Consider the following 1103350-nt stretch of genomic DNA (forward strand, 5'->3'; position numbering starts at 1 on the left):
GTCTGATGGGGGCAGCCCGCAAGATAAGATCAGAGAACTCATGGTTGAGGAACGAGTCAAGCAGCTAATAAAAATAATGTTTCCCCAGATACATTACCACCCCTTGATGCTGCCTAAATCACGGGGAGTTGATCTGGATGCTCAAACTTCTGATATTCTAGAGGCCACTCATAAAGACTTAAATGCTTCCAACTCAAATTTGGCTGAAGACTGCTGGTTGCGCCTTGCGATCCCCACCAATGTTTCTCTGACTATGCTGGAGGAACAAGATTACTTAAATTGTCGTGCTAGTCCCCCCTTTAGAGTAAAACCAGGAGGCTTCAAGGACTCTCTCTGTCTCCAAGGAGGTTTTCATAACGATACCTCTGACATTGACCTGGGGTTCATTGCATTTACTAATTGTAAACCCAACCTTTTTAGCTACAAGGCGTGCAGTCTCCAAATTGGCTCCTGGAGATTGCAATGCCAGGCTGGCATAAAATAAAGCTTTTGCTCCCCAAATTTTAATTTCTTGCTTCCTTGGGTTTTATTCTGGGGTCTAAGCTATCACAATATCTTGCTTATAATTATAGCCACAGCATCCAGAATATTATACATACTTAACCATTATTTCTTCCACGATGGAACTATCACTAAATAGAGGGACCATGAGAAACTTTTCTTCCTCCTCTTATTTTTTGTATTATCCAAATGTCAACAATAAGCATATATTACCACCATAGTAGGATAAACAAATTAGTTTAAATCAACAGAATAAATACAAAGAAATTAAGCTGAAGCAAGAGTAAAGTGTAATAGTATTAAAGGTGTAAAAGTGATGATAAAAATTATTTTATATGTTGTGAAACGGGTAAGGCTGGAAAAATGTGAAATAAAGGAAGCAAAGAGACAAAATAAATTTGAGAAGGATTTGGAAGTTCTCATTAGAGACTTGGTTAAGGTCAGGTGTGTTGTTTCTGGTTTTCAGTATATTTTTCATTAATTGCAAGTTCATCCCTTGAACATGGTATAAACTTCTGATAGTGTAAGGAAAACTCTTTGCAGGCCTATGGGCTATATTTGTTATCTGTTACTATGTAACTTAGTGGTTTAACATAGCAATAAACATTTGTGATCTCACATAGTTTCCATGGGTCAGAATCTTGCGAGCAACTTAGTAAGATGGTTCTGGTTATTAAGGCTACCATCAAGGCCCCAGGCAGGGCTGTAGTCAGCTGAAGGCTCCACGGGGCTGGAGGGTTGCTTTCAAGATGGTGCCCTCAGATGGTGCTAATTGTTGGCAGGTACCTGAGGTCCTCTGATCTGGCTTCAGTCTTTATGGCATCGCCCCTGACTTTCTTCAGAACAAGTAATCCATGAAAGAGGACAACAGAAGCTGTATTCTCTCTTATGACTCACACTCAGAAGTCACATGCCACTCTTTCTGCAATATCGTCATGAAGTGTCAGCCTTATGAACGCAGGAAATGGTACACATGAGCTGGCTATCACATGAAGCATCAGGTAAAACTTAGAAAGTGGTTAACAGTACAATAAATCCAAATGAATGACAGAATAAGTGAATGAAACAAGATCAATGAAAAATTGATTTCAGAAGCTGAGGATAAATTTTAGGTATATAGCATGTACAAGCCCTGAGTTGATTTCCTAGCACTTCTGGCAAAAAAAAAAATTCAGTTGAATGCTTTGATATTAACAAGGCAGGAAAGAACAATGATGAAAAACAAACACCAAATGCTAATTACCTATGTCAAAGGATTGACTAGAGCTGTGTGCTCTCCTTCAATTTCTTTTTAGACAGGCGATCTATAGAAACACTTTCATAATACAATGGAGAAAAAAGACTTGCAACTCAAATGAAAAATTAACAAAACATCTACCAAGAAACAATTCAATAGTCTATCTCTATTCAGAATAGAGGTTGGTAGTGGGCTTATCCCTGAAGACATTTAAAGCTCTTTAAAAATACATAAAATATAGACTATATCACATAACAAATAATTAAAATAAGTGTTGATTTGGGGCTTCATGTAAACAGTGTAAATATTATACAAGTACTTGTCCTCTTCCCAATTTCCTGTCCCCATACCTTGAATTGAAATTTTCTTACTTAATTCTTCTTTGTTTATATTCCGGAATGTCTGATGGCTGTTCCTAAATATCAAGGATATGTGATAGAGAAGATTAAAAGGGAGAGGTAGGGTTTGGCAAAGTAAGAGAAAAATTGATGACAAACCAGTCCTATATACACTAGGGAGGTAGGGAGATTGTTTACTGCCCAAAGATTTAACCAACAAAATGGAGAATCAAATCTCTGCTGTGTTGCTCAATTAATCTTCCCTTTTTCTTATGGAGGTCACACTGGAAGCCACAATGATAAAATACCCCACTTTTCCCAGGATGGAGGAGTTTCCCTAACATGGAATTTCCAGGGCTAAGACTGAGACATTGCCAGTCAACTCATCAATGGGTCACTTGTTTTTGTTTTTGTTTTTTTTTTCTTTCTTTCTTTCTTTCTTTCCTTCTTTTGTTAAGCACATCTGAGAGCCAAATCCACCTCTGGGGTCCTTTCTCCTTCCTCCTTATAGGAGATGATCAAGTATTCTTGCCAGAATGGACAAATCAATCTTTATAAAATTAAGAAATAGAAAAGAGATGTACCTAAGAGAAACTTCTGTAAGAAAAGACCAGGATACATCTAAAGTCTAAGGGAACTATGACAAAAATTATTGGGATTTATAATAATTGAGGACAGAAGATGAAGGTAAGATGAATAGTTTGGGTACCAGTGGAATTATGATATCTTTAAAAAATAACATTGACAGTAATGGTCCTGGAGATCTAAACTATGATGCAGCTAAAATATAGTTGGCAACACATGTTTAAAAAAAATGTTCACAGAGTTGGGTTGAAAAGCAAAACACGTTGTAGGTAAAGAGAATGGAGGAATAGGCATGGGAAAATAATTTTACCATATTCTGCTCAGCAAACTTAATATCCAATCCAGCTGTAATTATTTAAGCATCCATACTATGCAAATATCTTTTAGCAAATCAGATTACAGATTGATTTGCAAATAGTAAGTGTGCTAAATAAATATAAGATCCTGTTATTTTAGAAAGGTAGAAAGAGAGAAAGAGAGAGAGAGAGAGAGAGAGAGAGAGAGAGAGAGAGAGAGAGAAATCTAGTGCATGATATTGGCAGAAATCTCCAAAAGAAATCTCATGCTTTCAAGCAGATACTATCTGTAAAGAAATATGCCATGCCCACAGCCTCCCCATAGCAAGATGGGACCTAGCAATGAAGAAATAAACATTTCTCTCTGAGTTCTTCCATGAATCACAAGACATTGTCTTGTTGCACAGTAACTAGTGAGTTTTATGGTGCGTGTTCAGAAACAGAATCCTTAGACTTATGACTGATCCATGAAGTTTTTCTGGGGGATCAGAAGTAAGTTCAATATGGCCTGGACCCAAGTGGATGACCCTTCAGCTCCATAACTTGTCACTGCCATTGTCCACAACACACCCCCTCCAACCCCTCATCCCAAGAGCTCACAAAGCACAAGGTCCTCAGGCAAACTGAAGTTGCTGTGTGTTCAGATTGGTTCTGTAGGGCACAGCAAAATCTGAAATGATTATGACCCGCTGATAATCTTTTGCAGCTAACTAAGTGATCATTGATTAAAAATAGCTTTGAACGTGTATCACACATCTATTTCAGGCCTTGTTTTATTTGGAATGCAAATCCTGCTGGAAGCCAGAGCTACATGAGCAGCAGCTGGAAATCTACTCAGACACTCCAGCCAATTCGCATCAAGCCCAGTTGGCAGAATTAACGCCATTCTGTGGTCTCAGTGAAGGAGAGAGTGTTAATTATGTCCCGCTGCCCAGTGGTTTCTGTTATGGACACATCTGGACTGAAAGGCTCATTTAAAATCCCCGATTTTGCTGCCTCCCAGAGTCTAAACCAAGTTTTTAAAAATTGATTTGTGATGAGGAGAGAGTAACGTGTGCATACTGCCTGGCCCTCAGAGCACAGGTAGATGCTAATAAAACCCTGCCCTAGTTTTAAAGGCCCTCTCACCCCTCTGGTGCTCCGATTTCCATCTGTGTTGCCTATCGGTTCCTAAAATGCAGTGTTTGGACAGGTTTCTCAGTAAATAATAAATAAAACAGACACATTCATCCCCCTACCTCAGGTCTGAGGCGTGTAGTTTCCAAGTGCCAACTACCACAGGCTGTGATATTTTCATCACTGTCAAAGAAAGATAGGCTGGGACCTTGTCTGCTTTGAACAGAAAGCTTTTCATCGAATGTCAATGTCCTCCATCCAGGGACATAGCTCTTTTTTTCCTAAAAAAACTTCTCTCCAAATGACAACTGGTTCCTATCTTGAAGGTGGGAAAAGTCTGTTCCCTGTTGGAGGCCTTGTTGGAGGTGCCATCTTTGAGAAGAGAAATAACAGATCATCGGTCAAGCCCAGGGGTGGCCATTTGAATCCTGGGCTTTACTTTTATCAAATATGCTTTCTTCTAGCTGGCTGGTTTCCTTCCTTCTTCTATTTTTATTTTTATTGTGTATATTTGAGTTTCAGTGTGCATATACAGTATATAATATGCATATATAGTGTATCATTAAACTATTAATAATTAATCAATAACTAACATTTTCCTCTCCTTAAAAATTTATCATTTTTTGTGTTGAGCATCTCTGAACTCTTCTAGTTTCTCACAAATATGTAATATGTGTTTATGAATTACAGTTATCCCGCCATGCTATGGAATATTAGAGCTTATTCCTTATAACTGTATTTTAGTGCCCATTATCCGCCCTCTCTTTATTCCCTTCCCCTTCCACCCTTCCCAGCCTGCTGTGATCACCATTCTGCTCTTCTTGCCAAAGAACTTCTTTAGCTGTCACATGTGAGTGAAAATACGTACTATTTATCTCTCTGCACCTGGTTTATTTCACTTAACATAGTGTAAACAGACCATTTTCTATTGGACTCAGACCTCAAATAATTCAGATTCTTAACTTTCCTTTGCTCCATTACAAGAACTTCCCATGAGACTACTCATTTAGAGTGGAAACAGCTCAGCAGCCCAATCTGGGGAGCCACAGAAGCACCAGGCTCACCTTAGTGTGTGAGCTGTCCCCCTTTAAAGTGATTTTGGAAACATTGGGAAGTTCTTATCCTTCCCTCACCCTCCCTCAAACTGCCTGATGACTAAGATTTATTTGAATTTGTTCCTTGATGCCAAATCTTTCATCCCTTAGAAAATGTAAATGTTCTTCATAGAGGGCTTTACTTTGCCACCTATGTTTGATGGTGTCTGTGTTTCCAAACTTTTTCTGATAGCAGGAATTCCAAACAGGAGAAGAAAAGTTGAGGTGGAGAGGAGAAGAGGCAGCTGTCCCCAGAGAAATTCAGTATGATTAAGGATACTAAAACCAAACTCTACTAAAGACCTTCTTAATAGATTTGCCTACAACTAACCTCACTTAAGTCTATTCTAATTTGTACAAATTACTTGACTGGTGGGTCAGCTTCAAAGAGATCAATCCATGATAAGAATGAGGAAAGTTAATCATCTAGGGAGGTTGAAAATGGTAGATAACAATATATGTGATGTGATCAAAAATATACAGTAAATTATTAAAATTTTTAAAAATGTATTACCACAGAAGATACACTGCAGTTGATCCTTCTCCAAATATCTCCCTTTGCTTCAAACACAGTTATCTTATCCAATCATTTTTGCCATTCTCAGAAGTAGTTTTCATTCATAAACGTCTTTTGTTGCACTGTCATGGCTAGCCTGATGTCCCGAATCAGTCTGGGGTGTTTACATTCTGTCCTAATTACTTTCCTCAGCAAGGGAACACAATATCTGCCATCCTCAGCACAGAGGAGGAGAGGTTGATTTTGGCTCACATTTTAAAAGCTTCAGTCCGTGACTTGGAAGGAATCTGGGAGAAGGAAATGTCTCATGTCACAGAATCTGAGCTGCAGAGTTAGATCAAGGGAGACACCAAGAAAACAGACCTTTCCAGGTCATGTCTACTTCCAATCTGACCCCCCCCCCTCCTATTAGCAAGTCAGCTATACCACACCTCCATAATCCAATCAGCTCTCAAAAGCCCCACCTTTGAGCTCAGGAAGCTTTGGCAGAGACAGCTAGTTATAAAGCATGACATCTCCCAGGGTCATTGTGACTTCAGCAGAGCTAGAAGTCCCACAGGGCCACAGCTGGTGAATAAAGTAGGTGAGGATAAACCATAACATTTTTCCTAGTCTGTCTTTGCGTTCGATGATACTCAGTAGCAGTACTCACTGTATTTTTTAAATCATGCCTTATAAAGACACTTGTGAAACAAGACTTCCAAATTGTTCAGAAAGTAGCCAGAACAATGGGATAATTCACAGTGAGGAGAGTATTTTGAGCATCATTTAAAGGAAATGTGTCTCTCACTATATTTTAAGCACATCATCTATAGGCCTAATTTTTAAAGAGCTTCTGGGCTGCTAGGGCTGCCCAAAAATGTCAGCTAATGTAGGACACCATGTATGGTTACCCCTGGGTTAGCATTTACACAGTCTGAATTTTTGACAATGGTACCAGAGAGGTATTTTGGCCTGAAGATGATGTTGAAAAGTTGGAGGTCCATTGCAACACTGAGGATTTGATAATTTGTTTAACTATCTCATGAGCACTCGTGGTGCTAACCATAGGAGATAAAGTCAGTGTGAATCCATTTTTCGTTTTCTTTTGTTTTTAAAGTATCGCTCATTAATTGGTCGCTGATGAAAGCACTGTTTTCTAGTTCTGACACTCTATTCTCTTGTTGGTCACTTCTCCTGTCCATACTTTAAATGGAAGTATTAATCTCCTGAATTTCTATTTGGAGTCTTTTTATGGACTCCAATTCTTTTCTACCTTGGTCTTTGTTGCTTTGCATCATTTGGTTTAGCTCTGCTAGTTTTCTATTACTGTCTTTGTAGACTTGCTGATCATTTTGTGTATGTGGCCCAATATCTGCTTACTTAGATCTTCTGTGAGCTTGCCAAATGTCTTACTGAGCTGCTTGTTACCTCCCTGATATTGTTTCAAATAATTTGAGTATGTGGCTTTTGGTTTCCTCTACTTCAATGCTCCAGGAATCAGTTTTGGGGGTTTGGGGTAGTTTTTGGGTAGCATTCAGTTGGTTTGTCTTATCATACTTCTATTTTGTGTTTGTTTTTTTAAATTTGTTTTCATGATGAAGCTCTTGGGTTGATTTTATTGGAAAGCTTTGATTGCAGTTGGAGACCTCTTTAGCTGACGCCTACTTCTCAGTGGGGTCCTTTAGGGATGGCATTTACTTGAGCTGACAGCTTGTAGCATATTTAACCTAGTACCCACTTCTCCAGGACTAGGCCACAGTATTGTTAATGACCCCAAGGCAATTCAGATACTGGCATTCCAAGAAAACCAATTAATAGCAACAACTATGTCATCTCGGCTCTGGTAATAAAGCCAGCATCAATTACAGCAAGGTCCTCTAGTTATCACCTCTGCTGCCCCATGCCAAAGAGACACAATATACAGACATTGCTTAGAGTTGGTGGATGATCTCACCCTTCCTTGCATTGACGGGAGAGGGCACTGCATATTCAGTGTGGGCTTGCTTGCCTGCATGGAGGGAGGGTCATTACATACCCCCAACACTTCTTTATTGGGCCCAGAAGAGATCTCAAAAGTGCTTTATCATAATGGTCCTCAAGCTCTATGGTACAAAAGGCTGGTTTTATGAAAGACAATTTTTCCATAAGTGGGGGGGGGTCCTGGAATGATTCAACCACATTACATTTATTGTGCACTTCACTTGTATTATTATTACATTGTAATGTATAAAGGAATAGTCATACAACTCACCCAGCACTAGCGTCAGCACCTCAGATCAGTAGGCATTGGATTCTCACTCATAAGGAGCACACAACCTAGATCCCTCCCTTGCACGTTCATAGGAGAGCAGCTGGTTCTATGAGATCCTAACACCACTGCTCATCTGACAGGAGGCAGAGCTCTGGCCCTGGGTATAGGGAGCAGCTGTAAATATAAACGAAGCTTCTGTAGCTCAACAGCCACTCATCTCCTGCTGCGTGGCCCTGACTCCTAACAGGTCATGAACCCAGACTGCACTGTGACCTAAAGGTTGGGGACTCCTGCTTTACCACACAGGCCTCCACGGATAATCAAACATAATGTGTGTACTAAAACAAATTTGCTAACTTCCCTAAGCCTGAAAATGAGGCTTATTTCAGAAAATAATTAAATAGGTTCCCTGGTGAATGACAAGTATGTGAACAGAGACAAAGGGGGACCTGAGGGTTCCCCAGCTCCATGCAACGGAGGGTACACTAGCTCAAAAATCTGTAAGTAAAGAGAACACAGGGAAGGGAGGAAGGAAAGGCCAAGCTAGAGATGAAAGGAGCAATGCCTCGTGGTGTGCCTACCACCCACAGTTTCCAGAAAGGGCCATCTGAGTGCTTCTGAAAACCAAATGATTTCTCCAACTTTAGATGTATGAAACTAACTCGTGTAGTGTCTCCCCTGAGGCGACAGGCAAAGCTCTGTGAGGAAGGCCCCATGAAGCTCAAGTCCGTGGGTAAAAGCCTGGTGCTGGTGCCTACAGATATGTCACTGCGGAGACCTCATGAGCACCATGTCCAGAGGACGGGGGTAGGTGGCTGCAATCTTCATCAACTCCGTCCCCAGCAGACCCCAAATACTTCCATCAATGCAGACTTTGCTAAAACTCCTCATGAGTGATTAACCCCTTTGCAAGCCACATGTGTGTTCTCTTATTACTGATGGCATTAGCCTCTGCTGGGCAAAAGCTGATGGGCTTGAGCTGATTCCACAGCAGGAACAGGTTACAGTTGTGCAAGCCTTCTTTTGAAAGAGCCTTTTAATTTGAAACCTTAAGTACGATTGATTGTAAATCATTACTTTCAAAATGCCCCTTATTTTTTAAAGATTGAGTGCTTTTCTTTATAAGAATTCAAAAGCATAATCTTAAAAATAGAATGACTACAAATGAAATAGATGGCTGGTGTTTCTATTTGTCTTTTTACCTCTAAACCCTGCTACGTAGTTCCTTCCCTTCCCCGCCCCCTCTCTCCTCACACTTTACCTCCCCTTCTCTTCCCTTCTCTTCTCTTGTCTTCCCACAGAGAGAAGTGAGCACAGCAGCTGAGATCACAGGGAGATGAGGGAGTTAGGTCTGCGTGGGCTAGAGACACATGCAGGCAACCCACAGACCACGCATGCAGTTAGGGAGCCAGTGAGATACTCTTCAAGGACAGCTGGGCCATAGCAGTGGGGAAAGGAAGAAAAAGCTATGTGATGAGAGACTGAGTAAATAAGTCAATAGGTTGAAGGGAATTGGAGCCAAAATTCTCATTACCAGGTAATATATTTTTAAACCTAGAAAGGGAAAACTCTAGAAACCAATATGCAACCCTCCATATCAGAGAGCTGAGTTGCATTCAAGGTATTTACATGATACCATTATATATAAATATAATGCATTTATATTTATATATACAATATATGTATATATTATGTATACATGCATGCATACACATAGATACAGAAATAGCTACAGAAGTCTATGTAAGTATATCTATATATACACATATATAAACAGATAAATATGAAAAGTATGTGTATTTCCTAGCTTTGTCCATGGTATGGATCTAAAAGCAAAGACACTCCAATAGTGACTAGCCACTGAGTACACAGATGTTAGTTTTTAAAAAGTGTTTCAGTTGTTTTTATTGTCACAGAGACACAATACCCAATACAACAACTTAAAGAAAGAGAGGTTAATTTCAACTCATGGTTTTTTGGGGATTCAGTCCATAACTGGCTGGCTCCAAGGCAGGAAGGACAGGATAGAACAAACAGGAAAATTGCTCCTTTCATGATAGTGAGGAAACAGCATGAGAAGGGAGGAGCCAGGAAAGGTTATACATCTTTCAGGCCACGCCCCCAGTGACCCTTTCCAATCAGGTTCCACCGCTTAACAGCACACTGGGCTACTAAATTCATTAGTGGGTGAGTCCCATTAATTAGCATTCAAACATATGAAGCTTTTGGAGACCCCCAGATATAGAGCATAATACCAGCTTATATTAGAAGAAACCAGAGACTCTTAGAAAAATTACTGATTTCAGGACTGCAATAGGTAATGTATCAGCTGAACTTGAAATATCATGCCAGAAAATAAGGAAATCCTCCATAAACAAAGAGGATAAATCAAAAGGACAAAGAACCCAGCTGGAAAGGCTCAAATTTGGGATAATTTAAGCACACAACCTCCCCCCCACCCCCGCCAAAATCACAGAAGTGGGTTAGTCTTTGAATAAAGTTGGAATCCATATATTCATACAGATATAGAGAGGTAAATAATTGAGGAAGAAGAACAACTCGCTCCTATAGTAGAATGCCCACTAACAAAACAGGAAAAAAATGATGGAAATAGACATTAAATGGCAACTTACATAAAAATGGTCGATTCTGTAAGAGTTATTGAGGTCAGTAGTTCAAAGTTTGATAAGGAACATGGCATTGATTGATGTCAAACATGCCCCTTGCAAAACAGTAATCAATTGCAAAGGAAAAAATGTTGAATTTAAGGCAAAGAAACCCAGACAGATTGTCATCCAAAAGAATTTAAGCTCTCAATCATATGAAAGATAGACAGAGGAGCTGCAGCAGTTTGAAAGAGTATGGAGACCTAACAGCCAAGTACAGCATACATTTTTGGAGGGAATTTGTTGGCAAAATTTGAATGAAGTCTGGGCACTGGGCAGAATTATACCAATGTTGATAACTGGATGTGGAGGATTGCTTGTTGGTTCTAAAGGAAAGTATTTTTGAGGAAAATATATACTGAAGAGTGTGGGAGTGAGGTCACTGGAAAAAAAGACTTGATTGGTTTTAATAGGGAGTGAATGGGTGACAGAAAAAACAAATTATTAGAAATTAGAGAATGTGGTTACGGTATATGGGAGTTCTTGGCATTATTCTGTAAACTTTGAAATTATTTTCAGTATAAATCAAAGAATATTATGTGGAATGTATATGCATACACATACAGATGCATACACACCTTCAGGGAAGTGCAAATTAAAACTATGACGAGATTACACAATCCAGGCACAAAAATGACTAAAGTTAAAAAGACCAAATGTTGGAAGAATGTGGGGGTTCTGTTACTGGAAATGTGACATTTACACCTGTCACTGAACAGCATTCCAGGTTCACAAAGAGCAGGCAGATAGCCTCAACTTGCTCTACCCCAGGAATAAATTTGCTGATGCTCTTCCTAGGGAAAGTTTTCAGGACTCAGCAGCAGGAAACACAGAAACAGTTTATTTAGGGGAGAAGTGTGCACTTAGAAAGAGGTTCAGGATTCGGAGAATATGCCTTAGGGTAAGGGTATTTGTGTGGGTTAGCAGTGTCCCCAGACGGTAGAGCTAGGATTCCTGCCTTCCACCAGGTTTACCCGTCCTGCAGGTTATGTTAAAATCCAAGTCATTTTACAGAGGTTTGAAGCTGAGATGTGTTTCCAGGTAAGTTTCTAGGCAATTTTAGGAGACTAGGGGTCCACTGGAGGAAGTGCAATTTGTAGGAGAAAGGCATGGGTCCAGAGCCCAGTTTGACAGCAATATTGTCTTTTTTTGGACCAGGGATTGAACTCACGACCTTGTGCTTACCAGGTAAGCACTTGAGCCATTGAACTGAATCCCCAGCCCAGGAATGTTGTCTTTAAAGCCCTTAGAATTTTAAGATAAAGGTGGGCTTTCCTGGAAGAGAGAAAGATCTAAGTAACTTCTGTGTCCTAAAACTAGTTTTTCATAAAAGTACAATTTAAATTGGGCACAGTGGTATATCCTGTGCTTAAAGGAGACTAAGGTAGAAAGACCAAAGTTCTAATCCAGCTGGGGTGGCTCAGCATCGCAGTGAAATTCTGGGGCTATAAATCAGTGTGAAGGACCTGTGTTCAATTCACAGCACTAAAAAAAAAAAGAGAGACACAATTTTAACATTATGATTTTCCTTGTCTCTTTTCTACTATCTATATTTCTTCTATCCTATTCATGACCACTTTGGGAAAAACTCTGATAGCTTCTTACAAAACATACACATACTCTATGACCCAGCAACTCTATTCCTAGTTATTTTGCCAAAAGAAATGAAAGTGTATGCCCACCAAATACTTGTACAAGAATTTTCAGAGAAATTCTATTCATTATAATCAAAACACAATACCAAGCCATGCATCACAAAGAAAAATGGACTGTGCTAGAGTCACACCATGTAAACCTACTGCATTATAACAAGAAGTGAAGTGCTCACACAATACCAGGAGAGAATCGTACAAGCATGCTGAGCAAAACAAGCCTTCACAAAAGACATACTGAATCATCCGTTGCTGTGAAGTTCTGAAACAGGTGTCTATAGTGGGAAAAAATCAGAGCAGTAGTTGCAGAGGTAAGGGGATCAGAACTCGATGTGGAGGTGGGGATACTCTCTGTTATTATACTGTTCTCTCTTAATACATGTTTCAGTTTCAGACACAGGCATCAGTCAAAAGTTACCAAATGGTACACTGAAGATTAGTACCTTTCTATGTGTAAAACGATTGCTTTAAAAAAAACAACAGATATTAAAATGTAGATAAAGATATGCATGCTGAAGCACCTGAGGGCTAGTACGCTGATGTCAGCAACTTGTTTTGAAATGAGTCCTAAAAAACAAAGGTGGATCAATGAATGCTTCAGAAGATATATAGACATGGGATAAAGCAGTCACTATAAAATGTTACCCATGGGATCTAGATGATAATGTTGTCTGTAATTTAAAAGTGTAATTTAACATCTGTAATTTTTAAAATCTATGTATATATATACCACACTTTACATATGTGTACTTTATTATATAAATGCAAAACAAAACCTCTTGCAATGAACTATTTGTTTGGGGCCACTAAGTTGAAAACAGCACAGTACAAAACAAGTGCATGAGTTGACAAGCCCAGACAAACGCTCTGAAGTATTTTTCACTAATGTGTGTCCTAAGAGAAATGAGAAAGATGAATGACAATGGGTCAGTTCTTCCTTTCATCCTTTAACATTGGCAATCACTCAGAATTGAGCACTGATGAACATAATATTTTAAAATGTTAAATCTAACCACTGTACTTTGTCTTATGGAAGTCTTACCAAGTAACCAATGTGAAAATACTTTGTTTGATGTTAAGTGGTCCTTTATTATTTACTCCAGATCAGCAGTTACTTACTACAAAGTGCACAACAAATCTAATATATTACTTTTTGTCGTTAGTATATATTTTCATGGTAGTGCTACACATAGAGTTCTGCTGCTTGCTTTTTTGTTTATTATATCCTTGGACATTATGTCCAAGGATATATAAATTACATTGTCTATAAAATAGAAATGATTGTTGTTAACACTGATTTAGTTAATGCTTTTAAATAATGTATAATGATGTCTACCACATAGTAATTACTTAATTAACATTAGTTGTTGTTAGTCCATTGGAAAGGTGTCCTATAATTTGTATAACCAATTTGTATAGGCATGTAGGTTGTTGCCAGTTTTTCCCAGCTATAAATAATATGGAATCAGACAGACTTATCTGTAGTCATAAGACGTGTTGCTAGGATAAATTCCTAGAAGTGGAGACACTGGATCATAGAGAACATGCAAAGCCCATCCTCTTCCACTTCCTTGCTCTATGATCCTTGGGTGTCTCTCAACTATCTTCCCAGACTGGCTTAATGGTTAGTTTGTTGTTCGTTTGTTTCTTCTAGGAAGATAATGCCAGATGAACCTCCAAAATGGCTTCATAAATTTGTAGCTCCATCATTATTGAATGAAAAGAGTCTCTTTCCCTACTGCAGCATTAAAAAGAAGAAAGAAAAATACCCCCCCCCCCATCCCAAAATCCATAGAGCCTCATTCAAGACCTTCAAACTAAGAATCTACAGGGATGAGATCTCGGTTTGTATGTTTTCTAACAGCACTATAAGTGGTTCTAATGTACAGCCAGGTAAAAGCTATTGTTTTATTTCTGTAATTCTCAACCTGTGTTCCCTAAAGGGACAGTATCAGCATTGCCTGAGAGTTTGTTGAAAATGCAAAAAACTTCAGAAGCTACATTCTAACAACATCTCCTAAAGTTTTGTTTTGGTTTTGATTTGGTTTTTTGAGACAGAGTTTGGGTAGTTCAGGCTGTCCTCGAACTCACTGTGTAGCGTGTGCTGGCCTCAAGCTTCAGGTCACCCTCCTACCTCAGCCTCTCAAGTGCTGGAGTTTTATAGGTATGCACTCCACGCCCAGTGATCCCCTAAAGTTTGAAATAATAACCCTACAAAGGTTGCTATGAAAGAAGTTGGACAAATTCAGGGTTTGTGCTGCCTAACACATATAATTTGGGGGAATCTTTTAAGCAAAAGAAAATGCTATAACAAATTACAAACAAAGAGCATGAATTAAATATTTAAATGAAATAAAACATCATAGTACAATACACTGGGTTTGGGGGGTTTCTTGTTTTCTGTTTTTTGTCTTTTTTTTTTTAAAACAGGGTCTAGCTGTGTGGTTCAGGCTGGCTTTGAGTTCACTTTGTAGCCCATGCTGGCCTCGAACTCGTAGAAATTCTTCTGCCTCAGCCTCTTGAGTGCCGGGATTACAGGTCTGCACCACACATTTTAAAAGCTGTAAAGTGTCACAGCATCACAAAATCCAGAAAAAATTAACAAAACACACCAAGGAGCCACCTAATATACTTCTCTAATATTTTTCCAAATGTTTAGCTGTCTCCACGGTTTTGTTTGTTTGTTTGTTTTGTTTTTAGAGGGGTTTTGGAGGGTTTGTTTGTTGGTGTTTTGTACCAGGGATCTAACTCATGACCTTGCACTTGCCAGGCAGGCACTTGTGCTATATCCATGGCCCTACATTAAATTTTTTTCTGTTATCTTTCTACCAGGATGAGAAAGATAATTCAGTTAGCTAAACATTTGTCTTTCCACATTATTTAGAAAAGTTATCTTCAATCTCCAATTCAATATCACATATAAAATTTTTAGAGTTTTATCAGTTCTGAACAAGGTCTGTACAGTGTCTTACACAGGAGCTGTGAGAGTGATGGCATTTCAGGTTCCTCCTCTTGCAGCTAATTTCTCATGCCCTTAGAATCAATGCTACTCATTACCCAGCTATAATCCACATCCTTGAAGACAATACTCTTATCCTCCTCTGCTCTTTTGACTTTTGTCCCAAAATGTTTCAATTTACCTAGATTTCTTTACCTCTGCTGAGTCATTTTACCTATATTTTCTTTGATACTGCAATGCTACTTCTTGTCCTTAGGATTTTGACCAGATTTTTTTAGCTTTTTCCAACATGGTGATGTTTCCCCCAGTTTTCTTTTCATTTAGGACTTCAGTTTCCAAAAGGATCTATTCTTCCTTTCTCATTTGAATTTCAATGTGATCAACCATTATGAAAATAGATATAAAATTAATCTGAAATTAAGACATAATACCAAAGCAGATCAAATTCATTTAAAATGTGACTATAATATATTGAGTTATATGATAGTACAATTAAATTTCTCTTTATTATAACGTTTCCTTACTGATGAATATAGACATTCTGTCACTAAAACAATTCTGCAGGATTTTCTAATGAATTTGGTCAATTTTGTATGCTGTTTCACCTAAAACCACCAGAATTCATCAAGACAGTGTACATCAGAACACTGAGACTTATTCTGAGATGCATCAAACCTTTAATAGAACATGCAGAAGTACTGTTTGTAGTGCTATTAAGGGCTTTTGTCCTTACAAATACAGGAATTCAGGTAGAGTCTGTTTTAGGTCACCACCATCAAAAAATTAGAATGGGTGTGCACAGTTGTTTATGCCACATTGTATGTATAATAATATGTTACATGATTATTAGTATTACTTAGTATTATATTCCTGAGAATTTGTATTTCATTTAACATCATGGTGAACTGAATTGCCCATCTACAATTTTATATCTAATGATTAGAAAAATTGTCCTCAGGCCAGCTTCTGGCTCTATATATTTCAAGCCATGTTTCTTGAGCAGGCGATGTAGCTTCATGATACAACTCAGGCCTAGCCTGTGCCAGGCCTTGGGGTTGATTCCCAGCACTGCAAAACAAAACAGATCTTGTTTCTCTTATTTCTTTTGCTTCCACTCCCCACATGCTTTTAGTGTCCGTGCTTTTAGTGCCCTTGTAAAACAAGTTCATTTCATGACATTAAGGGTAGCACTGGACCTCTGTGCCAAAGAGAGGAGCCAGCACCACAGCGGAAGGTACATTCCTGGAAATCTCATTTACACTAGGACAACTAGCAACATTTTAACTATGTATATATGGAGTGAGCATAAACTACAGCAAGATAAAAATAAACCCAAATCAACATATCCCAGCTCAATTTCCTTTTATCCAGATCCCCAAAATAACCACCATTCCACACCTGGAGATTGTGGTGTGTCAAAGAAGGGAGTCAAGAAAAACAGATGTCATTGCAAATGTAAATTAAAATACCTTACTTTTGAAACTTTACAAAAACACAGGACTATGTGAAAGACATGGATGTGGCTTCTCTCAGGCTTTCAGAAGCAAAGAACCCTGAGACTTTACCGTCATGACAGTCACAGCAAATTCAGAGAATATCTGGTACGATCTTCCTGGTGCAAAGATGAACAGATGGAGGCCCTTGATGACTGTGACTTCCCCCGGATCGTACAACCAGTTCGTAGCAGGCGCATGATGAGAATCTGGACACGGTCCACGGCACTGTTTCTGGAGTGCTCCCTGCTTTGTGGTTTTCCTTGAAGATCCTTAGACTCTAACAATTAAATTAGTGCCCAATGTGTGTCGAAGGAAATAAAATGCTAGAAGAGGTGTCACTCTAGATTTCATTTAGGCAAAGTACCAAATAAACACCTTTTATCCCTGGGATCAGCGTCATAGCCTCTCACCACGTACTTGCTGGTAGAGATATTTTTCTGAACCGCTGAATAGTATAGGACAAAGAAGAAAATCTCTTCCTTAAGTCGTAATGCACATGTGGATATTGTTTCATACCAAAATAAGCACTCCCTGCCCCAAGCAGGGAAGGATTACCGGATGCTAATACTGATGCTAATGTTAGCCTATTACAAGTGCTTCATGCTGTGGCTCTATTCTGATTTGTGCCTTGAGACAGAGATTGTATAACCCTCACAAATTACAGTATCTATTCCGTTTTTATGGATTGCAGTATGTTCTCATATTAATATTTCAATTCAATCATTTCTACCTTGAAGGTTTACTTTCTCTGACAATTCACCCACACCACATAATTAAAATGACTTAACCATCAGATATCCGGGCAATACTCCTTTGTCACTTCATTCATGCGATAAGCATTTACTGAAGGTCCCTGCTGTGATAGAGGAAGAGTGGAGGCAGGGAATACTGCAGAGATGGGGAGATCAGAGATCGAGCTGTTTGCTCTGAGGGGCTCTTAGAGCTGAGGAGCAGACAGACACCCCGCGCAGTCGGTGTGATGCAACCTGGTAGCCTCTAGAGCACAGAGAGAGAACAGTAATTCTGCTGGGGAGAAGACTTTGCAGTTAAGCCTCACAAGAGACTGTTCTCCAGAGAGAGGAGAGGAAGGGCATTCACGACAGAAAGATCACAGTGTGCAAAGATTGGACATACAAAAGAAGTGTTTAGAACACAGCTAAGCATTTATTTGAGTGTAATCTAGACTGCCTGAAGCCTGGGAACCGAGAAAAGCTGAAATGCCACAAGTGTCCTATTGAGGCAGAATAAAAGAAATAAAGTGGCTAGAAAAGAAACAAGGAAAATCGTAAGCTTTAAAATTGTACTTCTGAGAAAAACTAAAATTTCAGAACACAAAAGTTACCCAAGGTTATGATTCCTTTTCTGTTCCAGAAAATGCACTCAAAAGCTCCTAAAGGTAGTAAAAGATACAATAAGTCTGTGATTGGCGCCCATGCTTTTCACCTGCAATTGCTCTTCCTCTCACAGACAGAACTCTATCTCCAAGAAAACAGCGCTATTAAGAGGCCAGTATATCTCATCTTCAGACACATGTAAATGGTTTGCATTCTAACACAGCGTGACAAGTGTGTCACCAGGTAGCAGAAATAGCCAGTCTGAAAACATCCCTAAGACCACATAAATATATCCAACCCCCAATCATAATGCACCTATATCTTGGGGCCCACAGTCTCTTAGTACTCATTTCTGTATAATAAACTTCCTTATGCTTCTCATTGATACGTCTTGAAAATTCCTTTTCCGTGAAGAAGTCAGCAAGCCTGCAATCTACCCCATGGTAGGGTGAGTTGAGGCCCTTGGGGTTCCTTAGAACCCCAACCGGTGACTTTATCAACCTGGAAAGACTTCACATGCCATGCTAAGAAAAATGAACATACTTCCTTCCACAGGAAAGAGTAAGCTTCTCCCTAGTGTAGCCAAGCCAATTACAGGGAGCGTGGAGTTAAAATGCTGTGTACAGCAAAGGTTACCTGAGCAAGAAATAAAGGTCTTGGCTATGAAAATCCCCATGACTGATGACAACATTTACTGGCAAAGACTCTCAAGGACCTTCTTCCAATAACCATCTCGGTGTCAAAGCCTGTACCTACTAATGCTGCAGCAGGATGACAAGACAAAATCCCTCATCTTCTCCCCTACAGTTACAACGCAGTTTCCAAATCATTTCTATAAGTGAATGTCACATCCCACAATGGGGTCTTCTAACCCCGGTCCTCTAATTACAGGAGTGTTCTACTGCTGTGCTCTTTGCTCCTTCTTTACAGTCAATGAAGCTGAATCTAGGGGTCCAGTAAGAAACACTTAGAAGACAATGTAAAAAGTGTGGGATTTAAATCTCAAGGCTCATCCCTTCTAGATCAAACAGGAAAACAAATCTACAGGCTGAAAGAAAACAAAAAGTCAGTTTATTATTAGGCCATCAAATCTCCTATGAACCTCAAAATTCAGAGTTCACTGCTGAAAATTGAAAGGAGAAAAAAGATTAAGTCTTAATAGAAATGGGGCTTCTGATTTTGTCAAAGGCCATACTCTGGGACCTGAGCACACAGGCATGTGCACCTGTCATGAATGGTTCACAGAGCTAACTTGGAAGTTCGTTCCCTGGGTGTTAGAATGGATGAAGGCATTGAAACACAAAGGAAGAATTTCTGCTCTGGGGTGGGGATCTCCCAAAAGAGAGGATGAGAAAATAAGCCAACGCCCCCATGTCTAGCCTGTGAAAGCCAAAGTAGAAGCCAAGAACCTTATCTTAGACACAGTTACCCTTGTTAGTCAAATGCAGCCAGGGAATGTTGCAGATTCTGACCAACCATTTTAACCAGCTCCTTACCATCAGAGTGTGCCTGGAAAAGGATAGAGACAGGTAGAAATGTCTTTCCTAGAACTGCAAGTGGAGAAGATGTGTGTGACGGAAGGCAGGAAGTGCCTGATAACATACAGGATGCCGAGTTACATTTGGATTTCAGATAAACAACCAATCGTCCTCTCAGTGCAGCCTAATACTGTATAAGATATGCACTAAAAAAAATTCATTGTCTCAAAACCAATTTAAACTGGATATCTTGTGCCCAGCATCTTGACAAATTGGACAACCCTAGTGAAAGAATCTTACTCTGTGGCACAGAAATTCACATCTCCACATCTGAATTAGAATCTCAGAATTCTAGAAATGAAGAGCTTTAAAATAACTCACCCCATCAGCCTAAATTTATCCATATTGAGAGTAAAGAGACCCAAACAGCTGCAAGAACTGATCCAAAGCCATACCACTAATTGATGGCAGGCCAGGGAATAAAATACATCTCCAGAGCTCTATTGCCACGTTCTTTACCCTCTGTCACCCTAAACATCTTTTGTCCCCTGGCTCACTAGTTCCCAAATTACTTGAAAATTCCCTAAGGACAACGAGAATTATTTTTTAATATCTTCTCCCAATGCTTTATGAGCCCTGGCAGTGCAATCGATGTCATATAGCGGCCAGCCATGTGGCTAAATTACCTGGATGACAGCCACCACTCTCCACTTCATCCACATCTTCTTGTTCTGAGCTTGGGAGCCTGTTTTCTTGGTTGTGGGAAGCTGGCACAGCCTCTAGCCAGGTAGCAAAATTGTCCTATCCCCTCTGAGAGGCCATGAAGTATGACTTTTCTGGGCAGCATGGAGCCTTTGGGAAGGATCCTAAAGTAATGGGTTCAAGGAAAACACAGCTGAGACCTGGAGTCTGTGTGCCAGGCAACGGCATTTTAATCAGAAACTTCAACTTCCTCCACAGCAAACTTTGGGTCACAGCTGCCCACCAGCTGGCCTTATAGAACTCTTTTGTCTCCTTGCCTCCCTCTTGTGGACAAGCAAACAAGCAGCGGATACAGTGGTCACAGAAAGTGAAGTGACCTTGGCAGTGGCACAGATTGATACCAGAGGTCTTTGTTTCTCAAGGCATTTGTTGGGCCAGCCTTTGACAACTTTGAAAGATGGGTGATTTTCTTAGCATTCCGGAAATTCTCACAATTCATCTTACTTTGCCTTTGCCCTGTTCCTAGATCACTTTTTCTGCTCCCAACCTCTCCCTCTCCTTCCTCTCCACATTTTCAGGCTCCTTCTTCTATAACTCGCCAAACTTTTGTGAAATCCAGAATCCCAGGCAAGTAAATCCTTACTCTTCTGGGGAACAAGTTGCCTCATTCCAATGAGACTAAACATTCATAAGCAGATTACTAGGTTGCTTAGTGATGATAATATTCATGTAGTGCTTAATAAATATTTCTTTTGCTAAGCACTGAAAACACATTCTCTTACTTAAATTTACAGTCCTCCTCGCAAACCCAAGAAACAGATACTGTGATACAAATGAGGAAACTGAAGTTTGGGGATCTTAACTCATACAAGCTTTTACTCTAAATGGTGGAACTGGGATTTATATTCAAAAATATATGGCTCTGGACTTAGAAAGTCTTATCACAAGACTTTCAACAGGATGGAAATTTTCTATATTGTCCAGTCCGGGAACCACAAACTACGAGTAACAACCAAGCATCTGAAATGTGACTATTGCAACTGAGGAACTGAATTTTCAGTTTTGCCCAACTTTAACTTCAGTAGCCACAGCTGACTAACAGCTACTCTATTGAGTAAAGCATCCTGCGATACAAACCCTGTGTCACGTGGTGTCCCATGCCCACATCCACCCTCCCACGCATACATACTTGCATCCCCTGCACTTGTTAAGGGGATATTTTGTTCACATCATTTCCTTGGGCCTCAATTCGCATAGATTTAAAGTAAACCTTGGAAAAATTGACAGTTGACTTATATCCTCTTTGATGTAATAAGGCAAGAGAAAGTAAATCCATGATAGAAAAGGTAAAGGCTGCTTTCACTGCATAGTGAGAAATCACATCATTTTTCTGGACCTCGGTTTCTGCCTGTGCACAAGGACTGAGCTGCACTCCATGGTCTATAAAATCACCTCCAGCTCTAACATTCGGCAGTTGGAAAAGTGCCCCCCCCAGAATCACTCTACCACCCACACAAAGTGGCACATGGACAAGCCAGAGACCCAGGTGGTGAGTCTGGCACCAATAGTGATTACCTGGAATAACAGTCAGCAAGCATGCTTTATCCTACACATCCAACATCCCATAATATATAGGGCTCTTTTTTTTAGTACACTAATCAGAAATTCCATTTGCATAATTAACATCTTTAGGAATAATTGCAAATGACACATCTGTTCACCATCACCCTCTCCTTGGCAAACTGTGTGTTATAAACACGGTTTCTTTAGCTCTGTAAACACTTGGTGTCTGTCATTTGCTTATTGCTTTAGTGACTTTCCACCTTGGGGAGGTAATGACCCTGAATAACCTGTGTGTTCATACCTTCTGCCAAGGGTGATCACACAATAGCAGCACCTGCTAACCACTGTCCCTTCTGACAAGCCATGGAGCATAGGTTCTTGACTCCTTAGACCAGGACTTCAAAGGATTCATGAAATCCTGGTTGGATACATGTACATGTGTATTTTCTAGAGAGAGCAATAATGACTTCCAGTCAGTAGTATCAGTGGTGTCCATAACCCCAAAATGGTTCAGAACCATATACCATAGGTTCAGTCACATGCAAACCCACAATAGGGAACTCTACAGAGGTAGAAATTAGATGAGCGGTAACTTGTAAGTGGGGAGATAAGAAATGGGAAGATAACAGGTAATGTGGCATTTTTTCTTGAAGGGATAAAAATATTTTAAAATTCGCTGTGATTATGGCAACACCCATCTGTATCTAAAATTTACAGTGAATTTTACAGTGTGTGACTTAAATAAACATTAGGAACCCTGCTTGGCTAAAAAGGGCTGTATACAGGTACCTACCAAGTCTTCCGTGGTACAAACATAGTTCTGGTTTGAAAGGAAGGCCAGCTTTATTGGAGCCATACCCATATCTAATGGCACCAAGTATCCCCAGGCCAGTGTTTCTCAAAATGAACATGTGAACTAGTTGGTGATCTTATTAAAATATCATGAGACCAAGATGTTGCTGGTGGTCCAATATATACCCTATGAATAACAAGTGTCAAGACCAAAAATATGTCCAGAAGCTTTCTTTTCTTCTCTGAATCTATGTGGCACCTAACTCCCTATGATAATGTGATTTCTCCAGCCACGTAGCCCTGGGAACATTTTATTCCTGACGAGGGCTTCCTCCCAAAGTAACATATCTGTTTCCCTGCTTTATGAACTAAGCTAAAGCATGAAGCTAAACTAAAGAAGTAGGGGCTGGGGATTTAGCTCAGAGGCATAAGTACCTGCCTTGCAAGCAGGCAGTCCTGAGTTCAATCCCTGGTACTGATAAAAAAAGACAAAAAAAATAAAATAAAATAAAGAACTAAAGGGTCTTCTTTATCCTTCTTTGAAGCAAGCAAGAGTGAGGACCTGTTGGCCCATTCGTTTTATTCCCTCTTGGTCTACACTGGTCCAGAATAATGGTATAGCCTGGAAAAGGCAAATACGGCCCAAATAGGACTTAAACAAAGTATATTATTTCACCTATAGGTCCTAATATAAAACTTCTTTAGTCCAATGCACGTTTCATTTCCCCAGTCCTAGACAGGGAAACGTGGGACCCTGATGCTTATTTTAAACAAAAGCTTTCAACAGGAGAATAAGACGGATGCTCTGCTTGAACCATGTCGCGTCAACAAAGAAAAGCACCCTTTGCTAGCTTATCCGCACAGGACCACCCTCACAGATGCCACGGCAGGGATGAGTGGCTACAATTACTCCCGTCTGCTTCTCCACCTTAAATCTGGGTCAACCTTTCGACTTGTGACTAATCACTTGGGCAGTCATTTAAGATCTAGTGGCCTGCCCTCAAGAGGCCCTGCAGATTCCTGCTCTTTAAATGCTACCCTGAGGTCACCATGAAAGGAAACCAATCTAGCCTCCTAGAGAAGGAGAGGCAACATGTTGGGAAATTGAAGCATTGCAGTAAACAGCCGGCATCACCTGCCAGACTGTGAATGAGGCTGTCTGGGTTCACTCTTAGTGACCCTCTAGGACCCTCTAGTTCACTGCAGCCACATGAGTTAAGTCCATCTGAAATCAGCAGAGGAACCATTCAGTCAACCCCAAAATCATGAAAAATAATAAATTGTGTGTGGGGGTGTATTACACTGGATTGAACACAGGAATGCACTGAACTATATCTCCACCTCGTTTTATATTGTATGTTGAGACACAGAGTCTTTATAAATTGGTAAATTGCCCAGGCTATGTTCAAACTTTTGACCCTCCTGCCTCAACCTCCCAAAGTGCTGGGATTACCCACATATGCCACCACACATCACTAAATTACTCGTTTTAAGTCACATATGCTGGGAATTGGTTTGCTGCGCAACAGCATCTAACCAAAAACACATGGGAGGGTAAACTAGATAATGTGAGTTCTCTGCAAATGTGACTTTGCTCTTTGAGAAATGTTAGGGGGGCAGGGATTAGCCCTGTCCAAGCCTTTTCTTCTATATGTGTACAGCTGTTTTCCATGTACTGCATGGCTGGTTTCTGTGTGTGGTTTTACTGCAATCTGCCACATGAGGGAGACAATAAATGACCCCCAAGCTCAATTTCCCTGACTGTCATGTCTGCACTGTGCGCAATTTACGTGCATTCTAAAGTATTGAAAATAGGGTCACTTTCTCCCTATTGGAAAACATGATGGTTGGGAACCAAATTTAGGAGAGTAAGGATACAGAGCACCCAGAAGGAGAGAAGGAAAACAGATTGGATGATTATTGCAAGGGTGGAGCAATACACCCCCCACCCCCACCCCAGTCTTGACTCCAAATCTATGACAAAGGTTTAATCTGGGGACTTGGGAGTTTGGGTTTTTGCTGCTTTGTGGTACTGGGGATCTAACACAAGACCTCACACACCCTAGGCAAGCACGGTACCACTGAGCTGTATCCCAGGCCAAGCACACTGCTTCAGAGCCCAGCTGGAAAACACCTCTCCTCACTTCCTCCCTCTGCCCCAATCCTGCCATGCAAGCCACTCAGCACTGGCTTCCCCCAAGGGAGGAAAGTATGTCCTCAGTGCGCCCTTCTCCCTGAGAACCAAGGCCTCTGACCAGGAAAGGTCCCTGACAAAGAAGCCGAAAAACAGTATGAGCTATCTTGTAGCAGAAGTGTGAGAGGTCAGAAGGAGGGGATGGTAATTCCAAGTACAGCCTTCCGTCTGTCTCCACAGATCATTGGTGGCGGGACCCAAAGCCCATGGATTCCAGAACTCCTCTGGCATTCATGTGTCTTACATCAAATGGTTTGACATTTGCACATAACCTGAGATTATCTTCTGGTGCACTTTAATGCATCTCTAGATTACTTATATCTAAGTGCTATGTAAATAATTGTTAGACTAAATTGTTTAAGGAATAAGAAAAAATTTGTAAATATTCAGATCAGACACAAATATTTTTTCAAATAATTTCAATCCATGGTTGGTTGAACCAGTGCATTCGGAACCTTTGAACATGGAGGGTCAATTGTGCAGACATAAATATCACGGACAAAGTAACAAGAAATAAACATAGTTCGTTGATTTGACTGATTTGACTATTTTTTTTATGTCATCTTGTTGCTATTCCTTTTTTATGGTTTATCCCTCTGCAGCTTGGCCTTAGAGGAATGCTGGATAGAGACTTTTAGGTGCCTAATTTAACAATTTGATAATAATGAAGTTGAAAAAAGCCTACCTAGAACTTCGTGGTTCCGCTCTTAGGTTTAAAACAAGCCTCACACACAAAATCTGTAGACACCTCAATAAGAATATGTATTCCAGCAGTTTCTACTACATGTTTATAATAAGGTAAAGTTAAATAAATTGAGGTTATTTATGTAAAGTAATACCATGTAGCTGTTAAAATATTTGAACTAGATCTATTAATACGAGCATGGGTAAATTGGAACATAAATGTTAAATGTTAAAGAATTTTTAAAGATACATATAGCATAAAGGTAAAAGCCCAGCCCCAAGGAGTACAACACATATTATTCTGCACATATATCTATATAGTAAAAGAAACCTTAATGAACAACAAATACAAATTCTGATGTTATGGTAACAGTTCCCTCTGTAAAGGGAGAGAAAACAACAAAACGGTGGGATGGATGGGCGATGTAATTGCACTATGTTTCATATTTTGAAGGAAGGAACAAAGAGAGTCAGTGCTAATTTGGCAAAAGGATCCTTCAAATCTGAATAGCCTGGTCCATGTATGTCGATTATACTACTTTTTGTCATTTTCTCGTATGTTTAAACTACTAAATCCTTTTTTTATTTGAGCTCAATGGGCAGCTCATGGCAAAGTATTTTGCCACCTCTGGTGTGGTGCCTCTTCTGTAGGGAATTCCTGGGTGTATTAATGACTCAGGTACAACTAAGTATTTCCTAAAATTAGACCTCATGTTTTCCTCTCCCATTCCCACGCAAGCTGTTTTTCCTCAGTATCACATACCACGCACTGTCTTTTGGTCCCTGCCAGACGATACTAGTCCCAGGCGACAGGATAAGAGGGAACGTGGTGGAGGAACATGAAACCAAAGCCTTGTAAGACACGAAGAAACACTTACACCGTTAGGCCCACCTTGGAATGTTTCGTGTTTCTGTCACCTTGGGCACTGTGATTCAGTCAGTGCATCTCCTCCAGATACAAGTCATTTGGTCAGCTGACAAAAGGAACAATTACTGCTAGCTTAAAAAATTGGTTGATTTCTCTGGCGTCTATCTGCCTACAGTTCTGGCTCTCTGACAAATCAAGTCAGATCAATTTGTACCCTAACGAGTAAATGGGAGGATATGATTATTTTCTGGTTCAATAGAAAAGCATTTCATTTCAAAGGACTGCTGCCCAGCCTTTCTTTTGAGAGTCCTTAGGAACAGGTCAGGTCCACAGAGAGCAGAGGACAGGCTCTTGGGAGGAAAATTGCCTCTGCCTCTTCACCTAGTTTGAGAACACAGGGAGGAAGCGAGGATCAACAAAATGTGTTCCCCACTGACATAGAGAAAGCTCTGCATATCCTGTGGCGAAGGATTTGTTTTTGTAGGGTTTTTTCCTTTTTATCTCCTCAGAAGTGAGTCTTAAAAATTAAAACACATGTTTAAAATATGCAATGTGTTGATCATCATTAGTCTCCGACTAGCGTGTTTGGAAATTGTTATTTCTTACCTTTCTCTGTTTAAAAAAAAAATACACATGTTAAAGATTCAAAAGGTTAGAAACTTCATTACGTAGGGAGCCACATCAAGATCTGGAAAACTTAGACCTAGCTTCCTGAGGAGGCTTAGGTAGGAGGATCTCTTAAGCCCAAGAGTTAAAGGCCAGCCTAGCCAACATAGCGAGACCCTGTCCAAAAAAATTTTTTAGTCCAGAAAATTATCCATGGGAAGGAACTGAAAAGTAGAGAGAAACTTCAAAAACAACAAAGACATGGGAAAACATTAAAAGTCTGGTGGGCAACACTCTGATGCCCTTTCCTGGCCTGTCTGCTGACAGATCTGTTAGTTGAAAGAATATGGAGAAAAGGACAAGGAGGACGTCCTTGACCAGCTCCTGTGGCTGTGGGTGTCCCTGCAGGATCTGTCTTCTCAGACGTGATCACTGGACTCAATCGTCAGCCACGTCCACCCCCGCACATTTTCCATTCTCTCAACCCCAGATGCACAGTTGGCACAGAGGAGCTGGGACCGTGTAGCAGAATGGTGGGTTTTGGGGGCAGGATCCTCGGTTTCCATTACCAGCTTTGTGGTTTATTAATTGCAAGAACATGAAAAACTACAGAAGGTCTCCATTTCCTCATCTGTGGAACAAGAATAGTGATACCAGTGGTACCTTTCTCATAGGGCTGAGGTCAAAGACCATGGTGAATCTAAAGCTCTTCACAGATACCGGACAGATGAATTCTCTGCAGATACAAATTACATGATTGTTGTTCTGGTTTATGCACTGGCAGTGTGATGGTGTTTTATTTCTTTATGAAGAACTTGAAGAGTTTTAAATCTAAATTTTAGTGGAAATACGTCTGTTGCATGAGCATCGGATATTTCTATTTTGGTGGGCCTCTATCCTCAGACATGAGCTAAAGGCTTTCCCTGAGTCAGTCCCATCTACTATGGAATTGGCAGCTTCCTTATACAGGTCTCCATGGCGATCGTAATTACCCTTGCTCTTGGGCTCCACACGCTACTTAAGATAAATTTATTCATAAGCACAATAGTGTAGCGGTGGACAAGACTCAGAAGGCAGAAGTTTGAGTTCTTTCCGCAGCAACAACCAGTTGTGTGAGAGCGTGAGTGATCTATTTATTATTTCTGCCTTTTGATTTCTTCCCCTACAGGGGAAGATACTTTTTCATGGTCTATTTACTTCACCATGTTATAAAAAACTGAAAAAATGCATGTGAGGGTAGGCTGACTTATAAAGGATAAGAATGGATTGCAAGCGACTGTGGATGGTCAGGTATCTTTCTTCTGACACCTGCAAGTCCTCCAATGCCTAAATGCAGATGGCACCCAGAATTCACCAGTGACACCTACACGACACCAATGTAACAGGCCACGTCTTATAAAACCCATGATGGAGGTCAGCATAAATATGACTGATAATGGAGAAGCTGAGCGTTAAAGTTTAAAACTTTTCAATGTGTACTACAACTTCAATCCACAAGCTGCTCATCGCTGACTCATGTTGCACAAACCTAGCCAATTCAAAGTTTTGCATCCTAAAATTAGAAACAAGCCATATGCAGTAATCCCTCCTTATCAACAGTCTCCTTTCCCATAGTTTCAGTTACCCAGGGTTAACTGCAATATGAAAATATTACTGTACAACAGGATATTCTGACAGTGAGACATTTACATAATTTTTATTATACTACATTACCATAATCGCTGTATTTTATTGTTAATATTGCTCATCTCTTCCTCTAACTGTAAACTAAACTTTATATCACTGGTATGCGTACATAGGAAAAAACCACAGTATACCTAGAATTTGGTCCTGTTTAGTTTCAGGCTCTTGGAAAATACACCTGACAATAGGAGGGGGTATCGTACAGTTTCTAATTGGTTCATTTACAATATTTGTATTTGATGCTTGAACATTTTATTCCCATAAAGGAATGCTCAGAGATAAATAAAATTTCATTTTATTTCATAAAATTTAATGTTTCTTTTTTTTACTTTAAAAATACAATTGTAAAGCTATATAACTATTGTTTTTTGTTGTTCCTGCTGTCATCTTGCTGTGTGTTTTTTTTATTTGCTTCTTGACTTTTCTGGGTTTTTTTCTTTTTTCTCTTTATAATAAAAAAATACAAGTGTAAGATAAATTGCTAAACAACTTGGTGTTTTCCGACTGTATATTAAAAGTCTGAAACTGTAGTACAACCCACTAAAAGTTTGTTACTCGTGGAAATGGTTTCCACTTAGTGACGGTTTCTTTGTTAAGTTTGAGCTAACCCCCACAGCTTTGTTATCCGCTATGTAGCCCCAGAAATGATACTCATGAAGTAGATTGTAAATAGTTCACTTGCAATAAGCATTTTCTGCTGCTAAAGACTTAGGGACAATCTGTTTCATCTTCTTGAACAATTTAGAGATAATCACCACTTTTGCTTAGCGGATGCAAGTATATGCAACTAGGGAAAATGTACTTATTGATATGAATGGGAATTATTTTAGATTTTTAAAAAGTGGACAGGTTCTCCTTAGTGACAATGAGACCGGAACTCTCAGGCCCTTTTATTCTGGAGAAGTAACTATGCGTTTATCCTCAGACCTTGGTTTTTACTGTTTCCTCATCCTGAGTTTCCTCTCCCCTCCACCAGTTCTATGTCAGAATCTTTTTTCATGTGCCACCTATTCTGCCACCTTCTGCCCCAGCCACAATCCAAATGATTCTCCTTTCTTCCAAGCCCTCATAACCCTCTCCTTGTGTCTACGCATGAAGTTTTAGACCCTTCTGCTTTGCTTTTTAATTCTTTGTCCCTCACAGAATTTTATGTTTTTTTCAGGACTGTGACCCATGTCATGCATATTTTTTCTCTCTCCACATACTTACCTAGAACTCACATGACACCTTACACACAGTAAATGTGTGATGCATACTGTTTGATGTATCAGGACAGCCATCGTGCGGTCATTCAGTAAGCAGCTATTAAGTACATCCTAAGGCACAGGGATGTGCCAGAGCCTGAAGGAGAGACAGCAGGGATAAATAAGACAAAATCTAATGAAGGAGACAGTCACGCTGTCAAAACTACAATGCATTGTGATAAACACTCTGATTTTTAAGATATGCAAAACAGGACGAGAGGATGAGAGACAAGGAAACTAACTTTAGCAGAAGTTGAAACAGGATTCCTAGAAGAGGCAAAGTTCAAGCCCCAACTTAACAATTACAAGGGTGGAAAAGATGGTGAGTGTGGAAGGCATTAGAAGGAAAGGGAATCATTTTCAAAAAACCCCTGCATCTGTGGAAAGAGTGAAGAGGTGAGGGCCGTGACTGGGAGCGTGAACCACTCATGGGTGACTGCAGGAGATAAAGCTGGGGGAGCCAAGCCAAGGTGACCCAGCAGGCAGGAGGCCTGTCTTGGGCTTTTCAACAGGAGAGAAAGTAGGTCAGAGCTGGGTTTCAGAATGATCACACTGGGGCAGGCATCTCAGTTGGAGGTAGTTCCTGGCCCTTGTTTCCGTATCCTGCCTCTGGCACTGGTGTTTCACTGCCCTCTGGAGACGTTGAGCAAACGATGGTGAGTTCCCAGAAACTGCTAATTCTCTCTAATGCTTCAAACCAAAGTAATCACATTCTCATAATACAAATTTACTTTTGCGTACTTTCACGTAGGCAATCACAGTAAAATAAATGCTAGTTAGTGTTGGCCTTAAGGACTAACAGCATTTAATTTTTCTCTTCCCTCTTACCTTGAAATAGTATTATTTTGAGGCCGGGGATTTAGCTCAGCGTTCCAGTGCTTGCCTGGTAAGCACAAGGTCATGAGTTTGATCCCCAGTACCAAAAAAAAAAAAAAAAAAAAGCCAATAACAAAATAGTCTCATTCTATAAACAATCAGAGAGAAAAGGAATTGGGCCAGTGAAGTACATGAATAAATCATCACAATAGTTTAATTAAGGGAAATTCTACCAATTGCTGAAAAAGAGACCCCCTTGAGTTTTTTCCCAATGCATTGTTTCTAAAATAAAGGAAGAGTGACTACTAGAAATCTTTTTACACACACACACACACACACACACACACACACACACACACTCTCTCTCTCTCTCTCTCTCTCTCTCTCTCTCTCTTAGGCAGCCCAGATCTAAATGAAATTGCTTTTCAGAGCAACAGAAGCAGGGGGAGAAGTTTGTGGTGACCCGTGGACCTTGTGACAGCACCTAAAGTATTTCAAGGATGCTTCAAAGAGCAGGAAGAATATCCTAGAGCTGCCAGCAACGGGAAGGTAGGAGTGGAGATGGGAGCATTTGTCATCTTCAGGTTACTACAGTGAAATATCAGAGGCAATTAACTTACAAAGAGAACAGTTTTATTTAACTCGTAATCTGGGGGTTCAAGTCTACATCTGGAAGTCCACTAATGTGGACTTCTGCTGGGGATGACACACTGGGGGGAATCTATCAGAGCCACTTTTTACCTCTCCTCCAAACAGGAAGGGATGGAGGAGACCAGGGTCCGATAATCCCCTTGGAGAGTTTACCTGCATTGGCCTACAGACCCCCCATTTTAGCTAAAGGGCAGGGAGCTACATGCACGTTGCACACTCATTTCTTAAGTACCACACTCTGTTACCCAGGTTCACAACCTTTGGCAGTCTGAAAGGCAAAGGTCTTATTCCAATAGCCATTGCTTCCTTTTTCCAACCCTTTGAGGGGAAACAATCAGCCTGTTGATTTTGGCAGTTGATTTAGCTCTAGCAAATGAGACTAATTCAAGTTTGAACTTAAAAGTCAGAGCTCCCAGGTTCAGTGTTCTATGCGATGTGTGGAAACCTACATAAACTTCCCATGCCCAAGTCCCTATGTGGAAATGAAAGTAAAGAAAGCATATACATTAAAAGTTGGGAGGAGGAAGCAACACAATGGATGTATCTGGCGTAGAATAAAGGCCTCGTAAATGTTAGCATCATCAGTAGCTCTCAACAATCTCTAATTACCTACTACTTCCTATCTAACAACACTAATGACTGTGAATTAGCTTATCAACTTGCTAAGATGGTAGCATCTGGCTCATAAGACTCAATATCCAAACCCCTCTTCCGTGCTGCTCATAGGAGGAAACTATACTGGCACCTAAAGCTCATTATCTTCCCAGAGCCCTACCTTGTAAAGGTCAAACTGGTACCAGAACGCACAGTCTGACAGACATGAGATTTCCATGGTGCCATGCTTTCCTCTGTGGGAAAAGGATGTCAAATCACAGGTCAACGAGCACCTGAGAAGCTGCCAGTCAGTCATTTACCCAGCTTCTAGACAGTGCTGGGTTTAGGGCTAGGCTGAGCAACTTTCTGAGTTTATTCCAAACTAAAAGGTTTTGGGTCCACAAGACTTTCAATTCTAAAGCCAGGTTAGCTCCAGATAAAGTGAACAGTTGGTCACTATCCAGGTCCATTTATGCTACTATAATGGAGATCACAGACTGGCAATTTCTAAAGAAGGGAAAATTATTTTTCACAGTTCTGGAGGCTAGAAAGTCTAAGATGAAGGCACTTCCAGGTACCATTGTCTGGTTAGGGATGTTCTACATCTCCACGATGACACGTTGCTGCTGTATCCTCCAGAGAAGAGGGACATCACGTCCTCACAAGGCAGAAGGAACAGACAAAGGTCAAATTCCTTCCCTAAAGCCTTGGCATGCCAAGTCATCTCCTAAAGGTCATACGGTCCGATGAGGGGCTAAGTTTCAACATGAAATTTGGACAGCACGCCATTATTCAAACCACAGCAGCCATCTGACTAAAGGGAAAACCTCTAAGCATTTCTTGAATGAGCAAATGAGCATGTGAATATCTCCCGCACAGCAGCGGAGTCCTCTGTGTGACACCAGTGGGTTTTGTGCTGAGAGAGAGAGAGAGAGAGAGATGCATGAAGAGAGAAAAGAGGAGTCCAGCCCTTTTTTGCCAGTGATGATGATGAGTCTGACTTAGAAGACAATTGTATCTTCTTTTGGTTTAATGGAAACCAAGCCTCTCAGAAGGGCTCCTTAGTAAGAAAAGACAAATTAAAAAGAGGAGACGTGATTGACTTCATCTAAAGGAAAAAAAGATAGAAGATTCATCAACAAGGCATAGCTACAGACAAGGAATGCACTTGACGGGGCTCATTGTCCCTGGAGGCCATCTGAGCTGAGAAGTGGAGATGAGCCTGTGACTGTCCTCTTGATCAGGGTGGGGGTGAGAGAGCGCTGGCTCAGACAGGGCAGATGCGGAGCCGATGGCTGTGCCTCCAAGAGAACACAGAAAGGAAAGAGAATTTAAAGTCTAGAGATGTAGCACGGAATAGGAGGTACAAATGGGAAGACAAAAGAGAAAACAGAGTTAGCATTTTCACAATAATCAAAGGATTCTTGTGCTGTGAATCATAGTCAGCCTAGCAGGACAGTGGGGAAGTACAGAGTCATATTTCAGGGCCCCAAAATTTGCTGTGCATAAACAGCTATCATTGTCTCTCCTAAAGAAGTTATTTTCCTAACATACAGTGTTGCATTAAATTGGCAAAATGAGTGTCTTCTTATGACAATTTATGTAAAACTGTATATTACTAAGATGCTAAGCCCTAAAGCATATAGAAGATATGTTTCCCCTTTTTAATGACAACAGTTTACTGCAAAATTCAGCCTGGTGATGAGGGGTGATAACTGTGTCCATCGGTAATTTTTAATTCTTTTTTAAAAAAGTTTCCACTTCTAGGGTCAGAGATATAGCTCAGTGGCACAGCACTTGCCTGACAAGCGGGAGGTCTGGAGTTGCATTCCTGGTACCAAAAAATAAAAAGGTTTCTATGTCTATCAAAAACTTTTTCAAGAGATCTTAAGTAAATAAGCATTCCTCTCTGTTCCTAAGCTTCCTCTTGGAGTTGGTGCATTAAGAGACCCACTCCTGTTCTTCCTTTCTATTCTGTAACAATGTATGAATGAAAGTATTCTGCTATGCCCTGGGCATCACTGAAGTCCAGAGCAGTCTTAAAACTTGTCATTGGTCCTCTATTGTTATATTGTTATGTCCTGTTTTATCTCAATCTCCCCCTTATTGTTTTAAAAAAAATTATTTAGTCATTTCTTATATTTGTCTTAACTAAAGAAAAAATTTTAAAAATTAGGATATATAAATAGTAACTCTTTTTGATTTCCTATTAACTTGTTTTGAAGTCCTGTAGTACTCCCACGATCTTGTTTTGACTGATTAGACTCTGTTCCATTCTGTATGATAGTATCAAGTTTGAGGATATAGGCAACTACTTTGAAGGCAATAAGATTCACTAAGATGCCCATTTTGGTTTGACTATTGTCTTCTTTGGAAGTCCTGTAATGTTTACAATGCCTAAGTTTTATTGGTCTTGTTCTCTACTGTTTTGTCCAACTTTATAATATCTAATGAGATAGACAATTCTTTTTAAGGAAACAAGGGACAATGTTGATAACCATTGTTGATAACCTTGTACTCTGTTCTACACCAATGTGCTATGTCTATCCTTGGTATTGACTGACAGCTTTGTTTTGCCATATTTGACTGTATTCTCTCCCCCCCCAAAAAAAAGTGTGTTTAGGGGTGTTAAATAGCTGACTATATCAATGTTTTTGGATCATTGAACACAGCTGTTTACAGTCTCCCTGTTTGAATGTCCACCTTGTATTCTTTGATACTGTGATTTGAGCAACTATTTTCAAGATGATAATATGTAATCTACTAACAGGTGATTTCTTACTGTTATGTTTTTTTTTGTTTTGTTTTGTTTTGTTTTGTTTTGTTTTGTAGTTCTGTATTACGTGTACCCTTACACCGCTTTGTTTTGTTTTGTGTTTTTCTCTTTTTCCTCTTAAATAAAAAAAAAAAAAAACTTGTCATTGGTAACAGATCCAGTGCAAGGGAAATAGGACACATTTAGCTCCTAGAAGTTGGCTTTAGAAGTGCAACAGACAGACTTGTCAAAATAGACCAGGTTAAAAATAAAACACCATGTCTTCCAAAACTAGACATGACTAAAGGCACAGAGAGGTGACCCTTTACCGGGCCTTCATTCATCAGCTGTACCATCTGTGCACAAGTTACTCTTGCATTTGGGCCACGACTACTGGACGCGAAAGAATGAGATTCGTACTCCTCATAATAAAGTTACCCATCAAGTCTGGAATCTCTTTCCTCCACAACCTTATGGGCATGGATAATTCCACATGAAATCAGCTTGCTGGGAATAAACTTTCCATTCCAGTCATACTATTTTTTCTGATCTGCTGCTGCTGCTTCTCCTCCTGATGCTTACCAGAGTATGCCAAGCAGGGTCAAGTGTAGGAAAAGTGACAGTGGATGAAGTCTGCCTGAGAGGTTTCTTTCATTTCTGTTTGGGTACCTTATCATGATTTGGGCTGCTGCCCTAGAGTCAACAGCAGACTGTGACCTGATTGTGACCCAGCTGGAGCCGCCAGTTCCACAGTATTGTGTTCTGGATCTTTCCAGAACTGTGTTCCTTCTTAAAGCATTACCTTTCTGTGCCCCCTTTCTTTTTTTTTTTTTTTTTTTTTTTTTTTTTTGTCTTTTTCCTCTTTATGGGTACCGGGGATCGATCTCACGACTGCCTGCTTGCAAGGCAGGCGCTTATGCCACTGAGCTAAATCCCCAGCCTCTATGCCCCCTTTCTTTCAGGATGTTCATAGCCAACAAGCTAATGAATCTTATTTAATATAAATGTCAGGAATAGATCCTGCTATATTTCATCTGGCTCTTCACGATTAGTAACACAAAAATTGTATCACGGTAAAACTAACACTTCATCCAAAATGCTCTACTAAAGCAGATCTGAGTTTGAAAGTGACCTGAACCGAGGTCCAGGCTTCCACTTTTGCAGATGGATGGGACCACACTCAAAGATGGATTTCTAAAGATATGAAAGCCCTTTTGATCTGATGTCTTCCATCTTTGTTGAAAAATATCTCATCCTGATATAATAAATTAAATATGAAAAGTCTGGTGGGACTGGAGTATTTTCTGGTGAAATTTTCTGATTCTCCATAGGAGATCTGTAATACTAAATAGCTTCTATTATTTTTACTCCAAGAGTAGGTCACTGTACCTTACCAAATCTGAACATGAATCATCTTCCAAATCTGCTGTATATACTTCTTCTCTAGATCACATGTTCCAGTCTGCAAACAGGTATAAGGACTTCTAAAGATGTTTCCAGCCATTTGAACAAAACATTTCCCAGACTGTCAATGAATGGGTTAATACCAGAATCATTTGAACAAATAATCATTGACAGATGATTCCACTCCCTAATCCATAATTGCAGAAGAGGACCGCACTATTTTCTCTCCAGCCCTTTCAGGCCCTGCCTCAGTCCAGCATCCCAACACCCAGATACCAGACTGATAACCTTGAGAGCACTTTGTTTGAAATGGGACATTTTGGCCACTTAGCAAGTACAGTTTACATCAAAGAAAAAGTAAAGGTTGTGTTAAGAAGTTATGGAAAAATTTACCAATAAAAAAGATGCTAACATTTTTGGAGCAATGTTTCAAATTGTTTATTTATTTATCCTAGTACTAGAGGACTAAACCCAGGGTCTTGCACATGCTAGGCAAGCACTCCACCACTGAGCAACACTTTAGCCTCCTTGGAACAAATGTTGGTTTTGAGAGAGGGGCATAGATTTTGTTTATTGGGTTTCTCCCCTCTGTACACAAACTTTCAATGAATTATTTCTTAGAAAGAGGACTAGAAAGTGGAATAAGTGATAGAAAAGCCATTCTGTAACTGTCCTTTTATCTTTTTCTATTTCCCCTTCAGACTTCCTTAGTGTCTCCTTCATTTGAAAAGTGTTTTTTGTTTTTTTGTGTTTTTTTTGGTCCGGGGATCAAACTCATGACCTTGCATGTGCCAGGCAGGTGCTGATGCTGCTGAGCTAAATCCCCAACCCTTCTCCTTCAATTTAGATAGGTAAATTATTTTATAAATCTAAAAAGATAGAACAATAGAGTTGGAGTTGCAACCCAGTGGTAGAGCACTTGCTTAGCATGTGTATGGGACCCTGGGTTTAATTCTCAGCACCAGGAGGGAAGGAAGGAAGGAAAGAGAAAAGAAAGGAAGGAAGAGGGAAAGAAAGAAAGGAGGGCAGGAAGGATAGGAATACATAGAACCTAGTATTTCTTAGGAAATCTCTTTCAATAATTAACACAAAACATGAGAATTTCATGTAAACTGTCTAGGCATCAGAGTTAGGAGAGAATCTGTTATCAGAAATCATTATAAACTACAAATCTAAGACCCAAGAGCTCAAGTGATTAAGACAAAACAGTAAGGGGTTTGTGTCCTGAGTTGCTGTGGTCTTGAGCGAGTCAAAGGTTCGTAATTAAAAGGTCAAACCAAACAAGGAGGGAGCAGTTCCTGTGCTTCACGGCAGGAAAGGGTCAGAGTCTAACAGATGAATTCATGCAGGACATGGGGGTCAGAAGAGGAGGCTGTTTCAAGTGCCCTCCTGCCGGGTTAAAGGCTCTATTCCACTTTATTTACCAACCCTGCCTGGGTAGAAACCAGGTTGGTGGGGTTACCCCAGTAAGTCAAAGGATATTTCTGGTAAAGAAAAAACAGAAGAGGTAAAAACAAAAATTACTGAACTCATAAGCATGCCAAACTTGACATTCTTACTGAGTCTTTATAATTCTTTGAGATATAACGTATGTTATGTTTTTCAGCTGCCTCACCCCTTTTGCATTTTGCTATATTGGGGGTTTTCCCACTTTATGAGCCCTACCTTACTCCAGAGTAAAGCCAAAAAATTTGCTTCCCCAGAGATCTTCATAGCCAGAACACAGATGTGAAATCTCAGCTCTACCACTAACATGAACCTAGGCAAACGTTTAATCAGAAATTATGAACCAGAGGAAATAACTCTGCCTGGAACCCATTTGCAGACAAAAAAAAAGTAGCAGCAGATGCATCGAGTTGCCAGGGGAGCCAGATGCTGTAAAATCAGTTCTTAGCCAGAAATACCAGTGCTGACAGAATTGCAGTACGATTTGAGCTTCTAACAGCCCGTTTGTGCTCTGGGTAAGAAGCAAGGTCAGGGGCTTCTTCACTGGCTCAATTCTGCACCAAAGTTTCAGTCCTTCACCCCAGAAACTTAACTTCAAGCCTGACTCTTTGGCTTTTCCCAAATATAGCATTTTGTGCAAACAATAAGCCTTTTAATTAATTCATCTGCTTAATGGACTACAGACTGTTGCTTATAACTAACAACTCTGAGTGTTAAAGATAGCTACTATTACTATCACTTTTTACTGAAAGTTGAATGATCAATTACAAAAAAAGGGAGGAGGGAGTTAAGTAATCTACCCAAGGACACTCAGTACTTCAGTGACAGAGACAAGAATGAACCCAGGACTGTCTGACTACAAAGCTGATGCTGCTTCCAATTTATTCACTGGGAGAAGTTCAGGGAAGACACACTTTGTGGACTGGGAAAGCTAATGGTCCTGGTAACATCTCTCCATTGACTCTAGATAGCTTACGCTGTAGTTGAAAACGTCCCCACTAAATGCATGTTGAAATTTAATCCCCATTGTGAAATCCTAAATGGATGAAAATTTAATCTGACCATGGTATTTGGAAGTAGAACCTTTGATAGATAACAAAGGTTAAGTGAGGCCAGAGGGTGGGGCTGTAGGCCTATGGCCCGTGGCTTTACAGAAAGAGGAGGAAAGACCTGAGGTAGCAAGGAAGTTCTGTTTCAAAATGGGACACCCCATGCCGCCTTAGGAATCAGCAGAGGATTTCATGGGTCCATCCACCCAAACTTGAACTTCCAAGCCTTCAGAACCTTTATTCTTTATATACTGCTCAGTCTGTAGCATTCAACTAAAGCAACAGAAAATGGACTCAGACACCAATAGTCAAGAAACCTTTCTCTCTTAGCTTGTGTTTGTTCACTCTTCTAACTTAACTGCATGCCAATAAACATATGGGTGATGCTAAAGATAAACCAGCACTGTTGATTTCCATTGCTACCTTCAAATATTACCATTCACAGTTTGTAAAGGGTGGGACCACTGTCTGTGGATTGCTGACGGGGTAGCCAACTGTTTGGGTTTTGTTTACCATTGCTTTTGGTGAGTTACAGAAAGTTATGCATTATTCATAAATCTTAGGTTTGAAGAAGGTTTCCTTGTGCAGTTTCTTCTTGTTGGCTCCTCCAATGCAGCAACAGATAGTAAAGTATACAGTTCAAGTTGTGCTTTCAGTCTCTATGAACTAATATCCAAAGACTTAAAATAGAGGTGGGACAAGTGGATTTCAATTCAGAATACTGTAATGTATATGATATAAATGAAAACTAGACATATTGACAGGTACATGATAAATTTGCAATAATCCTTAGGTACATGATAATGCTAAATTCCCTTCAAGAGAAAAAAAATGTAAAGAGGTCAGGAAAGTACTAGGAGGCAAAGTAGCCCCAATAAGAATATGAATTTGAAAATAAATCTGTCTTACATTCCTTAACTTTACATTTTCCCCCTCTATTCCTAAACTGGTGGCCTCAATCTCTTCCACTCCTCAAATATCCAAGTTAATTTTTTTTTCTCTTCCAGACTTCATTAAACAATCATTAATTCCCCCTTAAAACCAAGTCCTTCCTTGGTTTAACTTCCTTGTTCTTAAATCCAATTGACATCTGAGTAAAGGGATTATATCTTATAGTGGACATCAGTCATTTGTGGTTGTCCCAAAATCTTTTTTTTTTTTTTTTTTTTTTTTGTATTTGCAACAGCAAGGAGCTACATACAGGCTGTGGCCACAGAAATTTGAGGTTCAGATTCACACAGAGAAGAGCCACATAATGATTTTAAAAAGATGAAAGTATAAGTGTATTACGAAGACATGAGCCCTCAAGGTATATATGGGAAAGAATTCTAGGCCTAATTCAAACCTCAATTCAAATCACCATGTTTAACCAAAATCATCACTTGAGAATAATAGCGTGTATCCTAACACCCAGACTCAATTCAGTGATTGAACGAGATCCCTGAGAAAGGACTTTGTAAGAACCTGTGAAAGTCTCTGTCTATGGACTCCCTGAAATAGCTTCTTGCATACATCTACAAAGGTAACAATTTACCAGAGAAAAAATGATATGGATACCGTCCACAATTTGTCAAACATGGGTTTTCAATTTGAACTAATCTCTGGAGTCTAGAATAGCAATTTCCCTTAATCAGCAAAGCCTTAATTTATAGAGATTAAATTTAAAACCAAGTTATCTCATGGCAGGCGGAGTTCCTGTAACTCCCACTTGGAGTTATTGCTCCGTTACCTGACTAATAGTTTGAATTTTGAGTGGATGGATCCATCCAATAACATCTTCAAATTGGCTTCAAATCTCAAAATATACATTATGGAACACACATTATGGAACTGTCCCTTCCTTTAAAAATGGTAAATTAAAAGCAAAACTACATATTTAGGGAAGTCTGGAAATTAAAGATATCATCAAAGAAAACTGCACCCTTAAAGACTCCATCAGGTAAACAAAACAAAATAAAACATTAAATGCTATTGTTAATAAACCATTTCCTAGCAAAAACTAATAAATGAATGTAGTGAAGTTTCAAGACACAAAATCACCTATAAAATAAAGTAATATTTCTAAAGTACTAACAACAAATTAAAGAAGAAATAAAGCAAACAATCCAATTTAAAACAGCTACAAAACTATTAAGAAATAATTTTAATCAAGGAAATAAAATAACTATACAAAGAAAACTGTAAAATATTGATGAGATAAACTGAAGAAGATATAAATAAACAAAAGAATACTCCATATTCACAGATTACAAGAATTAATATTTCTAAAATATCCCCACTACTCAAAGTGATCTACAGGTATAGGAAAAACAGCTTTAAAATCTGTGTGGAATCATAAAAGATAGCCAAATGAATAGCCAAATGAATCTTGAACAAAAAGAACAAAGCCAGAAATTTTACTCTACCTGATTTCAAAATCTTCTTCAAAGTGATAATGTCCAAAAAACACAGGACTGACATAAAAACAACATATGACTGATATATATAGACCAGTGGAATACACTAGAAATTCCAGAAAGAAATTCACATATCTACAGTCAATTAATTTTCAACAATGATACCATAAACACATAATGGGAAAATAATCTTTTTAGTTTTTTTACTTTAAAGAGGTAAAATTAAACAAAACAAAATCCTCATTCCTATACCTCCTTTAAAAAAAAAAAAAGAAAGTAAAGAAAAAATTCATGGAATGGGAGAATTGACCACTCTATATTTGTGTATATCATTTAGATCTGGAATATTCCCCTAAGGCCCCTGTATTAAAAATTTGTACCCAGCCCATGACACTATTGAGATAGGGCCTACTTGGAGGCCTTAGGTCACTGGGAGCATGCCCTTGAAGGGACTGTGAGAACCTGGTCTCTTTCTTTCACTTTCTTTCAATTCCCAGTCATGAAGTGAATGGACCTTCAGTACCATGCACTCCCACCATGACATACTGTCCTGCTGCAGGTCCAAAGCAGTGGGACCAACCAATCATGGACTCTGAGTTTTTAAAGAAACTTTTTTGAAACAGTGAGCCAAAATAAACCTTTCCTCTTTTAAACTCATTTCCTCAGGTATTTGTTGCAATGACAGAAAGCTGACACACATAAAAAGATAAATACTACATGATATTGTTTATATGTGAAATCTAAAAAAATCAGTTTCATAGAAACAAAGTAGCATTGTATCTAGCAGGAGCTGGGAGTGATAGGATTGGGGAGACGTAGATCAAAGGATATAAAATTTTAATTAGGATAAATAAATTCAAGAGATCTACTGTACTTCATAGTCACTATACTTGCCATATACTTGAACGTATTGTGTACGTATTACACATCTTCAAGTTTATAAGATTATATACCTCAAAATTGCTAAATGCGAGCATTTAGATGTTTGCATCACAAAAAAGATGAAAAGTATGTCAGGTAATAAATGTTACTTTAGCTTGATTTAGTCATTCCACAGAGTATAAACATATTAAAACACATGTTGTATAAAATGAATATGTACAATTTTTATTTGACAATTAAAAATAAAATTTAGTTTTAAAAGACTGCAGGATTAGTGATTTCTGTTAGGTGCCCATTTAACATGTGTTAGTGAATCTTATGAATTATCAAAATCTTATTCAGCAACTTCACGTAGTGCTACTGTTCCTAAAGTTGTCTTCCCTGGAACAAATAAACACAGTGCTGACCTTCTATACTCATTACTCTTAAAAATACTTTTTTCTATCCTAATAAGCCCAATCACTAGAAGCAATTGCTTTTGCCTAACTCAGTGTCCTACCTCTGAGTGATGTTAAATTTCTATTCTTCTTTTACAATTAAAAAATATGCATTTCTACCCGGCCTCTTGTACTAATGATCAAGCAAATTCCTAACAAAATACAGACCGTGTCAAAATTTATACTATGCTGAATGTGGCAAGAAAGATTTGGAGATATTTGGACCTTTCTTATTTAATACATGCCCAAGTATTGATAGTCAGACTATTTTTCTCAAGTGCTATTAGAAAGACTGCCTTAATAAAGCAGTCTACATGCAGTCAACTTTCAAACTTCTTCTAAATTCAAAAAACAAATATATTCATCAAAGTGGTAGGTAGACTGAATGACTAGTTAGTCTCATGGAGCTAACACGTCAATTCTAACCAACAGTACTGGTTCCAACAAGTCAGTCAATGAGACTCAATTGCCTTTGATTAACAAAATGTCCTCCTTCTCACCATACAATAGCAGTTTTAAAATTTTTGTTGTAGTTGTTAATGTAGGTATAGCTACAAAGCTAAGTCTTTCTCTTGGTGCCAGAATCCTCCATGAAATGTTGCTAGATTGACTGAAACCTTAAGCTCTATAGACCTCAGTAATAAAAGAATAATAACAATGCCCTTCCTATAAATTCCATCTGTAGGGAAGTTAGGAAGATGAATGAAGCCACATTAGGTTGATTTCCTGGCTTATGTAAATCTAAAAAGTCAGAGTCATACGGGATTAGAACCATAGGCACTGTTTTTCAGATTCCCAGAAGTTGCTTTATCAATATAAATGTTGCACAATTTTGAAGCATAACCACATCCATCTTACCAGCCCACTGACTTGCTGTAGTAAGTTGTGATTTTTTTTATTGTTTTATGCCCAGAGCCACAGAAGACTAATGTTAGAAGTTAAGCAAATAGTGCAATATTTAAAGCTTCTGCTGTTGATGAATATTAAAGGTTGTCTTTTTTTCCTACATTTGGCTTCCTTGAGACCACAAAATAAGGTCACACATGTGCTATTGGGACAGTGTTCTTTCCCTAAAGTTCAGTCCACAGATAAATGTCTGTGTCACAGGCAGGGAGATGAGGAAAAGCTGCCATCTGTCATTAAGAGCAGAGGTGTATACTGATGAATCAATTTAGAGAATGTACTGTTTATGAATAAGAAAGAAGATCTATACTAAGCTCTGGGCCAGAAACATGCATTGATTTTATGGATGAGAAGGCAACAATAAAATATCACTTCCAAAGGGATCTGCTGGTAGCTGAATTTTCAAAATATTGTCTCCATCAAGGAGTCTCAGCTATCACTGAAGGTCTCAGGGGCAACCAAGCCTTTAACAAGCTTTATCTACGGCATCCAGGGGAAAGGAGGTGAATCCTATGTGATATTAGAACCTAAATAATAGATGATTTCATTTTAGTGCTGGTATCCAAATTAATAGTTGGACCTTAAGTTACCTATATTAAGTCATAAAGAAATCAACTATCACACACATCTGAATACCACCATGGATCAGAAACTTGTCTATAATGGAAAATATACATCGGGTACTATAAGGTGTCCATGAGGAATTCAAAGCCCAGTAGAGAAGACAAATATGCAAGCTAGCTTTCTCACATAAGGGCTTTCGTTTCTGGCCATCAAGGGAAAACTTTGGCAGAATTCAATTTTCCCAGATAGTTCCAGGACTTGGTCCTAGAGAACAAAAAGATAAATGACTTAAGAAAGGGCCTGCTATGAAGAGAGGTGGAAAAATTTACTGATAAATAGAGGAAAAGAAATAATTAGGTGAGAGGATAGAGAGCCAGGGAGGAAGAAACAATAAAGGTGGAAGAGACACAAATCATAATAATCATTTGCATAAAAGTGAAAAGTCAAACAAAAACTTAGAAGAAACACCATAATCATCACCACAAAATATGAGAGATGCCGTGTGTCTACCAGAGAGCCAGCCTGGGCAACAGAACAGCTTCTCAAACTTCAACTGTTGTAGCCAATTGTTTTCTCATTGATGGGGCACAATATCCCAAACCCACAAGTGAAAAAGAAAAGGTTTATTTGGCTCACAGTTTACAGAAGTTTCAGCCCAGAGTCAGCTGGCTCCAAGGCAGGGTGGCTCAGCAGAGGGGCATGGAGAACGAGAGATGCTCACAGCACAGCAGACAGGAAGCAGTGAGTAAGGGGAGGAGCCAGGAAGAGGCACACACTTCCTGCTCATGACCCCTGTGACCTACCTCTTCCAACCAGGTCCCACCTTCTAACAGCAAGTCACTTATAAAGCCTTATAATCCAATCAGATTTCAAAAGTTCTACCTAAGAACACTTTAGACTTTGAGAAGACCATAAAATCAACCAATCATCCAGAGAGCCGATTAAAATGCAAGTTTTATACCTCAAACCCATTAGGATGGCTACTATCAAGAAAATAATTAAATAACTAGTTATTGAATTAATTGTGTTGATTAGGATGTGGACTCTTTGTGGACTACTGGTAGGAATATAAAACAATACAAAACAGTGACTACTAAAAACTTAATTGTACAATCACCATATGATCTCTTAATTCTGCTGCTAGTATATATGCAAAAGAATTGAAAACAAGATCTCAAAAAGATATTTGTACAGCCAGGTCCACTGCAGCACTATTTATAATAGTCAACTGGCAGAAGCAACCCTTATGTCCACTGACACATGAATGAATGAAAAACTGTCAGAGAGGTATATGATGAAATGTAAGTCAGTCTGTAAAAACAAGCTACTGTACAGATGAACCTTGAGGACATTATGCTAAGTGAATTAACCCATCACAGACAGATAAATACTGTGAGTCTGCTCATACAAGGTACCTAAAATAGTCAAATTCATAAGCAGAAAGTAGAGCCTTGAGCAGGTGGTGGATAAGGAATTGTTTAATGGATATAACATTCCAGCTTTGTAATACAAAAAGAATTCTGAAGATTGCTTGCACAATATTGTAAATATACTTACCACCACTGAACTATACATTTAAAATGGGTAAGATGGTGAACTTTGTTATGTGTATTTACTCACAATTGAATTTCTTAAAATTTGGTCTGGAAGATGCTAGAGATTCTGTTTGTCTAACCACTGATGCGTTGTCTGCATCACAGAATCATGGGTGGGGAATATTTTTAAAATTCTAAAGCCCAGTTTATATTCTATACCCACTCAATCTCAGCCTTGGGAATGAGACATTGGCAGGCATAGGTGATTTTTAAAATTCCCCAGGTGATTTCAAAATGCAGAATGTTTGAGAATCACTGCCATCTATTGAACTGGTTTCCAAGATCAAATCTGACTCTATTCTAGTTTTATTTTTGTTGTTTTTTATCGGTACCAAGGATTGAACTTACCACCGCCTGATTACAAGGCAGGTGCCTATGCCGCTGAGCTAAATCCCCAGCCCTCTATTCTAGTTTTTTTTAAAAAATGGATTGAACAGCCTGTCACAGGATTTTCAATCCAGAATGCACTCTAGACTCATCCGAGGAGCAATTAAAAACACCCACTTTGCTTCCACCATTTCTCATCATCCAAAAGACTCCAAGTGGTCTAAAGGAGTCTGGGACCTGGGTTTGTAATGCTTCTCACATGGTCCTAATAGACACTAGCTGAGGCACTTAAGTGTTAGGGAATTTCTGCTCAGCTTAGCCAGCTCCACCCTCCTGTTCTCTGTGTGTTCCGGCACCCCACGATCTGAGCTTGGCTTGATTATACAGGTATTGAAGGACAGCTGATGAGTCCAGGAGTGCAGCACCACCTAATCAAGCATATCTGGCTGCTATTAAATGCTGTCAGAAATGACAAGTTTGATCCTTTTGCACCAATTAACTTCCTTCACAGGAAATTCTGATCTGTAGCCTCAAACCACACAGTTTTCTTTAGTCTCACATGTCATTTCTGACTAAAGTCCAGAAAAGGGTGGTTAATTTATACTGGGAAAGTGAGGGCACAACCGTAAGTTTGTAGACTATGCACCTTACTGGTCATTCATACTTTCATGTAAAAATATGTATTTACTAAGAGTCTCCTATGTGTCAGGTACAGTCTAAGATGCTTGACTTAAATCAGCAAATACCCACCCGGCTGTGGAAGTTGCCTCTTTCCAGACTAGCATCAAAATCCAAAGACATAACATAAAAGTGGTTATGATGGCAAAGTTTGTTGTATGACTTTTTATCTGACTAAATAATTTTTTTTTAAATCAAAAGACTGGTACCTTAGATGTGAATTAAAATAGAGGGTTTGGAGTGAGCTGGAGCATGGACCAGGGAGAATCATGAAGGCAGCTAAGCCCGGGCCTGTGAGCCAGCCTAGAGCCAGAAGTCTGAGCAACTATTTAAAGAACAACAATATGCAATATAGTAACGATTGCAGACTTTTTACTGTCTTATCACGTTTGTTTTGTTTTATTATTGTTCTATTCCCTTTAAAACAAAAATACATAAATAAGAGAAGAAGAAAAGAAGGAAAAAGATTATATACATTTATATATACACACAAGATAGATATTTATACTACTATTCTCTATTAGTTCATCAAAAAGAGTGGTTTGTGCTTTCATTGTCTGATCATCTTTTCATGCCTCTATCTTATAATCTGAGCAACTACTTGAAAATAACAATACACAATATATTAACCATTGATAATCTCCTATTATTTTGTTTTAAAATTCTATATCATCATTTTTATTCTTTATTCATTTTAAAATAAAAAAGTACAGGAGCAAAAAAGGGGGATTTATTTCATGTTATCTGGGTAACCTTTGGTTTGATTTAAAAAAAACAACTTTAAAGCCCCTATACAAAATCACTTTATTAACACTGAGAAAGTTGTGGGAGTCATTGTATGGTGTCACTTAGGCAGCAAGAATACTAAGCCATCTCTAATGTTAGACCTAGAGGTTTATGCAACCCCTGAGGCTCAGTGTCAGGTGAAGGAGAAAACATAGTTTAAAAACATCAATTGCTTCTTGTTTCATCCTTGCTAATGTAATCTGCCTGCAGATTAGAATTAGCATAAAATCATGTGTGATGCCAGGCAAAAATGAGCTGAGCCACCGAGCAGCATATGGATTTGGTTTGTTCTTCAGGAAGGTGCTTTAGGAAGGGCGTGGTAAGACCTGTTATTATCATGCAAAGTTGTAAGACAGAACAATTTCTTCATCTTCTTCCCATCCAAATAATAAAACATGAATAATGCGTTATATCACTGCACTGTGTATGAATGCTTCTGGCCAAAAACATTTAACAAAATTCTGTTAAGTCTCAGAGTTTAGTTTTTTTCCTTTTTACTTCATTTGACCTTTCAGATCAAGACTATGACTAACAGCAGTGTTTGATCCAATTACATTTATGGTGTGCTATTTGTAAAGAACCTAAGCAGTGGCCTTTCTAGAATTATGTGCTTGTACACACCTACACATAAGTACAGCTCTGCTGAGCATAATTTTCTACTGATTGCATGCTGACCTCTCATCTATTGTTTTTTGCTATATCTCTCTGGCATACCGGGCTGTACTTTAGCTTTTTATTGGTGATTCACTTACTTACCTGCTCAGCAATAAACAGAGATTTAGAAGTGATGCTAGTCACTGATCCTCCGAGGGGCTTTAAATTCACAGGGGACCTGAAGCGTTCGCTGATCCCCAGGAGGAATTCCTTTGGAGTGGCTAAGGTAGCTGCTGCTTTCAGCTTCCGGTCAATACCTGGTCCTTGCATTGTCTCACCTAGTTAGACTCCCCAGCTTTCACCCTTGCACCAACAGAGACATGTCATCCTCTGATGTCAGCTTAGCCATTCTTCATTGGGCTTCTCTTTCATTCCCCTGGAGCCATCTGATACTCATCCCACTTGCAGTTTTTAACTTGCAAGTATTTGAGATCAGAATGTCTGAATTGCATCCTAATGAAAGTTCAAGAGAACTTTCCACTTGTGCAACTGATATTTTAGTATTTCCTTAATTAGGCTATCTTCATTCCTCCTCTCTGAATATAAAAATAGTTCACATTATAAGATTTAAGGCATTGCAATATACACACAAAAAAGTGAAAATTGTGGGGATGTAGCTCAGTGGCATACGCGCCTGCCCGGCAAGCGTGAGGTCATGAGTTTGAACCCTGATATCAAAAATAAAAAAAAAAAAATACAGAAAAGTGAAAATTGTTTACAATCCCTCCATTCCCAATGTCTTAAAATTTTTTAATTGAGTTATAATTTAAATGCTATAAAATTCAATTCTAAAAATATACAACTCAGGAGCTTTAGTCTTCAGTCTCTGGCAACCACTCTTTCTGTATCTATGGATAAGTCTATTCTGCATATTTCCTATAAATGGAATCATGTAATATGTGATCTTTTGTGACAAGATTCATTTAGCACAATATTTTCAACATTCAATCATGTCATAGTAGCAGTTACTTTACTCCTTTATATGTCTACACAGTAGCTCACTTTACCTGTGGCTATATCACATTTTCTTTATTCATTTATAATTCATTAATGAACATTTGCAGCCCACTTTTAAACTATTATGAGTAATGATGTTTTGAACCATCACATACAAAATTTTTGTGAACATGTTTGAATTCTTGTGGCCTAAGAATACTTTAATGTTTCGGTGTGATGAGTAACCTTGATTTTAATGACTGTGTGATGATTAATCTTGATTTTCAACTTGTGTGACTTAAGCGATTACGGCAGCACACTCTGGGTAGGTCTAAGTGGATCGTATTTGGCCCCTGACCCTTTCCTGGATGCTGTAATTCTAGCAACTTTCTTCTGCCATGAACTTCCACCATGATTCTTCTTCATGAAGGCAGCTAACCATGGACTCTTAAACTGTGAGCTGAATTAACTTTTCCTCCTTAACTTGTAGGTGTCAGATATTTTGTCCCAGCAATTAAAAGCTAACACAAACCATTTCAAACTTTCTTCTGTGTACTTCCATATTTACAGGTAAATATATCATAATATATATAATTGTCCCCAACCCTATGCTCCCTGTTACCATGGAATTAATAAAACCTCCAGTTTTCAAAAAACTTGGAAGGATATATGTATCCCCAACCCAACATGACCAACGAGTCTCTTGCCTTAGCCTGCAGTAGATATAACATATATCATAACTGCACAGAAGTTTTAAAAATCATGGTGTATTTCAATGATCTCTCTTGCCTTCTCCCATGATTAGGAAGTTCATGACCAGAGTAAGTACACACAAGGCACTTAAAGGCAGCTAACTGCAACCACTAATACATATATAAAGAGAAATAAATTATTACTATAAACCACTGATATTTGCCTCTTTATAGTCACTGTTGCTCCAGCAAAGTTGATTAATGCATGAATAAATCAGTCATCATCTGTTTATCCTACCTAAGGATATAGTGTAGACATTTTTACAGATATAAATTTATAATAGTGGTGTCACAGAAAGTGAAGTTCAAATAGATTTAACTCGTTTATTTCAGGTGACAGAATTATTACGGGAGACATTGTTTTTTGTTCCTGTTCTGATTTGCAATGTAGTTTTCTAATTAAAGAAAAGGAGGTGGTCATCTTGAACACTTAGGTGAGATTTAAGAACATTTGTGGAGCTCCTCATGCCACTATCACTGTTGGATTGAAAGCCCAAACCATTCATGCTGCACTAATGAGCTCATACTAACTGGAAAACTATAATAAGCTGCAAGGTATGCATCATGCTTTTTAACAAAAATACTTGCAAAGGAGGAGGCCTATTGTAGGGACCATTTCTTATTCTTTATCTCTGCGACTGTTGGATCTGGGATCACTACTGACAAATAAGTAGTTCACTCCGTTCAGTCCATTCTGTGTACCTCGCTGAATGGCTGCTCTGTTGTGCTTGATTTCACATAACTGCTGCCCTGTATCCAGAGGCTGGATGCTGAGCCCGCAAGGGGCCACCCCAGCAAGGAAACCTGGCCAACATCTGCCCACATCTCATCTGTTTTAAGGCGGTGTTTTCATCTTTTTTTCTATCTTAAATTCATAAGTGAATCACCAGTCTTGTATAATTGACTTTTAGAAAGTTAAAGAGTTTGTCATGTAACAGCAAACCACTTGGAGCAAACAAGGTTTTGGGTATTGCTATCACTTATACATGATAGAATGGCCATTGGCAGTCTTCAGAAAAATTGACCAGCAGCCAATACAGGAAGAGTTTTCTTTCCTGATATTATACTGAGAAGACAAAATGCCACTAAAAAATAACTGATTTCCAAGCTTCAATAGAGATGAGAATAGTTAGATAAGGAGTGACTTTTAATCATTTTTTTCCTTGGCCCTATTTACATTTACACATGTGAACATACAGCTTACTTTTAGAATGCTACAAGCCTTCAACCTTTTTAGCCACATGAATTTTATATTTTGACATAGGCTATTAGGGTAATCTTAGTATTCAAATATATTTCATTTGCAAGTAGGAAAAATAATTTCCTTGGAATTGAAAGGGTATTTCCAAGGTCACAAAACAGGTGGTGGATGTGGGATTAGAACTCAGTCTCCTGAGTCCCCAGTTCTCTTTCCATTCCATGCCACATCCTTAACAAATGGACAGCCAAGAGAGAATTTGTGAGGTATGTTCAAGACAGAAATAAGATGTCATCACTAAGTCTTCTAGAAAGTTTAGTCACACCTGGAAGATGCCCCGTCTATAGGCATGTGCTCTGGAAAGACTAAACATAATAGAGGTGATGAATGGAAGCAGACGCTGGCTTTTAATCAGGAGCAGAATATGACCAAATGGGCTTCTCTAATCTTCACATTGTCCCTGCAGTGGGACAAGTCAGAGTTAGTCAGAGATTGTTAATCCTCGAGAGCCATAAAACAGAAAACTCCTGGGGGCACTGTAGTCCAGCAGGACGTGAATTTGACCTGTGAAAAGTAGGAGCAACTTTGGTCCCTGGGTCCCACATGCTGAACAAGCCTCCTCATTTCCTCAAGAACCTAAAGTACCTGTGGCTGAAGTGACAGCCACGCTCTCTGCCCATGTTCAGCGCTTCGCCTGAATGCCTACATTTGGCTATAACCCAGGTGTCATGTGGAAGTGTGAGAAAGGTCAGGGGAAGCCAGATCACGACAAAAGGAAAACCAAACTTGTCTGGTGGCTCCAAAGCTGGAGTGGGAATTAGAAATACTCAGTCTATTTGTTTTTAAAACATTAGGTTATTCTTAGGCACAGTGGTTCATAAGGTCCCCAAGATAAGCCAGCTAAAAAGGTAAGACACCCAGGCATGGCTATAAGATGCATGGAAAAAATTGGCTCACTCATTGTTCTGAGGTCTCAGAGGGCCAACCAGCTAAACAGTTTTGCCTCTGGACTTTAGACAATATCTTAGGGGTGGGGTGGGAGAAGGGAGCACATACTATGAAATATCAAGGAAAACAGACTCGGTCTGAATAATACAAATAGAAATATCTTTTTCATGGAAGCAGGAAGAGTCATAAATCAGAAAAATTGGGGGGAGACATTTCTACATAGATTATTCTTGGCACTTTATATTTCCTTCCTTTTTTTTCTTTCGCTCGACTCCCTCAAATAGCCTAAGCTCACTGAAAAAAAACAAATTTGAAATGTCAAATAAATCTTCACTCTGACTGCAAAACTCCATAGTGTGAGCCTTCTCTCACTGCTTATTATTAAGTAATTTCAGTTTTCAAAATGTAGTATTTTTTTCCCCTTTCTGTTCTGTTCAGACTCCTTGTACCTTCTCCACTCCTCATCAGTTGTTTCCCAAAACTTAGCTACTAGACAGGTCAAGAAGGGTTTTATCTGCACTTTCTACTGGAGCCCAGAAAGTGAGGTTAAGTGGCCGGATCAAGGATACAGAGACAGCCAGGGGCAGAGCGAGCGCCTGGAGGCCCTGCCACGCAGGGTCCTGTCTGCTCATTATTAGAGTGCTGCTCAAAATCCCTTGCAGAGACTGGAGTTCTTGCAGCTTTTATCATCACCAGTAAAAATACTAATGGCCCAAGAATCCAAAAGCCCCACTAGAGTTTTCTTTCTTAAAATGCCTTTCCAGGATTGAGGCACACTCTGTATGAAGTATCATTAAACCTCGCTGTCCATGGACCAAGGAAGAAGAAAGAGCAGCAGAATCCAACTTGTGAAACTAAAGGTATACTCCAAATCACTCCTATCAGCTTTCCATACACACTACGAGCACGTCTGTATGATCAGGAGGGCACTATTAAGAGTAGCACTCTGGTGTCAGTAGCTGCATTACCAGAGATAGAAATTACATCTGAAATGTTAAAATATGTTTAAGCCCTGTCTTTCTCCCAGGACAGCTTGGTAAATCACTTCTCTGTATATATTGTCTTGTCTTGTAGGCTTTGCAGTTATTCCTTCCATATTTATGATGTGAGTCTAATGGAAAGAACCAACCATGGAGTAGAAATACCATTCTGTTTTCAAAGAGAGGACCTGTGTGGGCTCCAAATGTGATCTTGCCCAGGGGAAGCTGGAGCAGAGAAGCAGCTCTAGGAACCAAAAGTAATGAGACATTTTCAGCTGATGGTCCTCCAGAGCATGACCAGTTCCAAAGGATCAAAGCTGTTCACTGAAGCCAAGTAGTCAAGACAGAAAGGGGTTCACCAAGCTCACTATGGAAGATGTCTGTTAACATATCATATGAAACCAGATTTAGAGCATAAATTTCCCTAATCAACATTTGGACTGTTCACTGTGAGAAATTTGGCATTACATTAACTCATTAATATAACATTGATTAGTAGCTTGGGAGTTACATGAACTCATTAATATATTATTATTTCCCATTCTTGGAATAAAATACTGACACGGTTTAAAAGGAGGAAAGGTTTAATTTGGCTTATGATTTGAAGGGTTTCAGTCCATGGCTGGCTGGCTATAAGGCCGGAAAAAAAAGACTGTGGAAGAGTGTGCAGAGCAAGTTACTTATCTCAAGGCAGCCAGAAAGCAGAGAGAGAGAAGGAAAGAGCCCAGGACAGAATAAAACCTTCCAGGTCACTCCCAGAGATTTTCCTCTTCTAAATAGGCCCCACCTGCTAATGGCACATTCCACTATGATCCTGTCAATAGATTATTCCTCATTATCCAGTCATCTTCTAAAAGCCTAGTACTACTACTTATGAGTACATGAGACTTTGGGGAGGACACTTTAGATCTAAACCATAACAAATATTAAATTGCAATTCTGATTTTTTTTCTCCTGAAATGTTTGATACCAAAGGAAATAAGTCCTAAAAGGTCAATCCTAGATGACATCATCTGACCTTTGTCCAGCAATAGTATGTAAAAGAAGGACACTAGAATTGTAATCCTCTTTCCAGTCAGAGGTGGCCATAGAACAAAGTCATAGAACCTTTCCTAGACTGTTCCACTTCTTTATCTGGGAAAAGATAAAATTTTCTCTCTTATCTTCAAATATTTCCACAATGACCTGAAAGAGCATGGGCAAAATCCATGGTGAAATGTAAAGCACTGTGTTCAAGAAACTGTTATTTCTCTGTTCATCTGTGCTAGCCTTCTATTGTGTAAAAACTTGACGACTCCAGTTAGAGCCAACGTCCGATTTTAATCAGCTGCAATATTCATTTGTAAGAATTCTCTGAAGTGTGTTGTATGGTTTTTTTTTCTAATGGTATCTCTATGTGCTTTTTCAAGGCATATCTACTTGCCTGTCTTCTCATCTAAAACTTTCAATGGGATAGAAACTAGTTTTTAAGAAATTTTTAAAATACATTTCCTGTTAAATCAAACGTTTATTATTGATACAAGGTCTCCTTAAGTTGCCCAGGCTGCATTGAATTCCTGATCCTCATTCCTCAGCCTCCATAATAGCTGTTTTAGCAAGCACGTGCCATCATACTCAGTCTTTATTTATTTTGCATAGCAGTTTTCATCTTTTTTTTTTTTTTTTTTTTTGTCTTTTTCCTTTTTATCGGTACCAGGGACCGAACTCACGACTGCCTGCTTGCAAGGCAAGAGCTTATGCTGCTGAGCCAAATCCCCAGCCCCAGTTTTCATCTTTTTGACATAATATACATTTCCCCTCCCCACCCCAAAAATGTGAGCTCAGGAGGGCAGGTGTTTGGGGCTGCCAGTTTCCATTCCCGTCTTGGGAGAAGCCTGGTCCCCCAGAGGCCTCAGCAGCCAGCATCCCTCTTTCAGTCCAGGACTCTCCACCCCCACCTCTCTGCCTCCAGGCTCCTTTTCACACAGTCCTGAAAAGGAAATTGCCTTTGTAGTTCCTGGATTCTTTTCCAGTTGTTTTTGGTGTTATTTTGGTGGGGTTTTTGTTTTGGGGGTTTTTTAAATGTAGAGTCCCATATACTACTATGCTTGAGAAAACAGACATGATTAGATGCATTTCATGCCTCCCATTGCTTGTCTGGAGTTGGTCCTTGTGGATGACCTGGCTGGCACTGCCCAAGGCCAGGAGAAAACAACCCACGCTCCCCAGGCTCTCAAGCCCAGAATGGTAAAACATAAGAGAAAGCTTCTGCAGTGACAAAGAAAAAGAGAAAAAGCTGAAGAAGATGTCTGCGGAAGAGATACTGCAGGCCTCTGATGCCACACCAGACAAGGAGGAAGCCAGCCTGGGGCTCTGGCCTCTGTCTTCCTCTGTTATTTGTGGATTGGACTCTGCGTCCTGGTTACTCACTGCGGATTTCCAGTGCCTGCTTTGTATGGTCAAGGTCACACCCTGACTCTCCACTGCCTGCTTTTCCCTCTGACCCTTGTGGGAGTCCTTGACCTGGCCTGAGGAGTCTGGTTACAAACTGCTGTGTGAGTTTCTGGTTAGAAACAGCAGGCGTGGGTCTCCCTCCTTCTGTGGGGATGGATGCTCTGTGGTCTCCCAGCTGCACTTGCTGTGCCAGAAGGGGGCATGCGTTATGCCAAGGGGCTGCCTACAAATACATATTCTGTTAGTTGCCCCCACACCCTTATCAGCACCTGTTACTGGGTTTGCTTTTTCTTCTCTGATGAAAAGGTGGCAACAGCTTCAGGTGAATTAGTGCATCTTTAATAAACACAGTTGAGCTTCCTTTAAAAAAAAATAATAAAACAAAATAAAACGTTGCCATGCAGCTTGCAGAGTAATCTGCACTTCTGTTTAACCCAGGCTCATAATGCTATGGAATGCAAACAAATAGGAATTGCTAAGACTATTTGGAAAGCAGCCTTCACTTAAAGCAAGGGCTCTCTATTTGTCAGCTTTGTGTTGCCTTTGGCAACAGCATCAGTCCTGGCAGGAGCACTTACAGAGCAAACTTTTTATAACATGAGTCAGGACTCAGGAACACGGAGGACTAGTGAGGGTCCCACAAATCCTTTCAAAGATCCACCTTTCAGTGTTCTAAGAACGCCCATAAGGCCCCACCTCCTAAAGATCCACAGTTCCTCCCAACATTGCCACTTCCCTGGGGACCAAGGCCCTTCACTGTCAGCCTCCTCTGCTCAGCCTACACCGCGATCATGGCCCCATCTGCTAAAAACAAAATAGCAAAACAACAATGAAAGTAATTTGCAGTAGGAAAAAAGTCAGAGGTAGATTAAACCTTGATATGAAACCACCAAAAAAGTATCTTTGTGGTATTCACCTCCAAAGGCCTGTAACTCTAGTTCAATCATGAGACCTGTACCTGAAAGGAATAAGAGGAATCTTCTAGAAAGCTGGTCCACCTATAGGAAGTGCCTTCACAGTGAGGATGAGCCTTGTGAAGAACTAGGAACAAAGATATTTATTTAAGCGATGAATAGGAACCGCAGGAAAAAAAATTCTACCAAAAAAATCATACCTGACCAACATAAAATACCTGATCAACTTTCTTCAAAACTGTACAAAGTCATAAAAAACTGTCAAAGTCATGAAAAACAAATCTTTTTAAAAGGTCTTTTTAAAAAGGCTGGGGATTTAGCTAGGTGGTGTAAGCGCCTGCCTGGCAAACTCAAGGTCATGAGTCTGGTCCCTATTAATAAAAAGAAAGTTTCAAGTCAGAAGAGTTTAAGGGATCATGATGACTGAATGCATGTTAAGTTTCCAGAAATGAATTCCAAACTGGAAAAGGATCATTTGGTGAAAATTGCTGAAATCTGAATAAAGGCTGTAGGTTACATAATAGTAACACCAGTATTGATTTCTTAGTTTTGCCAAATATGCCAAGATTATAGACGATGCGGACTCTGAGGAACCTGGAAAAAATGCACGTGAACCTTCAGTACTATGTTTGTAACCTTTCTGAGAAACCTATAATTATTCCAAAATAAACAGTTTATTTTTAAAAGAGAAATACAGACTTAACAAATATATCAACTACTCATAGGTGGCACTTTACTTGAATCATGATAAAATATGTGTTTATGAGACAACTGGAAATTTAAGTGTTACCTATTTGATATTAAGAGATTAATCTTTAATCACTGCTAGGTGTATTAATAGTATTGTAGTTTTATGTGGTTTTTAATTTAATTTTTTTTCACTTTCACAACGCTGGAGATCAAACCCATGGATTCAGGCACACTAGGCAAGCACTCTATAGTTGAGCTACACCCTTGACTATAATTCTTTTAGTTTGTACTCCTAAAAAAATAAAGGCTTGGGGTTGGGGATTTAGCTCAGCGGCATAAGCGCCTGCCTTGCAAGCAGGCAGTCGTGAGTTCGATCCCTGGTACCCATAAAAAGGAAAAAGATAAAAAAAAAAAAATAAAGGCTTTTACAAGTATAATTACAGGGTCCGGGGGATGTAGCTCTGCGGTAGAATGCTTACCTAGCATGCATGAGACCCTGGGTTCAGTCTACAGAAAAAATAAATAAATCATAGATGAAATGGTATGTCTTGAATTTACTCCAAAAGTAATACAGCAGGAATGTGCTCACCTCAACAGCACATATACTAAAAAATAATATAGGATGAAGAAGCTGCTGGGGATGGGTTACAGCTTAAGACATATGAGTTAATAATTGTTGAAAATTAGTGATGGAGACGTGAGAGATCATGATTCTATTGTCTTTGTTTATGTTTAGAATTTGCTGGAATTTTAAAGATTAATTTTAAAACTCCAAAGAAGAAAATCCATAATCCCCTAACATTTGATCTCTGCTGCTGTATTGGCAACCTTAGCAACTTTGTAATTATTTCATTCAGCCTCTATATTAATCAGCTTTTTGGTTGCTGGAAAAAAAAAATACTTAACATCTGCAAATTTAAAGGCAGAGAGATTTATTTGGTTCATGGTTCAAAGGATTCTGTCCATGGTCTGTTAGCTCCAAGATAGAACAGTGTGGCCAAGCAAAAATGCTTAGTTCGTGGTACCTAGGAGTCTGAGCGTAGGGGAAGAGCACCCCAGTGACCCACCTCTCCCAACAGGGCCTCACCTCCTAACACTCAGCCAAGACCATCATGGATTGGTCCACTGTGGGTATTGCCCCCATCACCACTCCGGGAGTCTCTTAATCCAGTCAAACTGAAGTTAAGCGCCACTGTCACAGCCCCCATGCTCTCAAAACTCACCTACCAGTTTTGAGGGTCAGAGTCCTCTCCAGATTTAGCCATGCACCTGAGCCTTTGAAACTTATCAAAGACATTAGAACATCATCATCAAGCTGGGAGGTCTTCCAGGAAAACTCTGGGTCCCCTAATGAGGAAATGAGGGTTTCTGTCTAAGGATTCATAACACTGAGAGCAGCCTCATAGTTCACCACCTGTAGGAGGAGAGAGTTCTCTCCTTACTCTCACAGCCATGATTTAGACATGTTAGCTCCTCTCAGCCTCAAAGAAAATTGGATCTGAATACAGATGCAGGGGAAAAGAAATGATAACAAGTCAAAGCTTAATTTTAATGCAAACCTTTTTTATTCCCCAGTGCAGAAGTCTTATTAAAGAAACAGCAGGATGCTGACAGGAAACTGTTTGTAAGTAGAAATAACACTTATTATAACAAGTCGGAGCAGCAGGCAGAGAGGTTTGTTTGTTTGTTAATTATGTCTGGTTTTATTTTCTAATGAGTGCCTTAAGAAACGGGGGCAGGGGACTCTGACAGCTGTTTGAAACCAACTTCTAAATCCCGGTAGAAAGAGGACATGCGCAGTAAAGCATAGTCTTGTTCTATGAACAAAGAGAAGCCCTCTCTCACCTCTTCTTTTGTTGATCAGAAGTGTTAAGCTTAACAATGTGGAATCCTGTGAATGGGCTCTAAATTTCTCCTTTAATGATGCCTTGTCAATATAAAGCTTCTTGCTCACCACAGCGGGAAGGTACTGTTGGAAATATGCACATGTAATTTGTCCACATTTATAAAATATAATACAGTTCTTCTCTAATAATGATATTGCCAGAAAAACAAAGTATATTTGCCTTTGGATGCAAGTGTAAACTTTGTCCAGACTGACTTTAACTAAATACCTACACAGCCATAAATCAGAAAAGATAATTTTTAACTTCTTTTGCAGACAGGATTTCATTGTGTGGTCCAGACTGGCCTCTAACTGTTGGGTTCAAAGAATCTTTCCTCCTGCCTTGGCCTCCTGAATAACTGGGACTCCAGGCATGCACTAAGTGGAAAGGGTGAGGTGGGAGGACCCCCTGAGTCCAGTTCAAGACCAGCCTGGCAGTATGCACAACTCTGTCTCAAAGAAAAAGGAAGAGGAGAGGGGTGTGACTCAAAGGAAGCAGTGAGTTCACATCTTGGCATTTTTACTCAACGTTAAGTTTTCATATTATACATTCATATGTTTAAAAAAAAATCCTACAGTCAAGGATTCCTCTGGGATCAGATCAATGCAGAGTAGTCTGAACCATTTAGACCAAAACACAAATATATGTGATGGATAAAAAATACTAAGAGCAGACGCAGTGATGATCCAAAGTCTCCTCTGGGTTTCCACCCACCTTCGCTGCTTCCCTCCCTTCCCCCAGATCACTTGAAACAGCTCCTCCTGCAGGAAACCCTCTCTAGACAACAGACATGCTCCTCCACTCTGCTTCCCAATTCCCAAGCAAACAGGTCTGTTTTGCATTTGGCCCTTACCATCCTTATTAACATATTCTTAAGCATTTGTTTGGGTCTTCATTTTCGTCTAGCCTCTTTGAGTGCAATTAGTAAGGGCCTTAGTGTTTCTTCCATTTGCTGGGTCTGTCCCCAGAGTGCTGTCAGCAGAGAATAGTGGCAGGATTGTAGTACCCACTGACATTGAAGGGCCTGCATTACATTGATGGCCTGGGTTTGAACTTTGGGTCCAGGTTAAAAATTCAGGGAAAGGAAGGGGGAGATCGTATCTTTGTCTTTACTAAAATTATTTTGAACCTCTCTAACCCTAAGACTGTTATGGGGGGAGTGATAATGTACATTTTTTTTTCCATTTTTGACTCTTTTTGTTTCAAAACTGGCTATTCTTATTTTCATTAAATCAAGGATTTCTTCAGGTTTGTTTGAGTTCTGCCAAAAAGCTCAAAAACTATCTTGTGGGCAAGATGCCAGGCTGGGTCAGCATGGACACTAAGGTCAGGGCAGCAGCAACTCCTCAAAAGGAACAGCTTGGGGGGCCCCGGGATTTAGCTCAGCGGCGCAAGGTCGTGAGTTCAAACCCTGGCACCAAAAAAAGGAACAGCTCTGCTGTTTTCTGAAGGTAGTGCAGTGTCTGCAGTTTTAAGGTGTTTGGTAGAATAAAGGGATCATAAACTCATCAGCCTCTGAGGAGAAGGAAGGAAACAGAATTCTTTATTAAATTCCCAACTCCATGGAATTCGGGCTAACAATAGGTCTGATTAATGGAAAAAGAATGAGTTAAAGTAGCACAAGAGATTTGGCACTGATTTCCTAGGGATTAAAGTAATGAAAACTTTCATTTGAGAAATTTTAGAATGGAATTTCTGTGCTCTTTATGGATATCCACCATGTTCTGGAACCTGTCTGGAGGCTGTCTAGCAATACTCCCCCTTAGGAATCAGTGCATGTGGGGGTTGGAGAAAAGAAAAAAGCTCAGTGGAAAGGAAAACTGCTTCTGAGATTGACCGGCTACTCCAGATAATAGAGCTTAACTCCTCTTCATATATTGTCATAAAAATAAGACCCGCAATATATACTAAACACTAATATTTATACTGAAGGTATTTTAATCTTCTACCTCTTCTGTACCAAGAGATGCATACTCTAAACTATATAATTCTCATTTAACAATACAATATAAATAAAAATATATGGCCACTTTAGTTTTTTACTATCTTATGTTAAGATCAGAACAGTATTCATAATGAAAGGGAAATATTTATTAAGGACCAAATAGTACCTGAGGGTTTAACTCAGTAGGAGATTGTGTGTAGCATATTCAGTGCTCTGGGTTCAATATCCAGTACCAAAGAGGCGAGAAGGGCTAAACGTGAGTAAGGATCATTGCGAGACTCTAGGATTTCAGAGTTAATATTAAGATCAGCATCAAAATTGGAGTTAGGAAAAACAATAATAAAAAAAATAATAAGTAATAAAATGGGATTTAGCTCAGCAGCAAAATTGCCTGCCTGGCAAGCGTGAGGTCATGTGTTTGATAGCTGGTACCCCAAAAAGAAAAAAGAAAAAAATTGGAGTAAGTTAGGGTCAAGCCCCAGTATTGACTTGCAGATAATATTACACACAGAAATTAAAGCACACTATATATAATATACTCACAAATGGGTATTCACAAATAATGAAATAAAGAAGTCTTGGTAAAAAGCCAGTGAGCCCAAGGGTCAAAAAATGCTGCAGAAATTCAGGGGAGAAGAGAATCTTAGGAAATAGAAAATTTAAATTGTTGTATCTTCCCAAAATTCATATGTTGAAGTATAATCATCAGCATAATGGTACTAGGAAGTGGAGCCTTTCTGAGGTGATTATTTCAAGAAGGCAGAGCCTTTACAAATAGGTTTAGTTTTCTTATAAAAGATGTCCCACAGAGCTACCTTCCCCCTTCCACCATGTAAGGACCCAAGGAGAACACATCATCTCTAAACTGAAAAGTAAAATTTCAAAAAAACAACAAATATGCCAGAGTGTTATCTTGGACTTCCCAGACTCCAGATCTGTAAGAAATGAAGTTTTCCTGATTATAAGCCATCAGTCTATGTTATTTTGTTATAAGAAGCCCAAACAGAATAAGATTCAGCCCAAGTCATTGTAATTTCCTGGGTCGAGATGGAGGGAGACCATGTACTCACAAATAATGAAATAAGTTTGGGAATCAATGAGTATGTAGTGTGTACCCAATCACTAGGAGGCTCTGGGGGTCCCGCAGAGTTACAGCCTGGGTGTATCTTGGTGACAGAGTATGCTTAGGATGCACAAAGCCCCAGGCTAGATCCCAAAGCCAATTAAAAAGTGGAGATCTGGAGGTAGATATAAGCTGATTCTCCCTTCACATAGCAACAACCCAAGAGATGGAGAACACACTGAAGCCTCAGCACTGTCCTGCTCTTCCCAGCTAAGTGACTAGAAAATTCTCAGAGAAGATAAATAAGAAGGAGGGTATCAATCAGAGAAGCTAACATAAAGAAAGCCATCTTCATCAACAAGAAGACATCAGAGAATGGGGAAGATTAGAGTGTGGCTGAGGGTGCGGACCTCAGTCTGTACTCAAGAGCTCACTGCCTAGAATCCCAAAGTCTTCTCAATCCCATTTTCCCAGGGCAACAATCATCAAAAATGATGTTAGACTATTTTTTCTAAAAGTAAAGAGATACACAGAATAATTTTGCCTTGCTTTAAGCAACCCTGATCTTTAAAATCCAAACCAAAACAAAAAAATCTTTGAAAAATTCTTCTTTATAAAATGTCTCACCACAAGATGCCCTTAAAAAGTAACCTCTAGTAGTAGCACATTTTAGGTAGAATTTAACTCATAGAAAAAGGATTTATATGTAATACCTGCTATATACAGTCAGGTAGCCTTGTAGTTGATCCAGAATCATAAATAAAATAAGAAGTCATCCTTTACCAACATTATCCAATTGAGAAATGTGGAAAAGCAGTTAACATGACAATCTTCCTGTACTGGCTATATTATTAGGCTGCAACTTTCTAGTTTTCTGTATGTTGACAGGAAACTGATCTCTTGGCAGAGAAAGAATCAGACAACATACACCCACAGGAACATTTCCTCACCCCATTAAATATTAGGCAGAACCAGTGTGTCTACACATAGTTATTTCCATAGCTATGAGGAATCTGAAGTCACAGAGAGGCATGCTTTCCAGGAAAATTCTAGAATGAAGCATATAGATGATGATTTGTGAACACTTAAAAATTAAGAGGTGATTGTGCTCGCTTTCGCAGCACATATACTAAAATTAAAACTTAACAGGTGATTGATCAGGGTCATCCTTATTTCACTCAAAGATCATGACGAACAACATCTTATTTTCTTTTTTAGTTTCTATATATACCGTAAAGTTGACACATTCCAAGGATAAAACTTACCCAAATTTCAGTAATGGAATGAAGTAATTATATCATTATAGACACGGTGAAAACAAATGGATTGAGTGAAATTATAGTTATGTGGATCTGTATTTCTGGAGTAAATAAATGGATGAATAGACTGCTCTGAGTCTGGAGGAAGGTTCCTAACAGGAAGGGTCCTAACAGGTTCCTAACACAAGGCTTTACTCTGTCCAGCAATTTATTAATGCCTGGGATAGATTCTGAAAGCTCTGTTTTCAAGATCACATAGTATGCAGGGCGGGGCGGGGTGGAGCGCTAGGAAGAGGAAGAAGGGCATCGTGGTGAAGAGCGCACAACTGGTGAGAAGTGTGACGAGGAAGAAGAACTGAATGGGGTCCTGGGTGCAGGGACGGAGCAAGGTGGAGCATGGTTGAGATGAAGCTTGACAGACTCTGGTTCCTGTGTTCAAGTTTAGTGATTTTGCATCTTAAAATAATGGGAAGGCCTCAAACACTTCAAATATTTCATTTATAGTAGGAAATGGGTGCGTGAAGATCAGATGAAGAAATCATGCCGGGGGCCAGGCATGGAGGTGCACACGTGTAATCCCAGCACTCAGGAGGCGGAGGCAGGAGGATCACTGTGAGTTCAAGGCCAGCATGAATTACATAGCAAGATCCTGTCTTTAAAAAGAGAGTCCGGGGCATTTAGCTCAGTGGTGCAAGCGCCTGCTCAGCAAGCAACGGTGATGCCATGAGTTCAGGCCCTGGTACCAAAAACAAAACAAAAAAAAGATTAACTAATGTTAATTTCCTATTGTTTTGAAGTTCCGTATCATTGTTTTTATTCTTTGTTGTTGTTGTTTGGTTTTGTTTTTAAAATAAAATATAAAAAAAGAAACAATCAGTCTGGGTACACTGTATGAGGTACAGACTAAATGATCACAGATAGAGCAATAAGAAATCTTCTATAAGGGCCGGGGTTTAGCTTCGCAGCGTAAGTGCCTGCTTGGCAAATGCAAAGTCGTGAGTTCGATCCCCAGTACCAAATTAAGAAGAAGGCTTCTACAATAATCCAGGAGGAGGTGGTAACCTGACTAGCTGGCCGGAGGGGAAGTAAGAAGGGTGGACTCGTGGAATGAATAGGAAGAGCAAAGCACACAGAGGGACTCCGTGCTCCAGCGTGCCCAGCAACGGCTCCTGACACCTACAGTAAGACTGGAAACATAAAGTATTTTGGGGACAAATTCCAGAGACTGGTTTCAGCAGTGTTGTTCTGATACCTTGAGACTTCCAAGCGGAGATGCTGAGTAGGAAGTGGGATATGTGGATCTGGAGCTCAGAAGACAGACCTGAGCTGGGAAACATTTTTTGCGATAAATCAAAAACAGAATAAGAAGAAAAGAGAGTCTATCACTGAGCAGTGGTTCTCTTAATATTCATTTCCCTGGAAAGAACAGGATAAAGCTGCAAAAAACTACACAGTTGGGAAAACCAAAGGAGTTTTATATTATTGAAACCAAGAAAAGCCACCATTTGAGCTGGGTGTAGTTCAGTTGTAGGGTGCTGGCCTGCCATACACAAAGCCTTAAGTTCAGTCCCTCAAGAAGGAGGAGGAGGGGGAGGGGAGGGGGAGGAGGGGGAGGAGGGGGAGGAAGGGAAAGAGGAGGGGGAAGGGGAAGGGGGGGAGGGAAGGGGATAGGGGGGAGGGGGGGAGGCGGCAACAGCAAAGATTCTTGCTGAGAGGCCAAGGAAGGTGAATCACTTTGCCACAGACTGCTCTGATGGCTAAGGAGGCAGAGTTGATCTGACAGGCACCAATGTTAGCAAGTGTGGATATTCTCTGTAGAAGTTTCTCTGAAGGAGAAAGAGAAGGCTATGGCTTGATGTGAAGGAAATGGTGGGATACATGAAGACTCTTCACTGGCCTCCACCACGGTGGGGGTCCTGTGTGCCTTCTAGCTGGCAAGAAGAATCTAGTTGCAAAGGAAAGATTGAATATGAAAAATGGAAGTGCACAGCACAGGAGATGGATAAGGGGCAGGGAAGTCCAGATGCCTGGGGGACTTGCCTTTAGGCCTATTGCCTGGTCACAGATGTCACAAAAGGTGAGAACTCTGTTGCACAATGAAAACAGCTGGTGGAGGGTAGCAGTTAGAGTTAAAAGCTCCATGCTGCTTTTTGAGTTTAAAGCTTCAAGCAAAACATTTGTGAGCAGTTGGTGGGGGACTTCTGCAGAAACCCTAAATCAACTATCTCTGAGATAATCCTTGTCCAAATAGAAATTGCAGCTACCTTGTGTGTGTGTAGGAGCGTATGATTCTCTTCCAAGTTGAAATCCAAACCAATCATTTCATGAGGAAATGATACAAGCTGTGTTTCCTCACTCAGGTCCCCAAATTATCTCTTGGCACCATTCTTTGTTGCAAATGAAAAACCTGAGCTCGGTCCTACCTATGACTCACCTAAATCAGAAAGGGAGAGTATGGAGGGCTGAGGATCCAAGTTTTCACATCTTCAAACGTGTAGAATATCTGCATGGCATGAAGTCATTACCAGAGGTACCCATCCAAAGACATTATGGAGTCATGGCAGGGAAGGAAAACTTCGTTCTCAGCATCTGCTGGATGCCAGGCTCTGCATCAACAGCTTTTGCAGATATTACTTTATTTAACTTTCATAACACTATTGCAGCAGGATCTGAGTCTCTACCCACGATGACAGAAATCTGCCTTACTGCTTCGCTGAGTGCCGGGCCAGTTATTTTGCTTCCCCAGAGGCTTTCATGTGTGGTTCAGGCTGACCTACAGCCCCTCAATGGGGTGTTTGAGGATAAGGCGAGATATCTCCCTAGGTATTTCCACACTTAGTTCACTCAAATGTCAGAGCGTTTTATTTTTATCTTCTCAATATTTCTTTTTCTAAGCTGTGTTCCATATAACTATTTGTCATCACTGCCCAGAAAGACCAAAACCTCTCCAGTGTCATCTGCTAATGTAAGAGTGAAGGATGGGAAGATAGGAATGCTCACCAAAGACTTCATTCATTGTTCTTTCCCAAGCCAACAACACCAATCCCCAATCCTCAACCTCAAAATATTCATCTCTCCACTGACCTGGCCAGAGTGAGCACTGAGTGGGGCTTCAAGGGGCAAGTGTGGTTTCCAGAAAATAGGAGATAAGTGATCAATATGCCCCACTTGGGTTTTTCTTTTTGTGAGTGTGGGGGGAGGGGACCAGGAATCAAACTCATAAGCTCACACTTGCCAGGTAGGTTATATCCCTGGCCCCGTGTCCCCTACTTGGGACTCTTAGGGTCAGCAACTTCCTTGTCTCCCTACCCTAACTGTAATACCTCCATGAGGATATTCGTGACTCCACTTTCATGTTATGAATTCCTATAATTTTTTTTAGCACGATAATTTTCCCAGCTTTAGAACAAGGTGATATGAAAGACATTAAGTAGGAAGATAAAAATTGATCACAAAACTCATAAAAGTAGGTCCGAAATTTGCTCTTGAGAAACAACAGCTCTAATTGAAAGGAATCTACTATTTCATGAGGCAAATAACTGATGTGTGAATAACCCCAGAGTATCTGGGAAATTGGTGAGTGGGCCAGAGAATCAGAAGGTGGCTTCACTCTCACTAAAGAGGAATTCTTCCTTCCCTCTCCAGACTTCACAGTCTTCTACATCTCTCCTTTCTACACACTTCCTTTCTGTGAATTAAGGAGGCATACTTCCCACTCACTCACCCCAAGTTGCACTCACCCACCCCAAGTTGACTTCAGTGAGGAAGCAGCCACTGATAATTTAGTGACTATCAGCTAGTTGGCCAATTAAAGGAAATTTCCTTTCATTACCTATCACCCATCTCACTCATTAAGAATAAATGGTATCAATAAACTTAATACTAAAAAATTAAATTTTTAAAAATGAATGAGGAACACAGTACTTTGCAAACATGTACTATAGAAATGCTGACTAATAATAAGTCCTAATAGCCTTTTGGCCTGGGGAGAAAGTAGTTTTCCTGAGATGCGTAAAATTAGCTGAGGAGTACAATGAGTCTACTGAGGGGAGTGAGTCAGCATCCACACATTCGTGCTATTTACAGAAGTGAGAGTCTTTATTCAGCTTTCAGGTCACATCTGGCTTTCAGAGCCTGTTTCTCTAATGCAAGGCCTCTGAAAGCTTTTCCTCTCTAATATACATACAGTGTTGTCTTATTCACCGGAACAATTTCAAGTGAAGGGCTCTTTTTCCAAGACCAATAGAATAAGAAAGTGTTGATGTGAAATCATCGTGTGTTCAATTCATTCACTCATTCATTTGGTGAGCGCGTGTTTACGGCTGCTTTGTCTAAGGCATTAGGCAGGCCCTGAGATGCCAGAGTAAGACAGAGTCATGCCCGTGAGCGGCTCACAGCACACACACGAATCACAGTAATCAAATGTCACAGGTACCATGATAGAACACTGTGTAGTTCATTACAAAGGGGACCCCAAATCCAGAGGTGGGCTCTACCTGTGGAAGCTCATACTTCATACAACAGATAAGAAAGGAGGATTTGGTGTTGGGGACTTACCTTAGTGGCACAAACACCTGCCTGGTGAGTATGAGGTCATGAGTTTGATCCCCTGTACACCCTCCAAAAAAAAAAAAGGACTTGGCCAAAATGGCATGACACATGAGATTCAGATCTAACATCACTTTTCTCTATGTTCTGTTATTAATGACTCATCTTCCTAGATTTAAAGGAATTTGTTATTCCTGATAGTGATAAGAGACAAGTTTAGGAATTATCCTAGTAGTTGGATCAGTATGTGTAAGATGTTTTTTAACTGAGTTTTATATTTTCTTCTGCAGTATGCACTGCACTAACTGTAAAACTCCTAGTTCTCAGCTGGCTAATCTACTAATCAAATAAAGCAATGATTCAATCCTTTCTGCAAAAATTTTCTAACCTCATGGCTACTAAATTGCACATCCTTGAGCTAACTTTACTTTTTTAAATAATTACGATAGCATTTAGATGGAGCCTACAGTTTAACAATAGTATGATAACAGTGTTACCTTTTGATTTTCAAAGTTGTACTACAGTTATATGGATATTAAAATTGGGTAACAAAACATACTGCTATAGAATCAGGCTATTTCATTCCATCCTCTGTGCTGTAGTCCTTCTCTCGAGCTTCTGTGTAACTTTTAATTTTCCTGTCAGTTCCTCCCCAATTTTGGGCAATCTACTTCTTTTCATTTCCTTTTCCAAGTTGTTATTTTCCAATGTCTGGATTCCAGATCTTGGAGCAGCTGCCACTCACCAGTCTTCCCTCTTGGTATTTTCACAATATTTAACTGTATGTTTCTTTCTGTAGGAAATCATTTTTACTGAAATTTTTAAAACATTTGTGTATATTTGGGCTCTACAGAGAATCAGAACCACCAGGAAATATAGATAGATAGACAGACAGACAGACAGACATTGACTAAGGAATTGGGTCATGCAATTGGAGAGGCTTAGTGTGTCCAGATTCTGATAGGATAGACCAGCAAGATGGAGATTCAGGAAACAGATGCAGAATCCAATGGTAGTCTGCTAACAGAAGTCCTTCTTGCATCAAGGGAGGTCAGTGTTTTTTTCCTGCAAGCCCTTCAGATGATTAGATAAGGCCCACTCACAGTAAGGAGAGTAATCCACTTTACTCAAAGTCTACTAATTTCAATGTTAATTTCATCTCAAAACTAACTTCACAAAAACATCCAGAATAATATTTGATCTAATATCTGGTTATCAGAGTCTGGAAAAAAATTGCACATAAAATAAATCATCAAATATTACATGAAAGATTGGGGGGAAATGTAAGCCATTCACTGATTAGTTTGAGAAGCATTAATAGTCTACCAATAATTGCATTAATAAAAATATTATTACTAAGAATGTTTATTTTATGTGAGAATTGAGAAAAATATTTTGAGCAGTGTCCTGGTTTAGATAAGAAGAGGAAAATCTAACCACTTTTTTTATTCTTATGAGTGAGCCCAAAGACATTAAAAGCTTAAACTTTAAACTCTGGGCAACAAGGGCAAAGCAGGGAACAACACAGTCCCTCACTTGAAATTACATTATGAAGATACCATGATAAAAACAATATGGTACTGGCAAACACACACACCTGAGAGTCAGTGGAACAGAAGATACAGAAACAACTCCAGTCACACTCAGCAACCTTATCTTTGACAAAGGATACCTTACATTTACTGGAAGGTAGCTTCTTTAATAAATGTTGCTGGGAAACGTGGTTTCTACCAAAGATTAAGTTGACCTATGTCTCTTGTGAACTAAACTGAAATTACTCAGTCTACTAATGGATCAAAGATCTAAATATTAAAACAGAAGCAATCTTCTGAAAAATAGAATAGATAAAACTCTTGAAGACATAGGTGTAGGCAAAGACTTTATGAACAAAATCCAAATCACAGGGGAAATCTACAAAGACTCAGCAACTAATAATATCAAATCAAAAAGCTTTTGCACAGCAAAAGAAATCACCAACAAAGTGAAGAGACAATCCACAGAATAGGAAAAAATTTTACCAGCTACTCATCGGACAAAGGGCTAATGTCTAGAATATTAAAAAACTTAAAATAATCAGACCTTCCCAATCTAAAAATCAGTATCTTAAATGCATAAATGCTTCTTAGATGAAGAAATATGAGCAGCAAATAAATATATTAAAAATATTCAATATCACTAGTCATTAAAGAAATGCAACCTAAAACAAAACAGATTCCACCTCATTCCAGAAAGAATGGCTACCACAAAGGTATCAACCAACAACAAATGCTAGTGAGGCTACAGAAAAAAAAAAAAGAAAGAAAGAAACTCTTCTCCATTGTTGGTAGAAGTGTAAATTGATATAGCCACTATGGAAATCAGTATGGAGAATCCTTCAAAAACTAAAACAAAGGGTTCCATTTAACCAAGCTGTTTCTCTTCTAGATATCTTCCTGAAAGAGTTAAAAACATTATACCACAGTGATATGTATGCATACCCATGTTTATAGCCACACAATTTGTAATAGCAAAATCTTGGGACAGTACTCATGGCCATCAACAGATGAATGGGTAAAGCAAATGTGGTATTTATATACAATGGAGTACCACTCTACCATAAAGAAGAATAACCTTGAGTGCTTATTAGATAAATGTATGCACCTCAGGGTGCAGATACACACATGCCTTTGGTGGGCAGAGCAACCACCAAAATCAGGGCCCCAGAACGGGCACACACATGCCTGTGGCAGGCAGAACAGTCAGTGAGACCAGCAACTTTGAAGTGACTGCAGCAGTAGTGAGGAGCCAGCAGTTGGTAAGCTGGTAAACCAAGGGAGGGCCCTGCCGCGTAGAATAGAAGTGGGTGAGTCTGCCATCCTATATTAAAGGGCTCTGGAGAGCTCCAACAACAGAAGTCCTGTCCCAGCCCCCCATCCAGAGGCAAAATCAGTTCCAAAGCCAGCACAAATCCTGTGGCGAACTTGGCTGGAGTACACAGCACACTTATAGATTCTATTTTGGACACTGCCACAGGAATGTGAACACTAGAGGAATTTTGCTACTTTTATTCTCCCTTGTTTGTCTGATTGGCTGTCCTTTTTCTGTCTTTTTGGCCTTTGTCTTGTTTTGTATTATATGGTTATTTGGAATGGTCTTTTCTTTTTTCTTGTCTCCTTGTTCTTTTCATTTTCTTTGCTCTTGTCTATCTTCTTTCTTTTTTCACTGTTAAGGTTTCTTATCTTCCTTTGTTGTATTATTCTACTCATCCTCTTTCTCTCTTTCCTCAGCTGTCTCTTGAATTGATGCTTCCAACTGGGTAAACGTTGTCTCTTTCTCTTTCTGATTCATTTCAATACTCCTTCATTTTCTCTTTCATTCCTTCTGTCCCCTGTCCTCCAGTTTCCCAAAACTCAGGTGATCATCCTTTGACCTCCAGCTTTGATTCTACTATATTTGATCTCATTCATCAATTTATCTTGTCCAACACCCATTTTAACCTCCACATAACATGATAAAATCCCTCCACTAGGGAAAAAAACTACTGCATACAGGTACATTATATATGTTCGGTTTTGTTATATAACTTTAGAATTTGCTCCTGTGGTCAAGGGTATCAGGTTAATAGTTACCAGTTTGTCAGTAGATCAAGCTGTACTTGAAACTATTGCTATGACTAGCTATACTACTTTAGCAAGGATGTGATACATGTTATAATGTTTTCCTACCTTGTGTGATAACACTGTGATTGTATGGGCTCATACGCATCACTGCAGTCCAGTACCAAAGGACTGGGTGTTGAGCCAAACAATAACTTTATATCGTTTACAAATTGGAAAGATAGATCCTTGAGATAGACATAAAGAATTGCTTTCATCAAAAAGACATCCCTGAAGAACAGATATCTTCTAGGAAAGCCTCAGTACTAATGATAACACTATCTACCATAAGAAATCATAAAGTATCAACACAGAGAACAAAATAAAGTAAAAAAGAAAAACTAGAAAATTACAAGACACAGAAGCAAAATGCAACCCCTGTCCTCCAGCCCATTCAGGACAAGCCTGGAGCACACTGAGATAGAAGAAATTGGAAGTCAAACCCTAAAAGCTTCTGAAATGATAGCAACAAAAGTTTTAATATAACTGGAAAAAGCTATAGAGAAAGTAATCTCTCAGGTACAAAAAGAAATGATGCTTAAAATGAAAGATGTTAGACACAGATAAAAGAATAGAAGAGTGTAGGAAAATGATGGAAACCACAAATGCCCAACAATATGCTACATTCAAGAAACACATTTAACTCAAAAAGAAATTCACACACTGAAAGTCAAAGGATGGAAAACAATACTCCATGTGACTGAATCCCAGAAAAAAGCAGGAGTAGCTATTCTGTTTGAGAAAATATGAACTTCAAACCAGGATTGATCAAAAGAGAGAAAAGGGGACACTGCATACTTGTTAAGGGAAGACTCCAAAAAGAAGAACAGTAATCATAAATATATATGCACCAATCTCAGGGGAAACAAATATTAATGGACATGAAAAATCAAATAAGAACTAACAAAATTGTAGTGGGAGAAGTTAATAACCCACTCTCACAATTATATAGATCAATCAGACAGAAGAATCAACAAAGAAATATCAGAACTAAAACAAACTTGTGATCAAATGGACTTAAACCAAATGGACTACAGTCTATAGTAGATGTCCACATCAGAATACACATTCTGGGCCTGAGGATTTAGCTCAGCGGCATAAGTGCCTGCCTTGCAAGCAGGCAGTCGTGAGTTCAATCCCTAGTACCAATAAAAAAAAAGGAAAAAGACAAAAAAAAAAAAGATACACATTCTTCTTAGCTGCACATGGGACATTCTCCAAAATAGACTACATATTAGCTTATAGAACATGCTTAAGTAAATGCAAAAGGAATTGAATTTATCCCATGCATACTGTCTGACCATAGTACAATGAAATTGGAAATCAATGGCAAAAGAAACCACAAAAACTAAACAAACACATGGAAATTAAACAACCTCCTCCTGAACAACCAATGGGTCACAGATGAAATTTAAAAAATTAAATGAAAATGCCAATACAATATACCAAACCTTATAGGTCACAGTGGAAGCAGTCTCACAAGGACAATTTACAGCAGTAAGCTCTCACATCAGGAAAACAGAAGAATCTCAAACAACTTAATGTTGAACCTCAAAAAAGGAAGAGCAAACCAAATCCAAAGCTTGTGTGAGAGAAGAAATTATAAAAATCAGAGCAGAAATTAATTCAGTTGAGACTAAGAAAATAATACAAAGAATTAATGAATCAAAGAGTGGATAAACCTCTAGGTAATCTTATCAAAGAAAGAAGGAAAAGACTCAAATTCAATCAATTAGGAATGAAAAGAGTGAAATCAATAGATTTAGGGGAAATCCAGAAGATCATCAATGTCCACTTCAAGAACTTGCACATAAATGGAAAACACAAAAGAAATGGACAGATTCCTGGACATATATAAATTATCAAACTGAATCAAGATGATATAAATATTCTAAATAATCCAATATTAGTCAATGAAACTGAAAATGTAGCCAGGTGTGGTGGTGCATTCAGGAGGCTGAGGTAGGAGGATTGTTGCAAGTTCGAGACCAGCCTGGCCTTCAAAGTGAGCCCAAGGGCAGCCTGAACTGCATAGCAAGACACTGTCTCAAAAAGACAAAAAAAAAAAAAAAAGAAAGAAAGAAAAGAAAGAAAGAAAGAAAAAAAGAAAAGAAACTGACAATGTAATCAGAAACCTACCAACAGAGAAAAGCCCATGCCCAGATACATTCACTATTGAGTTCTACAAGAAATTTAGAGAAGAGCTAATGCAGCTAAACTGAAACTCTTTAATGAAATTGAAAGGGAAGCAATACTTCCAAAATCAGGCCTGGAAGCAAGAATTATTCTGATACCTAAGCCAGAGAAGTACCCAACCAGAGAAGAAAACTACTAACCAATCTCCCTAATGAAGATAGATGCAAAAAATTCTTTATAAAGATACTGGTAAACAGAATGCAGCAAATCATCAAGAAAATTGTATACTACAACCAAGTAGGATTCATCCCAAGGATGAAGGGATGGTTCAGTATACACAAATCAATAAATGTGACACACCATATTTGTAACACACCATATTAACAGAACCAAAGACAAAAATCACATGATTATTTCAACAGATGCAGTAAAAGCATCTGACAATGTTTGAGATCCATTCATTATAAAAACCTGAAGAAACTTGGAATAGATGATCTTTACGTCAATCTGATAAAAGCTGTCCATGACAAACCAACAGCTAACATACTAAATGAACAAAAACCGAAAGCTTTCACTCTAAAATCAGGAGTAAGGGAAGGATGTCCACTATCACCACTCCTCTTCAATATAGTTCTGGAAACATTATCCAGAGCAATTAAACAAGAGAAAAAATAAAAGGAATAAGGATAGGAAAAAAAAGAAAAAATTAAACTATCATTATTTGCAAATTATGTAATACTCTACATAGAAGACCCCAAAAACTTCACCAAAAAGGTTCTAGATTTAGTAATCAAATTCAGGAGTGTAGCTGGATACAAAGTCAATACACAGAAATCAATAGCATTCCTGTACACAAACAAAAAACTCACTGAGAGAAAAATTAGGAAAACCAAACCCTTCACAATAGCATCCAAAATAATGTAATACTTAGGGGTCAGTCTAACAAAGGAAATAAAAGATTTATACACTAAAAATTATAGCACTCTGAAAAAAAGAGATTAAAGACGATCTCAGAAAATGTAAAATATCCCTTGTTCATGGATACAAAGAACCAACATTGTAAAAATGGCCACACTCCCAAAACTATTATACACATTTAATGCAATATTAATCAAAATACCATTAGTATACCCCACAAAGAAAACATTCCTAAAATCCATTTGGAACTGGAATAGACCTAGAATAGCAAAGGTAATCCTGGGCAACAAAGGTAAGGCAGGAGACATCACAATTTCTGACTTGAAACTATACTACAAAGCTACTGTGATAAAATGAGCATGGTACTGACAAAAAGAAACATATCAATGGGATAGACTAAAAGATGTGGACACAATTACAAACACACTTGGTCACCTTATCTTTGACCAAGAGGCAAAACATGTTCAATGGCCAGGGATTTAGCTCAGTGGCACAAGTGCCTGCCTGGCAAGCACAAAGTTGTGAGTTCAATCCCCAGCACCAAAAACAAAAACAAAAAAACCATATGCAGTGGAAGATAGGCCCTTTAATAAGCAGTTCTGGCAAAGCTGGCTCTCCACATGCCAAAGACTACAACTAGATACATGTTTATCACCATGCACTGAAGGAAAGTCAACATGGATCAAAGATGGATCAACATGGATCTAAACACTAAATCTACTGGAAGAGAAAATAAGTAGTAATCTTGAAGGCATAAGTATATGCAGACACTTCATGAACAAATTCCATACCACATGGGGAACACTACAAAGAATAAAAAATGGGATCTTATCTTATTTAAAAGCCTTTGCATATCAAAATAAATCACCAACAGAATGAAAATAAAACCTACAGAGTAGGAAAAACTTTAGCCAACTATCCCTCAAACAAAGGACTTCTGTCTAGAACATACAAAGAATTGGGGGAAAAAATCAAGTCCCCCAAATTCAAATAATATCCAAAAATGGGCATCTGAGATGAATACACACTTCTCAGATAAAGACATAAATGGCAAATAAATACATGAAAAAAATGTTCAACATCATTGCTCACTTGAGAGATGAAAATTAAAACAACACTGAGATTCCATCTCACCCCAGAGATTGACTATCATCAAGAAGTCAACCAACAACAAATCCTGGAGTGGTTGTGGGGAAAAAGAACACTTCTTACTCTTGACATAAGTGTAGACTGGTGCAACCACTCTGGAAATCAGTGAGACGATTCCTCAAAAAACTAGGATTAGAAGTTCCATTTCACCCAGCTATTCCTCTTCTGAGTATCTTCCCAGAAGAATTAAAAACATGATACCACAGCAATATAAGTGCACTTATGTTTATAGCAACACAATTTGTAATAGCTAAATCTTGGAAACAACTCAAATGTCCATCAAGTGAGGGATGGATAAAAAAGATGTGATATACCCACTCTCCAGGAAAAAAAAAAAAAGATGCGATATTTTCATACAATGGAGTACTACTTGGCCATAAAGGAGAATAAACTTGAGACTTAGGTAAATAAATGCAACTTGACCCCAAAACTCCATATTCGTAAGTGAAACAAATCAGACTCAAGTGTGTCAATATTGTACTGTTTCCCTAGTGTGAGAAATTTAAAGAGTAAATAAGATCTAAACTATACAACAGATATTTTGAAATGTGAAGAGACTATTTAAAAGGAAAGAAACTGGAATGGGGGAAAGGAGAAAAAAAGGGAAGGGAAAAGGAAAAAATATATAGAAGACAGTTAAGATAGTTACACTACAAATTTCTCTTAGTTCATTGTAAAGAAAGGTTTGTGCTATTTGTTTGGTCAATTTTTTATGCCTATATCGTATACTCTGAGCAACTACTTAGAAGATGACCGTATGCAATGTAGGGACCATTCTTATGCTCGTATTACCTGATTTTGAATTTTTTGAAGTGTTTTTGTTTTTTTCTCTTTGAAATAAAATTAAATAAGTGTATGTACCTCATTACCATAATTTTAAATGAAATAAATCAGACTCACAAGTTTAAATACCACTTCTCTTGTATCAGAAACCCAAAGGGTAAGGAAGGAGAAAAATGGAGGCTAGATATTGGGAAGTAGGGAGAAAGGGATCAATGGAGGAGGAGGAGAAAGGGAAGGAAGGGAATCAGATTTATGAAAACAGAATACAAGGAAAAACGGAAACAAATATTTTGTAAATGGGAGGGGGATACTGAAGGGAGGAGGAGAGAATGTGAGCATAAGAAAATTAAGATACATTTATATCCAGGTAAAAATTGCATGAATGTGATCTTCATGTATGGCAATATGTAGTGCACTACTATAAATGAATAAATAAAGTTCATGGAAAGAAATCAAAAAAAGCTTAAGCTTTGCTCATTGGGTATAATTCATATTGCTCTAAACAGAATTCCCAGAATGTCTTAATTGATGGTATTTTAATGTCTCTGTAATTTTTTTTCACAGAACTCCTAGATTATTTACCTAACATATTTATCTAGTGGTTAGATCCTAGTAACTGAACTATTTAAAAAAAATAATACACACAAACTGAAAGCAAACTCTTTTTTATTTCATTCTTAACTGAACTGGAATTAAACACAAGGATGCGGAGATACGGCCATGGTGTGAATCAGGTGGCTTATTCACTCGCCCTCTTGGTAAACACCATGGCGTGGGCCTGGAGGAGAACCATTATATCTGTGAGCCTACTGCCACGCAAGCTGAAAACCAAGCACCCTTCCCCTGCCCTCCTCCATAGCTACTGGGATAGATGTCTCAGCATCTCTTGGGAGGATGACCATATGCAGTATAGCAAATATGGGGGAGTTCCTTCTATCTTCTCTTTGAAGGCAAAGGTTGTTTTCACTGTTTTGTTATGTTTCTTTTGCTCTATTCAGTATTCTTAATTGGTTTTATAATGCTCTGTTTTTGGTTTGATTTTGCTATACCTAATTGACTGGATAAATATTGTGAAGTTAAAGAGATATACCATACTACATATTACTACTATCCCAGTATCCTACTGTGAAATCCTGTACCAATTTCACTGCATTGTCTCGATTGGCTTTGTTCTGTCTTGTACTGTTGCATTTTTACTACTTTCAAAATAAAATTAAAAAAATAAATAAAAAGATGTGTATGTCATCTGGGTACCAGATATCATCACAAACCTTAGGACCTTTATGGTCTGCTTCCACACTGATTTCTATTGGTGCTTGTATTTTATGACTACTGAGTATCTACCTTCTCAGAGATAAGACACCTTTGAAAGAAATGCAGCACGATCTCATGCTGGAGCTGTAAACTACATTTGATTCCTTTGAGTAGGAGGTCATTTGCTGTCCAATAGATGTTAAGAATCCCTCTGCTTCCCTGGACATTTAAAATGTTGTGGCACACCTATGAGTTTGTCTTTTTCTGCTTTTGGTTCTATTTCTCAAAATACGAGAATCTACTGGAAATGTCCAACAATAACCACTGTTAAACCTGCTGTTAAGCATTACCGTCATGGTTTGGAGCTCTGACTTCTCACTGCTAAACTACTCTTTGAGAAGCTGTATGGTTTAGTTACTTTCTCTCCTAGAGAAAGAATACCGGATACCCATGGGTTAAGGGAGGAGAGGTTTATTTTGCAGAGACTTCAGCACAGAGTCAGCTAGCTCCAAGGCAGGGCAGCATGGCAGAGGAGAACTGCTCATGCCATGGCAGGTGGAAAACAGATTAGGGAGGAAAAATAGAGCAAAACATCTTTTCAAATTGCACCCTCTGTGATCACCACTGACCAAGCCTCACCTCCCAATATCACACTGAGCTACAAATCATCAGTGGGCTAATCCGCTGGTAACTATCACAACCCCATGATCCAGTCGCCTCCAAAAGTCCTATCTTTAAGAGCATGAGGCTTTGCGGGGACATCTAGATATAAAACATAACATTTTTGCCCCAGGCTCCAAAAAACTCATACTCATCACTTTATGTAAAATACAATTAGTTCATCTCTAAGAGTTGCCAAAGTCCTAATAATTTCAGCATTGCTGGAAAGTCCAAGTCCAAAGTCTCTTATGCTAATGTTTGCGATGTTCTATATTCCCTTTTTAGTCTTTATCTGTGAACACAGTAGAGGACTAAAGGGCTCCTAATGGCCAAGCATCCAAAACAGGTGTCAAAGAGAACATGACAGATGCTTTTGCTCTATTGTATATATTTAAGTGAAAACACAGTTCTTAAGTATGATTTTAATTAGATTAAAAGTAGTACAACAGTAGATATAATTTGGTACTTTCCTTGTTAATTGTTAACCATCCTCAGTCTCATCTTAATCGTGTTGATTTTTCTGTCCATTTATATTTATTTCAATCACTCTGAATTCTTGTTATTATAGTCCAAAGTCTCTGGAACCATGTGAAGGGACTTTGACAGCAGTTCTTTGAGGCTTAACCATGGCTTGAATTCAAAAACTCTTGTTTTCTCCTGAGTTAATACTTTCTCTTCTTCATGAAGGTTGTTATTATCATCACATGAGCTATTTATCCAGCTTGGCTGATGTCAATAGGTGAAAAGATATCATCTGTCTCCTGTTCCTAGCTTTTGTCTAGCCCATTTTCTATACATAGAGGAAATACGGCCACATTTGTGTTCATGAAGCTCTTCTAGCTTCTTTTATCTACTATGTACTAATAGCTACATACAGTTGACACAACCTATCTTTGATATTAAGCTACTGTTTTGTAACAGAGCTCATATTGCCTTTTAGGGATAAATCCAAGCTTATCGGAAGACACTTTTAAAAACTAATTTCATAATAAACAGAACACAATTTTAGATAGTAGAGGAGAGTGACTCTGCACAGAAGAATAGACGTTTGATGCTGGAATTCAGTATATGCCAGAATTCGATAGTGCCCTATTCTGAACCTGTTTCTTCCTCTCCTCCCTTTCATTTGCTGGGGCTTTTCTGTCAGTCAGATGTCAATAAATACACTGTATTCTTTAAACTTTATTCTGCTTAGCATTTTGAACACTTCATTCATGCAGCTACAGCTACTTTCGAATGGTGGGGGGATTCCCATTTGGAGCAGGTATCCCAGAAGCCACTTTGATGTGTGCAGACTCCAGCTGGCACCCAGGCTTTGGTGGGAAGCCTGATGGATAATTTTCAGTAAAAATTAAAAGCCTGTGAAAAGTACATACCCTCAGGCTAGAACAAAGCAGTTGAGTGATGGTTCCTCATAGAAGTAGGAGTGGAAGCTTTTCTTACCCTGCTCCTATGGATGAAAGCGAAGTCTACACTTCTTTGAAGCAGTGACTCACTCTCTGTCAGAGGGCCGCGTGCTTTTGCAGAGCTAATCGCCAGCATGGCACATGAAGGGTCTCTCAGAGTGAGGGCTGATGGAGGAAGAAAGAGAAAAAGTAAAACCACTCCCCTAAGCATGACTGGCACTGGAACACAGACAAGAGTTTTCAGAAGCAATGAACGAGGCCAGCCCACCCCACAGATCTCCCTCAGACACATTTTCTTTCTTTCTGACTCATCGAGTTTCTTTAGGAGCGCCTGGTAAGAAGGGATTATGAAGCTGGTGAGGGAGCCAGCCTTTTCTGGCAGCACCAGGCACTTTGATTTCAGGTCCTGTAAATCTTTGAGAACAGACTCAGCATGCTTGTGTTCTAGGCTGGAGTCCAGCAACAATTCAGCTGCAGATGAAGTAGATTGGGTGATTGGTGCTGTCAGCCAGAGACTCAAGGACTTGCCTGGGACCACACCTCTCCGCAAGTCTGAAGATGTGGGGGACAGGTTTGCCTTCTGAAACGTGCAAATGTCACCAGCTGGAAATGGCAATGCCAAAAAAACAGATCTCCATCTGGCAATGGGTTAGGCTTCCTGGGACACAGATTAGAATAGTTTGAAACAAAGTGGCGGAAACACCTGCTCTGTTTTTTATATATTGTTAGGTCGCTGAGTCATTTCCTGCCTTTGGAATTCATTTCCTTTCCAGGTTCAGCAAAGACTGATGAAGGACAGGAAAGGTGCTGGGTGGGTCTTTGCTTGTGCCCAGGGAAGGGCTCTCTGCCTCTGAGAGACTTTGTTGCCAGGCTCTGCATCCCTTCTGCTGTGTGCCTGTCTGTTCACACCGAGTCCAAACGGAGAAAGCCTTGGGAATGGAACAATAAATTAGGGAAGGGAGCCATGTCCAGTTGAGTCAGACAGATCATCTAGTTCCTAGAAAACAGAAAAGGAAAGAACAGATTCGGAAGGGCAAAAAATGTTGCTTTATAGAGGGGAGCTCTTTCCCACCAGCACTCCTTTCATAGAGTGAAAGCCTCTCCCCGGCCCGTCCTACCCCAGCCTCAAGGTTGGAGGCTGAAAGCAGCTCTCCCCAGCTGGCTCCTGACCTCCTGGAGCCAGCCAGGGGGCCAGCTAAGTACACAGGACAGTAATGCTTGCTGCACAATGACTTGCTTTGTTGTATTTTACTAGTTTTTATTTCACATTTTGTTCCAACAAGGATTTAAGATAGCAATAACTGCCTTTCTGGCAGCATTTTTAGACTTATTTTGAGCACTATGAAACTGACAGGAATTCGTATTGCAAATTCTTTCTGCAGCTCCTGGCTCGCTCTGAACACGCATTGTAGTTCTACAGTGCAGAGATCCCCCGGAAGCCAAGGGTGAGCCTCTGGCCTCAAGAGCTGCAGGAACCAGGCAAAAATGTGTTTCCCATGTGACCGCCATTTTTCAGAAAGGTCTTGTTCTAGATAGTGATGCTTTGGAAAAGCCAGGCACCACAGCTTTTGTCCCCTGGAGGAACACTGTATAAAGTGTCCAGAGTCTGTCTTTCTCTGGACCAAGAAGTCAGAGTCCATAGTTTTATGGAAGGGCTAGTTTTTGCCCCTACCCTCAGTCTAAATGCAGCTAGTCTGGCAACGAGTGCTACACAGGGGAAGTGACAACTGGTGAACAGCCTTTTCCTGGTTCCACTTAATCCCCAGGAAGAAAAGTCCAGAGCTTCACCTCCATCAGTTTAAATAGTCTCTGCTTAAGCTGCAGACACCACGACTTTTGGGGGCTGGCGGTGAGGTTTGCTGCCTGGGTTATCATTGTGGCTCAGGAATCAGTCACATTACCGTTTCTGAATAGCTTTGTCTCATCAGGTGTTCACACAAATGGTCTCCTGCGACTTTCACAGCAATTGTTTCTGTGAACATTTAGGAAGTTCTAGGGGAAGCAAGTAAGTAGCTAGGGCAGCACTGAGTCTATAAATAGCAGGGTCAGAGCACCTGTAGGGGATGATTTTCAAAGCAACAAGAAGTCTCCCGTCAGTGGAACTGGATGGGGATGTTATGGTAAGTGAAATAAGCCAGGCACAAAGGGAAAGCACTGCATGATCTCACTCCTGTGTGGAATCTGAAAAGTTGATCTCATGGAGGTTTAGAACAGAATAGTGGTTTCCAGGGGCTGGGGAGAGTAGGTGTCAGGAGGGCTGGAGAAAGGCTGATCAAAAGGCACTAAGTTACAGACAGGAGAAATAAATTTTGGTGGGCTGTTGCACAGGAGGATAGCTGTGGATAATGATAACGTATTGTATGTTTCAAAAAAGGTAGAAGAAAGGATTTTCAACGTTTCCAGCACAAAGTTTTGAACATTACATAATGGACACATGTATTGAACTATCACCATGATAGTCCATAAATATATATAATTTTTGTAGGTCGACTTTTAAAACCTTCAAAAACATTCTTCCTTAAAAGGAGAATAAAGAGGAAAGAAAAGGAGGAAGAAGAAGAGGACAAGGAGATGGTGATGGTCTCCTCAAAAGCTCCAACTTCCTCCCCACAAAACACACTCTGACAGATTTAGAAATTATGTTTCCTAGAGCTGACAATTTTGTAAATAATTGCTTTTAAATTTCAGAAAGGCCAATTGCAGGACCCAGAATCCACATTTTTATTAAGCCACTCTGCTAGTGCTGGTCTAGGGCCTCTATTATGGGAAACAATGCTCTAAAGAATTGAAATATTGCCACATGAGCCCAGGTAAACTGCTGATGCAGTCAGAGGGACCAGGACTCTGAAGGCATACCCTACACTCACCGAAGTTTGTCATTGCTAAAAACCCCAGAGGAGGACACCGATGCCCCAGAGTTGCAGCCCTGGAACTCCAAAGCCTGAAGATACCAGAACCTTAACAGTAAGAACATGTTTCTTTGCCCTTGGCCGTTCTTTACTAGGCAAACAAGGAAAGAGGGGAGATTACATTTATTTAGTCTGTGTTTTTATTAATCCCACCTTGGCAATGGGATTCATCCATTTGGAAAACATTTACCCATTGGGAATAAACAGATGAAGCCTTGTCCCTGCAGAAGGGCAGAGAACTGAAGATCAAAAAGGTTGTATAATTTGCCCGAGTGCCCAAGGTCATGTGACTACTGAATGATTGAGCTGAGATTTGAACTCATGACTGCCAAGATCAAAGATCCACATTCTTTCCACCAAAAAAACAAAACAAAAAAATCATGCCTTCTAGGTTTAAGGAGGTAAATCTGAAGGTCTGGGTACCTCTCCTTGGCCTCATCACGTCCTTTGATGTTTACTCCATTCCTAACTTTGAACCAGTCCCTAGCTTCATTACTGTATTTCTCATGCCCACAACTTCTTCACTGTCTTAGGCTGCCACTTTTCCCAGGCACAAACAGGCTTTCTTTGTACACAGATACTTCAGCCACTGACTATAAGATCAATGTCCTGCAGAACTCGGGGTATCCCCGGAATAAAAGCTTAAGAGGCATTTATGCCACTACTAAGTTGACCTCTCCCCCACCTTCTCCTCCTCCCCTTCCCCCTTCTTCCTATGTCCCTCCTTTTCTCCACTCATGGCAGAAATACAGGAAGCTGGGTCAGCCAGTGCCCTTCTATTAGGAGGTGCCCTATAGAACCTCAACTTCCTAAAAGTAGTCATTATTCAAGGATGCTGGGCACCCCCTAGTGGGAGGAATGAAGAGAAGACAGATTTGCTGCAGTTCTCAATAACCTTCCACCCCCAACTTCCTGGCCCTCCGCTGCCTCCAGCCCATCTCCCAGTTCTTGGAGTGATTCATCCTTCCCACAATGATTGGGCCTTTTGCCCCATAAAGCCCTCCCTGTCTTCACAGACATAATGAACTAAAATTAAGCAGAAAGCAATTCAGTCAGAACAGCAGGGAAACCTTCCTATAGTGAAAGCTTGAATCCCTGAAATAGCCTTATAAGGCAAACTAAGCAAGCCCTAACTGCACAGGCCAGAACAATAGAGAATGTGCTGGATGTGGGAAGTGAGGAGAATGAGTGAATAGCTCCTTCCCAGATTTCATATTTTAATGCTCCCACAACTCTCAGTCATGCTCCGGGGTATGGCCTGTACCTACCCAAAGCCAAGGGAACATTCCACATTTATCCATTTGGAGTAAAGGATGAAATCTTGTCCCAGAAGAGAGGCAGCCCAGTCATGAACCAACACTATATATGACTGTGGGACATTCTGAATGTTTGTTTGCTCCACCTACTCCTTTAAAGGCCACTGCCACAGAATGCCTTGGCCGGAGATGAGTGAGCTCTATTATGTTGGAACCAATAAAGTATTTCCTGAGTATCTATAATACACTAAATTCAAAGACCTCATGCATTTGTAAGGTCTCCCACATCTATGTTAGTCTCTAATCCAAAGGAAAGCCTTAATAAAAGATAAGAAAAGGACCAAAGTTTCAACACAGTGGTAGAGCACTTTCCTAGCATATGCAAGATTCTGGACTTGATTTCCAGCATTTAGAAAAACAACAAAAAGACAACGAGAGCTAACCTGAGTGCATACATTAAGAATCCTTGTGGACATATTCCCAGTCCTTATGTTAGCTCAATGTCTGGGAGCTTGTTTACTGGGCAGAGGTCACCCAATCTCACTCCACAGCCCAATGCCTGTCCCTAGGAGAATATTACAGTTACACGGCATCTCACCTCCATGGACGTCTTCAGTCGCTATGCTTTGACTTGTTCCCTAGACGTGAGTCATCAGCACATTAGTGCCCATTCAACTCTGCCCCCTCTAATAAGTTCCCCAAATCCTCATAATACTACCAATTTTGGTGCACGATCTTCTCTGCTGTAGCTGCTGCCTCATCTTGAGTTTAGTGGCTTCGACAGTCTAATCTCGCCACAGCTTACAATGTGATCCCTTTCATCTTTTCTTTCAGAGCCATTTGAATGATACTCATCTTTCTGACAACTGCGAACTTTGCACAGTCTCTCCCCCCAGGCACTCTCATTTTTTATGAGACTGGCAGCCTTCTGAACTTACCAGAGCCACCATAGAATGAAGCTCTGTGGAGAGCTGCAGGATAAATTGGACACAAGTGCACTGGACATCTGAGAGAAATAGAAATGGTCAAGGATGCTCTAGATTGGTCAGTGTCTCCAGTCTGACAGCAAAGAACTGGGATTCCTTCTTGTATAATCTGGACTTAAATTAAAGGCATTTTTCAACCCAGAGATCTTTGACCTTCAGTCAGTGGGTGGAACAAGGCCCACTGACCTCTGGACCCAGTGCCTCTTCCAATCTTGGGAGACATAAAAATTGTCAGGAGTTAGCTGAGCCACTTGTAGCGCTTTTGTCAGAGTGTAGAATGTTCTAAAAGGTATGAACCGGCCCTGTCTTTGTTACAGAGAGTGGTGATATGTTTACGTTCTCAGAGGAGGAAAGCCTATGGGTAGAAAGTGAAAACTAAAAGGAATAAACCAAACTAGTTGTGACTTTGGGTAGCTGGCAGGAATTTCTCAGAGAAGAAGCCCTAGTTCTGACAAAGAGAAGGGAACTTTCACTACTGCTATCTTTATTTCAGAAGAAATAAAAACTAAATCATAAATCTAAAGATGAATATATATTCACCTGAGGAGAAAACTACCAAGATGTATTTTAAACAAATAGTAGGATGGTAAAAATGAATAATTTTAACTGGCTAGAAAAAGTATGTCTTTTTGGCAAGTTACCACGGATCAGATAAGACACCAAAAAGGTTGCACAAATTTCTCTTTGTCTCTCTCTCAAGCCCCTCCCTGTGTGTGTGTGTGTGTGTGTGTGTGTGTGTGTGTGTGTGTGTCTAAGCTAAGATGCATCTATCTGGGCTATCTGTAGTAAGCTGGATTTCTGGCACTGGATACCTTCCAAGGAAAAGCAAAAGAGAAGCATCTAGATCAGTGAGGGGAAATACAGGTGTGGGTTTTGTTGATGAGTATGACAATAGTGTTGAGCTGGCCCAGGGCTGTGGCAAAGAGAATTAATGGCATGCAACTAAAGCAGTGCTCAGAGGGGATGAGGCCCCTGGATCAGGTCCGTAGAGAGCCACCATGAGCTCCCAAGGCAGCACAGGTGGGGAGGGGGACCAGCTAGTGTCTGTGGCAAGTTAGATATGCATTATTGGCCAATGTGCCCAAGAGAACAAAGCTATGTGCCAGCTAAGAGCCCTCTGGAAAGACAGGTATGCACCTCTTGGATGATGTCCAAGGAAACCAGGTGAAGGCTTGAACTGAGGCCAAAGAAGTTGGGTGTGTAGCACCTCAGGAAGCTAAGTAGGGAGTCATTAGCACTACACCCAGGCAAGAGAACAGGGGGTGTGATGTATACATAGGGATGATGTGAGCATTCCAAAGTCAAGCTCATGTTTCTGGAAGAAGCTTCAATGCATATGAAATACAAGTCACTCTTGTTGCCCTAAAGCCTTTTCTCCAGCTGAGTTTCAGATTCTTTCAAAGCTACAATATAAAGAAGTTCACAATAATGTTGAAGCTAAGAGATAGGCCACAGATTGGATCATGGCCAGATCTGCAACACAGCACCGACAAGACCAGGCAAGCTCACTGGACAGTTGCTTTGGATTTGAAGAGGCAACTGCATTTCTGAATCACAGCAAACAAAGTAGAAGGAAGCACTCCCGGTCATCACGAATGCCTTCCTATTTCTGGGAAGGCTATAAACCTCTACAATGTGCTCTCCACCCTTTATTTTCCTTCTTTCTTTTACTTCCTGTGGTTTACTGGTGCCAGCTTGCACCATCACCCAACTCTGTTCAGCAAACACCACATTGGTGGCATACAGCCATGTGGGAGTGCATACACAATGGAAATTTGAAAACACTGCATATCAGAACTTATATTTTTTTAGAAAGCCCATTATTAAACATCGACCAGTTCCCTGTGCCTATCACTGGGGATTGAGGCAGTGAGTTGAGGGGGAATGATGTAGGAAGCTTAGAGAAGACAGCAGGAGCCCACAGTAAACAGTGAAAGTGGCGGATTGCCAAGATTGATTCTCCCTCACCGACATCCTGCTCCAATATAAACCTTGGGTGCAATATTTAATAACCCTAAATGAGAACTTCTGTGTGTCCACACTGATATAAAGGCAGTTTTCAGCTGAATTGGGGGGTTATCTTCCTACTCCAATACTGTTTCAGGTTTATGATGCACCCTCTATGCACTATTTATTACACTCTGTACTATGTTACGCATTTTATACTCTACAATATGATACTTATTATCCATTTTCCATATTTCTGATTTAAAGTACTTTATGGGTATTCATTCTCATTTTTCTACTTCCATATAGCAAAATATGTTCTCCTTCCCCCAAATCTGCTTCCCATTGACCTTTGGTCTCAATATCTTATCACTTTTTAAAGTGTTACTAAGCCACATAATTATAACTCTCTGAAGCATAATTGTTTAGTTTTAAGATACCTACAAGTCACCTAGTGAATCTTGTTAGAATGCAAGTTTGTGTTCAATTTTGCTTCTCACAACTATCATGCTGTTCCACCTCTTAGACTTCGGGTCCCACCTACAGCTCTGAAAAGCACAGTTCCTCACAGGAGACTGGACCACCAGCATAATCTGAACCAAGCAACTAAATCCATATGCCAAGTAGATTCTATTTCAAGCATTTGAACTAGAAGGCTATTCTAGCCTGAGTCTGCCACCCACGGAAGCAAAGCCTAAGATTGAGATTTTCTTGCAGTGTTTATTGGAGGTCCCAGAGAACAGGAGTGTGGCATATGGGGAGGGAAAGAATGAAGAGAGGTCAATACAAGGACACATTATGGAACTAGCACCCCAAAGGACAACAGGTATTCAGTCCTTAGACCTGCTAATGAGCCATCTGCTGAGGTTCTCAAAACTATCTCAAGCATTTACCAGCCTCCTTAACAAACACATGGATTAAATGCTTCACAATCCTTTATTTTCCAGTTTCCAAACAGCAAATTGGTTTCTCCAAAAGTCACTAATCACTTTTTTAAGTATGATTATGAATGAATAGATTTAACTGTATTTAATGTATTAATGCTCAAATTAATGCTCAAATCACCCTATCTCCTGCCAACAGAAGCTTATTCATTTTGGCTCTTGAGTCTTTTTGGTGCAATCCCAATAGCTTTTGATAGCATTCTTCCTTTCTGGTATGTTATAATATTCCAAAGCAACTCTATCCAATGGAACTTTCTGTGGTGATGGGGATGCTCTGTGTCCATGCTATATGACATTGTAGCCACTAACGACATCTTTCACATTCCTGGAAAGAGGCTAATGCAGCTAAGGAACTGCACTTTAAATTTGTGTAAATTTTACTTAAATGGACACATATGGATAGCTGCTACCATATTAGACAGCACAATTCTTCTTTAACAAATGGTATGGAAGCAGGATTTGTCTGCAGTAGAATTCAGTGCATATCAAAACAGTGCAAGGACTGACTTCATATGAACAATCTCAGAAACTTTTATAAAATATTGATGTCTGAGCTTTCCCCCCAAGAAATACTCAGGAATCTGTTTTATTGCTACAATGCAATTCTGGTGAGCAGCTAGGTTTGGGGTCTACTGTATTAGTTTTCTGGAATATAATATTTGTATTACAGCCATGACTCATTGAGAATCATTCCATGGAATCAACGGTGCATCATGATTTCCATGTGGCCAGTTCCAGGGCTTCTCAGAGAAGCAAAGCCCTCTGACAGTTACATAATCAAGAGCTGCAGGTGCTCATAGGGACTTGTCTCTCTCCATCTTCAGTTCAGGCCTCTGGCCTTTGTTCATCCATAATTAAAAAGTGCACAGAATCAGGCTAAAAGTGTTCAGACCAGACTTTATGACCTGCTGTTCTTCCTGGGTATGTCAAGAACTGTGAAAGGTCTGCATTTTTTTTTAAACCTGGCTTGCACGATAACAAACTAGCCTGCCACAGATTTGTGCATGCTAGCAGAGACCTGAGACTGCTGGGCCAAAGACAAAGAACGTTATAGCCCTCAGTACAGCAAACAACATGAAATTCACGTTACCATCTGTTCCCTGCCCCTGACTTTCAAGGGGATAACACAGAGTACCCCAAGTAAATGCTGCACACACACACAGGGTTCCATCTATCATAGTTGAACAAGACCCCCTATTTTTTTTTTTTTTTTTTTTTGGCAAATTCAGTATTAAGGATTCTACCCAGGACCTTCATTCTTCACTGCACTCCCACTCCTTGTTGTTGTTATTATTATTATATTATTATTATTATTATTTTACCAAGGTGTTAAGTTGCCTAAGCTGGGCCCATACTCAACAAGTCCCCTGCCTAGGAATCCCAGAGACCTGGGATTACAGGTGTGTGCTTCCTCAATCTTTATAATAGGCTTCAAGCAAATTTGCCTAACTTTGTCCTGAATAGAGACATTGTCTGTATAGTACTTTGACGCAAACAAGCCTTCTTTCTGTTCCAGAGGGAAATTTTATTATCTAAGTTGTTCAATATGTAAGCATCCTTGAAAAAATAGTCCTGAACAAAGGGCTCCCAGTGCCTCTGCTTGAAGATACACAGAAATATGAGAGACCCATGAAAATCCATCTCCCTTCAGTAAAAAACCCAGCATGATGAACTCCTAACCTCCGCAGATACTGCAGTATCTACAGAGTCCTATTCCCTCCTAAGTGTGATGACTCTGGGCTTCACTCTGCCCTCTCTGGGGAAGTAGTAGTTCATCACTCTTAGAAAATCAGACACCAAAGTCAGACTATCATATCTCAACTAAAATATTTACTATTCATATGTTTTTGGGAAATTCATGTAACTTCTCCATACCTCAATTTCCTCATCTACAAAATGGGAATGTAATAATACCCACCTCAAAGTTACTATGAAGACACATGACATAACACACATTGACCATTAAGTTCTCCTTAAATGTTAATTAGGAAAGATTGCTATTACCGCTCAAATATTATTCATGATTTTTCATGACTTTCCCTAACAGAATGAGTCTGCATGCTCATGACTTCCTTAGCATGAATTAAAATTCCCAGTGCTTCCTGACAGCTTCCCACTGCAGTCTGAGCATCAGGGTAACTCCTTGTTGGATTTGCTCCTTTGCCAAACCTCTCTGCTATCTGAGTTCTGGAGCTTTGGCCTTTAGAGAAAAATTTACTATTTGGCCTTTAGAGAAAAAGTTTGCAAATCACTGCTGCATCCTATTCACAGACTGTATGCTAAGCCAATCGTACAATCCTTAGGATGGGTTATGCATCAGAAAGGACACCAGGGAATGAATACTTGCTGTCTTTTGAAGTTAGTAAAACTCCAAATTACTACCAGTAAAAGCATCAGTGTAACCTTTTATGAACACTGTTTTACATTACTCTTCTCTGCATTGGGCTATTTACGTTGTCTGTCAGAGGCTAATGTCCATTCAAAAAACAAAAACATTAGTAATTAGATTGAAAACAGAAAACTTCTCTTTAAAGGAAAGTTTTCTTTGTTAATGAATTTTATTAGAGTACTGTAAAAATAATGTTGTTTTTGAAATAGGAATAAGTACAGAATGCATCACTTTCCTTTTCTCCATAAATATCTTTGACACATGAATAACCCTCTAAGGAAGACAGACATTAGATGAATATTTGTGATGGCCAGGGCTTATAAACATTATTCGTGACCTATGCGCTTAGTACTGGGTTTCAGAACTGAGTCATGAGACATGTTTAGTCATTATAATTGAATATGTACTGAATGACTACTTTAGATTAGGCCCACAATGATGAAATTGTGCATACTCACACAGAACTTTCAACTTCTTTCATAAACTACCCTTTCAGAGCAGAGACAGAAAGTTATTTGAGAAACCAAGCTCTAATTAAATGACAGAAATGTTTTCTATCATATTCAGGGTCAGGTTTCACTCAAAAGCACTCAAAAACACAAAAAGGGGGAGCAGGGAGAGAGTGTTTTTATTATGAAAACAAAAATATACTTTAGAAATGCTAGGGAAAGGGGCTGGGAATTTAGCTCAGCGGCATAAGCGCCTGCTTTGCAAGCGCACGGTCATGAGTTCAATCCCCGGTACCAATTAAAAAAAAAAAAAAATTCAGCCAAGAAATGCTAGGGAAAAATTCTCTTTACCTCTGTATCTTAGTATAATTGCTTTCATTTTTGTGTGCTTCCTTCTTAGCCCAACATATACATGTTTACATGCAATAGACTCGCAATGAGATTTTATCCAACTAAGAATAATTTTTTTGTTTAATTAATTTATTTTTCACAACTGGAGTTCAAACTCAGGGCCTCAAGTAAGGATCCTACCACTGAGCCAAATCCCCACCCCTAGGAATAATTTTTATATGTGCATAAAGATTTCTGGAGAATATATATCACACAGGTATCAATGTGCAAAGTATTAGAGTAAGAAGTATTAGAAAAATATTAGAATAAGAAGTGATTTTCAGCCCTAACTGCATATTTATGTCACTTGGCATATTAGTCTTTTATATTAAAGAGATTCCTGAGGTGGGCAAATTTTATAAATGGAAGACATTCATTTAGTTCTAGAGATAAAGTCCCAGACAGAGGCAATGGAGGCCTTAGCTTGGCCCCTTGTGAGGGCCTGGTGGGGGCTGACAGTCATGGGACAGGAGTGCGCATGAGAGGAAGTGGTCACTTCCACAAACCAGAAAACAGAGGTCAGGCTTGCATGGTGACAGCTCACTCTCTGGACAGCTCAGGGGTCCCACGAGAGTTCTTTGGTAGGTAATATCTAGCCCCTGTGACCTAAAGACTTCCCACCAAGGCCACTCCTTAAAGGTTCAATTTCCCTGCACTAAGGACCAAACTTCCAACACATGAACCTTTGAAGGACACACTCAAATCAAATCCAAATCATAGAACTGGGAAGGTTTTTTTTTAAATACCAACATTCTGGTCTACTTACCAAAGATTTCAATTCCATTGCCCTGGGCAGGGGTACAACCTTAGGTATTTTCTTTATTCCCCCAGGTGATTCTAAAATATAGTCAGCTCAAGAGCCATTGATCTAGCTAAACTATTTAGTTCAACTACAGATGGGGAAGAGTACACCTCAAGCCTGCTGCTTTTTACAGCAATAAGTTTCCCAGCATCCCCCAAAATCATAGCACATAAACTGCCACCAAAGGTCCTTTACAAAAGGAAACTGTTCAGAAGATGAGCATGGTGGTACATGCTTATAATTCTGGTTTTTGGTAAGCTAAGGCGGGAGCATTGCAAATTCAAAGTCAGCCTGGGCTATATACAACAGTGAGTTCAAGGTCAGCTTAGACTAAATAGTGAGACCCTGTTTCAAAATATTTTTTTTAATTTAAAAACAAGAAAAGACGAAGAAAATATTCAGAACTTTCCTCAGATTGGGGGAATAAGAATGGGAGAGGAATTTCCAGGGTTCCAAGAATAAGGATTTTGTCCTTTCAAAGGACAAAATAAAACTTTCCTGAAATATTCAAGACTGACCATCGCATAAATATGTGGTCTAATTCTTTAACTGAAGCTGTACCTTTGACCTAGTTAGAATGTACTAGCTGAATGTTTGGAACTGTGTTCTTTTGGCCATCCTGTCCTCTGTTTAGTATTTAACAAAAGGGTGACCACCATTATTTAGATTTCTCCCGAGAATGAGCCCCAAATCTGAGGATTTGGCATGCTTCCTCTTTTCTCTTTGCCATATTGTTACAATTCAAATTGCTTCTGTGTTGTCCTCCCCTTTGGGAATTTCTTCTGGAGCTAGAGATTAATCATTATGCAAATATTAAATACTTTGAAAGTTTTAGAAAGAAAGAGAATTTGTTTAAGCAATTCTGTTACTGTAGTTTTAATGAAAGATAACAAACAGCTGTTGTGATTTGACCTGCATTCAAATTCTAATGTGTAGTTTGTATGATGTCAAATTATATTTAATTTTTCCTCAAGATGTATATATGCCTTTGCCAAAACCTCTGAGTTCCCATAAATCTCCAGATACAATATATCGCCCATCACCCAGTCTGTTTGTGCTCCAATACCTAAAGGCCATTCTGGGAAAAAGCAGATTAAAACGTTTCTTTCTTGGAATGTTAGTTTGATGGAGATGTTATTTAGATTTTTAAAATAGCCTAAATGCCTGGGGTGTTCTGAAAGGAAATGCTGCGGAGTCTAATGTTGCTTAATAAATAGGGCAAGTCATGCTCACTCAAGCACAGCCTTAAGGGAAAAACAAAGTCCTCCCTCTTGTCCTGAAGGTCATAGCTCCTTGGCTTCACTGTCATATTCTCTCCCTTCAGAGCTGTCTGCTGGTTAATAATTTTTATATTAATCATTCCCTCTTCAAATCACTGTGTGGTTTCTCTCCCCTGGTATGACCCATACTGATAGGAGATCTTTGCTAGACACTGAACTCTCCAGAGCAAAAGTCAATGAGAAACCCAGGGCAAGGCCGGCAAGGCATAATTGCTGAAGGTGAAGGTCAAATGCAAGGTTGCCGTCCAAGGGTGAGGGACTCTTTGCATGTTATGCTGTAGATTTCTCACTTGTGCCACCCTAATCCAGACTCTCCTATGCTGTCTTCATTCTTCCTTCCTTCCTTCTTTTCTTCCTCCCTTCCTTTTTCAGAGAATAATCTAGCATCTCCTTAGAATTCTAATAGGTACTCAATTAGCATTTAGGCAAACTGAGTTAATTTTTTTTCTCAGAATTTCCCCTTCACATAGTTTAAGAAAATCCGTTTAGGGAGTGGGAGTATAGTGCTCAGTGGTAGCTGTTTAGCATATGTAAAGCCCTGGGCTCAATAATCCCAGCACTAGGGGGAAGCGGGTGGGGAGATATGACTTCAGTGTGGCATTTGAAAACCAGATTACAAAAAATCTTGTAGACCCAAAATCAATCCTAGTCCTACTATGACTCTAGTCCAATTATTCACTGGACTTCATATCTTTATACCATAAAATAGACATGATAATAATAATAATAATAGTTTTTTTAATAAAGTTTTAGAAAGTTTAAGACTATGGAAACAAAAGGTGTAACTTAATATCCTCAAATATTAGTTCATATGTTAATGTGTGCTAACATATGAGTAACAGAAAATGAAATAAAAACCAAAATTCACGATATAATTAACCTAAAAATCACAAAAGCTGAATTTTGTCTTCTCTCTCTCTGTCTCTCCTTCTCTCTCCCAAGAGCTAACCAAAGCCAAAGTAAACAAAATTTAGAAAAGAATGTAGAATACATGGCAGAAGCACTGATCTCCTTTCCCATAAAAGAAGACTGGATTAGAAGAAATATTCAATCTCAGTTTTTGCAATCTCAGTGTTTAAAAAGTTGAAACTTTATTAAATTCAATTGAGTGAGAATGTTTAGTGCCCCTTCCATGTTCCAGGAATGATGCCAAGCATTAAAGATAAAGAAGATGTCCTCCTTGCTCACCAGCCGCTGAAGGTCTGGAGGTGTATAGATAAGTACATGGGCTATTTTGAGAGAAGGTCATGTTAACTGAGGTGGAGTCCCCAGGTCCTTGGGGAGGGAAAGCACAAGGCCCTGGCAAGGCGGAGACTCTTCCTGGAAGGATCCACAGGTAGTGCTCGTACTGCTATCACACTGCAAAAATGGACTGGGAAGACTAGAAGGCACCACAACGCAGTATTCAGATGACTAGTGCAAGACGCCCTTCTGTCTGAAGCTCACTGTCAGTGTACTTGTTCATCTGGAGCTTGCCTTCATCTGTTCAGGATACTATAACAAAATGCTCTATATAAACAAAAATTTATTTCCCACAGTTCTGGGATCTGTAGGTCCATGATCAGGGTACTTTATGAGCAAGTTCTTGTGAGGGTCCTCTTCCAGGACTCAGATAGACATTTCCTGTGTGATCTCACATAGTAGAAGGAGCAGGCTCGCTCTACGGGGTCTCCTTAATAAAGCCATTAATTCCAATCATAACTTTTTCCTATGAGGTGACCCAATCATTTTCCAAAGGCCTAAACTTCCTAAAGGCATCTCCTTAAAGGTTAGGATTTCAATATATAGATTTGGGGGTAAGATACAAGCATTCAACCTCAACCTATAGCGAAACTACTATGATAATGACTATGAAAGCTAGTACTTATTGAATACTTTGCATATACTGGAATTTCCTATGCATCAATTCATTTTTAATACTCCAAAAACTCTACAAGGGCAGACTTCTTATCACAATTTTGCAGATAAAGACACTAGAACTGAGTAATTCAGTACTTTCAGTCATGCTAGTGGATCACCGTCTTCCCCATTTTCTGCTCTGGGACTGCTACTGTTGACTTTGTCAGATCCCCAGGAACACATTTTTTTACATATATACAGAATTTCACACACCCCAAAAGTCATTTCTAAAACTGAGCCAACTGAATTCCTCCATAAAACTAACTATTGTACAGGCATATTCAACCAGCTTTTATTCAAAACTAAAAATTATATTTCAACAGAAATATACATGTGCTGCCTAAACTAAATAGACTTCTTATATTACATCACTAAAATTGTTCTACCAGATTATTATTGTGACTGTAAGGAATAACACTAGAAAATGTTGTTGGAATTTATATCATCCTTAGCTCTGGGACCAGAGCCTGAAACAGTGAGCAATCACCAAGTCTTAGTTCTTTTCTCCTTCCTTTTTCTAATGCAAGTTGTAGAAATAAAGTAGTGAATTCTGCAGGCAGGTCAGGAGACCAGCATTGGAAAGCACACAATCTAAAAGCAACCAGAAAGATAATGACAGTGATACAGGGGATCAAAATTCCTGACCTACGATATGTCCAGTATGAGTTCGTGTTCTCTAAAATCAAAGAATAAATTTTAGGAACAATGGAGGTTAAGAGCAGAAATATTTATTGAGAGAAAAAGCTTCTGTCTGAGAGACAGAATGGGTCCCAAGTGGGTTGCCAAAGACTGTGTTTATTGTAGGGATTTTTATAGAATAAAACCATGAGATAAGGCAGGCCTAAAGTTGGGGGAAACTGGGAATTTGTAAGATAAGACAACAGGCAAGAGGTGGGACAGAATTATGGTCAACCAGTAAGTTTAATTGTTCAGGTACAATGGACCAAATCAGGGACAAATGGGGAAGTGAGTCACATAGCAAGCATTCTTTATGGATCAGTGACTCTACCTATAGGGGGTTGGGATGATGACTCCTGGCTTCGCAAGGTGACCCATATCTAATTCCTAATGTTTATAGTTAAGGGTGTAGTTGCACTTATCTTGCCTTCTGTCTTCAGATCTGGCCTACAGAAAGAGGTATGTGTCTCCTCCAAGGTTACAAGATATCCTTGTCCTCTGTGCCAGCTTCTTCGAAGGCCTACACATCTGACAGCCTATAATACGTCTAACTAGCTCAGCTGCCTGTAACAACAGGTTTGTCACCCTAGGCCAGGTCCATAGCACTCTCCAAATCACTTCTTGAAAAATATTATTTATTGCCAGTGTGGTTTTGCACAGAAACTGACCTTGGCCCACTTACTTGACCAAGGACTTTGTTACCAGAGAGGTCATTCCCAGTCAATAAACATGCTCTGCATAATCTCCATAGTCAAGTCCAACATTGGTGTTACAGATAAGCTTGCTAAAAGTAATCAAGAGGTAGGGCTGCAAACCATAAAACTACAATAGGAAAAGTAGCCTACATAAAATAGGAGCACCAGCTCAACTTCATGATCAGCCCTGGGAAAGGCTTCGAGGTGGAAGGCGGAGGCAAGCAGGGCATACATAGGTCCTCGTGTCTTATCAGTTTAGATGCTGGTGCTCCAAAAGAGTATTTATGACAACAGAGCACAGGCTTCTTGAATTGGGAAGGAGTAATAATAACACAAAGAGATTCATATATGCTTTGTCTGAAACACAGAAAGTACTAAATAAAGAAGAGCTTCCATTATTACTATCATGAAGACTTTGCTCTTTATCACCACAACTGCTGTTTGTTAAGGATGTTGTCCATGTGTAGTGGGTCTGTATGTACAGGGGCTGCAGGGGCTGAAAAATAGCCCTCTTGACGTTACCCAGTAGGTCCTAATCTCCAAAACCTGTAAATGTTCCCATATTTGGGGGGAAAAAAAGTGATTTGCAGAAGAAATTAAGGATCTTTAAATGAGGGAAATTGTCTGGGTTACTGGGGTGGACCCTAAGTGTACTCTAAAGTGCCCTTATAAGAAAGGGATCAGACACCACAGACATAGACACAGACACACGCACACGCACACACATGCACACACACACACGGGGGCAGGGGAGAGAAAGGCGATGTGAAAACAGAGCAGGGAGAGGAGGAAGATGCTGCCCTCGACAACTGGAGTGACACAGCCACAAGCCAAGAAATGCCAGCAGCCACCAAGAGCTGGGAGAGGCAAGGAACAGACCTCCTCTAGGGCTTCTAGGGCCACCGGAGGAAGCATCACCCTGCCAACATCCTGGACTTCAGCCCAGTGATTTAGAATTCTGGCCTCCAGAGCTGTGAGAGCATACACTGAGATTTCTATAAGTCACTAAGGTGTGGTAACTTGTTACAGCAACCACAGAAAATGAAAGCAAGTATTAATTGTCCTCCTAATCTAGCAAGATTCATCAATCAACTACTGACCAGAGAAAGTGAGATGTACTGTTCTAGCTACTAAGTATGCATTGGATTATGTGGCTTCCAGGGTATAGGCAACGATATACTGATAAACCAGGTATCTGCGAAGGAGAGATTTCTGATTTTTAGCAAATGCCAATTGTTGTAATATAAATATGCCAATCACAGCCCAGTTTTAAAGCCTTAACACCTGGCTCCCAGAACTCCTTCCTGCTTCACAATAGGCTCTCTCAAGCCAGTAGGACCCAGCTCCAACCCATCCCTGTAGAGTACTTTAAATTATAAGTAATATTGCTCTGAAACTACACTGAACATAATTTAATTTCTCCTTGATAATTCTGAAGGGTACTTCATGGTATTGTAGTTCCTGAGAGTCAACATGGGGAACATTAATTATTACTGCACCATGAACGTGCAGACTTGCTAATCAACAGCGTGGAGGAAAACAGTTTGCAACACGGAAGGATGAACAGTTTGCAACACGGCAGAAGCACAATGTCCCAGCACCAGCTTCTCTCTCCAGGGAGCTGTGGAAGGAATCCAGAAGAGGCGATTCCTTTCCTTAGGTAAATTTATTATGGTATAAATGGTTATCGCAATGACAGAAATCTTAATCATTTTCTTCCAGTGGAGTAAGGCTTTATAATTCTCTAAGTGAACTGGACTTTCTCCTTAAAGAAAATAGAACAGAAGCTTTATCTCAACCAGGAACAAATGGAGCGAATACAATTCTGTCTTTCCCTTCAGCCCCATGCTACTGACTTCTGAATACGATTCCAGCTGTATTTATCTGGGGCTTGGGAAATTTGCCTAGTTCCTGGGAAGAAAGTTAACTAAACCATATGACATCTCTGGCAGGAGTCACAATTTCACACAAAAACTTTCTTGTAAAAACTTCACATATTACTTTCCCTGGTGGAGTCACTTTCTGCAGCAAAGCTCGGGTCTCTGAAGGCAATGCTTTTCAGTGAAAGTGAGAGCTGAATGCTAGACCAGCCAGCTTTTGTTCCTCCAGGAGGGCTTCAGGTTGCCTTTGACAGGGATGTTATGACAGATAGAGATGCGTCTAGATTTTTTTTTTTTAAATCATATCAGTCCCCCACCCCCAGTAAAAACAATAAGCAAATACGGTTACTACTCTGGCCACTCACTACATTCATTTAGGGTCTTGGTACACATATATATCATGTCTTGATCATTTTTATATCTTTTCAGTTCTTAAAAAGAATAATTATTTCTAATTCATCAGATTTATTTTTCTTCTTAGAAGACACAGTAGAAGCTCAGCTTCTTTAATTATCCAGCCACCAGGAAGGGCCCCTGCGTGGGCCTCTGGAAGGCTGGGAGGAGTGGACACGACTTCCCTAGCTGGTTTCTGCAGAGGGGGTGAGAACCCCAGTGGGCAGGGTGCGAAGGCATCCGCTTACTCACTTTCATCACCTCTGGAGGAGTTTCCTGGCTGTGGTTAAATCTTGCTGGGGTGATTTACATCATCCACATTTCTAGCAGGATAGAGGAAGCATGAAATGCTCTTCTTAACCTGCCCCTCAGCCAAATCGGTGGCAGATTTCCTCAGCTTCACCCCAGCTGGCGCAGGGTGGTAGCAGGAGCCAGCTGGCCCCATGGGTTCTTTTGCTCACTCTGTTTATCCTGTAGTTAGGTACAGAACAGCTTAGAGGAAAGGAAAGGAAAATTTCTCTTTTTAAAACACGTTCTGGCTATGTAGCCTAGGTTGGCCTCAAAATCATAATTCTCCTTCCTCAGCCTCTTGAGTCTTGAGGTTACATGCATGCACCACCACCCTCTGCAAGCAGAACTGTTTTCAACCCCAGCCCTGCAAGGTGGGATGTCTAAGCCTCAATTTCCTAAACTATAAAAAGTGGTCAAAATTGTATCTATTTCATAGGATCATTAGAAGAAGTAATAGCCAGCATACACTGAGTACTGTCTTCATGCCAAGTTCTATTCTAAGTATAAATTAACTCATTTCTTACTAGAATTCTATGAAGTATTATTACTCCCTTCTTATGTGTAAAAATGAAACATTGTTTTCATTGCTTGACCATTATTCCTTGGCTTTGTGTCCAAGTTAATCTCTATGCAACTCAGGCTCTCTGAGAGTAAATGAAAGGGTGCCTGGACAGCTCTTAGCACAGCTCTAACTACCAGTGTCTGATAGTTAGAAACTAGTCCATACCTGGCAGCTGTGCTGGGTAAAATACATAACTATTGTGCATCTGAGATTTGTCAGTTCTTGTTTAGGTTCCCACTGAAAGCCTAGTTGGCTCCATTCACAGCATTTGTGGTCTGGTCCATCATAGTACAGTACAGACCTTTTGGTGCCATTTTGTCTGAATGCTTTCGAATTGTTGGAAATTTCAGGAAATACCTGGGCACATTAGTCAACAGGACGTACAGTAATTGTTCACTTTTCATCTTTTTGATGTCTTGGTACTTGATCTTGACAAAACATTGAGAGACATATTTTATTGACAACCAACTGCAAAACAGTGCATCTTGCCAAAAATGTGACCATCATTTAGGTTAATAAATTAACCTATGTGATATTTGTCTAGATAAGTAATGAACTTAGTTGCATAACTTGAATGGAATTCTTTCCTGTTAACATTGTGTGGGAAGAGAAGGGAATGAACATGGGAAAAGTTAGAGGGTTAACAGTAAAAACCCTGCAAATATCTTAAATGGAAAAAGAAAATCAGATGGCAGAAATAGGAATTATTAAAGAAGATACAAGTGTATTCTTATCAGCCCTGTTTTTATCACCATTTAGTCCATGTCTGTGGTGGATTAACTAATGGTCAACCTGTAATACCCAGCTGAACTGAATCAGAGTGTTCTCAGTGTGGATGGCTTGTCTGAGGATCGTTGGCAACAAAATAAAATGAGGACTGGAGAGGAATATGATGTGCTGTTGATTCTGCTAGAGACACTTGTCAAGCTGTTTTTCCTGATATGAACTCAGCTGTTCTCATAATCATAGGATCTTGGGTCCTCACTGTCACTGAGGATGGCTGAGGTTCTCTTCAGGGAACTCTGGTCCTTACCTTGAGGTCCCTGACTTCAGTGCAGATCCCTCAGACTACTGGCACAGAATTTCTAGCTTCCTCCATTGGCTTTTGGGACTTCTAGTGCAGATCCTTGATATAGACTTGCATGAGACATTGTCATGGGCTCTAGCCCTCCAGTTGTATTCTTTGGGTCTGCACTCTTCTACATTTGACTTTTTGGTTGAATCCTATAAATTATGTGTCCTGCATTAAATCTATTCCCTTACAAATCCTGACTACAACAACATCTAGTAAGTTTTCTGCACAACTGACTATCAAATGGATCATAAAATGATTCTATTCTGCATTTTTGCAGAGGAAAGAGCAAGAGTTCATCTGGCAGTACTGCTACCAGATGGACTGGGGGGTTTAACATCAGTCTTGATACCAACTGTGCAAGCCTGTGCGCATCACTTAACCAATCTGAGCAGACATGAGCAGACATCTCCCATGTCTAAACTTGGAAGAATAGCCTTATCCAAGACATTTGCTGCAAGGATTAAAGTATGTTCAAGGTTTTTAAATACATATATATATATATCAAAAGGAAACTGATGGCAAGGATAGGCAGAATACGAAGCCCTGGTATACTACTGCTGGAAATGTAAATTGCTATAGCCATCAGTGGAATGCAGTGTAGAAGTTCCTCAAAAAAATTAAAAATAGAACTACCTTATGATCCAATGTTCCCACTTCTGGGTATATGTCTAAAGGAATTCCGAATCTTGAAAAATATCTACCCTCATATGTTTGTTGTAGTATTCTTCAGGATAGCCAAGATTTTAAAAAATTACTAAATGGCCGTCAACAAATGAATTGATATAGAAAACATGCTTTGTGTGTACAGTGGAATATTATTCTGCCTTTCAAAGGAAGGAAATTCTGTCATTTGCAACAACATGAATGTACCTGGAGAACGTTATGGTAAGTGAAAATAGCCAGACACAGAGAAACAAGTATGGTGCGGTCTCATTTACATGTGGAATCTAAAATTGTCAAATTCATAGCAGAGAATAGTGGCTGCCAGGAGCTGAATGAGGAGGGAGTGGGGAGTTGTTAGTTAGTGGAGTGCAAATTGTCACATGTGCAAAATGAATTCTAGAGAACTATTATACAACAATGTTACTACAGTTAATGATCCTGTATTGTATTACCTTGCACTTTTTGAAATTTGCAAAGAGGGTAGACCTTTTAGTGTTTCAGTAAATGTTTTTACTACAAAAAAGAAAAGAGCCTGAAGGAAGGAAAGAAAGAAAAAGAGAAAAGAGTGAGAGGAGAAAAATTAAATAAAATTATGGGTATGTTGAGGTATCTATTTCAAAAAATATACATATATACAAAATATACATATATACATATCAAATCGTCAAGTTGCACATTTCTTTTTTCTCTTTAAATTTGAGACAGAGTCTCATTAAGCTGTCAAGCGAACCTCTCAAAATCCTCCTGCTTCAGCTTCCTGAGTAACTGAGATTATAGGCACATATCACCACATCTGCGAACTTGCACACTCTAAATATATACAACTTTTAATTGCCAACTCTGCTTCAACGTGGAAAAAAATCTTAATCACATAGGAGCTGCTCAACAAATGATAGTAAATGTTGTTATGTTTCATGGGTTTCTTTCAATAAAATTCTGGGATCTAAATGAGAAATCTTGTTCAAGGCATGTTATCTAGATGTTTCGAAGAGTCATGAGATACTTTAAGTGGACATTTTATATATCAATACTATTTACTTGAGTGAAAGAAATTCTACAATGAAGAATTAATTTTCTAACTTGTCCATTTTCAGCTACTGTAACAGAATACCGCATCGTGGTGATTAATAAATAGTAAAGTTATTTGACCTGTGATTGTGAAGGCTGAGAAATCAAGAGCATAGCATTGCATCTGATGAGGGTCTTCTTGCTGCACAGTTTCACAGTGGGAGATGCTGAGCCTCCCCCCCCCCTTTTCAGCCCTCTTTATAAATCTAGTCCCTTGATAAATGCCTTAATCCATTCCTGAAGGAGGTGGGTCCTTGGCCTAGTCAACTCTTAAAGGTCCCTCCTTTTAATACCATCACAGTAGTGATTAAATTTCAACCTGAGTTTTAGAAGAGCCACTCAAACCATAGTACAATGACAGAGCAAAATTAATTGAGTAGATTATTCCATCAGTTCAGAGGAACAAAAACACCATGATTCAAAGTCTCATTGCTTTGTCTGCGGGGTCAGTTTATTGCTGTAATCCCCTAATTGGTCTCAGTCGTAGAGTCATGACCATTTCATTTCCTGTTTTGTTTCAGAACTAGAACTATCTTTTGTAGTATAGGGACAACTGGATTTAGAAAATCACTTTTGTATAAATAGAACTCATTTTCAGCTAGTTATTCAAATACCATCGACAGCATAATAAAAATTTAGCACCTTCATTTAATTAAGTATCCCAGTTTACTATCCTCTGGAAGTGGTTACACATATATAGAAACTGCTTTTCCGTGATTTTAAAATAGCACTTACTGTTGAGAAAGTAATTTATTAAGAAGTAACTTGCTGATCTGAAAGTGCTGATGTGATCTTGAAACGTATTCAGGATGAATCTAACTCAATGAGGCTCAAAGGCATAGATCTGGGTAACAAGGAGCTTACCTTAGGAGTTTTCAGAGGCACCGCAAAATGATAAATGAAGGTAAGTTGCAGAAATCACAAAGGCATGATGTGATTAAAGGGGAACCTTCCCACAGACTGAAACACACTTGAAAAACAAATGAATGGAAGATTAAACAATGAAGCCTGAGTAATATTACTTGTTCCCCTATGATTAAAGCCTCACAAACACTATGAGTCAAAATGTAAATATATGCTAGTTATGGTGACCCTCACTTGGTTGCTTCCTTGGTAAGCACAGCTGCCTCATGTTTTCCATCGAAATGGTATTTTGGGGAAGTGAAACCAATCACCTTTCACGCATATGATATATGTTCACAATACACAAACCTTTGTGATGGGAAAAAAGCATTCTTAAAATAGCCCAATAGGCTTTCTACATTTTGCAAAACATTTAAAATGTATAACCTTCCTGTGTATTTTATAGCTAACTCACGAAATAGTCAGGAATTTTCCATTGTATCCTTAACTCTAATGTACACATTTTTAGATGCCTCCTTCTTTCTGAGCTGGCAGGTTTACTGATGTACTACTCCAAACATACAGATTGGAGATCCTTCAAATGTCTATACCAGAAGCATGTGGTATAAATTGGAGGGATCCAAGTAAGGAATTAGCTAATAATAGTAAAGCTAGTATTTATTCAGTACTTACTATTTGCCAAACACTGTGCTAAGCGCTTTAGCAGAATTATTTCATTTTATCAGCAATCCCAACAGGACAAAAATCCCAGAATCCCAGATTAGAAGAATGGAAGGACTTGAAAATCCTAATAGCTGATAAAGAATTAGATCCCTAAATGGAAATAAAAGGTTTTCTCAAATGATTTCTTGGCAATTTATAAAATTAAAATTTTCCTAAAACCAACTCTATCCTAATACATGTTGATCATACATTGCAAGAATTTAGTCAAATTTTAAAAGATTTCTCTATTTATTAACCACTTATATCAGCTTTTATTTTTTTATTTATTTATTTTTTTTTATTTAAGAGGAAAAAGAGAAAAACACAAAACAAACCAAAGCGGCGTAAGGGTACACGCAATACAGAACTACAAAACAAAACAAAAAAACATAACAGTAAGAAATCACCTGCTAGTAGATTACACACTATCTTCTTGAAAATAGTTCCTCAAATCACAGTATCAAAGAACACAAGGTGGACATTCAAACAGGGAGACTGCAAACAGCTGTGTTCAATGTTCCAAAAACATTGATAAAGTCAGCTATTTAACACCCCCAAACACACTTGCTGTTATATCTGTTAGAGCTCTTTTTCTTTTTTTTTTTCCCTCTCTTTTTTACAACAAAATTTACACATCTTGGATTTTATTACTCCTTAGTGCTTATTACTTTCTTTGGGGGGGGGAAGAATACAGTCAAATATGGCAAAACAAAGCTGTCAGTCAATACCAAGGATAGACATAGCACATGGTGTAGAACAGAGTACAAGTTTATCAACAATGGTTATCAACGTTGTCCCTTGTTTCCTTAAAAAGAATTGTCTATCTTATTAGATATTATAAAGTTGGACAAAACAGTAGAGAACAAGACCAATAAAACTTAGGCATTGTAAACATTACAGGACTTCCAAAGAAGACAATAGTCAAACCAGAATGGGTATCTTAGTGAATCTTATTGTCTTCAAAGTAGTTGCCTATGTCTTCAAACTTGATACTATCATATAGAATGGAACAGAGTCTAATCAGTCAAAACAAGATCGTGGGAGTACTACAGGACTTCAAAACAAGTTAATAGGAAATCGAAAAGAGTTACTATTTATATATCCTAATTTTTTTGAATTTTTTCTTTAATTAAGACAAACATAAGAAATGACTAAATAATTTTTTTTAAACAATAAGGGGGAGATTGAGATAAAACAGGACATAACAATATAACAATAGAGGTCACAGCATGACTGTTTCAACAACCTAGTACTTCACCACCTTATAACCTGACTTAATAGTAGTTACCATAGTGTCTTTTTCCTTGAAATATTTGGATAAAACTTCATATACTCTAGCTTCAAATATTTTCATATCAAGAAGCCCAGAATAAAGCCTTTCTAATTAATGAGTGAAAACTTTATAAGGCTTCAAGGCCACCTAATGGGGAATCATGATTACCACATATTTTTATATATTTGAATCATTATTTACATTAGGGAAACTATTCGGTATTCACACATGCGAGATTGATTTATTTCACTAATGAGTATGGTCTCAAGCTGCGCCCATTTATTGATAAATATCTCAATGTGATCCTTCTTTATAGCTGAATAATACTCCATTGTATAGAAATACCACAACTTTTTTATCCATTCCTCAGTTGATGGGCACTTGGGTTGTTTCCAAGATCTGGCGATTACAAATTGTGCTGCTATAAACATAGGTGCACATATATCACTGTGGTATGATGCTTTCAGTTCTTCTGGGAATATGCCTAGAAGTGGAATAGCTGGAATAAATGGGATTTCCAGTCCCAACTTTTTGAGAAATCTCCAGACAGATCTCCACAAAGGCTGTACCAGTCTACACTCCCACCAGCAGTGCAGGAGAGTTCCTTTTTCCCCACAGCCTCTCCAGCATTTGTTGTCGGTTTTCTTGATCCTGGCCATTCTTTCAGGAGTGAGATGGTATCTCAGTGTGGTTTTAATTTGCATTTCTCTAATGACCAATGATGATGAGCATTTTTTCATGTATTTATTTGCCATTTGCATTTCTTCATCTGAGAATTGCATATTCATCTCAGATGCCCATTTTTGGATTGGATCTTTGAATTTCGGGGGTCTGAGTTTCTTTAATTCTTTATATGTTTTAGACAAGAGGCCCTTGTCTGAGAGAGAGTTCACTAAAATCTTTTCCCAGTTTGTGGGTTTTCTTTTCACTATGCTGGAGATTTCTTTTGACATGCAGAAACTTTTTAATAAGAAGTGGTCCCAGTTATTGATTCTGGGAAGTATTTCCCGTGCAGTTTGAGTCCTGTTCATGAATTCTTTACCTACTCCTATGTCTCCAAGGTTTCTACCTATTTTGTCTTCCAATAGATTTAGTGTTTCTGTTTTAATATTCAGATCTTTGACCCATTTAGATTTTAATTTAGTACATGGTGATAGACATGGGTCTAGCTTTAGTTTTCGGCAAATGGAGAGCCAGTTTTTCCAGCACCATTTATTAAAGAGACTGTCGTTCTTCCAGTGAACCTGCTTGGCTCCTTTATCAAAAATAAGGTGGTTGAGTGTGTTCGTAGTTGTGGTTGTATCTTCTAATCTATTCCACTGATCTTCAGCTCTGTTTTGATTCCAATACCATGTTGATTTTACTACTGTTGCTTTGTAGTATAACTTCAAGTCAGGGATTGTGATGCCTCCTGCTTTGTCTTTGCTGCTTAGAATTGCCTTTGCGATTCTAGGTCTCTTCTGGTTCCAGATGAAATTTAGGAGTGATTTCTCTAGATCTATAAGGTATGTTGATGGTATTTCTATTGGGATTGCATTGAATCTGTATAACAGTTTTGGGAGAATGGCCATTTTCACAATGTTTGTTCTTCCTATCCATGAGCAAGGGATGTCTTTCCATTTTCTGAGATCATCTTCAATTTCCTTTTTCAGTGTATTATAATTTTCACTGTATAAGTCTTTCACTTCTTTCGTAAGAGTAATTCCTAAATATTTCATTTTTTTGCTTGCTAATGTGAATAGTCCAGTTTCTCTTATTTCCCTCTCTGTAATTTTGTTGTTCGTGTATAGGAATGCTATTGATTTCTGAGTATTGATTTTGTATCCAGCCACATTACTGAATTTATTTATTGTATCTAAGAGTATTTCAATGGAGTTTAGAGGGTCTTCTATGTAGAGTATCATGTCATCTGCAAACAATGATAATTTAACTTCTTCTTTTCCTATCTTTACCCCTTTTATTTCTCTTTCTTGCCTAATTGCTCTGGCTAGTACTTCCAGTACTATATTAAATAGGAGTGGTGATAAAAGACATCCTTGTCTCGTACCCGATTTTAAAGTAAAGGCTTTCAATTTTTGGCCATTTAGTATGATGCTGGCTGTTGGTTTGTCATAAATGGCCTTTATTATATTGAGGTAAAGACCATTTATTCCAATTTTCTGTAAAGTTCTTATCATGAATAAGTGTTGGACCTTATCGAAGGCTTTTTCTGCATCTATAGAGATGATCATGTGATTCTTATTTTTGGCTTTATTGATATGGTGGATTACATTTATTGATTTGCGTATGTTGAACCATCCTTGCATTCCTGGGATGAATCCCACTTGGTCATAGTGTATAATCTTCTTGATGATTTGCTGGATCCTATTTGCCAATATTTTATTGAGGATTTTTGCATCTGTGTTCATTAGGGAGATCGGTCTATAGTTCTCTTTTATAGTTGGGTCTTTCTCAGGTTTTGGTACTAGAGTAATATTTGCTTCCAGGAATAACTTAGGAAGGATTGCTTCCCTTTCAATTTCATTGAATAGTTTGAGGAGTGTCGGCATTAGGTCTTCTTTATATTTCTTGTAGAATTCTGCAGTGAATCCATCTGGGCCTGGGCTCTTCTTGGTGGGCAAGGACCCAATTACATTCTCAATTTCATTAGCAGAGATTGGGTTATTCAACAGTTTTATATCCTCTTGATCTAGCTTTGGTACTTCATATGCTTCTAAGAATCTGTCTATTTCTTCTGTGTTATCAAACTTTTGAGAGTAGAGGTTTTCGAAATAGGTGTTGATGATCCTCTGTATTTCTATTGGGTCTGTAGTGATTTCTCCTTTTTCATTTCTTATTGCATGAATTTGAGCTTTTTCTTTCCTTTTTTTAATGAGGTTGGCTAGGGGCTTATCGATTTTATTTATTCTTTCAAAGAACCAACTCTTTGATTCGTTGATTCTTTGGATTGTTTTCTTAGTCTCTATTGCATTGATTTCTGCTCTGATTTTTATAATTTCCTCTCTTCTTTTGGCTTTGGGCTTGACTTGCTCTTCTTTTTATAGCTGTTTGAGGTGTAGCATCAAGTTATTTATTTGTATTCGTTCTGTTTTCCTGATGTGGGAACTCAGTGCAATAAATTTTCCTCTCAGAACGGCTTTCATTGCATCCCACAGATTCCGGTAAGTTGTATCTGCATTTTCATTTTCTTTTAGGTATTGTTTAATTTCTTCTTTAATTTCTTCTGTGACCCACTGATTACTCAAGAGTGTGTTATTTAGTTTCCATGTGTTTGCGGAATTTTTGCAGTATCCTTTGTCATTAATTTCTAATTTCAGAGCGCTATGATCCGATAATATGCAAGGGATGATTTCAACTCTTTTGCATTTGCTTAAATATGTTCTGTGAGCTAATATGTGGTCTATTTTAGAAAATGATCCATGTACTGCTGAGAAGAATGTGTATTCTGATGTTGTTGGGTGGAACATTCTGTATATGTCTATCAAACCCATTTGTTCACAGGTGTGATTCAGTTCTGTTATTTCTTTGCTCATTTTCTGTCTGGTTGATCTGTCCCTTGGTGTCAGTGGTGTATTAAGGTCTCCTGTTACAATTGTGTTACTGATAATTTGAGTTTTCATTTCTGTTAATAATTGTTTTATATAACTGGGTGCTCTGGAGTTTGGTGCGTATATATTTAAGATAGTTATCTCTTCCTCTTGGAGTTTTCCCCTTACGAGTATGTAGTGACCTTCTTTGTCCTTTATGGTCATTGTTGGTTTAAAGTTCACGTTGTCTGCAAACAGAATGGCTACTCCTGCCTTTTTTTGGATTCCTGCTGCATGAAGAATTGTTTTCCATCCTTTGACTTTCAGTCTGTGAGTATCTTTCTGGGTTAGATGGGTTTCCTGTAAACAGCATATGGTTGGATTTTGTTTCTTGATCCATTCTGCTAGTCTGTTTCTTTTGATTGGTGCATTGAGACCATTTACATTAATGGTTATTACTGTTAAATGCTGGTTAATTGTAGGAATGTTATCTCTCTGCTGTTGCATCTTTATCTTTCGGTTCTGTTTAATTATTTGCTTTGCTTAGTGGTTTTTTCCTTTGTGTATCTAAACTGTCTTTCAATATTTTTTGCAGGGTTGGTTTGGTGTTCATGAAGTTCTTCAGCTGTTCTTTGTCATGGAAGTATCGTATTGCACCATCTATTTTGAATGATAGTTTTGCAGGATATATCAGTCTCGGTTGGAAATCATTTTGCTTTAGGATCTGGAATACTTCACTCCATGCTCTTCTTGACTTTATCATTTGTGCTGAGAAGTCTGCTGTGATTCTGATAGGTTTTCCTTTATAAGTGATCTGTCTTTTCTCTCTGACAGCTTTTAATAATCTATTCTTGTGTTGGATTTCTGGGATGGTGATTATTATATGTCTGGGTGTAGTTTTATTTTGGTTATGACTGTTTGGAGTTCTATATGCTTCACTGATCCTGATGTCAGTTTCTGATCTCATGCTTGGGAAATTTTCAGCTATTACTTCTCTAAATATCCTCCTGACATCCTTCATGTTGTCTCCCTCTCTTTCATTAATCCCTATCATTCTTATGTTATTCTTCTTTGCATCGTCTTGCAGTTGTTGAATTGTTGTTTCCTCGTTCCTTGTTATTTTCAAAAGATCTTTCCTTTCCTGTTCACTAGGTGCAATCCTGTCTTCAAGGTCTGAAATTCTATCTTCACTTTCATTAAGGCGGTTTTTACAACTTTCAGTGGAGTTTTTTATTTCCTGTATATCTCTGTGTATCTGCATTATGTATTCTGTTTGTTTCTTATATTGCTCGTCTAGGGATTCTATCTTTTTGTTTAGTTCCTCCAATTTTTTATCTGTGTTTTCTTTAGATATATTTAGAATCTCTTTCATTTCTTTTATCATTTCTTCTTTTATCTGGGAGATTATTTCGAGTTTGAATTTCTTTAAAGCTTCCTGGAGTTGCTTGTCAATTTCAGTGGCTATTGTGTCCGATATATGAGGTGGATGGGATATATTTTCTTCTATATACATCGCTCCTAGGGTTTCTTGAGATGGGCTGGAGGTTTGAGGTGGTAATTTGGTCTTTCGTTTTGTCATTTTCCTATATTTCTGTGTTTCAAGTGTTATTTGAAAGCTTCCTCAGGATCTGTTGAAAATCCCCTTCTATGTTTGGAGCTACTGAGACTCTGGCGCCGCGCTACCCCAAGCCATTAGGCCTACAGAACCAGTGGCCCTCCTCTGCCTGCTCAGAACTCCGCAGTTCCAGACAAGCTGGGCCTCAGGGACACTGTGCACCCACCTGCCCCTTGGAAGCTCCACAGTTCTTCAATCGCAGCCGGGTTAGGGTACTCACCACAGGCCGCAGTGCTTCAGGAACCTGTGGACCCTCCCTGGTTGCAGAGATATCCACAGTCCTCCAGACACATGGAGAGGCCGATGCAGGCACCCCAAATCTGCCCAGCTCCTCCTCTGCAGACCAATGGCCAGGAGTGGCAGCTAAACAGGCTGGGCTAGGCTGGTAGTGTGGGCCAGCCCACCTATCGGGAGCTCAGCAGGTCTCCAAATGAAGCCAGGAATGGCGAGGCTGATGTGGAAGCCTCAAAACCCACCTCTCTCCTTCACTGCACCTGGAAGCCTGAGGGAACTCCAGCAGTCTGGGCGCAGATATCCAGAGTCCTCCAGACACGCAGAGAGGCCAGTGAGGGCACCCAAGATCTGCCTAGCTCCTCCTCTGCAGACCAATGGCCAGGCGCGGCAGCTAAACAGGCTGGGCTAGGCTGGTAGTGTGGGCCAGCCCACCTATCGGGAGCTCAGCAGGTCTCCAAATGAAGCCAGGAATGGGGAGGCTGATGTGGAAGCCTCAAACCCACCTCTCTCCTTCACTGCACCTGGAAGCCTGAGGGAACTCCAGCAGTCTGGGCGCAGATATCCAGAGTCCTCCAGACACGCAGAGAGGCCAGTGAGGGCACCCCAGATCTGCCCAGCTCCTCCTTTGCAGACCTATGGCCAGGCGCGGCAGCTAAACAGGCTGGGCTAGGCTGGTAGTGTGGGCCAGCCCACCTATGGGGAGCTCAGCAGGTCTCCAAATGAAGCCTGGAATGGGGAGGCTGATGTGGAAGCCTCAAACCCACCTCTCTCCTTCACTGCACCTGGAAGCCTGAGGGAACTCCAGCAGTCTGGGCGCAGATATCCAGAGTCCTCCAGACACGCAGAGAGGCCAGTGAGGGCACCCCAGATCTGCCCAGCTCCTCCTCTGCAGACCTATGGCCAGGCGCACCTATATCAGCTTTTAAATGAAGCATCCAGCTGAAGATAAAGGGGTAAACCTCTTTCCCAAACTTTAAGTTAACTTTCACTAAACTATTCTATCACAGACATCTATGGCCAACTCTAGAAGGTCTTCCATGTGCACCATTCATTCACAGTTTTATCTTTTCTTGTTGGTTTGCTTGTTCCTATTATTATTGACACATATTAATTGTATAAATTAATGGGACTCACTGTGATATTTCCATACTGTACATATGGTGCTTTGACCATGTCCACCCGCCCTTCTGACCTTGTGGCCCCTGCCCTATGCCAGTCTTATCTATGACTGCACTCCACATCCTGGGGACAAATAGGATGTAAACCCCACCCTCAGAACCAACTACTCCATTGAGAAAGATGTGAATAAATCATAACAAACATGACATACAATATGTCATCCAATAGAGGTAGGAGGAAAGGAGGTTCAAAGGAAGAAGTAATTACTTCCTCAGAAATGAAAGAAAAATCCCAGAAGACCTTATGGAAGTAATACTGATGCAATTCTGTGGCATTCAAATGGTTCCTCAATTTATTTACTCTTCTTTTTCATTTAAATGATGCACTGCCTTTTAAAAGGAGAATTATGTAGTGATGTGTTGTTTAATGATGGGAATATGCTTGGAGAGATGAATCAGTAGGTGGTTTTGTTGTGCTGTCACCAGACAGTGCACTTGCACAAACCTAGATGGTATGCAACAATCCTTGCGTCCTCTAAATGCAATCAAGGGATACGGTAAAACAGGGTGTGGTGACACACACCTATACAATCCCAGAACTCAGAAGGCTGAGGCAGGAGGATCAAAATTCAATTTATTGAGATCCTTGCTCAAAATGCACTGGGGATGTAGTTCAGTGAGAAGACCCAGAATTCAACCCTTAGAGCCAAAAGTAAAAGAAATGCAGGAAACTCAGTGTCTGAGGCTGCTTTTTTCAAGCTCTCTCAGAATTTTTAAAAAGATTCAAAATTTTAAAAGCCTCCTAAAGAAAAAAAGTCACATTAATTCATTTACTAATCACTAAATTAGTAGTTTCTAAGCCAACATTAAAGCCTCATGTTCGCAAATAAAGCAACAGGGCCAAATCCATATTTGGTCTCAGACATCAAAAAAAGAATGAAGAAGCAAGGCCCAGGGGTGGCGAAAACACGTAGTCCCAGCTATGTGGGAGGCTGAGGTAGGAGGATGCTTTAAGGTCAGTCCAGGCAACACAGCAAAACCTCATCTCTACCTCCCCCAAAATTGGATGAGGATGTGAAACATGGCTGTACTGCAGAAAAGACAACCCAGAGCTGGGAGAATGAGAACTGTGTCTTAGGGATAACTCTGCCATCATCTAGTAGTAGTGTGATTTTAGGGAATTCGTGCACACTCTCTGAACTTTAATGTCCCTCTCTGCGAAGTAAACCACTGTGTCTGGTCATTTTAAAGTCTTTCTTACACCCAAAAGTTCTATAACTTGGTGTTCTATGCCATAGCAAGATATAAGCACTTAGAATAATCTCCTGAAGTAGGGCTCTCTACCTTTGTTCTTCAGGATATTCATCACGTCCTGCAAGTACTTTTTTGTCTAGTTTGGTTTGGTCTTACCAGTCTACTTTCCAAGAAGATAAACACCCTGAGAGCAGGGACTAGGTACAACTTGTTGTGTATCCCTCAGTGTATCCCTCACACTGTTGCAGCAGCATGTAGCACAGTGCCTGGCATGTAGTAGGTTGCCAATTAATATCAATTGAATGAATGAATGAATTTCTGACTTCCCTGTTTCAGGCTTAGCCATTTATAATATGCCAGCTTGCCCCCGCTGCTCCATTTTGCTTCCTGCCCCCAGGAACTAATCACCAGCCCTTCCATGTACCCTCCCACCTCATCATTCCAGCCTTGATCCCTCCCCTCAGTCTGCACAAGAAAAACATCTGCTTGGAGCTGATTCTCTGCTGCCTCAGTGATCAGTTACAAAACTGTTAACTCAGCTCATCTTTGCTGTCTCTGCTAACCACAGCCAAACCACAGCTGCCTGGGGATCCTACAACTAATTCTTGAGAACTGGCTCCAATTATCAAATTTATTGGAGGCTCAAAGTTGGCAGTATAGCTAATCCAATGGTGAATCAGCAACACAATGATGTTCACAATCCTCCTGGAACATTATCTGCAAGCTGACTTCTATACTTTTAAGGAGAAATATTGAAAACGTATGTCAGACGACAGTGATAAGTTTGTAACTGTTGGAATAAAGTAGGGGGTATATACAGACCCCAGAGTAAGACTAAATTTGAATACTGGCTCTGTTACTCTTTGTATGACATTTGGTAAATTAATTAACTTTGTGTCTTAGTTTCTCCATTTACAAAGTGGGGTGGACAACAATCTCATCTTCTAGGACTGTTGTGAGGATGGAATGCTTTGATACATGCGAAGCACTTAATTTAGTATCAGTCACATAGTAAGCCTGTATGAATGTCAGATGTTCTTATAGGAAGAATGATTAAGAAACTGGTTTTATTTATTTGTTTGGTTGGTTGGTTGGTTTTGTTTTTTGGTTTTGTTCATTATTCCACAAGACCCTGACTACTTAGAGTGTGGTCCAATGACCAAACAGCATTGGCACTGCCCAAGAGCCTGTTGGACAACATAAGGTCACTACCGAAACCTAATTCACCTCAAGAAGAAACATGACATGAAAGTGAAACACAAGGGAATGGGTGACTGGACTGCAAAGATATGCCAAGTGTGTTTTGTTACTTTTCTCTCATTGTTAAGACAAAATACCCAATGCCCAATTTAGTTAAGGGAAGATAGGCTTATTTAGCTCACAGTTTGTAGAGGTTTCTGTCTATTACTGGCTGGCAGACAGGCATCACAGAGAAGAAACAGTTCAAGTTGGACAACAAGGGACAAGACAAACCTCTTACTGTGTCCTTTCTATTGTATCCAGCCTTGGGACTAGGGTGGTGCCCAGCCAATCAGTGGGCTGATTTAGTAATCTCACACCCTTAATCTCAGGATCACACACTCTAGATTCAGCCACCCCTGAGTCTCTGCATGGCTGACTGCATGAGGCTTTGGGGGTGAGGACATCTAAACACAAGCCATAACAGCAAGGCAACATAAAAGAAATGGGTTCTTGTTTAACCCACATTGCAAACACAGTATACTTTATTTTGAGAGATCATATTAAAAGAGGTTTTGGTTGTCATAAGAAATACTATAGAGAAGACAAGACCATTAAAGAGAGAAGAGTTTCACTTTGTGGGTGGGGTGGAGGAAATAGGTGTTAAATATAGTTTCTTACGTCATTTTAGTACATTTGACTTTCTAGCTATAGTACAAGACAGTATAGATCAAAGAGTGTAGATTTTTGTTTCAGTTCCCTCAAACAGAACCCTAAAATACTGCATTGTATGCCAAAGGTGCTCAATAAATACATCAGTGACTGTCAGGAGATCCCAAGCTCGCCAGGATTCTAACTGATCTGAAAGTAATCAGATGATGAATTATATTCAAAGGCAGGAAGCACACAACAACCAGAACCTGCAATAATGCTTCTCTCCTCATTTTCACCAAGAATTTATTACTGAGAATCCTTGTTGTGACTCTAATTTGCTATATGAGTCCTGATCTTTAGGTATTTATCATTTATTGTTGCTTTAATTGCCTCATTTGAAATGATGGTGGAAGACAGTAGATACCAAAGCAATAAGAAGTATGGGATTGGACATAAAAGAGATGATTGTGCAGAATTTTACTGAATTCACTGTCCAGGATATCCTCAGCTAATCCTGGAAGTGTCACAAGTTTCCGTATTGTCACAGAGAAGAAATGCATTCATAATTACTTGCTTTATTTCCTCTGTTTGAAAAATGAAAGAAATTAATACAGCAATAGTAGCACCTGATTGAGTGATGACTGTCTGGAAAAGAGTGTAAATCCATGAAAGTTCAGGGGTTTAGTCTACTGTGGTTCCTAACCAGTGTTTTAATAAAGGTAGAGTTACGTGGAACCTCAGTGGCCCTGAGAAGAGGTACCAACCCCTGTCCTTAGGGCATAAAGGAACTACAGAAGGTACAGCTATGCATTTGTATATAGCATCCTCATCACCTTGTGAGGGAATGGTATGGGGTTCAGAGAAAGGAAGGGAATTGAAATTGCCCTGATTCCCTAAGCTCTTGAGATGTCACACAGAGTCACCATACTTTTTTTTCCTAAGGCTCCTCATGACTAAGCCAAAAGGTCCCAAAGGTCCAAAGGTCCAAAATGTGAAACACATGGACTACTTATTGTTTTAAGACTGCACTGTGGCTTAATTTTTGGCCCACAGTAAAGCTTTTAATATCTTGATATTTTAATGTCAGAATAGTAGCAAGAAAATCTAAAGCAGGGTGAGAAACAAAAAAGTAACAAGAACATAAGTAGACATGTGACACCAAAATCTTTGATTATCTCATAATGAATATATTCATTGGAAGCAGGGGTTCAGGAGTGTACAAGGTATTTTAGGGCTAACTTAACAGACAAAGGAAAAGGAAAATAGAGTCCTATCAAGATAAGCCACACAACAGCTAAACAATCTCTAGAATACTTCGGAAGTATATCTACTGAGAAATCTCAGAGTCCTTCAACCACCAAGATGGAAACTTCCAGACCAGCTTGGATTACAAAGACCCTGACTCAAAAAACAAACAAACAAAATTAAAATAAAATAAAAGTGCTTGTATTAAATAAGCCTAATATTTTAGAAAGTGTATTTCAGGACATATAATGAAAGTGATCTATTTGCAAAGAGTCAAATTTGCAGAAAGAAGAAATAAACCAGTTTTTTAAAAACTACTTAATCCCAGTGGTCAGGAGGCTGAGGCAAGAGGATTGTTGTGAGTTTAAGACCAGCCTGGGCTACAAAGTGAGCTTAAGGCCAGCCTGAAATGTGTAGTAAGACCCTGTCTCAAAAAGACAACAACAACAAACTTTACTTGAAAAACTTTAGCATGTGATTTGGAAATAAAATTACATTCTCCTTCACAGTTACATTCTCCTTCACAGACGATCCATTCTAACAAGGTTTATTAGTCTTGAAATTAAAGTACTTACCATTTAGTAACACCAGATTCTCTGGTGAGCAGGCCTCTATTGAAGCTTTCCAGTTTTTAAGCAAGAATATTTTTTTAGATTTCTTACACAGTTATTTAAATTTGCTGTGTCATATTGCAAACCATATATATCACATTACATAATGATGAATTATTTCCTCTACACCAACAGGAAACAATACAAAAAAAGCAAACAATGTGATGCTTTTTTTAGTCAGTTGAATGTTGGGTATATTTTTAATGTAGCATTTTACATCTACAGAAAAAGATAAGAACTCCAACAAATAATAATAATCACATCATAGTCCTATACCAAAGGACCAGGGACTGAGCCAAACAGATACCAACATCCCACATATAACTAATCAACAAGGTGGGATCTTGTAACAGACATAAACTAAGAATGTCTTACATGCAGAAGATATCCTGAAGAACAGACTTTTCCTAGAAGGGCCTTGATTCTAGTGATATACCTGCCTACTGCAAAAACACACAAGGATCACCACAGAAAACAAAATAAAAAATTTTTTGAAATAGAAAATGACAAGACAAAAAATCAAAATGCAATCTCAGGTCTCCAGCCTACCCAGAACAAATCTAGAAGACATTGACATAGAATAAATTGAAAGACAAACAATTGAATTGCTGAGCATATCTAAAGAAGACATAGATAAAACAACATAGGAGCAAAAGAAAATGATGGAAATCTCAAGTGAACAATGTAGGAAATTATTAGAATGCCTAAAACAGATTCAGAGATATTCAGGAAATTAAAAATTCCACCGAAAGTTGCAAAACCACCTGAACGAAACTGAAGACAGACTTTCAGACCTTCAAGACAGGATCAGGACTAGTGATTATGAAAGGAAAAATCTCTTGAAAATAACAAAAGACCAGGAAATAACAATTCAACAGCTGCAAGATGACACACACAAAAATAATATAAGATTAATTGATGTCAATGAAAAAGCAGGAGTCAACACAAATGACATAAAACTATTTGCAGAAGTAATAGCAGAAACTTTCACAAAGTTGGGAAAAGAATCTGACACACAGATAAGTAAGGCATAGAATTCCAATTAGCCATAACCAAAATAAATCTACACCCCGACATATAATAATCAAGATCACAGAAATTCAACACAACAACAGAATATTAAAAGCTGTTAGAGAAAAGAAACATATTACCTAAAGGAAAGCCCATCAGAATCACAGCAGACCTCTCAACACAAACCCTCAAGAATTTGGAGTGAAATATTTTAAGCCCTAAAAGAAAACAGTTTCCAAATCAGACTGATGTGCCCTGCAAAACTATCTTTCAAAATTAATGGAGAAATAAGATACCTCCATGACATAGAACAACTGAAGAAATTCATGCCCACCAAACTAACACTACACAGGGTACTCAAAGATATTCTGGAGAGAGACAAAAATGACCACAATTCCAACAACAATAACAGAAAGAAACCACCAAGAAGGGCAAGCAATTAATCAAAGGGGAAAAGTAGGGAACAAACAGCAGGAAAATAACATGACAAAGACAAGTTAATATGTATCAGTTATTACCATCAATGTTAATGGCATCAATTCACTAATCAAAAGAAACAGATTGGCAGAACAGATCAAGAAACAAGGTCCAACAATATTTTCTACATGAGAAACACATTTAGCTCAAAAAAATTCATAGACTAAAAGACAAAGGATGAAAAAAAAATTCTAAATAAATAAAAGTCAAAGGATACAAAGCAATATTCCATGTGATAAAACCCAGAAACAAGGTATTCTGTTTACAGACAATGTGAACCTCAAACCAAGAATGATCAAAAGAGAAAGAAGATCAGCACATACTTGTTATGGGAAAAATTCAGGATGCAGATATAACAATCTTAAATATACATGCACCAAATATGGGACCACCCAAATATATGACAAATATTAATACACAGGAAAAATCAAATAAGGAATAACATATTTGTAATAGAAGAACTTAATACCCCACTGTCACAAAGAGACAGATCAACTAGACAAAAAGTCAGCAAAGAAATAACAGAACTGAACCAAACCTGTAAACAAATGGACATAGTAGATGTTTATACAGTGTTCTACCCAATATCATCAAAATACACATTCTTCTTAGCTGCACACAGGATGTTCTCTAAAATAGACCATGTACTAGCCTATAGAAGATGCTTAAGTAAATGCAAAGGAATTGTAATTATCAGATGCATATTATCTGACCACAGCACAGTAAAACTAAAAATTAATGGCAAAAGGAACACAAAAACTCCATAAACACATGGGAATTAAGGAACACCCTCCTAAACAACCAAAGGGTCACAGAAGAAATTAAAGAAGAAGGAAAACAGTATCTACAATCAAATGAAAATACAAATACAACTTACTGGAACCCGAGGGACAAAATGAAAGCAGTCCTAAGAGAAAAATTTATAGCAGTGAATCTTCACATCAGGAAAACAGTATGAGCACAAATAAACAACTTAATGCTGCGCCTAAAGCTTCTGGAAAAAAATAAAAGAGCATATCAAGCCCAAAGCTCATACAAGGGAGGAAAAAAATTAATGCAATACAGATTGAAAAAATCATACAAAGAATTAATGAATTGAAGAGTTTGTTCTTGAAATAACAGTTAAAACTGATAAACTCCTAGCCAATCTTATCCAAAAATAAGGAAAGAAAAAACTCAAATTCAGGCAATAAGGAATGAAAATGGTGAAATCACTACAGATCCCATGGATATTCAGATCATCAATACCTACCTCAAAAATCTTTACTCTCATAGCACAGAAGATACGACCTTATTTCTAGAAAGGCATGAATTGCCAAAGCTGAATCAAGAAGACATAAAAATTTTGAATAACTCAATATCATTTAGTGAAACTGAAAACACAACTAAAAATTTCCATCAAAGAAAAGCCCAGGTCCAATTGGATTCATGGCTGAATTCTACAAGAAATTTAGAGAAGATGTAATGCCAGTACTCCTTAAACTCTTTACTGAAATTGAGAGGGAAGCAATTCTCCTTAACTCATTCCTAAAGGCAAGTATTACTCTGGAACCCAAAGAAAGACTCAGTCAAAAAAGAGAACTACAGGCCAATCTCCCTAATGAACATAAGTGCAAAAAATCCTCAGTAAAATACTACCAAACAGAATGCAGCAAACCATCAAGAAGATTGTACACCATAACCAAGTGGGATTCATCTCAGGAATGCAGGAATGGTCCAACATATACCAATCAATAAATGTAACACGCTACATTAACAAACACAAAGACAAAAACAAGGACCATTTTAACAGATGCACAAAAAGCATCTGACAAAATTCAACACCTATTTATGGTTAAAAAAAAAACCTATAGAAAATTGCAATAGATGGTCTTTATCTCAATCTGATAAAAGCCATCTATGACAAACCAACAACCAACATTATACTAAATGGACAAAAACTGAAAGCTTTCACCCTAAAATGAGGAACAAGGCCAGGATGTTCACTATCACTACTGCTCTTCAACATAGTTCTGGAAACATTATCCAGAGCAACTAGACAAGAGAAAGAAATAAAAGGAATAAGGATAGGAAAGGAAAAAGTTAAGCTATAATTATTTGCATATGACATGATACTCTACATAGAAGACCCCCAAAAACTCTATCAAAAAACCTCTAGATTTATCTCCGGTACCGATAAAAAGGAAAAAGACAAAAAAAAAAAAAAAAAAAAAAAAAACCTCTAGATTTAATAATCAAATACAGTAGTGAGGCTGGATCAAAATTCAATACTCAGAAATCAATAGCGTTCCTGTACACAAACAAAAAAATCACTGAGAGAGAAATTAGGGAAACCACACCCTTCACAACAGTATCCAAAATAATGTACTACTTAGGCATCAATCTAACAAAGGAAATAAAAGATATATACACTGAAAATTACAGCACTGTGAAAAAAGAGATTGAAGAGGATCTCAGAAAATGGAAAAAACTCCTTTGCTCATGGACAGGAAGAACCAACATTGTAAAAACGGCTATATTACCGAAACTATTATACACACTAAATGCAATCCTTATCAAAATACCATGAATGGATCCCACAGATCTAGAGAAAACATTCCTAAAATTAGTTTGGAATTGGAAGAGACCTAAAATAAGCAAAGACAATCCTGGGCAACAAAGGTGAGGCAGGAGTCATCACAATTTCTGACTTAAATTTGTACTACAAAGCTACTATAATTAAACCAGCATGGTACTGGCAAAAAAAAAAATCAGACCTGAAGATCAGTGGAAAAGATTAGACGATGCAGACACAATTATACACACACTCAGTCACCTTATCTTTGACTAAGGGGCAAAACATGTTCAATGGAAGATAGCCTCTTTAATAAAGAGTGCTGGAAAAACTGGCTCTCCGCATGCCAAAGACTACAACTAGACAGATGTCTATCAACATGCACTAAACTAAAGTCAAAATGGATCAAAGATCTAAATATTATAACAGAAACACTAAATCTACTAGAAGAAAAAGTAAGTAGAAATCTTGAATACATAGAGGTGGGCAGAAAATTCATGAACAAAAACCAAACTGCATGGGAAGTACTTAAAAGAGTCAACAACTGGAATTTCATCTTATTAAAAAGTTTTTGCCATCAAAAGAAATCACAAACAGAGTGAAAAGAAAACCCACAGTGGGGAAAAATTATAGCCAATTGTCCATCAAAGAACTCTATCTAAAACATGTAAATAATTGAAAAAAATCAGGCCCTTCAAATTCAAAGGGCCTATCCAAAAATGGGCATCTGAGATAAATACACGTTTTTCAGATGAAGACATACAAATGACAAATAAATGTATGAAAAAATGTTACAAATCATTGGTCATTTGCAAAATACAAATTAAAACAACAGTGAGATTCCATCTCTCCCCAGAAAGAATGGTTATCATCAAAAAATCAACCAATAATAAATGCTGGAGGGTTGTGGGGAAAAAGAAACACTTCTCCATTTTTGGTGGGAGCATAGACTACCATAACAATTATGAAAATCAAAAGACTAGGATTAGAGGTCCCATTTGACCCAGCTATTCACCTTCTGAGTATTTTCCCAGAAGAATTAAAAAATCATACCACAGCAATATTTGTGTACCTTAGGGTTTATAGCACAATTTGTAACAAGTAAGACTTGCAAACAACCCAAATGCCTATCATCTGAGGAATGGATAACAAAGATGTGGTATTTTACATAACCGAGTAGTACTTTGCTATAAAGAAGGATAAACTCAAGGCTTTTATTGGTAAGTGGATGCAACTCAAGACCATGTGAAATAAATCAGATTTACATGTATAAACATCATATTGTCTCCCTGTTTCATATAAGAAACTGTTTCATATAAGAAACATCATATTGTCTCCCTGTTTCATATAAGAAACTGAAAAAGTAAATAAGATCCAAAATCTATAATAGATACTATGAAAGTATTTAACAGAAACTGCTCAAAAGGAAAAAACAACTAGGATGGGTGAAAAGAGAGAAGGGAGAGAAAAGAATATATATATGTATATATATCATACATATTATTTTATATATAATATATTTTATATATTTTTATATATATACAAAAGATAGCTGAGATAGGTATACTACTGATTTCTTAGTTCAGTGAAAGAAACAATTTGTGTTTACACTGTTTGATCAATTATATATGACTATATTTTGTAATCGAGCAACTACTTTCAAGATAGCATTATGTAATATATTAACCATTGTTAACTTCCTATTATCTTATTTTGAAATTCTGTATCATTGTTTTGTTTAAAATAAAAAATAAAAATTAACATCTACAGCCCTTAAAATGAGCTCTTAAAAATTAGGCTCTTCTTAGATTAACCTAGTAAATGTCTGTGCTATAACTGATCCTTTGCATGATGCTTATTAATGTCAGAATGTGTGAAAGTCCAATTATTTTCAGTCCTTCTGGTTATTTACAATAAAATTAGAAACTCATTTTTGTTTTGTTTTGTTTTAATTTTTCAAGTTAAGAAACATTTATTAGGGCTGAAAATTTAGCTTAGTGGCATAAGCGCATGTCTGGCAAGCACGAGGTCATGAGTTTGATCCCCAGTACCAACAATAAATAAATAGAAACATTTATTAGATTTGGGCCATCTCGTAATTCTGTTCACATCTGTAGATCCCATCACCCCCATCACTTGTTATTGCTACTTCTGACAAAACGTAACCCATGTCAAATACATGCAAGGACCTCTCAACCCTATCCTGTCTTGTGTCATTTCAAAAGCATGACTCAGGTCACAGTTGTACACATTTGTTATAGCCACTGACATTTTTTTTTTTCAGTTTTCAAAGCAATCAAACTTCAGAGTTGATTATACTTAATTTACAAAATCATGGTTTTAGGCAGTAGCTGCCCGTTTTATCTCAGAGATTAAATGATTTGCGCAACATTCTATAGCTCAGTAAACCAAAGCATGCAAACAGAATTTGAGTCCCATTCCCAGGTGAGGAATCCTGAGTGTGTGTACTATAAGATAAACACAAGTAACAGTGTTGTATTCTTTCCTGATGGGAAAATGAGGATCAGCTCTCTAAAATATCCTTCAGTACCACAGAATGCATGTTATTCTGCCTCTGTTCTAAGTGAACAGGAACTTGGAGATTACATAAACAAAGCCAAATGCAGCAGCACAGGAGATACGTGTGCTAAAAAAAGAACGTGCCTCCACTTATCTCGAAATACCTCATATACATTTTCTCCACTTGAGAAGTCAAGCTAAATTTGATTAAGCACATGTCTACATATCGCAGGAGCCCACCACTACTACAGGAGAGAGTGGAACCCGAAAGAAATGCCACATATTTCATGGTGTGAATCAGTTTCCTTCCAAATGACACTTTCTTTGAAAAGGCATAAATTTGGAATTTGCCTTTTGGATACCGCTTCTTTTTAATTTTCAAGTATAATTGTGATGTAATTGATCTATTCTGCATTTCAAAGCTTCTGAAGCTGAGCTTACCACCAAGACTAAGCCCAAGATCTCTTTTTATGGTCCCAAATAAGAAACACTGTATTGAATTATTCGATAAGCTTTTGTTCTTTTCCTCAAATATTTGCATCAATTATTCAGCCTTTATATTGATGGAGCTTTGAAATATTCAAATTCCTTGAACTATTTCATTATTTAAGATTCATATTTATTAAATCCTGTAGGCTGTACTTTTCCCTTTCCCATGAAAGTGCAGATTTGGTTTCATTATGATTTCTTCAGTAGACAGCCTACACAGAGCTGTGTCTCAGGTGGTGAAGGACGCAAAGATAAACAGAACAATCTTCAGAGATTTTACACCTAAGGGAGAATACAAAACCATAAAATTCTTGTAAACCACTCATCATAGTCTCCAAAGAAAAAGAGATATGGTTCAGCCAGGGGCTAAAAGAATGTCCTCAGTGAAGCTGGCATCTCGGATGGGCCTTGAGTGAGCAACAGGAATTGCACAAGTGTAACAGTGAAATGCGGAGGCCTGAGAGCTCATCTTCACGTATGTCTGTGTTCATCTTTAAACTCCTTTTAGAAATGACAGCCCATGCAGTCATCTTCCCAGCTGGGATGCCAGTTCCGCGAGATCCAGCCTTGATTTTGCCTCTTACCTGACAAACACATTTTGACAATCTCAGGAACCCCTTTTCTGAGGGCTTTCCTACAATGCTTTCTTCATAAAAATCCCCCTGTTCAGCTCTTTAAAGGAATCACAAGCAATGCTGAGGATGTGGCATACAGTAGCAGTGACAGTCTCATTAGAACTCACAACCAACACCCACTCTTCCTGTCTTTTAAATCCTGCTTAATGAAAAATGCTATCCAACTCTACAAACCCTGGCTCAACGTGGTTTAGCCTCCCACTTATGATGCTTCTGTGACACCCCAAATAATATCCCTCCACTGGCATATAAGGCTTTTCTACCAGCCTCATCTCTTCCCTCTCGCTGGCTCACAGTGCCTCTTTTGGTCTCTTCCACCACAACCACACACAAACAGGCATCTTACTCATTTTGCTTGTGCTTCCTTGTCTGTCTGGAATACAGCCCTGCTCTTCCTTTACGTCTCAGCTCAGACATATGACTTCCTTTTAAAGTTTATCTTCTCTTTCTCATATAAATCACTCTAGCCTTTCTGCACCGAAATCATTACCCAGATCAGCATATAAACATTCATTTTACAAGTTTGCCCATTCAACAAAAGATTCTTCCATGTTAGTAGCAAGGGATGAGGCATGGAAGAAAACTGTATTTATAAATTAATGTTATTTGGGGTAGGGGTGAGGAGATTCAAATTACAAATTTCAAATACAAACACATCTAAATATTTAACTGTCCTGCTTCCCTAGGAGAGTATTGAAGTGGTCCAAAAGAGAAAGAATAAGAGATCATAGCGGATGTGTGAACAATGCAATGGTAAGGAATTAAAGTTAAGAGAGAATCAACAGGATATGCATTTAACTAGCTCGGGAGACAGAGGAGGAATGAAGGAAAGGTGTGGTATGAGCCTTAAAACTAGGAGAAAGGTGCTATCTACGATGGAGTCTGGGAGGTTCCAAGGGGAGGGAATGTGTTAAGAAAACACAAGTGGAGTCTACGGCCATACCACCCTGAACGCGCCCGATCTCGTCTGATCTCGGAAGCTAAGCAGGGTCGGGCCTGGTTAGTACTTGGATGGAAGAAAACACAAGTGGAAGACACCACAGTAGATATGTAGCTATCAGGCTTGGGTGAGGGTGGGGTGGACTCTGAAATACAGAAAGGGATTCACCTTAGAGTCTAGTGAAGTCATGACAATGCACAAAATGAAAGGAAGTAGAGGGTACAGCCAGAGAGCAAAAGACTTCACCTGGTGGGACTTCCACAGTTACAACAGGGAAAGAGGAAGCAAAAACAGTTTTCAAAAGCAAAGGAAGAGAGTCTAGAGTCTGATTTTGTATGCGCATTTGTGTGTGAGAATGGGGAAAAGTCTAAAACAGCATTACTGTGAGCCAGCAAGAGGGGAGAGATGAGGTTGGATAGAAAATCATTATGTGCCAAGTTAAATCAGGATGATGGAGTACCACATCCGCCAAAGGAACACAGACAGGAAAGGAAGAGCAGTCAGCGTCTTTGGATGTTGCAATAGAGTGAAGGAAAATGAAGGCTCAAGGTGGAAGCTACTGGGAAACAGCAGTGTTTCTTTCGGAGACAGAGGCGAGAGAGTGTCTAGGAAGAAGGTGAGAGAAACCAGGGTGGCACACAGTAAAGAAATACATGGGAGGGAACTTTCACCAAGATGGCACCTAGGGAACCACTACAACCTAAAATGACAGTGTTAACAGATGAAATACAAAATGGTAGAAATTTTGGGTATGTTCACACTCAAAAATATCTCTGTAGCCCAAAAATGGAACAGAAACAATATGGGATCTAGGCTGAAGATGTAGAACTGCTCAATTTTGCCAAAAGTAAACAGAAGCATTCAAGAGCTCAACTCATAAAAGGTATTGGGAGCCAACTGTTCCCCACATGAGGCAGAAGACTCCTGAAATCAAGCGCTGCAATAAGGCTACCCCACAAAAGAAAGCTTCTAGGACTATGGGCATGTACAAATCTGCATAAATAGGGAGGGTAAAATAATCAAACATAGTTTCAAAGCCAAAATATGACCCTGAATTAAAAACTGGACCTATAACAAATATAGACTAGAACTTGAGTCTCAGGGTGTCCCAGAAAGTAAACAGAAACAACTTCAAAAATATTAGACAGCGAAGTTAATGCTGGGGTGACCGAAGGAAGGAGGAAAGGAAGAGAGAGAGAGAGAGAGAGAGAGAGAGAGAGCTAATGCTAAGAAAGTCCAAAATAGAAGCAACAGCATGGAGAACTCACAGTAGAGAAAAGATAATAATAGAATATCTGAAAATTACTTCTTTAAAATGAGTCTATTTAAGATTTTTAAAGGAGTTAAGCAGAGGAATAACATGTATCCAAACTTTTGAAGTACAAACAGGCAGAAATATAAACTGTGAATGAGACTGTATGAGAAAACAAAATCCTGGGAATTAAAAACATAGTCACTGATAATTAAAAAGAAAAAAGGAAAAGAAAGAATAATGGATAGGCTAAATTTTAAAATAAATTCAATTAAATAGAATTGAGACAAAGTACTACGTCGATCAATTGACCAAGAACAAAACATGCACATATAGAAGTAAGAGAGACGAGCAACAGATACAGAGGCCTCAACATAACCTGCAGCTCCTAACAAATAGAATTCAGGGTGAAAAAAAAAAGAATGCAGAGTGTTTAGTGATAAGTAATTCTGTGTGTGTGTGTGTGTATGTGTGTGTGTGTGTGCCACTGAGCTAAATCCCCAGCTCTATGTTTAAAAAGAAAAAAAAAAAAAACAGGTATACAATTTAAGAGGTAAAAGAAGGTATAAATCTAAATAAAGAGAAAAAACTAAGAAAGACAGGTAAAGCGATTATATATATATATATATGTATGTATATACAAATCAAAAGGTAATTTTGAAAAATAAAAATAAAATATTGAAATGACTATACTACTAATTGTATTAGTTCTTGGAAAAGAGCAGTTAATACAAGATTAGATCAATTTTGCATGTTTATATCTAGTAAACTAAGCAACTCTTTTGAAGGTAACAATATGCAATATTACAACCATTGTTAAATTCCTGTCATCTTGTTTTGAAAACCTATACTGTTATTGTTTTGGGTTTGTTGTTGTTTGTCTGGGTCTCTTTTTTTTTTTTTTTTTTGCGGTACAGGGATCAAACTCAGGACCTTGTACTTGTCAGGCAGGCGCTTACACCACTGAGCTAAATCCCCGGCCCTGTCTCTTGTTTTTTGTTTTTCTTTTCTGTGTCTTTTTTTCCTCAAACAAATTCAAAAAAATAAATAAAAAATAAAATAAAAAGTTGACAGACTTCTATCAAGGTTGATCATGGAAAATCAGAAAAAAATAGTCTACAAAATTGAGCAGTCATTTATGAATTGGTGTATATATTTTATCTGGAATTTTGGCCTGTGATTATTTTATCTTCGCTTTCTTCTTTTCTTCTCTCTCCTCTCCCTCTCTCTTGCTCTATCTCTTTCTGCCTTCCATCCTTCTTTTCTTTTTTCACTGTTTTCTTCCTCCTTTCTCTCTTATAAGAAATAAGATCCAACAGTTGTTTTCATAGTCTCTTTCTGCACACATAAAAGAATTTCTCTTAAGTGTATATTTAGAAGATGACTTAGAAGATATTTAGCTAAATATCTTCTTAGCTTAGAAGATATTTAGCTTAGAAAATATTTAGATATTTAGAAGATGATTTAGAAGATATTTAGAAGATTTAGAAGATATCTAAAGGATGGGTATGTTCATCCTTAACCACTTACACATTCCAATGGTCTTTACAAATTTGATCCCCCCAGCAATATATGAGTTTCTGTATCTCTTTACCAATGCTAGCACATTTTAGACTTTTCTCCAAAAGAGAAAATTTATAACTTTTTTATTTAAAAAACAAAACAACAGCAACAAAAAACAATAAAAACTATGATACAGGATTTCAAAACAAGAGGCTGGGTATTTAGCTCAGGGGCTCAAGTACTTACCCTGTAAGTGAAAGGTCATGAGTTCAACCCCCCGTACCAAACTCTTTGCCCCCCAAAAAAGAATTTCAAAACAAAATAATGGGAAATTAATGCCAGTTAGTATATTGCATATTGTTATCTTCAAAGTAGTTGTTCAGGTTACAAGATTTAGGTACAAAAAAATGATCAAACAATTAAAAAATGAAAGCATAATTTATTAATGAGTTTGGCCAGTATTTATTGAGAACCTGCTCTGTCAGAGAGAAAAAGAGAGAAATAGGAAATAGGGCCAGGTGGACACTGGGGGTTCAGAGGATGCATTTGGCCCCATGGTAAGGACTTCAGCTTTTACTAGAAATGATAAGAAGAGCTACTGGAGAATTTGATTCAAAGTGCCACAGTTTGATGTGTTGAGAAGAGACGGATGAGAGCAGCAGTGGGGCTGGTTAGGAGGCCTTTGCAGTAATTCAGACGGGGCTCGGGCCACCACAAAAGTATCTCATTTAAAATGTCTATATTACCCAGACTTACTGCAAGACCATATTCATGACCTTAAAAGGAAGAAAGATTGTTTGAAACAATATGCAAAATGCCAAAGCCCTTAAGAAAGGGGTTAATAAATTTTATTGTATCAAAACTTATAAGTCTAAGACTCATGCTTGCATAAAACCTATAAACAGTTTATGAGAACTGATCTTATGACACACGATGAAATGAACAAATACTTCGATGGAAAGAAAGGGGCACTGCAGTACCCAGTGCTGATTCCAGAGTGTTATGATGTGAAATCCAGCAATATTATTAATCTTTGTTCAGAAGAATTTTAATCTAATAAGTTGTGTTAGGTCTCAATGTAAACAAAGATATGGATATGCGCACGCACATGTCTAAGTGTATAGGATTGATAGCCATATTACTTAGTTTTTGTTGGATAGTTGAACAGAACTGTTTGTAGTCTTCCTGGTTGAATTCCCATTTATATGTTTCACTTTTGTATCTTGAACAACTATTTATGGGGGGACAATATGTATATATCAACTAGTGATTTATTACTGTTTATTTCTTTTCTTCGGAAGTATGTACTATTTCTGCCCATTTTCTATTTTATCTTTCTTTAAATAATAAAAAAAAAAAAAACCAACTTTAAGTCTGTTCAACAAAAGAAACTCTAAAGGAAGTTGAGTCTCCAGAGAGAGACTGAGTGAAAGTGCTTCAAGGAATGTCTGTAACCAAAGTCCTGCCCTTGTACATTCCTGAGAAAAAAGGCAAGCAAGACAGAAAACTGGGCAAAGAATGTGAACAAGCAATTCACAGAAGAAGAAGACATGAATGGCAAATAAACATCCCAATCAGGGATGGGAAAAATGCAGATAAACATGGATACAAGAGAGCATCTTGCTGGCTTGGTGGTGCAAGCCTGTGGGAGGCTGGGGCAGGAGGACTGCTGCAAGTTTGAGACCAGCCTCAACTGCATAGTGAGACCCTGCCTCAAAAAGATAAAAATAAATCAATAAAAGAGAGCATCTTGTTAAGTGAAATAAGCCAGATTCAGAAAGGCAAATATTATGTTTTCTCTAAAATGTTGAATCTTAAAAAATCTAGGAAGAAAAAAACCTAACAAGAAAGTAGAACAAAGACCACTAGAGCAGAGGAAGAGAATGGAAGAAGGGGGAGGAAAAAGAAAGGGAAAGAGGTAATGGAGATGAAGTTAATCAAAGTATATTATATGTGCACAAAGATGCCAAAGCAAAACCCATTATTCTGTATAATATGGACAAAGTTTTAAAATAGAAAAAACAAAGTGATGACATTTTTCACACACTGAATTGGTAATAAGAAAGACTGAAATCAAGTGTTGATAAATATACGTGAAAACAGGTATTCTTTTACTGTGCTGCTGGGAATATAAACTGGCTGATCTTTTTGGAAAACAAATTGTGTAGTAGTCTTTGACTACACAGTGTACCCATTTTTTGACCATCTTTCATACCTTGCTATCTGCCCTAGAGAGATATTTGAATATGTGCAAAAAAATAAAAAGGTACAAAGTGCTCTTTGTAATAGTAAAACTAGATAGCATAGCAACCTAAATGATTATCAAAAGAGACAGTTAAATACACCACATCTGAGTGCATCTGAGTTATGTAAAAGTGTACATTAGTTAAAAAGAATAAAAACATACTAACAGAAAAGACCTAAGAGACATGGTTCAGATTAAATATCATTTGGAGAATTTTTGTGTGTGTGTGTACCAGGGATTGAACTCACAACCTCACACTTGCCAGGCAGGTACTTATGCCACTGAGCTAAATCCCCAGCTCCATGGCTCAGATTAAAAAAAACAGGTTGATAAACAGTCTCTGCGATACCATTTAAGACTAGACAAAGTAAAACTCTCTCAGATAGATATAACTGACATATATAAAGCCATAGATACACATATCCATGTATTACATGGGTACATATATACATGCAGATAGATAATATAGGTAAATGCAGATATATGACAAAAGAAATATCTAAATATATAGATACATCTGAATATGCAAACATATCTGGAAAAAAAAAAAGCTAACTTCAAATTGAAAACTGTTTGTGGTCAGGTGTGATGGATGCACACACCTGTAATCCCAACACTTGGGGGGGCTGAGGCAAGAAAATCATTCCAAATTCAGGGTCAGCCTAGGCTACACACAGCCCTGTTGAAAAGATAAGGAGGGAGAGAGAAAGAGAGAAAGAAAACTGGGTTTGTTCCAAAGAAAGAATTTGAAATGAAATCAAAGTAGAAAGAGAAACAGAAAGAATTATCTGTATGGTATGATTTTTTCAAGGTTATTTATAGCTCTTATTGACTGTAGGTTTCCACTACGTTTTGAAAGAAGACCTTCCCCTTTCTAAGTTCCTGGTCTGCTTCAGGCATGGGAGCCCTTGCTTTGCATTCCAGACTAGCTGCATTCCTGATGAGGCTGTGACTCAACCAAGCGTGCCCCAGGCCAGGCCCGCGTGCCACAGTTCTGCGCTTCAGTCTGGATTCAACATCCACCCAGACTGACCACAGGAAAATCAGTTTCAGTTCCGTGCTCACATCCAGCAGGGTTGTGGGGCGGTCATCCACAATTGGGCAGGAAGGAGGGTTCAAGCAAGGTAACCCTTTATAGTGTGCCTCCTCCCACCTCCTGGGTGCCTTTGGTAACCAGCCAAGCCAGTCTTGGCAGTGAAGAGGTGGAGACTAGGGGAAATGCTTGTCAACGTTGAGCCCTGCTCATAACTAAAGGGCAAGCTGGGGATGCCACTGCTGGAAAATTTTTAGTACAGCAAAGTGTTCTCTGCCCACCTGGCAGATTATGTACCGTTTTTCTTTGAACTCTTTTTGGATAAATGTGAAGCAGACAGAATGACTCCTCCATGCCCAGATGAAGCCCTGGAGAGATGACCTGTGGACCACAAAAATAGATGAAATCAAGAGAAAAGGGGACCCAGCTGTCATGAACAAGCACCTAACGAGAATGTTAGGAATAAAAACTGTGCTTACTGGTCAGTAGCATTCTAATAGAAGTTAGCATGCAGGCTGGGGATTTAGCTCAGCGGCATAAGCACCTGCCTTGCAAGCAGGCGGTCGTGAGTTCGATCCCCGGTACCGATAAAAAGGAAAAAGACAAAAAAAAAAAAAAAAAAGAAGTTAGCATGTAAATTATAAAGCTTAAAAAGTACAGCTAACCACATCACACTACTGTACTTCTAGAACACTGAATTCTCTCCTCCTTTTCCCTTTTCTATCCCGTTATAATAAAACAATCTTATAACAATTGCAAACTGGAGGAAAGGCAAACCGTTCTGGGAAAGAAAAAATAGCAGCTGCTCTAGATATCTTTTTCAGACTTTGGCTAGGATTGTTTAAGTTATTTTTCATTTTCTTTTATTCTTGGCCGGCTTGACAGCGCTTCAGGATTTCAGCTGGTTCCAAACACAACTCAATAAAAATCATACCGGAGAAGTTTCATATTCCTAAGATTCCTTAAATTTCTGTTTAACTTAAGAAATGAGGTTGAAAGAAGATGAAAAACAGCCCAGATTGCACCATTTCCTCTGCAAGTTTCTTACAAAAGCAAGCTGTGCCTCCTTCTCCCCGAGAGAACAGAGAGACGCAGTTCTGATCAGGGAGGTGGGCGGTGGGTCCTTTGGAGCAGCAGTAGGACTGTTTGTCTTTTGAAAAGGCTCAGCAGTCCCAAACACTGCCTTTAAGCTTTTTATAAAGGAGGAGACAAAAAGGTGATGTAACCATGTGAAATAGCTGGCAACTGTGGACTTCATTTATTCACCAAATATTTATTTTGCACCTGTACTGTGCCAGGCTCTGCTACAGTTGAAGACAGAACCTCAAAGACAACTGTGTGACTGATGCCCCAGGGAGCCTCTGCGTCTGTGGACCCAGCCATGAGAGGTGCACCAGGAAGCCCTGGCCCTGCCTGTGCTCACATCTGGATTCACAGTGTGCCGCCTTGTTTAGGCTTCTGTGCTCTGTCTTCTGTCCCTTCTCTGCATCCCTGGCTTATTATACCCTTCACCTTTCCCCTTCGTAATCACATGTCCCTTTGTAAACATCAAAGCGAAGTAAGCAGGACTGGGGAGCTGATGAAAACGAGATCTGTGACTCAGAGGAGGAGGTTTTATTGCTTTTCTTTTACACAACTCTGTTCTCTGAAGAACCAAGACACCTCTTTATTCTAAGGCCGCCTCGTCTTCCCTAAGGTAGTGGCTGATTCCTTGCTTGGGCACTGATGAGCAAATCTATCCTCGGATCCCTCTGCTCTTACACTGGTCTGGCACTCGTTGTTTTCCTAAGCAGCTCTTCCATACCTCACGAACCGGTTTCAAAAAATATTAACACTCCTCAAATTCCACCACCACATCCCAATTCATCACCACTACCACTACCACACTCACCCACTGTCTACGCCTCCACAAGTGTCCACACTTCATAGAAAAATGAAAGCATCAGAAGGGGGCTTCCTTCACTTCCGGTCACCCCACCTACCAGGCAGGTGTGCAGATGCACATACTTTTCCATCCCACACAATCACAGGGTGCCTGGTATTTCTTCCGTCCTTCATGAGGAAAATGTTCCTTTCCCAGCACCAGGGCTTTGGGGCTACTCCTTCTGGTCTTTTCAGGGAGTGCCTATCATTTTTTCTTTTTTTTCCCCCTCTCCTTCCACTTCTGCCCTTTACAGACCTTTCTGCTATCCTAACACTAACCCTTTTTTTCATATGACCACTTCTCATATGAACTTCTGGCTAAAGACTGGTCCACAAACACATCCAAAAAGGAACAGAGAAAAAAGAATCATGACACTATTACTCATGTTTGTCACCTTTTCCCTCATATTCTACTTTCTGGGACATTTGCTCAACTCTATCTTTTAATCCTTCCAGTAGTTCAAGTAGTACAAAAAAACAAATCTTGCCCATTGTTACAGTTTTAAATACCAAATGCTTCCCCAAAGAATCACGTATTTCAGGCTTGGCCCCCAAGGCAGCAATGTTCAAGGGTGGAACTCAGAGAGGTGGCTGAATCATGAGGGTGCTAACCTCACCGATAGATTGAGCTATTGGTAAGTTCGTGTGCTGACTGGATTGTTACGGGGTCTCACCTAGTTGGAGGAAGGAGGTCACTGAAGGTGTGCCTCCGAAGGATGTAGCTTGACCTTGGTCCTTTTCTCTTTGACCTTTTCCCTCTTTCTCTGCTTCCTGGCTGCCATGAGTTGGGCAGCTTTTCTCTGCCATCATCTGCCATGATTCTTGCCACAAACCTAAAGCAACAAAGGCGGCTGACCATGGACTGTACCCTTGGAAACTGTGAGCCAAAATAAACCTTTTCCAATTAAAGTGTTTTTCAGGTATTTTGTCACAGGAACACAAATTGGACTAATGTACCAATCATGACTAACATTCTTAATATTACCTTATATTTCTGATCATTCTATTTATAGCACCCTTGATCTTGTTTTAGGTAGGCAATGCATTCTCAAATCTCTAAAAATACTAAGTAGAGGTCATTGGATATATATATTTTTTTGGTACGGGGGATTCAAACTCACAACCTCAAGCTTGCCAGGCAGACCCTTATACCGCAGAGCTAAATCCCTGGTCTGGTCGTTGGATTTTTTGAAAAAATAAATTGACTACTAAGATTATTTCTCTGTACGCCTATTGGGATACTGGTTACCAATACACACATTTATATTAGTACTTCAGGTCACACTTCTGAACTCTAGACTTATATCTTTAACTGCCTAATGAACAATTCTGCTTTGACATCCTAAGGCACCTCAAACTAAATTTATAGTTTCCTTCACACTTGCTTTTTTCTAGTCCTCAGTAAATGCTATGACCATCCATTTAAAATTTAAATTACCCAAGTCAGAGATCTAGGAGTAATTTGTGACTGGCCCAATTTTTCCTCAGCTATATCCAACACATTAATTCCTAATGAGTCTAGCTCCTTAATATCATTAACTATTATCCTAGTATCTCCTACATTATTGAAGAAGCATGAGTGATATAAATATTGGCACCTCTCCACACATTTAACCATTCTATTGCAGGGAAGGTGCAGGGAGTGACTCATGATTTGTACATTTGGAAAGGATAAACTAAGCCTGCTAGTTCTCAGCCACCCTTCCTCCTCTTGGCTGCTAACCACAAGGCACACAAATTCCAATCCTCCAAGTAGTCTTTCCCAGAGGGTTTTCTGGGAAACGGATTCTGATGTAGATATCGGTATGGAGTTTTAATTGGGGAATTCTTGAGGTCAACACCTATAGAAGGGAAGAAAAGAGAATGAAAGGGGAGGATAGCAGAGGGGAGGGACAGGGACAGAAAGGATTTAAGGCTAGGCATCAGGAGGCGGAATTCTAGAGAGCTGATTAATTGTAATTCCCCTGCAGCCATCCCAATTCCTCTTCCCTCCTCTTGGTCATTCAGCACCTCCTTAAATTTTGTAAGCTACTCCTATAAACCTCTTTTAAATTGAAGTTAGATTCTGTTATTTGCAGCAACAGCAAACTCTAACTGATTCAAATAATAGTAAAGAATATTGGAGGACATGGGAATTTATTGCCCTAAATCCATAAACACCACTCCAATAAATTGTTTTTTACTTGTTCACATTACTTATTGGTCCATTTTTATATCATTAGAAACATGACATACATTTAGTTTTACACTTTTTTTTTTTTTTTTGTCTTTTTCATTTTTATTGGTACCGGGGATCGAACTCACGACTACCTGCTTGCAAGGCAGGCAGGCGCTTATGCCGCTGAGCTAAATCCCCAGCTCCTAGTTTTACACCTTTAACATATATTTTAATACATGTTACTATCTTATATTGGTATATCATAATTCATAAAATATTGATTCAATGGTTGGATATTTGTACTAATTTTAGTGTTTTGCATGCAGATGTAATGTTTTAAATGAACATATTCACAGCCAACATTGTTCCTTATTTGAGTCCTTTCCTTAAGATAGTTTTTTAAATTTGGAAAATGGATCAGCTGTGATGCTATCCTTACTCCTTTCATGCATTTGATGTGCTATATTATAAATGCTGCTTTTGTTTTACAAATAATTTCCTGTTTTATATTTGGATTTCCTTTGTAAGATATTATTAGATCAGGCAAATTCAGATTAGTAGGACTGACTTGGCTTTATGTTGCGCCTGTGTTATGATTGTTATACAGTGTGATAACTCTTTAAATAAAAATGATGTTGAGCATGACAAAGAATATGCCATAAATCATAAGGGTAGAATCTCAACAAATTTTCACAAAATAAACACACCTGTGTAACTATGAAGCCCAAAGAGGACTAGGGATGCTCTAGAACCCCTCTTAAGATTGCACCCAATTTTATACTTTGTCAGGTAACTGCAATCCCTGACATCTATCAACTTAACTTACAGGTTCTGTTTTTAAATTGGGGTATGGTTTCTTTTGCAATTATTGTTTACAAAACCCTTTCATGTCATAGCTAACACCAGCTCACCCATTCTCATTGTTATGTTGAGTTGCATTTTACAGGTTTAACAGATTTATCTATCTATTCTACTACTAATGGACACTTGGGCTATTTCTAATTTTTAGCTACTACATCTAGGACTGTAACTGCTGGATTTAATTTTACAGATTCAGCTTTCCTAAACATTGCCAAACAGTTTTCCAGGGTGTGGTTTACCAATTCACATTCTCACCAGCAGCATAGATGAGTTCTTGTTGCTTTGTACCCTTAGCAATCTTTCATATTTCAATTTTCTGACTTGAGACATCATAACAAGAGTATAATTGTATCTCATTCTGATTTTCATGTTTATTGACCATTTGGATGTTCTCATGTATGAAACATCTGTTCAAGTTTTTTATTTTTTTTATCAACTTCATTAAGATGTAATTTCATACAATGAAATGAAATTCACTTATAATCTGGTAGGCTGTATTTCATACCTGGCTTCTTTCACTGAGCATAAGCTTTCTGAAATTCCATTTTTATCACTTCATTGTTTTTTTAGTAGTATTCAATTATACGGATTTCTCTCAACTTGTTTATCCATTTATCTTTTAATGGACAATTTGTTGTTTTTAACTTGGAGCCATGACAAATAGAGCTGAAATGAACATTTGAGTACATGTGTTGGTATATATTAGACATGTTTCCATTTTTCTAAAATACATTTGTAGAGTCGGACATGGTGGCACATGCCAGTAATTCCAACACTCTGGGAGGTTGAGGTAAATTCAAACCTAGCTTGGGGAATTTAGCAAGACTTTCCCAAAAGAAGGGTGAGAGGCAGGAATGTAACTCCGTGGAAAGGCCCTAGATTCAACTCCCAGTACCAACAAAAAAAGAAAAATATCTAGGATTGGAATGTCTGGGTCTCATGGAATGTGTATGTTTAACTTTATAAGAATTCATCCGGGGCTGGGGATTTAGCTCAGCGGCGTAAAGCACCTGCCTTGCAAGCAGGCAGTCGTGAGTTCGATCCCTGGTACCGATAAAAAGGAAAAAGACAAAAAAAAATTTAAAAAAGAATTCATCCGTCTCTTTCAAAGTGGCAATACCATTTACATTCTCAAGAGCAATACATTAGTGTTCCATTTGTTCCACGTCTTTGTCAGCACTTGGTATTGTCTGTCTTGTTAATGCAAGCCATTCTAGCAAGAGCATAAACATCTTATGATAGTTTTAATTTGCATGTCTCTGATGACCAACACAGCATCCTTTCATCTATGTGTTGCTATTCATGAAATGTCTGTTAAACTCTTCTGTCCATTTCATAAGTCAAATTATTTTATTTTGAGTTCTTATTGGTATTTTGGGATTCTTTATTATGTACATGCATATGTGGTTTTTTTTTCAGTACAAGAGGTTGAACTCCCACTGAGCCATACCTCTGGTTTTATTTATGTATATATGTATTTATTTTCTTTTCATAAGACTGAAGATTAAACACAGGGAGTGCTGAGCTACAACCTCAATTCTTTTTATTTTTTTTGAAACAGGTTCTCACTAAATCCACAGGTTGAACCTCAAATTTACAATGTCATGTCTCAGCCTCCAGAGTCACTAAGATTACAAGCACACCCCACAATCCCCTGCTGAAGTCTTTATTGTTCTTGATACATATCTTCTGTCAGGAACATATTTTGTCAGTATTTTCTTCTGAGGCTTGCTTTTTTTTTTTTTAAACCAAGAACTGAACTCACAACCTTGCACTTGCAGGGCAGGAGCTTGTGTCACAGAGCTAAATCCCCAGCCCTACATTTTCATTTTCATGACTTATGAAGAGCAAACTTTGTTACATTTATCTTTTTTCTTATGTTTTTCATGTTTCTTGTGTCTTATTTAAGAAATATTTATAAGATACAAAGTTATATTATACTCTTTGATTTTACAACTTCTTCATACATGTGTGCTGTGTCATATAATAATAGTTTAAGGGGCTAGGGATATAGCTCAGCAGCATAATTGCCTGTCTGGCAAGTGCAAGGTCCTGAGTTCAATTCCTGGTACAAAACAAAAATAACAGTTTAAAATTTTCTTTTAGCATCTTTTCAATTGTTTTCTTACTTTACTAACTAGGGTCTCTCACTAAAATGTTCAACAGAAACAATAACACTAGGTACTCTCATTTCATTCCTCATGTTAAAGAGAAAGCTATCACTATTTTACTATTAAGTATGATTTTTTTCTAGCAGTTTTTATACACACTCCAGAAGATATGAGCCAGGTCTCTCACTATCAAAAAGTGTGTTACAATATATAAAAACATGAAAACTGGAATAAATAATGTGGTGTTATATTGGAATTGGACCTATTAATATGAAATAATAGTTGTGTGCAAAATGATAGTATGTGCATTACATAAAAGTTATTTAAATATTATATAGATAGATAGATACTAACTGTCCACTGATATTCATCTGTAGTGAGCATACCTGTAATCTAAATCTTGGTATCTAAATGTTATTCGATATTATTATTATTCAATACAATGAAGCAGAGCTTTTTGAGTAAACAGCTGATTCTAAACTGGGGATAGGAAAAATACATGACAAACCTGGAATATTTTCTTGTCCTAGAAAATGAGGAAGTGCTCTGGCATTTTATTCCACTAAAAAATCATTGCTTATATTTATTTGAAGGCCAGTGATCAAAAGACCTATTTGAATGTTTTCCTTAGCTGTGATGTGGATTCTGATCCTGTAGATATAATACCAGATATCACCAAGAAAGACTCTGGAATTGTTCTAATCACAAGATTCACACAGAGAGCAACTATCAATCCAGAACTCAGTGAAATATATGTCTTAACTGGACTCAGCAAAGACAATGAAAAGAAGGAAAAGATTCTGCACTTGTGACATTGTGAGGAATAGTTAGTCTTCTGCCGATGAAAATGATCAAGTTGCAACAGACAATCCAAGTAAAAGTAGGCAGGAAGAAGAACAATGACAAAGATTTACCAATCAGCTGGCTTATGGTTAGTTTCAAGTTTTATTGTTTATTTTGTGGGAAATCCAGGAAAATCTTTCTCTCCCAAGGAAAATATTTAATGATTTTAGTTGTTATGGTTTGTGTTTGCATGGCTCCTAAAGCCTCATGCAATCACAGAGGCAGCTGAGTCTAGCATTTGTGATCAGTTCATTATCCAGTGCTGGGATTGCTAGTGTGAATGCTGCAGCTGCCCAGGGGCAGGTAGCTGGCTTACACTATCAGAGAGAAAAGGAGGCATGCTTTCCCCCTTTTTGCTCTTTTGCTCTTGTCACTTGCAGCTGCCATGATCAGATGCCTCTCAGCCACACCCCCCTGCCTGGGAACAGGTGATTATGGACTGAAACCTCCAAAACTATAAGTTAAATAAACGTTTCCTTGCTTTACTTTGGGACTCAGGTATTTTGTTTCAACAATGAGAGAAAAGTAACCAAGACAGAACTGAGATTCTGGTCAGAGCTCAGGAGAGCAGAAGGTGGATAGAAAGCCTGATGGTAAAGACCAGGCTCAGGAGGTTTCTGCTGAAAAGAAGGACTGAATTTGTTATTGGACTCCACATGATGTATGTTATGGCTTGGTAGAAAGTTTGTCTGCATTTTGCTCATGTCCAGAGACTTTTCCTGAGAATAAGATTAAGAGCAATGGATAATTAATCTGGAGAAGAAATTTCAAGGCAGTCAAATGTTGAGGTGATGGCATGGCTATTGTTGGGGGCTTTCAGTCAGATTTATGTTGCAACTCAAGAGCAAAAGCCCACCAGGATGATTTAAAACACTGTGAGTTTAGCCAGAATCTCACATGCATAATAGCCTAAACTGTTCTAGCACTATTTTTTTAGGAGATATCTCCGAACTTTTCCAAACTTTTCCCACAAGCCATTCCCATAGGCTCTTAAACCACATGGTCAAGTACAGCCACAGCTAAGATCCCACTCTTGGTACCAAATTCTGTCTTGGTTACTTTTCCCTCATTGCTGAGACAAAATATCTCAAAATGAAGCAAGTGAAGGTTTATTTAATTTATGTTTTAGAGGGTTCAGTGCAAAAGCAGCTGGCTCCAAGGCAAGGTGGTGTGGCTAAGGGGCAGCCATTCATGGCGGCTGCAAGTGACAGGAGCAAAAGGGCAAAAGGGGAAAGCACACCTGCTTTTCTCCCTCATAGTGTAACCAGCTACCTGCCCCTCTGCAGCTGCAGCACTCACATTACCAGTCCCAGCGCTAGACAACAAACCAATCACAAATGCTAGACTCAGCTGCCTCTGTGATTGTGTGAGGCTTGGGGGTCCATCCAAACACAAACCATAACACTAGTTACTGAAACATTTCAAGTACTTCATAAGAAAACACAGGTTTGAAGAAGAGGCATATGGATCCCTCTAGTGCTCTAAAATATTTACAAATGATCTTTGTATAATTGTAGATCATTCAGCTCCACAAAAAAAAAAAAAAGACAAAAAGACTTCCAGATCTTAGCTTCTGCTGTATTCAAATCTGTCTCTGACTTCATAGCTTTCAGCTTCTTGGAAATGGTTCACACCTATGCTCAAAGAATTGAGTTCTTTGATACATTAGTAAATTTCTTTCCTGACAGAATGACTCTTCCCAAGAGCAACTTGGTAGAGCTCACCACACTGCAGCTGAAGAGTCCCTGGATGCCCAAGTAGAGAACAGGAGTTTGACTGAAGCAGCTGGTTTGCAGCTTGGCTAATCAAAGTTTAGCCACAGTGCCTGAAGGACTGCGTGGGAAGTTGAAAGGATCTTCAACATCATATGTTTTGACCCCCCCTTCATACCTGCTATCAACTCCATTCTTCTTATTTTATTCCCAAATTAGACTAATGTAGTGAAATTGGCATTCTTTCCATTAAAAAATAGTGAGGAATGCTACAACAATAATAATAATGAGAATACAGCAAAAGGACATAGGAACCAAAGGGGAGAAACTCCAACTCATCAAATTTTAGAAAACCAGAGCATCAAAATACACCCAAATTATGACCCACTAACCAATATAAAAATCTATGAATTAGTACAATTTTTAGAAGTAAATATTAGTATTAACAATAGATGAATAGGTGGACAAAGAGGGAGAAAAGGAAAAGTTCTTTATACTTGAATCCTATGTAAGTAACAACCATAAGTAAAAGCTCATTGATAAAATCATTTAGTAGTCATTATAGTATTCATCAATTCAGGAAAGAATCCTCAAAATACGTTAAAATTAGAGGGCAACAGTTGCATAGCAAGAGATACCAAGAATCAGCAAACAGGATCATATTGATTTAAAAGATTCTGCACATCAAAGAAAACAGCCAACAGAGTCAAAAGACAACCTACAGAATAGGGGAAAAAACTGACAACTATTTGTAGAGAGAGCACTAACATCTACTATATAAAGAACTCAAAAAACTTAGACCCCCCCCAATAAAAGACCCAATCAAAACATAGGCAACTGAAATGAATAGACACTTCTTAGAAGTACAAAGGAAGAAATGTTGGACATAGCTGACCTTAGAGAAATGCAATTTTTAACTAACACTGAAATTCCATCTTACCCAGAAAGAATGGCCATTATCAAGAAATCAATAATAACAGATGCTGGTGAGGTTGCAGGGGAAAAGGAACCCTTCTACATTGGTGGTGGGAATGTAAACTAGTAGAATCACTATGGAAATCATTCTAAAGATTCCTCAAAAACTAAAACTAGAAATTCCATCTGACCCAGCTATTCCCCCTTCTAGGTATCTTTCTAAAACAGTTAAACACATCATATTACCAAAATACGGGTATACCCATGTTTAGAGTAGCACAACTCATAACAGCTAAATCTTGACAGTGCCCTACATGTCCATCAAGATATGAAAGGTGATATTTACACTCAATGCAGTACTACTCCACTGTAAGGAAGGATAAATTTGAGTCATTTGTAGGAAAATGGTTGCACCTTGAGATTATAATGTTAAGTGAAATAAATCAACACATTTTTTCTCAAATGAGAAACCCAAATTATAAATAAAAAGCAAAATAAATAAAGAGAGATAACAGGAAGAAGGGAGATAGGTCTTTCTCAAACTGGAAGAGGATTAAGACACAGAGGGAGGAGGGAGAGAAGGGATCAAAAGGAATTAAAAGGACTTAAAGGGGGAGTAAAAGGAATTAACATGAGTTATATGCTAGTACCAATTCCATACGTGGAATGTAAATACTTTGTATTATAAATTTAAAATTAATAATCAGTGAGCAAAAATTGAATGAGAAATAAGATATTTGTTTAAGTCTTAAAGTATCTACCCTCAAACAGTTTTAATTGTGGAGGGGAGATTATACGTTTTCAATGGAGAAATGTGAGAGACAATACCTTATGTAATTAAAGTTAACATTATCATACTGGAACATGTTCTAACAAAAAATAAAAATTGAAAAAAATTTTAATTACCAATAATGACATCCTGAGGTGATGTATGAAGAGAAGTAGCATGACTTTGTAGTATTTCTCCCCAAATGCATGACTTGAATCTAATCATGAGGAAACATTAGTTGAACATTATACAAAATAATGGGCCCGTACTCTTCAAAATGTCATCATGATTTCTTTTAAAAGATAGTTTCATAATCTTGACATGACAACTAAATGCAGTGTGTGCTCCTGAGTTTAATCCTGGGCTAGAAAAAAAACACACTTTAAAAAATTATAAAAAGCCAGGCATGGTGATACATGCCTGCAGTGTAAGCCTCAGGCAGGAGGATCACAAGTTTGAGCTCAGCCTGGGCAATTTAGTGACTTAAGAAGGCCCTGTCTCCAAACAAAAAAATGTTTTTAAAGACTGGGGAGGTAGTTCAGCGTGAAGGCCTGGGGTTCCATCCCCAATATGGAAGACAGAATGTGAGGAGGAGGAAGGTGTTGGGGAGAGAGGGGGAGGGAGGAGGAGGGGAAGGGAAGAGGAGGAAGAGAGCAGGAGAAAGCAGAGCAAGAGGAGGAGGAGGAGGAGGGAGAGGAAGGGAAGGGAAGGAAAGGGAAAGGAGGGAAGGGAAGCAAAGGAGGGGAGAGACGGAAAGGGAAGGGAAGGGAAAGAGGAAGGACAGTGGAAGACAGGAGGAAACCGAACAGGAAGGGAGAAGGAAGAAAAGGACCTACAATTTGCCTTTCTTGTGCTGACCTCAGGTTTACGGTATTTCACTGGCCTCATAAAACAAATCGGCAAGTATTCAATTTTTCTATCTTTTGAAAGACGTGGTATAACATTGGTGATATTTTGTCCTGAAATATTTATAAAAATTTCTGATGGAACCATCAGAATCTGGAAACTTGTTACATGCAGAGTTTAAATCACTATTTTAAATTTTTTTTTAGTAGGCAAGGGACTCTTCAGTTAAAACATCTGGTATTTCTTTTTGTTCAATTTTGATAAATTGAATTATTCTAGAAGTTTCCTTTTTCTTAGTTACCTAGACTTTCTAATTTACTGTGATTGTAGTGTGCTGACAACTGGTGGTGAAGCTGCAACACTCTGCTGAACTGAATCAGCGTGGTGCTGGGAGTGGACGGCCCACCTGAGGATTGCTGCCAACATGAAAAGGAGCCCTGGAGAGGAAGAAGTGTGTGTGTGTCGTTGGTTCTCCTCTTGCTGCTGGCTCTCCTGGAGGAGTTTCTCGAGATTCCTTCCTGACATGAACTTAGCTGTTCTCATCATTGGAGGAGCTCAGGACCTTGTTTTCTCGGAAAGTGGCTATGGTTCACCTTGGAGGAGATCTGGTCCTTACCCTGAGCATCCCTTCCTGGCTCCAGAGGGGAAGATGTGTGCTGTTCAGTCTCCTGGGAAAGCTTGTCACACTGGCTTCCTGATATGAATTTGGCTGTTCTGAGCATCAGAGGAGCTTGGGACCTCATTGTCGCTGAGGATGGCAATGATAATTTTCAGGGGAGCTCTGTTCCTTATTTTAAAAAGCAAATCCCTCAGAAGACTGGCACAGATCCTTCATCCTGATGGCACAGACACTTCTAGCTTCCACTGAACTTTGGGGCCTTCCCAGCATAGATTTGTGAAACAGCCTTGCATGAGACATTGTCATGGGCTCTAGGCCTCCAGTTGGCCTCCAGTTGGACTCATGCAGGACATGGCCATGGGATCCAGGCCCTCAGCTGGATTCTTTGGGCCTTTAGTGTGTGGACAGATTTCCTACACTTTTTTGTGTTTGACTTTGGGTGACTATTTTAAAATAATTCTATAAATTATGTGTCCTCTATTAAACTGTTTCCCTTGTAATCCCTGACTACAACAGTCATTAAGTTGTCCAAATATTTTCTCTTTACCATTGTAATAGCTGTGGGATTCACAGTGATTTTCCTTTTCTAGGGTCTAACAGTGATAGTTTATGCCTCTGTTTCCTCTTTACAAATTTAATTTTTTATATGATTAGTCTTACTGGGGAAATTTTGTTTCTATCATTTTCAGTTATTGTACACATTTTTCATTTGTTTTAGTTCTTTTTTTTTTTTTTTGTCTTTTTCCTTTTTATCGCTACCGGGGATCGAACTCACGACTGCCTGCTTCCAAGGCAGGCGCTTATGCCGCTTCTTTACTCCTTTCTTTTCAATGTTTTCTCAAGTTTGTGGGGTTTTTTTCCCAGTCTTGAGGTAGATACTTAGGCAATTCTTATTTCAAGCTATAAATCTCAGCTGCAAAGATTATAAGTCCCTCAGTAGAACAAGGAATGTAGTGGTACAGCCTTGTCTCCATGAGGTTCTGGGTTTGATCTCTACCACTAAAAAAGAAGGGCAGGGAAGGAAGAAGAGAAGGAAAGAACTTAACAATTTAAGGAGATTTAGTTCAACCCCCAGGATCCCCCACCCCAAAAGGTGTGCCATTATTTTATTATGATTTATTTTAAATTATTTCCCAGTTTCCATGGTGATTTCTCTCTTTGGCCTGTTGACTGCTCCCCAGCATTGTAGGGGACTTAACCCAAGGCAGTACATAATTGAGCTGTATTCCCAGCCCTGCTTTTGGTTTTGTTTTTGCGATAGGGAGGATCTTGCTAAATTACCATGGCCAGCCTCAAACTAGTGATTTTCTTGCTTCATCATCAAAGCATCTGGGATTACAAGGTATGGACCAACTTGCCCAGCATGGCCCAGGTATATATATATATTTTTTTTTGTTTTTTGTTTTTTACTAGCAGTACATGTTTGCAGTACATAATGAGTACATTAACACATTTTAATTCTTTTTATTTCCTCTTTCACTCCCTTCCTTCTCTCCTTTTCCGACTCTTGATCCCCTTCCAATTTGAGAAAGATCTATTTCTCTTTTTAGTATCTTATTTTGCTCTTCATTTGTAAATTGGGTTTCTCATATAAGAAAAACGACATGATTTTCAAGCTTGTGTATTGATCTATTTCACTTAACATTATGTCTCAAAGTGCATTCAAGCCAAGTGTGGTGGTGCACACATGTAATCCCAGCACTCAGGAGACTCAGATAGGAGGATCACTGGGAGTTAGAGACCAGCCTGGGCTACGAAGTGAGCTTAAGGCCAACCTGAACTGCATAGTGAGACCTTGTCTCAAAAAGACAAAGAAAGAAAGAAAAGAAAAGAAAGCACATTTCTTTATCTACTCTTCTCCTGGGTATACCTGTATTGTTTTCTATGATGTCTTTAACTGTTTTAGGAAGATACCCAGAAGGGGAATAACAGGGTCAGATGGAATTTCTAGTTTTAGTATTTGAAGAATATTCAGAATGATTTCCATAGTGATTTTACTAGTTTATACTCCTACCTCCAATGTAGAAAGGTTCCTTTTCCCCTGAAACCTCACCAGCATCTGTTATTATTGATTTCTTGATAATGGCCATTCTTTCTGGGTAAGATGGAATTTCAGTGTTGGTTTAATTTGTGTTTCCCTAATACCCAGAGGTGTTGAACATTTTTTCATTTATTTATTGGCCATGTACATCTCTTCTTTTAAGAAATATCTATTGCTTTCAATTGCTCATTTTTGATTTGGTCTTTCATTTTGGAAGGTCTAGTTCTTTTTGTTCTGTGTTTTGAGACAGGGTCTCACTATATAGTTCAGGCTGGCCTTAAACTCACTATGTAGTCCAGGTTGGCCTCGAACTCATGGTGACTCTCCTGCCTCAGCCTCTCTAATGTTAAGATTATAGGTGTGTACTACCACATTTGGCAATTTTTGGTATATATATATTCTAGATACTAGTCCTCTGTCTCATGTGTAGCAGGTAAAATTTTTTTCTTTTTCTTCACTCAGTTGGTTCATTTGCTGCACAGAAGATACTAAATTTTATATAATCCCATTTGTTGATTCTTGATGTTATTTCTTATGTAGTCGGGATTTGGTCCTTGCTTATGCCTCTTCCAGAGTTTTATCCATTTTATCTTCCAGCAGGTTAAGTATTTCTGTTTTAACATTTATATCTTTGATCCTTTATTTTAGATTAGTATATGCTCAGAAATATGAGTCTAGATTCACTTTTGTGTGTATATATAGCCAATTTTCCCACCACCATTTACTAAAAAGTCTAAGTTTCTTCCAGGGTATGTTTTTGGCTCCTTTGTCAAAAATCAGATAGTTAAACGTGCCTGGAATTACTTCGTCAGCCTCTGTTCTGTTCCATTGACCCATATTTCTTTTCTGTTTGTTTGTTTTTGCCAATACTCAGCTGTTTTTTATCACTGTATCCTCATAATACAATTTAGAAGCCCTTGATCGTGATACCTCCTGCTTTGTTCTCGTTACCTAGCATTACTTTTGTATTGTAGGTTCCCTCTGGTTTCTTACAAATTTTAAGATTTTTTTTCTAGTTCTGTGAGGAATGCCATTGGTATTCTGATTGTGACTGCATTAAATCCACATGTCAGGGTATGGAAGTCTGGCCATGTAACTACGTTGGCTCTGCCTATGTAGGAGCAGGAATTTTGTGACGTCCTCTTCAATCCACCTTTTCAGGGTGCTGTAGTTTTTGTCACAGAGGTCTTTCACTTCCTTGGTTAGGCTAATTCCTAAGTGCTTGATATTGCTTTCCAAATTTCTTCCTTGGTGAGTTCTTTATTGGGAATGCTATTTATTTTTGTGTGATTTTGCATCCTGCTACACAGCTGAGTTTAGTTATTAATTCTAGGAGTCTTTTTGGTGGAAAAATGGGTCTTCTATATAGAGAATTGTGTCATCTGCAAGTAATGACAGTTTGACTTCTTTCCCTATACATCTGCTTTTTATTTGTCTCTTGATCAGTTTTGGCTGGAGAAAAACAGTGTCTGAAAACAGGATAGCTAGCTATTCTTGCTTGTTTTCAGGCTCCTATTGCATAGAATATTATTTTCTATTTTCTATTTTCATTTTGTGTTCTATGAATTTCTCTTCAGATTATAATAAATGTTTTTGTATACAATATACCATTGGTTTTTTAAAAAAATTCAATTTGCCAATTTGTCTTTTGATTGGGAAATTCACATTGAGCATTATTACTGAAAGATACTGACTTATTCCTATTTCTGTGTTATTTTCCTGTTGCTGAATCCTGAATTTTTTGGAGTACTTGTTCCGTGGTTATGAACATCTTAAGGTATTCCTTGCCATTTAAAGACCTTATTTCTTCCTTAATTTTGAAAGGTAGTTTTACAGCTTTATAATCAATCTAGGTTGGAATTTATTTTTTTTCTTTTAGGGCTTGAAACACTACTCCAAGTTTTCCTGGCCTTTAAGGTTATGTTGAGACATTGCTGTAATTTTAATGGGTTTACCTTATAAATGAGTCACTGCTTTTCTGAAATAGCTTTTAGGATTTTTCCTTGTGTTGGGCTTTGAGAATTTTCACTGTGATATGTTGTGAAGTTCTTTTCTGTCCATGGCTATTTCAGGATCTGTATGCCTTGCTTATCTATCTATTAAATTCTTTCCACATATTTAGAAAATTTACTGCTATCATTTCTGTACACAGAAATGTCATTTGTGCTGCCTTCTGACTTTTCAGTAATTCAGATTAATCTTATATTAATCTTCTTTGTGTCATTTGAAGCTGTTGGATACATTTCCCACATTCTTTTGTTGTGTTTAGGGTATCTCTGAATATATGATCTCTTGCATCTGACTTATCTTTTCGTTCTGATACTCTGTCTCACATTGTCACTTCTGCTGCCCATACATTTTGATAGAAATTTTTTTATATCCTGTATTTTTGTTGATACCTTTTCATAGATTAATTCTTTGCTAAACTGATCAGTAATGTTTTCTGCTATTAGTGTTTTTTATTTTTTTTTTTGTGGGGGAGGGTGCTAGTATCAAACTTTTTTTTATTTAAAGAAAAGGAAACAAAAAAAATACATGGAGATAAAAAAAAAGGGTAGAAATAATACAAAATTACAGACAAACAAAAGGTAAGAAATTGCCGGTTGATAAGTTACACATTGTCATCTTAGAAATAGCTGTTCAGGTTATAGAATTAAAGTATTTAGAATGACATTCAAAAAGTGACCCTACAAACCATTCTGCTCTATGATCGAACAAAAGCTCAGTAATATGATTATCAGTCCTTGTCTTTTGTAAGTTGACATTTCTTTTTTATGTTAAGTCCATTACTTGCTTAGATATCTCATCTTTGAGCCCACTGGACACCTTATTGACCTATTTTTGTGTCCTCTTTTATCATTTCATATAATTCATCTATTTGGACTTTTATTTCCTTTCCACTAAAGCCCCATGGGTCAGTTTTGGAGAAGTTGGGAGTTTCTGGAAGCATTGTGTTGCCTTTTCTTCTTACATTTCTACTGTTGTTTTTCAAAAATTTTTTATTTATTTATTTTTAGTGCTGAGCTTTGTGGGTCAATTACCATGAAAAGATTTTGTTTCTAGTTGTTGTTGTCTGCTTTCCAGTGACATACTTTGGGCATTGCTAACTATAGGCTTTTCCTGTGTCCCAAGATTTGACCACCTCTGTTAATTTAGGAGGGGAGGGTGCAGTATAATTCGCCAAGCACCCAGTCCTCCATAGATGAATCACAGTATTGTTGATGGCACAAAGCAAACCAGATACTGGCATATAGTAAAAACCAGTGCATAGCAACAACTATGTCACCCAGACTATAGTAACAGAATCAACGACAATAATAGAATCAAATTTAAAAAATAAAGGAGAGAAAAGTGACATTTGGGATCCCATTAAGAAATAAAAGAAAATTAATAGAATTAGATATAAATAACAGAAAAGAACAAACAAGAAAAAAGGAGAACAAAGGAAAGAAAAAATAAAGAAAATGAGGAAAATCACCAAACCCCAAAAACTGATAAAAGAAAGGAAATGAGCACAAAAAAAATTCCTCTGAGCTTTTGAATGAATGATTTCTGTCCAGAGTTCACATGATCTGAATACACCAGATATGGGGGAGGGTTAATGAGTCACTGCTAACAGCTGTTTGGTTTCCACACATACACATTCTCCTGTGTGAATGCTGAATCCTGCCCTTTCTTTCCTGCTGGGTGTGGTCTGTACATGGTGTTTGCCCTAGGGCTGTAGTTACTCTGGCCACTCTTAGTTTCCTTGTCCCTGTATGCTCCCTATGTCGCAGCCTTCTCCACCTAGCTTTACAGCCCTGTGGGTTTGTGAGGTGCCCTCGCTGCTCCGGTGCCCTTCTGTCCATACACCCCAGGCTACACAATATTCCTGATCGCACTGGCAGATGGAGAAAGCAAACAGACCACTGAGCTCTGCACTGGTTGGAGGCAGGAGGGCAAGTCTGCGGGACTTAACGCGAGCACTTTCAGACCCAGCCCCTTCTGAAAGCCACACACCACCAGCCTGGCTTCTTAACTAGAAGGTCAGGACCCACATCACCTTCCCAGCCTGAGTTTAAACTTTTCAAGAGGTCTGCTCTAGCCTGTGCTCTCTCTGCCACCGATTCCTGTGGCCGTTTCCCACTGAGTCACTGTCATAAAGTGACACCAGCAACCCTGAAGTGTAGTGTTCTGCAGCTCAGCCTGAAACCATCCTTTCCCAACATGGCTCCTGATTAAATATTATCAAGTATAAAGTGCTGTGCTGGATTTCTTTTCCAATTCTAACCTGCCCTGTGGAAGAGTAAAACCCCAGCTTCTGCACTTTATAATAATAAACCCCAGCAAACTGCTTCTCCTGGGGCCTGTCAATCCTCTCTAGTCTTGTGTTAGTAGAGATAACCTCCCCTTCCCAGGAGCTGTGGTTCCTTTCCCAACTGCTTTCTTCCTTTCTCTGTGTTGTGCTCTGTTTCTCCAGCTTTTCTGTAGTTTCTGTTTTTCGTTAGGGCCCTCCTAACAAATCTACTTTCCTTTTCTCTTTACTAAGTTGTGTTTTCCAGGTGTCTGATTTCTAGGTCTCAGAGAGGCTGTAATTTGCTGACAGTCTCTACTGTGCCATTTTTTCTTACCCTATGGAAGCTTTAGAAGAATATTACTTAACTCTGGGAGGCTGAGGCAGAAAGATCACAACTTTCAGTCCAGCCTGGATACCCTAGCAACTTAGCAAAACTCTGACTAAACGCCGATTAAAAATAAAGTCTGGGGATATAGGCCAATGCAGAGTATTATTGTACTACTTAATTTCTATGTACTTAAGAACTTTACCTCTTGGGGGGAAAATCACTGATGACTAGCCTAATTTCCCTCTGCTCAAAGAAGATAATTTTAATATTTGGAAACACATTGTGGTGTGCTTCATAGCCTAAGCTCTTGTCACCTTCAGTAAATGCTTCATCTTTATAGGAAGTGCAGTTTTGGGATGAAATATTCCACATATCTCAGTTTTGTTAACTTTATTGGTCATGATATTTAAATGTGTTTTCTTATTGTTTTTTGCCTACTTTTTGTGGTTGCTAGAAATATGTCAGGAGCTCCAACTGTTGTTTTTTTTTTTTTTTTTGTCTTTTTCTTTTTTATCAGTACCGGGGATCAAACTCATGACCGCCTGCTTGCAAAGCAGGTGCTTATGCCACTGAGCTAAACCCCCAGCTCCCAGGAGCTCCAACTGTTACCGTAGATTTGTCTCTTGCAGTTTTCTTACCTTTTTGCTTTATGTAGTTTGACGTATATTGCTACTTATTAATAGAAATAGGATTATCACATGTTCCTGATGAGTTGATACTTTTATTTTTATTATGAAACTTATCACTTTATTTTTAATAATATTTCTCTCCTAAAAGTCTATTTTATTTTATGGCTGTATTGAATTTTTGGGGTAGGGATAGTGTTTGTGAAAGGGTTTTGGCCCAGACAAGACACTGTAGCCAGGAAAACCTCAACCGGAAGCAGGAAGCCCCAATCTCGCCTGCCCCTAGGAAGTTACCTGTGACGCTATCTTCCCGCCCCTGGAAATTTACATATGGCGCCAAACCTAGGACCAATGGGCTACCTGTGTATCCCTAATGCCCGCCTTAGGTTCCACCCCAAACCGAGGCTATTTACAGTCCCCCGCGCCACGTGTCCTCCGGAGAGATCGCCCGGAAGCCAGTGGTGAGGGTGCCGTCATCTCTCTCCGTGTTCTCAGAATAAAGGCCGCTTTTATTTTGTATTTCTCATCTTTTGTTAATATTTTTCATCTTTTGGAAATAACCCTAGCGGTTTGCACATAAACATGTTTTTTTGGTTTTGTTTTGCTTTTTAGTGGTGATTGAACCCATGAGTTTTGCACTGAGCTACATCTCCAGCTCTTTTTTTATATTTTATTTTGAGACAGGGTCTCACTAAATTGTCTAGCTTGGGCTCAGACTTGTGATCCTTCTTCCTCAGCTTCTTAACTTCTTAGCTCAGAGTGCTGAGATTACAGGCATATGCTATTATGCCCAGCTTCTTTTTCTATTCTTTTTATCTTAACCTTTCTGTTTTACTATGTTAACATTATACCTCTTGTATCTTTTGTAAAAAGCAAGTACAATTTTTAAAGCTAGCATATTCATTTGTGTCTTTCAATGGAATGATATGCCATTTTAAAAAGGACAATTAGTGATATATTTGGGCCCCCAACTACAGTTTATTTTTTTCTATTTGTCCTACTTGTTACTTGTTTCTTTTTTATCTCCTTTCTTGCCTTTCTTTGACTTAATTGATTTTATTTATTTTTATTATTTATCATTTTTTTTCTTTTGCTACTTATGTTTTATATTAGTCATACATTTTTTTCACTGTTTTCTTAATAGAAACCTTAGACTTTATGCCATGCATTCTTGGCTTATTACAGCCTAGTATAAATCGGTTTTTTTACTACTTCTGAGACAAGATAGCCTTGCTGACACCACCACCAGTGGTCTACAGCAACCTGGTCTATTTGGAAATTGGTGTAGGTCCTCACAATTTGTATAAAATAACTTATCTGCTTCTCTTCTCCCTCTGAGCTGAAAGGATCCACTTTTCCATTTGAAAGTCCAATTTCCTACTCCCTTTCTCATGGAGACGGTCCCATTCTAGGTAACTGAATCTTCTGCCTCCATGGCATAGGAGTCAGGAAAATCAATATATATTAATCCTCTCCCTAGAGAAGAGAGTGTGAATATGCGTGTTCTTCCATGATAAGCCAACAGACAAGAAAACAAGATATGGTTTCTCAATCAACTTATTCTGCCACACCTACTAACATTGTAATAGGTTTTGTGGCTTGGACTCTAAACCATAATTAATTATACCATTCTCATGGGAAAATAATTCTAAGTGATAAAGAGACTATAGGAATTTCAAGAACCTAAAACATAATGTATAATATATGTACTTTTATATGCCACTATTTTTCTTGCTTTTCTTTATTTGGGAAAAGAAAGTTACAGTGATCAATGAGTAAGGTTTATCATGACTGTAGGAATACTCAGGTCACTTTAGGGTTTTGCTTCAACATTAATACCTACAAGACAATCCAGGCATGGTGGTGCAGGCTTGTAATCTCAGCACTCATAAGGCTGAGGCAGGAGGAGCACCATCCGTTTGAGGCCAGCCTGGGCTACATAGTGAGTTCAAGGTCATCCTGGGCTACATAGTAAGACCCTGTTTCCAAAACACTAAAAAACAAAACAAAACAAAAAGCCTGCCTACAGGACAAGTAAGTGTGTGGAAATACAAGTTACTGAAGTTATTTTTGTACCTCTTGTTTGCTTTGCCACAACACAGCAGTGGATAGTAACTTTCAGAGATATTTCCCCAAGGTACACTGCAAAGTAAAAACTAGTTACAAGTACAGATATAGGTAAGGTTTACTGTGGGAATTATATTTTGGCTATTGTAGCACATAAATCAAAGAACCATGAGGTAGTATCCTGGCCTAATAAAACATCACAAAAGTCCATTTGGGAAATACCCAGTGACTCTACCGTGGTAGTTTTGATCTAGACTTTAACAACCCCTACTTTTGCTAAAAAAGTAACTGCATAAATCCATAAGCTTATCTTCTTTGATACCCAAATTTCGGTTCCAAGGAGAGACAATGTAACCCAAACCTCTTACTATTTCCTGTGCTCTTCAGCTTTCTTTGGACCAGTAGAGACTGACTGTTCATTTTTAAGTGAAGCGTATTTCACATGGTTGCTTCAAATACCAAGTACTTTTTATAAGATATGTTAAATAATAAACTCAATCTTTTTCTTTGAGACCCCTTCCTAATTCCATAGATGGAACAAATTCTGTTTTTTAGTTTCTTTAGACCACCATTCTCATACCTAATCCAATAAATACTGGAGAGAGGTGGGGGGGAGGGAGATAGTTCAGTGACAAAGTGCATACCTGGCTAGTATGAGGTTGTGAGTTCAATTCCCAGTACAAATAAATGAATGAATGAATAAATAAATAAATACTAGAGTGAAGCCAGAACAACAGTAAGATGTGATTTCATGTGGTTAAAAAGCATAACGTATGAGAACTTCATCTTTTCAAAGTAATGAATAAGTTTGGCCCCAAGTCATCTAAAAACAGGGAATTGGACCAGGAGTATAGCTCAGCGGTAGAGTGCTTGCCTAGCATGCCTGAGTTGTATCCCTAGCAATACACACACATACACACACATACACATACACATACACACACACACACACACACACACACACACACACACACAGTGCAAAATAAATCTGGTAATGATCAGTAACACAATACTATAGTCATAAAATGAGTTTTTAAAATCTGTTTTTCCCCATAAGACATCTTCCACACTTACTCATTCAAGAGCTGATTACCTAGAATGTATAATATACAAACCTGTTACTTCTTTCTTCCTCTTTCTGCTGCCAGATTTTTGGTCATTTCACAGCTCATTAGTGTTCTCTCTTTGGGAAAATAAAAGCAAATGTAGCTCAAACTAGTATTTTTCAACTTCCTACATGAAGGTTTTATAGGAAAGGTTATAATTATTGGTTAATATATCACTGTTCTTAGTATTTCATTAAGTTCTTCTGGGCACTGAAAGCATTAAGGAAGTATAAGACATTGTCTCTCCTCTTCACACTCGTATAATGTAACAGGAGAAACAAAGTGCGTGTACATTAACGCCAAATGGTAACACAGAACAATATACGTTTCCTAATTTATTTTATTAGCACATGTTTATAGTACATAATGCTGATATCATGGAGTTTGTACATATGCATAGCATATTTAGTTCTTTTTTTTTTTGTCCTCTTCTCCTCCCATCCCTCCTTGCTTCCTCTCTTCATCTGTTCATTTGAAAATCTGTTCTTTCTTTGATTCTTTTTTAACCCTTTTGCTCTTGCTTCCCTCCCTTCTTCATCCCTAGTTCCCATTTGAAAAAGATCTCCCTACTTCCTGTTACCTACCCTACATTTTTTTCTCATTGATATTTTGGGTTTTCGTATAAGGGAAACCATCTGATACTAAAACTTGGGTGTCTGATCTGTTTCACTTAACATCATAGTCTGAAGACGCATCCATATACCTACAGATACCTCAAGTTTATTCTTCTTCACTGCAGAGCAGTACACCACTGTATGTCAATAGCACATTTTCTTTGCCCATTCATCTAATTATGGACATATAGGCTGTTTCCAGTACTTAGCTATTATAAATTGTTTCACTATAATTACAGATATCTTTGCATCTCTGTAATATAATGACTTTGAATTTAACTGTATTGGGAAAATCCTAGAAGGGAAATAGCTAGGTCAAATGGAATTTTTATTGTTTTGTTTCTTTCTGAGATAGGGTCTCACTATACAGTCCAGGCTAGACTTGAACTCACTATGTAGCCTAGACTAGCCTTGAAATTGTAGCAATCCTTTCGTCTCAGCCTCTGAGTGCTGGGATTACAGCCATGTGCCACATCTTTTCAAGAGTATCTCTTGGTTACTTTTCGTTCATTGCTAAGTCGAAATACTCAACACCCAAAGTTAAAGAAGGGAAGGTTTATTTAGCTCAGAATTTCTGGAGGTTTCAATCCATAATCATCAGGCTTCAAGGCAGGGTGGTGTGGCAGAGGGACAACCACTCATGATGAGTGGAAAATAGCAAAAGCAACCAAGGCAAAAGAGGAGAGCAAGCCTCTTTTCCTCCCTTATGTTGTATGCAGGCTACTCACCCTAGGGCAGGTGTAGCACTTACACCCCTAATCCCAGCACTAGACAATGAGCCAGTAACAAACTCTAGATTCCGCTGCCTCAAATAGAGTATCCCCCATGACCACATAAAGGCTTTTAGGGGATATCCGGACACAAACCATAACATTCTCCGTACTGATCTCCACATGGTTGTACTTGTTTATGTTTCTACCAACAATGTAGGATTCCTTTTTCCCTGTAGCCTCACCACTATTTATCATTATATGATTTCTTGATGATAACCATCCCTTCTGGAGAAAGACTGTTTCTCAGTATTGTTTTGATTTGTATTTCTGTAATGGCTAGAAATGTTGAACATTTTTTCAGGTATTTATTGTTATCTGTTCTTCTTTCAAGATGTATCTATTCATTTCAGTTGCCCATTTTTAGACTGGATCTTTTGATTTAGGGGGTCTAATTTTTTTTTTAGTTCTTTATATATTGTAGAGGTTACCACTTTGTCTGAGAAATAGCTGACAAAAATTTTTTCCCATTCTATAGCTTGTCTCTTCACTCCGTTTGTTGTTTCTTTTTCTATGTAGATGCTTTTTAATTTGATTTGATTCCATTTGTTAATTCTCAGTATTATTTCTTGTGCCACTGGGATTCTGTTCAGAAAGTCCTGGCCTACACCTATGCCTTCCAGAATTTTACATATTTTATCTTCCAACAGATTATGTCTGTTTTAACATTTAGATCTTTGATCCATGTTTATTTTAGTTTCTTGCATGGTGAGATATGTGGTCTAGACCCAAACTTCTCAATGTAGATATCCAATGTTCCCATCACCATTTATTTATTTATTTATTTTTTATTGGTACAGGGATCAAACTCATGACCATGCACTTGCAAAGCAGGCGCTTATGCCACTGAGCTAAATCCCCAGCCCACCCCCCATCGCCATTTATTAAACTGGCTATCATTCCTCCAATGTATGTTTTTGGCCTCTTTGTCAAAGAGCAAATAGTTGAATGTATCTGGGTTTTTTTGTTGTTGTTATTCATTTGTTTGGTTTTTTTTTTTGTCTTGTTCAGACAGGATCTCATTAGGCAGTTCAGGTTGGCCTTGAGCTCACTTTGTAGCCTAGGCTGGTCTTGAACTCACAAGGATACTCTTGCCTCAGCCTCCCAAGTGCTGGGATTACACACATGTGCCACCATGCCTGGTTTAAGTTTGTTTCTTTATCCTGTGTTCTATTCCACTGATCCACCTTTCTGTGCACATACCATACTGGAGTTTTTTTCTTTTTTTAATCCCTGTACCTTTTTTGTTGTTGTTTTAACTCTACCTCTGTAATATATTCCAAGTCTGTGATTGTGATGCTTCCTGTTTTGCTATTATTACCTAGAATTGCTTTTGGTATTCTCAGTCTCTTCTGGTTCCTTATGAATTTTTGGATTGTTTTCTCTAGATTATGAGGAATGCTATTGATATTTTGATTGTGATTACATTAAATATATATTCAATTTTAGAAGTACGGCCACTTTGACTATATTGGTTCTCCCTATCCAAGAACATGGGATATCTGTCCATTTTCTGATGTCCTCTTCATTTTATGATGTGCTTTTTCAGAATGATGTAATTTTTGTTGTAGAGATTTTTTTCACTTCCTTAGTTAGGTTAATTCCTAGGTATTTAATGATGCTACTGTGAATGTATTGTTGGCCTAACTTCTCTTTTGGTGAATTCATGATTAGTGTACAAGACTGCTATTTATTTTTGTGTTTGTTTTGTATCCTGATACACTGCTGAAAGTGGTCATTATTTCTATGAATCTTTTAGTGGAATTTTTTGAGTTTTGTAAGTACAGAATCATGTCATGTTCAAGTAACTTCTTCCTTTCCTATACATATCCCTTTTATTTCTTTTGTTTGATTGCTACACAGAACAACGTATATCAAATGACATCATAAAAGAATTCTGCATCATACTACACCAGACAGTGTAGGCTGACAAATTCATCATGAAACTCCCACTTAATAGTGATATTTCAGCTAGTTATTTAAAAAACACCTGTAATGTCAACATAGAAGTGGGGGGAGAAATTCCAATGAAGAAAAAAAATCCTAAAATGCCTAGAATTATAGAGTTTAGAGCTCACCTATACCTTTAAATTAAATAGTTCAAAGAGCACAGAGAATTTATTTTGTTATCCCCATACAGCTTTGTCAAATATTAATTTATTGTCATATTTGCTTAGGTTCATTTTTTTTTTTTTACAATACCAACGGGCTCTGCCTTTTGCATGCTCTATCACTATCTTTGGTCCTCAGCAAAAGGAAATACTAATCTAAATACCAAGTTTATTACTATCCTGAATATTTAAAATGTTTATCACAGGGGCTGGGGATTTAGCTCAGCAGCATAAGCGCCTGCCTTACAAGCAGGCAGTCGTGAGTTCGATCCCTGGTACCGATAAAAACGAAAAAGACAAAAAAAAAAATGTTTATCACACATGGACATAACTAGTACTCTTTCATGTGTTTAAACTTATAAATGGCAACATACTTTATGTATCTTCACTTCTTCACTCCATATTATATTTTCAAAGATTTATGCGTGTCTCAGCTCTAGTTCACTTATCTACTTCTGAGTAATACTGAGGATCAAACCCAGGACCCCATGCATGCTATCTTGCTCATTTATTTTAATCAATATATGGTGTTCCACTTTGTAACCACACAATTGACTCATTTTGAGGTCGATGGAAATTTAGGTTACTTGGAATTATTTTTCTGTTGTAGACAATGTTTCAATGAACATGCATTTACATGTCTCCTTCTACATATAAGGGAGAGTTTTGGGAGGGAATATATAAGGAGGTGAAATTAGTAGATTGTAAAATAAGGGCATCTTTAACTTTTAGTAGATCCCATTAAGTTGACTTACATTGTGGTTATACCAATTTGCAGTTCTCCTAGGGGTGTATAAGAGTCCTCCTATCTTCTTACCTTTGCAGTTCTGATTAGATCTGCCAACATGGAATCAATATTTACTGTAAAGTGGCTATATGTGTAGGTGATGTTGAATTTGGGTATTACCATGAACTAGCCCTGCCCAAGCTCAAAGGTAATAGCAAATCTCCAGGAAGAACTGAGAAAAAGCAAAGAAGGAATGGCATAATTGTTGAGGACTAGATGCATACTTTATTTATGTCTGTATCCCCAACATTTAGTACACACTGAAACTCAATAATTAAGATCCAGAAGAAGTTAAATTAACTAGGGCCAACTATAAAGGCAGATTTGCTTTATTTTATCTTAAAGAGATTTAAAAAAAAACAAAACGATATAGGATTTCAAAACAAGCTGATAGGAAATTAGCAAAAATCACTATATTGCATATTGTTATCTTCAAAATAGTTGCTCAGATTACAAGATACAGGCATGCAAAACAGAGACTAATTTGCTTTCAGCTTTCAGCTCTTTTAGGCTTCAGTTCCCCCATCTATACATTATGGGAAAAGATAATTTAAGGAATGTGTGTGTGTGTGTGTGTGTGTGTGTGTGTGTGTGTGCTGGGGATCAAACTCAAGACCTGGCACTTGCCAGGCAAGCATTTATACCACTGAGCTATATTCTTGGCTAAGGAGCCATTCTAAAGAAAGGTTTTTCTGTGTCTTCATTTTTCTTTCTTGTTTTATTTTTAAAAAAAAATTTTTTGGCACTAGCATTTGAACCAAAGGCCTTTACATTGAGTTATATCTCCAGCTCCTCCCCCCGCCCCTTTTTTCTTTTGTGGCAGTATAGGGAACCGAATCCAGGACCTCACTATTTTCATTTTGAATATTTAAGAAATACGGCTTTTCTGTATTCCTGTAAGTTGGCCTTGAAGTTAGTTAAAAGGACAAAAGTCTGCTCACCGTTGCTCTGTATCTTCAGGCCTCGTTCAGGGGCCCTGACTCTGTTATTTTTATTTCAGTTACTCAAATTTATTTTCTTGCACTTTGTATTTAAATCTGTCACAGCTAATGTAATGGTTCCTCCTTGAATGTCCTCTCATCTCTAACTCGACGTGTCTAAATGTGAACTCACATTTATTCCCACATAGCTGCCCCTCAGGACTTCCACACTTCCACTGTAGGCACTCCCCCACATCCGAAATAAGCATTTTATTCAATTATATATCAAAGCGGTACTGTAAATACTAATTTAAATAATTCAGGCATATATTGAAACTACTAGCCCAGGGATTTCCAAAACATTATTCAAATTATCCACTTCTCCAATGATTTCAGTTTGGTGACCCACTGAAAAAATGCATTGTTAAAAACAACAACAAAAATAGGGTCTTGCTCTATAGTTCAGGCTGGTTTTGAACTCACTATGGAGCACAGGCTGGCCTTGAATACCGCCATGCCCAGCTTCACTGCTGGCATTTTAAAGAGCTGTGGTGTTACCAAAAGAGGAACGAGAAGGGGGCCAGAGAGGCTAATTAAAAGACTCACACCATGCAGCAGAAAACAGATTGCTTTTAGATTTGCAGGCATGCTGTTTTGGGTTTATGTGCAGTAACAGAAGAACTGTTCTTGAATGAAAGGATACAAGAGCCCTAAATATAGGCCTGAACAATGTTAGAGCATTATACTTTAGATACCATAAGTTCAAGTTCCTGTATACTGAGAGACACCAACTCCCCATACACAACTCCACACGTGATTAAAAAGTGATATTCACAGCTGGGCACAGAGGCACATGCCTGTAATTCCAGCACTCAGAAGGCTGAAGTAGGAGGACTGCGGGAAGTCTGAAGCCAGGCTGGGTTACACAGTAAGCTCAGGGCCACTCTGAACTATATAGTGAGATCCTTTAAGACAGGATCTCACTATATAGTTCACAACTTCCATATAGGAGCTTGTAAATCAAACACAAAGCATTTATATCCATTTGTAGATAAAATACAAAGTGGTAGGATACTTTTCAGGTGTTTCCTTCTTTTTGCTCCTTTCACTATGAGAACAAGTACTGCAGGAACACATGTTAAGACTCTTCTGATGGCGTCAGATGCTTAGTTGGAAAGCTCACACGACCAGATGGGTTCTAATTTAATACAAACCAGAGGACTAGATCCCAAGCTGAAGTTCTGGTTCTAATACCAAGGGATGCCTTGATCCAGATGGGCTTTCCCATGAGCTCATATCCGGCAAATGGATTGATTTTCTGGGTCCACTTGAGAAATGGGTTACTTTCTCATCCAACTTAGGTTGTGAGCAGTGGATATAAAATAATGGAAACTAGCTGGCATGGTGTTCCAATTATTTAACAAACCAGGTACTTCTAGTTTTTGTATATTTTGGTCAGAAAGTGCTAATTCAGTCTAAACTGAATCTATTAGTAGCTTGCTTTATACAGTTTTTTGGCGGGGAGGTCTCTCAAGGGATTAGTAGCAGCAGAGGATAAAGCTTCTAAAGAAAAGGACAGCAGGATAACACTGGGATACAGTGCATCATAACTTATTCTGGAAATGTAGTATTTGCATCTATATTTGTTTTGGGCCAAACTGGTCTAGCCCAATAGTGGCCTAATTCTGTACTTTAGAACTAAGATACAGGACAATTTCCCTTCCCTGGAGCATCTGAGGGGAATTCAAGGCAAGATGATACATGGTACAAACAGAACTGGAGAAACCCTATACTCAGCTCTATCGTAACTGATGAATAATCACAAGTTTTACCAAAAAGATTACTTAGCCACCCTTAATGTGTCTCTTGGCCAGTCTATAATCAGTCTACCTGTCACCGTTCAATATTTCACTGTCCATTTTCCACACAGCCTGCATCTTCAAGGATTGGCTGCCCCAAATCAGTCATTTACTGTGTAGGTCAAAGATGATCCCCTTGCAATCCTGGCTTCCCAAGACTATCAGAGATTCTTGTCTCATAACTCATTCACCTTGTCAGGATCTCCCAAAGCAATAGAGGGTAAAGTTATTTTGTGCACGGTTTTGTTGTTTATGGTGTCACACCTGATGATATGTTCTTATCAATTGTGGGCAAAGCAAGAACTTTCCTGTAGGAGGTACGAGACAATGTTTCCTGTCTTAGTCCTTTATGGCAGTGTAGGCTCAAGAATAACTGTGATGATGTGATTCTAAATACATTTTTTGGAGCTGCTTGTTGATCAAGATGCAGGAGTTGGGCTGGATGAGGACTGTATTATTATAAATTATGGTCTGAATGGCATTTCCTGGAACTGGATACTATGGTGGCCCTAAATTGGTTGTGGTTACAAAGCACTGAATCAAAGTTTAGACTACAATATAATGGTCAGATAATAATAGGTACTTATAATGCTCATATAGTTAACACTGGCCAGACTGGATTTGGCACATTGACCTCAATTCTTAGTTCCAGAGTTTAGAGAGATATTAACAATTCAAACCTCCCCCAAAAAGTTTGTCCAGATGAGATGTATAGAGATTGTAGTATGTGATAAAGGCTAAGGGACTTGGGAAAATGCAAATAACAGCAGATACAAGAGCAGACGATGGAATATAAACTTTATAATAAATTCAATACTGACCTCCAGGAAGACAAATCTACTGATAGGTTTCTCTTTTTCTTTTTTTGGCATTTAACACTCTTGATCCATTATCTTCTTCAGCTTCCCTCCCTTGCTTTTTTGATGCCATTTGTCCCAGTTCAGCTGATGGGAAGACTGCGTTAGCAGTGCAGGGAAATATACTCATGGAATCACCTGGGGAGGATAAAAAGGAGAGGAAGCAGGAGTATAAGGGAGAAGTCACTGACTGCAATACCTGTCTTCATACCTGTGAAGAGAGTGACATCCTTGTTAGGAAGAGGCCATCTGCAGGGCACCTCTGAGGAAGGTTCTGGTTGGTCAGTGGGGAGTCTCAAGGAAAGTGCACAGGGCAAGAAGCCTGTGTTCAGTTCCTGGCTAGGAGCAGAGAGACTTCTGTGTAAATACTGCAATGCACCCCGAAGGCATAGTTACTAGAGGTGTCAGCCAATCACAGTCCCCACAGCAGATGCTTCCCCAAACAGACTCCCGGGTTGTGCACACCTACCATGCTGGTCCCACATATCTCACTAGGGTTCCATCTGCCTGGATTTCTTTTCTGGATTCTCTTCCTCTACTCACACCCTCACTGTTGGGGTCTCTACAAGACCATTTTTGCCCAGTCTATACATTTTCCTTGTGCAAATTCTTCACAATCTCAAATATCATTATCACCAAGTATTGATATTCTGTATGTTCATTCAAGTCACTATTTTCTCTCATCTGGACTACAGCAATGATTTCCTAAATGTCCTCCCCTCGTTGCTCCATTTTACCACCCATCCATTCTCCATGCTGCAGATACTGGGATATCTCTAAAGAACAAGAAGATCATACTACTCTAGTGCTGAAAACCCATCAATAGTTTCCTTTTGCCCTGTAAAAGAATCCAAATTATTTCACATGATTTACATGCTCCTTCATAGACTTGCTCCTGCTTACTAATCCAGTTTCATCTGTTATCTATCCCAAACAGAACTACTTTTTGTTTGTTTGTTTGTTGGTTGGTTTTGGAATGTAACTCTTCTACCCTCTCATACTAGTTTATCCACTACTGGAACAAAATACTGTACTTCAGGCAAGATAACTTTATAAAGAAAAAAGCATTGATTTAGCTCCCCATATGGAGGTTAAAAGTTCAAATAGGACAGTGCTGGCTGTATCAAGGACTAGATGGCAAACAGTGGGGGTGGGCTCAGGAGGAACCAATCCTTTTGTTCTTTCTTTTTTTTTTTTTTTTTTTCTAATATTGGGAATCAAGCTCAGGGCCTTCCATATGGTAGGAAATGTTCTGCCAGTGAGCTACAACTGTAGCCCCAGCATACAGAGCTCAAAAAAGAATCTAAGGAGCTGGGATCCCACAATCTCTTTTGGGTACATTTCCAATGACCTAAGGGTCTCAGCAGGGTCTTCATTGTCTCTCATATTGCCTCCCTGGGAACTAAGCTTCCAGAACATGAGTCTTTGGGGATAAAAGACATCCAAACCATAATACAGTACTCAATTGGCTTTTGAGTCTCAGTATAGATTTTTCCCTGTTGTGTGAAGTTTTCCATAATTCACAAAGACCAGATTCAAAACCCTTGTAAGTGATCCAAGAAACTATGTGATACAGAGCAGGTGGAATCTTGACTATGAATTTGAAGAAGGCACTGATAGCTGCTAAGTAAAGGAGATACAATAAGAGTGATATCTTACATATCAGAACTTCTCTCAGGGAATATACTTCATGGATAGACTCTGATAAACAGGTTGGCATGGGTGACCTGGTGTGTGTGGAGGTGGGGTATTATAATGCATGGAGACCATCCCAAGCAAGGAAAAATTGTCCCACCCAACATGCTAATAAAACCTTCCTTGAGAAACACTAGGAAGTATGTAAATCAGAAAGCTGAGCTGAATTGCTGAGCGGAGGTTAATAGCTGACATGGGTGGAATCCCAGCTCCACCCATTCTCAGGCAGAGCTCCACCCTCCCTGTGAATTACAAGGTTTGTGTTTTGCAGTGTGCACGCTAGGTGAATGCTCTACCACTTAGCTACAGCCTCTGTCTCTGTAAATAAGTATGAAGTATCTGTTCTGAAAAATATTGGTTTAAAGTTTTAAAAAATCACATTGGTTTAAAAGAGGATCAATTATTTGCTCAAGGGACATGTAATACCTCCTCCTGGCTTTACTCTTCTGTTACCTATCTCACTGTAAAGACAGAGCTTGTTCTTATTCTCGAGTGCAGACCCAATTGCACCACTAGAATTTTACAGTGGTTTGGCACATGATAGATACAAAGTATATTTTTCTGAATGATAACTCCCACATCTAAAATCATCCCTGAGATCTTCTCTAAGTCCACAGATTTATCATTAATCTTACATTTCCAGGTGAGCATTACAAATTTACCAGGCACAAAAGCTGAGCATAGAGTTAATAGCCTCTCATCCCAGCAATGTGGGAGATTACAAAAAGACTGCAAGTTCAAGCCCAGCCTTAGCAACTTTAAATGACTTGGCAAGACCATGTCTCAAAATAAAGAGTTGGGGATATAGCTCTGGGCAAAGCCTTTGAGCTCAGAAAACACAACAAACAAAAATCACAGTTCTGCAGTTTATTTCAGTGCTAAAACCCTCCCCCTTCTTATAGCAAATGCTCAGATCATTCATGCAATGGTCTAAGCCTGAAGGTTGCCCTTTCTATCTTCCAGTTATCTCCAGGCTGTTCTGCTCTCAGTTCTTAGAACTCCTTGCCTTAATTTCAGGATACTTGATATATGTTATAAATTACATTTTCCTTCTCATTTTTGAGGCTACCATCATTTAATCCATTGGAAATCTCAGCTGATCTGAGACACAAACTCTTCTCCAGTGTTGTTAAAGGGTAAAACATAATCCTTCGCTGGTTTGATATTTAACCCTCTTAGATATAAAATAACATGTAAAATATTCTTAAGTATAATCAAAATAATAGTTTGTGAGATTTCTGTGGTGCATTTTCTCTTTGGCTTCTCATAACAGCCCTACTTTGAAATAATTTCCTAAGGTCAAGACAGAGATAAGATCTGAACCAGCTAGCCTGGTTCAGAGCAGTGCTAGACTAGAATTAGAGAAATCTGCAATGAGGGCCAATCTCCTGCTAGGTGTTATAACACATGGCAGAAAGAATGAAAGACATAAGGAAGGAAGGAAAGACAGAAGGAAAGAAGGAAAAAGAAAAAAGAAAGAAAAAGGAAGGAAGGAAAGAAAAAAGAAAGAGAAAGAAAAGGAGAGAAAGAGATACAATGGCAGTTCAGCAGTGATCTGGGATGACCAGTTGTTGTTCTCAAGGAACCAAAGGCCATGCTGTAGCCAGAACCCTGGCATTTTCTGAGGAGGGAATTATCCATGTCCCAGAGGGTGGTGATGATGTTAAGCTAATGAGGATCTTGCTCTGGAGTGTCTTTAGTCTTAATCTTAGTGGTTTTCTGTCTTACTAGGTTGGAGGAGATGCCCCCCCCCCCAATGGAATAATCAGAAGTCTCAAAAAGGTGATACCAAAAATCACTATACTCCATTCATCCCTTAGGGAAGTATGGAAAACCAGCCATTGTGACTTTGTGGTCCCCAACAGACTAGGCCATGTAACCTCCTGGAATGTTTTGCTGCTTACCCATGTGAAAACACAACCAATTTCCAGGCTCTTCACAAGGCAGTTCCTAAACTTTTAAAAAAGTATAACCTTTTATTACTTAAGGATATTTCAATTTTAAAAATAAATTTTACCAGCTGCCTTGTGGTAATAATTTCACAATGTATTATACATATATCAAAATACCACATTGTACATTGTTAATATATTTGATTTTTGTTAATTGTGCGTCAATAATGCTGGAGGGAAATAAAAATATAAAAATTTTAAAAAGATACCTAAAAAAAAATTAAAAAAAGATACTTCATTGTGAATCTCTTGCCTTCCCTACAATCTAGTACACACAATTAGCTGTTTTTACATGCCATATCATTTCACATACAGGTCTTACTGTCCTTCCTGTGGACAGACAGAGGTTGTAGTCTCTTTTGAGCTAAGCCTCGCTATGTATTCCTCTTCTGTAGCCTCTGGTATACTGGAAATTCGTTTCTGGTGAACGCACGTTGTGTTAAATAGGGAGGGCTGAACTCAGTAAGCCAAAGAAGTGGACCCAGTGAGTTATCAGATGAGATGCCTGAGGGTGACAGTGGTACAGGAAATCAAGGAGTCCCTTCACCGGAAACCATGAGGAGTATGCTAATGGAAGGATGGTATGGATATGCTGGCTATCAGGGGCTGATGCCACCCTCAGCCCTTTTGTTTCCTCTGTGTAATGCTTGCCTGGGTGGATGATTTAAGGGTAAGGACTGAGAGGACCTCCAGGAGCACATCATCTCTCCTTCTTAATCGGATGAACTCCAACACAGACTTCAACTCTTTTCTAGCATCATTCCTAAATTGTGCTCCTCCTCTATGCCTTTCAAATTGTTTTGTGAGTTTAGACACTGTGGCTTACCTGGCACTTGCCAGGTAGGCACTTAATCAGCTGAGCTAAATCCCAGGCCCAAAACTTTAAAACTTAAAAATACTCAGGGAGGCAGATTTTTGGCTTGACACAAGAGAACATTTTAATAGTATATTATATTTAAGCAGAGGATAGAGTAGCAGTTAAGAGTCTGGTTTTTGGCATTGTACTGCCTCTATTCAAAATTGAGCCTTCTGGGTGAACGTAAGTAGCTTAATCTGCCCATGCCCCTTAAAAGGCAAATGGTCTGCCACTGAGCTTCCTCCCACTGAACTGCCTTTTACTGAAGGTATTCAAGCAACAATAAACCCAGGAGAGTTACTATAGAGGCAATCCCTGAATTAAAAGATTGGATGACTTGTATTATAGAAAAGGCAAGTTTTTTCTCTGATGCAAACAAAGTATGATCATTAGTGTTATTTCTAAAGTGGGGGTAGGGAGGCAGATTTTAGCACTCTGGGAGACTGAGGCAGGTAACTCAGTGCAAAGCCTCAGGGTTTAATCTTTAGTACCACAAAACAAACATTTCCCTCCCTCCAAAAAAACCAGGGTTGGAATTAATTGCATTTGGTTTTATGCATATATCACAAAGAATGAAATATTGTATTTCTTGTAAGCAGTTAATTGTAAGTCCTTTTATTTATGATGCAATCCAAATAGAAAATCAGGTTCTTACATGAGTATCAGTTCCTTTTTTAAGGAGTTGCGTTGCACAGCCAAAATAGAACAAAACCGTAGACTGTTTCAGACCTACTGAAATGTCTTTTCCCTTTGAAAGAAGTCTATTAGTGATGCAAATACAAAGTTATCTTGCACAGATGATAATCCCAGCAAACAAAACACTGAAACCATTAGACCTTTCTTGTACTCCATCCAGTTTAGAGAATTTGGCTTTTAGGCATTAAAAAGTCAGAGAAACCAGCTTATCTGAACCCTGGGCTATTATTATCCACGTTCGGTACACTGAACAAACATTTTTCTAAGAGGCACAAAATGAAGGTGAGCCTACACTCTGGCGTCCCAAGTGTTTTCATGAGGCAAAGGAAGGGTCCTTTGCCATGGAATAATATTTGTAGTTGAGAGTTTTAATTCTTCAGATACTAGAGCCTTATCATAGATTTATCTAGATAAAATCCAATGATACACATTCCTGTGGCAGTAATTTAGATGATACGTTCATCTAAACTATGCCGGACAATGCTTTTCTATCCTTACATTGTCCTTAACAGGTTTCTCAGGAGCCACCAGCCATTAGGGAGCATCAGTAGGTACTATGGTGTTCCAGGAAATTAGGAAAACATTTCTAAAGCAAAATTCCAACTGGTATTCCCGCAGTGACTACCATCTACCTGATTAAAGCTTTTGGAAATGCCTAGTGGGCAGTTTTCGAGAATAGAAAATTAACCTTCCATTAACCCTTCACATGCTTTCTCGGACCAGTATTAACCTTTGGAGCCAGTGTCCACAAAGTTAGAATATCTTGTTGGAATCTGGGTTTTGAGCAGGGTGGAGCTTTCGCAGGGAAGGTCTCAGCTAAGGAGCTCACAGATCATCGCGTGTTCACCATTGAGCCGCATGTAGGGCCGTGCACCCTCCGCAATCTCGCCTTTGCAGGCGTACCCCACAGCATGCAGCCCCGCGCCCCCCCCCCCCCGGCTTGCTACCCTAGCTCTCTCAGAGAGGGCAGTCAGTCACTAAGTCGCTTTCCTTTGCCACCTCCCACGCCCTCCCCGCCGGACCGCGGGGGGTTGCTCAGAGGGCGCCCCCACTTCCCACGCTCTACCCACTCCACACACTTTCCTGGCTGCCCTCCGGGCCTGCTGCCTTCTGCGTCCAATTGCAAGGGCCCGAGTGTTTAGAATTAGAGCAAGCACGGTTGCCGTTTCTCGGTGCCTTCCTCACCGTGTTTGGGTGACCCTCGCTCCCCCAGCCCTAGGAAGAAGGCTGTGGCGTTCCGCTGTATCCTACTCTTAGCAAAAAAGTTTGGGACACTATCTTCTTGCAAGATAAGAGTGTGCTACCTACTTAGGACTACCATATTCCGCATGTCCGACTTTCGGCGTTAGGAGCCGCTTCCCGCCTGTCCCTGCCACAGACCCCGGGGCCACCAAAGCCTGCCCAGAGTCGTTCCGCGGCAGGTCTGGTCCGGCCAGGCGGCCCGAGAGCGCTCCCCCTACCGAGGCCCGGGATCGCGCCTGCGCAGTCGCACTGGCGCTGGGAAAGGCGGAGGGCGGGGGAGCTGGAGGGAGGGGAGGAGCGGCGGAAGCCATGTTGGAGTCTTCCCGCGAGCCAGGGGCGGCGGGCTCCCTCTGCTCCTTGTGGGTGTGACCCGGCTCGGCGCCGCGGCGAGCTTGGCAGCGGCGGGGGGCGGGGACGTTAGGCCGGTCGTCGTCGTCGTCGTCCGCCGCCGCGCGAGGGGAGCGGCGGCCGCAGTGGAGCGGGGCGATTGTGACCGCCGGGGGCGCAGGGGGCCGGCCGCGGCGCCCACTCTCCGTGTGGCCCCCTGAGCGCCCCCCCTCCCCTGCGCGGGAGGGAGGCGGGGGGCACCGGGGCCCGCCATGAACCCCGGCTTCGATCTGTCCCGCCGGAACCCGCAGGAGGACTTCGAGCTGATTCAGCGCATCGGCAGCGGCACCTATGGCGACGTCTATAAGGTAAAGGCAGGGGCCACCCGTCCCGGGCCGCAGGGTGCCGAGCGCCGGGGCCTGCCCCGAGTCCGCGCTCTGCCGCGGGCTGCGCTCCCGAGACCCAACGGAAGGCCAAAGGTTTAACCCGACCTCTCTGGGTCCTTACCTGGCCCGTGCTCTCGACGCGATTTTTGACCCCCTTGGCTTCCTTGCATTTCCAGGGAAGAGCTGCTCGAGAAGGGCACTGAGCTCAGCACCGTGCAGAGGACTGGACATTTGTTGCATTGGCAGGGTCAGTGCCACCAGTCGGACGGCAGGGGCTTGACGTTTGTCAAACCTGCGTGCTTCTCCCGGAGGACCTGGAATTGTGCGTTGTAGGTTGAGCTGCTGCTGTTGCCCAGCAGGCCTGCAGGTCCTGATTTCACTGGACAGCCTCCATCCACAGCCCCTCTGCTTTAATAGCCTGTGCTATCCGTCCACCTATCAGTTTCTTTCAATTTTTCAAGTGATTTTCTAAAGTAAAAGAGACCTGTCGTTAATGTATAATATAATATGAAGAAAGAGCAACTTTGTTTTGTCCTGTTCGAATTGTACTTACGGTAGGGTAATACCGTACCGTATTAACTTTTGTCAGTGACCCATAAGAACCGAACTGAATGCTTAAGAAAGGTACTGGTTTGCCAAGGTTAGAATTCAAAGTTTGTTAGTATAGCAAGCATTCTTGTTGTAGAGGGACCACTTCTAAATGTGGGAGAATAAATCACTCTTCCCTGGCCAGCTCAACTCTTGGCCTCGAAGAGACTGCCAAGAGAGGAAGATGATGCCAAATGTGGCAGCAGTCTTGATTTAGTTGCGTATCCTCTTTCTTGCTGGTAACTAAAGTTGGACTCTTGTTTCATGTAACACCTGAGGATGCACCAAGAAACTTAATTTGACATTAGAAAGTTCAGTCTAAACTTTTACTTTGCCTACGGTTTAAGGAAAAGGTTTTTACCCTTCAATGAAATGTGTAAGGTAACTTAGATATTTTATAAAGCACAGCTGCCATTGTGCACTTGTCTTGTTTTGTAAATAATTTGCTTTTCACCCTCACGTAGCTCATCAGTTTTCCCTGTAGACAATAACAGGTGTATTTAGCACACCTACAGCACATCAGCTACTGGGCATCTTAAGCATCCAAGTTGTAGCAGTAAAAGATGGATGTGGTCCCATATTTCACGTGTTTATATTTATGGACAAAAACAAGAGTAGACATAATTATTTTATTGCAGTTGTATTTTGTGCTGCAGAGGCAGGAGGACTGTGTGTGTATGGAGGGCTTATCACCTGTTAGCGGAGCTCTGAAAGATGACTAGGCATTCCCAGGGCGGTGGGCAGTGCAGGTGATGCCACACAGAGGGAGGCAGCATGATTCTGAGGCCAGAGAAGTCAGTAATAATTTGGAAGAAGGCCTCTATGTTCTGAGGAGCCAGAGAGAGGATGTCTCCAGATGTTGCAGGCCTCTTAAGTCTTGTGAGGAGATATGATCTCCCTTTAACATAATGGGGAGCCATTAGCATGATGGGGAGGCTTTGCAAGGGTCAAAGAAGCCACTGAACTTAAATTTAGATCTCTGAAAGCTCTCAGAACTGTAATATGAAGAATGAATCTGGGAGGTGGGGGTTAGGAGGTCATTGGGATAATCCTACCAAGAATAATGTTCTGGAGTTTGGTGATGACTGTGAAAATAGAAGTGGATGGCTCCAAGTAGCTAATGAACTGGTGGGGGAGGTCAGTTATATTCAGATGAAAAGTTAAGGAGAACTTTATGAATGTATGTCTTAGGTGGCAGATTGTACAATAGGTTCTTTACAGGAATGATTCCTCGTGTATTTAGTATACTTAAAGTGATTAAAAAGTAAAATTAAAAATAGACGTGAAATTTCCTAGGTACATCGAAGTGCAATAGAGCTATAATAAATTGATTAATCTTGTTACTCATTTAAAATCTTGGTAATATTTATAAAGTGCTCATTATTTGCTATGCATTTTAAAACAGTTTCCTACTCAGTTCTAACAACAACCCTATGTTATTAACTGAATTGTGTTGTTGAAGAAACTGAGGCACAGGAATGTTAAAGAAACTTGCTAATGTTGGTAGGTGGCAAAGCCAAAACGCAGTTGGCTGGATAACAGAAAGGTGAATTTCCAATGGAGAAACAGAGGCACACGTTTAGTCAGCGTTTTATTTATAACTGCACTCTGAGTTAGTGTGGATTTTTTAGTAGTGGTTGAAATCCCTAACTCTTGCCGCGCAGCTAGACCTCACTGTTTTTGTAGTTTGTCAAGTGGACATCAGATAATAGATGTTTAATCCCTTGCTGCCAGACTTCCAATACCAGGGAACCAGAGCCGAGAAACTCCTTGTGTTTCCGGCATCAGAGCCCCTTGCCTACTAAATAACCCAGAGCTTAAATTGTTTGTATTTTCTCATGTGTGTAATCACATTCATGCTGTAAGGATACATATTTTTCAAATTTGCTTTGTTTTGCTGTTTTAGATTTTCCTATTTATACAAATTGTGTCAGAGAGGAATGCATTTTGCTTTAAACAACATTTATGATTTACTTTTTAATTTGTTGGTCTTTAGGTGTTAAACATGGAACATGGAATTCAAAATTAAGTAAGTTGGACCTAATTATAGTAACTCTAGGGTCTAAGAGAGTTTTATTTTGAAAACTGTTCTGTATTTGTATTTTGAAAACTGTAAAGACATATTTAGTGTACTTGAGGTGGCATATTTTAAAGCTCAGAATCAGAATGTAGATGATCTGGGATTTATTAGCCATGTGACCTTGTAAAATCACTTAGCTTCTCAAATGTGTTTTGCTGTGCAGCTCTTCTTACTATCGTGGACCCTTCTGCTAAGTAAATGACTTGAGTTTTAACAGATAAGTTACCCTTTTGTGGGGACCAGTGCAAATTTGTGCAGTTCATCTGCACTGACTTAAAGTACTGGAAAATACAGTTAAAAAAAAAAAAAAGGAGCTATCATACCTTCCTCTTAAGTGCCCTGTAAACAGAAGCTTTATATGTCATGAGATCTCGCAGCAGGTCTTACCTAGGGACTAGAGGTTGACAATTTGGAGAGCTCTGTGGTTGGGTCTCAGGAGGCCCATCCAGTTGTCAGATATTAATAGGCTTAATGTTGTATGTTCTTGTGTTTTTCTGGAGAGATGGTATTCATTACATTCTCAAACAGGGCCATGATCCAAAAGAGTAACAAGTGACCTGTAGGTTTGTCATTTCAGAGAGTTCTCTAGGGGAAATTAGGTAGTTCTTTTACTAACGACATCATAGCATCAGCATCTAATATGATTTGCATATGCATTGTGCCAATCTTTGTTGGGCAGTTTTTCACCTTAACCGACCCTCTTCCTACGCTTACAGTTTTCATGTCCTGACATTTTTCTAGGCTTATTGCTAGAGATGTCTTATGTACTGTCCATGGCTTTTCTTAGCTCTCTGTCCAGCCTTGTACTTTCTCATGAATTGTAGCTCATTGTCTTTTGTTTGTTTGTTCGTTTTATGTCATTTTGGGACAGGATTTCACCATGCGGTTCAGGCTGGCCTTGAACTCCCTTTGTAGTCTGGGTGGCCTCAGACTCTGAGAGGAGCAGTCCCCTTACCTCAGCCTCCCAAGTGCTGGAATTAAACGCCTGGCTGGTGGTGTTTTTGCTGACCTTGTCACAGACCACAGCTTCCTCCAAATGTGTGCCATTCTTTTTGGCCAACTTTCCTCAGAGTCCCAAGTCTTGATAGTTTTTGAAGGCTTACGTCCTTGTAGTCATCTTTTACTTCTGGATTGAGTTGAGTAGGTATTTCTCACATTTTGCCACATTCGTTTTTCCGAAGTGTTATCTGAATGTTTCAGAGAATGCCATGCTAGGATTGTATTAAAGACTCAGAAGTCCTGTCTGTGGTAAAGAAACCTGTTAAGCTTTGCTTAACCCAGCAAACTCCAAACTTGATTATGGGATTCTTTTCCTTTGTTATACCTATTTCTTGTCTTTAGTGCTGGTGTCTTATAGAACATGCTGTGGTACAATGTTTTTCTTCATTTATCTACATATATTTGGAAACCATTTTATCTGAAGCCACAATGCAGCATTCATATGGTAGTGTGGTAGTAAATGTAAATAGATTTGGTGATCCTAAAATAAGAAACATTGAGTGTTAGGGTTAGGGTGTAGAAAATTCACTCATGTATATCTAGGGGGTTGTATAATGGCTTATTTGTAACTGCGTATTTCAAAGTGTTTTGATTAATGCCATCAAAGATCAAATTCTTCTACTATAGTTGAGATTTATAAGAACATTTCTGAAAAATGCAATTCTTAATTCCTACTTCTGATGAGGAATGTAAGACTTTGAGGATTTAAAAAAGATGGCCAAAGAAAACCATTACCTAGGCTTATGGTTATTTTTACTTTTATAGAGAATAACTTCTAGAGAGCCCACAGGAAATGGTTTTGAACTTCAGAAAGATCATTTGAAGTTGATTAAGATAGTTTCCCAACACTAGTAGCTATTGAGATGAAAAGGAACAATGGAACAGATCGTAGGATATTTTCTCCAGAAAACTTAAAATGCAAATAAAAGATTATCTAATTTTGATACATGTCTAATTCCCTAAATAAAAGAAGTACTTACCTCTAAGCCGTGTTCTCTGTATTTGTGAAAGCACATCTGATGCAGGATTTTTTTTTTTTTTCTTTTGGTACTGGGAATTGAACTCAGGACCTTGTGCTTGCCGGGAAGGTGCTATGATGCTGAGCCACATCCCCAGCCCCTGAAGCAGTATTTGTATTGAGAATGAATACCAGTAGTTAGTAAATTTCCTTGGGAGAGTACATTGAACAACCATCATACTTCAAACAGCTATAATATGAAAGGAAATGCGATAGGCACTGAGTGGCAAAAAAGACAAAGCTTGGTGCTTGGTATTTATAGGGACTGAAATGTATGTCTGCTGTTAGCTGTTAGAAATTGAGATCTAAGTATGTTGAAAAAAATGGTTGAGAAACTAGAAAAGGGAATATTTAATTGAAGACAGAATAGAGTTCTTCAGTATCAGGTGTGGGAGGGGCATTGTAGTCAGGTAGGAAAGAGGTGGGGGAGGGCATTCCAGCAGCGGCAGCAAGTGCAAAAACCCTGAGGCAGAGCAGTAGGTAAGAAGTATACAATGATAAATAACACTGGATAGGAACAGCAGTTAACCATGAGTGAGTATTATGTGTCAGACACTGTCCTAAACAGATTTCTCAGTATTTCTATTTTACAATAGAAGAAACTGAATAAAGCAGAAGGGGTTAAGTCATTGGCTCAAGGTCACAAAACTAGTAGCTGATGAAAATAGGCAGTTTAGCCGCTGAAGTGTGCCCCTAAATCACTATGCATTAAGGAATGCATCATCACATATTTATTAGAGTGTAAATCCCAGATGATTTTGTTTTGTTTGTTGCTATGTCCTTGGAGTCTAGAAAAGTGCCTGAGACATATTAGAGTCTCAGTAAATATCTATGGAATGCATAACTCAATCAATGAGAAGAACAAAGCACAGCTGCCTGAATTTAGAGAAAGAAAATCTCTCGGCGTAAATAAAGAGCAGGTAGCGTTGGTTTTTTTTTTTTTTTAGTACTCCGGCAGCAGTGGGCACCTAATGAGTTAAGTTGTATGGATTATTAGACCTAAACTAAATCAGTAGGTTTAATATGATTATGCTGTGTATATAAAGCCATGTTCATATATACTATGTGGGAGTTATTGTGTCATTTTAAATTAAGGTTTCTTAGTAACCAACTACAGATTAACCAACCACAAAAATCTGAAATCCAAATGCTGCAAAATTCAAAACATACCAGTACCACAAGTGGAAAATTCTATTCGTTATCTCATGTGACAGATTGCAGTCAGAATGCAGGCAGACCAAAATTGCTATGTAAAATCACCTTTGGGGTATGTGTATATGAAGTGTAAATGAAGTTCATGTTTACACTTGACATCTCACTATGTACATGCAAATATTTCAGTATTATAGAGAAATCCAAGATTTAAAATACTTTTGTCCCAAGCATTTAGGATAAGGCATGCTCTGCCTGTAGTGAATTACCAGTAGGCTATTACATGTTGCAAAAGCATGTTGAAAATATGATTGCATGTTGAAATTATGGTTAAACTGGACTTTTAGAAAGAAGACTTTGTTCACCAATACAAAGAGGCCTTAGATACAGGAGATGAAATCATGTTTCTATTTTCCTTTACGTTTGCCTTTTGGTCCTTTTTAAATATGGAGGATGCCATATTTCAGAGTTCCAACTGCCTTGACCTGAGATTATAGGTTTGAATTCCTAATGTAGGAATGTATTGAGACCTTACTCCTCAAACCATATAGAAGAACTTTAGATTTGACCATATTTAGCTATGTTCAAATGACACATTTTTATTGTTGTTTAAGCTCTTCCTAGAAGTTTGAGATTATAAGATATTTTTTTTCCTATGTAGACTATCTACTGTTTTTGTTCAAAGAATCTTGTCTTTATATACTGTAGACGAAGGATAGAGAAACTTTTAAGTCTAACATCCAGGGCACTCCCTCTTGTGCCCTAGTAAGGGTCAGTAACATTTAGATAGCAGGAAGAATCAGAAAGAGAGAAAGGAGGAGAGCAGATGAGCAATGAGATGGTTGAAAGGCTGAGAACAGAGGAGAGGACTGACCAGTGTGGAAGTCTTGTGCTGGGAAGCATGGATAAATAAGGTGTGCTGGATGAAATAGACGTTTATAAACTTGGTGCAAGCCAGGTGAAGTTGTTAAGCTAGGAAGGCATTAGTACATTAGCACTGCTGAAGGCATTTTTTTTTTTTAATTGCTGAAGGCTTTTGTACAAGGAGAAAGTGCTCTGTTATTATTCTGTCTATAGTGAGAATAGATGGAAGAGGTAGGGCAGAAGTATCTGTTGGGTAGAATCTGCAATCCTTATACTTTTTAGTTTCAAAACCCATTACAGTGAAAATTACTAAAACTTGAAAGTTTTTTTAATGTTAATTATATCTGTTATTATTTACTATCATAGCCATTATATCTGAGAGATTAAAAATATTACTGTGTTATTAGTGGGAAGCTTGTTAATATAAATAACATTTTTGTGAAAAATTAATGTATAGTAAAAAAGTTATCAAGGAGAGTGGAATAGTACATTTTGCAAGTCTCATTGCACTGGTTAAATAGAATACAGGACATTCTCAATTTTGTTTCTTAAGTCTATTTCACATTTTGTTTGTTTGGAAGAAAATGTGGTCTTAGGGTATGTAAATAGTTGGATAGTCTTTTCAGGTAATTGTGGATGTTTTCCTCTGATATTTCTCTGCAGTCCTTTTTTCTTGTTGGTCCTTTTGAGACAGGGTCTCGCTTTGTACTTCAGGCTGACCTTGAGTTCACTTTGTAGTCCATGCTGCTTGTTGACAGCAACAATCCTCCTGCCTCAGCCTCATGAGTGCTGGGACTACAGGCATGTGCTGCCACATCCAGCTTCCCTACAACTTATGATGAGTGATAATCTCTTAAAGATTTCAGTAGACCCTTCCTATCAGTGAGCCTTCCTGTCATTGTATTCAAATGCTAGCCATCTATTTTGTCTTGGATTTAAAGTGAATCTTTTTCTTCCCCCAGTAGTGGGGATAGAACTGAGAGGCACCTTTATCACTATATCCTTATCCCTTTTTTTATTTTGAGACAGGATCTTGCTAAGTTATTGAGTCAAGATTTAGTAAAACTCATTTATATTTCAATAAGAACATTTTTTAGTGAAGCTGGCTTTTCCACCCTTTTGGGTGCATTACAGTGAAGAATATAGTGATTGCTAGGATTTTTTGTGGGGATACTTCCTTGATGTGTACTAAGGCACCTACAGTTTTACCCCCTACTAGGTTTGCATCATAGTGCAAATGCTAGCACAGTAAAAGAAAGAAAATGTCACTTTTGAATTGTTCCGAAAATAGTTTTCACCTCTCAGACTCAAGAAGAATCCCAGGGAATCTCAGGGAGTCACAGAACTATGCTAAAAGACCATGTAGAGTAAGGTAAGGTGAGATATGTGATGAATTAGACAAGGTAAACAGTAGTGAAGAAAGGAAAGGCATCGTGGAGAAAATCTGGCCAGGCTTTATGGAGAGGAGAAAGATAATTCAAAGAGGATTTAACAATTTTAAGCTTGAAATAGATAAGAATACATAGTAAGTAGGTGCTTAAATCATGTCTGTTAATGATAAGGTTGAGGAGGGAGAGGTTTGATAAAATTTGGATAGATTTTTATATTTGTACACAAAATATTTTTTGTGCACATTTTGTATAATTTGTATCTTTTTGTATTAAAATTATATTTAGTTACAGTGAAATGAACAAACCTTAATGTGTTTTAATGAGTTTCAAGAAATGTATACAACTGTGTTACTCAGTCTCTGTTGGTAGACTATTTCTTCAACTTCAGAAAGTACCCTATGTCCCTTACCAATTACCACACTGTCTGTAATCAAGGTTCTGATTTTTATCATTGTAAAACTCTTGTAGAGTGCAACAAATAAATTGGGGCTGGGGATTAATCGCACAGTCATAAGTTTGATCCCTGGCACGGAAAAAAACAAAAAAGAATACAAATAAATGGCCTTTAATGAGTATCAGTTGACAGTAAATGTTTGGGTATAATTTGGACTCTGTTTTGTTCTGCTGTATATCTGGATTTCACAAATCCCTCACTGTGTTACTTACTGTAATTTATTGGGAAGTCTTCAAATAAGGTAGTTTCATTTCCCCAACTTTGTGCTACTTTTTAACATTATTTTACCTGTTCTGGGTTCTTTGCTTTTCTCAACAAATTTTAGAATCAGCTCGTGAAGTTAAACATAAAACCCGAGATTTTGGTTTTCCCCTTTTGTTTTTGAAATAATTATAAACTTATGGAATTGCAAAAAGAATACAAAGAGAGTACCCAAAACCTAGCTTTCTCTGTTAGTGACATCTTTACATAACTGTACTACATTACCAAGTTAGCTAAATCTTAATCAAACTTTACCAGTTTTTTGTGAGCACTCATTTTTTATGTCTTTGTATATAATGTTGTGATTTTTTAATCACATACATAGCCTGCTGGAATTTTAATACGGATTGTGTGGAATCACCTGCTCAATTTGTGGAGTATTAAGATCTTCTGACCTATGAGAACAGTAAATCTCCCTACTTGGATCTTTTTTTCATCAGTGTTCTGCTTTTTCAATTCATAAATTTTATTTCTAGCTTTTTTACTGATATTTTAGTAGTTGGTTATAGAATACATTTTCAAGGTAGTATAGTAATCATAATGTGAGCAACAATTTCAGTTTTTATTAAAATTCTCACTGTATTAATGATCTCTCACTTCCTTTGGCTTAACCTTGTTCATTTTTAGTCTTGAGCATATGGTCTCCTTTTAAAGTTGGCAAAAATGAAGAGAGGAAAAATGACCAAAAAAGATAGTAACTTTTGAAATATAGCCAGAGGTAAAAGACCTCGTAAACTTGGTTCATTATGTATTGATATGTCTGTGTTTTGCAAAAGTCTTATTTTTCAGTTTATGCTTCTTCCTTAAGAAAGAGTAAACAAAATACTAAATTTATTTAGGAGACCCTAAAAAGTTTTTGGCTGATCTTACAGAGCTTATGCTCTGCTACAAGGAAAGGAGGCAGAAATACATTTAAGGGATTAACAATTAGAAACACTAAAACTTATAAATAATACACAAATGTAAACTTAAGAAAAAGATGAGTTTACTTCTTGAAAGAACGAATCTTGACCTTGTACTTAAAAGAAAAACTGAGTCTGCATTTGTAAAGAACTCTAAAGTTATAGTGGACAAGGAGATAATAGCTATTTTGAGTAAGGAGCCTTTAGAAAAATACTTGTATTTCAATGGTTCTATGAATATCTGTAACCACCCTCCACCTAAATTTAAAAAAAAAAAAATCCAGGATTGTGTGTTGTTTTTAGTTTCCAAGATTTTTATATCTCGTTAATTTAACATAGATTTGTTTAGCTTTTCTCTTTCTAGACGACATATTTGAAGAGTATACATCATTCATTTTGTAGAAAGTTCCTTATTTTGAGTATATCTGAAGTTTCCTTTTGTTTAAATTCAGGTTAACACATTTGTGTCAGAAATTTTATGTAAGTGAACATGTGTCCTCAAAGAATCATACCAGGAGGCACATGATGTTGATTTGTCCTATCAGCTTGGCTCTTTCACTGCTAATAATCCCAGTTGTTCATTCCCGTAGGAATGTTTTGTTCAGTTCTGATGGACTTGTGATGAAGATAGTTGACATACCTAGAGCTGAGTGACTGAGGGAAATCCTTATCAAATAAAGGGTCAGTAGTTCCATCCACTTCTATGTCAGTCTCTGGTGGTCACCCAAAGGATTGGGTTGTTAGAATTTTGACATTATACTCAGATACCTGCCTGCATGCACAAGCTCTTAGATTTTTCTCTTACAATCTTATCATAAACGCCCCACTCTCATGAGCTCATCTAAACCCAAATTATTTCCCAAAACCCTATTTCCAAATAACATTACATTGGAAATTAGAGCTTCAACAAATGGATTTTGGAGGAATATAGTTCATTAAATAGCAAATTCTGTTGCTTTTTTGTGTTTATTAATTCTATTTCTAGAATCTCTTTGTTATTTTTCAGGTCTGTGCATTCATTTTGGCATAGGTTCTTGTTAGTTTTGACTTTTGTAACTAACTTTCAGCATACTTAACACAGTCATTCTGAAAACACAGTGATGCTAAAATTTTAAATTTTAGAGGTTTTAATCTTGCAATTTTTTAGTTTTGTTGTATGTGTCGACTCATGATGTATTTTTATTTTCATTTTGAATTCATCTAGTTTTTCTCCTCTTTGTGGCTTAAATTAGGGGAATGTGTGTGTTTCTTTCCACAGCAATTTTGCTTTTACTTCCTCCAGTAACTTTCTTGTTTTAAAACTAATTTTTTATGTTAATTTATTAGTTTGGAATTTCTCATACCTTAATGCATATGCAGACTTGAGTCCTAGACAAATTGCAGGTCTTTGATTTTGAATTCTTTGTTGTTACTGTTTTGCGATATGGTCTAGCTGACCTTGAACTCACTGTGTGCTGGCCTCAAACTCATGGCAATCCTTGTGTCTCAGCCTTCTATTGCTGAGATTACAGTCGTGTGCTACCATGCCAGGCTGGTTTTGAAGGGATTTTTTCTTTGTCTTTTGAGACAGGGTCTCACTATGCAGTTCAGGCTGGCCTTGAACTCACTTTGTAGCCCTGGCTGGACTTGAACTTGCAGCAGTCCTTCTGCCTCAGCCTCCTAAGTGCTAGCATTACAGACATGCGCCACCATGCCTGGCCAGTGACCTTTTTTCTTCAATGACTTTTTTTGCCTTCCCCATTCAATACCCAACTAGGATTAAATTTTTGTGTGTTGTCCCCCTATTCTGAGTAGCCTTTTAGAACTGGTTTTCATTTTACTGAAGGCATAGTGCTTTTCAGGTTCCTAAAAAAATTATTTAAGGGACTCTGTTTCAATAGACCATTATAAGTGGAGCTAAGCTCTGTTCACCTGTGCCCAGATGATTTAAAACCTTAAACAAACACATGGACTGCAGACTGGTTTCTGCTTTCTCCCATTCTCCCCTTTATCCTTAAACCTGTTCCCTACTTCCCTCAGGTAGAAACCTCAACTCTGCTCTTCCATTTTTCACCTTGCATGAATGTGATGTATTTGTTAAGATAGATGAGCTAATTTTGATACATTGTTATTAGTAAAATTGGTGAATTAGTCTTGATGCATCAATATTACAGTGGTTTACAATGTGGATCACTCTGTAGGTCTGTGGGTTTTTATACCACTACCATACCATACCATAGTAGGATAATTACACTGTCCTAAAAAACCCTTATGTTAACATTTACTCACTTTGCCTTTCTTTCTCTTCCTACCCAGTTTCTTGGTAATCACTAATTTTTTAAAACGATCTCTATAGTTTTATCCAGTATCCCATAGTTGAAATCATGCAATATGTAGCCTTTTAAACTGGCTTCTTTCACTTATCCATATGCATCTAAGGTTTGTTCGTGTTTCTTTTTATGGCTTGTAGCTCATTTCTCTTTATTGTTCAATAATAGTTCATTGTATGGTTGTACCAGTTTATTTATTTACTTCTTAAAGGATATCTTGCTTGCTTCTAAGTTTTGGCAATTGTCAACAAAGCTAGATAAAAAATCCATGTGCAATGGGGTGTGATGTGACACACACTGTAATCTCATTGTTGTGGTAGGGTAAGGGGAGAGAACTTGCACAAGGCCAGTCTGGGCAGTATAGCAATTTAGCAAAACCCTGTCCTCCTAAAAAAAGCCTGAAACTGTAGCTCACTACAGAGTCCTTAAGTTCAGTCTTCAGAACAACAGCAACAACACACACACACACACACACACACAACCCACTTGGTAAATGCCAAGGAGTATGATTGCTGGACTGTATGGTAAGACTCTTTTAAGCTTTGTAAAAAATGCCAAACTGTCTGTGGTATCACTTTGCACTGCCACTAGTAATGAATGAGAATTCCTGTTGCACAACATCTCATCAGTATTGGGTGGTGTTAGTGTCTTTGAGTTTAGCCATTCTAATAGGTGTATAGTAGTACTTGTTGTTTTAATCTACAGATCCCCAGCAAAATCAGATGTTTGGACATCTTTTCGAATGCTTGTCATCTCTATAACACTCTTTGGTAAGGAGTCCAGAGTCGCCTATCTCCACCCATCCTGGGGATCATAGGGGCTTCCCTCACCTTTAGGCCCGTGCTTTACCGCTCAGCTACATCTCTAAAGAGACAGGATCTCACTAAATTGCCCGGCTATCCTTGACTTCTGATCCTCTTGGGTCAGCCTTCTTCTTTTTTTGTACATAGGGTCTTAATATGTAATTCAGCAGGCCCTGAACTCACTGTGTTGTCCAAGCTGGCCTCAAACCACGGCAGTCCTCTTGCCTCAGGCTCCGGAATGCTGGAATTACAGGTGTGCACCACCACGCCTGGATCTGCCTTCTGAGCGACTAGACGCACAAACATGTCCCACCACACCTGGCCTCTTTGGTTCTTTTAAAAATTAGATCTTTTTCTTGTTAGTGTTAGGAATTCTTCATATTTCAGAGGTACATATCTTCTATCAGATAGTTTGCAGGTATCTTTTCCCTGTTTGTGGCTTGCTTTTTCATTTTCTTAACAGTATGTGTCACAGACCAGATGTTCCTAATTTAATGAAGTCCATTTTATCCGTTATTTTTCTCATGCATTGTGTCTTTCGGGTTGTGGCTAAAAACTCATTGCTACACATAATGCCAAAGTCTACAATCCATTTTGAATTAGTTTTTTATGAAAGGTGTTAAGTTTGTGAATAATTTTTTTTGGAAAGGGGAGACATGTTTACTAGACATGTCTAGTTATTCCAGTGCTATTTGTTGAAAAGATTGTGTTCTTTCCATTATAATGTCTGATCCTTTGTGAAAGATCAGTTGACTGTTTTGTGTGGATATGTTACTGGGCTCTTGTATTAGTTTCCTAGCACTACCTAAAATGAGGTGCTAGTGATGGTGACAAAATAATGCACACTGAATGGCTCATACAACAGAAATTTAGTTCCCCACAGTTCTAGAGGCTCAAAGTCCAGGACTGAGGTCATAATAGAATTGGTTTCTTCTCAAGGCTTTTACCCTGACTTGTAGATGTCTGTCTTCTCCAGCTGTCTTTACATGATTATTGCAGAGACACCTGTAGGTATGTATTTCCAAACAGAAAATTTTAACTTATAAAGAGGTCGAAGTTTGAAGTCAGATACAGCATAGCAGTAGGGGAGGTAAGGGCTGATAAGGACCAGGAGAAGACCATTGAATCTAGGCAGGAGGATGTAATTGCTGCTATGAGTTGGCAACAAATGTACAGTTGCAGTGGTTGGCAACAAATTCTGATGACAAGTCACTGAGATAGTACAAGGAATGATGACACTTCCCAGGCTTTCCTTGACTTCTGATCCTTAGCCTCAACCACCTTCTATTTTTTGGAGATAGCGTCTCAATATTCAAACTTGAGTGGCGACACAAGTTTGGTTTTGCTGCCTTCCTGCAGCACCACATTGTTCCTGTTCTTATGTTGGTCAGTTCTTCAGGAGTAGTTAGTGAGTACTAGTCTTTACTCTTATACTGGAACTGGCACAGGATGAACAGGATGTGATTCTTTTCTCAGGCAGGCTAGATTAGGGGCTAGCGCTAAATCATTAAATCACAGCATTGTGTAATGTGGAGTATTTTGTGATGTTTTGAATTATGTGGTTTTCAGCAAAAGTTTAGAAGGCCAGAAAATGATTACAGTCCATGACCAAATAAGAAACATTCATTAGAAGAAATGAATGAAAGTTAACCCTTAAAAGAGTGATTTAAATTCAGTAGTAAAGTGGAAGAGTGTACCATACATGAGATAAATATTGCAAAATGAAGATGGGAAGTAAATACATACAAGGAACAAGTCAAACTATATAAAATAATTTGTATTGGCAAATAATGGAGGAAATTGGATATTAATAATAATCATCAGATAGCAGGTGCCATAGAGTATTTTTTTTAACTTTTTCTTTTTTTAAATTTTATTTTAAAGAGGGAAAAATTAAACAGAAAAAAAGATCATAAAAAACAATGTAAAGAAACACAGATTTCAAAGTTAAGACAACCAGAGATCTTCACTGCCTATCACATTGTCTTTTGTTTTCTTCCAAATAGTTGTCTATATCTTAGTATACAGTGAATTCATACAAAACAAAATAGTATAAACTGATCAGAACAGGATGATGAAGGCAATTTAGGTCTTTAAGACCAGACAATAGGGAAGTCAACAATGGCTGCCATAATGTCTCTCATTCTCTTCAAAATAACTGTCCATACCTTCATGTATGTTGAAATTAAAACAAAACAGACTAAAATCACTCTGAACAAAGAATAATAGTATTGCTAGATTTCACAGCATAATGCTATAGAATTAGCACTGAGTACCTTAGTGTGTCTTTTTCTTGAAAGTAGCTGTCCATTTCATCCTGCATTATTATAATCAACTTGCATAAACTATTTAGAAGTTCTATGCATGCATGAGTCTCTACATGTATACCTATTCTTTCTTTAACTCTATGTAGGAGGATGTGAAAACCAAGACAAGACAAAACAAAACAAATTCCTAGAAAAACATGAAATGAGAAAGACATAATAATAGCAAAGAGCCCAGAACAGTGACAGTATAGGCCTTCAAAACAAGGTGGTATGAGCATAACTAGGGTTGTTATGATTATTATTATTATTTTTTTTTTTTTTTGGTACCGGGGATTGAACTCATGACCTAGTGCTTACCAGGCAGACACGTATGCCACTGAGCTAAATCCCTGGCCTTAGGGTTGTTATTTTACATAATGATCTTCAAGAGTTCCTCAGATAACCGTACAATAATGTGCACAATTGTTCCAATCCTATGAATGTTTTTGTTCCAAGAACTTACAGAATTTATAGCACAATCATCTTAGCTATACTGTTTATATGATTTTTTCATTATTCTTCCTTTTTCCTCATTTTCCCTGAGATATTATTCTTTCTCTTTAATCAGATTCTTGTCCTTTTACTGTGTTTATTGAGTCTTTTGTATCTTTTGTACTCTTACCATTTCTTAGGGAGACTATACGGTATTTACACATATGAGTTTGATTTATTTCACTTATGAATATGATTTCAAGTTGTGTCCAAATAGAGTATTTATTATATACTAGCCATAGCTTTATGTGAATACTTTAGAGGTATTCTTATTCCAGTCCCCTTTAGAGCCTTGTAATAGATAATATTACTTCCATTTTGCAGATGCAAAATCTCAGGCTGTCAAAGAGACTTACGGTCATACAGCTAGCAAGTAATGAAATTAGGGTTTGAACTTAATCTTAACTTCAGAGTCTTTGCCTTGTAGTTACTGTGTTGTGCTGCAAAGAAGTAAGTCAGACTACGATATACCATGGGAACTGTCTCCAGGGCGTAAATTAAATATGATAGAAATAAAGGAACCATTGAAGATATTTGAACAGAAGTGTAGATAGTGAGCTACTTACTGATGGCAGGGACCGTCAATAAGTCCTGTGGGAACAGGTGAACGTGGTATTGGCTGACAGTCAAATCTTTTAGACAAAAATTTCAGATTATCTTGAAGATGGTGTTACCAGTCCAAGAGTAAGTGAGAATGATGTGAAATAGATTAATTACAAGGGAAGTTTTGGGCATAGATGACGTTGGCAGAGATGTGAAAATTGAGAGAAGCAAGATGCAGAGTTGGATTTTGGACAGATTGTGATATCTTCATGTTGAAAAGCGTGTGCCCCCTCCTTGCCAAGTGTGAGAAGAGCAGAGCTGAAAAGTGACCAGATGGGAGGTAGAGTAGAGAAGGAAAGAGTGCAGGAACAAGCATTAGGAGGACTGTCCGGAAAAGAGACATCCTTGTAATAACCAGCTACTCGAGGCTGAGGAGAGGATCGCAAATCCGAGTGTAGCCTGGGCAATTTAATGAGACCCTGTCTTAAAAAGGATGGAGGCTGTAGCTCAGTGTTAAAATGCCATTGAGTTTGATCCCTAACAAGTGGTGGGAGGAGGACATCTTTTGACTGAGTTTTTAAAGGAAGAAAAGGGCTTATCTAACTTCCTGCTTGCTCACTCTTGTGTAAGGAATTTATGATTCATGGTTTAAATTTTTCCATTGCAGTGCGATGTTCAATTGAATGATGTAAGACTGACGCTACAGCTATACCTCTATGTAGAAATTAGGGTCTTTGGGGTTGGTATTACAGGTTACTGCTTTGTAGGTGAAACAGTTAAGAATAGAAGAGTTTGTGAGGAAGGACCCTCACAACAGGGATAGTAGGGGAAGACCCAAACTGTTAGCGGAGTTTTCTTTAAGGACATACATGTGCTCATCTATAAATCTTTCTTTGGATTCTTGTATTTCTGTCATAACCTGAGAGGGCTAGGTGACTTGAAGTATCCCCTGTGTGTATGCACAAGGGCTCATGCCTCCCTTCCTGTGTGTCAGTGTTAGGAGGCAATGAAGTGGGTGGACAGAAGAAAGTACTGAAGTACGGAGTAGTGGAGAGCCCAGAAGGGACCTGTCTTTATTACACTTTGCTCATCTTTCCCTTGTCTATATTTTTCTGTTTTTGCCCGTCACCACCCAGTGGTCTGCCACCCTTCCGCCCAGCAGTCAAAGTGTCAGTCACAAACCTTTCGCACATACTGAGCCCAGACTAGAAACCCTTTTACAGACCACACATAGTTGTTTACTTCTTGAGTGTCATTGAGCTTTAACAGTCATTTTGATTTTATAGTCCTTGTTTGAATGCTTTTCTTTTGAGCGTTTGTTTCTTCTAATGGCTTATGAGATTTATCCAGTTGCACTAGTAGACTCTGCTAATCAGTGTAACAGTTTTTGATTTGGAATGTTGACTTTTTTCTTCCAGTAAACTGTGGTTACATGAGGTTTGACCATCTTTTCCCCCCTCCTTTCAAAAACCAAAATTGGAGGTTTCTGTTAATTACTGGGCAGAGTTACTATTTTTACAGTAGGTTTTTATTTTGTGTTGTTTCTTTAGCTGTTTCTGTCATTTTAAGATGTAATATTTGAATTAAAGCCTAGAGAACATTTCTGTAAAATATACATTGCTTTTATAAGAAGTGACATAAAAGGTAGATGAGATTTTAGGCAAAGTAATTTAAAAATGGAATTCAACTTATTTTGTTGGACATTAGGAAAAGTGTCTGGACAGTAACCTTAATGTTGTTTTATATGGCAGTAAAGACCTCTAGTTTTTTAAGTAACGTTACTTGTATTTTCCCCCCTTGCTGCAGATCAAATCCACACATGCTTGGCAAATGCTCTATCTCTATACTACAACCCTAGCCCCAGGAATTATCTTCTTAAATAAGATCAATTCTCTTGGAAAATAAATAGCTTTCTGTTTAATCTGTTTGGTCAAGTTCACCTGTGTCCCCTGCCCCCTAGTGCCTGAACCATCCTAGCCAGAATTGTTTTAGATTCACAAAAAGTTCAGCCCAGTATTTCTTTTTGTTAAGTACATTTGTTACAATTATAAGACCAATGCTGATTGCTGTTAACCTCCACAGTTACTTAATTTCCCTGATTTCTTCCTAATCTCTCTTTTCTGTGCCAGGATCCTGTCCAGGATACCATATTGAATTTAGGCAGCATGTTTCCTTAAGTAAAACTTTAAGGTGTATGACAGTTTTAGAAATTTTGTTTTTTGTTTCAACACCCTTGACAGTTTTGAGATTGCTGTTACTTTGTGGAGTGTTCTCCCATTGGGTTTCTTTGATGTTTTCCTCAAAATTAGACTTGAGTCATAGATTTCTGGGAGAGGACAGTATCCATGGTTTTAATGAACTTATTACAGTGATCCTAACCTTGATCATCTGGTAGTTGTGTTTATCAACCTTCTATGCTGTAAAACTTTGTTCCCCCACCTTTCCATGTTTATACTATTTGAAAGCAAGTGAGTTACTAAACACAGACCTGTATCTGGAATGGGGCGTTAAGCTTCACCTCTTTGAGGCAGGAAGTAATGACATAATTACTGGGAATTTTTCTGTTGTAATTTCTATCTTCGTCCCTATTTACTTATTTATTTGTGTTGGGGTTTGAACTGGGGGCCTCACACACCAATTCACGTACTCTGCCACTGAGCTGTAGCCCATCCCTTTTAGCCAATTTCAAGTTGCCTGTCCCTTTGATAGGTCTTAACACTTAATGCCACCTTAACATTTGTTTCTGATACTGCTGTTTCAGACTCATAAATTCTCTGCTCTAGCTATTTCTCCAGGACCTGGGTCTTTTTTTTTTTTTTTTTTTTTTTTTTTTTTTGAGAATGGCATTAGAAATCAAGAGCCGGATTTAGGTATACCAGTTGTTATTGAGGTGCGGTTGCTTGTGGGCCCTCTCTCAGTAAAGGAGTTTAGAAATGTATGCATACATACATCGGTGATTATTTCTGTATCCATTTTAAGCTAAGCATGAATGAAAAATAAAGTGTCTTTATCTAATCTAGTACCTTGTGGTTCCTTCTACTTTCCTTTATTACTTATCTGTAGCCTCCTTCAGTAGGAAAAAACCTAGTTCTCATTGACAATTTGTGTATTTGTTCACTCTCAGTACGAATCTGTACAGCTTTGTAGGAATTATCATAACTTTGTCTTACCAAATTGTTTTCATATGTTTAAGCTGTTTATTTGCTCTTGAAAATAGTAATTACACACTACTATGTTATGCATTGCTCTGTGAACTTTTACATATAATTGATTTTTAAGACTAGGTGTGGTAGTGTACACCTGTAATCCTGGCTCTCAGGAGACTGAGTCAGGAGGATGACTGGGAGCTTGAGGCTACATAGTAAGTTCAAAGCCAACCTGACTTGCATAGCAAGGCTTTGTCTCAAAAAGCAAAAAAAAAAAAAAAAAAAAAAAAAAAAAAAAAAAAAAGGAAAAGAAAAAAACCAACCAATTTTAGTCTTGAACTACGCTATGATGTGGACTTTAATTACCCTTATGTTTTAGGTAAGAGCGGAGAAGCTTAAGAGAGCTGAAGTGCTTTGGAGTTCAGCATTACTGGCAGCTGAACCCAGTCTGCCTCCAGAGGGCGTACAGTGGACTGGGTTGCTAAACCTGGGTTTGTTGAAGATTGAAGCTGTGTGCCTGTGATGTTGGTTCTCATTTTTAAAATTTGATTTTATTGGTACATTTTTTTGATTCTCATTTTTTAAAAATATTATTTTTGTCAAGGAAGGAAGTTTGAAAGTGATGAGTTATATTGGTAAAATCGCCAAATTGCTTCTAGATAAGAGAGGAAGCAGTGCTTCAAAAAGACCCAAATGTTCTTAAAAAAAACACGCATTCAGAAATGGAGCAGTCCACTCACTAAAGGAAAAGAAAGTTTACTTTTTCTGGTTGAAGAGATTATGCTTCTGAGTAGTTTATTCTTTTGAAATGTTCTAGAATAAAAACATGGACAACTTTTTTTATTCCCCCAAACCATTCCATGAGAATTGTCAGAAGATTATTTTTTCCTTCTGGTAGAAGCATGTGGCTTTCACCCTCTTCACATATGTCTCTTGCACAGAGGGGAAAGGAGTAGGTCAGAAATGCAGTTAGCAGAGGCGTATTGTTGGCTGCTGATCAAGTCAAGAATCAAATTAATTGAAGAGAGTTCTTTGTTAATGTGCCAGAAACATCTTATCTAGCCTATTTTATGGGAACGTGTTCAGTACAGTGTTTGGTTTTATTGATCAGCTTTATAAAAATTATTTTGTAGCGTTGGTTTTTAAACTGTGCACCTCTCATCTCTGCTTGCCCCAGCATCTGGTTTAATATTATTAACAGTTTGATTTGTTTTTTATAGTGCAGACTGGCCTTGAACTCACTTATGTAGCCCATTCTGGCCTTGAACTTGAGGCAGTCCTCCGGCCTCACCCTTCCAAATGCTGGGATTATAGATACGTACCACCATGCTTGGCTTTTAATTTTTGTTTTATTTTGTTTTGAAGATTATTAACAGTTTTGAGATAAAATTTGTAAACCATGTACTTTACCATATGACTCAGTGAGGCATGATTCATATTTGAATATTGAAAATCAAAGACAAGGTAATGATAGAATCTACTCTTCTGTGAATAACCAATTTAAGATTATTTTTATAAAATGTTGGTGATGAACACCAACAGTGACCATTTTTGCCTGAAATCATTAGCTCATGAGGATTGGAAAGACACTGAAAACCAGTGGTTAGGGACTACCGGCATGGCTCATTGGTAAAGTGCTTGCCTTATTTGTGCAAAGCCCTAGGCTCAATCCTAAGCACTGTTTAAAGAAGAAAAAGAAAGAAGGAATTTACCAGAATGTAATTCTTTTTTTTTTGGTCCTCAATGAAATGTTGTGCACAGTTGTCCTGTTTTCACCATAATCTCATTTTCCTGTGTTCTCTTTACTGGCTGTCGCTCTTTGGCTCCTACTCTGTTTTGAGAACATCTAACCCTAGAAACAAGGTTAAACTATGTTATATTGAAGTTAAAACTATTTGGTACTTACTACTTGTCTACCAGTAGATGTAAAGGGAAGAGGTATTGCATGTGCTGAGAATACCCATTTCTTTGGTATGGAATATGTTAAATTCCCCATTTCTTAGAAACAGTTACATGAGTTGTTGTAGAACGTCTGAAGGAAACAAGTCATTCTAAATCTCACCCAGTTGAACTACTACATACTTTCAAGAAGATGTCATACATTTGGTGTTTTGAGATCTACCTGCTGTTTCAGGAAGCTGCCTATTTTCAGGAGTTTGGACTTTGCAGTCTAGACTCTTGCTCCACAGGAAAAAAAAATCTTGCTGTGAACCATGACCAAGTTATGGATTGTTGCACGTGGGTCATGAAATACTCATAGCCTCTTGAACTTCTTAGCACTCCAAAATATACAAAAATCGTGGTGACATTAGGATTGTCACTGAATTTGATGGGTTTCATTTTAGACAAACGAATTGCCATTTATATGAATTGCAGTTAACATAATACTTGGTTTTCCTATGAGGTTCAAAGTATCAGATTGTTACATAACCTTAAGAGAATTGAGAATAGTAGACAGGGTAGGAAATAGAGATCTTGGAGCAGGTGACAGTGAGGGGGGGATATGGGGGCAATTTCTTAAAAACGTATGGAAGCATTTCTGAATAAAACAGTCTTTTAAAAAAAATTGCCTATCATTAGGGTAAGCTAGAGTGTTTCTGGATTTCTGTTCATGGTGTATTTTCCTCAGAATGGCTTCCAAACACTGTACAGTGGATTGTAGTATAAACTAAAATTCCTGTACACTAAGGATTTGGCAATAAGCCATTGTTTTAAGGTTAGGAGCAGTGTGTTTCTCTGAGAGGATTGCTGCCTTTTGTTGTTTCTCATTTTTTCTAGTTTTTGATGGAGATGTTGGAGGGTATGTTTCTGTTTTCCAGACTTGGCTTTTTCTGTAAAGAAAGGAGTGCATAATTTATTGTAAAGTATGAAGACAGTGAGGAACAAAATCATGTTTAACGATGATAATGCTTTGAAGTTTATCATGATAATTTTACCATTCAGCAGATAAATAATCCTTGACCTGCTGTTCTCTTGGGTCACCTGGGAAACTAACTGTAGCAGGAATCTGGGAATAATTGTGTCTGCTGTAAAGACATAGACAATGATGTGATGGAAAAGGAATGATGCGCTTTGGGAACATAGCAGAATGTTGTGCATTCCCTGTACGGTGCAAGAGACGAAGCCCTCTGAATGGCAGTGATTCAAAGTTGGTCTTGCCTCAAGAGATTCCTAGTCAACACTTTGGAAGTGGAACTGGATATCTTGTGTGTCAGGAGCTCTGCAGGTAGCTCTGAGAAGACACCTGTTAGGAAACTTGCCCGCCCATGACAAAGTGGGCCTACTTCTATCTTGCTTTTTTTTTTTTTTTTTTTTAAACTTACTCTATTTGTGTTTACTTTCTGTTTAATCTTTGTTCTTAGAATTTACGTTTCAACTGTGTTGCTGTGCTGTGTTGGGTCTCACGGTTAATCCCAGTCTTTGTAGTAGTAACAGGCTGTGATTTAGTTTTGGTTGTTTGTTTGCTTTATCTGTGTGATGGTGCTCATGCCAGTCAGTATGTGACCGCTGTGTGTCAGTCATCCTCCAGGCTGCACTGGAGTTTCTCAGCAGCAGAGCATGAGGATAATGATGAAGGCACATTCAGGAAACTCTGGTTCTGCTCTTGCTTTCTTACTTTAACAAGGTAAATTACTGGGGAGTCAGGAACTTAACCGTCAGGGTCACAGTTTTCTCATCTTTTGCTGAAGTCCTCCAAGTTTTTGTGTTGGAAGTTGGATTCTCATGTCATTTTCTTCTTGTTCAAGGACTTTAGTCTGGCTTTTTCACTGCTAATAATTATGGTCGTTCTTTCCCTCAGGGATTTTTTAATTCTTTTTTTTTTTTGTCTTCCATATTTGAGATTTTATTGGTTGTATTAAGGATCAGTACAGGCATTTCACTTTGTACACAACTCTTAACACATGTACCAAAATTTTAACAAGCCACGTATTGTTTCTTTTTCCGTTATTCCAGTGACTTTCCAGTGACTTCAAATTTGGGGGCAGATTTTCAGTACCAAGATTAAGTACGAGTATCTTCAAACGTTGATAAAGTGTTACTTATGTCTCACTGATTCACAATTTCATGTCATCTACACTGCATGCTCAAATTTCCAGTCTTTCACAGCACATTAACAAAATTAGGCAAACTGGACTACCACGACCAAAGATGTTACGAAGTGCACACGATTCTGAGAGGGCAACAATCAGAAAATAGTTTTTTAAAGAAGCAATTCTAGTAAAAACATGGGAACAAGTCATTTAAAATACCCAAGACACATTAAATGCATGACTGTGATTCCAGATTGCCATTTAGTGTGCTTGTATCTTGGGATATAAAACTAACCCCCACCTGTGAGGTGCTGAGCTGACACCCAGGACAGTCCAAGCCTGCCGTAACTCAGGATCCCACTACTTTCTGATTGTGCCAAAAAATAAACAACCAGCGAATGAGTTTACCTCTAAAAAAAATCATTTATATTTTGAAAATCTGATGAGGTGGGAGTCCCTTCTTTTTAAAAATGTTGCTAGAGCCACTAAAAAAATTGCATTTACAAAATAGTTGATAAAAATATTCCTCTGGGCTGTACAGGAAGGGAGCCAGGGGCCACTGAACAGACACCTATGTGGTCAGTCAGACTCTGCTTTGTTCTCTTCCGCTCCGGCAGAGGCTGCACTCTCCCTTCTCATTTCTCCGTTTCCGCAGGTATATAAATCTTCCTAGGTGTCTTGATGAGCCACTTCGGCTTGTTCTCCCTTTGCTCTCCCTTTCGCTTTGGCTTGCATTTTTTTGTCTGAAGATTTATCGTTTCCCGCTACCTTTTTTGGCTTCATTCCGCTTTTGCAGAAGCAGATTTAGCCAGCCTCGCCCATCTCCTCCTGGGCTCCTCCTGTGCTGCCCCTTTGGCCAAGCTGACCTTCTGCATGGACATGTTGGTGATGTGTGCAGAAGCTGAGGGCCAAGGCAGGACATCCTGGCAGAGCAGTTGTCCGCTGCTACTTCCTTAATGAACTGCTGTTTTTTCAATTTTGAGAGATTCCTATGCTGGTGAAGATGCTTGACATATCTGGAGCTGAGTGAATGATAGAAATGCTCATCAAATAACGATTCAGCAGTTCAGTCTACTTTTCCGTCAGTCTCCAGTGGTTACTCAGAGGATTGGATTTTCAGAATTTCAATATTATGGTTTTACTGTTTAACAAAGACAATAATAAGCATAAACATAAACAATAGCTTTGTGTTCCTGCACCTATCACCATACCTGATATGTAATTCGCTCCCAATAAATATTTAATAACCAGACAAGACACTGCAACCGCGTAGCATTCTCTTTCCTCATCCTCATACCATAAAATAGAATCACTCTTTAGAGGGAATGTAAGTTGGTACACTCAATTTGGTATCCCGCAGCTTTATAGTATAGTTTAAGTAAAAGAAACATGTGTATTTGTGTCAGAAATGAAGTTGAACTTACTGACCTCTCTGTTCTCCTTTTAAGTTGGATCTCAAATAACAGCTTTGATTCAAACAGAGGCCAGGGAAACATTTGTGTGAAGTAGATGGTCATTTCCTAAGTGAAAATCCACTCAGAATTAAGGAGTAGAATTTTATGGAGTTTATCATCCTTTTAAAAATCATTAATTACTGCTGTCCAGTATTTAAGAGGATGTTGGACTCTGTCCATTTCTGTGCAACTTTAAGTAACAGCGTCTTTTGTTCTTTCAAACATATTTTAGTATTTCTGTGTAATGCCTGTACAGATTGTATGGTGTGAACATGTTGCATTTGAATGAAAATAACAGAAAAGCATTTCTATAACTTCAAAGCATTAACTGTGTTACCTATATATGTATATATGTTTGTCAGTATACCACATGGTTTTTGATGTATTTAAAATGGCTAATCTATGCAGTTTAGTGAGAAAGCATTCCAAAAGCTGAAAAATGTTTTTATACGTTATATTACTAAAAGTATTAGCTTTGATCTTCAATCACTCAAGTATCTTTTAAAAAATAATCCTTTATCATTTTCATTGTAAGTAATTTTAATGTTTGTCTCTTGAAGACAAATTTTGTTTCCTTCACACACTTAAGCATTTTTTTCCAAAATCATGTAATAAGATCCTCAGCTCTTTATTAGTTTGTTAATGTAACTTGTGAACAGAGAATCAGTATTTGTATAGATACAAAGCTTTACAAAGAATTCTGAGATCTTTGCAATATTACCAGTTGCTTTGTTATGGTTACATTACTCTTACATTTTTACAACTGTGAAATTTGGTCTGCATTCCTGCAGGTAACTCTGATTGGTGATTCTATTTGTGATATGTCCTGCCAGTCTGTCTAGAGCTCAATTGCAACATTTACTTAATTGAGGAGGTGGCCTCTTCCTGAACTGGAAGTCAGCCATCCTGTTAAAATGACAGATTCATAGTCCCTTCCACCATTCTGAATTATCATGTTCCCCGGGCTGGGATATTGCTCCGTGGTAGAGTGCTTGCCTAGCACATGTGTGGCTCTAGGTTCCGTTGCCAGTATTCCTCAACCAAGGAAAGAAAGAAAGACGTTTTAAATTACTGTGTTCCTACTCAGATCTGTGTGTAAATAGTAAAAACTTCTTTCTGAAGTTGATTGGAAAAAAAGAAAAAAAAAATAGTAAAAACAGATTAGCTGAAATTTTTCCTCTGAAGAATCCAGAAAACTTAGAGAATATTCAGAAAACAAATGTTGAGCATAAGCATACTATTTTTTCATTTCAGGTTTGTGAGAGCTTTTTCAAAATAACTTTTGTAACAAATATTTCTCTGCTGTTTTTAAGTCCTTTGTTGGAATCAACACTTAGAAGCTATCCACCTGAGCACTGTTGATCTTCTTCAGGTATTTTTCTTCCTTCAACTATGCTGTCTTAATGCCTGTGAATTAGAAGTATGTCTTTATTATAGCGCTAGATAAATAAGTATCTATACAGTGTATAACATAAACAGAGATTGCATGTCGAATCTGGATTTTTTTGTCTGTGTCTGCTTATAATGTTTTCCTTTTACTTTCTGTACTCTACATACCAAAATTTTTTGAAGAAAGTCAGAGTGGCTAAGTGTGCTGAATCTGGCTTCCAGTGGAGTTTTACAGTAATTTAGCAGTAGTATCTTTGACTCCCTTACATATTTTCACCCAATACCAGTAACTATTTTCAAACTTTTAATTCTGTTTACTTAAGCGTGTACACATTTTGAAAATTAAGCAAATTCAATGGATTGTATATATTTTGAATACTTGCTATGTATGAGCACTTACTCTGTGTCCTGGATATGAAAATAAAAATAACAGGCTGTTTATGGTAGTGCATGCCTGTAATCCTAGTACTTGGAAGCCTGAGGCAGGAAGTGAGGCCAGCCTGGGCTGCAGAGCAAGTTCAAAATCAGCTTGGATTACACAGCAGGATCTTCTCTAAAACAAACAAACAAACAAAATAAAACAGCAAATGCATAGATATGTGAATCCTGAAGTACATAGCTCCCCCCAACATCCCTTTTTAAGATGGGTTTCACAGTTCAGGCTGCCTTGAACTAATTTTGTAGCCCAGGCTGGCCTTAAACTCAGGGATCCTCCTGCCTCAGCCTCCCAAGTGCTGGTATTACAACTGTGAGCCACCACACCCACCTCAAGAAGTTTATTGCTTTAACAGGATGAACATAAAAGTATACACTATGTAGAGTTATTTTAGTGGTGTTTAAGTTCTATGATATGGTATGAATGTGTATGTTTGTATGTGTGTATTCTATCCGAGGATGCCAAAAAAGTTACAATGGAAATCTCCCTCACATAGTTGTATTTTATTTATTTTTGTGATACTAAGAATTGAACCCAGGAGCGCTCTGCCTTTGAGCTGTATCTCTAGTCCTTTTTATTTACTTACCTGAGCACTTGTTTTTGCAGTACTAGAGCTCAAACTCAGGACCTTTGTTTGCACGGAGCTTCATCCCAAGTCTTTTTATTTTTTATTTTGAGAGTTTTCTTAAGTTGCTCAAACTAGGCATGTTTATAGTCTTCTTGTGTTAGGCTTCTCTGCCTGCTGGGAACCTTGTCAGATTAAAAAATTAGAGACAAACTGGCTTACATTTTTAAAATAGATTATCCCCTAGTTCCATTAAAAACGATGCAAATACAAACAGTCTGTATGTCTTGCTGGTGAATTCACATAATACTTTTTTTTTTTTAATTTTATTTAAAAGGAAAAAGAGAAAAACACAAGACAAAACAAAGCGGTGTAAGGGTACAAGTAATACAGAACTACAAAAAAACAAAACAAAACAAAACAAAAAACAGTAAGAAATCACCAGTTAATAGATTACATATTATCATCTTAGAGATAGTTGCTCAAATCACAGTATCAAAGCATACAAAGTGGACATTCAAACAGTGAGACTGCAAACAGTTGTGTTCAATGATCCAACCAAAAACATTAATATGGTCAGCTATTTAACACCCCTAAACACTCTTGCTGTTGTATCCTTTAGAGATCTTTTTTTCCCCTCTCTTTTTTACAACAAAATTTACACATTTTGGATTTTATTACTCGTTAGTTCTTATAATACTTAATTCCCTGATCTTTTGACCTTATCCTCTTGAGGCCTGCCCCCCCCCCCCATTTTGGCCACTGGCCACAGGAGTGGAGTTGGGCTGGGGCTTAGAACATAGTGGTGTGGCTATTTGGTGTGAACTGTTTCATTATTCAGCCTTACTACCTGCTCCCATTACTCCTAAAACGTGAAGATTGAGATTTAAGCCCTGAGCTTTGGGTCTAGCTTATATTTTTGCTTTTTAAAACAATGGTTTAGCCAGGTGTGGTGGCGCAGGAGGTTTGAGCCTAGCCTGGATAATTCAATGAGATCTGATCTCAAAAGAAAAAAATAAAATAGGGCAAAGGATGTGGTGTGTAGCACAGTGCAAAGGCACTGAGTTTAACTGTTGTACCACAAAACAAGCAAAACTCAGAGATACAATTGAGATACAATAAGCTCACATATTTAAACTGTATGATTTGCTAAGTTTTGACATAATTATATATCTATGGAAACTGTCAGCACAAAGTAATAAATATATCCATAATTCTCAATGCTTTCTTAAATCCCTATGTAATACCTCTTTTTGACCCTTTGTGGTCCCCAGGCAGTCACTAATCTTTTTCACAATTTAGTTTGCATTTTCTAGAATTTTAAATAAATGGAATTACATGTAGAGTATTCTTTGGTCTGGTGGGTTTTTTCCATCTTTTTTTCTCCCATTTCATTATAGGGGTTTGAACTCATGGCTTTGGCACAAAGCTCCATCCTAACTCATTTTTATTTTTTTCACTTTGAGACAAAGTCTCACTAATTTGCTAAAAGATCGAGATAGGCTCAAACTTGTGAATCTTATCCCTCCATGTTCCCAAATGCTAGGACTATAGACATGTGTTCTTGTGCTGGGCTTTATCTTAATTGTGAGATTTATCCATGTTGTTGAGTATAGCATAAGTCCTTTCTTATTATAGCATAGTATTTAATTATAGGATTATAACAGTTTGTTTTCATTTATAATTCTTATTCATAATTTTTGTGTTATATTTAGAAAATATTTTCTAAACTCACTAGGAAATACTTTCAAAGTCACTAAGATTATCTCTTGGGATTTGTTCTGGGAATGTTTTATTTTTTAGCTTTGTTGAGATATAATTTATGAACCATAAATATTACAGCCTGACTTTTAAATAAACTTGTATTATTATGTAATCATTTATCCCTACATCCTAGTTTGAAAGGCTGTAGCCCAGTATGGTGGTGCATGCTTATAATCCTAGCACCCCAGAGGCCAAGGCAGGATTACTGTGAGTTCAAGGCCAACCAGGACTACATTTTATTTTATTTATTCATTTATTTTTATTTATTTGTTTTATTTTAAAGAGGGTAAAACAAAACAGAACAAAGCAGATTAAAAGAAAACAATGTGACATAGATTTCAAAACAAGACAACAGGAGATCAACAGTGGCTACCATAATGTCTCGTTGTCTTCAAAATAGTTTTCTGTATCTTCACATACAATGAATTCATATAAAACAAAATAGTATAAAACAGAATAATGAAGGCATTGCAGGCCTTCAAAACCAGACAATAGGAAAATCAACAATTTTACTGTAGTGTTTGTCATTGTCTTTAAAATAGCTGCCCATACCTTCATGTATGTTGAAATTAAATAATACAGACCAGACTAAAACCACTCTAAACAAAGAATAAAAGCATTACTGGATTTCACAGCATGATGATAGGAAATCAGCAAAGAATACCATAGTGTCTCTTTTTCTTCAAAGTAGCTATTCATTTCATCATGCATAGTACAGTCAATTCTCATAAACTGTTAGAAGTTCTAGGCATGTATAAGCCTCAAAATGAGTTTAAGGCCAACATGAACTCCATAGAAAAACCTTGCCTCAAAAAGACAAAAACAATTTTTTTTCCATGGCCTCAAAATTTGAGCTAAATTTCTATTCTCAGCCCCTGACAATCACTGATTTGTTATTTCCTTCTAGTTTTGTGTTCACTAAAAATTTCATATAAATAGAATCATAAAAAAGTACTATAGTCTTTTGTGGTTGGTTTTCACATAGCATGAAGTTTTGCACATCATCTGTTGCAGGTATCAGTATTTCAATTTTTTGATGGATGAGTAGCAGTCAACTTTGTGGATACCCTACATTTTGCTTATTTATTCACTAGTTGTATTAACTTTTGTTACTTGTAGCAAATACCTAAAATAATCAATGTCTGAAGGTTTATTTTGGCATAGTTTTGGAGATTTCAGTCCATGGTTGGTTGCCCTGTTGCTTTTGAGCCTGTGGTGAGTCAGCACATCATAGATAGAGCACATGGAGGAGGGAGCTGCTCATCTCGTGGTAGTTAGATAATGAAAGACATAGGAGGGCTCAGACCCAGCACCCCCTTCCAAGGCATGCTACAGTAACCTAACTTCCTCCCACTAGGCCCAGCCTCAGAGGGTTCCACTACATTCCAAGAGTCACATTGGCTAGGGCCAAAGTCCTTAGCATGTGAGCCTTTGCGAGACATTTATCCAAAACAAAGCACAAAGCATTAGTGTAAAATTATTTCTGTTATTTTGACATTTAGGCTATTATGAGTCATCCTTTTATGAAGATTGACAGGCAAATCTTTTTTTTTTTTTTTATGTCCTTGAGTAGATACTTAAGAGGAGCCTGAAGCATTTGGTTAGGTATATGTTTAGTTTTTTTTTTTTTTTTTTTTTAGAAACTGCCAAAACTGTTTCCAAAGTATTTGTACGATTTTGTATTCTTCCAAGCAGTATATTTGTTTCTTTACATTCTTTTCAGAACTTTCAGGTATTTGTATTATAACCATTTTAGAAGATGTGTAATGGAAGTGACAGAGACATACGTATCCCACAAATCCTAAAATACTTACTGCTGACAGAATTCTTACAGGAAAATACTTATCATGGGTACCAATGATGTTGTCTACTAGAAAAAACAGTTTATTTTTTCCTTCCCAAGAAGGTATGATTTTTATTTATTTATTTATTTTGTCTTATTTCACTAAGTAGAGTAACCTTAAACAGAAGTGGTAAGAGCAGACATTCTTCACTTGTTCTTGGTCTTGGGGGAAACTATTTAGATTCTCATATTTTCCTCTGGATGTGAGTTGAAGAACTTGCAGGTGCTGTTTATTAGATTAAGGAAGTTCTCTTTTATTCACAGTTTGTGGAGAATTTGTGTGAGGAGTAGATGTTGAAATTTTTAATTTTCTTTGTGGAGATGATTGTTCTTTTGTTTGTTTTTACTAAGTTAGTATGGTGAACTACATGGATTGATTTTTTTTGAATAATAAGTCAGCCTTGCATTCTTGTATTCGTATTAACCATGTGGTTATATTATCCTTCTGAAGTATTTGATTTGCTAAAAATTTCAAACTTTCCTCCTCTACATTCATGCAGGATATTTTTCTGTGGTTTTCTTGTGAATACTTTTGTTTTGTTACCAGAATAATGTTGGCTTCAGCTGAGAAATATTCTTTTAAGTTTTCTTAAAGAATCTATATAGAATTGATATTTGTTCCTTTAATGTTTGTAGAATTCATCAGGGAAGCTGTCTGGGCCTGGAGGCTTCTTAGTAGGATATTTTGAAACTGTAAGTGAGTTTCTTTTAGAGTTAGTTATTTTCTTTTTCACTGAGCTTTGTTAGTTCATGTCTTTTAAGGAATTTATTCATTTCAACAAAGGTGAAATTTAGTGGCATAAAATTATTTATTTATAATATTCTGTCATCCTTTTCATATCTGTAGACCTGTAGTACTGTCACATCTTTCTTTCTCAAAATTGGTAAATTTCTGTCTGTCTGTCTGCCTCTCTCTCTCTCTCCTGTCAGTCTAGCTAGGGGTTTATTTTCCTAGAGTAACAAAGCTTTCACTTTATTAATTTTCTCAAAGACCTATCATTGTGGTTTCATATATTTTTCTTTTGTGTTGCTCCGCTGATTTTCACTCCAACCTTACTGACTTCTGGTCATGTGGGACTTCATTTGCTATTTGTTCTAATTCATTTTCTTAAGATAGAAACTGAAATTATCAATTTCTTTTTCCATTTTCCCTAAATTTCTATGTGTTTTTTTAGCACATATTTCCATCATTTTAAAGTGCTTCCTTATCCTCTTACTAATTTCTCTCTTAACCTATTGGCTTAGAAGCGTATTATTTCCTTTCCAAATATTTGAAGGTTTTCCTCACGTCTGTTATTGAATCTCTGTAATTTCATTGTTGTAAGAAAATGTGCTTGTTACGATTTTGAATCTTCAGATGTATTGAACCATAAGCTATTTCCCATCCAATGTAAAAAAAAAATAAAAAAATAAAATTTATCTTTTGACATAGGGTCTCACTAAGTTGCTAAATATCCCAGGTTGGGTCTCCAGCATGTGATCCTCCTGCTTTAGCTTGCCAGAGTGCTAGGATTATAGTGTGTGCCACCATACTCAGCTCCTACTAGTATTCTTGAGTTTTGTTCTCTGGTGCATTGAAATAACTTTGAAAACAGATCATTTCGAAAATTGTGTTGAAGCTTAGATTGAAACAGAGCAGTTCAAGGCTAATTTTTCTCAATATGAAGACAGTGTTCTTGTGAGTATCCTATCTCTTACATTATGGCTTCCCACACTGGCTCATGGGAACATGAACTATTCTCAGCTCTAATGACCTTTTAGAATTGTTCTCTCCTTGGTGGTTCTGTTTAGACTTGTGGGGGTCACTGTGGAGATGAAATCATAGGATGCAGATGGGCCTTCTGAAATTTTCTATGTATATAGCTCTGCTCTCCTTTTCTCTAGTAGTGCTCAGTCCTGCAAATTCAAACTGCCTTGGTTTTCTCATAATCCTAGTTTCATGTCTTCAGTTTAAGACCATCAGCCTTTATCTGTGTTTCCCTGCTTTTCACAATGCCTGGAAAGTATTTCCAAACCACACGTTAGGACATTCGTACACCTCTGTAGGATTTTGTTTTACTATTTTCTGGAGTCACTATTCTGTACTACCCAGTGTTCCGTGTCCAAAGACTATTGTTTAATACATTTTATTCATTTTTTGTGTTTCTTTATGTGGAAGGGTAAAACTCCTTGCTGCTATTCTAGCCAGGTACCAAACTAAGTGGCACTAACCATAATACCACTATGTTATTCACTAGAAAGGAACATTTTTTTTTTTTAAATCTTTTTCCTTTTATCAGTACTGGGGATTGAACTCACGACTGCCTGTTTTCAAGGCAGGCGCTTATGCCGCTGAGCTAAATCCCCAGCCCCAAGGAACATTTTTGTGGTGAGAAATTATCGAATCTAGGGACATAAATAAAGGAGGACTTATGGACATTGTTTAGAGTTGTAAAATCATTGGTAGAAAAAAGATTAAACATTATAAAAAGAACAGTAAATTCAAAGCATTAGAAATATAAATAACAGAGGAATATAAATTAGTGAATTGGAGGCAGATGGGTGAGAATATGAAAGAAATAAAGGAACAATAAAACGTAAAGCTGAATGTTTAAAAAGTACAAAAGAAGGTATGGCTCTGGAAAGATTTACTTTTTTCTTGTTGCCAATACTCAAAGTTAGGGGTTTATTGTCGCGCACAGTTTGTGGAGGTTTTAGTCCATTATGGCTGACTCCAAGGCAAGGTGCCATGGCACAGGAGACACAGTACAGCAGGCAGAAGGCAGCAGAGCAGTGAAGTAGCAAGCAGCAAGAGATGACAGCAGCCCTCCTCCAGGCTGTACCCTTAGGGCGGGCAGCATGCACACCCAGGATGAGCCTTCCCTTAGCCACACCCGGAACTATAGGAAACCAATCAACAGACTAATTTAGTAATTACACACCCTTAACCTAACGTCAGGCACATAATCCTAGCATTACACATTCTAAATCCAGTTGCCTCTGAAAAGTCCCACCTATGACCACATAAGGCTTTGGGGAGACATCTAGACACAAGCCATAATAATCATCCAAGCAATAAAATGACATAAATATTATTTATTACTTAATCATTAGGAACAAAAGAGGATAGATACACTTACCAGTACAGCAGATATATAAAAACTCTTAAGGGAGATACTATCAGCAACTTATGCTAACAAAAGTGAAACCCTTGATGCAAGGAATATCACATCCAAACTGGGACTGTAGCAGTATCTGAAAAGAAATTATAGTGACCTGAACTCTGGGGCATTAGGACTTTAGAAACAGAAGTATAAAGATTCAGGAGACATTATTAATTCTGTGAATGGAAGAATAAAGAGAAGCAGGTATGAAGCTAGAGGTCTTACAGCTCAGGAATAAGGGGTTTTGAGATAGATAAATTTGAGGTACACAAGGTCAGTGATATTATCCAGTTGGTTATAGATCTTCAGCTTATAAAAGAAGTCAGGGTAAATTGTGTCTGCTTATGTTGCTACAGGATTGGGTTCTTATTTTTAAAATCAACTTTTTTCTTTTTGTAAGCATGTATTTAAGTATTTGCAGAAATATAAGACACATTTTTAAAGAAATCACATTAAACCCTGGATAAGTATTAATTACTTACCTAGATTGTTGATACAAGAACAAAATCCTACTTAGAACAGTTTCTTGTGAAATGTATGCTCTAACAGGATCTCCTTTAACTTTTGGCGCAGTGTCTACTTAGATTTCTTTGGGTGCTATGACTGTTACTTAGATTTTGATTCTGTAGAAGTGATTTCTGGGATTGTCTGATCTTGCTGTTAGGCAGCTAGAGCAGCCTTTTCTAGAATTACCTATCATTTAATTAGGTTTCTAGAGTAAAAAATGAGTGGTACTCAGTTGTGTTAGGTGCTAAATGTAGTCTTTTCTCTCCTTGGCCAAAACTAAGCTCTCAGTGAACCTAAAAATGGAAGCAAAGTGGTTCCTATGTTTTTTGTTCTATTAGAGAGAAGATAAGGTGATAGGCATCCGAAATTGCTTTTCCTTTTATGCTTTAATTCTTTGATTGGATTCAGTGCTGGTGTTTACTTCCTTAATATTGCTAGTGTTTGCTTAATCCTAGCCTGACCTGCATTATTGTACTATTTTAAGAGCTTTATCTACATTGTCAAAAGTATTTACTATCACAAGTGGTTACTTTCCTTGTTGATTCTTAGTGAGATATAGTATCTTGACCAAAGTGAGCAATGTGGCTTTTAATGGGTTGCTGGTTTAATATAAGCATTATTGACAAATATAATTGCACTTGTGATTTTGATTCACATAAGTCTACTTTTTTGTACTGGAAATTGAACTCAGGGCCTCATGCTTGCCAGGCAGGCACTGTGCCACTGAGCTATATCACTGGCCTTCACATAATTATTTTAACAATTTTAGTTATTCTTTTTAATATTCTGGAAAGGTTTATGCTATGGTCCAGTATTTTTTGCCAAATATTAACCAAGCTATTGGTTTCTTTTAATCCTTGCTTGTTTAATTGTTAATTTATTAATTTTAAGGAAATATACCACATGGTTCAAAAATCAGGGTGGGTAAAAGGAGGAAGGACAGTAGGGAAAAGGGAAACAATGCATCCAGTTGTACTGTTAGTGTCTCTTAGTTCATTAAAAAGGCAAATTTGTACTAATACCAGTTGGAGAAATTTTTATGTCCATATCTTGTATTCTGAGCAGCTACATTAAAGAAAACATGTAACGTATTAACTACTGCTATTCTCTTACTATTTTGTTATGAGATTTGTTTTACCTTTTTTCCTTCAAAAAAATATAAAAACAAAAATGTATCCCCTAGGAAATTTTGTTTCCTTCCTCCCCATTTACTTCTTATATTTAGCCCTCTGTCTGTAGCTATGTTTAAAACTAATTTCTGTTTATTCTTTTAAGACTTCTTCATGAAAAAAAACAAATTCCAATATGTACTTTTATTTCTTCCTCCTTTTATTCCAAAAGACAACATATTGTACACTATTCTATAACTTGACTTTTAAAAAAAAAATTTATGCCCTGTGTCACTTAAGAAAGATCTTTATCTTTTTCTACTTTCTAGTGTTCAGTTGTAAGTAAACATCTGACTTTATTCAGCCAGACCCCTGTTGCCAGGCTCTGGAACGTGTTCAGTCTTGCTGTGATAGATAATTTTATAGTGAATAACCTTGCACGTATGTTACTTCATATTTATGTAGGTGTCTTGACTGTTCAGATTCCTAGAAATTGTTTGCTAAGTGAAAGAGTAATGCATGTGTAATTTTGACAGGTGTTATTTTATTCTCATCATATGAGTTGTACATTTTACATTTCTGCTAGCAATATATGAGGGTGTTTAGAGTATCATTATTCACAATTTGACAAGAGTGGTTGGACTTTGATCAGGTTTTCACAGTTTGATAAGAAATGCTATCCAGGTGTGTTCCCCCACCACCAATTTTTCATGATTTGCGTTTCAGTTTTTCTGAGTAACGTTCAAGACCTTATCAAGTTTAAGAGCCAGTCTGTTACCTTTTTCATGTGCTCTGTCCATTTTTAAAATTGATTTTCTCTTTTTCTATAAATTCATTATATGGGTTTGTTTGTGGAGTTCTTGATGATCTGTCTACTCATTTACTGCTTCCACATTTTTAAGTTTTGAAACTTTATATAGTTTAATATCTACAAAGAGCCATTTTCTTTTTTGTTTTTCAGAATTTTCCTGGCAATTTTTGCTTATTTTTAAATAAGACTTTTAGAATCAGTCTGTTTAGTTCTTTGAGGAAGAAAAGTACTTTTTGGAAGGGATTGTGTCAATTATAATGCCCTTAGAAGAACTGAGACCTGCCTGATGTTTGGTCTATCTTTCCAAGAATATAATGATAACATTCTTTTATGCAAGTTTACTTTTCATTTTTGTACATACTTTAAAAGTTCTGGTTAAGTAAAAATGTACAAGTATTTTATTTTAATGCTTTTGGAAATGAGATCTTTTATATCTTTTATGTACATGTGTTTTATAACATGTTAATGTCATTCATGTCTAAATATTAGTTTATAAGTTACATCACACTGAATTCTTTTAGCTTGCGGTCTGTGATTTTTAATACTTTGTTTTAAAGCACATTGGAAAGTAGTAATGACTATGGTGATGATAATTACTGCCAAAGTCTTAGTTGAGAGAATTTAACACATTAAACTTTTTTCTTTCTGCTACAGGTATATACTGTGATGAACTCTAGCAAACTAAAAAGGAATGTCTAACTTTTCTCTGGTTGCTGGAGCAAAGTATCCAACACCCAAAGTTAAGGAGGGAAAGGTTTATTTAGCTCTCAGTTTGTGGAAGTTTCAGTCTATAATCATCTAGCACCAAGGTAGGATGGCATGGGACCGGGGCAACACATCAGGGTGGCAGAAGCAGTAAAAGCAGCAAGAGCAAAAGTGGGGAGAGCAAGCCTCTTTTCCTCCCTTATAATGTGTACAGGCTACCTGGGTATAGTCCTCATCTCATTGGGGTGCTCCTCTCTTCAGCAGGCTGGGGATGTTTACAAAGTGAGACCCTGGCCCTCTGCTGAGTCACTTAGTTAAACCTCTGAACTTGTCAGCTTTACACAGTGAATAAATCCTAGAGTTCTAGGATGTAGACCTGCTGCGTTACTTCCTTAAGCGTCTAGACTTCTAAAAGTTGACACAGTATATCACCCATTACACAGCATTTCTTTGTGTTTTTAACTTGAAATTTTGAGGTTTTACTTGGTGAAAATAGGCATATAGTATGTTAAAAGTGAGTGAAATTGAAACACTTACAGGTATATGTTACAGTTTAATCAGATAATGTATTTGTTTTTGGAATATATTTATAATGCATCTAACAGAAGCTTCCTCAAGTATAGAACATTCTTGTGGGTTTTTTTCTTTATACAGATAGCAAGGTTCCACTAATTTAAATGTTTATGGCAGGTTTATATGGTAAATGAATAATACTTTGCATCAAAATATTTTTTAATTTATTTATGAATTTTGGTGCTGGAATCAAACTCAGGACTTCTACTTGCGAGGCAGCAGAATGATTAGCATTAAAGAGTCATCCTAATCTTTTGTATTGAGAAATAGAAATCTGTTTATCTTAAATAGTAAAAAGGTGTATTTGGTCTCTTAGAAGTGAGAAGAGATGATGTTTCAGGACTAGAGTTTTTCCTAAAATTACTTAGTGAAAATATTTGCCCTGCTGTGTTAAAAATTTAGGTCTTAAAGGTAAGCCATATTATCTTTAATGTTAAAAGGTATTTATTCATAGAGGTTCAGAAAAATGTAATGTACTTTGTCTTCTTTTCCTGAGGGAACTCTGGAGTATTTGGCTGTTTCATAAAACACTCTTGTTGTCACTGTTTTCTCCATTTTTCTGGTATTTAAATGCTTAAGTATACATGTACTCTACATAGTGAATTCTGTATTTTATGTTATTGTTTTGTTTGTTTGTTTTGAGGTAAGATCTCTATCTGTAATTCAGGCTGGGCTGGAACTCACTGTACCCCAGGCTGGCCTCAGATTCATGGCAGTCCTCCTGTGTCAGCCTCTCTAGCTGCATTTACAGGTGTGCACCACCACACCACACCCAGCTCCGTATCATTTTTGAACTTTGTAACAGCTCTAATCATATGTATACTAAACTTCTCTGATTTTTAAGTAGAGTTCTATGTTATACAATGTGCTGAAGAGTGATAGCTCAGTCCCTCTTTTCTCCCTGGCCTTTTCTCTGTTCTCCTGTTCCTGTCCCCTTTCCTTCCCTTAAATAACAGATGGAAAGATTTATTTGAAGAGTGTTTTCTAGAGTCCTCTGTAACACAGCATATTTAGATTGCTGATTCTTTGTGTATACGCTTGTATAGTTTAGTATGAGAAAGCTGAAAATGGGAGTGTGTATAAACTTTCACAATAGATTTTAGTAAAGAAACTTATGTCCCAGTGATCAATGATAATGAATAAATAGGATGATATGAATGTCTTTTATGGGGGAAATTGCAGTCATTCCTGGGTTTCCATTGGTGATGGGATACTAAAATCTGAGGATGCTCAAGTCCTTTATATCAAATGGTGTAACATTTGCATATAACCTATATATTTCCTACTGTATACTATAAATTATCTCTAGATTACTTATAATACCTAATATAATCAAAGAAAGTTGTTTAGGAAATAGCAACAAAGGAAGAATGTGTTTAACAGCTTTTTTTTTTTTTTGTCTTTTTGAGACAGGGTCTCGCTGTGCAGTTCAGGTTGGCCTTGAGCTCACTTTGTAGCCCAGGCTGGTCTCAAACTTGCAAAGATCCTCCTGCCTCAGCCTCCTGAGTGCTGGGATTACAGGCATGAGCCACCACGTCCAGCAACAGAGCATTTTTTCGTTACTATTTTTGATCTATGGATATGAATCAGTGGATACACAATATTAACTATAAGTTTATTATAAAAGAACTAAGATGGGGATTTAGCTCAGTGGCATAAGTGCTTGCCTGGCAAGCACAAGGTCATGAGTTTGATCCTGGGTACCAAAAACAAAAACAAAACAAAACAAAACAAACCTGAATGACACTTTAAGAGGAAGAGTGCTGATAGTTTAGTCCAATAAAGTCAAATTACATTCATCTTCTGTTTTCCTACTTGCTGTATAATCTCGTTAAAATTATTGTCACGCAAAATATGTGCACATGTAGATTTTGGTAGAGTTTGCCTTTTGTAGATTTGTCAACTGTTAGTTGCCAGTCTTTACTTGATAGTAGCCAAAAGGTCAAGAAGTGATTCAGTTTCCATTTCCAGGCTGATTTCCTGTGTTGTTTATCACTTGGGACAGCCCTTGCAGATGACTTTATTAAGCATTATTATACTAGTACATCATTTGGAATTGATACATTTCTTGAATGGAAACAATGGTGTCTATGGTTTTGATTATTATTGTTTGGATTAAACTGGATATTAGTGCTGGGAAGTTTAATTTCATTAGTGTATCTGTGAACTAATATTTTATCTATTTTTTTAAAATTTTATTTTAAAGAGAATAAAATGAAATAAAACAATAAAATTAATCACAACTATGAAAATGATATAGGACTTCTAAATAAGATAATAGAAAATAGTGTCTCTTGTTTTCTTCAAATAGCTGTTAATACCATTAGGCATAATAAAATTAAACAAAAAAACCAACAAAACCAATCAAAACAAAATAATAAAAGCATTACAGGGCCTCAATAGGAAATAACAATGGTTACCACAACGTATTTTATCTCCAAAAAAGCTGCCCATACCATCAGTCAGAGTAAAATCAAACAAAACAAGACAGGATAAAACCAAACCTAACAAAGTTACAAAAATGATACAAAATTCAAAACAAGATCATAGGAAATTAGCAGTGGTTACCAAGATGTTTCCTCCCTATCAGTTTCACAGTATCTATTGTACATTTTGGATTCCACTAACTGCTTCAGTTTTTTATGGTAGGGAGGTAACACAATGCTCACCTATAGGAGTCCAAACCATTTCACCCATGAGCGTGAACTCAAATTGCATCCGTTTATCTACAAGAGCCTCCAGATTATCTTTCTTTATGGCTGAGTAGCTTTCCACTGTATGAAAATACCATATCTTTCTTATCCATTCTTGGTTGATGGGCAAGCTACCCCTGCTTTTTTCAAGTTTCCTATCGCATGGAACAACTGTTTTCTCTCCATTGACCTTTGGTCTGTGAATTTCCTTTGGAGTTAAATATGTTTTGTGTATACAGCATGTTTGGATTTTGTTTCTTAATCCATTCTCCCTGTTTCTTTTTATTGGTGAATTGAGGCCATCTACGTTAATGGTTAGTCAGCATGCCTTGGCTTGTCTTTGCCATGCTATCCTCCTGCCGTTGAACCGCTCCTACTCTCATCCCCACTTTTCCCTCCTTTCATCTGCCTGCCCTGTTTGTTGATCCCCCTCTGCTGCTGCTCTTGGAACCGTGCTCATCTTTTTCTCTCTAGGTTATCCTTCTGCGCTCTTCGTAAGGTTGGCTTGGTGGTCATGAATTCCTTCAGTTATTCTTTATCATGGAAGTATCTTATTTTTCCATCAGTTTTGAAAGATGGTTTTTCAGGGTACATCAATCTGGGTTGAAAGTTGTTTTCTTTCAGGATGTGAATACTTCATTTCAAGCTCTTCTTGACTTGATGGTTTGTGTTGAGAAGTCTGCTTTGATTCTGATGTGTTTTCCTTTATAGGTGATCTGTTTCTTTTCTCTAACAGCTTTTAATATTCTGTTCTTGTGCTGAATTCCTGGAATCTTGATTACTACATGTCTGGGTATAGATTTATTTTGGTTATGGCTAGTTGGAGTCCTATATGCCTAACTTATCTGGATGCCAGGTCCTTTCCCCGTGTTTGGGAAGTTTTCTGCTGTTACTTCTGTAAATGGTCTTTTTTATGTCATATGTGTTGGCCCCCACTTTTTTGCTGACACATGTCATTCTTAAATTATTTCTTTGCATTGTCTTTTAGCCATTTAATTATTTCTTGGTTCTTTGTTATTTTAAAGAGATCTTTCCTTTTATGATCACTAGCTGCAATCTTGTCTTCAAGGTCTGAAAGTCTATCTTTAGTCTCTTTTAAGCAATTTTGCTGGCTTTTAATTGAATTTTTAATTTCCTGGTTATTTCTATTTCATGCATTGTAATTCCTTCCTATATTGTTCACTCAAAGGTTTCCATCATTTTGTTATGCTCTTCATTTTTATCTGACTTCTTTAGATATACTCAGCAATTCTTTCATTATGTTTGTGATTTCTTCTACCTGAAGTATTTCTGATCTGATTATTTTTATATCATGAAATTGTTTCTTCAGTTGCTATCCTTTCAGAGATATCAGTTGTGTGACTTCCATTTTCTTCCATGTCTACATCTCCCAGACTTGTTCTGTGTTGGCTGGAGGTCTGAGATTACCTTTTGCACCATCACTTTGACATTTTCCTGGATTCCTTCCAACAAGCTGTGGGGTCCCAGGTGCTTCCTGTGTTGGCTGCCCCTCCACAGTGTAGGAGAATGGGCCAGACACCTGGCTCTCTTTGAACTGGGAATGCTTTGGAGCATGGAGTGGGCTTCCCCAGACCCATGTGGCTGTACCAAGGCTTTTCTGGTGGCCGTGGGTATGTGATGTTAGGGCTGCTGCTTCTCTCAGCCTACATAGCTGCACCTGGACTCTCCTGTTGGGGACTGGCGCACAGGGGTGTGTTTGTGATTCTTCCTGCCTGCACTTGCTGCCTGGGATGTTTCTGGCTGTTTCTCCCTGCATGCACTGGTTACCTGGGGGAAGCAGGCATCCCAGTGGCAGCAGATGCGTGGTAGCAAGACTGGCTGCTTCTCCCTGCTGGCACTGGCTGCCTGCAGGAAGCAAGCTACCCAATAACAGCAGACACAGGGGTGAATGTGGCTGTGTCTCCTATATCTGTTCTTTATATTAACTCAAGTGATAGATTGTAATTGCTATCATATTGGAATCATTTTGTTGTTTTTGCCTAAGATTTCTTTTTTTTTTTTTTTTTGGTACCTTGCACTTACTTGCCAGGCAGGCACTGTGCCACTGAGCTATATCCTCAGCTGCTTCTGATGTTATTAAGAGGTAGGAAATAAAAATACTTTCCAAAAAATATATTTTTATTTCTAAGACCTAAATCTTGATTAAAAATTATGTATTTTATGTATAATACCAGACTACAGTTGTATCCGCAGAGCATATTGTTCTTGACTTAATAAAAGGTTTTCTAAGAGTCTTCTTCAGGTTATAATTTCAACATGTATCAATTTCCAGTCATGTATTTCTTTTTCTTCACGTTAAGACTGTCTTTCTCAAAGAACCCATTATAAAGAACATTTTGTATATTTTCTGGCACTAATTATTTGTTGATTGAGATAACATTTGACTTTTTAAACCTCCTTGGCTTTTCCAAAAATGAAATGTAAACATAAGCAAAATTCAAATTTTACATAAGGCAGTTGAGAAATACAGGGTGGCTACATAATGAATGTTCATTTTTAGATAATCTTTGAAAAACAGGCATGCTGTGGTTTAGTTGCTAATTTTAAAAATTTTTTTTGAAATCAAGACAACCTGGATTCAAATTTGTTAACATATATGAGTACTAGTTACTTCATCTATAAAATAGGTACAGTAATAATAGGTTTACCTCATAGGGTGATTGTGGAGTGAGATACATGTAATGTTTCAGGCAAAGTAAGTGCTCTTAGTAATGTGGTCCATAGTACACATGGCACATAGTAAGTGCTCAATAAAAGGCACTTTGTGGCTATTATATTCTATGTCATCAGATGTTGGGTAAGGGACAAAATATTTTCAGATAGGAAAGTTTTAAAATGTAAATTGAAATTCTGTGGTGTTAGGGTGTCCAAAATATTATTATGAATTAATATTTTAGTAAAGATATGGAAACTCATTTTAAGCATTGTTATTTCTAGACAATTAACAGATATATTCGTAGGGTATTTTGTAATCATCTTCTGATTTAGTATCATGTTAGAGAAATCTCATTATGTCAGTATTTAAGGCTCTACTTCATGTGGTATTTATTGTATGGATTTACCATAATTTTGTTTGATTGTTTTCCTAATGGACATTTAGTTGCTTCTACTTACAAATATAATTGCAGCAAACATTTGTATACATCTTTGTACATTTTTTAGACTACAATAATTGTTAGAAGTTAAGTTTCTAGGTCAGAGGCGGATATGTGTTTTAAAAGGGCAATACTAAAAATTGATCTTTTAAAAAATTATTGTTCAGGGGCTGGGGATTTAGCTCAGCGGCATAAGCACCTGCCTTGCAAGCAGGTGGTTGTGAGTTCGATCCCAGGTTCCGATAAAAATGAAAAAGACAAAAAAAAAATTATTGTTCTAATTTGTATGTGCCTCATGAATATATGAAGATACCCATTTTTCATATTTTTCAGGCTTACCAGTGGCCTTCATTCATTTGAATTTCACCAAATTGCTGTACAAAAAGTATTTTATTGTTTTAGCTTACTTGTATTTCCACTGTAAGTTGTGAGTGACCTGTTACCCATTTTCTAATTATTTGTTTTTATCATCGGAATACTTCTTATATTGGTGTTTTACTCTGAACTTCTGAGTTTATGATGAGTTTCAAGTTTCATTCCACGATTTTCAAAATGTACCGTATTTTCTTCTGTTATTTCCATAATTTTGTCCTTTATGTTTAAGTCATAAAATGTAAATTTTTATGTATAGTGTGAGATAGAAGCCTAACTCCATTCTCACCCCCAAGCTGTTGGAAAGATGTCTTTTCAGCACTGATTTAAGTTGGTGTCTTTATCATATTCTAAATTTGGACCCCATTTGTCTGTTTGTCTCTTCCTTTGTCACAAACACACTGTCTAACAATTGTGTCTTTTTAGTATGTTTGATATCTATATCAGTTTATTCTCTTTATTCTTTGAAAAAAATTGCTTGATTAGTGTTACAGAGTTTTATTTCCAGATGTGTTTTAGGATGCTTTTTGCATGTGTTCCAGAGAAAGTTTGCAACTTGTGGAAGGGTATGTCATCCCTTTTACTCTGATAGTTTGTGAACAATGATTTTGCAGCCTCAGGTACTCCATGATCATTCAGCACAGCTTTGACTGTGTTCTTCTCAGACTGACTTTTCATGACTGTCGTCACTGGCTGTCTCTGCCTCCTTGCCGTCGTTCACTTCATTAGCTGCTTGCCTTCCCAACCTTTCTCACCAGCGTATTCATTTTACTTGTTTTTGCAGTAATTAAGCTTTTGTAGAACTCACTGACCAATCAGAATGGAAGCAAAGTTTATAGTACATCAGTTCATGATCTCAGATTCATTCTTTTTTCTTGGTTCCTTATAATGCTCTTCACTCTGGCCAAACTTATTTTTTTATTGCGCTTTTGGAGCTAGAAATTTCTTTTGCTCAGATTTATAGGAATTCCTTTTCCTAAGAATTAAGATACTGAGTAGCCACTTCCAGCTCTCCCCCCTGTACCCTTCCTCCCTGCTGCTGCTTTTCCTCCTGTTCTTCTCTTCCTCTTCCTTTCTTCTTCCTGCTCCTTGATTTTGAGAGTTTTATTAACTATGACCCTTAGCTTCTTCAGTGCTAAGTCCCAGCTTAAATGGTATTGTACAGAATTTAGAATTACTGTTTTTCCTGAACATACCTAGTATAGTCAATTTTAAGCAGATTTTACAGGTCTTTTTCCCAGGGCTAGGAATCAACTGAAGGTCTCAAGGCCTCATGCATGGTAGGCAAGTACTACGCCACTGGCCTACATCTCCAGCCCTCATATGAATTTCTTAGTATTTCCCACTTGAGTCAAGATTTTAAGAGTCACTTCTCTAGGATACTATAAAGTAAAAAAAAAAATCCCATCCTATATCCTGAGTTTTAGATACACATTGAAATTGTTTAAGCTTTTAAATAAAATTATCTTTTATTTAGGAAAACAGCATTACAATAAAGATATTAAATATTACATCCCTTTCTGCAAATTTAAAATAAAATTTTGTGCATTTATATGCTGGTATGATTAATAATAGAGTACTGGTTGATAGTGATTGATCACTTAATATGCACTTGCATTGTTCTGAGTTCTTTATAAGTACTAATTCCATTCTGACAACAACCCTGTGGCATGATTAGCCTCATTTATTATTTGCAGTTTTTAGGTAAGAGGACTGACAAGTAGAAGTTAAGGAACTTGCTCAGCATAATAAATCTAATAAACGTATTAGGTATGTATTCATATTAAAGAATGGAGCTTGGATTCCAGCTCATAGTAACTATCACAACAACTATGTCTTTCTGGCTGATATATCTTTGAACATATATCATTTGCCTGCTTACCTGTTTATCTTAATAGATAAAGGTTTGTAAAGGGATTGTAATTTTCCTTTGGGATTAAGGGACAATTAAAAATAAAGGGAGTGTGGTGATAGTTTTAATTTTAAAATCATACCTAAGTGTTGGAGCGAGGACTGTTTGGAGAATTCCTTGAGGATACCAATATGTGCAAATATTCAAGGCTAAGTTTTTGTATTTCACTTGCATAAACTCCTATATACTTTAGATCATCTCTGTATTTATTTATAATGTCTAATAAAATTTAGTTATTACAAACTGTATTGTTTTAGAGAAGATGACAATACTATATATTTTCAGAATACCCCTTATCCCTACCAAATATGTTCATCCCTTTCTGCAAATTTAAAATAAAATTTTGCTCACTTATATATATAAGTACTGGTTGATAGTGTTTGCATTTGATTGAATCTATGTATGTGGACCCTGAAGGTATGGAGGGCTGATTATTCTTTTATTTTCTATGAGATGTCCACTTTTTATAATTTAAATTTTGGGGGGTGTCCTGGGGATCAAACTCATGACCTCGTACTTACCAGGCAAGTACTTGAACCACAGCTAAATCCCCAGTCCCCAAAAAATGAATTTTAAAGAGACTAGAATTGTGATTTCATAGATGTTTGATGGTTTTATCTGGTATTTCATCTGATGTTCCCATTTCTGGGAGGATAATTAGAGTTTATTTAAATTCTCACAGTAAAGTTCTTTTCCAAGCCATACTCAAAAAAGTTCTGAAGAAAGATACAGTGTTGACATTGGACGATAGAAACTCCTTGCGTCCCTTTCTAATTCACCCCTTTGAAGACCTATGCAGGATTATCATGGCAAACCCTAAGTTATCATCTCAACATGTAGTTCCTAAAAATAATACTCATTAGTACCAGTGACAGCAGTTCGACATACTGTCAAAGATCTGGGTCACCAACTGCTGTCATGCCTGTGAGGTCTTTGGCCTGATAACTGCACTCTCTGCATCTTATCCTCTGAACTCGTTCTCTTCCTTTTCCATATTCTGTTCCTCTCTTTCTTTTTCCTATCCCTCTACCAAGTTCTTTCGTGATTTATCTGAGAATATCCTGTCTTTGATACTTGGTAGCCTGAGTGAGCTCAGGTCAGCATTGTTGGAGGTAGGTGGGGCTCCATTGCTGACCTTCCTTTGAAGTCTGTTCTGGACTTTTAGATTGAAGGAGCAGCAGAGAAGACAACTGTTTATTAAGCAGATATGATGTGGTTCTTGTTAATTTTTACTCTGGAAAGCCATACCCTGAAATAAAGTAGGGAATATGAACCATTTCTCCCCATCCATTCCATGACCTTAATCCAGGCATTTCTTTGCAGACTCGCGCAGCAGTGTCCTGACATCACTGCCTCTCCAGGGCCCTGGCTCAGGTTCCCCTGCATTTACACCCTGCAGTGAAGCAGCAGCAAATGAGGTGCTGCTGAATTATATTGGAAGTCAAGGAAAACATGCAAAAAAGGGGTATTACTCGTATTCTATTATAGTAGGTGAATTTTTAATGAAAGAATGAGCAACAGTAGAAAGAATTTATATAGTATAATAATGAATGTTTCATTGCTTGCAGTGCTTTGTATAGTAAGAGTGCTTTATAAGAATAGTGCTTTGTAAGAGTGTAAAAATGCTGCAGAAAGGATGGACAAGAGGGAATAGGACTATGCGTTTTTATTGGATAAAATATTTTGTTTTTATATATTTAGTCTCAACCACCAGTTCTGCATAAATATTGTTTATTTTATGTATTTGCCTTCAGTTTCTAATTTTCCTTTTTATTCGCTGTATTCATAGGTGAAGCCCTCAGTGATTTAATTAAAATACATTTTCTATCGGGCTCACTTCTCCTACTTTAAGTGGGACTACTTACACCACTAAAACACTACAAATCAAGATTTGCTCATTTTTGCAAGCTGGTTTATAAACACTGACTAGCACACAACTGATTTTAATTACTCATCCAGTAAACATTTTGAGCATCACCTGTGTTCCAGACGCTATAGAAAGCACAAAGGAGATTGCAGTGAATAAATAGTATTTACTTAAGTGAGTTTATTTTTCGGATTTGCTAATACATGCAAGTTGGGAGGAAAATCAGAGCCTTCTTAGTTAATTAGAATGAGACATACAGAGTCAAACGGAACCTTCAGCTGGAGTTATAGCTTAGCGGCATAAGCACCTGCCTGGCAAGAATAAGGTCCTGGGTTTAATTTCTGGTACTCCCCCCCATCGAGAAAAAAAAAAAGAACCATCAGAATCTTTTAATGTGCTTGTGTGCATAATTGCAGGGAGAAAAATAGTGTGTTTTCTTTGCACGACTTTTTTTATTATGTATTTTTGTTAGTACATAATGATTACATTTATCATGGGGAATTTAAATGTGCATAATACATCTTTTTGTCAGCTTCTCCTCCCTTCCTTCTCTGCTCCTTCTGACTCTTGATCTCCTTCCCATTTGCAAAAGCTCTTTTTTTTAAACCAAGATACTCCATCCCCAATATATTTAACATTTTCAGAAATACAGTTGTACTATACCAGAGCAGTCATATCCCTGATGTCAGGAATTAGTAAACGAATGTTATTACTCAAGGAAAGTAGGTCATAGTATGGGCAGGATTCTGAAAGTAGACTTATTACTGTGTTTATAGATGATTGATTTGTAGATTGTGGATTGGGTTATTTTATTGATGGTGTTCTGAATCTTAGTGTTGTATTTTCACTTCCAGTATTTAAAAGAAAAGGCATTTTACGTAATGGAGAATATATGTTTCTATTAACCTTTGAAAAGAGCTTTTCCTTCTAATCTACAATTTCTGATTTGGGAACAGTTAATGATATGTGTGTGTGAACTCCTGCTTACCGCTGCTAGATTTCTCCTTTGCCATGAGCATCTATTGCTTCACAGACAGGAGTAATAAAAGTCTTGTAAGTCCCATTCATCTGCTGTTTCATCTTCATTTGGCTAGTCTTTTCCAAAGTGTTATTAATGGACCATTGATGAGTCAGCTATCTCTGTGGTGTTAACAATCAGAAGACCCAGGATCACTGCAAATCTGCTGATGGAATATTTTTATGTATGGCTGCGAAGGCAGAGAATCTGTGGCTTCAAGTAGATTTACAAGTGATTTTTATTGAATTGTTTAATTTCTCTGAATTTACATTTCGTTTTTTGGTTGATACATACAATATTTCTTTTTCATAGGTACATTTTTTTAGTATTTTTCATTATTGTAATGAAATACCTGAGGCAGGATAACGTTATAAAGAGAAAAGATTTATGTGGCTCAAAGTGTTGAATGATCAAAGTCCAGGACTGATTGGCCTATTGATTTGGCCTCTGGTGAGCTAACAACATCATGGCAAGTGTAAAGAATCACCTCCACAGAATAAAATGCCTTCTCCACGCCTGGCCTTCAGTGGTGTAAGGACCTGCCTCCTATTCTTTCATTTCTTAAAGGCTCCACACCACTTCCAAACATTGCCATGATGGAACCCAAGCATTTAACACAGGAACCTGCCATCCAGTGCTGTTGGCAGTTGACCAGGGTTATGATTGGGTGGCACTCTGTAGAAATAACAGGACTTTTACAGTCATTGCTTTTACTGTTCAGATACCAACAAACAACCTCCTTCCAGTGTATGACAGTGATATCCTCTAATAGGAATCCCTGGTTATACTCTTTTTATTGTTCTGGAAAATCTTTATAACTTAGTACCTATTCCTAAGACTCAAAATTACTAACTTTGATGACTTCCTTAACAATACAAAGTTGGAATTATTTGACTTAGTCCCATTTTCCTATTTCCATGGGATTTTGTTTAGTATTTGAATCTAGATTTCTAAAAATTACATAAATTAGGCTTAATAACTATTATCGATTTCTATAGTCATCAGCATTTTGTATATCTACCCAAGATTGTCCGTGTTTCTGATTGATACTTTTTGGATTTTAAACTTTTTGTTTTTCTTTGGATCTTAAAATATGTCCTTTAAAAGAATGCATTATTGGACATTTTTTGGGTGATAAACTGTTTTTGTTAGAAAGTGTGTTTTGCTCTATTTCTTGTATAATTTTTACCTAACAACATAATCATAGATTGACATAGTTTTTCTTAGCTCAGTTGTCCTGTAGTCCTTCTGATTTTTATTGTTCCTCTGAGAAGTCTAATTGTTACTCCTTTATGGATAAAACACTCTATTTTTAAAGATCACTTCCTTGGGCTAGGTATATAGGTCAGAACATAGCACCTGCCTGGCAAGCATGAGGCTCTGAGTTCAAGTCCAGATACTCAAAGAAAAATGAAAAAAAGGATCACTTCCTTGTTTTTAGTGCTTTAGAGTTTCATATGGTGCATCTAGATGTGGATTTCTTTTTTATTTATTTTTCTTGGGCGTTGGGTCTTTGTGTTTGGAGATTTTCTATCCATTCTTAGAAACTTAATCACTCTCTTAAAATACTGGCTTTCCAGCCTTCTGAAACTACAGTCAGAAATGTTTTAGGCATTCTTATCCTATATTTTTATGTCTCTTAATCTGTCATTTTTTGTGTCTCTTTGCTGCGTCAGATGTGTTGCCTAATTTACTAATTCTGTCTCTATCTGCTCCAGTTAATTTTTAATTTCAAGGAATATATTTTTTACTTTCCACAAACACTTTTTTTCCCCTGTCTGCCAAGTCATTTTTGTTAGGCTTTTGTTTCTGGCCCATATTTTGTTACCCTTTTTTTTTTCCATAAACTTTAAAGGATATTTAATTTTAATTTTATATTATGTATCTGAAAATTTAATCTGATTTTCCATAGTTTTTGCTAGTCTGATGGTTTTTTGCTTTTGTGCTTGATAATTTTTAAAGTTCGTTTTTGATAATACTATTGTTAGGAATCTCCTGAAGTACAAGAAAGTTACATTTCTTGCTAAAGAAATTGCATCTTATATTTGGTAATTGACACCAGCCCACAAACAACTTTAAATCATTTTCCGGTTTAAGGCTCCTGCCTCTTGCAAGAAGAATAAATTTCAACCCTATACTCAACTGAAGATGGGTTTGTGATTAAGAATTTTGCTGAGAGGGAAAACTCAATTCTAATAAGTTGCTCTTTATTCACTGTTTTGTCAGTGGACAGAGCCCTCTCATGCCTGCCCATTCACTGAGGGATGTGGCCCCTCCTTGGTATTGTAGTTTTATGCAGTATTCTGAATTCCACTCTATCTAATCAAATTAAAATTAAAATAGCTAGATTTTAAGTTTAAGCTAAGGTCATCGCTTTAGCTTTTGCTTCCTGTGATTTCATTCAATAAATGCAGTCAGCAGATTTTGGTTTTTTGCTCTGCTGGAGAACTTAGGCCCTTGAACGTTCTCAAAAAGAATGCAGCCACCGAACTATGCCCCTAGCCCAACAAATATTTTTTGAGCTATTTACAGTATTCTTTGTTTTGCCTCCTGTGAATTTTTTAAAAAGTGTATTCATTGTATCTTATCTGCCATATCATATGGATCAGGGGACACAGGTCCCAAAGAGAATTTAAAAAAAGAAAAAAGAAAGAAGTCCACTTCTAGACATATCATAAGTGTTTATAATAAGAGATTATTTCATATCTAGTGTAACATTTACAAAAAACAAAGTTTTGAGTGATTTTTACATACTTTGGAGTGTGAGCACCATTGGGTAGAGATCTTGCTCCTGTTGCTTCTGTAGTAGAAAGTTGGAATCTGATTTCCTGATCTCTTGTCCTTCCCCAACCAAATTCACTGCTACTGTTAAGTTTTATTCGTATAAGTACTTATGTTGATATTTGTGATCTACCTGTCCATTTAAAAATATTGTTTATATGGTAAAAGCCCATTTTGCATTCCAGTATTCAAAGTAAAACTTTGAAATAGAGTTTACTGATATATTTTGGTACAGCCTGTAATATTTTATCATGTACAGATTATTTTCCATACCTGTATACATTCATTATCTACTATGTGCATTTAAAAAAAAATGTGATAGTTCAATCTATTTTTTTTTTAAATCAGGATCATCATATAGGCCTAAAAGTTTAGGCCTTTACTTTTACTTCAAGAAACAAAGATCCACTGAAATTAATTCAAGGAGAGATAACATACACACAGTGTGGAATTGTAAATGTCAGAAATTCAGAGTAGCTTGGAAATCTGTTCTTTTTTCATTGTATTTTTCTGGGTGCATCTTCTTTTCTCTGCGCTTTATTGATTGTCTCTTTCCTGTTTCTTCAAAATTTCACTGTATCCAAAATTCTGCTGGGTGCAACACTGGCACAGTTTTATGGCATCATTTCAAGTGAAGTTTCCTTGCATGGTGCTGCTGTTTGTAAGTTTTTCTAATTTCAAATTTTCTAGAGCTCTGCTGCCTAAAACAGTTATTACTAGCAACATCTGGCTATTAAAATCAAAACTAAAATGATGTATAAGATGTATGGTATACTAATAACTCTAAAACAGTTGTGAAAGTTGCCAAAGAAAACATAGACTGCCAGTAACTGTTCATGCATTGGAAGATTACCCATTATGTAGATGTTAGCTTTTCAAAAATTGATCTGTAGATTAAATATACTTCCCATAAAAATCCCAGCAAAATTTTTGTTTTTGTAAGTATAGATTAGTTGAACTTAAAATTCATGTGGAAAAGCAAAAGGCCTAGAATAGTAAAAACAGTGCCTGATTTTTAAGATTCACTATAAAGTTTTAATAACCAAGACTGTGTAGGATTGGTGAGGGGTAGATGCAGAATCGTTGGATCAATAGAGGTCAATTAGAGCCTGGAAGTAAACCGCACAGAGCCAGCTGACTTTTGACAAAAGTGAAAGACAGATCGGTGTTAGAGCAGTGGCACCAAAACACTTAGATTTCTACATGTAAAACAAACAAATAAACAACAACAAAACTCTGCCTAAACTTCATATTTTAAGCAAGAATTAACTTGAAATGTACCATAAATCTAAATATGAAACTGTAATACATAAGAAAAATCATTATAATATGAGCAAAAAGGTTTGGATACAACACCAAAAGCACAATCCATAAAAGAATACTGGAGATAAATTGAACTAAATCAAAAGTAGAAACTTTTGCTCTATGTGTTTACCTGGACTGCCATAACAAAGTACCACAGCTGGCTTCAACGTTAGAAATTTATTTTTCCGTGTACTTCTGGACACTTGAAGCTCGAGGTGAAGGTGTTGGCAGGGCTGCTTTCTCCTGAGCTTGCAGATGGCTGCCTTCTTGCTTTGTCTTCACACAGCTTTTCACTGTGTCTGCACATTTCTGTATTCTTCCTTCTCTGTAAGGACATCTACCATATTGGATTAGGACCCACCCATTCAACCTCATCTAATCTGGTTCCTCCTTAGCAACCTATCTCCACTTACATGTTGGACTTCAATATATGAATTTGGGGGAAAGAATACAATGTAGTCCCTAACGTTTTGCATGACATATTGTTTAAACACAAACTATAGACTGGGAGAAAATATTTGTAAGCACCTTTCAAATGATTTGTATCTAAAATATATTAAAGAATTCTCAAAACTAATCAAGAAAGTATCCCCATTAAAGAATAGGCAAGTCTGCAAAGCAGCTTCACCAAAGGATGACAAACATTTAAATAGGGCATAACTAGCCATTAGGAAAATGTAAACCTACGATGAGATACCATAACAAATCTTTTTTAATGGCTAAAATAAAAAATATACAACTACTAGCAAGTATATAGGGCAGCTGATACCTCATACGTTGCTGCTGAGCAGGAGTGATGGTATAGCCGCTCTGGAAGTGGTTTGATAGTTTCTTACAAATATACACCTGACATATGAAATGATCCAGTCCTGCTCCTATTTATGTGACCTACACATAAATGTGTATAGGCGCCCTGTTCACAAACCATAAACCAGCTGGGTGGTGGCATTTGCCCTGATTCCTGCACTTACGAGGCTGAGGCAGAAGGATCCCAAGTTGAGGCCAGCCTGGATTATCTGGGAGTTCGGGCCAGCTTGGACTACATAAAAATCCACAGAAAAAAACCCTTGTAACCAGATCTTCTTTGGTTGGTAAATAGGTTAACTGTGATACATCCAAGCAATAGAAGGGAATGTGCTAGTGACCCATGGAACAACTTGATGCAAGAAGAGTCTCAAGAATTTACTCATTCAAAGATGACATACATTCATACATAGTAACATATTTACATTATTTGCTGTATGTGACTTCTGAAACAGACAAAATTATAAAAGGACAGTTCCAGGGAACAAATCAGTTAGTCCTCAGAGAGTGTAACTTAAGGAGAATGTAACTTCCAGTGGAGTTCTTATGGTGATGGAAGGTTTTCTGTTTCCTGATGGTGATGGTTATACACATTTGTTCAAGTGTTAAAACCACTGAAACTATCCAGAAAAAAGCTGGACATGGGACACTGAGGCATGAGGATTGCGGGTTTGAGCTCCCCTTGGGCAGTTGAGTGATGTAGTAAGGCTGTCTGTTTCAAAATAAAAAATGAATTTAAGGGGGCTGGGGATTTAGCTCAGTGGCATAAGCACCTGCCTTGTAAGCAGGTGGTTGTGAGTTCGATCCCTGGTACTGGTAAAAATGAAAAAGAAAAAAAGAAGAAGAACTGAGAGGAACAGGGAGGAAGCGAGGAAAACCCATTTTGTTGTCTCACTTCTTAAAGTTTAAAACGTCCAGTTTTAAATATTTTATCGCATATGCACATATAATTGAACAAAATTCAGTTCTTGTACTAGCTTTATTTCAGGTGCTCAATAGGTACGTGAGATACAGAGTTAATATATTGGAGAGTGAATATATATAACATTTCCATCAGTGCAGAAAGTTCTTCTGGACAGTAGTATTTAAGAGCAGAGTTCAGCAAACTTTTCTGATAAAAAGCCAGATAGTAGTCAATACTTCAGGCTTTTGGAACTTTCTCAACTACTCAGCTCTGCCATTGTTTTGTGAACGCAGACATTGGCAATACTTAAATGAACATGGCTGTGCACCCGTAAACTATAAATGTAGGCATGTTTTCTGATCCTTCTTTTAGAGACTCTGGTTGTTCCATTCTCTCTTACCCTCTTTTTTCTTTCTTCCTTACCTTCCTTTATTATTTCTCTCTCGCTCTCTCTCTTGCTCAATATATAATGGTAAATTGACCATATAATTTATATAAGTAGTATTTAATTATTTGAGAATGAAAATGGGCACTCATTAATAATAACACTACGACAGTAGGCATAAACTAGGAGTGCCCTGCAATATATGTCACCCTATTCTTCATGTGAATGAATTTCCTTTGTGACAGACAAATCTCTAATCCAATTAACTTTTGAAAAGCAAACATAAAAATGCAGCAGTCCTTAAATCAGCGTTTCCTTTTGAAAGGCAGTGTTTGTAGGGGAGGCACCCTGAGCTTTGGCCTCCCAGTACCCTCACAGTGCTTCTGTGTTCTTTTCCCATACCTTTTCTGTGTTGTAATTCACCTGACTCCTAAACCTTGCATAAAGGTATCTTCAGAAGAAGCCATTCACGAAGTGCCGTTAGACCTAGAAGTTGGTAGTTACAGTTTATAAAATTTGGGTGGCACAGTACTTTAAATCAGGTCCTCAAACCTGGCTGTGTATCCAGAGCACCTCAGTAGCTTAAATGTAGATTCCTGGGTTCCATTCTGAATTTCTTGATTCAAAATTACTACCAGTGTTTTATTTTGTCTTTAACTTCCTTATATACCCTGCACGTTGGTTCAGTATTTGGAATCAAATTAGACCAGAATTACTCAATGTACATATTTACATAAGAAACTTTAAAAAGTCTGTTTCCACCTTGCTTTAAAATTGAGATTGGAAATAGCATCCATTGGGGATTATTTGTTGAGATCGCAGTGCTTGTTACTGGTAGAGTAGGACTAACTCAACTTTGGACTTTTAAATTCTCATTTTAGGACCCTCCATCATTACATTAGACATCCCTTTTATATAAATTTTGGGAAAATCCTAGGGTGCTTAGTATATAATAGTGTTTTAAAATTTACAATGACTGCTTTTTAACTCACTTTGTATAATAGTGCCTAGACCCTTTTTGGCTTCTCATGGTTGTTTCTTGATTATTGTGTTTGTTACTTCTAGTTCTGCATTCAGAAAACACTTTTTTAATAGTTGGAGGTAAAAAGCAGCATGAATCCATCTCAGAAGAATCCTTTCCCAAACTAGTTCTACCTAATCTCAAGTGGCTTCCAGAAGGTCACCAAACCAAACTGAATTCTGTAACAGCTTTTGTAAAGAATTTTTACAAGTCAGCAATAAATAAACCAGACAAAATGGACAAAAAATTGAATAGACATTCTTACAAAAGATTTCAGATGGTCAATAAGCTTATGAAAATGTGCTTCATATCATTAGTCTTTAGTGAAATGTAAGTCAAACTACACTGAGATGCCATTTTATAGCCAGTAAAATGGTTAAAGTAGTTGCTGGTTACAGTGTGAAGTAGTGCAGATACTTTGGAAAACAGTTCAGTAGCTCTTCAGAAAGTTAACCTTGAACTTAGTGTATGACTTAGCATTTCCTACCTTGGCTATACAGTAAAAAAAAAAAAATTTGAAAATAGATCCACACGAAACCGTGTAACGTATGGAGCAGCATTATTTATAGCAGCCAAAATGTAGAAATAAGCTGTAACTCCTTCAGTTCATGAATGGGTAAATAAAATGTGATATTTTCATAAAATGAATTATTTGGCAGTAATAGATATATGAATGTATATGAAAAAGTCTGAAAATACTTTACTAATTAAAAGAAACCAGTCATAAAGGACTATATATTGCTTGGTGTTATTTGTGTGAAAGGTCCAGCATAGTCGAGCTCACAAAGAAGGAAAGTAGTAGTTTCCTGGAACTGAGAACAGAAGCAATCAGGAGAGATCCCAGATGAGGCCAGAGTTTCTTTTTGGGGTGTTAACATTTGATAGTGATGATTTTATAACTCTGTGTGTACTAAAAATACTAAATTATGCATAGTGAAAAGATTCTGTCCCAATTAAGCTATTGCAAAAAGAATTGGGAGTTTTGTTTTTAATACAGCGATATGTTCCTTAGAACCTCATTTTGGAAACATGTGAAGGCTGATGGTCGAATCAGTGATGTGGCAGAAGACTAGATTTAGATGCTCAGAATATTTACCCCGTTTTCTGTGTTTAGGAAGTATGAAACTTTTATATTACTAATGTTCAATATAAAAAAGGTTTTTAACTCTCTGCATATTAATATTTTACAATATCTACCTTGTATCATTTCTAAAAAATAAATTCCTGGAGTAATTGAAAAAAGAACAGTAGAAGCAGAATAGTACACATAATGTTGGTTTTTTAAATTTATGTCAGTGTTGGGGCTGGAGGTTTAGCTCAGCGACATAAGCGCCTGCCTTGTAAGCAAACAGTCGTGAGTTCGATCCCCAGTACTGATAAAAAGGAAAAAGACAAAAAAAAAAAAAATTTATGTAAGTGTCAAATTAGGTACAGCAAGCAAGATAGGCATGGTGGCGCAAACCTAGAATCCCAGCACTGGGAATGCAGGGGCAGAGTATTACAGGTTCAAGCCCAGCTGGGCAATTTAGCAATTCTAGTGAGGCCCGGTCTCAAAAATGGCTGGGAATACAGCTCAGGGCACAGACCTTGATTGAGTTCAGCCCCTATTACTGAGGAAAAAAATTAGATATAGCAAAATATGATGCCAAATATTTTGCCAAAAGATTGAGATCTTTGTGCTTTAAAGATCCTTCGTTAATAAACCTGAATTTGGTAAGGTATTGCTCAGAAATGAAGTTTCCTGAAGGTTTTAAACCCCCCCCCGATGAAATAGCAATATTGATGCTATTGAAATAGCAGTAAATTTTATTTAAAGGATTTCAGAGGTGTGGTGGCACACCTCTGTAATCTCAGCACTCAGAAAGCTGAGACAGGATTGCTGTGAGTTTGGGGCCAGCCTGAACTACATAGTGAGAATTTGTCTCAAAAAAACAAAACAACAACGACAACAAAAGATTTCAAATATCATAGAAAGCAGAAAGAGCAGTAATCACTAGAGAATTCTGGATTGATCCACATTTTGCAGTACTGCAGTCCTAAGTGAACCTATTGTAAATAATGACTTTGATAAAGTACTCAGTAGTTTTTGCTCTTGGAGTTTTCCTATTAAATATATGCTGGTGTTAAGTATTAGTAAATCTATTTTTAGCAGAGTACATTGTGTGCAGCAACCATTTTGGACAGGCACTGTGTATAACTTGTATTGTGAATAGACAGTGTGCCCTCCTGTGGTTACAGGGAACAAAATTTCAGCTATAAACCATCATCCTAGTTTAAGTAAGTTTGCATTTCTCAACTGTTTCATAGTAACAATCATTCACGATGTGAGTTTCTTTTTTCCCTTCGCCACATTCCTCTTTTATGGGGTTGGGGAATGAACCCAGGAAAGCCAAATCCTTCAGTGCTCCATCACCTAACTACCTTCCCAGTCCTGAATTTCTTTCTATTAAGCATAAAAACCGTTGTATGACTTTAAAATACTGAGAATCGGAGAGAAAAGCATCTTTGCTTACTTGCAGAAGACGCTAAAAGAGATGTAGTTTGAAGGACAATATAAAGGAAGAAATGTCAGAATATGAGGAGAGGTAAGTAATGGGATTGTTTGAGAAGCTTTATGGCTAAAGCTGAAGTCAGATACTTGAATGTTTTACAGGCACACTGTGCCTTCCTTTATAGATGTTCCCAAAATAGTATTCTGGTTCATCATTTATCTATCTGTTCCCTTGAGAAAGGGACAAGTATACATTCAGCACTGTTTGAAACTTTTATCTCGTTTTATGGGAATTTCAGTTTAGTTTGAAATAAATGTACAGGTCTAATTTGTACTGTTCCCCTAGCGGGGCATATGTTTATCATTTATGGAAATTTTATTTAAAGGAACAACTTTTAGATGAATTTTCCCTGTAAATTACAGTTTATTTTTTCTGTTAATTTCTATGGGGAGCTCTTTCAATACCTTTGTTGTTTTTTGAGTTAAAAGATTAAATTTTGTATTTAATGATGGCAGTGCCTCATATCTTCCTTTATATCCTTATATTTCTACTGCCCTATTATTCTTAGTAGGATTCCTTTGTTAATGGTGTTATCAGCTCTTGCCAGATGATTCACAAATCTTTGTTAATCCTTTAATAAGGGAGTATTACAGCTAGGAAAACTCCTGGTCACATGAATGGCTCTTACTGTGATCAGAGAATTTCATATACTATATCATTGGTTGACATGAAAATTTGTTTCAGTTTACAGTATAGTTTTCAAAATTCTTACTCAATTTATAAAGCCTTTTATGTTAAACAATGTTACATTTATACAAACTGAAAGCCACTTTCTGCTTATTTAGATGTACATATTTGTGAATACCAGTAACCTACTATTTTGAATTGATATTTAAAAACTTTATTTTCTAAAAATTTGTTTATTTGCTTTTTGAGACAATGTCTTGCTCCATAAATCAGGCTGGTTTTAAACTCATAGTGTAGAACAAGCTAGCCTCACTGGGATCCTCCCGAGTGTTAGGATTATGGGCATACACCACACCTGGCCATTTTTATTTTTAATATGGGCATGCAAAAATGTATTTGGTTTGTGAGTTGGGTGTAGTAGATGCATGAGAATTGCAAGTTCATGGCCTGCCTGGGCAATTTAGATCCTATATCAAAATAAAACATTAAAAAGGAGCAGAGTGTCTTCAAGTTTATAGCTACTGGAAAGAGAGTGCAGTGAAAAGGCTCTCTCAGTGAAAAAGGTACAAACCCTGTAGTTCAGAGCTTACCAAAGCCCTCAATATGCAAAATAGATCAGTGTAGTTGAAGTGAGGAATGAGAGGTAGCCCAGCCAGCCAGCACGTCCTACCTCCATATCCATCCCTGCCCAGGGCCTGCCCAAGAAAGCTCCAGGGGTAGGGTAGCAGGCTTCTCCCATAGAGAGGCTCTTTCCAGGCAGTAGCATTTATTCATGCCAGCACTGACTTAGCATGTTCACATCCAAAAGCTGAGCCCTGAGCATGGCGGAGTCTCGTCTTTTACACAGTTTTTGTATCTTCGTCTCCCTTATATGTTACACACTAACAACATCGTCATTATAACATTACCTGGTAACAGTCTGATGTGGTCCAATCTGTGTTGCAGAGCTGTACTAGAACTAGAGATGTGTAGCTAGGAACTAATCGTGCCATGTTGTCTTCCTTTGCCACCACCACATATCTTTGGGGTGGGGATGGGGACCCAGACATATTCCTTCAGGAGGGGTCCTCCCAAAATAGTCTAAAAACCACTTAATAAAAAAATGTATGCACTGTTGGAGTGCAGACTGGTGCAACCACTATGGAGGTCAGTCTGAAGATTCCTCAAAAATCTGGGATTGGAAGTCCCTTTTGACCCAAGTATTCCACTTCTGGGCATATTCCCAGAAGAACTGAAAATATCATACTACAGTGATATGTGTGCACCCAGGTTTATAGCAGCACAGTTTCTGTTAGCCAGACCTTGGAAACAACATAAATGCCCATCAACTGAGAAACGGATAAAAAGATGTGGTATTTTTATACAGTGGAGTATAGTGAGGCCCTGTCTGAGACAGGAGGATTGCTGTTAAGCTATAAAGAATGATCACATTGAGATATTTATAAATGGACGCAATTTGATACCATATTCATAAGTGAAATAAACTCACAAGTGTAAATACTGTACAGTCTCCCTAGTGTAAGAAATGGTAAGAGTACATACGATACAAAATCCTCAATAAATACAGTGAAAAGATAAGAATCCGTTCAAAAGGGAAAAAATAATATCTCAGGGAAAAGGAGGAAAAAGAAAATATCTAAAATTGTATTAACACAGTATAGCTAAGATAATTATGCTACAAATTCTGTAAGTTCTTGGAACAAAACAGCTACATTCATAGGATTGGAACAATTTTGCTTGTTAGTATCTGGTGATCTGAGAAATTCTTGAAGAACATTATGTAAATTAACAATTCTAGTTATGTGCCTACCACTTTGTTTTGAAGGCCTGTATCACTGTTTTGGGCTCTTTGCTATTGTTATTTATTTGTCTTATTTGTTTTGTGTTTTTCTAGTAATTTGTTTTGTTTCGATTTGTTTTTCCCTCTAATACAGAAAGGATAGGTATACATGTAGAGGCTTACACATGCATAGAACTTCCCCTAAACAGTTTATGAGAATCTATTATATTATGTGTGATGAAATGAACAACTACTTTGAAGAAAAAGAGACCTGGTATCCATTGCTGATACCATACAGTCATGCTGTGAAATCTAGAAATGATTTTATTCTTTGTCTAGAATGGTTTTAGTCTGTTTTATATTGTTTAATTTCAACATACATGGAAATATGGACAGCTAATTTGAACAAGTACAAGAGACATGGCAGCCATTGTTGATTTTTCTATTGTCTGGTTTTGAAGGCCTATAATGCCTCATCACTCTGTTTTCTGATCAGTTTAATACCATTTTGTTTTGTATGAATTCATTTTATATGAAGCTATGGACAATTATTTGGAAGAAAACAAAAGACATTATGGTAGCCATGGTAGATATCCTGTTATCTTGCTTTGAAATCTGTGTCACTTACATTGTTTTGTTCTGATCTACTTTGTTTTATTTTGTTATGTTTATTTTACCCTCTTTAAAATAAAAAAAAAACTTTAAAAAATGTATCCTCTAATAAATGGCTTCAAATGCCATGTGGATGATATACTATATGAAAAATTTGCTTATTGCATTTATTTTTATTTTTCTTTTTGTGGCAGTCATGCTTTAAAGAGGCAGAGAGGTTTATAACAAGAAGAAATGAAATGTGTAAATAAAATACTAAATAAGATAAACTAGAAATATTAAAAAGTATAAAAAGGGCTGAGAGTGTAGCTCAATGCTAGAGTATTCTTGTAGTATGGGTTCCATCCTAGTACTGCATATTTTTGTTTTGAATATATTTATTTGCATTATCTGATGGGATTAAAAAGATACAGGGGGCTTTTTTCATAATAATATAATTGCATTAACCTTTCATATTACAAGTTTTTTACATGACAAAAATTAAAGCCAGTTAATCACCTTAAAAGTTTTACCTGTCTTTGAATGAACGGTTATGTAGTGTTATACTTAATGGTTCAGACTCTGGAGTTATACTTCCTAACATCACTTACCAAGTATATGACCTTGACAAGATTTTTACCTTCTCTGTGCTTGTTTCCTCATTTGCAACATGGGAATATTATATTAGTTCCTACCTCATAGAATATTGTGAGGATTAAAACAAATACCAGAATAGTGCCTGGCACAAACATACCAAGGCCCATGTATTAACTAGTATCAATAGTAACTTTCTACATGAATTAATGTTGAAATTTATTGTGAAGGATACAATGCTATTTGCTTTATAAATATACATCACTTCTGCATTTTTTGCTTTAAGATGCCTGTGTATTTCAAAGAAATAGTAAGCTGGCATGCCATTTTATGAAGTTTCTTGTGAAAGCTTTTATCACAATAATTCTTTTCCTTTTTTTTTTTTTTTTAGGCACGGAATGTTAACACTGGTGAATTAGCAGCAATTAAAGTAATAAAATTGGAACCAGGTAAATTATTTGAAATTTGATGTGTCTGATTGGTAGAAAGTTATTAGATATCTTAAGGTTTATTTTAATGACATTTGGTCAACATTCTCTTATTTTCCCCGGTGTGTCCTAGGAAGTAGAACTTCTTGTCTGCTGTTTCCTCCAGTTCCTTAAAATCAGCATAACACTTCACTCAGTTCTTTCCTGAAAATAACTGATAAGTGGGAGAAGGAGGGAGCTCCTGAAGAGACTTAGTTCCTCAGCTAACTTGTCACAGCTGATAGTATATTTCCAGGTTAACACTGTCCTGCAGTGAGGGGGCAGGTGATGTGTTAAGAAGAACCAAACTGAGATTTTGGTGTTTACGCTGTTCAGTGCTGGCAAACCTTAGAGTGCTGTGAGTGATACCGGCCTTTTGTGTTAATGGTACCATTGGGTCACTCCCACTGGCTAGTTCTTGGTCTCCCTCCCTTTTGCTCTCTGAACTTGAGCATGTGGATTCAGGGCACTGAGACTGTTTTCTCAGTAGACCTAGTTCTCATACCTGTGTGTCATTAAAATCAGCAATCACCTTATGGCTTGAGCACTTGTTACAAAGTCCCTACGACTACTCCATACACTGTCTCTGTGTTCATTGTACTCCTTTGGATTCTGTTAGCTCCCTCACACCCTGCATCTTTCTGAGCTGACAGCTTATTCTTGCTTCTTCCCTCAGAGACTTTGTCTACCCTTTCTCCCACCTGCTGTAAGCAAGGATTGTGCTAATGTCTAGTCTGTGTTCCACAGCAATTAGAGGGCACTTAGCTTTTAGCTCCAGTGTGGACAGAAATCCACTCAGAGATTTTTCAAGACAGAGCAAACATTTTGTGGAAGAGACTGAATACTGTTTTAGTATGCCACCGTATGTACACATACACGGCTCTTTGCCTCCTACTCCCTTTCCTCCCTCCCAAAATGTAAAAAGCAATGTTAGCTGGTAACCATTCCTAGAAAACCAGCCCACCTATTGTTATAGTTTGCCTACCCTTGATTTAGATCATCAGTAAGTTTTTAGAAGTACCATTGTAATGAAATTTTAAAGATGTTTTGATTATGGTGAAACCACACAGAAGAATAAAAACCACTATACATACTTAAGATTTTTCAGTCTAATTATATTCTAATATATTAGACAAGTTTTCTTTGTTCTCCCCAAATCTGCTTTTGAAGTTTTAGAAATTTAAGAAGGACATTTGAAGTTGATGAAATCTGAGTAAGAAGAGAGATTGGCATTTAAAGCATGGCCTTCATTTTTAATCAAGAAGCGCCCGTATTATTTGATGAAATGGTTCTAGTCAGAAGTCATTTGTACGTACCCCATTCCCTCAGATCAGCCGAGTGTCTGGTCCTTCGGGCAGCCCCCACACCCAGGATGATTAAGATGACTCCTGAAGGGACAGCTCTGCTGCAGTACTTGTGACAGCCAACTTCGCACTCTGGACTTGCCTTTCTGTGTCTCTGGGTTTTAATCAAATTTATGCCTCTAGCACTGAGATTGGGACCTGTTTTTAAAATTATTTATTTAACATTTATTTATTTTTGTCTTTTTGAGACAGGGTTTCACCATGCAGTTCAGGCTGGCCTTGGACTCACTTTGTAGCCCAGGCTGGCCACAAACTCACAGTGATCCTCCTGCCTCAAGTGCTGGGATTAGAGGTGTGAGGCACCATACTTGGTCTTATTTTTCTTTTTTTTATTTATTTGTTTTAGAATTTATTCGGTATATTTACAGTATTTTATAGATGTAATAGGCTTATCATTTGCATTTGTTTATTTTCATTAAAAAAGTCTACCATGAATATTTTCCATGTTAATATTTCTATATGATCATCTTTTTAGTTGGCTTCAGTAGTAGTATTCAGTTCCATTAATTTATTTAGTCAGTCCCTCATGATTGCTTATAAAATTTGTTTCAGTTACAAACATTGCCATGTCACTTGTCCTTGTATCCATGTGATTATTTTGCCATAAATTTGATCGAGTCAAAGGATACACATTTTAAAAATTTCAGTGAGGAGATATATTAGGAATATATCTGAAATTTCCAGAGTTTTTTTCATGCCTTTGCTCACAAAGATATCATTAATGTAAAATATTTACTACTAAGGAAAAATTGATCTCTTTCTGTTAATCAGCATCTCTGTGGAATAGGTGATTTAATAGTCTCTCCCTCTTCCCTATATACTTTTTTACCCTTTTTATTTTGTAAAGACCATTTATGTTAGTCAGTGTCTTATTTACTCGTCGCTGAGACAAAATACCTGAAGCCTAAAGTTGGGAAAGGAAAGGTTTATTTCTTACAGTTTTTGGAGGTTTCAGTCCACACTCAGTTGGCTCCAAGACAGGCAGGCGTGGCTGGGCTGCAGTTCATGGCAGCCGCCGGCAGCAAACTCGAACCAGCAAAGAGAAAAACACACCTTCTTCCTGCCATTACATCACATCCTGACTCCACCCCTGTGTAGGTGGAGCACTGACACCATCAATCCAAGCACTAGACAGTGAACGAATAACAAATGCACAATTCAAACTCATGAGGGCTGGGGGACACAGACATAAACCATGACAGTCAGTTATTAGTATTCATTGTTTCCTAGAGGTCAAGCATTGGTGTAGGTGCTGGGCAGTGATTGTTAAATAGGGCAGAAGGGTGTTTCCCTTGAGAAGCTTGAGAGAGACATAAATACAAAAACATGTAAACAAGATATTCTCTTGACTTAAGGTGATGTCTTAAAATAAGGTTGAAAGTGACCGGGGACTATTTTAGTTAGCATTGTGCTCTAGAGATGCCTCTAGGAGAAGAAGACATTTGGATTGAGATTTGAATTTTTTAAAAAAGTCATTAGACAGTGTGTGCATAGTAAAAGGCAAATGCTCTGAAATAAGAATGAGCATAAGGCATTGGAGGACAGAGGCCAGGATGACTGCATCATTGTAAGCCAGTAGGAATATGAATTGAAATGGGGCTGAAAAACTAGGCAAGGCCTAGATTAGCAGTGGCCTTGAGTGCCATGGTAAGGAGGTTAGATTTTATTAGGAGCACATTAGAAAACTTTTGAGTTTTTTTTTAACTTTTATTTTCATTTATTTTATGCTTAATTTATTCCCATGCTATAATGTTTTGTTTCTTTAGTTTCTTCTGGGATATCTTTTTATTCTGTGCTACTTCCTCCTCTGGTTTAAGAACAATTGATTCCTTTTCAGTAAGGATCATCTCAGTGTGGCAGGGGGAGCTCATGTATGGGTTATTCTGGCCATGAGCTCTGTAAATACAGCAGTACATCTTGGGTGCTTTGTTCACCTGGATATGTTCAATGACCAGAGAATCTACATCTAAACCTTGAAGTTCAGCATTACTCTTTGCATTTTTAAGCATGTGCAGCAAAAATTCAGCACTCTTTTTGGGCCACCAACCCTGTGTCCAGCCCCACTGTTTAGCCTGGGCACACCTACCATCTCCACCATTGGCAACGCCAGAATGGCACACAGTGCTTCTTTAATGGGACTTCCTTCAGGTACTTGGTGGCCTTTCAGATATGCATACCCTTGATGGCCTGGGTATTAAACATGAAGATGAACATGAAGATTTGAGCCTCTTGATTTGCATGATGTTGGGGGATTTTCTGCGGCAAGAGTAGCAAACCATTCCCATAGGTAACCTCACGCTGCTTACAGTAGGTTTTAGAGAGTTATTGGTCTGCATGTGGAGTCAGTAGAATCAGTAATTCTGTCTTGTGTATATTTTTATGTCTATTAGATATCCAGTGACAGTTTAACAAATGCATCTGGAGCTCCACAAGTTAGGTTAGAGATGAAAACTTGAAGGTTATTGGGGTATTTATACCCCATTTTATAAATGGTGCTTGAAGGGATTGAGATCGCCTGGAAGAAAGTATAGAGAAGAGAAAGCAAGGCTGAGGTTAAAAGCTTGGGTAATCCCAGTATTAGCAATCTGCTAGAGAAGAAGCTCTGTTAAAAACAAAAACAGAAACCCTCACTCAACTCACTGAAGAGCAAGCAACTTATTACATTTAGCTACGAAACATACTGGGTGGCTATCTTGTCATGGAAGACCTTAGAAGAAAGTATTTCAGAAAAGCAAGGGAAGTAAAACCATCAGATGATACTGAATGGTATGAAAAGAAGAACTGAAAATTGAGCACTGGTTTCGGTGAGCTTAATAGAATCACATACGAATAGACTGGTGAAGCTGAAGCTAGTTAAGGAACAAACCCTAAGTAGAAAAGATTGCAGTAGTCTCCTCTTAAGGCCTTTTGAGTAAGGGAGTAGAGTACTAGCTGGAAAGGAATCCTTAGTTTATGAAGGATTTTTTAGAGTACATTATGCTAAGTTGAGTTTTGTGTCAGTGGGAATGAGCACTAGAGAGAGACAGATTGATGCAGAAGTTAATAAAGGCAACTCTGGGAATAAAGACTTTGAGAAGATGGAGAAAGATGGGGTCCAAGTATAGGTCTAAGATCAAGGACTACTGATTTATTATAAGAAGACAGTGTGAGTACATGTGTAGGTAGGTTGGTGGGTTCTGGTCTGATCTGATTTTATCCGTTTCCTTTTTGAATCTGTAGATTGTGGTTATCAGGCCAGAAGGGAAGAGGAAGTATGACTAGAGATTTAGTCAAGAGAAACATGTGGAAAGTCATCTTGGAGAATGGCAAAGTTTGATTCCCTCTTTCCTGGTCTGTCTCTGTGTCTCATCTCAGTCTTGGTTTTAGTCTCAGTCTGTCTGTCTGTCCGTCCTGTATATAATCTATGTATCTGTGTATGTGCGCACGTGCACACTCACAAAAATAAGTTAGTAGGATTGTCTGGCATTGTTAGTTGTCCACTTGAAAATCCAGTTTGAAGTGAGTCTAGTAGGTAGCTGCTGTTCAGGGGTAAAATGCAGGGAAATTAGATAGTTAGATGTATCATTATCATAGTTTTGCTTGGCAAGTATTGTGGAGGGAGAGGCATCTTGGGAATTAAGAATGTATTTTATTTTGTTTATTTTTAATAAAAGAATTGAGATTGGGTAACTTATAAAAAAACCACAATTAGGGCTGGGGATTTAGCTCAGTGGCATAAGCGCCTGCCTTGCAAGCAGGCAGTCATGAGTTCGATCCCTGGTACCAATAAAAACTTAAAAAAACACCACAATTTATTTTGCCACATTTCTGGAGTTTGAGAAACCCAAGAACATGGATATAGTATGCTGTCTATGCTGCATATAGAGGGAGTGAAAAGGGGTGGTGGTGTAAGGCATAGGGAGAGGTGGGAGTGGGGAAGAAAACTCACGATCACTTGCATGTAAACACACACGTGCACACACACACATGCACAAACTGTCCTCACGTCTCAAAAAATGGAAAGCGAAAGGGGCCAAATGGAATCCTCACCCTGCTTTAACAGCATCAATCCCATTCCTCATGGCTTAATCACATCTTAAAGGTCCCATCTCATAATCCTGGGACAGTGGCATTAAATTTCAACATGAACTTTGGAGGGGACAGACTTTCAAGCCACGGCCGAGTGTGTGTAAAGGAGTGGTTATAGTTCTGACCTGTGCAGTCTGAGCTGAGTAAGAAGGAAAGTAAGCACGGGTAGTGCAAGTGAGTCAGTCAGTGAGATCAGCTAGAGGTAGAAGCATTACTGGAATGGAAGACTTTGAGTCCTTTAGCTGGGAAGAGTGGAGGTGGTACTGTGAATGGGATATTTAAACCAGTCTTATAGGTTGTGCATTTATGAAGGGTGACAGAATGTGATTATGTCCCTGAATGGAGAATGAGTGTAGCAGAAATTGTTGTAGCTGACCAGGTCAGTTATTCAAGATCAGTGTTTTCAATGGATCATTTGCGTGGATCATCAAAATATGAAGTCATGAAGCAGAAATGGGGGAGAGAGGAAGAGGCAAGTGCTGTAGTATCAGTATTTGATAGAATCATCAGAAATGCAGTAGGGAGGAGGGCAAGAGGGGACACACTAGGATAGCAGGCCCTTCAAGGACAGGGTTTGAAGTTTGGGGGAAAAAAATGGAGAAGAGGTATTTGAAAGCCGTTGAGGTGGAGAAAATGTATCCCATCTCATTGGTGTTGGTGCTACTAACATTTCAGCCTAATAGATACTAAATGCACCCATAGATACTTGCTGTGAAAGAGAAACAATAATATTTATAATTTTTAGTAACTAAAACACGTCATCCAGTCACATTTTTCATTTAGTTTCTCAGCAAGACTTTTTCTCTACTACCTCCTTTCATTTGCAGAGTTTGAGTATGTTTCATTTTTCTGTAATAGTGTAGAGTTCTAAGGTCTAATGATGCAAGAGCATCCATAAGGGCCAGGGATCTAGCTCAGCAGCATAAGTGCCTGCCTTGCAAGCACACGGTCGTGAGTTTGATTCCCCAGTATTTAAAAAAAAAAAAAAAAAGAGCATACATAGAGTATATGTGTGGAGTGGGAAGTATGCTGAAGGATAGAAGTGAGGTCAGGTGTGGTGGTGCAGGCCTGTAACCCAGCATTCAGGATACTGAGGCAGGAGAGTCAGTGCACGTTAAAGGTCAGCCTGGGCAACAAAGTGAGTTCGAGGCCAGCCTCAACTGCATAATAAAACTCAATATCAAAAAGACCAAAAAAAATACACATGAGCAATAAAGGATGAAAACTAGAAAGCTACTTAAATCCAGATTGAGTACTGTGACACTTTCTGGGACTGCAAGCCACAGGATAAGAGTAATTAACCTGTTTGTGACTATTTTCTATTCTTTTGCATAAAAATAAGCAGAATTTGCAATAAAAACTTATTTCAATGTGAAAATCTGAAATTATCGTTTATAGCATATCAAGAAAATATAGCCTTTGCTAAAGCAGTAGTCTTGAAAGGAAATTGTACTTCTATATTGTCATGTTGAAGGAACGGCCTATTGAACAATAATAGTTGGAAATTTTAGTGCCCTGCTTTAAGTAGTTGATTGAATTAGGTGGAAAATCGGCAAGGAAATAGAAATAACTAGTAACTGAGCTGAGGCTTTAGGCCAGTGTAGAGGATTTGCCTAGCATGTGCAAGGCCCAGTCTAAAACCACACAAAAGAAAGGAGGGAAGGAAAAAGTAAGTAAATAAACTAGCAAGACTTAACAGACATCTGTATAATATTCCATCCAGTGGGAGAAGACATAATGGATTTTGTTTTGAGACAGGCTTTTCCTGTATAGTCCACGCTGTCCTCAAACTTATGGCAGTCCTCCTGCCTTAGCCTCCCAAGTGCTGGGATTACAGGCATGTGCCACCACACCCAGATACATCCTGTTTTTGAGATTTATGTTTGTAGTTTTCTGTACAAGTCTTGATTTCTTTTATTAAACATGTACCTATGTGTTTGATTCTTTTTTGTAAATTGTTATTGTAATTACCAGTATTATCGATGGCCAGTTGCCTAGTACCAGTTCAATGAGATGCTGTTTTAATTACAATATTTTCTTAACTTTCAGAATATTCATTTCATTTATAAAAATAATAGTTGATTTTATATGCTTACCTTGTATCTTTGCTGAACTTACTTATCAGTCCAAGTAGTTTTTTCTGCATGTAATATCTGCAAATACGGTTTTATTTCTTTTCTAATCTGGATCCCTTTTATTTAAAAAATATACAGGACTTATATACTGAGAACATAATACATCATTATGATAAATGGAAAATCTAAAGTATAAAGGCATTTCATGTTGATGGATTGGAGGGGCTGGGGATTTAGCTCAGTAGTTCAAACACTTGCCTGGCAAGCACAAGGTCATAAATTTGATCCCTGGAACCAAAAAACAAACAAAAAAAAGATCAGAAAACTTAATGTTATTAAAATAACATTATTCCCACAATTGACCTATAAATTCAACACAATTTCTATCAAAATACCGACTTGCTCTTTTATAGAAACTGACAAGCTTTTCCTTAAAGTCATGTGAAAATGCAAGGGACCTGGAAGAGCCAAACACTTGAAAGAGCACTGTGGGGAGGCTTACTGGTGCAAGGAGGGACAGAAGAGTGAAACAGAATGAGAGTCCAGAAACCAACCCTTACCAATTATTTGAACAGTATTAAAGCAGACAGTTGAATGATTAAATAGATAACTCTTGGAGAAGCTTCTGAGGAAATTCATTTTTTCCCAACACAATGAAAAATACAGAGATAGACATGCAGGGAAATTCCCAGTGGGAAAATAAGGTATTGTGTTTTGTCATCATAAGACCAACATGTGTTAAATTGTAGAACAAAATTTTTAAAATGTAACAAGGTACCAGTAAGACCACATTCCAGTATTTTTCCATGAATCTTCAGTTTTATTTTTTGAAGATTCTTTTGAATATTCTTTTGAATATCAGCTTTTGACATCAGTTTTCTGTCTTGAGAGGTAAAAAAAAAAGGCACTTTTTGCCTCATTATCTTCATCAGAGAGTAGCAAGTCATAAGGGAAATTATTTACCTAACACAGCCTCCTGTTTCCCTTGAGTGCTGAGTACATCCTACCATGGCTTGTTTATTCAGTGCTGCCCTGTGTTCATTGCCACCATCATGAGCAACTGTTACATCATTCATGGTGATATTCCTCAGAGGTTAATCATGGGTTGGTTAGGCACTCTTTAATATATTAGAACACAGGACTTGAGGCTGACTATCCTGGATAGATTAGGTACAGTATTTACCCACTGAAAGGTAAGTATACCCCCAAACAGAAAAGCATACAATAAAAGACCTTTTACTTGGTTGGTCTGCAATGTTTTTCTTCCCTTATTTCCAACCTTGTGTGATTAGTGATTTAGTTTCAAGAATTTTTATTTAGTTCAAACAGTCCCCGTGGAAGATTACAAAGACATGATTCCTACTTTGCGATCCTACGTGAACACTACCTGGTGTTTAGGGATTTACCCTTTGAGCAGAAGTGGGAGCATTGTTAGTAAGAGATGTGACTGTGTTTCGAAAGACTTAATTCATGAGTCAGTAAAAAGCTGCCCTAACTTCGTGAAATAGTCTGGGTAGGGAGTATCTAGGCAGTTTGCCACGTGAAAGGACACCAGTAGGACCGAGGAGCTGTAATACCCTAAGTTACCCGGTTGGTTCCATGGAGATGTGGCTCATTTCACTTGGGGCCATGGAGTAAATGAAAGTTCATGGCTAGCAAGGACTTTGCTAGTAACTTAGGGAAGTGGAGCTTATTTCGTGAGGAAAGTGTGAAAGCATTAGTTCTGGTGAAGTACTAGGTCTACTTGGGAAATAGTAATTTCATCTGTGTAGAGAGGTGTGCTGTGTTTGGACATACTGGAAAACAGATTGATTTTACACCATGGACAGTGGGATTTAAAAACAAGATCATGAAGGTTGGTAACAAAACCGGGAACTATAGGAAAGTGCACAGCATGAACAAGACACATGGGAGATACATTTCAGCTGCATGCAAAGAGAAAAAAGGGGTGACTTCACTAGACTGTAGGATAGGAGAAGGGAGCTTAAGATGTAAAATATGGGGGAAATATAGGATATGTCAAAATTGGGTTTATAAAAATAATTTTGTCTTTTATTTTAGGGGCTGATGTTTTCATGAGTTTTAAACAGCTGTAGATTATTCCCACTTAGCCTGAAGAATAGAAAATTGCTTTTTAATTCTTTAAAATCAGCACATGTTTAAGTCAGGCATGTTGGTGCACACCTATAATGCTAGCTCTTGGGAGGCTGAGGCAGGAGCATCCCCAAGAGTTTGAGGCCAGCCTGAAGAACATAGTGGGACCCTGTCTCACCCCTCCAAAAAGAGTATTAGCCCATGTTTATAGTAAATAATGATCACATTTATTGTAGGAACTTAGTATGTGTACTAACGTAATTTTTAATTTCTCCTTTTCTCCTTCATCTCTAGATCATCCTCCCTTTTACAAAAGATCTATCTCCCTATTTCTTACATTTTGCTTTTTAAATTATTTATACTTTGTGTTTCTCATAAGAAAAGCCATGGAGTGTTTTAAGTTGGTGTTTCTCATTTATTTCACTTAACATTATGGTTTCGAGGTGCATCCATTTTCCTATAGATGACTCAAAAATTTCCTTCATTATGACAGAGTAGTACTCCATTGTATATAGATAGCACATTTTCTTTACCAACTGTTCATCCGTTGTTGGAAGAAAATTTTACCTTTAACTAGGAAGCGAATCAGAAAATTCAGAGGTCAGAAATTAAAAGTATCTCAGAATTAGTACTTTGTTAAAAAATATATGTAGTTCTTGTTAGTGACCTGATAAAGACAGAAAAGAAACTTCCCATTGTGTTCTTCACTTCCCTTAAAATCTGTATTATGCTGTACTTTTCTTTTTTCTATCTTTAAGCCTGGAAACATTTTTTGAGCCTAGTTAATGCCTGTTTTACCTACAGAAACTCTAGCTATGTGGCCATAATTTTTAAAAGGATGTAAGGGATAGAATCCAAACACATTAGAGGTACCTGCCTTTTGTTATGTTTTCTCTCAAATCGAATACAGCTCTCAAAAGAAGACCTGGACCTGGGTAAGAAAATGCAACTTTACAAGATAATCAAGTCTCTCAAGCCACTCTGCTGTATATGGACACAATTCTTTTGCACTAGAAAATGTTTTCTCTAGTATTCCTTTAACATAAGGAGATAGAATTTGTTTCTCAGGGCAAAAACAAAAAATCTGTGCATAAAACACAGGTATATATGTATACGTTGTATGTAAGTACATATAAAGAATATCTGTGGCATTAAAATTTCATAGAGAGAGACCATTAGGAAAACAAATGAAACACCACATTGGAGTGGGACTTTTTTTGGAACTGGGGGTCTTGCTTTCTTTAATTCAAAGCCAGAAATAATCCTTCAACATAATCTGCTTTGCTGTACCAATCAGCATATTTTGGGCTTTTGTCACTAGGATAGTTTCAGCTAGGAATTTCGTCTTGACCATGTTATCTAACTCAAATTCAAAGTTTAGTCATTAATAACTTATGTGATACTTAAGCATTGTTGTTCATGAATGATTATTAAAAGCTCTCCAAATAAATAAACTGTGTTATTTTCGTCAGATATTTTATTAGAGCCATCTTTTTATTCTCTTTCTTGAAAAATACCAAAACTGCTGTTTATAATAATTTTTTAATTTATTTTGCAATATTTTGAAGTCAATAGAATCATTAGATCTGTTTTTATAATTCTGTGTTGTATTAACCAGGGCTTGAACTTGAGGTCTGTCTTAACAAGTATACTCTACTGTATTAACTGTAGCAAGAATGTTGTACTGTGGACCTCTAGAACTTTGAACCTTGTATGGCTGAAATTTATACCCACTGAACACTGACTCCATTTCATCTTACTTTAATCTCTTTTTTTTAATTTGACATACCTTTTTTTTATTATCTTTTATCGGTACCAGGAGTTGAACTCACGACCGCCTGCTTGCAAGGCAGGTGCTTATGCCGCTGAGCTAAATCCCCAGCCTCCATCTTACTTTAATCTTGGCAGTGCATATTCTAATCATTTCTGCTAGTTTGGCTGCCACATATAAGTAGAATCATACCGTATTTGTCCTTCTGTGATTGGCTTGTTTCATTTAGCATATTGTCTTCCAACTCTGTTGATATTATAGCATACAACAAAATTTCTTTCTTATGATTGAATAATATTTGTGTGTGTCTGTGTGTGTATCACATGTTCTTTAGCCTCTTTTTTTGCGGGGAGACTGGGTTTCACTAAGCAGTTCAGGCTGGCCTGGGGCTCACTTTGTACCCCAGGCTGGCCTCAAACTCACAACAGTCCTCCTTTCTCAAGTCTCCTCAGTGCTGGGATTACAGGCATGCACCACCATACCTGGCTCGTTAGCTATTTTTGTTAACAGAATTTGGGATTGTTTCTATTTCTTAGCTATGTAGTATAATGAGCTGGGAAACACAAGTACCTCTTTGAGGTCCTGATTTCAGTTCTTTTGGGTCTCTACCTGTAAGAGGGGTTGCTAGATCATATAGCATTTCTATTGCTATTTTGAGAAACCTCCATACTGTTTTCTATTTTTTTTTTTTTTTTTTTTTTGTCTTTCTTTTTTATCAGTACCGGGGATCGAACTCACGGCTGCCTGCTTGCAAGGCAGGCGCTTATGCCGCTGAGCTAAATCCCCAGCCCCTATACTATTTTCCATAGAAGCTGCATGATTTTACATTTCCATTGGCAGTGCACAGGGATTCAGTTTCTTAACATCTTCAACTCTTATTATTATTTTCTGATTTTGTTTTAGTTTAAATAATGACTATCCTACCAAATACGAACTGAAGCCTTGTTGTGATTTTGGTTTGCAGACCATTACCATATGTCTTTGAAGAAGTTTCAGTTAAAGGTTTTTTTTTTTTCTCTCATTTAAAAAAATTCTCAGCATTATTAGTATAAAATTGACAAAAATTGTGTATATTAATGGGTATATAGTGTATAGTATGTTTTTTGATATACTATGTATATATGTGGCAAAGTGATAAGATCAGGATAAGACACATCAAACACTTTTTTAGTTAATCAAGTAATTTGATTGTTGTTTGTTTTTCATTGAGTTGCAAGAGTTCCTTACATATTTTGGATATTGTCCTTTTTTAGATATATGGTTTGCAATATTTTTTCCCACCCCATAGGATACCTATTAGTGTGATCATTTCCTTTCTGTGCAGTATTTAACTTACCTGTCTTTGCTTTTGTAACCGGTGCTTTTAATGTGCTAATTCTTGTTTAATTAATTTAATATGTGCTCTACTTGTAAGTTTGCCTGTCTCCACCTTTCTCATTCTTTTTTGTGGGGGCAGAGGGAGAATACATCTTCTTAAACATGAGTTTTTCAGTTCTGGAGGATGAATTTTTACTTTAATGTCTAAAATTTTCTTTTAAGAAGTCCTAGATTGGGGCTGGGGATTTAGCTCAGCGGCATAAGCACCTGCCTTGCAAGCAGGCAGTCGTGAGTTCAATCCCTGGTACCGATAAAAAAGAAAAAGACCAAAAAAAAAAAAAAAAAAAAGAAGTCCTAGATTATCAGAGTAGAAAAACATTCTGGAGATTATCTAGTTTACCCTTCTGCTCTACAGTATCCCAATTAAGCATGCTAGCAATTTTTTCCTGAATCTGTTCATCTTCTCATCTTCTGAATATATTTCGTACAAGCTTTGAAGAAAATTATTTAAATCAGCCATTCAACTTCTTTGGATTAAATGTATCACAGTTCCTTTTTGCTAATTTTACATTTTTTAAAAATTTTATTTAAAAGGAAAAAAAGACAAAACAGTGTAAGGGTACAAGTAATACAGGACTACTAAAAAAAAAATACAAGAAATCACCAGTTAGTAGATTACACATTGTCATCTTAGAAATAGTTGCTCAAGTCACAGGATCAAAGCATACAAAGTTGATATTCAAACAGTGAGACTGCAAACAGTTGTGTTCAGTGATCCAACAAAAACTCCGTAATATGGTCATCTGTCCTAACACACCTAAACACACTTGCAGTTGTATCCTTTAGAGCACTTTTTTTTCCCTCTTTTTTTTTTTTTACAACAAAATTTACACATTTTGGGTTTTATTACTCCCATAGTTCTTATTACTTTTTTTGGAAGAAAATAAAACCAAATATGACAAAATAAAGCTGTCAGTCAAAACCAAGGATAGACATAGCACATGATGTAAAAACAGAGTACAAGGTTATCAACAATGGTTACCATAATGTCACTTGGTCCCTTAAAAAGAATTGCCTATATCATTAGGTATTAGGTATAATTAAGTTGAACAAAACAGTACGGAACAAGACCAATAAAACCTAAACATTGTAAACATTACAGGACTTCAAAAGAAGATAATAGTCAAACCAGAATGGGCATCATAGTGAATCTTATTGCCTTGAAAGTAGTTGCCTATACCCTCAAACTTGATACTATCAAACAGAGCGGAACAGAGTCTAATCAGTCAAAACAAGATAGTGGGAGTATGAATACAGGACTTCAAATCAAGTTAATAGGAAATCAAAAAAGTTGCTATAATATATCCTGCTAATTTTTTCCCCTTAATTAAAAAATAATAATAAAATAATTTTTTAATGAATAAGGGGGAGATTGAGATAAAAGAGGACATAGCAACATAACAATACAGGTCAAAGCATGACAATTTCAGCAGCCTGGTGCTTCACCACCAAATAACCCGACTTAATAGTAGTTACCATAGTGTCTTTCCTTGAAGTATTTGAATATAACTTCGTATACTATAGCATCAGACATATCAAGACAGTGTGAAACCATTTCAAGTGGATGAAAGTATCACAGGGTATTTAGAACCAGCTACCAGAAAATGAACAATGGTTTCTATATTATCTCTTTGCCTATAAATATTTTTGTTTATATTATCACATAATAAACCAGTAAGATACAACATGATAAAACCAATGGAGACAGAAGAGCAACAGTTTGGTAGGGCTTCAAAACAAGCTGATATTAAATCAGCACTAGCTATTATGATGTCTTGTTTTCTTCAAAATAGCTGTTCATTTCATCACAGGCAATAATACCAAGCCATTCCAGTTAATGAGTGAAAGCTTTATAAGGCTTCAAGGCCACATAATGGGGAATCATGATTACCACATACTTTATTGAATCCTTTCTTACACTAGGGAAACTATTCAGTATTGTGAGTTTGATTTATTTCACTTATGAGTATGGTCTCAATCTGTACCCATTTATTTATAAATATCTCAATGTGATCCTTCTTTATAGCTGAGTAGTACTCCATTGTATAAAAATACCACAACTTTTTTATCCATTCCTTAGTTGATGGACACTTGGGTTGTTTCCAAGATCTGGCGATTACAAATTGTGCTGCTAAAAACCCACAAACTGAAAAAAATCTTAGTGAACTCCCCCGCAGACAAGGGACTTTTGTCTAAAACATATAAAGAATTTAAAAAACTCAGACCCCTAAAATTCAAAGATCCAGTCCAAAAATGGGCATCTGAGATGAATACACACTTCTCAGATGAAGAAATACAAATGGCAAATAAATACAGGAAAAAATGTTCATCATCATTAGTCATTAAAGAAATGCAAATTAAAATCACACTGAGATTTCATCTTACTCCTGAAAGAATGGCCAGCATCAAGAAAACCAACAACAACAAATGCTGGAGAGGCTGTGGAGAAAAAGGAACTCTCCTGCACTGTTGGTGGGAGTGTAGACTGGTACAACCTTTGTGGAGATCAGTCTGGAGATTTCTCAAAAAGCTGGGATTGGAAGTCCCATTTTTCCAGCTATTCTCCTTCTAGGCATATTCCCAGAAGAACTGAAAGCATCATGCCACAGTGATACATGCGCATCTATGTTTATAGCTAAGTTTACATTTTCAGTTACCTTAAATAGTGAATGCTTTGTTCCCTATAAAATACTAAATTTAATTTGGCCCTTGTAGTCATACAGAATTGACTTGATAGGAAAAAATTATGTACTTTGAATCAAACATTGCATGAAGAAAGTTGTAGTTAAAGAATAGTTTTAGTAATCTGGTGGCTAAGGCTGGAGAATGTCTGGGAACTCAAGACCAGCCTGGGCTACAAAATAAGTTCAGGACCAGCATGAACTTCATAGTGAAACACTGTCTCAAAAATAGTCTCTAATAGTTTTAAAAGAAATCAAAGAACTAATAAGCTATAATTTACTGTATAAAGTATGACAATAATTGGGTAAAATTAAGCCAAAAGCTGATAGGTTCAATTTATTGTCATCACGGTGAGGAATTATGTTATCATTAGACTCTGTTATGTATTACATACCAAGGTACAAAATGACTAAGATGTAGTTCTGTCTTAGAGGACTGTATTCTAATGAAAAAAGATAGATACAGATATACTGATGTGATATGACAAGGATTGTGATGTGAACAAAGATTCCTATACCACAGGTGGCTTAAATAATATTGGGAATTTTGGTCATGAACCAGTATATCCAAAAATCATAGAGGCTAGTTTTGCTAGTAAATGCCCTCTTTTTCCTTGTTTCTCACAGTGTTTTTCACAGATCAACTTTATTCTTGGTTAGCAGAGGTTGCATGATGACTACTAATGACTCTTACGCCTACTCCTGGGAGGAGAGCTTTTGTCACCTAACCAGCAAAAGAAAATGGGCTTACTCTAAGTCAGACTTGATGTGTGACCCTTTCGTTGGATTTTAATATGGTTGAAAAAATTATTTCAAAAGTATTTACTGTACCTATGAAAATTGGTATTAGTCTCATGTTTTTATTATTTCTAACTGTCTTCTTAACAAATAGAAAATCAGGATTCTTAACAATAGTAAATGACCTCATAAGAGGATGCTAGTCCAGTGATCTTCTGAAGTTTTATTTTACAGTCACATCATTACTGAAAACTTGGCATGCCTTCTCTTCTCCTTTACATCTTCTCTGGTGACCGGGACAGTGAGGAAGGTTTTGATAGCAGATTCAGGTGGCCCTAGGCCAGAAGTGCTGGGCTTCCATAACCTCTTAATGACTCGAGCAGTAATTGCTATCTCCTTCTGGTTTTTATTTTGCCACTTATGTATATTCTGTGTGGATGTTCACAGACTATATTACCTTGAAAACTGAAACTAGCAATGTAGGCTACTTTGGTTTATGTGTGAGCTCTTCCATTTGTTCTCTTTCTGCTCAGTCTCTAATTCAGCACATTTGCCTTCCCTGCACTTGTGTTTCTCTCCGTGACAAGTGTTCTTTCAGGAGCTACAGCGTGTGACTGTGCTATAGGATTGCCTGATCCTATTTCGAAGAATTGGGATGGGGAGCAGGAGAGAGATTATTTGCTGATTGTTTGACCTGTCTCAGATATAATCCCGTTCTGTATGCCAACACAGTGGAGCTAAGCACTAAATACAGAGTAGGCTTGCGTATGTGGGCCATCTGGTAACCTGGTACTGCTAATGTAGGCCTTTCAGCTCTACCAAGGGCCTGTGGAAATTTGACACACTCCATGTGTTAAATAAGAAATCATGTCCTGACTTCAAAGTGAACTACTTATTTGCACAAAAATTGTAATAAATGTTATTTAGTAATAGAGGAAAAAGTAATGTATATTTCTTGGTAATAAATTATTTTGAGTCTAACACAGAGCTTTTTTTGTTCGAGGAACTGTTCCAAGTATTTCACTTAAGATTCACATCACCCTGTGAGATAGGTTATTACTATTTTACTGAGTAGAAAACTGGTACAGAGAAGTCAAGTAATCTGCCCATGCTTATACAGTTTAACAGGCAAATAGAGTTAAGATTTGAATCCAGAAAGTCTGAAGTCAGAGTCTATACTTGGAATCACTGTGCAATCATAAGGGGACTGACATCATTATTAAAAGTAATGTTAGTAACTTACTAGTTGTGATTTTTTTGTAACTCATTAATTATACTTATTCACCAGTATAGTTATCTTACTATGTTTTAAAATAAGTGAGCATTTTGAAACTTCTCACCCACTGAATATTTAACATGCTTTTTTTTTTTTTACTCTAGGGGAAGACTTTGCAGTTGTACAGCAAGAAATTATTATGATGAAAGACTGTAAACACCCAAATATTGTCGCTTATTTTGGAAGCTATCTCAGGTACATTGCTTGTTTTCCATTCAAAAAACAGTAATGATTCCATAACTTAATTAATTTAACAATGTAAACTTAGCTCTAATACCATAGTCTGTACTTTTCTTCACGTTTTGAAGGGAGGACATTTTCACATAATGTAATGTTTACTTAGGACCTCGTACCTTAATTCCATAATCAATGTCACAGTCTTGGGTCTTGGGAATTCTGAGTGTGGTTTTAGTAAGGAAGCTGGCAAGGAAAAATTGACTTTTATGGTTAATTTTTTCACGGTGAAGTAGGTCCAAATGTACCGTTACTCACCCCTAGTAGGCATAGGAAAATTGAGTCAGGAACATGTTTTCTTGTTACGTTTTTATCCAAAAGTTTTTGTGTGTATTTTGTTCTCCTAGTCTCAGAAGTGTACACCTTGCTCCTTTCCTTTAGTTTGTCTAAAAGAGTAGAAATTCTGATTATTTCAGTAATTTATTCTTCTGAATAAATGTGTTCTAAAGTGATCTTTTTGTCCCCTCTTGTTACCTATGTTGTAACAGAGATTCCCTCAGTTGAAGGTTGTTTTTCCACCAGGGCATGGTGGCACTTGTCTGTAATCCTAGCACTAAGGAGGCTGAGACAGGAGGACTGCTACAAGTTTGAGGCCAGGCTGGGCTACATAAGGAGCTTAAGACAACCTAAACTATATAGCAAGACCCTGTTTCTCAAAACAAAAACCTTGTTTTTCTACTTATTCCATGTACAACTGTGAGTCTTAACACTGTGACTTAGTTGTTTTTTAGTTTCTTCTAAAAGGAAGACTGGAGAATGTATTACAAACAAAAAAAATCTTTCTGTTTAGATGCAATGTACTATAGCAATGTGAAGAGAGTGTTTCAGGTTCCTGTCTTTCAGGTGATACAGGTACAAAACACACTATTCCTCTTCTTTGAAATAAGAGTGGGAAAATTTATGCCCTTACCTTTCCAGTTTGTGAAAAACCGAAGATAAGAGTAGGTTTAGTGGATAGTTTAAGGACTTTGCTGACCCTTTTCACATAGGAATAAGTCAGTGTTAAACATTTTGAATGAGTTTTTTTGTTTTTGTTTTGTTTGCTTTTTGAGACAAGGTCTCACTGTGCATTCAAACTGGCCTTGAGCTCACTTTGTAGCCCAGGCTGGTCTTGAACTTACAACAATTCTCCTGCCTCAGCCTCCTGAGTGTTGGGATTACAGGCACGCACCACCATGCCTGGTTTTGAATGAGTTTTTTATAGTACTTTCATTGTGAGTGGTTCAAACAGCCGACTAACACACTTTCTCCATTAGTTTACATATTAAGGAGCAGTCTGAGCCTGGGCAGTTACTGTATCAGCTCAGAGAAGCAGGCTTTGAAAATCATTTACATTCATACTGCAGATAATTGGTTCTTGCCAACATAGTTCAGATCCCCACTTCAAAACAATTAACTTTATTGCTGTCGGTCCTAACAGGATGACCTACTAAGATTAAGTCGGGAAAGCGTTACAGAGTTTTTGTCTCACAGATGGGCTGGCCTTTTAAAGAGAGGGTTTTGTATTGTCATTTCTGTGGTACTGGGGATTGAACCCAAGGCCTTCACACTGAGGTACAGCCCCAGTTCTTTTAATTTTATTTTTTATTTTTATTTTTAAATTTTGAGATAGCTGATTGAGTTGAAACTTTGTACTCAATCTAGACCAGTGCAGAATTAAAAGAGAGGAGACAACTAGATAAGAAAAGAGTTTAATGTGGGCATGGAGAGAGTCACCATAAAGAAGGCTGTGGCTGCTCTCTGCAGACAAAGGGCAGGTTCTGCCTGACACAGGCTCTGAAGGGGAAAGGGCTGGGGACTGATGTGAGCTGATTTATTTTGTGACAGTGCAGAGGATTGGGTAAATCTTTACATGCCTGAGCTTGGGCAAAGACTTTTGGGAGGAAGAAGCCGTAAGTGCTTCTGGGAGGAGGAGTTATACATTATCATGGCACAGATTTGAATCATCACCATGATGATTGTACTCTCTCTCAGACAGGGGAGGGATCTATCAGTTGCATCTTGCTACGTTGTCCAAGCTGGTCTCAACTTTATGATCCTTCTGTGATGTGGTGAAATAAACACGAAGTTTTTTTTGCCAGTGAGGTACAAATGTATGTGGCAAGTGAAAACTTGAGCTGTAATCTTGGAGTCCTGGTTCATTGCTTTTTAGTGGTGTGACTTACAGCGAATTATGTAGTCACTCTGTGCCTCTGTTTCCTCATCTACAAAATGATGATGATATCAGTGTGAGGAAAAAGCTACAGGGACTTAATGAGTATGTATATAAAAAATGCCAAGAACAGTGCTTAGAACATAATGTATGCTTAGTGAATGTTAACTGTTAATGCTACCATTGCTATCGTTACTTACACTACTACTACAGTATTTTTTTAAACTATCATCATAGTAGTGCCTCATTTGACCTTTCAGTAACAGTTAGCAAAATAATTCTATAGAAGGTGTTATTTCCATTTTACAAATAACATGCTTGAGAAGGTTTAACATCAAATTATGTTTTTTTTTTAATTTTATTTAAAAGGAAAAAGAGAAAAACACAAAACAAAACTAAGCGGTGTAAGGGTACAAGTAATACAGAATTACAAAAAAAAAAAAAAAAAAAAAAAACCAGTAAGAAATCACCAGTTAATAGATTACATATTATCATCTTAGAGATAGTTGCTCAAATCACAGTATCAAAGAATACAAAGTGGACGTTCAAACAGTGAGACTGCAAACAGTTGTGTTCAGTGATCCAACCAAAAACATTAATATGGTCAGCTATTTAACACCCCTAAACACACTTGCTGTTGTATCCTTTAGAGCTGCTTTTTCCCTCTCTTTTTTACAACAAAATTTACACATTTTGGGTTTTATTACTCCTTAGTTCTTTTTACTTTTGGGGGGGGGGAGAATAAAGTCAAATATGGCAAAACAAAGCTGTCAGTCAAAACCAAGGATAGATATAGCACATGATGTAAAACAGAGTACAAGGTTATCAACAATGGTTATCAATGATGTCTCTTGTTTCCTTAAAAAGAATTGTCTATCTCATTAGATATTATAAAGTTGAACAGAACAGTAGAGAACAAGACCAATAAAACTTAAGCATTGTAAACATTACAGGACTTCCAAAGGAGACAATAGTCAAACCAGAATGGGCATCTTAGTGAATCTTATTGCCTTCAAAGTAGTTGCCTATACCCTCAAACCTGATACTATCATACAGAATGGAACAGAGTCTAATCAGTCAAAACAAGATCATGGGAGCATTACAGGACTTCAAAACAAGTTAATAGGAAATCAAAAAAAGTTACTATTATATATCCTGCTAATTTTTTAAATTTTTCCCCTTAATTAAAACAAACATAAGAAATAACTAAATAATTTTTTTAAAGAATAAGGGAGAGATTGAGATAAAACAGGACAGACCCCCAAAATTCAAAGATCTAATCCAAAAATAGGCATCTGAGATGAATACGCACTTCTCAGATGAAGAAATGCAAATGGCAAATAAATACATGAAAAAATGTTCATCATCATTGGTCATTAGAAAAATGCAAATTAAAACCACACTGAGATACCATCTCACTCCTGAAAGAATGGCCAGGATCAAGAAAACCAACAACAACAAATGCTGGAGAGGCTGTGGGGAAAAAGGAACTCTCCCGCACTGTTGGTGGGAGTGTAGACTGGTGCAGCCTTTGTGGAGGTCAGTCTGGAGATTTCTCAAAAAGCTGGGATTGGAAGTCCCATTTATTCCAGCTATTCCACTTCTAGGCATATTCCCAGAAGAACTAAAAGCATCATACCACAGCGATGTAGGTGCTTGTGCACCAATTTGTAATCGCCAGATCTTGGAAACAACCCAAGTGTCCATCAACTGAGGAATGGATAAAAAAGTTGTGGTATTTCTATACAATGGAGTATTATTCAGCTATAAAGAAGGATCACATTGAGATATTTATCAATAAATGGGCATAGCTTGAGACCATACTCATAAGTGAAATAAATCAATCTCGCATGTGTGAATACCGAATAGTTTCCCTAATGTAAATAATGATTCAAATATATAAAAATATGTGGTAATCATGATTCCCCATTATGTGCCTTGAAGCCTTATAAAGTTTTCACTTATTAATTGGAAAGGCTTTATTCTGGGCTTCTTCATATGGAAATATTTGAAGCTAGAGTATATGAAGTTTTATTCAAATATTTCAAGAAAAAAGACAGACACTATGGTAATTACTATTAAGTCGGGTTATTTGGTGGTAAAGCACTAGGTTGCTGAAACAGTCATGCTTTGACCTGTATTGTTATATTGTTATGTCCTGTTTTTTCACCACTGAAGAAGTTATTCTATATTAAAATACCTAGTGGTTGTTGAACATTTCATTTTTTGCATTGATGGTTTAGGTTGAAATTGAATTGGTTTGTTATATACAGTGCAGTAGTCACTGGTAAGTGCTTTGGTCAGCAAGAAAATCCTCAGTGAAGTACAGGAGCTGGCGTCACTACCCTGAGAGGATGCCTGAGATTGTGTTTCTAGCACACATACAGCTGCTAATTCCTAGTCACAATTCCTGGTCACAATTTGTTTTACATAATTTTATATTTGGGAACATGTATAAAAGTTTGCTCAATCAGTTTTAAGTCTATGATGTGTTACAAAGCATAGGAAGATTTAAAAAGTGTGTTTTAAAATAAGACCTTCACATTAGTGGATTCTTTTAGAATTCTGGTTTCTGTGCACTGTCGTAAATATTAAGCTGGGAGATTTCTTGCTTTATTTTTCCATTCTTTGGAAGATAGAAACATTTTCAAATTAAGACAAAGTTTTAAGGATTTGTTTGGTCGGGAAATTAATACTAACACACTGAACATTTACCTTAGTGGTTAATTTTGTTTTAAATCAGATACCTAGGGAGAAAGATTTTATAGTCCTTTCCTGTTGGACTTAGTGAATGACCAAAAGCTAAGATAGATTTATCATCACAGTGGAGCCACTCATGGAACAAAGGGATCAGTTTACTAATAGATTCTGCCTGTTAAAAGTATTTTTGGTAGCACTAGACTTCAACCAAGTAGAATGTTTAAAGGTAAAGTATTATAAGTTTCTTAAAAAGTTTTAATATTTATTTATTTTCTGCCTCTAAGCTGAAAAGTCATTTTACGTAGAATAAATAGAAAATTATATATTTCAACAAAGGAAGAAAAGGCAGAGACCAAGTAAAGTAAAAGACATTGTAATAGGGGAAAAAGAAAGTGGAGAGTTTTCTGTGTTTATTGTCTCTGTCGAGGAAAATTGTTTTCAAACTACAAAGGTAGGGAAACATTATTGAGGTAGAATTGAAGTATAGATCAGATGAGATAATTACAGAGCAGTTAGACATTTTCAATGAATTTAAGCTTTTAGACTTATGTAAATTATATTTTTCTGAAAATTTAGCAATCTGATTGTCATCCACTATTGATGAATGTCTTTTGACAAGTTGAAGAGATGTCAACGATTAGAGATCAGCAATGACAAATTGGCCAAGAAGGGGAAGAGGTGATTTATAGAAAATGCAGACAGTAAAACTTGAGGCCAGTCATCATTCCCAGTCAGCATTTAGTGTAAATTATTAATCAGATAATTAAACACTTATAAGAAGTGGTGATTAGCATAACTTTAGTGAAAAGTCATACCAAATCAGTATCATCTGCCTTCTGTTTTTTATACTTGAGAAAGAAAAGGATAAAAATAAAACCAACTTTTAACTAAAAAGAGAAAAACATTTTATTTACACTTTTGTAAAGTTTCTGGAGGAATTTAATATGACACACATAAGTATACTGTGAAGATCAATTTCATATTTTTTGTGCTACATTCTAGATCCTTTACTCAGCAGTTGACATACAATTTTATTTAATCCTAAACTGACTCTGAAACAGTCATTCAGCTTGTTTTTGTAGCATGTGTCTAGTCTCAGCTGACTGTTTCTGTAACACTCCAGAGAGAAAGAGGGGACAGATGCTTTCATAGTGTTACTATGAAAGTAGTCTTGATCTTAGTTTACCCCGGGAAGGATCTTGGTATTCTAAACTGCAGTCTGAGAACCACTATTCTAGAGAAACCAGAAGTGAAATCCTGTATTCTAGATACAAAATTGGAGCTTGAGTTATTCCAAAGAATATTGACTGATAGACTTGCCAGAGTGAAATCAATCTACATAGTTGGATGTAATTCATGTCATCAATAAAGAATATTTCTGTCATTACTTAAACTGATTAGTAAATTCACTAATACAAATGAAAGCATTTATAAGCCCAGTCCTTACACTTGCTGCGTCTGAAGGGTATATTACGATGAGGCTCTTTCAGTTGCTTACCAGCTACTTCTGGAGTGTGTGTGTTAGGGGGTCCAGTTAGCACACTTGAAAATATTAGTTCACTGCACCTAGGGTATGGCTCAAACGTATGCAAACGTGTCGCACTGTCTTTGCTGACACACGCTGAAAAACATACTGGATAACCTGATAAAGTGCATGGAAGAAATAAAGGAGCATAAGTCAAAATTACTACTACTTCTTTTTTTTTCAGTATCTTAACTATTTTTCATATACATATGCATACACATATGTATGTTTTTTATTTCAGCCTGTCACACTAATGAAACAATACGATGTTTACACATGTGTGTCTTATTTATTTCACTAATGAGTATATTCTCAAGGTGCATGTATTTACCTATAAAAGTCTCCGGTTTAGCCTTCTTTATGGCTGAGTATAAAAATACCACATCTTTTTTATCCATCCCTCAGTCAGTGGGCATTTAGGTTGTTTCCAAGATCTGGCTATTATAAACTGTGCTACTCTAAACATGGGTGCACATATATCACTGTGGTATGATATTTTGAATTCTTTGGGGAAGGTAGCCAGAAGGGAAATAGCTGGGTTGAATGGGACTTCTAATCTTAGTTTTTTGAGGATTCTCCACACTGATTTCCACAGTGGTTGTACTAGTCTGCATTCCCACCAACAGTGGAGAAGGGTTCCTTCTTCCCCATAGCCCCTCCAGCATTTGTTGTTGGTTAATTTCTTAATACTAGCCATTCTTTCTGGGATGAGGTAGAATCTCAGTGTTGTTTTAATTTGCATCTCTTGAATGATGAGTGATGATGAACATTTTCACATATTTATTTACTGTTTTCTGTGAGAAGTGTATCCATCTCAGATGCCCATTTTGGATCGGGTCTTTAAAGCTGAGAGGACTCCTTCTTTGAGTTCTTTGTGTGTTCTTGATAGTAATCCTTTATAAGGAACAGCTGGCAAACATTTTCTCCCACATTGTGTGTTTTCTTTTCACTCTGTTGATGGTTTCTCTTGCTATGCAAAGGCTTTTCAGTAGGGTGAGATCCCATTTGTTGATTCTTTGCAATAGTTCCTATGCATTCTGGGTTTTGTTCATATTCTTTGCCTACACCAGTATCTTCAAGAGTTTTATGTACTCTTATTTTCTAGCAGATTTAATGTTTCTGTTTTAATATTAAGATCTTTGATTCATTCTGATTTTAGCTTACCATATGGTGAAAGATATGAATCCAGTTTTAATCTTCGGCATGTGTAGAGCCAGTTTTTCTAGCACCATTATTAAAGAGGCTATCTTCCAATGAATGTGTTTGGCACCTTTGTCAAACATAAGATAGCTTAATGTGTCCAGAGTTGTTTCTGCGTCTTCTGATCTATTCCGTTGATTTTTGGACCTGTCTCACTCCTCCCCCAGTTTCACACTGTTTTTACCAGAGTATAATTTCTGCTCAGGGATTCTGATGACCCCTGTCTTGTCTTTGTTGCCCAGGATTGCTGTTGCTATTCTAAGTCTCTTCTGGTTCCAGATGGATTTTAGGATTGTTTTCTTTAATTTTTTGAGATATGCTACTGGAATTTTGATTGGAATTGCACTGGATCTGTGTAAGTGTTTTGAAAGTATGGCCATTTTCACTATATTGGTTCCTCTTACCCAAAACTGTCGATTTTCTAATATCTTCTTCAATCTGCTTTTTCAGAGTATTATAGTTTTCAATGTAGAGATCTTTTGTACCCTTTGTTAGATTGAGTCCTAGATATTTCTTTTTTTTTTTGGATGCCATTGTAAAAGCTGTTGTTTTCCTGATTTTTCTGAGTTTGTTATTCATGTACAAGAAGGCTATGGATTTTTGAGTGTTGACTTTGTAACTGGCTATGTTACTAAATTCACTTATTAAATCTAGAAACCTTTGATGGAGTTTTTAGGGCCTTCTAAGTAGAGTATCATGTCAGCTGAAAATAACAGTAATTTAATTTTTCCTTTCCTATCTGTATTCTTTTTATTTCGTTCTCTTATCTAACTGCTCCTGCTAAAGTTTCCAGGACTGTGTTGAATAAGGGTGGAGACAGTGGACATCCTTGTCTTTGTCCTGATTTTAGAGTAAAAGCTTTCAGTTTTTTTTCTTTTTAGTATGACATTGGGTGTTGGTTTGTCATCAGACAGAGATAAAGACCATCTATGTCAATTTTCTATAGGGTTTTTATCATGAATGGGTGCTGGGCTTTTGTCCAAAGCTTTTTCTGTTTGTTTTTTTGAGACAGTGTCTCATTGTGCCTTGAACTCACTTTGTAGCCCAGGCTGGTCTCAAACTTGCAAGGATCCTCCTGCCTCAGCCTCCCAAGTGCTGAGATTTTTCTATATCTATTGAGATGATCATATGATTTTTCTCTTTGGCTCTGTTAATATTATGTATTACATTTATGGACTTACATGTGTTGAACCATCTCTGCATCCCTGGAATGAATCCAACTTGATCATGGTGTACAATCTTTTTGCTGATTTGCTGCAGTCTGTTTGCCAGTATCTTATTGAGGATTTTTGCATCAGTGTTCATTAGGGAGATTGGCCTATAATTCTCTTCCTTAGTTGGGCACATCTCTGATTTTGGAATCAGAGTAATGCTTGCTTCCAGGAATTAATTTGGGAGTATTGCTTCCTTTTCAATTTCATTAAAGAGTTTGAGAGGTAGTGGTGTTAGGTCTTCACTAAATTTTTTGTAGAATTCAGCAGTAAATCCATCAGGGCCTGGACTTTGCTGATAGGTTTTTAATTACATCTTCAATTTCATTTATTGATACTAAGTTATTGAAGATTTTTGTATCTTCTTGATTCAGCTTAGGAACTTGTCCATTTCTTCTGTATTTTCCATCTTATTAGAATACAAGTTTCAAAGTAGGTGTAGATGATTTTCTGGATTTCTGTAGGATCTGTTGTGATTTTGCCCTGTTTATTCCTAATTGTGTGGATTTGAGTCTTTTCCATTTTTTTGATAAGGTTGGCTAAGGGTTTGTCAATTTTACTTAATCTTTCAAAGAACCAACTCTTTGGTTCATTTTTTTTTTTTCAGTCTCCAGGATGTTAATTTCTCCTCTGATGTTTATAATTTCCTCCCTTGTATGAGCTTTTGGTTTAGCCTGCTCTTCTTTTTCTAGAAGTTTGAGGTTCAACATTCAACACTTGCTCTGTTTTCCTTCTCTGGGTATTTACTTGTATAAATTTCCCTTGTAAGACTGCTTTCAGCTGGGGATTTAGCTCAACAGCATAAGCACCTGCTTGGTAAATGCAAGGTCGTGAATTCGATCCCCAGTACAAAGAAAAAAGACTGCTGTCATTGTGTACCAAAAGTTCTGGTATGTTGTATTGTCATTATCATTCAGCTGTAAAAACTGTCTAATTTCTTCTTTAATTTCATCTGTTTCTCACTGCATGTTCAGTAGGGTGCTATTTAATTTCCATGTATTTATGAAGTTCTTACAGTTTCCTTTGGCATGGATTTCCAATTTCATTGCACTGTGGTCTGATAGTATGCATGGGATAATCTTAATTCCTTTACATTTACTTAAGCATATTCTATGAGCCAGTATAGGATCTGTTTTGGAGAATGTCCCATGTGCAGCTCAAAAGAATGTGTATTCTGATGTTATGCGGTGAAATACTCTATAGACATCTACTAAGTCCATTTGCTCAAAAGTTTGACTTAGTTGTAATATTTCATTATTGACTTTTTTTCTAGGCGATATGTCTTTTTGTGACAGTGGGATATTGAGTTCCCCCAGTACAATTGTATTGTTTTATATATCTGTGTGCAGTGGTATTTGTTGCATATATACTTATGATTGTGATCTCTTCCTCTTGGGTTGTTTCCTTTACGAGAACATAGTGACCTTCTACATTTCTGTGAATCAGTTTTGGCTTGAAATTCACTTTGTGTGCAAATAGAATAGCTGTCCCTACTGTTTTCTGGGCTCCTGTCTCATGGAGTATTGTTTTCCATTCTTTGACATTCAGTCTATGAATTTCTCTTTGAATTAAGAGTGTTTCTTGTATGCAGCATACTGTTGGATCTTGCTTCTTGATCCATTTTGCTAGTCTGTGTCTTTTGACTGGTGAATTGACACCATTAACACTGATGGTTAAAACTGATATGTATTGACTTATCCTTGTCATGTTATTTTCCTGTTGTTGGCTCCCCGCCCTTTTTATCCCCCCTTCCCTTAATTGTTTGCCTTCCCTTATGGATTCCTTCTGTTGGAGTTCATGGAGTTGTCATCCTTATTGTCTCTTTCTAGAAAGTCCTTCAGAACATTATGGAGTGTTGGTTTGGTGGTCATAAATTTCCTCAGATGTTTTTATCATGGAAGTATCTTATTTCTCCATCAATTTTAAAAGATAGTTTTGCAGGACACATCAATCTGGGTTGAAAGTTGTTTTCATTTATGACTTGGAGTACTTCATTCCAAGCTCTCCTTGAGAGTTTGTATTGAGAAGTCAGCTGTAATACTAATGGGCTTTTCTTTATAGGTGATTTGTTTCTTTTCCCTAACAACTTTTAAGATTCTATTCTTGTATTGAATTTCTGAGATCTTGACTGTGATATGCCTTAATGTAGATTTTTTTTTGATCATTGCTAATTGGAGTTCCATGTGCCTCACTTGTTCGTTTGTCAAACTTTTTCTGTACCAGAAAAGTTTTCTGTCATGATGTCTCTGCACGTTTTTAGTGTGATTTGTGGTATCATTTGTGGTATTTATTCATTGACTCCAATTAATCTCAAGTTATTCTTCTTTGTCTCATCTGGCCACTGCTAGATTGATTTCTCATGGTCTCTTGCTAGTTTTGAGAAATCCTTTTTCTGGTCGCTAACAGCAAGTCTGTCTTTAATATCTAAAATCCTGTCCTCACATTGTCCTACTCTGCTTAGAATACTTTCAATGGAGTTTTTATTCTCCTGCATATCTGCTTAAATCTTGTTTATGGATTCCATTTGTTTCCTATGTTGTGCTTCCATGATTTGCTTAAGCTCATCTATTTTTTTTTTTTTTTTGTCTGTTCTACTCAAACATCACTAAACATGGTGTGTATTTTGGTTATCTCTATAGTTACTTGAGAGATTATTTCTGATTTCATTTTTTCCAGAGCCTCTTTCAATTGCTTTGTTGTTACCACTTCAGAGAGATCTTGTGGAGGGCTTTCTGATTGTCCCACCTCATTGCCCCCTGGATATGTGTTTGGTGAACTGGATGCCTGAGGTTGCATCTTAAGTGTCTTGTTATTTCTTTGATTTTTTAGTTTAATTCCTAGGGTGATGCTTGTAAGTTTCCCATGGTGGGTTGCTTTATCGGTGGTAGTTAGGACACTCAGGGATGATTCCTTCTCTGAGCTATCTTCCAGGTTTAGCTAGTTTTTGGGTTTTGAGTTTATTGGAAGATCTTACCTCTTCTGTTCACTGGAGAAAGTTGTTGCTTGTTTGGCCTCGTCCCTGGTTCTTTGGCACTATGCCACAGTATTTTCTGTGACCCTTAGTTAATCTCAGTCCTGGATTATCAGGACCAACAGAGCCAGCCCACCACCATATCCCCTGCTCCCCTCCACTGCTGCGTTTGCCTGCAGAGGCCTCTGGGGTCTCCCCAGTGACAGTCGCCACTGTCACCATGACCATGTGTCCCCAGGTTCCAACAGATCCTCTCTCACAGTGAGTCTGGCTCCAGGTGAAGATGCCACCAACTACAGCCTCCTTCTTCGTTGAAGTTTTTTCTTTTTTACTCTTTCTGTGGCCTTCAGTTCATACTTCAGATTCTTCCTGGGTCCGGAGACCCATTTCCTTCCTTCTTGTCTTCCTTAGGCTGCTATATTCTCGCCTCTGGACTGAATCTCAGAGAGGCTGTTTTCTCTGCTGCTTACTGCTCCACTATCTTCACTAGTTCTTTGTTTTAAGGATGAGGTTTAACAAATAAAGACAGAACTTTCACTTAGTTTTAGTGAACAAGACATACATATATGAAGCTGGAGTGAAAACCGATTTGACTGCTGTATATACAAAAAATGTTGTTAGTTAATTACACACTGTAAACTAGGGATTCAGTGTAGTTTCTAAGAAACTGATGATAGCCTTCAGTTAAGTTGATAGAAATACAGTGTTCAAATGAAGATGCATGTTAAGAGTTCTTGGGGGATTTAACTTCTTAGTGTAGCAATCACTAGTTATCAATGCTTTCTTTGTTTTGGATAAAACTAAATATCTGCTAGCCCCAGACATCTATTCTGAGTATTCTTAAAACTAGACCACTAGGCACCTGGCTCATATTTACGTGGATTGCATCTGTTGATGTTTAGCATATTAGGAATTGCAACAGAAATGTTAACATCATCTATTATGCCTGAATTTCATTTGTATATGGTCCACCTATCAACTGTAGGTCCTAAATGACCTCATATTTCTTTTAGGGGGCTTCATGCTCTTCAGCTTTCTCTTCCAGAACTGAAGTACTGTCTACTCCATAGGTTTAAGTTAGCTACCTTACAACTCTGATTGCTTGTCTTTTCCTTGCTGTATGCTTCATGGTCTGCTGCGTGCAGTCAAAAGTCAGGTCACCTAATCCAACCACCGTTACCACATGTGACCCATTCTTGATGCCAGCAACTCTACTTGTAGTATAGTATTTATGCAGCTTGGTTCTGGGTGCTACATTTTCAGAGAGACACTGACAAATGAGAAATCATCTAGATAGGTCTGCAACCCTGCATCTTTTCAGAGTATGACCTCAGCCTACTCTGGCTTCATTTATGATTGTTCTCCCTTAAGGAAGCTAACAACCTTTGTGTGGCTCATACTAAATTATCTAATTTCTCAAATGTGCATCTTCTAAGTTTCCATTCATAGGTCCTATTTGTCCCTGGTGAATTCCTATTTTACCATCAAGACCAAATTCGAATGTTATCCCTTTCAAAAGACCTTCCCTTGACTTTCCTAAGTATTTTCATCTGTTGTTTCTCACAGCACCTCATACATGCTGGAATTATACATAAATCAGATTAGAATTTAATCCAAAGTTTGGTGTATCTTTTCTAAAAAGAGCCATATAGTAAATATTTTAGACTTTATAGACTGTGCTGTTTCTGTCACAACTACTCCTCTCTGCTTCTTTGATGTGAAAATAGGCTAGGCAATTCATAATTGAAGTGTGACTATATTCTAGTAAAACTATGGGTACTAAAATTGGAATTTCTCATAATTGTCACATATCTATTTAAAAATACAGAAATGATTCATAGTTCTAGGGGTGTATGAAATCAGGTAACAGGCCAGATTTGTTTTACCAGCCGTATTTTGCTGACTCCTGTTACGATTGATTCATTTATTCCTAAGACATTCTTGTATCCATTCACTTACAGAACAAGTACCCATTTGCTGAGTAGTCTTTTAGGCACTGTGAAAGCAATGGTGAAAGAGACAGATATGTTAGTATGGCAGAACCTTTCTTGGGCATTAGACTGAGCTTGCTGAGTTCAGAGACTTTCTGTTCTGTGTCTGCCCCGAGGATGATAATTTCCTGGTGAAGTAACTTAATTAATTTACTTATTGTGATAATGGGAATTAAATTCAGTTCGTGTATTTGCCATACAAGTGCTGTGCCACTGATCTATATCCCCAGCCCTTCTTTGTGGATTTTGATAAAATAATGAATGATTGAACAAGTGAATAAATAGAGAAATAAGCTGTATAAATCTTTGCACTAAATATTTCTTCCATGATTATTATTACAATATCTTTGAGTTATAAGAGAGAAATGCTATCTGAAAATAAGTGATCAATTTTAATAGATTACTTTGGGAAGATCACTGTTGAATCTATATATGAGGACCACATTTACAGTTTGTCTGATGTTGAGTGCTATCAAAGTGATACACTTTGAGGTATGTTGCCATTTTTTGCACTGAATCTGTGTAGATAGATAAACTGGGGGAGAAAAGGTTTTCATTTAAAGGGAAATCTGTTCATTATTTGTATGTGTCTGATGATAGCTTTCTGGCTTACGAATAATGTATTCTAAGTATTAAAACCTTAAATTGAAATATACTAACATGCTATATTGCTATGTACTCATTGAGATTAATGAGTGTCTTTTAAGACAGCACATTGCATTTATGTGTTTTTCAAGGTTAGAGCACACAACCTTAAACTTATTACCTCATACAGAATTTTAATCATGAAGATATGATATTTACATATATTTCTCTTCATAGGCGAGATAAACTTTGGATTTGCATGGAATTTTGTGGAGGTGGTTCTTTACAGGATATTTATCATGGTAAGACCTGTGTTATATTTTTATAGGGATTAAGTAGAAGTATATTCAAACAGTAGCATTGTTTTAAGGAAAGAAAGCATGTTTTGTCATTATGTTTGGATGCATAAAGATATTTGAGAGACATTTAAATGACACGAACATTTACTTTATAAAAGTTGGAAAGACATGGGCAATGCAGGTATTTCCTAATTCTGAAGAAGATACAGTGTAGTTAGTTCAAAACTTCAAACTCAGGCCTTGTAGAAATGGAAAGGTCTTGAGGCATATACTTAGGCCAAGAGACTATGATATATGAGTAATGATAATGCAAAGATCATTGATTTTGCTTGAATGTATTCAAGTAATATCAGTTAAGTGTTTATTCTGTTTGTGTTAAAATCTGGGAAAATAGCTGGGCATGGTGGCACATGCCTGTAATCCCAGCACTCAGGAGGATTGCCATGAGTTCACAGCCAGCCTAAACTACATAGTGAAACCCAGTCTCAGTGAACAAAAATAAATAAATAAAATCTGGAGAGGCAAAAAAAAAAAAAAAAAAAAAAAAAAAAAAAAAAATTCTTAAATCAATTTTCATTGGGATGCAATAGTAGATAAAGGAAACTTGGAAAATAAATAGCATTTCCTTTTTTTTTTTTTTTTGTCTTCCTTTTCTCTTCTGGATCTATTAATAGATTAATGTCACATACTGAAGAATAGACTTTTCCTAGAGGTGTGCTTTTTGAGCAGTGCAAAATAAAAGTGTCTTAATAATTTAAGAAATTGATTTTCTAAAAAAATATTTTGGAAAAAATAGTTTTTTTAAAAAAATACATAAGTTACATTTTCCAGTGCAAGAGCCTCTTAAATTATTTTAGGGACTGATTGTAGTAAAGCAGATGATGAGAGACCATTAGATAGAAATTTTATTGTTTATATGACCTTTCTTTTCACTATATATTCTTGGTGTAGGTTTTACTTAATAGATTGACTATATATCAATAGTCAATAGTGGGCTATCTATCTTTCTTTTGCATAATAGTGTTTTAATGTACAATTACAGTTTAAATGGGGCAAAGGAAATGATGGATTTTCTAGAACTATTTCAGAAGCAGTGGCGTGGTGGCGCGAAGGTACAGCACCTGCAGGTCACTCCTCTTGGTCTGGGCACCAGGCTCAGACTGGGGAGTCTTGGAGGCCAATGGAAAAGCATGAGGATATTCTTCTACTTTATGAAATTTTATATTTTATAAGGACATTTTTGATTCACTGTGGCTATTCTCTAACATATATTTGAGAAATACTTTTTTATGAGTGATTTTTATTTCAGAGGTTTGTTGAACTTTGAGAGATTTGACACATTAGTTTACACTGTAGAACAAGCTACTTCAGGAAGCTTATAGTTTCCATGTACTATATATTTAAAAAGCTATTTTCCCCTTTTGCCTTAATTTAAATTAATTTCTTCACTATCATTTCCTCACTTGATTTAATTTCCTTTTTTCCTAAGGTTATTTTCAGCAAGGTCATCTTATAGAGCTTGCGCATCACTCTGAACTAAGTTTAAAGGGACATAGATACATTTTCTAGATTGACAGAGATGTATTTTCCAGATATTTTCTTTCAGCATTTTGAATATTTTGTTTCATTGTTTTCCAGCTTCTATAGTTACTGGGACCTTCTGTCAGTCCGAGTATTGATCCTTAGCAGGAATTCTTGCTTAAGGAGCTGGGGATTAGCTCAGCGGCATAAGCGCCTGCCGTGCAAGTTCTCGGTCATGTGTTCAATCCCCGGTACTGATTTAAAAAAAAAAAAAAAAAGGAATTCTTGCTTAGGACTTAATGTATTTACCACAGAATTTAGGTCTTTCTTAAAATCTGGACAATTATATTATCTCTTAACTATTTTCTCCCCAAATCCCTTTAGTCTGTTGTCTGTTATTACAGTTAGATGTACATCTTGTCTGTCTCTCGTATTTATACTCATCAGCAGTTGGATCAGGGGAAGAAAGGACAGTTTGTAGTACTCCAGATGTTTTCAGGCATGAATGCTGCGAATTTTCTTGTTTATATAAAACCCCAAGTCCTATTTTCCTCTGTGTTCATTTTTTAGCTATACCCAGATTTGCAGAATGTAAAACTTCCTCATGGCAGTGTATACTACTACTTAACAGGGTCATGTGTAAGAAGACATGTTCCTCCTGTTCTTTCTGGCTGTAGCTCCTCTCTTCTTAATTCCTTCTTTACCTTAATCTTATTTTAATCTTGAAAAATATATGAGAAGTATAATATCCTGAATTTCTATATCTGGCAAAAGAGAGGCTCATCCTTTCTAAGAACCCTGGTGTTTATGAGGGTTTTTTTGCCTCTGTGTGTGTGTGTGTGTGTTCATAGGTAGAAAACAAATTACATTTTGAGCTCATGAAAATTTGCCAAAAACATCCATTTATGTGGTGCAATCCTATATTTTCCTATTATTTCTAGAATATCACTAAATTTTTTATATTTTATTACCCTTAATCCCATCATCACCTACTCTATATGATTTTACAGATTTTTAAATATTCTTGAAAAGATAAAGTATTCCCATTATCTTTTGGTATATAACAAATGATCCCAAAGTTTGGCATGTTTTCAGACATTTGTTGTCTCAGTTTCTGTGGGTCAGGATTCATGCATAGCTTCACTGACTGGTTCTAACTTACAGTCCTTTGAGGGATTGACTGGCTGGTGAATTTACTCTCAAGGTGGCCTGTCTACATGGCTGTTGGTAAGGTCTTCTGGTCCTTAGTGGTTTTTGAGGAGATTCTTTACCATTTAGATCTTGCCATTGGAAAACTTGAGTGTCTTCAGGATGGGGCAGCTGGCCTCCCCCTGAGCAAGCGATCCCCGAAAGACCAAGGAGGAAGCTACAAGGCCTTCCCCCACGTCATCCCAGAAGTTAGACACTGTCACTTTTTCCCTGTCTTCTTTGTGTTCCCGTGTTTAGAAGCAAGTGATGTAAATGCAGCCACTCTCAGAAAAAGAATTCAGTTCCAACTCTTGAAGGGGGAAGTGTCAAAGAATCTGTGGATATACATTTTTAACTACCAAGGCAGGGGAATCTTTTCAGTTTGTTTTTTCACCGTAAACTCTTCCTCCCTTTTTTCCTTCACTAATCACATTTACTTTTTCTTTGAAAAATTAACATAGAGCCTTTTATGAACCTACCGTAATAGGATGTTTTCATCCTTTTCCATTGAACCTTTTTTTGTTTTTAATAATGTCCTTTAACAACTTTACACATTCTGTTACATGATAAATTATTTTCTTTTTTTTTTTTTTTTTTTTTTTTTTGTCTTTTTTCCTTTTTATTGGTACCAGGGATCGAACTCACTACTGCCTTTTTGCAAGGCAGGCGCTTATGCCGCTGAGCTAAACCTCCAGCCCCAATAAATTATTTTCTTAATTTAGAATTTTGAACTTGAGAGCATGGTCAGTGAGACTTCCTAAGGGGATTGGCTTTCAAGGCTTGTCCTTGCAGAGCTGTCTCCCCGCTGTTCCCAGTGTCTAGGTATTTGAACTCTCAACCTGAGTAAAGAGGTCTATGACAATATGTTGTAAGGGGAGACAGTTTCCCTCCTATTTAGATTCCAACCCATCCCATGACAGCCCAATACCTAGTCATCTGTGCTTGTCTACTATTTTAGTAAAGATGTAGCCCTGTGAGGGCGTTATTTTATGTGGCCCTGGTTTTATGCAGCCATTTAACTCTTCCTCTGCAGGTCCAGAGCCTTGTAGTCTGTGCTTAGGTAGGGAATTACTAAGATAGACCTCCTATGTTACCGGCTAAGCTGGTCTCTCACAACTTTACCTTTTTTTTAATACTTAGGACCTTAGCAGGGCCTTTGAAGTTTATTTTTAAAAAGTTTTTTTCTTTGATGTTATTTTCAGGTTATCTTACCATTTTGTAGACACAGAAACCTCAAGGAGGCCTCTTACTGACAGTGGGTTTAAAACCATAGAAATTATATGATTTAAGACATTTCAATGTGGCCCTATTATGAAGAGTCTCAGTGAAATGGATTTCTTTCTTCCATAATTATAAAATATTATCATTATTCAACCACAGAACTAAGCATGTTTACAAGGTCTTCAGTTTGAGAAAATACGAGTTAGCTGTCTGGCAAAGGATTCCATCATTGCAATTTAATTCAATTTCTAAAATAGTTTTTCCTACCAAATGTGTTTCTGTATTCTGAAGTGATTTAATAGTGAAAAAAAGAAAAAACATTTTTTATAGTACATAAATGCTGTCTGAGTTCATTTGTGTGAACAGATTACCCGAGACTGGGTAATTTATAAACAACAGAGGTTTATTTCTTATAGTCATACATTGAGGTGTGTCCTGAGAAGTCCAAGATGAAGGTACCAGCAATTCTGTGTGTAACAAATACCCATTCCTAGCACATGGCACCATCTAGTTATCCTCACAGGGTGAGAGAGGGAAGGGCAAAAGGAGGGTTGAGTAATTCCTCTCATGAAGACCCCTCTTGGACCTAGTCACTTCCTCAGGGCCCTCGCTCTTCACACAGTCTCACTGAAGACTAGATTTTAACATGAACTTTGGAGGTACACATACTTAGACCCTAGCAGTTGTTCACACAGGAAATATTAAATATTATAAAATTAAGATACAACATGATGGATGGAGAGACAGAAGATAGGAAAAAATGTCCATGCTAAAGGAAAGGACGTATTTTAGAATTGTACGTGTGGCACACACATTCGTGTACCATTGGCCCTTACAGTGGTTTGGCACATTCGTTAGAATGTCATACGTTAAATTTTGAATCCCAGGCTAGCATTATGCTATCCTGTCCTCTTTTCATACCAGTGCAGTGACAGCAAGCTTCAGCTCCCACTTAGCCATTCCATCAGAGAGGTAAACAACACAGCACACTGTGTCTAAGCCATAATAGTCAGTAGGTTAAGCAAATGAAATGCATTTGTAATTTAGGAATTTATAATATTTTCATTTTACCATGTGTTTATCAGTAATCCTATTGTCAGTTGGGGATTATGTATATATTACATAAAATCATCTAATAGATTATAATCTAGCCCTGATACTGCTTGTTTCTGAGTAACGTTTAGGATAAGGAAGAGATCTTTATTTTTCAGAGTTCTCTGTTGATTGAAATTTTTATAATGAATGTGTTAATTGTGTAACAATAGACAAATGCTTTTAGGGAAAATGTTCATTTAATACTAGCTGTACAATATGTTAAATGTCATGAAAACTACCTAAGCCTTTTGGGCATTCTTCTAACATTTAGGAGGTGATATTGGATCAGAGAGATATGAAAATGAAAATTATTTCATTCGTTCATTCATTCATTCATTCTTTAACTATTGAGCTGTTTTTCTATCCCAGGCACTATTATAAATACTAGAAAATCAAATTATTAAACAGAGGTAAATAAAAACTTTGTCTAAGTGGAGCTTATATTTTAGTAGGATTGTTTAGTATGGTAAATCTTTTTGCTTAATAGAATTCATAAAACTTTGTCAATTCCTGAAAAACTTGCATTGATTATTCTTACTAATGCTAATTTTCTTTTATAGTAACTGGACCTCTCTCAGAATTGCAGATAGCATATGTTAGCAGAGAAACACTACAGGTAAACAGATGCTAATTCAAAAATAATTTCTATTAAATTAAATGTTTACTTATTGAGCATTACATGTTAAATAAGGGTAAAATATTCTAGCTTGGTAAACTCTTAAAGACTTTCAATACACTTCAAGGTGTATGATAAACTCATTTATAGATAATAACTATAAAGCCTAAATATGATGATATCAAAAATTGAAACTGGATTTTTTGTAGTTTATTTTTATATTTCCTTTAACACTGAAGGAAGAGTTAAAAATTAAGCATTTTCTTGGAATTTGATATAACTCAGTGACAGAGTGGTTGCCTTAGCATGTGTGAGGCCCTGAGTTCAATTTCTAGGAGCTTAAAAAAAGAAAATTTTAAAAAGCTTAATTGCTACTGTTTGCAGAGTTTACTGAAAATTATCTTAGAAAAATTAGTGGTTCTAAACGAACTTCATTTATCTTTCTCATTTTCTTGATTCAGCTATCTTAAAATGAATTTATTAAAATAAGTTAATTACTACTTGGCTTTCTGTAAAGAATAAATAAAATGTGGGGACCACTACTCAGTTAACCACTTAAAATCCTTAATTATTCTCTATAATAAAATATTGTTTTTCTTTTTGAAACTCCAGGGATTATATTATCTTCACAGTAAAGGGAAGATGCACAGGGATATAAAGGTATGCATTATATTTTTTAAACTAATAGTCTCTCTTTCCTTTTTAAATACTCTGGTCAAATTATTAAGCAGAAGTATTTAGATTATTCTATTTCATAAATGTGTTATCTGAAATATACTACTTTAACAAAGATGACTATTAGTAGTTTAATTTTTTATAGTAGCATTGTTGAGAAAAGTTCACCTGTTTAATTATATTATTCAGTAATTAATGTACCAGTGCTGGTTAGCTTACTTGTAGTTAACTATTTGTAAAATAAAGATTAGGTCCATAGCTTCCATCAAATTGCAATTATTAGTAAGTTTCATACTTTGAGTAATGCCAGTAAACTTTGGCAGTTTTAAGTAATTATGAGTAAAACAACAAAATGGAGAAAAAGAAACCTTGGGTATTTTCTGATAGCCTTCCCTCCAGCAGGAGAGAAGAGCAGGTCCTGTGGACCTGATGGGTTAGCTCAGTGGCAAACTAGGTATAGCGACAGGAGTCCTGAGGATGTTTGCAAAGCTGCTATCATCTCCCCAACCTAGATTTTTCATTTTTTTATTTTCTTGTCCCTTCTTCCTTGTTTATGCTTCCTCTACATCTCTCTTCCTCTTTTATTTTCCAAAGTTTTCTCTAGCATAATGTTTCTTAAACTTTTTTAAGGTCAGATGAGAGAGCTCTTTGAGTCCCTGAAGAAACTGATAGATTCTTTCCCTTAGAAAATGCCCTACAACCGGTGCCCTCAAATTTCTTTTGAAAGTTCAGGGGCTCTGATTATCTGATGAGATTTCCATTTTAGCCATTTTTCATAGGCCACATAGAAGATGCAAGAAAGTTTTGGAGTACAAAGGTAGAAGAGCTTATATGAAAACTAACAATAAAGTTCCATATTATTGGCAACTGAATGGATTGATACATTTTTGTCAGAAAAGAAAGGGGCGTGCATTCCAACCAAAAAGAACAATTTGAACAGTGATACAGAGATTGTGGAAACTATGAGGCCATTTTAGAGAACATAAAATCTATCATATCCTTGAGGAGAAGATAGTATATGAGATTAGCAGGAGCTGAGGTTGTTTGAATAGCTTGGTGCTTGATTATGCAGGGACTTTTGTACCAGACTTCAGTCTGGATAAATTTGACCATCATACTATCTCCTGATTTGTCTCAGCCACCACCATATACTGTACCTCATTGGGACTTTGATAATCTTCTGACTGGTCTCAGTGCTCCCATTCGTGAGTGGTCTGTGGGCTCCTTTCCACCTGATAACCAAATCATGTTTAGTCACTCTCCTGCCTCCCTGCCATTAGCTTCTTGTTGCGCTCAGTGTCAGTCTATGTGCTTTTATCACAGCCTAAAACAGCGGTGGTGAACTTACGGCTCCTGTGTCATAGCAGGCTGTTTATATCCTCGAAAGCTCTAAAAGGTTCGCCAGCCCTGATCTGGAAGGTTAGGTTTGGTCTGGACCCTGCATTTCTCCAGCCTAATCTCACACTCATTCCTGTCCATTTTATTTATTCTGTTCTAGCCACTTTTATGTGTTACAGTATTTGAGATCATTCTGGCCTTAGCTCCTTGTATTTACTACTGACTCTTAGAATGTTCTTGTCCCAGGTTTGGGTGTGACTCTGTATTCTCACATCAGGTGCTCTGTTTCATATCACTGCCTTAGTGTGGCCTTCCTTTCCCTGCTTTTTCAAAATGCTTATCTCTGCTGACTTCAAATCCGTTGCTGATTCATTCATAGATGGATAGATGCATTTTAAGAAATTCTTTCCTTCTTGGGGCTGGGGATTTAGCTCAGCGGCATAAGCACCTGCCTTGCAAGCAGGCGGTCATGAGTTCGATCCCTGGTACCGATAAAAACGAAAAAGACCAAAAAAAAAAGAAATTCTTTCCTTCTTGGCTTTAAGTTTATAAGATCTGAAACTTAGTCTTTACTGCAAGTTCAGAACTTTAAATAGCACCAGGCTACTAGTTCCCTCTCAGGGAGAGGGATGAAGAGAAGGAAACAAAGCATCAAAGGTTATAACGTACATGTGGCATGACATAAACTGTAACTTAGGAAAATTAATCTTCAACCTAGGAAAAAGCCAAAGACTGCAAAAGTCTTGATAGTTAGGACAATGTGTAAGTTAAAATTGCTGCTCTGGTTTGCTTTCTTTCTTTGTCTCTGTCTCCCCTCCCCATTATTCCATAGAGCTGTAGTCATATCAGTGGCTACTTTTTAGCTTCAGTGATGAGACTGAGGAGCCTGGAAATACCCCCTATGGCCCACTTCTGTTGTTTCTTCCTCTTTTGCTTGGAATGGAGGGAGGAGGGTTTCACCCAATGTTTTGTTTTTGTTTGTTTGTTGCCCAGGCGGGTACTTAGTTATTGATGGTACCCTGGATTAGCTGCCTGCTCTGACTTGCTTGCTTAAAAGTTGCAGAAAGGAAAGGGGGTGAGGCCTGAAATACCACTGGACTAAAATGCTTCCGCGACGTGTTATTTACTTGATGGCTCTAAACTCTGGAAGGCCTTTAGGATAGACAGCCTCATGTACCAAGTGGGAAGGCACAGCCACACACCAGCACAAGTTCAGTGAGGGCGAGTTTCCAGAAAGGGAAGTTGGTTTTTGTTGAATAGAAATAATTCAACAAGAAATAATAATTAAGTTTAAAGGGTAATACAAAGAATTGAAAATGCCATCGCAAAATAACATTCCATGTAGAGGCAGTGTGTGATCAGTGAGGAAATAACATTTACATGAAAACTTAATATATCACTTTCATACTAATATTCATACCAAGTTGTAGCAGATTTTTTAAGGCTGAATATTTTGTAATTTTATCAAATTGTCTAAAGAAATGAAAATTAAATTTTCGTATGAGTATGTTGATGTAACATTTTAATTGAGCACACTTTAAATTTCAGGTATTTTGAGGTTTAAGCCTGATTATCTTAAATATGTATATTCAGTCTATTAGATATCCTATCTGCTAAAATATCTGTCGCTTACTTTGACTAATATGTGTTCTCATTTTCAAGGGAGCTAACATTCTATTAACGGACAATGGTCATGTGAAATTGGGTAAGTAAATGAATTTTGTCACATATACAAATGTATTCTCAAATATGACTACGTTTGTTTTTTTAGGGCTAGATTTCTTCTCTCCCAGGACACTATATTTTAAGTAGAAATGTCCTTGTGGAGCATGTTACTTCTATCTGTACAATATCCTATTTCTTTTCTCATAAGTACAAATAAAAATCTGTCCTTCACATAAGACTCATTGCAAAGATAATTGTGAAATAGTATCTTTAGGAATTCTTTTACCCTTAAATGTAGGAATGTGGCTTCTAGTAAGAAATTTGTACAAAATTAACTTGTAACAGAAAAATAAAAGTAAAAATTTCAATAACTTCCCAAATTCCATACTCAAACTTTCAAAGCAAAATACAGTGTCACTAATATAATAATGTAATTTAGGTGCTGAATTTTGCTTAATTTCACTCTAACTCATTTTTCATTTTGTAACTTTTGATTGTTAAATTATGATTAAAATAGAATTCAAAATCTAAACAGCAGACAAATTTGAAAGGTTAAAACAGTAGTTCAAGGCTATAGTTTTATTAACAAAGTCATATTTGTTAGGTATTATATGAAATATTTAATAAAAATAGGAAGTAATTATTTTGAGGTATTTTGGACAAATTAAAATATATGTTTATTTTATAAAAAGTATGAATAGGGCTGAGGCTGTATGTCAGTGATGGTGTTTGTCTAGCATGTGCAAGGCCCTGTGTTCAATCTTGCGTTTCAACCATAAAAGAAAAAAAATAAAACTATTTTGAACTATATCCTATCATAGGACTGAGTAGATTATAAACAATTATCTAATAAATGACATATAATAAAGATTTTCCAAGTGGTCAGTAAATATGGAGAAAACAAAAAAGGTAAGTCCTATTCTTTCAGTTATCAAACTGAAGTCCCGGTAACAGTCTGTCAGCTTACTATGTATTTTGTGACTGTGTTTATGTGCTTTTAATGATTTCTAAATCTTTAAGATATATATATATCTTAAAGATTTAGAAATCATCATATATATATCTTAAAGATTTAGAAATCATTAAATACATTAGAAAATACTATAATTTAACATACTTAAAGAATAGTAACAAATCCCCAATAGTGATTGATTTTGGCATTAGAACATGTCACCAAGATAAGATTTTGAGAACATTATGTTTGAGTGTCTTTTCAAGTTATGTTGCTTTACCAGCAAACCTACTGGTATAATTTTATGTTAGTATCATGATCTTGAAAAGAGTAAATGGAATGTACTACTAAAGATTCTTTCCAGTGTCTGGCATTATTGATTTCTCTCAGCTATCTCTTTCTCATCAAAAATGTTTTTCATTTTTTTAATAGCTGATTTTGGAGTATCTGCACAGATAACAGCTACAATTGCCAAACGGAAGTCTTTCATTGGTACACCATATTGGTAATTGTATTTTCATTGATCTTTAATTTTTGTTTTCACACTAATTGATACAACATTTCCAACAAAAAATAAACACTGAGGGAAAAAAAGGACTACATTAAGAAGTGCATCAACGGGTAAAGTAATTCAGGCATGTATTCTTGTGAATAAATTACATGATCAAAAAAATATTCCACTCTGTCATATTTCGTTAAGCTGAAAAGACTTCAAAATTGATATGGTTTTCAGGAACCTACTGGCTTTCTAGAAAACCCTTGCTCCTATGCCTATCACCTGCATTTTCACAGATTTTTTAAAATTCTGTGTCTGTATTCTGATTAGTCTTTCAGTATTACCTTATGCACAGTATCCCTTTGCTCAGAGCTCTTTGGCCTGTCTAATCAAATCAAGTACAGATTTCTCAGCATTTAGGACATTTTGGATACCTCCGTAAAAATGTTCTCTACCATAAAGCCTGTTAAACCTCCCAGTCCTGACTTTAGTTGGTTTTGCTTTGCTTAACTTGTGTGCGCTCCCCCACCCCATTTAATCCTTTCTGAAGCCCTTTCCTCACCTCTTCCAGTCCAGTCTGTTTATTCTCTATCTCTTTGGCATAGCCTTGGAAAGTTCTCATCTTCGGTTTGGGAATTCCTTTCCTGATTTCTAGGTCTTCCTCTTTCATGATTTACTGTTTTACCTTGCTGGTTTTTTAGTGAAACGCATGTTTTGGTATCCTTATAGTAAAGAGTGTGGGGAATAAAATTTTTGAGACTATGCTTGTCTATTGAGTCTTGTACTCGATTGATAATTTGGGTGGGTATAGAATTCTAGGTTGGAAGTTTTAAGGTATTGCTGTGGTGTCTTCTGCTATCTGATTCGGCTGCAAAGTGCGGTGCTGTCATTATACATTCTCCTTTGGATGTAACTTTTCCCCGGGATCATTCCTGGTATACTAATGATCTGTAATAATGCACTTGAAAATGCTTTGAGTTTTTGGTTTTTATTCATTTGTACTTGTCGTTTGTACTTTTTAATTCAAAGACTCGTGTCTTTCAATTCTAGAAGATGACCATGTTTTGTTTATTTAAACTTCATTGCTATACTTTTGTCCGCTTTCTTTTTCTGGAAATTGTTAATTATATCGTGGGCCACTTGAATTAGTCCCTTAATTGTCTTACGTTTTCTTTCACTTTAAAAAAAAAAAAATGATTTTGTTTGCCTTCTGTAAGAATTCCCTTACTTTTAAAGCTGACTTTCCTGGTGGAAGCTTTCTTTCCTTAATGTTATGTTTTACTTTCCTTCAAAGACATTTTTAGGTACAATATTATTCCTGTTTTTGACCAACCTCAACTCACTTTTGTTACCTTTTAACCCTAACTTGTCACTGTGTTGTGGATTCTTCGAGAGTAACGGATTGCTGGTTGTTTTTCTCTCTGCACCTTAGATTTGCCTTTTATTTGCTATATCATTTACTGATTTTGGGTGTTCTGGGTAAAATATAAAATACATCTCCTGGATTTTCAAAGATGATGCATATTTATATTTCTCTCTATTCTCTGTATTATTTTGATTTAATTTTTGAGAAGGACAAGTGTTTGAATAACTATCTGTCACTAATATTAAGTACTTCTGTGTGTCCTCAATTTGATTTTCAACATCTGAAGAAATTCTCTCAATGAATCTCAAGAAGCTAGTTTGTGTATACATACTCAATACATGCTTGCTGATGAGGACTGATATCACCACCATTTTGAGAGATTAAAATCTCATTCTTCTTACAGGAGTGGGAAATATCTTGGAAAAATGTGAAATTGTGAGTTAGGTAAACTTAATTAATATAACACTCCCACTTGTACTGTGTAGTACCTTTCTTTCTATCTAATATCATGTCTTTTCCAACTACATCTAATACATAGACTCTCTCTCTTTCAAAGTGATTAGGTTGGCAGTTACTCCATCAAAATAGTCTGCTGAAATGGGAAATCTAAAAATTAATACACCTATTCCTTAAATACTTATCTGAAAGCATATTAACTGTGCACTTACTTTTGATGTTAAAAGCCTTTCCTTTGGCAGTCACATTCACAGTGTATCAGCTGTATTTCCTGTTTTATTGTTGTTATTTTTATTCAGCTTTATTATAATATAAATTAAGTGTAACTATCATTATTAAATGTGTAGTTCTATGAGTGTTAAGCAATGAGGGTAAAAAAGATTTCAGTCATCAAAAAGCATTTTTTGCTTTTGTCCTTTGGCTAAATTGTATCCCTCATTCCTTGCCTCTAGTGACTTTAGATCTGATTTATCTCTGTATGTTGCCATTTTTTCTAATGTCATGCCAATGCAATCATATAATACTCTACTTGCTCAGTATTATACAGTTGCCATGGTCTTACCTAATTTTCTAGGGCTTTTTGGTTTGTTTTAGAAATTCATTTTTAACAAGTTTTTCTAACATTTTTTACTTTTTATTACAACTTTTTAATCTTCTTACTAAATGAATTTTCATAATAATTCAGCTAATGACCCAGCTGTTCCCTTTTGAGATATCATCCTGGAAGAGTCAAAGACACTATGTCATAGTGGTAAATGCATACATTGTTATAAATTGCATAGTTTATCAGAGCTAAATCTTGGAACCAAGCCTATATGTCCATGAGCAAATGACTGGACAAAGCAGATGTAGTATTTATACATAGTGGAGTGCTGCTGCACTATAAAGAAGGATAGTTTGAATCATTTGTAGGAAAATGGGTGTACCTTGTGATTACAATGTACAATGAAATAAATCAGACACAAGCTTAAATATCACAGTTTGTCACACATGAAAAACTCAAAGTATACATAAATTAAAGAGTAAAATAAAGACAGATAGTAAGAGGGATAGACCTTTAGCAGAAGAGAAGAGGACCAAGAGATGGAGGGGGAGGAGAAAGGGAAGAGAAAAAGGGGATAAAAAAATAATTAAGATGTGTTTATGTACATGTACTGACCCCCCATGAATTTCATCATTCTGTACTACAAATGTGTACTAATAAAACATTTTATAGTCAGTTCAGAAATTTGTAACCAATAAAGCTTTGTTTAAAGAAGAAATAAAACTGTATAGACACAGTAGCAAACAGACCTGAAATAAATAGGTTCAGAGGTGGACCCCGCTGACTATGGAAGGAACATGGCATGACTAGAAAGGAGTAAGGCTGGCAGCTGAAATGTCCCTGTGTTTTGTGGAGTGCTGGGGCACTTCAGCTGATGTGGCAGGTGGGGCAGGTGCACCCAGAGTGACCTCCTATGTACATTTTGTCCTTTTCCAAGGCATTCCCAGCAGCTAGCGTCAGTAATGCTTTAAATATCATGTTTCTTACCAGTTTGAGTTTTCATAAAAGCTACTTTAAGGTCCTAAAAAGATTTTAGGACCAAACATTTGAAAGTTGAAAGGATTTTTATTTTTTAACTCGACTAACTTGACTTTCCTAAAATCATAAAAGGAAAACTTGTGTATTTGTAACACCACCTATCTCAACTAGAGTTGAGGTGTTTATCCTTATTAGTTGTTTTCAAACTACATTTTAGGATTCCAACATTTATTTATACATTTTAAAAATAATCATTTAAATCAATCAAGGCATAATAGATGTAGCAAAGCTGAAAAAAACTAAAAGTTCCAATTTTGGTGACATTCCTCTGAATAAACACCTTTTTAAAAAGTAGGTACTCATGGTTTTTTAATCATTATAATAAAACAAATACCACAAAAGGTTATATTAAATATAAATACATGAAAATTATTAGTAGTCTAAGGAATAATTTTGGTGAAGTATAAACAGTGGCCAGATTGTAATTCGTTGATTTAAGGAGGGAAGAGCAATAATTCCTGTATAGATTTTGCACATACAAGGAAGAGAAATCAGAATGTGTATGAATTTGGGCACGTTGCTTTCTTGTGGTTGTACATTGATATAAATGCTGCAGTAAGTTGCATTATAACAATAAAAGTCACAGGAGTCAGCAGTAGAAGCTTGCACTGCAGGGTCTTAGGAGCTGTCAAAATCTTGAAAAAGTGAACTTTTCAAATACTAAATATTTTTCAGAAGTCAAGGCCTACATAGGCCTTAATTTAGGTAGTAACTTCTAAATGTGCTTCTAGTGACAATATGAAGGAAAAAGAAAATCTATTAAATAGAAGTTGTTGTGGTTTGTTTTTGTTTTTCTGGAATCTTCCTTTAGGATGGCTCCAGAAGTTGCAGCTGTTGAAAGGAAAGGAGGGTACAACCAGCTCTGTGATCTCTGGGCTGTGGGAATCACTGCCATAGAACTTGCTGAGCTTCAGCCGCCAATGTTTGACCTACACCCAATGAGGTCAGTGTGTCAGAATTGAAGAATCTTATAGGAACGAAGGAAATTTTCTTTAGCACTAATTATTATGTTATGAATAAATAATTCTCCTAGTCTGCTTTACCTTAGCTGGAAATAAATAGTAGTATAGTAATATAGTTTATATTAAATGTAAAATATTAAAATGCTACATAATTATTGGATTTTTTTTCAGAGCATTATTTCTAATGACAAAAAGCAATTTTCAGCCTCCTAAACTAAAGGATAAAATGAAGTGGTAAGTATTTTTGAATTATTTATTTTTATTAGATAAGCCCCCAAAAATTAAAATTAAAAACATCTAATTTCCAAACTTTTTAGGTCGAATAGTTTTCATCATTTTGTGAAAATGGCTCTTACCAAAAATCCCAAAAAAAGACCTACTGCTGAAAAGTTGCTACAGGTATTATTTCTGCCCTGAATATATTTGTTTTTCAAAAGATAAAACGCTGTTTAATCAGATTTCTGATAAGTGTTATCTGTTGTTTTGTTTTTATAGCACCCTTTTGTCACACAGCCTTTGACTCGGTCTTTAGCAATAGAGCTGCTAGATAAAGTGAATAATCCAGATCATTCCACTTACCATGATTTTGACGATGATGATCCTGAGGTATGAACTGTTTCTACCGTGTGTGTGTGTGTGTGTGTGTGTGTGTGTGTGTGTGTGTGTGTGTAAATCTATTTTCTGGATCTGTTTTAATTTTTAAAATTCTTGGAAGGAACAATTAACTCTTTGATTTTATCCAGGACTATAATGTCCTATACTTATAATTGACTATTGTCTGAAAATGGTAAAGGCAGTAAAAATTACTGCAGTTATTTCAGAGTAGTCATTTTAAATGAAGTGCACAATAAATCATCCAGTGTAAAAGGGAAAGTAAGTGGAAAGTAGCTAAACGAGATGGTAGAATACAGTAAGAATTTCTACTTAGTTTGCTCCTCAAAAGAACCTTTTTAATGTGCTTCATAAATTATTATAGGTTAGTAGAAAGTGTAACGGTGACTTTGGTGAACAGGTCTCTGATAAGTGTGGAAGTAAAAATGAACCAATATATTTATTAGACAATAAAATAAGCCTAATACGCTAGAGGCAGTAATATTAATGGAAACCTCTTTTGCTAGCATATTTAGCATAGCTAGCATACTTAATGATTATGGCATCTAAGTATCTATGAAACCACTCAGAAAAACTTGTCAGATTGTCTCCAGAGAGAACCCTTACGAATTTCTGCGTTGTTCCAGCTTGTTATCTATAGAATTCTCACAATTGGACTGTCTTTTTGTTAAAGGTCTAAAAAGGAGTTTAGAATCGTAAACACTTAAGAATAACATATTTGTCTATTATATAATTGAACTAGGGAGACAATTTTTTATTGTTTTGCTTAATTCTATTTTCTAAAACTTAGGTTTCATAAAGTTTCATAATTCAATACAGAGGTACTTTTTGGTTTTGGTTTTGGTTTTGGTTTTTTTTTGAGACAGGGTCTCACTGGCCTTGAACTCACTTTGTAGCACAGGCTGACCATTGCAGGAGTCCTCCTGTCTCAGCCTCCTTCCCAAGTGCTAGGATTGCAGGCGTGCACAACCACGCCCGGCCAGAGGTACCTTCTTACTGGCATACTCCTTTCTCCCCTTCTATCAGGATTTCTTACCCAGAGCATGTGTGACATTTTGGCCCCAACAGCCCTTTGTTATGAGGGACTGTCCTGTGCATTGTAAGATGTTTAACAGCATCCCTGGCATCTTCCCAAAATTTGCCAATAGCACCTACTGAGCCCCAGCTCTGACAACCAAAAATGTCCCCAGATACCACAAGATGTCTTCTCAGGTATGAAATTCACCCAAAGCCCATATCATTAATGAGTGTTTATCATGCTGTCTGTGTCTCTCCTTTAGTTGATACTAATTTTACATTTTCATCTAGATCCCTCACAAAGGGCCTGTTATTTGTATCTGTGTTATCTAATGATACAACAATTACAGATTTTTTTTTAATTGTAATAGCTTGAGTATCCAAAATGGTATATTGGGCAGAGTTTTATATTTTTAAGTAGTAGTAAGTAAAAAGAATTTCAGTCCAAAGGTGTTTAAAGCATTGTTTTAAAAAGTTGAAAACCGTGCATCATTGTTAAAGGTTTCTTTAAATACCATTTATTAGAATAATTAATTCAACATCACATTTTAAAATATCATTTATTAGTATAATTACAAACTCCACATAGCAGGCTTCCATGATTAATATGCATTGCATTTCTTGATAATAATGAAAATGGTCATATTGGGGCTGGGGATTTAGCTCAGCAGCATAAGCGCCTGCCTTGCAAGCAGGCAGTCGTGAATTCAATCCCCGGTACGGATAAAAAGACAAAAAAAAAAAAAAAGAAAGAAAGAAAGAAAATGGTCATATTTAGAAATTGAAGCCTTAATTTTAATTTTTTGAGAATGTATCTGGATGCTGCTTGTGAAATTAAATATTAAGAATGTCTGTGGATCTACCTTTTCAAGTTTCAATGAAAATTTTCAAAATCTGTTTTGAAATAACAGTCAAATTATAGCAAATGAAATATTAATTTTTTATTTGGTTAATTATTTTTGGTGCCAGGAATCAAAATCAGGACCTTGTGCTTGACAGGCAGGCGTTGTACCAGCCCTGATATATTTTAAAAGAATGAAATCTTCCTTGTTAGCAAACAAATTCTTTAGCATTACAATGGACTGTGTGTAATGTGCTGCCTACTTTAATTTCAGAGTAGGTTATCATGACCTTATTTAGCAGAATCTTGTGGTAATCTTGTCTCCTAAACATGAAATAAATCATTTTTAACGTGGGTTTTTGGAGGAATAAAAAAATAGTGCTGTCTTACACAACCCTCTGAACTGGTACATGTGAAAGGGAAATCAGTCAAGTCTTTAGGTCACTTCTGTTCTAAATGTTGGACTGTGGTCTCTGGATACTGTAGTCTTTCTTTTTATAATCATTTAATTGGAGCAGATACTTATTTTGTGAAGCAGATACTTCTTGAAGCAGATACTTATTTTGTTCCTAATGTGCTAGAGGCTTAATTTTCAAAGGGTTTCCTTACACCATATTTTTCAATTCATTCTTTTTTTCATGAGACTTTGAAAAATATCATGTTGAGACTTTGAAAAGCATCCTGAATATAACTTTTCTAGTACTCTACTGTCATCACTTTTAACTAATTAGGTTCTATAAATAATTCTGAGGTGTGAAGCATCTTTACAAATTAAAGAGAAAGGATTGAATATTGACTTGTTTTCTGCTCTTGGGGATTATAATAATGTACTGTACCTCTAACCCAGTGAAACTGAGATGAAATTAGGAGTCTGTTTTTTTAAATGACAAGGAGTATCTGAAAAACTTAAAGTGCTATAAATTCAGACAGACAGAATTATAAATTGTACAGTTTTTAGCATTCTTTTAAATCAGTTCTGATTCAGTTTATGGCAAAAACTGAAATGCAGGGTTATCCCCTATTATCTATAGATGACTATATGTGTGTATTTTTTAACATCACTTCAGAAAAAAATCTAAGTTGAAGAAGAAATCTTTTGGGGCTGGAGATTTAGCTCAGCAGCATAAGCACCTGTCTTGTAAGCGCATGGTCGTGAGTTCGATCCCCGGTACCAATAAAAAAAAAAGAATAAATCTTTTTAAAAATCAAAGGCAAATGAGTTTAATTATTAAATAATAGATAAAATTAAATCTTCATAGCATTAGCTTTCTTTTTCCTTCTTTCCTCCTTCCTTCTCTTTCTTCCTCATTTTAATTTAATTTTTTAAAGATAGGTCTTACTGTGTCCCCCAGGCTGACCTCAAACTCCTGCACTCAAGGAATCTTTTTACCTCAGCCTCCTTACTAGCTGGGATTACAGGCCTGCATGCACTAAATGTACCTGGCTTGCCCTACAGAATTTCTCAATGGTAGACAGAATCTAAAGTACTTAATATAGTTGACTTACTCTTACCAAATAAATCTAGGCAAATCTACTTTTGTATGCACATATATATTATTACTTGTGTTTAGTTTTACATTTGCTCTGTACTAGTAAAAAAAGAATGGATAATTTAACATAGTTGTATTTTTAGCTTCATAATTAGAACTATTGCAGTGGCCTTTTAAAAAAATAGTGCAGAGGTGCTATGTTTTGTTTTCATTTCTAGCAAATGAAATATTCTTTCATAATGACAGGATTATATAATACCATATATTATTGATTTTGTATTTCTTTAGCCTCTTGTTGCTGTACCACATAGAATTCCTTCAACAAGTAGAAATGTGAGAGAAGAAAAAACACGCTCAGAAATAAACTGTAAGTATGTACTATATACTATCATAGCTTATTGATAAGTTTTCAAAGTATAATTTAGTTATTATTTTTGTTTTATTTTTTCCAAATAGTTATTTTTTTATATAAATACTAGTAAGCAGAGTTAAACTAATATTGTAAAAATTCAATTTTTCTTATTCCTTTGGTAGACAAAGGTCTACAAACTTGCTTATCATCTGAGTTTCCTAGAAAATTTTTCTTTTGATAACTGTTTTCTGTGAATTAATGATATTCAACTTGAGGGACCTGGAATATCACATGACCTTATTGAAATTAGGTAATATAACTATATGAGATGACTACTGTTGTGTAATTATTCTCAATTTTTGGCTACAGTAATAATGAAAATAGTAATTCTCATGCTGTTGTTAAGAGGACTCCAAGACTGAAATAAGGACCTTCACACTGAGCAGCCAGGCAAGATAAGGAGGGCTATCACCATTTGCATAAAAGCCAAAAGGAAATAGAGCAATGCAGAGGTTTAGCTGTGAGTTAGAGTCACACTGAGTTAATAGCAAACTGTACATCTCTCAACTTCTAGCCAGCCTGGATGCCTTTATATTCAGGAACCTTTGTAGGAGACACCTCAGTATATTGTGTGACTTTCACACCAGAAGTCTTTTAGGAACCTTTGCAAGGAACTTTGGCTAAGCATATAGTGCATATTAAGGTAATGGGCAAAGTTTTGTTCTGGTGGTACCTTAAAAGGAGCAGACTCTTGAAAGAGCATGACAGATTATACAAAATGCTCAGGAGTGGGATCTGAGACTACCAACTACTAGCTGTGTGACTGTATTAAATTATCTTGGAAGCGCCTTCTAAAGCTACATGATTTAAATTTACTAATTTTCCCCACAAAAATATGTTCATGAAAATAATAACCTTAGCATTTGAGCACTTCCTATTATTTTTGAGTATGTAAAACTAATTAAAAGATGTCTTTCTAGTTGATTTAGAAAACTTTGTGTTCAGTGCGATCGAAAATCTAAAGCACTTGTTATCTGATTCTGTTTAAAAATTACATTAGTTCAGGGGCTGGGGATTTAGCTCAGCAGCATAAGTGCCTGCCTTGCAAGCGCATGGTCGTGAGTTCGATCCCCGGTACCGATAAAAAAAAAAAGTTCCAGCTCAGCCCAGGCAATTTAAAAAAAAAAAATTACATTAGTTCATTGTAAAGGAAGGTTTTGCTAATACTCTGTGGAGAAATTTTATACTCATATCTTGTACTCTGAGTAACTACTTTAAAAATAATAATATACAGTGTGCCAGTTATTGCTATATTATATTAAGAAATTTCATTTTACCTTTTTCCATAAAATAAAAATTACATTGTCAGGCCCTTTGTAGCAAAAGAAGGTTATGTCTGAATTACTACTTAACTAATTTATGTCAGATACTCAACTTCTGAGTGCAGATGCACGTGTGTCCTCTTTGAGACTCTATACCTATACCCCGATTTTCCTGAGTTTCTTGTATACCCTTCTTTAGGGCTGCAGGTAGTTAATGGGTATCCTGTCGCCATGTTTGCCAATATTATGGGTGACGTATCCTTCTGGTACCTGGAGGTAGTGACAGGATTAGAAGAGACTACTTTTAATATTTTGCAGGTTTGATTTTTGAAGCTTTCAAGTTTTATTGTTTTAACAGATGTCTGTTTTTTAGGATATAATTATAATTACATATGAAAGATTGAGCATCAAAAAATGCTCAATAATGCTATTGTCTATAAAGATATGCTTGGAACAATGACTTGTTTTAGTCAGTTCCTATATTTCTTTTTGATGATATTTTATGTTTACAGCTATTTGCTACCTCTTCATATAATCAGCATTTTCTCCTTACTAACCAAAATAGTGTTCGGGCAGCACGTATAAAAAGTTACTCACTTGCTGAAAGGCTATCACTCTTTCCTTTTTTACGAAGCCTCTGCCCTAGATAAGTAAATGGTCAAGAAGGAATCGTTCTGAGCCCTTTCTTGTCTGCCATAGTAGGATTAGTTTTGACTGATAATGCCTGTTGTGTCAGAAAATGGTAATATTGGAGCTGTCCGTAAAGAACGTCAGAGATTTCTTCTAAATATTAAACTGTAAATACGGAGGCACATATTTTAGGAGATGGTAAAGAAAACAGATAACCAGTAGACAAATATGGATAAGCAGAAGTTTTTGACATTATTGAGAATATAAATAGCACTGCTGACTGGGATGATTTCCCAAGATATTTATGACAGAAGCTTGTCATATATTAGGAAATTTAAAAAGAATGATACCAGGGTAAAGCATGAAGAATGAGACTCCACAGAAATTTTGCTTCATTTTCTGGGAATGTATTCTACATCCCCAGTGTATAGATACAGTGATACTCAGTACTTGCTACAGTTGTGGCTTAGACAGCATCATCACACTTAGCAATTATTATAGTGTATTGCAAAAAATAGACAAGTTCACAGGTGACAGTATCACAGAGCGGATAAATGCACAAAATTGCAGTTTGTAATTTGAAGGCACGTGTAAGGGAAAGCTGGCCTCAATCAAAATAAAGTTTATGTTAATTTTAATGCTGTACTAAAAAGTTACTTTGTTGTCCTTGTTTTGTGATCATACTGAACAGGTAGGAAGAACATGTGTGTGTGTACACATATGGGGATTGAACCAGGCCCTTCACACTGTCCTTTTAAAAAAAATTTAAGACAGAGTCTCAATAAGTTGCCCAAGGTGGGTTCAAACTTGTGATTCTCCTGTCTCACCCTCCAAGAGTACGGGGATTATGAATGTGTTCCACCACACTCATTTCTAAGGACCCATTCTTAGAGTCTGCTTATCTCTCGGGGGCAGAATTTGATATCTGAGCCATTAACAGCTAGAAAGCCAGCACTTGCATGAACACATGCACACACACACACCACACATACAAGCTGGGAATATCATAGAGGTATATTTCTTAACCTTTTTAAAACTTACGCCTCCAGTTGCTAAATATTTAAATCTCATGGTTTCTTTTAACTAATTTTTTCTTTTTTTATTTTAAAAAAGGTAAAACAATAAATCCAATCAAAACAGACCAATGTAAGAGATATAAGACTTCAAAACATTACAGAATCCGTAATGGTTACCATGATGCCTTTTGATATCTTCAAAATAGCTGCAGATAACTTCAGACATAGTAAAAATTAAACAGAACAGAATAGAATAGAAACAATAAAAACAAAACAATGAATGCAATAAAAGATTTCAAACAAGGCAATAGTAATTCCAGAATTGCTACCATAATATATCTTGCTATCCTTGAAATACCTTCTCCTGCTGTTGGATTTAACGTAATCAAACTAAACAAAAGAGAATAAAACCCAACCCAAGAAAACAATGGAAGTGATACAGAACCTCAAAACAACAATGAGTCAACAGTGGCTGCAACCCTCAGAAGGAGATCCCCACTAGATGTCACATTGCATGCTGCTGTCCTCTGAACCTATGATCAGACCACGGCCCTAGACCTGCACTGTTAGTGAAGCACCAAAGCACCACAGGCATCCAATTGCATTTCACCTCAACAGCTATCATCACGACTGTATTCTCCAGATAAGCCAGATACTTATGGGGGTACGAGGGGTTAGGAAGGTAGGTACTTCTTGTTTGCCAGCTGGTGCTCCAGAAGGGGCTGGGGTCTGGCCTTTCCCAGTCTGCCGGCAGCCAGTGCATGGCGCTGGTTCCCAGCCTGGGCTTGTTTGCTGGTGGGGCCATTGTTTTCTCTCCCCTCAGTCGTGAATGGCATTGACTCTAATATTGGCAATCACAAAACCTAAGTATATTATTGAGACCTCCCTTACTTTGTTTGACAGTTGCTAGTTTCAGCTAAAGCTCTTACTAGTTGATATATTGTGCCGACCTCTTTTTCTTCCTTTTAATGCTGGTATTTGTGTCTTTAATTTCATCTTAGTGGTCTTGTTATGACAGAGAAATTGAACATAAAAGTAGCTGAGAATAGCAAAGAAGAAGGTGACTGTAGTACATTTATTTCATGGCTACTCTGGATAGTTTGTACTTTTTCTGCATATTGATTGTCGTATAGCAAATTATTCCCCAAAGTTAGTAGTTTAAAGCAGTAAACATGTATTGTGTCACAGACATCCTGAGCGTTAGCAATCCCATTTAGCTGAGAGGTTCTGGCTCGGGTCCTCTCCTGATGGTGCAGTCAGGATGTCAGCTGAAGTTTGGTTGGGCTGGAAGGTCCCTTCCAGGCTCACTCTTGTGTCTGTCACTAAAAGGCTTCACTTTCTTTGCCGTGTGGCCTCTCCACAGAGCCACTGAGAAAAGGCCTTCTTCCAGAGTGATTGATCGAGTGAAGAGAAGCTAAGACAAAATACCATGAACTCTGTCATATTCTTTGCCATACTCATCAATCCTAATCCTGAGCTGGTGTGCAAACTCGGAGTACCAAGAGGCAGGAGGCACCGGGAGCCATGTGGCAGACGGATTCCCACAACTGCTTTTCTATCAGTTGCTGTCTGCCCACCTCAAAACCAAGTTCAAATTGGCTCTTTTATGCTGGTCATAACACAGTAGCAAGTAAAATTCTGACTAAAATACATATAATTTTTATCTCTTTTTTCCTATAGAAAGGACCTAGGATTAAGAGATTAAATTTTTAATGGTTAAAAGTTCCTTAAGCTTTCTTCACCTAATGAATTATTTAAATCTTTGGATTGTGACCAGTGTTTGGTAGCTTGTAAAATTAAACACGTTTTGCCTGCAATAACCTCAAATTATTGTCATTAAGGATATAAAAGTATTTCCTGGCTTAATGTTTTTCATTTTCTTTTTTAGTTGGTCAAGTAAAATTTGACCCACCCTTAAGGAAGGAGACAGAACCACATCATGAACTTGTAAGTAGCATAGCCTTGGAGTATTAACATTGAAAAGAAATGTTTTATCTTGGTATTAAATAAAAAATCTAGTCATTAATATTTTCAAAAGTGTTTGGAGAAACAAAATGCTAAGTAATTCTAAAATTCTGAATAAATAAATCTGTGTTGCTGAGATTATTTCAGAATGATTTTAGGAGAATCCTTTTAGTTTTACCATTCCTTGTGTTTTTAGTGCTGACCTTTTAATTGTTTTTCTTTTTCTTTTTTTTAAGTTTTGAGGGGCTTTTAAGTATGCACTTATTAGAATAAGTGCCATAGTTAGTAAACTTCAGCATAGACAGTCCAGTTTGTTTGCAGAATACTAAAACTCAGGAATATAAGACACACATTGGAGGCTAAATTTGTCATTCATTCAGGACTTGCTAACAATGAATAGTCTCATGATTTAATTGTCATTAAGTATAGTCCTTTCCAGATGTTTAATATTTTATATGCAGTCTTGAAGGCAAATCATTTTGCAAATATTTGAGATATTAATATTCTATGGAAGAATAAAAATGAGGTTGACAATCGTCTGAATGAAAATTACTTTTCAGGAGCTCCAAATAATGTTTTCTTTTTTTTTTTTTTCTGTTTAATAAAAGAGACAAAAATAACTGTCAATACTGAAGATTGAAATGGGGACTTTATTCTTAAATTTAATTTTTTTTTTTTATTACTGGGAATGAATTCACACCCTTGCGCTTGCCAGACAGGTGTTGTGCCACTGAGCAAAATCCCTGCCTTAATTCTTATTTCTACCCACTTGACTAAAAGTTACAAATGGCATTGTTAAACTTTGTCTTACAAGTACCATAGTTTAATTCAGCCTAAAGGAAGAAATTATTTTTTAAAGAAAAAGTCTTCAAATGATCTTATTGTAACATAAAATCTTACACCATTAAAAGCCTGGCCCTTATTTACAAGAATGGAAAACACTAAAGAGAAAAAACAGTCATGATGTTCTAAGTGCTAATTGTATTTTGTTAAGGCAGTTAGAGTTTATTTTGTTTTTCTTTTAAAGTTGGCAGGGGATGTATTTAAATTCTATACTAATTTAATAGTTGCATTATAGAGCAAAGATACTGCAATGTTGCTTTTTTTAGAAGCTGCTTACTATAATTTGACTTTGCTTTTTTTTTTTTTTTTTTTTTGCTTTAATAAAAATTATATTAGTAGTCCTTACCCCGTTTGTGAGTTTCCCTTTGTGAATTTGTGGCTTTTGGTCTATGTGTAAATAACTTAGGTTTCTTGGTCTCTGCTAAACAGCCCGACAGTGATGGTTTTTTCGACAGTTCAGAAGAAATATACTACACTGCAAGATCTAACCTGGTATTTCTCATATTCTGATTTTCTTTGTCGGCATTTAGTCTTGATTTTTTTTCAAATCAAACATTTTATTATTTTATGAATTAATACATCATTTAGTAAGCTTCTATATAATAGTGTAGCAGATTTTTCCACGTTAATGAATATGTTTACTCTAATGTAGCAGCTGGGTGTGGTGGTGTATGCCTGTAATCCCAGCACTTGGGAAGCTGAGGCGGGAGAGAATCATTGTGAGTTCAATCAAGGCCAGCTTAGGCTACATAGTAAGTTTAAGATCAGCCTGAATTACACAGTGAGACCCTGTCTCAAAAAGAAAAAATAAAGAAGAAATATAACATAATTAAACTTTTTTATTTTATGAAAAACACTAATACTTATTTTCTTACTCAAATATGAAGTTTGTAAAGAAATAACATTTCCTTGTAATAAATCCCAATTTAGTGATTAACTTGTTTCAGTAAATTAGAAACCATACATACATATATATATATATATACATTCATATATGTAAAACTGTTCATGTTAGATTATAATATGTTGGCATGATTCATATATAAATACATAAAATAATTAAAATACAAACTAATTTTAAAATAATTTAACCCTGTTAATGAAATCATTGTCAGGTGAAGTTTTAGTTTTGTAGCATTATTCCTTGTCATTTTCTCAGGAAAAAAAATTAGATTGCATGAAATCCTTGATGTAATAAATATATATATTTGGGGGGGGGTAACGGGAATTGAACTCACAATCTTGCACTTGCCACTGAGCTTTATCCCCTGCCTTTGCTGTAATAATTATCTTACTACTGTATACCAAAAAGTGAGAAACTTGTCCTGGTAAATAGTAATAAGTAGCACTTCATTGTTATTAATACTTTTTTCTATTTCTTGGGTTGTCAAAGCCCAGAATTGCCCACATATTTACTCCAAGTTTCTACTTTTTTACCTTTTAAGTGGAGTTTTCTTTCTCTTTCCTTCCTCTCCATCTTAATAACATGCTTCTTTCAATTTTGGTTGCCTGAAATGAGTGTTCATATATATTCTTATATTTTTGTTTTGTAACATTTGTAGAATATGAGAGATTTTAGACATAATTTCTTTAGATAGAGGGAGTTGCTGTTTTGGTAGACAAAATATGTTTACACATACAAATTCTTCGTCAGATGACAAAATATAGTGGTGGGAAACCTGTATCATGCATGTGCAGCAAACTATTAGTTATCATTGAAAGCTCTAAAAGGTTAAACATCACTAAAAATGATTGTCAAAATATTGCCAAGTGCCAGCTGCTGACAATAGAAAGCTAATTTGTGCTATAGAGAAGCACTTTGGGGTAATGTGGCTTATCTAGCCTGTTGGAGGGACTGTTATTGCTGTCAGTGTGGTACAAGGCCCATTGTAGATTCTTCAGGAAGAGAGCAGACAGGGGCTTCCTGTGTTTCATGGAATTAATATAGAGACAGTCATTGGCACAGACCAATGACTGTTTTTAGAGGTGTACAAAACAGCTGAAATTAGGGAGCTGTATGTACTCCTATTAGAATAATTGTAGTGTTTAACAGTCCAGTACATAGAATTGTAATGTTCCAAAGAGGTGGGGTGTTCCAGCTAATCACAGAATAATGATAAAGCTATGAAATTACATGTGTGTCCCATAGTTGGACCAAAAGAAAGAGTGCAGAAAATCGCTTATCTCAGAAGGTGATACCAGTGTCTGCTAAGAGCTGGAATTGAGGTAGGGAGGAAATAATTGGAAAGTGAGGAGAGATGGCCTATCTCAAAACAGAGGGGTGTGTCATGTCCTTGAGAGGCCAGAAAGTATAAGTCTGAAAATCAATTATCGCAGGGGTAAGTGACATATAATGTCTAAAGAAAGCATTCAGTGATTTTGGCAGTGGAAATTTTTCAGAAAAAAAAATTATATGTTAAAGTGATAATTAGTGAAAATAAAAGATCACAGAATCGAAAGTTTAAGTTGATGCTAGTATGTATTAATGTCCTCTATGCAGAGAAGGTAGTAACACAGTCAGAAGCGTTACAGGTATTTTCGTCTATACCACATGTCAGACTGCCTTAGTACCCAAAGTTTTGTATCGTGACTACTCCCTAGAACTATTTAGTGCCTCACCCACTCCCTGTCATGTATGTAGGAGCTTCTTGTGATACAGGGGAGTGGCTGACCGGGTCCTGTCACATCAGAGGACTGTAGGGACCATTAATTACCCTGTGGATGGTTCTGGCAGAAGATGGCTGAATGAAACATTTCTCCCATTTTGTAATTTATAAAATCAACCTTAAAAGCTCGCTGTCAGAGATAACAAAAGCAATATTTATACAGAAGATTTTATATACCAGTCATGTTGCATAATGACAGGTCAGTCAACAACAAAGTATCTAGGACAGTGGTCCTATAAGATTATCCCCTTGTGACATTGTAGCCACCTTAATCACTAGAAATTGCCTAAAGATGCATTTCTCACCAATATCTCAGTCATTCAATGACACATGACTTATTATTCTTGTTCATAAGTCAGGGAATTTAAGATGTAAAGAAGGTGAAATTTATTCTTCAGTTGAATAGAGTTGGGACTTGATTTCACGCAGCACATCCTGGCTCAGAAACCCAAACCTGAACTTCTATGCTGTATTTACTCTACCCAACATCGATCTGGGGTGTTTTTGGTTTTCTTTCTCAGCCCCTTCTCCCAACATATATGATCCATAGTTTCCTGGGTTTTTTATTGTGTTGAAATATACATCGCATAAAATTAACCATTTTAAGCTATCTCTAGTTCAGTGGCAGTGAGTACACATGTATTTTTGTGCAGTCATCACCATAGTCTATTGCCAGAATATTTTCATTTTCTCTCATTGAATCTCTATATCTATTAAATAATAATTCATTCCTTTTCCCTAGCCCTTGGTAGGCACCACTGTATTCTGTGTCTATGAATTTTCCTTCTCTACATATCTCAGATAAGGGAAATCATGCACTATTTATCCTTTTGTGCTTGGCTCACTTCACTTAACATAATGTCAGAATATTTTCAGTGTTCTTCCACACTGCAGTGTGTGTCATGGTTCCCATTTTAAAACTAGTACTAGTATCAAAGTCATTGTCTGAAGAATACACCTACCTACAGATATTCTTTCCAAGCTTATAATACAGAAATCACGTTACTCACTTTGAGGCCTCTCAGTTTGCTTTAGTCAGAATTCTGCCTGATCAGTTAATGTTCCTAACCATCTGCTTTTCTTTTTTGGGGGGTGGGGGGAAGTATTTGGGATTGAACTCAGGACTGCACGCTTGCAAGACGGGTACTTACGCTGCTGAGCTAAATCCCAGCCCATCTACTTTCCTTTTTAAGAAACAACCTTCTTTATGTTACACTGTTTCACTTCCTCTTGATTACTGTAAACCATATACTCCGTTAAAAGGTATTTCACTAATGACTTAACATGCCATAATAGGTTCAAAAATTAGGCCATAATTTTCGCCCTCTGTCATGTCTCTTGTCTCTGTCTGTCTGTACTGGGGCCTTCACACTGAGCTTCATTCCCAGGCCTCCAGCTCTTTTTTATTTTAAGACAGGGTCTTGCTACATTGCCCATGCTGGGGATTGTAGTCCTCCTGCCTCGACCTCCCAGAGTCCTGGGATTCCAACAATGCCCCATCACACCTGGCTTATTTTCTCATTTTTAAATGAACAAAATCACTTCTTTCCTTTTTTCCCCCCTGGTTAAAATATTTGCTGAATTTTTTCTCTGTGTGTTGATAGCCACCTGTACCAACTCTGTTTACTTCCTGCTGTTTTCTCATGAGGTACTAACGTAATCTGTCATTGGGATGTAAAATACAGTAAGATTGTATTATTTATGTGTATTTTTCTATTCCATTTTTCCATGTTACATCTTTTGTCCATTTTCAGTTCCTTTTCACACTGTGTTTTCTATTCTCCCATTCATTAAAATAAACTACTATAATTAGGACTTTCTGACCCAAAAAGATGTTTAATTGTGCTCAGCTAATCATCTTGAATTTTTGTTTAAGCCTTCAGCTTGACTCTCTGTAAGATTATTACATGTTTTCTGTCTCTATGGTTACTTGATGTATAATTAAGCAATGTGCTTCATTAATAAGTTGGTGCCTAATTAATGCTACTAATATTTTCTTAGGCTTTCACGCTCAAATTTATTCTTTTTTAGGTTACTAAGGATGACAAATAATACCACCATCTTGGGTTATTACAAAGTGCTTTCTGAGCACAATTTTAGTAGTATCTAATATTGAATAACTTGCAAATCCTTTTTGAAAATGATTAAAAATTGGTTTTTTTAGATATTGTTTTAAAAGAAAAAAAACCTGAACTTTACCTTAGTTTTACTTTTGTTTGTTTCCTTTTATTTGTTTCTTCTCATTTTCTTCAGCTGGCTGAATTCCTGCCATTTAGTATGTACATGGTAAATACTGGTTGTGCTGAAGTAGACTAGATACCTATTGGAAGGAGTTAGTGTGCTCCTTTACTTGATAATGTGACCAGCACATTCCTTTTGCCTCATGGTTATACAGCACAACTTGATTTAAGGAGAAGAAACTGTTAGTGAGGGAAAAGGCTGTTTGAATTTTAGCCTTCCTGATAAGCCTTCAGATGTATGACATACATAGTCATCAGAACTAAACCTATTTACAACTTTTCCCATGTCATGAATATTATTCTACATATGAGCCTCTGCCCAGCTTTCTGTTAAATTATGGCTTCAGTTATTTTAAATACTTCTTTTTACCTTCTTAAGTGTACTGCTTATCTCTTTTGATTTTGTTTTTAATCATTACTATGAGCCTACTAATTATCAGTTGAGCTGGATATTCTCACAGCACACCTGTGTTTGTATAACAGAAGCTATGTCCGTTGTGCACAAATGTGTGCTTTTGAAACTGTCATTTGACTGAAACTTACAAGATCATGTTGACTAAAGTTGTTGCTGGCATCATAGAGGACAGATTTATCTATACCTGAAAGAAGCTCACCTGAGCTTACAAGTGTATTCATAGAGATTAGTGTTTCTCTTTACTAATTACCAAAGCTTAAAGATTCTTGTATAAACCCATGATCACTTAAATTGTGCAGTGAAATAATTTTGTAGTAGTCTTGTGATACCAGTGATGTTTCACTATTTTGAATTAAAGAGACTAGATAGGCTTTTTCATTAGAATGTCATTTGATACCAGGAACTGTAAGAACTTTGATTCTTATGTATGAAATAGTATAAGTATTGAAGAAGACAAATTTGAGCCAGGTTTTCTCTATTTTAGTGTTCATCAGATATTTTTTAATAGCCCTTCACATACTTAAATTTTAAAGTGCTAGTCTCTCAAATATAATGTGTTGTCTAGAATCCTCATATTCCTAGGTTTAGTGTTTTTGTGACCTAATTGTCTAAGGTACACAGTGTACCTTAGTATTTTGCCTAGTAATCTTTGTGATGAAGTTTTATTCATTTACTTATTTATTTATAAAAAAACAAACAATTGGCATTTGAACGAGCCAATTCAGGTCGCAGTTAGTGTGTATCAGGTAGTGTGTTAGACCGTGGGCTACAGGGAAGTAAGGTGAATTTTACCTTTTCACCTTGTTTGAGGAGTTCATAGCTCAGCTGGTGTTTTACATGTTTGTAAGTAAATTGAAGTGCTGTGTAGGGGCTAGAGATCTGTGTGCTGAAAACTTTAGATACTGCCACTGTCTTCTTGCCTTGGAAAGTTGCTGCAAGCTCAGTTTTGTATTAAGTTCTGATCATAGATCTGACATTATAAAATAAAAAGCAACTTAAATACTGTGTATGCTAATGAAAATAAGAGTTATTCAAACTATTAAATATCCCCATCTTACAGCTAAAACAGTGTTTTAAATACAAATGGCCTTTTTTTTTTTTTTTCTTTTAAGACTAGGAAAATTTACTGGACAGGAATGGGGATAGGAATTGTTCCGGGGAGAGACAGGAGAGGTCCCAAGACGGTTGCCCACAGATGGCAGGTTTTTTTCCTTAAGTGACTTTATTCTTCCCATGGTAATTGAAAAGCACATTTCTTTTTCTCAGGGTGTCTGACTTAAGAACATCATTGTTTATTCCTTTCACTTTTAATTCCTAACACTACAACCCTCAGCACTCAACAGAAATGTTTAAATAGTAAAACTCCATTAATATTCATTTGAAGTTTTGCCATTTTTTTCTTTAAAATACTCTTAAAAGTCCTTCATTGCAGTTTACACTGTTGTAAAAATTCACATTTATAACTTACTCTAAAAAACAGCATCCAGTTTTGTATTTTAAAATTTACCAGCTTGAAACAACAGTGGAAATATGTGAATGTGTATATATACATAAAAATCAAATTGCAGTTTTTGTTCTTTATTCTCTTATCATTTTTGCTTCATTATAGCTAGAGGATAATTATTTTATTGGGACTTTTTTTCCTAAAAACTGAGTTGTACCAGACAAAATGTTAATTACAATAGCAATAGCCATAAATGAAGCTCACATATATCATTCTGAAAAATTCCCAGAAAAATATTCAATTAATAAAAAGGCTTAAAGACATAGCTTTCATTGTTGGAAGTTATACCATGCCCATTCTTTTTAAGATTATATAGCAATACAGATTTATTTGGAGCCTGGAATTTCTCTCTTAAAAATATGTATTAATGTGCCATGATGTGTGCTATGCTACTATGCTGTTACACTAAATATTTTATTTTGTGCTAATAGGATCTGCAATTAGAATATGGACATGGACACCATAGTAGTTACTTTTTAGGGGGAAACAAGTAAGTAAAGCTCTTTTAAAATTTAATTTAAATTTAAAATAATTAAATTGCTTTAATGTTATGTTTTATTATTTAAAGCACTAAATTATGTTGGGCTGGTAGATATGTTTTATAATGTGCTTTTAACTTTTTATCATGGCTTTCCTGCTTATCACTTGTAGTTAATAAGTGTCATAATGAGGAAGACCAATCTGAATTTTTAACATCAAGCTACATTGCTGATCTTACTAATTAGAGAAACCAAATATGATTCAACAGAAGATAAATACTTATTTCAGCAATTGATTTTTCTTTCTGAAGTTATCCTGTTTATTCCATGCAAAACTAGCTGTGGTACATCTTTCAGATGTTTTAGCCACTGAAATTAGTTGACATCATTCACCCTATTTACAAATCTTCATCTTAATTTTTTAGCTGAGTCTTTTTAAAAATGGATAGCAATTAAAATGTGTTTGAAATCCTAAAAGTTACCAACATGCAAGAAATAAATATAGCAATTTGTCAATGCCTGCTCTATGGTAAGCAACATCTATAGTGATACAGAGGCATTTTGCAAACACTAATAGTACACCCTAGTTAGCAAGGTGTAGGAGTCAAAATTGCCCTTCCCCTTAGACTCTCAATTCATGATATCATGATTAAATTTTCAGTGTAAAAACTAATTTTATAAGGGAATATTATTTAAATTGCTAGAATCTTGTAGTAATATAAATATTCTCTTACTAATCAGAACTTGAAATTTTAAAATACTGTATAATTTCAGTCACTTTGGGAATTGAGACATAATATCTTCCCATTAAGAAATAATGCACAGGGGCTGGGGACTTAGCTCAGCAGTGTAAGTGTCTGCCTGGATGGGGGCTGGGGATTTAGCTCAGCGGCATAAGCGCCTGCCTTGCAAGCAGGCAGTCCTGAGTTCTATCCCTGGAACTGATAAAAAGGAAAAAGACCAAAAAAAAAAGTGTCTGCCTGGCAAGCAGGCAGTCATGAGTTTGATCCCCGGCACCAAAAAAAAAAGAAAGAAATAATGCACAATGGCAAATAGCTTAGTTTTAGTAATGCAAAATCATACCATGTGGTAATAAATTAAACACTTGATTTTTTTACTTAAGTATGCTGTCTTTTCCCAGTATAGAGAAAAGACTTTGGATGACAACCTAGACAAATGAATCAGTTAAATGTAAGGGGGTTATTACTTGTTATCTTTAGCCCTGATATTATTATTAAGTCTCTTATTAATAGCCTTTATATTTTTATGACTGGAAAATTATTATAAAATTTTCGTGGTAGAAAACAAAACTTTACTTATTGTTTGCTATTTATAATTTATCTTCATTTGCTGGTGAACAAAAAAGAATAATAGTATGTTAGTGAATACAGAAATTTTGTCTTTTTACATTATTTTCTCTAAATATCAGGCCATTGATTTTTAAGGACATTGGTAGTAAATTTTGGAGTATTTTAAAAGACTCAGTAATTTAGAAATTATTTCATTTACTTTTTTGGTTCATAAAACGTTTTAAAATTATGTATTTAGAAAACACAAGATAGTGAGGCCCATTACTAAATGCTTTTCAGATTCCATAATTCCCATTGTCTGATTTCTGATTGTTAGACATTTTATACAGTTACTTTGGCTAGGTAAAATATTAATAATTTGCCCAACCTTCATTTTTTGATTAATTGGATCCCTGCTTAAGGAACTATATTATATAACGAATCTGGCAAGGTAGGTTGGCCAAAGGTCTGACTTTGGCTGTTTCATGTACAGGTATATACATACATGTGACCTGAGCATGGATGTAGCACTTACTGTATTGATATGTCTGCTTTATTCTCGTGACTAGGCAGTGTTTTGAACTCACAGGATTTCCTGCTTTCTCCGTAGGTGATCAGGCAGACAGATTTCCATTGATGGGTTTCTACCTGTTCCAGATCATGCGGGAACTGTCTAATTAGAATTGTTACATAGCAATTTTCTTTCTTTCTTTCTTTCTTTTCTTTCTTTCTTTCTTTGTTTTTGTTTTTTAACAAGGCATGTGTGTTTTAACTTACATGGGATTACAACCTTTTCTTTTGAATTCTGATATCACTAGGGCCAACTGTTCTGACCATTTACTTAAAATCAAAAATACATTTAGAAAGAATAAGCTTTTTTATTACTGGGCACTGAATTCAGCGGTGCACAATCACTGAGCTACTTCTCCTGCCCTATTTTAAAATTTTGAGACAGGGTTTCTATAAATTACCCAGTCTGGCCTTCAGTTTACAGTCATCCTGCCTCAGCCTCCCAAGTAACTGGGATTACAGGTGTGTGTATGTATCTGGAAGATTCTGTTTACATGTAGAGGAAAAATTCTAAAGCTAATACTCCTCTAATAAATAATAATGAGCAGGAGTAAACTGAATTGCCCAGCCCCTGTCATAGTTGAGTGTGATACTGCTAGTAATAAATGACAGATACAGATCAGAATCAACTCTCCTCAGAATCAACTCTCCTCATTTGACATTTGAGAAAAAACAACTGTCCATTTTAAAATGGGGATTATAATAGCACCTGCCTCATAGCATGCTAAAGGTGAAATGGAAAAACTGCTATAAAGCAGGTAGCACATTTCTGGCTTGATAAATACTTACCGGAGGCCTTCTTTATAGTAGTTAATTAGTAAATATTGATTATATAAAGAGTGGATAACATACGTGAATAAAATTTCACGTTTATAAAAATGTTTTGTTTTAAAATGTAATCAAGGGTCCAGGGATTTAGCTCAGCGGCATAAGTGCCTACCTAGCAAGCGCGAGGTTGTGAGTTCGATCCCCGGTACCAAAATGAATAATAAATAGAAAGATAGATAGATAGATAGATAAAATGTAATCAGGGAAGTATATATAGGTTGCTTGGGGCACTGGGCAGTTTTGAAAGATTTTAGTAACTTGTAGCATGAATTCTTTAGCTAATTCAAATATATGTAATGTTTTCTTGAGTGGTCTTCACCCATGTCCAGTTCCTCACTTCATCAGTTAAATCTGTGTTCACACATTGTGCCATTTTGAACTTTTTACCAAAATTGATGTTATTTTAGATTTATTTAGTAATTCAGTTATATAATTTTTGGTTTTTTACTTTATAAAAACTTCTGTAATAGAATTAAAGTAGACTAGTGAATAGCAATACTATTTATTGTAGTACTCAGTCTTCATGAATACATTTTCTCCAGTGCTCTCCAAATATAGCATTACCTGTAAATTGTCCTTTTTAGCAAATTTAGCCAGGTGCATTCATTTTCTGTCTCTGTCTATCTGTCTGTCTCCCTCCCTCTCTCCACCACCTCATATGCCGAGCTGGGGACCAAACACTGAAGTGCATGTTAGGCAGGTGCCTTAGCCCGGAGCTGTGTCTCCAAGCCCATACATCTCACTTTTCCTAATGACTTCCTGAATCCCATAACTTTGTTAACCAAATCTCTTAACATATAGTAAGATATTTACTAGTAATAAGTATGTTCATGAGTTTCTAGGCCATGGCTAGCTACCCTTCCCATGTTCTTACTACCCTTTCCCTACTGTTAAATAAATAGAATGCCTCAGATCAACTAAATGTAGTAACGAAATAAAGTTACATGTTAAATTTTTTTTTTAGTATGTTACATCCTAATATTTTTTGCAAGAGAAACAAGAGCCTCAAAAATACCATCATGTGCTAAGTATTTTAAGAAAATGTATTTTTCACATTGCCTAAAATGATGTGAAAGCCCATCTTAGAGATATAATGTTTTATTTGGTAAAATAGTTAAAAGCAGTGCTTCTCAAATTTTTGGTGTTAGGATCCAGTTTTAAAAATCATCAAGAGTTGCAAAGAGCTTTTTTTTTAAATTAGGACTTACAAAGTATTTACAGTACTGGAAAATAAACAGGAATTTTCAAAATACTTCTTAATTTTTTAAAAAAACGTAAGTTACATACATGCTTTGTATGTTTTAAAACAAATCCCTGATTCCTAAAGGACCACTTCAAATGCAACCTCTTTATAGTGCTTTTCTTACAGCACCACTGATTTCTGTCTTAGGAGATTTAGAGGCATTAAATAATTATAATAAGAGCAATTATCAAACCAACAACATAAGTTTTCCTAACACCTATTAATAACATTTTTTAATGAAATTTTTTTCTGAAACACAATGTTAGTTTAAAAAAGTTACATTGCTTTACATTTTTTGCAAATCTTCACACTTGACTTAGCAGAAGACAGGTGAACTTTCATTCTGCTCTTGCATTTAATCTGTTGTAGTATCCCATACCATAGAGTACCTGGAAAACTCCAGTATACACTCACGAAAAATAAGACTAGAAAAGGAATTATATGTTATAAAAATAGTTTTGACCTTGTAGGTCCCTACAGGAGAGTAAGAGATCTTCAGGATCCCAAGGCTACAATTTGTTCATATTAAAAAAAATTTTTTGATTAGTCGATAATAATAAAGAAAATACTAATTAAGTACCTGTGTTCTAAATTGCTTTTAAGAACTTTATCTCTGTTAGTGAATTGTACTTTGATATAATTCTATTGTAATTTCCATTTGACACATAAGGAAACAGAAGCATGGGGAAATCAATGTAACTTATCCGTGGCCACACAGCCTGCAGAGGTGAAGGCAGGATTCAGATTCAGGCAGTTTTGTTTTAAAACCTCTCCTCATTCATTTTTCTTTACTGCCTCTAGGCAGAAGATTCTTGTTATTTATCATTACAGATTTTTTTCATTTTTTAAAAAACTCTAGATTGTTATTAAGATGGCCTAATTAAAATAATTGATGGCTGCAAGCTATCAGTTAGTTGTTTACCGTCAAGACCATGCCTTTCAGTTTCCCTGTTTTTATGTTTTGTTATTGTAACGATAGTTTCTCCCAATATGTATTAGAAGAGGAAAGCATTTAGAAAGCAAATTTCCTGCTGAACCACTTTTGTTTCAGTAACTGTATTTTTCTCTATCGCATTATTCCATTAGCAAATATAAATCTTTAAGTGTTTATATCTGAAGAATATAATTAGAAGGTATGCTCTATGAAGTTGCAGTGAAAAGAATTAAGGAAACTTCAGGAATGCCCTAGGTTCTCTCTTACATTCCTGAAAATTAAAGTTTTATGTCCTTCTCCTAATGGTAAAATCCTCACACCTGGTCTGATACAGGCTTAGTCTCCCCAAAGTGTAAATGTGTTTGCCAGTGCACCACTGGAGAACAAATCCTTCAGGTAAGTGAGTGTCTTCCGTGAAAGCAAGTGCTACTACATTCATGTATTCACATCACATGCATGCATGCTTCTGCAGAGAGATCCAACATGTTGAGTTTCATTTTGTAGGATTGCCTGAGAGCATGATTTTTTCAGAGTGTGTCCCTTCCTTATTTTAAGAGAAAGAAAATGTAATTTCATGTGTCAGGTATGATATGCCAGGTAAAATCTGAATCCTGGAAACTCCTGACTATTACCCTGCAGTAATTGTTTTGTCAGTACTGTTGTGAGACATTTCATGGTGAGTTGTCTTCTGTTTGAATTGGTATTTTATGATACACAGTAGGATTTATTTTGTTCATTTAAAATACATGTATATAAAGGCATTAGCTATAGAAAATAGAGATACCTCATTAAATATAACTCAGTATTTCATGGTAGAGAGGTGATGATTGTAGCAAATTTATAGTAAATGGTTAAAAAGTAACCATAATCATTCAAAAATTTATGGATAAGGTTAAATTGATAAAAATAAGTACCTCGTATGTGTTTGTTCACACTATATTTTGTTTTTGTTTTTTTCTTTCAAGGAGTCTTCTAAAGTCTGTTGAAGAAGAATTACATCAGCGGTAATTTTAATTTTCAAAATTACTTAGGTCACAAATGAATCATTTTCCCCTTTCTCTGTCATGGAGAGACTGTTATTTTGTTTTATTCCTCAATATATCCTATAAAGATAAAAAAAATATATCCTACAGTAGCCCTTACTGCATTTCTAAAATTTCTTAGTGTTTTTGGCATTTTATTCTTCTTTAGAGGACATGTGGCACATTTGGAAGATGATGATGGCGATGATGATGAATCTAAACAGTTAAGTTCTGTTTTTCTTTTTGGCAAAAAAGAAAAGACGTCATGATTTCATAAATCTGGAGCTTAATATTAGATGATTTTAATATGATAAGTAACACAGTAGCATAGATTATAACAGTTTCCTTTTTACTATCCCAGTTGTATTAGTCACCGGAGACTGCAGTAACAAAATACTGTAGGCTGGGTGACTTAACACTAATTTTTTTTTCACAGCTCCAGAGCCTGGCATATTCAAGATCTTGATGGCTGCCAATTTGGTTTCTGGTGACAGACATCTTATGGTGGTGTCTTCACATGGCTTTCATCATTGTGTACAGTGTCAGGGAACAGGGCAATCTCCTTTGCTTTTCTTCTAAGGCCATCCTATGGGATTAGGACACTAGCTAGCATTATTACCTCATTGAACCCTAATTAACCTCCTAAAAGCCCTGTCTTCAGATTTCACTTTGGCAATTAGGTCTTCAACATGCGAATTTTGACAAGACGATTTCGTGTGTAACACTACTTGAAAACAAGAAACATGGCGAGGGAGGGGCAATTATTATTGTAGTTCAGAATTTTTAGCGTCTGTAAGTATTACAACTATGAAATTTAGTATATTTAATTAAATTTTTATCTGATGTCTTTAAGTATATTTTAGATAAATATGTTGTGTATTTTTAAAAGGGAAATAATCTCATTATTAAGAATGCATTAGTATTTGGTTCTTCTGGTTTACTTGTTTTGTTTTTATTTTGGCTGCTAAAGAAAATGCTGTTTCAAAATAGTCAGGAGCACCTGAGTGCCACTTAGAGTGGAGGTCTTTTCTTTCTACCTCGTTACCTGGACTATGGTCAGGTCATGTAACCGCAGCCTCAGTGTCCTCATCTAAAAAGTCTGTTTCTAAAACTGATTGTGATTTGCAGGAATTTTTAGCTTCACTCCAATTCTGCCTATCATTTTTTTTTTTTTTGTCTTTTTCATTTGAGCACACATATAACTTAAATGAGCATCATGAAACATATCTCAAACAGCAAAACTAAGCTTGTAACATTTATACTATATCATTTTTCTTTAAATAGATGTTGCTTACATTTTTAGATTAGTTATTTACTTCTTAATGGATATAAAACAATTCTAATTATTTTCCAACTTTCTGTCATTTATTTATTTTATTTATTTATTATTTTATTTTTGAGACAGGGTCGTGCTATGCAGTTCAGGCTGGCCTTGAACTCAGTGTGTAGCCCAGGCTGGTCTCAAAATGATCCTCCTGCGTCAGCCTCCCAACTGCTGGGATTATAGGCGTGCACCATTGTTTTCCAACTTTACATTACAGTATTTGAAACCAAGAAAGCACATCTACCCAGTTACTTCTGAATAATATCTTATTCAACATAACTTGGATATTTTATAAATTATTTTGGAGAAAAAATAACCTTAGAAAATAGTACTTATTTTGCAAATTTTTCTTCCATATATTTGAAAATAATTTTAGTAATGGTTCGTTTGTAAGATGAAGAATTCTGATTACAAACTCTTTTATTTTTAGCTCAACTATGAAAGCGAAAGTTCCACCACCTTTGCCACCAAAGGTAGAGAAGTTTATTTTTCAATTTTGATTGCCTGTGTGCACATGGGTATTGTTGTACAGCACCATGTAATACTGATACTTTCATTTGCAGTTCACAAAGAAAAAATGTGAAGTTGCTAACTAGGATCTAAGAAGATAGTTTAGGGGTCAGGGATATAGCTCAGCAGCATAAGTGCCTGCCTGGCAAACATGAAGTTGTGAGTTTGATCCCTGGTACCAACAAAAAGAAGAAGAAGAAGATAGACTATTTTTGTCTTTTAAAATATGCCCAGTTGGGCTGGGGATTTAGCTCAGTGGCTTAAGCATCTGCCTGGTAGGCATGAGTTCAATCTCTGGTACCAAAATAATAATAATAATAAGATAAAATATACCCAGCCTATCATTTAGGGTTCATTCTAAGTAATAAACCCTAGTCATTTTTACAGTAAAAATAATTATGATAGTGGGTAAGTGTTATTTCATTGTGGGTTAGAAAAGTATTTCTTGTTAGATTTTCTTTCTCAAAATCTAATAGCTGATTCTTAATAAATAAATAATAGTAATGTCACTGATAATTCATTTTCAGAAGATAATTGTAATTTAAAAGTGCAAAATGAGGCAGTAATTTTTAAAAATATTTAACAACAGAATCTTTTTGCCAAAAAAGCATCATACAACAATAAAGTATTTCCAACTAATAGGGTTTTTAAAAAGCAAAATGAGTTAACATAGGTGGTGGTAAAGTGTGAAGTCAGGGTATTGTAAATGGGGGTGAAGTTACTACAATCTTGGCAATTTTCATTTTATACTACTGAGAAAATCTTGATTCACACAAATAAAAGATGCTGTGCTTGCTTATTTACATTAGCAAAAGTAAAGATCTGAATTTCAAGGAAATGCTGAGCAGTCTTCATAGTAAGGGACACATTTGTAAGAATTTATAGATTATCTAAACCTTTAGCTGACTGGAGATGTTTACATTGTCTGCACAAAACATTTCTCAGGCATCCTCTATTGCTTTACTGACAGTCTCCAACATGAGAATAGTTTAATGGGTATCTTCTCCTATACTTTGTCTAAAAGGTTATGCGTTAATGTAAACATGTTGAGTTGTCTAAGGCACAGCCTGTATTAGTCTTGTTAAGCAGCTGAACTTCAGTTAGCTTGGGTACATACAATAAAAAGACTTTTTAGATGGGCCTGTTGGTCTATGCCTGTAATCCCAACAGGGGTTGAGGGGTTGAGGCAGGAGGATCATAAATTTGAGCCTAGTCTGGGAGATTTAGAAAGATCCTATCTGTAATCAACAACAACCACTAAATGACTAGTGTGTAGCTCCTTGTGAAGGCCCTTGGTTCAAAATACCAATAATGAAGAAAAAATTTAAAAAATAGTTGTTTAAAGTGGAGGATATCAGAAAGACTAGAATATTTTTATGGATCTAAGTAGGAAGTCTTGGCAGGAATTAAAGACCTAGACGCCCTCTTCTTTATTATTGTATTGCTGTAAAACTTGAGAAACATTTTTAGAGTATTTTTAAACTATATTAAAATAATCTGCATGGAACAGTGTAGCTATGAAATTCATCTGATAACAGTCGAAAAGTCTCTGATAGATACTAATATTTACTTCAAGAAAATAATTTCACATTTAATCATTGATATCCTTTTATTCTACTTATTTCAGCCTAAGTCTATCTTCATACCGCAAGAAACTCATTCTACTGAGGATGATGATCGAGGGACAATCAAGAGATGCCCTATGTCAGAGAGCCCAGCAAAACCATCCCAGGTTCCACCTAGACCACCACCTCCCAGAATACCCCCACAAAAGCCTATTGTTCTAGGTAATGGTAGAGAAGTTTTCATACTATTGGTGGAGGGGGGGGCAGAAATCAAGAGTTTATTCTCTGGGCATGGTGGTGCAGGGCCATAATTCCAGCACATGGGAGCCTGAGACAAGAGGATTGCCCTGAGTTCTAGGCTAACCTGGGCGACAGAGTGAGATGCCATCTCAAAAAAAAAAAAAAAAGACAAACTGGGGGCTGGGGATTTAGCTCAGTGGCGTAAGCACCTGCCTTGCAAGCAGGCAGTCGTGAGTTCGATCCCTGGTACCGATTAAAAAAAGAAAAGGACAAAAAAAAAAAAAAAAAGACAAACTGATATTTCTTGGTAATATAATGTAAATTAACCCTTTTCTGAAAGTAGTCATGAATCTGATATTTCACTTTTCTATTTTAATCTAAAAAAAGTCTACTTACATACAGCCAGCCTGATTTTAAATTTGCCTAATATACCAGAAATCGAAGTTTAAGTAGAAGAAAATATATGTAAGACTTCTTACTTTAGGATTAAATATCATGATCTAAAAGATCTGAAATGAATGACTTAAAATGAAGAATCTGTCTTAGAGTTAGTATTTTTCTTTCCTACTTAATAGTTTTCTTAGTGAAAATCAATCATTTCTCATTATTTTTAAACACATCTTATTGAAGGAAATGGAGTGAGCTCCTTTCAGTTAAATGGTGAGCGAGATGGATCATTATATCAGCAACAGAATGAACACAGAAGCACAAACCTTTCAAGAAAAGAAAAGAAAGATGTACCAGTATGTATTACTACTTATAAGCTCTACTTATGTTTCCTTGTTCACTGTTAAGTTAGTTTTATACTTACATTAATGAGACTACAGCAATCGTGTATTTTATAATTACTGTATTGATATTTTAGTGTAGTAATACTATGATAAATTAGAACAATAGCTTTTTCATGTTTAAATTGGTTAGACTTTCTCTTTTTTAAGTTACTTAGACCAGTTTTTTACTTAACGTTTTATAAACCATGATCTCCATACAAGTAAACAGAATTATTGTGATTGTTCACAAAATAAGTTTATTATTCTCATTGATGAGAGTTGATTCTTATAATCTCTCTAACAGGGCTGAGAAAGTAGCTCAGGGGTGGAGCATTTGCCTAATATGTTCAAGACCTTGGTATAATTCCCTGCACCACCAAAAAAATTTTAAAAAAGGTCTATTTTACAGTGTCAAGAAGTTCTGGAAGGAAGGACATAGAGAAAAAAAACTGTAACTTCTACTTCTGGACAAATTTGTCACTGTAGTCTGCATAATAAGTGAAACTTTACTCTTATACAAATAGTTAACAAGAGGAGAAAATTAAGATTTTTTTTTTTTTGTCTTTTTCTTTTTTTACATTTGTAAAGAATTGGTTTCTGGACACTTAGAATACATTCATTTATACTTACAGACCTTAAAATAACAGCAAAAAATCCTTGAAATCCCTGTTACTGTGTCAAACATTGATGAAATTATTTGAAAGTTTTATAGTTACAATTTTTACTGCTTATATAAGAAATTTATAATACATTTAATTTGTTCATGTGCAAATATATGTTAGGGTTTTATAATAAATAACATCATCAGAGGCCTTTTTATTAACTTTTAAAAAACTAGAACATTTTTAGCAAAAGCATAAAGTGTCCTTTAAGAATGAATTTTATAAAGTTCAGTTTCTTGAGCAGTACCTTTTTTCTCTTGTCTGTTTAAATTTTAACAGTCCTGAAAATGTAGTAGTACAAAAATTCAGTTTAATTATTACAGCATGGTAGGGCTGAGTACAACTTACCCAAAGTGCTTGGAACCACAAGTATTTCAGATTGTGGAGTTTTTTGGGTTTTGAAATATGCACAAAAACTTCACTGGTTGAGCATCTCTGATCCAGAAATCCAAACTCTGAAATGCTCCAGAATCTACAACATTAGACTCAAAAAGTTTTACATTTTAGAGTTTTTTCACATTTCTAGATTTAACTTGTATATAATAACAAATTCCCTTTGAGCCACCTGTGGTGGCACATGCTTATAATCTCAGCATTTAGGAGACTGAGGCAAGAGGATTGATATGAGTTTGAGGCCAGCCTGGGCTATGTAGTGAGTTCAAGCCCAGTTTAAATGACACAGTAGGATCCTGTCTCAAAAAATAATTAATTAATAATAATAATAATACACTTTGGTGGGATTTGTATATACATATGATACAAAAAGTCTAAAAAGCTATCTGGGGCTCAGCAGGAGAATGCTTATCTAGTAGCTTATCTAGTGCTGTAGACACTGGGTTCAGTCTGCACAACAAAGTCTAGAAGGCTATACAAATAGATGAGCATATATAATTTCCAGAGGAAGAATACATACTGACCTGTTAGGCAGGGGCTACTAGTAGTAGATTTGGGAAGACTTATAAGAAACTTAAGTGTTACCTATAGATTTTATGAAGAAAGTATGTTGATATATTTTATTCAAATAAATGTGTCTTAAATATATTATTTTCATGCCAAATAGCCACAAAATAATTATAATCATCTATATATGCTTTTTTCTAGAAGCCTATTAGTAATGGTCTTCCCCCAACACCTAAAGTGCATGTAAGTATTAAGTACCAAATAGCCTAAATTTTCAAACTACAAAGTACCAATAAGTATATTGACAAGTACAGTTTGCTTAAATGTTTATCTTTGGTTAGATTTTTTTAACCTATTTAAAAGAATCTCCATTATTGAAAAAATTACATAGTTGCTAATTCAAATGTTATTACATCTGAAAAGTAGCTTTGCAAAGAAAAAATTATAATAAATTACACATTTGAAAGCTTCTTGATCCCCAAATTTATTAATATCATATTTGCAGCTGTTTTTGAAGAAGTATGAAAGCAACATGAATATTGTAGGAAAAAATGTTGATGTGACTTTTTTTGTAATCTGTTTTCAATGATCAAAAATGTATGTCCTGGTTACTCTTTTCTCATTGCTGGAAAAAAATTCTCAATGCCCAAAATTAAGGAAGGAAAGGTTTATTTAGCTCACAGTTTATGGAGGTTTTAGTCCATAATCAGCTGGCTCCAAGGCGGGGTGGCTCTGGCAGAGGAACAACAATTCATGGTTGCAGAAAGCAGCAAAAGCAGCAAGAGCGAAGAGGAAGGAGCAGGAGAGAAGACTCTCCCTGTCCGTTATATGTAGGCTGCCTACCCTGGAGTGGGAGTTAACACTCACACCCATAATCTAGCACGAGACAGTGAATAATCACAAATTCTAGATTTGGCTACCTCCAAAAAGCATACCTCCATGACTGCATGAGGCTTTGAGGGGACATCCAGACACAAACCATAACAATGTACAATTTTTTGGAACTTAATGGAGCATCTGCCCCAAGTCCTTAATTCTGCCATGAGTAAAACTGAGCTAGATCTTGGTTACTATAATCCACAAAACTCAACTCTAGTCAGATTTTAGATCCTCTGTGTAATAGTTTGGGCTGGGAGTTTTTTGGCTTTTGTTTCTTATTATGCTGTACTAACTTTCTCATTTTTAAAATGTTTTGTTTTGTTTTTTGTTTTCTGACAGGGTCTTCCTATGTAGTTTAGGCTGACCTTGAAACCACTCTGTAGTCCAGGCTGGCTTCAAACTTGCAGTAGTCCTCCTGTCTCAGCTTCCCAAGTGCTAGGATTATAGGCATGCACCACCAGCACCTGGCCTTGAATTTTTTAATTGACAAGTAAAAATTGTTTACATTAATGGTGTATGATATAGTATTTTGATACATATACAGATTGTCGAATGACTAAATCAAGCTTTTTAACATTGTTTTGTTTTGTTTTGTTTTAGTAGTGAATACATTTAAAATCTGTTCTTTTAAAATTGATAAGTGTAGCAAAACCCTGTCTCAAAAAAACAAAAAAAAAATTGATAAAATGCAGAATATATGCACAATGAAGTATTACTCAGCTAGAAAGAAAAAGGAAATCGTGTCATTTGGAAGAAAATGGGTGGAGCAGTATATTGTCATATAAGCCCAAATCTGAAAAATCTATATCACATATTTGTCTTAATATGTGGAATATACATACACACACACACACACACAAAGATGGTATCAAAGTAGAAGTGAGACTATTATTATTAAACTAGAAGGAAATAAAAGGAAGACTGTAAAGGAAGGCAACAGAGGGGATGGATATGATCAAAATATGCTCCTGTATAAAAGTGCCACGTTGAAGCCCAATATTTTATAAATTCATAAGTCCTTTAAAACATAAAAAGAGGATTATAGCTACAATGCATTTCATCTCTGAAGGCTTTCCTCACAAAAGTAACATACTTGTCGTGTATACTGTGCATCTTAAACAACTTTCAATAAGTGAAAAATTTCTCGTACATTGTATTGTTATTAACTGCAGCCACTATGCTAGAAGATAGATCCCTTAAACTTTGTGTCTTTTGATCCATATCTTCCCAGTGCTTTCTCTTCCCCCAGCCTCCAACCACCATCATCTTTCTCTCTGCTTCTGTAACGTTTTTAGATTCTACAAATAAGTAGCTCTTGAAATTTCTGTTCATTCTGTAAGTAGCTTGTTTCACTTAGCATAATACAGTTTCATACATGTCATAAATCACAGCATTCCTTTTTTAAAGCTGAATGACATTCCATCATGTGTATATACCAAATTCCCATACTCATTCATTTGCTGATAAACAGACCAATTTTGTATCTTTGGCTGCTGTGAATAATGCTGAAATAAACACAGTAGCACAGATATCTTTTCAACATAGTGATTTCTTTGCATGTTTAACCAGTAATGAAATTATCTTTATAGCTAAAAATGCATTTCATTTGATATCAGTCTATAAAACCTTAACACTTGTTACCATATCCTTAGTTTTTCTACTTAAACCTCCCAACTCTACTTTTAACCTTTGTTACTTCTTCATTCTACTTTGTAAAATTAGTATAATACATACTTAGTATAAATTAAGCTTTATATACTTCATATTACATACATAATTTATATTTATAAACTAAGTATTCAAAATTTGTAATTTTAACAATAATTTTTAAAGTATGCTTTGTGTTATATGTTGTTATACTATGTATATGTATGTACCTCTATACACACTAACAGGAAAGTAGATACAATGTCTTTTTATATATATTATGTGTATATATATATATATATATATATATATATATTCACATGTACCCATGTCTATACACATATACACTGTTAAAGCAGGGAAGTAGATATAATAGGGCAAACTTCTGTTGGCTAAAAGATAATAAATAGGTATACAGCTTAACATGAAAAAGCTGGTAACTGTGGACTGCCAGGGAAAAAAAAAAATTCAGTTATACAAATTAGCTTGAGGTTGGGGCTTGTTTTGTTCCATATGTTGTCATTTAGATTTCTAGAGATGTAGCAGTCTCTTAATATACAAATTTTGTTAGCAATCTTAAAAGTTAACTATTAAGTTTTATTAAGTAGTTCAGTTTCTAGCCTGTGGCATAAAAACATTGTTTATTGCCATCCTGCTATCTGATGATACTACCTATTAGCTAATGTTGTTTTGGTACTAAAATCTTTAAAAATACTGATTGGTGCATTTCTGTTATTAAAAGGGAAATCTTATTCTAACTGGTAATTGTTTAACCCAGGGTTCTCTGAGCATGTTGTGTCCAAACTCTTGAATAAAACATTCTTGTTATCAGTGTATCGTACTGTTCACTTTAGGGTAGTATAGCACATATACAAGTTTCCTGTGATTACATGCTTTCATAGGAGTTTTCTAGCACATTGTCAATAATAAATGTATTGAAGTAGATAACCTTTCTTGTACCTTGTGTATTTAACCAAAATATTTTTAAAATTAACATTTTACTCTTTGAAAACATGAGTTCAAATGAATATTTCACTATAAAATGTTTATCTGATTTTTAAAAATAGACTTGATAATTTAACATCAGGCTAATATTTTTTAATGAATCCTACCGAAGAATATAATATTATTCTTTTTTAAAAAGAGGAAATCAAGTCAGTCATACTTTCTTTTATTCATAATACGAAATACAATGATTAATACCAAAAAAGAAAAATTTCTTACTTTATGAGCATCCTGGTTCTTTTCTTATTAGAGAATACCATGTGCTCATGATATGGGACATTGCTACTGCTATAAGCAACTTATTAATGAATTGGTTAGTTTCAGTGTTTTGTTCAGTTTAAAAGATAAATATGAGTAAATTGGTTTTCTCTTTCTTTCATGTAAAATCATTGTTATAACTCGAAACTTTGTTACCAAATGTTTATAATAACCTAGGAAAAATATTAGCTCAGTGACTGATTTAACACATTTATTTATGTAAATTTGAAGATGATTTTATGTATATATATATATATAGTTTTGTTTTGTTTTGTTTTGTTTTGTTGTTTGGTTTTTTTGAGATATGGTCTCATTTTGCAGTTCAGGCTGACCTTGAGCTCACTTTGTAGCCCAGGCTGGTCTTGAACTTGCCTCAGCCTCCTGAGGGATGGGATTACAGGTGTGTGCCATCACGCCTGGCAGATGATTATAATTTCATCATGTCCTTTGTAGTATCCCACATTAAAAACATGTAATTTGCATCTTATACATTGTATTGCAGATATTCTTTGTCACTGTTTCATGTTGGTTATTCTTTGTATTTCCAGATGGGTGCCTGTTTTTCAAAGGTTTTTAATGGGTGCCCCTTGAAAATTCACTGTGCAACATCGTGGATAAACCCAGATACAAGAGGTAGCACCATACATTTTTGTCTGTTATCTTTCTAATATCTTGCCGCCTTGGGCTATGAGAGTATTTGGTTTTATTCACTTTTAATATCTTTATGGAAAAATGTTTTAGTATAAATTTTTTCAAATCTTAAGGTAAATATTTTCTCTATTGTTAGCAGTGTTTTAGGTGGCTCATAGCATTAAATTTTACTAGTCAGTATATCAATATAATAAAACTATATTTTGTATTCCTTGCTACTCTATAATTTCCTCCAGAGATGTTTCTTCTGGTGCTACATAGTGATTGAATATATTTATTTTTTAGACAGCCATTACTTAAGGAATTTAGCTACAAAAGTAAGGACCCAGAGTCCAGAGGCCATTTCACAAGGGATCATAATTAGAATATTTGTCATTTGATACTGAGTAAGGACTCCCTGTCCTTTTGCTTTATATCTATATTGTAATATTTATTTATATAGCCAGGCTTGTCATTTGGCATTAATGATGATTCTCTGTCCTCTTGCTGTATATCTATATCTTTTTTTTTTTTGTTCCACGAATCAAACTCAGGACCTTGTACTTGGCAGGCAGGTGCTGTGCCTCTGAGCTACATCCCCAGCCCTATATATCATAATATTTATTTGCATAGTCAGGAGTGGTGGCACATGCATGTAATCCCAAAATTCGAGACTAGAATAGGAGGATTACCACAAGCTTGAGGCCAGCCTGGCCTACCTATTGAGTTCAAGGCCAGCCTAGAGGAAATTGCAAGACCCTCTCTCAAAAAACAGTAACAACAAAATCCCCAGTATTTATTTATATAAGATACACATTGAGAAACATATGACAAAATTTTACGTATTAAATTTTATGTGTTAAAATGCATGTATGTATTCTTATCAAAGCTCCTAAATATCTGATAAAGGTTCTTGTATTTCACAGACTGGGAAACACACTCAGATTCATTGTTTCACTGCCATTTGGTGGTAGAGAGCTTTTCATGTTAGTGCTTGTAATTACAGCCTCAACAAAGCAATATCTATCAAAATATTTTGGATCTGTATTAGCTATTCTTGATCTACAATTTTATGTCATTTTCATGTGATCTGTTCTTTGGGGGATTTTAGAAAAAGTGTCAGACTCTGACAGTAACACCTTCTGGTGAATGGAGAGTCCAGCAGGCTCCTCTGTAAAGCCTGTTATGTGACCATTTTTTTTCTTCATTGCTTTCAAGGCTATTGTTCATGTATGTATATCCCAATTTATGAATTTAGAGTGTCAGCCTCTTCTACATATGACTATACTAATCTTTTTATATGTTAACACATATTTACTGAATTTTAGACTAAACTGTTTTAAAGGTATCTTATTTATTGAAATCAGTGAAGTACTTTCGTTATTTCAGATCAGTACTTGATATTTGGTGCTGAAGAAGGGATTTACACTCTTAATCTTAATGAACTTCATGAAACATCAATGGAGCAGGTATGTTATATATGAATTCTTTTTAAAGTTATTAGTACACACTAGATCAGAAATAAGTTTCATTTTTTGCTTTGGACCTTATTTAATCATAAAACCTTCATGTTCACCAGATAGGAAAACATTCACAGGTTTAGTTTTTACTCTTTAGAAGCTCAGACTGTCCAGGGGAACAAGGACTGCAGTGCTCACGGTCAGCTGTCCTCATTACACTAGGAATGAGTACAAGGTGTGAGCCACAGAGATAGTTCCTCCTGTGAGAGAATGAAATAGAGCTATTTGAAATGGGTCTTAAATTATGATAAGTAGAAATTTGCCAGGCAGACAAAAGATAAATATAATATTGTTCCAGGAAAAATAAATGGAGTGATGTAGGTAGACAGATGCCAAGCCCCAAAACTTTATGCACCATGCTGTCAGTATGGTCTGTATTGTAGAAGTATTTATTTGACATGTGCAAGACTAAAGACTATGATGAAAGAGTGAGAAGGATGATGAAGAGGAACAGGTGAGATTTGGAGTAAGTGCATGAGAACATTTTTAATTGTCTCAATGATTTAGGGAAGCTCTTGGCATTTAGGACCCAGAAACCAAGAACACTAAACAGCCTGCACTAACGATAACGATGGTACTAATGTCTAATAATACATATATAAGGCTTGCTATGTGCCAGGCACAGTTTTTAAATGCCTGGTATGTATTATTTGATCTTCACAAAGTGTCCAACAGCTAGATTCCAGTACAATTCTCATTTCACAGATGAACCAGAGGCACAGAAAGAATTAGTACCTTGCCTGGCACCCTACAGCTATTAAGTGGCAGTGGGGGGTGGGCACAAATATAAACCTAGTGAGCTCAGCGCTCCACAGTCCATGTGCTCAGCTATTCTACCACACTGCCTCTCCCAGTTGTATGCTGCTGTAAACATACCCTCGAGAAAAACAAGTGGGTTACAACTGGCTACATCGAACGACAGGTTCCACGTTGAGGCCTGGGAGAGGTCTCCGTTAACCTGAGTCCTCTACCGCCAGTGCCTGGGTGTGTGAAGCATGACAGCCGGGGTGAGGAGAATGGCGAGGCATTCAGCTTGGCACGTGGAGTTGTGAGTGCCATGGGATGTGTAATCGACTCACTTTTATCAGTATGAACTGATTATTGTTGTTAAGAATATTAACTGTAAGTAACAAAGCCCACATTATGCAGAGGTGAAGTAAGCATTTATCAACTCTTAAGTGAAAGCACGTATCACTCCAGCTGCTATCTGCAATAACTTCTCTTCTTAATTGCTATAGCATTTCAGATTGCAATGCTATAGTGTATTTTTGTGAGTTAAATGGTGCTCTTCAAAATGCAACATTTTCCTTTTCCAGTGGAAGCATGTGAGAGTAGAGGATGAGTATAGGTGAAAGCCTGAATTCTTTTCTCTTTCTGTAAAATGGTTAGGTTGGTTTTATCATATGCTGTAAGAGAGGGAAACTGCACAGCATGAGTCTCCTAGATAAATAAGGGGAGTTGCTGAAAGAGGACATGATGACAAAGAGCAGGATCCTGATTTCAAATTATTTTGGAGGGTGAATTGTTTCTGCTTCTTTGCAGCAAAACCTTACTATGTCATTCAGGCTGGCCATGAACTCATGGCAGTCTCCTGTCTTGGCCTTCTGAGTACTGGAATTACATGTGTGCACCACCACACTCAGGCTGATTGTAAATTCTGCATCTGCTTTTACTACTTAAAGCCAACATTTCTTGAGTACCCACTGTGCACCAGATTCTCTGTGAAGTTTTGGGCGCTCCATTTCACAGATAACACTGTAACATGGAGACTTTACATTACTGAAGGTCACCCAGCGTCATTATGAAACAAGATATGAATCTAGATAAACCATTGAACCTTAACTCTTATATTCCCTTATCAAACAAATTATTTCACCCAGAGCCTAACTTGCTAAAAGAAGTAGGAATTAAACCTCTAGAAAAGCTTTGGAATTTTAAAAACAAAGTTAGAAGCAAAAATCTGAACTGAAATAGTAACACTTGAATAAAAATATACATAAATACCTTCCCTTATTCTTACTGGCTATGTGAAAGCACTTGGTCCTGTCTGGTACTTTATATAGTCTTGTGTTAAATAAGCAAATGCACTTATATTTATGATTGCAGAATAAACCATCTGCTATCAATAAATACTTCTTAAGTATATATTTCTATGAAAATAGATCCAGTTCAGACATTCAATCATATAAAAATCAGTCTCGCTACTGCAGTAAGATGTACTGCTATGTGATCTATGATAGGTTCTTGCCCCTTATTTTACCTGGTTTTCTTAATTTAGCTGGTGAATTTTCTATGTGGCTGTGAAATTTTTATGAAAAACAAAGTACAAAATATGTATTGATATGTTCTCTATTTAATACACAGATAGCTATAGGCACATGTAACAGACTTTATATGACAGTGCCACATTTTACTTGCTGGGAGAAAATGGGGTATTTTTGTACATATATTTTTCAAATAAATGGAATAGAGGTAATAAGATTTTATAAATTTTATTTAAATTAATGTAGATTTTACTTTGTTTCTTTGGCCTTACCATATTTTCTTTTTACTTACTCAGCATTATCATTATGCCTTTATGTTTAAATAAAAGAATAGCCTTAGAGGCCTTGATATGTTTGATCATTCATTTCTTATTCTTTGCATTTCCTGCACCATCCCAGTCCCTACTGGGTAACTTGTAGAAATGACCAGAACAAGAACAAATCCAGCAACCAAGCTTGTTGAATCAGGATGCCTAAGTATATACATCAGTGGGTACCAACTTTAGTATGCAGCAGAAATAACAGGAAGCCTGGCTAAAACGCAGGTTGCAGGGCTCACATTCAGCACCTGTGTGTCAGGAGACCAGGGGTAAAGCTGAGAACTTGCATTTCTAGCGCTGCTGGTGCCGGTGTTGCTGGCCCAGGGACCACTTTTCACACCACTGAATCTCATGATTTAAGTATTTTCTTCCTTTAAAGTACATAGATCTATTCCCTTTTCCTTACCCTGAATACTAAGCATTTTCTGACTTCCATAGTGGTAGCTCAGTTCTTACAAATTAGATTTTAGTAATAAATTCCCTATGTTCAAGGAGTGGTCAAAATATACAGTGAATGTTTAAATTTACCAATTTATTTCAATTAAAAACACATTGCCTATAATTCTTCTCAAAATACCACCTCTTCCAGCACACTTAGCCCATCATTCTTAGCACTGTCTGAAGCAGTTTATGGAAGTTTTCTTTTACATAGAGCAGTGTTCACTATATTTAAATAACAGGCTCACAAAAACATTACAATGTGTTCTCATCCACTTTATTCACTCAGTCTGGCACTATGTGACTTCTGGCTCTTTCCCAGAGTGAAAGGGACCATGAAAGTTAAACATCTGGATTGATTGAAGACATCATACCCACAGCAGCACAACTAAAGACATGAAAGATAATTTCTAGAATTGCTTCAGAAAGTACCAAGATTGGTGGGATAAATGGGTTTGAAGTGATAAGTAGTATTTTGATAAGTAGTAGTATTTGATGTATTTTTTAATCACATCTCGTAGTGTACTGTGTGTACCATTTATGAGTTTCATATCTTGTATGCGTGTGAATCTGCCCAGGCACATACATTTTAGAGGGTTCACACAAGATTCATAATTATTCAACCACAGAACTAACCCAAAGGAGTAAATGTTACTTGGATTTTGTTTTTATTGCCTTCATAGTTTGGGGTTACACATTATAAGAGACTCATCCTATAAGACTTGAACTAATAATACCATGTTTAGACTGAAATTATATTGATAATTTTTTCTCTCCTATAAATTGTGTATGCGTATCATCTTTTAATGCTTTATAAAATGACTTTCGATTTAAACTGTTGTTTTTAAAGAACTGACCAATTAAAAATCACAATTTAAATGGTTATTAGGTGCATGTTTACATTGTTACGTATCATCCTTTGTAAACTTTCACATTTTTTTCATCAGCTATTCCCTCGAAGGTGTACATGGCTATATGTAATGAATAATTGCTTGCTTTCAATATCTGGTAAGTTTTAGTTTTCATATATCTTATGATTGTTACTGCTTATTATTAGCTCTGTGTGTGTGTGTGTGTGTGTGTGTGTGTGTGTGTGTGTGTGTCTTTTTCCTTTATATCGGTACCGAGGATCGAACTCACGACTGCCTGCTTGCAAGGCAGGTGCTTATGCCGCTGAGCTAAATCCCCACGCCCCTTATTATTAGCTCTTATGTCTTATTTATTTTCTATGCAGGTAAAGCTTCTCAGCTTTATTCACATAATCTACCAGGGCTTTTTGATTATGCAAGACAAATGCAAAAGTTACCTGTTGCTATTCCAGCACACAAACTCCCTGATAGAATACTGCCAAGGTAATTGTGCATTTAATTATGTTTTCATCCTTAAAGATAGTTAATAATTCATTTTAATCTTATGATAGAGGAAATGAAAGAGCACTCAGTTTGTGTTAATAGAAATCATGTGTAATGAAAAAATGGTATATATTTTAAGGATTTATCATATTCTTGTAAAGTTTTTCTACTTTGTACTTTCCAGTTATGTTAAACTTTCTCTCTCTGAATTTTTAATTCTGTCTTTCCTGCAAACGTAAAACTAATTTTCTCAATTTTATATCACATATGATATCTTTGCTTTTGAGATATTTGTATTAACTTGTATAAAATGCATTTTTAATGTATAATTTTTAAACCTAAAAATCAAAATGATTTATTGAATATATATTTTTTGTATCTGGAGATAATTAGAAGTTGAGAGATTCTGCTTTTGTACTTTCAGGAATTTTTAATTATACTGTGGTCTTCCTTTTGTTAATATAATATTGGATGTCATTTGTTAACTAAAAGTTCTCTAAATCTGGTATAAGTTGTATTTTACAAAAACTTTGTAATGTAGCCATTCTTTTGTAAGATTAATTGTAAAGCAAATGATGTAAAACCTTAGCTTTCAAGTATCTTAAGTTTGTGTTAACTATTAATTTTGCAGTGTGGCTGATTTGCTGGGCTCTGCAAAAATCTTTGTAAAAGTTAATTAACCTTTTTGATGAAAATCGTTTAAAATTGTATGCTTTTATTGTGTTCTTAAAATAGACTATATCATTTAATTGGGTGATTTCATGGTTACTCAAAGTTGTGATTATGAGCTTGATTTATTACATTGCACTGTAAAATCTGTATTTGGAGTTAAATGTATAACCCTATAACCAGCCCCAGGAACTGGACCGGAAATTATACCTTCCTATAGAGTTTATCTGCCCCTATTTTTCTTCCAGCTGCCACTTATGCTGCTGTTTGTCTGCCTGCATATAGAACCTCTCCATCCAACTTTCTAACTTGATAATCCAAATTCTTGTGAGCACAGAATCCAACCACCAAGCTTTCAAGTAAATATAAAATATGTATATGTACCCCCAAAGAAGCAGGCAAACTTTAATACGTTAATTTATTGGGCTTTTTTGTTTGTTTTTGTTTTGGTCAGACTACAGGTTTCTTTTTTTTTTTTTTACATTTAAAAAAGTGCAGTTCGGCTGCACAGATGATATATGGTATGTTTTAGAGGCATTTTCTTTCCCCCTTTTTTTTGTTGTTTTGTTCATTTGGTTGGCTTTTGAAACAAGGTCTCACTATGTTCAGGCTGGCCTTAAACTCACTTATTCCACACTGGCTTTGAACTCACTGCAGTCTCTAATCTCAGCTTCCAGAGTGCTGGGATCACAGACGTGCACACAGCTTTAGAGACCTTTTTACCATGTTTTTAGCTATGTTTAAGTCTTTCAAATTTTACAGAACAGTCCACATATGCTTGATTTGTTTCTGTGTACAGATGAGACAAAATGAGTAAGATACTGCCTCTGCCTTTAAGGAGTTTCCATGTAGTAAGACTTTTACCTCTAAAGTTCTTCTGCCTCCAACTTACATTTTGTTATAGTACAATCTTTAGTGTTAGTAACAACCATAAACATGTCCTTTCCATTTTCTTAAGCTTCATTATCTTCTAATGAAGTCCTTCAAAGTTTACTCTTAACTCTCTAATTAGCAGGAAATCTGAAAACCCTTTTAACATATTAAGTACCATTCGTTCTACCACAAAATGAGCATATGTTAAGATTTCTTTAAGCAATATTCTTACTCTGAAGACAGTTTCATGGTTGTCATTCTGAAGACAGGTGCTCATGTATGTATTATCATTGTTCTGTCATAAAGCATAAGCTTTGAAATTAAGGTAGACTTGAATCAAAGCCTGGACAAATTATACAACCTCTGATTAAATTCATCAGTAAAATGCAACTGGTGTTTTCATCTTTCAGAGTTCTTTTCAAAATGATAAATTATGTGTGTCAAGTGCCTACCATGGTAGGCTGTGGATAAATAACCAGTTGTCATCATTTCATGCACTGTAAATTGAACCGTACCTATAAGTGCACCTTATCCTACATTAATTACATCAAGAATGTTGATTAGCTTAGGGTTCCAGTTGATTGGGTGCTGAGAAGATAAATTTTACTGCCTTTTGTAAAATAGTGACTAAATTAACATATCATAGGTCACCATAGAACATATATTTTATAGCATTTTAGTATGCTGCCCATAGCTATAATTTGAGTGATTTCATTAATTGTTAGCCATACTTAATAACTGATTTTTCTTATCCAAGTGGTATTCTTCCTTATGATATTATAGGTCCTGATAGTCTAGTACTCCTGGATTTTGACCAGTTCACTAACTTAAACCCTAAGTTAGTTTTGGAAGACACAGGTCAAGTTTACAAGTGTGAGTCAAGAACATTAAACTTGTCAGTGAAAATCTAACAGGGGCTTCATTTAATTTTTTTTAATTCTAAAAAGCACTTTGGTGCAAAGCAGTTAAGTTGAAAGTGGTAAATTTTTATTTTATAAAACTTCAAATTATATGAAATGTACATTTATAATTATAAATCTAGTTTTTAAAAGTATAAACTTTTTCTTAATATAAAGTTATTAAGTGGAATAATGAGGTGTTTTAACCAGAAATGTAGCACTAGGATATTCTAGATGCTAAGTAATCATGTAGTCTTAGCTTCTCATAATTCTTGTATCATTGTTTATATATCAGAATAGCAAGAAAATTTTAATTCACACAAGCAAGTGCTTGCCAGTGGATAACAGCTTACTCTGCAAGCTCAAAATACTCTTCATTTAAACCCAAAAGCATAACCGGAAAGTAATAATGTTGAATCACTGAACATTGAAGTCAGGCAAGCAACAAAACAACACTAACAGTAAAACCTTAAGCAGAAATCTAAGCCTCAGATTTCTCTACTATGACCAACCCCACAGTACTGTTGGAGGAATTAAATGTAAAATACATTACACACAGAAGAGATTCAATGTGATTATTATGAGTTTTTGTAACTACAAAGTCAGTATGTAAAACATACAGAAGGTGAAAATTACGGTACTACAATGTTACACATGTGTTGTTGTTACTCAGTTACATGGTGACAAGATTATCTACTGAAAAGATTCTCCTAAGCTTGTTTCGAAGTGTGTTAAGCATTATATGACTCTTGATTCTTTAAAAATGCTAGTGGGAAATACTGACATCTAATGCTTAACACATATTTATTCACATGTAAAGTAGGTTTTTAATTTTAGGTTTGCAAAATTTGATGTGCTAACAGTCTGCATTAAGTTAACATGCATAGTAAAAGATACCTGAGTGTATATGATTTTAAATTGTAGTTTTAAAGGATAATTCAAAATGGATTTTTAGTTATTAAATTTGAATCAGATTTTGAATCAAATTTGAACCCCCAAAGCATCCTTGCCAAAAATCTGAAACCTACTATTCCTGAGTAATGAAATAAAAATGTCTAAAAAGAATTCTTAAAGATAGATTTTTATATGACTTAAATTTATGCACATTAAAAATACCTTTTCCTGTTTTGGACTCATTTTTTCACTTTTCCCATGGTACCAGAGAAACCCAAGTTACTTGTTTGCAAACAACCTATAATTTGAGGTGCTAGAGATACATCATGAAAGATTAATTAATATTTTTCTATACAGTTTCTTCTTTTTGCACTTTTCAAATACATAGGGCTCATATTCTTCTGTCTTCAAATTCTTGACAGTAAAACAGTTAAGTCCTTCATTCATTTAGAATTGATTGAGGGATATGAGAAAGGAAACCTGTATATTCTTTAAGCAGTTGTCAATACGCCGAGTTTATAGCTCATCGTTTCTCCCTTTCCTATGCCAGCCCCTTTGTTACATGCTCAGTTTGCCTGCAGATGTTACAGCCTCGTTTTCCTTCACATTTAGGAAATTTGCTGTATCAGCAAAAATCCCTGAAACCAAGTGGTGTCAGAAGTGTTGTGTTGGTAAGTAAACTGTCCAATACCACATGACTGTCCAGCTTCGCAGATTGCCTAAGAAAATCCCTTAAGCCTCATGCTTAACTGTGCTGTAAAATAGTCCTACCCCAAAGCATTCTTCCAGGAATATTGTTACCCCTTAGTAAAATAAATTTCTTGGCTTTTATAGCCCTGTATAGACTAAACCACATTTAGCACCTTACCCATAATTGATGTTTAGTAAATAATTTGTTGATTGGGTAAGTTAAGAAAGTGAAGTGGGTTTTGTTATTCAGTTTATTAACATTGTGTTCTCCAAGGGGACTTGGCATTCACCATTCTTCTTAGTAGTGACTTGTGAGACATCATTTGTTCATTCGGCAATGTATTATTATGCCCTGTGCTTGTGACATGAAAATTATAGTCTCCCTTGTCATGTACCTACAGAATAAATTCTTTTCCACCCCTATAACAACTGGTTTTTCTGTTGACTTATAATAAAAATAAAAAATAGTTTTCTTCCCGTTACTAGTATTACAAGTTATGTAAGATATGTCACCCCACCAGCTATAATGTGAAAAGAACTGTAAACATAGTGATATAAAAATAAGGTAAATATTTAATTTTTTTAAAAGTATTAAAAGCCACTGCCAGGTCTCAAACAAGGAAGAATCAGTACTATGAACCAAGGCTTGGCTCAGTGTACAGATGGGTATTTCCTGGTTTGTGCTGTACACTGGGATAAACTGGAGTGAGTGGGCAACTTTCAAGAGGGATCAGATTAGCTGCTTTCCCCAGTTTGGTCACATTATAAATTCATTGTCTGTTTTAAACAGTTATTACAATAAAAGATACATTGCCATTAATCTGCTTCATTAGACACCTGTCCTCCCCTCAAACATTTACCCCGCTGCTCCTGCCACCTTTGGAACAGTGCAGGAGTCTCCATCAGTGTGCTTAGTTGTGCCGTCACGGCTGCCTCGATTTCCTGAATCCATCCAAACATCTACCTGTCACAAGCATTTTGACTTTGGGGAGAGCCGGAAGTTACATTGTGCCAGATCTGGGGAGTAAGGTGGATGAGGGTGTTTTTACAGCCTTGGAGACCACTCAGCGGCAATTCACTGTATCTTCTGTCATACTTGTGAACACATGAAAGGGAACTTGCAGAACTGCTGGGAAAAATGATGGACGAAGTGTGTTTGAAACAGGTGGAGTACCTGAGGGAAATTAATGGCAGTGTGTCTTTCACTATAATAAGTATTATTTAAAATTTAGACATTTACTGTGTATTTTGATTACCCTGTTAGGCTACTTAAAAAGGTGGTAATTAGACTGAGTCCCAAAAGTTATGAATAGCTGAAATAAAATAATACAAACATGTGGAAGAAAAAACCCCATAAAGCTAACATAATAAGTGTGGACTCTCCCAGTTTAACTGGGTCCAGGTTATAAAGAGGATAATAGTGGATCGATGTGCGTAGGAGAAGTGGAGAAAGTACAGGAGGCCTTGAGTGAACGTGAACTTTATTCACTATACAACAAGGAAGAAGAGCAGAGCGTAACAGCAGGTTAGAGACAGCCGAAACCTTGAAGCCAGACTGCAGGATGATAGGGTCTGGCTAACGGGAAGCAAGAAAGGCAGCTGGCTGGGACCCAGGAAGGTCACAGGTGGTTCGAGTCTCTGTTGGGACCTTCCCCAGACTGACCTGACTCCACACGTGGAGCGCATCAGGGTTTTCCTGTATCTTTTTCAAACTTAATGTGAAGCTCAAGGGTTTTACTGCTTCTGCTGTACTCATACTTTTTCAAATCTTTGTTTCAAATACAATTACTTCATATTTTTAAGAAAGAAAATCCCAAAATCTGAGATAATTCAAATTATTACTTGTAAATTTGTGTGATAAGATTCTGATTAATGTGTGCCATGCTTTTAGTGATCATAAGAGTTTCATTAAAAGGGAGGAGATTTTTTAAAAAGTGTTTTATTTTTAGAACCAAAACATTATTGCCTTAGAACATGATTGTCCAAAGTGTATGAGCCACTGGAATGTGTGTATTCTACCAATTCAATAACATCTTCAGATTTACTTTGACCATGTGTTGCAACCTCTGCTAACTTCCCTGCTAACCCCTAACCTTGTAACAACTAGCAGTTTCATTTGTGCATACGAACAAAATCCTGTAAGTGGATGAGGGCATTTTGTGCTGTTTCCTAAAAAGTATGTCTTTTTTGCCATGTTATCTAATTAGAATTTGGCAGTCAGCTTTTGGGGTTTTTTTTAGAGCATGCAATTACTATTTTAAAGATAATAGAATTCATGTTTACTCTTTTGCCTTGACAGTGAGAAATCCTTACACAGGCCATAAATACCTATGCGGGGCACTTCAGACTAGCATTGTTCTATTAGAATGGGTTGAACCAATGCAGAAATTTATGTTGATTAAGGTAAGCATGAAATTCAGCCTCTGACATTCTTAGTATGAAAGCCTAATCGTCAACTTTTCTGTTCTCCAAAAGAAAACACTTTTTTCAGTTAATTTTCCCGCTAATTTGATGATTTTAGTTTATGTGGCAGAATATTGAAAATCTGCCTAATTGTAAGGATCTCATTTGATCCGATGAAAGTCTTGAAAGAGACTATATAACTTAAGGGTAAGGCAGTGGGGAGCTGAAAAGTAAATGTCACACGTACGTAGCCTGTTGTCAAAAATCGGGTGTTAACAGAAGAGTGAAACACTGTTTTGAACATAGTCTGTGATTTGGCCCAGTCCATCACAGCAGAAAACTAACCCACAGGTTAATGTCTGCCCTGGGTGGATAAGGGATAACCACGATGAGAAAGAAGTTACTTATTTTGGCTACAGTACCCACCTATACATAGGCCTGTGAAGGTCCTCCCTTGAATATTTTTTTGAGATTTAGGGTATTTAAGTTTTTCTAAAATCTTTGATTAATGAATAGTCTTTAAAATGTGTAATATTACTCTCCTATGCCCTGTATTTTGATGAAAAACTGATTTAAAATGTATACAGTACAGGCTCATTTACACCAAGTAAATATGAAATGAATTTCTAAAGTTGTTTTCTTTGCTATTATATATGGATTAAGTAATCTTATTTCATAAGCATTTTTCCCTCAATAAAAATTAGAATCAGAATATAACTGGAATGGGATTATTTCTAAATACTATATTGAACTAGGATGTTTGACTTCCTATAATTTAAAATCTTATACATGACTAAAAAAATCTATTTTTTTTCACATCAATATTAATCTCAAACTTAACTGGAGCTAAAGAGATGAAAAAGTAATTTCAAGAATTTAAAACATATTGAAGTATTATTTCACAAATAAATTCACTGCAGGCCGGGGATTTAGCTCAGCGGCGTAAGTGCCTGCCTGGCAAGCGTGAAGTCATGAATTCGATCCCAGGTACCACAAATAAAATATAAAATAAAATATTGACTGAAGAAATTCTTTAAATCAAAAGCTGAGGAAAACGAGTCTCATAAATTTTCTACATAGAACTACTGAATACAGCTCATTTGTATCAGAGTTTGTTGTTCTTAGTTCCTTGTCGTTCTTGGTTTTTGACAAAAGAAAGCTGTATCCTAGATGGAGTGTGCGATCTTTTTCTGCAGTCCTGTCCTGTCCTATCTGGTTTTTCCCCTTTCTTTCTCAGTCTATTTTAGATGTCCTTCCTGTTCCTTTCACTTCTAACTTTATTGAAATGAGAAACAGTTTCATTGTATAAATACTCATATATACTGTGATGGACTAATTAAACCCTAGCATAAATTTTATTTACTATCTCATACTTTAAACTGTTCATCCTCATATATAACAAAAGGTCTTTGAGGAATTTTAGGTATCAAGAGCATGTGTTTTGAAAACATAAAAAGCTTTAAAATGACCTAGCCATGGCCTCTCTTTTCAGCTGGCTAGTACCAGGGAGCTTGGTCTGGCTTTGCTAGTGAGGCCTTCTGCTGGCATTCTGAGCTAGTGGGCTTACCATACCATGCCACCTTCAGATCTCCCACAAGGCTTTCCCACTTTTCCCCTTGCCTGAAACCCCCGTAGTCTTAGCTTGCCTTTCTGTGTCTGTTTCATTGCTGTGCCTGTTTCATATGCTTCTATGAGCATACTTTGTTTCTGTATCTGCATTATTCAGTTAGTATTTATGATGTTTATACTATGACCCTTCGATGTATTCAAAAACATTCTTATGCTTTCCATATTCTTTGTTCCTCTTGGTGACATTTCTGGCAGTTTTTGTTTAATTAGGGTACATTTTTATCTTAAATAAAAGTTTAAAAATTAAGGTCTTCCCAGCACACATGATGTTCTTCATACAAGCTAAGCACAGTGCTATTTACTAGAGAAAAATGAGTTAAGATATAGGAACTGCTCTCAATCACCAAGAACACCTAGGTTAAAATCATGAGACAGAAGTCTCCTTTTGTTAATGAATTATATACTGCATAGTTATTATTGGAAACTAAATACTAAATAGTACTCCAACTATCAAAATGTGTTGGCTTTTTATATGCTGAGGGGAAAAAAGTAAAGAGACAAAAGCATTATTGGGTTTCTCATTTATCACATTTCAAAAAGAATTGTTTTACCTTACTAGAATGTGACAGATTGTGTCCAAAGCAAGTGCCAAGGTAATGGCAGAGCTCCTAGAGAGGTGGTTTGGAAAGCGTTGTGAGGTGTCTGTGCCCGAGGTAGAGGTGCTCTGGCAGCCTGGGAGAAGGAGGAACTGCAGGAGCAGCAGATGCACATAGAGCTTTGGGTCCCAGCCACAAGGACCATGTTGTATCTTCCAGCACTTTACAGAGTTTCTGTTTTCTTAAGATTTGGGAGCTGCCAAATAAAAAATAAGTCATGTTTCAGTAGCTATATTAAGTACTAGCAGTAATCATTTGAAAAATAGTGAAATTAAAACTCATTTGTAAGAGCAACAAAGAATAAAAAATTAAACCCAGGCTCTGGAGGATCACACATTTGAAGCCAGCCTGTGCAACTTAGTGAGGGCTTTTCTCAAAATTGAAAGGGCTGGAGTTGAAGCTCACCATGAAGGCCCTGGATTCAATTCCTAGTACCACTCCCCCCAAAAAGCAAATGTCTTATACCTGGTATATGCTTCATTAAGTTCATTCTAATATGTTTCTTGTTACTTTATTTTTTGCGATACCAAGGCTTGAACCCAGGGTCTTCTGTGTGCTAGGCAAAGTGCTGTAGTGTTGAGCTACATCCCAAAAGTTTATTTATACAATTTAGATATAATCATGGAATAAATTGTACAAAAGAAATCATTTTTTTAAAACTTCCTTTGCTGTGAAGAACCTCCTTTAATTCCCTGTGGCACGTCCCCTGAGGCAGAAAATCCTTGCTTTTTTCCCCTTCCTGTTTGTGCATGTATCTGTAAACACCTGATTTTCAATCAGTGCATGACCATTCATTTATTCCTGTCTGTTAGTTTTCTTCTGAAAGTAGAACCAAAAGGATATGTTCATTCATGTCACATTTTGTTTATGTAATTGTTGGATACAGCATTTGTTCACATTCATTGCTCTACAATTTCCATAGTAGTATTATATGTAGTTTTCTTCTATATATGGCATTAAGCCATAATTTGTATCCATTCTATTACTAAGCATTTGGTTTATTTCAGTTTTTATTATTCTGAACAGTGCTGCAATGAAAATTTCGGTGTCTCCCTACGTCATTAGAATGTATGCCTAGGAGTATTACTGTCAGGTTACAAGGAGTGCACATCTCAGCATTAAAAGATAACACACGTAACCAGCATGACTATACCAATTTATATATCCATCATCAGTGCATGACCATTCATTTATTCCTGTCTGATGTTAGTTTTTATCATTCTTCTTAATCTTACCTACTGGTATTCTGGTGGTATGTGTCATGGTGGTTTATTCCTTGATTACTAGTAAAGTTAGTGTTTTCTGTTTTTGTAAACCTACAAAATGTGAATTTATTTTTTATAGCAGTAAAAAATTATTTTTAAATCATATAAAATTAAACTTGGTTGTTATAAGTTAATTTATTGAATAAAGTCATTTGAAATATAAGACTAAATTTTTCTTATTTGGGCTTTTTCTCTCCACACGTATCAGAGGTATGTCCTGTTTTAATTACCATCTCGTGTCTCTCTTCCCTGTGTGCTCAGTTGCTGAGGAAAACAGAGGAATATAACTGAAATAGGAGGCAGGAGACTGCCACTGTCCCAGTAGCCCCTGGGCCAGTCACTCAGTTCATGTGCTTTTTCCATTTCTGAAAAGAGAGACAGACAGGTGATAATAAGTTCCAAAATATTACTTAAATTTTTCTCAACAGTAAATCTGAAGTTCTTAGAAATATACTTCATAATATAGATTTTTCTGTATATCCTAAGCTGCTATGACAATAAGCAATCTTGATAGTGGAAAGCGATTTTTAATACTTTATAAAAGTGAAAACTCTTAATACTCGTCTCACAAAATTATTTGACTTGTGTTTACCTTTGTTCACCATGCTTTTGTTTCTTTCTCCTAGCACATAGATTTCCCCATCCCATGTCCACTCAGGGTGTTTGAGATGCTGGTTGTCCCTGAGCAGGAGTACCCGTTAGTCTGTGTCGGTGTCAGCAGAGGGCGAGACTTCAACCAGGTGGTTCGTTTTGAAACTGTCAATCCAAATTCTACCTCTTCATGGTTTACAGAATCAGGTTTGTAGTGTTTAGATCATACATTTACTGTATTTCTCACCAAGTGAAAACTGCATTAAAAGTCATAACTTACTAGTAAACTGGAGGGACTGACTTGCTTTAAAATAGCTAATTCCTTTGACACAATTAAAACAGTATGATTTGCAAAACAAAGCATGTATATGAGGACATATATTTGTTTGTTTGTTTGTTTGGGTTTCTTTTTTCTTTGTGTGGTACTGGGAATTGAACCCAAGGCCTTTGTACTGAACTACATTCCCAGGCTTGTTTTGTTTTGTACAGAGTCTTGCTTATTTTGCCCAAGCTGGGCTCAAATTTGTGATTCTCCAACCTCGGCGCCTCAGAGTGCTAGGATTATAGGTGTGCGTCACCACAACTCACTTTTTTAGCTTGGAAATGAATATGATAAGGATCTGATCCTCAAGAGCCCATACTTGGTATATAATAATAAATGAACTTGCAGGAATTACTATAAAATGAGGTATATACTGGGTCATTTTGTAATTTTTTGAGACACATGTGAGATAAAATAGAATATTTTAAATAGCAATTTATCTCACAAGACGGTATATATAGGTAACCACTAAAGTCACATGTTTAGCCTAGGGGTGGAACTCAGTGATAGAGTTCATATTATCATGTATCTGGGTTCAATCCCCAGCGCTTAAAAAAAAAAAGCATGCATGCCTATAATCCCAGCACTCGGGAGGTGGAGGCAGAAAGCCTGGGCTACAAAGAGAGCTCAAGTCCAGCATGAACTGCATAGTGAGACCCTGTCTCAAAAAGACCAAAAAAACCCCATAAAACAAAACCAAACAAAAAAACCCACTTGTATTAATTTTACTTAGAAATAAGTATATTAATATTACCAATTGAATACTAACCACAGTATTTTTCTCAAAAAAGAGAAAGAATGGTTTATAGATGCTCAAATTTTTTAATATTTTGATAATGCTTTATATTTTCATGTTTCATGTTTGTTTTTAGAGAATTTTATATGCATTCAATTGTTCGATGCTGATTAATATGAAAATCTATGAAATATATATTAACACACATTAATAGTAGACTTAAAGCAAACCTTAAACACTTAAAAAATTCATGACCTTCAGAATTTTCAAGTGTTGTACTTCGGGGCATACACGCTTTTGTCTGTAAAGGTTGATTCACAAACAGAAATGTTTGGCAAAGTTTTTTGATTGCGAACTCTGCATTGGGTGATGAGCACAACCACAGCCATCTCTTTTGCACAAACATAAACATGGCCGTATTCCCCAGAATCATGGAACAAGTTAAAGTTCATGAACCAAGATAGCACTGTATTTAATTTTAAATGTCATATGCTTAGAAATGTTATATTCCATACCTGTGTTTACCCTGCATCCCCAAAACCCTCAGGTAGTTTTACCTTTTGAACCACATTCTACCCCTTAATAAGAGTATAGATAAAAGTGGTGATGGAGTATTTGACATATACCAGTGATTCTCAATCTTGAGCTTGTTATTAGAAATGCAGGGAAACTTGTTAAACCATGTTGTGGGGCCCCACTCTGAGAGTTCTTCATTCCTTAGGCCTTGAGTGGCACCAGGTGGTAATGGTGATGTTGCTACCAAGTCCATGTACTGTAAACTAGATGTATGCACAAATCTCAGGCTAATAGAAAAGGTGGTTTTAAAAGCTCCTGGTGTACACTTCTGATTGATACATCAGTCCTATTAGTTGCCTTTCCATCACTTTGATACAATAACTAAGCAAGATAATTTAAAGAAAGTTCTGTTTTAGCTCATGGCTTCAGAGGTTTCTTTTTTGCATGGTTGGCTGGTTCCCTAATTTCTGGGCCTGAGGTGAGACATACATCATGGCAGAAGAGGCCAGCAGTGGAAAGCTGCTCACTTCGTGCTGGCCACAAAGCAGACAATGGGGGAGGAGGACTGCAGACGAGACACAGTCCATTACACGTTCAGTGGTCTACTTCCTTGACTAGGCCCTCCCTCCTAACAGCTCACTCAGCCTTAAACTAAGGTTAGCACCCTCCTGATCCACTCACTTCTCTCTACCCCCATACTACTTCTGAGCTTGATTGGATCCAAATCATAATACCGGTGATACCCAGTAACTTCAATTTTTAAAGGACTTACAGTTAAAATGCAAATTGTAAGTAAACAGCTACTTCCAAAGTGTTTGTGAAGATATTTGAAAATAATTCTTCTATATAATTTATTATTTTAAATATTGCAATAACTACTTACCTTAGCAAACATTATCTCCAAATAATGAACATAAATTTGATTATAGTTTGAAACTTTCATGTAAAGTGTTTTGCTATACAATAGACAATGGCCACTCTAGAAAGCAATTTTTATTTATTTATTTTTTTTATCAGTACCAGGGATCAAACTCACGACCGCCTGCTTACAAGGCAGGTGCTTATGCCGCTGAGCTAAATCCCCAGCCCCTAGAACGCAATTTTTAAACATCCTTACAAAGGGTATTTGTCAAAGTAGCTGGCTAACAAGAGAAATGTTGAGGAAATAGTTTGTCAGCAAGGTATTTGTTGTAGTTAGGTTTTGCAGGAGAACAGTCACACACAAGACACAGAATTTATAGTAATATTTATAATGCTCACCCAAGTAGTTAAATACAAAAAAAGTGCAGGAAATCTATCCACACACTAAAGACCTAGAGAATCCACCAAAGGGCCTGGATCCCACAGCAGTGTCCTGCTGAAGTCCTGCTGGACTCCAGCATGAGTCCAGCTGAAGACTTAGAGCCCATGACAATGCTCTCCACAAGTGCAGCTGGAGGTCTAGAGCCCACAACAATGACTCATGCTAGTCTGTTTCACGGATCTGTGCTGGGAAGACCCAAAAGTCAGTGGTGGAAGTATCTGTGCTAGAAGTATCTGTGCCGGCGGGCTGCACGATCTGTGCCAGTACGTTGAGTGTTCTGCACTGCAGCCAAGAAGCAATGCTCAAAATAAGGACCAGGGCTGTCCTGAAAAGTACCACAGCCATCCTCAGTGACAATGAGGTCCCTAGCTCCTCCAATGATGAGAACAATTGAGTCCGAGTCAGGAAGTGTGACAGGCTTCTCCTGGAGACTGAACTGCACGCATCTTTCTTTCTGGAGCCAGGAAGCAATGCTCAAATGACCAAAGCTCCCCCAAAGTGGACCACAGCCATTTGAGGTGACAAGGTCCCAAGCTTCTCCAATAACAGCCAAGTTCATATCAGGGGAGCCAACATGACAAGCTCCTCTAGGAGAATGAGCAGCTCCAAACAACAACACTTGGGAGAACGCACAGTGCTATCTTCCTCTCCAGGTCTCCTTTTTATACTGGCTGCTTTCTTCAGATGGGCCTTCTGCACTCAGTGCCATGCTGATTCAGTTCAGCTGATGCTTAAGTTGACCAGTTTTCAGTCCACCACATTGTTGATTAGGCAGGCAGTTATAAGGAAACAAGGATTTTCTGTACCAAAAAAAATTCACAGTTACATTCACAAAAGCCTAGAGACAGTAGATGCTGAAGCCAGAGTTTTTATAACACACTGAGCTTGACCTCCAACTATTGCTGAAGGAAAACATCGCTGTCCCTTGGCAACATTTTGAGGCTCTCTGTCCCCTTCTTCCCAATTTTCCTTTGTCCCTTTCCCTTACTCACCCATCTTTCCTTTCAAACAGCTGAGGGGCTTCTGCTGTCCTGTCTCTCATTCCTTCGCCATTTTAATGAGAAGAGACCGTTAACATTATAAATATTTTGTCAGTGAGTTTTCCTTGGTCTCCTCTCTGTCCCTGCCCCTGGCTCTCCTGAGAATTGAACCTGAGACCTTTTCACTGAACTACATTTGTTGTTTTTTTGTTTGTTTGTTTGTTGTTTGTGCGGGAGGGGGGGTAGCTTTGGTTTTTTGTTGTTGTTGTTGTTGAGACAAAGTCTCGTTAATTTGCCCAACCTAAGCTTGACCTATCGTCTTCCTGCCTCAGACTGCCAGAGTGCTGGGATCACAAGTGTATGCCATCATTTCTGGTTACTCTCTCAAGCTTTTTGTCTTTAAATCCCTCCCTTGTAGTTATTGAGTGATAAAGGCCTCATTTCCTAACAGGAGAATTTTAGACAACTGTGATATCTTCTTTCCAAAGAACTTGTGATTACATGGTCTTACCCTGATGAACTCCCTTTATTGAAAGTTAAATATGGCAAATATAATTCATTTCTCTGTTTGAGATCATGAGATAAAGATAGAGGAATGATTAGACAAAATTATGAGCTAGCTGTACTGATTAACACTTCCGGTACTTCAAGTCATACACTTCCAATCAGATCAGAATATCTTGAGGGTAATAGCAAGGCATCAGTGTTCTTTAAACATGATCCCAGTATTTGGGACCTAATTGTTCTAAGCAATTCGTAAAACTTCATTTTCCTGGCTCTTTGACTAGTGTTGATAGATTGGCTGCCTTCTACCAAAGTAGGTTGTATAGATATGTTCAAATTCTTAATTTTTACCAGTTTGGTAAGAACTGCGGAAATATGGTTGGCCTGACTTGCAGTTAGAACCATTTCAATGTTCTTCTTTGGTAAGTTACAGTAGTAACAGATTCAAAATATAAAAGCCTATATATGGGGTCTCGGGATTTAGCTCAGCGGCATAAGCACCTGCCTTGCAAGCAGGCAGTCGTGAGTTCGATCCCCGGTACCGATAGAAAGGAAAAAGACCAAAAAAAAAAAAAAAAAAAAAAAGCCTACATATGTCTTACGGTGTTCTAACTGCAAATTGGAAGTAGAAAACAAATGTCACATCCATTATACCTGTGCTCCCATGAATAGAGGATAAAGGAGAAGAGTTCAGTACTGATATTTATACAAACTTTTGGGTGAGCAATATTAGTTTTCATTTTGTGAAATACCAAGTCAGTTAAGTATTTCAGTTTGTAGGAACTTTGATAAATCGTAACAGAAACTATATTCCTTGGCATTTGGGTAGTATTTCATATTTCTCAAAGTGTTTTCAGTACCTTATTTATACTCAAAAGTAATTTATTTGGCTCTCTATCATTTATTTTCATTTATTTAGTATATATTTATTGTGTGTGCTATATAATGATGCACAAAGCACAGTTCAGAACTTCTGAGTTTAATATCATGATGAAACCACTTATAATCATAACTTAGATGACTAGACCATTGGTTTCAACTCTGAGTAAAAATCCTCACCAACAGAATTAAGAAGGCAATATTTACAGTACAGTTCTGTTAAATCTGTAGCATTTGGGGGTTGGGGATTTAGCTCAGCGGCATAAGCGCCTGCCTTGCAAGCAGGCAGTCATGAGTTCGATCCCCGGTACCGATAGAAAGGAAAAAGACAAAAAAAAATCTGTAGCATTCGCTGGGGCTGTAACTCAGTGACACAGCGCCTTCCTCACAAGCACGAGGCCCTGAGTTTGATTCTTGGTACAAATAAATAAATAGATAACCATGGCATTAAGATCCAAGTAGCCTGGCTACTCTACATGTACTGCAAAAGATATATATGCATTTCATATACAGTAGCTCTCAGAATTCTTTTTTTTTAATTCTCTGTGCTGTAATATCACTGTTGTTGGTAAGTTTATCAAGCTTTCTTTGTATCCTAGATACCCCACAGACTAGTGTAACTCATGTGACCCAGCTGGAGAGAGATACCATCCTTGTATGCTTGGACTGTAAGTTTCTATTTGAACATCTTAATTTAATAAGAGTCATTTTATATTAATTTCTGAGTAACTTCTGTTTTTCTCTAGGTTGTATAAAAATAGTAAATCTCCAAGGAAGACTAAAATCTAGCAGGAAATTATCATCAGAACTCACTTTTGATTTCCAGATTGAATCAATAGGTGAGCCAAAGTTTTATATTTCTTTGCATTGTGAACTACTTAAAATAATTTGATAATTCTCTGAAATTATAAGTATATATTAAGAATGTTTCATAACACAGGATATAATACTATGAGGTCACTATCAGTCTTAGACTAGTCAGTTTCCTCCTCACTGCAACGAAATACCAACCACCCACACCTTAAGGCAAGAGAAGTTTATTTTGGCTCACATTTTAGAAGTTTCAGTACATACATGGTTGGCAGCATGCAGAAGGACTGGGCAGGGGACAGCTGCCCACCTCACAGCACTCAGGAAGCAGAGAGAGTGAAGGGAAGAGCCTGAAGACACAGCTTTCCCAGTGACCCACCTCTTAACAGCAGGTCACCTGTAAGTCCCACAATCCAGTCACCTTGCAGAAGCCCACCTGTGAGCACATGAGGCTCTTGGAGGATGTGTAGCTATAAACCAGAACAGCCTTCACCTTACATATTCTCTAAAATAATTTAATACTTTTAGTATAAATAGTATTACCTTCTTTACAGATTTGGCATTTTGCAAAGAAATAAACATTATTTCAAGTAATTTAAAATCTTAGTATACAGTGTGCTATTTTTACTGTTATTTGCTGGCCTGAGCATTTTAAGTATATAAAATGTGCTTTTTGCCATTTTCACATTCTCCTTAGGAAAGAGTTTTTCTAGAAAAGGATTCTAACAGAATTGATATTCTAATTTAAGAAAAGTAAGGTGAAAATAATCATATAAAGGATGGTGCTGGTAAAAAGAATGATGACTACAGAATTTTTCTGGTTTCCTTTACAGATAAAATAAAGGTATTTGCACATATATGTTGGCCTAAGATAAGACCAGGGGCAAATACATCTTAGTCATGGTTCATTTCCTCTCTTCTCCATCTTGAATTTTTCTCCCCCAACAAATGATAATATTTTGATAATATTTCAAAAGACATCTGGTCAGGGATTAAAATGCAATACATGCTTAAGAAGACATAGCCAAGGTCAAAAGCAAGGTGAACATCAGAAAACAAAGTAGTATACAGATCTAAGTCAACAGCCTACTGGGCGTCAGGTGTAATGAAGCAGAGGGGCTCCTGGTGATAAAGACAACTAAAAGCATTGCAGTCCATAGGTGATTTTTGTTTTGTTTTGTTTTGGTTTGGTTATTCAAGGAAAAGAGAGTCACTGTCCCATTCAAACTATTGCAGATAGACAAAAAAATCCTCAATAAACCAGTGTTTAAAATTGTTACTAAAATCAAAAAACAAGATTGATACAAGGGGGAAATTAATCTAATTTCTGAAAATAGGCTTGTAAAGATCTAAATCAAATAGAAGCAAATATAGTTACATATTACCAATACACCCTAGAAGACAAGGATAGTTCTACATAATGTATATAAGTCAGGAGCACTGGCACTCACCTCTGTTCCCAGCTATGTAAGAGGGTAAGGCTGAAAGATCACAGCTTCAAGTCCAGCCTAGGCAGCATACCCCATCTCAGGAAAAAAAAAAAAAAAAAGCACACATACAAAAAAACAAGTAAATATGATTATGTAATGTGGCACATTTTAATTTATTTAAAACTAAATAGAAAAATTATGACTCCAATAAATGTACAAAAAACTTTCAATATAATCTAAGTTATTAATGATAAATGACTTACAAATTACAAAAATTGCATGCCTGTAATCCCAGGCTGATGCAAGAGGATCACTTTGGCTTCAAGGCTAACCTGAACTGAACAGCAAGACCCTGTCTTAAAAAAAAATGCTCACAAGTTAGAAAAACATTTAACATATTAGAAATACAGGAAAATGTCCTTATCTAGCAAAGCCATGTTTAATTGTCAGATTAATTCCTGTTGAAGCAGAGAACAAAACAAGAATGTTTGCTATTATTACATTGTCTTGTTAAGGAAGAAAATTGTGAACATTAGAAATAAAAAGTTTGAAGGATCCTTTTTCTGCTCCTGGTATGGTATCTATATAGAATATAAAAGCTCTTAAATTGCTAGAACTAAAACAAGATTCATACTTGCTAGAAATGAATAGCTTTCCTAAACAATCTGAGCATTTTAAAAGGAAAAAAAGATACCTTTCATAATCCCAGTAGAAATACACATAAAAATAAACTTAGAGGGCTGAGACAAGAGAATTTCTTGAGCCCCAGGAGTTTTAAACGAATTTGGGCAGCATAGCAAGGGGAAAAAAGGAACAAATGCTACAAAAACATGTAAGGTCATTTCTATGAAATTCCAATAAAGACGTAAAGGAACATTTAAACAACCAAAGAACTGTATCATATCCATGGACTCAGTGTGAGAAAGCTGTCAGGTCTTAGTCCATAAATGCAGTGCATTTGCAAAAAAAATTCCAACAAAGTGTTTTGTACCACTTTGTAAATTCATGTGCAAATGCCAAAGACCAATAATTGTAAAATAAATGTTGATCTGGTGAGTATTGAAACTTTCAGTCAAACCATAATTATTAAGACAGGCATAGGGGCCAGGGATTTAGCTCAGCCGTATAAACACCTACCTGGCAAGCGCATGGTCGTGAGTGGGGCATTGCTGAGCCTGGTAGCACATACCTGTAATCCCAACACTTAGAAGACTGAGGCAGGAGAATTGCTGTGAGTTTGAGGCCAGCTTGGGCTAGGTAGTGAGTTTAGGACCAGCGTGGACTGTCTAGTAAGACCCTGTCTCAAAAACAAACAAGCAAAAATAAATACATAAAGACAGACATTAAAAAATAGAAGAGTGGGACTGAAAAAAATAGATTCAGAAATATACCAGCATGTAAATGGAAACTTGGGATATTATGCATCAGTGGGGAAATGATGGACTATTCAACAAATGTTGCTGGTACTGTTGGTCATCTCAAGAAACAATTAGATTTCTTCCACATAGGATACATGCAAAAATAATGTATCAAATATGTAAATATAAAAAGCAAAACTAAAACTTCTTATTTATGCATAAATTTTGTGTCCCAGTATTTTGAGAACTAAGTATCTTACCTCAGAGAAAGTCTTGTACTTGTTTTCAAGAAAATTATCTTGGTTTGGTGGCGCACACCTGTTATCCAAGCATCGAGAGACCGAGGCAGAAGGATGGCTATGAGTTCTGGGCTACATAGTGAGTTCAGGGCAGTCTAAACTATATAGCAAGACCTTGTCTCAAAAACAAAAAATGGAAAAATAAAGTACAATAATGATTATTGCAGGCATATTTATAATAATAAAAAAATAACTAGAACTAAAGATCACTATACCTCATATATGACATTTGGAATAAAGCTTTACAGTGTAGAACTAGTATTAAAAACAGGCACAAGAGGGGCTGGGGATTTAGCTCAGCGGCATGAGCACCTGCCTTGCAAGTGGTTGTGAGTTCGATCCCCAGTACGGATAAAAAGAAAAGAAAAAAAAGTATTAAAAAAAAAAACAGGCACAAGAATAATAAATCCAAATTTATAATAATGGTTATCTTGGAAAGGAAGGGGGATCCGGAGTCAGGTCTATAGGAATACCACTATATTTGCCTTTCTTCAAAGCATAAAGCAAATATAGAAGAATGTTAAAATTTGATAGTTCATTGCCACGTGTTTTTAATGCTCCTATCTGTATTCTATATGTTTGTGGTATTTTTTTTAATTTGTTATTTTATCAAAACAAATATCTGTAACAAATATTTGCAGTGAGTTTTTTTTACCAAAAAGATGAATAAGCTCTATATAGTATATTTATAACATTCCAAACATAAAGATGCCGTATAAATGCACAGTAGCTGAAATCAGGTAATAGTTGAAATATTATTATATGAGGTAGAATAAAATGCTTATCAGTTGAACTTTTGTACTATTAACAGTAATTGAGCTGTTCTTGCCTGCTAGTTTGTCTACAAGACAGCGTGCTAGCTTTCTGGAAACATGGAATGCAAGGTAGAAGTTTTAGATCTAATGAGGTAAGTGATCGTCTTTAAATTCTGCCCCTTAACTAAAAGTCCAACATGGTAACATGTACCTCTAGTCGCAGCTACTTGGTAGGGCAAGGCAGGGGTTTGAGGCCAGTGCGTCTTAATGTGCTTCCAGATAATGACCCCAAACTGAGAATAAGAGCTTCCCGATACTGCTAAAAGTGAGCCGACTATGATTTCTTTCAGCATTCCTACCTACACCATGACCTGGAATACCACTGCTTGTACTGGCACTCTGTGTCCTGAGACACCTTGTCTACTTGTTTTCCAGTGATAATGACCAAGAATTCATGTACCTTTCTCTGGAAGCCAGCTTGCTTCCTGTTTAATTCGTTTGATGTTTTTAAGACCCTCTGCCTCTTTTTATTAGCCTTTAGCTGCATGTCATGAGTCCTTCCTACCTTACAGGAATAATTTAAGCCATGTGACATATTTAATTCAGTTCAACATTTATGCTAGAAAGTGTCAAGGCTATAAACATGAATAAGACTATAGTGCTTGCCCATAGAATATTTCTTTTTCTTTCTTTTTTTTTTTTTTTTTTTTTTTGTCTTTTTCATTTTTATCGGTACTGGGGATCGAACTCACGACCGCCTGCTTCCAAGGCAGATGCTCATGCCGCTGAGCTAAATCCCCAGCACTTGCCCATAGAATATTAAAATCACTAAAAATTCTAGTATCCAACAAACCTATCAATATTACTTGATCAAAGGAAAATTTCAGATTCCTCAAGCAAGACAATAAATTATCTGTATTCTATTAGCCATTACTTCTAACAAGTAATAACATTTCTTCTAACAAAGCAAGCAGTGTAGCATAGTGATTGTGAACATGCATTCTGGAGATTAGGCACATAAGTTCAAGTCTAAGCCCTCCTGGTTAATAGGTCAGTGACTGTGGCATGTCACTTAAACTTCTTTCTCCATGTGTATTTTTCATCTATGAGTTGAGAGTTAAGATGAAATGAATTGAAGCATGTAAGTGCTTGGCACTTGGTACAGTGCCTAACCTATAATAGACACTGAAGAAAGTTGCTGCTAGTAATGTTTCTAGCAGTAATTCCAACATGCCAGCTCACTTCGCAAAAGCTGTTTGCTAAGAACAGTTCACAGCTAATAAGCACTAGTCAGAGAAACAAAGACATCATGGGTGATATGGTGTCTTGAGGGGGGTACCCAAAAAATCTTTGGGTAAGCATTATATACTCTTACACTTTTATGAATACATCAAAATACTACTGGAAGGTCAGTCTTTTTTATGCATTTTTCAGGAGGCAAACTGTTTGCAATAAACTGCATGCCTTGTCCAATGTCACTGCTAATAAGTATTTCCTGTTATACCACACAGCAGCCTTTTAAATGAAAGAAGTAGATCTAAGTGGCTTGCTGTTGCCAGTAGCCCTGCCCTTAGCATAAACATAGATGATGAAATATTTCAGATAGATAGAATGGGCTCAGTGCTTTTGTTCTTTAAATTGTTTTCCTGAAATTCTGTAATCTAACAAGCAGTTTTTTTCACTTGTACTTTATGATTTCCAATTAGGCACGTTTTCCTGGATTAACAAATTGATATGCATGCTGACAGTAAATACATACAGTGAATAGTCATACAGGGATAGTTCTCCATTGTGAGGATTACATTTCTTTTCTATAAAATTATAATGAAATGTCTATATAAGATTTTGTATCTTTAATTTCAGGAAATAAATTTATATTTTAATTGAACAGGTAACACAAGAAATTTCAGATAACACAAGAATTTTCAGGCTGCTCGGATCTGATAGGTATGAAAATGGATTCTATTAAATGTGTTTTCTAAATTCAGCATGAAACAGGTTTCTCTGAATTGAAATTTGTGCAGTAATATGTTGAACATTGTATTTTTAAAACTATGTCTGATTTGCAACATTAGGAAGAGGAAATATATAATAACAGAACTTTATGATGTTAGTGGCAAATAAAATTTTGAAGTTCTATTCTGATTCATGTGCTGATTCTTGAAAATTATTTTAGAATTTAAAAGAAGAATTAAGTTCCAACCAAATTATTCCTAACTTCTTACAGTTTTCTGCTCCTCACTTCCAAACTCTTAAAAATCCTAGCTTAGAGATGGGAGGTAGTAGGTAGCAAAAATTACAATACAGAGCTAGAACTGGCTGTTTAATCACTGTTATAGCAAATTATTTTTGCCCATAAATCAAATGAGTAGCATGTATACAGGAATGTAGCATAGAAACAATGGAAAATTTTTCTGCTAATACTAGTTTTCAAGAATAACTTTGTTTTGTTATATGTTTTTTTTATTACTTTTAGGGTCGTGGTTTTGGAAAGTAGGCCAACTGATAACCCTACCGCAAACAGCAATTTATACATCCTGGCGGGTCATGAAAACAGTTACTGAAATGTATTGTGCTTTGACAGTTAACTATAGAAAAAACAGACATTACCACTGCAACATTAATGGATGCTCGAAGCTGTTCAAAAGCTGCAGTAACCTGACTTCAGTTACTTGTAATTTATTGTGGCATGAAACAAGATGGGAAAAATTTTTGTTTTAAGTGGTATGGATATATTCAGCATATTGAACCACACAAGTGCTTAATTCATTATTATGTAATCTTTGTACATATAGGCAGTATTTTTCTGTGAAACTTCATATTGTTAAAGACATACACTAAGAATTTATGTAGATAATGTATGTACTTTTATGAGATGTACAAGTAAATGTCTTATCTGTACAGATGTAAATGGTGATGAAAATGCTATTGGGGTTAATATTTTAAGTATTCTTTAGTATATTCATGGGTGTGGCTATATTAAAAAATGGGATGCTGGTAATGAAGCAGTACTTTAACACTATTGTATTTTTTATTGTATGTAATTTAGTAATATGAATATAAATCTTGTAACTTTTAAAATTGTAATGGAGGCTGCAATCATTTTATAATCTTGTTTTTAATTTTAATGCAAGTACACTGGTGTTTATATTTGCACAAAGTATTGATATGTGATACATTGAGTCACAAAGTAAGCTGTGACATTGTCAATATGCAGTTGGCACCACAACATCTTTTTAAAATGTATTTGGGTTGTTTTCTATATGGAAAAAAAACAGTTAACCACCTGTTGTAGTAACTGATCTTTTTATATGTAAGCAGAAATCCAGTAAGATTGCTTGTCTTTGCTTTAAAATGTCTTTGAAAAAAGTTTAAATCACAGAATAGCGGTACCATGATGTAACACTGCAGTTGTCTGAATGACGGTATGCACAAAGAATAAATTAGCATTATAAACAATCCACACTAGACATTTCATATAATCACATTGAGGAACTGTAACATTCCATAGAGTGAAGTGGTTCAAATTTCTAGTGGAATTTTTACTTTTGTTGGCCTTATTTTATGATTACTTTCATATTTCTTTTGATTTAGAGTATTAACACATGGCCAAAATAATTTAGTTACTACCTCATACAAACAATACAACGGTTACTACACATCACAGGAACTTAGTTTTAGTTAAAGTCAGTTTTTATTCCTTTTTCCAATGGAGTATGTATAAACCAAGTTGGGCAAATTCACACTTTTAGGTCTTTTTGGTATATGTTCTTTATATTTTAATATGAGTATATACACACTAAAAACAAACTAAATTGTGATTTATGGTCTTCATTTATTGATGATGGTTTTAAATATATTACTGATTGTACATAGTGTAAAATAAACATGTTTTTTAATACACTGTTGTATAGTAGCTTGTCATCTGGCTTAATCTGTACATAGTAACACTAAAATACATTAGGAAAAATCTCAAGGACCTAATTCTGGCTTCTCAAGTCATTTATATTTGATTTGTGATTTCAGTTTCATGAAGCAATAATATTCCCCCATTTGAGGAAAGAGCATCTTTTGTAGAATCTTTAACTTCTGATCCTGAAAATCAATTAATAGAATGGTTTGGTTACAGCAGGAGTCAGCAGACGGCAGTCTTCACGCCAGTCCACAGCCTGTTTTGTAAAAGCTTTACTTCATGGCACAGTGCCACAAGTGGCTGCATTTGTGCCATGGTATTAGGTTTGAGGGACTTCAAAGAAAGTCTAGGCCTGCAAAGCCTAAAATGACATCATCTGACCTTTTACAGAAAATAATTTGCCAGCAGCTAAGTTAAAAACAAAAAGGATGTTAAGGGAATACATTTCTGGAGGTAAAAAATAGAATAGCAAAAACTGAACTTGGCAGTTAGGAGGCACCATTTGTACTATTCATTTTACTATTACCTGTCACTATGACTTTCAGTCTTTTACCTGAATTTAAGACCGTTTCCATGTTTAAAACTGTAGATGCTAGGGGCTGGGGATTTAGCTCAGCGGCATAAGCACCTGCCTTGCAAGCAGGCGGTCGTGAGTTCAATCCCTGGTACCGATAAAAACGAAAAAGACAAAAAAAAGATATTATAAAACTGTAGATGCTAATATCATAGCAGTTGGATATTGCTTTTCCCAAGCATTGTGAATAATCTTAGTTTTAATGACTAGTGACTTTTTTTAAAATCTTTACAAATATAGCATTATTTTGCTGAAAAACAGATTCATGGAAAAGATTTTCAGGAAATTAAGGTGATGTTCCTACATTTATTGATAAAATTGTTGATCATTTTTCTGGACCATTTTTTTTCCATATCCAAGTCCTTTAATCTTATATAAAGGGCCATCCTGTCTGAAAAAAAGAGTTAATCATTTATCTGGCAAGCACCTAGAAATATTTTCAAACAATAAAATATACAACTTGTTATGCATTAACCACAAACTTTTTAAGAATCTCTGAGATCATAATCTTCAGGAGTAATAGATACCAAGTAACCTTTTTTTTTTTTTTTTTTTTTTGGTACTGGAGATCAAACTGTCAACCTCGTGCTTGCCAAACAGGCGCTTATGCTGCTGAGCTAGATCACTGGCCAGTAACCTTTATTTTTATACAGTTGTACAAGTTATTGTGATATTTGCCCTAGCATGAAAACCCTGGTGGAAATTAAATCAGTATTTCTGAGTGTGGTCCAAAAATCACCTGCTTCAGAGAGCCTTGTCTTTAATGACATTCCAAAATGCAAATTTCAAGCCAGACACCTGAAGTTTGCCTGTAACCTCAGCTACCCAGGAGCCTGGGTCAGTATAAACATGAGTTCCAAGCCAACCCAAACAAGATTGTAAAGAAAATAAATTTCTAGTTTTCACCTAAGAACTAAGAACTTTTGATTATGAATCTTTATGCTCTCAAATGGAGGGTCACTAAAATGTTGGAATTCATCTTCATTAAAGTTCAAGCTACCAAAAAAAAAAAGTTCAAGCTACCATTAGTTATGGAATATTATAAGAAGAAACAAATCAACTGTTTTGTGGCTTTGTGGCATTGTTCAGTTTGCAAATGTGCCTTTAATTTCAGTAGAGACCAGGAAATAAAAGACAGATAGGATATATCAGTTTTCACCATTATTAGCAGAGAGGTATGAAAGTATGTGCTGTACAAAATATTGGATATCATTAATTTTATTTTAGAAACTGAGTCAGACATTTCCCGAGCCCATAGTGGTAACTGACAGCTTAAATTTGCACTAGGCACTTAGATCAAAATGCATTCTCACAAGTAATATTCTAGCCAGTAGTGTCAAATCTGTAATGCTACAGCCAGCCATTTTTTACTGAAAGCTCTAAAAGGTTTGCTGTCACTACGCTGAACTATTATATGGAATACATGCAGTATGTTTACTACACTAAAATATTTAAGAATTTTTCCTTCAGAAGTTAGGTCTTTTTTTCCAATTGGATTGCAAATAATGATTTGCACTGTCTCTTTGCAGTAAGACAAAAATTTTATCTTAGTTTTTTGCTTTACCAAAAAGGTTTTATTCAAAGAATTTTTATGTTAAGTAAAATTAACTTTATAATTTGATTGTTAAATAAGACTAGTAAACATACTACAAGGGCTTTTACTCTTTAATTTTGTGAGACAATTACCATATATTGATTATTTACAATCTACCAGGCACTTTAGTGGCACTAGAGAAAAGATTGAAAAGGCGTAATTCCTAACCAGTATTCATCTAAGGAGAACTTTTGGGTAATAAAGGTAAGTGGCAAAGAGTAGTCGTAATAAAGAAGTACAGAAACTTGTGTCTGATTCTGCTGTGGGATAGGAAAGCCTTTGTGTAGAAATATATGTAATCACACTGTTGATAGATGAAGAGCTGGTCCTATGCCTGAAAAAAACAGAAAAACTTACAAGCCTAGGTGTACGAGAAAACACTGCAGGTTTGGAATAGTTGAATGCAGTGAGCTTAGAGTACATGAAACCGATGGTCTGCCCGGGCAGGGATGAGGACTAGTTAACATTCCACATCTACATTAGTTTAATTTTCCTGCTCTTGATGCCCTAGGAAGTAACGAGACTTGAGTGGTAAGTAGTTATAAATGTTCCCAAGCATCTTCATCTAACTTGCGTTCACACAATGATGTTGCAGGCTCCGCCCAGAGTTGACCCGCCCAGAGGTGACCCAAGGTGCAGACCAAGGCGGCTGCAGGCGCCCGGGGAGCCGCCCGGCCAGGCCCAGCCCTGCCTGAGCGTCCCGGTTGCCAGGGCGACGCCGCTGCGGTTCCGCACGCTCGGGAGTTGCCGAGACCGCCAGCGCCGTGTGTGTTTGTCCGAGTCTCAGGACGGCGCCGCCTGCGCCGTAAGTGCTAGTGAGTTCCGGGGCGCGCGGGTGGGAACGGGGTCCCCTGGGGAGTGTGGAGGGCGGGGTGGGCTCCAGGGGAGGCGGCTGGCGGGGGAAGGAAGAGGGGCCGGGCTCGCGTCCGCCTTGGGGGCCTTGGGAAGGCGGTGGGGCGAAGGGGCGAGGTGACGGGCCGGGGCGGCCCAGCCTGCTGGCGTCGGAAAGCTTTGCTAACTCCCACTTTCTGTTGTCTGAGTGTAGTCACAGTTGAAATTGTATTTTTATGATTTAAACCAAGCTAAAAAGACGAGTCTAACAGGAGAGAATTCTAGCTCCCCAGGGAAGAGGAAAAAAACAACTTTAATGTTTGGGTCGTTTTGGTAGAGAAGGGGACTCCAAAGGGCTCTTGAAGCTAAAATAGAAGTGGGTTGTGGAAAGAGGGGAGTCCCGCAGCGGAGGGCAGGAGGAGTGCAGGAGCACGGGTGGACAAGGCAGAAGCTGGGTGGGCCGGGCGCCCCGGTGGGTGGGTAGAGCCGCTGGGGCCCGCGACAGAGGTAACAGAAGTGTCATTCTGGAGATAAAGAGACATGACAGACTTCCACAACTTTTATGTCCACGTGTGGAATCTGATTTTTAAGAAACTTAGGTGGATTATGTAAACTTTGTCATGCTCTAGTTTTCTGAAGATGATTTGAGTTAATCTGATTGAATTGCCATCAAAATAAATTTATAAAGACGTATGTGTTCTTTTGAAACGCACCACTCTTTGTTTATGACCATCAATAATCCAATAGACCACTTTCCCAGTCAGTTTCATGAAATAAATACGTAATTGATTTCCTTGGAAACACCTAGAGCAGGAATTTAGCCTAGTGACTTAACCTGTAGGCTCTCTCAACCATCTGGCCTGGTACTGAAAACCTCTCCTTTCCTCTACTATTCCTGAAGCAACTGTTTGCAGAGTTTTCTAGAACATTTTATGTTAGGAAAATTTTTTCCACTCTTTTTCTCCTCACTGTCTCTCCTCATCTCAATTTTATTTTTCTATTGGTGTAGCCATCAGGACTTGATTTGTGATATAGTCGTGCAAAATAATCCACCTCCAAGTGTTTTCTATGTGCTTCATTTTGCAAATCCTAAAGACTAAGGTAATTAAAATTTTCCACTGAGTTTAATGAGCTGCTGAAATATTTGTTCATCTACCTGTCTTATAATCACTTGTGGGTTCAAGTCTAAGCCTGTCTTTGCTTTTGTATGCAGAACTTCATTAACCTGATACTCAATTCATCTGTGTGTTTCCTCATAATTACATTCAGGCTTTGCATCCTTATCAAAAGTAATACAAAGGAGGTCTGGGGATATAGCTCAGTGGCACAGCGCCTGCCTGGCAAGCATGAGGTCATGGGTTCAATTCCTGATAGCCAATAATAATAATAATACAAAGGAGATACTGTGTCCCCGGTGGCATGTTTGCCTTTTCTAAAGATTTCATGTACTATATATCGGATCATGCAATATTCTCTAAATTCAAGACATCCTGTAGCCAAAATATATATACTTCAGTTTGAAGGCCACTAATAACTGTGAAAAATATTTTCAGCTATTCCTTGCCAGTAGCTACGTCACTCTTTAATCTTGATTTCCTGCCCAAGTACTGTGTTAATTTTCAGAATGTACTTATTGCCTTTGCTTTAAAAAGAAAGTTGTTTGGGGGCTAGGCTGTGGCTCAGCGTTAGAGTGCCTCACGTGCACCAGGCAGTTGGTTTGGCCCCAACACCACATACATGCATACATACATACGTGGCATTTTATGTGTCCAGTGGAAAGGATTCGAAAATAAAAGTAGAGTGAGACCTCAAGAGAAGCCTGCTATGTGCCAGATAATGAGCTAACAGTACAAGTCTATAATAACTTTTTTTTAAAGGGGGAGAGGAAAGTTGTGAGCGTATCACTGGTGCAAAGAGCCTGCCTCTAAGGATCGGGAAAGCTCCTCAGATAAGACATGTGAGTCAAACAGTAGAGATGAAGAGGATTTCAGGATCAAACATTCCAGGCAGGGATATAAGCAGAGCTTAGAGACTTGAAAGTAGGGAACAATCTGAGAAAGAAGGCTGGAAAGTTAAGTTGAGGCCATAGTGGAAAGGACTATAAATAGCACACTGCTGCTTATTCTTTACTCTGACCTTAGAGACCATGAGATATCTGAGTATATTATGTAATGTTGATAAAGATGTTTTTAGTGTAATGGCTATAGATATAAAGAACAAAAGATAAGAGGCTTTAAAACAGCTTTATTCTGACATAATTTTAAATGAAGATTCCCATGTAGCTAGGCTCGTTGTTTACATTTTGTTGTTTTATCATTTCCTCTCAGCCACACCTTTCCTCTCTTTATATATGTATATGTGCGTGCATGCATGTACATATATATGTATTTATGCATACTAGTCATCCTACTCATTTGAGAATAAGTTATGCACATCATGTTCATTTTGCTATTAAATACATCAGCATTTATTTCTTAAGAATTGTGCCTTTTTCTCTCACTCTTCTTCCTGGGAATCTCATTCTGTGTGTTGGCTCTACTGATTGTTGTCCCACAAGTCTCTGAGGCTTTGTTCACTTTCGGTCTCCCCTCTCACGTTAGCCATTTGAAAAACCTAGACTGGTCATTTTAGATTATGTCTTCATCATGAGAGAAGAATTTGCATATTCCTCTATTTTGAGGGATTATGTCTTGAACGATCCCTAACTTACTTTCTTGTTTCTTTTCCTCTTTCCTCACCTTTCGCCCTAACCCTTCTCTTCCCCAGCAATGGTGCCACACTAACTGATGCTCCCTTACGCTCCTGTGTTTATGACGTGTTTTCCCCTGCTGCGGGTGACGCTGAGTCTCCCCCTTCGCTGTACCTAACGGTGTGTCCAGCTTTCACTCCACTCTTCTTGTCTTGGCTCTGCGCAAAGACTTACTGTGGCATCCCTTCTAGAACGTGGGCTTCACTCTTTAAGTGTGTAAAGTCCACTGTTTTTTTTATTATATTGAAGGCATTAGATTTATGTGGTTTTATTTGTTCTGGCTGGTTTGTATGGCTTTGTAGAAGATATATGAAGCAATTAAATTTAGGCAGTAACTATTATCCTTCGTTACCTCCAAATTCCTCGCTTGACAAGTCCTTTAGAGTGTGTTTGTAAACTTGTGAGGAAGGTAAGATAAGATAGGTGGCAAAGCATTTGGTTTAGAATATACCAATTTTTTTTTTTCTTTTTTCCGGTACCGAGAATTGAACTCACGACTGCCTGCTTGCAAGGCAGGTGCTTATGCCACTGAGCTAAATCCTCAGCCCTTAGAATATACCAATTTTGAGATGAATCTTCTCATTCCTATAGAAATGTTCATCAAGCAGTTGGATAGTTGTCCTGGATTTTAGGTAAGAGATTAGGAATTGCTGCTTCCAGAAACTCTGGTAGGACCTAGTAAGCTGCAACTAAAAACATAAATACTTTGTGGAATGCCTGGCACAGTCTGACTCTTCCTTACATGTCAGGCTCATCTTCCATGAACACGTAAGATGCTTAGAAAGCAGACAGTATTTCAAGATTACCTGGCAGAATACTGTTTCTGTTGCTGTGTTCTTTTCAGCAGTTTGGTTGATATGACTGAGAGATCTAGTCAGTCGGGGCTCAATCCTTATCAAGCTGCTGGAAAAAAGGAAAAATACAAATAGTTCCGTAAGTCAGATAACTGCATAGTGGGAAACAAGGAAACAGTACAGATTAAAATTTCATAATTATAGTTTGTGTCATATTCATAGTTTCCCCAATATCCATAGTGCTTATCAAATGAGTTAAACTCACAAGTGTGTGACGTTCTATTCCAATAACTTTCTAAAGCAAATTTCTACTTATTCCTATTGTTTTTAAAACCAGATATTACTAAAGTAAAGAAAGGCAAATGTATGCCTTCTTACCTGTAAATACATTTAAGATAATAATACTTGGGTTAAAAATACAGATATATATATCCTCATATTTCAGAACATGTGAAAGATCCTAGGTTTGATCCCAGCATTACAAAAAGAAAAGTATATTTATTTTATCCAGGAGGTAGGAGGATCTCAAATTCAAGACCAGCCTGGACAACACAGTTAGATCTTTGAGCAACTATCTCTAAGATGATAATGTGTAATCTATTAACTGGTGATTTCTTACTGGTTTTTTTTTTTTTGGAGTTCTGTATTACTTGTACCCTTACACTGTTTTGTTTTTTCTCTTTTTCCTTTTAAATTAAAAAAAAAAAAGACCAGCCTGGACAACACAGTGAGATCCTGTGTTAAAAAAAAAATGTGTGTGTGTGTGTGTTGTGTGTACATACATGCTCATTTGAAATGAAATTTTACAAGTAGTAATTTCACTTGATATTTATTAATAGTAAGACTTGGATAAAATGGTTTTTCAAGTTGTACATTCTTGTGAATTAATTGGGAGGCAGTATAGAGTAATGATTGAAATTGTGATCTTTGGAATCTGACAGCTTGCATTCTAATTCTATACTGACTTTACTGCACTTTAGTTTTCTCATCTATGTAACTAGATAAACATAATAACTGAAAATAAATTAATTTAAAACTCCTACTTCATAGAATTTTTGTCCAGATTATATGTAAATAGAACATTGTTATTTGAGTGCTATTATAATTATTATTAGATGATTATGATTAGATATTCTGGATAAAGTGGGGATTTTTGAAGCTAGTTAAGTTTTTTATATTGTTAATTTCTAGACCTGTTTATATTTATTTTATTCATAATTTAATATTTAATCAAGTGATACAAGATAAAAAATTAAACCTTGCATTTTCCTAGAAATCACAATGAATATGAAAGCGCTCAAGAAGAATTAGAGAACCCTACCTCCTTTTTGTATACTATCATTTTCTTTGGAGACTAAGAATTAGTCCCCTGTATAAATAAAATTTAAAAGCAATAAATACTGCCCTAAAAACTGTGTTATTTGTAAAAGGGCGCTTTGATCGGCAGTTCACATTTTCCCCTGCTCTCCACCAGGTGGAAGTGTAGCACTTTGTAACGTGTCTTGTTACAGGATTTGTAGTCATTGTGGTATTCATGTGAGACACAATGGAAAATTAAACACTATATTCAAGAGTATGTACTCCTTCAGCTAAATTTTACTGCATCATATTTTAACCATTTATTTGAAGATAGTGAAAACAGATTGGATAAGATTCCTTCCCACAAATTTTTTTAAAATTTGACATAAACCCTGACCCATTATCAAAAATAATACATTTAGTCTTTATAATAACCCAAATAGCTATATAGGTCTAAACCAGTTAGCACAATAACATCCATGTATTTTTAAATGGATTTAAAGTTAATCAATGGAAATAAACCTTTGACAACCTGGGCAAATTGTTGTTTTTGTTTTGTTTTGGTACTGAGCAAATTGTTTTTATATGAACTATGAGATTATTGTCCTTTATAATGATTAAGATGAGTAAATCTTATTTTCCAGGTGCAATATTATACTGCAAGTCAATCAATACAATAATTTAAGTCACTTTAATGGAAAAGTATGAAAAATTAGCTAAAATTGGAGAAGGGTCTTATGGGGCTGTATTCAAATGCAGAAACAAATCCTCTGGACAAGTAGTAGCTATTAAAAAATTCATGGAATCTGAAGATGATCCTGTTGTTAAGAAGATAGCGCTAAGAGAAATACGCATGTTGAAGGTAGGTTAATTTTCTCTGTGTATAATGTCAAAGTATTGGATGAAATATATATACTAAAAATTCCAAAAATTTCAAAGTCACATTTCTTTTTCATTGGTCTTAAATTCCTTTGTATCAGCAACTTAGGGAAATAAATTGTCACTTTGGACTTTGGCCACTGATGTTTATCTCATATGTATGAGCACAGCAGTGGAAGATAATGATATACTTCTATTGTGGCTGGGGATATCCATACTGTTGTAAGCTTGTTTATTGTGTCCTCCCCCAACCTGCTCTCCTCTGACACTGCCGCGTACATTTTCCCAATAAACCCCCAACGAAGAGAGCTGCAGCCCCAGGACTGCCCGTGTTAGTGCCCTGCAGGCGTTGGCATTGATTGGTCTCTGCCTGCACCACACTGATTCTTCCACCCACTGAATATTGTTCCCTGCAATCTGTGCATTTTTCACATAAAGGCTTATGCCATCCTTGTTTTTACTTTGGTAGAATTTGATATATGTTTTTTCAATGTAGATTTTTTCTCCCAAGTTAAAAAAAAAATCATTTTTACAAAGTCCACTTGCATAGAAATTACTTGGAGATCCAACATGTTGGTACACCAAGTCTGGGGAGTCAGTGTTTGGCCCTGAAAACCTTTTCTTTTTTCTCTAGTAATGAGACTTGAACCTACCTACGGCTTCACCCATGCTAGACAAGTGCTCTACCACTGAGCTACATCCCCACCCCTTTTTCTATTTTTATTTTTGAAAGAGCCTCACTAAGTTGTCCATGCTGGTTGCGCTCAAACTTGCCATCGTCCTATCGCAGCCTCCTGAGCAACAGAGATCACAGATGTGAAACACCACATCTGGTCAAGAATCTACATTTTTTGTTTTGTTTGTTTGTTCTGTTTTGAGACAAGGTCTCCATATGTAACCCTGGCTAGCCTTGAATTCAACTGCTATCTTCCTGCCTCAGTGGCCCAAGTGCTTGGATTACAGTCGCACGCCACCACATTGGGCTCAAGAATCTGCATTTCTAACAAGCCTCCCCATTAGCGGAGGGGCTGCTGCTGGGTGGGACACCCTTTAACAAAACCATGGCCCACCTTCACTTGATGTGAGTCTTGTTTTTTGGAAAAATCCTAGAAATTCAGTTTGCAAAGGGGAATAATAATCATATTATCTCTTTTTCAAATATAGTTTTCAGCAGGTTTCCCCAAGTAATACATTTTAATGTTTTATTTTCAATATCGTTGGATAGTTTTCAACACTATTATTTTTAAAAGGTTTTTCTCACCTCCTAGCCCACAGAGGGCACTGGAGAGCCACCCAACCCTGGCCCTAGTTGAGGGGTAATTTACACAGTGAGTCTGGATCAGGCAGTGTTGTTTTATAGTAAGAATGTTTTCACTCTTGGCCTTCCTACTTCTAAGCCTTCAAATAAAGTTAATGTTCAGGTGTGCCCTTCCGGATTACAAGTGTCCCAATTTGAGAATGAACTTTGTGGTAAAAGGTGGCCAGACTTCACGTCAGCTGTGGCTTAGTGATAGCTTCCAGAACATACCCCCTCCTGCTTTTGACATGTTGCACCCGTGTATGCCACACACACTCCCTCCATGGTAAGCGGACCTGACTTTCCTCACATATTCCTGTTGTTTAAGTTTGATTTGCCGCCTCCTCACTATCTGTTTCACTTCAGATAAGTAGTTGTTTGCCTGAGCTAAATAAACTTCATTTGCGAAGAGATACAAATTGCTGGCCTATTCCCAGACAGGAGGTTTGACCCAAACTCTGACCTTAATTCAAGCTGTGTCACCTGTGAATCCCTTACCCACCTGGCACAGAAACCACTTCATTTTCCAAGCTATGTTTTTCTGCAGCACATAGTACCTACTCACCTATGAGACTTCTCTCCGCCACTCTTGACCTTCTACTTCTTAGCTAGTGGATGACATAGAAATTCTGAAGCATATGAAATGCTGTGTTCTCTCTTTGTATACCTCTCTGGAGAAATGACACAGGATTTGTAAAGTCGATCTATCTACTGGAAAAATGACAAGAAAGATGAGCTATAAATAGAGATTGTGTATCTTGGTTTTCTCTGGACAGTCTTGATTTGTAGTTTTTGTCTCAGTGTCCAATCTGGTTAGCATTCCCTTTCAAAACTGTCCAGTGTGTTTTCTAAATTATGTGGTCCTGAAGAGAAAGATGTGTACTAGTATTGTTCAGACAACTGAAGGCAGATGTCTTGTGCTTTGGGTGAATGATTTGGGGATGACAATGAGCCGTGTATGTACCGTTGTTATCCCTGATTGATGTGTTTTGAAATTTTGTTGTAGTTTTTTTTTTGCTTCTTTTTTTTATCCTTCAATAAGATGGATTTGAAAAAAAATTTAAAATACATTATGTGGTCATCCTCATTTTAGGCAGAACTACCATATATTGAGGCAGTCCTGCTCCTACTGGTTATATTAGTTTGGATGATAAGTTTTAGTCATGCTAATGATTGATTGTGTAACTTCACTATCATTTTCCCTTTGGTTTCCATTATTAAACCAAATAAAGTGTTTTGGATTTAGAATAAAATTTCACACATAAAAGTACAAGAGCAACAGAAAGATCTGAAAATGTAATAAATTTTTAAGATTGCTAGAACAAGCACTGTAATCAGATTTGAGTGGGGAATCTCGTATTACTGAGCCAGTGCTAGAATCCAGTCTGCTTTTAAGTCTAGTGGACATTTACATTAAATCCACTATGTAAACTACATGAGTTTTGAATTTTTTTATAGTTTTGCACTCGATAATTCCATTTTCTCAATTTTTATTATTTTTTTTACTTGGATATTTAGAATTTCCACAAAATACACAATATTTTTCTTATTTTATTGCCCGTATTTTAGCTTACATACATTATTTGCTATCACCAGTTTGATAATCATTGACTCTAGGTACATTAGACAGATTCTTTAATTTCTTTTAACTTTTTGAGTTTCCATAATTCTTTCTCAGAGCAGTTTTTCTTGTGAGAAATTATAATAAAACTTGGCACAAGAGATCCATACAAATGATAAGAAAGACCTTGTGTTCTTAAAATGGTAGAGTCTAGAGAGACACTTACTAGAAAGACACTTACTTTGCATTTCAATTTCTTTGCAGCAATTGAAACATCCAAATCTTGTGAACCTCATTGAGGTGTTCAGGAGAAAAAGGAAAATGCATTTAGTTTTTGAATACTGTGATCATACACTTCTAAATGAGCTAGAAAGAAACCCAAATGGGTAAGTATCTAGAAACTGAAGTTTTGTGTGACCAGTCCTCTGTTTCACCCTTTGTAGAATTAGCTGGCAAATTTCAAATCCCAAAACCAGCCCCCTCCCTTACCCAAACGCATCTAGCTACCTCCAGTGTCAGGATGTGCTCAAAAGGCAATAAGATATTAACTGAGAGAAAATATAACTAGGAAGACCAACCTGTAAATGTAAATCCCAGTTCATTTTGAGGCTAAAATATTTACTGGATTACCTGAATTCAAGAGGGGAACCATAGTTCACTATTAGGAAATATATTAATGGAACTCATTAATAAATTAACTAAAAATATGTGTGGTTGATGAAATATTGGTAAGTTCAGCATACTTTCTTGATTTCAAAAAATAAAAATATTAGCAACTAGAAATTTAAAAAATTTTCTTACTCATACACATGACCCCTCTTCAAACTGACAACTAATTTTATATTCACTGAAAAAATACAAAAGCAACTTTGGTTAAATGGAGAAATAAGACAAGACTGTCACTTTTCACCACCAAAATGCAGCATTATTCTGAGAGTTCTAGCCAATGTAATGTGATAAGAAATCTAAATAAAATATGTAGCATATAGAAATAAGATTGTAATTGTATTATTGGTTCTGCAAAATCTAAGAGAATCACCTAGTTTTTAAAATTAATGGAATCCAATGCAGACTCATTGTAGTCAAGGTTTACAAAGAAAACAACTTAATACACATAGTTTATAGGCCTATTTTATAATAGCCACCCAAAGAGTCAAACACAAAAAAGTGCAGAAGATTTGCTCACACACTAAAGACGCATAAAACCCAGCTGAGGGCCTGGATCCAATGACAATGTCCTGCATGAGTCCAGCTGAAGACCTAGATAGAATCCATGACAATCTCTTATGCAAGTCCGTTTCAGGCTGTGCGCTGGGAAGGCCCAAAGGTCAGCGGTGGTGGCTAGAAAGTCTGTGCCAGTGAGATAAAGGAGCGGTACCAGTAGGCCGAGGGATCTGCACTAGAGCCAGGAAGCAACGCTCAAAGTAAGGACCAGGGCTCCCCCAAAAAGCACCACAGCCATCCTCAGGGACCACTAGGTCCTGAGCTGCTCCGATGATGAGAATGGCCGAGTTCATATCAGGAAAGCCAGCATGACAGACTCCTCCAGGAGAACAGCCCCAGGTAAACCAACAACATCACTTCCTCACCAGTTCTCCTTTATATGTTGTTGACAACAACCCTCCGGTGGGCCCTCCACACCCAGCACCACGCTGATTCAGTTCACCTGGGTGTTACAGGTTGCCCACTAGTTATCAATCCACCACACTCCTCTAACAAATTCCACATTAAAAAATTAAGAGCTCTTGTAGCCATCATCACTTTAGAAAATCTGATAAAGATCCCACTCAAATGCTAACAGCAAAAAACGTTAAAAATAAAAGATAAAAATAATGACTCAGGCATAATATAAGACAACTATAAAACCTAATTGAATACCTCTGCTAGCTCCCCGGGTGCCCTTCATGAAGAGGAAGCAAGCTGGTTGGCCAGGAATTCAGCTCCCCTCCCCACCCACAGCAGGATGGAATTGAGGATCTTACAAACATTCTCTTTCAACTCCATGCATAGTGTCACATGGAAAATTCTACGAGAGAAATCTAACCTATTAGTGCTTTTCACAGATGTTAATGGATTTTTAGGAACAGTTACATGAATAAAAGAGACCCCAAGAACCTCCCACACTATATATGATTTTATTTAAGGGAACATGTTTCTAAGTGAAAATATTCATTATTATGAAAAATGTTTCCCAAACTTGTTTATAGCACAGAGTTCTAATCAAAATGAGAAATTTTATAAAAAGAAGACAAAGGAGAGCATTAATTGGCATGTTAAAACTGTAGTTTTAGAGATTGCCTTTCACAAAAAAAGTAACATACCTTAAAAAAGAAATGACAAGTTGGGTAAACTATTTGCCAGAATACATTTTATATCTATATGTGGAGATTTTACAAATAAAATTTTTAACAAGATTATCACCCAATTAGAAAATACAGCCACTCAGAAAAGATTTAGTGAATGCATACCATGTACTTGGCGAAGTGTAAGAATATTGCTTGGACAAAACATACGAAAATTAACCTAACCTTAGAGAGCTTACTTCCTGGTGGACACTGAGGAAAGCATGTTTACTTTCTTTACCAAACTTTAAAAATGTTTGTGAGGTATCTTTTCTCACCTATTAAATTTGGCAAAGATTCTTCGAATATTAGTTTGTTCAGTACTGTCAAGTCATGGAATCAGGTCTTTTCACAATTAGAGAAAATGTAATTAGTTGGATAATTTGGAAATATGTATGAACATATTTTAAAACTTTTTATCTTTTGGCCAAGAGATTTCATTTAGAGAAACATGATAGGACAATATTCAGATAGGGACAAAATGTTACACATATAAATATTTACGCATGATTTTTTTTAAATGGGACTAGCATACTTTTTTCAATAGTAAAGAATTAGGGCTAAAGCAAAGCCCATAAGACCCTGGGTTCCATCCCCACAAAAGAATAATTAAAAAAAGACTTAGTCACATGCATTGTAATAGCTTCACAATGGTAAAATATACATCCACCCCATCCAAAAGAATAGTATCTCAGTGAAATAGTCATGAAGTGCTATGTCAAAAAATGAGGTCACAGTAGAATTTTAAATGTAGTTAAAATTACATTTAAATTTTAATTATATTTAAAATTCATTTTTAATTTTTCTAGTATTCTAGTGAATACATATGCTATTTTTAAAATTAAAATGTAAGTTGGATGTAGGGACACACATGTATAATCTCAGCATTCAGGTGGCTGAGGTAAGATTGCTGGGTTCAAGGCCAGCCTGAGCTACAGTGAGACCCTGTCTCAATAACCTAAATAAATAAAATAAAAATATGAAGGATAGTTGGATGATGACTTAAGCAAGCCTGGTGTGTTCTGGGAATAGTGGAAACAGGCTGGACTGTTACTGGGGATGTGGAAGGAGATAAAGTTGGTGAAATGATTAAATTCTGATGGGCTGCAGTAATGAGGTTGGATTTTATTCTAAGATATTATGGGCTTGCTAAGAACTCAGTCCTCTCAGATGGTAACAGTGAAATCAAGCTTTCCATCAGAAGTGTATAACAAATTAAGCAAAGACAGCGGGTTCCAAAGTCAGCGTCAGATCTCTGAGTAGCCTCGAGAGCAGGCTCTGAGCTGAGCATTCTGAACTTTCTCACCAAGATGCCTGTGAACTCATCTGGGCTCACACTGACGTGTCTCATTTTTCCTTGCAGGTTTTCATTACTGCTTTTAGTATTTGTTTTTACACTCACCCAAAGTATAATATTTAAACATTGAATATTGATTTCTACTGGAAATTTTATTTCATTCCAAAATGCTTGGAAAACAATGCTACTATGTCTTAATGCAGTACTCCATCTGGTTTGAACACTGTGACTGTTCTCTTTGATAACTACCTTCCCTCTGTAAGAGCAGTGGTATTTGTTCCAAACGGTTATTTTGTATAGATGTCTTGCCAATGATGAACTCTGCCCCCTTGGAATCCAAGCTAAGGAACAAAAAGCTGTGACCCAATGAGATACCTTGAAACATCTTGTTCCTCAACAGTAGCTCAGGACTTGCCTGTCAAATTAATTTGTACTTGACTCCATGTTGCTAATGCCAGTACTCACGGGTGTGACAGTTTCTGAGCCCTGTACCCCGGCTTGTTTCCCAGTTTGCTGTAGCCTCTTAGACCTTGTCCAGCATCCGGTTCCTTCGTGGTGAAGGGCCACGTCTCTCCAAAGGACTGATATTCATCTCCCTTCCTCTCCACTACTACTGCCCAGTCTCAGTCACCAGATCTCACTTGGATTGCTGAATTCATCTCCTGATTTATCTCCCTACACTTTGCACTAGAAATCCATTCTCCATCTTATATCTCTTCCTGGCTCTATTTCTGTTAGTGGCTCCTAGAGTACGATCGGAATTCTTTATCAAGATCTAGACCTCTCCGCCCCCGCAGGGTTTGAAGGATCTTTGCATCTTCTTCCCTCATGTTCCATCTTTGCTGGCTTCCTAATTTTCCTCATATTTCCAGTTCTTTCCCCCCTCAGGGACTCTTCTGTCCTTCTGGCCTCATCTCATGCCAGACCCTTAACTCCTGAATACATGGGGGTGTTGAAGGTGTTTATTGAATAAATTTCCCAATAAGCTTAGGAATACTATTTCACTTTTACACAGGAAGGAAATTAAAATTCAAATATCTTTCTAGGGGTTATAAAACTCAGAAGGAACAGCACGGCTAGGATTTGAATTCTGGCACTGTGTCATATTTATCCTTGTTGCCTCGGGTTTGGCTCTAGGGAAAGAAGGGATCAGAATTCAGTGCAGGAAATAGACATCTTAGGTAGAAAACACTGAGAATTATTGGTAATTTCACAATATTACTAAGTAGAAGAACTGGAGTCAAATGGCCGCCACCAGACAGCTGATGTACACTGCAAGTGTGATCCAAGATAAGGAAACTGCTCTGAGAAAAATACCTCCCTACATTTTCTGAGTATTTCAGACTTACATGATGGCATTTTGTCACTTGTGCTATAACTAAGTCGTCCATTGGCCATCCTCTGATTTATAAAACTAGTTATACCTATAAGTTCAGTTTTTAAAAAGTGATCTAAATATAACAAATGTGCCTGAGCAATAGCTATCTTTAGAACATTATCAATTTTTAATTTTAAAACTTACAGTTGATGCTTAGCAGAAAAAAAAATTTGTGCTTCAGGTTTTCTAAAATATGCATATAAACTCACCTGCACCAGAAAGGCTGAAAGACCAAGAAAAATATTTAGAGCACAAGTAACAGACTAACATATGCTGAGCCTTTGTAAATGAGTAAGAAAAGAGTAAACCATCCATTCAGAAACAACAAAGGCCCTGAAATGGAAATACAGAAAGAAGAAATGTAATATCCTATAGCCATATGGACGTTAATAATCTCAGAAAATTAATAAAATGAAATTAAAATTAAAAATGAAATATGTTTCTATTTTAACCACAGATTGGCAGACGTAACATTGGCAAAACCAAGTGTTGGCAAGAGAATGAGGAGGCAGGGAATTGCCTGCACAGATGTTTGGTGGGAGTGCAAATGGCTTAACCTTCTTAAGAGAGGGTAGCTTGGCAGTGCATAATGTGAAGGCATCGTCAAAGGACAGGGATGTGAGTAACGAAAAGGCACCAGCAGAGCCTTAAAGGGAATGTAACTGCCTTGATTTGTAGAGATTACATAAGGCAGAGTATGCTCAGACAGAATATAAGTTTCACAGATCCTCAGCTCCCTGGTGGAAAGTATACTGGTCAGTGGTATTTTCTGGTATTTCTATACAAGCGGTAATTGTGCCAGGGACAAGAAGCCTCCCATTCTTATGAGACCTGTATTCTCCCTGACCTCCTCTTTGGTTGTAAACCTACCTGCTTATCAGATGTACAAACTGTTACACAGTAATTCCAGCATGTGCTTGAGTGTTTTCCACCAAATGAACTCCATAAACTGAAATTCTTTCTTCCCAGGTTACCTTTTTTCTCTTCAAAACCACATCTCAGGTCTACCAGAAGTTCATCTCTGCAGGTTCAAAATGTAATATGTACCTACCATTGGTGCCAGAAATCACACTTCTAAAATCTATCTTAGGAAGATAATTGCACAATTTCAATGAAATGAGTGATTATAGGTACTCACTACATTTTACCTAGAAATAAAAACTAGCTCCACCTAACAGCTTGAGGACTAAGTAAATTGTGATGCATCTGAGATCTTCCACAGCCACTAAAATACAGGTCTAGAAGCCCCAGGCCCTGGGTTTAATCACCAGCATTGCAAAAAGAAAAGGATCCCTGAGGGAAAAAAGAAAAGAGGCAGGGAAGAGTTAAATTGTAGAGGTAAATGGGTGGCGAGCCAGGTCTGAGGGGAAAAGTCCTAACTGATACAAATTTTTACTTTTACACTTTTACATTATATTATTTATTTACCATTAGTGTTAAAAGTAAATGCAGAGAGAGACAGGCAGAGAGAAAAGCAGAGATTAACAGACAGCCCTCCTATTGTAGTAGTAATTTTAAGGTATCAAGATTAGCATCAATACATTTTTACACTATGCATGTTTTATCATAGATGTAAGCATTTCAGACTGCAAAAGAAAATGATACAACTACAATACAAGGAAATGAAGCAATTTTCCTTAAAACGTTTTTTGAAAGATGGAGTTCTACACTTTGCTTTTTGAACATGACAAGCCCCACCTATGCCAGCTCTCTTCCCAGGAACACCATTCCAGGAATTTTGATTTCTTTTTTTATTTCTTCCCATAGTGTGGCTGATGGAATGATCAAAAGTGTGTTATGGCAAACCCTTCAAGCTCTAAATTTCTGTCATAAACATAATGTAAGTAACATCTTCTAACGTATTCGTTAATTTCATCATGATGACTCTTCTCAGTGGCTTGTGGCTCTATTTGAAGGGCTAAAGATGAAAGAAAGAAACAGAACAAAACAAAAGACAGTTACAGTTATGTGGAAAAGCAATTCATTATTCATGGCCCCTTTCCATTTTCAGTAAGAATCAAGTTCCTGATTTTTTATGGATTGAGAGTTTGTGTAAACTTAATGTTTCCTTTTGTGACAGTACAAATGATTCTTCGGGTTATTTTTACATTGGGTTAAAGTAACTTTTCAGGATATCAGTGTTGTATTGTGTTGTGTTCTACCATGGCATTTGGTTTTGTTTTATCGTGTCTTTTAAGTCTTATTCTAAAACAATCCTCCTTTCCTCTACCTTTTTTAAAAATTTAATTTCCTCTGCTGTTAATGTTGTAGAATCATAGTTCTCAAACTTGGGCATGCCCAAAGTCTGCTGGAGGACTTGGTAAACTCAGCAAGCAGGCGAAGGCCCAGGCTATCTGACCCTACGTCCGCAGGAGACAAAGAAAATGTGCATTTCTAACATTTTCCTGGATGAAACCAAACTTCTGGTCCAAGAACCACACTTTGAATATTGTAGCATTACAGAAATAATTTTGGCTGGTTGTTCTTGTGAATAATTTAACTGGATCTTTCACATGTATTTCCTATAAATTGGTACTTACATCTAAAGCCTTGATCATATTCAGGTTTAATTCTTTTTAGAAAAGAATATTTCATATGTGGTGCTGTACACTTCACATGACATCAGTATCCTGAGGGGTGTAATGTCTGCTGTCCTACTTTTGACAATATTGATTCAGGAGTTATTAGTTTTAGCTCTTCCATGATCAACTTCTTTGTTAACCTTTTTACCTAATAGTTTTAGCATCCAGCGATGATTATTGCTTGCATCCAGTACTATATTAAGGTTAAGAAATGCTAATTTCCCAATTCTATCATTTCTTCTGCATTATAATTAGAATAGTACAGAAAATAAAATACAGCAAAACAAATATGTGATGATTGCCTTTATATATCAATATTCAAATAACGAGTAAGAATCCCAGCAACCTCCAACAATAAACAGTGATGGACTTAGAAGGGTGTGGGGGCATCATTGTAAATATGAATTTTATGTATTTGATGTTTTCAATCTTTCGTTGTCATTGTTCTCTCAGATGTTCAGATTTTCTCATCTTGGGCCACTGGGAGCTTTCTCAAGTTGGCTTCTGGGTGCTTTTGGTAGCATGATAAGTTTTTTAAAACTATCTCTAGACCTTTTGAGTTGGTGCCTAGACAGAGAGTGCCGAGGCAGCGAGACAGACTCCCATATGGTCAGCTCTGATGCCAGCAGAATGTCTACCAGGGTAGTCTAGGATTGCTGAGAGAAAAAATACAAAATCATGGAACTAAATGTCAGTACTTGTAGAAGAAGCCTTCGTTAGTTTAAAGAAAAGTTGGTGAAGTTTCCATTAGAATAAATCAAACTCCTTCATTTTCTGTTAAAGTAGCTCTTGTTCACAACATACATAAGCCTGTTTTTATGATGCAATGGTTTTTTAGATTCTTAGTAAGTTGATTTTGAATTAAACTCACATCTCTCTTGCTTTCCATCATGCTATGGGAGAGATCGAGTTCACCTAAGGTTGCTGCAGCAGTTTCATGGATGGTAAAACGTCTTCCTGAAAATACATTTACCACAAGTGTTTGTACTTGATCCTTATAACACTAGACATGTTCTCATGTACTAGATTATTGAAATCAGTGTTTGAAACTGATTTATGTTTCTAACTCTTCAGTACTTAGCATGGACATTTTAGAGAAGAGGTGCTTAATAAATATTACTGAATAACTGCATGAATGGATGGATAGATGGGTGGGTGAATGGACGGATAGATGTATCAATCAACCTACCTACCTGGTTGTTTCCAGCAGACCCAAACACTATTGTATCTCGGTACCACTGCCATCATTTCTCTCCTTGGAACAACATATTCTGTGTCTTGAACTTTAAAATATTGGCAACTTCACATTGATAGTCTGTGACCTCTTTTAAATATGGATAATTTTAAACAGACTTTACTCCTCCAAAATGGAAATTAATTTAGTACCATTTTGCTTTGCTATGGTAAGCCTTTGTGTATGTTTTTTTTTCTTTTATCTAAAATGCATTTAAAAAGTAAAAAATAAAAGAAAATGCATATAAAGAGAAAAATCTGAGTCATATATAAGCTGTTACAACAATACATCTTATACTTTCATATACTTCTTATTTTAAAGGAACTCTTACGTTATTCTCAAAGAATAAAAAGAAGGAGCAATCTGACCTAACTCTGTTGCATGAGACTCCCAGTTTTCACCCTGTGGAGACCACGTGCATTTTGTTACCTCTAGAGAGTTGTGATACTAAGCAACACAGTAGTGGTTAAAATAGGAAAGAGATTAAGCCCTTGCTGTTCATAGTGTGGATAACAGAGATTGCTTGAGAGCTCATTAGAAATACAGAATCTCAGGCCTCTATAGGTGTACAGAATCAGAATCTGCTTATTGATTGGCTGATTGCTGATGGGTGAACTCAGGGCCTCCAGCACACTAACTGATGTAATTGCACCTACCCTAAACCTAGAATCTGCATTTTTATAAAAATTCCAGGTGATTCATTTACACATTAAATTCAAGCGGCACTGGACTTAAGAATATACCTTCTTGTCTTGTTCTGTATTACCCTATAATTCTGCTACAGTGAGGTAGCTAAAGTGATCCACTTACTAACATTATGGACCTATGGATTTTATGTTTGGTGTATTGATTAGATACAATTTGTAATAGCAACACTTAAGTGACTTCTGAGATAAGAGTGTAAAAGGCCCTAACATCCATCGGCAACTTATTGACATGCATGTTACGGTTGTTGAGAAGGACATCTCTTTGTTCTCAAAATCTCAGGTAAGGAGAGCAACCGTCTCAGATATGGAACACTGTTATTCAAATCAGAGTACACAAGAAGAGTTTCCTGGTGCAGACATTTCCAGAAATGATTCTTAAAAGTTCAACATCAGGGTTAAAACACCCTGTAGAAATCTGAGGATGGATATAGCTCAGTGATAGCACTCACGGCCTAGCACACAGGAAGCCCTGCGTTCAATCCCCAGCCTGGGGGAAGGAGTAGAAATTCCATAGATAAACCTATTTTTGCCAGCGGGTAAACCAGTAAAAATGAGATTGTACATCAGCCACAGTAACCCAACCTGAATAATGCTTGCTCAAAGCTATGTATAAAGTCCAACTTTACTAAATTCTTCCATTAAAGAGATTTGCATATTTCTTGTTCTTTGGTAGAAGATAAGCTGATTGCAAGCATTGCAGAGATTTTGCACCGAGTATGGCTTTACAGTGGAGAAAACAAATGCTGTGTGTCTGAATGTCTCTGTCATTCATGCTCTGCTTCTTGCGATTTTTTGTTGCTGTTTGTTTGGTTTTTGTTTTTTTGACACAGGATGTGGCTCTGTAGTCCAGGCTGGCCTTGAACTCACTATATAGCCCAGCCCAGGCTGGCCTGGAGCTCTCAAAGACCCTTCTGCCTCAGCCTCCGGAGCTGGGATTGCAGGCATGTGCCACCGCACCCAGCCTGTTCCAATTGTTTTTACTCTCTTTCTTTCTTATACCTATACCAGTAAATTTTTTTTTTTTTTTTGGTCTTTTTCTTTTTTATCGGTATCAGGGAATCGAACTCACCACCACACACTTGCAAGACAGGCGCTTATGCCACTGAGCTAAATCCCCAGCCCTATACGAGTATTTTTTCTATTTCTTTAAGATTTGTCAATGTTTCATTTGTCTGTTCTTGGGTTTAAAAATAAGTATTATAAATGTCACATGGATTTGTATTAGATTAGATTAAGAAATATTTAAATAGAGTAAAAACAAGTACCAGTGTAAATCTGTTTACTTTGTAATGCTGTAACATTATCAATTTATCAAATTCTACAATTTGATAAAAATTCATTCAAAGGACAAACCAGTTCTACTTAATCACTAACTACTGAAAGTTTTACTAACTTAAGTGTTAATCTAAGTTTCTTAAACATCTGATTAAATTAAGTATCAAAATGCTTTTGTATTATAGTCCAGAATTGCATTTTAAAATTAATATTTAAAGCCTTATGACCTGTGCAAGGCCTAAACACTTTCTTTTAACTGCTGTTCAACAAACAGGAGACAATTCATAATAATTGAGACTAGCAACTAGCTTTGCCTCTTAGAGCCATTTTTGTGACCGAACATGAATTAAGAGTTTAGTTTTTTCTCTTATTAGATGGCCATTGTAGAACCCAAGAAACTATTTCAGAATTGTCAGTCTGACAGAAATATCTTAAGAAACTGACAGCGTGGCAGAGAACTGAGGCTGACAGATAATTATTGGGACACTGAATCTGTAGGCTCTCAAGAGGTCACCTGAAGTCACAAGTTCAGTTTTGCTGGGAAATCACAATGCTGTCTATGAATGCTGAGTTATTGGAAGACCAGTATCATTTTCATCCGTTTGCTTTGGGGGCCGAGAGTGGGAGAACTGGAAAGATACAGATCAAAGGACTGTGTCCCGGCTTACCCGGGTCACTTCTGACTTGTTCCTGTTCTCTAGCATCATTATTAACGAGCCCCTTTCACATTGAAAGTGTCCTGATTTGGATAAGGAATATGGTCATCCTGGTGAAAAGTAAATTTGGCGTCTCTTATCATTTAAGTGTTTTTCTCATTTCTCAACTCTGTAATGTTCAACCTGAATTGTGACTCTCAAGTGGTAGCAGCTCTTATTAGAGACATATAGAGTCTCTCATTCAGGGTTTTACCTCTTTTAGTTGCTATAAGTCCAGTAAAAAAAGTTAAAGAAAGCATTGTATGATGCTCCCTTCTTTAAAAAAATCAAATGCTGTTTTTGTATATAGCAATTTTAATTTCTTCAACAAATGCAGCAACATTTATATTTTTTCTTTTGTATGATAAGATGTATAAGTGTCATTTTAACTTTTTCTAGAAAAATGAAGGAAATCTGTCTTTCCATCATAAGCTATCATTTAAACTGGTAAGTTAAATTATCTGTCATTTTGATGTCTCAGAAAAATAATCAAACTTGCTCTTACAGTGTATTCATAGAGATGTAAAGCCTGAAAACATTCTAATAACTAAGCAAGGAATAATCAAGATCTGTGACTTCGGATTTGCACGAATTCTAAGTAAGTGTCAATCTTTTACTACTTTGTCCAATTTAGATAATTATAAACTGATACAATGTAAATTCTTACTCAAGATATTGAATGTAAGCCAGATGTTTTATTGTTGTTACTCAGAAATAAAACCTTACTTTAGCCTTTTAGGCAGTACATTAGTTGACACCTCAACTCTACTCCATTCAGTAGAATTGATTGGATGACATCTTTAATGTGTTTTGTTCTCTCCATAAGAGTGGAAAAGAACTTTAAGATGAATTCTGTTCTTCATGCACTTATCATCTAAAGTTAAAAAAATCGTACAAAGTGGTTGGCAATAAAATACTAAAATGAAGGTGCAGACGTTCCCTGGAGGGAGAGACTAACGTGGGCTAGAGGGGCTGAAAACAGCTTCATGGAGCTAATGAGACTGGAAAAGTCAACTGAAAATCAAGGAGAGAGTAGTGCTAAGAAAAGGGGAACAAATAATTATTTCTCCCTGAATCTAGAATTTTGTAGCAAGTAAAAACATGTTAGTAAAATATACTGTGTTGTACAGGAGTATTCATAGTGACAATTTTTTCTGATGGCCCAAATAGCAATGACTTGACAATATATTTAAAAGCATTGAGGTGGAGGGAGATAAAGTCCTTCTGAGGCTGCTGTTCTTAAGTAGAAATACTGGAGTCCTGGTGTTAATTGGTCCCTGTGTCGTCTGGCTGAAAAGAGAAATCAAAGACCACAGAAAACTATTCACCAATACATACTGCATTCATACCATGAAATATTAGGTAGCCATTAGAAATGATGTTTACCATTTTTAGTGGCATTGAAAATGTCCAAGACATGCTAAGTAGAAAAAGAAAATTAAAACTTGTGTGTACAGTACCATCTCAGCAGTACAGGAAAAATGCACATTTTTCAGGAATATGCATTCTTGCTTTCCTTTGAGTCTTCTTGTAGCAAACATAGTCATCCTCTTAATGAGGAGCTTTAGGCCTAAGTTCAGTAAGTAAGTCATCTGTCTCAGAGGTTCTGATTTGATGAACATGTCCCAAAATACCAACTATGGCAGTCCCAGTAATGACAGCTTCTGATAGGTTGTTGTAAGCCAAGCAGTAGTACAAGACACTACCAACTTGTTTGCATTGGCTAAAATCTCCCCAGTACATGAGCTCAGGCACTGGTAATAGCACAAGCTGTTACAAGTATTGGCTTGGGTCCTTGTTGGGGTCATTGCTGATCACTTGCAATGATAAAGGCAAAGAAAAGTGTCCCCTCATTTGCTATAATACTGATATTGACTCAGTAGACTTGACATAAAAATGTAGGCTCTTCCTGGATATCCACATGCAAAAGAGTGAAGTAACTTTATAAAAATTCACTCAAAATGAATCGCCAGGGCTGGGGATATAGTTCAGTGGTAGAGTATCTGCCCAGTGTACTCAAGACCCTGGGTTGATTCCCCAGAATTACTAAATAAATAGTAATAATGCTAATAACCACTGACCTAACAGTATAAGCTAAAACTGTAAAACTCTTAGAAGAAAACATGGTTGGGGGGATAAACAGTGAAAAGGCAGCTTACAGGAAAGTAGAAAATATTTTCTATATTTTGTCTGATAAGGAATTAATAGATTGTATAAAAAACTCTTACAACCCAACAACAAAAACTAATTTTAGAATGGGCAAAGGATTTCAGTGTGTATGTCTTTAGAGAAGATACACAAATTGCCAGAAAGGACATGAAAAGATGCTCAGTGTTGAGTCATTAGAGAAATGTAAATCAAACCCACAATTTTACACCCAGTAAGACATCATTTATAAACACATGTGTGCAGACATACACATACACAACATGTTGCAACATGGATGCATCTTGAAAAAAATTCATGGTTGGTATGCCAGGCATGGTGGTGCACACATGTAGTGCCAGCACTTGGGAGGCTGAGGCAGGAGGATTGCTGTGAATTTGAGGCCACCATGGGTACATAGTGAATACAAGGCCATCCTGAATAGTGAGATTCTGATCTGGCCTGCAGATCAATCTGTGGGGTATGTACCTGGAGGGGGAACAGGATGAATAAAACAGGGTGGGAGACAGAGAGATAGAGACAAGTTGAGGAGTCTAATCAAGTCTCGTTTATTCAGGAAGTGGTCGCATCCTTTATGGGCCAACGGCGGGCTGGTGGGACAAGAAGAGGCTACGGGGTGGTTTCTGATGGGTCATCGTCACATCCGGGTATGTGACGTAAGCAGGAGAGGATTATGGTTAATGTAGGCAGGCGCATTATGTGCCCATAGGAGGGAGAGGCGGAGAGGCAGCAATGGGGCTATCGCGCTGCTCCCTACAAGATCCTGTCTCAAAAAAAAAAAAGTTCGTGAAATAAGCCAGATACTAAAAGGTCATATGCTATGTGATTTCTCTTATATAATGTACCTATACTAGTCAAATCATGGAGACAGAAAAAAAAGAATAGTGGGTATCAGAAACTGGGGTTAAGTGAGTGATATCTTATTTGTTGATGGGTACAGTTTTTTTGGCTTTGTTTTTGCGTTTTCTTGTTTTTGGTTTGTTTAGGGTTTTTTGTTTGTTTTTATTTTGGTTTTCACTTATTTATTTTTGCTTTTTGGCCTTGAACTCACTATGTAGCCCAGACTGGCCTCAAACTCACAGTGATCCTCCTGCCTCACCAAGTGCTGGGATTACAGGCATACACTACCACACCTGCTTAAGGGGTACAGAGTTTTAAAGTATAAGGATGAAAAGATTCTGGATATAGATAGTACTAATGGCTGCACACACTGTATTTAATGCAATTAACTGTACCCCCAAATTGATTAAAATGGCAAATGTTGTATATATTTTACCACTAAACAAATTAAAGCTCCAGGTGTATATATAAGCTCTAAATAAAAAGATAACATACGACAGGCTAAGATTTTCAAAGCAAGAAATCAAAGGAAAGACTATTTGAAGATTGTTAATAAATTGATTAAAAAAAGAGCTTATGTAAATTGTTATAAAAACTAAAGCTCTGAGTGGAAGATTAACAAGCTAGTAACAGACAATTCATAGAAGGAAAAATGGCTAATTACCATAAAATTATCTTCCTCCACACTATCAAAGAAATACACATTGAAATACTATCTTTCACTATCAGTCAAAAACTTTTCAAAGTGCCCTTTGAGGTGAGCATGGTGGCTCATGCCTGTAATCCCAGCATTCAGGAGGCTGAGGCAAGAGGATCTCTATGAATTCAAGACCAGCCTTTACTGCGTAGTGAGTTCAAGGTCAACCTGAACTGAAGAGCAAGCCCCCGCCTCAAAATAAAACAAAAAAGTACCCTTTAAATCCTTAATTCTACTTTTAGGAATCTCTGATAGCCTGTGATACCACCTGCCAAACCAATTTTACAACATAATATTCATTGTAAAACTAATTATTACCAAGAAAAATTTCAGTAGAACTGAAGTCAATAAGAAAATGGCTAAAGAACTTATGTGACTTAATATAAGCTTTAAGTTGTATACTTTTAAAGAATCTTAGTGATCAACTTTCACAATATTGGTGCTTCAACTCTCACAATATTGGTGCTAATTGAAAAAAAAGACAAAACTGCACTTAGAGAGGTTGTCCCTGTGTTCATTTTCTCTCATTGCTGAGACAAAATACCTGATGCCAAAGTTAAGGCAGGAAAGGTCTGTTTCGCTCACAGTTTGTGGAGGTTTCAGTCCATAATCAGCTTTCTCCACAGGAGGATGGTGTGACAGAGAGGCAAGCGTTCATGGTGGCAGAAGACAGCAAAAGCAACAAGAGCAAAAAAGGCAACAGGAAGGAACAAGCTTCCTTCATACAGTATGCAGGCTACTCGCCCTAGGGCAGGCGCAGCACTCATTCTGCCGTACCAGCACTAGGCAGTGAACTAATCACAAACTCTAGATTCAGCCACTTTCAAAAAATCCTAGGGATATCCAGACAGAAACCATAGCAGTCCCAATCAGGTGTGACTTTAGGTGTGCAATATTAACATCAGAAAGAGAGGAAATGCACCCAAACACTACCCTGGTTTCTCTCTGAGTGGGAAGAGATTTTCATTTTCTTCTTTACACTTTTTGTATTTTTCAAGTTTTTTATAATGAAAAGAATTAATTTTATAATTTTATAAATTATGTTCATGCCTCTCAATCTACTGATTCCACCTATAGAAATATATTCTGAAGAAAGAATCCTAAATACAGGAAAAGTTTGGAGCAGAGCTGTGGTGATGTTTATAATGGCAAAGTATAAGAAAATTTGAGAAAGATAAATCATGGATACACAGTGAGGCCATCAGGCAATCATTAAACTCAAGTCTATCATAACTTGGTAAATATAGAGAATTAAATGAAAATATCAATATACAAAATTATATATTATTAGATAGACAGTAGTCAGAAGTACTCAAAAAAGATTGAGATGTTTTACATGTACTGTATCCCCACAAGGAATGTAAAGGAAATGTGTAGTAATAAAAAATAAAAAGTGAAAAAAAGAATAATATTTGTGTGAAAAACACCAAAAGATTAATTTATGATATATTCAAGTGGTAAAACTTGACTTTATTTTCCTTTTTTCTGTTTATTATATTATATTTTATTCAATTACTTTTTAAAAATTTTAGAAAAGGTTTCCCAAATCTAACAGCTGATTTAACCAATGAATGGTGAGAATTGTCATTAGTTGTTATTTTCTTTCTTATTCTTCATTTCCAAATTTCCTAAATAGTGTTTATTAATTTGTGTCATTTAAAGAAGTCATCAGGTTTTATCACCTAAAATGAACAGTTTATAACTTTATGAAAGAGCAGTAAGTGTTCTTTTCTCCTGCAAGGGCTGTGCTGAGTGGAGAGCTGCAGGCCCTGCTTCTGAGATGCCTTTCAGGCAGGCACAGGCTGGCTGCCTGAGGCCTTTGCTGCAGACCAAGCCAGCTTCCCAGCTCTTCTCCCCCTGAGCATTTGTAGACGTCATTGTGGAACTCATATGCGACTCTTGCCCATTAAAAGCCCAAAGTCCTTATCCATTGTCTTCAGCCTCAGAGGAAAAATTGGGGTTCCTGAATCTTCCAGGTCTGTGGCAATTGTGGACTGGCTTCCACACTCTTGGGAGGCAAGTGCCTCAGGCCTGGGCCAGTAGGGCAGGGTTGGCTTGTAACATTGCACCCAGCTCTCTTGTCACCTGCCTATCTCACAGTACATGTCACTGACAGTACAAGGAGTCAAACTTCTTTGTCACAATGGGCCCTACAGCACGAATTTAGATAGAAAAATTGGGTTTGTGCCATTGGCCAGCAGTGCATTAGTCCCTAGGGCTGCCATAATAAATTGTCACAACCTATGTGACTTAAAACAACAGAAGCTTATTCTCTCACCATTCTAGAGGCCAGAAACACAAAGGTGTTAGGAAGGCCATGGTCTTCTTGTAAGGGCTCTAGTCACTGAATTTAGGATCTGCCCCAATCTAGCATGACCTCATGAGAAATCCATTAAACATCTCCAAAGACCCTATTTCCTTCTTCAAAATATTTTATTAGTGTATGTTTGCAGTAGGTGATTTCATTCACCTAGGGAGTTGGTATATGTACCTAATGTATTGTAATTCTTTTTATGCTCTCTTCCTATTTCCAAATAAAGACACCTTTACAAGTACCAGGAGTTGGGGCTTCAAAGCTGTGTTTTAGGGGAGACACAATTTAACCAACAAGCACCATTCTGATAGTAACATAGAAACAAACAATAGATGGCTTAGACATAAAGTCACAGTACAGAAATTTTTATTTTGCCCCCTCTGGGATGATGCAGATAACAGCTAAGGTACTTGTGAAGGTTGAATTTATTATCTCAGGGCATGAGGTAAGCTTAGTGTAAGCCACAGTGCCTCAGTGCATAAGCTGTGAGCAGACAGTGCCTCTGGGAGTTAGCGAGGCCTCCCTGAATGGCTGGCCAGCTCTCAGGAGAGGTCACAGTTCACCGCGTAGGAGAGTCTGACTACCTGACCTGCTTGATGCCGTTGCAGTTCCAGGAGATGCCTACACTGATTACGTTGCCACTAGGTGGTACCGAGCTCCCGAGCTCCTCGTGGGAGACACACAGTATGGTTCTTCAGTCGATGTCTGGGCTGCTGGCTGCGTTTTTGCTGAACTCTTGACAGGCCAGCCACTCTGGCCTGGAAAATCAGATGTGGACCAACTTTATCTGATAATCAGAACACTGGGTATGAACTGTATTTTATGGCTCACAGAGTTGCTGACATGTTATAGTAACATCTTATTAGATGGAAAACAAGAGCTTTATTGCTTCTCCAAAGTTCTACACAGAATGGTGGTTCTGGATTCTGTGTTGTGGCCAAAGCACAATCCTTTCTCAACATACAGAACTGTAATTCTTGTTAGCAAGTTTTCAGATGCCTTTCCACGAAAAGTCAGTCATGGAATACACTGTACATTTATCTTCATAGCAGAGTGAAATAGAAATAGGAGTCAGCTGCCTAGAGCTTAATCTGAGAGATACTTGATCACATACAATTTCTGTCTACTACAAGAGAGGTTCCACCATTTACTCTAGTGCAGAGATCAGCAGTTGTTTGCTGTCAAAGGCTAGATGATAAGTATTTTGGGTCTTGTATATTATACAGTCTCTATTACAACTCCTCAGTTCTGTTCTTTTTTTTTTTTTTTTTTTGTCTTTTTCCTTTTTATCGGTACCGGGGATCAAACTCACGACTGCCTGCTTGCAAGGCAGGTGCTTATGCCGCTGAGCTAAATCCCCAGCCCCCTCAATTCTGTTCTTATAATGCAAAAACAACCATACACAATATGTCTATGAATTTTTGTGGGTTTTGCATGGCACAAAATATTTTGACTTTTTAAAATCCACTTGAAAAGGTAAAAGCCATTCTCAGATCTTGGCTGTACAAAAATAGGCACTGGACCAGATTTGGCTTCAGGCCTTAGTTTGCAAAACCCTTCCCCTAGAGCTTAAGACTCTGTTTGTTTGTTTGTGGTTTTGGTGGTTTTTTTTTTTTTTTTTTCCTGGATGAAAGTGACACCTAGAGTTTAAAATAATATTAACATACATTATTTGAATGGTACTCAAGAATTTACAAATTACTTTCATACACATTATCTTTTGTAATCTTAAGAAAAACTTGTTGATGAAGCTATATCTTTTTCTTTTCTTTTCTTTTCTTTTTTTTTTTTGTCTTTTTCCTTTTTATCGGTACCGGGGATCGAACTCACAATTGCCTGCTTTCAAGGCAGATGCTTATGCTGCTGAGCTAAACCCCCAGCTCCTAGCTATATCATTTTTAATAGTGCCTGTTTTATAAATGAGGAGGGCCTTGATCCCTGGTACCAAAAAGAGAGAGAGAGAGAAAGAGAAGGAGGAAGGAAGGAAGGAAGGAAGGAAGGAAGGAAGGAAGGAAGGAAGGAAGGAAGGAAGGAGGAAGAAAAGAAAGAAAAACAGAAACCGAGGGTCAGGGAACCTTCACGATTGGCCTGACGCACCCAAATGTTGGCGGCCGCTTCACCCCAGCAGCGTGATGGGAAGGAAGTGATGCTTCCGCACAAAGGACGGCTGTGAATTAACTCCTCTGGACAGTGCCCCCTTGTTTGCCACATGTTCTCCTGGAAAAGTCCACATCATGAAAGCATGGCATAGAGTATCGCTACTGGCTGTACCCTCAGTGTGTGTTTTGTGTTTCCTAAATTCATTAGACAGACACTTCCCAGACCTGAGTCTGACTCCCATCTCAGTCATTTAATTACCATGTGAGTAAACTTGTAAACCTCTCTGAACCACATTTTCTTCACTGATGGTGGAGATTCAAAACAGCAGTACGTTGTGAGGTTAAATGAGGTAATGTGTGTGAGGTCTTCAGCACCATTTTGATGGAAGCCGAAGGACTGACTGAACCCCATGTAGCAAAAAACATCCTATGAGAAATTTGCTCACCCAAGCAGACAGGACTTTGGTAGGCACCCGTACGTAGCTCTCACCACCAAGGCGCACTCCCTGCATATCTGGGCTTTGGAAGCTGGCTGTTGAGACACTGCTGACTTTCTTCCAGATTTATCATGAATTATGTGATTTGTATTTTACAGGAAAACTAATCCCGAGACATCAATCTATCTTTAAAAGTAACCAGTTTTTCCATGGTATCAGTATTCCTGAACCTGAAGACATGGTGAGCAGCTCTGTTGGGGGCATTTTATTATTTCCTGCTTTCTTTAAAAAAAAATGGTAGTTGTTCCTTTTTAATATTTGTGCTTTTGGCTTCTGTTTTCTGTATGAAATCTAACACAGAGAAACTACGATAAGAATGCATAAGACAAGCATCGTGGGATGCTCCGAAGTCCCAGCTACCCAGCAGGCTGAGGAAAAACATTCAGTCGAGCCAGGGAGTTTAAGACCAACCCAGGATGCATAGAAAAAAATTCAAAAAGTTAGCCACAAACTGTTTTAAAGTTTTACCCGTCCTATCTATTCAAATATCGATGTTAAATTTTAAATTAAAAATACAAATTCAGGCACAGGGGCACACGCCTGTAATCCCAGCACTCGGGAGCCGGAGACCGGAGGATTTGCCTCGAGTTCGAGGCCAGCCTGGGCTACACAGTGAGCTCAAGTCCAGTCTGAACTACATAGACCCTGTCTCAAAAGACAAAAAAAACTTTTTTAATTGAAAGTATATTTATAAATCTTAAGTAATACCATGATCCTCTTGGTCAAGATGCTAGGGTTAACTTTCCTGGAAATAATTATTTCTCATACTTACAGTCATGTACTTTATTTTGAAGACATGCATTATCTTGTTTTTCAGCTTGTGAAACCAAGCTCAAATCAATTTTAAAAACTTTGTTTTAGAACTTACATTTTCGGGCTGGGGATTTAGCTCAGTGGCATAAGCACTTGCCTTGCAAATGCGTGGTAATGAGTTCAATCCCTGGTATCAACTGAAAAAAATAAAAATAATAAAGAACTTACATTTTCCCCACTGAAGATCATTCTACAAAGTGATTCTCAGTGAACTCGTAAAACTCAAATCAGTGATCACCTCTGTGTTCTCGGTGTGGTCTTTTCCTTTAACCGGCGTGTATCGGTGGCCACTTGATTGTTTTACCTTCTGAAGACATCAGTTTCCTGTCTGTGTTACCCAAGTTCAGGCTGTCACCTTGTAACTCATTGTGGTCTAGAAGCTGCGTAGGGAGGGAAAAGATGTCCCGAGACGTGTGTGTCCTCACAGCCACTGTGTCCAAGCCAGAGCGGCTCAAGGCCTGAAAAGGTCTGCAGAGCCAAGACCTGGCTTACGGTGCATGTGAACAGGATGAAGTTCAAATGGTCCCAGCTGGCTCTCTGGACATTGTTTAAGTTGATTATTTAATACCATACCTTAAGTTATGGGTTTTTTATTCTATTTCTTAAAATCTTTAATAAACATAAGGTTAAAGGTTGAGTTACAAAGTTAAAGTTAGTGAAAGGATATTTATTTAGGTAACGTGTGTTTAAAGAACAGGCTATTTATTTTTTATTATTTTTATTAGTACCTGTTTGTGGTATATAATGTTTACATTGCTTGTGAGACTTCACAATCCTATAATCATTACAAATGAACCTAATTGGACTCAAATTAGAAATGAGAGGGTAAGTAGAGAATTCTATATACCAACTAGAGTTAATGGATATTAAGTTTTGTTAAGTCTTAAAAGTTTTTTAGATATAATAAATGATATCTTGATGCTTTTTTTAAAAGATAGCTTTTTAAAATTTTGGTGACACTGAGGATTGAACCTAAGTCCTTTGTGCCGAGTTACATCCATAGCTCTCTGTATTTTTTTAAGATGGAATCTTTTTTATGTCACTAAGTTACCCAGGTTGGGCTTGAATTTGTGATCTTTTTGCCTTGAAGATTGCTGGGATTGCCCACCTTAAAAGATGCCTTTGAGTTTTAAATATTTATATTGAAATATTTAGCAAAAAATTAAAATGACATGATGTCGGGGCTGGGGATTTAGCTCAGCAGCATAAGCACCTGCCTTGCAAGCAGGCAGTCGTGAGTTCGATCCCCGGTACCGATAAAAAAAAAATGACGTGATGTCTGCAATTTGCTTCCAAATAATTCCTAGTGGTAAAAAGCTGACAAGCAATATGTTTATACATCAAAGAAAATTGCTTATGATTTGGTCATTGTTGAAGCCAGCTGTCTGGTATTAGAGATCCTTGTTATTCTACTTTTGTACAGTGTATAAATTTTTCTAAGATAAGAACAGTTTAAAAAAAAGAACAAGATACAACAAAACTCACAAGATTCTGCTGTTCAGTGAAAGAAGTAGAATATTACTACTGAAGCTTTCCCCTCTCCTTCCCTCCCCACTATTCTGAGTATTGTGCTTATCGTTCTGCTGATTTTTATAGAGCTCTTATATGTATAATTCAAAATATTTTCATGAATTCTCAGAGCATCCTTGTAAATAGGCCAGGCACAGATATTGTATAATACTGCAGTAGAATTTCAGATTGAAATATTTATATATATGAAGCTTCCTCATCCTGTTCCCACCTAGAAGTACTAGTTTACAAGATATCTTGATTAATTATAAGATATCTTGAAATTAAGAAAATAACTCCCAATTTTATGTCTCTCAGACACTTACATTATGGCATATATTTTTAACAAACTTAAAAAGGAATTCTCTAACATATTGAAGAATATTTGTCCAAGTGTTATTGTCAGTCTATACAAAATATATTACTTTGTTGTTATGTAACATTGATATTCTTTGTTTTCTAGGAAACTCTTGAGGAAAAGTTCTCAGATGCTCATCCTGAGGCTTTGAATTTCATGAAGGTACTTAAGGATTTATTATAATAATGATCACATACAAATTGTAATAATTGAAACCAGTTAATTCTGAGAGAGGTAGACAGTGGAGCAAATAATGCCAAAGCAGTCGCTAAAAATGATAAGGAACTATAAAATAATTACAGTTCAAGCAAGTTTAAGTAGTAACTGTCCTGATATATCTACCAGAAGAGAAGGCGGAATCATAGGAGCCCTAAGTATTGGCCATAGACCTGAGGATTTTCTATGTGATCAAGCTCTGCTATTCCATGGCCATGTCCTATCTCCTAGAGTCCTGCCCATGAAAAAAAGATTGAGACATATTTAACACCAAATAAATACTGGCTACCATCACAGGTGGTTAGCGCATGGGACCAGGTCATACCCTGTGCAGGGGAAGTGTTGGGGATGGCGGTGGCATGCGTCAGCCAGTCTGTGCCAGGGCCTTTGTGTCCCTTTCGTTGGGTTTAGAACAAGACCCTGAGCACAGTCTTTATTGTTCATTTGTCTCTGTGGTTGTGACCATCTTGCCAAATTGCTGCTTTAGTCCAGTCACTTAAGAAAAAGACCGTAGATGATTACAAATGGTAGGGGAGGACTTGCCACCAAATTTAAAAAAGGATTGACTATTTTGCTTTTTTCAAGAAAAGGATCCCGTTTTGGATTTTACAGTTCCAGTTTCTTATGTCCCGTCTTCTGGACCTTTTCCAGATTAGAAGCACATCTGTCAAAGACTTCCTCTGAGAACGCATTGGCTTCTTAATTACAGAAAAGGCTATTAATGCAGGCGAGATAGACTCAGAGAAGCACCCACTCCACCCAGTCAGTGTCAGCAGTCCCAAAATTAATCGAGGACATTGTTCTAGTCCCGCTCCCAAAGAGCAGCTCAGCATTTGCAGCCTCTTACCTAAAAATGTTCTTTGAAATAAAAAAAAAATTTTTTTTTAACTTAGAGGCATTTAACGATAGGCTAGATCTCAATAGGTTGAGAGCCCACATAAGAACGTGAATGACTTCAAGATGTATTTGAAAGTAAAACTGATAGAGTTGATTGTGATTTCTCTGGGGGGGAGGCAAAGCAGAAGAGAGAGGCAAGTGTGAAGTGCCAGATCAGTTCCCCGGGTGTTGGCAGGTCCACACTTTCTCTGAAGACTGTTGGCAAGGATTTTTTTCTTGCTTCTTCTAGCTTCTGTGAGCCCTAAGTGTTCATTGGCTGGTGGTAGCATAACTCTGCTTTCTGTCTGCCTCTGTCCTTGGATGGTGATAGAATTTTCGGCACGGCTAAAAAGATAAGAAGCATGAAATAAAAGTGGCCTTTATTTTAGGAATGTGGAGAGACACTCCATGACCTCCAGGGTCTGGCATTCTCTCTGCCCGACTCGTGGTGTGGGGGCATACATGCAGCTTAGGTTTGGAGTGGAGCCTAAGGGGCGTTACTGATGCACAGGGAGCCCATTGGAATTCATTTCGACACACAGGTAGGGCTTAGGGGCCGGGAAGATGACCTCAAGATAGAGCCTCTTGGTTCTGCCTCCCAGCCTCCCACCGCTGCAGCTTCCCATCCAGGGCAAAATTCTTTGAGATGACATTCTCTGTGGATCTGTGTCTCCAGTGTCTGCCTTCTTATGGAAACTCAATCATAACTGGACCAGAGGGGCTACCCTACTCCACTATAATCTCATCTTAGCTAATTACATCTATAAAGATGTTATTTTCAGTAAGATCACATCCTGAAGTACGGGGGGACACAATTCAACCCCTAACTGTGCCCTCGATACTTAAGGGACAGTAAATAGGTGTTTATACGTGCAGGTCTGGATTTCAGAGGGTGAGTCTACAATACGTTTACAGATGTGAGAAATTCTAGTACGCCTTGATGTTTGACTCCATGGGATCAAAGAGAATAGAAGAAACTAGGGACAGCTAGGATTGAACCTGGAGGAACTTCATACAATCACCGTGGAGATCGTAAACTAGCAAAGGCTGGTTTGAAAGGAGTGATCAGAAGACAGGAAGAAGAAAAGTGAGACAAGCTAAAGAGAGCGTTTCCAGGAGGACCCCATCACTAGTACTCGTACTGCTCAGACCAGAACTGAGCATGCCTGTTGGATTAAGAATAGAGTTCATTGGTATTGATAACTAGAGCCATTTAAATGGAATGAAAGTCAGAAGCCAGGAAGAGATAAAGAGACTACCACAGTTTTTATCCAGAATAGTGTTTCTGAATCGAGTGTGGTAGCATATATCAATCCCAGTATTTGGGAGGCAGGCAGAAAGATCATTATGAGTTTACAATTGTATTATAACTAACGATATAGGCAATTCTATTAGAGATAGTGGGAGGCATTATGGTAACCATTGTTGATCACCTTGTATTATGTTTTTACATTATGTATTATGTCCACCCTTTTGACTTGACCAATTCTGTTCTGTTATGTCACATTTGGTTTTACTCTCTTCCAAAAAAGCAATAAGAACCGTGGGAGCAATGAAACCCAAAATGTGTAATAGTCATGGTACAAAAGAGAGGAAAAGAAAGTGCTCCAAACTATATAACTGCATGTATATTTAAGTGTATAAGATAGAAAATGATATCACAGAGTTTTATTGGATCAATGAACAGAACTGTTTGCAGTATCATTGATGGAATGTCCAGTTTACAAGCTTTAATTTTGTGACTTGAACAATTATTTCTAAGATGACAATATGTAATCCATTAACTAGTGATTTCCTACTGTTCATTTTTTTCTTCTGTAAATCTGTATAACTTGTACCCTTTCCCTGCTTTTTTTTAATTCTTTTCTCCTTAAATAAAATTAAAAAAAAAAAGATCATTATGAGTTTAAAGTCAGCCTGGGATATGTACTGAGTTTAAGACCAGGCTAAACTACACAATGAGACCCCGTCCCCCAAAACACCAAAGTCTTGCTGTCCTGATGGTAATCCTGACAGCATTAAAGGGTTTGAGGAGACTGCCTCCCAGTAGCAGCTGGAGCTAATCATGGATGAGTTTTGTTAATTAGGGGGTGATCTGCCTGGACCAGGCTGTAGGCAAGAGGGGACAGGTGAGTCTGGTTATGCTAGGCTGGATTGTTTCTGGAAAAACAGGACTAATCAGATAATGCTCGAGGGGTAGGTGATATGCTTGGGATAGGCTGCTTTCTCAGGGATCTCAGTGACCTGAGGTTGCTGGGTTAGGGAGCAGCTCTCTGGCTAGTGTAGCCTCAGGCAGTGTGGTTTTCTGCACTCCTGAAGACCTCAGGACAAAGTCGCTGATGCTAGAGAAGCGTATTTCTTATGGACACAAGGCAAGAGCTTTCAGGTCATCTGTGCCTGGGTATCATGCCACCGCCTGTCTTTACAGATTGCCGTCTGCCTGTACCAGTGAGAAAAGCTTCATTCTCTGGCCAGAGTATGAGGGATTCTTGGAGATAGGGATTCTCTTTGTGTCAGGACTGCTGCCAGCTCCTCTGTGTCACTATGCCTCATGCTGGGAGACAAATTTAGAGCCTTCTGATGCCCTCAAATATAAAGGGTCATAGTGCCACTATTTCTTTGGCCTCTGGTTACTCTTCAATGAAAATACATTCCCTTTCTCTCCATTTTAGATTCCTTCTCATTTCCTCTCTGAGGCTCACATTTCCTCACCATCTCCTTAAACAGGTGTCCTCATACTCAAGCATGAGGCACCCAGAACCACCCAAGGGCTTGTTAACCGTGAACACAGTTCCCTGTTCCTGATGGGGTGGTGTTGGGTAGGACCCTGGAATTTGCAGTTCAGAGCCAGCACCTGTCAAACCCACTCTGGCTGGTGCCGCTGCTCCAAGGACAGCACTCTGAAGGCTCCTACGGATGGCTTGCTGTCACCCGTGGTGAAGTCACGATGGGAGCACGTGGCACTCAGGTGGCCCCTGCAGGCAGGGTGAGCATCCACACAGCCCCCCACAAAAGGACTGAAGCAGTAGAAGAGGCAGCAGCCAACTCTGAGGACTCGATAATACGCACACTTGTTTTTTAAACTCATATTTACCCTCTCAGGTTACCATCCAGAATTTTGGGACCCAGAAACAAAGGAAGCCCTTTTCTCAGTGTACTTTTGCTTTTCTCTTCTTCCAAGGGGTGTCTGAAGATGAACCCAGATGACAGGTTAACCTGCGCTCAGCTCCTGGAGAGTCCCTACTTTGACTCTCTTCGCGAGGATCAAGGGAAAAGAAGAGCGCGCAGTGAGGGAAAGAGCAGAAGGCGGCAGCAGGTACTTCTGTCCACACGCTAAAAGGCCATAAATGTTCCCCCGCATTCTGCCTTTCAGAATGACTAGGTAGCCACCAACACTTTTTTTCTGGTTTAGGTACATTTATTTATCTTAATAAATATTGGTGATTGATGTAATAAAACCCAGAACTATGAAAATCTTATTCCAAGGTTTTTTGTTTTTGTTTTTGTTTTGTTTTGTTTTGTTTTTGGAGGCAAGGCCTCACTATGTTGCCCAGACTGGTTTCCAACTCCTAAATCCAAGCGATCTTCCTGCATCAGCCTCTTGAATAGCTAGAATACAAGTGTGCACCACTGTGCCCAGTCTGCACATTGATCAAACATACGTAACTTCATAGAGTAAAAACGGGACTGTTTACCACGGTTACAGCAGAATCCCAGGTCCTTTCCGTAGCCTCTAGATGCACAACAAAGGAGACAGGCCTCTTCCCTTCACACATGCAGGCAGCTAAGTTTGCTTTTCCTAAGCTTTTCCTCAAAACTAAGAGCAAGCTGGAGATGCAGCTCCATGGCAGCACAGCCCTAAACTCACTCTCTAGTACCACAAACAAACACACTAGGGCGAGCTCTGCAAGGTACACAGCAGGAAACCAGATACCAGGGAACCAGAAGTGGTCTTAAAATGGGCCAATATTGTGAAACAAAATGGTGACTACTGTGACACGTGTTAGTTCCACAGTTGTTATCTACTTACTTTCAGAAAACTGAAACAAAAGCATAAACTTTATGGAAGTAGGTTTGTTGTCTTTTGTTTTCCTCTCACTTTGTAAAATCCCAATACCGAAAACAATACCTGACTTACAAAAGGCGCTTACTAAACATTATTCAAGTGTGCAAGTAGGTAACCATTGTGTCTTAATAAATCAAGATGATAATCTCCAATTTATCAGAGACTGACCGTCAGCACCGTTTGTGCTCCCTTAATCTAGCTTTGGTGTAATTGTTAGTCATTTATCTTCTCCGTAGCACATATTCCATAAAGGAAAAAAGCAATCTTTTTATTTTTTTCTGATCCCCTAATGGTTAAAATAAAAATTTGTTAAGAGACACAGATCAGACTAAATCCATAAAATGAAATGTTAAATTATTTATGTGTCTCCAAAACCGCTGCATATGTAAAGTTTTATTACACAGGCCATTTACCTTTCGCTTTTAATCTTTTGCAAGTCAATCCCAATGCAGCTTTCATTTAAGATGCTTAGGATTTGTCTAAGTACTTTTGTAGCAACAATCTGAAAATACAGTGTGAATTATGTATGAAAGACCTTCCCCCCTTCAAGCCGTCCACGTGACTTATTCCCCACCATTGGCCTGGGAGGGACACACAGGTCACCGCCCCATCCTGCCTTTCAGACACCTTGATCCATTTTCTCCTTGGGGATCTGCATGGTACCGGCCTTCGAGGCTCAGAGCGCAGCCTGAGCTTGGCCACTGCCACCCAGGGACAAAGGCCTCCCAAATCCCTGGGACCAGAGAAGGCCACACAAGCAGCAGGCACTAGACGATCGCATTTACGAAGACGCTGTCACGTTCTGTGTCCCTAATGAACGCACCTGTCCCTTGCACAGGCAGTGTACACAGCACCACATCCTGAGGCCACACTCACAGCGCCCTCTGCCAGGGACGTCCCCAGAGGTCAAGGCCAGGAGAAGGACAAAGATGCCTTTCAGAAAACTTTTCTTCCTGAGGACAATTCTAGAAGTTTTATCAGGTCAGGAAAGAAACTAAGTTACACAAAGATGTGGTTTTACTTTGTGGGTCCAAATTTTTACCTAGATCCCCGCTTCTTAGTCTGAGTATATAACCACCAACTTCCTAAGACTAAATAGTATCTATCCATGATAGTAAAGATAGGAGAGCCTTTGCTGTGCCCCAACTGTCCGAGCTTTTAAAAGCCTGAGATGGGAATTATTGTTTAATAGCTGGTGGAAAGCTGCCTTTAATCATTGACTAGATACTCACAAATGAGTATATTGAAATAAACAATAGTATATCCACAAAAATCTTAGAATAACTTACAGAACATAATTTTCAAGTATCAGAGACTCACAATTTTTGGAAAGGTAACCAAGCGTAATTTTTAAGTTGATGCCTTTTGACATCTTTGTACTGTGTGTATCCTTTTTGTTCTACCGCCTTTAATTCGAACTGTACCTAAAAGAATTGTTTTCAATTTACTTTCTTATTTTTGTCTTGTTCTGCTATTAGAATCAACTGTTGCCTCTCATACCAGGAAGCCACATCTCCCCCACACCTGATGGAAGAAAACAAGTCCTCCAGTTAAAATTTGATCATCTTCCAAACATTTAGGAAAATGTTCTTTCAAGTGTGAAGTAACTTGATATGTACATATTTTTGTACAAGCAAGATAGGAATTCAGTGTTTCAAATGCAAATGAGCCATATGAAAATTAAGATGCCTTCTAGAATTGTTTTGGTCTGATCGTTGCTGATTCCTTTCCCTGTGCTTTTCACATGCCAACTTTATCTTTTAGAACATTTTCTTTAAATGTTGTAAGGCCTGAAACTGCACATATGGAGGAGACATTTTCAATTTCATCAGAGCAGACCCTCCTTAAACAGTCTATGCTGAGAATTTGTGGACTTACAATTTTTGACGTGTGAAAGAAAGATTTATGTGTCATCTTGCTTCAGCTGACCCCATCGTGTCTTAAAGCAATATCAAATCTGCCTCGCCGTTGTTTGTGTCAGGAATTACAGTATTTTCCTGTGTTTTAATTCACTCTCATTATGACCAGGCCTGTTGAACAATACGAGTAGTTTATTCTATGTTTTTATGTTGGTGTAGGAAAGGAAACCTGAAAGGTCGATTCTTAGGCAGACGCGACTTTCTCTACTTTATGAGACACTGATGATTCTATTTTCAAGGCCAGCTAGAGAAAATTCCATACAAATTCAATACATGGCAAATAGAGGGCAAATGAAAGGGAATCCGCACCCTCGTGACAGTAATGCCCTCCACTGATCGGCTGTGTACACCATGATGCCTTTTCTTTCCCTCCTGGCTGAGTCACCTCAGTACCCAACAGTCCCCCTGGGCGTGTTGTCGGTCATGGCCAGGACTTTCTTGCAAGCATTTGCAGCTGTAGCGCTCTGCACGCAGCCTTAAACTATTGGGTACATCGTAATCAACTTGAATATTGTAAGTGCTTGCAAAAACAGGTCAAGATTATCATTCAGTTAATTTCATTTTGTGTTTCTTACAAGAAATGAAGCAAACACCTCAATAGAGATACAGGAATTCCACTGGAATATTTTCCCCAGTAAGCCACAGAGACACACACACAATATATATAATTATAAAATTTGAACTATCATAATAGGTGCTTTTTATCCTGGACATCTAAAAAATGAAGCAGAATAATTAAACATGCTTTTGGTTTGCCAACAAGGAACTCATATAAAATAATAATACAGGGTTATGTGTCACTGTCCAACAGAAGGCACAAAATGGTGATGTGGCCATCAATAAAAATGAAAATGCTTCATCAGTTCTTCTGCTCCCATCCTGGCATGGTTACTTGTCAAATTTTGCTAATAAACCTCATTCCAGAAATTCTGTGTATCTGGCACTCAGTTCAGTGTGTAGTGTTATTAAGGAAACAGTAACACAATGTTTATACCCAACAGTGTGTTGCATTTATAAACATAACGTGTAAGTCAGGTGGCGCACACCTGTGACCTCAGCACTCGGGAGGCTGAGACAAAAGGGCTGCCAGGAGTTTGAGACAGCCTGGGGGAGCTCAAGGCCAGTCTGGGTTACACAGCAAGGTTGTGTCTCAAAAAGTCAAATGAATGAATAAGATTCTGTGAACTTCCAGAGAATCTCAGTCAGTTATTTGGGAATATCCACTCACTATGGAATCACGGCATCTAAACGATAGTCATTGCTCACTAGAAGGACTTTTAAGTGATCTTATTTGATCATTTAGCATTAGTGTGACTGTAAACTGTTAGGGTCTGACTTTCATGCTATTATCAGTAATATGCCTCTTCAAATTTGCCCATTTTCTTGCATTTTTAATAGGATGATACCACAGATGCAAGGCAAATGAGGAAGAAAAGGTAAAAGGCAACTTCACTGACAAATTTCTTTTGAGTTTTCAGAGTGCTTTTTGTTTTCAAGTGAGCAGTCCTACTGCCAGCCCCCCTGTGTGCTGCAGCTCACCTACATGCATGTACATATATACTTGCGTTCTCTATGTAGTATAATGCAGCATACATGCAGAAAAATAAGTCAGCACATGCTTCTTTTACTCCTGTTGATTGCAGCAGCCTTCTGTTAACAGTAGATGGGTTGGCAGGGGTTGATGTCTGTCTTCCCTTATTGTTACTTTCATTTAAGAATTAGTTCAAGCTGCTGTACTGGTGCGTGTCTGTAATCCCAGCAGCCTGAGAGGCTGAAGTAGGAGCGTTACAAGCTGAAGACCAGCCTGGTCAACTTAGGGGGACTCTGTCTTGAGAAGGGATGGACACGTAGCTCGGTGAGGAGGCCCTTTTCAGTCCTTAGGAACACCACACACACACGCGCACACACACACACACACACACACACACACACACACACTCACACACTCTGAGAAGTCTAGTCCTAAGCCCAAGTCATCAGTACTGTGTTCTTTCTCTCTATAAAAATAATTGTTTCAAACTACCATTGCAGGCCAGAGGTTTGGCTCAGCAACGTAAGTGTCTGGCTGGCAAGCATGAGGTTGCAAGTTCAACCCCCAGTACAAAAAAAATTTTTTGCAAACTACTATTGCTCTGTCTCCTTTCCTTCCCCGTCAGTCACTAGGTATGACTGGGGAGCGGAGAGGAGAAAGCATCTAGCCTCACAGGAGTACTCCAGTGCAGTTTTAGGGTTAGATTCCCACACGAGGAAATCAACCTGATGGCATCCCCCGGTATATTTGCTTAGGTGTCCCAGGCCATGTAGCAAAGCTTCGACCTGTGTGGCTGGGGACACAGCCCTCAAGCTATGGCTCTCTTCTGGCTCTTCTGTCTGTCTGTGTGGCACACTTTTCTCAGTTCTGACTTCAGACCTCTCACCCCCATGCTGAGCAAGTCTCCTTTCTCAGCCCTGTGGGAGGCAGCTGTGCTTAGGTCTCTAACCTTCATTTAGCCATGAGTTTTGTGACGTCTCCAGCCAGCAGCCTTACCCCAGGTGCTTCCCTCTTGATTCCGTCACTATGCCCTGAACGCAGGAGTCTCGTGCGGCCGCTGTGTCCTGCCTCACCCCTGCTGACTTCCAAGCCACTTAACTTACTGCTGCCCCAGGACTGCAGCACCATCATGAGCGATGCTGGTCAAGTGCTCCCCTGTGCAACGTCTCTGATGGCCTCTTACACTCTTGGTTTCCCTCAGACTCTCCATGTTGCATGTGCTTGAGAACTTGCAAACTGGGCTGCTGCTACTGATCTCGGTCTGTCTGTGTGTGTGTGTGTGTGTGTGTGTGTGTGTGTGTGTGTGTGTGCGCGCGCGCGCATGCGTGCACACACGTCTGCACACGCCTGAGCCATTTTAACTGTACCTACCATGAAAAATGTCAGCTTTACCTATGTCACAGAGCACAGTGGAGGACATTATTTAGATTTCTCTTAGACCTGGAAGTCTAGGTGCTAAGATTATCTTCAATCTCTGTTCAATTCTGGAAATTGTTCCGACTTGCTCCATCAAGCCTTTTTAGCTGGTCACTTTTCGAAGATTAATTTAAGTACAGTGAATCATTTAAAAGTTGTGATTAAGCTGAGCGTGGTGGCTCACGCCTATAATCCCAGCACTCAGGAGGCTGAGGCAGAAAGATGGTTGCAAGTTCAAGTCCAACCTGTGCTACAAAGTGAGCTCAGGGCCAGCCTGCACTGCATAGTGAGACCCTGTCTCGAAAATACATAAAAAATAAACAGAATAAATAAAAAGTTGTGATCAGGCCCGGGATTTAGCTCCGTGGTGCAAGGGCCTGCCTGGCAAGAGCAAGGTTGTGAGTTCAATCCCTGGTACCAAAAAAATAAAAATAAAAAGTTGTGACCAAGGGGCTTTCAAACCCTTATAGTTAGGGAGATGATTGAGGAAAGATGAAAGTAAAGCTTTCCCTGAGGCCGTACAGGGCTGGAGCGGAAAGCTCTTCCTCCTCCTGAGTTCTTCACCGCGTTGCTGACTTCCCAATTACAAGGCATAAGAACTTCACTAAGTTATTTTGAAATTTGATTAAGTTTGGTTAAGATGTTTCATGCTCCTTTAGTGTCCTTGCCATAGAATTGAAATTTTTGAAAAATTTAGCACTATTTTGGTCATTTGTACCCCTAGAAAGTTCTAGTCCTGGTTTTGATACAATGTGAATGGCACAGAGTCCACCCTACTGAAAAAAAATTTTTTTATGTTAGAATGTATCACCAGAATTCCACAAGCAGTAGTATCTTGAAAAAAATGTGGGAGTCCTTGTAAGGTACTACAGTAGTTTAATGGTAAAGATACAGGTTTTTAAAATGCGTGTAGTTAGGATATAAAGGAGAGATACCACTCATAGAGTCAAGAGTGTACCTCAGTCCAGTGACAGGCCTAACTGTGCCCAAGACCTTTGGTTCTGTGCCTGCCACAACACGCACATGCATGCATGCGTGCACACACACACACACTGTTCTGGTGTACGTTTGTTTTCTATTAAAATCATTAACAACTTCATTCTTGTTTTAATGAAAGCCTAAGGATATTTAAAATAATTAGAGACCAACAGAGATCATTTGATCTGAGAATTAGCACAGTCAGGGTCAAGGCTCATGGCAACCCTCTGTGTATTCTTGACACAGCATGTATCTCTTCTGTGCTGTTGTTTCCTGTTTGTAAGATAAGAAGGTAGCTAAGCTAGAGTTCAGACTCCCTGCAGCCCTGCACTTCTGATTCTCTGTAGCACTTTGTGTTCCTCTGTGTGTGTGTGTGTGTGTGTGTGTGTGTGTGTGTGTGTGTTTCCCACTGGAAGAGGCTTGCTAGAGGATATTTTTAAGCAACACCAAGATAAAATGTTGATGTTTATGATCTAGCCAGGAGATATCTCCCTTCCCCTCCCTCTCTTCCTCCCACATTACCCCCTATAGTCACGCAAACACACTACACCTATTGCATCCAGGCAATAGTAGCTCACAAACAACTGTTAAACAGAGGGTAAGTTTTATAAACAAAAATGATGGTGAACAAAAGTGGCTTTTTTTTTTTCTGTATTGAAGATTAAACCCAGTACCTCATATGTACTAGGCAAAGTCCTCCTGGCACTGAGCTACATAGATCCTTCTTTTTTATTTTATTTGGATATAGGTTCTGGTTTTGTTGCTCAAGGTGGCCTTAAACTTGCAATAATCATGCCTCAGCCTCCTGAGTAGCCAGGATTCCAGCAAAAGTGGATTTTGAAACTAATTTTCCTTCGGGTTTTGTTTCGTTTTGTTTTTTCTTTTGCCATACTGGGGACTGGATTGAGGGCCTTGAGGCAAACAGTCCAGTGCTGACCTATATCCTCAGCTCTTCTTTCCTCCTCCTCCTCTTATTTTGAGACAGGAGCTTGCTAAATTGGCCAGGCAGGCAGTGAACTTGCAATCTTTCTGCCTCTGCCTTCTGAATAGCTAAGACTACAGGTGTGCAACACTATACCCTCGCTAGATTTTAGTTCATGTAAATAAAACAGGTGTCCTCTTAAAATACATAAGAATATGTAGTCATTCATCAGGGTTTAATTAGGTTAAAAATAACACATACTGTGAAATACTAAGATATTCATTAGAAAAAAGAACATTTAGTAGATTTCTATTTTCAGCAAAACCTCAGTAATTTTAATAAATGAAAACTTCATGAAATTCTACAAATATATCTGAATTATATTTGTCTTTTTTGGCAACAAGGATTTGGCTTAGTCAACTTTAGTTAGAAGCATAATTTAATCAAACTGAGTATGTCAAATAGGCATATAAATGGTCTGTATTTTTAATGTTAGAGGTTTTCTGTTTTGATTACTACTGACCAACCTTTTCTCTAAACGTTGTCGTATTGAAGATACTATGTCTCTACTTATGATTTTAGAATATATAAGCAGTTCTATTTCAAATCACTTGAAATTGTAGGTATAAGCATCTGATAATTAAAATAACAGTAATTTAAACTACCACAAACAATTCATTACAAAATACTTTGTTATGTTAAATGTATATAATGGATTTTTAATTTAGCTTAAGATATTTAGAAAGCCCAGATATAAGACTACTTTGGTGATTTTATACCTGTATATATAACTTAATTCTAATATGACGTTTGGCTTATTTTAATAAAAGCTAAAACTATTTTGTCTCCTAATTCCTATTCAACTCAGTTGTTAATCTGTTGTCTAATGCTTTGTAATTAAATGAGAAAAATTGTCACCTTCATATGTACAAATTATTATTTAATTTTCTACTGTAGGAATACCTGAGCATCTGGCATGGCAAACTATTCTTTGTGCCTTTGACTGGAAATTTTTACAAACAGGAAAACTTAAAATCTTTTCCATATGCTATCCCTGAGAATATCTTTATACTTTAAGGCTGTACGTTTCTTTTTATTTCAATTTATCAAAGTATTTTTTTTAAATATTTCTGTGACTCATTGCTACAGGATATGAAATTTTTTGCATCTTTGATTCCAGGCTGTCACAGAGGTTCTGTGGTAGAATTAAAAAGGTAAAAAGGACTCAAGACCAAAAACTCAGATTAATGATCAAAAGAGAAAAACAACTAGTAAAATCATGACCGAGGACACTGGTGGAGTGTGTTTCAGTTACCCGGTTTTGAACGAATCTGGGCGTCCACTATTTTTCATGGTGCCCATGTTTGAGAGAATGCAGTAGTTCACCACCAGTGACTGTAATGGTTTCTCCCACCCCATGTGCCTTTTGCAAAGCCACTTTGCCACCGCAGGAGAAGTGAGTCTCCCTCATTCTCTTCACCTTGAGTCCAGGCTGGCTTTGTGACTTCCTGAGGCACAGAGAACACAAGAGGCACTGTCTCACCATTTCTGGACCAGGCCCTTACAAGGCCTGGCAGCTTCTGTCTCCCCAGTGGGGAGAGCCCCTCAGGCCCAGAGACACCGTGTGAGGAGGAGGTGGCTGCTGGAGCAGGACAGGGCATCAGGCATGTGAAGGAAGCCTTCGGGCCTTCCAGCTCAGTGCAGCCACCAACAGCACGTAGTCAAATGAGTTTCCCTGTTGTGCAAATGACTGGGCACCAAGCGAGCAGACAGCTGCCCGGATGAGCCCATCATCTGATGAGACTGCAAGGAAAAATAAATCGTCGTTTTAAGCCACTAAATTTGGGATGATTTGTGTGTTACTCAGATTTCCATCATTGTAATAAATATCCTATACAATAAACCAACTTATAAAGAGAAAAAGGTTAATTTGGGTGACAGTTTGGGGAGTCTCAGCACATGATTAATTTGACTCATTCATTGCTTTGGGGTGATGAGCAGACAGCACATCACGGTGGACCCTGGAGACATGCACTCGGCCCCACCTCCTGAAAGTTCTCCGTCTCCGAGATCTGGGGTGCCCTCACTGGCCTCTCTGCGTGTCTGGAGGACTCTGGATATCTGCGCCCAGACTGCTGGAGTTCCCTCAGGCTTCCAGGTGCAGTGAAGGAGAGAGGTGGGTTTGAGGCTTCCACATCAGCCTCCCCATTCCCGGCTTCATTTGGAGACCTGCTGAGCTCCCGATAGGTGGGCTGGCCCACACTACCAGCCTAGCCCAGCCTGTTTAGCTGCCGCGCCTGGCCATAGGTCTGCAGAGGAGGAGCTGGGCAGATCTGGGGTGCCCTCACTGGCCTCTCTGCGTGTCTGGAGGACTCTGGATATCTCTGCAACCAGGGAGGGTCCACAGGTTCCTGAACCACTGCGGCCTGTGGTGAGTACCCTAACCCGGCTGTGATTGAAGAACTGTGGAGCTTCCAAGAGGCAGGTGGGCGCACAGTGTCCCTGAGGCCCAGCTTGTCTGGAACTGTGGAGTTCTGAGCAGGCAGAGGAGGGCCACTGGTTCTGTAGGCCCAATGGCTTGGGGTAGCGCGGTGCCAGAGTCTCAGTAGCTCCAAACATAGAAGGGGATTTTCAACAGATCCTGAGGAAGCTTTCAAATAACACTTGAAACACAGAAATATAGGAAAATGACAAAACGAAAGACCAAATTACAACCTCAAACCTCCAGCCCATCTCAAGAAACCCTAGGAGCGATGTATATAGAAGAAAATATATCCCATCCACCTCATATATCGGACACAATAGCCACTGAAATTGACAAGCAACTCCAGGAAGCTTTAAAGAAATTCAAACTCGAAATAATCTCCCAGATAAAAGAAGAAATGATAAAAGAAATGAAAGAGATTCTAAATATATCTAAAGAAAACACAGATAAAAAATTGGAGGAACTAAACAAAAAGATAGAATCCCTAGATGAGCAATATAAGAAACAAACAGAATACATAATGCAGATGCACAGAGATATACAGGAAATAAAAAACTCCACTGAAAGTTGTAAAAACCGCCTTAATGAAAGTGAAGATAGAATTTCAGACCTTGAAGACAGGATTGCAGCTAGTGAACAGGAAAGGAAAGTTCTTTTGAAAATAACAAGGAATCAGGAAACAACAATTCAACAACTGCAAGATGATGCAAAGAAGAATAACATAAGAATGATAGGGATTAATGAAAGAGAGGGAGACAACATGAAGGATGTCAGGAGGATATTTAGAGAAGTAATAGCTGAAAATTTCCCAAGCATGAGATCAGAAACTGACATCAGGATCAGTGAGGCATATAGAACTCCAAACAGTCATAACCAAAATAAAACTACACCCAGACATACAATAATCACCATCCCAGAAATCCAACACAAGAATAGATTATTAAAAGCTGTCAGAGAGAAAAGACAGATCACTTATAAAGGAAAACCTATCAGAATCACAGCAGACTTCTCAGCACAAACGATAAAGTCAAGAAGAGCATGGAGTGAAGTATTCCAGATCCTAAAGCAAAATGATTTCCAACCGAGACTGATATATCCTGCAAAACTATCATTCAAAATAGATGGTGCAATACGATACTTCCATGACAAAGAACAGCTGAAGAACTTCATGAACACCAAACCAACCCTGCAAAAAATATTGAAAGACAGTTTAGATACACAAAGGAAAAAACCACTAAGCAAAGCAAATAATTAAACAGAACAGAAAGATAAAGATGCAACAGCAGAGAGATAACATTCCTACAATTAACCAGCATTTAACAGTAATAACCATTAATGTAAATGGTCTCAATGCACCAATCAAAAGAAACAGACTAGCAGAATGGATCAAGAAACAAAATCCAACCATATGCTGTTTACAGGAAACCCATCTAACCCAGAAGGATACTCACAGACTGAAAGTCAAAGGATGGAAAACAATTCTCCATGCAGCAGGAATCCAAAAAAAGGCAGGAGTAGCCATTCTGTTTGCAGACAACGTGAACTTTAAACCAACAATGACCATAAAGGACAAAGAAGGTCACTACATACTCGTAAGGGGAAAACTCCAAGAGGAAGAGATAACTATCTTAAATATATATGCACCAAACTCCAGAGCACCCAGTTATATAAAACAATTATTAACAGAAATGAAAACTCAAATTATCAGTAACACAATTGTAACAGGAGACCTTAATACACCACTGACACCAAGGGACAGATCAACCAGACAGAAAATGAGCAAAGAAATAACAGAACTGAATCACACCTGTGAACAAATGGGTTTGATAGACATATACAGAATGTTCCACCCAACAACATCAGAATACACATTCTTCTCAGCAGTACATGGATCATTTTCTAAAATAGACCATATATTAGCTCACAGAACATATTTAAGCAAATGCAAAAAAGTTGAAATCATCCCTTGCATATTATCGGATCATAGCGCTCTGAAATTAGAAATTAATGACAAAAGATACTGCAAAAATTCCACAAACACATGGAAACTAAATAACACACTCTTGAGTAATCAGTGGGTCACAGAAGAAATTAAAGAAGAAATTAAACAATACCTAAAAGAAAATGAAAATGCAGATACAACTTACCGGAATCTGTGGGATGCAATGAAAGCCGTTCTGAGAGGAAAATTTATTGCACTGAGTTCCCACATCAGGAAAACAGAACGAATACAAATAAATAACTTGATGCTACACCTCAAACAGCTAGAAAAAGAAGAGCAAGTCAAGCCCAAAGCCAAAAGAAGAGAGGAAATTATAAAAATCAGAGCAGAAATCAATGCAATAGAGACTAAGAAAACAATCCAAAGAATCAACGAATCAAAGAGTTGGTTCTTTGAAAGAATAAATAAAATTGATAAGCCCCTAGCCAACCTTATTTAAAAAAGGGAAGAAAAAGCTCAAATTCATGCAATAAGAAATGAAAAAGGAGAAATCACTACAGACCCAATAGAAATACAGAGGATCATCAACACCTATTTCGAAAACCTCTACTCTCAAAAGTTTGATAACACAAAAGAAATAGACAGATTCTTAGAAGCATATGAAGTACCAAAGCTAGATCAAGAGGATATAAAACTGTTGAATAACCCAATCTCTGCTAATGAACTTGAAAATGTAATTAAGGCCTTACCCACCAAGAAGAGCCCAGGCCCAGATGGATTCACTGCAGAATTCTACAAGAAATATAAAGAAGACCTAATGCCGACACTCCTCAAACTATTCAATGAAATTGAAAGGGAAGCAATCCTTCCTAAGTCATTCCTGGAAGCAAATATTACTCTAGTACCAAAACCTGAGAAAGACCCAACTATAAAAGAGAACTATAGACCGATCTCCCTAATGAACACAGATGCAAAAATCCTCAATAAAATATTGGCAAATAGGATCCAGCAAATCATCAAGAAGATTATACACTATGACCAAGTGGGATTCATCCCAGGAATGCAAGGATGGTTCAACATACGCAAATCAATAAATGTAATCCACCATATCAATAAAGCCAAAAATAAGAATCACATGATCATCTCTATAGATGCAGAAAAAGCCTTCGATAAGGTCCAACACTTATTCATGATAAGAACTTTACAGAAAATTGGAATAAATGGTCTTTACCTCAATATAATAAAGGCCATTTATGACAAACCAACAGCCAGCATCATACTAAATGGCCAAAAATTGAAAGCCTTTACTTTAAAATCGGGTACGAGACAAGGATGTCCTTTATCACCACTCCTATTTAATATAGTACTGGAAGTACTAGCCAGAGCAATTAGGAAAGAAAGAGAAATAAAAGGGGTAAAGATAGGAAAAGAAGAAGTTAAATTATCATTGTTTGCAGATGACATGATACTCTACATAGAAGACCCCCTAAACTCCATTGAAATACTCTTAGATACAATAAATAAATTCAGTAATGTGGCTGGATACAAAATCAATACTCAGAAATCAATAGCATTCCTATACACGAACAACAAAATTACAGAGAGGGAAATAAGAGAAACTGGACTATTCACATTAGCAAGCAAAAAAATGAAATATTTAGGAATTACTCTTACGAAAGAAGTGAAAGACTTATACAGTGAAAATTATAATACACTGAAAAAGGAAATTGAAGATGATCTCAGAAAATGGAAAGACATCCCTTGCTCATGGATAGGAAGAACAAACATTGTGAAAATGGCCATTCTCCCAAAACTGTTATACAGATTCAATGCAATCCCAATAGAAATACCATCAACATACCTTATAGATCTAGAGAAATCACTCCTAAATTTCATCTGGAACCAGAAGAGACCTAGAATCGCAAAGGCAATTCTAAGCAGCAAAGACAAAGCAGGAGGCATCACAATCCCTGACTTGAAGTTATACTACAAAGCAACAGTAGTAAAATCAACATGGTATTGGAATCAAAACAGAGCTGAAGATCAGTGGAATAGATTAGAAGATACAACCACAACTACGAACACACTCAACCACCTTATTTTTGATAAAGGAGCCAAGCAGGTTCACTGGAAGAACGACAGTCTCTTTAATAAATGGTGCTGGAAAAACTGGCTCTCCATTTGCCGAAAACTAAAGCTAGACCCATGTCTATCACCATGTACTAAATTAAAATCTAAATGGGTCAAAGATCTGAATATTAAAACAGAAACACTAAATCTATTGGAAGACAAAATAGGTAGAAACCTTGGAGACATAGGAGTAGGTAAAGAATTCATGAACAGGACTCAAACTGCACGGGAAATACTTCCCAGAATCAATAACTGGGACCACTTCTTATTAAAAAGTTTCTGCATGTCAAAAGAAATCTCCAGCATAGTGAAAAGAAAACCCACAAACTGGGAAAAGATTTTAGTGAACTCTCTCTCAGACAAGGGCCTCTTGTCTAAAACATATAAAGAATTAAAGAAACTCAGACCCCCGAAATTCAAAGATCCAATCCAAAAATGGGCATCTGAGATGAATATGCAATTCTCAGATGAAGAAATGCAAATGGCAAATAAATACATGAAAAAATGCTCATCATCATTGGTCATTAGAGAAATGCAAATTAAAACCACACTGAGATACCATCTCACTCCTGAAAGAATGGCCAGGATCAAGAAAACCGACAACAAATGCTGGAGAGGCTGTGGGGAAAAAGGAACTCTCCTGCACTGCTGGTGGGAGTGTAGACTGGTACAGCCTTTGTGGAGATCTGTCTGGAGATTTCTCAAAAAGTTGGGACTGGAAATCCCATTTATTCCAGCTATTCCACTTCTAGGCATATTCCCAGAAGAACTGAAAGCATCATACCACAGTGATATATGTGCACCTATGTTTATAGCAGCACAATTTGTAATCGCCAGATCTTGGAAACAACCCAAGTGCCCATCAACTGAGGAATGGATAAAAAAGTTGTGGTATTTCTATACAATGGAGTATTATTCAGCTATAAAGAAGGATCACATTGAGATATTTATCAATAAATGGGCGCAGCTTGAGACCATACTCATTAGTGAAATAAATCAATCTCGCATGTGTGAATACCGAATAGTTTCCCTAATGTAAATAATGATTCAAATATATAAAAATATGTGGTAATCATGATTCCCCATTAGGTGGCCTTGAAGCCTTATAAAGTTTTCACTCATTAATTAGAAAGGCTTTATTCTGGGCTTCTTGATATGAAAATATTTGAAGCTAGAGTATATGAAGTTTTATCCAAATATTTCAAGGAAAAAGACACTATGGTAACTACTATTAAGTCAGGTTATAAGGTGGTGAAGTACTAGGTTGTTGAAACAGTCATGCTGTGACCTCTATTGCTATATTGTTATGTCCTGTTTTATCTCAATCTCCCCCTTATTGTTTCAAAAAAAAATTATTTAGTCATTTCTTATGTTTGTCTTAATTAAAGAAAAAATTCAAAAAAATTAGGATATATAAATAGTAACTCTTTTCGATTTCCTATTAACTTGTTTTGAAGTCCTGTAGTACTCCCACGATCTTGTTTTGACTGATTAGACTCTGTTCCATTCTATATGATAGTAACAAGTTTGAAGACATAGGCAACTACTTTGAAGACAATAAGATTCACTAAGATACCCATTCTGGTTTGACTATTGTCTTCTTTGGAAGTCCTGTAATGTTTACAATGCCTAAGTTTTATTGGTCTTGTTCTCTACTGTTTTGTCCAACTTTATAATATCTAATGAGATAGACAATTCTTTTTAAGGAAACAAGGGACAACGTTGATAACCATTGTTGATAAACTTGTACTCTGTTCTACACCATGTGCTATGTCTATCCTTGGTATTGACTGACAGCTTTGTTTTGCCATATTTGACTGTATTCTTCCCCCCCCCCCCAAAGAAAGTAATAAGCACTAAGGAGTAATAAAATCCAAGATGTGTAAATTTTGTTGTAAAAAAGAGAGGGAAAAAAAAAAAAGAAAAAGAGCTCTAATGGATATAACAGCAAGTGTGTTTGGGGGTGTTAAATAGCTGACTTTATCAATGTTTTTGGAACATTGAACACAGCTGTTTGCAGTCTCCCTGTTTGAATGTCCACCTTGTGTTCTTTGATACTGTGATTTGAGGAACTATTTTCAAGAAGATAGTGTGTAATCTACTAGCAGGTGATTTCTTACTGTTATGTTTTTTTGTTTTGTTTTGTTTTGTTTTTTTTTTTTTTTTTTTTTTTTTTTTTTGTAGTTCTGTATTGCGTGTACCCTTACGCTGCTTTGGTTTGTTTTGTGTTTTTCTCTTTTTCCTCTTAAAAAAAAAAAAAAAAAAAAAGAAAGTTCTCCGTCTCCCCGGATCGCCATGAGCTGAGGAGAAAACCCACACATGGGGCTGGGGATTTAGTTCAGCAGCATAAGCGCCTGCCTTGCAAGCAGGTAGTCGTGAGTTCAATCCCCGGTACCGATAAAAAGGAAAAAGACAAAAAAAAAAAAAAAAAAGAGTAAACGTCCTTCTTTAGGAGGAAAAAAAGAAAGAAAAATTCATAACTGTTTGATCCCTTGAATAAAACCTGTAGATTTTTCTAATCCAGTTGCCATGTAGCCCAGAGAGAGAAACCTCATCTGAATCAACTTTTTATCTCTTCCATTTGATGGCTTTTTCTTTTTCTTTTTTTTTTTTTTTTTTTTTTTTTGTCTTTTTCGTTTTTTATCGGTACCAGGGATCGAACTCAGGACTGCCTGCTTGCAAGGCAGGCGCCTATGCCACTGAGCTAAATCCCCAGCCCCTGATGGCTTTTTTTAATGTGAAAAGGATCCTGTCTTACAGGAAACAAAAGTATTGAGTTATTCTTTTGACATTGATTTAGTTTACTGACACTTTGAAAAATGTTCGTTTATCATTGAGTAGACACTCTTGGGTACTGGACAGAAACAGATAGAAGCCAGACCTCAACGGAGTTAACCAGAAAAACACAAGTGAAGATCCCACTGGAAAGAACTGGGCATAGTAGTGCATATCTGTAATCTCAGCACTCAGGAGGCTGAGACAGGAGGATCATTGTGAGACCCCATCAGAAAACAAAGATGACACCAACATGAATATCGTGAAACAAATTTGACCATGACTCCACAAAATTCCTGAATGTTTGGAATGCTCAAAGATAAGAGAGTTAACTGGGAAGGCATCACTAAATTTTGAAGGAAATGGATTTTAGTTCTGGGAGTACACAAACTGTAATAATATGCCTGTTGGCCCAGGATGATTAGCTATAGGAAACTATAAAAAGAGCGAGCTCTGGGCTGAAGACGAAGGTCTTAATTTAAGATGCATATTGAGGTGGCTGAAATCCTGTGGACAATATGTATTCCTGAGGCAGTAAGGAAATACCAGTAAGTGAAAAGAAAATTCAGTGCTAATCCTTGAGAAATACAGTAAGAAAAAATGTAAAGGAGAGGACCAGAATCTGCTTTTGATACTTGAGTTGAAGATACCAACATCTCGAGACCTCCTTTGTATCGCCCCCCCCCCCCGCCTCTTTGCTAAGCACCCTCCTCTTTGACTACAGCTATTTTTCTTGGGTTTGAATCCCAACTCTGTGTCATTTGTTTCACCCTTAACGACGTACTTGAGCACTCTGCTCTCATCCAATCTCCTGCTTCTGGACTTATTCATCGCTTCCTTCTGCTAACTGCAGTATTCAGATCAGGGAAAATCTCTCTGGTTTAATCTTTTCTAACATAAGAGATCCCCGTAAACCATCACCACTGTCTTACATAAACTAAACTAGAAAACAATCTTAGATTTAATTCAAATGAATCCCCAAAACATAGTTTAAAGATAGATTTCTCTCTGGATGTAATACATGGAACTTCATTTAGGAAAAAAATCCTTGACAAAAGTAAATCCATCAGCTAAGTGTACTGACTTCAAAGGAATCCATTGAAAGTCCTCATTTCTGTTTCCAAATCTGATATTCACATTAACCCAGAGCTGCTACTACCCCACTCCAGGGAGCTTCTGCTAGGTCCGAACCTTGACTGCTTAAAACACTTCCAACCTAGAACAAAAGACCTCGTCCTCTTGCCGTGCGACCCACCAGCTTGATTTTCGCTTTGTGTTTAGATCTTTATGACTTAAAACTGAGCAACACCAGGACTAATTCTACCTTGATTGATTGATTGGCCTATAAGAGATAAAAAGTCCTTTTGCATTTTGTCTTAAATATTTACTATTTAAACCAAGTATGATGGCATACTCGTGTAATCCCAGCCCTCAAGAGGCTGAGGCAGGATGACTGCCATTGAGTTTGAGACCGCTCTGGGCTACGTAAGTGAGTTCAAGGCCAGCCTGTACTTAGGAGACTGTGTCACACACATACACACACACACACTCACAAAAGATTTAGAAATTCATCCGGGTTCCAAAGTAATCCCAGTAAGATAAGTAGGAGATTAAGTACCAGTTAGAATGTTTATGTGAATTTGTTTAAAGAAATACCTTTCCCAAGAGCTGAGTGACATCAGTGTGCTGAGAAAATAGAGTGAGCATCCCTGATGGAGAGGGCTGGAGTGGGTGTCACTGCTGCATGCCAGAGGGTAGCAGAGAGGCACCGGGTTCTCCTTTAGGGGCTGGGAGTGGAGAGGACCACAAGGAATAAAAAAGGAGGTGAAAATACGCTGTGATGGTCAGTCTTGATTGTTGACTGACTGGCCTGAAGACGCCTACGTGATTACGAAGGCACACTTCTGTGTGCTTGCGGGGTCACGGGAACATGACCTTGCGGACTGGCTACTCCCTGCACCGTCCTGGCTCTCCCTGCTCCTGGCTGCTGTGTGGTGAGCAGCTTACTCCACCGTCCTCTCCTACCCTGAGGTTCTCCCTCCTTTCACAGCAATGCACATCTGGGCTGAGACGGTGAGCCAGGGTAACCCTTTCTTCCTTGAGGTTGTGCATGTTGTTTTATTCCAGCCGCGGAGAGCTGAGGAGCACAGGTGCCCATAGCAAACTTCGCGTTGAACGTTGACTGACGCCAGCTTTTTGTTTCCCCCCAAATCCACATCTAGAACTAGTTCTGCTACTAAGTGCACAATGCTGGGGACGTTCTCTTCCCTGACCGGCCTCTGGGTCTGTAGTCAGAAATGGTCAGGCTAGATGGTTTTAAGGGCCCTGCCAGCTGACATGTTCTGTGAAATGACGTAAACCAGCAGCTGACGGCATCCTATTCCTCGTCCACCTTCCTTGTCTCAGGTCTGTTGCAAACGGAATAGAGAAGTAGGAACAGAGAGAGAGCCTGCTAGGAGCACACTTGGCCTGCTCCCAAGGAAGGGGCTAATCGTGCATCCTCCCCTTCCTGAGCTACCCTGAGATCCCCATTCTCCTCCCTGTCTGCTCCCCATGCTAGCTCCATGATGGCACGCGCAAAACCCTAAGGCTGGGGTTACTTTGCAAGAAAAAGTTCAGCTCTCATATTTTCTCAGGGTATTTTTTGTCTGCTTTTTGATACCAGGGATCAAACTCATGACTGCGTGCTTGCAAGGCAGGTGCTTATGCCGCTGAGCTAAATCCCCAGCCCCTCAGCTCTCATATTTTGAGCAAACCAAAGTTACTGAAGAGGTGTTAGATGTGTTGTGTTATGTGACTCTGGGCTGGGGTTTGGTTTGTTTTGCCTGAGCACTCTCGGCTCCCTATTGCCATCATGATGACTCTGGTAAGTGGAATAACTAGAAGAAGAGGAAGACCATTCTTGCCTGGTAAGTGCCCCAAAGGCCCTTTGATCAATAAAACTGACAGAACACACAAATGAAGAAAATAGCTGTTAAATACACTAAAATTGAAACTTCAGTTTCAAATTGCAAAATGGCACAGTGCCCAAGGATTGAAGTAAACCCCTGGCCAAGATTCCAAGCAAGCTCCATGTAGCAACCTTGCCAGTACTCTCTGTGTGTGAAAATCCCAGAACACGATTTACGGTATTTTGAATTTTACCTCCACTTGCCGACATCAGCTACTTACCTCATCTGCATAAACTCACAGGTTTTTTCCCTTCATTTTGCTTTTAATTTTCACAATTTCCCAGTGCATAAGAGACTAATAATAACCAATGTAGTAGGGTATTTTTTTTAATTTTTTTCTAATCAGTACTGGGAATCGAACTCACAACTGCCTGCAAGGCAGGTGCTTATGCCCCTGAGCTAAATCCGCAGCCCCTGTAGTCGAGTCTTTTAAGGAGTTTGATAGGACCAAGGCTAGAAAGAAGCATTAAACTGTAGCAGTCTCACACCTTATGCAGTAAAAAGGTATATTTTAAATCATTATTCTAAATATAAAGCAGCTATTGTGTTGAAATATAAATTATTAATGCAAAAAAATTATTAATGCATCCTGGAGATGAATTATGGCTTCTCAGTTCATTTTATTTTAAACTTATGCAAGTATTATATATTTACATACCTGTATTAGTTTGTTTTTAATTGACTGATAAAACTTACACATGTTGCATATATAAGTATATATAAATTGTTTGAAATATGTATACACAGTGAAATGACTAGAGCAAACTGTTTCAACTATACACTGCCTCACATGCTTATTTTTGTGTGTGTGGTGAGAATTTATTATTTGCTCTCAACAGGATTTTGTGTGTTTGTATGTGGTTCTGTAAATCAAACTCAGAGCCTTGTGCATGCAAGGCAAGACCTCTGCCACTGAGACACATACCCAGTTCAATGAGTTTTTTAAAAATACAGCATTATTAACTTTTGTCACCACGTTGTACAGCAGATCTCTTGAACTGAAATGTTTAACAGAAATGAAATCTTTAACAGAAATGTTGTCTCCTTTAAGCAATATAATCTCTCTTCTGACAGTCTGAAAGTTCTAGGTAGACTAATTGGACCTAGGGAACCAAGTAATATGAAACACTGATCAGATGCCAGACATCACACTTGGGGCTTCATATGTCCTCTCGCTGTACTACCCTACACAATGTAGGAAGCATCCATATTTTACAAACGAAAACTCTTAGCTTCAGAGAGGTAGCCAGAAAGTAACAGACAAGCTTAAAAACTTCCACCCAAATTTGCCTCTTGTCATTACATGTAAAATTGGTAAACCATTAGCTATCTACAACCAAACCCCTGGGGCCAGGGATATAGCTCAGCAGCACAGCGCTGCCTGACAAGCACAAGGTCATGAGTTCAATTCCTAGTACAAAAACAAAAACACCCACTAAGACCAAAGCCCTTGCTTAAGAACATTTTAAATTTTTGCATCCTGATATTTGTGACTTCTCTAATGGCAATCTTAATTAAAATAACTATGTAAGACTGGGTGGCATATGCCTGTAATTCCAACACTCAGGAGGCTGAGGCAGGAGGATCACTGGAGTTCAGGCTAGCCTGGGCTACAAAGTGAGCTCAAGGCCAGCCTGCATTACCTAGTGAAACTTTGTCTCAAAAAGTTTTGTCTCAAAACAAAAACAAACACAAATAAGGCTTGGTACAGTGGCACACAAGCATAATCCCATTACTCTGGGAGGCAGAGTAGGAGGATTGCAAGTTCAAGCCCACCCTGGGCAATTTAGCAACTTAATGAGACCCTTTGTCAAAATAAAAAGATCTGGGAATGTAGCTCAGTGCAAAGGCCCCAGGTTCAATCCCCAGTAAAACACACACACACACACACACACACACACACACACACACTCACACTCACTGTCAAACACTGTGTTCTTAGCTAAGTAGCTTCCCCCAACAGTAACAATGTGTTCAGTCTTTCTTCACAGTTTGAACCTCAGAAGCAAAACAAACAGAAAACAAATCAGTCCTTTGTGAGGTAAAGCCAGACTTCTGGTTTTACAGATAAGTAAACTGGAAAAAAATTGAAGGACCCAAAGGAATGTTAAACATAGATTAGTAAGTAGAAAAAAATGTAGAAAAAATGTATTTGTTTGACTATTTATGTTTCCTCCTTGCCATTTATTTGATAATGGACTTGGGCAGCATCAACTTACAGTAATTATAAAATAGAATAATTTTTAAAAGCTTGTGGAGCTTCTATTGGGTTAAAAAATTATTTTCAAATAAGACTATAGGATCTATTTCCAAAGAAAATATATTTTTTCCCATGAGAAATTCTCCGAGTAAATTAGAAACTAAAACTAAAAGGTCTTACTGACGCTTTGCTATGAAGAAATAGAAAGTTAAATCTATTATTCTTTATATATCGACATACATTTCATGCAAAATGCTTAAGATTAGTATACGCAAACTGATCTCAGACCTTCCAATTTATCACAGAATATAATCAATAAAGAAAAATATTTGCAAACAGAGATGGTCATTAATCATAATACTGAAAACATGGGGAAAAGCTAAGTGCCCAAAACTACAATAAGAGGTATAGTAAAACATATGCACCCCTTAAAAGTGTTTTTGCCGGGCGTGGCTCTGCCTGTAATCCCAGCCTAAGAAGGCTGAGGCAAGAGGGCTGCCACCAGTTTGAGGCCAGCTTGGACTATAGGGTGAGTTGAAGACCAGCCTGAGCCAGGCATGGTGGCACACATCTGTAAACCCAGCACTCAGGAGGCTGAGGCAGAAGGATCTTTGCAAGTTCAAGACCAGCCTGGGCTACAAAGTGAGCTCAAGGCCAGCCTGAACTGCATAGCGAGACCCTGTCTCAAAAAGACAAAAAAAAAAAAAAAAAAAAAAAAGACCAGTGTGAACTATATTAGGGAGACCCTGGCTCAAATAAATAAATAAAATAAAAATGATGTTTGTATTATTTTTAAGCCTTTATCATTGTTCATATTACAGAGATAAAAACAATATCCACACTGAGCTGGAGGTGGTGGCACATGCCTGTAGCCCCAGCACACAGGAGGCTGAGCAGGGAGGATCTTCGTGAGTTGGAGCCCACCTTGGGCTGCATAGTGAGTTCACAGCCTGCCTGAAACTTCATAGCAGGATCCTGTCTCAAAACAAAATAATATACACATTGTAAAAAGAATATTAAACCTTCACATTGACTGGGGATTTAGCTCAGCAGCATAAGCTCTTGCCTGGCAGTGTGAGGTGGTGAGTTTGATCCCTGGTATAAAAAAAAAAACCTTCACATTATTTCCTCACCTCTTCCCATCTTAAGAGATGACCAAAATTGAGACCTTGGCAAATATTTTACATCATCATCCTATAGTTTGCAGCTTGCTTTTGTATTTTTCCAAATTCTCTATGATAGGCATGTTAAAAATAGCATTGCCTTTTCTACTTTCAAAAATAAGAGACTTTTTGAAGCAAGCACCTCCCCGCCATGGTAAGCAGTGGCAGTGTGGCAGACTGTGGCCCTTCCAGGGGGAGAACCACCAGCAGCTCCTAAGATCCCCGCCATGTTGGGACTTAGGACACTGGGTAACCAAACCAGCCTGCCTCCCTGCTAAGCAATAGTGAACCTACTGATGCATGGCCTAGAGTCAAACATCCCACTTCCCCTACCCCCGCTTCTCCTGTCCGTCTGTTCCCCCCCCCCCCATTAGCAAATGGGAACCAGAAATCTGAGCCTCTCCTGGGAGGTTGACATAGCAAATAAGTGGGACTTCCTTCTACCATCTCTTTGAAGGCAAATATTTATATTACTGTTTTGCTCTATTCTGATTAATGGTACTGCTCTATTCAATATTCTGTTTTGATAAGTTCTATAATGTTCTGTATTTCATCTCATTTTGATATATGTGATTGAAAGAACAACTATTATAAAGATAACAAAATATACTGATACCTATTACTGTTACCCCGGTAACCTGCTGTGAAGTTCTGTACCAATTTCACTGTACGATCTTAGTTGGCTTTATTCTGTCTTGTTCTGTTGTATTTTGCTACTTTTAAAATAAAATTAAAAATAAAAGACTTTTTGAAAGCAATCTGAAAAGTATATAAAAGCCCAAGTTTTAAAAACGTGGACCTCATTATCTTGAATATTGTTGCCATTTATACTATACATGTATTTTATATAATTTTTTCTTGTGTATGCATATGTGTGTATTTTACAGAAATCAAATAATATTGGCCAAATACTGCCTTAACAGCATTGTACTTCATAGTATTGTAAACATTTTTAACACTCCAAGAAACCCTCTTCTATAACATGCTCTTTTGGCCGTGCAGCACCAAGGTTCACATACAGGCAGGCAGCTGGGACCAGTTTTTCCTTCTATAACTGATGCACCGAATGTCTGCGTGGACACACTCTCACTCATGCGCACGGCACAGGGTTTTCCATAACTAGAACCGGAATTGCAGACTCAGTCCGTCTGCAGTATGTTAATGCATTTGACACTTATTGCCAAGACGCTCTTCAGAAAGGGTTTAGCAAGTTTTCTTCCCAGCAGTGGAATGAGGTAGTGGTCATTTTTCACACGTCCAGCAATAGCAGATGTAATGAATCTGGGAACTAACTTCTATTTTTTTCTTATTAAAAAGTGATGAAGCTTTATTATAGAAAACTTAGAATGCATAAGTAAGCAAACATCACCAATGATACTATCAACCATTAATTTTTTCTCTCAGTATACTATATGTACACACACACACACACACACATATATATATATATATATATTTCTTAATTTAAAGCTAAATTATATAATGTGACCCCTAATCATACTATATATTAATACAATGTTTGCTAAACTCTGTGATACTGGTTTAAAGTAAATTATCAAGTTTGTACACTTTATATAAGCATATTTTTAGTATTTAATGTCTCCATTGTTAAAAAATGAAAAGGGATGCTGGGTGTGGTGGCACATGCCTGTTACCCAACCCTTGGGAGGCAGAGACAGGAGGGCCATGGTGAGTTTGAGACCAGCCTGGGCTACGTAGTAAACTCAAGGCCAGCCTGAACTGCATAGCAAGAATCTATCTCAAAAAAAAAAAAAGGAATATTGAATAATGAAATGGGCCCCCAAGTTAGTTAAAGTGGGGGCAAGCTGAGACTAAACTGTCTGTTCCTAGAGTCCCTGTTCTTGTACCCAGTAGGCACAAGCACTAAAGGGTCCGTTCCCGGTCACTTAGATGGTCCAGTTCGCTAAAAGCATATGCAATGGCCCGATCCTTTGACTTACATGTCAGCTGGACTTGTGACTGTCTCCGCAGAGCAGGTGTGGAAGGGCAAGGCACAGTGTGTCAGAGCGGAGAGACCGGGCAGACCCCACCTTACCCATGTAGGCGATGGTGAAGTCCGCGCTTTGCCTTCAGCATTCTCCACCTGAGCCTCGACCCCAGTGGCATGCAGGGAGCGTCCACAAGATATTGACCAGTACGTCGTGAAACTGTCATGGTGGCACATGCTTGTAATCCCGGCACTCGGGAGACCGAGACAAGGAGGAGCCTAGGCTAGAAAGTAAAAGTTCAAGGCCAGTCTGAACTGCACAGCAAAACCCTGTCCCCACCAAAAAAAAGCTTGTTTCACTCTGAATACTACTTTTGTTAACAGAGTAAGGGTCATCGTGTGCAAGACTTTTTCTTTTTTCTTTTGAGACAGGATCTTACTATGCAGTTCAGGCTGGCCTTGAGCTCACTTTGTAGCCCAGGCTGGTTTCGAACTCGCAATGGTATCCTGCCTCAGCCTCCCCAGTGCATATGCAAGTCTCTTTTGAGACTAACAGACCCTGAGCCAGTCTCCCTTTTCAGCATCCAGCTAGTGGTGCCCAAAGAGAAAAGTTAAACAGAACAGGGTAGAATGATCTCAAGAGCATAATCTCCAGGATTCCCAACTGGCTTTACTGCTGAGGTTGGTTTTACAGTTTCTGTAGGACTAAAAAGCCAATGATGTCGACTAGTTAATGGCTCTTATGTACAGTATTCCTGATTATTACCATGCAAAGGAAGAGGTGATGCAGTCCATCCCTAGCTTAACCTTAGCATGGAAAAATGTGTTACGAGATTACCGGGCACCGTACCTAGAGAACACTGTAACCCAGTGTGTTGTCTTTTGCTGAACTATTTCCCCAGTATCACACTAGATCATGAACCAGAGCTATTTCCCTAAGACTAAGTCACAAGGACCAAGTGCACAATGCTTATGTCATTCCAGGAATTTGTAATGCTGAGCTGTCACCTGACTATATGTATCCGTGTTCTGCATATTTGAAAGAGACAACGTGTAGACCTATGGACTAGTATACCCTTCACTTTAAAATCTGCTGTATTTTGTCATTTAATAAGTATGAACATCTATCCATGTTACTAAATGTTCTACAAATCTTCCACCCGTGGGATCTTCTCAAAATGGCTAGATAATAGGGGCAGCCCCCTATCTCTCCTCCTCACCCCCTTACCCTCTTCAGTTCTTGGGATTGATTGGACCTTGAGCAGGAAGTGGGTGACCTGGCAGAAGATTAAGTGTGCCTATTTCAGTTATCTTTGGCTCCATAACAAACCACACCATAACTTAGCAGCTAAAGGCAATAGCCATGTTACTATCTCTCACAGTTCTGTGGGTGAACTGAAGTTCCAAAGCATGATGTTTCTGCCAGGCCCTTTGGAGGTGTCTCATGTGGCTGCAGTCAGATAGCGCTGGGGCGAACATCAAGATGGCTGCACTCATGTCTGACTAGCGGATGGGGCTAAGCAGCTCCACAGGGACAGCCAGGCCCCTCTTCCTCCCTCTGTTTCGCAGAGCCCTTCTCTCTCCTTGTGGGGGTCCCCCAACCCCTCCAGTGGGGCAGCAGAAGCTCCCAGACCTCCTTAAAGCCTTAGTCCAGAGCGTCAGGGTGTCACTTGTGCCATTTCCTGTGGTAAAGTGAGTCTCACAGACAGCCTGGGTCCAGCATGGCGAGGACTGTGCAGAAGCATAACAAACAGATGCATGCTGCACGTCAGCCATCTTTGGAGAAAGCACAGTGTCCTAGTGGCAACCATTTGCAGTACTGCTGCCTTGTCAACTGAACTTACAAAGTACCAATCGACTTTGTAAGAGGGCTATCTGGAACAGCATTATTAAATATTAAAATATTGGCATTAAACTACATCTTTTTGTTATTTTGTTAATTGGAAATTTTGATACCACTCACACCCAGCTTCCATTACTTCCAAGTAGACAAGCATGATTTAGTTTCTCTGTGGAGACCTTTGCACCTTTAAATAATATGCCCAACAACATTTTAACCAGTCAACTATACTGAGTTCTTAAACTGGGAGACCTTGCTGTGCTAAGCTGTCCTGTGACCTATTCTCTACTAACTTTTGTTTGCGATCATTTGCTGCTTTAGTGTTTCAACATTTATGCTGTTCTGTAATTGGGCTCATTCTGAAATTAGACTCTTTACTCTTGCTTCTCTATTGATTGACTCAAAAGTTCAAAACAATAGGCAGAGCCTGCATTATGGTATTTCATCCGACAATTATTGTTGAGAACTTGCCACAAGATGGGCATAGTCTAGGTCCCGAGGCCATGCAGTCACCAGACACCCGAGTACCCCACGTTTGTGAGGCTTATGGTCTAAGAGGAGGGAAAATCAGAATACAAACAGATGCAAGATAAAATGTCAGGCAAGTCTTGTGGAGAAAAGCAAGAAAGCCTGACCGAACTGGAGGTGAGTTCTAGGCAGGGCAGTCATGTGGCGCCTTCCAAAGAGATGACCTTGGTTTGGGGAGAAGCCGTAGGGTCCTGCGTTGCAAGCACTCCCCGTTCCTCTGAAGTGTTTGCTTTCACATGTTTGCTTGTGAACAAAACGAATTTCACCTCAGTTTATAGAAACAGGAAGTTGGAGGTCAAATCTGGACAGAAGTAGGAATGAAGGTGATACTCTGTGACTATCGGGGTGAGACACAATTCACCAGAGGAGAGCAAGAGGAAAGCTCGGCTGCCCAAGGGGGCCAGCAGAGGAGGGCAAGGGCACGGTGACACGCCAGGGCTGCTCCCCTGAGGCCTGCAGGCCGCTGTGAGGACGCAGCCTTGGAGTGAGCTGAGCTGCGCCTCTGGCCATGTCTGTAGCCCCACGCGTGTCAGCCACCTCCTTGCTCACCTCCAATAAATGCTTTTAAATGGAAAAAGAAAAAGAGGGAAAAGAGGGGACAGGAGACTTGGTAGCAATTTCTAATCATCCCACCTGGTGGGGCGGAGGCACGGGACAGTGGGTAGGAGATTACCAGGGACATCGTGGCCCTTTCACTGGGCTTGACATAGAACGGCATGATTACATTTCCTTCTTCATAACTCTTCCATGCTAAAAAGCAAAACAAAACAAAACAGTTTCACTGCATGTTTTGCTTCTGGCAGTGCTAACAGCAGAATCCAGGACCCCTCTGACCCTAGGCTGAGCCACCCCCCGGCCCTTTACTCTCTGTCAATGGAGGGCTTAGGGATGTATGAAATTCTCAGCTGGAAATATTTATCCCTCATAATTTTGTGGTGTTTCATAAGGTTTTTAGAAAAAAAAAAATTCATGACAAAATAATAAGAGAATGTGATAGTCCATACACTGTGTATCATTTTCTTCCAAGTAGTTATCTGGAGGCAAAATGATTCTTCCACGGAGGAAGATAAATTTGAGGCATTTGTAGGAAAATGGATACAACTTGAGAATATAATGTTACGTGGAGCAAATCAGACACACAAGATTAAATAGCACATGGTCTCTTTTATATGAGAAACTTTAAAATTATATCTGTGTATACATACACACACACAAATAAAGAGCAAAATAGAAGATAAATAGGAAATAGGGAGAAGTTCAAATAATTCCCCAAATTATGTATTCTGTTGCTTTAAAAGTATTTTAACATATATGCTAGTTTATTTCCTTTATACTGCTTGCTTCTCTTAGTTCATTGAAAAAAAAAGTTTCGTACTATTATGTTTGTTTGTTCTTTTTGGTTTTTTGAGACAGGGACTTGATAGGTAGTTCAGGCTGGTCTTGAACTCACTACGCAGCCCCAGCTGACCTCAAACACCCAGTGATCCTCCTGCCTCAGCCTCCTGAGAGCTGGGATTACAGGTGTGCACCAGCATGCCCAGAACTCTCACAGTTTCGACAGCGCTGGTCCATAATATTCTAGCATCTAGTCTGGTAAAGATTAATGCCATCCTTGTTTCTTATAGATGAACTTTCTTTGCTGTGCTTTGTTAGTTTTACCCTTCACTCAATGATTCTAAAACTCTTTGCTCTACCTTAGCCTTCAGACTTTTTACAGAGGTGAATCTACCTGCCAGCCGTTTGCTTTCTTCCTTCCATCCCGCTCATCTCCAGTGCTAACATATATTCAGATTATTTTTTCTAGTTGCCTTTCCGCTGTTTTCTTTTTCAAAACACATAGTGAGTCAGATGCTGGACCACTTGCATGGGCTCCATGTCTCAACGTAGCTGTTTTATCTTCTGCCTACTGTGGGTGGTTTCTTCTAAGATGATTCGTTTCTGTCGTCTCCCGTTTTGAGTTTTCATCTGTGCATCGGGCTGTGTGAGCAAAGATTGCCTGATGGGTTTCCTTAAGGGAAAACTGAGGAGGAACCAGCTGGACCTGCAAAAGGCCAAAGGGTGGGACTTAGATGTGGCAGGGGCTGAGGCTCCTGCCAACCATGCCCCACTCACTGACCATGGCAGCGACCCTACAGCCCTGGCTGCACCCGCAGGTGACCACGGCCTCCTGAACCCCTGACTCACGGAAACTGTGTTTATTACTGTGCTAAGCCACAGGTTTCGAGGTAACGTGTTCTGCAGCAGTGGATAACCAGCCCACTAGGGCATTGTCTCTTGACCAGGACTGGTTAGCATCGAACAGATGTTACAAGGCACAGCTGCTGGCGGAGGACTCTTAGCAGGTTCTGTTAACATGCCCTGTGTCGCAGAGATCAGTTACACAGCCCTGGCGCTGTCCCATGAGGTGACTTCTCCATCTGGAAAAGAAAGCAATGGCATTATCCGTCTCCAATAATTTACTCTTAGATGTCAAAAACACAACCTAAAGGTTATACATAATTAAACCCTCAATCCCTCTGGGTATTATCCACAGAGCGACAAACATTTCCAGAATTCAGAAAAACATTAATGTCAAAACAAAGTTACAAAGGAACTTCATGTGAGACTTGAGGATCTTGGGAACTCTGTGGAGGTTGGTGATACTATGTATTAAATCCAGGGGACTTCCCACTGAGCTGCCTCTCCTGCCCCTTTTCCCTTTTGTTTTGAGACAGGGTATCACTAACTCACTAAATTGCCCAGGCTGGGCTTGAATTTGTGATCAATTTCCTTCCAGAGTGCTGAGATCACAGGGTGCCACCACACCCAACTTGTTTTGAACAATTAGCTGAGAGTTTAAAAACAAAAACTAGATTAGAATTGGTTTAGGCTAGCAGTAGCTTGGTACAATTCTAGTTAAAAACTATCCAAAACCTTGTTTTGGAGATGGGCAGACTGGAGTTAGTGTATATACTTTACAATTTTCTTCAGCACGAACAAATCCAGCAAAGCAGTAGCTAAGGGACTTTAGATACAAATATCCCTAAACTCTCGACTACCCCTCAGCCACACAGGGAAGGAGGTACACATTAGTATTTGCAGATCATCCCATCCTGATTTTTGCTGTTTGTTTTTGGGGAAACATACAGTGCGTATCTGTTTTTTTTTTTTTTTTTTTTTTTTTTATTTAAGAGGGAAAAGAGAAAAGCACAAAACAAAACAAAGTGGTGTAAGGGTACCCATAATACAGAACTATAAAAAAAAAAAAAAACATAACAGTAAGAAATCACCTGTTAATAGATTACATATTATCATCTTGGAAATAGTTGCTCAAATCACAGTATCAAAGAATACAAAGTGGACATTCAAACAGAGAGACTGCAAACAGCTGTGTTCAATGATCCAAAAACATTAATATAGTCAGCTATTTAACACCCCTAAACACACTTGCTGTTATATCCGTTAGAGCTCTTTTTTTTTTTCTCCCTCTCTTTTTTACAACAAAATTTACACATTTTGGATTTTATTACTCCTTAGTTCTTATTACTTTTTTTTGGGGGGGGGGAGAGAATAAAGTCAAATATGGCAAAACAAAGCTGTCAGTCAAAACCAAGGATAGACATAGCACATGATGTAGAACAGAGTACAAGGTTATCAACAATGGTTATCAACGTTGTCTCTTGTTTCCTTAAAAAGAATTGTCTATCTCATTAGATATTATAAAGTTGGACAAAACAGTAGAGAACAAGACCAATAAAACTGAGGCATTGTAAACATTACCGGACTTCCAAAGGAGACAATAGTCAAACCAGAATGGGCAGCTTAGTGAATCTTATTGTCTTCAAAGTAGTTGCCTATATCCTCAAACTTGATACTATCATACAGAATGGAACAGAGTCTATTCAGTCAAAACAAGATCGTGGGAGTATTACAGGACTTCAAAACAAGTTAATAGGAAATCAAAAAGAGTTACTATTATATATCCTAATTTTTTAAATTTTTCCCCTTAACTAAGTGCGTATCTGTTTTCAGCAAACTAAAATGAAGCCGCCAAAGTTGGGAATGACATTGAGAATTATAATTAAAGCTGAACTCTTTAGAGCCCTGCCGTCAACAGAGTAGCCAAATCCGGGAGCCCTTGAAATACGATGGATCTAGTAGAGAGGGGAAGAAAAGTTTTTTAAAAAGTGAGAAAAGAAGGAAAAAATGGAAATAATAATTTTGTAAATGGGGAAGGGAAGAGGGGTTAAATAGAGAGTAGGGAATGAGGGAAAACAAAGAATCAAGGTACGTCGTGTACAGATGAACCGTCTATGATGAATGTGATCACTATATGGACCTAAAATGTACCAATAAAGTCTGATTGGAAATTGTCAATAAAAAAGAAAGACAGGAAAAGGAAAGAAAGATGATGGATCTGAGTAAACGTGCTCAGGAGACCTGAGGGTCTAGCTCAGTGGTTTAGCTCCTGCTCAGAATTCAGCAGGCTCTGGATTTCATCGCCCTGAAAAAGTGCTTAGGCATAAAATATGCTCTGGATTTCAAAGCTCTGCAGTGAAGAAAAAAAAAAAAAAGTATAAAATATCATAGTAACAACTTATTACTCATACGCTGAGAAATAATGTTCTGAATAGGTTTTAAGAAGTTTTGAGCATGTACTCCTAATACATCTTTATTATCGTGTAAGTTACCTGCAGGTACCACTCAGCTAAAACGTATGCACTAGGAAACAATTACGTCAGTTGTTCCTGGTACAAAAGTTTCACTTTTATTGAAATATTACAAACTGGGGTGGGGATTTAGCTCAGCAGCATAAGCACCTGCCTTGCAAGCAGGGGGTCGTGAGTTCGATCCCTGGTACCGATCAAAATAAATAAATAAATAAAATATTACTAACAATAATAATAATTTACGGGAACAACGCAACTGAACACAACAAAATCGCAAATGTTTTTCTGACGCTGAGGATCCAAGCCAGGCCCTCTCTCCTGACAGGCGAGCACTCCACCACTGAACCACATTGCCAGGCTACAACCAGAATTTTGATTTAGCATTTTGAAGTGAAGCAATCAAAGGTCTAGTTATTCATGTTCAGCTACTTTCGGTATATTCTTTTCAAAGCATTCAAAGCTAAAGAAATAACAAAAGGTATTTTAAAAGTATTTATAGAAATCTGCCATTCACAGAGACTACTAAACCATGATACGCATTTTTCAATTCTACCTAACAATAATTTGTTTTACTGAAATTTAACAAGTGAAATTTTTTGTTTTCTCTGAGGCCTGTCGGTTATTTTTACCAACTAATTAGAAGTCGTTTAATTCTGCTATCTTTAGTGGATTTAAAGTGAAACTTTATTTCGAAGATTTTTGAAACATGTTGGAAAATCCTGTTTTCAAATTTTCTGTGTGTACTTATATGTGGTATTTTTGTTTTTCTTTAAGATATCAATATACTACTTGACATGTCTAAAAGATTACATAATGATAGCAATCTTTCCAAGTGTACTATTTCAAAGTAAATTCTCTAAAGAATACATTTTTTTTTTTTGTCTTTTTCCTTTTTTATCTGTACCGGGGATCGAACTCACGACTGCCTACTTTCAAGGCAGGCGCTTACGCCGCTGAGCTAAATCCCCAGCCCAAGGATACATTTCTTTTGTAAAACAGTTACTATATCACCTACTGAAAGATATCATCTACATCTTTAAAATCTTGGCTTGTTTTCCAAGAATATCTATTAGCTGGCTTATAATTACCAGGAGTCTCTTATTATTAAAAGTTGACATATTTGGAAATATTGTCTTTTTGTGAAAGAGGTAACTCTTCACTGTTTAATGATTTTTTTTCTAAGGACTTTGCCTCAGGAAAACTTTGTCTTCACAGTGATCGCTTTGATGGGAATGTCCTCCAGATGCACATGCTGAGAGCCAGGGTCAGGGCAGTGGTCTTAACAAGTGGACCTGCAGGGGCTCCCGGATGATGAGAGCGGAGCTCTCATGATTGCGATTAGGGCCTTGTAAAAAGAGGCACAGGGAGGCTACTCCCCTTTCCACCACGTGAGGACAGCAAGGAGAGGCGCCTTGTGGCCTGCAGCGTGGAGGCCTCACCAGACAGCGGATCTGCGCGCCTTCACCTGGAACCTCCTGGCCTCTAGGTCTAAGAAATCATTTGCTGTCGCTGTCAAGTTGTTCAATCTGAGGTATTTTGTCATTGCCTCTTGCATAGACTAAAACAGCTCCTGAAACTGACCCGGATTCTCAGTTGAAAGCAATAGAATCTACTCAGGCTAATTTGAGCAGAAAAGATTCAGGTGCAGACTAGCAGGTGAACTTGCAGAGGTCCAGCCCGGGACTGGATAACTGGGAGAAATACGGACAATATTATAACAAGTTTTCCTAAAACTAACATAATTCAAAAGGCTTTCTTATTTTAAGATTATTTTTCTCCTTTTTTTTGAAAAACTAAAGAGTCTTTCCAAAATGATAGTGGTAAAGCATGGTAATCTTAGTTAAGCCCCTCTCTAACAACAACAAAATATAGTCAATCCACTTAAAGTATTTTAAAATTGAACTCATCCACGAAGATAAAAATAATTTACTGTTCTAGATCATATGGGATTTCAGATCCCCCTTGCAGGAGGAGCAAAGAACTGTAAGGAAAAGTTAAGAAAGCTACATAGCAAATATAAGTGTATAAAGATCATCAACATCATTAATCATTCAGGAAATGCAAATTAAAAGTATGCTGAACTGAGTGTGGTGGTCCAAATCTTTAATCTCAACGCTCAGAAGGCTGAGGCAGGAGACTCGTGAGTTTGAGGCCAGCTTGGATGATATAGGGAGATCAAGACCCTGTCTCAAAAAACAAAACAAAAATGAAAACCCCCTCACAGTGCAATGTTACTTTACCCACACATTAGGATGGCTGTTATTTTTTTTAAAAAAGGAAAATTGGGGTGTAGCTCACTGGTAGAGCAATTGCCTAGCACGCAAGATCTGGTTTCAATCACTAGCAAACAGAGAGAGAGAGAGAGAGAGAGAGAGAGAGAGAGAGAGAGAGAGAAAAGCCATGTTGACTACGGTACTCTCTTGCTTTGCTAGTGGCAATATAAAAAGAAGCAGCCACTGTGGAAATTTTCCTCAAAAAGCGAAACATAGAATTCCTATGTGATCTAGCAATTCCACTCTTAGGTAAATATCCAAAAGAATTAAATTCAGGGATTCAAATGGATACTTGTATACTAATGTTATTGCCGTTTTATTCAAAGAAAATATACAAGGCTGGGCATGGTGGCACATGCCTTATAATCCCAGCACTCAGGAGGCTGAGGCAGGTGGATTGCTACAAAGTGAGTTCAAGGCCAACCTGAATTGCATAGCAAAACCCTGTCTCAAAAAAAGGAAATTCTGGCATGTTACAACATGGGTGAACTTTGAAAACATGCTAAATGACTTAAGCCTAATACAAAAGGGCAAATAATACATGATTCCACTTACATGAGGTGCCTTGAATAGTCAAATTCATAGAGACAGCGTGTAGCAGGGGTCCTGGGACAGGAGAACAAACGGTCGGGTATCGTTTCATGGTACAGAGCTTCAGTGTAGAATGATGAAAAGTTTTGCAAATGGATAACAGTGATGATCACCAACCCTATGGATGTACTTAATGACACTGAATTGTGCATTTAAAAGTATTTGCCTGGCAAATGTTAAGTATGTTTTACCCGAATAAGAAAAGCTAAAAAAGGGACAAGCTATTGATACAGTACATGCAACAACAGTGATTAAAAAAAAAAAAAATTGACATCTCATAGAAATTAGTTTGAAATGATCCAGATAGAAAGAGAGGGTATAATTTCACCTACATGAGTTCAGAATAGATGTATTTGTGGTTAAATACAATGATAGGAAGCCACTGATTTAGTCTGAGCTCCTGCACCAGGCTCCAACAGACCATACCAAATGGAGTCACTCACGCTGAGTTCCATGTTACCAAAACAAACAAAAAAAATTGTTTGACTTTCCCAGAAATCAGGAGAGAGAAAAATAATAACCAAATTTCCAAACAGTCCAATTTTAGCATGATAAGGAAGTCTCCTCTATTTTAACGCTGTAAAGAAAGTAACTTTGAAATGACCAGTCTCCTTTTGGTTTCCAGTTTCTGCTTTTTTCATCCCTTCACTGCCTACCAAGAGAGCTTCCTCTGCTCAGCTGGTTAGATCATCTTTTCTACATTTCTAAAGAGACATTTAGCCCCATTTGCAAATTACAAATAAAAGCCAGTCAGATAACTGATTTTGACCGTGTGTGTGTGTGTGTGTGTGTGTGTGTGTGTGTGTGTGTGTGTGTGTAGGGGTGACCCAAAGGCCTTGGGTATTCTAACTATATACTTTACCATTGCATTTTTTTTTTTTCCAGCACCGGGGATTGAACTCATGACCTCGCACTTGCCTGGCAGGTACTTAGGCCACTGAGCTAAATACCCAGCCCACCATTGCATTTTTGACTTTGATATTCTCCACCCCTGTAGGTGTCTGATAGAAATCAGAACTGTTATTTCCTGGAGTTAGGCTGCGGTGAATAAGATTAATTGGAAATGGGCACAGGAAACTTATATCAAGTGATGAAAATATTCTGTGTCTTGATTGGAGTGGTGATTACAATTAATGATGGATATAATTGTCAAAAGTCTTGAAACTACACCTAGCATCTGTGTGTTGTGCTCTGTGTAAAATATGTCAATTAAAGATAAAACACTGAGCAATATGGTGAAAAGTAAACCTGAAGTTAAAAATTATTAAGAGTAAATAAAAATTTTAAAAAATAGAGATATGAAGCATGACCAAATAAAATGGTATTGTTAAATACTGTTCTAAGAATTCAGTTAGGCTTTTTCTGAGTGGCCAGGGCTCACTTTCACTGTTCAGTAGACAGCAACATAAAAATGTCCACAAATCTCAACTAGAACCTAAAATATTTCTCAGAGCTGGGATATATAGTTCAGTGGTAGAAGGTTTGCCTAACATGCAAGTGGCCTGAGCTTGACCCCCAAAACTGTGCCCCCCAAAATGATGTTTCACTGTTTCTTGATCTTTATCATTTTGTTTCATTTTAACTATTAATGTCAGTTCCCATTAAGCTAGAGACTGAACCAGAAAAAAAGCTTTAATCTCCTTGATTGCAAAACAGTGTTTTCCCAAGTAGCTCTCTTAAGTTCTTAAACACTTGAGAATTTCCTGATTTCAGAAAAATCCTCCCTACCTGGAAGTTTCAGTTTGTTCAGTGAATTTTACATTTTGAGAAAAACAAATTTGTTTGCAAAAGTATTCTGCTTAGTGAAGAAAAAAAAAAAAAAAAAAAAAAGAAAGCCCAAACAATGGATGAGGTCACTGATGCAAACTATAATGTAAATCTGAACCAAACCTTCTGGGAACCACACCCAGCTTCCTGGGCAGTGGGGCAGAGCCCGGGGAAGCCAGGCTGGGGGAGCAGACTGAGTAGGGCGTTTCCTGGTGGCTGAACCCCTTCCCGGGGCCACGTGCTGTCTTAGGGGCTTCACTGTCCTTATGTCACCAAAGAATACAATGAGAGTATGAGACGGGGATTTGAAGAGAGGTCAAGAAATTCCTTGCCTGTCTTTACCCACGAGTACCAAACCGTGTCTTAGCAGAAGCTGACAAGAACAGATTCCAGGAAGAGCTGGGTGGAGGTGGCTGCCAAGAACAGTCACCTCTTAGGAACTCTGGCACCTTCCCTCACCCGTCCCAAACAGGTGGCTGGACTTCTGCAAGGCTTGGCTAACTAAACAGCCTGTAAAAGAAAGTGTCTAAATTTGGAGAAAGGGCCTGCTGTTTTATATGATTATTTTAAATTAGCTATTTCAGGGGTTTGCATACACTTGAAAATAATTGCCTCTTGAGAACTATTTCAGAACCTAGATTGTAAACCTACGGCTGCCTCAGGAATTCGGGGATGGGTTGTCATCCCGACCAGTCCTGAAAACAAGTATCCTTTGTCTAGAGAAGAGGTCGTGGCCATGCAAATGTTTCTAGTTCTTCTCTGCCTGGAAAGAGAAACCCATCTGGCTGACTTCTCTCTTTTCTCTGTTTTCTTGTATGAAATATGCAAAACACAAATGCATAAGCCACCAGAACAGTAGCTTACGTTGACTGAATATTGCATATAAAATTGAAACATGACAAGTACTTAAAATTCGCCCCTGGGAAAAAGCATCTAAAAGGCAGTTTATGTGTCTGGTGTGTATTATAGAAGTTTTTTTTTTTTTTTTAATTCAGGATTTGAAACCACATATTTATGTGGGAAAAAAAGAAAAAGGCCCATTTGAAAAATGCAGTTCTAAATAAACTGTAAGAGAAATCATCTATGGCTCTAGAATGTTTAAAACCGACATTTGGACTCATGGTTTTGCAAATAGTGAAACATAAGATGTATCTATGTTTGGTAAGATACACCTGAGCCTTTCTGTTTATCACTTTGCAATTTACAAGGTGCTTTCCCACTCACGGTGCTACCTGACACTCATAACAAGCCATGGATTGGACGGCTATCAGTACACCTGTTTTACAGAGAAAGCAACCAAAGCTTAGAACTGGTTTGCCCAAGGTCATACCTGAGGTTTGCTTGGAACTCACTCATACTCAGCTCTGAATATTCAGAACTTCTGGACTCTTTCCACAATATCCCACTGCTTGGGATATTTTCTTCCTGAAAATATTATGAAACTAAATAAGTTAATCACAGAGCAAACTCCTTAGTTAATTATATTTACTAGTACAAATTTAGAAAGGCGTTGTAGCGTGGTGGTTAAGACCATGGAATGTGGAACCACTGCTTAGCTGTGTGACCTGGAATAAGTACCATACTAAACATCTTTGTGCCTCAATTTATATGCGAGACAGGAATACTAAAAGTACTTACCTCATAGGGGTTTTGAAAGCCATAAATGAAATAACATAAGTACTTGCTACTCTGATGCTTGCCATGTAGTAATCATTTAAAAAGGGTTAGCTGTTATTGTTTTTGCAAATTTATTTTTATGTTTTGGTTACTTTAATAAGCATGACACTGTGTAAGTAGCTATATATATGTGTGTGTTGCAATAGTAGCTCCTAAAACTATACAAGTTAATGATGGAAAATAAATATCTCTGGCTTGCTCTTTTCAATTATGTATAAATATCTCTGTTATCATCAGAGATCCAACCTCAGCGCTGAATTAATTAACCTAAAGTCATAGCAAAACTCTTCAACATATACCAACCTGGAATCATCTTGTCTAATAATCATAAGGACATCAGTATAATTGTAAACTGCCATAAAAATGGACAAATACTTCCCTTGCTCAAATAGATTTATTCTATAGGACATTATGTAGATACCAAGTCCCCTCAGGGACATGTTAAGCAGCAGACTTTCTTCTTGCCCTCAAGATTCAGTGTAAAAGCCAGCAAATACGTGGTCAAGAATCACAGTCTCCTTGTATTATGCAGCAAGGTAAGTAAATGTGATGATGGAAAATCACCATTTTGCAACCTCAGTATGGTACTTAAGTCAAACAGGGATCATATAAATCTTGTGCAGCAGAATCAGCTGGCAGACAGGCAAAAACCTAGATAGAGCCAGAAGTGGTGGCAAATGTCTATAATCCCAGCACTCAAGAGGCTGAGGCAGGAGAATCATTGAGAGTTCAAGGCCAGCCCGAGATACATAGCGAGTTCAAGACCAGCCTACACTGCCTAGGAAGACCCTGTCTCAAAAAGAAAAAAAATTACTGGCAGCCCCTGCTAGAATGTATAACTCAGTAGCTCTGGGGTCAGGTATAGAATGTGTTTCTATCCATCTCCAGGAGATATCAAATTCAGAGCCACACTTTGAGAACTACTGATCTAAACAAACAGATGATGAGTTGTTGAAGAACAAGATATTCACACAAACAACATTTTTTCTTCTCTTTTTATTTTGAGACAGAATTTCACTATGTTGCCCTGGCTGGCCTTGAATTTCTGATCTGCCTGCCCTCAGCTTCCTGAGTAGCTAGGATTACACAGGTGTGTCACTATGCCCAGTTCTGGGGTTTTTAAAAATAAATGTTTAGAAGAAAGCAAAACCAAACAACAGTAAAAGTGGTAGAAAGTGCCACCACTTTATTCAGATCGTGTTGTTTTCTGGTCCTGAGACTTTGCCAATGGTTCTAACTTTGTTGCTATTATGAATAGATTTGTTTGACTGTTGGAAAGTACCCAATTTTTCTTTAGGCCCTACTCCCTCTATGTATAAAAAATAAACTCAAATTTAGTGTTCTCCATGGGCCTAGTGACAGGGTTCCAAACCCTGAAGAAATTAGGCTGGAAATTACTGAATCATGTCACTATGAAATCAGTAGATAGCAATCTGCCACCTCTAGTGGAAATTATTTTTATAACATTGCATCATACTTTTTTTTTCTAAGAAAGACGCTTGTCTTAGCAATATAGATTTTAAAGGAATGTGAAAGATTAGTGTTTTAAGACAAGTTAAAAATTAATGTTTGCTGTAGTCACTCTGCTTTATGTAGAGGACTCAGAATGACTTTACTCTGCAGAAAGAAATTAACTTGGTTCTTTAGAACTGCACATTATTTTCTTGCTAGAGGTAAAACCACAGTTGTAAAATTGTTTGTGCAATGATAAGATTAAAGGAGAGACCTTATCAGAAAACATGTTTCTTTGCTAGGTGTTATAAACACCATTCAATTCAGCTTTACACAGGCCCCAGGCTCCCTCCTACATGGACTCCCTATGCTAATTTTGAGGCAGTCCTGAGGAATGGCGCCTCAGCACAACAGGCATCACTGGCAGGGTGCAGACCGCCTTCCAGCCCTTGCCTGTCCTGCAGGAATCGCCTGGAGAGCCCAGGACACCTGGGTGGCCACATGGGAAAGGGCGGCGCCCCACAGAAGAGAAGGCCTGCGCTGGGTGTCATGCAGATGGCAGGCTGTGTGGCATCGTGACCCATGAGGGCATAAGGATTCAGACTTAAGCCAGCGAAGGGCTGGGGAAGGACCCTGGGCAGCGGGAGCTAAACCAGAGGCGGCCAGGCCAGCGGTGTGGGCAGCACAGGGCGCAGGGTAGCCTGAAGGCCTTGCCTGTGTGTCAGGTGGGGAAGGAGAGGGTGGCCACAGGAACAGGCCCGCTTTCATTTTCCCTTATGTTGCAAGTGGACTATAAATACCACTTTTAGCAAAGCTGATAAAGCTGAAATTATGCAGTTCTGGGCTAAACGGTTTCATATATTTTTATCCCATGTTTCAGTCAGCACTGCCTCCTCTCCCCTGCTTCCTGCTCTTTTACCCAGTTAAATACCTTTGTCCTCCTCTCTCACAGCGATTAGTGGCAAAGCCAGGAAGGGAGGGCAAAGGGGAGCCCTAAAGGCTGTGACCACTCTTCAGGCCTTCCCCTAGGGTCTGAACTCTCACTGGAATGCACCTTCAGCCCACAGGCCAGAGCCAGGTGTGCCAGATGGAGGACCCAGAGGGGAAAATATGTCCAGTCTTGGACTGACCTGCATTCCGTGATAATTACAGACAACACAGGGAGACTCATCATTAAAGACATTCCAAAGTGCACATGGGAATATGTATTTATTTGCTTTAAGAAAATATCCTATTATGTAACTTAAATAATTTTAAATTGATAAAATGTTTGTTTGTTTGTTTTCCTGATTGTATTCATTTGAAGGGACCTTATTTTTGTGAGCTTCGGTGCGGGTCTCATGTTTTAGGGTGGTACCTGCGTATATCACAAGCATCTAACACAAGCAGTGTTTTGTATTTAGCAAACTTAGGTCAAGGGTCCACATTTCTATTTTACCTTGGAAAGGTAGGAGTTTGAAGGGTGACTAATAGTTGTACCTACCTCCTGAAAGCAAATGCTGAAGAACAAGAACAGGATTGAGCAAGGTGACCTTTCATGTCACAGCCTGCCAATCACCCTCAACTGGACCTTAACAACAGCCTTCCACAGTGGTGTCCTTTGAAAGATTAAAAAGAATAAAGCTGTTAGAACTTCTCTCTTGAAAGCTCTCATTTTCAAACAGGTAAATCTTAAACAGCAGTACGTGTCCATACAGTCCTTGATGCTTCAGGGCACTGAGATGGACATATGGTAGAGTATGCTCTTATGTGGCAAGCATTTCCACAGCTCCACACTGGGTGACGTCAGGTAGAGTGTGTAAACTGACTGAGCCTCAGTTTTGTCCTCAGAGAAATGGGGATATCAATATCTGCTTCCTAAATTATAATGTAAGGGATGATTTTAGCAATTAAAACAATTAAAAACAACTTAAAAACAATTTAAAAACAATTCTCTTTGCTCATAGCCAAGACAGTTCTTTGAGAAAGGCAGCCTGACATGACAGAACATGGTCTTCATAGTAAAAATGGAATAGAATGATTTGATTACAAAACAAAAAAGTCAAATGAACAAAAAAAATGGCATGGAATAAGTGGATAAATGAAAATAAATATATACTATTTACCACTTTGCTATAAAGGATAAATTTGAATCATTTGTAGGACAATGAATGTACATTGAAACCATAATACTAAGTGAAATAAACCAGACACAAAAGGATAAATATGAGAAACCCACATAATAATTTAAAGTGCAAAATAAAAGAGATAACAGGAAATAGTGAGGTTGACCATTTGCAGATGGAGGGAGAGGAGAAAGAGGCCAGGGGAAGGGGAATTAAAAAGGGTTAAGATGTGAATGACCATGTACCCACTTCCCAGAGTGAATATATTCATTAGCTGTCAGTTCAGTGGGAGAGTGCCTGCTTAGCTAGAGCAGGGCGCCCAGTTTGATTCCCAGGGCTGCAAAAACAAAAATAAACAAAAAAGAGGAAACGATATAAAAGAGGAGTTCCCAAGGCTGCTGTATGGAGTTTGCCAGACATTCCGTCGGTCGGTGGGTGATACTGAAGCCCTTTTGAAGCCTGTGGAAAGGAGAAGCCATGACACCAATCCATGCCCTCTAGCGCAGGCCAGACGCCCAGATGCCCAGATGCAGACACAACTAGTGAATGTCTCTGAGGCTAGACTTTTTGAAATAAGAATTATTAGGGGCTGGGGATTTAGCTCAGCGGCATAAGCGCCTGCCTTGCAAGCAGGCAGTCGTGAGTTCGATCCCTGGTACCGATAAAAACGAAAAAGACAAAAAAAAAAAAAAAAGAATTATGCTGCTTCCCCTTCAAGAGCACAGTCAACGGAGAGTGATTTTGTTCTCAAATATTAAGTATTCATCTCGAACACATTAGCAAACCAAACCCAAAAGCTTGCAAATCGAGTAAAACAACACAAGTGAGAAAAATTTATTCCAGGAATCCATGAAGGCTGAAATTTACCTGAAAAGATGAGAGAATAACCAAATGATCATGCCATTAGATACGGCTCTCAGTTATTTATTGCTGGCAGTAAGTCGACCTGAAGTTTTGTGTCATAAAGCAGACAACATACTCATGGATCCTGTGAGTCAATAATCAGAAAACAAAATGTTTTAGTTACTTTTCTTAAAATACCCAACGCCCACAAGTTCAGGGAAGGAAGGGTTATTTAGCTCATAGTTTATAGAGGTTTCAGGCCATGGTTGACTGGCTCCAAAACAGGGTGGTTTGGCAGAGGGGCATTGCAGAGGAGAATAAATTCATGGCAAGCAGAAGACAGCAAAAGCAAGCCAGGACCTTAATAGTGTCCTTCTACCCTTTTTGTCTTATCTGGGTTACTTAGGGTGGGCGGCACCCACACCTTAATCCTGGTGCCCTTGATCCTAGCACTGTACAATCAGCGTCACACACTCTAGATCCAGCCACTTCTGAAAAGGCCCCACTTATGACCACATGAAGCTTTGGGGAGACATCTAGACACAACCCATAGCATAAAACAAAACAAAAAGAACAAAAGTAAGACAAAAAAATAACACATTAGAATCAGAACAGAGCACAGCAGAGACAATTTATCTGTGTTCTACAATGTCTGCAGCTTCAGCTGGGAAGACTCAAGTCTTGAGTGCCCTGATGGCTGAGAAACAGAATTATCAGGAGGTGGCACCATTCACTTGGTTGGCTCTTGATGCTGGCCATTGGTTAGGACCTCAGCTAGGTGGTCAGATGGGAAACATGCGCATGGTCAAGGCTCCTCCAGGTGTCTCTCGGTGGGTCAATCTGAGTTTTCTTACAGTATGGATGATGTGTTCAGAGAGACCTGTGTTGTGTTTTTATATCCAGTCTGTACCTCCAGGCAGTCACAAAGATCTTGCTCAGGTTCGAGGAAAGAGGATACGGACCCCATCAAACTGTAGTAGCCAGGCTTCGCCAGAGAAACAGAACCATAAACACATAAAGAGATAGGGGATTCGTTACGGGAATTAGCTTGTGTGATTATGGATGGTAAATAGGTATATGGTATAAGATCTGCAGGCTGGAGATCTAAGGCAGCCAAAAGTATAACCTTGAATCCAAAGACCATAGAACATTGGCTACGGCTGCTCCCAGGGGAGAGCCGTCCAGCGTCTCCTGAGAGCCACACCATGTTGGAACTTAGGGTGCTGGGAAACCAAGCAACCAGCTCACCTCTCTGGTAAGTGGCTGTGGTGTGGCAGGCTGCAGCCCCTTCAGGGGGAGAGCCACCTGCGTCTCCTGAGATCTGCGCCATGTTGGAACTTAGAACCCTGGGAAACCAAGCAAGCGGCTCACCTCCCTGGTAAGCAGCGGCAGTGTGGCAGACTGTGGCCCTTCCAGGGGGAGAGCCACCTGCGTCTCCTGAGATGTGCACCATGTTGGAACTTAGGATGTTGGTAAACCAAGCAACAGCTGGCCTCCCTGGTAAGCAATAGTGAGCCAAGCATCGCACTTCCCCTGCCCCTGTTAGCAAATGGGAACCAGAGATCTGAGCATCTCTTGGGAGGCTGACCATATGCACTATAGCAAATAAGGGGGATTTCCTTCTCTTTGAAGGCAAATATTTTTACTACTGTTTTGCTTTATTCTGATTAATGGTACTGCTCTATTCAATATTCTGTTTTGATAAGTTCTGTAATGTTTTGTATTTCATTTTATTTTCCTATATGTGATTGAAAGAACAACCACTGTGAAGATAACAAGATACACTGTCATACTTATTGCTGTTACCCCGGTAACCTGCGGTGAGGTTCTGTACCAATTTCACTACACGGCCTCAGTTGGCTTTGTTCTGTCTTGTTCTGTTGTATTTTACTACCTTAAAAAAAAAAAAAAAACATAGAACATGGTGGGACCTGGAGGAGGACAGCTGATGAGAGAATCTTCAGTGCAGACTAGATGGCCTCTGGTTTAAATCCTGAGGTCAGAAGCCTGAGAACATGGGATTATCATGTCCAATGGCAGGAGTAAACAGGTATCACAGAGAAGGAAGATCAAACTCATCTTGCCTCTGTCTTTTTGTTGTATCTGGACCCCCAACAATTGGATGGTACTCACTCACACTGGGTTAAAACAGATTTTTTCTTACTCAGGGCACCAGTTCAAATGCTAGTCCTTCCCAGAAACACCCTCACAGGCATACCCAGAAATAATGTTTACTGGTTGTCTGGGCATGCCTTACCCGAGTCAGGCTGATGTCTAAAATTAGCCACCACAAGCCTGCCCTCTGCCAACCTGACACATATATGTTCTCCTTAAACGATAACTCATCTTTAAATAGAATAATAACAAGTTCACACAGCTTGGCCTAACACAATACAACTGTTCTGAAAATAACCCAAAAAATGCAACAATCCCTTCTTCAGAAGGTGGTAAAACTCATGGGTAATGTTTTCCTCTCATCACTTACGTGCTATGATGTGGGCTGTGCTGTATCTCAGAGGCAGAGCATGTGTAAGTCCCTGGGCTACTCAGTACTGAAAAAAAAGATTAAGTGATATCATATAAAATTAAGAATACTTAGTACTGATTTAAACTAAAGTATCTTATGATACATGCTAAAGGAATGAGGGTGAAAAATGACATTACACACACATACACAAAATGTAGTACTAGAAATTCTATGATAATTACAGTCCAGGGCTGGGGATTTAGCTCAGCGGCATAAGCACCTGCCTTGCAAGCAGGCAGTCGTGAGTTCGATCCCCGGTACTGATAAAAATGAAAAAGACAAAAAAAAAAAAACAAAAAAAAAAACAAGAAAGCTATGACCTGCCAGAGACGCTGAAAAATAGTTTAATAGAATCTGGGAATTCTTTCATTTTCAAAGTTTTTACATCAAAAGAAAGAGAAGACTTGGTATATACACAAAATGAATGAAAGCAGGGCCTCTAAGAGGTTTTTACAACCAGGTTCATCACAGCATTATTCACGACAGGTAAGAGGTAGAGGCAACCCAAACATTCACTGGCACATGAATGCATAAATAAAATGTGGTAAACACATACAATGGGATACTATTCAGCCTTGAAAAGGAAGGACATTCTGACACATGTTACAAAATGGATGACTTTTAAGGACGTTGTGATCAGGAAAATAACGCAGTCACAGAAAGACAAATGTGCCATTTAACAACAGTTTGATCAAAGAGAGACCACTAGGAAAGTGGCCCCATAATATGACACCCAGTGAAGCTGTAGTCACTGTATTGAAGTATACTCTGTGATGTTTGAACAATGACAAAATTGCCCAACAACATATTTCCCAGAACACCTCCCTGTCTTTAGGTGACACATGACTGTCCAGAGTGGTTCTATTTGAGTTATCTAGAATAGTCAAATTCAAAGAAACAGAAAGAATGGTGTTAACCAGAGGCTGACAGAAGTGGACATGGGGAGTCATTTAATGGATTCAGGGTTTCAGTTTTGCAAGATGAAAAGAGTTCTCCAGATTCCTTGTACAGTAATGTGGATAAACTAAACACTACTCAACTGCACATTTACAAATAGCTAAAATATGAATTTCATATTATGTGTAGTTTGTAGAAAATTTTTAAAAAACAGAAGGAAACTTTCTAGGTATGCTAAAGAATGTCATGGCAGATATTGGATATTGTCATAGTTTAGAAGGAATGCAGATAGAAGCTTAAAAATGGTATTTTTCAGAGTCTCCTTAGCGAGGCCCCAAGGTGTGATTTGGATATCACCAACAGAAGCACTCAGACGAGGCTTTGACTTGGAACTGAGTCATCTGTGGCGTGAGATGGTGCAAACAGCATCGGCTTTACTGGCGCAGAGGAGGCAGAGGTGGCCTGGTCCACAGCCAGCTTATTAATTTGGCAGAGGACTTCTTGATTCTGCATCTTTAGGCATCAGTGATGGCTGCTTTCCTAATCTGGGTCAAGGCAGAGTGCTTATGGGGTCCAGAAACTGCTCCTGAATCCTCAGGCTTGGGCCCTTGCGTTTATGAAAAGGCTGGAGGCAGAATCAGTGAATTTTTATACAAGATGACTGAATTTATAGAGAATGAGAGATATTTTAAAAGGAAACTATTGAAAACAATAAAAGAGTACAGTCAGGTGGCCAGGCTTAAGCCAATTATACAAAAAGCAGTGCTTTTTCTCTAACCCACTAATGAGCAGATACAAGTATAATTTTACAATCTCATTTCAAAGGAGAACAAAAGTTGATGACAACCAAGAATAAATTTAGGAGAAATGCTCTAGATCTGTTCAGCACACAACCTCCCCGTCGCTTTCCTGTCCCTGGTTCAGCATCACAGTAGATCCACCGAACTAAATCAATGAACAATTAAAAATACTAAAACAAAATAGTTCCTGAGAATGACTTCCGCTGAAGTCCTAGTAACAAAACCAAAACCAAAAATCCAAACCCTTTTTGCTTTCCTTAGCTAAGTTAAAATTCAGTTCTTCTTTCGTCATTACTGTTTTCCATTCCCAAGTTTGCTTGGCTTAGTTTTAATTTCTGTGTTGAAGTGAAGAAAACAAAAACTCTGCCCTCCATAAATCAAGGCAATTTTTTCAGTTAAGAAAAAAAAATTCTGAAGCAATAATATTTTTCCCCAAGGAGAAAAGCCTTTAATGCCCTCCTCATGAAACTGCATTCCTGGTGCTCTCTTCAAAATCTCATACATACGAATAAATTTCAAAGACTTAGGGAAATGAGCTGTTGCACAAGGAATGATGTGATATTGTTTTCATATTTATTTTTTGCCTCTTTCTTTTTAAAAGAATTGTTGGTAGTTTATTGGGCAAAAATAAAGGGAGTGTCTCTTAGAAACCAAGAGCAGATATGCCTAAGTCATATTTATCAAACATAAATTCAATTTTTAAAAGACATAGTGGGTCCAGGGGTATAGCTCAGTGGTATGGTGCCTGCCCGGCAAGCCTGAGTGCTGAGTTTGATTCTCAGTACCAAAAGAATAACAAAAAACAGAAAAAACATAATCAAGCTGGATGCGTGTGAAGGCCTGTAATTTCAATGCTAGTGAGACTGAGGCAGGAAGACCATGAGTTTGATCACCTGGGACTACATAGTGCGACCATGACACAAACAAACAAACAACAAAGGCAAGCAAAACAAACAAAAAATATAACCAAAGTAGAACAAGCTATTTACTCTTTCCTTACAGATTCAGAGCCATACCAAGTTTTGCATATATTTTGGAAAGGTAATCAGTTTGGAAAGTTGTGTATTTTGTTATTAATGAATTTGAGCTATTTATATGGACACACCATTATTAAAAAGATCGGTTGATATCCTATAAAAACAATGCTAACTTACAAATGTATCAGTTGGGTCCTCTGGGAAGCAGATGCTGAGGTGGAGTTAAGAATGCAAAAGGCTTAAAAAAAAAAAAAAAGAATGCAGAAGCTGGTTGGGTTGTAGCTCAGGAGCACTTGCCAAATGTGTGCAAGGCTGTGGCTTCCATGCCCACTACTGCTTGACAGAGAGAGAAACAGAGAGAGAGAGACAGAGAGACATTTGGAAGACATTTAAGAAGACAAGTGCAATGCTTATACTATAAAAGCTGCAAGCCATTATTGAAAGAAATTAACACTTACATAAATGGAAGACAGCTTATGCTGCCTGCATTTATAGGACAGTATTTCATTTTTTTTTTTTAAATCAATACTGGGGCTTGAACTCACTACTGGACGCTTGCAAGGCAGGCGCTTATGTTGCTGAGCTAAGTCCCCAGCCCCAGTATTTCATAACGTTAAAAAGGAAAAGAAGAATTAGGATATATCACGTAAAGCTATGACTTTCCTACAATGAACGTTATCATTGTGTATATCTAAAATGTACCAATAAAAATAATTTTTAAAAATATATTATTAGGAAGGCAATACTTACAGAATTAATTGGCAGAATCAACACAATTTCTGTTAAAATTCTATCTGCTATTTTTGAAGAAATTAATCTGATCTTCAAATTCATAGGAAATTACCAGGGATTCAGAATAGCCAAAACATTCTTGAAAAAGAATAACAAAATTGGAAGAACTGCATTTCCTGATTTCAAAAATTATAAGCTACAATGATCAAGACAGTGTGGTCTGGTATAAGGATAAACAGACAGAGATTAATGAAATAAAATTGACAGTCCAGAAATAAACTTTGATTCTTATGGCCAATTAATACTTAATAGTGATGCAAAGACAAGTCAATGGGAAAAGAAAGAATAGTCTTTTCAACAAATGGTGCTGAGACCAGTATATTTCTATGTGCAAAAGGATCTACGTTTATTATACGCAAAATTTACTCAAATATATCATAATCTGACCATAAGAGCTGAAACTCTGAGACAGAAGTGTAGGAGTAAATCTTTATGACCTTACGTAAGGCCAAGCCTTCTTACACCCAACACCAAAGGCACAAGAGACCACAACAAAAAACACACAAATGTTATCAAAATTAAAAATTTTTGTTCTTCAGAGGACATTATCAAGGAAAAAAAAAAGCCAAGCAACAGAATGGGAGAAAGTGTCATAAATTAGTAGATATGCAACGTTTATCCAGAATGTATAAAAAGACAATTCAGTGAGAAAAAGAAAAAGAAACAAAGAACAGTTCGATTAAAGGATGGGCAAATGATCTTAACAGACAGTATTCCCAAGAAGATATGTAAATGACCAGTAAGCACATGAAAAGATACTCAACATCCATCAGAGAAATGCAAATTAAAATCACAATGGAATGTCACTTTTTACCTGCAAAGATGGCTTAATTTTAAAAAATGATAAACTGGTGATAGTGCTTACACCTGTAATACTAGCAGGAGGCTGAGCCAGGAAGATCAGATGCTGAAGCCAGCCTGGGCTACATAGTGAGTTCAAGACCAGCCTGAGCTATATAGTGTGACCCTGTCTCACAAAACCAGAACAATGCAACCACCTCTATGTATATACAATATACATATATATATGAGAGAGAGAGAGAGAGGAATGCTGTCTTAAGAAAATGTCAATATCATAAAAGAGAATAAAAGACTGAGAAGCTATTCCAGATTACAGGAGTCTAAGTGGCTGCAGGCCTCCCTGGGAAGGTGGAACCTCAGACACTAAAGTCACATTAGTTTGCAGATTGATTGCTGAATAGGAATATTGAATATCTCTTCAATATGGGAGTGGGGTGTATACCAGGTATGTACACCAGAAGGCAAGGCGCTGGGACACCTTGAAGATTGGACTCCACAAGAATACAATTGAATTCTATTCTCGCATCTAATTTAATTCTACTTGTTTTATGGTGAATCACATAGTGGGTATCTTTGCATTATGTCTTAAGAGTTATCTATGTCGGTGTACACAGATGGGGCTCATTCACTTTTGCCACTCAGTGTCCCACAGTCAGTGCATTTTACTGCTTATGCTGGTACAAAGAATACACTGAGGTCTTTCTTGGTTGAAGGGTTTCTCTGGATGGTGGATTGATACATACTTAGATACAGGGAGGTAGGTATATGTGCTAGTTTATATATGGCATGCCTTTTTAAGAAAAGGTAAATAGTCAGCATTTATTTTCCTATTGCAACTGGATTAGAATTTTAGTTGCTCCATTTCCTTGCTAAAGCTTAGTATTAACTTTTTTTTTGTCAACTCAGTAAGCAAACAATAATATATAACTGAGAACTTTAAAAATTATTATTTTGTTTTTGTCTTGTTCTGGTCTGGAAAAATCCTCCTGCCTCAGTTTATAGAGCATGGTAGTTAGGACTGCGGGTATGTGTCCCTGTACCAGGCTTTTTTGTGGTCTTAACTTGCATTTCCCTGACCACTGAGATGAACATCTAATCACTGTTTTCTCAGAGTAAACTACCTGTTCTGGTTATCCTTTTTTGGTTATATGCTTTGTGAGTCCTTGCACTTAGTTTATGTCTCATCTTTACACTTGCTTTATAGCATATTTTGACTTACAGAAGTTCTAAATTTTATTTTCCTCATAGTCTTAAAATTATGCTTTCTGCACTTAACCTCTCACCCCCTGAACTCGCCTCCCGTTCTGGAGATTGAGCCCAAGACCTTCACAGTGCTCTACACCCCTAACATTTTTATTTTGTTTCATTTTGGGACAGGATCTAAGTTGCTCAATTGCCCAGACTGGACTGGAATTTACACCCTCTGCCTCAGCCTCTCAGGGTGCTTGGATCTCAGGTATGTTCATCATGCCGTTTGCATCTAAAATTTTAATCCAATGGGATTGCTTTGTGTAGGAATGAGTGATGTAATTTCTTTTCTGTGCATATCTATTCTCCATGCATTTGTAAGGATTACAGTATCATAAATTAGGTTTCCATTATATCTGACCCTCGACTGACCCATTCGTTCATTGTTTTAATTACTCTAGCTAAACAATCAATACTGTATTTATATCTCCTAAATCAAATCCCCCCACCCTCGCCTTCATTTTTTAAAGGAAAATTAGCATTATCCTCTTCCTTTTAATTTTGGATTGAGTTTATCACATTTGTGACAAACTATGTTGGGAATTTGATTCAATTTGTATTAGATTTGAGTGCGATGGCTTTGTGAGGATTTTTTTTTTCAATTTGAATCAAGGCGAAGAAGCTTTTGCAAAACAAAACAAAACTGCAACAACAAACCAACAAAAACTGGACCCTGTAGGGGCCTGCAAAAGAAGCCCAAGGAATACTCTCGATTATCTTGATCCTTTGATCTTCTCTTCCAATTGTGTGTACCCTGCCACCCACCATTTTTGGAAAGGGAGGGGAGCGCAGAGGGAAGAAAGAACGGGATGGAGGGGTACGACAGAGGGAGAGGACTAGAGGAAAGAAGGGGGGTGTTTTTCTCAAAGTAGCTAAAGGTGAGTAAAGGATTGGCATTCCATGCTTTCTCAGCCGCTTTTACCTCAGTGTATTTTCTGATTACATACTGCAACATTTGCATAAACGGTGTTGAGGGTAAGTTTTGATAAGGAAGAGTGAGAAAAACAATGAAGGGTGGCTATGCGTCAGATGAGAGATGGTGTTAACCCTGCTCATGGTTGAATGTAGTTTTTGTGCCCGTCCGACCTGAAGTTCAAGGGCAGGCATCCGGCCTGGGGCAGAGACCATGGCGGTGAGCCTGGACGCGATGTGTGTCGTAGGGATCGTCCAGAGAGAGCGGGTTCCAGGCGTTCCACGCGTCGAGAAACCTGTGCAGCAAGCTGACGAGTGTAGGGTTTGTAGGGGTCAAGAGTACTGTAGTTCTGTGTGGCAGATTCAGCTCGAGAGGTAAGTAGTGGCTGCACTATTCAAAGCCACGAGTGTCAGGTAAAGGACTCTGCGCTGGTGCAAACTCTTGAACAGGAAAGTAAATAGCTATACCTGAAGTTTGCTTCAGCGAGGTGATCGTGGCTGCGGTGAGAACACTAGGACGGCGCTTCCACCTGCAGAGGGCACAGCTGGGCTGCAACCCTCTCCGCCCCTCCCCCGCAGCCCGTTCCCAATGCTCGGTACTCGGCTGCCCCGCCTGGACACGCCCCCTAGAGTTTCGGCTCCCCGCCTGGACACGCCCTCTAGCGCTCCGCTGGTGCGTCTGGACGTGCCCCCGTGCGTCACGTCCGGTCGGGCGTCAGGCTCTAAAGATTCCGGGGGTGGGGGTGGGGGTCGCCGGGAAGAACTTGTGCGCCTGCGCTGCCCCCCCCCCCACCGCCCCGACCCCGTACAGAATATAGGTGGAGGGGCTCGGGGACGTTTGCGTCTACTCCTGTACCGATTCTGGCGCGCTTGTGTTCCCCTTGTAGTGACCGCACGGGTGTATTGTTCTGCCCTGAAAGATACAAGCAAATAGTTCACAGGTGCCCAAGTGCTCCATGACCTTACCTGCGTCGATCCTGACACTCCTCTCACCATACTCCTAGTACTAACAAATACAGAATCTTCAGTGTAGTTTCTCTCCAACTGCTTGTTCTCTCTTTGCCCAAAATTTACAAACCAATGAAAAGCTGCCCCTGCCGCGATGCTTGAGCAACCCCGGCTGTAATCCGTGTTTTCAGGGCTTGTTCCTCTCTGCAGTTAAATCAGAAGTTCCCAGTGGAAGAGGACCTTAGAACTCAACAATCCCAATCACCTAATCCACCCTAATCACTCATTCAGAAGTGAGGAATGTAGTTTTCACTTGCACCCCCTCGAAGATGACTTGTAGTGCGGGAGCAGCTTTGATAACGTAGTCTTTTGAAAGTTTTCTCCATGTTCCTTTCACCCCTTCGAAAACATACCCATCTACTCTGTACAGGCTCTGTACAGTACTCTGTACTGTACTGTAAATTGTGGAGATACGCGGTGAACTTAGAAACGCAAGACTGTCCAGCTCTTGGCATTTGCATTCCATTGAAGGGAAACCAACAACTAAATTAGAGGATTCCTCTGTGCTAGCAAGTAAATACACAGGGCTGTGATAGAAACACGAAGGGAACTACTTAAACTGGTGAAAGGTTTCTTGCAGGTGGTTAAGTTAACAAGTAGCCAAGCAACAGCCAGTAGCTCCGTATTAAAAAAAAAAAAAAAGGGTGGGGGGGCTGGAGATTTAGCTCAGCGGCATAAGCGCCTGCCTTGCAAGCAGGCAGTTGTGAGTTCTATCCCTGGTACCGATAAAAACGAAAAAGACAAAAAAAAAAAAAAAAAAAAAAAAAAAAAAAAAAAGACCAAAGCCATTGAGGCAGGAAAGAGCTTTATGTTTTCTAGTTAACAGTGAGACCAGAGTGTGAGAAAACACTGAGATTGTAAGTAGGAGCCAGAAGTGAGGCCTTGTGAATTATGGTAAGAAGTTTGTGTTCTAGGAAAAATAAGAAGCCAAGGAATAGTTCAGTGCAGAGGGCTGGTCTCGGCTCATTTAGAACTACACAAACCATTTGTTTTCATTTAAAGATGACTGACATCTCTTCTGAGACCACTTTTCATTTTCTCCACTCCTCCCCAAGCTATGGTTCCGCTGCTGCTTCTTACCCAGAGGGTTTTTAGATGGATTTTAAAGACGTGATTTATTTTTTCTTTAAGACGTGATTTTTGAACATTTTGAAAGTGACAGGAGGTTGTTTTGTTTTTTAAAGTTGAGTTATGTAGTACATTTTTAAAGGAAAAAATCTGTTGGAGGTGGTAATCTGAGCACTCCAGAGTCTGGGGGGGGGGGTATGGCAGCGAGTTTGAGTTCAGCCTAGGCTATACAGCAAGACCCTATCTCAAAAAAGAAGAAAGGAAGGAAGGGAGAAAGAAAGAAAGAAAGAAAGAAATCTAAGGCATTTGTTACTTATAAGTCTTATAAAGATTAAGAACAACATCCTAGGGCCAGGGATTTAGCTCAGTAGCATAAGTGCCTGCCTGGCAAGTGCTAGGTCGTGAGTTCGATCCTTGGTACCAAAAACAAAAAACATCCTAAACATTTCTCATCTATGTGATACTGGTTATTATATTCCAAAATAGCAGAACATGATTTTAGCTTCAATTTAGATGAGTTTTCTATACTGCCTGCCTATCAGTGAAATGAAAATAATAGAGTTGCGATGAGAATTAAATGAGATGATCCTGAGAAAGTGTTGAATGATAAAGCTCGCAGTGTCATGTTGACACTTTTTAAAAGTGTCAACTTTAAAAAACAAAACAGTGTCACAGTTATAAACAAACACCCGCATTTCTGGGATGGAGTAACAATTTATAGATACAGCTCCTTTAGCATTCCATAAACACTAAGTGCCTGTTGTGAGCATAGCTCCTAGTAATGGAGTTTATTATCTAGCGGAAAGAGCCCTGAAAGATAGAAAAGACGATAGACTGCATGCACTAAGAGGGCACTGGGATCTAGCACACACAGGCGAAATTACTTAGGTTTAAACTGGAGATTTGAGGTCTGCAGGAGAGGTCTGTTTCCACTGGAGGTGACTGCTTCTTGGAGTTTACATTTAAAAGTGAAGCGGGTTTGAACAGGTTGAATCTGGATACATACAAAAGCAACACAACACGTACACATCGATAACATGGAACAACTGGAGACACTGCGATCACTTCTGCTATTGAGCAGCAGGGAAACCTATCCTTTGTACAGTCTGTTTACTACACATTGCATGCTCCGGGCAGCCCTTATCTTCATGGTGGGGAACAAAGTACACGCGTATGTACACAGTCACACACGCCTCTCCGAAACGAAGGGCCCAGAAGCTCCAGAGAGAGGCGGGGACCCTGGCGGCCGGACCACACAATGGGAGCGGCTCTCGGAGGCGCGCGGCCCCGCCCCCGCAGGCCGTCCCCAGGGCTCGCCTTCCCGGTCCTCTCGCCCCGCCCCTGAGCCCCGAGGAGCAGCCACTGGCGGCGCGGCCTCGCAGCCCTGCGCGCCGGCCCCGCCTCCTTCACGAGGAGCCGGAAAACCCGGAGCAAACCGGCGCAGCCCGGCGGCGCATGCTCAGAAGCGAGCAGGCTCAGTTCGCCTGTGGAAGCTCAGGCGCTGCACCGGCGGCGTCTCAGGCAGCCGGATCCCCGGCCGCGACCTCGGGCCGCGCCTCCCCCGCGGGACCCCGGCTCCCGCCGCACGCGCCCGGAGCCTCGCGTGCCCCGCGTGCCCGCTGGGCGAGCGTGTGCCGAGGCCAGGCGCCCTCCGCGTCTTCCCCCTCCGCTGCTCTCGGCGGCCAGGCCCGGCCGGAGCACAGCCCCGGCGGAGGGCGAGGGCGAGGGCGGGCGGCGGGGGGCGGCCGGGGCGGCGCCGGCGGGCGGGGGCCTGGCCCCGGTCGGGGTACGGGATGCCGCCGCCGCCGCCGGGCTGCGCTCGCTGTCCGCGGCCGGTGCTGGTGCCGGGCTCGGTGTCGGGTGGGTGGCCGGGCGCGGGCCTCGCCCCTCAGCCGCCTCTCCGCGGCTAGCGCCGCGCCCGAGGGCCGGGCCGTGTACGGCCCGCTGCCCCGCTCCGAGCTGCGAGCTCGCCCTCCCGCGGCTCCCGGCGCCGCCGCCGCCCCTCTGCCTGCCGAAGGCTTCCCGGGGCACCATGCAGGCGCAGCAGCTGCCCTACGAGTTTTTCAGCGAGGAGAACGCACCCAAGTGGCGGGGGCTGCTGGTGCCAGCGCTGAAGAAGGTGAGAGAGCGCGGAGACCCGCTTCCCGCTGCAGCCCCCGCGGGCGCCGCCGCTTTCTCCTGGGTCGGGTCCGCTCGCCGGACCGGCGCGCACGCCTAGGGGCCCCGCGCTCGGCCGCCCTAGGTGTTGACATTCACTCCGGGGGGTGGGAAGGCTGCGGGAAACCGGGGAGAGCTTGTCCGAACGATCCAGCCGCTGGAAGGTCAATCACCTGCCCCCTGATTCCGAGACCACAGTTGGAGGAACCTCGGTTTAATGTGGAGGTCAAAGCAGGCCACTTTTCAGCTTTCTCGGCCTCACGGCAGAGCTGCTGTCAGCCTCCGGTTTTAGGTGTCCAGTAGGCTCGTTTTACTGGATCAGGAATGCTCTGGCACAGTACTGCTCTAAGTAATTTCGAGCTTGCCTGCCAGCAGGAACCTGGCCTGCTTTGCATTGCTTTACTTTGCTCGCCCTGAGTAATAACTGCACACACACACACCCCTACCCCTCGTTACTGGTACACATGCCACTATTTTCAGCTTTGGAGGGAAGGAATTTGGAAATCTTGGTTACTGTCACGTAGTGTAGGCTTTGTAACATTTGTGTTTTTAAGTTTGCCACATTGTTTTTATATGGGGAATGTTGCTACATTTTAAAAGCTTCCAAAGCAACAGTGTGTCTTAATAAACACTGTATTAAAGCTTCTGGTACTGGTGTGTTTGAGTTTAAAAATGATTATTTTTTATGTAGAGAGTGCATTACTCTCAATAGCGTTTCTAGATCCTGATTTCTTACTGAGAAACTTTTTGCTAGCTGGTTAAAATATAATTTTGCTTCTGAGAATTAAGATTATACTGTACCTTTGCTAAATATTTATACAGTACTTTATCAAAATGTCTTAAAAGGCGCCTGATATTTCTCAAAGGCCAGCAACTTTTACTTTCCCTTTTGAATTTTTCTTCCCTCCTCCCTGTTGGTGTTTTATAATGGAAACTATTTGGTTCATTACCATAATTTGTTGTTACATTTCATATTTGTTAGGCCCTACACACACACACACACAGTGTGTCGCTGGTTGCAAACATTTCTTTGATATCTTTAAAGAAGATCAAAGAAATGTCAGCTATCATGTTTTATTAATTAGAAATTCCAGGGGCTGGGGATTTAGCTCAGTGGCATAAGCGCCTGCCTTGCAAGCAGGCAGTCGTGAGTTCGATCCCTGGTACTGATAAAAACGAAAACGAAAAAGAAATTCCACCAGGCCTCATGCCATGTGTTTTACTTTTGCTTTTTACCTGAAAGCTTGACTTCTTAGGTTGTAATGAAGGGGAGTAGTATGTCTCAGGGATGTTGCAAGTTGTACTAACGGGATAATGAGAGGCAGAAATTTGCTTTAAAATGTACAAACAAACAAAAGCCTCATAAAAATACTGCAAGTTTGGGCCCATAGTGCTTAGAAGCAATCAGTCCCTATCCTTAGGGAGCCACCAAGATACCCACTGAGCATCCTGTGAAGTAGTGGGAAAAGCGTTGTAAGAGTTAGCAGGCTTGCTCTAATTGCCATATGGATGTCCCTTGCAGAAATCTGTCAGACACATTTATTTGGCTGTCACAATGTTTTGCTTTTAAATGTAGTTAATTATCTATTTAAAAATGGGAAATAATTACATAAAATTTGGATTTTCAGCTTTTCTTAAAGAGAAGGAAAATCTCCACTTAGAACTGACATTCAAGCAAGGCAGTCAACTACCAGAATTGAGTCGGTGGCTGTGGTCTTTAGACAGGGACTGTATCACCAGCTGAGCATGGTCCCACTAGAGTTTTGTTGCTCATTTCTATAGCCCAGGATTTGACTTTAACCAGAAGTGATGGGAGGAGTCTACCTAATCATTGGATATCCACCAACAATGATTCTAAGACGAGGTTGAAAGTATATTGTGTATCTGAATTTGGTAGCTCACAACCTGCATTTTCCTCTGTCTGCTGGGCATTTCACGTGGATGTCTCCATATCTTGAATGTGTTCTTTAGATTTATTATTAGACTACTTGTAGAGGTGCCGAGCTATGTTCTCTTACCTGCGGCTCTTTGGACTTGCTGTTCCTTTTACCTGAACTGCACTTCTTTGCTGGCCTAATGCTGCTTACTCTTTGGGACTTACTTAACTTCAGAGCCTTTGTCAGTTTCTGAGGGCTAAGTTTTAGCACCTTATCCTACCTCTTAGCAGTGATAAAGGGGCTTTTAATACATTTTTATTAATGCTTATTCATAATGCAATTGGGCTTCAGTGTGGCGTTTTCATACATGCATGTAAATATATTTTGATCATATCTATGCCCATGCTCCTTACACCCTCTCTCCCTCAGTCCCTTTATCTGGTATTAGTCTCTCTTCTACTTTCATAAAATCTGCTTTAGATTCTACATATGAAGGAAAACGTATGGTACTTGTTGTGAAATGACCTATTTCGCTTAACATGATGGTGTCCGGTTCCATCCTTTTCCTGCAGATGACGTAACTTCACTCTTCTTTATGTCTGAGTAATACTCCAATTTATAAAAATACTACTGCATTTTCTTTATACATTTATCTGTTGATGGGCGCCTAGGCTTGACCCATATGTTGGCTCTTATGAATTGTGCTGCAATAAACATGGGTAGGCAGGTGTCCCTGTAGTATTTCTTGGCAGTAAATGCTAAGTTCTTATTTAAACTTGTCTGTTTCCTGCCTCTCCTCCAACTATATTGAGTGCTTTTGAGAACAGGAATAGTCTCTCTCACTGTATTCCCACTGCACACAGTGCCTGACATCTGTTAGGCACCCATTTTTAATACATGGGTAAGGGAATACCTGAATTAAAACTATCTCCTTTCTTCCCTCCACCTACCAGTTTTTAAGTTTCTTTTTGACGGATAGCTTAGTATTTTGCCCGTCTCTGACCCCTGTGTGCCGTCTACCCTGTGTATTCGTGGCCCTTTCGAGTGTTTTTCCCCTCTATTTTCTTCTCTTACTGATGTAATTGAGTTCCCTTTCCCACAGAGTGCAGTAACTTCCTCCCTGTGTGCCTGTATCTGTTTCCCAAATTTCTGAAGTTCTGGTACACTTGCCATTCTCTGTCTTTTGAGGTTAACAGAAGATACTGTGTCCAGTTGTTAGGATGAAATTGATGGTGATTGATGATCTGACTCGATGCCCATCTTCTGACTGCATTCCACGCCACACTCCAGCCTGCTCTGTAGACGGCTCCTAGGCAGGACTGCTGCTTTCTGGGATATACTCAGAATGACCTATTGCAGCTCTCTCACCACATCTGACAGTGTAAGCTTTATTTTATCCCAGCAGTTTTCCATGTCTGCCTCAGACTAAATACTGTCTTTGGCACTAAGAATGATAAATGAGATAATTAGGAAAAAAAAAAAAACTAAGAACATGATGGGAAGTGTCAGTGTGAGTCTGGGGAGATAAGTACAAATAGACAACTTGTCTTGTATGTTAAGCTGAGGAGCTTGAATTTTTATCTTGGAGAGAAGGCACTGAGGAGTTTTAAATGGGAAAGTGACACTAGACTTGAAGTTAGAAAATTCACTTTGGCCGTAGAATGGAAAATGAGTTTGAGAGACCTGAAGTAAGGAGAAAAGTTAGAAAACTCACTTAATAGTCCAGCTAAGAGATGATATGCATTTGAACTATGAGTACATTTAAACTATGATGGAAATATTGAGATGGATTGTATTTGAGAGATGTTTAAAAGGCAGAATAGACAGGACCTCACTAACTGACTGGAAAAATGTCTCTTTTTTGAGGGGGAAGGAGCTCACTGTGTGTCCAGGAAGGTCCAAGAAGCCTTGAACTCACTGTGCAGCTCAGGGAAGCCTTGAATCCACAGTGATTCTCCTGCCTCAGCCTTCTAAATTCTAGGATTACAGGTGTGCACCACCATGCCTGAATATCAGTTGTATTTCAGTAGAGATATTAAAAAAGTAGGTGGGACCACGCCCCGAGATGAGTAGAGTAGAGCTGAAATGGAGGGCAGCGGGAAATTGTGTGTAGGGAGAGAGCAGAGGGAAAGAGGCAGTCAGAAGGGATGGACAGGGAGCGGGGCGGGGGTAGATGAGACTCTAGTGTCTGACCAGCTGGGAGGGACGAGCTCAGGACAGGACTTCACCATGTCAGGCTGTAGAAAAGGCAGAGTCCCTGAAAAGTGTTAGATTTGACAGTGAGAGTCATTAGTCACTTAAGGGACCACTCATGTTTCAGTGTGAGGGTGGGGGATGGATGAACATGAAAAGATAAGGATAGCAGGAACAAATGACTTTTCTTTTCTAGGTTATTTTTTTTTTTTTTTTTTTCTAAAGAAGCTTGGAAATGAAAGGGGGAAAAAAAGATAACTGCAGAGGTGAGACGTTCAGGTTGATCTTGAACTCACTGTCCAGCCTGGGTTGGCCTCAAATTTGTGGTGACCCTCCTGCCTCAGCCTCCCGAGTGCCAGGATGCAGGCATGTTCAGCCCATTCACGTTCTTTGACAAACAGAAATTTTAATATTGATGAAATAAAACTTAGCCATTTTGTTCTCTTTTAAGATTATTGCTTTCTATCTGGTAAGCCCTCACCCCTTTTTTGAGACAGTCTCACTAAATTGCTCATGCTAGTCTTGAACTAAAATTCTGCTGTCAGCCTCCTGAGTAGTGGGCATTATAGGAAAGCCCTGTTAAGAACCCTTTGTCTGCTACCAAATCATGAAAGCTTTCTCCTAGTGCTTTCTTCAAAAGCTTTATTATTTTAGCTTTTATATAACCTATGAACTATTTCAAATTAATTGTATATGATGTAAAAGTAGGAATTGAGATTCTTCCCCCCCCCTATCCTGGTATCTTGTTATTTCAGAATTATTTGTTGAAAAGACCTTCCTTTTCCTATGAAATTGTGTTAATATTTTTATGAAAATTAAATTATTTCACATGCATGCATGTAAATAACTTTATGTCATGTCTATATATAACAGCTTATTTCTAGACTTTCCATTCTATTTACCTCTTCGTTCATTGCCATTATCCCTTTTATTCCTGAGGTAACACACCGCCGGACAGCTCCTGCTGTGTGCCACTATTCCAAGCACTATTGTTTACAAACTTCTCTCTGTTCCACCCATGGAGTTTCTGGTTTTGGTTTTATTTAGTTTCTGTTTTATTGATTTTACTGAAGATTGAATTCAGGGCCTTTTTGATGCCACACAAGTGCTCTACCACTAACCTACTATTCCCAGCCCTTTTTTTATTTTTTAAATTTTGTTTCGAGACAGGGTCTTCCAGGTTTCTCAGGCTGGCCTTGACCTGCAAGCTCATCAAATGGTGGGGATTACAGCCATGTACTAGTAGACCTGGTCCCACTGACTTTTCCAAATGGTAACATCCCCATTCTACAGATGAGGAAGTGGATTTTCAGAGGGCAAATTGCCTAATGTCTAATAACTAATAAGGAGTAGAATCAGGATTTGAGCCTAACTGTTGCTTCTAAGACAATTCTACCATACTGCATTGCCTCTTCAGAGCAGGTAGTACAGTGCCTGCACAGTGGTTTTCTAGTTGTCCCATATTTTAGATTCTAGGATGTTCCTCAGAAGAGAAAGAGCTGAGCAAAGATAGCTCCCTACTTTTAGGTGGGTTCTGCGTAGGATTTCATTAAAAAGGAGGGAGGGTTACTGTGCTACATTCAGAAAAGATGTTTTGGGAAGTGCTGGGGGTTGAACCATGCCCTTACACATGCTAAGCATTCCACATTACCACTGAACTACATCCCCTACCCCATAAAGAAGAATTTTAAAGGAGCCCATTAATGGAAAAATAGCACACACCATAAAGAAACAGGGGTGAGGGATGATGATCTTGGGATGGCAATGGGAAGCTAGGAGACTACATTTTTAATTACATTTTTCATTGCTGGGACAAAATACAGAGTAGCATGTAGCAGAAAAGCCTCCCTTTCCCTTTTATCCCATCCTGGCTATATATCTTTCGGGTAGTACCACCCGCATCCAGGGTGGGGCCTCCTGTGCACCCAGAACTATCATAAATCAGTTAGTGGACTAACCTAGTACCTCACGCCCTGAATTCACATTCACGCTCTAGATCCAGCGACTTCCGCAAAGCTCCCCCTGTGAGCCTGTGAGGCTTTGGACCATCTGCCCATTGCACTCTCTGTGCATGCTCATATTTGGTTGTTATGGGAGTGATATTTTATATGGAAGAGAGAGTTAACCAGTGATTAGGAAGAAGTGTTTGTGCTGGCTTGGAGGACAAGAGGAATCCAATGTTTTGGGAGTCTGGAGCTCAGTTCTGAAGTGTAGAGTTAGATCAGGGGCAGTGAACCTGTACCGTGCATGCCACAAACAGTGTTTATCACTGAAAACGCTAAGAGTTCCACCACATTTGGTCTAGAGCCTATGAACCAAATTACTTCATTTTATCTATGAGCTTTGGAGAGACACAGAGGTTTTAAGTGGGATACTGACAATTAGATATAAATTTCCAAGCATCACTATCTGCCCTATAGAGCATGGATTAAATGAGAACTGAACTGTAGCCAATTAGATTTTTGCAATGCTGTGTCAAAAGGATAATGGCTTTGTTTAGGACCTTAGCTGTGGAGATGGAGAAAAATGGACAAATTCTAGAGAGACTTAAGAGGTAGGGCAGGGAAGTGAGAAAGCAGGGCAGGGAAGTGAGAGAACAGTGAAAGAGGAATCCCCAAGTTCTGGACTTAGGAGTCTAACTGGTGATGGTGATGAAATAGAGGATACTGGGGAGGAGCACATTTGGGGAGAAACCATCAATGCTCTTGGAATGAGAATCTAAGAGAAAACTATGGTAGGAAGGATGGGCACTGTGAGTAACCAGCAAACATGGCCTCTTGGTTGGACCATCCTTGGTAAATTCAGCCAAGTACAGACTGAAAGCAAAGAAGATTGATGCTATCTATCTGTCTGTCTGTCTATCTATCTCACCTCTTCTGTAAAGCTTTTCTACTTTAATTATATTGCCTAAGTGTGGAGAATCTCTTTATATCCTTAGTACTTTATACTTGAGTTTATACTTAAGTACTTTATACATCAGTTCCATGACAATCTGGGTTTTTTGAGGCAGGGCCTCACTGTGTTAATTCAGGCTGGCCTGGAACTCACTGTGTAGCCCAGGCTGGTTTTGAACTCACTGTGATATCCTCCTACCTCAGCCTACCAAAGGCTGAGATTGTAGGTATGTGCCATCACTGCTGGCACCAGTCTGGTTTTTAAGGATTGTTGGAATTTGTGTGTTCTTTCCTCTTGAAGATTGAGATTCCTAAAGGCAAGAATAGGGTTCTATCCACCTTTGCATTTCCTGTGATACTTGTCCTAGTTCTCATTTATAACCATTGCTCAGAATATATTTATTGAATTGCATGTGGTTCTGACTCCCCTCAAAACTACACTACTAATGAGTTAGTAGGTCTTAGTTGAGATTACCCAACTAAGGCATCAGAATTGTCATGTTCACTACATTCTGTGTTAACAAATAGGGAGCCAAAGTACTTTAGAAACAGGTCATTCAAATGGATTATATATATATATATATATATATATATATATATGATTATTAATTTTTTTTTGGTGCTGGGGATTGAACTCATGACCTTGCACTTGCCAGGCAGGTGCTTATGCCAGTGAGCTAAATCCCTAACCCCTAGATTTTATTTTTAAACATGTGATGCTTCAAGGGAAGCTTTTCTCTTTGCATCAGTCTAGGACCTTTTAAGAAGAAGATGCCAACATGGTATTAATCCTGGAGGAAATTTATTAAGTAAAATGCTCAGAGGGGAAAAAAAGGAAGGAGATGGGAATCGCCAGACTGTGATGCAACTCTGATTCCAAGTAAAGGAGAGGTGTAAAGAAGGAAGGAATTACATTGCAGTCTACAGTAAGGAAAGTTTGCCACGGGCTCAGGAAGCCTCTGAGTGAAAGTTGCCTATCACAGAATTCTGCGTCTCTCAGGAGTCAGTCTGTGTTGGTATGCCTGCCATCCCTGTTGTCACTGACGGGGAGGAGCCTGTTAGAAGCATGGCCACTGCACAAACACAGCGATGGATTTCAGAGTGCAGCAGCTGCCTGTAGTCAGAGCTGAGATGCTCATTCTCATGGTCAGCCAGGGTCATCTCTGGTTGTGAATTGCCTGGTGTGGCATAATCTAATTGCAGTATTTCCCACTTGAAGTGAGCAATTTGCTCCCCCAACTCTCTTATATTAAAAATGTACATATATATATACATATATATAATATGTATAATATATATATGTGTGTGTGTATTTGTCAGGGTAAATTCTTAAAAATCAAAAACTTAATTTGCATTAAAATTAATGGTACACAATTTGCTGCAGGAGCTATTCAAATGAACTCTGTATTTTATATTCAGTGTTTGTGTAATAAATGTGTTATGCACAAAACCACAAACAGAACAGTGAGTAAAACAAAAGAAAACAATTCGATGACTCCCAGGTTATAGCCTAGTGAACCGGTCTGGGCGGGCAGCTCAGTAGTAACTTCCAGCCATGAAGACACCTCCCAAGGGTGGCTTTGCTTTCCAGTCTGGGCCACCTCAGATGCAAACACAAATCTGTAAATGAAATTCCTTATAAAGTCAGATTCTGGTAACCTCCCACCTGAGTTAGAGATGGTGATTTACATGGAAGAAAAGAAGTAAAGTTTTGCTTTTGTGGATCCTGAATTATTCAGATGTTATTTTAAAAATAGATATTTAAAAATTGTAACAATTAGATGACTTTTTAAAGCCTCTTTAATGCTACTGTCATAATTTTTACTGGTTTTATTTTATTCACAAAGTCATTGGAGCATTTATTGTAGGGCAAGCATTACTGATATAAAATTAACAAGTAACCAGGTGTGGAGGTACATAATTCCAGCAATTGAGGGGCAGGGGCAGGAGGATTGTGAGTGTCAGATCAGCACGGCCACGTAGCAGTACCCCATCTTAAACTAACTTGGACTACGTAGCAATACCCTATCTTAAATTAACTGAATAAAAAAAATTTTTTTAAACTATTGCTTTTATGGACGTTGTATCTGGTAATTAAAAAGATGTGCAGTCCCTATGTTTTAAAGCAGCTTAATTGCACAAGGGAAGGTAGCTTCGTTCAGGGTTAAAAAGAAAAAGAATAAAAAATAAAAGTTGAGATTAAAAATGGTTTTAATTAACAGGTGATTTGTAACTTAAGTTAACTTAAATTTTGGTTATTCTTTGATGTTTGTACATAGGACTCAATAATTTGTAATGGACTATAGTTGCTGATAATTATATTTATAGCTGTTTTGTTTAAATACTTTGGTGACATTCTGATTTCTGTGCATAGATTTAATAACTGAATTTCATTGTGGTTTTATATAACATTAAATTTTCCACTTAGCCACTTTAAGTACACGATTTGGTGCTATCTCATTTACAATTATATGATACAGCCACTACTACTAGCTGTTCCTAAAACCTTTTTCATCACTCAAAACAGAAACTGTGCACATTAAGCAACAGTTCTTCACTTCCCCCTCTCCCAGACCCTAGTATCAGTTTGCCTATTTTAGATATTTCATGTAAATAGAATTGTAAAACATTTGCTCGTTTGCATGACTTCTTTCACTTAACATAATGTTTTTAAGATTAGTCCATGTTGCAGCATGTTCCAGAATTTTATTCTTTTTAAAATCTGAATAATGTTCTGTGAGGTGTGTTTACCACATTTTATCAGTTTATCTGTTGGTTGGCATATGGGCACATCCCACCACTTAGGTGGCTCTAAAGGATTGAACTCAGGGCTTTTGTGCAGAGCTACAACCCAGCCCAGTGTTTATTTATTTTTGAGACAGGGGTCAGGTAAATTGCCAGCTTGCCCAGATTGGACTCGAACTCATGATCTTCTTGCTTTAGCCTCCCAGAGTTCTGGGATTATAGGTGTGCACTATTTCCAGCTACATTTTATCTTTGATTAATACAAATAATGCTGTAGTGAATACAGACATAAAGTATTGGTTTGGGTCCTGGTTTTCAGGAATTTTGGGTAAGTACTTTAGATTAGAATTGCGGGGTCATTTAGGAATTATGATGACTAGCTTTTTGAGGAACTGCATATGTTTTCCATAGAAACATTACTATTTTTTATTCCTATCTGCCATTTTCCCATATCTTTCCCAATATTTTCTTTTTCTTTTTTTAAAAAAACTTTCTCCTACTTGGTGTGAAATGGTATCTCATCATGCTTTTGCTTTGTATTTTCATAGTAACTAATGATATCTAAACCTGTTTTATCCTTTTATGCAGTCATTGATAATTTGTATGTCTTCTTCACAGAAATGTCTATTCAAATGCATTGCTCAGTACTTGCTTGGTTACTTACAGTTTTTAAAAAAGGAGAACCATATGTCTTTTTTGTGGTAGTGGTACTGGGAACTGAACCCGGCGAGTGCTGAGCTACATCCTGGGCTTTGTTTTCTCTTTTTGTGGTACTGGGTGTTGCAGTGCCTTTTCACTTGAGCTACATCCCACACCCCACACCCTCTTTTTTTTAAATTTTGAAACAGGGTTAAAAGTTGCCCAGATTGGGCTTGAATTTGTGATCTTCCTGTCTATATCTCCCAGTGTGCTGGGTTTAAGGTGTGCTCCACTATGCCTTGCTTCCCAGTTCTTTTTTTAAAATTTTGAGACAAAGTTTTGCTGTGTTGCCCAGGCTTGTTTTGAGCTGTGCCCCTCCTTCTTCAGCCTCCCTTAGTAGCTGGTGTTATAGGTGAGTGCTGCCTATCCCAGCTATCCTTATATATTCTTAGTTTGAGACCCTTAGCTAGGTGTCATGGTGGACGCCTATAATCCCAGCACTTGGGAGGTTATGGAAGGAGGATTGCCATGAGTTTGAGGCCAGTTTGGGCTACGTAGTGAGTTTGAGACCAGCCTGGACTACAAAGTGAGACTGTGTCTGAAAAAAAAAAAAAAGACCCTTAATAAACATAAGATTTTTTCTCAGACTTAATCAAAAGATTGACTTTTTAGTTTCTTGATAATGTCATGTGGTAAACAACGTTTTTCTTGTTGCTTTCCATGTTGCCTAGGCTGGTGTCAAGTTCCTAGACTCGGGCGATCCTTTTGCCTCCGCCATTTGAGTAGCTGAGACCACTGGTCCATGTCATTGCACCCAGCTCAAGTTTTTAATTTGATGGATCCAATTTATCAATATTTTCTTTCACTGCTTGGTTTTTGATGTCACAGGTAAACTCTACTGCCAATCTAAGACCATGCTGATTTACTCTATATTTTCTTCTAAGAAGTTGTTTATGGCTTTAGCTCTTACATTTACGTCTTTAATACATTTTGAGTTCATTTTTGTGTTTGGTGTGAGTTAGCGAACCCAATGTCATTCTTCTGAATGTGGACATCCAGTTATCCCAGCACCATTTGTTGAAAAGCCCATTCTTTCTCCACTGAACAGAGTTGGTGCCTTTGTCAGAGATCAGTTGGCTGTAGATGTATGATTTGATTTCTGGACTCTCATTTCCATTTTATTTGTCTGAATTTTGTTATGCCAACCACACTGTCTCCCTGGAGCGTTATAGTCAGTCTTGAAATTAGAAAGGCTGAGTGGTCTAACTTTCACTTCTTGACTGTTCTGGCCCTTGCAGTGCCTTTTTCAATTCCATATGATTTGAGGACTGGTATTTCCATTTATGCAAAAAAAGGCATTGGAATTTTCTCAGAGATTGTGTTAATCTATTGATTGCTGTGGGTAAATTGTGACATCTTAACAATATTAAGTCCTCCTATCCATGAGTACAGGATGGCTTTCCATTAATTTATGTCATCTTTTTGTTTGTTTTGCCTTCATTCTATTAAGTGGTATATTACTTTCTTCTTTAATGTTGGTTGAGCTATCTTTGCATTCCTAGGATAAAACCTACTTAGTCTAAATATATAGTCCTTTAAATATGCTGTTGGATTCTGTTTGCTGTTTGTTCAGTATTTTTATTTTATTTATTTATTTATTTACTTTGGTTCAGCATTTTTTTCAAGTATGTGGACATTGCTCTGTAATTTTTTTGTGTTATCTTTATCTGGTTTTTAGCATTAGGGTAATTCTGGCCTCACTGAATTGAGTTTGGGAAGCATTTTTTCCTCTTCTGTTTATTAGAGTTTTGACAGGAGTACTGTTAATTCTTTAAATGTTTAGTAGATTTCAACAGTGAAGCCATCTGGTCCTGGACTTTTCTTTCTAGGGAGGTTTTTTTTTTTAAATTTGTAATTCAACCTTATTGTTATGGATCTGTGGAGATCTTTAATTTTTTTTCTTTTGCAGTGTTGAGGAATATACAGGGCCTCCCACACGTTAGACTATAATTTCTTCTTAAGTCTGTTTAAGTAATCTGTGTTTCTAGGAATTTATCAATTTACTTAGGTCAGTGATGGTGAATTTTTTAGAATGCCTGGTGTGGCACACATGTAACTCTTTAGGCTATATAGTAGTTGCCTATAGTCTGTTTTTATTTAGTGAGGTTAGTAGCTATATCACCACTTTATTCTGATTTTATTCATCCATTTGTTCCTCTTTGTTTCTTAGACATTTTATCTAAAGGTTTGTTAGTTTTGTTGTTTTTCTTCAAGGAGTCAACCTTTAGTTTCATTGATTTGGCTTTAATTTTATTTATTTTTGCTACAATTTTTATTATTCACTTCTAACTTTGGATTTAGTTTTCTCATCTTTTTGTATCACTCGATGGTGTAAAGTGGGCTGTTACAGTTTTTTTTCCCCTCAGTATCAGGTATCAAACCATCACTGAACCAGCCCTATTTTTTTATTTGGAGACAAGATCTTGAAAAGTTAGGCTGGAAGGACTTGAATTTGTGAACCTCTTGTCTCAGTGGTGGGATTACAGGCATGTGCCACCTTGGAGATCATTTTCTTTTTAAATGCAGACATTTATAGCTATACATTTCCATCCGAGCGCTACTTTTGCTGTCTTCTATTTTTTTTTTTTTTTTTTTGTCTTTTTCCTTTTTATCGGTACCAGGGATCGAATTCACCACTGCCTGCTTTCAAGGCAGGCGCTTATGCCGCTGAGCTAAATCCCCAGCCCCTTTTGCTGTCTTCTAAAAGTTTTGGTATGTTGTGTTTTCTCTAAATATTGATCTCTAAATAGTCACACGCTTTCTTTGTGATTTCTTTCATTGTATGTTTGAGTGTGTTGCATAATTTCTACATATTTATAGATTTTTCTTCATTTTCTTGACTTCACATTTCATTATTGTCACGCAGTCTTAAATTTTGTTTTTGTTTTTTGAGAGAGGGTCTCATTTATGTAGTTCAGGCTGATCTTAATCACTCAATAGCTTCAGCTAGCCTTGAACTTGTAACAATCCTGCTTCAGTCTTGTGAGTGCTGGAATTACAGGTGTGTGCCACCAAACCCAGGGAATTTATTATTGATTTTATTTTGTATTACGGTATATCATGGAAAATGTCTGATGTGCATGAGAAGTACGGATGTTTTATGCTATTGCGTGGAGTGTTCTATATATGCTTATTAAGTCTAGTCGATCAGTAATATCAAAATCTTATATTTCCCTGTTGATCTTCTGTTTCGGTGTTTACCCATTATTGCAGTTAATATATTAAAACCTCTAGGTATTGGAGAATTTTTTCTCACTTTCTGGTCAACATTTTTATGTATTTTGAGATTGTATGTGCGTATGTCTTATGTGCATATGGTTATGTCTCTTGAAGATTCTTTTAAGAACGTGTAATGTTATTTCTTGTAAAAAAAATTTAACTAAAAGCCTGTTTTGTCTGAACTTAACAGAGCCACTCTGGCTCTTCTGGTTATTGTTTGCATGGAATATCCTTTTCAACCCTTTGCTTTAAAAGTTTATTTTGTATCTTTAGATAAAAAGTGAATATTTTATGGATAGCATATAGTTGGAGTGTGTATTTTAATTCATTTTGCTAATCTCTGCCTTTAGTTTGATCTAATTAATCTTAAAGTAATGACTGAGAAGGAAAAAGTAATGGTATTGTTTTCTGAGTGCTTTGTAAATTTTTTTGTTCTTCTCCAGTCTATACTGCCTCCTTTTCCTTTAAATTGATTTATGAATTCCAATCTCATTTCCTTTTATGCAAATTTTTGAAATCTTTTCCTCATGGCTATATTTAATATTCTAAGCTAAAAATAATCTAGTTTGAATTGATACTAATTTAACTTCAGTAGCTTACAAAAATGACATTCCTATACAACTGCATTCTTTTCTCTTTTATGTGTTTGCTATTATAAATTACATCTTTATACATTACTCCCCCAGGATTGTGTTCCACGACACCTAGTAGATACCTGAAACTGTGAATATTACCAAACCCTATGTATGTTTCTCTTTATATACATACCTGTGATTTAGGTACAGTAAGAGATTAGCAATAACTAATAAATAACACAGTTATAAAGGTATTCTATAATAAAAGTTTAGATGAATGTTCGGTTTTACATCTGGATGTCCCCCTCAAAGCTTCACATACTCATAGGTGGGGCTTTTTCCAAACTGATTGGGCCATGAGGGCTGTTACGGTTAAATATGCTGTTAGGAGATGGGGCCAAAGAGATGTAAGTATAGCTTGTGGCACGACTAGACAGAATGTATCCCTGCCCCTTCCTGTCTTCACTCTCTGCTTCCTGGCTGCCATGATATGAGCAGGTTTTCCCTTGCTGTGGTGGTCTGCCGTGTCATGCTGCTTTGGATCCAGCCAACTGTAGACTCAAAACGTAAGCCAGAGTTAACCTCTTCTTTAAGTTGTGGATGCTGGGTGTTGGGTCTCATCCATGGGAAAGTGACTAAGACAGGGTGGTCTGTCTCAAATTACTATCTTGTTTTATTCACTCTTTGAGTGATGATATGAAGTAGTACAAAGCCTATATGATGAGGTAGAGTGAACACTGTAGGCATCACTGTGGTCATTATTAAGTGATTAAGAGATACAGTATATACACTGTGGATACGCTGAGGAAGGGGTTCCCTCATGTCCTGGGTGAGATGGTCTGAAGTTTTATTACAATTTATAATACAAGTAGCTGGGATTATAGATGTGCACCACCATGTCCAACAAACATTCTGAGAAGTATGTAAGAAAAGAAAAAGTCTGGCACCATGGCCACGCAGGTTAACCCCAACACTAGGAAGACTGAGGCAGAACTGTAAGTGAGGCCAACCTTGTCACCTTAGCAAGATCCTGTCCAAAATAAAATTACAGAGGGCTGGGAATGTGACTCAGTGGTAGATCACTTCCCTAGCATGGTCAAGACCCTAGATTTAATTCCCAGCACTGGAAAAAAAAAACCTTTAAACTGAAATGTTTTCACACTTAAAAAGTTATTTGATTTTTATTTAGGTAATATATTCATGAAATCAAAACTGAAATGTTACAAGATTCTCTAGTGAAAATCTTTCTACCTCTTTCCCACATGTTTTTCTTTTTCTTAGTAGGGATGTTTTTATTGTTGAGTCTTCCTATCTATGAAGATAGTTTATCACTATTTTTTTCTTAGATCTTTGATGTTTTCCTCAGTTGTCTAGTTTTCAGTGTGCAAGGCCTATATATGTTTTGTTAGTTTTGTACATGTGTATTTTGTGGGATGTTTTTGTATTTTAATTTTCAGTATTGTCGTCCCCCCCCCGTACATGGAAGTGGAGTTGATTTTTGTGTGGAGTAACCTTACTGGATTCACGTATTAGTTCTAAAAACAGCTTTGGTTTTTTGCTTTAGAGAGATTATTTGGGGTTTTCTATGTAGATAATCATGTTGTCAACAAATCCTGGCATTTTAATTTCTTCCTTTCAAATATGTATGTCTTTTATTTCTTTTTCTTTCCTTACTCAGTAGCAAGAACTCCCAGCACTGTGTTGCATAAATACAGCGGTAGCATTCTTGTCCTTTTTCCCCAGTGGAAACAAATACCAATCATTCTTTTATGGTTAAGTATATGTTAACTGTAGGTTTACTGCAATTGCAACTTGTCATTATTTCTTTTTTTTTTTTGAGAGTTTTAGAAGCTATAAGTAGATGCTAGGTTTTATCAGATGGCTTTTTGCATTAGGTGATACATTTTTTTTAAAATCTCTTAATACCATGTGTTACATTGATTAGTTTTAGAATATTGAGCCAGACTTAAAGTGCTTTGTCATGGTGAATAATTCTTTTAGTATATTGCTGTATTCTATTTCCTGATATCTGCTGAGGTTTCTATACATATAATAATATATGAGATTGGTCTGTAGTTTCCTTTGTTGTGTGGTCTTTAGCTTCATATAGTGAATTTGAAACTGTTTCTTTCAATTCTATTTGTACAAAAGATTGTGGAATGTTGGTGTTAATTCCCTTTTTTAAAATTAGGTAGTATTTTCCATTGAAATTATCTAGACCTGGAAAGTTCTTTTTTGGGTGTTCTAAATTACAAATCCACCTTATTTAATCCATGTAGGACTACCCTCACCTTCATAGTGGGTGAGTTGCAGTTGTCCTCCCTTCTTTCCGTGAGTTCATTCCTTCTAAGGCATCAAATTTACATGTGTAGAGTTGTTCAGAATATTCTGGTATTATACTTTTGTAGGTGTAGGCTCTGTAGTGATATTCCTGTTAATTACTGATTTATTCTTGGTATTAATTAACAAGAATATCACATAAAATCACTAATTTTAAATGTGTTTTAAAATATATGTATCTATATCAATTTACAACAGTGAAACTACAACCCTTATCAAGCAATTGAACAAAAATCTTACATATGAATGCCACAGACTCTTAAATATGAAATTTCTTTGTAACATCCTTATTTCTTCCTAATGAAATGTTACTTTCCATTTCTGTGACCTAAAATTTTTTATTACCTTCAAATCTTTGTTTTAGGTAAACACAAGTATCTCTGATCAGAGATTGATTTATTTTTGTATGGTTTTGATCTTATGAACTGGGAATTTAACCAGTTTATAATTCATGTCAGTCTATCAGTATCTTTTACGCAAAGTTTAATGCTTCCTTGATACTTTTCTTTTTCTTTTTCTTAGTTTTCCACTTATTTTCAAATCCAGAACTTGGAATGTATATAATCCATTTTTGTTTAAAACTCAGTGACAAATTCACTTATACATATATTTGCTTTCCCTTATTTTCTCCTTTTTCCCATACCAGTTTCTCTTTCCTTTTGAGCAGGTTTTTCCCCTTTCACAATATCTATTGTACATTTTGGATTTTATTTACTCTTTCAGCTTCTCACACTAGGGAGACAATATGATGTTTACATGTGTGAGACTGATTTGTTTCACTTATAAATATAGTCTTGAGTTGCATCCATTTACCTGTAAAAGTCTCCAGTTTGTCTTTCTTTATGACTGAGTAGTATTCCATTGTATAAAAAGACCATCTTTTTTATTCATTCCTTAGTTGATGGGCATTTGGGTTTGCTTCTAAGCTCTTTACAAATTGTGCTGCTATAAACATGCATGCGCATATATTCCTGTGGTACAGTATTTTCATTTCTTCTGGGAAGCTACCCAGCAGGGGATAGTTGGGTCAAATGGGATCTCTAATTTTAGTTTTTTGAGGATTCTCCACACTGAGTTCTTCAGTGGTTGCAACAGTCTACACTCCCACCAACAGTGGAGAAGGATTTTTTTTCCCCACAGCCCCTCCAGCATTTGTTACTGGTTAATTTCTTGACAGCCATTCTCTCTGGGGTGAGATGGAAAATCAGTGTTGTTTTAATTTATATCTCTCAGATGACCAGTAATGTTGAACATTTTTTCATATATTTATTTGCTGTTTCTATTTCTTCATCCGAGAAGTGTGTGTTCAGCTCAGATGCCCATTTTTGGATTGGGTCGCTAAATTTGGGAAGTCTGATTTTTTGAGCTCTTTCTATGTTCCCGATAGTAATCTTTTGTCTGAGGATGAGCTGGCAAACATTTTTTTCTCACATTGTGGGTTGTCTCTTCATTCTTGGTGATTTCTTTTGCTGTGCAAAAGCATTTTGATAAGATGAGATCCTAGTTGTTGATTCTTTGTGATTCTTCCTGTGTGATCAGGGTTTTATCCATGAAGTCTTTGCCCACACCAATCTCTTCAAAAGTTCTACCTATTCTATCTTCCAGCAGATTAAATGTTTCTATTTTAATATTTAGATCTTTGATCCATTCTGAATTTAGTTTAGTGCGTGGTGAAAAATATGGGTCCAATTTTAGTCTTCAGCATGTGCAGAACCAGTTTTTCCAGCACTGTTTATCAAGGAGGCCGTCTTTCTTCCAGGGTATGTGTTTGGCAATTTTGTGAAAGATAAAGTGGCTGAGTATGTCTAGAGTTGTTTCTGCATCTTCTAATCTGTTCCACTGAGCCTCAGTGTTGTTGTTGTTGTTGTTTGCTTTTTTTTCCAGTAGTACCCCACTGTTTTGTTGGTTTTTTGGGGGGGAATTGTGATGCCTCCTGTGTTCTCTGTCGCTCAGAACTGTCTTTGCTATTCTAGGTCTCTTCTGGTTCCAAATGAATGTTGTTTTTCTAATTCTATAAGATGTTAGAATTTTGTAATTGTGTAAGATATTGGAATTTTGATCAGAGTTGCATTACATATGTGTAACAGTTTTAGAAGTATGGCTATTTTCACACATTGGTTCTTCCTATCCAAGAGCAGGGGCTATTTTTCCATTTTCTGATATCCTCTTCCATTTCCTTTTTCAGAGTACTGTAGTTTTCAGTATAGAGCTGTTTTACATCCTTCGTTAGATTGACTCCTAGGTATTTCCTTTAGGGGCGGGGGAATGCTATTGTGAAAGGTGTTTCTCTAATTTCTTTCTCAGTGAGTTTTTTATTCATGTAGAGGAAGCTATTGATTTTTGAGTGCTGACTTTGTATCCAACTACATTACTAAATTTGCTTAAGTCTTGCAGTCTTTTAGTGGAGTTTTTGGGGTCTTCTATGTAAAGTATCATTTCATCCACAAATAATTTTAACTTCTTCCTTTCCTATTCATATTCTTTTTATTTCTTTCTCTGGCTAAATTTTCGAGGACTATGTTGGGATAAGCATGGAGACAAGGGGCATTCTTGTCTTGTTCCTGATTTTAGAGTGAAATCTTTCAGTTTTTGTCCATTTAGTATGATGTTGGCTATTGGTTTATCAGATGGCTTTTAACAGATTGAGATAAAGACCATCTATTCTAATTTTCTGTGGGGTTTTCTTTTGATCATGAATGGGTGCTGGCCTTTGTCAAAAGCTTTTTCTGCATGTATTGAGATGATGATATGATTTTTATCCTTGGCTCTGTGAATATGCTGTATTGATTTACATCTGTTGGGCATACATATGTCCCTGCATCCCTGGGAGGAATTGGTCATGGTGTATAATCTTTTTGATATGCTGCATTCTGTTTGCCATTATTTTACAGAGGACTTTTCCATCTGCGTTCATTAGTGAGATTGGTCTGTAGTTGTCTCTTAGTTGAGTCCTTCTCTGGTTTTGGTATCAGCATAATGCTTGCTTCCAGGAATGAACTGAGGAGTATTGCTTCCCTTTCCATTTCATTAAAGAGTCTGAGAAGTAGTGATATTAGGTCTTCTCTAAATTTCTTTGTAGAATTTGGCAGTGAATCTTTCAGGGCCTGGGCTTTTCTTTGTTGGTAGGTTTTGAATCATATCTTTGATTTCATTGATAACGGTCTATATAGGGTTTTCGTATCTTCTTAATTCAGTGTTGGTGATTTATATGTATCTAAGAATCTGTTTTTTCTGCATTTTACATCTTACTAGAATACAAGTTCTCAAAGTAGGTATAGGTCATCTTCTGTATTTCTGCAGGGTCCATTGTGATTTTGCCCTTTTTATTCCTAATTGTGTGAATTTTAGTTTGTCTTTTTTTTTTTTTTTTTTTTTTTGAAAAGGTTGGCTAAGGTTTTATTTTAAAGAACCAACTCCTTGATTCATTATATTGTTTTCTTATTCTGCAATGCATTCACTTCTCGTTAGTATTTCTAACATACCTACCCTCTCCAAGCAGTTTTGGAAATTTTCTCCTTATACTATCAGTATTAACATTATGAACTTGTTAGTTTGTTGTTGTTGTTTTTATAAAGGAAGTAAAACTATAATATTTTCCAATTCTGTCAGATTAACATTTAGAATATCTTTTCTGTAATTCTCTTGAACACAGTAACAAATCATTTTTATCGAACATACATTTTGTTTATCAGCATGAATGTTTATAATATTACCTGGGAAACATAAAATAGTATTTGCCCAATACATTGAGTATTTGGCATGTACTTTTGATAGTTTTTTTTTTTTTTTGCTGCTGCTGCTGCTCATAACACAACTTTATTGACAAAATAGTAGTTTTAGACTAAGAAATATAAAACAATACAAAGAGTATATCTTAATAATATACAATGACTTTATACTGTCAGTATATGTAAAGTAAAAAAAAAAAAAACTCAATCAAGGGAGCAAGATAAAATCAACAAATGTTTTGTGTAAGCTCTGATACTCACTTGGTATCCTTAAAATGTCCCAGTCTGAACCCAATATCAATGACTATTAATAATCTGTGATACTTATTACACAATAACAGCTGAAAAGAACTCTTTGCCGTGTAATCACAGTGAAAACCAAAAAATTTAAAAAGTACATTGTTCCCAAGTAGAAACTACAAATTCACGTCAGTGTTGTTTAGGACAGAAATTAGAGTTTGGTTAATGCTTTCAGGACTTTAATTCTTACCACCAGATCATTATGATTTGCTGATGCCCTGATTTTGTTGATGTGTACTCCAGATTCTTTAAATAAAAAAATTAAAAAAACATAAACCTGCTAAATTGTTCCCTGGATGATGCAAGCCCTTTACTTTTTATGTTGTTATTTATATTCTTAAAAAGGGTAAGGCTATTAAGAAGCGTCTATCCTATTGGGGAGGGGGCAGACTGGGGATTGAACTCACGATCTAGCGCTTGCCAGGCAGGCGCTTATGCCACTGAGCCCTATCCCTACATCCAGTCCTTTATTGAAGAGAAAAATCAGCTGTGACGGTACTTTACAACTGACCAACTCTTTTTGTCATGGCTGGGTTTTCAGTAAAGTTTATAATTGGTTTTATAATCTGTGTCTTGGTAAAGTGATTTCTCAGGAATAGTAAAGCAAAAACATCCAGCATCCAGAAAAGAATGCGAAAGCGATTATTGGTAATGATTGGTCACAGTCATGTTGGTTAACAGCGTAGTTCAGCCATCTGCATAGCAGGATCCAAGCAGCAGATCATGGTGACATCACACACTTACTTGACATATGTCTCAATCTCGCCCGGACTTTCAGCATTCACAACTCATGTTATTAAGGGCATTGTAAATCTTTTCCCTAATAATGAGGTCTTCCGTGTTTATCAGTTTTGCAGTAAGTGGCTCACCGTGCAATTCACATATGGCATTCTGATTAAATGAATATGCTGTATTGTTACCCAGAGTGATCAACACTACTTCTTGAAAAAAAGGATCATTTATTCTCTTCAGGATGTTACAGACTTTTTGAAGATCAGGAGTAGTTAGAATATCATCAGTTTTACAGGGAAAGCCGAATTTGCCCTTGCAGACAGGCCACATTGTAGGCGGAGTCTTGGTGCACCTATACATACCCTATATATAACAATTTTAGACTTGATGTTCTTAACTAGTTTTAACCATCACATCTTTCCTGCAGTTTTCTCCTTGTCCTTTTTTTTCTGTTGGCTGTAGTAAATCATTCAGCAAAATTTGCAGAAAAGGTTCTTGGTTGATACACTTAATTCCTTAGTATCTGAAAATGTCTTCCAGTTGCCTTCAAGTGCAAATACTAACTTGGCAGGGTACATAATTCTTGGTTCAAAATTATTTTCCCATAAAGTTCTATAGATGTTGTTCTCTTGTCTTCTGCCATTAAAAATTGCAAGAGAAAAATCTGAGGTCAGTCTGATTGTTGCCCCTTTTTGAGTAACCTGCTTACTTTGTCTGGATACTTGTGAAATTTTCTCTTCATTTTTGAAATTTAACAAAGGTGACAAGGATATGTGTAGGTACTGCTTTCTTACTGAATTCTGAAGGTACTATGTGAGCCTCCTTCCTTTGCTGGCCTACTTCATTCTTCAACTCCGAAGGTTTTCTGCTGCTAGTTCCTTATTGTTTCAGCATCGTTTGCTTTGTTCTCTGTTCTTTGTTCCCGGTATTCTGGTCACACATAGGACAGGCCTGAGTCCTGGACAGGCCCTCTACATCTCTCTGTTTCTTCTCTTGGTTTCTTTGGCCATTTCCTTGGCATCGTGTGAGAATTTCTCTTTATTTTGCACTTACTTCAGCAGTTGTATTTTGTGACCAACCCTACTTACGTGCTTTCTTTAAATGAAAGGCCATCATCTCTTCCCTGTGGTCACAAATCACCTATTTTGTAACTAAGTCTACATGGGTGGTGAACTCTCTCATAAGACTTCAATACTTTCAGTATTTTCTAGGTGATCACTACAGACAAGTATATCCATATCAGGAGGAGACATTTTTTCAATTTCTTAGCTCTCTTCCTTTGTTCTGAATTGCAGTTTTAGGACATTTTCAAGGGTTGTTCGTAGAAGTCCAAAAACAGTCTTCCCAGGCACCAAAGTTGAACAGATCTCTTTGTGTTTAGACCATTTATGTGATACTTAGGAGTGTATATCCTCAGCTTTAAAAAAATTTTTTTTAAGTATTTTGTTTTACTCTAAAGGAAAATCTTGCTAAGTTGCCCAACTTGGCCTCAAACTTGCTACCTTTCTACTTCAGCTTCCTGAGTAGCTGGAATTTTAGGAATATGCCAATACTGTATGCCCAGTAACTTAGGCCATTTATTTGCAGTGCAGATATTGACATGCTTTATAGCTCCAGTTAACTATTCTTTTCTGCTTACTCTGCTTTTGATTTACTTGTTTTTGTGTTACCGTGGGTAATTTAAATTTTTAGAATTCCATTTTATTTGGAGTGAGTTTATTTTAAAATGTTTTAAAGTTATCTCTGTATACAGCTTTCTTCAGTAGCTACTGTAACACCGTGTGTGCGTTACTTATTAGTGTATTGGCATCATCATTGGGTCATTTCCATTCTGTTGGAATATGTCCATTGGCCATTCTTTTAGGGTAGGAATGCTGGCAATTCATAGTTTTGTTTCATCTGAGGATGTCTTGACTTCCTCATTCCAGAAGGATGTGTTTTCTGGGTATAAATTCTGGGTCAGTGACTCTTTCAGCACCTAAAGAAGATTGTGCCCCTTCCTTTGAACCTGTTTTTTGATGAGAAGTATGGTGCCATTCTGATAGTTTTTCTTCTATTTTTATCTAGCTGCATTCCAGTCTCTTTCAAAATTTTACCATGTATTCACATATTTTTGTGAAAGAAATTTTTTTCTACATGAAGTTGTGTTATGTTGGTTTAAAAGTAGAAACAACACAAAATTTTAGTGAGGCTATTTCATAATAATTGCTGCTTTTTAGATAGCAGTGATAATTATACTTAATTCTTCACAGCAGCTATATAAACGCTTAGAAGGAAAATGTCCAGTGAAGGCAAACTGTATTTACATTACCCCCAAACCTTCCCTCCTTCCTTGTTCTAAGCCAGGAAACTTTGTGTACTAAAATTCTACTAGAAAAGGTAAATTTCCACTTGATTGGCTGTATTTGAATTTTGCAGGCAGCCATCTCAGCTGTAATACATGTTCAGTAAACCTTCAGAACCCGAGTGCAATGGATTCATCTTTTACCTAATTATAGACTTTCCGTGTTACATTCACATCTTACCTGAGGTCTTAACCTTTTCAGGCTGGAAAATGTACAAGTAGCTAGAAATATTTTCAGGGCTGTTTATAAGCCAGTTCTGGTTGACTTTTGCTTTTATTTGGAGTACGGTCTGCTTAATGAGATTCCTTTGTTAGCAGCCTTGAAGTTGCCAAGATGAATAACTTAATACTCTTATTGATACTGTATTAGTAATTTTAGTATATGGAGTGAGTTTTAACTTTTGGAATGATTATTAGCGTGTTCAACTATTTTGACAATTCATTTTATTGTTCTATCAGTAAGTGACCTCAAGTTTTTCATGCAGTCACCATTGTGGGGGAAAAAAATCATACATGAGCCAAAACATTCCCTCTGTGGTTTCTTAGAATTGCAGTGTATACTGCTTTTTAGCAACTCATAGTGCTGAGCTATTTTAGTCTTAGTTCTTTTGTTATAGCAAAAGTATAAGCTTATTACATTTTAAAAAGTACATTTCAAATGGCCAGTTATATCATTAATATGCTGATTATCTGAGCATAATGGTTTCATAGCTTCCTTAAGGAAAAAAGAGCTTCAAAAATTGAGACTTTCTTTGTGATTTGCGACAATGTTTCCTTTTAGTAGTAATAAGCATTCAATGTTTTAAAAATATTTAAAATTAACATCTTTTCTTTGCCTGCTGTAGCCTACCAGTCTTACTCCCCAAAATTTATATGACCTATTTTTTCCATTTTTCTTCTCAATGATGAGACTCTCTCCACCTTTTAAAGAGTGGAGTGGTTCTTTTTAAATTAAAAAATTAAAACCCAGTGTACAGATACATCACAAAAATAGATTTTGTTTGTTTGGTTGGTTTTTTGTTTTGTTTTGCTTTGTAATTTGGACTCAGGTAATCATAGAAAAGAATCAGCTCTGTCTCCTTACCTGGTGATACTCAGAGTTCTGCTGTGGTACTGGTAATTAAAATCAACAAATTATTCCGAAATTTGTTGAGCATTTTCTGAATGTTTTAAGACATATTGCTTGTTTATTTTCTGTTTTTTTAGGTTTGTTTTTTAAAATATTCTTATATACTATTGCTAATGTTGTTTTGTCAGAAGTTTCAATATTTGGAAAAAATTTTACTGTTTTTGTTTCTAAGTAAATATAATTTACACCAGGCTTAGGATGGGTGCCCAGGATGCTTTCAGGATGTATATAATGCTACATATAAAGTTTATTTTCTATATTTATTATCTAATTGCTCCATTATTGATTTAGACATACTGATGAAACTAATTTTGAGCCAGGGATATAGCTCAGTGGCACAGCACCTGCCTGGCAAGTGTGAGGTCCTGAATTCAGTTCCTGGTACAAAGCAAACACACAAACAAAAAGATAAAACAAAAACCTTGAAACTATTTTATATATTCTTCGTATCTAATCTTCATTTATTTTTGTGTATGTATTTAAGGTCTATAAAATTATTATATAGACACTTGGTAAAATAAGTACTGTAGTCAAGCAGATTACATAGCTGTCATCTCATTTACTTTTTTTTTTTTGTAGTAAGAGCCCCTAAAAACTAGTTTCTAGACACATTTTTGGTTCAACGATATAATATTATTAACTGTAGTCCTCGTTTTGTACGTTAGGTCCCTTGATTCATCCCACTTAACTGCAGGTTTGTACCCTGTTCCCTGCATCTCCCATCTCTTCTCCCTTTACCCTTCATAACTACTGTTCCACTCTGTTTCTCTGTTTGACAAATTTTGGATTTCACATATACTTGATATCATGTAATTCTGGTTTTTTGGTCTTCCTTTGCTGTGGTTTATTTTGCTTAGTATATATAATGTTCTTCAGGTTCACCCATGTTGCTATAATGACAGTGTCTCACTTTTTAAGGCTGAATGATATTCCATCATTTCTGTATACTGTGTGTAGATTTTTTCTTTATCCACTCAGCCATCAGTGGATGCTTAACAGTCTTTCATATTTTACCTGTTGTCAGCAGTTTTGCAATGAGGGTAGGAACAGATAATCTCAGATCTGCTTTTGAATTCAATCATGATTTGCTCTTTTAGTTAAAATTCATGTATGGAGAAAGTCCAGCCTCATGCAAATTGATATTTGAAAAAAAGAAAAAGTATTAACTTACCCATTTTCTCAGATACTAATATTTTTCTTTGATATCTTACCTCGCAAATGTAAGTTTCTTAAAGATTAAATGCAGTGTGGTATCTAAACCCATAACAGTTTTAGTTTCTTGCAGTTAAAATAGCAGTGTATCCTCATAAAGGGGCTGGAAGGAGCCCTTTCCCTGTCTAGTTTTGTTAAAATTTTTATCATTACATGTTTGCGATTATATTCGGCATGGCGAGTTGGATACATAATAAGTAACACATCTTACTTTTTTGTACTTCCCCCTCCTATTTCTTTAGCTCTTTCCAATTTGCAAAACTTCTTATCTCTCTGGAAAAGCTTTCTCATTGGCTTTCTGTAATTACCACTGAGAAGCCGAGTCCTTGGCTGACCTGGCTCCCTGCACCTCTCCGACCTCCTCCGGCTTTCTGCTGACTCAGCTGTAGTCCTACTGCCCCACCTTGTTACTTGTTCCTCTAGGCAGTGTGTCTCTAGACGTTTGTGCTCATTGTACCTGATTTTTATTTATTTAATTTTACTTTAATTATTATTATTATTTTTTGCAGTTCTGTGAATCTAGTCCAGAGCTTTTTATCTACTAGGCGCACACTCTTCCACTGAGCTATATTTACCCTCAGCCCCCTCCGACTTTTTAATAAATTAGTTATCGTGTTAAATGATCTTAATTTAGTAAAAACCTATCAACAGAATATACGTCTGTTTTCAAATGTGAAAGGAATCCCTGAATAGAACTGCTTACACTTGGCAGTGGCATTGCAGAAGAATCATAGTCATCACCATAGTGTGAGACTCTGACCCTGTCCAGTCTCAGTGGAAACGCACGTCATTTGGATTGCCAGTACTTTGCTAGAGTGCACAAATATGCCTCCCCACTTCATTAATCAGTTTGCTACTGTAGTTTACTAAGAGCTAGCCACATGAATGATCATGGATTTTGGAAAAATAATAGAAATAGAAAATAGTTATTTTTAAGTTGAGCAGCTTTGATGTAAACCTAGGTGACTGAAACAGTTACAAATTAGGAGCAGTCAGTATTTTTCTTCAAATTACATTCTCATTGCTTAATATACTTTAATAGCTTTCTCGTAAAATTATAAACTATGATATTTTCAGGAAATCTCATTTTTAATATTTCACTAAATTTACCACCTTTTTGAGTGCCAGACCATGGATACAGAGGTTTAAAATATGCACATTGTATTTTAGCTTAGCAGCATAAATGCCTGCTTTGCAAGTGCACAGTGTGAGTTTGATCCCCAGTACAAAAAAAAAAAAAAATTAATGACATGCTCAGCTAGCCACTTTTATTTTTTTTAAAGAGTAACATTTTATCAAAGAAGTGATACTACCTCATAAAAGTTCTGAGGTTAATGTTTTATATCCCTTTAATACTAAAAAGTAAGATTTCTTTTGTCTTTTTGAGACAGGGTTTCATGTGCAGTTCAGACTTAGCCCAGGCTGGCCTTGAATTTGAAGCAATCCTTCTGCCTCAGCCTCCTGAGTGCTGGGATTACAGGCATGTGCTACCACACCTGGCTGTCATTTCAACTCAAGTTTTAATTTGAGGATTTGAATGGTATGAAGTTTCTCTCTTGAATGCTTTTTTTTCTTTGTTGGCACCGGAGGATGAACTCCCAACCTTGTGTCTACCAGGCAGGCACTTGTGCCACTAAGCTAAATCCCCGGCCCTTTGAGTTACTGTAAAAGAGATTTTATTTCAAATTTTCTGTCCTTTCTATAGAAGCATATTTTGATTGTTTAAAAAATGTATTTCACTTTAAAAAGTGATTTCTTTGTGTCAGTTGATATGTAAGGTATACATATATATATATGCATGTATCTATTTATAAATATTGGGATATAAATAAAATGTGAATTTATGTGAAAACACAGAAAGGCAGTGTTGTAGAAAACATCCAGCTTTTGAAAGGAAGAGTTCTGCTAGTCAAAGCTGAAGTGTCATAAAGTATTAGAGGTTTTACTGTAACCTGTGAAAAGTTACAAGTCAGGGAACCCAGCTGCACATGGCAGAGTGTAAAGATAAAAGGAAAAGTGTATGTGAGATCACTGGTTCCCAGCCAGCTGCAGTGCTGACCTCCCAGGCACATCCGGCAGCGTCTGGAGGAATTTCTGTTGTCATAACTAGTGGGAAGGCGCTGATGGCATCTAGTTAGCGCTGTATCCACCAGTGCACAGGACAGCTCCCCACGCAAGGAAGTTATTTTAGTCAAATTGTAGTAGTGCTGATGTTACAAACGCTGCTTCACATCTAGGCTGGCTGGCCCAAAACGAAGGAGGAAGAATGACAAACCATTTTAAGTTGGAAACACAGAAATAGGAACAGAAAGATACTTGCTTTTTGATTTGCAGAAGAAAAGATAAGTTGATTGTTTAAATTCGTTTCATATTGGCCTCTTCCACCCTCTAATTTTTCATAAATGCAGTTTTATATGGTGAGACAGAGATGATATTCAGTATATTTAATGACTTAGGTATCAGCAGTCAGGTCTGAACAGGCACCTCACTTTGTCAGGCGTTAACCCTTTAGTTAATGGGAAACAGGGAGATTCCAGTATTTCTGGTTAAGAGCCTGGTTAGCTGGGAGTCTGTCAGGAGAGGAGATGTTTGCAGTCTTTGAGCAACAAAGGCTCAAAATCAGACCTGATACTTCATTCTCAGGCTAGTTCTGCAAAGCACATGTAGTTAACCTTCATACAGAAGAAAAACTGAGTATTTACCAGATAGGAAAATGGTAGAAAAATTTCACACTTATTGGTAATAGTTTAAAAATAGGTTTACTTGTAGAAGGACCTATGTAGTTTTTAGTGTCTGAAAGGAAGTTTTGAAGGTGTATGAGGAGTTTTGAGATTAATGGCAATGGTTTTGTAGTGTCTAGTTTCATATCAAACTTTTACATTTCTTTTAATTTCTTAACATTTGAGTTGACTTTAATTATAAATCTGTTTTATGTGTGTTGGTTCTTACTCATTTAAATCAGCCAACTGAAATGCTACTAAGTAGTCACAATTTCAAAATTAACAGGTGATAAGACAAAGCCTCTTATTTGAAAGTTGACATAGAAAATGAAATAATGTGATTTCTATTTATAGGAGTAAATGGAGTAAAGAAAACAAACTAGATTGAATAAAGAGGTTCTAAGAGACAGAGGAAGCTGTTGTAAAAATAGTGAAGGAGGTGACGTTTAAGAGATCAGAATGTTCAGAAGGAGCGATCCTTGGAAAGATCTGATGAGAGTATCCTAGAAGTGAAACGCGCAGCATGTACAAGAAACATCCAAACACAATGTAACTAGAGGATGCAGAAGATTGATAAAGGTTTGGAGATAGAGTGGTCATGTTGGGCTTTAACAGGCCTAGTGATGGAAAACCGTTAGAGAATTTTAAGTAGAGACATAATAAAATTTAAGTTTAAAATTTTTAATTTATTGTTTTAGAGACAAGAGGTAATATAGTAGTAATACGCTTCTAGTAGATACACGGTACTTGTCATGTATCGAGGTGGTCAGAATCGGGATACCTTTTGGGGTGAAACAAGTAAAATGGTTGAGCGTGTGGGGATGAATGAAAAGAGAAACAAAGTTGCTCTGGTTTTGGCCTGTGCTAAATGGAGGTGCCATTTAGAGTTGAAGTTGGAGTAGGGCCCAAGAGTTCAGTTTCATTGTGGTGCTAGGAGTGAAGACCCTGGAGTGGACTTACTGATTAGAGACTGGGTTATCTGCATTCAAGGCAGAATGGCAGATATGCTTTAAAAAAAAAAAACAAAGGAGGGGACATCAGTAGACGGCTGCTAAAGGCATGAACTGGGTCACGCAGGGAGGAGTTCACTATATGAAGAAAAGGTTGAGTTTTGGAGAGCCCCAGCACTTTATAGAGAGAGCTAGAGGGGGAACGCAGAGGATCCACTGAAGTGGATAGTCAGCCAAATCTGGACTACCTAAGGAGACTTTACCTTTTTTTATTTTAAGGGAAGAAAGAAGGAAAGACAAAGAGGAAGGAAGAATAACAAAAGGAAGGAAGGGAAGCAGAAAAGTCTACTATGATGTGCTGCCAGGTGGACAGGGCAGGGGTGACCATGGCGGACCTGGATGAAGAGTCCCGCGGTGGTGGAAAGAAAGTGACCGTGCAGAGCTCTTTGAGGAGTCTGTCTCTGAAAGGCAAAGAAAGTAAATGTGCGATTGGGGTGCTTGAGGACAAGCAAACCTGCTTTTGTTGTTTTGAATGTTTTTACGTACTAATGGGAATGATCCAGTTGTTACTAAGTTCAGGTTTTGGTTTTTTGGGGGAGGGAATTGTTGTTCTTGTGTTGTTGTTGTTCATGAATGAAGTGAGGATTTCTTGAGGTAAAACAATAGAAAAGAGGACTCAGATGGAATTAAGGATCTTATAAAAGGGATTACTTAGACTCATGGGCACATTGAACTCCTCACTTAGATTCACAGGTGAAATATCAAAAAAAAAAAAAGTTGAATACATGCAACATTGTAATTTCATTCATGTATTCAAAGTGCAGTACTTGAGCTCCTCCTCAAGGATTGAGAGTTTGAATAACAAAGGTAAGATGTAGTCCCTGTCCTCGAGGAGCTAAAACATCAAGCAAAATAGACAGATTCCTCCCTTGCTGCCCGGAGCAGGAGTGTATTCTTCGGACAGGCGGCATCAGCTTGCCACCTAGGAGCTACTGAGTTCCAATCTGTTTTAAACAAAACTTCTGGGTGATTTATATATGTGTTAAAATTTGAGAAGCTTTGATATACACACTTAAGCAAAATAAGATGTCACAAGCAGTATAGATTCTTGTAAACAAAATAGTGTAAGAGCTTCCTTAGTTCTCCACACCTCTAAAAGAAGAAGAATGGTCACAGAGAAAAAGTTACATTAAACATTCCCCTAGACTGGCATATTAAGGAGTGCTTGATTATAAGAACTGATGGAAGTAAACTAGCCCCAGGCCCTTCCTTTCCTTTTAAAAATGTATTATTTGCTGTTTGGTAGTCTGCATCTACCATTCTGCAGCTTTTGTAAATAGATTATTTCAGTGAACAGAATGAGACTCAGATCACATAAAAGAAAGGAAAACAGGAAGCTTGGATTATATCAGTTGGTTGCAACTTAACTATTTACTAGTGCCATATGGAGACACAGTGGCATTTATTCTTTGGGTTATAATCCAGTCCTAGTAATTTTGGTGTTTAGATTGTCACAGCTTTGGTCATTAGGAGTTCTTTTAGATTGGCTCCTGTTAGAAACTACTTTTAGAGTTAATTTTTTCTTCCCTGTAGTGAAGGCTGCTTAATATCCTATCACTGTTTTATGAAAAACGTTTTCTAGATCAGTCACCTATATCACTTATGTAAGTTGTTCGTTTTTTAAAAAAAAGTATTTAGTATCACTAATCATTAGGGAAATGAAAATGAAAATCACAGTGAGATACCACTTCATATCTTTTAGGGTGGTTATTATTAAAAAACAAAGTAACAGGCACTGTCATGGATGCAGAAGAATTAGGGTTCTGCTGGTGGAAATGTCACATGGTACAGTCTTAGTGAAAAACAATATAACGGTTCCTCCAAAACCTAAATGTAGAATTGCCGTATCATCGATGTGTAGCTATCCCACTTCTAACTACGGGTTCCCATGAGAACTGAAAGCAGGGACCTGAACAGATATTTGTACAATGTTTATAGCAGTGCTGTTTACAGTAGCCACAAGGTAGAAACAGCCCACGTGTACATTGTTAATGAGTGGATGAAGAGAATGTAGCATACATCTATATAGGAATGCTTAAAACTTTTTATTAGTACATGTTTGTAATACATAATGATTACATCATCTGGAGAGTTGGTACATTTACATAATGCATCTTAATTCTTTTTCATCCCCTCTCTTCTCTGCTCCTCTCTTAGTGGAACATTATTCAGCACAGTAGATGTGCAGTACTTAATGCCACGAAATTGTAAACTTAAAAATGATTAAATGGTACATTTTGCATTGTGTATATTTCAGCAAAATTGAAAGAAAAGTATTCTCCATCCCAGGCATACTAAATCAGAATCTCTTGCAATGGAGCCCAGAAGGCTGCTTTTTTTATTTTTTAAATTACTTTTCAGGTAACTGTATGCATGGTTAGATTAAGAACCACTGACATTTGGCATCACGTAACACAAAATGGGATAGACTGATTTTATTTGTATGTCTTTAAAGAGTCAGATTAATGAGTTAAAATGCATTCATCATTTAGAAAATATTATTGGTACATTTTAGATACATATAATGAGGACATTCATCATAGTGAGTTTGCACCTGTACAGGATGTATCTTGCCGCTTTTTTCCAGTTCCCTTCTCCTCACTCCAACCCCTCTTCCCCACCTTACTTACAAAAGCTGTTTCCATTTTTTCCCTCTAGTCTTTTTCTTTGTCTCTTCTTTCTTTCCCTCCTCCCCCTCCCTTGTTTTTCTTCTCATTTGAACATTTTCTTTCCATGTCCTAATATCTTCTATACATTTTTCTTGATTTACACTTTTGGTTTCTCACAACAGAGAAACCATCTAATATTTGAACATGTGTGTCTAATTTATTTCACCCAAGACTATGTGGTCTCAGTGCACCCCGTTAGCTAGAAATGTCTCAACTTAACCTTTTAAAATCCAGTCTTCATCTAGGTTTTTTAATGTTTAGTTTGTGCCACACTTCATGTGGCAACTGAATAATAACTGCCAGTAATTATTTAGCATCCTACCATTTAAAGCACTTTTTTTAAAAAAAGAAAAATCAAACATTTGCTGGGTTTCTTCCCTCAAAACATATTTTCATGTATATCATTTCATTGGATCACCATGGATCCTCTGGAGATGGATGGTGGTGTCATTGGCATTTTCCAGTGAAAAACTTGAGAGTTAGGAGATATAATGACTTACCTAAGGTTGTTCAGGTAATTTTAGACTTCCAGGATACACTTTTGAAGTGCAACTCCTATTATTTCCTTCTTAGCAGCCTCTCAGAAAAAACAGCAGGCGTTATTCAGTCTATTATAAATATGCCACACACAAATCAGTGTCAGTTATCAGAAAAACCTGAAGCATAGTTATTCTGTGGTATTGTTTTTTTCTTTTTCTTGTGTTGAAATTACCTCTGTATCCAGCTGTTTGCTAATGGCACCCTCTTACGAATGTGGCTGTTGAAGGCTTCCTTTTGAAGAATGTGTTTGTGACAGTTGTTACATTCCCTCGTTTCCTGGGGATATCCACCTGTGTCTTAGTAAGGCATACAGATGTAGGGGAGAAGCCAGGAGCTTCGCAGACTTCAGCAGGCTCCTTGAAAGTTTGAAAGCATGGACCCGGCTACTGTAAGTTTCATTAGTAATGAGGAATGTTCATGGCGCACTATCCGTGACAGAAACAAACCAAGCAAGTCACCATGGGCATATTTTGGGGAAAAAAAAGAGACTTCCTGAATAAGAGCCTTGCCTAGTCCTTCAGGAAGAATTCCACAAGACACCATTGTCATCACAGGAGGCGATAGCTCCGTGCATCTTTCAGAATCTTCCAGTGGGAAAACACACGGAAGTGGAAGACAGTGATACTGCTGACACTGACTCTATATGCCTCTAAGTTAATATGGATATTTGTGCCTTAATTTTAAACAAAAAAGTTAGAATAAATTTAGGTAAGTGACCCAGGATATGGATATAAAGAAATGATATTTTTGTATAGCTTATAATAGGTTTGTATTATAAGGTAAGTACTATTAATATAAAGGCAAAAAGTTTTTAAAATTTATAAAGTCCAAAATTGCTGGGCATGGTGGTGCATACACCTATAATCGCAGCATTTGGGAGGCTGAGGCAGGAGGATCCCCATGAGTTTGAGGCCTTCCTGGGCTACATAGTGATTTCAAGGCCAACCTGAATAACAGAGTAATACCCTGTCTCAAAAAACAACAAAACAAAACAAATTAGAAAATTACACAAGGTTCACTTTTATTGAAGAAAGAGAAATAATGTTTATTGTAGTCTAAGTGTATAATGTTTACAAAATGTACATTAGCATACAATCCTGTCCTGCTAGGTCTTCACATTCACGCAGCACTCACTGATACCAGAGTGTCTCTGGTCCTTGTAAGCTGCATACAAGTGTACCACTTTTTTTTATCTTTTATGTCTTTAAAAATTTTTGGTTTATTAGTTACATGCATGCAGAACATAATGATTACATTCCTTGTGGGAGGCTGGTATATGTACATAATACATCGTAATTCCTTTTCCCTTTTTTTTCCCCCTCCATCCATCCCGTGAACCCCTTCCCTTTCTTTGGTACAGATTTGCAGTACATAATGTTTAGATTCCTTGTGTGGAGCTGGCACATGTACATAACACAGTCCAATTCTCTTTTTCAAAAACTCCTTTCTTTTCCCTCCTCTACCCTTTTTAAACTGTATCTTTTCAGTGTTTAGATATCTAATGTTTAGATACATAAATATTTAACCACTGTGTTAGCCTATAATGTTTAGATAATAAATAATGTATCTTATGTTCAACTTTTAGATACAAAAATGTTTAGATACATGAATGCTTAGATACATGAATGTTTATATACATGAACACTCAACCAGTGTGTTAGCCTGTAATAATGAGCTTTGCTGCCAGTAAAATATTCTTTGTTGAGAGGCAATAAATTATAGTTTGGTTATTTTGAGACAGAGTCTCACTATATAGCCCAGGTTGGCCTTGAACTCCCCATGATCCTCCTGTCTCAGCCTCCCAAGTGCTAGGTGTGTGCCACCATGTCCAGCTACAGTTTGATTTTAGCAAGCTATTTGTAGGAAAAGTTTATACTTCTTGTATGCCTAAATGCCAGGACCAAGTTTATGGTTTTATCAATTTATTTCACCCAATACTAAGTATCCAAATTGAAAATACCATTTTTATTACTTTTAAAAGTTATACTATTTGTATTTTATAATTAATCAACATTGACTATTCTTTGTAGTCATTTTCTAAGGCATTTCATTTTTTAATGCAATAATTATGTTTTCAACTTTTTTGTAAGATATCTTCCTTCCATTGAAGAATTTAAAACTTTCCAAATCTAAAAAAGTAGTATTTTTAACCATATGATATGCATTCGTTTTCTTTTTTAAATTTTATTTTTATATTATTATTATTTTGGGATACTGAAGATTGAACACAGGACTTTTGGACTGAGCTGCATCCCTAGCCCTTTACGATTTTTTTAAAAAACATCTTTATTTTGCGATAGGGTCTAAGTCACTAAGTTGTCCTGGCTGGGCTTGAACTTGTGATCATCCTATGTCATCAGCCTCACACACTGCTAGGCTGCAGGCATATCTGCCATGCCCAGCTTTTTTTTTTTTTAATTAAAAGATTGTTTTCTTATGATACTGGGGTTTGAACCTAGGAGTTATTAATGCTAGGCAAGCACTCTATTACTCAGCTACATCTCCAGCCTTTTTTATCTTTTATTTTGAAAGAGAGTCTCCCTAAGTTAACTCAGGTTGGCCTCAAACTTTCTATCCTCTTGCCTCAGCCTCTTGCATAACCTGGATTATAGTTAGAGTCTACCATACCCAGAACCCATGATATTCTCTTAACTTTTTATTTTACTTATTTATTTTGGTACTAGGGATCAAACTCACGACTTCATGCTTGCCAGGCAGGCACTTATGCCACTGAGCTAAATCCTCAGCCCCAATATTCTCTTAACTTTTTAAAATCTTGAAGTAATATGTTGTCAACAGTGCATGTAACTCATATGTTTGGTTTTAAGAATAATGAAATGAACGTCTGCAAACCTAATACGGGTCAAGAGATTCCATCTCCTAGTGCTTTCACATTTATGTAAGGCACTCTTACATTGGTGTCCCACCAGACTCCCTATAATAGTTATCTGAACCTATTTCCTGCCACCTCTTCAGTACCTTCTTTTCCACTTCCCCGTGGTTTTTTGCTTCTTACAGAGCTTTCAGCATCATTCCAAGTAGTTTTGCTTGCTTCAACCTTGTCTGTTTTTACCTTTTGTACTGATTGTGGTGACATGTAACTGTGTGCTTCATGTCTGCACTGTTTAACTTCAACAAACACATCTGATTATGTCCATGCCTTGTGTGTTATGGTTTGTGTCTAGATGTCTTCTTAGAGCCTCATGTGAGCACGGGCTTTTTAAGAGTGTCTGAATCTAGAGTTGTGATGCTGCGATTAAGGGTGTGTGATCAGTTCATTGGTTGGTGTGGGACCACCCTAATCCCCGAAGGCTAGACGGAGAGTAAAAAGGACAGAATGACAGTGACGGTCGTCCGGTTGTTGATTGTACTGTCTTCTGCCCACCATGAACTGTTCTCTTCTACAAAGCCAGCCTGTACAAACCTCTACAAACCATAAACTAAGTAAACTTTTCCTGCCTTAACTTTGGACATCAAGTTTTGTCTCAGCAAGAAAAATAACTAAGACATCTTGCTTTAAGCCCTCCTATTATTTCCATCTTCCCAGATTACTTCCCGCTCTTAGTTTGATGCATGAGTCTAGCCTGTCCGGTCTTTCAGCTTTCCCCACATGTACTTGTTGGTTCAACTAATAGTTCTCTCAACACATCAGAATGTTTTTGGCCTCTTTTTTGTATGTTAACCCTTTGGGTACACATGCTCCAGCCTTATATGCTGTTACCACGCCTTCTTAATGCTTTATGGCCTGCCTGAAGTAGATCCTTCTCGTAAGGAATTCGGACACTGCCTATCCACTCCCATCATTTGGCGTTCATCACTGGACCGTGTTACTCCATTTCACAAGACTGCGCTGTACTTAACTGTATACATGTCTTGGTTCTGAATGAACCGAACTTTTTGAGGACAGAGGCATTCCTTATTCATCTCTGTGTCCCCAGCAAGTAATAGGACCTCAGGGGAAAAGGAAATTGTCAGATTGATAGGCTGAAGGGCTAATGCGTGGGACCAAAAAATGAGAAAAGAACTTTATTTAAGAGAAAGGTATAAGTTCTTTAATTTGTATCTTTTTTAAAAATGAATTTTAAACTTTAGCATATAGAGAAATAAACATCTAAAACATCAGTAACTAAATAGTGAAAAATAAGTTTTTGCGAACTCCAATTTCATTTCAAATTCTTCCATTATATTTATAAATAAAAGCAGCAGAATGAGGCTTAAGACCTGACAGGATACAATGTAAAAGCCTTTCTGATTTTCCAGAGAACCATTAGCTGGAAAGGCATTAAAGATTCATCTGAACTTGACAGTGTTTTTTGGCAGTTTACCCAAGGGGTTCCTGAAAACACTTGGAAGACTTGAGTATCAGACAGCTAGGAATTGAAACAGACTGAATTCCTTTGCTTTTTGATTCTACAAAATGAAGCAATAATAGCCAATAAAGTTACTTCAGAATCTGTTAGGAATTACTAGAGACAAGAACTGTCAAGATGGATGCCAATTAGAACTAAGTTTAGGAAAAGTTTAAAATTCAGAAGGTGGCACCTTTAATTGAATGTAATTATTAAATTTTAAAAGAATTACTATCAGCATATAAAATTCTATTTCATGGCTCTTGTTCTTCAGTGAAGTATTTGAATTTTTTATACATTAGTATAGCTAAAGAAGTACATGAAGTTTTCTGTATCGATAAATATGTTTTAAAAACAACATTTAAGGGAAAAACTACATCTAGTTTAATCCTAATTGCTTATAAGTATATACACACACTCATTCAATAAGTATCAGTTGTAGCTGGCTTCCAGAGGCTGTCATAACATTTGGCAAGGTAACTTATTCTGCATAGTCTTGGACAGTTTTGATCATGTGATCTGCTAAATGTTTTTGAATACCATTTTTGATATAGAGCAATTTAGCTATAACCATCTCATGAGAGCACAATGTTTTTATTTTCTCTGTGTGTAGCTATAACACTACTGTTTGTTCCTTAAATATGTTAGCAGCATCTTGCTTGAGATAGTAGATTAAGTCCACTGTGGTCATATATACCTGTGATCCCAGATCTCTAGGAGACTGAGACAGGAGGATTACAAGTGAGCCCAGTAGGGCAATTTGATGACTTAGCAAGACTTTTGATGACTTTTTTAAAATAAAAAAATATAAAAGAGATGTAGCTCAGTGCAAAGCCCTGAGTTCGATCCTCAGTATACTCCCCCAAAGTATTTTTTAGGGAATTGATACTCTGCATGACTTTTAAACATGGACCATTGCCTGTATTTTTTAGACAGAGGTTTTAAAATGTTTTTAAGGAAGTAAAACAACTTATTGGTCTCAGAACAATTTTGTGATCCTTAGTTGACAGATTTAATATATAATAAAGGTCCAGGAACTTAGGACAACAGTTGGCCAGGTATATTATTTTCTGTTTAAGGAAACTAATTCTTTGATTTATTTGGCTAATAACCTGTGTTGGGCTTTTTAATACCCATCAGTACATAAGACTGTTTAAACTTGAGTTCCTCAAACTTTGTTTTTTACTTGCCAAACTTAATCAGCATTTAAATTACATGTGCTAGAATTGCTAGCAGTATTGTGACCATTGATCCTGATACATCAGCTTCACTAGATTCAGGAACTACTAGCAGATTAATAAAGCAGGCTCCTGGGTATGTCTGGGTGGGTCAGCCTTGAGAACTATGTGTGGTCTCTCGCCCGTTGCTCTCTGGCACTTTCCCCTGCTGTATTCCCCCGGCTACCCTCAACGAGGCAGTTTTGCTTCACCACTTCCTGCTCTCGGATGGAGCCAGCTGACTATGGACTGAACTCTTCCCCAATGACCTAAATCACATCTTTCCTTTTTGAAAGTTGTGCCAGGTCGGGGCTGGGGACTTAGCTCAGCGGCATAAGCGCCTCTTGAGTTCGATCCCTGGTACCGGTTTAAAAAAAAAAAAAAAGTTGTGCCAGGTATTATGTCCTAGCAACAAGAAAGCCACTAATATAAATATCAAGTTGTCATTTTTAACTGCTGCATTTCATTGCTGTAGTTGTATAAAATGTCTTTGATTCTGCATAATAAGCATATGTGTTCTGCTTTTGTATGTATAATGGTTTCTGATATAAGAGTTTATGCTCCTGAAACTTTACTGCTCCCCTAACTTTATTGCTCCTCACCTCCACAACAGAGGTTTTGAGTATTTCCTCAATGTCAAGGGTTTGGAGTAAAAAGAAGAAAATGATTCTATACACAGATAGGTCTTGCACAGTTGAAGTATCACTGTACAATAAAGGAAATAGACAAGGAACGCATAATTATAATTCAGTGTGATAAGCCCAGTAATAAAAGTGTGGTTTTGTTAATTCCTAGTATAGGAATTAGCATAGTGCAGAGTACAAGACCCATATAGGCAGTTACTATGTTCAATTTGTCCCTGTGTAGCCGGCACCTAACAGAGGGTCTAGTATTTAATAGGTCAGTACTAATCATTTAAATGAGTGAAGTTAATTCTGCCTTAGATAAGAAGCAAAGAACTCTTCCTAAAATGAGGTAAAATCTGGGTTGTAAAAGTCAGAAAGGTAAATGAAAAATTAAGAGAATGAATGACAGACATGGAGAGCTGTGTGAGTGAAGCTCTACATCATGGTTCAGCAACTATGCATATTTCAGACTGCTTCAGCTTAAGGTGCAAATTAAAGAGTGACCTAAGATGGCTCCGTGTTAGTGAGACATTTGTAATCAATGATCATTTTACCTTTTCATATTGAAAGACTCATAGAACTGTATTTGCTTTTATGATCTATTGATATTTATTACAGTGTGAAAACATTTCTAGCCAAGTTTTTATTTAGAAGCCCACTGATAAATAAGATACAGGCAAGAGACACCTTCTGTCTTGTCCTTGTAGACTGATAGGTCTACTAGGATACTCACCAGATTCCTCCAGGTTTGATAGTGAAGGTTTTACTGGAAAGAGCTCTAGCCTAGACCCCAGCAGGCCCAGGTTCAATATTTAGCAGTAGGATTATTGGTATCTTCTTTATTTCATCTGCTAAATAGAGGGTCTGAGTTAAATAATCTTTGAAGTCCTTTTTATTCTAAAAATACTATCTTACAAATCTGTAGCTATAGTTTATGAAATGGTGGGGTGTTGGACAGGAATGTTGCCCCCATTACAGTGGCATTTTTAGGCCATTTTAGTGATGCTAAGGACAATATTTGTGTGTATGTATAATGTGTGTGTTCATTTGAAAAATATTCGGTACCTTGTGTGGTAGCTTTTCCTGTTTAACTTTTGTAAGTTTTTCTTTTTAATGTTAAATTTATGTTGGTAGAATATCTGAAAATATCACAAATTTTGAATTATGGGTCTTGGTGAGAGAAATTGTAACAGTGTACATGGTGATCTCAGTTAATGAAATACAGTAGGCCAGTCCACCATGAATGCCCTTGGCTGATACGTATCATACACTGTCATCTATTAAGTGTTACACCACCTTTTGGAGAGTAGAACATGTCTAAAACATGGATTATTTATCTTGAGGAACTGCTTTTTCTTGCCATTTATTTTGTGAGGAAGTTCTGGGCCATAGTAATAAAAGGATACAAGTAAAGATTGTTGTATTGGTTATTAAAATACAAGCTTTATACAGGCCAGTAGCTTGAAGTGCCTCTAAAATGGACAAGGAAAAAGAAGGTAAAGATTATTAAATGAGGTGGGCCAGCCAGATCCTGGACCAGGAAGGAAGCTAAAGCCCCACCTGTGAGCCAGCTGGCGAGCTGGCTGGGGAGGGGAAACCCTCAGCAGCCTTCCTCCCCCAGCAACTTGTTGATTTGGAGGAACTGTATTGTTTGATTGACTTTGCAAGCTAAAGCCTGGTAGTCTGAGCAACTATTTAAAGGACAACAACATGCAATATAGTAACTATTGTAGATTTCCTACTGTCTTATCATTGTTCTGATGCATTTTATTGTTTTATTCCCTTTAAAATTAAAAAAAGATTAAATGACTTTTAAAGTACAAGGGGAGTGTGTGTGTGTGTGTGTGTGTGTGTGTGTGTGTGTCTGTGTGTGTGTGTGTCTCTGTGTGTGTGTGTCTCTGTGTGTGTGTGTTTCTATTTCTCTGTGTGTTTGTTTCTGCAGTTCTGAACCCTGGGTCTCATACACCCTATGCAAGCTTCCTAATTTGTGTCATTTGATACAGGATGGCTTTGTGTTCACAGATACTAACCAAGTTTGTATCGTGTACCTGAAGAGTGTTAAATGGTAGAGATACATTAGTGAACACAACAAGATATATGCACTCCTGGATTTTATCATTTAGTAGGAAACATAAGCATTGTCCAAGGTCAATTTTGCCCAGGCAGAATGCTGAATAACTGTTCTAACTGGTTCCTAGCCAGGAACACATAGACTGCATCTTTTATCATGTCAGCTTCTCCCTGTTCCCACTGCTGCATTTTATTGGAACCATGGAGTAAGAAAAAATATTGAAATTATACACTTAAGTCACTGAGTCTCCAAACCATCAGGATCTCCAAAGTATATGCGTACAGTGTGTATGGTTGGGGAGAAAAGGTTGAGAACTCCTGACTCTGGGTCAGTAACATTCAACCTGAATTTGTAAGATGGACCACATTCTCTAAAACAAACCCACATTTTAATTTACTTTGCCTTTGTTTGTAGGTCCAGGGGCAAGTTCATCCAACTCTTGAGTCTAATGATGATGCTCTTCAGTATGTTGAAGAATTAATTTTGCAGTTATTAAATATGCTTTGCCAAGCTCAGCCCCGAAGTGCTTCAGATGTAGAGGTATGACAAATTTTGCCTTGTGTTTAATATATACATCTCTGTGCTTTTTTGTAATGTCAGTGAAAGGAGAGTTGTTTCATTTCACAAAGTGTGTGTAAGTACTATATATGTTATGTTATATATTATACGATATATAAAAAGTAAAATGTGGATCTCATTAAACTTAGCATTGAGTACATGATGGATATGTTTCAGCTATGAAACTGGTCCACAGTTTGCTTTTAAATCTAAAATGAACAATTTTTTGATGCTACAGTGATAATTGTGATACCTTTAAAGAATAGAATATGTAGGTTGGGGATTTAGCTCAGCGTAAGCTCCTGCCTGGCAAGTGTGAAGTTGTGAGTTCGATTGCCAGTGCTGGGAGGGGGGGGGAAATATATATATATATATATATATATATATATCCAGGTATCTCCTTTATTTGCAAAGCAAGTTAGTATCCCCCACATCCACATAATTCCATTAATCTTAGTAAGGTGAGAGAATTGAGAATTCTATAGTATCTGAGTGAATGTAGCAAAATAGGTTGGTATCAGAGAAGGCGCAGTTGAATTTAAGATTTCACTGGTAACTGTGGTGGTGGCTGAAACAGTGGAGGTGCCCAAGGTGAAGCTCTTACACAGTATTTAATATGTCCTTGGTATAAGCAACACAGTCTCAGAGATGATGGCAGGACTTTACATGAGAGTAGAAAAATGATGTTCTAGAAGCAGCACGTAAAACTCTTGCTGTGGGGGGTAGAACAAAGAATTCCTATTCTAGAAGTCTTTGGAAGAGATCCAGATTTAGGGTGAGGCAAAGAGGTACCAAAGAATACTGAATCATAGAGGTTATAGATGTAGAAGAAATTGTGTACTATGGAATAGTAATTCACTTTCATTTCTTAAGTAATTTACATTTTCCCACTGAACTATAAAGTCATATTTTTCATTTGCAACTTCCTTCTGTTTACACTGGGCTTCACAGAATGAATCTTGCAGAGAACTCATCTGACCTCATTAACTATTCCTAGCAGGTTCCCCATGATGTTTATACATGCAGTATCCAACCTATGCCCTGTGTATTAGAATGAAGGTATAGGTTTTATCTTACTCTTCTGATGTTGGTGTGCTCTAGGAATTTATTAGTTTGCTGACTTTGCCTACTCAAACTTACCTTTTCCCAAATATGTTATACAGTATTGTGCTCATATAATTTTATTCTCAAAATTAATACAGAGACTAATACAACATTTCCTAATATTGAAGGACATCTATGAATTCTCAGAAGTAAGTCCTTCAGTGTTCCACCTGCATAGTCATAATTAATATCCAGATTTAAGACTCTTAACGAAGGACATTTCTTAGCTTTTAAATATTTTCTTAGAACTTCTAGGATATCTAAGATATGCAGATTCTCTGCCTCATTATTTTTAAGCACTTCACCTGGATCTTAAAATACAGGCAGCCATATGGGATTCTAGTCCGTTGGCTTTAGGGCCGGGGATGGAATTTTTCTTTCTTTCTTCTTTTTTTTTTTTAAAGAATATGCTAACCTGGGATTTAGCTCAGCAGCACAAGCATCTGCCGGGCAAGCTCAAGGTCGTGAGTTCAATTCCCGGTACAAAAAAAAGAACCTGCCACTGGCATTCAATTATAAAAAGCATATGCTGTAACAGTATGACAGCAATAGAAATATTGATTAGTTGTATAATAGTCTTTGTAATTTTAAAGTACTGCTATATAAATTTTTATGTCCTTACCACAACCCTGTGAGATATTTATTATTCTCCTATTGTATATATTGGAATGTTGACCCTCAGAAGAGAATAGACAAAAATAATTGATTAGTTTTTCAGTCATTAGTGTAATACTCTTCTTCCCATACCTTTTCTGGAAGGGTGTTTAGATAGAATAAGAGATATGTAGATGGGGAGATAGTAGATAAGTGTAATGCTGTTTTAGTGTCTTCAGGCTGCTGTAACAAAGTACCTTATAAATTTATAAACAGCATAAAGTATGGCTTACACTTAGTTCTTGGAGGTTACAAAGTCCAAGACCAAGGTGCCAGCAATAGTGTGTGGTGAGGGCTTGTGTCTGCTTCTGTGTATGCTCACAGGACCAAAGCGGGGCATGTTCAAGCCCTTTTTTAATGAGCGCTGATTCCAATCATGAGGACGGAGCCCTTATGATCTGCTCACCTTCTAAAGCCCCCTCTCAGATAGAAGAAAATAATTTCTGTTTTGTATATGCTGTTACCTGCTTCTCCTCCTCTCCTTTTTTACCTGCCCTTGCTTCCCCAGTATTTTGGACCTTATCCCACAATGGAGATGAGGTTTCAACAGGATTTCAGATCATTGCAAATGGTGTCTTAGATTCTTTTGTTAGGAAACTATTTTTCATTTACTTCATCCATTAAAATCCAATATTTTAAAAATACACTTACAGAGCTTTCTTTTAAAAGTAGTTAGGGCCTAAATTTAGCAAGTTCTTCATATGCATGGGGATGACACTGTTCCCCTCTTTGAAAGACATATGTTAAATTTATTTACAATGGTTAGTTTGAGTTTAGCTTCTGGTTTTTTCTACTGGCTTTTTGTTTTCCTTTTTGAGACAGGGTCTCACTATGCAATTCAGGGTGGTCTTGAGCTCACTTTGTAGCCCAGGCTGGTCTTGAACTTGCAATGACTCTCCTGTCTCAGCCTCCTGAGGATTACAGGTGTGTACCACCATACCTGGCTTCTACTGCTTTTCTATCTCTACTCATGAGTGTTTTTTAAAATTTCAAGTCATGATCCACTTTGGTGTACTGGCCAGCCAACTTTTTTCCCCCTCTTCGTGAGGACTGAACCAAGGCCTTAGGCATGCTAATTAATGATAGCAGTGAACCACATCTCCTTCCTCCTTTAAAATTTTTTTTGAGACAGGATCTCAAATTGCTTATATTGGCTTTGAATGCTCAATCCTTCTCCCTCAGCCTCCTGAGTTCTAGGATTACAGGTTTATGCCAATGTTCGTGACCCAACTAACATTAAAAAACAAACAAACAATAGAAAAGACTAGTGCCCTTCATGTAATCAGAGCAGGTTTCACTTACGAAATTGTTTTAGTTGTGTATAGTGTGAAAGTAGAATGTAAAATGCATTGAGAATTTCTTATTTTTTAAAGTGAGTTGAATTTTTTTGAATGTTAGAAAGTTTTAAGGTCATGCCATTATTAGGTTTGTAGCTAGCTATGTATTTGATTAACTATGGGCTACACCTATTAATTAAAAATCATGATAAATTTAGTCTTAACTCTCTTTTCAGTGTTGATTAGCAAGTATATGCAGTTGATTCAGATAAAAGAAAATAATTTGTTTTGTAGATTCCTTTCATCTATTTTCCCTTTCCTTTTGCAGTATTTTGGACCTTTTGTATTGCTTTATCTTATATGTATGAGGGCAGCATCTTGACAAATAAGTGTTCTTTTTTTTTTTTTTTTTTTTTTTTTTAGCTAAGCAGTTGAAAAGATTTAACTCCATTTTAAATTACAATTTCTTTCAACACACAATTACATTAATTAGAATTGAAATGTTTATTTTTAAAATTTGACAGCTGATTTAACCTTGAACATGGAGGGTTTTAATTTCCTAATTTACTAATCTGCTCACAGGATATCATAGAATCATTGTATTCCTCCCTGTTCTATCCCTAGAGTATCACATGGCAATCTCTTTTTTATTTCCTTTTTTCAATAGCAACTGATAAACCTTTTATTCAGGTTTACAGTCAATGGGCAATGTTTAACTTCATTTAGTTTTCATGTACGCCAGTTGAATTTGAAATGTTAAAGAGTATAATAGCGACCTCTACTGGTATAAATTGTGGTGTCTTGCAAGTAAGTTTTAAAACCTTGCCAGCAGTGTTTGAGGTGCACCTGTAATCTCAGCACTGCAGGTTGAGGCAAGAGAATTGCATGCCACTAGGGATACAAAGTGGATTCAAGGCCCACCTGGAGTATATAGTGAGACCTTATCTCAAAAATAAAATAAAACCTTAAGATGAAAAAATACTTTTTATTTGAAATGAATTACATTAGTTTATTAGGGTAAGAAAATTCAGCTATTATACTAACTTGAGTTGTTCATTTTCAATGAAAATTTTAACTGAATATTAAATTGAACTATTTTGTTAAAAATAAGGGGCCTATGGAGAAATTTAAGCTAAAATGTATTAAATTATTGTTACCAATGTAATCCATTGATTTCCACTTACAATTAATTATTAAGCTGGAGCTTGTAATTAGTATTCAGAGTAAGGACAATTGGATTTATATGTATGTTTCTTGAGCTTCAGTCTTGTTCCTTGAAATTTTATGAAAGCAATGTTTAAAAATGGACTCTCTGGGGATTTAGCTCAGTGCCATAAGTACCTACCTGGCAAGCACAAGGTCATGAGTTTGATCCCCGGTACAAAAAAAGGATTGCTTGTTCTTGTCATTAGCTTTGTCACTGTAAACTTGGAGTTCAGGATATGATTTTTCCTCTAGATAACAGAAGGATGCTTTAATTTCTTAATTGCCTGATTAAGAAATGAAAACACTAAACCATACATGAAAAGCTCTACCTTTGGTATTTGATTTTAAAAGTAAAGTTTAAGTAAAGAGCACTGCTTTATTTGTTGCTTATTTTTCTCTTTTCCAAGGAACGTGTTCAAAAAAGTTTCCCTCATCCAATTGATAAGTGGGCAATAGCTGATGCCCAATCAGCTATTGAAAAGAGAAAGCGAAGAAACCCTTTATCTCTCCCAGTAGAAAAAATTCATCCTTTATTAAAGGTAAAGCTAAAATACTGTTACCTTCTTGCCTTTAACAAGTAAAATAAAACCTACTGATTTTCAATACTAAGTAATGTTTCAACTGAAGAATAAAATTCTTTCATTTTAAGTGTCGAGGGATTCATGTGGTAGGGAAGCCTGTGCTAACAAGAAAGTCTAAATTGGGTAACATGATTAAAGTTAATTTAATACCCAGGGTAATAAGCAAACTGAAAGTATTAAGAAAAATTGTTATGTCTTTTATCTTAATGCTACCAGAACCAAATGAGAATTTATCAAAGTACTCCCTTTTTATTGGTTTGACCTGAGTGTCCTGGTACTATTAATACCCTGTGTCCAACCTGCAGCCTGCCTTCCCCCACCCCACTACCTTTTAAATGTGAAAACATAGTTTTGCTACTTATATGTTTTGTATGCAGCCAAAAACAATTCCTCTTCCCTCAAAAAAAGGGTAAGGACCAAAAAAGTGCTGCAGGCTGGATGTGGGACATTAATATTTTGTGTAGGAACTTTTGTGTAATTGATACAGGTCTATGTCTAATCTTTTAAACAGCAATCCCTGTCCCCCCTACCAGAAATTCCCTGAAGATTATCCAAACTAGTCTTTCACACTTTCCATTTCATTCAGTCAGTTTAATCCCTGTAGAACTAACAGAGTAACTACTGGAAATTCTACTAATACTATTTCTGTTTTATCTACTATAGTGAGCAAACTTGATTAACTCAACAAATATATAGTTATTACAATAATTAACACCCTAATACTTTTAGAGTTTAATCATTTTGCATACACTGTAATTTGGAAAAATGTTAATGTTTGCATATATTGTCTCTGAGATTTATTCTTTAACAAAATTGTTATTCTTACCTCTAGTTTACAAATGAGATAGCAGAGACAGAAAGTGATTAAGTAACTCCCTGGTCTGAGTTTACAGCACTCCTAGTGATAGTGTTAGTGTTAGGGAATCCAGGTCTCCTTAATGTCCAAAATTTAAGACTAACCAAGAGATGAGGGAGAGGGGAGGAAAGGGAGGGACAGGGGAACTAAAAAGAATTATGTATTATATACATGTACAAGCTCTCTTTGATGAATGTAATCATACACTGCAAACAAATACTAATAAAGATTTTATACTTTTTTTTGTCTTTTTCCTTTTTTATCGGTACCAGGGATCGAACTCACGACTGCCTGCTTGCAAGGCAGGTGCTTATGCTGCTGAACTAAATCCCCAGCCCCTAAGATTTTAGAATTTCATTTTTTATCGGTACCGGGGATCGAACTCACGACCGCCTGCTTGCAAGGCAGATGCTTATGCCACTGAGCTAAATCCCCAGCCCCTAAGATTTTAGAATTTAACACAACAAAACTTAAGACTAAACACTTGAATGATAAACACTTAAGACTGTCAAAAGTTGTAGTTTGTACATGGTGGTTTAATAGAAATATCTATCTTTATCCCAATGACAGGTCTGAGGAAATTGCAAGTTACAGAAAATTACTAAATTTTTAATAATTGCATAATTCTTTGTCTCTTTTTAAGATTTTTGTTCACTATACTTTGATTAGAGTGTAAGAGAATTAACAAGTTGAGATATGTGCATGTTGTTAATCTTTTTTAGTTTTATAATTTAATTGTAGATATCATTTTAACTTATTGATACATCTTTATTATGATACACTAATAGTTTTTATATTACTATGAAAGGTAAATGCAGTCTGTCCCCACTTTATAGTAAACTTACTTCAAAGATTTTTCTCCTCAGTTGGATTATTTAGAATTTGTTCTCCATTTAGGAACTAGTCAGCTGCATAAAATACCATGTTTTCTTTGAAGTCTAATAATAGGACTATCTAATATGCTCTTAATAACTTACTATTGTTCAGTAAAATATAACATTATTTTTTTTTTCATAGAAAATAGCCAGGGTACCAGGAGTGTACCATGAAAGTTTTAGGGAGCCTAAGTTCCTTGGGAAATGATAAAATGTAAGACTAATAGATAGTCCTTAATATCAGTAATAAATTCACTCTGTTTGTATAAAAGAAAAAAACTTACTTGTCATAGTTACTTCCAGGTATTCTTACTTAGGTGACAAAGAGCACTTGCTCCTCTGCATCAGACAAGTTTCCTGTAATGAGGTTAGGGATTATCTACTTAGTAATGTATACTTTTCAAGTATTATATATATGAACAAGGGTAGTTTTGCCTTGCTTTTCCTTACTTTGTATTTTTCAATCATAATATATTTTATTCATAATTGAACTATTTAACAGTAATTATAAAAATTATAGATTGGCAATCACAGTTCTCAGTAAAAGCTAAGCTAATTTGCATATGTTTTGTGTTTTTAATCAGTGTATTAAATTGATAGCATGATATGTAAATATGCTTTGTTTTTAATTTGCAGGAAGTCCTAGGTTATAAAATTGACCACCAGGTTTCTGTTTACATAGTAGCAGTATTAGAATATATTTCTGCAGACATTTTAAAGCTGGTGGGGAATTATGTAAGAAATATACGCCATTATGAAATTACAAAACAAGATATTAAAGTGGCAATGTGTGCTGATAAGGTAAGAAATTAAGCTTCTGTTTTTTTTGATTTTTGAGATTTGTTTTTGGTGGTGGACGTGCTGGGTTTGAACCTAGAGCCTTGTGCATGCTAAGGAAGTACTGTGAACTACATACCTCCCTAGACCCTTTTTTAGAGACAAGGTCTTGCTAAGTTGCCTAGGCTGGTTTCAAACTTGTGATTCTCTTGTCTCAGTCTCTCAAGTAGCTGAGATCACAGCTCTGCCACCACACTCAGCTTATCCTTTTTTTTTTGTCTTTTCCGTTTTTAATCGGTACCAGGGATCGAACTCACGACTGCCTGTTTGCAAGGCAGGTGCTTATGCCGCTGAGATAAATCCCCACCCCTACTCAGCTTATTTTTATATTTCTGTTTATGTTTTATTGAATGCTAGCTTACTGTTCATACAGAATAAAACTGTACTATGTGTTGGGTGATATTTGAGTTCTACATATTGGAGGATGTGTCAGTAATCAGATAACATGTATTGAAGATGCCAGTTTATAGGAATAAGATATTAGCTATATCATATTAAAATGTGTTTAATCATGCAGTTTTTCTTATATATTGCTATAACTAGGGTTAATTATAGTAGTAATATCTTAATAGTGAAATTTCTTAAAATTTTATTTGAATTGGAAGATTTAGAATGTTAAAGGGTGGGCATGGTGGTGCACAACTATAATCCCAGCATTTGGGAGGCCAAGCAAGTCAGGAGAATTGTCCTGAATTCAAGGCCAGCATGCCCTACACAGTGAGTTCAAGGCCAATCTAAGTTAGACCTTATCTCCAACCCCCGCCCCCCAAGGTTATAGATTTACTTAAAAACAATTTTTGAAAATACAAAAATATTAATAGATTTATTTCAGCATGTAGCTTTAAATGCTGCTTGTATGATGTTTGTATAACAGTATTAAGAGCACGTTTATTGAAAGTTAAGCATACACTTGGTTTATTCCATTTGGTCATTATAATACATCTCTGAGGCAGGTAATCTTATTCAGGTGATTTTGCAGTAAGTTGCAAAAAGGGGAAAGATAGGTTTTCACCATGAGTAATAAAAGTAAACTTTTTGGAGAAAACAGGGTTTATCTCCAACAAATACAGGAAAACAGGTCAACCAGGAAACTTGAAGACTTACACTTAAATGTAAGAGAGTGAGGACATGGATTAAAATGAGGATGGCAGGGAATGGGATAGAGGACACCAAGTCAGAGAAAAGCTCAGTACAGAATTTGGGAATAAATTAGAAATAACAGAATACCAAGAGAGATTGACATACTAGTTATTGATAGAGAATTTATAGGAGGCATTTGTGATATCTGATGTAGAATTCTGTTTCAGAGAAACTTTATGGGTCCTGATAATTTATATAGTGCCTTTTTTTCCTCCCTTTGGTACTGGGAATTGAACTCAGGACCTTGCACTTGCCAGGCAGGTGCTTGTGCCACTGAGCTATAGCTCTGGTTCTCTGTTTAGAGGAACTTTAAAGAAAACTGTGAAGAGGTGGTGGCAATAGCCAAAAGAAGACAATTGTGTACCTGCTTTTATGTCATTTATGAACTTTATTCAGAGAACCTCTTAGGGCATTTACTTTCCAATTTGACTGTTCATTAATATTTTATACTTTTAAAAAATCTGACTACATAGGTATTGATGGATATGTTTCATCAAGACGTAGAAGATATAAATATATTATCTTTAACGGATGAAGAGCCTTCCACCTCAGGAGAACAAACTTACTATGATTTGGTAAAAGCATTTATGGCAGAAATTCGACAATATATAAGGGAACTAAATCTAATTATAAAAGTTTTTAGAGAACCCTTTGTCTCCAATTCTAAATTGTTTTCAGCTAATGTAAGTATATTGTATATGGCTGTTATTGTGTTGTTAAATTTGCATGACCTCTTCAAATTTGAATTTGTATAGTTCATGTTCACTAATTTGTCAATTTTTAAAATGGGTTTAATTCATGATCATAAAGAACACATCAGAAATTAAAAGACAAACTCTAAACTAGTGATTATGTAAATGAGAATGAATTCACAGGATCTTCCATGTACTCCTAAGAACAGATCCTCTTACTTAGGTGGCAGATAGTTTTATTTTATTTGACTCATTTGAGTCATTTAACCAATGCTTCATCAGTGCAAACTATACTGTCAGGCTCTGTACTTAACAACAGGAATTCAAAGATAAATAAGCAATAGTTTCTTCCTTCAAGTTTAGTGAACATAGTGATGTAAACTTAAATTTTAATTGTATTACAAAATGGTAGTAACCATAATAGAAATATGACAGCAGTAGTGGAAAGACAAAGAAGGATCCAGCAACAGTGAAATTTAGACCAGAGACCATTGTTCTTACAGAAGTAATCAAAGTAACCTAACTGGGACCTAAGAAAATGCTAGTGAAAATAGGTGAGTAACACTAATACTAATTCCTAGGACCATAGCCATACAACCAGAAATAGCTAATGGAGAAGCATTGCTCACTAAAGAAGCTGGCTTTGAGCTCAAGATATGGCAATGAGTAAACACTAAAATAAGGAGTAAAGGCTAGAGGTGTAGCTCAGGTATAGAGCATTTGCTTATCGCATGAGGCCTGTGTTCAATCCTCAGCAACACAAAAATAAATAAGGGTTCTGTGTTACAGTAGTAGTTGCACAAATCTATGAAGACCTTAAAAATCACTGAAATACTTTAAATGGATAAATCATACAGTGTGTGAACTAGACATTAGCAAAGCTGCAAAGTTTTTTAAAAAGTAAAAGGCAAAGATGTCTTGAAAAAATCAAGGACTAAATATTGGCCAAAATGTGGCCAAGTTAATAATCACTGGAGACATGCAAATTAAAATAACAATAAGTGCTACCACATTCTCATTAGAAAGATAGAGAAAAAATGACTGACAGTGTCAAACACTGTAAAGGATATAGAGCAATTAATTGCTTGTAGAAATGTAAAATACCCATAGTATTTGTGAGGTGTTACTAATTATTTCTTCTTTGGTGGGAGGTTAGTACTGAGGATTGAGCCCAGGGCCTTGCATGTTAGGCAAGTGCTCTACTACTAAGCTACAGCCCCAACCCAAACTAGTATAAATATTTTAGAAAAAATTTTGAAAATGTTATGCAGCAAATATAAACCAGTCATACCATCCAGCAATTCTATTCCTAGGTTTTTACCTAGAATAAATGAAAATATGTCCATATAAAACTTGTTTATGAATGTTTATATCAGCTGCATTAATAATAGCCTAAAACTAGAAAGAACTCAAATGTCCAACAAAGGAGAATGCATAACAAATTATGATCTGTCCATTAATGGAATGTTACTCAGCAATAAAAAGAGTAAAATAGTTGTGAATGGATGTATCTCAAAAAGATGAGCAAAGAAGCCAGACACAAAAGATTAGATAAGACTCCACTTATTTGATATTCTAGAAAAGATATTTTTCTAGTGACAGACAGGCAATTGTTGGTTTCCTAGGAGTGAGGACAGTAAGGGTTGACAAAGATGGGGCACAAGGAAAGTCTTACAGTGATGAAAAGATTGCATGTCTTGGTTATGGTGAATACAAAGATGAGTAACTACATAAAATCTTACCAAAGATAATATTTAAAGTAGATATATCTTACTATATATTGTATATGAACCATAACTCAAAATTGATTTGACTAAAATTACAGTCAGATAAAAAATAATCATGGTACAATGAATTTAACATAACAGTACAAAATTTATATGGTTTCAAACTGCATGTTACAACTAATCTTTAAGAAACTACCACTTAAATTTTGGTGCAGCAACATAAAGTATATTCATCCTATTTACATGAAATGTCTAGAATAGGCAAATTCATTGAAACAGAATGTAGAATATTGGTTGTCAGAGATGGAAAAAAGAAGAATAGAGAATGACGGATAATCTGTTAGGGTGTCTTTAAGGAATAAGAAAATGTTCTAGAATACGACAGACTGTACAACCATGTAAATATACTGAAATTTATTAAATACTAAGTACATTTTACAAGGAAAATTTTATTATAAATATTTCAGTAGAAAAAATAGTCAATTATTTGAATATTCTATCAAAATATTCCTCCCTTTCCTACTTCACATTCAATGCCAAAATAGATATGAAAACCCTATTGTATTCTCTTAACTATGTTAGATTCCCAAAATGTAAAACAATACAATTTCTACTGTTGTTTTAGAAAAAGTTATTTTTTAAAATTTAATTTTTTTTTTTTTGTCTTTTTCCTTTTTATTGGTACCAGGGATCGAACTCACGACTGCCTGCTTGCAAGGCAGGCGCTTATGCCACTGAGCTAAATCCCCAGCCCCAAATTTAATTTTAAAGGGAATAAAATAGTGCAATACAATGAATCGAAACAGTGATAAGACAGTAGGAAATCTACAGTAATTACTATATTGCATATTGTTGTCTTCCAAATAGTTGCTCAGCTTTAAACTTGCAAAGCTAATGAAACAGTACCGTTCCTCTGAATCAGCTGGTTGTTCATAGGGTGGGAGTAGGGCTGTTCTCCTCTCCCCAGCCCATCTGCAAAAAGTGATTTTTTTCATGAAAGTATTATTTATGTTAACATATAATTTTATTTTTAAATAAATGTTTTAAAAATTCTTGGTTTTAGGGCTGGGGGTTTAGCTCAGCAACACAAATGTCTGCCTGGCAAGCACAAGGTGATGAGTTCGATCCTCAGTACCCAAAATAAAAAAAAATTCTTGGTTTTTAATTTCTAATATGATAATGGTCGATAGATAGTATGCAGAAACTTCTTTAGAGTTTTCAATAATTTTTAAGTGTGAAGAAGTCCTTTGACATGTCTTAGTTACTTTTCTCTTGTTGCTGAGACAAAACACCTGGCACCCAAAATTAAGGAAAGAAAGGTTTATTTAGCTCACAGTTTGTGGAGGTTTCAGTTCATAATCAGCTGGCTCCAAGGCAGGGTGATTCATAGCAGAGGGCAACATTTCTTGGTGGAAGAAAACAGCAAAAGCAACAAGGGCAAAAAGGGAAGAGTGCAGAGACAAGACTCTTTCCGTCCCTAATATTGTATGCAGGCTACCTACTCTAGGATCGTTGTAGCACTCACATTCATAATCCCAGCATTGGACCATGAATTAATTCAAACTCTAAAAGCCTACTCCCAATACTGCATAAGGCTTTGGGGAAACATATAGACACAAACCATAACAGACAGAAAGTTTGAGAACCACTGGCATAGAGAATTGTATTTGTGCATTGTACGTCATTGAAAAACAAATTCTTAATTGCATTTATATTTGTAAGTCATTAAAATTTGTTAGTGTATCTACCATGTTAAATTTTGAGTATAAAGTGAATTACTAGCTAAAACTTATCTATTATTATATACCTAACTGAATTAATCTATTTTCCTCTGCTCTTCCCAACAGGATGTTGAAAATATATTTAGTCGTATAGTAGATATACATGAACTTAGTGTAAAGTTACTGGGCCATATAGAAGACACTGTAGAAATGACAGATGAAGGCAGTCCCCATCCCTTAGTAGGAAGCTGTTTTGAAGACTTAGCAGAGGTAAGTACTTCAGTTATGAACCAAAAGAAGTTTTTTGTAAATTTACTTTTGCATTATAATTGGGCATCTTAATTCTTATTTATAACCAAATTCATAGTTACTTACTCCTGACTACTTAAATTAGTTACTAACTGCTTACTACTGTATTTATTATTTCCTTTTTCCTCATAGGACATTGTAAACATTTTTTCTGTTTTCAAACATAGAAAAAGTGGTCTCTCATTACAGAAAAACAGATCCTACAGTCAAGAGTCATGACAGTTGATATCTAGTACAATCTTCCATAGCAAGACCAAGAAAAGTCAGTGAATCAATAAAGTATTTGCATTTAGGGTCAGACTACTTGTGTTCTACTATAAGTTCTGCAGTTAATAGTTGTGTGATCACGGGCAAGTTATTCAGGATGATGATGACAACAGGACTCGAGATTTTGTGGAAATTAAGATAGCTTATGAAGTATTCCACTAACCACCTTCATACAATGAGCTACTCAGTATGTAACTACTTAAATATTATTTAAAATAGGACAAACAAAGTGACAAGTAAGATTAAGATATCATAGGGCAGAAAATTGGCTAAATTTCTCTGAATATTTCAAACACTGAAATGTATGAGTTACTCCTAGTAAGTTAGCAGTGTTAGTTATTCTGAGGTTTCTAACTTTTGCTTTTCACTTTAAAATCCACTCTATCTTTTACTATAACACTGCATTGAGCTTGTTAAAAAAAAATAAGAGATATAATAATTGCTAGACTATTGGAGAATTCAGAAACTAGCAAAGAATGCTGTGATTACTTCTATTTAGTATTCTATTAGATGTACAGCCTGGTACAAAAAAGACAGAAAAAGAATATACAGGTCAAGTTATCCTATTTGCCACTTCATTTCTCCTATGTGTCCTTTTGGTAGTCTGTATAATTGTCTATATAGCAAATGTTAGAAAATTATATATCATTAGAAGTAGTAGTCAAATTCAGCGTAGTGGCTAGATAAAAGACTAGTGTATAAAAACTGATAGATTACTATGCTCAGTTACAATCCATCGGATATACAGTGGTACCTGTTCATGAATGTAATTCTTTCCATGATTCTGGTCCAAACCGAATCGAATGAGAACTGAATCAAATTCAAAGGTTAGGTTCAATATTGACTTTATGGGGACATCTGATTCAGTTCTTGTCCAATTTGATCTGTGACCAGAACTATGGGAAGAATTAAATTAATGAACTGAGGTACCACTGTATAATATTAAAGGAAAAAGGTTCCTTTCACTTGTTGATTGAAATGTACTTGGTAAGTAACCTGTTTAGGGAGTCAGGTTATATAGCTTAGTGGCAGAATGCTTGCCTACCATGCATGAGGCCTGGGGCTTGATCCACAGCAACACACAAATACACATACATGCAGTAATGAATCTAGTTAAAAATATGCAGGACTTTTGTTAAGAAAAGTCATAATTTGGTTCATGAGGAATATACGAGTAAATGGAATACATACCAGATTTATGGGTAGACTCAATATTTTAATAATACTAGTTGTCCACAAAATAATCCATAAATCCAGGACCTAGCAAGCTGATCTTAAAATTCATATGTAACAACGAAAAGACAAAAATAGCAGTTTGGAGCAAGAACCAGTTGAGGGCAGTTGTCCTATAAAGGTTTATTATAAAGAGATAGTATTAAGTAAGTGTGGACTATTGATGCTGATACAGTCAGACAGTAGAGCAGAAGAGAGAGCCTGGGGGGAAAATACAGATATATTCTTGATTGTGACAGAGATAACATTAATCAGTAGGGAATGAAGTAATTAATAATTGATAGTCAAAACTGATTTTCCATATAGGAAAATATTCATCCTATAGCTTATATCATTCTCAAGAAATCCTCTGACTTAGTTACTTTTTTCATGGCTGAGACAAAATACTCAATATCCAACGTTAAAGGAGGAAAGGTTTATTTAGTTCACAGTTTGTAGAGGTTTCAGTTCATAATTGGCCAGCTCCGAAGCAGGATAGCTTGGCAGAGAAGAATAGTTTATGACAGGCAGACTGTAGCAAAGCAACAAGAGACCTTAACAGCATTTTTCTGGCCTCTTATATTGTATCTAGGGGCTGGGATTAGGGGGTGCCAAACCAGTCTGTGAATTGTACAATAATCACACACCCTTAATCCTAGCATCACACATTGTAGATGCAGCCACCTCTCAAAAAGCTCCACCTGTGACCTCATGAGGCTTTGAGGGGACATGTACACACAAATCGTAACATTTTCAATAGATTTAAAGAATCAAAAGATTCCTATGTTCATGGATTAGATTAATCAATACTGTTGAAATATCCATACCACCACCCAAAGCAAACCTGCAGCTTCAGTGAACTCTGTCCCAAAATATCAGTGGCATTCTTCACAGAACTTTAAAAAAAAAAAAAAAAAATCCTACAATTTGTATGGAACTACAGAAACCCCAAATAGCAAAGCTATTTTAAGCAAAAAAGAAGAGAGTAGTAGGAATTTTACTGACTTCAAAATACATGCTACGTGGGGCTGGGGATATAGCTCAGTTGTAAAGTACTTGCTTAGCATGTATAAAGCCCTGGGTTTAATGACTAGCACTGCAGAAAACCAAAAAATTTGCAGGTTGTAATTGAAAAAAAATGATGTTGGCATAAAAACAGAAACAAACTAGTAGAATAGGATAGAGAACCTAAAGGATAGAGAACCTAAAGGTAATCCCACATACATTTACAACCAGCTGATCTTCAACACAGACATTATGAATACATACCTGCAAAAGTCTTTGGTAAAAGGTTCAGGGAAAACTGGATATCCATATGCAGAATGAAATGACTTCTCTCATGATAAAAAAAATTAACTAAAAATAGATTAAAGACTTAAATGGAAGACCTGAAACTGAAAGATACCAGAAGGAAACAATGATGAAACCTCTGATACAGTGGACTGGATGAGGATTTGTCTGGATCAGATCTCAAAGACGTGAAAAACAAAAGCAAAAAATAAACAAATGGGAGAAAACATTTGAAATTTATACATCTGATAACAGGTTAGTGTCCAGAATATATAAGGAGCTCACTCAACAGCATACACACACAAAAAGTCAAATTATCTTTTAATGGTTTAGATCTAAAATGCTAACATGTCTCCCAGAAGCCTCATGTGTTCAGAGGTTGGACTTTTGGAAGGTGACTGGATCATGGGAATGTTATACTCATCAGTGGGTTAATAAATTAATCCACTGATACATGCATAGATGAACGTGCTATTAGGAGTGGTGCCGGGACTTGGAAGCATGTGTCTTTGTCCCTGGCTCCTTCCTCTTTCTGCCTCCTGGCTGCCATTATAAGCAACTTTCTTCCACATGACCTTTCATCATGCTGTTTCTGTCTTGGAGACAGCTAACCACAGACTGAACCCTCTAATACCATCAGCCAAATAAACTGCTCCTCCTTAAATTGTGGGTATCAAGTTATCTTGTCCCAGCAATAGAAAAGTGCCTAATACATCTTACTTAAAAATTGACAATAGATAAATTTTTCTCTAAAAGAATATAAAAATGTCCAAGAATCCCAGCACTTGGGAGCTGAAGCAGGAATACTGTTGCAAGTTTGATGCCAGCCCTGGCTACATAGTTTAAGGCCAGCCTGAACTGGGACAGTGACATAGACATAGTAGGACCGTGAATGAAAAAGTAAAAACAAATAAAAAATGGCCAAGAGGTGTATAAAAAATGCTCAACATGAGTAATCAAAATGCAAATCATACCCACTGTAAGATATCACCTCACTCTGGTTAGAATAGTTGATTTTCTAGAGAAAAATGGTAACAAGTACTAGGGAGGACATGGAGAAAAGAAACCATTAACCAATGTTAGTGAGAATGTAAACTGGTATAGTCATAGGAAAAAATTATGGAGAGTCTTCATAAAATTAAAAATGACCTATATGATCCAATAATCTAACTAATGAGTATATATTCAAAGGAAATGAAGTCAGTAGATTGCAAAGACATCTGTACTGCCATGTTGAAACTCTATCTGGTAGGGCCAAATGTTGGCAGTAAAGTAGTGAATTGGCAGGTCAGTGCTGATAAGTAGTTTATATGTTTAAAAATTATTCATGCATATGTACATAAAGAGATGTATACAAGTACTCATTAAAGAAGTATTTATTATTGAAAAAGTGAGGCCATTCTAAATGGCCTCTAGTAGAGTGTAAAGAAAACTGATGTTCTTATGAAGCAGAATATCATACAGGGCTTTAAAATAAATGAATTGCAAAGAATTACATGAACCAGAATGGATAAATCCTGAAAACAACTTTGAGTATAAAAAGCCAGTTGCAGAGGAATAACAGTCAGCTTTTGTTGCTGGCACAAAATACATGACATACACACCTTGAAGGAGAAAAGATTTATTTTGGCTGAGTTTCAGAAGTTTCACTCAAGGTTGGTTGGCTCCAAGGCACAAACAGCACTGGCAGGTGGGCATAGTGAAGAAAAGCTGTTCAACTTACGGCAGCCAGGAAGCAGAGAAAGAGAAAGAGGCTGGGGGCAAGAGTATGTCCTCCCGGGTTAAGACCTACTTCCTCCAAACGGCCGCCTCCTGACAGCACATCCATGCATTCACCCAGGCACGCATCGCTGCAGTGATCCACCGAGGAGGCGAACTCCCCTGTTGAACCACCTTGTAAAAGCCCCACCTCTCAACGCTGCTGCACTGGAGATCAATCACTCAATAGATGAGTCTTTGGAACACTTCATATTTAAATGTAGTATTTAAGGGATATTTCAAAGCATGCATGATACATATTTATGATATAAAAACAGATGGAAATGATAAAATTCAGGATAGTGCCTACCTGTGGAAATTAGCAGGGGAGGATCAATTACATCCATTTTTTTAAAAATGAAGTGTTACAAAATGTTGAGCTTTCCTTTTTTCTTTTAGCTAGATGGATGGATATAGTAAGGTTAGACTGTTCTCTATACTTGTCAATTATATGTATTGATAATTTTTATATTTTTCTATGAACCCTTATAATTACATTTTAGTTAGTATATCAATCATAAAATCATCTGTAAAGTTATAAATGGATTTTTCAAAGTACATGTCATTCTACGGATTTATCCTCAAAAATAAAACTACACGATGACAGTTTATATTCTCAGTGAATTGTCCATTTTTTCCCTCTTGAGACAGTTTTAGAGTAATACCAGCTACCATTTATTCAATGTATAGTAAGTGCTTTCCATATAATATTTAATTCCAACAACAACCCTGTGAGGTAGATGTTATCCACCCTTTTCAATGTGGAGCATGACGAGAGTAAATAGTGTGCTGAAGATCACACAACCAACAGTCAGTTCAGAATTGGAACCTGGGTGTCTGTGGCACCAAAGCCTAGACTTTTTTTTAAAAGACTGTGCTATAATAGAGCTTATTGAAAGACGAGGCGGCAAACATGTTCCCTGTGTATAAAAATTTCTGGCAATTCAGAGAGGCCCAAGATACAGACATAATATGAGACCTTTACTCCTTTTTCTCATCTACTTTTTATTCCTTACTCTTTCCCGTTGTTATAGTTGGAATCTTACTATCCACCCACTTCTATAAGATATATAAGGGGCAACGGAAAAAAGGAAGTGTTTAAGATTACAGTAAAAAACACAATTGGTGTTAATGCCCATCAGAGTATACCTCCTCACTCTGAATGATGGGTTAAGTGTGTTCAAAGTGAGGGGGAGTATTCTGATGAGGATTAATAGTGATGAGTATTGACTAATAAATTTAAGACCACATTTTTCAGTCATTCGTCCTATCATTCCTTCCCAGCTCTCTGGGTCTGTACTCCTCCAACTTTCCCCTCTTCCTTTTTCTAGAATTTCCCTTTATGGAAAAGAACTCTTACTAGAACCTAAAGTACCACTTTTGCAATAGTTTTATATCTGAAACAGAACATAGGTTGAAGAGTAGAGAGACACCGTACTCCTGCTAAAAATCAGTATATCTACTATCTCTTTCCTTAGGAATCATTGATACTCTTTTAGACATAGCTATCAGAATTTAGTTTATTGATGATTGGCAATGCTAATAGTGATGGCAGTGCTTTTGGCAGTTTTAAGTTAAACTTTTTAATGAAAACTGTAACAATAAAATAAAACTGTGATAATGAGGTTTAGATGAGAGAAGCTGATTCCTCCAGACTATGCTTTCTTTCTTTTTTTTTTTGGTCTTTTTCGTTTTTATCGGTACCAGGGATCGAACTCACGACTGCCTGCTTGCAAGGCAGGCACTTAGGCCGCTGAGCTAAATCCCCAGCCCCTATCCTCCAGACTATGAAAGTAGAAGTTCACCATCAAGAAAAAACTATAAAAAAGAAATGTTTTGGATCAGAATTTTAAACATTAATACTTTACCTAGTTGTTATCTGTATTGTTGCTGAAGTTAAGCTTTGTTTGTAATGTTCTAGAGCCAAAAGTTTGCTCACTGTTTTGGCTGCTCTTATGCTGCACAGAAACTCTTTAACAAGAGCTGTCGTAGGAGAGTCCTACACTCAACAGAAAGAATTCATTTACTCTAACTAGAAAATATTCTATTAAATTATAATTAATAGATATAGTTTTTTTGTTTAGAGGCTTTAAAAGGAATATAGTTGTGTTGGCCTAGATGAGCTTATAATTCAACCCTTTATGGTGGTAAGTTGTTTACATTTACTTTGGAGATTTATGTATTTATGTTTTACCTTCTTTATTTTCTAAGGAACTGGCATTTGATCCATATGAATCGTATGCTCGAGATATTTTACGACCTGGTTTTCATGATCATTTCCTTAGTCAGTTATCAAAGCCTGGGGCAGCACTTTATTTGCAGGTACAGTAATTTTTAAATCAAAATGTACTATGTCCAAAAAGTAAAATTCAAAAAAATTAAATCATCTTCTTTTCTAGTCAATAGGCGAAGGCTTCAAAGAAGCTGTTCAATACGTTTTACCCAGACTACTTCTAGCCCCTGTTTACCACTGTCTACATTACTTTGAACTTCTGAAGGTAAGCAAACTCATGTTCAAATATGAGAGATTTTTGGGTTGCTTTTTGCTGAGAGTCCAACCAGAGACTAAACACGTTAGGAGAGCACTGTAATGCTGAGCTTTGTCCCATCCCCAGCCTGGAATGAAAATTGTTACCACTTCATTTGTAAATTATTACTTGACTATCTGTGTGTACTAGTTATATCCATTTTATTTTTCCAGTTAAGAAACAAATGTAAATAAAGCTCCAAAAGAGTAGTGTATTTTCTTATTTTAGCAGTGAATTTTAAAGTAACTGTCAGATTTTTTTCTTATCTTTATTATTACCTAACTCTTTCTTAGATTTACATATTCAGGTCTCCAATTGGGACCTCAGTAGAGTAATGGACCCATTACTCTAAAGGATGAGATATGAAGATAATGCTGAAATAATAGGAAAGGTTAATTAACCTAATTTTCTTTTTTTCAACTTTTTTTTTTTTTATATTGGGGTTTGAACTCATGACCTCCCACTTGCTGGGCAGGCACTTTATATCACTGAGCTAAACCCTTAGCCCCTAATTTACCTAATTTTTATACTCAAGTTTGCAAAATATCTCTGGTAAATTGCCTACTTTAGAAGCAGTGAATTTGTAAAATCTGATTAAAAATTCCCCTTTTCATTATAATTCAAAACAGTCAGAAGCACTGATCAAAAGGAAAGGGTTTTGACTTTTTTCCCCTACTGACACTCAAATTAAAGAAAGAGGAAACCTTAGTCTATACAAACTATAATTCAGTAGTGTAGCTCAAAGTCATGTTCTCTTTATCTTCAATGAACTAGTCCCAGAAAGACAAAACAAGACATGTATTTGAATTGGGAAGCAGCCATTGGCCTTGTGTGCTGGCTCAGGATCAGTTCCCGTGGATGGAACCTGACACTGTCTCCTGTGGAGAACCTTAACTAAGAAGCACTTACGAAAGGCTTTTATCAGTCATATTTTAAACTGTAATATTTTATTTTTCCCCACCACTTAATAAACTCTTAGAGAGCTTAGTCATTTTATTTGATAAATTTTAAAAATTTAAAAGGCATACTATCAGTTCCTTCATTAACTACACTAGAAGATGAAAAGTGAATGCAGCTCATTTTGTTTGTGTTGTAATGCTTTGCATAACATTTAAGCAAATAGACTGACACTTAAGAAGTTAGTTATTTCTGATTCACTTTGACTGTTGAACAAGGGAGAATGTTTGGTTCACAAAATCTTTTCATGAATCATTGAGAGTTGGTGGTTAATATTTTGCCAGTTAAAACTGCTTACTGAAACTTTTTTAAGAAGTGCACTTTTAATGGGAGGGGAAAAAAAGACAAATCAAGGTTATCATGTACAGGTACAAATCCCACTTGATGAATGTGATCATTGTATATACCTAAATTGTACCAATAAACTTAATTAAATTCTTTTAAAAAGTACAAATGGCCACTAAATGTATGAACAAAGAATATACTTTTACCCAAGCTAAAGCCAAACAAAAAAGCCCTATTATTTCTTTAGCCTTTAAAACAAACATTTTTTTCACCAAATAAAAAAACGGTTCAGTGTAATTCTGTTATATTACTTAGAAATTCATAGTGTACAGGAATTAACAAGGACAAAAATAGACTCTCTGTAATGAATAGTTGCATGAATATAAGATTCTTGAATTTAATAAAGTGGCAAAACCCATCCTTACATTTCCTTCCATTTCCCCAGATCTCTCTGCATCATAGTAACTTGGACTTCATTCCATTAAATTTCTCAAGTAGGAATGTTTGAACTGGCAAAGGGGTAAGGGAGTTAAAGGGTAGTATTTAATCACTAGGCAGAATTACAGCATTATTAGCAATCTGTTCAAGTCAGAAAACAACATACCATGTAAAAAGAATTCATTGTGATAGCCACAGTCTTATGAAACACAGTTTTGTTATGTAGAGTCCTGTGTAGTATTTTCTCCAGTAAAGAGATTTTTACCTAGCCTGTACTAAAATTCTAAAGGATTCAAAAGACTGTATGCAACTCCAAAGCAGTTATTAATTAATAAATGAAAAAAAAATGTTGGATGTGGTATCAAACACCTGTAATTCTAGGATTCTGGGAGGTTGAGGCAGGAGGATTGAAAGATCAAGCCCAGCCTGGACAACTTAGCAATTTAGCAAGATGCTGTCTTAAAATACAAAAGTTTAAAAAAGTCTGAGGGTGTCACTCAGTGTGAAGGCCTTTGGGTCAATCCTCAGTACTACAAAAAAAAAAAAAAACAACAAACAAAAAAAACTTGGTAACAGTTTAGAACCTAATCACTTAATAAGAGAAGTTATTGCTTGAATTCAGGCAATTAAAATTTCTAAAGTTGTAACTTGTCATAATATACTTTTATACAGTAAGGGTATCCTTCAGCAAGTTAAAAGATTTCTGATTTAAAAATGTATATCCCTGAATCACATTATTGCCTGTTATCGATAGCTGTCTGCTCAATCCACTCTCTATTGTGTATTCTTTCAGCATGAACAAATGCATGGCTCATACTTACGTTTAATCTGTGTTTGTTGGTATGTTGCTGACTTAAATATTTTCACTGAACAGTATTTTCAAGCTTATTTTCTAGGATGCTAATATCATGACACACTCCCAAGGGGGAGGATGCCAGAGGGCAAACGTTGGGAAGCACTGTATCATTGCTGATACTCCTAGAGATATTCATGTACATTAGTATACTAAGTTTTACAAAACTGCACAGTAAAACAATCTAATCATTTCCTTGGATTTTTCAAATCAGTTATATCATGGAATCTATTTAAAATTCACTGCATTTATAAAAGTATTGGGCAACTGGAGGCAGCAAAGGCTTGTGACATGAGTGACAGCTAGAAACTGACCACGGTTCAGGAGTAGAGTGGCTTTTGAAAGCTGATTAGACTATTACACGCCTGCTATTTCTTCTCATGTTCTAGCTCAACAGCCTACTAACTGTGTAGCCTGAGACAAGTCACTTTTTTCTTTTTGAGCCCTGGTTTCCTTATTTATGAAATTCTTATTATCACCGAGTAGTTCTGTCAACCAAAATATACATGTAAAAGTACTTCATTATGGTAAAGAACATAAATATTGAGTACTGCCCTCTGAGTAACTAATTTAATTAAAGATACCATTGGACTTGAAAAAATAAGTAAACATTGAATATTGTCATCACTAGAACTTTTTCTTGTTCTATAGAATTTTTTTTGGTGGAGGGGAGGGAGGGAGGGAGGCAGAATGTTGCTGTGTAATTCAGGCTGGCCTTAAACTCTCAATGATCCTGATTTCAGCCTCCTAAGTGCAGGGTTTATAGCTGTGCACCCGGCTCTGTGCAGTCTTAAACTTGACATTTTATTCCCTATCCCCTTCACCATACCTTCCTTCTCCTACCTGCCTAAATCTGTACTTTTCCCTGTGTTAGCTGTCTCTGTTGAGCAGCTCAGGTCCCTTTATCAGAAGCCATTTCACCACCATTAATTCTTTACTGTCCCCTAAATGCGCCATCCTCACAATTTGCCTCCAGAAAGGACTCTGGAGACCATCGTATTGAGTCCATTCTCATGAATGCAGATTGCCTAGTCAAAGCCCTGAGGTACTGCAGTGGTCTTGCCTGGAGCTCTTTATGTGGTGCCTTTACATTTTGAAATGCCCAAATTGAAAAGAGCATTTGGTTTCCTGTCATTTGTAACAGTCTAAATTCTTCAGCTTTGCTGAAGCTATCTCTGCAGCTTCCTCTCTCAGTATGTAGTCCAGCCTACCTTATGCTGTAGCCAATTAAGGATTTCTTAGTGGCCTTGGTGTTTAGAGTTCCTTTTATTTGCATGCCCCTCCCACACACGTTTATGTGGAGTTTCTCTTCTTCAAACGCTTTGTTATCTGGGAATTTCAAAGGGTTTGTTCAAGTGCTTCCTTGGTTGGCTAGGCTGACTCTCTCACTGAGTACGCCTTCTCCACACCTCTGTATAGAACCTGTCCCAGTCCTGCCTTGTCATTAGCATGTGTGCTCAGTGAGGAATGGAACCAAGCCCTTAGGTATCTTTACATTCTCATTCCTAGCACTGCTCTGAGATTTAGGCGTTGGATAAATGCTTGTTTAAAAATGAATGCCAAAAACACCACGTTTTCCTTAGAATTCACATAAGTGTGTGTGTGTGTGTGTGTGTGTGTGTGTGTGTGTACGCGTTTTCAGTACAATGGATCACACAAAGCTGCATCTCTAGCCCTTTCTATATTTTTTTTCATTTTGAGACCAGGTCTCACTAAAACTTGCCCAGGCTGAGCTCAAACTTTCAATCCCTCCAGCCTCAGATTCCCAGAATGCTGGATTACATGCCCAGCTATAAATGTAGTATATTTTAAAAGGTATTTATCTGTACATTTTATATCATTACATTTATTTTGAGAACTTAGGATGCCTTAACCTTTACGATTTCAAAAAGTAAAGTTCAGCTGACCATAGTATAAGACATTCAGACTCACAAAAACAGAGTAAAATGGTGGTGCCTGGAGGCTGGGTCATGGTAGGACTGAGGAGATGTTCATCAAAGGATTCAAAATTTTACCTAGATGAGGCATAGTAGTGTGCACCTAGAATCCCAGCACTCAGGAGGCTGAGTAGGAGAATTGTCTTTAAAAAAATTTTTTTAAGCTAGGAGAGGTATAAGTTCAAGAAGTCTAATGTTTATCAGTCACTAAAATTAGTAACAGTATATTATATGGGTTTTTTTTTTTTTTTGGTTTGCTGTTTTTGAACAGGGTCTCCCTCTGTAGTTCAGGCTGGCCTTGAACTATGTAGCCCATGGCCATCCTGCCTCAGTCTCATGAGTGCCAGAATCACCACACTAGACCTTGGATACTCTTAAAAATGGCCAAGAGTAAACTGTCAATGTTCTCACCACAAAACAGTTAGTGGTAGTGCATATGTTTAGTATCTTGCTTTAGTCATTCTAAATGTGTATATATATACACACATCAAAGCATATGTTGTATGCTATGAATGTGAAATTTTTGTCAGAAAATAAAGGACAGCGTGACTACTGCTATTCAAGCTCAAAAAATACTTTTTCAGCTAAATAAGCAGTCACTCTAATTTGAAAAGTTAATGTTTTATGAGTTTAAAAAAACTTTATACACTTTAGAAAACTACATTGCTCCAATAATGTGATTTTTTAAAAAATTTATTTATCTATTTATTTATTTTTGGTACCGGGGATTGAACTCATGACCTTGTGTTTGCCAAGCAGGCACTTATGCCACTGAGCTAAACCCCAGGCCCCAATAATGTGATTTTTCTATGTGAAGTTTAATTTGCTTTATTAAACAAACTTAGACTTGTTTCTCAGGACAGAGTATACATTGACCAGTATTATAAAAGTTAACGAATCACTACATGTGGTTCAACAAAAATGTTAACTTTTTCTTAGCTGTTTTTTTTTTTTTTTGGTCTTTTTCTTTTTCATCAGTACTGGGAATCGAACTCACGACTGCCTGCTTGCAAGGCAGGTGCTTATGCCGCTGAGCTAAGTCCCCAGCCCCTTCTTAGCTGTATTTTATCTCCCCAAGGTACACCCAGACAAACATTAGAAAAAAACCATCCAGGATTATTTTGAGCTAATTAATTCCCCCAAAGAATTATCCTATTCATCTCTAGTATGCTGTATCTGTGTAGCTCAGGGAAAAGTAAGTTTTTCTTATTTTATAAATCTGTTTGAAATCTGTATTGTAAAAAATATACAGTAATGTTTTAGTTTTCTAAGACTGCCATAGCAAAATATCACAAACTGAGTGGCTTCAAACTATAGAAATTATTTCACAGTTCTGGAGTATGCAAGTTTGAATGAGAATACAGACAGGGCTTACTTTTGCTAAAGAATCTAAGAAAGAATCTTTGCTGCCTGTTCTTAGCGATCTGTGGTATTCCTTTGACTGTCTTTGCCTCCAACTTTCCATCAATTTCTTCTCAACTTCACATTATTTTCTGTGTTTCTGCATCCCAATCTCTCTTTCCTTTCTGTACTTACGAAGACACCAGGGCAGTGGGTATAAGGTTTACCCTAACCCAGCAACTTGATCACACTTGCAAAGATCATATTTCTAAATAGGGCTTTCAAAGTCAATTCAGTTATTTGGGTACTATATTTAACCAATCACCAGCCTAATTATTTAAATACAGGATGACCAAAAACTGCATTTTTTGACTAATTTTGTAAGATAACACAACAGGAAATAAAAACCAACAGTTTTATCAAATTTATTAAATAGAAGAATACTGGTTAGAATGACCTGCTCAAGTGATGCTTGGGACAGTCAGTACATAAACAACATGCTGCCCAAGTGATATTCAGGTAAACGGTTAAAAGGTTTTCGGACAGTCAGTGATGGATTCTGCTCTTGCCTATATGTGCCACCATGTAAATGGTATTAATTTTATATGTCATTTTAGTTTCTAGAAATAAAACATAGGAATTCATATATTCCCATTTTTAAACAAAGGAAAAACTAGTCTGTGTTAACAGATAAAATTAACTCCTATCAATTGCATCAAGCACAATTTATTTTATGTCTAAAATAATCTTGAGTTTCATTTCCTAAATATCATTGTGAATATCTTTTCCCTTGACAGCTCCTTAAGTTTACTGCCATCTGCCTTCCAGGGTTTTCTGGAAGATACACAATGCATTTTGCAAGTGCCTGTTGTAGATATAACATACACACTAACTACTGCTCCTCTACTGGCCTTTTTTGTTTGTTTGTTTGTTTGTTTGTTTGTGGTTTTTTGTGAGGTAACACTGAGAATTGAATCCATAGCCACTCTACCACTGAGCTACATCTCCAGGCTGACTGTACTGTACTATTTTGTATTGTAATTTTGAGACTGGGCCTTGCTATGGTGTCTAGACTGGCCTTAAACTTATGATCCTCCTGCTTCAACCACTCAAGTAGTAGCTAGAATTACAAATAATGTGCCACACGTGCAGCTCTCTCTGAGAGACACACACCCCCTCCACACCCAAGTCACTGGTAAAAGTGGCTTCCTTCCTGTGAGAAAATAAATGTTATCATATCTATAGCACGACAGTTTTCACTGTACTTTAGAATATAATTCCTTGGATTAGTTGAGGTTAAATACAAATTAACAAATGGCAGTGTAATATTAGGGTTTGATTTAAAAAAAGAAACTATTTAAATTAGCACTTGTAAAATTAAATTGCTGCTAGTGTACAATCTTATTAAATAAGCACTCCCAAAAAGCATGGTATTGAATATCACTGGTAAAAAGAGAGTACTGCTTTGTTGAGTTTCATTTACATACTAATTGGTGCTGCTTTGTTTTGGTAGCAACAATAAACTACGCCTTTGATAACAGCATGAATTATTCTGTACCAGTGTCCACTTTAAATCAACTGTTAACTAAAGAAGCAAAGAATGCTTATAAGGAAGGGCATTTATTACAATAAAGTTTATTTTAGATGTTTATCTAAATTTCATCAAAAAGATTTTAGGATTTCAATATATTTTAGGGGTTTATAGTTTTTAAAATATTAACAATATTTTAAAAGTACATTAGTCAAATACATGTCTAATTGGATTATTCTTTTATAGTTTTTTTGTTTGTATCAGAATATTATTTGATCTACATATGTTTGCCTGAATTAGTAATCCAGTATAAAAAATATCAAGGACAAAATAGCAATTATCTATTAATGTCAAATGTTTAAAATTGAAAAACTGCCCAGTATCTTATTGACTTGACTATCTCCTGACTTTGAGTGATTAAACTCTCAACTCAGTAAAATATTTCATTCTTCAGTGCTTCCATTAAGTTGCTTTTTATTAATGTATACAGCTTTCAACTTCATCCACTGCCTTTTACACTTGATAATGGTAACCATTTGTCCCCAAAAATCTGCCATGTGAGAGGCAAGTAGTTTAACATTATAGAATAGGAAAAACTTCGAGAGATTATCAAGCATCCAGCCTTCAGCCTACCAGTAATGTCCACTTAACCTAAAACTCTTGTACCTTTGCTTATGTGCCAAATCAAGCCTTTTTAGCTAACCATAGGGAAAAAGCAATGCTACAAGTAAAAGTTATTGTTTTAATGCTTATATTTTTAAAATTTCTTATCTTTTAGAAAATAACTTTTATCATTTATCCATTTTAAGTTGGGAATTACAATGTATAGATTTTTTTTTACTTGACACATCTGAGACTGAGTATTTTTCTAAAACTATAGATATCTATTGGAAAGTGTATATATATATATATATATATATATATATTTTTTTTTTTTTTTTTTTTTTTTTTTTTTTTTTTGTACTGAGGATGGAACTTGCAACCTCGTGCTTGCCAGGCAGATGCTTAGGCCACTGAGCTAAATCTCCAGCCCAATAAATTTTTAATTAGTATAAGAAATTTGGATAATGAAAGCTGAATATTAATAGACATTGCATTATAGTATTACTTTGAAATTATTTGAACATTGAAGTATTTTAAGTTTTTTTTTTTTTGTCTTTTTCCTTTTTATCGGTACCAGGGATCGAACTCACGACTGCCTGCTTGCAAGGCAGGCGCTTATGCCGCTGAGCTAAATCCCCAGCCCCTTTATTTTTATAAAAATAGTTTGAGACATTAAGAAATTTGTTTACTCTTTACAAGGGTTGTGTGTATGTGTGTGTATAACTGATTTTTATCAATTAAAACAAAAAAGGGAGAGGGTCTGTTGATTTTAAGGAATTTCCGGCAAGAATGCAAAATCATTAAAGTACTAATATTTGTAATTACGTCAAATATTTTATGGTTATATTTCTCAAGTGTCTTTCTTTATGACAGGAAGTAGGTTTTCTTAGGTAAATGAAATTCATCATAGATAGATGTACGAAATGTATCTATTAATAAAATTATTTCCTAACTTTTTGTTTTTAGTAGCTAGAAAGAGATTCAGAATTTTATTGAACTACTGTCACTTATCGTTCATACTTTATTGCCTGCTTGAATTAAAACTACCTTATTGTATTGATAATTAGCAGCTAAGGATGATTTAGTACTTTTAAAATACAGAGTTTCTCCCTGGCATATGTAACTACTTCCACAAATGAAAAATGTGGTTGAGTTTCATAAATGTATATATTCCTAGTTTTTACTCAGTATCTTTTTTTTTTTTTTTTACTCAGTATCTTAACATGTAGATATTGACAAAGTTCTTCATGACACTAATGTCACCTCTGCAATAGAACAACAAAGACAACTTGTATTTATATTGTCTTACCATTTGCAAAATGCTTTGACCTCTCATATCAACCCATAAAATACACACAAGTTTTTTATAAACGTCTTTTGGGAAGAGAAAAGTGAGACTCAGAGATCAAGAAATTTGTCCTAGGGCAGTTGTGGCAAGAACCCTGAGAACCTATGGCACGCATGCTGCAGCCAGCTGGCTGTTACCACTGACGGGTCTAACAGGTTGCCCACCACTGCCCTAGTGTCACACAAGTAGTCAAAGCTTCCTTTCCACTGTACTGCATTCTCCTGTACCTTTATCTTCCTTATTATCATAATAACCTACAAGCATAATTAATATAGTGCTCAGAAACCTAAAACCAAATTCTACACTTAAAAATTTAAAAAGTCCTGTGATAAACAGCAAGATAGTTTGTCTTTCATTTCTTTTCAGTAACATGCAGCTTGAGAAACTGCATAATACTGTGTGTCACAAGATGGACTACCCTTTAACACTGCTGCTTTTGCTTTGTTTTTAATATGGAAAACTTGACTGCATGTTAATATAGATAATAATACACAAAGAAAAATGCTTTTTAAAAGAATGGAATTTTGACATTTAATATTATTGTGGAAGAAAGAGATAAATGAATTTTATTTTTATCCTTAAGTAAAATGGAGCTATTGTTTTGTCCCAAGCTGTTTTAATGGTTCAGATTTGTCCTTTTGGTTTTACAGCAGTTAGAGGAAAAGAGTGAAGATCAAGAAGACAAGGAATGTTTGAAACAAGCAATAACAGCTTTGCTTAATGTTCAAAGTGGTATGGAAAAAATATGTTCTAAAAGTCTTGCAAAACGAAGACTGAGGTGAATATTCCCACTTTTTAAAATATCCTCCTTCTCACCCTGAATATAGTGGTATAAATTCAGGGAACCCAGTTCCCGCCTCAAGTAAACAATGAAGAAAATAGTTTTAGTGACAAGCTTGGTCTTTCAGAGGAAGTGACATCAAAGCCAAGAGAATTTGTTATTGTTTGAAAAACCTTTCATATTTGTGCATTTTCCTTGCATACTCCCAGACAAGATCTCCTGAGAATCAACTGGTAAGCTAAAGAAGAGATAGAGAAAAATGTATCGGGTAGATTTATGTCAGCTCATTGTTTTGTCAAAGTAAAGTAAAAGCTCATTGTTCCGTAGTGTCCTTTATTTTAGGGATTATATAACTTGAGGCATTAATTCAGATAACCTTGCTTCCACTTTGTATATGTGCTGCTACTTTTTAGCTCTGGGTCTTGTCTATTTAAACATCTAAATAATTTATTTTAATCTCTTAAACTACTTTTTCCCACCATGTTGGGCAACTTTTTAATATTTGTCATTCTAAATAGTTAGTAGCCAAGGTAGAAATAATCATTCTGTAGCTGAAATGATGGGGCTGAATTTTGTCAGTAGTCATTGTTCTTTTTAGAGCACTGAAAGAAAATTCTGTGTTGCTTTAATTTCCAAAATCGTGTAATACTAATATTTGGGGAATTAGTGAATGCCTTATATGTGACTTCTTAAAATGTGCTTTTACCCTATTCCTTGTTTATATAACTCTAGATTCTCTTTCATCTGTGTACTAATAATTAATGTCTTTTTCCTTTATTCCCAGTGAATCTGCATGTCGGTTTTATAGTCAGCAAATGAAGGGGAAACAACTAGCAATCAAGAAAATGAACGAGATTCAGAAGAATATTGATGGTTGGGAGGGAAAAGATATTGGACAGTGTTGCAATGAGTTTATAATGGAAGGGACTCTTACACGTGTAGGAGCCAAGCATGAGAGACACATATTTCTTTTTGATGGCTTAATGATTTGCTGTAAATCAAATCATGGGCAGCCAAGACTTCCTGGTGCTAGCAATGCAGAATATCGTCTTAAGGAAAAGTTTTTTATGCGAAAGGTACAAATTAATGATAAAGATGACACCAATGAATACAAACATGCTTTTGAAATAATTCTAAAAGATGAAAATAGTGTTATATTTTCTGCCAAGTCAGCTGAAGAGAAAAACAATTGGATGGCAGCATTGATATCTTTACAGTACCGGAGTACACTGGAAAGGATGCTTGATGTAACAATGCTGCAGGAAGAGAAGGAGGAGCAGATGAGGCTGCCTAGCGCTGAGGTGTACAGATTTGCAGAGCCTGATTCGGAAGAGAATATTATATTTGAAGAGAACGTGCAGCCGAAGGCCGGGATTCCAATTATCAAAGCAGGAACTGTTATTAAACTTATAGAGAGGCTAACATACCATATGTATGCAGGTAAGAAATACCACGTTGCCTGTTACTCTGTTTTCCTGCTTCAAGCTAATTGTCTTTGCTGCTGTGGCAATTGTGCCTAAACTAGAAAATAAATTAATAGCCAAAGACTTCTATATTATTAAAGTTAATTTTCTATTATAAAACCAGTGCTTTATATTTCTTTGGAATTTTACAGTTCTCATTATTTCAAACTGTACAGTCAAAATAGGTAAGAAAATGAACTCACGTGGCTAATTGTCCCAGTAAGAAAGCAGCAGAAACAAAACTAAAATTAGTAATAAATCATCATTGGAGTCTAGGAAGCTTTTCATTCCTTTATCTCTGTTTTTCTTCTCTTTCTATTATTGAGATTATAATGCAAAAATTTACTATTCATGCATAAGTAGAATTGTGCCAGTAGCAAAGAAATATATGCACAGCATTGCTTTTTCTTGATTTCCATTCCAAAATGTATTAAATTTAACACCCTGGAAGCCATTTAAGTTTTTGGTAATTTTTTTTTTAATTACTGATGTTCCTTAAGAAAATGCTTTTTAATAAAATTTCATGTTAGGGCAGTTTTTAGACACAAACTTATCCAGAGAAGACAGAAAGATTACTATAGGCAGGATCAAGTGTAATGATAAGGAACATATGTAATCATTACTTGTAATTTTATTTTTTCAATGAAGTAACATGATCATCTGTTCTTTAACCTTCAACTTTTCTACATGGTAGGAAATTTGATCACTAAAATTTCATAAATTGGTGGTGCAATGGAAAGAGCACTGAATTTGGATTTGTACCTTTTACTTTGTTAGTCTCTTAATGTCTCAACACTAGTTTCTCTTTTGTTGTTGTGTTTTTGTTTTGTTTTGTTTTGTTTTGTTTTTGAGACAGGGTCTCACTATGCAGTTCAGGCTGGCCTTGAATTCACTTTGTAGCCCAGGCTACTCTCAAACTCATAATGACCCTCCTATCTCAGCCTAAGGTGTGCACCACCACATTCAGCAATACTATTTTCTCATCTCAAAAGTCAATATTAAGCTGGACATGGTAGTGTAAAACCATATCGTACCACTCCAGGAAGCTGAAGTGGGAGGACTGCAAGTGTGAGCCAAGCCAAGGAAACTTAGTAAGACCCTGTCTCAAATAAAAAGGCTGGAATATAGTTCAGTGTGAATGCACTGGGCTCAAACAACCAACCAACCAACCAGAAAGACTTCAACCTCAAACAGCAGCTTTAATATGTTACTGGAAAGAGTGAAATACTGGATGTGAAAACTCTTTGTAAATATAAATATAAATCTATTTTCAAAGAATGTTTGTTATGAAGGAATGTCATTCATTTAAAACCAATGTAAATTATAAATGCTGTGCTTAAATAATTGACTATGCAGTTTAAACTCCAACTTTATATTTCTTTTCTAAACATATTCCTATTCCATTTCTAGGAAATACATGTTTGTTAGGGAAATTTTTCTTCCATTTTCAAAGTCTAATAAGTGAATTTTCATAGCTCTTCACATGATATGGAAACTACCGGCTCACCTTCCAAAAAAAAGAAATAATCTGGATCACTTTTCAAAAAGAAATTAAGTTAAAATAATTTTTTGTCAGTGATCTCAAACCACTTTATAATGCTTTACTGTAGTCATATATTTCCTTGATAAGTAAGCCAGTATTTGGTTTTGGTTTTCATTTGACATGTAATTGCTCTTTTACCAGCTAGCCTTTTCTACAGTAAAATAATAGATTTCCCACAAGCTAGGTTTTTAAATTTGTGCGTTTTATTTCTTTTTACTTTACTTTTGTGCTGGGAATTGAACCTAGGGCTTTGCTTCCTACATGCCAGGCAAGTGCTGTATCATGAAGCTGAGTCTTTTTTTATTTACTTTGAATGGAGTCTTACTGAGTTGCCCCAGCTGGCCTCAAACTTGGGACCCTCCTGCTCAGCAGGGGTGACAAGCACGAGCCCCCACACTCCAAGGGCTGTCCCCCCAGTCCCCAGCACACTGGGTTCTCTAATCATATGTCACTGGGTAGTGTGTAAGCAGCAGCTGAGACATGTAAAATATGGTTAATAGAAGACTAGACTGGGATTCTAATTTTACTATTATTTTTCACCTTGAAACTTTTGTGGTTATTGTGTTCATTTTATTGAGGCAAAAATAAAAAGTGAAAGAAGTTTAAAGCATAGGAAATTTAACAAGCTGCCAAATATTTGCATGAAAAATAAACAGACTATTATTATCCTTTTTACATACAAAACTATTTTGTACTGTTCTATACAGTTTTCAGTAATTACTATGATCTCCCTTTCCAGCTGATCTTCAAATTTCTCTATACTCTTTATGACCTAGAGTACAACTATAAAAATGTTTTACTAAATTACTTAAAATTGTAGCCTCAAGATACTTATTTCTTTGCCACTTATTTTTAAGGTTATAAAAACTCCAAATTGTTTTTCTTGTCCCATTATTATTTTGGCTTTTAAGTACTTAAAGCATACTAAATTGATCATTTTTATCCTAAACACTTTTTAGGGGTTGGGGTTCTTATACTACTTAAAATTAATCCTTAGCTTTTCAGCTATGTTTGTAAGGACATACACCAAACATACCCACCCACACACACTCCACACAACACACATATAAGAACTAACGAATTACTAGTGTTTGCTATCACAAAAAATAGTATTTGAGTGGAAATTTTTTAATTCCAAAATTTGAATCCAGTTATTACTGTAAAACATTGTTAATTATAAAAATGTTCTTTAAACTATATTTCATAGAATTGATTTATCACTATTAATACACAGTTGCAGAATTGCAATTAAGTATTTCCCTTCAGGAGAACTGTGTCTTTTATTTTTTGAGTGAGTACACTTTTAAGCAAACTTACCAGATAGTTATTCTGCAGTCATGGCAATCTTTTTCTTTAATGCATACAATGCTAGCCAAAGCCTGAGCACAACTCTTATGTTATGATACCATTAATTTAATTCTGATAATTTTTCTTTTTATGTATTTTTAACTTTTGAACAGAATATTTTGCATGAGTTTACTTATATTAAATACAATACTTAAATTTCTAAATTTATAGAACTTTGCCCAAGCTAAGTATTTTAAAACAAATTTGATGAGGCTATTTTAGTTTTTTTAAAAAATTCTTTCTGTGATTTCTTTTCAAACGTGAGTATTGGTTTTAGAAGTGGTGTGCCTAATTTTTTGATATTTTTCTTTCTGAAACTTAATTGAATTTTGAAACTTAATTGACTATTTTGTCATAAATGTATTATTCCGAATCTGCCAGCAGCTTTCAGTAGTTATGGCATATGATACACATAGATTAAAATTAACTATTAGCTTATTTGAGCTATACCATAAGGCCTATTTACTGAACAAATTGCTAACCATATATGATACAATACAACAGCTATTCTGTAAGGCCTGTTATTTACTAAATTTATTATTGCCAACATACAGTGTACTTTTGATAGAACATCTATGAACTCGGAAAATATGAAAGCAGTTATTTTTAAGGTCTCTCCCAACTGACATGGACTTTGAGTCCTCGCTACAATGATAACAGATACAATTACCATTTGTCTTAATAACTATTACTGCTCTATTCCTCACCTCCTGACCTTTTTTTTTTTTTTTTTTTTTTGCTTCCCCAAAGAAAAAAGGGATTTTGGTTTGATTAGTTTTTTAGTAGGTGTTTTTATTGGAGCACATACAATACAGGTTGTAGCTTACACTAAAACAAAAGCTAAAACTTGCATATTTTTCTTATATAGAATTATAATAAAAACACTATGTTATACATGAGAAAACAATAATGATACAAGATACCACTTACAGACAACTTTTAGATTATTATAGGTTGGTCAGACATTGTCATGAAAAACAGGAGAGTGGGATAACCTTAGTTAATTCAAACTTAACTGGCTTCGGCCAATTGCTTCCTTAATTTTTTAACAATAATTTACAAAAGGGAGTTATAGATCTCTAGCAAAGATTATCTGTGGCCTCACTTTTTAGACAAAAACTCAAGGCCCTGAAGGTTATGTGATTTGCTGGAAATCATGTCATCAATTAATTGCAGAAAGAGGTCTAGAATTCAGGTTTCTTGACTCAAATGAATATACTCTATACCATATTACAAATGATTCATTCAAGATGAATTTTTTGATATTCAATTGACATAATTTTTACTAAATTATGTGCTGAATAGGAAAAATTAAAAGTTGCTTGTTTTGAGGTATTAATAATGTAAATGCTTGTTTATTTGTGGGCAAACACAGTTCTACTATGGAGATATAGTCAGTAATTTTTTTTCTTACTGAAATAGGTAATAGATAAACTCTGACTAGAGATAAACTACCATTGTTCCACACAGATTTTAGGGGACAGATAGGTTTTGTTTATAATTTCATTTTTTAGACAAAACTCAGTCATTTTTCTATGAGTGTAGCCTGTTCTATAAAAGGTAAGCTATCTGGAAAAAACTTAAATTTAGGTGAATTAGAAAGTGAGTAACTTGTATAAAGAACCTCAACAGGATGTCATGTGGAATCTAAATTATAGCATGTTTCTTAGCTTATGTTTCTGGACATAGAGTCAATCACTAACCACATTTTGGATTCATCCCAAATGCTGGGGGTGGGGAATTACCCAGTGGAGTGGAACATTCTAATTATGGCAATGATACGAAGAGATTATTTCCTAACCTAGAGTAAACAAACACAAACTAATGTGCACAAAGAAAAGGAGTTGAGAGTAGGGATTCACTTCACAGAACTGCTGTAGTCAGTAAAATACAAATTAATTATGGAGACATAGGTAGGGAAATGATTGAGAGTGGCATGTTCAGTTTGATAATCTATTTTAGAAAAGTGAGATGACTTTGAGGTAAAGTATTGACATTATATGCTAATGAGGTAAGAACTGACACCATGGAAAATGAAAAGCTTTTGATATTGAAGTGTGGGAAAAGGGTGTTTCCTTTGTATAGTGAACTTCTTTTTTGTAGAAGATGGAACTAAAAAAACTTACGGTATTTTTTATTGCTGTTTTATGCATTTGTATATAAAATACCCAAATACCTGCATTAGATTTCTTTTGAGTTTGCATCTATTTAAGGTTGGTTTGGATATTTTAACTTTTTAAAATCTTTTGAACAATTTTTGATCTATAGGGCAGTGTTTTCTATTTTTAAACACTCTGATTTTTTTAAAGCATTTGTGCGTCAGCATAGCGTCTGTTTCCTTTTTTAAGGAATTCAAGAGTGATTGTTTATAAATCCTTACTGAGGAGCTTATTGTTTCTTGTAGCTTTTAAATGGCTGTATTAAAGGGAGTATTATCACATGAACAGACATCCTGATTAACACTGTTTTGCTGTGGTAGATGGAGGAGGGGTGCTCACATAAATAGCTTTTAGTGCAATATTTCATAAATTAAATTGACCTTTCCAAATAAAATGTCAAACTCAATCAAAAAAAGACCCAAGAAGAAGGACTGGATTTATGATCTCAAATCTAATAACTATATTGTGAACACTAGTGTAGGTTTAGTCTGAGTTCACAGAATTTTGAAGAATTATGTAAGAAAAATCACAAAGTTACAGTGAGGGAGACAAGAGACAGCTAGAAAGTCAACAGAAAATAATGACTACAGCTTATGTTTGAAATAACCTGGAACAAGAGCAGGGACTTCATGGTAAAGTTGGCAGGTGTTTTACAGAGGGTTGTAACACAGAGGAGGAGGCAGAAACTACTGAGCACAGTGGAAATCATAATGTGTGATTGAGAGTCAAATAGAAGTGTAATGTTACCTATGATGACAGATTTGTTTTTAATGCACAGAAAGATTTTGTTGTTACTCAGGTTGAAATCCATTAGGGAAAATGTTCGAGAAAGAAGTTTGTGAAATAACTTCACAAGCAAGTGATACCACATAAAGAGAAGGAAAATGTCAAAACAGGCTATGTTTTGTCTTCTCTGTGAATATTTGTTCGTGCTTATGTTTGAAAGCTAAACCTACTCTGACTTTTTGAATTTGTATATTTGCCTTCCATCTGTCTCTGAAACATTATTTTAGAATACGGATACATATCTGCTGCCCTACAACCAACCAGCAATATATCTTAGCTTTTGTCCGATAAATGGATGTAAGTATTTGATTTTCTAACAGTTATATAACCTTCCCTTACTGATAGGTATTTTTAAAATACCAAATTATCTTAACCTGTTACATCATCAGTAAGATAAAGGTCTCCAGTGGTTAATGTGGCATGTATATTGTACAGTCACTGAAATAGAGAAATCAATGCCATAGAAATAAAAAATAGCTTCTGGAATATATATGCTTTTGTGTAAAAAATTTGAACTATATCCTCAATATAAATTTTTTATTCATTAACAATCTTTCATTTCTTTAAATTAAAATAGAGTCTACATAAATTAACACAAGTCTGAGAATACGGGAAGCCTTGAAAAAATTTTCTTTAAAGTATTTATACTTTTGGCAGTTTTCTTAGTTTATTTTTTGTTTCTGCTGGTTTTTTTTTTTTTTTTTTTTTTTTTTCCTTCCTTTTTGGCAAGAGAGCTCTTCCAGTCAAGCTAAAAACAAACTTGAGTCACTTTAGAACATACTACAACAGTGATGATTGTGGGAGTAAGTGCTTCACTGCCAGCTCCAGACGCTCCTCTTCTGAATACAGTGTACAGGAAAGCGCAGCAGCTGCCTCTACAGTCTGGAAGAAGGCTTCCCAAGAGTTACAGAGTCACAATTAGACTGTTCGTTTTCAGTGACTTCTGATGCTTCTAGCCAGGATTAGTTACTGAACTACGTTCTACATTAGTAATTTACACAAATTTCTGTAGTGATTACATACATATGGATATGAGTATGTTTAGATCTCATAGCTGGGGAAACTTGAAGGAATCCTTTAATCCAGGAAGTTCTATAATATGGTAGATAAGAACACCAAATAGGACTCACATGACCTAAGTTCTGGTTCCAGTTCTGCCACCCTACAGTGTGAGCTTCGATAAGTCTTACATCCCTCACCTACCCTGCTCACCTCACAGAAGTCATATGGAATAAACTAGGTGAAAGCTCTTTGAGAATTTATATAACAGCTATCAGGAGTTGCTAAGATCCCATTTGACTGGTGTGACACCGAGTCACCCAAAGTACCAGTATTATTATCAGTTATGAAAGTGCTAAAATGGTTTAAGATGAAAAGTTGTTTTAAAAGTTTGTCTTTAAATAAACATACTTTTCTAAAACATACTTTAATTCACTTTGAGCTTGCTTTTATTCTGTTCTCTACGTAAACGTTCCTTTGTTATCGCACAGCTTTTTAGCCTGGCTTGGGTTAGCATTTAATAAGAAAGTGATCTGAACGTTGATTTTAGGTCTTTGGACTGAAACATGGTTTTCTTTAAAAAGTGGAGTGGGGGCTAAATTTAGAACATAACTCAAGGCCTTGCAGAGACCTTTGTGCTGAGGGTCTGGGGTCTCTCCAGTAGTGACAGCCCAGCAGCCCTGCTACGGCCACTACTGTCGCTTCCTAAACACATGCTGGTTTGAGTAGCCTCACCTTACAAATGGGTTTGTAGAACAGGAAGAAGATTCTTGAAAGGGAGGACTGTGATGAAATCGATAAAAATCTCTGTTTTAAAATCTTGTACAGCCTTCTGTTTTAAAATCTTTTCTTCTGGATGAAACATTAGTCTTTAACTGAGGATCTCTGTAACTGAAGACAAACAATAAAATACCAACAGAAAGGAAATTATTAAAAGATTTACTTTTATCAGTAACCCACTCTAGCTTCAGAAGGTATAAAGGAAAATGGAGCAGTTAAAACCAATTTTTGTTCTGTAAATTTCTCTTTAACCTAAAGAAGTATTATTTTAAATCCAAGGCTATCAGATATTTAAATCAGTTCAGTATTGTAATGACCACTTAAAAACCAATAGATTAGAAAGAGATTTCTATTTTATGATAGATTAATGAATTTGCTTTTTGGGTAAAAAGTTACTGTATCGTACATTTTTTTATTTTAAGGCTGAATTTAGAGTGATTCTTTAAAATAAAATACACTGAAAGTTTCACTGGGGTGCAGTGGCACACACTTTAAAATCATAGCTGTTCACACTGAGGCAGGAGAACTAAATTTCAAGGACAGCCTGAGCAATTTAATGAGACCCTGTTTCAAATGAAATTGAGGATAGGAACATAGTTCAGTGGCAGAGCACCTGCCTAACATGCACAGGGCCCTGGGTTCAGTCGCCAATATCAGTAAGTAAATAAATAAATATTTCCAAGTATGTTCTAATTTTGCAAAACCCCATGCTAATAAAGGCAATGCACTTAAAACAGTTTTGCTTCGTGATGTATGACAAAAATAAAGACATGTTCTACTCTCAGTGAATTTATCATTAGAGTTTATTAGTCCATAAGGTAAATAGGAGAATGTTCCCAATCAAGTTAATGAATTTTCCCCTTTTTAAAAAAAAGTCTTACAACTGAACATAGACCTTGAAGAAATTTGAGTTATAGACGGGATTTATTTTTTTTTTAACACCCGAATGGGAAGTTGTCTTTCCCTACATCTATGTACAAGATGATAGCCCGGGTCTCTTACGCTGCTAAAAGCCCCTTTCTCCACAACTTGGAGAATATGATCAAAGAAACACAGGAGTAGGTCAGGCTAGAGAAAGTAATCTGGTTCTGTCTCCTGTTTTACTTCATAGAAGTGTGATGAAAAGTAGGTCCTGTGACTGGAAGGGTTGGAAAGTTCTGCTCTTATGATAAACTCTATTTGTAACTACTTGAAATGAAAGAAATTAAAAGTTGGCAATAGTACCAAAACAATAATTTGTACAGTTCTAATGTGTTTAAGTTTGAATAGCTTGTAGGTATTTGTAAATTTTAACAATTCTGAATAAAGCCTCTGGCAATTCAGACAATTTAGAAATAGTATACAATTTTTTTTTGTCTTTTGTGAGACGGGGTCTCACTACGCAGTTCAGGCTGGCCTCAGCTCACTTCGTAGCCCAGGCTGGTCTCGAACTAGCAACGATCCTCCCACCTCAACCTCCCAAGTGCTGGAATTTCAGGCGTGAGCCACCACGCCCAGCTGAAATAGTATATAATTGATTAATTTGTTTGTTTTGTTTTGAAATAAGAGTCTTGTTATATGTTCAGGCTGGCCTTGAACTTACTATATAGTCCAGGCTGGTCTCAAACTCAACAGTCCTCTTGCCTCAGCCTTCCAAGAGCTGGGATTACTGGAATACTCCACTGTGCCTGGCTAGAAACAGTATTTAATTTAATCTGCTTTTTGAATCTAGTTAATATATGCTCCACTAGCATGCTTTCAAGAAATCTAGATAACTGATTTTATGAAAGCTAGTATGAATTTCAGGAAATTAATAGGTTAATGCTGCTGCATTTCTGTTAAGGGAAATAAACTAACTGGTAGTGTTCTGAGATCCTATTAGGATCCTGGTTCAGGGCTCTGGGTTTACTTTTCTTCCTGATGTATTCCTGTGGCCAATGATGAGGTTAAGACCAGTTAGTGCTGGGGCTGCAGTTCAGTGTAGAAAGTTTGCCTAGTATTCACAGGGCCCCATATTTGATCTCCAGCACTGCAATAAATAAACTTTAAAAAATCAGCTGGTCAGAGTACAGAGAGGGCAAGAAATAAGTGATAAGAAATTTAACATCAGTGTTTTTACCAGTGATTTAGGAAGCTCTAAAGCTAGCAGTACATTACAAAGGCCAAAACATTCTACACATTAAAACATTTGGAGATTTTTAAAAACTATTCGATCTGTTTTGAAAATCTAAATAATAGGTTTAATCATTCTGAATCAAAGATTTTAATGGTAAGATATTTTTCCTTTTCTTCTCAGATCCCAATTTTGTTCGGACATTTCTTACAACGTACAGATCGTTTTGCAAACCTCAAGAACTACTGAGTCTTATAATAGAAAGGTCTGTCAATTTAAAAATGTTTAAATTGTTTATTTTTTAAGAGAAACTGAGTGAAGATCCTATATATTTCTCAAAACTTTTGGATGAGCTTCAAATTGTACTACATGAGCCCTTTTCAAATTTAAAAAAAAAATACATTTTCCAAAAGCATGTAGTTTTAATTACTTAAATACAAAAATAAGTATTGTTTATTTTACACAGAAACTTACGTTCCAAAATTTTAAATTTATAGAATTAAGTTAAGGAATTAAATAGAAGTGTAGAGCTTATACTTTGGAAATTAAATTTTTGATGGTTCTTTTTAAAAATTGATTTAGATATTCTTAAAAGTTTTCAAATATACCACATACTGAGTAAAATGGAGCTTGTCAGTAACAAATACTGTCATCAAGAAAAGTGTTTCTTCTACCCAAACAAGCAACAACCAACTTGTCAAGCATTGGTTACCCTTAAAAATGATGTCAGCTAATTTAGAGTAACTCTGCAAACTCCAAAATGAGCATCATTTCCATAACTCTAGTCATATTTGTTTTTAGATTTTGCATGTCTTAGTATGTATTTAGGTATTTTTACCTATATTGCCCAGTATTAATGTCTTTTTATAAATATTATCATTAATGTTTACATTATAGATTTTTACTGATGTATAATATCTTCAGTAAATTTTTTACAGTATCCATTTGGTTAGCTAGTGAACAATTTGTGGATTTCCATTTGTATAGTTGGATAAAATTAATATTTTTGGATACAATTAATATTTTTGTAAGTTTTTTTCTGTTTTATGTAAGGTTTGAAATTCCAGAACCTGAGCCAACAGAAGCTGATCGCATAGCTATAGAGAATGGAGATCAACCCTTGAGTGCAGAACTGAAGAGATTTAGAAAAGAATACATACAGCCTGTACAATTGCGGTAAGCATTCAATAACTAATTGAAGTAAACAAGTCTCTATCAAACTTTGGCTTTCAAAGTTGAAGTCTTTAAGGACCTTGTCTTAGCAAAGAGGAGGTAACAAGTAAAATGAAAGAATTAAAAAGAGCCATTATCAGAAAGTATGGTATAAATCTTAACATAGAATTTGGAAGTGTTGGGGCTGGGGATTTAGCTCAGCGGCATAAGTACCTGCCTTGCAAGCAGGCGGTCATGAGTTCGATCCCTGGTACGGATTTAAAAAAAAAAAATTTCAAAAAAAAGAATTTGGAAGTGTTAGCCACTGATAAAAGAGTATTGTATTTGGTAGGAGTTACTTTACTCTGTTTTTGTTTGTATCATTGATTCTGATAAATATTTATGTTTGGATTCCCATGTAATTCAATTCTGTGTTAACACCACAGAGTATTAAATGTATGTCGGCACTGGGTAGAACACCACTTTTATGATTTTGAAAGAGATGCAGATCTTTTGCAACGAATGGAGGAATTTATTGGAACAGTAAGAGGTATGTTTTATTTTTAAATGTCTAGTTTGATACATAATAAAAGTACCAGTATGAGAATTGTTGATAGATATCATTATTGTTCAGTGTTACCAAGAAATATGTATAATAATGACAGTACAACCCATTTAAAAAGTTAAAATTTTTCATCAAACAACATTTAGACTTACAAATTACTCAAAAAATACTCTAGGATTTCAGTGTTATTCTCACTTAATGAATTAATTTAATCATTTCAGAATTGGTTAGAAAAGTCTCAATTTAAGCTAAGTTACTTATTCGAAAAAGTACATATAGTGGAATGCGTACAATCACTGTTTCCCTTCTAATTTTAGGTTTCCTTTCTAATTTTAAAAATGCTGGATGGATATGTGGTGTATTCCTATAATCCCAGCATTTACTGTAATCCTATCACTGGGAAGGCTGAGACAGGAGGAACACAATGAGTTCAAGGCTAGCCTGAACTACACAGCAAAACTGTCTCAAAAAAAAAAAAAGTATGGCTCTAAAGATACTCTAGACAAATGTGCTTTTATTTCCATTGTATATGCTAAATGAGAGACGGAGTCTAAAGGGTTAACTGTGGTGCTTTACAGTATACAAAAGCCATATCATACCTCATACTAACATGAGCAATAGGTCCTCTGCTACTGACTGGTTTATAAAAGGCAATGTTAATTAGCTTAACAGTGAATATGTACAGCTTATCTTTGTCAAGCTTGTAATTCATGTGGGATACATTTTCAGGGGGAGGTTTTTAAAATAACATTTTGAACTAAAGTTCAGAACAATTCAGGTAAAAAAAATCTCTACAAATTACTTTCTAATTTTACTGAGAATGGATCTGGAAGAATACCAAACTGTTAACAGTGGTTACCATGTAAAGAAGAGTTAGATTGAGATGGGGACTGAGAAATGGGAAAGGCAAACTTGCAGTTTTTATTTTGATCATTTGAGCTTTTCTGGCAAAGATATAGCCGGTTTCACTTATGTGATTTTTAAACCATATAAAATATTAAAAGAATATTTAAATTTTATTTTAAAATACAATGTATTTCAGGTAAAGCAATGAAAAAATGGGTTGAATCCATCACTAAGATAATCCAAAGGAAAAAAATTGCAAGAGACAATGGACCAGGTCATAACATTACATTTCAGAGTTCACCTCCCACAGTTGAGTGGCATATAAGCAGACCTGGACACACAGAGACTTTTGACCTGCTCACTTTACACCCAATAGAAATTGCTCGGCAACTCACTTTACTTGAATCAGATCTGTATCGGTATGTAATCTGACATTCAAGCTGAGAAATCATTTCAAAAGAATTCCTTTTTAATATTTACTCCTTTGGTTGTCATAAGATGTAGGTGAGATAGTACATAAGTATTTAGGAGTAATAAGATCGGCAGGAAGTTCTAGCTCTTTTATTGCCTTGGTTTCCCTTCTCTGTTTGAATTTATACCATCTCTTTCTGCGGTCACCCCTAGTAAGTGAACCTGAGTTCAGATCCTGACTTTACCAGTTGGTGGCTTGGTATTTTTAGGCAACTTTAACTCCTTCATATAACTTTTATCTTTCTCCTTCTTAATTCCTTCAAGAGTAAAATGATGCCAAAGACAGTATCTACTTTCAGGGCTGTTCTGATGCTTAAAACAGTCATATGTAGACTGCTTAACACATTGCCTAGCATAAATAAAAGCTCAGTAATTTTTAGCTATTGCTGTGGTAAACTTAAGTCATGACTTGTTAATTATAGCCCTTTTTATTTTACATTCTGCACTGATGTAACTGCTCTCAGAAAGTATCTGTATCTGGTTTTAAATTATATTTATTTATCTCCAAGTTATTTATTGTTAATAACTAAATGTGAAAAGGAGCTAAATGTATAGATCTCCCACCAAATATCATAATATCCCCAAAATTATAGTGTTAGAATCTGTTTTATTTCCCAGAACTCTTCTGTAGTAGATTTTTTCCCCTCCCCTCCTTTACATAAAGCATGGGGGGGGGTGTCCTTAAGAATTTTAGTGATTGGACTGATTGTTAGATAACATTATTTAAATGCCTATTCTGTTACCCCAACTTATTAACCAATATTTGTAAGTGCTAGAAAAGACATTATGCAGAAATCTCAACCTTGCCTAAGGCAGAATGCTGCTGTAAAGCAATAATAAATGTATACAAGTACATGCATATAGATATATTCTTAAATCTGTAGAGAAGATACATAATTACAATTTTTATTATACCTTGCTGGTGAGAAAGTTTATTATGCTAGGAGTTTAGTTTTGATCTCATTTACTTAATAAAAATGTCTATAATAGAGGAAAAAGTAATACTTTGTGTTGACTTTAGAGCGGTGCAGCCATCAGAGTTAGTTGGAAGTGTGTGGACAAAAGAAGACAAAGAAATTAATTCGCCCAATCTTCTGAAAATGATCCGGCACACCACTAACCTCACTCTGTGGTTTGAGAAGTGAGTAATCTTGACATTCCACAGTCAGCTGTGTTTGAATTTCTGAGTGATTTTATTTCAGTGTGTCGCATGTCTTTTCCTCTTTCTGAGCATTTTTCTACTGTAGCATTTTAATTTCACTAATTATATTTTTTCATTATATTAATTGAGGGTTTTTTTCTAGGTGTTGCCTTAGGGTTTACTTATATATATTTTAACTTACTAGAAACCACTTCAGATTTGTAGAAGTGTATTCCAGTTCATATAGAAATGTTACTCCTATATAGCTCTATGGCTTTCCTCTCCTTTTTGTGATATTATAATACCCACTACATTAATTAGTGATGCAGCTCTAACAAGACAGTCTTATCATTTATTGCTTTACCGTTTTCTGTCATTCTCTAAACCCATTACTGCTCTACTTTCATCTGCTTCCTTTGTGTATTACTGGCAATGCATTACACATACGTTTCTGTGCTATAGAGCCAACAGTATATGCATACACATTATTTTATACAGCTGCTGTTCAAATCATGGAAAAAGAAAAACTAAGAAACAAATGCATTTATGTGTCTTTTAAAATTGTTTGTTCTGGTGTTTGTGTGGATTTGAATTAGCAGCTGGAATCCCCTGCTTCTTGTGCAGTGAGTCAGTTGATGAAGAGTTCTCTCAGTGTTTGTGTATCTGGGGAAATCCTTATTTTCTCTTCATTGTTTGAACAAATAGTTCTTCTTCAAATTAACTAGATTTTTTTTTTTGTTTGTTTGTCAGTTAGACTCTACTATTGACCCCCTTCAGGTTTTCATTGTTACTGTAACTTTTCAGTTTCACAGTTCTCATTTGCTCTTTAAAAATGTATGTATAGTTCTACCTCTAGTGGTGTCCTCTCTTGATGAACCTTGTCATCATCCTTTCTTTGCTACTCTATCAAGCTGTCCTTTAGTTCTACAAACATATGCTTCATGGCTACTTCAAATCTCTGTTAAATCTGACGTCTGGCTGTTTTCCCAGGCAATTTCTGTCCCATGCCTTTAATCAAGTATATGCCTCACACTTTTCTGTTTCTTTGCACGCTTCATAATTTTGTTGGAAATTGAAATTTTACATTATAATTCTTGCACTTCTAAGTACTACTTTCTCCCTTTTAGGGCTGTTACTGCTGTTGGTTTGTTTGATCAGTGACTACCTGGATTGTTGTACTGAAGCCTGCTGTGCCTATCTCTGTCTGTCGGTCTGTCTGTCTCTCGCACTCTCTCTCTCTCTTTAGGCTCATTATTCTTACATGGAGAAGCCTTCCTTATATGGAGAAGCCTTTTACCACAACCTCTTCTCTCCAGGTCTTGAAAGCACTTCAGCTTTAAACTTTGTACATTTTAGTCCAAAATGACAAGAGATTAGGATATGTCTCTCTGAAACAGGACTTAGGGGCAGAGGACGAGGACAAGCTTCTATGTCATTGGCTGTGAAGAGGTGGCTGGGTTACGGAGGATAGCGAACTCTCCCTCGAGTTCTCTGATTTGCCTCTTTTAACGTGGAGCCACTGTCTCAGGAGCCTGACACAGGGCTGTTTTCCCAGGTTTCCAGCACCACATAGCCCAGGTGGAGAGTTGGGTAAAAGAAGAGACTACCCACTTCTCACCTGCACTCACCAGGACTTAGCTTCAGCAACAGGCAGCTGGAGGCAGGGTGGGAAATGCTGCAGTCCTGCTCCTCCAGCGAGAAGAGCTAGGTGTTCTTGGCTACAGCAATGTGGAGCGCATACTCCAAAACAAAGGAGAGCCGGAGCAGTCTTAGTTAAAATGTAACACTCACTTTTCCAAATTTTTGTAGATATTTCATATTTCTTTATTTGCTGTTTGCCCTTGGGTCCACTCCCAGAGACTCTTGAGTGTTGTGAGTTTGGGGATTTTTTCTTTTGTTGCAATAATTTCATCAGTTTTATTGAGTAGCTCAGAGGAACTCTCTATTTATTATGCCAGAAATCCAGGATTCTGTTCAATTTTATAAATTGGGGGCCAGAGAGTAACCTTTATGTATTGGCTATCTTTTTTTCTGAGTAAAAACATTATCATTATTTGTGTAATATATTATAAAGTTGATTGGAGATTTCCATGGATCATACTGGGATTATCAGAACAAGCAACCAGTGACATAGGGAAAAAAATGGATAAAGTCCTGAAAACAGTTCCAAAAAAACTTTTAAAACATTGCAGGTTACCTGCAAGTTAGGATTTCCTTGTACTTGTCTCATTAAATGTAACATGCCTCTAAAAAGTAAGACTTCAGAATATGCCCCTAAATGTAGCTTCTTGATTTCTTCATTACCAAGTTAAAAAACTATCTTTAGTGTGAAGAAGCCTTTTCCCACCTTAATAATTAAAACATGTCAGATCTGAAAAGATGGACATAACTGATAAAGATACAGACCACTTCCATGTTGTCCTATTCTCTAGTACGTTATTAGCCTTTCAGTGTGAGAGATTATTTGCCACAGTGATTCTCAATCGTCAATATGAATTAAAACTGGAGTCAAATATTCCACAATGCAATCTTAGTTTCTACACCTGCTTACAAACAACTGAAATTGTTAAGTAAAAAATGTAAATAATGTATTATATTTTAATTGTCTAGATAACTAGTTAGCCAAGACATGATATAAACATCTAGTTAACGCTTTAAACTTACAAATATTGTTCAAAATAAGTAGCCTATTTTGACAACTTCACATAGAATAGGTTTTTTCTCAGTGTTAGATCTGCCTCATCAGAGAATAATGTTATCCTGCAATTTTTCCCCCTACTAGTGAGGACTGAACTCAGAGCAAGTGCTCTACCACTAAGCTTCATCCCCAGTCCTTTTTTAAAATTTTATTTTGAGACAGAGTCTCATAATGTTGCCCGAGATGGCCTTGAACTTGTGCTTCTTCTGCCTCCATCTCCCAAGTAGCTAAAATTACCGATGTATGCCATTGTGCCAGGTTACAACTTTACATTTTAAAAAATATTTAACGTTGACTTATGTTTAGTTTTTCTATTTATAGATTTATGTTTTAGACCATAACCTATTAATACTATATTACTGAAAATTAGCCAGATGCAGTAGAGCACACTTATAATCGCAGCACTCAGGAGGGTGAGGCCAAAGAATCGCTGTGAGATGGAAGCTAGCCTTGGCTACATAGTTGAGTTCAAACCCTGAACTACATAGTAAGACCCTGTCTCAAAATTTTTTAAAAATTTTTAAAATATATTATTGAAAGCTAATTTTAGAATATTTTTCATTTGCCAGTGATTAATAAATTTAAAATTCCTTCATGCTATAGACAATAAGTCCAAGGTAATTTTCTTTGTTTTGAACATGCGACACTGCTTTTTAGCTGTTTGCTGGACTACATATACGTTATTACATAGATATTATTACATAGTAGGTATATATTATTGATACTAATATACAATAAAATATGTATAATATTTTGTTATAGAGGTATACTATCTACAGATTCTTAATATTTAAATGTAAAGTGCTTTTGTTTCTATTGTTTTTCATTTTCCCTAAGTAATATTTACTTTCAGTTGTGGTAAAATAACTTTTTGACAATAGTACTTGTCTGAAGCACTATTCAATAATTTCTGTATATCAAAGAATGAAATTAAAAATTCATCACTAAAATCTTGGAATTAAATGAAGAATAGGAGGCAACAGAATTCTTGAATTTTAGACTAAATTCCTCTAGAATACATATGAATGACAGAAATGTACTTGCATTGAACAAGACACTAGTTTCATCACCGAACTGTAATCCTGATAGAAGTAGTACCAGATACAGCTGGGGAAAGGCTGGCTGATGTGGCAGTCTGCAGAACACCACTCCTGACTGGAAGGACTGCTTCCTTCGAGGCCCTGTCCCTGTCATTCTTAGTGTCTTCTTTACAGTCACACTGTAGTCATTTGCCTCCCCCCCCCCACTCTAGATTATTGAGTTCACTAATTTTTTAAACCATAGCTTTATTGGAAAGATTTCAAAATTTTTAATTCTTTTGGTTTTGATTCCTAGATGTATTGTAGAAACTGAAAATTTAGAAGAAAGAGTGGCTGTGGTGAGTCGAATAATTGAAATTCTACAAGTCTTTCAAGAGCTGAATAACTTCAATGGTGTCCTGGAGGTCGTCAGTGCTATGAACTCGTCACCTGTTTACAGACTAGACCACACATTTGAGGTAGGTTTGTGCAAGGGTTTTTAAAATGAACTTCCATTGCCAATTAGAAATAAAGAGCTTTAACAGTTATGATCTTTAGGTTTAAATGCCCCATCCATCTTTTCAGTAGCAAGTTTAGAGACTGAATTATCTAAGCTTTGTAATGAATTGATTATTTTCTTTAATTAGGCACCCTTGAGGCTGGGAGTCTAAGTCAAAGAAAAGAAATAAAATAAGCATTCTCATTAAAATGCTCTCATGGATCCCATCTCTGTAGAAAAGGAAGTAGAAAAAAAAAAACAGAAACAACATTTAGCGCTTAATTTGTAATTAATGTAATTTTTAATTACAAATGCTCATGTAATTGTGGGAGGAACTTCAAGATAATTTGTATCACACACACTTAAGTTTGGACTAGAGTCTATGAAGATGGTTTGTATGACACATTACATGCCTAGATGGATACTGTTGTGTGTGGGCCTTATGTTAACCTGCCATGTTTTGGCAAGACCTGTGAATCCTTCTCATCATACTGAGAATTGACCCCAGAGAAAATTATTTCTTAATTTTGTGACAGGGTCTTACTAAATTGCCCATGCTGGCCTCAAATTTGTAATCCACCTATCCATGCTTCCTGAGTAGCTGGGATTATAGGTGTGTGCTACTCCAACTACCCTATGATTCTTTTTATGAATTTAGGTTTCCTAAAAAAATTTTTTTTCTTATAGCAAATACCCAGTCGCCAAAGGAAAATTTTAGAGGAAGCTCATGAATTGAGTGAAGATCACTATAAGAAATATTTGGCAAAACTCAGGTCTATTAATCCACCATGTGTGCCTTTCTTTGGTAAGTATTTCTTTTATTTCTGAATAAAACAAGACATACTTGATTAAATGACAGAGTATCAACATGTGTAATCTACCAGCATTAAATACTTAAATAAATAGTGCCTTAATCTCCTCAGAATATTTCCTTACTAGGATTTCAAGCAAACCCAGTAGAGACTAAACACCCCTAAGCAGGAAGGCAAAATATTTCAAAATTAAACATTTTGAAGTGATACCACAAGTGGGAAATTACACATCTGACCTCATTTGAGGCGTCACAGTCAACATATAGGCACATTATAAAATGACCTTCAGGCTACATGTTCAGGCATATATGAAATATAAATGAATTTTATTTATGTTTATACCTGGGCTCCATACCCAAGATGTCTCATTATATGTAAATATTCCATGCCCCCAAAATCCAAAATAAGTCTTATCCCAAGCATTTCAGATAAACAATTCTCAGCCTATACTTACATTTCACCTTCTATTTGTTTCTTGAGTAGCCATTAGATATTATACTTAATATTCTTATATTCATGGAAGTGTTTTTAGTTGAATTTTAATAAACCAAACGTTCTACCTAAGAAGCATGACCAAACTCATTTATAATTAATTTTTAAAAAAACTTCCATATGGCTAAGAATCATAGTGTGTACATTGTAAATTCATACCTTTAGCACAACAAAAATTCCTCTCTTTTCCTGCCTTTTTCCTTCCGCTTTTGGCTCAAAAGGAGGATGTACCTTTTCTTTTTTTTAATACTGAATCTCTTCACCTCTGACTCTACTCCCTTTGTGCAGACTTGTCTATATTACTGTCACTTGTTCCCTGTATTTTACATCTTCAGTACTGTTTCTTTCACAGTAGCTTCTCTGCCTCTATGATCCTGCCTTGGAATGCTTACAGAAACTATGATTTCTATTATACCTCTTGTATTTAATATTTTGTAGTATGTGGCAAATTTTCTCTTTAGCCTCATCTATATACATGTTTTTTTCTGTTTTGTTTTAAGGTATACTATATACAACATGTTATATTCTGGTATTTTCTTAACTATTTTCCCATATTTTATTGGTTAGACTTCATAAGTAACCACTTTTGTATTTACTTGTAATCTTTTTGCTATACACATTATATGTAATTATATACATTATATACAAAACACATTTTATTTGTGTTTTATTAATCTTTATAATATCATTTATAATTGCTGCATAATATTCCATAGTATAAAAATTATGTAACTTTTATCCCATGATTAGATTGTTTCCAGCTTTTTTGCTTTCCTGAATAATGTTATAATTAATATCTTTTTTCTGTATTTGACAATAACCTCTTAAGATAGATAACTAGCAGAGGAACTACAGAGGCTAAAGTATCAGCTTTTAAATCTTGATATATATGGCCAGGTTGCTTTCTGAAAGTTTTTTAGTCATGCTGTCATCAGAAATGCATGATTAAAACAAATGTCATCTCGTTACTTTGAGCTTTAGGTACTTTGTCTTAATTTCTATTATTTTCACAGAAAAAAAACCCTGATACCTATTTATTATAATAATGTCTATTCTTTATTTACTATAAACAGTTTTTCATTTTTCCTAATATTTGAATTCCCTCATCTGTGACCTTTTTGAAGTATGCTGTAAATACTCACCAGTATGTCTTTTCAGTGGTATTCATTGATATCCCTCGCATTTTAAATTCTATAATGTCTGTATTTCTCATTATGATTTCTGTTGTTTTCTAAGGTTAGAAGCTTTAGAAAATTTTTCTAACCTAGTAACTTAATATTCAACCATATTTTCTTTTAGCTTTATGATTTGACTTCCAAAATTATATTTAACTATTTTATAAACTGAAGTTTTTTTAGATGTCATATGAAATACTCAAATTTATTTCCCCCGCAAGTTGTTACAGGTACACAAATTTTATTTTTTCCCATTTACATGTTGGACTTCTTTAATACATATTGCCTCTCACTAAATTCTTACACTGTGCCACAATTTTAATGACTGTCATGATTGCTGATTCTCAACTGGGGACAACTTTTGCTTCATGGGAACTTTTAGCAATGTCTAAAGACATTTTTATTACCCTAATTGGGAAGGTATCTGATAAAAGATGTTACTAACATCCTACAATGCACTGGAAAGCCCTCTATAAGAAAGTATCTGATTCCAAAGGCCAGTAGTGTCAGTGCAAAGAAACCCTGGCTTATGTCAAGAGTGATTCAGTGTTTCTTTGAATAATCTTATTTCTGAATTTTGCCTTACAGAGTTGGTCACTAACCTCCCAAAGGATTAAAGAAGATAAAAATAAGTAGCTGTGTTGTAAGCTCAGTTTCAGCAGAAAAAAAATACAATTTTGCTATTTGCTCGTTTAGATGCTCTTTGCACTATAAAGAAAGTATCTTTCCAGCTAGATACAGTGGCACATGCCTGTAATTTAGTAGGAGGTTGAGGCAGCAGAATCACAAGTTTGAGACCTCGTCTCAAAATACAAAGTGGGGGGGGAGGGCGGCGGATGTAGCTCAGTGTGAGGCTCTGGGATCAATCTCTGGTAACCACAAAAGAATAAGCATCTCTCTTGGTACAGAACTGTTTCATGTCATTATTTTAAAAAAAAACAAACAAACAAAGACAAAATAAGAATTCACTTATATGTATAAAATGGCAAGTGGGCTGTCTCTGGACAAACAAAATAAGAATTCACTTATATGTATAAAAATGTTTTAATTGTTTGTATTTCCAATATTTTTTCCATTTCTGTTTTTAATTCACTTTGCATTTTTCTTCAAAAAGTTAATTATTCTCTGCTTATTTTGTTTTTATGTCATTTGTTATTTTTATTATTAATTTCTATTGTTTTCCAGGGGCCTGCCCCCTCCCCTAATTCTTGATAAAAATTTTAAGCTTCTTTGTTTCCTCTCTTGGATAAAAATTAAAGCCTACATATTTACTTTTAAATGTGATGGGTATGATAGTACTTCATATAAGGGAGCTGGGAAGGATTTGAGTAGGTCTGATGTTCGTTTCATCTAGTCTGTGGACAGGTATTTGCTGAGTACTTACCAAGGACCAGAAACTATATTCAGGTACTTACAAAGTGGATAATATATAGTTACTGTTCTCACTTAACTTACATTCACGCCACTCATGATATCCTGTAGTGTGGTCTCTGATATCCAGGGATCAAAAGAAAACTCAGGCCCATTCACTGGAGTCACATTGGGTCCCTTCCATTCCCCCTCACCCTGATTGGTGCATATTTCTTCACATATAAACTCTAAAACACTGTCAAGGCTTTGTGGTAAAGGGCTTGCATAGCATGCTTGAGACCCCAATTTCAATCTCTACCATCACCAAAAAATAACATAATGTTTCCTAAATATTTATAAACACAACTGGATCTTCATAGTATGGTAAGTGAAAGAAGTTGTTCAGACCTATATTTAGAGTTTCATTGTGTTGAACTTGTGTGATTTAGTGAGTTAATACAAACTTGTAGGTAGTTTGATAGGTCCAGAGACAGCCCACTTGCCAGACTTTGTCTGCTGATCTTCCTGATTACTAAAGCTCTAGCATTGTAAGCTACTTTATCTGAAATGATCCCTGTCAGCCCTGCTATTTTAGGAAGATTGCTATTATTCTCAAGTTAAAGGTTATCTGCGGTAATTAGGTACCTTTTATGTTTCTGGCCCTAAAGATACAGCCAGATGTTTTTGCTGCTTCTTAGTTCCATTTTGCCTATACTGTAGTTCACACAGATGTTTTCAAGATTCTTTCCTAATATCTAGGTATTTGTTTTCCCATTGTATGAGAAGAGTTACAGTTAAGAGCTTACACTTTTATTTCCTGTGTCATTTTACCAGAATTCTTATTTTTCTGCTGGCCATGGTACCATTTAGAAGGAAGAAAAAAGGAAGTATTTCCTTACAAAGCTCTGCCAGAATCTGGCTATATATGTGGGCAGAGCAGCATTTCCTCAAAGGAAATGTGGTAGGTACCTCAGCCAAGTGTCTCCTCTGCGCACCAACATCCAAGCCGGTAGCACTGGCTTTGCTCTTGTTATATGATGCTGATCTTGTGTCCTCCAGCATTTGCAAATTTGCTCATGCTTTCTTGCTACTTTAAAATTGACTATATGTTTATTATAGACTGGTCTAAGTCCCCAGTGTTCTCTCTCCTGTTCTGAAATAATACAAAAGCATATTATTTCAGATGCTTCCAAAATATTTGTTGAATGCTTCTAACTGCTAAGAATAGACAAATAAGTGACAATCCTAGAGTTTCTATTCTCTTGAAGGGACAAAAAAAATTACAGTACTGTGTTGTAATCACAGCACTGCATGTGTAAATCAAAGTATGGATAAAGTGCTTTGGAATCTTAGAACCTTGAGCAACCGCTTTTTCCTGGGAAGGTTGGGAAAGTCATTAGCAAAAAAAGAGGAGAGGAGAGGAGAGGTCTCATTCCTCTTCATTATTTATATCATACTGCTCTGCTTTCCCTATCCCAATAATAGCTGTAAAGTAAACAGTCTTCTTAGGTATGAAAATGATCTAGTGAAATTCAGGAATAACTAGATGTTGTATTTGTACTTTTTAAAAAAAAGATTAGAAAAGCTTTACCAGTATATAATATTCAGGACTATTATATATGTAGATGTAGGTTCTACATTTTTAATTGGGTGTATGTGTGTATAAACATTTTTTACGTGTATATGTCTACGAAGTGTGTACACCAGTGCCATGATTGTGTATTCTTCTAATTAGCCATCATTTAGGCATAAAATAATTTATAAGTACTATACTCTCCGAGGTGCTACTTGTAAGCATCTTCACAGTTTTATTCAAATGTACTTCTAACAGCTGTAAGATCCCATAAACTGTTATGATGTGTGTTCCCAGTATTGGTTCATGCACTGCTTCACCAGTTCAGTCACTCAAGCCCAAAGCTCTTCCTTCTGCTGCCCTGTCCCTCAGCCAAATCAGTTCATTAGTTCTAGGGATGCGGGAAGGGGGAGATCCTATCTTTCAAATATATATCCCTTCCACTGTTTCGCCATAGACCTCAAGCCAGTCTCCATCATCTCTCAAAAATTGTCAGTAGCCTACTTACTGCTCTGGGTTTTAGAAAGCTAGAGTCATTCAAGAATGCAAAGATGGTTTTAACTCCCTCTTTATCTACTACATAAAAATTATGCTTTGTAACAAAAAACATTTCATGAACAAATCCAGGTGCTTCTATCCACAGGTGGGCCATCCATTAATGACTGATATGGAAAGGTGATTTCGGCTGCTATTCAATATGCATGTTTAAGGACATGTTTGTCAAACTAAATGTTGAGCTAAATGGGTCATGCAGACCGTGTAGAGGAAGATATAACTGGCTGAAAGTAATGTGTGGCCTTAGCCACACAGTAACTTTTTCTTACAAATACATCATGAGGAGTGGTCTAGATGCTGAGAAACAGACAAGTAACATATGCAACAACTGCATGCTTTTTAAACTCAAATGGCACTGGTGTCAGTCATATCTCATTATTGCTTACTTGTTTAGTATTGAGTCATTTCATCTTTTCAAGGATGTGACCAAAAATTCTATTATTTAGAAGTATACCTGTACCAGAGAAGCATCTAGAACCACTGATCTAGCCCTTGCCCATGTCTAACCTCATACCCTGCTACCATATAAAACAACATTTTCTCTCTTAAGTGTCGCTTCCAAGCTTCAGCACAAATGACCTTCTTACTCTCTTCAGACTTTGTTCGAGACTTAACTCCAGGCATCACCTCAACTATAATGCTTCTTCCAAGCCCCTCAATCTGAGGCAGTAAGGCACACCTCATTTGTGCTCGCATAGCATCCTAGGACTGCTACCACCTTCTCATGTAGCACTTAGTAAATTATTCCATAGCACTCTACACTCAGGCCTCCTGACTCCTTGAGATCAGGAACTGTGTTTGTTGTTGATCTTTGTATCTGTAGTATTTAATATGGCCCTTGCAGGAGTGAATGAACTCTGACCCATGCCCCATTTTTTCCTTAAAACAGCATTCACTACTTGTGAATGGAAAGACAGATGCATAAGAGAACAGCACAACCCCAATAACAGCATCAACAGTTGCAACCATAGCTATTTAATGCTGACTTTTGCCAAGCCCTATTCTAAGCCTCTACAAAAACTCCTTATTTCTCACAGCAAGCCTCCCAACCTTCATTTTACAGAGGAGATAACTGAGGCACAGAAATGCTAAGCAGCTTGCACAAAATCACACAAGTAAAAAGCAACAGAGCTGGCTTCAGAACCTTTGTGCTAGAAAGGAAGGGAACTAAAGTGCTCCTGGCAACATAGAACTAGATGAAGAATTAAAGTATCTGCTACTTTTCATTGTCCTCCTCATCTAGTGCACAGCCCACATTGATAAGGGAAACAAAAACTCAGTTATCAGGTGGCCATTAAATCTAGAATTACTGAAGAACAGAATACAGTATACATAAATTATATGCAGTTCTGTGTTTCACAGGCTTGCAAATCCTTCCACATTTCTGAAGGTAAGCCTATCCAAAAAAGACTGCCTCTGAAATGCAAATCCTCACAACCTCTGGTGGGACCTCAAGAATTAAGTAACAGAAAATGTAATCCTTAGCACTCTTCCATTTTGCAAAAACAAAAACAAAAAAATGGGTCATCAGCAATAGAGTTATTCTTAAAGTTCCTTTAACAAAACTATGAAAAGTAACAGTGATTTGGGAGGAAGAGAGGGTTGGGGAAATTGGCTATTCTTCCTGATTAAACTTGGTCTCCCTTTTCATTGTATACTTATCAAATCTGTCTTTCATGGAATAATTTGATAATTATAAAACTCTTTCTTTTGATATTTAATGTACCTGTAATGTTTCATAGCTTGGAAATGTGAGTCTTGACTCTCTGGTTATAATGATAATACAGTGCTTATGACCACAGTTAATGGGAAAAAAAATTTTGCTTTTTTCTTATCCTTAAAATTATTTCATTTTATCTTCTAGGAATTTATCTCACTAATATCTTGAAAACAGAAGAAGGCAACCCTGAGGTTCTAAAAAGACATGGAAAAGAGCTAATAAACTTTAGCAAAAGGAGAAAAGTAGCAGAAATAACAGGAGAGATCCAGCAGTACCAAAATCAGCCTTATTGTTTACGAGTAGAATCAGATATCAAAGTAAGTAGAATTACCTGAAGATACATATTTCTAATTAAATTTATTAAATTCTTGATAAAAACCAGATTTGTTTTGTAGACAAGAGGAATAAAACTGAAAATAACTAATTCAAGTTTTCTTAAAAGTTTTCATAAACTGTTTTCATGAAGTTCAGACTAAATTTAAAATATTCACTACTAATAATTATTTCTTTGCATTTATTTAGAGGTTCTTTGAAAACTTGAATCCAATGGGAAATAGCATGGAGAAAGAATTTACAGATTATCTTTTCAATAAATCTCTAGAAATAGAACCACGAAACCCTAAGCCTCTCCCAAGATTTGTAAGTGTTCATTACATTTCTTTTACATTTATATACTTTCTGCACTTGTCGTGTACATCTGGTATTATCATCACTACTGTATCTGTTATAGATTCATTTTTTATAAAGGTATTCAGGATGAAATATACATGTGATAATTCTAAATAAAGTGTGCTTAATAAATATACTCAGATATATCACACTTGATTCTAAATATATGAATATTAACTTGAGTGAATCCCAACATGACAAATTATGAAATTCAATAAATATGTAAGTTATTATTTTTGGTTTTAACAAAAAGTTCAAGATTTATTGTAAGGACAGAAAGTTTAATGAATTTATACTAATTCATTTATATTTACTTCAAGCTTTTTAAGGAAGTGATTTATTAGAATTTTTAACCATGACTCATTTGCCATATCAAATTAAATATGGCTAAAAAATACTTTCTTAAAACATTCTGTTGTTATGTATTATTGGTCAGTGCCTGGCTAAGTTTATGGAATAGCATCATCACCTTACTGATCTGAGTATATTCTCTCACTGTTAAAAATTTGAAGAGGAAGTAAACATAAATGGCTTCTCAGTGATCAATATAAATTTCATCATGTCTGTGAATTAAAGCATATGAAATCTTCCTCACAGGCAAATTTTTCAGGCCTTAAAACACTTTTTAATGAATAAAAACAGCAAATTAGAAATATACATCTAAGGGGCTGGGGGTTTAGCTCAGCAGTATAAGCACCTGCCTTGCAAGCAGCAGGCGGTCATGAGTTCGATCCCTGTTACGGATAAAAAAAAAAAAAAGAAATACGTGTCTAGTCTGCTACAGTGAAGCACACTTATATTCTCCAAGGAGAATACCATAAAATTAACATGCAGATGAAAACTCAGGTAATTCGATTCATTTGTAAAGTAACTCCAAAAGTCTTAATGGCATCAATGTATTACAACATAGGTATTAATTCATAATGATTATCCTGGATTTTTTAACAGGTTAAATTTGTCCCAAAGAGCCAGGGAAATACATATTTTAGAAAACTTTCTACTCAAAAATATTAAAATCACAGATATTGTAATATTTATGAGGTAAAACTCAGTTAATTTAAAGAAATTCATTTTCTAACAATCTAGATAGCCAAAGTTTCAACAAAATGAAACCATAATAGTTTAACTTGGACATTGATTTGAATCATGTTACTTCATGATTGGTGATTTATGGTTTTCCTAGCTTTTTGTTGCATTTTATCAGCACGTAAAAAAAAATCATTCCTTTCTATGTGGTGCTTTAAGTATTGTGTTTCTTTTGATATGTCTACAGCCAAAAAAATATAGCTATCCCCTAAAATCTCCTGGTGTTCGTCCATCAAACCCAAGACCAGGTACCATGAGGCATCCCACACCACTGCAGCAGGAGCCAAGGAAAATTAGTTATAGTAGGATCCCTGAAAGTGAAACAGAAAGTACAGCATCTGCACCAAATTCTCCACGAACACCACTCACACCTCCTCCTGCCTCTGGTGCTTCCAGTACCACAGATGTTTGCAGCGTGTTTGATTCTGATCACTCAAGCCCTTTTCATTCAAGTAGGTGCTAAATTTTTAAGTGCTTTAAAGCAGTTGTTAGTATTATACATGCTTGAGGTTAAAAATAAAAGTATCTATGATCTTTATGTGGGTAAACATGTACAAGTCAGATACTATTTCAGAAGATACCAATATAAAAATGAACTCCAGCAACTTAATAATTTTTTTTAAAATCCACTCTTTAAATTTATTAGATGTTACTATAAAAGTCTGGTGGTAAAACTAGGAAACTTCATTTGAGTGTTCCAAATGCATTTCTTGTATTAAGAGGAAACAAAGGTCACTCTTAGAAATCGACCAGGAATGTCAGTCCTGTGTTTTCAGTGCTGCTTCCAAATTTATTTTAATACTACTCAATATATACTATCCTGTCCCCACCAAACTGTGCCACAACTTCTAATTTTACAGTGTGTCAAATTCATACTTCTGCTTAACCCTTGCTTAGCCTACCTTATGCTTTTCAGCAAAGCCATAGAGATCTCACAGGCTGCATATGTATATGTCTGTATCTCTCTCTTATTTCTAGACTACTGTCCCAAAAGAACAAAGGGAGTGGTAATAGAGGTTTTATTTAACACAAAGGAAGAGAAATTGCGAATTTAAGAGGTTATCTGTCATTTATATCATTTTTTTCCTGAAGAAAAAGACTTTTTTTTTTTTTTTTTTTTTTTCAAAAATTACTCCTTTTTAAACTGAGGAGTATCTTCAACAGTGGTTTCAACTTGACTGTATAGTACAGTACCCTAGGGAGCTTAAAAAGATGGCCTTGGCTTACTGGAATTAGCCACTGGGCATCAATATTTAAAAAAATTTTCCACAGGAAGCTGAATGTGATGGTGCATGCTTATAATGGTGCAGCTTTAAAGAGGCAGAAGCAGGAAGATCACCATGAGTTTAAGGCTGGCATGGAGTATACAGTGAGTTTTAGGCCAGCAAAGCTCTGTCTCAAACCCCCTCGCAGGAAATTCTAATGTACAATCAAAGTTGAGAACCATTGCTCTGTTATCTGGGATTTACTTAACAAATTAATACTACTATACTGCATTTGTTAATGAACTCATTAACAAATGGGATTTCATTCCCAAGTCACTGTCAGTTTTATCAGTTTCCACTGATGAGAACTTCTTAGCTGGGCATCTATAATCCCAGTACTCTGGAGGCTGAAGCAGGAAGATTGCTATGAGTTCAAGGCCAGTTTGGGCTACCTAATAGGGTTCAAAGCAAAACCCTATCTCAAGGAAAAAAAAAAAAAGAATCTCTAACTTTTTTGTTTTTTAGCCAGGGTATCAGTGTGTAGTCCGGGGTGGCCTCAAACTTGTACCTATCTTCCTGCCTCTGCCTCCTGATTCCTGGGATTATAGGCATGACCTACCACATCCAGCATCTGGCATATATTTTTTGACTAGATCATGTAAATATTTTTCCAGTACTAGGTACTGAATGTAGAGTGTCCACACTGAACAATATCCTCAGCTCTTTTTAAATTTTTTATTTTGAAATTGGTCTAAATTATTTAAGACAGTTCTAAATTAGACAAATTGCTAAACTGCCCAGGCTGGGTTCAAATCTATTGATCCTCCTCCCTCAGCCTTCCAGAGTGGTGTGATTACAGGCACGCCCTGTAATATCTCACTTAAGAATTTTTTATACTATTTTCCAGGCAGCAAGGTCAAGCAATTATAAAGAAATCAGAGAACTGCCCAAATTTACTAAAACCATGAACCAAAACTTGTTTGCATGTTGAAGCCAAGTTTACATCTGTACACACAAATTTGTGTGCATATGTATAATTTGTTTTGTTTTGGTTTTTTTGGTACCAGGGATCAAACTCACGACTGCACATTTGCAAGGCAGGCACTTATGCCACTGAGCTAAATCCCAGTCCTGCATATGTATAATTATTCTTTCAAAAACTCTTGAGTCTGTGCCTGTTATGAGTGTTGTGTTTTTATTTTATTCACATATTGTACTAAATAGCTTTCCATGCTCCTGAGGGTTTCTCCAGGCATTATATTTATTTCTTCTTCAAAAGTAAAAATTGTGTAACACTAGAACTAGGTACCTTCTTAGTCCCTATCTTGTCATAGATGCTGAATTGTGAAGAAAATCATTCACAGGGCAATGAGCTTCATGTGACTTGAATATAAAAATGTATTTTAATCATCTGACAAATAATGTATTGGAATAAGCTGGATTGCTACACTTAATTGTGAGTTTCAAATAAATATCAATATATATGGAAAGGAGATTACATAACAGATCATTGTAGTATGGGGCTGCCCAAGAAATCTGAGGATTATATCTTTGTAAGCAATCAAGTTAACAAGATGTCATCAAATAACTGAACCTGAAATGTAAAATTATCCTCCTCTGATCAAATAAGCCAGAATAAACAATGTCCCAAATTATTTGAGTTACTGCATATTATGAAAAATGTGAAAAGGGAAATGTAAAATTTTCATAATCACCTGTCTAGTATTATAGGACTTAATTTAATCTCTCATGCATTATTCAACCCATGTGCTGGTAATGGGAGGCATTGTAACAAATAACTCTTCTGTTTTAAAAACAGTAAAGAGCATCTAGTGTTCTCAGTTCTCCTACTTTAAAGATTTTGGCACTTTGGCTTATGATTTTCAATTTTTTCTTTAAAAATTTAGTGTTGGTGAAGTTTTTAGACATTGTAAATTTATCAGAGATTCCTATGTAAAATGTGTCTAAGCATTGAATGGATATTGATCCTTTTTAGAGTGTTTAATAAATATAGAAGGAAGAAGCTGTTTCATTTTCAAGTTTGTTTTAATGTCCAAAATATAGTTATTTTGTAATTAGAATATAGTCTCAAGAACATTCTTTTACAGATATACATTATTAGTAAGAAACTCCCCTTTATTTTTCAAAGTATATAAAATAGTTGCTTTACAAGTTTAAATTTTGAAAATAATCTTTAGTAAATGATATATTTCTATGCATCCAACTAAATCCTTCACTTGAATTGGGTTTACACATTTTTAGAAACTTCCCAATAATATAGAATAGCTCAGTTTCCTCATTAATGTTTTTCATTTAATTATTATGGTATCAAGTAGTAAATGTAAAAGGAATCTTCAGAATTCTCAGTCTGACATTAACTCAATTTTTTTTTCTTCTCAAAAATAGTAATGAGCTTTTGCTAAAAACTTACAGCATTCTTTAAAACTAGAGTGACAAAAATAACATTTTCATTATAAATTTTTACAGATAAGTTGAACATATATATACATATATAAAAAAATCTATTTTTTCTTGTTTCCTTTCACAGGCAGCGATACCGTCTTTATCCAAGTTACACTGCCCCATGGCCCAAGTTAGTATATTTGGATTAAGACTCATAATTTTTGCTTTGGCTTTAAAAATCAAATCAAATGTGACCTTCCCTGCTAAAATTCTCCTTGGGTCTGGCAGCCTTGGTACCTGCTTGCACCATCTTAGAAGTGAGGCCTTCACTTGTGCTATCCTTTGATCATAAATGATTTGCTTAATTTTATATAATTTTCATGCTTTTTATAAAACCTATTTTTTCTCTTGAAAGAACATATTAAATGAATGGCTTACACATTTAACCATTTCTCTTTCCCAACTATAGAATTCTAAATGTATTTTAATGCTCAAATTTGGAAACAGAAGCAAGAGCATGCATGCGCATATGGGAATGCTGGCAGCTACCTTAAGTGTCTAAATCACACAACATACTTAGCCTGGTGACAGCATAGACTGTAGGCAAAAATAACTGCTTTGGACTTTAGAAGGACTATCTTGTAATTGTAACTATTTAAATTAGAAGGCCTACATATTCATCGCAGATAATCTTCTGTTGAAGCTATTTGCTTTTAAACTTTCAGCTCACTACATCCCATTTTAATTATCTTAAGCTAATAAATTAACATTTTGCTGCATTTTCATGCAAATGGTTTTAAAATGTATATGATAAAAATACTAATTATAAGCTAAATTAACTAGGTAAGATAAATTTAAAAGTAGGTGATCAAAATGTTGATCATGGTAATATCAATACATGAAATAGTCTTTAAATTCTATATTGCTGTAACATTTGATTGACAATAAAAACTTAATGCTTAAAGGAATAAAAAACTTGCTAAGTATAATTGTGAGGGATTATTTCTATAATTATTTTCATATATTTTATAATATTTATAAAAGTTAACTTATACATGTGCTATCTTATATTATGCCTTTTTCACCATAAATGTCTATCAGACAGGTTTAATTAGAAGCTTTACTTAACTTTTTTTTTTGCCAGTTGACCAACTTATTCCTAAATCAGGGTTACTAGGGTTGTTTTTTTTTTTTTTTTTCATGTATCAGTGCCAGGGACCGAACTCACAACCGCCTGCTTGCAAGGCAAGTGCTTATGCCGCTGAGCTAAATCCCCAGCCCTGGTTACTAGGTTTTAGTATACCTGTAATTCCTGTTTTCATTTAGAATTGCCTCAATCATCTTGAATAGGTTCATTACAGTTATGTTTTAGATTAAATCTGTTGAACCTTATTTTTCTTACATGCCTAAGAGAGCCTCTATCCAAGTAAAACAAGACCACCACCACACCCCAGGCACTAGATTCTTTGCTCTGCATTGCTGGGGAAGAGACACTGGAGAGAATGCTTAAGATTGGATAGTTCCCCAGTAATAATTCAGTTAAAGGTAGAGAAGTTCTCTACGAATAAATTAGAGGGAAAAAATGAGCTCATCACAAAGCTTGAAAAAAATCACTATCTAAAAGATTTCCAAATTACCATTTCAATAGAAGTCTGAGAATCAGACCCAATTAAAAGTTCCAATAGTAAATTAACAGTTATTTTTTTAGAATGTTATTTTGTTCAAGAAACAAAATAACGATATCTTTGGCAGCTTTTTAAAAAAATTCTGCTATGACATTTCTGCATGTTTTTATAGAAGTTTGCTTTAATGAAATATTGGTCTGGGTCATAAAGTGCTTTTAATACTTCTATACATTTCTTTTAATGAATATTAGCAATTTCCAGCTAAGTTTTTTCAAGATTAGTGAGCAAAATAAAATTCCCATAAATTTTTTTTGGCATTTAACATCCTATAGGATCTGCTTCAGTATCATCTATAAGTTTAACCAAGAGCACTGATGATGTGCCCATCCCCCCACCTGTTCCTCCACGAAGACGGCCAGAATCTGCCCCGGCTGAGTCTTCACCATCTAAGGTAAAGTAGAAGATCTTGTTTCTGGAAATTACTATCACGGTTACATTATAATCATTGCTCATGCCTAGTTTCTTTCTCCCTGGGACAGTTAACATTTCAGAGTAAGTGTACTGAATAAACAAAGACTAACTCTAGATTTAGCATGCAGAAGGTTTTTTCTAAAGGCAGCTTTTCAGAATGTTTGCAAAACCCTTGTAAGCCTAAAACTATGGGTCTTGTCAAAAAGAAAAACAAGTTTTCATCTATAAAGTAAGGGTAATTTAATCTCAAGAAGTTCTTTAAAAACATAGGCAAAGAAAAGTGGAAGAAGAGGAACAAAGAAGTGTAAAGTTTATGTGCAAGTAGTAAGTGAAACTTTGCATATGCTAAAAGTTATTTATCTGAGTCTGTAGAGGATCTAGCATGTTTCCTCATGGGGTTTCCTGGAAAGTCTAGATTGGAAGAGACCCAAAGGGCTCCTGACTGTTTTTTCCACCTGTTTTTTTCTTTTTTTCTTTTTATACTTATTTTGCCAGCTGTAAACTTACTTCATTTGCTCTTACACTGTCCAGAGAACAGAGCACCTGGATAAGCCAAGACTTTTTTGCAGAATTTCATGAAATATGATAGTAAAACAAAATTGAAAAACTAATGGGTTAATGTACACTAAACCAGAAATTATATTTCATAATAAGCAAACAACAAAATTTTGAGAAACAAAGCAAGGTAAAAATTTAACATTGGCAAAATTAACTTTTTTTCTATGAACTGACAATACTAATTATTTAAAACATACGGCAAAACTGTTCCACACGTAGTATTCTGCCAATAGCATGTCTGAAAACCCCAAATTCTTAATACATTCTTGGTACTACATTAATTCAATTATTAATAAGTATGTTTTACTTTTTTTCTCATTTGTTAGATTATGTCTAAGCACTTGGACAGCCCCCCAGCCATTCCTCCTAGGCAACCCACATCAAAAGCCTATTCACCACGATACTCAATATCAGACCGGACCTCTATATCAGACCCTCCTGAGAGCCCTCCCTTGCTACCACCACGAGAACCTGTGAGGACACCTGATGTTTTCTCAAGCTCACCACTACATCTCCAACCTCCCCCTTTGGGCAAAAAGAGTGACCATAGCAATGCCTTCTTCCCAAACAGCCCTTCCCCCTTTACACCACCTCCTCCTCAAACCCCTTCTCCTCATGGCACAAGAAGGCATCTGCCATCACCACCACTGACACAAGAAGTGGACCTCCATTCCATTGTTGGGCCGCCTGTTCCTCCACGACAAAGCACTTCTCAACATATCCCCAAACTCCCTCCAAAAACTTACAAAAGGGAGCACACACACCCATCCATGCACAGAGATGGACCACCACTGTTGGAGAATGCCCATTCTTCCTGAGTTCCTCTTATACTGGGATGTACAATTTCCTACCCCCAGATCCATTGCTGGCAATGGATGCACTGAGTGTGCCAGCACTGAGGAGTTAAAACTTGAACTCCAAACACTAATGACTCTACTTCAAGATGCAGTATAAGACCATGAATTTTAACCTAGACGTTAATTATAAACTGAAATGGTATTCCAGTATAGAATATGTGGAAAGACTGATCTAGAAGAATTGGACAACTGATTGCACCTGAAAATCAACTGAAGGGACTTTTTCTGGCCAATATGCAAGAACCCTCATTTTGTGAAGTGATCTTTATTGCTGAAGGGATGGAAACATTATAATGTCCAGCAGGCCCACAGACAACAGTTTTTGTAATTCAAAATATTATGCACTTTTAAAAAAAATCTTAAACAGGGATCTTACTATCCTCCTCTGTTTTCCTTTGCTTTACTCTTCTACTTTAGAATATTTTCTTAAAAATCATTCAAAGGACTGTGAGGAAAGGCTGTGGTACCTGACCTTGTTGAAATCAAGGCCCCAGCACTGTACTACAGTCCTGTTTACAGATTATTACAGTGAACTGAATGGGTACCAAGGCTTCACCAAAGAGGTACTTTTTTGTTGTTGTCGTCATTGTCGTTTGAGGAATAATTATACCAATATTAAGAACATTCCCTACCTACCCCCTCACACAAACAGTATGTGGTGTTGCCTTCAAAAAGAGAAGTTTTGTGTCATTAACATAATGGAAGAACTTTTTTTAAAATGTTAACCGTCAAGTGTACATTTACATTTAGGAGACTGTTAATCTACACTAGATTGTCATTTTCCCCTTTCCCCCCCGCAAAGGGTTACTGGTAACCCATGTCCTGGCTCATAGCTGTCCCTCTAACATCATTACGGAATTGTAGGTGCCCAATGTGGGAAGGAGCACTTGCTGGGCCTCACTGAGAGCATTCATGTCTTACTGACAGTCAAGTGATCAGCATCCCTAGAATTCTCTTGCATTACCTAAATCATGTGTATATAGTGAATGTTATGTAATATACCTAGCAGGTCTGTTTTAATTTAATTAAATAAAGATACAAATACTTTGGCTGGCTGGCATATATTAAATTATTATATGAAGAAAATGGTCGGTTCTTATTTCTTTCAGTTGAAAAACAAAAACACTAAGCATAAAAGCACGTATTGTGGTACGCTTTGGTTTCTAGTTCAGAATATATGTATTAATATTAAAGAATGACCTAATGCTGCAGTTTGGCATATAGGAAAATATCTGGTTAAAGGAGAATGGGTATCTTTTGAGCGGAACTATAGGTTTTTTAATTTCTTAAAGCAATGTGTGTACAGTTTGTTAAAGGTTTATATTGAACATTCTACCTTGCTTGAGGTCTTCTGCTCTATCACAACTATTCATAATAGAACATCTACCTACATCATTAATATAATACAGGTTATTCATAAAGGCTATGTACTGCTCTCCTGAGTCTAACAAATATTATGACTGAAATGCATGCAACTTACTAAAGAGAAAAAGTTTTCATTAATCTCCACTGTGTATGTGAGATGTGCAGCATCCATCCTTAAAGGGGCATCAGCTCATCAGTTATCTATCTGCATGTGTCCTCTGAATAATGAAGCATCATTTCAGTAATTCTGTTAACCATGTCATTAGACACATCTTTAGAAGTACTACATTATGGTGGAAACCTAATACTTTAATAATTTCTGTGATATTTATTAAAGCATTAAATGAACATCACAGTAGTACAGTATATAACCCTTTAAGAACAGCAAATATGTAAACTACACCATCGTTAAGCAGTCCACCCTATTATAACCTTTCTTATTTGTTAGAGTTGAATCTCTTCTAGTGTCCATAGCATTCCTGTTATGATAATCATTTTTCCTTCATAAAATGTCCCCTCTTCTGAAAATATTCTTAAAAGTTAATTATAGGGGGTTGGGGATTTAGCTCAGCGGCATAAGCGCCTGCCTTGCAAGCACGTGGTCATGAGTTCAATCCCTGGTACCGATAAAAAAAGAAGGTTAATTATAAATTCCCTCTTGGTTGCAAAGTATCCATAAGACCATTCACTCAACAAGTATTTGTGTGAACATACTGTTGCTGCTACAATTTATCAGTACACATCCCAAAATCTCCCATGACGTATTGGGCCAGCCTACCTGTCCCCATGGTGTCCCTTTTTATGACTTTACTAACCACCTCTTCTAATTGTTCCATCCCCACCCCAAATAAGTACTTAACAGAAGTCACATTAAAGCCCATTCAGTATGTCTCTGGCTAGTGTGCTAGCCTTCATTAAGATGATGATTCTTTTTCAACCGGCATGACCCTACACAAAGGGAAAACCCAGATTTGGAGTTCTAATCATCTTTCTCCCAAAAGAGACCATTCGTCTCCCCAGTGGCTCTAGTAGACCACTTCACTGTGCAACAATTTTAGGGTTTTTGTTTTGTTTTGTTTGAGACAAGGTCTTGCTATGTAGTTCAGACTGGCGTTGAGCTCACTGTAGCCCAGGTTGGCTTTGAACTCACAGTGATCCTCCTGCCTCAGCCTTCCAAGTGCTGTATTTATAGTCGTGCGCCACTATACCTAGCTGTGCAACAGTTTTATATGTATTGTGGATAGAGAGGACATTTTTATTCTGATGTGTGATACGTAAGCAAAAGTATTTTCTGCAATTGTAACTGATTAGAAAAATTCCGATTGGATGCCCTTAGGTGGAGGTAAGAAAACTGTGTCCTTCTTGTCATGATTAATTTGTCTCAGACTAGCAGACAAATTTATCATTAGTAGTAACTGAGCTATACCTAATGAGGGATAAGGAGTGACATAAAGTAAATATATCATCACAAAATTCTGCCCTGGGATCCAGGACATTACAAGGTAGTCTGCAGCATGACTGTGACCAACCACATTCCAAAGTGTGGAACATTTCTCTTAAGAAATAGAAATATTTCTAAATGTTTCATTATCTTTGGATCACAGAATGAAAAAAAAATTTCCAGGCTGAATGTGGTGGGCTAAAACCAGTAGAACAGAAAGCTATTTACATTTAACCACTTCAATAAGGAGAACAAGTAAGTGTGTCTCTAAATTTATTGGCAAACCAAGATTATTTTTCCCAGGTCTCAAATCTATTTTAATACCACTATGATCAGGAAATATACAAACATCAAAAGTTTGCTTAATTTAAGGTTGTTGAGCATCAAGTTATGTGTTTAGTGTATTACTAGTCTCTAACAACTCTAGTGATACCTTAATAGATCTGAGTTAAGCAGAGAGCAGACTTATACTAACAAGCATAATCAACAGAACAGTCTAGTATTATCATTAATACTATTTCATTTGGAGGATACATTATGGTTCTAAGTTCTTAGTGTTTATTTTAATAAGCAAATTATTTGATACAAACCAAAAATTGCATAGTATTTATGATAAAGAACTTTTAATTCTCAAAGTTTAGCCGGCTTCATTTTTTTTTTTTTTTTTCGGTATTGGAACTCAAACTCAGGATCTCATACATGCCAGGCAGGCATTGTGCCACTGAACTATATCCTCAGCCCCATTTCATTGTCTTTTTACATGACAGCTTAAATTCAGATTTTTAAAAATATCTCAGCAAAACAAACGTGAGAGTTGTCCCAATCAGTGTTGTACATATTGAGGAAATCTTTTTTTCCTTTAGATTCAAAACAATTTAACCAGGCCAGGGATACTGCTTAAAGGGCATAGCGCCTGCTTGGCAAGTGTAAGGTCCTGAGTTCAATTCCCAATACAAAAAAAAAAAAAAAAAAAACCTAACCATTTATTTCTTGATATTCTGCTGCTGTACGTAGGTTTATTCTTTTGGCCTATATTGTGTGACCTTTGTGCAAATGTAGGTCTTACTGTATTGCACATAAATCTTTACTGGTAAATATGTATCACAAAGTTAGTTTGGCTGAAAGAGAACTATGCAGTGAAATTATTTATAAGGGAAAGTGGTGACTTTATTCAGTTTTTTTCTTTTGAAACATCTCATTACTTTTAAAATCATTTCATAATCCCTTATACATGAGCCAAAAATGTTCTGAGCTCTAGTTAAGAAAAGCATGAAGTCTATGTGATAAATCTTAAAAAAGCACTTACAACTTTTTTTCATGCCTTATTTTCCATTTTGACACCGTAAAGTGCATTTTCTGTCAACTGTGAGCAAATTTCTCTTTTGCCTTTAATGAAAATAGTGCATTAAGTAGCCAGTTGCTGCAAAATTATAAAGCAAGTTAGCTACAGGTGGGTCACTTTGGACCGACTACCACTTGAAATCAAGATCCATAAAAAGAAGTTACATGTGGTGCGGCTTAGAGAGTGCACCTGTGCCAGATGCATGCCACTTTCAGTAGCTGCCAAATGTGCCTTTAATTAAGAACATCTCTTAATTTTTTCTTAAGATCAAGTCAGCATTTGGGGGTGGGATTAGGGCAGGGAATTTGGGATGCAAATATCTGGTGAAACCACCAGAGAATTTGTTTGTCAAAGTGACATGTATAATTTTAGTTAAGATGTGTCTGTGTATATATGTGTATTTGCCTTTGTTTAGTAGCACAGTTATTGCTAAAATTATTGTCAAAAAATATGCTGTCAGTGTTTGATGTAAGAACAAAGTGTGGTCTATACATCTAATATGACCTTTGTACCTTACCGTGTTCGTAGGTAATCTTTGTACTGTGTGCAGCAGTATTTGGTTTGCGTTTCAAGTGAAAATAATGGCTGTTATTTTTTCTGGCATTACTAAGATAAACTGAAAAAATAAAGAAAAAAATGCCTTACATGGCCCACAAGTGTATTATTTTTGCATGTATTTATTTTTTGAGGGCAGTATTTTAAAAGTCCTTAAGTGATTATTTAGCTCATACTTTCCAAAGAAAAATATTTGGCATTTTATCATGGTCTTTTGGGGGGCACTTTCTCCCAAAATAAGTTAGTCTAAAAGGATGAATCAAGTTTCCTATTACCTTCTGGGTCAGACCCTATGATTGTAGTTGGGTGGGAGGGCCTAAGGATGAAAATGAGTAAAGTGACCTTGGGTGCGCTGGGATGTAGCTTGAGAGGCCTGAGCCAACTGTATCCAAACAAGTCTCAGATACCACAGTTCTCTGACAGGCAGTTTTTGCAGCTGCTGGAATGAGGCAGATTGAGTTTGCAATTTGTCTAGATTTGGCATGAAAATATAAGAGCTTTAAGTTGTGTCTAAATTACTGTCATTCAAGGTAGATTATATAATGTAAACCTGATGAATCCTTAAGAGTTCCAATCCTCTTATTTAAAAACAGAAGCAAGGGGGCTGGGGATTTAGCTCAGTGGCATAAGTCCCTGCCTTGCAAGTGTGTGTTCGTGAGTTCTATGCCTGGTACCGATAAAAAAGTAAAAAGACAAAAAAAAGAATAAAAACAGAAGCACGTGAGGCCTGGAGAAATGACATGACGGAGCCAACATCATGTCGCAGTTAGTGACTGAGACCACAGACTCAATGTGATCCCTGGTATTTATAGGACTGCTCTCAGGAATATGTGAATTAACTGGTGATTTTTTTCCTAGTTTAAACACATGAAATCATGCATTTATATAGATTTATTTGACTAACCACTGTGAAATACAAGCATGCACTGTCAAGTATACTCTAGGTAATGATTTAATAGCCATCAGCAAATAACATTAACATGGATATAAATCAAACTTGTTTCTGTATTTTCTTTTGAAATGTTACTGCTTTTGAGTTTTAACCAGGTGATTTTTTTTTTTTTTCCTTGTTTTAAACATGTTAGGTCATCACAGTTCAAAAGCATTTGTATCTCAAGAACAGGAATGTTCCTGTTTGGCCAGCCCCAAAGCTGAGGCTGCCTTTCTGCAGATTTGATAGAATAAAATTCATGGAAGCCTTATGACCATTTCTAACATTTTAGGACTCTGACTGTTGATACTTACTAAAAGCAAGAAAAACTACACACTGTTTAGAATCTAATTTCTCAACCTTAATAACTGCTCAAAAAAGCATCAATGAGAATAAGCAGGTTCTTTGGAATTCTAATTGTTTACCTGCTCCTTCTCCTACTACATGAACAACTTTAGAGTAGTTATTTAATCTACTTTTCATCAATACAAGGAGAGCCATAAATATATGTAGGGTTTTTTGTTGTTGTTGTTGTTGTTGTTGTTGTTTTTTTTGGTATCAGGGATTGAACTCACAACCTTGCGCTTGCCAGGCAAGCACTTAGGCCACTGAGCTAAATCCCCAGCCCTATATGTAGGGTTTTTATGGGATCTGAAGGTCATATATATAAAGCACAGTGCCATTCTCTAAGTAAATGCTTTACAAATAATAAAGCCATGAAGACCTATTTTCAAAGTTTGCCTCATTTTAGATAACTTTAAACAGTTCATTGTTTATCCTGAATTTGATTCTTTATGCCTTTCTTTGCTGTTTATCATTACTTAAATTTGTTTTGGGAAAAAAAAAGGGTTTGAATGACCTTAGGTTATCTGACTATTCAACAGTCAACAAACAGTGTTCCGGTCAGTTCTGATGTTAGGAATACAGTAGTAAACAAAAGTCCATTTCATCATGGGATTTGTCATTTAGTGAGAAGATACAGACAATAAGCAATAAGCATAATTAATAGGCCTATTGCATATTAAAGTGTTGTAATTGTTATGAACAAAAACCGGTAAGGGAATATAGGATACAAAGATTAAATTACATGGAATGTCAGACTGTATCTCATAGAGAAGGTGGAACATAAAGACTTGAAGTGAAGGAATGAAACATGCAAGAATTTGAGAATATACCAAATCACAAGGAGCAGCCCATTCAAAAGCCTGGAGGCAAGAGCATTTGTGGTGAATTTATGGAATGGGAAGGCTACTTGTGTTAGAAGAAAAATGAATGTGGGTACATTAGAAAGAGGTGCCATCAGAGTTTAAGGAGGTATGGATCACTTGAAGCTTTAAAAAAAGCCCTTGTAATGTCTCTGACTTATATTCGAAAGAAACAGTCCTTAGAGAATTTGAGCAGAGGAGTGATGTGATCTGATTTATAGTCTGGCTACTGTGTTGAGAAAAATGAGAGATTAAGAACAGGAATACTGCCCGGCATGGTGGCACACAGCACTTGGGAGGTGAAGGCAGGAGGACATCCGAGAGCTGGAGGCCAGCCTAAACTGCAAGGTGAGACTGTCTCCAAAACAACAACAACAACAACAACAGGAGGCCAGTCTGATTTAAAGTGTCTTGGACCACAGCAAGAGTTGATGAGAAGAAGTTACAGTACGTATATATTTGGAAGAAAGTCAATTTGCTGGCAGGCTTGATGAAGGGTAAAAGACAATTATCAACAGAAACAATTGTCAAGGATGACTTCAAGGTTTTTGGTGAGAACAAACGAAGATAAAAGTTACCATTAACTGACATAGGGAGGGAAGATATGGCTGAAGAAGGATTGGACACATTAAGTTCAATAAACTGATCATACATCTTGAGAGAAGTCAAGGAGACAGAAATATTAGTCAACTTAGAGAAAGGGGTTTAGGCTAAAAATACTATATTTGAAGTCACTTTGAAAAGATCATATTTCAAAGCCAACAGACTGTATAAGATCACAAAGGAAATAAGTATAGACTGGAAAAAGAGGAGCATAAACAAAAGAGAGCCCTGGCATACTCTATTATCCAAGAGTAGCATCAAATATAACAAGAGAAAAACACCAATGAATAATGATGAAAACCAAGGATATGGTATTCCCTTAAGAGTTAGTAAAGAAATAATTTCAGAAAGAGAAAACGATCCAATGTTACTTCTAGGGATAGTAAGACGACAGAGAATGGACCATGTGTCATTAATGACTAAGGAGTTCGTGAAGTAATAGGAGCAAAAGCCTGCGCCTATCAGGTGGGCTGGGGGTGACAGAGTGTTTGCCTAGCACATGGCCTTTGGATTTGATCCCCAGCACAGAATTTTAAAAAGCTGCCATGCAGGAAGTAATGTGGTTGTTTCCTCTTTAAAATTTTACAATAAAAGGAAGCAGAGAACTGGCACATAGCTTGAACCATTAAGAAAGAGGTTTCTCATGTCTTAAAGATGAACAAATAAGAGAATGTTTGTGTGCAGAAGGTCTGCCCCAGTAAAAGGAAAATGTGATGAGGAGAGTTACTGCATGGGATCTAGTATTAAGTGGAAACAACCTACTCAGAATCATAGATGGTATCTACGAATAATCCTTTGGAAAAGATCCCACTTCTTCTGAGGAACACGTTTATATACATGAGAAAGAAATCACATTTAATGTTACTGTGTCTAAATATAATGAGGCAAGATAATAAAAATAATTCTTGTATAGATAAGGAACAAGTTTAGAAAGATTATGCACTAAGCTCTTGGAAAACAACAGGTGTTGGAAAACAAGCTGTTTGATTTGGGAACAGAATATTGACTACTTTGAAATCTAACAACTTCTTTTAGCATTGCCCAAACTCATACCTTTATGTTCTTATATGTTCAAAACTCAAGTCTAGTGTCACATACCAATTTCCTTTTTCCCCTATAATATGTCTCCACAAATTTCCTCCACCTTACTTCAACCCATGTCCCCATTTTTTTCCATCTTTGAGAAACTATCTCACTTCTCCTGCTCCCCCCGCCCCAGAATATGAGACTCACTGGCTGTGCTTAATCATTTCAGGATATCCAAACCCCAACTATCCTGAAAGCAATGCTGTTTTAGGGACACGAAGAAAGTTATTAATGGTGATGTTTCAAGAAAAACTTTACTCTGAAAACTAGTCTAACTTCACTATGTAATTTATTGTAAGACATCTGTCATTTAAAGGGCATTCTTTCAAGTCCCTGGAATATACAATTTTGTCAGTTTACAAAATGAATTTATGTATATTTTCAATTAAAATTTTAGTGTTTCTGACAGCAATGCTCATTGACAACAAATTTAAGAACACAAAAATAATTCAGTTGGGCTTTGATGAATTATTAATTTTCTGTATCTCAAGCTAAGTCTAATTAATTATTTATTCTGTCATAAAAAGCAACCTAAGGAAGAGACTGAGTAGCCTAATTTGCATACTAGATCATCTCAATTTATTGGTCTAAGAGGTAATAGCTCTAAAATTTCACTGGACTCTGCAAGTCAGCACCATGTGCAGGCTGTTGTGGGAAGAACCAGATGCCAGCCTTTTCCTGTGCATGGGCTGGCAGACAAGAGCCAAAGTACTCCCCCTTGTCCCAAGCAACCAGCTGATCTGGAGAAACACAGGCTTCGATGATAGCTACTGAGGTAAAATACAGCTTAATGCTTATAGTGTTTAGTGTTTCACTGACTTTGTAGGTCGAAAGCTGGTAGTCTGATCATGTTCAGAGGATAACAATACACAATGCAGCATTATGGGGGATCTCCTCCTGTAGGTGGTAGCCTACTGTTAATTCTGTTATCATATTTTGAAGTCTATCATTTTCATTGTTTTGTCTGGTTGGGTTTCATTCCATTTTGTCTTATTTGATTCTATTATATCCAATGATATGAGCAGATCACAGATAAAGATAATAAGCTATATTATGGTAGCCATTTTGGATTTACTATTATCTTGTTTTGAAGTCCTTTATTGCATTCATTGTTTTGTTTTTATTAGTTCTAGCCTATTCTGTTTTATTTGATTTTTACTATGTCTGACGTTATGGGCAGCTATCTTGAAGACAACAGGAGGCATGGTAAACATCACTGATTTCCTATTACCTTGCTTTGAAGTCCTATATCACATATACTGTTTTGTTTTGATTGGCTTATTGTTTTATTTTACTTGGTTTTATTCTCTTTAGAATAAAAATTACAAAAAAATAAAAATAAAATTTCAGTGGACCAAACAAAATCATCTGAATGCATTTAAATTTTAGGTTCTGGATCCCTTCCTCAAATATTCCAATACAATGAACCTGAAATAGAGCCCAGGAATCTGCTTTTTTTTTTTTTTTTTTTTGGTACTGGGAATTGAACTCATGACCTTGTGCTTGCCAGGCACATGCTTATGCTGCTGAGCTAAATCCTGGCCCCAGGAACCTGCATTTTTATAAATGCCCTCAAGGACAATATGACATATGAGTAAAGATTTGAAGGAGGTAAAAAGATCAGATACAAGATGTTACAGAAATCACCATTCAAGGGCTCGGGATAAAGCTCAGTGGCACAGTTCCTGCCTGGCAAATGTAAGGTCCTGAGTTCAATTCCCAGTAGCAAATAAACCAAAACAAAAACAAAAACACCATTCAAAGGTTTCCCTGACATGCTAATTACAAGTCTCAGATTAGTTTATTTGTTATATGTTGAAGTCGCCCACTAAGGGAGAATCATAGAGCATTTGGTCCACAAATCCCTGGTTCTCAAAGTTTCTAATTCTAAAGTAAGAGAAACAAGATAATCCTTGCTTCAGCTTATATGGAAATCCCACAAAGTTATAGAAGAGACCTGCTGCAACCCCAATCTGTGTAAAAATCTCCATCTTTTTGTGGAGTGTTTCTTTCTGCTTATCAACTCAAGCACTTCCCAAAAACATCTCTGGTCTTCTGTGTATACTGCCCTTCTTGAGAGGACTGGAGATCTCAGATGTAGCAACTGCCAATCTCTTTTCCAACCCAACTTCTTTCCTAAAGAAACATAACATTATATACCATCATCATCACTAAGAATCCTATCTCCCTTGTCAATTACAGAACTACCATGGGAGATTATAAAATGAGCCATGCTAACAAAAAATAGCAACTTTTTAATTGAAGAGATGTTTTCTACTGCTAGGTGCCATCAAAATGGCAGTGGAGCCTTTAATTGCTTATGAAGACAACTGTATTTTATTTCCTTTGTGATTTCTTTTTCTTTTAAAAACGAAAATCTTCGTCAAATTAAGGATAGAAGCCAGCCATGGGAGTGCATGTGTGTAACACCAGCACTTTGGAGGGTGACACAGGAGCACTATCATGAGTTCAAGGTCAGCCTGAACTACATAACAAGACCCTGTCCCAAAAAGAAACAAACAAACAAAAGGAGTATAGAAATTAGGCATGAGGGGTGTAGCTCAGAGATACAACACTTGTTCATCATGTACGTAGGCCCTGGACAAGCTGGCACTGAAAATGCTGACACTGAAAACAAAAACTAGAACTTATTTTCTATAGCCCTATTAAAGTTGCCAATCAATTCTCGAGTTCCTACTACTATGAATTCATCAAGAAGTAAAGGGGAATAAAAAAGGTATGGAATAGTTCTTGCCTTTGAAAGGAACTTGCATTCTTATTGAGGAAATAAAACAAATACATCAAAAAATAAGCTAGTAAGGGGCTGGGGATTTAGCTCAGCGGCATAAGCGCCTGCCTTGCAAGCAGGCAGTCGTGAGTTCGATCCCTGGTACCGATAAAAACAAAAAAGACAAAAAAAAAAAAAAAAAAAAAAAACTAGTCACACCATAAAAGCTTCCACACCATGGAAGGTCAGGGGGTTTAACTGGGGCTTCAGATTAGTAAAGAGGAGGCAGTTAGAGAAAAGGCATGAGTTAAGAGTAAACCTGGGCAGGATGCCTAGCTTATGAGGAAACGGTAAAAGCCAGTTTAGTTGAAGTAAAATAGCTCACCCAAAACTGCATTAGATGGTAGCCAGAAAGAAAACTAGGAGCCAGGGGCTAGGGATTTAGCTCAGCGGCATAAGCACCTGCCTTGCAAGCAGGCGGTCGTGAGTTCGATCCCCGGTACCAATAAAAAGGAAAAAAGACAAAAAAAAAAAGAAAAGAAAACTAGGAGCCAGACGAGAGAGAGCCTTAAGTCAAGTGAAGTGTTTGGAATTTGATGGCAGACAAGAATTTAGTAACATGGCATTAATCTTGAAGACCTATAAGCTGTGGATGAACAGACAATAGTTGGAGATAGAAAGCTACCAAAATATCCAGCTATCAAGAGCTAGGGACCCAGAGTGGCAGTACTAGTTTCCATACATAGGTTAGTTTCATAAAATACAACTAAACTGAACTGTACTACTATAAATTTGAAATATCAAGATATTTTAGAGGATGCTATCAAAATGAAAGTGTGTGAAGTTATCTGATATTTGCAGTAACAATTTTGATGATAAACAGGATACAGAAAGGAAGAGTCTTACTGCTGTTTATATTTCATTATGAGGTTATGACTTTCCATGTCCAGTTGGTCTGGAATTGTGCTTTTAAGCACTGTCCCAAAACAACTTTGGCTTAAGAAAAAAGAAAAATCTGAGGCGGGGGATTTAGCTCAGTGTCATAAGGGCCTGCCTTGCAAACCCGTGATTGTGAGTTCGATCCCTGGTACCGATAAAAAAAAAATCTAATTCCATTAATTGCAGAGAAAGAAAATGCTGGCTTAAACTTAAATTTAAATACTGCAAAGTCCTAAATCTTGGCACAGTGATTTTTATATGCTGTAGACACTTACTATTTCAAATGCTAACAGATAGGTTCCTAATTAATAATCTTACAAGGAGAAGCTCTAACACATAGAAATGAAACTTCCCTTATTTTATCAATTGCACATTCATAAAGGAATAGCACTTCTAAAGAAATCCACTTGAAAAATAAGATTCTGAGTGAACAGATGTCAAATACCTCTCATTTATTATAAGTAACTATTTGGGAACAGAGACGAACAGTTTAAAGCTAATTATTTTGTTATGAATCTGAAATTTGAGGTGACCATCTGGGCTAACACATTTTATTATCCCACAGCCAGGCAGGTCCCCAATAGCTGAGCTGTAGGAGCTTTGTTTCTGTGCCATATCTGGGCACTGCAGAGATCAGGGTCCTGCATCCCCTGAGTTTTCATTCTGACCTAGTCTTTGTAGCAACCATTATGTATGTGCCATTGAAGCACTGGTGCTGTCACGACTTTCTGTCTGCATTAAAGAAAGTCTTTTTGAGAGGATGTGGCTGTATCAATGTTTTTTCCTGGTCCATCTGGTCATGAGTTTATCAGTAACACTCAGGATCACTAGTGGATCTTGAATACTGAGTACTCAATAAAAGAAAGGCTCTGGACTGCTCTCATCCTCGGCACAATCCACATAAAAAAATGCTTCTTTGCCCCATCCCTGTTTCTAAAGAAATCATTGTTCTCTTTAATGATTTCCATAAACACAGAACACGTTTGGAGATCAATGTGTCTTTAAGCTTTAAACCTTCTAACCTGTGATTTAAGCACAATTTCTCCATAATTCAGAATTGCAACATTTAAAATAACAGTTCTGTTCATTGATCCTTTGCCATAAGGCATGCTATGTATTGCCCTGGAAGTTCTGGAAGACATATAGTCAGACACAATGGCCCCTAACATAGTATTATATTAGTCTAAGCACACTAGAATGAATTAATAAACTAAATACCTAAGCAGCACAAAATTCACATCCACATTAAATATGAACATAATATTATACTTGGGGAATGACTTCAAGGTGCAAATTTTTGTTCTTATAAACATTTATTTTTTCCTCCAAATTTATTGTGTTTCTCTGTAATGATGTCAAAAGTCTTCATTTCCCTTTTACCAAGTGTTGAAGTTCAAAAAGTCAGGTCTTAACCACAGACTAATCTTCAGCTCTTCAATGTCTTGTATGTTGATTTAGTTTCATATGTATGTATATTAGTTTTCTTCAGGGATTTATACATCAATATATGTGTGTGTGTGTGTGTGTGTGTGTGTGTGTGTGTGTGTGTGTGTATATATTCCTACACAGATATATACAAGGTTTTTATCCTCATCTTACCACTTGAGAATACAACTTTAAGTATGTTTTACACAGCTGTTCCTTGGTCAAGGTCATTTGCAAGAGCAAGTCGGTTTCTGAAGAAATCTTGTTTGGTAGGTGAAGGATCCATTGAGGGATTCTCATTAGTTTTTTCCCTGTATTCTGATCCACTGGACCTAAAATCTCAGCACACAGATAAAGTACAGGTTGATTTGGTTTTAATTGTTTTCATATATTTTATCTATCCAAATTGTTTTGCATTTGTAAAACAGTTGTCTTTTAGACCTAGAAAAAATTTTACTCCCCTAATTTCAAGACTCAGGACATGTGTATCTAAGATTTGCAATAAACACAAAGAGAACATCTTTCTAATGCTTTATGAGACCATTGTGACAACTGTAGATGTCAGTGTAAGATACTGTGTAGTAACACTGTAATAGGGGAATAACAACCCAGAAAATTCAAAAAGTCCTATTGTTGATTCAATGAAATAACTACTGCACAAATTTCCATAGCCCTTTAGTTAAAATGGAACTCATTATTCTCAATCAAGATTATAAAAGGCCTTTACTGAATCTAGGCATCACATTACAAACTCTTGCTTCTGCTAGTTTTCATTTTTAAATGAAAGATTTATTGAAGCCAACCACACATATATGCTACATTTAGTAGAATGCAGAAATAAGTACAGTAATCAAATTGAGGAGACACTAACATCTCAACCACCACAAAGGAGACCAAAGCCAACCAATAGTCAACAACTCAAATCAGTCCATTTGAGTCCCCAGTCGAGGGTGCATTCTTCCTTTATCTTGGTTAAGGCAGTTGGGTAATTCATTCCAGCTCTGCACCTTCTCCAGTTTGTTCATGTCAGAAGTCCCTGGAGGGAGGAGGCTTTCTGGAAATAACCTTTGATAAGCTAGACTGAATCCTTTTCACCAGCTTCAGTTCTGCACTAGAATGGATGAAAGTAGCCCAACAACCAAGAACCAATCAAACGACCTCATAGAGGATGTATGAAAGCGATGCTAGGATGTGAAGTTTTTGTCCAAAGTACCTATAAAACTGAACATGTTCTACATATGCTGAGCCTGAGTTAGGTATGCTTACACTGTACCCTTACACTGCAAAGAAGGATACTTGGCCTCCAAAATTTGTCACTGTCATTGGTATGCTCTCATTGAGACCTCACTGTTATTTTTAGCTATATGACTCTACCACTTGTGGGATTAATTGGGCAGAATCCAAACAACCCTTTACATTATCCAAAGAAAGAGGCTGGATCCACACAAAGACTAATTATTATGATATCTGGACACCTGGCTGATTGACCAGATTATTTTCACTTTTCTTCCTAGTATTTGGTATCACAGATGAAGCCATAGCTGCCCACCATGCTTTTACTTCTAGTGGTAAGGGGCACTTCACTGCATCCCAACAAGCAGAGAAAAAAAAACCAGTTCTCTCTCAACTCCAGTACATCTGGGTACTCATCAGGTAAGATGGTACATGGGTGGGGTGAAGTCCTTTTGTAACAGACTGTACATGCCCTTCCCTGAAACTCCAGACCTTCTCATCTTATCCTGCGCAACTCCTGCCTAACTCCGATTCAAATCATTTCTGATTAGTTGTACCCAAAATGTTATGGAGATATACTTCTAACCATTTCACCTTTCCCCGGTATCTTCTGTTTTTCAGAAGACTAAGAATGCCTTTACTTTCAGGAGCAGGAAGTAGGGAATAGGATTTAAACTGGACTGCTGTTTATTCTAAATTGTCCCCCCATGACAGTTTCTCAATAGAAAGTTATTAATCAAAATTTAAAATCTTCACCTCACATTTCCCCTCTTATCTACATCTGATCTCTCCAAAACCCAAAATGTTATACTTGATGATCCAACATGCAACTGTTCAGCGTTTACCTGGAAATGGGAAAGCTTTGATGTCACCACCAGCCCCAAGGACCACAGAAATCTTCACCAGTTGTGTTCCCATTTCTGAAACAAATGCCAAAATCGCCCTGTCTAGTTTTTAAAGTACACAGACTCGGCTTAGTTATTTTTTTTCTCTTTCAACTGCTCTTTTCACAAATTGTAACTTCCTTGTGTCTCCAGCACCTAAATGTTTCTGCATTTCTTTAACTATTAACTAATGTCTAACTCACTAATCCTTTTCAAAATTCAGCATTCTACTGTAGCCTTGACTAAAAACTCATTATCATCTTTTTAAGGGTAATTTTAACTGACCGCTTTATAATACTTAACATAATATATGACTACCTAGGCATATGGACTCTTCCACAGGTGTGGCTAATAGGCTCTAAAGTAATGCACACCTAAATTACTAAGAGAAAGGCACAGTGTATTTGCTTTTATTTCCCTTCTCCATAAAACACAGAAATGGCTTCTAAGCCTCTAACGCCACCCTGGCTGACTGCAAGGCAGAAGTGAGCAGACAGTCTAGGGACAGACAGGTAAACACTTTCTGGAAAGTGTACAGTGGCTACAAGTACAATTGGACACACAGCAATCCCAGAATTTTATGGAAAGAGGAAAAAGGACCAGGTTTATTGCTGATTTTTCTTCCATTCAAGTGACAGAGACAAAGAAAATCTTAAGTTAGATAGGTAAACATATATGGATTTACTACAGATAAACTTGGAAAGATTGTTTGGGAATCAGGGAAGGGAGAGGAATGGAATATAGTACCACAGAAGTCTCTGACTTGGTTTTCTGACTGGAAATATTATCCTCCTTGAAAGCTTCAGGAGACATGCATAGGAAGAAGAGATCAAGGGTGTAGGGCAGACACCTATCCTCTTGGCCATCAGTCAGCTCTTATAATCAACAGAATGTCAAAGGAACATTCATTTAATAAATATCTGTTGAGCACTTACTATGTGCTATGTACTAAAACTTGCAGCTGAATTACTTTTATATTGAACTATAAGCTCCTAATGGACAAAGACTATTTTATTTTTTTGTACTAGACAAAACCTAGTACACTAAAGACCCAGAATGACTGATTCCAAATAATACATAAACATTTATAATCAAGATTATCCCTCCAACTATGCCCTTCAATTTTAAAGGTATACAGGAAATGAGTTATGAGAGAAACTAAAAAGAAGGTAAAAATGGAGGAGGGACTTCATATGGGCTTTAAGGAGGTAAGGAAGAATGTAAGGATAGAATCATCAATTGATTCTTCAGTCCTCTTTCTGCTCATGGTCTGTTTCATGGTGAAGGTTGGGCAGATACAAAAATAGTTGAGAAGATACCCAAAAAAAGAGAATTTACTGACTTATATGGATCTCTGTAAATGTATTTTTTCAGTGTGTGACTAAGAAAATAGAATCTGATATATCTGATAGAGGGATGGAAAGAGCGGGAATGGAAATATTCTTGAGGCATATAGATTACAAAATGCTAAAAAAAAAAAAAAGAGAGAGAGAGAGAGAATCAAGGAGGAAAGAGAACTGATCATTTAGATGCTATATTCTTTATCTCCTACTTCCCCCCAGTTTGGGGATAAAAGGAGAAAGCAGCATTTACATTTTCTATCCCTAAAGTGTCTTACATAATCCTCATCCCCACTGCCACATTCCCAACCAAAAATACACATTTACCCAAATGCAAGATTTATATATAAAGTAGCATTTGCCTCAACCTTCACAATAATCTAGGTTTAAGTCTTTGACAGTCTCCACATAGATCCTTCTAGAAGGGACAGTTTGCCTTCCATCCTACTCATAGGCAAGGGAGTTAGTCCAGCATCAGCTTTTCACATTAGGTTTGTTCCTAGCTTCTATGAATCTTCATTTAAAATGTTTAAAGTCACTTAATATTTTCAAACTTTAAAATGTGTAGACTTTATTCTGACTGATTGTGGATAGCTTTCAGGGACATATGTCTTGGTATTTACCCAGGATAACTGTGCCTGAGGTAGAAACAATCAGAGGGTCACCCTTTTCCCCAAATATCCTGGGCTTTTCAGGAATTTTTTTTATGATGTCAGCTTGACTCTCCCTTTTGAATCCTTGTGGGAATGAATATTCGGCCCTCCCAGCCTCAGAGGGAAGAGAACCCTTTCTCAGGTTTTCTGTTGCATCTGGCTCCATGCCTAGCTTCATCCCGAAGCAGCATTCTGGGTGTGTGGGGCCACCAGCCAAACAAGCCCCTATGGAACAAAAAGTGTGTCAGTGTAGACAGGAATGAGCCTCCAGAGGGCTACAGGGAAGGAAGGCAGTGAGCCCCAGACATGACACAGGCAGCTTTTCTGGCCCTGGCCCATTTGGAACTGTGAGCCCAGGCTCCGAAGTGACTCTGACACCCAGGTTCACTTCTTGAATTCACTGAGCTTGCCACTTGTCTGACTACCTGGCACACAAGGGGAGAATAGGCTGAATGTCTCTTTTTGGCTCCTTCTTATACCTGACTCCAGAGTACATTCCTATGTAATGACTGGACCATATCATTTATGATCTTAAGCAAGTATCCAGAACAGTGCATGCATAGAAGAATGGTGTATTCTCACCCAAGCTGAAAGGCACTAGCTCTCTTGCACTATTATGGGACCTCTCTAGCCTTTCTCTCTAGAATACCATATTGCAATAAGGTCTGTTATGAACTTTTCATGATTACTGGATGAAAACACTCAGGATAAGTTACTTAAAGCTGCTTCTTTATCCCATCAAAGTGTCCAAAGCACTCTTTCCGGGCTGCACTCCCAGCATCGTAAGTAGAAAGCTACAGCACACATTACTTAATGATGCTAACTATTCAAGGCCAGACCAATGAAGCTAAGGAAGCCTGCCAAAGGCAGACTCCTCTTGCGACTCCGCCTTTACTTTCACTCAGGTAAGGCTTAAGATTTCAAATACAAAGGAAGTGCCAGTATTGTTGACAGCAATATGACTACACAGACCAACCTATGAGAAAGGACAGAAGGCTAAGGGAATCCACTGGTCTTTTCTCTAAGGAAAATCCCAGAATGCTGCTAGAGGATTAACCAACATGAATTTGGAGATCCCATAGCAGGTCCTCTGCATTTTACCAAGATCTGATAGGGAGAAGAGGGCTACAGAAAAATGAAACCTGACCTTCCACATGATGAGATTTTAAAATTACAGGTCCAAGGCCTCATTCATTGCTTGTATCAGGTGACCAAGGAGTTATGATCACTCAGAGTTACAACAAGTCAAACTACAGATAAAGCAAATCTCCACACTAGAATAGACTTTAGAGATTTCTTTAGTAAGCCTAGGAGTCTCTTATAGCATCCCTGACTACAGCCACTATCTTTTACTTAATAGAATCCACTCTTTCATGAGGTAAACAGTGTCAATTCCAGAACTCTAAACCCATTAGCTCTGTTGTCTGGATACAGAAAAGATAAGCCTGTTCTTTCTTCCTACCTGGCAGACCATGTGTTTACATCTCTGATAAACAAGATTTTCTTTTTTTAAACAGTGCTGGGGATCAAATCCAGGGCCTTAAGCAGGTTAGATAAGCTCTCTTCCTGTGAGTTTTACTCCCAGCCCCAAATAGGAATGTGTAATCAGTGGTAGATCTATTGCTCACTGTTTTACAAAAGTATCCAGTCATTAAGAACGGTAGTGGGCAAAAAGTGGCTGTTTATTTTGGGACTATACTTCAAGAAACAAGGCTCAAGTAGTACCTTAAAAGTTTAGAGTCCTTCAAAGAATTTAGGAGCCTTCAAAACAGGATAATAGGAAAAAAAAAAAAAAAAAAAAGAATTTAGGGGGCCTAAACCCCAAGTTCAGACTGAAAAATTTTCTGCTTCTAGGTCCTCCCACCCTTTAAAACTTGACAGAAGTAGGCAGTAGGCCAAGAAAGATCTAAATCTATGATCCTAGAGAGAGGTATATCATTGTCGACTCTTCAATCCCTGAATATAATGGTTTGAGGGGCTAGCAATAGTCATGCGTGCACGGAATTGCCTTAGCAAAACTGAAAGGGCTGTGACTGACTGCAGAATTGTGCTCTTCCTTCCTCTTTCTTCTAGTAACCACAGCCAAAAGACCAACAATGAAAGATCCCCTATTCTTAGCACCACCTTCCCACGGGAGGAGATCAGACAAACCGTACCAAAAAACCAAAAACAGTAACAACAACAACAAGAAAAGCCAGTCAGTACTCCAGGCTTACTTTAGTTCTTCTAAACCCTTTATCTAAATCAGCCAACACCTTTACTTTTAAAGAGAAAGTGATTTCTCAGGAATTCTCCAAAGACAGCAATAAGATTTTATTTCACTTTTCTGTCCACTATATGAAGACTTATTATTTTAAAAATGAGTGCAAGAATCTCTACCAAAAGAAACTAAGAACACTAGCAGGCACAGTGTCTTCAGGCAGGAGAGGTAGGTCTAAGGACAAGTGGAGACAATGACAGTAGTCACCTGCCAGCAGTGACCAAATGAGCAAATCCCCCCATGGGCAAGCGTGAATGCACACTTTGGCCCTGCCTGCCAGACTGTAACACAGTGCAGTCCAAAATGCTGGATGGGTGATGTTGCATACAAAAAATGTCTCAGATTCTCAAAAGGGCACCAGAGGTAAACGCCTGGTTTTTGCTTCACATGGACAAACATTCCGTTAAAGTGATTTTTAACTAGGACCCAGGTCAAATCCATTCATTCAGGGAAAACACTAGCAGAAGTCCCAATAAACCTGAACTAGTCCCAGGATAAAAATATGCCATAAGGGTAGAACTGCTAAGATGTCCTTAGAAATGTTTCCATGGGTGGACAGATTCTGATGGAGCATCCATTATGCCAACTCCAATAGAAGATTCCACCCCTTTCAGCTCGTTTTCCCAAGGACCGCCTCTGCCCACTCCTCAGTACACATTACTCTGGGAACAAGAAAGGAGGGATGAAAGCCAGCAGTGGCAGGGGAGAGAGCTGAGTTTGCGTCTACTCTGGGAGATTACAAGAGAGACATCTTCACCCCGCAGGCATGGAGGCTACTGGGTGCAGGCACTGAATTTGAAGCAGAGAGGTGGGACCAGGTTACTTGATAATTACCACTGTTAAAACTTCAAGACTTAGCTCAGAGGGAAATGAGTTACAATGCTGTCTTGTCTAAGGGCTACTCACTTCTTTTTAAAGAGCTTGCGGAAGGAGCTGCGAAAGCCCCCTTTCTGGTCTTGCCTGGGATTCTGATCGCTGAAAGATGTTTGTTCACTTTCTCTTTCATCCTTTGGACAGAAGCGGGTAGCATCTTCTAAATGCATTTCCTGAAAATACAAAAGAGAGATGGTTTTTCACTCTTTTCCCAAAATATCTACCCTAACTGTTGGAGTTTTTTTTAGCTTTGTCACTTTCCTCTCCTATCCCAAAAAACTATCAGTGGCACCTAATCCCAACTAAAGCAAACCTATACTAATAAAAAACAATTAGTAGGTGGAAGAGGAGCATTTTCTGCCAAGTGTTGTATTTTCTGTGTATCAAGGAAATAGTCTGGGGTAGGATATGACACAACAATAAAGATAAGGAAGCAATGGAATTTGAAAAAATTACAGAAAGTAAATTCTTATTCTGGCTCCAAAACTGTCCCTTCGTATCTCTAGATATGTTCCTCTTTTTATAAGATAAAAATTTTTAATTGTAACTGTAACAATAATTTTAAGCTTATTTTTAACTCCATTTTAGGCATATGAGGGAAGTTTTGTGAGAAGCCAGGAGTGGTGGTACACACGCACAATCCCAGCACTCAGGGGGCGGAGGCAGGGGAATTGCCATGCATTGGAGGCCAGCTTGAGCTATGTAATGAGTTCAAAGGCAGCCTGAACCATACAGCAAGACCTTGTCTCAAAAAAAATTTTTTTTGAGAGGTCAGAAATGTTTAGGAGTAAATGTCACCTAGTATTTCCAAACTATAAATGTGCCTTTAATATAACCTTTGTAATTCATAATCCATATTTGGAGAATAAGATAAAAAATAAAGATGTATCTTTTATGCACCCTTTAGTTTCTTTTTAAATGTGAGCTATGCCAATAGATATGCATATTTACATGCCTACAAACTATAGAGAGATGCACAGTTACAAGCCTACCAGCTAAATATACATATATATATTTATATTCTATATGAATGAAATATTTACCTTGAGGTGACTGTAATTTAAAGCCAAAACTAGCTGCTTAATTTTGAATAACCTTAAGAACACCCAAGGAGACAAAGCAGGGAATGCTTTGAAAAATCTCATGAATTGAATGGGTAACTGCTTGTTGATAGAAAAGCAAAGTGCAGAAATGAATTATTTTCAGTACTTTGAGAATTTAAATTGGGTTACAGTAGCAGATTGAGAAATCCTGAGATTCTGTTAAAACTCACAAACCAGGGGCTGGGGATTTAGCTCAGTGGCATAAGCGCCTGCCTTGCAAGTGCATGGTCACGAGTTCAATACCTGGTACCAATTAAAAAAAAAAAAACTCACAAACCACAGAGATCAGTATCTTTACAGCACAGTGCATTGTTTCTCAAAGTATAGACCTGGGACTACAGGATCAGCTAAAGCTTTTATTTAAAATGTGGATTCTGAGCCTATCGAGGTACCCACACCTTTAATCCCAGCACTCAAAAGGCTGAGGCAGGCAGATAGCTGTGAGTTCAAAGCCAACCTGGGCTACATAAGCAAGTTCAAGGTCAGCCTGGCCTACACAGCAAAACCCTGTCTCAAAAAAAAAAAAAAAGAAAAAGAAAATGTAGATTCCTGCCACACATGGCAGAACATACTTATAGTCCCAGCTATTACAGAGGCAGAAGTAGACGATCACTTGAGCCCAAGAGTTTGAAACCAGCCTGGATAACATCATAAGACCGTGTCTCAAAAATATAAATAAAAATAAGTAAAATTCCTGAAATAAACCCCAGACTTTTGGAATCAAAATCTTTGAAGCTTCAGGAATTCTTATACACATTTAGATATGAAAAAGAATGGTTCTGTTCACCTGTATATAATGTTTACATGAATCACCTAAGTATGAATCCTAAATTGCAATTTCTGACTCAACATCTGACTACAAATTCTATGTTTGTAAGAAATTTTCAGATAATGTATTCACTAATGGCTCAAGGACCACATTTTGAGAAATGGGATTTCATGGGCTAAAAAGGCAAATGCCTGATAAGTGATGTTTCATACAAGGACTTACAACTGCAGGACCACAAGTGAAAATGCCTTGGTTTTGCTTCCTATGGAGTACGGAAATGCCAGTAAAGTAATTTTTAACTGCTACCCAAAACAAATTATTTATTCAGGTAAACTAAATCTATTAACTGTTTCATGAAAATCTTTCTGTGGAACTGTACCTTAAAAAAACCTTGCATCTGTATAGTATTTTATAGTTTACAAAGTATATCCATAAACTTTACCTCATTTGGCCTGATTGTCATAACTCCCATGTGAGGTAAGGTAAACATTATTTTTATAATTTAAGAAAACTGGAAACACAGAGAAGCCAAGTTAGATGCTCTTTATACTAATATCTTTTTTTTCCACTCATGTGTCTTCTTCACACTCCACTAAGACCTAGGCCAGTGATGGCAAAATTTTAGCGCTTTCAATGATACAAACAGCCCACTGCAGCACGTGGGCCATAGATTGGCCCCCACTGACCTAGGTTCCAGCTGGCTCTCCTAGACAGAGGCAGGAGATGCAAAGTACATTTGAAGAGAGAAAATAGGAGTTCTGCACATCTCAAAAGCCAAAAGAATGGCTTTAAAAATAGAGCTTTGAAGAATTTGTCTTTTACAACTACAATCACCATCCTGCTCCCACATCAAACACACTCATATACACCTATGCACACACAGAAACATGCATGCATGCACATATGCATGGCAGATACACACCCACAGCAGCCTATCCACCTACACTCTGCACTGTCTCTCTGCGACACCCAACAAGCCCACCCTTCTGAGTTTTAAGGAAGAAAAATGTTGTCCAAAACCAAAAGCAAGGGATATTTTGTTTGCATACTTGAAAATTTGCTATGTACCGTGCTACAAAAAAGGCCCTTTTAAACTGACTTCCACTTCATACTTCTTCTATCTCTTTCTGAATTGACTCATGTCTACAGTATTAGGGAGTAAAACCTGACAGCCAGTATGTGTTTCAGTTCCTAGTAAATTATTTATTGCTATTGGGCGTGTCTGGTAAATGGCCATAGATGTATTAATAATTGTTTATTTCTTTGATAGACATGTATTACTTGTTATTTCAAATGGCTTTTTGTTTGTTTTGTATTACTGAGACAGGGTTTCAGTATGTAGTTCAGCTGACCTTGAGCTTACTTTATAGCCCAGGCTGGTCTCCAACTAACAACAATTTTCCTGCCTCAGCCTCCTGAGTGCTGGAATTATAGGCCTGTGCCACCATACCTGCCTACCGATGAATGATTTTTGCCTGGCGACTGCTGAACTTCCAGATTTCAAACATCAACTAGAAAAACAGACATTTTTTGAAACATATAAAATAAAAGCATTCTTTATAGCACTGACTATAAAGCACTGACTTTACTTATATAGCACTGACTTTACTTAACTGTAAAGTTAAAAGGCTCTGCCCATCCAAATTACTTTAGATGGGCACTATTCTATTTGCCTTTTTATGAACTTTTAAACTGTGACACACGCTTAATGTTGATTTGTTCAAGAAATTTTAACACATAGCATTTTATAAGTTGGGAACTGAAAAAATCAGAGCCAGAAAAAAATTGGAGAACCTTAATCAACCCTATAAACTTTACGTGAACACACTATTTTGGTTTTTCCCTGTCTTGGTACCAGACATAAGAGTATTTTGATTCCTGGAGTCTGAGCAGGCAGCAACTACTCATGACCAGCCCTTTCCTGTCCCTCTGGCCTAATTTCCACCTTTCCCACCTAGCACAGCATGCCAAAAAAAAAAAAAAAAAAAAAAAAAAAAGCACCCCCCTGTTGTTTGGTGGGCAGGAGTCTTTTTCATGTTTCAGTACATGGTTCTTGCCCCAGCCAATTTCTAGGCACCTTTCAAAATCTAATTTATACATTCAGTAAGTGCAGGTTTTTATTAATGATTTTTCCAGACAAAACTTAATCAGGCCTTCTCTGACCACCATCACCCCAAGAGGTTTCAAGTACAACTATGGTTTTCCATAGTTTTGTTACAATCCTGTATTTCTGTGTTTCCTACATGTACTAAACTAGTCCTAGAGGACAGATTTCTGAATCCTCAACAATTAGCACAAGGCTGTCACAGGCAGATCTGAAAACAGCAGGTAGGATGGAAAGGTGGTGGCACAAGTAAGTCCTCTTGCTTTCTACTTAAACAGAAATCGCCTTTGTTTCAATTACATTCACTCAATATGTCCTTTTCATAAAGACATACTTAAATGCCTCTTTAAATGCCACGAGGCTTGCAGACAAACATCAGAATGCTCAACATTCACTGAGGCCAAGGATAGTGTCTTTAGGTCAATGTTGCTTTGACTATTATGGGTTATCCTCATCCCAATGGAGGTACAGTCCAAAGGAGACTGGGCAGGAATGATTTGACTTTGCGGCAAACTTCACCGTCTATATTGAGACAGAGCAGCCTGGGAGTGCGGGTGGAGTGGGCCGGCACAGGGTTGGTCACTTTCAACACTGAAAACAAAAAGGGGCCACCTAACAGGCAAGAGAAGAAACACAAGCGTGGAGTTTCTCGGAGGAACCTGAAACAAGTGTAACTCTGAAACCTGCCTGGGAGTGCAGTACGCGGGGGCGGGAGGGGCCCCGAAGGGGCGAAAAGGAGCGAATGAATGGCTGTGTGACAGACAGAGCCTGGCTCAGAAGTGAAGAGCGCCTTCTCTGGCTCCGAACGTGTCCCCGTGTAACCTGAACTCCGCCTTGGTCCTGTCCAGCGCGCCCCCAAAGGCCACTGAGGCGCGACCCCGTGAGGGGCGGGCGCGCGCTTGCCCCATCCCCGGCTCCCGCCCCGCCCCCGCCCGCCCTCCTCGCTAGGTGAAGTCGGGTCACCCCTGCAGATCTAGGCCCCGGGGCCGCCGTTGTTGCGGGCTTCGGTTCGGTGTTACTTTACCCTCCTTACTTCCAAATACGTCTGTTTTTCGCTTTGGGATCTCTGTTGGGGGAAGAAGGTTCGCGGCGTACCGCGGGCGGAGGCGGCGGCGGCGGCCGGGCCATGCGCCTGCGCCGTGCGCTCTGCCTTGAGCGGCGCGCGGCCGCCGCTGCTGCTGCGCGTGCTGTACAGGCGTGGGGCCACGCCCTCAGCGGGCGGCGCGCGCGGGAACTCCTTGAGCGAGCGGCTCAGCGGCTTGGCCTTGCCGTGCGCCTGCGCCTGCGCCTGCGCCGTCGCCTCCAGCTTGTAAACGCCGGTGCTGCTCGCCGGGGATGTGGCGCTTTTGGGCAGCGGCTGCAGTGGGTGTTCTGGCCGCTCGGCCTCCATGGCGAAGCTGACGGGCCGCAGGAAACAGATGTCTAGGCTGGACTCAGAAGAGGCAGGCGAGCAGTTCTCAAAGAGGGCCGGAGCCTGGAAGGGCTCCTCGTCGTAGGGCGCAGGGAGCGCGAAGATTTCGCCGCCGTACTCGAACTCCTCGTAGCCCGCCGGCAAGAAGCCGCGGGCGTCAGGCAGGAGCTCGGCCGGGCCGCGCAGCGAGCGCTCCACGTTGCTCAGCGGCTCGGCCGGCGAGGGCTCGAACTCCATCTCCGGGATAGCCTGCAGCGGCCCGGGGAGCGACTTCACGTCCTGCTCTGCCGCGCAGAACTGCGCCGGGGCCAGCAGGCTTTCGGGCCTCTCGTGCTTCCTGCCCTCCATCTCCCAGTCACTGGGCTTCCCAGGCTGCATGCTCTCCATCAGGCTCTGCTGCTGTTGGCTTTTCTTCACCGGGGCCATCAGATGTCTTTAGAGGGAAAGCAATACAAAGGCGGTCTACTTACTATTTATTAGTGCTGGGCTCCCTCCAAGTTTTGGAGGCCCAAAGCATACATTCCTAGATGAAGTAAATGTGGCACACCTTTAACTGTTGAATCAGAATGATGGTAGACTGTACGGGGTTCACTGTATGGGGTGCATTGTACTCGTGTAAATTTAAATTTGTCATAATAAAATCTCAAAATTTTGTGGCCATATAGCATGCTTTATAAGTCAAACGTCTGCCCACAGAGGGTTCATAGGATGTAAAAGCTGGCCCTCTGAATGTACCTAGTTTTCATGGAATGTTTTTTTTTTATTTGGGAGGATCACGGACAGCAAATACATACTTTACAAAGTAGCATAGTATACCTGTCAGGTGGGGATTTGTCAGTTTTGCTGTAACTACCAGGCCGATTTAAATGGGCCATTGCACAGTGAGTCTGGTTATTCTGCTAGTCTAGTCATGTTTAAATTGTATTTCAGAAACATAAATACAGATATAAATGTTAATGATTATCTTAGTGACTTTATAATGAAAATTAGGTCCCACATTTACAGATATAAAAAGAAATAGATGAAATATTGACCTAACTCCCAATTTTCTTTTGCCTTAAAAATTGCTACTGAATTTTATTTTACCTGTACAGAGTGTAAAGGCAGTCATGTCATGATTAGCCAGTCTGGGTATGATCTCTAAAAGTTGCAATTTTTGACTTTATTTGTTGCAATTCGAGGATAATAATGTTCTGCCACTATTTTAAGAGTTGATGCTCCAGAGTAAATTTGCACTTTCTACATCTATGGCCCGTCTCTAAGCCTGCCCTTACTATTAATGCCTTCCTCTGGGATCCAAGCATCTGGTCTATTGCTTGGCTGTCTCACATAGGCCTGATGGGAAAAGGGAAAGGAGCAGGTCAATAGATCATACTCCTAATCCAGGCCCACCTGCTAACCCACAAACCACCCGGGACCCAGGCACATTGCCATTAATCTTTCCACAGCAACAGATGCTTACGTGACAGCAGGGCCAGAACTGGGAGCAGAAGGGTAGGGTTGCAGCATCTCTTCTGAGTGGATCCCACTGTCACGGACAGCCTCTGGACCTGCAGTGGGGGAAGCATCTTGGCCAGCATTTGCACACTGGGAAGCCAGCCCTTTGTACAGCTTTGCCATGGATGACCTAAAAGAATGGAAATAATCATTCTGTGGTTATACAGTGGGAAACTGGCTCTCTGCATACAAACATTAGGCCAAGAAAAAAAGTCATCTCTTAGATGTGAAGGTTTGGGGTCTCTACAGCTAAGTTGCTTACATAATAGTGTATAAGCTGGCAGTTGAACGGAAGTAAGGATGTTAATTAACTAGCTGAAAATGGCATGGGATCACAGAATAGTATGGAAAGACATCTATTAGAAGAGTCATTCATGGCTTGGGAGAAAGCGTCCGAAACCCTGGCAAATGATTCTGTTACAGTGAGATTGAAGGAAATCCAAATCATTAGGAAGCTGTGCTATGAATTGCTTCTGATTGTTCTGAAACCCAGATGCTCCCTAATCAAATCTTGTTTCTTCATAGTGTGAGATCTATTCAAACTCTGACACTTGTTTTACTCCTAGTAATTACTGACATCTAATTTATTTGTTCAACATCCAGGTCTAAAAAGTAAACTCCAAGGCAGGGATGTCTGACTATTTCATTCATTGCATTACATTCAATGTATGAGACATGTTATGGTTTATGGCTACATGCCCCCGCCCCCCGCAAAGCTTCATACAGTCATGGGGACAAGCTTCTAGAGTTTGAGAATGATGTGTGGTCCAGTGCTGGAATTATGGGTGTGAGTGCTACACCCTCCCTCAGGTGGTAGTTTACATATGATATAAGGGAAGAGAAAGAGGCTAGCTCTCTCTGTGCTCTTCCCTGTTTACTGTTGTTGCTTTTGCTGTCTTTTGCAGCCATAAACTGTTGCCCTCTGCTATGTGCCACCCTGCCTTGGAGCCAGCTGGTTATGTACGAAGCCTCCACAAACTGTGAACTAAATAAACCTTTCCTTCCTTAATTTTGGGTGTCAGGTATTTTGTCCCAGCAATGAGAGAAAAGTAACCAACACAGGACAGTGCCTGACACACAACAGGTGCTCAATAAAAGATTAATGAAAGAAACAATTCTGACTGTTAAGTGGCAATTTTAAACCTGGAAAAGTTTAGGGAAACAGTATTTTTGAGGTGGCAACAATATAAGAGAGGGCATTAGAATGAAAATACTATTTTTCTAATTTCCAGCACTATGAGATATCTCTGCCTGTAGTCAGCCTGCCCTCCTCTCTTCCCTTCTCTCTTCCCTTCTACTTCCCAACTCTGTTTCAGCCACTTAACACGCAATGCAGACACCCACATTGACTGCTTTATATCTTGGTTCTCAGAAGCCTTTGGCACACACGCTTTAGAGTACACCATCAGAACCTTACTTCTTGAGCTTTTTCCGTTTCTGAATAAGCAAATCCTCGTTGCATTGAAACAACAGGGTGTAGTGTGAGATAAATACTCGGAGGCGCTGAACGCACACCAGTAGTAGGTAATAGTCAGGGTGTTCCTGCTCTGTGAACTTCAGGACATTCTGGACAGGAAGGAAAAGAAAGCTGCATTACATAATTAGAATAAAAAGTTTTCTATCTTCTGCCCTTACCATGATCTATTGTAAGTTTAGTAGCCATTTAAAACAACAGACAACAATGCATATGGCTCATCTAATAAGCTGAAAGGTCAAACTTGCTAGTCTCTGTCCATCACACCAAGGCAAAATAAGTCATTGCTATTACTGTTTGTGTTGAGTGTAAACATAATTCCACTTCAAAAGGTAGAAAGGTCTAGTTAGATCTTGAAATTAACGAAAGCATTCTAGCAATTAGTCTGTAAGCAGTGCCTTAAATAAGTCAGATTAATGATGAGAATGTCAGGCATGAAGCCTATCTGATGGGAGTGGCTTCTGGGTTGGCAATTATGATCCAGCTTGGCCTGTGGCCTCCCTAAGGTATTACTTTACCTGCTGCTATGGTTTGGATACTGTTAGGGTCATGGTCCCAAAGGTTGATGTGATGGAAACTTGGTCTGCAATGTAATGGTGCTGAGAGGTGGTGGGACCTTTGAGAGGTAGGAAAAAAGGCAATGTCCCTGGCTGATGACCACTCTCTTAAAGGAATTAATGTTGGTCTTACAGAGTGGGTTAGCTCCTGTGAAAATGAGTTGTTATTTAAAAAAAAAATAGCCTGCTCATTCTCCTCTCTCTTGCTTCTTTCCTTATGCTATGTGACCTATTTTTCTTACACAGACTCCTACCATGTGATACTACCTACCATGAGACCTTCACTAAAAAGCCAGTGCCAGCACTGTCCTTTTTTACTTTAAAAAGCATGAGCCAAAATAAACTTTTTAAAATAAAATATCCAGCCTCAGGTATTTTGCTGTAGTAACATAAAATGGACTGAAATACTTACAGTAGAATATGTGTGTGACTTGGATTTGTGAAAGCTAACATTTGTGGATTTGTGAAAGCTTAACATTTATTAAACACTTCCTGTTGCCTCATTGCCCTATTTAATTTTTACCACAACCCTATTACATAGGTACCGTTGAGCCAGGCTTGGTGGCTCACACTTGTAATCCCAGCACTTGGGAACTTGAGGTAGAAGGATTGTTATGAGTTTGAGACCAGCCTGGGCTACAAAGTGAGCTCAAGGTCTGCCCAGACTGCATAGAGAAACTCTATCTTAAAAAAAAGACCAAAAAAATCGGTACAGTTGTTACATATATTTAACAAATAAAGAAACCGAGGTACAGAGAAATTAAGAGATCTTTCCTAGATCATACATCTAGTAAGTAAAAGAACCAGAGCTTGAGCAAATGCTTTTAGTACCTAAAGCCACATGTGCTTAAAAATCTCAATATTAGGGGCTGGGGATTTAGCTCAGCGGCATAAGCGCCTGCCTTACAAGCAGGCAGTTGTGAGTTCGATCCCTGGTATCGATAAAAACGAAAAAGACAAAAAAAAAATCTCAATATTGACATCGGGCTGCTTTTACCTGAAATGAAATTACAAGCATTTATAAAATGCCTTCACAGCACTACTTAAGATCATTCAACAAACCAGAACAGGTAGATGATGGTAAGAAAAGGGCTAGTAAGAGGTTGTCAGGTCTCTCAGCTCTAGTTCCTTCAAGCTGCTCCAAGGCCTGGGGGAAAATGGTGTGGCATCAGCCCATCAGCTTCTTCACGCTTCTACTGTGAAAGTGTAAGTATTGTAAAGTAGAGCTTGGGACTCAAGCCAGGTAAAAGTAACTAGCATAGCAAGTAAGTGGACAGGTTAGATAGACATTTCGATACCAGAAAGTCACAGATGGCTGTAGAATCAAGGTGAAAGAGACTGAATAAGGTGCTTGGAAACTAGTGGGAGTGCTTATAGAAACATCTTGGACCACCAGAGGCTCAAGGCAGACATCCTGAGTCTCCATGTTTGGACATGGAGATTTTTAGCTCATACTATAGGAATACCCATAATTGGGTATGGGATAATCATATGCACATCTTAGAAATATTAATAGTTTCTTGAAGCCTTTACTATATTTTTACATTAAAAATGAAAAGATAGTTCAGTATAAAAATCAACTTGATGGCTTGTCCAGCCACACCTACCTGTAGATGTATCAGGTATTCAGGAATGCGTTGGACTATGTGAAAAAATAGTGTGTAGATATCAGATTTAATCTCTTCATCACCCTGAATGAAAGAAATGTGGAGTCATTCTGTGCCCCTCCCACTCTGGCGGCAGAATCCCAGAGTCAGTCCCCCAGAGTAGGAAAAGTTTATTTTCAAAGCATTTTCTTCCCAGAGATTGACATCAAGTGCTGACCTCTCTTTGGAGAAGCTACATGTTCAGAGATATGATCAAGGAAACAATTCTTCAGCAAAGAATAGATCATGTACTTCTTTGGAATCCACCCAAATTTCCAAAATACACTTTCTTCCCCACTCTTATCTTAGCACGGAGCTAGATAGAATTGAGCACTCGATAAATTATGTTTGAGTTGAGTAAATTCATAAAGATTGTCTAGGAAGTGATTATTACATTGGTTTACTAACAGGCTAAATGGTATATATGAGTCTCAAGAGTGAGAAAGGGACTGTGATTAGCAACTAGTCGTTTGACCTGAAAGCAGAGAGCACTTTCCTCTGTGTCTTCCGTTTCCTGTTCTTCTTTCCCCTTTCCCAGACACTATGCTGGGTTGGGAGCAGGGGTACACTGAAACAGAAATTTAGTAAAACAGAGCCACTTGTCTCCTGTGTTACTAATTAGCTCTCAGATTTGTGGCTTTCATTACTGTTTTCTTGTATTGACCTAAAATAACTAGTTGGGAACGTGGCTCGGTGTTAGAGCTTAGTCTGTGTGAAACTTTGAGTTCAATCCCCAGTGCCACTGGGTGGGGGGAATCAGAACTGTTATATATGTATCACCAGCTTATGAAGTATATAATGTAATCGCTGCAGTGGCATGGATTAAAACAGTATGCCTAGAGCTGCTTTACAACCTTATAAATTGGCCAAATTAATATTGCGAGTCATATTTTCTGAGCCTAAACACCCCACCACCACTACATATGCTGCATACAAGTTGCAGCCTAAGGAGCTCTGCTTACAACATTGATTTGCTTTGCCTGTGGTTCCAATGGAGTGGAACAAAGTCAAGCCAGGCAAGCATCAAAGCAACAACATGAGCCTTGCATGGACTTCTTACCCCCAAAAAAGGGCACCAGTGGCTCTGTTAAAGTCATTCCTCAGCCTGAAAAATAAGCTCAGAGAGCCTGACAGGATGCATGAACAACATATATAGATGACATGTATGAACAGGATAGCACATAAAGTTAACGTACCTCCTTCAGAACAACTACGTGAACCAATGAGATGCATTCAGGCAAATCCCTCAGATAGGCAACATAATAATCCAAGAAATTATTCTTTAAAACAAAGACAAAAGTATATGGTAAGAACCTGGAAACAGGAATCACAATATTTTTTACAGAGTTATGTGTATCAAAAAGGAATGCTTTGCAGAGATTTTTCTCAATGAACTTTAAACTATGTCCTTTAATACATTTTGACAGCTTTTATTCATCTTTTAAAAAATCTTTTTAGTTGGGGGCTGAGGATTTAGCTCAGTGGCATAAGCGCCTGCCTTGCAAGCCTGTGGTCGTGAGTTTGATCCCTGGTACCGTTAAAAATACAAAAAAAAAATCTTTTTAGTTTTAAGATTAATATCACAATCACTTGAAAAGCAAAACTCAAGAGCCCTACTTTAATGACAGTAAAATAGTAAACCATGGGATTAATGAGGGTCATGAAAAGTGAAAAAGTATTGTTAAATTATAAAATTGCATGCTTTGTTTTTGCAATTCCTTTTCCTTTTAATCCTCTACATCTAAATGAGAAACTTTGGGCCAGGGATATAGCTCAGCGGCACAGCACCTGCCTGGAACCATAAGATCCTGAGTTTGATTCCTGGTACCAAAAAAAAAAGATAGGAACATAACCCAATTTGCCTTTTAATATGTACTGATATATGTTTCTCAATGCATAATAGCATATTTCAACTAATTGTGTATTCACTTCTGCAATTTCCCTTCAAGAAACTACCTCATAGCTTCCAAAGTTTTATTCCCATAGTAATAATGTTTAGCTCCTGAAAGCATACTGAATACAAATGAACTAAAGTAATATCAGACATCACATCCACTTTCTTCTATACAAATCAATTTTGTATCATTACCTACATTTGAAATGTGAATTAATGTAGTACTGAGGATCAAACCCAGTGCCTCATGTGTGGTAGTCAAGCGCTACACCACCAAACTACACCTCCAGTCCTGTTAATCATATTTGAGCATCACTGATATACGGATGTTGATTACAGGTAAAAACCAGCTTGCAGACCGATTTCAATTGTCCCACATAGAATTTTACAAATAAAGAAATTAGATACAAAAGTCTGGGCTCCCTGCTTTCTCTTAAAATAGTGCTGGCAACTCCAGAGTCTTTTCATAAAGAAATCGATAAAGCTGAGTAGCTGTTCTTTGTAGCAAGCTATGTGTCCTCCACTTCAGCATAATTGCCACCAGTGGACACCGCATTAGGCTCACTTCACTTCATTTGTGTCACTAGCTGGCCCTGCAGACATTTGAGTTTGCAACTTCTGGCTTCAATCATCTTTTCTTTTCTTTCTTTCTTTTTTTATCTTTCTGAGACAGGGTTTCATTATGCAGTTCAGGCTGGCCTTAAACTCACTTTGTAGCCCAGGCTGGTCTCGAACTTGCAATGCTTCTCCAGCCTTGGCTTCCTGAGTGCTAGGATTACAGGCACACACCCAGCAATCATATTTTCATCATAGAAAACTTAGCACCCTTTCTCCAAGAAAGTAAAAACAAAAGACATAGCTACCTATCAATTTTTTTAAATTTCTAAGGACTGAAAATCACATATAAAAATATATACACATTTATATACCCTATATGTATACCAATACGGATAGATGTGCATGAGTATGTGTATATACATATATATACACACATATATAAACACACACACATAAATATATATGCACACATGCTTATTCAGTGAAGGCAATTATAGTACAGTATAAAGCTGGGAGCAAAAGTTGAAAGACTTAACAGGGTCCTGTTCACAGATATCTAAGTGCTTAGAAGGCTGCATGATTTCAGCAAAGCCTTTAAATATCTTACGTTTGCAACTGTAGAACAGGGAGGCTAGCCTAGATCTCAGTGGCTCTATCTCTGAAATTCACTGTTTCTAGTTTCTTCATTAAGAGAAACAGATGAGTGACCCTCAGGTGCATAAAATTCAAGTTTACAGAAGGAAGGAAAAACCATCTTACTTCATCATTTGTTAACTTAAGGAACAAGTCTCCAAGGACTCCTTGGCGCGGCCATTTCAGGACTCTTTCCTGCAGTGCATGAAGCAAATCCAGGTGCTGCTGGACGAGGTACCGTAGAGAGCCAGGAAAGAGGCTTGAAACAGAACACAGAAAGAATCACACAAACCAGGAAGGCCTCGCAGGAATACAAACAGCAGGTTCCACTTTTGCAGTCATTCAAAATACTCATGAATCACAGGTCTGCACTTAGGATCTTTTTCCTTCGTATTTGTATTTCTATTTTTTTCCCTTCTCTGCAATACTGGAACACAAACACAGGGCTTCCCGCAGGCTAGGCAGGCACTGAGCTACACCCTCATCCCTTTTTCCATCTATTTATTTTGAGACAGATTTTCACCAAGTTGCTCAGGCTGGTCTCCAACCTGTGATCTTCCTGCCGCTGCCTCCAAGTATGCCCCGCTTGCATTTAGGATTTTTTTTTTAATTGTCTCTGTAGATCTCACAACAAATATCCTCAGTTTATAAAATGACTGCTTTCCTGATAGCCCCTTTACAAGTGTGTATTAAACAAACAGAGTACAATCACTTGTCTGACCACTGTAAAGCTAACTTGTTATGCTCCCACTTAACGTTACAGCCAGTAGAATTCCAAGGGAAATCTTTTTCAATGTCTTAGAATTATTCCAGTTTGATGTGTATGTTATTCTAATCGGTGTGGTAGATGATCGCATTTACAGTGATGGTTGGTTTTTCTTAGCTGTCAGGTAGGAGATGGCTACTTAAGGTAAGTAGGAAAAACTGTTCATAGTTGACCACTAGCAGCTCAAGACATTAGGGACAAGTGAAAGGGTTTCTTTTCTCTTTCTTCAAAGAGACATAATGGGCAACAACTGAGTTTTGTGTACAGATCAGGGATGGCCTGCTGCTCTCTGGGGTTTACAGAACTCCTTTCCTACCCTGAAATCCTAAAATCCTGAAATCCTTCTTTTCTTCTCTTGTGTGTGTGTGTGTGTGTGTGTGTGTGTGTGTGTGTGTGTTTTAAATTTTATTGGTATATTTTAGTACACATAATGGTAACATTCATCACTCTCTTCTGCTTCTTAAAGTGACCCATTTTTTCCCAGAGAAAATGAAGGGAGGAAGGGAGAAACCACAGAAGGGTGTAACGGAGAAGAGAACTATGAAGAGAACCCCAGGAAAAAGGAGGAGGGACCTGGATGGACAGGAGTGGAGTGACCAGGGGCCTACAGGATCTTACAGAAATGAGGATCTAAACTGGTGACGGGAACCTTTCAGAGCTTTCTGTGATACAGAGATCCCACTGCAATGCAGCCTGTGTGCCGTAGGTTTTCCACTCCTGATCTGAACTTGGTAACACAGGGGAACCAAAAATAGGTTCCTTTGTGCTTTTCACCAAGATAAGATGATAGCCTACTCATCACTGAGAGCTGAACTTATTTAAAAATTTAAAAATTTTGCTAGGGTTTAGTGGGCCAGAGAGTTATGGGTTTGGAAGATATGCAACTCCTATAGGTAGAGTTATGAGCTTGGAAGATCTAAGTAATCCCCTTTTAGACCAGAGGGGAATTTGGAGGGGTGAGTAGGAGACACGTGGACAAGGACAAAACCAGTACAGATGATTGTACTGAAAAAACAAAACACAGCATCAGCAAAAGACCTAGTGTAAAGATTTCTTCCTACCCAAAGGCTACAAATAACTTTGGGTAATATTTCTGGTATGTCCTGAATGAAGGCAGGGATCTTTTTGGTGAGATCTAATATTGTGATGGGTTGTCCATATAAATTCAGGAATGTGTCTTGGATTGTCTGCCCTCTTTCTTTTTCTTTCTAGAAAACTTCCTTCTGCTACACCACGACCAACATACTCGAAAAGTTGGAGAACTAGTACCAGCGTCCTCCTGGATGGCCCCGGGGGGTAATGAGATTTCAGAGTGAGGTTGGAGAGAGCTAATATTCACATCAATTATTATGGAAACAGGTCAGGGGATTTAGCTCAGGGGCATAAGTGCCTGGTAAGCACAAGGTCATGAGTTTGATCTGTAGTACCCCCCCCCATTATGGAAACTCAAAAGCTAAATAAAGAGCAAGGACCTATGAAGGTTGTATACCAAACATTGAAAACACTTTATAAATAATTTAACAAGGATAGTATTTGAAATCAGTGATGAATATAGTGTTGAGCCAGGAGATGAACAGCAAAGGGGCAAAGAAGCAAACACTGTGGACATAGCTAATCTGTTTCACTGCTTTGCCAGACCTGACTCCCAGGAGCAACTTCTACATGAAGACAAAGTACTGAATGCTGAGCTTGTTTTCTATTCCTTACCAGGAGTAAAATTATGACTGTATGAGTAATGTGTTCCTTCTAGAGCCTTGAAAGTTATTTCAACCCCCAACAAAATAGTATTTAGATGGTGATGGAAATAAACTAAAAGTAATCAGGGAAAATCCAGTTAGAGTTTGAAATTAATAAATTCACTCTTGCTATTATATAAAAATAACTGCTGGGCTTGCACAGAAGGTTACAACTGTCTCAGATGCGCGTGGATGGTTACATATGTGCCATCTAGTGGGGATTTGTAGCACTGAGTTTATTGTGTGGATGTGTCACTGCAGTTTGGTTTATCAAGCTAAATAAATAGCAATCTTCCCCACAAGTATATAGACAGGAATGCTTGATCTGAAGGGTATGTGTCTGTCTAGGTGAGTCAGATCCAAAACAAGCCCAGAACTTCAATGCTTGCGATCTTTCACCAATGAACCATAGCCCCCAGATTCTGCCCAGGTTTGCAGCTGGCCACATGTGCCCTTCAACTTCCAGCCCATCCAACCTGTGACAGAGCTGACTTGAAATAGGCTGAGGAGGCTCTTGAGAAATTCACCTTTTTCTCAGGGAAAATCTAAAGTTTTATAAGTTTGACCTGGTTTGAGCGTCGAGGGATAGTTGTCAGAGGTATTATCTGTTAATAACTTTTCAGCAGAGCAGAGAGTGTGGAAGTCTGGCAGTTTGTAATGGGAAAAGTAATACATATTACTAAATTTGTTTTCATCTTTGGATAAATAAAAGTATCAACGGGGGCTGGGGATTTAGCTCAGCGGCATAAGCACCTGCCTTGCAAGCAGGCGGTCGTGAGTTCGATCCCGGGTACCGATAAAAAGTTAAAAAAAAAAGTATCAAAAGGCCTGTTTCAAGTACACAGAGAGGGCTGGGGGTTTAGCTCAGCAGCATAAGCACCTGCCTAACAAGCATAAAGCCATGAGTTCGATCCCTGGTACCAAAAAAATAAAGTACATGGAGATTTTAACAAATCTTATAAAAAAAACTAAATTTGATGACTGAAGGATAATTAGAAGTGGAAACAACATCAAGCTCAGAACAAGAGTTTGTTTTTTAATACTAACAGTATTAAGTTGAAGCTTTTCTCTGCTTGGTTTATGAAATGAAAAAGAGAGTTAGCTTAGTAAGTAATTAACAGGAAAATTATTATCATAGATATGATAAAAAAGTTATTTTACTTTCATTGAGAATTAAATCATAGCTTTAATTTCTTTGAATTTGGGAGAGAGATCTAATCCTTTCTCAGTGGTAGGTCACAACAGAACATCAAGACAGTAGACAGTGACAGCAAGGAAAAAGAATTTGACTATACCCAGAGCTACTAACACATTTAGCATCTCATTTAACAAGTCAAATGAGATCTGAATAAGAATGTATGGGCTGTTCCAGAGATCTGAGTTTTGAAATAGAGACAAATCCATGCTTCTTGTCAGAGAAACTATATTGCTGTTGGTCGAGGTGCCTGTTATATAAAACTTATACTTAATATACTAGATGGATACTATAATATAGTAGAAACTATTATTGATATCTAAGTTGGGAGGCATGTTACAGGCAGTCCGACAGGTTTAGGACCATGAAGGAGTCAGTGCAGAGGATGAGAGCACATTAGAGCTGTGGTTGGAGGTGCATCTATTGAAGGCCACGCCTCAAGATAAAGATGGATTGACCAGGCTTGCATGCCTCCACAAGGCATAAGCAATAAATTAAATATTATACTACACTTGGTATCACCTGATCCAATAAAGTCTAGTAGACACCAGTCACCCCAGTGGATGTCCAGGACTCCCTGATTCATCTCTTCCTAAGAAGGTATTTGTTCTTTCCATGCATGCTTGCTACCCTACTGGATCAGTATTACCTAAGCAGCTATCCTTGCAATCTTAGTGGCTGATCATAGTTTTGACCCACATTGTATCCACCGCATGATTTCTGTCTATAAAACTTCATCTGTGAGGTGGGTTCTATTGCAACCACTTTCAGGTCCCCTCCTGTCTCTCAGGAACTGTCTCTCTCCATAAACATTTCCCTACTCTTAACCTCTATAGTTCACTAGGATACATTCTTCAATCTGGGGGAAGGTGAACTCAGTGGATCTGACTTCCAGCAATTTGGGGGTTGTACTTAATACTCCCTGTGTCATTTGGTGGCCTCAGCAAATCACTGCAAGGAGGTAAGAGCTTGGGTCTGTTTCATGGGTTCAGATTGTGACTTTTCAGGTAATCAGAAATTGTCATCCTTATTTGTCAATTCTTATGCCTTGAATTTTTATTCCTTGTCTTTTTTATAGTTTTTTTTTTGTTAAAAATGCTAAATTTAAGTTGAGAGCATGGGAAGATGATGATGTTTCTTTTGTCTCCATGGTCTGTATTCCTGGTTTGCATGTGCTACATTTGAATTTACCAGTTGCTGAATTTATTGGTGCTCCTTGTTAGACTTTTTTTAAATCAAGTTTATCAGTACATCTTAGATATACATAATGATCACGTTCATCACAAGGCATTTGTACCTGCGCCCGATATATTTGATTTCTCTATTTTTCTCAATCCTCTCTCCTCCCTCCAAGCCATCTTCCTGGGATCATTTTTATAGCGTTTGACTTGTTTTGACTTTTGCGATTTGTTGTCTTATCTTTGACAGCAGTGTTAGGAAAAAGTAATGTTAGAGCATCCCCTTGTGGATCTTCATACTAACCAAAATGTGAATTTATGAAATACTACAGAATGAATCTGTTGGGAGCCGCAGCCCCGAGCCCGGTCGCCTCACTTGGCGGACGTGAGGCCTGTAGTAAAGAGTGAGGCCTGAGGTAGATTACCCCTCCCATCGAATATGTTAGTTTCCTGCTTACCGCGTAAACAACCCGCTCAACAATATAGTCTGCCTGGCAACTGATGATGTTAGCCAATCAGCTTGCCTTGCTTACTTTAACATGATTGGACACTGTACCCGTATATATACCGGTGCCACCCCTGGGCGGAAGGAGAAGCCAGATAGAAGCCCGGAAGTAGAAGCCCAAAAGGAGCCGCGGAGAGCGGACCGGTAGAGGCTTTGGGGCAGACTGAAGCACAAAAGGAGCCGCGGGGAGCGGACCAGAGGAGGCTTCAGCTGGGAGAACCCAGGGCAGGCTGTACGGAGAAGGAAAATAAAAAGAAAAGGTTGTCCACTACCAGACTTTGTCGTGTGTCCTTCCTGCCGGCCGGGAGCGGACATCGACATTTGGAGGCCCGCCCGGGGACTGATCACCCCCGCGACGTGACAGCGGACAACGCTCCAGTACAGAGCTGCGAGACAGGTGAGTTGGGGATAAGCCTGGGCTCTGGGTGGCGCGCACCTACAGGGCTTTTAGACTCCCCTCAGGCTCACGCGTAAGTGGCGGATTCCTTGGGCCTCACGCGGTGAGTAACATATTAAAAGATGGGAAACATGTTAGGTAGCAACACTAAGAGCGAGGGTGGTTGTGGAGAAAGCTCTCAAGAGCTTACAAAAGTACGCAGGGTATCTGAGCAGGCCCAGTCAGGGAGCTCCCGAGAGGGGTCCGTCAAGGGGAACAAGGATGCTAAGGAGGAGGACGGGGCTCTAGCCTCGGAGTCGTCTGACTCCGAGGACGAGGGAAAGTTGAATGGCAGGGAGGCCAAAGAGACCAGCTGTCAGGAGCCCAAGTCGCTCGATAAGGAGTCGCAGGGTTCTTTTCCAGCGTCACGCCGCGAATTGCGCTCTGCTCAACCTGGTCTGCGGAGGAGTAGAGAGCTCCTGAGTGCGCCCCGGCGCGAGAGGGAGGCGGTCCCTCGCCACGAGGCGGCCGCCTGGGAGCTCCCTCCCCTTTCGCCAGAACAGGAAGTGATGCACGGGCCCCCATTTTCCGCCCAATCACGGCCGCCGTCTTATGCTCCGCCGCCGGCGGGTCGGTATTTTTACAGGCGGCTTTGGCAGGGGGGACGCTTGTCTCATGAGGTACATCCACCTGGGATAGATAGTGGCCCCTACGAGATATTTCCTGTACAAGTAGCTATGGGCCAGGGACGCAATGTATGGGAGCCTTTTGAGATAAAGCAGATTAGAGAACTTAAAAATGCAGTTACAACCTTTGGGCCGACTGCGCCTTACACCATTGCCATGCTGGAGAATCTGTCTTCTGGGCCCCTCACCCCCGCGGACTGGATTCAGCTGGCAAAGGCGTGTCTGCCCTCGGGCAGTTACCGGGATTGGCGAGCCTGGTATGCAGAGTTCTCTGCCGAGCAGGCTGAGAAAAACGCCAATCGAGGAAACCGGGGGTGGAACAAGGAAATGCTTATGGGAGAAGGTCGGCACGCTGATGACCAGACCCAGTTCCCCGGCGCTGTCTATGAGCAAATCAATGCCATAGGGCTCCGCGCCTGGAAACAGGTAAGTGGTGCCGGAACAGCCTCCTTGTGTCTTTCAAAAATAATTCAGGGTACCACAGAGCCATTTGTTGACTTTGTGGCCCGAATGCAAGATGCTGCCGATAAGATATTTTCTGATCCGGGAGTGGCTCGACCGCTGGTAAGGCAGCTGATTTTCGAACAGTGTACAAAGGAGTGCAAGGCAGCGATAGCTCCTCATAAGAACAAGGACCTCAATGCCTGGATTAGGATATGCAGAGAGATAGGGGGGCCGCTCTCCAACTCGGGAGTGGCTGCTCTCCTGGCCGCGGCTGTACAGCAGAGGGGACCTCGCGGGTTAGAAGGGGAATGTAAGGCTAAAGGGTGTTTTGCCTGCGGGGAGCCAGGACACATTAAACGTCATTGCCCAAACAATGCAGATGCTAGGCCTCGCCCTAGGAATGAAGAACCATATGTTTGTGGGCGATGCAAAAAGGGATCACACAAAGCTGAGGAGTGTAGGTCGGTCTTTGATGCTCAGGGCAACCGTATTTGTGGACGAGATGCTAGAGGGCCAAAAAACGGCCAGAGGGGGCCCCCTTCACAGACGGGCCCCCGCCCCAGAGACAGGACAGCTCAGGGTGGCAGCCTTCAACAAGGGCCACCCCTGGGTCAGCAGGTGTGGACCTCAGTGTCGCCTCCAGACTTATATGGGTGTTCATCTTGTCATTTGTCACTCAGCACCCTATAATTTTTCCAAAGGTTACTGCCTCTGAGCCATTAGTCCCAGCAACTACAATATACACAGATGGCTCTAAGATGGGGATAGGCGCCTATGTGATCCTAGGCAAGCCCCCGGTTACCATACAATTTGAACCAGATCAGCCTCAGGTGGTGGAACTGCAGATCGTTAAAATGATTCTTGAACGGTTCTCAGAGGCCATTAACATTGTCTCCGATTCTAGGTATGTGGTCAATGCTATGCAAGTGCTTGAGACTGCCAGTTTAATTAGATCCACTTCCACAGTGGCTGGACTGTTCCTGTCTATCCAGACATTGCTTCAGAACAGACACCATAAGGTCTTCACCACCCACATAAGAGCACATACATCCCTGCCAGGGCCTATGGCACAGGGGAATGCGGCTGCTGACACTGCCACTCGCCCGTTATGGATTTTTACCTTACTAACACCAATCGAGCGAGCCCGTGCCTTCCATGATAAATTTCATGTTAATGCCAGGACACTAGCAAACCATTTCCATGTTTCTAGAGCAGATGCACGAGATATCGTGCGACTATGTGACTCCTGTGCCACATACAAACCTGCCATACCGATGGGAGTAAACCCTCGAGGTTTGATCCCTGGTGATGTTTGGCAGATGGACATCACACATATACAGGAGTTTGGAACTCTTAAATATGTTCATGTTTCCACAGACACCTGTTCTCACGTCATATTCGCAACAGCAGAAACAGGTGAAAAAGTGTCTAATGTGATCAATCATTGCCTGGCAGCTTGGGCCGCATGGGGCAAACCAAAAATATTAAAAACTGATAATGGACCAGCCTATATAGGCAAAGCTTTCAATGAGTTCTGCAAAATGATGGAGGTTCAATTAAAACATGGTATCCCATACAATCCCCAAGGTCAAGGAATCATTGAGAGGGCTCATAGAAGCCTCAAAGAAATTTTACAAAAACAAAAAGGGGGAGTAGGCCAAGGCCTGGCCCCAAAGGCACGATTATCCATGGCACTATTCACACACAATTTTTTAAATTTAAATAATGATAATCGCTCCCCAGCTGTGGAGCACTGCAACCCTTCCCCCAACCATAAAGGGTGGGTGAAGTGGAAAGATGTCCTGACAGGACAATGGATGGGCCCGGATCCGGTAATCAGCTGGAACCGAGGCGCGGTTTGTGTTTTCCCACAGGAATCGGGACGAGAACCACTGTGGATACCGGAGAGACTGACACGGGCAACAAAGCCCTCGACTAAAGATCAGACCTGCCCTACTGGAGATCCATCACAGACCAACCAATAAGATGAATAGAAATAGCGGTAGCCCGAAATGGACAAGAAGATCCTCAGGCATATGCATGGCTTGCTCAATTGGCCCACGACCGAGTCTAGATATGGCGGGCATCCCTCATTCTCCTCCATAAGGTGACAATACACAGCAGGGTAGGTGAGTCAATGACGGGTAAGAGCGTGCCTCCCCAGCACGACTCGACCTAAGCCAGGCCCTACCCCATCCTGCACGTAAGCCGCTGGACTGTTAGATGCTGCCCAGGTCTAAATTTCTCTCCGAGGGGATTTCTTTACGGAGAGGAAATGAGTGCAAGCTTGTGTGCATCCAGGTTCCGTCCAGTTTGTGCCTGGCCCTAGAAAAAGGACGAGGGCCTCAGGGCCTTGGCAGACCATGGGACGGCCGACCAGGGTCTAAGCCAAGGACCTACGGTGGGCCTACGCATAGGGCATAAGCCTCTGCACCCAGTCCAGGAAGGGCTACGATGCGCACATTCATAAAAAATAAAAAAGGGGGAGATGTTGGGAGCCGCAGCCCCGAGCCCGGTCGCCTCACTTGGCGGACGTGAGGCCTGTAGTAAAGAGTGAGGCCTGAGGTAGATTACCCCTCCCATCGAATATGTTAGTTTCCTGCTTACCGCGTAAACAACCCGCTCAACAATATAGTCTGCCTGGCAACTGATGATGTTAGCCAATCAGCTTGCCTTGCTTACTTTAACATGATTGGACACTGTACCCGTATATATACCGGTGCCACCCCTGGGCGGAAGGAGAAGCCAGATAGAAGCCCGGAAGTAGAAGCCCAAAAGGAGCCGCGGAGAGCGGACCGGTAGAGGCTTTGGGGCAGACTGAAGCACAAAAGGAGCCGCGGGGAGCGGACCAGAGGAGGCTTCAGCTGGGAGAACCCAGGGCAGGCTGTACGGAGAAGGAAAATAAAAAGAAAAGGTTGTCCACTACCAGACTTTGTCGTGTGTCCTTCCTGCCGGCCGGGAGCGGACATCGACATGAATCTTTTTATAAAATCTAGTTTATACTTGGGAAATATGCATGCCTATTAATAAATCATGGGTCCCCGGCTGTCAGTTAAAAGGCAGTAGATTGTCAGTCATTCTTAAGATTTGGAGGACAGCCTGAGATCTGCGCCATGTTGCAACTTTCAACGCTGGGAAACCAAGCAATCAGCCTGCCTCCCTGCTATGCAATAGTGAGCCTACTGGTACACAGGCTGAGAGTCAATCATCTCACTTCCCCTAGCCCCTTTCTCCTGCCCCCCCCCATTAGCAAATGGGAACCAGAGATCTGAGCATCTCTTGGGAGGCTGACCATAGCAAATAAGGGGGGTTTCCTTCTACCATCTCTTTGAAGGCAAATATTTTATTACTGTTTTGCTTTATTCTGATTAATGGTACTGCTCTATTCAATATTCTGTTTTGATAATTTCTATAATGTTCTGTATTTCATTTTATTTTGATATATGTGATTGAAAGAACACCTATTGTGAAAATAATGAGATATACTGTGATACCTATTACTCTTATCCCGGTAACCTTCTGTGAAGTTCTGTATCAATTTCACTACACTGTCTCAGTTGGCTTTATTCTATCTTGTTCTGTTGCATTTTACTACCTTCAAAATAAAAATTTTTAAAACAAAGTGATTTTGAAACTACAACCTGATAGACATAAAAAAAAAAAAAAAAGATTTGGAGGACAGGTTTCACTGGGACAGACTGGCCTGATCTCCCCCCCTCCCCTACACCCTAGAGGGGAACATTGATCCTGTTCTGCCTCAGTTTCCTTTTAGGTCTGACCTTCCACTGGTGAGGAGGCCATCTTAGCCCTTGGCATTCCCCACCCTCACCCCTCCAGCCCTAGGGTGACAACTCACAGGCTAATTGTCTCGATAATTCACCAAGAGCGTGAGAAAAAAAGACTTCCCTTTTCTGACCTCATTTCTGATCTTTCTGTGTCACTTTGTACTTCCCTTTTTTGGAGGCATGTTTCTGCTAAAGATTAGAGAAGGAGGAACCCTGAACTGTCTCAACCTTCCCCTCTTCCCCAATAACTAAAAATTTTTAAGTTGAGCCCATAAAAAATGAGTGTTTGCTAGTGCCAAAGACAGGAAAGTCATTTTAGATAAGGCACACAAACTCGGTCTCTAGGTCAGATGAGACACTGGAATTTTGCCCATCCAGGAGAATGTATATGAAAGCAATCTCCTCGCATAGTGTTACAGGCAGTAAAGTTTGGCAGGGAAAAACAAATCTGTGACCCTGTGGAAAGAATGAACTTCTAAGTGAGACCAAAAGGAGCTATTTCCTAAAACACAATATTTAAGGGACCGAATGACATTCAGCTTTAAGGGAGAATCCCCAGCCTCCTGAGTCTCTCCACTCGTAAGCCTGGTTCTTACCATTTATGTGTGCAGGAGAGGGAAGTATTTTCACTAATGTGTCAGTTGTGGTTGCTGAACAAAGAGAATAGGATTTAACCTGTGAGTTTCATAAGTGTGTTGCAGATACAGAGACATGGAAATCTTAGATTTAGATTTTAGATTTTGAGGAAAACGTAGCCTTGGTGCTAAAGAAAGTTGCCGAGGTGATTAAGTAGACAGCACAAATGTCTTGGGGGTCTTCTTTGCTGTAGGGCTAGGTTAGAACTTTTCTAAGCCATTACTACCTCTGTCTGTCTCTGGAAGTGATCTCTTTTGCAGGCTAAGAAGTGAGTGCTCCAACCACTTGAATTTGCCTTTGAATTTTTTTCCTCCTCATTCTCTTTCAAAGAAATAGTAAGCAATTGTTGAGGCCTCTTGATTATTGGTTTAATGTTGTTAGTAATACTTCCTTCTTTAAACATGACTGTTACAGCTGGAAGTGGCTGTAGTTTCTGCTTTTGGGAACACAGCCTGAGTTAGGAGTGTGAGTTTCGGGGGAGGTAAGGGTGAGGGTGGCTAGTCTGATTCAATCTATCTTCTGGTCACTCTCCAGATAGCAAATACCTGCTCTCGAGCTGGTCACCCTGTGGGATGCCTTGAGAGGATGTAAAAACCAAGTAGCAATTAAAAGGTTGCTTATTTTCCCCTTGTTTTTGGGAAACTCAATATCAAATTATCGTATTCCTTTGGGCTTTTTTTTGGTGGGGGGGATTGAACCAGGACCTCACACTTGCCTGGCAGGTACTGTGTCATTGAGCTAAATCCCTGGCCCCCTCTCACTCCTTTGGAATGTATTCTTTTTTTTTTTTTTTGGAATGTATTCTTAAGCTCTGGAAATTGTTTGACTCTCAGAAAGAGCTGTTTAATATTTTCTGCACCTGAGCATGGCCTTCTTATCTCTAGAGGCAAAATGGAGCACAGGGGAGGCATTGATTATGACAGTGTTTGACAACTAGAATTGTGCTGTAAAAGAGTGAAAAATGGTCAGAATTACCTTACATTCACACTTTCTTTAAGAGATAATTATTACTTGTGTTCAAAATGTAAATCACAAGAAAACCAGACACCTCTGGCCCTTAGGGTACAGTCAGACACATCCACTGTTATTGAGTTCCCCTCCCTTGCCCACCGGGCTCTATACAGACAAGGTTTCCAAGGCAACCACAATCAAAGCCTCATCCACTGTCACTGAGCTGAGGCTCCCTTGCCTGTCCTCCAGACTCTGAGGGTGGGGTTTCCAAGCCTACCTTGATTAAACCGTCTGCTGGACTCTGTCCATCCTTATGTGACTTTATTTAACCTCCTCAAGGACAGTAGCCCTCACAACTGCATGGAGAACTTGGCCCTCCCTGTGGCCTTGTCCTTTTTTCTTGGTGACCTCAAAGAGATCAAAAAGATCTGGAAGTTTCTAGATGACTCTGATAAGTACATTGAGGTCTTTTGGGGACTTTCTCAGATCTAGAACTAGACTGGAAAAACATACTGTTACTCTTAAACATTGACTTCTAATGAGAGACAGGCAGCATTACAAGCTGCTGTTACATTTGGAGATGAATATCATATTGCTAATTTTAGAAGACAGAAGGTAGGTAGCTAGGGGAGCTGCTGGTTCCTACGGGAGCTGAAGAAGTCTCTAATGAGATTCCTACTGGCCTACCAACTAGAGGGAGACTGGAGTAGGAAATATTTTCAGACATTTATTTTTGTTTTGCTTTTGGTTTCGGGTTTTTTTTTAAATTTTGTTTTGTTTGAGTCAGGGTCTCACTATCACTATGTAGCCCAGGTTGACCTCAAAATTGTAGTGATCCTCCTGTCTCAGCTTTCTGGGTACTGGGATTATAGGTGTGTGCCATCATGCCCGTCAAGACATGTATTATTAAAGGGCTAAGGAGGATAAGAATTAAGCCCTTCAATTATATTAAATTGTCAACTCTTCAAAAGAAAGATGAAAACCTCTCTGCCTTCTTAGATCATTTATAAGAAGCGGTGGTGAAACATCCTTGGTTCCTGATTCAGTAGAACTGAATATTCTCAGACAAGTTTATTACCCAGTCAGCTTCAGATATCACTAAAAGCTAAAAAGATGGCTTTTGCTCCAGACAGCTCATTTGATACTTTAGTGAGAATTGCCTCCTAAAGTATTTTAAAATCGAGACCAGGAGGAGGCCAAGGGGAGAAAACAAAAAGACCAAGAGAAAGTGGCTGCCCTGGTTGGAACTTTAAAAAGAATAGACTCTAAGTCTGATTACTGGGACTCCAAGAAGGGCTCAATCACTGAACTCACCTGCTACCACTGTGGAAAGCCAGGCTGACTCAGGAGGCACTGTGATAAAAACTGTGAATAACAAGAGGCGCCTGGAGTTACATCCTGGTTGCAAAGGTGACCCCTGGAAGCTGGACTGCTTCCGGAGATGGAGGTCCCAGTGACCAGACCAATCTGGTCCAGCAAGACTGAAGGTCCTGGGGCACTGCGTGCCTTCTCCCTCTGGCCATCTCCATGGAGGAGTCCTAGGTAAACATGACATAGAGGGAAAAGAACCCAGCCTAATCCTGGACACTGGCGCATGTGTCTCAGTCCTTTTCAACCCTGGCCTTCTTTCCAGGCATTACACTTCAGTGAAAAGAGTCACTGGAGAAGAGATGACTCGGTATTTCTCACAACCCTTAGGCTGCAACTGGGACAGCTTTCTTTTCGTCCATTCCTTTTTTATTATCCTTCAAAGTCCAATTCCTCTCATAGGGAGAGATATCTTACCTGCTTGAATACTGTAATATACACTCACCCAGGCCAGGAGCACTGCATCCCCTGGCAGAGACAGAAATAAATCCTAAAGTCTGTGCAACTAATGGTAAAATAGGAAGAGCCGTAGGACTTAGCCTGGAACAAATCCATCTTAAAGATTCCATTATTTTTTTTGTCAGCAGAGACAAAATCCTCTAAGGCCTGAAGTTAAAAAAGACTGTCATCTATAATCGATAACCTAAGGATACAAAGTGTACTTGAGCCTTGTATACTCTAATCTTGGGAGTTCAAAAACCCAGTGGATGGTGGAACTTAGGGCACTGGGCAACAAAGGAACCCACTGGCCTCCCTGGTAAGCAGCCATGGCTTGAGCAAGCAGCGGGCGACCCAGGGAGAGAACCAGCCAGAGTCTCTGGAGATCCCTGCCATGGTGGAACTTACAGCACTCGGCACTCTGCAACAAAGGAACCCACTTGCCTCCCTGGTCCTACAGCGCACGGCCTGAGAACCAAACATCCCATCCTCCCCTACTCCCCCTCCCCATTAGCTAATGGGAGCAGAAGTCTGAGCATCTCTTGGGAGGATGGCCATATGCAATATAGCAAATATGGGGAATTTCCTTCTACCATCTCTTTGAAGGCAAATATTGTTATCAGTTTTGCTTTGTTCTGATTAATTGTATTGCTCTGTTCAATACTCTTCTGATACGTATTACGATGCTCTGTATTTGGTATGATTCTGTTATACCTGATTGAAAGGACAACTATTTTTTTTTTTTTTTGGTCTTTTTCCTTTGTATTGGTACCAGGGATCGAACTCACGACTGCCTGCTTGCAAGGCAGGCGCTTAAGTCGCTGAGTTAAATCCCCAGCTCCAAAAGGACAACTATTGTGAAGATAACAAAATATACTGTGGTACCTATTACTGTTATCCTGGTAACCTGCTGTGAAGTTCTGTACCAATTTTACTGCATTGTCTCAATTGGCTTGGTTCTGTCTTGTTCTGTTGTATTTTACTACCTTCAAAATAACAATAATAAAAGCCCAGTGGAGAGTGAAGGTTGATGCAAGACCTTACAATGGTAATGAGGCAGTAGTGCCAGTCCCCCCAGGGGTACCTAACCTGTACACTCTCCTTTCTCACATCCCAGAACATGCTGGTTGGTTTTCACTGTTAGATTTGAAAATGTCTTCTTTTATATTCTTTTACATACAGGTTCCCAATTTGTTTTGGCCTTTGAAAATCCTCATGATCAGGCCTCTCAAATGGCGTGGACTGTGCTTCCTCAAGGGTTCAGAGACGGGAGGCCTTATCTTTTTGGACAGATGCTTTCCTGTGATTCAGTATGTTTTGAAGTTCTCCAAGTCACAGTCCTATAGTGCATAGATGATATACTGTTATGTGCTCTCTCAGAAGAGCTGTCACTACAGGCATCCATGCTCTGCTGGGAGGTCTCTAAATGTAAAGGCATTGCTTTGGGCCTTATTATATCTAAGGGAACCCCAGAAGGCCGGGGAAAGAGAAAATTAAATCAATACTTTCTTTCCTGCAGTTCAAGACCCTAAAACACCAATAGGATTTCTAGGAATTACAGGCTTTTATTGCCTTTGGATAGCAGGGTATGGTGAGATTGCAGGACCCCTCTATCAGCTTATAAAGGAAACACAAAATGCAGATGCCCATATGTTAACCTGGGGACCTGAGTCACAGACCGCATTCTAGAAGCTTAAACATGTGCTACTAGGTGCCCAGCACTAAGCCTACCAGCAAGACAATCCATATGTTGACAAAGGCAGGGCATGGTTGAGGGTACTTACCGAAGACTGAGGACTTGCTCGGCCCCTTTAAGGTATCTGAGTCATGAATTAGACATCCTAACAGCTGTGCAAGGGGTAAGTACAACTGCAAAAGCTGAATGTTGTTTGTATATCCCTGAACCTTTGGCTAATATCTCAATGGCTGTTCAAGATACTAAATGACAGGGTAATGTCATGCTAGATTCTGAAATTCCAGTATCATCTTCTTACCCTCTTTGTGCGAGGCTCTTCCTGGTGGAAACATTTGTTGGATGTATTCAACAAATTGATTTTATTATTTGGCCCATGCATACTGTTTCTTTGACTATCTCCTCCAGATTTAAAGCTACATGCCTACCCAAGATGAGAATGCACAGCACCTTTCGTGGGTAGTTGGACAGAGCTAGGCCCCTGAGGGAGTCAGTGCAGAAGATGAGAACACATTGCAACTGTGGCTGGAGGCAGATCTGTTGAATAAAGACAGAATAACTAGGCCTACATGCCTCCCCAGGGGAAAACTGATATCAGCAGGTCCAATCAAGTCTATATACACATCAGTCACCCTAGTGGATGAACAAGATCCCAGATCAATTCCTTCCTAAAAAGGTCTATGTTTTTTCCACATACACTTGCTATGCAACCTGTTTCCCCATTGGATCAATATTGGATCAATATTACCTAAGCAGCTATACTTGTAATCTCATTGCATAGTTTTGAGCCACGTTGTACCCACCTTGTGATTTAGCGCTAAAAAATTTCCTATGAGAAGTGGGCTAGTTGGCAACTCACTTTCGGGTCCCCTCCTGTCTCTCAGGAGCCATCCCTCCCAATAAACTTTTCTCTAAACACTTAACTTGCATTGTTCCTTGGAATGCGTTCTTCAGTTTTGGAGAGCACAAACGTGACATGTCTGACATCTAGCAGGCTGGAATTTATATTATTTCCCCTTATCGTGCTATATAATCTAGGCTTCCCATTGGTTCGGTTTGGTCTTTTCCTCAATTATGCTGGATTATCAAATCTTTATTACATTATTTTTTCATCGTCTTACTTTCTAGCTCTAATGTCACAACACTCATCACACACACTCATCACACACACACATATACACAAACTCCTACACTTGGGCACATTGCTTGATACTGTGAGATCACCTGCACAAGTGTTATGTCACTCTGGGTCATTTATCTGAAGATTACATGGTGCTTCACACGTCCACCACATCAGTTTCCTTGTACCGCTGCCGTGAGACCTGTGATCCGTGGAGACATGCACATGGCAACAGAGAGCAAGGCCTAGGTCTTAGCTCCTTCAGGCCCATCAGAGACGCTGAAGACCCTGGAGAGTACACTCATTCTCTTACTAGCTGAGACTCTAAGTTGGAGACTTGCCGAGGGTTCCCTGCCGACACTGCCTCTTCTCTCTTCAAACACAACTTTGAAAATTTCTGAAACTTTTTAAAGGCCCAGAGTTCCCAAAGTGGAAACAACAAGCGACTTACCTTACATCCCAATCAATCTGAAAAACAAAGGCAATGAATGCAAGGATACCTTCTCTCTTTGGAATTCCTCTTTCCATCTGACCCCTGGAATGTGGCCTTTATCTTCAGGATCAGAGAGATGTTAATGACATATTTTCTTTCAGATTCAAGCAGTTCTAAAGCCACAGTTTGTCTTTTAGCTTTAAAAACAAATGAAGAAATTTTTGTTATCCATTCCTTCCCAAAACGCTAAGGAATAATAGAAAACAGTAAAATCATATTGGAAACAATATCAGTAAGATTTTAGAAATTGGAAAACGGAAAGGACACATGACAATTCATTGAATGGGGCAAAAGATGCAAACTTTTTTGTGAGAGGGAGTGCACTGAAAAGTAACAAGAAGACTGAGAGATTAGAGCTACCAGCCACAGAAGTGAAAATAGTGTCATGCTAGAAACAAATCAAATGGTGGAAATCTACATAAGGTGCCACTGATGTCTTCACCTACAAGCCACTCTTCCTTCCAGCCCACAGGAAGTGGAAAAAACAAACCTAGAGAAGGTCTGGCTTGGGGATCTGGGCTAAGAATCTGCACATTTAGAGGGTAAACTGAGATGCTAACAGGAAAAGAGGGTGCAGAGAAGCTGAGTAGTGAGCCACCCCTCGGTCGCCTCCCACTGCAGGACCCAGAATACCAGATTAATACACCAGGCAAGGAGATTGGAGGAGGGTCTTACAAACTCAATACAGCCAACGGTGGTGGCACATACCTGTAATCCCAGCACTCTGGGAGGCTGAGGCAGGAGGATCACAAGTTTGAATTCAGTCTGGAAACTTAGCAATTTAGTAAGACTCTGTCTTGAAATTTAAAGTTAAATTTTAAAGGACTAGGGAAGTAGTTCAGTTCAGTCCCTAGGTCTAATCCCTAGTACTGCAAAAGATAAAAATCACAATCCAAAGAAAAAAGACCCTCGGACATTGACATAAAGAGTTTACCTACAAAAGTTAATTTTGCTACCTGCGTTAGCCTGTCTATAATGAAGCCTACTTGTTGACAAGCCTAGATAATACAAAATTTCCAGAATTTATTTAGCCCTCTCTCTCAAACGTAAATTATCTAAGAATCCTCAGGTATTTCAATAAGCTTACACCACAGAAGAGAGGATAAAAGTATGCATATCTTTATTTATGCTCTCCTTTATTACCAGTATATGTTTGTGATACACAGTGATTACACTGAGCTTGGTATTTGGGTCATACGTGTGTATACAGGACCTCTTGATCAGTTTTACTTCCTCTGCTGGCCCTTCTCTTCTCCTTTCTCCTAAAACCTCTTCCCATGTCTACAGAATCTATCTCCGTATTTGTGGCTGTTTTATTTTGTTCTTTAAGTCATTTATATTTTTGGTCTTTCATTCAACCTTTTGGTGATTGACTTATTTCACTTATTATTATGGTCTTAAGATCCATCCAGTTTCCTACAAGTGATTGAAATGTATCCTTCTTTGTTGTTCTGTATCCATTCATCTGATGATGGGCATACAGGTTGCTTACATGATTTAAATTTAACTATTGTGAGTTTTGTTCCCATCAACTTGAATACATGTGCATCACTATAGTACGAGGACTTACGGTATTTTGGAAAGATACCCAGGAGGGGTATAGCTGAGTCAAATAGAATTTATATTCTTAGTTTTTTGATAAGTCTCCATATTGATTTCCAAAATGGCTGTACAAGTTTACAGTCCCACCTATAATGTAATAGGTTTTCTTTTTCCCCATATGCTTGCCAGCATTATAAACATTTATTTAGGGGAGATATGGTAAAGAAACAGAAACAATGCAGATACAAATGAAAACTTCAAATAATTATATAATTAATATTCCTAAAGAGAGGGCTGGGGATTTAGCTCAGCGGCATAAGCACCTGCCTTGCAAGCAGGCGGTCGTGAGTTTAATCCCCTGTACCAATACAAAAAAAAATATTCTTAAAGAGATTTGAAAAAATATTCTAGCCATTGTAAATTACAAGATGCTATTTATATTTTTTTAATTTAGTTATTTTTATTTTTAAAATTTATTTTTTTACTTATTTTTGAGACAAGGGCTTGCCATCCAGTTCAGGTTGGTCTTGAACTCACGATGTAGCCCAGACTGGCTGCAAACTCACAGCAATCCTCCTGTATCAGGCTCCCAAGTGCTGGGATCATAAGTGAGCTTCACATTAGCTACAAGATGCTATGTTTAAAAAGGAGAGAATAATTTTTAAAAGAAACTTCTTGACATTTACAAGACATAGTAAGAATTAAAATGGTAAAAGATAAAACCAAAGAGATACAACCTCCCCCACTTCCCCAAAAAAGCAAACAAGAAGAGATACAATGAAACAAAACAGAAGCAAAAAACATGGCAGTTGAGAAAATCAATACAGAAGATCCAACATCAACTTAGTAGAAGTTTTGAACAAAAAGAAGGAAATGAATGAGAGGACATTACCAAACGAACAGAGGAAAACATCCTATGCCATCTGTCCCCAGAGGAAGGGAACTACTATGCTCTGTGTAATTAATGCAGAAGACTCATGTCAGTGTAAGGCACAGCAGGACGACAGGAATACATGAAGTTACCAAAGAGAAAAGTAACAGACACAGGACTGGAGATCAGAATGGTATTGGACTTTCCAACAGCAACATTAGAAGCTAGAAGACACAGAGATATTGCTTCAAAATGAGAGGGGAAAACGTTTTTCTATTAAGTCAAATTAACAATAAAGTATGTGGAAATAACAGGGAATGTATTCTATCAAAATAAAGAGTAAACCAAAATACTAAGGACACTCAAGATGAACAAGCATAATCATCAATGACAACCAAACTGGAATCTAACATGGGAGAAATGTGAAAAAAATTCCTAGGAAAACGGAGGTCCCAGGATGACAGCAGTGTGAGGGACCAGAGTGGCACAGGATGACAGAGATCTTGAGGCAGATGCTTTAAAGGAAAAATAAACCTAAATTATAGAGTTAGTGTTACATTGCTGAGAAAAATGCAAGAAGATCTATGTGAATGAAAGCTATAAAAAGATAGGAACACTATAAATGCTCTTTGAACAGAAGACTCAATACTGTCAACATGACAATTTCCTGAAAATTGAAATAAAAATATGATCTAGAATTAGACTCGCTCATATGAGATCACTTGACTGTGATCAGTTCAATTCAGTGGGGGAAAAGAAGGAATTTCAGTAAATAGTACTGAAGTTAACTGAGGGAAAAATTAACCTGAATCTCTCCCTCCCACTATACATTAAAACTTATTTAAATCATAGTCTTTTTGCTCTTCAAAACAGGATCTCGCTATGTAGCTCAGGCTGGTCTTGAATGTATTATGCAAGACAGCCTTGATCTTGCAGCCATCTTCCTGCCTCAGCCTCCCGAGTGCTGGGATTACAGGCATGTGCCACCATGCCCTAAATCATTGTTGTATGAGAAAGGTAAAATTATAAAAATTTCAGGAGAAAACACATGATAATAACTTTGTAACCTTGAGACAGACAAAGGTTTCTTGGAAGGATGTGAAAGTCATAAACTATTTAAAAAGTTTTTAAATAGGTGGATTGGACTTCATTAAATCTTAAAACATCTGTTCATCAAACGACTATTAAGAAAATGAAAAGGCAAGTCACAGACTAGAATAAACTAATCTCAACACCTGCATCAGATGGAGAACTCATACAAATTAGAAAAAAAGACAACTCAATTTAAAATTTGGGCAAAGGATTTAAACAGGTACTTCATAAAAGATCGGTGAACAACCAATAAGCATATGAGGAAAATATGTTCAGTATCAGCTGTCATTAGGAAAGTACAAATTAAAAAACCACAGTCTCATCTCAGTGCACACCTGTGGGAATGGCTGTCATCACAAAGACTGCTCACTTCCAGAATCAGGCAGGATGTAAGGCAAACAGAGTCCTCATACACTGCTGGTGGGCACATAAAATCATCTAAGCACTTAGGAAGGTGACTTGACATTTCCTTTTAAAGTTAAACATAATCTTAATGTCTAACCCAGAGATTCTGTTCCTAGCTATATACTCAACATAAATGAGCACATACATTAAAAAAAAATCTGGCACAAAAATACCTACAGACATTTTGTTCATAATAGTCCCAAAGAGAAAACAATACAAATGTCCACCATCAGAGAATGGTACATTAATTTAGTGTTATTAATAAACAGGACTGAATAATCAACTGAATTAAGAGTAACAATATGGATGAATCTCAAAAAACATTATGCTGAGAGAAAAATGCCAAGTACAAAAGAGTGGGTGTCATATTATTTCATTTATATGAAGTTCAATCCAGTAACAAATGCTGGCAGGGCTGTGGGAAAAAAGGAACCCTTCTCCGCTGCTGGTGGGAGTGTAGACTGGTACAATCACAGTGGAAATCAGTGTGGAGACTCGTCAAAAACTACGATTAGAGGTCCTGTTCTACCCAGCTATTCCCCCTCTGGGTATTTTCCCAGAAGAACTGAAAACATCATACCACAGCGATATGTGTGCACTCATGTTTATAGCACCACATTTTGTAATAACTAAATCTTGGAAATAACCCAAATGCCCATCAACTAAGGAATGGATTTTTTTTAAATGTGCTTTTTTTTTTTTTTTTTTTTTGGTGCCAGGAATTAAACTCGTGTCCTCATGCTTGCCAGGCAGGCGCTTATGTGACTGAGCTAAATCCCCAGCCCAAGATGTGGTATTTTTATACAATGGAGTACTATTAAACTGTAAAGAAAGAAAAACTTGAGGCTTTTATAGGTAACTGGATGCAACGAAAGACCATGCTCATGAGTGAAATAAATCAGACTTGCCTGTGTAAACATCATATTGTCTCCCTAGTATAAGAAACTGAAAGAGTAAATAAGATCCAAAAGGAACAATAGATATTGTGAAATGGAAAGAAACTGCTCAAAAGGAAAGAACAACTGGGATGGGAGAAAGGAGAAAAGAAGGAAAAAGAAAAAATATGTATGCATATATATACATGAGCTAGCTAAGATAATTGTACTACTAGTACTACTAGTTCATCGAAAGGAACAGTTAGTGCTTATAAAAGAAAGAGACAAAACTAATGTATGATAGCAGAAGGCACAGTGATAGTTCTTTGATAAAATATTGGCTGGAAAGATGTATGAGAGAACTTTCTAGAGAACTTTTCTAGAACTTTCTACGGAGATATTGAATATGTCGGTCTGGCTAGAGATCACAGTGGATACACCTATGTAAAAAGTCAACAAGCTCAAATGTAATCTCTGAACTGTACTCTACATCAATCAACCCTCAGCAAAATAGCAAGACAAATGTTTTTTAAACACAGGAGCAAATACCAAAAGAAGCTGTCGAAAGAGTCCAGAGTAGTAACTGTTGTTTTCGTAACAAAACTTTTAGTACTACTTATTTTGCAAGTATTTAATAATTAAATAATTTTTAAAAATTACCTTCCCAAATAGTTGGGGGAATTGGTACTGTCTGACACACAGGAAGTGTTCAAGAATGATTAATGGTATGAATGAAAAGATGGAGAGCCAGGGGGAGAGAAGAAAATCAGCCTGATTCAGTGTTTTATAACCATGGAAGATTATTAATACAATAATATATATCTCTGACTAAATAATTCACACATTTTCATCCTTCTTCTCCATGAACCTTATGTGTTTTTTTTTTTCTAAAGGACTACATTACTAGATGTCATGAATGCCCAGAATCACGATGTAGAGGTATCACTTCTAGTAAGTTCTTTCACCTCTGTGGGCTTTGATTGCTTCATTTGAAAAAAGACCAGGTGGTTTCATGTATCCACTGAGTCTGTCATGTCAGGATTCTAGCCCTCACTTTCTAATCTGTGTTCTATCTTGTTCTCTAAAATTTCGGTCTGAATTTCCCCATGGAACTTACCAGCTAAAGAGGTTTCACATAAAACATTATCCAAGGAGCTGTGTCTACCCTGGCCAGCTTCCTTGAGTTTATCAGGATGGTCCTTTGTGACATATTCTTCCCCCCACTCTTTGCCATCCTTGGGCTGCCTCCACATGCCAGATGAAAGGTGGCCTTTAGGCTGGATATCAGCTGGGATACAAGACTTGAGGTTTTCATCTGTTTCTGGAGTCGTTGGGTTCACTCCTAAAAAATAACATCTGTGATCAAGATCATTCTTTTTAAGTAAAAAATAGCATTTGTTGTTAACTCTTAACTAATATACCCTGGTTTGGATACAACCATTCCTCAAGGACTAAATATATAAATTAAGGATTTAAAGTTTCCTGGATCAGGAGGGGTCATCTCTCTCTACTTCTGGTCTATGCATCCTCTACTCTGTGTGTATAGTCTCTACTAAAGAACAATTTTTTAAAAAACGAATTCGTAATGCAATAGAACTAACTTAGAATATATGTATTGATTCCTCACATATGCTTCCTTTCAGGTGAATACACAAAATGTCTGCAGCCCCTCTAGGAGAAAAGTAGAAAGAGGAGGACTGCCAGAGACAATGTCTTTTTTTGCAATTTATCCCCTTGACTCTGATGCTGGTAAATTGGAAAAAGGAAGGAGGAAGGTGAAATAATATATAAAATATTGGTGAACTGTCAACTCAGTGGATAACTTTTGAATCAAACCAGAAGAGTGCAATCTGTGGAACATTTATATCATGAAACAGTCACCTGTGAGACTTGGGCAAATGCTAATTCATGAGTAATTGAACTGAGCCAGCAAAACCCAAAACTACTGGATTTGTCCTAACTTCTCCAGTCTTTCTTTCTCCTAAGGATTAAGTAACCCACTAATCAACTCTAGTTTACCTCTTGAATCTTAGTAATTCATTGGAATTCCTTATCTTGCCTGAGTTCTTTCATGCCTGGTTTGAGACTGAGGAAGTTGAAGTGGGAAAGAACACAATTTCTGGAAGGAAAAAAGAGCTGAAGGAGAAGAGCCACTTACCAGGACCCATCATTCCCTTCACGTTACTGTCTCCCACATGAACGGGTCTGGACTCCGGGGCTGTGGAGAAAGGAGAGCTTTCATTCAGTGTTCATTCGGTATCATAGCTAACTGCCTTCAAGAAGCCAGGCACTGAAGACAGACACAGATTTTATAGTCTGAGGGGAAAAACAGAGAACTGGAAAGAAGGAAGGAAAAAAGGAAGGGAGGGAGGAAGATAGAATTATGTACAGTGTGGCAAGCACTCTTTTCTCAGCTCAGTAAAAGATATATAACAGTGGTACTTACCTCGAATGATTGTGTAAGAATTAAGCAGGTTCATGCATTTAAACTGCTTAAAGTAGTACCTGAAATTCTGCAAAAGCTGAATTGTTTTTTAACTATGACAGCGATGTAGTGGCAGTGGTGATGATGGTAATAATGATGACCAGAGTGGTGTGATGCTGTTCAAATGCAAACCAGGCTCTGTCACTCATCTGATTGGCTTCCCAATGGCTTCCATTTCAGTGTAAATCCCTAAGTCCTTACGATGATCATATACCCTAAAATATTTGCTCCCCAACCCTGCCAGCTGCCTCATGGTTGCTGCTGTTACTTGTTTTTAACTGGATCTTTTTCTGTTTCACTTGTCCACCCTGGTCTTCTTGCCAGGCTTTGGACATATCAATAACGTTCTCCCCGGGACTTTGGGACTGGCTGGTCCCCCTCTTCCTTTCTGTATCCCTAAGCAAACTCTCTCCCTTTCACATTTTTACCTGGCACCCTATCTAGAATTGCAATTCACATTTATTTTTTCCTTAATTTAACACCATCTAACATGCAACATATATTCCTTGTCTTGTTCATTATCTGCTTCCCTCAAAGAAAGGTGCCATGAACTTTGGTTGTTTTGTTCATTACTTAAGCAGGGCCAGGGAAAAATGGATGGATTAGGAAAGAAGGAAAGAAGGAAGGAAAGAAGGAAGAGAGGGAGGGAGAGAAGGAGGAAGGGAGACAGATTATGAGGGAGGAGAAAAACTCTAGGGTGCTATGAAAAGTCTATTAGGGCAGCAAGTGACATGGATTTGATGCAGAGAAAGGTTGGTACCAAAAAGGATGGTGTCAGGAATATTTTCTAATATTTCATGATTTAAAGTTTGGCAGCATTGATGTCACATGAGGTCATTAGAAACACCAAAGCTCAGGCCTCAGCACAGAGTGGCTGAATCCAAACCTTATTTCAACAGTGTTGTAGCAATTTCACATTGGAGAGGAGATATTAGAGCCCCGGCCCAGAGACCTTGGAGGGTGAATAGGAGTTAACCAGTTAACCAGAAAGGTAAAAGGGAGGAAGGGACATGAGTAGAGGGAATAACAAATGTGAAGGGCCAGAAACCACAGACTGCAGGGCACCGCAAGATCTAAAAGAATATAGAGATAGAGTTAGAGGGTAATAGAAGATGAATCTGAGATAAAAGCAGAGGCTACTTAGTACACAGCCATGTAAACCGTGTTAAGAAATTTGGACTAGACTTCTGGGAGAACATGGAGGATAGATAGCAGCAGCTACAGAGGCTCTCTGAGATACCCCGCTTAGTGTCCAGAAAGGGGTGGAGTCCTAAGCAATGGGAGATACACCCTGCCGACCCAGGAACAAACTAAGCTAAGAGAAAACCAACTAGAAACGTAATCTCAGTGCTATAACAGGAACAGATAAAATCTCAGCACGGAAGCTGGATCCCGTGCCTTTGGAAGCCATGATTTGAATTTCCTGCTACCACTGCTGCGTCCAAATCAGCACAGCAGGGAGAGAGATGCGTGAAAACTCTGAAAGTGGGAATCGATGAACAGAGTTGAGAACGGGACTGGCAGGGAGCCCTGCATCAACCTGCAGTGAGTGAGCAGAACAGGGACCCTTCCATAGAGTAGGAGGCTTCAGCAAAGGACATACTGGGACTGGGCAGACTTGCCAAAACAGGACACTGCAGTAACTTTAGTCGCATATTCCCCTCTCAAGCGGGATTGGTGGGAAGTGCCTGGCCTGGGTGATGCCGCTGACTAAGACCCAGTAGGCGAGTCCAACATAGGTCCCAGTGCCTGGCGGTACACCCTAGCAGTGAAGCCTTCGGTAGGTTGACCTGGAGGGGCAGGCCCAGCACAGGCTGCCCAGGTCTATGTCTCTCTAGTGCACTGCAGTGGGTGGGAACACCTAGCCAGCACAATTCAAACAAACTGTAACAGTCAAAGAAAGAAATGGGGCCTCCTATATATGCTTGTATGGAAGGAACAAAAAGTACGGGAAGACGAAGCAACAAGAAAGGGTCCTCAGTCCCCAATCCTGAGAACACTGATCCAGGAAACGTGAATGCAAAGGAGAATGAGGAAAGAAAACATGCACTATCAGACACGGCACCAATAGACATAAAGTGATATCTCCAGAGCCTCATAGATGAGTTCAAAAGTGAAGTATTTAATGAAATAAAGCAAGATATAAGTAGAATAGTTAGAGAAATGCTAAGCACTGCCCAAGAAAAAAACAGATGGTAGAATGGAAGAACAGAAAAAAAGGGGAGAATTGTTTGATGGAGAAAATAGAGAAAACATAGAATACATGAAGCAGGTTCAAAGAGATTATCAGGAAACTAAAAACTCTATCGAAAGCTGGCATTACAGCTTGAAAGAAACTATGGACAGGTTATCTGAACTGGAGGGCAGATTTGCAATGTGGGAGCATGAAATGAAAAACTTAAAAATAACAAGAAAACAAACAGCAATAATACAAAGGCTAGAAGATGATAAGAGGATCTATAACTTAAGAATTAAGAACATAAAAGAAGAAGTAGGGACACAAACAAATGGACTACAAAAGCTATTCACAGAAATAATCCAAGAGAATTTTTCTAATTTAGCAAAAGGTAAAGATACTCAGATGTATGAGGCATACAGGACCCCAGCCACCTACAACCCAAACAGAGTTACACCCAGGCATATAATAATCAAAATTCCAGAAATCCAATATAAGAACAGAATACTAAAAGCCATCAAAGACAGGAAACAGATCACTTACAAGGGAACACTCATCAGAATTACAGCAGACTTCTCAGCACAAACCATCAAATCACGAAGAGCATGGGGTGAAATAATTCAAGCTTTGAAAGATAATAACCTCCAGCCAAGATTGATGTATCCTGCACAACTGTCCCTAGAAATTGATGGAAAAACAAGGTACTTCCAGGATAAAGAGGAACTAGGGGAATTTGCAACCACCAATTCAACTCTACAGAGAATACTGCAGAATATTCTAAAAAAGGAAAATACCAAGATTCTAGAAATAGTGGCAGAGAGGCCACAATGAATGGAGCAGAAAGCGAAATAAAGAAGACAAATGACAGAAAAAGTTCTCAACAGAAATGAGGCAGAGAAGGTTGGATGGTAGGAACAGCTAATTTTAGAGAAAACAAGACATTATAATAGCTAGTACTGATTTAGTATCATCTTGTTTTGAAGTCCCATCAAGCTTTTATTCTTCTGTCTCTATCAGTCTTAACAGGTTATATCTTGTTGGATTTTATTATATCTGATAATACAAGCAAAAACTTTTATAGACAAGGAGATTATACAGAAACCATTGTTCATTTTCTGATAGTTGGTTCTAAATACCCTGTAATACTGTCATTCTCTTGAATGGTTTTACATTGTCTTGATATGTTTGGTGCTACAGTATCCTAAGTTATACTCAAAGATTTCAAGGAAAGAGACACTATGGTAACTACTTTTATGCCAGGATATCTTGTGGTGAAACACTATTTTGCTTAAATGGTTATGCTTTGACCTGAGCTGTTTTGTTGTTATGCCCTCTTTTATCTCAGTCTTCTTTTTTTAAAATTATTTACTTTTTTATTTTTATATTTTTAATTAAGGGAAAAATAAAAAAATAGCAGGATACATTATAGTAACACACTTTGATTTCCTATTAACTTGATTTGAAACCCTGTATTGCCCTCACCATCTTGCTATGACCGATTTTCCCCTATTCTGCTTTGCTTGATAGTACCAAGTTCGAAAGTATAGGCAACAACTGTGAAGACAATAAGATTCATTATGACGCCTATTCTGGTTGACTATTATCTTCTTTTAAAGTCCCGTAATGTCTCCAATGTTTTGGTTTTATTCTTTACTATTTTGTTCAATTTTATTATAACTGATGATATAGGCAATTCTTTTTAAGATAGCAAGAGGCAGTATGGTAACCATTGTTGATCACCTAGTATTTTGTTTTTACATTATCTATTATGTCCATCCTTTTGATCTGACTGACTCTGTTCTGATATGTCACATTTGGTTTTATTCTCTTCAAAAAAAAGTAATAAGAACTGTGGGAGTAATAAAACCCAAAATGTGTAATTGTCATTGTACAAAAGAGAGGAAAACAAAGTGCTCTAAACGATATAACTGCATGTACATTTAAGTGTATAAGATAGATAACCATATTACTGAGTTTTGTTGGATCACTGAACAGAACTGTTTGCACTCTCACTATTTTAAAGTCCACTTTATATGCTTCAATTTTGTAACTTGAACAACTATCTCTAAGATAACAATATGTTATCTACTAACTAGTGATTTCCTACTGTTTATTCTTTCTGAAATTCTGTATAATTTGTACCCTTTTTATGCTTTTTATTTCTTTTTCTCCTTAAATAAAATTTAAAAAAAAGAAAGAAATTTGGGCTTTATTTTGAGGACAATCTGGAAGCCAAACAGAATTTATGAAGGAGCAACCATAAGTAGGAGGAAAATCAAGGAAGCACAGAAAATAGCCTAAAGGAAATAGATAAATAAATAAGTAAATAAGTCATCCTAAGGAAACAGGAACCTAAGGTACAAATTATGAAGAAGAGGAAAGAAAGAGTCTTGGTTAAAGGGAAGGATGGAAGCCAATACTGCGAAGGTCAAATAAATAGGAGATAAGAAAGAGGAAATTGATCATGGAATTGTATCATTCAAAAAATTAGCTCTCAGGGCTGAGGATACAGTTGTGGTAGGTGTTTGCCTAGTGTGCCCAGGCCCTAGGTTTCATCCTTAGCACTGGGGAAAAAAAACCAAACAGGTTAGCTTTCAATTTTCCTAAGCAAGAGTAACTAGGTGAGAGTAATAGGGGAGAAGAGCCTAGTTACATAAAAAAACCTTCTTGAAGTCCTCTTGGGTAGGAGAAGGAATCCAAAGGAAAGGTAAATCTGGTCCTGCAGAAGCACATACTTAAACTTGTCAGTTGTACACTTAGTGTATGAATGAAGCTTTTGCATCGAGGACACAGTTCAGGCATTGCCTTTTAAAATGGAGGCTTAGCCATTTATGGAAAGCAGCCTCAAAGACTGTTCCCCAGTCACCCCCATGTCCTTTATATAATTCCTGTAGGATTCACGTCCGTATGTAATTCCTTTCTTTGAGTAGGAGCTGGAGTGAATGATTGGCTTTTAACGAATACAATATGGCAGAAAGACTAGGATGCCACTTCCAAGATTAGATTATAAAAAGTCTACGGATTTCATCTTGAACATTCCCTCAGATCATTTGTGCTGGGGGAAGCCAGCTGTCACGTTGTAAGGCAGCGGCTTTGAGAAGCTCATGTCACAAGGACCAGGACCCTTTAACAGCCACGTGAGTAAGCTTGGCAGTAGATGCCCCCTAGCAGACTGTGCACACCAGATGAGCTCAGCCGTGGCCAGTGCCTTGATTGCAAGCTTGCCTGAGACCCTAAGCCAGTGGCATTCAGCAAATCTATACAAAGAGTTCTTACTAAGAAAACTTGCAAGATAATGAATGTTTACTGCTCTTAGCACTAAATTTTGGGCAATAGATAACAAATGCACTAATTCTCATTAAAAATGGATAAGCCAACACTTTCTGAAAGTTTAGTTCTTTGACCCTAAATTTTAATATGTTACCACCAACTGTATCTGGAATATTTGATTACAGCACATTAACCCCAAATATTCTGCAGCAATTTAGTAGAATAAACTATAACCACATGTAAATAGCATGAAAAGAATGAGGAGTTGTCAGGAAAACTGTTCATTTAAATCCATATGGGGCCTGGAATCATCTGAATCAGCTGTTTTCAGTGAAATGAACAAGCCCTGTGATTATTCCTTTCCTGAAAGGCCTGGTCCATTGCCTAAAAATGTACACATTTGTTTTAAAATGTAACTTTTGATACTTTATCTTGTGAACTTGTGCAGCTGTCTGCAATCTGCCAATGATCATCTCTGCTTTCCAAACCAATCCTGAACTCTTTCTCCAGTGAGGATCATCCTTCCATGACTTGCTCTCCCAGTTACAAAGCAAAGACAACAGAACCACGCACGGACCCAATCCCCATTACATCAAGTGAGTCCTGGCTGCACCAGCTGTCTCTTAAATTCCTACAGCATCAGAAAAATAAAGAGGGACTCCCCATAAAAGCCACTTGATTCTGATTTTTATATGCTTACTGTCTGTGACACTATAAGCCAAATTGTTCCCTAAGCCATAAGGATACAAAAACACAAACCCTTCCTTAGAGGAGAATGACGCTTGATTGAGAAATCATTGAGCCTACCTTTTGAGGACTTTCTATAGAAGACCAAAAATAAATAAATGAATAAATGAATAAGGGAAAGCCACGTAAACAGTGTGAATTTCTACATTCACTTTTCTGTGTAGAGATGCTTTGTAAGACATTGTTGAGAATACACAGATGAGCCAAACATTTTAAAAATGTATTGTTTCCTGAGTTGTACCCAGCCCCATGATCTCCTTGGTTGGAAAGCTAGTTTCCTTATACTGCCAGGGTGCCATTCTGTAAGCTCTGTTCCCATCCCTCAGCTCAGGGATGTGGTTGGTGACTGTTACAGCTCACATATAGCACTAGCTGTGTTATTTTTTGTCTTGTTTTGTTTCAGAGAAGAATGGGTACTGAGTCAGAGTGCCAATGAAAACACAATTTTAGAGTAAAATTTGTAAGTTCTTTCATATGGTTGGTATAGTATAAATCATTTTAAATCCAGTTGAAACAAAAGAATCCAAACTAGTGTTTTCCTGAAAATCTTCAAAACTGGGCAAATTTTCAGGAGCTCTTGAGTCCCCTGGATCCTCCTAACTTCTGGTGATAAGGAAAAATTATGGGCGGTATATCGTGTTCCTCTACTAAAGAGGAGCATTTAAGTTCATTCTTATTACTGTACCCACAGGTTCTAGAAATCAGGGTGGGGGAATACTTGGTTCATTGACCATGATTTGTGCACTGTACCTTTTTCATAGGCCTGAGAAGGCAAAATATTGGTAAAGTCTTCATTTGGCAGAACAGGTTCAGGAATGTTGATGGAACGGAAAGGGCTTCCTTGTGCTTGTGCAGGCCCAGCCTGGGTACTGTGTTCTTCTTTTTGAGTTTTCCTGGGAAAGGGATACAACAAAGGTAGTTTTCTTCTTGGATTTATCCGGAGGGGATTTAGTTCATAGCAACTTGAGAAAATGTCCAAATTATTAGGTTGAGTCATAAAAATAGCTATTTTCATAAATTAAAAATGGTTCATTAAACCATCAGGCATGGTGGCACGTGCCTGTAATTCTAATACTTGGGAGGGCTGAGGCAGGAGGATTGCTGGGAGTTCGAGGCCAGTCTGTACATAGTGAGTACAGACCAGCCTGAACTGCATAGGGAGACCCTATCTCAAACAAACAAGCAAATTGAAAATAGTCCACTTAGGGGTTGCAGGTATAGTTTAGTGGTAGGGAGCTTGCCTAGCACGTGCAAGACTCTGGGTTTGAGCCCCAACATAAAGAGAAAAGAGTCTCATTATTAGTAATTCGCATAATTACTAATTTAACTTAATTTGTCATTTGAGCTGGAGAAAAAGCTTCAGATAGCTGCAAATCACTTCTAACTATAATTTCTTCATTCTTAGCTTTCTGTCACTGGCATCCCTATCCTCGGGAATTTTATTTATTTGTTTATTTATTATCTTGTTGAGACGGGATCTCACTATGCAGTTCAGGCTGGCCTTGGGCTCACTTTGTAGCCTACGCTGGTCTTAAACTTGCAAACAGTTCTCCTGCCTCAGCCTTCCGAGTGCTGGGATTACAGGAGTGTGTCATCACACGCTACTCAACAGGAATTTTAAAGCTTATAGGTAACTATAGTTTGGGATGATTTATGTTTGCTAACCTGTTTCAGGGTCACACAAATATTCTCATATTTCTATTTCAAATGCAATAATGTTTAAAACATTCGGTAATAAAGATTACATACCCTGAGCGGGGAAACTTAAGTTGAGACACTCTTTAACATAAACTTATTTTCAATCATAGAAGTAAAGTAATAAGGGGCTGGGGATTTAGCTCAGTGGCATAAGTGCCTGCTTTGCAAGCGCATGGTCGTGAGTTCAATCCCTGGTACCAATAAAAAAAAAAAAACAAGAAACAAAACAAAAGAAGTAAAGTAATAGCAGCCTTAGAGAAATTTTAGGAAACAAATTTAAAAAAGGAATCACTGGTGGCCTCAAATCTTAACACAACCAACACTTTATAAAACAATCATTATTTTTACATATATCTTTCCAGTTATTATCTTTTGATGGTGTGATCAAAGCCTCCATGCCATTTTATGTTATTTTCATTTCACATCATATTGTATTGAGTGTATTTTCCTTTGTAGTATTTACCATCCATTTGTGGAATGAACCAGCTTCCATGGGACTCTGCTCTCTGTCACGCGCCGACTCCCAGAGCCCCAGGGCCAGCGGCTGTATGTGGACATTGGGGGAAGTTGTTCTCGGTGCCTCTGTACGGGCTTATGGGTTGGCCTTTGGTAAATATTTTTAAGACACTCACTTGGCTTTAACTTTTCGAGACTCTCTTCGTTTCTCCTGTTGCAGTTGTTCAATCTTCTGTTGCATTTCTTCTTGTTTGGAAGTGATGGCCTGGATCATTGACATAGCATTACTCAGCTCTTCCTAAAACACAAGAATTTCTGTATTTTAAACTGGAACATGGAATGACAGTATATAATATTTAGTATTCCATAAGCTTTTAGCACATATTTATTGAATGAAAGAAGGAATTAATTAACGAGGATTTAAAACTGTACTTCTATCGTGGCCTCCAATTTTAACATGGCTGTGAAAAAGAAAAACACCAAATAGATATTTTTCTAGGTAACTAGTGAATGGTGCAGATGACAAATTCTTATATTTGGCTCCTAGGGAAAGGGCATATTTTCTGCTCCCATTAACTAAAGACCAAGATTCATTTTTTTAGAGGGAAAAAAACGAGGTACCTACCTTGAAATAGTTCAATGAATTCTTCATCTCAGTAACTTTTTCCTCCATGGAACACTTGCAGCTCTTAACCTTTTCTTCCAAAGCATATTCTCCATGTTGAATGCGTGACAGTTCCTGCATTGCCTCTGTGAATCCAGTTTTCAGCTCGGAGGCCAGGGCCTGCAACTAAATAAAGTATGCAAAGTGAGTTGAGCTTGCTCTAAATTATTATCAGTGGCACTATTGACCCCTTGGGTTTGTCTTTTCTTTGAGAAACCAGGCTCTTGGAAATCTACAGACTTCGTTTGCTTGAGTTTGGAAAACTTAAGGCAACCTTGGCGCCATTTGTCTAGGGAAAAATAGTATATTCTTTACACAGTGCATAATGAATAAGTGCCAAGCAAGAAAGCAATAAAGTTGATAAGTGCTCCTGCACTCTACCATTTATTTTAAACCCTGTGATAAAAGTGAAGTTTACCTGAAAAGCAATATACAAATGTGAAAAGAGTCTTAACCTGGTAACTCTGAATTCTGTGAACAGAGTGATGGGTCATATTCTTCCTTGTATGATAAGAGAATAAATACACTTCTTTTAGTCCTTAGGAAGCTAAAAGGTAAAATGAGTAATAACTAGGGATTGATGAAACTGTCTTTGAAAGGGAAAAAAAGTTTTGTTTCTGTATTTTTTTTTATCCTTGAATATTATCCTGAAAAAGTTGGTAATGACATTTTCCGTGACAGTGAGCTTTAATCCCTAAGGTAAGCACAGATGTATGTATCTACAGCGGTGGCAGCTGAGCAGGTCAGTGGTGCTGGGCGTCCCTGCAGCAGGCAAGCCTGGCCACCCAGGAACATGCATGCTGGACTTCGGATGTCAAGTTGTACACCACGAAAGGGGGGTTAGGTAGGGGGTGAATCCCAGCAGTCTCATGCAAGAATTAAGATCTTGGTCAAGTTGCTTAACCTCTTTGTAGCAGATTCCTTATTTTAAAATAATTATAATAATATCGCTGTCACAGGGCTGGCTTGAGTACGTAACGAAGCAACATAGCATAGCATCTACCACCAAGCTTGTGCTTGACATAGGTGTTCAAAATTTTTCATTCTTTTCCTCTTTAGGTGACAAATCAAAATATTAAGCACAAAGAGAAATGGAGTACTTCTAACGGTTCAGATTTAATTATTAAACAAATGAGAAAAGCAATTTCAACAGACAAATAGTAACAATATGACAACAATACTGCTTTCTGGACATTTATGATCTTATTTGGTTAAGTAAAGGACCTCTTAGCTCCACTTTTCAAAATAGAACTGATTAGGTTTATTTTATATTTTAAAGTATCCACCAACTAAGGGATGAAAGCTACAGTCCAGGTACCATAACAAAATTTCTTCATATGTGTGTTTCTAAACATTTTCAGAATGAATTCATCCAAATAGTACCAATTTGCAAAGACATCTTCCACTATAAAGACTCAATATCCTGTGCTACATTTTAAAAATATAGTGTTTTGTGTTTCACAGTTTCTTTCTAGGACAGGGAAAGGCAGAAATAAGAGGAACCAAAGAGATTGCTTTGAAGAAAAAAAAAAAAAAAGGAGAACCTAAGAAGTATTTATAGATGGAAAACTGGGAAACAAGATAAACAATCTATTTTTCATTCCAATTAATTTTAATTAGAATTAATCTTTGTGATGGACCTTGGTACATCTAATTCAGTCATCCTGCTGGATTAAATCACTAGATCAACTATCTTCTGATCTGGCTTTTTTATTATGCAAATTCATCTTCTGTGCAAATAATAAAATTGACAGTTATCTAAACTCAAAGTAAAAAGTACACAATTTTTAAAATTAAAGGAAGGAAGTCCGACATTTATTTCAGTGCCCTGACATATAAGTTTTGCTTAGGAAAAAAAGAGAACCACTATCCAAAAGAAATAGGTTTCATTATCACTGCTCCCACAGGCGGATGTGTGGTTTCTGCTAGACGCCAAAAGACAGCAACAGAGTCTTAGGAAAAAAGACTTCTTCACCTGTAGTCCCTCAACTCTCAAAAAAATTTTAAAACTATCAAAATTTTCTTTAACAGGCAGCTTACATGTGGACTCTGGGAATTCTGAAACTGTTCTGAGCTGCCAGCCCACTTTCTCTCCATATATTTCTTTGAATGAGTCACTACTGCTTTATAAACAGCTTCACAAGCCGGGGGAAGCCAGGGCTCACACACTGCGACAATAGGTGACTTTTAAAATGCTTCAGCTGCTTAACTAGCTCTAGTTGTTACAGACTGGTTCTCCAGAACAACATCACTGCCTTTTTTGTTTGTTGTTTTGAGACAGGGTCTCGCTATGCAGTTGAGGCTGACCTTGAGCTCACTTTGTAGCTCAGGCTGGTCTCGAACTTGCAATGATCCTCCTGCCTCAGCCTCCTGAGTGCTGGCATTACAGGCGAGGCCTGGTTTTACATCACTTGTGAATGAAAAATCCCTGGAGGGCACGGTCTTCACATCTCTTTTCTGCTCTGTCCTCCGCTTTCTTATCTCAGCCCACAGCCCACCCCAAGGATTAGAAATGGGAGTCTACCTTGTACTCCAGCGAGTTGAACACGTTCCTCATCTCGTTGATTTTTTCATGGAGCTGCTCTAGAGAGGTTATGATCCCTCCATCCTGCCGCTGAAGGCGGGCTCCCACCGGAGGCAGGTTCAGGGAGGACTTGTACTTCAGAGCCTAGGGTACCACAGAGGGCAGCTTAGGCTCAGAGAAATGGGGAGAAGAGTCCGAATTCTTCCTAATTCCTGCTCTTAAGTGCTTGCTTCTCAATTTTCTTGGCTTCTTAACTCTTCTGAAGATGAATTTTAGGCAGTGTCTTCCAATTTTTTTTTTCCCAACAAAGATCTTTCTTTCAGGCCTCAAACTACATGCTTCATGAATTCCAACTTGTTTTTTACACAGACTTCCCATTTCTTTCTGCTCATTACCTAAGTCAGGAGGCTACAGAGTCAAATGCAAGGTGTGCCTGTGAATCGGAAACTGCAAAGCCAGGAATGTCAAGGTTTGGGAAACTGCCATAGGCTATGGCACATTCCTACAACACTTGATTCTGTAAACGTGGCTGTTCTGGAGCAGCACGGGATAGCAAGAATGCCGGGCAACTGCTTTGGTTTTTCCCCTGGACCAGAGTCACTGCAGAATAAAACTGTCCACCTTTTAATCTTAGGCCTCTTTACTGATCCCCAGAAATGCAATGATTTAAAGCACAGTGTGGGCAGGAAGTAAGCTGACTATCAAGATTAAATTTCTTAACCCGCTCCTGTGTGCTCCCTGCAGAAGCTGACCCTTCATGCCATTCTTACAGGATCCTGTTAATGCTGATGTAAATCCTGGTGTGTTAAAAATTTATTTTATCGATCCTTGGATACACCATAGGCCTCTAACTTCTCTAGTGTTAGAAGAATACTCCGCAACAGCAAAAAGAACTGAGGCTCAACTAGGACTTAACAAATCATAGAAAACCTTCAATGGCAGTTTTGATGATGAAACCCATTACTGTAGGACTGGTTCTCATAGGCTTTCAATTAGATGTCCTTTTGGCACGTAAATTATTTGATTACAGAGAAAAATTAAGAAAAATGCGAATCACTCCAAGTCTTGTTATTTCATATAACCATTAGCACTCACATTTTCTTATAGTTTGTTATGTGCATTTAAATGAAGATATTTATATAGCTGAGATCACACTACAGATATTTTGATTCTGCCCTTCATATTTTTTGCCCCTACTATATAAGCCCTCTTCCAAACCCTTCAAACCTTTTCTAAGTATCCCTTTTAAGGGGTATTTAATATGCCAGAGTTTAGCTACCTATTCACTCATACTGAGAAGTGGTCATTTTTCACAATTAGAAATAATGCTGTCATAGTATTTTTTTTTTGTCTTTTTCCTTTTTATGGGTACTAGGGATCGAACTCACGACTGCCTGCTTTTCAAGGCAGGTGCTTATGCTGCTGAGCTAAATCCCCAGCCCCAGTATTTTTTTTTTTTTTTGAGACAAGGTCTTGCTATGCAGTTTGAGCTGGCTTTGAACTCACCTTGTAGTCCACACTAGTTTTGAAATCACAATGATCCTGCTGCCTCAGCCTTGCAACTGTGGGATTATAGGTGTTTGCCACCACACCCAGGTATATTATACTTTTTGCTATATTATGCCATGTAAACTTCATTGTGTATTTCAAATTATTTCCTCAGAATAAATTATGAAATATGCATTTACTATGAGTCAAAAATATAAAATTATATATATATATATACTATTTGGGGGGATTTGATACCATAAATCGAACTCACGACCTTGCGTTTGCCAGACAGGCGCTTATGCCACTGAGCTAAATCCTCATCCTGATATTAGGTAATATTTAACCCAAAAGAAAAATCTATATAGAAGGGAGGCAAAATATTCAATGATTTAATAATTATAAAAATATATTTAATCAGAGAGTGGGTTGTATATTCTTAGAAACATTCTGAATTGTATGTAATAATCCTAAATTTGTGCATTTAGAAAAATGTGTCTTATCAAATGTAAATGATAAAAATGAGGAAAATGGAGTACTTACACTGTCAAGGCTACAAATGAGTGAAGAATTTGCATTCTTTGCCCTTTTCATAAATGGGTGTCGGAATTTTTCATTATATGTCACTAAATCTTTGAAATATTTGTTGTAAGTATCTTTCCAATTTTGGTATTTGCCTTTGAATTTGCTCAAAATATTTCACGTTAAAAAATTGTAAATTATGATGTGGATGAACTCTTGGGCTCTTTTGGTTGTAATTTCTTGTGGCTTTTTTTAAACTTAGATATTTCACATAGAGACAAAATAAACACGTATCCTAAAGTGTTTTGGTTTTTGTACTTAAGCTTTTACCAAACTCTTTGGGTCTCATCTTTCTTTCCAAAGAACCACTTTTCCCAACACTGTTTGCCATCATGCCTTGAATGACCGCTCAGATTTCTTGGCTCAAAACAATACACACATCTTGCACGTGTTCAGTCATTCAGCTAGTATTCAATGAATATGTATTATATCTCAAGTACTCTACTTTATGCCAAGAATACAAAGAAGAACAAAATACACTGAGTTCCTGCCCTTAGAGCTTACATTCTAGATGAGGAGAGAGACAGTTTTAAGACCCAAAAACCAAGTATTAACTTTTGTAGATGACATCAGGCAGAGTTAGGATCTATCAAGAAAATAAATATGGAAATAACTGCAGGAATTTCATATATTGCTTCAGATATTGTCCCTTCCAATATACACTGTATTCTCTTATAACTGGCTCCTCCCCACCTCCCTCCTTCCTCCTCTTTATTTCTTCCTCTTCTTTATTTCTCCTGCTTTGTCTTTTGGTTAAACGTTGATTGGAGTAAGCAGACTTGGGAAGTGTTCTTTTAAAACAAGGATGGGTCAGCATAGCACCACTGAGGTCATATAGACCAACTTCACCTTCACTGCATCGTGTACTCCTCTGTGAACAGATGTACTTGGATTTGTGTACAGTAAGGTAACCAGGCCGTCCCCACCGCGGCTATATTTAGCCAGCATCCAGGGAGCGACCTACATAAAAGCTATAATGGACTTTAACTCGTACCTAAGTTTAAGGAGATACTCAGACTCATTCAAATGCTACACACTGTTCAGACATGAGCAGAGGGAAAGTGCGTAGAGAAAGCATTTAGCAACCTTGAGCCAGGAAAGCATCAAATCAGTACAGAGTGAAGGCCTACTTCTTCCCGGGCTCCACTGGCCGTATCCCCCTGCCGGAAAAGACCTTCCTCCTAGCCACTTGTCAAATGATCAGTTTGTCTCTAGTTTACCTACTTCAAGTCTTGTGGTCAGTACTAATTCATCTCTCCCCCATAGAATTATATCAATGCTTTCATTACAATTTTTTCAACAGCCTACCTGTATGAACACATACGTGTTTTCTTTCTTTTTTTTTTTTGGTCTTTCTCCTTTTTATCGGTACCAGGTATCGAATTCACGACTGCCTGCTTGCAAGGCAGGCGCTTATGCCGCTGAGCCAAATCCCTAGCCCCCACGTGTTTTCTAAGTTGTGGACACTTAAAAACTGATGAGAATATTTGTTTCATTTTTTAAAACTTCCATCAGGCTTAGCAGTGGCATTTGCACATAGTAGCCACTCAATAAATGTGAATTGGGGGCTGGGGATTTAGCTCAGCGGCATAAGCGCCTGCCTTGTAAAGCAGACAGTCATGAGTTCGATCCCTGGTACCAAAAGACAAAAAAAAAAAAAAAGAAAGAAAGAAAGAAATGTGAATTAACTTGAAATGAGACTGCTTCCTCCAGCCTCTTACTGCTGATCTAAATCTAGATCAGTATAGCTTAAATGTTTTCATAATCCTCTACTGCCTCACCCTAAATGAGCCCACAGCAATGAACTCCTAAGCAGTATTTATGGAAACTAGTTGTCAATCTAACAAACATTCTCCTAAACTATACTCCTCTGGATGCTTATCTTTGTGCTTGGAAAGTTGCTCTTTTCCTCGGTTAGCAAAGCTCACAATCATAGAGCCAACTGAGCAAGGCTTTTTTCTCTCAACCAGCACTATGCTCCGCCATTCCTATCTTCTTTCTCATGTGTTCCAGATAACACTATCCTAAGTCCAGTGAGGAGCATGGGTTTCCCTAGCCCAAGACGCTTTTATATTGTAAATTATGTCAGAATAAGCTTCCATGATATAAGGACTGTCCTTTAAGTGTATAGGTGGAAGATACACATCAAATACATTCTATTAACAGGGTGCAACAGTCTGAGGTAACCTTTGTTGCAAAGGTGTTCTGCAGAACTTTTATCTTCCTTATCAATCAGGTTATTCCTTCAATGTAAAATGAGCTTAAAATTTTTGATGTCACCGTATTTGAGCATTTGAAATAATAACCCCTTTTCAACTTGCAATTCTCCCTGCTAACACGGTACACTAAGAAAAATAGATTTTGCTGTCTCCTTTCTCACGGAAATATTCTTGCACAGTGTAACAGCCACGGTGGCAGCAGGCGAGCACCACAGGAGGAGGCAGGGCAGTGGGACTGCACTTTATTAGTGGAGGAACGTGTCCACCAAATATTAGTTCTTTCAAGGATACACGCTCTTGATAAGAGAAGAAGGTGATGGTGTATGAGGAAGCACATGTGAGTGTCACAAATCTCTGTACATAAAGGGCAGTCACCACTATTACACATGGGAGCACTGAGAAGAATCTAGTTGTCTTTACCTGGTAAATCTGTGTGGAGGGATTGTTCACCGGCATATGTTCATTCTCTCCTGCAGGGAGAAAAAGCTTTGTTCAATCACGACAATTATTGTTATTTTCCTGTCCTTGTAAGATACACGCAGGGAATGGGAGAGCTTCCTGAACTCTCTGTTGCTGCCTGCATGACAAGAAACTAACAATTCAAGAACAAAAAAATAAGCTGGTGTAGATGGTTTTCATATCTACTGTACACCCTAGTGTCTAAACCGTATCTACCTTGTAGTAAAAACCATGGAGTAGAGTTAACTCTGGTAGTAGAAAATCATGTTCTACCACAGCGGGGAAACTTCCCAACAGAACTGGGGGATTACGGTCATTAAGCAGTCGGAAGAGAATGCCCAAGTGTCTCCCCATATTCTGGGGCTCAGTGAAGTTTACCCGAAAGGACAGTGCTATAGCCAGGAAAGTTTCTCTTCCCCAGGTCCCTGTCTGGTTGTCACTTACTGATCTCAGGCCTACATGAAGTGTCCCTTGCTTCTATCGTTTATCCTTTCCAAATTTCTGAACTCAGATCTGTCACTGCTGAGATCAGCTAAGGGGATGTGGCTGTATTCTGAGGCAAGAGGGCTGCTAAGGGAATTGGCAGTGGAAAGGTTCTTGGAAGTAGGAAGAAAAAAAGACAGTATTCTCAACACTAGAGGCTGGCAAACACATGGGAAGGAGGTTTTAAAAGTCATTTGAAACCTAAGGAGATAAAAAGCTTTAATGTGCCTTTCAGAACCGCATTGATTGACCATGAAAATGAGCACGTTTATGGCTCATCTGTCATTGTCTGACTGCTGATTTTGTCGTGTTGTATGAGTTCATCAGCTTAAGATGAAGCCCATGTTGCAAATGTGTCCACATAGATGTGTATACCGTTCTCGGACACGCTGACATGGAAAACCCTTCCTTAGAGGAAGCAGTCACAGTGTGTTAAGTTTATAAATATATGACCTCATTCTAGAACTTGTACTTACAGAGAGCTGTCCTATAAAATCCAAGTAATCTGAGATCACCAGACTCCCCCCAACAAGATCAAGTAAGACTCATGCAGCCCATTTTATGCTACTTTCTAACACCCTGGTGTGACGGGGAGAACCAAGACTTATGAACCCAGGCCAGGATCCCAGACCTAGTTTTTTAATACTTTGGAGTTGTAGCCTGACTTCTCTGTGACTGTTCCTCAACTGTAAATTGGTCATGATACTAGAACCTGTTCTTATGTGATTGTTCCTATATGGTAAAAACAAAACAAAACTTATTCTTCCATGCTATCCTAGAAGATGGTGCATGTTTATTAATTGAATCTGCATCTTTTGGAGTACTGGGGATTGAACCAAGAGTCTTCACCCTGAGCTATGTGCCCAGTTCAGTCCATCTATTTATTCATTTGTTAGTTTAGTGTAATTTGGTTCAAGATAGGATCTTGCTAAGTCACTAAGTGGCCCAGGCTCGCCTCAATTTGCCATCCTCCTGTCTCAGCCTCCCAGAGTTTTGGGATCACAGGTGGGCACTACCACACTCGGCTTCAATCTGTATCCTGACCTACTCTCAGAATGTTGTTCTGTGGTGGTCTTAAAGTACATATATTATGACCATGAAAACCATAGACTTGCTGGGGGGCTATCAGGTCATAATAAGATGATGGAGAAATGCTGTCTTGAGACTGTGGCAAGATGAGACTGAAACCTACATTTCTTAAGTCCTGAACATTAAAGTAAGACATAAGGAAATCAGACCTTGCTTGGTTTTGGTTTTTTCCATGGTGCCTGTTGCTTCTCTCCTCCCTCTTAGTCTTCAACATTGCATCCTTGTTGTACTGGATCAGGCCACCGCCCCTTCCCTGCACCTGTCAATTGAAATCAAGAATAAATGACAGCAGGCAGAACTGGTGAAGGACTTCATCTAGCCTTATGGGTTAACTTTGTTTTTCTTTTGAGACAGGGTCTCGCTATTTAGTTCAGTGGACCTTGAACTCACTATATAGCCCACGCTGGCCACAATCTCACTGCAAACCTGCTGTCTCAGCCTCCAGGCATGCATCACAATGACTAGTTGTATGTGTTAACTTTAAAGAACTGAACACAGGTTGAGGTTTATGCAATTTCAGAAGAGTAAGAAATATTAAACTGATAAATACTTAGCTTAAAGATAAATATCATTTTGGAAGTACAAAATTCATTGCTTAAAATTACGTTCTCTTTTGGGCTGAACCAACTCATTCAAGCCTAATGATTTTATTAGCAGGTTATAGTTTAGGGAAATTATCTTAAGAGGAAAAATCTTGACCAACTATTTGTTGTTTGTTTCTGCTTCATTAAACAGTAGGTTTCCTGGTGGTCTTATCTTCATTTTCACTATCTAGTGGGTTCCGTTGCACCCAGGAAGATATTTATCAAATGAGACCTGGCTGCCATACCATCGGTCATGAAACTTCAAATCTAGAATGCAATTTCATGAACACACACAGACAGCATGGACATTGAGCCTCCTTTTAGCATCCAGCATTTTAACACTTCCTGTGTTTATAGAATTCCCCCGCCACATGGACCTCCTATTATGGAGGTTGTTAAGTGCCAGGTTTTCTGAGCCTTCCCTGCAACCAAGGCACAGTGGGCACATGACATAGGACATGCTGTTACATGGAGTTAGCCACAAATTTTGAAATTATTTTTAGAAGCAGTTTCTGCTATTTGGAAAAAAATGTTGAAATAAAAGCCATATTTTATTGGATTTCATGGATAATTTATTCTTGAAGATTTATTTATCTAATCTATAACAAATTGAAAACAAGCAAAAAAATCCATAATATCCTAGGTAAAATGAAAATTTACACATTTTTTGGAGCTAGGACATCAAGTTCACATATGTGCATGTAGCTACAGGTTCAAGACATGCTAAAAGGTATGTGACAAGGTATGTGACTGAGAGTATTAGGAATCTCATTTTCTTTAGTTAATTAAAAAAGCAAAGAAAATTGTATTGGAGAAAATTTCAAAATTATAGCGGGATGAAGCATACATATTATCTTTACTTAGACAACTATCATGATCATTAGTTTGTAATGCCCACTATCTTTCATCTCTGAAATGTTTTACATCATTATTTTTTGCTTGTTTGTTTTTTTGGTACCAAGAATCGAACTCACGACCTTGTGCTTGCCAGACAGGCCCTTGTGCCCCTGAGTTAAACCCCTGGCCCACATCATTGCTAATGGAGCCTACCTAAACATTTGTATCTACCTTTTCCACTTATGCCGTAACATAAGCACTTTACTTTGTTTTAAAAATTGGATCAATATTATTTATAAGGGTTTGATTGTTGTTCTTCAAGACAGGGCCTCACCGTGTTACCCAGGCTGGCCTCAAATTCCCTTTCTCCCTCCCTCCCCCTCCTGAGAAGCTGAGATTCCAGGGATCCACAATCCAGCTTCAAGATATTTTTATTGAGTCCATTTCTGAAGAAAGCATTCTTCCCCAACCCTAAGAGACGTGAGTCTCTGCTCTTCCTCCATTCTTTTCTCCATCTTCATATAATCACACACAAGCACAGAAGCTTACACATACATGGTGTGAATATCAAAGTACGTTCATATTGTTCTTTTCTGTCGCTTACCTTTCCATGTGCATTAGTATGGATCTAAGAAATAATTCATGATTTCATAATTTAAATGAGTTGTTAATCTTCCTGAATGCCCTTTATTTCCATTATTTTGCAAAAGCAAACAGTGCCACAATGACCAGGTGCGGTGGCACATGCCTGTAATCTCGCGACTTGGGAGGCTGACAAAGATGATGGCAGTGAGTCTGAGGCCAGCCTGAGCTACAGAGTGAGACTGTCTCAAAAAACTAAAAACTAGAAGAAAAAAAGCCATGACAAATGCCTTGGTAGGTAGAATATGTATGTGTGGTTTTAACAGATGAGACCAAGCTGCTTTCCAAAGCCTGCACTCACTATGTGTTCCCTCAGGGGTGCTGTATGAACGGATCCTCCTGTATCCTAGGTAACAGCAGATACTGACACTTTTTAGTTGTAGGCAGTCAGATGGATGACAAGTGATGCTTTGTAATTACTTTTGCTAATTGCTAGTGCTCCTGAGCATCTCTACTTATTTACCTGTTCCAATTTCAAAACCATAGTCTAAACATCTGTCAGTGTTTTAAAACTCTTGGGGCCAGGTACAGTGATGTGTGCCTATGAGCCCAGCCCTCTGGGAGACTGAGGCAAGAAGATGGCAAGTTCAAGCCCAGCCTGGGCAAGTTAGCACCTTAGCAAAACCTCGGTTCACAAATAAAAAGTGGAGAAGGGTTGGAGATTAGCACTATGTGAAGGCCCTGGGTTCAGTCCCCAGCATCAGAATAAAAATTGTGAGGCAAGCCAAATTTTTTTTCATCTTTTGGTTTTCCTAGCCAAGTACAGTGGTGCATGACTACAGCCACAACTACTTGGGAGGCTGAGGTGGGACAATGTTAAGTTTGAGCCCAGTTTGGGCAACACAGTGAGACCCTGTGTCAAAAACAAACAAAACAATGAACAGAAACTTCAATATCCAGATAATTTGCTTTTCCTGACATCTGCTAACTCATACAAACAAATGAACTCTTTTTTTTTTTTCTTTTCTTTTTTTGTTACCAGGGATTGAACTCACGGTTTGCGCTTGCCAGGCAGGCACTTATGACACTGAGCTAAATCCCCAGCTACCCAGATGAACTCATTTTGCATTTTATGTTTTTAATCTATTACCAGGGAGAAACAAACAAACAAACAAGGAATTTCTATTTGAATTGCATTTGATTTATATATTAATTTAGGGAACTGACATTTTTCTTACATAAAATCTAATCATGTAAGAGCAGTATACTTCTTTCCATTTGTCTGAATCTAGTTTATGAGATCTTTTAATCAGATTTTGTAATTTCCTTCATAAGGCTCCTGTACTTCAAAACAAAATTTATTAAATATCTTTTAAGATTTTCTTGTTACTGTGAATGCAAATTGTTATTGTGAATTTTTCTCCATTTCTATTCCTTGTTGTTTTTCATAGTCTCTATTTTTGGTGTATTTATTTTGTATTCATCCACTGTATTAAATTCCTCTACTAACTGTGGAAATTTTAGATGAGTATGTCTTTACTTTTTAGATTATTTTTATCATGAAGGCAGTGACCCTGGGGATTGAACCAGAGCCTCAATATGCAAGGCAAGTGCTCTACCACTGAGCTACACTCTCAGCCTGTCCTTGTTCTATCTTACTATGTTTGCGAGACCTTTCAGAATGTTTTTTCCTAATAATTGTGCTTGTGGACATCATTATTCATCTTCTGATTTTAATGTAAATGGCTCTAGAGTATTTAGAATATTTGCTGTTCTTGATAAGTAATCTCTATTACTTAACTTAAAGTTCTATTTTACTAAAACTTCCTGTTAGAAATGAATATTTGATATTATTATATCTTTCAATTGCTTAGACCTTACAATTGATAGGCTTGTTTTCCTCTCCTTTATTTAATGAATTATACTATTTCCCTGATTCATCATGCCTAGAGTGTATGCTCGTTTCTAGGATACAGTTCATTTAACAAATAACTGCATTCTATTTGTTGATATTTAAAGTTTTTGTATCTATATTCATAATCGATTTTGTTTTATGAAGGGATTTCTTTTATCATACTTTGCCATTAAGGTTATGCTAGTTTTAAATTAGAGAGTTGCTCATCTTTTTTGTGAAATCCAGAAAAGTTTTAAGTACATGAGAATTATTTTCTCTTTAAATAATATCACATCAGTATGAAACCATTTGGTCCAACTGCCTTTTGAAAATATCAGTAGATCTTTAAAGCCTTTTCCATTTCTTCAAAAGTTTACTCAATTTTTCTACCTAATTTAGTCATTTATGTTTTCCTAGGAAATCATATATTTCCTCAAGTTTGTCAAATCCGTTAACAGATCATAATCATTTTTCCATATGCTGTATAAGAAATGGTGAAAGAGGGCCGGGGGTTTAGCTCAGCAGCACAAGCACCTGCATAGCAAGCACAAGGTCATGAGTTCGATCCTTGGTACCAAAACCAACAACAACAAAAAAGAAATGGTTCAACAGTTGAACCACTGTTATGTGCCAAAGATTATGCTTCACATTTTATTTGTATTGTCACATTTAATTGAATCCTCACATTGATTTATTTAGCATGTACCATTATTCCAATTTTATAGATGAGAATACTGAAACTTGGAAAATGAATTAATAACACATCCAAGATCATAGATTCAGAAATGGCAGAAAGAGATAGAACTGTAATTCAGGTCTGTGTGATTTCTGAACTGGGACTTTTATTATGTTTGACTTTCTCCAGATAGTTTTGCAATCGTTGTACTTAATTACTGAAAAATAGTTGCTTGAGGATATATGTCCTTGTTTTCTTTCCCTTTCCTATTTATCAGGATAGCTTTCTGGTTTTCACTATAATAAATGAATCCAAAAAATCGCCCTCTTTTCTCATCAGGTATTTAGGACATTCTTAGGCTATATTTGCAGAAGACAATTTCTAACCTGAAGTGTATGGTCATTTTAACAAACAATTACATACTAAAAAGCACATTTTAAAGGAAATGATATCTAGATTGCATAGAAAGTAATGTGAATTTTTCTAAAGAAAGCCTTTTGCCAACTATAAAACTCCCTTTAAGATCTTACTTATAAACTGTTCTTTCTTCTCACTCTCTGAGCCTGGGCATTCTTCAGTTTGCCCTTGATAGCCCTTGGATCATTTCTACTTTTGAATAAATACCATTAAAGGTTGTCATCTTTCCCCTTTCTATCTCGTGACTGTAGTGCCAGCTCCTAAGCACACCCACCTAGGCCTGGGCAGACCCCTGGGGAAAGTGTGCAGTTTTTAGAAAGAGCCCACTGGCCTTTACGTCCTGCCTGAACATTATATAGAACAGCGATTTTCAGTTTGCACTCTTTGAAGCCCCCAGGCTTTCTCCAGTCTGCCTTTAGGAACAGAGATGAGCCTTCAAGCGGGTGGAGTACGGGGCTACCTCCACACCCCCTCCTCCAGAATCTCTCAGTGCTTACCTAACTCAAACTATAGCTTTGGGAAAGAATTTCCTTTTAAAATCTGTTTCTGCTGTTTAAAAGCAATGTTTCTAAAATCATTAATATAAAGAAAGAAATATTGAAACATTTATCTAAAAAGATCGATTTTATAAGGTTAGATCAAAAAATTTAATAATACTTAATAGGCACCTGAAGAACACTGCAAAACCTTCTCTCTCCCGCAGAGTGACCTAGAATGTGTACCCTGCTCCCCACGTAAGATCACAAAGACTTAGGATTGTCTATTATCTTCCAATTACTGCTGTGACAGAAAAGGAAAGTTTGGCACTTTGGGGAATTGAAATTAATTGAAAGCAGACTTGAGTTAATTTCCACTTCAGTGTTCTTTATTGAATGGGTCTTCAGTGCATATTTCTAATTTAGTAGAATGAGAAGCTTTTTTATGTTGGGAGAGGGCACACGAGGAAATGTTTTTCCCCTGAAACTAAAGTAAATCATCAGGACAAATCCTGAAAACATTTTCATGGAGGAGTGCACATAACCTTCATGTAGAAAAATGCTCAAGAAACTAAGAAAGGAATTGTACGCTCGTGTGTTATTTTCTATGTGTTGTGAAAGCTGCATCATTTTGTGACTGTAATGCCCCGCTCAGACAGCCTCATCATTTCCCAGCACTCTCTGGGCACTGCCTCACCTGATCATCACAGCAAAGCCAAGCAGCAGAGTGCATGCTCCGTTCATTTGGCACAGAAGAAAACCCGAGTTCAGAACAAGCATTTGCCCAAAGTTACACATGAAGTAGCTCCACGTAAGACCATTGGTCTTTATATTATTCTGCATTTTTAAGTAAATGGTTTCATGCCACAATATTCCACAGCACTGTAATGTGAGGAACCACTTGTATGAGCACAATAGAAAGCGATTCCTATGTGGAGTCTGATAGCTATTTGAATAACAGATCAACTAGACCCATAAAATAGAAAAACTTGTTCTGCTAAGTGTGATGAGAGAGAAAAGAGAAAGGGAAAAAATATAATGTAAGACATTAAAAAAGAGGTATATGACCACCAACTCAGAGAATGGGAAATATTATTTGTAAAGTTTTTTGTGTAATTTATTGCTAATAATTCTTAAATTTAGATACATTAGCTGATTTTCTAGGAAAACATAATTATTGATATTCATTTTAAAAAATGTAAAAAATAAACTCACCTAGGAAAACTATCTGTAGAAGATATGGAAAGGGAGGATCAAATATCTACCCCCAAAAAAGATGGCACAGGATAATATCACAAGATTTATAAATAGTAATAACTATGTTATTTAATATACACTAAGAGAACAGGCTACATATAAATTACTAAATCCATCTTACGAGGTTCTGATACCAAAACTGCTCTATGTTAGATAAATAAATATATGCGTATTCTAAAGAAAATGTCAAAAAACAAAATACACCATAACCACTAGAGTTTGTTCTAAAAATGTAAAAATGGCTTGATGCCTGTAAACCTATTACTATAATTCAGTGACCAACAATGCTAGAGAACAGTGACCCTCAGAATCCAAATGATAGGGAGATAACTGAAATATTAGAATATATAGGTACACAAGTGTTTAAAATGAGAGTATCTCAAAGATAATGTAAGTTTTTATGCCACTTTCCAAAAAAAAAAATTCTTGAATACATGACAATGTAAATTGGCAATAGCAATAAATTAGAGTTAAAATATACCTCTGTCATAGACATCCCAAAAAATAAATATTCTTATATGGAAAACTGTCTGATCATCAAGTTAGCTATTCCCTTAACATTTTCCCAAATATGGGTTTTGATAGAAATCATAGAGATACGGGTTTGATAGAAACTCCTGCCGCTGAACCGGGTCATCGGGCCTTCACCCCATCTTCAGCTACCTGCCTGAGTTGTGTCCCTTATCTGACAGCAAGCAAAGGAGCTACGAGGCTGTTCTGTTCACGTTTCTGCTACCAGCTCCTAACACCAGTCTCTAAACAGATATTTTCAGTAAATGCTGTCAATGAGTGTTCGAAGGAAGTGATCTCAATTTTTATTCAATAGACCACCAGGGAAACAAGCTTTTTACCAGAAAATTTGTTCAAATTTACAATAAAGTGTTAGTGGGTATAGAAAAGAGTTTGACCTTGAAATAAGATGATTTTTACTGGGTGGGGGGAAGCTCTTATTCTTCCACTGGCTAGAAGAAGATTCCCCTGCACTCACCACTGGGCTTAAAGAACCAAGAGAATGCAGGAGGATTTTCCAATGAATATTCCATGCCAAAACTAACTGACTGACACCCTGTCACTAACCAGCAACCCTAGTGTACCCAGAGCCAGGGAGACCAGGGACAAAATGCACAAAACAGGCAATTCTTTAGTTGAAAATCACACAGAAGATTCTTTACAGCAGGTGGAAAATCAGTGATTCTCCTGCCTCACTTCACTGGCATGGTAATTTTTGTTGTTCATCTAATATAAGATTAATTTGGTTGATATTTGTCAATATCAATCAGAGAAAAAAAGATGAGCATGTTATCACTCACAAAACAAACTACTGGCTTGAAATAACTATTCTGAATTTAAGAAAGCCTCACTTGAGACATCTTGTTTTCTTTTTACTGTTAGTGAACATCAATGTATCAGAATTAGACCTTTGTGGGGCTCAATTTGCAGGCTGTGAATCCAACCAGGAAGATATGCTCTGTCACTTTTCAAATCTTTGATTCTTTTTTTTTTCTATCAGATCTTTCAAACATATTCCATCCCTGGATTCATCTGAGTGAAAGATAAGAGCTTCCAAGAGATACTCTACATAAAAGGCAGAAGGCTCCAGGACAAGGTAAATATTATTTAAAAAGAAAATACAGTGACTGTCCCTGGACCTTCATTAGGTAAGTTCCCCCTGGAAGAGAGGACAGTAAGGAGCAAGAGAGCCCCCCGGGAGACATGCAGAGGGAAAGCCTGGGTGCCAGAGAAAGTTCCCTTCAGCACAACGGATGGCCCTCTTTGCAGAGGGGGATATCAGCATAGCGAAAGCTTTGACCTCGGGAAATATTCCATCTGCACTTGCAGGCCTCACACGATCCGGACCAGGTGGCCGATTAGTATACTTTATGAAATAGATCATCAGTCATCAAAGCCTATTTTAGGTGAGAGGGAAAACCAGGTTACCACTGGCCCTCCTGGGAGAATGTTTTTCATAGTTCAGATGAAATGACATCCAATTTGGAGCTGCCTTTGGCGCTTTTAGAACTGCTAGGAAGGAGAATTAGAGTAAAATCCAATCTTCAGAATGACTGTAGTTTCTTACTACTTCCCGATGAACAGACTCTCAGTGAGCAGAGTGCAGAAACTGGACATCATGCAGAAATCTAGGACCTCAGTTGGAAAAGTGGACCACAACCTGTGTACCTTGGCCAGGGTCAGGGATATTTTCTTGCCATTCAAGCCACAGGTCTCTCCCTGCAGAACAAGTCCACCCACTGACCCCCGAGCATTCCTGCCTAGGGCCTCAGTCCCTACAGGTCCTCTGCCTAAAACATCTGCTTGGTGCCAACCCAAGTCCTGCTCAACCTGCCTTGGTTAATGTCCTTCATCTGTCCTCAAGGATCATCTTATAACATGCTGTCATTGAATCCAGAAACATAAACCTAAAGACAGGAAATCGCCAATATTTTATTTATTTATTTATTTTTGTCTTTTTCATTTTTATCAGTACCAGGGATCGAACTCACAACTGCCTGCTTGCAAGGCAGGCGCTTATGCCACTGAGCTAAATCCCCAGCCCCGCCAATATTTTAATTGATCAATTAAAAGTATGAATTCACCATTATTTTGATTATTTTTTTATTTTTAATCTTTCAAACATGCCTTTCCTAAAGCCAAGGCATGCTGGATTCAACCACTGACTAATATTTTCTTACCACATTTGTTAAGTTTGGGACAAGCAAAAAGGCAGAGACATCCTATCAAAAGTCTAGAACACACTGGGGTTACATCTGCTGAGAGCCTATATTTGAATTCCTAATCTCATATTGTACTCTTTTACTTTTAAAAAAAGTTGGGACAGGAAAAAGTTAATAAAAATTGGAATATCTGGGCATGGTGGGATTCCCACCTATTCAGGTAAAAGAAAAAGAGAAAACAGTGCTCCACATTCTTCCCTCAAGCTGAATTACATACTTCTTTCATCCCAGATAGACAGATAGCAATCCAATTTATCAGAACATTTAAAAGTGTATGATTACAGTAAGACATGCAATTGACCATGTGTTTCAAAGTCAAAAATGTTTTAAAATTATGTATATACACACATACACAAGTATTTATGTACTTTTTAGAATGAAATTTGTAAAGTTAAAAAGAAAAGTATATGAGTAACTTCACTTGAAGTCTATTCTGGGGCTGCATGACCGTGTGCTGAGAAAGTCATGCCTTCTTGTTCTGATGTCACTGGAAAAGGATTCCTTCATCTAACAAGGCACTTACACCGCCTCAGATGGTGTTCTGCCTTCAGTGCTGTGTATTTAATGCTTTTCAGAGGCCTTCTATTTTGCTTGTTGGTAATCCAATCTATGAACATTTTCATCACACTTCCTGCTGTAAATGTAAGTAAAAACCTCCCCCAGGATGTTGAGAAGATAGTGCACCTGCCAGCCACAGCATCAGGGAACAGGAAGCACAGTGGACTGAGACCTGACCATGCCTTCTTACTCACTGTGGGGCCATGGGAAAGCCAGGAACCTTCTGTGGTTTTCCATGTGCTCATCTGTAGTACGAGGAGGTTTGCAAAGTTTTTGTGGTTCTAAAATTTAGCAAGGTGTCTGCAAATGTTACCCAGAGACACAGTAACACGGCGATATACTAAGCAGTGGCCTCTCTTCCAACCTCAGAGCCTCCTAGTACTGTTCTTTCAGTCAGTCCTTCCTCTCCAAAAAGAAAAAAATACAAAAACCAAAACCAGCACTACAACTCAAACTGAAATTATCCTAAGCAGTTCACAGTTCTCTCGTTCCTAGTTCTTTTCCTACGTGCCTTGAGCTATTTTGTTAGTATTTGGGTCTTTGTGGTTAGGAAGACAAACTGGCTTTCCTTTCGACCTTTTTTTTCCTGCTCTTTGAATCTGTCAGGTTGAACGTCCATTCCTTTCCAATAAACATTCTCCCCTGGCTGTTCCATGTTCAGCTCAAACTTAGTGCATTTAAACTACATTGGTTGGGGCTGGAGATTTAGCTCAGTGGCATAAGCACCTACTTTGCTAAATGCATGGTCGTGAGTTCGATCCCTGGTACCAATTAAAAAAAAAAATTACATTGGTCACCTTTAGTCTTTCCAGGCTTTCCTCTCAGATTTCCCCAGCTCTATCATCTACCTCTTTGCCCTTTCCACCCCAGAAACTACCAGTCAGGACATTTTTGTGAGTCTTTCTTTGTAAGAGTTTTTAAACGTTTTCCTCCCTTTTTACTGTCATCTCTTTAGTGCAACCTGAGTGTCCCACACCTAAATGTCTGTTTGAGAATTCTCTGTTTTATCAACCCTTTTCACAGCTTCTACATTAGTTTCCTTTCAATATCGTTTTGATCATCTCTTGCTCCGATCCCAAAATGCCAGGGGTCCTCAGTCCTCCCCCTTGGTCTCGCCCTCTTCCTGGTCTGCCCCTCAGTCTACCCTAATTTGCACATCCTTGCTTATTCCCCAAAATAAAACTCAGAAGTAAATCCCTTTCTAAAGAACTTTCCCCGTCACCCAATAAGATATTATCTTTCTCTTCTTGGACAAACTGTAGATCTTAATTACAATTAAAGCCCTAATTTTCTATCATTCTTTATCTGATGTAAATAATCTCATTTTCTAAGTTGAGAAAAAAAAACCCTATATTTTTCTTACCTAGTATCTCTGGTATTCATTCTGTATTTTTACATAGAGTAGAAACTTAGTAAAATTTATTTACTAAGACAATAAGTATGACCAAACATTGGCAATGTAACTGCTTCCCACATAATCATCTCCAATTTAATGAATTATTAATAATTAGTTGATTAGGTGTTCTTTCATCAAAAAATCTGATTATCTGTATTTGTGAAGGTAAAGACTAAAAGAGAGAGAATTAGCTGAAGGGAGAATTATCCAAAAGAAATCCAAGCTGGGAGAGTAGTCAAAAGGATTTAATGACTGTCTAAGTCCTAAAGATCACTTTTAGAGTTACAGAGTCATAAAATAGAATGACGTGCAATAGCGTAGCCCTGTTATACACAGTAGAGTCTAGTGTTTTGAATTCAGAGGCAAAAGTCAATCTTTTTCTTCCTTCTTCCCTTTTGGAAGTCACTGGAGAAGCCTTACTACCTGAGGCTGGCCCATTTCTTTCCTCTTAAAACCTGCATGGCTTGCCTTTGGCCCCTAGTATCTGTATTTATCTACTGGGAATCTATGCTCCTGGTCTCCAAAACAAATCACAAGATATCAGGCAAGGAGTCAGTAGATGTGGGATGAATCTTGAAAACATGCAAATAAACAAATGTACCCTTTTGGAAATAGTGTATCCAATCTATTACTTTAACTCCTTCCTGTGTCTGGTTTAGGTTAGGTTCTTCCTCTAGCCTGTCGTGCAGACAGCAAACTACCTGAAACTGTATGTGACTTTCACAGCAAGAACAGGTCCCTGCTTCTAAAAATCCTATAGACTCAGATATTGTATGTCGTGGCAACTTATTAAAATGGTAAAAACAGAATTCTTAGAATCCTGGAAACAGAGAGAAGCTCATTTGTGAGAATTCAGGGACATAAAGGTTGAGGGTTAGAAAAGCCAGGCTAACGCTCAAGCTCGTGTTCACCTTCACCAGGCTTCTTGCCCCTCTCCTGGCAGCTTCAGAATGTTAGCAAATTTACCACATCCTACTACAAACATTAAAGATAAAAAAGAGCTCAGCTCTCTTCTGAAATGTCACTTCATGACACGGATGACACGCAGGGGTCCCTGCATTCTGCGAGGTTTAAGCCAGGGTCTAGCACATATTCCGAATAAAAAGGGATTAAATGAATGAATGAATATTATAATTTGGAAACACCAAACAAAACAAAGCTGTACCTACCAGAACTTCTTGCAATATAACCAAAGGATTCAGCATGGAGTAGTAAAATCAAACAGAAAGATTACATGGAGATCAACCAGCCAAACCCTATCACTTTATAAATTAAAAAATGAGGTTCAAAGAGGTCAAATTATATGACTAAATCTTAAGTCCTCTTTAGACAGAAAACACCCTGAAATGGCTCATTACAGATCGCAAATTCCCTGTGCAAATATGGTGATTATGGAACCTGATGCTATCACCTCAATCTCAGTAAGACGGTCTTCATATGTGGAATAAAGTGACTGTCAATTCAGCCCCTTGCCCAAATAGATCAACGTCACTGCTTGTCATTAGAACTCTAACTTTATTTCTTTGAGATCAACACTGCCAGCCACACTGGGTGTCAACAGGAAGTAAAGACGGAAGATCTGAGTTTTGAACACAAGCAATCTGGATTTGAATCCCAAATCCATGATTTGAATAACTGGTTGGCCTTGGGAAAATCACTTAGCCTCTCTATGAGTTGTATTATCTCAGTGTCTGGTGTGACTATAAGTCCCTAGTAGTTATTACTGTGCTTTGCCGTTCTGCCCAGAAGTTCAGCCTAGACTGAGATCAGTACAGAGGAAAGAAGCAGCCAACACTGGATTCTCCTGGCAGCTCCTGAATTCTCCTAGATGCAAATGTCTTCAAGAGCAGGGATCACAGTCTAGCTTCTTCTGTGGACCAGGGCATGTACCTTACAAGTGAGCCCCACTCCGGAGCTGGTCACTCTGGCAGGAAGAGGAATGAGAATTGAGTACGGTGGCTCATACCTGTAATCCCAGCACCTGGGAGGCTGAGGCAGGAGGATTGTTGCAAGTTCGAGACCAGCCTGGGCTACAAAGTGAATTCAAGACCAGTCTCAAAACGACCAAAAAACCCCCCAAAAAATCGAAGAAGAAGAAAGAGGAGGAAAAGAACCCAATGGCTACTGCCAAGCTCATGGTGCTTGGCAACCATGAGCCTAAACCTAAGGCTAGAGCTAGATTAAGGGATACTCAGACACCAATTTATCAGAAGTACTATAACATCACTTGAGAAGATGAGAGAAAGTTGTGTTCATGAGGATTTTGCTCAAGGAAACGTGTTATATGTGAATGAATTGATGCTCCCATAAGTTCCTCTGGTGTGTGTGTGTGTGTGTGCGCGCGCGCGTGTATGTTTGTGTGTGTGTGTGCAAGTGTGTGGGTTTTGCAGAGTTTTCTTCCCTCCTAAGACATTGTCTCAATATGTAGTTCAGGCTGGCCTTGAATTCACTATGTAGCCCAGGTGGCCTTTACCTTGATTCAATCCTCCTGCCTCAGCTTCCTGAATGCCAGGATTATAAGCATGCGACACCACAGCGGCCTCTTGCAGCACTTTTGTTGTGATGAGTGGTGTAGCCAGTAAGGCTCAGGCTCAACTAGGCTGAGCCCTGCCCTTGTAGGGCCTCCTTTCCCAAGCTTCCCTCAAGACGAGCAGTTTCTCTTTGCTGAAATGTTGAATATTGAAGGAGAGTCTGTTTGAACAAGTGCGGGGTAATCCTGCTCTGTATGTGGAACATTAATTTTACCTTTCAGGAGCCCAATCTCATTAACCCCAGCTCACCAGCCCAACAAATCGCTATCTTACCATGTCCTCTGCAGGCCTCTCTTCTAACCAGAACCTTGGTGAGGCTGCCTAGGTGGGGCTCCCCACATGTCCTTGTGGCCAGGTAGACATTAGTTGGTACAAACTTGCTATATAATGGTTAATGACTGAACTTGGTCTCTTTCATAGAATTTCAGATACAACGTTGCAGTAGTTAGTAGTGGTGATGTGGATGTGTGGATGATCTCGGCTCATTCATGCCTCTGTACCTTTGTTCCTCCCATCCTCTACCCCTCACAAAGAGCCTTGCTTATAGAATGAAACATTTCTCATCCTCCAAGGTTCAGTTCACCAGCTTCTTTTGCAGGAAGCCTGCCCTGATCCTTTAAGTTACAGTCAATCCCTCTTCTACTGCATCTTTTCTGTTTTGTTTTTTTTTCTACTGCATTCTTATGTTATATTATTAGCATCTCTGCCTGAGGGGATTCTTAGGTAACAGTTTCTATATCTGTCTTTCAAGCAGCACTGGAAACTCTACTAGGGCAGGAGAGAGACCATTTCTTTTCTTTTTTTTTTTTTTTTTTTTTTTTTTTTTTGTCTTTTTGTCTTTTTGAGACAGGGTCTCACTGTGCAGTTCAGGCTGGCCTTGAGCTCACTTTGCACCCTAGGCTGGTCACAGTGATCCTCCTGCCTCAGCCTCCCCCCGAGTGCTGGGATTACAGGCATAAGTCACCACACCTGGCTCATTTCTTATTCACATCCATAGTACCTGACAGGTAACTGGGCTTTTAAAAATTCTTTAAAATTTTTGATTGGCAAATTATAACTGCACTTATTTATAAGATACAATGAGATAGTATGATAGATGTATACAAGAAGGGATGATTGAATCATGCTAATATATCCATCAGTTATATACTTTTCCATTTTGGTAGTGGGAACATTGAAACTTACTCTCCTAACATTTAAGAAATATACACTATATTATTAATGACAATCACCTGCTGAATAATAGATCTCAAAAGACTTACTCTTCTATCTAACTGAAACTTGCTCCCTTTTCACATCACTCACCCACCCGCAGCTTCCAGTAACCACCATCCCATCCTCTACTTTTGTGAGTTTGAGTGTTTGGATTCCACATCTAGGAGGGATCATCTGAGTCTGGTTTGCTTCACTTGACATGTTGTCTTATCATTCCAGGCACCTAAGCTTAAAGGCTTGGGTAAACATGATGCATCTCCTTGTAGTAGCAATTTTACTCAAATTTTCATTAATTTAAAATTTTTCATACATTTTTAATGTTCAGATAGTTCAGAGAGGGGTACAAAACTAACTTGAGCTTGTAAGATAAATGTGTCATTTTTTTACATTGCTTTGAGATACGAAAAGTTTGAGGATCTTTTGCAGTGGAAACTCAATACAAATTTGAGTTTAATTTAATATCAAGGTATGTTTATGGTAACAATTTCTTTCTCTGAAACAAATAGCAAGGAAAACCATTCTTTTTTAAATTAATGAGTTGAAAAAGGGTGAACTGGAAAAAGCCATGTTATTTCACCTAAATAGTGAATTTTAACAAAAGTTCACTGTCCAAATATACAGACTAAAAATTTTTCAGAGCACTGTCCTCTAGCAAGGACCAAGTGCTTCTCTGTATTTGAAAGAAATTATAAGATACATCATATACACAAAATAATGTATGCACTATGTGCTATTTACTATTTGAAGTCTTTGTAGCATTTAAGTAAAATTTTGAGATTTGTGATTCCAGTCCCAGTAACTCTTTAAAAAAAAGTTCTTCAACTACAGTTAGTATATTGCAGTTATGCTATGTTAAAGGACTTTCCTTTTTGTTTTGATCGTTGTTTGTTTTGAGACAAGGTCTTATTATGAGCCCAGGCTGGCCTCAAACTCTCAGTGATCCTGCTGCCTCCCAAATGCTGGGATTACAGGCATGTGCCAATATACCCAGCCTGTTAATGGATTTTCAAGTACCCTCCAGATAAAGATTTGGTTTCTTCTGTAGATGTGCCTATAGAATAATAATTGCAATATAAATATTCTAGCTGCTAAGCTTTGTTTCTTTGTGGTAAAAACTAAATTTATATATTTATACTATCTGGATGTGAATATTACAAAAGGTCTTCAGCTCTACAACATAGGGACCAGATCCAAGTTCTAAGGCTTATAGTAAAAAAATCAAATGGCCTGATGATCATCAAAACATCAATGTCATAAAGATAATAAATAAATAGTGTATTCCATCACTATTGTTATAGTTAAAATAAGGAAACATTAGATTTCTTTGACCAAACAGGGAAAAGTCTGTATGCTCTTAAATTCTACTTGACTTGGGTTAATACTTCTGGACAAATAGAGGCTATTGTTGAAAATATAAGGCTTAAAAAAAAAAAAAAAAAAAAAAAAAAAAAGACTGTCACAAAGGCCTGGATTCAATCCCCAATACTGCCAATACATAGATTAGAAAGTAAACAAACAGTGTCACAGAATTTGTAGAATGACATATGTTTCAGAACTCATACAACTAATTTCAAGTCTTTGGGGGCTGGGGATTTAGCTCAGCGGCATAAGCGCCTGCCTGGCAAGCAGGCAGTCGTAAGTTCGATCCCTGGTACTGGTAAAAACGAAAAAGACAGGAAAAAAAAAAAAAAAAAAAAAAAAAGGAAAGAAAAGAAAATATAAGGCTTACTCCAAAAGGTGCCTAATTTTGTCTGACTCCTACAACGTTTTGAACTACTCTTCATCAGATACCACTTTTAACTTTTACCTCCCGCTTATTTAACATTGCTGTAAAATGCAGTTTAATTATCAGTGACTTAATGCTCCTGTCCTCTTTTCCAGACTATCACAAGGTGTGGGTTTTGTTTTTTTGTTTTGTTTTTGTCTTTTTCCTTTTTATCAGTACCAGGGATCGAACTCACAACTGCCTGCTTCCAAGGCAGTTGCCTACGCCGCTGAGCTAAATCTCCAGTGGTTCTTTGAACAACAACCCATCATCTTCTTTAGGCTCCTTTAGGCAGCATCAGTGCTTCCCCACAGCGGGAAGCAGTTTTGGGAAGAAAACTCCTTAGCCCTTCTGCACATGTTAAGAATAAGGAAACGGGGCTAGGGGTTTAGCTCAGCGGCATAAGTGCCTGCTTTGCAAGCAGGCAGTCGTGAGTTCGATCCCCGGTACCGATAAAAAGGAAAAAGACAAAAAAAAAAAAAAAAAAATGTAAAGAATAAGGAACCAAGGAGAGCGAGGAGGATGAAAGAAATGAAATTAAACAGAAAGGAGACAAGGAAGGCAAGAACTGAAAATGTACATTTAAAACGACAACCCCAGGGCACAAGTTCCCAAGGTTATCTATATCAGTATTCCCTAGATTGTTTATGTTTTTTTCCTTTTAGGTCTATCATACCCCAAATCCTTCAAGGTACTTTAAATCCATGGATTAGTTTAGTTGATAAAGTAAAGGGCAGACTCCTGATCGCTTTACGAACATATGGAGAGTTCAAAGAATGTTTCTAGGCAAAACATTTTAGGTTTCTTTCTCCTACAAAATGGGCTGTTATCTTTGAGCGAGTAGACCATCCTTTACTTATAAACCAAGACCAAGATGGAACTTCCTACAAATTCCACAGATTTCTACCACCAAAAACATATAAATATTCCCAGCTATAAACTGTAGCGTATCTCTCTTGAGGACTCACACTCTATTTCTTTGAGTATATACTTTTAAATTCCTGCCTGATAAATTCCTTTATGACTCTTAAAATTTTAATTCTTGTACTTATTTATTTTTGAGATAGAATCACACTCTGTAATTCAGGCCAGTCTTGAACTCACTACATAGCCCAAGCTAGCCTCAAACTGAGATCCTCCTGCCTCAGTCTCCCAAGCGCTGGGATTACAGGCATGCACCACCACGCCTGAGCTAAAACTTCTAATTGTTAATAAATAATGAATATTTATTAAGTGAAATGTCTCTGAGACTTTATGAAGGCACTCCCAAGAAGTAGGAAGTGAGACTAATATTAGAAACAAACTCTGCCATTATAATTACAAAAACAGTTATAAAAGCGGCACACGCTTAGTGTAGAAATACTGAGAATCCGATGCTGTGTACCCTGTGCCGGTCTCCTGCTTTGGCACGTGGAAGATCTGTGGGAAACCAGACAGCCAGCCACTGGGAGAAACCAGACAGACAGCCCAGCACCCCGCCCCCTAACTCTGGGAAGACCTGGGCTGGGGGTAGGGCGGGGGCAAGACCTAGTTAGTGGCCCTGAGGAACTGACACTCACTTGATTTTGCATTAGGCTCACCATGGCAAGGGGGCCAACATGCTGTCCAAGTTTAGAGTTTTACATCTAGTCCTTTTATCTCATAGCTTCAGAACTTTATTATTCTAATTTCCTTTTGTAAAAGCATTGGCCTTCCAACCAATTTCGTCTGATTTTGCCAATATATCTTTTTAATAGCATATTATTTAGCCAGTGAGCCCCTCCTAACTCTGAATTAAGCAGACGTCTCCTTTTTTACATCTTACTCAAGTATCTAAATTATTATTCCCAGGAATATTTATTTCATCATGTGTTCACTATAGATTTTTAGCCTTCCTACCAAAAATCCTTCAGTGACTGCTCGAAGTTCAGATGTCCTAACCCAACAGGGTCCACCTTGCTCTGCAGACTCATCTGGTCAGTCCAAACACACACTGGGATTCTCTGACCTTTCCTGGGCTCCATTAATGCTGTTCCCTTAGCGGGCCTCGTTCCCCTGTCCTAGACTCCCTGTTGGACGCCTGGTGTCCTTTAGGATTCTGTGTCTCTCTGTCTTTATTTCCTGACATGTCCAAGCAGAGTTAAGCCCTGGTTTTCTGTGCTGCCTTAGCATCTCTCCACCTCTCTATGTGAGTATTTTTGTCAATTATTAACTTTTATAAAAGTCCGTATATGAAGCCAGCCGTGGTGGCTCCCACCTGTAATCCCAGGGAGGCTGAGACAGGAGGATTGTTGCGAGTTCGAGACCAGCCTGGGCTACAAAGTGAGCTCAAGGACAGCCTGAACTGCACAGCGAGACCCTGTCTAAAAAGGACCAAAAAAAAAAAAAAAAAGTCCATATATGCTCAGGGCATCTATAAACCCAAAATGTTATATAAGTTCATTTTCTGGGGAAAAAGGGTTCAGAACTCACATCAGTCGCCAAAGAGTCCATAATTACTCCCTTGAAAGTGAATTGGGAGCTGGGCATGTTAACAGGCTTATAATCCCAGTTCTCAGGAGGCGGAGGCAGATTGCCAGACATTTGAGGCCAGCCTGGGCTACACAGTGAGTTCAAGATCAGCCTAAACTACAAAGAAAGACCCTGTCTCAATCCCACCCCCAATTTAAAATAAGAAATTAGAAACCACTGCACTAAATTACGAGTCCTTAGGAAACAGAGTGAGTTCAATTCTTCTTTGAACCTCTATAGTAAGATGCCTGATGTTCACCGATGAAAGTATTAGTTATCATTTAAAGGTAACGTTTACTTTAATCAAGATATGTAGTAAATATTTTATTTTGAAGAGAAAAAATAAAACAAAATTTCAAAAGACAATCATTAGGGGGTAACAATGGTATATACATTGCGTATTGTTATCTACAAATCAGTTACTCATAGTACAAGACATCAGCATTTAATCATCTGAACAATACTAGCACAGATCTTTCTCTTCAATGAGCTCAGAGAAATCAGAGTAACTATCTTATTTTCTATATATACATATATCTATACTATGTGATATGATATGTAGCAAATTTAACTCCTTTTTTTAAAAAGGCAGAAAATATGACAGAGTGAAAACTACTCTGGACAAAAGGGAAGTTATGGAAGGTTCCATAACAAAATGCCAGCAGTGGTTAGTTTGGAAAGAAAGATGGAGTTAGAGCTAGGATGGGCTTTCAAATTTTATTTACACTTTTCTGTCCCAATTGCATTTGTTTTATGATAAGCACTTTTTATTTTTGAAATTTAAAAACTATGCTTTAAACTATAGTGATTTTTTAAGTGTATCGATACCTTGCTTTAAGTCCTAGCTCTATTATTTTTCTTTACTGTTTTTTTCCTCTTCTCTTCTCTTTCATTTCTTTTCTTTTCTTTCCCCAGCCCCAGGACCTTGGATATGTGAGGCAAGCACTCCACCACTAAATTACAACCCTAACCCTTTTTCATTTTATTTTGAGACAGGCTTGCTAAGGTTGGCCTTGAACTCGTTATCCTCCTGCCTCAGCCCCACAACTTACTGGGATTGCCTCGGTTCTGCTGCTTTCATTCTGTGATCTTTATGAGGTTGGCTTTTTAACTGTAAAATGGACCATAGTAGTTACCTACCTTACGTAGCTATTGTATGAAAAACTCAACACAAAAAGTAGTACTCATTTAGTTCAATGCACAATAAATGTCTTTCTTAAGGTTGCTTTGTTTGCTTGCTTGCTTTTGCGACCTTCAAAGATGTCTAAAACCAAACTCAGTTAAAATACTGTGCTTTTTGGTCTCAATATTATATAAAAACAATCATACAGCAGTAGAAATCTGATGTAACACACCTACTTTATAAGATGACCGCTAACCCTGATGCCTGTCTAAAGAAATCCCTAAGTAATTTGTACATTTGATGGGTTTTAAATGAAGTTGACAAGTTTTCCAAGCCATTTATAATAACTAAGCTGTCTTTTTGTCTGTCTTCTAACTAGAAACAAGTTCTCTGGAATTCTCACTTACCTCCTGCCCTGTCTCCACCGGGAGACATCACATCATATTTTTTGAAGTCTTCCTTCCAACTTCTTGAAAAGTTCTGTAAAAATAAAATGTCACTGACAGTGACAATCACCTTGCATTGTATGTCATCCTCTCCCCCACATATAATTAAAGTTATTATATACACAATTCATTATTGTTAAAATTTTGTGGAACTATCTAAAGTCAAAAAGCCAAAGTCCTTGTTTCTCTTAGCCTTTTAATTTTTAAGTTATTTAGTTTCAAGTAGACACAACAATCTCAGCATTTTTATCTTTGGATGACTAAGAAAAATAAATTCTTAACATAGCTAAAATACTTGACATGGTTTAGGAGGCTTTGCTCAGTCAGAAGAGTTCAAAGCAATGATCTAAACCTAAAATATTTAAAGGCATTAGTAGAGAGTTTTTCCTACAAATACCACATTAAGTGAAATCACCTTCACCAGACAAGTGAACTGGGTTTGTAATACATCTTTCTGTAGGGGCTAAGTTGCTCTACAAAAAAATTAAGTACAAATCTACATGGTAAACATTCATTGATTTATATTGCTTTCGATGGCAGATTCCAAAGCAGCTGTATGTTTTATTTATTTTTCATTCTTTGAAACATCTGGGACTTTTTTTCCAGTTTACTGAATCTTTCTGGACTTCCCTTTCCTGACCTATATGACTGGCTTTAGAACAAAAATACTCACCTCTCAGGCAAATGTGAGAGTTAAGGGAGGGAAGCAAAGGCTTAGTCACCTTTGTCACGGGGTTCTGTCCTTTAACTTAGGTGAGAATATGCTTAGTCCCAGCTTGGCATGCTTTTTTTTCTTCTCCACTTTAACATCACAGAAAGGTTTTCTTAAGTTATTGCTTTTGTGCGTAATTCTGTTCTTGGTCCAAAAGAAATAGAGCAGACAATGTAAAGCCTGATGCTGGGTCTGTCAGATGCTGATAGCTGCCACCCTGGATGCTGGCTAATAGCAGTGACATGAGTGGGGGCATGGCAACATTCTTGGACCAACAAGTGTCACACTACAGATGGTGAGGAGTAAGCAGAAGGATCTCTGTCCCTCACGCCGAGGCACTGGTCTAACAGCTTGCACTGCTGCACGCTGAGCCACAGATATATGAAAAACACACTTCTAACTTGCTTAAAGTCACTTTTTATGATATACAAATGAACTCAATAGTGATCCAGAGACAAGAACAACTTTTTTTTTTTGGTATCAGGAATTGAACACAGGATCTTGCCTTTGCTAGGCATGCGCTTATGCCACTGAGCTATATCTCCAGCCCAAGAACAATTTTTAGTTCTAAAAAATTTCTCCACATTTCCTTGGAGCCTCTGTGTGCTCTTTATTTGTTAACAACAAATTTCTCACTCTTCAAAGGCCTCTAGTGTGTCCCTCCAGCCTTCATCCCCCCTTTCATCACCCTTGTATTGCTACCTACTCACTCGAGCTCCTCAGTGAGGAACTTAGAAAGTGGGGCCACTCTGTTGGGGGAAGAATGAAAGTCTGCCTAAACCCGAGTTTTCAGTTTATTGTGGATTAGAGGAAAAACAGAGTTCATTTGAATTCAGCAGTGTTTATTATGCACATCTCATGTAAAAGGCAATGTGTTAGGTGCTGAAATACAAAAAAATCTAATAGGAAAGATAAATCACACAAGTAACTGTAACACAGGATGGGTTATGAATCCATTACGACATGCAGAAGGCGCCTAAACTTCCAGAGGAGAAAGTTAGTGGATGTTAGAGTTTCATGAAGAAGACGAGCTTTAAGACGGGCTTTGCAGAAAATGGTAAAAACAGGATCAACAGCAGAATGCAGTACAAGACACAGGTGGATTTAGGGACCCTGGAGAACCTGGAGGGTGGAGAAGCTAATCTAGACTGGGGGGGGGGGGGGAATGGGGGGGGCAGACGGAAGGTCTGCACTGCGTTAGGGGGAATAAAGAGCCACTGAAAGTTGTTGAGCAGTGAAGCAACAAGATCACAGCTCCGGTGAGAAGATGGTCTTTGTTGAGGTGCAGACGAAAAAGGGCACCGGCAGAGAGGCCGGGGAGTAGGTATCTTTAATAATCCCCAAAATGTAAGATGACCTGGATTAGAAAAGTGTCTGTTTAGAGCTGGGTGTGGCGGAGGCATTTAAGTTTAGGGTTTAGTGGTCATGGGGAGAGAGACAGAGACAGAGACAGAGACAGAGACAGAGACAGGAAAGCAGGCAAATGTTGTCTTCCTGTGCAGGGTGGAAGACGTGGGCTAAAGCCTGGGAATTTTCCTTGGCCCTGGGCATAGTTTCCAACCATGTTTTCTTTTTCGGTGCAAATACCTCGGCCTTGAGGAAGGGTGGTGGCTTATCCCAGGAACGACTGCTCTCTGTCTACAGACACCCTGATTCTGTGCAAACATCCTGCCTTGTGATAAGGCTGAGCCTGGGTTTAGAGACCCCATGGGAGGGGGCACGGGGCAGAAGACATGGGAGAGGAGCTAGTTAGGAGCCTGGGAGTGTGTTTGCCCTCTGTCCCTCAGTGGTGAACCCCAACAGATTTATTCTCTCATTGGTTTATTCTTAGAGATGTTATAGTGAAGATATCCTGGCGTTAATGATAGAGCTGTTTTTTGAGGTCGATAAGATGATGTGGGAAAGTAAGGAGCAGGAAGAACACATACCATACTTTAAGTGGGTCACAGAGCCTGAGTGGGGCCCCAGGGGTCCACCCAGCTTTTATTCCTTTGTGGTTTCTGTCTCACTAGGAGATGGGGAAAGTATCAAAATGAATCTCAGCGCTGCCAACTGCCTCCCTTCCCCCTAAATAAATTTTTTTTTTCATCTTTTGCCCGGTTGTCATGGTAAGTTGCAGGTATCAGGGCATCTCACACTGTAAGGCTCCTCCACGTGCCAGAGTTTATTTCTTTTCTCATCTTTATGTTCACTCTCTCACTCCACCCCCACGCCCCATAAGAAATCCCATGAAAGTTTACGAGGGGCAGGCTTTGTAGAGAGCATAAGAATTTTCTAATATTTGCCTCTTCACTGCTAACTAAATCGTGCCAGCATAACCTGAGAAAAAGAGGAAAAAAGCGCTGACACAGACCCAGATAGAGGCAGAGGATCCTCACATAGCTTTGAGACAAGCAGGTCCCCAAATCAAATCCAAGACAGCCACTCCCTTGTTCTCGGAGAATAAACTCTAGAGGTTTGCTGAAATGGATAAACTTGAACATCTGATCAGCCTCTACTTTCCCCTTTTATTTTTCTGATTGCTTTAGAAAGATGTAAATAGGTCTTTATACTCACTGACATCTTTTTATCAATAAGGGAGGAGCAAACAAAAACTAAATCATAAGCCTGCCGGTTAGATGAGTATCCTGTGTAATACTTAGCAATTTATAATTTGCTTAGTTATCTTATTTAGGGCACAGAAAGCACCCTATGGATAATATAATGAGGATATTTTTTTCTTCTGTGACAACAGAGGTGGTTCCTGGTACTCTCAAGCGGCACAAGTGATTAATCAAGTCCTTGGGGACCAATGGCACTAACGTGATAAATATTGGTTAAATTGTGTTTCGCTCTTATGCAAATTGGGAGGGGGATATTTCAAACCTATCCATGAGAAAAATTAGCAAGAACTATAAACTTATAAAGATTCTTACATTTTATAAAAATCCAGAAACTATGAAGAATGCTGAATAATTTATACTCTAGCCCAAAAATCATAATCACATGTTCTTCACCTGGGGGTCCATGAATTGGGTTTCAGGCCAAGTGCAAATTTCCTGAAATTGTTTGTAAAATTTTGTGTGATTTTCATTTTATTTTTCTTCAGAAAGGGTGGACTGGTTTCAGAAGAAAACAATCCTTGACCCCTCTCAGAAGTTACAAATTGCTGTCATTAAAAGGGAGGAAGAAAGGAAGGAAGGAAGGAAGGAAAGGAAGAAGAGAAAGCAAGGAAAAGGAAGAAAAGAAGGGAAGGGCAGGGGACTGAGCAGTTTAGAGCAGCGTTTGCTACCGGCTTGCTGTGCGGAGACACATTCTTGTATACACAAAAGAGGGAAGGAAGGAGGTAGATTAAAGACAGTATGAAATCTCACCAACTCACTCTCAAAATCTACCAAATACATGTGATACTTGTGCGTGGCACTTCTAACTTTCAGCTTCAAAACACATCATTTATATTTGTATCAAAAGTTAACAAGATTATGACTTTCCCTTTCAAAAGTCTCTGAGTTTCCAAATGGTTTATCTGACTTCTTCGTGGCCACAGCATCAACAAAAATGTAGACATTAATTATAGTTGTGGACACTGTTTTAGAATGAATGTATCAAAAACTTTTTTCTCTAGTATACATTTTTGATCCTTTATGTTGAATCCTACAAAAGTAGTCATCAGTCAAAAAGCTGTATTATTTGCAGTAGTGGTTTTGAAGGAAAATTAAAAAAGATAACAGGGTGATAACAATTTCTGTACATTCAGGATATACTATTTCAGTATGCAAAAAAAAAATCAAACTTCCAATACAAATAGTAACAAAATCAATCTTCTCTCTTAAGAATGGAAAGTTTTCACATAAAACCCAATTCTTATCAACATGTCCCCAAAACCTCATGAAGTATTTAAATTTCACAAAGACATGTCTCTGTGTAAATAATCAGCATTTTTTTATATATAGAGAAGTGACAGAATCCTCTTTTTCTTTGTTACAAAGGCATAAATCAATTCCTCACCTTTCCTGATTCTTTAATTATCCTTAATCCCAAAGAGTCACATACATGTTGGATTTAGGCTGCCTTGTAAACCAAGAATTCTATTATCTGTTTTAAAAGACTGCTCTCAAAATTTAACTCAGTTGCAACTAAATATGTAAATATGCAGAGCAACTTCAAATATTTCCTAGTATTTCATTAGCTGCCAACCTGCAAAGGCAAGTTAAAACATACTATAAAAATTAAGAAATAAATGGATACTTTGCAAATTGCTATAACTTTTGAAACAACAGTTACATATTTGAATTACTATCTGAAATAATTGTTAGCATATTTTGAATTTAAATCAGTATGCTTTGTGGTAAGGGTGGATGAATTTTCTTGTCTTATAAAAATATTTTCCTTTCAATGCCTCTTAAAGCATATGAGGGACACACTTACCCCATGTTGCTTGCTGTGGTTATATCATCCTCAGATCAAGGCTTATCTGAATTTCAGATTAACTTAAAGGTTATAAAAAGAAGCAGCAAAGAGGTTTGACTTCCCCTGAAACAAGAGTGTCATATCCTAACAGGCTTTTAAATGAGGAAAACTAGTGTCTCCTCTAATTATATAAGCTCCAGGTCAAATTCTAGCATCAACTAATCAAATAACTGAACTGTGTCTAGTTTCAAGGAGTAAAGAGGAAGAAAACCGTTTAACAAGATTTGGTATCTTAGAAAAATAAATAAGATTTTGGTATCTTAGAAAAATAAAAACATGAAATGAAAGTAATATAGCAAAAAAGTTAAGATTTGAAGAGTAAAATATATACCTTGCTACTTTAAATAATCTGAAGAAAAATACAAGGGAAAATCGAATTTGTAGTAATACAGATACTTTTCCATATTTTCCAGAAATTTTGAATTTGCATTATGTTCTGGTCCCTGAAAACATTCTCTCCTTATCTTGTCTGGTATTTATCTCCTTATAAATTTCAGTACAATAGTGATAATAATAATATTTAATTTAAAACAGTATCAGCCATAAGCAATGAATCAAAAAGAAATCCAATTTTTAAAAGTCTATCTTTAAACACTTGAATCTTTTAAAATAAAAAACAAAGCTATTATGAGAAACTGACAAAATATTTTTAACATTTTAAGACATTTAATACAATTTGTATTACAGTAAAAATATAATTTTTGTCAATCACACTGCAGAATATAAATATTTACAAGATTTTGAAAAAATAGGACACACAAATTACTATTACATACACTATTTGTCTGTTAGTTTTGGAATGATGTTTCAGCAAAAACACGACCTTTAATGTACTTTTAGAAATGTAGCTAACATACTGTTTTGATAATTTTTCATTTAAAATTATTTTACTTGGTTAATGGTACCTATTTATGGGGCACATGGTAACAATTCAATGCATTTGTTCTGATACTTTGAAAATTACTTTATCTAAAAGATGGGGCATAGAATAATTAATGACTCCTCATCTACTTTTTAATGGAACTTGAGGTATAATCACATACCATAAATAAAATCTGTCCCTTTGAAGTAAAAATTTAGTGATTTTTTTTTAGCATGTTTATAACATTATGGAAGTATTGCTGCTATCTAATTTTAGAAAATTTCCATCACAGGTCTCTATACTTCCCTCCAGTGGGGGCTATTTTGAATGCCTTAGTCAGTTTGGGCTTCTGTAATAAAATGGCTTCACTGGATGATTTGTAAATAGAAAGTTATTCCTGGTTTATTAAGCCAGGTGTGGTGATACACATCTGTAATCCCAGCACTCAGAAGGCTGAGACAGGAAGATCACTGTGAGTTTAAGGCTAGCTTGGGCTACATAATTTAAGGTTAGCCTGGACTACATAGTGAGACATTGTCAAATATATATATATATATATTTCCCCCCTCATTTGAGAGTTTTGTCATGCAAGTGTGCTGAATTGTGTCAAATGGGCGTTTTCTACATCTGTTGATATGATCATGTGATTTTTGTCCTTTATTTTGTTAATGTGGATAACCACATGAATTGAGTTTCATATGTTGATCAATCCTTTTATCCCAGGGATAAATCCATGTGGTCATGGTACAGGAGGACCCTTTTGAAAATTCTCATTCATTCATTCTGCAGTGCTGGAAAATCTTCATGACATTGGACTTAGCAGTGATTATGTACATAGATATGATACCAAAATCACAGGCAACAAAACTAAAAATGCACAAGTGGGATTATCTCAAACTAAAATCTCCACAGTGATGCAATCAATGGATTGAAAAGGCAACCTGAAAAAAAAGAGGCAACCTAGGGAATGGGGTAGAATATCTGCAAACCACGTATCCGTGGAGAGAATCTATAAAATACATAAGGAATAATTCAAGCATAAAGAAATGAATAATCCAATTTAAAAATGGGCTAAGACATTAAATAGGTATTTCCCCAAAGACGACACACAAAAGGCCAATGGACATGTGAAGAAAGTGCTGTGTCACTGATCATCAGGCAAATGGAAATCAAAACCACAATGAGATGCCACTTACATCTGTCAGGGTAGCTATGAACAAAAACAAAACATAACAAGTGTTGGTGAAGAGAGGGAGCAACTGAAACTCTCGCTTACTGTGGATGGGAATTCAGAATGACAGCTACTATGGAAAACAGCATAGCAATTCCTTAAAAGATAAAAATATAACTACTGTATGACCCACTGATCCTACTTCTGAGTATTTATATAGAAGAATTGAAATTAGGATCTTAAGAGATCATCTTACCATGTTATGTGCTCATTACAGTCCTGTGCATAGTACCTAACGTGGAAATGACCTATATGCTCAGCCAACAGATTTTTTAAAATATGTTGTTGTGTGTGTGTGCATGTGTGTGTGTGTGTATACTATTCAGCCATTAGAAGAGAAGTGAATTCTGCAAATGTGTGGTGAACTGGGTGAACCTGGAAGACAGTGTGCTGAGTGGAATAAGCCAATCGCAGGGACAACTAGTGCAGGATTGCATGAGTGGGGCCTGGGATCCAAAACACTTAACTTTATAAAATCAGAGTAGAATAGTGATTTACAAGAGGCTGAGCACAGAAGGAAATGGGATTTACTGCTCAGTGGGCCCAACATTTCAGCCAAGCAAGGGGAGTGAGCTCTAGGGAGATGTAGCACACTTTCCCTTAATCAGTGATAATGCACTGTAACTTATTTATTTATTTATTTATTTATTTATTTATTTATTTATTTATTTATTTTGCGGAACCAGGGATCAAACTCACGACCTTGCACTTGCCAGGCAGGCACTTATGCCATTGACCTAAATCTCTGGCCCCTGTACACTTACTTTTTAAGAAGATTTCAATTTACAGTTATCATAGCAAAAAATTCATTGTAGGCCAAGTATTTGCACACTATAAAATACACCTTGGAAATTTTTTTCTTCCAAAATAAACATGCAAGCATAAACTAGAAAACAAAAGCTTATAAAATCCAGACCTGTAACTGGAAATTGACTTTGCCGAGATCTGGATAGGTGTGCCACATATAGGTGTGTAAGTATTTATTTAAGTTTCTTTGAGACAGGATTTCACTCTGTAGCCCACACTGGCCTTGAAGTCACAATCCTCCTGACAGCCTCCAGATTACAGTTCCTGGTTTGCTATATTTATGAAAATAAGCAAACCTTGAATTGAACCACATCATTTATTTTAAACTACATAATAACAAAAATAAAATTCAGAAAGACATAAACGAGTGATGGTTTTATTGGAAAACTTGTAGAGGTACTGTATGAAGTTATTTCGGATGACAGAGTTAGTTGCTCTACTTAGAACTGAAAACTTCAATTACCCCATTTAAACTTAAATTTAGAACATCTACATGTAGAGCTTCAGTCTCAGGCCCGGAGCAGCTGTGAAATGAAAGTTACCGCTCCACTGAAGTCCCTGGGTGTCAGTGTACTCCCCTTCACCTTCCACCCTGCAATATGAAAATAAGTTCATTCATTAATTATTATTCATCAATCAAGTGCAAGAATTTTATAGTCTTTTTACTTTCAAGTTTTGATTTAAAATCCAGAATTTTGCTTCTATATCCTATGAGGAAACAGTATTCCAAACAAACATTGTCATTTCAAGTTTTGGTGTCTGAGATTTTAGGATCACATAAGTAACTTTGTTTAAGCTACAACAGCTAAAAACTAAGTTTACACTGGTTCATTAATTTATTCAACGGAAGTCTCATCATCGACTGTATCTGAGGTCCTAGGCACTGTGCTGCTGCTTTCTTAGGGTCTCTGGATGTGAAAATGTACTCACATACGATTTACCCCACAAGTCAGAATCCCCTCTTTATTAATATCAGTGTTTATTAAGTTTCTGTATTATTATTACAAACATGGAGTCAAAACAGGTGAACACTTCCCCCCTCCCATGTATTCATGCTAACAATTAGATTGCATTATCAACTATACATAAGTAAGAAAGGTGTATCTATAAAGGAAGTTGAACCTCTGGATGGCATGGCCTGGAATTTAATGTGAAGATTAAGCTTGTAAAGCTGCACTCATTTTTCATCTCACTTTTTTTTCTACATGTATATGCTCAGAAAGGAGAATAGTGGGTACATTTCTCCCATCTAAAATTTAATTTTGCTTACATTTTAAAAATCAGTCTAGTGGGGCTGGGAATTTAGCTCAGTGGCATAAGCACCTGCCTTGCAAGCAGGCAGTCGCGAGTTCGATCCCTGGTACCGATAAAAAAAAGAAAAAGACAAAAAAAAAAAAAATCAGTCTAGTAAAAGCACATACATGAGTGAAATCAAGTGAGAAAAATAATTACAGAATTACCCCAAGGCTGTTTCTTAAAAAGTATATCAAAATATTTCAAGTGAAAATTATTTTTGACCTAAGTTTTTACAATAATTATATTTTCTATCTTTAAACCTACTGCAAAAAGTTCTACAGTAACAGAAAGGTAGAAAGGGGATATGAAAAGTCTAATGGATTGTCACTGAGAATGATACTTCCCTTGGGAGGCTATGGACTTCTTACCCTCATTTATAACACTCCCTATCACCTCAAGTAACTCAACAGTGTTTGGTGACTGAAAACATTACAAAAACACTTAGAATTAACTAACTATAACAGGATGGTTATGGTGGTGCACACCTGTAATCCTCACACTCAAGAGGCTGAGACAGTAAGACTGATGCAATTTCGGGTCAGCCTGACCTACAAAGTGAGTTCCAGGCTAGCTGAACTGCATAGCAAAACTCTATCTCAAAAAGTCTGAATAAATAAAATATGATATGATATTTAAGAAAGCATAGCTGAAAACATTTTAGAAATACAGCAGGGCTGGGGATTTAGCTCAGCGGCATAAGCACCTGCCTGGTAAGCGTGAGGTCATGAGTTTGACTCCCGGTATGGGAAAAAAAACCAACAGAATTAAGTTTGATAAATATAGTGATTTTTTTTTAAAGCAGAAGCTTACCTATTTTCATTGAAATTTCCAGTGTATTTTGCCCCAGTTGGGAAAGTATAAGTTCCCAATCCATGAAACATATTGTCCTTAAACTGTCCTTCATATACTGCTCCTGAAAAATGCTCAAGTTTTCCAAAACCATTCATCTGTTTGTAACAAAAGAAAGGACCTCAGAATATAAGCATCGCAGTTTTCCCGGAACTTTTAAACACACACACACACACACATACACACACACACACACACACACACACACACACACACACACACACACGTTAACTTAGTTATTATTTAGTTAACTTTGGGTTTTGTTTCGTTTGATTTTTGGTTTTTTTGAGACACGGTCTCGCTATGTATCCTAGGCTGGCCTTGAACTCTGGGAAATGTTTGTGCCTCAGCCTCCAAGTGTTAGGATTATAGCTATGCGCCCCCATGCCCATCGTATTTGGTCAACTTTGTATCAAGAGGGGCTGTGGATATAACTCAATGGCACAACACCTGCCTGACAAGCACGAAGTCCTGAGTTCAATTTCTGGTACCAAACAAACAAACTTTGTATTAGTATTTTGACAAAAGTAGACACTTTATCATTGTCCTTCTTCTGGGTCATTCTGTGAAGCCCATTAAATTAAATGTTCTCCATCTGGGACACATGAACATGATGATGAAAACAGGGATATTCATGAAGCCTTAAATGTATCAGCAATCTTAAAGGGCAACCAGTTTATTTAGTTTAGGAAAAAAAGTACAGAATATTAATTACGAAAGTCAATTTAAACCAGGCATGGTGACACTCACCTGGAATCCCAGAACTTTGGGAGGCTGAGGCAAGAGGATCACAAGTTTTAGTCTGGGCAATTAGTGACTTGGTATGATCTTGTCTCAAAAATAAAAAAAAAAGGCTGGGGATGTATCTCTGGGTAAAAAACCACAGTTCAGTCCCTAGTACTTTGAAAATCAATACAGAAACAGAATCCCTACACACATATAAAAACACACACACACACACACACAGCGCGTGCCCGCACGCATCCAACCAAAAGAAAACAAAAAATAGAATGTAAATTTGAATTCAAATGGGCTTGGTTATACCTTTTTGTTTTATCATTTATTAGACAAGAAAACTGAGCCTGAATTCCCTCATTTAAGAAATTTTTTTTTAATTTTTATTTTGAAAGTATACAACAGAACAAGTCAGAATAAAGCCAACTAAGATCGTATGTGAAATTGGTACAGAACTTCACAGCAGGTTACCGGCATAACAGTAATAGGTATCACAGTATATTTTGTTATCTTTATAACAGTTGTTCTTTCAACCCCGTATATCAAAATGAGATGAAATATAGAATACTATAGAATTTATCAAAACAGAATATTGAATAGAGCAGTACCATTAATCAGAAAAGAGCAAAACAGTAATAAAAATATTTGCCTTCAAAGAAATGGTAGAAGGAAGTCCCCCTTATTTGCTATGGTCAACCTCCCAGGAGAGGCTCAGATTTCTGGTTCCCATTTGCTAATGGGGGGGGGGGGAAATAGGGGAAGTGGGATATTTGACTCTAGGCCATGTAGCAGTAGGTTCACTATTGCTAAGCAGGGAGGCAGGATGGTCATTTGTTTTCACAGCGTCCTCAGTTCCAACATGGCGTGGATCTCAGGAGACACTGCTGGTTCTCCCCCTGGAAGGGCTGCAGTCTGCCACCCTGCCTCTGCTTACCAGGGAGGGGAGGTGCTGGCTTGGCTTCCCAGAGTCCTAAGTTCCAACATGCTGTGGATCTCAGGAGACTCTGCTGGTTCTCCCCCTGGAAGGGCTGCAGTGGGCCACACTACTGCCACTTACCAGGGAGGGAAAAAAATATTTTATTTATTTATTTATTTATTTATTTATTTATTTATTTATTTTGTCTTTTTCCTTTTTATCGGTACCGGGGATCGAACTCACGACTGCCTGCTTGCAAGGCAGATGCTTATGCCGCTGAGCTAAATCCCCAGCCCCTCATTTAAGAAAAATATTAATAGCACCTATCTGATAAGGTGAGTCTGAAGAGTAAATGGGAAAATTATGAATGAGTTTAGGTCTACTTAATAAATAGGAGATGAGACATAATAACAATGATCATTAGCTCTCTTTGCAAGTTTAATACTATGCATGTATTAAATATATGTTGAATATATTAATTTGTTACAGTCTATTCATTACATATATTTTTTTATTAATGTTTAAACCATTTAATCCATAGGATAATTTATCTGCCATCAGTGTTAAAAACAGTGGTAAGGGCTGGGGTGTTGCTCAGTGGTACAGCACAGGTTTGTAACTCAGGAGGCTCTAGTGCCCATCCCCAGTATGATGGTAAAAAGAAACAAAAACAGAAAGCACAGTACCTTGTCGTCTTTCCAGTTTCCTGTGTAGACAATGCCATTAGGAGTGGTATAAACACCTACTCCATTTCTCTCATAGCTGCCGGAAGATGTTCTTGTGCAGTCACCATCTAAACAAGGAAGAAACACTAAATACTTTACATGGGAACCGTATTTGACTAAATAATATTTATGTCTGGGCCTGTTCATAACTGTACCCTATGTTTGTTTTGGGTCCCCAGCACTGAAAGCAATGAGGCTGGAGATGAAGAGACCCATGGATCTAGGACACTGAGACCCAATGGCCAGAAAGATGGACAGATCTGGCAGGTTATCAAGGCATAGTATCTACTCTTAACACTGGAGTTTGGATTTAAAATGTGTTCCTCGATTGCGGTTTCTATGCTACTTTATTTAAGTGAATTTATATTCAAATAGTAGTTTGATAAAATGTGACAGTCTTGTTTTTTATTGTTAAGCTTTTAAATTTTCTCTATAGGAAAAATAATTGACATTTATGCTTACCATACTTGTCTCCATTTGGAAATATAAAGTTTATCTTATACACTTCTGAAGATGCTTTAAAAAATTTAAGAAAAATCATGTAAGTTAAATATTTTCATGTCAGAAGGCTATAATCAATATACTTTAGGCACAAGCCAAGTAGATTCACTTGACACAATCACAAGCACGTCATGACTACTTAGTATTTCCATTGTCTAGTTTAGGGTCCTGTGAAATAAATAATTTTCTCTAGATAACACATTTTTTTTTTTTGGTCTTTTTCCTTTTAACCGGGATTGAACTCATGACTGCCTGCTTGCAAGACAGTCGTTTATGCTGCTGAGCTAAATCCATTGTAACAATATTATAAGTATATAATTCACATACCACAAAATTTACCCTGTAAAGGTATAACAAACAGTTCAGAGTTTTTAGTGTATGCAGAATGGTGAAACTATTACCATAATCTAGCTTTAGAATGTTTTCATCAGTAGCTATTCATGACCTCCTCAGTCCCTGGTAACCACTGTCTCTTGTCTGTCAATAGATTTTCCTATTCTGAACATTCCTTTTAGATGTAATAACCATCATCCTTTCACTTAACACATTTTTGAGGTTCATCAGTATGGTATCATGTGTCAGCACTCTATTCCTTATTACCAAACATACTGTATGGAATAGCACACTTTGTTTATTGATTCATCATTTGATAGTCATTAGGTTATTTCCACTTTGGGATGATTAGGAGTAAAGCTGAGTAAAGCTGCTATTGACGCTGGTGTACACATTACTCTGGAGGACACACTTTTCTCTTGGGTACTTATATGAACTGTTGAGTGGCACAGAGGTGAAGGGAGGAGACACAAAAGAAGACACAGAAAACACTGTTAAGTGGGGAAAGGAGGAGGTTGGAATAGAGACCAGGTGAAAAGGAAGAATGAAGGCCATACAACTGAGGGAAATGTGTGTTTGAGTCTTGAACACTTAGTAGACTAAAATACTAGAAAGTTAATTTTTCCTCCAATACTGAAGAAAACAGAGGATAAGCAGATTAAGTTCTTGGATGGCAGACTCTATTAAAATGTCACTGAAAGTGTAGCTTATGTATCAGAATCACTTGGGATATTTTGAAATTTCTAGGGCCTATCTCACATCAGTCTCCATGGGAAAACTGGGTGTGTTGGCACATTCCTGTAATTCCAGTACTAGGGAGGCTGAGGCAAGAGTTCCAGACCAGCCTGGGTTTACACAGTGAGGTCAGGGCCAGCATCAACTACATAGTGAGATCCTGTCCCAAAAAGCACAAAAGAAAAGAAGGAAGGAGAAAGAAAGAGACAGACAGACAGACAGAAAAAAAGAATCTCCATGGGTAGAGCACGGGAATTGATAATTTTGTTTGTGCAACACTAAGAGATGAACCAAGGGGTGCTCCACTGCTGAGCTAATCTCCAGTCCTTTTTATTTTGAGATAGGGTCTTGCAAAATTGCCTAGGCTGTCCTTGAATTTGTAATCCTCCTGCCTCAGCCTGAGTAGCTGGGATTAAATTTAGGCATGTTTGTTTAATTTTTCCTATAAAATATCTAAAATTTAATTGTGGATAAAGGTTGAAGTGGAGGTATACACAGATGTTTCTTCAAATTTTGAAGTTCTGAAGAAACAGGGACACAGAACTGCTTTTTATGTGTTTACTGTGACTAACCAGGTTACCAGATCTGCTTGAAATGTGCCCTGTAGGGGTCATGCTGTACTCTCCCTGAACGCACATCTCTCTTGCTCACGCTTACCTTGAAGGAACTGCAGAAACAGAATATAGCTCAGGTTATAAATTACCTAGTTTTGAATCAGGATTTCACCATTTTCTTTGGCCTCAGACAAGTTATTTATGCTTCATCCTAAGACTAAGTAAAGTTATCCACGTAAAGTACTTAAGCTACAGTCTAACTCTGTACCTACAATTTTCTTGTAGTTGCAGTTCACATATGGCTTTTTTTTCTTCTCACCACACTTAGACTCTTACAGTATTTACAGCTCTGCGAATACAATGCTTATGTATTAGAATTCCCTCCAGTCTCCTTTTCTTCAGGATGGGGATCGTGGCTTAGTTAACTCTTTTATTACCCGACTGACTGTCCAGTTCAATGCTAAGTACCAATAAGAACTGAATATTTTGTTAATGAATGATCCTTGGGAAGCAATTATGTGCCTATTAAACAGAAATCTAACCATACAAAAAATACATCTAATCATACAAAAAAAAATTGTCTTCAATTGTCCATAGAAGGATCTACATGAAAACTTTGGAATATTTGGAGCTAGAAGAACCATAGAGATCAATGCGTCTGGCACTGTAAAGGAAACGGAAGCCCAGAGAGGTTGGCATCCGCCTGAAGTGTCACAGAAGCTCATGACAGCCGAATTAGAACCAGAATCCACAATCAGATTCCCAGACCCCGGCTGTTCGGCGCCCTAATCCTCTATGCACTGCAGTGTAGATTCTCAGGAGATGGGCGAAACCAGGAACGACGTTACAAGAGCCGAACTCCGGCGCAACGCGGGTTCTATTTAAAGGCGCCTTTCATTGCCAGGCCTTGGGAAGAAGGGCACTCACGTGATAAAGAGGGATGCTGGACACTTTCAGGACTGTGCGATTCCCCTTGATTCGCCAGCTCCGCAACCTGGGGCGGAGGTGCTAGGTCAGCTCGGAGCGCGCCTCGGTTGCTGGGGAAACAGGCAACCTCTCATCCGGAAGTGAATACGCGAGGGGCCAATCAGAGAGCGCTAGTTCTGTGCCTCCGCCCGGGCCGTGGTGCGGCCACTATAGGTGAGGTCCCAAAGAGGATCAGCACCCAGTCTGGAATCCGGATCCCTGGGCGCCGCTTCCGGACAGCCGCCCCTGGAAGCAACGTTGTGAGCCAGGTACGGCCTTCCCCTCCACGGACAAGTGGCAAATGTCCCCGGTCTACGCGTCGCCGTGGTTGTCACAGTGTGGCCTGTTTACCGCCTCCCTGCTCCGGGAGTGGTCACCATCAGATGGACAACCTGCCACTTTGTGTCCCCGCCTGTCTGCCGGGTACCCGTGAATCTGGACCAGCAGGACCTCCGAATCTGGCACTAGGTCTGGTGGTCTGCAGCAGAGGTTGTCCTCACCCGGGCTGAGGGGAACTGGAAGACATTCAGGCTCCGAATGGGATTGGGTTGGGGTGGCTCTGGCCCTGAATTCTGTCTCCTTGTCGAACCTAGTGTCTGTGTGGGGAGGGGGTTGGAGACCGTGCGGGATGGAAGAAGGGTTCCGTGTCAGAATGGAGCCCGGTGATGTATTGTGGTCAGTCAGATTTGCCATGGCGGGAGAGCGGACTGTGTTCGGTTTTCAGTGCCCAGCTGGACGTACTGTACTGGAAGACAAAGTTAGGTGTGAAACAAAGGATACTCTGAGAGTCAAACTTGGGTGTCTGCGTCCATAGCAAAGAAAGATGGAACCTTTCCAGGATGGGTGGGATAGAATAGTGAATTCTGGCCCTGTACATTATACTACCAGGTTCTGGTCCCTGGAAAATGGGAAAAGTGGTATTGGATGGATACCATTTCAACCAGCAGCTCATCATCCAAAATTTTGTATGCAAATCTCAGGTTGTAAAGGTAACTTTTTTTTTTTTGATGTGAGACAAGTTGTTTTAATCAATACAGAATCTTATTATTTTCCTAATACCTACCAGTATACAAATTTATCTAGGTTGGGTGGATTTTGAGGTGTGGTTCTGATTTGTTTGTCTGTACGTCTTCTTTATATTTTTTTTCTGATTTTAGAAAGAATTACAATTATTACAGAATTCAGTTTGTCCCATTGTTTTTGGTCACCTGTTAAGCTTTTAATTATGCTACCTTTTTTGTAGAAAAAAATAAGATTTTAAATAGAACTTGTAGCTCTTCTCTTTCTTATGATCTTATTTGGAGTCAGGAAATGTGTAATTAGTGGGTTTTAAAATTTAGATTAGAAGGATGTATTAGTCATGTTTTTTATTTTCTATAGTATTTATGTTTTGACATCTTGGGGTCCCACTAGGCCTTTATTCAGTTCTGGGAATTGAACCCAGGGCCTTCTTCACACTGGACTAGATCCCCAGCCCTTTTATTTTGTATTTTGATACAAGATCTTGCTAAATCACTGAGTTGATAATTCTCCTACAGTATTGCCCTGCCCTAAATCAACAGAAGGCCAGTCCTGTTTGCCCTGCCCTGCCCTGCCTTTCCTGCAGAAACCCCAAGAAAAGCGGAGGGTTGGCTAAAAAAAGTTTTTCATAGATAAAGCGAGTTAGTTACCAAAAAAACTATTTGTACTGAAACTTTGGCTTAAATCCCATCCGACATACCTTCAAGAACATTGTACCCTGCTCCTGTGTAAACTTTCTGGACTGTTAACCCCACCTAGCCCAGAAGCAGCACTAACTTCATAGGGGCTTCCTTTGTATTCCAAAGACCCCCCACACACACAACTGCCCCATTACAATGTAAACAATTTATGCCTTCCTTTCCCAAATTCTGGTTAATAAAAAATACTCTTGTGATGTACACTTGTAATCCCAATGATATAGGGGAAATAACGTAACTCCCAACCTGCTAGAGGTCAGATATGCTGGTTTTGTGTTCCCCAAAATCAAAGAATGAATTCTAAGGAATAACAGAGGTTAAGAGTAGGAAAAATTTATTGAGAGAAATCCCTCCTAAGAGACAGGAGGGCACCCAAAAGTGGGTTGCCAACCAACCCACTTCTCAAAGGAAGTTTTAGAGAGTGAAATCATGTGGTGAGTTCAAAATCATGAGATACTACATGGGTCAAAACTATGATTAACCAATGAGATTACAAGTGTAGCCACTGGGATAATACTCATCCCGTGGAGAAGCAGGTCACATGGCAAGTGTATGTGGAAAAAACAAGGACCTTTTTAGGAAGAGATGGATCAGCAGGAGGTCCTGGTCACCCGCCTGAGTGATTGATATCAAGATTTTATTGGACCAGGTGATAGCACTTGTAGTACAATCTTTAATTTTTTGCTTCTCTCTAAGGAAAGCATGTAGGCCTGGTCATTCTAATCTTTATCTTGAGGCCTGGCCTTCAACAGATATACTTCCAACAACAGTTGTAATATGTTCTGATCCTCTGCACTGACTCCCTCAAGGGCCTAACCCTGTCTGACTGCCTGTTATATTCCTGCCTAACTTAGCTGTGTCTAATAACAGCAATATGGAATCTTAGACAGGGGAACCAATATGAGTTTGAGGCCAGACTGGGCTACCTAGTGAGTTCAAGTCCAATCTGGATTACTTAGGGAGACCCTCTAAAATTTTTTTAAAAATTTACAGAAGCTCTTTGCTTTTCTTTTGCAAACTGACAGTTTGCAAAAACTTGTCCCAGGATGTGATTTTTTTCTGGCCAGCCTCTGTAATGACTCAATAAATCCATTTATTTCAAGAGTCTCAAGCGTGTTGGTTCAATAGGCCCATGCCTAACCCGCACTTCTTTACACTGCTTAATCAACTTGTTACTACTCCCTGTGGTCCCGTATGGTGCCGTGTGTCTCTCCTTTCTGGGGATTTGTGAGTCATTAAACTTTTCTTTCTTTTGTTAATTTTTTTTGAGACAGAGTCTTGCTGTGAAGTCCAAGCTGGCTTTGAACTCAGTGTGTTACCTATGCTAACCTTGAAGTTATTGTGATCCTCCTACCTTAGCTTCCCAAGTACTTTGGATTACACTCCCAGCCACCACTTCCAGGTTCCCAGTTTTTCTTTTGATGTCATTCATGTCCATGTTGCCACTCTGTCATCTTTATAAATTAACAACTGGTCACAAATCAACTGTAGACCAAATTTCTTTAAACTTCAAGTTGAGATATAAGCTAAACCCCCTTTCAATGGAAAGAATCTCAGCTTTGGAGTTAAACAAATTTACTGAAATCACAATTCATTTAAACCTTGATGCCAGGCTTTGCCTCTCTAGTTGGTGCTATTAGACAAGTTGTGTAATTTATCTTGCTCTAGTTTCCTCCTCTGTAAAATACAGAAAATTGTATTTCCTTAACAATATTTTAAAATTAATCCTTCCTGTGTTAGTCTACTTTCTTCTGCTGGACACAATACTCAACACACACAATTGGAGATGTTTAATTTGGCTCACAGTTTAGAGTGCTTAGTCCATGGCCTGCTAGCTCTGAAGCCTAGTCATCATGGTGAAAAGGCATGGTGGAAGAAAAATTCTCATATCATGGCAGCCAGGAAGCAGAGAGAAAAGGCAGGAGCCCAGGACAAGAATATAAGCTTCCAGATCACACACCAGTGACCCATCTCCTTGGCTAGGCCCTGCTTCCTAAAAGCACATTCAGCTATCATTTTTTTTCAGGGGATCAATCCACTAATGCATATAGCACCCCCATGAACCAGTCAGCTTCCCAAAGCCCCATACATATGACTTTTGGGGACATTCTAAATCTAAATAACACTGCCTTTCCCTTCAGTGCAGATGTATGTCCAACTACTTCCTACATGTCTTCATTTGAGTAGCTGGCATCTAAAATGTTAGCGTATCTAATCTGATTTTTTTACCCCACCTCAAATTTATTCTTCTCCATTACTCTTCTGTAAGTACTATACCTGGCAGCATTATTTATCCAAACAAAAATGGGCTGGAGATGTAGCACCGTGTGGATGTCCTGAGTTTGATCCCAGTACTGCATAACAAACAAACACCTGTCCGGTAGAACAAATTCCTCTGCAAATTAACCCAATAGAATTGTGGCTTAGTTTGAAACAATAGTTTCTGAGGGTACTTTTTGGTATTTAGTTTGATCCCAAAAGGGCTTCTCCCAATGGTCTCATTTCTTGGTTCTCCATGGCAAGCTAGTTAGCTGATGGTAAACTGTATTTCCATTAAGTTATTTAATCTCCCTATTACCTTTAAGTACATTTAAACTTCATACTTCATTGTAAAGCAGAACCTAGAGAAAACAGATTTTTTTGTTTTACCCAGCCTTGAGCAGTTCCCTCTCAAATTCCTTCCCTGCCCTGTAGCTGCTGGTTCCAGCTCCCTTACAGATAGGATTAACAGATAAATTGCTGTAAACGAGTCCTGAGGCATCTCGCTCCCACAGGATCTGTTTTCCTTCAAAGCTGACCCTTCCTCTGTTCCCAAGAAGAATAATTGTGGTCCTGAAAAAAGAGTCCTGTTACTCCCACAGCATCTGCAACATCCAGTTTTATGAAATTGTCCTGTCCCCTCAAGGTTCAAAGGTTCTAAGTTACAAAACTGTCACTACATGAATTACTGCCTTTTGTAACCTCACCTGTTACACTGTTTAGTTCATGACACTAGACACACCAACTGCTGGGCACATGGATAACACTTGGAGCCTTTTCTGTGTTAGATGCTCAGTCTTTTGAACAGAAGTCCAGCTGACTCAGGTGCACCTAATAAAATCCTCCTGTTTCTCAGTGGTCTCTCCCATCTTTTAAAATTCTGCAACAATTACAAGTAGAGTCACTTCTTTGGGAGGCCATTTGGAGCCATCTGTTTTATTCCCTGCTTCTTTCCAGGGGCAAAATCTCTGAGGCAGGGCTGTGTTCCTAGTAAGTCGCATGTAAGTTTCAATTTTTGAATCAAATCATACAATCAAGATCTGTATCTAGTCTCAACTAGAGTTTTTAAAATCCTGTGTTAGTCCTAACCAAATCATTATCTAGAGCTAGAGCCCAGGCATGGTGAAACTTTTCCATGGGCTTATGATACATACGCTTGGTTAAGAAATCTGCACTAGGCCGGGCATAGTGGTAAGTTCCTGTAATTCCAGCATTCTGGCGGCTGAGGCATGAGCCGGAGGCAGGAAGATCACTTCAAGGCCTGTCTGGGCTACAAAGTGAGTTCCAAGTCAGCCTGAAATACAGAGTGAGACCTTGTCTCAAAAAAAAAAGAAAGAAAGAAAAAATAAGAAGGAAATCTGCACCAGATGAATAAATGTTAGTCCTAAGATACATGCACCTGTGCTACCGCAAGCAGAAACACTGGAATGACACCTAGCATTTGGAGGCAGTGAACGGCTTTATTTTACACTGGTGGTTCTGGTTGGGATCTGTCCTTAACAAAGCCAGGCACCCAGTGCTTCTGGACCAGTACTTTTGTATGATGCATAAGCAGAAGGTACAAAGGCAAGGCAGAGCAGCCTGGCATTTCTCTGATTACCTAACTGGATAAGATCATCAGTTACAAGACTAGATTAATAGGGGCTGGGGATTTAGCTCAGCGGCATAAGCACCTGCCTTGCAAGCAGGCGGTCATGAGTTTGATCCCAGGTACTGATAAAAATGAAAAAGACAAAAAAAAGACTAGATTAATATACAGTCAGACATTCTGCATGTTTGGTTACCCGCTCATGGTTACAGGGGTCAAAAAAGTAATTACAGAGCCATGAAGCAGTTACAGAGCTAGGCAGTTTCAAAAACAACAGTTTTTCTGGTGCATTTTTTCCCTTTCACTTGTACATTTTTTCTGAACCGTTTACCCATACTGCCTCTACACTAGCCCTTTTAAAATGTGCATTTCTTTGCCGGATATGTGGTCCAAGCACTCAGGAGGCTGAGACCAGGAGACTGCCAGGAGTTTGAGACTAGTGAGTTTGAGGCCAGCCTAAACTGCTTAATGAGACTGTCTCAAAAAAAAAAAAAAAAAAAGGATTTCTCTTTATTTCCTTACAGTATACTATGTGCATAACTTTGTCACAAATGGGACTATTATTGTTATATGATTTTATGGTACCCATCATAATCTTAACCTTTTTCTCTTTCAGGTAACGATGAGTTCTTCAGTAAGAAGGAAAGGCAAGCCAGGCAAAGGAGGTGGTAAAGGAGCTTCTAGAGGAGGAAGAGGAAGCAGGAGCCACACTAATAAATCTCATGGGGCTGGCAGCGGTGGCGGTGGCGGTGGTGGCACTAGGAAGGCTTCAAGTAGAATTTGGGATGATGAAGATGACTTTTGTATCTTCGGTGAATCAAAGCGATCATCCAGGTCATTATACTCCTTAATGTTCAAACCGCAAACAGTTTGTAACATGTGGGATAATAGGTGGTTGAGGAGAGCGGTCAAGTCATTCTGGTTAATTGTCCTTATTTTTTAACCTGACCATCCTCCTCTGCGGTACTTCCTAAAGACACACATGAGCCTTGTTTTTTCTTTTTGTAAGCTGAAATCTGAAGTTGACTTTAAATTCCATATGACACTGTGAACTGAGGGTAATACTGCTATGGATCCCAGTGTTACTAGGAAAGTAAATACTGGAACAGATAAGAGCAGTGAAAATCGTTTTAAGTATTCTCTGGGCATCATATATCAATGTTAAAAATCAAAGAGTCCAAAGTACAAGCTAACTCCATATTCTTTCTAGCTGATGAATTATATTTTCTAGCCAGATCAGCCCTGATTTGACGATGTTTCAAGTGGTGAGCCACAACAGGTGTCGTAACCTTTCTCTCATGTCAGCTTTTAACCAGTAATTGGCTATGCAAAGTCTGGTCCTTCTAATAAGTACTTAATGAAAGTAGATTTTACTAGTGCATATTATGCAATATAAATATAAAAATTTCCTATTGCTTCTCAAAGTGCCTTGTGAGTTGTTTGTGATAATTTTTAGAGTTAGGGAGACTTTAAAGCTATATATAACAAATATAACATATTAATGGAACTAACACTCAACTAAAGATTAGTCAGAAAGGAGGATAAATGAGCTCCAGGCTTTACTTGTATCACACATGCTTTTCACTTAAATGAATTTAGTATATGCATTCAGAAAAAGACAAGTAGCACTTAGGTAGTTTAAATGTGCCATTAAATGACTCTGAGCCATGTAGTGAGCAAAATATAGAAAGAAGAATCTGTTAGTCCCGTGGCTAGACTCGGTTGCTAAGCATTTCTTATAGTTTTGAGTCTCTTACTGCACTGAGAATGTGAGTGTAGAATTTAAATACATGTTCTTCATATGTGGTCCCCAGAATAATCAAATACTTCATCTGGTATTCAGCTGTACAATCTATATGTTTTTCTTTGTTCTCAAATAAAAATGGTCATTTTGGATATATTGAGAGATAATATGTGTCTCATACTTGGCGGCAGTCTAAGGAGTCTTTCAAAGCAATTTAAAACCGTATTCACATTACCTGGTGATTAAGATTTAACTTCTGAGTTAATTGCAGCTCTGTTGTTTTTCAGAACAGACATTATAGGTTATTAGAACCTTAAATCTTAATTCAGAGAATCTTAAATCTCTTATTAGAATCTTAAATCTTAATTTAGTGAGTACCAAGCACTCTTTTAGGAACTAAAATTACAGTAATGTGTAAAATATTGTAGTTATCTTCATAAAAGGATATTTGAGGTAAAAGGATCCTAAATAATATATCAAGTAGTAAGCACCATGGAGAAAAATAAGGGAGAGTAAAATACCAGAACAGAGAGAGTTGCTATTTTATGTGAAAGGCTTCTCTAAAAGGATGTCCTCAGATCAAAACAAGACAAAAATACATGAAGCCACCTGAGAGAAAAGGGCAGAGGGAGTCGTAAGCACGGAGGCCCCGGGCAGGAATGTGTTGGCCGGCCTCAGAGGACAGAAAAGCCCCGCAGGGACACCGAGCAGACCAGGAGGAGGGCAGTGGTTCAGTCAGCTCAGAGGGGCTCTGTGCACCTTTGAACTTTTGCTTTGATTAGACAGAAAGCCGTGGAGCCTTTGAGGCAGCGATGTGTGAATTATCAGGCCGACTGGGCACAGCTGTAGCTATTCAGTGTGCTTTCATGTAAACAGGAAGAGAGTGTCCCCCGCAGTCTGCAGCAGCACACATGGCGCGGCCCGCCGAGGGTGCCTTGGATTCTACCTCTTACTGACCTTTTCTTCTCCCTATTTTCCCTCCCCAGTCAGGAGACTGTGCAGATAGAATCTGTTCAGCCACACTTGGTGACCTTGCCTTAGTCAGGCAGTAGTTGGACCATATGGAGACATTTGGTTTCCGTTTTGTAAAGATGTGGATCTTACACAGCAAATGCAGGTGCTGATGGGAATGATCCAAAGAAAAGAACCGAAGATGCAGAAAGCGGGTTAGGTGGGCCGGGGACAGAGCTGAGAGGCAGGGGGCTCGACTGCCATGTGCAAGGTCCTCGATTTGATCCCCAGCACTACAGCTAAAAGGAAGGAAGAGAGGGAGGAAGGATGCATGGTTAGGTGCTGGAATGACTTCCATGTGGAGGTTAAAGAGATCAGAGTGTCGTGTCTAAATAGAGGGACAGACTTTAAAATCAAAGATGGTTTACCCTTAGTAATAAGAAGGAAGGCAGGCTGGGCGTGCTGGCTCAGCCTGTAATCACAGCACTTGGGAGGCTGAGGCAGGAGGAGCCTTGCAAGTTTGGGACCAGCCTGGGCTACAAAGTGAGCTCAAGGCCAGACTGAACTGCATAGAGAGACCCTGTCTCAAAAAGACAAAAAAGAAAAGAAAAGAAAGGCAAAGTTCAGAGGTATATACATAAGTAGGGTATGAGACAGGAAACACCCCACACACACTTTTAAACTAATCGTAAGGATATTAGTTGAATTTCTGTACAACAACTAGCCTAAACTTTTCAGAATTGTTAGTGTAAAGGAATATGAAGGGAAATTGATCTAAATTAAAGAAATTTAAGGGGAAAAAAGATAACAATCTTTAAAAGTTGGATACTCCTGGATATGATGGCAATCCCAACAACCAAGAGGCTGAGGCAGGAGGATTGCTGCAAGTTTGAGGACAGCAATCCTAGGCTGCATAGTGAGTTCAAAGTCAGCCTAGACTTCATGATAAGACCCTGGCTCAAAAAACAAAAACAAACTAAAAATTGAATACTCAATCAAAAAAAAATCTATAAAGAACAGCATTGAAGAAATTGAGAAATTTGCATATGAACTATAATTAAGTAACGTAATTTTTTGGTATCAGTATAAAATACCTTGAGAGTGATAATGGTATTGTGTTTATGTGAGAGTATATTGGTTAATAAGAAATATGTGCTGAGGTATTTAAGGGTGAATATGTTTGCAGCTTATATTCTGATAGCTCAGTGATGTAAGTCCATACGTGAGGGTACATACATAGACATATAATTGTGTTTAGAGAGACAAAGAAGAGAAGTGTGACTGTGTGTAGGCATGCATATGACAAGTGGCAGTTGATGAATCTAAGTAAAATTGTTTCTGTACATTAAAAATTTTTCAGAACAAAACAGGGAAAATGATGTTTGGATTATTCTTTTCAGAAGTTGTAAGTAATTTATAATTCCAAATGAAAGAAATTTTAAAGAATGCTGTTAAACTTTAGAATTCATTTTAAATATTAAAAATTCCTTTAAAAAATCTAAATTCCAACAATGAAAGATTAGCGAAATAAATTCGGTGATCTGTATCCATGTACAGCCATTGAAAATCACAGTAGGGGTTGGAGTGAGGTTCAGCGGAACAGGCCTGGGTTTGAGCCCCGGTGCCACAAAACATCAATAATCAAGTAAAATTATGTTATAGGAGGATATCTAATTCTAGGGACACACTGATGCTATTTTGATATGAAAATAAAGCAAAAATTTTTTAAGTTTATATATGCCTTGTGATTTAAAAAAATATACATGAGAAGGAATGATGTCTTGTGGAGTAACTTGTTTTTTTCTTCTTCTTTACTTTCGTACAGTGAACGTGTATTATTATTTTTGTAATCAAGAAACAATGATAATTTTGGTATTTTAAAAATATATCCTAATATTCAGAAGTAAGTTGGGACATAATTGTTTTCAAATTGATTACCTAATGTAGCATGAAATAAAAACTGTCATGTGTAGTTTATTTCCAAAACCTTATAGTGCAAAGATAGTTGTCCTTAACATTGCTTTTCCCAGAAGTGTCTATGTGCACTTTCCAGAGAATTCTCCATTAGTGAAGCCAGATTTAGAATCTAATCAGGTTTTCTTCCCAGTTGTTACAGTATAATGAAGTCTGCTAAATACTGTAGGAAATGGAAAGTCTTCACATTTGTCATAGTTTGTTAGATACCTTGACATTCCAGTTCATGTTGTGAGTCTTTGGGAACTCTATGGTAAGTACAGAAAAGTTCTGATTACAAGATTATATATAACCAGGCATGGTGGCACATACCTGTAATCCCAGCACTTGGGAGTCTGGGGCAGGAGGATGGTTGTGAGTTTGAGGCCAGCCTGAGCTGCATGGCAAGAGCCTGTCCCAAAAAACCAACAAAAATTTTATTCTTATGTACCTTGCAGACCAAGCAACAGTAGCCTGAACAAAGAGGAGGCACGCACTAAATGGAAACCCAAGGCCAAAGTGCCACTCCAGACCCTCTGTATGACCTCAGAGAATCAAGAAAAAGTAAAGGCTCTTCTGCGAGACCTACAAGAACAAGATGCTGATGCTGGATCTGAGTAAATGATCTTTCTTGAGTAAATTATTACATTAGGGAAGACACATTGGCAATAGGAAGGCCCTGTGCATCTTTAGAATAGTGTGTCAAAACTAATCTTGTGGTCATGTCATTAGTTGAACATGTGCCAAGAGAAATGCGAGAATAATTATTCAGCCACAGTTTTTGAGTGAGTTTGTTTTGCACCATCCATGACAGTAATACAGTTTGCCTTTTTAACCTGTTTTTTTTTTTTTCAGGACATGCTAATATGGCTTCAGTTATTTTTTTTACTGATAACGTTCCAAATGAAACCTTGTAGTGAAACCACAGAAGTATTGTTCTAAGAGCAATATTTAGTTGATTAGATAAAGTTTTTCTTTAATTTTTAAAAATTTTTGTTACATTTTTGTTTAGAGTTCAAAATGACCGCATCCATCATGGGGAGGTGGCACATGTACGCAACACATTTTAATTCTGTCTACCTGTCCTCGCTCTGCAGCCTCCTTCCTCCCTGCGTCTCTTGGTCCCCTCCCATGTGTAAAGCACCTGCCTCCCTCTTTCCTATTATCTTTTATTTTGCTCTTTAAAGTATTTATACTTAAGGTTTCTTATATAAGAGAAAACAGACCACATTTAAGCTTGTGTGTTTGATTTATTTGACTTAACATTATGATCTCAAAGTGCATCCATTTTCCTGTAAATGACTCATTTACCCTTCTGTATGGCAGAGTAGTGCTCCACTGCATGTGTGTAAATACTGCATTTTCCTTATCCATTCATCTGTTGAAGGACATAAAGGCCACTGAGGTTTTAAGATTAGATTTCTTACTTCTGTCTGCCTAAGTGAAACAGCTTTTTTTTCTCCTATGTGGGTGTAGGGCAGAGAAAGAAAGGGAGGTGGGGTGGGGATTGAACCAGGGGCCTTCTTGCCAAAACTAAACACCAATATTTGTGAATAAGAAGAGAAAAACAGAATAGAGGTAAAGTTTCTGGGAGCAGACTGCCTTGGGTAGAATCTCTTGTTCTTCCTTACTGTGCAAACTTAGATAGTTACTAATCCTTTCTTAAGTTTCATCTGATCATCTTAAAAATGGGATTCCAGTAGCGTGTGGCAGGGTTTTTGAAGAATGAAAGAGTTAGCGGGAGTACATATAAAGCTCTTAAGACAGTATTTGGCATATAACGCTGTAACGTGTGCCTGATAAATGTTAAATGCCAGGATACAAATTACTGTTTCCTTAAAAAGTTAAATCAGCAACAGAAGAGAGTCAGGATTTTATACCCTTGACTCCTTGAATTAATTTCTTAAACCCTTAACTAAATTTTTCTTCAAAATAAGTAAGAATTAATATCTAATATGTGAAAATGTGGCCTTTGCTAGAAGAGGTATTTCCATTGAAGAGGAAGATGACGAGCCTGATTGTTGCGACGAGGAGCAGTACTGGTTAGCGGGGCCAGAACTCGCCCTGGTTCCTGACTCAGATGTCTTGGAATGTGTGGGCTCAGGCCCCGTGCAGCCTTGGGTTCCAGAAGTCACAGTCTCCCCATTTGCAGCACAGAGACTTTCCAGGTGATTGCTTTTGATTATTTATGGGAGTTGGAGGAGAATTTAAAGCAACTAAATTTGTGTTATAATCCCAGCTACCTTTGTTTGTATATTTTCCTATTGTGTGAGCTCCAGCGGTACCTGATATGTCTGATACTCTATCTTTTAGGATAGGGGTTTAGTACTAGCAGGAACAATTTTTCAAAATACAAGCCTACTTATATATAGTCACAAATTCATATAAGCATATTTAAATGAATTTCACCTTAGTGATATTAGTTTTTTACATGTGGTTTTTTTTTGCCTTTTTCCTTTTTATCAGTACCGGGGATCGAACTCATGACTGCCTGCTTGCAAGACAGGCACTTATGCCGCTGAGCTAAATCCTCAGCCCCCATTTTTTACATGTTTTTGTTCTGGTTTGCCCTTGGCAGATATGGTTTCCACATTGAACGCTGTCAGGCAGCCCTGAGGATTTGTGATGGAGATTTGGGGGCAGCCCTGGAGCACCTGCTGACTCAGTGTTTTGCAGAGACATTTGGAGAGAAGATGAAAATGTCCAAGGCAGCTGGCCGTGTAAGCTTGCATGAGTGTGTAGAACAGCGACAGGAAGAGGCTCTTGCTCTCAAATCCATCTGTGGAGAAAAATTTGTAGAAAGAATTCAGAACAGAGTCTGGACCATTGGATTGGAACTGGAGTATCTGACAAGTAAATTCTGCAAGTCCAAGCAAAAGGAAAGCAAAAATGTACAAGACACTTCACTTGAAACCTGCAGATTTTACCTAAAAGGAAATTGTAAATTTGGATCAAGATGCAAATTCAAACATGAAGTGCCCCCAAATCAAATTGTTGGAAGAGCTGAAAAAATTGTAGATGACTCTCATCTTAATGCTAATGAAGACGTGTCTTTTTTATATGAGCTTGAAATTCGATTTCCAAAAGACCATAAATACCCCTACCAAGCTCCCCTTGTGGCATTTTATTCCACCAATGAGAATCTACCTCTGACTTGCCGTTTACATATTTCTGAGTTCCTTTATGGCAGAGCTTTGACATTTGCAGAAACTTCAGAACCTGTTGTATATTCTTTGATAACCCTTTTAGAGGAAGAATCAGAAATTGTCAAGTTACTAACAAACACACAGCACAAGTACAGTGTCCCTCCTGTGAACTTTCTGCCCGCACCCTCTGGGACCAGAATAAATAATCCTGCCTGTCGTAAACCAGCAATTCCAAGTAATTCTTCTGTTTCAAGTCAAACTCCAGGAGGTATGTATAGAGGACAGGGAGAAGGCATTCAGAATGAGGCTGGTTTTGAATATTCCTGTGATCTGGGCAGGTCATTCAGTGCTGTGGGCAAAAGGGCAAGAACCCCCGGAACTGTGATCTACCTGCCTTTAATTGTGAGGTCCGTTGTGTTGCTGTGTTGCGCTCCCTGGATTGGAAGTGTGAAGTGATATGTAAGTTTAACCTAAAGAAATCCAAGGGGCAGAAGGGCTGTAAGCACTTTCTCAGGAAACATATTCTTAGTTCATTTGGTTTCATATCTTTGTTTATGCTTTTAACACCATCCATACCCTTTTGCTTTTAGCATAGCAGGCTGCCAGAATTCACTAAACTAGGGCTGTCTTATGAACCTAAATCTAAATAAAGAAATACGTATGCAAGCTTCTGGATTGTCCAGATCAAGGTGTGCTGTGCAGATTTTTATTTTTATTTGTTTATTTATTTAGGTACCGGGGATTGAACTCATGACCACATGCTGGCCAAGCAGGCACTTATGCCACTGAGCTTAATCCCCAGCTGAGCAGATTTTTAAACAACAAATAAACCTCTTCTACAGTTTACATCAAAAGATCCATTCTTACTTCTTACCATTTTTTTTTCAGAGATGAAAGTTTTTGTTATTTCATCCGTTTCCTGGGCAGGCATTAGTAAGTAGGGAATAATGAAACTGCACTGAGATATAGGTGCTGGACGGTTAGCTGGTTGCTTACTGACAAGCTGACTTTCAGATGGTAGATTCTAGTACTTGAGATTCAAGTAGGTGTTCTTTGGGAAATGACAAATTACATGTCATAGACTTTAAAACATAATAGTAGCTTTATTGCAATAAAGTTTACATACCATAAAATGTATGTAACCTTCACCCTTTTATTTTATTTATTTATTTATTTATTTGTGCCAGGGATCAAATTCACAACCTCGAGTTTGCCATGCAGGCACTTACTCCACTGATCTAAACTCCCAGCCAACCTTCACCTTGTAAAATGTACAGTTTCATTGGTTTTTATTATGTTGTATAGAGTTATGCATAGAATAGAGTGTGTAATAATAGAATATTGTCATCTACCCTCAAAAGAACCCTGTGCCTATCGGCAATTCCTTCTCCTTACCCTCACCCTACCCCTTGAAAACCACTCATGTACAATCTATGGATTTGCCTGTTTTAGACATTTCATAGGAATTGAGTCATATAACACGTAAGTCTTTGACTAAACACCCTCCCCTAGCAGAATATTTTCAAGATTCATCCATACCATAGCATTTAGTAGCACCGCATTCCTCTCATTGCTGGCTAATGTTCCATTGTATAGATGTAACACATTTATTGACCAGTTCATCATTTGATCAACATTGAGGTTGGTTTGTGTGATTGAATTTTGGGGATACTTGCGAATAATTGAAATATTTCAGCACTAATTCCTTGAGTCTTAACTCTTTTTTTATTTAAGTGGTAACAATACCACTTATACTTAACTTTATTTGGAGATGCATCTTGAGTTCCTTGGCAGTAGTAGTAGTATTGAAATGAATTAAAACTGCCTTAAGTTTCAACTTTTTCTCTATTTTACGATTTTGTTACTTTGTTAGACAGGGGTTTTCTCCCTTTGCTAAAGAAAAGGCAAACTGAAATGGTTCTTTCTCTTCCCTTAAAGTTGAAAAAGAATCAGAACCTGAAGAGGAGGCAGATGAGGAAGAAGGTCCTGTGCCTGTTATAGTAGAGAATGAAAGCTACGTCAACCTGAAGAGAAAGATTTCCAAGAGATATGACTGGCAGGCAAAGTCGGTTCATGCTGAAAATAGTAAAATCTGCAAGCAGTTCCAAATGAAACAGGTACAGTACGCTGAACTAGCGTGTGTCCCTACCGTCAGGGTGAAGGATTAGGAGTTAGGACGCTTTGACTGTTCTCCCTAGTGTCTTTTTGGCTCTTTCACGCTGTGTGGCTAAAGTTCCTGTGTGCCATGTTTGCATCTGCTCAGTGGTTTTGCAAAACCTTACAATGGTACATATCAAACATACATGTATATCAAACATACATGTATACACGCTATGGTGTGGAGGAATCTTGAATCGTGTGCTTTTGGTACTATCTTAGACAACCTGATACGTGAAAAGAACATTAATACTGTGATTAACATTAGAAAACCATTGTGTAAAAGTGGCAGGATAAGGGGGCACTCATCCCTCATTTCAAAGACTCAGTATGTGGCAACGTAGGGATTCAAACCAACCCTGGATTTGCCAAGTTTATGTTTTTACTCCATTCACACAAAGATTATTTTAAAGAAACTGTGAGAGCAGTAGATGGGGAAACTATGACACGTGTTGTTTTCTTTTCAAACAAAAGATGTTAATATGTGAGTTGCTTTTTTGTAAACTAACACCTAAATATTTGGGGTTAATTGGCAGTATTGGCATTTTGCAATAAATAAGTAGGATTTGGGGTGCAGTTTGGGCATTTGTCTTTAAAAGGTTTACCATCAATGTAGGGCAAAGTGAATTGTTTAATCCATTTGGAGATTGGATTAGATGCTTTTTAAGGGCTCTTCTAGTTCTAAAGTTCTGTAGTTCTGAGTTTTGACATTATGTAACATTCTGAAATATATACTGTGATACCCAAAGAACATCAAAATATGTTTAAAATCACACCATAAATAGTAAGATGGTAGATTAAAAAATTATATAGTCAATTTGATTAGTAGGACTGTTATTTGATACAATTATATATAGGAAATGACATGTATAAATTCTTACACTGTTCAAACATAGAGCTATTTTTAAAATTAAAAATTAAAAAAAAAACTTAAATGTGCAACATTCACCTTTATTGAGCCCGTGATGAAGCAGGGGAAAAACTGCTGAGCTGGACTGAGCCACCTTCCTGTGCAGCCTCTTGGCTTTGGGAGGGCTCCCAAGCCAGCTCACTCATAGGGTATGGGTTGAGTCAGTGCCCATGACCGGAGTGGCATCCCAGTCCTCAACCTCACCATCTGATATCTTATCTCTCATCTTAGACTAGGAATTACTTGTAAAATGTGAGCTAACAATCATTTTTACCTTGTGAATAAATTTTCAGAACCAAACTAAGAACATACAAAAGATGGTATGTGACCATCAATTCTAGAATATTTACTATTGGTCCCTCTATAGAAAACATTTACTGGCTCGTGTCTTACAGAGCAGGACATATGTTAGATAGAGGCTACCGTAGTGTAAAAGCCCCTTGTCCTTATTTGGGAAGGAAGTGCCATGAAAACACAGCTGTGTGTGCATGTGTGTAAAGATGGACATGAGGCATCTCTAAGCATCGAGAGAAATCAGCACTACACGTACACGTAAGGTTCAATCCAGATACCACCTAACTCCTACAGGGTGCTGTACTGCGCTCAAATTCCTCTTTGCTACAGTGCTGAGCTACCTCCTTGCTGAGGCGGGTCACTGCCAGGTACTTGTCCAGATTCTCATTCACTTGCTGCCAGGCATGCTGTCTAAACTAGTGGCACAGCCTGCGTGTCTGGCTGGGGAGTCTAGCAGCGTGCAATAAGCATGGCTAGGATGTGGCAGCAGGGTAAAATTTGTAATTGACACATGATTATATAAATTTATGGGGCATAGTGTGAGATTTCAATACATATATGTAATATGTAATCAGATCATAGTAACTGCCTTATCTATCACTGCAACATTTGTAGTTACTTTGGGTTCCAAACATTCAAAATCTTTTCTATTAGCTATTTTGAAATATGCAATTATTGTAAACCATAGTGAATCTACTATACTGTAGAACAGTAGAAGTTATTCCACTCATTCAGCTGCACCTCTGTACCCATTAACCATCTTCTTGCAATCCCTCTTCCCTCATATTTCAATGTGTAATACAATATATATATATATATATATATATATATATATATATATAAAATACAGTATTTATAGCATTACCATTAGATGTGAAACTGATTTACATAATTAACCCTGGAACTCTAGAGCCAGACCTTTGTGAAAGGTGGTAGAAAGTAACCAACTGATCTTTATCCTTGATTTTATTAGGCTTCCAGACAGTTCCAGTCAGTGCTACAGGAAAGACAATCTCTGCCTGCTTGGGAAGAAAGAGAAAACATTCTTAAATTGTTAAGCAAGCACCAAGTGGTTGTCATAAGTGGTATGACTGGGTAAGACAGTAATTTATTTTTGATGTAGCTTTCATCTATAAATACAACGAGGATCGTGGTTACATTAATGTACTGTTTAAAAAATCTGTAGCTAGTGTTATTGGCCATTTTCCCTACCATATATTAAATACTATTTCACAGAAACTGATATTGCAAGTGCTGTAACAAATTACAAACAGCAAAAATGGATATGAGGCATCTCTAAGTATCAAGAGCAATCAGAAAAATTAGGAGCAAAATGAAACTCAGAAATTTATGTAATAATTTATAGACATTGTGTCAGTACCTTGAGATAATTTTAAGGAAAAGGGCCCAGCCAAAGACTTTTAAAAGGATTTTGAAAGGTAGAACATTTATCTTGAAAGCTTTTCACCTTCTGAATTTATTTTGATTTCCTTAAAGCTTTTATTTAATTTTTTTTAAAGAACTGACTAAGGTAGATTGTTTTTTCTGTTTCACACTCTCCATATGTCAACAAACATATTTAGCAGAAGCAAGTTGCAAGCTAAATTTTGTTCTTTATTGAAGAGTACACAATTTAATAACTACATTTGTCGTCAGACACAGTGATATAGTAGTAATCTTGTATCAGTTTCCCATCTTTTAGCTTCAGTCCACTTATAGTCAAATCAAAACACATCAATGGAAAATTTACAGAATATTTTAATTACCATAACTAATAGTCCTTTTCTTTAGCACTCATACGTAGACTTCATATTCCTACAGGCATTTACATACACCTTAATCTAATGTCTGCCCAATAGTCCCAGTTCTGTTTGTTTATTTAATTTGTTTTCTTTTTTGAGATAGTCTCACTGTATATTGGAGGCTGGCCTTTAACTCTCTGTGTAACCTACAAAGGCCTTGAACTCATGGCAGTCCTCCTGCCTCAGTCTCTCGAGTGCTGAGATTACAGCATGCACCACCATACCACCTCAGTAGCCCCAATTTTATAAATGAAATTGAACTGTTAAAAAAAAAAAAGGGAAGAAAGAAATTAAACTGTTACTGGATTTCCCTGTTAAAGTTAGTACAAATTCCAAAATTTTTTTAGCTTCAGGCAATATGTCAGTGGATCGTTTTAGAAGATAGGTGAAGTTGTATAACATTTATTTTAATTAGCTTTGTCATTTTCCTCAGTGCCTGTGATTACTCTGTTAACTAGCCCTTGAAAACTTCATTTTAGGACTCATTTGTTTTGACATACAGATGTGGGAAAACCACACAGATTCCACAGTTTATTCTGGATGATTCTCTGAGCGGGCCCCCTGAGAAGGTGGCTAACATCATCTGTACCCAGCCTCGACGGATCTCTGCAATCTCTGTTGCCGAACGAGTTGCCAAAGAAAGAGCCGAAAGGGTGGGTCTGACCGTGGGATACCAGATTCGATTAGAAAGCGTCAAGGTTTGTATGCTCTGCTTATTTCCTGGTGACAGAATTTTATCGTTTTAAGGTACAAAGATGGGAGGGAGGTCTTGGAGATCCATGGCCAATTTGGATATTTCAGGTTATTTTAAATTAATGATCACCTTCAGTAAGGCTAAAATCCCTTTAGAAACAGTGTAGTATAAAATTTTATTTGATTGAACCACATTTACTTTATAAAAACTTGTTATTTATTAGGAGTAACTGAGTAAATTCTCCTTGGCTCTTGAACCTAGGACAAATCCAGAATGAATTTCATTACTCAATTTAAAAAAAATGTTTTATGATTTTTGGATCTCAAATTTTTTATTTGAAGCAGAAAAGCTTTTATTCTTGTCCCAGCCAAAAACTATACTTACTGTTATACATAAAGTACAGAACTGCTGTTGCTTTCAGTATTATAATTATTCCTGTGCATGCGAAATAACTTGCCAGTGAATATTTCTTCAACACTTTCATGAATCCTTGATGCTGCCCTTCGGCGTGTAAGTCCTCGGCCACCAGACTGTTATACTGCACCACCGGAGTGCTGCTGAGAAGGCTGGAAGGGGACACAGCTCTGCAAGGAGTCACCCACATCATTGTTGATGAAGTTCATGAGAGAACAGAAGAAAGGTAGGGTAGCGCTTTTCCCGGTGAACACTCAAACACCCGAAGCGAAGATGGGGCTGAGAGAGTGCTGTTCTCTTCCAGCTCAGCATCCGAGAGCCTGCAACAGTAACCTGTGTAGGGAAGGCCAAGTTAGGGAAGAGGAACTGCTTTCTTGATCTCCAGGGTCTGTAACAGTAACAGGATTTTTCACTGATTCATTTGCACTCTCTTGGGCATCGTGCTGAGCTGGCCACTGTCCATAGCAGAACTAGCAGATGTGATGTGTGCTGTGGCTGATGGACTGCTCAGTACGTGCCTCCTTTGTTCTTTTGGCCTTTTAGTCAACATTCATTTATATATTTATTGAGCCTGCGTTAAGTGCCAAGTGGTATGTTAGTTACTGGGGATACAAAGGTGAGCAAACGTGTGTGTGGTTTTACACTCCTCTCTTATAATTGGGTAAAAAATAAATAAATAATGAACAGGTAACAATTAAGTAACTATAGCCAGGAAGTAGCTCAGTGGTGCAAGCACCTGCCTGGCAAGCTCAAGGTCCTGAGTTTGATTCCCAGTGCCCCCCCACCAAAGTACCACGAAGGGATAAACAGGATGCTGAGTTTGAGGGAGAAACCAGTAAGATGGCCAAAGGCCCTATCTTTGAATTGAAAACTGAACTATAAAAGCAAGTCTCATGTGACAAATGGGGGCAAGGACAGCGGTGTGAAGATTCTGCAGTGGCAAGGGACTGGGTTAGTCCTGAACTGCAGGCAGGCCAGCGTGGCTGGTGTGTAGGGAGGAAGAACCAGGCACCGACTCTCCCAGTGCCTCCACAACATGAACAAGAAACCGTTTCAGTTTTATTTTAAGGACTTAGAAGTCATTAAAGAGCTGTGTCTTTAAAAATTCTCCCTATTTTAAATACTGAGGAAGAGCCATGTAGATAGACAGTGTTAATCATAGTTTGACCTGTAGATTATGCCCTGGAGGAGTAAAACAGCAGTGGGAAAGTTGCAGAAGGTCCCTGCAAAGTGTGTTTCCCCAAAAGTGGTATGTTCTTATGAGTATTTTGAGAAGAAGGGTTCTAGGTAAACTGATGAACTGACTGAAGAAAAGCAGAAAATGGCTCACTGTGAAACAACCAACAAAGCCTTCGAGAGGATCCAGCTAATAAAATGTTTTTAAGAACTGAACAGGGAAGATGCATAAAACCAGAAGAGTGGGCCAGGGATTTAGCTCAGCGGCATAAGCACCTGCCTGGCAAGCGATAGATAGGTCATGAGTTCAATCCCCAGTATCTAAAACAAATAAAAAGACCAGAAGACTATTAGCTGAAATAAATATGCTGGTATACTAGTATACAAAGAAATACGAAGTTGCAAACATATACTAATAAAAAAATTTAAATATGAAGTCACTAAAAACTAAGAAAGAGCATACTTTTAGGTAAAAATAGTAGATCAAAATTTTTAAAAACTCCCAGAATAAGATAGTGATAAATCTTAAATGGTTATATCTTTATGCATTGACATATGTTTACTTTTTAGGAAGCTTTTTTTTTTCAAATGTGCATTTCCTTTACACAAGTGATATGCTCACTTTATAAGTTAAGGAATATCTGATTGTTCTAGAGGATTACAAATAAAGCCAGACCTGAGCAAGGTAGTGACTTAGTAAGATCCTGTCTCAAAAAGTTAAAAAAAAAAAAAAAAAGAGCCTGGATTCAGCCCTGGGTTAGCTCCCGGGACTTGGGGAGTACCAGCGGAAGCAGAGGGAAAAACTGGGTGAATTGCAATGGAGGGAACATTAGAATTTTAAATCTTGTGGCCCAGGAAGGCCCTGCTGGACCGTTACCTTTACAGTGGACTTGAAGGAAGTGAGGGTGGAGGAGAAACCAAGTCAGGAGATTCCAGGCAGGCTGGGAGGCTGAGCGGTGGAGAGGAGCCCGCCAAGTGAGGGCAAGCAGGAGCCTGTGAGCAGCCCAGTGCAGAGCCCGTCAGGAAGGCTTCGTCATCAGGGACTTCATGGGGAAACCACTGAAGGCTTTTGCAAAGAACAGCACACTCAGATTGACATTTGAACAGAATTATAGATCAACTATATTGAGTATAGATTATAAGGCAGCCTCAGCGGAAGCAGGGAGACCAGTATTGCTTTTTTGTATCATGTATTATTGCACAACTTGAGTTTTTGTTTGTTTTCGAGAATCGAACTCATGACTACGTACTTGGAAGGCAGGCGCTTATGCTGCTGAGCTAAATCCCCAGCCCTGTTTGTTTTCTTTTGACCTGTGTTAAGGGTCTATAGTTGTATTTGTTTCTTTTAATCCGCCTTGTGTTACTGTGTTGACTGGAGCATACTGGTACAGTTAAACCATGTTTTGCTTGATGGCCAGTTAATAGTTTCTCTTGTTTTACTGTTACAAACAGTGCTATAATGAAGATTGTTGGATACACCTTTTTATGTACTTATAGGTGTCAAGAAGTAGAACTATCAAACTATTGATTGATCTGGTTGGTATTTTGATTGATACTATACGAAGTTTAATTTGGGAATCAGTGGCCTTATGATGTGAAGTCCTCACACCAGGGACATGACACCATTCCTAGAAGTGTTACATTTTTTTCACACGAGTCTTACATATTCCTTGCTCCAAATACATCAAAAGTTACTGATTTGGGTAGAGTGCCTTTGATTGATGTTTCTTTTATGTCCTCTAGTGACTTCTTGCTGCTGGTCTTGAAGGATATTGTGTTGCAGAGACCAAATCTTCAAGTTATTTTAATGAGTGCGACTTTAGATGCTGAACTCTTCTCAGAATATTTCAATTCCTGCCCAGTTATTACTATACCAGGTGACTAAATATGTCATTAAATATGTATCATTCTAATAATCAACTTATTTTAAAATTCACTTGATAATTTTATAATAGAATCATAACCATAGAATGCAATTGATTAGGTATTGTTCCCACTTGCCAGGAAATTTCAGTTTTATATATGACGTTTTAAAAATGTTGTGGTTAAACTGGGCATGGTGGCACATACCTGCAATCCCAGCATTCAGGAGGCTGAGGCAGGAGAATTGCCCCAAGCCTGGGATACAAAGTGAATTCAAGGCCAACCTGAGCTGCATAGTAAAACCAAAAAAAACGAAACAAAAAACTGCACCTATTTCAAGATAATTTAAGGGGTATTTTGAGACTTTTTATTTTCTTTTCTTGTTTTTCTAGGTCGTACCTTTCCTGTGGATCAGTTTTTTCTGGAAGATGCAATTGCTGTGACAAGGTAACAAAATATTAATTAAAAAATGTTCACCAAAATCTCACTGTACCTTTATGAATTTTTTTTTGTCTTTTTCATTTTTATCAGTACCAGGGATCAAACTCACAACCGCACACTTGCAAGGCAGGCGCTTATGCCACTGAGCTAAATCCCCAGCCCTCGCTGTACCTTTAGTATGCCAGTGTAATAATACATGCGTTAGTCTTTCTGATTTTTTTTTTTTTTAAACTGGGGATCGAACTGATGACTGCGCACCTATAAGGCAGGTACTTATGCCGCTGAGCTAAATCCCCGGCTCTTCTGATCTTTCTATTTCAGTATTTGGTTTTCTTCTTTCCTTCAGCAAACAGGCTGCCAGTATTTAAATCCCTCTACTTACTAACTGTAACTTTGGCAAGTAGTTTAATCTCTGTGTCTCAGTTTCATCACTCGTAAAATGAGGATTTTAATATTAGCTAACTGTAACTTTGGCAAGTAGTTTAATCTCTGTGTCTGTTTCATCACTCGTAAAATGAGGATTTTAATATTAGCCGCTTTATAGGGTTATTATGATGATTAATTGAAGGACTAATAGTTGTAAAGTTAGAACTATGCCTGCCACATTGGACATGCTTTTGAGGGGAGAGTTGGTTTTTTGAGACAGAGTCTCACTATGTACTTCAGGCTGGTCTTGAACTCATTATGTATTCCAGGCTGGCCTGGAACTTGTGGTGATGCTCCTGCCTCAGCCTCCCAAGTACTGGGGTTCTAGGTGTGTGCCACCACCCCTGGCATGGACATGATTTTAAATGTTAGTTGTTACTCTCATCATTCTACTCTCAAGGAGCTGGTAGTACAGTCTGGATAGCAAGCTATCTCAGTAAATGATTGCAGTACTGGGTGGAAAATGGTAACATCCATTGTAGACTACCAGATTCTCTTCTATTCTTTATCTTGAGGATCCCCAAGATTTTATTGCCCCCTTGTTTGCTCTCACTGGGAAACTCTCCACTTACTATTTAAACAATTCATGGTATTTTTTAGCTCTCGTTTCTGTGACAAGAGCAATGTCTTCATTCCCGGCTTCTACGTTCTAGAATGAAAATTCCTCCGAGACCTGGCACCTTCAAACACAACTCACTTTCTCCTGCTATCCCTAATGTCTTAGTCACTTTCCTCGTTGCTGGGACAAAATACCTAGCATCTGAACACACTTTAGAAGTTCCAGGCTTTGCATGCGTGGTGGCATGCTGGGAAGGTCTGGGTAAGGGAAGGCTGCTCACCTCATGGTGGGAGGAAACAGAAGGGAGGGAGCCACTCTCTTCAAGTCGTGCCTCAGTGACCTGCCTCTTCCGACCAGTCCCCACCCCCTAACAGCAGGTCAGCTGTACCACACCCATAATTCCATTGCCTTCCTGAATCCCCACTATGAGCAAATGACACTGTGGAGACATCTACATGTAAAGCATAACACCTAATAAGGGCTATTCCATGTGTTTGTGTGTGTGTGTGTGTGTGTGTGTATTTTGAGGCAAGGTCTTGCTGTGTAGTTTAGACTGGCCTTGAATTCAGCCCAAGCCAGCCTTGAACTCACAAGCATCCTCCTGCCTCGACTTCCCAGGTGCTGGGATAACAGGCATGTGCAGCTCTGCATGTATTTCACAGTACAGCATTGTCAAAAACCCAAAACTTCCTGCTCTCAAATTTTATTGTTAGGAGATTACTTAAGATATTTATTTATTTTTATCGGTACCAGGGATCGAACTCACAACCGCGTGCTTGCAAGGCAGGCGCTTACGCCGCTGAGCTAAATCTCCAGCCCCTACTTAAGATATTTATTAAAATTGTTACTTTCTAGGTCCTGCCCTGCTCCAAACTGAGAGTTTCCGAGGAAATCCTCTTTCACTTTTTCCACTCACTGCCTGTAGGAGTGAGTCATGACCCTCTAAACACAGACTCCGTCCTGATCCTCCCCGTGTTGACTGTCACCGGTTCCCTGTATCCCACGCCTCAGCCTGTATTCAACCTTCCCTCCTACTATGTCTCCTTTCCATGCCAACCAGAGTGCTATCTGACGACTGAAGTGCTTCTCAGTTATGCCATACTGGTACTTCCTTTATCTTTATTCCATTTTTCTTCCTTATCTCATTATTCTTTAACATCCAGCTTGAATGAAATTTCCCTCAATGTGAATCAGTTTTTGTTTTGTTTTGTTTCCGTGATAGTGGATTGAACCCAGGGCCTTGTGCATGCTAGTCAAGCACTCTAACGCTGAGCTACATCGCTAGCCCAAAGAAGTTCTTTATTAGAAGTTTAGGGTTCTTTTCTTTGATTTTCTTCTTCTCCTTTATTTCGCTACTGGGAATCAATGCCTTGCACCAAGTAGGCATTTGGTAAATGTTAAATGAGCAAAGAATGCTGAGTGTGAGACAAAGCTGTGACGTGTAGTGGAGGAGAGAGGTTGGAGGGACTCAGATTGTAGACTCATATTTTTTGAGACAATGTCTTGCTATGTACTCCATTCTGTAGACCCTTTTTCATTTTTATTTCATTTCTTGTTATTTGTTTGTATATTTATTTTTGTGGTACTGAGTGTTAAACTTAGAACCTCATGTATCCTAGGCAAGGGCTTTACCACTGGGCTACATTTTCAGCCTTTATGCCCCTTTTTAAAACTAAAGTATACTTTCTGCACATGAAATTTTGTAGGAAACTTTAAAGAAAGAAAAACAAGTGATCTGGCCAAGAAGGGTAGGAGGGGAGGAAAGGACCCCTTCTCCTTTCTGGGGGATCTAAGCAATGTTTAGGGTTCAAATAAAAATTTCTTCCTTTTTTTCTCTCTTTGAAATAAAATGAATTTTTAAAAAAAGAAAAGTAGTTTCAAACCAGTTATCTAGGCCAGTTTCCCCAAAATGATGAGAAAATCATTAAAGCTGTTTAAAATAGATTTGCTAACAGATTCATGGCATGTCACTTGGATGGCAGACATACAACTCAGTTCCAGACATTTTGGTTTTGAGTTTATTTTCCACTGCCATAATGTCTGATAGTATTATTAACAAAGACTAAAGTATCTTAATGAAGAAGAGTTTTTTGAAATATTTTGAAGATAGTCTTACAGATATGTTCCGCCAAAAACTGGAATTTTGAGTCTAGATTGGGTTGCAACAAAGAGGAGTTCCCTGCCTGGGGATTACAGCTGAGGCTTTCTGGGAGTGGGGAAGACTGGCAGGGAAGAGAAGAAACCGAGGGGAAAGTTTCCTGAGGCTGTAACGCAGGTGTGTTTTCTGATGGTGCTATTTTTTCCAGATAGGGCTTTTCTGCAAATTCTCACTTGGTTTCCCAGACAAAACCCAAGGCGTTCCAGTATATTTCCAACCAAAACTAGGGCACAGCTATCAGAATCCTAAACTGGAAGGACAGCTTTTGAGTGGGGCAAAACAGCAACATTCTGCTTATTAAGCACACAGAGTAGGTGAATGCTTTTGTTCCTCACCAGCAACCCCTGCCACACACACACACACACACGCACACACACACACACTCCTCCGTCTTTGTTTCTCAGGTACGTCTTACATGATGGGAGCCCATATATGCGCTCCATGAAACAGATTGCAAAGGAGAAGCTTAAAGCAAGGCGCAACAGAACCGCCTTTGAAGAAGTGGAAGAAGACCTGCGGCTGTCCCTTCACTTCCAGGACCAGGACTCCGTCAAAGACGCAGTGCCCGATCAACAGTTAGATTTCAAGCAGCTCCTGGCTCGCTACAAAGGTAATATTTCTTCTTCCCAGGGAAATGTCGAATATTTCTAGTATTTTTCTTCACTGTGATCCAGAAGAAGAAAAATATGACTTTTTTTGTATAGTTACTGATTTTAATCCATCAGAACAACCTTAAACTTAGAAAAATAGCAGGCCTGATGCATATTTACATTATGTTGTTACTGTACTGTATTTGCCAGTGAGGTTTTTGGGTTTTTTTTAGAGAGGTTAAGACCAAAAGAACATAACAAAGCAGATCAGAACAGAACAATGCAAGCAACACAGTATTTCACCAGAAGACAACCCATAATTAATCGTGACTACCATAATGTCTCTTTCTTTGAAATAGTTGAGCATAACTTCATATATAATAGTATCAAACATAACAAAATAGTATAAAACCATTAAAGAGAATGAAAGTATTACAGGGCATTCAAACCAAGTAACAAAAAACGAACAATGGTTACTATATTCTCATTTTCCAGAGGTTTTTTTGATTATTAAAAAATGTGTGCTCATTAGAGAAAAATTGTGAGATAGTAAATATTATATACTTGAGTGGCCAGGTATGGTGACAGATACCTGTAATCCCAGCACTTGGGAGGCTGAGGCAGGAGGATCTCTGTGAGTTCAAGGCCAGCCTGAACAATTGAATGAGACACTGCTTCAAAAATAAATAAAAGTTATAGTCTTGAGCAAATGTAACTTTTCATTTTTATTTGATTTAAAATGTACAGAAAAATTTGCAACACTACAATAAATCCTCTTACACTCTTTGCCCCACTTCACTGATTAATATTTTGCTGTAATTGCTCTGTCATTGTCATTGGCTCTATGTGTAGGTGTTTTTTCCTGAATCTTTGGAGAGTACCTTTCAGATGTGATGGTCCTTTACCCCTATGACTAATATGTACTTCCTACGAACATGGGTATACTCTTACCTAAAAATACGTTACAGTGGTCAAAATGAAGACAGTTAACACTGGAGCTGTGATTAATCCACAGTCATATTTCAGTTTTGCCAGTTATCTCACTAGTGCCCATCACTGCTATTTTTTTAGTGGTCCCGGATCCTGTCCAGAACCACATACTATGTTTAGTCATCATGGTTCTTTACCATACTTAGATCTGGAACAGCTCCTAGCTTTTGTTTGCCTTTTGTGACCTTGTCATTTTTAAAGGTGACTCTGTAGAATGTCCTTTCATTTGGGTTTGTCTGACATTTGCCCTTAATTAAATTTAGGTTGGACAGTTGGGGCTCAAATACCACAAAAATGTTCTCTCATGTTTATCAGGAGGCACAAATAATGATTTGCCCCATTATTAGTGAAGTTAAGTGGGTCACTTAGTTAAGGTTCTGCCCTGTATAGTTCCTGTTTATTGCCTTTGTTATGTCATTTGTACGGAGATATTTGAGACTATTTAAAAATATTATAAGTTTCACTCAGTAGTTTTAGCACTAGTCATGGAATTTTAAACTAATATAATTTACATGACTACTGTCCCAGCTCCTTGAGAAGTTGAGGCAGGAGAGTCATTTGAGCCCAGGAATTCAAGGCCAGACGGGGTAACACAGTGAGCCCCCGCCTCCAATAATCAATTAGTGCAATCACGTGTGTACTGAGCATTTCGATTTATGCTGTTGGGTGCTTCCTCCTCCCATGCTGGCGCTCACCCGAATACTCTCTGAACCTGAGGTTTTCTGTGCACGTGTGCTGGGCAGAACACGGAGAATCTCCACAGTTGCGCTTTGCCTTCTTCCTTCCAGCTTAGACTAGAGACAGGTCTCAGCCGCCTTCGTGTTCTTTTCCCTGGGCTTCCATCCCTATGTTTTTTAACTCACACACACAAAAGGCTTACTTTGCATAAATAAATAAGAAAATCCAACCCCTGTTACTATTACTGCTTCCTTATGATAAGAGGCAAATGAGTTTTTCTGTTTCATCTTTTCCAAAGATTAAGGCTGCGCGTAGTGGCACACTCCTGTAATCTCAGTACTTTGGAGGCAGGAGGATCATTGCAAGTTTGAGACCAATCTGGGCTACAAAGTGAGCCCAAGGCCAGCCTGAACTGCCTAGCAAGAACCTGTCTCAAAAAAACCACCAAAGGGGCTGGGGATTTAGCTCAGCGGCATAAGTGCCTGCCTTGCAAGCAGGCAGTCGTGAGTTCGATCCCTGGTACCGATAAAAAGGAAAAAGACAAAAAAAAAAAAAAAAAAAAAACCACCAAAGACTATTCCCAGTCCTTTATGAGGAATGATAATCAAGGAATAAGGAAACTAGCCACTATTCTATAAGAAGATGCACATAGTCCCAAATATTGTTTTATTTACTCCCAGTATTTTGAAATGTAAGGGCAGAAGAGATTTGTTTTTATAGACTTAGGTCCAACTCCTTAAAAAAAAAAAAAAAACATAATCTTGGGCAAGTTCCTTATCTTTAGGTCGCAGCTTCTTTATCTAAATAACAGAGCTCCTAGAACAGTAAACAAGATAACAGAAATCTATATATGATCTCCATGGAGCCTTGCTTAGTTTTTCTGAGCTGCTTCTTCCTTATTTTGATTGATTGATTTTTGAAACCAGGAATCATACTCGGCCTCACGCTTGCCAGACAGGTGCTGCTATGCCACTGAGCTACATATCCAGCCCTTCTTGCTTATTTAAAAAAAGGGAAAAATAATTGCAGTGGCACATGCAGAGAATCCCAGCTCCTTGGGAGACTGAGGGAGTAAGACTGCAAGTGTGAGGCTGGCCTAGCTGACTTAGTAGGACCCTGCCTCAAAAATTTTTTAAAAGGGGGCTAAGGATATAGCTTGACAGTCTCAGAGTTCATTACCCAGTACCACAAGCAGGCAGATAGATAGATAGATAGATAGATAGATAGATAGATAGATAGACAGACAAACAGATAGACAGATGACAGGCCAGCCAGCCAGCCAGCCAGCCCAGAAGCGGGTGAGAGCTGTGATCTCTGTCCATTTCCTTCTAGGGTTACTCTTACCCGGACTTCAAGGTAATCTGACTTGTGATTTGATAGAATCTGAAAGGGTTTCTGAAATGCATTTGACTTTGAATTTTGCTTCCAGAACTTAAACTTTCAATAAATACATGGTGGTGAGATGGAGGGAGGGAGGGAGGGAGGGGAGGAAAAAGAGTTAACAACAGCCCATGTGAGCCTTTACAACATAGGCAGAAACCTGCACTCTGGGTCATTGTTCACAATAAAAAGTACTTCTGGTAAAGCTGTATTTTCTGATAAACTAAAAAGAAAACACATACAGAGGAATCAAGATATGTCAGCACAGGTACAAACGCCCTATGATGAATGTGATCTATGTATATCTAAACCATACTAATAAACTAACAAAAAAAGACTTAAGTACATTAAATATGAACATCTATATTATGATGTCAACCCAGTACTCACCTAGTTCACAGGCCTATTGTCTTCAATAGATAGAATTATCCTTCTGATTTTTATCTTTCTTTCAGGAATTAGCAAATCAGTCATCAAAACAATGTCCATGATGGATTTTGAAAAGGTCAATCTTGAATTAATAGAAGCCTTATTGGAGTGGATTGTGGATGGCAAGCACTCCTATCCTCCAGGTAACTGCTTTTTGTTCAGGCCTGAATGATCCCTGGCTAACCTGAGCATTTAATCACATGTAGACTCTGTATACAGAGCCTGCAGGGAGTGGATTAAGAACCGAGGCTTTGGAGTCTGGAAAATTTCCTAGGTTTGAGTCTGTGACCTGGCCAAGCTCCTGAGTCACTTGTCAGGGAACTGATCCCCTTCTTACTGACCGTGAGGATCAAATGGAATAAAGTGTGTGAACGTTGTCTAGAATGAAGTATTAACAATCCTTCAGGATCCTGTCAGCCCTTTTACTGTAGAGTTCCATTCTGTAGTAAGTTATAGTCATTATTTATTTAGTGGAGAAAGTAACTGATTAAATAATAGCCCATGTGCTCTTTATGGGTAGGTCCTTGTTTTATATCCTGTTGTACTAGGACAGAGCTGATGTAGGCAGCCAGTAAGTGTTTGTGGAGCTAGAAAGGAACTAGTGAAGAAAGGCTATCAATTTCTTTGTGCATAAAGCACAAAAGTAGGTAACTATTGCTGAGTGACTGATCTTGGCACACAAATACACTAGTATCCATTAGAATTTCTAATTTCCTTTAATGTAGAATTGTGAAGCCCATAGACTACTAATATGATGTAGTTAGTTAATATATCACCTCTTTAAAATATATCTGAATTTATATTACCCAATTGACCAGCCAGTTTCTTTCTCTCATTTTCAATAAAATCTTTATGGATTTAATTATTAAGAGAAGAACCTTCTAACTTGGTAAGTTTTGAAGGATAGTGTTCTGTAGAAACAAAGTGTCAGTGGCCAGTGCACTGAAGAAATGTTTAAGAGCTCAGCTAATGAGTTTTGTTTGACTCCAGCATTGTGCTTTTTCATACCTCAGATCTTCGTGTTTCAGAAGGGTAGTAATCTCTATTTTCTCCTTATTAAGTCAAAATGTGTGGCAAACAAAGTATTATTCATTTAAATCATTTGGGACTTTACAAAGAAAACTGATAGTAAGCGGCTAATTGAGTTGACTAATAAAAATCTGTTTGTAAGGTTTGTTAGTTTAAAGTAGCTTTAAAATCCATATTAACTTTTCCTTTATCATTGATCTTATTCTTTTTATATAACCAGGTGCTGTACTTGTATTTTTACCAGGACTAGCAGAAATCAAAATGCTGTATGAACAGCTGCAGTCTAACTGTCTTTTCAACAACAGACGTAGCAATCGGTAAGCTGGCTGCCTCCGTGTCCTTCATCGTCCATCGCAGCTGCCTACAGCCTCGAGTAACAGCAGGGTCTCATTACTCTTCAGCCTCTGTAGCTCGGGTGTTTCTCCTCAAGCATTTATTTGTGCCAGATGGAAATGGGCAAACGTGTTTGGTTGTGGTTAGAGAAATCAGTTATTCCGTTTCATCAAAGATACTGTTCTTCACTTAGCATGGTAACTCAGATGAGATCGGACGTGTGCAGGGTGGTATGGCCATAGCATGGTGACTCGGGAAACGTGCATGTAATTCAGTTGCCAGATTCCTAGGGAGGAGGGAAGAGAGAGGTAGAGCTAGCGTTCGGAACAACAAAGAAAGGCTACCATTTTGAGAGAAAATAATTTTCTTTTTCATTTTTTCTTTCTTTCTTTTTCCTTTTCCTCCTCCTCCTTCTTCTTTTGCTGCTGCTACTGCTGCCACCGCCACTGCCACCTCCTTCTCCTCTCCCCCTCCTCCTCCTCCTCCTCCTCCTCCTCTTCCTCCTCTACTTCCTCTTCTTCTTCTTCTCCTGTTTCTGCTTCTGCTTCTGCTTCTGCTTCTGGAATTGAACTCAGGACCTTGCGCTTGCCAGGCAAGCACAGTGAGAAAATAATCTGTAAACGCTGTTTTAGTAGCGCGGTACCCTGGGAGTATAGTTACATCTAAAGGGAAAACTAACAAACGAACATTCTGTAGAAGCAGAAGGAAGAAATACCTTAGATCATTGTCTTTGTCTTTCTCTGAATTTAAGGTTGAGGAAAGACTATTCTTTGCTGGTTAGTTTGCTTTAGGTTTGTTGCTTAGAATATTATTTATTCCCCTTGACTAGTTACTGTTTTTCCAAGTTGGTACCAGACTTTTAGTTCCCAGATAAGGATCAGAAAGAACCTTCTCATTTTGAAGAGCTGGACCTTGAGGACAGGTGGACAGAAGCTGAATTCGTGTCGGGAATTTGATAGAAATACACCCACTAGAATCTTAACTTCAGTGCTTTGAGCCGGAATCCTTAGTGTGCCTTTATTCCTTTCAGATGTATTATTCACCCACTGCACTCGTCTTTATCCAGTGAAGAGCAGCAGGCCGTGTTTATAAAACCTCCCGTAGGGGTGACTAAGATTATAATTTCCACCAACATTGCTGAGACGTCTGTAACCATTGATGACGTGGTGTATGTCATCGACTGTGGGAAAATGAAAGAAAAGAGGTATTCTCTTTTGGTGATATAACAGAGGGAGTAAAAAAATGCTTCATTTAGGGTGACATAGCTCTTAGTGGCTGATGCTAACATACATGAGTTACTGTTTAAAAAATACTGTATGAAAATGAAATGTGGATGTATGAGCGATTCTATAACCAAGAGCATGAATCTTAGAGTCAAACAAGGCTGTAAAAATAAAAGTTTTAACCTCGGAAATAAGGAAGCTATTTTCTACTCATTTTTAAATTTGATTTCACATATGCGTGGATGAAAAGAATCATCTGAAGGAACTGTGTGGTGGCACCTGATGCCATTTCACTTGGCATCAGTTCCTCCCACGAGGAGCCCGTCCAGCCAGAACACACAGGGTACTGTGTCCTTCTGTGCAGGAGAGGTGCTTCATCTCTGTGCAGGTGGTTTGGGCCACATTTTTGTAAACTAACTCAGTATTTCCTTTTCTTTTATAGATATGATGCCAGCAAAGGGATGGAAAGTCTAGAGGATACTTTTGTGTCTCAGGCCAATGCTCTGCAAAGGAAAGGCCGCGCAGGCCGTGTGGCCTCGGGGGTCTGCTTCCATTTATTCACCAGCCACCACTACAACCACCAGCTGTTAAAGCAGCAGCTTCCAGAGATACAAAGGGTGCCCCTGGAGCAGCTGTGTCTAAGGTCACTTCTTGAGTTTTGTATTCTGCTTCTAGAATGTTTTTCATCCTACTTAAATTCTGTGTTTTCCTTGTTCCAAGTAGAAAACATTTTGCTGAGAATGGACATCACTTATTGGTAAAGAGCTCTTCAGAGTGGCCTTTATCATTCCTTTTAACTTTCTGCGCATGGAAATCTCTCATATTGCGGAGCATGATCCTAAAATAGAACTTAATAATGTATTTGTAAATTAGAAAAACAAAATAGTCAAACTTATCAAGGAATTTCTGCTCTGGGCAGCACCAATATCAGAGTATCTAGGGAAAAATAGAATTTAATAAATGAATGATCAAATTTTTTTCTTTTTGTGGTGTTGGGGATGGAGCCCAGAGATTGTGCATGTTAGGAACGTGCTATGCCACATCCCTGATCCATATGCCTAACCCTTCCCAAGTAGAATATTCTTGAGGCTGGGGAATCTCTGAAAACGTACTTGGCAATGTATAAGAACTGTAAAACTATCCATGCTGCCTGACCCAGTCATTACTTGAGGGAGTATGCTCAAACAGAAATAGCCCAAAAAGAAGGGGGAAATTATTTGTACAAAGATGTATAGCTCTTCTTTTATGCAGTAGGTATATTTTAAGAACTTTCTATTTCCAAGCATTGAGCTAAGCACTGTATAGTTCAGGAATGGTGTGCTCATGTTTCTTTTGTTTGTTTGTTCTGGTTTTGGTGCCGGGGATCGAACTCATGACCTCACGTTTGCCAAGCAGGCACTTATGCCACGGAGCTAAACCCCTGGCCTGATGTGTTGATGTTTTGCCCAGGCCTATAATCCCAGCTCTCATGAAGCTGAGATAGGAGGCTTGCTGTGAGTTCAAGGCCAGCCTGGACTACATAGTGAGACCTTGCCTCGAACAAACCAAAAAAAAAAAAACCAAAACACAATATGTATATAAGTTAACAACTTTAGGAACTGTAAGTGAAGAAAAATATTTTTCTCTTCTGAAAAGTTATGGAAGGTCATAATATAAAATACTAGTCTTTAAAAATCTATTACAAGATACAGTGTAGACTAATTTTGTAATCAGTGTGCAGTTTTAATGTGAGAAACAGTAAGTTCATGATTTAAATTTTTTCATAAATTCCTTTCATTGGATAGCAGTTGTAACCAAGCTAATGATTCCCAGTTTTTATTGTGGTAATACTTTACCATGAAATGTTCCTTCTTAGTAAATATTTAAGCGTATGTCTTAGTCACTTTTATGTCCTGGACAGTACCTGACACCCACAATTTACAGGAAGAGAGATTTCCTTTGATTCAGGGTTTCGATGAGTTCAGTTTGTGGTCACTTGGCTCCAAGGCAGAAGCTGCTTGGCAAAACTTGTGGCTCAGGAAAGCTGGTCACTACCTGGCAGCAGGAGGCAGAGAGGGAAGAGAAAAGCCAGGGAAGGAGAGATGTCTTTCAGGTCCCAGCCCCAAGGGCCCACCTCTCCCAGCTAGCCCCACCTCCTGACAGCACAGACAGCTGGGAACACAGCAGTAGATCCCTCTGCTCAGGAGGAGAGCACCACTGTGATCCAGTCACCTTCTAGAAGCCCCACCTGTGACACAGCAGGCCGTTAGAGGACATTCTAGATCTAAGCCATGGCCATATACAAACAGTACTGAGAAGCACAGGCATAATCCTAGATGGCCAATCTCATGATCTGATACGGAAAATGCAGGGATCACTCATAACTGAGACTTACTGCCTGTAGAATAATCCCCCCTCCCACCTCACTCCAGTCCCTGGAAACCACCATTCTCCCTGCTTTTGTAAATTCATTGTAGATGCCACATATAAGGACTATCACACACTATTTGTCCTGTGAGTTAATATAATATTCTCAGGGTTCACCCAGTTATCATGCATTGCAGAATTTCTCTCTCTCTCTCTTTTTTTGTACCAGAGATCAAACTCACGACCACATGCTTACAAAGCAGGCACTTATGCCACTGAGCTAAATCCCCAGCCTGAGAATTTCTCTTTTTTAAGGCCAACTGAATCGTACTCCACTGTACTTATATACCACATTTTCTTCATCCACTTACCTACCAATTTTCACTTTTGTGACTTCCACATCTTATTAAGACAAATGCTGCAGCCAGGTGTGGTGGTGCATGCCTGTAATCCCAGCACTTAGGAGGCTGGAGCATGAGGATTGCCATGAGTTCAGGGCCAGCCTGGGCTACATAGCTGTCTCAAAAAACAAAGATTAATGCTGCAATGAACAGGAGTGCGCAAGTATCTCATTGAGACATTGGTTGCAAATTTTCAGATGAAGAATACGCAGAAGTGAGATTGCTGGATTTCGTGGTAGTTCTAATTTAATTTTTTGAGGACTGTCCTCTCTGTTTCCCATGACAGGTCTGTCGTTTACATTCCCATGAACAACAGATTCGTTTCCCCACATCCTCACCAGTATTTACCTTTTATCATTTGATTTTATGTGATGATTTATTTGAAAGTTTATAAAAAGGATTTTATTATAAACATAAATGTTTCAGAATTTAAAAGTGTTTCTGTAGTTTATTTCTAGGGAAACTAGAAGAGATTTTCAAAAATTTTTTATTAAACTAGCATTATATGGCTTATAAAAGCAAAAACTGGTTAAATTGTAAATTATTCTCACTCAAGAAACAAATTACTCTTCTGTATCATTCCACCAATTTGACAACTCATTCGTTTGTTTTTTCAGAATCAAAATCTTAGACATGTTTAGCACTCACAGTCTCCAGTCCGTGTTCTCCCGGCTCATTGAACCACCACACACTGATTCTCTCCGAGCCTCAAAAGTTCGGTTACGCGACTTGGGAGCGCTAACTCCAGATGAGAAGTTGACCCCTCTAGGGTACCACTTGGCCTCTCTGCCCGTGGACGTGAGAATCGGCAAACTGATGCTTTTTGGGTCTATCTTCCGTTGTTTGGACCCTGCACTCACCATTGCTGCTAGTTTGGCCTTTAAGTCTCCTTTTGTAAGTAAACAATACTCATCTAAACTGAAGTTTATGTCATAGATCTCTGAGGGAGATGTAAACCCCAAAATCATCTGATCTTAAAAATGAGCCCAGCTTTTTGGGTTTTTTGAGACAGGATCTTGCTATGTAGTCTAGGCAGGCCTTGAGCTCACTGTGTAGCCCAGAGTGGCCTCAAACTGGCAGCAGTCCTCCTGCCTCGGCCTCCCAAGCACTAGGATTATAGATGTGTGCCACCGCTCCCAGCAAGCCACTTTATGTATAGGTTTAGTTTGCTCTTCTTCCAGTCTCTTAAGGTACAAGATTAGATTATGACTTTGAGATCATTTGTCTTTTTTTTTTTTCAGGGAAAGCTATGTATCTTGAGCAATTTACTTAACATTTGAGTATTTTCTTTTTCCTTTTCCTATTTATTAGTACATATTTGCTCTACATGATTACATTCATCATGGAGATTTGGTACATGTACAAAACACAACTTTATTCTTCTCCTCCCTGTTCCTTCCCTCACCTTTTCCCTCCATCTCTGGTTCTCTTTTTTATTTGCAGAGGATCTAACTCCTTATTTCTTATCTTGTATTTTACTGTTTAAATTATTTATACTCTTTAAGTTTATCATGTAAGAGAAACCATATAATATTTATGTCTGATTTATTTTACTTAACACTGTGATTGCAAGATGCATCCATTTTCCTACAAATAACTTGAATTTATCCTTCTTGGCTTAGTGCTTCATTGTGTATAAATATCACATTTTCTTTGTCCATTTATCTGTTGATGGGCATACAGGCCACTTGCAAGATTTAGCTGTTGTGAGTTGTTCTGCTATAAATACGAGCATGCCTGGATCACTGTAATATGATGTCTTTAAGTCTTTCAGAAAGATACCTAGATGGAACAGCTGGGTCAGACAGAATTTCTAGTGTTAGTTTTCTGAGGTGTCTTCATACTGATTTCCATAGTAGTTGTACTACTTTACATTTCCTCCAATAATGTAGAAGTGTGTCTTTTTCCCCACAGCCTCTCCAGCGTTGGTTACTAGTTGATTTCCTGGATTTTCTACCATGAGCTCTACCCCAGTCACCTATTCTCTTTTCATTTCTTTTGTGACTCACAGGCATATGATTATTTAACTTTCACATATTTGTGAGTTCCTTGATTTTTTTTTTCCTGTTATTTCTGATTTCAGGCCTCTGTGATCATAGAACATAGTTTGTATTATTTAGCCCATTAAAATTTACTGAAGTCTGGCATAGTGGCACGTATCTGTAATCCCAGCACTTGGAAGACTGAGGCAAGAGGATCACTGTTAAGTTCAAGGTCAGCCTGGGATACATAGTGAGTTCAAGGATAGCCTGAATTGTGTAACAAGACCCTGTCTCAAAAAAACTAAATAAAACTTACTGAACTTTGTCTTACAGTCAAGCATGTGATAAATTCTTGGAGAGTGTTCTCCGTGTACTTCAGATGAATGGGTATTCTGCTCTTGTTGAGTGGAGCATCAATTTGCCTTTATTTTTTTTTTACCACGGCTTATGTTATATAGGAGAAAAATATAGATACATAGTTATTTTCTTCAGTTTTTAATATTATACTTCATAGAATTGTAAATCATAGATCCACAAAAGGATCTGTCTTCATTATTTTTCTCATTGCTGAGACAAAATACCCAACACACAAGTTAAAGGGGGAAAAGTTTATTTCAGCTCACAGTCTGTGGGGGTTCCAGTCCATAATTTCCTGACTTCAAGGCTGGGTGGCACATGGCAGAGGGGCATCTATTCATGGTGCCAGAAGACAGCAAAGCAACAGACGGAGAAAGCTTAACAGTATCTTTATATTGTATCCAGTCTATCAGAACTAGAGTGATGCCAGTGCATTCAGGGACTGATCTAGCAAACACCCACCTTTAATCCCAGCACCCTTAATCCCAGCATTGCACCATGAATCAGCCACATACCTATATTAAGCCATTTCCAAAAAAACCCTGTGGCCACATGAGGCTTTAGAGAGGACATTTAGGCACAGAATGTTAGCATAGCTGTTTCATTCAATAGCAATGATAAAACGAAGCTCTAGCAGACCCACCTTGCTCAGAGACGTTCAGCATCAGTGTTGTAACAGAAGTTCCATTGCCTGCTTCTCAGATCATCTCAAGAAACATCTGTTTTCTTTTTTGGGAAATGAAAATATTCTTTGGAAATGTTGATGTTATCATTAGCCAGATCTGAGCACCTGACCTTGCTAGGCTCTGTAAACGTAATGGTAAGCTCCGAAATGTAACCTCTGGCTTTCCTAGGAAGGAAAGAACTTTACTTTCCAGTAGAAGATAAAGTCTGTTGTTGGTTTGTTACCTGTAAAGTTATTCAGCTACACAAAAATTTGAGAGAAGTTGGGTTTAAATGGTTGCTAGTGGTATTGCGTCGGTGAGAGCCTGATGTAACTCAGGCTGGCATCTTCAGAGCTGGAGACACAATAACATTTTTAAACGCTGTAAAAATAGAGGGAAACATTGCTTCTAAATTGGGAAGCTGACGATATTCAAAAATAAAAGATGAACAAGAGTCTAAAATAGCACTTGCAAGGCCCTGGTATTAATGTCCAGCACTGAAAAGAAAAAAAAGTTGTAAAACAAAGATACCACAAAGGGAACAGACTTTTTTATTTTAGAAGTAGCATGTAGACTGAGCACCTCTTGGATAACTCTTGCCACTTGGAAGTGGAAGGCCCAGAAGAGCTCACTAGTGAGGCAAACAGACTCAGGACAGAAAGAACCTCCGCTTGCTGGTTTCTGCCGTCCTGGCTGCCGCCGAGGATGCCATGTTCCACATGCTTTCCCCAGGTGGCCGGCTTCCTCCCTAGGAAAGTGCCATTTGAAACTTCATATAAAATGTGTCCTTAAAAGCCAGTTTTTCTCCCTTAGGTGTCTCCCTGGGATAAGAAAGAGGAAGCTAACCAGAAGAAGTTGGAATTTGCCGTTGCAAACAGTGATTATCTGGCCCTTCTCCGAGCATATAAGGTACACATACTTATAAGTAGATATCCTAATACATACCTTGGGTTTACTGCCAGAGTTGACACTAATACAGAGTCCATTCAGTCTGATTTTCTTCAAAATTTAGGGGTGGCAGCTGAGTACAAGAGAAGGCATGCATGCGAGTTACAATTACTGCAGACAAAACTTCTTGTCGGGAAGAGCTCTGCAGGTGAGTTGTCTCCATGGCAGTTGGTTTTCATTCATTTTCCATTGTAATGAGTCCACAAGAGAGCCAGGCAATGCTACCTCTCTTGTTGTTTTGTTTTGTTTTGTTTTGTTTTTTATGTACTGGAGGTTGGGCTCAGAGAATGCCAAGCTATATCCCCAGCCTTTTTAATCTTTTTGAGACAAGGCCTCACGAAGTTACTCGAACCTATGATCCTCCCACCTCATTCTCCTGATAGCTGGAATTACAGGCATGTGGCACCATGCCTGACTATATTTGCCCTTAAAACCATGCCTTGGCTATACTTGACATAAAAAATATTATTTTTGGACCGAGCTTGGTTTTTGCAGCTGTGCAAATGGACTTCTGAACTGTGCCATCAGGTTTTTGGGCTCAAACGGTTAGCTGACCTGTTTTTTCTTCCTGGAGAAGAATGTGATTCTTAATGTGAGAGATAGAGCAGGAGATCAGTGTAATGAAGATTACTTCTCACTGGAAGTCAGTTTTCTCAGTAATTTATAGCAGGCATCTTTAACCTCCATCCACACACCCCTGAAACATATGTGCATTATCCTGGGGAGAAAGATGGCATTTACATGAGATTCTCAAAAGAGGTTTACTCTCCTCAAAGTCCAGGAACTAATACTGAGCTAGATTTTATTCAGTTGTCTTATGTGCGTTACAGCCTACATGTGCCAGGGGTATACGAGAGAGAGACAGGTTTATTGTCTTCTGTGGAGTGACAGACAGCGCTTCTTTGCATTGCAGTATTGTTTCAGGCCTCCTTCCAAAGTGGTCTGAGATGGCAGACTAATGATGGTGGACAGCTTTCTTAAAGCTGCGGGACTGAGAGAGGGATCGACTTTATGTCATACTATATGTTAGCATGACATGGGCTAGACCATAAAGCTAATGCTATTCGTGTACTCAGCACTGCCTGACATCAGTTTCTTCCTCTCTGTCCCAGGAGTTCTGTCAGAGCAGAGTCCTTTCTGTTTGTTCAGTCTGTATTCTCAGTGCCTACGGCAGTGGTTAGCACATAGTAGGTGCTTAGTAATGAGTCACTGAATAAACGCATGCGTGAATGCATTTGGTTGTTTAAGAAGAAACCTTGAGATTACCCCCTGAACCCTTCTAGGCCCAGCTAAGGAACGGAAAAGACGCGAACAGAACTGCCAGCAGGAAAACCAGACAGCAGACACTGGCACAAGCAGAATACGCTATATTTTTTGCTGTCCTAAGAGTTTCCAGGAACATTAGAGCTACCCAAACTCCAGTGAGAAGTGTTTCAATATGCAATGAACAGTTAAATAAATCATCCCTAGGTTCTCTGAAATTTTAAAATTTCTCTGTAACTGCCTTTGTCTGCCAGATTTTGTAAGTAAGTGGCAATTGCCTTTTTGGATCCTGTCAGACAAGGGCGTCTTTGAAGCTATTTGACAAGTCATTGTGTGCCTCACTGCCGTCCCAGAAGTTGTATGGCTGCACAGCCACTCATCTTTTGAATGTGGATGCCCTTTCTTAAAGTTTTTTCCACTTCTTTCAGGAAATGGCCAGCCTCAAACGACAATTCACTGAACTGTTATCAGATATAGGGTTTGTAAGGGAGGGACTCAGAGCAAGAGAAATTGAGAAAAGGGCCCAAGGAGGAGATGGTGTCCTGGATGCCACAGGAGAGGAGGTAAGACTGTGTGGTTACTTCCTGTTTCTGTTTAATTAGAACATGAGTATATGAAACTGGAAACACTTGCAGATATTCTTCACTTAAGCCCTATGAACAGGTTAGTATGTGTTTGTTGGTTTGTTGTTTTGATTGTTCACATACTAGGGATTGAGCCCAGGGCTTTCACGCTGAACTCCTCCCCAGCCCTTCTTTACTTTTTACTTTGAGACAGGATCTCATTAGATTGCTAAGTTGTGGGCCAGGGATTTAGCTCAGTAGCATAAGCACCTGCCTTGCAAGTGCATGGTCGTGAGTTCGATCCCTGGTACAAAAAAAAATGGCTAAGTTGTCCAGGTTAGGTTCAACCTTTAGATCTTCCTACCTCTGCTTCCCAGAGTGCTGGGAATACAGTTGTGTGCCACCTTTTCCAGTTTATGTGGTATTTTTTATTTTCTTCCCAAAAAATTTTCAGCTATTGCATATAAAAACAGGAGAGTTTTCTGTTCATTGTTGCTCGTTTTATTTTATAAATTTCACAGTGATTCTTCATTTAAAAAAAAAAAATACACTTTCCAATAATGTTTCCCAAATCAGGGTAGCCATTTTCCAAACAAAAAAGTCTTCTGCATAATTATGAAGAGAACTTGGTGCTCCCCTGTTCTAAAAGAACTTAGACTAGGTGTGGTGGTACATGCCTGTAATCCTAGCATTTGAGAGGTTGGGGCAGGAAGACTGCTGGGCGGAGGTTAGCCTGGGATACATGAGACCCTGTGTCAAAAAGAAATAATAATAATAATAAGAGCATGGTGGCATCCCAGCACTTATGAGGCTGAGATGGGTGATTATTGTGAGGTCAAAGCCACCTGGGTTACAAAGTGGGTTTAAGGCCAGCCTGAACTGTCTAGAGATTCTGAACAGCTCATGAGCCAAACTCTTCCTTGCCACTGATACTAGGACCACTGGCATCCCGTGAGGTCTGCTGAGGGGCCCTTATCTACCTCAGTCAGCTATATCTGCCTTGTAGAGATCTAGAAAAAGTTGTGGGATTCTCACAGTGGGTCTTACGTGACTGTGTTCTACTAGATTTATTTTTTAGCTTAAAAATAATTTCCTCACTAACAAATAAAAATTAGAGGCTGTTTCTTATTTTGCTTTAGATAGAGATGAAATGAGTTATAACAGTAAGTTTCAGAGCATGCACTGAAATAGCTATGTTGCGTGGTAAAAATTCTCATAAAATTAATACTCTTTTTCTCTCATAGGCAAACTCTAATGCAGAGAACCCCAAGCTGATATCAGCCGTGCTGTGTGCTGCTCTGTATCCAAATGTAGTGCAGGTAATAAAGCATGTTTCCTGCTTAATAAAGCATGACGCCTAGTTCTTCTTTGATTTGTCACCAACAGATAAATTTAATTTGTGCCCATTAATCGTCTTGCAGAGATATACCGAACTCATGGATTCATCAAATATGTTTGGTATACATTTCTAGTTTTTTAATTCTCCCAGTCTATAAGATACACATTTAGGAATACACTGATTATATAAAAATAGGAGCCTTTTTAGTCCTTCTGACATATTATTACATTCCAGAATGAGAGTGGACATAAGTGTCAGTCCTATAGCTGTTGACACGGGAGAAGCAGGTTTTATTTATCTTAGGTGTACTCGGTGAACTCGTGTGCAGAGGGCTGAGTGCCAGACCAAGAAGGGGCTCACATTTTATACATGTTGCTGAGGGGGTTGAGCTCTAACATTGTGAAACTTTTGGATGGGCAAGTTTATAGAAGTAAAATAGGGGCAGTTTTACAACTTACCAAAGCTTGGTAGCTTTGCTCCAGTAAAACAGGGTGACGGGAACAGGAGGTTATACAACTTTACTTACAGGGATGAAGGTTACTGTTTTTATCTGTATTAGAACAAAGAACAGGGGCTGGGGATTTAGCTCAGCGGCATAAGTGCCTGCCTTGCAAGCAGGCAGTCATGAGTTGGATCCCCGGTACCGGTAAAAATGAAAAAGACAAAAAAAACAAAGAATAACTGTAGGGAGGGAAGGTTAGGGGAAACTCAACCTTTTAAGTCCTGCTTCTTTCTCCCCTTTGATGTTTTGTATGAATGAGTTTTAATAGAGAGCATCACTATCATTACCATTTACCCTGTTACTGGGGGTTGGCTCCCTACTGGGCAGAGGGAGAATTATAACAAAAAGGAAAAGAGACTTATGTTGGTGTTGTAATTCTATGTTGACCCTCAAGCTTTGGCTGTGCATGGACTGGTCAATGACCTGGTCTGGATCCTGTGATAGATCCAGGGTGTTATGGTTGGTGTCTAGATGCTCCCCCATCAAAAGCCTCATGTGGTCAGAGTTTTTTCAGAGGTGGCTGAATCTAGAGTATATAATTGATGTGTAGTGCAGTGCTGGGATTAAGGTGGGTGATTGCTGGATCAGGTGGTGACTGGATTGGCACCTCCCTAACCCTGGTAGACTGATTATAATAGAAGGGACAGAAAGAGGTTTGTCTAGTCTCCCTTGTTGCTCTTGCTGTCTTCTGCCTCCACAAACTGTTGCTCCTCTGCCATGTACCTGGCCTTGGTGCCAACTGATTATGGACTGAAACCTCTAAAAACTGTGAACTAAATAAACCTTTCCCTCTTTAACTTTGGGTGTTGAGTATTTTGTCTCAGCATGAGAAAAGTAAGACATGGGCACAATTACTGTGGCTGTAGACCAGATTATGTTATGGGGCCTATATTCCCCAGTTTGCAGAGATCACCCTTGATTTGGCCCATGATGGGTGGCTAGGCAAACAAGATCTCATGAGGGGAATACCCAGTTTGTTTGGTGGAGGTATATCTGCCTCCTACAAGGACCATGGGTAGCCCTTGTCAGGGCTGTCAGTTCTCCCTTTTGGGCTGAGGTTCTAATAGGCAGAAGTTAAGCTTCTACCACAGAATTCAGTGTCACCACTGCATGTCTTGCTGATCAAACCCCTTCTAGTACAAAACCGCTTCTGCCCTGAAGTATTCAACATTTGGGTCTCTACTGGAGTGATCTATGAGGTCTCTCCAGCTTGAGAATGCTTCATTTATGGTTTCCACACACTCAGAGAGACACCCAGGTCAACTGGGAGCAAAGTAGCCAGGTTAAGAATGTTTTCTGTCTCTGGTACTAGACAGACTCTTGTCTAAGAGTCCCTGATACCAAGTCATCCTTGGATTTGCCAACCAGTGGTGCCTCCTTTGGTCCACTAAGGTTATAATTGAGTGTGATACTCAAATGGTCAGTTGGTGTCCCACCGTCAGCTTGTCAACCTTCTGTATCAGCAGGGCGAAAGCAGCAGGTATCCGGAAGCACAGGGGCCATGCTAGGGTCACAGAGTCTAATTGTTTTCACAGGGATGCCACCAGGCAATGCCAGGATCCTATGACCCGGTTTAGCACTCTTATGGCTGTTTGTTGTTGTTGTTATTGTTGTTGTTCATGAACATATAGGACGGAAGAAAGGCTCAGTTATATCTGGCAGTCCTAAGGCTGGGGCCTGAGTCAGGGCCTTTGGGTTTGTTTAAATGCTTTTTCCTGGTCAGCTTCTCAGAAAAATGGCTCTTTTTTCCTGCCTTTGGGGGCTTTTATAGAGGCTTAGCTATAAATGAGAAATTTCAGGTTCATACACCACAGAATCCCATTGTCCCCAACAACGCTCATATCTGTGCCGCATGGTGGGACTGGGAGGGCACAGACAGCCTGCTTTCACTTGATGCCCACTTGGTGCTTCCTTTGATCCACCACGAAGCCTATTTGATCTCTCATCAGTAAATTAGATTTTTTTTCTTGGACACCTCGTATCCAGCCTTCCAAAGTAGAGGAAAAGGATCTTAGTTTCTTGATAGCAGTCCTCATGGGACGGGGCTGCCAAAGGCCACCTACTTACTGTATAACAAGGCGCAGGTGTGCTCTGGTGTGATGGGGGCTTTGAGGTAGGGGAACAGCGCCTCTTGATCATTGTAGGAAAGTTTTTGAGTCCTTGGGGGAGCCTGGTCCAGGTTTAGCTGTTGCTTTATGCCCATGACAAGTGTTTCAGCCGGAGGGGTATCATGGATCTGCTCTTTGATATGTAGCCTGCTGTGTCTAGTTGCTTTTATCTGCTGGGTCTTAGCTTAGATCTGTGCCTCTGAGCTCTATTGCAGAAAGACCCTAAGGCAAGAGGATTGCCAGTACTAGTTCAAGGCAAGCCTGGGTACATTGTGAGTTCAAGGCCAGCGTGAACTATATAGTGAGACCCTGTCTCAAAAAAAAAAAAAAAAAAAAGAAAGAAAGAAAGAAAAGAAAAAGAAAAAGGAAAAAAATGGAGGGGGCATGGGAAAAAGTTATATGGAAATTTAAAGTGTAGGAACCAAAACCCTAAATATGGTATAAGAAATTTTAAATGGCTGGGTGTGGTGGCACATGCCTGTAATCCCAGCACTCAGGAGACTGAGGCAGGAGGATCAGCAGGAGTTAAAGGCTAACCTGAACTACATAAAGAGACCCAATCTCAAAAAAAAAAAAAAAAAAAAAATTGTAAATGACCCCCCAAAATTTTAGATGACAAGTAATATTGTTTGAGGCTAAGTAAAAATTTAAAAGTTCTGATTGTGTTTTAAGAACTCACCTACAGGGCTGGGGATTTAGCTCAGTGGCTTAAGCACTTGCCTGGCAAGCACGAGTCATGAGTTCAATCTCCGGTACCAAAAAAAAAACAAGGAACTCACCTACAGAAGACTAAAGGAACCCAAGATCTAATAGAAAATTATAATGCCTCTCACTATCTCAAATTATGCTAACCACTGTTGATCACCTTGTATTATGTTTTTACATTATCTATTATGTCCACCCTTTTGATTTGACTCTGTTCTGTTATGTCACATTTGGTTTTACTCTCTTCCAAAAAAAGTAATAAGAACTGTGGGAGTAATACAACCCAAAATGTATAATAGTCATTGTACAAAAGAGAGGAAAAGAAAGTGCTCTAAATGATATAACTGCATGTATATTTAAGTGTATAAGATAGACAATATTACTGAGTTTTGTTGGATCATTGAACAGAACTGTTTGCAGTCTCACTGTTTGAATGTCCACTTTATATGCTTTAATTTTGTAACTTGAACAAATATTTCTAAGATGTCAATATGTAATCCATTAACTAGTGATTTCCTACTGTTTATTTTTTTTCTGAAATTCTGTATAACTTGTACCCTTTTTCTGCTTTTTTTTCTTTTTCTCCTTAAATAAAATTTTAAAAAAAGAGAAAACTATAAAAAGAAAAGAAACAGGAAAAAGTGAAAAAAGAAAAACAAACTGGATGTGGTGGTACACACTGATAATTCCAGCACCTGAGTAGCCTGAGGCATGAGGCTTAACATTCACAGCGAGCCTCAATCACTCTCAGTGAGACTCTGTCTCAAAATTAGAAGAGTTGGGAATGTAGCTCAGTTTAAAAGCCCTGGATTCAATCCCCAGGACTAAAAACAGAAGTTTTTACTTTTAAAATTGGCAAATTTTTTAAAAACTGACTAACACTGGTGCTGTCATGTGCCTCCAACATAACCACTCTCACTCTGGGTGAGAATAAAAGTGTATACAAGTTTCATTAGCAGGATTTGCTGCTAAGAAATAATTGCAAATATGGACACAGACAGAGCCAGGAAAATTCAGCGGAGAAATCTGAATTTTTGATAATAGAAAATTTATTGGTGAAATTATAGACTCTCACAAGGAAGTACTATATATATCCCTTAAGAATTATGTTTTTGGAAAATATTGAACACAAAAAATGTTCTCAATATATTAAGTAAAAAATCATTTATAAAAGATTCCATTTTAGTTTCAATACACATGTATCTTTTTTTTTTTTTTTTTTTTTTTTTGTCTTTTTCCTTTTTATCGATACCGGGGATCGAACTCACGACTGCTTGCTTGCAAGGCAGGTGCTTATGCCGCTGAGCTAAATCCCCAGCCCTGACATATCTTTTTATATTATTGTTTACCGATAGTTTTCTCTTTCTGTACCTAAAAATAAACCTAGCAGAGAAAATTAAAATAATATTTATCAATTAATGGTAGTTATTCTTAATTATGTGATCACAGATTTTAGTTTGAGGGAAGAAGAGTTTGAGACAGGATCTCACTATGTGTTAGACTGGCCTGAGACACACCATGTAACCTGTGCTGGCCTAGGAGTCGGAATCCTCCTGCCTCAATTCCCCAAATAGTGGGATAACAAACGAGCACCACCATGCCTGCGTCTAAAATAAGATTTTCAATATATTTTTTTCAATAAATAATCTCTATTTATGGATATTTTTCATTGTGTTTTAAAAGAACTCATTTAGAAATGTTACTTTGGGATTGAGATGGATGCTGAGACCCCTGGCCCAGTGTTGTCAGCTGGATCTCTGCACCTGTGAGTCAAGTCCGTAGAGATCCAGAATATCAGCAGCACGGCTGCTCTGCCATGTCACCCAGTCCTACTGGGTGCACCTGCCACGTCTTAGTACTTTACAGAAAAAAAAGGATCCTTTTATTGTTTTCCAAAGAAAACAAAGTAAATGAGAGAAAAAGGAAATAGCAAGCCTAGTCAGACAAGACTGGTTTATGCCGTGAGACAAGTGCTTTCATGAAATACGTGTGTATTATAATCTACTTTTTTTTTTTAATGGAGATCAAATCAGGATGTGACGCTTGCCAGGCAAGTGCTGCTGCTGCTGCTGCTGAGCTATATCGGCTGGCTGTAATCTACTTTTACAAACATTTGTTGTTTAGGTGAAGACCCCAGAAGGAAAATTTCAGAAGACCAGTACTGGAGCTGTCAGAATGCAACCAAAATCAACTGAGTTGAAGTTTGTCACCAAGAATGATGGCTATGTACACATTCACCCTTCATCAGTGAACTATCAGGTCAGAATGGTGGTGTGCGCTTTTGTCTATGAAGCGGGCCCCGGGTGAGAATCGTACCCTAAATCAGACAAACTTTGCTTTAGCACTTACCAGTACTAGAGTGTGTCTCCCAGCAGTGCCAGTGACTTAGAGAAAGTTGTGTAAGTATAAACAGCCTGGAAATTGGACTATTTCTGGAAAGATTATTTCCATTTCACGGAAAGCCTGTTGGATACAAGAACTGCTCAGCCTGATTTCAGATGTGAATTATTGTTTGCACTGGTGACCTAAGAAGTCATGAGCTAATTCCATCCCTAGCCTCTTCTTGCCAGTTCTTCAGCTCTCTTCCTTGAGCTGTTCCTCCAGCTGCGGGGCCTCTGTCCCCTGCCCCAACTCACCCAGGGTCATGAGTGGTTTCCTAGTTGTCAAATCCTGGTCCTCTCTCACATGGGATTTGACATTGCTGATCTCCCCTCCCATAGCGGACCTGCAGCCCCTGGCCCTGAAGCAGCATCTTGATTCCACCTGCAGTCTGCTTGCTGGCACAGACTTCTCCAGGTCTTTCTCTCCAAAGCTGGGTTTTCCTGCTGCAGTCACTCAGAGGCTCTCATTAGCTCCCGATTTATCTTTCTCTGTGCCTGTCTTGGAATGTAGACTGTCCAACATTCAGAATGCTGAAGTCACATGTCACATGGCCTGCTTCTTTCTTCTTACTCATTTCCAGTTGTCAGCGAGTCCAGGCAGTGCAGGCAGTCCATTTCACGTCTCTAAGGTTTGCTGCTCTTCTCACCCCCACTGCCACTCCCTCAGATCGGAGCCCGGTCTTCCGGGCCTTGTTCCAAGTACTACTGTAATGTTGCCTCTGGTGCTGTCTCCTGTCTGCACTGCTGGAGCCAGCCTGGTCTTTGCACAACATACATGTGACCACGTCAGGCTCGTGCATAAGTGTTCGTAGAGGGACTGTGCCTGACCCTTCACATCAGGCCCCTTCCTATACCACACCCCACCCCACGTCCCGCCTTCTGGCTTTCTGTGGGTTCAAACAGTACCACACCATTACTGTAGTGTTCCCCAGTGCCGTGACACTGGACATGATGTTCCCTGTGCCCGGAATAACACTGCCATTTCTCAGCAAGCTCCCACGTACCTTTCACATTTATATTAAGAATCATTTTCAAAGCTGGGCGTGGCAACGCATGCCTGTACACCTAGCACACAGAAGGCTGAGGCAGGACGATCACTGCAGTTCGACACCAGCCTGGGCTACAAAGTGAGTTCAAGGCAAACTTGAAATGCATAGTGAGACCCTGTATCAAAAAAAGATACAAAGGATCATTTCGAAGCAAGGCATGGTGGTGTAATCCCAGCAGTTGGGAGGTTGAGGCAGGAGGATCATCCTGAGTTCAGGACCAGCCTGAGCTACCTCCAACAAACAAAAGAATCATTAAAAAAAATGCCAGGCATGGTGAACAAACCAGGAGGCTGAGATAGGAAGATAGCCACAAATTCAAGGCCATCCTGAACTGCCTAGTGAGACCGTCTCAAAAAAAAAAAAAAAAAAAAAAAAAAATATATATATATATATATATATATATATATACACACACATATATATACAAAAGAAAATTTTAAAAATTATATATAAGCATGAAAAGGTTTTTTAAATTTTATTTTAAAGAGAAAAAAATTCCAAAATACAGTAGAGGTTAATGATAATAATACAGTAGAGGTTAATGTTAATAATAATACAGTAATGGTTAATACACTGCATATTGTTATCTTTAAATTACCCAGAGTACAAGATATATTCATTTAATTGTCCAAACAATATTAGCACAAATTTTTTTTCAGTGAATTAAGAAAAATTAGTGTATATATATATATATATATATATACATACACATACATAAATACACATGCACACATACATACATTATTTCTTTTTTTTTGTTTTTCATACATTATTTCTTTAGGCTTCTCAAACTAGAGAGACAACATGATGTTTACACGTGCAAGTCTGATTTATTTTACTTATGAGTATGGTCTCTAATTGCATCCATTTACCTGTAAAACTCAAGTTTATCTTCTTTGTGGCCAAGTAGTACTCCACTGTATAAAGATACTACATCTTTTTTGTCCGTTCTGTGCCTTGTAAATGCTAAGTAAGCGTTCTACTACTGAGCTACATCTCCAGCCAAGAACAGGAAAAGTTTGAGTTGCTTGTTAGATGTGCAAATGGAGCCGGTAAGTAGTGGTCACACAAGGGAACTCCAGGGAAGGGTACTGGCTGAAGTGTGTGAGTCGGCTTTTCTGTGGCTGAGACACAGTACCCAAAACCCACAACCACGGAGCAGAGGTTTAGTGTGGCGCACAGCTGCAGGGGATTCAGTCCACGACTGGCAGTAAGACAGAAAACTGGCAGAAGGGCATGATGGAACAAAAACGTTTGGTTCCAGGTGCTGAGAAGCAGAGTGGGGAAACAGTGCCAAAGTGCAAGACACAAGGAACCAGTAGAGCACACAAGCTCACGCCTCCCTGACCCAGCAGACACTCCCAGGCCTGTGCTCCCTGACTGGCTCCCAAGCCAATAAAGTTAGTGCAAGCCTGACTCACTCTGGATATAAATTTGGGGGTGACTAATACTAAGCCCATGGGAACGGTAAGGTTCCCGTGGTAGTGCCAGTGACATCACTGTTGTCATCTGAGGTTCTTTGTTGCAGGTCAGACATTTTGACAGCCCCTACCTGTTGTACCATGAGAAGATCAAAACTAGTCGCGTTTTCATCCGAGAGTGCAGCATGGTGTCCGTGTACCCGCTGGTCCTGTTTGGGGGGGGCCAAGTGAATGTGCAGCTTCAGAGGGGAGAGTTTGTGGTCTCCTTGGATGACGGGTGGATCCGTTTTGCTGCTGCTTCCCATCAGGTAAAGGAATGACTGCCCGGTCCTCAGGGCTCGGCCCTCAGGGGCTTTGCTAATGTGAAGTGCAGAACATCCCCAGTGGGACTCAGGACAGTGGGTGCCTCAGGCTTCCTGGAGGAAGCACCTGGGGAAGGAAAGCCTGGAATAAGTGGGAGCTGGCACAGAAGCCTTGGGAGGAAAGCCAGGGAGGGGCGGGCCTTCCTCGTGTTAGACAAATCCTGCGTGCTTTTACACTAAGTCAGAAAACACAGAGAAGCACAATTTCACAGATTAAAAACTATTCTAATTCAACCACTATAAAGCAAAAAAACAGAGGGAGAAGAAAGGAAAAAGATTGGGGAGACAGGAGAAAAGGGAAGAAAAGAAATGAAAGAAAGGGAGAAAGAAGGGACCCAGGATGCTTTCATCAGCAGGCCTTGGGTTCCGTCCCCAGCGCTACAGGTGCAGGCCTACAATCCAGCACTTAGGAGTGGGGCAGGAGGATGGCTGTGAGGGCCAGTCTGGGCTACACAGTGAGACCCTGTCTCCGAAAAAAAACAAAGTACAACAAATAAAAAGTTGAACACTATATGAGAAACATTTCTGAAATGTTAAAAAATAAAAATTTATTTTAGCATTTGCCACTGTTTGATTTGAAATGGTCTATATTCACATTTTTTTTAAAAAAGTGAAAAGCCAGGCATAGTGGCACATGCCTATTAACCCAGCATTCTGGAAGCTTGAGGCAGGAACACTGTAAATTCTAGCCCAGCCTAGGCAATTTAGTAAGACCTTGTCTCAAAATAAATTGTAAAAAAAAAAAATGAAGATGTAGTTCAGTGTAAAGGCAGGGTTCAATCCCCAGTACTGAAAAAAAAAAGTGTTGGGGGCGGGGGCTGGGTGCCAGCTCCTTGCTGTAGTTCCTAGCTGGCCTGAGCAAGACCCTGGGCTCCACGCCCGCCCGGCACTGTGGGATCCTAAGTAAGGGTAATTACAGTCCTGACCTTTCCCCCTAATAAAGTGTCCTCCCCTGTTGTTCCAAGCACTGTTACATTGCAACTTCCATTGTAGGTGGCTGAGTTAGTAAAGGAACTTCGGGGCGAACTTGACCAGCTCCTCCAGGATAAAATAAAAAACCCCAGCATAGACCTGTGTACTTGTCCTCGAGGCTCCCGGATCATCAGCACGATTGTGAAACTTGTCACCACACAATAGAGACTCCCGAGGTGGGGCTTGCTGCTCACCCGACTTCACTCAGCGCTTCTACCTCAGACTGCAAGGAAGGCCTGAGCTGGGGCCACCAGGGAGGGAGGCCCGCACCCCGAGGGTCCTGGGCGCTCACAGCACACTCGGCAGAGTCAGGGAGGCCCTGGGAGGCCGCCTCGCCTCGCCTGTCTGTGCCCTGTCTGTGCCTTCCACTGTTCCGGGCAGCGGGCAGCGAATGAGGTTCACCCGAATACACAAAGTGAATGTTTAATACAATTGTTTTAACCTATGTATCCTTTTCCTCCTGCCTTTTATGATGTATGTATATACATAATCTATGTATCTTTTCTCCTGTTTTTGTATCAGGCATGAGGAGAAATAGTTGTGTTTTTTTCCTGTAATAATAAAAATTCAATTGGGAGAAGTTACAACAGAGAAGGAAAAACAAAAAATCATGTGGGTAAGAAAAATACATTTCATTTTAGGCTGTCAGCTATTGAATAAACTTGACCTGTGAAGGGTTTTTTATTTGTACTCATTAAAAGTCAATTTAAAAACAAATACAAGCCTGGTGTGGTGGCACACGCCTGTAATCCAAACACTTAGGACGCTGAGGCAAGAGGATCACCATGAGTTTGAGGCCAACCTGGGGGGCAGCAAAGGGAGTTCAAGGTCAGCCTGGACTATACAGTGGGACCCTGCCTCGAAAAGACAAAAAAAAAAAAAAAATTTTTTTTAATGAGTTTTGTTTGGGCACTAAAATATAAGATGGTCTTACATTAAAAGCAGGCTAAGGGCCAAGGATTTAGCTCAGTGGTGTAAGTACCTGCCTGCAAGTGTCAGGTCATGAGTTCAATCTCCCATACCACCAAAAAAAAAAAGAGAGTTTATTTAGGGGCTGACATTATTTAGCTCAGCAAGGCATAAGCCCTGCCTTGCAAGCACTCGGTCGTGTGTTCGATCCCCAGTACTGATTTTTTAAAAAGGCTAATCTTTGTATCTTCATTTTCTGACTTCTCCATTAAGAGTCTACCCTTTATGAACTTTCCCAGACCAGTGGCCATATTTTACACTCTGAAGAAATCTTTGGGTTGTTTTGTTTTTCAGTGTTGGAGACTGAAGCTAGGGAGTGCCAAGCAATATCCCCAGCGCTTTTTATTATTTAAGGACAGGCTCATTCTAAATTGCCTGAACTCGCCTCAAATTTACAATCGCCCTGCCTCTACTTCCTAAATAGCTGAGATTACAGGCGTGTGTACCACACTAGGTCAGCTGCTTATTTTCAGCCATCACTTAGGTTAATGGGCTGGCACTCTGACAAACAAAGCTATTTGCAGGTTTCCCTAGTCATTAGTCAGTGTGACCAGGAAGGTCCCAAGAGCTGAGTGGAAAGAGTATGGTCAGACCTTAGCACAGTTACTGCAGAGCTCACACTATAGGTAGAATTCAAACTAATCAGAACCACCTCAGAGAAAGCTGTTTGCTTTTCACGGTACTATTTTAGTAATGATTTCAGAAAATCTCCTAGGCAGTTTAATAATCATCAAGTGTTTGAACCCCAGTGCATTTGAAGAGCACAGACTCTAAGCAGTGCTTTTTAAGGATTAATTCGTGTCATTACTCTGCATATAAAAGCATTGCTGTGCACAGTACCCACAGACCTAAGCTCTCACTTGCTGTTGCAATAAGGTCACATTACAAAACAGCACAGGCTGGGGCTCTCAGAAGAAATGACTGCATTAGCTCTCAAAAAACATTTTTTAGAGCCATTTTTGGCTCTTTGTACTACTATGCCAGAGTTCACACTGCTCTAGCAAGAGCCATCTGCCCAGGAGGACCAGCGGATGTTAACACAAGTCCAGTTGGCAGCAGCTCATACAGCCACGAGGGAGTTACAATGAAACTGTCCAGCCAGCGGGAGCCAGTTCTTGGACTGGTCACTTGCAGCCACATCCAAATGCAAATACCATCATTTCATAGGTGTGTCAGAGGTGAGAGAGTTAGGGGAAAGGTTACTAAATATGCAACCACGGCTTGGAAAACCAAAGTCCACAGTGAACTTATGAGATAAGAATTAAGTCAGCAGATACTTAGGTCTTGAACATGACTGTCAGTAGTTGAGAACTTGCAATACAGAGCATACAGAAACAACTCAGACTTAAAGTCAGCTCTTGTCACTTAAATTCAGACTGTCCTGGGTGATAGGCTTCTTCCCTGTCTTTTGGTTAATGATGAGTCATCACAATGGAGACTTTTTTCCTGTTTTCCAAATTATTGCTCCTAATGTGTCAGAGTTTGGTCCTAGGACTTGTTGACAATCACTAACCCTTGAAGTGCTTTAAACTCTTAGGTGTCTTAATAATCTTTTGTATTGCCAAAGAGCAGAAAAAAAGGACTGTTAGGTCTTCTGCGTATGTGATACTGGGGATTGAACCGAAGGCCACACACTACACTGAACTCCAGCCCAGCCTTTTATTATTTTTTAATTATTGTTTATTAGTCCACGTTTCCAGTATGATAACTACATGCAATGTGGGGAGTCCATGTTCTTTTTTTCTAAATCTTTTTTTCTAAGTTTCAAGGATTAAAAAAAAAAATGAAAAAATACAATAAAATTACAAAACATGTCAATTGGGGCAACAATGGTACATACGTTTTACCAGGGATCGAACTCACGACTGCCTGCTTGCAAGGCAGGCGCTTATGCCGCTGAGCTAAATCCCCAGCCCCATTACAAATATTTGGCACCAACTGAAAGTGCAAAACTGAAGTTCTCACACTGAAGCCAACATTAAAATTTTAAAATACACTTGTCCTGTTTCTATCTTCATGTTAACAATGTCCAGCATAGAAGACTTTGACCGATGTTGCTAAAAGGCAAATAGCACAGAAAAGGTGGTGGTTTGCTCTATGGGATGTGTGTACAATGTTTCAGTCTATCTGGAGCCTAATGAGGAACTTTATTTTCCAGGCTTAGTAACCCTACTCCTGTAGTTTGAACCGGCAAAATCTGTTTGAGGATGTGGTTACTGGCAAGTTTACCAGACAGAATGACAAAGATGTGTTTATGCTCTCTAGAAAACAGATGGCGGTCCAACTCAGGAGCCACCTGCTCAGTGGGTGCTCAGGGACTCCCCCAGAGGAAAACTAACCACTGATTATAGAGTTGGCACAGTAACGAGAGACATCTCTGTGGCTACTGTCCCTCTGGGTCTGAGATGCGCCTGTGGGCTTCCCCTTAAGCTCCAGCTGTCCTATTTGCAGTACTTAAGTCAGTTTACACCCCCTTTTCTAAGTAAGCACAGCTGAAACATGCAAACCGATCAGTTAACAAGAAAGTCAACTGTCCCATTTAGAGCTAATGTGTGCTACATGGCTAGTCTGAAATCCATTGTGAGATGACATTTATGCTGATAACTTCAGTGGAACCAACACATTGTAAGCAAGTGCTATGTGCGAGTCATTCTGATAGAAATTCAGAAAGAGAAACAGGAACACAAAAGAAAGAGAACAGAGATATAAAACTGACTTAAATTTAGCCTGTAGAAGGGCTCTGAAGGCTCCAGAAGCCTGTTGATTGAAATTAGAAAATAAAAGCTTTAAGAGCTCTATCCAAGTCTCTCAATTCTGCTAAATCTCTCTCAGAAGCCCTAAATTTAATTCCCAGAACTGCCAAAAAACAAACAAACAAAACTTCTTTCAGAGCTGGGTTTTTTTAGCTCAGTGGTACAAAGCCCTCGATTTGACCCCCAGTATACACACACACACACACACACACACACACACACACACACACACACAGAAACAGGGCCCAGGGGTTCGTTCCAATGTCCCCACAGGAAGTATCAGATGAACCCAAATTGGACATTGTTCCACAAAATAATGGCCTGTATTCAGAAGTATCAATGACTTGAAAATGAAAGACCAAGCATCATTTGCGAGGCATGAGGTACATGCCTGTAACCCAGGAAGTTGGGGGGATGCAGGAGGACTGCAGGCTCAGCATCAGACTGGACAACTCAGGGAGACCCTGTCTCAAAATGAAATACAAATAATTAAAGTAAAAGAGAATATTAAAAGGGCTGCAGGTGTAGCTTAGTGTGGCAGGGCACCCTGGGATCAATCCCCAGGGGCGGGGGACAGCTGGCGGTGACACACACAGCCAATCCCAGCCCTCAGGAGAGTAAGAGAGGAGAGTCTGTAATTCCAGATCTGATCCTGCCTAAATCTTCCACTCCAAAAAGCTGTAAAGGACACTGAGACAGTGGACAAAATCTGAAGACGGTCTGTGTTTAAAAATGAACGCAAACACAGGAAAAAAAAAAAAAGCAAATATGGTAAAATGTTAGCCTTTGCTAAGGGATTTCTCTTTTTTGTTGTTATTGGTGCATATTTGCAGTACCTAATGGTCACACCCCTCATGGGGAGTTCATACATGTATATTACAACAAAAAAAATACCAAGAAAGCAAAAAAACAAACAAAAAACCCATTTTCTAGATGAAAAATATATAATTCCTCATCCTTCCTGAAATTCTTCTGTAAATCTGAAATTATATCAAAATAAATTTTAAAACAGTGTTATAGTTTTTACTAACATTTACTAACATGTCTACTCATCTGAGTAAGTGTAGAAACAATGAAATACACACAAGAGGATGATAAAAATATAGGAGAAACAATTTTTCAATCCAATTTTTTAAAATGAATACATGAGCTGGGCGTAGTGGTGCACACCTGTAATCCCAGCACTAGGGATGCTGATATGGGAGGCTGGAGACCAGCCTGGGCTACATAGTGAGCTGAAGGCCAGCCTGAACTACCGAAACAGACCCTGTTGCCAAAAAAAAAAAAAAAAAACCTGGGTGTGGTGGCACAGATCTGTAACCCCGGCACTCTGGAGGCTGAGGCAGGAGTTGAGGCCAGCCTGAGCAACACGGGAGTTCCAAGGCAGCCTGAACTATACAGCAAGACCCTGTTCCAAAAACAGGTAATAGTTTTAAAAATGAAAATATGAGACAAATGGCTCCCATATTGGATTAACACAGAGATATGGAAAATGCTAATTAATAAAGAAATAAGCTGGGCGTGGTGGCACACGCCTGTAATCCCAGCACTTGGGAGGTGGAGGCAGGAGAATCCTTGTGAGTTCGGACCAGCCCAGGCTATAAAGCGAGCTCAAGGCGGCCTGCACTGCATAGGGAGACCTTGTCTCAAAAAGGCTAAAAAGGAAATAAAATTAAAGCAATTTTAAAACACCATTTAATGTTAAGAAGCAAACGTTAAATAAAATGTTAACACCATAAGGTCTGGCAAAGTATGTACATACGCTTCTTTATTCCTAGGGCCATTCTAGATGACAACACTCTTGGAAAGTAACACATCAAGTATGGTGTGCACACCTACAATCCCAGCATTTGGGGGGCTGAGACAAGGTGATGAGGACTTCAGGCTGGCCTCAAACTCCTGAGTACTGGGATTACAGGTATGCACCACCACACCTGGCTCTCTTTACTTTAAATGGCCTCTCTAGATATGTTATCCAGAGGCTAAGGATATAGTTCAGTTGACACAGTGCCTGCCTGGCAAGACCAAGGTCATGAGTTCGATTCCTGGTCCCCACTACCCAAAAAAAGAAAGAGATGTTATATAGCTATGTTGTTCAGACTGACCTTAACCTTTGGATCCTGGTTCAGCCTCCTGACACATAACTTTTTTAAAAAAACTTATGTCAAAGAAAAATCTATTTCAGCGATAATATCTCTAGGAGAAAGTGGAAGGATTTAAGAAATCAGATGCACAAGACTGGATGGGAAGAAATCAGTGCAATGGTTGGAAATTTTGCTTCTGAAAAGATCAAAGATTGTACCACGAAAACCAAACTAGAGTCTTTGTTTTAAACATATTCTTGATACTATGTTCAAAGACTGCCCGGCTGCTGCTCAGCACTGACAGTAAGCAGAGCCAGCCCAGGGAGGATGTCCTCTGGAGACTCTGGATCACAGATGTGACAGCGGCATGCCCAGAGGGGCCAGACCAGGTGAGCCACGCCCCCAGGAGACCCTCAGCTGAGCCACACTGGGGAAACTCCCTGAGCGGCTGTTTCCAGGCAGAGCGGCACCATTTCCCCTTTCTAGCACTCGGGATTTGTTTACAGTGAAGTGATTCAACCAATAAAAAGACTCAGTTGCTAGGAAATAGTCTACATGTCCAGCTCATTAGTCTGACAGCAAATATGTCTATCAACACCAATGCACCAGAATTTGTCCCTTAGCCAACTCAACTGATGCTGTGGCTCGGTCCCCACACTGCTCGTCCTGTCCACAGCCTCCCTGGCCCTGTGAGAATAGCTTCCATACTGAATTCAATCAGTCCTTACCCTCTACCTGCTTTCTAAAGATGTTCTGGGGTTTGAAGGGGACTCTTAGTCATGGGGGAAAGGATATGAACTAAATTTTGCTTTCAGGGTTAGAAACTTAAAAGCTGTCAGGATAAGGAAGAAGGAAAGAGGAGTTGAAGAGAAGGGAGAAAAGGAGAAAAAGAGATTCAACATTTATCATATATCGAGCACAAATTCCATATGATGGATGTTATGATTATATATATCAAATGTACCAATAAAATTAATTTTTAATAAGTAAATAAGTAATAAAACTGAAAAAAGTTGTCAGGAAGGGACCTCTGGTTCCCTTAGTTTCTAAAATGTTTCTTCAAATGCAATCTAGAACTGACAGCATCACCATTATCTAGAATTTTGCTCAAAACGCAAATTCCTAGCTGGGTACACACGTGTGATTCCAGCTACTCCGGAGACTGAGGCAGGAAGATCACAAGTCCAAAGCCAGGCCGAACAACTTAGTGAGATCCTACCCCAAAATAAAAAATGCTGGGGATACAGCTTCATGGCAAAGTGCTTGCCTAGCATGTGCAAGGTCCTGGGTTCAATTCTTAATACTACAAGAACCTATTGGCACAACAATCTAGTTTAGGAAGCTCTCCAGGTGATTTTGATGCTTGCTAACATGCAAAAGCACTGAGCTACTACGTCTTGTCTTGTTTTTAGACGACAAACATGCAGGGAAATAGCTGTTTTATTATTCAGATTCCCAAACCTTAATTTTTTTTGTCTTTCTCGTTTTTATTGGTACCAGGTATCGAACTCACGACTGCCTACTTGCAAGGCAGGCGCTTATGCCGCTGAGCTAAATCCCCAGCCCCAAACCTTAATATTTTAAACCATTTCTCCCAAACCAGCTCTCCTTTTGTACAAACGACAAAGGACTCATAATATGAGAGAAAAAGCTGTCCTCCCAGTTGGAGCTCTTGCGGACAGACAAGGAAGCAGTTCAGCTAGTGGCAGCCTCGGGGTCTGTCTTGCTCAAAACTGCCTTGGGAAATCAGCCCTAACCCCTGGAAGACAGACCAATTCAAGGGTCTTCTAGGGCAAACATTGTATATAAAGATCCAATTTCTTCTGTAAATACAAGGCAGATAGTTTGTCACAACTATTTAACTCTGCGGAAGTAGCCATAGGCTACTGTTTTCCTAGTATCCTGCTTTGAAGTTCTACCAATTTTGCTGCTTTATCTTGATTGGCATTGTTCTGTTCTGTTTTGTTAGATTTTACTATCTTAAAAAAAAAGTAGCCATATGCAGTATGTAAACCAATACATGAAGTTCCAATGAAATTTTACTTAAGAAGTGGAAATAGTGTGGCCAAGACCCAGTTTGCTGACCCCTATCCTAGCTAGGGAGGCAGGGATTTACCTACAGCTCTAATCTGATGTGGGACACAAATGCAAACTAATACGTGCTGTCCTACCCCAGGACCTCCACATGCACCCCTGGTCCCAGACTGGCTTTTAAGGAGGGTAAAGGATACCTACAGCTGGGCATGGTGACACACACTCGGGAGGCTGAGGCAGGAAACACTAGAAGATGAGGATAGCCTGGGATACATACTGAGTTCAGGTTCAGCCTGAACTACACAGCAAGACCCTGTTCAAAAACAAAAACAAGAAGTACATCTACATCCTCTTCCCTCAGTATAGCCCAACCCCGAGAACAAGGACCATGGTTATGGCTTGTCTATATGTCCCCCAAAGCCTCATGAGGTCATGGATGGAGCTTTTTGGAAGTGATTGGATTTGCAGTGCATGATGCTGGGATCAAGGGTGTGTGATTACTAAATTAGCCCACGGACCGGTTTGGCATAGTTCTGGGTAGGATTAAGGGTGCCTCGCCCTATGTGTGTGAGTGCAGATAGGCTGGATAAGATATAAGGGATAGAAAGAGGGTCACTTGCTGTTTGCTGCTTTCAAATTCACTGCTTTGCTGCTTCTGCCTGCCATGAACTATTTCCCCTCTGCGATGCCCCTCTCTCTGTCTTGCAGCCAGCCAACTATGAAGTGAAATCTCCACAAACTATGAGCCAAATAAATCTTCCTTTCCTTCTTTAACTTTGGGTTACTGGGTATTGTGCCTCAGCAATGAGACACATAACTGAGACAACCACAGATGGAAAATGTAAATCCGCAGTCAGGGGTGAATTCAGCTACACAAAAGACTGGGTTGAGTTCAGTAGCAGAAAACCTTGTCACTTGGTTATCAGCCACTGTTCACTCCAAAGATTTTGAAATTTATATATTCTGAATTAGTATGCTTTTCAGCACTGTAACAAAATATCTCTCAACTGTCTACTTAGGAAGAGGAAAGGTTCTTCAGCTCAGTTTTGGTGAGCTGGCACATGCCTGCCTGAGTACTCCTTTTTGGTTGCAGGGGACATCTCATGCAGCCAAACAGAAAGTCAGAGAGATCAGGGTCCCACAGTTGCTTCTGAGGGCACACCCCAAGTGACCTGAGGACTTCCACCAGGCCCAGCTCTTAAAGGGCCACCACTTCTGAACACCACCTCTCTGGGGAGCAAGTTTGTAACACATGGAACCTTTAAGGAGATACAAACCATACTCACAATAGCACAGTCTGGTTAGAAACTACTTTATCATTACCACAAATTAAAAGACAATCATTTTAAATATACAGTTTTAGTTAGATACTTAAAAAAAAATATATATATATATATATATATATATATATATATATATCCTGCCATACTAGGGATTGAACCCATGGCCTTACACTTGCTACAGTGCCCTATCACTAGCTACATCCTCAGCCCTTCTTACCTTGAGACAGAGTCTCACTAAATTATCCAGCCAGTCCTGCTAGCTCAACTTCTGAGTACCTGGGATTATAAGACGCACCACTGAGCCCAGCTCCAAATATATTTCTTGCCTAACAGAAATACAGAAAACTAAACCAGGGATGTAGCTCAGTGGCAGAGTGGTTGACTAGCAAGTACAAGATTCTGGATTTAGGCAGCCAGGGATTTAGCTCAAAGTGGTAAGTGCCTGCCTGGAAAACATGAGGTCACGAGCTTGATCCTTGGTATAAAAAAAGAAGAAAAGACAGTCTTCATTTTAAGGGGGCCAGGGGTTTAGCTCAACAGCATAGTGCCTGCTTGGCAAATACAAGGTTGTGAGTTCAATCCCCGGTACCAAAAAAAAAAAACAACAACAAAAAAACCAATCTGGATTCAGACCCCAGCACAACAAAAAAGATGGAGGGGCAGTATATCCTCATCACAGGAAAAAAGACCCTTTGGGGAAGAGGATCTTTAGGCTACAAAGTAAGACCCCACTCTAAAATAATAAAAATAAAAATCTTTAATATTTTAAATTCCCTATGTTAACTTCATTGCATGTGATGCTCCTTCCTTGATTTTACCAAAACAACAAAAAATTAAACCATACACACAACACTCAAGCACCTTTGAAGTCCTGTAACAGAATGGCTTACATTCATAACATTTTGACGAAGAAACAAAGAAATGAAGCCGATTTTAATCAGTGTGCCCACAGCTCTCGGCCTCTCCTTGGGAAGCTGCAAGATGTCCTTGAATAAGATCCTGAACACGGGACAGAATGATCTCATTAGAGCTGCTGCAGTTTTCTGGACAGTACGGCGGGTCTACAGTCAAGACCCCAGCCACGCAGAGAGTCCTCTGGGATTCTCCTTGCTCAGTGATGGGGATGTGGTTCTTCTCCAGCCACTTCTTCAGGCTGCTCTTTCTCTTTTCCAGGTCCTCAGGGCTGTACCCTTCACAGTCTCCAGACGTGAACAAGCGCACCAGCTTCTCTCTTGCTCTGCAGTCCCCTTCATCCACAATTTCAACGGTCTGCACTGAATGTCCCATGATTCCCGTCACAGACAAGCCACCATCGTCAAGGAAGTTCACAAGGACAATGCTTTGAAGGAAAAGAAAGTTGAGAGCAGATTTGCAAAAGAAAAGCCTCAGGCCCTTCAGACTACGGAGGAAATAACTGAGTCACAGGCATCATAAGGCCAAACAAGTCACAAGAACAAAGGAGAACATTTTACCTGTCTGAAATAAATCCTCATCACCAAATGCTTGTACAAGTATTCATGGAAAAGCCTGAACATGTAAACAATATGTCCAGCTTAAAATTAACGATGGGATATGGGTAATGTATTACCTAAAGAGTTAATGGGGCTGAGGGTGTAGTTCAGTGGCATAGCATATGCTCAGTATGTGTAAGGGCCTGGGTTCGAAGCCTCACTATGAGGGAAAAAAGAGTTATGAATGTTAGGGCCCGGGATTTAGCTCAGCGGCATAAGCGCCTGCCTTGCAAGCAGGCAGTCATGAGTTCGATCCCTGGTACCAATAAAAACAAAAAAGACAAAAAAAAAAAAAAAATCAGTCCAAAATAAAGTACAAATTTGAGTCCAGACTTGCAATTTAGTGACTCAGTGTGACTCTGTCTCAAAATAAAAATTTTCTTAAAAAGGGCTGAGTATGTAGCCCAGTCCAAAGGCCCTGGGTACAATCTTCAGTATCATCAATAAATAGGGACAGAAAGAAAAAAATCTTACAAAGTAAATCTGATTCAAATCAAACCTTTAGATCTGAAAACAACTTTATAGGAAACATAGGAGATAAAAGAACATGTGAAACCACACCATGACAATGCAACAAGCTAAATCCAGAATGTTTGAATCCGTAAGACAGATGACCTAGGTTCTTAAAACTAAATGACATGGAAAACAAAAGGAGGGGAGTATAGTCATTCATTAAAATACTTATGAGACAAACTGACCAACCTGAATAAACTAATATAATGGAACTTTTCAGGGGACAGGATCTTACTATGCAGTACAAACTGATCTTGAGCTCACTATATAACCAAGACTGGCCTCAAACTTACAGCAACCCTCCTGCCTCAGTCTCCCAAGTGCTGTGACAGGTGTGTGCCACCACATCCGGCCTAAAGGGAAACTGTTAAGCCTATAGAGAAAACCTAAATGGGCTAGAAATTAGTTAATATTAAGTTTACTATTATTTGGTTAGGTGTTACAAAGTGCTACTATTACTTCTGTTAGGTGTCATAAATTGTGGTTACATGTTAAAAATCCTTGTCTTTCAAGAGATATGTTGAAGTGTTTGTGAAGACAGTTGTGAAATGCCTGAACTGGGTTTAAAACACCTGGGGGAGGAGGCAGTGTTCATTATAGGATTGTCTTTACCTTTGTGTATGTTTGAAAGTTTCCATTAAAAATACAAGAATAGGGTATGGTGGCACACGCTTTTAATCCCACCACTTGGGATGATGAGTTTGGAGCAAACATGGGTTACACAGTAGGTTTAGGGCCAGTCGGGGCTATATAACAAGACCCTGTTTCAAAAAAAAGACAGAGGGCCAGGGGCAAAGCTCAGTGGCATGGTGCCTGCCTGGCAAGCACGAGGTCATGAGTTAGATTCCTAGTACCAAAAAAAAAAAGTTTTCAAGGCTCATTCCTAGGAATTTGGCTCACCTGATGGGGTAATCCATAGTCAGAAAGGCAATTAGCTTCAAAGGCAGTTAAATTCTTTTGTGAGCCTAATTAGCCTTTCATCAATCTGCTTTCTCAATTTGATTATAACATACAGGCAGCTCAAAAGGATATCATGATTTCAAGGCAGGATGCATACTCACTTGGCAGAGACCGGGTCTGTAGTTAAAAGCCATCCTTTATACTCCTTCTTCTCACTTGCTAGTACTTTGACTTCTTTATAAACGTACTTTTCCCATTCTAGGGGGCTTTTCTTAGTCCATTCACTCATGGTTGCCAGGTGGCTAAATCTAAAACCACCACATTTGGGTTAACATGCATGTTCCATAAATGCAAATGTCTTACCTGTAAACTCTATACTAGAAGCCCAGAACAGTGATTTGCCTCAAGTTCTTATTACATTACTTAATACAATTAATATTCCTGTATTGAGCTAGGCCTGGTGGCAAATGCCAAGTCGTCCCAGCTACTCAGGAGACTGAAGCGAAAAAATCACTTTAGCCTACCAATTCGAAAAACTGGGCAGAGTAAGTGAGGACTCTCTCAAAATAAAATGAGCGAGGCATGGTGGCGCATGTCTGTAATTCCAGCACTCAGCAGGTTGAGGCAGGAGGACTGCCATCAGTTCCAGGCCAGCCTGGGCAACATAGAGATTCCAAAGCCAGAAAGACCGTTTCCAAACACGCGCGCGCGAACAAAAATGAGTATTAATATATGGACTGTACAAGGAATTGACATTGTAATTACTTGAAAACGTTTAATTGTACCAGGACAAGGTTAATACTTGTATTTATAATTCAATCTAAAAGCTACGGGGACACAGTGTGACCAAAGGCGCAGCTAGGGCAAACTGGATGCGCTCATCCCTCCATCCTATTCCATTCCAGGCCGCTTTCACTCTGCCTAGGAATCCTGGTCGGCAAAACCATAGTCAAACCCTTCAACATAGCTTTCCTGAGATCAGAGGCGCTCACGCCGCACCCGCTACCCAAAACTGAAGCAGAGAACTGTGATATCCACCCCAGCCATTCGCTCTACCTAGGTGTCTCCGCGGGACAGGGCTCCGATTTGGGACCATGTGCTCGTAAAATCTGGAGGCTGCGCAAAGGGGCTGCAGCTAAAGCTCTAGAGTTCTGATCTGTGGCGTACAATACTTACAGCGGTATTCAAACCAAGTGCTACTTAACGACTAATCTTGATAAGTAAAGAAAAAAGCAGGAGGAACTCTGCATCACTAGGTACTCAGCGGCCACGCTGCTAGGGAAGAGGATTTGAGCGCAGCCGTCCGGACCAGCATGCTTCGCGGCGTGCGTCACTTCCGCCCCCCACAATTCTCTGTTTTGTAGTCATCACCTTGGGTTCAGCTTTCGGGTCTGAGAGTCGTGGACCCTTGATTGCAGGGCTCGGGTGTTTGTGTGCTAGGAATCCTCTAAATTTGTTAGAGCCTCTTCTCTCCATTGCCACATGGATGTCTCAGTCTGGTTTGTTTGTTTTCTAAGGAAGAGGCTCCTATCAGGTGTTAGTAGACATGGAAAATCACTACTGCTATGGAATCAAAGAATTTAACCCACTAGGTAAATCCTAAAGCTCTTTGTGAAATCAACGTGCTGTGGAGTAAAGTAGCGGGGCCGAGGTATTACTTGTTTGGCTTGTAGAGGGCAGTTAAAATATTTGCATCCCTGGTGGGATTTCCAACATCTTGCCGGACGTGCAGAAACTGGAAAGAAATACACTGGGTCGTTTTGGATTCCACCACACGGATCACTCACTGGAAACCCTTCCAGTGCAAAAGTGCAAAGCCCTTTTTTTTTTTTTTTTTTTTTGCTGCAGACTTCCGGTTATGTATTTAGTTTGCTTCTGGTTTACCACAGAATATTTTTCAAGATTATAATCCTGAAAAATGGTACAAGTGATAAACTATTTTTTGTGTTTGTCTCCTTGAGACAAGATTCATTGTGGAGTTCAGGCTGGCCTTGAACTTACTTCGTGTCCCCAGCTAGCCTTGAACTCGCAGTGATCCTCCTGCCTCAGCCTCCCGAGTCCTGGGATTATATACGTGCACGGCTATGCATGGCATGGTGGTAAACCCTGGCCATGGTGGAAATTCTTTTTGCACAGATGAAAACAAAGGGAAATTTACAAGAACAGAAGAATTAGAAGACTATGGAACTAAGGTGTAAAAAAAAACATCAAAACCAATCTGCTTTTCTATCACTACTTGGAACTGAAGAAGTCTCTTATTGACGATAAAAAGCCCCCCACCTTCCTTTATCCTGAATGAGTTGCCTAATTATATTAATGTGGCTTTAGTGGATTAAGTTTTGCCAGTTAAAGCTTTCATTAAGTCTACAAAGAACCTATGTAAATTCCAGTTGTTATTATGTTATGGGGGGAAATTACCTCAAAAATTCAGTCGAAAAGAACTATACTTTGTGACAAATGTTTCTTTGTATTTTAAGCTTCTTTGAGTCAAGGTCTTGCTTCTTAATATGGGCTGTCCTCAAACTCTCAGGGATCCTCTTGCCTCGGCCTCCCAAGTGGTGAGATTATAGGGGTGCACCACCATGCCTGGCTTTAAGCATCATTTTATACTGCAAAGTGAAAGACTTCAACCTTAGTTTTCTGTATATGTAATTCGACAAGTAGAAGTTATCCTCCAGTTCTGCTTATTCCAGCAGCTATCCGTCCTCTCATATTCTTTGTCGCCCTCTCCCCCTCTCCACTTCTCTATCTTCTGCCCATTTCCTTCCAGGCATGTAATTCCACTGAAACTTGCCCACACCTTTAACTCATTTTTCCAGCTGAAAATTACTCATTTTAGATTTTCAGATACATTCAGTTTCATTTGGGCAAGAAACATTTATTTTTGAAGGGATGTTTCTCTGTAGTCCTTGGAGCATTAATTTTGTCATCAAGGCACATAAACGTGAGTCTATCAGAATATTTTTAGATTTTTTAGAACATTTTTTAATTTTAAATTTCAGAATATTTCTATTGATGAAATATTAATTTTAAATTTACGAGTTTTATTATATCAAACAATGAATGCTTAACAGGAAAAAATCACAAAAATTAAGTATTGAGTTTTTAATATTTATTGAGTGTTTATTAAAAATCAACATTTTCAAAATCGACTGCTTTTTGGTACACAAAATCTAAAAAAAAAACATCAAAAATAAATTCCCATACAAACTACAAAAAAATATCAGCAGTACACTACAAAAAAATCTTTATTTCAATTATCACACCTAAGCCAGTCTGCAAGCATAACACCAGTATGTTCCACACACATGCATTTCTTACACTGACAGCACATGTGTTTTGCTTTTTGTGGGGCGTATGTGACACCTTGATGGTCTTAATGTTTTGTCAGTAGGTTCTTATATTATGCAGTGTATATTTAATAGGAACATAAAATATCAGTAAAATAAATTATTAAATGTTTAATACATATTATGTGTTTAGAATAGACCTCAACAGGGGCTGGGGATTTAGCTCAGCGGCATAAGCGCCTGTCTTGCAAGCAGACAGTCGTGGGTTTGATCCCCGGTACCGATAAAAAGGAAAAAGACAAAAAAAAAAAAAAAAAAAAAGAATAGACCTCAACATTTTCACATGAACTTCCTTACTAAAAGAGAACATCAGAAATAAATTTCTATATGAACTACAACAAAAATACCAATAGAACTCTACTACAAGAATGAGCTTTGCTTCAACTGTCACATCCAAGGCAGTCTTCATACACGACAACTGCATGTTCTATGCACACATCTACCAACAGCATGTATGCTTAGCTTTTGTTTCCTATGTGGCAGTCTCGTCACCTCTTTTCCTGTTTTGTCAGGCACTTCCTACTATATTATAAAACATGCACTTAGCAGGGAAGTAAGCTGTCAATAAAATAAAATATCAAATATGAAGTGATATCAATGTTTTCGCATAAGCCGTTTACTTGCTTACAAAATCTAAAAGATAACATCAAAAATCAAAGCCTGTGTGAACTACAGTGTAAACACAAACAAAAGTCTACCTCAGAAATAGGCTTGGCTTCAACTCACACCTAAGGCAGTTTTCATGCATGACCACTGCATGATCCATACACAGGTATCCCTTACACTGATAGCACCTATGTTTCATTTTCCTGTACTTTCTTATGGGCAGAATTGATGTCTTTTTTGATTTTCTGCTCTACTAGTAGGCAATGCTGTGCCTGCCTGTCAACTCATCAGTATGTTCCACAATATTTTTGTATAGTTCCTTGGGCAGAAAGAGTTTGTTTTTCCTTTGCTGTAAATGATCTTTTTTTTTTTTTTTGTCTTTTTCATTTTTATCGGTACCGGGGATCGAATGTAAATGATCTTTTATGAGCTCCAGTTCCAATCCTCTAAGAAAATTTCTCCATGATATTTTGCTCACTTTAGATTTTCAGGTACATTTAATTTCATTTGGGCAAGAAATATTTATTTTCAAAGGAATTTTTCACTATAGCCCTTCGAGCATTAGACTAATTTTGTCATCAAGGCACATAAACATGAGTCTATCAGACATATGTTAATTTTTCCGTGGTGTTTTGCATTTCTCCAAAATATTTTGATATTTGCATATTAGACTATGCCACACATGTTTAAGATTGAGTGAAACACAACCATTGGTCGATGCTTTGTGTCTCAGGTGACATCATAGTTGCTGCACAACTTGTCAACAGCATTTCGGTTTTTGTTGTTGAAAGTTTTCATCTCTGCCTTCCGTTTTGTGGAAGTTTCCCTATCAATATTTCCATCATGGTGAAATGTTGATGTCAGTGATACCAGTTTGCTTTTCTTTGCCATGTACAAGGCCAATGTTATATCTTTCTGGAATGCAAAGATTGTACTACATAATTCTCTATTTTGAAATTGTAGCATTTCATTTGGAATCTGTGCTTTGTTCCTGCGTACCATTCCTGAGCTGGTCAAGTTGTGCTCTTTTAGCGAATGTAACATCAGTTGGAAACTGGTAAACCAATTGTCCAGTATAAAATCCCAATTTTTGTTGCTTCCAGAGATTCAGTTTATTACTATACAAATAGGATTTGAGCAGGCGTGGTGGTTGCACCCCTGTAATCCCAGCACTTGAGAGGAGAAAGTGGGAGTTCCAATTCAAGGCCAGGCTGGGCTACAAAGTGAGTTCAAGGCCAGTTTGGACTGTATACTGAAACCCTGTCTCAAAAAGACCAAAACCAAAACCAAACAAACAAACAAACCAGGACTTGAGGACTGAATTCTAGGATGATGTCCATATCTACAAGGGCATACATTTTTACACCATATTTTGAACCATTGCTTTTGTATTCACATTGCTATTTTTTTTTTCTCATCTAAATGAAAGAAGTCTACATCGCCTGTGTCTGTGTCAGTTGATTCTTATTCCATTTCACTGCACAGGAACTTTGGCTCACATGGCCAACATCAACGTTACCATCAGCTTCATCATCATCATCGTCATCCTCCCACACCAGTCCTCTGTTATGAAGGCATGTATTTTACCGTAATGGATCAACTTCATCATCTGTGCCGTAGTAATCTGATGATTCACTTTTGGCCTCCTCCAAACTTGCAAATCTGTTTTTTCATGTGCCATGGTACTAAATTGGACTACTTATACCACAAAAATCAAGAGAATTTTTTTAACAAATTCTGGGTCGCTGTGGGTCTATTAGACCCTCTGTGATGCTAGGATAAATATATACAAAAGCAGTCAGAGGGAGCGTAAAAGTGGGTCCAAATTCTATCTTACCTCTTTGTACCTGTGCACCCTCCTTGCTGGTCATCACACCGCGTGGGTAAACACATAAATTGCTTCCTCTTTCCCTCAGGGAAAGGTATGGAGACCTCAACTGGCTAATAAATGCTAAAGTACAACTTTACAGTAGATAAGTAAGGAGTGGGTCCACTGGATCCAGGCTTATGCCTTGAGGGTTTAACTCTGGAGTAAAATCAGAGATTAGAAAGACCTAGTCTTCTTAAACCTATTTGCTGTTCTTTATCATAGTACAAAGAAAAAGCTGCCCTGCCCTGGCCAAACTATTACAAAATTCAGTTCAGAGTACTGAGTGTTAAAAGTAAGTAGAAAATGGTAGCAACTTAGTTGATAATTCAGTAAGTGTGTTTCAGGCAAGGCACGATTATAAGAAAAAAACTTTGGACCTTTTGGCCCAAGACTTTTTAAATAGTCTAACTTTTCCATTCATTCAACTGGTAGAACCAACTAGGAGTATTATTCTTTATTTCTACATTCATGTATCAAGCACATATTGATTTAGTTTCATTTGCTGTACTTTCACTTACAAACTGGGCTTCAAAAGCTAACAATACTGGCTGGGATGTAGCTCAGTGTAGGCCCTTGCCTAGCATGCACATGGGTACTGGGCTCAATCCCTGGCACTGAGAAAAAAAAAAGGAGGGGAGGAGGACAAGGAATTTAGTAATTTTGGTCTCAGTTTGGTTAAATTTGTAGCAGTCTAGAAAATTGTTTCTCCTGATGGGCATGAGGATTTGCACTGTTTGCTATTTTTTTTTTATCGGTACCAGGGATCAAACTCATGACCACCTGCTTACAAGGCAGGTGCTTATGCTGCTGAGCTAAATCCCCAGCCTCTCATTTGCTATTTTTGTGGTGTAAATATTTCCACTATAAGAGCCAGGGGTTTAGCTCAGCAGGATAAGTGCCTGCTTGGCAAATGTGAAGTCTTGAGTTTGATCCCAAAACAAACAAACAAAAAAAAAACCAGCTGGGGATTTAGCTCAGTGGCATAAGTGCCTGCCTTGCAAGTACATGACTCAGTGAGGCTTTGGAGGGACATCTAGGCACAAGCCACAACAATGAAACCCTGTCTAAAAAAGAAAACAAAACAAAAAAGTTCTTACATAGTACCTACCACAAGTACTCCACAAATTTCCAACCAGTCAGTCAGTGATCCTCCTGCCTCAGCCTCCCGAGTGGTGAGATTACAGGCTTGCACCACTCACTTGGCTGAAACAAGGTCTTAATGTTGTGTAGGATGGTCAACAAACTCCTTGTTTTAAATGATCTTCCTGCAACAGCCTGCTGAGAGCTGATACTACAGGCACGTGGTGCTGCATCCAACTGAACTCATTTTAGGAGTAAATATGCTGCAGAGAACAGGAAAATGTTTAGTTATGGAGTGATCACTCCACTAGAATGCAGCAGGGCCAGGCGAGCTCCTTGGTAGGAACTTGCTTAGCATCCAAGAGGCCCTGGGTTCCATCCTCAGCACCAGGGGCAGGGTGCAGAGAAACTGGATTTGGGGAAAATAGAAAGAAAGAGGCCACATGCACCCAGAAACTTTATGTAGGGGGCTGGGGATTTAGCTCAGTGGCATAAGCGCATGCCTTGCAAGCAGGCAGTCGTGAGTTCGATCCCTGGTACCAATAAAAAGGAAAAAGACAAAAAAAAAAAACCAGAAACTTTATGTAACATATATCCTCTCTACCCAAACAACATAATTGTATTAGAAAAAAGATTCCTGACCAACCACTCCTCTAACAAAAACAGTTTTGGGGGACTTCCGGGAGAACATGGCGGACAGATAACAGCAGCTACCGAGGCTCTCTGAAAGACTCGGCTCATAATTCAGGAATGGTGCGGAGTAAGGAGTCACAAGCAGGTGGAGATATGCTCTGTTGACCCAGGAACGAACTGGGCTGAGAGAAACCAACTTGGAATGCAGTCCTGGTGCTAGAACAAGAACAGAAAAGCCTCAGTGTGGAGGCTGGAGCACGCGCCATTGGAAGCCTGGATTTGGGTTTCCCACCGCGCGGTGGCTGCCGTCTACATCGGCTTGGCAGGGAGAGAGACGCGTGGAAGCTCTGAGAACGGAAATCGGTGAATGGAGTTGAGAGTGGGACGGGCATGGGGCCGTGCACTGACTTGTGGTGAAGTGAGTGAGAGAAACTGACACTCTACCACAGTTTGACTCCAGCGGAGGACATTCTGGGACTGGGCAAACTTGTGGGAGCAGGGTGCTGTGGCGACTTCAGCCACACATCCCCCTCTCAAGCGGGATTGGTGAGCAGTGCCTAGCCTACGTGACGCTGCTGGCGGACCCAATAGGCTAACACAACGCAGATCCCAGAGCCTGAGGGTGGCCTGGAGGGGCGAGCCCCGCATAGGCTGCCTGGTCCGTAACTCCCTGGTGCGCTGCGGTGGGCGGGAACACCTAGTCGGCGCAATTCGATCAGACTGTGGCTGACAGGGAGGGAAGCTGGGCCTTCTATATAAGCTTGCATATATAAGGAACAAAGAATATGGGAAGAGGGAGCAACAAGAAAGGCCCCTCGGCCCCCAATCCTGAGAAACAGGCAATAGCGGACACCACACCAATAGACATAAAGCCCCATATAGAGAGCCTCATAGATCAGTTCAGGAATGAAGTTATCAATGACCTGAAGATAGAAGTAAGCAGAATAGTTAGAGAAATGCTAAGCACCACCCAAGAAAAAACAGATGGTGGAATGGAAGAACAGAAAAAGAGGGGAGAATTGTTTGATGGAGAAAATAGAGAAAGCATAGAATACGTGAAGCAGGTTCAAAGGGACTACCAGGAAACTAAAAAGTCTATCGAAAACTGGCATAACAGCCTGAAAGAAACTAAGGACAGACTATCTGAACTGGAGGGCAGATTTGTAATATGGGAGAATGAAATGAAAAACTTCTTAAAAATAACAAAGAAACAGCAATAATACAAAGACAAGAAGATGATAAGAGGATCCATAACTTAAGAATTAAGAACATAAAAGAAGAAGTAGGGACACAAACAAATGAACTACAAAAGCTACTCACAGAAATAATCCAGGAGAATTTTCCTAATTTAGCAAAAGGTAAAGATACTCAGATGTATGAGGCATACAGGACCCCAGCCACCTACAACCCAAACAGAGCAACGCCAAGGCATATAATAATAAAAATTCCAGAAATTCAATACAAGAACAGAATATTAAAAGCTGTCAGAGACAAGAAACAGACCACTTACAAGGGAGCACCCATCAGAATTACAGCAGATTTCTCTGCACAAACCATCAAATCACGAAGAGCATGGGGGGAAATAATTCAAGCTTTGAAAGATAATAATCTCCAGCCAAGATTGAGATATCCTGCACAACTGTCCCTGGAAATTGGTGGAAAAACAAGGTACTTCCAGGATAAAGAGGAACTGGAGGAATTCGCAACCACCAATTCAACTCTACAGAGAGTATTGCAGGATATTCTAAAAAGAAAAATACAAAGAATCCAGAAATAGTGGCGGGGAGGCCACAATGAATGGAGCAGAGAACAAAATGAAGAAGATAAACTGACAACTAATGACAGAAAAAGAGCTCAACAGAAATGAGGCAGAGAAGATTGGATGATAGGAACAGCTATTTTGGAGAAAATGACGTCTAAATAGGTAATACTGATTTAGTATCATCTTGTTTTGAAGTCTCATCAAACTTTTGTTCTTCTGTCTCCGTTGGTCTAAACAGGTTGTATCTTATTGGATTTTATTATGTACGATAGTATAAGCAAAAACTTTTAAAGACAAGGAGATTATACAGAAACCATTGTTCATTTTCTGTTAGTTGATTCTAAATACCCTGTAATACTATCATTTTCTTAAATGGTTTTACATTGTTTTGATATATTTAATGCTACAATATACGAAGTTGTACTCAAGGATTTCAAGGAAAGAGACAATATGGTAACTACTTTTATGTCAGGATTATCTTGTGGTGAAACACTATTCTGCTTAAATGGTTATGTTTTGATCTGCGCTGATTTGCTGTTATGCCCTCTTTTATCTCAATCTCCACTCCATTATTTACTTTTTTATTTTTATCCTTTTAATTAAGGGAAAAATAAATAAAAATAGCAGGATATATTATAGCAACCCATTTTGACTTTCCATTATCTTGATTTAAAGCCCTGTATTACTCTCACCATCTTGTTTTTGACTGATGTCCCCCTATTCTGCTTTGCTTGATAGTACCAGGTTCGAAAGTTTAGGCAACAGCTGTGAAGATAGTGAGATTCATTATGATGCCCATTCTCGTTGACTTTTATCTACTTTTGAAGACCTACAATGTCTCCAGTGTTTTGGTTTTGTCGGTTTTGTTCTTTACTGTTTTGTTCAATTTTATTATAACTGATGATATAGGCAATTCTATTAGAGATAGCAGGAGGCATTATGGTAACCATTATTGATCACCTTGTATTATGCTTTTACATTATCTATTATGTCCACCCTTTTGATTTGATTGACTATGTTCTGTTATGTCACATTTGGTTCTACTCCCTTCCAAAAAAGTAATAAGAACTGTGGGAGTAACAAAACCCAAAATGTGTAATTGTCATTGTACAAAAGAGAGGAAAAGAAAGTGCTCTAAATGACATAACTGCATGTATGTTTAAGTGTATAAGATAGAAAATGATATCACTGAGTTTTATTGGATCATTGAACAGAACTGTTTGCAGTCTCACTGTTGGAATGTCCACTTCACAGGCTTTAACTTTGTGACTTGAACAATTATTTCTAAGATGACAGTATGTAATCCATTAACTAGTGATTTCCTACTGTTTATTTTTTTCTGTAAATCTGTATAACTTGTACCCTTTCTCTGCTTTTTTTTTTCTCCTTAAATAAAGTTAAAAAAAAACAGTTTTGAAGAAGTCTGTCTCCAGTTGTTTGCTTTTACCTGCCCTGTCCAAGGTGGAGGTTTTAGCATCTCAAAGAGGGAGGATTGTTTTCCTAAGAAACCAGGGAAGATAGCCTTGTCTCCCTAGGTGGAACTTGGTGAAGTCATAGTACTAAATATATGAAAGCAGGAAAGCTTTTTAGAACTGTGCAGTTCAGCTGGTGTGCTGGCACATGTCAGAAGGCAGGAGGAAAACCCCAAGTTTGAGGCCAGCCTGGGCTACATAGTAAGTTCAAGACTAGCCTGAAGTACTAGTGAAACCCTGTCTCAAAAAACCGAAACAAAAAAGATACAAACTCTGCTGTTATTTCTCAGATATTCCCCAGACAGTAACATCTTTTTTTTTCTTGTACCAGGGACTGAACTCCCAACCATGTAAGCAAGGCAGGTGCTTATGCCACTGAGCTAAGTCCCCAGCCCTAGACAGTAACCTCTTTATGACTGAGGAAGTAACTCAGTGGTAGAGTTGGCCTAGCAGGTTTAATTGGATTAGGGAAAGGGCATGTTAAAAACTTGAGGACTTTAACAGAAATTCTCTTTGTTCTTTGCTTCATGCATAAATTCCTATCCTCTTAACTTTTTTTCAGGCTCTCAGATCTTTTCAAATAGTTACATTCATTAAATTAAATAGAAAAAGCAGTGGGTGTGATGGTACAAGCCTGTAATTCCAGCACTCAGGAGAATGAGGCAGGAAGACCACAGGTTAGAGGCCAGCCTGGGCCATATAATGAATTCAAGGACAACCTGGATTACACAGTGACACCCTGTCTCAAAAAACAAAACAAAAAGCTGGACAGGAAAACTTTGTCACAAAATAAAATCTGCTCCCAAAGCACCTGATCTGTGTTTACCATAACATACAGGACAGCCGCAGTGGGGTACCTCCTCCAACCTCTTGTAAACTGACCAAAAAGTTAAACCAAGTGGATGGATTAGATCTGTGATTCATGTGCACGAAGAGGCCATGTGTAATATGGATTACAAAGAACTGGGGACAACTGAAATTCTAAGGAAACAGGACTGGAGGGGGTTGTATTTTAACAGGAGTGTCTCACTCATTTCACTTACCAGTATGGTCTCAAGGTCCACCCGACTAGCTAGAAATCTCTCTAATTTATCCTTTTTAGGGCAGAGTACTACTCTATTGTATAAAAACCCCACATCTTCTTTATCTATTCATATATTGGCTGGCATTTGGGCTGTTTCCAAGATTTGGCTACTACAAACTGCATGTCTATAAACATGGCTGTGAATATATCATTGTCATACAATGCTTTTAATTCTTTTGGGAAGATACCAAAGAGGGGAATAGCTGGGTCAAATTAAACCCCTAGTCCTAGTTTTCTGTGGAACCTCCGCACAGATTCCCAGAGCGGCTGCACTAACTTACACTGCCTCCTGCAGTGGAGAAGGGCTCCTTTTTCCCCACAGCCCTTCCAGCATTTGTGATTGCTTGATTGCTTGATAATAGCCATTTTTTCTGGGGTGAGATGGAATCTCAGGATTGTTTTAATTTGCATCTCTTGAATGACCAGTGATAGCACTTTTATATACATTTATTTGCTCTTTCTACTTCTTTGTCTGAGAAGTGTCTGTTCATTTCAGATGACCATTTTGGATTGGGTCTTTAAATCTGGGGAGTCTTTCTTTTATTAATCCTGTATCTATTCTTGATATTACTCCTTTGAGGAATAATGATCAAACATTTTTTTCTACACTGTGGGATGTCTCTTTACTCTGTTGGTGGTTTCTCTTGCTGTGCAAATGATTTTTATTAAGAAGAAATCCCAGTTGTTGATTCTTTGTGATTGTTCCTGTGTGACCAGGGTTTTGTTCATAATGTCTCTGCCTACACCAGTGTGTTTGAGAGTTTTACCTACTGTGTCTTCAAGAAGATTTAGTGTATCTGTTTTAATAGTTAGATCTTTTTTTTTTTTTTTTTTGCCTTTTGGAGACAGGATCTCTCTATGCAATTCAGGCTGGCCTTGAGTTCACTTTGTAGCCCAGGCTGGCCTGGAATTTGCAATGATCCTCCTGTCTCAGCCTCCCTAGTGCTGAGATTACAGGCGTGAGCCACCACACCTGGCTATATTTAGATCTTTGACCCATTCTAAATGTAGTTTAGAACATAGTGAAAGATATAGGTCCAGTTTTAATCTTCGGCATGTGTGGAGCCAATTTTTCCAGTACCATTTACTACAGAGGCCATATTTCTTCCAGTGAATGTTTGGCATCTTTGTCAAAGATAAGTGGCTTTGGATTGGGGATTTAGCTCAGTGGCATAAGCGCCTGCCTGGCAAGAGCGAAGTCCTGAGTTAAAAAAAAAAAAAAGATAAGGTGGTTTAGTATGTCTTAAGTTATTTCTGTATCTCCTTCTTTATTTTTTTATTTTTTAGTACTGGGGGTTGAACTCATTACCTCATCCATGCTTGGCAGGCAGATGCTTGTGCCACTGAGCTATATCCCTGGCCCCACTTATGCATCTTCTAATCTGTTCCACTGATGTTTAGGTCTATTTTTTTCCCAGTACCACACTGTTTCTATCACAGTAGCTTTGCAGTATAATTTCAACTCAAGGATTGTAATTCCCCTGCCTTGCCTTTGTTGCACAGACTTTGCTAGTAGAGGTCTCTTCTGGTTCCAGATGAATTTTAGGATTGTTTTCTCTAATTCTGTGAGATAGGCTATTGGAATTTTTATCAGAAGTCATTAAATCTGTATAATAGTTTTGGGAGTATGACCATTTTTACTATATTGGGTTTTCCTCCTGAAAGCAAAGAATGAAAAGACAAAATTTAGTCAGGTGTGGTGGCTCATTTTCTTATATCCTCTTCAAATTTCATTTGTTAGAGTACTGTAGTTTTCAATATAAATGTCTTTTAATTCCTTTATTAGATTGGCTCCTAGGTCTGTCTTTTTTTCTTTCTTTCTTTCTTTCTTTCTTTCTTTCTTTCTTTCTTTCTTTCTTCTTTCTTTCTTTTGACCCTATTGTGAAGGCATGGTTTCCCTAATTTCTCTCTTAGTAAATTTGTTGTTAGTGTAGGGGAATGGTATTGATTTTAGAGTGTAGAATTTGTATCCAGTTATGCTGCAGAATTTGTTTTTTTAAATATAGAAGTTTTTTGATAGAGTTTTTGAGGTCTTCTTTGTACAGTGTCATGTCATCAACAAATAATGTTGTTTTAACGTCTTCTTTTCCTATTCTTACTCCTGTTATTTCTTTCTCTTGTCTAATTGCTCTGGTTAAAGTTTCCAAAACTATACTGAATAAGAGTAGTAACAGTAGATATCCTTGTCTTGTTCCTGATTTTAGAGTAAAAGCTTTCAATGTTTGTCCATTTAGTATGATACTGGCTGTTGGTTTGTTATAGATGGCTTTTATCAAATTGAGACAAAGACCTTCTATTTCAATTTTCCGTAGGGTTTTTTTAAATCACAAATTGGTACTGGACTTTGTCAAATGCTTTTTTTTGTATCTATCGAGGTGATTATATAGTTTTTGTCCTTGGCTCTGTTATTATGTATATTACATTTATTGATTAGCATACATTGAACCATCTCTGAATCCCAGGAATAAATCCTACTTGTTCATAGTGCATAGTGTTCTTGATGATTTGTTGCATTCTGTTTGCCTGTATCTTACTGAGGATTTCTGCATCTATGCTCATTAGTGAGATTGGCCTGAAGCTCTCTTTCTGGGCTGGATGTCGCTCTGGCTTTGGTATCAAGGTAATGCTTATTTCCAGAAGTGAATCTGGGAGTACTGCTTCTTTAATTTCATTAAAGAGTTTGCAAATTGGCTGGGGATTTGGCTCAGTGGTGTAAGTGCCTGTCTAGCAAGCATGAGGTCGTGAGTTCAATCCCCAGTACCACCAGCAAAAAAAAAAAAAAAAAAGTTTGAGAAGTAGTGATGTTAAGTCTTCTCTAAATTTTCTGTAGAATTAAGCAGTGAATCCATTCAGGGCCTGGGCCTTACTTTGTTAGTAGATTTTTAGTTACATCTTCAACTTCATAAACTGATACGGATTTATTTAGAATTTTTCTCTTCTTGGGTCAGCTCTGGTAATTCCTTTGTATCTAGGAATCTGTCCATTTCTTCTGTGTTTTCCATTTTATTAGAACACAGGTTCTCAAAGTAGGTATTGATGATCTTCTGGATTTCTGCAGGATCTGTTGTGATTTTACCCTTTTCATTACTAATTGCGTGAGTTTGAGTCTTTTCTCTCCTTTTCTCTTTTTGATAAGGTTGGCTAAGGGTTTAATCTTTCAAAGAAGCAACTCTTCAATTCCTTGATTCTATTAATTGCATTAATTTTTGTTCTGATTCTTATAATTTCTTCCCTCATGTGAGCATTGGGTTTTACTTGCTCTTATTTTTTCTAGAAGTTTGAGGTTCACCATTAGGTTGTTTATTTGAGCTCATTCTGTTTTCCTGATATGGGCATTCACTACTACAAGCTTCCTTTGAAGGACTGCTTTCATTGTACCCAGTATGCTCTGGTATCCAGTATGTCTGTTTACTGACATTATCATTTAATTGTAGAAACTGTCTAATTTCTTCTTTAATTTCATATGTGACCCATTGGTCACATTGGTTGTTCAAGAGGTGTTATTTAATTTTCCATGTGTTTATGTAATTCTTGTGGTTTCTTTTGTCATTAATTTCCAATTTTGTTGCACTGTGGTCTGATAATATGAGCCATTTCATTTCCTTTGCATTTACTTAAGCATGTTCTACGGTATAGTATGTGGTCTAATTTGGAGACCATCTTTTTTTTTTTAATCGGTACTGGGGATCGAATTCACGACCACGCACTTGCAAGGCAGGTGCTTATGCCGCTGAGCTAAATCCCCAGTCCCTGGAGAACATCTTATACATAGCTGAAAAGAATATGTATTCTTGGGCTCTAAGTCTTTATCGGAAAAAAAAAAGAATATGTATTGTGAGTGCTGAGAACACTCTGTGGACAGCTACTAAGTCCATTTGTTCAAAATTTTGATTCAGTTCTGATCTTTCATTGTGGTTTTTTTCTAGTTGATCTGTTTGTGATGGGCTATCAAGGCCCCCCATTACCATTGTATTAGTGCTTATTTGATTTTGCCCATTAGTATTTGTTTTATATAGTAGGATAAATTGTATTTGGTCCATATACATTGATGATTGTTATCTCTTCCTCTTGAATTATTCCATTTACAAGGATGTAGTAATCTTCTTTGTCCCTCTTGATCAGTCTTGGCTTGAAATCCACTTTGTCTGCAAACAGAATAACTACCCCTGCTTTTTTCAGATTCTGGTCACATGGAGTAATGTTTTCCATCCTTTGACTTTTCAGTCTATGAATTTCTTTTTTCAATTAAATAAATGGGGTTTTTTGCATGCAGCATATTGTTGGATCTTGATGCTTGATCCATTCTGCTAATCTATTGTGTATTGACTTGTCCTTGTCTTGTTATTTTCCTGTAGGTTCCCATCTCCCGCCCCATATGATTGCTTGCCTGGTCTGGTGAACCCATTTTGTTGAGGTTCATGGAGTTGTAACCCTTGTTATCTCTTTTAATGTCCTTCAGAATATTTTGGAGTGTTGGTTTGGTGTTCATGAATTTCCTCAGGTGTTGTCATAAAAGTATATTATTTCTCCATCAAATTTGAAAGATGGTTTTACTGAGTATATTAATCTGAGTTGGAGGTTGTTTTCTTTTAGGGCTTGAAATACCTCACTCCAATCTCTCCTTGACTTGAGGGTTTTTGTTAAGAAGTCTGCTGTTATTCTGATGGGCTTTCCTTTATAGGTGATTTGTTTCTTTTCTCTAACAGCTTTTAGGATTCTATTCTTGTGTTGAATTTCTGGAATCTTGACTATTATATGCCTTTGTGTAATTTTTTTTAAAACATCGCTAATTGAAGTACTATATGTCTCACTTATCTGTATGTCAAATTCTTTTTCCTTGCTTGGGGAGTTTTCTGCAATGACATCTCCAGATAAACTAAAGAGGTCGGATCCTGGAGTTGTAACCCTTGTTATCTCTTTGGGTTCAAAACCCAAAGCCAGCTACACCTGGAAGACACCTCTGAAAAGCATTTGTCTCTCAAGGGTTCTATATAAAGTTACTTGCCATGAACAATTTACAAGCCTCAACTCAAGAAATAAACTGAAAAAATTAGAGGACAAACAAGGTGCAACCCCAGACTTTCAGCTCACGGAAGACAAACCCAGGGGGCAATGAGGCAGAACAATTTCAGAGCCACCCACATGGACTCTCTGAAGTGTTAACACAGAAGTAACAAAGCAGATAAACAAGACTCTAGAAAAAAATCAAATTAGAAATCATGTCTTCCATAATTACAGAGCTAGTGACAGTAGTGAAAGACATGATCAGTGACTCTACAGCAGATACTGATTTGTTCATTCTGCAACATTCCATGTGCCTCCTGCTGGCTCAAACTTGGCTCCTTGTTAGTTTGAACTTGGCTGCCTGACCTCCTACGGACTTAAACTCACAGCCTGACCCACAGCTTTTTTTTGAGTTCTGAGCTCAGTTGGCATCTCTCCAAGATGGGTACAGGTTAAACGCCCTCTCCTAGGGGCATCTAAATGTCAATAACTCACCATCCACTGCGCATACGGAGTGCACTGCTCCATTCTGCTGGTGCGTATCTCCACAGAGGCTTCTGGGGTTGCCAGGAGTCACTGTGAGTCTGTGGGTTTGAGCTGAACCCCCATCACTCAGTGAGTCTGGGCTCGGGGTGAAAGCATCTCCTGTCGCCTCCTCCATCTTCACTGGAGTTTCTCTCTTTACTCTTCCCAAATGCTTCAATTCCCGCTTCAGATCCTTCCTAGGTTCTAGGAACCCACTTCTCTTCTCTTCCCCAGGTCATTGTATTCTAGCGTCTGGACACCAAATTTCCGAGAGACTCATCCTCTGCTGCTCACCACTCAGCTATCTTTCTGGAAGTCTGCATAGCTGGCTTTTGGGTTCTAAGTCTGTTGTAAGATCCTCCCTCTTCAATTTATTAGGAATGAAAACGTGCTGTCTATTTGGCCCAGCCTCTCTTTCTCTGCCACTGGTCTGTATTATTTGTTTATGACCCTTAGGCAAGCTCAGTTTTGGTCTACCAGGAAGAACAATCGATTAGAACAATTACGTCACCTTGGTAAAGTAGTGCAATCAGCAATAACAATATATTGGTATAAGGAAATGAAACTCCGACCTACTATGTGTCCAGTATGAGTTTGTGTTCTCTAAAATCAAAGAATGGATTTTAGGGATAATGGAGGTTAAGAGCAGAAATATTTATTGCGAGAGAAAAAAAGCTTCTGTCTATGAGATAGAAGGGGTCCCGAGTGGGTTGCCAAAGATTTTGAATTTTCTAGGGATTTTTATAGAGTAAAATCATGAGTTAAGGTGGGTCTAAAATTGGGGAAAACTGGGAACTCACAAGGCAGATGCACATGAGGTGGGACAGAGCTATGGTTACCAATAAGTTTAATTGTTCAGGTAAAACTGACCAAATCAGGAACAAATGGGGAAGTGAGTCACTTAGCAAGCCAGCACTCTTTATGGATCAGTAACTCTTCTTCCTATAGGGGGTTAGGATGGTAACTCTTGGCTCCTCAAGGTGATCCAGACTTAATCCCTAAGGGTTACACTTAAGGATGTGGTTTCATTTGTTTTGCTTTCTGTCCCGAGATCTGGCCCACAGCAAGAGGTGTGTGTCCCCTCCAAGGTCATCAGACATCTGGTCCTCTGTGCCGGCTTCTTCGAGGGCCTCACCCTGTCTGACTGCCTATAATATTTCTAACTAGCTCAGCTGCCTGTAACAGTATCAAACACAGCCTATAAAATAAACTGTGATTACTATTAATTTACACCTTTAACCATATGAATTAGATTTGTGGTAATCTAACAAAATCTAAAGCAAACCAGAAAATTATATACACTAACTATGCCTTCAGTAGGGCAAGTTTACTGTGAGGGGAGAAAATTTAAAAGGGTCTAAGGGGAAAAACAGAGAAATAGAGACGATCGAGAGATTAGAAGCAAGGCTGGAGGACAAAAACCTTGGGAAACTGGTAAATAAGACAGAAGGGAAAGAAAGAAGAAATAAAAGAACAGACCAGAACAACAAAAAGAACTAAAAACAATTTTAACAGTCATAGAAAAACTAGAACAATCAATCAAGAAAGAAGAATACAAAAACTAGAGAAGAAAATAAGAAAAAAAGCCCAACTTTGGGGCTTGTCTCTGTTTTCACTGGCAGACAGAGTCCAGATCCAACGTGATTAATCCCAGGAAGCCAGTGGTAGATTTACAGTGGGGTAGTGGATAGTCCCAGCAAAGTCCCACCTTTAGGTTCCACTGAGGTGCATGCTGCTTTCTGGCTGCAAATCTGGAACCCAGTTTGTTTATTCTGCGACAGTCTTTGTGCCTCCAATCATTTTAAATTCGGGTCCTTGACCTCCTACTGACTTGAGCTCAGTTCGGCCTCACCCTGACACTGGGAGACACTAGATGGAGCCAGCCTGCAGCTGCTTAGAGTTCCAGACTCAGTTGGTCCCTCTCCAAGATGGCTTCCCACCAGTTAGAGCGGACCACTGTGTTCACTGCTCCATTTCACCGGTGTGCTTCTCTTTAAGACCTCTGGGGTATGCCAATAGTTACTACGTGTCTGCAGATTCAAGCCAGCCCTCCCATGCAGTGAATCAGGGCTCCAGGAGAAAGGACCGGGACCATTTTCTTCTTCACTGAACTCTCTCTCTTTGCTCTCCCCTTGGGTTTCAGTTCTTGCTTTGGATCCTCGCTGAGTCCTGGGGATACACATCCCTTCTTTTTCTCTTTCTCATGTTACTGTATTCCAGCATCTGGACCAGGATTACATTTTAGTAAATGGAAACAAATCTATTGTATGCTTCATGGGCATTCAGTAACCCATGGTCAGAAGCTGAAAACAGAAAAGGAAAAGATGAGAAAGCTAGGCGCATGCCTGCAGTCCCAGCACTAAGGAAACTGAAGCAGAAAGTGCACAAGTTCGAGGCCAACCTGGACTATCTAGTGAGTTCAAGTTCAGCCTGAATGTCAAAACAAGGCCCAATCTCAAAAAACTTCTTTAAAAAAGAAAGAAAAAAAAAAAAAAAAAAAAAAAACCTAGGGGTTGAAACCAGGTACAGTACCACACACTCGTAATCTGTTTACTTGGTAGGCTGAGGCAGAAGGACCTCAAGTTTCATGCCAGCATGCGCAATTTATCAAGACCCTACCTCAAAATAAAACAGGGCTGGGGATGTAGCTTAGTGGTACAGCACCTGCCTATCATGCACAGGACCCTAGGTTTGATCCTGTACCAGCAAAAAAAAAAAAAAAGTAGAAAACATGTTACAGGTTTAGAGTATTTCTCAGATACCAAAAATTTGAGAGACAGACTTTCTAGCAATGTATGCATATTTTAGGGGAATGAATGATTTATCAGGTCTTTGTTAGGGTTGGGGGTTGATAAGCACATGCCTGCAATCCCATAGTTTCATTATGTAGCCTCAATTGGTCTTGAATTCACTATGTAGCCCAGCCTGGCCTTGAACTTGCTGTGATCTACCTATTTTAGATCTTCTGAATGCTGGAATTACAGGCATCTGCCACCATGCTGGACTGATTTGTTACAGCTTATCCCAGCACAGAATTTATAAAACTGTCTGCCTCTCTGTGTTCTGATCTCATGCTCACCTCCCTGCCCTGTGATTTTGATAGGTTTTGATATATGTTGTTTATCAGGACAGATGGTACTCAAGATGCAACATGAGGGGCTAGGGGTTTAGCTCAGCGGCGTAAGCACCTGCCTTGCAAGCAGGCGGTCGTGAGTTCGATCCCCGGTACCGATAAAAATGAGAAAGACAAAAAAAAAAAAAAAAAAAAAAAAAAATCAAGATGTAACATGAGCACTTTCTAGTCAATGAAAGGAATAGATCTGAGGTCGTAAACTGGAAGCCCATAAATTATACAAATGCAGGGATCTGGAAGAGGTGGTGCATGGGCTAATTCTAGCACTTGGGAGGCTGAGGCAGGAGGAACATGGCAAGTTCAAGGTGAGGCTGGGCTACATAGTGAGTTCAAGACTAGTCTGGAATAGATATTGAGTCCTGTCTCAAAAACAAACAACAAAGCAAGTACAACTAGGGGGGTGTGGTTGTAATACAGTAGACCCCCAAAATTCCTGGAGGTTATATACTTAGAGTATCTGTGAATTGTGAAAAACTGAATTTCAGATATGGTCAGAGGAATACCTATTTTTATAGTTTAAATTCCATCTGTGATGGCTCCCACAATTATGCAATTTAATAAAATACTGCACGAATAAAGCCTTAGAAGGTATAGGGCATTTTGGCGACATTTTAGGGATCTTACTGCTTTATGAAGAATAAAACCTAAAACACTTAAGCTAGCCATAAAGGGCACAGCAACCTATTAAGATGCAGGTGTATCATATGGCAGCAACCAATCAGCAGCAGAACTGAATCTGCTCTCTGATTGGCTACTTGCATACCTCTTGCCAATAAACAATTAAAGAGCACATTAGCGGTTTCTGAGAAGTTGCAAGAGTTTCCTTCAAACAATTATTAGTTATGTTCTAAGGAGAAATCCACCAAAGACTGAGGCCACAAACTCTCAATCATAACTTCACAGGGGTGTCCTGTACCTGTAATCCCCAGAACTCATGGAGAGTGAGGTAGGAGGATGCAAATTTGTGCCTAACGTGGGCAACCTGGCAATTTAGTGAGAACTTGTTTTAGAATAAAAATAAAAAGGACTGAGGATATAGCTTCTGGGCTCAGTCCTCAGTATCACTAGAGAAAACATGTAGGCTTGGTTTAATATGAACTGCACTATGTTAAAACAACATTTTTTTGAGACCAAACCATTTTAAGATTTTATTTTACATTTATGTTTATAGTAATATATAACATTTAATTGTTTCAACACAAAAAATCCAAAAAACTTTCCAACTTACCTTCTTAGTAACTCTTATAGGAGAGAGATTATACTTTATCTTGCATCTTCAGTATAATATTCACTTCCTTCATATAGGACGCATTCAATATATATTTGTTTACTCGATACATCTGCTATTCTTTGGAAGAAGCAGGGATACTTTTACAAAAAGCAAACTGTAATTTGTATAGAGAGTGACCAAGATAAACAGAGAACAGAAAAGGCAAGTTAACAGGTCAAATTTTAGACTGGAAAAGCAGAAAACAAAGGGACCTTTGCTTTTTCCAAGAAAGTTTTCTGCCCTAAAGAAAAGGAATTAGGGACTGGGGATTCAGCTCAGCAGCATAAGCACCTGCCTTGCAAGCAGGCAGTCGTGAGTTCGATCCCCGGTACCGATTTAAAAAAAAAAAAAAAAGAATCAGGAGTTAGTATTAGTAATAACTGTGATAATGATAAATGTTTATTGGCTCTATCCTCACCAGGGGAATCATGAGATTGGGACAGTTACTATCCCTGTTGTACAGCTAAGGAAACTGAGGCAGAGAAAGTCATAGCATATAGCTAGTTAATAATAGAGCTAGAATAAAAATCGGGCCAAGAATCTGCCCTCTTAACCATGATACCATGGCTAATTAAATAAAAGTAAGTAATCATACACAATTTTTCACTTAAAATTCTGTTTAAATTTGAAGGAAGTTTAGTAAAAGCATTAATACTACATATGAACTGTTGGCTCCATATTGTACTCCAAATAGTTGTATGGACACCAAACACATTTAGTTAATTTGCTTGTTTGTTTGCTTGCTTAAGACAGGGTCTTGCTATGCAGTTCAGGCTAGCCTTGAACTCACTGTGTATATACCAAGCTGCCCCAAACTTGAAGCAATCCTCCTGCCTCAGCCTCCAGAGTGCCAGGGTTATAGGCATGCACCACCACACCTTGCACCAAAACCATTTAGGTAATGGATTTGCTGACATATATTAGCAAGCCAAACTTTCCCAGCAACTTCTGTTTCAAAATGTGACTAAAGGGAAGAACAATGCTGAAGTTTCTATAATAGCAGCTTTTGGAGAAGGCTACGGCAGAAGGATCACAAGTTCAAGGCCAGTTTGGGTTTTACAGTGTTAAAAACCAGCCTGGACTCTGTAGCAAGATCTCTGTTTCAAACAAACAAACAAACAAATGAGGGAGGATATATTCAGCTGGACTTTCTGGTCCAGGTACTGGGCACTGATTTTTATCCCCAGCAGGTAAAATAACAAACCCTTTTCCCTACAGCTACTTGTACTCTCAGATTAGCCTAACAGCCGTGGTACATGCAAGTGCTGAAGAACCAGTCTTTATTTATTTATTTTTTTTTTTTGGCTTTTTCGTTTTTACCGGTACCAGGGATCGAACTCACAACTGCCTGCTTTCAAGGCAGGCGCTTATGCTGCTGAGCTAAATCCCCAGCCCCTAGAAATTACCCCTTAGGGAGGACAATGAAAGGCAGCTATTTGGTAATGAAATGCTTCCTCTAACAGCCTAGCCCCTCCCCCCCAAGACCCTGCCATCTATTGTCTCTTGGCCTCCCACAGTCATCTTGAAAGGATTTGCTGTGGTAGTGGTGGCCGTAGTGGTACTGGGGATTAAACCCAGGGCCTTTGCCCCAGCTACATCCTCGGCCTCTATTTATTTTACTTTGAGACAGCATCTCACTAAATCATTAAATTGCTAGGCCTCCTGCCTCAGCCTCCCAGAGTGCTGGGATTATAGGTATGTACCATCAGGCTAAATTTTAAAAGGTATGAATGTGTATGTGGTTTCTTCTCTATTTTGGGACAAATTATTAAACCCAAATTTGAGTTGCCTCATGAAAAAAGGTTTAAAAAAAATACTCCTCATACACTAGGGGAAAAATCGTCTCTGTTGTAAGAAGCCAATAAAAATGAATGCAGTTGGGCATGGTGGTGCACGCCTGTAATCCCACCGCTCCGGATCCTTGGGAGGACGGCTGTGAGTTTGAGACCAGCCTGGGTTATATAGTGAGATCTTGTCTCGAAAAAAATAAGAATGTGTACTTGGGAAAACAATTCACTGTTATCCAGTACATCACGGTTTTGAAATAACAGTAAGACCTTGAAGTAATTTTCCAAACTAAAAAAAAAAATATTTTCAGGGCACTTTCATACTTAGTGCAGCTATTTTTCCTATTTTATTTGAGTTGTATACATTATCTAGTGAGACGTCAAAATTACCGTTAGAGGATTTTTTGATTTGTTTTCATTTTTGTTTTTAAAACAAGGTTTAGATGTGTACTTCAGACTACCTTTAACTCACTATGTAACCCAGGCCAGCCTCTAACTACTAGTGATCCTCCTGCCTCAGCCTCCCAAGTGCTGGAATTACAGGTATATGCCACTACGCTCAGGTGTTTTTGAGGTTTTGAAAACAGTAACATAATAAACTCATAGCTTACAAGACAATGTTTTATAATGTACACGATTTGCCTTCTCTTTTTAAAAAACACACGTCACTCCATTTACCAGGCTAAGCCATGTATTTTACAGGCAAGGAAAAGGAAAGAGGGGGGGGAATGGCCAGTTCCTTTTTTACTTGCTACTGATCAGATGCTTAGCAACCATCTCTTGGATATTTTTCCACGAAGAAATGATTTTTCTACCTGCTCATTAGCTTGCTGATGTAGATTTTTGACTCACACTAAACACAGGCACCCTTTGTGTTTATGTCACTTTTCTTTGGCGATTTGCTCCAGGGCTATGTGAGCCCGGAACTGTAATCGGGCTTCCATGGGATAATCTTTGTAGTTCCTAATGTTGTTTAGGCTTTTCGTTGCACTGGCATAATCTCCTCTCAGGTAGTGTAGAATTCCCAGCTCGTAGTGAGTGTATGGCACCAAATAGTGGTCATATTTTAACGCTTTCTCCTTCTGAATAACACGGTTAAAGTAGTGCTCGGCCTTCAGGTATTTGCCTAAGTGCTTCAGGCACAGACCTTTCAACAGATATAGCAAACTTATGTCGTCTGTGCCATACACTTCATTTGGATTTTCTTGCAAAAGGTCTTTCCCTCTGTCAATTATTGACAGCCAGCTTGATATAAGCTCCAGCCTTTTGCTCATGATCCGGAATCCACTCCAGGCATAAATGAATTCCAGCAGGGGCTGTGCTGTAAACCAGCCTGTAGTAGTTCCGTAGCGCTGACCTTTCTCAGCAATGAACTGTTCTATGGGCACGGGTGTGCCTAAAATTTTGATTCTTAGGCTGTCCACATTTAAAAAGAGAGAGTTAGTGTCCTCTTTGACTGATTTCACGAAGTCAGAAGGAAGCAGAGCCAGGATGACAGCCTTGCTGTACACGTAGGTGGCCTTGGACCACCTGCTGTGCAGGTACAGCAGATGGGCACAGTAGTAAGCCTGCCTCCAGTTCTGCAGAAACACGTGGCACCACATGAGTTCCCAGTAACAGAGGTGATGAACCTGCTTCCATTCACTCTGAATAAAAATGCAGTCCTGTAATTTCAGCTGTGCCTTTTCAAAATTCCCTCTCAACATACTGAGACGCGCATGAAAAAATTTAAGTATGACACAATTTGGAAACCTCTTGAGGTAGGTTAGGAGGAGATTCTCTGTAGCAGAATTGGAGATATTTTCAATGCCAAAAGCTACATAAATGTAATTGTAATAAAAGAGTAAAGTCAGAACACTTAAAATATTATTTATATGGAGTTCAGATGCACTCTCATGAAGCAAAGCCAAGCCTACCTCTCTGTCACCAGAATATCCCACAATATTGAGAAGTTTAAGTGTCCTTGGGGGAACAAGTGATAACATCAAGTTGAACGCTCCAAGTCCAAACTTGATTCCTCCCACCAGGTGTCTGTGGGCTTTGCTATGGCTGTGAGACATATATGCCACCACCTGTTGACAATCTTTGTATGTTTGGTAACTTGCTCCAATGTTAATTCCGCTTTTAAGAAAACCAAGCAAACTGTCATCCTGTATAAACGTTATGGCAGCTTTCAAGATCAAACACTCAGCATAGCAGACCTCGGCGTGCAATTCCTCTTCTGTGACAGCATTTATTCCCTGTCTGCTCACTAGATGATATAAAGACATTAATCTTCCTTTTTTTCGGAAATTGTTACAGGTTTTCAACGCTTCCTTTGCGGCATTCATTCCAATCCGTATATCTTGTGGATCAAAAGTCAGGATGGCTTTGACAACCATCAGCATACTGTATATCAGGGCGTGGTACACGCTGTTTTTAGACCACGGGTGAATGAGGTTTATGGCATCTGAGAATCTGTTATTTAGAAACAAGTACAATCCAGTTGTACATTCTTCCAAGGAAGAGACTAGATTCATGGTTGTTGCCACAGGGATAATTTCATAGGCGTCTTCGAACTTGTCATCATGAACACTTTCTCTTTTAGGGAGTGATCTTTTTAACTTGACGTCCTTGTCAGTTTCTCTTTCACTGAAAGTGAATGACAGACTTAAAGTATCTTCTCTATCCTTTTCTCTTTTTCTTGGGATGAGAGGCATGTCTGCTTCCGCACTTAGAGCTGGAGATGTCCAAAGCGGAGTGAAGTGGTGGCCCCGAGGATAGCTCTGCTCTCCCAGCCAGGGTCTCTTCTTTCACACAAAGCTCAGTCTGAAGTGATGCTATCAAAACAGACAGAGACCAAAGACTAGCTGCGTGCTGCAGCATTAGGATATTCACATCTGTTGGATAAGAGCGGGGAGAGAATTTCACTTACTCAGAAAATGCATTTCTGAAAAGTTCAGATTATGTAGAATATACTACAGAAAACATGCTTTTTAAAAATACTTCAAAACAAATCCTTTGGCCCCAGAGTGGCTATTTATACTCTAGGATGTTGTAATGGTAGGTTCATTGTGTCAGTTTGAGAGGTTTAGAAACCTGAGTGACCCAACAAGGGCAGGGTCCTCACTCTGTAACATCCTGTGCAAGAGGAGGCCATGGAGATGGAGTGAGGCAGGAAACCTGCTGACAGCATAAAGGAGGACAAGCAGCTTGCTTTCCCTTCCTGCTCTTGTTGCTTTTGCTGTCTTCTGCCACCATGAACTGTGGCCTCCCTGCCAGGCCACCTTGCTTTGGAACCAGCTGATTCTGGACTGAAACCTCTACAGACTGTGAGCTACATAAATTTTCTTCCTTAAAAAAATTCTTTGTAAAGAATTATTCACCTGTAGCCATTCCTTCAGTACATCAATTTCATAAGGTCTTTGTGTATTTTGTTGTAGAACTGTACTGTAATGGCTATAAAATCTCTCAGTAAGAAGGCCTTGGGGGACAAAGATCTCATGGGACAGGATAATATATCTACATAGTTCGGGAGTTATGAGAAAGGAAGAGAAAAAATTATCCAGACCAAAAAAATCCCTCCCGTTATTCTTAGTGATAGCATTGTACTTCATATATATATATATAAAATATATCTCATATATATGTAGTATATACCAATATATAGGTCTGAAATTAAATATTATGGGCAGTTTTACAGGATTTTAGATACAAGGCAGAGCTGTAAACTAGGAAGATTTCCTAGCATTGTTGCAGTTAGAAAAAAGAAATTCAGCTAGGTTTGGCGGTGGTGCATGCCTGTAATCCCAGCATTTGGGAGGATGAGGCAGGAGAATCACTTACTGCAAGTTCAAGCCCACTCTTGGCTACATAGTGAGTTCAAGCCCAGGCTGACCTTCATAGGATGACCTTGTCTCAAAGAATAAATTAAGCTGGGAATTTAGCTCAGTGGCATAAGTGCCTGCCTGGTCTCACTAGGTTGTGAGTTCAATCCCTGGTACAAAAAAAAAAGAGAGAGAAAATTAATAAATAAATGACAAGTGTATTTTATTTTATTTTATTTTATTTTTTATATTTTTTTTTTTGTCTTTTTCATTTTTACCAGTACCAGGAATCGAACTCAACGACTGCCTGCTTGCAAGGCAGGCGCTTATGCCACTGAGCTAAATCCCCAGCCCCGACAAGTGTATTTTAGATTGTATTTAAATTGTATATTCAGAGGCTGGTCGTGGTGATCCTGTAGTTCCAGCACTCAGGAGAGTAGGGCAGGAAGATCACTATGAATTCAAGGCCAGCAAGGGTTACATAGTAAGTTTAAGCCCAACCTGAACTACACAGCAAGATCCCGTCTCAAAAAACCCTGTATATTGCTATAAGAACAATGGCAAGAGGGAAATATAAAGCATGGGAGATAAAGGAGAAGAAAACAAGAAAAGCAGAAGATGCATATTTTTATACGGAAGGGAAAAGAAAAAACAAAATGGTATCTTTGAGGAAAAATGATGGGGAGCCCTGCCTCAGTGCTATTATTTGAGATAAATGCTCATTTTTACATCTTAGGGTTCAGTTCGCTCAGGGTTTTAGCAAGTATAATAGTTCTTTGACAAGAAGAGCTCATTATATATGTAGCTGACTCAGTTCCGAGTTGGAAAAGGTAGGCTTTCTTTAGGAGAGAAATCAATCTTGAGACATCAGTAGGAGCAGTCAGGGATGGGAATGTACCATAGTGTTGTTTTTTTTTTTTTTTTTTTTGGTCTTTTTGTTTTTTATTGGTACCAGGGATCGAACTCACAACTGCCTGCTTGCAAGGCAGGCGCTTATGCCGCTGAGCTAAATCCCCAGCCCTGGCTACTTGGTATTTCCATTGTCTAGTTTAGGGTCCCATGAAATAAATAATTTTCTCTAGATAATACATTTTTTTTTGGTCTTTTTCCTTTTAACCGGGATGGAACTCACGACTGCCTGCTTGCAAGGCAGGCGCTTATGCCACTGAGCTAAATCCCCAGCCCTGTACCATAGTTTTTACCTAGGACTGCATACCCAGCACACGAGAAAAAAAAGGTATTCTGGCCCAAGCCAAAACACTTTCAAATTGCATTGCATAGAATTTCTATTCTTTCTTCAAGACAGTTCAGACTTTACTTTTGAAATCTTACCTAAGTCTACAAGCCTAATTACTCTCATGAGATATTCTGTGTATGTTTTATTATTTATTTTATTAGTGTTTCTTTGACCACATTATAATTATTCATAATGCTGTCTTTACTGCTAACTTCAGAACTTCAAGACATGGTTTGTGTTTTATTCAGTTTTATATCTCAATTTTAGCACACTCTCAGAAATAAATGTTTGCTAAGTGGTGTCTAGTTTTTTTCTAGTTTCTTGTTTGTTTACAATTCTGTTTTTGTTTTTGGTGCTGGAAATTGAACTATGGGCCTCTGAGCGCTGTCAGTGAGCTACACACAGCCCGTCCCCTCTAAAAGTTTCTGGAAAGCAAGTTTGAACTCGGTTGTCTGCCACATAATTGCTCGTCCCAAACAGCACATTTGAAAAAGTATTTTTGGGATTGGATTTTACTTTTTCCTTACTTCAAGGATTAACATTGGTACAGTCAATAAATTTTCAGAGATGTTGAAAGAGGCGATATTTATTTCCTCTTCTCAAAGTTCCCATATGGGAATTTTCTGCTTGATGAACTTCTGGCAGGTGGGCTAACAGCAGAAGAACGTGTTAAGCCTTCTGGATTCTTTTTTTTTTTTTTTTTTTTTTATTCAGTTAGCCTGTTCAAATGTTAACATCAAAACACAGAAGAGTTTGTTTTCTGTTCTACAGCTGTGCCTAGGCCCTGCTGAACAAATCTTGCTAGTTAAGGAATGAAACATTACTGTGTGTACTTGGTAACTAACACATAGCCATGGTTACTATAAGCTTAATCAGAAAGGTCATATTAACGGGTGCAGAAAGAAATCCAGGCACACTCCAATCTCTGATCTTTGACTGAGGGACCAAAAGCATATGCATCAAAAAAAAGAGGGCCTCCTCAACAAACAGTGCTGGGAAAATTGGTTGTCTACATGCAGAGGATTGAACCTTGACCTGTATGTCTCACCATGGACTAAAATACAATCAAGATGAATTGAAGACCTAACAGAAGCGATCTTCAGAAAGATAAAATAGGTAAAAGTCTTGAAGACATAGGCATAGGCAAGGACTTTCTGAACAGAACTCCAGTTGGACCAGAAATAGCAAAAGAATCAACAAATGGAATTACATCAAATTAAAAATCCTCTGCACAGCAAAAGAACCACCAACATAGTGAACAGACACTACAGAATAGGAGAAAAGTTACCAGCTACTCCTCAGACACAGGAATAATATCTAGAATATATAAAGACCCCTCAAAATAAAAGACCCAATCAAAAGGCAGGCAATTGAAATGAATAGAAACTTCTCAGAAGAACAAGTGGTCTAAAAATACATGAAAAAATGTTCAACACCTTTGGCCATGTGAGAAATGCAAATTAAAACAAAACCGAGATTCCTTTTAACCCTAGAAAGAAAGATTTAACATCAAGAACTCAAAAGGCAACAAATGCTGGCAAAGATGTGGGAGGAAAACAATATTTCTGCGTTGTTGGTAAGACTGTAAACTAGGACAATCATATGAAAACCAGTATGGAGATTCTTCAAAAAATAATTAGAAATTCCATTCAACCAAGATTTCTGAGTTAAATATACCATATTACAGTAATATGTCCATTCTCGTGTTTATAGCAGCACAACTCACAGTGAGTAAATCTTGGTTGGAACAGGCCAAATGCCCATTAACAGACAAATGCATAAAGACAGAGTGGTGTGTCTATACACAGTGGAATACTACTTGGCCATAAAGAAAGATATATTTGAGTCCTCTGTAGGAAAATGAATGCAACTTGGGACCACAAGGCTTAATGAAATAAATCTGACACACAAGCTTAAACATCACCTAGTTTTTCTAAATGAAAAACCCAAAGTATAAACACAGAGCAAAATAAAAGATCCAGAGGAAATGGAGAGAAAACCCTTTGTGAAAGAGAAGACCTAGAGATGGAGGGCGGGAAAGGGAGGTAAAAAGGGTTAAGGTGTGAATGTACATGTAGCAACTTCCCAAGAAATGTACGCACAAAGTATTGCAAACATGAACTAACTTTAAAAAATTTAAAAGTCACGTTTCAGCCCCCTTTCACCTGACTTTTTTGCATTATATCCCTTCAACTCTGAACTTGGGGGAGGGAACATGTTGTTATTGGCCTTTAAAACCACCACCACCTCTTCCTCCTCCTCCTCCTCCTCCTGCTCTTCCTCCTGCTCTTCCTCCTCCTCTTGTCGTGCTCCCTATCTGGATGGTTGGTACCATCCGTTGCCCATGCTAGGATCCCTTTCTTCTCCCCTGCCCGCCCACCAGTGACCAAAGCCCACCAGTGGCTCTCCCCTGCTGAAAGACTTTTCTGTGTCCTATCAGCTTAGGCTCCCCACAGTGCTTATCGCTAAAGTAGTGATACAGAGAAAGCCAGAACTGTGGAGTTACGTTAGGTTGGAATCCTAATTTTGGCACTTGCTTGGCCTTACTGTGTGCCTCGTTTCCTTGTGTGGAACAGACAAGAACAGAACCTCTGCCAGAGGTGGTTTGGAACATTCCCGTAATATTCTCTGTTCTATTCTTCTCAAACAAACAGCAGCCGAGATACACAGTCAATAATTTTACTGCTCTGTGTCCACCTCCTGCACACACATGCACAGCCTGGCCTTCGGTGGTGCTGCGAGAGAGCTGTTTTATTTGAGGCTTGCGATGCAGGCTGCTTGTGGGCAAGTCCCAAAGCTTTCAGTAACAGATGCAAAGCTCTGGTTGTGCCTCTTTTACTTATACTGCTTCCTGTGTCTGAAATGTCTTCCTGTCTCTGTCTGCTTTCCCAAGTTTTCTACATCTGGAAATATCAGTCTAGTGAGGAGACGGAGTAGAGGAGGCTGATTTTGAGCCGGTAAGATCAGGCACTTCGGAATGCATCAGTAAGGCTGAGAGAGAGAGGCTGAAGGTACAGAACAGAAACACGGAATGCAGAAGATGTAGGATGGGCAGGCTCGGTGGTGCAGCATGTGTACACAAGCGTGAGCCCTGAGGATTCAGTAAATACTAAATAAATAATAAAAATGAGGCACAAGGGCATGCACAGGTGAAGGAAGAAATAAACTTGCTGAAGGTGAGGTAAACCTCTTCTACCAACATAGGAGAGATTTCCTTTCTGTTTTTCATTCAAGACGTATTGTAATGAGCTTCTTCTATATACTAAGTAATGAATAAAAACAAGCTGAGTCTATGCAATTGATTACCTGAGGTGAGAGACATTGATAGAGACACAGAAACAATAAATTAGTAAATAAGCCACATAATGACTGTTGTTATATGCTTGGAAGAATAAAATCAGTCAAGGTGAGTAGGGACCCTGCAGAGGGATGTGGTATGAAGACTTGCTATTTTTTTTTTTTTTTTTGTCTTTTTCGTTTTTATCGGTACCAGGGATCGAACTCACGACTGCCTGCTTGCAAGGCAGGCGCCTATGCCGCTGAGCTAAATCCCCAGCCCAAGACTTGCTATTTTATGTAGGAGAGCTGAGGAAGGTTTTCTTGATGACATTTGAGCACAGATATTTTTCGGGGGCATTGAGATCAAACTGAGGGCCTCTTGCTTGCTAAGCAAGCAGTCTACCACTGAGCTGCACCCCCCCCCAATCCCGAGTAAAGATTTAGAAGATGTATGACTTCTTTTTCTGTTAGACTCAGATAAGTGCCTGCTGTATATATTCCATGCTGTTCTGTGCTTACCTGTGACATAGCACTCACTATACAGCTGTCCCTCGTATCCAAGAGATTGATTCCAAGATCCCCTCCCTCTCCCACAGATGTGGAAATCTGCAGCTGCTCACATTCCTTCTATAAAGTGGGATACAACCTGTGCACATCCTTCTGTATGCTTTAAAGCATCCTCAGATTACTTACAATACCACATTATAAATGCTATGTACATGGTTGTTCTATTCTATTCTTTACAGGCAATTATAAGAAAGACTGCATGTTTAGTACACCTACACACACACACACACACACACTTTTTTAAAAAGTATTTTCTGTCTGTGGTTGGTGGCATTCACAAATGTGGAACCCACGGTACAGGGGACTGAATGTGTATATTGGTTTTGGTTTTGGTTTTTTGAGATAGGGTCTCACTAGTTTAAGGCTGGCCTTAAACTCCTTCAGAATAAGATAGCTGGAAAATAATCCGTCTTGAAAACTATAGGTCAAAAATGCCAGCCCCAATCAGCCTATTTGTGCCTGGCTGCCGTCACTGTGTTCTTCCTCAGTGGCTACTCGTAAGGCAGGAAGGATTGGCTGTTTGGGCTGCCAATTTTGATCTCTAATTTTCAAGGCTGATTGTTTTCTGGCGAAATCTTATTTTCAGGGAAAGAGGATTATGTATCTCAGACTGGCCTTGCACTCATGGTGATCCTCCTGCCTCCGTCTCCCAAGTGCTGCAGTTACAGGCATGCACCACCACACCTGGCCTGAATGTGCATCAAAAGCCTTCTGAATGTGTCTTTGCTATCTGGCTTTATTAACAAGTATAATGACTGACTTAGGCATTGAACTAAATTAACATTTATTAGAAGGCTCTGAGGCTGGGTAATCCCAGCACTCAAGAGGCTGAGGAAAGAGGACTGCCACCAATTCAAGGCAGGCCTGGGCTTGTAATGAGTTTGAGGGCAGTGTGAACTATGTAGCAAGAGCTTGTCTCAATGGGCCAGGGATTTAGCTCAGTGTCATAAACACCTGCCTGGCAAGTGCAAGGTCATGAGTTTGATCCCCAGAACCGCAAAAAAACAAAACAAAACAAAAAACCTCCGTCTCAAAAAAAGCTTACAAATAAATTAATTAATTAAACTATCAATCAATTACAGAGTTAAGAAAAAAAACAACCAAAGCTGGGCATGTGTCACATACAGCACTCTGGTAGGCTGAGGCAGGAGAATCTTGAGTTCGTGACCATCCTGAGCTACACAGCAAATTCAAGGACAGCTGAGCAACATAGTGAGATCCTGAATCAAAACACCAACAAGTTGCCAGGTGTAGTGGCACACTGCTATAATCCTGGCACTCAGGGAGGCCAGGGCAGGAAGAGGGCTGCAAGTTTGAGGCTGTGCTACATAACATGTTCAAGGCCAGCCTGAACTATGTAGTGAGACCCTGTGTGGAAAAATAAAAACAAAAATAAAAAAAAACACCAGGCATGGTGGTGTATGTCTGTAATTCCAGCAGTCAGGGAGCTGAGGCAGGAGGATCACAAATCCCAGCCTTGCCTATGCAATTTAGCAACTGATGGAGACTTTGCTTTTTTTTTTTTTTTTTTTTTTCATTTTCTTTTTTGTCTTTTTCATTTTTATCGGTACCAGGGATCGAACTCACGACTGCCCGCTTGCAAGGCAGGCGCTTATGCGGCTGAGCTAAATCCCCAGCCTGGAGACTTTGAGCTAAAAAAAATGAAAAGGGGGGCTAGGGATTTAGCTCAGTGGCATAAGCGCCTGCCTTGCAAGCAGGCAGTCGTGAGTTCGATCCCTGGTACTGATAAAAACGAAAAAGACAAAAAAAAAAAAAAAAAAAAAAGAAAAAGAAAAGAAAAGGGATGGAGAGAGATATAGCTGACTGTAAATGGCCTGGGTCCAGTGCCCAGCACATAAAAACAACACACAACCAGACTCTGCTATGAGTAGCTAGTAGAAAGGGAAAGTATTTTTAACCAAAGCCTCCTGGAACATTCCTTGTGAGTAGGGACTGTATATCCCAACCTGTGTCCATCCTTTGCAAATACTTCAAAACACAAATGACTAGGGACTAGTTTTCCATAGGAAAAGGTTGTCATGCTGGCCACCATATTCAATAATGCATCAGAATTTTACACTAGTTAGAAATACTTAATCTGAAGCTGGGCATAGTGGTACCTGCCTGTAATTCCAGAGCTCCAGAGGCCGAGGCAGGAGGATCTCCAAGAGCTTGAAGCCAGCCTGGGTTACATAACAAGACATGCTAAAACAGCAGCAGCAACAACAACAACAAAAAACAAGACGAAACATAACACCAACCAGGTAAGGCTGTGCATGCCTGTAATCCCAGTATTTGTGAGTTTGAGGCCCTGTATTACTTTTTTGTGTGTGTACCGGGGATCAAATTCATGACTCCACACTTGCCAGGCGGGCACTTATGTGGCTGAGCTAAATCTCTGGCCACTGAGGCCATATAATAAGCCTGAAGGCCAGCGTAGATTATTACATAGTGAGACCCTGTCTCAAACTTCAAAAAAACAACCACCGCTGCCACCAACAAAAAACCAACCCAAATGAAACAAAACAAAAAAAGTACAGCAACAAATTGATGTGAATTCACGAAAAGTTAAAGGACATTTTTGAAGCATGAAACTTTATTAATTCTAAATTACATACAGTCACAGATGTAGGCTATAAGCATGCTGCTGTAAAGAAAGAAACATCAAATTACCAGGCATGGTGGCACATACCTATAATCCCAGCAATTTGGAGGCTGAAGCAAGAGGATCACCTTGAGTTCAAGGCCAGCCTGGGCTACGTAGCAAAACCCTTGTCTCAAAAAACAAAAAATGCAAAAAATTTCAGGCAGGCACAGTACCACATTCCTATGATCCCATCTATTTCAGATGCTGGAGCAGGAGGGTCATGAGACCATGACTGTGGCAGTAAAGCAAGATTGCATCTCCAAATCACCATCATCTTCATCATTATCTTTAAGATACATACATGAGGGGCTGGGGATTTAGCTCAGCGGCATAAGCGCCTGCCTTGCAAGCAGGCAGTTGTGAGTTCGATCCCTGGTACCGATAAAAAGGAAAAAGACAAAAAAAAAAAAAAAAAAAAAAAAAAAGGGATACACACATGATTAAAGCACAACTTCAGGTGCAAAAAAAAAGATACATACATGAAACCCTACATTTCCAGGACATCTAAGAGCTATACAATAGCACAAGAGGGAGCTCTCACTGAAAAAGTCATCTTTTTTTTTTTTTTTTTGTCTTTTTTTGAGACGGGGGTTTTGCTGTGCAGTTCAGGCTGGCCTTGAGCTCACTTTGTAGCCCAGGCTGGTCTCAAATTTGCAAGGATCCTCCCACCTCAGCCTCCCCAGTGCTGGGATTACAGGCGTGAGCTACCACGCCCGGCTCAAAAATGTCATCTTTTGAAAGACTGTAAGCATAGTTAATCTTTGAGACAGAATTGGAAGTCACAGAATTCTAGAAAACCTGTAAGATTTAACTGGCTTGTCTTCCCAATGTGATGGGGAAAATGTAGGTAATGTGCTTCATGACAATTTAACAGATGATAGACAGACACAAGCCAACTACTAGTTACATACAAAGGAACCAGAAGGAAGAAAACTAGAGCCACCACACTGTGATAAATATACTACCTGGAACAGCAGCTTTGGAACTGCACAGCACCAGAGATGGAAGGAGAGAAGTGGGGAAGGATCTGGGAGGAATTCGACCAGGACTCTGAGCAAAGCTCAGGACAAGAAGTCATGGTGATGGGGCTGGGGATTTAGCTCAGTGGCATAAGCACCTGCCTGGTAAGCGCTAGGTCGTGAGTTTGATCCCCAGTACCAAAAAATAAATAAAATAAAATAACAATGGCCAGGGATTTAGCTCAGCAATATAAACACCTGCCTGGCAAATGAGAGGTTATGAGTTCAATCCCTGGTATCAAAAATAAAGAAATAAATAAATATTAAAAAAAAAAGAAGTCATGGTGATTAATAGAAAGGAAAGAAGTGAGAGGAATCAAGGAACTGTTATTAAATCTGAAATAAAGAATCCAAAGAATCCAAATCTATATGGGGAGAGACAGACAGAGACAGAGACAGAGACAGAGAATGTTTACATTCCACTAGCCTTCAATGAGATCGTCCATATATTATCCATATATTATCAAGTCTATATATTATCTTTTTATCCTAGTTTTTAAGCACACCAGCTCACATTTACTGTATTAGGTACATATTATCAGCCTTTGAAGAGAAGGTAAAGTGGAGCACACACATCTTCACTAGGGTTCTAATTAGGCAGTGTAAAGAGAGTGCTGTGTGACTTATGCTGTCCTCCAAGTAAGCACAAATAAATTACTCAAAGTTTTTATGAAAGGCTTGTATGACAAACAAAACCTGGACTGCATTCACACCTCATTCTAAGACATTTAACTGTAGCAAATGACCCCTGAAATCTGATGTGATGGAAAATCAAGATTCTGTCTACTGTTGTGCCAGAGAGTAAGTGTAATATGTACAACCCAAGAAAATTTGTTTTTTTATACTTTGGAACACTACCCAAGAATTCTAACCTGTAGTTAAAATTATCTGTATGAGAAACACTGTATAATCTTGAGAAATTATCTATTTAAGAAACTCGGCTGCATTTGGCCAAGGAGGAGCTAGACAGAGAAATTTGTGCATAAAATGGAATAAACATCTTTCTGTGGTATGTAACCAGATAGACAGAACAATTCTAGGACAAAGCGAGGTGTTGCTGTTGTTATTTTAAAAATACCAACAATGTCCCTTCAGAAAATGGTGATATAGTGGCAGATTCGTAGGCAAAGTTTTAGAACATATAAAATAGATGCCTCACTACAACTCTCCAAAGAATGTGTGGTATGGTAGCGTGCGCCTGTAATTCCAGCACTAAGGAGGCTGAGGCAGGAAAATCACCGCTAGTTTGAGACCAATCTGGGCTACACAATGAATTCAAGGCCAGCCTGAATGACATAGAGACTCCTTAAAAAAGAAAAGAAAAAGGGTTAGGGGTGATGAAAAGCCAGAACTCATTACTTGTAGGGAGGCAGCTGGGGTGTTCCTCAGTGGTTCTGCGAGCACTTGCCCAGCAGACGCTAAGCGCTAGTTCAACCCTCCCCCTGATCTCCGGACTAGGAGAATCAGAGGCTCAGAATTCAGGCGGTGACTAGCTACCCGACCTTGTGAAAACAATCTATTCCCAGATGTTAACTGTGCAACAACCACGTGAATACATGAAATATTTTTTAGTATTTCACTGATTTAACAAATATTGCAAATAAACTAAAGTAGACCACCTACCCTAAGCAGTGGGAACATAAAGGGAATCAATCAAAGGCTCTGTCCTTGTGATTTTACACTGTGTTGGCCAAAGATTCTCTACAATCAATAAATAAGTGAGGTGGTGAGAAGAAGTATAAAGAAATATTAAGTTGTATAATAAGTATACAGGTGTGAGGAAAGGGCATGTTACAATGTTTAAAAATCATTAGAAAAGTAATATATTTGTTTAAAAGGCACAAACCAAAAACTTAACAATTAAATTAAAAATTAATAAGAGTTTAAAGAGCTAAAGAGTTTAAAAAATGAAAGCTCTTCCCTGTCTTCCATATCACTTCTGAGGGCCAACCAAAGTTAAGAGTTTGGAAATATTATTAATGCTAGATTCTCCCGCAACCATGTTAACTATCTCACTTAATTCCTCCATTACTACTTCCACTTAAAAGATTTGTATTCCTTTTTCAAAATAAGGGCCTGGCATTGTGGCACACCATCTAATCCCAGCATTTGGGAAGGTGAGGCAGGAGGATCGCAGCAAATTCAAGGCTAGCCTGGGCTACAAAGTGAGTTCAGAGCCAGCCTGGACTATATAACAAGACCTTGTCTCAAACAAAAAATATATAGTCTTTCTCAAAATAAGATCACGTTTAATTTTTCTTATTGTAAGTGATACAGATCATAAAAGAAAACTAATCAGAATATAAGCAAAGGGGGCTGGGGATTTAGCTCAGCGGTACAAGTGCCTGCCTTGTAAGCAGGCAGTCGTGAATTCGATCCCTGGTACCAATAAAAAGGAGAAAGACAAAAAAAAAAGAATATAAGCAAAATGCATGTACACTGCACTCATATGGGAGCGGGCTGAGCAAAGTGGCTCATGCCTGTAATCCCAGGATTCAGGCGAGGAAGATGTCTTTGAGACCAGCCTGGGCTACATAGTGAGCTCAAGACCAGCCTGAGCTCCATTGGGAGACCCTGTGTCCAAAAAAAGGAAATACACTTTGTAGGGTGACAGCCAACCCCTGCAGTAGAGCGGAGTGGCTTGCTTTTCCTTATTGGCGAGGGGAGACTTTTTTTCCTTCTTTGGTGGCCTTTTTTTTTAAAATACAGTAACCTCTTGCTTTGTTCGCTACTTGAGATTCTAGATACTTGGATTTGGGAAACTAAATAAATTGGATTGAAAAGAACTGCAAAATACTGTTGGGGTAGGGGTCAAACTTTTTTTTTTTTTTTGGTACCAGGAATGAAACTCAGGACCTCCGCAGGCGCTGTGCCTCTGAGCTATGTCCCCTACCCATACTATTTTTAATAAAAAAAAAAATATGAAAAGCTGGATGTGGTGGCTCACGCCTATAATCCCAGCACTCAGGATGTTGAGTCAGGAGGATTGTTGCAAATTTGAGACCAGCCCGGGCTACAAAGTAAGCATGAGACCAGCTTGAACTGCATAGTGAGACCCTGTTTTAAAAAGACCAAAAAAAGGGCTGGGGATTTAGCTTAGCGGTGAAAGTGCCCGCTTGGCAAATACAAGGTCCTGAGTTCAATCCCCAGCACCAAAAAAAAAAAAAAAAGAGCCAGGTGGAATGGCACAAGCCTATAATCCCTGCTTCTCCTGAGGCTGAGGCAGGAGGATCACAAACTGAAGTCCAGGCTGGGCAATTTAGTGAGGTTCTGCCTCAAAATAAAAAAGGGTGGGGGTGTACCTCAGTCCAAAGGCCTTGAGTTCAACCTGAGTAAAGGACAGTGAATGGAGAATCAAAGGGAAGACAGTGCTCTTAAATAATGTCTTTCTGCTGTTGTGGTCAAACCCAGGGCCTCCGGTACACTCGGCAAGTGCTGACTCACTGGGCTTCATCCCAGTGCAAAAATTTCTCTAGGTACAGCCACTGCCTATAGCCAGTTAAAAAAATGAGTGTATGAGGAATCCACTTTGAAATCTGCATATTATCAGTGCCCCAAGCAAGTTTATGCATGCTAAATTCCTTTTTTTTGGTGTTTTGAGACAGGGTCTCACTGTGTAGTTCAGGCTAGCACTGAACTCTATGTAGCCCAAACTGGCCTCAAATTTGCAGTGATCCCCTAGTTTTAACCAACTAAGAGCTGGGATTACACCACATCCGCCACACCTGGCTTAGTTTATACTTTTTTTTTTTGTCTTTTTCTTTTTATCAGTACCAGGGATTGAACTCACGACCACACACTTCAAGGCAGGCGCTTATGGCGCTGAGCTAAATCCCCAGCCCCTTAGTTTATACTTTTTAATAGGATCAGACATTCCTGAAAATCTCACAATTCCCCAGGTTGTTTTGCAGTCCTGTCATCCATGTAAGTAATATTTTTATCACTGGGGCACTGCTACACTGTTTTTCCTCTTCCTAGTTTCACTCTTCTTTGTTTATTTGTTTGTTTGAGACAGGGTCTTGCTACGTAATTCAGGCTGGCCTCAAATTCACTATGTAGCCCAGGTTAGCCTTACATTGATAGTGGTCCTCCTGCCTCAGCCTCCCAAGTGCTGGGACTATAGGCTTGCGCCACCACTCACTGCTAGTTTTATTCTCTAAAGGTGGTTGAATATTTGGAGTTCTTTACTGTCCTCTCTATCCCTCATACTTCTGTCTTGATTGTGATCCAGTACTTGGCTGATGAAAAGTTAGTTTGTTATGCTGTATGAAAAGGTTTATGAATATACCTATAACTTTTTCTTCCTACAATTTCCTAACTGTATGTTGGAGGAATCAGATAGTCATGTTAAAAAAAGAAAGCAAACTGTAGTTGGACATGTGCTTGGATTGACCTACAGGACATAGATACATAGCATATTACATAAATGTATACATACAAAAATGCATATTACAACATCAACATAATTTCTCTGTATTAAAGATACTTTGTGCAAAAGATTTAAATTACTTTTCTTTTAAGGTATTCAGATCTAAGCTAAAATGGTGACAATAATTTAAAAGCTAAACTAAAATGGTAAGGGCATTAAGAGTAAAAAGTGAATTTCTTAATGCTTCTCCTCAAATACTGAAGCTAGGCAATGCAGATAAATTTTGAAAATTGATGTAAAAACAGTGTTAATTACTCTCCTTTTATAAACTAATAACATTGCCGAGATTTAACAACTATAACATGTTCAGAATTACTTAATATTTCATATTAGGAAATATCAGTGTTTTTTTTTTGTTTTTTTTTGTTTTTTTTTTTGTCTTTTTCGTTTTTATCGGTACCAGGTACCAGGGATCGAACTCACGACTGCCTGCTTGCAAGGCAGGTGCTTATGCCGCTGCGCTAAATCCCCAGCCCCGAAATATCAGTGTTTTAGAGCTGAATTAAATATTTATCTCATTCAAACTGAATTTGGGAACATGATCTTAACACAAACTTTTAGAGGTAGAAAATTACATTGATAAATCTGACTTTAAAGAGAATCAGCAGGAATAAAAGTACTCTGCATAATACAATTTTCCTGATTTGGATAGACATTCACTGAAAACACTGGTGTGAAGAAGCACCTAGAACAATAGCATATGCAAATAGTGTACAATACTATTATTTTTTCATGAGTTAGCAAAACCCAGTAAAGAAGTGGGTCCAGCTTTAAAAGGGATAATGAATAATTAGCATATGAAATGTCTGTCTCCAAGAGAGGCTTGTACACCAGTCAGGTTAACTCCTTTCTGTTTATTTTGCAGTACTGTGCATCCATGCTAGTCAAGTTAATACTGAGCTATGGCCCCTGCTATCTCCTCTTTGAAAACAATTTCTCATCGGTTGGAAAACTGATTCTGCTTACACTATTATTTGCTTATAAATTCTCTTTAGTACAGTAGACTGTATTCAGATCACAAAATTCAAGTGTCAGGAGCTAAGTGGTTTAAAAAACAGTAATTCTTTTTTTTTAAAAAAGGATTACTTTTATGCTGTTGTTGTTTTGTTTTGCTTTTTGATCTTTTTGAGATAGGGTTTCATTATGTAGTATAGGCTGGCTTTGAACTCACTTTGTAGCCCAGGCTGGCCTGGAATTTGCAATGATCCTCCTGCCTCAGCCTCCCAAATGCTGGGATTACAGGCCTGCACCACCACACTTAGCTATCAGGGTGGTTTTAAACCTGCTATGAAGTCCAGGCCAGCCTTGAATTCTGTGATCCTCCTGCCTCAGCTTTCCAAGTATTGTGCTTACAGGCATATGCCACGCCTCACCAATAATGGTATCTTTCAGTAAGTTACCTAGACTAGTCCACCCCCAATTTTCATACATTCTTAACATTTTAGCAGAGGAAAATGATGGCTGGGAATGGTGGCCCACATCTGTAACCCCAGCACTCTGGAAGCTAAGGCAGAAGGATCACTGGGAGTTTGAGGTCAGCCTGGACTACGTAGCATTTCAAAGGCAGCTTAAACTACGCGAGACCCTGTCTCAAAAAACCAAAAAACAAACCAAACAAAAATAAGTCTGTTAAGACTTAGAGAGAGGGCCTAGCTTAGCAGTATGGCATGTGCCTGGCAAGTACAAAGTCCTGAGTTTGATTCCCAGTATACTGCCTCCCCCAAAAAGTTAGGGAAAATATAACATACTCTATAGAGATTCTGTTTTTCTGGCTGGATATTTTGTGGCAGATAGATATATTTATTATGCACCAAGTAGGCCTTCTTTCCCTGTACTCTGCACCCCACATCTACTCACACCAAACAAGATTACAGTAAGCAAAAAGATAAAAATACAAATACCTAAGAATTTTTTCCTATAACATTTTCACCTCTTGTATATTTTAAGTATTTATGGTATAATGTCTGCTTTGTTGTAGCTGATAAAAAGGACTTTAACCTGTATTTGTAGGGTTGGTATGTGGCCATTATTGCATACAATCAAAACTAGATGGTAAGCAATTCTTTTTTTTTTGAGACAGGATCTCATTATGCAGTTCAGGCTGGCCTTGAACTCACTATGCAGCTGAGCCTGGCCTCAAACTCACAATAGTTCTCCTGCTCCAGCCTCTTGAGTGTTGGGATTACAGGCGTGGACCACCACATCCGGCAACTATAACCAATTTTAATGTAAAGAAAATATTTTCATTTATTTGATATATATATATTGAGTGGCTGAGCAGCAAGCATGCCATTTCTAGTAAGGGGAGACAGTCAAAGATAACCAGAAGATTCCAGTCCTTAGGATCTGGCATTAGTGGGTGTCATGTTACTATAATACAAAGCAGAAAGAACTTGAAGGGAAGAACAAAATACTTTGCTTTTCAGATGCAAATAATTTCAGAACTGACACTGGCCGAACTGCTTTAAACATTTAGTTTTGTTACAAGTTCAACATAACTGGGGGGGAAAAAAAAACCTCCACAACTCTCTTCCTTTGTCCCTCAGATTCCAAGAACTCAGCTCAATCTTGTTGGTAACAAATTGGTGACTCGTCCAGAAGGGGCTGGAGAATAGGGTGAGGTGAGGGGAGGGGGTTACTCAGAGTCCTGGGGGCACCACCCCTTTTGAGGCCTCTGATGCAGAGATCATTACTCAGAATGGCGGGCTCGTGCAGTCTGATCCTGGTCACGCTCCCGATTACCTCTAAACAGCCCCACAGATCAGAGTAGTAGAGCAGGCCAGGCTCCCCATCAGAAAAGCGGCGACAGCTACATCAGCGGTGAAATTCTACAGCCTTTCATAAGCGGGTCTAATGCACCTGTACCGGGATTACCAGAGTTGAGGATTCCAAGATCAGGGAAAACTGAAAAGGGATGGGGGCGAAAAGGCAGGGGGAATGGAAGGAACACCAGGAGGGTTCACAAAAAGGGTGAGGGAAAGGGTGGGGAGGGCAGGATGTCGCGGGGAAAGCCATAGGTTTCTAAGCGAGACCCTGGCGTTCCCATGGTAACGTATCCCTCCGCCCGTGACCGGTGTTCGAAAACTGTTAAATTCCCTCCGCGCCGCTTCTCGTTTGTTTCCGCCCAGCTCCTTTGTGCCGCGCAAAAGCGTTGAGATGACGCATGCGCACAGATGCACGCGCGCATATATAAGGACGGACCCGGGCTCTTCCTCGTAGTGCCGCTGGGACCGTTGGCGGGGAAGGGTGGGCGGTAACTTGCAGGCTACTCGCGACCTGGGCCCTGAAGGCTGCACAGCAGAGCGCACGACTCGGTCAACATGTCGCGTTACGGGCGGTACGGAGGAGGTGAGTGTCTAGGGCCCAGGGAGGGAAGGTGCTGCGCGGGTGGTGATTACTGTGAGGCCGAAAGGCTGGCGCGGCAGTTGGGAGACGATTATTCCGCGTGCGTAATGGCGGCTTCGGCGCACGCCTGACAAACTGGGGCAGCGGGGGCGGGGTGTGGGAGGCCGACTGGGGATGGCGGGCTGTGTCTGTGCGGGACTCCGTGTCCTTGGGCATTTTCGTGGCTCATTCGGGCCCGAAACTAGGTCTGGGACCAGGGTTTTCCCGTTGGCCTCCTCGGCTCTGCCCGCCTGCCCCATCCCCCTCCGCCCGGCGGCGGCTGCCATTTTGCGCGCATTGGCGAGCGTGGTGGCGCATTTCCTCAGCGCTTTCCCGCCACTGGAGCGGACACATCTGGTTGCAGAGATAAAACCAGGGTTGGATTTGAGACGGAACGAAACTGGCAGCTGCGAGCCGAGCGTTCTCAGTAAACAGTTGGTCTAAATTGCAGAACGAGAATCGGGACTGGGCTGCTGGCTTCCCTCTTTCGCTCTTTCGAACGCGTTGTGCGCCCTGGGGCGGGAGCTGGCGCCTGGGGCGTTCGCCGCGGAGGACGGGAACCGGCGCAGCCCAGCTTTCAGACTCGGCCCGCGGCGGGCCCGCGCGATCTCGCCCCGGGGCCGCCGGGATTCGGGGGCGGGACCGAGCGGGGGTCCGCCCAGCGCCCGGGAGCGTAGCGTTACCGTGTGCTTTTACTGTTACTACGGGGCGGAGAACTCGAGAAGCTAGACTTAGAGAAGTCTAGCTTTGCAGGCTTAGCTGTAGGTAGCGTTTAATATGGTGGCACGTGCCAGTAGTCCCAGCTACGTACGAAGCTAGAGCTCAAGAGTTCAAGATCAGCTTGGACAACATTGCCAGACCCTGTCTCAAGGAGAACAACTGCATCGTCTTATTTTTGGTGTTCTTTAAAATTTTTAAAATTTTTCTCGGTACTAAAAACTGAACGTAGGAACTCACACACTGCTAGACAAACGCGCTGCCACTTTAACTGTCCCCAGTGGAAGGACTGCCTGCTTCAAGGAAGGGTTCATTAAAACTTTTTCTTTGGTATCGGGGATCAGACTCAGGATCTCACGCTTGCCAGGCAGGGGCTTATGCCACTGAGCTAAATCCCTGGCGGGTATATTAAAATTTAAGTCAAACTATACTTAACTTTTTATTCTTATTTGCGTTAACAGAAACGAAGGTGTATGTTGGTAACCTGGGAACTGGTGCTGGCAAAGGAGAGTTAGAAAGGGCTTTTAGTTACTATGGCCCCTTGAGAACTGTATGGATTGCAAGAAATCCCCCAGGATTTGCCTTTGTGGAATTTGAAGATCCTAGAGATGCTGAAGATGCAGTACGAGGACTGGATGGAAAGTAAGTGAGATAAAATAGTCCTATAGGGTAACGAGTGCTCTGGGTTCTAAGCTTGGGCTGTACAGTCTGGCAACAGTAAATAAGTAATAACTGTGGGAGTAATAAAACCCAAATTGTGTAATTGTCATTGTACAAAAGAAAGGAAAAGTGCTCTAAAGGATATAACTGCATATATATTTAAGTGTATAAGATAGATAACCATATTACTGAGTTTTGTTGGATCATTGAACAAAACTGTTTGCAGTCTCACTGTTTGAAAGTCCACTTTATATGCTTTAATTTTGTAACTTGAACAACTATTTCTAAGATAACAATATGTAATCTTATTAACTAGTGATTTCCTACTGTTCTTTCTGAAATTCTGTATAACTTGTACCCTTTTCTGTTTTGTTTTTTTTTCTTTTTCTCCTTAAATAAAATAAAAAAACAGTAAAAACATTAACACAATATTTCTTAAAGACCCAAAGGTTAAAGGGAATTGGAAGAAAGTGAATTGGAAGGGCAGGGGCTGGGGATTTAGCTCAGTGGCATAAGCACCTGCCTTGCAAGCAGGCAGTCATGAGTTAGATTCCCGGTACCAATTTAAAAAAAAAAAAAATTGGAAGGGCTGAGTAGAACCAAAGCTACTGAGCGAAAAAAGTAATTGTAAAGAGTTCTTTTGAATGTATAAGTCACATAATTGTAACTCCATAATTGTTATTTTTATAGGGTGATTTGTGGTTCCCGAGTGAGGGTTGAATTATCGACTGGCATGCCTCGGAGATCTCGCTTTGATAGGCCACCTGCCCGACGTCCCTTTGATCCCAATGATAGATGTTACGAGTGTGGCGAAAAAGGACATTATGCTTATGATTGTCATCGCTATAGCAGGAGAAGAAGAAGCAGGTATTTAGTTAATAAAGGAATGGTTGGTATTCTAGTTAATCAGAGTAATTCTTTTATTAGCAAGGCAGAAACTAGTGTTTTTCTAAATACTTGAATGTTAATTGTACAGGTGTATTTTACAATTTTTTGTTTAATTAAAAAATGTTAATATATTAATAATCAACCTGGTCAAAACCTTACAGGTTTCTTCGTTTGAGTCAGTCGCCTTGATTCAGAATGTCACGAGCCTTATGATATCATGCTGAGGCGCCTTGCAAATCCGACAATTAAGATCCTCCTAGACCTTGAGGTGATCAGCATAAGAGGCCAGATCCCCTCGAGTCATCTACACCTAGCTTCACCTTATTCTTTAAAGGGCAGAAAATTTGAGACGGTGATCGCCGTAACAGTAAAATTGGCTTACAATTGGGGCCCCCTCCGCTTTAGAAAGAGGAACACCAGATTGACCACATTCCCAACTAGAAAAATCTTCTTGCGTCAATCAAGCCTCACCTGGCTCTTTTGGCTGTCAGTTTGATCGTCGTTAGATTGAAGAAAACATCTAGATGCAGCGATCGGCTATAGATACTTCTAGATCGTCTAGATCTACTAGACCTACTAGACCATGGGCCAAAGAGGGTCGACTGCAAACTTGCAAGGTTTATTTTAAATACACATTACAAGTGTTTTATATTATGTAATTCTAAGTTGTAATTCAGCTTTTAACAAATCTTTTTTTAGGTAGTAAAAAAAAAAAAAAAAACTAATAGGCCCAGAATTTATTTCCAAATGAGACACTAAATTTAAATAGTTCTGAGATTTGATTTCAGCAGAGGCACATAAACTTTTCAAATGAGCTGTAGTCTAATATTTTGTACTTTTCTAACTTGAAAAATAGGTCACGGTCTAGATCACATTCTCGATCCAGGGGAAGACGATACTCTCGCTCACGCAGCAGGAGCAGAGGACGGAGGTGAGACATGTTAATTATTACTGTAAAATTTTTAACAAGTGAAAATGAACTTTGGAGATAAACTTAACTTAATTTTTAGGTCAAGATCAGCATCTCCTCGAAGGTCAAGGTCTGTGTCTCTTCGTAGATCAAGATCAGCTTCACTGAGAAGATCTAGGTCTGGTTCTATAAAAGGATCGAGGTATTTCCAGTATGTAACACTCTCTTCCTCATTTTGAGTTAGATTGTCACTTCTTGACAGCACTATGGAATGCCTCAGGACATGATTCACAGGAATTGCTTCAGAGAGTATTTGAAAAGATTGACTTTTACATATGATTTGTAGTAATGGGCATTAATTTGATCTTACTGTTACAGATGAGCACAACTAAGGATTTAAGGCTCTTTTTTTGTGTGTCTTTTCCTTTTTATCGGTACCGGGAATTGAACACACGACTGCCTGCTTGCAAGGCAGGCGCTTATGCTGCTGAGCTAAATCCCCAGCCCCGAAGGCTCTTCTCAAGAGATCATGATGCTGGGCATGTTGGTTGCATGCCTATAATCCCAGCACACTAGATGCTGAGCCAGGATCTCACTGTAGTGTCCAACCTGGACTACAGTGAGATCATAGCTCAGGAAAAAAGACTGTGGTGATAGAGACAGATTAAAGGCAACAACTTATTTTAGAGAATACTGGGTATTTAGCATGTTGCTTTGTAAGCCTCTGTCACATAGTTCAGTGATTGTTAGATACCTTTGATAGTTGATTGCTGACAAGGCCCACTAGCACCAAGAAGAGACTTAGAATATTATTGCAAGACCCTGACTTGAAAAAAGAAATCAGACTCCCAAAAAACACATACATGTATTTGTTGTCCTCAGAGTTCAATGTAGGTCCTGGTGTGTGTCAGACAAATGCTGCCCCACTGAGCTACATCCTGAGGCTTTTACATACTTGGTTTCAACACAAACTTAAGGGGAACTCTGCTTTATTTCCTTTGTGAGGCCCTTAAGAAGGTAGGATGGGTACAACTCTACAAAATAAAAATTAGTCCTTGGCACCAAAAAAAAAAATACAATGAAACAGGTACAGAATGACACTGGTAATTATTAGCACAGAGCCTTAAAATGAAGGTACTGTATTGTGAATCCTGTCTTCTATTTGAAGAAGCATGGGCAAATCTCTAGATCAGTGTCTTATGTGTTTAATCTACAATCTAAGTGTCAACTCAATTTGGATTGTCTTTAATAAATTACCTTGAATTATCACAACTTGCTTATGATTGAAGAGTTAAATTCTTAAGGGTTTGTGGTATCAAGGATAATTTGATAGCCACTCCACCCCCACCTCTCACCACATGTGTGCACACACACACACCCCACCTTCCTTCACACTGAGCCAATTCCTTGCCCTATTTTTTTTAAAAGACCATCTTGCTTAAATAGCCCAGGCTGAGTATCTTCCTGCCTCAGCCTCCAAGAGAGCTGGGATTATAGAGTTGTACCATTGATTCCTTTAAAATGAAATGCCCTAGTCTTCTCAAATGAAAACCAAGTGTTACTACTTTTTTTTAAAGTGTTACTACTCTTAATGTTAGTGTTTTGAGCATATTCTGAGTACAAGAACTACGACCATTGAGTTTGAGAGAAGTTGTTGAATGTAGATTCCTTACATTCGAATTTTGGGCTTGTTTGAAAGTCATAATTTTTTTGCCTTAGGGTATAAATCAAGAATCTGTATCTTTCTTAGTTTAGCTTCTCTTTTCCTAACCTGTCTTATATAAGATGGTCAGTATTAAAAGATGTGAGCTAATTAGTAAAATTTTACTTTTGCTTTTCCTTTTATTAAGATCCCGGTCCAGGTCAAGATCAAGATCTAGGTCTCTTTCACGACCAAGAAGCAGGTAGGATAAAAATTTGGTTAGATGTTCTGAACAGTTATATGGCACCAATATCCAAAGAGTTCAAAGTATTTTGAATCATTGAAACATTAAGTGGAAATACAGTACCTTGTTAGGCCAAACAAGAACTTAATTTCTACATGGCTTGTTGCTTGCTTCCTGGAGGAGGGAATGTAAAATGTGGTAGGGTTTTGGAGGCTAAGAGGCCCTTGTTAGTTGATTGGTTCATGGATAAGGATCCCAAGGCAGATGTGCTTAAAACAGAATAAAAGATGAATTATGGTGGTATAGCAGGTGTATTGTTTTATCGGAAAAGTTTTGGAAGATTGGCTTTTTACAGTGATAACTATGGTAACCTACATAAACTACAATCTGACATTGTAAGCTTAGAACGATTAGGTATTTGTTTCATAGTGTTACAGCTTTAAGGAAAGCTATTTGGATAGTATTTTTTTCTTACTAGAATTTTTCATGTTTTGACAGCCGATCAAAGTCCAGATCTCCATCTCCAAAAAGAAGGTAAGCTAAATGTTTTGTTGACAAATCTTAACCTGCCGAGTGTGGCCTCTGTAGAATGCTTGCTTACTCTTTGTTGTCTTTGAGCTCTTTGGAGAATTGGTGCTATATAGATCTTAAGTATTGTTTCTGAAATGGTTGCTTTTTCTTCTTAAAAACCAGTTTATGCTTTTGTTTGAAATATTTTATCAAAGTGTTAAAGAGTCTTGTGTTAGGTTGTATTGAGTCAGGTGTCCACATGGAGAAAAATCTTAAATGGTTATAGTTTTGCACCTGAGTTTTTTCTTCCTAGCACACTTTGACCAAAAAAATGTAATAACTTAAATTGTGCAATTTTTCTTGGAATTTTGTCAGCTAATAAGTGTAATATTGAGGGACAAGTGAATATATAAATCTCACGTAATTTTTAGGCCCTAGCTGAGGAACTTCAGTGGCTTAGTTTCCCTGACATCATGTACTTGAGAAGAGTAAGTTTTGGTAGACACACTAACTGGCTCCAAACCTAATGTTTTTCTTTTTAGTCGTTCCCCATCAGGAAGTCCACGCAGAAGTGCAAGTCCTGAAAGAATGGACTGAAGTTCTCAAGTTCATCCTTTAGGGAAGTTATTTTGTTTACATTATTATAAGGGATTTGTGGCATCTGTAAAGTGTAATTTAGAAAGGATATTTCAACCATTAATCAAAATGGATCTGGATTATTCGTAAATTCATGGCAGTAAAATAATATAAATTTTTGTTGAATGTATTAACATGGTCTGAAAATCTGGGGTTTTGTTTGGCACATTTAAATAAAATGTTTCTAATAGACTTTTGATTTGTGTTCAATATTAACACTTGAATTGTTAAACATCCAGTCAGATTTAATTGTTACTAGGCACATTCATACAGAGACCTACATTGAGTTTAATGATGTTGGTTAAATGTTGAACATCGTCAGCTGTTCTATACATAACACTTGGCTGGGATCTTTAGGGACTTTGAAAGTTACATTTTACCCTTGTATTGGATAAGGTGATATCAAGTCCCTTATAATAGCATGGCTATGACAAATCCCTAAATTTATTTAAAGTTGGTGTCATTGGATACTGTCAAACTAATGTTAATCTTTCAATCTAGAGGGACCACTGATTTGCCTATAAATAAGCATGACAAGAACAAAGCAAAGTTTATTAAATGTGATAGATAAAGTGAGAAATTGATTTTTGGAGGCTTTAGTAGCTAATTGTTTTCAGGCTTTTGGGTGGGATGATTTCTACTCAGTGTTCTTTTGTTTCTTTGTTTTCAAACAATCTTTTAATACCAAAACAAAATGCATGTGTGAGGAATTATCTGAATTTGGAACAAAATATTGTAAACCAGCTTTGCAAAATTTTCTAGCCCAGATACTCTCAATCCCTTAAAAAGGATTGCCTTACTCTGTTGAAAGATGTATTCTATCCAGGCAAAGATTTTTTTGAGGTAGAGACCCTGTTTATATGTTTGAGGCTGGCCTTGAAGTCAATATGTAGCCTAGTGCACATCTTGAATTCTCAGGCAGTCCTGCCTCAGCTCCCTGAGGGGGATTATAGGTGTGTACCACCACACCCAGCTCCAAACTGTTATAGTTCCCAACAATCATTGTTCTGTTTTGCCAAGCTGGTACATAAAAAGTAATTAAAGATGTTAACCAGAATTGTTAATGAGACTTAGAGCAGTTTTGTAAATCTCACCTATTTAGCAATACTTCATGTAGCTAATTTTTTTGTTAGTGTCTCTTAGACCTTATAATGTTAAAGCCAGTAGGTTCTTACTCAGAATTTAAATATTAAGTATAGTAGGCAGTGAAACAGTTGAGGGTTTCTGGAAATGCTTTCACCAGTATTACTCAGCTCAGTTTAAAAAAAAAATGTTGGTAGCACAAGAATCTGCCCTTGTGTATTTTGTAGGCTTTTCAACAGTCATTGGATGGTGTTGGAATTTGGGAATAATGGTCTGCCTCATTATATTTGGTGGTCTAAGTGACCACTAGTGTGTTGAAAATTACTTGGATTCTTTGACTTTGGAATTTTTACAACTGGTTAAATTAACATGGTATAAAGCTATGTGTGATTGGCAGGCTTGTCTGTTGCACTTGGTTAGCTTTGTTATGTATTCTATAAAGTTAAGTTTACTGAACAATAAATCTGCAGAGATTGAACAAATAATCCTGACACTCAGTTTTTGGAAGTGTGAGCTGTAAGCCAAAAATAGGAGTTCCTTAATCCTGAAGCTTTTTAGGATGGGTAGCTAGTGACATATTAGAAAGTAGTATAGCCGGGTGTGGTGGCTCATGCCTGTAATCCCAGCACTCGGAGGCTGAGGCGGGAGGATTGTTGTCAGTTTGAGACCAGCCTGGACTACAAAGTGAGCTCAAGGCCTGCGTGAACTGCATAGCGAGACCCCATCTCAAAAAAGACCAAAAAAGTAGTATAAAAGGGAATGGCTATGAAGGGGTGTGGTAGGGTCACAGGTGAAAAGCTTTAATAGGAAAAGGCAATACTGGCAGTTTAGACAGCTTTTGTGCTTTCTAATAGTACACATGTCAGAACTGATGCAGTTCAATGCTGTGCACCATTTTTGCTGCATTTAACATAACTAGCTGATATATTTATGACTAAGTGCCAGCCATATACTTTCTGAATCTTGGGCCTAGCAATTTTTTTTTTTTGTATTTACTTGGTATAGAGTAGTAAGTATACATTTTTTTTTGTTTTTGTTTTAGTGCCAGGGATCAAACTCAGGACTGTGTGCTGCAGGTACTTATACTGCTGAGCTAAATCTCCAGCCCTTAGACATATTTTTTATTTCACAGTAGTTCTATATTGGGTTTTAAACCTGCTGTGTCAAGAAATTAAATATTGTCTTCCTTTTTTTTTTTTTTTTTTGTCTTTTTCATTTTTATTGGTACCAGGGACCAAACTCACAACTGCCTGCTTGCAAGGCAGGTGCTTATGCCGCTGAGCTAAATCCCCAGCCCCAAATATTGTCTTCCTGAGGACAGAATACTAAAGAGGTTTTGAAATTCACCAGTTTGAATTTTGGTTCTCGTGTTTATGTGTACCCTATTTTAGAGTGCAAAAATAAGACAGACCAAGATGTAGGCAGCTGAGAATTGGAAGGTATGAAACTGGTTAAGCAAAAAGCTGTCATAACAAAGGGAAGTGGCACAGTTAACAGCTAAAGTTTGGTAGTGCAGGCCTGTAACCCCAGCAATGGGGAGGCTGAGGTAGGATTGCTGAAAATTTGAGGTTAGCCAAGACTACATAGTGAGACCTGTCCCAAAAAACAAAGTTCTTGGCACATGTAATGCAACAGCTTGGTAAATGTCAAACCTTCAGAGCCAGTTCTCAAAACTTTGGTTTTTCCACATGCTCATGATCCAGCCTATTCACCTGGCTTTATTTTTGACATAAGGTATATATGAAAGTTTGGTTGCTGACTCAGCTGTCACGTTCCCTCCATAGCAGCAACTGCTGTCAGCAGTGGGTAATGTGTAGTACATCATTGTACAAATGAACAAGTGTATGTAAGATAATCCCTAGAAATTGCATTGCTGGGTCTACGGATTTGTACAGTTATGTTTTGGGTATTAGTTTGCCCTGGTAGCAATGTTAGCAGGTTTTGGGTGCTGGAGTCTTTCTAGAGGTTTCTAGGTTCTTTGTGCCCAGAACAAAGATTTGGTGAAGATAAGTGCAAACAGTAGCAAGCTTTTATGTTTACTAAAGTTATAGACAGGAACAACATGCTTTCCTGCAGACAGGCCAGCTAAAGGTAAGTATACAAACTAGGCATGGTAGCACACCTGTAAATGCAGCACTCGGGAAGATGAGGTGAGAAAATAGCTGTGAGTTCAAGGTCAGGCCCATGAGACCATTTTCAAAAACACCCTGCAAAACAACACTGTAGACCAACAGGTAGGAAGAGTTAACTGGTGTCTGGCCTGATGGCTATCTTTTGTAACTTCGATTCTTTAGGATGATGTAAGGTCTAGACTGCCCTATCAAAAGTGTGCGTGAGTTCTTGGAACAGAGTGATGCGCTGATTGGTTCCAGAGGCACTGTTCTGTGTGTGAGTTCTGGAATTCTGATGGATAAGTCATGGCTTCTTTCCCAGCCAGTTTCCCACATCTGAATCCACCTCAGCAAGGTGTATGTAGGGAACGTCTTTCCCTGTGGTGGTCTATCCTGATGTTTATGGATCTCCTGTTAAAATGTCTCACCTGGACATGTGCCACATACCTGCCCTTGGGAGCAGAAGCTAGAGGATGGCTTTGAATTTCAGGCCAGACTGGGGCTTCGTAGTGAGTTTAAGGCCAGCCTAGGATATATAGTGAGACAAAAAAATAATCTCAGCATTTTTTTCTCTTGTGTGTATTTTTTGTTTTTAGTTGTAAAGTACATGTTTTCCCCTTCAAGAGAATTCTCATGTACTAGAGTCTTGTTTCTTGCTTTCAGCATACGTGAAGTTTTACAGTGGGACTTTATATCTTGATTGCCTGTTTACTTCCGTGCTTATATACTAGGAAGCTGGTATTTCTTCAGTGTAACAAATATTTGATGAGTGAAAAACATTAATGTTAATGCATTTCTTATTTTTTATGGTACTGGGGATTGAACACAAGGGTACCTCTTATCCCTGAGCTACACCCCCGGCCCTTTATTTTTATTCTGAAGCAGTCTAGGCTGGCTTCATACTTTCTGTCCTCATGCTTCCAGCTAGGTGGGATTACAGATGTGTACCTCACGTTCCCTTGAGTGAACTCCAATCTACTAAACCACCCATACAAAAACAAACTTCTTTTGAGGCCTTTTAATCACCATTTCAAATAAAGCCCACATTTTCTTTTAGGTGCCTGTGGGCCGACTGCTGTCTTAAGTCTGCCTACAGAGGATTTAGACCCTGAAGGCTGTGTGCCCTGTCAGGCTTCACTTAACACAAACATTTTCTCTCCTTATCTGGGTTGACTCTTTGATTTCTACTACTTTTGAGAGATCTGCTGGGGAAAGGTGTGGCAGAGTGTGCTCTCAGAGCACAGGCTAACCTATCACCAAGAGCTGGTGGGTCCAGGTGAGTCCCCCTGGCCTAAGGTGAAGGTGTAGGATCGTTGGCTTCCATTGCATGACTCGGCTGCCTCAGGCTCTGCCTTTCCCGCCTGAAGATTTTCTTGGGTATGTTGCTACTGGGTATGCATGGATGTTTGCATGCTTGTGTTTATGTGACAGACACAGAGACAAAGTCCAGTTTTGCAATTTTGTAACAGGCTGACCTGGAACTTGGTATGTAGCCTTAAATTTGGGATCCTCTTGCTTCAGCCTCAGTGGTGTTATACACGTGACCACAATGCCCCCACCCCTTTTGAGGCAGTGTCTTGCTGTGTGAACTAAGGCTAGCTATGTAGACTGGCCTTGACCTCTTGATGATCCTCCTGTCTTAGCCACCACACCCAGCTGGGTTGTGCTGCTTAATGACTAAGGAGGTAGCTGGATAGAATACATAAAGACCAGTCTTAGTTTTTATTTAGAGTTGTATCTGAAAACAAATTCTAGAAAGTGATAATAGTTGGGGCTGGGGTTTAGCTCAGTGGCATAAGTGCCTGCCTTGCAAGCAGGCAGTCATGAGTTTGATCCCCAGTACCAATAAAAAGGAAAAAGACAAAAATTTAAAAAAAGTGATAATAGTTTATCTAGAAAGAAAATGTGCACAGTAAATATAGTTGAATATGGTAGTGTATGCCTGTAGGGATGGGGTCTGTAGGCAGGAAAAGAATACAATGAGGGCCCTATTATTAGCCATTATTGTTTTGTGCTTGGGATCGAACCCAAGGTCTTATGCATACTCTTATCACTGAACTACCTTCCCAGCCCAGTTGAGGCATAAAGAAATTATTAGAAAATTTTACTCAAAGCAGCTTTTTTGCCTCTGCAGTTAGATTGCAGCTGACTAAAAAAACAAAGGGAAAGAAACCAGACCTAGAAAAGCACCAGTTAAGTGCAGGTAACAAAATTCACCAGAGGAAGAGCTGATAAAGCATAGAGGAAGTCATAAGCATGAAAAATCAGAAACCAGAAACATAACTGCACCTCTTCCCCTGCCTACAGTAAAATGCAAAAGGAGGGGCGGTCACCACTGGAAAAATACATCTCTGAGTTTATAAACATCGATGTATTTCTCACTGGGGTCACTATTACTACAGTACATACACACCCCTTAATCATCACTAACTTAACTGCCTTTCTGGGAGATGTTTTGAGATGGGGGTGAGGGGTGGGGGATATCTTGCCATGTAGCCCAGGTTGGCCTCCTACTTGGAGCAGTCCTGCCTCAGACTACCCAGTGAGGGCAGGGATCACAGATGGCTGAACACCACACCTGGCTGAACTGCCGTTCTCTACCTACCCCCCAATTTATGCATCACAAAAGGGCAGGAGAAAATTAAAACCCACTAGAAGGAATCTTCGTGGAGGTCCAGGTTAGGGCCAAGAAGCAGGGGTAAGTACCCATCTTTGCATAGTCCCCACCTAGTCTTTGGGACAGCTTACTGTCTTGTTTTTTCCTTACAAATAAGTTGTCTTTGCTTCATTTTTGCTGCTGAGTGTTTGATCCTAGCTGACTGCTCTGGTTGCGACATGCCTGTACTCAGCTCTTTGGGAAGCTGAGCCAAGCCCCGCCTGAACGACTTAGATCTTGTCTCAAAAAAAGGATGGTGGGAGGGGCTGTGTGGCTCAGTGGTAGAGCACATGCTTTGCATGTATGAGGCACCACGTCCGATCCCTGGCATCTTAACTTGCTTGTTGGGTGTGGTGGCACAGGTCTGCAGTTCTAGCACTCAGAGGCTGGGGTAGAAGGATCACTGTGAGTTTGAAGGCCAGCCTGAATTTCACAGGGGGACCCTGTCTCCAACAAAAAAAATCACCTCAGGCTGTCATAAGGGCCATCACCAGAGTTCCTTGGCACCTGTATCAAGAATACACTGCTGCTGTTGCCTAATACGATGCATATGCTAAACTTTATAATGTTATTTAATTTATTTGGGGCTGGGGATTTAGCTCAGTGGCATAAGCACCTGCCTTGCAAGCTGGTAGTCTTGAGTTTGATCTCCGGTACTGATAAAAAATAAAAATAATAATTATTTATCTGATACAGGGGCTTGCTATGTAGTTCAGACTGGCCTTGAACTCACTAGCCCTGGCTGGCCTCAAACGCATGGTAATCTTCTGCCTCAGCCTTCCAAGTGCTAGGATTGCAGGTGTTCACCACCATGCCTAATATTAACATTGCTTTTGTATTTAGTCCAGTGTGGTTATTATAAGATAACATTTAGTTTTCCACTTTCTGACAAAAAATTCTTACAAACCCTCAGAATTTACAGGGTGATGGGTGGGAGTTTTTGCATGCTAGTAAGATGACTGGTGTCTGGGAATGCCTACATAGCTGGAAAGACCAAGGCACTATTAGAAGCTTGGGACTTTCAACCCCATCATCCAGCCTCTGGACGTGGGCAGGTTACTACTATTGATCACCAGTGGCCAGTGACTTCATTATGTCTATACCATGAAACCTCCATAAAAACCCAAGTGGACAGGATCACAGAGCTGTGACTGGCCGAGTAGCTGGACAGTGGTGAGCCTAGGGACAGCATGGAAGCTCTGTATGCCTTCCCTGTGTTTTTTTTTTTTTTTTTTTGATACTAGGAATCGAATTCATGATTTTGTGCTTGCTAGGCAGGCGCTGTGCCACTGAGCTCTACCCCTGGCCCTTTTCCCTCATGTCTTGTCCAGTGTAGTTAGCTGTTCATTCTCCTCTTCTCTGCTTCCCCCATCTTCATCTGTCTGTCTGTCTCTCTCTCTCTTTTTTTTTTTTTTTTTTTTTTTTTGGTACCGAGAATCAAGCTCAGGACCTCGTACTTGCCAGGCAGGTACTGTGTCACTGAGCTGTATCCCTGCCCTTTCTGTCTCTGTCTCTCTGTCTCTGTCTGTCTGTCTCTCTCCTTCTCCTTTACAGTACTGGAGATTTAACCCAGGTCCTTTGTACTGAACTATATCTCTGGCCATGTTTAAAATTTTATTATTTTGAGACAGGCTCTTGCTAAGTCCTGAATTGCTCAGATTGGGCTCAAATTTGAGACTCTTTTTGGCCTCCCACAGTGCTAGAATCTGGCATATCTTTTATAATAAATCGGTAATGTAAAATGAGTTTTGTGAGCTATTCCAGCAAATTGAACCTGAGAAGGAGATCCTGGAAACCCTAATTCATAGCCAGTTGGAAATACAGGAGACAACAGGCTTTTTTTTTTTTTTTTGTAAAACAGGCTATTTTTGATGGGGTAGGAGGGGTCTTGTAGGATTGAGCTCTCTGCAGTCTCAGGTAGTGTCAGAGTGAACTAAATAGGAAGGCAGTGGGTGTCTGCTGCTGAATTGCCTTAGCTGGTGTGTGGGGAAATACATTTGATATTAGAAGTGTTGAATAAGAGAAAAAAAAAGCTGGTATGTTTTTCCCCTTAAAACTAAGAATAAGGGGGCTGGGGATTTAGCTCAGCTTGCATAAACGCCTGCCTTGCAAGCAGGCAGTCGTGAGTTCGATCCCTGGTACCAATAAAAAGGAAAAAAGACAAAAAAAAAAAAAAACTAAGAATAAGCACATTATGGCCTACATGTCAAGTTTGGCCTGTTGCTGTTTTCTTATGGCCACTATGCTAAGGTGGGTTTTACATTTTCACATGGTTAAAAATTAGAATATTTCATGACATGAGCCTTATGTGACATTCTGCTCGTAGAATCCTAAAAGTTTTTTGGAGCATAGCCATTGGCATTTGTTTACCTATTGTCCATGACTTTTTATGCTACAGTGGCAGTATCAGTAATTGTGGCAGACTCAAGTCCTACGAAGCCTAAAATATTTACTGTCATTTTCACTGCATAGAAAATATTTGCAAACCCTTGGTTTAGACACCTGACACTTTCCTTCAACTATGAGGCGAGTCTTGCTAAGTCATTAAATTTCCCAGGCTAGATTTGAACTTGTGGTCTTTGCAGAATGCTGGAATTACAAGCATGCGTCTTTCAACTTTAAAATCTTTAGAATAGGGCTGACCACGGCAGGAGGGTCACCATGAATTCAAGGCCAGCCTGGACTACATAGGGAGACTCTGTCTCAAAACAACAAAAAACCTCAGAATAATTACCTCTCATCTTGGATGCCGAGGTTATTGATAGTGTTGCCAGGCCCCGCCAAGACATTCTTCTGGTTTGGTAAGACTTTTTCTCCATGACTCATTCCTTGACAGAGTGCTTTGTGAATTAGGAAACAAATTTTGGCTAAACTCATTAATTTCTTACCGTAATATTGGTGAGTGCGATGAGGCAAGAGAAGCTTTTACTGTATGGCAGTGGTTCTCATCCCTACTTTTTTTGTGCTAGGATCAGCCAGGGGCCTTAAAAAAATTCTAACAAGGGCCAGGGATTTAGCTCAGCGGTATAAGCACCTGCCTGGCAAACATAAGGTCATGAATTCAATCCCTGGTACCAAAAAAAAAAAAAAAAAAAAATCGACATGCAAATCACCAAGGGTGAAACCAGGGCATTAACAAGTGTAATAACCTCCCCTGGTACTATACAATCAGGGCTGAAAGCCACCACGCTCAGCTCCCAGTTCACTATTTGGGAACCATCTGCTGCTGTGTAGATTAGCCTGATTTATTACTGTTGTAATAAGAAAGTTAGCAAGGCTCACGTGGGATTCAAAGGAGAATTCTGTGTGTCCTTACCAAGGTTTCTGTGATCCTCTAACCAAACAGCCCTGTGTTGGATGAACCTTTCATGAGACAGACCGGAACTGCACTTTATGTGATTTTTTTTTTTTGGTACCGTGATTAAACTCACGACCTCATGCTTGCCAGGCAGATGCTTATGCCACTGAGCTAAATCCCTGGCCTAGAAACTGCATTTTAATCTATACTAGTACCAATAGAGGTCACTGTGCTGAAAGAAATGCTAATCTAAAAAAATTAAATTCTAGTATTCAAAAAATTTGAAGCTATATTTAACAGCATTAAGTTATACCCAACACCAAAGAAACTCCAGGGATGGCCTCTGGCCATAACTAATGCTTCAGAGCCTTTGAGACTCTTATGCAGTATATACGTAAGTTTGTAGTTGCATATTTGGCTGATCAGTCAGTCAAAGCATGTGTCTAGTGATATTAAAGCTTATTTTATTTGGTATTTATTTATTTATGTGGGTACTGGGGATTGAACTCACAGCCTCACGCTTGCCAGATAGGCGCTTAAGCTGCTGAGCTAAATTCCCGGCCCACTATTTGGTATTTAGATAGCTACTGTAGCTCTCTTCTGATAACTGTTGATGTGGCTGTGTTTTTCCAGCCATTTGCTTTCAGTTTATTCATGTCTTGGGGTCTAAGGTCAGTGTCTGACTCTTGTTCCAAGTGAAAAGTCAGCTGTCAGTTACACTGGTTACAGTTACTATGGTAACAAGTCTTATTTCTCTTGCTGTTTTCAATTTTTCTCTTTGCCTTTGGCATCAAGCAGTTGAAATATGTATTTAGGTAGGGATCTCTTCATCTTTCTTGAATTTTGTTGGGTGTCTTGGCTGTTTAGATTTTTTAAAAATCTCTTCCAAATTTACTTTCTTCTGCCATCTCTGATCTACATCTGAGCCTCTGTAGATAGCTTTTCATGTATTACTGTATTTTTTTCAACATCAGACTTTTTGCTTTCTTTTTTTAATAATCTATATTCAGTTTAAAACTTTTTTTTCAGTGCTGGGGATTGAACCCCAGGGCCTTTTCACTGACCTACGTCCCCAGCCCTTTTTAATTTTTGAAACAAGGTTTGGACTGCAATTTGTAATTCTCCTACCTCAGCCTCCCAAGTGCTGGGATTACAGGAATGTGTTCATTTTGTGTTTATCTTTAGAGTCTACTTTAGGCTGCCCTGTGTCTGAGGAGAATAGTGGTCCTCCAATAACTGCAAAGAGGTTGTGCTCAAATACCCTCAAGCAGTCTAATTTCTGCCCTCTGTTGATGGGTCTGTGTCCAGGTGAGTGATGTCATGTTCTAAGCCAATTTACTCTTTGCTGAACACCCCAGCCCCACCCCCTGGGTTTTTTTGTTGTTGGTGGTGGTGGTGCTGGGCATTGAACCCAGGTCTTGCACGTTATGCAAGTTCTCTACACGAGCCACACACCCAGCCTTGCGGAACCTTACCTACCTCATCGCTTCTGCCATTGGCTAGGAGTAGTAGCTCGGACTTTTCTGATTGGTGGTGTCCATGTGCGCGGGCTCTGTGTGGTTGGCTGACTGTGACCTGCAGTTACTAGAGCCATAAGCCCACCCTGCTCACACAGCGCCAAGGTCATTACTTCAGCTTACCACACTGTTGGGCACAGCCATCACTGAGAACTCTAGGTGGAGCGGGCCTCTCTCTTAACCACAGAAGCCTGCTCAGCCTCATCTTCGTTTCTGTCCCAGCAGAACCTCAGCAATGCTAGGCAGGAGGAATGAGAAGGGGAACAAGACCAGGCAGGAACACTATGGATGCCCACTGTCCCACCAAAGTTCAAGAGTTTTTCAAATGTAAGCACATCTCAGACTGGAATGTTGTCTTTGGTCAGGTTCTAGAGGCTCAAAATTTTTTGTTTTGTTTTGGTTTTTGTGAGACTAGCTGGCCTTGAACTCACTATGTAACCCAGACTGGCCTGGAACCTGTGGGAATCCTGCCTCAGCCTCCTGAGGGCTGGGCTTATAGGCATGTATCATCACACCGTCTGGAGTATCAAAAGTGTTGTCAGTATTCTGTAGCATTATAATGGGCTGTTTCAGTGGAGAATTTGCTTGCTGACCTCCTTAATTGATTGTAGTTGGAGTGGACTATAGTTGTCCAAAGCATCTGTGACTAATGCTCTAGGTAACTGAAAAGGAGACATCAGAACTGTAGAAGAAAAATGCCTCAAATGAAAAAGAACTGCATACCTGTCCAAACTGTCCTGATAACTCCTTGCAAACTAGTGATCTGTGTGTGGTTGTTATGACAGTGGGAGGTCTAGGGCTCAGGACAGATACCTTCCTCTTCCACCCTCCTGGGAATCATGTCATGGTATTTTTTTATTTTCTTTTTTCTCTTTCTCTTTTCTTTTCTTTTCTTTTTTTTTTTTTTTTCTTCTTAACTGCTAGAAGAGTTTACCATCGCCGAGGATTTAGCTCAGCAGCGTAAGTGCCTGCCTGGAAAGCATGAGGTCATGAGTTTGATCCTTGGTACCAAAAAAAAAAAAAAAAAAAAAAGAAGAGTTTACCATGCAATTGTATATGGCTTGATTTTTGCATTGTAATAGAATAGGCCCTTTGGAAAGAGGACAGGGATGGATCTGCAATCGGCCATCATTTACCTTTATTCCAAGGCTTCTAACATGGCACAGTTTCCTCTTATTACCCCTATTGCAGAACTGTTCTTTTACCCCTTGATGCCATCTCTACATATTAATCTGTCACAAGATTCATCAAATGATCAAGTCCATGCAAATTTCCTTGGACATGTCTACCACTGTTCAATTTCAATACCCTCTTTGACTATAAAATGTTCAGCTCTCTCCAGGTACGGCGATGCACTCCTGTAATCTCAGCACTTGGGAGGCGGAGGCAGACAGGAGGATTGCCTCAAAAAACCAAAACCAGAAGCAAAACATTGTCAGCTCTGGAGGGAGAGCCTTGTATATTCTGTGGGCCCAAAAGAACTTTGAAACAGAAAAGTCTGGTTTTTCATGTCTTATTTTTTATTTTTTGGAACCAGGAACCAAACTCAGGACCTCGTGCTTGGCAGGCAGGTGCCGTGCCTCTGAGCTAGATCCCTGGCCCCCATCATGTCCTACTTATGCATTTGGAACATGCTATTGAGTGCTCCAACAGCACACCACACACACACACCTTTTGCCTTGTTTGCCAGTATTTATTGACATTGAGCCTCAATTAGTCTTTGAGGACTGAGCTGTTGTTGGTCACCTAATGGCCACAGTAGTTTAGCCTGTGTGGAGGGCATCTTAGTTTTTACAGCAGTATTTGTGCCTATTTTATTTCTTGCTGAAGGCTTGAGCTGATCATAAAGAAAAAGTATGATCACACTCACATGCCATCATTCTACATGTGTCAACCATGTCCTTTTTTTTTTTTTTTTTTTTTTGTCTTTTTCCTTTTTATCGGTACCGGGAATCGAACTCACGACTACCTGCTTGCAAGGCAGGCACTTATGCTGCTAAACTAAATCCCTAGCCCTTCTTTTTTTCTTCTTTTAGAAGGTCTTTTCTCAGAGTTTGTGTTTCACAAAAAAAGACAGACTTGCTGCTTCCACACATGCAAAAAAATTCTCTAAATTTTTGCCTTCATCAGATTTATGGTTTAACAACTGAACCTTTTTACTTTCTTCCATAAACAATAAATTGAAATACTAGTAACTCCTTTCCATGCCCTGCTGGTGAATATACTTATTTGGAGTACTGAGGCCTGGTCTGGTATAAAAAAATTCCTTTTGAGGACAGAGAGAAAAAAAGTATTTTGGCTCATAAATATGTGCTCAATGTTAGAGGCCTTTAAATTAACAACTAATTTATAGTTGTTAGGTTTTCTTATAAGAAAATATTTTTTATCTGTTTCATAAATGATTATGGTTCTTAACATATTATAACCCTACACTGAAAAATTAATTTGATGAAGCCAGTACATGGATTATAGTCAGCTTAATAGTTTAGCCCTGTTAAGGTTTGTGTCTAGATGTCCCTCCAAAGCCTGATGCTGTCATGCTTTTTCAGAGGTGGCTGGGTGTAGAGTGTGTGCCACTGGAGGTGGTTCATGGTGCAATGTTTGCCTAAAGGGCACTGGGACTAGAATGTGAGTGCTGCCTGCCCTCAGTAGCCTGGGTAAGATATACGGGATAGAAAGAGCTGTGGTCATCTTGTTACTTTGCTACCTTCTGCCGGCCACGAACTGTTTCTCCTCTGCACGCCATCCTGCCCTGGAGCCAGCCGATTATGGACTGAAACATCTGCACACTGTGAGCTAAATAAATCTTTCCTCCTTAACTCGGGGTGTTGGGTATTTGGTCTCAGTAATGAGAAAAATAACAAAGACAACTCTTGAGATCTCTTGGCTAATGCACACTGGGGTGCATCTAGAGTGGAGGGCACTGCAGATAGCAGCTTACTGAAGAGAGTGACCCTCCCTGGTGAGAAGACAGCTGAACGTGTGCACCCCCCGGCGGTGGGGGGGTGGCTGCAGTGTGCAGAGCATTCCATGGTGCTCCCAATGGATGCGTGTGAGGTGAACCATGAAAACGACTCCCCTCCATCCCTTTTAGTGATTCACATTTTTTCAAATTGCAACAGGAAGATGTTTGATAATTCACATTGCACCAATAAAGTGAAATGTGAAAGTCCTCCCTTCCTCTCCAACTTCTACTTCCCAGAGGTCGCTTGTTAATAGTGTGCTATGTATAAGTTTTTGTTTTGTTTTACAAAAGCAGGATGGGCCTGGTGTGGTGGCACATGCCTGTAACCCCAGCACTTGGGAGGCTGACACAGGAGGATCACCATGAGTTTGAGGCTGGTCTTGATTGCATAGTGAAGGCAAGGCCAGACCGAAGTACGTATGGCAAGACTATGTTTAAAAAAAAATCTTCATCAAAAGCAGGATAGTGTATATATTAGTTGACACTCCCAGTGCTAGGTATTGAACTCAGGGCCTCAGCACTGAGCTACATCTCCAGTCCTCTTTATTTTATTTTGGTCTTTTTCCTTTTTATCGGTACTAGGGATCGAACTCATGACTGCCTGCTTCCAAGGCAGGCGCTTATGCTGCTGAGCTAAATCCCCAGCTTCGAGTCCTCTTTATTTTGAGCTGAGGTCTTACCATGCTGTCCAGGACTGACGTGAACTTTCTTTCAATCCTGCTGTCGTGCCTCCTAGAATGCTAGGATTAGATGCATGCCCCACTTTGCCTCATCCTTTTTAGATTATGATGCATCCATTTCTGTCATCATGGCATTAGGTGTTAAAAGGTTTTTCGTCATTAGTTAGGTTTCAGTGAACTCATTTATCTGAATGTTTGCCTTTATACATTTTTGCTAGTATTCCTACAAATCTAGATGTGGAATTATTAGATCCTGGGTTTTGCAAGCTTGGCGTATTTATATTCTGCCTAATTTCCCTTCAGAAAAGTTTTGCCAGTGGTGACAGAGTAGAAATTCTTCATTTATCAACACTCCCTATGTTATGAATCTTATTCCTTATTACTATTGTGCCAAGAGGACAAACACGGCTTCTTATCAAAGGGTGAAGACATACACTCTAGATCTGCCTCTTCTAGCAGTGTGACTTTCTCCAGCCTGTGACCTCCTCTTCACAAGGACTTCACCACCTGTAGTAAGTTGCACAGATCAGATGATGCAACCCATTCCGATCCTCACAATTACTACAACGAAGTGCGAAGGAACAGTTTGCCTAATGGAGGAGACGGTAACAGTAAGAATTTAATTGTCCAAGAGGCTCCTAGAAGAGAGTGATGGAAATACAAATTGTTGGAAACTCTGAACAGTGATCTGGTTGGGCCTGCAGGACCTCTCACGCCCAGTAAGGAAGAGAAGCAGGGCTGCGGCTCCAGGCTTGCTGCTTTCATGGCTGAACACTCTCGCCGGCTTGAATGTCTGTCTTCATCCTTTCATGGGCTCCAGGAAAAAGAACTCAGACCTAGCTTTGGTCCTGCCCTGCAGGTGTATATTCATGTAGGGAGCCTCGCGACAGCCCTATTGCTGCCTCCCTGCCTCTCTCCTCTCTCTCTCTCTCGACTTGCTTCTGTCTCTTTTTGTCTCCCCTATGTCTTTATTTAATCCTCGTTCCCCCTCCAGGTACCCCCCACGGATTGATCTGCAGGCCGGATCATATTCGTTTCAGTAACTACAGTTCCCTTCATCACAAGTGAGAAAACAAGCCAAGTGAACCCTACAGAACCACAGCTAGTGTCAGGGCTGCCAGTTGTGAATCTAACAGTTACACATTTATTAGTCTCATCTTCCCCAGGTGGTCAGTGGTAGTCCGAGGAGGACATAATACCTACTGTATTACATTGTGAGGCCCTTGAAAGGCCCCGTGGAGGACCAAGTGGTGTACGAATGGAAAATCCATGCTGAAATGAATTTAAAAAGTATCTTTGGTTTATTGCTGGTTGTGAGAAAGAAGAGGCATGGACAGCCCAATGGGTTGCCAGTTAGTGGCCTTCCTCTAGGCAAACCTTGGGGCTTCTGCTGGAGAACACCGAATCCAGAACACCATATACTTGATCCACTTTGCAAAATCCGGGCCAACGCTTAATGACAGAACGGGAGTCTTCTGAAGAGGTAGGGTTTTGGTTTTATTGCAACTGATTTTAGTAGATTAATAATATAAAATACATTTCTTTAAAAACCACAGCCTTCAAACCCATCATTGTTGATTTGTTTGTCTAGAAGAAAGGGAGCCTCCAGCCTCCTCTACCTAACTCAATCCTGTTCCCCGAATACTCGGCTCCAGTGCCTTCATGCCTTGACTGGCCTGGACTTTCTCAGTCAACATCAAAGGTAAGGACGCCACATGACAGACTGCTAAGGGACACTTGGTCCTAATGCTGATTATGAAAGTGGACGTGAGCGGATCAGCTGGCTGTAAACACAGCACAGGGGCCAGATCCCTTCATGCCCTTCCGTGACCCCGGGAATGCTCCCGCCGTTGAAGGCAGAGGCAAAGAGGAGGACTTGAATTTGTGTGGCCTGAGCTGAAGTCCTGGCTAAGACTTTCATTAGCTGGTTGTGAGTCATTCAACCTCTTGAGTCTCGCCTCTTACCGGTCAGCCGCCTGCTGCTTCACAGAGGCACAATCTTTCTCTGTGGACATGCTGAGCAAGGTAAGAAGACCTCAGAGGCCTGGAGAGCTACAGGAGAGGAGACCAAAAGCACTGAGAAAGTCGTGTCAAAGAAAGGAAGGAGAGAAAGAAAAAATGAGGCAGTGCAGAGAGATGGTCCTACAGTGGCATGAGAGCCCTAAGGAACCACTTCTGGGCTGGGGCTGGGTTGTGGGCTGTGACACTGGTGGCCGAGTTCACTGGCCCTTTGAGCTACACAGATAATAGAGCTTGTCGCTGGACGTGGCCTACTGCTAGTCACTCGAAAAAGAAATCAACATTCAGACTATTATCAGGACAGCTACCATCTGTACAATTTCGGACACAGAATCACTTTTCACGCTGCTAAGTCTTCACTCTTCCTCTTCACACTTCCTTAAGCCACAGAAAACTTGAACCAGGTGGTGTGGTCGTACTCCTCGCCAGGCCGCAGCAGCACAGGAGGGAAGTGGGGCTGCGGAGGGGAAAGCGCCATGGTTACACCTTGCCAGCTGCTCAGGCGTGCTTCCCGACTGGCCTGCAGGGGGCACTGCTGTACAGTTTGCAATGGGAGGAAGACCTTGGGCTAGAATGAAAACTCTATCCCCCGCTGGGTGCGGTGGCTCACGCCTGTAATCCCAACACTGGGGAGGCTGAGGTGGGAGGATTGTTGTGAGTTCGAGCCCAGCCTGGGCTACAAAGTGAGCTCAAGGCCAGCCTGAACTGCATGGCGAGACCTCGTCCTAAAAAAGACCAAAAAAAAAAAGTCTATCCCCAAGCACACTTTGACAAAGTAAGACTTCCTTTCTTTCTTTTTTTAGCAAGAGTTTCTTGCTGAGGAAGTGATGTTCTGATGTATGTTCTAGAGCAAGGCACAAGCTTCTGTGGGCTGGCACTTTGAGGGGCACTGCTATAAGTGATATCTAAAAAAAGTTATGAGGGAGCAAACTGAAGAGATATAACAGGGTCCACTTAAAAGTGCGGTTGCAGAAAATGGTGGATATTGACAAGGAAAACATTACACTGAATAAAGGTTTTGAAGGTACAACGTTTGAGTTTTCTAAGGACATGGAAATGCCGTGTCAGTAACTTGGCAATGGGCCGTGTGTGTTTTGTGTGACTGGAAGAGAACAAACATGGACTTTAGAACCTCGAAGCTCACTTGGGTGTTGCAGCCTCCTGTGTCGGTGTGACCGTGGGCTGTGACAAGCCAGCCTGCAGCTTACCTGGTTGACTGCGTCGGGCCAGTTCTGGGTCTCGAGGCAGAAACCAGAGTGCTTGGGATAGACCGCTCCGCCTTTGCCCTTCAGGGTACCATCCAGGAAGTTGCCCGTGTAAAACTGGACGCCTGGCTGGGTGGTGTACACTTCCAGAACCCGCCCGCTGCCACCATGGTACACCCTGGGGAAAAAGACAAGGCAACATTATGGGTTCAGGCAGAAAGCAGACAGCCAGGGGTCTCAAAATGTAGCTCAGGTTGGCCTTGAACTCCTGGTAATCCTGCTTCAGCCTCCCAAGTTCTTGGATTACATGCCTGCACCTTCATGCCTGGTTGCTTTTTCTTTTTTTTGGTACCAGGAATTGAGCTCAGGATCTTGCACCTGCCAGGCAGGTGCTGTGCCACTGAGCTAAATCCCTAGCCCTTTTCTTTTTTTAAAATAAACTAGACCTTTACAGAAGTGAGCTCCTACATAGATCTGTACAAAACCAGCCAGAGACGGGGGTGTGTGCCTGTTCTCCCAGTTACTCCAGAGGCTGAGATGGGAGGATGGCAAATTCAAGGCCAGCCCGGGAAACATATTGAGATTCTGTCTCGCATTTTAAAAAGCGCTGAAGATGTAGCTCAGTGCAAGGCCTTGTTCATTCCCCGTAACACACGTATGTGTACACACACACAGAGTGGGGGTGGGTTGGGGGTGGGGATAGGGTCTTACATTGTCTCCAAGAGCCAAAATACACACATGCAGAAGGTAAATATCACCACAATATGCTGTCAGCAAAGTGGCTCAGCAAGTGCAAGACCAGGATTTCAATCAGCGAAGCAGGAGGCGCTTCTCCACTGGCAACAGTGAGGAGGAAGAGGAGCACGGGAGGGAGAAGCCAGGGCAGGGAGGACACTTGGAGCCTGGATGCTGGGCCTCTGGAGAGGAGAATACTTGTGAGGTCCCCTCTGTCTCCAGTACAGTTCGAATTCCTTTTTCAGCTTTCATTAACATCTTCTGATTCTTTAAACACAGACTGATGACCTGCTGTCCCAGCATGGTCTGAAGTAGAGGTGGACATTCCCAAAGATGAAGCAGCCGAGGGAGGAATTGGGAATGCAGCAGAAGGAGATGGGGTGCACACACACGTGGATCACACTGGACCCGGGGTGGGGAATTTCAGCCTCCAGCCTTGCCAGGAGTGGGCAGGCCTGAGTCCTGACCTAGGAAAGGCAAAGGTTCTGGGAGCTCAGTGCAGGCAGAGGGGGCTCCAGTCAGGGAGAAGGGGGGGTGCTGAGGCAGTGGGCTGGAGAGGAGAGGCAGGGGACGGTGCTAGGTGCAGGGATGAGGCGGGTGGGGAAGGACAGTGTCCACAGAGTCCACCTGTGCCGTGAGCGCTCTGTGGAGACCGAGGCTGTAGTATTTTGGTTCCTGGTCGCACAGCAAATGCTACCAATATGGCCAGGAGAAAAACCTCAGATCCAAGTTCATGTCCCCTTCCCCCACAGTGGCAGCAAGTGGAAAGTACCCTACCGTGCACAAAAATGCTTTTCTTTAGACCTCTTCAGGCAGAAATTGTGGTCGAAACCATCAATGTGAAAGTCCTGTAGATGTGTGCCCAGCACCACCGGCTTTCGAAGGTCAAATGCAGTACCTTGCACTGGAGCGATGTCACCTGGGGGGTGGGGGGGGACGTGCAGGAAAAGAAGCCCTCAACACCCACACCAAAGCTTTACACAGCGTCCTAAAGGCCCACTGTGTCCACCCTCAGCCCTCATTCTAGTTTAGTCAATTGCCTTGTTGACATTTCTTTCCTTGTTTTTATTTTTGTGTTGCTGGAGATTGAACCCAGGGTGAGGCAAGTGCTCTGTCACTGGGCTTCAAGCCCAGCTAACACATCTAGCTTTACCGCTGAAACATCCCAGGGTGTACCGTCGAACATTAGCGTTTGCGATGACTGACTGTCGGGCACTAAAAAAGTCCTGAGAGGAGTGATTCCCAAACCATTTTGGCCATACTAGTCATACTGGCATTTTTACTCAGTATATCTCAGAAGTGGTTTCTAAATATATTCCTGTATTTTATTAGACAATTCCACGTGCACTCATTTTTCTCTGAAAATTTATTTTTTACTAATTTTTTCAGAAAAACAATTTAATTGATCTTACATTTCTTCACAAACGGTTGGACAAAGAAATTATTTTATGGCTGGGTGTGGTGGCTCATGCCTGTAATCCCAGCACTTGGGTGGCTGAGGCTGGAGGATCCCCAGGAGTTCAAGGCCAGCCTATACTACATACCAAGACTCTGTCTCCAAAGAAAAGATTTATGATCCTTTTAATTTCATCTGTCATAATTTCCCTAAACTACTTTTGTATATTGAATAGGTTAACAAATGCTTTTATCCTTTTGTTTTGTTTTTGCTTCTCTTGAGGTACTGGAGGCTGAAGCTCAAGCCCCATGCATGTTAAACAATTGCTCACCACTGAGCTATATCCCTCCAAAAGCTTGGACTGGTTTATTATATTACCTTTTCTTCCTCTTTACAAAATCGTAATTTCTGTTTTTATTTTTTTGGGTTCTTTCAGGTTTATTTTGTTATTTATTTTCAGGTTATTTTGTTCTTTCACATTTTCAAGTATCTTGTATTACATAACTAATTTATTTATTTTTCACACTTTGTTCTTTAAAGATAGGTTCTCACTATATAGTCCAGGTTGGCCCCAAACTCTCGTGATCTTCTGACATTAGCTTCCTTTACTACAGATGGGATTACAGATGTGTGCCACCATGCCTGGCTACCTTTTTTTTTTTTTTGTTGGTACTGGTGATCGAACTCTCAACTTCACGCTTGACAGGCAGGCGCTTATGCTGCTGAGCTAAATCCCCAGCCCCTTGGGTTTTTTTTTTGTCTTTTTCTTTTTTACCAGTACCAGGGATCGAACTCACAACCACACACCTGCAAGGCAGGCGCTTATGCTGCTGAGCTAAATCCCCAGCCCCTTGTTTGGTTTTTTGAGACAGAGTCTTGCTGTGTACTCCAGGCTGACTTTGAACTTACTGAGTTGCCCACACTGGCCTCAAAACTCACAGTGATCCTTCTGCTTCAGCCTCCTGAGGCATGCGCCACTTTCTTATAGCTAAACTTTTCTTTTTTCAATAGTTTAGGAAGCAATTTTCATTATACATAATGAAATAGAATACTTCCATTATTTTACATATTCCAATATATTGTATATTTTTTCACTATTTGTTATTTTATTATGTGGGTTTTTGTTTTGTTTGTTTTTAGTATATGTGTAGACTGGAGATTGAATGCAGGAAACAGTGAGCTACATCCTCAGCCTTTTTTATTTTTGAGTCAGGGTCCTGCAAAATGGCCCAGGCTGCACTCAAACTGCTTCTCCTGCCTCAGTGTTCCCTAGCTGGGATTACAAATGTGCAGCACCAAACCCAGCCTATATGGTTATTTTCTAGATATTCCTAACTCAGAGGTTTGCTTTCTTTTTTAATTCAAGGATTATTATGTTAAAACAGTTCCTGGTCAGTATTAGCTATATTTTATTAAACTGATGTGATAACTTTTTTGCGAGCCTTCAAGTGATAGCTGCACCCTTTATCATTAGGAGACGTCTTTTGTGTAATTTAATGTTTCCTCTGAGTGGAGCTCATGACTGCCATGCATTACGACCTAGATTCACACCCCAAAAGACTGAGGCCGCTCCTTCACTTTTGTCTTCCCGCTTTGCTTTTGGGTTCTTACATATTTTCAACCTTTCCGAGTCGCTTGCTTTACAGAGAGCGTTGTATTGGGCTTTGGGTTTTAGAATTAAATCCAAGAGACTGTTTCGTAGGGGCATTCAATGGAATAAAGAAAACATATATATGCTCTAAATATTCTTAGTTACCATCATTATTATTATTTTTGGTCGTATTGGGTATTGAATTCAGGGCCTTTACACTGAGCTACATCCCTATCTTTTTTTTGGGGGGGGGGCTCTTTCTGAGACAAGATCTCATTGTAGTTCAAGCTGTTTATTGAACTCACTTTGTAGCCCTGGCTGACCTTTATCTCCCAGCAATCCTCCTGCCTCAGCTTCCTGAATTCTAGTATTACAGGCGTGTACCACCATGACTGGAAAAATTCTAATGTTGTCTTTTTTTTTTTGAGGGGGTGGGTGCTAGGAATCAAACTCAGTACCTCTTGCTTGCCAGGCAGGTACTGTGCTACTGAGCTAAATCCCTGCCCCCCCCCCCATCCCTTTGTGAAATTTTTTTAGACAGGGTTTTGCTAAATTGCCCAGGCTGAGCTTGAGTTTGTAATCCTTCTGCCTCAGCCTTCTAGACAGCTAGGATTACAGGTGTATATCACCATGTCTAGCTAGTATGCTTATAACTTTCTATGTTTCTCACTTCCAACTGTCATTTTAAAATTTTTAATCTTTTACTATATAGTTTGTGTTTACTTGTGTGTTTCTGATAATTTAGCAGGGTTGTATTTTTGTTTTGTTTTTATTTTTTACTTTTTCTTTTTTTTGGTCCCAGGGATTGAACTCACCACCTCAAGTTTGCCAAACAGACATGTATATCACTGAGCTAAACCAGCCCCCTTATTTTTTACTTTAAAGAGACTAAATCCAAACAAAATAAAACAGAATAAAGCAAATCAAAACAAAATAATGAAAGTGATACAAGTCTTCAAAACAAGATAATAGGAAATCAACAATGGCTATCATAATACATCTTGTTATCTTCAAAATAACTGCCCATGCCCTCAGACATAATAAAATCAAAATAAAACAGAATAAGAACAAACAAAACAAAACAATGAAAACGAGCCGGGGATTTAGCTCAGCAGCACAGCGCCTGCCTGGCAAGTGTGAGGTTGTGAATTTGATCCCTGGTACCAACAAACAAACAAACAGCTGCCCATACCATCAGACATAATAAAATAAAATGAAACAGACTAAGACTGACCAAAATGAAACAATGAAAAAACAATACAGGATTTAAAAAAAAAGTAGTAACTATCATAATGCCTCTGGTTATCTTCAAAATAGCTGTCTAGACCATCAGACACAGGCATGTAAAATTAACCAAACAAGAAGAGAACTAAGCTGCTTCTCTAGGTCAGTTGTTATCTTTTCAGAAATTTCAGGTGTGTGATCTCTAATTCTGTGTGGACTGGAGGTCTGAGATTGTACTTTGCTTCTTCATCTTGATGTTTTCCTGTATTCTTTGGAACCAGCCCACTGCTGCATCCCGGGTGCTTCCCGCATCGGCTGCCAGTCCCGGGGTGTAGTGGATTGGACGAGGCACCTGGGTTCCTCCACTCTGGGGTTCCTGGAGTGGTAGAGGGGAGCCAGCGCTGGTTCACTGCTGCTCCTCCAATGGCAGTGGGGCCTCAGGGCATGGCTTCTTAATAATTCCACTTGTTTGGAGGTTTGATTGAGTTCTGATATTTCTTTGTTGATTTTCTGTCTTGCTGATCTGTCTTTCTGTGACCTGGTGAGGTCTCCCATTACAACTGTGTTATCGCTCATTTGGTTGAAAGATGCTTTTTATAGCATTTCTTTTTCTTCTTTTTTTTTTTGTGGGTACCAGTAATCAAACTTAGGGCCTTATGTTTGCCAGGTAGGCACTGTGCTGCTGAGCTATATCCTCAGCCCTGATGATTTGATTTTCCATGTCTACCAGTAGCTGTCTTATGTAGTTGGGTGCTCCTGTATTAGGTGCATATATATTTATGATTGTTACAGCATTTGTGTTGTCTCCAGCTTTCTCGTTGACCCCAATCAATCCCGCGTTATTCCTCCTTGCCTTTTCTTGTGGCTGCTGGACTGATTTTTCATGGTCTCTTGTTATTTTTGAGTTATCTTCCTTTTCATTATCACTAGTTGCAATTCTGTTTTCAAGGTCTGAAATTCTAACCTTTCCTTTGTTCAGTGTGTCGCCCACACTTTCAACGGAAGCTTTCATCTCCTGGATTTGTTTGGATCTGTGTCATGGATTTCACTTCTCTTCTATGTTGGGTATATTTTATTTCCATCTTTTCCTAAGCTCATCTGTTCTTTTATTTGTGTCTTTTCTAATATCTTTGATTCTTAGCATCATTTCTTTTTGCACCTGACAGATCATTTTCTCTGCAGCTTTTTTCTACTTGTTTTTTCACTAGTGTTGTTATCATTGCAGAAAGTTCCAGCACTGACTTCCTACTTCATCTCGTTTGAACTCCAGTCCTGTTCTGGGTGGGCCGGGGCTGGGGCTGCACCCCACTTCTGCATCTTGCTATTTTCCACCTTCTTTTTTCTTTTCTTTTTTTTGGTAATTTTTATTTTAAAGAGAATAAAACCAAGCAAAGTAAAACTGAATAAAGTCAATCCAAATAAAACAATGTACATGGGGGCTGGGGATTTAGCTCAACGGCATAAGCGCCTGCCTTGCAAGCAGGCAGTCGTGAGTTCAATCCCTGGTACTGATAAAAACAAAAAAGACCAAAAAACAAACAAACAAAAACAATGTAGATGACACAGGACTTCAAAACAAGATAATAGGAAATCAACAATGGTTACCATAATGGCTCTTGTCTTCAAAATATCTGCCCATAACTTCAGTGATAGTAAAAATCAAACAAAACAACAGAATAGGACCAATAAAAATGAAACAATGAATGAAATAAAGGACTCCAAAGCAAGATAATAGTAAGTCCAAAATGGCCACCATAATATCTCATGCTATCTTTGAAACAGCTGCTCATAACATTAGATACAATAAAATCAAACAAGACAAAACAGAATAAAACCCAAACAAAACAATGATAATGATGCAGGACTTCAAAACAAGATAATAGGGAGTTAACAATGGCCACCGCCTTTAGAAGGAGATGCCCACAGATGCTACAGTGCATTTTGTTCACCTCTAAACATGATCAGATTACTGGCTTTAGGCCTGAAAAGTCAGTGAAACACTAAACACTCCAAGCATTAAATTGCATTTTACCTCAATAGCTACCCTCGCAGCCTGTGTTTCTCTGGATCCGCTTACAATGGGAGGGGTTACAAAGAATCTTGGCTCTTCTTGTCTCCCAGCTCATGCGAAGGAAGGGGCTGGCATCTGGTTCTCCCCACAGCGGCCCACGCATGTCACTGACTCACAGGGAAGGATTGGCTTCTTGTTGGCTTTTTGTTCTCCTCCCCTGCAGTCTGCGACTTGAGTCAATCTCTTCTTTCTGTTTGTCTTCTATGTGGATAACAGTCAACCCTCCATGATAGCTCTACCACTAGCATTGAAGACTCTCAAGGAAGAAAGGAGATGTCCGTTCTCAGGGATGTTCTCCAGATGCAGCTGGTTCTTCATAGTTATCCCAAGAAACTACCCTCTATTGGTGTTTACAGTTCTGTGACAATGTCCATGTTATGCCTCAGAAATGTGCTGTGTATGGAGCCAATCTTGGCCTCTGGATGTGGGGCTGGGACTGGTCTTCTGTGGGTGGTGCTCTCCAGAGCCCAACTGTTGTCTCCTTACTGCTGCTTCAGCCACTTCCACATTATTGGCCTTACAGATTACTTCACCCTTGACGTCTATATACCAGACTGTTGTCCTGGTCTTAAAGTTCCCATTGGTCTTACATGCTTCCAGCTGGCCCCGCCATCCAGGGAGGTAATTGAGGAATCCCAGAGCACAAACTCACTGTCTTCCAGCTGGCCTGCCTTCTGTGATGTGGTCTGTTTCATTTATTTTTTATTTGTTTGTTGAGGCAGGGTCTCCCTGTGTCTCCTAGGCTGTCCTCAAACTCATGGTGACCTTCCTGTCTTAGACTCCCAAGTGCTGGGATTACAGGTGTGCACCACCACGCTCTGTGGTTTGTATTTTTCAGTTAATGGCTTCATCTACACATAGTATATAAGAAACATCAATATACTGTACCTAAACCTTCAGTGCTTACAAGGAGCTTCATTATATAAATACCAAATTTCTTATTTAGATTTTGCTCTCATTTTAACCATACTTTCCTCCTTTCTTTTTGCTGTTAAGATTTCTGATATTTTCAACTGAAAGTATTCAGATAGAGGCACTTGCTTCCCAGTAGATGGCGCCAGAGACATAGAACAAATTACCACCTCAACCAGTTGACTCGGTCCTCTAAACTCTCATCACTTTTGAGAATAGTGAACATTTTGGGCATTTAAGGACAAAGGCCAAATGCTAGGAAGGGGGTGACCCTGAGTGTTTATGTTTTGTAAAGTTTCTTTGATCATCCACCTCCGATCTGCTTTCCTCTTATTTTAACACAATACCTGACACCCAGAACTTAAAGAAGTTGAATTTGGCTCACTTTTTTGTTCATTTGTTGGCTTTGAGACAGGGTCTCACTGTGTAGTCTGGGGTAGCCTTGAACTCACTATAAAGCCTATGCTGGACTCCAATTTGTGGCCATCTTCCTGCCTCACCTCCCTACCATTAGGATTCTAGGCCCACACCACCACACCCAGCGTGGCTCATACTTCAAGGGGATTCAGTCCACTGTCTGCTGGTTCCACGGCAGAAATATCACGGTGGAAAGGCACAGTGGAGCAGATGCATTGTTTATAGGCGCCAGAGAAACAGTGCCAGGAAAGGGCCTCCGCACCACATACACACACCCAGACAGACCCAGCAGTGCGCTTCACTGCTCCCTCAGGCCAACCAAGTTGACAATCCAAATCCATTTTAACCATCACCGAGACTGACTTTCTTTTTTGATGGTGGTGGGCAGGGAGTGGTAGTGGGGAGGTCAGACTCTTATTATGTAGCCCAGGCTGGCCTTGAACTTAGGGATTCTGCTACGTCAACTTCCCAAGTGCTGGAAGGGCTGGGGTATGTACCACCATGCCCTGTTGAGAGTAACTTTAAGACAACAATGATTCTTATGAAACAACTAGACTGGAGAAAGCAGTAGATATTCTCACGGGTTTAGAAAGATTTCACTTTTATCAATCCATGTTTTGAGTGGTACTTATGCTTTCTCCCCTATTACATGGTGTTCATAATATTTAATTCTGGGGCTGGGGATTTAGCTCAGCAGCATAAGCACCTGCCTTGCAAGCAGGCGGTTGTGAGTTCGATCCCTGGTACTGATAAAAAAAATAATTCTTCTTAAAGTCTTACTTGATCCTTCAGGCACTGTGTGATTGTTCCAAATCAGTCAACACTGATCTTCCATATTTCCCTGAAGATTTGGCTACAGGTAGAAGACTACAGGAAACAAAGAAAGCCATGGGATTTTCACTACAGAGAAAGGTGGGGAATACCCAGGGTGGTTTATCCATACTGAGCAACATGCCAGTGGGTGTTGGCCTCAGCTTTTTTTTTTTAATCGCTACCAGGGATCAAACTCATGACAGAGTACTTGCAAGGCAGGCACTTATGCCGCTGAGCTAAATCCCCAGCCCGGTGTTGGCCTCCAATAAAACCAACTGTTGCTTGTTGCTGCTTTAGACACTGCGAAGGGAGATTTGACAAATGATATACTTGGACATCCTCCAGGGACAGCATAAAAGGACCAGCTGTCAGGACAACATAACACAGAGCAGAGGCTAGCGAGGGTGAGACAGAAAAATAGCAGACAACTTTGATTTAAAATTGGGAACTACATAATTCTAGAATGTTTTTTTTAAGACAAGTGTTTTGCTGTGTACTTAAGAATGGTCTTAAATTCTCTATGTAGTCAAGGCTGGCCTCAAACTTGCAGCAATCCTCTTGCCTCAGCCTCCCAAGTGTTAGAATTATAGGCATGCACCACTATGCCCTGCTGGAAATGAGGTAATTCTCAAATGAAACTTTTGCTAAGTGGAAAGAGAGAGAGATTGAGAGTTCTAGTCAGTCTTTTTCAGCTACACTCTCTCCTGTGCTTAACTGTCAGGTACATACAAAACAGAATTTATCTCTCAGATTCTTCATGTCTTTGGACCATTTCTCATAAGTGAAATACCCACTACTCCTGCCACACCCTTGCAAAGTTCAGTTGGTCACTTTCTAGTACTCTCTAATATACTTCCTTTGCCAAGGAGTCTAACTTTCATAGCCAGAATGAATCCATTGCCTGCTTTGTTCCCATTTGCCTTAGAACAGATTTTCCCAAAGTATTCATCACAATTATGGCACGATTATAGGGTTGGAGCAAGCTGTTTGTCTGTAAGGAATGTCAGTTCCTAAATGGTAGGAACTGGACCTTATTTATCTGTAATTTCTGTGCCTTTATTTGATTAAAAAAAACCTGAAGAATGAATCCAGTAGAGGCAGAAGAAAGAGGTGCATCTGTGAAGGTAGCAGATCCCACAACAGAGTCAGGATGCAAGATCCAGAAAGCGCCTTGCGTGAGGTGACACCTCTCCAGCAAGTCCAGGCTTCGCTCGGGTACTTCCCCTGCCACTCTGGAGTGTCTGACTTGGGGACTGCTCTTTCCATCCCTGAGCCCACAAGGGCTCTCGATTTTTCTCACTGAGAATTTGGCAAATGAACGTGCAGTTCTTGGGTTAATCTGCATATATGAGTTTGTGCTACGAATGGAAAGAGATGTCAAAATAGCTCCCTGAGCGAGGATGAGGGTACAGGACAGGAAGAGGAAATGGAAAGGGCGCTCAAAGGGCCACGTCACTCTAGAAGCCACTACAAGGCGGCAGTGTTGCCCAAGCCCACTGTTCTTATGAGGACCTTCTAGCCTCCTGAAGGGGGAGCTGGAGATGCTTCATGGTCTGAGTAGAAAGTCTGACAGGTGGGAGGATCCAATGCGAAGTCGGGGTGCAGCTCGGCAGCACAGGCACTTTAGGCAGCTACCCCCAGGAAAGTCTGCCTGCAGGCAGCAGTCCAGGCTCACTAAGGCTGCTCTGCACACAGAGCGAGGTCTGAGGCTGCAGGGTGACACCTGGGGTGAGAACAGAGATTGGGGTTTGTCAGGAGTGCACAGGAAAAAAGAGAGGAGAAAGGGTGACTCTCCTGAGGGATTTTGGTCTCGCTGGGGTTGGGCTAGACAGTGAGTTCAGGAGGGGCGAGGGGGAGGGAAAGCGTGGAAGGGTCAGAGGACTTTCAGCTCTCGAGGTGCTGCAGAATCACTGGGGCCGGAAGGCAGACACCTTCACCAACAGTCACAAAGACCGCCCCAAGAAGGAATGACCAAGTCAAAGGCGTGACCTTAAGACTGTAAACAGTGAGCCACAGAAAAGGCTGAGGATGAGGGCCCTGGAAGAAAGCTCCCAAGAGCCTGCAAGATCAAGGTATCACCACTCTGGATAATGAAATGGCCAAGAATTATGACAGGAGCAGGTGCAAGGTAGGAATAAAGGAAGCGACTGGAAGCAGAGCCTGTAGATGAGCTCAACAAAGACGGTTCACGTGAATGTCTCTCTAGGAGCTACAGCAGTCTCGGTTTTGCAAGGTGAAGTGGACCTAATCACCGCACACAAGACTAACATCCCAGATCTCCGTGACATGGAGCTAATCTCCCTCCTTCCATCGACATTCTTGACAGAGTTTTAATAACCTACTTTCTGAAAGTGAAGGAAAAACTGTCCTAATAAAATCCATCTGGTCTTGATTTCTCTTATCTCACATAAGGGATTCATACATACATTCTGTGATGAAAAATTCAGCCTTTCCCGGGAACTTGCAGTAGATTGCTCTATCTCTCTCTCTCTCTCTCTCTCTCTCATTTTCTCTGTCTCTATCTTTCTCACTTTTTCATACTGGGAACTGAACTCACAACCATGTGCTGTGCTGCTGAGCAGTGTCCCCAGCCCCTTAGGCTGCGTGTTTCGAAGCCTGGCACACGGGCTATATTCCATCTCACATGTGCTCTTTACAATGCCATACTGACGCTGCTTTACTGCACTAAGCAGCTTTCCTCCACCACGCCCTCCCACCATGATGTTCATGCTTTGGAGCCAGACCACCATGGACTTAATCCCTTCAAACCATGAGCCAAGTTACACCTCTCCTTTAAGTTGTGGGTGTTGGGTATTGTGTCTCAGGAACAGGAAAGCTGACTGGTTGAGGCCTTAGTAACTGCCTCAACCAACACCATGTGGCACAACACCATGTGACTTCTGAGGCCAGGTTACAAAATATAAAATGGCGTCAGCCTGGACTCTCTCAAGACACATACTCTGCTCTCAAGATGTCTACCCGCAGAGGCATACCACCATGTTGTCAGGAAGCTTAGGTCACGTGGAGAGGGTGTGTGTAGTGTGCTTTGACTGACAGCCCCAACTAGGCCCCACCAACAGCCAACACCAATTGCCAAACATGTAAGGAACACCCTAATGTTTAGTGGAGGGCCTAGATATCATGTGTGAGAATGATATACCCTGTCCAAATGCCTGCCCAACAGAAACCAGAGGCAATACATGAAGTGCTGGAGTAACTTCTTTATAGTCATAGATCACTAATATAATGCAGTGACTATCCTGAGAGAAGACTCATCTTTCCCCTTCCCTCCCTTTTTACATTGTCCAAAGTGCCTTTTACACCAAGAACACATTCTCACAATTACGTTTGGGTGGGGAATGGACAAACACAAATTTGTTTGCTCATCAACTTTTGAGCATCTTCTATTTCTAGGGTTAACATGATCTCACAGAGTATTGAATCTGGTAGAAGAGACAGATTTAAAAAATAAAAACTTACAGGAGAATGGGACAAAATGAGAGGGACAATCATGAGGTCTGGGGGGCCAGGAATGGCTTTCCAGAGTGTGACAGGGGTCTGATCTCAATGGACGGGCTAACTGGACCTGATGCAGGAGAGGACAGTACCAGAGTGGGTTCCTGCTGCCTGGGAACCTGCATTTGGGCATAGACAATATATCTCTATTATAAATATCCTACGGGCTTCTAGGTCTGACTTAACTTTTTTGAGCAAAAGACTTAAGACATAGGGCAGAAGATGAAATGATTTATCAGGTAAATACCTAATAAAGCACTGACTACTGTGAATTAATTTCTTTCTTAGGGTGCCTTTGAGCTGTATCCCTGACCCAAGCCTGCCTTCTTTTCTTTCTTTCTTTCTGCAAGGCACAAACACTCAGAAAATTCAGCTGGGGTTAAAACCTTTAACTTCTATGATCTGAACAATCCTTTTCCCTGCCTGGTGGCCGTGGCTCTTGCCTCTGAGGAGGAACAGATGGCTGCTGCAGGCATTGCTGAAGCTCCTTGCTCGCTCGTTTTTGGGCCCTTCCTCCCAGGGCCAGCTACTTCCTGCCTCCTGTTCACAGGACTGACAGACTCCTGCCAGAAACGCCTCAGCACAGGTACAACAACGGACAATTATTTTAAGAGTGGAGAGTTAAGAAAAGATAACCTGGCATAGACTTTCTAGAAAATTTGGGAAAGTGAAAATTTTTATCTCCAGTGACTTTTTCCCCCTCCTTTAAAAAAGAAATGGGTTGGGCCAGGAAGATAGCTCATGGCACCACATCTTCTTGGCAAGTGAGGATGTGAGTTCAACTCCTGGTACCAAAAAAAAAAAAAAAAAAAAAAAAAAAAAAAAAAGAAAGAAAGAAATAGTTTAATAAAATGAAGTCTGACATTTGAAAATTGTTCTCTATGATTTGTCCTGTATTGTGTTTTACTATGCAAAAAAAAAATTGTTTTGCTATATACTTTGGATTTAGACAAACTTACTGGCTGACCTTGAGTAAATGTCTCTGTAAAGATTCTATTTCCCCATTTTGCAAATGGAGCTCATACTGGCCTCTGAAACATAGTTAGGTTGGTTTTTTTTTTTTTTTTTTTTTTTTTTTTTCCTTTTTTTTTTTAATCGGTACCGAGGATCGAACTCACCACTGCCTGCTTGCAAGGCAGGCGCTTATGCCGCTGAGCTAAATCCCCAGCCCCAGGTTGGTTTTCTTTTCTCTTCTTTCTTTCTTTTTAGTTTTTTGAGACAAGGTCTCACTGTGTGTTCCAGGCTAGCCTCAAACTCAGGCAATCTTCCTGCCTCCGCCTTCTAAGTGCCGGGATTACAGGTATATGCCTGGCCCTTATTTTGTTTTAGGCACTTTTCCTTCCTAATTAATACAGAGCATAGGCAGTAATTATAGCATTTTAATCAATACAAAAGAAAGATGCATTCTTGCTTTTGTGGAGCATAGACATTTTTATTTAAGAATATTCAGGGTTTCTGTTTTGTTTTTTGAGGAGTCTTTTAATGATTTAAATTCTAGAGCAATGATTTTTAAGCTATTTTTTAGTCATGGGCTCCTTTGAGAATATTTTAAGTTGCAGACTCTATTTTTGGTAAAATGGATATTCATATACAAAATATTCCCACAACCTCTGAAGCCCATCACTGGTTAGGAATCCCTCGCCTAGGCAAGATGGCACACACCTGTGATCTTCAGCACTCTAGGAGACTGAGGCTGGAGGATTGCAAGATTGAGCCTAGCCTGGACAACTGAGTCAGACCCTATCTCAAAATGTAAAGGATTTTACAAAGGGGGAGGGGTGCAGCTCCGTACAAAGGAACTGAATCCCTGACCTGCAGGTTGGAGAATGCGTTCCACTACACTGCTGTGCATCACCATACAAGCTGCTCTCTCCTAATCTCCTGCGGAAATGCACAGGTAGATGCAGTCACGTTACTAGGTGTTTGGTCAGGAAACACAGCCTAGGAGTCCACTGGAGGATTTCACAGGGAACAATGCAGCAAACACTTTGCATAATATAATCAGAGCCTCCTTTTGGAACCTTGATGATTCCTCCATTTTTTTGGAACATGTAAAATAAATGTGGGAAAGGCACAGATGCTTGTCTTAATCTCAACACAGCTTTGAGAAACTGCAGAAAAATGAAGCATCCAAGAAAAGTAGAAATTGTCCCTAATGATTAGTCAGAAAATAGGGTTACTGAGGCCAACTACATACCTTTAGGTTTAAATAGGTGTCAGAAGTCACGATCATCAAATCTTTTTTGTTTTGACACTAATTCTTGCTGTGTAGTCCAGGCCGGGATCAAACTTCATTCATGGGCAGTCCCAGATCCTCTCCTGATAGAACTATCCCAAGTTCATACTTTATAGAAATGTCTGCATCTCCATGGTACTCGGCCTCCTGGACCTTACACACAACACAGGGGTTTGCATTGCATTGCTGGAGTCCCACCACCAGCCTGAACCCAGCGAAAGCTGCCTCCTATCTGCAGGCAGGAACTGGTCCTTACCCTCTCTGGGAGGTGGGCTTTGCAGACACATTGCATTCTGCCAGTTCCTTGCACCTGGCCCTGCTTAGAGGGTTGATTCCACAAATTCTACATTTGTTGTCTATGCTGGGAAGGATTCTGGAATGGATACCTAAAACGGAGGTGGAGGCATTTGTACCAGGAACCAAATACAAGTAGGTTCCTGTATGAATCATGCCCGACCCTCTCCTAGGCTTCTCCTTCAATGCTAAGCACTCAGGGAGAATCAGGAGACGTACAGCACCTGGACTTCAGACTGCCAGCCTTGAGCCTCGTGATTAACAGAAGATACACAAAGTATTCACCTCGAGCCAAGACCCATGAACCTAGGAATCAGAAACACCTGGGATGACAGAACTTAAGAGTCAAAAAAAACAGTGTAGACATTTTGTTTGAGGATCTATCTGTTTAATGACTGCTCAGAGATGTGCTGCTTGGATTTACAACTCGCTGCTTGGACTTATGATCTGTCTTTTTTTGTTGTTTTGAGATAGGGTCTCACTATGTAGTTCAGGCTGGCCTCAATGGTGATCCTCCCACCTCAGCCTCCCGAGTGCTAGGATTAGAGGCATGTGCCTCTTTTTTTTTTTTTTTGGGGGGGGGTACAGTTCTGTAGATCTTGTGTATAGAGCCTCAGTATCTTTTTCAAATAGCTTGCTTTGTTTATATAGTACTATAATTTTGCTGATTACAGTACTGCAATTTTATATTGTTATACATTATAGTACTACATGCAAGAGTTATACAAATAAAAGCAAAGTCATTAAACTGGAGTTTCCTTTGACCATTTCTTTATCCTGAATAATGTGCAAACACTATACAATTCATTTAACAATCAATTCAGTTAACAACTTTGTGGCAGGAAAAAAACTTAGTCGTTAAGGAACTCTGTACAAAGCAAGGGTAAAGGATCAACTACAAGATGAAATTTGTAACTAAGAAACAAACAGGCAGATGTTTACACTCCTGCCCAAAACAGGTGGGGAGAGCAGCCCAGTACAGCACACAGTGTGTAAGGTTCTCCCTTCACTGCACAAACTAGCAAAACCAAACAACACAACAGCAGCCACACAAAGGACACTGCGGAGGTTTATATTAACTGTGACCCTGGGCACAAAACATGAGTCTTTTCAGGTCCCATTTCCTCATCTGTAAAATTAGGGTAATAGCCTTTACAGAACTCAGAGTGGTGGCACATATCTGTAATCCCGGCACTCTGGAGGCTAAGGCGGAGGTTTTAAGGTCAAGCCTAGCCCAGGCAACTTAGCTACACCATATTTAAAAAAAAAAAAAGCCCCTACATCGTGAAGTTGCTATGATATTAAATCAGCTAGTATAGGCAACAGTGCTTACATGTGACGATGACGGTGGTGGTGGCAACCTCCGTGGTGCTGAGCTTCCCACCCAGGAAGCCTTGTCCCAGAGCCTGTGGTCTTCAGCACCCTGTTATCGCCAACTCGTAAATGCTGTCTGATAATTGTAATTATTACCAAGCAGGGAGAGATGCAGCTGCACGGCAGCATGTACGAAAATGACTGTAAGGATATAGCTTTATGTATTCACTAGAAGCCGCATGGACTGTCTGTAAGGAGGTGCTGTAAGTCCTGAGTTGGTTTTCACAGCGCTGACCTCACAAGTGGACAAGACTGAGACACACTGAGCAGAACTAGAGGAAGATGATCAGAGTGGCCAAACCAGGGAGAGAGGAGTAGCTGTGGGGCCAAGTAGCTGAAGAAGACTCAGAGAAAGGACTGGGATCCCAGAACGAGGCTGAGGAGGGGTCAGCAGTGGGTGGACGGGCTCCAGCTCATCATGAGAAATGCTTTTCTGATGTGCTGACTGAGGATGGACAAAGCCCATCCTGTCCTTGAGGCACCTCAGTGATCCCAAGTCACTGAGGAACCCAGACGTCTGGGTTCTGAATAAAATGTCACAACCATTACATTCAAGGATTGTAGGCCTACTGGCCCATGTGATAACAGTCATGGAAGCAGTGTGTTCCATCTGGGGACACCCTGAAACATTCTGGTTCTCTCTCTTCTCTCCCCTCTCCCTGTGTTTATGGTCCTGGGGATTGCACTCAAGGGCTTTGCACTGAATTATGTTCACTGCCCTTCTGACATTTTTTATTTTGTGTTAGATTCTCACCAATTTGCCCAGGCTGGACTCAAATTTGCAGTCCTCCTGCTCAGCCTCCAAAGTGCTGGGTACAGACATGTGCCACCATGCCTGGCTTCTTCTCTTGTTTCCCCCCAAAAATTTTCAGCTTGTCTTATTTAGGAAGCCCATTGATTTAACAGCAGTCCGTTGTGGACCGACTTATAGAGAACGGCCTCTGACAAGAGAGCCCAGCGCTGGGCGTGGGAAGCCTTGGAAGAAGGAGACGACCAAAGGGAGCTAAGATAGCCACACAGGCACGGTGTCAGCCGGGTGGGGAGCAGAGGGAAGGAACAGGTGCTAGAAGGGGACGCAACAAAGGTCACTTGAGGCTGTTTGGAGTTTTGGGGGGCTTGGTAAACACTAGCTACTCAGAGTGAAATCTGATGAGCCAAATACAAGCAATGGGGCGGGGTTGGGGTTAGTGTGGTTCAGTTAGAAATGTGGAGCTGGGGCTCCAGTGGAGAACACTGAGGCAGAAGCTGCTTTTTCTTTCCTTTTTTTTTTCAGTGCTGGAGAGTCTCATGCACACATCTTCACAAGTCTCTCCAGATGACTGCTATGCACACTAAAGCCAAAAAAAGCTGTGATGTGCAGATCGTCCAAGGGAGATCCTGGCTCAGATAGCCGCTGCACTTACAGCTGAAAAACACACTGGGAGGAGGGAATGGGGGGGCAGCAGCAGCGCTTGGAGGAGCCCAGTCCCATCTCCATGGGGACAGCCCAGCTGTGCTCCCAGCCCAGTTGCTCCAATTATGCCAGTCTCTTTACCCAGTCAGGTTCAGAAGAGTGAGTCGGATTTGCATAAGGAAGCCTGGGCACAGGTACTCAGCTGACACCTAATTAAGCCATCTTGGTAAATCATCTCTAGAATATCAGTTAGAATTTTAGGAAACAACATAAAGAGATTGGTAATGAAAGCAACACTCTGGGGGGAATTTTTACTTCATTCCAAGGGTTGGCAAATAAAATGCCTTGGGGTTTTTTTTATTGATAAAGGTAACATTTCTATAAATTTTCATAGCACAGAACCAACTTCAAAGCTTGCCGGCAGGTTTTCCCCCATCCTCTGATGGTTTGTGGCTTTATTCTACCGTTCTTTATGTGACAGGGGTGTGAGCGTATGTTTCCTTTCCACTGGGCATTTTTTTTATCTTACTTTGACTTGCAACGGGGGAGGGTACCGCTTCTGGATATGATATGACATCCAAAACACACAATGTTAAATGGAACCGCAGCTCATTTTCAGGGGAAAAGACAATTTCACACACGTCACAGATCCGCACGAGGCATTTCCATGACGGTGTTTTTCCATCTGAGATCCCTGTCTGGGGAATTAGCCTGCAGCAGAAAGCTCACCCCGCAGGTGCCCACCACCCATCTGCGGCCTCCTGACCTTCCTGTTGTGGGGCTCGCAGGGACACTGCAGCTAGGTCTGTTTGTCTGTTTTCCTCTGGAGCCTGCCAGTCCCCTGATGTCCCCATATTTCCCCTGTCACGTGTCTTTCTGATCCTTCATGCTCCTTGCTACCTACTGACCTGAGCCACTTGGTTGGAACCTCTCACTGGTCTGCCTTACACTTTGCACTCCAGGCCCTCCTGTCTGGCAGCTGTGAATTACCCCATAATCTGTCCTGTTTCCAAGTCCAGGCCTCTGAGAGAAGCTGGAGAAACACAATTCACGGTCTCAGTCTTCCACTGGCTTCTCAGAGCCTTCTCTTAACTATTTTATTCGTTTTAAGACAGTTTCTCTCTCCCTAAAGGACACCCTTGTATTTGACCCTGCGTCTCCCCCTCCTGGAGGTGATTCCCTTCTTCCTCCCAAGGCTAGCAGAGCTGGGGTTCAGCACTGACCCTTTCCATTAGCTCACACAGGCCACTGTGAGGACCCACAGGCCCCTGGCCCCAGGCTGAAGCAAAAGAGCCTGACTCTCTGGAGTGGGACCCAGGATTCTTTATTCAAGAAAACTGCTGTAACTGGGGTGCACCCACTGGTCCACAGTCTCTCCCTCTCCTGTCTGTCACTTCTCAAAACTGTCACAGTCTGGGTCTTGCCCTGGCCACACTGTTAAATGTAGTCAGCTCTAACCATGACAGGAACCACTCACTTTCCCCAGGTCTCTGCCTTAACCACAGTGACATCTGGACACTGTTGGTCACGCCATGATTTCCAGACGCCTTTTCTCCTTTGTCTCGCATCCCTGACCATCTCCCTAGCACTGATTGCATAACTTTTCTTGTACCTTCCATATTGGAGGTGTTTTCCTTGGGCTCCTCTGGGGTTAAGCCCCACACCACTGCCCTCTTCAACCTATGTTTCTTGAAACATTCGTGTGGCTTCTGTGCAGGACATGTGGCTGAGATGTACCCCCGGCTCTCTCCTAACATCACACTCGCTGGTCCAACTGCATACGGTACGTCTCCACCTGGATGCCCCCAGGCACCAGAAGCTTCCTAGACACAGCCATAGCTCTCCCAGCTCCTCCTCCCCCTCCACACACCCCGTGGTCTCTTCATTTCTGCTGCCTCGTTCCCTCCTAACCTAACTGCTCTATCTTTGGTCAGGCCTCACCTCAACAGTGGCTGAAGCAATGTTTTTAAAATACCACACTTACTAGGTCGGTCCCTCTAGCTTAAAATAGACCTTTAAAGGAAGGTCTTGGGTTCAGTCTCTAGTACCTCAAAAACCAAACCAAGCCCAAACAATACTTAAGGAGATGTACGCTCTCAAGGGCCAGCCCCGTCACTGAACAACGTTTTGAGCAACTGCTGCCCTAAATTTTATACCCTACTTCCTGTCTACCCTGCTGCCTTAACTTTTTTGCTTAATAGTTTACCCTCTTTGTCTTCCTTGGTACTCTTCATGCCCTTCTCTGCTAGATTTTCAGATACTCAGAAGAGTCTCACAGCTTACGGTGATCTTGAAAAAGTCTCCTCCTTGCCTGGCCCCTGTCCCTTTAACTCAGACCACACTGAGTTCTTCTGCTTTCTGGGAGCCTCTCCAGGCACACTCCAGAGACAGTGTGCCATTGTTTTTTTTAAGAGATATGAGAAGGTTTACTAGAGGAAGAGCTGTAGCATGCACTCAAGAGTGAAGTGCGGATGCTCAAAGAAATAAGGCGCCTAGAGTTCGGTTACCGCTCTAGCTACGGCCAGTGCTGCAGTCATCAGTAAGCACTCTGTACATGCTAGGTGAACTGAATCAAAATCTCCTCTGGGAACTCACTTGAGTCAGCCTCTGATCCATCCATCAAATCCTCCGTTACCACCCTACCCCTCCTGAATGGTTGGAGCGGGGCAGACCTATAAGGATGGCTATGTTCCGGCTCCATGATGGAGTCGGCCTTTGTCTAGAGCTGGGATGGGGGAGGGATAGATGTTAAATCAGCTTTCCAAATGCAGTGGTCAGAACTGTAGCAAATAATTGCCCTCCTGACAAATTAACTTGATCTGAGCATACAATTTTCACAGGAATTACATAGTGCCTGGCCAAGCTAATTTCTGAGCTTCCTTCCTGCCAAATTGCCATCATGCAGGCTCACATTTGCCAACCTTGTAGTGGTGATATGTTTTCTAGCGGAGAACCAGTAGCTTTGGGAGATATTCTGGAAGTTCCCCAAGCTGTTCTGGAAGCACGCTGGAGAGTGGGAGTCAGTAATGTAGCCCCTTGGAGAGCATCATCACCAGACCAGAAGAGCTCTATGAATTTCTGGACTGAGCTTCCCTGAATCTAAGAGGAACCTGTCATAGAATAAGCAGCTCTGAGGTAAATGCCATTCCACAAGACCCAATGTTATAAAAAATAAAAAAAAAACTAAAACAGAAAACAAAAAACAGAACAAACATATAAAAAATCCAATGCTGTGGATTTAATCTTTCAATACGACTCAAGCCCTTCCTCAGCGGGAGCCACAGTTGTGGTGGACAGGCCCAATGCTATGCTCATGGCTCATGGCTCTATCTTCTCAGAGATATCTGGTTAGCTCAAAACTACTTCCTCGGGGCTGGCATACTACCTGGCACCCAGTAAGTACTTGATATCACCTGGGGCTCAAAAAGAAAAGTGAGGAGCAGACCAGCAGCGGAAGGGCCCCATCTGCAGAACCGCAGAACTGAGGGCAACAGCCACAGCACAGTGTCCAGGTGTCACTTACAGTTGGCTCCAGCATGCCTGCCTGCTCTGCACTTCACATCTTGGTGTCTAGGCCTGAATCCTGACTAGATCAAAGACTGGTGGACATAGGAAAGCCATTTCATGAATTGGAATAAGCAGAACCAGAAGGAGACACCAAGCTCAAGTCATGCACAGTTGATATTCCTCTGAGTGGCATGCGGGAAGTTGCTTTTTTTTTTTTTTTTTTTTTTTGTCTTTTTCCTTTTTTATCGGTACTGGGAATCGAACTCACGACTGCCTGCTTGCAAGGCAGCGCTTATGCCGCTGAGCTAAATCCCCAGCTCCCAAAGTTGCTTCTCTTGTGTTAGCTTCTTTGTCTAGCTGCATTCTACCTCCCTTCAGGAAATTGAGTGCATTAATTTAGCAAAACAAAACAACAAACTAAAAACCAAAGATACCCAAAAAGAAGCACTACTGCTGTTTAGAAAAAAAAAAAAAAAAAAAAACAATGACTTGGCTGGATGTGGAGGCACATACTTGTGATCTCATAACTCAGGCGGCTGAGGCAGGAGGATCACTGCAAATCCAAGGTCAGCCTGGGCTACATAGTGAATTCAAGGCCAGCCAGAACTATACAACAAAACCCTGTCTCCACTAAAACCAAACAAAAACAAAAACCAATGATTTTCCTTATGCAGGGCAAACTTTAATCTATCATTATCCTGAGAGAGGAAAAAGCCAGAAAAATCCCCATGTGGACCAAGCTGACATGACCAACACACACAGAGTTTTCCATAGCATTTCAGGGATCCTTGGGCCCCTGAAGTTCTTGCATTATTTACCCATACAGAGAGGACAGTAGGTTCTATACAGCCTTCAGGTTTTTGTTGTTGCCTTTCAAAAGTGAGATACCAATTTTTCTTTATTTTTTTCTCATTATTTTATTTTTACGGTGCCAGGCACTGAACTCAGGGCCTCGTACCTGCTAGGTCCCTCACACTACGCTACTTTCCCAGCCCTTATGTAGATTTTGAATTAGTGTGTTAGAAATGACAAGATCTCAAAAGTTTAATTCCTTCAACCCCCATGCAATCAGATTTTACCGATTTGGTAGGTGAGGCTCAGACTCGGAGCGTTTTCCTGGCTGATTCAGAAGCATACCTGGTGGGAAGCAGAACTGAGACCTGCATCTGGTGTCCTGAATTCCACTTCTCACACCATATTGCATTAATAGATTGTGTTTACAACAACCATGAAGAAGCGGGAGAGTGGGGAGGCCGGCTGTGAGGGGAGGAAGACTTGGGAAGGGGCAGCGGGAAGCCTGGACATGTGATGAGCTCTAAACAATTTATGGCTTTACAAAAATCTCATACAGGAGATTATCTATTACAGGTACAAATCCCCTATAAGGAATGTGACCATTATGTATACCTAAAATGTACCAATAAATTTAATTAATGAAAAAAGAGACAATCTATTGTTTCCAGGAAATGGAGACAAGATTTCCAAGGAGAAAATGTGAGTTTTGATGGATGAGCAGGATTTGTGTGGTAAAGCAGGAAACTCTACATCAGACTCCTGAAAGCTCCTGCCTTGCCTCTGGGACTAGTGCTCAGCTGGAAGAACGCACAACTCTGACCAGGGCTTCACAGCACAGTGAGGGACAGAAAGTGGATATTTATACTGATGATGATTATATATGATTAACTCTTGGCATAGGACACCTTCGTAGAAAGGCCCCCTTATGTTGGGAACAGAGATATCACTCCTTTTCTCATTGGTCTATCTCTACTAAATAAGTGGGATGGACATCCCTTGAATGGTATACACACACCGTATCTTTACAGGTCGAAGAATGGTTTGTAACAGACTGGTTTAACCAACTTGGAGTTAGATGGGGAGCCTCCAGTGGCACTCATTGGTACTGTGGAACCACTGTGCACCCCTCGCTACCCTCTGGATGGACAGGGAGATGCATGCTGGGACTTGTGTGGTTGATTACAAGGCAGGAATGTTAAAAGCATCAATAAACCTGCAAACTTACCCCATCTACAACATCGATCGTCTAGTCATCTCTATGAACACTTGGCTTCTATCTTTATCCCTTCCTTAGGGTTACAGGATGTCATGCAACACATCAAAATCTTGACTAACTATGCTCAACAGATTTTAAACAACACCTTGACTGGTCTCTCTCTCCTAGATGAAGAAGTACAATTAATGAGGCAAGCTGTCCTCCAAAATTAGATGGCATTAGACATTCTAACAGCAGCACGAGGGGGTAATTGTGCAATTGTAAAAGCGGAACGTTGTGTGTACATTCCTGATCCTTCTCTAATATCTTGATACTACTCAAGATATTAAATGACAAGTTATGACTTAGGAGATTCTAAAATTCACTAGACCTCCTTATGCTCTTTGTGGGAGGCTATTACCAGCTTTTTCTGGTGGAAACTTGTTGGCTATATTCATAATAATCTTGTTGATCTTATTATTTGGCCCACACATACTTAACAATTTTTTTGGTTTTGCCTCCTCTAGACTCAAACCTATACACCCGCCCAAGATGAGAATGCCTAGCATCTATGGAGGGCCTTTAGATAGACCCTCTCTAGAAATCTCTGACTGCTGATCACAACTGTGACCCCCTTTTCAGCCAGAAGTAACCAGAACCATCAGCATCCCTTTCCCCTTCATGTCAGTTAGAGGTACCTCTTCTGGAGGAGCATATATTATAGACAGCTAAGTTAGGTAAAAACATTATAGGCAGTCAGACAAGGCCAGGCCTTTGAAGAAGTCAGTGTAGAAGACAAGAACACATTACAACTCTGGCGAGAGGCCCCCCATTAACCAGGTCACAAGATAAAGATGGAACAGCTACACCTATATACCTCCCAGAAAAATAAACAATAATGATCAATATTCTAAATAGGCATCAATCACCTGGGTGGGAGACCAACACTTCCTGACCCATTTCTTCCAGGAAAGGTCCTTGTTCTTTCCAAGCACACTTGCTACATGACCTGCTTCCCCATTGGATCCATATTACCAAAGCGCCTAGACTTGTAATCCTATTGGTTGATTATAGTTTTGTCCCACCTTGCACCCACCCGTGATTTTGCTCTATAAAACTTCCTTATTTGTGGTCCCAGGAGGTGGGGGTGGGGGAGTGGAAGGATCTATGGAAACTGGCCAGGTGTGAGTGAGTTACCTCGAGAGACAGCCTGGAGAGCAGCTGTTGGAGAAGCCTGGTAGCCACCTGACAGGTCTTTTAAGCTTTGCATGTCAGATAGATACCTTTAGAAGCAACATAGAAAATAAATCTTAATTTGTTTTTAAGTAAGACAGCAACTGCCTAGATCCATTTATTGATCTTGATTTATGAAGCCTACAATATAAGGCACTCATCTGGGTAAGAAAAGATCACCAGAGCCAGGACAGTGCCAAGGTGGGGGAGTCGCATCACCAATATGACATATTGAGGATACAGTGTTGAGAAATACTTCGGTGTTAAAAATCAGCAAGATTAATCACAGGGAGAAAAGGTAAACAAGAAAGAGAAGCATATCCCCAGATGATTCAAACAAATACTATGCCCAATATTTTAGAGTTATAGAAAGTCTAAGGGAATTTTCTGTCAGGAGCTTCAGAAAGATGAAAACCTCTATGCTAACACGTAGAGATAAAAAGAGACTCCATCTGCAGCATCTTTGAAACAGAAGACTATTTTGGAGCTTGTTATTTCTGCAATGCAGAGACAAATACCTGCCTCGGGGGAGTAATTATGCCATTGACCAAACTGTAGGTTGAGCTGAAAGAGGCTGAAATGAAGTAGAAAAGTCTTGCTGGGCTTCTCTCCCCAGCCTTGCTTTCCTTCCAGAACTCTAATTTTGTCAAAATGGGGTTGCTTTCATGTAATTTTAGAATGAGCTTTCAGACAGTGAGAGCTGTGAGAACAGCAGGTAGACACAGATGGGCTGGGGGACAGAGACTCTGAGTCTTTTAAAAATAAAACTTGGATAAATTTTTATAAAAATAAAAGGTACCTTTTCTCAAGAAAGAATAAAAGATTTTACTAATGGTATTATAAGGGGCAAAAGCTCTGGTCAAAGCATTCAGTTTTGCTTGCTTGCTTTTTTTTTTTTTTTTTTTTGGTCTTTTTTGAGACAGGGTCTCACTTTGCTAGTTTGGTAACAGGAATCAAATTCAGAGCCTTACACTTGTCAGGCAGGTGCTGTGCCACTGAGCTACTCCTTATCTACTACTACAAATAAAGACCCCTTGCAGTCCTGCACTGTGTGGTCTATACATGGTGATGTCCTGCTAAGACATCACCCAGGAGTCTCCTCTGTCCACCATTCTGTAAGGTGAGTGGGTGAAAGGGAGTATTTACAACCCTGAGAATGAATTAATCCTTGGAGAAATCTGGATGGGATTTTGTCACCTACTCACAGGCAGCTGGCTGGCTTAGTACTTAAGCAAGGCCCTAGGGACCAGTTGTAGCCTGAGCCAGCCTGGCAGCTCTCTGTTGCCAAAGGGCAGGACACTAGAGTCAAGTCCCCGAGCTGAATGCCAGACATGGTGGTGCAGGGATCTGGTACTGGAGTGTTCTCTATTCTGAAGTCATTGTAGGAGGGATGATTGAAATATACAGTGAATGTTTAAATTTTAAAAAATTACTACATTAAAAGACACATTAGCATTAATCATACTCAAAGTACTCCCCCTCGCTCTGAGCACACTTATCCCACCATTCTTGCATTTCTGAAGCAGTTCTGCAAGTCCTCTTTCTTGTTTTCATGAAGTGTGACTTAAAGCAAATAACACAGAGATGGTGCTGCCGACGGCCACCCAACAGAAAAGCAGGCTCAGAAATGTTACAGAGTCTGCTCATCCACCTTACTCACCGGATCTGACACCGCGCCCGCCGATAACAAGTAAACAAGATACTGGTACAAAACCAAAGCAAAAATGTCTGAAATGTAGCAAAAGAGATCACTGGGCTCACCAGGGCCGCTCTAAATTGGACACACATGTTGATATGATGTAAAGGGAGAAAGGTACAGCTCCTCACGCCCCGATACTAACTGGGAGTCAATCATAGAAGGCCATGCTCCAGCAAGTCACCACGACCCCAGTAACAGTTGCCACCAATATCACAGAAATTGGTTCACACTATACAGAACAAAAATAAAATTACGGTAACATGCTTAAGCTATCATGTTCTTTCCAAAGAAACTCTCAGGGTATTTTACAAAGGTTCAAAGATGCCCTGGCTGAGCACAACCCCTGCAGCTGCTTTGTGTGAGCTCAAAATAGCAGAAGTATTGAACGATAGCCTTGCTTTCACTGCCTCTGGAGTCCAATTTGGATCTCAGCAAGTACATTCACTCCCTTTGCAAAGTGCGAGGAAGCTCTGTGCCTGTGTGGATGGGTCCTGGTGGAGAGGAAGGCGCGTCCATCCTATCTTCTGGTGGCCCACTTTCCCTAGAGGTTTTCATCTCTACATGGAAGCCATAGAATACTTAAAGACTTTTTTTTTAAAGAACAGCCAAAGCAACACGGGAGCAATAAAACAGATGCTTGTGGTGACCAAAAAACCTCATGCACAAGTCAAAATTAAAAATTAGACTATAAATACTTTCTCTGAAATGCATGGGAAAGCTGCTCTCAGAGTACACACAAAACCTCCACTGGAGGAAATTACAGAAAAGACTCAGTCACAGGGACCAACCAAAAATAACAAACTAATGATCTAAGCCTCGAAAACAAAGATAGGGACAAAAATTTCTTCCTGGAACTTAGCCCAGATGGTCTGTCTGTTGGACACAAATGTTGTTTCCTACATTTACAAGAGCTCAGTTATAAATCTTAGCTGATTGATAAATTAACTTTGTCTTTCTTTCCTTCCTTCCTTTACTCTCTCTTCTGTCCTCTCAATCTCTCTCTCTCTCTGTCTCTCTCTCTCTCAGACAGGATCTCATGTAGTCAGGCTGGCCTCAAACTCATGGCAATCCTCCTGCCTCAGCCTCTCCAGAGTTGGGGCTACAGTGTGCACCCACATCTTTCATTTTAAATTGGTATTTTTGCTTAATTGATGTGTTTAAATGTGTGTGTTTAGTTATTTAAACTTTGCTCTTGTTGGTTTGATTGAATTCAGCTCCCCTTCCAATAAGCGATGCTCTAACTCTCTTCCCCACTCTAGCCCAGGCCCAGCTCTCCTCTCCAATCCAACTGATGCTTTCACATGAAGGCTGTAATCCTCTTTTTTGAGCTCAATATTATTATTATTATTATTTTTTATCTTTTTCCTTTTTATCAGTACCAGAGATTGAACTCACGACTACCTGCTTGCAAGGCAGGCGCTTATGCCACTGAGCTAAATCCCCAGCCCCTTGAGCTCAATATTAAATACATGTTTCTCTGCACGACTAGCAGAGACGCCCAACACAAGACAAAGCTGCCTTCTTAGGCAGTTCCAACCAGGTTTTTTAACATCCATTATTGCTCATTTCATGGCCTCTTAAACGTGTTTCTATTTCTCAGATCTACAGTCTTCAAAGATACAAAGTTAAAAAGCTTTGTATCATCATATTGGTGACTTTCAGGCTAAAATTATTCGTGATGGTAAACTTTTAAACTCAAACACCTGTCTTTCCTGTGCGTGCTCCAGCTATTGCTGTACACAGGCCAATCCAACATAGATGATTAACCAAAGATACATACTTTTGAAGTTTTTTTTTTTTTTTTTGGTACCGGGGATCAAATTCAGGACCTCACACTTGCCAGGCAGGTGCTTATTCCACTGAGCTAAATCCCCAGCCCAAGACACATGCTTTTTTAAGGCTTAAAACACTTAAGGACTCTCAAACATTATATAGTCCAATGACACATAAAATACATCTATGAACAGATACATTCCCAGACAATACTTGTCTTACTTTTCTCTCCTTGCGGAAACAAAATACCTACCACCAAAAATTAAGGAAAGGTTTATTTAGCTTATAGTTTGTGGAGGTTTCAGTCCTAATCAGCTGGCTCCAAGGCAGAGTGGCATGGAACAGGGGCAACGCTTCAAAGCAGCAGCCAGCAAAAACAGCCACAGCAAAAGAGGGGGAAGAACAAGTCTCTTTTTCTCCCTTATATTGTACGCAGGCCACCTCCATCCCTATTCCCCAGCAGAGATATAGCACTCACAAAATCTCTGTGCCTTCCTCTCCCATAGGATGAGGATATTTATAAAGTAAGGATCCTGGCTCCCTGCTGGGTCTCTCCATTAAACTTTTCAAATTGACACAATGTATCAACCATAACAACACTACTTTGAAAAATCACAAATTTGGATAAAGTTTATTCCTGTCACTTAATATAATGATAACATTGTGACTGTTATGCTAATGTGTTATGTTGTTCTCCATCTCAAGTTTTCTTTATAAAGCTTCATACTTGTTATCTGCTAACATTCTACAGAGAGTCAACTTGTAGGGCAACCACGATTAATAAAAAATAACCATTCCCTAATCAATCACTCAATATTGTCATAGATTTGTTATGAGAACTCTACAGGTTATTGAAATGACCCTTACTTATAATGGCAATGATAAAATTCTCTTTCACATGTTTAGGAAGCTGCAAAAATAGACAAAGCACTGTATCTTTCTGTTACATACACTCACTCTAATCTCCAGGCCCCCTAGTGGAGAGCTAACACACTGGTTATGCTCTCTATGACACTTAAGGATTCTCAAACACTAGACATCCAAACAATGACACCTAAAATACATCTACAGACAGATATTATTTAAAAGAGCTCTTGCTGCACATCAATTTTTCACCAAGGAGCTAATGCACTCATTCATTCTTTTGATCTTACACATAAACAGGCTCCCAATATCATTTCCACCTGCCCCAATTGTCAAAGACGGTACAACCTGCTCCTTATACAGGTGTCAATCTCTATGGTTTAAAATTAAAAAAATTTAACAAATAGACTTTTGATAACCCTTTTGATGAACAGGAGTAAAACATGTTAAATAGCATTTATTCTCATGTTTGTCTTGTAATTGGATGGCCTTCATAAATTAAGACTGATTATGACCCTGAGTGTATTTCCAATTGTTCTAGGGTTTTGTTTCAACTCCGGAGTATTAAACATATCATGAGTATCTCTTATAGCCTTATAGGTCAAGCAATAGTAAAACAAGCCAATATGCTCCTTAAGACCCAATTATTAAAACAAAACAGGGGAGTATGATGGAGAAGCACCCTCCACAAGAACGAGTATCTAAAGCACTATTTTAAGAAGTTTTAAACTTGTGATTCAGAAGTAAGTTTCACCACAGCAGAGAAACACTCAGTTCCACAAAGGACAGACAAAATCGGTCCTTTACTCACTGTCAAGCCCACAATGATTGAATTCAACAAAACTGTCAACCTGGGGGAGGGACAAGCATCTGTTTCGTCACCCACCGGCCCTCTCTGGCTTTCTGCAAAGGCTCTGCATCTATACTGTGCGGCACCAAGTGAGATGCTGTGAAGCACAATTATGTTCACTTCTGGAAACCTGTTTCTTTCAATGATCATGCAAATCACATATAGCTTCAAAACTACAAAGGTAAAAAGGGCCCCTTATATTTCTGAGCTTGCTGACATACATACCTCAAGTAAGTTACACAGTTTTGGGGCTCATGTTCTTATCTCACCTGTTTTTGACATAGTTACATGGGGGGATTCAAAGCCACTTTTTTCCTCTAATGACAGCTCAGATACAGATGGAGCTTAACTACCACCTCCTCCCGAAACCCCTAAGGGACAGCGGGAGAGACTGTGGCCACTCTGGCTAGTCCAGTGGTTAATACCTGTACTCCACGCATGGTAGTTCCTGGCAGAAAAATCTCCATATGCATAGTCACCAGCACCTCCCATAGCAGTAACTGTGTTCCCTTTCATCCCCGGGGTACATGACCTATAGAGGATGACCTAAATTTGGGGTGGGCTTCGTGCAGGTTCACTAATCTCTTCATTATTCCCCTTGCTTCTGTCTACCCCTAGAAAACTGGGGTGCTTGCCTCGGCAGCACATATACTAGAAAACTGAAGACCCCATAATTTGATGGTATTACGGTCTAACTCTACCTGGAATTCTGTTTTGCCTTTTAATTACTATAACATCTCACTTTTATGGAATCCTGGGCTTGCTGGACCCTTGCTACACCTCTCCTCAAATGCTTTTCCCTGCCAAGAAATCCCTTTGATTCCTAGCAATTAGTTTTCGCCCTGGTATTGTTAGAATTGGTAGTTATCAACATACAGATAGACTTAGATGGATTGGTACTTCTGACCATGTTACGATCTTCACTTCTCTTCCTTATATTCTAGCCCTCGTTAATCAGAAACCAAAGATAACCAAATATAATTCTTCTAATCACCATTATGGGCCCTTTAAAGCATTCAATATCTTCTTGCCTGCTAATGCTACCTGGTTAACTCCTGTGTCACAAATACTAATATTTCTCAACTGAATATTACATACATTATGGTCCTCAGACAGCAAACCAAAGCCTGGCTCCCCACCAATCTCACCTGAGTTGAGTGTGGATGGGAAATTCCACTTTTAAACAAATCACTGCAGCACTAGTACATCTAATGCATTAGACAAAAATATTTTCTGGGCATTCTAATTGCAACTATGATTGCAGCTACTACACTGACCATCACAGCTGTGACTTCAGCGGTCACTTTGCTTCACTGTATCCGAATTGCTCAAACTATGAATGGCTATTTCCAAAATGTTAGCTCAGAATTACTGACTCAAACTAATACTGATAAAAAAAACTCTACAAAGATGATGCCCCTGGGGGACAACCAAGTCCTGTGAACGTGTAGTCTTCTTACTTGTGATGCTGGATATTGCTCAATGTACATTATTCCTATTCTTTTTAATTATCCTGATTCTTGTGAGGAGGTCAACACAGTGTCTTTCACACAAATGGACATAGTAAGTAATAATCTCCAAGGCTGATGTTATGGATTAAAAACTGGTGGTCAACGCCAGCAGAATTGAATAATCATGCTGCTGAGCGTAGATGTTTCACCTGAGGAAGGTTGCCAGCATAAATGGAGATATGGAGAAGGAAATGAGATGCCATAAAGCCTTAAGGCATTAAGTCATTGAGGCATTGAGGTATTGTGGGTTCTCCTACGTGTTGCTGTTTAAGCTGTTAGGTTCTCCTAGAGGAGCTCTGGTCCTCACATCAAGCATTGCTTCCTGGCTTGGGAGAGGAAGACATGTGCCATTTGGTCTCCAGGATGAACTCATCATGCTGGCTTTCTGGCATGTACTCGCTGCTTGTCGTCAGAGGAGCTTGGGGCCTCTGTGTCGCTGAGGATGGCTGTGGTGCTTTTCAGGACAGCCCTGGTCTTTGTTGTGAGTGTGACTTCTCGGCTCCAATATAGAACTTTCAACCTACCAGCACAGCTCCTTCACCCTGCTGGCAGACTTCCTAGTTTCCACCAATACCTTTGGGCCTTCCCAGCACAGACCCACAAAAGAGACTGGCGTGAGTCCTTCTTGTGGGCTCTAGACCTCCAGTTGGACTCATGGGAGGCACTGTCATGAGTTCTGGGTCTTCATCTGGACTCATGTGGGACATTGCTGTGGGATGCAGGCCCTTGGCTAAATATTCTATGTCGATAGTGTTGTAGATAGATTTCTTGCATTTTCTTGTGTTAGCTCTGGGTGACCATCATAAAAATATTATAAACTCTATTTCCTGATTCTAATTGTTCTCTGCATAACCCCTGACAAGAGCTGACCTCAGACCCAACTTTTTAAACTTCAAATGGAGGCTTGCAAATTACCTTGGATCATCTCAATGACATTGCCTGCTGGCTAAATCCCAAACATTGGTTCTGTGGACTCACATCTGCATTCCTGTAACTATTGAAATGATCTTTTTTTCATGTTTTTTCTTGCAGTCCTAACAGTGTTCTGGGTACTATTCCAATGGACCCTTCGTGTAGAAATCATGGTGTCCTCCTGAGTCAAGCTCATCACCCCTTTCTTAGGTTCTCTCCTCCATTTGCCCAATCTAAATTATAAAATAAAAAGAGGGGACTGGGTGGGAGACACTGGTTAAAGGAGTGATTAACCTGAGTACAATGAGGAAGGGAAATGGGGGACAGTGGCTTCCATGCTCCTGAAATGCTCAGTCAGAACCTGGAGGAAAATCTACAGGACAGCAGTCAGCAGAATTAAGAGCAAGTTGCTTCCAGGGAGCTTTGCTTTGGCCATGTGTCCCCTCTGCCCTGATAAAAGGCCTAAACTGGGTCACAAGTCGCTAACTCCCATCCCCACCCTGCCCCAGACAAACTCCTATTCAATCCGTCACAAAACGCTCTTCTTCTATGTCTTTGTTCTCATGTCCTTGAGTCAGAACAAGTGACTGCAGAGGGCTCAGTTGGTTCTGTTTCTCTGAGACTCTCTCATGGCCAAGAAGCAGCCCCTCTGAGTCCTCGGTGACTGAATTAAATCTCATCTCTGAGTAATCTTTCTCACCCTCTGAGCAGCCAGGTCACACATTGTGACAGACGGTTACCCTGTTAGTGGTAAAGGTTTCTTTTAATATGTAAATTTTTACTCAAAAGAGATTTTCCTGTCATCTTCAACAGCAATGACTAACTTAACACACTTACATAAGGTAAACTTTTAAGTTCACTGCATAAGATTTTCCAAGTGAGAAAACCAAGAACTAAGCAGGCTTGATGGTGGCAGCATATGCCTGTAATCCCAGCACTCAGGAGGAGAGGCAAGAGGCTCACCATTAATTTGAGGCTGCACATCGTGAGTTCAAGGCCAGCCTGTGCTAAACTCCCAGCCCAAGAGCCTGGTTCTGATAGCAGACCCTCGGTGAGAATTCTAGCTCTCCACCCCATGTTAACTGAATGCTCTGTATTAAGCCTTTTTCTGTTGCTGTAACAAAATAACCGAGGCAAAAGTCCAAGATTGCCTGGCCTCACCTGTTTAGTCTCTAATGAGAGCCTCCTTGGTTACAATATAACATGGTGGAGGAGCAGGAAGGGAAAGACCTCAGGAGGAAGAAGCCACACACAGGAGGCGGTCTTTCTCTATAACTGGCTTCATGAAAACTCATTCAGAGACACCAGGGTTAACCCCACCCAACGATGGTACCCTGACCTCGCCATCTGCTGAGTCCTGACACCTGAGGACCCGGCTTCGCGTACATGAACCTTCGGGGGACACCGTCAAACCATATCCAAACTCTAACATCCTCGCTAAGTTACTTAAACTCTTTGTTCTCCTTCTTTCACTCGTGTTTCATAAGAAAAATTAACAGAAGTGAGGAAAGAAGGAAAAAACGGAAATAAAATTTTTATAAATGGGGAAGGAGGGAGGCGTTGAAGAGAAGGAGGGGAAGGGGAAAAATAAGAATCAAGTAACATCATGCACAGGTACAAATTCTCTACAATGAATGTGAACAGTATGTATACCTAAAATGTACCAATACAATCTGATTTTAAAAAGAGAAAGAAAAATTAATGAATCTATCTTACGGGGTTACAGCATGGATTATCCATGAAGTCTTCTCTAAATACTAACTAATATCATAAAGCTTCACTCACTTCACAAGCCATTAGTATCTCCTTTTTTTCTCAGTTCAGAGAAACCACCATTTCTAGATGCTGTACATAGATTCCCACAAGTCTTAATGGAGTGCAGCTGGCCTAAGGGTTACTTCCAGCAAACCTTGGAAGTGGCCCTGGGGTTAGCCCACCTCTGGCTGAACGCACAGGAAGTTTGAGACGGGCCTCACTCAGACACACTGCCCTGTGTGGGCTGGCCTTGGGCTTTCCTGGGATCACCCTGAACCAACCCTGGGACTGTAGTTACTTAGGGCTCAGTACAGACCAGACCCGGGCCAGCCACCCTCTTCAGGGGGCACGGCATGCCAGGGGGGTTGGTGGCCAGATGCTTCAGGAACACTTCTTAAGGCTACTTTTGCTCTTTCTGATTCTGCCCAGGCCTGATTTCCTTTATTTAAAGGACTTTCTCCCCCTTGCAGTCTAACAAACTTCCACTTGGCCTTCTAGGTAGTATTTAACTCTTATTTCCTCCATCTGAGAGCTCCCCGATCGTACTTCCCGCTGTGCCAGTCTGCTACTTAGACAGATCAATCCAGATCAGATAGCTTATAACCGGGAACAGGGCTCTGGATGGCTCTTCTGCTGGTCGGCCAACTCCTGGAGAGCCCAGCAACACAGGACAGGTTCCTGAATGACTAAATGATGGGCGGCCCCTTTGGACTGGCTTTGGAATTAAGCCACTGGTTTATGAGCTTTTGATCAAAAAGAGCCAAATGAAATAGGGCTCCTAGAGATCCATTCTTGATGGAAAGAGGGCCAGATCCATGAACTTTCATGTCACTGTTCCAAAGGACTCATATAATTTCTGTTTAAGTGTAACAGGGTAAACAGGTGAACTATGGAAAGGTAGAAGCAAGTTATGAGTCTTTCATGAGCTGTGAAGTTACTGTAAGTTACTCTCTTCCACTGAATTGGCAGGGTAGCAGAACTAGCAGGAAAATGTTAAGTCTCAGAGCCTCACAGAATCACAGAACACAAGAACCAGAAGTTGCCTTGTAGACTGATTTCTGTGACTTCAAGATATAATTTTCACTGTTAACAGAAAACTGAGATGCATCTGGCAATCTAATATCATAACTCTTTAAAAAATTAAATGAAGTTAACAATAAAGGATTGTTTTCTGTGCTGAGATTAACTTTTTTCCACTTTCGTGGTATGAAAGTATTCTTTCTTGGATTGGGCCTATATATAGCCCAGTGATAAAGCACTTACCTAGCATGAGCAAGGCCCTGGGTTTGATCCTCAGCAACCAAAACACACACACACACACACACACACACACACACACACACACACACACGTACGTGCGCATGCACATATACACAAGTCTTTTATGAAAATACAGTGATTATAAATGGTAGTTTGGTATTTTTTTTGCTTTGTTTTAATAAATGTATTCTACTTATCTCTGTTCCGCATTATAGATAATCATAATTGGTTTGGGTTTTTTGGGGGGGCTACAGATTGTTCGAACTCATGACCTCATGCTTGCCAGGCAGGCGCTTACTCCACTGAGCTAAATCCCTGGCCCCCCTTTTTTTGTCTTTTTGAGTCAGGGTCTCGCTATGCAGTTCAGGCTGGTCTTGAACTTGCAATGACTTGCCTGCCTCAGCCTCCCAATTGCTGGGATTACAGGAGTGTGCCATCACACCCAGCCCCTAATGCATTTTTAAAGAATTTTTTAAAACTGAAATACAAGTGTCCCTTTTATCTTTGGATTCTACTTCCATAGGTTTAACAAACCATAGAGCTAAATTACTGGTAGAAGCAGTTGGGTCTGTCTGGACATGTAGACTTTTTCTTCTTATTATCCCTAAATAATACAATGTGACAACTTTCTCTATAACATTTATATGTCATAGAAATTATAAGTAATCTAGACATGATTTAAAGAATAAGAGGCTGTGGGTTGGTTATGTGCAAGCACCCCCTTTTCGTGTGTGTGTGTGTGTGTGTGTGTGTGTGTATATATGGTTTGAGGATTGAACCTAGGGGTCCTCTATCATTTAGCTATATCCCCAGCCCTTTTAAATTTTTATTTTGAGACACAATCTCACTACATTTCCCAGGTTGGCTTTGAACTGACAATTCTCTTGCTTCGAGCTCCCAAGTATCCGAGATCACAAGCCACTGTGTCCAGCAATTATGCCATTTTACATAAGAGACCTGAGCAGCTGCAGATTCTAGTATCTGTGTGCATGTTGGGGGGTGGCCCCTATGGAAATCAGGGGATGAGTATACAACACATATTCCTATTAGTTTTGATAGCCATGCATTTACAGGATAGCTGTTCTAACTTTGAAAAACAAAAATGTGGATATCCCAGATAAGGCTCTTAATTTTTTGATAAAGAACACTAGATTTTAAATTTTTCTTTCTTTCTCCTTTTTTTTGGAGACAGCTTGCTATGTAGTTCAGGCTGGCCTTAAACTTGCTATGTAACTCAGGCTGGCCTCAGATTCTCAATGATCCTCCTGCCTCAGGCTCTTGAGTGCTGGGATCACAGTGGTTGCACTACCACACCTGGCAAGAAAATCTGATTTTTTTTGTTTTGTTTTGTTTTGTTTTTGGTACCAGGGATAGAACTCAGGATCTTGCACTTACCAGGCAAGCACTTGAGGCACTGAGCTAAATCCCCAGCCTGAAAATCAGATTTTTAAAGTCTAATTGAGTTCAATGCTCCTTAACTGCAGAAAAGGAGACGGGAGCCCATGGGTTAAATGTTAAAGCATTATACAAATATGAAAGGCACCCTGGCTAGTTAACAGTCACACTATCACTGGAAGTAGGATTTCTTTCTAGCAGGGGGTAGACTTCAGAGGTATAGAATTTTACCCAGTAGCCATTTAAGGTGCAGAACTGAGATGAGAGGGAGCTCAGTGCAGTTCATTAGACTGTCAGTTAGGGTCAACTATGTTTTGCACATTGATTTCTTATGATCATGAGAAATGTTGTTTACATGGTATGGATTATGCCTTTTTATGATTTTCATCTAATCAAAACTCAACAGGATAGCATGAAAAGAACTTATTAACATACACAATAAAAATGCAGTTATTTCACAACCTGCATTGATAAGCTATTTAATTCACTTCTTTATCAGTCACAAAACAGCAGTCAGCACTGTTTTTTTACACCTCACACCATCTAGTTCTGATGGAACAATTCTGTGTCTAGTACAAGATGAGGCCAGTCTACTCGCGCTCATCTACTGAGACATTTAAATACCAGGAGATGACACATATTTCCCAGACAAACGTAAAAGCCTTAAATCCAGCCTTACAGCCAGGGAAATATTCAAAATTGTGGGGCCAAAAACTTTTAGCTTATTTATCTCAATTTCTCATTATTCCTGTAGGTTATATAGCCACTATGTTTATGGATGTTTCTAATTCCTGCTGTTAACTGAAGTTGCTATTTACTATGCAGTCTCATATGCTTATCATTTTCTTTTTAAAAAATGTAACTAAGGGGCTGGGGATTTTGCTCGACGGCATAAGCACCTGCCTTGCAAGTGTGCGGTCGTGAGTTCGTTCCCTGGTACCGATAAAAACGAAAAAGACAAAAAAAAAAAAAAAAATGTAAGCTAGCAGCCATAAATACAACCCCATTGTGTTAAATACAACTAAAGCAAAAGCCCTCCTGTAGGATAAGGTATCTGGTAAACCTGAAATAGTATCTTACTCAGATTTTAACTTTGAAATGAATACTTTTACATTTACAGAAATATGGCAAACATAGTACATCTCTGGGCTGGGTGTGGTGGCACAAACCTGGAATTCCAGCACTTGGGAGGCTGAGGCAGGAGGACTGTTTTGAGTTCAAGGCCAGCCTGAGCTACAAAGTAAGTTGAAGCCCAACCTGAACTGCATAGTGAGACCTTGTGTCAAAAACATAAAAAATAAAAAAGTACATCTCTGTATTCCCTTTGCCCAGCTTTTCCTAATGTTAATGTCTTACATAAACCCAGTACAAATATCAAAACCAGGAAATTAATGGCAGTCTAATTCTATTAACACAGCGATAGCCTTTAGTAAGGTTTCAGCAGTTATCCCACTAATGTAATTTTTTAGGCTTGGAATCCAACCCCACACTGCATAAAAAGTTTAACTTCACCTACCTGTAGGAATCAGAGTTTCATCCACTGGTAAAAAAGTATCTGCTTCTATGGTGACTTCATGGTCATATATGTTTGGAGAGCCCTGGGAGGGAACGAAAGGGGAAAGAAAAGAAGACAAGTGCTCATTATTATTTTACAAATTGACCCATGGCGATGACTAAATATAATCACTTTAATGTAAGTGGACGGAACCTCCAAATGGTTCCTGACAAATCTGAAAGAAGCTTCTGACGTGTGACCCTCCCATGCATTTTCTTCAGAAAGGGGACCATGAAACTGAAGACTCAGGGGGACAGAGGATTTGAGTGTCTTCTGGCCCTGGGCTTCTCTGCAAAGGTGATTCTGCTGGTCTCTCACATACCAGGCAAACAGCAGGAAGGGTCACTCACGTGCAATGCACAGGTGGGGCTCAATGGGCACACGGGCAGTCTCGCTAGCGGGGACTGTCTGCCACTCCTCTCTGGCCCAGTCCCACTTGGAGGACCCCACCGTGCTCAGGCGTGAGAACTGGGCACGACGCTATGTGCCTGCCCTTCTGCGGGCATCACCGGCCTGTCCACCAAGCAGACTCAGAGGCAGAAGGGCTCTCACTGTTCCAGCTCTCACTGCGTGGGCCCAGGGCCACTCAGCCTCCTGGAATCTCATTCCTTTTGGTGCAAAAGTGGGTAATGATGTCCCCACTTCTTCCAAGATCCTTATAAGGAGCCGGGTAAGGGCTGGTTGTGCCATTTGCCAACTGGCAAGCACATTATACATGTATATTTTCTAACGCAGAGGCTTATTTTTTATTATCAATAGTAACACTTTAAAGCTTCACAGCAGAAGATGGGGGAGAGAACCAAGGGCTTTTGCTTAACAAATGTCTTAAAAATTAGCTAAACCATGACTTCTTAGCTGTGGCTGGGTTTGCCCTGTGGGGGACACTTGGCAGAGTCTGGAGACATCAGTGATGACCACGTCCATGGGTGGTGATGGATTGGCATCTAGTGGGAGGGGCCAGGGATGCTGCTAAATGCCCAGAGCCCACACACCCTTGCTGCAACAAAGACGGCTCTGGCCAAAAATTTCAATAGTGCTGAAGCAAGGAAATCCCAAGCAAAGCAAAACTGAGCCTCTGCCTGGTTCCAGACAGGGCAACAGAGAGGCGCAGAGCTGCAGGCAGCTTCAGACTGTGGTCAGAAGGACTTGGGATACCTGTGCAGCAGAGCCACCCTAAGAAAGGCCAAGATTTAGAGGAGAGGAAACCAGCAGTAAACCCATCAGGAAATGGTTTAATTGTACTCCTATAAGGCTCTGCTGCTGAGGAAGTGATTCCCTCATGGTCTCCCAGGGGTGTACGTGCTGGGCATGGGGCAGAGGCGTTGGGAGGCCTGCCCTCCACCTATGCTCCCTCCCTTAGCTGCCCTTCAGCCCCGGAAGGACAGTTCCAAAATGGGAGGGGTCTGTGTCCCTGTCCAGTACAGCTCTAGAGGACAGCAGCTCTCCTGTGTGGCATCCTGTGTCTCCTGTGTGACATCCTCTTACACCAGCGTAACGCTGCCACTGCAGAGGCTTCTGGGACTGAGGAAAACAGAAACAAGAAGGATTTTGGAACTGTTCAATGCTCCGCTCAACGTGGAGTTTTGTGGCACTGTGGATTGAACTGAGGGCCTTCACACTGAGCTAATCTCCAGCAAGGCTTTCTTTTATTTTTAAGTTTGAAACAGGGTTGCTAGGTTGCTCCGGCTGGCTTTGAACTTGCAATCTTCCTGCCGCAGCCTCTCAAGTACCTGGAATTACAGGCGTGCACCTACATGCCTGGCTTACTTTTGCTGTTGTTATTTGTTTGTTTGTAACACTGGGGACCACCCGGAGCCTTGCACATGCCAGGCAAGTGCTTTATCACTGAGCTGTATCCTCAGTCCTAACATGGAGGGTTTTGGTACATGGCCCACAGAGAGCTGACGAGTCCCCTAAAAAGACTCCTCTGTCTTTCTTTGTACAAGTGAGACCTGAGAGACAGAGCCTCTTGAACATCATCAGTGGATAAAGATTGCACATGGTCATGCTCTGGACTCGTGGCCCAGCATCCGTCCAGGTCTTCACTCTTCCCTCAAGTGCCTGTGTCTTTTCACTCTTTTAAGAAAGACACAGATCTGTTTATTAGCAGAACATGATTTCTATTGCAATAGACTAGTTTTGCTTACTCTAGAACCTCACATAATTAGAATCTTACCACAGATACTCTCTTGTGGCTTACATCTTCCACATAATGATGATGTGACAATTTGTTTATCCTTTCTCTCTCTTTTTTTTTTTTTGGTCTTTTTGAGACAGGGTCTCGCTATGCAGTTCAGGCATAGTGAACCTTAAGCTCACTTTATAGCCCATGCTGGTCTCGAACTTGCAATAATCCTCCTGCCTCAGCCTGTTGAGTGCTGTGATATCCTTCCTCTTATAAATGGACCTGTGGGCTTTTTCTTAATGTCTCACAGTTACTTATGAATGTCCTTTTTCTGTTTTGCTTTGTTTGGTTTGAATTGGTTTTTTGAGACACAGCCTCACTATGTAACTGGTCTCAGGAGTACTGGGATTGTAGGCGTCCACCACTGCATCTGGCTTGTTTTGTTTTTTAAGAACTAGGGCCAGGCATGGTGGTGTGCACCTGCAATCCCAGCACTCAAGAGGCTGAGGCAGGAAGATCATTGTGAGTTTGAGACCAAACTAGTTTACATAATAAGTTCAGGGCCAGATTGAACTACATAGCAGAACCCCATCTCATAAAAACAGCAAACAAGAGGAACTTTTGGTTGGCAGGAAGAAAATGAATTAACATGAAAATCTCACATCAAAACCAAATAAACTGGTGAGTTAGAGATGCCAGGAAGAAGTGGGGAGCAGGGAAGAACATCTATCAGGCACCCCTTCTCTGAGTGCTCACTGGGCACGAGGGAGCAGTGGCGTTTTTTGGGTAGAAGAGAAGCGTGCTTCATTCCATGCTTCATCTGGCCTGGACAAACACAATGGACTATTCGGGCGGAACAGGATTGTTGGATTCATGTCCTTTCAAGGCTGAAGAAACCTCAGCAAGAAATGCTGACTCACAAACGTACCAGGAGGCCCATCTCTGAGTTCAATATTTGTTTTAGTTTACATTAGCTGCTACCAGCTTGTGACATCACTATACAAAGCCATTACAACTTGCATGCAGGCTTAAACCCTGTTATGTGCACTGCCACTACCGCTGCTGTCATTCAGCTCGTGACAGATCAGCGGGAGGGGACCAATATTGTCTGTCACTACACAAAAGCCACAGCAGCCTGCTCCTCTGACAACATGTTCCTCTTCTGGCAGAAACTGACTCCCTTATTTATTTTATGATGGATCATAAAGTCAGGGGTGGGGGGAACCCACGCCCCATCCCCAAAGCACGAGTTTGCACTGGATTCATTTCCAGGAAAGTCCAACCTGAGGTTTCCTGCCTTTTGTGTCTTTTTGTTATTAAAGGAAGAGGAACTGTCTTGAAGAACATATCAAATACATAGTATAATGTATGCAAACAACAAAGCCTCTTTACAAACTATTTCAATTGTAATACTTTTTAAAAAGTGGGCAAGGCTGGGGATTTAGCTCAGCGGCATAAGCACCTGCCTTGCAAGCAGGCAGTCGTGAGTTCAATCCCTGGTACCGATAAAAACGAAAAAGACCAAAAAAAAAGTGGGCAAAAGAAAGGCAGGTTGCAGGCCGGACGGTCTTGCCCTGGCTGGCGATTAGGTTAGGCAGGGTGAGTCACACCCTGGTCTGCAGGGCACTTCTAGGAAAGGTCTGACCCGTTTTAAAACAAAGGAGGCCCATTAGGGACGTGAAAAGGGAACAGGTCCTTTTTCATCTCTGGAGATGACTATATAAGGAAGTAAGTCCTAGAGCTGTCACAGCCGTAGGATGATGTGAGGGGACAGACCCACAGACAAGACCCAACACTGAGGAAGCAGAATGGAAAATGGAAGCACCTCGGCCTGATGACGCCTTCTGCCAGTCACAGAAGAACCACAAGTATTGCTCTTCATCTCAAATTCCCCCGACTTGCTTTCACATCTCTTTAGGTAACGTTTCAAATTTAAAAAGCACACACACATTCTCTGGGTTTTGTATTAGGCACAGGAGGGTACAACAAAACAAAACAAAAAACACTGGACCCTACAAGACTTTCTTCCTCCACTGAGAGGCACCTCTCTCCCTGCCACCTCCCAGGCTTCCAACACTTAGAAGCAATGGGCCAATTCTTGGGTTCCAAACAGAATACTGTTTAATAAGTTTAGAAAACAAAAAGGTGAAAGAAGATGAACTCACTACTTTAAATATCAAGTTGTGAGTGATTTCCCTGGAGAGGGCTTGAGGCAGAGAATAGGAGAAAGGAGGTTCTAGACATGCAGTGGCCCTTGATCCCAGGCCCGTGACCATTCATCCACCCTCGGCAAAGCTACTCCAAAGGCGAGTGTCCTCAGCCTTGAAGGTAGTGCCGGGTGATCTGAGCTGCACTTATTAAGGGCCTATAAAAGGGGAGTTTACAGCTAGGTAAGGTGGCGCACACCCTGCGATCCCAGCAATCAGAAGACTGAGGTAAGGGGATTGCTGTGAGTTTGAGGCCAGCGTGTGCTACATAGTGAGTTCAAGGCTGCCACGAACTATGTAGTGAGACCCTGTCTCAAAAGACAAACTTTCTAGCTGAGCATGGTGCCATACTCCCGTAATCTCAGCACTAGGAGGCTGAGGCAGGCAGATCATTTCAAGTTCCAGACCAGCCTGGGCTACAAAGTGAGCCCAAGGTCAGCCTGACCTGCATAGTGAGACCCTGTCTCAAAAAGACAAAAACAAAACAAAACTTTCTGAGCAAAGCCTGAGATCTAGGAAATGATTCAGCCTTGGGGAAGAGATTCAGAAATACCCATCACTTCCGTAGGACTGGAAGATTGGCAACTGAACCAAAATCTTAGAAAATCTTACGTTGTTACCTGTCTCCTTCAGTGGAGACGCTGGCAGGTGGAACATTTCATATATAATTTCTCTTTCTGTTTCTGATCCTTTAGATTATTATAACATAAGATGTCCCTAAATATATAAAAATGGAAGACAGAGAAAAGTTACCAATTTATGAGCTACATAAAGCAATTACAGTTTTGTTCTATTTCTATCATTTCTTCTGAATGCATTTTAAAAACCTGACCCTGTCCTGGTGGGGTTTTCTGGTTTGCTTCTGGCTTTTGGTTCATTTTTAAAAGCTCAAGAAGGGTGGTAGACATTCCTGAAGATAAGAAAAAGCAAGAGAAAAAGCTATCTTTCTTATTTTTAAAGAGTGAACTTTGGAAATTACGTAAGAGCCAATTAGCTTTGCTATCTGAGGAAAAATTACAGAAAAAAAAAATCAGCCGAGTGGCAGCAAACTCCTTCAAATGGGCAAAAATGTAAGCTATCAGTTGGCTGTAAACATCCTTGTACAGAAATCCTGCCAAGGCGAATCAGGATGAGTGGTTGGTGATGAGTTCTCAGACAAGGAGGAAGGAATAGATAAACCCTACAAGGCTTGGCTGAGCTTTTGCCCCCTGAGAGAGAATGAGGTGGTTAAGAGGGCAAGACTGAGCTGTCCCTGGCTCTGTATCACCCTTAGGGGACATTTAAAAGGCCTTCTTCCTCCTGGGCTTCTTCCCCATGCCAGGCTAATTTCAATATCTTTACCAAGCAGCTTTAGAAAGTGCTTCTAACGGCGACTGATAAATCATAGGCTGCTGCTGCATTTCTCCAAAAATAAGACCTAGCCAGAAAATAATCAGCCTTCAAAACTAAAGATCAAAAAATGACAGCACTGATCAGCCCACCTTTTTAGTCACCCTGCAAGGGATCGGTCACGCAGATAAGACAAAGACAGGCTGACAGGGCTGGCATTTTCCATCTCCAGTTTTCAAGGCTGATTATTTTCTGGCTAGGTCTTGTTTGCCAAGAAAGGAGATATTATGAAATGTAGAACATGCCTACTAATCTAAAAAGCCCAGGCCTTCTAAACCAAATCCGGTCCCAGGCAGGACTGGCCACCAGAGGTCTAGGAAGCCCTAGTGGGCTACTGGTGGGAGCACGCACATGTTGGCAGCATATTTAAATGTTGAGGACAATCTCATTGCCAAGAATTCAAGGGTAGAAAGCACTTTTTGGGGAAAGGGGTGTGTCTGAAATAGGGTTTCACTATGCAGTTCAGGCTGGTCTCAGACTCACACTGTTGCCCAGACTGGCTTTGAACTCGAAGTAATACTCCCGCCTCAGCCTCCAGGGTGCTGGGATTCAGGCACGCATCACCACACCTGTCTAGAAGGCACGTTAAAGGGAAGTAGTCTGGAATTGAATAGGAAGTCAATAAGGGAACGAATGCAAGCACATGTCGCAATTGGATGAGCAAGAATTCTTTCTTGAAATCACCAGTTGCTTGTCTGGAGCAAGGGGAATGATACTTCTCTTGGCAGGACAAATATCCACCCATCGTCCTCTATGGCTTCTTTTGACTGAGTCCCGACTATGAGCCAGGTGCTCTGCAGAGCCCTCTTCACCTTCACAGGGTTGTCCCCAGCACCACAGGAAGTCACACTGGTTAATCTCTCTAGCCACACCACCTGATTATGCATGAAGCTACCACGGGAGAAGCAGCAAGCACACTTACCTGGCCTGCCAGGTTGAAATAAGAATGGTTCGTCAGATTAACCGGTGTGGCCCGACTGGCCTGCGCTCTGTAGTTGACCACGAGCTCCCCACCATCCAGGGTGTACGTCACCCAGACCTTCAGCTCCCCGGGGTAGCCTTCTTCGCCATCTGGACTGACCCGGGAAAACTCGACACCATTTGACAGCACTTGAGGCGTCCAGAGGACCTAGAAAAAAAGTGTTTTCACAGCTGCTGAGTCATACCAGCCCCGAGCTAAATGCCACATTTCAATATTCAAGATAACTGATTGCAGAAAGGGATGCAGTTATATAATCACAAAGGCTTTTGACTAAGAGCCTGAATTTTAACTAATCTAAAACTTTGTTTTTATAAAGATAAATGGTTTTCAAAGTACTTATTTTTCTCTATACCTACTCCCATTCCCTACTTGCTTTCTAATTTTACGTATATCTGTAATATTTTTTTCGTTTTGGATTTTTTTCTTTGACATACATTTATTTTAATCTTGGAGCTCTATTCTGTTAAATGTCATATGGCAATACTTTTTAACAGCACTAAAAAATAGCCTTAATGAATCACCCTTTTTCTCTTGAGACACTGTATACAAATACTTTTAAAAACTACAAGGTTCTTATGTTCCCAGGGTAGAATTTAAAACAAATAAGGTACTTGTTTTCCATTAGGAAGTGTTCCGACCTCCAAGTCAAGATTCCTAATTTGGGGGCCTGGTTTGCTCCTAATTCATCCTATGACTTCACGCATGGATCTTTCTATAAAATGAAGCAGTTTAAAAATTATGTTGGAGCCGGGTGTGGTGGTGCATGCCTGTAATGAGCACTCAGGAGACTGAGGCAGGAGGATCGTTGTGAGTTTGAGCTGCAAGATGAGATCAAGGCTAGCCTGAACTGCATAGCAAGACCCTGTCTCAAAAAACCAAAAACAAACAAAATTTTAAACAATCATGTTGGAAGCATCTTCTAGTTCTAGCAAATATGATTCTAAGAATGACAAGAAAATACGTTTTTGTTTCTTTTTGTTTTGTTTTGTTTTTGGTACCAGGGATCGAACTCACAACCTTGCGCTTGCCAGGCAGGCGCTTGTACCACTGAGCTAAATCCTCAGCCCTAAGAAATAATGAAGAGTTTTCCAAAAAAGTTTTTAAAAGGAGGAATGTGAATACGAATCCTGGATAACACAGTAGCTGTTCTCCAGTTGACCTGAAGACCACTCTTTTAGAAAGGGAGGGAAAAACCACCATTTATCGAGTGCCCACGATAAGCGAGGACCTCTGACCAACACTTCACATGCCCAGTCCCACCCCTGGAGTACACTCAGAGTAGGCTCCTTATCCTCCCTGGGGCAGAGAACAGAGGCTCAGAGAGAACAAACTGCTTGTCCCAGGCTGCATAATTCCCAAGCGATAGTGGATCTGCCCTGGAGCCTGTCCCTGTTCCCTTACTCTGTTGGCCAGAGTCCTCATTCCTTGGGGGAGTTCTGGGGTCCCTAGTAAAGAGCCTATGGCAAATAAAAGACCTTCAATTTGTGCAGTGCCCACCAGTCCCTGACTTGGTGGTGGTGTATGTGCAAGAAAGTAATAAATTAAGCCAAATGAAACAATCATCTAAGATGGGTATGGTGGCTCATGCCTGTAATCCCAGCAGAGGCTAAGGCAGGAGAATCACTTCGAGTTCAAGACCAGCCTAAGCTACAAAGTGAGCTCAAGGCCAGCCTGAAATGCACAGTGAGACCCTGTCTCAAAAAGCCAAAAATAACAACAACAATAATAATGAAACAATCGTCTTTGTAGGTTGAAACTTAAACACTAAAACAAATTAAAAAAAAAAAAAACACAGAATTTAAACACTAACAGTTTCAGATGACTCCAACAACATTATCCCCACTTTACAGATGAGCGAACTGAGTTCAGTAGCATTATCTTGTGCACTGCCACCTCCCACATCCTAGAGGAGTGTTATGTAATCTTTTCACACTTCATTTAAGGAAAAAAATCTTGTTAAAAATTTTACAAGTAGGAGCTGGGGATTTAGCTCAGTGGCCTAAGTGCCTGCCTGGCAAGCGTGAGATTGTAAGTTTGATCGCCGGTACCAAAAAAAAAAAATTTTTTTTTAAATGTAAGTAGTCCCACAGCCAAGATTCAGTACTGTCTGTGCTGCGGAAACAAGCGCTCCACAGCCAAGCTTCAAACTGGTCTGGCTGCATACTGCATATTGTTCTATACCTGAGTTTTGGTTGGCTCATGTTTTCTTCAAATCTCTATCTTCAACAGTCCAGCAAAGTTAACAGATGACTGTTAACTGGTGATTTCAAACTGTCTTTCCAGCAAAGTTAACAGATGACCTCCGGAGCCAGAGGCACGCCCAGGACCCTAGCTCTGCCCACCACTGCGGGCGGGGCCAGCCAGGAAGGAGGCTGGTCTCGGCCTCCTCCCAGGAAAGCAGCTGGCATTGGAAACCTACTCGCTGGGCTTAGTAAAGAAAAAATGAATTTTACATCTGAGTTGTCTCCCAGAAATGCTGAACTGTCAAGATACTTAAAATAGGAAGTCTGTTACATGCGTAATTTAAAAAAGAAAAAAGAAAATATTACCTTGCTACCTAGATATTTGCTGCTTCTTATTCCTCCCAGTATTTTTTTTCCCCCAGTACTGGGAATTCAATCCCGGGCTTTCACACTGAGCTACATTCCCAGCCCTAAATGTTCTCTTTTAGAGAAAGGACACAATGGAGAGATTTTTGTATAAACCGAATTAGGAGTTAAGCATAAATCTTATTAACGGGAAGATTTTCCTGACTTTATCGTTTCCAAATATCCAGGAATTCTGCATTGTTAGGCTTTCAAGTACTATTTTGAATCCTCTCAGGTTACTCAACTTTCATCTTTTTTAAAAAATGTGTTAGTTGGGGCTGGGGATTTAGCTCTGTGGCATAAGCGCCTGCCTTGCAAGTGTGTGGTCGTGAGTTTGATCCCTGGTACCGATAAAAAAGAAAAAGGAAAAAAAAAAAAAAGTGTTAGTTGGATATGGTGGTGCATGCCAGTAATCCCAGCACTTGGGAGGCTGAGGTAAGAGGATTACTGCAAGTTTGAGGCCAGCTGGAGCTACAAAGTGAGTCCAAAGCCCGCCTGAAATAGAGGACAAAATCCTGCCTCAAAAAAAAAAAAAAAAAAAAAAAAAAAAACAGCCCCTGCAAAAAACCCTAAAAATAGAAAAACACATACCTACAAACTATTCATTTCGTAGTTGTTGAGATCCAATAAAACATTAAGAAAAAAGTTCATTTGATGCTGCTTATGTTATCATATCAAAACCTGCTGTTCAGAACCTTTCAGCAGCTGCATTAAAAACACTCGTTCTGAGGCTGGGGATTTAGCTCAGCGGCATAAGGGCCTGCCTTGCAAGCGCGCAGTCGTGAGTTCAAGGCCCAGTACCGATAAAAAAAAAAAATCGTATAAAAACATTCCTTCTTTCCCAGGCCCTCTGGGCTGTGCATGGCTCTTTGCCCTAATATCCAGGGACTGAATGCAACACTACCTGTTCCCCAAGGGCTGTTCAGCCGCCATCTCCACCGCAGGTGTTCAAGGGTGGTTGGGGATGAGAGGTCATTGACGGTTACCCCTCCTAAGATGGCATCAGTGCCTTTGTAAGAAAGACCCAAACCCCACCATGTGACTGACATCCTCCCGCTGTCATCACGCAGCAAGATGGCCCTATCCGAGGCTGTACCCTACTCTTGGGCTTTCTAGCCTTCACAATTGTAAGCTACGTATCTTTATAAGTTATCCAGTTTGTATTTTAGCTATAGCACCTGAAAAACAAAGACTATCTTTCTGTGTTCATACAGGGAATACTTATGAAGCAATATCACAGAAAACACCACAGAGGGAACAGGAACATGATAGAACAAGGTGCTGCTCTGAGATAACTCTGATCTTCACCCCAATCTGAGCTGGATCCAGCTTCTCCTGGCTGGGCGCTGCCAGGGGCTTGGCATGCTTTAGAGACTCTGCTCCAACACTGGCAGCGCACAGCCTTCGGCTCTCCCTGGGTAAAGAGTCTGTCACTGAGGAAAGAGAATCAACAGAGCAGTCTAGTTCTAGACCACAGACAGAAAGAAGAGGTGGTGGCCAGAGGCAGAAAAGAAGAAATTGTGGTCGTTAGTGGCTGCATCTGTTCCTCTTCTCCGGCTCTCCTCCAGCCAGAGGGCGTGGGGGTACTTTAAGGAACTTTCTCTCTGAAGTATTCTCTCTAGTAGCCTGAATTGCAATCAAGAGACAAGTTCCCACGGTTAACCTGCAGACGCCCATGGGTCTGGGGAGCAGGAGGCCAGGCATTTCTACAGCTGGGAGAAGCTGCTGGACCCATTTGCTTTCTGGACCTGTTTTCCAGGGATCCACTTTTTATTTAGAAAGGGAAAGTGGAGAGAACTGGAGGTAATCTGACAGCACAAAGCACCTCAGCGGAAGGTGGAGTGGACTTGGGACCTCAGCAGAAGGTGGGTGGACAGGCCCACCTGGCTGTCCCACTGAGGAGCTGTGTGACCTCTCAGAACCTCAGCCTTCTCATTGGCTTGTAAGCCAGAGCTGCGGTAAACGTTGGAGATAACATATGCAGATGCCTGAGCAGCAAGTGCCAGGTCTTGTTACTAATCCATGTTTTGTTAGCCTGACTCTCTGCGTCTCAAGTTGTGAGAAAGTTGTTTTTCCATCTTCCCCCAAGTCGGGGCTCTCATAGTTTTGCTCAGAGCTCCTCTGCGGGTGACAGTGGGAGAAGCTACAGAAGGACGGGCCCCCGATGTGACCACTGGGTCTGCTCCACACACCCTGGCTCACCTTAAAATGCTTGTGGTCCAGGCCTGGGGCTCTGCAAACAGAAGGTACTTGAGGGGACTTTGTGAACTGTGCCAAGAGGGGACTCTGTCTGAGGGCCCCTAACTTACCTTATCAAACCCCCTGAGTCCTCCATGCAGGCTGTTGGGCTCCCTGTTAATGGGCAGCTGATACTTCTTCCCGTCCAGGGTGAATGTCCCTTTGGCGATTCGGTTGGCCACTCTTCCCACCACTGCTCCAAAATAGGGCTGCTTTTGGAGGTACCCTGCGAAGACAGGAGATTAGTTTTACCGCTGCTCACCGCTCTCTTCTGTGGAATTGTTTACACATGACCTTTCCTTTCATAGGAGTGCTTCATGTCCATTATAAAAATTTTAAAGGATTTTTATAATGCACAAAGAAATTTAAATCCTCCTTAATCCCATCACCGGAGAGGTCTATTGTTCGTATTCTTATTTATATCCTTCCCTCTTCTAGTGTATGCATACTGTGTTTTTTAAAAATAAAACTGGGATCTTGGTATATGGCTGCTTTATAATTTTTTTCCTAGCCCAATCAATGTTCTTAACTAAACAATAGACATTTATGTAGTCTTGGGAGAAAATTATCTTATTCTTTTTTTTAAAACTATACAATTAGTATATGGAAATATTCTTTACAGAGAGCTAAGTAATATAAAAGGAAGCCAGATACGATGGCACATGCCTGTAATCCCAGCAATAGGAGGCTGAGGCAGGAGGATCACCTCAAGTTCAAGGCTAGCTGGGGCTACATGGGGAGTTTCAGTCCAGCCTGAACTGCAGAAGAGGTAGGCTTGCTGGAGGACATATAGAATGTCCAGTTAAACCTAAATTGCAGATTATGAAATTTAGTATAAGTATTTTCACAGTACTATTATACATATGAAGTATCAGTTGTTCACCTGAAATTTAAGCTAAGCACCCAGTATTTTACACTATTTACTAATCCACCAACCTTACTACAAGGTAAAACATAAAAGCCATTCTTTACCTGTTCTTCTTAGTGGTAACCACTGTTAAAGAATTTGACATGCACACTTTTTCTTTGCACTAACTACATATAAACACACAAATACACACATACATATATTCTCCGTATATGAAATTGTACCATACACATTTTCTGCAACTTCTCATTTGTCAAATGTCTTCAGAGCTCTCTAGGTCACTACATATCTCTCTGCCTTACTCCTTTTCATGGCTAAAAGTTACACTGATGAGCATAAAACAGTGACAGACTTGTGGCGAGGGTACAGAAAGTGATACTGTATTACTGCAGTTACAGCTTGTGCCTGGGCATATTCTAGTACTTTTCCTTTCTTTAAATTTTTCTGCATTTGCTTTACAAGCAAGGTCCGGATATAGTCCAAGATTTTCCTTCAGATCACTCAGGATCCCCTTGTCCTTTTCTGAGGTCCTCCATACCTACCTTGTTTTTGGATTAGTGGAGAATGCAGCTCAAGTGTTTGCAATACTTTTGTACAGGCGAGGGGCTCTCAGGATACAGATGACTCTGAACCAGTTATGCCAGTTACAGGGTAAGTTCCTGCACCTCAACTGGCCATGCGGAAGGTAAACACTGATCGTTCTCTTCTCTTCCAGGCTGTCTTGGTTCCTTCCTGGCTAATCTATGGTGCCTTGGAGTCTTTCCCACGGACTGTCACTCAGCTAACACAGACTGAACACTTTCCCGGTCCTGGTCACTTCTGTGGTGCACTACACTGAACTCATTTCATTCTCGGAATATTTCTCTGAGGCAGATACTACCATTACCTCTGTTTTACAGATGTGGCAGCTGAACACAAGAGGATAGGAAGATTACTTGCCCCAGCAAGGGACAGTGGCACATGCTTGTAATCCTAGCACTTGGGAGGCTGAGGTAGGAAGATTTCCAGGTGTTTGAGACCAGCCTGAGTTACACAGCAAATTCAATGTCAGCCTGAACCATATAGCAAGACCCTGTTGAAGAAGGAGGAGGAGGAGGAGGAAGAAAAGTGGTATTTGAGAGGATGTGTGAGGGTTATACAGATTTGAGGGGGGTACTGGGGATCAAACTCATGACCTTGCGCTTGCCAGGCAGGCGTTTATGCCACTGAGCTAAACCCCCAGCCCAGGTTATATACAAATGCTACCATTTTATATGAAGGATTTGAGCATCTACAAATTTTGGTATCTGTGTACCACCATGCCCAGGCCTCCCATATACTTTTAAATCATCCCTAGATTACATATGACATCTAACACAATGGAAATAACGTTTATACTATATCGTTAAGGGAATGACAAGAAGAAAGCCTAAATAAGTTGAGTAAGGGCTGGGGATTTAGCTCATTGGCATAAGTGCCTGCCTTGCAAGTGTGCGGTCGTGAGTTCAATCCCCAGTACTGATTAAAAAAAAAAATCAAGAAATAAGTTGAGTACAAATGGATTTTCTTCTTTTTTTGGTACTGGAGACCAAACCCAGGGCTTCACATATGCTAGGCAAGCGTACTACCTGCATGAATACATCCTCTGCCCTGGTTATAGTACTATTTTTTGAGTCAAGGTCTTGCTAAGCTGCCCAGGCCTTGCTAAAATGCTGGCCTTATGATCCTACTCCTTTAGCCTCCTGACTAGCTAAGATTATACACATGTTCCACCACAGCCAGCGTAAATGCATTTCTTGTCCCCCAAAGACTTTCTATCTGTGGTTGGATGAATCCATGCATATAAAATCTACAGATATGGAAGGCTGAGGGTATCTGGAAGCACAAAACCTTTTAGTTGATCACCGCTAGTACCATCTCTGGGTGAGGCTGATCTCTCTACCAGCTTCTATTTCTCCCCATCCTCCTGGTTTTTTTTGAACCTGTAGTTTTAAAACTGCTTACACTCGTGTCTTACTTTTCTCTTTGCTGAGACAAAATACCTGATGCCCAAAGTTAAAGGAGGAAAAGTTTACTATATAGCTCAGTTTCAGGAGGTTTCAGTTCATAGTTGAGTGGAGGGTGCGGGGCAGAGGGGCTTTGCAGAGCGGGCAGGCAGAAGTCCGTAAGCAACAAGCAGCACCCTCATGTCAATCCCAGGATCACTCTAGATCAAGCCACCTCCGAAAAGGCCTTCCTACGTCAACAGGAGATTTTGGGGGACATCCAGATACAAGCCAAAACAATTGGTTAACCAGAGTCAGTCCCAAAGAGCCAAACAAGCTCTTGTTGGTTTTCTTTCACCCCTGATTTTCACAGAGATGGGCATGATCCCTTTCCCAACCATCAGCAATAATCACAGCAAAAGACAATTTATCAAGGGAAATGCATCATGTATCTCTTTGGTCATAGTTTATTTGACACAGGCACCTTCAGATTGCAGACTCAGTGACCTCAGGGTGAACTATCCTTTTTGTGCTTTGGTGTAATGAAGAATGGACAGATATATAGAAATATGATTAGACAAGAAAGGTTTGATGAAATAATAGTGACAGAAGGAGAAACCCAGCAAGGCCTGCCTGTCCAGATTCTTTCTGATCCATCTGGGCAGCATTCTTTCTTCCCAAATGTGGGGCAGAGCCCTCTGCAGCATGGTGAAGTCTGTGACCTACAATGAGCCAAGGCAGTGAGACAATCTTTTTTCTTGTTTTTTTTTTTGCAGTTCTGGGAATTAAAACCAAGGGTGCTCTACTACAGAGTTACATCCCCAGTCCTTTTTGGTTTTTTTATTTTGAGACAAGGTCTTGCTTAAGCCCCTAAATGGCCTTGAGCCTGTGATCTTCCCACCTGAGCCTCCCATGCAGCTGGGATTACAGGAGTGTGCCACTGCGCTGAGCAGAGAATTTGTTTTAATGGCTCACTCTTGACAGAAAGAGCAGGGGTGAGTAGAGTAACATTTCTAGGTTTTATGCTTGGTTTTGGGAAAAAGAGGTTTCTGGTTCTATGATCTGCCGTGGTGAAGAAGATTTGGACAGAAAGTCAGAAGCTATTTCTAAAGCCTTTACTTTGGAGTGTTGTTTTCTGAACCCCAATAAGGCTAAAAATAAATAAATAAATAAAGGAAAGCAGAATTTTTGTCTGAACAACTGTTAGCCTGTAGCTCATTTTCAGCCCTACCCTGACTTACTTCACAAGTGTCTCTCTGGAGGTGCACTGGCCACTGGAAACGAGCACACTCCTAGCAGTAACCCTCTAGCCACAGGCTAGGAAGGGACCCCTGAAGCGGCCCCTCCTGGGTAACAGCTAAGCAGCGCGCGGTTTGGATGGATAATCATAAGTAATTAAAGCAGAGGATCGAGACACCTTATTCTTAGTTATCTCAAAAATTCACAGAACAGAGTTCACACTATCTCCAAACGCTGCTAACTTTTCACCTCAGAACAGAATTACAGAGTGACAACCTGCAAATCTCAAATTGGGCAGGATTAAAAAACTGTTTTGAATTGTAGAAAACATGAAAAGTTCAAAGTTCCTAGGTCAATCCACGTGAAGGCTGCCTTGATCCAGTCAACTGCACCAGGAAGAGAAAGTTCATTCCTTTTCTAGGGAAAATACCGGCCAGAATCAATTAATAAATGTTTAGTCATAGGATATGATCTTTCCACTTCGCTAACCCCCCAGATCCCTATTATTATACCCACTTCAGAGAGAAATAAAATTATTTACTACTCTTTTTACAAGAGTTTCCCCCTAAAAGTGGCTGAAAATTGATAATCACTTTAATTATCCCAGATCGACTAATTGATTGATCTATCTATGATTCTTTTTCCTTTGAGACTGAGTCTCAGTTTGAAGTTCAGGCTGAACTCACTATACAGTCTAGCTGGCCTTGAACCTGCAGCAATCCTCCTGTCTCTTCTTCCAGAGGGCTGACATTACAGGGAGGAGTCACCATGCTTGGCATCGATGCTGTCTTTTTTTGCAGGCTACCAAATGAAACAAAAGTTCTAGCAGGGTGAGGGGAAATATAGGGAGCAACGGAAGGAAGGGGGATAAAAATAACTAATTGCTCATTCTGAGTAGAGATGTATCACAGTCCACAATGTATTTAATCATCCCAATGCATTTTAAGGAAGGGACAGGTCTGGAGAAGTTCAATCCCTTGCCTAAAATCACAAGCTATGAGGGACAAGGTAGAGATTGATTGATTGATTGATTTTTTCTTTTTGAGACAGGGTTTCATTATGCAGTTCAGGCTGGTCTTGGGCTCACTTTGCTGCCCAGGTTGGTTTTGAGCTTGCAATGATCCTCCTGCCTCTGTCTCCCAAGTGCTGGGATTACCGTCATGCCCCACTGCGCCTGGGAGATTTATTTATTTTTGGTAGAGATTTAAACTGGGCCCCCTCAGTGCCCCCTCAAAGATACTCCTGGGCATCTGCAACATTCACCTGACTCCTTTGATTTCCACTTCATACTTCATCTGAACTCAGGTTTTCTAAAAGCACTGTTTGTTTATTTACTGTGGTACTGAGGGGTAAAACCCAGATCTTCGCACATTAGCAAGCAAGTGCTCTGTCACTGAGTCAAGTCCCTAGCTCTCATTAGAGCTTGTTTTTCTATTTTTTTTTTTCTTCCAAAAAAAGTTACTGCACTAACAGGTCATTTGGTGGTAACTAGGGGAAAAGTCAAGGGAAAGATGTCTCACTGATTGATTGGCCAAGTTGTTTCTATCTGTGACTTCTAAGTGATATTCTTATCACAGCACGCTTTGAAAGAAATCTAACAGTAAAGTTTTAAAAACATTTTTAAAGACACCAATTGGTAGGAAGAGCTCATAGGCTTTACTGATTATTTTTCCAAAGTGTAACTAAAAGATTTACAGCTCATAGGCTTTACTGATTATTTTTCCAAACTGTAACTAAAAGATTTACATAATTTACCTCTTTAGAATTATACAGAGAAAAGACTTCATTTTCCCTAGGAGAAATTAAAACATTCTGACCTCAACTTATGGCTATCATCCAAGCAGATTATATAACCTATCTGGGAAACTAAAGATTGTTCACATCCAGTCTGGCAGTTACAAAAGGCCCATGTCTCATGGAATTACCCATGCTTGGCCCGTCCTCATGGATCAAAACATTTCTGGGACATAGTAATGTCAAGATAATCCTGTATTGTGTCAAGTCTTATTACTTTTTTATTTACTTCAGCTTGTTCATGTACACTTATATAAGCAGACATTTAAAAAGGATACACAGTGAAATTGTGTCCATCCTATACTCTACACCCAAGCTACCAAGGTTCCTTTCTTAAGAATAACCACTGCTGGGACTGGGGACTTTAGCTCAGCAGCATAAACTCCTGCCTGGCAAGCGCAAGGTTATGAGTTCTATCCCTGGTACAAAAAAAAAAAAAAAAAAAACAACCACTCCTGGGCATTGTGGTACACACCTGTAATCCAGGTACTTGAGAGGCCAAGAGGCAGGAGGATTACGACAAGTTTGAGGGCAGCCTGGACTACATAGTGAGTTGAAGTCCTGCCTGAGCTACATAGCAAGATCTTATCTCAAAAAACCAAAATAATAATAATAATAATAATAATAATAAAATAGCCAATGATACGTGTTTCTTAATATGGATTTTAAGATATTAGAATTAACCAAAATAGTTGCAGAGACATTTTATATTTTAATGACTGAGACAATCTGCTTCCTGTCATATGTGAAGTCTGTGGCAATACTAAAAGGTGCTATAAAAAATTGAAAAGCACAGCCTTAAAAGAACTAGGGTCCAGTTAGAACAACCTCAAAGACCACTACACATATGAAAAAGCACTACTTCATATTCTAAGGATATTCTCCTTCAACTTGTTTTGAGAATAGCATTAACTCCTTTTAGAAGAATTAAATTGTCCACATTAAAATATAAGAATGAAAATGTCCAACTCGATCATACACTCAAAAGAGTATTTGAAATGCTCTGATTCAACTTGGCATTTGGTGAAGCTGCATGCATCCTGATCAGAAAACGCTAGCAAACATTCTTAAAATGTGTTGAGTTGAGGGAAGCCAGGAAAACACACCCAGCTAGATCTTCGCAATTTAAAGGGAGTTCTCCCCTCCCTCCTCCCTCTCTCTTTCTTTTGAGACAGGGTCTCCCGGTGTAGAGCAGGCTGGTCTTGAACTGCAACAACTTCCTGCTTCACCCTCCCAAGTGCTGGGATTACAGATGTGTGCTACCATATCCAGCTTGTTTTTTAAGAACAATTCTTTTTTTTTTTTTTTTTTTTTTTTTTTTTTTTGTCTTTTTGAGACGGGGTCTCGCTATGAAGTTCAGGCTGGCCTTGAGCTCACTTTGTAGCCCAGGCTGGTCTCGAACTCACAAGGATCCTTCCTGCCTCAGCCTCCAGAGTGCTGGGATTACAGGTGTGAGCCACCACGCCCAGCTCAAGAACAGTTCTTTCACTGAGACCCTCATAAAGGTCACAGACATACAAATGGTTTTGTAAATGGCCTCTCACAATCAATATTTCCAAGTAACTGGCATTTCCACACAGTTGTCCCTTCAGTACATTTCCATGCTTGCAAGAAGCTAGTGCTTCCTGGGTGCCAAGCTACTGCAACCCACACTTCACATGAAATCAAAAGAACTGCCCTTCTCCAAGCCACGTGTGACACACAGACAACCAGGGGTGAGGAACAAAATCCTTACAACATCCTTTTCATAAATTGTACTAAAGAAATAAAATATTTTTTCTATAATCAAAACAAAGTTTTTCTGTTGACCACAAATCATGAGCCAGTTTAAAAATATAGAGAACCAAACAGGCAGAATGACATGCCAAAAGGAAAAAAACCTCAAGCCTCCTCTCCAGCAGAATTCGTCTACATAACTCACCACAGACCAGAGGGGTATTGTTTCCCCTTGCCAGTTCTATCTCAGACCTGGTTTTCTGTCTAGTTACACCACAATACAAAGAGATAGCATAATTTACCTTTCCTCTTGCTGCAATCAAACTGCAATTAAAATTATTTCTTTATGCAATGCTGGGTAAAAATCTGTCTCTTCAGCTAACCTGCAAACCCCTTAAAAGGTGGAGACCTTGTTTGTCTTGCTAAAGTAGGCTTTCCGAATTGACTTAAAATGAATTAAAAGTTTTAAAGTCCATGAATTAATACGTGATCCTCATTGCCCATGGACTCTGATGGAATAAAAGTCCATCTAGTTAAAAGGAGGCCTAATTTCTAGACAGAGCTGGACTTCTTTCCTTAACTACTTAATTTCTGAGCAGAAAGAGAGTTGGGGGCGGGCAGAGCATTATAGTCCACTGACCAAAACAGGCAAAATCTCCAGTCATACAGTCTGCTCACACTATCATGAATTTCTGGGTCAGCTAGGCTTCGAAGAGTGTCTGACAAAGGAAAAAGGAAATACAAGGCACATGTTGTAATTTTTCTAGTTCAATAAGAGCACAAGAAAGAGAACAGGGAACCACACACTCCCAGTGACCAGCAGTTCAAAGATTGACCCAGGGTTACTGAAACTTTGTCTTAATCGCAACTGACTTTTTGGTAACCAAAGGTAAACCCCGAACGGAAAATCAAGACACCATGTCCTAGAGCTATCTGCATTCTTTTTTTCCCCCAATCGCCGATCGCAGAACTATCCTATTAGCAAGATTCACATACTCCTGAGTTAGACGGCCCCAAGCTCAGGAACTTGGCTCTCTGTCCCTAATGCGGCCGACGGCCCGAGCGAACCAGAGGGTGCCAGGGTGCCAGGCGTGCGCCTGGGGTCCGCCAGCGGCCTGGGGCAGGATGCAACCCACCTTCCAACTCGGCAAAGCCGAGCACCACGTCTGAGGCTTTCCCCTGCCTGTCTTTGACCTCCAGAGCTGTGATCGTGCAGCCCCAGGAGATGATATCCACTCTCAGCTGGTCTGACTGCAGCTGGAACTTCTCCACCGTCCCTCCCCCCAGGGGCAGCTCTCCAAACACGTTTCTGGTCACCGAAACCATTGGGAAAGTTCGGGATGCGAAGCTACTCTCAGCTCCTGAAAAGCCAGCGGCCAAACTATAAACGACGTGAGTTTAATAGGGCAGAGGCGCGACTCTGTTTAGGCTCCTCCCCCTCCTCTCCTGGCTTTAGGGAGTGACCATTCCTGCAAAAAATATCCTCCAGTGTTTTTCTAACTCTTTAGCCCAGGGCAAAACGAAAGGCAAAAATTTCCAGCCAGGCTTGCAGTTTTTTTCCCCTTTATTAATTTGATCGCACTGCATCTTGGGAACGGTAGTCTTTGGGAAGTCGAATTGCATTTTGGGACCTGTAGTCTTTTTAAAACCAAAACGTGTATCTTGAGCGTTCCACCGCTTCTCCCACTCACCTTCTGGACACCCAGTGTGCCAAGAGACTCGCACCCTTTTCTTGTTGCTTAAGTCCAAATTCCTTTAAGAAGAAATTAAGGGATCAACTATATTGGGGTCCCTGTAAATGCCAGCTCGCATACACACAAGTAGGAAGAAGTCCAGAAGTATGGCTGTAAGAGTAAAGTCCTGAGGTCATTCAATATTGTCTTGCTTAAGTGTGCCCTCAGAATGATCTGAGGAGGCTTCTAAATGCTTATTCCTAGGCCCTCTCCTGCAATTTTTGATTCTGGGAGCCTAGGGTAATAATCAGGAATCTGCATTTTTCACACCCTTCAGGTTATTAGTCTAACGCATATTTATCTCCAGCCAGACTTCAGGAAAAATTGATGGCTAACTGTAAGACTTGATGACTAACCCAGATTTTCCCCCAAAATAGGTTCCGATGGAGGATATAGAGTTTTAATTAGACTACAGGTTAAAATACAGGTATCTCTGTATTTCTTTGCTAAATCTGGCAACTCAAGAATAGAGTACCAGCCCGAGGGAAGAGGCGGGCTCTAAGTTCCTCTTTAGGTTTGTCTTTACACTCAGTCACACTTCACAGTCAGTCAGCTTTGCTTGGTCCTGCTTTTGGCTCGGTTCCTGGATACTTCAGACAGCATCCAACCACACTGGGATGCGCAGAAATATATGTGATGAGGAAATTCGGAGAACTGGGATGATGTTCCTGTCATCAGACACTAAGAAAACATAGTAACCTCTCTGAGCCTTTTCTGTCTGTGTAGTTTGAAGGAGTATTTAACACTCTTCCTCAAAGCCTCAATTCTCCATCATGAAACCAGGGAGGAATTCTGATAGCAAAGGAAAAGCAGGCTACCATCAGGCTTTGCAACGTATAGTAATAAAAAAGGTCCAAAGAAGTCAAATTACAGATTGCACAGCATGTGTACAATAACCAACAGGCACTCCTGTGTGCTGCTTCATCAGAAACTCTCACGAGCTCTGCAAGTCCCTTCAGCCCACTGAACAGTTGTGCCTGCCTCATGCACAAGCCCTTTCGGCAATGCTGCGTTAGCAAGGATGTCTTAGAATCTCTTCTCTGAGCTGGAAGACCACTTTTTTTTTCTTCCTTTCAGCCTCCAGTTCTCAGTGTTCTGCAAAGTTCCTGCCGTCACAGAAGAAATAAATTTTCAACTGAGAGGCCAGCGCCAAGTGTTGCTAGGGGAGGTGACATTGCCTGGCTTGGTAGAAAATGAAACATCGCATGATGTCTCCCTCAGATGTAAGGAGTATACGTCTTGATTTTATTTTCCTTTTACTTTGAAATGTTGAACTCATTGTTTCAAATAAGACTACCTTCAACTTACAACAGCTCTCAGGCACAACCTGATTTTTTAAAAATCTAAATATCCCACTTTCTTAACCTCAGTGATATGCTGAAAGAATATTTGTGCCCCCACCCACCCACCCACCCAGTCTAGGGAAACATCCTCCATCTGTGAGAAGGTCAGAAGCAAGGAGAGATTATATAAAATGAAACACTGCCAAACTCTGGCAAGTATTTAGTTTAATTTTAAGCTAAACCTGAGGGTAAGTTTCTGAGGTAAAGGGAGTAAGACTTGTGACATTTTTTGTTTGTTTGTTTTTGTTTTTTTGAGACAAGGTCTTGCTATGCAGTTCAGGCTGGCCTTGAGCTCACTTTATAGCCCAGGCTGGTCTCAAACTCGCAAGGATCCTCCTGCCTCAGCCTCCCAAGTGCTGGGATTACAGGCGTGAGCCACCACGTCCGGCTTTGTGACTTTTTTTGTAAAAGAGGAATTATTTTTCTTTCAACTAGAGGGGTAGGCATCAAGGCATATAAATAAAGAAAAAAGCCTGTTTCCCCTCAGCTGGAGGTTAGTCCCCAAAACAAAATGCCAGCGAGCAGGGGCCTGAGGAAAGGGGAACCTCGTCTCTGTTACTTCTCTTCCTCTTTCTAACTCACGGTTCCTGGGAACTCTCAGCCCCTGGATTCAGAGAAACCACTTTGAAGCCCTGAACTGCTGACAGGCTGCTGTACAGCGGAAACTCTCTGAGATATAATTACAAAACCAACTCAGACAAAACTGTCTGTAAAGGGATCTGGAGTGGATTTGCTTTTGTTGGGTTGGAATGTTACTGTCTCTGTTCTCATTCCTTACCAGTTCTTCTCAGGATTCCTTATCTTCCCATAAGAATGTTTTTGTTATTGTGTATTCCACTGTTGGAATGTTCTGACTTGGATTTTTTTTTTTTTTTAGCCCTAACTCATTATACTTGGTTTCAGATTAAAACCAACAACAGCGACAAACTTGTATTGGGAAACCAGGAACACCAGGGAGAATCCTAACAAGTTTGCAAGAGATAGAAGTCTTCATAGGCCAACTCAGGGCAGTTTCATCAATAATTCTGGGAGGAAGGCCTCATGGGGGGTGTGTGAGAACTTATTTGGGAAGATGAACCACATTTGCCTGCATGATGTGTTGTTCATTTGTCAGATATTAGACCAGTATTTGCCAAGCACTGTGCTAAATGCTGACTCTACATTAATAAGTGAAACACGACCATCTCTGAGGAGATTCCAGTTTAACATGATAGTCCTCATCTCTATCCTCCATAAACTTCAGTTAAATCTTCAGAATTCACCATCAGCCAACGCTGGATAAAGTGTTGGGATTGCCCTCAAGGTATTTATAATTTTGGGACTGCTCAAAGACAACCAGCTATATCAGGATTATTGTAAAATTTCTAGGAAAAGCACAGTGACTGCCACGTATCAACTGTTCACTAATTCTTACTGAATGAATTCATGATGCATTTTTATGAGCAGATAATGCTATTGTGGAGCGCTGTTTCTAATACCAGAAGACCTAAGTTCAAGAAGCACTAGCATTTACTGGCAGGGTAATTAGTTCAACCACTCTGAACCTCAGTTTCTTCATCTATAAAATGGGAGTAAATCACATGATTGGCTTGTCCAATTATTATTCATTGAAAGCTGGTAAACATAAAGTACTAAAAATTTCTTTGGTATTTTCTAAAAATCTATTAGGTACTATGGTAAGTACATCTGAGCAGGCACTATTATCTGATACAGAAACTGAGACAGAGGTCAGGGTTGTTCACGGTCACATGGTTAGTATATCAGGAAACCAAGATTGGATCCTCGGTAACTGGGCTGCAGAAATAAGAGCATATAACCACTTTTTTATCTGCCACCCGATATTGTGATCATCTGAGAACACAAACAGCAAAGCACTTTGCACGCTCTAGCACATTACAGGAACACAGACATGATCATCCTCTAAGATAATTATAAACTTCTAAAAAGTCTCTTTTGGGCTCATGAGGGTGTTACATTCACTAACTGTAGATAACTAAAGGCCTGCCAGGTGTGCTGACACACATCTGTAATTCTAGCAGACGAGAGGCCACAGCAGGAGGGTCTCTGAGAGGTCCATCCCAACTTGTGCTACATAGTGAGTCAAGGCCAGGCTGAACTATGTAGTGAGACCCTGTCTCTCTCTCTCTCTCTTTTTTTTTTTTTTTATTGGTACTGGGGATCGAACTCAAGACCGCCTGCTTGCAAGGCAGGTGCTTATGCCACTGAGCTAAATCCCCAGCCCCGAGACCTTGTTTCTTTTTTTTTTTTTTGTCTTTTCGTTTTTTATCGGTACCAGGGATCGAACTCACGACTGCCTGCTTGCAAGGCAGGCGCTTATGCCGCTGAGCTAAATCCCCAATCCCGAGACCTTGTTTCAAAGACAAAAAAAAAAGATTCCCCCCAAAATAAAAAGTTCTTAACGCCTACAGATCCTGCTTTACATTGTAAATATTTTAGTATTTATTTATTATGTACATGCTTTAATTTTGACATCAGTATAAAGAATTTAGAAAATAACAAAAACTGAATCTAATACAGTATTTGGTGGCCACTAGGACAAAATATACTAGAATTAGATTAGACTTACTCTTCTGTTAACTCATTTTTTTTTTTTCATTTAAAAGCGTGGTTTTTTTCTGTACTGGTTTTTATAGATGATCTCAATCCTTATAATAACTACAGAGTATTCCCCTGTGTACATGCACCACGATTCATCTTTTATTCAGGCTGCTGTTGCCCGTGCTCAGGATTATAAGAAATGTGGTCATGGATTCACACGTGTATATTGCTTTATGGAGTTAGGCAAGAATGTAGGTAGATTACTACCAGCAGAAGTGCTGCCTCAAAGGGTGTATCTGAAATGTATGGATTTTTAAAGTTCATTTTCAACTTTTTTTTTTTGTCTTTTTGAGACAGGGTCTCGCTGTACAGTTCAGGCTGGCCTTGAGCTCACTTTGTAGCCCAGGCTAGTCTCAAACTCACAACGATCCTCCTGTCTCAGCCTCCTGAGTGCTGGGATTACAGGTGTGAGCCACCACGCCCGGCTCATTTTCAATTTTTTAAAAAGAATTTCAGATTTATAGGAAACTGGAAAGGTAGTACAATGCACATCATATATTCTTCATGAATTCAGTAATTTTAAGACACATTTGGATTATTTTTCTCTAATTCTACTCTTCCTCCTCCCCTTTTTCATTCCTTACAACTCAGAGTAGGTTGTAGGTGTTATAGCTCTTCATTGCTAAATATATCAGCATATAGTGTCTAAGAGCATTCTCTCTCCCAATAATGATACAGCTATCAAATTCAAGAAATCTATTATTGCTGGGCATAGGGGTGCATACCTATAATCCCAGCACTCAGGAGGCTGTGGCAAAAGGATCTCTGTAAATTTGAGGCCAGACTGGGCTATATAATGAGACCCTATCTCAAAAAAAGAAAGCAAGAAAGAAATCTAATATTAAAATATGATTATGTAATGTAATGCACATATTTGTATTTGAGCAGTTTTCTCAATAATGTCCTTCATAGTAACTTAGGTTCTTGGTTTAGGGTCCAGTTTATGATTTTACGTTACATTTAGTTGTCTTGCTCTTTTCTTCAATCTCCTTTAATTCTAGAACGGCTCTTCAGTAAATATTGCTTTTACCTGTCTCAAACACTTTCCTCCAATGGTTTTAAAACCTACTGATGACTCATGCCTGAATCTATTATTGCTATGATGAAAGGTAAGTTTTTCGTACTTCAAAAGAATATGCCATGAGATTTATATGTTTTAGATCTAATCTTTGCAATAGCTGTGAAAATACTCCCCATTATCCATGAGTTGTATCTTGCTGAATTTAAGCCACTAGTCTCAGGTCATTTTGCTCTGCAAATTACAGAGAGCTGGGCTCTGAACCTAGAGCATTTTTCATTGCATCAGGCTGCCTCTGGTAGGCATGGCTGGTCAGATATCCATTAGACTCTTTTACTGTTCTGGAAAATACGGAGTCCAGTCTGACCCTGAGTTGACAGCAGTCCTCCTGCTTCAGCCTTCCAAAAGCTGGATTTACAGGTCCTGGCCGTCTTGGCCAGCTTGATTGATTTTTTTTACTGAGTTACACTGGGGAAGCATTAAGGGAAGCGCACTGAGAAGCCTTTGTTCCTCTTGTTCTTTGATCTAAATAATATATATTTAATCAATTTTATGTAAAGTGGCTTCAAAAGTGAGTCCTTTGACATGAATGTCTTCTCTGCTGATCTGATTGCAGCATCAACCTCTTCCTATTTATAGAAATTCTGGAATAACAACTGGCCTGAGCTCAGCCGTCACTTCCATGCAGACAGGAAAGCCATGTGTAGATGTCCTTGTAACAGCAGTGGTCTTAAGCCTCAGTTCCAAGAGTTGTAAATTAATTCACACTTGGTTTAGGGGGAAGTAAAGGGGGAGTTTATTGAGTAAAATAGTGAAAACTCCTGGATTCGGGAACATTAGAGGAACTGGGCATATTGGTAAATGCCTAATCCCAGCACTTGTGAAACTAAGGCAGCAGTTTCCAGGCTAACCTGAACTGCACAGTGAAGCTGTTACAGGCAGCTTAGTTAGTTAGAAATATTACAGGACTGGGCTCTGGAAGGAGCCAGTGCAGAAGACCAGATACCTTGTGACCTTTGGAGAAGACAGATACTTCCTGCTGTGGGCCAGATCTCAAGACAAAGGGCAGAACATACACAAACCACACTCTAAGTATAAACATCAGGGACTGATATTCTAAATAGGTATGGATCACCTCAAGGAAGCCAGGAGGCACCATCCCAACCTCCTACAGCAAGGGTCACTGCTTGTTAAGCAGGCCTGCCTAAGTGACTTGCTTCCCCATTTGTCCCTGATTTGGTCAGTTTTGTGTTTTTTTTGTTTTTGTCGTTTTCCTTTTTATCGGTACCAGGGATCGAACTCACGACTGCCTGCTTGCAAGGCAGACGCTTATGCCACTGAGCTAAATCCCCAGCCCCTATAGAAGCTTTCTTTCCCTTGATAAATATCTTCTGCTCTTAACCTCCATTGTTCCTAAATTCATTCTTTGATTTTAGTGAACACAAACTCATGCCGGGGCCTGTAGTACGTTGGGAGTTTCATGCCCCTGTATCAAAACCATGCCCACTGCTCCAAAAAAAGGATAGATGAGTCTTGGCTATAACTGTATCAGTTTGACTTAGTTACTTTTTCTTTTATCCTTTGGTTTTGTTTACCAAATTTGCCTTATTTTTAGCATTGCATTTTCTACCCAATGATTTTTAGCACCTATGAATTTATAGTATACTGCAACGGCAATCTTGATGTAAAGTGAGCTTCTCATTCCCAATACTGTCAACAGAAGTCTCTAGATTGAATCCCACTGGGAGGGCTTGGGTCAGATGCCCTTCTAAACTGATTACCTGATTATTGGCAGGGTAGTGATACAGGGCGGGGGAATGAAACTCCCAACCTACTAGATGGCTGGTACGAGTTCACGTTCTCTAACATCGAAGAATGAATTTTAGGAACAAAGAAGGTTAAGAGCAAAATGTATTTATTAAGAGAAAGAAAGCTTCTGTCTGGGGAGAGACAGAAGGGGTCCTGAGTGGGTTGCCAAAGACTGTATTTTCTAGGGACTTTTATAGAGAAAAATCACGAGGTGAGAAGGGTCCAAGGGGGAAAAATGGGAACTCACAAGGTGGGACAGAACTGTGGTCAACCAATAAGATTTAATTGTTCAGATAAAATTGATTAAATCAGGAACAAATGGGAAAGTGAGTCACATAGCAAAGAGGCATGCCTAACAGCAGTGACTCTTCCTGAGGTGGTTGGGATGGTGACTCTTGGCTTGCTCAGAGTGACAAAGAACTATTTAGACTATTAATCCTTAGGGTATGTGTGTATTTGCTTTGCTGTTTGTCTTGAGATCTGGCCCATAGCGGGAGGTGTTTGTCTCCCCCAAGGTTGCCAGCTATCTGAACTTTATATATTGGCTCCTTTGAGGGCTTAGCCCTGTCTGACTGCCTATAACATTTCTAACTAGCTCAGCTACCTCTAACAGTAGAGTCCACTTTATCAAAAAGTATAGACTAGAAGTGGGGATGTACTTCTCAAGAGAAAATCTGGGTACTATTCCCACAGTGAGAATGGCTCCTGAACACACCAAAACAATATGCACCCAGAAAAGAGCAATCAGACTAAATTTAAACATTAAGAATATTTTGATGCAACCTTCATCTCACAGAGGCACTTGCAACATTTTGCCGGTGATACAGGAGCAGCTATTGCTTCATCCTCACATCTATTCTTATTTTATCTTTGTCAGCTTAGTCTCCTGATTAATGTGATAGTGATGCAAACGCATTTGAGACTTTCACAATATTTTCATATTTTTCTGCTGTTTTACAAAAGATAAGAGCTGCCAAGCAGACTAGAAGGGACTCTGAGAAAAAAGTGGATCAAGGAATTTGTTCTCAAATTCATCTGGACTGCATTCCTCAAAAGATGGAATTTCACACTATAAAGCATAGGTGAGCAAATATAACTCTTGGGAGAAAATAACATTTAAGCAACTTTACAAAACTGTCTTACTCCGTAGGCAAGGTGGTGGCCCTGCGTAGGGGTGACTAGCGACCCAGACGATGTGGTCCCAGGTTGGCGACCCAGGAACCCAGGTGGGAGAACCCGGTGAAGGAGGAGGAAGAAGGGGAGACTGAGGCAGAGTAGTTTGTTCTGGTGGAATTGTCAGGGATTGTTGATTCAGACTTTCTCTCCAAATATAAAATAAAAGCAAGGTTTTGAGGATCAACACCGAGAGGCCCATTCTGTAGGTGGACAGCTATATTTCTGCCAGGGAATATGAAGATGCTCTTGGAACCTGTGTTATATTTCAAAAAAATATTGAACATATGGCTATAAAAAGCAATAATAAGAGGCTGGGGATTTAGCTCAGCGGCATAAGTACCTGCCTTGCAAGCAGGCGGTCGTGAGTTCGATCCCCGGTACTGATAAAAATGAAAAAGACAAAAAAAAAAAAAGCAATAATAAAATTGTTAGAGTTTTCTGGTGCAATAAAGGAGCAGAATATGAGAAAAAGTAGAAGTGGCCTTATTTAAAGGACATGGAGAGGAAGGAGCCCACAGCCAGCAAGGGTTTGGCTTTTTCCCCTGCCTGGATATGGGGGTGTGGGGCATAAGTGCCCTTTGACCGAAGTGGTAATTGGAATTTTCTCTGTGGGTACAGGGGGAAAGGAAGAAAGGAAATTGTAATGGGGAGGAAGGAGAAAATGGCCTTCAGGGTAAGCATCCCCGATTTGGCCTTCCATCATGTTGAACTACTGTCATAATGTCCCGTGATTTATTCCAGGGCAAAACTCTTTCTAAAACAGTGCTGCATACAGTGAAGAAACTCAGAATGACCAGAACTTTCCTGGCAGGAAAGGAGGAAGGAAAAGAAAGCATAAGAGGGGTAGAATGGCTGCTCATGAAGGATGATAATTTTGCCTACGGACCCAACATAATTTGTAGTTTTCTACATGAAAATCAGGATGAAGTTGTGGTTCCAGCCTCAAAAAAAGTTTTCAGATTTAAGAGCAACAGACTAAAATGAAAGACAGTTCAAACCTCCTCTGTGAACAGGAGAAACTACTGGAAACAGAAGGTTCTGGGCCTCCTGTTTACCCCCCTTTTTCTGAGGGAAGGTGCTATTCTTATGGAAACTCAATTCACTGCCTTAAAAGTCGTCCCTAGATGAAGTGTCCCTCATAATAACCAGTCATGAACTTGTAAAAAATAAAAAGCACTTTCATGTAATTGGCTGTATAGCTTTCATCTGTTTCACTGTTTTTGTTGGCATTAAATACATTTCCAGCATAATTTAATATACCAGAATCATTCAGGACCCAACAGAGTTAAATTTCTGGCTTGCTTTTTTGACACAAGGTCTCACTCCATAGTGCACACTGGGCTTGAACTTGCTGTGTTGTCCAGGCTGGCCTTGACCCCATAGCATTATTGCCTCAACCTCTTGAATATGATTAAAATTTTAAAACAGCAGTGTAATCCCAGCTGCTTGGGAGGATGAAGCAGAAATTCAACTTAGTGAGATCTTGTCTCAATGAAAGGGGGTAGGGGTGGGAATGTATCCCAGTGAAAAAACACTCCAAGGTTTGCTCCCCACAAAACAAAGTTTACATGACTTCAGATTCCCTTAGAAAATTGTCTTACTCATATAAATGTGTAGAATTCACTTTCCTAACTTTGACAGCTTGATTTAAGTCTACAGTGCCTTCCATATCTGCTACCAACATGGGTATCATGTATATGGTAGTCTTGCTAATTTCCCCATGATACTAGCTCAAGAGGTCTCCAGTACCATATATCCCTACTTTTGAATGGATTATATTTGGCTTATTTTGGATGATAAACACCCAACAAGATATAATGAGTATAATTTTATGCCAAAACCAAAATTTGAAGTAACTTATTCCTTGATAAGTTAGGATTGACTGCCTGTAATAGAAATCCAAAATATTCACGGCTAAGGAGGGATGTGAATTGATTTCTCTTCTAAAAGCAGTGCAGAAATAAGTATGTCAGGTGCTGAGATTTTACCCTACTCAGGCTAGTAGTTACTGTTTCATGGATATAGGCAAAAGTATAAGAGGCCTGGCCTGAGATAAATGATTATTTTTTATTACTCACTGCATAACGAGAAGTGTCTCATTGTGTTGGTGCTTGCTCTCCATGTCTCCTGAACCTCATGGAGATAACAAGAGACCAAGGTAGACACTGCACACAGAAGGTTAGCCCTGCAACAGAGATCTTCCACTTCTTTGATTTACAGCACTGGAGATTGAACTCAGGTCTTCATGCATGCTAGACAAGCATTCTACCACTGAGCTAATGCCTGGCTTTTTATAGTGAGTTGTAAGTGAGTCTGTTCCTTTGGAGAAGATGTTACTTTATCCCTTACAGCTGCTCATTGCAAACTTTTCCTTGAGAAACGGCTGGCTGAAGAGTGATCCGGGTTTGCATTTTTGATATACCCAAAAATATGTTCTGGGATAGCCAGGGCCCTGGCTGACTGCTTCTCTCATCAAGGGTCCAAGACTGGAAGCAATTTTGGTATGTGGTCATCTGGGACATCTGTTACTACTCACTTCCTGTTTCACCATCCCTAATGTGTGGTCTGAAGTCCATTTGGCTAATGAGGCTTAACTCCATGCCAAAATTTAGAGGAGCCGAACGGGAAAGCAAATGGAAAGGAAATTTTGGAGAAAAGGCTCATCTTTAAAGTTCCATGTATCATGTTTCCTCAAACTTATTGGTCAGAGCTTATCCAAATGATTATGTTGAACTACAGAGTAAGTTTAGAAATAAATCATCTTTTTTCTAGGCATTCTATTAATGTAGTCTAAAAAAGAGGGCATTGGGGAATAAGTAGCATTCTACTCCAGTCTATAACTGTTTATAGTTCACAGACATATACTTTTTTTTCCCACAACGTTTTTTTTTTTTTGTTTTTTTCTTTTTTATCAGTACCGGGGATCAAACTCACAACCACACACTTGCAAGGCACGCACTTATGCCACTGAGCTAAATCCCCAGCCCAACAGACATATACTTTCCCAGGACTTTGGAATGTTAGCAGGACCACCTTATTCTTTCCATCTGTCATGCATAATGGGAATCTGAGTCTGTGGTTTAGATGTGTACTGATCATCGGCAGCTGTGCATGGGCACACATTTGGAAATTTAGGCATCACCCAAGGTGAGAACATGAAGGAGTTAGACATTTCCAGGGATCTAGAAGACGATAGGTGATGAGGAACATGAGTGGAAAGTTAGGGTCCTGGAGGATCAAAGTGGGAGGGTCTGAAAGAGTTCTGGATAGAGAGATCCCTTATACCCAGCGTGGTGCTGCAGGTTGGGAACCACTTTGATAGAGCTGAGCTTGTCAACAAAACATCTTTTTTTTGTGTGTGGTTTTTTGAGAGAGGGTCTTGCTATGCAGTTCGGGCTGGCCTTGAGCTCATTTTGTAGCCCAGGCTGGTCTTGAACTTACAGTGATCCTCCTCCTCAGCCTCCTGAATACTGGGATTACAGGCATGCACCACCACACTTGGCTCAACAAAACATCTGAAACTGCACTAATTTCTTCCAAATCCTGTAGAACTGGCTCCCGTGAGGAATATGGAGAATGTCAAATCAGTCAGCTCAAAACTTAGGCTATTTGTGTCTTAGAAGAGATTTCTGAGACAGGGTGGGAGGAATGGATTTCCAGGTTATGCAGCCAGTAACCTGCCTCTTTCAACCAGATTCCATCTCTAAAAGCACATTCAGCTCTGAATTCTTCAGTGGATTAATCCACAGATGAATTCAGTGTTCATATGAGCCAATTAGCTTCCAAAAACCCTACCTCTGAACACATGAAGCTTTGGGGCAACTTTGTTGTTTTTTTTTTTTTGTCTTTTTGAGACAGGGTCTCAGGTTGGCCTTGAGCTCACTTTGTAGCCCAGGCTGGTCTTGAACTTGCAACGATCCTCTTGCCTCAGCCTCCTGAGTGCTGGAATTGCAGGCATGTGCCATCATGTCCAGCTTCAGGAATTTTTGTTATAGCAACACTAATGGACTAAGACAAGTAGAATTGATTGAAGAAGCCATGTCTCTTCTTCTTCTTTTTTTGTTCCCTCCTGTCTCTTCTAATCTCCTCCTCCTCCTCCCCCTCCCCTCCCCCTCCCCTCCCCCTCCCCCTCCCCTCCCTTCCCCCTCCCCCCCCCCTCCTCTCTTCTTCTTTGGTACTGGGGACTAAACTCATGACCTCACGCTTGCCAGGCAGGCACTTATTGTATCTCTTCTTTAGAAGGAGACAGTAAAGAAAAGACAAAGAAGGAGATACAATTTAAGAACAAACACGGAGAAAGAAAAGACAAAGAAGGAGATACAATTTAAGAACAAACACGGAGAAAGCAGCACATCTGGGACCTTAGGCACAAAGATCAGGATTGGAAGCCTTTTTAACAGAGCCTCTGCTTGGGCTCCTGGGCTCTTTTTATGTGAAACTGGCTGAGTGAGTTTATTGCAGCAATTTTAGTGCCCTAGGAAAGGCCTGACTACTAATAAACAGCTAAGAAGCTACAACATAATCTAGAATCTAGATAGAAAGATTCTGGTGAACACCATGTGTCCGGACTCAAAGGTCAACAGACAGTTCAGACAAGGTCAGCCAGAGTCAAGGCAATCAATCAGTGAGTCTGAGATGATAACAGCCCATGGGCAGCACCGTCTTCTACAGTCGAGGCCTTTTACTCCCTGGCCTTTTGGAACTGCTCACCAGGTGTGGCGTAATCAGAAGCCATGTCAGAGGCACAAAGGTCTGACCCTCCCTGGTTTAGGCTTACACAGAGAAGAAACATAAGCTCCACTTCTCACCTTCAAAAGTTAGCTCTGAATTTAGGTCAGAGCCCTGCAGCAGAACTGCCATTTTTCCTGGCTTAACCACATTCTATAAAGAAATGTGGTTATTGGGGCTGGGGATTTAGCTCAGCGGCATAAGCACCTGCCTTGCAAGCAGGCAGTCGTGAGTTCGATCCCTGGTACCGATAAAAAAACGAAAAAGACAAAAAAAAAAAAAAAAAAAAAAAAAAAAGAAATGTGGTTACACAAGGGCCAGGTGAGATCAGGAGGAGACAAAATGTGACAGGGGCCCTGTGCAGTGGTTTTTCTGTGACACCAATTACACGTCATTTCCTCTCATGCCAACCAATTCTGTGATACCAGCTGACTGTCCCATAATTTGTGGTGACTCAGAAAAAACAACATCCGAAGTACAGCACTGCAGGCTTCAAAAGCAGGCCCCACAAAGCAGCGTCCCTCTCTGACCTCCTCCTGTCTTCCTGGCTCTTGCTCTCCTTTCTTCTCCTAGGTAAGTCACAAAAACTAGAATTTGTCTTCCTTAAGGTGATTCAGAGGAACCAGAATCCTTTTTCCACAAAGTAAGTCATTAAGTCTAAAAATAGTATTTATGTAGTTTGGAGCTTGACATAGAGATTCCCTGGTTTATCTTGCCTGACATTAGGTCATAAGAACTCGATTCCAGAAGGAGCCCTGCCCATACTCAGGAGGAAGGGATGCTACTGGGAGAACCTGAATAGATAGATCTTTCTGGGTTTCTCCACTCAGATGGTCACATTTTGTCCAGTCACTTGCTTACACAGCTGTCCATGCTTCATTTCATCTAAGCATAAAAATGAGATTGCTCTGTGTCCTTGGATCTTCATTCTGCAGATCCCTGCAAAACTTTGATTAAGGGGTGGACATGATGGTGGCACTCCTATAATCCCAGCACTCAGGAGGCTGAGGCAGGGGGATCACTTTGAGTTCAAGACCAATGTAGACTGCATAGTGAGTTCAAGGCCAGCCTGAACTACATAGTGAGAACTTGTCTCAAAAGAACAAAACAGAACAAAACCAAAACAAAATTATTTGATTAAATGTTTGTTATTTTTTTCTCTTAACTTTTTTAGAAACATATATGCCATGACCTTGATGATGGATGAGGAAAGGTGTCAGTCTTTTTAAATTCTGACACTACCTACCTGGGTTTAGGGACAGACCCCACAAGCTAATGGCTCGGGCTCACCAGACTGTCTTCACTTTGTACACCAGCCACAAACAAGATGCCCAACCTATCCACATTTCTGTTCACCTGGCAACAAATTTTATAGTTCTAGGACCTCTGCTTAGGTTTAGTAAGTTGGTAGAATGACTTACAGAAATTAGGAAAAGACTTTATTTACGTTCATTGGTGCATTATAAAGAATACAACTGAGGGACAACCAATAGAAAAGGTTTGTTGGGAAGAAAAAGAAATAAGCAGAGCTCCCATTCCTTCCCAGCATATAAATATGTTCACCAGTTTGAAAGCTGTCTTAGCCACATTTTGTTTCATTGCTGAGACAAAATACCAGACACCTAAATTTCAAGTTATTCATAATCTATAGAGGTTTTAGTCCATAGTCAGCTGGTTCCAAGCAGGGCAGAAAGGCAGCTAGGCATTGTAGGGGAAAAATAGTTTATGGTGTGGCAGGCAGGAGACAGCACAGTAAGCTGCAGCAGCTGGCCTGCCTTTCCATTGTACCCCATTCAGGCTACAAGCCTACTGGGTGATGCTACCCAGAACTAAGCTAATTTTAATTCCAATCATGGACTAATTTAGGGCCACACATCCTTAATCCCAGTATCACACACCCTAAATCAATCCAGTTTTGAAAATCCCACCTCTGAACATACAAGGTTTTGGGTGACATCTAGATACAAACCATAACTGAGACTCACCAAACCCACGAACCCACGTTGCTTAGGGTTTTCTGCTGTTGAGGTTTTGTTATGTAGGTATGGTTGGTTAAAGCATTGGCCACTGGACACTGAATTCATTCTCCTGCTCCATTCTCATCCTGATTTCTGGTGATCAAATTTAATCCTGAAGTTTCTGAGCCCCTCCCACTCCATAAGTCATCTTATTAGCATATAAAATTTTTCTCAAGGATTCCAAGGGTTTTAAGGTTCTGTGCCAGTTACCAGGGACAAAGACCAAATCCTTTAAATTAAAATGCTCTAGAATAGGGTAGCTACTCTGTCTTCAGTGGTAATCAGGTCATAGAAAAGAAAAGAGAAACTTCCAGACAGGATAGTGATTGTCAAACTTCAGAATACATTCGAATATTCTGGGAAATCACTGAATCTGACTCAGCAACTTGTTGCAGTGAGTCTGGGGAGGGGCCTGAGCATATATTTTTTAAAAATTCCCAAATTGCTGAAGTCTAAGAACCAAGGACGCACTTCTTCTGCCTGCAGCCCACAACAGCATGGCTCTTTCCCTGAATGCTGTCCAGTCAGACTCTGAAGGAAGAGCACCATATAGGACTGCAGGTCTGACCTTACATATGGATTAGGAAGAATGATGGCTGGGCATGGAGGACTTGCAATGGTCTCCATTTAAATAGACTTTCTATCTACGGCCTCTCATAGAGGCCAAAATACCCATATGGTCCTATGACTCCCTTCACCAAACTCCTCTATAAGAGCTTCTTCTTTTTTTTTTTTTTTTTTTTGTCTTTTTCATTTTTATCGGTACCAGGGATCAAACTCACGACCGCCTGCTTGCAAGGCAGGTGTTTATGCTGCTGAGCTAAATCCCCAGCCCCACTTCTTATTTTTTATGTGACTAGCTTTAAATTATACAAAACTGTAAGCAATTTGGCCTCAGTTTACTTTCCCGTCTCATCTCTATTTCTTCTGTCTCACCTGCTCATGGAACACCGTGTTCTTTATGCCTCCGAGTCTGTGCTATTTTTTCAGCCTCCATTTGTTTTCCTTCTTCATACTTTAAGGCCCAGCTCTGAGAAATGCTTCCCTGAGACAAATAGCTTCTGTCCCTCACACATATCTGTAGGATGGTACGAACTATAAGGAACACATGTTAAATATAACCTAAAAAGTCATTTGATAAATTGTTTAGTAACTTAAAACCCAGCTAACTGTAAGTGATCTCTTCTGAAGTGGTCACAAGAATAGCCCCTGGGCTTCAAAACAGATTTCTTTGAACATTGACATATTTTGATCACTTTAAAATATGAAAGTGTCCTAAATGGCTTGCTCAGAAGGCTTATGGTTGAAGGGTGTCTGTTTACAATAGCAAATAACAGTAGATAAATAAAAGGTAGTCTTATTTTTCTTTCTTTTGTAGTAGGTGATAGGATTATTTCCAAAAGATGAAAAGTATTTCCAAAAGATGAGAAGTATAAAACAAAAAGAGGCCTTTATTCTGAGAACACGGAGATGACCGGCACCCTTCACCGCTGGAGTCCGGCGATCTCTCTAGCGGACACGTGGTGTGGGGTTATGTAAGTAGCCTCGGTTTGGGGTGGAATCTAAGGGGCATCAGGGATGCACGGGTAGCCCATTGGTCCTAGGTTTTGCGCCATAGGTAAATTCCCAGGGGCGGGAAGATGGCGTCACAGGTAAATTCTTAGGGCTGGGGGAGATAGGGGCTTCCTGGTTCCGGTTACAGTGTCCAGCCTGGGCCAAAAGCCTTTCAGTAGGAGTTATTGAGCTTTGGACCTCATCCATGCTAGGCAATGCTTTACCACTGAGTTACACCCCCAGACCCATTTATTTATATATTTTTTATTTATTCATTCATTCATGGACACCATTTTACTAAATTGCTTAGACTGACCTCAAATTTGCCACCCTGTCTCAGCCTCCCAAGAAGCTGGGATTACAGGCACATGCCACCAAGTTGGCTGTCTTAGTCACTTTCCTTGCTGCTGAGACAAAATACACAATACCCAAAGTAAAAGGAGCAAAGATTTATTTGGTTCAGAGTTTGAAGAGGTTTCGGTCTGCAATCAGTTGACTCCAGGACAGAGTGGCATGGCAAAGAGTCATCACAAAGCATGCAGGGAGAAGGCAGAAAGCAGAAAACCACAAAGATAAACAAAAAATCTCTTTCTGTCCCTTACGTCTTACCCAGGATTAGGGCAGGTAGCATTCACAGCCTTGATCCTAGGCACCCTGGATCCAGCCACCTCTGAAAAAGCCCCACCTGTGACTGCATGAGGCTCTTAGGGAACATCTAGATACAAATCATAACATCAGCTTTATTTTTCTTCCATAATGAGAAATCCAAAATTAAACCATCCAGCACTGGTACAGCTAATAAAAACTGAAGATCTTTCAAGTCTTTTCCTACTCTGAGGCTTTTCTTAGCTCACTGGCTATTTTTTATTCTCATTCTGACACCTAATGTAACCAACTCTTTGTTGCATCGCTAGGCCACATATCTGCGTCTACACAGATTTACAAAGACACAAAATTACAAATGCTCAATATCAAATTCAAGGTCTGATTAGAGGGAAAGTTTAAAAAAAAAGAAAAGAAATTATCCAGAGCTGCTAAATGACAGTACCTGGGGACAGATGACTTCTCCAGCAGTATCGATATGGCCAGGACCACGTTAAATGTTAATTACAAGATATAATCTGTTAGAATGAAAATGAGCAAATAGATGTAAGACTCAGACTGATTGTTTTCACTGTTTCTGCAACATTCCTCTAGCTGTCATATCCTGCTCTGCTTTGTACCTGTCTTGTCTCTAGATAAGAGAAAGAAAACAGGAAATAAGGCAGTTATTTAGCAACGGCAAACAACTATCATGGAGGGGTTCCTGGATCAAGGGTTCTCAACCGAAATCTGAGGGTTTGTGGAGAAAAACAGAAAATTTGTGCATAATAACACTAAAAAAGAAAATTGTGGCCACCAGAAGTGAGGGAACATTGCAACAAACTGTTTTTGAACATATATATATATATATATATATGTGTATATATATATATATATATAAGTGTATAGTTAAGATAGTTATACTACCATTTTCTCTGAGTTCACCAAAAAGAAAGATTTGTACTGGTATTTTTCAGACAATTGAATGCAGATGTCTTAAGCCCTGGGTGAATGATTTGGGGATGACAATTGTAATGTACATACCATTGTTGTCTCTTGATTGATGTGCTTTGAAATTTTGCTGTAGTTTTTTCTTCTTCTTTTTAAAAAATCTTTGAATAAAGTAGATTTGAAAACAGACAAACTGTTTTTGAGTTACATACTACTATAAGTAGAGCTCTTACCTCTGAAGACTGGAGATTTGGTTGTTATTTATTTGGTTAAATCGTAAACTACTGAGTGAGTTTCTCTCTTTTTTATTTTTATTTTTTTGCGTTACTGGGGATTGAACTCATGACCTTGTGCTTGCCAGGCAGGCGCTTATACCGCTGACTTAAATCCCCAGCCTCTTTTTTATTTTTTCAACAGGGTCTTACTATGTACTGTTTGGCCTTGAACTCGCTATGTAGCCCAGGCTGGCCTTGCACTCACAGCCATCCTCCTTCCGGAGCCTCCTGAGTACTGGAACTAAAGGCATACGCCAACCTGCCTGCCACCTTCCTCCACCTTTAATTATAATCACTGCAACAGAAAATCATGTACCAGATTGCCATTAAACATATTTAAGTAAATCAGTTTCTTAGTGGATACTTTAATAACCAATCGCTTTAACTCTGAAGAAAAGATGCATCCCTATTATAAAGTACTTTTCCAGTTTTATTTAATTAAATTAATTAGTTAATTTATTGTCTTTTTGAGGCAGAGTCTTATTATGCAGTTTAGACTGGCTCTGGGCTCACTTTGTTGCCCAGACTGGTCTTGAACTTGCAATGATCTTCCTGCCTCATCCTCCCGAGGGCTGGGATTCCAGGAATGCGCCACCCTACTAGGTTGTTTGTTTTTGCTTTTTGGAGTTGGTTATTTTTTTTTGGTACTGGGAATTGAACTCATGATCTTGCGCTTGCCAGGAAGGTGCTTATACTGCTGAGCTTTTTAAATCCTCAGCCAGTTTGTTTTGTTTTTTTTGAAACAGAGTCTCACTATATAGTTCAGAATAGCCTTGAACTCACTTTGTAACCCAGGCTGACCTCAAATTTAAAGCAATCCTCTTGCATCAGTTTTTTGAGTGCTAGGATTATAGATGTACACCACCAGGCTTGGCAAATAATGGGGTTAGATGTCACATTTTTAATCACTGTGCAACTGTGCATTAATATCCAAAACAATCTTTAAGAATCCAACTTTTAGGGTCTATATTCCAGTCATACCATGAATTATTCAAGAAAAAAAATGCTGAATTGTATTTCTTTTCTTTCCATAAGGGAAAGAAATTTAACCAAGAGGAAAACCCCTGAAAGCATGCATATCTATCGTCATTATTTTACTTAAATATGCTAAAAAATAGTCTATGAAGAACAGAAAACTGTATTGGAGAAAATTTTATAACCTCCAAATATCTCAATCCTTTAGTGGCTTCAATTGCAAGCGACAGATGTGAGGGTGCTCTGACTAGGATCACCGCAGCGATCACTGGGGCTGATTCGGGTGATCTGGCTGTCTAGATGGGTGCTGCCTGCCTCCCTCAGGGCTCCGGGTGTGTGCCTTCCAGGGTTAGTGCTTGGCTTGGCTGAAGAAGACAAACACCCCCATCAAGGAGGCCCGATTCCTTGGTCAAGGGTCTATGAGTAGCTGGGCTCCCCTGCTAGAACCTCCAGAAAGGTCTCAAGAGCAATCAGAAGTCAATTTAGAGTCACATGTGAGCAGGACAGTGATTACAAAAGCAAGACCCTCCCTGAAAGTGTGTTACTGCACAGGTGGACCGACAGGGAGATGTCAAACTTTTTTTTTTTTTTTTTTTTTAATCTTTTTTTTTGTCTTTTTCCTTTTTATCGGTACCGGGGATCGAACTCACGACTGCCTGCTTGCAAGGCAGGCGCTTATGCCGCTGAGCTAAATCCCCAGCCCCTGATGTCAAACTTTTGTGTATAACAATGGATCGATTCCAAGCGCATACCCAGTGGCAACTGAAAAACTTACATTTATTGATAATCGGAGGATGATGTGATGTGATCAAGACAAGCCTATGCTGAGAAAAAAAAAATGGTACAAACAGAAAGATGGTTCTAGGATGACAGAAATAAAAGGCACTGCACACAGCACACACCACACAGTAAATCAGGCTTTCAGAATTCAAAGGCTATGCACCCCAGCCCACTGAGGTTGTTGTGGCCTAGCTCTAATCAGTGCGCCTCCTTCCTGTTCTGTATGCGCCGTTTCAGTAAAGATTAAAATTCCATTTCCAGTAAAGACTTAAGTTTCAGCTCCTTGTAAATCCCCCCAACCCCCTTCCTCATGCTTCTGCAAGGTGTGCCCTTCTGGGAAAATGTTAAACCCAAGAGCAACAGAATGTACCAAGAATGTTATCTGAAATAGGTCGATAGCTTTGCGGTTTTTAGCTTTAAAAACTCGACCTTTAGCCTGTGAAGCGCGCAGTCTTCCATATTGGCTACCGGAGGCTGCATCGCCAGGCCTGGCCTAAAATAAAGCCTTTGCTCCAAATTTCTTGCTTCCTTGTATTTTATTCCGAGCTATCACAAGGTAAGATGACAGAAATGATTGACAAGATGCTGTGTCATCTCAGGTGCTAGCCACAGGCCAACTGGTCCTGGAATTCACTCTGATCTTAATTACAAATAGAAGGTGGAGTGCATATTCATGCACTGACCTTTACTAGTCAGAGTAGGGTAAAGGTCTGACCTGACTGAAGGTCAGGTCGGAAGGTTCAGAGTGCATGTGCTCTTGCCTAGGGCTAAGGATTCCCTGGGTTTTGTTGCTGTTCTGTACCTCTCCTAGGGCAATGGAAGGTGGAACAGCTCTGGGTGCTGTTTATACTCCAATGGGTGGAGGGAGATGACCGCCTCAGCTCCATTGTTCTAACTGAACTAGTAACTACTAAAATTATTGATGAAATGTCAGTGTTTTAATACAATATTTATTTTTATAATCCCAGAAGCCATTCTTTGGCATTGATACTCATTTTTATTCTTAATGAAATACTGATTTTTTTGTTTGTTTTCTTTTTTTGAGACAAGGTCTTGCTATGTAGTTCAAGCTGGCCTTGAATTTACCATGTAGTCCAGGCTGGCTTCAAATTCAAGATAGCTCTCCCTCTTCATCATCCTGAGTGCTGGGATTACAAGAATGTGTTGCCATGCTTGGTGTGAAATACTGATTTTCGTTTATTGACCTTTGCCAAAATGTACATTTGGTATACTTGTGTTAGTGCTATGTACTTTATTTTTTTTCTTTCTTTCTTTGGTCTTCCTTTTTGATTTTTTTGAAACAAGGTCTCACTATATAGTTCAGGGTAGCTTTGATTTCATTACGTAGCCCAGGCTGGCGGTAAGCTTGGTTGATCTTCCTGCTTCAGTCTCCTGAATGCTGGGATTATAGGCACACACCACCATGTCCAACTGTTCCGTGTACTTTAAATTATCTTCTTCAACCTGATTCTCTATTTGACTTTTAATTTGTGAGATTAGATAACGCTGGTACATGTAGTTCAAGTTATTCAATGTCACCAGTGCTGTGGAGTTTAGTATGAACTGCCTGTTCAATTCATTCATCCCTTGTTGATGTAAATGCAGTAGATTTTCAAATTTGGGAATTGCAGTGTTGCTATGTACTTTTGATTTATTTCAATTCGTGAGTGCTGCTCTAATGTCTGTGTACATGGAACAAAGGGTACTTTTCAAAAATTGTGATTATGAACCTCAGCAAGAAACAGAACCACGCCTTCCTGTGAGTCAGCCAGTGTGCAGACTGGGAAACCAAAAGCTTGATGCTTACGTTGTTTGGCTGACTCTGCGGGCGGGGGCTGGTGGTCTGGGCATCTAGGTGGAGGATGGCAGCGTGCATTGTGTCCACCATGGGGGATTTCCCCCTGGCTTGTTTTTGAAATCCAATGTTTTGTTCCATTTTACTGTTTTGTTTTGTTTCTGTGTCTGGTAACCTGAGCAACTATTTTGAAGCTAACAATGTGCAGCATCGCAACCATTGTTAAATTTCTATCATCTTGCTGTGAAAACCTATATAGCTGTTGTTTTTTCTTTTGTTGTTGTTATCATTTTGCTTTTGCTGTTATTGTTTTTTAGGTTTGTTTGCTTCTTGGTTTTTCTGTTTTTGTAATTGTGCTTCTTCCACGAGTGAGATAGGACAGCATGGCTTAGACTGATTGGGAAGAGAGGTGTGGCGGGATCCTAGAATCTACCCTGCACTACCTCTCAGGACCCTGTATGCAGCCGTTCTCACAGATTCCAGATGTGGATGGCATAAAAAGACACAGATACACTTGAAAGGGACAAACTGTACAAGAGACATTGTTCTTTTAAAAACTTTTTTCTTTTGAGTCTGCTTAGCTCTGAAACTGCTTCACGGCTTTATAATTACTTTCTTGATCCCTGTAATCTGGAGAACATGCAGGACGCCTGACTGTACCAAGCTTCATAACCAATAATCTAGCTTTGTAACTGATGATCATTAATCTAGCCTTGTAACCCAGGATCGCACCCTGCTATCTAATCAGAACTGTCAGGCCCTTCTGTCTCGCCTTTGAACCTCCTGCTTGTACATCATAGAAAAGCCTAGACCACCAGAGATCAGGGCCTGATATTTTGGGAGTCAGTGCTCATCCATGTAAAATAAATCTGCCTCCAAATCCTGGGTGTCCTCTCATTTGCCTCAACAGCATGAAGAACTCGCCATGGTGGCTGTCCTCATGGCACCCTGCATGTGTTCCTGAGGGTGTATTTCTCTTTGCTTATTCAGTCCAACTCCCCTCCACAGAGGCAGTTGTTTCCCTTACCTCTAATTTACTTTGTCAAATAAACTTTGTCACCATTTTTGCTTGTCTTATTCAATTCATTGTTCTGAAAGAGGAGAACCTGGAAGCCAAGTGATGACCACCCCAAAACACGGTAACACAAGGACTTATCAATTTTTAAGTACTCAAAATACCATGTTTGATGATTTCTAAATCATAACTTCAGCCTTGTCCTATCTCCCAGGCATGAGACTTCTATCATCAACTGGCTTGTAAATATTCTATTAAGTAGAAACCTAGAAATGCCACTGCCACAATAAACTTATCCTACCGAAAATATAGACTGTATCTCCACTCAAACCCTCTCCATAGAAGGTGCATGTCAGTGCTATTGGTATAAAAATCTTGGGCATATAAAACCATTCTTACAAAAATGAGTGTCATCTATTTTTGAATTTCTTTTTTTTTTTGTCTTTTTCCTTTTTATCGGTACCGGGGATCGAACTCATGACTGCCTGCTTTACAAGGCAGGCGCTTATGCCACTGAGCTAAATCCCCAGCCCATATTTTTGAATTTATTTCTAACTTAGATTTCTTCTTATAAAAACCAGTATGTCCCTATGCAGACATCATACACAAATATATGACTCTCATATCCTGTGAATATGAAATAGTCTAGACTTTATAGCATTGCTCTAAAGCAGGGACTGATAGGCATTTTTATAACAGATCGGACAGTAGGCTTTACAGGTTTCATGGTGTCTGTCACAGCTACTCCCCTGTGCTATTGTAGTACAAACACGGGGACATAAAATATCTGTTGGGAACCACAAATTCGCAGTGACTGGTTTTGGGTATTTCCCTAGGGGATAAAAGGAAGAATCTGAGATTTCTCATTGACTCTTCTAAGCATAAGATCATCTACACCTTCTTAAATCATTGCAGGATTATACTCCTGGTCAAAATACTCCTAAACATAAGATTTTCTTCACCCTCTGGAGTCCTGTATGAATTGTAATTCTTTGCTAGCTCCACCTATCACTGTAGACAGCTAATGCATAGTGGCTGCTTTGGAAGGAAGAGGTCAGATCCAGAGACACTGACTTCCCAGCCTCTGTTGGAATACAATACTTGTCTCTATTTTTTATTTTCCTTGCTGTATTTTTGAGACTGACCATCAGGACTCTTGGCCGGGTTCCCCATGAATACCTAATAAAGTTTGGCCCATGCATCATAGTTTGCTGACCCTTTTCCTAGGGAATCAACAGTTACCACTTAATCAATGATTATTTTCTTCCTGAAGGATCCTACATGCAGTGGGCACGTGAGAAGCAGCAGGGCTGTAGCTCTGCATGTTCACAGTGAAATCTGCCGAGGCTGCCCTTGTGATTTCTGATCTGGGTCTCATAATTTGAAACAGCTCTGTTTTCTCTGCCTCTAGATCGTGGTATGTGCTGTGTGTGTCCCCTTGGCAGAGCCCAAAGTGCCCTCTCATTATACATATTGTTATTATTAGCTTACTTGTTCTTATTAGCAGGTTTGGGGACCTAACTCAGGGGCCTACATGATCTATGTGAACCTGGATCATGGATCTAGATTCCCAGCTCTTCCCCACACTTTAGTATCTAATGCTGTGGATAGAAAAGCTCTAGTTCTCCCCCAAAGTAAAAACTTTGTAAACCAAGTATCCTATATTTCAAGTCAGGTCTTTTTTTTTCCTTTGTAAATATTCCATCTGTTAAAAAATTAATTGGGACCTAGTTAGAATTAGAAGGGCTAGTGCTCTAAGTTTCTATGTAAGCAAAGTGACACTTCAGTGTAAACAGTAAGACAAAACTGGATACTTTACTAATCAAAAATCGCTAATCTTTAATGAGCGTTTCCTTTCCACAGAACCAATCAAATATATTTTCTTAGTCTTGTACATTCACCCAATAAAATCTCACTGCCCACGCTGCTGCCAAGCACCTCTCTGGACCTCTCCTGCTTCTGAGTGTTTCCAGATTCATGAAATGTTCTTTGTTCAAACAAACTCTCTTAGTAGCTGGGCACAAACGCCTGCACCTGTAGTCCCAGCTACTTGGGAGAAAGAAGGAGGATCACTTTAGCCCGAGAGTTCAAGACCATCATAGGCAACATAGCAAGACCCTGCATATAAGAAATTTTAAAACAATGAATAAACTTTTAAAATTTTGTCTAAAATTTTTCTTTAAACACAGCTATATTTAGAAAAGACTGGCCTAGAATCTTAAAATTATCTATGTAATTGTCTATGCCATGGTGGGTCATACCACTTACTAGTTGCATGATTTGGGCAGATTATGTAATTTTTCTGAGTGTAAGTTTCCATTGGTTAATGGAACTTGTTAATGAGATTTATAATAAGCCCCTTATAGGGTGTCTACAATGATGAGATGAGCAAACATACTGTATATTAAAGATCTTCCAGCAAGGAATGTGCTCCAATGATGACAATCACACTGAACTTGTTATATTGTTAATGGTTTGAATGTGTCCTCTAAAAGCTCATGTGGTTGGATACTTAATCTGCATATTCAAAGATTGATGATATTTGTGGTTACATGAGGTTGTGAGGGTGGGCCTTTCATAACAGGATTAGTGACTTCATAAGGAGAGGTTGAGAGTCCTGAGTTTTTTGGTTTTTTTTTTTTTTTTTGTCTTTTTCCTTTTTATCGGTACCGGGGATCAAACTCAGGACTGAGCTGCTTGCAAGGCAGGCGCTTATGCCGCTGAGCTAAATCCCCAGCCCTGAGTCCTGAGTTTTACACTCTCGGGTTTACATAAGCTTCCTCCCTGGGTGATGTCCTCTGCCATGATGTGATACTGCAATAAGGTCCTTGGGAGATGCCATTATCCTGATACTGGACTTCTCAGTATGAGAAGTATGAGAAATACAATTTTTTTAAAAATAAATTACCTAGTTTCAGGTACTGTATTCTGCTGTAACCTCAAAACCTGCAAAACAGACTGAGGCCTATTGCCTTCGTTATCTGTGTATCTTCTGCAAATGTGAACCTAACAAAAATCTTACATGTAATATTGCTATCATCCCACCTTTGCAGCTAAGAAACTGACAGAAAAAGACGTCACATGCTTAGGTCCTGAATACGGGCTCTTCCTCCCTTCTGGTTAATTTTATGTTGTTATAAGAAGAATAAGAGTATGTGCTTGCTAAGATTATTTCCAAAAGACGAAAAATATTTCCAAAAGATGAGAAGTATAAAATAAAAAGCGGCCTTTATTCTGAGAACACGGAGAGAGATGACCGGAACACCCACCGCTGGCAACCATGGATCTCTCTGGCGGACATGTGGCGTGGGGGCATGTAAATAGCCTCGGTTTGGGGTGGAACCTAAGGCGGGCATTAGGGATGTACTGGTAGTCCATTGGTCCTAGGTTTGGTGCCATATGTAAATTTCCAGGGGCGGGAAGATGGCGTCAGAGGTAACTTCCTAGGGGCAGGGCAGATAGGGCTTCCTGCTTCTGGTTGAGGCTTTCCTGGCTACAGTGTCCTATCTGGGCCAAAACCCTTTCAGTGCTCTTAGAACGTGCTCTAATTTTTTGGCTATTATGATGCTGTACTCTGTATCTTTGTTTATATATAAGATTATTTCTTTAAGGCCTTTGTATTTTTTTTTTTATTGCTACTGGGGTACCAGGGATCGTACTCATGACCACACGCTTGCAAGGCAGGTGCTTATGCTGCTGAGCTAAATCCCCAGCCTTACATATTTTCATTTGTAATATAAAATCAAAGTATGGGAGGATACTTGTGGTGTGGAAGGGACTTCACGAAAGTAACACTATTTGGCCAAGAATTGAATGAATAACAAAAATGTAGCACATACGCAATGAAGCATTGTTCAACCACAAAGAAAGAAATCTTAACATTTGTAGCAAAGTGGAGGACATTCTGTTAAAAGGAATAAACACACAGAAAGACAAATACCACGTTTTCTTAGATGTGGAGGCTAAAATAAAGTCGCCCTAAAAGTAGAACAGTAATTACTAGATATTGAGGAGGGAAGAGGATAGGAAAAAAACCAAAAAGTGATTGATTTTGTCTTTCAAAATTTCATATTAGGAAGAATTAAACCCAGGGCCTGGTGCATGCCTCGCCAGCTCTCCACCACTGCACTGTATTTCCTGTCCCGGTGGCTGAATTTGATCCCTGAGTGCTGTCTACAAATAGGGAAATATCATACCACATTGTTATGGTTTAGGTGGAAAATGTTACCCAGATTCTCAGATTCAGCGGTGGGGCTTTCAAAAGGTAATTGGATCATGGGGGTGCTTACTCATCTTCTCATGAGTTTACAAGCTGAATTTGCTGTTAGGAGGTGGATCCTGGTCAGAAGAGGTCGCTAGGGGAATAACCTAAAAGGGTGTAGTCTTGAGGCACCTCAGCTCTCCGCTTCCTGGCCGCTGTAACACAGCGGCTTTCTTCAGCCATGCCCTTGCACCGTGCCAATTCTGCTTGGAAGTCCGTCTCAAATGTCAGGTATTGTGTCTTGGTAAGGAGAACACTGACTAATACACCCATTAATATACACAATTAATATGCACCAATAAAAGCGATCTTTCAGAAATCCATGAGAAGTGAATTCTCAGACTATTTGGTGAAGATTTCCTGTTTACCAGTTAAATAGTGTGGGAATCCTTTCTGAAATGTCAGGGAGGAGATCATGGTGGTTCACCTGGGCAAACCGTCATGAACACATCGACCAGTTTTGCAGATAATGAGTGGAGAATCCGGGCCGCATGCTGCCTGTGGAGTATGTATGTGCACATTTTCACATTGCTGTTGACGACCCCATTGTCTACAGACCGAGCAAACATGGGTTTAGAAAATGAGTTTTCTAATTGGCTTCCTTTTTTTTTTGTATGGGTAGAGATCTGTTTAAGAACAGTTTGATGCCTTGGTTGCTATGGTAAATACTTTTCCTAAGAACAAAGTTCCAGCAGCTTTTTGCAAGCTGCTATCATTTACTATTATTTAGTTTCAGAGTGATTCAAATGTTTTCATTTCAACATTTTATCTGCATCAGAATTTCCTTTTTTATTTTTCTTGGAAAAAACTGTACCCCACCAAGGACTAAGATCCAATAATGATGATGAAAATATATGCTTTTTTCCTCCAAAGAAAGTGGTTGGTGTGATTTTATATTTTTTGGTCCATAAGACTTTAAAGTACCTGACCCTGACCTCACTTTTTAGGCTTTTAACCAGACAACATCTCTCAGTCTTTTTTTTTTTTTTTAAAGGAAGGATTAAGTGATCTTATCAGGTAAGGTATGTAGCCTGTTTCCCCTGAAATAAGACCTACCTGAAAAATAACCAACCTTGAAAATTAGAGGTTGAAAATGCCAGTTCCAATCAGCTTGTCCTTCGTCCCTTACCTGCTGTCACTATTGTCTTCACAAGGCAGGTTAGGCAAGGGTGGGTTGACCGGGGTTGTTATTTTTAGTTTTCAAGGCTGATTACTTGGGGAAATACGGTAGGTGTGAATGCTCCCATTACAGACGTGCTCAGGAGCATCATGGTGGAACTGTACTCTTTCAAATCCAAAAAGACTAAGTACAGTTTTACAGAATAGGTGAGTTTTTCAGCTGTGGTAAACCATCTATTACCCCACACTCTATTTTATGCTGTTAATTGATTATGGTACCTAGGAATCTCAAGATAATGAGGTATCTTTCTGTAAAAAAAAAAAAAAAAAAGAACTCTAAGATGAAGCTGACATCAGGAACTGAAGTGGAGCTGGGCATGGTGGTGTACACCTGTAATTCTAGCTCTTGGGAGTCGGAGGCTAGATAATACCAAGTTCAAACTCAACTTGGGCAATTTTATGGCACTTGGTCTCAAAAAATAAAAAATTGAAATAGGCTGGAATGTAGCTCAGAAGGAGTATCTTGTGTTCAATTCTTATCTTAGTTACTGTTTTTTTTTTTGTTTTTTTTTTGTCTTTTTTGAGACAGGGTCTCTCTGTGCAGTTCAGGCTGGCCTTGAACTCACTTTGTAGCCTAGGCTGGTCTCAAACTCGCAATGATCCTCTTGCCTCAGCCTCCTCAGTGCTGGGATTATAGGCATGCGCCACCATGCCCGGCTTAGTTACTTTTCTTATTGCTGGAACAAAATACCCAATATCTATACGTTAAAGGAGGAAGGGTTATTTAGCTCACAGTTTGTAGAGTTTTCAGACCACAGCTGACTCCAAGGCAGGGTAGCACTGCAGACAGGCAACACAGAATCAAAACAGTTCACAGTAGGCAGGAGATGACAAAGCAAACAAGCCAGGAAACTTAGCTTCTTTCTAATCTTTTTACACTCTATCTAGGCTGCTGGGGATTCAGGCAGTGCCAACTCAATCAGGGGATTGATTTAGTAATCACACACCCTTAATAATGGCATCACACACTCTAGACTCAGCCCCTTTGAGAAAGCCCCACTATGCCCAATGCAGTTTTGGGGGGACATCTAGACACAAACAATGACAATGTCCAATATTGCAAAATAAAACAAAACCTTAAAAAATTTAAGTGGTTCCTTAGGAAGCTGAGACAAAGGATTGCCGTGAATTCAAGGCCAAACTAAGCTCCATAGTGAGTTCAAGCCCAGCCTGCACTGCAAAGTAAAAACCTGTCTCAAAAACCAACCAACCAAACAAACAAACAATTTAAGAAGATGACAAGAGGGAAAGATTTTTGTTGAAGCCATATGCACATAAAAACAGCAAACCCAACAGAACCAGGAATGTTCAAGTATATTTTAATCACATGGCCAGAGAATTGTTATGCATTCCAGGGAAATCATTGCTTTTAACATAAACTGATTTAAAAGAAAAAAGAGACTTTCTGTCATGGTTCTAGATAATTCCAAAGAAAACAAAATTCCTTTCCTAGGGCATTTTGAAGACCTGGAACTAACATTAAACAGTTCTGTGTGTGGCCAAATTATGTATTATGAGTAAGAGTTTCTCTTGAGGACCCCATATAGTTGCCCGTAAACCTCTATAGTGTCTAAAATACCAGTGTCCGAGTTGTGTTCATTTGTGAGCCTTAAAAATCGAAATATTCTATGAAAATGTAAAACTTTTTTTTAAACTGGGGATTGAACTAAACTACACTGTCCATCCTCTAATTTTGTTTTGTTTTGGTTTAAGATGGAATCTTGCTAGGTCACTAAATTGCCTATGCTTGGTTTAAAAGTGTGAGATTCCTGCTATAGCCTTCAGAGTGCTGGGACGTGTGTCACCACACATGGTTAGGAATGTTAGCCATCTTAACGAAGATTATTAGATAATATTTGGAGTTTGACATCTGGCTGGAAATAGAGGCTTTAACAAATACAAATAGGTAAGTTGGGAAGGATACTAGGAGATCCGATAGCAGAAGATGTCCTCCCCAATTTGCAGAGGGTGAGCCCCCAGTGTGTATGGCGAAGGGTAGCTCCTTTCCCTCAAGTCTGCAAATTTTAAGATTGTCTTTCATTTTCTTTCTTTTTTTCCTTCTTCATGAAATAGGCAGCTCCAAAAGTTTTGTGGATAAAAAGAGATTATTGTAAGAACTGACTAATGGGCTGGGGATTTAGCTCAGTAGCATAAGCGCCTGCCTTGCAAGCAGGTAGTCACGAGTTCAATTCCCGGTACCGATAAAAAAAAAAAAAAAAAAAAGAACTGACTAATGTGGGGCAAATCATTTATACTACTCAGAAATCCACCTCTCTCAATTCTTCAGTTTTCCATCAGTGATTTAGACCTTAGAATATTTCCCTTCAAAAATTGTTTCAATTGTCCTATAAAAATCAAATAACACACCTATAAACTGTGGTGTCCTCCTAAAAATGAAGTTTCCTAAAACGAGATTACATGTCGGGGACAGTGATCCTAGCTTAAACAAAATCTTCTGTAGAACTGTTATTGTTGTTGACAGGTTCAGAGCAAAACTTCTGCTTTGCTTTGATATTTTAAAATATCAAGTGCAGCCTGATCTTGATAGATCCTTTCTCATTTTAGCAAAACCACATTCTATTTGAGAAAGGTTAACCTCAGATCAAGTATATGTGCTTTTTTATTGGTTTTTCATGAGCTTGTCACTTGATTCAGGACATATTAAGGTCAAAAGGGAAATCTGCTTTATCTAGACACTGTAATTTCAACTCAAAGTAATGCATCCTCTGGACCAGTTGTTCCAGGAATTACATTGCTTTAATGCTGACGAATGGAGGCTAAATCTTATTACTTTGCAAAGTGAATGGTTATTCTGAGGTTAAATTTTAAAAAAGTATTTTCTCTGTATAACTTCAAACTTGTGCTTCCTTTTTAGGCTTCTAGAAGCCTGTGAATTTCTGTTTCTCCTACTTCCTATCCTCTGTTAGGTTCCACCCTGTCTATCCCACAGTAACTTCCTTGCAAGTGTAGAATTTCTCTTGTATTTATTGCCTGAGTCTTAGGGGTCACAACATTAGGCCAGATTTTGCAAACAAGAACCTTAAAAACTTTTTTATTATATAATTTAGACATTAATTTTGAGATTCCAAATATAATCTTGGGCATTGAAGATGTAAAAGGAAAGTTTGGCCAGATTATACTGCATCCAGTTCAGGGTTCAGGACAGGGGAGCAATGTTTGGGGTTTCTCAGGAGAGGCGACCCTTGAAGGCCCACAGTTTTCTTTTCTTTCTTTTTTTTTTTTTTTTTTTTTTTTGTCTTTTTCATTTTTCTTTCTTTCTTTTCTTTTTCTTTCTTTTTTTTTTTTTTTTTTTGTCTTTTTCATTTTTATCGGTACCAGGGATCGAACTCACGACTGTCTGCTTACAAGGCAGGTGCTTACGCCGCTGAGCTAAATCCCCAGCCCCCGGGCCACAGTTTTCAAAAAGACTAAAACTCTTTACTAAATCAAATTTAGAAATACTCTATAATATTAGGGCTGGGTTTACACAACACACTTTTCCAAACTTCAGCAAGAAACTAAAAGCACTGTTGTTATCAAATGAAGCAGTGAGGCATGGGAAATTGTGAATAAATAAGAAATCCCACGTTGGGAATTAGAAACTTGACTTATCATCCAGCCAAGAAGAATAGCTTAGATTAAAAAATTTAAACTGCTAATTGATAGAAGGTTTTTTAAAATAAAATATAAATTGTGTTTTTGTTTTGTCTTTTTGAGACAGAGTCTTGTTATACGGTTCAGGCTAGTTGTGAGCCTACTTTGTAGTCTAGGCTGATCTCAGATTTGCAGTGATTCTTCTGCCTTAGTCTCCCCAGTGTTGGGACTACAGGCATGTGCCACCAAGCCTGGATTTAAATGTTTTAAAATAAACTTGGGTTACCCTTTAAATTAAAAATATAGGCATTTCCACCATTTCTAAACACCTTGAAGACTTCAAGGTAAGTACAGTATAGCTATCGCTGTGATGATAGTCTTTGTTCTGGAATTCCAGGCATCCATGTGGAGATCTGAACCATTGTTGCTGGACTTCTGAATGTCTCCAAAGCCAGGCATTTATTTTTATTAGCAAATATTTGCAGTACATTATGTTTACATTCCTTTTGTGGAGGAGTTGGTACTGGTACATAATACATCTTAATTCCATTTCAAAACCTCCCTCACACCCGCTCCGTCTCTTGACCCATTTCCAATTTGAAAAAGGTCTATCTCCCTACTTCCTTACATCTATCTTTTATTTTGCTTTTTATTTATGATTTAGATTTCTCATATAAGAGAAAGCATGTGATATTTAAAAGCTTGTGCGTCTGGTTTATTTCACTTCACATTATGGTCTCAAGGTGCATGCATTTTCCTACAAATTGCTGAAGTCTATCTTTCTTTATGGCACAGTAGTGCTCTTTTGTGTATAAATACCACATTTTCTTTATCCACTCATTTGTTGATGGACATATAGTCCTCTCCCAAGATTTATGAACTATGCTGCTATAAACATTGGTATGCATGTGTCATTGTAATGTGTCACTGTAATGATGTCTTTACCTTTTTCAGGAAAATATTTAGAAGGGGAGTAACTGGGTCAAATGGAATTTCTAGTTATAGTTTTTTTTTGGGGGGGGAAGGGGAATCTTCCTTAGTGGAAGAATTCCTTAGTGGTTGGCGGAGTTTACATTCCTGCCAACAATGTAGAAGTGCTTCTCCCCCGCTCCCATCCTTTCCAGCATTTGTTATTATTTGTTTTCTAGATAATGGCCGTTCTTTATGTGGTAGAATGGAATCTCAATATTTTAACTTGCATTTGTCTAATGGCCAGAAGTTTTGAGCATTTCTTCATGTATTTATTGGCCACTTGAACTTTTTCTGTGAAGTGTTTATTCATTTCACTTGCCTGTTTTTTTAGTTGGATTTTTTATTTTGGGGGATCTAATTTTTTGAGTTCTTTATATATTCTAATCCTCTCAGGAATAGCTGGTAAATTTTCTTCCCATTCTAGGGGTTGTCTTTTCACTCTGTTGGTTATTTTACTGTGCAGAAGTATCTGTCTTGTTCCATTGATTCTCATGGTTGGATTTGTGTCAGTATTAGGCTATTTTTAGCTTCGTAATGTAATTTTAAGCCTATAAATGTGATGTCTCTGACTTTGTTCTTGTTATCCAGAATAGCTTTTGCTATTCTTGACCAGTTATGGCTTCACTTCAATGTTAGGGTTGTTTTCTTCAATTCTGTGAAGCATGTTGTTGGCATTTTGATTGAGAATGTGCTAAATCTGTGTATAAGTTTTGAAAATATGACCATTTTGAATTTATTTGTTCTATCTATCCAGGAACAGGGGATATTTTCCCATTTTCTGATATTGTCTCCGTAGTTTTCATTTGAGAGTTCCTTTACTTCCTTAGGTTAGTGCCTAAGTATTTAATTTTTCTTTGTGCTATTGTGAATGGTGTATTTTCCTAATTTCTTTCTCAGTGAGTTCATTGTTAGTGTATAGGAATATTATTGATTTTTCTGAGTTGGTTTTGTATCCTGCTACATTATTGAATATTGATTATTAATTCTAATAGTCTTTTGGTGGATTTTTTGGGTTCTCTATGTAGAGGAAAACGTCATCTGCAAATAATTGCAGTTTGGTTTGTCCTTTCCTATGCATGACCCTTTTCTTTTTCTTGCTTAATTGTTTTGTTTTGTTTTTGGTACGAGGGATTAAACTCACAACCTCGTGTTTGTCAGGCAGGTGCTTACACCACTGAGCTAAATCCCATACCCATCCTTGCTAATGTTTTGAGTACTATGCTGAACATGAATGGTGATAGTGGACATTTTTGTCTTGTTACTGATTTTAGAGAAAAATACGATGTTGGCATTAGCTTTGTTATAAAATTGCTTTTTATCAGATTGAGATAAGGTCTTTATATACCTATTTTTTTCAGTGTTTTTGTCATGAATAGATGTTGGATTTTATCAAAGAGTTTTTCTGCATCTGTTGAGATGATCGTCTGATATTTGTGCTTTCTGTGACAGTTCGTGCTTAAGTATATACAAACAACTCAGCGTTGGATACTATAAATAAAATAATTGGTTATGAGGTATTGTAGTCATTGTGAGATGGTAGATGAGTTTCATGAAGGGAAACTAAAACTGTTTCTACCAAGATACAAAGATTGTAATTAGTTTTTTGAATTATGGTCTTTTAATTTAGATAATACTTAATACTTTAGTTATTTTTGTTTGTATATATCCTGCAGTAGATGGTCATCTTTCAAGATCCTAAAATCAAAACATTCTTTAAAACCTGCTAGCTGGGCATGGTGGTGCATGCCAGTAATCCTAGCACTCATGAGCCTGAGGCAGGTGGGTCACCATGAGTCCAAGGCCAGTCTGGGCTATGTAGTGATTTCAAAGCCAGTTGTCTTAGTAACTTTTCTTGTTGTGGAGACAAAATACCTGATCCACGGTGAAAAGAGGAAAGGTTTGTAGTTTGAAGAGGTTTCAGCCCATAATCAGCTGTCTGGAAGGCACGGCAGCATGGTGCAGGAGCATCACTGAGGAGAAACAGTTCATGGAAGACAGAGGCAGCAAATCAGTGAAGTACAAGTAACAAGCAGCAAGCAACCACAGCAAGCCTCTTTCTATCCCTTTTACTTGTTGTACCCCAAAATAAACCCCAAGATGTTGTCAAGAAGGGGGCAAGACGTCCTTTAAAAAGAGGTGCTTTAGGGCTGGCTTCAGCCCAGCGGTTCCTTCGAGTCTGGCTTCCCAACCACCCGGGCCGATTGGGGTTTAACCCTAACCCTTTCAAAAAAAAAAAAAAGAAGTGCTTTTATTTTAGCTGGTACCAGCGGCACAGTGCAGATGGAGTTTGCAAAACTGTGCAATGAGTTAGAATTTTGACAGATTTTTATAGTGATTAAACCACAAAGTAAGGAGTGATGTGAAGTGAGCCAGAATGCAGAAGGCCTTTGTTCCCCTTTACTTGGGGTCAGAGACGTTTTGCAGCTGGTGGTTAGCCCTTTCTTTTCTTAATTTGTTGCCCTTAGTCTACTAATTCCAGGAACATTTGTCTCTCACAAAGGGAACAAAGGTTGACACAGCAAACAGGTTACTAGGGTGACGACACATAGAGAACAATCGATCTTTTTTAACTTTGTGTTTTAGTTTTTTAGCATTTTAGTACAACAGTATTCTACTCAGGCTACCCACCTTTAAGGCAGGTAGCACTCACATCCAGGGTGGGTGTAATACTCACTTTTCTTTTGGGACAAAATACCCAACACCCACAGTTAGAGGGGAAATGTCTATTTAGCTCACATTTTGTAGAGGTCTCAGTCCATAATTAGCTGGTCCAAGGCAGGGTAGCTTGGCAGAGGGGCATCCCAGCAAAGAAATAGCTCATGGCAGCAGAAAAAACAAAAACAAGCAAAGGAAAGCAAGAGGTGAGCCTCGCCTCTATAGCACTCCAGCGGTCACAGTTCCCATGGCTTCTTTACTGGGCTGGCTCTGCGCTCTCTTTGTGGTTTTCTGCAGACCATCCATGTTCCTGGATTCTCCAAACTTCTGGGGCCCTCACTGCTCCTGGGCTTCACACTCTAACATCACCTACTGTCCTCTCACAGGCACACTGCCTGGCCTCCCAAGTCTTCCCCTGAAATCTGAGTGGAATCCTTCCTAAACCCACAGTTCTTCAGTTCTTCAGTTCTTCAGTTCTTCAGTTCTTCATGCACCTAAAACTAGCACCACATGGATGATGCCAAAGTCTGCTGCCAGCTAAAGCTGTAGTCAGGCTTCCTTCCCTCTTGGCTGTAGAGGTAGAGTGCCTGGATCAGTGGACACTCTGAGTCCAGTTCTGAGGAACGAATTCTCTATGCTGCCACTATTCTGGAACATGGTGCTCTGCAGCTTGCTTGTTAAAGCAAAGTCTTTCACTTTCGCAATTTTGAGGCTGCAGTGTATAGAGTCCTGCTGCTTTTCGTGATGACCTCAGCCATCTTTTCTCTTCTGTTCCTTCTTAGCAATCAAGATCTCCTCTGCTCTATCTTTGCAGTCCACAGCTTTACTGGTGCTTCCTTTCTGAACAAACAATGTTTTAAATCATTCTGTTGCTCTTGATTCTCAAGATTAAAAAAAGCCCCCAACAGTTACTGTGCCAGCACCTCAACATTAGACTTTTTTTTTTGGAAATTTCTTCTGCAGGATTAATTAGTCCACAACCCTTAATCTCAGTTCCAGGCAAAGTCTCTGGACACAAGTAAAATGCTAAACTTTGTGCCAAGCCGTAACACACACTGTGTGGAGTCCAATAGCCAATGCAGTCCTTCTTCCCAGTAGAAACTGCCCAAGCCTTGTCTTTACCATCACAACTTTTTTTTTTTTTTTTTTTGGTGCTGGGGATCGAACTCATGACCTCACACTTACCAGGCAGGTGCTTAAGCCACTGAGCTAAATCCCTAGTCCCTACCATCAGAATTTCTACCAGCCTTCTGGTCTTTTGAGCTTTGACCAGAATCTCCCATACAGAACAGCCTAAGGCATTCCAGCTGTACTTTTTCAGTTGGCATCTCCAAACATTTCCCACAAGCCATTTCCAAAGGCTTTTGAACCACATGGGCAGATATAGTGGTGGCAACTACTCTACTTCTCCGGTAGCAAATTCTGTTTAAGTTACTTTTCTCTTGTTGTTGAGATACAATACCTGATGCCCAAAGTTAAAGGGAAGAAAGGTTTGTTTAGCTCACAGTTTCTAGAGGCTTTACTCTGCAGTTCAATTTGGCCTTGAGCTCACTTTGTAGCCCAAGCTGGCCTCAAACTCATGCCTCAACCTCCTGCACAAATGTATGTTATGTAGTTCTAAAAGTATAATTTACAAGAGTTTTTGCAAGTCTCATTTTGTTGCTTCTGATGGCATATAGAAATATGGTGGTTTCTTTCCTCATGTGTCTTACTGTCTTAGGATATGAGGTCATGGTCCTTGGAACATTATACGAGTTCTTTGAAGCCTGAGTTTAAAGTGTGTCCCACCAGAGTTTGTTTGTGTTTGCCAGGTGCTTGAGAACTGCCAGTCTAGGACCACTTATGCTAAATTTTCAGATTGAGGCATTTCAGGCCACATAAACAGTATAAATAAACAGAATTCACATGTCCATACATGATTTGTGCTTAGGATTTTTCAGGACTGAAACAGGTATGGATCTCTGCATGTCACTCTGTTGGGTGACTGTTGGGTGACTTTTTCCTTACACCATCCACTTAATGGGCCATCTATAGAACATTTTATGGCCATAGCAATGCCCAAACATAGCTGCCCCAAGCCTACAAATTTACTCGTTTTAAATCTAAGTGCTCACAATTCCAAATATCAGGAGTTGATCAATGTTTTTTCCTCTTCTAATCTAATCGGATGTGTCAGTCAGGCAGCACCTCATGTCACCATGACTACAAGACTTGTTCCTGAAGGCAATTTTCAAGTCTGCGAAGAATCCCTTCGGAATGGTGAAAATCTCTGCTTTTAGTGTATGTTCTAAAGATTGAACTCAGAGTTTCGAGCATGCTAAGAGCCACATCTACAGCCTCAAGGATCTGTGCTTTAATTTTCCATCAAAACTCAAGCTTTTCTCCTGCTTCTTTCAAGATGCAGGCTTATTAAAGCTCAAGTGCTAGGTCATCAGGGATCAGGAGATGCTCTGGGGACAAACACTCATCACTTACTGCTCTGGTTGTTTATGCCTCTTCCTCTAGATATTTCCTTTATATTCTAGGCAAGGTAACAATCCACTTAAACAACCATTTCTTTTTTTAAAAATATGGTCATCTAGCATTTTTAAGTGTTCTTTACTGGGAGAGTTATACTGGGCAACTAGGGCATCCTATTGTTGAATATGAATATTCTAAAATCTCAATGCTTTATGATGCTATAGTTTTAAAATTATTAAATATTTAACATATGCAAAATATATGAAGTATAGGATATTATAATAAATCTCCATCCAGCTTAATAAATAAAACATTACAACACATTCCTTACCACAATTCTAACACTGGGAAAACCCATTAAGTATTGTCTTTTTCCTTTTTTTTTTATCGGTACCAGGGATCGAACTCACAACTGCCTGCTTGCAAGGCAGGCGCTTAATGCCGCTGAGCTAAATCCCCAGTCCCCACACATAAAGTATTGAATTTCCTTTTTCCCCCACAGAATACTGGCCCAAAGGCAGAAAGACCAGGTTTCAATGAGTGTTAAATGCTGGAGTGGACACTATTTGGGATTCTTCACAGATTTAAAAATTGCCTTCAGGAACAAGTCTTGCAGTCATGGTGACATGAGGTGCTACCTGATTGGACACATCTGATTAGATTAGAAGAGGAAAAAACATTGATCAACTCCTGATATTTGGAATTGTGAGCACTTAGATTTAAAATGAGTAAATTTGTAGGCTTGGGGCAGCTATGTTTGGGCATTGTTATGGCTTGTGTCTAGATGTTCCCCCAAAGCTTCATGCAGTCATAGGGGGTGCTTCTCAGAGGTGGCTGGATCTAGAGTGGGTGGTGCTGGGATCAAGGGTGTGTGATTGCAAAACCATTCTACTGTTTGGCATAGTTCTGGCTAGGATTAATTGGGAGGCATAAGATTAATTTTGTCATCAATGTGCATTAACAGGTCTGTCAGAACCACATTTACTCTTTATACTATTTATATTAATGAATTATTAATTTTAACTTTATGAGTTTGATTATATTAAACAATGAGTGCTTAACAGGAAAAAAATAACAAAAATAAAGTATTGAGTTTTTAATATTTGTTGTGTTTACAAGAAAGCACCAACATTTTCAACACTGATTGTTTCTTGGTGTACAAAGTCTAAATAACAACATCAGAAATAAATTCTCATATGAACTACAATGAAAATACCAACAGTGATCTACAAAAAAATTAATAATTTTTATTTTGATGATCACACCTAAGGCAGTCTGCAAGCATGACAACAGCATGTCCCATACACATGTTATCACTTACACCAATACCATGTATCTTTGCTTTCCTGGCTTTGTTGTAGGACATATCTGAAATCTCAGTGGTTTTGCTGTTTTGTCAGGTCCATAAATTATACAGTGTGTAATTAACAGGTACATAAAATATCAATAAGATAAATTATTAAATTTTTGATATGTATTATACATTTAGAACAGACCTCAACATTTTCATGTCAGCTCTGGACTTTCTTACAAAACCTAAAAGATAATACCAGTAGAATTCTACAATAAAAATAAGCTTTGCTTCAACACCCAAGGCAGTCTTCACACATGACAACTGCGTATTTCAATATATGTCTCACTTACACCAACAGAGTGTGTGGTTAGCTTCCTCTTTCTATGTGGCAATCTTGTCACCTCTCTTCCTGTTTTGTCAGGAGCTTCCTACTATACTATACCACATGCACTTAGGGAAATAAGTGGCCAATAAAATATGATAAAATATCAAATGTGTAATGAGTCTTAAGACATCAAGATTTTCACATAAGCTGTTTACTTGCTTACAAAACCTAAAAGAATATCAAAAATAAAAACCTATGTGAACCAAAGAGTAAACACAAACAAAAGTCTACCACAGAAATGTTTAGCTTTAACTCATAACCAAGGCAGTTTTCATACATGACAACTGCATGTTCCATACACAAATATCACTTACCCGGAGAGTACGTATGTCTTGTTTTCCTGTACTTTCTTATAGGGCCCAGTTGACATCTTTTTGGTTCTCCTGCTATTGTAGTAGATCTTTTGATGCTGTGCCTGCCTGTTTACCTGTCAGCTCACCAATGTGCTCCATTTTTTTCCCCCATAGTTCCGTGGGCAGAAACACTTTGTTTTTCTCTGCTGTAAGTGATCTCACATGAGTTCCAATCCCCATCCTCTAAGAAAATTTCTCCATGATATTTTGCACTTGTTAGTTTCTTTTTTTTTTTCACTGCCCTTGTCATCTGAGATTGTTAGTTTCTTTGTAAACTATTTATGCCACACATATTTGGGATTAAGTAAAACACAGTCATTGATCAATGTTTGGTGTCTCAAGTGACAGCATAATTGATTATAACTCGTCAGCAACATCTACTCCACCTTCAGTTTTGTTGTTGGAAGTTTCTGTCCCATGCTTCTGTTTTGTCAGGGTTTCCTTATCAGTATTTCCATCGTGGTGAAATGTTGACATTTGATTTCCTTTGCCGCGTGAGGTCAATGTTGTATCTTTCTGCAATTCAAAGATTGTGCTATATAATTCTCTGTTTTGAAATTACAACATTTCATTTGGAATTTGTGTTTTGTTCCTGGTAAAGTTCCTGTGCAGGTGAACTTGTGCTCTGTTAGTGAATGAATGTAACATCAATTGAAAACTGGTAAACCAACTGTCGAATGTCACATTCTGGTTAATTTGGGAGATGAGAAAACAAGCTGTTCCTATGATTCAATTTATTACTATATGAATAGGACCTGATGGCTCAGTTGCAGGATAAATGTCCCAATTGAAAGAATTATAAGTCTTTACATCTACAAGCATGTAAATTTTCATGCCATATTTTGAACCATCACTTTTCAGTAAGCCTTTTACATTTCTGTGGTCACCATAAGAAATCTATGCACAGTACAGCAGACCTATGAATGCTTTCAGTTCAGTTAGCAAGGTTTCATAGTAAATACATTTTTGAATATGATTATTGATGCATACAGAACATTTTACTTCCATTTCAGCCTTTGTGTATTTCACAGCATCTTGTAGCATTTCATCAGTTACAATTTTGAACACTGAAACAGTGCTGGCATTCTGTCCAAAACATTTCACTCAGGCCATGACCCTCACTATATTTTCTATTTGATTGCCTGGCCATTTTGCAACATTTTGGCTAGTCAAATAGGTACTTACATTGATAATTTCTTTGTCATCAATTAAGAGATCTGCATTCTCTGTGGCTATATCAGTTGATTTTTGCTCCATTTCACTGTCACAGGAACTTTGGCTCACATGGCCAATGTCAAAATCATCGTCATCATCATAATCATTATCATCACACACCCACACCACCTTCTGTTTTGAAAGCATGTATTTTACCATAGCAGATCATCTTTATCTGTACATGACTAATGATTCAGTTTTGATCTGCTACAAAACTTGCAAATCTGGATTTTTAGGTACCATTGTACTGAATTGGGTTATTTTTTTCAGAAAAATCAAAAGAAAACTTTTATTTAAAACAAATTTTAGCTGACAATTTAGCTTAATGGCATAAGTGCCTGCCTGGCCAGTGCAAGATTGTGAGTTTGATCCCTGGCACCCACCCCCAACACAAAAATATTACTAGACTGGTGTGGGTCTATTGGACCCTCTGTGATGCTCAGGTAAACACACACAAAAGCAGTTAAGTGAAGCATAAGGATGGGTCCAAATCCCATTTTGCCACTTTCGAACACATGGACACTCCTTGCTGTTCATCAAATCAAGTGGGTAAACACATAGATTGCTTCCTGGATCCCTCAGGGAAAGGTACTGAGACTCACAGTTGGTTACTATAATGCTAAAGTACAAGTTTACAGCGGAAAAGTATAGGATGTGTCCTGGACTCAGTCTTATGCCCCAAGTTTTGTGAGTGCTACAACTGCTGTAGGGTGACTAGCCTGCATAAAATACAAAGGACAGAGAGAAGGCTAATGTGCGTTTCCTGCCTGCTTGCTGTGAACTGTTCTCCTCTGCAATGCCCTTCTGCTATGCCACCCTGCCTGGAGCCAGTCAACTATGTACCGAAAAGTCTACAAACCAGGAGCCAAATAAACCTTTCCTCCTTTAACTCTTTTACCTTTTCTGCTTAAGGTGTCAGATATTGTATCTCAGCAATGAGAGAAGGCAGCAATACACACACGAAGAAGCAAAGTGTATTCATGGAACACAGAATATAACAGAACAAGGACAAAGTTATGCAGAAAAAAAGAGAAATTAACCTTTAACCACAAAAGTATTCTCGCACATGAATTCAGGGAATTCACGTGATCCCTCAGATTTCCATGTCCTGATTTTAGTCCTTCTAGATCCTTGGTATTGTCACTGGCTAGTCAGAGCCCTTGCTTTAATGATTCTAGAAATTAATGTGGAATCACTTAGCTTTTACAGCATTTACAAGAAAAAACCTATAATTTGGAAAGTAAGGGAAGATGAAGGTGGGCACAGCTTTGACGAAGGTCAAGCCAGCTCCCTCACAAAGGATAGTAAGAGAATACAGAAGGGCTTCAGATTGCGGAACCAAAGGAGGTGCAGTCAAGAAGAAGGGGGTCAGACGGGTCCCTTCACCAAAGGACAGAGCCCAGTTTTATGGGGTGCTGTAATGGGCGGGGGCTTTGTTGAGTATTTTTTCAGTCTTGCTTTCTATCTCCTGAAGAATTCTCTGGGTTTGATAGGCCATCTGTTTCCCATGAGATAGTTTGTCTCCACTTGGAGCAGTCTCAGCCATGTGAGGCTCTGCCGGAATCCAAGCTGGAAATAGGTTTGGAGACTTTGGGATGTTGAGGGAGGATCTGGAAATGCACATTATAAGAGCTATAATCGAATGTTCCTATAAATTCTGAAAAATATTTTAGTTACTCTTACTCTTGGTGTCTCTGGTTTAAAGGGGGATGGGATAGACAAGGTAAATTAGGGCTAATAAAATGTATTTTACCAGTTTCCTAAATGAGTAACATATGTATAGCCAAGTTTTGAGGTAAAATATAAAAATGAAGATCAAACTTTGTCCATGTTTTAATTACTTATTGGGTAGCTGCAAGGTCAAGTGAGGAGTGATGGGTTTTAACAAAACTGCTTTTAAGTCCCAGACTGCCTTAGAAGAAAACACAAAACATTCTTTTAATGTAACAGGGTAAGAGCTCAGGAATTTGTCCTTTGTCCCTGTGGTGGTCTCTATGTTCTCCCCCTTCCCCTGATTTTTATCCTCCTAATCTTAAGGAGAAATGGTCAAATACCTCTTTTTCTTTTTAAAGGAATAACATGAGAGCCCGAGTGTGTAGCGGGCCCTGAAGGAATAGGAAGGCCGTGGTGCCTGAGGCCCTCCTTGGCATGTTTGCCATGCTCTTTGTAGGCTGAGATGCTGCAGGTGTACTTGGAAATTGCTGGAATGCTTTCCATTTTTTGTCTTGTTTTTTTTAAAACCTGTTGTCTTTCTTTAAAAAAAAATAGCTATTGCAACCTTTTCAGAAGAAGTACAGTGCTCTCTTTGGATATTAAACTTAACCATCCTACTCTCTGGTTATGTTTTCCTACAAAGTGTTTAAAACCAAGGAGATAATTAAAATTAATAATGAGTAATATTTTTATTATCATTAAGGTCATACAAAGGGTCTCTTTGGGGGTTACTTCTGGGACCTTGTGAAGATTCTTTAGCTTTTCCTTTACCAGTTGTGTCATCTGTCAGGCTGGGTCAGGGTCTTGCTGGCCATATGCCTCCTCTCAGAAACTTGGGAGATATTTCCCTCTCTAATGATCCTCTTTGCAGGGTGCATCTGTTCTCTGATGCATGCAAATGCCCTGCTTGGGAGGCTGGGTGACTCCCAGAGTTGTGGGGTCCTTTCAGAGAGATCCCATCATCCTCTGGGTCTTGGCTGACTTTGGAAAGCAAAAGCTATCCTTAGTTAGCACTATTATCTTTTTTAGTTGTGGTCTCCAAGTCTTGGATGCTGCACAGCCAGAGGGTCAGTTTTACCAGTTTAAAGAGTATGTAGTAGGTCCTAATACTAACTATGGTAGTCTTTTCTGAGTACTGGGGACATTTTGCAATATAAAATGAGGCCAAAGGGAGTTGCCTCTTTTATTTGATAGGGGTTAGTATTAATGATAGGAGTCAATGTCATATCCTATTTGTCCTATAAATTATAGACATCATCTCAAAGTATGGCTTAGGTTGTTTATTAGAAGTTGTGTTTCTGGATAATGCTAATGGACAAGAATTACAAAGTTTTGTTTTTTTTTAAACCAGAAAACTACAAAACAAAAACAACAGGAGAAAAACAATATAATAGTCCTAAACCAAAAACATAGTAAGTCTAGTTTTGTCAGAAATCTATCTAACAGTATTTCTTAGTCTTCAGATGCATATATATTTTTAGTCCCAGATATATAGGATGTCAAATAAATGTTGGTAATGAAAGAGTTAAAGTATCTAGTTAATTTCACTATATACAGCACTTTATGATAACCATTATGATGGACATTATTATACAGAACCATTGGACTCTATTAGCGCACTAAAACCATTTACATTTTAATCTATCTAGTTATCTTTTATTTGTTTTGTTTTTTTGAGGGCCTCACTACATAGTTTAAGGAAGCCTTGAACTCACTATGTAACCCAGGCTGGCCTTGAACTTGCTGTGATTCTGCTGCCTGAGATACCCAGGTGCTGGGATTACAGATGTGTGCCATCACGCCTGCCTTAAATTCCCATTTTAGTGAAAAATAACATCAGTAATTGGTTACCTTTATCTAAATACTAAACATTAACTATTACAGATGTAAGGGGCTGGGGATTTAGCTCAGCGGTATAAGCACCCGCCTTGCAAGCCGGCGGTCGTGAGTTCAATCCCCGGTACCGATAAAAAAAACAAAAACAAAAAAAATCCAGACTATTACAGATATAATAGGTGCCCTTCAGGTACCCAGTGTCTAATCTTTTGGTTATCAGAGTGGCACGGTCTGGAATGCAGTGTTTAGGCTCGTGTACTTATTCTAATCCAGTTAAGAACATATAAACATAAGCCTGAAAAAGACTACCATTACAAACTTTCAGTTTGGGGTGTTCAATATGGTATTCTCCTGATACCTGAGGAACAGAACTGCATTTAACGTGCAAAAGTCAGCAGTAATCGGCAGATCTTGGGGGTGTTTCCATGCCTGAGAAGTGCGTACAGGCGAGGAAGAACACTTGCCATGCTTTTAATGGGTAGCAGGTCCTGGATTAAGACGCTTGAGTGCACCTGCCCTTGGTCCCCATGGTGATATTTAACTATCTCATTAGTTCTGTCACTTAGGTCCCCTATAACGTCCCTGTGTTCCTAAATTCTCTGTGTATATAGTAGGTGCAGCATAATTCAGCTCAAGTGTTTCTATTACTCGCATGGTAAGAAAAATCTGATTCTAATTATTTACTAATGTGAAAACTTAGGCATGTTATTTAACCCCTTAGCCTCACTGTCCCTTATTGGTACAACCAGATAGTAAAAATATCTGTTTGCCAGAGTTGCTGTAAGAATTACATGAGTGAATACCATTAAAGAGTTAACCAGATACAGTGGTTGCACATCTGGAATCTTAACTTCTTGAGAGAATTGCAAACTTGAGGCAGCCCAGAGAACTTAGTGAGAGCCTGTCTGGGGAGCCGGGTAAAAAGGGGTAAAGATGTAGCCCAGTGGTAGAATGTTTACCTAGCATGCCCAGGGGTATGGGTTCAATTCTTAGCACTGAAAATAAAAAGTTTAACCAAGCACTAGCTTTGTGGTGTGTTCTCAATGTGTTAAGTGCTATTATGAGCACTGTTTTTGTTTTGTTTTGGTTGTCTATTTAGGCTTCCACTAAGCTGAGTGTACGATACCCTGTGATGTCTGCAATAATCGTAGAGTACCAGCTTAACATCACTTGTTACTTGTCACATACATGCAGAGACACTTGCAGCTACATCATCCTCTGCAACAGAGATCCACATTCCCTAAATGCTTTTCTGAAAGTCTCAGACCGCTGGAGGGGCTGGGAACTGTAGAGGTGATGTTGATGAGAAGTGGTGGAAATGTGGCTCCAGAGGGGGTGCTGCTGGTCCCTTTCTCTTTGCTGGGTTAGGGAATACTGAAGGGAGGTTTTTAAAAAGAGGGGCTTGTCGACTCCCAACGGCTCCGAGGCGGGGACTCCTGGTCTTAATAGAGCTTAACACTTAGAGGACTCTTTTTTTTTTTTTTTTTTTAATACTTTTTGAGACAGGTCTCACTATATGGTTCAGGCTGGCCTTGAGCTCACTTTGTAGCCCTGGCTGGTCTCAGACTTGCAACGCTCTGCCTCCTTAGCTTCCCAAGTGCTGAGATTACAGGCATGCGCCACCAAGCCAGGCTCTACTTGGAGGACTCTTGACTCAGATTGGTAAATGTTAAGTGCATATAATCAAGTGGGGATCACTGGCAAATCAGAAGATTGTGCTATGGCTAACACCTGTTTCCCCAGCAGCTTCCTATCTGGTAACTGCCAGTGAGCCCCTGTGGAGTATTATGACCAACATCAAAGGAGAAAAACAAAGGAATTCCTGTCTTGAGAGGACAATTTTGTAAGTACAAAAGGTTTAACACTTACTACTTAAAACTATTTTTTCAAGCCAGGAGCAATAGCTTGAAATCTGTAATCCCAACGAGTTGGAAGTTTGAGGCAGGAGAATGGAAAGTTTAAGGCCAGCTTGGGCAATATAGTGAGATCTCCAACTCAAACGAACAATATAAAACTATTTTCATGCTATATATGATATCTAAAACTACCTCAAGTAGTTTAAAAATATGTTATGATCATGTAAACTTTACAGAGTTCTGTGGGACTCTACAGAGCCTCAGGAGATTAATTCAGAGATGAGGGTTAATATGGGAATCAGTCCCAGGAGCTTCATTGTGTACAACAACTTTACCCTTCCCTTTAAACATTAAAAAAAAACCCCTCAGATACCATTATATAATGACTACATAAACGAAAACCACTGGAGAAGATTACCCATAATTCCACCACCCTAACAAAAGAAACCTTTTCATTTTTCCATACAGTATTTAGTCTGTTTAACTTTGGCGGTGATTAGTATATAATTTAAATGACAATCTTCAGTCCAAATGCAAGCCAGTCCTGAGTTGTGAGAGATGCATTACCTATGAGAGTTCCTATAGCCACTGTGCTAGAGCACCTCTTGATGCTGTTGGTGAGTCAGTGTTCAGTACATACATGAAGGTGTACAGACACCCAAAACTTAAGTCAGAGCTGGGAAATAAGGCTTGAAATTGTTCTATGAATGTATTGTCTTAGCCTCATACTTTTGCGGGACTGTGGATTCGTCCTGGGCATTGTTACAAGAAAGCCAGCTAAGTGATGTCAGGACTAGAAACACTAAACTCTTGTGGTCTGGAAGATAAATACCCTAGAATCTCTACTGATAGATTAATAAATGTTTCCAAGGTCTTTCATCTGATACATTGTCACCTAAAAATCATTTATGATTTTATCAAACTCCATAAAGCATATGTTCCAGGGAAGTACAATTTGGTTTTAAGACTGTAGTAGGCATTATAGTTACCTATGTAGTGATCATTTCTTTTTTCTTTCTTGAAGAGATAACCATAATTCTTGTTAGGACAGTAGTAGTTTACCGGAGGAGAGATTTCCTAGCCAAATCATGGCAATCATATGACATGACTCTAGTCAATAAGATATTCCTTCTTTCCCTCTGTAACCTTGAACAGGATGTGATTCCTAAAACTGACATCTTGGGCCACGAGGGAAGGAAGCTCACAGAGATCCTCTCAGTGTAAAGGAAACACTGAATCAATTCCTGCAGCCAATACTTCCAACTTCTTATATGACAAAAACAAACTTCTTGTTATTTAAACCATTATAGTCTTATTTTCTGTCACTTGTGGATGAATATCCTCCTGATAGAAGGCTCTGGCACTAATTCTGCTGGTCAAACAGCTTCACAAGCAACAGTGACAACTAGACTTTGTTCTTTCCAGCAGCAGCAAGAATTTTGAGAACTAAATTGAATTTTTCCTGTTTGAGAATCTGATTTTCATATTGCAGAGTTTCTTTAAATGTCTGTCTGGGATCTATAAATGGTTATTAATTTTCAAGATTCACTCTTACTAAAGCTCTTTGGAAGCTCTGGTTAATTGACAAGGAGTATTGTTAAAAGGACTGTTCAGCAGATCGATTGGGTGGTGAACCAGTCTTGTTATTGGGGGATTCAATAATGTCAGAAGCTAGAGGTCTTCTTTCTGGGACTTGTCCAGTTTCTCCAGAGGAAAATCTCCAATTGGGCACAGGCAAATTGTTGGTCGCTGGCTTTCTGGAAGCTAGGATGGGATGTGTCTGCAACCTCTGTTCACCATGTAGTCTCTTAAAAACGACTCCAGTTTTCAGGTCTGTGCATTGTTCTTGCTCTATTGTAGATTAACATCCAAGTCCAGAGACTACTGGGTTGATTTCTTCAGAGAGCGAGTGAGTGGTGAGCAGAGAAGGGAATATCTGTCTGGCTGCTTTGAGGTTGTTGAGGGACCGACCGTTGCCCAGAAAGACAGCCATTTCCCCTACGCGCAGTCCACAATTCTATTCACTTAAAGTCACTTCTTGCTTTCTACCTTTTGTGGTTCTTACTTCCTGCAAGCCCTGAGATTTTCAGTTTCTACCTCGTTACTCATTAAAATTTCCCTCTGAGATGAGTTCAACTTCCTTTGTTCTATTAAACCAGTTATTAATTCTACATTTGTTTTCCATTTGTTGAATATTCTTTGTTCCTGTTTCTTGTCCAACTTGTTCCTGGGTATTAGTGTGTTTTTATTGTATGTTCCTTTACTGTTATTTTACTGCTGTTGGGGGGAGGCACAGAAGTGTAATCACCTACCATGTTTTCCCTTTTTTTTCTAATTATCCTGATTTGGATCCTATTATTTCAGTGGTAAGCAGCCCAGTAATTGGCTGTAGGAATGAAAACCTCTGAGAAAGGTTGAATAGCTCAGCAGATTGTGGCAGGAGCTCAAGTCATTTATTAGGGAAAGATACCCTACCCAAAGAGGCTTAACCAAAGAGGAATTTATTGGCCCATGAGAGTGGGAGGAGATTCAGTGGGTTAAGTGGAAATTTTGATTTAAAGGAGAACTTCAGAGAGGAAATCTATTATGTAGTAGGAAGAAAAGCTATCTAGAAATAAATTGAGTTAAATTAGAAAATTCAGGGCAAATTGATTATGTCATCCAGAAGTTTTAGAAATAGAGACAAAACAAGGGAAGAAATGAGCAGGAACTGAAAAATGCCAACGTTTATGTGAGCACAAAAGCCAAGAATACAGTGGAAAGTTAGCCTGGGTTGGTTTATGTTACATTCAAGTTGTGGTGTGCTGGTTTGCTCTCCTTCCCGGAGCACCCTCCTTAGGGTAATGACATGATGATGAGCTAATAAAGGAAACAACAACTAGGACGAAACAATAGGTGATCAGGTTACCTGAACCACTGGGGAGAAATGTTTTGGAAGTGATTTGTACCGTAGATAAAATAGTCATATCACGAGAAAAAGAATTTCTGTTATGTAAAAATGATTACAAAGATCTTGCCACCTTGACAGTGATTGTAGGTATTTCTGACCCGCCATTTTGCTCCCTGACTTTGGTCAAAGCTAACACAGATCTGAGAGCTGTGCTTGCATATTTCCATTATCTTACCAGTTGCTTTAATAACATTGCTTGTCCAGAAGAAACCCCAGGAACTCAGAAAGGAAAACGGTGGAAGAATTTTATTCCTGAAAAGCTGAATCACTTGGTATAGATTGGAACGATTAAGCGAACTGCTCTTGAATAGATGATATAAGGGAAAAGAAAAACAGCCAGTACACAGCTGGGTTCAAACATAACTGGACTCCAGGCTTCAAATGATAGCATCAGGCCTATTTTCATGTCTCAAAGCTCAGATAACTTCTTGCATCTTCACTCTGGACTTTTCTAGCCCCAGATTCCTATATGTTCAGGTTAGTAAACCTCATAAAATTTGTACTTTTTTTACTAGCTCTGAGGAGATGCTTCTTGGAGTGATACTGGTATACTCTGCCTGGTCATGTACATCTCTCTGAAGCCATCAGTGAGGCTAGGGAGACAGGGAACCCTGGTTGGTTTTGTTTAACTGCTTACCCTGTCTTGTGATTGTCTTGCACCTCTGGGAAAAGAGTTCAGCCTCACCCGAGAAATGGGGGAATAGGGTTCCTCATAGGAGAAAAGAGTTCTGTTATATGAGGGAGGAATCACCCTGTTAAAAAATGTTAAAACCCTATTTATTATAGGTTTATTTGTCATGGAAGGACTTGAATCTTACCCTTGTGAGCTGGCCAGCATGGTCCCTAATAGAGATTGCTGAGACTGCTACATTCAATACAAAACATTTCCAATTTTCAGAATGAACACAGAACTGTTGGTTTTAAGTACTTTCAAGTAAAGCTGAATTTGGAAAGACAGTCAGTGGTACCTGCCAAAGGGAAACGACCATGGCCTTGTTTTTTAGGCTTCATAAATACCCACTTTAGCTGGGCGTGGTGGCTCATGCCTGTAATTCCAGCACTCGGGAGGCTGAGGCAGGAGGATTGTTGGAATTTGAGACCAGCCTGGGCTACAAAGTGAGCTCAAGGCCAACCTGAACTGCATAGTGAGACCTTGTCTCAAAAAAAAAAAAAAAAAAAGAAAAAGAAAAAAAAAATACCCACTTTATAGTCTGGTAGCTGTGGTGCAGCACTTGCTAAGCTTGTGCAAGGCCCTGGGTTTGTTGCCCAGAACCGCAAAATGAAAAAATATCTGGTAGTTACGAAGTCGGCAGTGGCTAATGGTGAAAGAATAATTTTACAATAGGGAATGTCAACAATGTGGTGCCCATACTGCTCTGAACTAGCCTTCATCTCAAAGCCTTTATTTATTAGGAGTTTTTATTGCAGTGTATTGAATTTTTTTGTATACTAGAACAGAACTTATGATGGCTGTTTAGGTATATTATAACCTAAATAATGATTATTTATGAGAAAATAAGAATTTGTTTTACATTTTACTTCGACAACTATTTATCATTAACTTTTCTGAAATATTTATCGAGTGAGGAACACTTGTGGAATATAAAGCCAGTAATTATAAGTCAGATGTAGTCTGACTACCCCCACAGCTGATCAGATCATAATAACCAAGAAAAGCCACATGAATTATATATGTCTAGCTAAAAGACATCAATAATGTTCCTTCACAAAGTATTTCCCAGGTAATCTGGAAGTCGTGAGGAGACTTCAGGCTTGCTCTTTGGAGCAGGTCTGCCCATGTACCTGGGGTGGTCTAGGAATTCTTTGTTTGAACTAGTTTTCATGGAGGCACCGACGCTGTTGCTAGCCCTGCCCCCATGTAATTTCTGCTTTTCTTCTGTTCCGTCCTGCATAGCACGGCATATATTCGTTTTCCTCCAGCCATAGAGAAAGAAAAATAATGGCCCCAGCTGTGTCCTCTTACTACTTGTGCCTCAAAACAGTGCTGTTGCAACGGGACTGACAACACAGCAGGAGAGTTTCTTCACCGTCAGATTCTACTTTTCACAATGACTCAGTGAATCCACAGGTCCAAGCTGGCTGGGCTGCGGATGAGTGGTGAGAGACCATATCTTCCGCTCCGTTCTCCCCAGATTCTTTCTTACAACCATCTCTTCTCCCTTTTCTTTCTTGGCCTACAGAATCTCCAAGCCTTCAGGCATAACACAAGCCAAGCATTGAAACTCTGGTTTTTTAATTGATTCGAATGCATGTCCCAGAACAAGACAGAGTGTGTGTCAACCATTAAAACTTGCCTCTGTCAAATTTTAGGTCACCTGCTTCTCAGGAGAATGTTATCAAGGCTTTCAAAACAAGTTGTTACTCATCTGTTTGAATGAAGCAGGAAGCACAATGCCTACGTGAAAGTTGACAGTGGTTTCCCATCCCAGCAGTGTTAGAGTAGCCTACGCTCTCTTTTTTTCTGTATTATATACTTGTCATATTACTCAGCACAGCTTTATAACTAAGGGTCTGTTTCTTGGGCTCACATCCGTCAAATGAGAGCACGAATCCTGTATTCTGCAAATATTACATGCTGCAATCCTTAACACTTTTTTTTTTTGTGTGATATTGAGGATTAAAGGTAGGACTTTTGCACTGAGCTACATCCTTAGCGCTTTTTAAATTTTTTTTTTTTTTTTTTTGTCTTTTTCCTTTTTATCAGTACTGGGGATCGAACTTACGACTGCCTGCTTGCAAGGCAGGTGCTTATGCTGATGAGCTAAATCCCCAGCGCTTTTTAAAATTTTGAGAGAGGGTCTCCCTACAATCCTAAATTGGCCATGCTGGGCAGGTGCCTACCATCCTCTTGCCTTGGGCTTCAATAGTGCTGGGACTAGAAGCTTGTAATACTATACCGAGCAATGCTTTTTAATAAATTGTCAAAATGTTTTCAGTAACTTTCCTATTGACGTCAAACGTGCGTTAAGGTCTTAGTGGGTATCAGTGAAAATAATTCTGAACTAAGTTCTTTCTTGTACAAAATTTCCTCCAAAATCATTGGAAATTCTGAATTTGGGCAAGCACCAAGAAAAATTCTGTGGAATGAGAATCATGTTGAACATGAATGAATCACCCTATCCTCCTCCATTTGAATCGCATATTACTTCTGCCTTTATGTTTTTTGTTTTGTTTTGTTTTTCTTGGAGAGGGTCTTCCGCCTGGGAGTTCAGGCGGACCTTGAACTCGCTATGTAACCCAGGCTAGCCTTGAACTTGTGGTGATACTTCTGTCTCTGCTTCATAAAGTGCTAGGATTACAGGAATGAGTCACTATGTCTGGCCCTCAAATTTTAACTTAATATTTTTATTGCAAAAAGGATTTAAAAGAATGTTCATCTTATTAAACTGTCCTTTCCCCCTTTTTAACTGAGTAAAATTGACAAAATCATGCATATTTAAGGTGTAAAACACAATATTCTGAGATATGTATGTTATGAAATGTTTACTATAATCAAACCAATTAGCATATCTGTTACCTTAATACTTATAGCAATTGTAAATGTCCTCTGCTTAAGAATATTTTATTTTACTTTTTTGGTACTGGGGATTGAACTCACAACTTCACGCTTACCAAGCAAATGCTTGAGCTGCTGAGCTAAATCCCCAGCCCAGGAATATTTTATAATAGTACAAGTATAATATGCTTAGTACGTGCTTAGACTGTGCTTTAAAATGTGTTGTTTTTCCTTCTGATACCAGGGATTGAACCTCGCGCTTGCCTAGGCAGGCATTTGTGAGGCTGAGCTATATCCTCCTCCCACTTAATTGTTTTTCTTGTTGCTGAGACAAAATACCGGATACTCACAGGTGAAGGGAGGAAAAATTTTATTAAGCTCACAGTTTGTAGACTGTGTGAAGCTTTGAGGGGATATCAAGACACAAACCATGGGGCTGGGGATTTAGCTCAGCGGCATAAACACCTGCCTTGCAAGCAGGCCGTCGTGAGTTCGATCCCCGGTACCGATACAAAGTTAAAAAAAAAAAAAAAAAAAAAAAAAAAGACACAAACCATAACACTTAGTATCTCACTCCCAATGATAGACTGAACCAGTTTAGCAAACACACAAGCACGAAGCCCTGGGTTTAATCTTCACTACCACAATAAAACAAAACAAAACTTGCTGGCCAATACTTGATCAAGACTCAATATTCTACTTAAAATATACAATTCTTCTGACATCATGGTAGAGTGTGTGTGTGTGTGTGTGTGTTTTTTTTTTTTTTTTTTTTTTTGGTACCAGGGATCAAACTCACAGCCTTGTATTTGCCAGGCAGGTACTTATGCCACTGAGCTAAATCCCTGGCCCAAAATATGAACATTAGTATAACTGGAGGCTTTACCTGTGTCTGACCTCATTTAAGGGCTCCAAGGTTTCAGAGAACATTATTTCCACATCTCCTTAATTAACTGGGCAACCTGAATGGAGAGCGTTTACCTCAAATGCTGCTATTCAAAATGTGGTCTTGGTGGGTGCAGTGGTGCCTGACTGTAATTCAGGCTGAGGTAGAAGGACTGCTTGATCCCCAGAATTGGAAACTAGCCTGGGCAGCATAAGCAGACCACCAGTTAAAAAGAAAGAAGAAAAAGAAAGAAAATAAATAATGGCCTTCACATGTTAGACTTACTGGGTATTAACAAAATAGGGTATCATTTAAAAGTTATTTTCTGCTGTTAGAAGTTGTACTATAATCATACTGTCTAGGATCTGAGGCTTGTTTGGTCCTGTAACTTGGAGCTTCTCTAACCTATATAAACAGGAACAGCACTCTATAAATGTGCAGCACAAAATGTGTGGTCTACTTAAACCAAACGTTCAAGTGAGTGTGAGGGGTGAGGAGGAGTCACCCAATAGCCATTTCATCTTTTTCACTGAGTTTTACTGCACTATGCACTGGCTGATAAGCCAAAAATTGCTTCATCTATCTCCTGCAGTTACTAATATATAAATATTAGGTTCTACCCATCAATACCCCTGTGTAAGAACTGCAAGACTGTGCCGACGAGCATGGTGGTAGGAGGATTTTTCCTTTTGTTACTGTAGTAGCAGAGGCTCGAGGGTTCAGTTGTTGGCTTCCTGAGTATTAGAAAGCATGAGTGGGACATCCATTTTCCCTGTGCCACTGCTATAGAGTGATTCTTAAGCTGGCCGTGGAAGTGACAGCTTCCTGGGAATGGTGGCTTCCAGACTGAGATTGTGGTGTTACAGAGCTACAGCAGTTGGCTTCTCAATGAGGAAGAGCTCAGCTCTTTTTTGTTTTCCATTTCTTAAGTAATGTTTTGAGAGTGATTTCATCAACCTTTCTAATTTTTCTTTAAGTGCTTTAGTACTTCTAGATTAGACTAACTGAATTCTGTTTTGTTTTGTTTTGTTTTGTCTTTTTGAGACAGGGGCTCTCTATGTAGTTCAGACTGACCTTAAGCTCACTTTGTAGCCCAGGCTGGTCTTGAACTTGCAACAAGCCTCCCGAATGCTGGGATTATAGGCATGAGCCACCATACCTGGCTTGAATTCTGGTTTTTGCAACTGAAATTGAGTGATATGGCCTACAGTTTCCAGACCACTCACACATTGTTATTTTAGCAAATATTTATTTATTTATTTGTTCAGGAGTCAAACTCACAACCTCACACCTACCAGATAAGCACTTGAGCCACTGAGCTAAATCCCCAACCCAGCAAATATTTATTGATGGAGAACCTTGTATTAGCAAGTGTTGAGATATGCTTTTCCAGTAGTATAAAACAATAGTTTTACTTTGCACAAATTGTAGATAACTTAGAAAATTGTGTTCTTAATGTATTTTTGGTAAAGGAGTTTTGTCTGAACAGGGCAGAAAGTTGAGTTTTAATTCCAATGTAATTACCATACATGGCTCATATGTCCTTATCAGTATAGTGAAAAGTAGGTAAGAAATTAGAGGGAAAAGATTAGCCTTTTCAAACCTGACCTACCAAATGGAGACAGTAAGGACCTGCTCTGTCTACTTTAAAAAGATTACTGTGAGACTCAAGTAAGGCAATGTGCTTGACATAACTTTGTAAATAGTAAAGGGCCCCACAGTGCCGATTATTTATTTAAAATCAAAATAATAGAGCTGGGGTGTAGTTCAGTGGCGGGGCACTGAGCCTGTGCAAGGCCCTGGTTCAATCCTCAGCTGCAGTGGAGGGGAGGCATCATATTACATCATACCAATGTAATAACTTCATTGCACAAACATCAGGGTAAATTCTGATTTTCATATAATGGTGTGCTTAAAGTTAAGGAATACTTGCTTTGTGAAAGAAGATTCACTTTTAAAATACTGTAAGAAATCTTTTGTTAAAATATCTCTTGCATATTTACAATTGGTTGGTTTATAATTTTTTTTTTTTTACTTTTTTTTATTGGTACTGGGGATCGAACTCATGACCTCGCACTTGCAAGGCAGGCGCTTATGCGGTTTATAAATTTCAATCATATGCATTTTGGTACATCCAGTGTGCAAAAAAAGCCATATCTGTTTAGTTATTTGAAAAATGATATACTTTTAAAATGGTCTCATTTCAAATACAAGTGACAAATAAATCAAATTATAGATCATTTTTTGAAATTTGATAAAATTTCATACGTTTCTTTTACTTGAGTCAGAGAAGAGCTTAACTTTTAAACTGTTTGTATTTTTTCTAGTCTCAACTTCATTAATTCCTGTTCTGAATTTTAATTAATTTTCTTCTGTTAGTTTTAGTTTTGGGTTGTTATTGTCTTTCTACGTACTTGAGGTGTATCACTAGATAATTTGGCATCTCCATACTCTTTTTATGTGTGTATTTATAGTTGTAACCTTTCCTCTTAGGACTGCTTTCATTGTATCCCATTGAGTTTGGTGTACTACGCTTCTATTGTTATTTGATTCTAGGAACTTTTTTATTTCTTCCTTTCCCTTATTTCTTCTGTGGTCCATTAATTATTTAATAATATGTTATTGGGCTGGGGATTTAGCTCAGTGGCATAAGCACCTGCCTTGCAAGCAGGCGGTCATAAGTTAAAAAAAAAAAAAAAGAGCAAATAATATGTTATTTAAACTCCATGTTCGTTCCTGTGACTTCTTTTATTTTTCTTTTTATTCTTTTGAGACAGGATCTTGCTATGTATTCAAGGTTGGCTTTGAGCTCACTATGTGGCCCAGGCTGGCTTCAGACTTGCATCGATTCTCCTGCCTCAGCCTCCTGAGTGTTGGGATTACAGGCATCTGCTACTATGTCTGGCTCTCTGGCTTCTTTTGCGGTTGATTTCTATGTGGTTGTTGCACTATGATCCAATATATGCAATGACTTGTTTCAATTCATTGTATTCATTTAAGCATGGATTACAACTTAAAATGTGGTCTATTTTGGAAAAAGTTCCATGTACTGTTGAGCAAAATGTATATCCTGTTGTGGAATGAAACACTCTGTAGATAAGGGAAGCTTAATTAATTTACTTAGTTTTAATTTTTTTATTTTAAAGAGAATAAAACCCAACAAAACAAAACAGAGTAAAACCAATCAAAAAGCAGTTGAAGTGGTACAGAACTTCGAAGCAGCATAGTAGGAAAATAATGGCTATCACGATATATATCGTTATCTTCACAATAGTTGTCCCTTCCATCAGATACAATAAAGTCAAATAAAACAGAATAAAAACAGTCAAAACAGAGCACTGAATAAAACCAAACAAGAAATTGGAACAAAACAGTGAGAATAATATTAGATTTCAAAAACAAGACCAAAGGAAATCCCTCATATTTGCTATGCTGCTCTGTCATCCTCCTAGTATATGCTCAGACTAGCTCTAGGCCTGCAAACAATCAAACAATACAAGCATTCAGTTGTTTTTGTGCCTCTGCTGCTATCATCTCAGCCTGTTCTCCACCAGCCAGTTGCTTAGGGGCGTGTGGGGAGTTCTTGATTCTCAGCAGTTGGCTCACAGAGAGAATGATCAGGCTTCTCTCTTTCTGGGTCCTGCATGGTTTATGAGAAGGGTAATCTGGCTTCTTGATGTGCTCCTCCCAGACCCAGAGTGGCTCCTGAAGCTTAATTTAGATCAGTAAACATCTAGTCAGTGCCCATTCTATACCAGACAATGTTGTTGGTGCTGAAGATACAAAGTGTGACACATATCCATCCCCAGTCTGGCCATATCCGGTGTGGTGTTCAATATGGTATTCATTTTTATATGTGACTCTTGAACACTTAAGGTATGGTTAGCATGATTCATTTTATTTACATTGTTTAAATTTCACTGGTTTAAATTTAAATTGCTACATATGACCAGTATAGGTTAAGGACTGGTCAGTACAGGTTAAGGACAAAGAACAGCAGACTTGTGGTTATGGAAGAAATGATAATATAGGTAAAGCACTTTTCTTCTGTTTTAACAAAAAAGTGGCCTACTAATTTTCCTGGTTTAGGGGTGAAGATGAGGAAAGTACTGCAGTGGTTTGAGGATGTAAATAGTAACAAGGGAAACAACCAGACATTTCTGCTTTAAACCTGTTTTACTTGATTCAAATGTCCTCTAAAATACTTTGGATGCAGAGACATTGCCCTACTAAGATAGCTAAAGATGATAATGGAAAAACAAACAAAACAAAATCCCCAAAACTGAGGTCTAAACGTTATCTTTAAAATTCTTTGTCCTTTTTCTTAGTAGTCTCAGCATCAAAGACCAAAAAAGAAGGATGAGTTAAATTAGTAACTTGCTTACCAAGTTAATTTCCTTAATGGGGAAGACATTTAATTTTGCTCAGATTTAAAATGACAGACTGAGATCTTAAGACTTTGGATTATTTTTCTTTTGGAGAAACAAAACAATAGAAATATCGTATGAAATAACAGAGTAATTAGTAGTATCCAATTTTTTTGTTAAGTATGAGCACTTTGTTAATTTGAGCTATATTTGCATATGGAAAGCAAGTTTAGTTTCACATCTATTCATGTCCAACTGTGGACAGAAATATTATACCATCCTACTCTTTTAAATTAATAAATTATATAATTTAATAAAATTATTTTTTGTACATTGTTATTGTCAGGGTTTGCAAGGAAAATGATTTAATGCAGGACACATAATTACAGAATTATGTTACAATAATCACCAAGAGTCAAACACAAACGTGCAGGAAATTTGTCCACACACTAAAGACCCCAAAGAATCCAGCTGAGGTGGGGATCCCATGGCAACATCCTGTAAGAGCCCAGCTGAAAACCTTGAGCCTATGACAATGTCTCACGGAAGTCTGTTTCAAGGATCTTTGCTGGGAAGGCCCTAAGGTCAGTGATGGAAACCAGAAAGTCTGTGCCAGCAGGATGAAAGATCTGTGCCAGTAGGTTGAAAGTTCTGCACTGGAGCCAGGAAACAATGCTCAAAGAAAGGACCAAGGCTCCCCTGAAAATTACCATCTTCAACAACAGCGAAGTCCGAGCTCCTCTGACTTGAAAACAGCCGAATTCTTATCAGGAAAGCTCTTCCTCCAGGACAACCGACAACAGGAGAACCAACAGCACCATTTCTTCCTCTCCTTTTTATGTTGTTGGCAACAATCTTCACGTGGGCCGTGCACCCCCAGCCCACACTAATTCAGTTTACAAGTTACAAGTTAGCCACATATATCTAAAACACTAACAATTTGTGAAGTAGAGAGAAAAAATGAAAATAAAATATTATTTTGAGGGGTAAGTGATTATCATGTGTAACAAGAATTGAATTTTACCTGTCATTATCTGGTGTATGCGTGAGCACTTTATTTTTGCAGATTTATCATTATTTTTGAAAAGGGCAGACATGTGGAAGCTGGAGCCCCAAAATAGATGTGCAGGAGAGCTTTTAAAACAGCACAGTCCTGTGGTTACACTTGACTACACGGTGAGCCCATAGTATTAGAGGCACTTCCTGAAGAGTGCATCCTCCGGAACTGTGGCTTTTCACCATAACTAATCAAAAGTGGGTTAAATAAGAGGCAACAGAGCCACAGTACCCTTTCTTATTTCTGCCAAACACTGAAAGTGGTATCATTAGAAAGAGCATACAGGAACAATCATTAGTCTCTGAATAGCTGGATTTTACAACAAACACTTGGTTCTTAATCATAACACCTCTCTTTGACTCCAGTCTTTGAGAAATGTGGCTCACAGTATGATATGAAGGTTTTATTTGATTTTTACATGAATTGAGGTGGGAAATAAAAGTGTCGAATTTTTGATGAAACAGCAGCAGTTGGAAATTGAGCTTGGGGTATGATAACCTAGTAATTTGCATCGTTGGTTCAAATGATATATTCGTCAGAAAATGGTGACACATTTTACATAATTTTGGGGTGTTTTTAATAGAAATTAAACTTAAGAATTAATATGAAAGCAGTATATTATAGTTTGTTTCCTATGGAAGTCAATTGAATTTTCTTATCCAGGCGAGACCTATAATTTTGCGAAAAATCTAAAATGTGAATTACTTTTACTTTTTTATTAGTACATGTCTGCAGTATGTTTACATTCCTTCGGGGAAGTTGGAACATGTATATAACACAATTCCTTTTTCATTGCCTTTCCCTTGATTCCTTTCCCACTTGAGAAAGATGTACTTCCCTGCTTCCTAGTATCTTTTATTTTCTTCTCTATAATTTCAGTTTCTCATATAACAGAAACCACGCGATGTTTAAGCTTGTGAGTCCGATTAATTTTACCTAACATTGTGGTCTCCAAGTGCACCCGGAAGCGGTTTATATGTCCATCAACGGATGAATGGATAAAGAAAACGTAGTATTTACCACAATGGAGTACCACCCTGCCATAAAGGTGTAATTAAAACTTTTTATTAGTACCAGCTTGCGATACATAATGATTACATTCGTTGTCGCTCCTACTTGCAAAAACAGAACATCTTAAGAGTTAGATATGAAAGATCCTCTAGCAACAAGAAGCAACTAAAGGCTACTGAGTCCTTCGGGACTCCAGAGGAGGTGAGTTGTAGGCTAAAGGACAAATAATACAATGAAATAGACCAGAAGAGAGAATAGGATGGACACGGTTTTATGTGGAGGCTTAAAGGCGTCTCTGACGAGGCGGGGCTGGGCAGCAAAGGCTCCCGGCCACAGGAGCCGGCCACCGGCCGCCCGTCTCGCTCCCGCCGGCTCTCGGCGATCGGCCGCTCTTCTCCAGCCTCTCGTTTGCTGGGCCGAGAGCCCGCCCACCTTCACTAGATTTTGCCCGCAATCCGGGAAAGGCATGCTGCCAACCTCTCCTCTCCCTTCATCTCCTGCAGTTCTGGAGCTGTGAGGGGCACAACCACAGGGATTTCAAAATTTTCCTTCTTTCGAAAAAGAGAGGCAAAGCATTCAAATTAGGGGAGAGCGGTTAACACCCGCAAGCCCCACACGCCTCGCAGCCTGTCCGGGATCCCTCTGCGCCCCACCTCGGTAGGAGCCTCATAGCGCCAACGGCCGCGGGGCCGCAACGACTCCAGAGCGGCGCGCGTCGGCCGTTAGGCCACCGGGAATAGCTGGCTGGCTGCGCGTTCTCTAGACACGGTGTCCAAGGCCAGGCCAGGCCAGGCTCCCGGCGGATTTTGATGGACACCCCTTCCAGCCAATTGGAAACCTGCTTGACTTTCCCGCTCTACCAATAGAGAGCGGGACCTCGGTTTGGGAGGGGCGTTTCCCGCGGGCTGCTGCTGGATTCGATCCTGCACGGCTGCCGCGAAGGCGGGCGGAGGCTTGGCTCGGGCTGTGGGGAGCGGATTGGGGAGGAGGGAAGACCGGAAGCCACGGTCGCGTCCCCATCCTTATATTCGCTCCCCCGGGGGGAGCTGAAACTGAGTGTTGACTGCGCGGCGGAGGGGAGCTGCTGCTGCAGAGCCTCCTCTTGGGGCGCCGCACTCAGCCCGCGCGCTCTCCTGAGACACCGGCTGCCGGGCGCGTGCGCCCCGCGAACGGCCCGGCCGCGCAGACCTCGGTCGGAGAGGCGCTGCCTGCGGCGGGCACTGGCCGGTGGCGTCTGAGGCCCGCGCCCCTCCGCCACCCCCACCGCCGGCCGGCGGGTCTCCCAGGCCGCCGCCATGTCCTCCTCTTCCTCCTCCCCCAGGGAGACGTACGAGGAGGACCGGGAGTACGAGAGCCAGGCCAAGCGCCTCAAAACCGAGGAGGGAGAGATCGACTACTCGGCCGAAGAAGGCGAGACCCGCCGGGAAGCGACGCCGCGGGGCGTGGGCGACAGCGGCGGCGGCCGGAGCTTCGCACAGCCGGTGGGTAACAGCCCGCGGGCGGCTCCCGGACAGCAGGGGCCTCCCGCGCACCTCGCTCTCCCCCTCTCCCGGCGCGGCTGAAGTGGCCGGGATGCGCCGCCTCGCATCCGTGGGCCTCCTATTCGTACCTCTCCCAGCTTCCCGCATCTCGGCCCGGCCGCGAGTCCGCCGCGGGCCCCGGACTTGGGGAGGGTCGCGGGGGGCGGGCGGCGGGCGGCTGCGCTTCCGCTCCGGGGGGCGGCGGGCGCGAAGCTCTTTGTTAGTTGAACTCCCCGGGCGCGGAGCCGGGGAGGGGACCGCTGCTTCCTGCAGTCCCGCCGCCCGCTGTGTAGCATCCCTGCGCCAGGCTTCGTCCCCGCAGGGCTCTCGTCGCCCTGATCCTGAGGACCGCGCAGGCTAAGTGACACTTTAACGCCCTCGCGCTCACACCAGAGGGCCCTGCAGGGTACAAGTTTTTTTTTTTTTTTTTTTTTTTTTTTTTTTTAATCACCTTTGCAAGCGTGGTTGTTTGGTTACTGAGTTTTGTGATGATGGGTCTTACACAGATTTTGTTACTTCTGTCATAAAAATGCGTTGGCAGGTGATAGTGCACCCGTATTTTCTATTCGCATCTTAAAATTACTTCCATGGCAGTTTACTACAAATTTACGCCACGAAAGGAGAAACTGAACTGGGCGCTGTATTATGAAACACATTCCTGGAGTCCTCATCAGAGAAATATTAGCTGGAGGCAGAAGGAATGTGAAAACCATTTTATTATCCACATCAAGTACTCAGCTTTGGTTGGATAGAGACTTTCAAAAAACAAAGCGACATAAACATTTTTGCCCTTTTTTGGTGGCCTGCCTTAATGACTTGACTTTTTTAAAAAAAAAAGAATTCAAAACGTTTAAATTGAAATTTTCTAAATTGTATGTATATGTTAAATCGTTTTCCTCCCCTTACACGAGGCAAATTAGAAACCTTTTAAAAGCTTCTGTTTGAATTTTCTTGTAAAATTTCTGGTTATTAGTCCTCAGTGTTTTCAAATATGGAAAGATGGTAAATGAGGTTAGACCACATTTTAAAAGGCAACTTCTTCTTCCCTAAGTAAAACAGTTTCCTTGTTAGTTATAGTAAAATAGTTTCCAGTTAGCTATACCTTTTGATTGTTTTTTTTGTTTTTTTTTTTTTTTTTTGTCTTTTTCATTTTTTTATCGGTACCAGGGATCGAACTCACCGCCTGCTTGCAAGGCAGGTGCTTATGCCGCTGAGGTAAATCCCCAGCCCCTACCTTTTGATTTTTGTGGGTAGGTATATGAAGTGTGAATAAAGGGAATGCTTTTTTTTCTTAGGAAGTTTCAGTTAAAAGCCAACTTTCTTGTGAAAGTTGGAAATAATAGTATTTAAATGTATTTGATCAGTATACCTCTTTTGCTAAAAGTCTTGGTTAGGGAGCTGGGGATTTAGCTCAGCGGCATAAGCGCCTGCCTTGCAAGCAGGCAGTCGTGAGTTCGATCCCTGGTACCTATAAAAACGAAAAACACACAAAAAAAAGAATCTTGGAATGAACACCTAAAACAGTTTATGAAACCTTATGAAAACATAATTTTGAATGTTAAAGTAATACATAATGTATCAAAGTTAATTTGTATGGAGTATTGTGAAATCTAAAGTAGCACTGAACAAGGGCTGGCTTGAAGAGGGTCTGGAGTATACTTAGCATACCCCAGTGTTCTTGTGACCTTGAGAAAGTCAGTTAACTGCTACTTTGAGTCTGTTAAATAGGAAAGTTGAACTACTCGGCTTCTTTACTTGAAGCTGTAGTTAAAAAATTAACATAGTGGAATGTTTAAATTACGTAGGCAAAAACTAAACATATATAGATAGAATTTAAATTTTTTTTTTTTTTTAAACCAGGGTTCAACTCAAGACCTGCTCTTGCCAGGCAGGCACTTACACCACTAAGCTAAATCCCTGGCCCTGAATTCTTTACATTACTGCAGTTGCATTTCTTAGGAAAGAGTGAGTTGCTTTCATTTAACAGTACATTTGAATCTGTTTTTTCTTCTCCCTGTAATTTTCAGTTCAATTTGAAATCATTCCAACTATGGAAACTCACACATACAAACTTCCGTAATTTTAGTAGGCATTCCCTGGGTGGAAGGCATTCCCTGTGTAGTGCTTCATCATGCAAAAGTTTGAAGAGAGTTTAGCACAACCTCAGTAGTTCTTTAGTACTTAGAAAGAAATACCTTTGTGGCCAAACTTTGAGTGGTAAATGCAGTGATGGGCTGTCTTTTTAACTTTGGTTGCAAGTTTGTAAACTATAAAGTAAAACTTCAAAGATTTATATTGTTAGATTTTTCATAATTTTCTGAGAGAGCTGTAATAATAGCCAAATTTATAAGAGAAAGAGCTAAAGATGAATTGTTCACTGTGAATGATTATGATCTCAAATGCGTCAAAAGGAAAGAGACACGAAATAAAACACTTCAAATTTGTGTGTTCCGGTGCTTATTTTTTAATAGGGCAAAATCTTCTAGGGTTTTAAGTTCACAGATTGAACCAAGTTTGATTATGGATGTTACAAGTTACTTTGTTCTTGTAAGTGATGTTCTTAAATTCAGTAGGGATGATCTTTAAGATCATATGAATAGTAAATTTCTGTATTTTATTTTATGTGTTTTATTTTAAGAAAGCAGCTCAACCTCCCAACTATTGTGATTTGACTTAGTACAACTAATTGAGTGAACTGGGTTAGAGTGCTAGTTTATTTGGGGAATTGGTTTTTCAATTACTGTAGTATGGGGTAGGGGATATAGCTTAGTGGCACAGTGGCTGCCTGGCAAACATAGGGTCCTAAGTTCAAATCCCAATACCAAAACAAAACAGCTAAGCAAATCAATTACTGTATTATACTAGTGAGTAAATGGCAAATATGTAAAAGGTTTGATTTATTTATTCAAAATTCAAGTTTTTCAGCATTTAACAGATAGACTTGTAAGATAGTAAAATGTCAAGGAAAAAGTTGTGCCTTCAGTTTCCAAATAAAAGATTATGCACTATGTAGAGAATCCAGTTTGAATTCATAATACAGTTTTACTTGCAAGATACAAATGACAGAAATGGTAGGGATATTGTAGTGGCTTATTGGATGAACATGGAAGGGGAGATATAGGATGAGATCATTTTTGTTAGCTTTTGTGTAAGTTTAGTAGATAGCATAGCAATTAGGGAAATACAGAAGTATAAGAATGTATGCCCCTAGAGGTAAGTGCTAGAATACTTAGGCTGTAGTAGTCTTGTCCTGTACATAGCTAAGTTGCTGCAGAAAAGAGGAATTTTTTTTTTTTTTTGTCTTTTTTCCTTTTTATCGGTACCGGGGATCAAACTCACGACTGCCTGCTTGCAAGGCAGGTGCTTATGCCGCTGAGCTAAATCCCCAGCCCAGAAAAGAGGAATTTTAAGGCCTCGTTTTGGGGAAGAATTGAAGTAGGTTTGATTTTAGTGACCGTGTTTCTTTACGTTAAGTATAGTGAAAAGAACATGTTGGAGTGTCAGCGGGACAGTATGTGTTTAGTATGTGTGAAACTTGAGTTTAATCCCCAGCACCAAAGAAAAAAAATGTAATGGAGCCAGTAGCACAATCAAAGTAGATATTTTAGCTGTACTATCAAGGTGCTTTTTGACTTAATTTCTCAGGAACTGAGTTAATTCTATGATTTTTTTAATACATTGAAAAATAGTAATTGAGCTCCTATCAAAATGATGCCATGATCAGGGATTTAGCTCAGTGACATAAGTGCCTGCTTTGCAAGCCCAAGGTCATGAGTTCAATCCTGGTACATCCCAACCCCACAAAAAAAGATGATGATAAGTGGAAAATATCCCATATCTTTAAAATTTGTGATCCTGCATCATCTAGTGACTTTTCCTCCGTGAAACTGACCACAACTTTCAGGGCTTGCAGTTGAGTGCCAGTGACAGCCCTGTGTACTCACACACATCTGTCATCCTTTGAGTTCAAGACCAGCCTGAACACAGCAAGACTTTGTTAATATACTTAAAACAAATAAGGAAGTGGGAGTAGGGAATTTATTGGCCCATGTAGCTGGAAAATGGAGGTTGATCCAAGGATTTGTTGTGGGGACTTGATTTTCTCTGTTATGCTTTTCTCCATGGGGTGGTAAAGACAGGTTGGGATTCTTACAGTTAGCAAAGTTCCATTTCTCCAAATGGCCCTCTGGTTAGCCATTTTGGATGTACTATTCCTTCTAGTTCTGGGCCATTTCTGAAGTTAGGTATGATTATGTAATTTAAAATACTGGTAGAATAATGAGAAAGAGCAAGAGTGTGTGTGTGTGTGTGTGTGTGTGTATGTGTGTCTGCCATGTACACAATAGGCAGGTCTACCAGTGTGCCACAACTGCAGACCTCTTCATTTTAGAAGGGGCCAGGAGTTGAGGGTAAGTAAAATCAAGTGATTTCTACTTATATGAGCCAAAAGAAAATGTTTTTAAAAATTACATGATGGGTGGGGCTATAGATCAGTGACGGAGAACTACATTGGCCTCAGTTCCATTCTCAGCACCACCCTTCAAAGATTATTTAAATACTTTCATTGGTTATTGGTTTTAATCTTTGCTTTGTTGTGTAAATATTCTTACTGTATTTTGGCTGTGTTACATTATTTCTTTTAAGAACAAAAGACCAAGTAGAGATGTAATTTTTAGTAAGAAAAAGTATGTCAGCCAGGGATTTAGCTCAGCAGCACAAGCACCTGTCTGGCAAGTGGGAGATAGTGAGTTTGATTCCAGATACAAAAAAGAAAAGAAAAGAAACAGTATTTAAGTTAACCTTAAATGTAGTATGAATTCAAATAATAGTTACAGCTGCCCCTGAAAACTTTGTCTTTTACTATATGAAGTGTCCAAAGTAAGGAAGAAGATAATCTTACATATCTGAATCGCTATTCATTTCTTGCTTCTACATTGATAAATAATAATGTATACACATAAAGATTATGGGGTTGGAAAAGACTTGATGTACCTTAGAAGTGAAAGAAGGATCTGGAGGATATATGGCATGATTAGCAAGTTTGGTTGCTGTTACAAAAAATTAGAAAATCATATAGGAGAAGGACATGTAGCTGAACGTAAAGGTGAAATTTATTGTGTCTCTCCCTATTCTGTAACCATGTCTAGCACTGTGCTTAGTATTTTGTATATGTTTTAATTGTAGTCTTGTGTGATAAATAATGTGATAAAGAACTTTTTTCAACTGAGAAATGGAGGCATAGAAAGGTAAAGTAATTAGACTAAGATAATTGAGCCAGTAATTGTCCAAAGATTTAAATAAACATTGGTCTGACTCCAAAGCCCCTTTTGGGTGATAATCTATAGAAGATAATTTTGGTTGCAGATTATGAACAATTTTGTAAAATACGTGGATAGTATCTTTCTTGTTGCTGAGACACAGTATCCCATAGCCACAGTTCTTTTTTTTTTTTTTTTTGTCGTTTTCATTTTTATCGGTACCAGGGATCGAACTCACGACCACCTGCTTACAAGGCAGGTGCTTATGCCACTGAGCTAAATCCCCAGCCCCATAGCCACAGTTCTAAAGAGAGATTTGTTTCGCTCAGTCTCAAAGAGATTTTAGTCTATAGTGCGCTGGCTCCAAAAGAGGGGCTGCATGGCACAAGGGCATCGCAGAGGAGGAGCTCATTGACAGGAAACAGCCTAAAATCTAGAAAGGAGGGAAGACCCACCTCCTCTGGCCAGACTTCACCTCCTAAAATCACATTTAGTTATGAACTCATCCGTGAACTAATGAATCCACTGATGAGTATTGTCTCAATGATCCAGTCACCTCCCCAAACACCACCTATGAGAGCCTAAGATTGTGTGTGTGTGTGTGTGTGTGTGTGTGTGTGTGTGTGTGAGAGAGAGAGAGAGAGAGAGAGAGAGAGAGGCATCAAGATATTAACCATAACAGGGTTTGAAGAATCATGGTTATTTTCTGTCATTTGGAGATGTTTAAAGAGAAGCTATATTATCACTATGCTGTGGGTCTGTGAATGTTTGGTATCAAAGAATGAGGTTTTGAATTTGATGTAAGTCTTAAAATGTTATAGGAAGCAGAAAAGTTGTCAGTGTATTGATTGTGTTGTGCATGGAGAAGCATAGGAAACAAAAAGGCTTTTAAAGACACTGTCCCTACCTGTTGTGAGTTTAGAATTTAGGCCTGTTTTAGAAAGAGGTGTTAACGGGCATATTGTCTTATAGAAGGTTCATTGTACTATATTGAGTTTGCCTTTGCTGCAGTAGATTCTGTCTTTAGTCTGCAATAGTCCAAATTAACGCAGTGAGTTATTCCTTGAGATGGCCTTTGAAAAGGGGTGAGTGTAAGGACTGAACAGGTCTAGGTCTGAAGCCTGTGGTGAGGACCAAATAATCCTCCATTGTAAATGGCCCCATTTTTAAGGGATTACACAATTTTAAAAAAGGATGTGTACATTGCAAACATGCTTTTATTTGCTGGGTGTTAATCTGAATGGAATATCATTTCTATTTATTTATTTATAAAGAGAATAAAACAAAACAACAAAACAATACAAGCAACACAGGATTTCAAAAACAACACAACAGGAAATCAACAGTGGCTGCCATAGTATCTATTTTATTTGAACTGTCGTTCATATCTTTACACACAGTGAATTCAAACAAAACAAAATAGTATAAAACCAACCAAAAGAATAAAAACATTATAGACCTTCAGAACCAGACAATAGGAAAATCAATAATGTTTGCCATAACGTCTCCTGTTCTTCAAAATAGCTATCTATACCTTCCAACATTGAAATCAAGTAATAGAAAACAGACTAAAATCAATGAAAACAAAGACTAAAAGCATTACTGGACTTCAAAACAAGATAATAGAAAAATCAGCAATGGCTACCATAATGTCTCATTTTTTTTAAAGTAGCTGTTCGTATCATCACACATACTGAAATCAATTTTTGTAAATTCTTTAGACTTTCTAGGCATGTATAAGCCTATACATGTATATCTGTCCTTTCTGTATGAGAGGGAAAAACAAAACCGAAACAAAACACAAGAAAATCAAGTAACAACAAAGATCCCCAAACAGTAACAATATAGTCTTTCAAAACAAGGTGTTACTTTGCTTAGTTATCTTCAAAAGAGTTACTCAGATTACCAGATATAGACATGCAAAGTTAGTCTAATCCTATGAATGTTAACTATTTCATTCCAAGAACTAATAGAAGTAGTAGTGCAATCATCTTAGCTATCTTAAGTGTATATACACAAATTTATATCTTTTTTCTTTTCCCTTTTATTCTCCTTTTCCCCTAAGCAGTTCTGACCCTTTCACAATATTTATTGAAGATTTTGTATCTTATTTACTCTTTCAGTTTCTTACATTAGGGAGACACTATAGTATTTACACGTGAGTATGATTTATTTCTTGAGTTGCATCCATTTATCTATAAAAGCCTCAATGGTATCCTTCTTTATAGCTAAGTATTACTCCACTGTATAAAAATACCACATCTTTTTTGCCCATGCCTCAGCTGATGAGCATTTAGTTTGTTCCAAGATTTGTCTATTTCAAGTTGTGCTGCTATAAAACTTGGGAGCACATATATCACTGTGGTATGATGTTTTCACTTCTTCAGGGAATTTGCCCAGAAGTGGAATAGCTGGGTGAAATGGGACTTCCAATCCCAGGCTTTTGAGGAACCTCCAGACTGATTTCCACAGTGGTGGCACCAGTCTGTACTACCATCAACAGTCCCCACAGCCTCTCCAGCATTTGTTATGGGTGGTTTTCTTGATTGGAATATTGTTTCTAGTTTGGTGGGCAATGGATATACTAGACAAGATCCTAGATGTCTTAAAGCATTAGAAATGAAAAATCTTTATGTGAAAGAATTTGAAAGTGACTTGTTAAACTTGAGATGACATGACCAAACTATTAGTCCGTATATAGATAAAAAATAAACAATATTGGTTTCTGTACCAATTTAGGAATCAGGTATGTCCTGCAATGCTTAAGAGGCAATTTTAGGGCTGAGGGTGTAGTTCCGTGGGTAGAGTGCTCACCTAGTAAGTGAGAGAGGCCTTGAGTTGGATCCCTAGCACTATAAGAAAAAAGGGGTGTTGGGCCTAGTTTTAGGTTAGGTAATAGAAGCTGTACAAATTACTTCAGATTACTAGTCCCAACTATATATAGTATAAGTAGAGAAGAGAAAACAGTGATTTTTAAGCTCTGGAGGGGTTGGTAGAAAGTTTGAAAAGAGTTTTGTTGGACAAGGTCTTGCTATGTAGTTCAGGTTGGCCTTGAACTCACTGTAGTCCAGGCTGGTTTCCAACTCCAGGTGATCTGCTTACTTTAGACTCCCAGTGTTGGATGACAGGTGTGTGTCATCATGCCTTTTTTTTTTTTTAAACTAGAATCAAACTCAAGACCTTGCACTTATCAGACAAATGCTTATTGCCACCGAGCTATATCCCTGGCCAATTATGCCCAATTTAAAAAGACTTTGTTGTTTTTTTGAGATAGAGTTTCACTATGCAGTTCAGGTTGACCTTGAACTCACCAAGGTCCTCTTGCCTCAGCCTTCTCAGTGTTGGGGTTACGGATTTTTATTTTTTGGAAAGACTTTTTTTGTTGTTGGTACCAGGGATCGAAATTACAACCTTGCACTTGCCAGGCAGTTGCTTACACCACTGTGCTAAATCCCCAGCCCTGAAAAGACATTTTTGATGTATCAGTTTTGGAAATAACCCTAGGGTTTTAAAAATATTTTAGTAAATATTTTAATAAGAATGAGGAAATTTTAGGTCAAACAAAAGGAGACATACTTTAAAATTAGAGAAATATCAAGGTAGATAAACATAAATGGCAGAGTCATTGAATAGGAATAAGAAGTAGAGTGTTAGCATATGTTTTCTGCCTTGAGGTTTAGAAAATCACATCTTCCTGCACTTACCATATTGGTCATATTTAACATTCCAATTTTGCTGTTCTTTATAAATTTTATTGACACATACTTGCATGTTTATTGGGTACAGTGTGATTGGATATGTGTAATAGTGTATTGATCATATCAGGTAATTACCATTTCTATGTTCTGTAGTTTTGAGGGAATTACTTTGGTACATTAAAGTGAGTTCTTTGGAGGAAGGCAATCCATTTCTTTTCTTTTTTTTTTTGGTCTTTTTCGTTTTTATTGGTACCAGGGTTTGAACTTACGACTGCCTGCTTGCAAGGCAGGCGCTTATGCCACTGAGCTAAATCTACCCAGCCCCAAGGCAATCCATTTCTTTGTGAGAAAAGCCAATTCAAAAAATAGTCACAGCTGGACACAGTGCCAGACACTAATCCTAGCACGTGAGAGACTGAGGCAAGAGGACTGCTGAGAATTTGAGGTCAGGCTTCCTTACAAAGTGAGTTTAGGGCCAGCCTGGACTATATAGTGAGACTCTGTCTCAAAAAAAAAGCAAAAGAGGGCTGGGGATTTAGCTCAGTGGCATAAGCGCCTGCCTGGCAATCGAAAGGTCATGAGTTTGATCCCTGGTACCGCTTAAAAAAAAAAAAAAGAAAGAAAGAAAAATAGTCATATTTTTAGTACTGTATTCAGGATAGTGATTACTCATGATGGGAAGGGAGGGGAAGAAGATATAGGATTGATCATTTGATGTGGTGTCATTGAAGTAGATGGTGGGCTCTTGGGTGTTTTGTATTGTTCTTTGTATCTTTTTTATAGGTCTTAAATACTAATAATGAAATTTTGTAGTTTGATTACACAGAATGTTAAATATGTTTAGTTTTTTTAAAGCCTTTTGCTTTACAGGGTTTTATTGCTACATCTGTGTATCTATATTTATATACGTACCCTTTTCCCTCTACATCATTTGAAAGTAAATTGTGGCTATCACAATACTTTATCTTTATCCAAGCATTCCTAAGGATTTTTTTTCTTGTAACAATTGTCATTCTCATATATAAGATAACAGTAATTATATTAAATAAATCTGAAGAGTCTGGACCAATGTAGTTTTCTGTTGTCATTCTACTTGCCAGCTGATATTTTAAGACTTGCCTAATGATTGTCTTTATTATATATTACAACATCTATTTTGAGAATAAAAGTTGTTTATATTTTAAATGTATGCTTTAGATTAAGTACCTACATATTATTTAGTACTTTCTTCTTGCTTTATTGTCCTGTGGCCATATTTAAGAATTTAATAATTTAAACACGTGATTTGAGTTTCACCTAGGCAATATCTTCTCTGTTAATGTTACTTTAAGATTGTTGTATACATACAATATGGTCTATTTAGTAATGAGTTCTATGATAGGGTGAGGGTGGCTGTTTGTTTTCTTTTTTTTTGGTGTTTCTGAGATAAGGTGTCACTATGTAGTTCAGGCTGGCCTTGAACTCACAATGCAGCCCAGGTTGGCCTTGAACTCATGGTATGCTCCTGCCTCAGCCTCCCAAGTGCTAGGTTTACAGGATTGGGCCACTGTGCCTGGCCAATGACTATCTCTTTGACGGTAGAAAACACTGAACAAGTCAGATTAAATTAATATTTACAGGGGCTAGGGATTTAGCTCAGCGGCATAAGTGCCTGCTTGTCATGAGTTCGATCCCTGGTACCGATAAAAAGGAAAAAGACAAAAAAAAAAAAAAATTTACAAAGCATTGAATGTATTTGTTGAATTTGACAGTAGCAGTCCCCGTCATTTTTATTAGCAGAGTAGTCACACGAAAGTCTGTAGTAGAACTGATAAGTCTTTGAAATAGCCTTAAAAGAAGTTAATTTTCTTAGGTTTGTGCTAATATTGCATAAACAATTAAATCCCTGTATCTTGTGGTCTGAGTAACTAATTTAAAGATAACAACACACTGTTGTTATCCTTATATCATCTTTGAAATTTTGTCTTTTCTCCAAAATAAAGTTAGTTTTCTTAAAGTAATTGTTAATGTTTAATGGTAAACATTATTTTCAGATTAGTCTGTAGAAGAAAAGTTTTATAGTATCTTTTGTATACACACAGTTTTGGAAATTGTGACACAAGAGAAGTGTGGTAGTATTTGTAAATACCAATTTTTGTTTTAGTAGAACTTAAATAAATGAGAGCTATGTATATTTTTAAATAATTCTTACATTACATTTTTAAGATTTCAAGTTTGTATACTTACATTTTGAGAGTCTTCTGGACATACACTCAAAAATAAAGTATATAACCTGTATTTTAAGACAAATACAGGTTATATACTTTTTAAAATTTAGACTGCATGAGATCTTTATGGAGTTAAAACTAAAATTATATGACTGTTAGTTTCTAATTGTAACATTCCTTGTATATTTGTTGAAAATTTTCTTGAAATTGAAAAAAGTTACTAAATTTCTTTTGTATTTTTTATTGAGAATTACTTTTTTAGAAATTAAAATTTTTCATGTGCTGGTGCACGCCTGTAATCCTAGCACTCAGGGAGGCTGAGGCTGGAGGATCTCAGAGAGTTAAAGGCTCACCTGGGCTACACAGTGAGTTCAAGGTCAGCTTAATCTGCATGGTGAGACCCTGTCTCTCTCTCTCTTTTTTTTTTTTTTTTTTGGTCTTTTTTGAGACAGGGTCTCTCTTTGTAGTTCAGGCTGGCTTGAGTTCACTTTGTAGCCTAGGCTGGTCTCGAACTCAGAGCGATCCTCCTGTCTCAGCCTCCCGAGTACTGGGATTACAGGCATGAGCCACTGTACCCGACGGAGACCCTGTCTCAAAAAAAAAAAAAAAAAACAAAACAGGAAAAATATTTGCCATTCAATTCATAACTGTATTCTCAGGTTGTCTTGCTAACTTGTTCTTTTGCATTTTGGTTTGGGTTACTTTTTAAATGTTAGCTGTTTAGTACAGTGAAACTTACTGAAAGATGGAATTTAGACTTAAGTTTATTAACTAGAAATTATTTTCTCTTGCTAGGAGGCTGGTGGAAGTCATCATAAGGTTTCCGTTTCTCCTGTTGTCCATGTTCGAGGACTGTGTGAATCTGTGGTGGAAGCAGACCTTGTGGAGGCTCTGGAAAAATTTGGGACAATATGGTAAGGACAATAGGCACTTACGTTAATCAAAAATATCGAGGTAGAACAAGCCTTGCTTGATTACTATGTGTCTTTTTTTCTCTCAGTGTATAAGAGATGGAAGCAAGATTGTGCTGAACTACATTGCCAGTTCTTTATTTTTTAAATTTCGAGACAAAGCTCACTAGTGTGAAAAGCTGAAATAATGTACCATTTTTCCCCTTGTGTTTTGAAATTTTGTTTTATTTATTTTTTTCCCTGTTTGGAATAAGATGGATTTGAAAAAAAAAATGATACAGATATGTACCAATTTCCCAAAATGACTGTAATTTTTGTGTATTACAAACATATAGCGATTTAGGAAAAAAAAGAATTTAGAAAAAAAGTTTTTTGAGACAAGAAATCACTAAGTTGTGAAGCTGGGCTTGAACTTGTTATCTTCCTGTCTCAGCCTCCTGAGTAGCTGGGATTCCAGGTGTGCACCACCAGTTAGCTTGCTTCGTGTTTAGCATTATATATGTTAAATTTGTCTGTGACTGTATGTCTTTGGAACCTTTTAGCTTGTTAGTTATTGTTGTCAAGTGCCAGGAATGGCTAGGTAAGCACTATACCACTAGTTTTTTCTCAGCCTTAAGCTTGTTATTTTTAACCTCCTTGGGGGGTGGCGCATAGGTTTATTTTTGTGGCTTTTTGATCATCTCTCATTCTCTGACAGGTGGTATGTAAAATTTTAAGTGAAAACATTAGAGATGGGGGAGGGGGATAAAAGAATCAAGATGTGTTCTGTACATGTGTCCACACTGAAGAAATGTGATCATTATGTACAACAAAAGTACTAAGAAAAGGGGCTGGGGATTTAGCTCAGCAGCATAAGCGCCAGCCTTGCAAGCAGGCAGTCGTGAGTTCTATCCCTGGTACCGATAAAAAAGAAAAAGACAAAAAAAAAAAGTACTAAAAAAAAACAAAAATTGGGGGACCCCTCCCCCATAATTAGAAAAGTGAATTTCTTGCCCAAAGTAAACACTCAAACTTTTAAATTATTTTTGGAGTATGCCTGGCTGTTATTCTCTTCTAAGTATGGTGATCTTAAGTTGATTTTTTAAAAAATTGCAATACATTTAGGGGAACCAAGTTGAAATAAAAAAAATTTTAATATAGTTTTTGAGATAGCTTGATTGTTCCAATTAAGAATTAGGAATTATTTAAGAATTAAAAATTCTTAAATAACATTTTATGAAAGTTTGAGTATCAAAAAAAGTAATGCATAATGATCAGAGCTACCTAACAGAAAGGGATCATTTCTTCAAACAAGTAGTAATATTATCTATCACAGTATTTTATTAATTTCTTTGCTGACAACGAGACATTTGGCAAACTTATATGCTCAACTATGGTTGACGTACATACTTCTGAAACCACAGTTTCAAACTGTTTATCTTTAGGAAGTATAAATTAAGAATCTGTATGGCCATTGTAAAGGCCTGATAGAAGTGTCACTTAGAGGACTTGTCAGTATTTGGTTATATGCAGTGCAAATGTAATGTACTATTGTTGCCCACGATTGATGTGTTTTGAAATTTTTAGTTTTTTTTCTTGTCTGTCTCTGTCTGTCTCTCTTTCTCTTTTCTTTTTCTCCTTGAAATAAAATGGATCTGGAAAGAAAAAAAATGTTTTGATCGTATGAACTGGATATTGGAAGTAGATCTGTTTGAAGAGTTATGTATTGAAACTGACATAGGCAGTAGACTAACAACCTATTAATGATCATATAAGTGATACATTATCTGATGGAATTATAGAGAAATAAAGATATATTTAAGGCTTTTAAAACTAATTCGGATTGTTTGTTTTTTGAGGTAGGGTCTTTCTATGTAGTTGAGACTGGCTTTGAACTCACTATATCCTATGCTGGCCTCAAACTCAGTGATCCTCCTGCCTCAGCTTCAGAACTGTAGGATTACTGGTCTGTAGCACCACATCTACCTAAAATTAATTTCCTAAAGCTAGGAAATACTGAGATAAGTGTTATAAAGCAACTTGATGACATGTTGGAAATTTTAGGGAAACCATCACTATTTTAATATTTTGATGTCTATTAGATATGACAATGAGTTTGGGGATGAGGGTTGGTGAGTGCTGGCAGTGTGGTGGCACGTGCCTGTACAGTAAACTCAATCAGCTATTAAGGAGGCTGAGGCAAGAGGATTGTAAGCAAGAGGTCAGCCTGCCTAACATGAGACTCTGCCTCAAAATAAAAATTTTAAAAAGGGGTGGAGCATTTGCATGGCATGTATGGAGACCCCAGTGCAAGAAAACTCAAAATTAATAATTTCAGTTATTCCTAGGTAGCCTGTCCAGTTTTAGATGGTATGGTCTGATACTTAATCTGCTATAAAGTCTTCCATATATGAATGTCATTTAATTAATCTGTAGTACATCCATCTGCCCTCAGGTGGTACTATGTGGATAGCAAAATCATGAATAGTTGAAACAAATTAGTGTATAATTAAGAGCTTAATTGACATAAATGTATTATAGTAGAAGTTACAGTGAAATGAAATAATAGAAGGTGATTGCTGTTAAACTGAAAGAACCATTTAATAGTTTTGTTTCAAAGTGTTACATTTAAAATATAAAATACGTTTACAGAACCTTTGCCTATTTGTTTATTTAGTGATATATGTGAGATTATAAAAAGTATAGGTGCTGGTCATACTGAAAAGGTAAATCACAAACTTGAATATGTAGTAAATTTGTAACTAAAAACTGATATGTAAAGTTGAGAAATAATAGGAACAACATAACAGAATAACAAGTTAGTAATATTGTGCAGGTTGCAGTATTTTACCTTTTTGTCTTTAAAAATCATTAGTGTGTTTATATATTAAAATCAAAAGAATATTTAAAATGTCTCTTTTCTTCTCCCTATTACAGATTTTGGATAGTGATAACCATACTAGTTTTTTTTACTTTTTTTTTTTTTTTTTTTTTTTCATTTTTTATCGGTACCGGGGATTGAACTCAGCTTGCAAGGCAGGTACTTATGCCGCCGAGCTAAATCCCCAGCCCCAACCATACTAGTTTTAAAGCAAATCTTTTAAACTTTTGTACACTGAATCTATTGCCTTCAGTTTTTGTTTTTTATGTATGGTTTTTTGTTTGCTTGTTTGGCTTTTTGTGTGTTTTGTTTTCTTTCCGGTATTGAAGATTGAACCTAAGGGTGCTGCTCTACCTGTTAGCTTTTAATCCCAGCACTGGGAGGCTGAGGCAGGAGAATTGCCAACAGGTTCAAGGTTAAAAAAAACACACACAAAAAAACCCTCAAGGCTAGTTAGTGCCAGCTACATAGTGAATTTAAGGGTAGCCTGAACTATGTAGCGAGACCCTGTCTCAAAAAACAAACAAAAAAACCCTCATCCTCCTGTCTGTAGGAACAGTTGTGACACCATAATCAAGTGGTTATCTTCTCATGGATTTTCTGAAATTTATAAGTACTTTGGAGAACAGTGTTTATATGAATTTTGATTACTCAGTGTTGCTTTATTTGTCTTTTGGTTGTCTTTTTTAAAGAGTATTCTTAGTTACTATTCTAGGCATTTACTTGGAAAATTCAAAGGAGTTTGTGATTTCTATGATTGTGATTATTATTTAAGATTCGCTATGTTTTATTAAAGTCTGTAGATTAATGTTAATTGAACTTGTGATGTTTTGATATTCCCTTTCCTTTTCTCTTTTCAGCTATGTGATGATGATGCCATTTAAACGACAGGCTCTAGTGGAATTTGAAAACATAGATAGTGCCAAAGAATGTGTGACCTTTGCTGCAGATGAGCCTGTGTACATTGCTGGTCAGCAGGCTTTTTTCAACTATTCTACAAGTAAAAGGATCACTCGTCCAGGAAACACTGATGATCCATCAGGAGGCAACAAAGTCCTTTTGCTGTCAATTCAAAATCCTCTTTACCCAATTACAGTGGTATGTGTTTACTTTGGCAAACTGGTATCCCGGAATTGAATTCACGACCTCACACTTGTTAGGCAAATGCTGTGCCACTGAGATAAAACCCCAGGCCCTAAAACTGCTTCTGTAGTGACTAAGCTATAGTTTCTTTACCTCGTAACAAAGTATTTTAGAATAGTTATAATTATTAAAATTAATCTGAACTCTCAAGTTTAATGAACAAAGAAAAAATAATGCTGCAGCCAGAAAGATTAGAAGTACAGTTACCATAATTAGTCATCCTGAAACTTTTATTGTTACCAGTGAAAATTGTTTTACAGTAAGATGCACATAGAATGATTAACAGTATTTTCAGGTGAGAAAATTATTATAATGTGAGACATTGCTACTGATAACACCTCATAATGTAAGTTTCTTTGGGATAGCTGTTTAAAAACCTAATTTTTACTCATAGTTTCCTGCTGCTTTACCCTTTTAAAAATTCAAAATGTTTAAAAAAGATTGTTACTTTCAACAAGGTTAATTTCCTGTTTAATACTCAGCATGTTGTTTCACATAGCTAGTAACAGAGATAGCTGTTGTTGTTTTTTCAAAACAGGGTTTCGTTGTGTAGTACAGGCCGCTCTTGGACTATGGCACTCCTCCTGCCTCAGTCTCAGAGCACTGGGATTACAGCCAGTCACCACTACAATTGGCTGGTACTTGAGTCTGACTTTTTTAATGATTAAAATAGTATGGTAAGGGAAGCTTCACTTGGCATGGTTTCTTGTACTGGGCATATGATAGAGGTCATAAACTTACAGCTAAGTGTAAGTTATTCTTTAAGATTTAATTAGTCTTGTTTAGTTTTCTAATATCAAAAGTGTTAGCATATTTAAAATATTTGATGTTTTAGAAAAAGAATATAATGTAGTACAAATACTTTTTTTTGTTAATTTTCTTAATACCTGATAGTACAGCTGTGTGATTATAGATGTTCAAGAAATTTGAAAACCGAGTAATTATTCCTGAGTGAGATTTGGGTTCTGACTCACAGTGACTTAGTCATTTTGTTTGGTGACATGTAGCACAGTATGAATGATCTTTCTTGGATCTTTTCTTTACAGTCATTGTGCCTTGAAAAATGAATATCAGAGTTTTATTAGCATAATAAGTACTTATTGCTGTAATTCACATGATTATAGTTTTAAACATTTCAGAGTCACATTTGGGGAAAAAATTACTTGGTTACAGTTTTGGTTTCTATATTGCCAGAAGCTATTTTAGTCACCTGTTATGAAACGAAATACTGAAGGTTCATTTAGGAGATAATATAGTTAACAGTGCTTCTCATTGAGAGAGTCTCCAGTGTTGGTATATTATGTGAGGAAATAGCTTAAAGTTTTTAAAAGTAATTTTTAAAAAATTCGTGTAGAGGCTGGGGATGTACTCAGTGGTAAGTGCTTGCCTAGAATATGTCAGGCCCTGAAAAGTTTTTTATAAGTTAGTTTGGTGCAGCATAGTGGTGCACAGCTGTAATCCCAGCACTGAGGCAGAAGGGCGTCGCTGTGAGGTTCTGTTAAGTTGAAAGAGTTCAAGGCCAGTCCGAACTACACAGTGAGATCCTGTCTCAATCTCTCTCTCTCTCTCTTTCACACACACACACACACACACCACGGTTTAACCTGTAATTAATGGGAATGAAAGTACTTGGTTTTTCAATAAAAAAAATGGAGCATACTTTTAATGTTTTTCTAAACATAAAATGTGAAAAAGTTTTGTCTTTCACCTTCATAGGATGTATTATATACTGTGTGTAACCCTGTTGGAAAAGTGCAGCGCATTGTTATATTCAAGAGAAATGGAATACAAGCAATGGTTGAATATCCTTTATTTGTAAATTTTATTTATTTATTTAAAAGAGAAAAAATCCAAAATTTTGAAGCACAATGACTAGGAGGTAACAGTGGTATATACATTGTGTATTGTTATCTTCAAATCCGTTACTCAGTGTACAAGACTTGCATTTAATTATCCAAACAGTACTAGCACAAACCTTTCTCTTTAATGAACTCAGAGAAATCAATAGTATAACTATCTTTTATGTACATAGTTTCTTTCAGCTTCTCACACTAGTGAGACAATACAGTGTTTACACATGCATGTTTGATTTATTTCACTAACAAGTATGGTTTCAAGTTGCATCTTTTTGTTGTGGGTTTTTTTTTTTTTTTAAATTGGTACTGGGGATGTAACTCACAATCTTGCACTTTCCAGGCAGGCGCTTACACCACTGAGCTAAATCCCCAGCCCTATAGTAAATTTTAATTTAATTTAAATTAATTTAATTTTAATTTAATTTAAATGTGTATGATTGTTGTGTGACTTTGCTCGTTAAGCATTTCTAGATAAGTGGTGTTTACTTTTTCTTCCCACAAAAATCTTCTTGGCTTAGATTTTAAAAATGAAAAGTATAGTACCCATAGAGAATTTTACTATTTTGATAAGAATACCTTGCTACCATAAAGCAGCCCAGTACTTTATCTTACATTGTGAAATAATACTATTAGGTAACATGGACATTTATACCTTCTGAAGTTTATCCTAAATGAACTTCTCCCATTCGCCCCTGAATATAATTTGGAAGTAACAAAACTTTAATTACTAGAATTTTTCTTACCCCTCTGTCTTAAACCTTTTAAACTGGTCATGATTTATATAAGATCTTCTCTGTTAGGTTTGTTAATATAGTCAAGTGAACAACTCAAGTTGTGAAATAATACAATACAGTTTTGTTTTTTTTTCAATGTGGAGTATTGAACCCAGGGCCTCATGCATGCCGGGTAAGTACTCATGGACTTACATGCCTGGCCCCAATTTTGAAATGAAGAAAGACCTTAGCCTTTGTGTGCACAGGCATGTGTAGGAAAAAGTAGGGATGTATAGCAAACTCTCTCAGTACTTGCTTCTAGTAAAGCATTTCTACTTTTTGTTTATTTTTTTGGTACCGAGGATTGAACTCACAACTTTGTGCTTGTCAGGCAGTTGCTTATGCTGCTGAGCTAAATCCCTGGCCCTGTTTTTTTTATTTTATATACTTTAGTAGTTTGATTTTTTTTTTTTAAACACAGACTTAAGTGAGGTTTACAAAATAAAATTAAGTTAAATGATTGTAAAACGTTGCCTTCTCAGAAATATGTAAGAATCAAATATTTGTATTAATTTGGCTCTTTGAAATGTTCTTCATACATGTAGGAATAAAATTTATTTTCTGTTTCAAGGTAGCAGGTTGTCCTTTGTTAGGAAATACGACCATGCTCTATTCTTTTTATTCCTCAGTTTACAAAATACTATACTTCTGATGACTTAGAAGGATTAATGTAGATTGGTTGTATTATGTTTTCTTTGGCAACTTTGGGCTTAAAAGTCTTAAACCAAAATTTCTTTAGAACTTTTTTTTGGTAGACAATTGCAGAAGTTAAAAGAGGTATTCTGATTATTTTTAGTCCTTTTCTTTGTGAGTGAAGAATGAATAAATACTGGATTGGGGGGGCGGTACTGGGGATGGAACTCATGACCTCACACTTAGGAGGCAAGTGCTTGAGCCACTGAGCTAAATCCCCAGCCAAAAATTAGATATCTTAAAACAGATTTCCTTGGGGCTGGGGATTTAGCTCAGTGGCATAAGCACCTGCCTGCAAGCAGGCGGTGGTGAGTTCGATCCCTGGTGCTGATAAAAACAAACAAACAAAAAAACCAGATTTCCTTAATAGAGTTTATGTTTGAATCAGTCCTTTGCGCCCAGAAAGCCAAGGCAGCCCTTAATGGAGCAGACATATATGCTGGATGTTGCACACTAAAAATTGAATATGCAAGAGTAAGTATTTTTTTACATTTAATCAAGGAAATATGTATGCTTTGAGTATATATATTTTGAACTTACTTTATTTTCAATCTTAACAGCCAACTCGTCTAAATGTTATTAGGAATGACAATGACAGTTGGGACTACACTAAACCATATTTGGGAAGAAGAGGTAGGTATTTTATGCCTTTTAGAATGTACTTACCTCCTGACAAATTTTTATGTGCAGTTAGATTCCTTTGTCATGAGATGAGCTAGTTAAATCAATTGAAAACCTGGTTGGTGAATGCTCTTGTTGGAAAAGGCCATGTAATGCTGGAAAATAACCTTGAACATTAGTGCCCCCTACTGGTATGTACTGAGCTACTTAAATTTAGTTCAACAAGGAGCCCATACATACAGGCACGCCCGCAGTTCAAGGATTGCATTTCTCCAAGCAGCTCTCTCTCTCTTTGGAGGAGAGGAAACTGATTCAGAATATTCCTTACAAACTGCAAACTTGCACACTGCTTCTCTATGGAAAGGACCTTTCCCCCAAGCTGGACGAGGCATTAAGAAGGATAGAGGACTTCAGCAGGCTGACTCTACACTTCATCATGCACAACATCGGCATCAGCAAAAAGCCCTCTGAAAAACTCAGACTTGCAATTCACCTGACTGCATACTGCATGCACCATCACCCGAAGTTTTTAAAGGAGGACACTTAACAGTGCTTCAGACTTGCATGGGATGAACACCATAATAGACTGTGCCCATTTATTCAAGTTGTGTATGTATATTGGTCTGATTTATTTCCCTTAAGGTTTCAGTTGTAGAACTTAAGACTTTTCACTAACGAAAACTAGACTTTATTTACAATGTTGTAAATCTTAATGCCCATCACTGTAACTGTTTACAGATTAGATTCAAATTGTTAATGGCAGATAACCAGAGTCAGTTTAACTATAGGTCTTGGGAATTGATATCATGCTCAGCCACTACATATTAAAAGATGTGAATCAGAAAGGTGCATTGACTGGCTGAGGTACAGCTCAGTGGTAGAGCGTGTGCGTAGCATGCGCAAGGCCCTGTGTTTGGTCTCCAGAAAAAAAAAATGCGTATTTGCTGCACTTATATTTACTTTTTTTTTTTTCCCTCAAATATGGGCATTGAACAGAAATTCTAACAAAATTATAAGGTGCTTTATTTGTAAAAGGTGTTTTCCTATGTGTGGTTTGATTTTTGTAAAGTGGCTGTTTATAAATTGTCACTTTTTGTAATGATTTAAGTTTATCATTTATGTTAATTTGTGTAACTAGAAATTTTGATATTTCAAGTATAGGTAAAGGTAAACATGTCTGTTCAATTTTGAATATATATAAACTTGATAAATCTGAAAAATAGGAGCATTTCATTTGAGATGCAGTATCACCTGTAGCCTAAAAAAAACTCTAAATTTCAGAGGATAGATTTGATAAAATTGTTCAACTGTGTGGCAATTCTGGAATATGCAAATTAAAATGTGGATCTTGTAAAAACAAGGGGGCTGCAGTATTGGCTACATCTCAACTACAATATCAGTGTTTGAACCACATACTGGAAAAACTCAAGATGAGTGTAGTTATAAAAGTCAACTAGAAAAAATTATAAAACATCCAAAAAACCTTGGGTATTGGGTACTCTAGTGCATGTATTTTAGCAAAAGACAATGTGTTGATCTTTTGCATGTTCAAATATTTACAACTTGTTGATGGTTGTATTAACTTTCAATTTCTGGGAAATCATCTTGGTTTATGCATGGGATTGTAATTTGTATGCAGCTTTGATAAGACCCCACATTTTTCACTACTTAATGGGAATCTGTTTAACCTACATGTGGTACAGTTGTATTTAATATTGGAAAACAAAGCCTTAGCACTCAAAACAGGCTAAGTGGTTGATGAGAAATCTCTCACTTCTGTCAACTTACAGAGTTATGGAACATTGTGTTGGTTTTGTTTACTTATTTGAAGTAGTTGGAGTCACCTTTTTAAAAAATGTCTCTTAAAAGACAGATTTAAATCATGTTCATATGTATTCTTTAAAAAGATAAGCAGCTCACACAAAGCCAGCTTATGTTAATTTTCCACACAATTCTAGTCAGATACCTATTTAGAAATGCGTAAGGTAGATAGTGAAATATAATTAAAGGAAATAAAACAATTTTGTTTATGCTTTCAAAGGAAAACCATTCTTGTCTTCTGATTTCTTACAGACTGCTGATTATATTTTGACAAGACTCTAGCAGTTTTATGCTTTTGTTTCTGTAGTGATCTTAGCTTGCCCTCAAGATGTAATAGATGATTTTCAGACCTTTTGTGTTATGTCCAAAGAGACTTTCACTATATCTTCTACCCAAAAAAGGAAGAACTTCTGTTTTTTAAAACCTTGAGTTTAGATAGTTCTTTTCACCCCTGTTTCAAGTGAAAATAATCCTTAGCCCTAATTCCAACTAATGTCTCCAGAAATGTGGAGCAAACTTGCATATACGTGCATCTTTTGAGGAAGAAAATTCATAGCTTCCATTAGGTTTCAGTTGGATTCACGAAAACTTAACAAGCCATTATTTATAGACTGATGTATTCAGTGTTTGACTTCTCTGCTCACTTCTATTTGTGTGACTTCATATTAGGCAGTGAATATTTCAAATAAAGAATTATTAATAATGAGAATGTATGGCTGAAAGATAGCTTTGAAATCTTCTCTTCATTCCTTCATTATATGAATGAAGATTGAGAGTTTCTGTGACTGAAGCAGATTAGCAGTTTATTTGGAATCTTCTCATTCCCAATCTAGTCCTTTTTCTTTTAGCATACTAATAAGTATGTATATTGATACAATTAAGTATCAGTGAAGATATTATTGTGGTTTTGGCCAGGCATGGTGGCATATGCCTGTAATCCCAGCACTTAGGATTCCTAGAACAGATAAGGAACTGTATTTAGTGTTTGGTGGCACGTGCTTAAAGAGAGGAACAGTAACGGAGATAAGCAGACTGGGTTGATTCAAAAGCCGTGAGCCTTAAATGATGAGATATTGGAAGGCCTGTATTGTAAAAAAAGGAACTTTTGAGTATTTACACTGGAGAAGAATGACTGGGGATATAGAGAAATGACCACAGTAACCTTTTCAAGCATGTGGAAGAGGTTTCAGATAAAGAGTGAGTCTGTAAGGGACCACATGGGTTAGAATGTGGTCAGAGGATTAATACCAAAAGTCATTTTCTTACAATTTAGGGTATTTAGGAACATAAAGGAAGGTAGTAAGTACTTGTTTGTCACTGGTATTGAGTAAGCAGAAACTAGGTGATCCTAATGAATAGGGATGATAAGAGTGACCTCTTTGGTCCTTTTCAATGCTGTGATACTTGGAATAGGTAATTAAAATTGCATTTCTCTATATAGACGGAAGTGAAAATTAAAAGTATTTCTCATCTCCCATAAAATGCTGTGTGTTTAGGTGACTAAGGGTGTATAGAAAGCTTCCCTTTGAATTTTCAAAGATTAGAATGAACAGAGCTTTAAGTTATATATACACAGAGTATTAGGCACTATAATTTAATCTGGAAACTTTCTAAAAGTATTGTACAATGACATTTGAAATTTATTGATCAGTGTAAGTTCTTTTTTGGAAACTACAAATAATTGGCATGCCTTTCCTGAAAATATAACTAGAATAAAAATTATCCTTAAGAGTATTGTAGTGTTCTCATCCAATAATGTAGCCCCCTTGGTTAGCTTTATCTTGGCATATTTTAACTTTGGGAGTTGCTCATATTCTGCCTGATGTTAAGGTCTACAGATGGTGGCCTATATATGATTTAATATAAGCCAGTGATGTGCAAATTTTCAGCTCTCAAGTCAGTAGGTGTTTGTAAATATGTGTATATCCATAAAAAATACTCTGTGTTTACTGATTGTGAAACCATGTAATACAGGTTGTTGTTGGCTTATGCTGAAACTTCTTGAAAGAAGCCCACTTTGAAAATGTGTTGCTGTTGAAGCTAATAGTATGATTCAGGTACTGTCTTTCAAAAGTACTGCACTTAAAGCTTGTTTTAAAGACATGTATTGGTAAAAACTTCTGTACATTGTCAAACTCTAGCATTGTGTATATTCACTTTTTGCGAAGTATCTCTTCCCTTAAATTTGAAAGTGTGATTGTATTTGGCACTTGCCAAAAATTTATTTTCAAGTTAAGTGGAATTTGTTAGATAGTTATTTTCTTAAACTTTTGGTGTTTGTACTTAAATTGGATATGAACAGATGTTTAAAGTTAACCAGGAGTCTTATTTCTTTTATGAAGTATAATGGATGTTTTGAATGGGTGTTTCCCATGTGAGAACTCTGTTAAGTACTTGAGTCAAAATTGTTAAAACTGTGTTTTTACTTTTGTGTCAGATAGAGGAAAGGGTCGCCAGAGACAAGCCATTTTGGGAGAACACCCTTCTTCGTTTAGACATGATGGCTATGGTAAGTTTGTCAAGGTAGAAGGAAGGTAGTAGAGATGAATTGTTAGAATTTTTGCATTTCTGATGAAGAATGGCTTGATTCTTGCCTCTATGTTCTTCCTACCTACTTGATATGGTTTATTTGGGAGTATTCCCTTACAGTGTGTTCCTAAGAAGTTGCTCAAAATCCCTTTTTAAAGGATATTGACATAGGAAATAATTGTTGAGATAAATTGAGAGCTATTGCTTGGGGATTGAAAACTTTTTTGCCATTTTTTTGGTTTTGTTTTGGTTTGTAATGGATTCTGGCCTGTAAGAGAACCACAAAGGGGTATTATAGTTCAGTAAATTAATTTTCATTGAGCAATTATGAGCATAGAGGAATTTTGAGTAATAAAGGCAAAAAAAAGTGGAGTATCTTCCAAAAAAGGAAATATGCTTCTTGGTTTTATAGTTAGTATTTTGGCTTTGGTTAAATTTGTTTGCATTTAATTCCTCTTTTAAAAAGTTTTTCAGCAGTTGTTATTTGCTGTGTTGATAAGATTGTGAAACCTAGAATTATAATCTTTCCGGAGAAAAAGTTAGCTAAGCTTCTACTATTAGACATGGTGAGAAGTAGAAATTGCTGTATTTTAAATTGCTGGAATTTATCATCAAAAAGCCCTTGATATTGTCTGTTATCCTAAACAGTGCCATATTCTTTGTTATGACCATTCTTATCTGTGTCAGCTTATACTTAATGTCTTTTTGTTTGGACTCCAGCAGTTTATTTCTCGTATGTATGTATATTTGTTTAAGATTCTCTAGTAGTCTATATGCCAAAGGTTTTTGAAGCCATCTACAGATTAGTACGTGAATTAGTACAGAATGAGTCCTAGAACAGTTTTAGTGAATGTGTTTCTTGGTCATTTTTTTAGTTGTAAACAGTATTAGATGTAATTGTATGGTTAGGTTTGGTCTTGTAATAAATATTTACTGGGAGTCTGTTGTACTTTATAGTGGAGAGCTGTTTTAAAAATTACCAATTACTAGCTTGCATAGTTGTGGAGTTTAATGTTAGTCAGTGGCAGTTAGGTGAAGGCTAAAAACTGATTAAATGTCTTGCCAAAGGGGGAGAGACAAAACTTGGAAAGGATAAGAGAAGGCTAAAGAACTCTATTGCAGTGGTGTTGAAACTGATTTTTTTTAATTACAGGTTTTCAGCTGCATTCCTTTATAACTGAAAAGTTGTATAAGCAAAATGTATTATATACCTTACAAGAACTTTTTATTTTAAAAGTTTATTGTGAAATCCTTTAACAGTTACATGTCCCAATTTATTGTGTGTAAATCTTTAAAATGTAAACTTACGTAAAGAAAAATATGGCAAAATCTTTGAAATGGCAGTTACTAGTGAGGGATTATTGAAGTGATCTAGAGAGTCCTGCAGAGAGAAAATAGATGTACTGGGATCTTAACAGGACATCCATTCTGAACCATGTCCATTAAGATACTGAACTTAGAGGTTCATTTCCTAGAGAAGTAAGCTTGAAGGCTTGTGAGAGAGATGCCTGGATAAAAAGAGGTGAAGAAGCATAGGTAACAGATAGTGAAGATATAATTTAATCCTGATGGTTGAAGCTCGTAATTAGAACATTATTTACTCTCTTATTACCTTTGAGTTGTGAGTGGATCGTAACACTTTTGAACCTTAGCCAACCTAAGCAGAATGAAAATTTATACTGCTCAGTACTGCAGAACTTTCATTTCCCGTGGAAAAGAAATAGATGATAATGAAATATCAGTACTTCACATGCAAATGGTAGTGGCAGAGAGTCAGTGTAATGTGAATATGTATGTGTTTCTGCAGTAGGGCTAAAAACAATTGCTATTTGAACCTTAGTATATGCTAGAGACCCAAATATGTATGGTTACTAACCCTTCATTCACCATGAACTATATCATCGTTTTGATAAAATATCAGTCTTCAGTGAAAGGGGCAGTTTAAAACCATGAACAGTGTAACATGTATACTGATAGTTCTCCTTAAAATTGCAGAAATTTATATTATGTTTCTATGCATTCAGTGTAGTGTTGATGTGTAAATATAAATGGCAGTGTTACTTAGAATATTAAAAATTGGAATTCATCTTAGTTTTTTTAATAGCATGTATGAACACTGAAATTGAGGAAACTCAATAGGTAACACATGTCCCTTTGATTTAACATAAAAATGAAAGTCAGTGGCATTACATTCTCTTTTTGAGACATGAAGGAACTTGAATTTTGGATTATTTTTGTACATCTGGAGGACTTCTGCAAACATCCCAGACTGTGCTGCTGTATCACTAACTTAGGCACCCCTGAGGTGTGCAGGGTTTATGTTTCCGTGCTACAGGTCTGCATCTTAGTTGCTTCTTCTGTCTTCCTCTGCTTCTCTCATTGCTATAAATATGCTCTGCCTCCTTTTAGTTTGGTAAGCCAGATAAAGTTGTTTAATACAATGCTTACATTTAGCAGACGGATTCTTGTAAAGATGTAAGGGTTTTTTTTTTGTTTTGTTTTTTTGTTTTTGGTTTTTTTTGTTTTGTTTTTTGATGTCAGTTTGAGAAATGTAAGAGAGCTCGTAAGAAGTGGTTTGTGGGTTTCTGTGACAACAGTTTCAGACATTCATGCATTGTTTTCTGTTGTGAGTTCTTGATTTTGTTTAGGGCCATATATCAACTAAAGATGAATTATTTAAGTCTGTAGTTGAAACACTAAACTGAAATTTTAGTTTCTTAAATTAAAATTAGGAGAATAAAATACTAACCTGCAAGTATACTACAGTCCAGTGTATTCAAGGAGCTAACTTTCTGTGCAACTAAAGATGTTTTTGTGTTTTATCTATATAGAGGTAACTTCCTAGGTCTCACTGTTTATTTTTCTTCCAAAATATACAGGCAATTTTTAGAAAATGTTTGAGGTGTAACTTATATGCAGTATAGTTACATTATAATTTATATGCGGTCCAAAGTTTTGTGTTGGCTGCTACTGACCCCATGCCCTTATACTTTTTTTTGTTAAGCCATTATTTTTAAAAATGCACAACTCTATAACCTGTATGCGGGTCCAAGTCACTATATTAGATTTTATCAAAACACATAGACTTCATTTCCCACAGTTTTGTTTAAATATAATTGAGGGAGTTTTTGTATCAGACTTGGTAACATCAGCTTTTTGATGCTTAGCATGAGGGGATGCAGGTAGGGATATACATAGCCCACTGGTGAAACACAAGGCTAACATGTGTGAAAGCCTGGGTTCCATCGTTAGCACTACTGAAAAAGTGTGATTTTTTGTTTGGCAAAATGCATCTACTTACGTATTTATGAATGTAACTGTATGTTTTATTTTGGTCCTCCTTTCAGGATCCCATGGTCCATTATTGCCTTTACCAAGTCGTTACAGAATGGGCTCTCGAGATACACCTGAGCTTGTTGCATATCCATTACCACAGGCTTCCTCATCGTACATGCATGGAGGAAATCCCTCTGGTTCAGTTGTAATGGTCAGTGGATTACATCAATTAAAGATGAATTGTTCAAGAGTCTTCAACCTATTTTGCTTATATGGAAATATTGAAAAGGTGAGCTTTTATATTAATTTCTTTGCTAGAATATTGAGTATTAGTTCTGGAAAGGCTTCAGATAATATGTGTTAAAAAGCCCAGATGTAAACCAGCTGTGGTGGTGCATACCTGTAATCCTACTACTTGGGAGGCTGAGGCAGGAGGATCTCTTGAGTTGTAGGCCAGTCTGGACTACAAAATGAGACCCTGTTTAAAAAGAAAAAAAGTCAGGGATGGTGACCCACACCTAGAATCCCTGTACTTGAGGTTGAAGCAGGAGGATCACTGCAAGTTGAAGGCCAATTTGGGCTGCATATTGGGTTCAAGGCCAGCCTATACTACAAGCAAGACTGTCAGACAAAACAGAAACAGATAACGTGTCTTTTCCGTGTATCAGAAATATCCAAATTCCTCATAATCTAAAAATCCATTGTATATGCACACTTCCAAAATTTTTAGTTTCTTGCTATGTGGTCAGTATAAATTGTGGATAGTAAAATATGTTTTAAATGAAACTACGGTAAAAGTCTACAGCAATAGTTTAATCAGCTAAAAGACAAACAGCCTATATAGATACTCCTCAAGTTAGGGAGTTTGACTTAATATTTTTCAACTTTAAGATGATGTGAAAGTGATACACATTCAGTAATAAATTGTATTTCAGATTTTGAATTTTAATATTTTCCTGTGCTAGCCATAAGCAGTAAAGTATTCTTTACTGGGAAGCTGTGGTAAATCCATTCTCAGTAATAATGAGGGTGCAGTGCAGTGTCTATTGTGCATTGTATTCTGTTGCTAGGCCGTGAGGCTAAGTACATTAAAAGCGGTTACTTTAATGTAACTTTAATGTAAACACATCTCAGAGCTTGGCCACAAGTGTGACATTTTGGGAGAGCTCTACATTTGCCTCTCAAATGCTGTGGTATGAGTATCATCTGAGGAGTAAGGCTTTTATTTTAGCTTTTATATTTGAAACTGATCCGCTTTAATAGAACGTTTTCATACTATAGAAATGCTGTTTTCCGTTTTAAGTGGTTTTAATGGATTTTTTTTCACAAAGAGAAAGTGTAAGCATTTGAGTCACAAGTATATGGAAAGAGAGCATGATTTGAAAAGCTGCTACTCTTAGTTCTTAATTCTAAAATGTCTCATATGGAAGCAGCTTTTCTAGAGTCAGATATAAAAATTTTCTCTATTATTTAATTACACTAAAAGAAACAAGAAATATCCACATTTGGTCCAAGGGACGACATACTGGATATTTCTGGTTATATTACTTACCAGTGAAACATAGGGTAGATTTAGCAGCATTGGTGAAAGTCGATCAGATTTTTTTCATGCAGAATATGTTAACCCAGGCCTAGGTGTTTAAAGTGTAGGAACTGCATTTTGATAGTGAAGCAGGCTTTCATGTATATTTTAACTTGCATTACATAGTATTACTTTGCTATTTGTGCTTTTTATATGTATAGGCAATCAACCTCAGGCAGGTCGTTGTACAGTACGTCTTTTTTGTTTGTTTGTTTGTTTGTTTTTTTTGTGACAGGATCTTGCTGTGTAATTCAGGATGGCCTTGAACTCCGTGAGCACAGGCTCACCTCCGACTTGTACGGAACCTCCTACCTTAGCCTCCTAAGTGTTTGGATATAGGCATGCACCAACATACCCAATTACAGTAACATTTTTAGTCGATTTCTGTTTTGTGTTACAAATGGCTTCATGATTTAGAAACCCAAATAGCTTTTTATTTCACTAATTGTAGTCTGTTTCACTCCATGTTGTCTCAAAAATTTTTCAGTAACTTTAAGTGATACATTAAAACTTACATCATAATTCATTTTTTGGTTGTTGTCTTTTTGAGACAGTGTCTCACTGTGCAGTTCAGGCTGCTGTTGAGCTCATTTTGTAGATGAGGCTGGTCTCAAACTTGAAATGATCCTCCTGCCTCAGCTTCCCGAGTGCTGGAATTACAGGCATGTGCCACCACGCAGGGCTAATCATAACCCTTTAAAGACAGTTAATTTTTCCTAATTTTGGGAGGTTTACCAATATAAAAACTACATATATATTTAGTTACTATTCAGTTTATAGACTATTACTAGATTAAATAAAAAAATTTGCCCACACGAAAACAATTTCAAATAAAGCTGAAAAGTCCTATTACTAAATTTTGTTAAGGTATCAATGTAGTGTACAAATGCTAAGATAACCCATTAAAGTTAGTAATTGAAATGATGATAGTAAGTACCACACTGAATTTGTCCTGTAAATATGTCCTCAGTGTTCCCTTGAGGTTGACAGGTATATGGAGGCATGTTCAAGTATGTTCGTGTCTTTGTGATACCTGATGTAGTTTACATGTGGGACTTTGTAAGAGTTCTCTCCTGTGCTGAGTGGTTTATCCCACTTTATCCCATCTAGATCTTACAGCATTATGTACTTACATTGAAATAGTATAAGATAAATACGGCCTCTGCCCAGGATGACATGAGAAGCCATGAAGTATTGCTTCATGTTCAACTTCCCCTGCATTACACTCACTCCTGCGTTATCTGAAGGTTTTTGTATCATTTATTATATAGCATTTCATTTATTGCTGTAATAAAACTACATAGTTTTAGTTTTGAAAGTTAATTAATTATTACTATTATTTTTGGCACCAGGAATTGAACTCAGAATTTTGTGCTTCCCACGCAGGTGCAGTGCTGCTGCGCTGTAGCCCTGGCTCTATTGATTATTTTTGAAACAGGGTCTCACTGTGTACTTCAGGCTGGTCTCAGTCCCACACCAGTCCTTCTGCTTTAGCCTGCTGACTGGGATTACAGGCGTGTGCCACCATGCCCGGCTTTCTTTACAGTTTTTGAGCAGCTTACTAGAATGTAATGTTTAAGATCTTGTTCATCCCCGGTACCTAGCACAGTGCTTATCAAACTTTGTTGAATGAAGGATTATTGATGAATCTAGGATGAGTCTTATAGGTATTTAGCATTATCTCCGTTTTTTACAATAACTTATCTGTGGCTCAGAAAACTTAGGTAAATGCCCTCCACATGGCACAGTTAAATAACAGCTGAGATAAGCCTGTGTTCTTCTTCGGTATGTCATACAATGGAATTAGTCTTTGTAACATCATTGGATTTTGGTAAGAGTTAAGAAAGTCTCATACACAGCAAAATAAATTTAAGATTCTAAGTGATCCTCTCTATTTGACTTTAACCACTGAATCATACTTTTAAAATTTCTATTGTAAAAATAGTTAAATGATAACTTTTTGTGTATTTTTTAATTTCCAGGTAAAATTTATGAAGACCATTCCTGGCACAGCACTGGTAGAAATGGGTGATGAGTATGCTGTAGAAAGAGCTGTCACACACCTTAATAATGTCAAGTTGTTTGGGAAAAGACTCAATGTTTGGTAATTATCTTAATTTTTGACAAGTTTTAGGGTTATGTAATTTAGATTGTATTTACCTCTACCTAGTTACTAGTTTCAGGGTCATGAAACAGCATGTTAAAATAGGCAAGTTTGAATGTTAAAGGTTTGGGGCTCATTATGTATGTATTTCAGGCTGGTCTTGAACTCACTGTCTAACCCAAGCTGTCTTTGAACTTGTGCCAGTAGTCCTGCCTCAGCCTCCTAACGTGCTGGGTTTACAGGATTGTACCATCATGCCTGGCTTATGTTAAACCTTTTTAGCATGAGAATATGTTTAATAGGTTTTCTTTGCAGTTCTTAAACCATAAAGGATTCATTTTAACGCATACGGAATATAGTTGGCCTTCTGTGTCTGCAGACTCTGTATAGATTCAACCAACCATAGATCAAAAATACTTGGGAAAAAATTACATCTGTATTGAAATTGTATAGTTTTTTATTATGCCCCGAACAATAAGGTACATGGAAGAATATGCTGGGATATAATACTACACCTTTTTATATAAGGGACTTGAGCCTCTGTGGGTTTTGGTATCTATTGGGTCCTGAAACCAACTCCTGTGGATTCCAAGGGATGACTACTGTATTTACATTAGCCATATTTACCTTCTTTTGTTAAGAGTCTCGGAAGCATCTTGATACTAACTACTTGTTGATGTGTGTTTTCCTTTTTCCATCTTCAGTGTATCTAAACAACATTCAGTTGTTCCAAGTCAAATATTTGAATTGGAAGATGGTACAAGTAGCTATAAAGATTTTGCAATGAGCAAAAACAATCGTTTTACAAGTGCTGGCCAAGCATCTAAAAATATAATCCAGCCACCTTCATGTGTACTGCATTATTACAATGTTCCACTGTGTGTTACCGAGGAGACCTTCACAAAGGTAGGCCCTGAAATACAAATGTGTGTAGACTGTTGGCTGGGGCTGGGGCTATAGCTCAGCGGCGCAGTACCAAAAAAAAAGAAAAAAGTCGGCATGTCCTGTTTTAAAATTTATATAATATCTTATTTTTAAAAAGTTTTTTGTTCTGCTTTTGATATTAATAGCAGAAACTTAACTTTCTAGAATTTTACTATTTTATCAGTACCGGGAATCGAACTCACAGCCACGCGCTTGCAAGGCAGGCACTTATGCTGCTGAGCTGAATCCCCAGTCCCAAATTTTACTGTTTTAAAGTATTTTTCTCATAGAACTTGGTATTAACCTGAAAATATGTTTGATTTAATTTATTCACATAATGTTCAAGGCTTAAATGCTGCTTTTCTAACAAAGAATGTGACATTATTTTGACAGTATCTTTGATGTAGTTTCACCTTTCTTTGACAGTTGTGTAATGACCATGAAGTTCTCACATTCATCAAATATAAAGTGTTTGATGCAAAACGTAAGTAAACATACTCCCTTTTTTAAAAAAACTTTTCTGTATCAAACTGATGACAAGCAAGTGACAATTAGATTTGTGTCTTTGTTTTGTTTCAGCTTCTGCCAAAACACTTTCTGGGCTATTAGAATGGGAATGTAAAACTGATGCAGTAGAAGCTCTAACTGCACTTAATCACTACCAGATCAGAGTCCCAAGTGAGTAAAATGTTTTTATGTGTGTCAGTTATTCAATAGCAATTCAATACCTTCAGAACCATTGACAGTGATTTTTAAAAATGCTTGGCAAGATTTCATTCTCTGTGTCCCTGTCCCTGTCTCTGAGCTGTGCTCCCTCCCCTAGCTTTTTTGTTTAGAGAAGTGCAGGGGAAAAAGGCATAGAATCCTATACCCATCCATAATCCCTGTATTAGTTACTTAAAGTACGTAACAAATTATCATAACATTTAGCAGCTTAAAACAATAAACATTTATTGTTTTTCTTTTCTTGAAGTTCAGTAATCTGGGTGTAATTCAGCTCCATAGTTGTCAGTGAATTTGCATTTAAGATGCTGACTGAGTCTGTAGTTATATCAAGGTTTGAGTAGGGCTGAAAATTCACTTTTAAATTCACTCATGTGGCGTCTGCAGGCCCAGTGAAGCCACATTGGCCTTTTCATGATAGCTGGCTTTCCCTTGGAATGAGTGATCCAAGTATTCTTTTATGATTGAATTTTGGAAGCACCCTACCATCATTTAATGTGTTCTTTTGGTCATATGTACCATGCTACAGTTTGTGACTTTCAGAAGAGAAGGGATCACTGGGATTGGCTTTCACATTAATGTTGATCATTTCAGAGGAAAGCAATACATGTATATTGTTAGAAAGTCAGCATAGGGAACAAAATAAAAAATTAAAGCCTTCCACAGCCTCCATCTTTCTTTTCCTTCCTCCCCATACGGTACATCTACATTTTAAAAATGTACACAGAACACTTCCATATTCTTCCATGCTTTGCTCTTTTCACTTAATATATCTTGAAATTATTTCTATATTGGCATATGCAAAGCTACTTTTTAAAAATTTTTAATGGATTTTCAGCGTAGCTATTCATAGTAAAAATGTGCCAAGTTTATTTCACCATCTTCCCACCGATGGACACTCCAGTTGTTTCCATTTGTTATTTGTTGCAGTAAGTGTGCTTACAGCTGACATTTTGTGGTGTGTATTTCTAGGTCAGCTTTCTAATAGTAGAGGGCACTAAAGTTTATATTTTGGTAAAATGTTGCTAACTTGTCCTTTAGAAAAGTTGCACCAGTGTACATTACCATCTGTCATCTCTGGAAAAGGCCTTGCCCAACACTTTTACCAATAGTCAGAACTTCAGTTTTGACCAATAAGAAGAAAAATGGTATTCCGTAGTTTTAATTTATACCAAGTGAAACTGTCACCCTCTTTTTGTCTCTAAAGTGGTAAATAATCTCCGGGAAATACTCAAGGTGTGTTATAGATTGTCAACTCTTTGGAGACAGCAACAATTATTTATCTTTTTATCCCTTAGAATGTCTTGTACTTGTTTTTACCTTGAAGAACCTCCAGCCCCCGAAACTGTAGCTTATTTTTTTAATTTTTACTTATTTTTTGGTTTTTGAGACAAGGTGTTGCTATGTAGCTTGTACATGAAGTGCTTTAGAGTAGGAATCTAGCAGTGAACAAAAGTGGTTGCTCATTATGCAGCTTGCTGTCAAGTAAAATAGGAGCAAAGTAAGTAATCTTACCCTTAACAAATTTCCCCGTATATTCTTGATTTCTGATATTACAAAAAGGTGAAAGAATTTACTCTTGTTAATTCTAGATGAAAATTTGATGCAGTGAACCACTTAGTAACTTTGTTTTTAAAAATTTTTATTGCAGATGGTTCCAATCCATACACTTTGAAGCTTTGCTTTTCTACATCCTCCCATTTATAAGAAGAGCATGTTAGAATTTATGTTCATCTTTATTACAATTTCAAAGCCACAGTTTATTGACAAATAATCTAAAGTGGTTCATCTAATGTTGCCTTGCTCATTACTTTAAGATCTTGTTCTGTAATAAACATATTTTGCCTTGAATAAATTTGTTGTAAACTTAAATATTGTTTTCATTTTCAGATAGAATATCATAATGTAGACTTGTCTACACCTTTGTTGTAGATTATACAGATATATGATTCTAAACTTATTACTATAATTTTACTTTCATGGTAAAAGTATATTTACATTCTTAATGCTAATTATTATCTGCAAGTATTTTTCCATGTGTATGAGATTAATGCAGGTAAAAGTATTGCATTTAAAAATAGGATTCCTATATGTTTAGATGTTTTAAGTATGTTGCAGTTATTCATATTAAACATAACTTGTATTTATTATTTTGATGAAGTTTGAGAATAACATTACATGTGTTGACTTATGTACTACAGATTTAGCTGATTTTATATTTTGGAAAGGTTAACAGACAAAGATACACTTGTACAGTATCTCTCAAACTTATTTAAGCCAGTGTATTTTTTTGAAGTCATTGTCCATATGTATTGACATGCTTCTGTTTCTAGTTCCAGTTTGAAGGTTTTATAAAGTTATAACAATGAGTTAATGTGTTCATCTTCATTTTTTGTGTGTGGCTTAATCTTGAAAATATATCTAGTATTTGACATTGAGGTGATGGGGGGCATTGAGGTCTTAATAGAAGTTATACTTAACAATTTTTGTGTAATCTAGGATCTATGGATGGATTTTAGAGTCTGTGAGCATCCTAAACTTACATATAGAAGTTTGGGTGTTGCATTTTTATTTTCTACTCTTTATCATGACATGTATTTTTCTATATGGTGCAGTACCTAAAAATCTAATTTGATTTTTCATTGAAACAGATACCGTTTGTCTTAGTACCATTTATTAAACATTCTCCTATTGGCTCTGTTTCTCTCTCTTTTTTTTTTTTTTTTTCGTTTTAGATAATCATATACTGGCAAGTAAGAGTTAAGGACTAATATATTAATAGACTCTTGACATGCTTCTTAAGTTAACAGCTTTGTAATACTAGAAACTAATGTACCTATTTTTGTTTTCATCTTTAAAAGAAGAAAAGGTGAGCACAGTGGTGCACACCTGTAATCCCAGCACTCACAAGGATGAGGCAGGAGGATCACTGTGAATTAGAGGTGAACTTGGACTACATAGCAAAACCCTGTCTCACCCCTACCCCATAAATAATAAATAGACAAATGAAAGAAGGGAGAATTTAATTTCATCTACTTAGAATAACAGGTCCATGATTCTGAATAGCAGCTTCATGATCCTTGAGACTTTTAAACAAATTTGCAAATAAAAGTTCAATTTAGGCCTATGTAAAGGCTTATTTCTAATTTGTTTTTGTTTTTGTTTTTATTTTAATACAGGGTCTTGCTGTGTAGACCAGGCTGGTTTGAACTTTTTATGTAGCCAAGGGTAGCCTCAAACTCTTGGCAGTCCTCCTGCTGCAGCCTCCCAAGTGCTGAGGTTACAGCTATGTTCCACTATATCCAGCTTTTATTTCTGATGTTAAAGTAAAAATCCTTAATCCTTTTAGAAATGAGGCATGATTGGGCCAGGGATGTAGCTCAATGGTGTAAGCACCTGCCTGGCAAGTGCAAGGTCATGAGTTTGATCCTGGTACCGGCCCCCCACCCCCAAGAAAGGAGTGAGGCATGATCTTAACAATTTTAAGAGCTCTTGAATAGAAAGTTTAGATAGAAACTAAAGGCACATTAATATTTCCCATTGATTTTGTTTTGTTTTGAGATTGGGTCAAACTAGTAACCCAACCTAACTTTGAACTCACTGTGTAGCCCAGGATGACCTTGAACCCATGTTCTTCCTGCCTTTGACTCCTGAGCGATGGGTTTACATCCAGCATTCCTATTGAATTTTGATAGCAGTGGATGACTGTCCCTGTAGGCCTTTAATGATCAGGAAAATTAAATTCCAAGTCCAAAACAATAACAATGTAAGCTTTCAAGACAAAGTTGAAGATTTCAGAGTTTTTCTACACCTGACTTTAAATTTTTGGTTTTAAATATTAAAAGTCATCTCTATATCTAAGTCCCATTACATATCTGTTAAATAAATCTGGCAAGCTAAACTAGGAATGCCAGCTGCAGCTGCTTTTTAAAAGCCCCACTCTCCTGCTAGGGAGTGTTATTCCACCAAATAAAAAATACAACTACAGCTGCCATGAGACTTTGTAGCATTTTAGTATAATTTGGTCATGTGAACTATATTTTCCAGAACATCACTGGGAACAGGGAAAAAAGCAGATAAATTAGGTCAGTTTTCTTTAATTGTTTCTCTTATGTTGCTCTCTGCAGGGACATGCAAGTTGCTGGATAAACTGCTGGTTAATAGCTGTTATACTTTTTATCTCTTTCTGGAATAAAGAAATTTTTTTAAAAACCAAATTTTATTCTGAAATGTACAACAGGTTCCCTAAGACCACACTTCAGTCTGGTTATAGGTGTCAACAGAATCCAGATATTTGAATAGGAATGAAATCAGTGACGCCATCATCTTAGGCACAAGGAATGATTTATGTTTTGTCAGATTCTTAATTTCACCTGTTTTGGGCGGTGGGGGGTGCTTTCTGCTGGCATTTGTGTTGGCTCCTTGAGTTTCTGCTCCTCTCTGGCTTCTGTTTGCACACTTTTATCTCTTCATCTATCTGCTTGCCTTTTTCCTGGGCTGTTTCAGGGGCTTCTTGCCACTTTTGTGGCCAGACATGGCATCCGGAACCCAGTTCAGAAACCAGCAACTGTTGAGTGTAGAACATTCTCCCATGATTTGCAATCTAAAACACAAGGACCTTTGCTTTATTTAAAGTTTCTTAGATAACAGAATTCCTTGTAAGAAAGATAACCACAATAACCTTTCCTATCACCATATGAGTATTTAGTTAAGAGGCTTTTAATTCATTGAGGGTCCACATGAGTGCTAGGAAACTTTTTATACTATAGTACCAAGCCTTAATAGGTATGTTAGGTAAAGCAAAAATTTGAGATTCATAGGTTCTAACTCATATGTTCATTGAGTGTTTTTCTACAATGAATTTCCAGTATCAAAAAGTAAGTGAATGTACAAACATTCCTGTTAATCCCAGGAAGTTAGTTTGGGATTTACTATTTTTTAAAATTTTATTTTGAGATAGGGTCTTGCTCTGCAGTTCAGGCTAGCCTTGAGCTCACTGTACCCCATGCTGGCCTTGAACTTGCAGTGATCCTCCTGCCTCAGTCTCCAAAACGCTGGAACTACAGGCATATGCTACCATGCTCAGCCTCTAGTAGATATTGAATCCATGAAATTGTTTTCTTTGAAACTTAACATTTCAACTAAATAGATTCAGATGTTATCTAAAGCCTGATATATATTTGTAAATCACTTAAAAATACCTGAATTTGAACATGTGAACATGTTTTGATGAACTTGTGTAAATACACTAGTCTTTTCTAGCAAACTTGCTTCAGTACAAAACCCTTTATCTGTGACAAACTTGAAAACTTAGTTTATGAGTGAAATTAGTGTTGATAGATACTGTTAGCTTTCCATTTAGTCCACCCCCACACCTTTGTTCTCTAACAGAAATCAAGGTTTGAGTGAGCCTGATTGGTTTAATCCCATTGCCTCTAGCCAATGGTTTAGAGGCCTCTAGTCAGTGAGGGGAGGGTACTGCAGATTAATCCCAGGGCCTGTGCATGCTAGGCAGTGAGTGTATCGCAGAGTTACTTTGAGACAGTCTTGCTAAGTTGCCCAGGCTGGCCTAGAACTTGTGATCTTTCTACTTCACGCCTCCCAATTATCTGGGGTTACAGTTAAGCCATCAAATCTAGGAACCAGTGGCTCATAAGGAATGTGCTACATCATAGGAGGGACATTTTGATAGTTGGTAGGAGTAGTTTTTTAGTTTTAGGATGTTACTAATATTTGATGAGCAGAGACCAAGAACAACTAGCCTTTGTCCTACATGACTTTCCAGTATTCCATCAGATAACTCATACAGGTAAAGAACTTAATGTATCATGATCTATTCCTAGGAACTCTTTTGTAATAATAAAAATATTCTTAGTGTGTTTTTGTTATGTGCAGTACTGGGGATTGAATCCAGGGCCTTGGGCATGCTAGGCAAACCCACTGAGCTACATGCTCAGCCCTGTGGTTTTAATACACACCACATTGAGTTTTCTAGCAACAGGACTACTGTATAAATTAAGGAAAGAGGACTTCAGTTTGGAATATTTTTCCAAGACTACCATTTGGGAAATGTGTGTCATCAAAGCGATACTGGAGTGGCCTTCACAACACACCAGGGTCAGTTTTCATTGTCACTACTCTGCACTCATCCTTGTATCTGCTATCACGGTGCATTTTGTTGTACATTTCACTTTATATACAGTTAGGATGTGTTGTCTTCAAATTGTGTAATCTAGCATTTTTTTCTTTAGCATAATAGGTGTCAGATTAATGTGGGAACCATTGCTTAAAAGAAGGTAGTCTGGGTCAGTGTGAACAGGTATCCTAGGTTGATGAGAGAATAGTACTGAAGATCTGTGAGAGATGGAGGGTCTGGGAGTGACTCAGTGGCAGAGTACTTGCCTGACTGGGTTAAGTCCCCAGCACCACACTCCTGCCCCCAAGTAGACGAAATGCTATGCTCTTAGAAGGGATGTGCGCAGCAGTATAGTAATCAGACTGCAAACTGCTAGAGCCATTTTGCTATCTTGAGGGAAGCCATATAGGGGGAGAAACAAATGTCTTAAAGTTTAGCATGTAGAAACTATCTTTAGCGTAAGCCATTTTGATTAATACATTTTAAAGATTTCCAGTTGCCTAAATCTCATCTTTAACTAGTGTCTTATTCTAATATACAAGTAACAGTCAAATGAAAACGCTATTTTTTTTATGAAATGTGCTATTTTGAACTTGAAATAATCTTTTGCCAGTAATTTTTCTTTTAATCTTTTGCTGTAAATACTATCATAAAGTTTAAAACATATACAGTATTTCTGGCATTTTACAGTGAAAATACTTTCTGCAGATTTGTTACTGAACATTTTAAAGGAGGCTTTATCATGGAATGACCAAATCAACACATCTACTCTCTTTTTCTTTTGTGGTGTGAACATTTTAACAAACTGTAGTATATACATGTAACCACTCCAAGATGATTATAAACTGCATGTACTGTAAATATACTAATTTTTAAAAAAAAGTTTTAAAAAATAAACAGCGTTTTATAAATACATGCAACTTAGAAATTCTACTGTGTACCTTAAATCCTTTTTACTATGAGTCATATACAGAACTGTTAAGTAAAAGCATTGAATCAGTAGAAATTTCTGATTGAAAAATTTACATAGCTGTGGCATAGCACATTAATGAGCTTAAGCTGCTGAACAATTGAAGTGGCTGCTTTGAGTCAGTTTGATAATCATTACTTTGGGGTTTTTCTCTTGTAATATAAAGAAAAATTAGAGGCAGTATTAATACTTTGTGGAAGTAATCTGGATTTACTGAGCCTGAAAATAAGCCAGTAAAAAGCTTGCAAGAGCTGTAATTATAACTGAAAACTAGTGAGTTTGTTTTGGAACTGAAAACTGGTTACAGTATATAATTGTGAAACTTTATTAAAATTATTTTTGGATATGATTCTGTGTATTTGAAACACCTTTTAGAGAAATAGGGGAAGAATAAAGATAAGTCCTGTATTACATTACAATGTTTATAACTGGTTCTCAATTTAGAAACTTTTGGGTGGAAAGGAATATTTCATGAGTAGAAACTAAATCGTGAGAAACTTGAAAACACTAAGATTCTCCAGATTCTGAGTTAGACTGCGTGTTCAAAGCAAATTATCCATTAATGCCCACATAAAGTTTATCCTTTTGATTTTGTGATGTCAGCAAGTAATAAAATACCCGGCACCCAAAGGAAAGGTTTATTAATTAGCTCACAGTTGTAGAGGTTTCAGCAACTGGCTGGCTCCCAAGGCAGGGTGGCATTGTCGACAGGCACCCAGAGGGGAAAGAGTCCATGGCAGACAGTAGAAGGCAGCAAGCTACAAGCGACACGGCAGCTCTGTCCCTTACCTTATCCAGGGTCATTCTGGGTGGGGAGCACTCACACTCAGGGTGGGGCACCCTTAGTCACACCCAGAACTCTGCCCAGCCAGTCGGTGGGCTGATTTAGTGATCACATAGCCTTGATGCCAGCGTCACACACTAAATCCAGCCGTCTCTGAAAAAGCCCCAGCTGTGACTCCATGAGGCTTGGAGGATATCTAGACACAAGCCACAACAGCAAGTATGGATGAAGCAGGTAAGATAATTTTGGTAACAAAAGTGCAAAGACAAAAATGGCAGTTTGAAGCAAAAGTCTTAGTTTCTACAAAAGCTATCCTAGAAGTGTGACTTAACAGCCATTTGACTTCTTGGACATTTAACTTAATTTTGAAAACAAGGGCACACAATGTACCAGACATGGTAAATTTAGGATGTCAGTTTTTAAAAGTCTTTAGGGTACTTTGAGTTCAGAAGGAAAGCAGAAGAAAAAATAGCAAAGACGTCTTCGTGGATGGTAGGCAGAATCGTTTACTAAATATTTGGGAAGAACTGAAAATCACTGACTTAGTCTTTAATAATGTAGCCTAAGTCTCTTGGCTTTTATGAAATCACTGTAAAATGGAAAAATGCACATGGAATTGGAGCAGGTACAGTAATTCATAGATCAGGGGTGAGGGCTCCAGATACAATGTTTTGGTTCCGGGGAGTGAACTCACGACCTAGTGCTTGCCAGGCGCTTTGCCACTGCACTAAACCTCTGGCTCCTGGAATTCAGATGTGATTCCTCGTTTTTTTCAGGACTCAGAATGGAAGCCATGGCCTTCCTCATGCCAGGTGAGTGCTGGACCACTCAGCTACAGCATTAGTCCAGTCCTCAAAATTCTCACACACAGAGCCCTTGTGATTTATTGAAATAATCGGCTCTTCTAAATATCTGAAAGTACTAAATAGTTACATTAGTTGTATTACTTCAAACTTAATTGCTTTGGTAAATGGTTAGGCAAAGCAAAGTCATGGTTGCCAGGGTGGGGGGATGGAGAATAGTACAAGCTTTGTTTTTAGGGGGACGAGGAGCTGCAGGAACTAGACGGTGATAGTGGTACACATTGCGAGGGTATTAAAAGCTACTGAATTGTGCACTTCAACATTTTAATTGGGAACCTGGCGTGGTGGTGACGCACGCAGGCCCCGCACGGTCTGGGGCTGAGGCAGGAGGCTCACCAGCAGTTCAAGGCTCTTCTGGACTACAGAGTGAGACAGTCGCAAAACAATTATTAATAATTTTTTTAAAGTAGCAGTGTAGCCCTGCAGTCTTTCAACACAAGGCCAACACAGTGCTTCAGGGCCTTAGTGGTTGGATATTTAGTATTGAGGAAAGCACATCTGGGAGAAGCTGAGCTACTTCACCTATATACCAGCAGCAGATCTGATTGCAAGTCTCATTAGTGATTATGTTACTATAGTGGCTGGCTTCCACTGTCTCACTCTGGACTACGGGACAACAGAACTGGGGTCAGGGAGAGAGCAGGTTTTCACCGGGATGGCCTAGACCTGACGTCAACCTGAGGCCTGGGTGGTATGAAGGGACAGGCCACTGAGTTTTGGCCTGTGTTCCCTTCTGTGGTGTCCCCCTCGTGCTGTAGGGTGTATTTCTTTCCCTACTTTTACTAGGCCCAAACTCGTTCTGCAAAGCCTGTTTCTTTTCTTAGCCTTAATAAAACTTTGCTGTCATTTGACTTATCTCAACCAGTTGTTTCTCAGGACAGAAATCCAGAAATCACCTCCAGGTGGAGACTCCAGCACCTCTAAACCCAGTAACACTTTGACTCTGCCCTCCTTGAGTTTTGAGAAAAATTTAAACTGAGTACTTTGGTACCAGAAAAATCTCATCCACATTGACCATCTAGTGGTGAGAGGGAGTGATTCTTAGTAATTTAGAAAGCAGCTTCTTGGAGCTGGGGATTTAGCTCAGCGGCATAAACGCCTGCCTTGCAAGCAGGCAGTCGTGAGTTCAATCCCTGGTACCGATAAAAACGAAAAAGACCAAAAAAAAAGCAGCTTCTTCAAACAGAGAACTTTGCTGGGAAGACCTGGAATATAGTCTACTATCTACATAGTGATACTAAGTCAACCAGAAGTACATGTGTACATCTCCCCAGCTTACAAAGATTGTTATGTGGGGAGACAGGTTACTGGTATCCTGGAGGATGTACCCAGGAAGAGTTATCTGTTAAGCAGAAACTGAAACGACTCATTTCAGTTGTTTTGCATGAGTAAAAGTAATCCCTAATGACTTTGAGATAGCATTGTGTGTGGAGAACTGATTAGGACTTTGTAGGACTGGCTTTTCATCCAAGCCCTGACACTAATGAACTGTGTGGCCTCAAGCAAGTCACTTAAAATGACTTTGGAGCCTGAGGTTCCTTTTGTGTGAAATGGAGCAATGATAATACCTGAGCTATTTACCTCATCGTGAAAGGATACAGAAAAGTACTTTTGGAGATGGTGCAGATGTGCAGGTGAGAGAGGGGAACGGGCATTCCAGAGAGCCTCCACACATCCACAGCGTTGGCATTTGGGAAGAACATGTCAGCTGCCACAACCCAGCCATTGCCATTGGGAATCCATGATCTGCTGCTCCTTTGAGATTCTTCTCGGCCATTCAAATTGGCTTTACAGGTGAAAGCATAGCCCAGGGACTAGAAAATAACAAGTTAACAATTCAAATTACTCTAACCCACTCAGGGCAAGTTTTTTGTTTTGTTTTGTTTTGTTTTGTTTTGGTCTTTTTTCGTTTTTATCGGTACCAGGGATCGAACTCACGACTGCCTGCTTGCAAGGCAGGCGCTTATGCCGCTGAGCTAAATCCCCAGCCCCTAGGGCAAGTTTTTTACATGATAAATGTTTTCCTAAATTATAAAAGGCAGGAAAAGTTAATATACACTTTATTAGATTTTAAGGGATATTTATGAGAGAATTTTGCTATATATGTATAAATTATATGCGCACCCAGCTTATAGTAAATGGAGATTCCTTATATAGCCAGGATATGTTATTTATAGACCCTTTGATTTTTAATGACTAGAATTTTGCCAGTCATGGTATTGGATTTTTATATTTTGTGGGTCATATCTCTGGTTTGATATGATACTCCCTTGTTCAAATCCCTTGTCATACTGTTGCTTCTAAAGATTCAGTTTATGATTTTTTTTTCCTAGGAACTTAGGTATGAAGATTGCCCAGCTAAATATTTCTGGCCGGCACTATTTTGTAGATGTATAATCTGATAAATGTGCTTTCTGCTCTGTGAAGAAGCACTTTAAGAGGAGTTTGGATGCCCATAAATTATAGTAAATAGCCCCTGTTACCAGGCATGGTGGCACACACTTGTCATCCCGGCACTTGTGAGGCTGAGGCAAGAGGATTACTGTGAATTCAAGCCAATTTGGGTTACACAATGAATTCAAGGCCAGCCTGACTGCATAGTGAGACCCTGTATCAAAACAAAACTAGTCCCTGCTCATCTTAGTTCCCCACCGAGCTGTAAATGTTCTAGGTAGATTTGATAGACTCTCCCCACCGAGCTGTAAAAGTTCTAGGTAGAAGAGTTCCAATTTTATATCCATCCCTTTCCTCCCTCTCTCTTCTCTCTTCCAATTAAGTAGTTCCGTTCTCTTCAAAGCTCCATTTGATTGTCTGCTTTCTGAGCCTTTTCAGATTCTAAGAGATGGCAAGAACTGTCAGGCGGTGGCAGACCCCACCCCAGTTTCAGATGCGCACAGGAAGCTGGATTCCATTCTTCAGAAGAAAGAGTGCTAAAGGGAAGGAACAGGACTTGGAGTCAGAAATCCTGGATTCATGGACTTGGATACCCGCTGTGCTCTGAGTGAACTGTATGCACTGAGCAAGCCCTTTAAAATGGTCTGAGTATCAGTCATCTGTTAATCCATAAAGTACAGACATTAATATCACCCTTATTTGTTTAGTTTATTTTTTTTTTTATAGAGGCAGGTTTTGCTCTGTGGCTCTTGCTGCCCTTGAATTCCCAGCACTTCTGTTTAGCCTCCCAAACGCTGGGATTCCAGGCCTGTGCCCCCATACCCACCTCTAGTTGATTTTGATCTATTTAATCCCTAATTTGGGTCTACAGTAGGCCTTGGGGATTGTTGCAGTAGGCCACTCACCCCCATTTTCCCCTCAATCGTGAAAATGGCCATTAGAATATAAACTGTAATGGCAGGAAATTTTGTATTTCTTTTTCCTCTCCTCTCAGTATTTACCCATAAATGTCGGTTGCCTGCAGGATGTTGCTTTCACAGGTGAGAACTATCTCCATTGATGTCAGAACTACGGGGTAACTGCCTAACAGGGAGGGAGATGAAAGGTCAGATGTGCTTATCAAGAAGACACCACAAATCTAAAGGAAGTTGTAATACTGAAGACCACAGAGGCAAGATTAAAAACTATCTTGATAGGCTGCAGCCCTGCGTGGAAAATAGTAAGATGAAATCTGAGATAACAGAAGTTCCTCATTTAAATTTAGTATTAAAGCTGAGTGTGCTGGCACATGCCTTTAATTCCAGCACTCAAGCAACTCAAAGGCTATTCGGGGCTACCTAGTGAGTTCAAGGCCAGCCTGAACTACAGGGTAAGACCCTGTATCAAAAAACAAACAAAAAATAATGATGGCTAATTAATTGAGTAATTATATATAGGGCAACCTGATATATATATGTTATATATGATTCTTAGATGGATAACACTACAGTTTGGACTTTTTTCCTTTTGCAGTTTGAGGATTAAACCCGGGGCTTCCTATAAGATCCAGTCAAAGTAAATAGGTATGAACAAAAGGAAAATGATCTCCGCTGTCATTCTGCATTGCGGTAAAGCCTGCTGAGACGGGATGATAACTTAATCCCATACTGATGGGCCTTTGCATGCAGCTTCTGTTTTAGGTTCATGATACTCCTCAAATTAGAGTTTTTCAATGAGGAAGTATTCATATTTGCTAGGCACGGTAGCACGTGCCTGTAATCTCAGCACCTGGGAGGCTGAGGGAGGAGGATCCCCGTGAGTTCAAGGCCAGCCTGGGCCACATAGTGGGCTATGACTGGGCTACGACTCAAAAAAAGTTCAAAGTTCCAGTTTTGAAAGAATTGCCAGGTTAATTTTATTTCTTATCCAGCATAAGCCTTAGAAGGTAAAACTTGCTTGACAGCATAATTGTTGCTACCTAGTAAGAAAAATAATTTCCTTCTAAAGATTCCTGCTGTTTACTTGCTTATTCCACTGAGCTAAACCCTGGCCTCCTGCTGTTTCCTGAACAGGTAAAAACTGCTGTTCTTCAACTGCGGAGTGCTGTGGTCCTTTTCATTCTGAGATAGAAAACAAAATGTTGAGAAGAACAATTAATTCTATCCCTATTACTCATTTTTAAAATTTTTTCTTTATTTTCTTGTCTATATTTCAAGTGTTTAATACTATTGCATAATTTTCTGAAAAATCAAGTAGCATGATTAAATACAGGATAAAACACCCAAACAAGGACTGTCCTGGAAGTTTTTGGAGGGGATGTGAGCAGCTGTCTCCCAGGAAATGTGGACCACACACAGTCCACTTTACTCCACTTAAGGCCATGGCAGGTGTACTCTGAAGTAAAGCATCTTCATCTGTCAGTGCTGGCTCTAAGATGTGAGGAAAGGACTGAACAACTTGCTTGTATGCTTTCATAAAAATGGAAAAACTAAGGTGTTTTTATAGTATTTCCCATTAGAGAATAGTTTTGGGCTCTCTAGAACTGGGTCCCCTTCTCACAAGGACTTCCTGTCTGAACGTTCTGTTTTTGCTGTTGTTGTCTTTTTGAGACAGGATCTCGCTATGCAGTTCAGGCTGGCCTTGAGCTCACTTTGTAGCCCCGGCTGGCCTCGAACTTGCAACAATCCTCCAGCCTCAGCCTTCCAGGTGCTGGGATTACAGGTGTGAGCCACCACACCTGGCTTCTGTCTGAACGCGTTGCAGACAGCAGTCTCAGCATCCAGCCGGAGCACGCTGCAGTGCCGAGCGTTGTGTGGACCCCGAGGACAGGAGCACCAGGTTAGGCTTGTGTTCAGGGTCTTCCCCAAAGCTTCACGCGGTCAGAGGTGGGGCTTTTTCAGAGGTACCGGATCTAGAGTGTGTGACTGATTCATGATGCGGCGCTAGGATGAAGGGTGGGCGATTATTAAATCAGTCTGCTGATGGGTTTGGCACCTGCCCAATCCCGGTAGCCTAGATAGAATACAAAAGGGGCAGAAAGAAGTCGCTGAGGTCCCTGCTTCTCTTGACTACCTGCTTGCCATGGTCTGCTTCTCCCTGCCACGCCACTCTGCCTTGGAACCAGCTGAGTGTGGACTGTGAGCTGGAATAAAACCTTTCCTCCTTTAACTTCGGGTGTCAAGTATTTTGTCTCAGCAACAAGACAAGTAACTAACACAGCCCACAACTCGGGCAGTGCAGGGTGCACAGAGAACTCCGAGCTGGGGCAGTAGCAGGCCTCAGGAGGAAAAGCGCTGGGCTTGGCTGCTGGCACAGGTTCCTTCTTCCGAGGGGGACCAGTGAGAGGCACTAATCAGTTGCTCGTTCCAAAATCTTGTTTTTTTGATACAGGCTCTTGCTGTCTTGCCCCACTGGTCTCGAACTCATGGACTCAGCTGATCCTCCTGCCTCCCGAGAGGTGGGATGCAGCACACACCTGGCTCAGGTTTTGAGAAAAATTAAGTCCTGAGCAGGGGATGTAGCTTTTCCAGTCTGCTCGAGGCTGTGGGTTTGACTCCAGCGCTTCCACTCGGCCAAATCAATCAGTCCTCAAATAACAGTGCTGTTTCCTCCTCGCTGTGCCTCAGCCACTCGGAGTCCCCAGAGTGGCTGTGTCACAAGAGAGATCTGGATTCGTGGAAATTCAGGCACCTTTGCTAAGTAGCCATGTGACTTTGGTCAATTTTTTTGTTATGTTGGTTCTTTTAAGACAGGGTCTTGCTATGGAGTTCAGGATGGCCTTGAACTCACTTATGTAGCCTAGACTGGCCTTGAATTCATGGTGATCCTCCTGCCTCAACCTCCCAACTGCTGAGATTACAAGCATGTACCACCATGCCCAACACTTGGTCAAGTTATTAAAGCCTAAAATCTCCTGTTTTTCATCTTTAAAATGAGGATCCTGGATTAGGCAGCCTTGTGCTGGAACATAAATAACTTTATAGTACAGAGTTAGAATTTAAATGATTTCTGTAGCAATATGATGGAAAGCTGTGGAGAAATATGATGCACGAGGTGGGAGGGGGATTGACATATGCAAAAAAACTGGACCATATGGGATTAGGGGATTTTAAAAATTATCTCCTTCAGTTCAGTAAATGTGCCAAGTCTGAGCCTCTACTCTATAAAGTGTCTTCCTTTTAGCAAATGAGAAGACGTGATGAACGTTTCCAAAATTAAGAGAAGATTCATGTCACGTCAAATGAGTGACACGAGTAGGCAGCGATGTGCTAACTTCTAGGAAGGGAATTTGTGTGTAGCACATGGTCCTTGTTATTTCAAAGATTCTGACTCAGACAGGAGCCCAGATGAAACAGTGAGCAAAACAAAACTGAAGATACAATCATGACTCATAGTTAATTAATGACGGGCTGAGTTAATAAAGTAAATCTAATCCATGGAATACTTTGCAACCAAATAGAATGAACTGCATCTGTATTTAACTTGGAAAGGTATAGAAGATATTGTTTAAGTGAAAATAAACAAAAATATGAAGAGTGTGGTCATGTTTTATAGTATTTTCTTGTTAAGCATAATTTCACAGATCATCACACCAGTGACTAATGGATTCAGACAAAAATAGCATTTCAGGCTGGGATGTAGCTCAGCGGCACAGTGTCTGCCTGGAAAGCGCAAGGTCCTGAGTTCAATGCTCGGTACCAAAAACAACAAGAAAAACAAAAACAGCACTTTACAATCATGTAAGACCATAGTCAGGGGGCTGGGGATGTAGCTCTGCGGCATAAGTGCCCACCTTGCAAGCACGTGGTCGTGAGTTTGATCCCTGGTATCGGTAAAAAAAAAAAAAAAAAAGACCACAGTCAGAAACAAAGAGATGTCCTAACCACAAGAATCAGCCCTCAAAATTTCCTATCACGGGAACAGGAGTGATTGTTGCTTTTTTTCCAATTAGAGCTGTGGGCTCATTTCAGTCCTGCTTTCCAGATAAGAATAAGGTAGAAATCATAAATCAACCCTGCTTCCTGAAAACTTCTAATCCAGGCAAAGCCCACTTCTGTAACCTTCCCCAGAATCAGGACCTGAAACACACCTAACCTAAGCCTTCGGCTCCTCCTCCCTAGAGGGGCAGCTTTGTCTCTGCAGTGGGTCACCAACTCCGGCTTTGCTGGACTTCAGCTGTGCTCCCGGTGGGCTTTGTCTGAGGGCACAGATGACGAAAGGCAGGCACTGGACTGGGTAGTGGAGTGGGGCTAAAGATGGAGGCATCTTCACTCTGCCACCTCCCTCCCCATTGTGTGAGAAAGGTTTCATTTTACCTATTTGCACCTTTTGAACTTGGTAGTAAACAAGGATTATTTGGTTGTCTGAATGAGCAAGGTACATTAAGGACCTTGCAGAACACAACTCACCGTGGCAGAGGGTATCTCCGGAAAGCGACGACAAGGTAGGGAGGAAATGTTTGGACTCCGGGATGCCATCCAATCGTCTTCTGCCCTACACACAATATGGTCTTTAGGACTGGTTCTTGCTCTTCTGCTTACCACATGTAGGACTTGCCGCAATTTTCTTAACTTAATTAAGTTAGTTTTAATTTAAGTTGATTTTCTTAACTTCTGAGCTGCAGTACCTGCACCCAATGAATGAAAAAAACAAATCACTTACTCACAGGCTTGAATAGAGTATGTAAACCACCCAGGACTGTCCCGTGCATAAGCGAACTGACACAAGTTACGTGAGGTCAGCCATATAACGTAAGCAATGGGCAGCCCTGGGAGAGGAGGCACTTGGTTCACGACTGGATGGTGGTGGGCAAGAGGACCCAGCTGGGAGAGGGTGGGCAGACCTGGAGGTGCTGGGCACTGCAGCCTGTGCGGTGCTCACTGACTATTTTGTCTCAGAAGCAACACCTTGTCCCTGTTGGGTATGTGCAAAGATGAATCGCAAGCCCTAGAGGGATGGTGCAGGAGGAAGAAATGCTAACATCAGGGAAACTTCTAGGAAGGGAGCCAGAGTGTGCGCTGCTTTGGGCAGCGAGAGAAACAGAGCTCTTTGGAGCGCAGCAGTCTGCAAAGTTTTTTCCGACCAGAGGATCCGCGGACTGCCACGTCTTCCACGGGAGCACTGTTGCCAGTGCCAGGGAGCAGGGCTGTTTCTAATAAGCCGGGTGATTCTCGGTGTTGAAGGTCAACACATGCTTCCTTCTGCAATAGCACTTGCGGTAAGAAGCTGGGCTGGGCATCCGCTTCTGTCGGATGGCAGATGACTCCAGGGAGAAAAGCAGTGGCAGCATTGTCAAGAGCTGTCTTTTGTAGCCACTTTTTCATTGCAAGTTCTACCTATGGTGGTTCCTAAATTCTCAATTCCAGTGACTTTCCTGGGACCTATTTAGCAGACAGCCTTTGGATCTGGGGGAATTCATATGAAAACACAGGCAACAAAATTAGGAAGTTTGTGCATAATATAAAAAAGCAAAAATAAAACAAAGGCCAGGCATAGTGGCACATGTCTGTAATCACAGCACTTGGGAGGATGAGGCAGGAGGATCGCCTTGAGTTCAAGACAAACCTGGGCTACCTGGTGTATTCAAGCCAACATGAACCATGAAGTGAGACCTTGTCTCAAAAACAAACCAGCAAAGGGGCTGGGGATTTAGCTCAGCGGCATAAGCCTTGCAAGTGTGTGGTCGTGAGTTCGATCCCTGGTACCCGTAAAAACAAAAAAAAGACAAAAAAGTAAAAAACAAACAAACAAACCAGCAAATTATGTAAGATGGTCTAAGAAAGCAAGGTTGTGGCACCAGTAAGTTTCTCTGTGATGTTAATGGTTGGATTAACATGTATCAGCACCTACTTTTTCGGAGGCAGGCACTTAGGAACTCAAAGGTGATCTGACTCAGTCCCAAGCAGCTGGTCCTCTCATGGGAAGGCTGCTGCGTGTGTTAACAACTCTGGTGCATACATGGAAACTGTCCAGAGCATCCTGGTAATGCACAGAAGAGAGGGCTGTATCTTCCTAGAAGGAGCAAGGTTTTCAAGGAAGAAAGGGGTTTGGGGGAGCTGTGGGCTTGGGGTCCAGTCTTTGGGCAGCAGCCAGGGACATAACAGTCACTTCCTTGCTTCTCTTGGAGGGTGAGGGGTCCCTGAAAGTCATCTTTTCCTGGCCTTTGTGTTTCTGGCTTGCATGCTTATGGCCTGGAGGAAGGGAGCCCCCTGGAGAGACTCAGCTGGCGCATAGCTCTGTTAGTGCTGTGGGTTCTCAGCTCCAAAATACAGGGGCCTTGGAAACTAGAATCTGCTGTCAGGACCCCACCCAGACACTGCAGGGTAATGACCAGGAAAAGGCATCATTGGTATCAAACACATACTTGTGAACTGCTGAACAAGTCTATGAAGCCACAAATTAAATTAAAATGTGTGTGTGTGTGTGTGTGTGTGTGTGTTTCTGGACTCCCTTGTGTTTTAGTTTTCGTGTCCTCCTTTGTAGAATGGGTATAATGCTGTTGAAGAAATTGAAAAATTTATTAGTCCGCCACTACATTCCAGGACAGGAAAGGCAGGCACAGCCTCTTCCTATTACTAGACAGTGGCAAACCCAGGCGGCCTGGACATTCCCGTGCCTGCTGCAGCATGTAAGAAAAGTGTGACTCAGGCAGAAGTGCGCCTGGCTCTGTTAACCCATCCCAAGATTTCAAGGAGTTGCCACCCAGAGACAGCTCAGTTCGGTCTAAGACGGTGATCGATTCTTCCTGCTCACCCTGGCCCTGACCATCCTGCTATAGGATGGTCGATCCCCAACTAACTTGCCTGAAATAAATCTGCCTAACAAGACCGTGTGTACCCGACTGTGGAAAGCCCTGTTACCAGCCTTGGATGTACTTCCTGATAGCCTTTTGTATTTCCTGTTAACAACATATATGAATGTTTGATTAATCCCGACAGGGCTGATGATTTGGAACCCCGATTCCATCAACCTGCCAGTGTAAATAAAGCTGTTTGCCTTCCAAGCACCCGTGGCACTGTGTGTCCTCCATCTGGCTGGCTCCCATTTCCTGTAACAATGCCACCTTCACAGAGTTGTGAGGATTAAATACCGTATTTTTTGTGTGTGTTATGAATAGCAATATGAATATTATCTGCTAAAGTTTTGATCATACAGGAAAAGAAGAAACTCACAACTATCTGTCTTAGTTACTTTTTACTTGTTGCTGAGACAAAATATCAGACACCCAAAATGAAGGAAGGAAAGGTTTATTTCTTACAGTTCTTGGAGGTTTCAGTCCATTCTCAGTTGGCTCCAAAGCAGGGTGGCATGGTGGGGCTTCAGTTCATGGCAGCTGCAAATAGCAAAGCGGAAACCAGCAAAAGAGACGCGCCTTCTTCCCACCATTACATCCTACCTTGGCTCCACCCCTAGGCGGGTGTAGCACTCACACCACCAATCAGAGCGTTAGGCAACAAACCAATCACAAACACATAATTGCGTGAGGCTTGGAGCCACTGAGTGGCACTATCCCACGGCTGATCCGCCTCTCATCACACTGGCCATGTGTGTCAGTCAGGTCGTGTACATGACATAGCAGGAGTGTCCTTGTCTCATAGGGCTCTCATTAGTAAGGACATTGGGGAGCAGTGATCTCTTAAGATAATCACTTACGATGTTAACTTGGTCCTGTAATTTCTTGAGGAAAAACACTTGATTGAATTTTCAGTGTGAAAGTGACATTAGCACCGTAAGGAATGCTTTGGCCAGACAACGGATTACCCCTGAGTATTCAAGGGTCTGGAGTGGTGGTTTCCTTCTTAAAATGGATCATAATCTGTTGTGAGCGCAGGCACATGGTCAGTGAGGGGAAATCTCCTTCCCTGAACGCAGTAATTCAGCCTACAGTGTCACCACGGAGGAAGAGACCTGTCTAGATTCTCTGTGAGACAGCCAGAGGAGGACTGTAACTAACATTCCCTTTCCTTAGACAGAATACATTCCTCTGGAGGTGGAAATACTTCCTCAGCAAGGAAACTGCAGTTCCAAACATTTCATAACTGGCTGAATACTGTTTCAATTTCTGTGTCAAATGCTGGTGTGGACAAGATTTTCAGTGCCATAGCAAATTTATGGACTGATGATTAGAGCAGATTGTTCATGGAGGCAATATTATATAAACACCAGGTTAAAAAATGCTGTAATAATAGTCAGATTTTCATGGGTGAAATTATATGAGATCTGGGATTTGCTTTAAAATAACTCAGTTGACTGAGGGAAGGGTGCAGGATACAGCTGAAACAGAATTGGCCACGTGTTATTGGATCTGGGTGACGGGCCTAGGGGAGTTCATTGTACTATTTAACTTTTATAAATGCTTAAAAATTTCCATATAAAAATTAACTCCAAAACTCCAACATTATGCTTTGCTTTTGTATGAATGAAACATTTTTTTTCTATTTTTTTAACTTTGTAACTTTTTATCGGTGGGGAGAGGGCGGAGGTAGGGGTGGGGGGTTGAACTTTCCTGCTTGCAAGGCAGGTGCTTATGCCGCTGAGCTAAATCCCTAGCCCCAAATGAAACATTTTTTAAAAATTCATAATTCATGAACATTGCATAACAAAATATAACCATATAAGCAGAGCATGGTGGCACCTACCTGTAATCCTATCACATGGGAGGCTGGGGCAGGATAAACTCCATGAACTGGAAGCCAGCCTGGGCTACATAGTAAGACTCTGTCTCAGGAAAACAAGGCAGTATTGCATTTTTTTTTTTTTTTTTTTTTTTGTCTTTTTCGGTACCAGGGATCGAACTCATGACTGCCTGCTTGCAAGGCAGGCGCTTATATCACTGAGCTAAATCCCCAGCCCCTGGCAGTATTGCATTTGATATGTGCTAAGCATTCATACAAATATTTTATTAAATAAATGTGTATAATTAAATATTATTTATACACATTTATATGCAGTATATAATTTCACATGCACATATATTAAATATGTATTTACAACACATACATAGTAAGTGTATCATCGTACTTTATTTCTATCACCCTATGGAGCAAATTCAAAATAAGCAACTAGATCTGCCGATGAGGGAATGACAGTAAAAGCTAAATAGCAACACAAACGATGAGCATCTGAATGCAGTCGTTAGCACGGTTCTTCTTAAACAGCTCCCTCTGTTACCTCCAGTGTCCCTGTGGTGCTGGGCTACGGTCGCCCTCAAATTTCTGTCAATTTATTAAGTAAGCGGGAAGCGGCGAGTGAGGTGGATCATTTATGTATTTATTTCTTTATTTTTATTTTACATGACTGTCCAGTAGCTTTGCTGCCTCTGCTGGTGTACGCTGGACTCGGACACCGTGGGCACCGCGCGGCTGGGTCCCAGCTTCCTGCAGCCAGCGCCCGGGGGTCGGGACAGGTTCTCGCGGACCCTGCTGCAGCGAACCTCAGAGCCCCGACCGACTGCGATGCAATCGGCGGCCTTGTGGCGCCACCTAGTGGCCTCATCAGTCACTACCGCCAGCCGGGTTAGTCCCAGGCTCAGGACATGGCCTTTCCCGTCCACGCCGCGGGTCTCCTGCGGCCCCTGTCCCCAGAGCGCCGGGCCCGGCCCAGGGAGGACAACGAGGCTCTCCCAGCACCCTTACACCCACGGTGTCTCCTTCCCAGCCGTCTTGGACCAGGGAGGAATTCAGCAGCGAAGGGGTGGCTTTTGCCTAACGACTTACAAGGAGGGGCTCTTGAGTATCTTCAAATATTTAAAGCCATGCATTTATGCTTTTTGCATAGTTACCAGGGCTGCAGGGAGATGGCACAGACGAAGAGGCACAGGGTGCTGGGTGCGCTGGCACGAGGTGCTGAGTTCATGGCGCAAGGAGAGAGCTGCCCCCGTCAGAGCCAGTGACGGGGAGGTCCCAGCGCTCTGCACCCCAAGTGCCAGGAGCACCAGAAAAGCCCGGGAAACTGTGTTCCCGCGCAAGGCGACGCGATCTGCGGGACTTGGGCTCCCCGCGGCACACATCCCCTTTGCTACGGCCAGCATCGCCCCTGGGCAGAGCGGGTCCCCAAGGAAGCGCTTCGCGGGGCTCAGGTCACGTGCAGCCCGCGCCTCCCGTCCTGGGTGCCAGCACTTCAAGGGCCAGGGCCTCATCTGCTGTCCAAACCTGGCCAGAGATGCAGCAGTGAAGGCTCGGATTCGAGAGCCTGGACGCGCGTTTACTTCACTTGGAGAACACGGTGCTGCTGCGTGTCAGGGCGCACCCGCCGGGGGGAGCCGGCTTGCCTGAGCCTGTGGGCAGAGCTCTCCCCCGACGCCACCCCGTGGAGGAAGAACTTTGTTCACATTTCTATCTGAGACCCGAGCAGGAAAATGCAGGCAGCCACAGACTGGGTGGCCTCACTTGGTCTAGATGAAGGGGTGGTGGAGGCGTGGGGTGGGAGATCTCGCCTTCCAGGTAGAAACGAGGAGGAGGAGCCCGGGTGGGGCCCTGAACACTTGTGCCGCATCCTTTGAGTCAGTGTGTACAGTTTTTCAGCTAAAGTGCTGGGTGCTATGAATTCCAGGCATAGATTAGTTATGTTGGAGTCTAACCCATGCTGATGGATGAAGAAAGGGCTGGTGCCCACACTTAGACCATCCTCGGCTCTGATTGTGCCTCTTTGCCCAGACTCATGTTGAAATTCTAACTCCTAAAGATGATGAGGGTAGAACCTCATCAGTGGGATCATTACAAAAGAGACCTGCAAGAACTAGCTTGTCTCCTTTACTACATGTGAGTTAAAGTGAGAAGACAATTGTGAGACCTTCGTCAGAGCTAGAAGCTGTTGATGCCTTGATCTTGTACAGCACTCCTGATCCACCAGATCTGTGAGCACAGGATAAACTTCTGTTGTTTATAAGTCGCCCAGTCTATAGTATTTTATTATAGCAGCCTGAATGGACTAAGACGCAGTACAACTATAACGATACAATTACTGTGGGCTCTGGGTACTGGAGTGGTGTAGCTTTGGTTACCAACATGAGAGAATCCAAAGGACTGGATTCAAGAACAGGTTCCTTGAATAATCAACCCTTCTTATACTAAACTTTACAGGATCTGGGCTTATTTCTATTTAGGAAATTGGTTTTGTCTTTCCCTCTTTGATTCATAGTTTCAACATGAACCAACAGAAAGCTAGCCAGAAAGGTAAATGCAATGTTTTGCTTATATTAATGGCAGCATTGCACCCAAGCCTACGTATGTAATACTGTAATATCATTTACTATGTTCACCCTCGTTGGCTGTTGGTTGTCAGCTGATGGGAAGGAAATGGTGGTGGCTGGGTATTGGCCAGCCTTGGATCTGGGCGAACATCAAGTGTTCCCTTTAAATTTAGGTGCAAGTCAAAGGCAGAAAAAGGAGCTCTGATCCCTTTTATTTGCTTAAAGAGAAAGACTGGGCAAAGGGCCTGCAGCATTCTCTGTGGGCCTGGAGAGGAGCGTTAAGCCTACCACTCGATATCTCTTGCCCTGTCTCCTTGGTCCTGGTAGCAAGCACAGATATTCTGCCCACTTAGGAGGCAGCTTCAGTTTCTTGTGACAAAGCCAGAGACACAACTGCTTCCAAAGGATGAACAAAGGGAGAGTGAGAGAGGCCGAGAGAACATGTGCCCGTCCACAGCTTCGATCTTTTGTTTATTTTTGAGACAGTTCAAGCTGGCCTTCAACTCACTGTGTAGCCCAGGCTGGCCACAGACGCACGGTGACTCTCCTGTCTAAGCCTCCGAGTGGATGTCTGGGGAGATGGCAGAGGGGTGAACAGCAGAGAAAGAGCCTTGCTGAGATTTGGTGTCCAGACACTGGAATATAGCCACATGAGGAGGAGGAGAAGACAGGAAGTGAGTCACTGGGACCCAGCAAGGATCTGATGTGAGGACTGAAGCCCATAGGGGTGTAGAGAGAGTCTGAAAAGAAGGAGGAGGCGGCAGGTGGGGTTCCTCCCTGAGCCCTGACTCACCGTGTGGGAGGGGAGCTAGAACCTGCAGACCCCGGTGACTCCTGGTGGCCCCAGAGGCCCCATGAGGAAATGCACCAGTGGAATGGAGCAGTGGACACAGTGCACTGCAGTGGCTGGTGAGTTATTCGGTTCGGACATCCCTTGGGAGAGGACGATGGGTCGGGAGCCATCTTGCAGAGGGACCAACTGAGGTCAGAACTGGGCAGAGCCTAGGCTGGCTCCATCTAGTGACTGCCAGTGTCAGTGTAAGGCTGCCGAGTTCAAGCCGGCAGGAGGTACATGGAGTGTTGCAGGCTGAAAAATCCAATTCTAGCCTCATAGCTACAAACCAGCCCGAGCTTCAGGGGAACTGAAGGTGCAGGCTTGCTGGAGTTATACCCTGCCTTGCCATAAAGCTATGAATGGCTTTCTGGGCTTAATCCACACAGGTCTGAGCTCTGTCGGCCTACTCTGTGTACCAGTGACAGCAGAGACATGCCTCAAAGTGGACATTTCAAAAATTTACTTCTTTTTTCTTTTCTTGTTTTTGTTTTGTTATTTCTTGATTGTTCCTTTTTTTTTTTATCAGTACCAGGGATCAAACTCATGACCACACTCTTGCAAGGCAGGTGCTTATGCCACTGAGCTAAATCCCCAGCCCCTGTTCTTGTTTTTATATGAGTAGAAACACTGTCCCTACTTTTGTTCTGTTCTTGTTTTTATTTCTTTCTTCTTTGTTGCCTTCCTGTCTTCTTCACCAGTTTCCCAAAGTTTTTGTAATCTCCCTTCGTCCTCCAGCCTGTTTCTAATCTCTTCTTCTTCTATTTCTCTGTTGTTTCCCTTTTAAAAAATTTTTCCCCCTCACGGCTTTTTTATGGTATACAATTTTCTGGATTGTTTTAGATTTTATTATGTAACCATAAATCTAGTTCACATGATTAAAAGTGGCAAGTTAATAGTTATAACACTTTGTCATTTTCTAAGCTGTTTGATGGTATTGTTATTGCTGATTGTATTACTTTAGCTGAGGTGACATAATTGCTCTAGTCAGTTACTCTTCCTGCCAAGACTGAGATTGCCTAAGGGTAATAAAAAATACTATAGGCCAGTGCCAGAGTAACAGAGACTGGGGCAAATAGGTAACAGCCTCTCATTCCCAATAAATTGTAAGGTAAGATCTTGCAATAGACTCAAAACCCGAAAGTCAGATACATCTTGAAGACACCTCTGAGCAGTAGCCATTGCCTACAATGACTATAATGCCCAAACTCTAGCAACAAAACAACTCGCCATAAGCAATTTAAGAAGATGCAACCCCAGATTTCCAGCTCACCAAAGGCAAACCCAGGGGGCAATGAGCTGGAGCAACTTGAAAGCCACCCACCTTGACTTTCTGAAGTGGTACAGCAGAAGTAACCAAGCAGATGACTGAGGCTCTAGAAAAAATTAAATCAGAAATAATTTGTCAGATAACTATAGAGATGGTGACCACTGTGAAAGACATACTCAGTGACTCTAGAGCAGATACAGATTAACATAAAAAAGGGATCTTAGGAAAATGGTGGAAATCATGAACATCCAGCAAGGAAAGAAATGCAATCCATGAAAGAGATTCAAACAGATGTCTAGGAGATTAAAAATTCCATATTGAAAGTATAGGCAGCAGAATGAGCCATTGCAAGAACAGAATCTCAGCTCTAGAAGATGGAATTGCGGTTAGTGATCACAAAAAGAAAGACTTCTTAAAAATAACAAGGGGCCATGAGAAATCCATCCAGCAGCTGCTAGATGATGCAAAGAAAAATAATGTGTGATTGATCAGAATCAATGAAAAAGCAGGAGGTGGTGCAAACAACATAAAAATACTGTTCACAGAAGTCACGGCAGAAAACTCCCAAACAGAGAAAAAGAATTTGACATACAGATGAGCCAGTCATATAGAACTCCAATTAGCCATGACCTGAACCTCTCCAGTGCTGGGATTGCAGGCATGCACCACCATGCCTGGCCCAGCTCTACTTAATGGGCTCTGTCAGCCTCCTCTGCTAGAGTGGGTTAAGGAGGCCTTGAGGTGCCCCCTAGTGGCTAATATGTGCTATGACTCCAGAGGAATCTCCTGTCCATAAGCATATGTTATCTCTTAAAAGTACAAAAGAGCAGAGTTGGGGGTTTAGCTCAGTGGCATAAACACCTGCCTTGCAGGTGTATGGTCATCATGTTCGATCCCCAGTACCACCCCCGAAAAAAAAACAGTGCAAAAAAGGGCATCTGTATTGCTGGCCTGGGAACAACAAAATATTGGAAGAAGCCCAGGTCACCTGGCTTAGAATAAGATTAAGAACCAATCTCTCTTTAAAAAGTTAGAATTTTTGCCAGGGATTTAGCTCAGTGACACCAGTGCCTGCCTGGCAAGCATGAGGTTGTGAGTTCAATCTTTAGTACAATAAAAAAGAAACAAAAAATTTAGAATTTTTTGGAAGAAAAGGTATAAATTCTATGTTGGGTTAAGGAGTGAAATTGAGTCCAAGGAATAAATTTTTGGGAAGCAGATCATTTTTGCAGTATTAAAATAAGCTCCCAGGAGATGAAGTCTGACTATGTGGCAGTGCCTGGGGAAAGATTTGGGGTACAAGGCTGCCTGCTCCTGCAATTCCTGCCTCAGGCCTTCTAGGAAATCCCTATTTTGAGAATTTTGCCAGTGACTGTGTCTGTAAACAATTACATGACCCAGAAACTCTGGGAGGCCCACAGGCTCTCCACACCTAGGAGGCCCTTTGTTTCTGGAAATGGTGTTAAAATATTTTGTCTGATTGTATCTGATTTGTGACTCACAAAGCCACTCTGAGATCGTTACACAAGGCTGTGCTTGTCAGTTGAGATTAAAAATAGCTGTTTTATATTACCTATTGGAGAAGTGGTGGAATGGGAAGAGAACTGAGATCCTGGGCTCTTGGGATGTCGCTTGCTTCCGCTGTGAGTCCTGAGCCAGTGGGGTGCCCAAGTGCCCAAGCCTGTGCCCAAGTGCAAGCCTTGACTTTTGGTTTAGAATAAGATTTCTGCTTCTTTCCCTTAACCCAGCTCCACAGTGCTGACTTTTATTTGTGCCTTTGGTTTGCCCCTGGGGCAGCCTGACATGAGACTGGGATTGCTCCTGGGGTGACCTAGTATTTTTCTGGGACACAGTTATCACCTTTGGGGAGGCCAAATCCTGCCTGGCCTCCTTGAAAGTCCCAAAGCTTGTTGTATAGGTGAAGACCTCAGCGTAGTGGTGGTGGACCTATGGCATGTGTCCTGTGGAGAGCTGTCCATTGTCACTGCAAGCTCTAAAAGGTTCACCATTGCTGTCTTAGAGGCCCCAAGTCCTTGTGGGGAAAGGATTAGCCTGAATTGCTAGACAGTAAGATGTTTCACCCTGTAGGCATTTGATACATGTTTGGTGTTTGCTTCTCATCTCCTTCCATATAAATCTCAAGATTCCATCATTAAGGAGTCTCCAAGCTGAGCTGCAGAGCTAAGGCTTCCAGTGAGGAATGTGTCTTCCCACACAGGGCTGTTTGAAATGTAGTGAGTTGGTACCTGGATGCCATGGTGATTGATGCCATAGAGATAAAGAACAGGGAGTGCACAGTGTGATAACTTGGATCCCCGGTATGAAATTCAAGGAAGCAAGAAATTAAAATTTGGGAAGCAAAGGCTTTATTAGGTAAAATCCAGGCCTGGTGACGAGTCTCCGGGAGCCAATTTGGAGACTGCCCACCTCACAGCTAAAAGTCAGGTCTTTTTATCTTGTAAATCCACAATTAGCTGCTGGTCACACAATGTAAGGAGGGGGATGGGCGTGTGACGCACTACAAAGCAGAAACCGGCAATTGCCAAGTCTCCCTGCATACTAGCAAGTTTAGATAAGAAGAAATCTTGTTTTTCTTAGCAAAGAATAGAGAAGCCTAACAGCAATTAACAACCTTAGTTACCCTACTTGAGCACCACAACTATTCTATTTGTAGAGGGCAACAATGGTTAACATATCAATTAGGTAAGATTTTACAATTCTTTAGAGAGGAGAGCATTGATTAACATATCAATCCTTTGCCCAGAGGGAAAGGAAAACACACATTTACAGTAAGGCCAAGTTACAAGTATTGCTATGATACAAATGAAGCTATTTTTGTGAAGAATGTACAATCTAATACAATCTAATGCAATTAACACAATTTGTGACGGGCTACCGGGTAGGGAAGACCTGGGTTGTCAGGAGCCATTACCTCAGGCCTTTGTTTTATGGCCTTTAGGAAGTTAAAACTTAACCTAGTTAGATTTGAAGGGAGAAGGGGAGGGGAAGCAGCATGTGGGCTTATACAGAACAGACCTTACTGCACGATAGTTAGGGGGCCTTAGGTTATAACACACAGAGCAAGGTGGATCCTAAATATCTAGGAGCTGACCAGCATGATGACGCATACACTCATAACCTAGCACTACGGGTGCTGAGAGGCCCACAAGTTTTAACTCAGCCTGAGCAACTTAGCACCTTAGTGAGACCCTGCCTTAAAACAAACAAACAAACAAACCCAACCCTTTGATCTGGAAGCAGCATTTTTTTTTTTTTTTTTGTCTTTTTCGTTTTTACCGGTACCAGGGATCGAACTCACGACTGCCTGCTTGCAAGGCAGGCGCTTATGCCGCTGAGCTAAATCCCCAGCCCCTGGAAGCAGCATTTTTGTGACAGCCTTGTTTATTTAAGCTGCCAGTGTTATATATCATGCCTTTCCTGACAGGCTGTTTCACTCTGGGATTATAAATGCTTTCTTTTTTTTTTTTTTTAATTTTGTGGTACGGGAGATTGAATGTGGGGCCTTCATAATGAGCTATATTCCAGCCTCCACTCTATTTTTTTCTATGTGTCTAGTTCAAGCTGGTCTATAACTCACTGTGTAGCCCAGGCTGCCCTTGAACTAGCTGTGATGACCCCACGTCCTGAACACTGGGACTGCAGATATGCACCACCATGGCTGGCTCAGCTCTTTTCAGGTTTTTAAAATTTTGAGACAGGTTTCACCAAATTGCCAGGCTGGGCTTGGATTGTAAATGCTTTTTTTTGCTTCCATGTGCATTCATGCTCTTGGGATCTCCAGAAGAGCAGAAATTCTGTCTTTGGTGTGTAGAGGCTGAGTCCCTCTGCTCTGTTTGTGTCTGATAATGGTTGATACATTGTGTTGACTGGAGAAATTTAGAAGCTGAGCTAAGTGATTCAGCAGCTCTGCATCCTAGGGTGTAGAGGAGGTGCCCCAGGGGAGGCTGTTTATGCACTGGGATGTTGTACTTGTTGATTCACTAGGTCAACTTGAGAAGTTTAGAAGTTAACTAAGTGACTCAGCAGGGAGCCAGGGTCCTGACTTTCTAAAATCCTCATCCTGTGCAAAAGGAGGGCATGGAGATGGTGTCAGTGCTAAAGCCGCTCTAGGGTGGGTAGCCCGCTTACTATGTAAGGGAAGAAAAGAGGCTTCCTTCTCCACTTTTGATGCTTTTGCTGCTTTTCACTGCCATGAATGGTTGCCCCTCAGCCATGCCATCCTGCCATGGAGCCAGCTGATTATAGACTGAAACCTCCACAAACTGTGAGCTAAATAAACCTTTCCTCCTTTAACTTCAGGTGTCGGGTTAGGGTTAGGGTTAGGTCTGCTCAGAGGCCCCTGGCTCCCTTCCTGTACAGCCTGGAGGAATATTTTTATCGACTATTTTGTAAATGCAATTTTTTTAGTGGCTCTAGCAACATTTTTAAAAAGAAGGGACTCCCACCTCATCAGATTTTCAAAGTATAAATGATTTTTTTAGAGGTAAAATCATTTGCTGGTTGTTTATTTTTTGGCACAATCAGAAAGTAGTGGGATCCTGAGTTACGGCAGGCTTGGACTGTCTTGGGTGTCAGCGCAGCACCTCACAGGTGGGGGTTAGTTTTATATCCCATGATACAAGCACACTAAATGGCAATCTGGAATCACAGTCATGCATTTAATGTGTCTTGGGTATTTTAAATAACTTTTGTTCCCATGTTCTTTTTAATAGAATTGCTTCTTTAAAAAACTATCTTCTGATTGTTGCCCTCTCAGAATCGTGTGCACTTTGTAACATCTTTGGTCGTGGTAGTGCAGTTTGTCTAATTTTGTTAATGTGCTGTGAAAGACTGGAAATTTGAGCATGCAGTGTAGATGACATGAAATTGTGAATCAGTGAGACATAAGTAACACTTTATCAACATTTGAAGATACTCGTACTTCATCTTGGTACTGAAAATCTGCCTCCAAGTTTAAAGCTGGAAAATCACTGGACTAACGGAAAAAGAAACAATATGTGGCTTTATAGACTTTTTGGTATGTGTGTTAAGAGTTGTGTACATGGGGCTGGGGATTTAGCATCTCAGTGCCTGGTAAGTGTGAGGTTGTGAGCTCAATCCCTGATACTAAAAAAAAAAAAAAAAAAAAAAAAAAGATTGTGTACAAAGTGGAATGTCTGTACCGATCCTCAGCACAATCAGTACATTTTCAAATAGGGATGACAAAAAAAAATTCCACTTTCAAATCCTTTAGTCTGTAACTCTAGGTTGAAGTGCTGGATCACACAGCAGTCTCAGACCCTTCTGAAATGCTTTCTGTAGCAGCTGCACCGTTTTACAGTTCCGCCAAGAGTGTTCCAGTTTCTCCGCACTGTTGCCAACGTGCATTATTTCCTGTTGTTGTTTTGTGGTAGCCATCCGAGTGCTGTAAGGAGATGGTTCAGTCTGAAGTGTTTGGGGAGCAGGATTATATTTGGGGGGAATTGTCAGAGCAAGAAACATGCTGAGGACGACCAGGCATGTGTGAGGTGTGCTCGAAAAATATGATAAATGTTTAAACTTTAAAAAAAAAAATCATGGGCTGGGGATTTAGCTCAGCGGCATAAGCACCTGCCTTGCAAGCTGGTGGTCGCGAGTTCGATCCCCGGTACCGATTAAAAAAAAATCCTTGTGGTAAAGGATTCACTGTCATTAATGTCCCCCTGTCCTTGCCATTTTCTGAGGCCCTCTGGAAGTTCCTCTTTTTGAGTGCCTTTGGTTGAGCTGTCATGACTACCTTGATCCTGAGTTGATTCCAAACATTTTGACTTTGGGGAAGAGCCAGAGGCTGCACAGGTTCCGTGGACAGGATGCAAGAGGACACACAGTGACTCTTCTTCCTCGTGGCCTGCCTGTGTATTGGGTGACACTCAGCAGCAACGTGTTCTGTTTCTGATCACACCTTGCAAAGACACTCATGAAAGAGGGTTTGCAGAACTGCTTCAGAAAATGGCAAGAATGATGGGCTGTGTATCTGAAGTGAGGAGGGTGCTTGAGGGGGATTAATGTGTCTCTTACTGTAATAAATTTTAAAATGTGAATACCATTGTGTATTTCATTGCTGCATATGGTACTGGAAAGCAAACTCAGGGCCGCTCACATACGGGCAGGTGTAGTACCACTGAGCTATGTCCTCTGCCCACAAGCACGTTTGATGAGATAAGGTTTAGGCTTCCAGAAGCAGAGCAGTCCAGAAATAGGACTGTGGACCTGGAGCTGCCTGGGACTCCCCTCTCCCCTCCTGTCCCCTCCTTCCATCTGTCCCTCTCTGTTCAGCTCCGGGTTCCCTATGTGGTCCTCAGAAGGCCTCCACTGGGCAGTCAGTTCAGTGATCCAGCCCTGCTGGCTGCAAGGTGCTATGCTGGGGTTATGAAAAGAGCAAGGCTGAGTCCCCAGCTGGACATGGGTCATCCTGTAGGGGACACAGCGGTGACAGTGACGGGATTTCAGCTCGGCGCCCTCCGGTAGTGGTCACCCGCAGCAGGATAAAGGCCACACGAGGGCACCGGACTTGCCCAAGGGAGGGCAGAGGGCTTCCTGGAGGGGTCTCCCTTCACAGCAAAGCAAGGGGAGGTGCGACCCTCTATTACTTTGTTCTCCCCAAGAAAATGCGCACCATGTGAAGGTACAAAAGTAATTGTAGATGGTTTATCAGAGACGCCCAATAAACTTTATTCCTTTTGGAAAACTAAAAGAAACAATATATGTGGCTCATCGATTTATTCTGAAAACAAATTGATAAAAACCTAGGTTAATTGTATTTATGTTTATTTTAAATTTATTTTAGTTTTTCTGAGGCGGGGCGTCCCTATGCAGTTGAGGCTGGTCTTGAACTCACTGTGTAGCCCAGGTTGGCCTCATGTATGCTGATCCCGGTCTCAGTGTCCCACGGGCTGGGATTACAGGTGTGCTCCATCACGCCCACCCAGCCGAAATGTATTTAGTAACCGGCTGAGCTTCACAGGTGCCAGGCACTGTTCTGTGCACTTTATTTGTAATGTATCCTCTGACAGCTGTGTGGGGAGATGTTCTCGGCCTCTTTCGCAGAGAGAAACTGAGGCTCAGGGAGGCTAAATACCTGGCCCAGGGCCACAGAGCAGGGAGCAGCAGAGCTGGAATTAAACCACTTACTTGTCCCCACTTCCTGGGCCCCTGACCTCTGATGGTTTTCTCCAAGCCAACAAAGTTGTTCTGTGTCAATCAATCTGATCAAGCATGTTTGTTACAAGGTCATGTCCTTTGGGCTCCAATTCTACACTTTCTTTTCCAGAGAAATACACTGTTCATGTAAGTGTGCCAAGAAGGGTCAGCTGCTGGGGCCTAGTGACATCTGCAGGGGTGCTCAGAGTATGCTCAGTTGCTGCTGTCAGATGCCTGGAGGAAAGGCGCACTCAAGAAAGTCAAAGAAATTCTAAAATCAATCCCTAAACAACAGATATGAGGCGGACAACTCTCTTCTGAGAAAGGATTAAAAGAAAAAAATATATAATCATAAAACTCAATAAGAGAAACCAAAATAATATGCTATAATCATAATACAAAATAAATGATAAAATACTATATATGAATACTAATACATTACTGAGCATTATCTCAATAAAACAACACTCCAGGGCTGGGGTGTAGCTCGGTGGTAGATCACATTCCTAGTGTGTGCAAGGCCCTAGATTCAATCCTCAGTCTCTCACACACACACAGAGACACACAAATCATACTCAAAATCAATAATGGTTCCTTAATATCACCTAATATTAGAATCTAATTTTCTGATTATTTTACTGTTTTTACAATTGCATTCGGTTTTAGATTTTTAAAGTCTTTTCTAAGCCACAAAAAATCTTTTTTATTTTTTACATTTATTTGTTGAAGAAACTGGGTCATTTGTCCTACAGAATAACCAGAGAAACGGTCTCAGGTTTCCCTGCTGATTCCTTTGTCCCCGGGCTCTGTCCCGTGAGGGATGCTCAGTCACAAGTTCATGTCACTTGAAATAATTCTCTCTGTGATTATCAGATCAACTTGATGCACTGTTAGCTTCATTTGTCTCCGTTTGATTTTGATTGGAGAGAGTTACCTTTTCTGAATATGCTTTGTTATTCAATATGCTAAGATATTTATGTGTCTGAAAGTAAAAATGATTAAAAAAAGATACATAAATAGATGTTTAGGTTCCATGTCTTTTCCCCATTCAACTGCCATCCTCTTCCTCGTCTTAGAGATAATAATTGTTTTGTTTGTCTTTTTGAGACAGGGTCTCACTGTGCAGTTCAGGGTGGCCTTGAACTCACTTTGTAGCCCAGGCAGGCCTCGAACTTACAGTGACTCTCCTGCCTCAGCCTCTTGAGTGCAGGGATTACAGGTGTGCAACACCACACTTGGCCAAGATAATTTTGCTAGACATTATTAAACTCTCCCCAGAAATTGCAACATTTTGATTTTTTAAATTTTTTCTTTTATGTATTTTGAGACAGGGTCTCACTATGCGATGTAGGCTGGCCTTGAACTCACGGAGATCCTCTTGCTTTGGCCTCCTGAGTGCTCACAGGCATGCACTACCATGCCCAGCTGGAGTCCTTCATTCTTAAGGATACTGTTCTTTTGTCTGTGATATAGTTACCAATTATTTCACTCACATTTGCATCTGGCTTTTGACTTTACTTGGGATGTTTTTATTTTCCATAGAGCTCAAATTGTTAATATTTTATTGCTTTAGTTTTAGATTCTGAGTTTTATTTATTTACTTATTTATCGGTACGAGGGATCAAACTCACGACTGCGCACTTGCAATGCAGGTGCTTATGCTGTGAGCTAAATCCCCAGTCCCTAGATTTTGAGTTATAATTAGGAATGATTTTATCTCTCCTAGGTTGTGAAGTATCTCACTCATTATTTTTATGATTTCATTTTTATATCTAGTTCCTTAATTCACTTGAAATTGTCCTGTTTAGTATGAGACAATGGGCCCCCTTTAGTATTCTCATACAGTCCAGGTGCATGATGTGTGAATTACAGTTCAATAAAGCTGTTATAAAACCTTTCTCTCTCTCTCATCAAAGTTTGGAAGAATATATTCCAAATCTTAAGCAGTTCTTGACCCTGGATGGTGCATTTATAAATGGTTTCTGTTTTTCTGTTGTTTTTTTTTCCTCTGTGAGCAGATCTGCCCTGGGAAGGCTGGGGAGTTTCTTTCTCAGGGGATATAATGCAGATCCACTAGCATTTAAAAAAAATGTATATATTTTTTAATCGGTACCAGGGATCAAACTCACAACTGCCTGCTCACAAGGCAGGCACTTATGCCGCTGAGCTAAATCCCCAGCCCTCCACTAGCATTTTTGAAAAGAAGTTTGTCCCTAACTCATCCCTGGGAAGTCAAACAGTAAGTGTTTGAGTACAAGCTGTGCTCACTGAACCATGCTGCATACTGAGGACATTAAGAAAGAGCCCAGTCATCTGGACAGACAGCTCAAAAGTTGCCCATCCGCTGTGAGAGGCTTGGAGGTCATAGGGAAAGCCCACTAGATGGGGCAGACATTGGGGTGAAGGGTTCACAGGAGGGCAAGGTTTCTGCGGGCTGGGGACCCAGGTGGTTTCCAGAAGGAAGTGTAACCCCGATAGTCCTTGAGGCATGGCTAGGATTTTGAAGGGCAGGAGGAGACAGGAGAGCATCCAGGCAAGAACAGTGCTGTGAGCACAGCCGAAGGGAGTCCCTGAAAGTGTTTGGGGCCGCGGGCAGGCGGGTCAGGAGGATGCGCCCTGAGCAGTGTCCCTGATCCCTGAGTCTGCAGAGCGATGCTGGCTTCTCCTGGTGAGATGAGGTTGTGCTCGGTGGCTGGAAGCAGGAGGCTCTCAGAGGCGACATGGGGCCCTTCCCCAAGGGCCTCCCTGCTGAACTTCATGGGTGCTGGTGCTTGTGGGTTCTGCAGTCTACAAGACAATGTCAAAGCTGGGATTTGGTTTTGCTCTGAATCATTCCGTTTGTGTTTGGTGCCCATGGTCCGTGGTCCTGTGAGTCTGCAATAGGACGAGAGAGCCAGCCCCTCACAGTTGGGGATACAACAGCTGCCCCCTGCCCCAGCCCGGCAGGGCCTGGGAAGGGCAGCTACAAGGCTTGAGGGGCTTGGCTCTGACTTCCACCTAGTGGGAACCTCCTTCCTTTCCTGCAGGCAGGCGGAAGAAGCATCAGCATCTCAATGCAATGCAGAGGATGTTGTGGGGCGGGGACAGGCAAACCTAATCGCCAAAGCCACCTAACTGCCTGGCACACTAGAGCCTCAGTTTAAAAACTGAAAAATAGAGATTTCTTTCTTTAAAAAAAATTAGTGCACATCAGTTATACAAAGGAATGGGTTTCATTCTGACGGACTTGTATATGCATGTAACACATCGTGATCTTTCCCGCCATGACCCTCTCTTCCTTTTGCTTCCTCACTCCTTTTTCCTCTTCTTTAAGAGCCCGTGTCTACTTTTCTGTCTCTCTTTCTGTGATTTTTTTCTTTAGATTCCATGTGTGAAAGAAAATGTGATATTTCTTTCTGAGTCTGGCTTATCTTGCTTAGCATGATGATGAAAGCTTGTTTTTTAGCATTAAGGTAAAGAAAAAGATTCCCAATTTTTGGTTAAATTTTATATCCGCATGTGTTATGGTTTGTACCTAGTTGTCCCCCCAAAGCCTCATGCGGTCATAGGTGGGGCCTTTTTAGAGGTGGCTGAGTGTAGAGTATGTGACTGACTCAAGGTACAACGCTAAGATTAAGGATGTGTGATTACGGAGTTGACAACTGATTGGTTTGGTGCCCACCCTCATCCGGGTAGGCAACATACAATATAAAAGGGGCAGAAAGAGGCGTGGCTTGTCCACTGCTGCTTTGCTGCCTTGTACCTGCTGTGATGCCCCTCTGCTATGCCATCCTGCATCGGCACCGGCTAATTATAAACTGAAACCTCTACAAACTGTGAGCTAAACCTTACCTTTCTTCCTTTTAACTTCTGGTGTTGAGTATTTTGTCCTAGCAATGAGAAAAGTAACTAAGATGTGTGTGTGTGTGTGTGTGTGTGTGTGTGTGTGTGTGTGTGTGTGTTGCTGGTGACTGAATCCAGGACTTCATGCATACTGGAGCAGACACCGCCCCCTTTCAGCTGTTGTATTTTGTGTTTGCTGAGGATGGGAATCTTCGGGAGCCCCTCTCCTGTGACTCTCTGTCAGCACTTGTGGCCCCTCAGTTCTGACCTCTTCCTCTGGGTTATCCTGGATTGCATTCTTTCCCTTCCTTGAGAAGTCATTCCCCAAAGAGGTTTTTTTCACTTTCTGGCATAACTGGTTTCTGTTTTAAGCAATTCCCGCTGTGTCTAACCTAAAGCTTTCATGCTGCAGAAACAGAATGGCTGAATGTCACCTTTCCTTTCCCAACTGCAGGCTCCCTTCTCCCCTGGTGAGCACGTGGGCCCCTGAGTCAGCTGGAACCCTGGCACTGTCACTACTACACGGGGGCCAGGATAAGTGATGGAGTTCCAAGCTCACTCTGGACCTTCAGCTGCTCTAAGTGGGGATGAAACAGCACAAGCAAGGTGCTTGGCTTGTGGGCAGAACTCTAAGAAGTTAGTTTCTTTGGGCTTGTATTGGTGTCAGTGTCACCTCTGCATTTTGAGCTCCCTTAACTTACCCACTACTTTACTTGGTCCCCTTTCTGAGTGCATCTTTATTTACCGAGATTCTGCGCTCACTTACAACCCTCTTCTGAGCTTTCACGATGCGGACGGTGCTCTCCAGCAAGGTTTTTACACCAAGACTGGCTTCCAGCCTCAACGCAGCTGCCCTGGGAAGTGGATTGCAGAAAGGCCTGGACAGATTCGACCCTGTTTATAATCAGTCTCCATGGGAATTAGCAGGAAGCCTCTCAGATTCAGGGGACATATTTCTGTCTGAGATTGAACTGTCTATCATTTCCCTCCATGGATCTGCACCACATCCTCTCGGAAATGAGTGAGCTGGCCTCCTTGTGGGGTGACCTAGGAGGTACACACACCTGCCTGGGGCTGGGAGAACTGGGGCAGCCCCTGAGGGGGAGGTGATGCGCCTGTGAAATAAACGAAATACTCATTGCTGGTCAGCAGCCAGGTTAGGGTTAGTTTCTGTGCTGATTGAGGTCAGTTTCTGTGCTGATTTCCCCCTTGGAACAGCCAGGAATTGCTATTCTACTGACCTTTGGTCCTTGCACATGCAGCTTGTGATAGCAATATGCAAGTACACAAAAGCAGGCACAGTGATACTACCTATGACCTCATCCTAAGATGCGTCCCTCCTTTGCTCTTGGGGAGCTACTCTTTGACCCAAGTCTTGAGTGTCCCACCCATCTTGTGTTCCCTTGGGGCCGATGTTAGCTGTGGTCCTACCTCAAGTACTGCTTTGCATCTCACTGTCTCAGCAACAAAATGTTAATGAACTAAGCTATTGTTTTCAGACTAAATGAGAGCACACCAGAAGGTATCACTTCGCTTTCCTGTGCAGTACCCTGTGTAGTTCTAAGAGCGCCATCTTTGACTCTGGGTTCTGATGTTGGAAATTTCTCATAAAGGGGGAGATGTGTCTTGATCAATTGGTCATTCAAGTGCCCTCAAACTGGACATTAAAGTTCTCCATAAGGTCAAAAACAGAATTAGATGACTACTGTGCTCAAAAGCTACAGGCTGAAAACTGTGCATCAGCAATTAGGACCAGTACTATAATCAAATATGACATGGTAAGGATTATCCGAGGCCCACTTGGTAGAGTAGGCTTCTTTTCAGTCTCTATGACAATTGACTATTGAAGAATGCCTTTCAATGTGACTTTTCTGTGATATTGTGTAACTTCTTATAAGTCTTAGTTTCTTTCTGCAGCATGTAAAGCGGTGGTCCTCACAGCAAGGTGCTGGGAGCAGCAGCATTGGTATCACCTGAGCTTGGTGGATGAACGCTCAGATTTGAGACGCACTGGGGAGAAGCAATCATCTTAATCAATTAATAGCCTATTACCTGCCTTATCTCTGAGCACTGCCCTGCCCGTTCTTGGGAGCTGTGCCAGAGAAAATACATTTTGTGTCAGCCGCATCTCTTTTCAAAAGAACTTGATGTTGGTTTTTTTTCCTGGAGTAGTGAGTTGGCAGAGCACCTGTTAGCCTGCTGCAAAGATTAAATCTTTCCACCTCAAACAGAGCCAAATAGAGGGCATGGGTACCCACTGTGCCCTGAGGCTGCTGGGCCCTACCAGGAGCAGATTCTTTCCTTATGTCTCCTTATTCTTCAGGGGAATGAAAAGACCTCTGCAGACACCTTCTGTTGGTACATGGTCCAGTACCAACCTGTTCCTTTAAAAATTTAAAGGAACAGGATTCACTGTCATATGAATGTTCTGCGAGGATGCAGCTTTTCCCTGGATGAAGAGAGGTTGGCTTGATTTCTGTTGACGGGAAGTGTTTGGACTCAAAATGGCTCCATCTGACTGGGTGCTTCCTGCTCTCTGGGTGGCCATGCCAGCTGACGAAGCCTGGGAGATACCAAGAACTTCACTGTATTTGCTACTTGAAGATCTGCCATCTTTGAGAGAGGTACCATTATTAACTTATTTACAGATGGAGGGAGTGGGGCCCAAAAGGTCGCCTCAAGGCCTTCACCCCACTCCCCACCTAATGCTCACACACCTTCCTCCTCCTCAGCTGAATGCTCTGGTTTCAGAAGTCTCTGTTAGCTGCTCTTTGTTCCTTCCATTCATAAAGAACCTTTAAAAAATGATCAGAGACAGAAATTTGCATTTATAAGGTTCTCTCTCAGGCTTAAAAAACAATAGATTTTGAATGATACTTATTGGCTAAATACAGAACCAAACACTGACAGATGCTGGTGGTGCTGGGCTGAGGTGGATATAGTAGGTTAACCAGTAGTTTGTAGAGTGCGGAGAGCTTATGCTGAGTGTGTTTGGAGTAGTAGGCCACACCCCCCACCTGAGGCTTGCTTTTTTGACTAATCTTTCCTGCTCAGATTTTGAATTTGCTGAACCAAGAGTAAAGGGGGTTGGCTCTTTAAAAAGAGGTCCTCAGTGTAACTTAAGGTTAGGACAGTTTGGAAAATGCTGGACTTGAAGCAGTAATTCATTGGTTCTCTGTCTCTGTCTCTGTCTCTGTCTCTGTCTCCCCGCTTTGCACTTCTATATCAGAAGCTGCCTCTTGGCATCCTGACATTGGGGTCTCCCAAGCAAGATCTGAGAGCACTGCTCCAGCGCACACAGCCTTGAAGTTGAGCAGGCCTTAGAATCACTCTGAAGGCTTCTTCAACTGCTCTACGGGGTCTACTCCCAGGGCTCTGCTGTAGTGGTTCTGGGGTGAGGTTGGGAATTTGCATTTTAACAAGGTCTCAGTGGTGCTAATTTGAGAAGTGCTCTACTCTATTCTTGTTCGATTAAAGAGTAGATTGTTCTGGCTCAGACCAGATCCCTTTCTTCCCTTCAAGCTGAGATATGCACAATAGTAACACCACGGGCTTCCACATAAACCATCAGCTTCCTTAATTAGTACAGAGTTGATTTTACAAAATATGGGAAGTGTTCTATTTACTGTTAAAATTAGGTGCTGGGAAACTTAGGTCCTGGGATTCTGCTAAGGTTCAGATGCTAACTTTGTAAACAACCACAGGAAATCATTTACCTCTCTCTAGCCTGATTTTCCCCCTCATTTGCCTAATGTGACACGTTGAGAAGAAAAAGAGACTACATGGAGAGACATTCTGAGCAAGTTTAAAGGTACAGAGTCACATGCTGGCCATTGATTTGTTTGAGGGCCTTGAGGACTGTGTGTCCTGCTCTGGGCTTGTCACTAACACTCATGGTGATGTGGATCCAATGACCAGCCCTTCATTTCTTTATCTGTAAGACATAGATTTCAGCCTTGGTGGTCACAAATGTTTCCTTTGCATCTTTAAAAAAATTACTTTAGGCTTTATAGATTGGATAGAAGATGCACAGATATTTCTCTTGGTACTTCTTGCCTCCAGACACATACAACTTCTAAAAATAGAGTTTTTTCCGGGGATTGAACTCATGATCTCATGCTTGCCAGGCAGGCTCTGTGCTGATGAGCTACAGCTGGCCCAAAAGTAGAAGTTTAAAATTCTGATTTTCCTTATTTCCTGCCTTCCTATTTTTGTTTTGTCTATACCACCTCCCTCTGTATATGGAAGGGCCACGACCATGCTTCCTGTCCCACCTGCATGCTTCAGAGTGAAGCACGGGAAATAAACAAAACTCCCAACCTGCTAGATGTTGGGTGTGCAAGTACACTATTGCAGTCAGGAGTTGCAAGGAGAACAATTACAGACAGGACACAATTTATAATACTATTTTATGGTTGTCACTCAGAGTTAAATACAAGAAAGGGCAGGAAATTTGTCCACAACACTAAAGACCTAGAAAATCCAGCCGAGGGCCTGGATCTCACAGTAATGTCCAGCTGAAGACCTAGATCCCATGACAATGCCTCCCACGAGACCAACTGGAGGCCTAGAGCCCACAGCAAGGACTCATGCAAATCTGTTTTACGGATCTGTGCTGCGAAGACCCAAAGGTCAGTGGTGGAAGCCAGAAAGTCTATGCCAGCAGGGTGAAGGGTCTGTGCTAGTAGTTTGAGCATTCTACACTAGCACCAAGAAATCACACTCAAAATAAGGACCAGGGCTGCCCTGGAAAGTACCACAGGCATCTTCAGCAACATGGAGATCCCCAGCTCCTCCAACAATGAGAACAGTTAAGCACGTGCCAGGAAGCCAGCATGACGAGTTTGTCCTGGAGATTAAGCAGCACATGTCTTCCCCTCTGGAGCCAGGATGTGATGCTCAGTGTAAGGAGCAGAGCTCCCCCAAAGTGAACCACAGCCACTCTCACCAACAAGGTCCCGAGCTCCTCTGATGATAATGGTGGAATTCATATCGGGGAAGCCAGCATGACAAGCTCTTCCAGGAGAACCACCAGCACCGAACAACAGCACTTAGGAGAACCTACAATGCCCCACTCTTCCTTCCCCCATCTCCTTTTATGCTGGCAACTTTCCTCAGGTGGGCCATCTACACTCAGCACCAGGCCAATTTAATTCAGCTGGTGTTAAGTTGACCACTAGTTTTTAAATCCATAATATGTATGTTCTCCAAAACTGAAGAATGAATTCTAAGGAACAACAATTTATTGAGGGAAATAGCTCCTGAGAGCCATAGGGGACCTCAAAGTGGGTTGCCAATGAGCCCACTTCTCTGAGAAAGTTTTAGAGAGCAAAATCATGAGGTGGGTACAACATGGCTCAAAACTTTGATCAACCAATAAGATTACAAGTATAACCACTTGGCTAATACTGATTCAATAACAGCAGGAGCATATGGATGACACCATTAACCTTGGTTGATAATCTATGCTTTGGGTTGGATATATAGTTCAGTGGCATGAGTGCCTGCTTGGCAAGCACAAGGTTCTGAGCTTGATCCTGGCACAAAACAAAACAAAAAAGACAAAAAAAAAAAAAAAAAAAAAAAGATAATCTACATCTTAGAAATCTTGGTCTTTAGTCTCAGAGGGGGAGAGAGGATGGCCTATCTCTAATGAGATAATGGTGTATTTATATGAGAAAACTCTAAAAGGTGATACCAATAGTGTCAAACTTCCATTCATCCCTTAGGCATGTATGTAAATTGGGCCACTGTGACTTTAGTCTTTTTTACACATACTGGTTTTTGTTTTGTTTGGTTTGGTTTTGATAACAAGGATTGAACTCACAACCTCATGCATGCTTGCCAGGCAGGTGCTTATGCCACTGAGCTAAATCCCCAGCCACTTTAGTCTTCTTTAGATGTACCTCCAGCTACAGTTGTGATATGTTTTCACCTTCTACACTGACTCCTTCAAGGGCCCAGCCCTGTCTGTCTGTAATATTATTACCTGATTTAACTGTCATAATAAGAGGGCTGGTAATGATCCCTGTGTCAGCTTCTCCCTTGATTTTCCTCTTCCAAGGCCTCTTCCTGGGGTATGATGCTGTTGCTTAGGGGAGGTAGGGTGATGGGGAGGTGGGGGTGTGGGGTGTTGGGGGCAATGGGCAGGGCTCAGTCAGCCTGGTTCAAAGTAACAGCCTCCAAGGGGTGGAGATTCTCATGTGAGACACAGCTGAACCCCAAAGGAGATGGCATTTCTGGAAGATGGGCCTGTGTAGGTCAGTTGTTTATGTTCCATGTGCCAGGGGTGTGTACACAACAGATCTCACACACACACACACACACACACACACACACGCACGCACGCACAGCAGTAGAGGGAGTAATACAAATACATAGGTTACTACAGTAAAGACAGTGTGCTGGGCGTGGTGGCCAGCATTCTGTAATCCCACCATTCTGAAGACTGAGACAGGAGGATTGTTGCGAGTTCAAGACCAGCCTGGGCTACAAAGTGAACCCAAGGCCAGCCTGAACTGCATGGTGAGACCCTGTCTCAAAAAAACAAAAAAACCCAATGTGTAATAAGGACAGTGATGTCCTGTTTATACAGCAGAAAAGGTCCTCAAGCCAGTGTACGTTTTTGTTACTTGCCCAGGTAATAGTTCCTGTTACAGTTCCTGTTACTGCTCTCTCCTAGAAACAGCTGGTCACTGTGATGAATTTTTTAAGACCAATCAAGGACAGTTAAGTACTCTGCTTCTTGCAACCCCATAAAAACCTCCCTCCCTGAGCTTTTGAGGTCTGACATTTTGAGGGACAATTGATTCCTAGTCAGTGCCCATCATCTAGGTATTGTTTTGGTGTTTCTGCTTGCTACAGCGTTTACGTGATGATCTTCTGATTCCTCTAAGATACTTATTTTGCTGTTTTCTTTCCTTTAACTCTTTACCATGATCTGATTACACTCTTCAGCTCACAGACTTTATACAGAATGCGGCTCCTGTAAAGAACAAAACAATAAAAGCAATAGTTTTTGTCAGCAGGAGAACACTAGAGACTGGAAGTGATGTGTGGGCTGGAGAACTGTTTGCTCCTGACAGTTGAAGGAGAAGGTGAAGAGGAAGAGGAAGGAGGAGGAGAAGAAGAAAAAGAAGAAGGAGGAGAAGGAGGAGAAGGAGAAGAAGAAGGAGAAGAAGGAGGAGAAGGAGAAAAAGGAGAAGAAGGAGAAAGAGGAGGAGGAGAAGGAAAAGAAGGAAGAGAAAAAGGAGAAGGAGGAGGAGGAGAAGGAGGAGGAGTAGGAGGAGAAGAAGAAGAAGACGAAGAAGAAGCAGTCATCAGGCCAGTCACAGTGGCACACACCTGTAATGTCAGCTAGCTGAGGCAGGAAGATTGCAAGTTTGAGGTAGCCTGGGCAACATAGTAGGACTGTGTCTCAAGATAAATAGGACAGGAGATATAGCTCAGTGATAGTGTGCCCCTGGGGTGGGGGAGGGAGGGAGAGAGAGAGGGAGGGAGAGAGACAGAGATCAGAATTGTCCAGGAACCAGGTTAAACTGTAGGGTTACTTAAATTCCATGCTAGGTTGTCAGGACAGGAGAATAATGACCTGGGCACAGGCCAGCAAATGTTCCCAGAAAGCCTACCCACAGCTTCTGATCTGTACTTCCATACCCAGCAGCTGACTTCAGGAAATCACAGTGCCCTGCCCCCTGCACCTCAGTTTCCTCATTTGAAGCACGGCCTCAATATCCTTTCTATCCAACTCAAAGGGTGTCCTAAGCATAAAATGAGTTAACGGATGTACATGAATTCTATTCCGGCCCCACCACACGAGCCAGTGCTTAGTGGCTGCCTCTCATTTCAGAGTAACTCACGTTTCCTGGATTACTGGGAAAGTGAGATTGGAAAGTCTCCAGGGCCCTGTTAAACCACAAACGTGACTCAGCAGTTTCCTGACCATCCTTCCCAGGACTCAAAATAGCTTTATCAAGCTACTCACTCTAGTGTGGTGTACACGATTTAATTTGAATTTAATCAGCTCAGCAACTTCACAAGGAAGAGATTTTTGTCTCCCACAGACAGGGGAAGAAATCAAAGGTTGGAGGACGTGAGTGCCATGCCTGCCTGAGTTCAGCCCAGATCTGTCTAACGCCAAGCCTGTTCCCATTTTCACTGTGCTCCATTTGGTGTTATGTGTAGATGGATGTGGAAACAGATCCTAGGGGCTAGGCCTTCCTATCAAGACATCAAGACCGTGTACACCCTTGGAGAAGTGAGAGATGTTGCAAAGCTCTTTCTCAGGGCTGTTTCTGTGGAACCATCTGGGGCCCGAGAGAGGCCTGTGCCCAACAAATGGGCATTAACTCTTTATTCTCCCTCTCTCTGTTTCTCTTTCTCCAGTACCAAGCAGGATCACTCCAAACCCAGCTGTCCACAGAACACATCTTCCTGGCCTCTCACGGGGCTCTTGAGGCTGCCCAACTGCCCTCTAGTAATCAGGCCAGACAGACACTTCTGGGGGACACCTTGTTGTGGGACATCTTGTGAGCCGAGCAGGGATGTTAATTGGTCAAGGGGTGGCTGGACTCTAACTCCTTTTCTAACTCCCTTTCTCCGTGCACTGTTGCTTCCTTTTGGCCTGCTTTCTGATGTCCCTAAGGCACGTAAGGGGAGTGGAAGGACAGAGCTCAAGCAGCCAATCAAGAATTGCCACCCTCTAATCAGGTCACCCAGGCTAACCCAGCTGGCTCGGAGCCTTTCGCCTGGGGACCTTTCTGTTTTGTAACAGTGCAGCTGACCTCAAGCTAGGCCACTCATTTCAGATTTTTGATCCGCACAGTAGTGATTTTTCAGGAGAGCTTTATCTTGCAGACAGGCTTCCAGAAGGGGGCATCGCTGCTGTGTGTGTCACCTTGGCGGTAAGACGTCTAGGAAAAAGCCAGCTGTTTGCCTATGAGGGGAGTGAACAGGATTAGCCCTGCTTGCCTGTCTGGTAACCAAGGTCAAGTGCTTGCTGGTGGATTTTCCCTGGGTATAGAAGTATCAGAATTTTCTAGATATGTATGAAAAAGAGCCTCATGTAACTTATAGGAGAATGCAGCAAGGTTATTAATAGAAAAGCCTTTTACAGAAATTGATCTGCATCTCTATGTACCAACCATAGAAAACAACCATAAAATTAAAGCTAACATCTATACGAGAAATCTATAAGGCATCAGAAACAAATCTGATTAAATATATACAGAAACTAACCAAAGATTGAGAAATAAAAAGGCAGGCAACCAGTACAATTAGGTGAAAGACAAGAACAGGCAACCCATAGGTGAAAAAATATAAAAAAGATCAACAAATACACACAAGATGCTGTACAATTTTACTACTAGTTAGAGAAATGTAAACTGAAGCAGGCTGGGCCTGGTGGCTCACACCTGTAATGCCAGCACTTAGGGAGGCTGAGGCAGGAGGATCACAGCAAGTTTGAGGCCAGCCTGGGCTACATAGTGAGCTCAAGGCCAGCCCGTGAGACCCTGTCTCAAAAGACAAAAACAAAAACATAAAGCAAAGTGAGATGCCATTACATAGCCATAAGACTGGTAAAACCAGAAACATTTGCCAAAGAATTGGGAAAGATCTCAAATGCTGGGAACACATATGCTTTTGGTAAAAGTGTAAATTGATTCGGTGTTTTGAGTAGTGTAGTAATTACTTAGAAAGATGTGTAAGTACCCATCAATTCCATTTAGCAACTCTCTTATGTGTACATAAGGATATGATGAGGAATATGTTGTGGAATTGTTTGAAGGAAGAAAAGAATCCCAAATAACCTAAGTATCTGCCAAGAAAAAATCAGATGAATTGTGGAACAGACATGCAGAATATCTCAAAGCTGTGAAAATACGCAAATCAATGCAAAACTTTCCCCTTGAGAGGGAAGTGACCAACTGACTTTTGGCTACGGCAAATCTGCTAATATTTTTCATTCGCTTTAGAAAAAGTAAAAAGAGAGAGGGAAGAAGGAGATGCTTGTTTATTTTCTAGACTACAGGAACTAAACTGACAAGTGCTTTTGATGAGATTTGTTTTGGCCACACTAAGTCCTGAAGGAGACAAATTATGATCGAGGAACTCTCATCTGTTGAAAACAGGTGGCAATGAATCATTCCTGAGCACCTTCTGCTCATCAGCCCTGCCCCGTGCTGAAGGGGCTTGACGCTTGGTGGTGCTAAGTTCTCTCCCTCCAGGGCCTGGCATTTGGGAGCTCGAGGGAGGTGGCCTGTGGGAGGGGGCATCTCCAGCTGGGATCGGCCACCTGGGCTCCACCGTCCTCCTGTATCATTAGGATGATTGACGTCCAGCGGCTGCCCCACGCGGCTGCCCTGGAATTCTCATTACATCTCAGGGGTCTGGCTCCGGCTGCTGATGACACTGCAGACAGCAGGTGCAGCCTCCCCCACGTGACCTGAGCGGGAAAACCTTCAGGATCCCTGCTTTGGAAAACTTCCTGGCCCTCTTTGCCAGGACCTTGTCCCCGGTTGCCTTCCTGATCTGGCACCAGCTGACAAGCACCAAGCTGTGTACTGTCCCCTTCCTTCCCATCGGAGGGCATCCACTGACTTGGTCAGTGCATCCGCCACTTAAGCCAACAATAGCTGCTAAGCAAAGAGAAAAGAAAAAAGTAGAATCTGGAGCTTGGGCCTGAAGAAGGCAACCTGCTCGGGTTTGGACTCAAAGTTTTCCATAAGAAGGAGTGCTATTTTATTTTTTAATATCCTCCTCAGGAACTTCGAGCTTACAATGTGCTTGGGGAGAAACAAAGAAGATTTGGGTCTCATTCTCAAGGTGCTAGCAGCTCTGAGGAGATGGTCAGGAGAGAGGCGGTCACCGAAGGATTAGAGGAGGATTCAGTGCAGGGTGTGATGGTGCCCACCAGGGCCACCAGAGACCTAAAATGAGGAGCCCAAGAAGGCTCCCTGGACAGGCACCGTCTCAGCTGAGCCCCGAAGGCTGAGTGCTCCTGTAGGGATTGGGGAAGAGAGGAGGCGACTGTTAGGAAGTAGAGAGAATCCTCCAGACAGGGACACCAAGCAAAGCCAGAAGCCTTGAGAACAACGAGAGAAAAGAAGGAAATAGCGAGCCAGAGAGGGTCGTCCCGGACAGGAAGCGTAGTGAGAGACGGGGAATGAAGAGCGCCCCCTGCCGGAAAGGAGGCTACTGGAACTCTCCCTCCTTGCCCCCACTTCTCTTTCTTGTCTTATCCTCTTTCACTTTTTTGTTTTGTTCTGAAACCCGGTCTCACTGTGTAGTGTAGCCTGGCCTTGAACTTGCTTACATAGCCCAGGCTGGCTTTGGCGATCCTCCTGCCTCAGCCTCCTGAGTGCTGGAATTAAAAGATGTGCTCCCCTATGCCCAGCCCTCCTTTTTCAAATACCTTGGTTCTTCTATGCAGTTAGGAAGGTGAGGAATCCTGGGTGCGGTAGCGTCCGCATCATGTGTGTGGTAGTAGGATAATGCTCTCCCCACAAGGTCCATTTCCTGATCCCTAGGATCTACCAATGTGCTACCTTACAAGGCAAAAGAGGCTTTGTAAATGGGACTAAATTAAGGATCTTGAGGTGGGGACATTTCCTGGTTTACCTGGGTGAACCTGCTGTGGCAAACAGAAACACCCAATCAACACCCAGGGTATGGAGGTGGATTTATTTTATATGGACAGGCACGGATTGGGATCAACCCCAAAATATCAGGCCTTGATCTCTGGTGGTCTAGGGCCTGTTTGGTATAGGCAAGCAGAAAATACAGGGGCAGAGTGGCTTGTTATTTGGGGATTGGCTCTTATGATATGCATCATAGTGACCACTATGCACCACAGTGACCAAAAGTAGTGTGAGTTGACCCCCCTGCTGTAACCCCCTCCCCGAGTTATAAAAAGCAGCAAAGAATGTTTCACTCCCTAACTCCCCAGAGTGGGGGAATAAAAGGGTTAACTCCCTAACTCCCCAGAGCTATCAGAGCAGAGCAGAAAGAAATGCCTAACTCCCCAGAGCTATCAGAGCAGAGAAAAAAAAAAAGAAAGAATGCACCTGCAAGGTCGTTCTGTCTCAACGAGATAAGTAAGACAAGTAACTGTTCTGTTCTGGGCACATAGTGACTGGGCTAGGACCCCCAGTCTCCATGGTTACTCAACCCCAAACCCCTCCAATCAATTTCTGCCAAATCCTATGCTGCTCAAAATTAACCAATGCAATCTGCTTCTGTAAACTCGCTTGCCTCCCGTTTGCGCCCTTAAAAACCCTGCACAATTCCCCCTCGGGGCCCTCCGCACTTGTTTGCCTGGAGGACCCCATGCGCATGGAAATAAACTTTTTTCCCTCACCAAGAGTTGAGTCCTTGGGGTCTCTTTCCCTGCGGCGTTGGCCCTAACAGTAGCAGGAACTCTAACCAAATCTGTCACCTGTCACCTGGGCAGTCAACAAATTGAAGTGTCCTGGCTGGGGGCATCTTCTGCTATTAGCCCAAGATGGCAGAAGTTCGAAGTCAGAGATTTAACAGCGCTATGCTGGCCTCAAGGATGGAGGAAGGGGCCAGAGAATGCAGGTCACCTGTAGAAGCTAGAAATGACAGGGACAGAGTCCAGACCCGCCAGAAGGAACACAGCCTGGCTGACAGCTTGATTTTAGCCTTTCTGATTTTCAGAACTGTAAAGTAGTAAATCTGTGTTGTTTTTAGTCACTGCGTTTGTGGCAATTTATTATAACAGCTTTAACAAAATAATATGAAGTGAATAGTTTCAAGAGTGATTTAGGAAATCATTTGATTAGAATGAGGAGGTGATTAGAGAAAGAAGCATCATTAGAATTTACAAATCAGTCACCAAGATGAGCTGAGAGCCCGTTCCAGACTCAGTGCCCAGAAAGGGTTGGGGAAGGGTGAGGGGATGAGACCTTCAGCTTTGCACTTTCTGGGTTGAGGTGTCTGGGGGGCTTCAAGGTGAAGCTTTGCAGTCAGCCCTTGACTGCTAAGAGGAAGACTGAGCTGGAGATCAGGACACGGAAGGCCATCGGGGAGGGCTTTGCTGTTGCTGTTCTTCAAGCAAAGCAGACCCCCTCTTGTTCTCCTTTGCAGCACACACCCTCCTGCACGCACCCATCATCTGAGCTGAGCACCAGCTGCTCACAAAGGCACATCTCTGGGGGCTTCATGGTCTCCTGGAGCCCCCTTTCCCGCCCCTGTCCTGCCCATTGGCCCTGACTTCTTCCTGCCCCGGTTCTCCGTGTGTTCTTAGATTTGGAGTCTTGATGCCTGCCCCTTTTGGAGGAGGCTGCCTTTCTGAATCTGCACCTCCACTGAAATCCTAACTTAATTTCACTGTATAAGGGTTCAAGAACCCCAGCCCCACTCCCTGGCTTTTGCACTTAACTGTTCTCTGCTTGGAAGGATCCGCTGGGTCTGTCTGACTCAGCTTTCAAAGGTATTTCTTTTTGAGTTGGGATCTTGTTAAGTTGCCCAGGTCAGCCTTGAACTGGGATCCTCCTGCGTCAACCCCCTGAGTAGCTGGTATTACAGGTGTGCATCACTATGCCGGGCTTCCACAGGATTTCTGCACACCAGAGATAGTTTCACTGTATGTATCATTCATTGTGTGTACTTGTTTTGTGTTCTTGTCCTGGACTGTGAGCTCCTTGTAAGCAGTGACCCCGATCTATGCACTTCTGTATCCCCAGCACCTAATGCTACGCGGGCCAACATTTTTTTGTTGTTGTTGTTGTTGGACCAAACCCTTCTCAGTGCATGTGTTCACTCCCACTGCTAGGTGAGCTGGCGTAAGGAAGGATGTTTTTTCCCTTGTTGGGTTCCTGACAGGCAGTGTACTAATTAGCAACAGGTGAAAGGCAGTGAGCAAACCCATGTGCTCCCTTACATAACCCAACCTCCTCCTGCTTGGGGAGCTGTCTCCCACCTCCCCTCCCTGTGGCAGCAGCTGTCAGGATCACACATCTGTTGGCTTCCCTAACAGATACCTGTCTGGGAACGTGTATCTCATTTGACAACTTGAGTCAGGCGACTCGAGCAAGGAATTACATCTGTCCTGGAATGTCTCGGCTGGCTTGGATCCCAGACAGAGTGAGCGCATTGGAATGTGTGACCAGGAGAGGGTGGCAAGGGGGGCCAAAGAGACATGACAGTGTAACCGAGGCTCCGGGGGCTGCAAATCCCACTCCTCCTGCCAGCTGAGAGGAGAGGCGGTATCGGAAAGTGCGAGAAGAACTCAATTTGAAGATGCAAAGGAAAGAGGGCAGCCCATGAGCCCCTTAGCTGTCACCCACTGCTTGTGCAGGTGTTAGGGACACTCAGTTTCTGCTCCAGCTCAGCCTGTTCCTCAGGGAGAGCAAAATGCTGCTGAGGCCGCAGTTCTATTTCTCCACTGTGTTTACTTTTTTTTGCACTTCCCTCAACCTAGAAAAAGAAAGCACACTGAGTTGATCAAATTACACTTGTTCCTGTGGCCTCCTCTTCCCGCCCCAAGGTTAAGAGAGTTGATTCGATAATAAGCATTGTAACACTGGAGGCATTAAGGTACATGACACCGAAACCTTGTCTGTTTCCACAAAGCAAGTTTATTGTATAAAAGCCAAAAATAAACCAATAAATAGCAAAAGGGTGACATAGTTAAGACCGTTAGAGCTCAGTGGCCTGCCATTTTGCTAAAGCATTGATTCTCAAACGAACTCAAATCAGCAGCTCCCTGGGGCTTGATAAAATACAAATCAAGGGTCCCATGTCTGGTTCCTGCTTTTGGGGTCAGACAGAGCATTTGGTTTTTAAACAAATTCCCAGGTGTTGCTGCTTTGAGAATTGCCAGCCTGCCTGTCTGTCTGTCTTTCTGTCTTCCTTCCTTCCTTCCTTCCTTTCTTCTCTCTTTCTTTTCTTCTATAGCTAAAGACACATCAATCAATCAATCAATCAATCAATCAATCAGTCAACAGACACAAAAAGGTACAGTGTGAAAACCTGGCCTCGGGACAGTCACAAACAAGTGTGAACACTTTTCTTGCCCCTTTTATGGTAGTCCACCCTCTCCCAGAACCATCTTCTGCCCCTTTGCCCAGGGAGTGCCCTGGACTCACAGCTCCCCGCTCCTGTAGGTGTTCTCACCATGTCCACCCGTGGTAGCCAGCAGACAGAAGAGCGCTCTGCACACTCCCCTCCGGCTCTGGGGTTCAGCATGTAGAAGGCTGATCCCACATCAGTGTCACACATTCCTGAGATATTTCTAAGTGTTTCTGGCTTCCTGATCCCCTCTTCCTAGCCCAGCCCTTACCATCAGTCCACTGTCTTTTAAACCAAACTATAAAATCTAATATTAAAGAGATACAGTATTTTTTCTTGAACAAATTTCCCCCGTCCTCCCTAAGAACACAGCTTTCTCTGTGGCAATGGAGTGAGAGCCTTTGCCTTGAATTTCCTGGCTGGCTCAAACAATGTCCTGTGTGGGCTACCCAGCCTCCTTCGGGTTTCACTGCAGCAATGCTTTCTCAACAGCTCGGGTCCGTCCCCAGTGAGACGTGGCCATCTCCTGCCCACTCTGGTATTACATCCCGGGATTACATCGTCTGGCCCAGCTCCTCTCTGGAGACTTCTCACCCCACCCCTCCCCAGCTGCCTCGGTGACTTCAGACCACTTAGCCGTGGAAGGAGGCCTCCCTGCCTCCCCCGGGATGTGTTCTCACTTCCAGCTGACAACCTCACAGCTGTCACTCAAGCACTAGCTGACTGCTGCAGGGTGGACTGAGCTCAGAGAGGGGAGAAAAGGGGGTGGAAAGTGGGCGGGGTAGAAGTCGCTTATTGCTGAAATATTTGTCATGGGCAAAGCTGGGTCCTTTATGTCCTCCTCTTAGGCTTTAAAAAAATGCATTTTGGTGTTGTTTTCATTTGGGGTGAGGTTCCACAAGCAGTGCCTTTTAGAGCCTCCGAGGGGAGGGTCTTACCTGGGTGATGGTCACCAGAGCCCAGGGAAGACCCTGGTCATCATCTGGGCTCTGGCCACCATCATCCATGGCCCAGTGATCAACAGTTGGGAACACACCCGTGTTTTATCTTTCTTTCTTTTTTTTTTCATTTTTTATCGGGACCAGGGATCAAACTCACGACCGCCTGCTTGCAAGGCAGGTGCTTATGCCGCTGAGCTAAATCCCCAGCACCCACACCCATGTTTTAATGGTAGAACTCGTGCTTTGCTTAGCAGACTGTTTTAGTTTTACACTGTTCATCTATTTATTGGAGAAAGGGTAAATTAGACTCATGCAACACCATAGACCTTATCCTCACTGTGTAATGGGATTCCCAGTAACAGAACCTTCCTTCGGGCAGATTGCACCTCCGAAAACATTTTAAATTCAAAAATCTTTTTGAGGTTGGATAAGGTAAAATTTAGAAAAATCCTTCTTCCTTTTTTCTCTTTCTTTCTTCCCTCCCTCCCCCACTCCCTTCCTTAATTTAGGGAACAGAGGATTAAACTCAGGGTCTTCCCACTGAGCAACATCGCCAGCCTTTCATTTTTATTTTTTGTTTTGAGATAGGGTCTAACTAACTTGCTAAGTTGCCAAATTGTCCAGGCAGCGCTCCAGCTTGAAATCCTCTTGCCTCAGCCTCCCAGAATGCTGAAATTACAAGCATGCACAGTTGCAAAACATTTTTGATCTCCGCAGAGCAAACTTCGATGCCTGCTCCCCACAGGCGATTATGAAGATAGCATCTCATCCCTTGAGGGATAACCCATAAATCATATGATGGGGCCTGTGTGATCCATGGAACTCCACACAAGAGCTCTGCTGGCCTCTTAACACAGAGGCTTTCTGTGGTTGTCACTAGTGTCCTTGGTCAGACTTGAGGATGGGCTCTGCTAGTATTTACTGGGAGAGCAACCATGGAAACTGGGTGACAAAGGCCAAGATTTGGCTTGGGCTCGAATTCAAGGATAAAAGTCTCTGAACTATCTGAGCAAATACTGGGGGACTGGTCCCTGCTGCTTGCTATTTACAGCTCACATCTGGTCTTAGGAAATCTACACTTGGAGCCAAGGGTGGCATTCTGGCTGGACACGAGCACGTCACTGATGAGATGCCACAGCTGAGGTTGCAACTGACCAGACAAGTACTAAAAATCTGTGGCCACCTTATCCAGTCCTCTTGCCCTGGAGGGGACCCTTCTAGGGGACATTCAGAGGGTCATCTCAGGTCAGTTTGAGTTAGAGCCACTGCAGAAGCAACCGAGTAACAGGTCACCTCTCTCCTCCACTGCCTTGCCAAGCAGACTGGTCACCCCAGGGCAGGCCTTCAGTCTCCAGGGCTCATCTGTTCAAGTGGCTCCCTTGGAAATGGCAGCACCAGGTCACTGCAGGCAGGGTGGGTGTCCTCCCTACCCCGGGGCCAACCAGTGAGGCCATTGACAGCTGCTCCAGACCAAGCACTATGAATAAAACAGACTGCATTCTGGAAATGAAATTCCTTTAAAAGTGCCCACTTCATCCTTGACTCAAAGTTTAAGGACTCAAGGAAGGTGAATTGAAGGCAAGTTCTTTAAAGTTAGTTGAAGCAATGCTCACTTCGGTAGCACCTATACTGAAAAATTTTTAGTTGAAGCAATATCTGGCAATGCCCTTCTCAGGGAGCTTCCTTTACACCCTGCGTTGTTCCAGTGACTTCTCTTGTGACATGTAGTATACATGTGTGTGTGTGCACGCGCATGTATGTGTGTGCATGTGTGTACTTATGCTCCCTCTGGAGCAAGGTGTACCTCCAGGTAAGGACCGCTTCCTGGATATCACAAATGAAGCAACCCAAGCGATCATGTAGCAGATCACTGTGGTAGACCTTATTTTGGGGATTCATGAGAATGAGGAAGGAGTCGCACAGGCTTTACTGGCAACTGGGGCTGAATAGGAGGCTGGTGCCTTTCAGGCCTAGCTGAGTGGAGCCAAGATGTGGACCCATCTACCTGTGCTTCAAGAAGGCCGTGGTCCACAGGGCAAGTGCTCAGTCATATGCCTAAGAGTCCACCAAATGTGCTGTGCCCAGAGCAGTGTGGTGCTTGCCATAATAATAGACATTTATTGAACATTTACAATATCTTAAGCCACCATTTTAAACACTAAATATATATTAACTCCATTAAACAATCCTATAAAGTAGGTACTAATACTACTCCCACAAATGAGAAAGCTGAAGCATAGAGACTAATTTATTTATTTATTTTGGTACCAAGAACTGCACTCAGAACTTTGTGCTTGCCAGGAAGGCACTGAGTTATATTTTTGTCCAGAGACTAATTTATTTAGAGTCACCCTTATAAGAACTGACAGAGTCACAACTCGAACCCAATCAAAGTCAGGGTTTTTTCCATATTCTGCTATTTCTTTCTTCCTTTCTTTTGGTGGGATACTGGGGAGTGAACTCATGACCTCATGGTTCCCAGGCAAGCTTAGGAGCCACTGAGCTAAATCCCAGACCCTGCTTATTCTGCTATTTTGTCCCTTTGCTGTTGGAGACCACTACGAAGTGGCTCGAGCAGGATTTAAATTATACTAATTGGCTTTCTGTGTTTATCTGTGAGTCTGTCCTAGGCCTAGGCCCCTTGCCAGTGATGGGACCTGAATCATAGTAAGTGAACCTCTATAAATCACTTGTCCTGGCTGAGGCCTATAGTGGCCTGTGAGGCCAGAGATACCTCAAAGGGCACGATAAGGCCACAGCTGCGGACACTCTGGCTCCAACCAATTAAGATAGAGACTGCAGCTGCAAAGATTACTCCTACAGTCTCACTTCTACCATGTCTTCGTGATAAGACAGTGCTGCTGAATTGACTTGATTTATGACTTGGAGACGTCTTTGAAGTGACTCCCAAGGTCCTGCTCATTGCCTGCACTTTCCTCAGTTTCTCTGCCATTTGAACTTGGTCCTAATGTAAGTGGACTGATCCAGAGAAGCTTTTGTCTTTACCCTTGAAGCCTTGAGCTTAATTGAAGGGTTTTGACCCTCCTGGAGCCCTAAAAATCATACAATTTGTCTCTTTTATTTAACCTCTGCCGTATACTCATTTGGGAGATCTAGGTCAGAACCTGATACTTTGCTCTGCGTGCATCTGTGTGTGTTAAGGGCAACTCTTTATTAGTGCCTTGGGATCTTTTCTACTAACAGGTGGGACTGCATTTGATTCTTTCCACAACAGCGATCGGCGGTAGCTTGAATATTGTCCCTCTTAGCTGCTGCAGAAACTAAGACAGAGGTCCAGCATCTTTCTTAAGGGCACTATGTTAACAGCAGACTACTCTGGGATCTTTGTGTTGAAAATATTTTCCCTGCATTGACCTACATGGAGTCAATTTTATGTGTTGAGTTAGGACCAAGCGGGAATGCCCAGCACTCCACACACAGCCCAGGGATTCAAGACCAGGCCCTACCCACTGTGACCTACGTACAAAGTAGAATGGAAAAATCACCTTTCTGGGCTTTGGGGTGGCAGGGGCAAGACAGGCTTGGCTTTCCTTAGATGATGTGAATTGACTGTAAAGACTCATGGAAGCATGAGGAGTCACAGCTGTGCTGGACCCCAGGGTACCTGGCCCTGGCCTATGACAGTGTCCCAAAGAAATGGAACAGTGGCAGTCCTTGTCCGGCCCTGTCTTCCCAGATTGCTCTAGCAAGTTCTCTCTGAAAACCTCATATTCATCCTCCTGGTGCAAGAGGCCCTCAGGGAACGGTAGCCATCACTATGGAAGGCACCGTTTGGATAGCACGGCTATCAGTCACTTGCAGCCGCCTAGCTTCCTTTGGTTCAACATGTAGATTGCTTTTGACCTTGGGGACTTCTCCATTCCAGGAGGTTCTGCTCAGGGTTACAGATGGATTTAATTTAACACACAGGACATTAGCCAGGGTAACTTCACCTAAAGAGTTTCTTGGGCCTCAGTGACCATCAGTGACCTGTTAAACACAAACATAGAGCCAGAAGAGACTTCAGAGACCACTTTTTTATTTTACTAAAAATATGAGCCAACTTGAGAGACTCGAGACATTTGTTTGGGTCATTGAAACCACTCCCAGGCAAGCTGGAAGCAGAACCTGGTTGTGCACTCCAGGTCCACTGCCCTAGGAGCTGTCAAGATATCAGGATGACAAGGTGTCGACTCCACAGTCAAACAAGTGTCTTGGATTAACTGAAGGGACACAGCAGCTACTACCTGCAGGGAAGGATACTTGCTAAGTGCGGCCCAGTAGTTTTTACAAGAAGCAGGATTTTCTTGGCTACCAGCATTTCCATATCTCCTCTCCTTTCCTCCTCCAAATCCCTCCTGTGAAATTTGAGGTGCTTCTCTGCCACAGATTCAGAACGGAAAGGATGAGAAGCATGAGGAAACCCCAAACAACAGAGCCAGGAATCTGTCTGCAAGAGGGAGCCAGAGGAGCACAGGCAGATGGGCCGGCATCAGATACTACGTGTGTGCTGCCAGCCCCCTTCCTGGCACCATCTGCTGGCCCATCGGAGACGGGATTCAGCCAGAGGGCACACCAGAACCTGTTAAACATGGGACACCAAGTAAACAGCCCCAAGGAATGGCTGACTTGAATTTCAGCTGTTTCAGGGGGGAGCATCTGTCCTGTTCTCTGGCCTGGGAAGAGGGGCTGAGGGTGGGGAAAGCTAAGATTACAGCATCCTTCTGCTTCAGGGAGGTGATGTGCTTAGGGAGCAGCGGTTATCAGGATGTTTGGTGCAGATACTGCAGGGACAGAGAGGGAGAAAGGCAGAGATGAGGGAGGAAACCCATTTCCTATACCCCCACATCCCCTTGCCTCAGCTGTTCAGCTTTTATGGGCAATGAAGCGTGGACTTTTACCTACACATTGTTGCAAGGGAAGATCGGGGCTAAAATTACTTGAAAAGCACTGATTTAAAGAGGAGACTCAAGATAGCAGCGAGTGAGGTGTTCAGGTCACACCTGCGTCCAGCCTCTGGGTGAGCTTAATCAGCGTTGCTCACCTGAGAGCCAGCCTCAGTTCTGTCTGTCCATCAGTCCATCCGTCCGCCCAGAGGAAGCTTCACCTGGGCCCTGTCCTCTCCTCTCCCGCTGGCAGGGCATGGCAGACCACCTTTCCTGTGCACCATCCTCACTTACAAGGCTCTCAGGCTGTCCCGCAGCCCGATCCCCGTGAACCCCCATCCCACCCCCACACCTCTATCCCTAGAGTCCTTTCTCCCATGAGCTCCGAAGTATGAAGCTAGGGACAAGGAAAAGGAAAGATTAGGGAAAATAAAAAGAAAGGTAAGAATCAAGTCATTATTATCACATACATTGACAAAGAAGGAGAAAGGACCGGAGGAGGGACACAGAGGGGAGGAAGAACTGAGTTTGTAAACATTTCGAGAGCTGCTTTTAGCAGTGAACATCTGCCTGGGCAAACCAGCTTCCTAAGAGTCAAGGGCCGTGGAGGGGAGCGTTTCAGGCAGCTCTGCCGGCTCTGGGCAGGTAAGTAGGCTAATCAGAATGGGCTGGGAAGCCAGAAAAGCCCAGTTACTCATCTGATTCCCAGTGAGACTCAGCGAGCCAATGGGAAGCCTGCCACCCTGCCACACCCTGCTGGAAAGGTCAAAGCTACCACGCGAACCTGCAGGCAGATCAGAGGTGTACTGTGACATTCGACTGAGGGGGTGACTCGTCTCCAAAAAAAGGCACCTTTGCTGACTGCTGAATTCCCAAATACAAGTTTGCTCTCCAGATTCCATGACGAGCATAATACTCCCCCGCCCCCAGGCTGCTGTTCTGCGCGGTTATCTATTAAAGGAAAGATGACTTTTAAAAAACCACGTTCCCTAGGTAGTAGGTGTGCAGGTGGCGGGGGACTGAAGTGATCTGGGGAGCAGTGATGGTGACGGAGAAGATGAAGTAGCAAGGGGAAAATTCCAAGATTGCTAATAGGTCAGTGCAGGCAGGTTATTGAAGAGTAGCTTTGGGCCTGCATAGGTATTCCCCAAAGACAGAGGTTATGGAGGAAAAGCAGGTCTCATTCTTCCGTGAAGGTTCTTGGGAGCAGATGGATTCCAGTCCAAGAGGATGATCACATAGTAATTTAACTCCCTTGTCCACACGACTAAAAATAAGGATGATTAAAGAACGAAATCTTAGCTCTTCGACATGCCAGACAGCAGGCCTGGTCAGGCCCTGTCCCTGGACGTGCAAACTGAATAAAACAAACGTGCCAGAGAAGAATTGCTTCACTGTTTTCCACTTCCATTCTCAAGGCAGTTATGTTGAGGACCATAGGCCGCTATGGATGCCTATGGGCCCATGCCTTGGGCTGACCTCTTCTTAGATAGGCAAGGCACACATTAAACTCCAAAGCCTTCACCTCCCTCCCATCCACATGGCCCTTCAGTTATCAAGAACTGCATGTCCTCCAGCTTTTCTGGGGCTGGATGTCCAAATGTCCTCTGTGCTATTCGGGGTGTCATTCTCACCTCACAACCTCTCATCTCCAACCAAGACTATCTGCCCATCGCATTCTCTGTGTCTCCATTAGGTGCCCGTATCGCCCAGGCTGTGTGGAGGAGATAGAGGGAAGCTGTCACTTCAACAACTCTTCGGGCACAGTCAAAGGATTCCAGCAAAGGACGGAACGCTGAGTGCTTCCTGTCTGGAGGCCAGTCAACAGGACCCAGGAAGCCTTAGGGACAAGACTCAGAGGTTTTGGAGAAGGGTCAAGGCCTGAACTATGACTAGATGGGACAGTAAAGGGCCACCCACGACTGGGGAGAGGAAAAGGTGAAGTACGTAAACATATCTGAAACATTCTGAGCTAGGCCAGGAGAAGACAGATTTCACCCCATATCCTCCGTGTGTGTGTGTGTGTGTGTGTGTGTGTATGCATGTGTGTGCATGCAGGTGTGTGCAATACTCTTGTATTAAGTTATCTGAGATTTTGAAATGACAGCATTGGTATACAGAGCCAGCATTTGCCCTCTATTAGAGGCATACAGTGATGACAGGCTTTGACCCACATGATTTGGCTATTACCAAACTGCACAGAATCCCACAAAAGGTCAAGATAACATTTATTCAGCTTTTCAACTGGAAATGTCACATGAGGATCTCTCCTCTCTCTCTGTCTCTCTCTCTTGCCACACACACACTCACACACACACACACACACCCTACCATATGACTTTACTATTATTTGTGTTGAGCCAATATTTCTGCTGTTGTAGGAAACAGGACAGGTGGTCACATTAGCTGTACTTACATGAATAAGTATAGATTTTCCCCCAGGATTTGCCTCTGGTGTTTCAAAGTAGGAAATCAAAGTTAAAAAGAAAACATCACAATGCATCTAGAAATCTTGGTGATAAGACAATAAAATTAAACTTACATTATTGATCCCCTCAAGGAAGTGGTCTCTTTCTCCTCCTCTTTCTGTTCCTCCTGCTGCTTCTTTTTTCTCTTCCTCCTCTTCCTTCTTCTCCTCTTTCTCTTCTTCTCCATTCTTTCTCTTTGTGTACTGGGATCTGAGCTACTGAGCTCAGAGCGACTGAGCTGAGCTACTGAGCTACCAGAGGCACTGAGCTGCGCCCCCAGCCGTCTCCACGTTATTCTGAGAGGGCTCTGGCTAAGCTGCCCAGCCTTGGGGTCCTCTTGCCTCATTCTCCTGAGTAACCAGGGCTACAGATGGGGCAAGCCTCCGTGACCTTAGCCGTCCTCCAGTCCACCTCTGCCCTCCTGGGAAGTGTTTCTGTGGGTGTGTGAAATGGACTGGAGAGAGGGGTGAAGGTGAACTGTGATGGGGCCCCTGGTGGCGCCATGAAGGGGAAGATGCAGGTAAGGGTCTTTCAGAGAGGAGTTCCTCCCTCGCCCTGGTCTCCTGGTTAAAAGAAGAAGAATTCCAACGACCATTACGTTTATCTACGGAAGAGTCTGTCCTTCAGAAGAAGAGAATCAATTGCATTGAACACGGACCTGAGTTTTGTCTGCCACACATCCACGTGTAATGGAGGTAACTTTTTTTGTTGTGAAGTTGGACCTGCTGGGTGAGTATGAAGCATGGAGAAGATGTGCAGGGCAGGCAGGAACAGGTTCAGCATTGCTGGGAAGAGATCTTACCCAGGGGCCTCTGTGAGCCTCAAGGATGCGCTGAGGTACTAGTGTTCCCATTTTGCAACCCAGGAAACTGCAGCTCTGAGGTTCAACAAGTGAGTGACTTTCTGTGTGACACCGAAGCCCTTGGCCTGCCCCTAAGATGCATTCCTGGGATGCACAGGGGGCCAGGAAGTGGTCCTGGTGTGATCCCAAAGCAGATTATTTAATGCTGTTCTTGTACTCAGTGAGTTCTTGGACATCCTCATTAGAGTCATTCAGTACGAGGTTGAAAAAAGATAGTTTAAAAAATCCCCATTTAAAAAAAAATCCCCATTAAATCAAAATAAAGGGCAGCTCATTTTCTATCCAGCAGGGGTAAATGAAAGCAGGCAGCCCCTGAGAGCCTGATGCTCTTTGGCTCCCAGGTGGGTTTTGATTTCCTCATTAGTAGCACTTTGCCAGTTTCTGATCTCCACGGTTGTGTTTAAACACATGTCAGAACCCAGCAGGTCACAGGCTGCATCCAGCACACAGGAATATATTTTTAGGGCTGCAAAATGGCTTTAATTTGTCTTTGGTTTTAAATTGAGAGTGCTGCTGAACTAAATATTAAAAGATCAACTAAATATTAAAAGATTTCACCTAAGAAATCTTATTCTGGCTTCTCTGCAAGATTCAGAAGTTCTGCCAACCCAAGTCCCCTTTCGCAGATGGCAGAAGTGGCTGGATCCTTGTGGTAGCAGCAGTGGCCTGCTGGCTGTCCTGGGCTGGCTGGCCTGGTTTTGGGAGGCTGGCTTCATCTCTCTACGCGCCACATCTGCCTTCCTTCCTGGGCCTCTTGGTGCCTGCCAGCTACTTGATGTGAGAGACTGACTTACGTTAGATTAATTCCATGAACACTGTGTCACTGGAGAACGTGTGCTCTGTGGCTCTGTGTGTGCAGGTGGGAAGAACTCAGGCTGAGAACGAAGAGAGGGTGTGGGTGTGCACAGTGCACAAGTTCTTGCGTCCTCCTGCTCTGCAGCCAGCCCGGTGAACTCTGAGTTTCATCCAAAGAGAGCTCTTTGTGGCTTCCTGAGGTTCTTTCTCTGACCACCCGTAGCCATACTCAGTCTTTCTGGGGTTCTGTCGGCTCCAAAGGGGTCTAATCAAGGTGTGCCCTACCCAGGCTTTTAGCTGCCACACAAAATGATCACATTTCTGAGGCACTGTATTTATCTGAAGCCGACCTGGACTTTCCCTAGAAGCTTGGCTGGAGACTCCTCTGGTGAATATGCAGCCCTGACAACTGGCTGTGGGTGCCAGGAGAAGAGTTCTCAGGGCAACCGTGGCCAACCTTGTCATGTCGCCTATGCCATCATGATTTCTTTCTTTACATTTTCAAACTTATCCAGATCTTTTGAATTTGTCCTAGAGTAAACAATTATAGTAAATATTTATTTTTTAAAAAGAACTTTTTGCAATATAATTTACACCTCAAACAACTCACACAGAGTAGAATTAAGTGGTTTTTGATATACTGTAATATTGACATTTAAAAATTGTGGACTGGGCATGGTGGTACACATCTATAATCCCAGCACTCAGGAAGCTGAGGCAGGAGGATTGCTGTGAGTTCGAAGTCAGTTTGGGCTACCGAGTGAGTTCAAGGCCAGCCTGAACTATATGGCAAGACCCTGCCTCAAAAAGACAAAAAATAAAAAATTTAAAAAATATATTTTCAGTAACATATGTATGACAAAATTGCCATAATCATTTTTAAGTGTATGATTTAATGGCACTAATTATATGAACTGTGTTTATCTAATTCCACAGGCTTTTCATCTCCCCCAAAGAAAAGTCCATAACCACAAAGCAGTAAGTCCTCATCTCCACTCTTCTCCAGCCCCTGTAACTGCTAACCCACTGTTTGTCTCCACGAATTTGACTATTTTAGATATTTCACATAAATGACAATGCTCATTCTTTTGTGTCTTATTTCACTTAGAGTAAGGCTCGTGAGGCTCAGCCCTGTTGTAGTGTGTCATGTATTGGAACTGTCGTGTCTTAAAGGGCTACATCACATTCTCCTGCAGGTACATGCAGTCATTTGTTTACCATTCATCTGCAGCAACAAACACGGGTGTGCAAATATGTGTTCTACTCTCTCTTTTCAATTCTTTCGGGTTTCTGCTTACGGCGAAGCACTATCCACTTTTAACTACCTCCCCCATGCTGACTGCTCACATCAAGCCAGAAAATTAACTCTGATCCTAAAAATAGGCAGAGATTTCAGTGTTCTAGGGCAAGCTGGCTGCAGTGCGCTCACTAAGAGGTACCTGTGTGAGTCCTTCCTCTCTCCAAAGCCATGACCAGTGCTGCTTTGGCTCGCAGCACAGAGAGCAATGTGTGAAGTCAGACGGCAAGGAGGCACAGGTGACCTCCACTGGCTCCTGCTACTGCCCTCTCCCTGATAGAGCGCATGTCCCATTGTTCCTGAGCAGAACGGCCCTAGGGGAGGCTGGAGAGAGGCACCTAGTTTTTCCTGGGCCTGGCCCAGGCGAGGTGCTCTGTCTGTTTGCATCATTCCCATTGCATAGCTCAGGGAACCAGCTCTGAGTCGTACCTTACTGATTTGAGGGCTCAGTGGCAGAAACTGGAAATGCAAAAATGAGAAAATATCGGTGCATGATGCATCCTGAAAAAGGACATACAAAATGTCTTGGGAGTTCAGGACAGGAAGAGACTCCCACTACTTCTGAGATGAGGAAAGTTTTCTGGCAAAGGTGGACCATGTAGTTACTGTGTTACTGTCTTTCCTGTTGCTTGGACACAATATCTGACACACACAGAGGTTTAATTGGGCTCGTGGTTTCAGGGTATTAAGTCCGCGTTAAGTACAGCGTGGAAGGCTGTAGTTCAGCAAAGCTCCTCAATTCATGGTGTCCAAGAAGCAGAGCAGGGAAACAGTGCCAAAGAGGCACAGGGTGAGGGGCCACATACAGGACTGAAGGCCGTGCCTCCATGACCACATGGACACACCCCGAAGTGTGCCCCACCAGTTCCCCCAGGGGATCCCAATGCCAATCAAGTTGACATTGCATCCTATATTCAACACTGATCTTGCAAAGTACTTTTATTTCTCAAGAAGGTGGCGTAGGAGTGGGGCAACAGGAACAGATAGAATTGGCAGTCTCTAAGTTGCTTGGGAATCCCTTTCTGTTATACCTGGTTAAATGCTAAAGTCCAGGAACTGCTGTCTTGTATGCCACTGTTGTGGAGATTTCTGGGGAATAGACACTGTGATGGAGACTGGAAAGCAGGGTGCCACTAGAGGGTACCTTCAGGATCAAGGCTTGTGGATGGGAGGGGAAGAGATGCAGGATGCGCCTCACAAAGGCCTTGACCAGCCCTGGGAGTTCTGCATGGACCCTTCTTTTTCTTTTCTTTCTTTTTTTTTTTTTTATTGGTACTGGGGATCGAACTCACGACCGCCTGCTTGCAAGGCAGGCTTATGCCGCTGAGTTAAATCCCCAGCCCCTCTTCACTTGTCTTATTGGCCTTGTCCTGCCTTGGTCAGTCCCTAGGAAGGACTGCCAGTGTCACAAGGTGCAATCATAGGTGTGGTGGTTAAACTCAGCTACAAAAATCCCCAAAGAGGAGACAGCTGAGTCTTATCAGCTGTCAACTTCCTACACATCTGGAGTGAGTGGCTCTCCAATAGCAACAGGGAATCTGGGCAGCACATTGCAGGGTTCATGAGCACAACCCATCAGCGTCCCTGCCCTGCTCTGCACTCCAGATTGAGCACATCTAACTCCTTGGGGTGTTTGTTTTTCCTCACCTAGGCTATGGCTTAAAAAAAAATCCACTTCAATGTGTTGAGTAACTTCTGTAACACCTTTTGTATTAGACAAGAATACAATGTATTAGTTATTATTATTAGTTTATTTGGTATTAAAAATGTTTGGAGCTGGGTGTGGTGGTACTGCCTGTAATCCCAGAATTTGGGAAGCTGAGGCAGGAGGAGTACTGTGAGCTTTAGGCCAGCCTGAACAGCATAGTGAAACCCTGTCTCAAAACAAAACAAAGCAAAACTGGGGATATAGCTCATGGTAGTACACTTGCCTAGCACATGTGAGGCCCTGGGTTCCATTCCCAAGATACATACATTTGTGTGCGCGCATACACACACACACAGGAATATGTTCATTAATTCAAAATGCAAGATTTTAAATACACACTTAAAATACATTTGAAAATAAAATACATTCTGATATTATTATTACTTTTCAGTAGGATCCCTTGAGGAAAATGTTAAGATTCCTTTAGCTTTCAGAGCAAATGTAACAAATCCCCAGCATACCAGCAATTCAGAGACATGAATGCTTTTTACACTTACTATTTATTTATTTTTGAGACAGGGTCTCTTTGTAGTTTAAGCTGGCCTTGAACTCACTAGATAGCCCAGGCTGGCCTCAAATTTTCAGTAATCCGTTTACCTTGGTCTCCCACATATTGGGATTATAGACATGCACCACCATATCCGGCTTAAAATTTTTTCTCTTATCAATAAAGAAAAATAAAGCCTGCAGATGTCTGAGCTACAGCACAGGCTCCAGGTGCACACATTTTCCCGTGGTCTCTAGATTGCATCACTCCATCATGAGTCATTAACTCTAACAGAGCTGGGAGACTGATCTCTATAAACCACTCACCATCTCCTTCATGTTCAGGGAAAGGACCAAAATGGGTCTTTGATAATATTCCTGTATCTTTTTTTCTCCTAGTAAATAACAACTCAAAATGACTTGAACATGAAGAGAAGATTCTGGCTCAGGTACCTAACTATCTCAGGAGCTTCAGGAATGGCTGCATCCAGAGGTTCAAGTTCAACAGATCCCCCTTCCTCTCTGCCTTTTGGTTTCGCCTCATCCTAGATGCCTCTAATCTCAGACAGGCTCTTTTGCTGTAGATATAGTAGCGCCAGGTTTTTTCAGGTTCCTGCTCAGCTGGAAAGAGCAAGCCTGTCTTTCAGGAACTTGAGTGTAAATCCTGAGGTTTGATCAACTTGAATAGCTCTAAGTCACAAGACTTCCTGGGCCAGTTTCTGTGGCCAGGAAGAGGAGATCTGCTGATTGTCATGAGCTGCAGACCCAGAATCAGGGGTAAATTCCTTTAAACATAGACTGACCCAAACTGAAGTTAAAAGCCATGGCTCGTAGATTGTGACGACACAGTCAGTGGCCATGGCAGAGTTGGTGAGGCTGGGGCTCATTACTCGCCACACTTCTAGTGTACACTGGGAAGTGCAGACCCGGAAAGCTAGTGTTTCCCCGGCTTCCTTGTAGCTGTGAATACTGCTGTGGTTTGGTTCTGCCCACTAGATGCCCTTCCACGAGGCCTGGCTCCCTGAGCCGAGTGGAGCCAAGACTGCCCTGCAGAATTTTGTTGAGAAGGTTTTTTTCCTTTCTGCAGGAACCAGAGTGGAAGCCTGTGTCCAGACTCTGGACAGGCGGGCCATGTCTTGAGCTAGTGTGGACTGTGGAAGGCACCGTTGACTTACTGAGTTGTGCGTCCTATTCATTTTATTTACCAAGAATGAATTCTACCCTGGCATCCTGATCTTGGCACCCGAACGCTCTCACCAGCCCCGCTGCGTCTCCTTCAGGACGGCCCCTTTCCTGTCCCTCTCCCTTGCTGAAGGTCACCCTCCAGAGAGGCACAAACTCATTCTTCATCTCTCACGCTGCCAGATCTATGTGGAGTGTGTGAGTGTGGCCAGAGAAGCATTATTAGACATTTTCTGCCCTTGGAAAAGAGCCAATGGAGAAGGGGCTTCCTGCCTGTTTCTGCACGGACTGGGGGAAGGTGCTGCGTTACACTGGGGCAACTCTTGGCGATGGGTCTGAAGACTCAGCTGAGGCCAGGAGAAGGCAGAGCAGGAGGAACCTGAGGTCCTGGGTCCTTCAGCACACTGACAGGCCGGCGCTGCACAAACTTTTCGACGGGAGCCTGTACTAGAGCTTTTCGATTGTTTCAGCCTCTTCCAGGTGGTTTGTGTGGCTACCTGCTCCTGAAAGTGTCCTGATATATGTCTACACCTATGTCTGTGTGCACATCCATATCTATATATCTATATAATGTCCATCTTATTTATGGAGAATGGAGCTGGGGTTAGGGGCAGGGAGTAAAGGAGGAGACAGACTGCAATTCTGCTGATGTCTCATGCAGATTTAATAGCAAATTTGGTATAGCCAGGATTCCACAAAAATCCGTGTGTGTGTGTGTGCATCTGTGAGAGCAGGGGAGATTCAGACGTTTACCTTTTGGCTTCCTTAGCGCTGAGGGCAGCTGCGGGCAGAGGGTGATGGGGTGCTTGTGCCGGCTGACGTTGGTGCCGCCCGCACACCCCCATTCTCATTCACATAGGAGTGGATCACACGCTCTTGCTTTTCCCAGGCCTCTTCTGCCTGCTTCCCCATCTGGCCCTCACACACCGTCTTCAAGGCGCACAGGGTGAATATCATTTGTCCTGTATTTCTGACGCGAAAACTGGGACGCAGACTTAAATTACTTGGCTAATCTTGCCCAGCTAATTACGGTTGTGTGACCCTGCTCTAGTTTAATCTCTGTATACCACATAGTTGCCTCTTAACTTTGGAAAATTGATTTGCTAAAGAAAAAGAAAGAAAGAAAGAAAAAGTTTAAGAGCTTTGCAGGAAAACAGGTGCTAAGCATGCTCCAAAAGGAATCGGGGGCTGTTGGGAGCCACCACATTGCCGAGCCGCCGCATATAGCGATCATGCGGCCTGTGGTAAAGAGCAAAGCCTGAGTTAGATTACCCCTCCCATCGAGCACGTTAGTTTCCTGCTTACCGCGTAAACAACCCGCTCAATAATATGTTAGCCAATCAGCTTGCCTTGCTTACTTTAACATGATTGGACACTGTATCCGTATATATACTGGTGCCACCCCTGGGGGGAAGTAGAAGCCCGAAAGGAGCCGCGGAGAGCGGACCGGTAGAGGCTTCGGAGCGAAGCCCGAAAGGAGCCGCGGAGAGCGGACCGGTAGAGGCTTCGGAGCGAAGCACGGAAGGAGCCGCGGGGAGCGGACCAGAGGAGGCTTCGGCTGGGAGCGATCCCAGGGCAGGCTGTACGGAGAGAAAATAAAAGAAAAGGTTGTCCACTGCCAGACTTTGTCGTGTGTCCTTCCTGCCGGCCGGGAGCGACACCGACATTTGGTGGCCCGTACGGGGAACAACTGATCACCCCCGAGACGTGGTAGTGGACAACGTTCCTTGATACAGCACTGCGAGACAGGTGAGTAGGGGATAAACCTGGGCCCTGGGTGGCGCGCACCTACAGGGTTTTTAGACTCCCCTCAGGCTCACGCGTAAGTGGCGGATTTTTGGGCCTCACACGGTGAGTAACATATTAAATATGGGTAACGTACCGAGTAACGACACCCAGCCCTTGGTACAGGTCCTCCGGAAGCTCTTAAAGTCCAGAGACCTCAAGGTGGGACACAAAACGCTGGAGAGCTTTTTTGAGGAGATTGATAGTTTCGCTCCCTGGTTCTTGCCCACAGGGCACTTAAACCTGCCCTCATGGGAGAAGTTGGGCAGGGATCTTTCTCTAGCGGAAAGGGAGGGCGGGGCTTCGGTCTTCGCTCGGCCACTGTGGGAAATGATATATGCATGCTTGAAGAGCGAGGGTGGTTGCAGGGAAGGTTCTCAAGAGCTCATTAAAGTGCGTAGGGCATTCAAACAGGCCCAGTCAGGGAGCTCCCGGGAGGGGTCCGTCAAAGGAGACAAAGATATAAAGGAGGAAGATGGGGCTCAGGCCTCGGAGTCGTCTGACTCCGAGAACGAGGAAGGCTTAGACAACGATGAGACCAAGGAGCCTAGATGCCAAGAGGATAGGCCGCTCGATAAGGAGTCGCAGGGTTCTTTCCCAGCGTTGCGCCGCGAATTGCGCTCCGCTCAACTTGGTCTGTGGAGGAGTAGAGAGCTCCTGAGCGCCCCCTGGCGCGAGAGGGAGGCGAAGCCTTCCGCCCCACCTTGGGGGCTGTTCCCGGAAGCGATCCCTCGCCACGAGGCGGCCGCGTGGGAGCTCCCTCCCCTTTCGCCAGAACAGGAAGTGATGCACGGGCCCCCATTTTCCGCCCAATCACGGCCGCCGTCTTATGCTCCGCCGCCGGCGGGTCGGTATTTTTACAGGCGGCTTTGGCAGGGGGGACGTTTGTCTCATGAGGTACATCCACCACCTGGGATAGATAGTGGCCCCTACGGGATATTTCCTGTACAAGTAGCTATGGGCCAGGGACGTAATGCATGGGAGCCTTTTGAGATAAAGCAGATTAGAGAACTTAAAAATGCAGTTACAACCTTTGGGCCGACTGCGCCTTACACCATTGCCATGCTGGAGAACCTGTCTTCTGGGCCCCTCACCCCCGCGGACTGGATTCAGCTGGCAAAGGCGTGTCTGCCCTCGGGTAGTTACCTGGATTGGCGAGCCTGGTACACAGAGTTCTCTGCCGAGCAGGCTGAGAAAAACGCTGGTCGAGGAAATGGGGGCTGGGGATTTAGCTTAGCGGCATAAGCGCCTGCCTTGTAAGCAGGCAATCACCAGTTCGATCCCTGGTACCAATAAAAAAAAAAAAAAAAAAAAAAAAAAAACGAAAAAGATAAAAATAAAAAATAAAAAATAAAAAACAAAAAGGGGGAGTAAGCCAAGGCCTGCCTCCAAAGGCGCGGTTATCTATGGCATGACAATGGATGGGCCCGGATCCGGTAATCAGCTGGAACCGAGGCGCGGTTTGTGTTTTTCTGCAGGAATCGGGACGAGAACCACTGTGGGTACCGGAGAGACTGACACGGGCGACAAAGCCCTCGACTAAAGATCAGACCTGCCCTACCGGAGATCCATCACAGACCAACCAACAAGATGAATAAAAATAGCGGTAGCCCAAAATGGACAAAAAGATCCTCAGGCATATGCATGGCTCGCTCGCCTAGCCTATGACCGAGTCTAGGGACGGTGAGCTTCCCACACTCCTCCTCTAAAAAATTATGATATAGCAGGGTAGATGAGTCAATGATGGGTAAGAGCATGCCTCCCCAGCATGACTCAACCTAAGACAGGCCCTACCCCATACCGCACGAAAGCCGCTGAATTACTAGGTTCCGCCCGAACCAAATGTCGCCCCGGGGGGATCATGCGGAGCGACATGAGTGTATGCCTGTGTGCATCCAGGTTCCGTCCGGTTCCTTCCTGGCCCTGGAAAAAAGACGAGGGCCTCGGGGCCTCGGCAGACTCGGGGACGGCCGACCCGGGCCGACGCCGAGAGCCCTTGGTGGGCCTCCTATCAGGGCATAGGCCTCTACACTCAATTCAGGACGGGCTGCGATGCGTAGACTTATTTAAAATAAAAAAGGGGGAGATGTTGGGAGCCACCACATTGCCGAGCCGCCGCATATAGCGATCATGCGGCCTGTGGTAAAGAGTAAAGCCTGAGTTAGATTACCCCTCCCATCGAGCACGTTAGTTTCCTGCTTACCGCGTAAACAACCCGCTCAATAATATGTTAGCCAATCAGCTTGCCTTGCTTACTTTAACATGATTGGACACTGTATCCGTATATATACTGGTGCCACCCCTGGGGGGAAGTAGAAGCCTGAAAGGAGCCGCGGAGAGCGGACCGGTAGAGGCTTCGGAGCGAAGCCCGAAAGGAGCCGCGGAGAGCGGACCGGTAGAGGCTTCGGAGCGAAGCCCAAAAGGAGCCGCGGAGAGCGGACCGGTAGAGGCTTCAGAGCGAAGCCCGGAAGGAGCCACGGAGAGCGGACCGGTAGAGGCTTCGGAGCGAAGCACGGAAGGAGCCGCGGGGAGCGGACCAGAGGAGGCTTCGGCTGGGAGCGATCCCAGGGCAGGCTGTACGGAGAGAAAATAAAAGAAAAGGTTGTCCACTGCCAGACTTTGTCGTGTGTCCTTCCTGCCGGCCGGGAGCGACATCGACAGGGGGCTCCCGGGAGTCGAGCCCTCTCATCCCCCGCTGGAAGATCTCCCTGGTGTCCTTACTGACTCAGCTGTGTCGTGGGCATCCTGTGCTCAGAGAGGCTCTCCCAAAGCTGCCTGTTGAGTGTTCTTAATTTTTTTTAAAGCAGGTTTTTTCCCTAAGCCTGGAAACGCTCCCTGTGGAGCAATGTGGAGCATCTCACAGATCCACGAGACAGGAGCCAGATGGTATTTGGTCTCACAAAGGAAAGGGCTTGTCTGACTCTGGAGACCTGGAGAGGCTCAGCAACCTTCCTCCCAGGCTCTGCTGCAGGCTGTGGTGGAGTCTGCCCCCCTGTCTTGCCATGGGGTCACCCCTGGCGCCCTCCCTGTTCCTCATTCTGACTACTTCCTCATGCCTTTGGCTACTCCTGGCCTGCCCGGCTTCAGCTAAGTCACCAGGACAAAGGGGCAGTCAAAAGACCAGGATGAAAAGCCAGAGTGAAACATGACACCACGTCATGGCAATGTAAGAAGATTCACAAACTGTCCTCACTGCCTTGGAGGATAGGCTGGGGGGCTCCTCTCAGAGCTGAAGGCCTGGGTCACTGGCCAGGCTGATGTGGCCAGCAAGAGCCCGAAGCTCGAGGCCCTGCACTGTAGAAAGGGCTTACGTGGGACGCAGCCACAAAACTGGTCCAGCACAATCTGCAGCCTGGGCCCTGACCGCCACCTCTCCCCATGGCAGCTGGGCCTTTGCCAGGCTCCAGGATGAGCTTGGAAGGTAGAGCTGGCATCTCGGGACCACTGGCCTGGGTTACAGTTGAGTGTGGTGTGAATTTTCCACATCTGGGACCCTGTCCCTTGTCCCTGGCTGTAAAAAAACCTGGTCCACAGGAGATGCTACATAAATGCCAGAAATTCTATGCAGGAGCCATAGTTGTATGTTTTAAGGGAAATAAATGAAAAGTGGGCCTTAAAAGACTTATCACCTCTAAGTCACTCCCAGAGCCCTTTCCATGCTCAGTAACTCCGCGGTCAACACTTTCTTCCTGATCTGCGGTATCCTCAAGTTCTTTGACTCAGCCTGGAGGAGGGGCCGATGCAGGGTTGGACACAAAGACTGTGAGGAGACCCTGTCCCATAAAATCACAGGAGTCTACACTTACGCTGTGAGCTGAAACGAATGCGAAACCTAATAGGGTTTGGCCACTGGGCGGAATTACACTATTTTTAGATGAACTATTTTAATAGAGTACCCACCTGTTTTGCATTCATATTTTAAGGCTCCTCCGAATCTTCCATTTGTCAACATTCTGTTTCGTTTAACTCCGAGCCGCTGTGAGAGGTGTGATGTGGACCTGCCTCCTCCTTCTGTGGGGCCAAGTGCTGACCTGAAGCAACCCTCTTGCTGTTGATGTACTTTGAGTGCCCTTGTGGCTTGGTAATCACCTCTGCCAGACTTCCTGTTTCGCTAAGCACAAGATTCGAATTACAGTGTGCATTCTGAAGTTCAACAAATGCTTTCTGAATGAATATATAAATTGATAAAAATGAGGATCAACTGTAGTTTAGGCCTCCACAACACTGTCTCCCCTCTCTGATCTCCTCTCCCCTTGCAGAGACCTTGTCCCTTGGACGCAGTGTCCTCCCACTGCCCCTGGGAGGCCTCCTTTGACCCCCACCTAGGTCTGCCCTCCAAGTTCCTATTCGTAAAGGGGACTCCAGTAGAAAGAAATGTGGAACCCAAAAGGAAGAAGAAAGGAATCCTCTTGTGGCAGACTGCCAGACATTTGCAGGCTGGTCAGGAGACAATAATTTTGGAGGGGCAAATGGAAAGGATTTCAGCCCTGAGTGGCTGACTCTGGGAGTCTGAAACCCAAACCCCGGTCAGTGGAAGCAGTGACTCTTGTTCTGGATAAGCAAAGGTGAAAGTATGTTTCCAGAAGGGGAAATCTGAGACTCAGTTTTCATCAGTGGACGCTTTCTAAAAGGCAAGCCCGATTCCGTTGCTACTCTGCTGCAAATATTAAACTACGTGACGTTCTGAATTTCCCTGTCCATCTCCGTAGAACCTCTCCCGGATAGCAGCCCCCGCCTCACCCCATGTTTTTGACAGCAGCAAGAAAATATTTTAATAGTGTTATGGAAAGTGCAGCAGGGGGCTGGGGATTTAGCTCAGCAGCATAAGCACCTGCCTTGCAAGCAGGCAGTCATGAGTTTGATCTCTGGTACCGATAAAAAATTTTAAAAAAAGTATTAAAGCAGGGTCCACATTTCTTTAGTCCCATCTGATCTTCATTTCTTTTCTTCTTTTTTTTTTTTTTTTTGGTCTTTTTGAGACAAGTCTCACTGTGCAGTTCAGGCTGGCCTTGCACTCACTGTGTAGCCCAGGCTGCTCTCAGACTTGCAGTGATGCTCCTGCTTCAGCCTCCCGAGTGCCGAGATTACAGGTGTGTGCCACCACGCCCAGCTGAGCTTCATTTCCTGACACTCACCTTCTAACCACATCATACAATTTGAGGACTCTGGATGTACCTTCCCCTCCCCTCGATCTGTGAGTTCCTGCTTGTTCTGTTCTTTGTTTGAAATCCCCTCTTCTTGTTCCAGGAAGGTCTGCGTGTTGCCGCTCCCCTTCTCTCCCCAGTGTGTGTCTCACTTACAGCCCTGACCTGACTATCACGGTCCTGATAGTCTTGTTGTGGTCAAGGCAAGTCAAGGATCTTTTTATGCCTTTCATCTCAGAACATGGGGCATTGGCACATGCTTGCTGATGGGATGGATGAAAGCAGTTGTTCTCATCCCTAAATCAGCATCTAATAACCTCTAAGATGCAGCGCTGGAAAGGAGGACTCAATGAGCCAGAAATCCCGGAGCTCAATGTAGGTAACCAGAAAAAGCGCTGTTCACCTCCTCCGCCAGGGGCTCTCTTCTCTCAGGCAGTGATGTCTCACTCCCTCACTTTCTTCAGCAAAGCCTTTCCTTGCCTGACCACTGCATCGAAATGGTGGCCACCTAGCCCGGCATCCCCGTCCTCCTCTGACTTCTTTGTCCCTTTCCTTTGGCTTTGCTGCCACCTGATATTCTCTATATTCCTTTGTCTATTTGTGTGTTGTGTGCTTGTTTGTGACACCTACAATGTAAGCTGTGTGGTCAGGCATCTTTCTGTTTTGTCCTCTGCATCCCTAGTGCCTGGTCCAGTGAGTGGCACATAGTATGTTCCCATGGGCTGAGTGAATGAATGCGTGTAGAGAACGGTACATGTTCCTGGAGGATGATACTGTTTTGTTTTGCTTCCCAGGATTTGTTCTTAACAGGATAGAACTCCTAATAGCTCAAAGGCAAGAACTAGAGCCCACCGAGGTGGTGGTTTAGAGTTCTGGATAAGAACAGCCTCTGTCAGCCTCAGCAATAGCTATCAAAGTTCCCACCTTGTGCCTGCAATACTAGCCTTGTATGTGAAGAAACAAGATCCAAGCAAGCAGTAAAAATGAATCCTAATAAATCATACAGAGAGAGAGAGAGAGAGAGAGAGAGAGAGAGAGAGAGACTCGACCATTCATGCCAGTCTTTTGATGCTATCCCACCTTCGATGTTTGCTCTAAATTCTATAAAACCGACTACACTGAGCTACAAGAAAAGGCAAATATCAAGAGACGAGCTGAAAATGAAGCTTTTATTTTAAGAAGCACACCCAAGGGTTATGACTGGCTTCTGAAGATTCGTTCCCGTAGCACAGGAGATTCAAGCAGGCGATTTGTGGGCCTGGGTCTTGGTTTGTACCCCAACTGACTCCAGAGCGCAGGGCCAGCCTCTTCCCCTGGCCACAGCTCTGCCCACAGAACAGCGAGGGAGTTACTGCAATGAATTCCAAGGTCTCCTCCATTCCTGGTGTTCTGTGACTCTGTATCCTGATGAGGGTTTCAATCTGTCCTTCTTAATGAAGAGATTCAATTATCTAGGACATTAATTTCGTGGAGTGTTCCGGTTAATTGGATCTTCAATAAAACAGATCCCCCAATTTTGTTTATTACATTAAAAGGGGTGTTTTTGCATTAATTTACACCTGTAAGGGGGATAAAAACATTTAACTGTAACACCTAGAAATCTTGCTAAAAGATAATCCTTCATAAAGAGATTCCTAAACATTAACTGTGACTTGTAGTTTTTTAAAAGTGAGCTTTTTACATCACAGGCATATGCACATGGCAACACAGATTTTGGGAAATAATCTTTAACTTTTCCATACAATGCAGTATGCTGTTTTCTATTCCAAAATATTATTCAACTCTCTAGTTGGTTTAATGGCCTGCAGCAGACAGCACGGTCTGATGTTGCCACATGAAGCTCTGTGAGGGTCAGCAAGAAAATGCCCAGGATGTCCAAGTGGTCATTCTGATAGCTGTCCTCCGGCTCTGATTCTGTGGGCACTGTGGTGACTTTATGCCTTTGATGCTACTGGGATGAGATTTAAGCAGGGCAGTGGAAGGTAAAGAGCACTAGGCTATGAGGCAGAATTTCTGACGTCTGGACTGGCTTCTGTGCCAGCTGTGAGACCTCGGGTAACCCCTTAGCTTTCCTGAGTCTTGGCTACTTCCTCTGAGAAGGGCTACCCTGTCTACCTCAAGGGGAGGCTGTGAAAACTGAAAGCAACAAATGTGGGGAAAAGCCTAAAGTGTGATATAAATAAAATGAACTATTAATGATAGCCAAACATTTAGACCTTAGGAGAGGATTTTAAGTGTACCCGAAATAAACGAAAGCTTTATTTAATGACTTATTTATTACAGATGCAGCTGGGTGCTTTGAGAAAGATTTGAGGAGCTGTGTACCAAGGTTAAGGGGGTCTTCTTCACTGGTTTCTGCTTTGGGCTGGAGATGGGATGTGGAGACTTGAGCACTCTTGTGCAAACTCTATGACTGAGCTCTACCCTCAAACCCCTTCTGTGTGCCTGAGAGAAACTGGGCATATGGTTCATAGACTGGCACATCAAAGCCCCTTGGGGTGGGCACCTTGGTCCTTGCACTGAAGAAGGGAACAGTTTTGATAGGGATTATTTGGAATTGTCATCCTGTTAGGATCAAAATCCTTGGCCAGAGATGGCTGTCTTCATGAGGAGCTGTCAGAACTTCTGTTGAGTCAAATTAACACGATCCACATGGATTTCTTCCTTTTAATTGGTAACATAGAAGAGACGAGCGATGTAGAATTCTAGATTTTTTTTTAAAAAAAGCCCCATAAGTTACATTTATTATGATCCAGCAATTCCATTACTGGGCATATATCCAAAGAAATTAAATCAGTATGTGGAAGAGATGTCTGTACTACTAGCACAATAGCCAAGACGCACAATCAATGTAAATGTTCATCCATAGATGAATGGATATGGGAAATGTGGTACACATATAAAAGGGAACATTTTGGGGCTGGGGATTTAGCTCAGCGGCATAAGCGCCTGCCTTGGAAGCAGGCAGTTGTGAGTTCGATCCCCGGTATCGGTAAAAAGGAAAAAGACAAAAAAAAAAGGAACATTTTTCAGCCACAAAGTAAAAGAAATTTTGTCATCTAAAGCAACATGGGATGAATTTGGAGGAATTATGTTAAATAAAATAAGTCTGGCACAGAAAAATAACACGTGATCCTTTCTTGTATGGGGAGAACTAGAAAAGTTGGTCTCACAGAAGCAGAGAGAATGGGGTTACCAGGGGTTGGGGTAAGGAGCATAGAAAACATTGGCCAAAAGACACAAAGTTTCATTTCAGTAGGAAGAAAAACTTCAAGGGATATATTGTACAACAAGTTGATTAAAGTTAATGACACCTATATTGGTTCTTGCCATTGCTAGTAACAGAGTATGATATTCGTGAAAATTGCTAAGAAATTAGATTTTAAGTGATCTCAACACACACACAAATGACACATGAGGCAATCTATGTTAATCATCTTCACTGAGCCATTCCACAGGCACACATATTTCAAAACAACATGCTGCACATGATACTTCTGTCAAATAAAGTAAAAAATGAAATACACAAATTCAGGAGAGACACAATTATGTCTTTCAATTGAACAACTGGGCAAATGTCTTACATTCTACAAAGTTTTTAATATAAAAACTTTAATTATGTGTTAAATTGGGAATAGTGACAGCTGCCTGTGGGTTCCTAAACTGACCTCTGTGAAAATTCCCAGTGCTTACTGGGAGTAAACGTGGTGGGGTGTGGCACTGGCTTTTATTTTCCAGGTTCTGTAACTTTTGCATTAGACAATAATAAAGAAAACTCAGAAAATATCAAACTTAGATTTAAACCTTGGAATTGATTTGACCTTTTGTTTCTATGAAAAGAAGACAGACCTGAGAATATAATAATTTACCTGAGACACCTCATTTGTACAAAACTGAGACTAGACTCTGGGTCCTCCAGCACTTAATTCTCAGAGTTTTTTCTACTACTAAGTCTCCTTCTAGAAGTTAAGACTGGAGAGGCCAGTCTGTCACACACCAAAAAGCCTGACTGCAATCCAACAATGAGAAAGCATAGCCAATCTTGATTCCAAGTATTCAGACTCAAAGGCCAGCACCCTTTCTATTAATTCTTAGCTTTTAGTCTTTTTTTTCCGGTACCAGGGATCAAACTCATGACCATGCGCTTGCGAGGCATGTGCTTATGCTGCTGAGCTAAATCCCCAGCCCCAATTCTTAGCTTCTAAAAATTTTTTGTTCTTCCCAGCTGGAGTTTGAGGCAGGGAGAGAGTCTTTCTTTTCTTCAACTCATCTCTTCCTCTATGCTGCTTAACATACTTTTGGATATATTCTTGTCTTTTGATTGAAGAAGGAAAAGAAGAGAAGGCAAAAAAGGAAGAAATATAATAATTTGCTGTTGAGTGGGAGGTGGGAGCTAAAACTCACAAAGGAAGTCCCGCTTTTCCTTCCAGCTCCCACACTATCCATCTGTCGGGAAGATGACCTGTCCTGAGCCGGGTGCTCAAAGCCATCATGCATTCTGCATGGAGCTTGGTAGATTCACCAGGCACTGTGGTGGGATTGTTAGAGCCCAGCATGTGAGAAAATGTGGGTGGGGTAGGGGGACCAAAGTACAATGGATGAGGTCTCTCACTCTCTCTGAGCATTAGAAATTGCCTTTTCTGTCCTTGGAACTGTCTCAGTCTGTGCCCACATATTGAGTTTAGGCAAGGAGACAGAGAAAAAAAAAATAGCAAACTCACCTCCAGTTGGAGGTACTTTGTATTCTAGTCTTTCTACCAGTTCCCTGATACTATTTACTTTTCAGAGTTGGTAAATGCTTGCTTCAATATTCAGAGGGAGACATGGAGTCATCAAGAGATGGAGGACTTTTCATGAATGGGCTGGGGCTGTGAGGTAGGAGCTTACATTGTCAGGCACTAAATTTCTCACACTCTTCTAGTTCCAGGCAAAGCGGGTTTGGCAACCCAACAGCAGTCTTATAAAGCAGAGACAAACACACAGCAGGGCATGGGACCCACGGAAGGGAACCTGAGTGTGTCACCAAGATGGTCTGCCCCAAGAAGCATGCCCAAGTTGAGCAGTTCTTAAAACTGTGGCCATGTGACCCACAAACGCTTGTTGTCCTCAGCTGGAGAGGTGGGGAGAGGTGGGCCACCGCTCTGTCCTGGCAGATGAAACACCACAAAGGGTATTTGATATCGGAAATGGTTTTAAAGCCCTTCTGGCTTTTAAAAGAATGGTTTCAGGATATTCCTCGGGAGATTCTGCTATTTCTCAGGGCCCTTTGCTTAAGGCGTTTTTCTACCTCCCTTTACCAAGCATGTACCTAGTTGTCTCTGACAATATAGAAATCCTTTTTGGAATTTTGTTTAGGTCTTTGTCCTTCCATGCATACATGGGCTTGAATAGGCAGAAATAACCTTCCTGGGGTGACAAGTGGCACTCTGTGGGATGCACTGCATGGAAACCCTTGTCTGGGAGGCCTTGGCAGCCCTGAGTGAGAGCAGAGTTAAAGCTACAGGGTGTGTGTGTACCAAGCAAGACCCTCCAGCTGACATCTGAGCTGTGAGGGGGTGGAGATGATCCTCGGTACAATATGGTGACCTCTGATCTCCTCCCTGCTTATGAGTTTGGTTTGGTTTTGGTTTTACTCTGGTGTTTGTACTGACATAAATTTAAAGATGGACAATTATTCTTCTAAGACATTTCCCAAGAGGATGACCTTAGCTTCAGCTTTCTGCAATTTAACTGGGCAAACCTGTGGTTTGTTCATTTTCTTTACAGACACGGAAGAGCAGTTCCAACAAGCTTGGGCAAAAAGAAGCCAAAGGTTGAGCTGGAAGGGCGAGATGCCGCAGAGCCCGGGAACCAGAGGTAGGGACTGCGGTGCTGCAGTTTCCTGTCCCGCTCATGTTTTTGTTCTTTGTTCCTGTGCCTCAGCTTCACCCCAGTCACGGCTGCCAGCTTCCTCCTACGGTGGTAAATGGGGTTGCTGCAGCCCTGAGGAGTGGCATCTCGGTCTTTACACTGGAACGATACTAACCCCTTCCTTGCTTTCAGGATGAAAAAGACAGGCAAGAACTTCGATTCTTCCCTGTCCCCTGGACAAGCCCACTGATGGTGGTGGTGGTGGGGTTCAGGAAGAGCTAGGCAGCTTCTGGGGTAGATGTGCAGGTGGAGAAGGGCATTTACTCAGTGTGTGCATGTGTGTGTGTGTGTGTGCGTTGCTAAGAATCAAACCCAGTGTTCATGCATGCTAGGCATGTAGTCTACTGGTACACTATGTCCCCAATCCATCCAACATATTTTTCATGAGCAAAAAGATGCTGTGAGAGGGTCACAGTTCTCACTGATGAGGGAGAGGTGACCCAGAGATTGGTGGATGAAGGGAAAAGGCAGAATGTGTGCAGTGCTCTGCAAAGTACCGGCAGCGGGAAGAACTGAGGCCCCTGTGCCAGGAAGCAAACTAACTGCTCCTTCAGAAGGCGGTTCTGCTAGGAAAAAATGCCAGTTGAAGTAAACAGTGTATTTTATAATGTGGTTGCTTTACCTCTTAATTCTAGCTCCCTAGTTTTTTATATCATGGTAATGGTTTGGGCGCCGTCAGCAGATCTGTAGACCACACTTTGAGTAACTCTGCCCCAGGGGAATTTTTGCATATTCTGTGCAGGAGACATGTACGAGAACGCTCATAAGGCTGGGGTATGGCTCAATGGCACAAGCTTGAGGTCCTGAGTTGGATTCCTGGTACTAAAAAACAAACAAACAACAAAAAAAAACAACGCTCATAATAGTTAATTTACAATGGTTAGAAAGAAATGATTCAGGTGTCCATAATAACACAATAATCAAGGTGTAATCGTACAGTATATAGTAGAGAAAGTGAATAAATTACAGCTGAACATACCAATGTACACAATTTTTAAAAATACCCTTGAGCAAAGAGGACAAATTGACAAGGCTACAATTAATATGGTTTCATCACCACTAAATAATATACCCATTATGGGTCTCTAACACACAGATTAGAGCTGTAAGGGCAAGCAAAGGAATAAATGACAACAGGGTCAGGTTGATGGCTTGCCTTGGGGTGGGAAGGGACAGTGAAGCAAGAGAAGATCTAGCATGGAGGGAGCTTCAAGGAATCCAGAATATTCCATTCTCAGCTTAACCTGGGTGGTTTGCACAAGGCATTCAAGTACATACCGTAGTCGATGGTCTACTATATATTTTTGTATGATTTATTTCACAAGGAAATAAAACTTGAAAATGTGTTTACCTGGAGCTGACGCTCCTCCAGACCCTGCACAGTGAGGAGTTTGGTGTGGCTGACTAGCCTGGCCTCAAAGGAATTAGAACCCTTCCTAACACGGCGCATAGTGGTCAGTGAAAGGGGGCCAGCAGCCCCTCTGCCACCTCGCTCTCGGGCACCAGTGTGAACCTCCTGTCTGTGCGGCCTTGGGGCCATAGCTCACCTGCTGTTTGCCTCTGCCGTCCTGCAGCACAGTGCTCAGGATTTAGCCTGCTGCTCTGTGTTGCCACCACAGGCTCCATTTCTTCCAGCTTCTCACGGCTACCTTGTGCGCAGGAAGCAATAATACTCTTTAAGTGTTTGATCCCCAAGCACATTTGGAGCTAAAAATGTGAAAGCACTTTGGACAGCGTGGCAATGTCACTCCAGGGTTTGGTTGTTCACCATTTGTTGACCTTTTTAGGGAAAGTTTATCTTTTGCCTGCTGAGGTTTACTTTAAATTCCAACTGGTTTGCAAATACATTCTTTGGTGACAGCTGTAGTTTGAAATGTTTGACCTCACTTTGCTCTGGATAAATAGTCTACCAAGTCTTTTTTAACCCCTTGTGTTAGATGGATTTTCTTGCCCCAAATTTGGTGTCTACTACCTTTACAGCTATAAAAACTCAGAGTCAGAAAGGACCTCGTATGTGTGTCCCAAATCTAATTCCTCACCCAGTAAAAGGATTATTCTGGCATGTGTCTAATAACTAACTTCTGAGAGTTTGCTTTTTAAGGACATTGATGTAGAGACAATGTGTACCGTAGTTTATAAACTCTATAAAAATTTTCACAAGTTTTCACTTTGTCTTGGAGAATCAGAAATTAGTGAGAGCCGTTCAAGTTTGCGAACTGGATTAAAATGAACACAGGCTCTTGTAAAACTGGTTCTGGAGGTACAGGAGGCTTTACATGGTCAAAGACAATTTTTATCTACTTAATATAATCGTATTCTGGATTAGGAGAAGCAGAAGGAGTTGGACACGTCCACATACGTGGAAATATAAATAGGACTTTGGCCATTGTTTAAGGTCTGTGCATAATTTCTTCTGTCCTCTTGTTTCTGCTTTCTTTCCTCCTTTTAAGTACTGAAATGAAGACACACAAGTGCTCTGCAGAAGGAACAGGGCAGCCTATAAGGTCCCAGCCTCTACTCTGTTTTTCCTAACTATTGGTCATTGGCTGCCTTCGCCATTAGGCTGGCTCAGCCTAGTTTACAAAGTCCCTGTGAGATCATGTGATGTGGGTAACTGTTTGCCTTTTCCATCTACTGCCCACCTTGGGTTCTGCTCTCAGAAGCAAGTTGTGACCCCACGTTTTGGGCTTGAGCCATGCTGGTATCTTAGCGGCACAGTTCACTTAGGGTGAGGAAAGGAAGTCATCTGGAAAAGCTATTGGAGAAGCAGGGTTGTTCTAACTCTAACCCCGTCTCTCCTCCAAGCTGGGGATAGATTCCAAGATAAAGTGGGTGATTTTCTTCCTTTTACTTGAGAGCAGGAAACTCAAGCACGGGTGAGAGGGAACAGTGAAAGGTGCCAATCTAGCCTGGACTCACAGTGTGAAAGATCCAGTGCGAACACAAAGTTCACCCGAGATTTAGTAAAGAATGTGTTAAGGCTTGGATGAGGCAGGGCCTGATGGCAGGACATGCATAGAACTAGAGAACTGAACCCTTCACACCAGGACAAGTCAGGCCTCAGAGGTCTGCTTCCAGAGGCACTGAGTGGAGGACAGGGGCACTGTCTTCACGCCCCAAGCAGCGACGCATCCCTGAACGCGATGATAGCAGGGAACACGACTCCACATTGACCCCTACACCCCAAACATGCTTGGAACCTGAGTGGGGCTGGAAAGCAGGAGCCAGTGGCATTCTGGACACACCTGTCATCTTCACCTCATTTGTGACAGCAGCCCAGTGAGAGCTGCAAACACTCCTGGTATGGGAATAACTGAGGGCTTTCTCAAGACACTTTGAAAAATTCCAACCCTACCCTTTTAACTTTGTAGAACATTTTTGGGTCTGTAATTATCTTGTTTTTCTTCCAAGGGTCAGAAAAAGTCAGAAAAAAAATTAAGAGCCAGAGTAAATACTTTTGGTTTTGCGGGCTATAAAGTCTCTGTTACAATTGTTCGCCTTTGCCATTACAGCTTGGAAGTGGCCACTGATAATGGAGAAACAAGTGACAATGGATGAATTCTATTGCAATTTTATTTATGGATACCATAATCAGAATTTTTTATAGTTTTTTTTTTTTTTTTGTACTGGGGATTGAACTCATGATCTAACTTGCAAAGTAGGCGCTTATGCCACTGAGCTAAATCCCCAGCCCCTACTGTTTTTTTTTTTTTGTTACAAAAATGTCCCTCATTTGACGTTTTTCATGAATTCAAAAGTATTTTTTTAACTTGCAGGATATAAAGACAGTCCGTGATTCATAATTTACTGATCTCTGTGGGGGCAGGAAAGGTTCATCACCATTTCCCTAGTGTCCATCCCAAGGAATGTCATATTTATTGAGTAGGAGCAGGTTAGACATTTGTTGGAAGAATGATATTTATTTTATCTATAAGGAGACTGTAGCTCAGGAGGTGGATCAACTCTCTTAAATATGGGGCTAGAATTCCATATTTGTGTGGTAGTTGCAAAGTTGGGTATTGGTCATTCGTCCAACACCAAAGCCTGCTCTCCTTCCAAATCACACCTTCAGCCTTCCTCCCAGATAATATTGCCATATGAAAGCTCACAGAGTTTGGAACAGAGAACTTCACATGAGTCAGTGGGGGCAGACTCTGTAGTGTCACTTTTCAACATGCTCAAGCTGCAGAAACGTGACTTTAATTCCTCAGGTGTTTTCTTTATCTGCCAGGTGGGGAGCAGACCATTGCTCATCTATCCTGAAAGATACCTATGAAGAATAAAGTTAGGGGCTTTGACAATATTAAACAGCCATCATGGGGGTTGGGTTATCTGTATAATCTTCAACATAGCCTCTCTCTGTGACTTGAAATTGAGACACCTGAAAAGAGAACAAATTGGTGAAAAGAAAAAAGAAGTATATCTCTAGGGAATGGGAAGGAGCTTACAGGAAAACTAGAAACTACAGAGATGCTGGAGATACGGAGTATTATACATACAAAAGACTGGAGCAGGGGCTGGGGATTTAGCTCAGCGGCATAAGCGCCTGGCTTGCAAGCACACAGTCGTGAGTTTGATCCCCGGTACCGATAAAAAAAAAAAATACTGATGCATTCTGGAAAGCTGACCCAAACAGCCATCATGGGGGTTGGGTTATCTGTATAATCTTCAACACAGCCTCTCTCAGGGAGGCCTCCTCAGGGAGGAGAATCTATGCCAACTAACATGAGGTAAACCCAGAAGGGCTGGCAGCTCAAGGTAGAAACAATGAACTACACCAGCAACATTAGCCACAAGAAAAGTCCACAGCTATTAGGAGCTACAAAAAACAGGTGGGGTTTTCTCCAAAAGTTATTTTTTCTATAAGAAGAAATCCAGTGTAGCACCTGACATATTTGTGAGGGTTTAAGCAGTCACCATTTTGGGAAGAGTTAACTGTTTTAGACCGAGCCACAGAATGACTGTATTTCAGGGTTTCTGCTGTCACCCTACCACAATTACTGGGAAGGAGACAGCCACAGAAACCAGTTGCAGACAGGGTGTAGGCTAGATATAGACCCTCCTGAGAAGTCTAAGCTCATGCCAGAAAGGACATGGGGGTGTCATACTCCATAGTGACAAGCCAGCCTGGTTGTATTGGCTTTCAGAAGGGGCTGGGTCTAAAAGTGATGGCATTAAGCCCAGTGTTTTTTTTTTTGGACCCCTGGTAGACTCCCTATATCCAGCATGGAGCTTAGCGATCTGTTTGTTCCCCATCTACCAACTTTAGCAGGGATCTACATTGGCTTGGCCAGATGCCATAGCTTGGGGTAGACACACAGAGTGGCCTCTGGGGGGGGCACTTAACAGGCCATAACATTAGGTGGAGAAAGCTGTGACTTGGGGTGCACAGAAGAACACAGAAACTGGGAGCTTCCAGAGTGACTATAGCTCCAGGGTGGAAACCATTGAGTGACTATACCCAGCAGGAAAAGCAGTGTCTTGATTACTTTTCTTTCTCATTGTTAAGACAAAACACCTGACACCTAAAGTTAGGGAAGGGAAGGTTTATTTCTTACAGATTGGAGGTTTCAGTTCATACTCAGTTGGCTCCAAGTCAAAACGATATGGATGAGGGGCAGCAGTTCACGGCTGCTGCAAACAGCAAGCACAAACTATAAGAAAGAGAGACATGCCTTTCTCCCAACATTACACTGTATGCTGGCTCCACCCCTGGGCAGGTGTAGCACTCACACTACCAATCTGAGCGCTAGACAACAAACCAATCACAAACACTAGATTCAGCCGCTTCCATGACTACATGAGGCTTGGGGGGCCACCTAGATGCAAACCATAGCAAGCAAGAAAGATTTTAGCATTCACACACAAAAATGTGAGTGAGAATAAAGATGTGCCATCTATAAGAAGCTAATAATCTCAATGAATATAAACATCACATGCCATAAACATGAGCTAAAAGTATTAATAACAACAAGAATGAAAAAGGGAAAGAATTTATTAAAGAAGGAGGAAGGGAGGAAGGAAAGAAGGGAAGGCTGAGACTACAGCCCTTCCAGGGGGAGAACCAGCAGCAGTTCCTGAGACCCACACCATGTTGGAACTTAGGACCCTGGGAAGCCAAGCAAGCACCTCCCCTCCCTGGTAATCGGTGGCAGTGTGGCAGACTGCAGCCCTTCCAGGGGAGAACCAGCAGTGTCTCCTGAGATCCACGCCATGTTGGAACTTAGACACTGGGAAGCCAAGCAAGCACTTCCCCTCCCTGGTAAGCAGTGGCAGTGTGGCAGATTGCAGCCCTTCCAGGGGGAGACCCAGCAGCAGCTCCTGAGATCCGCGCCATGTTGGAACTTAGGACTCTGTGAAACCAAACAACCAGCCTGCCTCCCTGCTAAGCAATAGTGAACGTACTGATGCATGGCCTAGAGTCAAACATCCCACTTCCCTTACCCTCCTTCTCCTGTTTCCCCCCCCCCCCCGTTAGCAAATGGGAACCAGAAATCTGAGCATCTCCTGGGAGGTTGACCATAGCAAATAAGGGGGACTTCCTTCTACCATCTCTTTGAAGGCAAATATTTTTATTACTGTTTTGCTCTTTTCTGATTAATGGTACTGCTCTATTCAATATTCTGTTTTGATAGGTTCTATAGTGTTCTATATTTCATCTCAATTTGATATACGTGATGGAAAGAGCAACTATTATAAAGATAACAAAATATACTGTGATACCTATTACTGTTATCCTGATAACCTGCTGTGAAGTTCTGTACTAATTTCATTGTACGATCTTAATTGGCTTTATTCTGTCTTGTTCTGTTGTATACTTTCAAAATAAAATTTAAAAAAAAAGGGAAGGCTGTGGTGGCTCATGCCTGTAATCCCAGCACTTGGGAAGCTGAGAACCCATGGGACACAATGAGAGCAGCCCTTAAAGTGGAAGATCATGGCAGTGAATGTCAACATCAGAAAAATAGAGCAAGTCCAATAAATAATCTGAGATACCTCAAGGTCCTAGAAAAAGAACAATCCAAATCCAAAGCTAGTTCAAGAAAGGAAAGTAATGAAACAGAACAGAAATTAGTAAAACTGAAATAAAAAACAATACAAAGAATCAAAGAATGAATGAGGTGGATTTTTGAAAGAATAAACAAAATAGACAAACCTTTAGCCAATCTTACTAAAAGAAAGAAAGACCCAAATCAATGCAATAAGAAATAAAAAAGGTGAAATCATAATGGAAATCACCAAAATCCAGAAGGTAGTAACTACTTTGAAAAGCTCTACTCCATTAAATTGGGGAATCTAGATGAAAACAATAGATTTCTAGATACATATGAATTGCCAAAATTGTATCAAGAAGATATAAAAACTCTAAAATCTAGTAACACATGATAAAACTGAAACAGTGATAAAAAAAACCCTACCAACTAATAAAAGCCCAGGAACTGATGGATTCACTAATGAATTCATGAACTTCAGGGAAGCTCTAATGCCAATATTCCTTACACTCTTAAATGAAATAGAAAGAGAAGGAGTTTTCCCAATGTCATCCCTGGAAGCTACTATTACTCTGATTCCAAAACCAGAAGAGGATCCAACTAAAAAAGAAAAGTACAGCAGAGGCCAATATTTGTAATGAACATGAATGCAGACATCCTCACTAAGATACTAGTAAATAGAATGCAACAAGTCATCAAAAGGATCATACATCATGATGAAGCAGGCTTCATCCTGGGGATGTACGGATGGTTCAACATATACAAGTCAATAAACGTAACACACTACATAGTAAACAGAAGAAAGTACAAAAATCATATAATCATCTCAGTAGATGCAGAAAAAGCTTATGATAAAATCCAACATCCACTCACAATAAAGAAAAAAACCCTGAAGAAAAATAGGTTTAGAAAGACCTTATCTCAGTTAGATTAGATCTATTTATGACAAGCCTACTGCCAACATTATATTAAAGGCGGAAGGGCTGAAAGCTTCCCCTTTAAAATCAGGAACAAGGCAACATGTTCACTCTCACCACTCCTGTCCCATAGCACTCAGAATATTAACCAGAGTAATCAGGCAAGAGAAAGAAATAAGAGAGATATATGTATAGGAAAGGAAACAGTCAAATTATCATTGTATGCAAATGATACGTCCTCTATACAGAAGACTCCAAAAATTCCACCAAAAGGTGCCTAAAATTAATAACCAAATTCAGTAGCAGAGCAGGTTACAAAATCAATAACACTCTTGTGTTATTGACCCACTGAGAAAGAAATGAGCAAAAAAAAGCATTCATAATAGTATCAAAAAATTACTTACAAATTAACCTAACAAAAAAAGTGAAAAGCATCTACAGTGAAAATCACAGTACTCTGATAAAGGAAATCAAAGAGAACATTAGAAAATGGAAAGATATTCCCTGTTCAGGATATGCAGAACAAATGTTGTTAAAACTGTCATACTTACAAAACTGATACATAGATAAACAGATAGATTTAATGAAAATCCCAATCAAAACACCAACAGCATACCTCACAGAATTGGAGAAAACACTACTAAAATTTACATGGAACCACAAGAGATCCTGAATAGCAAAAGCAACCATGAACAACATGAGCAAAGCAAAAGGCATCACAAATCTGGACTTCAAGTTATATTACAAAACTATAGTGATAAAAACAGCATAGTACTGGGATAAAACAGATATGAGGATCAATGGAACAGAATTAAGTACGCAGAAACAAGCCCCAGCACATTCAGTTATCTGATCTTTGACAAAGAAGCCAAACCTTCTAGTGGAGGAAAGATAGCATCTTCAGTGAATAGTGCTGGGAAAACGGGCAGAAGACTGATCTAGGCCCATGCCTATCACCATGTACAAAACTAAAGTCAAAATGAATCCAAGATCCAAATATAAAAATCAGAAACACTGACTTCTGGGAGAACATGGCAGACAGATAACAGCAGCCACGGAGGCTCTCTGAGTTAGCCAGCTTAGAATCCAGGAATGGTGTGGTGTGAGGAGTCCTAAGCAACGGGAGATATACCCTGCTGACCCAAGAACGAACTAAGCTGAGAGAAACCAACTGGAAATGCAATCCCGGTGCTATAACAGGAACAGATAAAATCTCAGTGTGGAAGCTGGAACCCGCGCCCCTGGAAGCTGTGATTTGAATTTCCTGCTGCCGCTGCTGTGTCCCAATTGGCACAGCAGAGAGAGAGAGAGTGCATGAAAGCTCTGAGAGTGGGAATCGGCGAACCAAACGGAGTTGAGAGCGGGACTGGCAGGGAGCCCTGCATCAACCTGTGGTGAGTGAGAGGAACGGGGACCCTTTCATAGACTAAGAGGCTCCAACAGAGGATATTCTGGGACCAGGCAGACTAGCCGGAACAGGACGCTGCAGTGACTTTAGATGCATATTCCCCTCTCAAGCAGGATTGGTAGGGAGTGCTTGGCCTGGTGATGCCGCAGACTAAGATCCAGTAGGCTAGCCCAAACCAGGTCCCAGTGCCTGGTGGTGCACCTAGCAGTGAAGCCTTCAGTAGGTTGACCTGGAAGGGCAGGCCCAGCACTACCCAGGTCTGTGTCTCCCTAGAACACTGCAGTGGGTGAGAATACCTAGCCGACAGATTCAAACACACTATAACAGACAAACAGAAAAAAAACCTGGGCTTCCTATATATGCTTGTATGGAAGGAACAAAAAGCATGGTAAGAGGGAACAATAAGAAAGGGTCCTCAGTCCCCAATCCTGAGAACACTGATCCAGGAAAGGTAAACGCAACGGAGAATGAAGACAGAAAACATGCAATATCAGACACGGCACCAATAGACATAAAGCAATATCTCTGGAGCCTCATAGATGAGTTCAAAAGTGAAGTATTTAATGAAATAAAGCAAGAAATAAGTAGAATAGTTAGAGAAATGCTAAGCACCCCCCCAAAAATGGATGGTGGAATGGAAGAACAGAAAAAAAGGGGAGAATTGTTTGATGGAGAAAATAGAGAAAACATAGAATACGTGAAGCAGGTTCAAAGAGATTACCAGGAAACTAAAAACTCTATTGAAAGCTGGCATAACAGCTTGAAAGAAACTAAGGATAGATTATCTGAACTGGAGGACAGATTTGTAAGGTGGGAGCATGAAATGAAAAACTTCTTAAAAATAACAAGAAAACAAACAGCAATAATACAAAGGCTAGAAGATGATAAGAGAATCTATAACTTAAGAATTAAGAACATAGGGGCTGGGGATTTAGCTCAGCGGCATAAGTGCCTGCCTTGCAAGCAGGCAGTCATGAGTTCGATCCCTGGTACCGATAAAAACGAAAAAGACAAAAAAAAAAAAAAAGAATTAAGAACATAAAAGAAGACGTAGGGACACAAACAAATGAACTACAAAAGCTATTCAGAGAAATAATCCAGGAGAATTTCCCTAATTTAGCAAAAGGTAAAGATACTCAGATGTATGAGGCATACAGGACCCCAGCCACCTACAACCCAAACAGAACTATACCCAGGCATATAATAATCAAAATTCCAGAAATCCAATATAAGAACAGAATATTAAAAGCCATCAGAGACAAGAAACAGACCACTTACAAGGGAACACCCATCAGAATTACAGCAGACTTCTCGGCACAAACCATCAAATCACAAAGCGCAAGGGGCGAAATAATTCAAGCTTTGAAAGACAATAACCTCCAGCCAAGATTGATATATCCTGCACAACTGTCCCTAGAAATTGATGGAAAAACAAGGTGCTTCCAGGATAAAGAGGAACTAGGGGAATTTGCAACCACCAATTCAATTCTATAGAGATTACTGCAGGATGTTCTAAAAAAGAAAAATACCAAGATTCCAGAAACAGTGGCAGAGTGGCCACAATGAATGGAGCAGAAAGCAAAATGAAGAAGACAAACTGACAACTAATGACCGAGAAAGAGCTCAACAGAAATGAGGCAGAGAAGGTTGGATGGTAGGAACAGCTATATTGGAGAAAACAAGACATCATAATAGGTAGTGCTTATTTAATATCATCTTGTTTTGAAGTCCCATCAAGCTTTTTGTTCTTCGGTCTCCATCGGTCTTAACATGTTGTATCTTATTGGATATTATTATATGTGATAATATAAACAAAAACTTTTATAGACAAGGAGATTATACAGAAACCATCGTTCATTTTCTATTAGTTGATTCTAAATACCCTGTAATACTGTCATTCTCTTGAATGGTTTTACATTATCTTGATATGTTTGATGCTACAGTATACGAAGTTATACTCAAAGGTTTCAAGGAAAGAGACACTATGGTAACTACTTTTATGTCGGGATTATCTTGTGGGGAAACACTATTTTGCTTAAATGGCTATTTTTTGACCTGTGCTGTTTTGTTGTTATGCCCTCTTTTATCTCAATCTCTTTTTATTATTTACTTTTTCATTTTTATCCTTTTAATTAAGGGAAAAATAAATAAAAAATAGCAGGATATATTATAGTAACCCACTTTGATTTCCTATTAACTTGATTTGAAACCCTGTATTGCTCTCACCATCTTGTTTTGACTCATTTTCCTCTATTCTGTTTTCCTTGATAGTACCAAATTCGAACGTATAGGCAACAACTATGAAGACAATAAGATTCATTATGATGCCCATTCTGGTTGACTATTATCTTCTTTTGAAGTCCTCTAATGTCTCCAATGTTTTGGTTTTATTGGTTTTGTTCTTTATTGTTTTGTTCAATTTTATTGTAACTGATGATATAGGCAATTCTTTTTAAGATAGCAAGAGGCAGTATGGTAACCATTGTTGCTCACCTTGTATTTTGTTTTTACATTATGTATTATGTCCATCCTTTTGATTTGACTGACTCTGTTCTGTTATATCACATTTGGTTTTATTCTCTTCAAAAAAGTAATAAGAACAGTGGGAGTAATAAAACCCAAAATGTGTAATTGTCATTGTACAAAAGAGAGGAAAAGAAAGTGCTCTAAAGGACATAACTGCATGTATATTTAAGTGTATAAGATAGATAACCATATTACTGAGTTTTATTGGATCATTGAACAGAACTGTTTGCACTCTCCCTGTTTGAATGTCCACTCTATATACTTTAATTTTGTAACTTGAACAACTATTTCTAAGATGACAATATGTAATCTATTAACTAGTGATTTCCTACTGTTTATTTTTCTGAAATTCTGTATAACTTGTACCCTTTTCTGTTTTTTCCTTTTTTCTCCTTAAATAAAATTAAAAAATAAAAATCAGAAACACTTATTCTCTTAGAAAATAAAATAGGGGGGCTGAGGATTTAACTCAGCGGCATAAGCGCCTGCCTTGCAAGTAGGCAGTTATGGATTCAATCCCTGGTACCGATAAAAACGAAAAAGACCAAAAAAAAAAAGAAAAAAAAAAAAAGAAAAAAGAAAATAAAATAGGTAAAACTTTTGAAGGGATAGGTTTAAGTGAGGACTTTCTGAACAGAACCCTAATTGTATGACAAATAGGACCAAGAATCAACAAATGGGATTATGTAAAATTAAAAATTTTTGTACAGCAAAGGGAGCAAACAACAGAGTGAAGAAAAACCCCAAAGAATGGGAGAAAGTTTTTGCTAGCTACTCCTGGGATAGAGGGCTAACATCTAGAATATATATAAAATAAAACAAAACAAAACAAAGACTGCAAAATAAAAAACCCAACCAAAAAATTGGTAACTGAAATGAATAGACATTTCTCTCAAAAAGTAACAAACGGCCAATGACTACATGAAGAAATGTTCAACATCTCTGACCATTAAGAAAAAGGCAAATTAAAATGACATTGAGATTTTGTCTTACTTTCGAAAGAATGCCCATCATAAGAAATCAAGCTGGATGTGGTGGCTAATGTCTGTAATCCAGCATCCGGGAGGCTGAGGCAGGAGGATTGCCACAAGTACAAGGCCAGCTAGCATGGGATACACACCAAGCTCAAGGCCAGCCTGCACTACATAAGGAGACCCCCGTCTCATTAAAAAATAATGATAATCAGATAATAAATGATAAGGCTGCAGCGAAAAGGAAGCCTTCTCACTGTTGATGGGAAGGTAAACTAGTACAACCACTATGGAAATCAGTGTGAGATTCCGCAAAAAACTGAAACTATAAAGATTCCATTCTTCTAGTGTCTTCCCCAGAGTGTTAAAGACATCACGGCTATCTATGTATATTAGCAGCACAATGCACTGTAGCTAAATCTTAGAAGCAGGCTGTAGGTCCATCAACAGTTGAATGCACACACACACACACACACACACACACACACACAACAAAAAAAACAAAAAAAACAAAAAAACCCCAAAATGGTATTTATACACAATGGAGAACTGCTCTGCCACGCAGGTTAAATTTGAGTCATTTGTAAGAAAAAAGATACTCTTCCAGACCATAATGGTAAGTGAAATAGATCCAACAAGTGTAAATATCACATGGCTTCTCTTGTATGAGAAATCCAAAGTATAAATAAATTGCACAGCAGACTTGATAACGGTAAACAGGGAGATAGACCCTGAGTTGGGGGAGGGGTGAGGAAGAGTATGAGAAAATAATTAAAATGTGTTGCACACATGCATTAACTTCCCCTGATCAGTGCAATTACTGTGTACTGAAAACACATACTAATAAATCTCTTATCAATAAAATTATGAATATGACAGAAAACCAAATTTATTTTAAAGGCAAAATGGCTTTAAGCATTCTGTCTTTGGTAAAAATAACAAAAACAAAAACAAAAAAACTGGCGCTCCTTTAAAGTCGGCCTGCATCTCCACCCCTGTTTCTGTCCACACCTACCCTCGGTTTTCCATCCCCAGTGAGTCTTCCCACGCTGTCTTCTCGCTGGCCTAAAGCCTGCCCAGCGGTTAGCCAGAAGCCATGCGGTTAGCCAGAAGCCACCACCCAGCATTCCAGGAGCCCAGCACACAGTTCTGCCGCTTGGAATCTGCTTTGCCCTTGGCGTTCAGCCCCAGGCTCCAGCAGGTGAAAGTTCTATTGAGGGTGGGCACCATGACTGCCTCCTCCAAGCCCTGCTGGCTGTCCTGATTGTCCTGAGACGCAGCACAAGGAGGCCGGGTGGGGGGTAGGGGTGAGGGGTGTGGGGGGCGCGAGGCTTTCTGCACTTCCCACTACAGCTCCCCAGCCCAGCTCCCCAGGGTGTGGAGGGGGAGGAGTCAGCGGTGGGTGTTGTCCCCAAGGCCTCACATCAGGGAGCCCAGAACGCTGCTAGGAAGAAGCACAGCTCACACCAACGCATGGCTCCTTCCCTCAATTTTTCAAAAAAGAAAAATAATGCATACCCAGTGTGGAAAGTTTGAAAACATTGACAAGCATAATGAAGATAAAATGTGCCTGTGCTCATTCTACCCTGTAATAAACACTAGTAAGCATTTTAGAATATATCCTTTGAGTAATTTTATATTCATAATTTTCTAAACATTTAATGCCATATTGCAGTACTGTTCTGTCACCTGTTGTGTTTTAATTTTTTTTTTTTTTTTTTTGTCTTTTTCATTTTTACCGGTACCAGGGATCGAACTCACGACCGCCTGCTTGCAAGGCAGGTGCTTATGCCGCTGAGCTAAATCCCCAGCCCCTATGTTGTGTTTTAATTTAACACATCCTGAACACATTCCCGCCTCAGTAAGTACCCTTTTTTTTTGAAACCGTTTTGCTATGTGATTCAGGGTGGTCTTGAAATCCTATGGAGCCCAGGCTGGCCTTGAACTTGCAACAATCCTCCTGCCTCAGCCTCCTGAGCGATGGAATTATAGGCGTGTACCACCATAGCCAGTCCTGTAGCTTTTTTTTAAATGCTATTTTTAAATTTCTATCTGATTCTCATGATATGGACAAAGTACATTTAATAAACAGTGATTATGGACATTTAGCTTATTTCTGTTTTTCATCCAAAATGAACATTCTTAATTTTTAATAACTTCATGAATATCTTGCTGTTCCTTAGGATACGATTCAAAAAGTGGAATTGATTAGCTTAAAGGTTTTTCATATTTTTAAAGGTCCAATTGCTTTTTAGAGATGATCCAATTTTTGTTTCCAATCCTTGTCTTCTAACCTTTGTTAACACACTATTAGATTTTTTTTTTGTACCGGGATTTGAACTCAGGACCTCAAACTTGTGGGGCAGACACTTACACTGCTGAGCTAAAACCCCAGCCCACTATTAGATATTTAATAACTTTTATTATATATATATTCACATGTTTATTTAAGAGTTATCTGTAGGGGCTGGGGACTTAGCTCAGCGGCATAAGCACCTGCCTTGCAAGCAGGCAGTCGTGAGTTCAATCCCTGGTATCGATAAAAATGAAAAAGACAAAAAAAAAAAAAAAAAAAAAAAGGAAAAAAAAATGAGTTATCTGTGCTTCTCTTAATGCCTGAAACTTATGAGATATTTAATAACTTTTAACTTGACTGGTAAAAACATTGTTTAAAAGCTGGCAGGGCTGAATTTTTAAATGTGCTTTTGTACCCATTTGTATTTTTTTATATAAGAGTTACCCTCTTGAGCATAAATAATACTTTGCCTATTTCTTCCTCAAGTGCATTTTTAAGGCAGCAAATTAGTCCAAGTTTTGCTCACCGAGAAGCAAGATTCCTTGAGAAGAGTTTTAGGAGAGCAAGGCATGAAGGCTGGGAGGCAAACAGGGATGAAACCAGGTGGGTGAAGGCAGAGGGGTGTGCAGCATTAGGGAACCCCAAGGCCGTCAGGAAATCAGGATGACGGAAACCTGAAGGAGATGTGTACTAGAGGCCAGAGACCCAAGGCCAGGGAGAATCGGTGCTGGAACTCATGGGTAGGTAGAGAGAAGGACCAGAATTCATGAGAAGCAGTTCAGTGGAGCATAAACACACATCTGTGCCCTGGCGGACAGGTCTTACCTCAAAGTTCCCAACTGGACAGGTGGGTGTGGCAGTCATCTTGAGCTCACAGAACCTACTTTCAAGCAAGGAGAAAAGTCTATATTCTCCCAGACCCCTTAACAGAGAGGAAAATCTTTCCCAAAGGTCCTGGGCAAACTTCTCATTTAATATTAGCCAGAAATGGGTCACTTGCCTACTGGTACACAAACATTCACAGCGGGTAATAGGATTATCATGGCTAGTTTAGACCAATCACTATTAACCCCCAAGGGCCAGTCCACGGTCATTAAAATCTGGTTGTGTTAACAAGGGAGGTTGGTGGGAGCATAACCAGCAGTGTCTGCCGTAGACCTCTGGCATCCCTCCTTGCTTTATTCAGTGGGTTGAGGGGTTGCGGACGAGCAAGAACAGGGTTCTGGCCCCAGAAGGAATTTATTACAGGTAAGATGAGGCTGAAACGGAAATGTACACGAGGATGTAGATACTGAAGAACAGGAAAGCAAACGGTTAGCTAGGGTTGGGAGGAACAGGGGAATAGCATGGTGGTGGCCACAGGGAATGGAATTTATTTTTTAGGATTATGAAAACATTCTAAAATTGATTGTGGTAGCGGTGGTTGTACAACTCCAAACATACTAAAAATCACTGAATGGTACACTTAGAATGAATAAATTCTATGGTATGTGAATTATGTCTCGGTAAAGCTGTTGGAAATGAATGAATAAAAGAATATCAGAGCAAGGTACCAGTAGAGGGTATTTGGCCAAGACATCCCAGGCTGTCTATGAGGCGGACATTTGTCATGCTTTGCTGACAGTTCTGCATTTGGCCAGTGGCTCACCCCACCCCGGAGGACTCATTTGCCAGGGGAGAAGATGGACACTGGCTTTCCCGGCTTCCCTGGTGGCCAGGGAGCCAGCACTGGAGCCAGGCACGCCAGCTGGATTCTGCAGCTGGTTACAGAAAGGGTGGGTACCAACTGCGCAACTTGATTCAGTGGGGCTGGTGGCAGCCACACCCGTTTCCCATGGTGGCGTGGATGATGTTCCCATGGTAGCACTCAGTGCCTCACTCTGGGATGCTGATGGGACCGATCACAGTATCTGAAGCTGACAGTGGTGAACATGTCGCCTCTCCAGGGCCACATCTGTGGTGTAATTTAGGCCATTATTCTACCAGCCTTCTGGCTAGGCCTGTTTCTGGGGCCCTCTCAGAGGTCCTGTGAACTGCCTAACTCTGCAATAATCCTGTCTCCTACTTCAGTGAGCAAGTTCTGGTTTCTGTTATCCACCCAAGAGTTGTGCAGATACATTTGTACCCTTTCAGCCTTGAGCTGCTAGAAAAAGGGTTGTGCCAGGCATAGTGGCACACACCTGTAATTCCTGCAACTCTGGGAGGCTGAGACAGGAAGATTACAAGTTCGAACCCAGCCTGGGGGTCTTACTAAGACCCTGACTCAAAATAAAAAATAAAAAAGGGATGGAGGCTGTAACTCAGTGTCAGGACCCTAGCTAGGTTCTACCCCTAGTACTACCAAAAAAAAAAAAAAAAAAAAAAAAGGAAGAGGGCGGGGTGGTGCAGGGCTTTTTTCCAGGGAGACGATGCTGCAGGGTAAAACCAACTTCTTTCTGCAGACTTCTTGACAGAAGTGAGACCAACAGAGGGAAGAGAGCAGGGCTGACTTAAACATTTGGGCCTAAGACAGAAGCAGAAGAAAAGCAAATGGGTAGCATTTGGTAAGACCTTAACCAGCAGCTGTCTGAGCATCTCTGTGAGCAGAACCCTTTCTGGGGCCTGCAGGGAGGGCTCCACCCCTTCCTGGGGAGGACATGTGGGCTCCCTCAGAGGCCAACACTCACTTGCAGGAGCTCTGGGAGCTGTTACCCATGCAAAATGCTTGGCATCGATTCTAAAAACAGGTGACTGCACCCTTACTGTGTATCACATGTAGAGATTGAAACATGATGAATGAGCCAGAAAAAAATCTCCACCTTTCTGAACCTTGCAGTGCAGGGGAAAAAAAGATGATAAGATCGTGTGTGTGTGTGTGTGTGTGTGTGTGTGTGTGTGTGTAAGTTCACTCCCCGGAAAGCCTCACCGGAAAGGTGGCCATGAGCGGGTGGAAGAGGTGTCCAAAGGCCTCGGTTATCACTGGAGATGTTTCCACCTCTTCTTATAAGTTTTCTCCTTCTCCCCCTGCCTGAAGACACCTTCCAGACATATCCTTCCTTGTGGGGACTGAAAACCAGCTATCTGGAGGGAAACTGAGCTTCCTAGTGACCTGAGCCTCCAAGCTGGGTGGGTCAGCTGGGCAGGGTTTCCCTGAGGAAATGACTCTGGGAAGTTAACCAGCTGGCCAAGTCCACGGCTCATGCAAAGCCTCCTCCACAGCTTCTGGAACCTTACCAGGGGACAATTCCTCCCTCAGGAGACAGAGGATGTCCCACTGAGGCCTTGGAGCCCCTCCTCTCCAACAGACTCAGCCCAAGGCCTCCAGGAGCTTTCTCTTGGGTTACAGCAAAATAAGTATAGAGAAATCCCCACTCTGGGCTCAAGGTCTGCAGCCCTGACTCCCTGAGAGCTATCATAAGCCAGGCTGAACCTTTGCTGCCACTTCAAGCTGACCCTTCTTTCAAATAAACCACCCCAGCCTATAATAGCCCAATTGTACTCATTGCCACCTGCCTTCCCCACGCTCTCACTATCACTACGATTCCTAAGAAATCAGACGGGAGAATCTCAGCACACGTTCCCTGGAATGCTGATGAAACAGAATAAAGCTAACTTCCAGGGTTATTTGCAGACTTTTATTACTGAGGGGCTCTGAGCCTTACAAACTGTGCATTTTAGGTTTCTGTTGTTATTAGGAGCAAGGCCTTCTATACACCACTGTGCCTGGGGATGGGGTCTGACCCATATTATAATGGCACCTGAAGTACTGAGCAGCAGTTTGTAACCAGATTTAAACGCGTCTTCTCTCTTATCCAAGAGGAACCTCCATGTGAGGGCATGTTCGGCTCAGAGCCTGTGGCTGGGAGTCAGGAGGAAATCCAGGGGAAGAATCTACCCTTGAATATGTCTTTTACTACATCCCAGAGACTCATTTAATATCTGCTCAGCTAAAGTTCTTAATTTCTTTGCCTTGTATGTGATTATTGCTGAGGGAATTTGCAACTTGAAAGCTATTTGAGAGGAACAGAAATTGAGAGGCAAATTGGTATGATGTATCTGTTTTGCTTTGGAAAATTCTCATATGTAATCTAATCCAGTCATGCCGAGCAGCAAGATCTAAAGACTGGATTTAATATCCCTTGAGGATCAGGCAGCAGGTAAGGGGAATATTAGTAGACATTAAACTCATGTCTCTTATATATTTGGCATTTATATGGATTATATATTTCCTGGGTGCTGATACCCATAAACTATCAGAACATAATCAACTAGTGAGTTGAAAAATATCCATACATACATCCACAATATTTATTCACTATCTGTTATGCACAAAATCTCTTGACCTCTGGATCTTAATCTATGAGCTCCAGCTAAATAGCTCAGTGGCATAAGCGCCTGCCTTGCAAGCAGGCAGTCGTGAGTTCGATTCCCGGTACCGATAAAAAGGAAAAAGACCAAAAAAAAAAAAAAAAAAAAGAAAGAATGATGTAAAAGGGAAAGAGTGGGGGATTTAAATAGGCAGAATTTGTCAGTAGACAATGATTGTCAAAGGGATGTGACTGGCTTCCCACCCCAGCCCCAGAGCACATGGGTTAGCCATTTGTTGGTCGCCACCTACATTTGCTTTCTGAAATGTTTGTTACATCAATTCTACGAAGTATGAACTACTATTAACTTAATTTTACAACTGAAGAAACTGAGTCTCAGAAAATTAAGCATCTTGTCTAAGATCACAGTGCTAACAGGTGCAAAAGTGAGATTTATATCTAAGTTCAAGATCAAGGTCTTAGAAGGAGAAACCTTCACTACTGCAAACTAGTTGCTGTGAAGAGCAGCGGAGAGCAATTGTCGCTCAGATCCCGTCGCTGGATGGCTGCCCTTGGTGTCTGGAACTGCCCAGGACAGTGCCCCATGCCAGGGCACAAGACTGAGGATTGCTTCCAGCTCTAAAGGAAAATGCCTATTTATGATTCTTGCTCTGAATAGAATGACTCTTTAAGGCTTGGGTGCTTGTTCAACCTTTTTCGTTCTCCCAGGTAGAGGCAAAGTGAGCTATTCTGAAATAATTCCTCTGCCTTCTGATTCTGGTAGCGTAAGAAAAACATTAAGAAGCGGAGACCACACCTCCTCCACAGCAAGCTCAGAGCTCGGCAAGCTCAGCTCAGCGAAAGATGAGCTCAGCGGCCTGCGTCCCTCTCTTAAAGGCACAGAAGCAGAAGAGCCTCAGCTGCACTGACTTGGAAACCCTGAGAAGAGAATCCAGACTCTCAGGCAGGTTTCAGCACAGTTGCTATTCTTGACTCCTTCTGCAGGGAAAGGGCAGCTTACAAAGTCTGCAAGTGTAGGCTTTGGGCAGAGGAGCAAACCAAGAGACAGTGATTAGTGTGGGGCTTGGATTTCCCTGCTGCCTAGGTCCTCCCTTTGCACCCCTCTCCCAGGCTCAGAGGTGCATATTTGTGCCAGGAGGAACGAAGTTTAGCCCCATTGTCATGGGGGCAACATCCAATTGCAGTGAAGACACTGCAGTGAGGCCTGGAGAAATCTGAGAATGGAAACCTCTGGGGAGCTTTTGGTTAAACCCATCTCCAAGGGGCAACATGGCATTGTAGTCAGTTCTCCATTCCCAACAGAGAAATAGGTTTATATTTACTGTTTTCTTTCTGGTCTGGATCATTGTGTGTTCCAAATGCCCAGCAAAGTGTGTGCTTTGGGTTGCTTAGGGTTATTGCTTGTCAAATCCATCCTGAAGGAGGCACTTAGGGCAAGTGCTGAGGCTCCCTCTTTGTTTTTTTGGTTGGGTCGTATCTAGAAAAGGGAGGAATCATAGGTGAGACCTGGGATTTATCCAAAATCCTATGCTGAGACAGTCTCCTGGGGGGCTTTGGGTGGACACAGTACTCCGGGGCTGGAGACAGCAAGGGCCTTGTGTCAGGGCAGGGAAATTCTACAGCTAGGTCTGGAGAGGTAGAGGTGAGGACAGCCTTCCCAAATCTGAATGGAATAGGAGGCATGCAACCTGGAGATGCAGCAAAGTTTCCCACTGAAAATTCAAATGACCATACTGAGGCTCTAGTCCAGTAATGCTGCCAGTTAAAATTTACATCCAAGGCACAAAGAATCTGGCCTTCGAGACTAGAATCAGAGGAGGCAGCTGGATGGAGAAAAAAATTCGGGAGACTTCCAGGCTTTATCCTGGAGAGAATAGGTTGACCCATTTGGCACCTTCATTCTGGCTGACTTCTCAGCTTCCCCTCTGAGTGGTTTTTTACACCAGGTTTTGTACCTCCTCACAGGTACGTGCTGGGCCACCACCCCGAATGCTTCCACATGACTTAAGGCTGCCAGGCAGGAAGAGCAGCTTGTTTGCCTGATGATACCCTCCACACGTCATGCCCCAGGAGTGTGACAATCCTAAAGTCTAGACTTGCCCGTGGATCTCCTGCTGAGGCAGATGCCTGTCCTGGAGTGGGAGTTGGACTGGGATACGGGGTGCGGTGGGGGAGGAGATTGGGCAGCAGCCTCAGGAGGAGTTTCCTTGTGTCGCTGTGCTTAGAGAGGAATGCAACTACTTACACGGCTTTCAGCAGAGCCCCTGGCCCAACCCTGACATGCATCTGTGGTCAGGAAGGGCTCTTTCCTCCCCTTCCCTCTCTCCACCTGCCCTCACCCTGCTTCCTTTGCTTCAGATGTACAGAATTTAACCTGAACCTTTAATGGCTGCAGGGGGACAAGAAAGTAGAGTCTGATCCAAACAGAATTACTGCTTTTGGTTCAGCCACACTGCTCTCCGGCAGAATTCTGAGTGCTATACCAATTCTAGGTCTTGTCATTCTGTTTGCAGTTTAGACACAAGGTCTGGGCTTCCTTGCCTGGATATCTGGCTCACGGGGAGCTTGGAGGACTCTCAAGCTTGCCTCCTTCATGGCAGGGGACATAGTGAGGCCTGAATTTTCTCTTTCAGCAGCACCTGAGATGGCCATTAATCTTGCTGCACTTGAAAAAAGCACTCTCCAGGGAGATTTAGGATGGCAACTTCCAGTGCCTACCTTAAGGGTATCAACTAGCCAGATCCTTCTTCCTGTAGGCTGGCTAAGACCCAGGATTCCCAGAGGAAAAGGGAGGCTGAGGAGAGGAACTAGCCTCAGGGAGAAGTTCCCAGATGACAGTGACAAACTCCTTTCCATCTTCCATCCTGCCTTGCTTAGAGGGTCCTCTGGGAGAACGTCCAGGAGCAGTGCTCACAGCGCAGCTCCCAGCCTTGTGCTGTGGCCCTGCAGGCTGGATCTGACCACTTAGGTGTGGATCTTCAGACCTGTGGCCCTCCTGATGCCGGACAGCTGGATCCGAGGCACTCTGCTGGGGGCAGGGCTTTGCAGCATCCTGTAAGTATCAGTCTCATCATTACTACGGAACATTTCATGAATTTGACCTTCCATATTCATTCATTCTGTGAACTATCAAACATCGCCTGTACAAGTGTTAGTTCAGGGGACAAGGTCAATGTTTCTGTCTTTCGAAATCTTCTGGGAGATAGTCAGGTCATTCCTGGTGTTTGTTAACTTGAATCATCACAGGAGATTTTTCTTTTTTGTCATTTGTTTTATTTTGGTGTTTGTTTTCTTGAAACAGGGTCTCACTATGTAGTTCAGGCTGGCCTTGGATTCAGGTAGCCCAGGTTGACCTTGAACTCCGGGCAATCCTCCTGCCTCAGGCTCTTGAGTGCTGGGATTGTGTATCCATCACAATGTCTAGCAGAGATTATCTTTTTAAAGCGCTGGCAGATTAATGGGAATTTCAAAGGTTTAGCTTGGAAAGGTGGTGATGGGGACACATGGGTAAAGCAACAGGACCGACCACGTGGAACAGTTCTCTAAATACTGACAGAGGAATACCCAGGGGACGTGATCTGGGGCTGTAAGTGCCAAAGACACCTGTAGACAGCAGGTGGGTGTCAGCAGAATTTTGAAGGAATAGTAATTCCCTGAATATAAAGAAGAAAGCTACTCACAGGAAGACTCCTACTCTTGAGAATGAGGACCATGAACTTGCTGAACTTTGTTCTTTCCTTTAATTAAAAAAACCAGATTTTGGGCGGCTGGGGATTTAGCTCAGCAGTATAAGCCATAGCCTCGAAAGCAGTCAGTCGTGAGTTCGATCCCCGGTACCGATAAACAAACAAACAAAAAACCCAGGTTTTTGAAGGACCTGGGGAATTGTTCTGTTCAGAGAATGTATAAGAGGAGAATAGAGAGAAGAAACTGGGCATCAGGCCTTCCTGCCCCTTGGCCTGTCAACCATCCTGTCCCATCAGCCCCAGTGCTAAAGTGGTGACCCAGTGACAGAGCTCAGCATTTGGGTCTCACGTCCCTCAGCTCCCAGTCTGTGCCGCCCTGTGCCTGACATTTTCAGGCTGGGTCCTGGCATTTCTGCCTTCCTTCTCAACTGGTCTCCCTGCCTCTGGCTCTTTCCCCTCCGAGCCCATTATTCATACCGGCATTAAGATTATTTTCCAAAATTACAGATTTTGCTTTGTCATTTTTCTGCATTTTCCCAGCAGTTTGTCACCAAGTTGAGATAATTCCCAATCTCTAGAGTAGCTTCTATAAATTTGAAAGATTTCTATAAAGACAGATGTGCCGTCCTGTCTTTGCCCACCTCCTGAGTACCCGCTTCCTCTCCTCGCACCGTTTCGGGTCTTGACACTTTAAGCCTCGGGCCTTTGCATGTGCTCTTCCCTCTCCCTGGAAAGCCTTCTGCACCCAGTCCGCTCAGCTGACTCCTATTTGTCCTTTAAATGTGGACTCTAATATCACCTCCATCAACCCTCCTCTACAATCACTGCTATTATTATTATTATTTATATTGTCACTCTATCACCCTGCTGTTGTAATGAACTCTAAATAGTATGTGCTTCTGCCAGATGCTGAGCAGCTTTGGGGCAAGAAGTGAGATGACTCATTTTCACAGCTCCAGCCCTTAGCATGGGGCTCAGCTCATTACGGAGTGAAATAGAACAGACTCTGAGTCAAGCTTTGTCTGGCAGTGCCGGGGCTCCCAGGCCTGGCTGCACACGATGAGCACCTGATCATCTGCGAAAACACTCCAGACCAGCTCAACCAGAATCTCTAGGGTGGGGCTGGACAGGGGTTAGTTTTTGATAGCTGCCTGGGAAATTCTAATGGGAAGCCCATGTTGAAAACTTCTGGGCTTGCACAACTGATGGATCTGAACACTGAAGTCCTGAATTGTAAAAGTCCTGAACTGTAAATGCAAAATGATTTATTTTGCACTGTTGTGCAAATAACATTCCTCTTTTTTCTCACCTGTGAATTTGAGATTCTGAACCAGAAGATTTGCATGCCCGTTTTACATCACAGGCCCTTCTCCGAGTGTCATTTGGCATTCCTGGGTGGCAGCAGGGCACTGGTGGCTTTACTGAGGTCTTTTCCTCTTTCAAAGGAGAGAAAATGAGTGGCTAGTGTCTCAGCCTTCTTGCTCTGTTTGGCTGGGTTCTTTCTCTCCCTTTCTTTCTCACGGTGCTGGGGATTTTCTGGAAGCAGCCTTGCCAGGAGCCAGAAGCAATTTTGGCAGCATCAAATTCCCATTGATGGTTGGCTCAGGATTCCACAGGGCTGAGCCTGAGAGGGGTTCCGGGGCCTTGGGCTGGGTCTGCTTCTTCCAGGAATGAATGGGCTGTACCTATTGCATTTTCATTCCAAAATGTCATGCTATAGTTTTGAGAGCACATGCAGGAGTATCTAATAAAAATGCAAACGGTAAAAAATAAATACAAATGCATCTGCTGGTCAGAATGCTGGTGGGAACCTTAACTGCTGTGAAATCCAGACTTGTGAGTTGGGCATTGGCAGATTTTCTGACAGTCCCTGAGAACAAGAGCAGCCTCTTGCAAATCCCCACCAAGTTTCTGTCAGTGTCCATTCAAAGAGTCCTTGGGATAGGCAAGAAGGTCTCATGGTATTGAGCAAAGACAGAGTCTGAACATCTCCAGGTCCTTTTGGAATAAATCACATCGTCCTGTCCCCACAGTTGGTATGAGTGTTGTGCCTTGCAGAGAAAAGCAGCTCCGACTTGAGCAGACACAATCTGTTTCCTGCCATCTGCTGTCCCGGCTTCCATTTAAGGATGACAAAAAGATAGGGTTTTCTTGCAAGTTTGGCACTTTGGGAGCAGAGGAAAACACCCTGCATTGGAAGATACTAAACCGGCTCTCTCGGACTAAATGGCATGAAATCCTGCTGGGGGTCCTCATAATCCGCACATTGGCGAGACTTACTCACTTCTTGAAGTCTACAGTCTCCACGAGGACTGAGGAAAAGCATCAGAACCTCTTCTTTGTTATCTGTCATTTTGGAGCATTATCAGTTCCTCAGCCAGGATTTCATGAGAATCCTTCGAGAATCTTTCAAAATGAGCCAAAGCCTGAGCATCAACTTCTTTCCAAGGTGCTCTTATAATTGGCCTCGTATGAGGTCTAAGCTCCTATGCCAACTCCCTGGGCAACTCTAATGCCCAGTCAAGACTGAGAACCATTGAGCAAAGCATGATGCCACTTGACCTGCCCCATTTCATGAAAATCTTTCCTGGAAGTTGAATATGCTATTGTGAATTTTTTTCCCCAAATCCAACATTTATTGCACTGTACTAGGTTGATATTATGTGAGATACCAAGATGAACATAGCCAAATCCTTGCACCCCTGAAATTACATACTTTAGTCTTATTTGTTATTGTTATTATTTATTAGCTTTGGTGTTTGTTCCCCACTAAAACTAAGAGTCCACATAAGAAACAACAAAACCCAAAACACCTCTCTGTAGCCTATTCGACATACTTACTTGTGTATTTGCCATAGTTTAGAACTTAAATGTCCCCCAAGGCCCATGTGTAAAAGATTTAGACCCACTTGGCGCTTTGGGGAGGCAGCAGGAACTTAAAAAGGAGGGGACAAGTCAGAGTCCTTAGGTCACTGGGGGCTGTGCCCTCGAACTGCTTGTGGGGCTCCCTGCCCTTAACTCTCCCTCACCGCCTGGCCATGGGGTGAGCAGGTTTGATTCACACTCACTTTCACCAAGAAAGCAATAGATGTGCCTGATCACAGCCTGGCACCTGTGGGCCAAAATGAGTCCTTTCTCTTTATAAGTTAATTATCTTTGGTATTTGTTACAGTAATGGAAACCCGACTGGTGCAGTATTGAAATATACATATCTTCTGCTCAAGAAATTTCACTCTAGGAATTTATATTGAAGACAACAGTAAAGCTTTGCACAGGGAGGATGTTCATCAGAATGTTGCTTTTTCTCCCAGGGAAACATTGGAAACTATCAAATGTTGATATTCTATATCTTCTAGAACACTATGTGTCATTTAAAAAGATAATGAAGAAGCACAAGATACTGAGTTTGATCCCCAGTATGCCCCCCAAAGAAACCAAACCAACAAAGGTTTTAGTAGATTTCAGAAAAAGGTACACAAGATGCGACATGGATCAAATCAGACTCAAAATCAACATGTACTATGTGATACTATTGAAATTAAAGGACCATTACATATTTATAAAAAAAACACTCTAAAATGGACGTACAACAAAGTGTTCAAAGAAAATGCATTTGGACTATGGAGCTACAAGCAATTTTACTGTTCTCTTTTCTTTAAGAGGCAGCCAGCTGTAAACGTAGATCATGGACGTCTAACAAAAACTAGCTGACTTTAAAAGTCAGAGGATCGGGGCTGGGGATTTAGCTCAGCGGCATAAGTACCTGCCTTGCAAGCAGGCGGTCGTGAGTCCGATCCCTGGTACCGATAAAAAGGAAAAAAGACAAAAAAAAAAAAAAACAAAAAAAAAAAAACCCCAAAAAAACCAATCAAAAGTCAGAGGATCCTCGGAGAGTCCAATTCATAATTATTGCTGTATTATAGTCCAGAAGAGCCGAGCTCCCATTCTGAGTCACACTGGCTCTTGCTAGCTTGGAGACGGCCTTGCCAGTCTCTCTGGGGTGCCAGCACGCAACCCCAGGTTACTTCACAGAGTGAAGAGAAAGAGTAGCTTTGGGGTTTCAGCACAGAGGGAAGGGCTGGCAGGTGACAACACCCCATTCCTTAAACTAGAATTTCTCTTTAAAGATGCCTTTTTTCACGTGTTTATGTCAGACAGTACAAACTGTGCTAAAGAACTGAACCTATTGTTATGATTTAGAGGCCTGGAGAGAGAAAAGCGATTGTGTGTCAGGATTCAACCAGTGACTCAGAAATTACTCGTCATATTCACAGGAGAGGGAATTTAATGGAGGGAACTGGTTATAAAAGGTGATAAAGGAGACTGAGAATAATTGGAAGATTAGCAATATCCAGATGCTAGTATAATCCTAAGGAAGGACGCAAGGGAGGACTGTGCTCCCTGATCCTGGGGCAGGACTCACCTCACATACAGAGCTGGCTCTCGTATTGCATAAGTGCGGTCTGAGGGAAAGAAGAGTGAAAAAAGCCCAACAAACAAACAATAAACAAAAGACCCACCTATTTCCATCATGTTCCAGTGACTACCTTTGGCCAAATCCAGCTTTCAGGAACAAACAAGGCGCCTTCCTGCTGTGTGGTAATTGCACGGTGGGGGCTGATAGGGGCTGTGTTACATAAATGAATCGAAGACAGGTCTGGGTAGCGGCTCATGGTGGCTGGTTTCTTCATTGCAAGCTGAACCCCACAGAAGCCTGCTGGTGCAAAACTAAAAAGTTTACCCAACCGACTATTTTAAAAAAGACCACTCAAGAAGTTCTTAAAGCGATTTCTTTCCCTTTTCCACTCTGGCCCTTCGCCCTTTTTTCCCCTCTTTCCCTTTGCCCACCACCTGTTCCTGTTGCCATTGTCCTGTGATCTTTATTTATTTATTGATTGATTGATTTTTTTGTACCGGGGATCGAACTCATGACCTCGCATTTGTCAGGCAGGCGCTTATGCCACTGAGCTAAATCTCTGGCCCCATCCTGTGATCTCTAATAAATTTACTATATATTACAAGGTGTGCACTTGGCAGTTCTTTCCCTGCTGTACACAAGACCCTGGACTACTTTTGGCCCCCTTAACTGTAACAGTACCAAGATGGTTCCCTATTTTCTTCCATGACTGACTCCTGCCTGACTTTTTGGGGTTTTTCATGGCCTTCCATTTCCCTGAGAGCACTTACTCTATTTTTTTGGTCTTTTTTTGAGACGGGGTCTCACTATATATTTCAGGCTGGCCTCGAGCTCACTTTGTAGCCCAGGCTGGTCTCGAACTTGTGACGATCCTCCTCCCTTAGTCTCCCGAGTGCTGAGATGACACGCGTGCACCACCACACCCAGCTGAGCACTTATCTCGTTCCACTGAACTGTTCCTGTTCCCCAAACTCCAGCTCTGTGCCTTGTTCTGCTCCCTGCCAGTAAATCAGACCCACCTCCAAGCTGCTGCCTCCAATAACCAAGATCCTTTATCTCCTCCAGCTCTTCTTCGAGCCTGTTCCACCAGCTTCTCACCTACTGACACTGTCACTATCTGACCTGAACTTTGTCCCTATTGTCTCCCCACCCTTCACAGGAGCCTTCAAAGGCTTAGCCTGCTTCTACTGTGGCTGTCTCTTTCTCCTGTTCAGCCTGGCCGTACAGTTCATGGCAGCTGGCCTGGCACATGCTCTGGAGGGGCACAGTCTGCCTCCTGGTGAGCAGGGACTCTGAAGCTTTTGCTTTTCTTTCACCCGGAATGCCCTTTCCACACTGCTCAGTCAGCTGAGCGTCTCAAGACTTAGCTTAAGAGCCAGGACCTCAAAGACAACCTTTCTCACGTCAGCAGGAAGAATTAGCTCTCACTGCTCTGTGCTGTCCTGGTGCTCTGTACGTACCTGGAAGGCTGCCCTTCAGATCTGCCTTCCCCTCAGGGCCAGGAACGTATAGACCTACTTCAGTATCAGGTATTCAGCGAGTGTTTCCTAATACTTCTGTAATTAATAAATGATTTCTAACTTCTACTCTGCTGTAGGTTTACAATTCTGGTTCCAAATGCTGTTAATCTAGGGGATGCTAATCACAGATTGTACGATTAGTAGCAGCACAAATTTAGAAATGTGCAAACCCTAATGTGAATGTGATTCCTTCTTCCTGGGCAAGGCCATTTCAACCTCTTAGGTACATTTATTGCCCTGATACTTATGATTATCTTATTATTTTATGCACTGCTCACTTCGACATTCCTAGGCAAATCACCTGACCCTAGGAACCAGTCGACACTACTTTCTCTGAGTAGTGTTCCCAGATGATAATTACTTTGAGTCCCTTGGCAACTTGTTAACAATTACAAACAGGAGGAAGCTTGGCAATGTTTAATAACTATATCCTTAAAACCTAACATGTGTTCCTTACAGAAAAGTACTGTGACCCTGACTCACAACTAGCTTTGACTTTCCCTTTGTGTTCCTTGTCACACAGAGCCTGACCTATGAGAACACAGAAATCAGTGTAAGAACAGGTCCGATTTTTATTGCAGGATTATTTTTTCTCACTGTGCCAGGAAGAGCTCATTATAGGAGTTTTGCTCAGCAGCAAACCTAGTGATAATAGCAAACCTAGTCCCACAGTGTGGCCTCCAAGGACAGCGCCAGAGCTGGGCTCCAGTGAATACCATACAAAGTCACGGGGAGTGTAAAATCCATATAGAAGACCTAATTCCCTAACTTGAGATGCAGTCCCCACACCCCAGGAAAACAGAAACCATACACAATATTATCTTTCAACAATGATTTGATATTCAGGAGTAAGGACTAACTTTGGCTTAGAGATCAGGATATTTGCCATCTTCCCAACAGTAACCTTGACAATGCCAACCAGAAAGAACATTAATGATACTTTGTATTTTATAGGCACTAGTTACAGGCAAGGAAAACAATCTTAAGCATTTTGATCAAGATCACAAGAAGAAAGGAATAGACATCCAGATTTAAAACCCAGTATTTTATATGCAGAATTGGATTCTGTTTCCTGTGGCGTAGTTTGGATGGCTGTGACCCCGAGGACATGGGCTGTATGCACAGCTGGGTCACTTAGCCACAAAGAGAAAGGACTGTCAGGCTTTGCCTTTTTCCTTCGTAGCACACATGGTTTCACAAATGCATGTTATTATTGGTATTTTAGGCAGCTAAACTTTATAGAACATCTCTTGTATTATAGGCTCAGTGCTTGGTACTGAAAATGTAGTCTTAACCTCAATAAACTCAGAATGTAACATGTACACAAACAAACATGTAAAAACTGTGAAAAGAATTATGCTAGAGCCATGTATGTACACGAAGGGAGCCATATCTAACTCAAAATGGGAATTGGAGTAAGCAAGGCTTCCAGAAATCTCCAGATCGCACAAATCCTGGAAAGAAGGAGCAGCTTGTGCAGACAAGCCTGGTGTCACAAAGCACGTGACTGAGCCTAGTGAGACTCTAGAGAATCGATGACCTGTATGTAGAACTGTCTATTTAGATTAAATCAGCGGTGACAAGTAGACAATTCCAGCCACCACTCAAGGCTCAGGTTACCTAACCTCCTCCGAACTGTGGGCTTAGAGTGGATCTGCTGTCCTCACATGGAGGAAAGAGCACAGCATACTGAGGAAAAAGATTTGTGCACAAATTCGTCCCAGCAGGCCTCCCTCTTCCTGTCTTGTTGGTCACAGGAGCCATGAAGTGAAACACAACCTACTAGTGTTCCATTTCATGTTGATTTGTGTTCAAGCAACAGATAGGGAATTTCATACAACATCTTTATTTATCCAAACATTTGGCGAGTGTGGGTGAAGATAACAAGCATTATCTGGGCTGTCTGTGGAGGCTCACCATGACATAAATAGATGTAGTTGCCCGAAAGCAAGCTTTTTATTTAATAGCTGTCTGGAATTCTTTAATCAAGCCAGTGCGATAAACAGGGCTTCTCTCTAACACTCACTGTCAGGCGAGTGTCCCAGTGTTTGTCTCTTCTCACATGTGACATTTTTTTTTCTTGATCTAAGTATAGTATGACTTTTTTCTTTTTATTGCTGTAGGGATTGAAGGGTTTCATTGTAGGGTTTCATGCTCTAATACTAGAAATTGTTGTTAAATCAACAAACCCTGGGGTTCTGAGCTGCTTTCTTGTAAATAAACAGTGGAAAGGGAGGAGCAAGTTGACCCAAAGAGTACTGTGAATCATGCTGGGCTGGGAATTGAAGAAATGGCATTGAAAGAAGGTCAAAGGGTGCTTGTGGGAGGTAGAGGAAGAGCTCAGTCCAGGAACCCTCCTGTCCCATTGGGGAATCAGATCCTTGCAGTTCAGATCTCGGCTCTGTTTTTACTCTGGACGGTGGAGATTCCTATTTTATAAGGGGCATCAGAGAGAAGCTCAGATCCTATTCTGGAGACAGGGTTTGTACCACCTGGACATGGAAAACTGTCCCTCTGTCTTTACGGGTGTGCACGGTGCAGAATGCAGTAGAGACCACGGCCAACTCCTTCCCTGGGGGCTACGGAGAAGTATCGAGTGGCTGGGGCTCTAACGGAAACCCATTTCTCTCCTTTCCTCCCAAAGCAGGTGGCAAGGAAAGATTCTTGATCTCCTCAGAGTTTTCCCCTGCTTGGCAACTGCCTGCCATGCAGCTGCTGTACAGATCTCACTGATCCAATCATGTCACCATTCTGACTTCAATTCTTTGAGACTTGTCATCTGCTACAAGACAAAATCTATACCTCTGAGCAGATGTTTGCAGTTCTCCCCTGTAGGATGTCAGGTCTTTTCTCTCTAGTCTCAGATCCAAAGTCCCAGCTGCAGAATGTTCCCAGATCCCCCATGGTGTGTACATCCATCCTTGTGTGTACGTCCCCTGTAGCTGGATTACTTTCTCACTCTACTTGACTGAGGTCCATTTGTCTTAGTCTGTTTCTGTTTCTACAACTGAGCACAACAGACCAGGTTATTTGTAAAGAATATGGCTTGTTCAGCTTATAGTTATCGAGGTTGGGAATGTCAAGTTGAGGACCACACCTAGTGAGGGCCTTCATGCTGGGGGGGGGGGGACTCTCTGCAGGGTTGTGAGGCGAGAGAGGGCTTCACATGGGTCTTTTTTTTTCTTATAAAGCCACTAATGCAATCATACATGCTCCACCCTTATGGCATCATATTCTGTTACACTACAACATACTGTGCATCTGCCTCCCCTGTTAGAATGCGTCCTCCCCATGGACAGAAACTGGGTTTTTAAATTTTTTATTCATCTTTACATCTCTAAAACATAACAGCATTAGTAATTGGGGTGAGTGGATGAATGGATAATTGAGACTTGATAATGGCATTCATTTTGAAAGACATCAGTAAATAATTTCTGAAAACATACTACATTTCCAGGTCTTGGCCTTTTTTCCAACTTCTTTTCACTCTCCTAAGAATCTCTGCCATGGTCCCCAGTGCAGTCTGTCCCACCACCTCCTGTGTAGCACTGTATGGCTCTGTCTAACAATTTGCACCCTGGCTACTGGAATCACCTACCTAGAGACTTACGCAATCTGCTAATGCCTATACCTTGCCCCACACCAGCAGAACCCAGAATGCAGCCCAGGCTGAGGACCTCTACCCTTTGGCCATAAAAAGTGCCACATCACATACTGTGGGGCAGCAGGCTCTTCAAAGGCAGTTAGTGTTGAAAGCTCTCAGAATCCACAGTGTACATGAAAACTCCAGAAGACAGTCATAAAAAAACAGGGAGAAAATTAAAAAGAAAAATTTTATGTCTGGATAAAGCCTGCCCTGTTGTAATGCCCTGGTCATCTGTATTGCGAACATCTGCTGTGAGGTACTAGATGGACTTCTGCCCTTGGACTTTGGTCTTGGACCCATCTATTATTGCCCAATCTTCCATAAGCCTTTCAGTTGCTCTACTGGGTCTGGGACCAGCGTGCCTTGGCTGGTACTTACCGCTCCGTGGAGCCCAGGTTGGCCACCATCCTTGTCAAACACTGGTGACCCTTAGTTTAATTGGCTTTGGTGTCCTTCCAGGAGTTCAGGCTGAGGTTGGCAGCTGATTACACCAAGGCCTGCACCCACTTGGAGGTCAGCGGGTAATTGCGTGACAGTGAGGATAACACAGCCATGCCCAGGGGCTGAGTGTGCCGTGCCCTAGGTCTTCGTAACGACTCAATTTTGACCTTTTTTCTGCCACTGAGAGACTCTGATGCAGTTTCTACTTGCAAATTTACTCATTAGTCTTATCATCTCCAGCCCTCTTTTTAACAACTTTCTTCTGCCAGGGAAGAAGAGACTTCATTAAAAGCCCTTTAAACCTCCTTTAAACTTTTGGTCATTTTAATAAGAATGCTTGAGTTAGGTTCTTCCCAGAGAAGCTAAGTAAAAAAGCAGTCACTTATTACTTCTCAGGATCACAGAAGGTGAAAGAGGGCATCAGACCTTACCTGTCACAGTGCTTTTCTTTCTTTCTTTCTTTTTTTTTTTTTTTTGTCTTTTTTGTTTTTATTGGGACCAGGGTTTGAACTCACAACTGCCTGCTTGCAAGGCAGGCGCTTATACCACTGAGCTAAATCCCCAGCTCCTGTCACAGTGCTTTTCAAGCCCAGCTGTCTATTTAAACCACCTATAGAGTCTTAAAAAGACATGCTGGCCAGGGGTTTGTCATCTCCAGAAGTGGGGTCAGGCACCATACTTAAAAAGCTCCCTCGAGATTCTATGTGTGGTCAGGCTTGTGGACTATTCACTGGGGAAAATTCTATTTTTATGCTAGAAAATTATCGTTATTTTTCTTTTGATTATTAAAACAATTTATTTTTTAAGCAAATTTTTTTCCCAAGCTGGTTGTGGTGGCACACGCCTGTATTTCCAGCACTCGGGAAGCTGAGGCAGGAGGATTATTGCAAGTTCGAGACCAGCCTGGACTACAAAATGATCTCAAGGCCAAACTGACCTACATAGTGAGACTTGTCTCAAAAAACTACAAAAAGGAAAAAACCACTTTTTTCCAAGTCCATTTTTTTTTTAAGGAGAAAAAGAAAGAAGAAGAAAAGAAGAAGAAAAAACTACAACAAAATTTCAAAACATGTCAATCAGGAGGCAACAATGGTAATACATTGCGCACTGTCATCCCCAAATCATTGACCCAGAGCTCAAGACATCTGCCTTCAATTGTCCGAACAATACCAGGTATGTGAGAAAATTAGGACTCGGGTATATAGGAGCAATTCTGAGTTGTTACCCTGCTTGAATATCCAGGATAGTGACAGTGAATCTTTCAGGGCTTTCAAAGATACCAAGAGCCTGCCACAGCACACGTGCCACAGTTTTGCGCCCACTGGTCTAGGGTGCCAGAGGAGCCAGGACACAGGAAATAGTGACCAGTGACATCCTGTCCTGTTCTGTCCAGCACGTCTCTCTGGACTATGTCCTTGTTCTCTCATCATTTTCCCTCTCCTTGGTTTCAAATTCCTAAGTCAGAAATCTAAGGGAATCTAGAACTTCTGTTCTTTCTAAACCCTTAAACTATTTAATTTACCATTCAACAGGTGAGCTGGAGCAGAGGGTACCTTGCCCAGGCCGCTCTGCAAGTGGCTGTGTCCAGGGTTCTCTTTTCCTCCCTTGTGGCCTCTACCTGCTGAACTTGGGCTGTCACCAGGGGTGGAGGGGGAATTGTCAAGACTCAGTTCAGTTTTGGAGCTGGAAGCTGGGACCCGGGTCTGTAGTAGTATACCTAGGGGAGGGTGGACATTTTCAGGTTTGCTAGGCCTCCACTCATCCTGAAGTTGCTAAGTCATTGTGGTGCTACCATGGGGGTGGAGCAGTAGATGCAGAAGATGTAACTGGGCCAGGATTTGAAGGCAGGATTGAGGCAAGTGGAGGACCCAGGTGGCCAAAGTTCAGGAGGCAGGTGCTCCTGTCCAAGGTCACATGAGGACCTCCTGACACATTGTGCCCTGGCCCTTCTCCTGCCTCACCCTGCGTGAGACAGGAGAAGGAAATCTGAGGCAGGACGAGGAAGGGAGAAGAAGTGGAAAAATTCTACTTTGGGGGGGTTACTGGGAATTGAACTAAGGACCTTGCGCTTGCCAGGAAAAATTTTGTCTTAGCTGAAGAACTAAATCTGGGATTTATTCCAAGTTAAATATAGTTGGAATGGATGCGTATCACTCATAGCCTTTTTTGGGCACCAAGTCCAATTCAAAGACCAGTGATTTTGCAAGAGCAGAAAGTCAGCTGAGAGTCCCCAAGAGGTATCAAGGCATTGCAGAGAAAACTTAGGCTTTGGTCCTTCCTGGTTCATCAGCCTCTGAGAGCCTCCAGGCAAAGGGGACCCCTCCAAACAAAGAACAGGGATGTGTCAATATTTGGTTCCTTGTGCTTGAGAACTACTTTAGAAATAAGCCTGAGCTCTGAGTGTGTGTTTTCCACAGCACAGGGCCAGGAGTGCAGCTCCAGGGCACAGAAGAGAGACATTCTTTCCTCTTGTGCACAAAATCTAAACCTGTGGGTTCTCTCTGACCCCTCCGTCCACAGTGAGAGCTTTATGCCCTTTGTTTCGTGTAAAATGAAAATACCTGGTACAGTTAGCAAGCACTGTGCCACTTAGGAGAGTGGAAATGCTGCCCAGCCCCATCTGCCAGGGGCAAACCCCACAGCCTCCAAGCCCATCTCAGGGCCCAACTGCTCTGAGATGCATTGTCCAGACCTCTGTCCCAGGGAGGGCACCACTGACACTGTCTGCATCTGATAACGAACTGTCCTGTGTTATCTGTGATGTGTCTTTTGCTGTTCTATCAAAATGTATTAATATCCTGGAATAAAGGACATCAATTGAAAAGTTGGTGAGATCTGCATGAAGTCTATAATTTAGTCAATAGTACTCTATTCGTGTTGATTTCTGGATTTGGATAAATGTACCCTGGTTGAATTAGGTGCTAGCACAAGGGAAATCTGGGGGGAATCGGTGCCATCTCTGCTACTTAGGTTTCTGTAAGTTTAACATCATTTAAAAACCGTTTCATCATCATTTAAAAACTGGCCATGGTGGGAAGCTGAGGCAGGATTGCTGTGACTTCGAGGTAAATCTGGGCTGAATAATCCTAGGCCAGCCTGAGCTACATAGCAAGACTGATCTCCAAAAACCAAAAAAGGACTGATCTCTTTTTCATTTTTCTCGGTACCAGGGATCGAACTCACGACCGCCTGCTTGCAAGGCAGGTGCTTATGCCGCTGAGCTAAATCCCCAGCCCCAAAAGGACTGATCTCAAAAAACCAAAACTGAAATAAAGCCAAAACACCCAAACAACAACAACAAACAGTATTTTAACATATGGTTAATGGAAAATATGATGATTTTTTTTAACCATGAAGTATTTTTCCTTTTTACAGTTACTTAAATAAATGGATAGCTTTGACTAAAATGCCTTTATAATCTGCTTTCTGTGATGTTAATATGTGTGTGAGTATCCTTCAGATAACAAGGCTTCTTTTCACATATAGCAAAAATCAGCTCTTGTGTATTGTTTAGAAAAGTCTTGTTTGTTTTCTTAGAGCAATCTGAAGGCCCTAAAAAATACCCAGAGCTTCCTCCTATTCACTGCACATACTGAAGGCCAAAGATTTCATAATTCTGTCTCCACCCTGGCTATTTCCTAGGGCTTTGAAAGAAAAAGAAAAATATTTTTCATAGGGAAAGAATTGTATGCCTTTCTTGGCAAGTTGCCCTCTTCTCAACACTTTATATACTTAAACCTTTGTATAAATAAATGCCACAGATTCAGATCTCACAGAGGAGTGTTCTTATCTGCTGCTTTTCTGGGGTCCAATACAACAATTTTTCTCAAATGTTTATGAATTGAGACCGGCTTGTGCTTTTAATAGAACCAAGTAGATGTATGACCCTAATACGTTGATTTTCCCACATGATCCTTCTGGGGATTCAAGGACAAAGATGATGAGAAGTGAAATGGAACAGGAAAATAAATAGGAGGAGAGGTCACAGTTTTCTAAGAAAAAATGAAGGCTTTGTCTAATGTACTGAGCCAGATTCCATAGGTCTGAGAGGAGCTTGTGAGCCTGCATTTCACCAGCTCTGGGTTTGGCCATGCTAGTGCTCTACAGTGCTCCTTGCAGAGTCCAGCCCCTGGCGGGGGTACATCATTCCAGCAGTAGTGCAAAGGCACAGCTCTCCCCACAGCCTCCCTCCCTCACATTCTGATTCGCTTCCCCAGGTTACCTCTTGGATCACAGACAGTGCTTTTGGGCCCTTGTCAAAAATCGGGACATTTTAACAAAGCTTCCTTCTACATCAGGAATCATCTTCTCTCCCAAATTTCCTCCAGGAGCTCCTCCTTGTACTGTGATTTTTGATTTCTTGATCTTCTCTGCCGCCTTTTCATGGCTTAGATTGACTCAATCAGTGGATTTTTTTGGTTCTTCTTACGCTATTCAAACCAGATTTATTTCTTTAGAGATTGTGATGCATAGTGGTTCCCCCCCCCCAAAAAAAAACAGTCTTCTAAAAACCTTTTCTTTCCACCTAAGAATGGAATTGCAAATGGGATCTCCTTGTGAGGAGTGAGTCCCAAGTAGATGCATCCTAACTATTGCATTCAGTTCCAGACAAGGATTTGTGGTTTCCAGACAATCTGGACAAGCCCTGATGTTTTTCCTAGAACACACTTTTTACAACATCATTGTAAACAGGAATTTTCAAGGTGGCAGTCAATGAATGCTTTTAAAATTCTCCTTAAGGGTCTAATCTCCAAGACTGCCCAGCCTCTTAGGGATCTTACAAGACTTGTCCAAATGTTTGGTTCTCTAGCTTGAAAACAGTAATTTGGGTGTCAGTCACTGAACACACAATGTAATGTTTAACATCATCCCTCCAAATCTGCTGGGACCAGTAAACAATGGTTAAGTCCACAGAGCTAGAACAAACTTTCGTAGCTCTAGGCACCCATTTTACTCACAAACTGTCAAAGCTAGCTTGGTAGTAACCTTCTTAGGTTATTCCCTAGTGTGCCACGTAAAAAATGACACAAGAGATTGCCTAGCATATTAAATCTTCAGCACAGAAAAAAATTAAAAAAACATATTCAAAAGCTGATTTGTGCACCATCCAACAAATGAAATGTTCTATAAGCTGGTGTTTGCACAGATTCATGATGTGATGGTAAATGATGCTTATCATGATAAGCCTGAAGCCCTTGCTCAAGTATCTTCTGAAATACCACAAAGAAAACCAAATTTTGCTTTGTATTTCTTGGTCTTAAATATATTTGAGTTTGTCCTGGGAAATTGGTCTTCTACGCCTAGTGGTGCCTTGTATTTCCAGTTTATCCAGCATTTTGTGGTATTTTTATGTATATATGTGAGACAGGGTTGCACTATGTAGTCTAGCCAGGACTTAAATTCTTGGTATGGTCCAGGCTGGCCTCAGATTCACAATCCTCCTACCTCAGTGCCTGAGGGCTGGGATTATAGGCATATACCACCAGGCCTGGCTTTTATCCAACTTTTTCTTTCTTTTTTTTTTTTTTTGGTACCAAGGATCAAACTTATGACCTCACGCTTGCCAGGCAGGTGCCTATGCCACTGAGCTAAATCCCCGGCTACCCAACATTTTAAAAAAGGAAATATAGAAAATGGAAGAGACGGAGGCAAATATTCATAATTAATTTTTCTCCTCATATGTTACATGAATAACATGAAAATGGTGTTACTTTATAGAGTCACAGCTAATGTTAATACGAGTTGATTCAACAAATATTGGTTAACTACCTTTCTATGGTCATGTCTAGGGCTGAATACTAGAAAAAGGCTGATAGGCTCATGATCCCATCTCCTTAGAGATGTTCATATTCTCATTGCATAGGTGTCAAGGGTACTGGAGCATCCCAGCAAGTGGTCAACTGGAGGTTAGCGAGTGGAGGAAGTGAGCTGATTCTTAAGGATGAAAAGGTAACTTCCAGGGATAGAAGGGCAGGGATTGTTCCAGAGCCAGAAAACCTGAAGAGTGGCTAAAACAGGCTGCACTCTGGATACCTGAAGGTGAGAGCAGGGAGGTCATGTCAAGAGACAAGGGCTGAACCAAGCACTGCTTGTCACAATAATTAACAATGATAATTGGAGATTACCCATTAACAAACAGGAAGTCAAAGATGAATGTTAAGTAGGAACATAACTGCGGTCATAGTATGTGGTAGTTCCAACTTTTGCTCCCCAAAAGGATCCCTTGTCCTCTTCTCTCACTGGTTATTTTGCACCCAAACAAGGTATCTTTTATGCTTTTCAGGTTAATAATCAGCCAGTCCCAGCAAATCCCTCCAAATCTCCCCAGTTTGAGAGGGTCCCAAAACGTATTATGCATTTTATGGCATGCTTTGTTTCAAACTTAATCTGAATGGTCAAACACATTTCTTGGTAGTCAAGATTAAACTAGTGGAGACTTCTTAATCAAAACAAAATTTGAATCTCTGTTCCAGAAGCCAAAGGGTTCTACAACAAGGGTAGCTAGAGATCAGTAGATGTTGTTATAACCACAGGACAAAGTCTTACCTGCTATCTGGTCAGCAGGTGAACTAGCATTAAAATCTAAAATGTCTCCAGTTTCCACTACACTTGGGGGCATGGTCTTCTTATTCAGGCTGTTGGAGGAAGAGTCACAGACATACCCACTTGATGCCTAAATGGGTCACTTCCTGGCCATGCAAGGCCACAGGGACCTGAGATAAAATTGCTCCTGGACAGTTTCCCATCTCTGTCCCCTCTTTGGCTTTCCAAGTGTCCAGTCCAAACCTCTGAAGCTGCTTCTCACAACTGCTATTCAGTTTACGATTAGTCTGTTTTGGTGAACTCCCAGATGAAGCCTGAGGGTGTCTCTTCCCTGGGCGCAATACTTTAGGCCAAAAGACACTCTGTGTTTACTCTAGTCACTCACAGGTTACCACTGCCTGGCCCAGCAGAGAAACAATCATAGCATGACATGTTTGCACACTACTAGGCGAGTAACAATCTTACCCTATTTGGTACATACTTTAATATTTGCTCTGTACTTATTTGAAGACAACCTAGTGTATTTGTCAGAGTTCCCCATATAAGCAAAACCAATGAGATCGTGTGTGTGTGTGTGTGTGTGTGTGTGTGTGTGTAAAGAGATTAAAGGAATATGTGCACATGATTATGGAGGTGATAAGTGCTAAGATTCAACAAACTGATGACCTGGGAGAACCAGGACAGCTGATGGTGTATTTCCAGTCTGTCTAAAGGCCAGTAGGTTTGAAATACAAGAACGCATGTTCCAGGTCACCATTTGAAAGCAGTCAGGCAGGGGTACTCTTATTTAAAGGGAGGGTCAACCCTTTTTTCTCTTCAGTTCAGCTGATTGGATGGAGCCTAACTACATTAGAGAGGGGCATTTGCTTTACCTATCAGTTTAGAAGCTAATCCTCTCTAAAAAAAAAAAAAAAGCCTCTCATTTTAAGGACTGATCTCTATAGGTAGCCCAATGAAATTGACACATAAAATTAATCATACCAATCACATCAAATATATATATATAATTTTTTTAAAATCAGAGATCGAACTCACAACCTCTTGCTTACCAGGCAAGTACTTAAGCCACTGAGCTAAATCCCCAGCCCACATCAACAATATTTGAACATTATCAAACATCAATGATATATGCAGTACACACAGTGTGTATTTACATGGATTCAGAGTTCTGCAAACTTTATTATTTCTATCAGTTAAATTTTTCAGGTACACAGGTGATTTTCTTTTAGGAGCAATGCATTAATTTAAAACATTTTAAAGTTTTTTTTTTTTTAATTTGTTAGTACGCATGTGTAGTACACAGTATTTACATTCCTCGGTGGAGTTGGTCCATGTACATAACAGATCTTAATTCCTTTCTTCATCCCCTTTCCCTTCCCTGTTCCCACTCCATCCAACTCTTGATCACCCCCTTCCTTTTTAATATCCAGATACAATTATTGTCTACCTGTACCTTCATTAATACCTTAATTATCTTTGATTCTTCCCTTGAAGGATGAAAATTTTGCAAATACGTGTTTCATATTTTTTTGAGCTTTTTATCTTATACTTTTTTTGACTTGTCTTGTACCTTCTTGTGTTTAGAGAATAATATTAAAAACTGTCCTTATCAATATTGAGGGCCCCTATTGGGAGGAAAGAGCTAATTGCAGATTATGTTGAATTGGGGTGGAGGGCAAAGGCTACACATCTTCTCCTCTGCAGGAGAGGCGGCCATGATCCAAACCATTAAGCTAAAATAGAGATGATCAGAGCCTGATCAGACCAGGCTATCTGGTCTGTGGGGAATGGTCTGTGTGCTAAGTAGGCGGAACACAGGACTGGGTTTCTAAGGAGAGTTTGGGTGCTCTATTTATTCAACATCTCTATTCAAGGATCTGTCTTCCTGGGAAAAGACTGGAACAGACATGGCTGTAGTCAATGGTACCAGCGTTTGTGGATGGACCTTGGTTCCCACAGAAAGCTGGAAGTGGAATCAGAACTGGAAGTCGTGGCAGAACAGTAAGGGAGATGGCCCGTGGGCAGCGGTTTATGACAGGGAGACTCTAATCTCATGTTCCTGTAGACAGAGATTCATTCTTACCGCAAACTTTCGGCTCCCATTCAAAAGTAGGGAAGGCTCCATACACACCATGAGTGTTGTCCTGCATTGGCTCGAAGGCCAGCAGAATGAACCCCGATGAGCCCACAGAGCTCAAAGCCCAGACAGAAAGCTGAATCCCTTTCTTCCTGTTTGGAGAACTTTCCTCTCCACAACCTGTCTATCCATAGGTACCATTGTCTCCCATTTACATTTTTTACTTTGACATTTACATAAGAGCAGTTGCATGTAGACTAGCTCAGACTAAATCTGATGCTAGTCTAGAAAGTTAAGGGTGTACAGATGAGAAAATGGAGGTCAAGCAGCTTGACCAGTGTCATGCTCAGTTAGATCTCTTTTGTCCCCACTCAAGTCAGGGCTTCCTAGATTCTGGGATCAGGGCCAAGAAGCTTCTGGGGATAAAGCTTCTGAAAATCAGTGGCTCTGAATAAAGATTTCTGTGGCTCTGCTCAGGTCCACGCTGGTCCTTGAGTACCTCATGTGGGCAAGCTCCACAGGCTCCTAGGCTGCTTTGGTCCCCAGTCGCCTAGGAAGCCACTTACAGCCGGATTTTGGGACGTGCCTGCCTTCTCCCGAATGATCCTCCTGAATTGGTGCTGAAAAGCCCTGTCCGACCCTCTTCTGGAAGGGGCCAGTGGATGAGTTATCTCTAGATCTCTTGGGGCCAGGGTTTTGGGGGAGCATTCACTTATTTAGGTAATGAATATTCTCTTTCTGACCTACATTTTGTTCTCTTTCATGAGACACTTTGAGGTGTGAAAAGACACTTTCTCGTATGTCCTTCTAGATGACTTAAGAGTTATGTCTCTCTTGCGGGTGCTAGTCTTGCCCTTATAATGATCCCTCTCAGGAAGCCTTTACTTTTTGTGAGAGGGAGAGGTAAATCTCCAGGCGCACAGGGGAGTGCTAAAAGGTGATGATTAATTCATTTAAAGCCACAATCAGAGTCACAGACAGACCAGAAGGTGCTCTTATTCCCTTTACTCCTAAATTTGGTCTCTTTTAAAAATGACTTGGAGCCTGCATTCCTCTTCTATTCACCAGAACAAGAAGCTGGTTATAAATCTCCTGCAGGGAAAATGTGCCATGAAAATGCTCAAAAGCAACATGATGTTACTGTTTATTTGTTTCCCATGTTATTGAACCCAGCACTTTCACACTGAGCTACATCCCCGGAACCCTTTTTAATTTTTAATTTTAACCTAGGATCTCACTGAGTCATCCAGGCTGGGCCCAAACTTGCAATCCTCCTGCTTTGCTTTCCAAGTTCGTGGGACTGCAGGCATGTGCCACCATGTCCAGCTTCTTTTCTCTTCCTTTGGTATCTTTTCCAATATCCAAAGTGAAAGATTCTGAGATGACAGAAAGATGATTAATCACAGTGTGGGCTTTTGTAAAAGAACATGTTTATTTTTACTCTCCCAAAGGTGATTATAACTTATTCCAAAGGTACTTTAACTCTTGTTTACTTGTATATTTTTCCGATGATGCTGGGTATTGAATCTAGGGCCTAGCATTTGCTGAGCACGGATTCTTCCATGGAGCTATGTCCCTGGGCTCCACTGATAATTCTTAATCTGTAGACCTTGTGTGGAGCACAGGATCGAACTCAAGCCAGCTGCTGTTCCTGACATCTCTCTGCAAGTCCTAATCAACAATGGGTCTTGGAAGCTCAAGGCTTTTTGACTATGTTTGAAAGACAGGCTTTGACACAGGAAATAAATGGCATGCTTTGGATCACATTGTGTCTTAGGGTGGGTGCCCTGAAAGCTGGGAATGTAGCTCAACAGCACAATGCCTGCTTGGCAAGTGTGAGGTCATTGTAGGAGCCCAGTACTGTAGGGGAGAGAGGTGGGTAAAACAGGATGGGTCAGGAGAGGGAGCTGAGCCAGGCTGTGTTCCCAGCTGAGTTCCAGCTTTGATCTAGGATGAGTTGTACCCTGGGACTGGTCCTGTCTCTGGGCAGGGGTGCAGCCTTTTGCACAGGGGGCAGGCACTCCCCATCAGTTAGGTCCTGGTGGGGTGTATTAGATGGGGATGGTGTAAACTCCAGGAAGAGAGGCTCCTGTACAGCCAAGGGCAATGCCCTGGAGAAAGCCACTTGTGAGCCTTCACAGTCCCCCAGGAGGGACACTGACAGGGTCTGCACACACACAGGATGAATAGTGAATAGCATGGGCATAGACATAGAGATTCCTATTATACTTTGGCTTCCTGGAATTAAGATGAGAGGGCATCATTGGGAGATTGATACAAGTTTTCTGGGTCCTGAAGCTTATTCAGATTTGAGGAACCCTTTTTAAGGAAAAGGACACAGAACTGTGAATTCAAAATTAGTTTCATAGCCTGTGCAATGGTAGGTCTTAAAACTGACGTGTGGTTTGCTTATCCAGCTGTGGGTGTTTTAGCTCTCTTAAGATAAAACTGTGTTCAGAGTTGGAAGTGAAATTGCCCAAGAACATCAGTTAAGGAAATGGCTAGAGATAGAGCCCTCTGTGTCTGGCTCATAGTCCAGCGGCTGCTCAGTGATAACACCATCATCCCAGCTGCGGGCGGACCGCAGAGAGGGTCAAGAGATAACAAACCTGCTCTGTGAGGCCTGCCTGAAATGCCATGTGGCTGGAAGACATTATGATTAAACGGGTAAATGATCTGTGAGGTGAAACGCTGCCACTTTGAATCATTTGGTCAAGGGGTTACATAATTTTTCTCTGCTGAGTTTTCCACACTGGCTTGCTAGGTTTGTGTGGTGATTTTTTGAACAGCATCCCTGGCTTGATTCAAAGTCATAAGCTTCCAAAATTAGAATGAGTAATAAATTGACAAATCTCCCAGGCTTGCAGTATCTGCTTGAGTATGTCAGAAAATGGAGGTTTTATCATAGAAAACAATAGCTTCCTCCTTATCTACCAGAGTGAATAGTGGATGCCCAACAACTGTTGTTAAGCAGTGAGTTCAAGGCTGGTCTGAAGCATATACAGTGAGTCCTTGCCTAAAAACAAAAAGAAAGGAAGAAAGAGGAAAGAAGGAAAGAAAGAAAGAAAGAAACAAAGAAAGAAAGAAAGAAAGGAGAAAAAGAAAAGAAAAGAAAAGCAAGATAGTTACTGGCTCTGTTTTCTATTTCCCATCTTGCCTTTTTCCCTAACAAGCTAGTTACTCTCCAATAGACTGTTGCATTTTCAGACCCACCTGACCTTGTGAACTTCCTTCCCTTTAATATTCCAGTGAAGCTGTGGCTTTTAGAAATGTTCAGAACACCCCAGAAAAGGCCTCAGTTGTGTGGAGTAAAGTGCGATTGTCTCGTGGACACTGTGTGCCTTTTCCTGAAAGAGGCTTCGTGGGCTCCTTCCAGTCTTTTAATGGACAGAGTGAAGCACAGGGAGTCTCTGTGGCCTAAGTCTTCTGGCTCAGTCTCAGCAGTGTGCTGTGTCTCTGGATTTGGATATATCTGAATTTGCATTGAGATTCTGCTGCTTGCAACCACACTCCTGAGTAAATTACTGATTCTTTCTGCAGTTTGGACTCAACACCTGAAAATTGGAATTAATATTGTAAGTTGTGAAGGTGAAATAAAATATCATACATAATTTCTCGCCTGTCCATGGTAGACAATAGAAGGAACTATAGTTATATTTTATAATCTCTAGGTGGAGTAATATCACATGAGGCAGGCCGTGGATTTAGTTCAGCGGCACAGTGCCTGCCTGGCAAGCACAAGGTCCTGAGTTTGATTCTTGGAACCCCATATATATATTTGTGTGTATATATATTTATATACACACACACAAATATAATGTGAGACAGATATATGCCAGATTCAGGCTTAGACTACATGGTAGTTAAACTGTGCTGATAAATAGAGGACTCTCAGATTTGAATGTGAAAAATATATTGTTAGCCATACATGGTGGCTCACGCCTGTAATCCCAGCATTCGAGAGACTGAGGCAGGAGGATCACTGCAAGTTTGAGAACAGCCTGGGCTACAAAGTGAGCTCAAGGCCAGCTGAACTGCACAGCAAGACTCCATCTTAAAAAAGCCAAAAATAAATAAATAAAGGGAGAAAATTTTTTTCTGTGTTCAAAAAGCAACGTCTACAGCAATTATAAGGTTACTTAAGACAGGATGGTAATAGCCTTTGAGAATTCTGAGTTTTTAAACTATAATCTGTACAGGACAGCTGAGCTAAGGTTCATGCACAGTGACATATGGACAGGACAATTGTAAGTGATACATACCTGGTGGGTTCTGCTACTCATATGAATGACAGATTAAGAATCATGGAATCATTTAATATAATTTCCAGTGGGCTGGAAGTGCAGGACCCAGCATGGTGCTTATAGCAACACGAGAACTATTGAAAGAGCAGAAATACCATTGCACAGAAATACAATTGGAGAAAGCAGAAGCCTACTGCCTGGAACCAATTTTCTCTTCATCCTTTACACTTGAGCAATTAGGCTCCAGTATAATCTTACAGAGCTCCTTTAATGCTTGCAGAGAGCATCCCAAGTTGGCACACGACCTTTGCCTCCCAGCACATTGACCAGGAAGAATTGCTCCAGGCTTCAGACTGCAGGAAGACAGTAGGTATTTTTTAACTCCTTAGGTCCTCTGCTCAAAGGTCTCAGAGCTCAGCCACTTAAGAGAGGCTTGGGGATTACTCCTCTTGTATTTATGTCGCTGGCTTGACCATGTAGCATGAATGGAATTATAATCGGCATGTTACTAGTATCTCTTAGCCTGTTTTGGCTTTCATACAGTAAGATCATTCTGTCTTGCCTTGCCTTTCCATTCCTCTAAGAAGTATGAAGGGATTGATTAGCCAGAATTTTAAAAATACACTCGAAGAAATAGAATTCCAGCCCTTGAGGGATGTAGATTATGGCGTGGAGCTGGGAATTTATTTGTCTTTGGTGACAGAATCTGCAGAATTTGTGAATCTATAGGAAATCTGGGCTTGGTCTAGGGGAGGGGAACACTGACCCAGAAATAAGGAGAAAGAAAATGGCTCATTTCACGGGAAGGCTATTTCTCTGAATGGTGTCTCAAGTCCCGAGGGTGGGGAGGGGTGGGGTGAGCCACGTGAGTGTCTCTCTCACTTAGTACTTTGTTAGTGAAGCTGCTTTCTGCCTGGCCTTGGGGAAGCCAAGCTGAGGCCCAGGAAAGGTTGGCAGGGATGGAGAAGGGATGGGTACAGATGTGGGTTGATGGTATGGCGAAGTCCAGAAGACAAGGAGACAATGTTTTTCAAGTTCCTCGAATTTTATTGATTTAAAATATAGTTTTCCAAAGCCAGACTTGGTGGCTCATGCCTGTAATCCTGGCATTAGAGAGGCTGAGGCAGGAGAACTGTTGTGAGTTCAAGACCAGCCTGGGTTACAAAGTGAGCTCAAGGCCAGCCTGAACTGCATGGCCGGAACTTGTCTCAAAAAGACAAATAAATAATTAAATTAAAATATGGTTTTCTAGCCTGGGCTGCATAGTGATGTGAGGCCAGCTTCAATTTGTAGTGAGACCCTGTATTAAAAAATAAAAAAGAAAGAAAAGAAACAAGACAAAATAAAGAAAAAAATGGCTTTTATTACCTATAGTTATACATTTAAGATTAATTCCTTAAAACTGAAGTAAATCAAGGGCTGGTGGTTTAACTCAGTGGCACGAGTACCTGCCTGGCAAGTGCAAGGTCATGAGTTCAATCCCTGGTACCAAAAACAAAACAAAACAAAACCAAAAAGCTGAAGTAAACCATACACTTATGCTAACATATGAAGCAAAAAGGAAACAAGCCTTTGGAATATCATAATTTTTTGGTTTTTTGAGCCAGGATCTCACTATGCAGTTCAGGCTGGTCTTGAACTCACCATGTAGCTGGGGCTGTGCCTGAACTCACAGCGACCCTCCTGCCCCAGCCTCCCGAGGGGTGGAACTAGAGTGTGCCCACCACACCTGACCCTAACTTTGCCTTTTTTCTTTCTTCTTTTCTTGTTCATCACAGGATTCTAGGGTGTGACCTGCAGCTGACAATCATTAAGATGTTATATTTAATGAAGCACCTGACTAAAGGCTTCAGAGAATAGCTTCAAAGCTAGATGCAATGAACTCCAAGATTGCAAAATGTGTTGTCTGCGCTTTTGTCTGTAGCCTGTGACACTGCTTGCTATAGCCAAAATAGAACAACAACAACCACCAAATCCTTCTTTCAAAGCAAAAGAAGAATATGGGAAAAGGGTTAGAAGGTTTGGAGTTTCTATCTGTGCTCATTTCTCTAACATTGGCCAAGATATAAACCCCTCTCATGTAAAACAGAAAACATGGGGCTGGGGATTTAGCTCAGCGGCATAAGCGCCTGCCTTGCAAGCAGGCAGTTGTGAGTTCGATCCCCGTTACCGATAAAAACGAAAAAAGACCAAAAAAAAAAAAAAAACAGAAAACACACAGGCAGTCACCCTCTCTCAGTGGGTGAACGTGAGGACTATGATTAGAAACTGTTGCAATAGAGGAGGAGCACTGGCCTGGCAAGCGCAAGGTCGTGGGTTCAATCCCTGGTACCAGAACAAAACAAAACACCCAAAGAGAGAGAGGTGGAAAAAGGGAACAAAAAGGTAGATATCATGATTTGGGTGACATACTCGGGCATGGCCTCCACAGAATAACGCCCTTCTTTCCCCTACATCCTTTCCTAATTCGAATCAGATTGAGACAGATAATCTGATCCAAATCCGATACCCAGTTCTTTCACTGTATAAAAATGTCTTTCTCAGCCCGGCATGGTGGTACACACCTGTAATCTCAGCATTCAGGAGGCTGAGACAGGAGGATCACCATGAGTTCGAGGCCAGCTTGAACTGCATAACAAGATCCTGTCTCAAATAAATAAATAAAATAATTTTTGTCAAGCATAGCTGTCCTACTAAAACAGTTATATTTTTGAGGATCATTTTGATCTGGTCTTTTCTGTGGTTTTCACTTTAGCTGTCTGCTCATTACGTTAGTATATCCACAAATTCAGTGCAATAAATCCCAGTAGAGTTCAAACTCTGAGAATAAGAATCTTTGTCTATCATGTTCATGGCTATGTCTCTTTGCCGCATAATAGATGCTTGACATGTATTTTTCATATGAGAAAAAAATCACTGTTGAGCAAAAGATATGTTGACAGAAATTGGTAAAGGGACATCACACTTCTGAGCTGTGATCAAGTCCTTGAAGCTCTGGGTTGTCCATGGAGGTGTCTTCTGGGATTTGGGGGTCTCCCCCTAGGTCAGCTCTGATAGAGCTACAGACACAGAGTCCATCCAGAGTATGTGGCTGGATTCTTCTTCTTCCTCCTTGTCTTCCTCCTCCTCTTCCTCCTCCTCCTCCTCTTCCTCCTCCTCCTCCCCCCTTCTTCTTCTTTTTCGTTTTCTTATTCTTCTTCTTCTTTGTACTGGAAATCAAACTCCGAACCTCTCAAATAAATGTTGGGATTACAGGCATGTGCTGCCATGCCTATGCTATGTGGTTGGATTCTTAAGACTACTTACAAGAATCCATAAAACCCAAAAAGCACATCTATTCAAAAGAAACACAGCCCTCCTTGCTATAAGCACCAGAATAAAACTTTTCCTCGTGATCCTCACAGAGAGCATGTTGCATTAATGACCTTGCCATGTTGTCACCACGTCCCCAACGAGACAGTCAATGACAGTTTCTGTGGCTATTTTAGGACAGGTGGGTGCTGCTCCCTGGAGGTGCACTTGGAAATCCTTAGCCTACCTGTGGATGTCCCAAGGGTGGCTCCCTCCTTAACTATTGCCTCCCTTCCTGGTTGACCATGCGGAATGCCCTCTGGGAGCAGTTGGATGCCCTGGGGGAACTTCATTCTTGATTAGAAACAGCACTAGAAGTTAAAGCCACACTGACACACACTCTGTACTTTCTCCCTGGCCTACTTCTCACCCCCAAAGATGTTACATCTAAAAGATCATTCCACCTAGAGGGAACCCAAAGGGATGGAAAAATGACTTCTTATTTTCTAAAATAAGTGGATGGAAAAATGAAAACAAAACTAAACAACAACAAAAACCCAGCAACCACCATCCAATTTGATGCTGGTGACCTTTATTTCCTTGCAAATTTAAACATCATTTGCCTAATAAAATGAAGAGTCCATATACAGGACTGGGTCTCACAAAAATACAATTTTTCCTTCTCTCTAACATATTTTTCTGGGGTGGTACAGTACTGGAAAAGTCACTACTGTAACTCAAAAGGAGCATGTCTAAAATTCCTGGGCCCATGGAGAATCTTGGGCCCAAGAAAGTATTTTTCTTTGGAGCAGCAAAATACATTTCAGACTGATCATTTAGTCATTTAAAGTCCCCAAAGCTAGAGCCAGAATAATTAGGGATGCTGGCAGGGTAGCAGGGAAAAAACCTCTCTCCCAAGGCCTTGTTCTGTTCCTGTGAGACTGCCAGTTCTGCCCTTGGTCCAGTGAGAGACTGTGTAATCCTGACACCCTGGGAGCATAGCAGCCTTGAAAGAGTTTGCCTCCTTCAACCTGGCCTGGCAGGTCTTGAAAACAAAAAACCACTCGACTGTCCATAAAACCAGCTTGGAGCACATTCTGATGGATTTAAAGTTATAATTCACTCACCTACCTGACCTGGTGGCTACGAAGTGGCTCTTTACTCTTTTTTGTTTGTTTGTTTTTGAGACAGGATCTCACAGTGTAGCCCAGGTTGGCTTTGAATTAACTATGCAGCTCAGGCTGACCTCGAACTTATGGCAATCCTTCTGCCTCAGGCTCCTGAGTGCTGGGATTGAGGGCATATACCACCATGCCTGGCTCCTTTCTACTCATTTGTATAAATAGGATTTCTGAGATATGTTTGGGTTTTATGTTTTCCTTTCCTTCATTGTAACAAAGAAGACATAAAGGACGTGCAAGTTCCCATGAGGTTGGTAGCACAAGCTGTGAACTGACTTCAGCATCACTGCAAGTGTGGGTCACACTGACCAAAGAGCTTCCGGCCAGGGCGGGTGAGGGACCCTGGGGATGGATGCCTTTCCCTGTCCCAATGGGGTAGGAAAGCTCTAATTTCCCCTCTGGCCTCATCAAATAGACTTGCCTCTCTCCTACATTATGATTGAAAGGAGTTAGGAAAATTCTGTTCCCAGTTCTTTATCTTTTAAATGTCTTCAATGTTAGGTCTTTGTTTCCTACTGAAAACTGTTTTAAGAGTACCCTGAGGGTTTTGCCTGAAACATGACCAACTGTCTAGTAGGGACAATGTCTAGGGGGAAGACAAAGCTCTTGGAGAAGAACCATCAGGTGGGCTGGAAGACAGGAAGAACAGGGTGTTGAAAGGGAAGGAAATATTTTATCTGCAGATGGTCCTGACTCCCCAAGCCACTAGCAAGACAAAAACAAGGCTACTGTGCCCCTGCTGAGTTGAGGACATAGCAGGATGGGGAAGGAAGGAGAGGACAAAAAGGAAAGGAAGGAGAAAGGAAGCAGAAAGAAAGAAGAAGGTGTAGCTTCAGAGTTCATCAGTGGGCCGTGCCTTGTGGGCCCAGTGACGGCTGCTGACTGCTGGTCCATGACAGTGGTGAGGTGGCATTCATCTGGCCAGGGTCACAGGGTTCAAATCCCTGTCCTGTAACAACAGCCTGCATGACCTCTGGAGTTTTTTATCCATAAGAAGATGAGGTTGGCCACATAGTCCAAAGGTTGCTTCCAACTGGCACAGTGGCTGTGTTGTGAAATGGGTGACTATTTTAACCGGCCAGGACTCCACTACCCGGAGGCGGCCACGCCTTACCCGGAAGATATCCTAATTAACCCAAGGGGGTGTATACATTCCCCAGCCCCAATGCTGAGTCTCTGTTGGTAGAAAGTTCATAGGAAAAGTGCTTGGAAATTGTAGCTCAGCTCAATTCCTTTTTTTAACCTTGAGATAAGAATGTCTTTGTTTGGGTCTCCAGCAAGTCTCAAGTTACATAACTCACTTTTACTAATACTCTCCCTGACTGTTTTACATTCAGCTTTTTACTTGCCCTGGTTTGCTGGCTTTAATTAAATAGGTGGCCTTGAATTTATGCTAATTTTTTTCTCTTTCTCTTCAGATCTTGACAGAATAATAGCATCAGTTTGTTTAGTAAACACAGAGACCAGTTCCACCATTCAGGGCCTGACTAATGGCCTGAGAGGACTCTGTGAAAGCTTTGGGCTTGGTTCAGGAAAAGCTTTCAAGAGAACAGCCCAAAGCCATTTCCCTTAGCAAGCCAGGCAACTTTATTCTGGTTTGTGGAGCAAACTCCTCCCCCACCCCAAAATTCAGCATCTATTCTTCTAAATGGGGGGTCCTGAGGATGTGCCCAGAGTAGCTCCCATTCCCTGCCCTATGCCCTTTAAAACTGTTTTCATGATGTATTATATTATTTGAAATGATCATATTTACATATTTTTATTGATTATCTCTGTCCAGCAACAAGCCCCCCCAGCACTGGAGTATGTGAACTCCCTGAAGAGCAGGGGTTACTGTACCCACAGTTACGCTTTGCACAGGGTCAGGGCATGATCATGCAGCCTATGACCAAGTATGGGCTTGGCAGTGGACTTGCTGGGACAGGGGCATCTATAATAACAAACTTGTTTGGAGATACATTTGTCACTGGACAGGGTCCGAGCAAGTCCCCTAGGTCAGTGATAGGGAACCTGGACTTGCCCCTCTCATAGGGTGGACCGTACTGATATAGGAGAAACAGAGCTCCCACCCTGCTAGATGTCAGATGCACTGAGTTTGTGTTCCCAGAGATCGAAGAGTGAATTCTAAGGAAAAATGGAGGGTTAGGGTAGGAAAGGTTTATTGAGAGAGAGTTCCTGACAGGAGGGGGGCCCTAAAGTGGGTTGCAACAGAGGTCATTTCTCTATAGGCTGAAATCATGACATGGGAGCAATGTAGTTTAACTAAAATCAACCAACAAAATTACAAGTATAAAAAAAAAAAAGATTACAAGCGTAGTTGCTTAACTAATATCGATCCAATAGGGGAAGCGGGCATAAGGCACATAACAAGGTATAAGCTGATGTTAACCTGATGTTATCTATGATTTCTAAAACAGGAACATTTGGGAAAGGAATGGGTCTAGGTGTTCCAGTCACCCATCTGGTTATCTGATGCATATTTGGGTTTAATTGGCTAGGAAGAAACAATTCAGAGTAGTCTTAAATTTCCTTTCATCCCTTAGGGAGGTATGCTAGTCTGGCCATTGTGACTTTATCAAGAGGCCTTGCCGTCTCCCAGATGTGCCGCATCACTGTTTTGCTATGTTCTTATCTTCTGCATTGACTGCCTTGTCTGACCACCTATGTATTAATTTTTACCTAACTTAGCTGCCTAGAATAACATTGTTACAGGCAGCTGAGTTAGTTAGAAATATTATAGGCAGCCAGACAGGGCTGGGCCCTCCAAGGAGCCAGGGCAGATGTTCAGATACCTTGCAACCTTGGGAGAGAGAAACATCTCCGCTGTGGGCCAGATCTCAAGACAAAAGGCAAAGCACCCACATCCTCAGGATTGATAGTCCAAATAGTTCTTTATCACCCTAAGGAAGTGAGGAGTCACCATTCCAACCCCCTCCAGGAAGAGTTACTGCTAACCCTCCCCTGATTGTTCCTGATACAATTTTACTTGAGCAGTTAATCTTATTGGTTGACCACAGTTCTGTCCTACCTTAGGCTGACCTTGTAAATTCCCAGTCTACTTTGGATTCATCTGATCTTGTGGTTTTACTCTATAAAAGTCCCCAGAAAAGACAGAGTCCTTAGCAGCCCTCTTGAGACCCTTCTGTTACTCAGACAGTAGTTTTCTTTCTCTTAATAAAAATATCCTGCTCTTAACCTCTCTTGTTCCTAAAATTCTCTGATTTTAGAAAACATGATCTTGTGTGGGACACATGGTAAGTTGGGAGTTTCATTGCCCCTATATCAGTATCACAGAAAAGGAGTTTGCAGGATGCATCAGGAGAAAGTATTTAAAAAGTAAAGTCTTAAAAAAATACAGTGTGGGTACTCAAAAGGTGAGAGGTGCATAATAGACTTGAGCTGGTGTGTTTTTGTGTGGTAGAAATGGGTGGAATTGGTGACTCTACAAAAAGTTTAGGCTTGGCCCACCCATAGGCAGAAAAGTAATAATAGCTCATCTTATAAGAGAAAGGTACAGCCCGATTTAAATTATTTTATTTTTTAAAAGATAGATGGTATTTTGCCTTGGAACATTTTTTGAAACCTTTGAACTTGTTTCTCTTAAGGTAAGGTTTCTGCCTTTTAGATGATCAACTAAGCTAACTTATTGACTTAGAGTACAGTATCTTTTTTTTTTTTTTGTCCTTTTTTGTGATAGGGTCTCGCTATGCAGTTCAGGCTGGCCTTGAGTTTACTTTGTAGCCCAGGCTGGTCTCGAACTCTCAACGATCCTCCCACCTCAGCCTCCCGAGTGCTGGGATTACAGGCCTGAGTCACCATGCCCAACTTTAGGGTAAGTAAAGGATTTTGATATGATTGACCTGGAAGAAAAACAGAACAAACAAGACTAGAATACATATATGGGTAACTTTGGATAAGCATGTGCTAAAGTCGAGGTCTTCTTAAAAGTACAATTTTTAAATTATGACTTTCCTTATCGTCTTACTATGTATCTGTATTTCTTTTATCCTACCTCATGTTGGCAAAATTAGAAGTTTTGTGAAATCCAACTTTCTCTCCTATGGGTGTTTGTATTACCTTACATATTGAACTCGTGGTCAAAATGAAGTGGTAAACCAGGAGGAGGGGGTTAGCAGAGTTTTATTGACGACACAAAGAATAGCTCCAGGGTTTCCGGAAGTGCCCTGAATGGATGGCCGATGGCCATGGCTTCTCAATGCAGAGCTATTTATAGAAAAGCAGAGCATCAGAATTGCTCAGTTGTTCAGTGGTTGCCTGTCACAGGTGGCTCTGCAGATTTAAAATGACCTTTTGGAACTCAGGCTCTCTAATCTTTACAGTTCTTCAGCATGCAGGGTTTAAAGGAAACTGGGATTTTAGAGGAAAAACTGGTTATTTGGCATTTTAAATTCCTGAAAACCAGAGCTCAGTAGGGATGGCTGCACAGGGAAGGGGCTCCATTCCATGTTGCCAGAAGAAGTGGGACCCCAGGTCCCACTTCACCTGGCCTAGTCAAGGGAACTGTACAAGGGCTCCTCTTCAAAATTTCCTGTATTATGGTAATGCTTTTAACTGTGCTCATTTTGTAAGGGCCCTTCCCCTCGTTCCTGGAGTGTTTCTATGTTATGATAAACAATTCCTTTGTCTCAACAAATCTGTTTAAGACTAGCCTGCGTGCTGGTATATAACTCAATACATGTAACCAATTAGGTAATGTTTTGTCTATTGTTTTGTACCTCCCACTTCTAAATGCTATCTAAACTAAACTCTAAATTAAGAGCTGTTGCCTTTGTGGAATTATCCCACAGGCAGTCCACTGGTGTGAAGATTCAACAGTCTGCAGGGTAAAGATTAAATGTTGCCTCCTTATCACCTCAGTGCAAAGAGTCTTTCTTTGATTTGGCTTTGGAATTTCCCCCCAATCAGAGGTTGAGAAATTTTAACTTGGTAGAACTTGATAGGAGGAGGAGGAGAAAGTATTTGAGGCAAAAGGAACAGCATGCATGTGCAAATATGTAGACTCACAAGAGAATCTTGTGTGGCCTGGTTGGGGACAAATAGGTGGAGCTGTGTATAGGTGCAGGCAAAGGGTTATAGTAGATGGGGGAGAGGGAGAAGGTCAGGCTTGAGGTTGGAAAGGGGTGGATTTTGGAAAGCTGAGCTCAGACCTTGAGTAAGAGAAGTGAGTAGAGTAGCACATGGCCATGTCAATGTCATGTTACATCCCTGATAGCAAGACTGGCTGGGAGACAGTGAGTTTGCACCCTGGGCCTCCTCCATTGCATCCTGGAGGACAAGTGGGCTGGAAGAGTGTAAGACAGACTGGAACCCCAAGACCCAGGACAACAGCCCAGTGCACAGATACACACAACTCTGGAGGATGAAGTAATCAGCAAGGCCAGTAACATGGAAGTGGCTGAAGCAGCGGTAAGGAAGGAGTCAGCAGTTGGGCTCTGGAGAGTGTGATAGCTCAGATCCCGGAATAAAACTCAAGGAAGCAAGAAATTAAAATTTGGGGAGCAAAGGCTTTATTTTAGGCCAGGCCTGGTGACACAATCTTCAGGAGCCAATTTGAAGACTGCGCACCTCACAGCTGGGAGATTAGGCTTTTAAAACTGAAAACCACAGGAATGTTATAATCGCTGACACAGTTAAGTAGCATCTGGGCTTTACAGAACTTCCTGTAATTTCCTTGAAGTTAAGCATTTCTTAAAGAACAGCACATTTTATTACAGATAGCTGGATGAGAGGTAGGGAAGCGGGTTACAGGAAACTGATACCTAAGGCTTTACAGCTTTCTCAGGAAATTGAAACTTAACCTAGAAAGATAGGAAGGGAAGGGGGGCTGAGCGGTGCATACAGAACAGAAATGAGGTGCAATGGTTAGAACTAGGCTATAACAGAGAGCACCATCAACAGAAAACCATTCCCAGCCCCTACATCCAAAGGCCAAGATTGGCTCCATGCCCAGCGCAATTCTGAGATCTAAATGAGCATTATCAGACAATTGTAAACACCAGAAGAAGGTAGGTTCTTGGGATAGCTATAAAGAACCAACTACATCTGAAAGACATCTCTGAGGAAAGGACATCTCTTTGAGAGAGACCTCGGTGCTGGTAATAGAGCTGTTGTCATGGGAGGCTGGTAGGCATCAACATAGAAAACAAAATCAAAGAAAAAAAGAAGGTGGAGAATGGCAAAGTGTAGAGGGGGATGCAGCCCTAGACCCCCAGCCCACTCAGGACAGGCCCAGAACTCAACGAGACAGATGAAGGTGGAAGTCAAACACTGGAACTTTCTGAAGGACAGCAACAGAAATGGAAAAAAAAAAAAAAAAAACAAACAAGTGACAAAGGGTATAGAGAAAATGATCTCACAGGAACCCAAAGAAATGATGCTTAAAATAAAAGATATTAGAGAACACATAAATAAAAGAATAGATGAGCTTAGAAAAAGATGGAAACAAAAAGTACTCAACATAGGAGAGAAATAGAATCCATGAAACATACAAAAAGAGATCTAGGAGATTAAAACTGTCACCAAAAGTATAATGCAACAGATCAAATGAAGGAAAGGCTAGAATTTCAGATCTTAAGCAGAATTGCAGTTAGTGATCATGAAAAGAAAGATATCCTTAAAATAGCAAAAGACCAAGAGACATCAATCCAACAGCTACAAAATGAAGCAAAAAATAATAACACAAGATTGTGGTCAACAAGCATTGAGATAGCTAGAGATACCACAGATGCCACAACAACCATAAATATATATGCTCCTAAAATGGGAGCACCCAACTATATAAGACAATTATTGGTAGATATGAAAAATCAAATAAGAAGTAACACAGTTGTGACAGGATACCTCAATACCCCATTGTCTGATTGACAATGATCAACTAGACAGAAAATCAGCAAAGAAGTATCAGAGCTGAATCAAATCCAGATTTAATAGGACCAAATGGTTGAACCAAATGGACTTAATAGGAAGAAGCCATGCCCCAAGGCCTCACACCAGTGGCCTGGAGAAACCCAGTGAGCCCACTGTGTGTCTGGGAAAGAAGCTATGTCCTAAGGTCCCACTGCCATCAGGGGAGCACCTGTGAACCACCACCCCATGCATCTCCAACACTCCAGGAATGAGGAATCCAGGTGTTTGTCCAATCACCTACACTGAGGGACTGGCATCGAAGGGGAAGCACCTGGGATGCAATAATGGGCTGATCTGGAGAAACACAGGGAAACCTCAAGATGAAGAAGCAAAATACAATCTCAGACCTCCAGCCCACATAGAACAAGTTCAGGAGACACAAACACGGTAGAAATTAGAAGTCACACCCCTGAAACTTCTGAAAAGATAACAATTGAAAAAAAGAAGCAATTTAGTTCTTGTATTGATTGGTTAATTTTACATTCCTATGTCTGATGGTCTGGACAGTTATGTTGAAGATAACAAGAGGTATTACGGTAGCCATTGTTAATTCCCTATTATCTTGTTTTGAAGTCCTGTATCATTTTCATTGTTTTGTTTTGTTTGATTTTATTATACCTGAAGGTATGGGCAGCTGTTTTGAAGGTAATGAGATATATTATGGTAGCCATTGTTGATTTCCTATTATTTTGTATGGAGGAACTTATCGCTTTCAATGTTTTATTTTAATTGGTTTTATTCTGTTTTGTTTGATTTTTTTTTAGGTCTCCAGGTATGGGCAGCTGTTTTGAAGATGAAAAGAGGCATTGTGGTAGCCATTGTTGATTTTCTATTATCTTGTTCTGAAGTTCTATATCCTTTTCATTGTTTTGTTTTGATTGGCTTTGTTCTGTTTTGTTTGGTTTTATTCTTTTTTAAAAAAAATTGTAAATGTCAATGCCAGTTTCCTTGGACTGAATGGAAAGACTCAAAGTCTATCAAAGGGAGGCAGATTTAGAAGCCTCCAGGCCGTGACTTGTTGCTAAAGCTCTGACCTAAGACGTTGGCCAAGTCATTTGGTTACATGTAGGAGAGAGGTCTGAGGGTAGCTCTCCTAAAGGAAAAACGTGAAATTTGATGATAATAGTTCTTAGATGCCCCTGTGGCTTCATACAAGGAAGATACTCTGTATCTATACTTCATTCTGTCGTAGAGAGCTAAATTAGGTAGAAATATAGTAGGCAGTCAGAGAAGGCTGGGCCCTGGAGGAGAGGAGAGTGCTTGAGAACTGTGGCTGGAGCTGTATTTGAACATTAAAGTCACAATGGTTAGCTTTACATACTTCCCTGAGGGGTGAATGGAGGCTTGGAATTTTTGGTATCACCCTTTTGAGATTTTCCATTACCTCATTAGAGGTAGGCCTTTCTCTCCCATCTACTAAGACTAAGACTGAGATGAAGGCTAAAAACAAGACCAAAACTGTAGATAACTGACCAAGGACACGCATATACCATTGCTACCATTGGATCAATTTTACCTAAGCAGCCATACTTGTAATCTTATTGGTTGATCATAATTTTGACCCACATTGTACTCACTTCATGATTTTGCTCTACGAAACTTCCTTTGAGAGATGGGCTTGTTGGCAATCCATTTGGGCCTCCTTTCATCTCTCAGGAGCTAGTTCTACTCCCTGTTCCCCCATTCTTTTTTTTTTTTTTTTTTTTGTCTTTTTGAGACAGGGTCTCACTTGAGCTCACTTTGTAGCCCAGGCTGGTCTCGAACTCACAACGATCCTCCCACCTCAGCCTCCCAGAGTGCTGGGATTACAGGCGTGAGCCACCACACCTGGCTTGTTCCCCCATTCTTATTCCCCATTCTTTTCCCCCTACAACATTTCCCACTCTTAACTGCCTTTGCTTCTTAGAATTCACTTTTTTTTTTTTGCAGTACCAGGGATTGAACTCACTACCTTGCACTTGCCTGGCCAGGTGCTTGTGCCACTGAGCTAAATCCCTGGCCCTAGAATTCACTCTTGGACTTTAGGAGACATGAACTCAGCATAGTTGACACCTACCATTTCCCCTGTGCCAATTAGCTTCACAGGGAAGCCATCTCTGGAAAAGGGGCACAGTGTTTGTTAGGTCAGACCTGGTTTTATGATCTCACAAAGTCTTTTGCTGCCATTCTTCCTGTGCTATAAGCAAGTCTTGGTCCTGTGTTTTCATTTTCGTCTACACCTTCTCCCCAAGAGGCTCCATCCCCTATTACAAGGCGTGATACCCTTTGTAAGATGGGCCCTGCCTGTCTTTTGACCTCCTGTCTCACCTCTTTCTCTCTGCCCAAGTGACAGCAGCTTTAGGCCGGTGCTCAAGAGGTCAGGCTGCCTCCCATCTCACGGCCTTTGCTTTGGCCAGTCATTTACCTGGTGAATCTCTCCCTGGAGTTTCACCCCATGGTCAGCAGGCAGCTCCAGTGCTTTCTTCTCAGACAGAAGATTCTCACAGCCTACAGAAACCTGCTAGTTAGGATATAGGGATGGCATAAAGGACTTCCAAATGATATGAGAAAATATTGTAACTCCCAACCTGCTAGATGTCCCATATGCTGAGTTCACATTCCTCAAAATCAATAAATGGATTCTTTATTTTTGGTCTTTTTAAAACAAGGTCTCACTATGCAGCTCAGGCTGGCCTTGAACTCACTTTGTGGCCCATACTGGCCTTGAACTCACAGTGATCCTCCTGTCTCAGCCTTCTTAGTGCTGGGATTACAGGTGTGCACCACCACACCTGGAAAAATGGAGGTGAAGAGTAGGAAATATTTATTGAAGGAAAGCTAGCTTTTGCCTAAGAGAAGCTCATGGGGGCCTGGAAAGTGGGTTGCTCATGAGCCCCCTTTTCAGGGGAAGTTTTATAGAGCAAAGTCACAAGGTGGGACAAAACTGTGATCAACCAATAAGAAGGCAAGTGCAGTGGCTGAGGTAATGCTGATCCAATAGCGAAGCAGGTCATATAGCCAGTGTGCATGGAAAGAGCAAGGACCTCTCCTGGAAGGCACGGGTGGAGGTCTTGCGCCCCCCCCCCAGGTGCTTGATGCCCATTTAAATATCACTCATTAATGTTTATCCCTGGGGAAGTGGGCATAGCCACTTCATCTTTGTCTTGAGGCCTGGCCTTCAACAATGCACCTCCAGCCACAGTTGCAACAATGTATTCTCTACTCCTGCACTGACTTCCTCCAGGGCCCAGCCCTATCTGAAGCCTGTAACATTTCTTCCTAACTTAGCTGTCTGTAATAGTTACTCCTACATTGCTTTGTTTCAGTTTCTTCCTACCAGGTTCCCCTAATCAAGGCCATCCTAGTTCTTGTTTATCTTCTTACTGTCTTCTACCAGATGTGCTGCTGGGCAGGGACTGACTTTCCTGCACCCTGTGCCAAATCTTCTCCACCTGGAATGATGTGCATGAATGCTTGCTTGGAAAGGAACCCAACAGACTGCATTGATAGCATTCTTACATAATTATAATACTTTGCATTTGTACTTTTCCACTTTCTACTTTTCAAAACAATTTTACAGACCCACTCTCACTTCTAACTCAAAATAACCCAGGAAGGCAAGCAGGAGAGGGGTTGTCACACCCCCATTGTCAAGATGGGTAGATTGAGAAGTAAAATGGCTTGTCTAAGTGAATGAGTGACAGCACAGGTCTTCTGTCATTAAGGTCAGCTCCTTCCCCAGACTATGTCATAGTCTTAAATTCTGTGAGTCTCTTGACGCCTCAGAACCAAAGAATTCACCCCTGTCAGGAATGAGAAAAGCATCTCTCTTCACCCCTCTAAAAAAAAAGAGAGCTTTGCTTCTGTACGAAAAAGACAAAGCCAGGACTCCAGGCCAGGTTCATCAGCTAACTGGAGCCAGGTAGTCATCAGGCTGGCTGCGATCTAGTGGTAATACCTGAGTTTGGACAACAGCACATCCATTTCCTCTGGGTGGACAAATTTTACTTATGAAAATGATGAGAGTCTTGAGCTTTCGTGTTGATTTAATGTCAAAAGCATCAACTGCTGTGTAAGTTCACATATTTCACCTTAAGGGCAAATCTATTTTAACAATGTGAATTCACTCATGTAAGCAGTTTCCAAATCAAGGAATCAATCATTACCAGTACATCAACCAGAGTTCTCCTCTTGCCGTGTTCTGATTAATATCCCCAAGCAAAGGTAATCATTATCTTGAATTCTACCACATTGGATTAGTTATATCTGCTTTTGAGCTTTATGTAAAAGAAATCACACAATATATCATCATCTTTTTTTCTCTGGCTTCTTTTGTTTTGAGACAGGGTCTCTTGTTGTAGGCTGGTCTTGAACTCACTGTGTAGCCCAGGCTGACCTCCAATTTTCAGCAATCCTCCTGCCTCAGCCTCCTGAGTGCTGGTACTACAGACAAGCACCACCATGCCCAGAATGTCTCGCTTTTTTCTTTCATGTTATGTTGGTGACACTCATTCATAGCATTGTTTATGATTGTAGTTTGTTTATTCTCACTATTTGTAGTATCATCCTCTGAATGTATGATAGATTAATTCTACTATTTATTGTCACATTTTTTTTTCTTCCAGTTTTGAGGTATTATCAATAGTGCTACTATCACCATTCTTTTTTGTTTTTTGGAGATTAGGTCTTGCTTTGTAGTGCAGACTGGCCTCGAAGTCACACAATCCTCCTGCCTCTACCTCCTGAGTGCAGGGGTTACAGGTGTGCATCACCATACCCTGCTATGACCATTCTTTTACATGTTTTCTGGTGAAAACAAAATCTCTATGGATTTCAGGGAGGGACAAACACAGAAATGGAAGCCAGGTGTGATGCTCCCAGTACTCAGGAGGCTGACGCAGATGGATCACTGCAAGTCTGAAGCCAGCCTAGGCTACATAGTGAGTTTAGGGCCAGCCTGGACTGCATACTGAGACCCTGTTTAAGAAAAATAAAGTTAGGGCTGGGGATTTTAGCTCATCAGCCCAAAGGGCTTGCCTGGTAAACATGAGGTCATGAGTTTGATCCCCATTACCAAAAATCAATTAATCAATCAATTTAGGATGGAAACAATAGATCATAAAAGACACAGTCATCCTTTTATCTGAAGGAAATTGGTTCTAGGATTCTCCAAGTATACTGAAGTCTGAGGATGCTCCAACTCATAATATGAAATGATGTAGTATTTGCATGTAACACACACACACTTTATATACATATATATATATGTTTTGTTTTTTTGAGACAGGCTTTTGCCATGTAGTTCTGGCTGACCATGAACTTGCTTATGTAGCCCAGAATGGTCTTGAATTCATAACAGTCCTCCTGCCTCAGTCTCCTGAGCGCTGGAATTACAGATATGTGCCATCATGCCTAGGGGTTCCTTTCATATATTTTATATTACTAAAAATACTGAGTACAATGTAAATACTATGTAAACAGTAGTCACAATGTATTATTCATGTTGATGACCAAGAAAAGAAGTTTGTACATGCTCAGTACAGATTTGTGTTCACAGATGTAATTCTTTATTCCTTTTATTTTGTTTTAAAAATTTCCTGAGGGCTGGGGATATAGCTGAGTGGTGCAGTACCTGCCTGACAAGTGCAAGACCCTTGGTTCAACCCCTGGTACCAAAATCAATCAATCAATCAATCAATCAATCAATCAAACATTATTTAAAAAATTTCTTAGAACATTTTAGATTATACATAATGATGACATTCATCATAGGGGATTTGTACCTGTACATGCTATATCTTGCTTCTTCTTCTTTTCAGGTGCAATTTTTAAAAAATACATTTTTCTGTCTGTGGCTTGCCGACTCCATGGATGCAGAATTTGCAAATAAATAGAACCAGTTCTACACGTATTCATGGGTATTTCCAGTTTTCCAAAGTTTCTTCAATTTACTCCATCATGACTGATTCCTGAGCACTCCAGTGGCTCCACATTATTGGTATTGTCTCTCACTTTAGCTATGCCTGAATGTGACCCATGATGGATTTTAATTAGAATTAATTTCATTTGTTATAAGTAGTAAATGTATTTGTGAAATGGAACACAGGAAAAACTGAGAGTATTTTAGATAGAAACTAAACCAATTTTTTTGTTTTGAAATAGGATCTTGTTATGTAGCCTAGGCTGGCCTCGAACTCACGGCAGTTCTCCTGCCTCAGCTTCCTGAGTACTGGGATCACAGGCATATAAGCCTAAGTCAGTTCTGGTAATTGTATTCTCATCTATGCTGTTCTCTAAGGTGTTTTTTTTTTTTTTTTTTTGGTACAGGGAATCATACTATCTTGCTCTTGCTGGGCAGGTGCTGTGCCACTGAGCTATATCCCCACATGTTCTCTAATTCTTCTATATGAATAGGTTCCAACAAGATAACCCAGGAAACTTTGACTACATTGAAATGAATTAAATGTTGGAAGCAAACCCACCAAGGTCCACAGACACAGTTCCTTGCCTAAAACCCCATTTCCATGATCTTTCAGGATGATAAAAGGCCCAGGACAGAGGTATTTTTGAAAACTCTCAATCCCTTTGTGTTCCTCTAGAACCTACATGCCAGAGCTGAAGATCTTTAGGTAGAATAATCCCTCCTGTTTTTAACTGGAGTTCCCTGACACAAATACCTTTGGCCACTAGAAAGTCGAGCAGATGGAAGACTGTCTTAGCCTGGGCTTCAAGAGACCACATTGTTTGTGTCTTCCCGTGCCTGATGTGGTGCTTTGGACTCAAAATGTCTGATCTTATTACACTAATCTGAATGCCCTATAGTTGAATGCATTGGATAAAAGTGTTTCCAGCTTCCAGGAAAAACAGAGTTCTCTATTTTGCTGATTTTTAAGGAAATCTATACTAATGTTTAAACATTGTTTTGTCTTCTTATAAACAATAGAATATACTCAATTGCCCATTTTTGACATGCAGCATTATGGCATGTTACACACATTTTTGTGCACTTTGAATATTGGTTGTTTCTGGGTTGAGGTACTGAAATGTTAAGTATATGTTAGTTGATTTGATCTGAACTAGGCATTTATTAAAAATAACTGGAGGACCTGGGACCTGACATTCAGCAAGAAAGATGCTTTTCAATGGGTATGGTCACAAATGAATGATTTAAAAATAAGGAAAATCAACTCTCTCTGGTCCCCCTGTCCTACAGTGTACTGAGATAGGCTGAGTGTGTCCATGTGAGTGGATGGTGGAAGAAATAAGAAATTCCTGAAAAGAATATTGTCACACGATCCTGAAAGCATATCAGATAGTAATTGTACACTGTCACTAATGGGAGAAGCCTTGTTCTGCAAGCCGAAATCATGGTCAGCAGGTAATCAGATCTAGTGCTTTGGGTCTCCTGTGACACAGTGATTGTTGTAGACTAAATCGAGAAACAATGGGATGCTTTATTCTGTCCTATCAGCGTTGGCCAGCTTCCCAAGATTCTCAGGGTAAGGGAGAAGGCTAAATTTCACAATGTTTTTCATTTGGGAATGATAGGCCTCAGGTCTCAGACCTCCTTCATGTATTTCCTTTTTGATCTCAGATTGGACTGGTTATAACTCGAGTTTATTATTTGGACTCATTAGGAGATTGTGTATACTTTTGATTTGGAGCCAGGGGCCGTGAACACCAAAGCTTGATGTAGACAAAAAGCAGTCTGTGGGAAACTGAAGAATCTTATTTCCTGATCCTTTGAAAGCAGATCTGTTAATTAGCTGCAGACAACCATCACTGTGTAGGTAGACAAACCTAGTTGGTCAGGTCTTCTGATTTTTCATGAAAATCCAGAAATCTTACTTTTAAAAATATGTACAGTGTCCTGATTTTTAAATGTTAAAATTAATTTATGGAATTAAAAACGATCACTTTGTAGGCCAATTATATAAGTACCAAACAAAGCAAATCTTTGGGTCTCATTCAGTCTCTCAACCCTGAATCTGTTGGCTAAATTAATTTTCTGGAGAAATAAAACAAAACACTTACTCAAGTCATTTTAAGTTATAAGGAACTGTATCTTAAGCATCTATATGGCAATAAAATACATAGGATTTTCAACCATGTAACACAGCCTCATAGAAATGGTATTACAGTAATATCCTAGATCCAAGGAAGACCAAGAGTGGTACTTGGCTAGTCCTTTGAGATGACTAGAAGGTCCTTTAACACCACCAGTTATGTCACTTATGTTCCGCAACTGCTTTGAGTTTCAGTCTTAAGTGTCCCCCAAAAGTCCATGTGGTATATCCTTGGTCCCTGGCATGATGGTACTTACTGGGAGACGGTAGAAATTTTAGCATGGTGTGTAAAAGGTCTGTGGGCCCACGGGATTATGCTCCTGAAGGCTAGAAGAGACTGCAGTCTCTTTTTTGGTGATGACAATTTTATTTTGTTTTTTGTCTTTTTCATTTTTATTGGTACCAAGGATCGAACTCACGACCACCTGCTTGCAAGGCAGGTGCTTATGCCGCTGAGCTAAATCCCCAGCCCCGTGATGACAATTTTGGTTGTGTCCCCTATTACTGTCAGCCTACATCAACCTAACTAAAACATTATCAATTGGTAATTTTATTATCAATTGTTATTCCACTTAAATTATTGAAATAACCTAATTTCCTCCTCAAGATTAGATTATGAGCCGGGTGTGGTGGTGCACCCCTGTAATTACAGCACTTGGGAGGCTGAGGCAGGAGGATCATTGTGAGCTCAAGACCAGCCTGGGATATAGAGTGAGCTCAAGGCCAGCATGAACTATATAATGAGACCCTGTCTCAAAAAGAATAAAAAGAAAGATTAGATTGTGTCCACATGCACTTACTGGAAAAAGCCTATGAGGGGCTAGGAATATAGCAAGTGTGAGGTCCTGAGAGTTTTGAGACACTGTCTCAAAAAAAAAAAAAAAAAAAAAGAAAGACACTTTCAAAAAAAAAGTCTAGGAAAGAATTATTGTAAGGTAGATATAATTTACGCCTTTAAGAGACAAGGTGAGCAGTGCAACAAAGACATTTGCTTTGATTAAGTCTGGTTATCTTTTCATGCACACAGTTACTCCTGGGGTTCAGGGAATTAGGACAATTATTGCACTTAGTGATATTTTTTCTTAGAAATGATTTCAGAATTGAAAAATGTCTGCCTGTCCTTTTTTAGATGGTCAATGTTCCCTCCAGGCCCTTACTAATCTTTACTTAAGAAACTTAGTAAAGAAATCTACAAGGATAAATTCCAACTTAAATTAGGTCTCAGCAAGGCAGGAGGATCTTTAAAGACCATTTCCTTTCCTGATATCATTGGTTTGAAAGCTATAGCCACCAGGATTGCTGTATTCCTTGTTCTAGAAAAATAGACTTGATATCTTTGGGTGTAAGACTTAATAAATGATTATAAATGTGTGGCACATTGAGGTCTTCATTTCTTTACTGAACTATACCTGGCACAGAATGCTATTTTTGACTCTCTCTCTGTGAGGAATCAATACATTCTTGGATTTAAGTCTTAGACCCAATTAGGTCTAGGTTTGTAGCTCAGTGGAAGGCTACTCTTGGAGCATGCATGGGGCCCCCGGTTCAATCTCCAGCATCACAAGAACAAACAAATGAAACCCACTTACATTCACTGAACTGAAAAGGATCCTGGTATGTCAAATGAACCATGATCTACAAGTTAAGTGTTTTTCTGTGGTCACTGTTTGCAAGCCCAGGGTCAACCACCTGAGGCTTAGCCGGCCAGCTGTCCAGCCCATTTCAGATGCAGGCGCTGTGCTCATCCCGCGCTTCCCCGGCTGTGCCTCCTGTCTTTCTTGTATTAGGCACTTGCTGCCACTGCCTTTTGTATTTCCTCCTGTTTTGGTTGTCTGTATCCTTCTATCTTCCCAGTCCCCTAAGGGGGACCAGTTGGCCCAACTATTGCTTTAGGGCATTGCTTTAGCGGATGTTGGAAAGGATAGATTGGAAACCAAGATTTCATTCATTTCCTTGCTTTTGAAGTTTGGGAACATTTTTTAATGAGTAGATTCAGATTCTCCAGGATCAGATACCATGTGTGACTCTAATATATCTCATTTCCTCCACTCAGTCTCTGTTTGTCTGTCTGTCTGTCTGTCTGTCTGTCTGTCTCTCTCCCAGATAGAGTCTCACTATGTAGTTCCTGGAACTCACTCTGTAGCCCAGGCTCACTTTGAGCTCATGGCGATATTTCTGCTTCAGCCTCCTAAATACTGGGATTATAGGTGGGTACCACCATGCCCAGCTTTTCTCTTTGTTTTGTCTTTTTTTTTGATTCTTGATTTTTTGTTTCTTAATTTCTCCTTCCTCCTTCTTGGTTCATACTGCAAAGGACATTTCGTTGCTTCAGCTGATCCTTTCCACCTTTCCAAGTCTAATTTTTTTTAGTCCTTCTTTTCCAATCTCAATTGCTCACCAGTAGTTACTTTACTGTACAATATTCCACTTTCTATCTTTCTACCAGAGACTTGTTATTTTTCTACCTCCCTCCCTGGAGCATCTGTGTTTGTCCCTGAATCAGCAGTGGTTGCTTGGAATTCTCCTGACTTAAATTTTGTAAGGAGCTGCATATCAATCTCCTGTATAGTGCTTAATCTCCACCATTTTCAGCTCCCCAGAGTGGTTACAAGCTTCTCGCTTCTCATGTAAACATTATGAAAGATACTGATAGTTCATGTAAATAGGTTTCTTTGTCACAGTTTACACTAAATTTATGTTTCTCAAAATGTTATTGCAAGTATTACAATGAGAAATAACCTACCTTTCTTGTAACAAGTACCATGAGTACAGTCATGGTCAACTTCCCATAGTGCTTCTCTGTTAACCTAAACTTGACAAATCTTCTCAGCCACCATCTATTAAAAGAAAACACAAATATCCATGAGGAGGGATGCAAATAATGGAAGAAGATTAGCCAAGAGGTAAGCCCTCTGGGAAGGGACTGGAGAATCCTGGAGAGACAAGTGCAGCCAGCAATCCCAGAGAAGTCTTCTAGAGACTGAGACAGCCCTTCTCCAGTGATGAGAACCTGCAAAACTATTCGTAAGGATGGGAATCCTTAAGTACAGACAAAACTACTTAGGACCAAAGTGTGGTTCTGCATATAATTCTTCTTAGCTCTGGTACCCAGAGGACCAGAGACTCTGGGAATACCAACAGTCTGCCTGCTTGGCACAGACCCTAGCTCTTTCCACGGGTGCTGTCACAGCAGCAAGGATACAACACTGCCTTCGGGAGCTCTGAGGACAGCGGGTGCTGATGGGAGGGGGGTGTTGGAGGGTGGCAAGACTGAGAATTGAAAATCTAAGTCTCTTGCATGAAAAAGACCTGATGGAAGTCTTTGCAGCTCTGGCCACAATCTTAAAATTTTATGCAATATTAGCAATAAAATGTTATGAGCCAATTAGCCTATAAATGATAGCACTATGTTGCACCCTTTTATTTTATTTTTACAAAAATAAAAGAACATAAAGGTTAAATACAATTTTAAGAGTTCCTATCACAAATCTGAAGTTGAAATCTGGAGATCTTGCTGCTCCAGGTTCTGGGCTCCCCCTTGCAAGCTTGTTCACTCCTAAGGATGACATCTTGTGGGTTACAGTAGCAGCACATGGTTGTGCCAAGGCTGAGTGTATCCTCGAGATGCTTTGGAGGCTTCTTGAACATAGCAGAGAACAGGTTACCAGGCACAGGCTGGCACAGCCCGAGTGCGGATCCACAGAGGAGTGACGGTGGATGTGCAGTGTTTCTCCAGTGACAGAGTCCCTCCTCAAAGCAACATGGGCTCTGGGCTTGAGAAGCAGACTTCAGTGAAAACACTGAGACTCCGATGGATACACGGGGCAACAATCTCATTAGTTTCTGAGATCTGACATTGATATTACATGGTGAAACTGATGTTAAAAAAATCCAATGAAAGCACTGTAGCTATTTAATAAACACAATCTTTGACTTGAGAGGGTAGAGAAAACAACCTCTAGCCTTGGATGGTGTGATCATGCTGAAGGGATTTAGATCCTACTTCACAGGAAGAACTTTGGAGGAGAACAGTCAGGCCAACCCCATGGAATTACTGGCCACCCTACGAAACTACCAGGACTGCTGGTTCTTCGCCTAGCTGCTTTCCTAGCCCTCTACTGAATGTGGTGAGGGGCTGGCCTCTAGCCAAGTGATGTTCAGAAATTGTAACTGAGATCCATTTCCATTGAACCACCACATGCCATCATTTTTAATAAACTGCACTATTTTTTTTTTTTTTTTGCCTTTTTCGTTTTTATCGGTACCAGGGACTGAACTCACAACCGCACACTTGCAAGGCAGGCGCTTATGCCGCTGAGCTAAATCCTCAGCCCCTAAACTGCACTATTTTTAATGGAATAAAGCTCTCCTGTGGAGCATGAGTTTCCATCACAAGTTCCATGTGGAAAAGAGGAATAAGGATCCCTTCTATTTTCTATTTTCTCCTCAACCTATTTAACATCAGCTTTTAGGATGCAAGCCCTAAATGGACAAACCTTTCTTTTTCTATTCCTAGGTTCCTGGGCTCACAGGCAATAAAAACATCTGTTGAGTTCAGAGGTTAAGTGTTCTACTGGCTCTGGCACTAATCTGTGGAAACTTGAAAACAATGTTTGAAATATATGGAATCAGAAACTAGTCTGGAAAATTCTTCCATTCACTAGATGGCTAAAACTGTTAGAGGGGAGGATTTTTGTTCTCATGACAATTTAAAAAGACATTTCTCTATTGCCAGTAATATATTGCAAAATACATCCTATACAATTATGAATTCCCCATATATTTTCTTTCTTCCATCCTCCCTCTCTCCTTTCTTCCTTTCTTTTTCTTTTTAAAGTTCTTTCTTTCTTTCTTTCTTTCTTTCTTTCTTTCTTGCTTTCTTTCTTTCTGTTTTTGAGACTGCATCTTGCTATGTGGCTCAGGCTAAACTTGAACTCACTGTATAGTCTAGGTTGACTTTGAATTTGCAACAACCCTCCTGCTTCAGCCTCTTGAGTGCTAGGAGCATAGCATGTCACACCACACCTGGCAAATTCTGCCTGTATTTTCAATTAAAGGTTATTTGAGTTGTTTTATTTTTGTGATACTGGGAATTAAGCCTGGGATACTGCACATGCTAAGCAAGTGCTTTACCACAGAATAACATTTCCCAGACCTCAAAGATTCTTCGAGAATGCTATTGAAAATAAAAGCTTACATGCCCTGAAATCTGAAATTTCTATGTAAAAAAGATGCAGTAGAAGTTTCCCCAATTTTGACAATAATCCTAAGAATTCGATGACATTAGCAATAAAATAAAAATCTAGAGAGACTATTTTATGTGATCAACAAATTAAAATGTTCTTGATTATTCTGATGATAAAATAAATTTTCATTCTACTATTTCTTCAGAAAATGCCAGGGATGTAGTTCAGTGGCACAGGCACCTGCTTGGCAAGTGTGAGGTCATGGGTTTGATTCCAGGTACAACAAAAAAAAAAAAAAAAAAAAAGGGAAGAAAAGAAAGAAAATGATATTGTGACGTTGGTATAGTGTGAAGAGGCAGTCAAAATCTATGAAAGAGCCAGGAAAAGCATTTTAGGAAGGTATGCCATGAAATTAATCACAGAAGTAGTATTTCTACATGCTTATGATATATACGGTATGAGTTTAAAAAATTGTGATACAGGGGAGATTTTTAATCCTAAATAAATGTTAAAATTCACAATGTGCTTTCTTGAAGAAATTATCCAAATTTGTAGATGCTTTATGCTCACAAATTTTAGATCTGTTCCTACATGGCCCCAGTCTAATTTAGAGTGGCCATCAAGGGGTGTTTTGTTTGTTTGTTTGTTTGTTTTGGTATCAGGGATGGAACCCATGACCTCACACTTGCCAAGGCAGGCACTTACTAACCCCCGGCCCCAACCAATGGGTATTGGGCACACCAATGAGAACATGTCCTGTGAATGAATGTTATATATCTTTGGTGTTTGTCAAACAAATCAAAACAAAACAAAAACTAAGAAGCACTATGTTGGACAGCAGAAACAAACAAGTAACTTTACCAAAAAGGCAACTGCCAGCACCAGAGCTCAATATTTATTATGACTCTGTATTAACTTACATGTGTACGACATATATTTGTGTACGACACCATAAGTGTGTGTTCTGATTGTCTTTTGCTGTATGAAAAATCACACGAAAATGTGTCTTGAGACAACAACCCATTTCATTACGTTTTACTACATCTCACCTTGGAGGGAAGTCAAGGTAAGAAGTATTTGCCAAGCAGATCAGGTGGAAGTGACGTCACACGCTGACACCTCAATTTGAACGAAGAACTGCAAAACCAAGTCGAAAGAAAGAATTTGCATCCTGAACAATTATAATTAAGGAAAGAGCCCAAGAATATGGGGGGCAGGGAGGAAGGAGGAGGAGACTGAAAGTGTTGGACTTGAGGTGAGACTTAACCACCAAAGTATAATGATGCAGTTGCGTTAGTGGCAGTGAATCCAAAGGTAGGATAGGTTATGACAAGGACAAGGAGGTCTAAAGACAGCAGAGCTGAGGTGCTCCCGCCTCCCACCCAGACTGTCAGTGTGTAGGAGTTCTGAATTAAACTTAGGTGCAAAATGGAAAGAAAGCTCTGGCTATTCTCCAGCTAGAATAACATATGCTGATTGTAAATAGACCAGTGTGGATGTTGTCATAATCTTCAAAGAGGCTAAGCTATGCAGCTCCTTCTGTGAAGTCTGGGTTTCCCACTGACTTCAAAGGCATTGCCGGAGGCAGGTTAGCCAATGCGAACAAGTCAGCGTTGTCCGGATAGGCAGTGTTCTCAGAGGAGTCCTCTGTCCTGTTCTCAGAGGAGTCCAACGCACATGGTAATGTTTGCCTCAAGCTTGAAGCACAGTTTCTGTCTCATTATTATTTTTGAAAAAGTGCTATCGAATACCATGTAGTCTCTAGAGAGTTCCTTCCAGCATTCTTTTGTCTCACGATTACGATTTAAAAACCATTCTTTGTTTATTTTTCCACACTCAAGCCAGTCTAGCAGATGAATCTGGAATTTTTTTTGTTGCTTCCACTATTAAACTATTTTAGTGACCACAAGACACTTCTGAACTCTAGAAGTCAGTTAAGTAGATGATCCGCATTGCATCCAGGAGACTATTTACTCCAGCTGTCGGTAGCCATTTCCTGGAAGTCCAGTAGCTACTTAATGGCCTGAATAAATTGTTCTCATGATTATAGGGTTTCAGTGCTGGGCCACAAGGACAGTGTGTCATCAAGAAATACATCCTTAAAAGCATAGGCAGCTGGATGTGGTGGTGCACCCCCGTAATTCCAGCACTCGGGAGGCTGAGGCAGGAGGACTGAGTTCAAGACCAGCCTGGGCTGCATAGTGAGTTCGAGACCAGCCTGAACTACATAGCAAGACCCTGTCTCAGAAAACACCAAAGCAAAACCAAAACCCAACCAAAATAAAAAAAGAACATGGCCAATTCAGAGCCTTTTTATGTGATAGAATATTATTTATTTATTCTTGATACTATTTCTTGTGCCATTAGAGTTCTGTTCAGAAAGTCCTTGCCTACACCTGTCCTCAAGAATTTTACCTATTTTATCTTCCAGTAAATTATTGCTATTTTAATGTTTACATCTTTGATCTACTTTTATTTTAGTTTAGTTACATGGTGAGATACACGTACTTAGGCTCAATTTTTTATATGCAAATAGCCACTACATGATAAACCCAAAATATAATTAAAGAGCAAAATAAAAGATAGATAATAGGAAGGAGAGAGATAAATCTTTTTCTGATGGTAAGGGATCAAGAGATGGAGGGAAGAGAGAGAGAAAGGATGAAGGAAGAATTGAGATGTGTTATATATGTCTACCAGCTCTCCATAAGGAATATGATCATTATGTAATGCAGACGTGTACTAATACAAAATAAAAACTGAACAAAAGAGGGCTGGGGATTTAGTGGCATAAGCACCTGCCTGGCAAGCCCAAGATCCTGAGTTTGATCCCCGGTACCAACAAACACACAAGAACTGAAAAAAATTCGTGCCCATATATAAAAAGAACAACATGGCATAAAACCAAACCAGAGAGAGAGAGACAGAAAGACAGAGAGACAAAGAGACAGAGAGACAGAGAGAGACAGAGAGAGAGAGAGAGAGAGAGAGAGAGAGGCACAGAGAGACACAGAGAGAATAAACAATTCCAGCCAACAGAACTGGTTTGAAACCTCAGCTGTTAAATCATGTGGTGTTGAATGAATTTCATGACCTTGTCAGCCTCAGTTTCTTCATCCATAGAAACCTGATGATGTGGGTAACATCAGAGTTATTTTGTAGGTTAGGTGAAATTAGGACTAAGTATTAGAGAAGTATGCTCCTGCTCTTCCAAGGAAAGATCTTAGACTTGAAAGATCTGCTTCATTGAATCAACAATCATAATGGCTATCACTTACTGGCCTGTGCCAGCCGCTGGGGCTAATACTTCTCATCAGAGGAAACTGAAGGTCAAGGAGGTTAATTATCTTTTTCAAGGCCATAAAACCAAGTGGTAGGCCTGCATTTGAACTTCAAAACTGATATTCTTTTCACTAAGTCAAAGAGATACTCATGTACTCCAGTTTAGGTCATTATACCTGGGACTGAATATAGAGTGGAGGGATCATTATTTTCTTCTCCTAATCAAAATATACAGCAGTCCATACTCTGGAGAAAAATGGACCCTCAATATTAGTCAGCAGCTGGGCATGGTGGCACATGTCTGTAATCCTAGCACTCTGGAGGCTGAGGCAGGAGGATTACCATAGGTTCAAGGCCAGTCTGGGCTACATACTGAGTTCTAAGCCAGCTGGAACTACATACTAAGACCTGTCTCAACATCTTCTTTCTCCAAAAACATTGAATGGAAGCCTGAAATAGGTATTCATTTGTCTATTGTGCTCTGCAGAGAACAACTGCTTTTCAGGATGCCCATAATTTTCAACCAGAGTTGTGCCATAGAGGCATGCAGCCATGTCCAGATCTTAAAACAAGTACAGTATTAGTCTTAAGGAGTTCTTGATATTCTTGATTTGATGTCTCTTAGAGAGTATAAGCTAATGGAGCCAGCTGCAATCTCAGCTACTCAGGAGGCCGAAGCAGATGGATTGCAAGATCAAATTCCACGTGGGCAATTTATTTATTTGGAGAGGGGTTTGAGACAGTGTCTCTTGATGTATTTCAGGCTGGTGTTGAACTCATTACATAGCCCTCAGACTCATAGGGATCCTCCTGCCTCAGCCTCCTAAGTGCTGAGATAATAGATGTGTACTGCCATCCCTGGTTATGTGGGTAATTTAGCAAAATTCTATCTTTAAATCAAAAATGAAAAGGGGGTGGGGATGTGGTTCAGTGGTAGAGCACTTGCCTAGTATATATGATCCCCACACTGCAAATAACAAAAGCCACTACCACCCAAAGAGAGTAAGCTAACAATCCTGACTCACCAATTTGAATGTAAATAAAATTTGCCCACTAGCCAGTAACTGCTATATTGGGACGTGGTAGATTCTTCAAGAAGGCGAGCTTAGCTAAAGGTCCTCAGGTTACTAGGGCATGTCCTTGAAGGGGACCGTGGGGTCTTGCCCTCTCTGTATCTGTCGCTTGGCTTGTGATAAGGTGAGTGATTTTATTCCACTGCAGACTTCCTGTTACTAGAGACTTTAAAGCAAGGGTCCAGCCAGTCATGGACAGAACTTTCAAAACCATGAGGCAAAACAACCCTTTTTCTTTATATATATATTGGTTGTCTTAAGTGTTATTAAAGAAACAGAAAGTTGACTCAGTAACCCAGGGTCCTTATTTTTGTTCCCTTGACTGTAGCATAAACTCAGATTGTGTGCTGTTTTGGATAAAAAAAAAAATGTCTCCCTCAATTTTTTTTTATTCCAAAGGAAAGCTTGTATGTGGCAAATCATATTGGCCATAGTCATGCGGCTTCTGGGATTAATCATTGGCCACTGTCCCTTGAGTCAAGGAAGAAAGCCCAGAGAGCCCATCAGATGAATACTGTACAGCTGTGGTGGTCAGCTTTTTGTCTCTGGAATATGCTGGACACACAATAGTGAAAGGAAGAAAGGTTTCCTCTGGTTCCCGCTCTGGGGTTGCCGTCCATGTTGAGCTGGCTCTGGGCAGAGACATCATGGCAGATGGCACTGCAGAGCACAACTGCTTAGTTGTTGGTACCTGGGAAGCTGTGAGACCAAGGGGGAACCAGAGTTAAAGGGGCCGAGAGCAAGGTTAAGGCTGGTACCCTCTGGGATGAGTCAACCCCACACGACCTCAGCGCCTTCCAAAGCTCCAGCTCCGGTCACAGGAACCTTGGGCCTCTTGTAACCCACCCAAAAAAGAAGGCCCCATGATGAAAAACGGGGCAAGATCCCCGAGATGTTAAACGGGGCAAGACGACATCATTTTAAAAAGTAGCGCTTTTATTTTAGCTGGCCCAGCGACACAGTGCAGATGGAATTTGCAAAGCTGTGCAACTGAGTTAGAATTCTGACTGATTTTCATAGTTCATTTATGATTAGCTCATTGATCATTAAGTACATAGTGATGAGAAACAGAAACAAGGTGGGCCCTTGTTCCCCTTTGCTTGAGGTAAGAGGCATTTCACAGTAGGTGGTTAGCTAGTTCATAGCCCTTGGTCTGCCAATTCCAGGAACATTTGTCTCTCATGAAGAGAACAATGGTTGACACAGCATCATTTGTCTCTTACAAGGGGAACAAAGGTTGACACAGCAAACAGGTTACTTGGGGGGGGGCAACGCTACAGAACAGCATAAGGACGTGGTCAGTTAATCTATAACTATGGTGGTTGGTTACTAGGGTAACGAGCTCAGTACAGAATGACAGTACTGCTAATAACTATCTTTTTAACTAACTATGTTTGCTAATTATCTTTTAATCAATTATTTTAATTTTCCAGCATCTTAGTATAACAGGGCCAGGGCATGCCAGCATTTTTGATCCAAGCCATAATTCCAGGGATTAAGCCAAGCTAATTGTTTCCTGTGCTTTCCGAGCCGCCAGTCCCTGAGGCCGATTCACCGGGAGCCTTGCTTTGCTTTTCATCTCCTGGGCCTTAAAGCACCCCTGCCTGTGTTCAGGACTCCACCTAGGCCAGGGAAACTCATCCTCTTCCATCAGCTCTTCTTGTGCAATCTTGCATCTTCAGGAGCGCCAGCTTGCAGGTAGGGCGTGGCTGAGACAGCACTTCCAGAAAAAACTCACCTCTGAGAAAATAGCCAGGACCGTGGAAATGCATTTTGCCCCTCAACGTAGGCAGCCTTTCCATTCCCAGTGGGAACAGTTTATCTCGGGGAACCTCAGAAATAGCCAAGTGCTCCACCACAGTTACATGTCTATCCCTTTTTTGTTAAATTGCCCAGGCTGGTTTTGAACTTGCAAGCCTCCTGCCTCAGCCTCCCCAGGAGCTGGAGTTGCAGTCGTGCACCACCATGCCTGACTCAGTCTCAGTATCTTACAGAGGGGAACACATTTTTCAGTCTTATACCATCTTTCTGAAGGCTGAAAAAATGGATGAGTTCTAGCCAGTTCCTAGTTTATGCTGTGTGCTTTCCTACTTCCATGGAAGGGTAGTAAGGAAGAAAGTCTCTGAGAGAAGTGGCAGAGAAAGCTTTTTCTTAGGAATCATGGCCCTTTTTCCACACGGTAAAATTTTTGTTTCTTTAACAAGAGTGATTCAGATATAGTAACACAGGCTGAGGAGGGATCAAGTTTGGGGACTAGGATAGGCATTATACGAAAAGAGAAAAAGCTTGCAGAGCAAAAGGAAAGAAAACAAAACAAATGGAAAAGAAAGGACAGGGAGGGAATGGAAGGGAAGAAAAGGGAAACACAAGAGGCAGTGGGTTAGAGTAATAAATGGAACTGTATTCCTTAAAGTTCCAGGCAGAGGGAAGAAATTTAAGGGCTCTTATTATGTAACAGATGTCTGCAACTTCCAAAGCATTCCCATACCCAGGGCACTCAGTTGATTTAAACTTATTTTCCTACCTGACATTGTAAACACTTCCTCTATTTCCAAATTTTTAATGATAGTGATTTTTAATAATCATGTACCTATATATGTCTGTTTGGTACCAGGTACCATAATCATGACCTCACGCTTGCCAGCCAGGCACTTATACCGCCAAGCTAAATCCTTGGCCTTGTACCTACATATGGAGTGTTGCTATTTAAATCTTTTTTTTTTTTCTTTTTTGAGATACGGTTTCACTCAAGGCTGGCCTTGAGCTCACTATGTAGCCCAGGCTGGTCTCAAACTCTCAATGATCTTCCTGCTTCCACCTCCCAAGTGCTGGGATTATACCATGCCTGGTTTAAATCTTTGATTCAAAGATATATTGTGTTTTGGTTTTTAAAATAAGCAGTTAGTTTAGTTTCACATTTTTTTTTGTACTGGGAATTGAACTCACGACCATATGCTTGCCAGGTAGGCACTTATACCGCTGAGCTAAATCCCCGTCGAGTTTCACATTTTTAAAATTAAAAAAACCTCCAGATTTTTAAAAAAATGTTTTTTCAAGACCATGTTTTGCTATGTAGTCCAGGGTGGCCTCAATGATCCTCCTGCTTCAGCTTCCCAAGCGCTGGGATTACAGACATGTGCTACCAAGCCTGGCCTCAGACTAATTTTGGAAATGATTCCAAATTTACAAGAAAAGTTTCGAGAATAAGAACAGAACACCAGTATAATCACTATCCAGCTATTACTGACATTCTGCTATATTTGCTTTATCACTTGCTTTCTCTCTTTGTGCTAACTTCTCTTTTTTTCTCTATATACATAATGCTTTTCTGAAACATTTGAAAGCACAGTATGCACATCACAGAACTTTACTCCAACTGTCCCAGGTTTGGTCAGTAGGATCCCCTTCAAGTAACTTCTGTGTCTTGGTCACATGCACAATTACATATTTGGAAACCTCCTTAAATTTTGCCACAGAAATAATGCTTGTACCTCATCTTGACTCATCCAGTTCTGAAGTCAGTTGCTTCTCTAAGGATTCTCGCCTCCTTGAGGAAATGGACTTAGAGACCAACACCGGGCACTATGTCTGATCACTGCTGCTTTGGGTATCTTTGTTAATAGACCCATTTTGTGGACAGAGTTGAAAAACATATGCGTACATATACACACTGCATCCATCTGTATTATATATCTTTAGATGGATATTTATACTTTTATTATTTCTATTTTTTCTTTGATATTTATTACACTTGGACACATATTATCTTAGAAATTTTGACTGTATGTCAATACCTCTAATTTAATTCATCTCGAGGGGCTCTTGCTTACTGCTTTTCCATTATTTGTATGTTCCTTCTTTCTCATCAAGAACCTTGGCTTTCAATAATAGCAAGACAGTCACTCATTGGCTCAATTCTCTAATATATCTAAAGTAAGTACAGAATTGCTTTGTCCATATCATTATAAAAACAAGACTGCTATGGAGGCCTGGGGAGTGTGTAGCTCAGTGGTAGAGTGTGCGTGCTTAGCATGTGTGAGGCCTTGGGTTTAATGCCCAGCAACCTCCTACCCCAAGGAGGGCCCAACTTTCTCTCTCTTTCCTCTCTCCTTCTCTCTCTCTCTCTGTTTCCCTCCCTCCTTCTGTCTTTCTCCCTCTTCCTCTCTCCCTCTCTCTTCCTTTCTTTGTATACTTTGTTTTTGTACCAGGGATTGAACTCATGACCATGCACCTGCAAGGCAGACCCTTATGCTGCTGAGCTAAATCCCCAGCCCTTTCTTTCTTTCGTCTTTTTCTTTCTTTCATTCTTTCTTTCTTGTTCTTCCTTGACTCAAAATAACATTGAGAAATATAGTCCAATATTATATATGTAAATTACTTGGATTAATTAGCTGTCTTTTTTCCTTCTTCAGAATAATTGTTATTAATT

At 39.4% G+C, this 1103350-nt stretch overlaps 12 protein-coding genes, 5 long non-coding RNA genes and 4 pseudogenes across 37 annotated transcripts; 9 read left to right on the forward strand and 12 right to left on the reverse strand.

Moving 5' to 3' along the window:
- Positions 1 to 78269: 78269 nt before the first annotated feature.
- On the reverse strand, positions 78270 to 168920 carry LOC134478169 (uncharacterized). Its single transcript, XM_063258648.1, has 4 exons — positions 168914 to 168920; positions 168386 to 168881; positions 161843 to 162016; positions 78270 to 79433 (listed from the first exon to the last, which is right to left on the reverse strand). The coding sequence occupies exons 1-3, from the start codon at positions 168918 to 168920 to the stop codon at positions 162013 to 162015; spliced, it is 507 nt and encodes a 168-aa protein (XP_063114718.1). The 3' UTR covers positions 78270 to 79433; positions 161843 to 162012.
- Positions 168752 to 342768, forward strand: Map4k3 (mitogen-activated protein kinase kinase kinase kinase 3). Of its 7 annotated transcripts, none has more exons than XR_010040553.1 (34): positions 168752 to 169014; positions 231384 to 231441; positions 249008 to 249098; positions 263710 to 263774; positions 269357 to 269412; positions 270025 to 270072; positions 273088 to 273130; positions 274475 to 274547; positions 278754 to 278885; positions 279076 to 279138; positions 279222 to 279303; positions 279400 to 279510; positions 283153 to 283231; positions 288073 to 288131; positions 289422 to 289484; positions 296249 to 296307; positions 302126 to 302164; positions 302352 to 302405; positions 303937 to 303979; positions 305644 to 305803; positions 306452 to 306564; positions 308355 to 308396; positions 312491 to 312575; positions 313962 to 314041; positions 318062 to 318122; positions 318349 to 318466; positions 322414 to 322472; positions 324791 to 324894; positions 329011 to 329182; positions 334815 to 334883; positions 334962 to 335054; positions 338924 to 339019; positions 340759 to 340814; positions 341344 to 342768. XR_010040553.1 is itself a non-coding variant. In XM_003473045.5 (34 exons), the coding sequence occupies exons 1-34, from the start codon at positions 168919 to 168921 to the stop codon at positions 341429 to 341431; spliced, it is 2685 nt and encodes an 894-aa protein (XP_003473093.1). In that variant the 5' UTR covers positions 168752 to 168918; the 3' UTR covers positions 341432 to 342768. The 7 variants fall into 7 exon arrangements, 6 of the variants coding, with proteins under 6 accessions (XP_003473093.1, XP_005005113.1, XP_003473094.1 ...); XM_003473045.5 differs by having other exon boundaries at positions 338949 to 339019; XM_005005056.4 differs by lacking the exon at positions 302352 to 302405 and having other exon boundaries at positions 338949 to 339019.
- LOC100716656 (non-histone chromosomal protein HMG-14-like) lies at positions 192951 to 193331 on the reverse strand (annotated as a pseudogene).
- LOC106028301 (large ribosomal subunit protein uL22-like) lies at positions 234557 to 235013 on the reverse strand (annotated as a pseudogene).
- A 145-nt stretch (positions 342769 to 342913) lies between the features above and the next one.
- On the forward strand, positions 342914 to 389937 carry Cdkl4 (cyclin dependent kinase like 4). 3 transcript variants are annotated; one of them, XM_003473044.4, is made up of 10 exons: positions 342914 to 345763; positions 351266 to 351483; positions 354623 to 354744; positions 361143 to 361215; positions 366376 to 366466; positions 372494 to 372691; positions 374580 to 374662; positions 377267 to 377323; positions 381435 to 381569; positions 383798 to 389937. In XM_003473044.4, the coding sequence occupies exons 2-10, from the start codon at positions 351316 to 351318 to the stop codon at positions 383897 to 383899; spliced, it is 1029 nt and encodes a 342-aa protein (XP_003473092.1). In that variant the 5' UTR covers positions 342914 to 345763; positions 351266 to 351315; the 3' UTR covers positions 383900 to 389937. The 3 variants fall into 3 exon arrangements, with proteins under 3 accessions (XP_003473092.1, XP_063085511.1, XP_063085513.1); XM_063229441.1 differs by having other exon boundaries at positions 342914 to 345753; XM_063229443.1 differs by lacking the exon at positions 372494 to 372691.
- A 35073-nt stretch (positions 389938 to 425010) lies between these two features.
- LOC134471278 (uncharacterized) lies at positions 425011 to 434662 on the reverse strand. The gene is made up of 2 exons (XR_010040579.1): positions 434215 to 434662; positions 425011 to 433888 (listed from the first exon to the last, which is right to left on the reverse strand). It is a non-coding gene; the product is annotated as an uncharacterized LOC134471278 (long non-coding RNA).
- A 2656-nt stretch (positions 434663 to 437318) lies between these two features.
- On the forward strand, positions 437319 to 546606 carry Sos1 (SOS Ras/Rac guanine nucleotide exchange factor 1). 2 transcript variants are annotated; one of them, XM_063229521.1, is made up of 23 exons: positions 437319 to 437553; positions 479195 to 479320; positions 483987 to 484118; positions 486528 to 486692; positions 488342 to 488551; positions 492135 to 492278; positions 499056 to 499166; positions 499244 to 499342; positions 509316 to 509443; positions 510231 to 510886; positions 520799 to 520880; positions 521669 to 521791; positions 522214 to 522317; positions 523375 to 523597; positions 524671 to 524790; positions 528824 to 528986; positions 529694 to 529811; positions 536828 to 537000; positions 537206 to 537322; positions 538626 to 538890; positions 542192 to 542236; positions 544004 to 544122; positions 545027 to 546606. In XM_063229521.1, exons 1-23 carry the CDS (start codon positions 437467 to 437469, stop codon positions 545516 to 545518), a joined length of 4002 nt encoding a protein of 1333 aa, XP_063085591.1. In that variant the 5' UTR covers positions 437319 to 437466; the 3' UTR covers positions 545519 to 546606. The 2 variants fall into 2 exon arrangements, with proteins under 2 accessions (XP_063085591.1, XP_063085593.1); XM_063229523.1 differs by lacking the exon at positions 542192 to 542236.
- LOC106028300 (armadillo repeat-containing X-linked protein 1-like) lies at positions 458271 to 459441 on the reverse strand (annotated as a pseudogene).
- Arhgef33 (Rho guanine nucleotide exchange factor 33) lies at positions 536827 to 651805 on the reverse strand. 5 transcript variants are annotated; one of them, XM_063229543.1, is made up of 19 exons: positions 648660 to 651805; positions 643502 to 643574; positions 622711 to 622820; positions 620951 to 621000; positions 613679 to 613843; positions 613230 to 613351; positions 611650 to 611792; positions 604380 to 604439; positions 603339 to 603563; positions 597444 to 597573; positions 580193 to 580325; positions 578178 to 578261; positions 576943 to 577026; positions 574722 to 574870; positions 573270 to 573434; positions 571421 to 572240; positions 566454 to 566593; positions 561256 to 561330; positions 536827 to 559509 (listed from the first exon to the last, which is right to left on the reverse strand). In XM_063229543.1, the coding sequence occupies exons 3-18, from the start codon at positions 622733 to 622735 to the stop codon at positions 561279 to 561281; spliced, it is 2547 nt and encodes an 848-aa protein (XP_063085613.1). In that variant the 5' UTR covers positions 622736 to 622820; positions 643502 to 643574; positions 648660 to 651805; the 3' UTR covers positions 536827 to 559509; positions 561256 to 561278. The 5 variants fall into 5 exon arrangements, with proteins under 5 accessions (XP_063085613.1, XP_063085599.1, XP_063085618.1 ...); XM_063229548.1 differs by having other exon boundaries at positions 559389 to 559516; XM_063229538.1 differs by lacking the exon at positions 536827 to 559509 and adding an exon at positions 559945 to 560213.
- A 156-nt stretch (positions 651806 to 651961) lies between these two features.
- On the reverse strand, positions 651962 to 653844 carry Morn2 (MORN repeat containing 2). The gene is made up of 2 exons (XM_013155878.3): positions 653708 to 653844; positions 651962 to 652193 (listed from the first exon to the last, which is right to left on the reverse strand). The coding sequence occupies exons 1-2, from the start codon at positions 653842 to 653844 to the stop codon at positions 652091 to 652093; spliced, it is 240 nt and encodes a 79-aa protein (XP_013011332.1). The 3' UTR covers positions 651962 to 652090.
- Positions 653845 to 659345: 5501 nt separating this feature from the next.
- On the forward strand, positions 659346 to 712159 carry Dhx57 (DExH-box helicase 57). Of its 2 annotated transcripts, none has more exons than XM_003473040.5 (24): positions 659346 to 659480; positions 665393 to 665610; positions 669883 to 670041; positions 671404 to 671592; positions 672003 to 672838; positions 674509 to 674687; positions 676905 to 677026; positions 678236 to 678431; positions 678943 to 679067; positions 681761 to 681894; positions 682273 to 682327; positions 685869 to 686074; positions 689558 to 689674; positions 690781 to 690877; positions 691924 to 692097; positions 692559 to 692759; positions 695481 to 695757; positions 698681 to 698776; positions 698880 to 698963; positions 700507 to 700641; positions 701886 to 701960; positions 707420 to 707554; positions 710254 to 710454; positions 711502 to 712159. In XM_003473040.5, exons 2-24 carry the CDS (start codon positions 665399 to 665401, stop codon positions 711643 to 711645), a joined length of 4149 nt encoding a protein of 1382 aa, XP_003473088.1. In that variant the 5' UTR covers positions 659346 to 659480; positions 665393 to 665398; the 3' UTR covers positions 711646 to 712159. The 2 variants fall into 2 exon arrangements, with proteins under 2 accessions (XP_003473088.1, XP_063085582.1); XM_063229512.1 differs by lacking the exon at positions 659346 to 659480 and adding an exon at positions 659542 to 659679.
- LOC106028344 (uncharacterized) lies at positions 679039 to 698355 on the reverse strand. The gene is made up of 6 exons (XR_001201944.3): positions 697846 to 698355; positions 694834 to 694978; positions 694020 to 694150; positions 689493 to 691179; positions 680895 to 681083; positions 679039 to 679174 (listed from the first exon to the last, which is right to left on the reverse strand). It is a non-coding gene; the product is annotated as an uncharacterized LOC106028344 (long non-coding RNA).
- Positions 712160 to 721342: 9183 nt separating the features above from the next.
- Gemin6 (gem nuclear organelle associated protein 6) lies at positions 721343 to 724875 on the reverse strand. 2 transcript variants are annotated; one of them, XM_003473039.5, is made up of 3 exons: positions 724704 to 724875; positions 723689 to 723835; positions 721343 to 721942 (listed from the first exon to the last, which is right to left on the reverse strand). In XM_003473039.5, the coding sequence occupies exons 2-3, from the start codon at positions 723814 to 723816 to the stop codon at positions 721537 to 721539; spliced, it is 534 nt and encodes a 177-aa protein (XP_003473087.1). In that variant the 5' UTR covers positions 723817 to 723835; positions 724704 to 724875; the 3' UTR covers positions 721343 to 721536. The 2 variants fall into 2 exon arrangements, with proteins under 2 accessions (XP_003473087.1, XP_063085620.1); XM_063229550.1 differs by having other exon boundaries at positions 724584 to 724820.
- Positions 724876 to 747776: 22901 nt separating this feature from the next.
- LOC100720628 (tetratricopeptide repeat protein 39B-like) lies at positions 747777 to 767180 on the reverse strand. Its single transcript, XM_003472914.3, has 2 exons — positions 766830 to 767180; positions 747777 to 749982 (listed from the first exon to the last, which is right to left on the reverse strand). The coding sequence occupies exon 2, from the start codon at positions 749800 to 749802 to the stop codon at positions 747985 to 747987; it is 1818 nt and encodes a 605-aa protein (XP_003472962.1). The 5' UTR covers positions 749803 to 749982; positions 766830 to 767180; the 3' UTR covers positions 747777 to 747984.
- Positions 767181 to 767263: 83 nt separating this feature from the next.
- Positions 767264 to 775246, forward strand: Srsf7 (serine and arginine rich splicing factor 7). Of its 4 annotated transcripts, none has more exons than XM_005005054.4 (8): positions 767264 to 767435; positions 768650 to 768830; positions 769539 to 769715; positions 770593 to 770667; positions 770747 to 770857; positions 772497 to 772550; positions 773031 to 773066; positions 773585 to 775246. In XM_005005054.4, exons 1-8 carry the CDS (start codon positions 767408 to 767410, stop codon positions 773637 to 773639), a joined length of 717 nt encoding a protein of 238 aa, XP_005005111.1. In that variant the 5' UTR covers positions 767264 to 767407; the 3' UTR covers positions 773640 to 775246. The 4 variants fall into 4 exon arrangements, with proteins under 4 accessions (XP_005005111.1, XP_003473084.1, XP_023422127.1 ...); XM_003473036.5 differs by having other exon boundaries at positions 770747 to 770848; XM_023566359.2 differs by lacking the exon at positions 773031 to 773066.
- A 14215-nt stretch (positions 775247 to 789461) lies between these two features.
- On the reverse strand, positions 789462 to 850009 carry Galm (galactose mutarotase). The gene is made up of 7 exons (XM_003473035.5): positions 849735 to 850009; positions 841089 to 841243; positions 836132 to 836338; positions 829450 to 829531; positions 792725 to 792866; positions 791216 to 791390; positions 789462 to 790464 (listed from the first exon to the last, which is right to left on the reverse strand). Exons 1-7 carry the CDS (start codon positions 849922 to 849924, stop codon positions 790387 to 790389), a joined length of 1029 nt encoding a protein of 342 aa, XP_003473083.1. The 5' UTR covers positions 849925 to 850009; the 3' UTR covers positions 789462 to 790386.
- An 8304-nt stretch (positions 850010 to 858313) lies between these two features.
- LOC100720357 (general transcription factor 3C polypeptide 6-like) lies at positions 858314 to 859440 on the forward strand (annotated as a pseudogene).
- A 3788-nt stretch (positions 859441 to 863228) lies between these two features.
- On the forward strand, positions 863229 to 868745 carry LOC134471301 (uncharacterized). The gene is made up of 3 exons (XR_010040659.1): positions 863229 to 863597; positions 866421 to 866577; positions 868547 to 868745. It is a non-coding gene; the product is annotated as an uncharacterized LOC134471301 (long non-coding RNA).
- A 42761-nt stretch (positions 868746 to 911506) lies between these two features.
- Positions 911507 to 947725, forward strand: Hnrnpll (heterogeneous nuclear ribonucleoprotein L like). Of its 2 annotated transcripts, none has more exons than XM_063229591.1 (13): positions 911507 to 912011; positions 924009 to 924127; positions 927845 to 928082; positions 929844 to 929924; positions 931822 to 931923; positions 932010 to 932082; positions 936329 to 936400; positions 939768 to 939985; positions 943261 to 943382; positions 944087 to 944288; positions 944733 to 944790; positions 944886 to 944984; positions 946681 to 947725. In XM_063229591.1, exons 1-13 carry the CDS (start codon positions 911826 to 911828, stop codon positions 946734 to 946736), a joined length of 1626 nt encoding a protein of 541 aa, XP_063085661.1. In that variant the 5' UTR covers positions 911507 to 911825; the 3' UTR covers positions 946737 to 947725. The 2 variants fall into 2 exon arrangements, with proteins under 2 accessions (XP_063085661.1, XP_013011428.1); XM_013155974.3 differs by having other exon boundaries at positions 911508 to 912011; positions 929844 to 929929; positions 931827 to 931923.
- A 71465-nt stretch (positions 947726 to 1019190) lies between these two features.
- On the reverse strand, positions 1019191 to 1025690 carry LOC106028284 (uncharacterized). The gene is made up of 3 exons (XR_001201903.2): positions 1025493 to 1025690; positions 1024568 to 1024767; positions 1019191 to 1019594 (listed from the first exon to the last, which is right to left on the reverse strand). It is a non-coding gene; the product is annotated as an uncharacterized LOC106028284 (long non-coding RNA).
- An 18648-nt stretch (positions 1025691 to 1044338) lies between these two features.
- Positions 1044339 to 1079280, forward strand: LOC106028291 (uncharacterized). Of its 2 annotated transcripts, XR_010040675.1 has the most exons (5): positions 1044339 to 1046416; positions 1058086 to 1058245; positions 1062936 to 1063021; positions 1070217 to 1070302; positions 1071715 to 1079280. It is a non-coding gene; the product is annotated as an uncharacterized LOC106028291 (long non-coding RNA). The 2 variants fall into 2 exon arrangements; XR_010040673.1 differs by lacking the exon at positions 1062936 to 1063021 and having other exon boundaries at positions 1044349 to 1046416.
- Positions 1079281 to 1103350: the final 24070 nt, after the last annotated feature.

Source organism: Cavia porcellus, unplaced genomic scaffold, assembly GCF_034190915.1.
Source record: "Cavia porcellus strain 051 isolate PalLab524CR breed Dunkin Hartley unplaced genomic scaffold, mCavPor4.1 scaffold_1, whole genome shotgun sequence".
Taxonomy (NCBI): Eukaryota; Metazoa; Chordata; class Mammalia; order Rodentia; family Caviidae; genus Cavia; species Cavia porcellus.

Bases quoted from the DNA above. Each gene is read 5' to 3' on its own strand.
- Sos1 (XM_063229521.1), top strand. From the start codon at position 437,467: ATGCAGGCGCAGCAGCTGCCCTACGAGTTTTTCAGCGAGGAGAACGCA. The intron at 484,119-486,527 runs GTAAAGCTAAAA...TTTAATTTGCAG, and splicing joins AAATTCATCCTTTATTAAAG to GAAGTCCTAGGTTATAAAAT. The intron at 542,237-544,003 runs GTTAGTATATTT...AACATCCTATAG, and splicing joins TACACTGCCCCATGGCCCAA to GATCTGCTTCAGTATCATCT.
- Morn2 (XM_013155878.3), bottom strand. From the start codon at position 653,844: ATGAATGGTTTTGGAAAACTTGAGCATTTTTCAGGAGCAGTATATGAA. The intron at 652,194-653,707 runs GTAAGCTTCTGC...TTCATATTGCAG, and splicing joins GGAAATTTCAATGAAAATAG to GGTGGAAGGTGAAGGGGAGT.
- LOC100720628 (XM_003472914.3), bottom strand. From the start codon at position 749,802: ATGCCTCTCATCCCAAGAAAAAGAGAAAAGGATAGAGAAGATACTTTA.
- Arhgef33 (XM_063229529.1), bottom strand. From the start codon at position 622,735: ATGGAAAAAACCAAAACCAAGCAAG. The intron at 613,352-613,678 runs GTAGGTACCTCG...CTTGTGTTTTAG, and splicing joins ATTCATTGAACTATTTCAAG to GAAGAGCTGAGTAATGCTAT. The intron at 604,440-611,649 runs GTACAGTGCACA...CTTTCTCCACAG, and splicing joins TTCTCAGGCCTATGAAAAAG to CCCCGGAGTCCAGACCCGTT.
- Srsf7 (XM_005005054.4), top strand. From the start codon at position 767,408: ATGTCGCGTTACGGGCGGTACGGAGGAG. The intron at 769,716-770,592 runs GTATTTAGTTAA...CTTGAAAAATAG, and splicing joins AGCAGGAGAAGAAGAAGCAG to GTCACGGTCTAGATCACATT. The intron at 772,551-773,030 runs GTAGGATAAAAA...ATGTTTTGACAG, and splicing joins CTTTCACGACCAAGAAGCAG to CCGATCAAAGTCCAGATCTC.
- Cdkl4 (XM_003473044.4), top strand. From the start codon at position 351,316: ATGGAAAAGTATGAAAAATTAGCTAAAATTGGAGAAGGGTCTTATGGG. The intron at 354,745-361,142 runs GTAAGTATCTAG...TTCTTCCCATAG, and splicing joins CTAGAAAGAAACCCAAATGG to TGTGGCTGATGGAATGATCA. The intron at 372,692-374,579 runs GTATGAACTGTA...TGTATTTTACAG, and splicing joins TCTGATAATCAGAACACTGG to GAAAACTAATCCCGAGACAT.
- Dhx57 (XM_003473040.5), top strand. From the start codon at position 665,399: ATGAGTTCTTCAGTAAGAAGGAAAGGCAAGCCAGGCAAAGGAGGTGGT. The intron at 681,895-682,272 runs GTGACTAAATAT...TTGTTTTTCTAG, and splicing joins CCCAGTTATTACTATACCAG to GTCGTACCTTTCCTGTGGAT. The intron at 695,758-698,680 runs GTAAGTAAACAA...TTTCTCCCTTAG, and splicing joins TGGCCTTTAAGTCTCCTTTT to GTGTCTCCCTGGGATAAGAA.
- Gemin6 (XM_003473039.5), bottom strand. From the start codon at position 723,816: ATGAGTGAATGGACTAAGAAAAGCCCCCTAGAATGGGAAAAGTACGTT. The intron at 721,943-723,688 runs GTGAGTATGCAT...TTTCCTTCAAAG, and splicing joins ACAGACCCGGTCTCTGCCAA to CATTGTCCTTGTGAACTTCC.
- Map4k3 (XM_003473045.5), top strand. From the start codon at position 168,919: ATGAACCCCGGCTTCGATCTGTCCCGCCGGAACCCGCAGGAGGACTTC. The intron at 302,165-302,351 runs GTAATTTTAATT...ATTCTTCTTTAG, and splicing joins GAAGAAGAATTACATCAGCG to AGGACATGTGGCACATTTGG. The intron at 340,815-341,343 runs GTATGAAAATGG...TATTACTTTTAG, and splicing joins AGGCTGCTCGGATCTGATAG to GGTCGTGGTTTTGGAAAGTA.
- Galm (XM_003473035.5), bottom strand. From the start codon at position 849,924: ATGGTTTCGGTGACCAGAAACGTGTTTGGAGAGCTGCCCCTGGGGGGA. The intron at 829,532-836,131 runs GTAAGTGTGCTT...GTTCCCTCCCAG, and splicing joins ATTTCAACCTGGCAGGCCAG to GGCTCTCCAAACATATATGA. The intron at 792,867-829,449 runs GTAGGTGAAGTT...CCCACCCCCCAG, and splicing joins TGAAACTCTGATTCCTACAG to GTGACATCGCTCCAGTGCAA.
- Hnrnpll (XM_063229591.1), top strand. From the start codon at position 911,826: ATGTCCTCCTCTTCCTCCTCCCCCAGGGAGACGTACGAGGAGGACCGG. The intron at 936,401-939,767 runs GTAAGTTTGTCA...TCCTCCTTTCAG, and splicing joins GTTTAGACATGATGGCTATG to GATCCCATGGTCCATTATTG. The intron at 944,985-946,680 runs GTGAGTAAAATG...TTTTTATTGCAG, and splicing joins CTACCAGATCAGAGTCCCAA to ATGGTTCCAATCCATACACT.